Source organism: Saccopteryx bilineata, chromosome 2 (genome assembly GCF_036850765.1).
Source record: "Saccopteryx bilineata isolate mSacBil1 chromosome 2, mSacBil1_pri_phased_curated, whole genome shotgun sequence".
NCBI lineage: Eukaryota > Metazoa > Chordata > Mammalia > Chiroptera > Emballonuridae > Saccopteryx > Saccopteryx bilineata.
In genome coordinates, this window is record NC_089491.1 from 209804218 (window position 1) to 210957650 (window position 1153433).

The following is a 1153433-nucleotide window of genomic DNA, read 5'->3' on the forward strand; positions in this document are numbered from 1 at the left end:
CTCTTTCAGGGCTTTAAATATTGGGGTCCACTCTCTTCTAGCTTGTAGAGTTTCTGCTGAGAAATCTGATAATAATCTAATAGGCCTTCCTTTATATGTTGTACTCTTCTTTTCCCTGGCTGCCTTGAGAATTTTTTCTTTGTCATTGGTTTGTGTCATCTTTATTATGATGTGCCTTGGAGTGGGTTTGTTGGGGTTAAAAAAACTTGGTGTTCTGTTTGCTTCTTGAATTTGAGGCTTTAGTTCCTTCCACAGGCTTGGGAAGTTCTCGTCTATTATTTGTTTGAGTATATTCTCCATTCCATTTTCTTTCTCTTCTCCCTCTGATATACCTATTATTCTTATGTTATTCTTTCTGATGGAGTCAGACAATTCCTGTAGGGCTTTCTCATTTTTTATTATTTTTGAGTCTCTTTCTTCTTCTCTCTGTTGTGCCTCAAGTTGTTTGTCTTCTATTTCACTAATCCTATCTTCAATCTGGGCTGTTCTGTTAGCTAAGCTTGTTACCTCGTTTTTCAGCTCGTGAATTGAGTTTTTCATTTCTGTTTGATTTGTTTTTATAGTTTCAATTTCCTTGGTAATATATTCTTTGTGTTCATTGAGTTGTTTTCTGATCTGCCTATATTGCCTTTCTGTGTTTTCTTGTATATCTCTGAGTATTTTTAACATTTCTATTTTAAATTCTCTGTCATTTAGCTCCAAGGCTTCCAATATGTTAAGTCTTTTCTCCATAGATTTTTCCACATCTATTTGTGTTACCTCTCTTTCTTTTGTATCCATAATATTTGATTTCCTCTTTCTTATCGGCATCTGAGGGTAGTCTTATTGATAGCACTAATTAGAATTAATAAAGAGTAAAAAGAAAAAAAAAAAAGGGTAAAACACCCCACAAAAAAAACAGTAATAATTTATTATTTCCCCCTTTTTTTCTCTCTTCTCTTTCCCTCCTCTCCCCTCCTCAGGGAAATATCGTGCCTATAATGGAGGGCCTGATTTGGGGTGAAGAGTTCAAGGGGCAAAAAAAGGGAGTAGGGACCTACTAAATGCAAAAAAAAAAAAAAAAAAGGAAGAAAATCTTAGACAAGCATTAGATGATTTGCTTGTAAGTGATGGTCAACTAAGAGATATAATGAGAGGTATAAGAGGGAATCAGAAAAAAGGACCAAAAAAGAATAATAAACAAGAAAAATAAAAATAATAAGTAAAAATCTGTTGTATTAAGTGGAGCGAAGACTAAATACAATGGAGACCTTGGGTTGGAAAGACCCAAAATGCCACAAAAATAAACAAACAAGAGAAAAAAAAATAAAAACAAAAGCAAAAAAGAGAAATAAAGCCAAAAAAATGCCTTGAGTCCCAAATTAACTAATTTGTTCGTGATTGAGGATTATATGGGAGGAAAGTAAAATGAGAAAAGAAAAAACGAATAGAAAGGAAAAAATAAGAAAAAGAGAAAAACGAAGGAAGAAATAAAATAGGAGGAGAAAAAAACAAAATAAAGCAAGACAAAAAAAAAAACACAAAAGAGGAGAGAGTGAGAGTTAAGTGTTTTGGAGTATAACCTTAAAGGAGGGTGAGGATGAATAAGAAAAATAAAATGCAACACTCATGGGTAGTGTAGTTCAAGCAAGGGGAAGCATAAGATGGGAAGAGAATAGAAGGACCGAGGTGGAGGAAATAAAGGCAAAAAGATAGAAGAAACAAACAACAACAACAACAACAAAAAAAAAATTAGTGGATCGAGTTGTAAAGTCTGTGGGTTTTTCTTGATTTTGAGAGGTTAACTTCTTCCTTTTTCTTTTCTCTCCCTCTTCCTAGTTGGTGACTCTGTACCCCAGGCTCTGCCCCTGTGTCACTCTTAGGTAGGGATTTGCAGTTGATGGGATTCTATGGCGATGTCATATAATTGGCTTTAGTCTTGCTGGAAGTAAAGGCTTGTTGGCGTTTGCAGGGTCCAACGATGAGAGAGTTTGCTTTCCTGGATTCTCTCGCCTAGTCCCCCCTTTCTGAATTAGCAGCCTGGTGATCCAGCTATAAGGCTGCAACTGCTTCTGCCTGGGGAGTAAGAGGCTCAAAGAGCTGGGAAATCCCCACTCTATCCCCACTCAGTGCAAGGCTTTGGGAAAGGCTCTGAGAGTCAGGGCCTCCAGTGTAATCAGGCGGGGGTGGGAGTCAATTGTTGTCAAGATGACTGTTCAGCGCCTATCATTTAGTTGGACCTCTCAACCCAGGCTTTCCACACTTTGTAGCCTGTTTTTGCAGGGAAGAAGAGGCACTAGTCTCTGCTTACGACTAGTGTAGTATAGACCTTATTATCTGCCAAGTCCTTCTTGTTAGCGTTTATCCCTGAATATGGAGGCTCTATCAATCAGAAGTTGCCCCCGCCCCTTTAGCGAGAGGCACTAAAAAATATCACGCCTCTTGTCTTGGATCGCTGAACTGAGAGAGATCTTATCAATTAGAACCGAGGGTGCGCAGATTTTATGGGTTAAGCTAATTTCAGTGATTGGGTCGCAGCTGTGTTTCTGAAGGTGTTTTAGGCTGCCTGCGTGCGCCCCTCCCCCAACGCTTGATTGTTAGCTTGAATGGCTGGGTGAGGTGTCCCGCCCATGTAGAGAATCTCCCAAGTCTCTCCCGCTCGCCCCGCCGCTGGCGGCTGGACCGCACCAAGCGCAGGATAATGGAGCCCCCTGGGTGTGCGGGCCAGTAGGGCACCCTGGGCGCGTGGAATGCCCAAGGCACGAGCGCGAATGTGGCGCTCCGGGCACCGGTGGCCGGCGACCCCCACTCTCAGTGTGCGGGCCGCTGGGAACATCAGCGGTGCTCAACCGGACCGGGTGCGCGCGCGCGGCTGTTCGTGGCGGCCGCTTGCGGTGGCGGTTCGCGGGGGTTCGCGGTGGTTCGCGGCAGCTCTCGGTCGGCCGCTCGCGGCGGCTTGCGGTTCCCAAGTATATGGGCTGACTCACCACAGGCGCACTCCCTGGCGGCTTGAATGAGCATCGCTGTGGTAGCTTCCTCCACACCCTCGTCTCTCAGATTCAAGTGATAACAGTCCTTTTGCTTTCAGTTTGTGTGGAACTCCGGAATGCTCCGAGGATAACTTTTTCTGTTTCTAGTTGATAAATTTGTTGTGATTTAGGGGAGAGCTGTCGGACGCGCTTCTCACGGCGCCATTTTTGTCGATCTCTTTCAGGACTTTAAATATTGGGGTCCACTCTCTTCTAGCTTGTAGAGTTTCTGCTGAGAAATCTGATGATAATCTAATGGGCCTTCCTTTATATGTTGTATTCTTCTTTTCCCTGGCTGCCTTGAGAATTTTTTCTTTGCTGTTGGTTTGTGTCAATTTCATTATGATATGCCTTGGAGTATGTTTGTTGGGGTTAAGAAAACTTGGAGTTCTGTTTGCTTCTTGAACTTGAGGCTTTAGTTCTTTCCACAGGCTTGGGAAGTTCTCATCTATTATTTGTTTGAGTATGTTCTCCATTCCATTTTCTCTCTCTTCTCCCTCTGATATACCTATTATTCTTATGTTATTCTTTTTGATGGAGTCAGATAATTCTTGTAGGGCTATCTCATTTTTTTTAATTTTTGAGTCTCTTTCTTCTTCTCTCTGTTGTGCCTCAAGTTGCTTGTCTTCTATTTCACTAATCCTCTCTTCTATCTGACCTGTTCTATTAGCTAAGCTTGTTACTTCGTTTTTCAGCTCGTGAATTGAGTTTTTCATCTCTGTTTGATTTGTTTTTATAGTTTCAATTTCCTTGGACATATATTCTTTGTGTTCATTGAGTTGTTTTCTGAGCTCCCTATATTGCCTTTCTGTGTTTTCTTGTATATCTCGGAGGATTTTTAGGATTTCTATCTTGAATTCTCTGTCATTTAGCTCCAAGGTTTCCAATATATTAAATTTTTTCTCCATAGATTTTTCCTCATCTAGCTGTGTTACCTCTCTTTCTTTTGTATCCATGATATTCGATTTTCTCTTCCTTAATGGCATCTGAGGGTGGTTTTGTTGATAGTATTAATGAGATTTAATAAAGAATAAAAAGTTAAAAAAATAAAAAAAAATAAAAAATCAAAAAGAGTTGTTTTTTTTTAAAAAAAATTAATAATGAAGTAAAGAAAAATAAAATAAAATAAAAATTTTTAAAAAAAGGAAATTATTCCCCCCCTCCTTTTTTCCTCTCCTCTCCTCTCCCCTCTTTCTTGAGAAAATCTTGTGGTGGACTGTGAGTTATAACAAACAATGCCTGTGATGGAGGGCCTGAATTGGGGAAAAGTAATAAAGGGGCAAAAAAGAAAAAAAAAAAAAAAAAGGAAAAAAAAAAAAAAAGAGTGTATGGACCCACAAAAAGCAAATAAGGAAAAAATTTGTGTCAAGAATAAAATGATTTGCTTTTAGGTGTTGGTTGTCTAAGAGTTATGATGAGAGGAATAAGAGGAAAATGGAAAAATGGGGGACAAATTAAAAACTTACTATTGTATTTAGTGGAACAAGAACTAGATAATATGGAGAGCCAGGGATGGGAGCACTGCTAGTGAGTTAAAAAGGTGAAGTAAAAACCCCCCAAAATGCCACAAACATAGGTTTGAGTCCCAGATAAGATAATTTGTTTGTTATTGAGGTTTGAATGAGAGGAGATGTAAAGGAGAAAGGAAGAAACTAATATAGAGGGAGAAAAGAAAGAGAGAGAGAGAAAAAAAAGAGGGAACCACTAAAAGAAGAAAAAAGAAAGGAGAGAGAGAGAGTTAAGGGTTTTGGAGTGCAACCCTCATAGAGAGAAAGGAAGAGAAGAGAAAAGATAATGGGAGATGTAACACTTATGGGTAGTGTAGTTCAAGGAGAGGAGAGAGTAAGACCAGTAGAGAGTTAATCGACCAAATTGGAGGAAGAAAAAAAAGTATCAAGAATGAAGATAAGAGAAACAAATGAACAAATATAATAAAATGTGATAGGTTATAAAGTCTGCAGATTATTCTTGATTTTGAGAGGTTATCTTCTTGCTTTTTCTTTTCTCTCCCTCTTCCTGGTTGGTGACTCTGTATCCCGGGTTCTGCCCCTTTGGCACGCTCAGGTAGAGGCTTGCAGTTGATAAGTCTCTATGGCAATGTCATGTATTGTGCTTTAGTCTCGTGGGAGTCGAGGCTCATTAGCATTTATAGGCTCCGACAGTGAGAGAGTCCGTGTTCCTGGAGCCTTTCTTTTAGTCTTTCCTTCCTCAATTAGTAGCCTGATAATCCAGCTATGGGGTTGTTGCTGCCTCTGCCTGGATAGTAGGAGGCTCAAAGAGCTGGCAACTCCCCACTCTATTTCCACTCAGCACAGGGCTCTGGGTAAGGCTCAGTCAGTCAGAGCTGCTAGCATAATCAGGCGGGCTTTCCGCCCACTCTAAGACCACTGGCTTTGCCACTCTGTCCGGTAACACAAGCGCGCGCCCACTTCTGGGGGGCGCTTGGAGGAAACTCTCACTCACTGTCTGCGTGCGCAGACCAGGATATCCAGCCAGCAGTCTCACGCTCTGAGTGAAACCCCCAACCGCAGGGAAAAGTTGCAGCGTTGAAATTGAGTCTCGCTCCGTCCCCGTGCGCGGCTTTTGCAAGGCGCTGGGGCGGCTCGAGATTCCGCTTTGGCCCACACAAAGGCCCCTGACTCTGCCCCTCTCTGTGATAACACGGGCGCGCACTGCGGAGGCACTCGGAGGAATCGCTCACTCCTTATCTGCGCGCGCACACCAGGATATGAGGCCGGCCGCGGTTCCCTCTGAGTGAAACCCTCACCAGCACGGAAAATCTCCACCGTTGGTAGTAGTTCTCACTCCCTCCCGTGTGTGGCTTTCCCAGGGCGCTGGGGCTGCCCAGAGACTCTGTCCTCGGCCCACAGAAAGGCCTCTGACCCTGCCTCTCCGTGGGGCAACACGGGCACCCACTCTCGGGGCCTAGGAAGAAATTCTCGCCCACTAACTGCGCACCGACCAGGAGACCGGGTAAAATGGCCGCTCCGCTTGTCTTTCTTTGTTTGGGTTTGGCGCGAGTGTTAGCTTGTATTGCCCGGGTTGCCACAGGATCAGATTTTCCTCGGCTTGGATCTGTGAGCCACAGCCTGGTTTCGGCCGTTTGTGCCGCAGCGGCCTGGATCTATTCACCCCCTTTGCCCGCCTCAGTTTCTATATTCACAGTTACCAGAGAAAGCCGCCCTGTTTAGGTTAGTGAGGAAGGCGGAGCATTTCTTACTCCTTTTTTCCTTCGGGGTTTGGTTATATATTTAGCCAATTTTTCACTCAATCATACCTTTGGGTGTATTGCGAAGCATCTGGAAGCTCCAAGTATAGGTTTTTCTGTTTCTGGTTGAAGATCTTGTTGAGTTTTGGGGGAGATTTATCGGTATCGCTTCCTACCCCGCCATTACTCTGACGTCATCTCCCCATGCTCTTTTTTCTTGACACAGAAAGTTAAATTACTGTTTTCACCCTTTCTTCTTTTTCATATATGCATATAAGTTTATATGTTTTCTTTTAATCATTTTTTATTTCAATTTCACAAGTTTTCATGTGACACATTTTATTATAATTCATTTCAATAATTTTTAATATTTATGCTGATTTCTTTTAGGATCCAACAGTTGTTGAGAAATGTATTATTTAATTTTTTGTTAGTACAAGCTTTTTAAAAAATATATTATCATTGCTGATTCCCATCTTAATTCCATAATTAGGAAACATTCTTTGATTATTTAAAATATTTTAAAATTTCACATTATTGCAACATTTTAATTTTTTAAGTCTTTGTTATAGCCCCAATAGTCATGGGTTGAATTTGATAAAGTTAATGCATGCATTGAAAAGAAGGTAAATTCTCTTGGCTTCACTGTTCTGCATAAGTCAGTAATATGTTAATTATAACATTTATACTATTTTTATCCTTTCTTATTGTTGAGTGATTTTCTTTAAACTATGAAGAGACACCCCAGATAATCAAAGTCAAAATTCTTTCAGGTGGATGATTCTAATTTGCATCCAGTTTTGAAATGTCTCAGTTGAGAGATCAGTGTCTTGGCCATTGATATAATCCTTAAGTGGATGACAGTAATCCATATATGTCACACCTTTATATTATGTGCACTGAAGAATAACCATTAAAACTTTTTTTAAAAAACAGGAAAGATTTTTGTCATGCAATCAAATGTTTGCATGTTTTTTTTCATAGAAAATTTTTACATCTTACAGTATAGCATTTCATAAATGTGTATGCTTAAAGTGGAAAGAGAACATGATACTTCCATATTTATCATTAGATTTCGACATTTTGGTAATAAAAAACAAATGGTTTCAAATTTTCTTAGCTAGTTATCCTGTGAGCACAGAATGGTTTCCTTATTGTGAATTATTTACATCACCAAATATTCTCAGATGATGTTTGAAAGTAAATCCTCATTAAGAGAGAGACAGAACAAAATCAAGAGCAAAAAGTAAATAAAAGATGCTAAACTACAAGCCAAAGAGCAAAATCTGGCCCCTGGACAGTTTTTATTTGATATATAGAATTATTTAATTATAATTTTTAAATTACTTAATATTTTTAAATCAGGAGATGCTATATAAATCTAACAATGTTAATTCTTTTTAAATATTAAAAATCTGACAAACTCAATGGCATAATTTTTCTCAGACTCACAGCCTCGGTGTTGGAATAAGTCTCTGAATCCAGTAGCTTCACTCATTTAGGTTTTCTGCCTGGGAACAGCAGAGAGATATTTTAAGCCCTGCTATAAATCAGTTCTATGATCTCAATCGTCCTTATAATTATTATTCATTTTATGTCTTGTCAAGTGGAGTGTGAGGTCAATCTAAGGTACAGGTTGTAGGGAGCAAGTGGGAAATAATAAAGATATATGCATCAACTTGGTAAAAATCATATGCATGGAGATCATTCTAATAAAGTAACTAGGTTAAAATTAGATCTGAGAGTTTTTGAATAATTTTGAAAGTTTGTTAATGTAGGTGAATAACACATTCTTAATATCAGTGCACTACATCAGAAATAAGAGTAGAAACGGGAAACAACAAAAGGACAAGAGGTAGTATCTGGGACCTACTTTTGCCCTGTCAAGAGTTTCTTTTGCTTCCCCAAGCACTGGGTCTTTGAAGCAAAGATGCAAGAGAAAATGCCCCATTATGAGCAACAATTATACATATTATGTGGAATCCCAGAAGTGGTCAGAAATTTGAGTTTTCAAATATCAGGGTCTATTCCACCGAACACTATTTAATGTCAAAAGAACTTAATGTTAGTTTCTGAAATAACTGTCATTTAAAAGTGTCATTTTACTGGAATCAAAATATTAATTTATAGGAAACCAGAGGAAAAGCTGCCTTGATCATAAGCCTGAGTCATGCAGAAGCAGAGTGATGGCATCATTCCACCCAGAAATATTGTTATTACCACTGTCTAAAAAAAGGATGTGCCTGACCAGGTGGTGGTGCAGTGAGTGGATAGAGCGTCGGACTGGGGTGCCGACGACCCAGGTTTGAGACCCTGAGGTCGCCAGGTTGAGCACAGGCTCATCTGGTTTGAACAAAAAACTCACCAGTTTGGACCCAAGGTTGCTGGGTTGAGCAAGGGGTTACTTGTTCTGCTGAAGGCCCACGGTCAAGACACATATGAGAAAGCAATCAATGAACAATTAAGGTTTCGCAAGGAAAAAACTGATGATCAATACTTCTCATCTCTCTCCATTCCTGTCTGTCCCTATCTATCCTTCTCTCTGTCTCTTTAAAAAAAAAAAAAAAAAAAGAATGCAACTTCAAAGAGGTAGTCAATCTGCCCAGCGACTGTAGCAGATTACAAAATTATTAACATTATTTTTTAAAGTGAGAGAAATAATTCACTGTGGAGGCTATTTGATTCTTAAATCCAGAGATGCATAAAGGACAACAGAATTTAGAGGTGCTTTTGAACTAAATGAAAATAAGTTGTCTGATTTCTGAGTCTGTGTAGTTTCCGGGATTTGCTTTGACTGAACAAAACCATGTTGCAAAGTTCTAACTATGAGCAGCTCCTTATCCCAGTAGAAATTGGGTGATACCAGGTCATAGTTTCAATGTCAGGCAGAAAAAAACTTAATTGAAAAAAATGTATAAAAATAGTGTAGATACGTAGACAGAAAGCTGAGACATAGAAGAGGGTTTATCCCTTTGAACCTTATGTGTAAAGAATAATTTATTTTCTAACTCAATGAAATTAAATTTAGCTGCTGCCAGAAAAGAATAAAAAATGCCTGGGAAAATGACACGTGAACATCACTAAAGAAATCTTTGAATAATAACACTGATAGAGCTTAAAAATTCAAGAGAATATAGTTTCTTTCCCTTAATTAAATAAAATTCACTAACACATCTAGATCAGGAAACTTTTTATAATCCATCAGATTGTATTTGCTCATCTAGAGAGACCTTACATAAACTAATGAAGGTTTCCAGAGATGTCAGTATCTTATTTTTTACCTCCGTGTAACTGAAAACAATTCTTTTTTTTAATCTTATTTTTATTAATTTTAATGCAGTGACATTGATAAATCAGGGTACATATGTTCCAAGAAAACATCTCCAGATTATTTTGACCTTTGATTATGCTGCATACCCCTCACTCAAAGTAAATCATCCTCCGTCACCTTCTATCTGGTTTTCTTTGTGCCTCTACCCTCCCCCCACTCCCTCCTTCTCCTTCCTCGCTCACTCCCCACCCCTCCACCCCACTCCCTGTTACCATCACATTCTTGTCCATGTCTCTGAGTCTCATTTTTATGTCCCATCTATGCATTGGTTCATATAGTTCTTAGTTTTTTTCTGATTTACTTATTTCACTCTGTATAACGTTATCAAGGTCCATCCATGTTATTGTAAATGATCCGATGTCATCATTTCTTATGGCTGAGTAGTATTCCATTGTATATATGTACCAAAGCTTTTTAATCCACTCTTCCTCTGATGGACACTTGTGCTGTTTCCAGATCTTTGCTATTGTGAAGAATGCTGTTATAAACATGGGGGTACATTTCTCCTTCTGGAACCATTCTATGGTGTCCTTGGGGTATATTGCTAAAAGTGGGATGGCTGGGTCAAAAGGCAGTTTGATTTTCAATTTTTTGAGGAATCTCCATACTGTTTTCCACAGAGGCTGCACCAGTCTGCATTCCCATCAGCAATGCAGAAGGATTTCCTTTTCTCCACATCCTGGCCAGCACTTATTCTGTGTTGTTTTGTTGATGAGCGCCATTCTAACCGGTGTGAGGTGATATCTCATTGTAGTTTTAATTTGCATTTCTCTAATGATTAATGATGTTGAGCATTTTTTCATATGCCTATTGGCCATCTGTGTGTCCTCTTTGGAGAAGTGTCTATTCATTTCTTTTGCCCATTTTTGGATTGGATTGATTGTCTTTCTGGTGTTGAGATTTACAAGTTCTTTATAAATTTTGGTTATTAACCCCTTATCAGACATACTGTCAAATATGTTCTCCCATTGTATAGTTTGTCTTTCTATTCTGTTCTTATTGTCTTTGGCTGTGCAAAAGCTTTTTAGTTTGATATAGTCCCATTTGTTCATCCTGTCTTTTATTTCCCTTGCCCGTGGAGATAAATCAGCAAATATATCGCTGCAAGAGATGTCGGAGAGCTTACTGCCTATGTTTTCTTCTAAGATGTTTATGGTTTCACACCTTACATTTAAGTCTTTTATCTATTTTGAGTTTATTTTTGTGAATGGTGTAAGTTGGTGGTCTAGTTTCATATTTTTGCAGGTTGCTGTCCAATTTTCCCAACACCATTTGTTGAAGAGGCTGTCTTTACTCCATTGTATTTCCTTACCTCCTTTGTCAAATATCAGTTGTCCATAGAGCTGTGGGTTTATTTCTGGGTACTCTGTTCTGTTCCATTGATCTATGTTCCTGTTCTTATCCCAGTACCAGACTGTTTTGAGTACAATGGCCTTGTAGTATAGCTTGATATCAGAAAGTGTGATACATCCCACTTTATTCTTCCTTTTTAAAATTGCTGCCCTGGCCGGTTGGCTCAGCGGTAGAGCGTAGGCCTAGCGTGCAGAGGACCCGGGTTCAATTCCCGGCCAGGGCACACAGGAGAAGCGCACATTTGCTTCTCCACCCCTCTGCCGGGCTTTCCTCTCTGTCTCTCTTTTCCCCTCCTGCAGCCAAGGCTCCATTGGAGCAAAGATGGCCCGGGCGCTGGGGATGGCTCTGTGGCCTCTGCCTCAGGCGCTAGAGTGGCTCTGGTCGCAACATGGCGACGCCCAGGATGGGCAGAGCATCGCCCCCTGGTGGGCAGAGCGTCGCCCATGGTGGGCGTGCTGGGTGGATCCCGGTCGGGCACATGCGGGAGTCTGTCTGACTGTCTCTCCCTGTATCCAGCTTCAGAAAAATGAAAAAATAAAATAAAAAATAAAAAATAAATAAAAAAAATAAAATTGCTGAGGCTATTCGTGTTCTCTTTTGGTTCCATATAAATTTTTGGAATATGTGATCTATAACTTTAAAGTATGTCATTGGTATTTTAATTGGTATTGCATTGAATTTATAAATTACTTTGGGTAATATAGACATTTTAATGATGTTTATTCTTCCTAACCATGAGCATGGTTTATGCTTCCACTTGTTTGTATCTTCCTTGATTCTTTTATCAATGTTTTATAATTTTCCGAGTACAAGCCTTTAGTCTCGTTGGTTAAATGTACTCCTAGGTACTTTATTTTTTTGGTTGTAATTGTGAAGGGGATTGTTTCCTTAATTTCTCTTTCTGATTGTTCACTGTTGGTGTGTAAAAATGTCTCTGATTTCTGAGTATTAATTTTATATCCTGCCACCTTGCTAAATTCATTTATCAGGTCCAGTAATTTTTTTGACTGAGATTTTAGGATTTTCTATATACAATATCATATCATCTGCAAATAATGATAGCTTTTCTTCTTCTTTTCCAATTTGAATGCTTTTTATTTCTTCTTCTTGTCTGATTGCTGTGGCTAGGACTTCCAGGACTATGTTGAATAAGAGTGGTGAAAGGGGGCACCCCTGCCTTTTTCCTGATCTTAAGGGGATTGCTTTTAATTTTTACCCATTGAGTATGACGTTGGCTGTGGGTTTGTCATAGATGGCTTTTATCATGTTGAGGTGTGTTCCCTGTATGCCCATTTTGCTGAGAGTTTTGATCATAAATGGGTGCTGGATTTTATCAAATGCTTTTTCTGCATATATTGAAATTATTATGTAGTTTTTCTCTTTCCTTTCATTTATGTGATGAATAACATTGATGGATTTGTGAATATTGTACCAGACTTGCCTCCCCAGAATAAATCTCACTTGATCATGGTGTATGATTTTTTCCATATATTGTTGGATCCGGTTTGCTAATATTTTGTTGAGGATTTTAGCATCTATATTCATCAGGGATATTGGCCTATAATTTTCTTTCTTTGTGTTGTCTTTGCCTGGTTTTGGAATCAGAATTATGCTCGCCTCATAAAAGGAGCTTGGAAGTCTTCCTTCCTCTTGAATTTTTTGAAATAGCTTGAGAAGGATAGGAGTTAGTTCTTCTTTGAATAGTTGGTAGAATTCACTTGTGAAGCCATCTGGCCCAGGACTTTTCTTTTTTGGGAGTTTTTTGATAACTGTTTTGATCTCATTTGGTGTAATCGGTCTGTTAAGCTTTTCTGATTCTTCCAGATTGATTTTTGGAAGATTATATGTTTCAAGGAATTTGTCCATTTCATCTAGGTTTTCTAGTTTTTTGGCATACAGTTCATCATAGTATTTTCTTACAATCCTTTGTATTTCTGTTGTGTCAGTTGTTATTTCTCCCCTCTCATTTCTAATTTTATTTATTTGAATCCTCTCTCTCTCTTTTTCTTGGTGAGTCTAGTTAAAGGTTCATCAATCTTGTTTACCTTTTCAAAAAACCAGCTCCTAGTTTCATTGATCCTCTGTATTGTTTCTTTAGCTTCTATGTCATTTCTGCTCTGATCTTTATTATTTCCTTCCTTCTACTACATTTAGGCTTTCCTTGCTGTTCTTTTCCTAGTTCTTTTAGATGCAGGATTAAGCTGTTTATTTGAGCTTTTTCTAGCATCTTAAAGTGTGCCTGCAGTGCTATGGACTTCCCTCTCAGTACTGCTTTTGCTCTGTTCCATAAATTTTGAGATGTTGTATGCTCATTATCATTTGTTTCTACAAATTTTTTAATTTCTTCTTTGATCTCATTCTTAATTCATTCATTATTTAACAACCTGCTATTTAGTTTCCATGTGTTTGAGAATTTTTGTGCTTTTCTTTTGTGGTTGATTTCTAGTTTCATGCCATTGTGATCAGAGAAAGTGTTTGATATAATTTCAATCTTCTTAAATTTGTTGAGACCACTTTTGTGCCCTAACATGTGGTCTATCCTATAGAATGTACCATGAGCACTTGAAAAGAACATATATTCTGCTGCTTTCGGCTGAAAGGTTCTGTAGATATCTATTAACTCGAGTTGATCTAGTGTGTCCTTTAAGTCTGCTGTTTCTTTGTTAATTTTCTTTCTTGAGGATCTATCTAGTGATGTTAGTGGGGTATTAAAATCCCCTACTATTATAGTGTTGCTGTTAATCTCGCTCTTTATATCCATCAAAGTCTGCTTTATATACTTAGGTGCTCCTATATTAGGTGCGTAGATATTTATAATAGTTATATTTTCCTGTTGGATTGGTCACTTTATCATTATGTAGTGGCCTTCTTTATCTCTTACTATATTCTTTGTATTAAAGTCCATTTTTTCTGATATAAGTATTGCTACTTCAGTTTTTTTTTTTTTCATTTCCATTTGCATGAAATGTTTTTTTTCCATCCTTTTACCTTCAACCTATGTACATCTTTTGTTTTAAGGTGTGTCTCTTGTAGACAGCATATGTACAGGTCCTGTTTTCTTATCCATGCAGCTACCCTATGTCTTTTGATTGGATCATTTAATCCATTTACATGTAGGGTTATTATTGACATGTAGTTGTTTATTGCCATTTTATTCTTTAAAGCTGTATTCCTCTTTTGCTATATTCTTTTCCCACTTTGATCTGTTAACACCATGCCCCTTAACATTTCCCGCATCATTGATTTGGTTGTAATGAATTCCTTGAGGTGTTTTTTTTTTTTTTTTGTCTTGGAAACTTTTTATTTCTCCTTCAATTTTAAATGATAGCCTTGCTGGATAAAATAGTCTTGGTTGTAGGTTCTTATTCTGCATTACTTTGAATATTTCTTGCCATTCCCTTCTGGCTTCAAGTGTTTCTGTTGAGGAGTCTGATGTCATCCTTATGGGGGCTCCTTTGTGGGTGATAGCCCTTTTTTCTCTTGCAGCTTTTAATATTTTCTCTTTATTACTTAGCTTTGGTATTTTAATTATGATGTGTCTTGGTGTAGGTTTCTTTGGGTTTCTTTTTAGTGGAGTTATCTGTGCTTCTTGAATTTGTGAGAGTTTCTCCTGCATTAATTTAGGGAAGCTTTTAGCTATGATATGATTGAACAAAGCCTCTATCCCTTGTTCTTTCTCTTCTTCTTCAGGAACCCCTATGATGCGGATGTTATTTCTCTTTTTGTTGTCACAGAGCTCTCTAAGAGTTTCCTCAGACTTTTTGAGTCTTTTCTTTCTTCTTCTCTGCTTTCATGCCTTCATTCCAGTTGTCCTCCAACTCGCTGATTCAATGCTCAGCTGTATCCATCCTGTTTTTAATTTCTTCCATTGTGGTCTTCATTTCTGATATTGTATTTGTCAACTCCGACTGATTCTTTTTTAATATTTCAATATTCTTTTTTATACTTGCTATTTCTTTATTTAGGTGTTCATAGTTACCATCCACTGTTGTTTTAAGATCCCTAAGCATCCTTACAATCATTATTTTAAACTCCACATCTGGAAGTTTGATTATTTCCATATCACTCAGTTCATGAAGGTCTCTCTTGTGGTTTCATTTGGATTGTACTTCTTTTTCTTCTCATTGTGCCTACCCAGGGTGTTTTCTTTGTAGAGCTGGTTGAGTCTAGGCTTGGTGTTGTCTGCCTCTAGTTTTTACATGTGTTGTTTCTAAGTCTTCTTGGGTTGGCCTCAGCTATTATGTGTAATCCACTTTAGGATTTGGGCTGCTTTGAAATCTTGATTTGTTTGTTTTCTTAACAGGTGATTGTCTTGTATGCTGATCTCAGTAGGGGTCTTATTTGAAACTGTATCCAGGAATGCAGTGGGTGTGACCTGAGGCTCTGAAGTCCTCTTATGACAGTTAATCTCTCTGGGGGCGGTTGCTTTCTCCGCTTCAGTAGGGGGAGTTGTATCTCAGATCTCCAAGGAGACCTGAGTTACTGGCCCTCCTCCCCACTTCTTGTTTTCAGCTGTATCTTGTTGCGCTGATTGGAGCTGGAGAGATGTCTGTATCTCTGTGACCTGGAAGTACTTTTGTATTTTGCTTTGTGGAAGGATCAGCCCCTACCTCAGTTATGGCCGCCTCCAGCACTGAATGAGTCAGCTTTTTATATCATCACCAATATTCCTCTCCCCCTCACCATCTGTCTCTCACTTTCTCCTCTTGTTGGAAGACAAGCGGGCCCTTTCAACACACCTCGTTCCTTGGTTGCCAGGTAAGTGGCTGTGAGCAGTATTTACTGCTCTTGTCCTTGGAATTGAGAGCCCAGACTCACCCCCCTCATTTCTGTAAGCAGAGGAGATTCAGGTGCTCTCTACCAGGTTTTTTGTGGCTTCTTCTTTGCTCCTTGATTTTTGAAAGCTGTTCTTGTAGTCCAGATTTGTTTTTTCATGCTGATTGTTCATAAATTAGTTTATAATCCAGTTCAGTGGTGTGAGCTGGGAGTCTGTGCATCTGCCTACTCCACTGCCATCTTCAGGTCTCCAAAAACAATTCTTTGAGAAGAATGTTATGAATTTATATTAAGAAATACATAGGTGTATTACTTATATATAATACACATATTATTTATGCAATATGTACACATATAATATACTTATATTTAATACACAGATTACATTAAGAAATTACTTAATATCTTATATACATTTATTCCATTAAATTGCTATATAAATTCTATATAAATTTCTCACATTAAGAAATACACAGATGCCTTGACCATGCAGTGGCTCAGTGGAAAGAGTGTTGAACTGGGAAACTGAGGAACCAGGTTCAGAACTCCGAGCTCACCAGCTTGAACGTGTGGTCACTGGCTTGAGCAAGGGGGTCACTGGCTCAGCTAGAGATCCTGTGTCAAGGCACATACAAGAAAGCAATCAATGAATAACTAAGGTGCCACAGCTATGAATTGATGCTTCTCATGTCTCTTTTTTTCTGTTTGTCCCAGTCTCTCTCTCTCAATCTTGCTTTAAAAAAAAAAAAGAAAAAAGAAAAGAAGAGAGAGAGAGAGAAAGAAATAAAAAAAATATTCAGATGTCCTTGAAATTTGTATATAATGCAGTTTCCTCCTCCCAATCCAGAAAAGGAAACTTTCTACTTGGGGACAAAGATGTCTCGTTTTTTGTGGCTCACTTATAGATAGATTTCTAGCCCATTAAAATCAGAATAGGCAGAAATTTTAAACTACTACCAAATAAAGGCACATGATATATTTTAAAGGTTTAAGAGAAGCCATCAACCAATCTCTACTGACATTCTCAAACACTTTCTCATTCTAAAACAATTATCCTTTAGGGTTTTCTCATATTGTAAATTTATACTGTTAATAAATAATGAAAACAATGATAAAACTATAACTCTAAGGTAAATAATTTTTTGGAATATAACTTCATTTCTTTTTAATTTAGAAAATAAATTTACAGGGTGGTATTGGTCAATCAGTGTACAAAGATTTAGAGAAAACATCTCCACATCATTTGGACAAGTGATTATGTTGTGTACCCATGACCAAAAGTCAAATCATCTTCTGTCAACCTATATTTTGTTTCTCTTTAAGCACCTCCCTTCCCCCTCCCTCTCCACCCTTTCCTTCCCCCTGGTAACCACTGCATCCCTGCCTGTCTATATCCATGAGTCTCAATTTTGTGTCTCACCTATGTATGGAATTATATAGTTCTCATCTTTTTTCATTGCAATCGTGAAGGGGATTATTTTTTGAGTTCGGTTTTGAATGTTTCATTGTTGGCATATAGAAAGGCTATCGTCTATGGCCATACCACCCTGAACGGGCTCGATCTCGTCTGATCTTGGAAGCTAAGCAGGGTTGGGCCTGGTTAGTACTTGGATGGGAGAAAGGCTATCAACTTTTGTATATCAATTTTTTATCCTGTGACTTTACTGTATTGGTTTATTGTTTCTAAAAATCTTTTTGTGCAGTCTTTGGGGTTTTCTATGTATAGGATCATATCATCTGCAAAAAGTGAAACCTTTACTTCTTTTCTAATATAGATGCCTTTAATTATTTTATCTTGAATGATTGCTCTGGCTAGAACTTCTAGCACCACATTAAATAAGAGTGAAGGGAGCGGACAACCTTGTCTTGTTCCTGATTTAAGGGGGAAAGTCCTCAGTTTTATGCCATTTAATATGATGTTAGCTGATGGTTTATCATATATGGCCTTTATCTTGTTGAGATATTTTCCTTCTATACCCATTTTGTTGAGTGTCTTAAACATAAAGATGTGTTGTATTTTATCAAATGCATTTTCTGCATCTATTGATAAGATCATGTGGTTTTTGTTCTTTTTTTGTTGATATGGTGTATTACGTTAACCGTTTTACATATGTTGAACAATGCTTGAGATTCTGCGATGAATCACACTTGATCATGATGTATTATTTTTTTAATATGTTGTTGTATTCAATTTGCTAGTATTTTGTTTAGTATTTTAACATCTGCATTCATTAGAGATACTGGTCTGTAGATTTCTTTTTTTCTGCCATCCTTGCCTGGTTTTGGTATGAGGGTTATGTTGGCCTCATAAAATGTGTTTGGAAGTATTGCTTCTTCTTCAATTTTTTGGAAGACTTTGAGTAGAATAGGAACCAAGTCTTCTTTGAATGTTTGATAAAATTCACTGGTATAGCCATCTGGGCCTGGACTTTATGTTTGGGGAGGTTGTTAGTGGTTTTTTCTATTTCTTCTCTACTAATAGGTCTGTTTAGGCTTTCTGCTTCTTCTTGATTCAGTCTAGGAAGGTTGTATTGTTCTAAGAATTTATCCATTTCTTCTTGGTTGTTGAATTTAGTGGCATAAAGGTTTTCATAGTATTCTACAATAATTCTTTGTATATCTACAGTGTCCATGGTGATTTCTCCTCTTTCATTTTGGATTTTGTTTATATGAGTTCTTTCTCTTTTTTCCTTGGTAAGTCTTGCCAAGGGTTTGTCAATTTTGTTGATCTTTTCAAAGCACCAGCTTCTTGTTCTATTAATTTTTTCTATGGTTTTTCTGTTCTCTATTTCATTTATTTCCGCAGTGATTTTTATTATCTCCTTTTTTTCGGCTGGTTTTGGGTTGTCTTTGTTCTTCTTTTTCTAGTTCCTTAAGGTGTGAAGTTAAGTGGTTCACTTGGGCTCTCTCTTGTTTGTTCATATATGCCTGAAGTGATATGAACTTCCCTCTTATCACTGCTTTTGCTTCATCCCATAGATACTGATATGTCGTATAGTCATTTTCATTAGTCTGTATATATCTTTTGATCTCTGCACTTATTTCTTCTTTGACCCATTCATTTTTTAAAAGTATGTTGTTTAGCTTCTGCATTTTTGTGGGATTTTTTTCCTCCTTTTTGCAGTTGAATTCTAGTTTCAAGGCTTTATGATCAGAGAATATGCTTGGTACAACTTCAATTTTTCTGAATTTGCTGATGTTGTTTTTGTGGCCCAACTTATGGTCAATTCTTGAGGATGATACATGTACACTGGAGAAAAATGTATACTCAGTCACTTTGGGATGAAATGTCCTGTAGATGTCTATCATATCCAGGTGCTCTAGTGTTTTGTTTAAGGCCACTATGTCTTTGTTGATTTTCTGTTTGGATGACCGATCTAGAGCCGTCAGCGGTGTATTGAGGTCTCCAAGTATGATTGTATTTTTGTCAGTTTTTGTTTAAGGTCAATAAGTAGCTGTCTTATATATTTTGGTGCTCCTTGGTTTGGTGCAGATATTAAGAATTGTTATGTCTTCTTGATTCAGTGTCTCCTTAGTCATTATGAAATGGCCATTTTTGTCTCTGAGTACTTTTGCTGTCCTGTAGTCAGCATTATCAGATACGAGCATTGCTACACCTGCTTTTGTTTGGATGTTATTTGCTTCGAGTATTGTTTTCCAGCCTTTCACTTTGAATTTGCTTTTATCCTTGTTGCTTAGATGAGTTTCTTGTAGGCAGCATACAGTTGGATTTTCTTTTTTAATCCCTGCTGCTACTCTGTGCCTTTTTATTGGTGAGTAAATCCGTTTACATTTAGTGTAATTACTGACACTTGTGAGTTCCCTATTGCCATTTTATAGATTGCTTTCTGTTAGTTTTGTGTCTTGTTTGATCCTTCTCTTTCATCTTTCTATCTTTTGTTTTTATTTGGTTGTATTCCATACATCTTTCCTCTGTTGTTATCTTTTTTATCTCATGTGCTTCTGTGGTGGTTTTTTCAATGGTGGTTACCTTTAGGTAATGAAAACGGTTCCTACCCTGTTCATTGTAGTGCACTATTTTGTGAGTACTTTTGCACTCCATCGTCCTTTGCTACTGTTAATCTCCATCCTCTCCTCCCCCTTTCTTTTTGTTGTTGTCACAGTTTAAATTTGGTTTTATTGTGTTCTTCTTGGAGCTTTTACTTGTGGCTTTGTTTTGTTTTTTTTTGTTCTTTGTATCTGATTGGAGAACCCCCTTTAGTAATTCCTGGAGTGAGGGTTTTCTGATGATAAATTCCCTCATCTTTTCTGTATTTGTGAATATTTTTATTTCTCCTTCATATTAGAATGATAACTTTGTTGGGTATAGTATTCATGGCTGAAAGTTCCTTTTTTCAGGACTTTAAATATTGGGGTTCACTCTCTTCTAGCTTGTAGAGTTTCTGCTTGGAAATCGTATGATAATCTAATGGGCCTTCCTTTTTATGTTGTATTCTTCTTTTCCCTGGCTGCCTTGAGAATTTTTTCTTTGCAGTTGGTTTGTGCCAATTTCATCATGATGTGCCTTGGAGTAGGGGTGTTGGGGTTTAGAAAACTTAGAGTTCTGTTTGCTTCTTGAATTTGAGGCTTTAGTTCTTTCCACAGGCTTGGGAAATTCTCATCTATTATTTGTTTGAGTATGTTCTCCATTCCATTTTCTCTCTCTTCTCCCTCTGATATACCTATTATTCTTATGTTATTCTTTTTGATGGAGTCAGATAATTCCTGTAGGGCTATCTCATTTTATTTTTAATTTTTGTGTCTCTTCCTTCTTCTCTCTGTTGTGCTTCAAGTTGCTTGTCTTCTATTTCACTAATCATACCTTCTATCTGGCCTGTTCTATTAGCTAAGCTGGTTACCTCGTTTTTTAGCTTGTGTATTGAGTTTTTCATCTCTGTTTGATTTGTTTTTATAGTTTCAATTTTCTTGGACATATATTCTTTGTGTTCATTGAGTTGTTTTCTGAGCTCCCTAAATTGCCTTTCTGTGTTTTCTTGTATATCTCTGAGTATTTTTAGAATTTCTATCTTGAATTCTCTGTCATTTACCTGCAAGGTTTCCAATATATTAAATTTTTTCTCCACAGATTTTTCCTCATCTATCTGTGTTACCGCTCTTTCTTTTGTATCCATGATATTCGATTTTCTCTTCCTTAATGGCATCTGATGGTGGTTTTGTTGATAGTAGTAATGAGATTTAATAAAGAATAAAAAGTTTAAAAATAAAAATAAAAAATCGAAAAGTTTTTTTAAAAAAATAATTAAATAAAGAAAAATAAAATAAAATAAAAAATTTAAAAAAAGAAAATTATTCACTCCCTCCTTTTATCATCTCCTCTCCTCTCCCCTCTTTCTTGAGAAAATCTTGTGCTAAACTGTGAGTTATATTGTACTAAATAGAACAAACAATGCCTGTACTGGAGGGCCTAAATTGGGGATAAATAATAAAGGGGCCAAGAAAAACAAAACAAAACAAAAAAACAAACAAAATAACTACAGAATAAAATGGGGGTATGGACCCACAAAAAGCAAATAAGGAAAAAATTTGGGTCAAGAATAAAATGATTTGCTTTTAGGTGTTGGTTGACTAAAAGTTATGATGAGAGGAATAAGAGGGAAACAGGTAATGGGGAGACAAATTAAAAAATTACTATTGTATTTAGTGGAACAAGAACTAGATAATATGGAAAGCCAGGGATGGGAGCACTGCTAGTGAGTTAAAAAGGTGAAGTAAAAACCCCCCAAAATCCAGAAACATAAGTTTGAGTCCCAGATAAGATAATTTGTTCATTATTGAGGTTTGAATGAGAGGAGACGTAAAGGAGAAAGGAAGAAACTAATATAGAGGAAGAAAAGAAAGAGAGAGAGAGAGAAAAAAAAAAGAGGTTACCACTAAAAGAAGAAAAAAGAAAAAAAAGGGGAGAGAGAGAGAGAATTAAGGGTTTTGGAGTCCAACCCTCATAGAGAGAAAGTAAGAGGAAAGAAAAGATAATGGGAGATGTAACACTTATGGGTAGTGTAGTTCAAGGAGAGGAGAGAGTAAGACTGGCAGAGAGTTAAACGACCAAATTGGAGGAGTAAAAAAAGAAAAAAAAATCAGGAATGAAGATAAGAGAAAGAAACGAACAAATATAATAAAAGGGGATAGGTTATAAAGTCTGCAGATTATTCTTGATTTTGAGAGGTTATCTTCTTGCTTTTTCTTTTCTCTCCCTCTTCCTGGTCGGTGACTCTATACCCTGGGTTCTGCCCCTTTGGCATGCTCAGGTAGAAGTTTGCAGTTGATAAGTCTCTATGGCGATGTCATGTATTGTGCTTCAGTCTCGTTGGCAGTCGAGGCTCATTAGCACTTATAGGCTATTTATTTATATTTAGAGAGTCCATGTTCCTGGAGCCTCTCTCCTAGTCTTTCCTTCCTCAATTAGTAGCCTGATAATCCAGCTTTGGGGTTGCTGCTGCCTCTGCCTGGATAGTTAGAGGCTCAAAGAGCTGGCCACTCCCCACTCTATTCCCACTCAGCACAGGGCTCTGGGTAAGGCTCAGTCAGTGAGAGCTGCTAGCATAATCAGGCGGGGCTTCTGCCCACTCAAAGACCTCTGGCTCTGCCACTCTGTCCGGTAACACGGGTGGGCACCCACTCCTGGGGCACTTGGAGGAAACTCTTGCTCACTATCTGCGCGCAGACCAGGATATCAGGCTGGCCGCTTCACCCTCTGAGTGAAACCCCTCCCGCACGGAAAAGTTGCAGTGTTGGAATTGGCTCTCACTCACTCCCAATGCGTGGTTCCCTCAGGGCGCTGGGGCGGCCTGGAGAGTCCACTTTTGGCCCACACAAAGGTTCTGACTCTGCCTCTTTGTGGGATAACATGGGCGCCCACTTCTGAGGCAGTCGGAGGAATCTCTAGCCCACTATCTGCACGCACCGACCAGGAGATCAGGGAAAATGGCTGCCCCGCTTGTCTTTCTTTGTGTTTGGCGCGAGTCTTTGCTTGTATTGACTGGGTTGCTATAGGCACAGTTTCTCCTCGGCTTGGATCTCCATGCTACAGCCTGGTTTGGCCGTTTGTGCCGTGGCCTGGATCTATTCACCCCCTTTACCCGCCTCAGTCTCTATATTCTCAGTTCCCAGTGAAAGCCACCCTGTTAAGGTTAGTGGGAAAGCAGAGCATTTCTTACTCCCTATTTCCTTCAAGGTTTGATTATATATTTAGCCAATTTTTTGCTCGACCATACCTTCGGGTGTATTGCGAAACATCTGGAGGCTCCAAGGATAGGTTTTTCTGTTTCTGGTTGAAGATCTTGTTGAGTTTTGGGGGAGATTTATCGGTATCGCTTCCTACCACGCCATTACGCTGACGTCATCTGTCTCCTGGAGATTTTTTATCATCTATCTGAGCAACGTCTCTGTCTTGTATATCCATATTTGATTTTTTTCCTTGATAGCATTTGCGGGTGGTATTGTTAATAACCTCAATAAGAGATAATTATTTCTTTTTCTGGCATGGTGTGCTGCACTACAAGATTTGCCTCTGTGAGATTCTTTGGTGTTCTGTTAAGACTTAGCTGTTGCATTTGTAATGATGAAAGCAGGGTCATTGTGTTAGTAGGAGGGGCTTGTTTCTAGGACTTTGCAACTTAATGATACCTGCACTGGCTGACCAGGAGACCCCACGGCCCTCCCCCACATCCAAAAAGAGCAGTAGATCTAGTTTCTGGGTTCCCCAGCTTCTAACAAGAGAGAGCAGCCTGGAGATCTAGTGGAAGGGGTCCACCACCAGTGCTGTTTTCACAGCAAGGGGAGAAATGAGGAACTTGGAGGCTGGGGAGACAGAGTTCAGTCCCTCCTCTGATGCCACTCTAAGAACTCCAAGCTCAGCCCTGGACAAGGCAGGGGGTGTGCATCACAAGCCAGTATCCCCGAGTTTCAGGAGCAGCTGTGGCAGAGATCACAGATATGGGGTTTACCATCCACACATGCTAAACTCCCTCCAGCAAGCCAGTACCCAAGCTTCAGAACTGGTGTCATGCCAATCCCAGATCAAAGGCATCTGGTGCCACAAGGATAAATAATGCTGGTTGGGTGGGCAGATCAAGCACTCTCCAGTGTCCTGTGGGCCTATCTCCCCAAGCTGTACAGTTCTTGGGAGCTTGCCACTGGCTTAGTGTGTGTCCCATGCCTATAATAGCTCAGCCCTGCAAACATGGGTGCAGCAGATGCTGGGAAATGGCCCTGCTCCCCATTCCTGGGTAGTTGCCCCTTGCTCTGCTCTTTCTCCCAGACTCTCCTCCCGGCTCCTCTGGGTCTGAGACAAAGGCTGTGGAAACAGTGCCTCTTTGCTCAGGTCTATGAGGAAGGAGAAAGACTCAGTCTTCTGTATTATTTTTTCTTCTGTGCTTTGGCTTGCCTTCTTGTGCAATCATACCTTTGTCTTTCTGGTGTGTGTATATTTCAGGTTCATTAGGATTTTTTTTCTGCATATAGTTGTAGAATTTGTTGAAATTTCAAGGGGAGAGATGAGTATCTCTCATGCTACCATTTCTCTTAAGTCACCATATATTCTTGTCTATAATTTCATTTTTATGTAAATTTTTTTCATTAATTTTTAGGGACCTTTTATATATGAATATTTTGGAGAAAAAATATGGAGCCTGAGGGAATGTGTTTCCAATACTCTAATAAATTTTCCATAGCTTGGACTAATTATTGTTTTTAATTGATATTCTATTTGTTTCATTCCAACATGATTACCATTTGACATAATAAATATTTGATGGCTGCACTTTTTATCAAGATATCAGAATGTTTTTGTTTATAACACTTTAGCATGTATAGTTTTTAAAATTGACACAAGCCTACAGTTAACTGAAGGCATTTCAGTAGGAATAAATGTATTTATTAAACCAACATTTATTGCAATCTTATAATATGTTATGACCAGCAGGTGTCCCCAAACTGCGGGCCGCAATTTGGCCCCCTAAGGCCATTTATCCAGCTCCCGCCGCACTTCCAGAAGGGGCAACTCTCTCATTGGTGGTCAGTGAGAGGAGCACTGTATGTGGGAGCTCTCCAATGGTCTGAGGGACAGTAAACTGGCCCCCTGTGTAAAAAGTTTGGGGACCCCTGAAAAAGGAACTACAAAAGCTAGAAAAGTAACCAAACAATGAATACAAAATAAAATATTCAAATGGGATGTTGCAAGTGAGGGAAAAAACATTAATTTACCTAGTTTTTTAAAGTTGCATGGAAATTAACACAAGAAAGAGATGTAATAAATTACAGAGGCAGTAGAGAATGAAACAACTGCAGAGAATAACAAGCAGTCTTCTGTGGCTGGAGCAAGGATATGAGCTGTGGGATGGTGAGAAGTAAGTTAACTGAGCCATCTGAGATTAGATATGAAGCTATTGAAAAAATTTTAGAAATTTTAGAGTTACCAAGTAACGTTCTATTTTAGAAAGATTATTCCAGCAGCTATCTTAAACATGGATGGATTAGAGAAAAGTAAAACATCAGATAAAGAGAAATAAGGCAGTGAAATAGAAGATAAGGACAGAGTAAGAAGCTATATTACAAATATAATAAGTAGATTAGAACAAATTTAAATGTGAAAAAATAAATGTCTTAGGCAATAGGCTGATTAGGTTTAGTGGTGACTCCCTCTGAGGCAGAATACAAAGGATAAATTCATTTTGGAGTAAAGATAGGATATTTCTTTGCATATTTTATTAAAGATTTCAGTATGATCCCTAAATATTCCGTTGTAATGTTTATAACATTTAATTATGGAGGCAAGACAGGCAATGATTAATCAGAGTGGATGTTGGCTAATTCTCTAGAGTTGGGTCCTAGAGGCTCCATGATAAGCTGGGCAGGGCAGCAGGAAGGATGGTTGGAAGGTTTATCATACTAGGGTTGGGGCAAGACTGCCAGTGCAAACAGATGGTACTTACCCTCACTTCTCCTTTCTGTCTTCCCCTTTCTCTTCTAGGGATGGGGTAGAGACAGCAGCTTTAAAGGGCTCGTGCAGTGTATTTCACAAGTTCACAGCCATATTAGTGACCCAGAAGGAATATCAACCCTGAAAACATAGACCTGCATAGTAGGAGGGAAACGGTATTGAGGATAGAAATTTGGGCCTCTTTTCTTTTGCATCAGTCCCCTACTCTTTCTATTGTATAATTAAATAATGCTTTTGCTCAATTTCTTATAGACTTATTTCACAAAGAACAGGAGATATTCCTTTCTCCCTGGCTTGCACTAAAAAATTAAATGGTTCTTTAATATGAAAGTGTCAAAGAAAGAATTTTTTAAAACCTCAAGACAGATGTTTCATAAAGATTTTTAAGCAGGTTTTTTTTGTATTTTTCTGAAGCTGGAAATGGGGAGACAGTCAGACAGACTCCCACATGCGCCCGACTGGGATCCAACCAGCATGCCCACCAGGAGGCGATGCTCTGCCCATCTGGGGTGTTGCTCTGTTGCAACCAGAGCCATTCTAGCACCTGAGGCAGAAGCCATGGAGCCATCCTCAGTGCCTGGGCCAACTTTGCTCCAATGGAGCTTTTGCTGCAGGAGGGGAAGAGAGAGACAGAGAGGAAGGATAGGGGGAAGGGTGGAGAAGCAGATGGGCACTTCTCCTGTGTGCCCTGGCTGGGAATCGAACCCAGGACTCCTGCATGCCAGGCTGACGCTATACCACTGAGCCAACCGGCCAGGGTCTAAGCAGTTTTTTGTGTTTGTTTTTTTTTATTTGGGGTATACTGATTAAAAACTGGATATTAGCTATGTTGATTTCTTAATAATTTCTTGATAATTTATTTTTCTTTTTTAAAAAAATAAGAATTGGATATTTGTACTCACAGTATGTTTCAGTGTCAAGTACTGTGAAGTGTTAGATTTTATCTATCTTGCAAAATTACAAGTTAGCCTGCCACTGTTTCATGGAGTGAAACTTGCACATACCTGAGTTAATAGTAGAGAAACTCCAAGTTTAAAAAACCTCTTTAATAGGTACTAAGATGACTGCCCTTTGCTCCACACACAAACACTATTTTACTGTAGTAAATATTAAGAGATAGGCCTTTTTTGTTGAATGGAAATATTATTTCTATTTTTCAAGGCTCTTCATTATGCAAACACCATTGAAAGGGTAACAAAGATATACAGAAATAAGACACATTCATAGAAGACCATCTTCCAACAAAGTTTGTCCCTCATTGTTTTAAAAATAATACTGACTCATGGAAAATTTTCTCATAAGTAAAGCTTTTTCATTGATTAGCTGATGAATCAGAGAGTCAATGACTGGGACCAAATCTATTTAATTTTTCTTTAGCATTTAACTTAATATTTTATCAACATGAATCCAAAAGGAAGGATAACACTTGACTATAAACTTCACACATGTCCTAACATCTTGGTATCAATGAGCTGAACAAATCTCATAAACCATCAGGGTCTACCTTAGAGAGCCATCTACTATTCTTTTCATATTCCTGAATTTACCATTACATGTGGCCTGAGGTATTAATTCAAAACCACAGAACATATTGCCAATCACACAGATTCCATCTTTGCATGTGTGAAAGAATTCTAGGGCATTTCTAAATCCAAAGAAGGCCAATAAATTGAAAATAACCTGAAAATCTTCAAGTGATGTCCTATTATTCTTTAAACGCTTGAAGGTTTCTTATGACCACCTCTCATGAGGAACTCACCATGTTTTAGGAAGAAGGTTAATACCTGGCTTCCACTCAAAATGTATAATTCAAGAGTTTTAAGTTTGAATAAAATTGTATTAGTCCTTGCTTTGAAGGGCCTAGTGAAGATATTAAGTTTGGTCTATACAGTTTTTTATACTATTAGCCAGATGGCTTCCTCTCCACATGGGATGACTGATATGTATTACAATGTACAACTGTGCTTAACTTGAAATATTCAACATCATGAGCTATACTCTGCTATTTTCCATATACTTATCTACAAGGTTAAGTATACTAGAGATCAAACTGTAGACAGAACTGTCTGGTGCAAATAGTGAACACAGCAGTCAGTTAAACTGAACATCCTTGCAACAGTTTAGGACAGCTTCACAACAGTACTTTTTCCTGAAGAAGACTCCAAGGACAGTTCTAATAAATAAAAATCACCAACATCCCGCACTTTCTCACACCTTTCAGGATCTGATATACATGCTACCTAATCCAGCAGGAACCTGGGTTGTTGCTTTCCCTCTACTACCAAGAAACCATTGTGTCCCATTTCAGAAAATGTAGCATTACCCATTGTCTGATTATTTCCATATTACATTCAGACTCTTTGCCTGGAAAAGTCATGTGCATGAAGAGCAAGAATATATTTATAATACTTACAGAGATCTATCATATTTCTACCTTAGCTTGCATGCCCAATTGTCATATATTCAATTAGGTGTTCATCATATTTATGTTATAGTACTATGCTGACTTGAGAATCCAGATAACTGAAATGGATTTAACTCTGAATTTCCTAGGCTCACTCTTGTCTAGGCTACCACTCAGAGTTTCTATCAATCAGGCTACCTGGTATTGACTTTAGGAAAAAGAATAAGGTATCATACTCAGAAATTGTGAATGCAAAACTTGTAATGAATGTGTATATATCCCAACTTGCTCATCTTTATAAGTACCCAGGAAACAACTGAGAGTGGATTATCTTTTTCTGGTTATAGCCAATTCAATGACAAAACTTTCGTTCTAAGAAGTGTGAACCAAGAAAAGGTAAGGGTAGTAGTCAGAAAAGACTTCACATCAGCTTTTGAAGATAAATTTTTAATGATCAAAATTACAAAATGCCTGTGGATGGTAAGGAGTACGATTTATTTAATATCTTGAAAGTAATTTATTATCAAGTAGTTTTCTGACAAAGCCCACCATTGTAAGACTTCAGATGGTCTAGAAAGTTAAAAACATGACATGTATTAGTTTCACGGGCTGTGGTGGTATAGTTAAAGTCAATAGATTGAACTAGAGCAGCAACTCTAACCTAAAACAACACTCCTCAACAGTGGTGAGGAGTGATATTTACAACTCCTGTGTGAGTATAGGTCTTCTAAGTTCAGAGGCAAATGCAAACTCGTAGTTAGTACATAAAGGTTTCCTATGTACATGAATTCTCTCATTCCAATTCATACTGTCAGCCTTCACCATGTTCTTTTTAATTTACTACATGTATTAGATTGCTGGGGCTGTCATTAAAAAAATACCACAGATTAGGTCTCTTAAGCCAGAAATTTATTTTCTATAGTTCTGAAATCTAGAATTTCAAGACCAGGGTGTAGACAGGTTTGATTTCTTTTGAAGTCTCTCTCTTTGGCTTACAGATGGCTACTATCTTGCTGCCCATCTGCATTGTTGTTCTTATTCATACATATACTTCTAGAATCTCCTGTCTATCCAAATTTCTTTTTATGTGGACATAGTCAGATTGGATTAAGACCCATCCTCATGACATTTTTTATCTTAATTTCTCTAGTCTTTATGCTAAAAATAGTGACAATCTGAGGTACTTGAGCTTCGGTCTTCAACTTTTAAATTTTAGAAAGACACAGTCACTCCCATAACAACATGCTTCTTTTAATATTTGTGTACTGAAATGTCTATTGCATTATGGTCACTGTCTCTCAATATGGAGAGTCCAGAAAACTTTAATAACTTTCATAGAATAGATTTAGAAAAAGAACAGTTTTAGAAGCCGTGACTTGGCAAAGGAAGAAAAGGCATCCTCTCTTCTTCCCATCTTCTCATTATCCCTTAAGCAATCATGCTGGGGTCTGGCTGATCTGTGGAGCACACAGATGGCTTTGTATTCCAGTGATGGTACTTTCTGAGGGGAAGCAGGTTGATCCATGGAAAGATCTACCAAACTTACAGATTTGGGTTCTGGGTGGACTTGATTTGCTTCTAGCTATTTTTGAGAGTTGTCCGAAGATTTTGGTGCCTAAGAAATTGAATCCCTCTACATTCCACAGGAACTAAATGTTCTTGTAGCTGCTTTCATTAGAAGAATGGGGGCCATGGTCCTGTGAAGGCAAAGGTACAGTAGACAAGCCCAAGTCTGACATTTCAGACAGTACTACTACTTTAGACTCAGCTTATTAATTAACATATAATAAATATGAAAGGAAGAACTAGCCAAAGATGCCCTTTCTTTTATTCTATGTCACACACCAAAAAGGATGGCAAAAGGATGGCATTGCAGTGCAAGTTATGGGAAACTGCAGAGAATCGATTTTCAACTGCATCTAATTGGTTTTATAGTCCGTAGGTACCCTTTTTGTGTGTGTGTGACAGAGACAGAGAGAGAGACAGAGAGAAGGACAGATAGGAATAGACAGACAGAAAAAGAGAAAAATGAGAAGCATTGGTTCTTTGTTGAGGCTCCTTGGTGGTTCATTGATAGCTTTTTTATATGTACCTTGACTAGGGGGCTACAGCAGAGCGAGTGGCCCCTTGCTCAAATCAATGACCTTTGGTTCAAGCCAGCGACCTTGCGCTTCAAGCCAGTGACCTCTGGGCTTGAGCCAATGACCATGGGGTCATGTCTATGAGCCTTCTCTCAAGCTGGATGAGTCTACATTCAAGCCGGCAACCCTGGGGTTTTGAACAAGTCCTCTGCATTTCAGTCCAACACTGTATCGACTGCATCACTGCCTGGTCAGGCCATAGGTACATCTTGAAGTAGAATGGGAACACACCACTTCTGAACCTTGGAGACAATAAGAAACTGTCTCATATAGCTTTCCAGGAGAAGTAGGTGATGTGTGAGAGACATCTGTGAGGTTGTAGTGCCTTACAAGCCTAACCATCTTCTCTGCAGAGAGGATCACAAGGCAGTCTGCCAAGGCTCAGATAACAGTGCTACAATCTTTGCCCCATAGCATATGTCAATACTTGTATGGTCCTCCTGATATCACTGACTCACTGTTTGAAGATTCAGGGTCACTTTTATACAACCCTGTTCCTTGTGTCAGTTAGGTTTACTATTTTGTGATAATCAACTTAACTTGAATTTTATTGAAGAGTAATGATTTCTGGACATCACTTTAATTGCAAGATAGAACTTGTATATTCTGTAAACAAAATTAAATCTTAGAGTAGCAAAGTTACTCATTTTAAGAAAAAAAACTGAATCTTAAAGCAAAGCTGTGTTAATGGGGATTGCCTATTATTCCTGTTTTTGATCTTATGGACCTTAAGATTACTGACAGGAATTTGGTCATATTATAGGTGGTTACTTGCTTTCTTTATGGAAAAACAAACTTTAGCAGATATTGTAAATTTTAATACATCACAGTTTCTTTTAAAAATTATTTTTGATTTTCAATTATTTAGTGTTGGCAGGTAGTTGGAGAATGGCTGTATCAATAGGTGGCTTTGTTCTTTCTTTTAAATTATGGCCTATTGTAATGATGAGTAAGGTAACTTGAGATGTCTGGAGACCTGAAACTTTGAACAAAACAACAGCATGTTTTAGGAATAAAAAACCTGTTCTATATTTCATTCTAATATGACAAATTATGAGATAGGTGTAATTATACTGAGATTAAATAGACTCATTTAATCTTTAGTTGTAAGATGTATATTACCTGATTTTTCAAAATATGAGAAACTTAATCTTATTATAATGGCATGTGATTTTAAAAGAATATATATTCACACAAGTAAATTAATGTCATTAGCCAAATGATCATATAATTTTGGCTCATCACCTTTGTAAGTTAAGAAAGAAAATAGATTGTATCATAATACCTTTCACTGAGACTTTACAGAAAGAGAGAATTTTAATAAGCTATAGTGCTCAAGAGACATTAAAATAGAGTGCTAAGTGTCAGCGTGGTAATACACAATGAGGATTAGTCACATTGCTTATTTAATATCATACTCAGAACATCTAACTAAATGTATACTATATTTGGCTTTAACAGCTCACAGCAGAAAAAGAAAAGTGTTATTATACAGTAGGGAGAGATCTGTATCATCATTTAATACAGTAGTTTTTAATGTAAGAAGCAAAACTCTGGAGGATTTATAATATAGTCCAATAAGGTATGAAAAGAAGGCATTAGATATTCCATTAACACATGTTCTGTCTCTTCCTTTTTTATTTTATCTTTTATATATGTGTATTAATTATATTAATATGACTTATATAATCACATGTGAATATAACTTATTCAAAATATTAATATGCTAGTTGTATATGATTATTTTTGCTCATGAAAATAAGAAAACAAGTAATTTTCAAGACTAAAGGTACAATAATTCCTCTTAGTAAATTAGTAAGTTATTCTTCATTTTGTGCTTGTGGTAAAACAGGCGAAAAATATCACAGTACTTATATTACCAGTAATTGAATGTTCAAAAATATTTCAGTGACACAAGATATTTTTAAACCAATTAGCTGAAAAGCTTATTGTTTAAGAAAAATAAAATTCCTTTAAAAAAATTTTTTTTTATTTATTCATTGTTTTTTAGAGAGGAGACAGAGAGAGAGAGAGGGAGGGAGAAGAGAGAGGAGAGAGACAGAGAGAAGGGGGGAGGAGCTGGAAGCATCAACTCCCATATGTGCCTTGACCAGGCAAGCCCAGGGTTTCGAACCGGCGACCTCAGCATTTCCAGGTCGACACTTTATCCACTGCGCCACCACAGGTCAGGCAAAAAAAAATAAAATTCAATGGCTTTACAAAAAGTAATGTTTCAAAATACCATGTATTTATTCTTATTGCTACTATAATAAATGACTACAAATTGAGGGACTTAAAATAAAACATATACATTTTGGAAGATTAAAGTATAAAATGGGTCATTAAGACTGTATTCTGTGGGAGATTTAATTTTCTTTCCCTTTCCAACTTCTAGAGGCCACCTACATTTTTTGGCTTATGGCCCTTTTCCTCCATCTTCATATCTAGAATGTAACATCTTCAAATCTCATTCTCTGTCCCTCTGCTTCAGTAGTTACATTGCCTTCTCTCTGACTTAAACTCAACCTTAATCTTGTATGGACCACTGAGATTACAATAGGTCCAACTGGATAATCTAGGATAATCTTTCTATCTCAAAATCTGTAACACCATTCCATCTGCAAAGTCACTTTGTTACATAGCAGTACAGATTCCGGAGATGATGGTATGGTCATCTCAGGAATCTGTTATTCAATGTACCAGACCCATAAAACATTTTCAGCTTTCTAAAATCTTTCTAATAAAAAATATATTAATATTAATACCCACTCAAAATGTATCTTTATTCTTTCCTATTAATTCCTTGAAAATGAAGGAGGAGAAGGAAGAGGAGGTAAAGTTGAAGAAGTATAAGAGTGGTAAGAAGACATTATTTACAAAGTCAGGGAGGGCCTGGATTTACCCCAGAGATATAGGTCCAGATGAAAAACATAAAATACCAACCAACTAGATCTATGAGACTGGGATTCAAACCAAGTAAATCTAGATAAACTATTTTATTATAATTTTCCCAATCCTGAATTAATAATCTTAAATAATTGCTTTGTGTTTTTTTAGGGTATGTCTTCAGGTAATATTTCAAAGTGTCTATAATTTCTGTGTTCTTATATAAGAATACTTTTGTTGCCGTCACATATCAAAGACCAATTTACTAGTTATAAAACTACTGAGAAGGAGGTTATTTCCTTCTTAATTCTGAACACATTAATTCATTATATTTTGAAATTATAGACAATTTAATTGTCCTGCAATGAGGATCATATTTTTTTACTTTTTTATTTTCCTTTGTCTTAATAAACTTTGAATATGAGCCAGAAAGTTTCAGAACAACTTTACCTAGATTAGCACATTTAATCCTTGAAAAATCACCAAGGTATGTATATTCATTAGCCATTTTAAAGGTAAGGAAACTGAGCCACAAGAGGATAATGTCTTTATATAATGTCATTCAACACAGAAATGCATTGCCAGTAAAGGTGGCTAATTATGCTGCAGTAACAAGTAACTCCAGATATCTATAAAAGGTAATTTCTTTAAAAATGTTTTGTACAGGGTCAAACAGTTTGCCAAAGTGATGTGTTCCTTGCATTGACTCAGAATTCTATTGTGTTGAACTTGTAGCCTAGCCTCTGCTTCTAGGTACAGAACTGGAGGGGAAGCAAATGAAAAAAGATCTTATAATTTCAAGACAATAAATCAACAGAGGTGACATACACTGGCCCAGCTCATGGACTCATAGCCCAGAATCATTTTATGTGTCTGGACGAGAAGAAAATTAATTCATGATGGGTAGTCTTTACATGTGTGTACGACAATGGCTGAACCAGAATTATAACCCCAAGCACACCAGCTCCAGAGTAATTGTAAAAAATATGTTAAAATGTTTATAAACATGTATAATTTTTATTTTTTCTTTCTATGTTTTAAATTATAAGTATTTACACAATTAATTTTTAATACTTCTTTGTACCTACTACATGTTTGGCAATGGCCTAGGAGCTATAAAAACTGCAAAAACAATGTTTCTGAATTCATGGAGCTTAAAATCTGGGCACTGGTCTCTTCTTACTGTGAAGATCCCTTTCAATCTGTGTCCAGATTGGAAACTTAGTCTTTTTAATTGCATTTATGTCCTTCTTATCTTTTTAAAATATAATCTTTTTTCCTCACTTTCAATTTTGTATCAACAACCAAAAGTGCAATGTACTGTTATTTTATATTTTACTAAGAATGTTAAATTCCTGCCAATTAAACTATGACATTTATTGTAAACCTCTTTCTTATTTATAGAATATTAAAATGCAGGAAAAATTTAGGTATTAGAATTAATCAAGTACAATATGCCTTGAATAATTGCCCAGGTCGAATTCATCTTTCTTTCTAACTAAAATAGCTGTAATTCTTCTTTTGATTCTTTTTTATTAAGATTTATAAATGTCTATCACTTCCCTTTATCTCTAGATTTTCCTTAAATTTAGAGAGAACACATAAATATATCTTATTTTTTAATGTACTTGACCAATTAAAAATGTTTTGCAAGCCTATCTAGTTTTTCTCTTCTTCCTTTCATCTCATCTTGGTTGCTTTTCACTTTACTACTGTATTGAATCCATTTTTGTGTGTCTGCATAATTTTCAAAACCCTCTTTTCTAAAGACATATACTACTCACAAAATTTAGGGGATATTTCAAAATGAATATGAAGCAATAAAATATCCCCTAATTTTTGTGAGCAGTGTATTTCTTTGAAATAGACAAGGGATATTTCAATTAGATTGTATGCAAGGAAGACTAAAGTTTTCATCTGCATAAGAGACAAGTTTCAGTCACCACCAGCTGTCAGCTCCTTTAGGATCAACCTCACATGCAAAAAAACCCCAAAAACAAACAAAACAAAAAAAACCTGCCTTGCCCCAGGTCATGATTATTGGGGGATAACTCACATTTGATGGCAGAGTTGTGGCAGGAGTGTAAAAGTTTATCCATATCAATGTAAAGGCAGACAGACCTCAAGAGCAATACTCACTTTAGCCATTACCAAAGCTTGGTGAGCCTGCATTACAGTTCAATTTATCTCTCTTCACAATCCTGCTTCCTCTCTTTTATTTTTAATTTCAAAAGTATTGATTCTTAATGAATATCTTTCACTCTAAATTGTGTTGTCAATTTACATAATCAGAAAGAGTCATCCTGCATCACAACAATATGCATTTAGAGTTTGGTCTCAGGGTTGTGATTTTCCTATCCCTTTAATTTTCTCTAAAGCAGGGGTCGAGAATGTATGGCTCGTGAGCCAGATGTGGCTTTTTTATGGCTGCACCTGGCTTGCAGACAAATCTTTAATAAAAAAAATAATAACATTAAAAATATAAAACATTCTCATGTATTCCAATCCATTCCTTTCCTATTGCTCATGTTCATGGAGCCAATCACAGCTGTCCTTCGGGACAACACCAAACTTTTATTGGATAATGCATAACATACATGGGTCATTGTATGGCTCTCATGAAATTTTATTCTTAAATATGTGGAGTTCATGGCTCTCTCAGCCAAAAAAGGTTCCCGACCCCTGCTCTAAAGAGACCTAGACCTTTTAGAAACCTTACAGAATAACACACTTCTTCTGTACATTGATGAGATCATTTACTGTTATTTATTGGGCTAGGTGAGTAGATGTGTCTAACAGACCAGTGGGCTTGATGAAACACATGTAGTACAAAGGCTAAAAAAAATACTGTGGATATTTAAGACTAAAAAATAATACTGTGGATATTTATGGCCTACCATGTCAGTAAATCTTTTAAAGGTATAATGGTTATGGAATCTTCTCCAATATAAAAGATAAATAGTTACACCTTGTAAGTTCTACAATTAAAAAGGAAATATGTTAGTTCTTTAGGATTCTGGAAACAATGCATTTCATACCTATGAACATTGTTATGGTTCATACACTTTTGATTTAAAAGATTACTGGCTTCAAATGGAGCTCAGAGTAAGAAAAGTATGTATAACAGTTCTAAGCTTCAGAGGAAACATTTCTGCCATGTGGACAATATGATTCAATAAATCCTATAATTTAGAAAGTATCAGTGGAAATGTGGAGTTTGTATTAAGACTCAAGGAAACATTATAAGGCAGGCCACTGAGGTTCTGGATGATATCAGCAGCAGAGAATTATTAACCTTGTGAAAAAAAGTCTTTGACTTTTACTGGACTCCTGTATAGAAGGAATACTTTACCATGTAGCTATGAGAACAGAGCAGCCCTTTATTAGCCAGATCCTATCAAACTCACCAAGCCATAAGGTCAGATGGACCCATCAACATAAATTTTAACAAGGATATGGTAAGTTTGGGATTGATCTTAAGCATGTTAATAAAGCAGAAGTCATATGCACAGTCAAGCAGGCCAGAATTCTATGGCTTCTGACACTGTTATACAAGTGCTCTTCCTTCAATATATGCCCAGCCATAGGTCATTCTCATCAGGTTCCTTTAGGAAAATAGAAAAGAAAAAAATATTTATTTGCCTTTTATATTGACTGGCTTACATGTGATTGAAAATCAAAAGTGTATAGTGGCTGCATTATTCTTTTATCAGAGGTGACACTGAAAAATATTATAGCAAAATGTCCCAAATGGATAGAGTTTCAAGAACAACATATCAGAATCTTCTATATGTGGAACAAAGAGATTCTAAAGTTATCAAATATATAACCAAAAGGACAGTTACAAATGGCCTGGCCAACAGCCAGGAAGTAAAAGGATTGAAAGAGATAAGGAATTTAGGAGAGGTGTGAGGATAGACATATTAGGGTGAGAACAAAGTATGAAGATCTTTCTACTACATGTTAACAATCATGAGAGAACAATCACCACAGATGCTGAATTAAAAACCAGGAGGACAAAATTAGTGGGTAGGTTGACATCCACCAACTTCTTCCACTGACCAATCAACACAGTATAATAGACACAAGAAAGAAGTGCTCTGATGACATCAGAGTAATGGCGGGGTAGGAAGCGATACCGATAAATCTCCCCCAAAACTCAACAAGATCTTCAACCAGAAACAGAAGAACCTATCCTTGGAGGCTCCAGATGTTTCTCAATACACCCAAAGGTATGATCGAGTGAAAAATTGGCTAAATATATAACCAAACCCCAAAGGAAATAGGGAGTAAGAAATGCTCCGCCTTCCTCATTAACCTAAACAGGGCGGCTTTCACTGGAAACTGAGAATATAGAAACTAAGGCGGGCAAAGGGGGTGAATAGATCCAGGCAGCGGCACAAATGGCTGAACCAGGCTGTGGCACTGAGATCCAAGCCAAGGAAAAACTGTTCCTGTGACAACCCGGGCAATACAGCTAACACTCATGCCAAACCCAGACAAAAAAAGACAAGCGGGGCAGCCATTTTGCCCAATCTCCTGGTCGGCGCATGCAGATAGTGGGTGAGAGATTCCTTCCAAAGCCCCGGGAGGGTGCACCTGTGTTACCCCACAGAGATGCAAAGTCAGAGGCCTTTGTGTGGGCTGAAAGCTGAATCTCTGGGCAGCCCCAGTGCCCTGGGAGAGCCGCACACGGGGAGGGAGCGAGAACTAATTCCAATGCTGGAACTTTTCCGTACGGGCAGGGGTTTCACTCAAAGGGTGAGGCCGCTGGTCTGATATCCTGGTCTGCGTGTGCAGATAGTGAGCGAGAGATTCCTCCAAGTGCCTCGGCAGTGCCTGCCCATGTTATCCCACAGAAGGGCAGAGTCATGGGCCTTTGTGTGGGCCAAAAAGCGGAATCTCGGGCCACCCCAGCAACCTGAGGGAGCCACGCATGGGAAGGGAACGAGAGCTAATTCCAACACTGGAACTTTTCAATCGGGGGGTTTCACTCAGAGGGCAAGACTTCCAGCCTGACCTCCTGGTCTGCGTGCATGAAGAGTGGGCAGGAGACTCCTCCCACCACCTCAGGAGTGGGATTCCGTGTTGTCCCACTGAGGGGCAGAGTCAGCGGTCTTTGTGTGGGCTGAAGGCGGAGTCCCAGACCGCCCCAGCGCCTTGAAAAACCAAAACACAGGAACGGAGCGAGAGTCAATTCCAACTCTGGAACTTTTCAGTGTGGGCGGGGGTTTCACTCAAAGGGCGAGACTTCCGGACTGACATCCTGGTCTGAGCACGCAGATAGTGAGCGAGAGTTTCCTCCAAGCGCCCCGGAAGTGGGTGCCCGCCCATGTTACTGGACAGAGTGGCAGAGCCAGAGGTCTTTGAGTGGGCAGAAGCCCTGCTGATTATGCTAGTGGCTCTGACTGACTGAGCCTTACCCAGAGCCCTGCGCTGAGTGGGAATAGAGTGGGGAGTTGCCAGCTCTTTGAGCCCCTTACTAACCAGGCAGATGCAGCAGCAACCTCATACCTGGATTATCAGGCTACTAATTGAGTAGGGAAAAACTAGGAGAGAGGCACCAGGAACACGGACTCTCTCACTGTCGGAGCCTATAAATGCTAATGAGCCTCGACTGCCAACGAGACTGAAGCACAATACATGACATCACCATAGAGACTTATCAACTGCAAACCTCTACCTGAGTGTGCCAAAGGGGCAGAACCCGGGGTACAGAGTCACCAATCAGGAGGAGAGAGAGAAAAGAAAAAGCAAGAAGATAACCTCTCAAAATCAAGAATAATCCGCAGACTTTATAACCTATCCCATTTTATTATATTTGTTTGTTTGTTTCTCTTATCTTCATCCTTGATTTTTTTTCCTCCTCCAATTTGGTCATTTTACCCTCTACAGGTCTTACTCTCTCCTCTCCTTGAACTACACTACCCATAAGTGTTACATCTCCATTATCTTTTCTTTCCTCTTCCTTTCTCTCTATGAGGGTTGCACTCCAAAACTCTTAACTCTCTCTCTCTATCTCTATCTCCTCTTTTTCCTTTTTTCTTCTTTCAGTGGTTCCCTCTTTTTTTCTCTCTCTCTCTTTCTTTTCTCTCTTTATATTAGTTTCTTCCTTTCTCCTTTACATCTCCTCTCATTCAAACCCCAATAATGAAAAAATTATCTTATCTGGGACTCAAACTTATGTTTTTGAATTTTAGGGGGTTTTTACTTCACCTTTTTAACTCATTAGCAGTGCTTTGATCCCTGGCTCTCCATTTTATCAAGCTCTTGTTCTACTAAATACAAGAGAAATTTTTTAATTTGTCCCCCCATTTTCCTGTGTCCCTCTTACACCTCTCATCATAACTCTTAGTCAACCAACATCTAAACGCAAATCATTTTATTCTTGATCCAAATTTTTTCATTATTTGCTTTTTGTGGGTCCATAACCGCCCTTTTTTATTTTTTATTTTATTTTTTTTAATATTTTTTTTCTTGCCCCTTTATTACTTTTCCCCAATTCAGGCCCTCTATTACAGGCATTATTTGACCTATTAAATACAATATAATTCACAGTTCACCACAAGAATTTCTCAAGAAAAAGGGGAGAGGAGAGGAGAGGAAAAAAGAAGAGGGGAAATAATTTCCTTTTTTTAATTTTAATTTTAATTTATTTTTCTTTATTTCATTATTAATTTTTAAAAAACACAACTTTTTCGATTTTTTATTTTTTAACTTTTTATTCTTTATTAAATCTCATTAATACTATCAACAAAACCACCCTCAGATGCCATTAAGGAAGAGAAAATCGAATATCATGGATACAAAAGAAAGAGAGGTAACACAGATAGATGAGGAAAAATCTATGGAGAAAAAATGTAATATATTGGAAACCTTGGAGCTAAATGACAGAGAATTTAAGATAGAAATCCTAAAAATATTCAGAAATATACAAGAAAACACAGAAAGGTAATTTAGGGAGCTCAGAAAACAACTCAATGAACACAAAGAATATATGTCCAAGAAAATTGAAACTATAAAAACAAACCAAACACATAAAAAACTCAATACACAAGCTGAAAAATGAGGTAACAAGCTTAGCTAATAGATCAGGCCAGATAGAAGAGAGGATTAGTGAAATAAAAGACAAGCAACTTGAGGCACAACAGAGAGAAGAAGAAAGAGACTCAAAAATTTAAAAAAATGAGATAGCCCTACAAGAATTATCTGACTCCATCAGAAAGAATAACATGAAAATAATAGGTATATCAGAGGGAGAAGAGAGAGAAAATGGAATGGAGAACATACTCAAACAAATAATAGATGAGAACTTCCCAAGCCTGTGGAAAGAACTAAAGCCTCAAGTTCAAGAAGCAAACAGAACTCCGAGTTTTCTTAACCCCAACAAACCTACTCCAAGGCACATCATAATGAAATTAGCACAAACCTATAGCAAGAAAAAATTCTCAAGGCAGCCAGAGAAAAGAAGAATACAACATATAAAGGAAGAGCCATTAGATTATCATCAGATTTCTCAGAAGAAACTCTACAAGTTAGAAGAGAGTGGACCCCAATATTTAAAGTCTTGAAAGAGAGGAACTTTCAGCCACGAATACTATACCCATCAAAGCTATCCTTCAAATATGAAGGAGAAATAAAAACATTCACAGATACAGAAAAGATGAGGGAAATTATCATCAGAAAACCCCCACTCCAGGAATTACTAAAGGGGGTTCTCCAATCAGATACAAAGAACAAAAAAAAAACAAAGCCAAAGTAAAAGCTCCAAGAAGAACACAATAAAACCAAATTTAAACTGTGACAATAACAAAAAGAAAGGGGAGAGAAGATGGAGATTAACAGTAGCAAAAAACGATGGAGTGCAAAAGTACTCACAAAATAGTACACTACATTGAACAGGGTAGGAACTCTTTTCATTACCTAAAGGTAACCACCATTGAAAAAACCACCACAGAAGCACATGAGATAAAAAAGATAACAACAGAGGAAAGATGTATGGAATACAACCAAATAAAAACAAAAGATAGAAAGATGAAAGAGAAGGATCAAACAAGACACAAAACTAACAGAAAGCAATCTATAAAATGGCAATAGGGAACTCACAAGTGTCAGTAATTACACTAAATGTAAACGGATTTACTCACCAATAAAAAGGCACAGAGTAGCAGCAGGGATTAAAAAAGAAAATCCAACTGTATGCTGCCTACAAGAAACTCATCTAAGCAACAAGGATAAAAGCAAATTCAAAGTGAAAGGCTGGAAAACAATACTCGAAGCAAATAACATCCAAACAAAAGCAGGCATAGCAATGCTTATATCTGATAATGCTGACTACAGGACAGCAAAAGTACTCAGAGACAAAAATGGCCATTTCATAATGACTAAGGAGACACTGAATCAAGAAGACATAACAATTCTTAATAACTGCACCAAACCAAGGAGCACCAAAATATATAAGACAGCTACTTATTGACCTTAAACAAAAACTGACAAAAATACAATCATACTTGGAGACCTCAATACACTGCTGATGGCTCTAGATCGGTCATCCAAACAGAGAATCAACAAAGATATAGTGGCCTTAAACAAAACACTAGAGCACCTGGATATGATAGACATCTACAGGACATTTCATCCCAAAGTGATTGAGTATACATTTTTGTCCAGTGTACATGAATCATTCTCAAGAATTGACCATATGTTGGGCCACAAAAACAACATCAGCAAATTCAGAAAAATCGAAGTTGTACCAAGCATATTCTCTGATCATAAAGCCTTGAAACTAGAATTCAACTGCAAAAAGGAGGAAAAAAATTCCACAAAAATGTGGAAACTAAACAATATACTTTTAAAAAATGAATGGGTCAAAGAAGAAATAAGTGCAGAGATCAAAAGATATATACAGACTTATGAAAATAACAATATGACATATCAGAATCAATGGGATGCAGCAAAAGCAGTGATAAGAGGGAAGATCATATCACTTCAGGCCTATATGAACAAACAAGAGAGAGCCCAAGTGAACACTAAACTTCATACCTTAAGGAATTAGAAAAAGAAGAACAAAGACTACCCAAAACCAGCCGAAGAAAGAAGATAATAAAAATCAGAGCAGAAATAAATGAAATAGAGAATAGTAAAACTATAGAAAAAATTAATAGAACAAAGAGCTGGTTCTTTGAAAAGATCAACAAAATTGACAAACCCTTGGCAAGACTTACCAAGGAAAAAAGAGAAAGAACTCATATAAACAAAATCCAAAATGAAAGAGAAGAAATCACCACGGACACTGTAGATATACAAAGAATTATTGTAGAATACTATGAAAAACATTATGCCACTAAATTCAACAATCTAGAAGAAATGGATAAATTCCTAGAACAATACAACCTTCCTAGACTGAGTCATGAAGAAGCAGAAAGCCTAAACAGACCTTAGTAGAGAAAAAAATAAAAAAAACCATTAAAAACTTCCCCAAAAATAAAAGTCCAAACCCTGATGGCTATACCAGCGAATTTTATCAAACATTCAAAGAAGACTTGTTTCCTATTCTACTGAAAGTCTTCCAAAAAATTGAAGAAGAAGCAATACTTCCAAACACATTTTATGAGGCCAACATAACCCTCATACCAAAACCAGGCAAGGATGGCACAAAAAAAGAAAACTACAGACCAATATCTCTAATCAATACAGATGCTAAAATACTAAACAAAATACTAGCAAATCGAATACAACAACATATTAAAAAAATAATACATCATGAACAAGTAGGATTCATCGCAGAATCTCAAGGATGGTTCAACATATGTAAAACGGTTAACGTAATACACCATATCAACAAAACAAAGAACAAAAACCACATGATCTTATCAATAGACGCAGAAAAGGCTTTCGATAAAATACAACACAATTTTATGTTTAAGACTCTCAACAAAATGGGTATAGAAGGAAAATATCTCAACATGATAAAGACCATATATGATAAACCATCAGCTAACATCATATTAAATGGCACTAAACTGAAGGCTTTCCCCCTTAAATCAGGAACAAGACAGGGTCGTCCACTCTCTCCACTCTTATTTAATGTGGTACTAGAGGTTCTAGCCACAGCAATCAGACAAGACAAAGAAATAAAAGGCATCCATATCGGAAAAGAAGAAGTAAAGGTATCACTTTTTGCAGATGATATGATCCTATACATCGAAAACCCCAAAGAATCCACAAAAAGACTACTAGAAACAATAAGCCAATACAGTAAGGTCGCAGGATACAAAATTAACATACAGAAGTCAATAGCCTTTCTATATGCTAACAATGAAACAACTGAGAATGAACTCAAAAGAATAATCCCCTTCACAATTGCATCAAAAAAATAAAATACTTAGAAATAAACATAACAAAGAATGTAAAGGATTTATATAATGAAAACTATAAACCATTGTTAAGAGAAATCGAGAAAGATATAATGAGATGGAAGAATATTCCTTGTTCATGGTTAGGAAGAATAAATATAATCAAGATGGCTATATTACCCAAAGCAATATATAAATTTAATGCAATTCCCATCAAAATTCCAATGACATTTTTTAAAGAAATAGAGCAAAAAATCATCAGATTTATATGAAACTATAAAAAAACCCGAATAGCCAAAGCAATCCTAAGGAAAAAGAATGAAGCTGGGGGCATTATAATACCTGACTTCAAACTCTATTATAGGGCCATGACAATCAAAACAGCATGATATTGGCAGAAAAATAGACACTCAGACCAAGGAACAGAATAAAAAGTCCAGAAATAAAACTACATATGTATAGTCAAATAATTTTTGATAAAGGGGCCAACAACACAAAATGGAGAAAAGAAAGCCTCTTCAATAAATGGTGCTGGGAAAACTGGAAAGCCACATGCAAAAGAATGAAACTGGACTACAGTTTGTCGCCCTGTACTAAAATTAACTCAAAATGGATCAAAGATCTAAACATAAGACCCGAAACAATTAAGTACATAGAAGAAGACATAGGTACTCAACTCATGGACCTGGGTTTTAAAGAGCATTTTATGAACTTGACTCCACAGGCAAGAGAAGTGAAGGCAAAAATTAATGAATGGGACTACATCGGACTAAGAAGTTTTTGCTCAGCAAGAGAAACTGATAACAAAATAAACAGAAAGCAAACTAAATGGGAAATGATATTTTCAAACAACAGCTCAGATAAGGGCCTAATATCCAAAATATACAAAGAACTCATAAAACTCAACAACAAACAATCCAATAAATAAATGGGAAGAGGATATGAACAGACACTTCTCCCAGGAAGATATACCAATGGCCAACAGATATATGAAGAGATGCTCATCTTCTTTAGTTATTAGAGAAATGCAAATCAAAACTGCCATGAGATACCACCTCACACCTGTTAGATTAGCTATTATTAACAAGACAGGTAATAGCAAATGTTGGAGAGGCTGTGTAGAAAAAGGAACCCTCATACACTGTTGGTGGGAATGTAAAGTAGTACAACCATTATGGAAGAAAGTATGGTGGTTCCTCAAAAAACTGAAAATAGTACTACCTTATGACCCAGCAATCCCTCTACTGGGTATATACCCCAAAAACTTAGAAACATTGATACGTAAAGAAACATGCAGCCCCATGTTTATTGCAGCATTGTTCACAGTGGCCAGGACATGGAAACAACCAAAAAGCCCATCAATAGATGACTGGATAAAGAAGATGTGTCACATATACACTATGGAATACTACTCAGCCATAAGAAATGATGACATCGGATCATTTACAGCAAAATGGTGGGATCTTGATAACATGATACGAAGTGTAATAAGTAAATCAGAAAAAAACAGGAACTGCATAATTCCATACGTAGGTGGGACATAAAAGTGAAACTAAGAGACATTGATAAGAGTGTGGTGGTTATGGGGGGAGGGGGGAAAGGGAGAGGGAAAGGGGGAGGGGGAAGGGCACAAAGAAAACTAGATAGAGGATGACAGAGGACAATCTGACTTTGGGTGGTGGGTATGCAACATAATTGAAAGGCAAGATAACCTGGACTTGTTATCTTTGAATATATGTATCCTGATTTATTGATGTCACCCCATTAAAAAAATAAAATAATAATTAAAAATAAATAAATAAATAAATAAAAGAAAGAAGTGCTCAATATGACATTGGGAGTGGATATGCAGGGTCCTAATAGAATAGATTTTCTCACTTACCAAGGCTATGTAAGTTACTGCCATTGTCAGACCCAGCCTTCTATAAATAAACATCAGTGCTGCAACCCCACTATAGCATTACTCTTCTAGGAGATGCTGTCAAGATATCTACATTAGACTCGTTCCAAAGTAGAATGACCAGTATTTTGGTCTTGTATAAATAGCTATGTATTCAGAACATGCATGAGTTTACTAGTTTTGGCCCCAGGGCCTCAATAGCACCACTATTTGTGAGTTTGAAGAGTATTTACTCCAGTGGTCTAGAACCTATTTAATATTTTCTGGGACAAAGAGACACACTTTTCACTACATGATTGAGCCAGTGACAATGGGATCCCCTGGCCATATCACATATTACGATACTCAGGATCTACTGACCTGCTGTACAATTGATGGAATTCCTATTATATACTTGAGTCACCAACTTGGAGTCAATGTTCTTTGAAAATGAGATGCCATCCCCCAGGAGGCAGTATGCACATTGAATCAAACATATTGACATGGCTCTGTTTCCCAACAGAAAGAATGCATGCTTCTGAGATGTAAGGACTGGAAGCAGGAGGAGATCCACTTGCTATCATTCCACTAAGGAACCTAGTACTTTACATCCCTACAAATTTGGACTCTATAGAATAGACATTCAGGTTTCTAAAAGAGTCAGAATTTTGCCTGAACAAACAGCAAATGTTCTACCTACCTATAAACTATAGTTATCAGCTCAGTACCTTGAGTTGCTTGTGCCAGGGACAATAAACAGACAAGAGCTAGAGTCACCATTTTGGAGTTAGTTGTTGACCATGATTATCATGAAAGGAAAGAGAGGTAAAAAATTGTGTAGGGGACAGTTAAGTGCCTCTTGGTTAATTGCTTGCCTAAGTGTGATGGTAGGAGGTAAATACAGCAATCTGGCCTGTGAAGTCAGATGATCTAGGATGAGGGTCTGCATTTAATAACTAGATCATCCCTGAGGCCCACAATGGTGCTACCTGGAGATTAGTGTATAGGGGGGAGCTATAGTGGAGGAAAGAACCTCTAAGTCTCGGTTGGAGCTGTAGATTGTTCAACTAACCTCTATTATACAATTCCCTTCAGGAAAAGAGCTCCATGGATTCCTGAAGCTGGTTGTAGAAGTGTGTAGAGCAGTAGATCTAAGAAGCACAGGGTATGTACTGTGGTGATCCCAGAGATATTGCATTTAGATTCCCCTTCAAGAAAACTATTCCTGTTTATGCTGTGGGAAGTGCAGTCAGCAGACACCTGGAGCTATTACCACCTTCCTGGCTTGTGTCAGCTATAGATATCTGCCTTCCTGAAGGGCACATGCTACCCAAGACAACCCATGTCAGGTGACTGAGAGAGGCCTGTTAGAGAACAAGTTGTATATGATTAGTGATACATACTCCAGAGCTCCAAGTTGCATTGGCCAAACATTTTTAGGCTTGCATTGCATTAGCAACTGCTCTCGGAGAGAAAAATGAAGCAAATGTGAAGACACATGCCTAAAGGACATGGAAGAGACTGTCATGCTAGTCATTTCCAAATGCTTACCATTGCATAAAATAGAAAGAGTCCTTCAGTGCTTATAACCCTTGAATTGCCTGAGTCCTTCTATAAAATCTACCACACCTTTTTGGTGTTCTGTTTTGTTTTATTTTATTTGGTTTTTGCCTTGATATTAGTAGAAGTGAATTTCTATTTCTTACAACCAAAAATCTTAGACTTGAGTCAGCTACCTGTTTTCTAGTTACTAACTTATGCTCTTTCATAAAGACCACATTTTTATGAAAAACGTATCCATAATTTTCTTTGGATTTCTGCAGTAAGTAATTTCAGATTTTGCTTTATTTCTCACATCTTTCTGATATTGCTTTTCTTTACCTCACTTTATAGAAAAATTCATAGCACCTTTTGCTTTTTTCTTCTTTAATTTCTTTATTATATATTGAGGAACAAGGAATTTATTCAGAGTCAATGTATTCATTAATTATAATGTGAGAATGTCTCTTACTTGGGAACACTTTTTACATAAGGACTGAATAAATCCCCTCCCCATAAGTAAACTGAATATCTGTCCTACTCACTTAAGCCAACTGCATTCATAGACCACAGGTTTCCTGTACTGAGCTCCAACTAAGACCATTGTTTGGTTACATGATAACCTAAAATAAAGGACAATAGAATGCAAAAATGTATCATTTCCGGGAATATCCATCTCACTGAAAGTGCCTCATTTTGTATGAAAATTCTTCTAAGTTGCAATATTGTATACTTCTATACCACTTTCCATCATGATTCCCTGATGCATTGATTTCTTAAAATTAAAATCCTCAAACGATTATAAAACAGTAAGCAAGAATACAAAAACCTCTTCAAAATGTATCAGCCATACAGCACAATGGCAACTATCTGGTTTTGCAGTAAGTAGAGATGCAGGTCTCTGGGTCAGAATTTAAAGTTAGAAAATAAATGAGATTTCTTTTTATGTTTTTGCCAATGAGTCTGTTTTATTTCTTGAGTGAAGGATGGGTGAGTCTATAATTACTTGGTGCAATCTAGTTAAATTATGTCTGTAGTTAGTAGAAATATCTTCTAAATTTTGGTGTTAGTTATCTCAGTGTTTCCACACTGGCAAATTTTAATTTTATTTTTCTCTCACTAGCTTCTGGTCTGCATCCACCACAACTATTTTGAAGTCATAAATTCCTTTTTATTTCTTTAATATATGCTTATTTTCTCTTTTATTCTCTCATTCCTGACCATGCATTATCAATGATTACAACAGCCTTCACACTCACCTCTTTGCTTGTGTCATTTATTAAGCTATTGTGGCTTTGCTTCAAACTTATGTTTCCATATTAAGTTTCTTATGTTAACTAGAAATCACCTTTTTCACTTGCCTAGTTTGCTTCTGTGAGTTATGAAGCCAGATGGATGAATTTTAATTAAGGCATGTTGATTGAGAAAGAGAAAGAAGCCAGACACAAAGAAATACATGAATGCATGATCCCATTTATATGAAATGCTAAAGCCAGGGAAAATACAATTAAGGAGACACAAATCAGAATACCTTATGTCTGTGTGTGTGGACTGACTTAAAGAGGGCACACAAAACATTTCCTTAGATGATTCTATTTTTATTTAGGTGTGATTACATGGGTATGTTCACTGGTCAAAACTTACAAATTGTACACTTAATATTTGTACATTTAATTGTAAATTTTTACTCAGTTTAAGAAATATATGAGAGAATGGATCCAGGACTAGGGAAAGTAAAACAAACAAACAAAACAAAACTGAACTATAGTTCCCCTTAAACAGCAAATCATTACAGTAGCCTGAAAATTAACCTGTAATTTTGAAGTTCAGAATAGTAGTTATATTTCAAACTGGAAAATAGTGACCTAAACAGAATGTGATAAAAATTCAGGAATGATAGCAGGACTTGTATTCTGAATTTGGCTGCTTGTGCCACGGGTAGGTTTACTTTGTTAAAGTTAATTGAGATGTACACATCACATATATATAACATATGTAAATACATCAGTAAGATGTTAAAAACCTTCAAGAAGTTTTTAAGTCAACCACTAAGCATTTAAATATTTCTTGAGCTAATTATTATTATTATAACTAAGAGAATAGTCATTCACAAATTTAATTATTATGAGGAAGAAAGAAAATAAAAAGAACAACAGGGCAGATGATGAATAAGAGAAAGTAAAGATACCTTTGTAAGAAGCTGTTTTATGTTTTAAGAATTCTTGGAGTCTATCCATGCTTCATATGATTTGGGGCAGTGAATTTTAACTCTGCCTTCCTGGCTGACAGCTGTTTTCAGGATAGGAAAGAGAGAAAGGAGAATAGTTTTTACTTGAGGACAAGATATAGTTACTAAAGTGTGTAAATTTCTGCAACTGAAAAATACAAAATCAGAAAATAGTATAGCTTGTACATAATCATTTTTTAGACCTGAGTCCTTGCTTATTCGCTGCAAACTCATGTCATTCCTAGTTGTCCCAAATGTAATCAATTTTAAAATGAGAAAAAACAGTATCATCTCCAAAATGTTGCTTTATTTGATGTGCTTGCATATATTGTCTTTTCAATAGATGCATCTCTGGTTATATGCTTATTTTCCAATTTTACACATCTGTCTATAGGCATTCTATTTCCAAATATATTAATAGATGCACTGTTAAACTATTATTGGCATACATACTAATAATTGCAAATCTGCTATAAAAAAACCCATAGTTGTCCAATTATTCTTCATGAGAGAAAAGCTTTTACTCTAGTGTAGTAACTGAGCAAAAGTGATATAACCATAGTTGTCCAATTATTCTTCATGAGAGAAAGGCTTTTACTCCAGTGTAGTAACTGAGCAAAAGTGACATAAAACTGTAAACACTCAGATAATTGCAAAGGTGTTTTAGTGATTTAGCAATAATTTTCATGATCTTTACCATACATACTGAGACTGTTATTCTATTATGAATCTGCCAGCCTAACTTTCTGAATGTCTATCTAATTTCTTCCTCAGGAGGTTTCTTAAATTGCACTTTGTTACCAGAAACTTCATGAGATATAGGTCCTTGTTTGACCAGGTCGCTTTCATTTTTAAAAAAATAATTTAAAAAAAAGCCATTTGGCCTCTCTCTTCACCTCTTTCTAATAAGATATGAAATATGTCAGAGACAGACTACTTATGTGAGCTCAAGAAATGTGATGCTAACATCTGATTATTTGGGTCCTTTTTCCTTCAAGTCTCCTAGGTAGTAATGGTCATGTAAAGCCATTGAAAGGAGAGGTGTAAATCCATCTTCTGGTTGAGCCAAAAAGATGATGGCTTCTTCAGGGAAAGATATGTTTGAGAAAGATTTAAAAATAAGCTAATATCAGAATAATGCCTTTTATTCCAATGCACAGGAGAAGATGATGCCCCAATTTGCACAGAACGGTAGCTTAAATTCTTTTTTTTTCTTTTTACTATCTCCAAATTATGTTTTATTTATTTTTTAATATTATTTAGAAAATTATATTTAACAAGGTGACATTGATCAATAAGAGTACTTAGTTTCAGGTAAACATTTCTATAGCCTTTGAACTGTTGATTATGTTGTATACCTATCACCCAAAGTCAAATCATCTTCTGTCACCTTATATTTGTCTCCATGGTAACCACTTTACCTAAGTCCATGAGTGTCAGTTTTGTAACCCACCTATGTGTGAAATTATACAGTTGTTAGCTCTTTTGATTTTCTTATTTCACTCAGTATAATGTTCTCAAGGTCCATTTAAGTTGCTGTACATGGCAATATGTCATCATTTCTTATGGCTAAGTATACTCCTTTGTATATATATACTACATCTTTTTTACCCGATCCTCTATTAAGGGACACTGGTTGTTTCCATGTCTTGGCCACTGAACAATGCTGCGATGAACATGGGGCTGCATGTGTCTTTACATACCAGTGTTCTTGAGTTTTTGAAGTAGATACCTAGTAGAGGGATTGCTGGTTTAGTAAACATAATGCAATAGAATTTTGGTTAGACTGACATATTCTAGCATACTTATTTCCCACCACACTGCAAAGAATATATAGAGAAAAGAATACAGTAAACTATACTGATGTCATTTTACCTATAAAATTTGAAATGTTGCAAGAACAACACAGCTGCCATATGTGCCTCAGTGTTAAACAAAGCAAATGCTCTCATTTTAATTTGATCAGTCCCTGTCTTTAAAAATAAAAGATGTTGTTAGTATTTTTTCTTATATTATCCCTGAACTGAGGCATAATTATTGTATCTATCAATAAAATGAATATAAATTATATAGTCATACAAAAATATGTTTAACTGTACATTTATGTACTTATATTTATCTGTATATACTTAGACATATGTAAAGTATATGTAATGCATACATATAAAGTATGTATATAGTATGTATATATATTTAACTTGAATTGAAGACAGAAGGTTTTATTTTATTTATTTTTTTTAATAAATTTTTATTAATGGTAATGGGATGACATTAATAAATCAGGGTACATATATTCAAAGAAAACATGTCTAGGTTATTTTGTCATCAAATTATGTTGCAAACCCTTTGCCCAAAGTCAGATTGTCCTCAGTCACCCTCCATCTAGTTCTCTGTGCCCCTCCCCCTCCCCCTAACTCTCTCCCTCCCTCCCTCCCATGTCCTCCCTCCCCCCCCACCCTTGGTAACCACCACACTCTTGTCCATGTCTCTTAGTCTCATTTTTATGTTCCACCAATGTATGGAATCATGTAGTTCTTGTTTTTTTCTGATTTACTTATTTCACTCCTTATAATGTTATCAAGATCCCACCATTTTGCTGTAAATGATCTGATGTCATCATTTCTTATGGCTGAGTAGTATTCCATAGTGTATATGTGCCACATCTTCTTTATCCAGTCTTCTATTGAAGGGCTTTTTGGTTGTTTCCATGTCTTGGCCACTGTGAACAGTGCTGCAATGAACATGGGGCTACATGTGTCTTCACGTATCAATGTTTCTGAGGTTTTGGGGTATATACCCAGTAGAGGGATTGCTGGGTCATAAGGTAGTTCTATTTGTAGTTTTTTGAGGAACCACCATACTTTCCTCCATAATGGTTGTACTACTTTACAGTCCCACCAACAGTGAATGAGGGTTCCTTTTTCTCCACAGCCTCTCCAACATTTGCTATTACCCGTCTTGTTGATAATAGCTAATCTAACAGGGGTGAGGTGGTATCTCATGGCAGTTTTGATTTGCATTTCTCTAATAACTAATGAAGCTGAGCATCTTTTCATATATCTGTTGGCCATTTGTATCTCTTCCTGGGAGAAGTGGAAGACAGAAGGTTTTAGACATATACATTATAAATATCTATGTGCCTAAGTACTTATCTAGATATTTTAACACAAAAATTGCTGTACACCTTGGTAACCCCTAATAAGAATAAAAGCTAGAGGCAGTACAAAGATTTCACTTTCAAAATAAATATTTGAGATTATATTAGCCAAGAAAATATGGCAACTCTTCATTTAATTTTGAATAGCAACATCAATCATTGATGACAGTTTACATGAAAACAGTCTAGGTTAATTTCACTCTGAAACAAAATGTTTTTTATATAAGAGCACTACATTTGAAATTTAATACATGTGTATACTCTACTCACTTTTATGAGCTGTATTATTTTATGAAATAACAAAGAAACAAGCCCTGGCCAGTTGACTCAGTGGTAGAGCATCTGTCCAGTGTGTGTATGTCCCAGGTTTGATTCCCCGTCAAGGCACACAGGAGAAATGACCATCTGCTTCTCTACCCCTCCTGTTCCCTCTCTCTCTCTCTTTCTCTCTCTGTTCCTCTACTGCATCCATGGTTTGATTGTTTCAGGCACATCGGCCCTGGGCACTGAAGATGGCTCCATGGATCCTCTGCCTCAGGCACTAATAATAGCTCAGTTACAAGCATGGCCTCAGATGGGCAGAACATTGGCACCAAGTGGGGTTTTCCAGGTGGAATCCAGTTGGGGGTCATGTGGGAGTCTGTTTCTCTATCTCCCCTCTTCTCATGTAGAAAGGAAGAAAAAAGGTGAAACAAAAAAAAGAGAAAGGAACAAATACAAATAACACATATTTCTCAAAATTATTTCTATGAGAAAAGAATATTAAGAGCAATAGTTGAAAACAGCTAACATTTACTCACTACTTAGTATGTGCTGTATAGTCCTCTACGAGATTTATATTTAATGACTCATTACATCTACATCACATTCACTGGGAGTAGCTGATTTTATAAATGAGTAACACAGGGCAGAGAGAAGTAAAATAGCTCATATTCAGAGTTTAATCAAGTTCTCTGTTAGGATGTCAGGAATTTAAACCTTGACATAACAGCTGAATTAATCATATGTTATCTCATGTACTATGCACTGTTTACCTTTCTTGTTGCTGATAATGATTCCCTAGATTTATAGACTTAAATCTATATAAGCCTTATATCCTGGATTTTCAGTGGGTATGATACTAAATGATAGAAAGGGACATTTCTTTTCAATTTAAATTGTATGTTTCTTCAAAATTTTGAGGGATAAAGTTAGAGCATTTATTAATGCTCTATTAATTTATATATTTATTAATATATAAAGTGGATAGAAACCAATATGTATGTCAAAGGATCTCACTACATGGGTATAGATAAGGGTTTTTTTCATCTTCAAGACAAATATATTAATGGAAAAACAGTGATAAATATCCTATTATCTAGACTTTAAAAAACTCAGAAATATGATAATATGAAATACAGAATGTGTCCAACTTTTCTTTGTGCTTTAAATGATTGATGCTATATTGAGAAAGAAAAAGTGTACCCATACCAGTCTCTGACATTCCTCTGTGTCTTTTTAACTTCTCCCAATCAGGATCATGCTTTCCAACAACTTTGTAAAACATAAACATAAGCATAATGCTTACCAATAATAAGTAAAATATTAAAACTTGTAAGATACATACACCTCAAATATAATAATTACAAAGAAAAATCAAGATCAGTCAAAATTTTATCCCTCCTCCATGGAAACTCATTGTAGAAAAAATATGTAAGGTTGGTATATTTTTAATATTTCCTATCAAAAATTGTGCTTGAAGTTTTAATACATTTCAGGTGATATATGAGACTAGATTGGACACACCATTAAGTGATGTTCAAGCTTCAATTCTTAACAGAGATTCTTTTCTTTGGTTCTTAGAAATGACATTTCCTTCTCATGCTTCCCTCAATGATGACTGTAAATCCTTTGAAAAACCCTCTACCAATCACACTTGTCATACTTAACACTGAACAGCTCTGAACTGCCAAGTAAGGAACAAACCAAATATTTCAGTGGCATTGACCTGGAGGTACATGTCAAAATTGATATGTACAAATCACAAGAGTAATTAAAGTCATTGTCAGATTTCTACCCCTAAATATCTGCAATTAGCCACATAGAAATATAAAATCATTCTTCAAATCTCCTTGACTTATTCCCCATAATGCTAGAAACTATTTCTTTGTCTCTCTCTCTCTCTAGAGAGATAAAAAAGAAGTTGTAATTTAGATGCGATGGAACATTTATTTTGGCAACGGAAGAGACTGATAAGTTGACATTGACATTGCCCTGAGTGGAGTCTATAATTTCTTCAGAAAAAAAGAGATAAATACATATGAGCATAATGTATCACTAACCTTAATTTGTGCTTGAAGAAGCAAAAGTTCACAGAAAAATCAAATATGCAATTCCACCCACAAAAAAGGCAGACTAATTACATTTCCATATTAAACAACATTAATTTAGTTGTTAATTTGTTTTTATTTATTTAACTGGCATAAAAAATTAACATTTTTGACACTGAAGTAATTGAGTTTTACCACACATATACACCCAATTTTCTCTATTTCTGAACCCTTTGCCTATTAAGCAATCAATAGTTTGTTCAAGTTGAAAAACAGAGACCATGTAGTGTTGTTTTACACTACCCTGATGATTGTGAACTACCCATTAGTGAAATTGATCTCCAAAACATGAAATTTTGCTGGTCTTCACCATCACATCATTACTATTCTATTAACAATATTTTATCATTTTTAGTTGGACCATCTCACAACTTTTCTTTCTCCATTTGACCCCCTTAAATAATTTTTTTAAAATTTTATTTAGAAAATTAAATATAATGGGGTGATATTGAATAATAAGAGTACATAGGTTTTAGGTAAACATTTCTATAGCATTTGTCTGTTGATTGTGTTGTGTGTCCATCACTCAAAGTCAAATCATTTTTAGCCACCATATATATTTTCCTCTTTGTTCCACTCCCTCCTAACCCTCTCCCTCTGATAACTACTTCATTTTTATTTATGTTCTTGAGTCTTATTTTTATATCTTATGTATGTGTGAAATTATATAGTTCTTTGCTTTTTCTGATTTATTTATTTCACTTAGTATGATATGCTCACAAGGTCCATCCCTGTGGCCACAAATGGCATGATATCATCATTTCTTATGGCTCAGTAGTACTTCATCATATATATATGTACCACATCTTCTTTATTCAATCCTCTAAGGCAGTGTTTTTCAACTAGTGTGCTGTGGCACACTAGTGTGCCATGAAACATGGTCAGGTGTGCCGTGGGGAAATTAAACATGGGTCCCCAAACTAAGGCCCGCATGCCGGATATGGCCCGTGGAGCCTATTTATCCAGCCCACCGCCAGCTGCCTCCATCTGAACATAAACATTCCCCTCACAATCCCTCCAGCTATCAGCGACCCGAAGAGTGGAGGTACAGGGACCACTGACTAACCAATCACCATCTAGGATTCATCCCGACCATTAGCAATGAACTAATAGTAGGATGCCTCTCATCCACACCCAGGAAGGGCCCCGCTTGGGTTGCCACGCACTTGTCATTGTGTGGCCGCAGCAAGTAGTTGAAGCTACTATTCCTCCCCATGGTCCTGATTTCTAATCCTGGTCAGGACTAGAGGTAAATGTTGCCACCAATAGATGAAGCCTCAGCCTCAGCTGGTTATGTCTATCCTGATGATGTATATAAATATTTGACCTTTTCTTCTTAAAAGAGGCCCCCGCAGAGGGTGATATACAATGCATCACAATGTTATCTATATTGTATATGGCCTCCTGAAGGGTCATCTTCTTAAAGAGCTCAGTCTATATACACCATCAAAACAGACAGAACCAAGGCCCCTACACCCAGCTGACCATGGGATTTGAACCTACAACCTCAGGGAAAACTCTAGTATTTATCAGAATCCTTACCTAGAAAGCAAACTTCTCAATCTGACAGTAGAGATGCTCTGAGGACTTATGATGTTACACAAGTACTCAACATTTTCTAAAATTGATTTTGTTCAGTCTCTATATAGAGAGTATTTGCCAAATTGATTTGAACCCACAACCTTGATGAAAGCTCCAGTATCTATTAGCGCTCCCGTTTCCAACCACATATCTATGTGAGCTGAGCTTCTCAAGCTTGACTGTGATAAAAACTAAAAACAGAGAGAGACTGAGAACTGTTAAGGAAGAGCTTCATGTGAGTCTTTCTACCATGCCTGCCAGGATATCCTTTTTGTGTTCATTGAAACAGGCCCAGGTTTCACACTAAGTGAGTGAAACCTCACACACACATATTTTTTTTGTATTTTTCTGAAGCTGGAAACAGGGAGAGACAGTCAGACAGACTCCCGCATGCGCCCGACCGGGATCCACCCAGCACGCCCACCAGGGGCTACACTCTGCCCACCAGGGGGTGATGCTCTGTCCCTCCGGGGCATCACTCTGTTGCGACCAGAGCCACTCTAGTGACTGGGGCAGAGGCCAAGGAGCCATCCCCAGTGCCCGGGCCATCTTTGCTCCAATAGAGCCTCGGCTGCGGGAGGGGAAGAGAGAGAGACAGAGAGGAAGGAGAGGGGGAGGGGTGGAGAAGCAGATGGGCGCTTCTCCTGTGTGCCCTGGCCGGGAATCAAACCCAGGACCTCTGCATGCCAGGCCAACGCTCTACCACTGAGCAAACCGGCCAGGGCTATAAATACATTTAGAAACTATATTATTAACTATATGTATAATATATACTGTGTTAGAGTGTCATTTTGGTAGATGGTGTGCCCCAGTATTTTGTAAATGTACAAAATGTGCCGCTGCTCAAAAAAGGTTGAAAATCACTGCTCTAATGGACACTTTGCTTGTTTCCATATGTTTGCCACTGTGAATGATGTTATAGGGAACATAGAGGTGCAGTTATCTATGTAAACAAATATTTTCCAATTTTGGGGGTAGATACCAAAAAAGGAATTTATTCCTTTTCTGAAATTAGATTGTATTCTTAAAAATAAACTAATATGTAGATTGCCAGAGTTTAGATATTTTTCTTGAATTCATTAAATGGCCACGGACCTTTGCATATGTAATTTGGAGTCAAATGTATTATTCATTTCTTTAATTGACTGCTTTATTCTAAAAGTTATTCTAATTATTTTTCAATATGAAAGAGAAAATGATAGATGCACAGACTGTTTTTGTTTGTTTGTTTGTTTTCCACAAAATCTGGAGACATGACCAACAATTCTCAGAATCCTTATAACCTACTTTCCCAAATATTTTAGGTTAAACAATAGTTGGGGGTTAGGATTCTCTGTTTTGTGCTTTTCTTCTTTGAGTTTGAATTTTCATGAAATATTGTATAAGATTCCCTCTCTTTATTTGTTTACTTTTAATGATATTTTATTACTATTTAATTTTTAGTTCACTCATAATTTTAAGTATCAGAAGAAAACAATTTTTGTTGCAGTTTGATTCTGATATCCTAAACTGAAGCCTTCTGAAGCAATTTTATTGGACTTATTATTTGTTTGATTTTATTTTTAGAGAAAACTCATCTGAAAAGCTGAGTTTAAAAAAAGAAAAACAAATAAGATATTATTATGTAAAAGTACAACATAAAGAATTTAGTCAATAATATTGTAATAATTATGTATGGTGCCAGATGGGTGCTTGAAATATTCACAGGATTACTTTGTAAAATACATGATTGCCTAACCACTATGCTATACATCTGAAACTAATATTGAATGTAAACTGTAATTGAAAAATAAAATTAAAGAAGGCAAGAAAGCAGTGTTCAAGTTACAGAGATTAGTATAGTAAAATATCTGGTGAGATAAAACAATCTGGCATGTTTACAACCCTAAGTGCTTAGACTTTTGGAATGTAAGAAGCATAAAGAAGAAGAAACTAATGTTTAAAACAGTTTGTCAAGACAGATAAGGAAGTGCTTTAATGCATTTTGAAATTTTTTAAGACTTTTAAATTTCCTTATTTAAAATGCTCTGATACATATAACAATTTTCAGAATATGTGTCATAATATTTTTTAAACAAATTCTACCAAATTGAACTTGTCTTTATCTAGCTGATCTCATGAGCTTTCTATACATGAAGGGTCAAATTTGTGTAAAAATATTTTTTTCTATTTTCTACAAAATGTTACTTTAAACAGAAAACATTATCAATAGGATTCTTATATATCTGAAATGTTAGCTTGAGAATTTGAAGGTGTTGAAGACAGTTCAGTTTTTACCTCTGTTGAAACAAATATGTAATATTAAAGATATTAAAGATGGTTTAACAACAACAGTCTCTTAAGCTGGAAATCATTTAGCACACACTGACTCACACAAACACACAAATATAAGTGTATTGTTTTGTCTGTTTTTTAGATAGAAGCAACCCTGAGTTACTCATCTATCTAAAGAATATAATCTCTGTCAGTTTTCAATGGATATTAAAGGAAATCTTATAATGAAAAGAGCATACTTTTAAAACTCAGGAAATAATGCCAAATAGTATAAAATTCTGAATGTCTGGTTGAATAACATCATCAGTTTCAAAGGTAAAATAAGAAATTCAAAAAATAAAAGTGCTGCAGACTCAAAAAAAATTTGTTTCAAATGATGACAATAACAAGGACTAGGAAGTTCAACTATATTCCATAAAAGAACTATATTACATTTTTAAAATTAATATGTTTAGTGAAAATGGGAAAATATATAAACATGAAATGGAATCTCCTTAATGACTCAATTTTTTTTCTAATTCTTTTTTTTATCGATTTTAATTTATTTGTGTTTACATAGATTTAAATGTCCCATAAAATACATCACCCCACCCCTGTGTTCCCCTCAACATCCACCTAGCCCCCTTCTACCCCACACCCACTCCCTTTCTCTTCAGGACTTGCCTTTCTGCTCTCTATAATGCTATGTTATGTATATATAATTTCTCCAATCTCTATCCCATCTCTGATCTCATCCTCTCATCCTTTTTCCCTCTGTCCACTTTTCCTCTGATACTTTGATCCCGCCTCTGCCGCTATTCTGTTCCTCAGTTCACATTGTTCATTGGATTCTTCAAATGAGTGAGGTCATATAATATTTTTCTTTCTCTGTCTGGCTTATTTCACTTAACATAATATTCTTCAGGTCCATCCACATTCTCGCAAAAGGTAAGATTTCCTTCTTTTTCATGGCTACATAGTATTTCATTGTGTATATGTACCACTGCTTCTTAATCCACTCATCTACTGATGGGCACTTGGGCAGTTCCCAGATCTTGGCTATTGTAAAAAATGCTGAAAAAAACATGGGGGTACATTTCTCCTTTGGATCAGTGATACGGTGTTCTTAAGACATATTTCTAAAAGTGGGATGACTGGGTCAAAAGGCAGTTCCATTATTAATTTTTTAGGAATCTCCATACTGTTTTCTACAGTGGCTGCACCAGTCTGCATTTTCATCAGCATAATGTAGGAGGGTTCTTTTTCTCCATATTCTCTCCAGCATTTTTTTATGTAGTTTTGTTAATGAGTGCCATTCTAACAAGTGTGAGGTCATATCTCATTATGGTTTTAATTTGCATTTCTCTAATAATTAGTGATGTTGAATCTTTTTTCATCTGCTTATTGGGCATCTGTATGTCCTCTTTGGAGATGTGTCTATTCATTTCTTTTGCCCATTTTTTGATTGGATTGTTTATCTTCCTAGTGTTGAGTTTTACAAGTTCTTTACAAATTTTGGTTATTAACCCCTTATCAGATGTATTGTCGAATATGTTCTCCCATTGTATAGTTTGTCTTTTTATTCTGTTCATATTGTGTTTAGCTGTGCAAAAGCTTTTTAGTTTGGTATAGCCCTATGTGTTCATCCTGTCCTTTATTTCACTTGCCCGTGGGATAAATCAGCAAATATATCGCTGCGAGAGATGTTGAAGATTTTACTGCCTCTGTTTCCTTCCCAGGTGATCATGGTTTCATGACTTACATTCAAATCTTTTATCCATTTTGAGTTTACTTTTATGAATGGTATAAGTTGGTGGTTTAGTTTTATTTTTTTACATGTACCTGTCCAATTTTCCCAACACCATTTTTTAAAGAGACTGTCTTTAATCCATTGTATGCTCTAACCTCCTTTGTCAAATATCAACTGTCCATAAAAATATGGGTTTATTTCTGGGTTCTCTATTCTGTTTCATTGATCTATATGCCTGTTCTTATGCTAGTACCAAGCTTTTTTTAGTGCAATGGCCTTGTAGTATACTTGATTTCAGGAAGTGAGATACCACCCACTTGATTCCTCTTTTTCATGAATGCTGAGGCTATTCGTGTTCATTTTTGGTTCCATATAAATTTTTGGAATATGTGTTCTATACCTTTAAAGTATGTCATTAGTATTTTAATAGGAATTGCATTGAATTTATAAATTGCTTTAGGTAATATAGATATTTTAATGATGTTTATTTTTTCTATCCATGAACATGATATATGCTACCACTTGTTGGTTCCTTCCTTAATTTATTTTATTAATGTTTTATAATTTTCCGAGTACAAGTCTTTAACCTCATTGGTTAAATTTACTCCTAGACACATTATTTTTTGTTGTTGTTGTAATAGTGAAGGTGATTGTTTTCTTAATTTCTCTTTCAGAGAGTTCATTGTTGGTGTATAAAAATGCCTCTGATTTCTGAATATTAATTTTATATCCGGCCACATTGCTGAATTCATTTATCAAGTCTAGTTGTTTTTTGAATGAGGGTTTTCTTTCTTTTTTTTTTAGGAGGCAACTGTGAAGATGGTCTTTATTTTTTTAAAATTTATTATTATTAAATTTAATGCAGTGACATTGATAAATCAGGGTACATATGTTGAGAAAAAACTTCTCCAGATTATTTTGACATTTGATTATACTGCATACCCCTCACCCATAGTCAAATTGTCTTCTGTCACCTTCTATCTGGTTTTCTTTGTGCCCCTCCCCTCCCCCCACTTCCTCTCTCTCCTTTCTTGCCCCATCCCCCTCACACCCCCCCATTACTATAACATCCTTGTCCATGTCTCTGAGTCCCATTTTTATGTCCCATCCATGTATGAATTCATATAGTTCTTAGTTTTCTCTGATTTACTTATTTCACTCCATATAATGTTATCAAGGTCCATCCATGTTATTGTAAATGATCTGATGTCATCATTTCATATGGCTGAGTAGTATTCCATAGTATATATATATGCCAAAGATTTTAAATCCACTCGTCCTCTGATGAACACTTGGATTATTTCCAGATCTTTGCTATTGTGAATAATGCTGCCACAAACATGAGGGTCATTTCTCCTTTTGGAGCAGTTCTATGGTGTTCTTGGGGTATATTCCTAAAAGGGGGATAGCTGGATCAGAAGGCAGTTTGATTTTCAATTTTTTGAGGAATCTCCATACTGTTTTCCACAGAGGCTGCACCAGTCTGCATTCCAACCAGCAGTGCAGGAGGGTTCCCTTTTCTCCACATCCTCGCCAGCACTTACTGTGTTGTTTTGTTGATGAGTACCATTCTGGCTGGTGTGAGGTGATATCTCATTGTGGTTTTAATTTGCATTTCTCTAATGATTAGTGATGTTGAGCATTTATTCATATGCCTATTGGCCATCTGTATGTCCTCTTTGGAGAAGTGTCTATTCATTTCTTTTGCCCATTTTTTGATTGGATTGCTTGTCTTCCTGGTGTTACGATTTACAAGTTCTTTATAAATTTTGGTTATTAACCCCTTATCAGATGTATTGTCAAATATGTTCTCCCATTGTGTAGTTTGTCTTTTTATTCTATTCTTATTGTCTTTAGCTGTGCAAAAGCTTTTTAGTTTGATAAAGTCCCATTTGTTTATCCTGTCTTTTAATTCACTTCCCCTTGGAGATAAATCGGCAAACATATCGCTGCGAGAGAGAGGTCGGAGAGCTTATTGCCCATGTTTTCTTCTAAGATGCTTATGGTTTCACGCCTTACATTTAACTCTTTTATCCATTTTGAGTTTATTTTTGTGAATGGTGTAAGTTGGTGGTCTAGTTTCATTTTTTTGCAGGTAGCTGTCCAATTTTCCCAACACCATTTATTAAAGAGGCTGTCTTAGGCTCTGGCCGGTTGGCTCAATGGTAGAGCGTCGGCCTGGCATGCAGGGGTCCCGGGTTCAATTCCTGGCCAGGGCACACAGGAGAAGCACCCATTTGCTTCTCCACCTCTCCCCCTCTCCTTCCTCTCTGTCTCTCTCTTCCCCTCCCACAGCCGAGGCTCCATTGGAGCAAAAATGGCCCGGGCACTGGGGATGGCTCCTTGGCCTCTGCTCCAGGCGCTAGAGTGGCTCTGGTCACGACAGAGCGATGCCCCAGACAGGCAGAGCAGCGCCCCCTGGTGGGCAGAGCGTCGCCCCTGGTGGGTGAGCGGGTGGATCCCGGTCGGGCGCATTCAGGAGTCTGTCTGACTGTCTCTCCCCGTTTCTAGCTTCAGAAAAAAAATACAAAAAAGAAAAAATAAGTAAATAAAGAGGCTGTCTTTACTCCATTGTATGCCCTTTCCTCTTTGTCAAATATCAGTTGTTCATAGAGCTGTGGGTTTATTTCTGGGTTCTCTGTTCTGTTCCATTGATCTATATGCCTGTATGTACAATATCATATCATCAGCAAATAATGATAGTCTTACTTTTTCTTTTCCAATTTGAATGCCTTTTCTTCTTCTTGTCTAATTTCTGTGGCTAGGACTTCCAGAACTATGTTGAATAAGAGTAGTAAAAGGGAACACATCTGACTTGTTCTTGATTTTAATGGGATTGCTATTAATTTTGGCCCATTGAGTATGATGTTCACTTTGGGTTTGTCATAGATGGTCTATATCAAGTTGAGTTATGTTCCCTGTATTCCCACTTTGCTGAGAGTTTTGATCACAAATGTGTGCTGGATTTTATCGAATGCTTTTTCTGCATCAGTTGATATTATCATGTGGTTTTTCTTCATCCTTTTGTTTATATGATGAATCACATTGATTGATTTGCAAATATTGTACCAGCTTTGCCTCCCCAGCATAGGTCCCACTTGATCATAATGTATAATGTTTTACAGTTTGATGGATCCTCTTTGCTAATATTTTGTTGCAAATTTTAGCATTTAAATTTATCAGTGATATTGGCCTATACTTTTATTTCTTTGTGTTGCCTTTGCCTGGTTTTGGAATCAGTATTATTCTCGCCTCATAAAAGAAGTTTAAACACTTTTTTAAATTGATTTATTCATTTTAGAGAAGAGAGAGAGAGAGAAAGATAAAGAGAGAAGGCGAGAGGAGCGTAAACTCCCATATGTGCCTAAACCGGGAAAGCCCATGGTTTTGAACTGGCGACCTCAGCATTTCAGGTCAATGCTTGATCCAGTGCACCATCACAGGCCAGGGATTAGAGAAATGGATAGAAAAGGTGAAGGAATTTAGAAATACAAAGTGATAGTTACAAAATAACCACAAGAATGTAAAATACAGCATAATAAATATAGTCAATAATGTTGTAATAACTATGTATAGTTTCAGGTTGTATTAGATTTATCAGGGTGGTCATTTCATAAGTTACAATATATAAATGTCTAATGTTGAGGTTTATACCTGAAACTAATATAATATTAAGACAACTGTAACTGGAAATTTAAAAAATTTTTCAAAAGTCTAATAAATAAACAAAAGATTATGGGCTTAAAAAAAAAGAAGTTTGAAAGTCTTTCCTCTTTAAATTTTTTGTAATAGCTTGTGAAGGATAGGAGTTAGTTTTTCTTTGAATATTTGGTAGAATTTGCCTGTGAAGCCATCTGGTACAGGGCTTTTGTGTGTTGAGAAATTTTTGTTAACTGTTTCTATATTAGTTGTTGAAATCAGTCTGTTAAGGTTTTCTGATGCTTTCAGATTGATTTTTGAAAGATTATATGTTTCAAGAAACTTGTCCATTTCACCTAGGTTGTCTAATATTTTGGTATACAGTTCTTCATAGTATTTTCTTATAATCCTTTGTATTTCTGCTATGTCAGATGGTACTTCACTCTCATTTCTAAGTTTATTTATTTGAGTTCTCTTTCTTATTTTCTTGTTTAGTCTGATTAAAGGTTCATCAATCTTGTTTACCTTTTCAAAGAACCAGCTCTTGGTTTCTTGGATCCTCTGTATTGTTTCTTTAGCCTCTATGTCATTTATTTACACTCTGATCTTTATTATTTTCTTCCTTCTATTTCCTCTGGGCTTTACATGCTGTTCTTTTACTAGTTCTTTAAGATGCAGGGTTAAGTTGTTTATTTTAGCTTTTTCTTGCTTCTTAAGGTTTGCCTGTAATGCTATGAACTTCACTCTCAGGACTGCTTTTGCTGTGTCCCATAAATTTTGACTTGTTGTATTTCATTTTCATTTGTTTCAAAGAAGTTTTTGATATCTTTCTTGATCTCATTGTTGACCCATTTGTTATATAATAACATGCTATTTAGTTTCCAAGTGTTTGAGTGTTTTTCAGTTTTTCTATTGTAGTGATTTTTAGTTCCATTCCATTGTGATCAGAAAGAAGATGCTTGATATGATTTCAATCTTCTTAAATTTATTGAGATTTGTTTTGTGTCCTAACATGTGGTTTATTTCAGAGAATGTACCATGCGCACTTGAAAAGAATGTATATTCTGCTGCTTTGGGGTGAAAGGTTCTAAAGTTATCTATTAAATCCAGTTGATTTACTGTATTATTTAAGTCTGTTGTTTCTTTGTTAATTTTCTTTCTTGAGGATATATCCAGTGATGTTAGTGGGATATTGAAATCCCCTACTATTATAGTATTGCTGTTGATCTCACCCTTTATGCCTATCAAAATCTGCTTTATATATTTAGGTACTCCTAATTAGGTGCATAAATATTTATATTGGTTATATTTTCCTGTTGTATTGCTTTCTTTATCATTATCTAGTGACCTTCTTTATCCCTTACTATTGCTTTTGTTTTAAAGTCTATTTTGTCAAATATAAGTATCACTACCCCAGCTTTTTTTAAAATTTCTATTTGCATGAAATATTTTTTCCATCCCTTTACTTTCAGTCTATGTGTATCTTTTGTTTTGAGGTAGGTCTCTTGTAGACAGCATATGTACAGGTCCTGTTTTCTTATCCATGCAGCTACCCTATGTCTTTTAATTGGAACATTTAGTCCATTTTCATTTAAGGTTATTATTGATTTGTAGTTGTTTATTGCCATTTTATTCTTTAAATCTACATTTCTCTTTTTTTGTGACAGAGACAGAGAGAGTCAGAGAAAGGTACAGAAAGGGACAGATAGACTGGAAGGGAAAGAGATGAGAAGCATCAATTTTTTGTTGCAGTACCTTAGTTGTTCATTGATTGCTTTATCATATATGCCTTGATTGGGGGGCTACAGTTAACTGAGTGACCCATTGCTCAAACCAGCAACCTTGGGCTCAAATTGTTGAGCCTTACTCAAACCAGGTGACCTCGCATTCAAGCTGATGATCTTGATGTTTTGAACCTGGTTTCTCTGTGTCTCAGTCTGATACTCTATCCACTATGCCACCACCTGATCAGGCTACATTCCTCTTTGACTACATCATTTTCCTTTTTTCTGTTTCCAACAGGCCTTTAACATTCTTTGTAACATTAGTTTGGTTGTAATAAATTCCTTGAGTTTTGTTTTGGGTTTTTTTTTTCAGTCAGGGAAGCTTTTTATTTCTTTTTTTATAAAGAAGTCTTGGTTGTAGCCTCTTGTTCTGCATTACTTTGAATATTTATTGCTTTCCCTTCTGGCCTGAAGTGTTTCTGTTGAAAAGTTGAATGTCATTCTTATTGGGGCTCCTTTGTAGGTGATTGACTTTTTTCTCATGCAGCTTTTGGTATTCTTTTCTTAATTTTTAGGTTTGGTATTTTAATTATGATGTATTTTGATGTAGGTCTCTTTGGGTTTCTCTTTAATGGGATACTCTGTGCTTCTTGAACTTGGGTGAATTTTTCCTGCATCAATTTAGGAATGTTTTCAGCTATGATTTTTTCAATCAAGTTCTCTATCCCTTGTTCTTTTTCTTTTCCTTCAGGAACCCCTATTATGCAGATATTGTTTCTCTTCATGTTGTCACTGAGCTCTCTTAGAGTTCCCTCATACTTTTTAATTTTATTTTCTTTTTGAGTTTCTGCTTCTCTGATTTTGCTTATCTTGTCCTTTAAATCATTGATTTGATCTTCTGCTTCATCCAGTCTGCTTTTAATTACTATTAGTGTAGTCTTAATTTTTGATATTGTGTTAACCATTTCAGTCTGATTCTTTTTTATGATTTCAATGTCCTTTTTGATGTCTACTATCTCTTTGTTTAGGTGCTCATTACGTTCATCTATTGTTGCTCTAAGATCCTTGAGCATCCTAACAATCATTATTCTAAACTCTGCATCTAAACTATCTTGGTTATTTTCATCTCATTCAGTTTTCATTTTCTGGGGATTTCTTTTGTTGATTCATTTGAATTGCATTTCTCTGTCTTCCCATTTGTCTCTGCATAGACTGCTCCTTTGGATGTGTTGTTTGTGTAGCTAGCTGAGTATAGGATTGCTTTTGTCTGCCTCCAGCTTTCAGTTTTGTTGTTTCTAGATCTTTTTCAGGTGGCTTCAGCTGTTTGTAATCTACTCTGGGCTACTTGTCTGCTGCTACTGCTCTTTTTGCTGTTTGTGACAGCATTTTCTATGCCTTAGCTAGGTCAGATGTGAGAAAACTTTCCTTAAGATAGCACTCTAACTATGGTTGTTAGGTCCTGAGATGATGCTCTCTGTATCTGGCCACTGGATGTACCAATCCTGGACCTCCCTGGCCAGAACCTGGTGCACACCAGTAGGGGTCACTGTTTTTGACTGGCCCTTAGCAACATTCTTGGAGCTAGAGGCAATCCAGAATTTGTGGCTGCCTCTGCTGGGCCCAGATTTTATTGTAAATATCAGCTACACTACTAGGCTGGCTTTTATCTACTCTTGGCCAGTGTGTGTGACCTCTCTATTCTTGAAGCATGGTCTTTCCACCAGCCCACCCCCTCCACTGCCATCACCTCCTTAGGTACTCGGGCCCTGGCTAGTGCTCATGGGTCACAGCTTGTGGTGTTCCATGGGAACAGGGGACTCCTCACCTTGCTGAGCTCCACCCTCTGAAGGTGTGAGGGATGCCTTTTTGGGCTCTGCCCCTTGCTTTTGCTGCATGGGCCACCAGGCTCTGCCCCCTCAATGATTGCATGGGAAACTTCACTGGGTTTTGTCCCCCACAAGTGTATGGGATGCTTAGCCCTGTTGCGGTTCACCTTATGCAAGCATGCAGGGGGCCTCTTCAGGCTCCACCCCTCTGCCGCCACTGTGACTGCATCGCTGGCTCCACCCCCATCAGTTGTGCAGGCCAAGTGCCCTAGTTGCTGCAGGTTGGGTGATCTGTGTAGCCCAGATCTCAGCATTCAAAACCTGTGTCCCTTTTATACTCCCTGTTCTAAATATCTCTCGCACTAACTGAAGCAGGAAAGCCTCTGGTTGGGGGGGGTAATTTCTTCCCTTTTCTGGCTTGGTTCTCTCAGGAAGAAGAGCCACTTTAGGTTTTGGGAGTGTCCCAGTACAGGAGTCAAGGTGGCTGCACCCAAAGTCTCTTCCTGTGCCCACCAGACTACACTCTTCTCTCACAACTCCAGTCCTCTCAGTGCTCCCTACCCTTGGAACCTTGGGAAGTTGCTGTGAATGAGGTTTTCTGCATGGTTCCTTAAAGTAAAAACCTGGGACTGAGAGTTCTGTCTCTCTCTTGCAAACAGTAACCAGGCTCTTCTTTTAGCTAAATACTGTCCCAACACCTCCTCTTGTCTCTGGGGCTCCAGGCTGGGGTTCAGGTCTTGTGGTTGAGGACCCACAACTGTCCTGGCAACCCATTCCATCATGAGAGTCCCTCCAGGCCACATCTCACTCCTGGGAACAAGGTAGCCCTTTCTCCATCTCCACCTTTCCTACCAGCTCAGTGTGGTTCCTTCAGTGAGTCTTGATTATATATTCCTATTAGTTTAGTCCATAATTGGTTTCTCAAGATGATTGTTCCTAAGTTAAATGGCAATCCGTTTTGGTTCTGGGAGGTGGGAGTTGAATCATCTGCCTACTCCATTACCATTTTCCCTGTCTTCATGACTCAAATGTTGAAATCTGTTTATAGACTACACAACAATGTGTGTCTTTCTTTTTAAAAGATAAATGTGCTACAAATTTAACTTGGACTTGGTGAACATGTTAAGGACACTACTTTTATGGATTCTTGCTGTATTGGCCAAGAGTTTGCTTAAAGGCTTTTAATCACTGTAAAAAAAAATAGAGGACTGGATGAAGAAGATGGGGCACATATACACCATGGTATACTATTCAGCTAGGAGAAATGATGACATCGGATCACTTACAGCAGAATGGTGGAGTCTTGGTAGCATTGTGAAATAAGTGAATCAGAAAAAAACAGGAACTACAGGATTCCATACATTGGTGGGACATAAAAGCGAGACTAAGAGGCATGGACAGGAGTGTGGTGGTTACGGGGGGTGGGGGGAGGGAAGGAGGGAGAGGGGTAGGGGGAGGGGGAGGGGTACAGAGAGAGTTGGATGGAGGGTGGCGGAGGATGATCTCTCTTCGGGTGATGGGTATGCAACAGAACTAAATGACAAGGTAACCTGGAAATGTTTTCTTTGAATGTATGTACCCTGATTTATTGATGTCACCCCATTAAAATAAAAATTTATTTATAAAAAAAAAGTTGGAAGACTCACACCTTAATTTTAAAGCTTATTGTAACACTACAGTAATGAAGACACTGCGGTACTGGCTTAATGATAGAGATATGGATCAATGGAATTGAATGGAGAATCAATATACCTTATATTTGTAGACAATTGACAAGAATGCTGTGATGGTTAATTTAATGTTTCAACATGGCCAAGCTGTGGTACCCAGTTGTTTGGTCAAACATTAGATGTTGCTGTGAAGGTATTTGTGGGTATGATTAACATTTAAAATCAGTTGATTTTTTTTCTTTTTTTTTTGTATTTTTCTGAGGCTGGAGGTGGGGAGAGACAGTCAGACAGACTCCCACATGCGCCTGACCAGGATCCACCTGGCACTCCCACCAGGGGGCGATGCTCTGCCCACCAGGGGGCGATGCTCTGCCCCTCTGGGGCATCTCTCTGTCACGACCAGAGCCACTCCAGTGCCTGGGGCAGAGGCCAAGGAGCCATCCCCAGAACCCAGACCATCTTTGCTCCAATGGAGCCTCGCTGCTGGAGGGGAAGAGAGAGACAGAGAGGAAGGAGAGGGGGAGGGGTGGAGAAGCAGATGGGCGCTTCTTCTGTGTGCCCTGGCCAGGAATCGAACCCGGGACTTCTGCACGCCAGGCCAACGCTCTGCCACTGAGCCAACCGGCCAGGGCAAAAATAAATAAAACATCATTCAGACTTAAATATAAATAAAACAAAAATAATGTAAGTTATTTATTCTTTCTCTGTGGACTGATACCAAATGGCCCACAGACCGGTACTGGTCCGTGGCCCAGGGATTGGGGACTACTGCCCTAGATGGGCAGAGCATTGCCCCCTGCTGGGCGTGCTGGATGGATCCTGGCTGGGCGCATGCAGGAGGGAGTCTGTCTGGCTGCCTCCTTGCTTCTAGCTTTGGAAAAATACAAAAAATAAAACAAAACAAAAAACTTGTCCATGAATGTTTATAACATTATTCATGATAACCATGTACAAGCCAAAGGTACATCAACTGATGAGCAGATAAAATGTGGTATAGCCATACAGTGGAATATTATTTAGCAATAAAAAGGAATGAAATACTGATATATGCTACAACATGGATGAACTTTAGAAACATAAAGTAAAGAAACCAGACATAAAAATTCACATATTTTTTGGTTTTACTTATATGAAATGTCTAGAATCAGCAAATTCATAGAGACAGAAAGCAGAATAGTGGTTGTCAGGGGCATCTGGTAGAAGCACAGGAGAGGAAGGGGGGATGTGGAGTGACTGCTAATGGGTGTGAAGTTTCTTTTGGGTTGATGAAAATGTTTTGGAATCTGGAAGTGGTGATGGATGCACAACTTTGAATATACTACTCTATTGTACACTTTAAAAGGGTGAACTTTATGGTATGTGAATTATATTATACTAGAAAGCCCGGCGGTCATACGAAATGACCGCTGTTCTAGATATTATAAATTGTAATTAAAATGATTTGTGCAAAAAAAAAATTATGGCCTTTTGTGGACTTTTCAATATATATTTTAATTTCTTATTAAATAATTGTTATATATGTATTTTAAATATTAAACTAAAAACACTTTATAGGCTTTAATGTTTCTTCTACAATATATGATAAACAGTATATTGACAGTATAATTATCAAAGATCATCTATTTGTTTATAATTTAAAATTGGGGTTAGGTAGAAAATAAGAAATTATTGGCCCTGGCTGGTTGGCTCAGTGTCAGAGCATTGGCCTGGCATGTGAGTGTTCTGGGTTCAATTTCCATTCAGGGCACACAGGAGAAGCAACCATCTGCTTCTACATTCTTCCCCTTCTCATTTCTCTCTCTCTCTCTCTCTCTCTCTCTCTCTCTTTCTCTCCCTCCTGCAGCTATGGCTCAAAATTTAGTTAGATGTCTCCAGGTGCTGAAGATGGCTCCATGACCGCTGCCTCAGGTGCTAAAAGAGAGCTCAGTTGCCAAACAACTGAGCATTGCCCCCAATGGGCAGAGAATAGCCCCAGTAGAGCGCTTGCTAGGTGGTTCCTGGTCAAGGTGCATGAGGGAGTCTGTCTCTTTGCCCTCTCTGCCTCTTATTTAAATTTAAAAAAAAGAAAAGTATTTGATGTTCAGATAAGTTTTCCAAGAAAGAGAAATTAGTCTGAATATGTGTATCAATAAAATCCCCTACTATAATTCATTAAACTTTATTTTTAAAATTTAACATAAAGTGTTTTTAAACAGCAGGAAAACTTGTTTAGGCAGAGACTACAAAACAATAAATCAATTCACAAAAATGGAAAGAAAGCTAGTCCCTACAGAAATGATTCCACTGAAATATAATTTCTTAGTGGCCTATACTTTGAGATTAAGAATATTATTTCTTGAGATGATGTCAGAGTAATGGCGGGGTAGGAAGCAATACCGATAAATCTCCCCCAAAACTCAACAAGATCTTCAACCAGAAACAGAAAAACCTATCCTTGGAGCCTCCAGATGTTTCGCAATACACCCGAAGGTATGGTCGAGCGAAAAATTGGCTAAATATATAACCAAACCCCGAAGGAAATAGGGAGTAAGAAATGCTCCGCCTTCCTCACTAACCTAAACAGGGCAGTTTTCTCTGGGAACTGTGAATATAGAAACTGAGGAGGGCAAAAAGGGTGAATAGATCCAGGCCGTGGCAAAAATGGCCGAACCAGGCCGTGGCACGGAGATCGAAGCAGAGGAAAAACTGTTCCTGTGGCAACAACCTACCTGGGCAATACAAGCTAACACTCGCACCAAACCCAAAGAAAGACAAGCAGGGCAGCCATTTTACCCAATCTCCTGGTCGGCGTGCACAGATAATGGGCGAGAGATTTCTTCCAAAGCCCCGGGAGTGGGTGCCCGTGTTACCCCACAGAGAGGCAGAGTCAGAGGCCTTTGTGTGGGCTGAAAGTGGAATCTCTGGGCAGCCCCAGCGCCCTGGGAAAGCCATGCATGGGAGGTAACGAGAACTAATTCCAATGGTGGAACTTTTCCGTGCTGGTGGGGGTTTCACTCAGCGGCTGGGAAATGCGGCCAGCCTCATATCCTGGTCTGCATGCGCAGATAGCGAGAGATACCTCCGAGTGCCTTGGCAGTGCGCTCCCGTGTTATCGCACAGAGGGGCAGAGTCAGGGGCCTTTGTGTGGGCCAAGCAGAATCTCGGGCTTCCCCGACGCCTTGCAAAAGCCGCGCACGGGGACGGAGTGAGAGCCAATTCCAACGCTGGAACTTTTCCATGCGGTTGGGAGTTTCACTCAGAGCGTGAAACTGCCAGCCGGATATCCTAGTCTGCATGCGCAAATAGTGAGCTAGAGTTTCCTCCAAGCACCCCGGAAGTGGGTGCCTGCCTGTGTTACTAGAAAGAGTGGCAGAGCCAGAGGTCTTTGAGTGGGCAGAAGCCCCGCCTGATTATGCTAGCAGCTCTGACAGACTGAGCCTTACCCAGAATCCTGTGCTGAGTGGAAATAAAGTGGAGAGTTGCCAGCTCTTTGAGCCTCTTACTATCCAGGCAGAGGCAGCAGCAACCCCATAGCTGGATTATCAGGCTGCTAATTGAGGAAGGAAAGACTAGGAGAGAGGCTCCAGGAACACAGACTCTCTCACTGTCAGAGCCTATAAATGCTAATGAGCCTCAACTGCCAACGAGACTAAAGCACAATACATGACATCACCATAGAGACTTATCAACTGCAAACCTCTACCTGAGCGTGCCAAAGGGGCAGAACCTGGGGTACAGAGTCACCGACCAGGAAGATGGAGAGAAAAGAAAAAGCAAGAAGATAACCTCTCAAAATCAAGAATAATCCGCAGACTTTATAACCTATCCCATTTTATTATATTTGTTTGTTTGTTTCTCTTATCTTCATTCTTGATATTTTTTTTCCTCCTCCAATTTGGGCGATTAACTCTCTGCCGGTCTTACTCTCTCCTCTCCTTGAACTACACTACCCATAAGTGTTACATCTCCCATTATCTTTTCTTTCCTCTTCCTTTCTCTCTATGAGAAGGGTTTTGGTTGCACTCCAAAACCCTTAACTCTCTCTCTCTCTCTCCTCTTTTTTCTTTTTTCTTCTTTTAGTGGTTACCTCATTTTTTCTCTCTCTCTCTTTCTTTTCTCCCTCTATATTAATTTCTTCCTTTCTCCTTTATATCTCCTCTCATTCAAACCACAATAACAAACAAATTATCTTATCTTGGACTCAAACTTATGTTTCTGGCATTTGGGGGGTTTTTACTTCACCTTTTTAACTCACTAGCAGAGCCACTACCTGGCTCTCCATTTTATCTAGTTCTTGTTCGACTAAATACAATACTAATTTTTTAATTTGTCCCCCATTTTGCTGTTTCCCTCTTATTCCTCTCATCATAACTCTTAGTCAACCAACACCTAAAAGAAAATTATTGTATTCTTGACCCAAATTTTTTTCTTATTTGCTTTTTCTGGGTCCATACCCCCTTCTGCCTTCTTTTTTTTTTTTGACCCTTTATTACTTTTCCCCAATTCAGGCCCTCCATTACAGGCATTGTTTGTTATAATTCACAGTTCACCACAAGATTTTCTCAAGAAAGAGGGGAGAGGAGAGGAGAGGAAAAAAGGAGGGGGGGAATAATTTCCTTTTTAAAAATTTTTTATTTTATTTTATTTTTCTTTATTTTATTATTAATTTTTTAAAAAAAAAAACAACTGATTTTTTATTTTTTTAACTTTTTATTCTTTATTAAATCTCATTAATACTATCAACAAAACCACCCTCAGATGCTATTAAGGAAGAGAAAATCGAATATCATGGATACAAAAGAAAGAGAGGTAACACAGATAGATGAGGAAAAATCTATGGAGAAAAAATTTAATATATTGGAAACCTTGTAGGTAAATGACAGAGAATTCAAGATAGAAATCCTAAAAATACTCAGAGATATACAAGAAAACACAGAAAGGCAACTTAGGGACCTCAGAAAACAACTCAATGAACACAAAGAATATATGTCCAAGAAAATTGAAACTATAAAAACAAATCCAACAGAGATGAAAAGCTCAATTCATGAGCTAAAAAATGAGGTAACAAGCTTAGCTAATAGAACAGGCCAGATAGAAGAGAGGATTAGTGAAATACAAGACAAGCAACTTGAGGCACAACAGAGAGAAGAAGAAAGAGACTCAAAATTTAAAAAAATGAGATGGCCCTACAAGAATTATCTGACTCCATCAGAAAGAATAACATAAGAATAATAGGTATATCAGAAGGAGAAGAGAGAGAAAATGGAATGGAGAACATACTCAAAAAAATAATAGATGAGAACTTCCCAAGCCTGTGGAAAGAACTAAAGCCTCAAGTTCAAGAAGCAAACAGAACTCCGAGTTTTCTTAACCCCAACAAATCTAATCCAAGGCATATCATAATGAAATTGGCACAAACCAACAGCAAAGAAAAAATTCTCAAGGCAGTCAGGGAAAAGAAGAATACAACATATAAAGGAAGGTCCATTAGATTATCATCAGATTTCATAGCAGAAACTCTACAAGTTAGAAGAGAGTGGATCCCAGTATTTGAAGTCCTGAAAGAGTGGAACTTTCAGCCATGAATACTATACCCATCAAAGCTATCCTTCAAATATGAAGGAGAAATAAAAACATTCACAGATACAGAAAAGATGAGGGAAATTATCATCAGAAAAACCCCACTTCAGGAATTACTAAAGGGGGTTCTCCAATCAGATACTAAGAACAAAAAAAAACAACCGCAAGTAAAAGCTCCAAGAAGAACACAATAAAACCAAATTTACACTGTGACAACAACAAAAAGAAAGGGGGGAGAAGATGGAGATTAACAGTAGCAAAGGATGATGTAGTGCAAAAGTACTCACAAAATAGTGTGCTACAATGAACAGGGTAGGAATCCTTTTCATTTCTTAAAGGTAATCACCATTAAAAAAACCACCACAGAAGCACATGAGATAAAAAAGATAGCAACAGAGGAAAGACGTATGGAATACAACCAAATAAAAAAAAAAGATAGAAAACGAAAGAGAAGGATCAAACAAGACACAAAACTAACAGAAAGCAATCTATAAAATGGCAATAGGGAACTCACAAGTGTCAATAATTACAATAAATGTAAACGGATTAAACTCACCAATAAAAAGGCACAGAGTAGCACAATGAATTAAAAAACAAAATCCAACTGTATGCTGCCTACAGGAAACTAATCTAAGTAACAGGGATAAAAACAAATTCAAACTGAAAGGCTGGAAAACAATATTCCAAGCAAATAACATCCAAAAAAAAGCAGGCGTAGCAATACTCATATCTGATAATGCTGACTACAAGAGAACAAAAGTACTTAGAGACAAAAATGGCCATTTCATAATGGCTAAGGGGACATTGAATCAAGAAGACATAACAATTCTTAATATATATGCACCAAACCAAGGAGCACCAAAATATATAAGACAGCTACTTATTGACCTTAAAACAAAAACTGACAAAAATACAATCATACCTGGAGACCTCAATAAACTGGTGACGGCTCTAGATCAGTCATCCAAACAAAGAATCAACAAAGACATAGTGGCCTTAAACAAAACACTAGAGCACCTGGATATGATAGACATCTACAGGACATTTTATCCCAAAGTGACTGAGTATACATTTTTCTCCAGTGTACATGGACCATTCTCAAAAATTGACCATATGTTGGGCCACAAAAACAACATTAGCAAATACAGAAAAATCGAAATTGTACCAAGCATATTTTCTGATCATAAAGCCTTGAAACTAGAATTCAACTGCAAAAAAGAGGAAAAAAATTCCACAAAATTGTGGAAACTAAACACCATACTTTTAAAAAATGAATGGGTCAAAGAAGAAATAAGTGCAGAGATCAAAAGATATATACAGACTAATGAAAATGACAATACGACATATCAGAATCTATGGATGCAGCAAAAGCAGTGATAAGAGGGAAGTTCATATCACTTCAGGCCTATATGAACAAACAAGAGAGAGCCCAAGTGAACCACTTAACTTCACACTTTAAGGAAATAGAAAAAGAAGAACGAAGACAACCCAAAACCAGCCGAAAAAAAGGAGGTAATAAAAATCAGAGCAGAAATAAATGAATTAGAGAACAGAAAAACTATAGAAAAAATTAATAGAACAAGGAGCTGGTTCTTTGAAAAGATCAACAAAATTGACAAACTTTTGGCAAGACTTACCAAGGAAAAAAGAGAAAGAACTCCTATAAACAAAATCCAAAATGAAAGAGGAGAAATCACCACGGACACTGTAGATATACAAAGAATTATTGTAGAATACTATGAAAAACTTTATACCACTAAATTCAACAACCTAGAAGAAATGGATATATTCCTAGAACAATACAACCTTCCTAGTCTGAGTCAAAAAGAAGCAGAAAGCCTAAACAGACCTATCAGTAGAGAAGAAATAGAAAAAACCATTAAAATCCTCCCCAAAAATAAAAGTCCAGGCACTGACGGCTATACCAGCGAATTTTATCAAACATTCAAAGAAGACTTGGTTCCTATTCTACTGAAAGTCTTCCAAAAAATTGAAGAAGCAATACTTCCAAACACATTTCATGAGGCCAACATAACCCTCATACCAAAACCAGGCAAGGATGGCACAAAAAAAGAAAACTACAGACCAATATCTCTAATCAATACAGATGCTAAAATACTAAACAAAATACTAGCAAATCGAATACAACAACATATTTAAAAAATAATACATCATGATCAAGTGGGATTCATCCCAGAATCTCAAGGATGGTTCAACATATGTAAAATGGTTAACGTAATACACCATATCAACAAAGAACAAAAACCACATGATCTTATCAATAGACTCAGAAAAGGCCTTTGATAAAATACAACACAATTTTATGTTTAAGACTCTCAACAAAATGGGTATAGAAGGAAAATATCTCAACATGATAAAGGCCATATATGATAAACCATCAGCTAACATCATATTAAATGACACTAAACTGAAGGCTTTCCCTCTTAAATCAGGAACAAGACAGGGTTGTCCACTCTCTCCACTCTTATTTAATGTGGTACTAGAGGTTCTCGCCACAGCAATCAGACAAGACAAAGAAATAAAAGGCATCCATATCGGAAAAGAAGAAGTAAAGGTATCACTTTTTGCAGATGATATGATCCTATACATCGAAAACCCCAAAGAATCCACAAAAAGACTACTAGAAACAATAAGCCAATACAGTAAGGTTGCAGGATACAAAATTAACATAAAGAAGTCAATAGCCTTTCTATATGCCAACAATGAAACAACTGAGAACGAACTCAAAAGAATAATCCCCTTCACAATTGCAACAAAAAAAATAAAATACTTAGGAATAAACATAACAAAGAATGTAAAGGACTTATATAATGAAAACTATAAACCATTGTTAAGGGAAATCGAAAAAGATATAATGAGATGGAAGAATATACCTTGTTCTTGGTTAGGAAGAATAAATATAATCAAGATGGCCATATTACCCAAAGCAATATACAAATTTAATGCAATTCCCATCAAACCTCCAATGACATTTTTTAAAGAAATAGAGCAAAAATTCATCAGATTTATATGGAACTATAAAAAAAACCCCGAATAGCCAAAGCAATCCAAAAGAAAAAGAATGAAGCTGGGGCATTACACTACCTGACTTCAAACTCTATTATAGGGTCACGACAATGAAAACAGCATGGTATTGGCAGAAAAATAGACACTCAGACCAATGGAACAGAATATAAATTCCAGAAATAAAACCACATATATATAGTCAAATAATTTTTGATAAAGGGGCCAACAACATACAATGGAGAAAAGAAAGCCTCTTCAATAAATGGTGCTGGGAAAACTGGAAAGCCACATGCAAAAGAATGAAACTGGGCTACAGTTTGTCCCCCTGTACTAAAATTAACTCAAAATGGATCAAAGATCTAAACATAAGACCTGAAACAATTAAGTACATAGAAGAAGACATAGGTACTCAACTCATGGACCTGGGTTTTAAAGAGCATTTTATGAACTTGACTCCACAGGCAAGAGAAGTGAAGGCAAAAATTAATGAATGGGACTACATCAGACTAAGAAGTTTTTGCTCAGCAAGAGAAACTGATAACAAAATAAACAGAAAGCCAACTAAATGGGAAATGATATTTTCAAACAACAGCTCAGATAAGGGCCTAATATCCAAAATATACAAAGAACTCATAAAACTCAACAACAAACAAACAAACAATCCAATAAAAAAATGGGAAGAGGATATGAATAGACACTTCTCCCAGGAAGAAATACAAATGGCCAACAGATATATGAAAAGATGCTCATCTTCTTTAGCTATTAGAGAAATGCAAATCAAAACGGCAATGAGATACCACCTCACACCTGTTCGATTAGCTGTTATTAGCAAGTCAGGTAATAGCAAATGTTGGAGAGGCTGTGGAGAAAAAGGAACCCTCATACACTGTTGGTGGGAATGTAAAGTAGTACAACCATTATGGAAGAAAGTATGGTGGTTCCTCAAAAAACTGAAAATAGAACTACCTTATGACCCAGCAATCCCTCTACTGGGTATATATCCCCAAAACTCAGAAACATTGATACGTAAAGACATATGCAGCCCCATGTTTATTGCAGCATTGTTCACAGTGGCCAGGACATGGAAACAACCAAAAAGCCCATCAATAGATGACTGGATAAAGAAGATGTGGCACATATACACTATGGAATACTACTCAGCCATAAGAAATGATGACATCGGAACATTTACAGCAAAATGGTGGGATCTTGATAACATGATACGAAGCGAAATAAGTAAATCAGAAAAAAACAGGAACTACATGATTCCATACGTAGGTGGGACATAAAAGTGAAATTAAGAGACATTGATAAGAGTGTGGTGGTTACAGGGAGGGGGGGAGAGTGAAAGGGGGAGGGGGAGGAGCATAAAGAAAACTAGATAGAAGGTGACAGAGGACAATCTGACTCTGGGTGACGGGTATGCAACATAATTGAACGACAAGATAACCTGGACTTGTTATCTTTGAATATATGTATCCTGATTTATTGATGTTGCCCCATTAAAAAATAAAATTATTTTTAAAAAAAAGAAATAAGAGGAAACAATAAAAAAAGAATAATATTTCTTAGTGTTAACAAAGAAAATTAGAGAAAATAATTTTACACATTAAAGATAAACAAAATCTCTATCAAAAATCATAAGTTTTTTATTTTGCTTGTGAATCACTGCCAATATTTAGGTCTTGACTACCACTAAAAACTTATGGTAATTTATATAAAACTACTTTATATATTAAGTTGCATATGAAATATAGGAAAATGTTCAAAATTATAACAAAATATATTTTTAATTGCTTTAATTCTCCATTGTTATTTCCTAGTAGACTTCTGAATTTATAAATTGCTAATTTAATGTGTGTTCTAAACTTAACATAATGACATCTTTAATAATTTATTACTTTAATTTTAGTTGTGATCTAATATACCTATCTTTATTGAATCATCTAGAAGGTTGATGTAAAATTTGTTTAGAATTTATCTTCTGAGAATCTTACTTAAGATGCATGTGCAATAAAAGGAGATCCCAACATGAATACAAAAGCTGGAGTTGCTATCCACAGTCTTATGAGAAAGATAGACACTTATGAGTCCATTTTAATAACATATGAAAAGCACAACAGAGATGGTCATATAGCATTATGGTTCACAATGAAAATGCTTTACTCAGACTTGGGAAATCAGAAGTGGTTTCTAGGGAAGGTGTCCATGAAGCGGGGTCTTAAAGTGCACGAGCTGGGAGAATGATCTAGTGCAGGGCAATGAGACAGAGATAAAGTGTTTCTGCCTGAGAAAACTAGATGAACAGCAACAAAATCAGCACATGGTTAAGTGTTCAGGAATTTAATGGAACAGAAACAGAGGAACAAATTCTAGTGGCTGATGATTAAGGTATTAAGGGAGAAAAAGCCCTAGCTGTAAAGATTTCTCTCTCTAAAGCGGTTTGGAAAACTGAAGGAGGGTCTGAATTAGAACAGAGGAATATATTTAATGTGGGAATTTAAAGATGGAGTAGTGGCAAACATTAATCTGATATTTGTACCTTGTGTGCCTGGCTGGCCCATAGTGGCTGCACTATGGAAAAGGGTAACACCAATGGAGTTTGTCAGGTAGAGACAGGGCTACAAGCAACAGAAGGCAACCCTGGCATTATTAAGGGGAAGGAAAATATGTTAAAGTAATGGTAGGCGGTTACTAACATGACACTGATTATCTCCTCCTCCTGCTGTTAAAACCCTTGCATAATCCCCTCCCCCTGAGTGTGAGCTGGATTCATGAACTCACCTTGTAATAAACAGAGTAAGGTAGAAATGATGGTATGTCGTCTCAGAAGCTAGGCTATAAAAAGATGTGGCTTCAGTCCTGGATGTGCTGGCTTGCTCCCTCTTTATTACCCATCCTGGGGAAAACTAGTTGGCATGTTATGAGAAGGCCTGGTGTAGAGTTCTAAGTAGGAAATTCAGAAACAGATATTGTGGTGCCTGCAAACAGCCAGGTGAATGAGCTTAGAATTGTATATACTTGCCTCTGTCTTGCATGATGACTGTAGCCCCACCAACACCATGATTACAAGAAAAATTGAGTCAGAGGCAGCCAACTAAACCAGTCCTAGATTCCTGAGCCACAGAAATTATGACACAACCTGTATCATTTTCAACTGCTATATTCTGTGGTAATTTCCTATATAGTAACAACTAACTTACACAGAAAGATATTAGATAATTTACATTTGGGATAGTAAACACAAAAATAGGACAGAAGCAAGGGAAGGAACTGAGGCTTGCAGAGTTACTCATTATGCAAGAAAGAGGCCACCATTGAAATACATAAGCTGAGTTTTTAGCTTGCATCATGACTTTCAAAATGAAAAAGAATCAAATTGTCTGTGATTCCCATCTTGTGTTAACCCTTAGACTATACAGAATGCTGACAGACAGAATATAGTAAAGACATCACTTTATATTGTCAGTGCAAGATACATCCAAACCTGTAAGAATTTCTATGAATTTATTTGAGCCAAACTGATGACAATGGCTGAGAAATGAAAATGGCAGTTATACTATTTATTTTATATATCAAAATCAAAGGGGAAAATGTAAAGAGGTTACATGAAAAAGGTAAAGATTGACATTTGTCAAGAAAGATACCAGCCTAGGTATCTAAAAGCCATGACTTGCTTTTTGGTAAAAAGTTTTAATTGAGACCCTTCTATGTGATTACTTTAGGTTCTGAATTTGTAAGTTCCACCATGCTTGCCTCCCCTGAGCTTGTCAGATTTAGTACATGGCCCTTTTTCATCCACAATATTCTCAAATAATTCCTTTGACTTCTGCGGGGGACAGGCAGAGAACTAGACTGATAAAAATGCACTAAATAAGAGTGAGGCGTTTCCCCAAAATAAAACTGACATGCTGTCAAGAAGGGCAAATTTATGTGGGGTAATCAAGATACAATGAATGTCCACTAGTTGAGAAAGAGGAATTCAGTAGTGAACATAGTAATATTTTAGGGCATTCAGGTTAAGATGTGAATGCCCAGTTTAATGTGTAAGTCTGAAGCTTAAATGAGTGAAGCCAGAGAGTAAATGTGGGGCATCAGCACTTAGATAGTATCTGAGCTCAAGTAATTTTATTTGAACATCCATGGAGAGAAGGATGAATAAGAAGAGCCTTTAATTGAGGGAAGAAAGCAATAAAATATCAACATTGCCAAATAAAAGAAAAACTCACATAAGTAAATAAGAAAGGATAGCGAGATTGGAAAAGGATCCACAGAATCCTGGGCAACAAAGTTAAGAGAGATGAGCATTTCAAAGAGGAAATGACTGGCAGTATCAACTGTGTTTTAATACAATATTTCAGTAAAATGTGAATGCAAAATGGTCATCATATTTGGAAATCAATGTTGATAGATTCCTTTTTCTAAAATGAATATCAATGGTCATATTCTGTTCATAAAGTTGGTGGCTCTCCTTTGCACTCAGAATCAAGTTCAAAATTCTAGGCTTAGCATTCAAGATTCTGCCATAATTTATCTATTCAATTTAGCAGTTAGAAATATGGCTTACTTTTCTAGCAAGATTATATTTCCCTTGAGGATAGAGACTTTGTCTTATTTTTCTATCTACTATAATATTTACTCCAGTATTAATAATATAATGGGTTACCAATAAATCAATTATAGATAAAGAGTTTTTTATGCCTCACTTACTCTATATCTGTCTGAATATGTATGCCTCCATTTATATATAAACCTATCTATTTTTACAAAACCCAGGCTATTAATAGGCTGGCTTGACTATAGTATGAGACTTCATAGAGTCTCTCCCTCCCTCCTTCCTCCTATTTCCCTCTACTCACTCCCTTACTCCTAATCTCCTTTATTTTCCTGTCCCCCTTTCACTCCTTCCTCTTACATTCACTCTTTCTTCCTTCCTCCCCCTTTCCTTTTCTCTCTGCCTCTCAGTCTCTATCTCCACTTCTCTCCCTCTCTCCTGCATATCAGGTGTAAACAGTGAAATGAATTCCCTATATCTTTAATCTTTTCCCTTTTTTTCTACTAATTATCAAAGAAAGTAGAATGGGTCTAGACCAGGGGTCTCAAACTCGCGGCCTGCAGGCCGCATGCGGCCCGCCGAACAATTTTGTGCGGCCCACAAACTAATCCACGAAGTTCAAAATATTTTGGATAAAATTAAGTAAGCTTAGGGGCCTACTTGTATTTTTCATTTCTCTAGCATCCTAGCTAGATATTAGCTTAGTTAACAGCAGTTGTGATGCGAACTACAGTTTCTGGTCATTTTGTGACACTGAGTAAACTGCATGTACGATTGTGCTTGTTGTACTGATTTTTTTTTGTTTTCAACTGCAGTGAGAAAAGTATTGCGTAACAGTTGCCTTTTGTAGACCTAGTGCGGCCCGCCGAAGGGCTGTGATCTTGCTCTGTGGCCCACATGCTGAGTTGAGTTTGAGACCCCTGGTCTAAGACACTGATTTACACTGTTTGTAGTTAGCTCTCTTTTCTTGACAACATTTCATTTTTCATTATGGAAAACAAACAAACAAAATTAAATATAACCCATTGCCACTGCATGGTTTGTTTTCTTTTTTTTTTTTTTTTTATAATTTTATTTTTTTAATGGGGTGACATCAATAAATCAGGATACATATATTCAAAGATAACAAGTCAAGGTTATCTTGTCGTTCAATTATGTTGCATACCCACCACCCAAAGTCAGATTGTCCTCTGTCACCTTCTATCTTGTTTTCTTTGTGCCCCTCCCACCCCCTATCCCTCTCCCATTCCCCCCTCCCCCCCGTAACCACCACACTCTTATCAATGTCTCTTAGTTTCACTATTATGTCCCACCTACGTATGGAATAATACAGTTCCTGTTTTTTTTCTGATTTACTTATTTCGCTTCGTATCATGTTATCAAGATCCCACCATTTTGCTGTAAATGTTCCGATGTCATCATTTCTTATGGCTGAGTAGTATTCCATAGTGTATATGTGCCACATCTTCTTTATCCAGTCATCTATTGATGGGCTTTTTGGTTGTTTCCATGTCCTGGCCACTGTGAACAATGCTGCAATAAACATGGGGCTGCATGTGTCTTTACGTATCAATGTTTCTGAGTTTTGGGGATATATACCCAGTAGAGGGATTGCTGGGTCATAAGGTAGTTCTATTTTCAGTTTTTTGAGGAACCACCATACTTTCTTCCATAATGGTTGTACTACTTTACATTCCCACCAACAGTGTATGAGGGTTCCTTTTTCTCCACAGCCTCTCCAACATTTGCTATTACCTGACTTGCTAATAACAGCTAATCGAACAGGTGTGAGGTGGTATCTCATTGCCGTTTTGATTTGCATTTCTCTAATAGCTAAAGAAGATGAGCATCTTTTCATATATCTGCTGGCCATTTGTATTTCTTCCTGTGAGAAGTGTCTATTCATATCCTCTTCCCAATTTTTATTGGATTGTTTGCTTGTTTGTTGTTGAGTTTTATGAGTTCTTTGTATATTTTGGATATTAGGCCCTTATCTGAGCTGTTGTTTGAAAATATCATTTCCCATTTAGTTGGCTTTCTGTTTATTTTGTTATCAGTTTCCCTTGCTGAGCAAAAACTTCTTAGTCTGATGTAGTCCCATTCATTAATTTTTGCCTTCACTTCTCTTGCCATTGGAGTCAAATTCATAAAATGCTCTTTAAAACCCAGGTCCATGAGTTGAGTACCTATGTCTTCTTCTATGTACTTAATTGTTTCAGGTCTTATGTTTAGATCTTTGATCCATTTTGAGTTAATTTTTGTACAGGGGGAGAGACTGTAGTCCAGTTTCATTCTTTTGCATGTGGCTTTCCAGTTTTCCCAGCATCATTTATTGAAGAGGCTTTCTTTTCTCCATTGTGTGTTGTTGGCCCCTTTATCAAAAATTATTTGACTATATATATGTGGTTTTATTTCTGGACTTTCTATTCTGTTCCATTGGTCTGAGTGTCTATTTTTCTGCCAATACCATGCTGTTTTGATTGTCGTGGCCCTATAATAGTGTTTGAAGTCAGGTATTGTTATGCCCCCAGCTTCATTCTTTTTCTTTAGGATTGCTTTGGCTATTCGGGGTTTTTTATAGTTCCATATAAATCTGATGATTTTTTGCTCTATTTCTTTAAAAAATGTCATTGGAATTTTGATGGGAATTGCATTAAATTTGTATATTGCTTTGGGTAATATGGCCATCTTGATTATATTTATTCTTCCTAGCCAAGAACAAGGTATATTCTTCCATCTCATTATATCTTTTTCGATTTCCCTTAACAATGGTTTATAGTTTTCATTATATAAGTCCTTTACATTCTTTGTTATGTTTATTCCTAAGTATTTTATTTTTTTTGTTGCAATCGTGAAGGGGATTATTCTTTTGAGTTCCTTCTCAGTTGTTTCATTGTTGGCATATAGAAAGGCTATTGACTTCTGTATGTTAATTTTGTATCCTGCGACCTTACTGTATTGGCTTATTGTTTCTAGTAGTCTTTTTGTGGATTCTTTGGGGTTTTCGATGTATAGGATCATATCATCTGCAAAAAGTGATACCTTTACTTCTTCTTTTCTGATATGGATGCCTTTTATTTCTTTGTCTTGTCTGATTGCTCTGGCTAGAACCTCTAGTACCACATTAAATAAGAGTGGAGAGAGTGGACAACCCTGTCTTGTTCCTGATTTAAGGGGGAAAGCCTTCAGTTTAGTGCCATTTAATATGATGTTAGCTGATGGCTTAGCATATATGGACTTTATCATGTTGAGATATTTTCCTTCTATACCCATTTTGTTGAGAGTCTTAAACATAAAATTGTGTTGTATTTTATCGAAAGCCTTTTCTGCGTCTATTGATAAGATCATGTGGTTTTTGTTCTTTGTTTTGTTGATATGGTGTATTACATTAACCGTTTTACGTATGTTGAACCATCCTTGAGATTCTGGGATGAATCCCACTTGATCATGATGTATTATTTTTTTAATATGTTGTTGTATTGGATTTGCTAGTATTTTGTTTAGTATTTTAGCATCTGTATTGATTAGAGATATTGGTCTGTAGTTTTCTTTTTTTGTGCCATCCTTGCCTGGTTTTGGTATAAGGGTTATGTTGGCCTCATAAAATGTGTTTGGAAGTATTGCTTCTTCTTCAATTTTTTGGAAGACTTTGAGTAGAATAGGAACCAAGTCTTCTTTGAATGTTTGATAAAATTCGCTGGTATAGCCGTCAGGGCCTGGACTTTTATTTTTGGTGAGGTTTTTGATGGTTTTCTCTATTTCTTCTCTACTGATAGGTCTGTTTAGGCTTTCTGCTTCTTCTTGACTCAGTCTAGGAAGGTTGTATTGTTCTAGGAATTTATCCATTTCTTCTAGGTTGTTGAATTTAGTGGCATAAAGTTTTTCATAGTATTCTACAATAATTCTTTGTATATCTACGGTGTCCGTGCTGATTTCTCCTCTTTCATTTTGTATTTTGTTTATATGAGTTCTTTCTCTTTTTTCCTTGGTAAGTCTTGCCAAGGGTTTGTCAATTTTGTTGATGTTTTCAAAGAACCAGCTCCTTGTTCTATTAATTTTTTCTATAGTTTTTCTGTTCTCTAATTCATTTATTTCTGCTCTGATTTTTATTATCTCCTTTCTTCGGCTGGTTTTGGGTTGTCTTTGTTCTTCTTTTTCTAGTTCCTTAAGGTGTGAAGTTAAGTGGTTCACTTGGGCTCTCTCTTGTTTGTTCATATATGCCTGAAGCGATATGAACTTCCCTCTTATCACTGCTTTTGCTGCATCCCATAGATTCTGATATGTCGTATTGTCATTTTCATTAGTCTGTATATATCTTTTGATCTCTGCACTTATTTCTTCTTTGACCCATTCATTTCTTAAAAGTATGTTGTTTAGTTTCCACATTTTTGTGGGATTTTTTTCCTCTTTTTTGCAGTTGAATTCTAGTTTCAAGGCTTTATGCTCAGAAAATATGCTTGGTACTATTTCAATTTTTCTGAATTTGCTGATATTGTTTTTGTGGCCCAACATATGGTCAATTCTTGAGAATGATTCATGTATACTGGAGAAAAATGTATACTCAGTCACTTAGGGATGAAATATCCTGTAGATGTCTATCATATCCAGGTGCTCTAGAGTTTTGTTTAAGGCCACTATGTCTTTGTTGATTCTCTTTTTGGATGACCGATCTAGAGCCGTCAGCGGTGTATTGAGGTCTCCAAGTATGATTGTATTTTTGTCAGTTTTTGTTTTAAGATCAATAAGTAGCTGTCTTATATATTTTGGTGCTCCTTGGTTTGGTGCATATATATTAAGAATTGTTATGTCTTCTTGATTCAGTGTACCCTTAGCCATTATGAAATGGCCATTTTTGTCTCTAAGTACTTTTCCTGTCTTGTAGTCAGCATTATCCGATATGAGTATTGCTACACCTGCTTTTTTTTGGATGTTATTTGCTTGGAGTATTGTTTTCCAGCCTTTCACTTTGAATTTGTTTTTATCCTTGTTACTTAGATGAGTTTCCTGTAGGCAGCATACAGTTGGATTTTCTTTTTTAATCCATTCTGCTACTCTGTGCCTTTTTATTGGTGTGTTTAATCCATTTACATTTAGTGTAATTATTGATACTTGTGAGTTCCCTATTGCCATTTTATATCTTGCTTTCTGTTAGTTTTGTGTCTTGTTTGATCCTTCTCTTTCGTTTTTCTATCTTTTGTTTTTATTTGGTTGTATTCCATACATCTTTCCTCTGTTGCTATCTTTTTTATCTCATGTGCTTCTGTGGTGGTTTTTTCAATGGTGGTTACCTTTGAGTAATGAAAAGGGTCCCTACCCTGTTCATTGTAGCGAACTATTTTGTGAGTACTTTTGCACTCCATCGTCCTTTGCTACTGTTAATCTCCGTCTTCTCCCCCTCTTTCTTTTTGTTGTTGTCACAGTTTAAATTTGGTTTTATTGTGTTCTTCTTGGAGCTTTTACTTGTGGCTCTGTTATTTTTTGTTCTTTGTATCTGATTGGAGAACCCCCTTTAGTAATTCCTGGAGTGGGGGTTTTCTGATGATAAATTCCCTCATCTTTTCTGTATCTGTGAATGTTTTTATTTCTCCTTCGTATTTGAAGGATAGCTTTGATGGGTATAGTATTCGTGGCTGAAAGTTCCTCTCTTTCAGGACTTTAAATATTGGGGTCCACTCTCTTCTAGCTTGTAGAGTTTCTGCTGAGAAATCTGATGATAATCTAATGGGCCTTCCTTTATATGTTGTATTCTTCTTTTCCCTGGCTGCCTTGAGAATTTTTTCTTTGCTGTTGGTTTGTGTCAATTTCATTATGATATGCCTTGGAGTAGGTTTGTTGGGGTTAAGAAAACTTGGAGTTCTGTTTGCTTCTTGAACTTGAGGCTTTAGTTCTTTCCACAGGCTTGGGAAGTTCTCATCAATTATTTGTTTAAGTATGTTCTCCATTCCATTTTCTCTCTCTTCTCCCTCTGATATACCTATTATTCTTATGTTATTCTTTCTGATGGAGTCAGATAATTCTTGTAGGGCTATCTCATTTTTTTTAATTTTTGAGTCTCTTTCTTCTTCTCTCTGTTGTGCCTCAAGTTGCTTGTCTTCTATTTCACTAATCCTCTCTTCTATCTGACCTGTTCTATTAGCTAAGCTTGTTACTTCGTTTTTCAGCTCGTGAATTGAGTTTTTCATCTCTGTTTGATTTGTTTTTATAGTTTCAATTTCCTTGGACATATATTCTTTGTGTTCATGGAGTTGTTTTCTGATTTCCCTATATTGCCTTTCTGTGTTTTCTTGTATATCTTGGAGGATTTTTAGGATTTCTATCTTGAATTCTCTGTCATTTAGCTCCAAGGTTTCCAATATATTAAATTTTTTCTCCATAGATTTTTCCTCATCTAGCTGTGTTACCTCTCTTTCTTTTGTATCCATGATATTCGATTTTCTCTTCCTTAATGGCATCTGAGGGTGGTTTTTTTGATAGTATTAATGAGATTTAATAAAGAATAAAAAGTTAAAAAAAATAAAAAAATAACAAATCGAAAATAGTTGTTTTTTTTTAAAAAAAATTAATAATGAAATAAAGAAAAATAAAATAAAATAAAAATTTTTAAAAAAGGAAATTATTCCCCTCCTCTTTTTTTCCTCTCTTCTCCTCTCCCCTCTTTCTTGAGAAAATCTTGTTGTGGACTGTGAGTTATAACAAACAATGCCTGTGATGGAGGGCCTGAATTGGGGAAAAGTAATAAAGGGGCAAAAAAGAGAGAAAGAAAAAAAAAAAAAAGGAAAAAAAATAAAAGAAAAAAGAAAAAAAAAGAGCGTATGGACCCACAAAAAGCAAATAAGGAAAAAATTTGGGTCAAGAATAAAATGATTTGCTTTTAGGTGTTGGTTTTCTAAGAGTTATGATGAGAGGAATAAGAGGAAAATGGAAAAATGGGGGGACAAATTAAAAACTTACTATTGTATTTAGTGGAACAAGAACTAGATAATATGGAGAGCCAGGGATGGGAGCACTGCTAGTGAGTTAAAAAGGTGAAGTAAAAACCCCCCAAAATGCCACAAACATAGGTTTGAGTCCCAGATAAGATAATTTGTTTGTTATTGAGGTTTGAATGAGAGGAGATGTAAAGGAGTAAGGAAGAAACTAATATAGAGGGAGAAAAGAAAGAGAGAGAGAGAAAAAAAGAGGGAACCACTAAAAGAAGAAAAAAGAAAGGAGAGAGAGAGAGAGAGTTAAGGGTTTTGGAGTGCAACCCTCATAGAGAGAACAGAAGAGAAGAGAAATGATAATGGGAGATGTAACACTTATGGGTAGTGTAGTTCAAGGAGAGGAGAGAGTAAGCCCGGTAGAGAGTTAATCGGCCAAATTGGAGGAGGAAAAAAAAGTCTCAAGAATGAAGATAAGAGAAACAAACGAACAAATATAATAAAATGGGATAGGTTATAAAGTCTGCAGATTATTCTTGATTTTGAAAGGTTATCTTCTTGCTTTTTCTTTTCTCTCCCTCTTCCTGGTCGGTGACTCTGTACCCCGGGTTCTGCCCCTTTGGCACGCTCAGGTAGAGGTTTGCAGTTGATAAGTCTCTATGGCAATGTCATGTATTGTGCTTTATTCTCGTTGGGAGTCGAGGCTCATTAGCATTTATAGGCTCCGACAGTGAGAGAGTCCGTGTTCCTGGAGCCTTTCTCCTAGTCTTTCCTTCCTCAATTAGTAGCCTGATAGTCCAGGTATGGGGTTGCTGCTGCCTCTGCCTGGATAGTAAGAGGCTCAAATTGCTGGCAACTCCCCACTCTATTTCCACTCAGCACAGGGCTCTGGGTAAGGCTCAGTCAGTCAGAGCTGCTAGCATAATCAGGCGGGCTTTCCGCCCACTCGAAGACCTCTGGCTCTGCCACTCTATCCGGTAACACAAGCGGGCGCCCACTTCCGGGGCGCTTGGAGGAAACTCTCACTCACTGTCTGCAACCAGGATATCCGGCCAGCAGTCTCATGCTCTGAGTGAAACCCCCAACCGCAGGGAAAAGTTGCAGCGTTGGAATTGAGTCTCGCTCCGTCCCCGTGTGCGGCTTTTGCAAGGCGCTGGGGCGGCCCGAGATTCCGCTTTGGCCCACACAAAGGCCCCTGACTCTGCCCCTCTCTGTGATAACACGGGCGCTCACTGCCGAGGCACTCGGAGGAATCGCTCACTCCTTATCTGCGTGCGCAAACCAGGATATGAGGCCGGCTGCGGTTCCCTCTGAGTGAAACAGCCTCCAGCACGGAAAATCTCCACCGTTGGGATTAGTTCTCACTCCCTCCCGTGCGTGGCTTTCCCAGGGCGCTGGGGCTGCCCAGAGACTCTGCCCTCAGCCCACAGAAAGGCCTCTGACCCTGCCTCTCCGTGGGGCAACACGGGCACCCACTTCCGCGGCTTAGGAAGTAATCTCTCTTCCACTAACTGCGCACCGACCAGGAGACCGGGTAAAATGGCCACTCCGCTTGTCTTTCTTTGTTTGGGTTTGGCGCGAGTGTTAGCTTGTATTGCCCGGGTTGCCACAGGATCAGATTTTCCTCGGCTTGGATCTCTGAGCCACAGCCTGGTTCGGCCGTTTTTGCTGCGGCGGCCTGGATCTATTCACCCCCTTTGCCCCCCTCAGTTTCTATATTCACAGTTACCAGAGAAAGCCGCCCTGTTTAGGTTAGTGAAGAAGGCGGAGCATTTCTTACTCCCTATTTCCTTCGGGGTTTGGTTATATATTTAGCCAATTTTTCACTCAATCATACCTTTGGGTGTATTGCGAAGAATCTGGAAGCTCCAAGTATAGGTTTTTCTGTTTCTGGTTGAAGATCTTGTTGAGTTTTGGGGGAGATTTATCGGTATCGCTTCCTACTCCGCCATTACTCTGACGTCATCTCGGTTTGTTTTCTAATCTAATTTTTTTAACTTTAATCAGCACCTCCTTCAAAAAGACTGTCTCATCAATATGAACACAATAGTTTTCATGTAAGTCCCATTAATTAATGTGTTCAAACATAAACTTCAATATTTGGACAAAAAAACAGAAGAAAAGTTAAAATAAAAGCCCATAATACGTATTATCTACATGTTTTCCATGTTTTGATTTAGCTGTTTCACGCCTAAAGGTTGTTTTCTAATGCAAAAGGGAAGAGAGTGTGAGTATAGTCTCTTCAACATACTGATTCCAGCTTTCTCTGCCGTCTGAGTCACCATCCTGGTAATCATACAAACTGTAGAAAAATACTTCATACACTTGGTGTTAAAAATAGTACTTTTTACAATATTTGTTTTATATAGTTTAGATGTACCTTTAGAAAAAATTTTCCCAGATTAATTTTAATACCAATTGGTTTCAATATCTTCCGGTGTTAGTATGTTATAAGGCTTACATGCAATTTTTGACATGACTTATTTAAAGTTAGCAGGAGAGCAGCCATCCTCCTTTGCCAACTCCATTTTGCATACTAAATGCAGATTTTCTCATGCAGTACAACACCTGCATAAATTTGAAAAATTGAGAATCATGAAAATGATATTTCAATAGCAGTTTAGTTCAGCAAAGGAACGAGATTTACCATGCAATACAACACTGTGCAAACAGGTTAATGCCCTGTGGAAACTACATCCCTGAGGCAGATAATAATGATTTTACGTAAATACATACGTAAACCTGTTACACTTTTTACTGTCAGATGGATATCAAAACACTCATAACATAGGTCTTACTATGAAAAGAAAAATCTATAACAGTAGCAAGAATTATGCACAAGACACATAAACAAACACACATAACCAGCTGAAGAGGAGTGAGTCAACAGTACTCTTAAAATAATGAGCAACTGATGTCACATTATTTTGCTGAAGGAATAAATGCTTCGTCATTTTCAAACTTCCCTTATCCATTCCCAAATATGAAAGTAAGAATTCTGACCAAACAGAAAATTGTTTTTCACCTGAGTTCCATAGCATATTTTTATTTTGTTTTCTTTCGTTTTAACTAGAGATTACTGTTCTGTTTTAGTATAAACACACACACACACACACACACATAACAACAAAAATCTGACTCTTGCTACCAAGATATAAATCATTATGATTGTGAGAAATTTGGACTAGGTCTGTTTTTTTTTTAATTGTGGAAGTTTCATAACTTGAATATGTGTAATAAATCAAAGAAGCATGTCTGTTAAAAATGAGTTTTTAAACCCAATCCAGGATTCCATCACATTATTCTGTCTGTCTCTCATATAATTTTTCCCACAAAAAATCAAAACAAAATAATGAAATACCCTGAAGATCTCATTGTTTCTTCAGCCCAGAAAATAACAGACATTGATAGAAGATATTGAGGGGGAACCCTAGGATATCAAATAAAAATACAATTACTTCCTCTATAAAGATTTGCAAATTTTCTATTGTGTGCCACTGAGATAAAAGTGTTTACTGTAGGCCTGACCTGTGGTGGTGCAGTGAATAAAGCGTCGACCTGGAAATGCTGAGGTCGCCGGTTCGAAACCCTGGGCTTGCCTGGTCAAGGCACATATGGGAGTTGATGCTTCCAGCTCCTCCCCCCTTCTCTCTCTCTGTCTCTCTCTCCTCTCTCTCCCTCTCTGTCTCTCTCTTTCTCTTTCTCTCTCCTCTCTAAAAATGAATAAATAAAAAATTTTTAAAAAAGTGTTTACTGTATATGATATAACTGGCCCATAAGTTTAAATCCACACGTACAAAATTATAATCTAAATAGTACTTAGTGTAAAGTTTTGTAGTTCCTAATTTCACAATTAGTTTTTAAGCTGCAGTTATTAAAATTAGCTCAAAACATCAATTGTCAGAGAGAGAGTCAACATTATGTAAGAGTTAAATTTAACCCCATAGGTTCCCAGAAACTGATTGGAGATATCAGTCCTAAATTTAGTAACCATCAGAGAGATGATTAAAAAAATTTTCTGGCAGGCTTTCTGCAACTCTTAGACTCAATTTACTTAAAAAATTAAATCTCCATAAATATCTTTGGAAATATTTTTTAATTATTTTTTATTTTTTATTATTTATTCATTTCAGAGATGAGAGACAGAGACACACACAGGCACGCACACACACATGCACACACACACACACACACAGAAGGTGGGGAGGGTCAGGAAGCATCAACTCCCATATGTGCCTTGATTAGGCAAGACCAGGGTTTCAAACTGGCAACCTCAGCATTCCAGGTCGAGGATTTATTCACTGTGCCACCACAGGTCAGACATAGGAAATATTTAAGAAAATTATAGTTAAACTTCAGATCTCTTCATTGTGCAAGTCTCTTTACCATACAAACACACACACACACCAAATTACCAGGTCTACATTTTCTGTTGAATCTTCCTTAAAAATTTTTGTGGCATAATTTACACATATTAAAATGGTATTAGATTTTTAAATATATATTTGCATACTGTGAACTGGGTTTTATAAAAAAATGGTGACACATTTTCCTTGTTCAAACAATTAATAAAGTCATGGATAATCTTATGAACAGTATAGAATTAAATATATAAGACATGCTTACAGGTAATTCATAATTTATATAAAAGAATCTTATACTTTACTGTAGAGCTTCTGATTCTAATGATAAATATATAATGAATATAAAATAAAAACTTAAAATTATGGGTTGATAGATAGTGGAAGAATATATTTCAGCTTTGAAGTATTGAGACATGAAAGTCAATAGCAATCTTCTTAGAGAATTATTTATCTTTGCTTATTTCCTTGTCAGACTCGGGATTAAGAAAACATCAAGACATATTCTTCACTCAAGGAAACTCAGTCTTAGTTTTAGGTTGTTTATTCTCCTGTCCTCTGCTTACAAACATATTTTTCCTACTTTCAACACTTTTACCCCCTAATTTTAAGCAAGGTACCCATGTACACACACACATTCATGCAGGTGATATTATAGCATTCTTTTAGAGCATTACTGAATATTTCAAGCATAGCAAAGTCAATATTTTCATGATAGTCCCTTAAATTCAAAGTAACCAAGTTAATTTATTTAAAATAATGAAGAAATGCTTAGGAGACAATAGATTTTCTCCAGTTGATAGATTAAATATGTATTTGTTTCAGGAATGAATTTTTTTTTGTATTTTTCTGAAGTGAGAAGCAGGGAGGCAAAGAGAAAGACTCCCGCACCTGACCAGGATCCACCCGACAAGCCCACTAGGGAGCAATGCTCTGCCCCTCTTTGGTATTGTTCTGTTGCAATTGGAGCCATTCTAGCACCCGAGGCAGAGGCCATGAAGCTATCCTCAGCACCCAGGCCAACTCTGTTCCAATGGAGCCTGGCTGTGGGAGGGGAAGATAGAGACAGAGAGAAAAGAGAGGGGGAAGTGAAAAGAAGCAGATGGGAGCTTCTCCTGTACACAGTGGTCTGGAATCAAACCCAGGACTTCCACACACCTGGCCAACGCTTTACCACTGAGCCAACTAGCCAGGACAGGAGTGGATTTTTTCATCCATACATTTATTTTCTGCAGAAACAATTATAAGCTATCTTACATGTATCACATATTCTATTATGAGTTAAAAGATGAATGGAGAGTCTCAAATAGAAACAATTAAACAAGCAAGTAAAATAGAAATTAAAAGAAAAGGAAAAAAATCAGTGTAAGAAAATAATTGAAGAAAGGAGAGCCAGACAGTTATTTGTACTATGTTTGCAAGAAAGCTCCTGTGAGGAGATCACAACTGAGTTGGTTATTTAGAGTTGAGTAGGATTTTGTCAGGTAGTACCTGGAATTGGAGTTGTAGGAGAAGAAAACACTCTGCCAGAGAAAATATTATATGGCTAAGTATGGAGAGAAGGAAGAAATACTAATTTTGTAGGTTTGAAGTATAAAAGTAAAAGAGATTGATCAGGAAGAGACTTGTGTGTTAACAATAAGATATTTAAATCTTAGCCTGTCCAGACAGTGGTGAAGTGGATAAAGTGTCAGACTGGGATGCGGAGGACCCAGGTTCGAGACACCGAGGTTGCCAGCTTGAGCGCGGGCTCATCTGGTTTGAGCCAAAACTTCACCAGCTTTGACCCAAGGTTGCTGGCTCGAGCAAGAGGTTACTCAGTCTGCTGAAGGTCCGCAATCAAGACACATATGAGAAAGTAATCAATGAGCAACTAAGGTGTCACAATGAAAACCTAATGATTGATGCTTCTCATCTCTCTCCGTTCCTGTCTGTCCTTATCTATCTCTATCTCTTATTTTCTCTGTCTCTGTAAAAAAAAAGATATTTAAACTTTAGCATATCATGAAGTACCCCCCCCAAAAATAATAAAAGAGGGAAATGGCATTCTTAATTTTAGTCTTTCTTTCTTTCTTTCTTTCTTTCTTTCTTTCTTTCTTTCTTTCTTTCTTTCTCTCTTTCTCTCTTTTTTTCTTTTTCTTTCTTTCTTTTTTTCTCTTGCTCTCTTTCTTTTTTTAATTCAGTGAGAGGAGAGAAGTCAGAGAGACAGTCTCCTATATGCACCCAGACCAGGAATTCACCCAGCAAGCCCACTAGGAGGTAATGCTCTGCCCATCCATTGCGTTGCTCCATTTCTCATCAACTGAGCTCTTAGTGCTTGAGGTAGAGAGGCCATGGAGCCATCCTCAGTGCCTGGGGCCAACTTGCTGTAATAAAACCATGGCTGCAGGAAGGGAGGAGAGAAAGAGAGAGAGAAGCAAGAAGAGGAGAGGTGGAGAAGCAGATAGGCACTTCTGTGTCCTCAGAAATTGAACCCAGAACATCAAAATATTGGGCCAATGCTCTACCACTGAGTCAACTGGCCAGGGCCAATTTTAGTTTTATATTTTTAATTTTACATGCTTGAATGAGCTTTTCTAATTTCACTTTTGTAGTTAAATTCTTTATACTTTGTAGAAACAACATTTAGAGTCATATATATAATATTGGTCCTCCTCCAAAGTGTTCTCTTAATACACCAAATCTGATTTGTCTTATATTTTTTCACACTAAATTGTAATTTTCTGTTTGTAATTCTTCTATAATCCCCATGCTTCAAAGATAAAGACTACATCTGATTCAACTAGGAAGTCCCTATCATTTCAAATAAAATAATATTTTAACAATTATTTGGTGACTAAATGAATGAATGTTTCAGTCTTCTTCTCCCCTACTCCTGGAAAACACTTGAGCCTTACCAATTACCTTTTAGTTCAGTAAATGTTACTAAAATCCATCCAATTATGAAGAACACTTATTTGAGAATTTTCCTTACTCAACTCTCACACTATATACATTAATCCATTTTAAACATTCTATTGTTTTATCCTTTAAATTTTATCCTGAATTTGAATTTTTTTCCCCATGTTCAACCATTGTCTGAACTATCAGAATACCCTGCTGATTCATTTTTTTCAGTTTCTACTTGATAGTTTGCATATAGCAAAAAGAGCAATCTTTTAACAGAGATGTAAATCTGATCATGTCACTACTATGCTCAAAATGATTTTGGGACTCAGCAGCTGCCTAAGATATAGGAAGCTGGAAAGAGCATCACTCCCACATAAACAACAATGGAAAGGCAAAAAATCTAAAAAAATAAAAGTGTTTTCTTGAGTCTGTATTCAGTCTCTACTCTTCTACATGGAAAGTTTAAGATTCAAGAACAAAATATGAAACTCACAAAAAAGAAAAAGCACTACCAATTGGCAAAGTAATCAATATGTCCAGATGCAAAGATGAACTCCTATGTAGGAATTCAGAGAAAGATAATTTATAATAACTATGACTAATGTGGCAAAGTAGTACAGCATGGAAAAATAGATGGGCACTTTCAACAAAGCCATGAATGCTATAAGAAAAGGTGAAATGGGAAGGGGGAAGATCATATTTGATCTAATTAATATTTATACAACATGCATCCCAATGACATCAGAATTTACATTCTTTTTAATTCACTTTCAATAAGATACATGTATTCTTAACCAAAAAGAAAATAAAGACAAAGAACAGCCTTAGCAATGCTAAAATAATTAGAATCACATCAAATAGTGTTCTAACTACAAGAAAATTAACTAGAAATCAAAAACAGAAAGATCCAAAATTCTGGAAAATCTGGAAAAATTTAGTAATTGCGTCACTTATTATTAAATAGCATTTGAATTGGAAAGAAAATTACAAAACACACTAAAAAGTATTCTATTTCAATGAGAATGAAAACAACATATCAAATTTATAGGACAAAAGCCACTTATTGCAAGAACATTTTTATAAAAATAACATCTTATCATGTGTTTCTATCCAAAATATATTTAAAAAAATTAAAAACCTAATACTTAGATATAAAAAGAATTCAATTTAAAGTGGGCAAAATATTTGTATAGAAAATTTATTTTAAAATATATAAAAATGACAAATAAGTTCACAAAAAGAAATTTAACTCCATTAGACTGCAAAGTTACAAAGTAAAATTACAATGAGATACCAATATACATACAAGTAAGTGCACAAAGACTTGTTCTGCAGTTTCCTGTAGAAATTTAAAAATTTCAATTTTACAGTGTATAAATCATTTTTGTTCCTTTTTTAGTATTATCAGATTATTTTATTTTGCATATAGATGTTAAATTGTTTCAGTATCATGTATTGAAAAGACTCTTTTTTATTTTTTTTATTTGAACTACTTTTGCTAAATTGTTGACTATAAATACATGGGTCTATTTCTAGCATCTGTATACCATTCCATTCATTAAAGTTTCATTCTTTTTATTACTACTACAGTCATAATTATTGCTCCTCTTTAAATGTTGGAATCAATTATTATAAGTTCTTTACTATGGTATTTATTTTAAAACTTTACTTCTTCTGTCTTATATACTAAAAAATAAAATAATATATAAAACCTAAAATTTATAATTTTAATGTCATAAGTATTTTCTGAATGAACAATAATATGAAATATCTTTAGTAACTAGAATCATCATATAAATGTTTTTATTATCACTGTAACTTTTTAAAGAATATTAAGAATCTTAAATTTTTTAGACTTCTAAAGTTCTGCACAGATGTTATAAAATGTTTCATTGTTTTTAAAGACTTTGAGTTGTATGAGGTGCAATTGTATGAGTTGGTTTTTCTCTTAGAATTTTTAAAATTCTTAAACTAAAATATAAGAAAAAAAGAACCACTAACTTATTGAAATAAGGTTATAAAATAATTTTTAAATTGTGTGGTATATTAATATAAGTGACTCATTATTAAATATGTAGTTTATGTTTAGCAGGAAGGCATCTAATAATTATGATTACAAAATATTGATGAGTATAAACTTAAATTTATATACAATATCTTTAATGGGTTAAGAAAAATGTGTAATTTCTTTTGTTAAAGTACAGATGCTCCTTGACTTAGCAATGAAGGTCCTAATAAACCCATCATAAATTGAACATACTGTTATCAAAAGTGCATTAATACTACCCTGTAGAGTATAGCTTATTTATCCTCATCCTAGTAATCACATGACTGATGGAGCTTTGATCACTGCCACTGCCCAGCAGCCCAAGAGAGAATCTACCACATATTGACAGCTCAGAGAAAGATCACAATTCAAAAGTAAAGTTTCTACTGAATGTGAATTGCTTTCACAGCATTGTAAAGTCAAAAAATTGAAAATTGGATTTTTGTAAATTGGAGATAATCTATACTGGTGTCACTTGTTATCTCCATTCATAATTGGAAATAAATAGTGCTAAACTACAGTTTGAGACTGTTGAAAATATGTAAATATTTTTCATCTAAGGGCATGGATTGTTAATATTCTACCCATGAAGCTCTCCAGTAACAGAAGATACTATATTTAGAACTCTGCTTAACTAACAGAAGTATATATTTTCAAATGCAACTTAATTTTAACAATAAAGACCATTGCCTTTTAACATTTAATCAGCAACAATGAATAGATTATCTGACTCTATATATCACCCATAGGAATTTTTATAAGAATGCAAATTAATAGAAATAAAATGTATAAAATATTTTCTCATGATGAATGAATAAAAAAGCTTTTTCCACCTTTACAAAATGGTGTTTGCTTTTAAAATTGGTATCATGGGATCCTTAGTTATTTTACAGGAAAAAAAAAAGATTTGAAACAGTCTAGTGCTCAGGTTCGGTGAGTTGGCTGAAGAATAGTTCTCTTGAAAGAATATGATAGAATTTACAGATAAAGAGTCAAAGATAGCAGGGAGGTCTGCCAGAAGGGTCTATAGAATTGAAAGTATTCACAGAGAAGTGCCCTTCAGGAAATAGATAAAAACTAGAAGTATAGTGTACTGAGATAAGAAACTACCAAACCTAAGAGAATAAAAAATTTCATCTGGGAAATACTGTGCTAATCCATCAACTTTAGTCTTTTAGTCCTTTTCTATTTCACTTTCCTTCAATAAAGTCTTTATTTTGACAATGTAGAAAGGTTTACAGAAACAGACTGTAATGGAAAAAGTATAATAATCCCTAAATTCACTTTCTAGGACAAGTTTACTTGCTATAAAAGAAGATAGAAAGCTGACAATCTTTTGCAATTTGAACTAACCACTGGCAAGCAGGGCTTTACAAAACTCTCATGGAAATTTAATTGTTCTTGTTACTTGAATGTAACTATAGCTTTTAGCAGGGAAAGAAAGGAGGTTACATTAAATACCCAAATTTCATTTCTGACTCTCACCCTAAAATATGTTTCATTCAAATAACAACTCTTGTCTTAAGAAAATTTATGCACTGCATTCATTTTTCCTCCTGGGTTATAGACTTGTTAGGAAAGAAGCCATGATTTGGTAATAACAATATTTATCATATACAATATTTTACTCAGTGTAACCACATGTGGTTTACCTATTAGCTAAGGATCCTCAATAAGGCACTTCAGTTTGCCTCCAAATGCTTGAATCACTAGACATCACCCACCAAAAGTAAAAGCCTCAGGCCATTATTCAATTTGTGACTCTAGGAATCCCCAAAGTAGAAGTACCTTACAAAAATCTAAACTGTATCCTGGCGGACTATAGTTCTTCAACCTTTTATTCCTTTACCATGTATTGCTTTTTTGTCTGCACCCCTTCTATTCTGTATTAACCCGCCTGCATTCTTATGATATGTGAATAGTGCTTTCTTCTTGCAGACTTTAGCATCACTTGACCTCATAAAACCTTGGGGAAATTATTTCATCTGCAGTCCCACTCCAAGTTCATCATCATCTTTACCTGCTTCTGGATCCCTGAGTTTTACTTCTGTCTCTAGAAGATGAAAAAAATGCAATCCTTTTAGCATGTTTGACTATTAAAAGGGGATTACAGAACATAGTTGTTTGGTCCCTCAGTGATATTTTTTATCTTCTCACCCATTCTTCTACTTTCCAAGATGCCCTAGAAAACAATGTCATTGACAGGCTAATAAGCAGCTTCCCATTCTACCCCAAATGGCTGCTTCATTCTACCACATGGACCCCTGCTGTGTCTTGCCCACCACATCAGGATCTTTTCTTATCAACAGGCACATTTTTCTCTAAGGTACTTACTATCTAGTTCTGAAATCGATGTCTTATGGTATTCTAGTCTCACCGTCATTCTGTCAGATGAGTTTTGTGTCTCTGTCTTCTATATTTCATGGTATTTTGTGCTTGCAAATCTAGGGGAGTAGTTAGGTACAAGCTTAGAGAAATACTAAGAATTTAATAATAATTAAGGAGTTATATTTGCCCAGAAATCCATTTGGTAATCATTAGGAGGCAGTTTAATCACAGAGGTCAGTCCAGCCAGCATATCCCAAACTCAGCTAAAGCCCAGAAAGGCAATGTATAACATAAGCTTTCACACATATATCATTTTTCTAAATCCTCACTGTTAACTTAGCAATATTGTTTAGAATTCTTACTTGATATTTTATAGTCAAAGAAACTAAGATAAACTAAAGTAAAATAAGAAGTGGCAATGTTGCTATAAAACAGGGTATATCTAAACCACCAAACAGATATAGCATTATTTAATATGTCATTGGAGTTAATACACTGTACTATTAGTTGACTACCAATAATAACCCAGTGTAATACATCCATTTTCTTTGTAGTTCAAACACACAGACAAACATTATCAAATGAACTCAGATCTAAGACTACTGTTTCTTTCTTGGGTAAAATTCAGTCTACTAACTCTTGCATTTGGAAACTGAGGAAGCACTATAGCTTTCCTTATTTCTCTTGCTTCTTAAGCAAACTGTTAAACACTTTCTGGTATTTTGTAGAAGGCATGTTATGCATTGATTAAATCCATGACACTAACATCAACCACCAACCCTAGTTCAAACTTCATACCTACCATTGACTATGTGATTTCAAATAAATTGTTTAATGGATTTGCATTCATTTTCATATCTTAAAAAAGAGATAATAGTACTATGTAATAGCATTAGTTTGGAAATTAAATGAGAAATTATTTATAAAGAATGAAACATGGCCCTGGCCAGTTGGCTCAATGGTAGAGCATCAGCCCAGCATGTGGATGTCCCGGGTTTGATTTCTGGTCAGAGCACACAGGAGAATTGCACATCTGCTTCTATTCCTCCCCACCTTGCTTCTCTTTCTCTCTCTCTCTTCTCCTCTCCTCCTGCAGCTATGCTCAATTGGAGCAAGTTGGCCCCAGGCATTGAAGATGGCTCCACAGCCTCCACCTCAGGCAGACTTTGGTTGCAATGGAGCCAAGGTCTCTAGATGGGCAAAGCATCTTCCCCTAGTGGGCTTGCCAGGTGAATTCCAGTTGGGTTGCATGCAGGAGTCTATCTCTGCTTATCCTCCTCTCACTAAAAAGTAAAGAAAGAAGAAAGAAAGAAAGAAAGAAAGAAAGAAAGAAAGAAAGAAAGAAAGAAAGAAAGAAAGAAAGACACACATTGCCTGCCATTCAGCAGGCACTAAAAAATAATAACTATTTTATATTTGGAAAACAACAATAACAAAAATATAATACTTAAATCAAGTCAGAAAATGACAGAAGAAACTGAAGAGTATGTGTTTCAAGTTTCACATCTCTGTATCTCGAATATATTTATCAAGTCCATGCAAAAACAATGATCACAGACTATGGTTGGTATCTAGCCTCAATGAATTAACACTATTTTTTATGATACTGTTATTATCTATGAAGTATAGAAGAAAATGTGTGGGGTTACAGGAGAAGGAATAGTTACTGGTGAGTGAGAAGCTCAATGGATTAAGAAACTAGGGTTGGCTTGCAGGACAGCATGAAGGGGTCACATGCCATCAGCAGTTCGGACTTACAGTAAGACCAGTCAGCAAAGTGTATATATATATATATATATATATACACACACACACACACACACACACACACAATTATACTGTCACATATGGGTATATATGTATGATATATAGTCACATTTAGCTGCCTGCTTATAATTACAATAGAGAGTAAAATGTAACCAAGGTTGATCTCTTACTATTAGGGTTTAAGGAATGGTGAGACCAGGTATATTATTTAAGAAAACTATGTTCCATTGCAGAAAATAAACAATACTCAGCAACTCAAAACATTGCCATGTTTATTTTTTGCTCGTGTGACATGTTCTTCTTGCTCAGGAGGAGGATTGCTAATTGTATTCAGGCTTGGGAAGGTCTAAAATTTACAAATGTTTTAGCTTCAAGGGACACTTAAATCACTTCTGCTCAGAACTCACTGATCAGAGAGATAGGCAAATGGCTTCACCCAGCAAGGGGACTATAAAGTGCAATGTTACCTGAACAGGATACAATCAAAATTTTTGCAACGGTATGGATACTTGCCTTACCTCACAAATGGAAGCAGCATCTCTATTGGTAAAGTGCTCAAGGAATGTGATAAAATTTGTGTAAGAGTGAGTTTCAGTGAGTAATAATTAAAATCTTAAAAAATAAAGAGGAGATAATTATAAAATATATAAATAAGTAAAGAAAAAGGTTATCAGAGAGCAGATAGTGTTATCTGATGAGGGTTTTAAAGCAAAGATGAGAGGTTGACTTCCAGCTGAGGAAATGAGGAGAGAGGAAAGGAATTGTCCATCACAGGTTATTTCTATGAGAGTTACAGGTAAAACAGTAATCTCAAGTAAGAGTGAGGTATAATCTGAAGCAAAAAGGTAAGTGATGAGGAGAGAGCTACGGGTTAGAAAAGGTTTATTGATCATAGAGCATGTGATGTGAAAGACATATAAAAGAAAGGATTTGAGAAACTGAGCAGGATGTCTGGTGGCGTCGGGTGATACAATGTACAGATCCATAAAGGGATGTGTTCCCAAGATGTTAGGCATGATCTAGCATTTCTGCCATCTTATGGTATCTAGTGCACAAAGACAAAGGGCTACATGGGGTTCGTGTTCATGCTCTCCAAGGCTAACTATAGTGGTGACAATATGGAGAGAGAGAAGAATGAACTCTTTCTATGAGCACAGAGAATGCATTGACTACATCTATCTGTACCATCTTCACCATGTTAAGTGCTGACAAAGTCAAAAGAGTGCAATGAGTTGTAGCATAGTACTGATGATTGTTTAAAAGATTTGGATTATAGTACTGTAGCAACAAATTTAGGTAATAAAATCTTGAAGTGCATTTAGTGCCCCTTTCACTTAACTAGGGAATCTGACCAGAATTTATTTTTTATATGGAAAAATAACCTAATAAAAGTCTTAATTAGTTTCACATTCACTTCTGAGAAATAAGTTATGGGTATGTGCATAATTAGATGTTGGACTTGAGAAATTGCTGGAATTGTGTATATAATTCCAGTGCTAAAGATCTGTTACAGTGATGAGGTTTTTGTCTTGATGTTTCATCTAGCAGAATTGTTGAGTAGGCAATTATTGTAAAAAATAGATCTATTCAACCAAGGGATTAGAATGAAAAACTATTAAAGAAGATAGTGATACAATTGGTTTCTGACCCAGTAAATGGTAACTTGAAAAAATAAAAATTTTAAATCACTCAATTTATTACATACTCTTTTTTTCTAGTTTCCTGTTATTTAAAAGCATCATTTTCTCCATCTCTACTTTTAATAAACTCTCTACCAATTAGAACAACCTTACTGCTTTCTATAAATTTGAGTGAATAGACATTTATGCAATAAACATATCTATTGTATATTTCGTATGACCAGTTAAAGAGCCTACTCTAAAAATAAAAGGTTTTGAATGAAACATATAAATGCCAATATATTATAGTAGCCCTGGATAAGAAGTAGAGTGTGCAATCTTAAAATTAAAAGTTTAAAAATTACTCAATAAATAATATAAAAAAGATTGTTTTATTAATACGTAGAACTACATATCCACTAAGTATTTTTCTAAAACTAGCAGTAAAATAACAAAACACTTGGTAACAATCATCCTGTCTTTAACGGGACCTGACATTTCTGAGGCACTGTCTACTAACCTCTACAAATTAACACACACTAATATTCTCTGGTCAGTAAGGCATTCATTCCTGGGCAGCTCCTTTTTTCTCTGTGGCTGATATGCCTTCAACTCAATAAAATCATTTCAAGAATTGCTGATAATGAAGTTACTAGTTCAAAAGTAATTTACTGATATGGATGAAAAAATCTTTAAGATGCATGTGAATTATAATGCTTTTTCATATGTGTGTGTGTGTGTGTGTGTGTGTCAGATTTAAATGTAGCTAAGTAAACCAAGAGAAAAATTTTGCCTCAAAACTGATGGCAAAGTCTTAAGGTTTGGAGGAGAAGCTTATAAATTCAAGAACTATTTGGAAGCTTGATAAATAGCTCTGGTCTAATTTGCGGTTTCTTGACTCTTTAACTGTTGATCATATACATATAAATTATAACTATATTACTCATTTAAAAGTCTTCATATTCTTAAATACCCAGATGCTACAGTAAAGATACTTACAAGTATCATTATTCTCATTTGCTCCACAAAAAATATATTAATAATTAGCACTCGGCCTAAAACTTTATCATTGCTGAAAGAATTCACACTTTGAAGAATAAAGGCTCTTACATTAACATTGTATCCCACGTGGTTGATTACAAATTTTACAACATAGTATTCCAATTCCATCATGATCTGTCTCAATCCTTGCTCTCCAAACCTATTTCTTCTATATCATACTTTATGCTTTATATTCTAGTAATTGAAATTAACCATAGTTCCCAAACCCCATCATGATATTTTGTATCTTTTTTCTATGTATTACCTAAAATTTTATATGCAATGTTTATTTTATTTTTACTACTAAATTTTTTTAATCTTTTAAAATATATCTTAAAAATAAATTTCAAGTACACTTCCTCTTATAACCTCAGACAGGTTATATTAAGCCAGATTCTCTGGGCCTTATATATTATTTTTTAATACTTTTATATTGAGCACATTGTTTTTATAATTTACATTTTGTACTACATAGCTCATTTTCTAGACAAAAGTTAAGTACTCTTTTTTTATTTTATTTTATTTTATTTTATTTTTTTACAGAGGCAGAGATAGACAGGGACAGACAGGAACGGAGAGAGATGAGAAGCATCAATCATTAGTTTTTCATTGCGCGTTGCGACTTCTTAGTTGTTCATTGATTGCTTTCTCATATGTGCCTTGACCACGGGCCTTCAGCAGACCGAGTAACCCCTTGCTGGAGCCAGCAACCTTGGGTCCAAGCTGGTGAGCTTTTCGCTCAAGCCAGATGAGCCCGCGCTCAAGCTGGCGACCTCGGGGTCTCGAACCTGGGTCCTTCCGCATCCCAGTCCGATGCTCTATCCACTGCGCCACCACCTGGTTAGGCAAGTTAAGTACTCTTTATCCATGTAAAACGAAAATATTTTCTGCACAATATTGTATACATAATAATCTATTACTCAAATGAATAAATAAATGTTTACTAATAACAAATCGTGTATGACAAATCTACATACTTATGGAGTTGGAATATGGTTGTATCACTGAAAATAATTAGCACATTCCTTTACACTCTGGAATGTTAGGAGTTCTAGAAGAATCGCAGCAGCACAAGAACTACTGCATGAATATTCTATGACTCATAATCACTCTAATAAACTTGTCCTTAGCTCAAAGTTTTTCTGTAATTCCAAACTGATATTCTCTTGTAAAAGGGATGCAAGCAGTTGATATTAAGGGCAAAATTTTTTTGATAAAGATATTTTCTCTTTTCTTTCCTTATATTATTCTAGATAATTTACTTTTATTTATATTTTCAAACAGCTTACTGACTACATTTTACATCTTCTAAAACAAAAAATGGACTATCTTTATTTGTGATTTTGAAAAAAATACACATATATGACATACAAAAATAAATTAACATTTATTTCACCTTGACCCCTTTGCAACTGATAAAAATATAGTGAACCAATAATCTGAATATCTGAGAAATATTTGACACCATCCCCCCTCCCATACACACACCTAAGCAGAAATCCTGGGGGTAAATTGAACTCTCACAATAATGAGATGTGATAAAATTGCCTCTAGGTCAATAAATAAGTGTTATATCCTCAGGAATATATTAAATTAATTGAAGATAAAGAATTAGCATCAAGGTAGTTACAATCTCTTTGGAAAGCAAACATTTACTAACTTGAAATAAAAGTTTATAGTAATAAAGTGTATTAAATTTCATGAAGCATAAAGAGATGTTATTGAGGGAAGCAGTCACAGAATAGATTTGTGTCTCTATTATTTATTCTCCCTCATTGTAGATTTCATCCTGATTCATTATCACATGACTTACTCAGGTGTGCTATGGAAGAACCTTATTTCCTTACTTTGTTAACTTTGAACTTGACAATGCAGTATGGTTAGACCAATGTAATATGAGTGGAAGTGATTTTGTTATGTGGAAACAGAAATTATAGTATGATTCCATGGTCTAGCTCAGTCTTTCTTATTTCAGTACTCTTCCAGGAGAACATACCATATTTCAGAAAGAGGCTACTTCATTCAGTTCCAGGACGAGGGTGGGGGAGCAGAGCTGCACAGCACAGTGCCAATTTATTGCCCTCATATAAATGATGTAAGTGTTGTAATGTGCTGATAGTTTGACACCACTGTTATTACAGGACTTCAGCAAAAATTAATCAGAGCCAAGGCTGGTGAATATTAGTCAATGCAGTTGGGCATCACTGGTCTGGTTTTGCTCTTTTCTGGACCTAGACCTGAAACACTACTGAAGCCTAGAGGTTGTTGATGCAGGTCAGAACGTCATCGTCCTGGAGGCCTTTAGTGCTTAAGTGCTCTTCTCTGACTCCCTTGTTCACTTCCCTGCCAAGGGGTCTAACCCACATAACCAAAAACACGTCTAGCGAAGAAAGGGCAGGGGAGGATCGGAACCACGTGATCAGCGACATGCTAGTGAAGGAAAGGTTACACTGGAGCAAGATTTTCTTTTTCCCAGTTTTGCCCATTGCTAGCCAATTGAAGCTTTCCACTCTAATGACCTTCTGTGGCTGGCCTATTTTCCTTGCTCTGCTCATGCCCATCTGTCTACCACAGTATCTATGGCTGAAATGAAAATATCATTAAATTCTAGAATTACCAAAACAAACATGGCTCAGAAGGTCTATGTAATTAACTCTACCATATATTTTTAGAATTATGTAAATATCTTATTCCATTTGAGGATGATATTTTCATTCAATGCCAGCTCTTTACTAGCCCGCTTTAATTGCCTATCTTGGCAGATACTTGGTAATTGCAAGGTATAGGTCAAATAAACTCCCTGATATGTCTTTTAGCACTTACAGCAGGCTTTCTACAAGTTAAATGGAAGTAAAGAAATTGTATTATCGGTATTTTTTTTCCTAATTGGAATAGAACATTTTATTACCATTTTGAGTATTGCTGTTTTATCTGGGATCTTGAAGTAGCAACTGCTTGATTAGTCCGGGAAAAATAAGGATAAAAAGTCACCGCTAACTTTGTATTGGCTTCTTGCCTTTGTCTAGTCACAGCAGGAATGATTGCTCTCAAGAATGTTTAAAGAAATCTGTGGCTTTTATGATGAGTGAGAAGCTGTACAATGCCTGAGTAGAAGGTTAATTAGGAATGCAAGGGCTTAAAATCTTTCTCAGAGCCATCTCTTTAGGGAGGTCATTTTCAGAGGAAAGCAGATTTATGCACCTCTGAAGTACTTTTTAAAAATAATATCTTTTAGCAAATGGTGAATCAGCCAAAAATCATGAGGATCAGAACTAGAAGAAATTTATTGATGAATAAGAAGTAATTTCAAAAGTCCATTAGGAAATCTAGTGATTTCTATTTCTTAAAACAGTGCTATTTTCATATATTTTACTGCAGATAATATAAAATAATACTAACTTATGATAAGAACTTTTACAATTAACTTTTTCCATTTACATTAGACAAAAGGTGTTACTGCATTTGTATTTGTTATTAAATTGTGTTCAGAGTAATGAGAGAACTACATAAATTATCTGCCAGGGAGAGTCAAATTAATTTTATTCAATTCACATCACAAAACATGAGAAAGATATTATTGATACTATAAAAAAATTGTTGATTCATTGAATATTTAAATGACTATGAGGTTCTTATGCTACCCACAGAGAGATAAAAAGAATATATATTTATATGAGAAATATTTTCTACCTTCAAGCAGCAGTTTATACTCTAGTAGAGAATATGTGGCAGTGTCAGCCCTCATATAAAATAGTCGGTGTCTGTTGCCAGGTTCCAGAAAAGGCCACCATGATAACCTGTGGATAAAACAAGTCCATTTCCACTGCAGTAGGGGGAGCCACAGTTTTGACAGTCTCGGGAGAGTTTCAGAAGGGAGATAGCAATGACACTATATTCGAAATTTATGAAGATTACTTTTTTTTTTTTTAATAAATTTTTATTAATGGTAATGGGATGACAATAAATCAGGGTACATATATTCAAAGAAAACATGTCTAGGTTATTTTGTCATCAAATTATGTTGCAAACCCCTCGCCCAAAGTCAGATTGTCCTCCGTCACCCTCTATCTAGTTCTCTGTGCCCCTCCCCCTCCCCCTAACTCTCTCCCTCCCTCCCTCCCATGTCCTCCCTCCCCCCCCACCCTTGGTAACCACCACACTCTTGTCCATGTCTCTTAGTCTCATTTTTATGTTCCACCAATGTATGGAATCATGTAGTTCTTGTTTTTTTCTGATTTGCTTATTTCACTCCTTATAATGTTATCAAGATCCCACCATTTTGCTGTAAATGATCTGATGTCATCATTTCTTATGGCTGAGTAGTATTCCATAGTGTATATGTGCCACATCTTCTTTATCCAGTCTTCTATTGAAGGGCATTTTGGTTGTTTCCATGTCTTGGCCACTGTGAACAGTGCTGCAATGAACATGGGGCTACATGTGTCTTCACGTATCAATGTTTCTGAGGTTTTGGGGTATATACCCAGTAGAGGGATTGCTGGGTCATAAGGTAGTTCTATTTGCAGTTTTTTGAGGAACCACCATACTTTCCTCCATAATGGTTGTACTACTTTACAGTCCCACCAACAGTGAATGAGGGTTCCTTTTTCTCCACAGCCTCTCCAACATTTGCTATTACCCGTCTTGTTGATAATAGCTAATCTAACAGGAGTGAGGTGGTATCTCATTGTAGTTTTGATTTGCATTTCTCTAATAACTAATGAAGCTGAGCATCTTTTCATATATCTGTTGGCCATTTGTATCTCTTCCTGGGAGAAGTGTCTGTTCATGTCCTCTTCCCATTTTTTTATTGGATTGTTTGTTTGTTTGTTGTTGAGTTTTATGAGTTCTTTGTAAATTTTGGATATTAGGCCCTTATCTGAGCTGTCGTTTGAAAATATCAGTTCCCATATAGTTGGCTGTCTGTTTATTTTGATATCAGTTTCTCTTGCTGAGCAAAAACTTTTAATTCTGATGTAGTCCCATTCATTTATCTTTGCCTTCACTTCTCTTGCCATTGGAGTCAAGTTCATAAAATGTTCTTTAAAACCCAGGTCCATGATTTTAGTACCTATGTCTTCTTCTATGTACTTTATTGTTTCAGGTCTTATATTTAGGTCTTTGATCCATTTTGAATTAATTTTAGTACACGGGGACAGGCTGTAGTCGAGTTTCATTCTTTTGCATGTGGCTTTCCAGTTTTCCCAACACCATTTGTTGAAGAGGCTTTCTTTTCTCCATTGTGTGTTGTTGGCCCCTTTATCAAAGATTATTTGACCATATATATGTGGTTTTATTTCTGGGCTTTCTATTCTGTTCCATTGGTCTGAGTGTCTATTTTTTTGCCAATACCATGCTGTTTTGATTATCGTGGCCCTATAATATAGTTTAAAGTCAGGTATTGTAATGCCCCCAGCTTCATTCTTTTTCCTTAGGATTGTTTTGGCTATTCGGGGTTTTTTATAGTTCCATATAAATCTCATGATTTTTTGTTCCATTTCTTTAAAAAATCTCATAGGAATTTTGATGGGAATTGCATTAAATTTGTATATTGCTTTGGGTAATATGGCCATTTTGATTATATTTATTCTTCCTATCCAGGAACAAGGAATATTTTTCCATCTCATTGTATCTTTTTCGATTTCCCTTAACAATGCTTTGTAATTTTCATTATATAGGTCCTTTACGTTCTTTGTTATGGTTATTCCTAGGTATTTTATTTTTTTTGTTGCAATCGTGAAGGGGATTATTTTTTTGAGTTCGTTTTCTAATATTTCATTGTTGGCATATAGAAAGGCTATGGACTTTTGTATGTTAATTTTGTATCCTGCGACCTTACTGTATTGGTTTATTGTTTCTAATATACTTTTAAAGTAGGTCTTCTGTAAGAAAAAATATGAATTAAAAATGAAAGGCTTAATTCTCCATGTTAAAAATAAAGGAAGATATTTCCCTCTTTTCCTTTTCTCTGAGCATTTACTTTAAAAACATAATTTTAAGTATTTTTCCTTCACTTTAAAATACATATAAATCCTTTTTGAAGACTAGATCGCATTTTTTATTTTATGACCTGGCAATGTCTTGCTCAAAAACCTGAGAGTTAGCTCCTTGAAATGTAATTATCAGTGACATCAGAGAAATGGTGCTGTGAGGAGTGCTACCGATAACTCTCCCCAAAATTTCAACAAGTTTTTCAACCAGTGACAGAAAAATCTATCCTTGGAGCGTTTGGAAGTCCCACACACTGAACATGAAGGTATGATCGAGTGAAAAATTGACTAAATATATTATCAACCCTGTAGGAAATAAGACGGAGAAAGAAACACTCCGCCTTCCTCACTAACCTGAGCAAAGGCTGCTTTCACTTGAAACTGAAATAGAGTGAGGGCTGAGAATGTGGAGGGAGCCAGGCTGTGGTACAGATATCCAAGCTGAGGAAAGAGTGTGCCTGTGGTGACTCAGCCTTACCCCAGCAAAGACGGGTGAGCAGCAGCCGCCATTAACCCAGATACCCTGGTCAGCGAGTGCAGATAGGGTGTGAGAGGTTCCTCTTAGCACCCTGGGAATGGGCACCAGTGTTCCCGGACAGAAGGACAGGGTCAGAGACCTTTGCATGGGCTGTAACCAGAGTTTGGTGTGGTCCCTGCACCCTAAACAGTGGAGCGTGGGGAGTGCACAAAAGCGAACTTCCCTATGCCCAAACTTCTCCAGATGGGTGGGGTGCCATTCAAGCCATTCAATGGGGAAGAAAAAATACAAAAGTGCTAGGGGGAGGGGCATGCAAGCAGCTTGCAGTCTGTCTCGGGAGCAGATTTGCGGATCCAATCACTGAAATTACCTTAACCCTCAGGCTGCTCACCTCCCAACTGACCTACAAGGCTCTAACTGACAAGATCTCTCTCAGTTCAGCGATCAAAGACAACAGGCTTGATATGTTTCAGTGCCTCTTGCTATGCATCTAGGGGTGGGGCAATTTCTGATTGGCAGAACTTTCATACTCAGGGTTATACATTAGAAAGAGGAACTTGGCAGCTTTTAAGACCTCCTGTTCTGCAGGCAGCAACTAGGGCATCTTCTTCCCAGCCAATACAGGTTATAAAATAGAAAAAGCCTGGGGAGAGTGGCCCCACAGACTGCTGAGGCATACTGGACACACCTGGAGGCTCAGAAAAAAGCACCTTGAGAGCAATTGGCTCCCAGCCCCACCTGATTACGCTGGAGGCTCTGACTGAGAAAGCCTTACCCAGAGCCCTGCATTGAAGGGGGATAGAGTGGGGATTTGCCAGCTCTTTGAGCCACTTACTCTCCAGGCAGAGGCAGCGGCAACCTCATAGCTGGATCATCAGGCTGCTAATTTGGGAAGGAGAGACTAGGAGAGAGGCTCCAGGAAAAAGGACTCTCTCATTGGCGGAGACTTCAAATGCTAACAAGCCTCGACTGCCAACAAGACTAAAGCCTAATACATGATATCCCCATAGAGACTTATCAACGGTAAATCTCTACCTAAGTGTGCCACAGGGGCAGAACCTGGGGTACAGAGTCACCGATCAGGAAGAGGGAGAGGAATGAAAAAAGAAGATAGCCTCTCAAAATCAAGAAAAATCCACAGACTTTATAACTTTTTTCACTTTTTTTGTTTCTTTCATCTTCTTGTCTTTATTATTATTTCTTCCACCTTAGTCTTTTTATTCTCTGCCCATCTTATTCTTTCCTCTTTTTGAACTACACTATCCATAAGTGTTACATTTCCAATTTTCTTTCTTTTCTTCTTCCTTCCTCTCTATGAGGGTTACAATCCAAAACCCTAATTCTCTCTCTCTGTCTCTTTTTTCTATTTTCTTTTTTCTTCTTTTCTTTTTTCCCTTTTTCTTTTTTTCTCCCTCTCTATTAGTTTATTCTTTTATCCTTTACTTTTCCTCTCATTCAATACTCAATCACAAATTATTTTGAGAATCAAATTTTTTCTTTGTGACATTTTGGGTGCTTTTTACTTTGCGTTTTAACTCATTAGCATTCTCCCCCACCCTAGCTCTCCATTCTGTCTACTTTTTGCTCCACTTAATACAATAATAATTTTTTTTCTATTTTCCTCTTATCCCTGTCATTATATCTCTCAGTCAACTGTCACTTACAAGCAAATCATTTCATTCTTGACCCAAATTTTTTCCTTTTTTGCATTTCGTGGGTCCCTACTTCCTTTTTTGCCCCTTAATCACTTCTTCCCAACTCAGGCCCTCTGTTATAGGTAGTTTTTGTTCCATTTAGCACAATATAATTCACAGTTTATCATGATATTTTCTCAAGGAGGAGGGGAGAGGAGAAAAAAAGAAATAATAAATTTTCTTTTTTTTCCATTTTTTTCTTTTTTTTATGTTTTATTCTTTATTAATTCTCATTAGTCCTATTAAAAAAACCACCCTCAGATGCCATTAAAAAAAAGGAAATTGAATATCATGAATACAAAAGACAGAGATGTAGCACAGATAAATGAGAAAAAATCTATGGAGAAAAAATTCAATATATTGGAAAACTTGGAGCTAAATGACAGAGAATTTAATATAGAGATCTGAAAAAAATACTTAGAGATATACAAGAAAATACAGAAAGGCAATATAGGGACCTCAGCAAACAACTCAATGAATACAAAGAATATAATACCAACAAAATTGAAACTATAAAAATAAATCAACAGAGATGAAAAACTCAATTCATGAACTGAACAACAAGGTAGCAAGATCAGCTAATAGAACAGGCCAAATCGAAGGTGGATTAGTGACATAGAAGACAAGCAACATGAGGCACAACAGAAAGAAGAAAAGAAAGACTCAAGAATAAAAAAATAAATAAATAAGCCTGACCTGTGGTGGCGCAGTGGATAAAGCGTCAATTTGGAAACACTGGGGTTGCCGGTTCAAAAACTTGGCTTGTCTGGTCAAGGCACATATGGGAGTTGATGCTTCCTGTTCCCCCCCCTCTCCCACCCTTCTTCTCTAAAACGAATAAATAAAATAAAAATAATTAAAATAAAATAACCTTTAAAAAAATGAAAAAGCCCTACAGGAGTTGACTGACTCTATCAAAAAGACTAACATAAGAATAATAGGTATATCAGAAGGAAAAGAGAGAGAAAATGGAATGGATAACATATTCAAACAAGTAATAGATGAGAAATTACCAAGCCTGTGGAAAGAACTATTGCCTCAAATTCAAGAAGCAAACAGAACACCTAGTTTTCTTAACCCCAACAAACCTACTCTAATGCACATCATAACAAAATTGGCAGAAACCAATGACAAAGAAAAAATTCTCAAGGCAGCCAGGGAAAAGAAGAATACAACATATAAAGGAAGGCCTATTAGATTATCATCAAATTTCTCAGCAGAAACTCTACAAGCTAAAAAAGAGTGGACCTCAATATTTAATATCCAGACAGAGAGGAACATTCAGCCGAGAATACTATAACCATCAAAGCTATCCTTCAAATATGAAGGAGAAATAAAAACATTCACAGATACAGAAGAGTTGAGGAAATTTATCATCAAAAAACCCCCACTCCAGGAAATATCATACAAAAAAGGGTATTTCAATGAGATACAAAGAACAAAACAAAACAAAACCACAAATAAAACCTCCACCAAGAAAACAATAAAACCAAATTTAAACTGTGACAATAAAAACAAAAAAAAAAAGGGAGGCAGAGTACAGAGATTAACAGTAGCAAAGGACAATGGAGTGCAGAGGCACTCATAAGATAGGGCACTACAATGAACATGGTAGGTACCCTTTTTATTACTTAATGGTAACCACCCCTGAAAAAACCACCACAGAAGCACATGATTTTAAAAATGTAGCAACAGAGGAAAGAAGTATGAAATACAACCAAACAAAAACAAATGAGAGAGAGAAAAAAAGAATCAAACAAGATATAAAACTAACAGAAAGCAATTTATAAAATGGCAATAGGAAACCCACAAGTGTCAATAATTAAACTAAATGTAAATGGATTAAATTCACCAATAAAAAGACACAGAGTAGCAGAATGGATTAAAAAAGAAAATCAAACTCTATGCTGCCTACAAGAAACTCATCTAAGCAACAGGGATAAAAGCAAATTCAAAGTAAAAGGCTGGAAAACAATTCTCCAAACAAATAACATCTAAAAAAAGACAGGTGTAGCAATACTCATATCTACAATGCTGACTACAAGACAGCAATAGTACTCAGAGACAAAAATGGTCATTTCTTAATGATTAAAGGGACACTGAATCAAGAAGACATAACAATTCTTAATATATATGCAGCAAAACAAGGAGCACCAAAATATATAAGACAGCTACTTATTGACCTAAAAACAAAAACTGACAAAAATACAATCATACTTGGAGACCTCAATACACTGCTGACGGCTATAGATCATTCATCTAAACAGAAAATCAATAAAGAGTTAATTGAAACACTAGAGCAATGGGATATGATAGACATCTACAGGACATTACATCCCAAAGTGAGAGAGTACATATTTTTCTCTAGTGTACATGGAACATTTGCAAGAATTGACCATATTTTGGGCCACAAAAATAACATCAGCAAATTCAAAAAAATTGAAATTGTACCAAGCATATTTTCTGAATATTAAGCCTTGAAACTAGAATTCAACTGCAAAAAAGATGGAAAAAACCCACAAAAATATGAAAACTAAACAACATACTTTTTTTTAATAATTTTATTTTTTTAATGGGGTGACATAAATAAATCAGGATACATATATTCAAAGATAACAAGTCCAGGTTATCTTGTCGTTCAATTATGTTGCATACCCATCACCCAAAGTCAGATTGTCCTCTGTCACCTTACTTTTTAAAAAAATGGGTCAGGCCCTGGCTGGTTGGCTCAGCGGTAGAGCTTCAGCCTGGCATACGGGGGACCCGGGTTCGATTCCCAGCCAGGGCACATAGGAGAAGCGCCCATTTGCTTCTCCACCCTCACCCCCCCTTCCTCTCTGTCTCTCTCTTCCCCTCCCGCAGCCAAGGCTCCATTGGAGCAAAGATGGCCCGGGCACTGGGGATGGCTCCTTGGCCTCTGTCCCAGGCGCTAGAGTGGCTCTGGTCGCAGCAGAGCGACGCCATGGAAGGGCACAGCATCGCCCCCTGGTGGGCAGAGAGTCGCCGCTGGTGGGCGTGCCGGGTGGATCCCGGTCGGGCGCATGCGGGAGTCTGTCTGACTGTCTCTCCCTGTTTTCAGCTTCAGAAAAATACTAAATAAATAAATAAATAAATAAATGGGTCAAAGAAGAAATAAGCACAGAGATCAAAAGATATATACAGACAAATGAAAATGACAATACAACATATCAGAATTTCTGGGATGCAGCAAAAGCAATAATAAGTTGGAAGTCCATATCACTTCAGGAGTATATGAACAAACAAGAGAGAACCTAAGTAAACCATTTAACTTCATACCTTAAAGAACTAGTAAAAAAAGAAAAAAGACAACCCAAAACCAGCCGAACAAAAGAAATAATAAAAATCAGAGCAGAAATAAATAAAATAGAGAACAGAAAAACTATTTAAAAAAATTAATAAAACAAGGAGCTGGTTCTTTGAAAAGATCAACAAAATTGATAAACCCTTGGCAAAACACAACAAGGAAATAAGAGAAAGGACTCATTTAAACAAAATCCAAAATGAAAAAGGGGAAATCACCACAGACATTATAGATATACAAAGAATTATTGTAGAATACTATGAAAAACTATATGCCACCAAATTCAATGATCTAGAAAAAATGGATAAATTCCTAGAACAATACAATATTACTAGACTTAGTCATTAAGAAGCAGAAAGACTAAGCAGACCAATTAGCAGGGAGGAATTAGAAAAACTATTAAAAAACCTTCCCAAAAATAAAAGTTCAGGCCGAGATGGTTATACTACTAAATTCTGTCAAACATTCAAAGAAGGCTTGGTTCCTATTCTACTCAAAGTTTTCCAAAAGTTTGAAGAGGAAGCAATAGTCCCAAACACATTATATGAGGCCAACATAACCCTCATACCGAAACCTGGCAAGGATGGCACAAAAAAAGAGAACTGCAGACCAATATCTCTAGTGAATACAAATGCTAAAATACTAAACAAAATACTAGCAAATCCAATACAACAACATATTAAAAAAAAATACATCATGATCAAGTGGGATTCATCGCAAAATCTCAAGAATGGTTCAACATACAAAAAACAGTTAATGTAATACACCATATGAACAAAAAAAAAGAACAAAAACCACATGATCTTATCAATAGATGCAGAAAAGGCATTTGATAAAATACAACACAACTTTATGTTTAAGACACTCAACAAAATGGGTATAGAAGGAAAATATCTCAACATGATAAAGGCCATATATGATAAACCATCAGCTAACATCATGTTAAATGGCATAAAACTGAGGACTTTCCCCTTTAAATCAGGAACAAGACAGGATTGTTCACTCCCTTCACTCTTATTTAACATGTGCTAGAAGTTCTAGCCAGAGAAATCAGAAACGGTAAAGAAATAAAAGGCATCCATATCGGAAAAGAAGAAGTAAAGGTATCACTTTTTGCAGAATATATGATCCTATACATCGAAAACTCCAAAGATTCCACAAAAAGATTAATAGAAACAATAAACCAATAGAGTAAGGTTGCAGGATACAAAATTAATATACAAAAATCCATAGCCTTTCTATATACCAACAATGAAACATTAGAAAACAAACTCTAAAAATAATCCCGTGCATGATTGCAACAACAACAACAAAAAATACTCAGGAATAAACATAACAAAGAATGTAAAGAACCTATATAACAAAAACTACAAAGCACTGTAAGGGAAATCGAAAAAGATACAATGAAATGGACAAATATTCCTTGTTCTTAGATAGGAAGAATAAATTTAATCAATATGGCCATATTACCTAAAGCAATATACAATTTAACGCAATTCCCATCAAAATTCCAATGACATTTTTGAAAGAAATGGAACAAAAAATTATCAGATTTATATGAAACTGTAAAAACTCGAATAGCCAAAGTAAATCTAAGGAAAAAGAATGAAGTTGGGGGCCTTACAATACCTGACTTCAAACTATATTATAGAGTCATGACAATCAAAACAGCATGGTATTGGCAGAAAAATATACACTCAGACCAATGGAACAGAATAGAAATTCCAGAAATAAAACCACATATATATGGTCAAATAATTTTTGATAAAGGGGCCAGCAACACACAGTGGAGAAAAGAAAGCCTCTTCAACAAACGGTGCTGGGAAAACTGGAAAGCCACATGCAAAAGAATGAAACTCGACTACAGTTTGTCCCTTTGTACTAAAATTAATTCAAAATGGATCAAATGCCTAAATATAAGACCTGAAACAATAAAGTACATAGAATGATACATAGGTACTAAATTCATGGACCTCGGTTTTAAATAGCCTTTTATAAATTTGACTCCAAAGGCAAGAGAATTGAAGGGAAATATAAATGAATGGGACTACATCAGACTAAGAAGTTTTTGCTCAGCAAGAGAAACTGATAACAAAATGAACAGAAAGCCAACTAAATGGGAAATGATATTTTCAAACAACAGCTCAGATAAAGGCCTAATATCCAAAATATACAAAGAACTCATAAAACTCAACAACAAACAAACAAACAATCCAATAAAAAAAATGGGAAAAGGACATAAAGAGACACTTCTCCCAGGAAGAAATACAAATGGCCAACAGATATATGAAAAGATGTTCATCTTCATTAGTTATTAGAGAATGCAAATCAAAACTACAATGTGATACCACTTCACAACTGTTAGATTAGCTATTATCAACAAGACTGGTAATAGCAAATGTTGGAGAGGCTGTAAAGAAAAAGGAACCCTCATTCATTGTTGGTGGGAATGTAAAATAGTTCAACCATTATGGAAGAAAGTATGGTGGTTCCTCAAAAAACTGAAAGTAGTACTACCTTAAGACCCAGCAATCCCACTACTGGGTATATACACCCAAAACTCAGAGACATTAATACGTAAAGACACACGTAGCCCCATGTTCATTGCAGCACTATTCACAGTAGCCAAGACATGAAAACAACCAAAAAGCCCTTCAGTGGATAACTGGATAAAGAAGATGTGGCACATATACACTATGGAAAAATATTCAGCCATAAGAAATGATGACGTCGGATCTTTTACAACAAAATGATTGGATCTTGATAACATTATATGGAGTGAAATAAGTAAATCAGAAAAAACTAAGAACTGCATTAATCCACACATAGTTGGGACATAAAAACAAGACTAAGAGACATGGACAAGAATGTGGTGGTTATGGGGGTGGGGTGGGGAAGGAAGGATGGAGAGGGGAAGGAGTAGGGGAAGGGGCACAGAGAAAACTAGATGGAAGGTGACGGAAGATAATCTGACTTTGGGTGATGGGTAGGTATGCAACATAATTGAATGACAAGATAACGTGGACATGTTTTTTTTGAACATCTGCACCCTGATTTATTTATTTCACCCCACTAAAATTAATAAAAATTTATAAAAAATTCTAAGAATCTACAAAGAAAACAACCCTTTTAAAATTAATGAGTTCATCATGGTCACAAAATAAAAGATAAACATACAAAAAAAGGAACGTAATTATCAAGGGACACAGCACCCCTAACTCCTAATTTCTGTATGAGGGTAGGAGCCCAACCTCTTGAGCATCTTCCTCCAACTTACAAAGCTACACCCTGTTATAAAGAGATGGAAAGGTTATTTTTCCTCTGGATGAAACCAATTAACTCACACAGATGATCACCCCAATAATCAAGTAATGTTAAGATAAACTATGGGTGAGAAATGATGCTATGAGGTTATCAGACTTCAAGCCTAGTTACTGCTTTCCTTAAAAACATGTAATTGGTTGTATCTGCCTGGCTTTATAAACAAGGGAGATTTAGTTCTGTCTTTGCAATCTTTTAAAATACTTGTGGGGCACATCACATTCTGGTTTAATTAATGCTTGTTCAATAATAAAAAATGTTCTCTTTTCTACCTTTGTATAAAGGATTCCTGAGTGGAGAGATTTTGTTTTTAATTATGTTTCCCCAATACTACCACAGCAGGGACCTGTTTGGGAATTGGCAAAGTTTGTAATATAACAGTTTAAGATTGGGGGACACAGTGAGAGAAGGATTCTAAGTGTAAAAGAGAAAAGATTTTGTTGTTTAGCTAAATCGGGCATTATTTTTCTGAGAAAGCTATTTATCCTTATGGAGGCAAGTGGATGCTTTTATTGTTCAGATAAATGGATATCCAAAAGATTCTTAAAAACAATAAAGTTATCACATCATTACCTCCCTGAATAAAAAAATTCTGGGATATTATATTCATGTAAATTGCAGGCAGTAAAATAAAAATTCATGTTAGTGTAGACAACAACCTGTAAATGGTTTCAATTCCCATGTGAAAAATTACCTTTTAAATGCTATCTGCCAAATGTTGCTTATTTTCATAGTAAAAAGGTATCATTTTAATCATGATAAAAGGAAGCATGTTTTGTAATTTTGTTGGAAATTGTGACTGTTCTTGAAAACAAAAATGAATGTTAGTAGGAAGGCATGGATAGGAAAGATGTTCTAGCTAGAACTGATTGAACAGCACATAAAGCTATAATCTGGAGAGAGGTATGTAGATCTATCTAGTAGCCAGCAATGAGTCCGGAAAAAAGATAGAGAAAAATTCCAAAGAAGTTTAAGTATTGACCTTAGAACTTTGGTTTTTACTTGGTAGGAATTGGGTAAAAATAATTAAATCAACAATTTATTGAATGAAGAAATTTTAATTTAATAATATCACTAGAGAAAGTATACCAGCCATAATGTTTTAGGAGCAGGAGATCTTGTTACTCAATTTAATCATCCAATACTAAAAGGTGTATGAGGCAGGTGATTTAGGGTTATATAATTCAGCTATTCAAAAATGCCTGTTCACAAGATGGCTGTCCTATAGATCCAGCATAACATGCTCATATGTCCAGATCCAATCCGGGACTTAGAAGATGGTTCTCTATCTGTACATCTCTCTGCCTCTTTCTCTCTTATGTATTTATTTATTTAGTGACAGAGACTGAGAGAGACAGAGAGAGGGACAGAGAGGGACAGACAGACTGGGAGGGAGAGAGATGAGAAGCATCAGTTCTTCGCCACAGCACCTCAGTTTCTCATTGACCACTTTGTCATATGTGCCCTGACTGGGGGCCTGCAACAGCCAGAGTGACCCCTTGCTCAAGCCAGTGACTTTGGGCTCAAGCTGGCAAGTCTTGCTCAAACCAGATGAGCTCGTGCTCAGGCTGGCGACCTTGGGGTCTCAAACCTGAGTTCTCTGCATCCCAGTCCTACACCCCATCCACTGCACCACCGCATGGCCAGGCTATTTTATTTTAAACCAATAAAGCATACATTTCCAGAAATCCCCCAGAAGACAGACTAATTCAGATCATAAAATGAATGGGACTGGGACACATGCTTACACTTTTGTTGTAAAAGATGGAATATGAAAGTAAATGGGAAAATAAAGATGGAGAATAAAAACTTTGCCTACAATTATCAAGTATTACAAAACTACAAACATAAAAAAACCCCATCTTGTCTCAAGACCTGACAGATCTTACAACAGACAACTAAATGGAACAGTCAAAATAAGATAGAATCAGATTGTGGAAGATGGCAGCGGAGTAGGCAGATGCACAGACACCCAGCTCTCACCATCAAACTGGAATACAAATCAATTTAGGAAAAATCAGCATGAAAAGCCAACTCTGGACTACAAGAATAGCTCTTAAAAACCAAGGAGCAAAGAAGAAGCCACAACAAACCTGGTAGGGAGTGCCTGAATCTCCCCTGCTTACAAGAATGGAGTGGGGGGGAGTGAGGCGGAGAGCCCAGAGGGGATCTCACTCCATGGAAAAGAGCAGGAAATACTACTCACAGCCACTTGCCTGGTGACCAGGGAGTGAGAAGCGAGATGTGTTGAAAAGACCAGCTTATCTCCCAAGTGGAAAGGAGAAAGAGAGGGACAGACTGAAAGAGGGGCTAAGAAATGCAGGAGACAACATAAAAAAGCTGACTCATCCATGCTGGAGGTGGCCATAGCTGGGAGAGGGACTGAACCGTCCACAAAACAGTACTGAATTGCTTCTGCATCAGAAATCTCCAGACATCTCTCCAGCTCCAAACAGCGCAACAAGACACAGCTGAAAACAAGAAGTGGGGAAGAGGGACAGTAACTCAGGTCTCCATGAATCTGAGATACACGTTCCCCTACTGAAGCTGAGAAAACACCCTGCCCCCAGAGAGATTAGTTGGTGGAAAAGGTCTTCAGAGTCTCAGGTATAACCCATCACATTCCTGGATACATTTTCAAGGAAGCCCACTGCTGAGATCAGTAAACAAGATTATCACCTGTTAAGAAAACAAACAAATCAAGACTTCAAAGCTGCCCAAATTCGAAAGTGGATAATAAATAATAGCTGATACCAACCCAAGAATATCTAGAAATAACACAACTGAAAACTGGAAGCAGACAACACCAAGCCTAGACTCAACCAACTCTACAAACAAAACACCCAAACACAGATAATGAGAAGACAAAAAAGTGCAATCCAAATGAAACAACAAGAGAAACTTTCAGGAGATGAACTGAGTGATATGGAAATAATCAAACTTCCAGATGCGGAGTTCAAAATAATGATTGTAAGCATGCTTAGGGATCTTAGAACAACAGTGGATGGTCATGATGAACACCTAAATAAAGAAATAGCAAGTATAAAAAAGGATATTGAAATATTAAAAAAGAATCAGCCGGAGATGACAAATACAATATCAGAAATAAAGAACACAACGAAAGGAATTAAAAACAGGATGGATAGAGCTGAGGATCGAACCAGCAAGTTGGAGGACAACTGGAATGAAGGCATGAAAGCAGAGAAGAAAAAAGAAAAGAGACTAAAACAGTCTGAGGAAACTCTTAGAGAGCTCTGTGACAACATGAAGAGAAATAATATCAGCATCATAGGGGTTCCTAAAGAAGAAGAAAAAGAACAAGGGATAGAGACTTTGTTCAATCATATTATAGCTGAAAACTTCCCTAAATTAATGCAGGAGAACCTCTCACAAGTTCAAGAAACACAGAGGACTCCATTAAAGAGAAACCCAAAGAAACCTACACCAAGACACATCATACATCATAATTAAAAACCAAAGCTAAGTGATAAAGAGAAAATATTAAAAGCTGCAAGAGAAAAAAAAGTTATCAACTACAAAGGAGCCCCCATAAGGATGACATCCGACTTCTCAACAGAAACACTTGAGGCCAGAAGGGAATGGCAAGAAATATTCAAGTAATGCAGAACAAGAACCTACAACCAAGACTATTTTATCCAGCAAGGTTATCATTTAAAATCGAAGGAGAAATAAAAAGCTTCCCAGACAAAAAACAACTCAAGGAATTCATTACAACCAAACCAGTGCTACAGGAAATGTTAAGGGGACTGTTGTAAACAGATCAAAGTGGGAAAAGAATATAGCAAAAAAGAAATACAGCTTTAAAGAATAAAATGTCAATAAACAACTACAAATCAAGAATAACATTAAATGTAAATGGATTAAATGATCCAATCAAAGAATATAGGGTAGCTGCATGGATAAGGAAACAGGACCCGGCCCTGGCCAGTTGGCTCAGTTGTAGAGCATCAGCCTGGTGTGCAGGAGTCACAGGTTTGATTCCCAGCCAGGGCACACAGGAGAAGTACCCATCTGCTTCTCCACCTCTCCACCCTCCTTCCTCTCTATCTCTCTCTTCCCCTCCCACAGCCAAGGCTCCATTGGAGCAAGGTTTGCCCGGGCACTGAGGATGGCTCTGTGGCCTCTGCCTCAGGAGCTAGAGTGGCTCTGGTTGCTGCAGAGCGATGCCCCAGATGGGCAGAGCATCATCCCCTGGTGGGTGTGCCAGGTGGATCCCGGTCAGGTGCATGTGGGAGTCCATCTGACTGACTCCCCGTTTCTGGCTTTGAAAAAAATACCAAAAAAAAAAAAAGAAAAAGAAAATGGGATCTGTACATATGCTGTCTACAAGAGACACACCTTAGAACAAAAGATACACATAGATTGAAGGTAAAAGGATGGGAAAAAAAACATTTCATGCAAATGGAAATGAAAAAAAAAAGCTGGGTTAGCAATACTTATATTAGACAAATTGGACATTGTAACAAAGGATATAGTAAGAGATAAAGAAGGCACTACATAATGATAAAGGGAGTAATCCAATAGGAAGATATATCTATGCATCTAATATAGGAGCACCTAAATATATAAAACAGACTTTGATGGATTTAAAGGGTGAGATCAACAGCAATACTATAATAGTAGAAGATTTCAATACCCCACTAACATCACTAAATAGATCCTCAAGAAAGAAAATTAACAAAGAAACAGCAGACTTATTGGACACACTAGATCAACTCGATTTAATAGATATCTTCAGAACCTTTCACCCAAAAGCAGCAGAATATACTTTCTTTTCAAGTGCTTATGGTACATTCTCTAGGATAGATCACATGTTAGGGCACAAAAGCAGTCTCAATAAATTTAAGAAGATTGAAATCATATCAAACACTTTCTTCGATCACAAAAGCTCAAAAATTCTCAAACACATGGAAACTAAATAGCAGGTTGTTAAATAATGAATGGATTAAAAATGAGATCAGAGAAGAAATAAAAAAAAATTCCTAGAAGCAAATGACAATGAGCATACAACAATTCAAAATTTATGGAACTCAACAAAAGCAGTACTGAGAGGGAAGTTCATAGCACTACTGGCACACTTTAAGAAGCTAGAAAAAGCTAAAAAAAAAACCAACTTAACCTTGCATCTAAAAGAACTAGAAAAATAACAGCAAGTAAAGCCCAAATGTAGTAGAAGAAAAAAAATAATAAAAATCAGAGCAGAAATAAATGACATAGAGGCTAAAGAAACAATACAGAGGATCAATGAAACTAGGAGCTGGTTCTTTGAAAAGGTAAACAAAATCAATGAACCTTTAACTAGACTCACCAAGAAAAAGAGAGAGAGGACTCAAATAAATAAAATTAGAAATGAGAGGGGAGAAATAACAACTGACACAACAGAAATACACAATATTGTAAGAAAATACTATGAAGAACTGTATGCCAAAAACTAGACAACCTAGATGAAATGGACAAATTCCTGACACATACAATCTTCCAAAAATCAGTCTGAAAGAATCAGAAAACCTAAGCAGACTGATTACACCAAATGAGATTGAAAGAGTTTTCAAAAACTCCCAACAAAGAAAAGTCCTGGGCCAGATGGTTTCACAGCTGAATTCTACCAAATATTCAAAGAAGAACTAACTCCTATCCTTCTCAAACTTTTTCAAAAAATTCAAGAGGAAGGAAGACTTCCAAGGTCCTTTTATGAGGAGAGCATAATTCTGATTCCAAAACCAGGCAAAGACAACACAAAGAAAGAAAATTATAGGCCAATACCTCTGATGAATATAGATGCTAAAATCCTCAACAAAATATTAGCAAATCAGATCCAACAATATATGGAAAAAATCATAAATCATGATCAAGTGGGATTTATTCTGGGGAGGCAAGGCTGGTACAATATTCATAAATCAATCAATGTGATTCATCACATAAACAAAAAAAAGGAGAAAAACCACATGATAATTTCAATAGATACAGAAAAAGCATTTGATAAAATCCAACACCCATTCATGATCAGAACTCTCAGCGAAGTGGGAATACAGGGTACATACCTCAACATGACAAAAGCCATCTATGACAAACCCACAGCCAACATCATACTCAATGGGCAAAAATTAAAAGCAATCCTCTTAAGATCAGGAACAAGGCAGTGGTACCCCTTTCACCACTCTTATTTAACATAGTCCTGGAAGTCCTAGCCACAGCAATCAGACAAGAAGAAGAAATAAAAGGCATTCAAGTGGGAAAAGAAGAAGTAAAACTATCATTATTTGGAGATGATATGATATTGTATATAGAAAGCCCTAAAGTCTCAGTCAAAAATCTACTGGACCTGATAAATAAATTCAGCAAAGAGGCAGGATATAAAATCAATACTCAGAAATCAGAGGCATTTTTATACGTGAACAATGAACAGTCAGAAAGAGAAATTAAGGAAACAATCCCCTTCACTATTACAACCAAAAAAATAAAGTACCTAGGAGTAAACTTAACCAAAAAGACTAAAGACTTGTACTTGGAAAATTTCAAAGCATTGATAAAAGATATCAGGGAAGATACAAACAAGTGGAAGCATATACCGTGCTCATGGTTAGGAAGAATAAACATCATTAAAATGTCTATATTACCCAAAGCAATCTATAAATTCAATCCAATACCAATTAAAATATCAATGACATACTTCAAAGATATAGGTCACATATTCCAAAAATTTATATGGAACCAAAGAGAACATGAATAGCTTCAGCAATGTTAAAAAAAGAAAAATAAAGTGGGAGGAATCACACTTCCTGAGTTCAAGTTATACTACAAGGCCATTATGCTCAAAACAGCCTGATACTGGCATAAGAACAGAAATATAGATCAATGGAACAGAACAGAGAACCCAGAAATAAACCCACAGCTCTATGGACAACTGATATTTGATAAAGGACATAAGAGCATACAATGGAGTAAAGACAGCCTCTTTAACAAATGGTGTGGGAAAATTGGACAGCTACCTGCAAAAAAATGAAACTAGATCACCATCTTACTCCACTCACAAAAATAAACTCAAAATGAATAAAGGACTTAAATGTAAGCCTTGAAACCATAAGCATCTTAGAAGAAAACATAGGCAGTAAGCCCTCCCACATCTCTCAGAGCAATATATTTGCTGATTTATCCCCACGGGGATGTGAAATAAAAGACAGGATAAACAAATGGGACTATATCAAACTAAAAAGCTTTTGCACAGCTAAATACAATAAGAATAGAATAAAAAGACAAACTACACAATGAGAGAACATATTTGACAATACATATGATAAGGGGTTAATAACCAAAATTTATAAAAAACTTGTAAATATCAACACCAGCAAGACAAACAATCCAATCAAAAAATGGGAAAAAGAAATGAATAGACACTTCTCCAAAGAGGACATACAGATGGCCAATAGGCATATGAAAAAATTATCAACATCACTAATCATTAGAGAAATGCAAATTAAAACCACAATGAGATATCACCTCACACCAGCCAGAATGGTACTCATCAACACAACAACGCAGAATAAGTTCTGGCGAGGATGTGGAGAAAAGGGAACCCTCCTGCACTGCTGGTGGGAATGCAGACTGGTGCAGCTGCTGTGGAAAACAGTATGGAGATTCCTCAAAAAATTGAAAATTGAACTGCCTTTTGACCCAGCCATCCCACTTTTAGGAATATACCCCAAGGACACCATAGAACAGCTCCAAAAGGAGAAATGCACCCCCATGTTTGTGGCAGCATTGTTCACAATAGCAAAGATCTGGAAACAGCCCAAATGTCCGTCAGAGGACGAGTGGATTAAAAAGCTTTGGTACATATATACAATGGAATACTACTCAGCCATAAGAAATGATGACATCGGATCATTTACAATAACATGGATGGACTTTGATAACATTATATGGAGTGTAATAAGTAAATCAGAAAAAATTAATAACTATATGAACCCATGCATAGATGGGACATAAAAATGAGACTCAGAGACATGAACAAGGATGTGATGGCAATGGGGGTGGGGTTGGGGGGAGGGGGGATGGGGCGAGGAAGGAGAGGGGATGGGGGAGGGGAAGGGCACAAAAAAACAGATAGAAGGTGACAGAAGACAATTTGACTTTGGGTGAGGGGTACACAGCATAATCAAATGTCAAAATAATCTGGAGATGTTTTCTCAACATATGTACCCTGATTTATCAATGTCACTGCATTAAATGTAATAAAAAATGAAAAAATAAGATAGAAACAAATTATAATGATTATATAAAACCTCAGAGAGATTGTGTTAATAGGATAACTACTTAGAAAATAATCAAGCTATATCCCAGTCTCATGTCATATTTTGGCATGAATTCCAGAAAGGTTAACATACTGAATGGTAAGAAAAGAAATTTTAAAATATATATCAGAATATATTTTTAATTTTGAGATCAGATTATATCAAAGCATAACAGTGATATATCAAAAGAGAGATAGAGAGAGAGAGAGAGATCTCAAAGGAAAATATATGTGGTCTGAACTACATGACCACAATAAAGCATCAGAAAAACCCTATAGGAAAAAATGCTCTCAAAATATTTGTCATTTATTTTATAAATTCTTATATAGCATTGCTAATTGTAAAAGCTTTCACTGAATGATTTTTTAAAAGCATACACACAGATGCCCCCTAAATGGGTAAAGAGCATAGAGATAAACCTTTAAGGAATATAATGAAAACAATGCTACTACTAATCAAGTATTATAAATTTGAGCATGATAATATTTTCTACTATACTGTCAAACAAGAAGTTGGCAAGCTGGTATTTCATATCCAGCTTGATATAACAAAAAATGAAAATGTGCCTCATTTCTAGACTATGATTTGATAATATACTGCAATATTTGTAAAAGTACAATTTTATGTTATGTGTGTTACATACAGATGGTCCCCGACTCACAGTGGTTTGATTTAATAACTTTTGACTATATGATGGTAGAAAAGCAATATGCATGCAAACTGTGCTTTGTTTTTTGAGTTGTGCTCTTTTCCTGGCTCTTAATATTCTCCCGTGAGGTTAGGCAGTGGCAGTGTGTCACATCTTCGTCAGTCATGAGATCAAAGGGTAAACAAGCCATACTTTATAGCAGGGGTCAGGAAGCTATGGCTCGGGAGCCAGATGTGGCTCTTTTGATGGCTGCATCTGGCTCACAGACAAATCTTTAATAAAAATAATAATAACATTAAAAATATAAAACATTCTCATGTATTACAATCCATTCATTTCCTACCGCTCATGTTCATGGTTGCAGGTGGCTGGAGCCTATCACAGCTGTCGTTCGGGACAACACTAAATTTTTATTGGATAATGCATAATGTACATGGGCCGTTGTATGGCTCTCATGGAATTACATTTTAAAATATGTGGTGTACATGGCTCTCTCAGCCAAAAAGTTTCCCGACCCCTGCTCTATATAGTGTGCTGTGTTGCCAGCATTTTCTGGATAATATTGTGTTCTAAACACATTTAAAGTCCATTAGGCTAAGCCATAATGTTTGTAGATAAGGCATATTAAATGCATTTTGGACTTAGAATATATTCAATTTACGTTGAATTTATTGGGATATAACCCCATTGCAAGTGAAAGAACATCTGTATCATCCTTACAAGTCTATGAAGTAGCCATAAGCATTATTCTCTTTCACGCAGGAAAAAACTTCAGCCCTGAATGATGAAATAAGCTGAGGGCACACAGCTGATAACTTTTGAAGACAGATTTCAAAACCATAGTGTCTTTCTCAGGATTTCACACAGAGCTATCATGTCACTTTGCCTCTCTAATTTTAACAATCTTACTTAAAAAAAACTAGGAGAATTTTAAACATGTATGGAGAAGATATTTGCATAAGCAATTTTTAAAGTGGTTAAAACTTTAATTTGAGGTAAATGTTCAAACAGAAGACTTTTGCTTAAAAATGTTTTTCAAAACTGGCAGTGATAATCTTTTGCTTCTGGCTAGTGATTAAACTCACTTCTATCCTTCACTTTCAGGAGCTTAAATAAATGGCAAAATTTATGTGCTGACAATGTCTGATCAGTAGTATTTCTGAAAACATTTGGCAGTTTCTTTGCAGTATCTGGAACAAAGAAGGTAGGCTCTATAGATAGAATGGGGGGTTCAAATTATCTGATTGCTTGCTGAGTGCCAGACTTCCAATCTTCTTCCTTATTTCCTTATGTAATTTTTATCCTTCATTCTATTATTCATGAATTTATTTGCATAAACACAGTCTGGCACATTGTTGGGTGGGGCTGTACCAGGTGAGCCCAATGGCACCAGTAGATTTAGAGGATAAATTTCAAAATGATATTGGTAAACATCTATATTAGCAAGATAGACTGAGGATGCAATAATGGCTCCTGCCAATGTCTCAGTCAATGGGGATAGACCCAGATAGATCCTGCTTCTCCTGTGGGTAACCGAAGACGAATTGGTCTTCTCTTATCTATGGTCCATGGACTTTTCAGGATGGTATTTTTGTGCCAGTTTCCAGGTCAAGTGGGTCTGCATGTGAGCCCTTAAAAGAGCATTATTTTTATTCCCTACATTTCTATAGTTTTCCTGAATACAGTCCCCATTTGTTAACAAAGCCAGCTAATTGGGGATCTTGTTTTCTGTTTAGAGTCTGAGGGTTGGGGTTCCTGATGTGAGACTTAATCCTTTTCTGCTCAGGGACAATTTCTAAGCCTTTGATATTCATCCTGACTGTGGATCCATGTGACTGCGGTGCGGTTCTGCTCCCTGGTGCGACTGTGTCTCTACCTCTCCTTTCTGTCTTTATGTCTCTGTGCCTTTACTGTGGAAGCTCTGTTCTCTATTATAACAATGTCCACAGCCGCTGAAACTCAAAAACACCCACAGACAGTTCCTAAGATGATAGGCATGTGTGTCCCAGTACTTTAGTTATAAAAATAAGCATCAAGCCACCAGATCTTAGTTTACTGCCTCCTGCTGAAGAAGCCCTGAATCGAGCTGCAGCTTCACGCAGCCCTGAGCTCATACCGTAACTCTGAGCTGCTCTCCAGCACTGTGCCATAGCTACCACAGCCGTATACACCATTGTGCCACTTAACCACAGTCCCTGTGCCTTCATCTTGGCTCAACTTATCTGATGTGGAACCAAGAGATGGAAGAACAGAACTAAAAATATTGGTCACTTAGTGTCCTTCTGTTTTCTTTTCTTTTCTCTTAATCTCCATCAGAAAGGAAAGGCATTATTTCTGCCAAGTATAGTATCCTTTAAGTACTTTAAGTATATCCAAGTATAGTAACATCACATCGCCCAACTGGCATAGACTTCATCCACAATGAAATTCTCTGTTCTCAGTTCGTCAGACTGGTCCTTCAGGAACTTGGATCTATATAGATAGATAGATATAGATTAGATAGATATAGATATAGATATAGATGATATAGATGATATAGATATAGATATAGATATAGATATAGATATAGATATAGATATAGATATAGATATAGATATAGATATAGATAGATATAGATATAGATATAGATATAGATATAGATATAGATATAGATATAGATATAGATATAGATATAGTTTTTTTTTGTCTAAACCTGGATTTCAACCTGCTTTACCAAAGTGGGCAAGATCTCCACCTGCTCTTGGATGATAGCTTCATGATTCTGCCTCCAGTGGGATATAGTTTAAAAGGAAAATTAGATTGGATTTAATCATTTATTATATAGATGTATCACCATTCCACATACATCAAAGTAACAATAATAGTTATGTTTTTGCTTGTATTAAGTAACATTTTTAAATTAGGTACAAAAGTATATTAAAGCAGAATAAATAAATTATTAAAATATTTGAAACTGGGAAAAGTAGGGAGAACCTATGAAATATCCTACAAATTGTAAAATATTATTTTTAATAAATATTAGGTGGAAATTGGGATAACAAATGAATTAGCAAATAAAAAAGAGAAGACATGCTTACAGCAAAATAAAATGGACTCATATGCCAAAGTTTACCTGAATTTTAGCTACAGACAAGGGGGAATAGCTGTGCAATAGGGACATTGTGCCAGATGTTCCAGTTTCCCTGAATCTAAACATATCGCTGCTACTGCTTTGGTCTATGAGAAAACAAAATTCACTTAAAAGCATTAAGATTTCAGTTACATAAAATGCCAGCTCTTTGTAATTATAACTGTTGGTCCTGTCACTAAAAGTCTAAAGAGATTAGAAATAGTCTATTCAAATATTTACCTTTAATTGCTATGTTATACAATTAGAAAGATAAATTTCTCTATCATATGGTCCCTGATATCCACATTGGAAATGAGTTCCAAGGTATATCAAAGTAGAATAAAAGTAAATGAGCCAAGTAACCTGCCCAATGACTTTCTCAGTCTAACTCAGGAAGCAGTTTCTGCATCTGGTTTTCTATGCACATGTTTAAGTAAGAGTAGCATTATATTTTATCTATGTGAAAAGCATGTTAGACTAATACTCTCCTTTAAATCTAAGACATACATAGTAGTATATGCATCACTATATGTGAAGGTAATTATGTATATGAAATTATTGCCCAGGCCTCAATAATTCTTTAAAAGGGTGTCATGAGGAAAATCAGAACATGCAAACCGTAATTATTACCTTTCATAAAATATCACTATATTTAGAAAAATAAGTATACTACAGTAAAATAACTATAACTTTGTATTTATATTTGTTTTATATTATCTATACTTATATTTTTATATTTATATTTTATATTATTTATATACATATTTAATATTTTTTATATTTGTTTTTGGTATTTTTTTGTTTCACAAACAAAAAGGAAATTGTTACTAAATTATATGCTTATATATTTTTTCTATTTTCTTAATTACTTTATTAATGACAAGTTTGGATTATTACAACTCATCTTTTTACTTCACATAATTTTCCTGTTGATGTTAATTTTTAGTCTAGAGATATAGTGGCTTTCTTTCACATACTAATATCAATAAATAAATATCACAATTTATTAACATCAATTAAATGAACAAGAAAGATAAATGGAATTTTGAAAACTTATCACCCAGCACATGAAAAATACGTATATATTTTTCTCTTTAAAAAAAAAATACTAAGTTCACTGGGGTGATATTGGTTAATAAAATTATACAGGTTTCAGTTGTACAATTCTGTAATACATAATCTTTTTATTGAATTCCATGTTTACTGCCCCAAGTCAGGTCTCAATTTACAGTTGAGAAATCTTAGAAAAATATCTGCTTCCAATTCACAAACACTAACAAAAGTAGATATAGCACAATGGTTTAAATTATATAGATGAGGAAACTGAGGGGTAAAGAAAGAAGAATATGAATCTCAGAGTAAGAATAAGTACAAAACTGGGAGCATTTATTGACTTTTTTTCTTTTAACTTTTTTAAAAGATTTTATTTATTGATTTTTTTATTTTAATTTATTGTGTTTACATAGATTCTAGCATCCCCTCTCCCCCATGTTCCCCACAACATTCTTTTTTTCCTCTCTCCTCAATGCCCTCCTCCTTTCCCTCCAGGATTAGCTTTTCTGCTCTCTATAATGTTTTGTTATTGTGTATTATTTATCTACTTTCATCATTCATCTACACAGATAAGAATGGTGGTTGCCAGGGGTAAGGAGTAGGAAAAGAGGAGAAGGTTTGACAGAGCACAAACTTTCAGCCATTAGGTCAGGAAGTTCTGGGTCTAAGGTACAGCAACATGGCTAACTTGATATTTTCAAGAGCAGAGCTTTAATGCTTTCCTCATAATGAGGACAACAAAAGGAAAGGATAACGGAAGTGAAGATCTATTAAACAAGCTTACTGTGGTAAACATTTTGTAATATATACATGTATCAAATCATACATTGTTCACCTTACACAATATTATGTGTCAATTATATCTCAGAAAAAGGGGGGGACGTACAAAAATTAGCAAGTTGGTTACAGAGAGTTATTTCCTGTATGTACTGTAAGAATGAACAAGTTTGTTTAGCTGGTATCCACTTGGAAAACAAATGAAACACATGCGTGCTGATTAATTGGAAAATATTCTGATAAGGTTGCAGTTTGAGTCATGAGTACAGTTAAGCTTTTAAAAATTTTTTTATTTATTCATTTTTAGAGAGGAGAGAGAGAAGGAGAGAGAGAGACAGAGAGAGAAGAGAGAGACAGAAGGAGGGAGGAGCTGGAAGCATCAACTCCCATATATGCCTTAACCAGGCAAGCCCAGGGTTTTGAACCGGTGACCTCAGCGTTTCCAGGTCGATGCTTTATCCACTGCACCACCACAGGTCAGGCCAGTTAAGCTTTTAAAATAATTCCATCTGATATTTACCACAACTTTTTCATTAGTATCAAATTGCTTCTTCAATAAAATCTCTCTGAACATAATTAGGCTGCTACCATATCCCATGAGGCACCTGTGTGGCAGAAAAATTTGAGTATTTGAAGGCTTTGAAATAATGTAGTTCATGTCTCTACAAGACTGTCATTATAGAATCAACAAGTTAAAACATTTGACCTGTCTTCAAACTGTCTTTTCACTATCAGCATTTACACATGTTTTAGTGGTCTATTCACTGTCCCCATAATTTACCATCTGAGTGTCCATGTCTGGCCCTTCGTCCTGACACTCTGTCCACATGCAGAGTCTTCTCCCTTTCTCTGCACTTTTCCACATTTCTCCCATTTTTAAATGGCATTTCCAGTTTCTCTTTTCAGAGAGTATTTGTAATCATTTCAACGCAATCATTCATTACAAACTTGCAGTATTACCTACTTTTCTAAAATACTAATGAAGCTCATACTCAAATAAGTTGTAAGGATAGCATATAATGCTGACCTGTGCTATCTTCCATGGCCTAAACACATCGTGTTTCTTACTAGATTCTAATCTCAAAAGAAGTAACTCCTTGTACATAGCAATAATGGAGAGCTAATTAAATATCTTCCAAATAAATGAGAAATATACATATTTAGAATGGATATAAGTTCTAGTAGAGTCATTGAAGAAATTTTAGTGATACATAATTTAGATCTAATTTTCAGAAAATTAAACATAAACTGAAAGTTGACATAGCACAAATATATTTAAGATTAACTGTAAGTGCTTTAATAATTACAAAATGTATAGGGGGTCCTGAAGATGGCAGCAGAGTAGGCAGATGCACAGACTCCCAGCTCACACCACCAAAATGGATTACAAATTAATTTAGGAACAATCAGCATGAAAAACCAACTCTGGCTACAAGACCAGCTCTCAAAAACCAAGGAGCAAAGAAAAAGCCACACTGAGCCTAGTAGGAAGTGCTGAGGAGTGGTGAGTCTCCCCTGCTTACAGGAACAAAGGGGATGTGAGGCTGAGAGCCCAGAAGGGCTCTCATTCTAAGGAAAAGAGTAGTAAATATCTCTCACAGCCACTTGCATGGGGACCTGGAAACCAGGTGTGTTGAAGATAAGGGAACCTTTATCTTCCAAAAGGAAAGGGGGGGGAGAGAGAGACAGATGGTGATGGTCAGAGGAATGCATGGGAGGACCTAAGAAGCTGAATCATCCAGTGCTGGAGGTGGCCATAGCTGGGGGAGGGGTTGGTACTTCCATATAAACAAGATTATACATCTCTAGACATCTCCCCAGCTCCAATCAATGCAACAAGACACAGCTGAAAACAAGAAGTGGGGAGGAGGGGCAGTAACTCAGGTTTTCATGGAGATCTGAGATACACCTCCATCTATTGAAGCAGAGAAAGCACCCAGGCCCCAGAGAGAGTAACTGGCAGATAAGGCCTTCAGAGTCTCAGGTTACACCCACCCCATTCCTGGATACAGTTTCAAATACCCCCCTGCTGAGATCAGTAAACAAGACTACAACTGAGAAGAAAACAAACAAAATAAAAACTTCAAAGCAGCCCAAATCCAAAAGTGGATTACAAATAAAGGCTGATGTCAACCCAAAAAGACCTAGAAATAACACAGCTGAAAATTGGAGGTAGATAACACCAAACCTAGACTTAATCAGTCCTAAAAACAACACACCCAAACACACAGACATAATGAGAAGACAGAGAAGTGCAATCCAAATGAAACCACAAGAGAGATCTCCAGAAAAGGAACTGATTGATATGGAAATAACCAAACTGCCAGATGCAGAGTTTAGAGTAATGATTGTTAGGATGCTTAGAGATCTTAGAACAAGAATGGATGGTCATTACGAACACCTAAATAAAGAGATAGCAAGTATAAAAAAGGACATTGAAATATTAAAAAAAGAATCAATCAGAGGTGACAAATACAATATCTGTAATGAAGAACACAATGGAAGGAATTAAAATCAGGATGGATGAAGCTAAGGATCAAATTAGCAAGTTGGAGAACAAGATGAACAAAGGCACAAAATCAGAGCAGAAAAAAGAAAAGAGACTCAAAAAGTCCAAGGAAACTCTAAGAGAGCTCTGTGACAACATGAAGAGAAATAACATCAGCATCATAGGGGTTCCTGAAGAAGAAGAGAAAAAACAAGGGATAAAAACTTTATTCAATCAAATCATAGCTGAAAACTTCCCTAAAATGATGCAAGGAAGGCTCTCACAAGTTCAAGAAGTACCGGGGTCCAGCCCCGGGGGGGATCCAGGGGTCCCACAGGAAGAGACGGCGTCGGCAAAATCGAGTGAGAGAGCCAAATTCTTTTCTTTCTCTTTATTCTCTAGTTAGCATTTACTGCCAGGCATCTCCCTCAATGGTTGGTCTAACATTACTTTTTATGCACACACACTAAGTTACAATCACATGGTATTTTGAATACATCATTGTTTTAGTTTCACTATGGTTACATATTTCTAGATAACAGTTAATTCATATTTATAAGCTACAAGTCAGGTGGTAAGTTATTCAAAGTACAGTTATACAATAACTTGAATAGTAATAACAATATTGGTACAAACTTCTAAAAGGTTAGTACTAATTAATAACTCTATTTTACTGTTGTTGTGAGTCAAGGGCACAGAGAGAGATAGCAGACAAAATTATCAAGGACTAGCAAAGGACCACCACTTGCTCAGGCAAATAGCCTTGAGTTCATGTAGTGTCCTAATTCCTTTTTCACAAGACTACAAAAGGCTTGCTATTTAAGAAACTGACATAGCATTAAGAGTAATTTTTTCTTAAAGATACATAGAGTGCACCTGCAAGATAGCTAGTAGCAACATAATATCAGAAGGCATTAGTTGCTATTGCTGCTATGAATCCCACCACATTCCTCTCCTTATTCTTGGAAAATACAAAAATCTCATGAGAATGTTTTACTGAGAAAAACCCAGCAACTGCCTTCAGTCACAAAACAAGTCTTTTAACAAAACATTCTTTACTTGCCAGCTGCACTCCTATCCAAGGCCATGCAACAGGCCACTCCACTACATTTTACTTAAGATTCTAATGTCTAGTTAAACTTTATTCATTTACTATATTCATACACTAGTTAAGTTCTAACTTTATTCTTTCTAACATGATTAATAAGAAGAAATTCTCCTACAAACTTAACCCTTTATGAGGGATATCATGGCCAGCCTCTTATGTTTATGAGCCCAGTTCAAGGGGCTTACAGGCTTTTCTGTGCAACTTACACCTTCTGTCTTATTTCCAAAGAAATTACTACAAATCTACAGGAAAAGCACGGGACTATTATCCCTGTGCCATAAATAATAGCACACACCCAGGAAAGGGGGGATATAAGACCAGATTAATTCAAGAGATTAAAGGGGAAAGTATCATTGTGCCTTTCCTTTGCGGTGACATTGTCAACCCGCAGCTGTTGGTCTTCACTGCGGTGACTCTATCAACTAGTAGCCATCGATCTTCTTTTGCTGTGACTTTGTCAACCAGCAGTTGTGGATCTTCTCCTGCTGTGACCTAGTTAGCCAGCATTAGTGGATCGGCTCCTGACAAAGAAGCACAGAGAACTCCATTAAAGAGAAACCCAAAAAGACCTACACCAAGACACATCATAATTAAAATACTAAACCTAAGCGATAAAGAGAAAATATTAAAAGCTGCTAGAGAAAAGAAGGCTATCACCTACAAAGGAGCCCTAATAAGGATGACATCAGATTTCTCAACAGAAACACTTGAGGCCAGAAGGGAATAGCAAGATATATTCAAAGTAATGCAGAACAAGAGCCTACAACCAAGACTACTTTATCCAGCAAGGCTATCATATAAAATTGAAGGAGAAATAAAAAGCTTCCCAAACAAACAAGAAAAAACAACTCAAGAAATTCATTACAACCAAACCAATGCTACAGGAAATGTTAAGGGGCCTGTTGTAAACAGATCAAAGTGGGAAAAGAATATAGCAAAAGAGCGATACAGCTTTAAAGAATTAAATGGCAATAAACAACTACATATCAATAAAAACCTTAAATGTAAGTGGATTAAATGATCCAATCAAAAGACATAGGGTAGCTGCTTGGATAGGAAAACAGGACCTGTACATATGCTGTCTACAAGAGACTCACCTTAAAACAAAAGATGCACATAGACTGAAGGTAAAAGGATGGAAAAAATATTTCATGTAAATAGAAATAAAAAAAAGGTAGCAATACTTATATCACACAAAATAAACTTTAAAACTAAGTCTATAGTAAGAGATAAAGGAGGTCACTACATAATGATAAAGGGAGCAATCCAACCGGAAGATATAACCATCATAAATATATAAAGCAGACTTTGATGGATATAAAGAGCGAGATCAACAGAAATCTCAGTAGGAGATTTCAATACCCCACTAACATCACTAGATAGATCTTCAAGAAAGAAAATTAACAAAGAAACAGCAGACTTAAAGGACACACTAGATCAACTTAATCTAATAGATATCTTTAGAACATTTCACCCTAAAGCAGCAGAATATACATTCTTTTCAAGTGCTCATTTTACATTCTCTAAGATAGAACACATGTTAGGACACAAAAGCAGTCTTAACAAATTTAAGAAGATTGAATTCATATCAAGCATTTTCTCTGATCACAATGGCATGAAACTAGAAATCAACCACAACAGAAAAACTGAAAAATACTCAAACACTTGGAAACTAAATAGCATGTTATTAAATAATGAATGGGTTAACAATGAGATCAAATAAGAAATAAAAGAAATTTCTAGAAACAAATGACAATGAGCATACAACAACTCAAAATTTATGGGACACAGCAAAAGCCGTCCTGAGAGGGAAGTTCATAGCACTACAGGCATTCCTTATGAAGCTTGAAAAAGCTCAAATAAACAACCTAACCCTTCATCTAAAAGAACTAGAAAAAAACAGTAAATAAGGCCCAGAAGTAGTAGAGGAAAGGAAATAATAAAGAACAGAGCTGAAATAAATGACATAGAAGCTAAAGAAACAATACAAAGCATCAATGAAACCAAGAGCTGGTTCTTTGAAAGGGTAAAAAAGATCAATATACCTTTAACAAGACTCACCAGGAAAAGAAAAGAGAGGATTTAAATAAATAAAATTAGAAATGAAAGTGGAGAAATAACAACCAATGCATCAGAAATACAAAATAGTTATAAAATACTATGTAGAACTGTATGCGAAAAAATTAAACAACCTAGTTGAAATGCACAAATTCCTTGAAACATATCGTCTTGCATAAATCAATCTGAAGAATCAGAAAACCTAAATGGACCAATTACAACAAAAGAGATTGAAATAGTTATAAAAAAGCTCCCAAAAAACAAAACTCCTGGGCACGATGGCTTCACTGGTGAATTCTACCAAACAATCAATGAAGAACTAACTTCTATCCTTCTCAAACTATTTTAAAAAATTCAGGATGAAGGAACATTTCCAAGTTCCTTTAATGAGGCGAGCATAATTCTAAAACCAAAACCAAGCAAAGAAAACACAAAAAAAGAAAATTATAGGCCAATATCCCTGATGAATTTAGATGCTAAAATCCTCAACAAAATATTAGCAAACCAGATACAGCAATGCATGAAAAAAATCATACATATGATCAAGTGGGATTTATTCTGGGGAGGCAAGGATGGTACAACATTTGTAAATCAATCAATGTGATTCACCACATAAAAAAAAGGAGAAAAACCGCATGATAATTTCAATAGATGCAGAAAAAGCATTTGATAAAACACAGCACCCATTTATGATCAAAACTTTTAGCAAAGTAGGAATACATGGAACATACTTCAACATGATAAAGGCCATCTATGAGAAACCCACAGCAAACATCATACTCAATGGGCAAAAATTAAAAGCAATTCCCCTAAAATCAAGAACAATGCAGGGGTGCCCCCTTTCACTACTCTTATTCAAAATAGTACTGGACATCCTAGCCACAGCAATCCGACAAGAAGAAGAAATAAAAGGCATCCAAATTGGAAAAGAAGAAGTAAAACCATCATAATTTGCAGAAGATACGATATTGTATATAGAAAACCCTAAAGTCTCAGTCAAAAAACTACTGGACCTAATAAACAAATTCAGCAAGGTGGCAAGATATAAAATTAATACTCAGAAATCAAAGGCATTTTTATACACGAAAAATGAACTGTCGTAAAGAAAAATTAAGAAAACAATCCCCTTCATTATTGCAAAAAAATAAATAAATAAAGTACCTAGGAGTAAATTTATCCAACAAGGTTAAAGACTTGTACTCAGAAAATTATAAAACATTGATAAAAGAAATCAAGAAAGACACAAACAAGTGGAGGCATATACTGTGCTCATGGTTAGGAAGAATAAACATCATTAAAATGTCTATATTACCAAAGCAATTTATAAATTCAATGCAATACCAATTAAAATACCAATGACATACTTCAAAGATATAGAACACATATACCAAAAATTTATATGGAACCAAAAAAGAACATGAATAGCCTCAGCAATCCTGAAAAAGAAGAATAAAGTGAGTGATATTACACTTCCTGATATCAAGTTATACTACAAGGCTTGGTTCTGCATAAGAACAGGCATATAGATCAATGGAACAGAACAGAGAACCCAGAAATAAACCCACATCTTTATGGACAACTGTTATTTGAGAAAGGAGGTAAGAGCATACAATGGAGTAAAGACAGTCTCTCTAACAAATGGTGTTGGGAAAACTGGACAACTACATGCCAAAAAATGAAACTAGACCACCAACTTACACCAGGCACAAAAATAAACTCAAAATGGATAAAGGACTTAAATGTAAATCGTGAAACCATATGTATCCTAGAAGAAAACTTAAGCAGTAAGCTCACCGCCATCTGTCACAGCAATATCTTTGCTGAATTATCTCCACAGGCAAATTAAATAAAAGAAAGGATAAACAAATGAGACTATATCAAACTAAAAAGCTTTTGCACAGCTAAAGACAATATGAACAGAATAAAAAGGCAAACCACACAATGGGAGAACATATTTGACAATACATCTGATAAGGGATTATAAACCAAAATTTATAAAGAACTTGTATAACTCAACACCAGGAAGACAAACAACCCAATCAAAAAATGGACACAAGAAATGAATAGACACTTCTCCAAAGAGGACATACAGATTGCCAATAGACAAGTGAAAACATGTTCAACATCACTAATCATTAGAGAAATGGAAATTAAAACCACAATGAGATACCACCTCACACCAGTCAGAATGGTGCTCATTGACAAAACAACACACAATCGGTGCTGGCGAGGATGTGGAGAAAGGGGAATCCTTCTGCACTGCTGGTGGGAATGCAGACTGGTGCAGCCTCTGTGGAAAACAGTATGGAGATTTCTCAAAAAATTAGAAATCGAACTGCTCTTTGACCCAGCCATCCCACTTATAGGAATATATCCCAAGGACACCACATCACCGACTGAAAAAAATAAATGCACCCCCATGTTTATGGCAACATTGTTCACAATAGCAAACATCTGGAAACAGCCCAAGTGTCCGTCAGTGGACAAGTGGATTAAAGAGTGGTGGTACGTATATACAATGGAATACTATGGGGTATAAAAAAAGAAGGAAATATTACCTTTTGCAACAATATGGAGGGACCTGAAAACTATTATGTTGAGTGAAATAAGCCAGGCAGAGAAAAGAATAATATCATATTACCTCACTCATTTGAGGAATCCAAGGAATAATGAGAACTGAGGAATGGAATTGAGACAGAGGAGGGATCAAAGGGACCAGAGGGAAAGCAGACAGAGGGAAAGGGGATGATAGGATGGGACAAACCTGAAGGGAAGGGGGAAGGGCACTGTAGGGAGGGGGGCAGGGTAATACAGTTGAGAGGAATAAGGGGAGGGGGGAGGCATTAAGGGTAACCCTAGAATCTATGTAAACACAATTAATTAAATAAAAAAATGTTAAAAAATATATAAACAATCTCCTGACATTTCACAGATGAGATGATGAATGCATGGCCAAGTCAATTAATAAGTAAACAAGCTAAGAAAATGCTGATGAACAAACATTAATCAATTCAAATATAAATTAGAAAAAATACTGGTAGTTACTTGACTATAAAAATAACCTCAGTTTCGAGCCTGGAATTTGGGACTTTTATCAAATATAAATATGAGTAATATGTTTTTAGAAAAAAAATTTTATATTTGCAGACTTTCACTCAGAGCTATATGTAGTATTTTTTTTATATGAAAAAGGGTTTTCTTTAAACCATATGTAATACTTGAATAATACTTGAAGAAGAAATATCTGAAAGAGACATGGTATGGCCAGATAATTTTTAAACCTTAATTAAAAATTCTGTATTATATATATATTAGTATTAAAAATAATGTATATGGTAATTATATCATTAAAATTCTAATTTATAAAAAGTAAACACTTAAAAACCATATTTTACAGCTGCTGAGAATTCATGTGTTTGAGTTCAATGCATTTACTTATAGTTATAATAACATAAATATAGATGTTAAATATAAATATGAAATAGCAAATAGTTAAATCACAGCAAAAATCTTTGTTAATTTTTTATAGTTTAAAAATGAATGGGCATAATGGAAAATTTTTATTTACCTTTACATGTAATTATGACATCTATTTTTAAATTATCACAATCATTGAAACAAAATACCTAAATAATATGAATTTAGAAACTGATTTTATATACTTTATATCACAAATTTTTAAGCCAATTAAAAAATTTCTACTGGCAATAAAGTATACCTAAGTATATTGTTCTTAGAAAAGTAGATTGTTATTCATTCATTGATTAGCTAATTAATAATTAATATTATAATTTAGTGATTAATTTAGAAAGACTTACTTTTTTATATTAATAAAGTTAAATATTTTGAAGCAAACATATTTTGTTTGACCTGATCCTTTTACATTTTTATTTTGTTCTTTTTCATATTTACATGTATATACAGTAGTACATTATGTTATATACATGTGTAAACACAAAATAAATTTTAAAAGTTTTCATTAAACATCCATATTCTAAAAACACATTTAGCATTCCTCTGTGTGTAACATAAGCTGATTTAATATCTACAAAGTGTGTGGTTTTATATTGATATAAGAAAATAAATAAATCTAAAGAAAACAATTTCTTGAGGATTATTTTATTCCAATTTTGGCTCAGTGTAAATTAACCCAAAATCTTGAGAATTTCAATGTGTAGTTCAGGAACTCCATTACTATATTTTGTTCAATTGTATTTTATAAACCTGTTTATATTATTATGGGCAACAACAAATGGAACTAAATCATGTTTAGCTAAGTGTGCTCTTGATAGCAGCTTCTTTATTATTTCTATCCTATGTGTCATAAGGAAAAATCTAATATTTAGAGATACAAGTGAAAGACTTTTTGAAATATTTACCTGAAATCTATATAGTCTTGTTGATCAAGGTCACCCTGTTAGATTTAATTTTCTAAATTAAAAAAGAAAAAAATTACCTTTCTTTTTCTCATTTGACTTTGATAATGACGGCCTAACTCTATGGGGACACATAGTACTGGAGATTTGACAGAAATATACAAGGTGGGGCAAAAGGAGGTTTATAGTTATTTGTATGAAAAGTAATAAAATAATTAATAAATAATAATACAAAAATAGCTCTGTTTTATGTACTCACAATGTAAACCTAATTATGAGAAGAATAACATATAGTGTGGTTCATTTCTAAAGTATAATAATGCTTCCTCAGTAGCAATGGCAGACTACTGTATTTACATTTCTTTCTGTCCAAGATACCAGAAAGACTTGCTATGATAAATTAGTTTGAGCAAATTGTATAGACATGTTCACATTAAATCTGTAGCATATATTGAATATTTTATGTCTTTTTTTTCTTTCCAATGCATGGAGCTACAAATGTTGCCACCCAACAGAGATATGCAGTCAGATACCCCCATCAACAGAAATCTTTTAACATCAGTCTGCAAGATCAAGTCAGTGAAATTCACATTATCATATTTTCAGTTTTTTGTGACACCTTTGACATAGAAGAAAATGTTTTATTTCCATTAAATAAAATTTTAACAATACATATTATTTTTACAATGAGGTCACTTCTTAAAATACATAGAAATTTTAGTCATTTGGATATACAGTTAATAGCTAACATGAATTATAGAAAAAACTAAAATTGTACAGATTTGCATAATCTTTAAACAATTTTCACTCTGTAGCTGTGAGAAATTTATAATGTCTCATTTCATATTTATGTAAGTTCTAGGCTTTTATTAGGAGTTTTATATCTACCTACTTAAATATACACACTTCTTGAGAATTAACTAATCACATATAAGTAAAGCCACTTATTCAATGTTAATAGTTAAAATGTAAAAATCATGTATCATTCAAAAGCTAATTTTAAAAGTTTACAGAAAAAGAAGCCATGTTCTCCCTACTGCATATATCCCAGGATGTGGGACGACCAAGAGGCTTCGCCTATGTGGGCTCAGTGTGTTTGAAAAGTGGAAGGGTGTGGAGTTTTATTGATCCTGGCAGAACTCTAGCTTTTTTTTTTTTATTTTAAAAATTAAGAACTGAAGATGCTCAAATAGAGGTATAGCATTCAATTAATTAAAAATAATAGTTTTTACTGAACTCTACAATGAGTTTTTTCCCAGAATAAAGATGACTCGTGAACACTATTATTGGGGAAAAAATAAAAAAAGATAGCCCAAGTAATCACAGAACATTATTTTGAGCAAAGCCCCAGTGTATCTGGAAAGAGAATTGCTCTGAAATTCTATTCTTTCTCTCTATCACAGAGATCTCACATACCACAGTAACATGACTACACAACTGTTGATTTTCCCAAATGTTTCTTGAATGCTTCTTTCTAGCCAAGGTAGTATATTAAAGGTTTCCCAAACATTTCTACTTACGTATTTCTCTACATTCTACTGTATAATGTTTCACCTGCCTAAATTTTTGCATCTCCCCAAACCCCTGACCTCCTCCATCCCTTTTGCCATTATTTAGGGCATGTGTCTTCACTCATGAAAATTTCTGAACACTTTACATTTATTTTTCTTAACAATTCTCTTAATTATAATTATAGACTAACTTATTCTTCTTGCAATTATTATACTCTTTTAATTGAAAACTTTGATTTAAATTTTCAGTATTTATTTAAATGTGTTTTTTATATTATTGCAGTGCAAAAAAATATTTTCTCTATATTTATACTCCCATCTTATGTTTATTCCCACCAAACTGGAACATATCGCTACAGTGGTCACTAGAAAATATTTTCATTTATGCGTGAAAATAACAGCTTCTTTATATTGTTTATTTTCTGCTAATTTTCTTTGCTTCCTTTGTTCTACTCTTATACTTAATTTTTAAAGGCATGAATACTAACCATTAACGTGCAAGTATCAGAAACCATGAATCCAAAGGTGAGTATTACTGTCACTGAACATGGCTGGATATACAAGTAGCAGTTTCCAATTCACCTTGTAGTTTCCAGCTCAGACTTACATTTGCATGACATGACCCTGGAAATTTTATGAGAATGCTTTCCTATTCATCACCTTTCCTTCTTTCAAATGTCCATTAAGTAAAACAACAGTACATCCCAATCAAGCTCTGCATTCAAACTCACTATTCACCCTATAAAAGCTCAAGTGGACAGATACTCCCCACGAATGCTTGTATACGAAAAGATGAATGGCATATTATGCTGTACAGACATGAAGGTTCTAAGTACATTCTGGTTTTTAACAAGCAACAAGAAAATTACAAACTAAATCAATATGTTCAACACAATGTCTGTTCATTTGCTCTTGACTCAAGCAATTCCTGGAAATTCTTGTGCAGCTTTTTCTACATTTTGTTTTTGGAACTGACACACGAAACCCTGAGGACCAGAATACCAACACTTCAAAGCCCCCACTCTGTGTAGGAAGTGTTTTCACTGGCATCAGGGATGACACAAACACTTTCATCACTGGGCTGAGTAAGAAGCCTTCCTCCAGGTAGCAACTCCTCAGAAGCAGCTCCCTGCACCCATTATGTCAGACTATGATTTAGCCACTTGAGAGATTGTGGCCCACTTGCACAAAAGGCGTTTGTATTTTCCCCAGGCTTTTGTCCAAGTGATAATCATAAGGCTAGATTTCATGATTAAAAAACAAATGTTGGCCTGACCTGTGGTGGCGCAGTGGATAAAGCGTCGACCTGGACATGCTGAGGTCGCCAGTTCGAAACCCTGGGCTTGCCTGGTCAAGGCACATATGGGAGTTGTAGCTTCCAGCTCCTCCCCCCTTCTCTCTCTCTCCCTCTCTCTCTCCCTCTCTCTCTCCTCTCTAAAAATGAATACATAAAATAAAAATATAAAAAAAAACAAATGTCACTGAAATTTCTGTTCTAGACATTTTAAAAATACTGAGTCCTCTAAAATGAAATTATTGTTTTAGTGCTTTTGAAACAAAATTTCATATAGAAAATAAAACAATAACCAAAGAAAAAAATCAAAACTGGCCCAAGCAAGAAATAAAAACAAAAAAACAATTTTCAACTTAATATCATACAATAGAAATAAATATGATGTAATAATGCTCTTAAATACAATTACCTCACAAATAGCAATTAGGGTAATAAGAGAATATTCTAGATGGTCTATTGTGTTCACATTTTCAGAATATCTAAATATAGATATTGCTTTCATTTTAACTTTTATAAAGGTATAATTGATGCACAATGTTATACTAGTTGCAGGTGTACAACGCAGTGATTTGATACATATATTCTTACAGTATGATCATCACCACAAATCTAGTAACTGTCACCATATGAAGTTATTATAAAAATAATGTTTATTTTCCCTTTGTTATACATTACTTATAATTTTTTTTTATTATTGAAAAATTTTATGTCTTTTTCCCCTTCACCTTTTCACCAATTTCACACTCTAGGTACTGCTTAGAAACAGTCACTTCTAAGTCTATTATTAGTAAAACTTCTGAATAATTTAGCTTTTTATAGACAGTATGATAAATGCTTATGTTTAAACCTTTTTCACTCTATTTGTAGCAGTGTAATCTTTGCATGAGCCCAAGTCACCAGGAGGATAGTGTCTGTACTTTCTTAAATTATAGGCCTACACCCTGCAAACTCATCAAATCTTTGATACTGAATTGCATATATAACTTTAAATTAAAAGATATAGTCAATCTCCTTGTTATGCTAGCCCTCTTTAAAGAAGTCTATCCAAGAAAAAGGCTTCCTACAGATTGATTTGATTGAAATTTTCTAGCAGGATCGGAGACCCTCAGTTGGCTTAAAAGGCACACACTTTTCCCTGCAACAAATGCAATAATTTTCTAGCACTATCAAGAAATAAGGGGACTTCCAATAATTCTAGTGACATGTAAACTTTTCATGTATAAAATAGTTTCCATTTAAAGAACTACAGAACCACTTCAGGACCCTGTTAAGTTGGAGAACTTAACTGTATACAGTAACTATAATAGAAGTGTACATGGAAGTAAAGAAGTTATTAACTAGCTAGGAGAAATAAGTAGTTCAATGGTAATGCAAAGTATAAAAATGTTAAATAATAATAACTCACATAATTTTGAGTATTGAAGCTGATGTATTTGGTGTTGCATTGACCCATAGATTGAACCTGTGGCTTTCAATGTTATCTAGTTGACCCTTAAACAACATGGCTTTGAACTGCATGGGTCCATTTATACTTGACAGTTTTCAAATATATATTATAAATGTATTTTCTCTTTCTTATGACTTTTAATAACATTTTCTATTCTCTAGCTTACTTTCTTAGAAAAGCACACCATATAATACACATAACATACAAAATATGTGATAATCAACTGTTTGTGTTATTAGTTAGACTCCCTGTCAACAGTTGGCTGTTACCAGTGGGTTATTAAATTTGGGAGAGTCAAAATTATATGCAGATTTTCAACTGTTCAGGGGTCAGCATCCCTAAGCCCTGCATTGTTAAAGGATCAACTGTGGTAGTAATAATAATAATGACATCATAGTAATAATAGCAATGAAAAAAGTTTCTTATTTGATCAGCATTAGCATTACCAAAATCATCATTATTATTTCAACCAAACTGAAGAAATTTTCCACAAGCAGATGAAACCATAAGGATGTCAATATTCAAATATTCTTAACATCCTACATTTAGTTCAGAGTGAATATTAGATTTTAAATTAAGTACTTGGTAGCTGGTTGTGATTAGAGTGAGCTACCTAGGAGTGTGAATTCACAATAGTGGAACCATAAAGACTTTAAAATTTTGCCTGGAATTTTAGATTCAAATTTAGAACAGTTATATGTTCCTTTTTCTTTGTTGTTACCTATTTCACTTTTCAGAATTCCAATGCCCCTGCTTTGAATTCTTTGTGATTTGGCAAGTTTTGTGAGACTGTTGCAGCTAATGGTCATATGTAACCATTTGCACACACACATTTCTCACAAAATGATAGAAATACTGAAAGAAAAAATACCTTGAAGATTCTTCTCATGTATACAAATCTTGTAGAAATGAAACTGCTTGAAGATAAAAATTGCAAAATTTGACACGAGAGGTAGGTAGAGATAATTATCACTGGTACATTCAGTTATATTGTCTCTATTATCAATGAAAAGTAAGAATCTGGTTTCAGACTCTATAGTCTTTTATCAACTGCTTTATGCACAATACCTAGAGCAGCACCAGATATGTAATAGATACTAAATGTGTAGCTGTTTAATGAATAAACAGATACAGTAATTTCCTTTTTAATTTAACAAATACTCTGTAGTTAAGCATAGTTCTAAACACTTTAATTTTATGTTTCTATTAAATTCCTTTAACCACCTTATGGGCTGGCTAAATGCTAGTTTGAACCAACCTTGCAAACACCTTGATTTTAGACTACTGGCATTCTGCATTGTGTTACAATGAATTTCCTTTGTTTTTATTTACCCATTTGTGGTAATATATTACAGCAGCCCTAAGAAACTGATACAGCACATAAGCAGGTTTAAGTTTAAATATCACAAATCTAAGAACTTAAATATAAACAAATAAATTTAAATATTATAAAAATACAACTGCTCTAGTAATCACCAATGTCCACAACTCAGTAATGTAATGAAGTTTTGTCATTTGTCTTCTTTATTTAATATTGACCATTGAAGTATATGCTATAATTAAGATTTTATGTGTAGGAATAACAAGTTGTTCTAAACATAAACCATGTACTTTGGTGACATTTATATTTTTAAAGGCATTAAATTTTGGAGTTAGTAGGGAATTGCATAGCTTAACTGTTCCAAACTCCTAATTTTGGAGAGAGTTCAATGGTTTATTTAAAAACCACACATCTAGATAAGACAGCATCTGGTTGTGAACCAACATCCTCCAATTTGTAGGCTCACAATTTCACCATCAATAAAAATAAACTTGAAAAGCTATTAAAATCTGTCTGGTTAGTGAATGATGACTCTGGTTCTATTCATACACTGGAAAATAACTTTTATTTTTTTACATTCAGAAAAATAAGTTTTTTGTGTTTTTGTTTTTGTTTGTTTTAATAATTATTTCATTGTTCTGATGCCTTTTCTTCTTTCTCTCTCTCCCTGGCCCTGTTTCTACCTCTCATTTTAATTTTCTCTCTATTCCATAGAAACAATGTTTCCCATATTTTTGAGACTGTTAAGACTATTTTGTTAGTTGGTTTGGTCAGTGGCCCTTTAATTTAAAAAATGTGGGCAGAATAAGGAAATAGTCAAAAGCACCCAGAACCAGGGGCATCAGCTGTGTGTTGGATGACCACCAAAGAGCTAGAGCCTTAAGTAACATGTAACATTGTTTTTGGAACCCCATAGAAACCACTCTGAAGAGGTACAACATCTATATTCTATAGACATTACTACAGATTTTCATTCTCATTCAAATTCAAAACATGTATACATTTACTTTCCAACTATTTGATTATTAAATACACTCTGCTAATTAAGTTTAATTAGAGCCAAATAAGGGTTACCCTGCTCTCCCCTCCAGCTCATCAAGAAAGAAAAATAGATTTATGACTTTGACTGCTAAGGGAGTTTAATGTATTTTTTTCTTATAATAACTTTTAAAATTTAATAGCTAAATAAAGTTAAACTAGACATAGGTTCTAATGTGAATTCATATTAATACAGAAGCAAAGTTAGTGAAATAATTTAATTTTAATGGATTTTTTGCCCTTGATTTGTTCTAAGAAAGTTATTTATAGCTTTTATAGTCTTCATATTGTACAGAAAATATATCAATTGCTGTTTTAAATCCACCACTACCATTTTAGAAAACAGATTGTTGCATATGAACAACGTTCAAATTTCACATTTTGGATAAGCCTCATTTTGTCTAAAACTAATAACTAGGATAATTATATTGGAATATTAGGAAAAAAATGTTTTATAATTAAGTTTGAGCTGTCCTTTAAATTCATCTCCACAATATTCATATTCATTTATTAACTTTAGATGTAATTGGAAGGCACATAATTAATGCAATGTTTCTGAAAGTTTATCAAATTACCACCAATCATCATAGTTTCTTGATGATCCTTGGCAACACAGTGCATGGACCTCAATAAAATACTAATTATGACTTACTAATTATAATGACTCCACAAGGCCTTAAAAAACAGCACCACTGTTTAAATTAAATTAAGTTAGTTTTATTGACCTAATTATTGAAGGAAGAGCTGTTTCAAGCTGTAAAATTTTAAACTGACATTTGAAATTACTTCTGCTCTTCGAATTAATGCCAGTTCTTTTCAAAGTGAAAACCACAAACAAAAAGATTCTAAAGATGAATTTATACAAATTAACACATACTTGTTTACTAGATGCTATGTACAAAAAGAACTGTTAAAACATATTCATACATTTTTAATTTGGCTGTTCATAAAAACAAACAAACATGGTAATGTAGAATCAATGACCTTTCAACAATTTCTAGGCTACCTTTCTTACATTCCATGAATGTAAATCTACAGAAAATGTCTGAAAATAACAAAGACCACCACTAATTTTCAAATGGAATTAAAAACAACTCTGTTAAAATCAATCAGCTTCTCTTCCAGTTTGAAGTTCTCTGCTATTCTTCAGCAAGGTGATCATTTCCTAATAAATCTTAACATATTATATATTATACACTCTAGAAGAGTAATCTTTCAATCAAGTTATGTAGTTAAGGAGCAATTCAAACAATTTTAAAACTCATCAGATTGAAACTTGGTTCAGAAACACAATGTTACCTCTTTCAAACATGGTAACATTTTGGGGAGGAACCCCATAGAAACTACTCTGAATTAGCTAAAAATGTATACTAATTACTTAAGCACATCAAAATTAATATCTTAATCATTTTTTTATATTCACACTGACAAGTGGAGCACATCTGTAATTGAAGATTTCACCTGTGTTAAAAAGCACTCCTGTCAATATTCATATACTCAGCTTTCTCTGGGGGTGATTTAACTCAGGGGATATCAGCTATGAGCCCCCACAAGACTGTGGCAAAAGGCAAAAACAAAATGAAAACACTTTAGTACTGCTAACCCTTCCTGACATTATTGTTGGTAGTTTATATAACTATTGCATTTAAGGAAATATTTTCTAGAAGTTGTACAAGTGAAACAGGCCTCTAATCTTATTTAAAGGGTTCCAGCTCTCTTCTTCATCGCCTATGTAGTTTTCACACTGAAACAAAAGCTGCACTCTGGCCAGATTGCTCAGTCGGTTAGAGCATCATCCCAAAGTACAGAGGTTTGCAATTCAATCCCTGGTCAGGGCATGTACAAGAGCAGATCTATGTACCTGCCTCTCTCTCTCTCCCTCCCTCTCTCTCTAGAATCAATAAATTTAAAACATTTTTAAATAAATAAATAACAAAAGAAACAAAAGCTGCAATATCTACTGCCCAGCTGTTTCCTTAGTGATGAAATCCGTCTCAGAAGAACAGTAACTCCTTGCTCAAGACAGTGACCCCGGTTCCAAGCTGGTGAGCTTTGCCCGTGCTCAAGATGGCAACCTCGGGGTCTCAAACCTGGGTCCTCCACATCCCAGTCTGATGCTCTATCTACTGCGCCACCGCCTGGTCAGGCTGGGGAAAGATGTTTTAAAACACACAAATATTCCATTGATAACTAATGTCATCATCTCCACCCCAACCCCTTTTTACTCCTTGTTTCAAGGAAGACAAATGAGTAACTCTATGGCTGTAATATCACTGTTCTAAAGCACCCAACCAAGCTCTAGTTCTTACGGTTATTTAAATAGGTACCATTTCTTATCAGTACTTGAGTTGCTAAGTTTCTAGCTATTGTTTCTTCTGATTGTTTCTTTTTCTAAATAAAGTGATTTAGTTTTAATCAAATTTGGATATCATTGCATTCCAGAATGCTAGTCTGTGAATACTTTACCTTGGTGCAAGTGGTATAAACTTTTAAATCTGTTACTTGGCCAGATATTCTATTTTACCTTAAGGAACCCAATAATGCCTATGTTAACTAATCTAAGAAAGACCTGGAATTGGCACTTACTTCCAAGAGCTCTGCTATAAGCTTTCAGAATATCTTACCTTGTATTAAAAAAATAGACTTGACGTCATTACTGGGGACCTTCTGAAACAGTACCTTCTTAGGAGTCCTAGATATACCTTTATTTATTTTTAAATAGCTTTGCTGCTCTTTATGAGGGTAATTTAGAATGAATGGCACTGACCATGATTGGCTTAATATTTCCCTCAGTTTGATGAAAATTTAGGCTTTTTCTTGCCTCTAGATACATGACCACCCATCTCTTAACCTGGACAGAATCCAGATAGCCTAAAGACAGAGAAAACTGTTCCAAGCCAACTAGCCGTAGTCACTAACTCAATAAACAACTCAAGGCCCTCAACACAACCCAATGACTACCCCCCACAAAACCTCTAGTACTTTTTCAGTAGCTCATCTCAGCCCTTAAAAATTCTGCCATCCTTTGTTTCAACAGAATTAAGTTCAGGTTTAGTAATGACATCTTTCCCATATTGCAGTGGTCTTGAATAACATTATCCTTGCATGTTTAACATTGTCTAGTGTAATTTTCTTTGACAGCCTTGAACAAAAGCAGCAGTATTACTGTACTTTTTGCATGCAATGATTGAACCAGGATACACAAAATAAATATTTGAGTGACAGCTGCTACATAAACCCTTTTCCATCCCCCAAAGGAAGATGAGGTAATCTGCCGTTCTTATCCTTTCACCTTCTATCTATAAAAGCCTTCCATTTTGTAAAATTTATTTTATTTACGTATAATTGGTATACAATCTTACATCAGTTGTATTAGTGTCAGTTCAATATAGTAATTCAACATTATTTTATTCATGAATTGATTTTTAGAGGGACAGAGAAAGGAAAGAAGAGAAAGAGAGAGAAAGAGAGAGAGAGAGAAGCATTCATTTGTTGTTCTACTTAGTTGTGCATTCATTGGTTACATCCCATATGTGCCCTGACTGGAGATCTAACCTGTAACCTTGTTGTTTTAGACTATTCTCTAACAACTGAGCTAACTAGCCAGGGCTGATTCAACGTTTTATTCATCACAATGTAATCATCCCACTAATTCTTCCATTTTGTACAGCTTCTTGGAACACCTCTCTACTTGCTAATGGATGGAGTCCAATTCACGAACTGTTTGATAAAGTCAAATGGGACTTTAAAATAAAATGTACTCTGTTGAATTTTTGTTATTTAACTGTACATAAACTTTATTGGTTCTGTTTTTCTGGAGAGCCTTCTTGACTAATACACACACACACACATACATTTAAAGTTACTTTATCTTTACCTTTAAAAATGAACTATTATTTTTGAAATAATAAATGTTCTGGATTGAAACTGCTACTAAAGGCCAAGCCAGATTCAATCAGACTAGAATATCCTCAGTGACTCTAGGAATTTGTTGTTTGTGATATTCATCACAGTTTTCCCTTAAATGTTGTGGAATTGACTCTGAGAATATACAGATATTGTATCCTATGATTGTTTCTTCAACAAACAAATTTGTAATCCAACACATTTTAGTTACTGTTTTAGTTTTAGTTGTTGCTGTTTTGTATAATTTTGGCAAAAAAGGTATTGTGAAAATTTATTACAGATTTTTTTTTCTGTCAAAATCCTTTTGGCATTTTCATGATGGTTTGTGCTAGTTTATTTTATTAGAAGAAATCAGTGACAATTGTATTTTGAACTGTATCTTCCTTGCTAGATGCAAATGATTTTTTTTTATCTTAAAGAGGAGTTATCACGACCCTTTGGCATTCTGATGGTGCAGACGTTGATGCACTAAATTAGATCAGACCCATGAGAAGTGAATCTTTTCTTTTGAACAAGCACTTGTTAAAAAGGCATGCCAATGAATCTTCAGTCAAAATGGGCAGACATGGAACTGATGGTTGTCATTTGGATTGTTTAGCTCTGCAGCTCTTTCTTCAAAAATTATTCTTTGATCCATGATGTTATCTTCTACTTACCTCTCTCTAATTCAACAGAATTAAAAGAGTATTTTTTATCTTCTTTACTATGTTAAATAAAGCAAACCTTCTTTTAATTGCACATTTTTAGAAAAATATGAGTTCTGGCCCATTGGCTCAGGAGTAGAGCATCAGTTGGGCATGTGACAGTCTTGGGTTCGATTCCTAGTCAAGGCACACAGGAGGAGCAATTATCTGCTTCTCCACCCTTTCCTCTTCCTCTTTCTCTCTCTCTCTTTCTCTTGCCCCCTCCCGTAGCCATGGCTTGATTGGTTTAAGTACATTGGCCCTAGGCACTGAGGATGGCTCCATTGAGCCTCAGCCTCAGGTCCTAAAAATATCTCAGTTGTGAGCATAGCCCCAGATGGAGAGAGCATCAACCCCAGACAAGGGTTGCTGGGTGGATCCCAGTTGGGGCGCATGCAGGACTCTGTCTCTGTTTCCCCTCCTCTCACTTGGAAATATATATATATATATATATATATATATATATATATATATATATATATATCTCAAGAAAGCATACTTGATAAAGATTAGGACTAAACATCTTGTTTTAAAGTATGTGGAAAGAGTTACTGCCATCAGTATATGATTAGATCTAAAAGAAATCTTAATAATTTTGTTTCTGGTTCAATTTGTAACTCTCACTTTTAAAATCATGGTCATTCTAAGAACCTCCCAATCAGTAGAATCATTCTTTCTTGTGTATTTATGAAAAGCATATAGAGAAATCTTGTATTATAAAATGTGTTACCATATGCCAGGTCTCTATATCATATATTCTTGTCACCTTTGTAAAGTGAGAGAGATATTAACAGCAGTGGTTTAATAAATGCAGGCTGCAATTAAACTTTACTTTCAAATACATTTTATAGCTTTTTGTGGGGACAATTTTTTTCTTGTTTGATATGCTTGAAAATTCCCAGTCTGACTCAAAGGATAAAGATTTATTTGTCTTTTGGAAAAATCATTAATTATTGAACTAAGTGAACAACACCCGTAAATTTATGGCTAATGAGGGGGTATGGAGAGGGAAGGAAAAAAAGAACTTTACAAGGAGGGTCCAATGTAGAGTTTTAAATTGGAAATGATAAATAACTTCCCTACCTTTTTCAAGCAAGGAATAATTTTGTCACAATAACTCTTTGCTTATAATTTTCTTGTCTGATTAGAATCCATAAACATAAGAATTATAAGAAAGAATAAGAATCTATGAAAATAACACTCTGAATTTATAGACAGATTTCAGAATCCTTTTGCATACAAGATTTTTCTCACCTCTTGAATACAAAATAATATGGCCTTTCCAGACTCACAGTGAATGTTCATCATATTCTTATTCATTTCCTCATGTTCTTGGAAAACATCTCAAAATCCTTTAAGGTTTTCATATATATTCCTAATATGAGATTACCATGTTAGAAAGCCAGGATTGGGGGCTGGGGTTCATGTCATAACTTTTTGTTTTTGTTTTCATGGCCAGTGATGCAGAAAATACTTTGTATGAAATATCTCTTACATTTAAAATTTCAGAGTCAGCTTTACTAAGGAATACTAGCAGTTAGCACAATAGGTTTGGAATACATATTTACTCTTCCATCAGGGTCAACTTTCTCAAGGCTATACTCCCAAGTGAGACTCAACCAACAATTGCATAGGCATCAAGTTATCTATCCTATTTTTCTATACTATTTTATTCAGTATTTAAACAAGTACAAATGCACAGAGAATATAAATCCAAATGCACAACAGGGTCTGGAGAAAGCTGTTGTTTCTCTTCATCTACTTTCTATAGCCTCCAGATTCTATTATCAGAGATAAATTCTTGTCACCAATTCTTCTCTATTTTATTTGACATATGATATGATTATACATACACATTCCTAAGTACTTCATTATTTTACATTTTTTAGCCTAGTATCAAAGTTTGGGAATCATTTGTTATCAGGATACAGAAAACTATCACATTCATTTTTAAGGGAGACATACTATTTTTGATAGGATACAATTTCACATGTTCAGACAATCTTTATAGATAAGCATGCAAACATTTCCCCCAAATAGTTTCCTTTGACAGGCAAATTGCAATAGATATTAATGATGAAAAAATAAGATAGACTAAGCATTGCTAAGAGAGTCACTTACGCCCTGGCCGGTTGGCTCAGTGGTAGAGCGTCGGCCAGGCGTGCAGAAGTCCTGGGTTCGATTCCCAGCCAGGGCACACAGGAGAAGCGCCCATCTGCTTCTCCACCCCTCTCCCTCTCCTTCCTCTCTGTCTCTCTCTTCCCCTCCCTCAACTGAGGCTCCACTGGAGCAAAGATGGCCCGGGCGCTGGGGATGGCTCCTTGGCCTCTGCCCCTGGCCCTAGAGTGGCTCTGGTCGCAACAGAGCGACGCCCTGGAGGGGCAGAGCATCACCTCCTGGTGGGCGTGCCGGGTGGATCCCGGTCGGGCGCATGCGGGAGTCTGTCTATCTCTCCTGGTTTCTGGCTTCAGAAAAATACAGAAAAAAAAAAAAGAGAGTCACGATGGAGTTGGTGGGCCATTGGGGAAGTAGGGGCACATCTCATGTCTTAGTTCTTGAACTGTCGTTAAGCTGCTCACCTATTGCTAAAGTCAGCACAAGGCTGAACAACAAATTTGCTGGATCAATGATTGCTACATGGACATATATGGACTTGACTTGTTTTTCATCAAGGTGACCAGGCCATCTGCATTTTTCAACTTGAAGGGAACCAATTCATGTCCAAAATGAGCATCCTCCATCTTTGTAATGGACCTAGCCAACATTCTTTATTTACATGGAGTACCAAATAGAAACAGCTCTTCTAATTTTACCTTTCAAGAATCTGCCTTTCTTTGTTCCCTACAAAACAAAATTTAGGTTGCTACTTGAATCTGAGCCCCAGATTGTCATCTTTCTTTTGCTCAGATAAATGCTTTTTATTCTTTATTAGAATATATGTATAGATGTTGATTTCAGTTTGGGTTCTACTAGAAACAGAATCTGATAAAAGTTGTTCGGTACAAATTGTTTGTTTGGTAGCAATTCCAGAAACACAAGACAAAGATTGAGAAAAGACACAGAGGGAAAGAAGAGAATCCAAAAAAGAACGCAATTTTAAGAAAATTGTCAGACTAGTGGCCAAAAGAGCTGATCCTTACTGGAGAATTCTAACACAGAGAGTAGAACATGGCTTATTTCTTCCAAATCAGGGGCTAAGAGACTATAACATTTATCTAGCAACTCCCCATGCAGTCCATTATTGATCGTAGACTGCTTACAGGGATATTAGCACTTTAGCACATTTGAATTTCTCTGTGCGTGGTCTGATCATACACATATAGCTCAAATTTTTTTTTCAATAAAATGCAGATGTTCACATAAAGCTGCCTTCTTTTTGTGAAAATGTAGAGAAGAATTGAATAGGGCACAGTAATTATCCTCCACATTTTTCTTATTAATGTGTCTTCTGTACAATACCCTAAGGGTGTGTTCATTGTTCCTATTGCCAATGACACTAATTACTCACACCAGCAATGTGTGTTTCTTTCATTCACGTTTTCCCACTTACAGAAATTCAATAAAAGTTATGATATGTCCTATTCTAATAACAAAAAAATGCTATTTTACTTCTATTTTGTTTCTCAATAACTTTATGCAGGTTGGGATTAAGCTATTTAAGAAAAAAAGAAGTCTGGCCCTGGCTAGTGGCTCAATGGCTAGAGTATCGACCCAGCATATGAACATCCCAGGTTTGATTCCCAGTCAGAGCACACAGGAGAAGCGACCATCTGCTTCTCTCATCCTCTCTATCCCCTCTTCTCTTCTTTTTTCCCTCCTGCAGGCAGTGACTCCATTGATTCGAGCATGGCCCCAGGCACTGAGGATAGTTCCGTTGGTCCAAGTACATCAGCCTCAGGTGCTAAAATTACCTCCGTACTTGAGCACCAGCCCAAGAGAGAGTTGCCAGTAGATCCTAGTTGGATCACATCCAGGCGTCTGCCTCATTATCTCCCCTTCTTTCACCTAAAAAAAAAAAAAGTCTGAGTCATTTTGTTTGCTTTTCTGTGAATTGTCTATCCATATACATACTTGCCAATTTAAAAAATCACATTGTTGCCCTGGCCGGTTAGCTCAGTGGTAAAGTGTCGGAGTCCTGGGTTTGATTCCTGGCCAGGGCACACAGGAGAAGCGCCCATCTGCTTCTCCACCCCTCCCCCTCTCCTTCCTCTCTGTCTCTCTCTTCCCCTCCTGCAGCCAAGGCTCCATTGGAGCAGAGTTGGCCCGGGCACTGAGGATGGCTCTGTGGCCTCTGCCTCAGGCACTAGAATGGCTCTGGTTGCAGCAGAGTGACGCCCCAGACGGGCAAAGCATCGCCCCCTGGTGGGCATGCTGGGTAGATCCCGGTTGGGCACATGTGGGAGTTTGTCTGGCTGCCTCCCCGTTTCTAACTTCAGAAAAATAAAAAAAATTAAAAAATTAAAAAAAAAATCACATTGTTGATCTGTTTCTTATTAACTTTCACAAATTCATCATATGTTGATGAAATCAAGCATTTTTTCATATGAGAGGAATTATACTTAGTGTCATTCAAGTATTTTGAGTTCTACATGTTTTATACTAAACAGAAAAAAATAGGGTGGATTTTCTAAAATTGATTGGTTCATGGCATATTATTCAGCTGAAGATAGAAATGGTCAATTTTGCACTGTAGAAACTGTTATCAATTTAATTAGCTCCAACAACTTGCATTAATTTTTAAATAATTATAATTTTTCATGACCTTTTAATTTAAAAAATATGTGGAAATTTAACAATGTGCTATTATAATAAAGAACCTGAGAGCAGGACTCAATCATAAAGTTCACAGGAGAACAACTTAATAAACAGAAGCAAAGAGAATAAATAGCAGGTTGTGGCCCTCAGAAGCCTTAGGAGTCACTGTGAAGTCAATCATGACTTGGGAGGAAGGGTATTTAAATGTTCAGGAAAAATAATTAGGGCTTTTCTAGTTCTAGGGATAGCATAGACAAAACCACAAAACCATGACTAGAGGGTTGAATATGTTATGATTTTGGATCAATGACGGGATTAGTCTGATAACTGTTAAACATGTTGATTAGTGACATTGAATTATGAAGTTTTAAACATATTAATGTTTTGGGCAAGGAAAAGTCATTGGAGATTCTTGGATCACTGAGGAGATAGGTGATTATAAGAGATGTTTCTAAAAACAAACCAGGGATATGTGTGTAATTTGCATTAGAAGAGAGTGGATAAGCAAACAGAGACAACAGATAATGATCGATAACGTGTGTCCAAAATCCACTTGAAAGGACATCAAAAGTTCAAGTCATCCAGTAATGCCCATAGAAAACAGTCAAGTGTATTCTTTCTGATAACAAAGTCTTAGGGCTGTCTGGAGAAACCGTATCTTGAGATTATCACTGTATGACTATTATATTTACATAACCCAGTAAAAATTTAAAGGAATTTGAATATACTCACTAAAGATAAAATATTAAATATGTCTGTGTCAGTCTTTAATTATTCCAATATCTCATTGTGAGTATAAGAAACTTGTTAAAAATTAAATACCCTAATTCTGATTTAGTACCTTTGGACTGGCTTATTTTTACAGATGAAGAATTTATTCCGCAAACATCTAATATTGCCTCTAAGCATCCAATCTGCAATAAGATTTTAGAACAATTTTATTAACATTTTTATTAAAAAGTAAAGTATTCAGTCAACTGGAACATTAAGGGTAACCACAGCTCTCTTTCTCTAATAAAAATTAGAAATAGATCTAAAGAAAGAAAGAGGTCTAAAATAGCTAAATAAACAGATTCCTTTTTTTTTTTTTTTTTTTTTTTTTTTTTACAAATGTAGCTGTAACTGACACAACTCTTCTTGCCTTAATACAAAATCATGGAGATTTGATTTCTAGAGAATCTCAATTTACTATCTCATTAATTCTCATTTTTATTTAACTAGTTTCCCTGCTCCTTTCAGCAATTCTACTCTCTCTTCCATTTGATGCTAATGTTAGCCACTTGAAACTTTATATCAAGGGAGCATTGATCAATGCTCAGGGAAATAAGTCAATTCATCAGATCTACAGCAAGTATATAGTGAGCATCAGTCTTCTTTGTGGAAAAATGAATGGGTTTAGTAAGGAAGCGGCTACAGGGGTAAATGAAATAAAATTTGCAGCTTATTTTTCTCATTTGACCCAATAATTTTCCTTAAACTATGTGTCACAATATCAGGAGACAGTGTCTAATACAAAATTGATTTTGTCAAAGCATTGTGTATGTGTGCTCAGAGTGAAAGTTCTATTGGTAATGTACTAATTTGTTTTAATAGTACCTATATATTTAAAAGAAATAGTGATATGATTTGTTTATTTCTAGATAATAACACTATAAATTTGACTCACAAATATTACAGTGATATACACTGATACAAGGTATGGCACAAGTAGGTTTACAGTTGTGAGTATGCAAACCACAGTTTACTCTTGTGTTATTATTTATTAATGTATTATTTTCTATATGGACAGCTATAACTCTACTTTTTCTGTACATTAGGAAAGATGCAGATTAGCTTACCTTTGAGTTTTCTTCATAAAATAGACCTCTTTTTGAAATGATCCATCTGAGGAAGTTGTTGGAATTTGGTAAAAAAAAAAAAAGACAAAGGCCTAGAGCCTAGATAGCCACTTACCATACAACTATTCAGTTGTTTACTAGTCTCACTATCAGCTGCTAATGTGCTTATATAGCACTGGGGGCATGTGTTCACTTTTTAATTTGCCTAAAATGGCACGGTTATTTTATATACAGTGAAGAAAAGATAAGTTGGTTCTTAATTTTATCTGCTTATTTATTTATTTTTTAATCCAAAAAACAGTTCTCTTACCTTTGGTATTTCAAGCCTCTTTCTTTTATCAATCAATGATTTATTTTTTTCCATACTACACATTTTTTTCATCTTGTTTTTCTATAATGTTTCTTTCTGAAGAACATTATTATTTCTTTTATTTTATTCCCTTTTATTCACTTTCTACTCCTTCAGCCCAATTATTGATCCTCAGTCTTTCTCAAAAATAAATCATATGAAATCTAAAAGTTCTGGCAGCAGAGGCAGCATTTTTAAAATCTACGAGAGCAACACTTTAAATTTTCGACGCTCTCCCTCCTTCTTTCTGAGTAATAGTAAATCTGGTTGATGTCAGTTTAAACTGCTAGTGTGAAAGTGACTTTGAAGACTGCTTTCATTAAGTAATTTTGATGAGAACAAAGTTTTCTTAAATCCATTTTCACAATGGATAACTTGTACTCAAACAGAAGAAACTAAGTATTATTCTCTGGAGGAAATGAATAATTTAGGTTGTAAGAGCATGTAAAAATATTAGAGAAAATCTGGTTTAAAAAAATGAGAAAATGATGATACATTCAGATCTAAAACTGAGTTTAGAACAGTTTGGCTCTGAGAAAGTCTCTAATTCTCTAAGCTCCAGTATTTCCAACTATAGAAATAAGAGTCAGACCTGTTAACTAGCAAAATTTCTTCCAATTCAAAACATCTATAATTTTGCCTGACCTGTGGTTGTGCAGTGGATAAAGTGTTGACCTGGATCGCTGAGGTCACTGGTTTGAAACCCTGGGCTTATTTGTTCAAGGCACATATAGGAGTTGATGCTTCCTGCTCCACCCCTCCTTCTCTGTCTCTCCCTCTTCTCTCTCTCTCTCTCTCTCTCTCTCTCTCTCTCTCTCTCTCGCATGCTCTCCTCTCTAAAATGAATAAATAAAATCTTTTAAAAATCTACAATTTCAAGGCCCTGACCGGTTGGCTCAGTGGTAGAGCGTCAGACTGGAATGCAGGAGTGCTGGGTTCGATTCCCAGCCAAGGCACACAGGAGAGGCACCCCTCTGCTTCTCCACCCCTTCCCCTCTTCTTCCTCTCTGTCTCTCTCTTCCCTTCCCGCAGCCAAGTCTCCATTGGAGCAAAAGATGGCCCGGGCGCTGGGAATGGCTCCATGGCCTAGGCCCCAGGTGCTAGAGTGGCTCTGGTCGCAACAGAGTGATGCCCCAGATGGGCAGAGCATCGCCCCCTGGTGGACATGCCGGGTGGATCCCGGTCGGGTGCATGCGGGAGTCTGTCTGCCTCCCAGTTTCCAGCTTCAGAAAAATACAAAAAAAATCTATAATTTCAATAATTTATTAGCATAACTTGTATATATATTGATTCATCATTAGGAAAGATAAAAGTTGTTTAACTCCCCTTATTGAAATGTATTAAGTTAGTATTAAAAGTAAAATAAAACAAAACACCTCAATTAAATTCATCCTTAATACAGCAGTTTCTCAGTTTGAATATATATTCAAGCACCATGGAATAGTATTCCCCCAAGAACTCAATGAAACAAAATAATCACAATATACATCAAGATACTAACATTTTTGCAACTGTATTGAATACCAAGAACTCTAAGAGTTGTTTGATATTTTTGGTTCCAGTGTCAAAAGTCATTAAATTTTTAGAAACTACTTTTAGTTGAAAAATTGATAGTGGAATAATTTGAACAAGTATGTACTTCTGGTTCCTTTAAAAATGCCTGACTATACCCCATTAAATTTAATTTCAAAATTAAAAATGGCTAAATATAAAAATGTATCCAACATTTTAAAAGGGAGTGCCTAATATTAATGTTATAGATACATTGAAGTAGAGAACATCTTATTTTTATAGTATAATTTATGACATTTATTTTTAAAATATTTCTTTGAATATGAAATCAAAAACATTAGTAGTATAACAAGAAATTCAAACTTGTTATTTCACACACTTCATAGATCTACAAACTCACTTAAGCAATGTATCCTAAAGCCAACCTTATTTAAAGCAATATTCACCAAGGTTTATATTTATGCTTCTATTAAAGGTGTAATGCTTACTCATTTAAGCTGCAGACATTACCTTTGTGATAACAAATATAATCTCTGAAATCTTAAGTAACTTGTTTATTTCATAATAGAAAATATATGAACAAAGGCATCTTGCAGGGTTTATTCTTTGTCAGCAGGTGGTAGTGACTCTGATATTAGAAAAGAAAGCTCAAAGGTTTCAGCATACATAACTATAACTTAGTATCAAAGTATACTTTGGTCATGAGTGATTTTATAAAATCTAAGTATGCAGCAGGTTAAAGGCACCTAATTTTATGGTGGAAAAATCAAAATCAGAAAATATGGGAAGCATACTAAGGATCATTAAAAACAGAAAACCAAATCAAGTGTATTTTTGTCTTCGTGAGCAGGTAAAATTTAAAATGAACCAAATATTAAGTAAAATGTAAGAATGGTGCAAAAGACAATGATAGGGGAGATGACATCAGAGTAATGGCACTGTAGGAAGTGATACCAATAAATCTTCCCCAAAACTCAACAAGATCTTCAACCAGAAACAGAAAAATCTATCCTTGGAGCCTCCAGATGTTCTGCAATACACCCGAAGGTATGGTCGAGCAAAAAATTGGCTAAATATATAATCAAACCCTGAAGGAAATAGGGAGTAATAAGCATTCTGCCTTCCTCACTAACCTAAATAAGGCTGCTTTCACTGGGAACTGAGAGTATAGGAACTAAGGCGGGCAAAGGGGGTAAATAGATATAGGCCGCGGCACAAACAGCCAAAGCAGGCTGTGGCATAGACAACCAAGCTGAGGAAAAACTGTGCTTGTGGCAACCCAGTCAATACAAGCTAACGCTCGTGCCAAACCCAGACAAAGAAAGACAAGTGGGGCAGCCATTCACCCCGTTCTCCTGGTCGGCACGTGCAGATAGTGGGCGACAGATTCCTACTAGAGCCCTGGGAGTGGGCACCCATGTTACCCCACAGAGAGGAAGAGTCAGAGGTCTTTGTGTGGGCCAAAAGCAGAATCTCGGGACTGCCCCAGTGCCCTGAAAAAGCCGTGCAGAGGGAGGGAGCGAGAGCTAATTCCAATGCTGGAACTTCTCTGTGCAGGCGTGGGTCTCACTCGGTGTGAGAGGTGGCCAGCCTGATACTCTGGTCGGCACGCACGGAGAGTGGGCAAGAGACTCCTCCAAGCGCCTTGGGAGTGGGTGCCAGTGTTCCCAGACAGAGGAGCAGAGTCAGGGGCCTTTGTGTGGGCCAAAAGCAGAATCTCGGGCTGCCCCAGCGCCCTGAAAAAGCCGCGCTCAAGGAGGGAGTGAGAGCTAATTCCAACGCTGGAACTTTTCTGTGCAGGCGGGGGTCTTATTTGGAGTGAGAGGCGGCCTGCTCCATATCACGGTCTGTGCACACAGATAGTGAGCAAGAGATTCCTCCAAGTGCCCCAGGAGTGGGCAACCACCCGTGTTATGGGCAGAGGGGCAGAGTCAGAGGTCTTTGTGTGGGTGGAAGCTCCGCCTGATTATGCTAGCAGCTCTGACTGATTGAGCCTTACCCAGAGACCTGTGCTGAGTGGAAATAGAGTGGGGAGTTGCCAGCTCTTTAGGCCTGTTACTACCCAGGCAGAGGCAGCAGCAACCCCATAGCTGGATTATCAGGCTGCTAATTAAGGAAGGAAAGACTAGGAGAGATGCTCTGGGAACACGGACTCTCTCACTGTCGGAGGCTACAAATGCTAATGAGCCTCGACTGCCAAAAAGACTGAAGCCCAATATATGACATCACCATAGAGACTTATCAACTGCAAACCTCTACCTGAGCATGCCACAGGGGAAGAACCCGCGGTACAGAGTCACCGACCAGAAAGAGGGAGAGAAAATAAAAAACAAGAAGATACCCTCTCAAAATCAAGAAAAATCCACAGACTTTATAACCTATCACATTTTATTATATTTGTTCATTTGTTTCTCTTATCTTCATGTCTTGATTATTTATTTCCTCTTCCAATTTGGTCGTTTAATTCTCTGCCGGTCTTACTTTCACCTCTCCTTGAACTACACTACCCATAAATGTTACATCTCCCATTATCTTTTCTTTCTTCTTCCTTTCTCTCTAAGAGGGTTGCACTCCAAAACCCTTAACTCTCTCTCTCTCTCTCTCTCTTTTTTCTTTTTTCTTCTTTTAGTGGTCCCTTTTTTTTTTCTTTCTTTCTTTTCTCCCTCTATATTAGTTTCTTCCTTTCTCCTTTACGTCTCCTCTCATTCAAACCTCAATAACAAACAAATTATCTTATCTGGGACTCAAACTTATGTTTGTCGCATTTTGAGGGGTTTATACTTCACTTTTTTAACTCACAAGCAGTGCTCCCAACCCTGGCTCACAATTTTTTCTAGTTCTTGTTCCACTAAATACAATAGTAATTTTTTAATTTTCCCCCCATTTTCCTGTTTACCACTGATTTCTCTCATCATATCTCTTAGTCAACCAACACCTAAAAGCAAATCATAATATTCTTGACCAAATTTTTTTTCTTATTTGCATATTGTGGTTCCATACCCCCTTCTTTTTCCCTTTATTACTTCTCCTCAATTCAGGCCCTCCATTATAGGCATTGTTTGTTCTATTTAGCACAATATAATTGACAGTTCACCACAATATTTTCTCAAGAAAGAGGGGAGAGGAGAGGAAAAAAAGAGGAGGGAGAATAATTATTTTTTTAATTTTTAATTTTTTAAAATTCTTTTCCATTTTTTATTTTTATTTTATTAACTTTTTATTCTTTATTATATCTCATTAATACTATCAAAAAACCACCCTCATCAGCCATTAAGGAAGAGAAAATTGAATATCATGGATACAAAAGAAAGAGAGGTAACACAGATAGATGAGGAAAAATCTATGGAGAAAAAATTTAATATATTGGAAACCTTGAAGCTAAATGACAGAGAATTTAAAATAGAAATCCTAAAAATACTCAGAGATATACAAGAAAACACAGGAAGGCAATTTAGGGATCTCAGAAAACAACTCAATGAACACAAAGAATATAGTACAAGGAAATTGAAACTATAAAAACAAATCAGAAATGAGAAACTCAATTCACGAGCTGAAAAACAAGGTAACAAGCTCAGCTAATAGAACAGGCCAGATAGAAGGTAGAATTAGTGAAAGAGAAGACATGCAACTTGAGGCACAACAGAGAGAAGAAGAAAGACAATTAAAAATTAAAAAAAACATGAGATAGCCCTACAGGAATTATCTGACTCTATCAAAAAGAATAACATAAGAATAATAGGTATATCAGAGGGAGATGAGAGAGAAAACAGAATGGAGAACATATTCAAACAAATAATAGATGAGAACTTCCCAAGCCTGTGGAAAGAATTAAAGCCTAAAATTCAAGAATGAAACAGAATTCCGAGTTTTCTTAACCCCAATAAACCTACTCCAAGCACATCATAATGAAATTGGCACAAACCAACGAAAAGGAAAAAATTCTCAAGGCAGCCAGGGAAAAGAAGAATACAACATATAAAGAAAGGCCCATTAGATTATCATCCGATTTCTGAACAGAAGCTCTACAAGCTAGATGAGAGTGGACCCCAAAATTTAAAGTCCTGAAAGAGATGAACTTTTAGCCACGAATACTATACCCATCAAAGCTATTCTTCAAATATGAAGGAGAAATAAAAACATTCACAGATACAGAAAAGATGAGGGAATTTATCATCAGAAAACCCCCACCCCAGGAATTACTAAAACGGATTCTCCAATCAGATACAAAGAACAAAAAAAAACCAAAACCACAAGTAAAAGCTCCAAGAAGAACACAACAAAACCAAATTTAAACTGTGACAACAACAAAAAAAAGGGGGGGAAGAGGATGAAGATTAACAATAGCAAATGACGATGGAGTGCAAAAGTACTCACAAGATAGTGCACTACAATGAACAGGGTAGGAACCCTTTTCATTACTTAATGGCAACTGCCCTTGAAAAAACCACCACAAAAGAACATGATTTAAAAAAGATAGCAAAGAAGAAAGATGTATGGAATACAACCAAATAAAAACAAAAGATAAAAAAACGAAAGAGAAAGATCAAACAAGACAAAAAACTAACAGAAAGCAATCTATAAAATGGCAATAGGGAACTCACAAGTGTAAATAATTACACTAAATATAAACAGATTAAACTCACCAATAAAAAGGCACAGAGGATGACGTCAGAGTAATGGCGAGGTAGGAAGCGATACCGATAAATCTCCCCCAAAACTCAACAAGGTCTTCAACCAGAAACAGAAAAACCTATACTTGGAGCTTCCAGATGCTTCCCAATACACCCAAAGGTACGATTGAGTGAAAAATTGGCTAAATATATAACCAAACCCTGAAGGAAATAAGGAGTAAGAAATGCTCCACCTTCCTCACTAACTAAACAGGGCGGATTACTCTGGTAACTGTGAATATAGAAACTGAGGCAGGCAAAGGGGGTGAATAGATCCAGGCTACAACACAAGCGGCTGAACCAGGCTGTGGCACGGAGATCCAAGCCGAGGAAAAACTGATCCTGTGGCAACCCGGGCAATACAAGCTAACACTCGCGCTGAACCCAAAGAAAGAAAGACAAGCAGAGCAGCCATTTTACCCGGTCTCCTGGTCGGCGTACGCACAGTTAGTGGCGAGAGATTTCTTCCTAGGCCCCGAGAGAGGGTGCCCGTGTTGCCCCATGGAGAGGCAGGGTCAGAGGCCTTTCTGTGGGCCGAGGGCAGAGTCTCTGGGCAGCCCCAGCGCCCTGGGAAAGCCACGCATGGGAGGGAGTGAGAACTAATTCCAACGGTGGAGATTTTCCGTGCTGGAGGTTGTTTCACTCAGAGGGAAACGCAACGGGCCTCATATCCTGGTTTGCACGCGCAGATAGGGAGTGAGCGATTCCTCCGAGTGCCTCGGCAGTGCACGCCCATGTTAGCGCACAGAGGGGCAGAGTAAGGGGCCTTTGTGTGGGCCAAAGCGGAATCTCGGGCCGCCCCAGCGCCTTGCAAAAGCCGCGCACGGGGACGGAGCGAGACTCAATTCCAACGCTGCAACTTTTCCCTGTGGTTGGGGCTTTCACTCAGAGCGTGAGACTGCTGGCTGGATATCTTGGTCACAGACAGTGAGTGAGAGTTTCCTCCAAGCACCCCAGAAGTGGGTGCCTGCCTGTGTTACCAGACAGAGTGGCAGAGCCAGAGGTCTTTGAGTGGGCGGAAAGCTCGCCTGATTATGCTAGCAGCTCTGACTGACTGAGCCTTACCCAGAGCCCTGTGCTGAGTGGAAATAGAGTGGGGAGTTGCCAGCTCTTTGAGCCTCTTACTATCCAGGCAGAGGCAGCAGCAACCCCATAGCTGGATTATCAGGCTGCTAATTGAGGAAGGAAAGACTAGGAGAAAGGCTCCAGGAACACGGACTCTTTCACTGTCAGAGCCTATAAATGCTAATGAGCCTCTACTGCCAACGAGACTAAAGCACAATACATGACATTGCCATAGAGACTTATCGACTGCAAACCTCTACCTGAGAGTGCCAAAGGGGCAGAACCCGGGGTACAGAGTCACCGACCAGGAAGAGGGAAAGAAAAGAAAAAGCAAGAAGATAACCTCTCAAAATCAAGAATAATCTGCAGACTTTATAACCTATCCCATTTTATTATATTTGTTCATTTGTTTCTCTTATCTTCATTCTTGATACTTTTTTTTCCTCCTCCAATTTGGCCGATTAACTCTCTACCGGTCTTACTCTCTCCTCTCCTTGAACTACACTACGTATAAGTGTTACATCTCCCATTATCTTTTCTCTTCTCATCCTTTCTCTCTATGAGGGTTGCACTCCAAAACTCTTAACTCTCTCTCTCTCTCACTCTCCATTCTTTTTTCTTCTTTTAGTGGTTCCCTCTTTTTTCTCTCTCTCTCTTTCTTTTCTCCCTCTATATTAGTTTCTTCCTTTCTCCTTTACATCTCCTCTCATTCAAACCTCAATAACAAACAAATTATCTTATCTGGGACTCAAACTTATGTTTGTGGCATTTTGGGGGGTTTTTACTTCACCTTTTTAACTCACTAGCAGTGCTCCCATCCCTGGCTCTCCATATTATCTAATTCTTGTTCCACTAAATACAATAGTAATTTTTTTAATTTGTTCCCCCATTTTTCCATTTTTTTCTTATTCCTCTCATCATAACTCTTAGACAACCAACACCTAAAAGCAAATCATTTTATTCTTGACCCAAATTTTTTCCTTATTTGCTTTTTGTGGGTCCATACGCTCTTTTTCTTTTTTTTTTTTTTTCGTTTTTCTTTTTTTTTTTTCCCCCTTTATTACTTTTCCCCAATTCAGGCCCTACATCACAGGCATTGTTTGTTATAATTCACAGTCCACCACAAGATTTTCTCAAGAAAGAGGGGAGAGGAGAGGAGAGGAAAAAAGGAGGGGGGGAATAATTTCCTTTTTTTAAAATTTTTATTTTATTTTATTTTTCTTTATTTCATTATTAATTTTTTTAAAAAAAAACAACTCTTTTCGATTTTTTATTTTTTTATTATTTTTTTATTTTTTTTAACTTTTTATTCTTTATTAAATCTCATTAATACTATCAACAAAACCACCCTCAGATGCCATTAAGGAAGAGAAAATCGAATATCATGGATATAAAAGAAAGAAAGGTAACATAGCTAGATTAGGAAAAATCTATGGAGAAAAAATTTAATATATTGGAAACCTTGGAGCTAAATGACAGAGAATTCAAGACAGAAATCCTAAAAATCCTCCGAGATATACAAGAACACACAGAAAGGCAATTTAGGGAGCTCAAAAAACAACTCAATGAACACAAAGAATACATGTCTAAGGAAATTGAAACTATAAAAACAAATCAAACAGAGATGAAAAGCTCAATTCACAAGCTGAAAAATGAAGTAACAAGCTTAGCTAATAGAACAGGTCAGATAGAAGAGAGGATTAGTGAAATAGAAGACAAGCAACTTGAGGCACAACAGAGAGAAGAAGAAAGAGACTCAAAAATTTTTAAAAATGAGATAGCCCTACAAGAATTATCTGACTCCATCAGAAAGAATAACATAAGAATAATAGGTATATCAGAGAAAGAAGAGAGAGAAAATGGAATGGAGAACATACTCAAACAAATAATAGATGAGAACTTCCCAAGCCTGTGGAAAGAACTAAAGCCTCAAGTTCAAGAAGCAAACAGAACTCCAAGTTTTCTTAACCCCAACAAACCTACTCCAAGGCATATCATAATGAAATTGACACAAAACAACAGCAAAGAAAAAATTTTCAAGGCAGCCAGGGAAAAGAAGAATACAACATATAAAGGAAGGCCCATTAGATTATCATCAGATTTCTCAGCAGAAACTCGACAAGCTAGAAGAGAGTGGACCCCAATATTTTAAGTCCTGAAAGAGAGGAACTTTCAGCCACGAATACTATACCCATCAAAGCTATCCTTCAAATATGAAGGAGAAATAAAAACATTCACAGATACAGAAAAGATGAGGGAATTTATCATCAGAAAACCCCCACTCCAGGAATTACTAAAGGGGGTTCTCCAATCAGATACAAAGAACAAAAAAAAAACAGAGCCACAAGTAAAAGCTCCAAGAAGAACACAATAAAACCAAATTTAAACTGTGACAACAACAAAAAGAAAGAGGGGGAGACGATGGAGATTAACAGTAGCAAAGGACGATGGAGTGCAAAAGTACTCACAAAATAGTTCGCTACAATGAACAGGGTAGGGACCCTTTTCATTACTCAAAGGTAACCACCATTGAAAAAACCACCACAGAAGCACATGAGATAAAAAAGATAGCAACAGAGGAAAGATGTATGGAATACAACCAAATAAAAACAAAAGATAGAAAAACGAAAGAGAAGGATCAAAAAGACACAAAACTAACAGAAAGCAATCTATAAAATGGCAATAGGGAACTCACAAGTATCAATAATTACACTAAATGTAACCGGATTAAACTCACCAATAAAAAGGCACAGAGTAGCAGAATGGATTAATAAAGAAAATCCAACTGTATGCTGCCTGGAGGAAGCTCATCTAAGTAACAAAGATAAAAACAAATTCAAAGTGAATGGCTGTAATACAATACTCCAAGCAAATAACATCCAAAAAAAAGCAGGTGTAGCAATACTCATATCGGATAATGCTGACTACAAGACAGGAAAAGTACTCAGAGACAAATATGGCCATTTCATAATGGCTAAGGGGACACTGAATCAAGAAGACATAACAATTCTTAATATATATGCACCAAACCAAGGAGCACCAAAATATATAAGACAGCTACTTATTGTTCTTAAAAAAAAAACTGACAAAAATACAATCATACTTGGAGATCTCAATACACCGCTGACGGCTCTAGATCGGTCATCCAAACAGAGAATCAACAAAGACATAGTGGCCTTAAACAAAACTCTAGAGCACCTGGATATGATAGACATCTACAGGACATTTCATCCCTAAGTGACTGAGTATACATTTTTCTCCAGTGTACATGGATCATTCTCAAGAATTGACCATATGTTGGACCACAAAAACAACATCAGCAAATTCAGAAAAATCAAAGTTGTACCAAGCATATTTTCTGATCATAAAGCCTTGAAACTAGAATTCAACTGCAAAAAAGAGAAAAAAACCCCACAAAAATGTGGAAACTAAACAACATACTTTTAAAAAATGAATGGGTCAAAGAAGAAATAAGTGCAGAGATCAAAAGATATATACAGACTAATGAAAATGACAATACGACATATCAGAATCTATGGGATGCAGCAAAAGCAGTGATAAGAGGGAAGTTCATATCACTTCAGGCATATATGAACAAACAAGAGAGAGCCCAAGTGAACCACATAACTTCCCACCTTAAGGAAGTATAAAAAGAAGAATAAAGACAACCCAAAACTAGCTGAAGAAAGGAGATAATAAAAATCAGAGCAGAAATAAATGATTTAGAGAACAGAAAAACTATAGAAAAAATTAATAGAACAAGGAGCTGGTTCTTTGAAAACATCAACAAAATTGACAAACCCTTGGCAAGACTTACCAAGGAAAAAAGAGAAAGAAATCATATAAACAAAATCCAAAATGAAAGTGGAGAAATCACCACGGACACCACAGATATACAAAGAATTATTGTAGAATACTATGAAAAACTTTATGCCACTAAATTCAACAACCAAGAAGAAATGGATACATTCCTAGAACAATACAACCTTCCTAGACTGAGTCAAGAAGAAGCAGAAAGCCTAAACAGACCTATCAGTAGAGAAGAAATAGAAAAAACCATTAAAAACCTCCCCAAAAATAAAAGTCCAGGCCCTGACAGCTATACCAGCGAATTTTATCAAACATTTAAAGAAGACTTGGTTCCTATTCTACTCAAAATCTTCCAAAAAATTGAAGAAGAAGCAATACTTCCAAACACATTTTATGAGGCCAACATAACCCTCATACCAAAACCAGGCAAGGATGGCACAAAAAAAAAACACTACAGACCAATATCTCTAATGAATACAGATGCTAAAATACTAAACAAAATACTAGCAAATCGAATACAACAACATATTAAAAAAATAATACATCATGATCAAGTGGGATTCATCCCAGAATCTCAAGGATGGTTCAACATATGTAAAACGGTTAACGTAATACACCATATCAACAAAACAAAGAACAAAAACCACATGATCATATCAATAGACGCAGAAAAGGCTTTCGATAAAATACAACACAATTTTATGTTTAACACTCTCAACAAAATGGGTATAGAAGGAAAATATCTCAACATGATAAAGGCCATATATGCTAAACCATCAGCTAACATCATATTAAATGGCACTAAACTGAAGGCTTTCCCCCTTAAATCAGGAACAAGACAGGGTTGTCCACTCTCTCCACTCTTATTTAATGTGGTACTAGAGGTTCTCGCCACAGCAATCAGACAAGACAAAGAAATAAAAGGCATCCATATCGGAAAAGAAGTAAAGGTATCACTTTTTGCAGATGATATGATCCTATACATTGAAAACCCCAAAGTATCCACAAAAAGACTACTAGAAACAATAAGCCAATACAGTAAGGTCGCAGGATACAAAATTAACATACAGAAGTCAATAGCCTTTCTATATGCCAACAATGAAACAACTGAGAAGGAACTCAAAAGAATAATTCCCTTCACGATTGCAACAAAAAAAAATAAAATACTTAGGAATAAACATAACAAAGAATGTAAAGGACTTATATAATGAAAACTATAAACCATTGTTAAGGGAAATCGAAAAAGATATAATGAGATGGAAGAATATACCTTGTTCTTGGCTAGAAAGAATAAATATAATCACGATGGCTATATTACCCAAAACAATATACAAATTTAATGCAATTCCCATCAAACTTCCAATGACGTTTTTTAAAGAAATAGAGCAGAAAATCATCAGATTTATATGGAACTATAAAAAACCCCAAATAGCCAAAGCAATCCTAAAGAAAAAGAATGAAGCTGGGGGCATTACAATACCTGACTTCAAACTCTATTATAGGGACACGACAATCAAAACAGCATGGTATTGGCAGAAAAATAGACACTCAGACCAATGGAACAGAATAGAAAGTCCAGAAATAAAACCACATATATATAGTCAAATAATTTTTGATAAAGGGGCCAACAACACACAATGGAGAAAAGAAAGCCTCTTCAATAAGTGGTGCTGGGAAAACTGGAAAGCCACATGCAAAAGAATGAAACTGGACTACAGTCTCTCCCCCTGTACAAAAATTAACTCAAAATGGATCAAAGATCTAAACATAAGACCTGAAATAATTAAGTACATAGAAGAAGACATAGGTACTCAACTCATGGACCTGGGTTTTAAAAAGCATTTTATGAATTTGACTCCACAGGCAAGAGAAGTGAAGGCAAAAATTAATGAATGGGAGTACATCAGACTAAGAAGTTTTTGCTCAGCAAGAGAAACTGATAACAAAATAAACAGAAAGCCAACTAAATGGGAAATGATATTTTCAAACGACAGCTCAGATAAGGGCCTAATATCCAAAATATACAAAGAACTCATAAAACTCAACAACAAACAAACAAACAATCCAATAAAAAAATGGGAAGAGGATATGAATAGACACTTCTCCCAGGAAGAAATACAAATGACCAACAGATATATGAGAAGATGCTCATCTTCTTTAGCTATTAGAGAAATGCAAATCAAAATGGCAAGGAGATACCACCTCACACCTGTTCGATTAGCTGTTATTAGCAAGTCAGGTAATAGCAAATGTTGGAGAGGCTGTGGAGAAAAAGGAACCCTCATACACTGTTGGTGGGAATGTAAAGTAGTACAACCACTTTGGAAGAAAGTATGGTGGTTCCTCAAAAAACTGAAAATAGAACTACCTTATGACCCAGCAATCCCTCTACTGGGTATATATCCCAAAAACTCAGAAACATTGATACGTAAAGACACATGCAGCCCCATGTTTATTGCAGCATTGTTCACAGTGGCCAGGACATGGAAACAACCAAAAAGCCCATCAATAGATGACTGGATAAAGAAGATGTGGCACATATACACTATGGAATACTACTCAGCCATAAGAAATGATGACATTGGAACATTTACAGCAAAATGGTGGGATCTTCATAACATGATACGAAGTGAAATAAGTAAATCAGAAAAAAACAGGAACTGTATTATTCCATACGTAGGTGGGACATAATAGTGAAACTAAGAGACATTGATAAGTGTTTGGTGGTTACGGGGGGGAGGGGGGAATGGGAGAGGGATAGGGGGTGGGGAGGGGCACAAAGAAAACAAGATAGAAGGTGACAGAGGACAATCTGACTTCTGGTGGTGGGTATGCAACATAATTGAACGACAAGATAACCTGGACTTGTTATCTTTGAATATGTGTATCCTGATTTATTGATGTCACCCCATTAAAAAAATAAAATTATTAATAAAAAAAAGAAAAAAACGCACAGAGTAGTAGAATGGATTAAGAAAGAAAATCCAACTATATGCTGCCTACAAGAAACTCATCTAAGCTACAAGGATAAAAACGAATTCAAAGTGAAAGACTGGAAAACAATACTCCAAGCAAATAACATCCAAAAAAAAGCAGACGTAGCAATATTCATATCTGATAATGCTGACTACAAGACAACAAAAGTACTCAGAGACAAAAATGCCCATTTCATAATGGCTAAGGGGACACTGTATCAAGAAGATATAACAATTCTTAATATATATGCACCAAACCAAGGAGCACCAAAATACATAAGACAGCTGCTTATTGACCTTAAAACAAAAACTGACAAAAATACAGTCATACTTGGAGATCTCAATATACCGCTGACAGCTCTAGATCAGTCATCCAAACAGAGAACCAATAAAGATATAATGGCCTTAAACAAAACACTAGAGCACTTGAATATGATAGACATCTATGGGACATTTCATTCCAAAGTGAAAGAGTATACATTTTTCTCCAGTGTACATGGATCATTCTCAAGAATTGACCATATGTTGGACCACAAAAACAACATCAGCAAATTCAGAAAAATCAAAGTTGTACCAAGCATATTTTCTAATCATAAAGCCTTGAACCTAGAATTCAACTGCAGAAAAGAGGGAAAAAAAACCACAAAAATGTGGAAACTAAACAACATACTTTTAAAAAATGAATGGGTCAAAGAAGAAATAAGTGCAGAGATCAAAAGATATATACAGACACATTAAAACGACAATACAACATATCAGAATCTATGGATGCAGCAAAAGCAGTGATAAGAGGGAAGTTCATATTACTTCAGGCCTATATGAAGAAACAAGGGAGAGCCCAAGTGAACCACTTAACTTTACACCCTAAGGAACTGGAAAAGGAAGAACAAAGACAACCCAAAACCAGCCAAAAAAAGGATATAATAAAAATCGGAGCAAAAATAAATGAAATAGAGAACAGAAAAACTACAGAAAAAATTAATAGAACAAGGAGCTTGTTCTTTGAAAACATCAACAGAATTGACAAACCCTTGGCAAGACTTACCAAGGAAAAAAGAGAAAGGACTCATATAAACAAAATCCAAAATAAAAGAGGAGAAATCACCACAGATATCACAGATACACAAAGAATTATTGTAGAATACTATGAAAAACTTTATGCCACTAAATTCAACAATCTAGAAGAAATGGATAAATTCCTAGAACAATACACCCTTCCTAGACTGAGTCAAGAAGAAGCAGAATGCCTAAACAGACAAATTAGTAGGGAGGAAATAGAAAAAACTATTAAAAACCTCCCCAAAAATAAAAGTCCAGGCCAAGACGGGTATACTAGTTAATTCTATCAAACATTTAAAGAGGACTTGGTTCTTATTCTACTCAAAGTCTTCCAAAAAATTGAAGAAGAAGCAATAGTTCCAAATACATTTTATTAGGCCAACATAACCCTCATACCAAAACCTGGCAAGGATGGCGCAAAAAAGAGATCTACAGATCAATATCTCTAGTGAATACAGATGCTAAAATACTAAACAAAATACTAGCAAATCGAATACAACAACATTTTCCAAAATAATACATCATGATTAAGTGGGATTCATCGCAGAATCTCAAGAATGGTTAACATACCTAAAATGGTTAACGAAATACACCATATCAACAAAACAAAGAACAAAAACCACACTATCTTATCAATAGATGCAGAAAAGGCATTCGATAAAGGACAACAAAATTTTATGTTTAAGACTCTCAACAAAATGGATATAGAAGGAAAATATCTCAACATGATAAAGGCCATATATGCTAAACCATCAGCTAACATATTAAATGGCACAAAACTGAAGGCTTTCCCCCTTAAATCAGGAACAAGATAGGGATGTCCACTCTCTCCACTCTTATTTAATGTGGTGCTAGAGGTTCTAGCCAGAGCAATCAGACAAGACAAAGAAATAAAAGGCATCCATATAGAAAAAGAAGAACTAAAGGTATCACTTTTTGCAGATTTAATAATCCTATACATTAAAAACCCCAAAGAATCTACAAAAAAACTACTGGAAACCATAAGCCAATACAGTAAGGTCGCAGGATACAAAATTAACATACAAAAGTTCATAACCTTTCTATATGCCGACAATGAAACATTTAAGAATGAACTCAAAAAAATAATCCTCTTCACAATTACAACAAAAAATAAAATAAAATACCTAGTAATAAACATAACAAAGAATGTAAAGGACCTATATAATGAAAACTACAAAGCATAGTTAAGGGAAATTGAAAAAGATTTGGTGAGATGGAAGAATATTCTTTGTTCTTGGATAGGAAGAATAAATATAATCAATATGGCCATATTACCCAAAGCAATATAAAAATTCAATGCAATTCCCATCAAAATTCCAATGACATTTTTTAAAGAAATGGAAAAAAAAATCATCAGATTTATATGGAACTATAACAAACCCTGAATAGCCAAAGCAATCCTAAAGAAAAAGAATGAAGCTGGGGGCATTACAATACCTGACTTCAAAATATATTATATAGCCACGGCAATCAAAACAGCATGGTATTGGCAGGAAAATTGACACTCAGACCAATGGAACAGAATAGAAATTCCTGAAGTAAAACCACATATATATATGGTCAAATAATTTTTTATAAAGGGGCCAACAACACACAATGGAGAAAAGAAAGCCTCTTCAACAAATGTTGCTGTGAAAACTGGAAAGCCACATGCAAAAAATGAAACTGGACTACAGTTTGTCCCCTTGTACTAAAATTAATTCAAAATGGATCAAAGACCTAAATATAAGACCTGAAACAGTAAAGTACATAGAAGAAGACATAGGTTCTAAACTCATGGACCTTGGTTTTAAAGAGCATTTTATGAATTTGACTCTAAAGGCAAAGGAAGTGAAGGAAAAAATAAATGATTGGGATTATATCAGACTAAGAAGTTTTTGCTCAGCAAGAGAAACTGACAACAAAATAAACAGACAGCCAACTAAACGGGAAATGATATTTTCAAACAACAGCTCAGATAAGGGCCTAATATCCAAAATATACAAAGAACTCATAAAACTCAACAACAAACAAACAATCCAATAAGAAAAATGGGAAGACAACATGAAGAGACACTTCTCCCAAGAAGAAATACAAATGGCCAACAGATATAGGAAAAGATGCTCATCTTCATTAGTTATTGGAGAAATGCAAATCAAAACTGCAATTAGATACCACTTCACACCTGTTAGATTAACAAGACAGGTAATAGCAAATGTTGGAGAGTCTGTGGAGAATATGGAACCCTCTTTCACTGTTGGTCGGAATGTAAAGTAGTACAACCATTATGGAAGAAAGTATGGTGGTTCCTCAAAAAACTGAAAATAGAACTACCTTATGACCCAGCAATCCCTCTACTGGGTATATACCCCCAAAACTCAGAAACATTGATACATAAAGACAAATGCAGCCCCATGTTCATTGCAGCATTGTTCACAGTGGCCAAGACATGGAAACGACCAAAAAGCCCTTCAGTGGATAACTGGATAAAGAAGATGTGGCACATATACACTATGGAATACTACTCAGCCATAAGAAATGATGACATTGGATCATTTACAACAAAATGGTGGGATCTTGTTAACATTATACGAAGTGAAATAAGTAAATCAGAAAAAAACAAGAACTGTACTATTCCATACATAGTTGGGACATAAAAATGAGACTAAGAGACATTGACAAGAGGGTGGTAGTTACGGGGAGGGGGGAAGGGAGAAGGAAAGTGGGAGGGGGAGGGGCACAAATAAAACTAGATAGAGGTTGGTGGAGGACAATCTGACTTTGGGTGATGGGTATGCAACATAATTGGTTGACAAGATAACCTGGACATGTTTTCTTTGAACATATGTACCCTGATTTATTGATGTCACCCTAGTAAAATTAATAATAAAATAAAATAAATCATGTTGAAAGTGTGCCCCTTCAGAAACAGGTGAAACCAGAGGGTGACTTTTTTTTTTAATATAGAAAAGAAAGGCAGTAAGGTGGATTTTAAAATACCCAAGAGAAAAAGGATAATTGTTAGCAGTATTTCCCAAAGTAGGCATTAACAGCTAGAACTTACTCTGCTAGAATATATTTTCAGAGCACTAACAGGGCAGGAGAGAAGAATGGATAAAAATTGACAAGATAAGGAGTGAGGAAATTCTGTATTTGCACTTGATGTAGATGACCATGTTTTATTAGTTAAATCTATGTCATTCATTCTGTGAAAATGACATGACCATGTATTGAGTAATCCTTCGTAAATGAAGAAAACTCTCTTAATGAATATTTAATAGTCTCTTGAAAAATGCAAAATCTATCTGATACAATGTTATTATTAAACCAGTAAGAACCAAAAATAAAACATCAAATTTCTACTTGATGTCTGATTTAAAAAATGCAAGGGTGTGAACTAACAAATAATAGATTGGCTAGCATAAGCCTCACTTTGTTACCATGATTATGTTAAGAAGGTTCAGTAAGGTCTTTGCTTTACTTGATAATTACCAGCAGTAGACAAGATATAGAAATGAAAAAGTCAGGAAGATTATACATTAAATATTATATCCTTATGAAATATTAAAAATACATTCATTTTATTTTTAAAGCTTATCTAATATAAAAATTTTAAAACGTACAGCTTAATCATGTATTACATGACAAATAATACATATTCTACAACAGAATAAAATCTCCTTTTCTCTTGATCTAAGAATAAAACATATTTGTGCAGCACAAATGAAGGGCACAGTGTCATGCAGTTAAGATCTGAACACAGTGAAGTAAGTGGGCTTTAATCCTTAGTGCCTGCTATGCACAGGCACTGTGGACCCCGATGGTTTCACCCTTGGATAGTGGCCCTCATTAAAGCTCTAATATAGAACTAGGATATCAATAAAAGAGGTCGTCTCTTGCCAGAACCACAATAGAGTGTCCTGGGAATAGACACAAGCCAGAGGTGACAAGCTAAAGGCTGGGCAACATTGTATCAGTGCTCTCACAGGCTTTGGCTGGAAAATGCGGAAATTATAATGAATAACCCCAGAAAGTCAGCAGAAATTCCCCATGTGATGAGCATAGGTGAGGCAAGATGCTGTGATCAGTCAGCACAGGCTTCAGTCACACACAGTGCTGAAGAGTGTCCCAGGGATTTGTGAAGTCTCTTGTTCTGTAGTTTGAGGCTGGGAAGTATGATCACTGTGCTGCTAAAGCTCTCCATCTTTTTTAACATTTCATATCTATTTTCTTGCACTAATTCACACCAGATATCCTAATGAGGCTCATCCTACTGACCCTGAAAATCTAACCAGTTATACCAAAAGTATTAAAAAAGCTGAATTAGAAATCAGAAGATGTGACTCTACGTTGAGTAAGGAGGTGGCACGACATCAATCATTATATCCTTTTTGCCTTGATTTTCTTACTTGTAAAATGACACTCATAGTACATTCTTTACATACATCATAGATGTGATGAAAATACTATGTTAAAAAATGTGTTTTTTAATTGAACACATTATATAAATGTTAGCAGAACTATTTTATAAAACAAGAAAGGACTCTAATTTCACCATCACAGATCAAGAATTTTCCTTTGAATAAAATGTTGTTCACCATATTTTCTGTTTAGAATGTGTCTGAGGTCAGAAATCAGAAGTGAGCTCGATGGGGCTAAAATTAAGATGTCAGCAAGGCTAGTTTCTTCTGTAGGCTCCAGAAAAGAACCCGCTCCTTGTTTTCCCAACTTCTAGAGAGCACTGTCATTCCTTGTGTCTGTCCACATCATCCTAATATCTGCATCCATTGTCACATGCCCTTCACCTCTTCTGTTGTCAAATCATCCTTTACAAGGATGCTTATGACTGCATTGGGCCTGCCCAAATAATCCAATCTCAAAATCCTTGATGACATGTGCAAAGTTCTTTTTACCATGTGAAGTAGTATATTCTGGGGATTCAGACATCAACATCTTTTGGGTGAGGCATTATTCTGTTTAACACAGAAAACTATAGTTATTCTAATCTTATAAATAAGAAAACTGAAGTTTAGAAAGAGATCCTGTAACTTGTATAGTGTTAGACAGCAAATAACTGGTAGATCCTGGAAACAAATACCATATATAAGGAGTAATCTTTGGAAAGTTAAGTGACCAGATTGCCTGGCAGCACCTATATTTCCTACCATATTTCTATTACTCTTCTTTAACTCTGCTTCTGTTAAGAACAATGCATGATTATCAGTTAATTCCTCTGGCAAGCAAGAAGGGACAGCAACATTCTTGTCCCAAAAATCTCAGGGCAGATTTAAGCTTTAGTAACTCCAGAAGTATAAACACTGTAACCTTAAACAAAATTGAAAATTGATATTTAATTTTCTTGGTTAATCGGTGAGTTTATTTTTAATTTTAATAACAAAATTCTGTTATGTATTTTGGTCCTTCAGATTGAAGATAGTATCATTGACTAAAATATTCAATTAGAAATACTTAATCAAAATCTGTCTCTTTTTATCTTTTATAACCTATAGGACTAGGTTTATATCTTAAATCTGCTACTGTTTGTAGTAATTTGTAAAAAATACTAGTTATCTCAGATGAAAAAAATTGAGCCAATAATACTGCCTATGAAAATTAATAAAAATATATATGCAATGTTTTCAATGTTATCTGAAACATGGTAGATACCACTTAACTCTAGGTATTATAATTATTTTTGTGAATTATTCATTTGATATTCTCTTATTTAAAATACTGTAGATGGTTAAGAAAAGCTAAGGACAAAATAGTAACATTAAGTGGAACTCACAATGAAAGACATTATTTAATTAATATCACCTTTCTAATTATAGACCACACTAATTTTTTAAAGCTCAGCCCATCTTTAGATAGACGAAATAGTACTGAGGCAATCAGTTTAACTTCTGTATTCTTCATCACAACTGAATATCATATAGCAAGGTAATAACGATTGTGGTTCTGAAATCTCACAATATTGAATTGCATTCTTTGATCAGGCACTTAATAGCTGTGTGTCTGTAGGCAAATTTCTTATTCCACAATCATGTAATCTAAATTCCCTCATCTACAAATATAAGCAACCCAAACTCAGACCAAATTTACTTATGCAATTTAAACACTTTTAATTTAGAGACAATAGATTCAACTAGCTTAATCCACATTCAGTGTGAAGTCCAAGGTCCTTCCTAGTGTCGCCACATAGTACCCAAGATACGAAGTAACTTATGTCTTCTGTTTCAGGAAAATCTGGGTCTCCTGACACCACAACATTAGCACTTAGAAATTATTGGTTTCTCTGCTCTGTTCACTATGGTATTTCCCGTGTTCTGAACACTAATTCAATAATAGAATTATTGTTGAATGAGTTAATTAACACACTGACCACCTTATATGTCCACATTCTTTAAACTCTCTTCTGCTGTTCAAAATAAAATTACTATTGAGGTTCCCATTAGTTAACAGTGTAAATGGCAAAGTATTAAAAAATTACGTCTTCTCTTGTCCTTTTACCACTAGAAAGTGAGCAGCAGAGATTTGTTTCCTCACTTTTATGATTTATCCTCCCACTTATCTGAAGGCAAGGACACTTGTAGACCTTTTTAGAATTTATTATTAAAATGAGAGAGTTATAAAATTCTAAGCACAGTGCCAGGAGCAGAGAAAGTTCTCAATAAAAAGAGTTTCTATGAACAGATGGAGTTCCATGCATTTATCAGTCTCTTTTGTCATGTAAAGACACAAGAATCTATGTAATATTGAAGTTTATGAAATTGCAAGTCATTTTATAAATGAGGAAATGGAGGAATGGAGAGGTTAATTAACTTGTTCATGGACACACAGCTTGTAAGGGACAGATTAGATCCAAGCCTGAAAATCATGCTTAAGTATTCTGGCAATGCCTAATGATTCTAAAAGTTGGTAATGTTCATTCTCAATTCCTTGTTTATCATATCAATGACAAGAAACCATTCACATAGTGATAGTAACCCAGAATTAGCAAAGCGTGATTGCTAAACACTCTCCTAAAGTCATTATTGCATTTTAGGAAACAGTACAATATATAGATTGCTTTTTATAAATATGTCTAAAATGTTAACATGAAAGACTTACTTTTCCCAACTCTATACCTGTAGGAAGTTTCTCAGTTTTTATCCTGCCTGTTTTCTCCCTTTTATTCACTTCAAAATCAAAGTTACATTAGGTTATTGATATGATAAAAACACATTAGGCCCTGTCCCGTTGGCTCAGCGGTAGAGCATCAGCCCAGAGTATGGAAAGCCCAGGTTCGACTCCTGGTCAGGGTACCCAGGAGAAGCACCCATCTGCTTTTTCATCCTTCTTCCTCTCCTTTTCCTCTATCTCTTTCTTCCCTTCCCGCAGCCAAGGCTCCATTGGAGCAAAGTTGGCCCGGGCACTGAGGACAGCTCCATGGCCTCTGCCTCAGGTGCTGGAATGGCTGTGTTTGCAGCAGAGTAACACCCCAGATGGACAGAGCAATGCCTCCCCTAGTGGGCATGCCGGGTGGATCCTGGTCCGGCACACGTGGGAGTCTGTCTGCCTCCCCCATGCTTCTTGTTTAGAAAAAATACAAAAAAACACACACAAAACAAACAAACAAACAAACAAAACATTTGTACGGAGAAAACTGGACTTAATTTAAAGACTATACTATTTCATTACCTTCTTGTATCCTTTCAGAACAGAATTCTTTTCAGCTGGATACAGATTTGTATTGGAGTGTGGTACATTCAGTTCATTGTAGGATGCTTGGTAACATCTCTGGCCTTCACTCACTGGATGCCATCAAAAATACCTCCCTGTGGCAACAAGAACAAAAAATAATAATAAATGTCTCCAACTATGTTGACAAATGTCCAGGGTAAAAAAAAAGTGAACATAACCCAAGAATGACTTTCAAATTTGGTGTGTGTCAGAAAAATCAGTCAAACTTCAGGGTCTCACAAACAGAGATTCTGATTGGGTAGATTTCTTCTGGGTCTAGGCAGTCACTTTTATACTAATCCGCAGGTGATGAGGGTTTGTCCTCCCACTTCTCAGAAGGAATTGAGAGTGAACATTACCAACTTTTAGAGTCATTAGTCATTGCCAGAATACCTAAGCATGATTTTCAGGCTTGGATCTATCTGTCCCTTACAAGCTGTGTGTCCATGAACAAGTTAATTAACCTCTCCATTCCTCCATTTCCTCATTTATAAAATGACTTGCAATTTCATAAACTCCAATATTACATAGATTCTTGTTTCTTTACTTGACAAAAGACAGAAATGCCACTACTGAGAACAAGGAACATGCAACTCTGTTGTTACAGCAACACAAAAATAGACTCTCAGCAGTAAAGTTGTCATAGAGAGTCTGGAGAGTTTGCTCCACATTATCAAGGACACCTGAGCAAAGGGAGATATTTGTGTCACCAAATTTTGGGCACTATAATCACACACTAATGAGAGCAGAGAGACAAAACAGTAGTAACTCATGCACAATCAGGAAATCCATTTCAACTTAAGGTAGAATTATAACATAGACTCTCTGTTTTGGAAATAAGGTTTATAATGTATCAGCCAAGGTTTTCCATTCAGTCAAAATGTTATAGTGGTCAAGAGCTTGAGATTTATGTATCTGATTATTTATTTTAACATTTTACTCAAAATCATTTTATTTTCTATGTATAGCATTAGTTATTGTTGCTTTAATAGAAGTAATGACGAATTGCTCTTGTGACTCTCCTGTTCAATTCTTTAAGCTTATAGAACACCTGGCTTTCCACAATGCCCATCTTTGTGTTTTAATTAACCAGCAGCTACAATTTAATCTTTATAAAAAGATGCTACAGGTAAAAATATTAAATATTTTTGTAATTGCACATTATACATATTTGTGAGGTAGATCACTACAAGGCAATTTGCTACATGTGGTTTGAATTGCAAGACAGTATTTACAAATATGAGCAACTAAATTGAAAACTGCACATTTTAGTTATAGTACTCTGCTATGTAATATTTGATCTATAAATATAAAATTTAAAATGTATTTAAAGTGCAACCCAAATTTAGGGTGAAATAATAATTCCTTGGACTACATTTGTAAGTAAAATCTAGAAGAGTGAATTGGAAAACAGACTTGAAGAAAACTATTACTTAGTAGAAATACTTTGTAACTTAAGGTATTTAAGGAAATAGTATTTACAGTTTGAAGAGTAAACTTCAATGAATTTCAAATACTCTCAGCATAAACTTGTAAAGAACTCATGTCTTTTTTTAAATTTCATGTCTTTCTATTTTAAATACCAGGATGTAAAGAAGAAATTGCAATATAAATCACAGAAAAATTTTACATGAATAATTTTAATAACAGACTTTCTTTGAGTGCAGGATATCCTCTTCAAAGGAAAAGACATGAGTGTATCTCTATACTGACACTATAATTTAGTCATGGTGATATATTGAACAAGTAAACATTTGTTGAGGAAAAAAATTAATTCTTCCTGAAAAATTTTATCCCCAGCTGTCTATTCCTGCCCCCATCAAATTTAATATTTGTTTAAAGGGCTTCTTGTTCATTTTTTTAAAACACAAGATTATCCTCTTCATTTTGATGAGTGTATTATCAAAACTGTTGTTGAAAAAATGAAAACCGAGAGAAGCCATGGGAGTTGGTTCATCCGGTTCCCCAAACGATCATGACCTTCTTTGCACAGAACAGTCTCCCTACAGCTCCCTGCTTGCTCTGTCTTTGCAAAGACGTTTCTTTTATTTGTTGAAATAGCTGGGATGTGCATTACTCTATCTCATGTGTGCAATTCAAGACAATCTTATAATTATCCACTTTAAAAATCTTACCTCTTCCACTCTCTCCCACATCAGACCTAGTTAACTGCCTCTGAATGAAAATTTCACAACGAAGAGGTATAATTTAAAGAAATTTTTTTAAATTGAAGTTTAAAATCCTCCTTGAACATGAAGATATTTTATGTCAGAATCACTAGTGACCTATTATAATCATTGCCATTTTGAGATGTTTGGAGTTTTAGGGATATTTTAATTATTTTCTGCCATAAGTGTTGGTATACAGCCCATGTGTAGACTACATATATTCATTTGTGTATTATCAGTTGTATAGGCAGTACATACATATAAACACAAACATATACATAGTTGCATGTATATGCATGCCTATATGTGTTAGTGTTTATATAACATCATATGTAGATATATTTCCTCCCAGCTGGATATTTCTTATTTGTCCTTATTAAACAGGATACTTAGCCTATCCTTGATCTTTTTGAATTGGTATGTTAAAGCCTTAAGCCCAAGCATGACTGTATTTGGAAATAAGGCCAATAACAAATAATAGAGGTTAGGTTAGGAGAGATCATGTGGATGGGGCCTTAATCCAAGAGGACTGATATCCTTATAAAAAGAGAAACACCAGTGATCCCTCTCTCTCTCTGCACATACAATAACTAACACTTATGGCATCTTGAATTTGGACTTCTGGCCTCCAGCACTGTGAGAAAATAATGCTTTGGGCCATAGCCGGTAGCTCAGTGGTAGAGCGTTAGCCTGGCATGTGGATGTCTCAGATTCAGTTCCAGGTCAGGGCACACAGGAGAAGCACCCATCTGTTTCTCCACCCCTCCCCTTCTTGCTTCTCTCTCACTCACTTCTTCTCTTGCAGCCATGGCTTGATTGGAGCTACTTGGCCCCAGGCACTAAGAAGAACTTAGTTGATGAGCAATGGAACAATAACCCAGATGGGCAGAGCATCGCCCCCTAGTGGTCTTGTCGGGTGGATACCTATCAGGGCATATATGGGGGTCTGTCTCTCTGCCTCTCCTCCTCTCACTGAATTAAAAATAAAAAATAATAATACTTTGTTCTTAGGTCACCAAGTCTGTGACATTTTGTTATGGCATCCTGAGCAGATAAATATGTCTGCTATATATATGGTTTTTTTCTCTAAGAGTTTACCTGTAATATTAGAAAATTTCCATCATGAGTGTGTAAGGGGGAACATAGACTCGTCCTTTAAATTATTTTCCCATGCCATCTGCCTCTGCACTTAAGATTCTCTAGTTCTCTAACTATAGAGCTAAACCCTCAACCCTTTGGATGTAGAAACTGACTGTTAAACCAGCCCACAGTCCCCAGGCTTTTAAAAATACCATATGTTATGTGTATATTTTTGACAAACTATAGAAATGATTCCTGAAAGTATAGTCATATGTGGATATTTCTGGATTGGTATAATCACTTTACACTTCTCCTATGCCCCACTTGTGGGTTGACTGACATGTGGTAAACTTGGATGGGTTCTATAAAAATTCTGTCTGACCCATACAAGAAAAAAACAGAGAAGCCTATAATAAGACATGATAGAATATTTACAGAGAGCTTAAAAAAGGGAAGTTTCATCACACTGTAGTAAAATTTATGGTTCAAATTTGAGAGCAGGGTGCTTTTTAAATCTAACCTCAGCTTGGATCATCTTCATGTTTGTTCTAATGCATCTACATCTACTAATTTTTTTTCTCTCTTAGCTGAAAAAAAACTTTCAAGGAAGAACATCACTTCCCATATGTTGGATTTGTCCTTAAATAAACAGAAAACCTCAGGTTAAATTTCCTTAAGGCTATATTACATTTGCTTTCCATCAAGTTTTTCATTTAGGCATTTCTACCAAGAAAATGAATACCTAATCTAGATATTCATTTTAAATTTAATGCATAAGTTCTGGAAAGCTTAGGGCAGCATAGGGCATAAGGTTTAGGCTGTCTATACACAACTGGTTGAGCAGGGACTGTCACCACTTAATAGTTACAGCTCCAAATTATTGGTTTCCAAACAATGTGTATACATACCATTATTGAGGATGCAAAACATTAGTTTTAATATGTTCAGGAGAATCTAAGAAAGCAACTTTCAGTAAAATATACTGGGATCTCTGTAGTATAACCTGAATATTCACCCTATCATGAAGATGGTAAGATTAATTCAAGTCAGCTTTTGATTCTGAAAGCGCTTTGGTCAGCTTGAATTTGCAAGTCAGCTGACTTAAGAAAGAAGCTTTATATCTCAGAGTTTTGGAATTCAGGATTGAATAAGGGTTATAGACTTGCAATATCTTCACAGGAGATAAAGGAAGTAACTGAGACACAGAAAAAGAAGTAAACATGTTCAGGGTTTGGGGACTGATGCAGGATGACAGTCTAATTCAAATCCCAGCAAACCAGACTCACAATGTCATCTCCATGCAGTAACTAACAAAGCAGAAGAAACTTTGATGAAATGAGGAAGGTGTGACATTTGAACTTTACTGTGTTGGAATTTTATGCGTGACTTGTTTTATGCTTTTCATCACCAAATAAATTTGAAGGATGTGTTTGGCGGGGGCAGACAGTTGGAAACAGCACTAGAAAGGGAGGAAAGGCCAGATCATAGATTCTTAGCATTAAATTAATTCTTGAAGTAAGAGGAACGTGACTAAATGATGAAATGCTATGATCATACTTGTGTGTGTATGTGGTGGGGGCCTATTAATGAGTTAACAATACATACAAAGAAAAGTAGAAATTATTTCAACATCTTCATACATGCACTTCCTAGAACTAAATCAAAAGATTTACTTATAGTCCTCATCAAACCTTGCTCCCTAAATTATTGCATAAATTTATATAAACTCTTGCTCCTACTTTTAACAAATCAAGTTGTACTCTCTCCATGAGTATTACCTGATGATATGACTGTGTCCTCGTCCTGCCGGGGCATGGTCCGCGGTATAGATTGTAGAAAAAACAGCATGTACTCCTTGAAATTCATAAATTTGTAACTAATTTGTGAGATTTTTTTTTTTTGGTGACAGAGATAGAAAGAGACAGAGAGAGGGACAGACAGACAGGAAGGGAGAGAGAGAGAGAGAGAGAGAGAGAGAGAGAGAGAGAGAGATTTTAATATAATCCTATTCAATGTTTTATACAGTGGTCCCCCGCTATCCAAGAGGGTATGTTCCAAGATGCTCAGTAGATGCCTGAAACCACAGATGGTACCAACCCTATTTTTATTAGGTTTTGTTCCTATACATACATAACTATAATAAAGGTTAATCTACAAATTAGGCACAGTATGAGAATAACAACAACAATAATAAAATAGAACAATCATAGCAATGTACTTTGATAAAATTTTCTTGAACGTGGCATTAGTAAGTAAAATAAAGGTTATTTGAACACAAACACTGCAAAACACAATGGTTGATCTGATAATTAGAGGGCCACTGCTGAGGAAACGGCAGGTAGAGGATACAGGCAGACCTCATTTTATTGCACTTTATTACACTTCATAAATATTGAACTTTATCAGTAACCATGGGTACCCTATCGCTTCGCACATAAGACTAACGTGAATCAACTTTGTTTTAGTTAATTTGCTATGTCAGTATGTATACATTAAGTGATAAAAATAGAGAGGCACACATGCACCAAATAAACATGTGCTTATGTGTCGAAACTTGTTGTGATAGAAACGGACAGAATTTTCTGGTAGACCTTATATAATATATATTGCCCCCATGGGGGAAGAAGGGATAAGGAAGTAATATAATTTAATAGAAATATTCTTTCTTATGTATTGATGGAAATCAAAATTGAGAATAGAAAGGGAGTCAGGTAAAACCAAGTGTCAAAATACACACAAAAAAATCAAAATTTTATAAGAAAATATATTCAATGCAGGTTACAAGTCACTGTTGCTTTTGTTATATTAGTATATGAAAGAATAAGCTACAGTAGTACTGAAATAACACCAGTCTACTTGAAGTTCTGTCAGGTTCCCTAAAATAAAGCCTAATCTCTCTTGCTCAGCTGTATGACTTGGCTCAAAACTGAAATTTAGGAAATAATTGAATGCTAAGAAATGTTTCTCTGTAAGCAAATACCTTGGATAAAAATATGCACACTATGGATGTAGGTGTGTACATTTATATATGTGTATTTTTGTTCATGTATGTATATATATTTAAAGGAAAAAAAAATTATTTCTAAATATGACTTAAAAATTAATTTGATATAAAAACTTCAGGAAATTTAGCCATTTAATCCATAGCAATCCATTTATTTATGAGCTACTAATTCTAATTTTTGTTTTTTACGAAAATTTTTTGTGAGATCACTTCCCTTTGTCATTAAGTTCATTTGCATAAATTCATTTTACATAGTTTATATTCATGCTTTACCAAGTTTTTTTTTTTTATCTTTTAGTGGTCTCTCACTTTCCCCACTGGCTCTGAAGGGTGTATTGAGTTTAAACATTAAATTCTAAGTGCTGATCACTACATATTTTAAAGATGCAGTCGATATAGTAAAAGCTGGCCCCTCCTATGAGTCGTGCTTTTGTATATTTCACTAAAGATTTTTTCCTTAACCTCAAGTTTATTTTCATATTTCTACATTTCATTATTGTTCTTTATTTTACTAATTTTGTAAAAATAGACAAGAAATTCTTGGAGCATAATAAATATAAGCTTTGCAATAAAAATTTGATATGAGTGCATGAGGAAAAGAGGAGCTGTATACAGAAAATTTTTCCTATATACTTTTACGTTTGTCATGTCCCAGCCTCTACAAGAGGGTGGTTGAGAAGAGTGGGAGATTTCACTATGCAACATTCTTAGAGAAATCATGTGTTCTATAAATTTAGGTTGCTTGATTATGTTGAAATGCAAGTGCTAAGTATAATTCCCAGATGAACATATTTATGCATATCATTCATTATTAACTTCTGTACAATATTAAATAAAAACACATCTCCAGGCTTTCAGGCATGAATTATAAATATGAATGCCACCATACTATTGATTACTGTTCTATATAGTTACTCTTTAATACGTATAGTAATGGAAAATAAATATGTTAAGAATCCTTCAATGATATAAACCATTTTTTTGGAAATTCTGATATATTTTCTATAAAAATCATACACTATGTCTACTATTACATGAAAAAAAGTTTATAAAATAGTCTATTTTTAATATAGTTTTCTATAACACATATATTTACAATTTGTGGAATATTATCAGTCTTTTTACATATGTTGGAACAATAAGATTTTTATAATAGAGAATGCATCCCTTTGTTATTAATAATAACAGTCTCTGAGTCATATCACTGTGTGAGCAGTTAGGATGTGCCATCTCTAATTTTCGCAGAAGAGTCTTATTTGCTAAAACTAGCTCAATATCAGGTGCAGGAGAAACCAAGTGATAATTAAATAAATTCAGAGCTTTCTGACCTCAAAGAGCCTATCATATAAGTAAGGAGATAGATTAAAAACAAAAAGATGATGCTACAATTTAAAACATTTTTCTTATGATATTTTAAATACTTTAATAACCCTTTCAGCTAATCATTTCACTTTTATTTGTCCCAAAGTATTTTTTCCCGTGTGTCTGTGTGTATAAGTACAAATTTTTATACAAACTTAAAAAATTAATTTTACTACTTTTAATAGAATCAGTAAATGAAACTTTCAACCTAAAATAAAAATGAAAACTTAATCAAATTCTTTTTTTTCAAATTCAGTATCAAAGTTCAAAAATTCCACATAACTCTTAGAAAAAACAAGGCAACAGAATTGAGTCTATAATTGGGCATGCTCAGATAAAGGACCACTATGGGGAAGGAATAATTTCTAAATACAGTCACCCTTATTTCTGGTCAGAAAGTAATCACTATTTCCAAGCTACACTGGGCTGAATTTTCTGCTAAGAAAGGTGATAATACAGAACTCTATGAAAGTTAATCTTCTAATGAGAACTCCAAAGTGATCTCAAAAAATAAGCCTGACCAGGCAGTGGCGCAGTGGATAGAGCATCGGACTAGGATGCGGAGGACCCAGGTTCCAGACCCTGAGGTCACCAGCTTGAGCACGGGCTCATATGGTTTGAGCAAAGCTCACCAGCTTGGACCCAAGGTCGCTGGCTGGAACAAGGGGTTACTCAGTCTGCTGTAGTCCCATGGTCAAGGCATATATGAGAAAGCAATCAATGAACAACTAAAGAGCCACAACAAAAAACTAATGATTAATGCTTCTCATCTCTCTCTATTCCTGTCTGTCCCTGTCTATCCCTCTCTCTGACTCTCTCACTGTCTCTGTAAAAAAAAAAATATATATATATATATATATATATTGGATTTGTTAAAATAAAGAATTACACATTAAATTCCAAGTTAACAAGCTTGTAGTATTAATGTAAAAATAGGGTGTGATGTATTTACATTTTTTTTCTTTTTCAACACTTTTTTAAGTGAGAAATTAATTTATACCAAGATCACAGTGATTTTCATTACTGAGAAACTTCTAGAGGTATTTCAAGTAAATAAAAAAGAATTTTTAAAATACTGTTAATTTCTATTGTTGATCCAAAACAGCCATTTCCAAATGTTACTCATTATTGCATAATTTTGTTTTGTGCATTCATACCATTATAGTATTTAGTTTGATTATATCTTAACCATCATGTGTTAGTAGCTTACTTTTCTGTCTTAAACACCATTGTTTCCTTTTCTTTGCTTACTTTTTCCCCCTTTTATGTCTACTTTAAAGGTGTGTGAAATTTGGTTAGGAATGTTCTGTGCAGTCTGTAAGTGAGCCAGAGAGATACTGACTCTGAAGAGCAAGAATCTTTCCACACTCCTCATTACCCCACTTCTAACCTGTGTATATGAGCTTTTGTACAGGTGCTTCCTGCTCTCAGATTACTCTCTAAGAACAAAAGTATAAAACAGAAAACACCCAGTGTTAAAAACACCAGTTTATTTGCTGCATAAGAGGGTAGGCAGAGAGCAAGCTATGTTGGCACATGATCACCAACATCACGAGCTGCTGAGCTACGGTCCAGTCTGTGCTGAAGGGCCCACACCTTCTCCGCTCACACTAGCCTGACGCGCTTAGTGACCAGGGTGCTACTGCGGGAGTTGTGGTTGCTGAGCCCCATCAGCTCCTAGAACTAGGTGATTTGGGATCCAGGCATAAAAGTTGGGATGCTGTATATGTGGACCAGCTCATTCCAGGAAAAACCCTGATACCTGGTCTTACTCTTGGAGAAGTCTGGAGAGAGAGAGAGCAGGGCTGTGGCCACCAACTCCTCAGGCCCTCAGGAGGACCCTAGTCAGGTCCCATGCACAGGCTGAATAGAACTGAACCATCTGGGACCAGCTGGGAAAATATGCAGTGAACTCCTTCCCAGAGAGAAACAGAGAGAGAAGCCTTTTTGCCTTTATTAGGAGCACTAAACCCCGGTGGGTAGGCACAGGGAGAGTTTGTGCACCCACTTTAAAATGGCATTTTTGTTTCATATTGTTTTTTGTGACTCGTAAATGTAAGCCCCTTGCATATCAGAGATAAGTGATTTGGGAGGTCCATTTGTCAGGGAACAACTACAGATGTTGGGGCATTAGATGTGTAAGAAAAGTCCTTCTAGGGCAGTGGCCCCCAACCTTTTTTGGGCCACGGACAGGTTTAATGTCAAAAAATATTTTCACGGACCGGCCTTTAGGGTGGGACGGATAAATATATAATGTGATCGAGACAAGCATCAAGAGTGAGTCTTAGACGGATGTAACAGAGGGAATCTGGTCATTTTTTAAAAATAAAACATCGTTCAGATTTAAATATAAATAAAATGGAAATAATGTAAGTTATTTATTCTTTCTCTGCAGACTGGTACCAAATGGCCCACGGACCAGTACTGGTCCGTAGCCTGGGGGTTGAGGACCACTGCTCTAGGGTGAAGCTGGAAGTTTGGTTTTATTGTTGAAGCAAGCCAGAGGGAGGATGTGGGAAAGGGCCCTCTGGCTCTTTTGAGCTTCAGGAAAGATCCCTGTCAACACCCAGGTGAAAGCTAATAAGAAATTGAAGCCTGGTGCAGCAGCTGGTTAAATATGCATCAAACCTTCCAGGGAAAGACTGGGAGATGGTGTTGCTGTCTGCCCCCCTGCACTGAGCCTGAAAGGAACAGCAGTGGGGAGAGCTCCAGAATCCACCTGTGTAACAACTTCTCCTTTGTTTACTATAGCCTTGTGAGACTCAATGCCAATCCCATTGGCTATACGAGATAGGTGCTTTGGGCATCCATGCATTGGGTAGCAACTTTAAAAGTGGGGTGCTTGGCCCAAGCCCTTCGCTTTTTCAGAGAGGAGTCTTTCCCACCTGTTTCAATGTGAGTATTTTCTCAGTAATCTATTGTGTAGGAGTCACACAATCTAGTTTCTGGATTTCTTCACAGGGAATCACTCCAGGTGTAATCTTTGTGTCCACAGGCAGGAAAACTCAGAGCTTCTTATGTCACCACCTTGGAAGCATCGTTTCTTTCTTCTTTGATTAACTGCATTTGGGATGTGGAATATGCTTCCTTTTGAGTAGATTTTCCAAAGAAATATGCAAAAAAAAATAAGAAATGAGGGAGAAAGAAAATTCTAACCCTACAGAATGCGCAATGCTATTGTCAATCTCCCTCATTGTAGTCTTGCAGTCTATGTATTAGAATTATTGTTCCTAACTCTCCACAGCTTCTTGACACAGGTTAGGTCCAATATATAACCACCTGGTTTGCCATGGGCATGTGTCAGCCACCATTCTGTACATTTCCACATTTTACTGCCATCCCTCCGGACTCAAATGTGCATATAGTGCAGCAAACTTTTCTTTTTTTCTTACTGATGTGTACATTTCATTAGTATAAAGATGTATGTGAGCATAGTTTTCTTCAAGAAACAAGGAAAAACATCTCACTCCTCATATCAGCTGCCTCAGAGCAGCTGTCTGTAAACAACTCTCTCCCTCAAGTTGACTCATCAAAGAATAAAGAAGATCCTTGGTTTAAAATGTCTAGTCCAAATTCTGATATCTAATGAGTTCTGAAAAATTACTGGGACAGAGTTAGTGCTTAAACTTTCTTGAATAATTCCATTATATCATTAAGATATTCTTAGACTAAGGTCTTTTCTTTTTCTTAAATGAGGCAATAAACAAAACTCTTCCTGTACCATGGAAAATGTATTCATTTTCACATGGCCCTTTGAGTCTATTTTAAATATGATACCCATTTATAAATGGGTTACTGAGCTGATGGTAGAATAAGAAATGACCTCCCAAGCATTCAGACATTGAACGAAGAATAAAACTTGGCAGTCTAGGTTAAAATGTAAGATATGGTGACATCAAAATACAGTCATTTTAAAATTCAGTATGAGAAATAATTATTTTAAAGAATTTGAATCGTATATTCAGAGTTGCTCTTTGGAGTGGTATTGAACCTGTATTTTGAGTAAGCCTAGAATTAGTATGGAGTAGATATATCATTATTTGGATTTTTTTCTCTACAGTCTATCACACCCTTAAGTCTCTGAGTTGAACATTTCTGGAAGGAGAATGCATTAAAGTCTCAGAACAGCAACAAGACAGAAGAAAAGCTACTCTCAACACAACCGTATTAGACTCAGCACTCCACTGGCGCATTCTCAGGCACACTTCCTTCCCAAATCCCCAATTCACAATACCTTGATTGTAGAAGAGTTGTTACTCCTCTTCTCCAACTTTCACTCTTTTACTAATTCTCTTCCCACAAAACTCTGACTGCATAACTAAATGTAGCTTCAAGGGAAGCACACTCCCCTCTGCCAACACCTTTAGGTAAAACAACACTTGCAGGAATTAAGTTACTCACCCAGGTGCAAAAGTAAAATGAAAATCTGTTTGTTTGATATTATTTCTCAGAGTTTTCCCAGAGTGTTTAGCTTATCACTCAAATTTGTGGGCCCAATATTATATACGCTATTGAAATAATACAAAATGTTAGAAATTTGAGGGTACCATGCTCAATGTTGGAATTTTAATTAATATTTTGTCAAATTTTATCAGAAAACTTATGGTGCTCAGATAATCCATTTCATTTATTTTTTAATTTTAAAAAAGACCGAATATTGAATCCAAAAATATGACTATTATTTTCTGCTTTCAGGTGCCATTTCTACCATATGTGACACCTAAAACAAATCTCCTTCTAAAAAATGATATCAACCCTGGCTGGATAGCTTAGTTGGGTAGAGCATCATCCTGAAGCACAGAAGTTCCTGGTTCAATTCCTGGTCAGGGCAAACACAGGAACAGATACATGTTCCTGTCTCTCTCCCTCTATCTCTAAAATCAATAAAATAAACATTAAAAAAGGAAAATTATATGTTTGAATTTTAAATACTCTTTTATTTTTTACATTAGCATTTTTTTCAAGTTGATATCTAATATTCAGTGACCTATTCACATGAAATGCTTTTTATACAATTCAGGAAATTAGTGATTCCTTATACCATGTTCACTCCTTTTTGCCTTATGCTGTTTTTCTCTCTGTAGAGTACTTACAACCATATAAACTAGTTTGATTTACTCCCCAGTTCTTCACTGTCTCCTTTTATACATTGAAATAAGTTCCTTGCAAAATGAAAGTTATCTGCCTTTTTTGTTATCTAAGTCTAAAATATAAAACAATTTATAATATAGGTATTCAACAAAAAATAAATTAATATACCTTTCAGCTCTAAATAATCCTAGGTGCAAGCACTTCATAGAAACTTATTAGACTTATTAGACTTATTTGATGTATGATACTTAATGGCAAGAAAACAAGTGAATCATTTTAAATCATATGGATAGTGTGCAGCCTGGTTTTTACTAAAAGGCAAGTCAGTTAACTTATTCTAAGACTTATTATACTACATAGCCTCAGTACATGCAGCCTCATAATCTCAGTTAAAATGTGATATTTTAAATTATATTCCATTCTATATATTATTCCATGAAGCCTGGAATTATAATATTTCTATAGTTAAATATTTTCAATGTAGTCTTATAAAATTGTATCAATTTAAGCAATGTACATCCCTGTTGCCTTGTACTACCAGACATCTCACAATTTTTATCATTGGTTGAAGTTTGTGCATTTTCATACTTCATTTATTAGGATGATAGCTTTTGGTTTCAACCCTTGTTTCCAGAGTGTTGAGATGATTCTAAGTCATAATGTTGACATTTCTGATATTAAGTGGCAAATTCAGATTTATCTTTACCACACATTTTATTAAAATGCATTGATGCTTAAGTATTCAAAAATGAGTATCAAGGGCTAAATTTAATCTACAATAGCACTTTCATTAGTCAACACAGTTTTTTTTTAAATGTCTTGGAAAGTATATTAGTTTTCTGGAGCTTGTATAACAAAACACTAACAAATTGGGTGGTTTAAAACAATGGAAATTTATTCTCTTATAGTTTTAGAGGCCAATGTCTGAAATCAAGGTGTTGGTAGGGCTGTGCTTTCTCTGAAGACTCTAGGAACAAATCGTTCCTTGTCGCTCCTGACTTCTGGCATGTGTTTGAAATCCTTGTCATTTTCTGGCCTATGGGTATATTACTCAAGTCACATGGTCATCTTCTCCTTCAGTGGCTTCATTCTGTCTTTCATCCATGTTCCTGTGCCCAAATTTCTTCTATTTATAACCTGACATATCAGATTAAAGCCCATACTAATGACCTCATTTTAACTTACCTCGATAAAGACCATATTTCCAAATAAGGTCGCATTCTAAGGTGCTAGTGGTGAATTCTTCAATATTTTTTGGGAAGGGAGACACAAGTAAACCCATAGGTTGTAGATCTAAATTGTAATGTCATATAACGTTATACAGAATATAACATACATTAATCCTAAATGTGTTTATGTCCAAGTATATATATGTACATATTTATAAAAAATGCATTTGTTCGTGTGTATGTGTGATAGAACAAAGTTGCGAACTTTCTAGTCTGAATACAATTTTCACCTGCTATGACAAAAGTCATGCATTAGTAATTTAAGGTAGTTATTTAGTGCATAGTATTTTACCTGGTCAAATTATTTTTGAAGTTAGTTTATATGACTTCACTTTATACACAATGATATCACAAATCCTCCTACTTCATTTCAATCTTGTATCAGATATTAAAATGGGACAAAATGAGGAATCCATTGTCATCACAATGTTGGAGCACTGAAATGGCATAATGTGTAGGAATATTTTTATAAATCCAGTAACATCTGAGAAAACATAAATTAGAAAATAGTTTATACATGATTATGAATAAATCCAGATATTTTCCAGTAAAAGTAATTTTATATATTTCTCATTTTAGAAAAATCAGAGTTCATCAACTTATATATTTATCTCAGTTAACAACATAGAAAAACAGTGTTTTCAATTAAGAGATTCAAATTTGTACAAAAGATGAACAGAGAAAATAGAACAAATTAAAGCAGAAAATTCTATTTCTTTAAAAAAAATAATACATTTGTCTAATAAATCTGTGGAAAGCAATTTATGTGCTACCATTGGATTTGTTGTGATAGGATAAAATGTAACAATATATAGTAGAAATTCTACTTGGAAAAATCTTAGTTTAAATTCTGGACATACTTTCTTACCTCATGATCAACCAAAATGGCAATCTGCTATTTTGCTTTTGGAAGATGTCCACATTCACTTTGTTCAACAGCTGCCCCCACTGGCTATAAATCCCACCACTAACTTGTGTTTGTTGTAGTTTTGCTGTTTCACACGTTCTAAATATTATTTAAGAGTGGAGCTTTCAGTTGGAGGGGGCAGATAACATACGGAAAATGTATAGATAATCAAAAGGCCTAGGCTTTCTTTAATAGTTCTAGTTTAATTTCACACCTACAGAAAAACATGATTTTCCAATAAGTGTTTCTACAGTCTATTGCTTGTCAAACATTGAAACCAGCTTGAGGACACTAGAAAGACATTCATGACTACTGTCTCAGAGATAGCAATTGTATTTATACATGTGAGATGTATTTGTAAAAAAGATGGAATAACAGACTCTATAAAGTGATTTAAAAACACTCTCATATATATTCGTATTTAAAGGATTCCTTTTATCTTAAATGTTATCATAGTAAGAATACAAGATTTGGAAAGGTGCTTTGATTCTCTTTTTTATTATTTTCTATATATTAGCTTTGAACTCTAAAGATAAACTCTAAATATTATCTTAAAACATAAACAGTGCTTTTGATGCAGTATCTCTTAGTGTAAGAAAAAACTTTACAGTCCTCTGAATTCCTTGACAACATGCTTTCTTGTAGACAATTGTTTTTCAATTGTGATATTTATCTTGCTACATATGAACCTTTTGTCTCAGTATTATTTTTTATATTGAACTTATTTTACTTTAGGAAAGTTGAACTGAACTTAAGGAGTTACTCTATTTTAGAAAAAATAAATTAGTCATTCAGTATTCTAAAATAATTTATTTCTGATATGATATAATGTTCACAGTGCTCACAGGTAAGATTTTTCTTTTCTAGTTCTATTATATTATCATCTGTTTAGTTATTTCTGATGGGTTGAAGAAAAAGTTATAAGAGTAAAGTCAGTATGTTTTAATACTAGAAATATATATTACTGAAAATATTATTTGATTTTGCAAGTGACCATTGCTTTGTTTATTTGTATATTTTTATTTAGCAAATTCTTACATTGTGCTTTGGGAAGATGCTGCTTTAAGTGATTAAAACATCAATTTAGAGAGACAAGATGGCGCTGGAGTAGGCGAACGTACCAGCATCTACCTCCCAGAACCAATGTGGATTACAAACTAATTTTATGAACTATCAACTGGAAAAACCAACTTTGGACTAAACTAAAAGGACTCTTCAACCCAGGAATGCTGAAGAAGCCACCCAGAGACTGGTAGGAAAAGCGGAAACGCGGAGAGGGCTGCCCAGCTTCTCGGAGCGAACGGCAGCAGGGAGAGACTCGCGTGGCGGGAAGTGAGTTTAGCAGAGGGGAAAGGGCCCTGAGCCCCAGGAACAAAGCCCCAGCCTGCAGCCCCAGAGCCCAGAAGAAGCATAAGGACAGTATTTAGCTTGAAACAAGTCAGGATACTGTTTGTGAGAGAGTCTGATTTCTCAGACCCAGGATCCTTCTTAAAGGGACCACGCAGAACATCCCTCTCACAAACACTCACCCGGGGCTCCTGGAGACGGAGGGAGAGGGGAGAGAACCACAGTATCAGGAAGAGAGTGCAATCTAGGAGGCATAGGGAGAAACATTTTTGGGAGATAGCCACTCTAACCCCTGGGACGAGTCACTCCCCAAAGCTGAAGTGAATATTTCCCCCGGAAACAGCAATACCAGCAAAGGGAAGCAGGAGAGCAGCCAAACAAGCCCCCCCCCGCGGCATTCAGAGCAGAGTCACATAGAAGGAGGGAGCTTTCGGGTCTATGGTAGTGAGTCTTAGGGTCCGAGCTGCAACACCCCCACCCACACGGCTGAGGGCGCACCGGAGAGCGGGCGGCAGCGGGAGACAAAAGCGCGGTTCTGCTGGCAGGGGCGGAAGCCAGCTGGCCACCAGTGGGCTCAGGTGTGAGCTCAATCTTGCCCGGCTAGGGAGAAGGGGGCGTGCAAAAGAGGCTAAGCTCAGCTGCCGGCAGCCTGTAATCCAGCCTCCGGGAGAAGGGCGGGAAACCCAGAAAGGGTAGAAACCAGCCCCGGAGCAAGGGCAGAGGAGCACATCCCTGCCCCACCCGTGCAACCCAGGCTTGCGGTCTGACTTGGTAGCAGGCTCCTCCCACGGGGGTGGAGCCAAAAGCCCAGAAGAGGCAGAGTTCCGCTACGAAGCTGAGCTTGGGCACGCAGCCTTTCCTGGTGGTAGAGCCAAGGCTAGCAGCTGTTCCTTGAGTGGGATCATCCTGCAAAGGCAGGGCGAAAGCTCGGAAACAGGCGGAGACCCACAGCTGAGCAAAGGTGCTCGCCAGTGCCCTCAGGACCGAGCATAACATCACACACGGGGGCGGGGCAAAGGCCAAGGCCACCAACCCTTGTGCACCCGAGCACGTGATCAAAGCCACTCTCGTGAAGAGGAAATGCGGAGGCAGAGAAATACAACACAAATAAACCAAGAGAAATCCCCAGAAAAGGACCTAAGTGAATCAGATATAACCAAATTACCAGATGCAGAGTTTAAAATAACGATTGTTAGGATGCTCAAAGATATTAGAACCACCATAGATGGCCATTATGAAAACCTAAATAAAGAGATAACAAATATAAAAAAGGACATTGAAATAATAAAAAAGAATCAGACAGAAATGACAAATACAATATCTGAAATAAAGAATACAATGGAAGGAATTAAAAGCAGGATGGATGAAGCAGAGAATCGAATCAGTGAGTTAGAGGAAACAATAAATAAAGGCACGGAAGCAGAGCAGAAAAAAGAAAAGAGACTCAAAAAGTCTGAGGAAACTCTAAGAGAGCTCTGTGACAACATGAAGAGAAATAACATCCGCATCATAGGGGTTCCTGAAGAAGAAGAGAAAGAACAAGGGATAGAGACTTTGTTCAAACATATTATAGCGGAAAACTTCCCCCAATTAAGGCAGGAAAATATTTCACATGTTCAGGAAGCACAGAGAACTCCATTAAGGAGAAATCCAAAGAAACCAACACCAAGACACATCATAATTAAATTACCAAAGCTTAATGATAAAGAGAAAATATTAAAAGCTGCTAGAGAAAAAAAGACAATCACCTACAAAGGTGATCCCCCATAAGGATGACTTCTGACTTCTCAACAGAAACACTTGAGGCCAGAAGGGAATGGCAAGAAATATTCAAAGTAATGCAGAACAAGAACCTACAACCAAGACTACTTTATCCAGCAAGGCTATCATTTAAAATTGAAGGAGAAATAAAAAGCTTTACAGACAAAAAAAAAACTAAAGGATTTCACTACAACCAAACCAAGGCTGCAAGAAATGCTAAGGGACCTGTTGTAAACAGATCAAAGGAAAAAAAGAATATAGCAAAAGAGAAAAACAGTTTTAAAGAAAAAAAATGGCAATAAACAGTTACATATCAGTAATAACCTTAAATGTTAATGGATTAAATGATCCGATCAAGAGACATAGGGTAGCTGCGTGGATAAGAAAACAGGACCCATACATATGCTGTCTACAAGAGACACACCTTAAATCAAAAGATGCACACAGACTGAAGATAAAAGGATGGAAAAAAATATTTCACGCAAATGGAAATGAAAAAAAAGCTGGGGTAGCAATACTTATATCAGACAAAATGGACTTTAGAACAAAGACCATAGTTAGAGATAAAGAAGGTCACTACATAATGATAAAGGGAGCAATACAAAAGGAAGATATAACCATTATAAATATCTACGCACCTAATATAGGAGCACCTAAATATATAAAGCAGACTTTGATAGACTTAAAGGGCGAGATCAACAGCAATACTATAATAGTAGGAGATTTCAATACCCCATTAACATCATTAGATAGGTCCTCAAGAAAGAAAATTAACAAAGAAACAGCAGACTTAAAGGACATATTAGATGAACTCGATTTAATAGATATCTTCAGAACCTTTCACCCTAAAAGAGCAGAATATACATTCTTTTCAAGCGCTCATGGGACATTCTCTAGAATAGACCACATGTTAGGGCACAAAAGCGGGCTCAACAAATTTAAGAAGATTGAAATCATATCGAACACTTTCTCTGATCACAATGGCATTAAACTAGAAATCAACCACAATAGAAAAATTGAAAAACATTCAAACACTTGGAAACTAAATAGCACGTTATTAAACAATGAATGGGTTAACATTGAGATCAAAGAAGAAATTAAAAAATTCCTAGAAACAAACGATAATGAGCATACATCAACTCAAAATTTATGGGACACAGCAAAAGCAGTCCTGAGAGGGAAGTATATAGCATTACAGGCATACCTCAAGAAGCTAGAAAAAGCTCAAATTAACAACTTAACCCTGCATCTAAAAGAACTAGAAAAAGAACAGCAAGTGAAGCCCAGAGCTAGTAGAAGGAAGGAAATAATAAAGATCAGAGCAGAAATAAGTGACATAGAGGCTAAAGAAACAATACAGAGGATCAATGAAACCAGGAGCTGGTTCTTTGAAAAGGTAAACAAGATCGATGAACCTTTAACAAGACTCACCAAGAAAAAAAGAGAGAGGACTCAAATAAATAAAATTAGAAACGAGAGTGGAGAAATAACAACTGACACAACAGAAATACAAAATATTGTAAGAAAATACTATGAAGAACTGTACGCCAAAAAACTAGACAACCTAGATGAAATGGACAAATTCCTTGAATCATATAATCTTCCAAAAATCAATCTGGAAGAATCAGAAAACCTAAACAGACCAATTACAACAAATGAGATTGAAACAGCTATCAAAAAACTCCCAAAAAAGAAAAGTCCTGGGCCTGATGGCTTCACAAGTGAATTCTACCAAATATTCAAAGAAGAACTAACTCCTATCCTTCTCAAGCTATTTCAAAAAATTCAAGAGGAAGGAAGACTTCCAAACTCCTTTTATGAGGCGAGCATAATTCTGATTCCAAAACCAGGCAAAGACAACACAAAAAAAGAAAATTATAGGCCAATATCCCTGATGAACTTAGATGCAAAAATCCTCAATAAAATATTAGTGAACCGGATCCAGCAATATATGGAAAAAATCATACACCATGATCAAGTAGGATTTATTCTTGGGAGGCAAGGCTGGTACAATATTCGCAAATCAATCAATGTGATTCATCACATAAACAAAAGAAAGGAGAAAAACCACATGATAATTTCAATAGATGCAGAAAAAGCATTTGATAAAGTCCAGCACCCATTCATGATCAAAACTCTCAGCAAAGTGGGAATACAGGGAACATACCTCAACATGATAAAGGCCATCTATGACAAACCCATAGCCAACATAATACTCAATGGGCAAAAATTAAAAGCTATCCCCTTAAGATCAGGAACAAGGCAGGGTTGCCCCCTTTCACCACTCTTATTCAACATAGTTCTGGAAGTCCTCGCCACAGCAATCAGACAAGAAAAAGAAATAAAAGGCATCCAAATTGGAAAAGAAGAAGTAAAACTATCATTATTTGCAGATGACATGATATTGTATATAGAAAACCCTAAAGTTTCAGTCAAAAAACTACTAGACCTGATAAAAGAATTTGGCAAGGTGGCAGGATATAAAATCAATACTCAGAAATCAGAGGCATTTTTATACACTAATAATGAACTGTCAGAAAGAGAAATCAGGGAATCAATCCCCTTTACCATTGCAACCAAAAAAATAAAGTACCTAGGAATAAATCTAACCAAGGAGATTAAAGACTTGTACTCAGAAAATTATAAAACATTGATAAAAGAAATCAGGGAAGATACGAATAAGTGGAGGCATATACCGTGCTCATGGTTAGGAAGAATAAACATCATTAAAATGTCTATATTACCCAAAGCAATTTATAAATTCAATGCAATACCAATGAAAATACCAATGACTTACTTCAAAGACATAGAACACATATTCCAAAAATTTATATGGAACCAAAAAAGAACACGAATAGCCTCAGCAATCCTGAAAAGGAAGAAAAAAGCGGGAGGTATCACACTTCCAGATATCAAGTTATATTATAAGGCCATTGTACTCAAAACAGCATGGTACTGGCATAAGAACAGGCACATAGATCAATGGAACAGAACAGAGAACTCAGAAATAAACCCACAGCTCTATGGACAACTGATATTTGACAAAGGAGGTAAGACAATACAATGGAGTAAAGACAGCCTCTTCAACAAATGGTGTTGGGAAAACTGGACAGCTATCTGCAAAAAAATGAAACTAGACCACCAACTTACACCACTCACAAAAATAAACTCAAAATGGATAAAAGACTTGAATGTAAGCCATGAAACCATAAGCATTTTAGAAGAAAACATAGGCAGTAAGCTCTCTGACATCTCTCGCAGCAATATATTTGCTGATTTGTCTCCACAGGCAAGTGAAATAAAAGACAGGATAAACAAATGGGACTTTATCAAACTAAAAAGCTTCTGCACAGCTAAAGACAATAAGAACAGAATAAAAAGACAAACTACACAATGGGAGAATATATTTGACATAGCGTCTGATAAGGGGTTAATAACCAAAATTTATAAAGAACTTGTAAAACTTAATACCAGGAAGACAAACAATCCAATCCAAAAATGGGCAAAAGAAATGAATAGACATTTCTCCAAAGAGGACACACAGATGGCCAATAGGCATATGAAAAAATGTTCAACATCATTAATGATTAGAGAAATGCAAATTAAAACCACAATGAGATATCACCTCACACCAGTCAGAATGGCGCTCATCAATAAAACAACACAGAATAAGTGCTGGCGAGGATGTGAAGAAAAGGGAACCCTCCTGCACTGCTGGTGGGAATGCAGACTGGTGCAGCCACTGTGGAAAACAGTATGGAGATACCTCAAGAAATTAAAAATCGAACTGCCTTTTGACCCAGCTATACCACTGTTAGGAATATACCCCAAGAACACCATAGCACTGTTTGAAAAGAAGAAATGCACCCCCATGTTTATGGCAGCATTGTTCACAATAGCAAAGATTTGGAAACAGCCCAAGTGTCCATCAGAGGATGAGTGGATTAAAAAGCTTTGGTGTATATATATACTATGGAATACTACTCAGCCATAAGAAATGATGACATAGGATCTTTTACAACAACATGGATGGGCCTTGATAACATTATACTGAGTGAAAGAAGTAAATCAGAAAAAACTAAGAACTATATGTTTCCACACATAGGTGGGACATAAAGATGAGACTCAGAGACATGAACAACAGTGTTGGGGTTACAGGGTGGGGGGAGGAGAGGGAGGAGGTTGGGGGAGGGGAGGGGCACAAAGATCATGGCTTTTCAGCATTGGCCATATTCCCCCCTTAATCTATAGACAGACAGCAAATATTTACGTATGGTGTTCCCACTATAAAGACTGCTGTCTTAGGGACAAATGCTGACAAACTATTTCAGCAGTTCCTCCTTCTTCAAAGACTTATATGTAAACATAGAGCTCCATGTTTCATAGGACATACTCAAGCTCACTCCATGCTTCCTGGTGCTTTAGCACAAGGGAAGGCCCCCCCCCTTTTTTTTTTTGTATTTTTTTTGTATTTTTTCTTTTATTTATTTATTTTTTGTATATTTCTGAGGATGGGGATGGGGAGGCAAGCAGACAGACTCCTGCATGCGCCTGACTGGGATCCACCTGGCATGCCTACCGGGGGGAATGCTCTGCCCATCTGGGATGTTGCTCTGTTACAACCGGAGTCATTCTAGCGACTGGGGCGGAGGCCATGGGGCCATCCTTAGTGCCCAGGGTGGATTTGCTCCGGTGGAGCCTTTGCTGTGGGCGGGAGGAGAGGGACCGGGAGGGGGGAGAGGGGGAGGGGTGGAGAGGTAGATGGGCGCTTCTCCTGTGTGCTCTGGCCGGGAATCGAACCCGGGAATCCTGCACACCAGGCCAATGACTCCGACGGGTCTACCATATCATGCTTTTTACTTAAAAAAAAAAAAATTACATTTCTTTTGAAAGCTGATGAACAGGAGACACCAAATCTACCTTCTTTATTAGATCTAGCTAATAACACTGTTCTGTCTTTTTTCCAAATAGCTCCAGATATATGGAAAAGATTTATATAGGCGGATGGGGATCCTCAAACCCCTCAGCGAGATCTTCTGAGAATGGCTTTTAAGATACCTAGAGGCAGAAAAAGCCCAATAGAGATCAGGGGGAACTACCAGCTTTTAGGATACACCCTTAAAGGCTCCAGCACCACAAAGGGGTCTCATAGGATGCCATCTGGGTCCTGCTTCAATAGTGGAAAGGAAGGTCATTGAGCTAAAGCCTGCCAGGCTTACACACCTCTACTGTGAGGAAACAGGGACACTGGAAGGTGGGCTTCCCCCTCGCTCCTCTAAGGGAGGGTTCAGTCTCTTCCAGGCCTGCTCCAGCCACCTATGACCTAACCTTGCCCAGAATGCTGGGGTTTGCCACTGAAGGCTGAAGGTGCCCAGGGCCGTCGACCCCATCTACGACACTGTGGACGAGCCTAGGGTATTTCTTCCAAGAAGCAGGTAAACTGATCTCATTTGCACAAGGGCCACTTAACTATGTTTTGCCTGAATAGTCAGGTTCTTTATTCTTCCCTCAAAGATCTCTGTTGTGGGTGTTGATAGTCCTATTTTCTGCTGCTTTGCTTAATATATAGTGTTTCCTTTATTCCTCCTACCTCAATGCCCCACTCATATTTCAGGCTGGGACCTACTCTTAATTTAGAGCTCTCTTTCCTCCTTTTGCCAACTTGTATTATGAATTTACCTTTGCCACCCAGCTTAGTGTATCCCAAGGTTCTCTTTACCAGGCCACAGTCACAGAGCTCCAGGGAAAAGCAACCTGGTCTCAACTCTCCAGGCAGAGGAGAACAGAAGCTCCATATCCACGCATGCTGCAAATGGCTTTTTCCAGTCTACCTGAATCATTACCAGCTAGAAGCAGCGGTCATTGGGACTTGAACATGAGCTGCAAAGTATAGAATGGTGACAACAATTCCAGTGCCATACGGACTTTTCCTGTGGGGAACGTTCCTGGACTCCTGCTCCCTGTGACAGCTCCTAACAGACTGAACTGTGGTTGGGTTGCATTTTTCAGGGATTTGGCATGGTGAGGGGGCCAACTTGGACTTGGGGAACATGTTAAGGACACTACTCATTTATGGATTCTTACTGTATTGGCCAAGAGTTTGCTTAAAGGCTTTTAATCACTGTAAAAAAAATAGAGGACTAGATGAAGAAGATGGGGCACATATACACCATGGTATATTATTCAGCTAGGAGAAATGATGACATTGGATCACTTATAGTGGAATGGTGGAGTCTTGGTAGCATTGTGCGGAGTGAAATAAGCGAATCAGAAAAAAACAGGAACTGCAGGATTCCATACATTAGTGGGACATAAAAGCGAGACTGAGAGGCATGAACAGGAGTGTGGTGGCTATGGGGGGTGGGGGGAGGGAAGGAGGGAGAGGGGGAGGGGAGGGGGAGGGGTACAGAGAGAACTGGATGGAGGGTGGCAGAGGACGATCTCTCTTTGGGTGATGGGTATGCAACATAACTAAATGACAAGATAACCTGGAAATGTTTTCTTTGAATGTATGTACCCTGATTTATTGATGTCACCCCATTAAAATAAAAATTTATTTATATATTAAAAAAAAAACAAACAAAAAAAAACAAAACATCAATTTAATCATCTAACCACCCTATAAGGCTCTTGTACAGTTTTAATTAATTTTACTCACCAAATATTAATTTCCTCCTCTACTCAGTATGGATGAATTTACTTCCCTGCCCAACTGAAGCTGGGTTTGGACTTCAGCCTTTCTTTGGTCAATGGATGGGCCTATTTGCCTACAGCTATATGAGCATGTTTGATGGGCACAGAGATCTTCAGTGCGCTTGCATGTATAGGCTTGCTGCTTGTTCTCTTTTATACACACTGTTCCTTTAGCCTAGGTTCCAGAATGAACATATTAAGAGAAGACCTGAGCCTAACCTGCAACTTGAGACCTAACCAAGATGAACTTCCAGACAAGCTCTTCCTAGTTCAACTCAACTTTATTTTAGGGTTTCACTAAACCTAACCTTAAGGGTGCTTTTTGGTCATTTGGCCTCTAGCTGACAGTAAAACAGCATTCACCAAAAGGAGTTACCATCCTTACAGGACTAATTGCTTTTTCATGAAAGGGTGGATAGTTGCAAAATAATAGGCAGATGAGGAGTATGGTTGGATCTGAGTAGATTCTTTGAGCCACTTCTTGGCCTTTTTATGTTGGGTTTATCCTTAGTAACCATAGTTTGACAAGGATATGTTAACCTAAGGTTGTTATCACGATGAGTTAAAAAAAACTTGAAGATGCTACAATTTGTCTTGTCCTCAGGCTTTGAAGTCTTGGTGTGAGCCATTTTTTTTCATAAAAGTTTTTTAGTCCTTCTTTTTTTAATTTTTAAATTTTATTTAAAAATTAAGTTTAACAGAGTGACATTGATCAATGAGAGTACATAGGTTTCAGGTGAATATTTCTATAGCGTTTATGTTATATACATATCACCCAAAGGCAAATCATTTTCTGTCCCCTTTACACCCTGTACAACCTATTTGTTCCTCTTTATACCCTTCCCCCCACCCCCTCATCCCTCCCCATTCACTCAAATCCCCTTCCCCCTCGCCCACATTACCTTCTCCCTGGTAACCACTTCTCTTTTATCTCTGTCCATAAGTCTGTTTTATATCCCACCTACGTGTAAAATCATACAGTTCTTAGTTTTTTCTGATTTACTTTTTTCACGCAGTATAATGTTCTTAAGGTCCATCCATGTTGTCATAAATGTAACTGTGATTGGTTCTTATGGCTGAGTAGTACTTCATTGTATATATGTGACATATCATCTTTATACAATCCTCTATCTAGGGGCACTTTGGTTGTTTCCACATCTTGACCTCTGTGAACAATGCTGTGATGAACATGGGTTGCATGTGTCTTTACATACCAATGCTTTCAAGTTTGGGGAGTATATTCCCAGTAGAGGGATTGCTGAGTCATATGGTAATTTTATTCTTAATATCTTGAGGAACCACCACACTTTCACTTTCTTCCATAGTGGTTGTACTACTTTACGTTCCCACTAGCAGTAGTTGAGGGTTCATTTTTCTCCACAGCCTCTCCAACACTTGTTGAAAACTATAGTTGGTAGAAAAACCATTCTTTTATCTCCAGCGAATAAGTTAGTCATAACTTTTCAATTGTTCTTACTTACCTTCAAGAGATAGCTCAACCTCAGTTGAAAACTTGAGCAGCTTGCCCCAAGAAGAACAAAATTTAAAAGAAAAAAAATTATATAGCCATAAATCTACTCAAAAGTATAGATGAAAAAAATCACAAGTTCAATAAGGAGTATGGATAAGAGTTGTCGCCATGAGGAAGTTTGACCTTTAGGTTTCTTTTCAAATTCATCCTTTTTGTAAATATGTAAGTCAAATATTATGACCAACCATAATGTATTTTTCTAAAAGATATGCTCTAGTAATCTTTTCTAGAGGTGTTCTCTAATATATTCTGTAGTCACTACTAAGGAAGAAGAAATCTCCTCCTTACCCCTCTTGAGTTCTTCCAGCTAGACTCATAATAAAATTGATACAAGGCCAGAGTAACAAAAGAATAATCAATTTAATACATACACATGGGAGGTCATAAATATGCTCAGTGAATGGATGAACCAGTTTAGCTTTTTATACTTTTTAGATACAGAAACAAAAATTTGTGAAGAATTGACAAGACAAAGAAACTTAGGTTTCAGTTCTCATTAGTCAGGAATTTAACAGAAAGAGGGCTAGTAAATAGTAAAAAATAACAAGGTTTGTTTATACAGGCTTCTTGGCTCTGGATTCCTTAATTCTAATAGATAAAGGTGTCCCTCGCAGCCCCCTCGTATAAGAAGGGTACTTTTCACAGGGAAAATTTCACCAGGAAAGTTTATTCCTGCATTCAGAGAGACTGGGGAGGGTAGACTTGCTCTTCTTGCACCAGCTGCTTATTGAGTAATTTTAATTTAAAACACCAATTTTCAACTGGTGTACCACAGCACTCTGGTGTGCTACAAGAATGTTTAAAAAATTAATATCTGACTGTTTAGTCAGGGGCACTGACTTATTTTTCCTTAGATTATCAAATAAAAAAGTGATAAAAGCCAATACAAAAATAGACATCTGGTGTGAATGAATCAAAATTATACCTGTTTTTTTGTATTGCAGAATTTTAGTTAAAGTTTATGTGTACCATGAGATGAAAAGGGTTGAGAACCACTGATCTAAAGTAATCAATATGACGCTGGCCAGTTGACTCACTGGTAGAGCATCAACCCAGCATGTGGAAGTCCTGGGTTTGAGTCCTGATCAGGGCACACAGGAAAAGCAACCATCTGCTTCTTTACCCCTCCTCCTTCCCCTTCTCTTACACTCTCTCTTCCCCTCCCACATCCATGACTCAATTGATTTGAGCTCGTTGGCCCTGAGTGCTGAGGATGGCTTTGTAGAGCCCCTATCTTGGGTGCTAAAAATAGTTTTGTTGCAAGCATCAGCTCCAGACAGAGGTCACTGGGTGAATCTTGGTCCAGGCACATGTGGGAGTCTGTTTCTGTATTTCTTCTCCTCTCACTTAAAAAAACATCAATATGCCATTGTGGAATATTCTCGGGCTTCCTTTCTTGGACCTCACCAACACCCACTTGAATGAGCCACAATTATTCTGCTACATGTAAGGCACATTTTTAAAGGGTTATATGGTATCCAAGTTTAAAAGATGATTATTATTTTTATTATTATTTTATCTTTGAATTTGAAATATATATATAACAAACAAATGGCATAACTCTGTCTAGTTTCTTTCTGTTGGTATGATAACCACAAGCAAAACAAACAAATGTTTATGTCACAAAAGCATTTTGAAAATGTGATAGACTAAGAAAGCAACAATAAACCCAATGTGCAGTTAGCACCATTTTCTCTAACCTACTAAAGGCAATTCTCCAAGAAAGGAACTGTTTAAGATAGTTCTATTTTCTTAAGGTAGTTGCTGACTGATTACTTAGCGCCTATAAACATTGTTTCTCTTTTGCATACTGAAGTTGCACAAAACACCAGTTTTGTATTAATGACTGACTTTTGTGATAGTCCAACCAATCCAGCCAATATGAAATAATTTGTTATTTGGAATTCAGTTACTTTAAACATTATCATCAGTTATTCTCTCAAGAAAAAATACAGTCTGAATTAGATATTACCAAATTTCTGAAATTGAGGTCAAAATAATCCCAAACACATTTTTCTTAAAAAAAAAAAAAAGTAGTAGAAATAATCACAAATATGAGAAATTTTTATATATTCTAATCTTATTAGGAAATTAATTATGGTCTATCTCATTTAAATTGCCTTTGGGTAATAATTGGGTGTTAGTGTGTAAGATTTAAGTTCTGTAGTTAGCAAGGTCTAAGTTACTGATAGAAGAAATATTGTGAAATTTTGAATAAAAATTTAAAATATGAAAATCAGCCATTTTTTATTGAATATGTGAATTACTTTTTAAATGAAATTCAAGATGACCATATGTAATGTGTTTATACAATATGCCAACCAGCAATCTGTGTACAAATATCTTTTATGTTTATCTATAACTTGCTGAAAATTATAACCTTTTCAGGTAATAAATTTAGTTGTCTGTAAGTTTAGATTATTAAATATACTCAATGATGTCTTACAATAAGTTATTAGAAGTAAAATTATGAACTGAGATTTGATTATGTATTTAAATATATGATTTACATGGTGAAAGCTCTCTCCATAAAGGGCTTTGGTACCCCTCCCTCAAGTCTCAGAGTTTCAAACTCATACACAAACATACAGATATTTAGTATTATCATCCCTAAAGTCTATGCTAGTTAAAGAAGTAATAAAATCTTCAATAATAACTTTAATCATATTTTTTGGCCTTGGGCAGATGGTTAGAGCATCCTAATATGCCAAGGTTGAGGGTTCAATCCCCAGTCAGGGCACATATAAGAATCAACCAATGAATGCATAAATAAATAGAACAACAAATCAAACTCTCTCTCTGTCTCTCTCTCTCCCCCTTTTCTCTATAAACAATAAATAATATTAAATAATATTTGTATTAGTATTGATATCACTGTATTTCCATATGACTGTATGTATTAATCCATTATATATGGATGTATGTACATATCTAATTGTTTACCTATATATCTATTTATTTATCTATCTATCTATCATCCTCTCTTTTGTGAATTGTATTATTATAACTCTTTCTCACTTAAATATTTGAAGTATGGCTTGACCAGGTGGTGGCACAGTGGATAAAGCCTCGGCCTGGGATGCAGAGGACCCAAGTTCAAAACCCCAAGGTCACTGTCTTAAGCGCAGGGTCATTGGCTTGAGCGTGGGATCATAGATATCTCCTCATGGTCACTGGCGTGAGCCTAAAGGTGGCTGGCAAGAACCCCAAGATCACTGGCTTGAACCCAAGGTCACTAGCTTGAGCAAGGGGCCAATCACTCTGCGGTAGTCCCCAGTCAAGGCACATACAAGAAAGCAATCAATGAATAACTAAGGTCTCATCACTCCCTCTTCAGGTCTGTCTGTCGCTCAATCTCTCTCTGTCTTCCTTTTTTTTTTTTTTTTTTTTTTTTTTTTTCCGACAGAGACAGAGAGATAGGGACAGACAGACAGGAAGAGAGAGAGGTGAAAAGTATTATCAATTCTTCATTGCAGCTCCTTAGTCTCTTTAGTTTTTCATTGATTACTTTCTTATACGTGCCTTGACCAGGGGGCTACAGCAGACTGAGTGACCCCTTGCTCAAGCCAGTGACCTTAAGCTCAAGCTGGTGAGCCTTGCTCAAGCCAGATGTGCCCGCACTCAAGCTGGTGACCTCGGGGTCTCAAACCTGGGACCTCTGCGTCCCAGTCTGATGCTTTATCCACTTCGCCACAACCTGGTCAGGCTCTCTCTCTCTCTCTCTCTCTTTCTGTCTCTCTTGCTAACATATATATTTAAAGTATGTTTTTATTGATTTAAATTAATTTCTTTATTAAAGATGAAAACTTTGTATGTCATAAATGCTGTTTATGTTTTATCAATTTCTATTTACTTTTCATCTTTTCTTATTTATCTGTGTTTAATGCACAGAGTTTTAAATGTTTCTATACTGCAGTCAGTCAATCGTTTCCTTTAGAGTTTCTGTGTTTGATGGTAAAGGGCAGTTTAGAAGCAACAGTTTTCATTTTCAATAAACTTTTATTGAGCACTTAGCTTAGGGACAAAGGAGTCAATTAAGAGCTTGTACTGCACGGAATTTCAAAAATAAATATACATTCATACAACATTAAGAAATGTTTTATGAACAGCAATCTACAAATAAATGCAATTTGATACAGTGCAAATTGAGAATATATGTCCTAAGAATAAAGGAATGCTGTAATTGAGTAGAACTTTTCAAGGGAGAGAGATAATAAAATGCACAGCCTTTCAAAATTTTCATAGTATCTTTTTTCATTGTTCTTCTATGCACCTATGAATTATTTCACTTTGCATATATTGGAACAAGATGGACATTATTGAATTAACTTTACATACTTTTGTATAGGAATTGAGGAGTTGATATGCAATAAATACCTAAGTATAAGTGCTATTTTCAGCATCTTTTAATGAGAATTGAGTATTAGAGTTGGATATGGACAGGAAGGAAAAATTAGTTTTTCCCTTACTGGACTTAAACACACTTGTCACCTCCTAACCTGGTTTTGCCTTCCCACCCATCTGACACATACTGCTTCAGAGACTTAGATTCAGAGAAAGGTGTGACAGAAAATTGTGGAAGCAGTCATTGTATTATGAAGTAATCAAAGGAATACAGGCCACAAATTAAGAAAACAGAACTTATTTTCACATGCAAAAATATCTATATATATAATAATTTTGTTATTTACTTGTATCTGGTGCTCATTTTGAGTAGTGGAAATTAACATCTGTTTTGGTAAATATGTTAGTGAAATGTTTTCAATACATTCTCATTTAATTTGATTTTATTCTAATATCTTATCATGATCTCCTGGAAATTATCTTTGCTCTCTCTCCCTCCAACAACTTCCAACACTCATAACTGAACCAGATGAAAGCAAGAAGTGATGATATTGTGACACGAGCTCTTTTTAGTTCCTGTAGTTGCTGTGTACTTTACTTCCTAATTTCCCTACACTTGTGTTCCGAATGATCCTCTGTAAAACTATCATTTTTATTCTTAATTCAAGTATCTGTCATGAATACTTAATTTTTACAATACCCATGTTGGCAGGACAGGACAACCTAAGCTTTAAAAAATTAGGATAGTGCATTCACGTCAGTTCTTTTAACCTAAGAAATGAAAATTATGGTTCTCTTTCACTTCATAAAAAATGTCCAACAAGCAGATTATTTTAGAATGAGGTTTTTTTAATCCATAGACATGAATTTCTTTTGAAAAACAAAGGAAATTTTTCTCTTTTAAAATTTAAAAACGAGGCCTGACCAGGCGGTGGCGCAGTGAATAGAGCATCGGACTGGGATGCAGAGGACCCAGGTTCGAGACCCCGAGGTAGCCAGCTTGAGCGCGGGCTCATCTGGCTTGAGCAAAAAGCTCACCAGCTTGGACCCAAGGTAGCTGGCTCCAGCAAGGGGTTTCTCAGTCTGCTGAAGGCCCACGGTCAAGGCACATATGAGAAAGCAATCAATGAACAACTAAGGTGTCACAACAAAAAAAAAAAAACTGATGATTGATGCTTCTCATCTCTCTCCGTTCCTGTCTGTCTTTCCCTCCCTATCTATCCCACTCTCTGTCTCTGTAAAAAATAAAAAAATAAACTTTATAAAAAAAATAAAAACTTTATCCCTCTCTATGACTCTCTCTGTCTCTAAAAAAAAAAAAAAAAAAAAAAACACGACAATTTTGGGGGCATCTTTCTCAAATTCAGAGTTGAAACAAATGTTAAATGATGTTTACTTTTTTGCTAACCCATACTAATTTGTTTTGATTTTCAGTAATAATTTTCTATTTTTAAGATGTATATCTATTGTATCACAGGTCGGTTTTTTGACAATTCTATGGCAGCTTCTTGTGTTTCTCCACCTAGTCTTCCTTTATATAATATTTATGCTTTTATGACCCCTGTTTGACAGGATTGCTGTAAAGAGGAAACATGGAACAGCCCAAATCCCTTATAATCAGACAAGGTGATAACTTATCTTCTGGAAGAACTATATCCAAAAACATGGTCCGTTGTCTAATGTGTTTAGTTAGAAAACATCTTACTTTAGATGTAAAAAATGCACATGTATATGTGTATTATTTTTCCACTTGATATTATGTGACAAATTCTAATGAAAATAAAATTTAATTTAACTGTGTGTGTTATGGTAGTGTCATCTTATTTATTTTGATTCAAAATGTTCTTATCAAAAAAAGTTTCCATTTTAATACTGTCCATGAGATCAGACCTATCATGGGGTATAATATCCAATTGCATTGTGATGGGGTACAAATGAAAGAAGAACAAAATAGCTTTTCATCTGGTCTAAATAGTTCATGTGTTTACTACTCATGAGAGTAACATCAGAGAATTTCAATTTCAGAGTAGTTCACCAAAGCCATGGTCAAAGTATAACCAAAGTCACAACTCTTTACATTTAACTTCACCTGATTTATGAGCTCATAATGTTTCTTTCTCCCATTCTTTGTGTCCCTCTTTTAAAAGAACTGCTTGCCTCCTTTCTATTTATTTTTAGAGTGACTTTTTTAAAAAAAGACTTGTGCAATACATTTTGAGGTGAAACTTAGTGGAATTTTGTCTGAAAAATTAGAGCCTTTAATTGACTATCTGATCCAGATTGACTTGTTGAATATTTACTAAAGACTAGTTAAGTTATGACATATGATCAATCCAAACAGCAGTACCTCATTGTTTACTTAGCTTTTGTACTTATATTTTTCAGAGAAAATAATACTACTGTAAATTGTAAATAGTCAATACATAACGATTGTATGCAAATCTGTGACTATTGGCAATGTCATCTCGGAAGAACAGATAAATAAAGTTTACTATAAAAAAAACCATTTAAAATTCTTTTTATGCTTTCTTGCCTGTTGTACCCATAGAATATCACTCCAATGGTGTAAAGAAGGTCAGACACTAAAAAAATTCTTTGCCAAATATAAAACATTTTCTCCTTGGAGCTTTAAAAGTACTTGAAAGAATAAGGGAATTTAATTATCCTATTAGGGTAATAAAACCATCAGATTGCCTGACCAGGCGGTGGCGCAGTGGATAGAGTGTCGGACTGGGATGCAGATAAAACCATCAGATCACAAATTTATTGAAAAACTACTAAGCTCTTCTAACATTTGTCATAATTAATTTATGTGTTTTCTACATTACCTATAAACATTACTCTCACCTTGAACCTTAGTTTCTTCTAACATAGTATGTAATAATATTTATGGAGACCTAAGACTGACTTCCCATGTGATAATATGAATACATTTTATGAAGTAGTTCCAAATTTTGAAATTAATGTTAGTGTAGAATATGTGTTGTATGAAGTTATGGAATTGATTGTGTTAAAATTGTTATATAGAATAGTATACCAACAGAACCCTTAGAAAAATTTAAACATTCATATATTTGACTCTTTAGGATTAAATCTTATTTGCCTTTTGGGTCTTATTTCTGGTAACTACACTCTTGAAATCAAAGTTCCATTAAAATTAAACACCCTACCATTCCTGGAAAAATTCTATACCTGCCCACTCTTCTTCCCTGGAACACTTTCTTGTATTTAGTTCCTACTAAACCGATCATCTGTATTATTATTATTATTATTATTATTTATAATTTCATTTAGAAAATTTAATTTAATGGGTGATGTTGATCAATAAGAGTACATGAGTTTCAGGTAAACATCTCTATAGTATATGAACTGTTGATTGTGTCGTGTGCCCATCACCCAAAATGAAATCATTTTCTGTCACATGTATTTGTACCTTTTCACTCCTCTCCCCCTCTACCCCTCTACCCCTCTGCCCTGGTAACCGTTTCACTTTTATCTATGTCCATGAGTCTCAGGTTTAAATCCCACCTATGTGTGAAATCATATAGTTCTTAGCTTTTTCTGATTTACTTATTTCACTTACTATAACGTTCCCAGTCTGGTATTTCAGGATCCGTTTCTTGATCCTCCAAATCCAGGTCAGTAGCCATTCTCAATGCACCCTCTGGTGGTCACTTCTATATCCACCTCAGTTGATAAAACCTATTCTGGTAATTCCATATTTACACTGGTGGCAGCTTCACAAAAAGGCATGGGATCTGATTCTAGACCATAGAAACAGAAGCACATTATGTTGGAAGGCGTCTAATAAAAGTTCCCTCATTCATAAAAAAGAGCCATAGGAAAATAATGTCTTCTATTTTTAAATGTATTAGTATTATTGTTGTGGCTGCCATTCTGGTTGATGTTATTTTACAACATAATTTCTGGAATTTATGTTACTATATTTTTAATACTCTCTGTCCCCATTATTGCAAAAATTAATCAGCCACTTTGGAGATTTATTTTAGTAGTCATTTAGCATTCCTGTTGCCCATTAGCATCTGACTTGACTTAAATATTTGCAGAATATTACACATTTTGAAGAGTTTGAAACTCATTACCAAATCTAAAATGCCTTTTATTCCTTTTTCTAGTCATCCTTGTCTTGAAAGACATTTTTCCAAGAATTCTCACTTTTCTGCACATCTGGAGTCCTTTGAGCAAAAGCATTTACAGCCAATTTTTTATGTATAGAGACATTCCAGGATATATAAGACATTTTTTCCTTTTGTGTAAGAAATTTGTTTAATTTCTGTAATAATATACATAAAAATGGTTTCTGCTTCACTCCCAAAGATATTTGCTTACTTTCCTGAGTAAAGATAATATTACTGTTATTCTTTTTCTCTCTGGATGGGAGGATAGACAGGGGAGGATGAGCAGCCTTATGTGAAATCATAGTTTGCTAATTTTGAGCATTCTTTTCTGTGATGCACACTCTGTATGTGCAGATAACTTCTAACACTCATTGTGTTGCCCTGTGGGAATTGATGTATAGGAATCTGATAAAATATAATAATAAATGGTCTTTATCTCTGAAAAAGGAGTCATGAATTTTATTAGCCTACCAAAGGTTTGTACTTCAAATAGAAACTACTGTTCCAACATTCAGGAGAGTAGACTCAGCAGGACAGTGTGGTCCCTGACATTCTATGGTGGGCTAATTTGTTAGTGTGTGAGGAGGATAAAATGACCAACTCTTTGCAGTTTTCAACTTGACATTTTATGTTTTAAGTATAATCACCTGACTGAATCCCACAATTGGCGACACTTGTCCCACATTTGCAATTGGAAATGTTAATGTAAAAAATCAGGTACCATGCTAAATTTCTACACAAAATAGTTTCATCTTTCAGCATCTATTGGTAGTTGTGTCAACCAAGGATGCTACTAAAAAAAGAAAAAAAAACAGTTCATATCACTCCTAAGCTTTCTCCTCCTGCCAGAGTTGTATTGACTTCATTGTTTATTTTCTATCTCCTCACTCTGGAATGTAATCACCACCAGGGTAGGGATTGTTTGTTATTTTCTGTAAACACATGACAGACTCTCAAAAATATTACTGAGAAAATGAATGTCAGGGATTTGGAAGAAACTATTATTGACTTCCACTGTTTTTCTCTTGAGGAAATTATATAATCACATGACTGAATCCAACAGTTGCCCACACAAACAGAACAATTCATGTGGAGTGACTGTTTCTTTTGTTGTTGTTGTTTTGTTTGTTTTTATGTTTTCTTTTGTTTTTACCATATATGAATGAAACATTTTCTTTTCTTAAGTATCTGGAGAGCAAGTGGAAATGTGATCCTAGAGAATGCAATATAACAATATGTATAATTTATAAAAAGAAGTTATGAGAGATTCCAAGTAGGAAACACACAGACTGTCACCTCCTATGACAAAAATGGATTACAAATTAAGAACAATCATAGTGAAAAACCAACTTTAGACTAAAAGAACAGGACTCGAAAAACAAGGGGCACAGAAGAATCCACACCAATCCTGGTAGGGAGTGCTTGGGCATGGTGGAGGCTCTCCTACTCCCAGAAGTGAGGGGAGGCTGAGGCTGAGGGTCTAGAAGGATTCTCACTGTGAGGATAGAAACCCTGAGAGGCGGGGGTTCTCAGTCCCAGGACTAGAACCCCAGCCTAGAAACCCAGGGACTGGAGGAGACAGCCTGACAGCATTGCATGGGGAGAAGAGTGAGAGTTCTGTCTGTGAGAAGCGGCTGGTGAAAGAAAGTTCAGCCTTAAAGGGCAAGCACAGAAAATATCACTCACAGCCACTTGCCTGGGTCTCTGGGGATTAGGAGGGCTGAGAGGACTGGTCTTGCATGAGGAGAGTGGGGAGATTGAGACAGGGAGACACAAACGGTGACAAGGAGAGGAGAGCCTGAGCTGACCTGAGTCATTCTCCAGTTTTGAGGCGGCCATAGCTGGGGGAGGGGTCACTCCCTCTGCCTGCACAAACCAACAGTGGAACCAGTTGACAGATGTCCAAATAGCTCTCCAGCTCCAATCAGCATGAAAGGTTGTTCAGACAGGAGGAAGTGTAGGGGAGGGGCAGTGACTCAGGTTTCCAGGGAGACCAGAGCTACATTTCCCCCTTCATACTGAGAATGTCTCCCTGCCCCTGGAGAGGCACTGGGCAGAACACACCTTCAGAATCTCAGAGGTCACATTCACCACATTCATGGATATATTTTCGACTAAAAAATAAATAAAAACAAGATATGCCCACTTCTCCCCTCCTAAAGACAGAAGCCCCCTGTTGGGATAAATAAACATAGAAGTGCCCTATTGGGATCAGCAAATACAGACACTTCCTGCTGGACTCAGCAAACAAACAGCAGGGAAATTAAGACTTTTAAGCAGCTCTACTAGTTAAGGAGAATTAAAATCCAAGCAATGAGTAGAGGTTGAGGAATTAAAGTCCTGAAGGAGAACCCACATTCCATAAACCAACCTCAGACCCACAACTCTAACAAGCATGCAAATGACACACAGAATGAATGGGAACATAGAGAAACATAAACTATCTGAATCAACAAGAAAAATCCCCAGAAGAAAAAATGAATGAAATGAAAGTAATCAAATCACCAGATGCAGAGTTTAAAATAATGATTGTTAGGATGGAAGTAATCAAATTACCAGATGCAGAGTTTAAAATAATGATTAAAATTAGGATGTTTAAGGATCTCAAAGCTACAATGGATGGACTTAATGAGCACCCAAATAAAGAAATTGCAAGCATCAAAAAGGACACTGAATTCATAAAAAAGAATCAATCAGAAATAGCAATTACATTATCAGAAATGAAGACTGTACTAGAAATATTCAATAGCAGGCTGATTAAAGAAGAGGATTGAATCAGTGAATTAAAGGACAAGATAAATAAAAACACAGAAAGAGAGCAGCAAAAACAAATAACAGACTCAAAAAGTCTGAGGAAAGTATCAGAGAACTCTGTGACAAGAAGAAGAGAAATAACATCCACATTATAGAGGTTCCTAAAGAAGAAGAGAAAGAATAAGGGATAGAGAACTTGTTTGAAGAAATCACAGCTGAAAACTTTTCTAAATTGATGAAGGAAAAAGTCACACAAGTTCAAGAAGCACAGGGAGTCTTGATAAAAAGAAACCCAATGAGGCCTAAATCAAGACACATCATAACTAAAATACCAAAGTTAAGAGATAAAGAAAAATGCTAAAAGCATCAAGAGAAAAGCAGTCAATCACCCACAGAGGAGCCTCATAAGGATAACATCTGACATTTCAACAGAAACACTTGATGCCAGAAAAGAATGACAAGAAATATTTAAAGTAATGCAAAAATGAGCTTACAACCAAGGTTTCTTTATCCAGCAAGATTATCATTTAAAACTGAAGAAAAATAAAAAGCTTCCCAGACAAAAAAAGAAAAAAAAATCAAGGAATTCATTACAACAAAACCAGTATTGCAGGATATGTCAAGGGGCTTGCTGTAGAAAGAGCAAAAAAAAGAAAAAAGAAAGAAATCAAGAAAAAAAGTGATCTAAATATAATGGCAATAAACAACTGCATATCAATAATAACCATAAATGTGAATAGGTTGTTTCAATCAAAAGATGTGAGATAGCTCCATGGATGAGAAAACAGGACCCATATATATGCTGCCTACAAGAGACCAACCTCAGAACAAAAGATACACACAAACTGAGAGTAAAGGAATAGAAAAAAATATTTCATGCAAACGGAAAAGAAAGAAAGCTGGGGTAGCAATACTAATATCTGACAAAATAAATTTTAAAACAAAGGCTATAGTAAGAGATAAAGAAGGTCACTATAATGATGAAAAGAACATTAGAACAGAAAGATATAACTATTATAAATATATATGTGCCTAACATAGGAGCACCTAAATATATAAAACAGACTTTGATGGACAAAAAGGGAGGAATCAACAGCAATACTATAATAGTAGGGGTTTTAATACCCCACTAACATCAATGGATAGAACATTCAGACAGAAAATCCACAAAGAAGCAGCGGCCTTAAATGACACACTAGATCAACTGGATTTAATAAATATCTTCAGAACTTTTCATCCTAAAGCAGCAGAATATACATTCTTTTCAAGTGTTCATGGTACATTCTCCAGGATAGACCACATGTTAGGACACAAAACAAGTCTCAATAAATTTAAGAAGATTGAAATCATTTTAAGCATCTTCTCTGATCACAATGGCATAAAACTAGAAATCAATTACAATAGAAAAACTAAAAAACACTCAAATACTTAAAAACTAAATAACATGTAATTAAATAACGAATGGTTTAACAATAAGATCAAGGAAGAAATCCAAAATTACCTTGAAACAAATGAAAATGAACATACAACAACTCAAAATTTATGGAACAGAGCAAAAGTAGTCCTGAGAGGGAAATTCATAGCATTACAGGCATACTTTAAGACACAAGAAAAAGCTCCAATAAACAACTCAAGTAAAGCCTAGAGGAAGTAGAAGGAAGGAAATAATAAAGATTAGAGTGGAAATAAATGACACAGAGGCAAAAAAAAAAAAAAATCCCTGATAAACTTAGATGCTAAAATTCTCAATAAAATATTAGCAAATCAGATCCAGCAATACATGAAAAATATCATACATCATGATCAAGTGGGATTTATTTTAGGGAGGCAAGGCTGGTACAATATTTGCAAATCAATCAATATGATTCATCACATAAACAAAAGGAAAGATAAAAACCACATGATAATATCAATAGATGCAGAAAAAGCATTTGATAAAATCCAGCACTCATTTATGATCAAAACTCTCAGCAAAATGAGAATACAGGGAACATACCTGAACATGATAAAGGCCATCTATGACAAACCCACAGCAAATATCATACTTAATGGCAAAAACTAAAAGCATTCCCCTTAAGAACAGGTTCAAGGCAGGAATGGCCCCTTTCACCACTCTTATTCAACATAGTTCTAGAAGTCCTAGTCACAGCAATCAGACAAGAAGAAGAAATAAAAGGCATCCAAATTGGAAAAGAAGGAGTAAAACTATCATTATTTGCTGATGACTTGATACTGTATATAGAAAACCCTAAAGTCTTGGTAAAAAACTACTGAAACTAATAAATGAATTCAGCAAGGTGGCAGGTTATAAATTCAATATTCAGAAATACGTGACATTTATATACACCAAGACTGAACTGTCTGAAAGAGAAATTAAGGATGGAATCCCCTTCACTATGGCAACAACAACAAAATAAATAAATAAATAAAGTACCTACAAGTAAATTTAACCAAGGAGTTTAAAGACCTGTACTCGGAAAATTATAACACATTGATAAAAGAAATCAAGGAAGATAAAAACAAGTGGAAGCATATACCATGTTCATAGATAGGAATAATAAACATCATTAAAATATCTGTACTACACAAAGCAATCTATAAATTCAATGCAATTCCAATACTAATGGCATACTTCAAAGATATAGAATACATATTCCAAAAATTTATATGTAACCAAAAATGAACAAAAATAGCCTCAGCAATCTTGAAAAAGAAGAATAAAGTGGGGGGTATTACATTTCCTGATATCAAGTTATACTACAATGTCATTATACTCAAAACAGTACTGTCATAAGAACAGGTACACAGATCAATGGAACAGAATAAAGAACCCAGAAATAAACTCACACCTTTATGGTTAACTGATATTTGACAAAGGAAGTAAGAGCATACAATGAAGTAAAGACAGTCTCTTTAACAAATGATGCTGGGAAAACTGGACAAATACATGCAAAAAAAATGAAACTAGACCACCAACTTACACTATTCTCAAAAATAAACTCAAAATAAATAAAAGATTTGAATGTAAGTCATGAAACCATGATCATCTTGGAAGAAAACATAGGAAGTAAGCTCTCCGACATCTGTCGCAGCAATGCAATTGCTGATTTAACTACAGGGCAAGTGAACTAAAGGACAGGGTGAACAAATGGGACTATATCAAACTAAAAAGCTTTTGCACAGCAAAAGACAACATGAACAAAATAAAAAGACAGCCCACACAATGGAAAAACATATTTGCCAACACATCCGATAAGGGCTTAATAACCAAAATCTACAATGAACTTGTAAAACTCAGCACCAGGAAAGTAAACAATCCAATCAAAAATTGAGCAAAAGAACTGAATAGACACTTCTTTAAAGAGGACATAGAATGGCCAATGGGCATATGAAAAAGTGTTCAACATCACTAATCATTAGAGAAATGCAAATTAAAACCACGATGAAATACCACCTCACACCTGTCAGAATGGCACTCATTAACAAAACAACACATAACAAGTGCTAACGAGGATGTGGAGAAAAAGGAACCCCCCTGCACTGCTGGTGGGAATGCAGTCTGGTGCAGCCACTGGGGAAAACAGTATGGACATTCCTCAAAAAATTAAAAATGGAACTGCCTTTTGACCCAGCTATCCCATTTGTAGGAATATATCCTAAGAATAACAAATCGCCTATTCAAAAGAAGAAATGCACCACCATGTTTATTGCAGCATCGTTTATAATAGCTAAGACCTGGAAACAGCCCAGTGTCCATCAGCAGATGAGTGGATCAAAAAGCAGTGGTACATATACACAGTGGAATATACATGGCCGTGAAAAAGAAGGAAATCTTATACATTGTGGCAACATGGATGGACCTGGAGTCTATTATGCTTAGGAAAATAAGCCTGAAAGAGAAATAAAAATATCATATAACTTCTCTCATATGAGGAATCCAATAAATAATAAGAACTGAGGAACAGAAGAAAGGCAGAGAAAGAGTCAAAGAGTCCAGAAGGAAAGGGGAAGAGAAGAGGGCATCAAAGAAAGGAAAGACAGTAGTGAAAGTATATAAACATAACACAGAGAGATAGAGGGTAGGATAGTAAATTATGGAGGAAAAGGGGGAAGGCAGTGGGGAAAGGGGGCTAAAGGGACATCAAGGAAAACAAGGGGGATGAGAGGGAGATATATTCGAAGGTACACTTGTAACTATGTAAACACAACAAATTAAAATTAATAAAAAAGAAAAATATAAAAGTTACTACTATATTGCTAGTATGATTAATAATTTTGTTACTTATCTCACTGCACAATGAATTATCCACAAAACTTAATAACTTACAACACTGAACATATCTCACACAGTTTCTGTTGATGGGGAATTCTGTAGTGGCTTAGCTGAGTGGTTTGGCTCTGAATCTCTCATAAAGTTGCGGTTAAGATTATGGCTATGCCTGCAGTCATCTGAAGGCTTGACTATAGCTGCAGGAATTGTTTTCACAATGGCTCAATCCAAGAACTGCAAAATTGATCAGGCAGTTAGCAAGAGTCTTTAGTTTTTCAGCACATGAACTTATCCTTAGGGGTATTAGAGATGAATTATTACATAACAGCTGGATTCTCCCAAAGAAAGTGATCCAGTAGAACATAGATGTCAATGTGTCTTTTAAGATCTAGCTTTGAAGTCGTATTCTGTAATTTCCACAATACTCTAGGTTTCAACAGTCAGCTTGATTCCACAGTGGAAAAAAACCTAATGGGGCCTGAACACCTCAAGAGAAGAATCACTAGGGGTACTACTGGAGTCTGGCTACCGCAGCAATAATGGAGTTTTGCAAGACCTATCTTCTTGCAAGGAAAGTGTTGATCTTTACAGCACTTCTAAACTCTAAATAATTATAATTAACTGAGAAAGTGACTGGAAAGGCCAAAGAAAATTAAGTGTAGGCCCTGGTCGGTTAGCTCAGTGGTAGAGCATTGGCCAGGAGTGTGGAAGTCCTGGGTTCTATCCCCGGCTAGGGCACACAGGAGAAGAACCCATTGGCTTCTCCCCCCTCCCCCCTATCCTTTCTCTCTGTCTCTCTCTTCCCCTCTCACAGCCAGGGTTCTATTGGAGCACAGTTGGCCTGAGCACTGAGGATGGCTCCATGGCCTCCACCTCAGGCGTTAGAATGGCTACAGTTGTAACAGAGCAATGCCCCAGATGGGCAGAGCATTGCCCCCTGGTAGGCATGCCGGGTGGATCCCAGTGGGGCAGCTGCAGGATTCTGTCTCTCTGCCTCCCTGCTTCTCACTTCAGAAAAATACAAATAATAATAATATTAAGTGTATAGTTTGTGATATTATATGATTCTTAATTCTTTATCTTTTTTTTTCACACCAACTTGAAAGGAAAGTTCTGTTAGTTAAATTAGACTTTTTTCCTTTGTATTTTTCCAAAGTGAGAAGTGGGAAGGCAGACAGACTCCTGCATGTACTGGACCAGGATCCACGCAGCATGCCCACCAGAGGGTGATGCTCGGCCCCTCTTGGCTGTTGTTCCATTTTAGCAGGAGCCATTCTAGCGCCTGAGGCAGAGGCCATGGAGCCATCCTCAGTGCCCAGGCCAACTCTGCTCCAATGAAGTTTTGGCTGCAAGAGAGGAAGAGAGAGACAGAGAGGAAGGAGAGGGGGAGGGGTGGAGAAGCAGATGGGCGCTTCTCCTGTGTGCCCTGGCCGGGAATCAAACCTGGAACTTCCCCACGCCGGGCTGATGCTCTACTGCTGAGCAAACTGGCCAGAGCAAATTAGACATTTAAAAAGATTTGACAACTCTAATGTAGTAGAAGGATATATTAATTATAATATTAATTTTTTCATTATCAGGAGCAGCTCTTCTCATTCAAAGAATGTCCAATAGAGTTATGTTAACCAATACAAGGTTTAAATCAGTGATACATTCCTGCCTCATATTATGGATGTTGGCAGGTTACATAAAAAATTGACAGAAACCCCAGACTCCTTCACACACAATAAGTGCTTGTGTTATTATTTACTAATTTTAATCCCTGACAGTGATTTTCATTAAAGGAATAGTATGCTCTAGTGGAGCCTAAATATATGATCACTTATTACATGATACTCATCTTGTATTTACACTTTGAGCAATGGTCAAAATATGACATATTCTCTTAAAAAGCATATTGAAGAGAGACCGAAAATTACATTGTGTAAATCATGGTTGTTTATGACAATGTTTTTCTCAAAATATATAGGATATATGAAGAAAGTATGTTAGGTAATGCTACATTTGTTTAAGTCAAACTTCTATTTCAACAATATTGATCTGCCATTTTTGAAGCCTTTTATTTTCTGTGCTCCTCAGGCTATTTCTACATCTGGGGTATAGGGGCTCAATGTTTTCACCCAACCCTGTGGCACCTGAATATATTACAAAGCCTCTTATGCATTTCCTTTTGATTCTCTGTTGTCAAACTTCCTACAACTTTGATTCATTAATATCAGTGTGGATTTTATTGAAAATATCGCTCTATATAGTTATTCAAATTTTAAACTTGCACACAAATTTATGCCTAATATGATATATATTATTCACAAAGCTATTCTCACTCATGTTTTAAATGTTTAAATGTAAATGTTCTGAATTACCATAAATATGTTAAAACTAATTAAATGTCTTTAATTTTGTCACTGTTAGAAAATTAAGTTCTGTTTTAAATAATTTAAAAAACCAAAGATATTTTCAGCTGTGTTAAAATAGGACAGATAATCTGAACTTTTGTATCATATTTTTCTCTTTGAATGGCCATCTTCTTCATTGCATCAATGGCCTTTGTGAATTGGCAATTTCTTTATAGATTTATGATTTATATGTCTCTTAGCTCTACATAATTTCATGTAGTTGTACTTAAAATTTTTCATGCATTAAAATAAATGTGAATAGAAAATTCAAAACAGGAAAGCTTAAGACTTTTTTTTTTTAAAAAACTTTCATATAACATCTAATTCACTGTCAGTGACTACTAGGTATCTTCTGGCACTATAATATTCCAGGTTGCTCCTTCCCACTGAAAATCTGTTCTCATATTACTTTCCCAACATAGCGATTATATTTCATTTTTCCAAGTTTAATATTGTTGGTTTTTTCCACACAGCTATTTTTGAATAAAATTTACTCATGAAATAAAACTACTTAACAGTTTATTTTCTACTCTCATAGTTAACATTTTATGATGTCAATCTTTTATACCTATAATATTAATTAAATGTGATAAGAATGCCTCTAGAGTAAAACTGTTCAAATTATGTGACAGGAAGCAACAAGAAAGTGCCAAATGTTTCCATTTTTTGTGAATCAGATACAAGATATGAAATGTGTATTGTTCCCTACATACCCAGAAAATGCTGCCCTATGCAACTAAGTAAGTATTTCACACCATGCCTTTCCTTTGTGGGTTGAATCCATTAGACATTACATTGGTCAAGCATTCAAAGATTCATAGAAGAAAACACGTTATTAAGCCAGAATTGCTCACACAAACAGAGCAATTTATGAAACCAAACAATCAAAGAAATCGATTATATAAAACTTGTTGCTAAAAATGAACCTTTTCAGTTTCAAATAATAGGTGTTTTTGTTTTCAATTTAGGCTATATTCAAATGTCTAAGGATCCTGAGTATAATTCTGGCTTAATATTATGTCTACAAAGAGCCTACATTTATCATATAAAGGGGCAAAATATGTCTTATATTAACTATATCCTTATATTACATGTTCTATCATTACATTTATAAAATATTTTTCAATTATTTATTTTCTGTTGGGTCAGTTAAATGTTCAGCTTTATGATGTCAGAAATATATATATTAATATATATACACACATACATACACATATATTAATTTTTATCTCTATATTAAAATTTTCAAATGGTTATTATTTAGGGCATTAAAGTACACTAAACTTTCTAGAAAGCAATTTCCAAAAAATAATTAAGATTAAAAAATATAGTAGACATTTGGGATAGGAAATGAACTGAGATCCAGAGGAATTTCTTACTTTTCCACATGAGCTTAATTTTATCAGACATGTTTTGAGGACATATAGCTTATTAATAGATAGCAAGATAAAAATGAAGCTCACCCATTCAACAAATGTGCATTAAGTATTATATTAAACAACATGTCATTAAATGGTTGGTATTCATGGGATATAATCATAAAATTTACTCTTTCCTTCTGTCTTTTTAAACTATCTCAGTGTGGATAGTTTCCCCCTTAATCTTGCAAAACCCAACTGTCACCTTATAACTAATATGCAGCTTTAATTCAATAATTAAAAATATCCAATATGTTAGTTAACACTGCAATAATCATTCAATGATAAGTTTTATTTTCCCAGCCAAAGTCAGCTATAAGGGTACCAGTGACCTTGAAGTATAGCTGTGCTCCTTTGACTTTGTTACTGTTCACCGTTTTCCCTTTCTTTTCCTCTTTTAACTCTATCAGAAACAGAGATTGGGGAGATGAGAGGTGAAGAGATCAAAAAGATTAATTCATTGATCCTACAGAAGATGGCTTTGTATTCTCTTGAACAGTCAGTATTGAGGCCTATACTTCACAGACCCTTTCATGAATCCTCAATGGGTGCAACATGGACTCTGCACCCCAAATTACCTAGCAACTCCAGACTTAGAGCTGTAGCTTATCTTCCCTGAGGAGCAGACTACAACCTCCAGCTATTGGGGTCCTGTAACTCTGGTAGTTATCTTGGGCTAACTTCCTTGTAGTGTTTGCCTCATTGGGCTCCAGGATTCACACATCTGTTGTTCATTGCTAATGGATAGTTACTTTCAGGTTAGAGGCCTCCTTCCTCATGCCATCGGCCACTAGTGTTCTCAACTGTGAGTCAGAATCTCATTTTCTGTATTCTTTCAACTACATAAAGTACATAATAAGCACTAGGAGTGATGCAGTTAGAACATCAGGGAAGAGAAAGAACCTGATCCTCATGTCATCACTTCTTTTTATGGAGAATGGATTCAGATTTAACAATTATCCTTTTAATGCACCCCCTCACACACTTTACATCATAGACATGAGTAAGAATACCATTTAAGAGCCCAGTCATCAACTTTAAAGTTCCACGTGACCAGCAAAATTTTTGAGAAAACAAATTTTGTACATTGATCATTCATCTTAAAGTGTGAGTTTAACTTTTTGTTCCAGGTGCTATAATATCATGCATTGGCATGATAGAGTGATGAACAGAAGAACTCTGGTCCCTATTCTCATGGAGCATAATATCTAGAAAGGAAATTAGACATTATTCAAATGATAACAAAGTTGGAAGTTACAACAACAGTAAGTGTTTAACAAGGGGACATAAATGTAGCTGTGAGACTCATATTAAAGACAGTTGAACCAGTAAAGAGGTTGGTAAAAGTTTCTCTAAGTAAGAGACCATTTAATTGAAATATGAAAGTGAACTTCATGGAAGAATAGAGATTAAAGAGAATTTGGTAAAACATTTTACACAGATTCCTTATACAATGGTTCAGTGACATGACAGAAAAAACAGGCAAATGGGGATGATTTTAAGAGAGAAAGGGTTCCTGGGAGCAAGACATGAGGCTAGAGATTCTAACAGAATATTCAGGGCCTGATAGGCCATGTTCAAGATTAATGTTTAATCTCAAATACAGTGCTAATCCTTTAGGTGTTCTAAACTGAGCTTGGAAATGATACAATTAATGTTTTGAAGAGCCAATTTTGTCTGAAGTTTAGAAAAAGATCTTATGTAGAGAAGTATACAAAAGTAGAAGACAAATTAAGGAGCCAATTGCAATATTCTGTGTGAGATTTGTTTCAACTAGTATGGAAAAGATCTTTCAACTTCACTGTGTAGTTTGTAAACTCACAAAGTGTACAGACTACCTGCTGGCCTGAATGCTAGACCTGTTACAGTTTTGACCAGGTTTAGGAGAACACTTTTCATAAAATATTAGGATAGAAATGTAGCCCACTAGTAAAAACCTACCTAATGGTGCATTGATTCTACACTATCCAGGTTCAAATAGTTGATTATACTTTACTAAACTCAATACAGGGAGTTCTCAAGTTACAAAACAGTTCCCTTCTTCTTTTTTTTTTAAATGTCAGTAGAATCTTTTATGATGTCCTTTCTTTCTTTTTTTTTTTTTTTTGTATTTTTCTGAAGCTGGAAACGGGGAGAGACAGTCAGATAGACTCCCGCATGCGCCCGACCGGGATCCACCCGGCACGCCCACCAGGGGGCGACACTCTGCCCACCAGGGGGCGATGCTCTGCCCCTCCGGGGCATCGCTCTGCCGCGACCAGAGCCACTCTAGCGCCTGGGGCAGAGGCCAAGGAGCCATCCCCAGCGCCCAGGCCATCTTTGCTCCAATGGAGCCTTGGCTGCAGGAGAGGAAGAGAAAGACAGAGAGGAAGGAGGGGTGGGGGTGGAGAAGCAAATGGGTGCTTCTCCTATGTGCCCTGGCCGGGAATCGAACCCGGGTCCCCCACACGCCAGGCTGACGCTCTACTGCTGAGCCAACCAGCCAGGGCTACTGTTCCCTTCTTACAACAGTGATGTAACCTGAATTTTGGTGTATTTCAAAACACGCCCTAGCCTAAGTCACTTACCTATCTTAACAGAGTTGTAAAATCATAATCTAGTAACATTGGTAGTCAACCTGGTCCCTATGCCCCCTAGTGGGAGTTCCAGCTTTCATGGTGGGTGGTAGTGGAGCAACCAAAGTATAAATAAAAAGATAGTTTTAACTATAGTAAGTTGTTTTATAAAGATTTATTCTGCCAAACTTAGTGAAAATCCGACATAAAGTACTTGGTAAGTAATTATTATTATATGCTTTAACTTGCTGTAATTCTGCTTTATAAATTTTATAAAGTAAAATTACTTCCCTACTTTATAAATCACCATTACTGTGGAACCAGTGGGTGGTTAGAAAATTTTACTATTAACAGAGATACAAAAGTGGGTGGTAGGTATAAAAAGGTTGACTACCCCTGACCTAGAACATAAAAACAGAACTATACCACAGAAAAAGGAAAAGGACATAAGTAATACCGTATTACAGTAACAGAAAAAAAATCAGTGTAAAAAATATTCCTTACCTCTTTATTCCTGTGGTTGGCTTGCACACTGAATGGTGAATAAATGTATTTATTCATTTCTATACTCATTCTGTTTGCATGACTAGAGAGCATAATTTAAAACGTATTTAAATGATAAAATAAGTTTGAAGGTATGTTAAGAAACCATGGCATAATGTGCCTCATAGCCTTAGTAAGAATATCAATTCTATTATTTAATCATTTGGAAATTACTGGAATTATTTTAAATAGAATGTAATTAATCATACTTGCATTTGTGGAAGAACAGTCCACAGTTGTATAAAACATAGTTTGGACTGGTCGTGACTGCTTCAGGCAGAAGGTGGGCAAGACAATGAGTTGGGAGGTGACGGGGTATTTATAAATCACTAAATGAAAAATGATGAAATTATAAGGAAATGAGAACATGTTGTAGCAATGTTAATGAGGAGAGAATATTTTATGTAGTTAGTATTATAATTAGGTATCAATATATCCTCCGGCATGTATTTCCAAATAGATAAAATTGAATCATGTTTCTAAGGTTTAAAATAACACTATCACATTTTATATTATAGTTTGTTTCTTTACATTAAAAGAACATCTTAAAGCATTAAATCTTTTATTTTGTAAGTGCTATGATAGTGTACATTTATTTAAATTAAATCAGTGTGTGTGTTTGCAAAGATTTAATAGCAGTCTATGTAAAGTTAATAAACTTAGACATTCTGTACGGTAAAAATTATATTGTTTAAATTGTGCCAAAAGGCATTTTGTTGTTTCTTTCCTCAGCTAATGAGATTAACTACTATTTTCTTTCTGTACACACATCTGACTGAAATTATCAACCTTAGTTTTGACAAAATAATTAGATATAAAGGAGAAAACTAATAAGCGGGTGAGGATTAGGTAAAGAAATCCACTAGCTATACCCAGCTTTTCTACATCTCATCCAAAAGTTTGAATGGCTTGCAGACAAGGCACCACTTTTAAGCATTAAAGTCATAATCTAGCCGATAACAGAGCATCTAAACCTACTCTTCTGTGATGTCTCATAATTAATTGGTGTCTCCTAAGCCATGCTTACGTGGCAATTCTATTACTAATAATTCCAATAATTTGACAATCAGACTTTAAAGCATTAAATGAGATATCTAAAAATACACTGAATTCTGCTAGATAACTTAAAATAAATTGTTATACTGTGATATGTTGTGCATATTAATAAAAACTTCTTCAAAGTACATGCTGTAACCCAGGGGTCCCCAAACTCTTTACACAGGGGGCCAGTTCACTGTCCCTCAGACTGTTGGAGGGCCAGACTATAAAAAAAAACTATGAACAAATCCCTATGCACACTGCACATATCTTATTTTAAAGTAAAAAAACAAAACGGGAACAAATACAATATTTAAAATAAAGAACAAGTAAATTTAAATCAACAAACTGACCAGTATTTCAATGGGAACTATGGGCCTGCTTTTGGCTAATGTGATGGTCAATGTTCGGTTCCATATTTATCACTGGTAGCCATAACAAGTGATATGAGGCGCTTCCAGAGCTGTGAGGCGTGCATCCCGCATCACTGGAAGTAGTACTGTACATGAGCAACGCCGCACTTTGCGGCATCACCACATACAGTACTCCAGGATCCTGTGCTCCTCTCACTGATCACCAATGAAAGAGGTGCCCCTTCCGGAAGTGCAGCGGGGGTTGGATAAATGGCCTCAGGGTTCTGCATATGTCCCACGTGCCATAGTTTGGGGACACCTCCTGTAACCAGTGACAATACTGCTGTAGTCAGGCTATTACTTTAAAAATTGTGTGTTGAACGAAATGAATGGCTAATAAATAAATAATTGTGATTGCTTTATCAAACTATTTTTCTGTAGCACTTTTTTTCTACCAGCATATAATTTTTAATGTATCTTCATTTTCCTACTTCCATTTCAAACTTTTAGACTCTGAGGATTTCTGATAACTCTCTAACAACCTTGAGAGGAGAGGTCAAATGGTCTTTCATGTTTTAGGATCCTAAAGATGTATTACCTTTTTAATAGGATCTCTTGGTAGTTTTTCATATTTCATGGCTCACGTAAGACTTTAACAAGGAGAAATGCATAGTTATATGATGTTTTGCTGGCATTCTGTATATCAATTGTCTGTTATATTTTATATCTTAATTGCAAATTTTTTTGAAATAATTTACCTTTAACTGGTAGGACTATAATAGCAGAAGTTACTCTCAAATCTATATGCTGGAGGTGGTTCATATGTGCAACCCCTAATCCTTTTTCATTGCAGATTACAAAATGGAGCCCTTTTTTGATGTTGTCCAATTATAAGATATTAAGGAATCATTTTTTCAATAGAACCATTGAAATCCATAATCTTTTGTCAGTCATATGAGAAAATCAATGCTTTCACTAAATCTTGCTCCAGACTCTCCCTGATACATAAACGTTATTTTTTAAAAGAAATGAGTTTTCATATTTTTCATTGAATTTATTGGAATGACATTGGTTTGCAAAACCATACAGGTTTCAGGTGTACAACTCAATAAAACATCGTTTGCACATTGCCTTATGTGCCCACTACCCCAAGCAAAGTCTCTTTCCATACCCATTGTCACCCCTTTGCTGCCTACACCTACCACTCCACTAATTTCTCTCCAGCTTTCACCCCACTGTTGTCTGTATCTATATGTCATATACATATGTGTGTTTGCTTGATTCCTTACATTCTTTTATCCAGCCCCCAAATCCCCTTCCCTCTGACAGCTGTCAGTCTGTGAGTTTGTTTCTGTTTTGTTTGTCAGTTTATTTTGTTCATTAGATTCCACATATAAAGGAGATCATATGACATTTGTCTGTCTCTGACTGGCTTATTTCCTGTTGCATCCATGATATCACAAAAAGTAAGATTTCCTTATTTTTATGGTCAAGTAGTATTCCACTGTATGTATGTACCACAGCTTTATTACTACTCAGCCACTGATGGACACTGGGCAGTTTCCAGATCTTAGCTATTGTAAATAATGCTGGCAAAACTCATATGAAGTACACTATTAATCATGCTTAGTAAGCTATTGTTACTTCTCTTCAATTTTTAATTATAGTATGATGCAAATAATATGCAATAAAAAACAATAGTTTAAGCAAGTCTCACTTCTCATTTTTAATTTAGAAGAAAACAACAAAGCAATCACCTAAAAATAGAACTAAATAATTTTTAAAGTAATTGATTCTTTAAAAATGAACTTTAAGTTTTCTGTAATCTGACCTTATTAATTCAATAAGTACAGCTTACTAGATTGTGGTAGAAATAATTGATTTTACTTAATAATTTTTTTATTTTGTTTAATCATTTTCTTAATCTCTATTAATAGACAATGTATGAAAATAGTGTTAAATGCAGAACTGTATGTCATGCTTGAGTTAGGATTTTTCAGTGTTAATTCATTTCCTTTTAGGTTTTTTTGGGATTCAGTTTTCAGATGAATTTATATGGAATCAAAGACGATAGGAAGAATTTAAATAAAGGCTGATATAAGGCAATTTAAAAAACTAAGGAACATATCTTTATAGATGTAATTCAGCCTTCACTGAAATATATTTAAACACATTTTCTAGATCAGTCACTTGATTTGAATCCATCTAAATGACCTGTTAATTCATTTTTTATCTACTATTCAAATATAGCACTACTATTACTTTACCCTTTGAAGGTAAAGACAGTCAAACATAAAAGATGCAGGAAATCTGTGCAAATAAACAGTAAAAACAATCAGTGAGAATAGTTATGGTTCATCTTTTATGCAGCTGTTTGATTTTTCTCTTTGTTCAGATGGTTGCATCAGTAAGTAGAGACAGCCTGAGATGATGATTATTTGAATATGTGTGAGAAGTGAACAAATGTTCAGTTCCAAAAACACTGCTGCTTCTCCCCTCTTCTTTCGGCATATAAAAGCACATTTTGACCTTAGTACAATTTGTGATATTAGTATTGTACAATGACAATAGAAGTAATATTCAAATTTAACATAGCAAGGTACAACTCTAAGCCACATCATTTTCAAAGTACCGTAACTATTTTAAAATTTCATATAAAGGCTTTGGTCAGTTGTCTCAGTGGTACAGTGTGGCCCAGCATGTGGAAGTCCTGGGTTCAATTCTCGGTCAGGGCACACATGAGAAGCGCCCATCTGCTTCTCCACCCCTCCCCCTCTCCTTCCTCTCTGTCTCTCTCTTCCCCTCCCGCAGCCAAGGATCCATTGGAGCAAAGATGGCCTGGGCGCTGAGGACGGCTCCATGGCCTCCACCTCAGGCACTAGAATGGCTCTGGCCACAACAGAACAATGCTCCTGATGGGTAAAGCATTGCCCCCTGGTGGGCATATTGGGTCAATCCTGGTCAGGCACAATGCAGGAGCCTGTCTGACCGCCTCCCCACTTCTAACTTTGGAAAAATACAAAAAAACATTAATTTTTTCATATAAAAATAAATGTATTCATCATATTGGGAAGATTTGTTATTGCAACACTAAAATAGAATCTTTTTCATTTGTCTAATACACTTTGTCAGGGTAGCTTTATAGATCATTTCATGAAAATTCGTTGAGCTCCATTGGGAAATATTGGTATAAATGGAATTTTAACCTGAAAATCTTATGTATTTGTTTTAGATATGTTTTATAGCAGTTGTTCTTCCTCAGGGAAGATTTTTCCCTTCAGGGGACAAATTGCCATGTTTGGAATGTTTTCAGTTTTCACAACTGAACAATATTACTGACATTTAGTAGGTGGCAGTATAGATGGCAATCAACATCCTACACTATACAGAGCACTCTTCTCATAGTTATTCAGCCCAAGAAATTGAGAAGCCCTGTTTAAGGGGATCAAAAATGGAGATGCTGTCTACCCTTTCAGAATGAAAAGTTACTGTGAAGAATGTAAAAACTTTTCTCCCCTTAAAACTCATGTTGTCTGCCTGACCAGGCAGTGGCGCAGTGGATAGAGTGTCGAACTGGGATGCAGAGGACCCAGGTTCAAGACCCCGAGGTCGCCAGCTTAAGCGTGGGCTCATCTGGTTTAAGCAAAGCTCATCAGCTTGGACCCAAGGTCACTGGCTTGAGCAAGGGATTACTTGGTTTGCTGTAGCCCCATGGTCAAGGCACATATGAAAAAGCAATCAATGAACAACTAAGGTGTCACAACAAAAAACTAATGATTGATGCTTCTTATCTCTCCGTTCCTATCTGTCTGTCCCTGTCTATCCCTCTCTCTGACTCCATCTCTGTCTCTGTAAAAAAAAAAACCAAAAAAAAACTCATGTTGTCAATGTACTCACATGTCTATATAATATTGAAATTAAAACTCTTTCTCTATCAAATCTTTGTGGATCTGTGCTGAAAAAGAAAAACAAGTGATTATATAACTTTTTTGCTTTGTGATTAAATTATGATTTATTGGCAAGATTGAAAATATCTGAGCTGTTGCTGCCAGCCAAAAGTAAAGAAAATTTACTGGAAAAAAATAACATTGTTTATGATTAGATCATATAGAATGATCTAATGTAAGTGTAATGTAAGTGAGAGAAGTTAAAAAGTAGTTAAAACAATACATTTGAGAGGTACATTTTTAATATCTTGTAATAGATAAAAATGACAAGAATGCTCATCTACAGTGCCCTGTCTAGAAATGCAGTGAAGATAAAATAAGCTGACAGAACTGCAATTCAACATTTAAGCCTTAATGTTCTAAGTGGTAAAACAATTAGAATCTACTGGCTAATATAGATATGCTTTCAGATGTGGAGGCAATAAGTGTATCAAATAATTCTAACTATCAGTATTCTAACCACACCTCAGTGGATCACTTTTGTAAATAATACCAAAGAATGTACTTGGCCTGTGGACCTTGATGGACTAGGGAAGATAATGAAGCAAGTGTCCATTGGTGTTATAGGCATTTTTTAGGCTGAATATTATGGATTTTCCTTGCCTTACAAGTAGAAGGAAAACTCACATTAATGTTTTCAGTTTTCAAAATGTTACAGCTTTTTTTTTAATCAAAAAATAAATATCATGGACAAGTTAACCCAGTTGTCCAAATGCTTTAAATTTACAAGTTTGTCTCATTAAAGAACAGTAGCATGGACTCAAAAATATTTAGGCAATCAACCTTCTGGTTGGATCTTCATAAAATAAATTCATGATAATTTAATGTTCTGCTTTTGTTGGGCATCCAGGCCCATTCATGGGTGTTTGACCTATGCAGTGACATGCAGTCTGAGCCTGGCTCAATATTCCACTGTTGCTGTCTCAAACTTTGTAATGGCTGTGAATGAGGGACTTGGAATTTTTACTTTCCACCAGCCCTTGCACAGTTACGTAGCAAGTCTAAGGGGCATCTTTGGGAAGAAGTAACCAGTGACAAACTGGCTTTGTTCTCATCTGTCAAACAGGCACTAGCAGTGAGGCATCCATAAGCAGAGGTCTGCATCTTTGTGGCCAAGATGGGCTACTGTCTTTTGTGTAACTTTCATCCCTTTAAAACAGTAAGGGTTTTCAACATCAGTACTACTGACAGGTCAGGTCAGAAGATCCCTTGTTGAGGAAATTATCCTGAGCATTGCAGGATGTTTAGAAACATTCCTGACCTTTTCAGATTTTACACATTTAACAACAGCCTTTCCCTCACTTCCCAATTTGTGACAATCAAAAAAGGTCTCTCTAGACATTGCCAAATATCCCTTGGGGTCAATTTTGCAATTTATTATCCAAACCAAAAAATTCTTAGATTTCAAAGATTTAGTAATTATGTTGGAAAAACAGAGTTAAACCAATACTGTTCAGGCCAATGGGGAAAATTGATCACATTACCTATACATCACATGCAATCAAAGATTGTCCAAGAAAACCTCTTATCCTGGGATAGAATAGCAAAGTATATGCAAGTAAAAGGTATAACATTAAACTTGTTTCTTATGCCTGTACTTTCAGTAAGTGAGACTATTTTAAATTTTAAAGTATTAGTGTTTACTTTAATTGTAATGATTTGAAGAATTAAAGAGATTAACAGGAAGTTACCTTCATATTCTTGGCATTAATTTGTAAAATCATAGTACAATGAAGTCTGAGGTTCTCACAAGGAATATACAAAATTCATATATTTCCTTGCTTCCCACACAAGAGTGACATGTTTTCTTTGGTAACACATCTGCCTTGAATTATTTTAGCCAATTTGGAAATCTAGTACCAACTTTGGACATAGTGCATTTCTATTATTCTTTTTTACCCTACCTGTTGTTGTTTTATCCTAAAGACCCTCATTGCTAGGGCTTAATCATCACCATTCTCACCTCCCATACCTTTGAGGGCTACATAGTGTTGCCAGCAAATATATGTTGCAGGAAAATGTTAAATATTTCTAAAATATCCATGCATACAAAGTATTTAGGTTTTGATAAAGCAGATATCTATACTGACTGAGCTATATGACAAAGCATATCATAAAAATATGATATTAGATAGACATCAGTTTACATTTCTTAAATATCTTCTCTATCTCAACAATTTAAAGCATGAAAAAAATTCTTTTCCGCCCAAATAATTCTTTATGCTGGTCAGTAAAGAACAACCTCCGGTTTTCACCAGTAAGAAAAAAATATACACTATGGAATACTACTCAGCCATAAGAAATGATGACATCAGATCATTTACAGCAAAATGGTGGGATCTTGATCACATTATACGGAGTGAAATAAATAAATCAGAAAAAAACAAGAACTACATGATTCCATACATTGGTGGAACATAAAAACGAGACTAAGAGACATGGACAAAAGTGTGGTGGTTACCAGGGAGGACGCAGGAGAGAAAGAGGGAAAGAGTTATGGGGAGGGGGAGGGGCACAGAGAAAACTAGATAGAGAGTGACGGAGGACAATCTGACTCTGGGCGAGGGGTATGCAACATAATTTAATGACAAGATAACCTAGACATGTTTTCTTTGAATATATGTACCCTGATTTATTAATGTCATCCCATTAACATTAATAAAAATTTATTTAAAAAAAAGAAAGAAAAAATAGTGTTACATTATTCTTTTTGATAATATTATCTTAATACATGTATAACAATGAAACTATTTCTTAAAGGAGTATTATGGCTTTTATTACAAATACATTTCTCTTTGTGTCATTACCATAGTATAAAATTACTGTTAGTCAACTATAATTCTAACTTATTTTTTTCTTCTTACATCACTGTATAGTTTATATTAAAAGTATAACTTGTTCTAATTACTATTTTATTTGTTTTTCAGAACAATGAGGTTTCTACGCCTTAAATAATTAATAAAATTAAATCTTGAAAATAACTGTTATTTTGTTGACCTTCTACTATATGTGTAACTACCAAATGGTCTAAAAATTTAGACAATTTTCTAATTTCATACTCTGACCTTGATTTCTTTTTTAAACAGGAGAGTTTACAGGAAGTAATCTGCAAGACTTTAAAGTAATCATTGAACTTGAAAAAAAAAAAGTATTTTTAACTTTTATCACCAGCCAGGTTGACTGATCTCATTTACAATGAATAGCTATAAAAATCAAGTGAGCCTTTTCTATCACCTAGCAATTCTATTTTATTTGCTCAAGTACATTCATAGTGACAATTTCATAACTTTCCAAAGTTCTACTTCAATATTTTGAACTCACCTCAATCCATGCTCAAATCCTCTACTGTCTCTTCCTTTTTGGTTTTGTTGTTAGTGTTATTTCACTTGTGGGAAAATTTGGCTGCTCCTCATTCTCAAATTTTTTTTTGTAGTACCTGTATATATCAATAGATGATATGACAATTTCTTTACAAAAATGTATACTTCAATTAGTTGGATTTTATCTGTGTTGTTATTTGTAATACGTTGGAAAAGTGGACATTAGAAGGGGCCAGGTAGACTTAGAATATGCAAATGAATGCTTCCATATCTGTTGCTGCTCAGATGGGCTGCTAGAGCTCATCATGATCCTTCTCACTAGCCCAGGAATAGTCAACCATTTTATACCTACCACCCACTTTTGTATCTCTGTTAGTAGTAAAATTTTCTAACCGCCAACCAGTTTCACAGTAATGGTGATTTATAAAGTAGAGAAGTAACTTTACTTTATAAAATTTATAAAGCAGAGTTACAGCAAGTTAAAGCATATAATAATAATTACTTACCAAGTACTTTATGTAGGAGTTTTGTTGTTTGGCAGAATAAATCTTTATAAAACAACTTACCATAGTGAAATCTATCTTTTTATTTATATATACTTTGGCTGCTCCACTATTGCCCACCATGAAAGCTGGAATTCCCACTAGGGGGAAGTAGGGACCAGGTTGACTACCACTGCCTAGCCCCACTTCCTCTCTCTCCACCTCACTTGCTTAAAGGTGACCTCTCTGTCTAGCCCTGAGTTACCTATCACTTCACGGGCTACTGACTCCAAGTCATAGACCATGCCTATCTTTTAGAAAGGATAAATTTGCTGGTACATTTTGGGGGTTTCCACATCTAGGCTACATACTATATTTCCCCACATATAAGATGCATCCTTTTTCGAAAAATTTGAGGTCTAAAACCAGGGTGCATCTTATACAGTGGGTTTAGATTTTTCCCTTGCATTTCCCACTTTTTCATGCTTGTTTTTGCACTCATTGGTGTAGATTTCTAATGTACATTTCCTGCTTTTTCGCACTTGTTGTCTTTCAGCTCATCGTTTTGCATTTGTTACCGGTATATTATATAGTAGGTTATGTTTTGCCATGTCCTGCCCAGAAATGGCTCAGAAAAGATTTTCATACATTGCTGAATTCAAGTTACAAACCTTCCAGTTCGTAAAAGTGAATGGAAATCATGCTGCTGAATTTAAGTTCAGTCTTCCTTCAACTGAGAAATCAATCCGAGACTGGCTACAGGAAGAAGAAATCCTACTGAAAACGCCACAGCAGAAGAAGGCCAGGAGAGGAAAGTCAGAAAAATGGCCTGATTCAGAGAGGGAATTGAAGATATGGACTGAAAAGCAAAGGGCAAGTGTAATTCCTGTGTCCACAAGGATGGTACAGCATGAGGCAGGAAGAATTGCCGATGAAAAAGAAGTTACTGATTTCAAAAGAGGACACAATTGGTGGTTCAGGTTCATGAAACAGAATGGACTAAGCATGTGTACATACACCAGACTTGCCCAAAAGATGCCTGAAAGTTATGAGCAGAAAGTCAAATTTTGGGCTCCAAAATTAAAGTGCATCTTATACATGGGGAAATACATTAGTTCTTTTATGAATCTTCTCACTTACCCAGGGTTTCTACTGTGGATGATTTTGGCCCTGTTCACAGCAGTTCCCACTTTGGGTGAGGCACTTACCTCATGGAAAACGTCTATGCTGGCTGTTTTTCCCAGCTATGCCAGTGCTAAGGCCCTCTGACCCTTCCTGACTGCTCAGGTCACAACTTTTCAATGTCTTCCCACAGGGCTCTGCTACTCTGAGCTGATATGTCATGACTTACAAGTAATGTTAATTATAAGGATGTTCCTCACCTTCTAGTTATGCTGAAAATGCCATTCAGTTTATAAGGCTTGGTTTTCTGTTTCTTAAAATTATTTGCAGTTTAAAGGAAGGAAAACAGAAAGCATCAGAAATAAAGTGTCTCTCTATCCAGACATCAGAATTCCCTTCATTGACTTTTTTTGGAATCAATCATACAATTCAATTTTTATATCAATAAATGTAAAGACCATGTTCATTATGAGAGTGAATATAATCTCTCTCTCTCTCTGTTTCTCTCCCACCACCTCCCTCATTCTGAAGGTATAACATGTACATTTCAAAGAATAATGAAGAAGGTATAATTAATGAGATAATAAATATTGAATATTTGGATATAACAACAAAATATCTAGTAAAAAGGCAATCGATTTAAATGTCATTGGAGTAAGTTATTAAACCAGAAGAAACTAAACATTTATATTTTAGCTATGGAAAAAATAACTCTTCAATTTTCTCTGTTTAATAAGCAGTATAAAATCATTTTTATTGTCTATACATTTTTAAATGTTTCCAGTTTGGTTTTATCTGAAGTTGTCACTTAAATTAACTTCTCAAACGTGGATTTTCAACTCAATATGCCAAACACCAAGTTAGGTGCACTAAATATTAATAAACTGTGCCAACCCTCAAAATAAATTACCAATATGATAACACACAGCATGGAAGAAATATTACATGTATTATTTTCTTATTGTATATTTTTTTCTGTTCCACAGATATATACTCTAGATAATCTGTATTTTTTAAGAATACTTTTGTTTTAATTCTTATTAAACTACTGGTTCTGAAAAATTCTTCTTTTTTTTAGAAAGGAGGTTCAGATTGTTATGTTAAGAATTACTTTTGTCCAATTTCTTGTACATTTTATCTACTTTATTTTTAAAACTAATTGCTTACATATGTACTTTTTGAGAAAGAGTGGAAAATGATAAATAAAGTGCTACAGGTTTTTCATCTCTTACCCCAAATCTTCAGGCTAGATGTGTTTCAGAACTCATATTTTCCATATTTTAAAGAGACAGGTACAGATATGTTATATCACAATGCTTCAGGAGGGTCTTGGAAGTACACAGGAATATTTCTGAAATAAAATGGATAAAACACACATTCAGTAATTGGAATTAAAAGAGTAACAGCACAGTCTGACCAAGAGGTGGTGCAGTGTATAGAGCATAGGACTGGGATGTGGAGGACCCAGGTTCAAAACCCTGAGGTCACCGGCTTGAGCACGAGATCATCTGGTTTGAGCAAGGCTCACTAGCTTAAGCCCATGGTCACTGGCTTGAGCAAGGTGTCACTCAGTCTGCTGTAGCCCCTGGACAAAGCACATATGAGAAAGCAATCAATGAACAACTAAGGCACTGCAACAAAAAATTGATGTTTTCATCTCTCTCCCTTTCTGTCTGTCACTATATGTCCCTGTCTCTGTCTCTGTCTGTGTCACACACACACACAAAACAGTAACTCAGATAAAACCTCCTAAATAGCCTCATAATTATCCTGATCATATTTTGTCATTCAAATGAGCTATACTCCCCGCCACCACCACCACATTCTCCCTCTTCTTCTGTCACAGCCAGTGCTTTATTGGCTTGAGGGTGGCCCTGTGTGCTGAGGATAGGTCTGTTGGAGCACCTCAGTCTCAGATGCTAAAAATAGTTCTGTACTCTAACATTGGCCCATGATAGGGTTGCCAGGTGGATCCCAGTCAGGTCACATGTGGAAGTCTGCCTCACTATCTCCCTTCCTTTCACCTAAAAAAATAAAAATAAATAATAAGTGAGTTATTAGAAATTCTGATTGCAAATTTCTTATTTTCAGAGTGGTAGATAAATTTTAGGCCTGAGGTATAAGACATGTCTGCAATGTACTAAATAGTTAAAACACCTTTTAACACAAGATTAGAGAGTTCTTTCATTAGAAATTTTTAGTGCCTCTCACATTTCAGGTGAGGGTACATAACTACAAAAGATATGTTGAGACTTTCTCTTGTGTGCTCTGACTGAGAATTGAACCCAGGATGTCCATACACTGGGCCAACGTTCTATTCATTAAGTGAACTGGCCAGGGCCAAGAATTTCTATAATTCTATATATTATTATAATTCCATATATGAGACTTGGACTAGCTAGGCCCTGCCTTTGACCTAATCATTAGCTTTTTGCCTTCTCAAGTCTTCTAAGCAATCAAAATTATCTATACACTACATATAAGATAGTATTACATCCTTTGGAATTAGATTTATTTTTTCTTTTAGAGGAGAATATATGGCTAATAGAAATAAAACAATTTATTTCAGTATGAAGCAGTATATATTTGAAGCTTCATATGAGTGGTAAGGCTGATGAATTCTAGAAGAATTTAGACATTGGAAATGAGAGTGACACAATTTATTTTGGTCCACTAAATTTGCTCTCATATGCTAACCACCCACTCCCTCAAAGAAATGTTTGAGTCTGAAGGAGGGAGGCATCTAGAAGTGTAACAGTTCTCCAAATTCTGCTGTCAAAGTCATATTTGCTTTTACTGAGGATTATATAAGTTGTGTATATGTGTGTGAGTGGGTTTGCACAGACATGTGAAAGCTAGATACAAAGGAAGGAAAGAATGAAGGAAGGAAGGAAATGAAGGAAGGAGGGAGGGAGGGATGGAGGGAAGGAATGAGGAAAAATAAATCTTTTGAATACTACCTACGGGATTTGAGAAATAATACTGCAGCAAGTGATTATGATATACATTATAGAAAAAATGAATATTTTCTTTCTTCCACTTATTTATTCATTATTGCATTTAATTGCTTATTGTGTGTCAGATATGGTGCTAGACACACAATAAATGGTAGGAAAATATGCTGATTTTTAAAAAATGTCCCACATGCCTTTTAGATCAAACTGCTGTGTAGCAGCAAATAGCATTTTGAGTAGTTATCCAGAAAGAGTCAAATTAAGTTCAATCTGTGGCAGTAAAAATATTCAATGCAAGACAGTTATTTGTCATTTCTGTGTTTTCCAATTTTCTCATAAGACATAAGTTTGGAAAAATCTATTTCCATTAACATTGCAATTTGTAATTACTCATTTTGTTTCTGGGGGGAGGTTGTCAGAAAATAACTTTTTCTTATAGAATCTACTTGACAGCAAGTTAGGTGCTTATATATGACATAGCATCTGTTTATTTTTTTCAAAAGAAAGTTATAGATTAATTTTTCTTACTTATGGACATTTCTATAAATTTCTCTCATACCATATTTCCATTATTATATTTTATATGCTGAGATTATAGATAATGTGTGTTGTTTATTACATATATTCTGATTAAAAATAGTTTAAAAAGTTTTTCTTAAAATTAAAATACTGCCCACACAATATTTCATTCAAAAATGTCAACTATATTTTAAGAGTCTTAATATTTTGAACCAAAAATTACAACGTACTTAAGAATGTATTTGGTGAAACAATGCTGGGACTACATTACACACAAGTCTGTGATTTTCAAAAAGTAATTTGCAGAACCCAGGATTCCCCTCAATATTCCTCAAAACTTAGGTTGAAGAAAGGATTTTATTAGCTGGGTTTACTTACAAAAGTTTCTAAAAACCGTCAATATAATATTTTATAATATTCTAAAAAAACAAATATTATGTATATTTTAGAATATAATTTCTTTCTATTTGTACATAGTGTTTTGAATTAAAATACTGTATGATGAATATCTAGCATTTTTCTGAAAATACTTGGTATAATAGTAGTGCCAAGCCAATTTAAGCAGTCCAGTATTCCTTCAGAGGTTCCATAAAGGAAACATTGACTTCCTGTGGGCAGTGAACTGGCTATCTCTGTGTCCTCCATTCCCAGGTTTCCGTTTGCTCCGTTTCAATATTATAAGTATACACATATATACACATACATACAAATATATACATACATGTACACAAATATATTTGTTTTGTATAAAATAAATATAAAAATGATAACACTGATAAAGCTTTGAATATATATATATAAATTCAAATTAATGAGTAATAGGTCACCGTATTAAATAAATTTTTTTTCAAACCTATTCAGAATCATTGGAGATTTAGTTGGTTTTCTAGTCTACATTATAGTAACTAAAGCTGCTGAGAATCCTAGAAATTAATTCTTGACTATATTCATGAGTATAACTTTGAAGTGAATTGGTCAACATAAAGCATTTACATTAAATGGTAAATGATCTTCTGTAATAGTGTACAAAATTATAATTATGAATACATTTTTTGAAAAATAAGATGTAAAACAGCAAATGTGAACTCTGATATAAATTATAGACTTTGAGTGACAAAGATAAGTCAATGGAGATTCACCAGTTGTCACAAATGTATCACTCTGGTGGGGATGTTGATTATGGGGAAGGCTGTGTGTGTGTGAGAGCAGTCAATATATGGGAACCTAAAACTGCTCTATAAATAAAACCTACTAAAATAATAGCAAGAGTGAAGATACTACCTATAAAAAATAGGTCTATAGCCAAAGCTGTGTCAAAAAGAGTACAATTAATCTTAGTGTATCGTATCATTTAAAAATAAAAAGGAAATACCAAAGGCATGTGTCTCAAAAAAAGTAAAACAAACAATAAAATCAATAGTAGTTATAATGCAATTTTTAAAATGTATAATTTAATTAAGTTGTCAGTGGGAAATTGAAAATGAGAGTATCTAAAAGTTCTCTCTTCTCTCCGTCAGACCTTGTGTGAAGTGTTTTAAATAGTTTATTGCATGAATCTTCATAATAATTCTTTGAGGATGAAACTCACTTCCATTGTACATAAGAAACTAGACAAAGATAGGAAGAAAGAGCAAAAGGTCAAACAGAAAGTAAATAGTGGTTGGAATTTGATACAGTTCTACTCGAAATCAATAAAATAGAATAGTTTTACATAGAAAGAAACATCTTGACACTCATTCTGACAATAATAATCTGGTATAAAAGCCATATTCCTAAGAAATGTTTTGTTTCATTTTTGTCTCTTTGTATTTCAGCTTCACTGAGATATAAATGACATGTAAGTTTAAGTTGTAAAATGTGATAATTTGACATATGTTTACATAGCACAATAAAAACCACAATTATGTTTCTTATTTTTGTTTTTGCTTTTGTTTTTATGTAATGATCAACCATCTACCCTATCCCTCCTTTGAGCAAACATGGGAGTACTATATTATGTTCTGGCTATTTCAAGGTAAATAAAATGACTTAAAAATGTTTTTTAGGCCCTGGCCGGTTGGCTCAGCTGTAGAGCTGGCGTGCGGGGGACCCGGGTTCGATTCCTGGCCAGGGCACATAGGAGAAACGCCCTTCTGCTTCTCCACCCCTCCCCCTCTCCTTCCTCTCTGTCTCTCTCTTCCCCTCCCGCAGCCAAGGCTCCATTGGAGCAAAGATGGCCCGGGCGCTGGGGATGGTTCCTTGGCCTCTGCCCCAGGCGCTAGAGTGGGTCTGGTCGCCACAGAGCGACGCCCCGGAGGGGCAGAGCATTGCCCCCTGGTGGGCAGAACGTTGCCCCTGGTGGGCGTGCCGGGTGGATCCCGGTCAGGCTCATGCGGGAGTCTCTCTGACTGTCTCTCCCCGTTTCCAGCTTCAGAAAAAATACAAAAAAAAATGTTTTTTAAACCCTTTTTAATACCTTAATATTTCACTGCTTTTCAATGTTGTCCCTTAAAAGAGTTCCCCTGAGATTTTAGCTGTAAGTTTTCTAAATTGATATGATTTTTTAGCACACAAATGAAAGAAATATTACTAAATCTTCCTTACATTTTCTTCAAAGCATGTATTTTTTCCACCATTTTTTTATTCTTGATATAAATATATGCTTATTGTTCTACAGTAAGCAATTAGTTGTTTTGGGGGATGTTTGATGGCTATGTACTGTGCTTTCTACACTGAATTAATATAAAATATACCAATCTGGGATGTTATAAGTTAGAAGAATTATATTTATTATTCACCTAAGAAATATTTTATAACCATGTACATGTGTGAGCCCGGTATTTTATATACAGTACTGGAAAATGTTAATTACTGAAAGGCAGACAGCTGTGAAAATATTTTATTCCTATGATCAAGGTCTCTTCATACCACAGACTTACTCACAAATATAAAACGGAACTGAAAATTCTTATCAGATGGGTATTAATTGGATATAGTTTTAACTGAAAACAAAACCAAAAAAGCCAGACAATAGTGTAGGGATAGCAAGAGAGAAAGGGGAAAGGGGGAGGTAGAGAAGGGTAAAGGAGGGATAAATGACATAGAATTGTACACCTGAAACCTGTATAATTTTATTAACCAATTTCACCCCAATAAATTCAATAAAACATTTTAAAGAAACATGCTGCATAAATACATTGTTTCAAGGGCACAACTGAAAGAAACAGAAGTATCTTCTTTAAAATTTACTTTTCTGATTCATTTATAAATTGAACTCAAAGCTTCTGAGCATATATACCACATCTTTTTCTTAGAAAACATTGGTTTGGTTTTAACATAGAGATTTATTTCCTGAAAACAGGTAGAAAATTATCTTAAGGTAAACTTGGGTTGAAAAATTCTTTCATATTTAGCTCATGGAAAGTTTCCTTCTGTAGTTACCAATAAAGAATATTCTCTAACCAAAAAGTCTGCATAACTCATACTTCTACCTGTGGAATGAAATAGCCCAATTTACATTTCTGACTTTCTGCTTAGGTATGTGTTAGCCACCATAAATTTCTTTAAAACTTTAAAGCACATTAACTTATTTTCAAAGCTAATTTTGGAGATGAAGATAAAAATAAAACTGTTTTAATCCTAAAGTTATTCTGGAATAAGGTCCAGATTATTATGTTTGTTTATTTTTTTCTTAATTTCTACAGCCTTTTCCAAGTTGCCTTTATTTCTCCCAAGCTGCTTGTTGCTTTTGTGTGAGATAATCTTTATGGTAAGCCATTGATAAAATGTTTATGGACACATTAGCAATGTCATATAGTTTCACATCTCTCCAAAGAATCTATCTGAAGAGATAGGAGTTCTTTAAAACAACTATTTATAATCTGTTTAATTATAATAATGAAATAAACCTTATTGAAATAAACATTTCTAACTCACCCATAGCTTAGGTTATAAATATATTATAATAATTTAGTGTCTATTTAAGTACAAAAACAAGTACAGTGCTATATAGTTTAGAAATAAACATTAGTTTCTCAGTTTTCTAAATAGACAGGTTTTTCTTTACCTAACATAGCCTCTAAAAGCTCTGTGATTCAAAGATATGATAGATTAAATTTAGTTTGAAAGTATTTATGTAAATCTCTGTTAAAGAAATTTAGTAAATTCAATGACCAAAAATGAATAATGCTGTAAAATTAAGAACTTCAATGTTTATTTAATGGTTAATCTTAGCTACTTATCCATTTTTATATTTTTAAACGTTGTTTTTTGGACACTCAGTAATTCATCTCGGTGTAGTCATTTATTGGTATCTCTTGATTCAGCGAAGCACAAATCCAGGTTAGTTCTACAGGGTGCTTCATTTATATAGAATTTGGTTAACTCAAGAATGACCATTCTTGTAGTATGGTGATTATCAACCACATTAGCTTCAGATGTGTATGGAAACTCTGTTTCATGGCCAAAGTTTTGCAAATGATCATACCTGTGAAATTCTATAAAATAAGTGGTAGTGTAAGCGGATTATAGGGGGAATACATTATTTGAATCAGGGGGACCAGTTCATATATACTAGCCATTTTAATGAGCCTGCACAGATTTTACCATGTTTTATTGGCATATCCATGGCAGAGCTAAGGGTAGGGCACAAGTAGTTTTATAGTTATGAGTACATAAAACACGGTGTTTATCTTTGTATTATGATTTATTCACTATTGTATTATTTTCCATATGAACAATTGTAAATCTACTTTTTCCCCACCTTGTATGTATAGAAGCAGTTTTATCTTAGGAAATTCAGAAAGCTTAACCTGTGGAGTCTCATTCTTGAGTCTCCAAGAATGGTTATCAAAGACAACCCAGGGATTACCAAAAGAAAATATTTAGTGGTATAAAATAAAAAGTGCAATACTGTCAAAGACTTTTCAAAATTATGGTCTCAGGTGTTATTTATTCAGGAAGCTATTGTTGTCTTAGTAATTGAACAGCTCCCTGAATTAATGATTAGTGGGCAGCTCCCCATCTTACCCATAAAGAATATGTGTTGGAGTTAACTTTAACATCAACATATTGATAGTAACTAATTAAATCCTATCAAATAAAATAAGAATGTAGGGGTCTACACCAATATAAATGTACAAGTTACTTTTAAATGGAGAGAAATTTCTCTTGAAAATACAGTAAGTATAGAAAGAAAGCTGGAAATATCCATTTGACAACCATCATAGTAATAAGTAACTCAAATATCAACGAATAACACAACTAGTAAGTAAAAGTTAGGTGAACATTGGGATATTTGTATACTTTCAAAGTACTCCCCAGCAGATTACTTATTAATTATAAAATGGAGGAATAACATTACAGTATATAAAGCTAGCACACAACCTTAACATAGTTATCAATTTTAATATTTCCAGGAATGTGATAGATTGAAATGTGATGAGAAGAACAAAGCATCACTTCTATAATATCTCTGCCAAAAATGCATAACCTGTGTCTGATCATGAGAAAACATCACACAATCTCAAACTGAGGAATATTTTACAAAATGACTGGGATATAGTCTTCAAAAACTTCTGGTCATGAAGATCAAAGAAGCCCTGAGAAATTGTTTCAAAATGAGGAAGACTAAAGAACATGATGATCAATGCAAGGAATGAATGAGGATTAAATTTATTCCCTAAAGGGCATTATTGGAACTGTTGGCAAGCTTCAAAGGGATATGTTAATAAAGGTTAGGGGACTACTTAGCACAATTCTTGCAATGTGTTATTAAATGTAGAATGACATAAAAATAAAAAGCAAATATTTTACTTATACTGATATTAATATATAGTTACTTTGAGACTCTTGGAGAATATATTATTACATTAAAATTTTGATAACAATTACGAAATGATTGTAATCTATCTTTTAATCATTTATTATGCATACCTTTGTTCTAACAAAGTAAGTGTTCTGATTCCTTGACTAGATAAGCAGACATACTAATTGGAAAAAATTAGATTTTTTTGTGACTACCCACAAAACTGACAATCCACAGGAAAATATATTAAATTCATATCTTCTAAGGACTTTTTCATGTGCTAGACCTCTGCATCACAAGGCTGTCAATCTATATGTCTATTATTCCTGAAAGATACTTGAATATTTTTTATTTATAATGATTAAGCAAATTAGTACAAACATTATGGAAGAAAGTATAGTGGTTCTTCAAAAAATTAAGAATTGAATTAATATGACTCAGCAATCCCTCTACTGGGTATCTACCCCAAAAACTTGAAAACATTGGTACATAAAGACACATGCAGCCGCATGTTCATCACAGCATTATTCACAGTGGCCAAGACATGGAAACAACCAAAGTGTTCCTCAATAAAGGATTGGATAAATAAGATGTGATACATATATACAATGGAATACTACTCAGTCATAAAAAACAATGACATAGTGCCTGACCAGGCAGGGGTGTAGTGGTTAGAATGTCAGACTGGGACACAAAGTACCCAGGTTCAAGGCCCTGAGGTCACCGGCTTGAGCATGGGCTCATCCAGCTTGAGTGTGGGCTCATCAGCTTGAGCACTGGTCACTCACTGGCTTGAGCATGGGCTCAAACATATGAACCCATTGTCACAGCTTGAGCCCAAAGGTCACTGGCTTAAAGCCCAAGGTTGCAGGTTTGAGCAAGGGGTCATTCGCTCTGCTGGAGTCCCCCAGTCAAAGCAGGTATGAGAAAGCAATCAAGGAACAACTAAGGAGACAGAGGAACATCAACAAGGAACTGATGCTTCTCATCTTTCCTTTCCTGTCTGTCTGTCCCTATATGTCCCTCTCTCTGTCTCTCTCCCTGTCTCTGTCACAAAAACAGAAACAAAAACAATCAAAAATAAGCAATGACATAGTGACATTTACAACAACACAGATGGACCATGAGAACATTATACTGAGTGAAATAAGTAAATCAGAAAAAACAAAGAACTATGATTTTACGCATAGGTGGGATATAAAACTGAGACTCATAGACATAGATAAAAGTGAAGTGGTTACCAGGGGGAGGGGATGTGGTGGAGGGGACAGGTAGTAGGGAGAAGGGTTTAAAGAGGGACAAATATAAGGTGACAGAAAATGATTTGACTTTGGGTAACGGATATACAACATAATCAATAGTTCAAATGCGTTAGGAATGCTTACCTGAAACGCATGTACTCTTATTGATCAATGTCACTTCCTATTAAAGTTAATTTTCTATATAAAATTTTAAAATTAAAAATAAATAAAAAATAAAATGATTAAGGATTCAAGCATTATTTACCAAATAATCTATCGTGACAATGTTCTTTTTTTAAAGCATAGAGTATATTTTAGGTATCACATGTGAATTTGAGTCTGAGACAGACTCAAATTAGTGTCATCACTCTAATTTTGATATTGAAATAAGAGATATTGCTTAATACAAACTTAAAATCATCTTTTTATAATAAATGTATATAATTCTTCCTCACGTATTTAATAGTTTATTAGTTATCAACTTTAAGATAAATGCAAAATTATAAGTGATTTGCTATGTTGCTTTTTATGGACTATCTCAGATCTAGAGACCTGTAACTTAAAAAAGACTCAACAAAATCTAAGTGTGTGTGTTTATTGTATAATAAACTGTACCCAATAAAATTTTACTCAGATCCCAATGAAATGTATTTTATTCAACACATCAGGAGAAGAAATTATCACTAAGCAGTGTGAATGTTATGTTCATTTTAATTTGTTATTCCTGAAAAGAAAAGGAAAAAGATTTTCTATGCAATTGTAGTTTTTCAATTTTAATAAAATAAAATAAGATTATATTAGTTATATGAAAACACCTGAGTTCTAATATACAAGTATTGTTTTCAAGCTGAAGAATAGGTTGGAAATAATGTAGAAAATATCATTATCTTGTACACTTTACCAAAAATTATAAATAAAGGGTTTGCTGTAATTTATTTTAGTAATCTGAACTGGTCACTTCTTGTTAAAGTCTAAGACTAACATCTGGCAAAGGAATCTCAGAATCACAAATTCTAGTTATCCTCTTGATTACTTTTATTAATATATATTCAGGAAATGTAAGATATTTATGTAAAGGATATCTCAGTTATTGATAATGACAAATAGTATGTACTTTTCTAAGAATCTATATATAGTCACAATAATGTGCTTCCATGATAAAGGCAATGCTAGAATTTGATTAGAATTTTTTGGTTTTTCCTTTGTGCATGGAAAGACTCCACTTCCTCAGTTTCTTATCAACAACTAGACAGAGCCTGACCTGTGGTGGCGCAGTGGATAAAAGCGTCGACCTGGAAACGCTGAGGTTGCCAATTCAAAACCCTGGGCTTGCCTGGTCAAGGCACATATGGGAGTTGATGCTTCCTGCTCCTCCCCCCTTCTCTCTCTCTCTCTCTCTCTCTCTCTCTCTCTCTCTTCCCTCTCTATAATGAATAAATAAAATCTTAAAAAAAAAAACTAGACAGAGCCATGTAGCAAGTTCTGGGCATTGAAATATGGGCATAAGGGCTGTAGGGCACTTCCATTCCTGGACCTAAAATATTACACACTCTTTCACTTTATGTCTTTCTCTTCAATGGTAAGAGCCAAAGTGTTCATAGAACTAATAGATGGAAGAAATGTCCTTCTTAATTTACTCCTTGACAGAGAGTGGCCTAGGAAAATTATCTGACCAAGAATATCCATATTGGAAGGAAAAATAAACCTAAGTGATGTTAATCCATTAATATTTGTAATTATTTATTAATAGCTCATCTTTGTGACTAATACAGCTTTCTACTTAAATTATAAAAAACAATTTCTGGAAACAAATGTTATCTAAGTGTGTGTGTGTGTGTGTGTGTGTGTGTGTGTACATGTGCACACAAAAATAGGTCAAGTTGTATAAATTTCTTATTAGTTGTAAAACAGAGAGTAAATTGATTTTCCTCCCCAGTTTTCTAGTTCATTTTTTAAGAAAGCTATGCATTATAAGCAAAACCATTTATATCTATAGTAACCATGTAATCAGTGCTCACTGATATTCATAATTGTGACTCTGAGAGGGTAGGTACAAGATTAAGATGTTAAGTGTAATGGACCTCATATCTTTTATAGATATTAATGTCCACAGAAGTATATAGAGCTTAATATCTAGTGGCAGTCGGTAGGCCCCATCACACATTAATCATTCAGAGAGCAAGTTAAGATCTCTTACCATCTTAACAGAATAGACAACTAAAATGTAGAGAACTTGGCATGACAGAGAGCATTTTACATGAATCATCTGATTAAATACTCCTAGCCAAGTTAAGAATGAATAATTCTGACCCTTATATACCTAGTTTATAGGCCAGGAAACAAAGCCATGAGTTCACCATTCTGAGGCTGCCCTGCAGGAACAAGTTTTACTCCACAAGGTGAACTCCATCCTTCCTTCAGCACTTTTCAACAATAAACACCTGGAAGATATTCAGTGAAGAGTAAAATAAGCAAGGGTTCCAAACCCATCCTGTGTGCCAAAAGCACTGATGTCCCCAACTGGGACTCTCCCAAGGTATTTTAGGTCTATACCTCCCCTGTGACTCCTACAGCACTTTCTTCTTGTATTTCTAATAAATGATAACCAAATAGATGCTCTATAATGATTGAATTATAGAATGAACTGCAATAATGTTCTAGCAATTTATATTAGTGGTCACTTTATTCACAGTGAAGCCAGAATGTTCTCTTCAGTGAACAGAGTAAATTTCTAGTATATAGAATTCAGAACTGAAGATATTTATTAAAAGTTGATTTTTAATAACTAGCTCCTAAACAGAGAAAACCAGAACCCCAATGCACTTTTATGAACTTGTCGTAAGTCAGTCCAGGAGCCTCTCCACGCTCAGAGATAAAAGAGGTCAGTGCTTTGCACTTTAGTAGATGTCTCTAGACCAGGGGTCCCCAGACTTTTTACACAGGGGGCCATTTCACTGTCCCTCAGACCACTGGAGGGCCGGACTATAAAAAAAACTATGAACAAATCCCTATGCACACTGCACATATCTTATTTTAAAGTAAAAAAACAAAATGGGAACAAATACAATATTTAAAATAAAGAACAAGTAAATTTAAATCAACAAACTGACCAGTATTTCAATGGAAACTATGCTCCTCTCACTGACCACCAATGAAAGAGGTGCCCCTTCCGGAAGTGCAATGGGGCCAGATAAATGGCTTCAGGGGGCTGCATGCAGCCCGCAGGCCATAGTTTGGGGACCCCTGCTCTAGACTCTGCAAACCCTACTACCCCATCCAATTCTCATGGGGCTATGGCTTATATTCTAATTGTAAAAAGATCAATGTAAGAAACATTAAAAGCTGACCTCAGCTACCATTTCCAAAAATCAATGTTCACAACCACCCAGTCTGAAAATGCTGCTTTAGCCTAGCAAAGAAAAATGGCAATCCCAGTGGAAACCTCAGGGTTCACAGAACACTCTGTTGTGTAGAGTTAATCAGCAAATTTCTAAGAGTAAGTCATTCAAATGGGTTCTAAGATTCTTCTTCCCATCAGAATTTTAACAAAGGGGTTTGAAGTTTAGAAGTAAAAGTTATATTTAAATGCATCATTTTAAGGCTTTTGGAACTTTGTGCTTCCTTTGCTTATAATTAGGATAAAAAAATAATATGCTGTATTCTTTTTTACCAGCTTTATTTGTCTAGGAAAAATAAAAAGAGGACTGATGTATCTTCAGTAATTAGGGATAGCAAAATATTGATATGAGTATATCTAGTAGCTTTATTAATATGAACTGCATATGGAGAAACATAAGTTTTAAATCAAGAATTAAATTTTTTGGCCCTGGCCAGTTAGTTTAGTTGGTTAAGAGAATGTCCTAAAATGACAAGATTGAAGGTGCAATCCCCTTTCAGGGCACATATAGGTACAACTCAATGTTACTGTCTCTCTGCCTCTCTCTGAAAAAAGAATTAAATTTTTGATACTTTAAAATTATTAATTTATGATAAATTAAAGATAAATTGTTATTTTAATTTATTTTAACTTTTCAATTTTAGTTTACATTCAATATTATTCTGTATTAGTTTCAGATGTACAGCAAAGTTGTTAGACAACCATGTGCTTTGCAAAGTGGTGCCCCTGCTACTTAAGTATCCACCTGGTCCCAAGGATAACTTATTATTTGTATTGCTATCCTTCTTGCAAAATATAAAATGGTCTGTTGTCTAATTCTGATTCAGTGAATACTACATCTAGTTACTATAGTGTCTTGTTTTCCTTGCATTCTGAATGGATAGGACTCTCTTATTATCTAAATGTTAAATTGTACCAAAAATTGATCTGTTCCAATCAAATTAGGAGCAACATCATTGCCAGTTTGTTTCTATGTGAAGAAAGGATAAGAAAAAAGAGTTTAAATTTTGCCTGACCAGAAGATGGTGCAGTGGATAGAGCATTGGACTGATAGACAGAGAACCCATGTTGGAAACCCCCAGGTAGGTGGTTTATGCATGAGTTCATCCAACTTGTGCAGAGGCTCACCAGCTTGAGTGAGGGGTCTCTGGCTAGAGTGTGGGATCATAGACATGACCCCATGGTCACTGGCTTGAGCCCAAAGATCTCTGGCTTGAAGCCCAAGGTCACGCTGGCTTGAGCAAGGGGTCACTCACTCTGCTGTAGCTCCCTCTATCAAGACACATATGAGAAAGCAATCACTGAACAACTAAGGTGATGCAATGAAGAATTGATGCTCTCATCTCTCTCCCTTTCTGTCAGTTTGTCCCTATCTGTCCCTCTCTCTGACTCTCTCTCTCTCTGTCAAAAAAAAAAGAATTTAAATTTTATTTTGATTTTGAGAATTTTATAGATGTTAACTAATTTAATTTTTGTGAGATAGAGATTGGTATTTTCTCTTTCATCTCTCCTCCCCAATTTTAGCATAAATTTAAGAAATTGAAACTCAAAGAACTTGGTTATTGTGTCAGTCATTCAGAGTTTTGTCTGATTCTAATGCTACTAATTTACTTTTCTCTATTTAAAAAATAAGTTTCATCTTATTAGACTGCTCTTCTTGAAGCCGCTTTTTACAGGACTACACTGAGAGAAATTGTTCAATTTACTTTGAGGGAGTAACTCCCCTTAAATATACTGATTAAATTCTCCTTTTAGGAAGGTAAGACAAATTGATTAAATTGAAATACAACAAGGAATTCTGACAATTACCTGGGTTTATATTCTTGCCCAATCTTTGTCAACATGCTATTTGTCATATGTATATAAAATAAATAATTAAGTCATACCCATGTGACACATGAATTGTGACCTAAACTTTAATTCCAGGTTGTCTCGCGCCATCATTTTACACAGTATTTGATGGGTACAAGATGACTTGCCTCTGCATGGAGACTGCTGTAGAGTCCGTTGTTTTCCACTCTCTCATAGGAAATAGTCACCTACATTGTTTCTCTAGTGAACTAGGCAGACTGACAGTCAGCTTTCTATGTCCAGCTTCCTCTCTGATCCTTCCCTGGCAAAACCTAACTAGCTTGTTTGCTTATGAGCCTGTGTATGATGAGTGGGAACAGGTACTGACAAGAGGATAGAAAAGATCTCATTTGAGTGGATGCCATTAGGATTGACTTCTTCTTTTCCAGTATGGCACAAATTTCTATGAAATTTCTGCTTACATTCTTCTCCCCTGCAGTTATCTCATTTTGGGTGGAGGCATTTTCACATCTTTAATAAAGATGGTTGCTTGTTTACAACAGTTGCCTTAGCTCTAGGTATCTGTGAGTCACCTGCAGTTTCTTTTGGCTTATATTTTCCCATCCATCTGGGCAACTTTCTTTGATAGAACACCAGGCAACTTCTCACCAGATTGTGCTCCTCAAGATGACACACATCTTAATTGTGGGGATCACAGATCCTTTGCCCCAGAAGACCAGGCCAGAGTGTTCTCTGAACTCTGCCTACAGAAGCCCACAGGCCAGAGTGGACTGAACACAGGCAGAGCTCCAAAAAAGCTGCTACCTTCCCACCATGAGCTTTTCTTTCCTGGGAGATGGAATAGAACTAACAGCATAACTTTCTGCAAAATGTCCTTCTCAAACCACTCATTCTTCTGATTTTTATTTTATTTACTTTTTTAGATATTATTTATTGATTTTAATTTATTGTTTTTACATAGATTCTAGTGTTGCCTCGAATGCATTCCCCTTCCCCCATATTCCCCTCAACCTCTTTTTGCCCTCCTCCCCATAGTGCCCTCCCCCCTTCCCTTCAGGTTTATCCCATCCTATCATCCCCTTTCCCTCATCCTTCTGATTTTTAAAATGTCATTTCATGTGCCTGAGAAGATATTTCAGAAAAAATATGGCTGCAAAAAAATGTCTACAAGATATTTTACTGCCTGTTTCCTTCTAGGATTTTTATGGTTTCAAGTCTAACATTTAAGTCTTCACTCCATTCTGAGTTTATTCTTGTATGTGGCTCAAAGGAAACAAAAGAATAAATAAATGGGACTACATTAACTAGAAACTTTTTGCACTGCAAAAGAGACCATCAACAAAATGAAAAGACAGTGAGAGAACATATTCACCAATACATCTGACAAGGGTTTAACACCCAAGCTTTATAAAATTTGTAAAACTCAACACCAAATCAAGAAACAACCCAATTCAAAAATGGTCAAAGAACCTGAATAGATACTTCTCCAAAGATGACATACAGATGGCCAATGGGCATATGTAAAGATGATCAATATCACTAATCATCATATAAATGCAAATTAAAAGCACTATGAGATATCACTTGACATCTATCGGAATGGTTATCATAAAAAAATCAACAATAAGTATTTGTGAGGATGTAGAATAAAGGGGACCCTCTTGTACTGTTAGTGGGAATATACAATGCTGTACCACTGTGGAAAACAGTATGGAGTGACCTCAAAAAATTAAAAATGGAACTTCCTTATGACTCAGTGATATCACTTCTGTGAATTTACCTGAAGAAATCTGAAACACTAATTCAAAAGAATGTATAAACACCTATGTTTATGACAACACCTGAAGAAACTTGAAACACTAATGAACACCTATGTTTATGACAGCATTATTTATAGTAGCCAAGATCTGGAAGCAGTCCAAGTATCTATCAAGTGTACAAAAAAAGCTGTGATACATTTACACAATGGAATACCACTTGGGTATAAAAAAAGGAGAAAAGAAATCTTATCTTTTGTGACAGCATGAATGGACCTGGAAATTATTGTGCTAAATGCAATAAGCCAGTCAGAGAAAGACAAGTACATATGATTTCACTCATATGTGAATCCAATAAACAAAATAAACTAACAAGCAAAACAGTGACTGACTCATAGAGAACAGGCTGACAGCTGCTGGGGGACTGGGTGAGCAGGGTGGAAGGATTGAGCAAAAAAGAAAAAAGCTCGTGGACACAGACAAGACTGTGGTAATTGCTGGAGGGGAGGGATGGAAGGGGGAGTTGGAGAAGGGTATAGAGAGGATAATTGGTGATGGAAGGTGACTTCATTTGGGGTGGTGAACACACAATAAATACAGTGTTCAGATGATGTATTGTAGAATCATATACCTGAAACATGTAGTATTTTGTTAACCAGTGTCACTCCAATAAATCCAATTTAAAAATTCTGTTCTTCTATAACCATTCTCAGTTCCAAATCCTGTACTAATCATGGTTCTCTAGAGAAACAGAACTAATAGGATGTATGTATCTATAGAAAGAGATTTATTAAAAGGAATTGACTCATGAAAAAATAGAAATAAAAATAAAATGTCATTTGAGAAAGGAGTGTTCAAGGGTCAGGAAATGAGTTCTTTGACATTTCTTTTAAAACTCTATGATTGTCAATTTATTAATTTTGAACTCTCCTAACTGATATTGGCTCCTCAGTTAAAACTCAGGCTGAATGATTAGATTTAAGCCTTATATTACAAGCATTTGATGATTTTTCCATTTGTCAAGATACCACCGCCAGCCATAGAAACTTGGGTCATAAAGAGGAAATGCATTTAAGAAACACATCTGATGCTTGCTTCATATTAATGTGAAGGGCAATTAAATCTTAATATCACATGGAAATATTATAATAATCTGTAGGTCAGGAAAGCAAAAACTATTTTGGAGATAATTAATAGGAGAAAGTATAATACAGGGAAATTTTAGATTGCACAGAATTTTGGAAGTGCTAGTGGTTCCAAGAACTGAAAAACACTGGTGTATTATTTGCAAGTTACTGCAAAACAAAAATAAATAATTTTCTCATCTGGAAATAAATAGCAAAGCTTCACATTGAATGTCTGCAGATTCCCCTGTGCCTACTGGTATATTCCTCCTGAAGAGCAGTGGCTGTTCAACTCTGCTCATCATCAATGTCTAACTTAAACCCTTTCTGAAAGAATTACCCTGGGTTTCCAGGGAAAATAATAAAATCAGATGGGAAAAGGGCTTACTAAAAAATAGATATTCCTACATAGAGTTAGTTGTACATGTGATTTCAATTGCTAGAAACTTACCAAAGATCAAGTATAAAGCATTCTTAAATACTAAGTGGCAATAGTAGCAAAAAAAAAAATGATAAATCATCTCAGACTACATGTGACCTCAAGTAAATATATGAACCAGAAGAGCTGCAAAAATAATGTTGTGATATAAAAGCATATAGAATTGAGTTCATGAAAACTCTATAAATATATGGTTTTCTGAAAGCTAACTGATGATGATGTTAAGCAGTTGTTTTTCTTTTTTTTAATTTTTTATTTACTTATTTTAGAGAGGAGAGAGACAGAAAGAGAGAGAGAGAAAGAGGGGAGGAGCAGGAAGCATCAACTCCCATATGTGCCTTGACCAGACAAGTGCAGGGTTTTGAACCAGCGCCCTCAGCATTCCAGGTTGATGCTTTATCCACTACGCCACCACAGGTCAGGCTGCAGTTGTTTTTCAAAAACATGTACAATGATTACCTACTGTCAAAGCACTTGTTTATTTTCTAGTGAAAGTGTCCTTTAGAGAAAACATTACCAAACTGATGTTTTACACACCTGAGATATGATAAAGATAGGGTATTGTAACAGACTTTAACTTATCTCTCTGACATTTCAAATACTTCAGTAAAGGATCTGAAGCAAGAGGCAATAAAACCTCTTAGCAAAAAATGATAGAAAGCATGGATCCTGGTTCCATTGTGCGTGTGACTGGGGGACTCTCTCAGGACTAGCAGCGCATAGCAGATATTCTTGCAGGAGCGCTAAAGTAACAATTAATGTAGCAAAGGGACATTTCACAATTCAGCACAGTGTACACTTCATTAACTGGATCACTAAGGGTATGCTAAGTAGCTACTACTGACATACATCACAGTACAATTCCAAAGTGTTTATTTTATACATACACTCACATGCACACACACTATGACATTTAAGAAGTGAGACATCCAGATTTTTAAAAGTTACTGTCTTGAAAACTAGAACATTCTGTGTTCTGTTATTCACAGTATTAAACTGAGAAACTTTAATTGGCAGTATAAAGCCAACTGTACCATATTATTTATTGCTTTTTACCAGAATGGTGTAAGGATTTGGATTTCATCTAAAATTCTAAAAGTAGCATTTCTTCAAAGAATGTTCAATGTGTTTTCAAGTTAAAAAAGGTGTTTTTTTTCTTGAGGTACTGTTATCCGTTTTCTTTCACCATGGAAATAGAGCAGGTATTGAAAAATAAAAAATAAAACACTTTGACTCTGACTTCTGACAGATCTTAAACATTTTTGCCAAGAGCTAGATTTTGTAACAATATGTATGCAGAATAACAAATATTATTAGAGTTAAAATAAGTAGTCTTTGCATCTGTGTTTTTAAATGATAGCAATTTCAAAGTAAATGACCAAAAAAATTGTTTGTAAGTACTGTATGCTCTTTTGCATTGTCCTTTCCTATTACAAGATTCTTATTTGTTATTAATTTCCATAATTTACTTTTAGTTTGGTCTTTCTTTTCTTTGTGAGCTAGTTCTATGTTAAAGTCTTGAGATTGATCTATGGTTACCATATAAAGATGCTTGCATTTGCCTGGAACAACACTGAAACTTCAAATCTGAGTTGTCAAGGAGTACTTGCTGACTAGGTGGCTGATTCACTGTTGCTCGTGAACTCAGATGCCTTGTTCTTTCAGTAGGTTCTCTCAGCATTCTTTATGATGATTGCAAGAATGATTTTGCCACTCTGTACAACTGAACTTTGCAGCTTTTACATAACTCAAAAGATTTAAATACCCTGTGTTCCCTTGAAGTCTAGTAGATAATAAACAGAACTCTTTTATTTGAATGACCTGTCTAATGTTGATACAAAATTCCTATTACAATACAAACCCAAGAACACAATATTAAGTAAATATAGAGTGACTGCCTCTTCTGCTCTGTACAAAATGCTAAGATATAGATGTAGTCTAACCTAGAAACCTAGAATAAAGATGAATTTAAGAAGATTAGCATGTTGCCACAAATTTCATCTAATAAAATAACTTTAGTAAAATCCACGACGACCACAAGTGTCACTGACATGAGTTAGTAATTCTGCATTAGGCACCCATGCACTCATTGTTTTGACCAATACTACCTTTTACAATGTCAGGTTTTAAAATAATCTTAATTCACATAGTCTTCTCTTTAATATTGTGAGTCACATGGCTTTTTTGGTTCTTTGAACTTTATCACTATGCTTCTGTCTACTGTGTAAGGGTTACTTGATTCTAAACACCTTGGCCTTTTCTGTCACAAATACATCACCCAAACCCTGGCTTTGTGCATTCAGTATTGATCATCTTTCCATCTTGTGACTCAAACCTATTTAATGATATATAAGAAAGTCTGTCCCTGTGCTAAATCAACACTTCCTGACAAAAGAATAAATAAATTCTGGGCTCCAAAGTCTCTGTCAGCTCATCTAAGGCTTGTATTGCAGCAGGGAAGAAAAGAGCTTGGTCAGCAAGTCATATGATCTAACCCACTCAGATGTGACTACACTGCCTCGGCTTGTCTACAGAAATGGAGCATTCATACGAGGTAGTTGTACTTACAACCAGAAATTTAATCAACAAATATTGCAAAGGATCCAGGAAGGGAGAAATGGCACTCGTGGAGGAGAGATGTTGGTGGGAAATGAGCACAGATCAGCGAAGGCCCCAACTGGCGACATTCTGTTAGCACATTGAAGAGTTGAAGTCAGATCGCTTGAAGTTGTCAGGGCTGAAAATACATCCAGCTCTCAACGATTTCAGTGGCACTGAGATACTTAAAAACCAGTCTGTTCTTTTCATAGGTAGAGTTCCAACTAGCATAGACATCTGCCTAAAGTGGTTTGGTTCTATACACTAGTGATTGAAGTGAGAAAAGAATGAACTGTAGTTCTGTTTACAAATCTTAGGGGCTATTGTAAAGGTAACTGCTTAGATTATACCATTTCTGCTCCAATTTACAGATAAAATGTTGCTCCTGCTTTTTGTTTTTATATATATTCATTCATATATATATGTATATGTATATATATGCACACACATGTACATATATACATTCACATGCAGCAATTCACATATCTAAAATATATTATTTGCATGTATATACCAGAATGCCAAAAATATAGTTTATCATTTACGTTATTCTTAATGAGCAATTATAGTTAGGTTGCAAACATTGTTGCATTGTTTTCATAACAGATGGCATTTTTATTTCATTTAGTGTGCCAGTTCAGATTGCAATGAGTCTGTACAATTTATCTGCAGTTAAAAATCAAATTATTTCAGATTTAAAAAAAATATATTTCAGGACTCTTCTCTGGTTCTGTTGCTGTTTATGAGGTGTTGGCTTATTGTGTTCTGTGTTTGTTTTTCTGGCTGGCTTACTTATACAGCTTCATGAGGAAAACTTCTTTATGTTTACTCTATATTGACCTACAGCTGAGCAACAGCAGAGACAGAGGAAAAGACATGTTTACAAATATCAATAAAGACATAGACTTCAGAAACAATGGCAGACAGAGCAATCTGTGGCTCAGAAATCTGAAATTGTGTTTCTTTTTATTGGTAAGTATGCAGGAAAGAGAGAGCTTTGCAGAGCATTTTGTTCAGTAAAAAGAGATCATGACACAAATTAAACAATGCCTCCTATTTTCAACAAAGCTGTCTGATTTCTGAAAAGTTATTATTAAATACATTTATTGGTATTGTCTAGTGATTATTAGTTTTTTAACCATGCCTGCATATTACTCACATACACCTGGATGTATGTACTTGAAAGTGTTCTCTAAAGGAGTACGACTTTGCCTGAATTGTTCCCATTTATTTCACAGACTGATGTCTTTGAACTGGGCATGCTACACAGGCATGAATAATTTTTCAAAACTTCTCAGATTCTTCTAATATGAAGACAAGGTTGAGAACTGTTGGGCAAAAATCAGGGCTTCCAAAATATTAATGTGCATGTAGATCACTAGGATATCTTGCTAAAAGGCCTATTCTGGTTTACTAGGTATTGTTTGGGTTCTGAAAGTATGTTCTACAAGGCTCCTAGGGGATACTGAAAATGAAAAAAATAAAATAAAATTAGCATTACTAAAAAAGTCACTTAAATTAAAATGTTGAGTATAGAGGGCACTAAGGAAGTAGGCCTTATGCAAGCCTCATGTTTCAGTCCTCAGAAGTGCTATAGGTTGCTAACTTGTTGATAAACTCAGTAAAAGAAGAAGCCATAAACATCCTGGAACATGAAAAGCTCCATGGACATATACAGACATCATTTCCTCTTTGTAGTTTTCACCTCCCTCATAAAATTTCTTTTTAATTAATTAGGATTCTTAAGTCTTAGAAACCTCAGTTTTTTCTAACAGATAAAAAATAAGCAATTAAAGTGACATCAGAGAAATGGTGCCATGAGGAGTGCTCCTGATACCTCTCCCTGAAACTTCAAAAAATTCAACAACTAGAGACAAAAAAAATCTCAACAACTAGAGCATCTGAAATATATATACATCAAACAAAGGTACAATTGGATGAAAAGGTGACTGAATATATTCCACTCTGAAGGAAATAAGACGAAGAATAGAGTATTCCACTTTTCTTACTGACCTGAACAAGGGCTGCTTTCACTTGGAACTGAGAGAAAGTGAGGGCTGGGGGCGTGGAAAATCTGGGCTAGGACAGAGACATTCAAGCTGAGGAGAGAGTGTGCCCACGGCTCAGCCTATGCGGAGCTAATGAAAGTGGCAGACCCCAGCAGAAGTGGGCGAGCAGTTGCCTTGTTTACTCTCAGTATCCAAGTCTGCGAGTGCGGGCAGTGTGCGAGTAGATCCACCTGGCGCTTTGGGCATGGGTGCCCATGTTCCTATGGCTGGGTCAGAGACTGTGAGTAGTGGGCCTCTGTGTGGGCTGTGACCACAGTTTCTGAATAATCTTGACCTCCCAAACTACAGTGTGCGGGAAGTACACAAAAGTCAGCTTGCCTATACCCCTACCTGTCTGGGTACGGCGCCTCCACCACTATACAAGCTAACAAAGCACACTCCTGAGGAAGAGAACTGCGGAAGTGGTGGGGGGAAGGGCACGCAGGCAGCTTGCAGACAGCCTCTGGAGAGCAGACCTGCGGAGTGCTGAGGCAACTAGACATGCCTGGAGGCTCATAGAAAGACACCTGAAAGGCAATCAGCTCCCAGCCCTGCCTGATTATGCTGGTGGCTCTGATGGCAAAGCCTTACCCAGAACCCTGCATTGAGTGGGGATTGAGGGGGGATTTGGCAGCTCTTGGAGCCTCTTGCTCTCCAGGTAGTGGCTGGGGCAACTTCAAAGCTGGGTCCCAGGCTGCTGGTTTAGGAAGAAGAGATTTGGGGAAAGACTCTGGGAAAATGGACTCTACCATTGTCGGAGCCTGCAAATGCTAACAAGCACTGCCTACCAATGGGACTGAGGCCCAGTTTCTGTAATCACCATAGTGACACAACAGCAAATTTCTGCCTAAGAGTGCCACTGGGGCAGAACCTGGGGTACAGTGTCAACCGCCAAAAAGAGAGAGAAGAAAGAAAAAGGAAGATGATAACTTCTCAAAACCAGGAAAAATCCACAGTCTTCATAACATTTTCCATTTCTTTTCATGTATTTTTTATCTTTTTTTTCCCTTCTACTTTGGTCATTTTATCCTCTTTCCATTCTATTCTTTTCTTTTCATTTTGACCATTATTACCCACAGGTGTTACATTTTCCATTCTTTTTTTTTCTATGAGTTACATTCCAAAAAACTTAACTCAAATTTTTTTTCCTCCCTTTTTGTATCTTCTTTTTTTTCACTTTTTCTCTCATTCAAATATAATTCACAAACAAATTATTTTATTTTGGATTTAAATTTTTTCCTAGTGGCATTTTGTGGGTTCTTACCTTGTTTTTTACCTCTTTGTCACTCCCCCCCAACTGAGGCCCTCTGTTCTATGTATTCTTGTTCCCCTTAACACAATAGAATTTTCAGTTTTTCAATGCATTTTTCTCAAAAAAAATTTTTTATCAACTCTTATTAGTGTTATTAACAATACCACTCTCAAATGCCATTAAAGAAAAAGAAATAAAAAATCATGGATACAAAAGACATTGATGTAGCTCAGAAAGATTAGGGAAAATCTATAGAAAAAAATTTCAATAACTTAGAAAACTTGTAGTTAACTGATAGAGTATTTAAATTGAAGTCTTAAAAAAGCTCAGTGAATACAAGAAAGCAGAGAAAGGCAATTTAGGGAGCTCAAAAAAATTCAATGAACAGAAAGAATACTTAACCAAAAAAACTGAAACTATGAAAATGAATCAAACAGAGATGAAAAACTCAATTCATGAACTAAAAAACAAGGTAACACGCTTAGCCAATAAAACATGCCAGATAGAGGATAGAATTAGTGATATAGAAGACAAGCAACTAGACGTACTACAGAGAGAAGAGGAGAGGGATTCACGAATTTAAAAAAAAATGAGATAGCCCTACAGGAATTGTCTGACTCCATAAGAAAGAGCAACATAAAAATAATGGATATATAGAAGGAGAAGAGAGAGAAAATGGAATGGAGAACATATTCAAACAAATAATATATGAGAACTTCCCAAGCCTGTGGAAAGAACTAAAGCCTCAAATTCAAGAAGCAAACAGAACATCGAGTTATCTTAACTCAAACAAATATACTCCAAGGCACATCATAATGAAATTGGCACAAATGACAAAGAAAAAATTCTCAAGGCAGCAGGGAAAAGAAGAATACCACATATACAGGAAGGCTCATTATATTATCAACAGATTTCTCAACAGAAACTCTACAAGCTAGAAGAGAGTGGACCCCAATGTATAAAGTTCTGAAACAGAGAAACTTCCAGCCAAGAATACTATACCCATCAAAGATATAGTTTAAATACAAAGGAGAAATAAAAAACATTCACAGATATAGAAAAGATGAGATAATTTATCACCAGAAAACCCCCACTTCAGGAAATACTAAAGGGGGTTTTCCAACCCAACACTAAAAAACAAAAGTACAAGTAAAAGCTCCATCAAGATCGCAATAAAAATAAGATTAAATTGTGACAAAGAAACAAAGAAAAGGGAGAAGACAAAGATTAACAGTAGCAAAGGAGGATGGAGTGCAGAAGTACTCATGAGATAGTGCACTACAATGAACATAATATGTATGCTTTCCATAACTTAATGGTAACCACCCCTTAAGAACCAGCACAGAGGTACATGACTTGAAAAAAGTAAGAGAGAAAAGAAGTATGGATTACAACCAAACAAAAACAAATAATAGGAAAATAAAGAAGAAGAACCAAACAAGATACAAAACTATCAGAAAGCAATATATAAAATGGCAATAGGAAACCCTCAAATGTCAATAATTACACTAAATGTAAATGGATGGAACTCATCAATAAAAAGACACAGAGTAGCAGAATGGATTAGAAAAGAAAATCCAACTGTATGCTGCCTACAAGAAACACATCTAAGCTACAAGGAAAAAAAAAATTCTGGCCCTGGCCGGTTGGCTCAGTGGTAGAGCATCGACCAGGCATGCAGAAGTCCCGGGTTCGATTCCCGTCCAGGGCACACAGGAGAAGCCCCATCTGCTTCTCCACCCCTCTCCCTCTCTTTCCTCTCTGTCTCTCTCTTCCCCTCCCGCAGCCGAGGCTCCATTGAAGCAAAGATAGCCTGGACACTGGGGATGGCTCCTTGGCCTCTGCCCTAGGCGCTATAGTGGCTCTGGTCGCAACAGAGCGACACCCCAGAGGGGCAGAGCATCACCCCTTGGTGGGCAGAGCTTCCGCCCCTGGTGGGCGTGCCGGATGGATCCCAGTCGGGCGCATGCGGGAGTCTGTCTGACTGTCTCTCCCCATTTCCAGCTTTGGAAAAATACAAAAAAAAATTCTAAGTGAAAGGTTAGAAAACAATACTCCAAGCAAATAACATCCAAAAAAAAAAGCAGGTATAGCAATACTCATATCTAACAATGCTGACTACAAGAAGGCTAAGGTAATTAGAGACAAAAATGGTCATTTTATAATGAAAGAGGGGACATTGAATCAAGAAGACATAACAATTCTTAATATATATGCACCAAACCAAGGAGCATGAAAATATATGACAGCTACTGACTGACCTAAAAAAAAACTGAAAAAAATACAATCATACTTGGAGACCTCAATATACCACTCATGGCTCTAGATCATTCATCCAAACAAAAAATCAAATAAAGAAATATTGGCCTTAAATGAAGCACTACAACAACTGATCATGATAGACGTCTATAGGACGTTTCATTCCAAAGTACCAGAGTATACATTTTTCTCTAGTGTACATGGAACATTCTCAAGAATTGACCATATGTTGGGCCACAAAAATAACATCAACAAATTCAGTAAGATTGAAATAATAGCTAGCATATTTTTTTATCATAAAGCCTTGAAACTAGAACTCAACTGCAAAAAAGAGGTAAACAAACCAACAAAAATAGGGAAACTAAACAACATACTTTTAAAATGAGTGAGTCAAAAAATAAATTAGCGCAGAGATCAAAAGATACATACTGGTAAACGAAAATAACAATACAACATATCAGAATCTCTGGGATGCAGCAAAAGCAGTAATAAGAGGGAAGTTCATATCACTAAAGGACTATATGAACAAACAAGAGAGAGCCCAAATAAACCACTTCACATCTTAAGGAACTAGAAAAAGAACAAAGACAACCCAAAACCAGCAGAAGAAATATAATAATAAAAATCAGAGCAGAAATAAACAAAATAGAAAACAGAAAAACTAGAAAAAAATTAATAAAACAAGGAGTTGGTTCTTTAAAAAGATCAACAAAATTGACAAACCCTTGGCAGGACTAACCGAGGAAAAAAGAGAAAAAATTCATATAAGCAAAATAAAAAATAAAAGAGGAGAAATCACCACAGATATCATAGATATACAAAGAATTGTTGTAGAATACTATGAAAAACTATGTGCCACCAAATTTAACAATATAGACCACCTCACCCCTGTTAGATTAGCTATTATCAACAAGACGGGTAATAGCAAATGTTGGAGAGGCTGTGGAGAAAAAGGAACCCTCATTCACTGTTGGTGGGACTGTAAAGTAGTACAACCATTATGGAGGAAGTAATGGTGGGTTCCTCAAAAAACTGCAAATAGAACTACCTTATGACCCAGCAATCCCTCTACTGGGTATATACCCCAAAACCTCAGAAACATTGATACGTGAAGACACATGTAGCCCCATGTTCATTGCAGCACTGTTCACAGTGGCCAAGACATGGAAACAACCAAAAAGCCCTTCAATAGAAGACTGGATAAAGAAGATGTGGCACATATACACTATGGAATACTACTCAGCCATAAGAAATGATGACATCAGATCATTTACAGCAAAATGGTGGGATCTTGATAACATTATAAGGAGTGAAATAAGTAAATCAGAAAAAAACAAGAACTACATGATTCCATACATTGGTGGAACATAAAAATGAGACTAAGAGACATGGACAAGAGTGTGGTGGTTACCAGGGGTGGGGGGAGGGAGGACATGGGAGGGAGGGAGGGAGAGAGTTAGGGGGAGGGGGAGGGGCACAGAGAACTAGACAGAGGGTGGCGGAGGACAATCTGACTTTGGGCGAGGGGTATGCAACATAATTTAATGACAAAATAACCTAGACATGTTTTCTTTGAATATATATACCCTGATTTATTAATGTCATCCCATTACCATTAATAAAAATTTATTAAAAATAAAAAAATATATAGAAGAAATGGACAGATTCCTAGAACAATACAACCTTCCTAGACTGAGTCATGAAGGAGAAGAAATCCTAAACAGACCCATAAGCAGGGAGGAAATAGAAACAAGTATTAAATACCTCCCAAAAAGTAAAATAAAGGGCCAGACGGCTATACTAGTGAATTCTATCAAACATTCAAAGAGGACTTGCTTCCTATTCTACTCAAAATGTTCCAAAAAATTGAAGAAGAAGCAATACTACTAAACTCATTTTATGAGACCAACATAACCCTCATACAAAAACCTAGCAAGGACAACACAAAGAAAGAAATCTACAGACCAATATCTCTAATAAATACAGATGCTAAAATACTAAACAAAATACTAGCAAATCAAATACAACAACATATTAAAAAATAACACTGGGGAACAAAATTTTGGTTGTATCCACAAAATTACTTGTTCTTATCTAATTCAAGTGTGCTGATCTGAAATCTGACATTAGTTTTTTCTGTGAGCTACAGTTTTTTTGCAATTCAAGATTTAAATTTTCATCTTATTGTAAAACATTCAACATTTAGTTTAACATAATGAAGTAGAATGTCTTCTCGGACATCATCTTTGTGAACATATAATTATTTATATAATGCAGTAAATACACTAATACACTAAAAGATATGATTGCATCAGAATTTGTTTACAATTTCAAAGTAGAACATATTAAAACACTTATTTTCATATTAAAATTTGTGCAAAACTTATTTAAATTCTAGTCAGGAAAAAATTTGCGTTTGTAGCTCTTGTGTTGGTGTACTTGTTGAGCACAATCTCGTTTGATGCTCCAGCAGTAGTCTTCTCATCACTAACAGCTCCAAGATTTTCAGGAAACTTATCAAGGTGACTATTCAGGAAGTGAATTCTTAATGCTCATGTTACATCCAATGTTGCAGAAAGCCAGCAGCATCCTTTGAACCAGAAGTTTATAATTTTCTGCTTTTTGTTGCCAAGGAAGTTCTTTGTAACCACTACAAAAGACTGCCATGCTGCTTTCTCCTCATTTATGTTCCTGGGAAATTCTTTGTCACGTATGAAGGTTCAAATTTGAGGTCCATCAAATACACCTGCTTTTATCTTCTCAAAAGACAAGGCAGGAAAAGCAGAAATAATATATTGAAAGCATTCACTTTCTCTATTCAAAGCCTGAACAAACTGCTTCATTAAGCCAAGTTTGATGTGAAGTGGAGGAAACATCATCCTGTCTTGATTAACTTAAGGTTTATTCACAATATTTTGCATCCCTCCTTCCAGAGCTTCATGTTTCAGCCACTCCTTTTGTGTCCAGTGTTTCTCCACAGCTCGGCTGTCCCACAAACACAAAAAGCAAGGATACTTTGTGAAACCTCTCTATTGTCCTAGCAGGAAATTTACCATTTTCTGATCCACACAAATGATCCAGTTATGCTCTTCATAGTTCAGGAAGTCGAGGACAATTTTTATGTCATTATAATCTTCTCACAGATTAGTTGAATAACCAATTGGAACTGCAGCATAAACATTACTGTTGTGTAGGAGAACATATTTCAGACTCAGTTTAAAGCTGTCAAGAAATAGCTGCCATTCTGTTGGACTGTAAGTGGTAACACCTAGCTGGCTGAGAAGACTACTGATATCATGACAGTAAACAAAGTGTTTGTCTTCAGGAAAAAAATCCACCAAAATTTGTTCACCCTTCCTGAAATGAGATACTTTTAGCTGACCGATAAAGTACATTCTTTTCTTGAAGACTGGAGGCCAATAACTCAGCTGCTTTCTTTGCTAGGCCCAAATCTCTTACTAAATCATTTAATTCTGATTGGCTAAACTGCTGAGGGGTTAATGACTGCTTGGCATCAAAAGAAGACCCTTCAGATTCTACAACCATTTGCTCATGCATCTTCTCAATATACACTTGATCACCATGTTCACTTTCTTCATCCTTAGAAAAAATAAAACCATTGAAAACTGGAACTGGGAATGTCTCAGAGTCTGGGATAGGTTGTATTGCTGGAGGAATATTAGAATATATGATCATATGCTGTATTTTCTTGCTGATGCCTTTGTATGGATAAGACAGATATAACAATCACTGCTGTGGTCCTTAGGTTCACACCAAACCATGGAAATACCAAAAGACATCCCTTTGTGTTTTCCTTTTGTCTAGTCATGAAGCATCTCCTCACAATTATGACACAAAATATGAGGAGCCCAATTCTTGTCTTGATCACCAAGGGGAACTTGAAAATAGGCAATGTATGCATTTTCACAAATGATGAAATATTGCGCCATTGATGTTGAAGTATATAACAGCCACATATATAACAGAAGATGTCAAGACTATTCTTACATTTACACCTACTCAAAGAAGCCATGATTCAATCTTAAAACAAAATAAGAGGGTGTTTTTATCAGGTAATAATTTTTTACATTTAAGAACAACTACAATTATATAAAAGTGATGTTTGTAAAACATGAATTGCCTTGTGGTTATGTTTAATTCAAGAGTCATTGCCCTTTAATTCCAATTTAAAAACCAGTGCATGCCATTAACTAGAACAAAAAGAAATTAAAATTGCATAAAAACTGAAGCATGCACCAAGAAATGGATTTCAGATTTGGAATCAGTGATGCAGATATATATAGAACCAGTTCTAAAATATTATGCAACAGAAAATGACAAAAAAATTGTTCCCCAGTGTCATGATCAAGTGGGATTCATCCCAGAATCACAAGGATGGTTCAACATACGTAAAATGGTTAACATAATACACCATATCAACAAAACAAAGAACAAAAACCACATGTTCTTATCAATAGATGAAGAAAAGCATTTAATAAAATATATCATTTTATGTTAAAACACTTAAAAAATGGGTATAGAAGGAAAATATCTCAACATAATTAAGACCATCTATGATAAACCATCAGCTAATATCATATTAAATGGCATAAAACTGAGGACATTTCCCCTACAATCAGGAACAAGACAAGGTTTTTCACTCTGTTCACTTTTATTCAATGTAGTGTTGAGAGTTCTAGCCAGGGCAATCAGACATAACAAAGAAATAAAAGGCATTCATATTGGGAAAGAAGAAGTAAAGGTTTCACTCGTTGCAGATGATATGATCCTTTACATCGAAAACCCCAAAGACTCCGCAAAAAGATTACTAGAAACAATGAACCAATAGAGTAAGGTCGCAGAATACAAAATTAATATACAAAAGTTCATTGCCTTCCTATATGCCAACAATGAAAAATTAGAAAACAAGCTCAAAAAAAAGGCCTTCATGGTTGCAACAAAACAATAAAATACCTAGGAACAAATATAATAAAAAATGTAAAGGACCTATATAATAAAAACTACAAAGCATTGTTAGGGAAATAGAAAAAGATATAATGAAATGAAAAAATATTCCATGTACTTTGATAGCAAGAATAAATATAGTCAAAATGACTATATTACCCAAAGTGATATACAAATTTAATGCCATTCCCATCAAAATTCCAATGTCATTTTTTAAAGAAATGAGACAAAAATCATCAGGTTTATATGGGACTATAAAAAACCCCAAATAGCCAGAGCAATCCTAAGGAGAAAGAATGAAGCAGGGGCATTACAATACCTGACTTGAAATTATATTATAGAGCCATGATAATCAAAACAGCATGGTATTGGCAGAAAAATAGACACTCAGACCAATGGAACAGAATAGAGAGCCCAGAAATACAACCACATGTATATGGTCAAATAATTTTTGATAGAGTGACCAACAACACACAATGGAGAAAAGAAAGCCTCTTCAACCAATGGTGCTGAGAAAACTGGAAAACCACATGCAAAAGAATGAAACACGACTACAGTTTGTCCCCGTGTACTAAAATCCATTCAAAATGATGCAAAGACCTAAATATAAGACCTGAAACAATAAATTACAAAAAAGAAAAAATAGGTACTAAACGCCTGGATCTTGGTTACAAAGAGCACTTTATGAATTTGACTCCAAAGGCAAGGGAAGTTAAGGCAAAGATAAATGAATGGGACTATATCAGACGAAGAAGCTTTTGCACAGCATAAGAAACTTAAACAGACAGCCAACTAAATGGGAGATGATATTTTCAAACAACAGCACAGATAAGAGCCTAATATCCAAAATATACAAAGAACTCATAAAGCTCAGCAGATTCTTATCTTAATTAGCTATTAGAGAAATGCAAATCAAAACTACGAGATACCACCTCACCCCTGTTAGATTATCTATTATCAACAAGACAGGTAATAACAACTGTTGGAGAGGCTGTGGAGAAAGAGGAACCTTCATCCACTGTAGGTGGGAATGTAAAGTAGTACAACCATTATGGAAGAAAGTATGGTGGTTCCTCAAAAAATTAAAAATAGAGCTACCATATGACCCAGCAATCCCTCTACTGGGAATATACTCCCATAACTTAAAAACACTGGTACGTAAAGACACATGCAGCCCCATGTTCATTGCAGCCCTGTTCACAGTGGCCAAGACATGGAAACAATGAAAAAATTCTTTAATAGATGATTGGATAAAGAAGATGTGGTATATATATACTATGGAATACTACTCAGCCATAAGAAATGATGATATCAGAACATTTACAACAATGTGGATGGACCTCGATAACATTTTATTGAGTGAAATAAGTAAATCAGAAAAACTAAGAACTATATGATTCCATACATAGGTGGGACATAAAAATGAGACTCAAGGATATGGACAAGAGTGTGGTGGTTGGCCCTGGCCGGTTGGCTCAGCGGTAGAGAGTCGGCCTGGCGTGTGGGGGACCTAGGTTCGATTTCCGGCCAGGGCACATAGGAGAAGCGCCCATTTGCTTCTCCACCCCCCTCCTTCCCCTCCCGCAGCCAAGGCTCCATTGGAGCAAGGATGGCCCGGGCGCTGGGGATGGCTCCTTGGCCTCTGCCCCAGGCACTAGAGTGGCTCTGGTTGTGGCAGAGCGATGCCCTGGAGGGGCAGAGCATCGCCCCCTGGTGGGCAGAGCGTGGCCCCTGGTGGGCGTGCCGGATCGGATGGATCCCGGTTGGGCGCATGCGGGAGTCTGACTGTCTCTCCCCGTTTCCAGCTTCAGAAAAATACAAAAAAAAAAAAAAAAGTATGGTGGTTATGGTGGGGGGAGGGTAAAGGAGGGGGTGAGAGGAGAGGAGGGGCACAAAGAAAACCAGATAGCAGGTGATGCAAGACTATATGACTTTGGGTGAGGGGTATGCAACATAATCAAATGTTAAAATAACCTGGAAATGTTTCTCTGAACCTATGTACCCTGATTGATTAATGTTACCCCATTAAAATTAATTTAAAAAAATAAGCAATTAGCTTTTTTTAAATTAGCAAACACATTTTGTAACCTCTAGAAATGTAGGCTCCTCCATTGGGAGACACATACTTTTAAGGACATGCTTCTAACAAAGTATAAGACACTCATTAACTGCTTCAAATGTAAAGGTCAAAAATAGGCGAACTTAAGGCTTGTCTTGCAAGGCACATTTAACAGTTGAGATAAGTTCATTTTACCTGCTCAGATGACTAAATTTTTTTTCTTTCCTTTCAGTAAAGATTATATTCCAGACAGTTGCATTTTGAAAGATGTCCCAGATAAGATTTGGTGGGATTTGAAGTGTTTTTGGAGCCACACACACCTGTGGCCTTATAAAGTGTCTGTAAAGCAAATACAGTTGTTTGTAATACCTCAGGAATAGGGTTTCCACTCAATGTTGGCAAAGGACTACAAAATTTATTCACTCATTTTTAGAATGTTTTTTTCCCATCTGCATACATTTTTTCTTTCAGGCCCTTTAGCAATTACAGAAAGATTTGGTTTACAGGGAGTACATGGGTAGAGCCATTCTTGAAAGCCATAAAGGCTTGGATATATGGAACCTCTGTTTCCCTGGGACTGGCAGAACAGGTCTAGCTGCACAATAGTACTGGAATTAATGGTGCCATTAACAGGACAGACTCCTCCAATGCCTAATTTGCTTCTCCACCCCCCCTTGTCTGAGGTCAAGATGTGTTACAAAAAACATATTAGCCTCTTCTTTAAGGTTTGGGGATTGAGTTTTGACCAGTCTAAATACAGCCATTAGAACTCAGAGTACTAGCTAATCAAACTTTATGTGCATGTCCCTGGATGAGTCAACCAGGAGAGCAGTGGGTAGTGGTTGATTTAGTTACAGTTGAGTTAGAATTTCTGATGGGACTCCAGCACATTGTAAGGGATGATCTCTGACACCCCCACAAAGATTTCTAGTCACCAAAGAATACCCAAGATTTGGGCTGGAGGGAAGAATTGCTTCTTATCTTCAGAGTCCAACAAGTTCAGGTTTCATTTCTGTAGTAGGTTTTGTTTGGACCCTCAGAAAGCATTCCCATTGAAAAGCCAAAGTGAAAAACCAGCCATTTATTTTTATTCTCCTGGCCTTAATGATCTCAACCTTGGTTCTCAATCCTTAAATATTAGCTCCACCATGAGGATTCAAAAAAGAAAAGCTGAAAGAAAGTCAGCAATGTACCTTAAATCAAGGAGGTCTGGAATTCCAAGAAAAACTCACCCAAGGAGCTTGTGGGACACAATGGGTCCCTGCTAGTGCCTAGCACAGGTCCAGGTGGTCCTGGGTGGGCCTCGCTGGAATCCTGCCAGACTATGACATGATAAGACCATCAGGGTCCTGGCCCCAAAAAATATGTTACCAAGGGAATGACAAGACCTAGATTCCTGTCTTCTTGAGAGAAGGAATTGAATCAAGAGACAAAGTACAGCAAGTAAAGGAAGAATTTATTGGCTGTGCAGGAAGAAAGTCAGAGAAAAGGGGGCCTTGATGACAGGTTCAGGGGATTAGCCTGGGATGAGTTACCACTGCCCACTGCTCTCCTGGTTACAAGTCCCTTGGGGTCTGGTAGGGCTTAGGAGAAACAGAGAGGCAAGGAAAACATGCCTGGGGGGGAAGAAAAAGGGGAGAAAGAAGAGGAAGGTGCAGGCTTGCTCCGGGGAGGGAGAGTGGCTGGGACCTCTGTCCTAAGGGCTTTTTTTTTTTTTTTTTTTTTTTTTTTTTTTTTAATAAATTTTTATTAATGGTAATGGGATGACATTAATAAATCAGGGTACATATATTCAAAGAAAACATGTCTAGGTTATTTTGTCATCAAATTATGTTGCAAACCCCTCGCCCAAAGTCAGATTGTCCTCCGTCACCCTCTATCTAGTTCTCTGTGCCCCTCCCCCTCCCCCTAACTCTCCCTCCCTCCCTCCCATGTCAAGTGGAGATTTCAGGGAAGGATCTCAGTGGAATCTTCATTAGCTTTTTAAGTATTCTTTTAGGGTCATGGTCTCCTCTGATTGATCAGCACCATGGCAGAGGGTCATTAGTCAGTGCAGCTGATCCTGAAGGCAGCTGTGGCATCCTTTTTGGTTTTACTGTTTTTCTGAGCCTGGAGCTGAAACACAACTGAGGCCTAGATGTTATCTCTAAAGCTTAATGCTTAAAGGAGTGGTCATGCAAGGACTTGTATGGGGGTTGTATGGTGCTATTCTCTTGCCCCTATTGATTTTCAAGGAGGGTCTAAAACCACATGATTAGCAATATGCCAGGAGAAGAAAGGTCAAGGTAGGATCCAAACTATAAGAGCAGTGATTTGGAAGGTCAAGGAGTTTAAACAACATAACCAGCTAAGGTAGGAAAGATCAACCTGTAGGTCAGTTTCTTATTTTCCTGGTTTCGTTCTTTGCTAGGTAACTGGGGCCTTTTTCCCTGGTGCTCTTTGACTGGACTATAGTCCTTGCTCAGCTTGTGTGAGTCTAACTGCCTACCACATTAAAATGAGTGAGTGCATAAATTATTAATATAATTTCTTGTGGGATTTACCATATAGGACTTTTATTAAAAGCTGATTCATTCAATGAATAACTGTCATGAATGTGGCTTTAAGATATGGCAGTTTGCCTTACAAGACTTGTATTCAGACCACTGGCAAATTCTCATGGGTTACTTAATTTCTATTTAATTACAGCAACTGTTAGTCATGACTAATCTTGGTGGTGTTTGGACTTGTGAATTAGAGATGGAAAATTTTGTAACTCATTAAAAGCCCTTAATCAATCAAATATTTTGTTTGAGGCAAGAAGAATCATTTGTTGGTCAATTCCTATTTAATTCTTTAGTTGATTTTTTACTATAAAATGAAGGATGAAAAAAGTTCGTTTTCTCTTTTAACTGTTTTTTTTTTTCTAAAAAATTAACTCAATTAAAACCATCATTATTGTTAACAAAAAAAGACAATATTGATGATTAGGCTGACACAGGCTGTTTTAATTTAAGTACTATTTTCTGATGTTCTCTATTAGGAATTCTATTTCCTGATACCTATTAAGTAACAGGCATTTGATAGAAGTTCCTTATATTTAATGCTTATGCATGCAAAAATATTCAAAGATACAGTAATTTCCTAAGAAGATATGCAGTCTTTAATATATTCCTTGATTAGCTAGATAATCACTTTTATCCATGTTCTCAGTACCACATTCAAAGCTCAATCCACAATACAACTACTAATTTAAACAAAACTGAGCAAATGACATCTTTTTCATATGCAGATTCAGTTCATCCTTAATACTTTGTATCAAGAGGGAAGGGAATAAAATGAAGCTCAAGAAAAGTTCAAAAGAATCCCTGACTGCACTATCCTTCAAAGGAATGCCTAAGCACTTCTTTGAAACATTGTAAGAAATCCCTTTGTGAACAGTGGATTCATCCTAAATGCAGGTTACTGAGATGACAGAATGTGTGGGAATGTGATCCTAATATAAACAAGAAAGATCAAAGTAGAAAATAAAGTGACAATGATCCACTCTGGTGTTAAAATACTAAAAACAAGATCTCTTTCAAGAAGTAGGAATATGATCCAAATTGTTACAAAGCAAGCAACATGCAAGGTAGAAAAAGGCATAAAGCCTTGTTTTGTTTTAAATTAATTGGTATAATTTGTCAAATGTCACCAAAACACATGAGGTGTCCAAAAACATGTTAATTTTTCTCATTTGTTAGGGCAGTGGAAGAGAGGTGACCAGATATTTGCGACGAAAGCACTTTCAAGTTTAAAAGTATCTACCAATAAAAGGAATATTCCCTACTCTATACCTAACTCTATTTCTAAATGTAATGTAGACATATTCTCATTGGTTAAATGATGGAGTTGACAATGCATCATTTCTCATTCTTTTCAGAAGCCCAGATAAATGACCCCACCAGCTATTGGCAATGTTTATTTAGCCTATTCTTATAATTATTTTTTGTTCTAACTCTTTTCTCAATTCTTTGGGACTCTATAATCTATCTTCTGATGGCTGCAGTTTAATGTTTTTACAGAGTTATTTATTTCTCCTTTATTATTTTAAAACCATTTTTAAAAGAATGAAATTTTTGAATACATTTTCCTTCTGTTCTTTGCAGTTTATTTTTCTTCATGATTAAAACATTTAAATCTAGGGCCTTGATTCACTATCTGTTTCTATGACAGTTATTATACGATTGTAAAAATAACCTTTCTAAAATTTATGTACAATATTCTGTTCCACAAGTGTACCATAGTTTAAAGCATCCCCTTTCTGTTGTTGGAGGGTATATTTTTCTAACTTTTGCATATCTTAAAATGATATAATTATGAACTGCCAAGTGTCTGAATCTTCAACTCCATTGCTAAACATTATCTCTAGTATTACATATAGTAGATTTTTTTACCACTTCATTGGCTCTGTCATTGCATAGATCACAAGGAATTATTTCAGACAAATTAAACATCTTTTCTTAAAATTTTAATTTTACTGGCTTCTTTGAAGAACTGATTTCACTCAGTTTACCACCATGAATCTCCTTACTCTTTTAGTTCCTGAGAATACTTAGTGGTTAACGTTTTCTCTAAGTATGCATAGTTCATGTAAGCACAGGAACTGTGAAGCCACAGACTTCTTTTCATTTTGTAAACTCCGGTGTTCCTCTCAATTTTAAAGAAAGTAAACAATATGATTTCTATTGTAATAATATATATCCTTAACATTTTGTCACACTAGAACTGCTTCTTTTCTAATAATCTACTTCCATATGTACTTCACATTTTAGGATCTAGTATCCATTAATAATTTGCAAGTTTGTCCAGTTGTCAGAAAGTAGACGAGCATATGGCCTTGCATAACCTGAATCAGCAGAAAGAAAAGAGTATATTCCATTTACCCAAGTTTGCATTACACCATTTTGCTTTTATGCTTTGGTACCTGTTTTCGGTCACTGAAAGAAATCTGAAGAGAATTTTTGTTTTTACAGGCTGCTGCCACTGGTGCTGGTTCTGCCTGCCCTTCAGCAGGTACTCAGCAAAGTGGGGAGGGGGGACAGGGTAGCCCAGACCTCAGCACTCAAAACCCGTATCCCTGATGCACTCCCTGATTCTAAGCAATTCTTTGCTCTGACTGGAGTAAGAGAGTCTCTGGTGAGCCAAGTAATTGCTTCCCTTTGCTGGTATTGCTTCTCCCGGGAAAAATGGCCCCTTTAGATTTGGGGAGTGATTCAGCACAGGGGTTAGGATGGCTGTTGCCCACAGTGTCTCTCTTTGTACCTCTGAGACTACACTCTCCTCTCACAACTTTAGTTCTCTCAGCACCTCATGCTCCCAGAGCCCTGGGCAAGTGGCTATGAACAAGGTTTTCTGAACGGTCCCTTTCAGATGGAGCTTGGGTCTGAGAGTTCTGTCTACCTTTCACAAACAGTAACCCAGCTCTTCTCTCAGCTAAATACTGTCCATACGCCTTCTCTAGTCTTTGGGGCTCTAGTCTGGGGATCTGTCCCTGGGGCTGAGGACCCACAACTCTCCAGGCCACCTACCCCTCCGTGAGAGTCCCTTTGGGCTGCCACCTGCTCTTGGAGCAGGACAGCCCTTTCCGCATCTCCACATTTCCTACCAGTCTCAGTGTGGTTTCTTTTGTGGTCCTTGGTTATAGAATCCTGTTAGTTTAGTTCAAAGTTGATTTTTCAAGATGATTGTTCTTAAAATAAAGATGTAATCCACTTTGGTTCTGGGAGGTGGGATTTGGAATGTCCACCTACCCCATTGCCATATTCTAGATTCAAGACCAAATATATTTGGTGAGATCAAAAACTTACACTAATTTTAAAAACTAAATTAACTAGACTAATATCCTGGTAAAGATTTATTATTACTTCACCTGTTATTTCTACTGTTTCTTTTACACTGTTCTTCTATATAAACACAATATAAATAATGGCTATTGTATGAAACAAGATGTCATCATAAAAGACAGGGAAAAAAGAGGTTTTGATTTATTGCTTTGGATAAAACTACAGAGAGAAAATTTGTTATTTATTTTCATGAAAAAGACATTTTATCAGCCCATATATTAGCAAGAGCAATTATTCTCATTCTAAATGAATCAGTGACACAAACATGGCTAAACATTAGAAATTTATGTAAATTTATACTGACTTTTATATGCAGGCACTAGTTCATTAATTATCCTAATTTTATTATCTTTTATGAAAATCAATTATCTTTACTTCTTTTAAATTTTATTTAACTTGGAGTAGGAAGACTTGATCCTCTCTAACAAAAATAACAAAAATTAAACATTGAAAAAGAATGGTCTCTCATCATACATATCTAATTTCTTCAGTTTCAATGAATCTCTGCATTCTCAAAGTAGGATATAATTGTTTGTTTGCCTTTTTCATAACCTATGGATTGTTTCTTTTTTGTCATTGCAGAGAATTGAAAACCCTAATTACTTAAATTTATACAAAGAACAACAAAAAATATGAGTTAGAATGTTGTGCCACAAATGGTTTTCCTTTACTTAAGCCTTTAGAGATATTTGAATTTAAGATAATAAACTGTGTTTCATAGTAGACGAAGAGGTAAATTTGTTAATGTTTACAAAACATTAGGTTTTTTTATGTTTTAAAATGCAAAGCTGTCTAAAGAAACACATGGATTTTTGTCTTCCCTTCAATCTTTATCCTAATAAGATGAAGACAAGAAGAAAGAAATAGTGTGTTATTACATATTTATAATATTTCACTTACTACATTTTAAAAACCTTTGATTTCAGAATTGTAGCACTTGCTTAATCATAATGCTTTTGTTCTTTTAACTTAATTTTTCGGGATTGGTCTGTTTATTGTGTAATAAATTTTAAAATTTAAGGCTTTTTATAATTTCGATTCAGAGAAAGATGATTTGTGTAACCATGATTTGAGAACATCAAATCAAGCTGCTACTTTTATTTTGAAGTAATGTAGAAGGTCAAGATACAGTATGTAAACTGGGCCTGTGCCTTTGTTTACAAGTCTCCTGGGAGGGCCTATTCCAGTAGTTTTCAGCCACTGTCCTTGTCCATCAGAAATTTTGCATCTGTCTGCAAAAGAGTTAACCACTCTGATGTTATATGAAGATTATAAATCATTGGGTCCCACTTGCCTATGCTGTTTTTGGAATGCAGCACGGTTAAATGTTGAGGTATCTTTTCTCCTGCCACATTAGTATTTTTCTAAGTAATATCTGCTCTCACTACTTTAACATCTACCTTTTGTCTTTCTTTAATAGCCTTCTCAACCACTTGCATTAAGATGATAAGGGATCATAAACAACTTGAAATAAGTAAGACATTCAAATTGCTGCATCCCTTGGTTATTGTAAGTAATGTTTAAATTTTATTCAAGTATGTAATTAGCAACCTAAACATTATTGTATTACAGATCACACTTTGAAAAATGTATCTTGGTGTTAATTTCCCATGATTTGTGAAGTCAAACAGGCTCAAATTGAAAAATGTAACCGCTTCTCTGACTTCTGATCCCAATAATGATTTTCTTAAAGCATTTGCCATTTTTCTTGAAACAATGAAGAGGCCGATCAGGGCTCTAGACTTTTAGTTTTATTTATTAAAATAACATTATTAAAATAATTTATTATGAATAAAATATACCATCTTAAAATCTTTTAATAAGTCAACCTTTAAAGCACATGTATGCTGATTTGTATATTATATTTAGAGGCAACATTTTAAAGCAAGTCTATGGGGACTTATAAATGTGTAGAAACTCTAGACTGACCTATAAAGCTAATCTTCACTTATTTAAAAAAAATGTATTTTCCACTTGAACCATTAATATTTTGAATTTATTTTCACATGGCACCATTTATAACAAGTTTTCTAAGTGTCTCTGAGATCAATCTGTTATAATTCAACATCATTCAAATACAGGCCCTATAGTGTAGTGACAGTGATATTACTTCTGGCTTTACTATATGGATTTGTGGTTCAATGGAATGAATTCTAGATTTAAAATCAGGTCACAGAGTTTAAGTTCTTTCTTAATCGATCTTCAATTAACGACTTGGAGTCTCAGTTTTACTTTGTTTTGTTTTTTACTGGTTAATACTTTACCTGACTCATTAAGCTATCAATTTCAAAACAGGCTAAATATGTAAATGTTTTTTCAAATATGAAAATATCCTAAAAGTTGACATTTTTGTTATAATGCTATATATACATGGCCCTTTTACGCTCTGGGTATAGTTGACAGAAAATCTGTTTCGAGAAACATATAGCTCATATTTTATTACCAGAATTTGAAGGGATATTAAAAATAGCTCCAAAAAATAAGTTAGAAAAGAGACAAGAAGACTGAGTAAAGAACCCTTCCCAGGATACACACACTAAAAAAGAAATATCTTCTGTTAATATTTGTATTTTCCCAGAACCAAGCATAATAATATCCATTAGAATATACTTAATGAAGTTAGGTTGAATTGAGCTATGGAAAAAATACAGACAAACTTTGAAAATAGTGTGATATTAACAATGTTAGAAACTGACCTTTCCTTTCTGCTGTTTTATACCTTCTTTTAAGCTTGGGTTATATATTTTTTCCTTTTGTATAGGTCTCATCAAAGGAACTAATAGACATTTATAGATGCTCTGTTATTTTAAGCTTTTTTTTAAAATATTTTTTATTTATTGATTTTTTTAGAGAGAGAGGAGTGAGAGAGAGAGCCAGAGAGAGAGAGAAGGGGGAGGAGCAGGAAGCATCAACTCCCATATGTGCTTTGACCAGGCAAGCCCAAGGTTTCGAACCGGCGACCTCAGTGTTCCAAGTCGATGCTTTATCCCACTGCGCCACCACAGGTCTGGCCTATTTTAAGCTTTATAACATGGATACACGTTTGAGAATTCATGGATGGGGAGTAAGAAAGTTTTTGAGAAGATATATATTGATAATCTTACTACTTCCTGAGCATCATAAAATTATCCAGGGGTTGGTTATCTCATCTCTGTGAAGCTAACTTTAAAACAGAAATATTATGTCATTAACTAGGGTAAAACTACAACTACTGTCACTTCAATTAGCAAACCGCTTGAAGTAGCATGATCATCAGCTAACTAGAGACACTTTCATACTCAAAAATTCTCTCTTTCCAACACTAGGTACCAAAATTGCACAGAAATTTCAACTTGCTTGTTGGTTGTTACATTCATGAAGATTTCAGCACTATGTTTTCTGTAATATGTCTCAAACTGAGAAAATAAATAGGCAACGTGTTTTTGATATTTGAGATAATAGCAAATTCAGCTTTTCTGGTTAAAGTGAAAAGGCAAAGGACACTAGAAAAGACATAAAGATTATTTCACTGCATGTGTGCATGAGCACGTGTCTATACATAAATATGCATACAAGAGCACACATACACTACCTACCCAAAATAATTATTTATTTTTTTACTTTTAATATGTTATAACCTTGAATAATTTGACATTATATTTTTCTTTGTTGTCAGTGGCTAGATTTTTCTAGTATTATTATAATGAATAACATTTAAGTTATTGGAAGTTATTGATCAATGTAGTTTTGCAATACCTTTGAAAAGTTAGTGGTCTTAATCTTTGAATAAGTTGCTGATTTAGAATCAAATCTTTTCCAGATGTACACTCTTTATCTTGTTGAGTATTTTACCTTTCAACTCACTGGTATCTAACTTTCTGCTATTGAAACTAATGTGGGTCTTTGATACAACCAACTTGTCCCTGCTATCCATACAGAGGTTTTTCTTATCTTGTTATCAGCTATCTTCATTCAAGGTAATTTTTTATCTAAGTAACTGTCTTCTGTGTCCCTCTGAAAGAGTTGACCTTGTAGATTTAGCTTATTACCTGGTCATTTAGAGAACAATTTATATTATACTAAAATTATGTCCCTGATTTTTTCTGATACCTGTATATGTTTGTAGAGGATTTTAGAGTTGGCAGAGCATTTTCTCATATACTATCTCCTTCAACTTTTTGCTTTTCATGTGGATTATAAGACAGTAATAAAGGATAGCTTCAGTCAGTTTTGTTGAAAAGTAACTCTCAGAAAAAATATATAAAAATGAACAATTGTTAACAATTTTATTTCCTTATTTAATGAAGGGCCAAGCTGATCTTATATTTGGCTCAAAAGAGGATAAAAAAGTACACACATTTATAATTCAAGAATATTCAAATAAAGATGATGCATGGAGGCAAACCTGGGTTTTCCATATTTTGAGAGAGTAAGTCAGTGGAAGCTCTACTAGCAGGGCTGATTGAGCATAAGAAATAGTTACCAACAAATTGCAGATATAATCAGCTCAAAAATTATAAAACTAGAATCAAATAACTCAGAAGGGTGTGTTATAAACACAGTGTTCCATTGGATGTAGTTATTCATTCCAGTGCATGATTCTCCATTGGATACAAATTATTTTCCATAGTTTTTATAAACAGCAATCAATGCATGATAATAACAGCAATTTCCAAGTGAACACACATAGGTGTTCATCAAAACAACTGCTAATATATTATAAACTAAATTCTATCTTAAGTGTTAGGTCCAAAATAAATATTCACTAGCTTGTATGTTTAATTAGTTTTTTTAACTAATAGAATTCAAAATAACAATGGGGCTCAGAAAATGTTCAAGGGAAGGGCTTTCTAAATAATTTGCTATGACCTCCTGATGTGTCCCAAATGAGTAACAGGTGGGATATGAGAAATTGAACCTCATAGCCTACAGGGCATTCTAGTATAGCCAAGGTATCCAGGGATAACAGTCTGGTCATAAGCAACTTCAATAGGGTCTCAAAGAGGGGCCTGAAAGAGTGAGGTCTGTGGTTGCATTCCCCTACACCTTGCAGTCGATATGTATAGCAGGAACCAAAACTCGATGTTTTTTTGTTTTGTTTTATTTTTATAATGTTTTTCTTTTCCAAGTAGGAGGAGGGGAGACAGAGAGACCAAGAAACACCCTCCCCCACATGTGCCCTAACAGGGTTCCAACCAATAAACCCCTGGGCAACCCTCATCTGGAGCCAATGTTCTGCCAATATGGGGACATGCTCCCAACAAAGCTATTTTTAGCAGCTGGGGCTGCAGTGAAGAGAGTGATAGAGAGAAGGGGCAGAGTAGAGAAGTAAATGATCTCTTCTCCTGTGTGCTCTAACTAAGAATCGAACATGGGACATCCACACACCAGGCCGATGCTTTTTCACTGAGCCAACTGGCCAGGACCAATTATAAATTCTTGATGTAAAAGTATGATTTGACTTAAAAACAACTCACATTATCATAAAAAAATTTAACATGTTCTTAATATGTAAAAGACAAGAAAAAGCTATAGATTGTGCAAATATAACTTTGACTGTTTTACATTGCTCAAAGTTTCTTATCAATGGGAATTACTAAGTCACTTCACTAATTGATGTCCACTAAACATGAAGCTGTCAGACCTTTTACTTAGACTGATGAGGATCTAAAATGGTCATTTACCTGTCATAAAAGCCATCTATTAATTTTAGTATTATATACAATAGAATTATAATATATAATACAGTCCATCACATATTGCTTCAGCAATTTAGTATCTGTGTGACTCTGGGCAAGGCATTTAACATTTATAAGACTTTATCGCTTCTCGGCCTTTTGGCTAAGATCAAGTGTAACATTTATAAGACTTAGATTCTTCATATGTATAGCCTTAAAGATGTTGCAATTAAATGAGTAATCCACACAAAGCGCAATAACCATCACAAATTTAAGCTCAAAAAAACTTTGCCTTATAAGTTTTCATTTTATTTACTTGTTTCCTAAATCTAGTCTGCTGCAGGCACTTTGAGGAGAAGCTAGCATTTTAGTGTTATTAAAGGGCACTGTGTTCAATATTTCTCTTGTAGGGTACCGTGTTACACTTGGATGAATAGTTGGTATGAAGTTTGACAACATTAAGATGCAAAAACCTTTGGGCAGTAATTTGATGACCATGGGTACATGTACACAGTATACTCACTATGAATAAAAATAGACTTGAATAAAGAGCAAACATGTTTCTTTTCAACACCGCTATAACAACAACAAAAATGAGAGAGAGAGTGATCAATCCCCATTGCCACCAAGCCTTTATGAGCAGAAAGTTGACAAATATCTAAAATCACATTACTTCTGCTCTTTTAAAGAAAATGGTCTTTGAAAGCATAAATGTCTCATGCCAAAACAATGATGAAATGGTGAAACCTTTACATCATCTAAGTGAAATCCTGGCCAGTCCTCATCCTTCATTCTTTTTACAAGCTAGTGAATAGGGACCTGCTTGATTGTCAGACACTGAACATTTTCAGAAGACCTTTCGCCTTAACATCTGCCTTTGATGTGCTGAAGGCTCACAAAGCTCTCTGGCAAATTATAGAAGAAAAACGAAGGTTGCACTGTGTTATCAAGTGTAAAATAATTTCCCCCAAAAAATAAGTGCTTGGGTGTCATTAATTTTTAAACAACATTTCTCAGATCTACTACATGAATAAAAGCATAACAACAGGTCCTAGAGACCCCACAGGCATGGGAACTCTGAAAACTACGTGACATTAATGGCCATAGGAGAACTCAAAGGTCTACAGCGACACCATTACAGTAAATAAGATTTGGTAGTCAATGTAACACACTGTACTGCAGATATACTCACTCTAAGTAAAGACAGACTCTCCTGAATAAAGAGCCAAGTGTTTGACAGGTATAATCCAATATATGTCACTTTCCTTGGAAGATCTGACTACACAATTTTATAGAATAGACTTCAACAAATTTAAGTTTTTAAATTTGCAATCCTGTTTTCCATATAAAACCTACACAGAGACTTTCTCACAAAAAGAATAAATGTACTTTTGAATAATCCTTTAATCTTGGTTGACTTTTACTGCAAATGTTTTTATTTACTAATGAAATTTCATATTGTTAATTTTTTTATTCTATTCACTTTGGTTTGTGTTTTCAAATGTTATGTTTTAAAGACTTTTATCTGTTCTTAAAAATACCTGAATCATTACTTTAAAATTTTACCCTTATGTTTGCTTGTATACTGCTGCTCCTCAAATTCAGCCTGTTTTCTAGATTGCAGTCATAATTTATGACCACAAACTTACTTATAATCAAATGCTTTCATTTTTGCATTATTTTTTGCAACCTACAATGCAGACTTTATTTTTGTCCTATGATTTGCCATGCTTTTTTTTAGATTTTAGATTTCAAATAAGTGATGTTTTTTTATAAAGTTAAATTTCTTTATTTTCTTAGTTTTACTGTTTATTCTTTAATCCAAACATATCATAAAGAATTATGGTTCCATATATATAAATCATCTGCACATTTTTTTCCTTTGGAGTCTGTGCAGCTTAAAAACATACTAAGATTTTCTTATTTCCATGAGAAACAAACATTTAAAAATCATGTGTAATTATCTTTTGGAAAGCAGGCCTACTCTAGTTGTCCAGGTGTATACAGTTCTCAGACTTTTATTATAAAAATAAACAGAAATTCAAGTCCTCATGGATTTCACTGACTTGTACATTCAGCCATCACTAAACTGTCCGGTCATGCTTCCCCCAAGTTCTGCAGCCTGGGGCAGCCACCTGTCCTGGCTGAATGATCAGGAATACAGGAGCAGGAAGGGCCAGCTTTTTGCGCAGCCTGAGCACAGGGATTGGATATACTGCTCTTGCCACTATAACTGAATGTCCTGTCTCTACACAGCAGGCAACAAATGCACTGTCTGAATGTCACGAAGGCAAAGAATTTTCTCTTAGTAAGAGTTTGTTAAGCATTTTGACAAATAGAATATACAGAGATAAAGTTTCAACAAGATCTTTAAAATAGAGTATTATAAAACTGTTCATTTTTTTCAGGTAGCTCTCCTGTTTTCCCAACAACATTTGTTGAGACTGTCTTTACTCTACTGTATGCTCTTATCTCCTTTGTCAAATACTAGTTGTCCATAAAGGTGCGGGTTTATTTCTGGGTTCTTTGTTCTATTCCATTGATCTATGTGTCTGTTCTTTTTTTTTTTTTCTTTTTTTAATAAATTTTTATTAATGGTAATGGGATGACATTAATAAATCAGGGTACATATATTCAAAGAAAACATGTCTAGGTTATTTTGTCATTAAATTATGTTGTGTACCCCTTGCCCAAAGTCAGATTGTCCTCCGCCACCCTCTATCTAGTTCTCTGTGCCCCTCCCCCTCCCCCTAACTCTCTCCCTCCCTCCCTCCCATGTCCTCCCTCCCCCCACCCCTGGTAACCACCACACTCTTGTCCATGTCTCTTAGTCTCATTTTTATGTTCCACCAATGTATGGAATCATGTAGTTCTTGTTTTTTTCTGATTTACTTATTTCACTCCTTATAATGTTATCAAGATCCCACCATTTTGCTATAAATGATCTGATGTCATCATTTCTTATGGCTGAGTAGTATTCCATAGTGTATATGTGCCACATCTTCTTTATCCAGTCTTCTTCTGAAGGGCTTTTTGGTTGTTTCCATGTCTTGGCCACTGTGAACAGTGCTGCAATGAACATGGGGCTACATGTGTCTTCACGTATCAATGTTTCTGAGGTTTTGGGGTATATACCCAGTAGAGGGATTGCTGGGTCATAAGGTAGTTCAATTTGCAGTTTTTTGAGGAACCACCATACTTTCCTCCATAATGGTTGTACTACTTTACAGTCCCACCAACAGTGAATGAGGGTTCCTTTTTCTCCACAGCCTCTCCAACATTTGCTATTACCCGTCTTGTTGATAATAGCTAATCTAACAGGGGTGAGGTGGTATCTCATTGTAGTTTTGATTTGCATTTCTCTAATAACTAATGAAGCTGAGCATCTTTTCATATATCTGTTGGCCATTTGTATCTCTTCCTGGGAGAAGTGTCTGTTCATGTCCTCTTCCCATTTTTTTATGGGATTGTTTGTTTGTTTGTTGTTGAGTTTTATGAGTTCTTTGTAAATTTTAGATATTAGGCCCTTATCTGAGCTGTTGTTTGTAAATATCATTTCCCATTTAGTTGGCTGTCTGTTTATTTTTATATCAGTTTCTCTTGCTGAGCAAAAACTTTTTATTCTGATGTAGTCCCATTCATTTATCTTTGCCTTCACTTCTCTTGCCATTAGAGTCAAGTTCATAAAATGTTCTTTAAAACCCAGGTCCATGATTTTAGTACATATGTCTTCTTCTATGTACTTTATTGTTTCAGGTCTTATATTTAGGTCTTTGATCCATTTTGAATTAATTTTAGTACACGGGGACAGGCTATAGTCGAGTTTCATTTTTTTGCATGTGGCTTTCCAGTTTTCCCAACACCATTTGTTGAAGAGGCTTTCTTTTCTCCATTGTATGTTGTTGGCCCCTTTATCAAAGATTATTTGACCATATATATGTGGTTTTATTTCTGGGCTTTCTATTCTGTTCCATTGGTCTGAGTGTCTATTTTTCTGCCAATCTGTTTTGATTATCGTGGCCCTATAATATAGTTTAAAGTCAGGTATTGTAATGCCCCAGCTTCATTCTTTTTTCTTAGGATTCTTTTGGCTATTCGGGGTTTTTTATACTTCCATATAAATCTGATGATTTTTTGTTCCATTTCTTTAAAAAGTCTCATAGGGATTTTGATGGGAATTGCATTAAATTTGTATATCTTTGGGTAATATGGCCATTTTGATTATATTTATTCTTCCTATCCAAGAACAAGGAATATTTTTCCATCTCATTGTATCTTTTTCGATTTCCCTTAACAATGCTTTGTAATTTTCATTATATAGGTCCTTTACGTTCTTTGTTATGTTTATTCCTAGGTATTTTATTTTTTTTGTTGCAATCGTGAAAGGGATTATTTTTTTGAGTTCGTTTTCTAATATTTCATTGTTGGCATATAGAAAGGCTATGGACTTTTGTATGTTAATTTTGTAGCCTGCGACCTTACTGTATTGGTTTATTGTTTCTAATAATCTTTTTGTGGAGTCCTTCGGGTTTTCGATGTATAGGATCATATCATCAGCAAAAAGTGATAGCTTTACTTCTTCTTTTCCGATATGGATGCCTTTTATTTCTTTGTCTTGTCTGATTGCTCTGGCCAGAACTTCTAGCACCACGTTGAATAAGAGTGGAGAGAGTGGACAACCCTGTCTTGTTCCTGATTTAAGGTAGAAAGTCCTCAGTTTTATGCCGTTTAATAGGATGTTGGCTGATGGTTTATCATATATGGCCTTTATCATGTTGAGATATTTTCCTTCTATACCCATTTTGTTGAGAGTCTTAAACATAAAATTGTGTTGTATTTTATCAAAAGCCTTTTCTGCATCTATTGATAAGATCATGTGGTTTTTGTTCTTTGTTTTGTTGATATGGTGTATTACATTAACCGTTTTGCATATGTTGAACCATCCTTGAGATTCTGGGATGAATCCCACTTGATCATGATGTATTATTTTTTTAATATGTTGTTGTATTTGGTTTGCCAGTATTTTGTTTAGTATTTTAGCATCTGTATTCATTAGAGATATTGGTCTGTAGTTTTCTTTCTTTGTGCCATCCTTGCCAGGTTTTGGTATGAGGGTTATGTTGGCCTCATAAAATGTGTTTGGAAGTATTGCTTCTTCTTCAATTTTTTGGAAGACTTTGAGTAGAATAGGAACCAAGTCTTCTTTGAATGTTTGATAGAATTCACTAGTATAACCGTCTGGGCCTGGACTTTTATTTTTGGGGAGGTTTTTAATAGTTTTTTCTATTTCCTCCCTGCTGATTGGTCTGTTTAGGCTTTCTGCTTCTTCATGACTCAGTCTAGGAAGATTGTATTGTTCTAGGAATTTATCCATTTCTTCTAGATTGTTGTATTTGGTGGCATATAATTTTTCATAGTATTCTACAATAATTCTTTGTATATCTATGATGTCTGTGGTGATCTCTCCTCTTTCATTTTGGATTTTATTTATTTGAGTCCTGTGTCTTTTTTCCTTGGTGAGTCTTGCCAAGGGTTTGTCAATTTTGTTGATCTTTTCAAAGAACCAGCTCCTTGTTTTATTGATTTTTTCTATAGTTTTTCTGTTCTCTATTTCATTTATTTCTGCTTTGATTTTTATTATCTCCTTTCTTCGGCTGGTTTTGGGTTGTCTTTGTTCTTCTTTTTCTAGTTCCTTAAGGTGTGAAGTTAAGTGGTTTACTTCGGCTCTCTCTTGTTTGTTCATATAGGCCTGAAGTGATATGAACTTTCCTCTTATTTCTGCTTTTGCTGCATCCCAGAGATTCTGATATGTCGTATTGTCATTTTCATTTGTCTGTATAAATCTTTTGATCTCTGCGCTTATTTCTTCTTTGACCCATTCATTTTTTAGAAGTATGTTGTTTAGTTTCCACATTTTTGTGGGTTTTTCCCCCTCTTTTTTGCAGTTGAATTCTAGTTTCAAGGCTTTATGATCAGAAAATATGCTTGGTACAATTTCAATTTTTCTAAATTTGCTGATATTGTCTTTGTGGCCCAACATATGGTCAATTCTTGAGAATGTTCCATGTACACTAGAGAAAAATGTATCCTCTGTCGCTTTGGGATGAAGTGTCCTGTAGATGTCTATCATATCCAGGTGTTCTAGTATTTCGTTTAAGGCCACTATATCTTTATTGATTCTCTGTTTGGATGACCGATCTAGAGCCGTCAGCGGTGTATTGAGGTCTCCAAGTATGATTGTATTTTTGTTAGTTTTTGTTTTAAGGTCAATAAGTAGCTGTCTTATATATTTTGGTGCTCCTTGGTTTGGTGCATATATATTAAGGATTGTTATGTCTTCTTGATTCAACTTCCCCTTAATCATTATGAAATGACCATTTTTGTCTCTGAGTACTTTTTCTGTCTTGTAGTCAGCATTATTAGATATGAGTATTGCTACGCCTGCTTTTTTTGGGGTGTTGTTTGCTTGGAGTATTGTTTTCCCGCCTTTCACTTTGAATTTGTTTTTATCCTTGTTGCTTAGATGTGTTTCTTGTAGACAGCATATAGTTGGATTTTCTTTTTTAATCCATTCTGCTACTCTGTGTCTTTTTATTGGTAAGTTTAATCCATTTACATTTAGTGTAATTATTGACACTTGTGGGTTCCCTACTGCCATTTTATAAATTGCTTTCTGTTAGTTTTGTATCTAGTTTGATTCTTCTCTTTTGTTTTTCTATCATTTGTTTTTGTTTGTTTGTGTTCCATACTTCTTTCCTCTGTTGCTACCTTTTTTAAGTCAAGTGTTTTTGTGGTGGTTTTTTCAAGGGTGGTTACCATTAAGTAATGAAAAGGGTACCTACCATATTCATTGTAGTACCCTATCTTATAAGTATTTCTGCACTTCATCATCCTTTGCTACTGTTAATCTCCATCCTCTCCCCCCTTTTTTTCCTTTGTTGTCACAGTTTAAGTTTGGTTTTATTGTGTTCTTGGTGGAGCTGTTACTTGTGGTGTTGTTTTCTTTTGTTCTTTGAATCTGGTTGGAAAACCCCCTTTAGTATTTCCTGGAGTGGGGGCTTTCTGTTGATAAATTCTCTCATCTTTTCTGTATCTGTGAATGTTTTTATATCTCCTTCATACTTGAAAGATAGCTTTGATGGGTATAGTATTCTTGGCTGAAAGTTCCTCTCTTTCAGGGCCTTAAATATTGGGATCCACTCTCTTCTAGCTTGTAGAGTTTCTGCTGAGAAATCTGATGATAATCTAATAGGCCTTCCTTTATATGTTGTACTCTTCTTTTCCCTGGCTGCCTTGAGAATTTTTTCTTTGTCATTGGTTTGTGTCATCTTTATTATGATGTGCCTTGGAGTGGGTTTGTTGGCGTTAAGAAAACTCGGTGTTCTGTTTGCTTCTTGAATTTGAGGCTTTAGTTCTTTCCACAGGCTTGGGAAGTTCTCGTCTATTATTTGTTTGAGTATATTCTCCATTCCATTTTCTTTCTCTTCTCCCTCTGATATACCTATTATTCTTATGTTATTCTTTCTGATGGAGTCAGACAATTCCTGTAGGGCTTTCTCGTTTTTTATTATTTTTGAGTCTCTTTCTTCTTCTCTCTGTTGTGCCTCAAGTTGTTTGTCTTCTATTTCACTAATCCTATCCTCAATCTGGGCTGTTCTGTTAGCTAAGCTTGTTACCTCGTTTTTCAGCTCGTGAATTGAGTTTTTCATTTCTGTTTGATTTGTTTTAATAGTTTCAATTTCCTTGGTAATATATTCTTTGTGTTCATTGAGTCGTTTTCTGATCTCCCTATATTGCCTTTCTGTGTTTTCTTGTATATCTCTGAGTATTTTTAAGATTTCTATTTTAAATTCTCTGTCATTTAGCTCCAAGGCTTCCAATATGTTGTCTTTTCTCCATAGATTTTTCCACATCTATTTGTGTTACCTCTCTTTCTTTTGTATCCATAATATTCGATTTTCTCTTTCTTATTGGCATCTGAGGGTGGTCTTGTTGATAACACTAATTAGAATTAATAAAGAGTAAAAAGTAAAAAAAAAAAAAAAAAGGTAAAACACCCCACAAAAATAAAACAGTCATAATTTATTATTTCCCCCTTTTTTTCTTTCTTCTCTTTCCCTCCTCTCCCCTCCTCAGGGAAATATTATGCCTATAATGGAGGGCCTGATTTGGGGTGAAGAGTTCAAGGGGCAAAAAAAGGGAGTAGGGACCTACTAAATGCAAAAAAAAAAAAAAGGAAGAAATTTTTAGACAAGCATAAGATGATTTGCTTGTAAGTGATGGTCAACTAAGAGATATAATGAGAGGGATAAGAGGGAACCAGAAAAAAGGACCAAAAAAGAATAATAAAGAAGAAAAAAATAAAAATAATAAGTAAAAATCTGTTGTATTAAGTGGAGCGAAGACTAAATACAATGGAGACCTTGGGTTGGGAGGACCCAAAATGCCACAAAAATAAACAAACAAGAAAAAAAAACAAAAGCAAAAAAAAAATAAAGCCAAAAAAAGCCTTGAGTCTCAAATGAACTAATTTGTTCGTGATTGAGGATTAAATGGGAGGAAAGTAAAATGAGAAAAGAAAAAACGAATAGAAAGGAAAAAATAAGAAAAAGAGAAAAACGAAGGAAGAAATAAAAAAGGAAGAGAAAAAAACAAAATAAAGCAAATCAAAAAAAAAAACAAAAGAGGAGAGAGTGAGAGTTAAGTGTTTTGGAGTATAACCTTAAAGGAGGGTGAGGATGAAGAAGAGAAATAAAATGTAACAGTTATGGGTAGTGTAGTTCAAGAAAAGGGAAGCATAAGATGGGCAGAGAATAGAAGGACTGAGGTGGAGGAAATAAAGGCAATAAGATAGAAGAAACAAACAACAACAACAAAAAAAATTAGTGGAACAAGTTGTAAAGTCTGTGGATTTTTCTTGATTTTGAGAGGTTAACTTCTTCCTTTTTCTTTTCTCTCCCTCTTCCTGGTCGGTGACTCTGTACCCCAGGCTCTGCCCCTGTGTCACACTTAGGTAGGGATTTGCAGTTGATGGGATTCTATGGCAATGTCATATAATTGGCTTTAGTCTTGCTGGTAGTCAAGGTTTGTTGGCGTTTGCAGGGTCCAATGATGAGAGAGTTTGCTTTCCTGGATTCTCTCTCCTAGTCCCCCCTTCCTGAATTAGCAGCCTGGTGATCCAGCTATAAGGCTGCAACTGCTTCTGCCTGGGGAGTAAGAGGCTCAAAGAGCTGGGAAATCCCCACTCTATCCCCACTCAGTGCAAGGCTTTGGGAAAGGCTCTGGCAGTCAGGGCCTCCAGTGCAATCAGGCGGGGGTGGGAGTCAATTGTTGTCAAGGTGACTGTTCAGCACCTAGCATTCAGTTGGACCTCTCAACCCAGGCTTTCCACACTTTGTAGCCTGTTTTGGCTGGGAAGAAGAGGCACTAGTCTCTGCTTGCGACTAGTGTAGTATAGATCTTATTATCTGCCAAGTCCCTCTTGTTAGCGTTTATCCCTGAATATGGAGGCTCTATCAATCAGAAGTTGCCCCTGCCCCTTTAGCGAGAGGCACTAAAAAATATCACGCCTCTTGTCTTGGGTCGCTGAACTGAGAGAGATCTTATCAATTAGAACCGAGGGTGCGCAGATTTCATGGGTTAAGCTAATTTCAGTGATTGGGTCGCAGCTGTGCTCCCGAAGGTATTTTAGGCTGCCTGCGCCCCTCCCCCAACGCTTGATTGTTAGCTTGAATGGCTGGGTGAGGTGCCCCGTCCACGGAGAGAATTTCCCAAGTAGAAGACCACCCTGGTGCCTCTCCCGCTCGCCCTGCCGCTGGCGGCTGAAGGCTGAATCGCACCAGGCGCAGGATAATGGGGCACCCTGGGTGTGCGGGCCAGTAGGGCGCTCTGGGCGTGTGGAATGCCCAGGGCACGCGCGCGAATGGGGTGCTCTGGGCACCGGTGGCTGGTGACTCTCACTCGCAGTGCGCGGGCCGCTGGGAACGTTAGTGGTTCTCGCTCTGCAACCGGACCGGGCACGTGCCGGTGGCTGCTCGCTGCTCCCCAGTGTGGTCGGTGCTTGCTCTGCAACCGTACCGGGTGCTCGCCAGCGGCTGCTCGCCGCTCCGGAGTGTGGGCGGTGCTCGCTCTGCAACCGTACCGGGTGCGCGCCAGCGGCTGCTTGCCGCTCTGGAGTGTGGGCGGTGCTCACTCTGCAACCGGACCGGGCGCGCGCCCCGGCTGCTCGCGGCTCCCGAGTGCGGGCGGTGCTCACTCTGCAACCGGACCGGGCGCGCGCCCCGGCTGCTCGCGGCTCCCGAGTGTGGGCGGTGCTCGCTCTGCAACCGTACCGGGTGCGCGCCAGCGGCTGCTTGCCGCTCTGGAGTGTGGGCGGTGCTCACTCTGCAACCGGACCGGGCGCGCGCCCCGGCTGCTCGCGGCTCCCGAGTGCGGGCGGTGCTCGCTCTGCAACAGTACCCGGGCGCGTGCCCGCGGCTGCTCGCGGCTCCCGAGTGTGGGCTGACTCACCACAGGTGCACTCCCTTGCGGCTTGAATGAACGTCGCTGCGGTAGCTTCCTCCACACCCTCGTCTCTCAGATTCAAGTGATAACAGTCCTTTCGCTTTCATTTTGTGTGGAACTCCGGAATGCTCCGAGGATAAATTTTTCTGTTTCTAGTTGATAAATTTGTTGTGATTTAGGGGAGATCTGTCGGACGCGCTGCTCACGGCGCCATTTCCGTGACGTCTATGTGTCTGTTCTTATGCCAGTACCAAGTTGTTTTGAGTTCAATGGCCTTGTAGTATAACTTGATATCAGGAAGTGTGATATCTCCCACTTTATTCTTCTTTTTCAAGATTGCTGAGGCTATTTGTGTTCTTTTTTGGTTCCATATAAATTTTTGGAAAATGTGTTGTATATCTTTGAAGTATGTCATTGGTATTTTAATTGGTATTGCATTGAATTTATAAACTGCTTTGGGTAATATAGACATTTTAATTATGTTTATTCTTCCTAACCATGAGCATGGTATATGCCTCCACTTGTTTGTGTCTTCCTTGATTTCTTTTATCAATGTTTTATAATTTTATGAGAACAAGTCTTTAACCTCCTTGGTTAAATTGGGAGAACATATTTGACAGTATATCTGATAAGGGATTAATAACCAAAATTTATAAAGAACTTGTAAAACTCAACACCAGGAAGACAAACAATCCAATCAAAAATGGGCACAAGAAATGAATAGACACTTCTCCAAAGAGGACAAACAGATGGCCAATAGGCATATGAAAAAATGCTCAACATCACTAATTATTAGAGAAATGCAAATTAAAACCACAATGAGATACCACCTGGCACCAGTCAGAATGGCGCTCATCAACAAAATAACACAGGATAGGTGCTGGGGAGGATCTGGAGAAAGGGGAACCCTCCTGTACTGCTGGTGGGAATGCAGACTGGTACAGCCACTGTGGCAAACAGTATGGAGATTCCTCAAAAAATTAGAAATGGAACTGCCCTTTGACCCAGCCATCCCACTTATGGGAATATACCCCAAGGACACCATATCACCGACTGAAAAAAAGAAATGCACTCTCATGTTTATGGCAGCATTGTTCACAATAGTGAAGATGTGGAAACAGCCCAAGTGTCCGTCAGTGGACAAGTGGATTAAAAAGCTGTGGTACATATATACTATAGAATACTATGGGGCTATGAAAAAGAAGGAAATATTACCTTTTGAAACAATGTGGAGGGACCTGGAAACTATTATGTTTAGTGAAATAAGCCAGGCAGAGAAAGAAAATTGTCATATGACCTCACTCATTTGAGGAATCTAAGGAATAATGAGAACTGAGGAACGGAATTCAGAGAAAGGAGAGATCAAAAGGACCAGAGGGATAGAGGACAGAGGAAAAAGGGATGATAGGATGAGATAAACCTGAAGGGAAGGGGGGAGGGCACTATAGGGAGGGGGGCAAGGGCAATTTTGAGGGGAATAGGGGGGATGCTTTCAGTGTGACCCTAGAATCTATGTAAACACAATTAATTAAATAAAAAAATATATTTACCTTAAAAGAATAGGAAGATATTTTCTTAATGCTTGATGTAAGAAGTTCCTAGTATTTTGGAAGTTTTCTGACTTTCCAAGTTTGCATAATGGTTAACATAAAAGAAAGTCAATACATTTTAAAAAAGAAAGATATATTTGTTATTCATGGTTCCTTATAACTGTTACAAAGGATATATATATATATAATATTCAGTATATAATAATCACTATCAGTGATCATTGTATTTATTGCTTACCCACTATGTGCCTCAAATTTTTTTCCCAGATAATATTTAAGTTGACAATGTTTTTTATTTTGGCTATCTTTTCATACTGGTGATATCTAAGGTACATATTTATTCATCAAATATTTAAATAAATTAAAACATATGCTGCCAACAGAAACTAGTAATACTGTTTATCAATTCTGTGACATGTTTTTGAGTATTCACTTAATATTTTAATAGATGCAATTTTAAACAAGTTTTTGGAATATGCTTATGAATTTTAACAGACTATGCTGAAAAAGGTGCTTTGAGCTGAGAGAGGACTGGTCTGAAATCAAACTGGCTGTGTGGTACCAGATACATGGCTTGCTCCATCTCATATCCCATGATAAGTAGTCTTTCTTACTCAAAGGAGGCAGCATAGCAGCGTAGCAGCTTACAGAGAGTATAGCTCACAGGGCAGAGTGCAAAGGGAAACACCTTTGAAGAGCTTCTGGGTTTTGTGTTGCTGTTTTTTGTTTTTTGTTTTCAATAGAAAGTTTTAGTATAATGAAAAGAGAAACTTCAGAGTCTGGGTGGAGTAATATATAAGTAGACTGTAGTTACTTATACTAAATAGATTTAGGTTTACACAGAAATTGTGCTGCACAGTATAAATAAGTATTTAATATCTCTAATAACTTTCAAAAACTTCTATTCCCTTTTTTCTTACCACCACGAAGAAATATGAATGCAGAAGAGATTTTTTGGGGAAAAGGATATGTAAAACATAATTCTAACTATACTATAATATCTTCTTTAGCATATCAGTGACTTCAATACAATCTATCTATCTATCTATCTATCATCTATCTATATCTATCTATCATCTATCTATTATCTATCTATCTATCATTTATCATCCATTTTGGTAAAAGTCCAATACAATATACTGTAGGAAAAACTTATAAAGATAAAAACATTAAAATTTCAATATAATTATGTATTCATCTGGAGGGAAGTTTAAAAGTATATATCTCATGTTTATTCAGGGGTTACTAAGAAATATAGTATGCTAAGTGTTTCATATAGATTGCATGTTATGTTCTGACAGCATTTTATGAAATTTATAACATTTTTAGAATTCTATAAACTAAGGAACTGAGAAAAATAAGATTTAAAATATGAGACAAAGATCACAGAGTTAATAATGATAGATGCCAGTATGTATGACGATATCTTCTTGTTCACAAATTTCATACAACTTACCATTAGCCTCTTAATCAAAATAATAATACTTCAAAATATTTGTATATTGTCATATTTTGTTACCCAAAAAATGCACTTGTTACTATTTCCCAAATGAATGATTCTGAGAGGACTGTATACATGTTTATATACACTGGCCATATTGATAGTATACAAATTTTTTAAAGTATTTCTTCTATATGAAAAAAAATATTTGTCCACAATGTGTATATACATACATACATACATATAGGCAGGGTGGAATAAAAATAGTGTTAAGTTGTGAATATGTGAAACAGAGTTTATTATTGTATTATTTTCCATATTAAGAACGATAAACCTACTTTTACCCCACCCTGAAGTAATCAGGAGTAACATCTTCACCTCTAAATATCTCCTTTCCTACTTAATAATGCCTTAATAAGACAAAATGTGGCCATTTAAGAAAAGAAAATATCCCCTAAGTTTTAAACACATAGGTTTAATTTGCTAGTTAGCTGATATCCATTCCTTACGGAAGGTTACTTCACGAAGAGAGCACCAGTGATACTGAAGAAGGGGAGGTTGGCAGAAACTCATCACATTGTAAGGGAAAATGGTGATATTAAAAGAAAACTTTCAGGAAGATATATTTTAGCAATAGGCAGAAAGATCAGAATGGAAAGTGTATTAATAAAAAGAATCAGAATTATGCATTATAATTAGTATAAAATATATGCATTATAAGTATTATAAACTGATTTTTAAAAAGTGTCCTCAAATAATAAAAGTTTAAATATCACTTACAAATTTTTTTCAGTAAGGATTTAACAACAGTAAATAAAATTTACTTAGGAATTAGAAAGAATGATTTCCAAAAGAGGTGCTTAGAGTCTCATGTCTGGTTTAGTTGTAAATAAGCCAGCATTTGTTTTTTCCATTCAGCACTATGAAACACACTACTCATTTGTTCTTTCACAGTTGCCAAAAATCAAATCACACATACACAACAGAACTGACGAGCATTTAACAGTTGTGACAAATAAAATACCATTTTATATGATGTGGCGTTAGAATTATTTTTTAAAAATAAAACCAGTAAGTGTGTTTGAAAAGCTGTAACGGGGAATTTAGAAATTCTTTCTGTTCATCAACAGCTGAACTCCCAAATAGCTGAACTGTAGCTATTCAGCATCAACCCAAACACAAGCCCTCCCTGTATTTTCCTGGTATGTGTGTTTTCAATGAGACTGTATCATAAATTATGAATATGGTGCAATGTTGCAATCTCTGCTTTGTTATTATGGAAGGCCCCACTAAAGAGTGAATTGCCTTAGTGCTAGGTATTTTCACATGCATTTGTTCTAAGGAAAAAATAATGTTTGAATGGTGAGGAAGCAGAACTGGAAAAGGAACTTAGGGGTTTCATCACCTCTAAAACAATAAAGGAGAATGATAGGCCGTGAATATAGCAAACCGTACGTTCTTACAATGGTGCAGGGAAATAGACCATGTTTCCCAAACACAATGAGATTCCATTCCTAAAGGAATTTATATTACCCCTCCTATTCTATTCTCTCAATCCAGATTCAAAGTATTTTTGGAATTTGCTCATTTCTTGCCATTCTATTGAAACATTCAAAGCAATTTTTAAAATTATGGTGTTAAACTGTGAAAACCTATTTGGCAGTTTATTATAAATCTCAGTAAGTTAAGCTATTGGTTGCTTTCTTTCATTCTTAGGTATGCTGGACTTCCTCTGAATATTAAATCTACTGCTTATAAATAGGATAACAAACGATGTCTCTAAATAGCTCCTGAGAAAAGGGTTAGATAACTTGGGCTCCCTCTGGTGTCTGCCTCGTCTCTCCTGAAGTACCTAAAAGGAATAGAAAAAAAATGATCAAAATAGAAAAAAAGATACCAACTTCTTTAATAAAACTACCATATAAACAGCAAGAATAACTTACATTTCCATACTGACTCTCATAAGAATTGAGTCTGACTTTTAAATAAATCTGAAACAAGAACAAGGGCATTCCTACAATGAACATTTAATATTCAGTGACTGTTGTTTACTGGAAATAAGGATGCCAGATAAATGTAAATTAGGAATGGTCTTCAGAAAATATGCCACTCAAAAATCTAAACCGTAGAAACAAGTCTTTTATTGCTAAAAGAAATCAGTGCTTAAAGTTGTATTTAATGAGTAAGCTTATTTTCAACTATATTCAATCAGATCTATTTGAACAAAAAGCACACTATGTTTAATCATTGATGTTTATGCCAAGAATAAAGCCCATCCTTTGAAATAGATAATTTCAGAAAGTGCTATAACATTTCACAAGTTTTACAAGTTTTATAGACTCTGTAGGGGCTCTTATATTATTTGAGGAAGGAACCAAAGAGAGAAAGTGGCAGTTTATAATTATATGAAAGATACTCTATGTTCTGATAGTTTACTTTGTTTATTTCATTAAAATTTGTGGTGTGAATGAATACATTCAAACCTACTCAACTTTGTTATAATAATTTATGTTGTGAAATTTGTTAACACTTTAACAAGTTTTGAAAGCCCAAGCCTTAGACATGAAAATACATTTTGCTCAATATTTATTTTTTTAATATTTTTGGTGCCTAGTAATAGAATATGAAATTTGTACCTTTCATGGTTTCTATAAAAATTTACTCCAATACATTTAACAATCAAGAATTTTACTAACTTTACCATTTACACAATTCTAGGACTCTCAGCTCCATATTTATTTAATATAAAGCATATATGTATGATTATATATTATATATTTTTAAAAATTATTTCCCTTTATATATTAACATTTACATAAATTATAAAGAAAAAAGTCTTATATAAAACCAGCTACTAATATCTCATATGTGATTATCACTCATATAGTACTATGTTAAAGTACATAATCAAAGTTGGATATAATATGCAAGAAAAAAATATGCAGGAAAGAAATATAATTTTCTAAATACAAATATAATTCTCTACAATTAAATACAATTTTCTTGTAAGATCTGGCCATCCTTAGTTTATGTAATAATCCAACTCCAAAGTAGAAAGTAAATAGAATATAAAAATTATGAGAAAAAAAAAAGGAGGCATGAACGCTGGGAACAGATGAATAGCTGTCAGAAGGAAGGGAAAAGAGGGGACTGGATCAAAGAGGGTGAAGGAATTAGCCAAAAAACATATATACGTACCACATAGATACAGATACAGACAACACAGTGGTAATAGCCAGAGGGAAAGCAGGGATGGAGGTCAGAAGAGGAGGGCAAAGGCAGCTAATGTGGATGGAAAGAGACTTTGCTTGGTGTGGGGCTTGATGCGGTGTGTAGATGGTTCTATATTGAGTTGTACATTTGCAACCTGTATGGTTTGGTGAACCATGTCAACCGAATAATTAAAAAAAGAAAAGAAAAGAGAAAACAGAAACTAATGATTTGATGATGACTGCTTAGATTTATCTAAATTACTCTATGGTATTGCTGCCAAGAAATCTGTTTTGTTTGACCAACAAGCCTGCAGGGATTTTAACCTGACACTAGCCCCTCATGCAAGTACTGATCTAGACAGAAGCAAAAGTTAAATTCCTGATATGACTTCCTGTGATTAACAGTCCCCTGCCTCTCACCATCTTTCCCTTAAGTGTCCCTTAGGTAAGACCTCCATGTAACATATGAAACCTTGATTTTTTAGTTTGAATTGACCAATCTGGCCTGAGAATCCCAAACCTTAAACCCACTGACATGTGCTCCATATATACATACATTCTCCTACTAATATTTTATAAGTATATCACATGATGCTAGATAACTTATTTGATTGCTATATAAAATATGTAGAAAATCTTTTTGAAAGAAGTATCAAATATATACAAAAATTTTTTGATCAAATAGAAATAATTCACAAGTCCTCTAATTGAAGTTTAGGACAACTTAAAATTCAAAAAGCTAAACAAAAACATAAAATAGAATCTGAACGTGAGCCAGTCCTTCTAAATTATAGCCAAAACAGAAATTGAAAGCTCCTTTGTAAAACAATGTCATTATTGCAGTTCATTGTTGCCTTTGAGAAATTTCATTGAAAATCAACAGATGTCCTTTTTACCTTTGGGAATATAATGTGTTATTTATGAAAACAAAATACAGGTTTTCCTCAATATTATGTGTTTGTTTCTTAGGTCAGCTAGTGGGAGGATTATTTCCAGAATCTCTAGTGAGAAGAACATAGCTGAATATCTACTTTGACTATGACTCTTCCTATGACTCCAACTACCATCTGTCTAAGAATAGCAGCTATTTCTGAACAATGAGCAGCTCTTTTTAACATCAGGATGAAGTCTGAAGTGTTCCAATTGACAGGGAGATTATATCATATTAAACCATATGACAAAAAAGAGAATTCTAGAAGGAGGGAGAGCCTAGGTGGTGAAGCCATCTTTTTAAAAGTCTAGTTTAAAAAGCTTTCTCTTTTTATGGTGAAAGGAAGTACTCTATTAGGTAGAGTGGCAAACTCTGATCTCTAATTCCTACATGTTCCTTCACTCATTTGAAATCTACCTAACATTGCAGTGAACAACCAGACTCAATTTTTTGCATGTTTATAAATTAGAGAAGTTATATAGGGCATTAGTTCTCAGGATAGAAAAGGGAATGAAGAGTAAACTTATTCATCTTTTATGAACCATAAATATGTTCCTTTGCTTTTACTCTCCAGGTTATCATGCCAAATCACCAGAAGGCATTATAGCAAAGCAAAGACAAGAGCAGGAGAGATCAATGTAACACTCCTCTCATGTCTAAGTGTCAGGAACAAGAGTACAAATACAGAAATAGGTTTCCCTATTAGCAAGAAACTATATTTCAGCAGAGTGCAAAGGGCTTATTATGCTCTAGTCTATCTAGATGTTGACATAAATATATAAATTATTTTTTTAATTTCCTGAAAGAACATAAATTATGAATTTCAAATACATCCTATTTAGCTGTACTATTTTTAGTAGCTCTGTCGGTCATGATAATATTGCCTAGCAACTTTAGGTTAAATTTTTATATTCTGAAATTTTATTTAGCCAAAAAAATGACTGCTTTTTAATCAGACATAAACACATTTCAGTGTAGGAGTAAGAATTTTTATATGAATTCTGTCATGGTATCTTCTTTAAATTCAAGAAAAGAAAAAGAGCAAATATAAAAAGTAAAATATCAATAATGTGTTAAGTTCAATGAATCCTCAAGTGATGGTATGTCTATTTAGAGCAGGGATCTCAAACTCGCGGCCCGACGAACAATTTTGTGCGGCCCGCAGACTAATCCACGAAGTTCAAAATATTTTGGATAAAATTAAGTAAGCCTAGGGGCCTACTTGTATTTTTCATTTCTCTAGCATCCTAGCTAGATATTAGCTTAGTTAACAGCAGTTGTGATGCGAACAACAGTTTCTGGTCGTTTTGTGACACTGAGTAAACTGCATGTACAATTGTGCTTGTTGTTTTTTTTTGTTTTCAACTGCAGTGAGAAAAGTGTTGCGTAACAGTTGCCTTTTGTAGACCTAGTGCGGCCTGCCTAATGGCTATGATCTTGCTCTGCAGCCCACATGCTGAGTTGAGTTTGAGACCCCCGATTTAGAGGAAGTTATACATAACTCCAACATGTAGATATAGTACAGAGTCAAAAATATAAGCATTATTCTAATTATTTTTATTTCAAAGGGGCATAAGAAAAAGTCCAGCAAGTTATGTAACACAAATGAATGGTAAACCATTACATTTTTATTTCTCAGTGGATAATTCATCTTCTCCATATAATCCTAAAAAGTCATACTTACATACAATCTCAATATAAAATCATGTTCAGTTGTTTGTTTCAAAGTGTTACCTATAATCTAGTAATCAGAACAAGTTGTAGAGGACTGTAATTATACATAATAAATAACACACAAGGAATAGCTTTCATTGTATATGATCACCAAGATTTTAAAATTATATTATTTCAAATACATCATGGTTTTATTGAAAAGAAAAAAGACCCATCATAATTTCATATTTTAGATCAAAGTAGTCTGCTCTGAATTCATTACCCAAAGATTGAATTGTTGAAATACAGTTGTTTGATAAGGGCCTAATATCCAAAATTTACAAAGAACTCATAAAACTCAACAACAAACAAACAAACAATCCAATAAAAAAATGGGAAGAGGACATGAACAGACACTTCTCCCAGGAAGAGATACAAATAGCCAACAGATATATGAAAAGATGCTCAGCTTCATTAGTTATTAGAGAAATGCAAATCAAAACTACAATGAGATACCACCTCACCCCTGTTAGATTAGCTATTATCAACAAGACAGGTAATAGCAAATGTTGGAGAGGCTGTGGAGAAAAAGGAACCCTCATTCACTGTTGGTGGGACTGTAAAGTAGTACAACCATTATGGAGGAAAGTATGGTGGTTCCTCAAAAAACTGCAAATAGAACTAACTACCTTATGACCCAGCAATCCCTCTACTGGGTATATACCCCAAAACCTCAGAAACATTGATACGTGAAGACACATGTAGCCCCATGTTCATTGCAACACTGTTCACAGTGGCCAAGACATGGAAACAACCAAAAAGCCCTTCAATAGAAGACTGGATAAAGAAGATGTGGCACATTTACACTATGGAATACTACTCAGCCATAAGAAATGATGACATCAGATCATTTACAGCAAAATGGTGGGAACTTGATAACATTATACGAAGTGAAATAAGTAAATCAGAATAAAACAAGAACTACATGATTCCATACATTGGTGGAACATAAAAATGAGACTAAGAGACATGGACAAGAGTGTGGTGGTTACCAGGGGTGGGGGGAGGGAGGACATGGGAGGGAGGGAGGGAGAGAGTTAGGGGGAGGGGAAGGGGCACAGAGAACTAGATAGAGGGTGGCGGAGGACAATCTGACTTTGGGCGAGGGGTATGCAACATAATTTAATGACAAAATAACCTAGACATGTTTTCTTTGAATATATGTACCCTGATTTATTAATGTCATCCCATTACCATTAATAAAAATTTATTAAAAAAAAGAAAAGAAATACAGTTGTTAACATTTCCAATGCTACTATGGTTCTGATATTTCATATATCACAGTAATGGGTCTGGAGATCCAAACCAATTATGAGGGTTGGATGGGCAATCCAAACCACACTGGGAAGAAGGCAAGATGGAAATTGCTTCAAACCAGTGTTCAAAATAGCAAAGGGGTAAAGACAGGTGCATGAAAGTCACAACGAAAGACCAGATTTTCTAACAAATAGAAGAATAGTATCCATTGACCAATAACACCATCATATTAATTTCCACACTTACACTGTTATTAGTATTCATCTGATCTATCTTGTATTTATCTAAATATAAACATGAACAAAGGTAATATTTTATTTTTAAAAGGGATACTTAATATGTTATTTAGTGCTGGTCAGTTGGCTCAGTGGTAGAGCATAGGCCTGGCATATTTACTTCCCAGATTTGATTCTTGGTCTGGGCACAAGGGAGAAGCAACCATCCCTCCCCCCTTCCCCTGCCACAGCCATGGCTCAGTTGAAGTAAGTTGGCCCCCAGTGCTGAAGATGGCTCCATGGCCTCCCCTCAGGAGCTAAAATAGCTCAATTGCCAAGCAACAGAGCAACAGCCCCAGATAGGCAGAGAATCACTTGGCAGGGGGCTTGCTGGGTGAATCCTAGTCAGGATGTATGTGAAAGTCTGTCTCTCTGCCTCCCAGCTTCTCACTTTAAAAAATTAATATAAAATTAAAATAGAATACAGGCCCTGGCCGGTTGGCTTAGTGGTAGAGCGACAGCCTGGCATGTGGAAGTCCCGGGTTTGATTCCAGGCCAGGGCACACAGGAGAAGTACCCAGCTGCTTCTCCACCCTTCCCCTTCTCCTTTCTCTCTCTTTTTTCCCCTTCTACAGCCAAGGATCCATGGAAACAAAGTTGGCCCAGGGCCCTGAGGATGGCTCCATGGCTTCCGCCTCAGATGCTGGAATGGCTCTGGTTGCAGCAGAGCAACATTCCAGATGGGCAGAGCATCACCCCTAGTGGGCATGCTGGATGGATCTGTCTGGCACATGCTGGAGTCTGTCTGTCTGCTGCCCCCTGCTTCTCACTTCGGAAAAAAAATTAAAAAAAATTAGAACAGAATAGAATAATTTAAGCATCATACTTTCTGTTTATACCCATGAAAGAAATATATATGTTATTTGGGAGAGGATAGCATAATGAAAAACATACCACACAATATATGCATGACTCTGAGCATGCCAGTTAATATCTCCGGGCTTCAGTTGCAAGGTGAGGGCTTGTTTCAGTTCTACTGAAACATCTTTGCTGTGATAGACTCTCATGGGCTGAGAGCCTGCTCTTTACGTACCCTCATTGGCTACATGGCTTAAGAGGCCAGCTAATGGCACGTGCATTGGCTGGAGGGTGACATCTGCTTCATAAACATCTTCACCAGCCTTTTCAGAGGACACACCAAAAAGGACAGCATGCATACCTCTTCCATTATCACTTCACTCATTTCAGAGTTCACAGCTTTGCTCTTATCTATCATAGAGAAAAATTGTTCTCGGGAGATACATGGCATTTTCCTGTAGGACAGAGTGACCCCATGGATAGCACATTTATGCTAAAAATTGTTTCCAATTATTTCTAGAGATAAAAAATAATAATAATTGCACTGCCTAGAGGCTTATTTTGCTATTATTAAATCGATTTCTATAGATTGTTGTTCAACAGTGAGAATCCAGCTGTGCACCAGGTGCTGTCAGAACACAAAGGTAGTAACATTCCCCACCCAGGAGCATAATTATGATCCATATTAGACAAATAAATCAGACCTGTACACACACTGACAGCTTTCTTAAACACAGTGGTCATCTCAGAGTGAATGAAGACTTAAGTTGATGGTATGTAGGATCTTAGCAGCTGTCAACTGTATTATCAGTTCATATTTATCTTCAATGAAGCTGCCTTTTAAAGAGTAAAAACTAAAACTGTACTAATAATATATTCTCTGGCCATATTCAAGATGTCTATACTAATAGAAAAAAAAAGTAATAGAGTGGTACACTCTAGCATAATTTATGTAGTGCCTCTTTAATTGTGTTTGCAGTACTCACATGGAAGCATTCTGTTTGGATAATTACTCATCTTCCTGAAGATCAGCAATTTGGCTCATGAACACTTCAGAAAATTACTAAAAATATTGCAAGAATAAAATTTAGTATGCTCAGATATACAAAGTATAAATAAATGTTTTTTTTTTATCTTCTTTCAGAATACTTTTAAAAATTCTTCTAAGCATTTTGTATCTATAAGTTGTTTATGATAGTACCTTTTTTGGTAAAGAGACATAGTTATTTTCTTTTCTTTAATGCATACAATTGATATTGTCATACATACACAAAAATCTAAATGTTATGACGTAAGTGAAATTAAATATATGCTAACATTCTTATGTCATAAATATATCTAACATTCATAATAAACAAAATTATTAAATGATATACATATAAAAATATACTGTTATCAATACTTAACAGCATGTTAAATATTATTATTTATTTGTACATTATTTTGTTTTTTCTATTGTTGAAAACAATAACAATAGTTACAAAATAAAGAATTTTACATTTTATGTAAATATATTATTTATTCTTAGTTAATGTTTCAAAATTTATTAATATAAGAGATAAACCAATATTGTGAATGTTTTTAATGTTGTTACCCATCTAGAATTTGTGTTAATTTACTTGATCGTTTTCTCATTTAGGTCATCTAAGTATATCAAAATTGTAATCTGTGGGAATAGTTTTGAAATTTTTCCACATTTCTTTTTTTAAAAACATCTTTGCTTTGCTAAGAGCCTTTAATAAATGTCTTATACATACATTATGTTTAAATGAGATGTTTTTAAATGATTGAAATACCCATCTTTGCAGTGAGGGTTGCCTGGGCCCACACCACAACTCTCACACATCATGACCCTGTGGTCATTCCAGTGGCTAGAGCTTCTTTTTTCCCTTTCTAATTTTCTCATTGATAAAGTAGAAATAATAATGTGTCTCACAAAGTTTCTGTGAGAAATAAATTGAGTGATATGTATAATGGGCTTAACTCAGTGCATTGCACTAATGCCTTTCAAAATTTATCAAGTTGCCAATAAATATGGATATTAGTACATCCTTTAATTTTAGATATGACACATACACTATATTATACTATAAAACCTGAATATATTTAATGGCTATTTTCCTTAGATGTTTTTTACTCCATGACATTTCCCCCTCATTTGATTATAACCATTATGCAACAGTTTTATCATTACAGGCAACTAAATTTTTCTTTTCTATACACATCTAGTAAGCACCCAGAATCAAGAAAGCAATTCTCTATGTTACAAATAAAAAAGGAAAGGTCTATTATTTTTTAAAAAATCCTGATAATATAATGTTTTCAGAACTATCTAATGGCATTAAACTGGACTCAAACTTCTATTTTTTCCCTTGCGTTATGCTTCAAGGGTTCATAGCAGCTAATTACCCGTTATTTATTGGGCATCTATTTTGTGGATCACATACATTTAGAAAAATATATAAACTAGTTATTTGAGAGTTATAGTGAGCAAATTGTCAGCCTGTGATGATTTGGCTTGGTTTTACACACTTAAGTCAGTTTCAGCATTGGTAGTAGCAATAGTCATTTTGGTAATTAGAGAAAAGACCTGAATTAAGAAGATAGAATCTATTAATATATAGTAATGTCATCAGTCAAAAATAAATAAAGCTGCTCCATGGAAATTATTAGAATAGAATTTAACTTTTAAAAAATATCTTAACCAGCAATATTATCACACTTCATTTAGGAAATAAATTATAGAATTATATTATGTAGTGATTAGGAAATTGATCTTGCATTTTTCCATTTTTAAGCATTCTGAATCAGAAAAAATATTACTTTGGATTCAAATCTGTTTTGCTTTTGCAGCTCAATGAAATTGGGCAGGTCATTTAATCATTCACAGTGACAGTTCTTTTTATTTTTAAATTTAGAGGGTCAGACTTATATGTGATATCTAACTATATAATGCAAATGATGATAATATGGAGAACATAATATTTAGTTTACTATTGTATATTTTGTTGTAAGTAAAAGGAAATTCAGGCATAAGAGACTTACTAATTATGATTATTATGACATTAGATTTCTTAAAAATCTGTCAAACACAGTATTCAAGTAAATAGAGTTAGGACAAAAACTTTCAATTAGATGACACTTTGGCCTTTTAATAATGAATGAACTTAATTTACTATGTGTAGGTGTTACTGTGACACTTTCTTGAGACACCACCTGTAATTTGAGGAAGATGTCCTTAAAGGTCAAATTTTCTGAATATAGATTTTCTTTTTCCTGTGTGACCAGTAGAGTAGGAAGTTATATTTTGGCCCTGGCTGGTTGGCTCAGTGCTAGAGTGTTGATCTGGCATGTGGAGATCTCAAGTTCAATTCCCAGTCAGGGCACACAGGAGAAGCGCCCATCTGCTTCTCCACCCCTCCCTCTCTTGCTTCTCTCCCTCTCTATGTCTTTCCCCCTCCTGCAGCCATGTTGATTGGAGCCAGTTGGCCCCAGGCAATGAGGATGGCTCCTTGGTCTCCGCCTCAGGTACTAGGAAGAGCTTGTTGAGAGTTTTAAGACAATGCAGGTTTACCCCTGATAAATTAAATTACTCTACAATTCATTTCAGAAAGACCACAGCCCTTTAATACAAATGCTAGAGTAACAATAGGAGCACTTGTAAGTTCACACTTCTGAGAGTTGGTCTTCAGAGCTATTAATTAGAATTATTATGGAAACAGTTATTGTGAGAACAATGGAGGAACTGAGCCCCAAACTGGTGTGGGATACAGGCAGAGGGAAGTTACCATAGTAGCAGATATGAGGTCACTATGAATATCAGAAGACATGATATGAAGTGGTGAGAAAAAATAAGGTCAACATCAAAGGTGGGGAAGTAAAAACTGCACTGCAAATCTAACACGCTGAAAGCAGACGAGCAACCCAGACAGAAAACCAAAAATGGAGTAAAGAAATGAAAAAGACCACATAGTTCTAGGCGATCTGGAGAAATCCCATACATGGATCAGAGGCCCCCACGCCACCCCCAGTCTGGTTTTCCTGAGCACATTTTAAGAAGGACAAGACACCTGCGTATATGTTGTTACTTGGTTGACTGCAATTCAGTTTGAGTGGCAACACCCTCTGTTTCATTTAATATGTGGCAGAATATTAAGAATATTGAAACAGGGATCATAACATTTAATTGTAAATGCCATTTAAATATCAGCAATTTGGAGAAAAATGAAATTTTTCCAAAGGATGATTGAAAGGAACTTTTCATTCTGGTTTGATCCTGAATGTGGGTTGCAATTGAAAGGAAACAAATATTTGAAGCAGCACTTACTTTCATTGTCCTCCTCTTTCATTTTTTCTTTCTTTTTCTTTTTTTGTGAAAGAAGGGGAGTTAGAGAGGCAGACTCCTGCAGGCACCCTGACTGACTGGGATCCACCTGGAAAGCCCACTAGGGGGCATGCTCTGCCCATCTAGGGCCCTTGCTTTGTTGCTCAGCAGTGGAGTCATTTTTTTTAGCGTCTGAAGCAAAGGCCACTGAACCAACCTCAGCACTCGAGGCCAACTCCTTGGAACGAATTGAGCCATGCTTGTGGGAGGGGGAGAGAAAGAAAGAGAGAGAGGGTAGAGGAGGGAGCGGGGTGGAGAAGCAGATGGTCACTTATCCTGTATGCTCCGACCGGAAATTGAGCCCAGGACATCCACACTCTGGGCAGATGCTCTACCACTGAGCCAAATGGCCAGGGCTGTCCTTCTCTTTCATTATCAGTTTCTCCTATATTTTATTTTTTATTTTTGCATCTTCATTCAACAGATATTTATTGAATTTTGTCATTCTCCATATGTTGTTCTAAGCACTGGAAATAGGGTCATACTTTTTATCCACAAAATGTCTTTAATGAGTTCTAGACCAAACCAAGCTCTCATTCTCTATGTTTTTTTGTTTTTTGTTTTTTAATCTATGAACTATTTGCTCAATAACTTACTAGTTGAAGGAAAATAAATTGATACACTTCCTTTAGCACTCTGGACATATAACAGTTTGCTGAATGGAGGCTAGACCTTAATGTTTTGCTAACAGCCATTTCAGAAGCCCATAAACAATGTCTGCACATTTGTGCTTGGTTAGACATGTTTTCATTTTTGGAGGGATTCCACTGATGAGTTCTAACATAAAGATACGAGCCATATATACACCCTGTTTTATTCTGGGATTTTTCTGACATAATGAAGTCATCTACTTGTAGCTATTTCTACCTTAAATGTTAAAAAAAATCATTTGAACCATAAATTAAGTGTATGACTAGCAAGTCTAGATTTTTCTAGAAATACATTTGTATTTTTCTATTTTAGTGAAGTTAGATGGTACTGGCTTTAACACAACATTTGGTTCTTAGGGATTGCCTTCCCTATCTCTGTCCCAGACCATGCCATTCCTGAATACTCATTTATAAGGTAAATTGCAAAGCAGTTTGTCAAGTCAGTAGGATGGGGCAGACTGATCTTCTCATAGGTTGTTCTACTCACAGATTTATACCTAAGTAGAGACATACTATGTAAAGAATATTGAGCCCCCTTGGGGTTTTTCTATCTCATGCATTTTCCCTTTGGGCTGAGGCCCATAATATAATTTAAGTTGTGGGTGAGCTTTCTTTAATAATTATTACCCATATTTGGATGTTACACCAAACTCTATGTAAGGTTGAGAAATCCTGCTCTTATCTGTACTTCCCAGGCTGAGTCTAGGGTCTCCAACAATTTGTTCGCTTTCTAAAACCAAAGTCTGTCCCATTTTCCTCTCTGAAGTATTTGTAATGGAACTATCCTCATCCTTCGGAGCAACATTTGACCCAACATAGATGCTCAGTTCCATTCTTGGCTTTTCCCCACTGCACGACAGTAGGGAAAATCCATTCATGACAATAAAAATGTCTGCAGACATTGTTGAATATTTCCTAGGGGAAAAAACAGTCCTCAGTTATGAAGGACTAAGTTAAAGAAATTCTTCTTGGGAAGTTACTTATTTTTGATAGGTTGATTTTATTTATTTAAAAAACATTTTTAAATTTTATTTTATTATGTTAACATGGTTTCAAGTTTCCCACTCAGTATAATAACCCTCGACTCCCCACATCATGCCCCCCATGCCCCATGCAAAGTCTCTTTCCAGTCCCATTTCACCCCTTTTGCCCCCTCCCCCTACCTCCATCACCCCATTTCCTCTGGAACTTGCTGCCCTGTTTTCTGTATCTATGTGTTATGAATATATAATTTGGCTAATTCCTTCACATTCTCTGATTCTGTCCCCTCATCTCTCTTCTTTCTGATAGCTGTTTTGTTCCTTGTGACCATGCCTCTCTTTCTACTTTGTTCCTCAGTTTATTGTGTTCATTAGATCATATGATATTTGTCTTTCACTGCCTGGTTTACTTCACTTAGCATAATAATCTCCAGGTTCATCCATGCCATCGCAAAAGATAAGATTTCCTTCTCTTTTTTATGGCATATAGTATTCCATTGTGTACATGTACCATAGCTTTTTTACCAACTTATCCACTGACGGACACTTCGGCTGTTTCCAGATCTTCGCTATTGTGAACAATGCTACCATAAACATGGGGGTGCATTTCTTCTTTTAAAGTAGTATTTTGGGATTCTTAGGATATATTTCTAAAAGTGCGATAGCTGGGTCATAAAACAGCTTTGGGAAAATAATTAAAACCTAAAATATTCATGGCACTAAGAAAGGAATCCATTAAGGGGACTCTATGTAGGGAGATAGAGAAGTTGCTAACAGGCTAAAACTGATAAATTTTTAAGACTTTGTGTTTGTTTGTTTGTTTTTAGCAGTTTTAAGTTGAGAGCAAAATTTAGAGGAAGGCAAAGAAATTTCCCAAATTCTCCCTGCCCCTTTACATGCACAGCTTCCTTCATTATAAATATCTCTTTCCAGAATGGTACATTCTTTATCAAGGTTGAACCTGCATCTTTGACATATCACCATCGCCCAAAGTTTGAATTTCACCTGAGGGTTCACTTACTCTTGGTGTACATTCAGTAGGTTTAGGCAACATATAAAGGCATAGATCCATCATTAGAATAGCATACAGATTATTTTCCCTGCCCTCAAACTCATCTGTACTTTGCCTATTCAGCTTCTTCCCTTCTCTACGGAAAACCACGGATTTTTTTATAATCTTGGTTTTGCCTTTTCCAGATTGTCACATCATTGGAGTCATACAGTGTGTATCTTTCTCTGATTGGCTTCTTTCACTTAGTACTATACATTTAAAGTTCCTCCATGACTTTTCATGGTTTGATAGCTCATTTCTTTTTAGTGCTAGATAATATCCCATTGTCGAATGTACCATATTCACCTACTGAAGGACATCTTGGTTGCTTTAAAGTTTTAGCTGTTACACATAAACCTGCTATAAACATCTGTGTGCAAGTTTTTATGTGGATATAAATTTTCCACTCTTTTGGGTAAATAGCAAGGAGCATGACTGCTGGATCATATGGTATGAATATGTTTAGTTTTATCAGAAACTGTCAAACTGTTTCCCAAAATGTCTGTACTTTGGTATCTATTTTTTCAAAGCTGTGTTTCCCTTTTTTGCTTGTTGTGTCTATAGTATTCCCAAGCTTTCAATATGCTTTATTAAACACCTCTGCCTGAGCTCTGAGGAATTAAGGCAGGTGTCTGTGTTTTAGACTTCAAATGAAGTGATACAAAAAAAAGCTATAGCCTGGTGTAGCCATTTATAAGAAGACAATAAGTAACCTCCAGGGAGTAGAGCAGAGATGGAATTGAAATGAAAAACTAGTACTAGGTCCTATGTATGACACATGCGAACGTTCCTCAGGCATCCTTAGAGATCCCTAACAGCTAATGCATTGGTATAGTTATCCCACTGTTTATTGTGTGAATGTATTACAGAAAATAAAAGGAAGATTGATGCTTATGAACTATAGAAATTAAGAATATTCAGTCATTGACAATTAAAGAGCTTTTCAACATTGTATCCTAATAAACACAGGATTGCCTGGATCCCAGAGCATAAAAATAAGGTAAAAAGTACATGAGATATTAAGGAGTAGAAGTCTTTTAGCACACCTCAAATTTGACAAATATGAATATACACATACTTCTAGAGTCTAATAATTCAACTGAAGATGTTTAAAGAAAGAAACAACAGAGTAGAAACTCAGAAAGTTCACACAAAATATACAATATTTAATAAACAGGCAATGCTAGTGTGAGTGAAGTATTTTAGGTCTTTCTGATTAGGAAGAAATTATACATTTGGGAAAACAATTTAGGCAATATGAATACAGTACTCACAAATTGCCATACCCTTAACAAAGCTAAATTTAAAATCTAGTAGCCTAGGGATGTAATGTAGAATATGGTAAAGCTTTGTGGACAGAGATATTCACATTGCAGTTTACTACTAATAATAATTACAGAAAAAACACTTAATGTTTTAGTGTAGGAAATTGTTTATTAGGATGCAGTACATGTAATCAAGTGAAGTTAAATTTATATTTGCAAATATTAATTATAAAGACAGATATATATTAATACAGTGTAATATTAATACATTAATACAATGTAATGTGTGTGTATATATATACATAGAGTGAGAGAGAGAGAGAGGTTGGATAAAATGAGACAAAATGTTTAAGGATAGTCTCTATCTGGTTGATAAGGTACAGCTATTTCTAAGTTTTTCTTATTATCAAAATGCAGAAATTTGAGATACTAAATATAACTTTATAATAAAATATATACAGATATTTAGTTTTATTTCCCTAGTCTACTTTTTACATAGACCAGCTTTTCATACAGATTTCTTCCATAATAGGTGTTGGGTTTTTGTTTTTCAAAAGGTTATCAAACCTAGTAACAAGTATTAAGTGCATGTTTATTTAAGTATGAGGACAAATTATTTAAAATGCTTACAGAAAAAATGTGTCATTTTTCTTTAAAATAGGTGAGCATCATCTCATGTAAATATAAAATATAAGCATTTTTAATAAATTTTTATTAATTTTAATGGGGTAACATTAATAAATCAGGGTACATATGTTCAAAGAAAACATCTCCAGGTTATCTTGTTATTCAATTATGTTGCATACCCATCACCCAAAGTCAGATTGTCCTCTGGGTTTTCTTTGTGCCCCTCCCCTCCCCCATCTCCTTCCCTCTCCTCCCCCCACCCACCACACTCTCTTAGACTTGGTTTTTTGTTTTTTTGTTTGTTCTTTTTATGTTTTTTTTAAAGAGACAGAGAGAGAGTCAGAAAGAGGGATAGATAGGGACAGACAGACAGGAATGGAGAGAGATGAGAAGCATCAATCATCAGTTTTTCGTTGTGACACTTTAGTTGCTCATTGGTTGCTTCCTCATATGTGCCTTGACCGTGGGCCTTCAGCAGACCAAGTAACCCTTTGCTCAAACCAGCGACCTTGGGTCCAAGCTGGTGAGCTTTGCTCAAGCCAGATGAGCCTGTGCTCAAGCTGGCGACCTTGGGGTCTCAAATCTGAGTCCTCCGCATCCCAATCCAACACTCTATCCACTGCGTCACTGCCTGGTCAGGCTCTTAGACTTTTTTATGTTCCACATATGTATGGAATCATGCAGTTTTTAGTTTTTTTCTGATTGACTTATTTCACTCAGTATAATGTTATCAAGGTCCATCCATGTTGTTATAAATGATCTGATGTCATCATTTCTTATGGCTGAGTAGTTTTTAACCTAAACAATTTATGTTAAAATAGAAAAGTATGTATATTCAAATAATGTGCATTGGCTGGTTATTAGATAGCATATCTATGGTTTGTGCATCTGTAGTGGGGAGTCTCACTGCTCCCAGTAGCCCTCCAATCTGTAATACAATTGTATTTGGAAATTAACACATGTCATTTGGAAATTAACAAAAGTATAATTCCATTAAGAACTAAATGATTCTCTGCAATAAGAGATTGTCAAATTTAATTGTTAATTATATTGTTCTGTAAAAATGCATTGAGTTAACACTCTCTTTCCTCTCAGACTTTCACCTGTATAGGGATCATTTGCCAGACATGAAGGATTTGCTGTTATCTAGTATGTAATAACTGCCTTCCATTTGATAGGATTTGTACAGACATCACCTTGGTCAATACTACCCATGGACAAAAATGTTTTCTGAGTGCTGTGATCAATATTTGGGCAACCAGCACTTCACATCACGATCCTCGTCATATCAAATAGGTTCATAGCCAGTCAACTGCTTGATTCTTTTCCCTGTCTCACTTATCCCAAATATATTCTTAAAGTTCTGTCAATCACGTTTTGTCAATGTGTTAAAAGTCTGTTTTATATTCTGCTGTCCATCATTATCTTTGCCAGGGATATTTCAGTGGAGAAAAATATAATACCCCAAAGAGTTAAGAAAATATTATTCTGTTAAGTGGCAAATTATAGGCAGTTATTGCATAATTTCAGAGCGAAGTGAGCAGTTATTTGCCCAGAGGGAACATGAAGTAGCCATGAAGGAAAATGACCCCATGTATCTTAAAAGAAGTTAAAATGTAAGAATCTGTGACAATTAGGGTGCCTTGGTAGCATAAATCTCTATCTCTGTTATTTAATTTCAAAAAGAATGGTCAAGAAATTAAAGCATTTGCAGAGGAAGGTGTTCAAATCTAAATTTACCACTAAAAAAGCTAATGTCAGAGGTTCACAAAGAGCCTAGTAAAACATTTAACATGCCGTTGTCAAGAAAATTGAAATTATCTTCAAAGACATGATCATTAGTAAAAGTGGCACTAATGGAGAAGGAGAGGTTTTAGGCTATCTACCTCTACATACAATGGATAGTTTTCTTCTCTTGTGGTAATAAAAGAAAGTTAAAACAGAAACTTTCCAGACAGGTAAATGCTCAGGTATAACGGGTTTATGACATTTTAGAAATATGACTGAACACACAAAATGTTCCATTTCATAATAGTCTAATCTTAACGCACATGAATTCTCTCAACACGAAGACTAAACAAAACTAATACCCCAAATACACAAATAGAAATAATGTTTAGATCCTGCCCACAGCACAGCATTCATGCCTGGGATCTGTGTGGATTGCATACCGGCATGCTTTTTGCAAGAACAGATTGCAGATGCAGACTCTCCTTGCAAAGATAATTTTCACACATAATGCACCTTATCACTTTCTATCTTTCTGCTACTCTTTTATGCTCATTTTATTGATTCTTTGAAAACAAATTTATCTGCTTTCATTTAACCATGCATCCAGTTCTGTCAGTATTTCTTATTACTTAGCTTTTCATAGATTCCTGAGTTCTGTTCAACTTTCTCTTGTTTTTATAAGTGAAATAATTAAAGCTCCAATTCAGCCTCTTAAGCATTTGCTTGGATAGTTGGAGGCTAAGATAATTTGCATTAAACATAAATTGTGAGTCACATAAAGGAGAGATGATGCATCTCTGTACCTTTGATATCCTATATGGTGCACATGGCTCAGTCATGTTCAGAGATTTGGCTCATTGGTAATAATACTGTGTCTGCACAATGAGATACATGCCTTTGGAATGGGGAGGAAGACAGTGGGGAAAGGCATATTGTTCTAACATCCTCAATCTGTTACTACGTGAAACTGATCAAAGCAAATGCCAGGATTTGTATCATTTGATCAGTGCAGGCAGAATTGATGTGCTTCTTAGGGGCACCTGGAGAGGCACATCTACTGTTGGCTAAGAAGCAGTTTAGGGAAGGTGGCAAGTACCACCATTTGAATATGTGCCACCTGCTATTGAGACCTCACAGACACATCAATTTTGGCTATGAGAAAGGCTATGTGACACCCTGTTGATAAGCTTCCTTACAACTTTGCAATCAGGCCTTAAATCCAGGGATGGAGACAACCACTCTGGTTCTTCTCGTCCACGCATATCTGGGCATTCTCGAGACTGTAAATAGCTTTTGTAGTATAACACGATCCCAGACCTTTTTTCCAACTCCATCCAACCTTGCGTTTTTCACTCAGTGCTTTTTTCAAGTTAGGCTTCTCTGTCTAACTTGACAGAGTTACTCTAACTTAACAGACACCCAAGGCTCTATTAAGCTTCTCTCTGTCTTGCCTACATCTCCTGTCAAATTTCTTCCCTTCCTTCAGTTTCCTCATGCCACTATTCAGAACTAATCACCTCCTCTATACCACAATGATTGTTTTCACTTTCTTTATAACATTTTACAACCTGATTTATATAATTAAATTTTGTGTGTATGACTGATCACTTCAACAAACTTCCTAAATTGAGAGCAGGATCAATAGCTCTATCACCTTGTTACATACCTGAGGATGAATGCTTTGTCAGTACTGTTGTAGTAATATAAGGTTATAGTAATTAAATATATAGAAATATAAAAATATGGAAGATATATAAAAGTAATTAAAGATATTAAAATAATTATTAAAATTAAGTAAAGTTATGCCAATTGGATAGGAATTAATATAGTGGCTTAGTGCCATAACTCTGTAATGTGATAAACAGATTCTGACTTTCAAACAGAGCCCAGTTAGTGTGTGAAGTTATACATAGATAAGAAGTGTTTTGGTGTTATTTACATTAACTTTGTAAATTAATGAAAATAAGAACATCTTAAAAAGTGGTTTAATGTAAACATTTTAATAGATTGACTTAAAGGGGGTTCCCTGTGAGGAACTCCCAAAAAGGTGGTTTGAGGTGATAATCCTGTAGATTGACACCTGTTAGAAGACTTGGCCAGAAAATGTACTAAAGCTGAGGGGTCCCCTGCTGCAGTAGTCGCCCAGACTCCAACGTTGATGTGGACTGTCTCCATCCGCTCTGAGCTCTGACCAAAGCCAGCTGAGAGGAGCACACCAACGGGGCTCCCCTTAAGCTGTACCCAGGCACGCAAAAAGGATTTGTGAGTAATAGATTGCCTGTGTGATTATTACAACTAATTTGTGTGTCAATCGTGTCTTTCCTCCGGTGGCATTTAACAGCAGCATTCTCATAGCAGCCTCAAGAGTGGTCTCGAAGAGGCTGCCAGCCCTGCTAATAAGCAAGAATGTCCCACTGCACTGGGGAAGTCGAATCAGGGACGCCTGATCGACGTAGAGCTTGAGCTGTACTGTGACAAGTACACTGTTTCCATGAACACAGATACATGTTGTCTCTCTCTCTCATACACACACATGCTCACAGAGTTTGCACACAATTCTCTGATACAAACCACTACTCAGAAATTTCATTAATGGCTGATGAATCATTGCTACCCTTTCTCCTCCCTCCATCTTACCCTAAGAAGATTTAATGTCTAAATTATCTCAAAATCAAATTCTCCTCTAACATAGTTCAACCCTTTGCCTGAGATAAAAGTAGTTTGACTTTCAACAATAAAAATAATGTTATCAAGATTCCTAGGAGTGTGTGTGTGTGTGTGTGTGCATGTGTGTGTGATAGTCACTTAGTCACTGGTTTTCTGGTGAAGAGGCTATTTGGCACATGTATTATCTTTGAAACTTTCTTCTGTGACTTTGGGTGTGTGTGTTTCTCTAGAGAAATCCAGAACTGGGTACAATAAAGAAGTCATTTGTCTTTCACACCTACAAATGAGATGTCATCCCTTTCTGCAAAGAGCTGACTGTGAGCTTATTTAAGCATAGTTACTGTTCCCCAGAATGTGGAAGGGTGTGGGGAGGGACCCTTGCCAAAAGAACTTAAATATATAGTCCTAAATACACAACTACAAGATCAAGAGGGAGGAGCAGGTTCTCAAGCCCTGAAGCCCTGACAGGGCCATTAGATGGAGGAGCTCATCAAAGGTGTATGCTGAAAGCTGCCTTCCTCCGCCATACGCAATACCCACATCCCAGGATGCTCAGTAAGTGAATCTTTTGTATAAGGAAGATGATGTTCTGCCAGGGAGCACTCATTGCAAGGAATATATCCTTTTTCCACGCAAGCTTATTTCTCTTCTTATCCTTGCTCTCCCTGAGGCAATGGAATCTCCATTTCAGCATCCAATCAGGTGTGTAAGTGTATGGGGTCCGGCGGACTGGATTTGAAACTCTACCATATTCTATCCTCTCCGACCTGCATGCCCACTCACAAGGAAATGACTAAAGGCCTCTCCCTGGCTGAGGTGAAGCAGTTGGTGATGCCTAAGGAACCAGAACTAAGGTGTAGATGAAGAGACTCATGTGTCAGTTCCAGCATGTGGCTGAGATCCAGGCCAGCTGGCCAGGGCCCTGGGGACAGGAAAGCTGCCTCTTGCCGCAGGTTTGATATCCCACTGATAGACCTTGTCCTACCTACCCTTCCTGGAGAAATAGAGATATGCCCCAACCTTCACCAAAGGACAGTTAGCTCCAGGCGTTTGCCAGGGGCTTATCACTTCAATTTACATGCGTGCACACACGTGCAGGTGTGTGTTTGGGGGAGGAGGTAGCCTGGGGAAGGACCTCCGCAGGACTCAGCTTTGTGCATTTCCTGGACCTCCCTCATGGCGCCCACGCGGGGACCTGGCCGGAACAGTGCACTCGGGAGCAAGGACAGAGCCCTTGAGTGTGGCTTGGAGAGGCTGTAGACTTCTCCAAGGACGTGACTTACGCGGACAGCCGAGTTTAACGCAGCCCCTCCAACATCGCGTCCTCTCCCTAATCTCTCTCCCCTTATGGTTTCTGCTCTCAACCGCAGAGGGTCAGCGTGGGTAGGAAACACCGTGCACCTCGTTCTGCCTGCTCTGTAGAGCCTGAGGAGACAGGCAGTGAGGGCAGTAGAGGACACCTGCTTCCCCGAGCCGCGGCAGACGGAAAAGCGTGGGAAAGGGGCACCCTGCAGAAGGCTTGCGTGAGGAGGAGGACCTGGAAAGGGAGCATCCTCGCTCCCCAGACTTCCACGTGCTCGGGGGCTGAGAGCCGCAGTCTGCCCCCGGCGCCCCGCTGCCGATCGGCCCGGGCGCAATCGGAGTCCAGGGCCGGGCAGGTGGCCTCCCGCAGCACCAGCAGCAGCATCAACTCAGGCGGCGCGGAGCTCCAGGTTGCCCTCCCTCCTCGCCCAGGGGCGTCCGTCCACGTGCGGATGGCCGAAGGCTGAGCGTGTGTCCGCCACTCGCAGGCGTGCTCCGAGCACCGGGATCGCGTCGGCCCCTCTAACTGGAGGCAACAGGAACCGAACCCCCGTCTCTGAGCTCGATTGCGGACGAATCCTGGGGCCGCGCTCCCGAGAAGGCGGCCGCCGTGCGTCGCGGAGGGATACGCCTCGGCCGTGCCTCTGCGCCTCTCCTCCTCCCCCCGCGGCCCCCCTTCTCCTCCCCTCCCGGCTCTGCTGCTGCCTCGGCGGCCGCTCTTGCCGCTGCCGCCGCTCTTGCCGCCGCTCTTGCCGCCGCTCTTGCCGCCGCCGCCGCCGCCTGGATATAGTGCGGCAAGGAGCGGCGCTGGCAGTCACTTTGCGAGGAGGAGCGCGCGGGCTGCGGGCGGCTGGGCACCCGGGAGTGGCGGCGGCGCTAGCCGAGGCGGCCGTGGCAGCGGAAGGTTCTCTCTCCAGGGCTGGACTTAATAACTTTGGAAGTGTCCACCAGTGTCACGTCCTGAACATGAGCCTCCTCCTCTCCTTCTACCTGCTCGGGTTGCTTGTCAGTAGCGGGCAAGGTAGGAGTGTGCTGCTTTATTACAGTTACTTTCCCTCCCCCTTCCACCCAACCAGAGAGGCAGAGGGAGGCACAAGAAGATTTAAAGGAAAGAACTAAAGTTACAGTTATTGTTTTTGTTGCTATTATTGTCGCTCTTTCTTTTAGCTGCCGCTAACGATCGCATTTGTATCTTAAATAAAAGAATTGGAGATGGGCATCCGTGAGCAGGAAATTGAAGCAAACTGCTTTTTTTTTTTCTTTCTCTCTTTTTTTCTTGCGATCTTTGCTTTTTCTGGTTTCATTATCAGAGATTGGATGAGTGTGTTGCGGAAGGAATAGAGAAAGATGATGCTTTTCAGAAGCAACAAAAACTATCAGCATTAAACTCGTTTGGGTAATGTGTTGTGTGCAAGAAATGCAATTCTTAGACACTCTTCACCTCCCTTTTCCCAAGACCCCAATTCCTGGCTATGAATTGAACGGTGATGGCTTATTTCTGTTGAAAACTAAGAGACAAGAGAGGGGCCGTGGATGTTGTGTGTAAAAGCAAATGGATAAAACTAGGGATGTGTTGCAGTCATTCATTTTCACGCCCCCCCCCCATTAATAGATCAAGGTTGAAAATCTTTATAATATCAAATTGTTCTTACACCTGTAAGGGATTTTTTTTTTTTTAGTTTCTGGAGAACTGGTGGGAGCTTTTATTTCTTAAGAAAAAAAAATAGTACACTAGAATAACCTGAGAGAGGATTCGTGGAAGCTACCTCTGTTTATCTGTATAGAGGGAGATGTGAATTTATTTTGCTTTTTAAAGGTATTTCACATTCACATAAAATATATTTGTAATAAATGGAGGCATATTCAACTATCCAGACAAGTTGGGACATTTAATTGGGGGACACAAAAATGCTAAAACATGCGTTGGTGGAAGTCTTTGAAGGAAAAGAAAAAAGCAGTGATCTTGTAATGTGTGATAATTGTAGAGAATGTTATATTATTAGTGTAGCATGAAATTGTTTTTTGAGGAAAATAAATTACAAGACAAGTTAAAATACCTGCACTATATTTAATTCTAAGCATTTTTTAGCCTCTTGTGCATTGGTTGTGTGGTCCAGCAGGGGGTGGTAGAACTCTATTTTAAGCCTAGAAATGGTTATTTCTGCTTTACCACACTCACTGGTTCCTGTATCATTCTTCAGCAGGGCTTGACATTTTGGATATGAAACCTTCCTTTCTCTGCCCTTCTCCTCCCTTAGCTATAGTGTTAGTAGCTGATGAAACACGACTGTATGCAAATTTTATGTTCAGAAGGCAGACATTGGATGTTGCTATAGTTTGTAAAGTGTCTTGGTAAGATGCTGCTCAATTTCTCTTATTAATACAGAGGGTGCAAAATTTCAGTCGTAGCAAAATTGCGGATATGGCCATTTGAAGCTAGTATCATCCCAGTTTAATTCAATCACTATTATAGCAAAAAATCAACATATGCTTTAATATCCTGCTTTAATTTTTGGAGAGCTGCTGATTATGTTTAACTGTTCATTTATAACACAGGGAGGTATTTCTGAATACTAAGAAGCAGTCCCTGAAAATTGCAGTTAAAATACCACTGCAATTAAGCAAGTATAGATAATGTGGAACAAGATGGGGCATAATAGGAAGCAAGTTTATGCAGACTTATGATTACATTGACACTGATTTGGAGAAGAAAAATGTCTCAGTTGTGGAGCTGGAATTTACCATTGTATATATTAAATGTGGTGGAATTTGGGGGATACAAAGGAAATCTAGGAATGTTTAGTATACAAAGGCACATATTTGGAATCTGTATATGCAACATATATCTGAAAATGTGATTCACATAATTTATAATTCAGAATGCAGGATCATTATAAAGAGGAGCTCTAAGACTGAAGCATGCCTGAAGGGGAGCCCGTATTCACTATAATAAAACAGGGAAGGAAGAGAGAGCATTGTTCTAAAGATCTCTCTATCTAGTCCAATTTAAAAATGCATGACACTCATAGAGGCATAGATGTCCATCAGAGAGACCTAGTTTTGTGCAAGAGAACATGTAGTACTTCTATGCTGTTCCCTAATGAAGTCAGAGATGCTTAGAAACAGCAAGCCTGATCTGGGAGTCCAGTTCCTCTATGCTAGTGTTTTGTTCTCCAGTTAAGGATGTAGCAGCGAGTATCAGACACACCACTGAGAGTAGTTTTTAAAAAATGGATATAGTGTAACTCATAATTTTGTTTATTCTTTTATAAAGGGGACTATGGAAAAGCCTCCAGTCAGTGATCCCTGGTTTTACCTTAGAAATACTGAAACCCTCACTTGCTGATTTATGTTTCTAACAATACACTTGCAGGGGATTTTATGAAGCATGATTGAAGCTATTGCTTTGGAAAGTGGTGTGCAGTTAGACTGGGGAAAGGCAACGATGATGTATTCCCTTTTAAGTAGTCAAAATGTTTTGAACTGCAGCGATTGAATAGGAGAAAATGACAGAAATGAAAAACGGACTAACTTAAGTGGATGCCAATACCATAATTAGCTAACACGGCCTAATAGTTCTATTTCTAACTTTCAACACAACGTTATTGTTCTATTGTGGCAAGAGCCTCTTTTTAATTGTAGCAGACATGCTTCTCTAAAAGCCTCCCATTTCTATTGCAAGATGAATATCTAATGAAGTAAGGTTGGCATTTAATTGTCAAGTCTGAATTTGTCATTGAAAGATATTATAACTCTTAACTTCTGCAATTATTTTTCCTTTGTATTCAAAACCTGATCACATCCTCTGTTATCATAAATCTCAAGTGATAACTGTGTCTCTGGTTCATAGTGCATTTGCTGTTTGGATCTATGCATATTCAGATTCCTAAAGTGTAGTACAAATGTGTTGCTTTCCTGAAGCCTATTTAGTTTCTAAACTAATTTTCTTCTTCTTTTAAAAAATTTACCCCAAGTATGATTAATGTCTATTACTGGATGTTGACACATATAAAATAGAAGCATTGTTGTATGAAAATGTAAGGTTAGAAACAGAGGTATCCATCTTTCTTGCAATCCAGTCCAACCAGGTGTAGTCAGAACACTCACCTAAGCCAAAATCAAGGAGGAGAGGAATAAGCTACCCAATTAATGAATTAAATTTACAGATATATGCTTATATTTACTCTTTATGGTGAAGTCATCATTTGATAAAGAAGTATACATTCTAAAGATAAGCAAATGTGTATGGGTCCCTACCAGGGTCAGGTCTACAGGAAGGTCTCTATAAACCTCTCTTTTGCATAGAGTGTTACAACATTTTCACTCCATCCTGGTCTAATTCTTTGAACTCAGCCTCTTTTTGCTAGGTGTCTATTGAATCAACTTCGCACTCACAGAAGATAGGCTGTGTAAAGCAACATCACTATTGTCCATGAGTAACCCAGAGGATTTCCTTTCCTATTTTATGTCAGAGGAGTTAAGCAGAGCATTTGGTCACTTTAGTTATAATGTCTAATTGAAGGCCAGAGAGCAAGAAGGGAAGTTGGTGGGTCCCGGGTATCCAATGAGTCTTTTCAGTGACACAGAGGCTAATGTTCTCCCAGAGGTAATGTCCTGTTAGAAAGCCATTAGTAGAACAAAAGAACCTCATTCAGTACAAGAAGAAAGTCAAACTTCATATAATTTGGTAAATAAAATGGCTTTCTTTCAAACATAGAACTAGTTTGTCATGGGTCTGAGAAATGACCTATAGAGATGAAGGCTGGTAACCAAGCTGAAGAGTATAATTTGTTTTTGTCTGTTTCCTTGTGAGGGAGCAATGCGAAAGGAAACAGGGTTGTCAATCTGAAGGCCCGGGAACTGCTAGTCCTGCTGCTTTCTCTGGCTTTTGACATTTGGAAAATGATTTTAATTTATCTGTTTTCAGGGTCATCTCTCATAGCAGTGAACTCTCAAAAGCATGAAGAAAGTGCTCGATAAGTGGTAAAGCGGGTCTGAATTGCTTTTGTTATTAGGGCCTAAAATACAATTAATCCTCAAGGGGTTGATATATACAAATTAATTTAATAATTTTAATATTCTTGTAAAGGGAATATCACTGTTTTTCAAGTTTTATTGACCTAGATTCTGAATTCCTTATGTTCTTTATAGTAGCCCAATTATATTGAAAATAGGCCTATTAAAAAGATTACAAATTAGTTTTAATTTTTCAAATGATCTGATATGAGAAAACTTTAAGATGTAACCAGTGCTTTTATGCTTTTAGTAAATGTAATATCCCTGTGCTTCATAGAGCCAAACTATCTGTAATTGTTGAGCAAATTAAAGTGGTTTATATGAAATTCTTTAAAATATTTAATAACTTTCAATTATTTACAGTTACAATAATAGTGCAGATACTAAATAGCTATCAGTATACTTTCTAGTTTCACATATATTCTTGTGGCACTAACAAAGGTTAAGAGAGATGACATGGAATTTTGAAAGTATTTATGAGCATAACAATCAACAGATGAGAGTTTAAAGAATTTCAGGTCAATTAATCAAAATTATCTTGCCTGTATTTTGTAACTAAAACTAGTAGGGGAAGGGAAGGAACATTGCATTTGACATCAGCAGACCTAGACCACAAAGATTTTGAAAAAGCAACTTAAAGTCTCAGAATCATTAGTTGCTCATTTGAAAATCTGATATAGCTATATCTGCCTGGTTGGTATTGAGGAGCAGTTGTGATCATAGATATGTGTAGACATCTTGTAAAATGCCAGACGTTGTTTATATTTTTGGTATAATATGTATACAGATAAATCTGCCTGCAGTTTAAAAACATCTCATTTATTTAATTTTTGAAAATAATGATTAGAAAAAAATATTGATGAGGTGGAGATAATCTAATTCATTGATAATGGTGGCTTGTTCATTATTACTTATTTACCAAACAATTATTAAATGTCTGGTGTCTCACACCTTAGTAGACAACATTCCTAAAAATGGTTGTATTGGTGGTATGATGAACAGCTCTAGGGGGCACCACTGATAGTCATCATGTGATAGAATACATATTTATTATCAAAAATTTTCAGCAGATGGCAGTTACAGGGTCTGATGAAAAGGTTTCTTTTTGAATCTTGACTCAACTCAATGGGCCAACACCTGATAAGCTTAGGTTATGCACACAATTAAGATAATTGACTTATTAAGGTCCAATTGGAAGAGTAAAAGGTTAATAACTAGAGCTTTGGTCTCTAAACACCAAACTTTTCCATTGATTAAAAAAATAATCTAACATTGCTTCAGCTCAGAATAATACTTAAATTCTGTGCCATTTTGTCCATTAATTAACCAATACTAGTTCAGGCCTTAAAATAAATATAATGCCACCATCTTTTTTATTTTATTTTTTGTATTTTTTCGAAGTTAGAAGTGAGGAGGCAGTCAGACAGACTCCCACATGCGCCCAACTGGAATCCACCCAGCATGCCCACCGGGGGCAATGCTCTGCCCATTTGGGGTGCTGCTCTGTTGCGGCCAGAGTCATTCTAGTGCCTGAGGTGGAGGCCATGAGCCATCCTCAGCACCCAGACCAACTTTGCTCCAGTGGAGCCTTATAATGCAAGCATCTTATAACCATATAGATCATTTGTTCAAAGTGCTTTTAACTATCTTATAAATAATGATCATCAAGAATCCAAGAGACTAGTAACATTTTATGAATGAAAATATTGAAATACACAGGAATTAAGTTGTGTATATCAGTATAGTATGTAGTTACTGGAATTAGGATTAAATTGTTTTACTTCTAGTTCAAAGGGGTATGTTTTAATACATTTAACGTATTTGTTTGGAGTGCATAGAATTCAATGTTGAAAGTTGAGAAGGCTACAAATGTAAATTTGTAAAGCCAAATGAGTATAGTGTACTAATAACAACAAATTAATGCTTCCTTTCCCCCTCTCCTCTCTCTCGCTTCCTCTCTCTGTCTCTCTAAAAATCAACAAAAAATAAGCCCTATCCAGGTAGCTTGATTGGTTGGAGCATCATCTTGGAGCGTGGAGGTTACTGGTTCCATTCCCTGGTCAGGGCACATACTGCAGCAGATAGATGTTCCTGTCTACCCACTCCCCTCACCGCCTCTCTCTCAAAAACAAATACATAATAAATAAAAATAAAATAAAAGTGATACCTTGGATAAAGTTTCCATATTAAAGTGAATGCCCTTGAAACCTTGCATCTTGAAAGAAGATGAGCTAGGTACAAATGCCAGTAGAACTTTAACTGTGCTAGGATTTTGATTAAGATGGTTAAGGTTTATGTTAGTGCTTGGCTACACATATGTGGAGATTGTGAATGTTCTGACTGCTAATCTTTCGTCTTTTCACATAAACCATGATTTTTTTATAGCATATTATTTTTATGCATCAGTGGTTTTTAAGATGCAAATACAGTACAGTTTTAGGGCAGAAATATGTCACTATTTGTAAAATCAACCAATGCTATATGGCTAAGACCCACCTTATAGTATAAGGTAGTAGGACTCCATTTAAGAAAATTAGCACACCTGGTTCTCTGTAGGCGAGAGTTTTTGGACAACTTTTCCATATTGTAACTTGTCCATAGCCAACTAGTTTTCTACTAATTGTAACACTAACCTTGCTAATTACTTATATATTTATTGCTCTACTTAATTTTTCTTTGTATATTATCTACCAATCACAAATATTGAACATACTTTCTGACCAGAGCAGTTACATTTGGTATCTATCATTTATAAAAGAAATGCTAAATTTGATTATATGAAGTTTAAAATATAGCATGAAATATATGCTGTATACTTTGTCATTGTAGTGATCAATGATATTTACCTGGTTTAAAATTTTTTTAAATTTATTTAATTTAATAAATACCTATAACTGAAGTATTCTGATTATCCTGGAAGGTAGATGCTAGTCTTGATTTAGAAAAAAGGAAGATAAATCTCGAAAGATAAAATAACTTTCCCAGGAAGAAAAACATGAAAAATGGTATGACCAAGACTTGGTATAAATATTTTATTCTAGATACATCACATTTTTTTATTGAAATGTCTATGTCCTTGCCTACCTAACTGTGTTTTACTCATACCTTTGGAGCAATTCTCAGAAATAACTTTGTAGTACAGTACATATTTTATGTGACTATGCTTTGCACAGTTATCTTTGGACTGTTTACAGACACATTCTAATTTTCATTGGAGGTATACCTTTCATTTGAATTATTTGGGAGTTCCTGACTTAGGACTGTTAAGACTTTTGCTTTTTATTCATTTACAAAATCCTATTTTCTCCCCCCTTATGCTCGTTACCCTGTGCATTAAACATTTTTGAGCCATTTCTAGTATTCCTAGGCTTGGATGCTGTATCTGCACAACCTGTGCATTTTACATTTTTTCAGCCTTTCTTTGCCTAGACTATTGTTATTTTTTTTCAAGACTCAGCTCAAGTATCTCATCAATGAATACATATTGTTTTAAAAAATAAATACATTAATTGCCTTCTGTATGCCTGTCAATGTGCAAGGCACTGGGGATCTTTTTTGTTTTTTTATTTATTCATTTTAGAGAGGAGAGAGAGAAAGAGAGAGAGAAAGAGAGAGAGAGAGAGAGAGAGAGAGAGAATGAGAATGGGGTGGGGGGGGAAGGAGCAGGGAGCATCAATTCCCATATGTACCTTGACCAGGTAAGTGCAACGTTTCAAACCGGCAACCTCAGCGTTCCAGGTCAACGCTTTATCCACTGCGCCACCACAGGTCAGGCGGCACTGGGGATTTAATTGAAGATGGCAGTGTACTGAATTCTGCATGTCAAACTACACTGTCCTGTAACCTTCCACGTGACCTCTGAGAGCAAGAATGCCTTTCCATTCAGTAAAATGTATTTGATTCGAGTGTTCACTGTAAATTCATACATGGAATATAGTACTGTAGATACTTAGCAAATAGCTGCTGAATAAACATGTCAATATAACCAGCTAGAGAAAATAAAAAAGACTGAATAATTAAAAATATACTTACTCTCAACTTTGGATAGTGCTTTGTTCTGGGTCTTTATTTTAAACATTATTTTTATTTCACTGACATCTATGATTTCAAAAATATATAAATATATAAAAAATAATCAAGTTGCAGTGATTATTTGAGGAGGAATAGCAAATATCTCTTATATTGAAGAAACAAATTAGACTGGGAATAAACAACCCCTTAATTCTTACTGTAAGATTTATTCTTTTGAAGCTTTACCTGAGGCTTCAGAGATGGTTACATAGTTGAGATTTTAGAGTCTTCTATGTATAGAGATAAATGAGGGAGATCTATGTAGATAACAGCATAATGAAACATTAGATATTGTTAATAGTAAATGCTGTGTCAATAGAGGAAGTATTTAAAGTTCTCAGAATCAAGATATTCTTGGGGTTAATTGAAAGTTGATTATTCAATCAATGATCATTAGAAGTCAGTTCTGAATGGTAGGAGTAGAAACACAAATTGTTTTACCTTATTTTTTTCATAGGTACTTGGATTTTGTCTGTATTATTTATTTATTTATTTGTAAAATTCAATTTAACTTCAAAACATTCTCTCTTGCCTGGTAGCTATGTTTTGTCATGATTTTATGTTCTCTCGGTCTGACTTCAGTGATAAAAAGATTTCATTGGACAGAATACATTTTCTGATAATCCAGAATATCATTTTCATCTATTTATTTGTGTGCCTACCATTATTACTCTAATGTTACCATTATTGTATATGCCACTTTTAACTTGAAGCAGTTGACAATTAACTCCATTTCAGAGTTCCTGGTTCTGATTCATCCATTTTAACTTTCATTTTTCCCCCAATTTTCACATAATTTGTAATCACTTTAATTGGTTCTCTACATGAGTCATTTTCTTTCAAAGCCCCCTCATCAGCTCCATGCTAATGTATTTTGTCTCTGCATATTTTGCACGTGGTTGGCAATTTAGAAACAAAACTCAACATGGGTTATTAAATGATATTATGTCATCCTCTATGCGCTACTGAAAATGTTCACAGCTGTATTTCAATGTGAAATATTCACCTTTAGTATTCTTATATTAAAATAATAGCTCGTATAAAATTCTGAGCAATTATGAACTACCCTAAGTTGTTAATATTTTTCTGTTTCATTTCTGATGTAATGAAGCATTTTATTAAAAAACCATCCTTTCTACACTCTTCATTAATACAGACATTGTTTGGTGGATAGGGACTTCTTTAAGCAGATTCTATTTTTTTTCTTACTTGAAAAATCAAAGGATTAAACTTGACTGTGGTGGAGAAGAAGACCTATTTATTAGTTAACTTGTACCTGTCTCTTTTTGTTTGGCTGCCTCTCACTCCTTTACTTCATTCAGAAATCTCATATTTCAGGTGATGCAGGTGGCTACAGTATGTGATGAGAGAAGAGAAGTTGTCATAGAAGTGTAAAGTGTCTTTAACTAATTGTGACTCCAAACAGGGCTCATTGTGACTCTGAAACAAATTTCACTGAGGAGAAATTCCTGCAAGGAATTGAGACTGAGGAAGGAAAGTAAATCACTTTTATATTTCAAAGAGAATAATTTATGAGCCAAAGGGAATGAGGAAGTGGGTTGGGGGCCCAAGTAGGTTGTGGGATACAGTCTTTGTTATATGCATACAAGGGGAATAAGAGATGACCAGTAAAATAAAATTATTTGATTCCAGGCAATTTCATTTCCTCCATATCCAGTGTCTTTTTGTATTTGATAAATTAATTGAAAAAAGGGAGTGTGTCAAAGATAAAGCAAGACACTAATTATAATGGTAAGGACAGTTTTTAATCATAATATAGTGTATTGGAAATTTAGTGTATTATTACATTCAATAGGGTAGAGTCAATGAACTGAACTCAACTTCGATTTGTATAAAGGTGACTGGGCCTTTCAAAGGGAGAAGAGGGGAGTCGGGAGGGGGGTGAGTGGGGTTCAGCAGAGTCAAATAAATGAAAGAGGACAAAATCAGAAAGGGGCAATTGGTTCATGTGAAACCCACCTGGATTTGTTAACTGGTACGATATCAAAGTTAGGCTTCTCTCTTTACACAGAGGCTGGGAAACAGGGTCCTAACCTCAGGTGTTGACTACAAGAAACAAATTTTTTGGAAGCCTTGAGTTTTCTAAGGTAGGCACTTAAGGAGGATTTATAGTCATTCTAGGGATTCACCCTTGAACTGTTAAAAATCATATTGGTGTTTTGTTTAAAACTTTATAGGTCAAGGTTGAGGCCTGTTTGAAAAGAGGGCTCTGTGGTGTCTGGCTAGAGTTTGGTGAAAGCGAGAATCTTTGTCAGACACTGTCAGTCACCCTGCAGGGCCTTTCACATAGGTTACCCCATGTTTATATTCACAATATATATAGGAGTTCTGAACAAATGAGCAATCAAAATTTTATAATAGTGAAGTGGCTTTTAATAAGTAAAAGACTTGAAGTGCAAATTCAGTTAATATTTGATTCTAAAACTTGACCCATTTCAGTGACTAAAACATGGTTTCCTTGGCAGTAGAAGGAATTCTGATGAAAGAAAGAAAACATTAGCAGTAGCTGCAGTTCTTGGTTTTTAACCATCCTTTCTGGTCCTTTCCTTTGAATGGGCAAACTTGAGGTAAGTGACTACCAATTAGTAAAAGAGTAAATCTTTTAGTGACCTGAAAGATTAATGTGTGTGAACTAACAGTATTTAGACAGTGGATTTAGAGTGGTTACAAGGTGGGGCAGTTTGATTATTCAGGTTTAGTATATAATTCATTAAGGACCATATACATTAATATTTTAATATGAGCTACATTTTCAAGTGGCTTCTCTCATGTGAAACTCTATAATTATGAATAATTCAGTAAGTCATTAGTTTGTGGTTGATTTTCTGAATACTTTCATAATGAAATCACATGTGTATAGGATTCTTTTAGGGGCAAATAAGAGGGAAACAAATTGACAATAGCCTAATAATAAAAATCTATTATAGCATGGAAAGAAGCAATCTGGAGACAGGTTTGGGTTTCTTATTTCTCCTCAATTATGGCTGTTTTTTTCTTGACTTCATGGAAGAAACATGCCTGCAACAGATTTATATCTTTATGCAATAAAATGTGAAGTTGGAAAAGATAAATAAATATTTCATTTACTGACCTTATTTTAATAATAAAGGGCAAAAAAGTCTTGTATGTCATCCTTCAGACTTCCCTCAATTTTCATTGGCTAGAATTGTTTCATAGGAATCTCACTAAACCAATCACTAGTGAGGATGACATTACCAAAATTTCTCTTGATTAATCAACTCTTCTGTTGCTTGAGGTGGAGATATCCTCTCTTGAGGTATATGATTGGCCAGTCAACTTCGGAGTTCAATTAGTAAGGAAGAATGAGGGAGGGGGCTAAGTATGTGGTTGGTAGTCAGATATGGTTCACACAGATATGTTGAATAGGACTTTTTTGATAAAGAACTTAAACAGTATCAAAAGTCAATATTTATTGCATACTTAGAATATACCATATTTACATGCTTTGTATGTGATCTAATTTTATCCTTCAAGCTTTCTTAGGAATGTTAATCTTTTTTGTAGAAGAGGATATGAAGAGATTTTGAAGGGATGAAACGACTTGTCACCCTCAAAAAGCTGCCCAGTGGCAGATGTGGGATTGGTACCCAGGCTGAATGGCCACAGAGTCACCTTTCTTTGCCAAGTCACCATGAAAGGAAACAACATTTTGCATGGTTTTGCTATTGTTAAATTTAAGAATAGTAGGTGAGGATACTGACTTTCTTTGTGAACAGGTTATATCCTGGCCAATCTCCTAAGAAATACTTGATCACATTTAATATCTATATTTATATATCTTTTACTGTCTTTTAAAAATATGTATATATTATATAAAAATTAAGAGATGAAGAGATAAAGCAGTTTACCTGAGATCACATAGCTATAAGGTCTTAAGTAAGGTTTGAATGAAGGCTTATTTTGGATTTGAAGGCCTGCATGCCTACCACTACTCAATATTTGAGAACTGCAGTGAGAATAGTGGCACGGTAGAGAAAAAATTTGGAGTAAAAAAAAAAAAAATTAAGTTAAACCTAATGAGCCCTCCAGAAGCTTATAATATAAAAACAATGAAGTTTTTAAAGGAAATATATTGCTTTTATTTATTTACATTTTTCCAAACTAGGCAGGAGAATAATGTTCTCAAGTTTAAGGAGACCAAGAAAAATATTTATTTGATTTCTGGAAGAGTTGAATGAAAAATAGAAATGGGGACCAGGGACTTTAGAGGGAGAAGTTGAAATGAAAAACGAGGAATATTGATTTGAAATTGACTGCTGAGACAGGTTAAATATTGAAATGCACAGACGCACTAATCAGGGTTCTAATCTAATGCATGCCTAGACCAAGGTGTAAATTGACCAGTTCCCGGATTGTTTCTTCTGGAGACTCCACGGGAATTAAATGGGCAGGATAGAGATCAAAGCCCCTAGGGTGTAAAACTATGTGCTTACTTTGTAATTTCTGTTTCTTAGATGATCATTCTATTTTTTTAATGACAGATACACTCATTAACATGTTTTTTTTTGTTTTGTTTTGTTTTTTTGGAATGGCCAGATATGTAAAAAAATATATTTACTTGTGTGTGTGTATACATACGCATATGTATATAAAAAGTTTCAAAAGCAGTTTCTCATTCCATGCTTTGTCAAAATGTTTGCTATATTTGTTTCATTATGCTTAAAATCATGACTTTTTTAAATCACATGCTCTTTGCTGCTTTTTATCTTCTAAGAATAAAATGTATGCCTTGTTAAAACATTGGACTTATTATTCACACATTGTGTAACAGAAAACTAATTAGCCAGTGTTTAAGTTTTCAGGACTACAAAACAATATCTGTTGTCTTTCACTTACACAAAATGAACAGCTACACAGCTCTCCCACCTTAATTTTTTTTTTAATAATTTTATTTTTTAATGGGGTGACATCAATAAATCAGGATACATATATTCAAAGATAACAAGTCCAGGTTATCTTGTCGTTCAATTATGTTGCATACCCATCACCCAAAGTCAGATTGTCCCCTGTCACCTTCTATCTTGTTTTCTTTGTGCCCCTCCCCCTCCCCCTTTCCCTCTCCCATTCCCCCTCCCCCCCATAACCACCACACTCTTATCAATGTCTCTTAGTTTCACTTTTATGTCCCACTTACGTATGGAATAATGCAGTTCCTGGTTTTTTCTGATTTACTTATTTCGCTTCGTATCATGTTATCAAGATCCCACCATTTTGCTGTAAATGATCCGATGTCATCATTTCTTATGGCTGAGTAGTATTCCATAGTGTATATGTGTATATGTGCCACATCTTCTTTATCCAGTCATCTATTGACGGGCTTTTTGGTTGTTTCCATGTCCTGGCCACTGTGAACAATGCTGCAATAAACATGGGGCTGCATGTGTCTTTACGTATCAATGTTTCTGAGTTTTTGGGGTATATACCCAGTAGAGGGATTGCTGGGTCATAAGGTAGTTCTATTTTCCCACCTTAATTTTTTAAACAAACTCCTAGTACACAAGCATTCATAATTTATGATATTTTCCATTAAAATATATTCCCTGAATATAAATAAGATCGGCGTTTGGAACATGGTTTCGGTTCCAGCTCAGGGGCTGTGATTGAGATGCATGCACAGGCTTGAATTCTTCATTTTCATATTCCCTCATTTGTAACTGAAGAGATGAAAGCTGCTAAGTGCCTAACAGTGTTGTTAGACTCTATTTTACATTGCATTGCACAACTGAGTTACAATATTTCTTGTTTAAAAGCTGCCGAGCAAATTCTTAAACATATTTATTATACTGCAATAAGGACTGGATCATCAAATTGTAGACAGAGATTCTCTTGTATCTCATTGCTTGATTGCCATGTCCTTTTTTGAGGATTGCTAGGTAAATAATCCACTTCTATTTCTGACAGAGAATAAATTTATTTGTGTTCTGAGTATTTTTGTGAGATACGTTGATAATGTTTTTCAATATAAAGCATTTCCGTATTTGCAGGTATTTCTTACAATGGAGTTCATGTGTTTGCTGCAAAGTAATAGTGTTCAAATTAGATAGCTTCTGTTAACTATCATTGACTGCTAGTTTATGGTTTTATGGATATAAAAATAATTTTTAAAGGAGCTGTCTTGTTTTCTATAAATGGTATTAAATGGTCATATTCTTAAAGGTTTCTTTGATTTTTTTTTCTTAGTCCCTATGGTTTGGTGACACCGGTCAAAATTGTTTCTAAAGTATTCAAAATTCACATCACGTGGCCAGTTGTTGAAGCCTTCTGGCTGAATGGTTGGATACTAAATGGATTCCTGCCAGCACATGGCATTTCCAGGCACTGAGGCCAATGGCTGCTTAGTGCTGGGGAGAAACTCTTTCTTGTTAGTGGTAGTTTCCTGTGAATAAATTTGGGTTCTGTAGCCCAAATGATATCTTCAGCAAATAATTCAACATCTGTTTTATTCCCAACATTATTTCACACTCAGTGAAGCCCGGATCTCTACATATAAACTAAATAGCTAAATATCTTTCCATTTTCATTTGCCTCAAAGCAAAATTTTTTGAAAATTTTACAGGCAAACATGTTTATTTTTGTTTGTGAGCATGCGAACACTTTGAGCCTACATAATATGCTTCTGTGCCAGAGGCTGTGTGATTGTTGAGAGCACAGAGTCTGAAGTCTGCCTGATTTGATAAATCCTGCTTACTCACTGTCTATCTTGAACAAGTGATTCACTTCTCTGTCCCTTAATATTCTCATCTGTAAAATGGGAAACATAATAGTGCTAGTTACATAGCAAGTGTTCAACTAAAGAAGCTGTCATCCTTAATATTATTGTAAAGCCAAGTGATAATCACACCATTTTTGATGATTTAGTAACCAAGCTTCTTTGAAAGGCTTCCAAAGATGATTTGGCTTTCTGAAAAGACATGCTCCGGGCCAGTGTCAGAATGCTCATTTAGAGGCAGTTATTCATTTTGGAAAACTATCGCTGTTTAGTTTCTCCACACTTTACCCAGGGCAGATGGCAGCCGGTAAATGTGGCATTTGGGACCTTTCTGATATCTGGCCTCCTTCCCCTCTGAATTAGGTGTTTACCATCATGGGGCAGGACTTTACAGAGAGGCACAATGAGGAATTAAGGATAATTACTCCGTTTATTACTTGACTAACTCAGAACTCTTTAACTCCTGACTTCAGTGCAAAGTTCAGCCTCCCTTTCAAGGACTTCTGTCCTTCAACCCTAACCCTACTAGCGTACTTTCTTTTTTGTTCTCCAATCTTCTTCATCCTTAATTCCAATGTACATTAATTCTTCTACTTCCTGTAAACATAATAAATCACTATATCCCCAATTTTGTCCCCTCTTGTGTGAATATTTCCATGTCTTTCTTCTTATATATCTACACTCTGGGTCTTTATCACCTCGCAACTCCCTAAAACTTGTGGCGTGTTAGTTTTCTCCCAGTGAGCTGAGCAATGCATCCTTTCACAGGGACCACAAGAGTAGAGAAACAAGAAATCATTGTCAGCTTTGATTTTTAAACAGCACTTTTAAATAGAGCATGCTAAAAGGAACAACCTTGAATGCTAGGATTTTATCATCCAATCCAATATTTTAGCATTAAAGAAGAAAGGAGTATTTTCATAAAGTATCTTTTTAAATATCAATAGCCGATGACACAAATTGAGGAGTTTATGGAATGATCCATAGAAGAAACAGAATGCACCTACCATAAGTACAGCTTACCATTCCCTGATAAGGGGAAGAATGTAACTAGTTGTTGGGACAGAGGAAGACAGAAGATGGTCAGATGACTCTTAGTGGGTTATCTTTTCCTTCCTTGCACCGTCACTTAGGACCCAGAGGCAGTCGGCCCTGTCCTACCATCTCTGCCCCCATAATCTCAACCGCCTTTACCACAGAAATATTTTAGAACAGAATGGCTTTTATTTTTGTTTCCCTAATGAGGAACCAAGTTGTGCTCTTGCCCCAAGTCTTCACATTCTACTGCAATGTGGAAATATATAGAAAATGCTCCTATAATTTCTTCATTATGATGCCAATAGTAGAGGAGAATAAATTGTCGCTGAACCACCTTGAAGTGTGTGTGGTGAAGATCACTAAAGCGTCAAGTAGGTAATGAGGCTAACACCACCAGCCATGTCATGAGGAAGGAACTGAGAATCGTTTGAACATAACCAGAGCCATTGGGAGCCAAGGGGAGTCTTACTTAGTAATATGGAAACCACTGTGCATTGATCATGCTGTGGAAATAGACCATATGGAATCCCATGTTGGAGGATGTGACCACCAGTTGATCTGTGAGCTGGAACCAAGCAATTAGAAGCTCCTTTCCACTCTCCTGCCCTTAGAATGTGTGCCCTGCCCACCATTACTACAATGGGAGCTGTTTTCAAGACAAAGGCTTGAGAGGGTAAGGTGTTGTTAAGACCACCAGATGGCATACATATCTGAATACAGTTAAGGCCTCTTTATAAGTTTTTAAGATTCTGACAGGTAGGTGCAGAGGTCTATGCATCTTTTGTTCACCTAGGAAAAGTATGTAAGTTCCTTTGCTTTTAAACCCACCACATACTCATCTGTAGTGGGCTGCCTTTTCTTCAGTCTCTCCTTGTCCTCCATGGACAGGGTCCAGTATATGAAACAATAGCCAGTGGTACAGATACTTCCCAAAGTCTACAAGTAAAATGACAAGAAGTAGTTTTTAGACCCTTTCCTAGGTGTCATTTTTATTTTATTTTTTATATATATATATATATTTTAAATATCTGATTTTTTTTTAAATTTTTTTTTTTACTTTATTTATTCATTTTTAGAGAGGAGAGAGAGACAGAGAGGGAGAGAGAGACAGAGAGAGAGAAGGGGGGAGGAGCTGGAAGCATCAACTCCCATATGTGCCTTGACCAGGCAAGCCCAGGGTTTCGAACCGGCGACCTCAGCATTTCCAGGTCAACGCTTTATCCACTGCGCCACCACAGGCCAGGCCCTAGGTGTCATTTTTAAATAATCTTTTCCATTACCTCAGTTTATCTTATAAAATGAAGCTCAAGATCTATTTGATTTTTGCAACCTTTCTTATTAATCATTCCATGCCACCTTTCTGTGTCGCTTATAAACCATTACAATATAGATTAGTTCTACTTAATTTATAATATCATACAGTCCTAGCTTAAGTGTTTTAATTTCATTTATTGTCTTTTCAATCAGATTCTAAGCTTACAAAGAAAGATTTTATATTATGTGATTCACTGATGCTCAGTAAATAGTTGGTGAAAAATAAATGAATGATGCTATGACATTGTTATTTATATTTTGAATAGAGATTTAAACTATAACCAAAGGAATATAAGTTCAATAAAATACACACCTGGCTTCAAGGTGTATATATTATGAGTGAGCATATTATACTGACAAATGTTATAGAATATTTACTCTTTTAAAGTCTTTAAAGATAAACATAGACTTTTATTGAAACCATGTTGTTGAATATTTAAATTAAATCATCAGAGTTCCTTCTAGTTTTTTGAAACTGTATAATTAAAAAATTATTTAAATTTGTGTTTATTAATACAACTGTCCTTCTCAATAGCCTTTCTCATACATTTTCAGAGAAAATAGCCAGTAAATTTAAATAGCCCAAACTTCAGTAGTTTATCTTTGTGTATGTGTTAGTTATATGCACATCTTGCCTACCTAAATTAGTTTAATTTCTTTCCTGACTCTAAATGTTCTATAGCAGAATCTATTTTGGTTATAAAAAATGTCAAATGACTCTTCAGATGGCACTATCTTGATAAATGTTACTTGAAGTTTTTTGTTACTAAAACTCTTAATTAATATTTACATTGAAATTAATTTGTTGTAACTGCTGTGTCTAAATAATAGTCCATAACATATATAACGTATCTGCCACATTTACAAAGTATTTTTATTTCATTTATTGGGGTGGTATTGGTTAGTAAGATTATATAGGTTTCAAATGGACAATCCTGTGATACATGAGCTGTATTTGCATGGTGGTGTGCCCACCCACAAAGCAGATCTTTTGTCACCATGTGTTTGGCCCTTGTTACCCTTTATTACTCCCCACCCACCTCCCTCTGATAAGCACCATGCTGTTTGATATGCCTGTGAGTTTTTGTTTGTTTTTCTTCTTTGTTCATTTGATGCTTTTAGGTTTATATACTACATATATATGAGTGAAATCATATGATTCTTAACTTTTTCCATCTGACTTATTTCACTTAGCATGATATTCTCAGGATCCTTCTACATTGTTGCAAATGGTAGTATTTCATCTTTTCTTATGGTTGAGTAGTATTTTGACATCATTACTTTTAAAATAGTCTGTTTGCATTCATATAACATTATAGAATTTTAATAATTTCTGAATAATCTATTATTGATAATTCTTAATGTTTTACTCTGATGAACTAAATGTTAAGACTCTTATAATATCTGCAGTTTAGAAAATTTAATTTTACTAAGAAAAGGGTCAAAATGTCAGAAGTGATTTATGTATAAATATATCTTTTTTTTTTAATAAATTTTTATTAATGGTAATGGGATGACATTAATAAATCAGGGTACATATATTCAAAGAAAACATGTCTAGGTTATTTTGTCATCAAATTATGTTGCAAACCCCTCGCCCAAAGTCAGATTGTCCTCCGTCACCCTCTATCTAGTTCTCTGTGCCCGTCCCCCTCCCCCTAACTCTCTCCCTCCCTCCCTCCCATGTCCTCCCCCCCCCCACCCTTGGTAACCACCACACTCTTGTCCATGTCTCTTAGTCTCATTTTTATGTTCCACCAATGTATGGAATCATGTAGTTCTTGTTTTTTTCTGATTTACTTATTTCACTCCTTATAATGTTATCAAGATCCCACCATTTTGCTGTAAATGATCTAATGTCATCATTTCTTATGGCTGAGTAGTATTCCATAGTGTATATGTGCCACATCTTCTTTATCCAGTCTTCTATTGAAGGGCTTTTTGGTTGTTTCCATGTCTTGGCCACTGTGAACAGTGCTGCAATGAACATGGGGCTACATGTGTCTTCACGTATCAATGTTTCTGAGGTTTTGGGATATATACCCAGTAGAGGGATTGCTGGGTCATAAGGTAGTTCTATTTGCAGTTTTTTGAGGAACCACCATACTTTCCTCCATAATGGCTGTACTACTTTACAGTCCCACCAACAGTGAATGAGGGTTCCTTTTTCTCCACAGCCTCTCCAACATTTGCTATTACCTGTCTTGTTGATAATAGCTAATCTAACAGGAGTGAGGTGGTATCTCATTGTAGTTTTGATTTGCATTTCTCTAATAACTAATGAAGCTGAGCATCTTTTCATATATCTGTTGGCCATTTGTATCTCTTCCTGGGAGAAGTGTCTGTTCATGTCCTCTTCCCATTTTTTTATGGGATTGTTTGTTTGTTTGTTGTTGAGTTTTATGAGTTCTTTGTAAATTTTGGATATTAGGCCCTTATCTGAGCTGTCGTTTGAAAATATCTGTTCCCATATAGTTGGCTGTCTGTTTATTTTGATATCAGTTTCTCTTGCTGAGCAAAAACTTTTAATTCTGATGTAGTCCGATTCATTTATCTTTGCCTTCACTTCTCTTGCCATTGGAGTCAAGTTCATAAAATGTTCTTTAAAACCCAGGTCCATGATTTTAGTACCTATGTCTTCTTCTATGTACTTTATTGTTTCAGGTCTTATATTTAGGTCTTTGATCCATTTTGAATTAATTTTAGTACACGGGGACAGGCTGTAGTCGAGTTTCATTCTTTTGCATGTGGCTTTCCAGTTTTCCCAACACCATTTGTTGAAGAGGCTTTCTTTTCTCCATTGTGTGTTGTTGGCCCCTTTATCAAAGATTATTTGACCATATATATGTGGTTTTATTTCTGGGCTTTCTATTCTGTTCCATTGGTCTGAGTGTCTATTTTTCTGCCAATACCATGCTGTTTTGATTATCGTGGCCCTATAATATAGTTTAAAGTCAGGTATTGTAATGCCCCCAGCTTCATTCTTTTTCCTTAGGATTCTTTTGGCTATTCGGGGTTTTTTATACTTCCATATAAATCTGATGATTTTTTGTTCCATTTCTTTAAAAAATCTCATAGGGATTTTGATGGGAATTGCATTAAATTTGTATATTGCTTTGGGTAATATGGCCATTTTGATTATATTTATTCTTCCTATCCAAGAACAAGGAATATTTTTCCATCTCATTGTATCTTTTTCGATTTCCCTTAACAATGCTTTGTAATTTTCATTATATAGGTCCTTTACGTTCTTTGTTATGTTTATTCCTAGATATTTTATTTTTTTTGTTGCAGTCGTGAAGGGGATTATTTTTTTGAGTTCGTTTTCTAATATTTCATTGTTGGCATATAGAAAGGCTATGGACTTTTGTATGTTAATTTTGTAGCCTGCGACCTTACTGTATTGGTTTATTGTTTCTAATAATCTTTTTGTGGAGTCCTTCAGGTTTTCGATGTATAGGATCATATCATCAGCAAAAAGTGATAGCTTTACTTCTTCTTTTCCGATATGGATGCCTTTTATTTCTTTGTCTTGTCTGATTGCTCTGGCCAGAACTTCTAGCACCACGTTGAATAAGAGTGGAGAGAGTGGACAACCCTGTCTTGTTCCTGATTTAAGGTAGAAAGTCCTCAGTTTTATGCCGTTTAATAGGATGTTGGCTGATGGTTTATCATATATGGCCTTTATCATGTTGAGATATTTTCCTTCTATACCCATTTTGTTGAGAGTCTTAAACATAAAATTGTGTTGTATTTTATCAAAAGCCTTTTCTGCATCTATTGATAAGATCATGTGGTTTTTGTTCTTTGTTTTGTTGATATGGTGTATTACGTTAACCGTTTTGCGTATGTTGAACCATCCTTGAGATTCTGGGATGAATCCCACTTGATCATGATGTATTATTTTTTTAATATGTTGTTGTATTCGGTTTGCCAGTATTTTGTTTAATATTTTAGCATCTGTATTCATTAGAGATATTGGTCTGTAGTTTTCCTTCTTTGTGCCATCCTTGCCAGGTTTTGGTATGAGGGTTATGTTGGCCTCATAAAATGTGTTTGGAAGTATTGCTTCTTCTTCAATTTTTTGGAAGACTTTGAGTAGAATAGGAACCAAGTCTTCTTTGAATGTTTGATAGAATTCACTAGTATAACCGTCTGGGCCTGGACTTTTATTTTTGGGGAGATTTTTAATAGTTTTTTCTATTTCCTCCCTGCTGATTGGTCTGTTTAGGCTTTCTGCTTCTTCATGACTCAGTCTAGGAAGGTTGTATTGTTCTAGGAATTTATCCATTTCTTCTAGATTGTTGTATTTGGTGGCATATAATTTTTCATAGTATTCTACAATAATTCTTTGTATTTCTATGATGTCTGTGGTGATCTCTCCTCTTTCATTTTGGATTTTATTTATTTGAGTCCTGTGTCTTTTTTCCTTGGTGAGTCTTGCCAAGGGTTTGTCAATTTTGTTGATCTTTTCAAAGAACCAGCTCCTTGTTTTATTGATTTTTTCTATAGTTTTTCTGTTCTCTATTTCATTTATTTCTGCTCTGATTTTTATTATCTCCTTTCTTCGGCTGGTTTTGGGTTGTCTTTGTTCTTCTTTTTCTAGTTCCTTAAGGTGTGAAGGTAAGTGGTTTACTTGGGCTCTCTCTTGTTTGTTCATATAGGCCTGAAGTGATATGAACTTTCCTCTTATTACTGCTTTTCCTGCATCCCAGAGATTCTGATATGTCGTATTTTCATTTTCATTTGTCTGTATAAATCTTTTGATTTCTGCGCTTATTTCTTCTTTGACCCATTCATTTTTTAGAAGTATGTTGTTTAGTTTCCACATTTTTGTGGGTTTTCCCCCTCTTTTTTGCAGTTGAATTCTAGTTTCAAGGCTTTATGATCAGAAAATATGCTTGGTACAATTTCAATTTTTCTAAATTTGCTGATATTGTCTTTGTGGCCCAACATATGGTCAATTCTTGAGAATGTTCCATGTACACTAGAGAAAAATGTATACTCTGGCGCTTTGGGATGAAGTGTCCTGTAGATGTTTATCATATCCAGGTGTTCTAGTGTTTCGTTTAAGGCCACTATATCTTTATTGATTCTCTGTTTGGATGACCGATGTAGAGCCGTCAGCGGTGTATTGAGGTCTCCAAGTATGATTGTATTTTTGTTAGTTTTTTTTTAAGGTCAATAAGTAGCTGTCTTATATATTTTGGTGCTCCTTGGTTTGGTGCATATATATTAAGGATTGTTATGTCTTCTTGATTCAACTTCCCCTTAATCATTATGAAATGACCATTTTTGTCTCTGAGTACTTTTTCTGTCTTGTAGTCAGCATTATTAGATATGAGTATTGCTACGCCTGCTTTTTTTTGGGTGTTGTTTGCTTGGAGTATTGTTTTCCAGCCTTTCACTTTGAATTTGTTTTTATCCTTGTTGCTTAGATGTGTTTCTTGTAGGCAGCATATAGTTGGATTTTCTTTTTTAATCCATTCTGCTACTCTGTGTCTTTTTATTGGTAAGTTTAATCCATTTACATTTAGTGTAATTATTGACACTTGTGGGTTCCCTACTGCCATTTTATAAATTGCTTTCTGTTAGTTTTGTATCTAGTTCGATTCTTCTCTTTTGTTTTTCTATCATTTGTTTTTGTTTGTTTGTGTTCCATACTTCTTTCCTCTGTTGCTACCTTTTTTAAGTCAAGTGTTTTTGTGGTGGTTTTTTTAAGGGTGGTTACCATTAAGTAATGAAAAGGGTACCTACCATATTCATTGTAGTACCCTATCTTATAAGTATTTCTGCACTTCATCATCCTTTGCCACTGTTAATCTCCATCTTCTCCCCCCTTTTTTTCCTTTGTTGTCACAGTTTAAGTTTGGTTTTATTGTGTTCTTGGTGGAGCTGTTACTTGTGGTGTTGTTTTCTTTTGTTCTTTGAATCTGGTTGGAAAACCCCCTTTAGTATTTCCTGGAGTGGGGGCTTTCTGTTGATAAATTCTCTCATCTTTTCTGTATTTGTGAATGTTTTTATATCTCCTTCATACTTGAAGGATAGCTTTGATGGGTATAGTATTCTTGGCTGAAAGTTCCTCTCTTTCAGGGCTTTAAATATTGGGTTCCACTCTCTTCTAGCTTGTACAGTTTCTGCTGAGAAATCTGATGATAATCTAATAGGCCTTCCTTTATATGTTGTACTCTTCTTTTCCCTGGCTGCCTTGAGAATTTTTTCTTTGTCATTGGTTTGTGTCATCTTTATTATGATGTGCCTTGGAGTGGGTTTGTTGGCGTTAAGAAAACTTGGTGTTCTGTTTGCTTCTTGAATTTGAGGCTTTAGTTCCTTCCACAGGCTTGGGAAGTTCTCATCTATTATTTGTTTGAGTATATTCTCCATTCCATTTTCTTTCTCTTCTCCCTCTGATATACCTATTATTCTTATGTTATTCTTTCTGATGGAGTCAGACAATTCCTGTAGGGCTTTTCCGTTTTTTATTATTTTTGAGTCTCTTTCTTCTTCTCTCTGTTGTGCCTCAAGTTGTTTGTCTTCTATTTCACTAATCCTATCTTCAATCTGGGCTGTTCTGTTAGCTAAGTTTGTTACCTCGTTTTTCAGCTCGTGAATTGAGTTTTTCATTTCTGTTTGATTTGTTTTTATAGTTTCAATTTCCTTGGTAATATATTCTTTGTGTTCATTGAGTTGTTTTCTGATCTCCCTATATTGCCTTTCTGTGTTTTCTTGTATATCTCTGAGTATTTTTAAGATTTCAATTTTAAATTCTCTGTCATTTAGCTCCAAGGCTTCCAATATGTTAAATCTTTTCTCCATAGATTTTTCCCCATCTATTTGTGTTACCTCTCTTTCTTTTGTATCCATAATATTCGATTTCCTCTTTCTTATCGGCATCTGAGGGTGGTCTTATAGATAGCACTAATTAGAATTAATAGAGAGTAAAAAGTAAAAAAAAAAAAAGGGTAAAATACCCCACAAAAAAAAAAAAACAGTAATAATTTATTATTTCCCCCTTTTTTTCTCTCTTCTCTTTCCCTCCTCTCCCCTCCTCAGGGAAATATCGTGCCTATAATGGAGGGCCTGATTTGGGGTGAAGAGTTCAAGGGGCAAAAAAAGGGAGTAGGGACCTACTAAATGCAAAAAAAAAAAAATAGGGAAGAAAAACTTAGACAAGCATAAGATGATTTGCTTGTAAGTGATGGTCAACTAAGAGATATAATGAGAGGGATAAGAGGGAACCAGAAAAAAGGACCAAAAAAGAATAATAAAGAAGAAAAAATAAAAATAATAAGTAAAAATCTGTTGTATTAAGTGGAGCGAAGACTAAATACAATGGAGACCTTGGGTTGGGAGGACCCAAAATGCCACAAAAATAAACAAACAAGAAAAAAAAATAAAAACAAAAGCAAAAAAGAGAAATAAAGCCAAAAAAATGCCTTGAGTCCCAAATTAACTAATTTGTTCGTGATTGAGGATTATATGGGAGGAAAGTAAAATGAGAAAAGAAAAAACGAATAGAAAGGAAAAAATAAGAAAAAGAGAAAAACGAAGGAAGAAATAAAATAGGAAGAGAAAAAAACAAAATAAAGCAAGACAAAAAAAAAAAAACAAAAGAGGAGAGAGTGAGAGTTAAGTGTTTTGGAGTATAACCTTAAAGGAGGGTGAGGATGAATAAGAAAAATAAAATGCAACACTCATGGGTAGTGTAGTTCAAGAAAGGGGAAGCATAAGATGGGCAGAGAATAGAAGGACCGAGGTGGAGGAAATAAAGGCAAAAAGATAGAAGAAACAAACAACAACAACAACAACAACAACAAAATTAGTGGATCAAGTTGTAAAGTCTGTGGGTTTTTCTTGATTTTGAGATGTTAACTTCTTCCTTTTTCTTTTCTCTCCCTCTTCCTGGTCGGTGACTCTGTACCCCAGGCTCTGCCCCTGTGTCACTCTTAGGTAGGGATTTGCAGTTGATGGGATTCTATGGCAATGTCATATATTTGGCTTTAGTCTTGCTGGAAGTAAAGGCTTGTTGGCGTTTGCAGGGTCCAACGATGAGAGAGTTTGCTTTCCTGGATTCCCTCTCCTAGTCCCCCCTTTCTGAATTAGCAGCCTGGTGATCCAGCTATAAGGCTGCAACTGCTTCTGCCTGGGGAGTAAGAGGCTCAAAGAGCTGGGAAATCCCCACTCTATCCCCACTCAGTGCAAGGCTTTGGGAAAGGCTCTGACAGTCAGGGCCTCCAGTGTAATCAGGCGGGGGTGGGAGTCAATTGTTGTCAAGGTGACTGTTCAGCGCCTATCATTCAGTTGGACCTCTCAACCCAGGCTTTCCACACTTTGTAGCCTGTTTTTGCAGGGTAGAAGAGGCACTAGTCTCTGCTTACGACTAGTGTAGTATAGACCTTATTATCTGCCAAGTCCTTCTTGTTAGCATTTATCCCTGAATATGGAGGCTCTATCAATCAGAAGTTGCCCCCGCCCCTTTAGCGAGAGGCACTAAAAAATATCACGCCTCTTGTCTTGGATCGCTGAACTGAGAGAGATCTTATCAATTAGAACCGAGGGTGCGCAGATTTCATGGGTTAAGCTAATTTCAGTGATTGGGTCGCAGCTGTGCTTCCGAAGGTATTTTAGGCTGCCTGCGCGCGCCCCTCCCCCAACGCTTGATTGTTAGCTTGAATGGCTGGGTGAGGTGCCCCGCCCACGGAGAGAATCTCCCAAGCCTCTCCCGCTCGCCCCACCGCTGGCGGCTGGACCGCACCAGGCGCAGGATAATGGAGCCCCCTGGGTGTGCGGGCCAGCATGGCGCCCTGGGCGCGTGGAATGCCCAAGGCACGCGCGGGCACCAGTGGCCGGCGACCCCCACTCGCAGTGTGCGGGCCGCTGGGAACGTCAGCGGTGCTCAACCGGACTGGGCGCGCGTGCGGCTGCTCACGGCGGCTCGCGGCGGCCGCTCGTGGCGGCTGCTCGCAGTGGCGGTTCCCGCGGCTCGCGGGGGCTCGCGTCGGCCGCTCGCGGCGGCTCGCGGTTCCCAAGTATATGGGCTGACTCACCACAGGCGCACTTCCTTGCAGTTTGAAAGAACGTCCCTGTGGTAGATTCCTCCACACCCTCGTCTCTCAGATTCAAGTGATAACAGTCCTTTCGCTATCAGTTTGTGTGGAACTCCGGAATGCTCCGAGGATAAATTTTTCTGTTTCTAGTTGATAAATTTGTTGTGATTTAGGGGAGAGCTGTCGGACGCGCTGCTCACGGCGCCATTTCCGTGACGCAACTCCCTAAATATATCTTATAATAATTTAAAAAACCAAAGCAGCAATAACAAAGGCACAATAAAAGTTAAAGTAGAAGAAGCCAACCATCATATATATGTTTGTGATATGAAAGAAAATATTCCAAAATATTTAATTTTCTAACTACATTTTTACACAAATGTAAAAAGAATATTTGTAGTCACACTTAAGAGAAATATATACTAAAATATTCTTAAAAACATAAGAACATGAGAAAGAGGCAAAATAATAACAAAATATAAATTAGTTATGTTACTCCATTTAAAGTTATATTTAATTCAAAATTTTCTGGAAAAATAAGGGAAAAAAGAAAGATGAGATATATAACTTTTATTATCAAGTGAGGAAGTCTTTATCCAAAAGGAAAATTAAAATTAATTTATTGCTTAACTGTTTAAAGTAGAAATGTTAAACAACTTAATAACAACAGACTTGCATTCTAGCTTTATGAGAGATCCAGAAAATTGTTAATAGTGCTGTTTTATATAATTATCAATGAAAAAGTCTAGACATAGCAAGGTGTACTAATCTGTAGTATCACATATATATATGTTTACATATTTATATACATATACAAATTAAAGAGCTAGGATTGTTACTTAGTGTTTATTGTTAAGTTTATATTTTTTAGATATTTCAGTGATATTAGATTTTTTTATCTTGAAGTATGATCTAAAACTGTAATTTAAAGTGATGAATAATAGAATAGTTTACAAAGTTATCTTTGAGGGTTTTGGATTCTGTGTCATTCACTCATTTCTGTCAAATCTTTACTTTTACTTTGCACAGCCATTGAACCCATGGGTAGTGCAAAGTTTTCTAAGTCCTGGATTATTTTCTCAAGGGATTTACCATCAAGCATTAGCAATAATACACTTATGCCCAAAGCAATAACACAAAGAATATGTGATATTTCCATATAAGTGTCAAGGTGTGTTATCAGCCTATGAATGCAATTTGATTATATGCATGTGCCAACAGTGCGGAGATTTCAATTGAAATAACAGTGAAGGTGAGTCTCTGACTAGGGAAGAACTGGAGAATCAGTCTGTTATGTTCCGTTACCTACAATATAGTCAGTGCCTAGAGTAGACCACTATCACTCAGGTTAGAACCCTGCTTTTGCTCATGTCCTTCTCCCTTGGAGCAGAGAGGATGGTTAGCTTTTGGGTTCTCCAAGAATACCTGTAATATCACAGAATCTTGAAATATTTCTTTATAAGAGAAACACCTGCAAATTATTTTTAATTAACATCCTTATTTTAAAAATGAAAATTAAACCTCCTTAAAAGGATAAGGGACTTGTTTAATTATTCATGGTGGCAAGTAGCATGGCCTGGGACTTGGTCTAAAATCTAAATCTTTTCAACATAAGCAGAAAAATCTTAAAACACTCCATTTTAGGAAATAAAGTTTGTTTGGAGCCAAAATTTTATGTGCTTTTATTTTAAATGCCAGTTTATTTTTTCCAATTTTATAAACATCCACTATTGTATATTATTCTAAGGGAAAGGGATTTAAAAATTAAAGAGTTGAACTGTTTTAATATGTTCTATCTCTCCAGGACTGGCAAGAGAGGACATTTACATAATATGAGTATTCCACTATTTCCTTAACATTTTGAGCTAACTGGAAGAGTTTAATTTCTTTTTAAATACGGAAATCACTGTTATTAAAGACAAGAGTCTTACTGCATCTGAAGTAAGTGTGCTCATTTCACTTGAAATCAAACCAACATCTTTTATTTCCTGGGTGGAAATGCATTTTAATGGAAAATTAATGGCTATATTGCCCCACTTCCAGGGTTGAGAAGGTAACTTGGGTGGCATGTAGCTAACGAACATGCCGTGGGTACACTGCAGAACGAGCTGTTGTGTGTCAGAGTGAGAGAACTGACTTGCTCAGACGGTTTTGAGGAAGTGGATAATGCCTCTGGGCAAATTGCGAAGATAGAATTGAGTACATTCAGGCACAGTCAATATTTTGTATTGACTTGTAAATAATTACAGGGAAAGATAGAGGATAAACTAAGCCATTTTCTACCTAGTGTCATTTAAAATGTTCAAGTCAAGAAATAATTTTGATGAGTACATTGAGAACTTGGAAAGCATTAGTGTAGCCTGAATTTATCCTGGAAGCAGGGTGAAGGTGGTAGAAGAGGACATACAGTGTGTCCGTAAAGTCATGGTGCACTTTTGACTGGTCACAGGAAAGCAACAAAAGACGATGGAAATGTGAAATCTGCACCAAATAGGAGGAAAACCCTCCCAGTTTCTGTAGGATGATGTGGCAGCATGTGCACATGCGCAGATGAAGACGTAACACCGTATATACAGCGGAGCAGCCCACGGCCATGCCAGTCGAGATGTGGACGGTACAGAGGAAAGTTCAGTGTGTTCTGTGGCTTGCTAAATTCGAATCTGTGACCAAAGTGCAATGTGAATGTTGACGCGTTTATAATGAAGCGCCACCACATAGGAATAACATTACTAGATGGGATAAGCAGTTGAAGGAAACCAGCAGTTTGGTGGAGAAACCCCATTCTGGTAGGCCATCAGTCAGTGACGAGTCTGTAGAGGCTATACGGGATAGCTACCTAAGGAGCCCTAAAAAATCTGTGCGTGAGCCCACATCGAACTGCACTGAATAGGTATGAAATTGGGAGAGTTTTCCTTTTATTTGGTGCAGATTTCACATTTCTATCATCTTTTGTTGCTTTCCTGTGACTGGTCAAAAGTGCACCCTGACGGACACATTGTATATGACCCTGAGAAGTAAACATGGTTCAGGCTTACCGTTTTCTAACAGTTTTCAGAGGCAAAATGGAGATTAGTTATCTGGAGGTGACTAGGGTGCATTTCAGAAAAGGAGGTTGTAGGGCAGGAAGATGTAAAAAAGTGTTAAAGTTTGAGATGAAATGCTCATAATGGAAATTCTCTTGAAGTGTTTTGGAATTCAAGAGAAAGGTACCAGTAGATTCTGTGTCAGGTGAGTACATAGATTCTGGTTCATAGAAAGCCCTCTTGGTGGTGTGTCTTCATCTGGTGGAAGGGATGGAAGCGCTCACTGGAGTCTCTTCATAAGGGCACTAATTCCTTTTGTTGAAGGCACCTCTAATATCTAACCAAATCCCAACATCATCACATTGGGGGGGGTCAAATTATCCATCTGAATTGGGGGGGCACAAACATTAATTCTCCATCAGCATTTAACCCCAACAATTCTCATTTTTTTTATTGTGTTCTAAGTTTTTGATTGACCACTGGCAATTTGGAGTCTGTGTTACTTTATATTATTTTTTCTTAATTATTATTATTTTTAGTGAGAGAGAGAAAGAGAGAGGGACAGACAGTAAGGGAGAGAGATGAGGAGCATCAACTTGTTGTTATGGCACTTCAGTTGTTCATTGATGACTTTCTCATATTTGTCCTGACATGGGGGATGGGGGCTCCAGCTGATCCAGTGACCCCTTGCTCAATCCAGAAACCTTGGGCTCAAGCCTGCGACCTTTGGGCTCAAGTCAATGATCATGGGGTCATGTCTATGAGGCTACACTCAAGTCGGCAACCCAGTGCTGAAGCTGGATGAGCCCACACTCAAGCTAGCAACTTTACGGTTTCAAGCCTGGGACTCAGTGTCCCAGGTCAACACACTGTCTACTGTGCCACCACCGGTCAGGCTACTTTATATTCTTCAATGCTAGATAAAGTGAGTTTATTTATGCATTTACTAAAGATATCTTTAGAGAATTACGTTTTTTCCAGTCATTTTGATAAGCACTAAACTATAAATTAGATTTACAGAGATGAATAAAACACTGTCATTTCCCTCAAGGAACTTTGAATCTTACTTAGAGAAGCCATTTAAGCAGACAGTTCTAATGAGATATTCTAATTATAACCAAAAACTCATATACAGAAATAATTTGGAAACATGAACTAGTACTGATACATCATTTTATATTATTTTAGTTGTTTTCAATTTTATAATTATTCAATTGTGGAATAATGTATATGAACATAAGCTAATTTCAAGCTTGCTTTTTCTTAAAGAAATAACTATGAATAAAAATACTTTTTGTAGTTTATAGTGAGTATACACTGTGGACATTAAAATAGACACATTGACGCCCTGCCCATATAGTTCACAGTTGGTTCGAAGTTCAAAGGTTGCCAGTTCAATCCCCAGTCAGGGAACATACTGGAACAGATGTTCCTGTTTCTTTCCATTTAAAATACATACATACATACATACATACATACATACATGTATAAAAACTAAAATAGATGCATTGTTTGAGCCCTCTATACCTCCTTTTAAAAAATGTGCAAGCCCCCAATCCCAACCACCTTGTTATGAAAAAATAGTGTTAAAATCATAATTGAGCTCAGAAATTAATGTTGTATGATACATATTTACTTATCAGATTATTTAATGAGGCTTGGCTAGATCTTTTGAGCATAAACCAAACACAGTGATTCATACACCCTAAGCAGACCTTCAGTCTAAATGATTTTGAATCATATTTGAGGTCACTTTGTTTTTGTCGTTGTACTTAATCTTCCCAGCATCTCATTGTTATTGCCAGTAAACTTTGGTGTGCAGCCTGCATGTATTCAGGCACAGACAAACGCGCACAGACTGCCTTAACTGAATTAAAATGAGATGGCGCAATACAATCTGCAAACTTATGCAAGACAAGACATACTAAGCTTGTACACAAAATGCCTAAATAGTCTTTTATTTGCTATTAAAAGAACCATAGCATATGTATTACATATCTATAATATACTGATGTTTTCATGTAAAAGTCAGCGTTTTCATGAGTCTACCTGATTGTACTTAATATTCTATTGGTGTATAGGGAAACAAAACCAATGTCTCTTTGTGGGAGGATGTTTAATGTTATAAATTTTTTAAAGTTTACATGGTTTTTATAAGTATGAGTTTATACAATTATTTTTAGTATTACAACTCAGTAAAGAAGAAACTAATTTCTGAGAGTTTTGAATAATAGTTGTTCTTTGACTCTCTTGTAGACTAAATTGTAGCTTCATATGAAGGTTATTCCATAACCCATAAATCCACACTCTTTAATTTTAAAAACATAAATTTTCTATTAGCAGAGGTGTGTTTTTATACATATACTTACAATTTTTGTCTTTATTTGACTTCTTACATTGCCCCAGACTTTGTTATATTTTTCAGATGAAAACTGTGACAAGTGGTCAAGGTATACTTGGACTTAATTATAAATATTTAATGCAATTCAGAGAACAATAGATTCTTTATGATGTAAAATTCTTAGTTGTCATGTTGCTAGTGTGCTGTTTGACTAGAATACAAAGTACTTTTAATCCATACATCCTTTTTTCTGTGCTGGGATGCCTGCCAAATCTATGTCTGTGATTAACTTTTGAGGTTGTCAAGTTGAAACAAATGTAGGGCAGGAAAACTTAGAACAGTGGATTTGCATTTAATGCATATTTAACAATAGTGCTAGCTTCAGAATTAGACAAATAATTATCTTCCTAAATTAAAACTTGGCATTACATTGACTGTTTTAAACTGTCCTATCTTTGTAGTTTATATTTTTAACATTTCTTGTAAAATTTATGGCATTTTAAGTTTTCTTTTAGAATCATATTACATAATTATTTGTTATTTTAGTGTCAAAAACTTTCCTGCTTATTAGCAGGAGGTGCAAGTCAGCAACATACAGGAGCACTTGTTACCTAATTTGCTTAATTCTTTGGCGAGTTGTTAATAATCTAGGCAAAGAAGATTTGGGGTGGGAGAACCCTTGCTAAGCATTAGGAAAACAAAATTCTGGGACCAAATGAAGCATTTACTGAATTTCTCTGGGTTTCCATATCTTCATCTATATAAATGTTCTATATCCTGGTGACTCGTTTCAGGGTATTTAAATTATTAAGTTTGAACAGGACTGGAAGGTAGGGAAATTCACATTCAGCAATACCAGCTGTGTCCCATGTTGTATAGTGAATCTATGAGGAATGTTCATTTCATATAAGTTACCAATTAGGAAACTGCCTCAGAGAAGATTACTCACTGTCCAAGGTTGTTCAATTGATAAGTGAAGAATGTGGAATTCAAAACCATGATTGTCCACTTTCTTTTTTGTTGTTTTATTAAACTTACTGTTGACATTGGTTAATAAAATGATACAGGTTTCAAGCGTACAATTCTATGATACATCATCTGTATATTATACTGTGTGTCCACCACCCAAAGTCAAGGTTGTCTACTTTCAGAAATTTTATTTACATGACTGTACACAGCCTTGACTCTTATGTACCCAGGGCTACATTTTCTACTCCCATTTCTTACCTCCACATGATGATGGGAGGAGAGGGAATGATTTAAATATTTGGAAAAGATCCATGAAAATATAATCATATTTTGTGAGCATGTTATTCTAGATAGTTTGCTAAGCATTCGATATATATTATTTCACTTCAGGATAAGCATAACCTCAATGAGGTAAATACTCTTATTACTAAGCCATTTTACAGATGTGAGAGCAACGCTCAGAAACTTTAAGTGACTTCTCTAAATTTTAAGACAATGTAGCTTGACTTCAAAGGGCATGTCTTTTACCACTGCTATATTCATTTCCTATTGCTGCTTTAATAAATTACCACAAAATTAGTGGTTTAAACAATATAGATTTATTTTCTTACTCTTCTAAAGGTCTGAAGTCTCACAGGACTAAAGTCAAGATGTCAGCAGGACTATGTTCTTAAGGTTCTAACTGGAAATGTGTTCTTTCCTTTTCCAGCTCCTAAAAGCCACCTGCAATTCCTTGGCTCATAGCCCCTTCCTCATCTTCAAATCTAGCAGTATAGAATCTTCATATTTCTTTCTTTCTGTTTCTCCCCACCCCCCTTTTTCTATCACATCTCCATCTGAATTACCTGATTTTTTTAAAATAAGGTCCCTTAACATTATAATGAACCCACATAAATATTCAGGATAATCTCCCCATCTCAAGGTTCTTAATTATTTCTGCAGAGTCCCTTTGCCATTAGGGCAACATTTACAGGTTGTGGGAGTTAAGATGAGATCTTCAGGGTGTGTCTTTCTTCCTTCTACCCGCAAGTGTGCTCGGCTGATTGACTCTCGGCAATGCATTTCCTTCTAGAACAGTGGTAGTCAACCTGGTCCCTACCGCCCACGAGTGGGCATTCCAGCTTTCATGGGGGGGGGGTGATAGTGGAGCAACCAAAGTATAAATAAAAAGATAGATTTAACTATAGTAAGTTGTTTTATAAAGATTTATTCTGCCAAAGTTAGCAAAATTCTGACATAAAGTACTTGGTAAGTAATTATTATTATATGCTTTAACTTGCTGTAACTCTGCTTTATAAATTTTATAATGTAAAGTTACTTCCTTACTTTATAAATCACCATTACTGTGGAACTGGTGGGCAGTTAGAAAATTTTACTACTAACAGAGATACAAAAGTGGACAGTAGGTATAAAAAGGTTCACTACCCCTGCTGTAGAATGAGTGGTGTTGAGGGATATAAATGGCTAATTTATTAATCTCATTTGTGAAAAGTTTAAAAGGGATGATTTGGTATTAATTGATTAGTCAGATAAATGGAGACACATTTAAAATCAGCAACTAACATTGCCTTATATATTAAATAATGGAGAAATGTAAAGTGTAGTGGGCTTTAAAAGCTGACTAACTTGTATGACAAGGAATTCATACATGATAATTTTAATTGATAAATGTTAAATATATTTATGGATTTAATCTAAAAAGATAATAAAGATTATAGTGAATAAAGATTTTATCTTTAATATTGCATTTTCTGTGGAATGAAAAAACATCTACTTTAAGAAATATATTAAATGTATAGTAGTTTATACTCTGAAAAAATTTTCTAATCTATGTTTCCATTTAATTTCACATTAATCTTGGAGGTACTAGAACGAATTCTTTAAAACCTGCTTTATATATATATTACCTTTGTTGAGACCTGGTAGCTAACATGTATCATTAGTTTCACTATTTATTTTTTCTGCCATTTTTATTTTTCAATTTGCTATTTTTTATTGAGTTGTTTTATAACCTGCTGTAATTATTTTTAGATACTAGAGTATTAATGCAAATAAAGGAAATGTCATCCATGAGACATGGGGAGTATTAGTAAATTCCCCACAACCAGTTTGTGAGATAGCTTGGCCTGCTACCTCGTTCACTGGACTCACACTCCACAGTGATTGTCTCTGGGTTAAATCACTTCCAAATTCTTAGACAGAACTTAATGAACCCTTAGTCTTTTGACTTTACTACCTCTGCAGGTTCATTGGCAATACATAGTCCTCTCCTGGTTTGGTCTAGAGCAGTGGTCCCCAACCTGTTTTGGGCCACGGACCAGTTTAATTTCAGAAAATATTTTCACAGACCAGCCTTTAGGGTGGGAAGATAAATATATCAAGTGACCGAGACCAGCGTCAAGAGTGAGTCTTAGATGGATGTAACAGAGGGAATCTGGTCATTTTTTAAAAATAAAACATCGTTCAGACTTAAATATAAATAAAACGGAAATAATGTAAGTTATTTATTCTTTCTCTGTGGACCGGTACCGGTCCACAGCCCGGGGGTTGGAGACCACTGATCTAGAGCATCTTGATTTTGGCAGAGGACATCTACATCATTATAAAACCCTTCAAGTGAGGTCTTCTTCATACAGAAGTAGGCAGTGAAGGCTATTAGAATTGGCAAGCAAACTAGAGCCATATTTAATGTTTGAAATAAGCCTTTGCTAAGTTAAGTGAACATTTTACCTTAATATTTATTAATGTTTATTGAATATTCTCTCTTCGTTTCTACCACTACCCTTTTCTGTTTTTCTCTCTCTCACACACAATTTATTATCTTTTTTTTAAATACAAGTTAAATGTTGTCATAAGTTCTTTATATGGTTCAGGTAGATTTTATGTTTCTGTACCCTCAGATGGAGATCTTAACATGGAGAACACTTTCTAGTAGAGGAATATTAAAGCAAATGTAGTCTGATAGATTTCAATATTAATTAGATACTTTTTGACTGAGTAAAGATTGTTCCTCACTGTCTCTGATGTGATATCAGTGTGAGAGTGGACATACTAACTGAGGAAAAAATATCTATCTGGTTTTGACCCTTTTACATTAAATTAATTTCTTTTAAAATTATTTTTATTCTGAATAACTCCATAGATAATTATTCTTATAAAGTGATTTCCACATAGTGGCAGCATGCTAAAACCAGTGGTTACTTAAATGAAAATAAAGCTATAGCAGTTAAAAATATTTTTATTACTTAGCAAGGAAATTTTTAAAAAAGTTATGTTTACTTAAGTATAGTAAATTAGCTATTTTATAATTTTAATTTTTTTTTATATTTCCCTGGTCATGAATGCCATAAGTCTTTATGATTCCTTCTTCCAGAAAACCAGTGTTTTTAGTCTGTGAAATTATAGGGTGGTTATGCATTTACACCAGAAAATGTTATTGTAATTGCCAGAAACATCATCAGCAAAGTAATAGCAAAGTAATTCTAATATCTGTATTACCTCAGCATGAAAAGAAAAATAGGTATTGAGTACAGCCAATCAAAATATATTTCTCAGTATTTCACATCTATATTCTTTATTTTGCCATACATCTAAAGTATGGATTCACTCTTTGTATTGTTTTAAAAGTGGAATAATTACAGTGCATTTGAAACTACAAGAAAATGTAATTTCACTGAAATGTTCAAGTACCAATTTACTCAACCAATAGAATAGTCAGAGACACAATTATTACCTTATTTCATATGGTAAATTAATGGTTATTAGTAGCTATGAAAAACTCATCATTCCTTTTGTGTGACCTAAATTTCTTTTTCTTAAAATCTGTTTAAAAATTTATTCACACACTTTAGCTAAATGCTGTTCTGTTTTGTTGCAATTCTGTTTACTTCCTAACAAGGCATACTTTCTTGTTTTTACACAATATAATGTGTACCACATTATATTTAGGCACATGGGATGATAAAGTGATAAGTGCCTATAGCTCAGATCATGGTGTCAAAACAATGTTTATATCTGCTTTACCTATGGAATTATACTGATTATAAAACATAGTGATTTTCAGTAGAAGCCTGTGTTTTCCTGTTATTTTGTATGTATTGAATAGTTTATTCTCCTAAGAGCTAAGACAGTTAATGATTTCCAAGAAGACAAAGGATTTTATGGATGATATTTAAACTCTTTGGAATTCATAAAACCAAATGATTTATCATTGATTATTCACTTAGAGTTGTTTTTGATCAATATAATATTTAATAATGATAATTTCCAGGGATGTATCATCTTACAGTCTGTATGTTAGGCTATATATTCAGTTAAGAGATAGATTAGCACTGATTTTCTAATTTGGAGCCAAAGACTGATTAAGATTTTGTGATTATCATTTCCAAAAGCCAACAGAACATTGTAGAGGTCTTACTGGAATTCAGATTTTGCCAATTCAATATTTAAACATAAAAGTATGGTGGCTGTAGAAGGATAATTTTGGTTTAAATGGAATGATTTATTTTGACATATAGTTCCTTTATATATCATTTTCTTGGAGTTGGCAATTTATGATTACTTGATTAAAATTGGAAACTACAAAATAGAATGATTCAATTTTCTAATAATTTTGATAGCAGAAATGCTTCTTTGACAGGCAGAGTGCCCATTTCAAAGATGAGATATCTATCTATCTATCTAAGTAATATATTATATTATATTATATTATATTATATTATATTATATTATATTATATTATATTATATTATATTATATTATATATATAGTTCCCCATGTATAAGACGCTCCCATGTGTAAGACACACCTTAATTTTGGGTCCTGAAATTTGAGAAAAAATGTATTACATTAAGTTATTGAACTCGTTTTATTCATTATAAAATTCATACAATTCCTCATCACTATCAAAACTTCCATCCATTAGCTTGTCCTCATCTGTTTCTAATGACAAATCACTGTCTTCATATATTGCCTCGTCCTCAGTTCCATCTATGGCACTTGAAAATCCACACTTCTTAAATGGCAATGATCTTAATCTTGATATTATCCCAGAATCTTTTCACCCAGGTACAAACTTCTCCTATAGTTGGTTTCTTCAGTCTTCTTGCTGGTGTCAAATTGTCCCCAAAAGACTTCATCCATTGGTTCCATTCGTCTGTCATGGCAGCTTTGAAGGGTTTGTTAATGCTGACATCAAGTGGTTGGAGCTGGGATGTCAAGTCTCCAGATATGATGGCAAGTTTTGTTTTTTGCTTTACAGAAATCTTCTTTGTGTTTCTTATGTGTGTCCTGAACTGATCAAATACTATTGGGCAGGTTTGTGTAAGAGCCTACCTGGTCTCCTTCTCCAAACTTTCTCAAACCAGATCTTCATCTCATCCTGATCCATTCAACCCTTGTCATGAACGTGGACAATCAGTCCTGGAGGAATGTCTTCTTTGGCATTATTTTGCATTTGAAAATCAGCATAGGAGGCAGCTTGGTCTGTCAGCACAACAAGCTAGAACAACTTTATAATGGCTCTTCTCATGTTCACTTGTCTTCACAGTTACAGTTTTCACCCCCTTCTTTTTAACAGTTCTGTTACATGGGACATGAAAATGAAGGGGGACTTCATTCATATTTGCAATCTGTCCCAACTCAAATTGATGTGTCTTCCAACATTGAATGACAGAACAATGAAATTCAAGGACTTTCTGCTCATAGCTTTCAGGCATCATTTGGGCAAGCCTGGTGCATGTACGCATGCTTAGTCCATTCCGTTTCATGAACCTGAAGCACCAATTGTGTCCTCCTTTGAAATCAGTAACTTCTTTTTCTTTAGCAATTCTTCTTGCCTCATGCTGAACCATCTTTGTGGACGCAGGAATTACACTTGCCCTTCGCTCTTCAGTCCATATCTTCAATTCCCTCTCTGAATCAGATAATTTGGCTGACTTGCCTCTCCTGGCCTTCTTTTGCTGTGGCGTTTCCGGTAGGGTTTCTTCTTCCTGTATCCAGTCTCTGATTGATTTCTCAGTTGGAGGAGGACCAAACTTATGTTCAGCAGCATGGTTTCTGTTTACTTTTGCAAACTAGATTGCTTTTAACTTGAATTCAGCACTGTAAGAAAATTTTTTCTGAGCCATTTGGGCAGAATGTGGCAAAACATAACTTACCATAATATACTGGTAACAAGTGCGAAACAATGAGCACAGAGACAACAGGCATGAAAAAGTGGGAAATGCAACTAAAAAAATCTACAACAATGAGTGCAAAAACAAGCACAAAAAAACGGAAATGCAAGTAAATAAAATCTACAACCACTGTATAAGATGCACCCTGTTTTTAGACCCCAAAGCTTTTAAAAAAGGGTGTGTTTTATAAATGGGGAATATGATATATACACTGCTCACAAAAATTAGGGGATATTTAATCGCTTCATATTCATTTCTAAATATCCTCTAATTTTTGTGAGCAGTATGTATAAATTTTTTATTCAAAAGTGAAATTCTCTACCCACTATTTGTGACCAGCTTGTTTTTTAACATGTTATTTTTCTGTGTAATTAAATAATTATATCAAAAAGATATATTAATGTAGATAATATCATTTGTCTTGGGATATTATATTGAATTAATTATTCTGCTCATGATATTATAAGAAATGGGAAGATAAGATATTGTAGTTTACTTTGAGTGCTTTTGTTCACAATTTTCTTAATCTTTTTCTGCTGCTAGTGTTAAATGACCAGTCAGCATGATCTAAATCTAAATTTACTTTAATGGCTGACAGGAGTGATTTTTTCTAGAGAATACAGAGATTAAGAAGGCGATCAGTAGGTATGCTAAGAGTCATTCAGTCATCCCCCAAAAGGAATATATACAGATGGACAGAAGTACTGTGTAAGCTGAAATTTTTGTATATAAAAGAAAGTTATAGATTGACTAGGTATTTTAAATAGTTTTATTTTCTGAAAGAAATAGGAACTATAAATTGTTCTTTACCAAGGAAACCCAAATGCTGATTTTCTGCTGTTGCTCCTGAAATTCACTGACTTAAATAATCCCATTTTGACTCTGGTCTGAATGCACAAGCAGTCTTCATGCTCAGCAGGTTTCAATTTAAATGGCTCCACGGAAGGAATGCTCTGACAAGGCAGAACCTCATGCTTCTACTGCAAGTTGTGCTTTCAATATATGTCACCTTCAAATGTTAACTAGACCATTCACCTTTCCAACCACACCACTAACAGATGTGTTTCTTGGTCAGAGACAAGTAAGACCTGTAGCTATGAGGTTTGTTGATTCCATTAATAAATCTCCATAAAGAAATATGTGTGTCTCACTTGTTCTTTCCGGTTTCTGGCACTTCAGTTAATTAAGAAAGTAGATGTAACAAGTGCATTAATACGAATTTGTTCTTTGACAGCAGTGGTTTATTAAGGGCTGTCTTTTTTTGAGGGAGCAGCAAATCTTGTAGAAAAATAATATAACTTCAGAGAGGAAAAACAGAATTATATTCAAATGTATGCATGTTTTAAATTAATATTTCAGTAATCGCTTTGAGATTTGATGTGTGAAAATGTTAGAAATTAAAATGAGAACAATTTCCCAGCCATGCTATATCTTTCTACCTTGGACATACGCAAATCACTGAAGTTGCCCAAGGATCACTTACGTGATTCTCTCTCAAGAGCGGCACTAAATGTTTACATTGCTTGTTGATATCTAATCCTCAGTTAACATCATAAATCAGCACTTGTCAAATCAGAGAAGCATATTAACTAGAGTTATTATATTTCAAACAGTTAGGGGTGTTTCTTATTCTGACAGCTTTCCAGAGAGGGGGGACACTGTGATGAGTAGCTGCAAATATTTCAAACCGGTGAGGAGGCTACACATTGTGTTACTGTTAAGGGCACCCTTAGCTGGCACGTCATAATTCTCTCTACAGTTCTCCATTTCGATTCCTGTCACACCCTAATATTATTTACTCTCTTTGCCAAGCTAACAGCTGCATGCCAAGTACATTTTTTGTAGAATTATAGCATTTTAGAAAGGGTAGAGGGGACTGGCTATACAGGGTATCTTACCTGAATTTTCCTTTTCCTTTTGGGATACTGATGCCTTTTCATTGTTGAGGACTTACTGTGCTCTGGACCAGAGAAGCTGTTTAACTCACCACTAACTTGTTCCCTTCAAGCATCCTATTCATTCAGTCTTTCTCAGTCTCTGCCTTTGTGTCTATCTCTCTGTCAGTTATTTTTAAAAAAATGTTGTTTCAGTCTTACTGTATTGTTTTATATTACAGTATTAAATCAATAGAAACACCACTATACCAGTGGTACAATATTCTGTAGCAGGTAATATCTGGATGAAAAAGAAACAAAAAGGTAAACAAAAGAAGTAAGGAAAGAGGTATTAATTGAATTGAAGAAAGGGCTATCTGATAGGCTCACCTTTAAAAATGACTGGAAGTGAAACAGAACCAATAAAGAATATAAAAAACATTCTTTCTCTGTAAGAATGTTACTAAAAACCATTACACCTGCAAGTAAGATGAGGCTCTTGGAAAGTATCAACAACAATGAGATGTTACTTGAGAAGGCCCTGTCCTTCTGTGAAAAATGTCATTCATTCATTGTGTAAATAGGGGTTTTTAATAGAACAGCTGTGTGGTTAACCTCAAACATCCTTGGAGTCAAAGATGATAAAACTGAAGTTGCCCTTCTTCAGGGACATCTTGAGGAGACAGGATTCTTTGAAAAAGATAATAGTGCAGGAAAAATGGAATGTAGCAGGAAAAGACCTGAGCTACAGGAGCTGAGCAGGGCTTTGAGGATAGAACACTGTGGACATCACTCATTCATAGGTTTGCCAGGAGTCGAAGCCCCTTGATGTTATGTGTATAAACACACACACACACACACACACAACACTTAAACATACAGGTAGATGACAGAGAGAAGGTGGATATGACATTTTTTTTCATCCTTTAAGAATGATTTTTAAGTAGTTTCGATATCTGAAATATTTAATACAGTTTCGAACTAAAAGTAGAATTAGGTGAGGAGTCTTTAAGAAAACAATTACTTCTTCTAAATTTGTTTTAGCTTTCTTATCCCAATAGATTATATCACAGAATAATAGCTGAACCTAGCTGAAAACATTTTATTCTGCAGTCGTTGAAGCAGTGAAAGCAGAATGATGTTGCTGTGAAGGTGTGATTTTTTTTTTTTGGTTTGTCACAAAGCAGGTACAGCAAACTATAGATTTGTAACCTTGACTTTGATCTCAGAAAAGATTTCAAAATATAATACATTGTGTGCGTTTGTGTGTGTGTGTATCCATAAACACTTGAGCTGGAAAAGAAGGAAGTAGTCATTCAGGTCTTGTTTGACTAACCAGTAGAGAACTTATATAAAACTGGTATATCTGAATTGGAGGTTAGCATTTAACAGAAGCTTAGCTTGTGGTTAATGTGGAGAAATGTGGACAGAATCATCAGTTTGTAACTGGTTAAATTACTGTGGCAATGTTCATTAATTTTAAACATAGTCAAATACTTTTTAATATTTCTATAGTTTTCCAAAGCACTAACACATATATAAAGGCAAGGATGTTGCTATCCAAACAAAATTAAGGATCTAAAGTTTAGAAAATGTCTAGAGATTTTTCTCTCTGACTGTACATAGATTGTTTTGTGGAATAAATAGAAACCTCTCCTTGCTTTAAGGGTTTAGCATTCTGTATGTCTAGGAATTAATTTAACAGAGGGTAGGATTCATTTTTCTAAGTTTAGAAATGTGTAAATTTAAAAAAATCTCAGGGATTCTTCTTTTCCTTTCATTTGAATTCTTTGAGCTTGAATTTTTCATCTATAAGTGAGGAATGTTGCCAACTAAAAAATGAGCTGTAATTTATTCCCTTCAGACCTTTATTTCACATTGACTGTTATTCAGAGTGATATTAGGCACCTGAAATGGACCAAAAGTAGTAAATAATAAGAATTGAGTTGGCTAGGTAAATGGAAAGCAAGTTTTATATAGATCTTATTTTCTGCCAGAGCTGTCCTTGATCAATAGGTTTAAATAACAGCAAACATTTTTCTTAGTGTACATTAGTGCATTTTATATCTTTGAAAGCTTTATAAGAAGGCAAATGAAACAAAATAAAATGTCAAATCCAAATATCAATATTCAATTTCATTGTAACATGTACCATCGACATAACTTACCTTGCATTTATCTTTTTAAAATCAGAGTAAGAAATGGGAAGCATTCTTTTCTGTGAAAAGTTAAATTGAGGCAAGTTAACATTTTTCAAGAGTTTGAGCACATGTTGATTCAAACTGGTCAGTGATAAGGATTGCTCCACTCACAGGAGAAGACAAGGAAGCAAAGCAAGGAAATTATTTGAGTGGCTACAGCTTAAGCAATCGTCTTATTGGGGAAAGCCTTATTGGCTGTTTGTGGTTGATTATTCTTGTTTCCTTTTTTTCAGATTTGAGTGCACTGACTCTGGCTTAGGTTTTTGTTTGCTTATGTAGTCTAAAGGCATTAGAACTTCCTCAGTCTAATGATCTCCTTGTTTAGAATTACGTTTACATTTTAAAACATGTTTTATTGTAACTAATTTACAAGTATGAATTATGTCAGGATAAACGTTTCTAGTCAAGCCACAGCCAGATTTAATGGAACTGCTTATTTGTTTCCCTGCCCTATGTCTAGTACAGAGGACTTTCTGTTACAATATATGGCAATATCACAAACACAGTATAGGGGGGGTCCTGAAGTTATGACACAGTTCCGTTCCTACGGCAGTGAGAATTTTGGTGTAAATTGAAACACACCCTACCCTGAGTCACTTACCTATTCTAAGACAGTTGTAAAATCATTTAGAATATAAAAACACAACTAAGCCAAAAAAAAAAAAAAGAAAAAAAAAGGACATAAATACTAACTGGTATATGCCACTGATGCTGGTCTTCCAGCCACAAAACTAGCAAATCTTTCCATCTCAATCATTCTGCCACCTCATTGTTTAGTAATAATCACAGTCGAATTCATAGGGGCTGATCCCTTTTCTTGTCCTAGGATATGGTCTTTATCCTTGATATTGTTGCTACAATAGCATGGCTAAGGCCTAGCATGTATCCGATGTTTGTTGCTGATTCTCCTTTTTTGATCTCTTTACAATGTCTAATTTCATTTCCATTATGATGGCTTTCCTCTTCGAAGCACTACCATCTGAAGACTCTGACTTTCATTTAGGAGCCATGATAAGGGCCAAAAAGTCAACTAACAAAGCAACACAAATGGAACACTTGCGCTTTTAACAGTCCAAAATGGTGTAGGTAAGTGTACTGGGAGACACCAGCCCCTTCGCTCATGTGTGCATTACTGCGTATTCTTCTGCCGCACACAACCAAACTAGTTCACCCTTCTTGTCCATAGTATGACACTAACAGCATAAGCTGAAACTCTCACATCTCAATTTTTAAAGTCTTTATGGGAGTGAGCATCATAAACTTGCACCGTCCTGTGTCGAGACTGTCATAACCCAAGGATCTCCTGTAATTGGGTTTCTATAGGAAATATAGTTCAGTGGTTAAGAACCAGGATTCTGGATTTAGTATGACTCACATAGAATTCTAGTAACACAGGCTAGCATCAAGAATGACTAATTAATTCTAATCAACTGTGAAATAAGAATGATTATAATAATATCTATCCCATAGATTTATTTTGAGGATTAAATAAGATAATAAAGATAAGTTGGATGCTACCACCTCTGGAACCTACTAATTAGCTTTTGTTTTAAAGGAAAAAGTATTTGTGAAGACATAGCATTTATACAGTGTCAGTAATTTGTCTTTTTATTAGATGATACTCTCAAATTGTGTTGTAATATAAAAGTTAAAATATGCACATACCTTTTTGAGCCAGTGAAAACAATCCAAAACTACAGTATATGGAACTTACAACCAGCTAATCAAGTATTTTGGTTAATTGATATTTCAACTATTTTAGCCATAAAACATTTCCAAGTATGTATATGTGTGTGCTTGTGGGGGCAGAGGAGGGATGAAGAAAGAATATGCTTATTAATGGGAAATTTTACTACAAAACATTATCAGTACATTTTATGTACCAAAATTTCAGTCTGTGTCCTAAAGGTATGTTTTCTAGCTACTCAGGTCTTTGAAAATATAACCTTGTTGTAGACTTGTGCTCAGACCTGGTCTTCCTTTTGAGGCTGTGGAAAGGTACTGAAGAGCAGCAGAGAGCAGTGCTTGTATGAGGTGGTACCTGTTCCGTTCCTCTGCTGGTGTACTTGCTCTTTCAGTGTTAAAAGACGTGTGTTTCAAATGGTGACTGTGGTGAGGATATGTATGCATTCCATTCAGTGTGGATGCCACTTAGATCTCCTGTTAATAATTTAATAATTGTATGTCTCTAAAACACAGACAGGAGTAAAATAGTAGAAATACCATAGGATCTGAATGTTTCCTTTTACTCTAAAATGAATATATTGATGCTTGCCTTATAGAATTTTTATGGATATTAACTGATTTAATATAAATCACAGTCAATATGCAAACCTGTCTCATAGCAGGTAGAAACTAAATGTTAAGGGCCATGAATAAATTAGTGTTTCTGTCACCAGACATGCTTGCACTGAAAATTGAAGTTGGTCTTATATAAAGGGTTACAATAATCTGAGTTCTCAGCTCCTTTCAATTAACTTGTAATGTATATCAAGTGATGTCAGCCATGTTCCCTTCTTTCTTGTCTGTCTGCAGAAGTGTTGTTTTCTTTCAAGATCATTTTCTCTGACCTTCCAGGTGTACTAGATATGTACCAGGTATATAGTCTTTACAACAGTTGGATCCACACAGTTTGGGACTAGTTGTCTGACTTTGGGCAAGTTATTTAACCACTGCATGGCTCAATTTTCTTGCTCAGAAAAAGAGAATAATAATAATGTTTCTTTACTCCTAGGATGGGCATGAAGATTAAATGTGATGTGTAATGTGTAAAGTGTTCATAAAAACTCAGATCTCAAGAGGTATTACCTATTGTTTTCTACATCATATATATAGTGATATCTCATGATACTAGATTATGTGTCTGTCTTCTACAGGAAACTCTGATATCCCTGATGATAAGGAAAATGCTATTACTTATCTTTCTATGTTTCAAGTCTATTCTAGTGTCAGGCAAATAATAGGGGATTAATATTTTGGTGGATGTTATACTTAATTTTAAGAGTCTCTTTGAATTTAGATATTCTGTTCATAGATGTTTGTAATGCTGTTGGATGCCCTTTTCATAAATCTACATATTTAAATCTCAAATTATATAGATTATATATAATCTATATAATTATATGAATATATAATACATAAACATATATATAATATATATATAATTGTTTTTCTTAAAACAACTTTTAAAATAACTTCTTTACTTCATTTCACTAACCCTTATGAGCCTAATCCAATCTGATATTGTATAGATTTTCCTTTGCAACCATTTCTGCTTCATCTCTTGGGTTAGATTTTCTTGTCAGCACCAACAAGAACTTGGAGCTCAGTTTTCAGTTGCATGTCTACACCGATACTGCAGTTCAGGGAAACTGTTCTTAGATATATATTTTTTCAGTTTAATTGGATAAGCAAGAGTAAAGAAAGTAACCTCCAATAGTTTCTGCTTTTTTGACAAAGTGGAAGTATGACAGAAAACTTAACTAGCAAAGAACCCCAAATAACTCAAAATATCTAAGAAAAAGTAATATTTATTTTGTCATAGTGAAACGTTTTACTCTAAATGGTATTTTTTAATTGATTTTCTCATTCCTAATTTATTCATCTCCTTTATTTTGGCAAAATAATCTCTGAAGGAATAAAATTAGTATTTCAGCAAGCACATATATACAACTTTTTAGCACCATTTGAAATAAAGGCAGTCTGCCTAAATATGGATGGCTGCTTTATGAAATAGTTTATACCCTTTCTTAAAATCAGTTGGTCTGCACAAGTTAGAGAAGCTATGCAATTAATAACTAAATAGTTTTGTTAGGTTTGCTCTAATGATGATCATATACTTAAAAATGCCCTAAGGAAATTTTATTTTTACTGGGGTATTTAAGATAATACTTGTAATTCTTCAGTAATTTCTTTGATATGATTAAGTGAATTTTGGATAAACACATATTTTTAAAATAAAATTACTTGCAGAATAGATAAATATACTTGAAAAGAGAACTAGTTTTACTAATGAGTTGCTATTTAGAGTCTAAGTGTTCATTAACCAGGAGGTGGCTAATGAGCAGATGTTTAATGAGCAACAAAAATGAAAAGATAGGTTTGTTTGTTTTTTGCTTGTGTAATTCAGACCAACTGAAGGTATGGATGTGGTTGCTGAAACAAGAAAAACAAAACAGATCCAGTTTTATAAGGTTTTAATGGAAACATGTTTTAATAATAGAATTGAATATAGTATGGAAATACACTGAAATTTCAGAAGAATACTGATATGCTTTTAGAGATAAATCAAAGCATATACAGATAGCATCGGTAGTTAAAGATATCAAAACAATTTAATCAATTCATATTTAATATATTATGTAATGTTTTCTTATTCTCTTTTATGTCTCATTACCTTACTAATGGCTATTTTACTGCTCATTTACTAGGTTAGACTATACTGTGGCTTTTTGTTTTGTTTCGTTTTTCAAATTCTATATATCCAAAGATTGTTTCATCTGAGATTTAACTATACTGACTTGAGATTTCTCATATACTGTGCCATTCTTATAAGATAACCATGAAGATAAAGCATTTAAAGAGCACTAGAAAGATTTATGTATAATCTTGTGATTTCTTTTCTCATGAAACTATTTTGTCACTTTCTTCTTTTTGGCCTGTTATTTAAAATTGATTTTCAGACACAGAGCTCTTAAATTTGGGTCTCCAAAGTAAAAATTTTTAAAGAAACAAATATTTAGGCCTCTACAATAATACACTATTTTACAGGTCCATCTGTGCAAATATCTTTCTTTTATGGGCCCTTACACATTATATTTTAATAGTGACCTGCTAATTTCACTGTACTGTCCTACAGTTATCACAAAAACAAAAGTCACAGCTTTTTCTAAGTTTTATCTCATGCTAGTTGATGAAAACAAATTTTTATTTATTTATTTATTTATTTTTAAGTGAGAGGAGGGGAGATAGACAAACTCACACTTGCACCCTAACTGGGATCTACCTGGAAACCCCCATCTGGGGCTACACTTGTACCAACTAAACTATCCTCAGTTCTTGAGGCTGATTCTCTCGAACCACTGGCTACAAGAGGGGAAGAGAGAGAAAAAGGAGACATAAGGGAAGAGAAGCAGATGGTCGCTTCTCTTGTGTGTCCTGATTCAGGATTGAACCCGGGACATCACATTAAGGGTAGATGCTTTATCCACTTTGCCAACCAGCCAGGACCCAAACTTTTCTTTTACCACTTTTCTCTATCTAAATATGGAGGACATTTTGGGAGTAATGGGGTTAAATTAATCATAATTTATTCCATAGTTTATTTCTGTAGTCATTAATGAAACTGTACAGAGTTAGGTTTATATTTTATTTCCTTTACGATTATATTAACTAGAAAGCCCGGCGGTCATACGAAATGACCGTTGTTCTAGATATTATAAATTGTAATTAAAATGATTTGTGCAAAGGTGTCTGCTAATTCAAACTGAATTACCCAGGGCAGGCGGCGAGGATGCCCCTTTGCTTAGTGCCCCACAGGGTTTCCCCCTTCTATTTGCTTAATTGCTTAAAGTAGAGTGCAATGAAGGAAACCACTGGCGGTACATTTCTTAAGAGCCACCGCCAGCTTAATAAATAAAGGTGGTTTAAATAATAAAATGTTAATTCACATGTCAAAGATCTCTTTGTACACAACATTTCTTTTTTTTTTTTTTTATATTTAAATTTTTTCCTTAATGATTATTTTATTGATTTTATTTATTTATTATTATTATTTTTTAATTTTATAATTTTATTTTTTTAATGGGGTGACATCAATAAATCAGGATACATATATTCAAAGATAACAAGTCCAGGTTATCTTGTCGTTCAATTATGTTGCATACCCACCACCCAAAGTCAGATTGTCCTCTGTCACCTTCTATCTTACACAACATTTCTTGTGTGGATCTTTCCATCATTTTTAAGCTTGCCTTGCAGAGGACCATCAATTATTTTTAATTTTACGTCCGTTCTTTTACGAACTCTTGAACAGGCAACATAAAGTTGACCGTGTCCAAATGCAGGCTCAGGTAAAAAAATGCCAACACACTTAAGCGTTTGGCCCTGAGACTTATTGATGGTCATAGCAAAGGCAAGTTTTACAGGACCTTCCCCCTGACCCGCTCAATTTGCGTTCAGCCATGGCAACTTCACCCCATTGGCTAGTACAGTTACGCAAGCAACTAATAAGCTATCGGCGACAAACAGACACTTAAGCCGCATATAATAAAGATTTATATGCTGATACAGCTAAACTCTGCACATTAAATACCCTATAATGAGCAAATTTGAATGTAATAACACTACATTAGGCTTAAAATTACATGTTCGGTTCTTTTTAATGGATTTGTAATTGATGGCAAGGACCCTTCTGAATTGCCTAATAAAAAGAGCATGGGCGCTGGAATCAGTCACTGACTCTCTCAGCCACTTTTTTCTCTGCATGTTACCATAAGGAATTTATACGCTCAACTTTTCATTTAATATTTTGTTAATATTATATAATATGTATATAAATAGGCTTTTGAAACTGTAAATAGCATGCAAGTGGAGATACTGAGATAGGAGCATTTGAAGACAATCTAATTTATTATTCTAGGTTATTAATCGATAACAGCAATCCTACATATGACTGATGAAATGACTACTGAAGTTGACTAACTAGAACTTACAAACTTTGGATGCTCTATCCAATTCACATTGAGTACTGTAAAATGCAGAGATGGTTTTATTCATCATGAGTCTATTTTAATATGATCTTCTTAATTTGCATTTCATAAACTCTTCTAATTTATGACAAAGTTAGGAAAGTGAAAGGTACACATTTTTGTAAGGATGCACTGTGGAAGTGATCATTTTAGAATTCATGAAGTTTAATTATATGAACACTGCTTTTAGTAGGAGTTAAGTTAAAGATTATGTGCCATTAATATGACTGGTTTTTTTGGGGGAGGGGCAGTGTTATGCTTGTTCACAGGGCTCTAGTGTCTTAAATACCACCATTTTGGTCAAAATGAAGAAGATGCATTGATTCATACTGATTTTTGTGTTCCTCATTGACCCCTTTTGGTTTCTTCTATTTGATTGCAGCCTTATGTTTGCCAACCCCACTTGGCCTAGTGCTTCAGTTTGGAATATGAAACATTTTTGTTTTCCCTACAGGAATGAAAGAGATCAAATTTGGAGTGTGCCTTATTCATCTTTGGAGTCCCCACAGGGCCTATCACATGTGTGGCCAGAGGCCTGAAGGGTGTTTTAGTATTGAAAGCATTACCTTCTAGGGCAGCGGTTCTCAACCTGTGGGTCGCGACCCAGGCGGGGGTCAAACGACCAAAACACAGGGGTCGCCTAAAGCCATCGGAAAATACATATTTATTATACAATACATTTTAATTTCCGATGGCTTTAGGCAACCCTTGTGTTTTGGTCGTTAGACCCCCGCCGGGGTTGCGACCCACAGTTTGAGAACCGCTGTTCTAGGGGCCTTGCTCTCCTGATCTGGGAAATGAAAATAAAAACAGCACCTAAATCTCTGTGTGATCAGAAGAGTTAAGTGAGGTAACACATGCCCTGTCCCTGAGTTAGTGCTTGGCAGAAAGAGGTACTAAAAATGTTAACTATTGTTAGTGTCATTAGTACTCTTTTGTTGAGATTATAGGAAATTTGATAATGCTATAAATAGTGTGTTTGGTTAAAGATATTGTTAAATACTAGTTTGAGAACCTTGATTGCTTTTCATCGAGATGGTTAAAATTTGACACCCTTCAGAACAGGTTATCTGGGCCCAAGATCTCTTGGTATCCACTGTGATGTGTAGTGCAGATGAAGGAGATCCTCGTCCCCACTTGTAGAGAGGGAAAGGATGTCAATAGCAGAGTTGGGTCTCTTCAATAATTGCTTTGGCTTACATGGTTTCGTGCTTTAGGTCACACCTTTTGCCTGGTTTTGTTTATAGCCAGTTTCTAGTTGAGGTGAACTTTAAGGCCTGGACTTTACTGCCTTTCTCAGGAAAATTCTAAGGCACCCTTCCAACTGGAGAGCAACCTGTGTGGTTACCTGAGGCTGTCATTGGACATGTTGCATCTTGACTTCTTCCTCTTCCCAAATCTGTATCACACCCTCCCCTTTACAGCTGTTGACCCAAAGGGCACTTAATTCATGATAAACATTCTGCGTTCTGCTACCTCCACGTCTGTTTCTAAGAAACCCACAATGTGCTATAACTTTTCAGATGGTTGATGTTTAATGATTGGATATCAAATTGAGCTGAAGAATGACACATAAAAAACTTGATCAGAATCCAAATTCTTTGCAACTCAAGTTTTCTAGGCTACATTAGGCTGGGGATGAAATTAGTCATAATGGGTGTTTTGGCTCAACATTATAGTTTTAGCACTTAGCACATGTAATACAGTTTCTGTGAAAAAGCAGGCAGAATGTTTTTGGCCCTCAGTAATATTTCTATTTCACAACTTCTGTTGTCCATTTCTCCTCTTCCAAGTAACTTTTTGGATTCTCACAGAAGTGTGAGGATGCCCTCATCTCTGTTTCAGCGAGACAGTAACTTCCTGTTTCCTGCTCTCCATTCCAGAGATCTCTTATGTAACAGAAACAGGGACTCAGGTAACCCACCTGCAAAGCTTTTTCTCACTGGTGTTTTGTTGATAGCAAGCTAGATTCTCCAAAGGAAAAGGGAGACTCCTTTAACTGTGATCTGAATATGTTTGATTATTGGGACTCAAACTCATAATGCCTTTTTCTTCAATGTCTCCTGGACACTGTATCCCAAGTTCTGTTCTGGGTATGATTTGAAGCACCTTCCTCCCTAGCACATGGAAAAGACTCTATGGAGCCTATGCTGAATAAGAACCTAAGCCTAAGGAAGTATCGAAGCACTGAGCACTAAAAATCATCTCTTCTCACCCCTATAAGCTCTGTTTTCCTCACAATGCATTCTTTTTTCAGAAGAGTCTCAGTCCCTTAGGCAAATACACTTCTGGTGGCCCACTCATTAATCTTGACAACCAGACACGTTCAGGCAGGTTAGTCTGAATGCACCCACTTAGGGCTACAGCTGGAGTTTCCACTATAATTAGAAAGTAAATGATTGCATGGTATTCTGTATACTCTTTTTTCTCGAAAGTAAAAATAAACAGATAGCATTAGCATTTTTGCACAGCTCTCCAGGCCTTTCAAGGAATTTTAGAAAAATAAAGGGTTCATAAATCTCAGAGAAGCAATTCTAAAATTTTGTATTTTTTCTATTTTGCTATGCTTCACAATTCTCATTACCATTTCTCACTATTTACCCATTCTTTAGGGGTGTGTATATGTAATGTCTTTTATTATATAAAATGGTAGACAGCCATTTTATTGAATAGGAATAAAAAAAGTCCAAAATGTGATCTTTATGTTCCATTGTGAATACATTTAGCACTGGCTGTATTATATTTGCTTGGATTTAAACAAAATATGTTTTTTTTTGCATCTTTATATAATTTGAAATCTCATATTTGATTTCCATGTAGGTTTAGAAGGTGATCTTTAGAAATATCAATTATTCAGCCCAACCTAGCATTTAAAACAAAACTTAATATTTTCACTGGTTTGACTTCAGAATTAGAAACCCTATTTTGATAAAATAAGCATTATCAAACACAGGTCATCCTTTCCTGGTCAGCTGTCCTTACTAAAGATTTTCATAATTTTGTGTTATTGCATAATCTGAATTGCAGATATTTTCAGTAATATTACAAATTAGTGGTCTAGGCATAATTATAAATTTATTTTCATTCATAAATAGTGGCCAGCATTGTCATACTGTACAAGATGACGTGTTCAGTAAATTTACTTTTAAAATTCAATTTGAACTTTTTTACAGCAATTTGTAAATCTTTCTACCAAAGTATTCCTGTGGTATAACTACAAAAATTAATGAAAAATGTTAAGGTTATAACTTTGATTCAATAAGTGAAGATATACTACTAATCATATACTAACTCATGATAATTATAAAAAAAATTTAGAGCCCTGTTTTGTAATCATAGACTGGATAATATCTATTAAGATATATTTCCAGGCCTGACCTGTGGTGGCGCAGTGGATAAAGCGTCGACCTGGAAATGCTGAGGTCGTCGGTTTGAAACCCTGGGCTTGCCTGGTCAAGGCACATATGGGAGTTGATGCTTCCAGCTCCTCCCCACCTTCTCTCTCTTTCTCTCTCTGTCTCTCTCTCCTCTCTCTCTTCCTTTCTCTCTCCTCTCTAAAAAATGAATAAATAAAATAAAATAAAAATTAAAAAAAAAAAGATATATTTCCAAAGAGTAGTTACCTAAATATTAATATTAACACACATATATGTAGAACCTATGTATATGAATAACTCAAATGTTCGTGATTGATGATTTTTAGAAACTTAATTATTAGACAGGCAAATTTGAAAGTTCTACCTGCAAGTATGAGCATAAATAGAAATCATAACTGATACACGGTTTCAGATTATGAGATAAAGTAACATCCCAGGTTAGTTTATAACTCACAACTCTATAGTAGTAATTCAAATATCAAATCAATTTGTTCTACACAAAATTATATCAAGCTCACCTTACACTGTTAGAAGTGAAAATGAATTGTTCCTGGAGGGCTTTTCTTATCTGCAGCTCTGAAGCTCGGATAAAACACCTTGTCTTGTTTTTGCCTCTACTATGGTTCTCTTATTTTCACTGTGTCCTGTCCATCATTCATTTATCCAGTTTAAGTAAGAAATAAGGGCATGCTTAATTCTATAACAATATTTTCAGCTCTTATCAGAGTCACTGAGTTGGATAATAATTTGCAGATTCCTAGATTTCATCCTGGTCCTATTAAATTAAAAACTGGGTTTTGCCTGAAAATATGCATTTTAAACAAACATTGCAGGTTTGTTTTTTTTTTTATGAGAGAGAGATAGAGGGATAGATAGACAGAAAGGGAGAGAGATGAGAAACATCAATTCTTTGTTGCAGTACCTTAGTTGTTCATTGATTGCTTTCTCATATGTGCCTTGACCGGGGTGCCTCTAGCCAAATCAGTAAAACCTTGCTCAAGTTAGCCACCTTGGGCTTCAAGCCAGCGACCTTGGACTCAAGCCAGTGACCATGGGGTCATGCCTGTGATCCCATGCTCATGCCAGCAACCCCGTGCCCAAGCTTGTGAGTCTGCACTTAAGTGGGTGACCTCGAGGTTTCAAACCTGGATCCTCAGTGTCCCAGGCTCATGCTATACCCACTGTGCCTCTACCTGGTCAGGCAAAGTTAATTCTTAGATACAATAAAAATCTGAGAAACTCTATTATTCAATTCTTTTTCTTTTCTTTTCTTTTTTTCTTTTTTTGATAGAGACAGAGAAAGACAGAGAGAGGGAGAGATAGGGACAGACAGACAGAAAGGGAGAGAGATGAGAAGCATCAGTTCTTTGTTGCAGCACCTTAGCTGTTCATTGATTGCTTTCTCATATGTGCCTTGACCAGGGGGACTACAGCAGATTGAGTGATCCCTTGCTCAAGCCAGTGACCTTGTGCTCAAGCTGGTGAGCTTTGCTCAAACCAGATGAGCCTGTGCCCAAGCTGGCGACCTCAGGGTTTTGAACCTGGTTCCTCTGCGTCCCAGTCTGACGCTCTATCCACTATACCACCACCTGGTCAGGCTGTTCTTCAGTTCTTTAGAGAATTTTTTTTTATACCTCTTGGTATCAGTCTGACTACTGGATATTTGATTATTATTTCTGTGCTATGAAATAAAAATCACATTTTGTATTAAAAAAGAAAATTTTATTTAAACAGTATATTTTTGTAAAAATTAACTCAAGCCTGCCTGTTAAATTTTGATTTTGACTGCTTGTCTTGAAGACAACTTTGAGTGTGGGAAAATCATGGCAAAACCTTAATGGTGTACTACTTACCTGAAGCTAACTTGTTTAGATTTCTCTCTCCTAGCACTGAAGAAATAATTCATGATGTTTCTGCCTCATAAATCTTTATAGTTAAACATTTTCTTAGAATGAAATTTCTTAAATGCAGAAATAAAGACATGATTGCTTAGGATCTATTTTCTTTTATTTTGAGATTCATAAGACAAATGTATGTCACAAACTCCTTAAATGAAAATGAAATATAAAAATTTCAGCTACAGAATAGAAATATATATATTTCTTTTTCTAACTTCTCTTAATTTTTGGACACCCAGCTTAAATATTGGAATGCATTTGATATTACTGATTCAACTGAGAACAGAAATTGAAAGAGAGAAACCACTAAAGTCAAATGATCTCCAAAAGCCCTGAGGGATAAATTATTGATCATCCTGTGAAAACATTCAGATATTTTTCTGTGGGTGTGTTCATGCTCACTGGTCAGTTTAGAAGAAGAGTTTTAAGAAAACTTTGTCTCTCTTGATCCAGCAAGATATTATTCAGTAGGTCATAAACAGGAAACTATATCAACCATCTCTTTACTAAAAACAATGATAGTTTTAATGTATTAATATGATACTTTTTAAGTAGAGGTTAGTGATGGTTAACCTAAAATACTTTGAAAGCAGTCTTGCTTGACCTGTCTTCTAAGTCTATGCTTGTTAATTTTTTGAAGTATAATGAACCTTCAGAAGTACATTTCTTTATTAATAAGTAACTACAGAAGCACATTACATCTTAAAATGGCAAGCGTGAGTGGGAGGGGATGCTGGTAGAGGTTAGGAGTAGGCTCAGGACCACCCAGTTGGTATTAGACTAATAACCTCATCACTCTGTAGCTGTAATGCACACTTCCTCAGCCTAATTTTCTCATTTTTAAAGTCATAGCAATGATGAAGCCTAACTCACAGACTTGATATAAGAATCAGAAAGGAAAACCCATGTTAATACAGCACCCAGCACATCCAGTGCTCAGTAATTATTAGCCTTTATGACAATTATTGTCACACTTACAAGTTCCTAAATGTATATTACACATTTCTATGAGACTCAAAATCCATTAGGATGAATGAAAGATAAAATAGTACACCTGTTCTTCAAGCACCTCATTTTAGCAATAGCTTTATATCCAGTCATATGTTTTCTCTCTGGGGATAGAAGTTCTGGCTTAAGCATTTTATTTGCACAGAACCAAATACTGTCTGCACACATAGTAAAAAAAAAAAAAATATATATATATATATATATGTATATATATATGTGTATATATATGTGTATATATATATATATAATTTTTTTTTTACAAAACAAAAAGCCAGTATGTATTTATATTTTAGAAATGGTACAAAGTACTAAGAGAATTCATTTTAAAGGTCTACCAGTCAGAGTCATATTTATTCATGAAACTTTTTAGTACCTTGATCACCTTGATCAACACCTTGAAACATCTTGATCAGCAACATGTGTTGAATATAATTTTGAGGAATAATTATAGGAGCATTGTGGTCAACTGAAATTAATGAGATTTTATTTGACATTTTTATTTTTCCTTCCTGGTGGTGTAATTTTATTTTACATTTGTAGGGTTTTGTTGCCCTTTCTTCTAGCTCATTTATCAAGGTGTAAAATTTCCTCCAGAGACTCACTAAAATAAATTGATAATTGCCAGTGGAGAGCAAGTGACAGAGGTTTTTTATTTTTATTTTATTTTATTTATTTTTTTTTTATCACCAAAGACCTACTGTTACTCCTCCTAAAGAAAAAAAAATGATCCTTAAGGCAAGGGAGGTTCAGTTCTTTTCAAGGTTACTTAACTCACTGTATTGTTGCTGCTGTAGAAAGAAACAATGTATTTTTGATATAATCAGTTTATAGTGGAGAGTAAACAGAGGTAGATAAGAACATTATGATGAAAAGGTTAGGGGCAACCTGCCGATTTGAGGATACCATTAAATAATTAGAGCTAGGATTATGTAACAGTGAAGAAAACAAACTTGACTCCTTGTGGTATGTGCTTCTCCCCATCTATATCATGGACATTATATATCAATTAGAATAAAGTTTCAGCTAAGCAATAGAAATAGGTTCTAGAGATCTACTGTACAACATTGTACCTATAGTCAACAATACTGTGTTACAGACTTAAACATTTCAGAAAGCAGTTATCCTGTTAAGTGTTCTTAAAACTATGAAATTAAAAAAATTTAAAGAGCTTAATTTAAAATAAGTGATATTTATATTTGATTCTATATTTTGTATCTGATAAGTTGTATTCACAATAAGAGTGTTTTATAAATAGGAACAATGAGGTAAATGATACTATTTAGGGATCATTTTAACATAAAAGCCCTTTTATATTTAGAATACAATAGCTTGTAGTGTGTATTAATGTGATCTTTATCTTTTACATAGCATTCCTCTTACAAGGCACATATTATTGACAAGTAAAAAATGGTTTGGAACAGATTCTCTTTGATTTTAAATTATCAGACCATTTCAATCTCTAAAATAGTAGTTTTCAACAGGGATGTTTTGTCCCCCTGACAATATTGGGCAATGTCTGGAGATATTTTTGGTTGTCACAACATGTGTATGGGTGGGAGTATTACTCATATCTAGTGGATAGAGACCAAGAATGCTGCTACCATCCCATATGCACAGTACTACTGCTGTCTACAAAGCAACATGTCAGTAGTGCTGAGGTTGAGACATTCTGCTCTAGAAGTGAGAGGGTTGTCTTGTCTAAACAATTATTTTCAGCAGTATTTTTCTTCAGATATGGAAATGCTCAATTTTATGGTTCTGTATAATTATAATTAATTAGGTGAAATATGCCATTTATGTGTCTGAACTAATCTGATTACAAGGTGAGGGTTCATTTTGTACATGTTTGACATGTATTTATAAATGCATGACTATTATAAATATACAGTGATACCTCGGTTTTTGTTGATAATCCATCTAAAATCAATCGGCAAAATCTGAAACCGATGCAAACCAAGGCAATTATTTTCATATGAATCAATGTAAATCCAATTAATTCATTCTAGACACTACAGAATACATACCCAAAACACATTACACCGATACTGTATACACAGTAATCACTTATATGTAATTGTAGTATTAACACTCACAATCAATAAAAAACACAAAAACACTGAAAAAGCAATGGATTATTTGGCTAGACACACGGGGTGATGCTCACACAATGAGAAACAAAGCCACACTGATCAAGAGAACGCGTGGGTCGCCCTTTGTTTTTGCAAAATCAGCAGCGAGGTAACATGGGCACATCAATGAAAGCCGAGGCAACCAAGGAAAACTGAGACCTTTTTTTCCATGGGGAAAAGCAACAAAAACCGAAACTGATGATAACCAAAGTCAACAAAAACCGAGGCATTATTGTACTGACAACAGAATAGTTATTGCATTTCAACTAAATTTAATAGGATTCTTATGCATAATATCTAAGTTAAAAGTTAATATTTTGATGGATTTCAATTTAGCCCATCACTGAAAAATAATAAAATGACCATGCTGTTTGTGATAGTAATCACCAATCACCAAATGATATTAATTCCCATCCTAGTGGTTAAGTGATAATGTAAATCTATTAACTATAAATGCATAAGCATATCTGTGTATGTATGCCTGTATTTTATTAGTTTAAGTCCACTATATTTTGGATCAATTTCTTTAAAAAATTATTTTATCTGAAGGAAAAAATGTCAGTTGATATATTTTAACTTGTTTTTTTTTTCTTTTAATTTTCTGTTTAAATGTTCAAAATGTATTTCTTTTTTTTATTACTGACTATATTCCCTATGTTGTATTTTACATTCTTATGACTAGTCTGTAACTACCGATATGTACTTCTTAATACCTTCACCTCTTTCATCCAGTTCCCCAAACACCTCCCTCATTGTTAACTCATTCACTGTTTAGTAACATGTTATTTAGCCTCCATGTCTTTTGTGTTTTCTTTAGTTTTAACCTTGTGATTGATTGCTAGTTTCATACCACAATGGTCAGAGAAGATGCTTGATGTGATTTCAATCTTAAATTTATGGAGACTTCTGGGTCCCAATGTGTTCTATCCTAGAAAATGTTCCATGTACACTTAAAAAGAATGTATTTTCTGCTCTGGCTGGATAGCTCAGTTGGTTTATTTGGATCCTGAAGAATGGACATAGCTTCAATCAATAGAATGAGGGAAGCAGTGCCCTTGATAACTGAATGACCACATATCTGACAATAACCCTTTTCTTGAAATAATCAGCATATTTTCAAACTCTCATTATTTTTGAAAAAAGGTTGATGTATTTGTACCATTTTTTTCTATACAAATTTTTATTCAATATTCATTTATCCTGAACTAAAATTTAGTCTAAGATCAGTCATACTTTTAATAAACTTAGTATTTTGCAGTGCTGTGTGATCAAAGAACTTCAGGTTCTAGGGAATTAGTATTTGTGGGTATTTTATGAAGCAATTGTACATAATTCTGAATGTTTGCAGTCAGTAATGAAGGAAAAGAAGTGTATTAAGTATTACCAAAAACTAATTACAAAGCAGCAAAGGAAAACTGGACAACTGATTAGATCAGAGGTTATGATTGTACAAGTCCATTCAGGACTCAATATTGATACTAAGTACCTGGTTAAATTGTTAGTGGCTGTTATTTCAAAATGATTCCATGATTACTATGTCTCACTAGGGTTAGTTAGGACTCCACTGGACTTAAATATTCAATTACATGATGGAAAGGAACTCCCAAATTAAAACAAGAACAACAATATCAAATCAAGTTAGAAATTCAAAGATGTCGATTATAGCTTGCCTAGAAAAGAAAGCCTTCTCATCTATGATTATCATCATGTATTATAATCATTTTTGAAAACAAAATCTTGATAAGTTATCAGCATTTGAAAAGGGTGTTCTGTGTTAGAGAAAGATGATTTTATGTACACACATACATATGAAGAAAGTAAAATACTGTTTTGGGTCCTCAGAATATGAGGCATTTACATATTCAGGGTCGTTGCAGTGAGTGTCAGTTTTATAATTCATCCTAAAGAAATCTGTGAAAAAGCTCTAAAATCGAACATGAACATTAACATAAAGTAAGAAATCTAGCAGTTTTTCTTAACCAAAATTCATCTTGCTTAACTATTTTCTTTGGCCTACTGCTAGCAAAACCAGTTGTATAGGACAGCCCGATAGGTTTAAAATCTCTGAATCAGTACTAAATCTTACACTTGCCCCTCAAGTCGGAAAAGTACTTATCTTCACAGTCTTAGCACCTTGAAAGGATGGCGTGTATAAATGTGAGATTTACTAAAACATACACATTTAAGTGTAAGAGGAGAGAATGAATAATTTCCTAGTAATACATTCCCACCTTAATATATGTGAGACACAAGAAAAGGAAAAAGGAAAAAAAAATTGATGAAAGAAATCAAATATCACACAGTAAAATGTGTTCAGTTAACTAATATCAATGCTTTATGTAGTACTTATTAGTGGTATTATTTGTTCTAATTAACACATACTTGCTCTTTAAAATAGTTTTATATAGAGCTTATTTATGAAGATGCACATTGTTAAATTTTGAAAGGCTTCTTACATAAGTGGAGTTTCTGGTCTGACACGGGAGTGCAACATTTACAGAGATAATTACATTTTGATGATGACCAGGAAGAAAGCTAATTTAAAGGTTATCATGACAAATAATAACAAGGGCAATTTGGGGGGGGGGGATTAGACAGGCAGGAACTGATATGTTTTCAGAGACCTGAGAGGTGCTAGGTGTAAGGTATTTTTCCCCGCCAAGAAGGAAGGAAGAGGTCTCGGAGCCACCAAGTGTAGAATAGCAAAAAGGCTTTATTGAGTACAGAGCACGCATCCCACCCAGCAAGGTTCCCTGGTCCCGAGGTAAGATGGAGGCCGGGGAAGTTGCAAGGATTAAACTGCGTGGGAGATATTTAAAGGGGTCCCTTTAGGGAAGTGGAGCTAACATGATGTGGTGAAATCCCACTGGCTGGCAGATGGTCACTTTTTTCCAAACGGTTCCTGTGAAGCTTCTTTTGGCGCGTTTGGTTGTGGGCGGTCCTAGCCAAAGTTCGCGGGTCTGAGTTTCCCAAGTGACCACCACCCATTATCCACTGACCTTACATTCGGACCTTTTGTGTTAAATAGAAAAGGGGTGCCGTTTATTTGTCTGGCTACTTCCTGCTGAATAGGGGTGTCGTGGGGAGGGGGAGTTCAGAAAGTGATAGCATTGAGGGGTGTCAGGAGGAACATTTGTGTGGCTGTGAGTTGAGAAACTTTATGGATGCGGTCTTGTAAGGATTTAAAAAATGAGGAGTAATAGGGGATTTGTAAGGTCCAGCCTTTTGGTGAGCTGGAGATGGATGGAGTCCAGTGGTTCCGACTGCCAGTGGTCCTGTAAGGAGGCAAGCTTGAGGCAGAACTGCATGTCAGGAGTGGTGTAAAAAGGGGAAAGGAAGGGGTCCCATCCATTCCCATAACTGAGACCTGTGAGGGTACTAGAGGTCCAGAGTGTGATGGCAAAACAGAGAAGGCAGCCCCCGTGTCCACAAGAAATGAGATAGACTTACCCACTTGTTGCAGCATACCCTGGGTTCTCCGAGTCCAGGTCGTGTCCTAGGAGTTCGAGCAATGCACCCACCTGGCTGGATTGGCCTTCCCATTTGGGCGGCTTGTCCTCCATGTAGAGGCGCTGAGGAAAAACCTGTAGCCCAAAGGGCCAATCGCTCTACCAGTGACTGGGCTGCTTGCAGTCAGGGCAGGGCTCAGTGGGCAGCCGCTGGCAGGGGCCCTGCCGGGACCAGTGGTCCTGCTTGCCACACTTAAAGCAAGCTGCTGGTGGCTCTGCTGATCTCAGGGTTGCCACAAGAATCGGGGTTTGGAGCATTACCTTCTGCTGCATGCGGGCCTGGCGAACAGCCTTGGTCTATTTCTACTAGTTTGGACCGTTAAAAACTTTACATGCCATGTTCACAGGTTCTGGATAGGGGTTTCAGGGTTGAAATAAAAGGAGGGGGGCTTGTGCGGAGCCCGGCACCCAGATCCTGCAGGAAACGCTGGAGCCAAAGGCAGGACAGGGCAGAAACTTCCTGCATGAAAATTGGGGTTGGATGTCCTGAAACCCGGTGTTAGAGCCAATGCCAGGCTGAGAATAGCCTGATGGGGGAGGGACTTAAGAACACAGTGAAGGGAGGGGCCCCTGGCCAGCAGGGGAGAAGAAAGAGATGGTAGTGGTGAATAAGAAACAGGTTTTTGAAAAGGGAGGGGAGGGGGCTCTCAGAGGGAAGAGACCCGAGCACAAAAGAGGTCCGCAGAGGGACCAGAGAAAAGTCCCGAGAGAGGGGCGCCCATGGGGATCAGACAGGAGGGAGAGAGGGTTGGGAGTCCACAGAGAAGAAAAGATTAGGAGTGGAGGTTTGAGGTGAGGTTTCTCTGGCCAGAAAAAGGCCTGAGCGATGGAACGGGCGGCACAGAGATTAAGGACAGATGCGCGAATAATTAGAAGCCGTGTATGTAAGAGATCTCCAATCAGTTCCCAGCTTTTTTGGCGATAGTTAAATTGGTGAGGTTGTTAAAACCGAAAGTCCCTTCAGGAGGCTAATTGAGTGGGTACTGTGGCCTGGCCACAGCGGAGAAGAAGAACAGTTTCTTCTTCTTTAGGGAGGGAGATTCCTGTGCCCCCATGGCCGCCCTCAGTCCTCAGAGTGGGCAGATTTGAGTATTAGCATCCTAAAAACTCAAGATCCGGCCACGGACAGAAAAGGTAAAGTAGATGTGCTTGGGGAAGTCTCCACAGCACACGCACTCGGATGAACAAAAAATAATTCCCTGACATAGCTATGGTTTCGGACAGGGAGTCTCGGAGGAAAGAACTGAGAGGAAGTTGGAGGCAGGGGACTTGCACTGTGCGCTGAAGTGGGTGGAAAGTCAGAGATCCTGGTTCTTTCTTGGAGGGGAGGGGAAAGGAGCAGTCCTAGCAGACTTCTAACTCCTCCCGGGTTTCAGCACCAAAATGTAAGGTATTTTTCCCTGCCGAGAAGGAAGGAAGAGGTCTCGGAGCCACCAAGTGTGGAATAGCAAACGGCTTTATTGAGTACAGAGCACGCATCCCGCCCGGCAAGGTTCCCTGGCCCTGAGGTAAGATGGAGGCCGGGGAAGTTGCAAGGATTTAAAGGGGTCCCTTTAAGGAAGTGCTTACATGACGTGGTGAAATCTCACTGGCTGGCAGATGGTCGCTTTTTTCCAAATGGTTCCTGTGAAGCTGCTTTTGGTGTGCTTGGTTGTGGGTGGTCCAAGCCAAAGTTTGCGGGTCTGAGTTTCCCAAGTGACCATCCCCCATTATCCACTGACCTTGCACTAGGAAATGATTGGCAAAGAATTGGGGGAACAGAAATCTCAGTAGAAAGAACTGGACGTATGAAAGCCCTGAGTTGTGAGATTTTCATACATGCTTGAAATAAAATAAGGTCATTGTGGCTACAGCATAATGAATGTGGAAGCTTTGGGGCAGGAAATCTAAACAGTATAAAACTATACCAGCCTCTGAAGGATGATAAATTTATGACGTTAGTCCACATATATAAATATAACGTTAGCCAACGTTGACTTCTCAGTCTAAAAGCTTTGAGTATGATCAAAGGAGACCCAATGAAGCGGTCTTGAAGAACAATGTTCATTTTAACTGGGTGTTCTTAAAAATACTTACATAGCACTTTTATGATGCAGAAAGCTTCTTATATATCTTTTCTCCAAAGTTCCTCAATCATAGCACCCATTAAAAATTATGCTCTTTGTTATTGATGTATTGACACTTTCCTCCCATTATAGTTTCTTATCATTTATTTCCTTTTTCTCCACCAAAAGCATTCTACCTTCCACCTGCATGGGGTCACCAGCCATTTGAGTTATTCTAGGAATTGTAGATTCAGAATTCTGAGAAGTGTAGTTTCTTGTCATTTTGATGGCTGATTTACTAGAAATTCATAGGGACAGTTTTTAGTAATAAAGTGCAGCATCGTGTTCCACAAAACTGAGAACATTAATCTCAGGTCTCCAGACTTGGTTTTGATTTTATGGAAACTTTATGTAGTTTTGGGACTGTTACTATATTTTCTCATTTGTTAACCTGCACATTAAATCTGATAGGAACGTGGTCACTGGAGCTTCATTACTCTACCATCATCAGTTCTTTTCTAGGATCAGACATCTTCCAACTGATAGAAAATTATAGACATTGCAGCACAACAGTAGTTGTATTTTTTGAGCTCTATTTAATACAGGTATTAACATCACCCTTAAAGTACACAAGTTTTATAGCTTCCATTTATATCTGATCAGGGCATCACAAAAGCCTCCTAAAACAAAAACAAAACCAAATCTTTTAAACAAGTCCACAGTTCAAATGCTATAAACTGTAAGCATGACAGCATTGTGTGAATGTTTCTTTTACTCTTCATTTTTGAATAGGTGACTATTCTTAACAGTGTTTCTACTTATGTAAATATCCCTTGTTATTAAAAATGCTGGCGTGAAAGGTTATTCCTGTAGTCAATATACAGTAGGGATTGCAAAGTCCCCAATCATCAAGCATAGCTATTACTGGATAATTCAATTCATAGTTTAAAATCATCTGAGTTTTAATTATTGCTCAAGGTCACAAAAGTGCTTGGTTATTCTAATTGGAATGTGAACAACTAATATATTTGTTCTGAGCCATTAAAAATGGTTTATATATAGGAGTTCTGTGTCAATAAATTAGAACAAATTAGACAAACAAGTGTTTTATTTCATTTCAAAGATAATTTTAATTCACTATCTCTCAGATTAATGCTTCTAATAAAAATTAAGCTCTCCCCACTGCATGGCACATGTACCAAATGACCTCATTAAGTAGGTATATGGAGAACAGATGCATCTATGACCTGTCTCCAGATTTCCTGAGAGGGGAGTGTCCTTGTTTTAGTGTCTTGTGATTAGTGAATGAATTTCAAATTAGGGACACAAGGACAATATTTCCTCATGGGATGTTCTCTATGCAGTTTGGTAAGCTTAAGAACATTAAACAAGATTCACCTTTACTGATGAATTTGTCATCATCTTTACTAGACAATGATGATTTGATTTTCTAATTTGATTTTAGTTTATAAATATGTTTTTTCATAAACCAATGGAGATCAGTTATTAAGTTTATTTTTATATATACTAGAACATTACTTAAGTGACACCTGGTTTGAATTAGTCCATATGTAGTTTTTTTTTTTAATTTTTTTTATTTACTCATGTTAGAGAGGAGAGGGAGAGAGAGAGAGAAAGAGAGAGAGAGGGAGGAGCGACAGAGAGAGAGAGAGAGAGAAGGGGGGGAGGAGCTGGAAGAAGCATCAACTCCCATATGTGCCTTGACCAGGCAAGCCCAGGGTTTTGAACCAGTGACCTCAGCATTTCCAGGTCAACGCTTTATCCACTGCGCCACCACAGGTCAGGCCATATGTAGTTTTTATGACTATGAAAATACTGTTTTCCAGAATATTTATATGCTATTCTGGTGTCTCATTCAAACCATTACTGTGTTGCTGCTTCTCATATTATTATTGGTGGTCTAGGTTTCTGTCAGCTAAGGAATAATACAGCTGTTAAACCAATGCTTGACTTCATGTCCTGCTACTGATGGTGCCTCTCTCTACAGGAAAATTCAATGTCAATATAAAGGAACATGATACCATTAATTTTTCTAGTAGTGTATTTTAGGTTGTTGGTTTTTATGTTGTTTGAGTCTTTTAACTTAAAAATTCAAAGGAAATTGAGACTTTTGACTCAGCTTCATGTTAAAAGCAATGTAAGTATGTTCACATTGAAAGCTATAATGAATATATGAAACAGATGCTGAAATTGACTAAATATTTAATATATGCAAAGATTCCTGTGTGTTCTTAATGTTTCAATGGAAAGCCTAAATTAATCTGTTACTGACTGCAAAGTACTCATTTGATTTTAGCACTTTGAGAAAACCACAACATAACTGTAGCCTATATTACAGATTCCCAATTTATTGAGGATGTTACCTTAAATGTTGCCTTGTTATGGAAATCTTTAAAAATACGTGCAGAAAGGAGTTGTCTGCATAATCAGCTTCTTCATAAAATATTTGATAATGTATTTATCAGCTTTAAAATTATTTACATTTGAAAATTTACTAGGCAGTACATATTTTACTAGGCAGTGTGTATAAAAGTAAAACTTAATTATCAGATGTAATTATCTATCTTTAAAGCTGGCATGAGAGGGAAAATAATACCTCAATTAAAAAAGCATTACTGGAAAATACCTTGTAGAGGAAAAGATACACTCTTTATAAACATATTTTGAGAAGGGAACTGTGTAATATATATATTTGCATATAAAATATAAAAACCAAGTAAGTGAATGTTATGGCATGAATTTTCTATCTTTGTGACATATGTAGACAAACAGGAATAGATTATTGACCTTAAGATATGGATACTTATTTAACATAGATATGGGAATTATCTTAAAAATGAAATTAAAAATATTTTACATAATTCTCAACATTTATGAGAATCTTTGGGAAAATTCAACCTAGATATTACTTATAAATTAAATTACAAAACATTCTAGACACTTCTTTGTATCATAATATTTTTCTACAGGCTACTCTTCTAGTACTGGTAAACTCAGTATATTTGTATCAATCTAACATAATTGCCCTATTTACATTATTTATATAATATTATCCTGAATTACTTGTAAGAAAGAAAAAAGTAGACTTCCATATTTCAAACACAGTCATGATATATGAGAAACAATTATGGTAACAATATATCTATAAAATAATTTTGTTTTGATAAACACAAATTAACTATATTTTTTGTGCATATTTCATATGTGTTTATATAATCATGGGAATTATAGAATATAGCACATCTACCTGTTAATATTGTTTATAATAGGGAGCTTTAATTATGTATAATGGTCAGAGGGTGAGGAGTCATGTTAGGAACATAAGGGGACACTTAATTTATTGTGTTCAAAAATATCTACTCATGTTTAAGATGCCCCATGTATAAGATATACCTTAATTATGGGGCCTGAAATTTGAAAAAAATGTAATACATAATTTTATTGAACTCAAGTTTTATTCATCATAAAATTCACATAACTCCTCATCACTGTCAAAACTCCCATCCATTAGCTTATCCTCATCTGTGTCTGATGATGAATCACTGTCTTCAACAATGATTGCAAAAAACAAGTGCAAAAAAGTGGGAAATGCAAGTAAAAAGTCTACAACCACTGTATAAGATGCACCCAGTATTTAGATCCCAAATTATTTGAAAGAAAAAAAAAGTGCATCTTATACCTGGGGAAATATGGTATATTTGTAAAGTCAACTTTCTTGACGAAAAATAACTTTCTGAATAAGGAACTTTGTTTCCATTTATATAATGATTCTAGGACCTCAATCCTTCATCTTAATGGTAAAAAAAATTGCAATATGATTGTCTTGACTAAATTATAGGAAGATGAAAATGTGTATTTCCATTATCCACATACTGTGTGTTTCATTTTCAAGATTAAGTTGGAGTAAACATTGGTCATCAGGAGTCTACATAGTATCAATATGTGAAGACTTCCCCAAAAGTCACTTTATTTTCTTTCCTTCCAATTTAACTATAGTAACTATTTTAAAAGGTCAGCAACTTTCTGATTTTTAAGGTCACTATGAGCCAAATTTAACAGCATCTCTTGGCTTTCCAGAATATGGATTATTAACTGGAGAGGGAGATATGTGGTAATTATAACGATAGCTATATAAATACCTAGGCAAGAGGTGATACACTTTAAATCATTATCATAATGAAAATAATATCTAACCAACTATGTTGAAAGACTTAATTTTTTTATTTGGGTTTTAGTTAAATTATATTTACTGTGTTTTCTGAATTTTACTTTGTTAGCACTGCTTAGAAATGTTTTTAGAAAAAACACTAAAAGTTATCAGACATTAATTAAACCAGAATTTCTAACATTTTTGAAGAAAAATAGGTGGGAAGGACTAGAAAAGAGTTTAGAAATTACAAGGTCAAGTTTTTCTTCTTGGGAGGTAATTTGGATTTGTGACTACTTGTTTCTCCTTTAAAAATAAGAAAAATTATTTTATATAAATAAGAGTTATTTTATTTCTGTTTTTAGAAATTGGTTGAAAATACACAATGAAGGTAATTGGATTGACTGCTATCTGCCATTCAATGAAAAAAATTGATCAAAACACAGTATTTTCCAAAAGGGTATAAAAACATTCCACTCCACACTCTTGAATTAGTTCTGTGATGTAATGTATGCTGGAGAACAGTCACTGAGTTTTCTGTTGAATGGAAGGATAAGTGGTACCAAGCTCTAGTAAAAGTATGTGAAATGCCCATATAAATAAATAAATGAAGCATCTATGTATCTATCTATCTATCTACCTACTTCTATCTATCTATCTATCTATCTATCTATCTATCTATCTATCTAATCTATCATCTATCTCTTTATCTTTCTATTTCTCATCTGTCATCTCTCTTCACTGAATCACTTTCAAAGTTATCTATAAATTCTCATTTACTTTTAGCTATTTAACTAGAAATAGAACATATCTTATAAAATGGTATGTTCTCACATATATACACATAAAAGTTGAATGAGTTCTAAAAATGATGTTGGAAAAGAGAAAAGAAATTGAATAGATTTAGTTATGATTTAAAGCTCAGTTCTCTATAGTAATTTTATTATTTGAGACATTTCACTTTGATATAATACATTTTTATTTATTATTTTCTTATTTGGCAATCAATATGCTTCAAGTTGGGGAAGCAAGGATGAATACCACATATTTCACATTACAATGGTGCATAATCCAGGAAAGACAATACATGACCAAATAAAGTTTAAATGATTATTTGCTTCCAAAATAATAACTGAATAGTGTCCTGTAATATTCATTATATTGCATTTTTTATGTAATGAACCAGTGACTTTTTTTTTTTTTTTTTTTTTGTATTTTTCTGAAGTGAGAAGCAGGGAGGCGGGAGGCAGAGAGACAGACTCCGGTATGTGCCGACCGGGATCCACCCAGCATGCCCACCAGGTGGTGATGTTCTGCCCATCTGGGCCATTGCTCCATTGCAACTGGAGCTGTTCTAACGCCTGAGGCAGAGGCCCTGGAGCCATCTTCAGTGCCCGGGCCAACTTTGCTCCAATGGAGCCTTGGCTGCAGCAGGGGAGGAGAGAGACAGAGAGGAAGGAGAAGGGGAAGGGTAGAGAAGCAGATGGGTGCTTCTCCTGTGTGCCCTGGCTGGGAATCGAACCCGAGACTTCCGCATGCCGAGCCGATGCTCTACCATTGAGCCAACTGGCTAGGGCCCAATGACTTATTTTTAGCGCACTATTCTTTTTTTGTTATTATATTAAAGTAGCTAATATTTCATGTTGTGAAGTTACTTTGCTTTATTTTTCTAAAGAATTGTCATCTTCCTAGCACTCATCTATTTTTTCTTTGCTACTAGTTAAAACCAGTAGCTCATAATACAATCTAAGTGTATACCCTATTTCTATTTTAGAAGGCCATCCAGAATCATTGTGCTAAATAGATACTTTGTGTTTTCAAAAGGGATGAATTTTATGACTTTAAAAATTTATTTCATCAGAAAACAGGTACTATAAATGGATTGCATATGGTTAACATATAATTGTTATTATGTTCCCTTTGGAAAATACTCAGAAACTCATTGAAACTCAGCAGGGTTTTTTATGCTCTATGTGCTCTGTCCCCATGTAGCAATTTTACTTGATTAGTTGAATTCAGTAATTCATATATAAAAATAAATTCGATTGATTTATTACTAACTAATCAATACTGATGTGTCTTTTATTATGTGCTATGTCAGATTACTTTCTGGGAGCAAAGAGAATGTAAGCTGTGTATGAATATAACATATAAAAAAGTAGAAAATCTCACAAACACAACAACATTGCGACCACCAGAGGGGAAGCAGGGTGAGAGCGGTAGAGGGGCCCAGGTGGTGACGGGAGCAGACTCAACTTGGGGAGGTGAACACACAGTACAGTACACAGATGATGTAGTGTAGAATGTGTATAACTGAAACCTATATAGTTTTATTAGTCAATGTCACCCCAATAAATTCAATAACAATTATAAAAATAAAATAAAATTATAAAAATATTATTAAACTTTGACAATTATAAGAAGACAGGTGAAAAATCCTTTAAGTATAAACATTATCTCCTTTTTTTTGTTAGTTGAATTTATTAGGATGACATTGATTTGTAAAACTGTACTGGTTTCAGGTGTACAATTCTATTAAGCACCATCTGCACATGACATTGTGTGCCCATTATCCAAAGCAAAGTCTCTTTCCAGCCCTCTTGTCCCCCTTTGCCCACCTCCACCTAGCCCCCACCCCTCTCCCTCTGGCTGTCACCACACTATTGTCTTTCTTTAGGGTTACCCAAACTTTTTACACAGGGGGCCAGTTCACTGTCCCTCAGACCATTGGAAGGCCACCACATACAGTGCTCCTCTCACTGACCACCAATGAAAGAGGTGCCCCTTCCAGAAGAGTGGTGGGGGGCCGGATAAATGGCCTCAGGGGGCCGCATGCAGCCCACAGGCCGTAGTTTGGGGATGCCTGTTAAGTGTGTGTGTTTTCTGGCCGATCCCTTCACCTTTCATTTAGTCCCGCCACACCCTCTCCTCTGACAGCTTTTAGTCTGTCCCATGTGTCCATGCTTCTGCTTCTATATTTTTCATGTCTCAGAAAACAAGTTTTGGTGAGGGTGTGGAGAAAAAGGAAGGCTTGTGCACTGTGGGTGGGAATGCAGACTGCTGCATCTGCTGCAGAAAACAGTTCGGAGTTTTCTCAAAAAAATTTATCACGAACTGCCTTTTAATGCAGTTATCCCACTTCTAGGAATATATCCTAAAAATCCCAAAACGCTAATATGAAAGAATATATGCACTCCTATTCATTGCAGCATTATTTCCAATAACAAAAATCTAGATACAACCCAAGTGCCCATCTGTAGATGCTTGGTTAAAAATTATGTAGTACTTTTACACAATGGAATACCAAGTAGCTGTAAAAAAAGAAGTAAATCTTACCTTTGTGACGTATTGGATGGACCTGGAGATCATTATGCTAGATGATATAAACCAGTCAGAGAAAGACAAATAAGACAAATATCATCTCCTTTCTTAGCTTAAATATTTACCCATAGTAATATTTGCAAACCAAAAAAGTTTTCTTCTCTTCTTGGTAGCAAAGGAAAAGTTTTTTTTTTTTCTTATCCTAGCCATGGTATGATAGTACCTCTTTGCTATAGGTAAAATCTACTATCTACTAATAATTCTCTACCTCTCTATCCACTCAAACACATACACTTCTTTTCAAGAGTGTTTCAAGGAATTTTAGATCTAGAATGTAGAAAATATAGAATATATAGAAATATGGAAATACAAAAATATGGAAAAATATGAAACTGAGTAAGCTCTGTGCTGCTGCTACAGCTGACTGCAGGGAAATTACAGGTGGTAATAAATTCTCCGTGGGTAAAGATAAAAGGGCAAAAACGTAGACAGGCAAGATTGACATTTTTTATTCCCAGTTCCTAGGCATCCTCTCTGATATCCCAAGATAGAGTTTACCCCCTTTTTATGTTGTCCTTGAACTTTCTCATCCTTTTATTGTTGCTGTTAAAACATACTGTCCTGAAGTTGCCTTTCTCACAAACTCTGTGAACTCTGGCAGTTAAGACTGTGTGTAAGTGTGTGTGTGCATGTGTACATATTAAACATAAGTAGGGTCTTTCAGAAGCAGGAAATGTAACAACTAATGTTATTTTCTTGGTACACTAATGTTATTCTCCTGGTACAATTAGAAAAGATGGTGACACTAAATCTCCCAGAACCTGGGAGAACTTAGCAAGATTAAAGTCCAGACACATTTCTATGAAGGCCAAATATCAAAGAAAGAAAGAAAAAAGAAAAACCTGGTTAAAAAATTTTGTGAAAGAAAATATGAAAGCCATTTTATATGGTTTCCTCTAAGTAAAGGTAAAACCAGTGAACCAGGGAAGGAACCTATTGGATGGTCAAATATTACAGCTTTCAAAGTGAAATTTAATTATTCTACCTCTTTATATGCTTCAGAATCTAGTTACTTTTCTAAATTTTTCAGTTTCTTTTCATTTCAGTACAATTTCCCTAATTGCTCAGTTTCTGTTGTCTTTAAAAAATATCCACTTTATTGGCAAATCATATCAGTAACACTATTGAGCAATAAAATGTACTGTACTAAGAGCCATAAGGCTGAGTGTGGCGATATGTAGTATACATGATATATGTGTGTGTGTATAAATAATAGATACATGGAAACGTTTATCAGAAAATATAAACAAATAAATTATTAAATGTATTATAAAATCTTTTAAGAACTATCAAAATTATATATAACTGAAAGATAAATAAAACAACAGTAGCTACTGAAAGAAGAGTAGTTGGCAACGATAGGGAGGTGGGAAAAGTCAGTGGGGTTGAGGAGAGGGACAGAATGGTTAAGTGAAGTGAAAAAATGTTAATAATTATGTAATGAGCAGTTGGAGACTGAAAATGAAATTGATGTGGGGCCCTATTTTGGTCTAAAATGTGCTAATGTGGTGTTTATGTTGTACATAAAAAAGGCATTAATATTTTGAATAGGGAAATTTTATGGTCAAGGTGAGGTCACTGAAGAACACAGCAATGTGGCAGGTGAACTAAAGCTGGGAGGACAGATTACAACAGTCCTCTCACTACTGGCAGAGATTGCACCAGGCTGGTAGTTTTGAGTCTAGATAAGAATGGAGTACCAGTAAGTATTTTGATGGGACAGTGGAAAGCCAGTAGTTATTTTTTAAATTTAAAGAGCACTTAGAGAATGTGAAATAGCTTTGATGTTTTGAGCTTGGAAAATTGGAAGAATAATAATATCATTTAAAAGCAGGAGAAAACAGGCAAGCAAGAAATAGAATTATGCAAGTATGTTTCTAAACATAGTGAGTTGAAATGAGAGTTATTGAGGAGAAAATAGGAGTCATATCAGAAAGACATAACCAAAGCCTGCGAATAGTTGGTGATTAAGATAGAGGTTTAAACTTTGGCACCATGAAGATAATGTGTGAATTCATGAGAGTGAATGACATCTTCAAGAATGAGAATGTGGAGAGTGATGAACTTACTGAACAGTATTCAACTGCAGAGAACACATATTTAAGAGAAAAGGAAGGATGATGAGGAATGAGGAAGGGAAAGAGAAAGAGAGCAAATAAAACCAGTTGGTAAAAATTAGCAAATTTTGTGGAGATAGTGATTAATATCTCAACTTTCTTGCTGTTTGGAAATCCTGCAAAATAAAATGTAATGGGTGATGGGGGAAGATCTAGAGAAATAAAGATCAGGATGCAGAGCTCAAGAAGATTTTGAAAAGGATTTGATATTGTGTGTGCAAAGATAACTCTTGATATTTAGGTTTTCCAGGGCTTTAAAAAGAACATTGGGAGCTTGACTTGTGGTGGCGCAGTGGTTAAAATGTCAACCTGAAACACTGAGGTTGTTGGTTGGAATCCCCAGCCTTGGCTGGTCAAGGCTCATATGAGAAGCAACTACAAGTTAATGCTTCTTGCTCCACCCCTTTTCTCTCTCTCATCTCTAAAAACATTAATATGTAAAATCTTTAAAATTAAAGAAAACATTAAATATAAAAGGAAGATGGGAAAGCTGTATTGAAAGGGGTTTATGCAGCTATAGGATATGGAATTAACTACATAATATATTTAGAAGGGAAAATATTGTATAACTACCAGTTATAATATTAACATAAATTAACTTTAAATTTTTATTTTGCTTTCCAAAAAAAATGATGAGATCGACAATTCCTCTAAGAAGGAATGCTCTAAATAGCAGTTTCAAAGTAAATGCCACATGAAGAAAAGAGTATGCTGCCCAATTGTCATTCTTTTGAAACTGAAAATTTGAAAATCTGACAGATTTAAGAGGAGGTGAGATGATCAGAAACCACACAATCTGGCCTGACCTGTGGTGGTGCAGTGGATAAAGCGTCGACCTGGAATGCTGAGGTTGCCAGTTCAAAATCCTGGACTTGCCCGGTCAAGGCACATATGGGAGTTGAAGCTTCCTGCTCCTCCCCCCTTCTCTCTCTCTCTCTCTCTCTCTCTCTCTCTCTCTGTCCTTCTCTCCTCTAAAATGAATAAATAAATAAAAATAATTTAAAAAAAAAGAAGCCACACAATCTATATTCTTTCAAACTCTAGTATATTGTAAAGGAATACAGTGTCCAGACAAATAATGATGACTAAAACTTTTCTTGTATCAAGAAAATAAAATTATGGAAAAACCCAAGGATATTTTTGAGAAGCAATGTCAAGAAATACTTATTGAGACTTGACGAACTCATAAAAGTTATCACTCTATGCCCCTGAAATTGGGGAGGAATGGAAAGAAGGGTCAATAAAACCTTGTGATAATACCAAATATCATTGAAAAGTTTTAGGAAAAGACCAGCCAGATAAATAAGACTTTTTGCTCATATGGTTGTTACATTGAAACTTTCAAATATGGAAATCCTGTTTGTATTAAAAGAACCAAATTATTCAATATTCATTGTTACTGATATCAGTTACATACAATTTATTGTTTTTATTTATTTTAATATGTTGACTTTTTTAATTTTAATAATTGAAAAATATTTATAAAAGTGTTTTTTAGATTCATTTATATATAACATTTTATTGTGGTAAATTATACATAACCTAAAATTTATTATTTTAACTATATTTGAGTGAACAGTTCAGGGTCTGTTATTATTCATATTGTTGTGCATTTATCACCACATTTATCTGCAGAACTTTTCATCTTCCCAAATTGAAATTCTGTACACATTAAGCAATAATTCCCAAATATCTCCTGCTCATGACTCTTGGCAACCACATTCTATTTTCTGTTTCTGCAAATTGACTATTGTGTATACCACATTTAAGAGGAATCATACAATATTTGTTTTTTGTGACTGCCTTATTCACTTAGCTTAATGTCTTTAAACTTCATACATGTTTGTTGAGATGAGTAGAATTGTTACATATTGGTGGATGCAGAAGCTGACAGATAATATCTAGTTAACATAGCTTGCTATTCTCCAGGAACACATACAATTATAATCCAGGAGGCACAATGATTCTATATCAGCCATGATGGTAAAAGAAGTAGTTAAAGGACAGTTTCTGTTAATTCATAATCAGCTCTGAGTGTGGTGCCTTTGGCTCTGTGTTTATTAATGCCTAATGAAATCAGAGGCTCACAGATAAGCCGTGCAGGGTAGAGAGGTTTTAGCAGATATGCATGATAGTTCTGTAAATCTTCTTGATGCTGTTCAAGGAAACGACAGCTTTTTCCTAACGTCACACTACCTAATATATATAATTACTTATGTCTTAAATATATATTGACTTTCTTTTATTGGAGTGTTGTGTCTTCAAATACTGCTTGAATGTTATTCAGTATAGAAAATTAACTTTAAAAGACATGAAAAATTTCTCTAAATAGAAACTGAAGAACTTAAGTGTTTTAAAAAAATGGACAGCTTTGTGTTGATGCAGTTTAAGAATGTGATTATGAAGATCTGCATATTTAAAAGAAGTTTGATAAAAGTATAATTTATATTACAAGGGATATGAACTGAAAACATTCTTCTGTAGTCCTTTTATGGGGATATTTTTAAAGCTGACTATGCATTTAATGCAGCACATAATGAAACTTGGATCCTTATAATTTACTAAAATAATAAACTTAAAACGATGTCCTTAGTTTCTGTTCTGATCTCTTTGAATGGTTTGCGAAGTAATTATTTCGGGCTTATACTGACAAAATGTTTGTCAGAAAATTAGAGCCATTTAATTTTTTTCACTGTTTTTTTATGCACATTTTGCTTTGTTTAGTTTTCTTTGTTAAAGATTCTTTTTTTTTTTTTTCTGAAGCTGGAAACGGAGAGAGACAGTCAGACAGACTCCCACATGCGCCCCACCGGGATCCACCCGGCACGCCCACCAGGGGGCGACGCTCTGCCCCTCCGGGGCATCGCTCTGTTGTGAGCAGAGCCACTGTAGCGCCTGGGGCAGAGAGGCCAAGGAGCCATCCCCAGCGCCGGGCAATCTTTGCTCCAATGGAGACTCGCTGCGGGAGGGGAAGAGAGAGACTGAGAGGAAGGAAAGGGGAAGGGGTGGAGAAGCAGATGGGCGCTTCTCCTGTGTGCCCTGGCCGGGAATCAAACCCAGGACTCCTGCACGCCAGACCGACGCTCTACCACTGAGCCAACCGGCCAGGGCTGTTAAAGATTCTTATAGCTCCATCAGTTAAGTTTGAGGAATTACAACCCCTCTACCTTCCTTTGCTTCTTCCCTATCATTTGTTTTAAAACTGGGTCAGTTTTAAATTTCCTTTTGCTGCTTTCTGAGGATTATTGATACCAAAGTAAAGAAGCTCACTGAAATCCAGTATTACATGATGCACAAAATGCAGTTTTTAGAGTTCTCACAATTAAGTATAGGTATATGGAAAACTGTACAGGTTTCTATTTGGCTTTTTTTTTTTTCTTGCCTAGTGAAAAAGAACATAATCTACCCAAATGGGACTTTTTCTTGGAGCATAATGGGCAGAATCTTACAAGACCCAACTCCTTTCTCACCTTTCTGCTTTCATCTGGCCAGGGAGAGTAAGAGAATTGAAGGATTGTCCTTTGAAGAGTACATTGCCTTTGAATGTAAGGTGACTGCAAGCTTGTCTAAATTTTTGAGGCGGGTTTCTTTCCACTAGCAGAGATTATCTATGACAGAAACAGAGGTCATGTGTTGATTAGTGTGGCTGGAAACATGAGGTGTTGAGTCATTTCTTCCATATATAAGATCTGTGATTTTCAGCAAGTTACTCAACTTCTCTTTGTCTTATGTTTTCACTTAGGAGAAAAGGAAGATAACACCTACCTCAAGACAATTTTGTGACAAGCTATTTTAGATAAAATGCTACTCATAAATTAGCCATTCTATAATTTGCAACTCAGGTTATGATTATTTATGGTTGATTACAGCCTGACCTGTGATGGTGCAGTGGAAAAAGTGTCAACTTGGAACGCTGAGGTCACTGGTTCAAAAACCTGGGTTTGCCCAATGAAGGCAAAACCAGAAAGCAACTGCTATGATGCTTCCCACCTCCCCCTTTCTCTCTCTTCTCTCTAAATATCAATGAATAAAATATAAAATACTATATATTTAAGGAAATTAAGGTTAATTACATGTGGCATCAGAATTGACTTAGTATTTTACCTCATCCTAGTATCTCCACATGAGATGATTTAAGCCTAAGAAAAAAGAAATATTTTGCCTTCTGTTATAGATTTTAAGTTTGGGCTTTTTTTCTTAGTAGAAAAGGTCCTCAGATGCCTTTGAAAGAGAATTGAAGGATCATTGAGAAGGCATCTACTAGTCATTGTGTAAAAATGAAAAAAACTAACCCTTATTTCTCGTTCTCATGCCTCAATTTCACATTAATGAGGTTCATTGCATTTTGAGGCTGAAACATTTTGTGAATGATAGTGCCCATATGTAATCAATTTTATATAGTTTATGTATATGTAGTCCATCACCTTTCATTTTATATTTACAATGCAAATTTTATAAGTAAAAGCTGAAGAGATGTACAGAATTAAAATTCTCTTTTCTCATAAGAGGAGATAAAATAATAGCTCTAACATATAGCAGAAGCAGTAACTAAAAATTTTAAGATAGGTGAATGATCACTGACTCCACTGAAAAACGTAACATGTGCATTTTAACTAGTTTTTAATGAATAGACAGTAAATATATATTTTATGGCTCACAGCTTTATTTATTTGCCATCACACCATTTTTTATTGACTTGATCTGTGGAGAAAATTGTGATTTTTCACAGACCAAGCTGTACTTAACACTTTAAGGTATTGATGAGGTATGCCAGTGAATTTTAAAGGTTACTCTCTGTAGAGAATTCAGAAACCAAATTTTGGTTGTAAGTTAACAGGAATAGTGGCAGAATTGCCTTGGAGTGATAGTAGAATTGAAGTCAGTAAACTTCTAATTTGTATCACATAATAAACATGGCTCAGTCTGACCTGTGGTGGCGCAGTGGATAAAGCGTCAACCTGGAAATGCTGAGGTCACCGGTTTGAAACCCTGGGCTTGCCTGGTCAAGGCACATATTGGAGTTGATGCTTCCAGCTCCTCCCCCCTGTCTCTCTCTCCTCTCTCTCTCTCTCTCCCTCTCTCTTCTCTCTAAAAATGAATAAATAAACTAAAAAAAAATAAAAATAAAAAAATAAACATGGCTCAATTTTAAGTAAAAGATGTTATCTCACGTGTAAGGAGAGTGCATTGCTTTTGTCCCATTTTAATACAAAATAAAATAAAGGCGTTTAATATTATTACATCTAGTTTAGATTCAGCTTTTCTTTTTAGGAGAAAATATACAATAGTATGTTTGTGTATTTGAGTGCTTGTGTGTGAATTTGATTCTTGGGTATATATGTTTATATCATGTAATAATTATAATGGTTTCACAGATTAAGTGGGTCTAATGTGTTACTTAGTTGTCTTCCTGCTTTTTCTAAGTACAGGCAAAAGGATAAAAGAGTCTGAAATTCACAAATAACTCACTTTTTGTTAGTAATTTTCCTTTGGTTGTAGAATTAAAGTTATATTGATTTAGATGTATTAAAGTGGTATTTCTCTTGGATTTACAGTGGTACCTTGAGATACAAACAGACTAACATACGATTTTTTTTTTAAGATACGAGCTGCAACCCGGTTTGTATTTTTGTTCGAGATCCGATTGAAATTCTAAGTTATGAGTCGTGATTCAGGAAGCTGCCGCTAGTTGGCATGTTGGCGCACGGGTCCAGTATGGGCAGTTTGATATACGAGTTGACTGACTTACGAGCTCGGTTACAGAATGAATTAAATTTGTATCTCAAGGTATGACTGTAATTGAATATAACTCATTATTCTGAATTGTTTTATCTTAGAGATGATTTTTGCTTTTCTCTCTAATGGAGAATTTTACTTATTCACTAGACTTTTAGCAAGCCACTAATGAGAGTGAGAAGCTACGATAGTATTTGTGGCTATTTTAAAGGTAGAAATACATCACTGACCTCCCAAGAAATTTATATTCAGAAAGGATGCATCAAAAAACTGATGCTGACCAGGTGGTGGCACAGTGGACACAGCATTGGACTGGGAAGTGGAGGACCCTGGTTCGAGACCCCGAGGTCATCAGCTTGAGCGTGTGCTCATCTGGTTTGAGCAAAGCTCACCAGCTTGAGCACATGGTCACTGGCTCAAGCAAGGGATCACTCAGTCTGCTGTAGTCCTCCCCCCTCCCCCAGTCAAGGCACATATGAGAAAGCAATCAATGAACAACTAAGGAGCTGCAACAAAGAATTGATGTTTCTCATCTCTCTCCCTTCCTGTCTGTTGTCTGTCCCTATCTGTCCCTCGCTCTGACTTTCTCTGTCTCTGTCACAAAAAACAAACAAACAAAAAAACAAACTGATGCTATATGGATTTGGATTGCTTATTACGAACATTTTTAAGAAGAGACACAAAAATATTGCAGTGATTGGTGAGGAAATAATGACTATGTCTTACCAATTTTCCTTTGGTAGAAACTCTTTGCCTGTGAGTTCTCCATTCACTGCACACTTTTCTCATTCCAGATCATTGCCATCTCTCTTCTGTTATTATATAGTTTCCTTTACCTCACATTTTTTTCCTTTTTTTTTGTATTTTTCTGAAGTTGGAAATGGGGAGGCAGTCAGACAGATTCCCACATGCGCCCATCTGGGGCGTTGCTCTGTTGCGACCAGAGCCATTCTAGTGCCTGAGGCAGAGGCCATGGAGCCTTCCTCAGCGCCTGGGCCAACTTTGCTCCAATGGAGCCTTGGCTGCGGGAGGGGAAGAGAGAGACAGAGAGGAAGGAGAGGGGGAGGGGTGGAGAAGCAGATGGGTGTTTCTCCTGTGCTCCCTGGCCAGGAATCGAACCCGGGATTCCTGCTTACCCGACGCTCTACCACTGAGCTAACTGGCCAGGGCCCTTTACTTCACTTTTATTTCTACCTTCTGTCAACTTACTCTGTCCCTCACACTCTCATTAGAATATTTTCTTAAAAACTCATGGCTTTCCATCTCTTTCACATTAAGACTATGCTCCCTGGCTTTCCACAAATGTTCCTTCACTATCTGGCCACAATGTGTCTATTACATTTTTCAAACAATCAGTGCTATTCCTTGTTCCCTAAATAAAACATTCAGTTGCTAACTTTATCCATTTTCCTTGTCCTTAGAATACCCTTCTCTTGCTGGCTGTGCCTGGAAAAATAATGTTTATATTTAAAGATGCCACTATAATTTCACCTCAGATTTCCTAAGTCTCAGAATTCCAGGGTGAGAATTGATGATGTTATTATATGACATTGATTCACACCAATCACATTAATTCTTCTTTGAATTTATTTAGGTAAATATCTATCACATAATCTATAAGCTCTTGGAACATAAAGGATGGTGCATCATTCATTAAGACTTTTCCGTGTTTTATATCTGTTGGAGCTCAAGAAAGACTTGAAGGTGGTAATAAAGAGCATAGCATCATATGGATTTAGCCTGCTTTGGTGTTGAAGAAATGATCATAATTTCTGATTTTAAAAAATATGAATCATAACATGACCATTGATATAAGTGGCACATAAGTATTCAGTTTCCCAGAATATTTCATTACCATCATGGTAATTAAATTTAGTTTGAAAAGTAGCAGGCTTGGGTCAGCAGTAGTGCATCAGCCTGGCGTGTGGAAGTCCCAGGTTCAATCCCCAGTCAGGGCACACAGGAGAAGTGCCCATCTGATTCTCCACCTTTCCCCCTCTCCTTTCTATCTCTCTCTTCCCCTTCTGCAATCAAGGCTCCATTGGAGCAAAGTTGGCCCAGGCACTGAGGATGGCTTCATGGCCTCCGCCTCAGGCTCTAGAACAAGGGTTGGGAATCTTTTTGTCTGAGAGAGGCATGAACACCACATATTTTAAAATGTATTGCCATGAGAGCCATACAATAATCCATGTACTTTACGCATTATCCAATAAAAATTTGGTGTTGTCCCAGAAAACAGCTGTGATTGGCTCCAGCCACCCGCAACCATGAACATGAGCGGCAGGAAATGAATGGATTGTAATACATGAGAATGTTTTATATTTTGACGTTATTATTTTTTTATTAAAGATTTGTCTGTGAGTCAGATGCAGCCATCAAAAGAGCCACATCTGGCTCGCGAGCCATATGTTCCCAACCCCTGCCTAGGATGTCTCTGGCCACAACTGAGCAATGCCCCAGATAGGCACAGCATCACCCCTTGGTGGGCATGTTGTGTGGATCCCGGTCGGGCACATGCAGGAGTCTGTCTGACTGCATCCCCACTTCTAACTTTGAAAAAATAAAAATTTAAAAAATTTAAAAAAAATAAAAAAGGAGAAGAAAATGAAAAGTAGCAGGCTGAATAAAAATTAGTTTTTATTAAAGCCATTATTAAAAGGGATACTAAATATTAATGTTTCTTCTGCTATTAGGTCTGCAATTATACCTAATGATACTACAGATAATATTAGCTGAAGTGCTGATATTTGCCATACACCATACAGGTACTTTTGGATCCTGAGTCTTTGATATCAACTGCAGGTTTGACTGGATTGATTTGTTATGGTTATCCTGTGTCACATATCTCTCACAGTAGAACTAATATCTCTTCATCTCCTACTCTGAACTGGGTGCCTTACTTTTTCACTAATTCACCGTGTCCCCTTCTTTCTCTTCCTGAAAAGCCCTTCCATTTTGCCAGAATTTCTATGCAGTTTCCAGACAAATATTTTATACTGTAGAAATCTTCCTAGCCTCTGAAAATCTCAGTGACAGGCCCACTGTTTGTTTCTTGAGAGATCTTTACCTTCTACCATGGCATTTGTCAAAACAAAGCATTTTTTCCTTGGCTTCCTTTTTCTTGTTCACTCCTCGGCATCAGGAGTCTTCATTATTATTAGCAGTGGTGATAGTAGTGGTGGCAACCATAATGGTAGCAGTGGTGTTGATAATAGAGCTTTTAAATTCCAGCTTATAAGTGTAGCACCTGGGACTCGGTGCATGCCTGACATTTGAATGGCTGGCTGGCTGAGTGAATGATGGATGAATGAATGAATGAATGAATGAATGAATAAGGTAGCACCTTTGTGGTAATTACTATGTCCTATTTTATAGGGGTGGAATTGAAACATGTTCAGATAATTGAGACTATTTCATCAGAGACTTGTAAGCTAGTTTAGAATCTTTATCCTAGTGAACTCTAAAATATACCTTCTTTTTATTTAATTAAAATTTTTATTAAAAATTATATATTCATATTGTTGTATAAGTCAGGTTTTTAAGACAAATAGAACCAAATACAGGCAAAGATAGATAGATAGATAGATAGATAGATAGATAATCTAGAAAGGGATTTGTTAAATGGTATTGGAACTTACAGTTATGAATGATGAGAAGTCCCCTGATCTGGAACACATGATGGAGACTCAGGAAAGCTAGTGGTGTTGTTTGAAGGTCAAAGAGTCAAAGAGCCAACAGTGTGGATTCCAGTTCAAGGTGAAAGCCTAAGAACAAGGAGTACCAAGAGTAGGCTAACACTGATATCCCAGCTAAAAATCAGTGAGGCAGAGAGTAAGTTCAACTTTAATTTTATGCTCTGGGCTTATAGTAGAAAGAGTGTTCCTTTTCATGTTTGATAATTATCACTCATGTAAATAAAATATTTTTATATTGAGTTGCTCTACTTGGTCACTGTACTGGTGTCATTTTTTCAGGCATTAGAAAAACTCATGCACCCCTCCTTCTGTGCCCAATTCTATTTAGTAACTGTTTTCAGTCAATGGTTAAAGTTCTTCCATTATCATAGGTCCTGAAAACCTAAAATTTATTCTCTATATATTTTTAAATTTTTATTTATTTATTTTTTTTAGAGAGAAGAGAGAAAGAGAGAAGAGGGGAGAAGTGGGAAGCATCAACTTATAGTAGTTGTTTCTTGTATGCGCCTTGATCTGGCAAGCCTGGGGTTTTGAACTGGTTGGTGACTTCAGCATTGCAGGTTGATGCTTTATCCACTGTGCCTCCACTAGTCAGGCTGATCTCTGTATTAAAATATGTTTTGTTAGGTTAAATCCTCTAAAACACCTATTTTTACTGTTAATTACTATTACTCTTGTTATTAACCATTTATGCTTGTTCTAACTAGAGGTCTTTTATTTAGAAGGAATGGGGAGTCTCTTACTTTTATGCACAGAGGAGTTCTTGAAAGAATGTATGTGCTCAGGGACCTGAGTGGAAATAAACAGCTTCCAGGACTGGCACTCTCTCCTCTCCACCCTCTCGGCAATGGAAGTCCAACCTTTGCACATCTGCTCTGGTTTTCTCCCCACTGGCTGGATTCCACAGCTTATATTGGCCCTTTGAATGCTAATTCCAGCTTATTTTTTACTTCATGTTCATTTTGCTTGACTTTCCCCACTATCCTCTGGGCTTAAAAGCCACAGTCCTCTGGCCAATCACTGGATGGACTCTCTTCTCATGAAGTTTTCACCAACAGCTGAGGTACTTTGGCTGGAAAGGTGGGGTTCTGTGATGCAAAACAGGGTGTAGGTGAGTGTACATTTTTGAAGATAAGATTGTAGACACCTGAAAGCTATGAAGACTCCTCATGCAATAAATAAAGGTTATTTTTTATTGCTATTTTCTTGTAAGTTCCTTGTTTATATCTGAGAACAGATTTATTACTCAGTATATATAGTTTATTATGGAAATTATTTTATCATGCAGTTTATTTTTTAAATTTTTTTTCTTTTTTTTTTTTCATTTTTCTGAAGCTGGAAACAGGGAGAGACAGTCTGACAGACTCCCGCATGCGCCCGACCCACGCCCACCAGGGGCGACGCTCTGCCCACCAGGGGGCATGCTCTGCCCATCCTGGGCGTCGCCATGTTGCGACCAGAGCCACTCTAGCGCCTGAGGCAGAGGCCACAGAGCCATCCCCAGCGCCCGGGCCATCTTTGCTCCAATGGAGCCTTGGCTGAGGGAGGGGAAGAGAGAGACAGAGAGGAAAGCGTGGCGGAGGGGTGGAGAAGCAAATGGGCGCTTCTCCTGTGTGCCCTGGCCGGAAATCGAACCCAGGTCCTCCGCACGCTAGGCCGACGCTCTACCGCTGAGCCAACCGGCCAGGGCCTTTTTTAATTATTTTTATTCGTTTTAGAGAAGAGAGAGAGAGAGAGAGAGAGAGAGAGAGAGAGAGAGAGAGAAAGAGAGAGAAGGAAGGGAGGAGCAGGAAGCATCAACTCCCATATGTGCCAGGCAAGACCAGGGTTTTGAACCGGCGACCTCAGTGTTCCAGGTTGACGCTTGAGCCACTGCACCACCTCAGATCAGGCTTATCATGCAGTTTAGATAAAACCTTCAGATTTATTTTAATATACCTAAATTTGTTTTAAAGGAAAATATTCAGCAGGTATTAATATTCATCTGCAGAATAGCCTTCTTATAGGCATATATTGAAGGCTTTCCTCACATGACCCAATAGCATGTGAGAACACACCAAATATTTGTAATCAACACATTTATTGTAAATAAGATTACAAGTGAGTGAAGGTATGGAAGTTGAAGTCATGCATACTATTACTGATGCTGAACTGTCAGAAGGTGCTTTGCATGCCTGTTACCTGTGATAGAAATTTTAAAGCAGAATAGAAGCAAGCAGCCTTTGGTGGTATAGATGGAAAACGATAGGAAGAAACTTTGCTGAAGCATGTTTTCTCTTTTGATTCAACAGCTCATTTTGCAGTTATGAGTACCTATTAATAAACCAAGGGATAAATACAAGTACATGCTATACCTCTGAGGAAATGTAGAAATGTATGCATACAGTAGCCACCTCTCTCTCTCTAAAATATTTTTTAAAGTTGTGTTTGTGTTAAAACTTCACACTTTATGCTTCAAGATGTTCCCGGTTCAAATGCATATGTGTACAACTTTCTAGTATTAGTTTTTATAATTGTATTCAGAATGCTTCTGTCTTACTGATTTTTTTCAAATATAAGTGAATTTACCCAATTAAAAAAAATACAAATGTGATCTATTTTTAAATAATGATATTTGCCATTTTGTGGATCTAACACTATAATGCCTCTTCCTGGCAAAATGACAAGAATTACATGAAGATTTAAGTTGTCTATGAGATTTACAGTATGTGTTGTTATTTTTTCCCTTAAAACCTTTCCTGATAATACTAGCATTAAAATAAATCTCAGGTTTGAAAATTAAGGAAGCATACTCCCCATATCCCACTGAGGATTGATGCTGGTTCTCTTTCCTTCACTCTCTAATGCCCTATACTCTTGCCCCAGATGCTGCCATTTTTTAGTCAGCTGGATCACCACTGGGGAGCCCTGTTGAGAGACTGAAGAGGAGGACAGAGCATTCTCTCAATTTCCTTCTTGAGATTATATCCTGCTCTAGTGTCAGTGTTCTCCTGCAGACACCCTGGTCCACACAAGTTTTCTTGTGGATTCCGATAGCCTATCATACCATTGGTCCCTTGTACCGACTGGTGGCAACATCTTCTCTGCTGCTGGCCCTGATCCTTTAGCTCTCCATTTATGGTCCCCCATGTACCACACACAACTTAGTCATTAGCCTCTTTGTAAATGAGGCATTATCTTAATTTGAGTGCACCGCCTGAGTCCTATGGTCCTTGGGGAGATTCTGCATTCTGGATGATACAGGCAGGACTGGGAATTCAGTGAGATAGAAAATTGTGAGATTATTGCATAAATCAATAAGAATAGATCTCATTTGGGCCTGACCTGTGGTGGCGCAGTGGATGGAGCGTCGACCTGGAAACGCTGAGGTTGCCGGTTCGAGGCCCTGGGTTTGCCTGGTCAAGGCACATATGGAAGTTGATGCTTTCTGCTCCTCCCTCCCCCTTCTCTCTCTCTGTCTCTCTCTCTCTCCCCTCTCTAAAATGAATAAATAAAAAAATCTAAAAAAAAAAAAAAAGAAAAAAAAAAGAATAGATCTCATTTGAATTCTAACTTAGAGTTGAGAAGAGTCTTCTTTCTAGCTTTGGCCTTTGGAAGGCCAAAATGTGGAAGGTCTGCTTTGGAATTATTTGTGACAGATCTTGTGTGTGATTGAGTATTGTGTAAGCCCAAAAGGACTCAGTAGAACTAAGTAATATGTCAGGAATTAGTCATGTCATTGAATTTATTCTTACTGAGTATCACCTTTTAAATAGTTATAAGCTGTCTAATTCTCTCTTGAAATAAATATCTTCCCATTTTTTGGTATGTTTACATTCTATAAAGTGATATAGAACTGTGATTGTATATAGCAAGAATATGACACATTATTAAATAATTTAATAAAGTGCCTTTAAGTTAAATATGAAAGTAATAGATTTAAAATAGTTACCCATGATCCAGATTATCAATCAATAAAAATATTAAGAAAGTGTATTTCCTAGATCACTTTAGGAGCATTACTTTCTTTTCAAACTAAGCAAGTATCAATAAATATTTAAATAATGAAAGCTGGAATAATATATAGTAGGTTATGCCAAAATTATAATTTATATTGAATTATTTAATATACTAATATCCATGATATAGAAAAAAACTAGTCTTCAATAATTACATTTAAATTATGTATAATTATAATATGAGCTATGAATTTTCAACAAAAAGTGTTGGAATTCTTCCCATTTTAATTATGAATTAAAAATTGATTGTCAATGGTACCTCAAATTTCCATATGACAGGAAAATTCTGAAAATATAAAACAACCCCTATGATCAATTATATTGCATATAAATTTTAGATAGCCTTATATTACAGTTTCATTTTGTGATTATTTCTTTTCCTCTTAGGATCAGCCTTGGGGAGTGTTTTTATTTATTGAGAAATAAATGGCATATAAGAATGTGTAAGTTTAAGATGTACAATGTGTTGGTTTGATGCATTTATAAATTTCAGTATACTATGACCATAACATTAGCTAACACTTCTATCATGTCACATAATTATCAACTATCTTTTGTGGTAGTAACAATTAAAATATAGATTTTTTGCAGCTTTGAAGTTTATAACAGTGTTGTTGACTATAATCACTGTCCTGTGCATTAGATCTTTAGTATTTATTTATGACTGTGACATAAATACAATCAATTGGTGAAACTCTTTTACTGAGAAATCCATTTACAGTTTGAGGCTTCAGGAATCATAGGTTTATATTTTGGGTAGCTAGTCCTACTACAGTGATCTTTTGTGAGTTGTTTTTTTTGTTTTACTTTATTAGCAAAGAACTGGCCTTTCAAAACCTTCCACTCGATACAGGGACTGTAAAACTAGAAAAGTTATGTTTTGTGAGAAAATAGAATCTTTATTTGAAGATATAATAAAAAAATAAACCTGGTAGGAGTATTTGGGAACAATTACTGTTAATAAAGACACCTAACTGTAAAACTAATTTTGTTTTCTGAAAAAATATTCCCTAATAGAGTTTTGCTATTCTCAAGTTACAATACAATTTAGAGTATAACTTCTTATTTTGGCCAACAAATTCTGTGAGTTCTTTCTCTCCCTAATGTATCTATCCCATCTGCTGGTTATTAGTGGCAATCAATCCCAAAATAACGAATCACATTAAAAACTACTACTTTTTTCTGATTAGTTTTCTAAGATTCTCTTACTATAGATATTGATGCAACAAGGCTAAATATTTCGCTGAACATCCATTTCTTAGTGAAACTAGATGACTATGCCAAAATGAATTTGTCTGAAATTGGCATTCCTGAAGGATGCCTATGACATCTAGAGCAACTGTTCTCTGCTAACTCTTTTTTTATTATTTATTTATTTATTTATTTTAGTGAGAGGAGGAGAGGCAGAGACAGATTCCCACATGCACCTGACCAGGATTCACCCAGAAAGCCCACTAAGGGGCAATGCTCTGCCCATCTGGGGCTGTTGCTCTGTTGCAACGGGGAGCCATTTTTAGTGCCTCAAGTAGAGGCATGGAGCCATCCTCAGTGCCTGCTTTAATGAATGTAGCCATGGCTTGCAGGAGGGAGGGAGGGAGAGAGAGAAAGAGAGAGAGAGAGAGAGAGAGAGAGAGAGAGAGAGAGAGAGAAGGGGGAGGAGTGGAGAAGCAGATGATCACTTTTCTTGTGTGCCTGGGATTCGAACCCAGGACTTCCACTGAGCCAATCAGCCAGGGTTGCTAACTCTTCTGTATGTTTCCATTGTTAGTTATGGTGTCCCTCTGCTTTCCCATTATATCCTCACTATCACTAAGCTTTACATACTGCATTTAAGCTCTCTGGCCATATAATAAATAATAAAACATGTTATCTTTTTCTTTTGATTTTATATCTCCTGTTTGCATTAAATTCCAGTTCCTAGTTTAAATATGATCATCCTACTTACTGGTTTTATCCAAGAAGCTATATTCTGAAACAGAATAAATACTCAAAAGGCAACAAACATCAATCTGGTAACATAAAGGATATCAGCAACAGTAGACGGTGAGGGACATAAAGATGGCAGGACAGGGGTAAAGTGCTACTGCCCCCAGCATGTTTCTACTCAAGGTCTGGTTGGTGGATCGGCCTGTAGCTTCAGCAGCAGCTGGAGGGTTGTTGGAAATGCAGAGTCTCAGGTTCTACTAGAGACTTAGTCAGAATCTGCCATTCAAAATTTTCCAAGTGATAGGTACACACATTAAAGGTTAAGATCTCTGGCTTTTCTCTTTTTTTCCCACCCTTCTTTTATTTTTATTTTTTGTGTCTTTCTATCTTGTTATGTCAGATCTGATGAATTTTTAAAAAATATTTAAAATGTGAATTTTAATATGAAAATTCTTAATTTTAAGAAGTTATTATTAATCCAGGTGTTTTTTTTTTGTTGTTGTTAATTTCTTTTCAAATTTTTAGGGACCAATAAAGCAAACTAAAAATCTCATGAGGTCTGGGAGGCCACCAGTTTGTATTCTAAAACATCCAATGACAAAAGTGAATGTGGACTGCTTTATTTTTGTATTTTCAGGAAATGGTAATATCTAAATAACTAAGCAAAACTATTGATTGTAGAAAATCAGATATTGTCATCAGTAAATATGCCAAACCTTATTTTGTTCCAAATACCTGCCACTCACTTGTGTGATTATAAGGCCGCCTGCCCTCACCCTCCATCCCAAGCGTATTACATTCACACAGCGGTTAGGGACCCTTTTAAAACCTGAGTTGAACTTGTTTGGTTCCTCCAGAGGCTCCTGTCTTATTCGGGAATAAATACCAACACTTGTAAGCTTTTTGAAGGCTTCTCAGTCCAGTTTCTCTTTTTTAAATTTATGTCCAGCCACCCTGGCTAGCTTCACATTTCTTCCACCACCGAGAAGAAGAATGCCTCAGTGTTCTCTCCCAGATGGGTGCTGAGCTTGCCCCTCACCGACTGCACTGCTATCTGGAATGTCATTCGTATAGTGAGGCTGTCTCTGATGAGAGCTGGTGAATGATAGTCCCTGTGACCACCCCAATAACCCACCCACTCTTTCATGACTCTTCTCCAGAGCAGTCATGCCATCAGATTTATGTAAATTGTTCTATTTATTTATTAGTCAATTTCCTGTCTCTCACCACTAGAATGGTAATTCTTTGAAAGAAGATACTTTTGATCTTTTGTTCATTGTGTATCCCTAATCTGAGAACAATGTTTGACACACAGTAAATTCTTAATAGTACATGTGGCATGAATGGATTACATAAACTTAAAATTTATGTGACCCTACTCACTTTTCTATAGGTTTGCTCATTTATTTCTTTCATAACAGTACACAATTAAAGGTAATGTTATTATTAAGTGTATACTCCAGGTATTACCTATGACTAGTCTTCATTCTATAGGTTTCCAGATATACTATATACATGTTGTTTTCTTTCTTTTCTACCATTCTGAATATTTTACAACTGCATTACCTAACTTCCAAATGTACCAATCACATAGTATCTTTAATGAGGGCACACATAATGTCTTTTTTTAATAATTCTTTACTGTTAGTGCTAACCATTAATATTCCAAATTGAATAATTGAGCTGTGCTCTATTACTTGGTTTAAATAAAATGCAACTTAAAATAAAATAGAAAAATCTCACAAAGTATAATGAAAAAAATAGTTATTCTTAGAAAAGGTTTGTTTCCCCCCTAAATCAGGATGGCAGTACAAATGATCTAATACTCCTGCTTCTTTAAACATTTTACATTTTACTAAGAATAATAAATACGATTCCAAGTACTACTCAGTTCTCATTCTAAGAAAGATATTTGAAACTTTGTTACTTTCTCAAATACATGGGTTAGCTACATAATATCTGACAGTGAAATAGATTACTCTAGTTAGAATACAGGTATCTTAAGTTATAGAATGCAATTTATTACTCTATTTAAGTCTCAATGTTCAAGAAATAAATGTTTTTTTTAAAAAGACCCATTGTACTAATGTTTTTCTTTTTTATAAAGTGTTGTGAAGATACGCACGGGAACATCTTGAAAACTACTATTAGCTTATATACTCTCCAATTAGAGAATTGGTTTTAGGTCCTTCTGGTTTAAATATATAAAAGAGAGCCTAACAAATAATAAATATTTGATAAATAATCAATAATATAAAAACTAATTTGTTAGACATATTTATTTATGTATAGACTTTGTAAGTTCATGCACTGAGTTCTTAGTGAAAAGTGGGTAACTTGTTTGTGATAATGAGGATTGTTGATGTTGTCTATAAAAAATGGAAGATGAAGCTGATAGGAAGTTTTTTGATCAACAGTTAATTAAATTGTGCTGTCCACATCATTGCCTAATGTTTCCATTGTGGTAGATTAAAAAATGTTGAAGGGATTAAAATTATGAATTATCATTTCATCTACTTTAATGACTAAGGAGACTTACTAATTTTTTAGAATAACTTCTTTTGAATTGAATTTCAATTTATTTAAAATCACTTAACATGTTTGTTTTATCCTTATATAATACAAAATATATAGCTAGGCTATATGAATTTACTGGAATATTTAGTGTTATATTTTAATTATAGCAGAAATGTCAATTAGCATGCATATTTTTTAATTTTTATAAACAATGGCAACTCAGTAGCCACCTGCTTTGATTCTAGTGGAACACATAAAAAATGAGAAGCATTGCTCAGAATACTAATAAAGATGTAGATTAAGTGAACATATGGTTAGTTGACATGATCTTTATATTTGGATATATGTGCTGCTAAAGCAAGCACTGATCTTTATACTTTAAAATAGACAAAATATGAAGTCATAGGAGTGAGATGAATTGAGAAATCTGTGATAAGAACTTGACTTCCTTGAGTCTTTCTTACCCAAGACATGAACATACCTGCAATGTATAATTAAATATTGTAGATGCTCCAGAGATATTGAACTAAATCATAACTCAAATGATATACAAAAAAACTTTATTTTATATCTTTTTAAAAGTATATTTTTATGATTGTCATTTATTAAGTAATGTTTTTCTGAATTTTTATACAAAATACTAAAACAAATATTACAATGTCAATTTCAAATATTCCACAGAATTTTTGTGGCAATGTGTCGAATATCAATGACTTGACGTTGACTGCAGCTTTCATAACTTTTTAATAACATTTAGTAACTTTGTCAAGTCTAGAGGTGTCAGGGAATACAGGGTTTGCAGGAAGATCCAGAAGACAACAGGTTACTCCAGGAAAATCAATCAGTGGGGATAATGAGGGGGGTCAAGGTTAAATGGTGCTCAAGAATGGACTGAAGGTACAAATGACAAGAAGGCTGAGTGAGATTCTGCCGCTGCCTTCTGACTGTTGTCTCTTTACCTTCCCCTCTGGATAAGTATACCTTTCTTTTTGAAACTGCCTCTCTGTCTTTTTTCGTTAGGGATCTAAGTGCAGATGGTGTTGGACATTATCCCCTGCATAGAAATTGACATGTGTTCTAAAGTTATGCAGTCCTTGTTAGGGATATCTCAGTGAGGAGATGGCGGGGAAGAGCCCATTTCTCTTTGCATCATGGGCTAATAGCATATGAACTTGAAAGGCTCTGGGAAAGCAAGAACAAGCATAATTACTGATAGCATACAGGTCATCCCTGCCCAGTTAATCCTCAGTTTCACTGCATTCCCTTCCCATGATTTAATAACATTAGCTGATAATTCTTGCTTAGACTGAAACTAGGTTGATGCTTTAATTTTCAGCTGGAGTCCTAATGCATCTTCTGTGGCAAGAGCAACTCTTAAAAGTGCTGTTTGAGGCCAGAATATATGTTGGGATAGATTGTACTGAACCTTCAATTTAAGGTATTGGAGAAAAGGAGATGAACATAATATAAGGAATTAGAATGTAAAAGTTAAAGGAAGCTAGAAAGCATCTAGTTTCTTATGGATAATGAATCCAAAATGCTCACGGCATTTTATTTTTTAATGAGATGGCCCAGCTCATTCAATTAATGAATTATTATATTAAGTTTCAGATTGGAAATCTCATGACTTTCATAGGAAGCTGCCCCTTGTAGAACTTTCTTGGTCTAGTAGGAGCCTGCAACCAAATTAAAAGGAGATATCTATGTTCAAGATTTGTCTTCTACTTCAGTCTCAGTTTGCCAAGTTATGCCATGCTTATTTCTTGAACAGATCTTGCTTATCTTCTAACCGTAATCCAGGAAGTGATTGCTTAATATACTGATTCAAGGTGTGTCTCTTTCCTTCCAGCCAAACAATCAAACTCTCCTCAATATTCTTTCTCCTTTGGTTTTGGTTTGGAGCACATGTAAGGATCTTTCACCTAACTGAAATGAATATAGTCTTTTGTTTTAAATTTATGAATATTACAAGGTATCTGCAAGGATATTAGATGCAGCATTATTTGAAAGCTTAATGTATAGCTATAACTGAATATGTTTAAAGATAATTCTCAAAGGGTAGATAAACTCGAAAGATTGAAGAAAATTCAAATTGAACACTTATAATTAGCAAAATTTCCACAGGGACACTAATTATAATCAGTGAATAATGAAGGATATTGGTAATATTAGAGGCATAATTGTTGACTTCTAAAAGAGTTTTAAGTTTATCTACACATTGATATTCACCGTTAAAAAGGAATTAGGTCATTAGTTTTCTGTATATAAATTTATGAATTAACATTTGATTAGTTCAATATGATCTCTTTCATGAAGTAGACTTGTGTTGCATGTCTTGAGAAATATAGTCAGATCAGGTTATATTTGTGCTTTAAAAAGTAAAGTATATGCCAATTCTGAAATGAGAGTGCAACTTAATTGTTAAGCATTAAGCATGTATGCTACAGCTTAATCTTTTCATTTAGGGATTATCTATCATCTATCTATCTATCTATCTATCTATCTATCTATCTATCTATCATCTCTATCTATCTATCTATCTATCTATATCTATCTATCTATCTATCTATCTATCTATCTATCTATCTTTCTATCATCTCTATCTATCTATCTATCTATCTATCTATCTATCTATCTATCTATCTATATCTATCTATCTTTCTATCTATCATCTATCTGCCTACCTACCTATCTGTACCTGACACAATATATTTTAACTTCATCTTTAAAATATACACAGAAAGAAAAAACAAGATAAAATATGTTGTAGAGGTGTATATTCCAACAACTAAACGTGGAAGAAAAAGTGAAGCTAAATAAGTGTTTTAAGGGAGAAAGGAGAATGAAGGTATTGAGTAATTGTAAAAATATAAATGAAAAAAATGGAGCCTGACCAGGCAATGGCACAATGGATAGTGTGTCAGACTGGGACCCAGAGGACCCAGGTTTGAAACCATGAGGTTGCCGGCTTGAGCACAGGCTCACTAGCTTAAGTGCAGGGTCTCTGGCTTGAGCATGGGATCAACATAACCCCATGGTTGCTGGCTTGAGCCGAAAGGTTGCTGGCTTGAAGCCAAAAGTTGCTGGCTTGTGCAAGGGGTCACTCACTCTGCTGTAGCCCCCTGGTCAAGGCACATATGAGAAAGCAATCAATAAACAACTAAGGTGCCAAAACGAAGAATTGATGCTTCTCATCTCTCTCCCTTTCTGTCTGCCTGTCCCTATCTGTCCCTCTCTCTGTCTCTCTCTCTGTTTCTGTCACAAAACAACAAAAACAAAAAAAATGGAGCATGATTGTTCCAAAGGAAAATATTAATAAATAAGGTAGTATTAAACCCTTGAGTATTACCAATGAAAGAAAATCAACGTTGGTTTTATCTTGTTTCCAATTTCACCCAAGTATCAGCTTTTCCGTAATGTCTTTCAGAGAGCTGTGATTTATCTTTTCTTTGTATGTATTTCTAATCTAGCACAATATTCGACATAGAATAGCACTCATTAAGGGTTAGTTATTGAGCCCTACACTTTCCCATCAGAAATTCACAGATGTACCTTTGAAAAATAAATGGGAAGTGAACGACAAGAGAGAAGAAACTAATGAGGCAGAGAGGTTTCAAAGGCAATACAAGCAGAACATCTGTTTATGAGAAACAGGAAGGTCTTTAATTATCCAGTGGGAACACCATGGAGATGCTTCATTTCCCTTTGCATTTTGACTTTGTCTTAACTGACAACTCTACCTATTACTGTTAATTTATTTAATACATTAGATAATAGTACCACACATTCTTATCAGCAAGGGTGCTTGCCAGGTTGTTCCAGTTTTCTTTATCTCAGACAGACTAGATAAGAAGATGACTTTAAGTGTTTTAATTCTTTTTAAATTCCCTAGTGCTTAGTGTGATATTTTTTTTTTTTTTTACGTTTTACTAGATTCAATATTAATGACCTTTTGAAGTCCATACGGGGAATCCTCCCTTTGCATGGTAGTCCAGGATCATAAAAAAGCAAGTGCAAGCTGAAATTATGTAAACAATCAATGGACAAATCATGATTGTTCTGTGCAGTTAATTTTTTTTTTTGTCAAAACCTTAATGCCTCTCTTACTCTTGTCCATAAATGAAAGGGCATGAAAAATAGTAAAGCTAGTATTTATTTAGTACACTGCCTAAAACATAAGGCATATTGAAAATTAAAGTGACTTCTTTCTTTATAAAATACTTATGTAGAGTTGTTGGAACAGTGCTTTCTTTTCTTGGTATAATTGGTTTGTATAATAAGTGAGCATCTTTTTTGTGCCTTGGTGGACTGTCTTATTTCTTTCAAAGTTGGGATCAGCTTCTAACATTTTATGCTTTGCTTTTTCAATGTTATGAAGTATTTCCAAGAGTTCCTTCAATGTGAAGTTTTTGTTGGTGTCATTTCTCTGGAATATCTTCAACCTTTGTGTTAAAAAGTTTTTTCATTCCTGTTGGGTTTTGCCTTAATAAGTCCCTATAGCTTCACAATACAAGCCTCTTCAACAGCAGCCGTTCCAACATTCCTACTTTTGTTATTTCTTCTGTAATTCCACTTACCTTTTCCTTGAATTTTACTTTCAGCATTATCACTTCTTTTTCTTTCCTAATATTTTATTTTTGTTATCCAGTTTTGTAACTGTCTTGTGAGTTCATCACCGGGAGACAAAGAGGCAGTACAACCATCATTTTTGCATTTTGTACATGAACTGAATAGATTTACAGTGACCAATCACCAACAGACTAGGAAAAAAGTGACATGATTGGTCATTGATCACAATCATCTCTTATTTACATAATTTTTGTACTGATAATTTAACAGCCTAGTTTGTACCCAGTGCAATTACAGTCAATATACCATAGTACAGTATGCCTGAACCACATCATGAGGGTTAATATTATCTAAGTACACTGTGGTAACAAAAATTCATGCACCTTAGAACTGTGCAAAACAAGACTATCTACATTTTTATTTTCTGGTATAAATTTTGTTTATTTTATTTGTGTGGACATCTATGAAAAATTATTTTTCATATGTTTGAAAGGTTTCATATCAAACCTTTCATATGTTTACTATTTTATATTGCCTGTAAATTTCCACAGATGGTTCTATTTATACTTCACTGAGGTGGACACATAATGGATGTCTGCTGAGTCAACAACAAAAAGCCTATCTAGCTGTTTGAAACATATCAATATCAACGTCTGTAAAAAAGAATATGAAGCTTTGTAGGTTCAAAACTCTGTTATGCCAGAACACTTATTGTTTACAGACCTTCTGGGATGATTCATTCCAACAAAATAACACAAAGAGCAATTAGAAGCCAAATACAAATTTGAATTGATAATCACAAATATAACCATGCATTAGATGAGATTTTTACTATGGATATGTAATAGATTTTTGCCAGATAGGAATCTCTCAATCCTACTTTCAGTTGATCCCTCGATGGGCTACCAAGAGCTACAATTAAGAGATCTCTGCTTTCAAAGAGAAAGTGGGGACAGGTTTCCATTGAGTTGGCCCCTTGAAATCACCATGCTTCATATCTCAAAGCACACATTCTAGAGAATTTTGTACCAATATGGTAGCCATTAGACACATATGTCTATGAAGCACAAGAAATGTGACTAGTCCAAAATTGAGATGTGTTGTAAGTATAAAATACACATTGAATTTTGGAGGCCATGATGAAAAAATAATGTTAAAATATCATTAATAAGCTACTGATCGTATATTATAATATTATTATTTGGATATATTAGTTTAAATAAAATGTGTTCTTAGTAGTAATTATTCCCATTTCTTTTTTTTTACTAATTTTTAGAGAGGAGAGAGAGTGAAAGAGAGAGAGAGAGAGAGAGAGAGAGAGAGAGAGAGAGAGAAGGGGGAGGGAGGAGCAGGAAGCATCAACTCCCATATGTGCCTTGACCAGGCAAGCCCAAGGTTTTGAACCGGCAACTTCAGCGTTTCCAGGTCGACGTTTTATCCACTGCACCACCACAGATCAGGCCTGACCCATTTCTTTCGAATTTTTCAGTGTAGCTACAGAAAACTTAAAATTGACTTATGTGGCTCACACTGTATTACTAAGGTTCAAATCCCAGCTTCACAATTTACATGCTGTGTGGCACTGGAGTTGACACTTAACCCCTTTGCTCCTCAGTTTGTCAAATGGAGAAAATACGGTTTCTAAAACATAAGGATAAAGTTCAATTTGAATTAGTTAATAAGCATTAAGCACTTAGCTATTTGCCTGACATTTAGTTAAACGCTGTAAGTTTTTATTGTTTGGTGTTGATATATATATATATATATATATATATATATATATATATATATATATATATATATAATGTACTAAGCATATTTTTTACTTCCACTCTTTTTAGTATTCTTTGTTTTCTTATAATCAACATTGTTTAGTCTTTCCAGACATGTTGTTGAATAACTGAGTCTGATTACACTTTTTTTACATCAGCTGTATCAAGGTGTGTTTTTGTAGGAATACACACAGGACTGTTGATGGAAAGTTGAAACATAGCCCAATTTCATCACCAAGGTGTTTATATTTCATCACAAACATATTTGCACACTATATCTTTCTAGTTTACTTCTATAATTGGCTAACTGTATTCTTTGTGTGTGTGCATGTGGTGTTTTAATTATTATTACTCTTTACTCAGTGTTGGTTTTTGTCTCATCTTATGGCCAAATAATTGGAACTATTTTCTTAGATAGCTAAAAAATGTTTAAATTGCTTTATTTTTAAGTTTCAAAAATAACTTAGTTCTCATTGACTATAATGTAAGATGAATGTGGTTAACTATGAATAATATGTAGTTAGGTCTAAATCAAAAGCCCAGAACATTGGAAAAGGTAACTTGCATTCATTTGTACTTCATGGTAGTATTTCTCTGTTGTTTAGATATTTTGAGGAAACATTTCTTTCAGATATCTGTAATATAATTTTGTATTTTTTCAGCATATATAATGGGCTATATATCAATTTACTTCTTTGTGCTTTATTTAATGAGCAGTATTTCTATAACTGGAATAACCATAACCCAAAGTAGCTGGTCTTCAAAATACAGGTCTTCCAATTACATAGCTCTTGTGTTTTTATACTATTCTAATTTTCCCAATGTCCTCGGCTTTTCATACAGTCATAACAACATATTATCATAGTCAACCATATTCATCATTCATTACGGTCAAAGAGAACATGAGATTTTAGAGTTTTTATCTCAGTTATGAACATGTTTTCAATTGAAATATTCTCATTTTGATGTTATTTTTTCTCTTATGAAGATATCTTCATCAAAATCATTTTACTTCCCAGTATATGGTGATTTAATTTATCTGTTAATAGATGATAAATTTCATCTAGAGATTTCTTAAAGTCTAACTATACTTTATGATGAATTTGAATTTATTGTGGCAGTAATAGCCTCGAAGTATTGTAATAGGTTTGTTAAACATTTAAGCATGACCTCCCCTGCCTGAATTCAGGTTGTCTATAATTAATCAAATCATACCTTACCAGGTGTGCAGTTTCCATGCTCTCTAAATACGTTGCCATGAATAAAATGCTATAGCAGATGTTAACATTTGTCACTCTTGATTTATCTTCTGTTGTTCATGTTATAATACATTAGGTGATATAATTATCCATTTAGTGAACTAATCATACTCATTCAATAATAGAATAGTTTATTCCAGCTAAGTTTACTTGTAATTATAACTGGAATTTCCAAAAGTATTTAATCTTAACTATATCCTTAAACTCTATATTCTTGTAATTAACAGAAATGTGGAAAATAATTATTGTAAAATATAGTACATTTCAAGTTTTAGAAAGACATTTTGCGATTTTTTTCAACTAAGTGTTTTTAGTCATGTGAACAAAGGAAATGAGGGTGTTTGTAGAAACATTTAATCAAGTAGGGAGGTGTTATAATCCATCTCAGGAGAAGCTTATTTTATCAGTGAACTATGTAATGGGTTTGCAGGTAATTAGAAATTACTACAATTATAGCAAATCTTCAATTGGACCTAATTTTAAAAGGCACTATGATATATGTAATCAATCTTTAATATTGTTATAAAGTATTGTTATTTGGCTTTGCAGCATGAAATCAGTTATGACCACAGAAAACAATATCCCCTTTTCTTAGGTTTAAATAGAATATGTTTAAATAAGTTTAAGTATTTGTTTGAAACTGTTATCTGTACATAAGTGCAAATAATGGAATAAAAATAAAATGCGCCCTTAATATATTTTTAAAGCATACAAAATATTTTTGACACTGTTTATAAAATCAGAATATCTATTGTCATTTTAAATTTAATTTTTATAAATATGTAATTAACAAGATATTAGATAATTAAATGGTTTAATATAAACTAAAGACAAAATTCTTCATAAAAATGATACTTGTACTCATTGACGTGGAGGGGGTGAACCCACAATAAAGTATACAGAGATGTGTTGTAGAAGTGGGAACCTAAAACCTATATAATTATATTAACCGGTGTCATCCCAATAAAATTCAATAAAAAATGATACCTGTAATATTAATATTCCTGTATTTCCCTGATAATTCTGATGTCTCCAGTTTTTCTTGACTTCTCATGTATGTGCAGGAAACAATAATTACTTTGTCAATTGAATGCACAATATTAGGCATTACCCAATATTAGGCATTATTGAATAAAATGGAATAGAGTTCTGACTGGAACCATAACTTTTGTTGTTGTTAAGCCCAACATAGATCTTTTGGTTTGTGATATTTACTTCAGATGGATATAACACCACAAAAATATTTAATAACAGTTTTAAAGATATATAATGTCATAATTTCAAAAACCTCAGTGTTTTTCAGATAGTAGAGACTATTAGCTTTTGTCCTCTATCTTCGTAATAGACCTGTTTTTTAATGTGATGCATTTCTGTGTGTATATTTATAGAACTAGTATTTTTATCCTTAACACATTTGATATTATACTTAAAATACTCAAATGTATTTCAGAACAGGAGGGACATAGTCATTTTTTAATATGTTACTGCATGTTAGGTATTGTGCTAAACACTTAAAACCTATATCACATATATTGCTCACTTTAGGTCATTTAGGGAGGTATTATTATCCCTATTTTACAGATAAGTAAATTGAGTGAGACTCAGTGGATTGTGCTGAGGAATTAGGTTCATTCAATTTTAAAGCCAAAGTATTTTCTATGATGTGCTCTGAAATGTGAAAGAATGTCTTTCATACCTTTTCTCTGAATATCCATTAACTGTAGGTGGCAGGAATGTAAAGATTGACCCAAAAAAGTGCTTTAAGAGTTCACATTGATATTGAAACCATTTTTTTTAATTTAGTGTTACCCAGAGGCCTGACGTGAACTCATGTAGGGCACAACTTTTAACCAAGCAATGGCCAGAGGCTAATGAAAGGAAGAAAATTCCTGAAATGGCCAAGCTCAGGAAGAGCTAGGGAATGAGCTGTGGTGATAGTACTTAGAGAATGGAAAGAATCAAGTGGGGAACACAGGCCCAGTTGGAGTAACCATCATGAATCATTTGTTCACTTGTGTGTCAAAAGATGTGTATTGATGAGCTCCTATCTTTCAGACAACATGTTGAACATTATCCAAAGGCCCATAGTTGGGAGGAAAAACAAAACCAACTAAAGTGAGTGAAAAAGTCAAACCTGAGTACCAGTAATCAGACTTCTAAGCATGGAAAAGTGAATCCTGGATGATGCCTTGAATGGTGGTAAAGCATTTATATTTTGTCTTAATGATCATCAGTTTTGGACTAACCTGGCTCAGGCAATCTATATTATATGTATAAAGTAAGAATAATGTGACGGTCTCTAAAAAACAGGAGAGTTGCTATTTTTAGAATATTATCAACTGCCAGAAGCAGTATTGTCAGTATTCCACCATTTCCCTTCTTTACACAAGTCTAAAAATTAGAGATGCTATCCTAGTTCACCAGACCCACCCTGTTATGCCATTTTTACTTCTGTGCCACTGACCATAATTTAGTTACAACACTTTTGCTTATCTTGTCATTTTTTTGGCATGTTTCTGAAGTGAGAAGTTGGGAGGCAGAGAGACAGACTCTTTCATGCGCCCAACTGGGATCCACCCGGCATGCCCACCAGGGGTTGATGCTCTGCCCATCTGGGGCATTGCTCTGTTGCAATTGGAGCCATTCTAGCACCTGAGGCGGAGTCTGTGGAGCCATCCTCAGCATCTGGGGGCCAACTTTGCTCTAATGGAGCCTGGGCTGTAGGAAGGGAAGAGAGAGACAGAGAGGAAGGAGAGGGGGAGGGGTGGAGAAGCAGATGGGCGCTTCTCCTGTGTGCCCTGGCCGGGAATCGAACCCAGGACTTCCACATGCTGAGCCTATGCCCCTACTGCTGATCTAGCTGGCCAGGGCTGCCATAGTTTTAACTTTGCTTTCTTAACTTTATTTTTAAGAAATCTTATCTAGCTTCTAGTTACCTATATTCCAACTTGATTCCTTTGCCTTGGCTGTAATTTGCCATGATTTTAGCGCCCTGTTGTTTTTGCTGAACAACACAGATTAAGAAATTAAAAAAGATTTTATTATCTTTAGTTTTTCTTTTTTTCCTTCTTTTCTTTTCCATCCATCCATCGATCCATCTTTTCTTTTCTCTTTCTTCTTTCTTTCTTTCTTTCTTTCTTTCTTTCTTTCTTTCTTTCTTTCTTCATTTTACAATTTTTACCTGTTCCACATAAAACTAAGCAATGTTCTTTTTTTCCAGGATGGGCTTTTGTATAGTCAAATACAAAGAAAAAAATATTTAATTGTTAGCTTTCAGGTATAAAATACAATTTTAAAAATTTATGGCAAAAACTATAGGTTTAAAAGGTTTTAGAGTTATAACAACATCAGAGAGGGGAAGTTTATATATTTTATATTTGATCAACAAAAGAGAGGTCCCAAAGAAACCTCGGCATTCCATTTATGAGCTAATATAAGGACGGATCAGGAGTTTGCAGAATGAATTCACTAGAGACCACAATGAACTATAGGTATGTCATAGAGACATCAAGGGTAGATGTCTGTGACCCTCCAAAGAGAAGACAAGGCATATCTCAATGGATGCCATAATCAAATGACAAATCCAGAAGAACAAAATATTTGTTCCCAAAATCATGATGTCATGTAGAAATGGAAAAGGGACATATCTGATAGGAATGTAGGAATATGGACATGACTGGGTTAAACTGTGTTTTTTTATGTTAAGTTTGCTGTTATCAACCAGAAGAGAATCTAAGAAAAGAGAATTCATTTAGTAAGAGAAAATATTTTGCACTTCTCAAACCTAAGTCTTGGTCCCCCGAATACAGTATAGACTTTTATTTTTATTTATTTATTTTTTTATTATTATTATTTTTTGTATTTTTCTGAAGCTGGAAACGGGGAGAGACAGTCAGACAGACTCCCGCATACGCCCGACCGGGATCCACCCGGCACGCCCACCAGGGGGCGACGCTCTGCCCACCAGGGTGCGATGCTCTGCCCCTCTGGGGCATCGCTCTGTTGCGACCAGAGCCACTCTAGCACCTGGGGCAGAGGCCAAGGAGCCATCCCCAGCACCTGGGCCATTTTTGCTCCAATGGAGCCTCGGCTGTGGGAGGGGAAGTGAGAGACAGAGAGGAAGGAGAGGGGGAGGGGTGGAGAAGCAGATGGGCACTTCTCCTGTGTGCCCTGGCTGGGAATTGAACCCGGGACCTCTGCATGCCAGGCCGACGCTCTACCACTGAGCCAACCGGCCAGGGCCGAAGTATAGACTTTTAATATACTTGGCATCTCATTCTACTTAGCCTGCCCTCCTTTCCCCTTTCTTGTTTGTTTCTCTAGCCTGAAACTTCTCCCAGTACTCAACTTTTGTCCTCCTCCTCACCAGTTTGTGGCCTAGGCACATCTAGACAAATCTGCTTCCTTGGGAGTGCGTTTTTTCCTGGAGTCACCTTACCACTTCATCTGTCTTAATGTATCAGATATTCTCTCTTAGGATCCAATTTGCTAGTCCCTTGGATTCTAATGAATTTGATCTGTGACACTGACTTCTGACTGTACCCTAAATGTCCACAATACCAACCCTCAATGAAATCTATATAACACAGTGGTTGTGAGGACACACTATACATATATATATGTAACGTATCATCCTAGCTTTATTCTAATTAAAAAGGGAATAATAGTTACCTGATTTGAATCTATAGTATTTTCTCTTTAAAAATGCTTTCATATACATTACCTCATTTTACTTTAGAATTGTACAAATAAATAACAATTGTGTTAGTTTTCCTTAAGTAAATTTGCAGAGGAGAACATATGCATCAGCTGTACAGATGTAGACAATAAATGTATGTTGATTGAACTTGGGAAAATATGTATACAATTATCACAAATACAATCATAGCTAATTATAATACAGAAGCTATGTTTTATGTCCCTTGTGTTTTTCCCTCTATAATTATAATTACATAGATACCACTTTTTATTTATTTTTTGTGGCAGAGACAGAGAGAGTCAGAGAGACGGACAGATAGGGACAGACAGACAGGAAGTGAGAGATGAGAAAGAAACATCAATTCTTCATTCTGGCTCCTTAGTTGTTCATTGATTGATTTCTCATATGTGCCTTGACTGGGGAGCTACAGCAGACCAAGTGGCCCCTTGCTTGAGCCAGTGACCTTGGGCTCAAACTGGTGAGCCTTGCTCAAACCAGATGAGCCCGCACTCAAGCTGGCAATCTCGGGGTCTCACACCTGGGTCTTCCACATCCCAGTCCGACCCTCTATCCACTGTGCTATTACCTGGTCATTTGGAGGAAGAAACAAGCACACTAACCTGCTTACACTGTCACAAGGGTGTTCTCAAATATTCAGGGGTAGACACAATATAATTAACTGGCTTTGAGACTCAGGAATAAAACTGCCGTGTTGTGTACCAGCTGTTTGACCCTGGACAAGTCACTGAACCTCTCCATGCCTCAGTTTTCTAATATGAATAATTATCATAACATATATTATATATAGTGTTGTGAGGATTAAACAGTATAGCATGAAGTGCATAGTAAACCTAAATAATTGTTCTGTATGATTATTCTGGTTATAGATACTTATTGTAAAGCTTTCTTTTTTGTCAAATCTCTTATTCTAACTAAGAGTAAAACATGGTACAGATTTTCTGAGATGACGTCAGAGTAATGGCGGGGTAGGAAGCGATACCAATAAATCTCCCCCAAAACTCAACAAGATCTTCAACCAGAAACAGAAAAACCTATACTTGGAGCCTCCAGATGCTTCGCAATACACCCAAAGTTATGGTTGAGTGAAAAATTGGCTAAATATATAACCAAACCCCGAAGGAAATAGGGAGTAAGAAATGCTCCGCCTTCCTCACTAACCTAAACAGGTCGGCTTTCTCTGGTAACTGTGAATATAGAAACTGAGGCGGGCAAAGGGGGTGAATAGGTCCAGGCTGCGGCACAAACGGCTGAACCAGGCTGTGGCACGGAGATCCAAGCCGAGGAAAAACTGATCCTGGGGCAACCTGGGCAATACAAGCTAACACTCGCGCCAAACCCAAACAAAGAAAGACAAGCGGAGCGGCCATTTTACCTGGTCTCCTGGTCGGCATGCACGCAGTTAGTGGGCGAGAGATTTCTTTCTAAGCCCCGGAAGTGGGTGCCCGTGTTACCCCATGGAGAGGCAGGGTCAGAGGCCTTTCTGTGGGCCGAGGGCAGAGTCTCTGGGCAGCCCCAGTGCCCTGCGAAAGCCACGCACGGGAGTGAGTGAGAACTAATTCCAACGTTGGAAATTTTCCGTGCTGGAGGGTGTTTCACTCAGAGGGAAACGTGGCCGGCCTCATATCCTGGTGTGCGTGCGCAGATAGGGAGTGAGCGATTCCTCCGAGTGCCTCGGCAGTGCGCTCCTGTGTTATCGCACAGAGGGGCAGAATCAAGGGCCTTTGTGTGGGCCAAAGCGGAATCTCGGGTCGCCCCAGCGCCTTGCAAAAGCCACGCACGGGGATGGAGCGAGACTCAATTCCAACGCTGCAACTTTTCCCTGCGGTTGAGGGTTTCACTCAGAGCGTGAGACTGCTGGCCGGATATCCTGGTCGCAGACAGTGAGTGAGAGTTTCCTCCAAGCGCCCCGGAAGTGGGCGCCCGCCTGTGTTACCGGACAGAGTGGCAGAGCCAGAGGTCTTTGAGTGGGTGGAAAGCCCACCTGATTATGCTAGCAGCTCTGACTGACTGAGCCTTACCCAGAGCCCTGTGCTGAGTGGAAATAGAGTGGGGAGTTGCCAGCTCTTTGAGCCTCTTACTATCCAGGCAGAGGCAGCAGCAACCCCATAGCTGGATTATCAGGCTACTAATTGAGGAAGGAAAGACTAGGAGAAAGGCCCCAGGAACACGGACTCTCTCACTGTCAGAGCCTATAAATGCTAATGAGCCTCTACTGCCAACGAGACTAAAGCACATTACATGACATTGCCATAGAGACTTATCAACTGCAAACCTCTACCTGAGCGTGCCAAAGGGACAGAACCCGGGGTACAGAGTCACCGACCAGGAAGAGGGAGAGAAAAGAAAAAGCAAGAAGATAACCTCTCAAAATCAAGAATAATCTGCAGACTTTATAACCTATCCCATTTTATTATATTTGTTCGTTTGTTTCTCTTATCTTCATTCTTGATACTTTTTTTCCTCCTCCAATTTGGCCGATTAACTCTCTGCCGGTCTTACTCTCTCCTCTCCTTGAAATACACTACCCATAAGTGTTACATCTCCCACTATCTTTTCTCTTCTCTTCCTTTCTCTCTATGAGGGTTGCACTCCAAAACCCTTAACTCTATCTCTCTCTCTCCTTTCTTTTTTCTTCTTTTAGTGGTTCCCTCTTTTTTTCTCTCTCTCTCTTTCTTTTCTCCCTCTATATTAGTTTCTTCCTTTCTCCTTTACATCTCCTCTCATTCAAACCTCAATAACAAACAAATTATCTTATCTGGCATTCAAACTTACGTTTGTGGCATTTTGGGGGGTTTTTACTTCACCTTTTTAACTCACTAGCAGTGCTCCCATCCCTGGCTCTCCATATTATCTAGTTCTTGTTCCACTAAATACAATAGTAATTTTTTAATTTGTCCCCCCATTTTTCCGTTTTCCTCTTATTCCTCTCATCATAACTCTTAGACAACCAACACCTAAAAGCAAATCATTTTATTCTTGACCCAAATTTTTTCCTTATTTGCTTTTTGTGGGTCCATACTCTCTTTTTTTTTCTTTTTTTTCTTTCTTTTTTTTTTTTTTTTTTTTGCCCCTTTATTACTTTCCCCCAATTCAGGCCCTCCATCACAGGCATTGTTTGTTTTAATTCACAATTCACCACAAGATTTTCTCAAGAAAGAGGGGAGAGGAAAGGAGAGGAAAAAAGAAGGGGGGGAATAATTTCCTTTTTTTAAAATTTTTATTTTATTTTATTTTTCTTTCATTATTAATTTTTAAAAAAAAAACTTTTTTTGATTTTTTATTTTTTTATTATTTTTTAACTTTTTATTATTTTTTATTTATTTATTTTTTAACAATGTAAGTTTTTTTTAATGTTTTTTTTTATTTATTCATTTTAGAGAGGAGGGGGAGAGATAGAGAGAGAGAGAGAGAGAGAGAGAAGGGGGAGGAGCAAGAAGCATCAACTCCCATATGTGCCTTGACCAGGCAAGCCAGGGTTTTGAACTGGCAACCTCAGTGTTTCCAGGTTGACGCTTTATCCGCTGCGCCACCACAGGTCAGGCCTTAACTTTTTATTCTTTATTATATCTCATTAATACTATCAACAAAACCACCCTCAGATGCCATTAAGGAAGAGAAAATCGAATATCATGGATACAAAAGAAAGAGAGGTAAAACAGCTAGAAGAGGAAAAATCTATGGAGAAAAAATTTAATATATTGGAATCCTTGGAGCTAAATGAAAGAGAATTCAAGATAGAAATCCTAAAAATCCTCCAAGATATACAAGAAAACACAGAAAGGCAATTTAGGGAGCTCAGAAAACAACCCAATGAACACAAAGAATATATGTCCAAGGAAATTGAAACTATAAAAACAAATCAAACAGAGATGAAAAACTCAATTCACGAGCTGAAAAACGAAGTAACAAGCTTAGCTAATAGAACAGGTCAGATAGAAGAGAGGATTAGTGAAATAGAAGACAAGCAACTTGAGGCACAACAGAGAAGAAGAAAGAGACTCAAAAATTAAAAAAAATGAGATAGCCCTACAAGAATTATCTGACTCCATCAAAAAGAATAATATAAGAATAATAGGTATATCAGAGGGAGAAGAGAGAGAAAATGGAATGGAGAACATACTCAAACAAATAATAGATGAGAACTTCCCAAGCCTGTGGAAAGAACTAAAGCCTCAAGTTCAAGAAGCAAACAGAACTCCGAGTTTTCTTCACCCCAACAAACCTACTCCAAGGCATATCATAATGAAATTGGCACAAACCAACAGCAAAGAAAAAATTCTCAAGGAAGCCAGGGAAAAGAAGAATACAACATATAAAGGAAGGCCCATTAGATTATCATCAGATTTCTCAGCAGAAACTCTACAAGCTAGAAGAGAGTGGACCCCAATATTTAAAGTCCTGAAAGAGAGGAACTTTCAGCCACGAATACTATACCCATCAAAGCTATCCTTCAAATATGAAGGAGAAATAAAAACATTCACAGATACAGAAAAGATGAGGGAATTTATCATCAGAAAACCCCCACTCCAGGAATTACTAAAGGGGGTTCTTCAATCAGATATAAAGAACAAAAAAAAACCAGAGCCACAAGTAAAAGCTCCAAGAAGAACACAATAAAACCAAATTTAAACTGTGACAACAACAAAAAGAAAGAGGGGGAGAAGATGGAGATTACCAGTAGCAAAGGACGATGGAGTGGAAAAGTACTCACAAAATAGTTCGCTACAATGAACAGGGTAGAAAGCCTTTTCATTACTCAAAGGTAACCACCATTGAAAAAACCACCACAGAAGCACATGAGATAAAAAAGATAGCAACAGAGGAAAGATGTATGAAATACAACCAAATAAAAACAAAAGATAGAAAAACGAAAGAGAAGGATCAAACAAGACACAAAACTAACAGAAAGCAAGATATAAAATGGCAATAGAGAACTCACAAGTATCAATAATTACACTAAATGTAAACGGATTAAACTCACCAATAAAAAGGCACAGAGTAGCAGAATGGATTAAAAAAGAAAATCCAACTGTATGCTGCCTACAGGAAACTCATCTAAGTAACAAGGATAAAAACAAATTCAAAGTGAAAGGCTGGAAAACAATACTCCAAGCAAATAACATCCAAAAAAAAAGCAGGTGTAGCAATACTCATATCGGATAATGCTGACGACAAGACAGGAAAAGTACTCAGAGACAAAAATGGCCATTTCATAACGGCTAAGGGGACACTGAATCAAGAAGACATAACAATTCTTAATATATATGCACCAAACCAAGGAGCACCAAAATATATAAGACAACTACTTATTGATCTTAAAACAAAAACTGACAAAAACACAATCATACTTGGAGACCTCAATACACCGCTGACGGCTCTAGATCGGTCATCCAAACAGAAAATCAATAAAGACATAGTGGCCTTAAACAAAACACTAGAGCACCTGGATATGATAGACATCTACAGGACATTTCATTCCAAAGTGAAAGAGTATACATTTTTCTCCAGTGTACATGGATCATTCTCAAGAATTGACCATATGTTGGGTCACAAAAACAACATCAGCAAATTCAGAAAAATTGAAGTTGTACCAAGCATATTTTCTGATCATAAAGCCTTGAAACTAGAATTCAACTGCAAAAAAGGGAAAAAAAATACCACAAAAATGTGGAAACTAAACAACATACTTTTAAAAAATGAATGGGTCAAAGAAGAAATAAGTGCAGAGATCAAAAGATATATACAGACTAATGAAAATGGCAATACGACATATCAGAATCTATGGGATGCAGCAAAAGCAGTGATAAGAGGAAAGTTCATATCACTTCAGGCATATATGAACAAACAAGAGAGAGCCCAAGTGAACCACTTAACTTCCCACCTTAAGGAACTAGAAAAAGAAGAACAAAGACAACCCAAAACCAGCCGAAGAAAGGAGATAATAAAAATCAGAGCAGAAATAAATGAATTAGAGAACAGAAAAACTATAGAAAAAATCAATAAAACAAGGATCTGGTTCTTTGAAAAGATCAACAAAATTGACAAACCCTTGGCAAGACTTACCAAGGAAAAAAGAGAAAGAACTCATAAACAAAATCCAAAATGAAAGAGGAGAAATCACCACGGACACCGTAGATATACAAAGAATTATTGTAGAATATTATGAAAAACTTTATGCCACTAAATTCAACAACCTAGAAGAAATGGATAAATTCCTAGAAAAATACAACCTTCCTAGACTGAGTCAAGAAGAAGCAGAAAACCTAAACAGACCTATCAGTAGAGAAGAAATAGACAAAACCATTAAAAGCCTCCCCAAAAATAAAAGTCCAGGCCCTGACGGCTTTACCAGCGAATTTTATCAAATATTCAAAGAAGACTTGGTTCCTATTCTACTGAAAGTCTTTCAAAAAATTGAAGAAGAAGCAATACTTCCAAACACATTTTATGAGGCCAACATAACCCTCATACCAAAACCAGGCAAGGATGGCACAAAAAAAGAAAACTACAGACCAATATCTCTAATGAATACAGATGCTAAAATACTAAACAAAATAATAGCAAATTGAATACAACAACATATTAAAAAAATAATACATCATGATCAAGTGGGATTCATCCCAGAATCTCAAGGATGGTTCAACATACATAAAACGGTTAACGTAATACACCATATCAACAAAACAAAGAACAAAAACTACATGATCTTATCAATAGACGCAGAAAAGGCTTTCGATAAAATACAACACAGTTTTATGTTTAAGACTCTCAACAAAATGGGTATAGAAGGAAAATATTTCAACATGATAAAGGCCATATATAATAAACCATCAGGTAACATCATATTAAATGGCACTAAACTGAAGGCTTTCCCCCTTAAATCAGGAACAAGACAGGGTTGTCCACTCTCTCCACTCTTATTTAATGTGGTACTAGAGGTTCTAGCCAGAGCAATCAGACAAGACAAAGAAATAAAAGGCATCCATATCAGAAAATAAGAAGTAAAGGTATCAGTTTTTGCAGATGATATGATCCTATACATCGAAAACCCCAAAGAATCCACAAAAAGACTACTAGAAACAATAAGCCAATACAGTAAGGTCGCAGGATACAAAATTAACATACAGAAGTCAGTAGCCTTTCTATATGCCAACAATGAAACATTTGAGAACAAACTCAAAAGAACAATCCCCTTCATGATTGCAACAAAAAAAATAAAATACTTAGGAATAAACATAACAAAGAATGTAAAGGACTTATATAATGAAAACTATAAAGCATTGTTAAGGGAAATCGAAAAAGATATAATGAGATGGAAGAATATACCTTGTTCTTGGCTAGGAAGAATAAATATAATCAAGATGGCTATATTACCCAAAGCAATATACAAATTTAATGCAATTCCCATCAAACTTCCAATGACGTTTTTTAAAGAAATAGAGCAAAAAATCATCAGATTTATATGGAACTATAAAAAACCCCGAATAGCCAAAGCAATCCTCAAGAAAAAGAATGAAGCTGGGGGCATTACAATACCTGACTTCAAACTCTATTATAGGGACACGACAATCAAAACAGCATGGTATTGGCAGAAAAATAGACACTCAGACCAATGGAACAGAATAGAAAGTCCAGAAATAAAACCACATATATATAGTCAAATAATTTTTGATAAAGGGGCCAACAACACACAATGGAGAAAAGAAAGCCTCTTCAATAAATGGTGCTGGGAAAACTGGAAAGCCACATGCAAAAGAATGAAACTGGACTACAGTCTCTCCCTCTGTACAAAAATTAACTCAAAATGGATCAAAGATCTAAACATAAGACCTGAAACAATTAAGTACATAGAAGAAGACATAGGTACTAAAATCATGGACCTGGGTTTTAAAGAGCATTTTATGAATTTGACTCCACAGGCAAGAGAAGTGAAGGCAAAAATTAATGAATGGGACTCCATCAGACTAAGAAGTTTTCACTCAGCAAGAGAAACTGATAACAAAATAAACAGAAAGCCAACTAAATGGGAAATGATATTTTCAAACAACAGCTCAGATAAGGGCCTAATATCCAAAATATACAAAGAATTCATAAAACTCAACAACAAACAAACAAACAATCCAATAAAAAAATGGGAAGAGGATATGAACAGACACTTCTCCCAGGAAGAAATACAAATAGCCAACAGATATATGAAAAGATGCTCATCTTCTTTAGCTATTAGAGAAATGCAAATCAAAACGGCAATGAGATACCACCTCACACCTGTTCGTTTAGCTGTTATTACCAAGACAGGTAATAGCAAATGTTGGAGAGTCTGTGGAGAAAAAGGAACCCTCATGCACTGTTGGTGGGAATGTAAAGTGGTACAACCATTATGGAAGAAAGTATGGTGGTTCCTCAAAAAACTGAAAATAGAACTACCTTATGACCCAGCAATCCCTCTACTGGGTATATATCCCAAAAACTCAGAAACATTGATACGTAAAGACACATGCAGCCCCATGTTTATTGCAGCATTGATCACAGTGGCCAGGACATGGAAACAGCCAAAAAGCCCATCAATAGATGACTGGATAAAGAAGATGTGGCACATATACACTATGGAATACTACTCAGCAATAAGAAATGATGACATCGGAACATTTACAGCAAAATGGTGGGATCTTGATAACATGATACGAAGCGAAATAAGTAAATCAGAAAAAAACAGGAACTGTATTATTTCATACGTAGGTGGGACATAATAGTGAAACTAAGAGACATTGATAAGAGTGTGGTGGTTATGGGGGGGAGGGGGGAATGGGAGAGGGAAAGGGGGAGGGGAAGGGGCACAAAGAAAACAAGATAGAAGGTGACAGAGGACAATCTGACTTTGGGTGGTGGGTATGCAACATAATTGAACGACAAGATAACCTGGACTTGTTATCTTTGAATATATGTACCCTGATTTATTGATGTCACCCCATTAAAAAAATAAAATTATTATAAAAAAAAACATGGTACAATTGCTGGATGAGTAAATAGAAGTTTTCTAGAACTCACTAGCTAATAATGATATATATATTTAAATGTAACCATTTTCAAAAAAGTCAGAATCATGTTTTCTGTCTTTTGAGGTAACCAGAAGAACAAAAGGAAATGGGCGATAAATTTAGGTTCTTGCTCAAACAGTTGATGGCCTAAAGAAAAACAGCTGATTAAAAATCATTAGTTTTGCGATACCACTTTTATTTTTTACATTGACACAGGGCTGCTACCTGAAAACACAGCCTCAACAAGTATCAGTGGAATTTACCAAATATTTACAGCTCTCATCTGTTTGGATATGTGCTAGGATTTTATTGGCTGGCCTCTGATATTACACCTGGCATGTTACAATCTTCGGCCAGTGAAGTGCAAGGAGTGGCCATTGTCACTTTTTTTCCCCTTTTTTCCACTACTGTGATGATTGTTTAAGCACCAGTCAAGGTGAAGGTTCCATCATGCTGACTTTGTGTGACCATGAGGAGAGAGCCCCCTGCTGATCATCACCAGAGATGAAACAAGAGAAAACATAAACCCTTTTGTGTTCAAATATGACACTTTGAGATTGTGGGTAGCTAACACATTGCCTAAACTATCCTGTGTGTTACAACATAAGATTTTGGAGCATTGCTTATACTTATTTTTACTTTTTAAATTATAAATGTGTATACAATACAATACAGTAATATAAAACTTTTCATTAGAAACACTACCTACAAATCTCGATTTAAAAGATTGTGGAAACATGGCAGTTTAATTTAATTTAATTTTTACTACTTGAAAATATAATACTTGTTAGTAGTTCACGCATGGTATGGTTCTGGTGTAGTGCATAAAACTGTGAGCATCGCAGCATGTTTGAGGGAGTTAAATTGGGCATTTAATATGATTATTTTGCACTTTAGTTACTCATGGATATGAATCACAATTGCAATCCAAGTAGTAAAAATTCAAGAGTATTCATTAAGTGCCAAGGAGGTGGAAAGAACTGTAATAAATGAGAAAAAATAAAAATACTGATATTATCTATGATGTTTTCTAAACTAATAATGCTGAGTTATAATAATTTCGATAGAAAATATTAATACATTGTAAAAAATATGGAAATTTCTTCTGTGAATCAATCTGTTTTTGGTTTGGGGATATATTTAAAAAGTAAGAAAGAAAGAAATAGAGATAGAAAGGGAAAAAATAGAAACAAAGGCAATATTCTATGTTGTTATTTTCTGGAAAGGTGTTGGTTAAGGCAGAATTTTAAAAATTTCATATATAATTATGTAATAATATCCTTATTTCATTTTTTTGTGATTTTACCAATTTATATATTTCTGTCATATATAGCTTTAAGCCCCATCATCTAATGCATGGTTTCTTGTGTAGTCGTTTTATCAAAGGATTGATTCTTGTGAATCAACAAGGCATAGACCCAGACTAAAGAGAGCTTTCATCGTTTTTAAGAAAGTGACGCTAGCTTACAGTCTCCTAGGAAACTCTAAAATTCAGCAGCTGTAGAAAGTCCAAGTTTACAAAATAGCTATTATTTGGGGTAAAAATCTTTCATGGAAGCACTCTCTGCAATGTTACTTTATTATAAATTTTAGTCTAAGCAATCCTTATACAGTCTTTATGGTTAACTATGTGTTACCACAAGAAAAAAGAAATGAACATAACCCAGATTTTGACACTTTTATTCCTTGATCTGTGTGAAACTGCAATTAAACACTGGGAACTTAACAAAGGGCTTATTATTTGAAGGCAATGGTCATCAAATAAACACAGGGGGAAAGAAATCCAGTAAGCACAAACAGAATAATTAGTGGGGCAGTATAATAGGAGTAGAAATAGAAAAAATGTATTTACATCTAGGAGAAGTATATATTTCAAAATATATAAATATTAACAATACATGAAATAGCTAATTTCTCTTCATGAAATTAAAAGCTTGAGCTAAATGACCTTCAAAATTGCTACCAAGAGAGTGTGATATTTTTCTAAGTGTCTAACATGTTCATTTTGTTGGCTATGTTCTCTTGTGGGTGTTAGGTGTAGTACAGAACACTGCTCTTAGAAATAGTTACCTCTGTTTTACATTACTATTCGGCTTTGGAAGATGGGCATGTATTTTGTTTTCATGGGTTAATATAAGTTTTTGTAATTGTCTAGTGTGTCATTTGTGTGCGTGTGTGTGTGTTAATGGCTCCTTTATCCTTCATTATCAGTATATCTTGATGATAAAGAATTTAAGAATAAAAAAATTAGTGTCATTTTTCTGAACAAAAATAAATAAATAACAACTAAGGAAATACAGATGTTTGTGGGATTACCAGCATGCTGACTCAGTGTTTGTCCCAGTGAGGAATATCTTTGATATCTGGCAGATTTAAGTATAAAACTTTTTTTCAGTATTATTTTTGGGATGTTGGTCAAGTTTGTTAACTTCTCTAAAGCTCAGTTTCTCTATATGAAAGATACAGATATTATAATTACCCTTGAAGGGTTGAAGATTATTTTTTAATGAGTTAAGTTTTCACTAAATGTTGTCATGTCTTCTCCCCTTTGTTACACAGACACTTGAGTAAGTCCCTTCTTGTCTGTTATAATCTGACATACACAGACTTATGTACGAATGTATTAGTACAGTGTATATATTGCATGTCAAATGTAAAATAAGTAAGAAGGGAAAATACAAGCAAGAGAAATATTTATAATACATATTACAGAAAAGGGTTTCTTATTATTCATTTTCTTTTCATAGATAGATGCTTTTGAGTAAAGACTATGTATGCACATATATCTATTAACTGAACACTGTCCTGTGTATCATTTATGTGTGATGTCTGTGTGTATATATAGATGCATATATTTATAAATTATATATACATGTGTATATATATTATATATACATAGATTATATACACACATAAATTATAGAAATATAATTTTATGAAGCATTTGTGATAGTCAAGGTCATGAACAAGAACAAGGCTGGTAGTCTTTGCTCTCATGAAGAATATATTCTAGTAAAGAAGAGAAAATTAAGAAGCTGATAAACAAAATTACAGTGATTAAATTTTTTTTCAGGGATGTTGCATTTGAACTAAGAACAGAAAGATACCTTAGAATTAACCATGTTATGAGCTAGGGAAAAGTGTTCCAGATAAAAAGAATAGCTCTTACAAAGTTTCTAAGGAGAGAATGAATTTGGGACATGTAACAGATGGAAACACAGTCCTGTGTTAGGACTATAATTCACAAGGTGTGAGAACAGGCCACCAGTAGGCCCTTAATGATCCCTGCTTATTCCTACGGCCCCCTCTTTGGCACAGGGATTGGTTTGTATGAGCAGTAGAATATGGCAGAATTGTTGGTATGCTACTTCTGAGATTAAGTTACAAAAGACACTGAGTTCCTTCTTAGTCGCTGCTTTCTCTTGAATCCTTTGCTGTGGGGTAACCATATTGGGAGCAGCTCACTGGAGATGCTCATTTGGAGAAGAACTAAAGGCTCCTGGCAACTACTACAATGAATAAGTTCTGGGTGGATCCCTCAGACCCAAACAAGTTTGCTGAGCTTGCAGAGCTAGCCAACATTTTGATTGAAACTTCATTAAAGACCTGAGTCAGAACTTGCTTAGCTAAGTTCTTCCCAATTCTTTACTCTCAGAAATAGTATGGGATAATAACTGCTTATTGTCTTAAGGTCCTACCATAGGGACTGCTTTCTGTGCAGATAAAGAATACAAAAAAGAAGACTGGTTTAGAAATGAAGTGACATGATGTCAGACTTCACAGACCTTAGTGCAATGTGTATTGTGTTTAAATTATTAAGCAATTTAAAATTATGAAATGTACACATAGCACAATTTGTTATAAATAATGAATTGACATTTGGGGACACAGTAGTTTGGAGGGACATGCAAATTAGTCAGGATTCAAATTAAAAGGAGTAATTCCAATGTGGGTGAGTCAGTGATTAGAGTAGAACAGGAAAAATAGTGCCATGGAACTATTCGGGATACTTGGCGCTAGAACTGGCAAGGGATGCTAATAATGGGAGCATTCTTAATAGACATGAACATGTAAGCTCAATGAGAAAAATAAATGGCAAGTAACTAATGGACTTACATATGACAAAAATGCATCTGAAAAGGTGCTCAATCTCATTATTATTGGCAAAAATCAATATTAATGACATTTTTCATCATAGATTTAAAAAAGACTGATAAAACCATTGGCAAGACTGGAAGGCTTTACACTCTCATTTATTGTAGATATGAGTTTAAATTGATGTAAACTGTCTGAAGCTAGTCTGCAAAGTGGATATTCCTACCAATTCCACTTGTAGGAATTTACCCTGATAAAATATTTGCAATATTAATGAGTATTCATTGTTCATGCAAGTCTGTTTGTATTGGACATTTGGAAATTATAAGCTCATCATGTTATATGTAATGAATCGTGCTTATAGCATAATGTTGAGTAAAGTAAAGGTTTGATGATGGTATTTTTTTTTAATGAGTCCATGTTATGTAAAACTGTATAAACCCATGCCATATATTCATGGTGTGTGTGTGGGGGTGGGGGGAAGGTAGGAGGGAAAGAAGAAAGGAAGAAGGGAAGAAAGGAAGGGAGGGAGCGAGGGAGGGAGGAAGGAAGGGAAAGAAGATTTGAAAGAATGTTCAGCAATTATGAAAGGTTCTGGATTTGGAAATAATTTTTATTTTCTTCAGATTTATTTTCTATTAAAATATTTTTGTCAGTATTCTATTTTTAATATTTTATAGACTTTATTTTTTAGAGAAGTTTTAGTTCAAAGTGATATTGATGAAAAGTAGTGTAATTTTTGTGTAGTCCTATCTTGCTGTTGTAATTTGCCTTTTCCTGAGTATACGGATGTGGGACATTATTTTATGTGCTTATTTTCCATGTATAGATCTTCTTTGGTAAGGTATTTGTTAAGATGTTTGTCTCATTTTTTTAATTGAGTTACTTATTTTTTTAGTGTTGATTTTTAAATGATCTTTGTATAGTTTACATAACAATTGTTTATCAAACGTATTTTCTGCAAATATTTTTTACTAGTCTGTATATTTTCTTCTCAGTCTGTCAATAGTGTCTTTGGCAGAACAGAAGTTTTAATGGTAGTGAAGTCCAGTTTATCAATTCTGTTCTGTGTGGATCATGCCTTAGGTCACACATGGTATTTTTACAAATAAAAATAGCCACAAACTATTCAAAAAATGTAAAATGTAGAAACATTTACTGAAAAAAAAACATTTAAAATCTTATGAATATCATGATTTTTCTGTTAAAACAAAAAACTGCAAAGTAACTCTGTTACATTAGTTATTTTATCCATTCAAGATTTAGCCTGACTTGTGGTGGTGCAGTGGAGAAAGCATCTACCTGGAAATGCTGAGGTCGCCGGTTTGAAACCCTGGGCTTGCCTGGTCAAGGCACATATGGGAGTTGATGCTTCCTGCTCCTCCCCCCCTTCTCTCTCTCTGTCTCTCTCTTTTCTCTCTCTCTCTCCTTTCTAAAATGAATAAATAAAATAAAAAAAATTAAAAAAAAGATTTATAGTGGTAATTTAGATTATCAGTAGTCTATTTTTGTTTACATTTTTAGGTCTTTAGAAAACTTTGTTTCCATTTATTCTTTTTAAACAGAGCAGAAGAATAATACCATAGGAGTAATAATGGAATTGATCATTGAGGAGAAAATAAAGAATCAGGCCATGTAGTTAAAATTTAATAAAGATAGCCTGATCAGGTGATGGTGGAACACTGGCTAGAGCATCGACCTGGGACACTGAACACCTAGGTTTGAAACTCGAGGTTTCCGGCTTGAGTGTGGACTCATCTGGCTTGAGCGCTGTGTTGCTGCCTTAAGTGTGGGATCATACACACGACCACAAGGTTACTGGTTGACCCGAGGTCGCTCACTTGAAGCCCAAGGTTGCTGGCTTAAGCCCAACGTCACTGGCTTAAGCAAGGGGTCACTCACTCTGCCTCCGGTCAAGGCACATATGAGAAGCAATCAATGAACAACTAAGGGGCCTCAGCTATGAGTTGATGCTTCTCATCTCTCTTCTGTCTATCTGTCCCCCACCCCCTCGCTAAGAAAAAAAAAATGCACGTTCAATCCCTGGTCAGGGAACACACAAGAATCAACCAATGAATACATAAATAAGTAGAACAACAAATCTACATTTCTCTCTCTCTCTCTCCCTCTCTCCCTCTCTCATTCTTCTTCTCTTTATAAAGCCAATAAGTTTAAGATATTTTTTAACTTAATAAAAAATTCCATTGCTCAGCAACTGAGCTATTTTAGCATGTGAGGCAAGGCCATGGAGCCATCCTCAGTGCCCAGGGCAAATTTGCTCAAACTGTTTGAGCCATGGCTGAGGGAGGGGAAGAGAGGGAAACAGAGAGAAGGGGGAGGGGTGAGAAGCTGAACTCCAGGACTTCCACACCTCAGGCTGACACTCTACGGCTTAGCCAACTTGCCAGGGCCCACACATTTTTTATTAAGATTGCCTATAATGGTGTTTTTGTTATTAGTCAATGTTTGCAAAAATGATTTAGTTGCATAAAAATTATTTCTGAAAAATTATTCTCACATTGAATTTTAGTTGTTTCAAGATCTGAGGTCATAGTACTAAGAGGATCTTATCTGTTGAAATGGTGCTTTATAGTTTTTACTTTAAAGATTCAGAAGAAATTTCTGCTTTCTATATGTAATTGATACTAATCTAGTTTACTTAGGAGTTATTTGAGGTCTTAAAATATCTGGCAATAATAGCCATAGCATAGGATATTACTTTATAATTGCTAGTCTTCATTGTGCTTCACGTGCCATGTTTCATTTCATCCTTACCGCAACTTCAGTAATTCTGATTAATGGCTTCCATTAGAGAAGTGAGACAACTGAGGCTGAGAGACCCTGAATGCCTTGTCCAGCATTATAATTTTAATAAGTACTGGAGCAAGAAAATTACTCCAGAGCCCACAGTGAAAAAATGTGTCCAAAATGTAAATCAGGTTTTTTGTTTCTGTTTTCCCCCCAAGGCTTATATAGAGTTATCATGCAGCTTCCAAAGTGACTCATTTGAGTTTACTATTGACTAGGGACAGGAAATTCTTTCTAAAAAGTGTCTCCACCCCATCCCCAGTTATTCAACCTACATTTTTCCTTCCTGCATAGTAGCTATCTCCATTACCATATTTTCTATTTAATTTTTGTTTTGAGTTCACTGTTATTAATTTAATTTAAAATAACTTTATGTACATCTTAATACATTGTATTTACTGCATGTAAACACTTAAGGCAGGACTGTAGTCCTAAAAGAGCTTATGAAGGAAATTGGGGATATAAGACATTTTGGAAAACTCTTTAAACAGAAATATAGAAAAATACTATCATCAAGTACATACATTCATTATTGACAATTTGGGTCTATATCGCTTCAGCACTACCCAGTGTACATGATATGAACCACCCTGCTTCAACGTGCAGTCATTGCTAAGATTTAAAATACATTATTAAAATAAAAATTATGTATTTCTTTTCTCTAATCTGGTCACTTTATCAACTTATTCATAATATACTACTTGAATATAATCTAGTACTTGCTACAGTTTATTAATATTTTAAGAAACATTTAAATGTTCAATATACATTATACTTAAATTGCAAACGGACAGTGGAAATATATTTCCTCTAAGTGAATTGCCTGCAGTATGTAATAACCAGTTTATTTATTTAAATACCATGGTTTAATTGTGTTCATTTTTTGTGTGTATTGTTTCAAAAAATGAGCTTATGTTTGAAAAACTAAATTATTCAACTCAATTATAATAGTTTTAAAAGGTAATGTAGCTTATAAGTTCTTGATTTTTTTTTCAATGAACACTTAGTAAAGGGTACAGTGTTCTGGGCTTTAAGTCTGAGTCATGAATTCTGCAAATTGAAGCTATATTTTCAGACAACTGATTTTCTTTCACAGTTTAATTTTTTTTGTGTAACAGAAATCTAGAATATATTTGGCCACTGATGGCACTTTTAATTTGAAGCTACACTGAAGCTGTCACACTACCATCCAAATGGTAGTTAAATGAGTATGCTAATTGAAAAACTCTGGCTATGAAATTAAATATTGCAATTTTATCAGGCAGAGATAAGAACTCAGTATAAAGCATGGGTTTTTTAAGTAAATAGAATTATCAAATTATAAGACTGGGCCACAATTTGAAAACCTAATGGTAAATAGATTTAAAATTTTTAACTTGTTATAAAGACTACATAAAATTTGGAATAAGGACATTTCTACTTGGGTCTAAATTTCCTAACTGGCATAACTCATGAATTTTCTCTCTTCTTTCTGTTGAATTTGGGAGACTATTTAGTACAATTTTTTTTTAATTTCAAGAATTTGCAGTTAAATTCAGAAATCATATACCATTGTTCTCCAAATCAGACCATATATCAAAAAACAGGATAAATCAACCTCAAAATTTACTCTCAGATATCCATAAAAGTTGTGTTTGGGATGAGTCTAAAGTTCTTGACTTTAGCTATGGTCTCTATTTGTGTGTGTGTGTGTGTGTGTGTGTGTGTGTGTGTGTGTGTTTAAATAATTCTGAGTCTGACCAGGCAGTGGCGCAGTGGATAGAGCGTCGGACTGGCATGCAAAGGACTCAGGTTCAAAACCCCAAGGTCCCAGCTTGAGCGTGGGCTCATCTGGTTTGAGCAGGGCTCACCAGCTTGAGCCCAATGTTGCTGGCTTGAGCAAGGAGTCACTTGCTCTGCTGTAGCCCCCTGGTCATGGCACATAAGAGAAAGCAATCAATGAACAGCTACAGTGCCACACTGAAGAACTGATGCTTCTCATCTCTCTCCATTTCTGTCTGTCTGTCCCTATCTGTCCCTCTCTCTGTCTCTGTCACACACACAAAAATAATAATTGTGATAACAATGTAATACATGTGCAAACAGTTGCAGCTACCATGAAAAGATAATCAATAAAACCTTTTTCCAATGGCTGAAATATATATTTAGATTTATTTGGAAAATAACCTTGCCTTTAAAATACTTTTCTAAGGATAAGCCTGATATAAATGAGATATGGTTCTATTGTTTAGGATTAATGGCATGAATGACAGTTAAATATGCTTTAGCACATACTGGAAATTCTCAAAAAGAGCAATGTAAATATATTTGGAGCATTGTTTCATATAGACACATATGTCATAGATATTTCTAATATAAAACTTACTAATATATTAGTTAAATTTTATATGATAAAAGTGAACATTGTTCCTGCAAATTACAAGAAACATTTTATACTATTATTTCTTTTTTTTTAATAATTTTATTGTTTTAATGGGGCGGCATCAATAAATCAGGATACATATATTCAAAGATAACATATCCAGGTTATCTTGTGATTTAATTATGTTGCATACCCATCACCCAAAGTCAGATTGTCCTGTCACCTTCTATCCAGTTTTCTTTGTGCCCCTCCCCATCCCCCTTTCCCTCTCCCTCTCCCCCATCCCCCCATAACAACCACACTCTTATCAATGTCTCTTAGTCTCACTTTTATGTCCCACCTACGTATGGAATAATACAGTTCCTGGTTTTTTCTGATTTACTTATTTCACTTCGTATAATGTTATCAAGATCCCACCATTTTGCTGTAAATGATCTGATGTCATCATTTCTTATGGCTGAGTAGTATTCCATAGTGTATATGTGCCACATCTTCTTTATCCAGTTATCTATTGACAGGCTTTTTGGTTGTTTCCATGTCCTGGCCACTGTGAACAATGCTGCAATAAACATGGGACTGCATGTGTCTTTACGTATCAATGTCTCTGAGTTTTTGGGGTACATACCCAGTAGAGGGATTGCTGGGTCATAAGGTAGTTCTATTTTCAGTTTTTTGAGGAACCACCATACTTTCTTCCATAATGGTTGTACTACTTTACATTCCCACCAACAGTGTATGAGGGTTCCTTTTTCTCCACAGCCTTTCCAACATTTGCTATTACCTGTCTTGTTAATAATAGCTAATCTAACATGTGTGAGGTGGTATCTCATTGCAGTTTTGATTTGCATTTCTCTAATAACTAAAGAAGATGAGCATCTTTTCATATATCTGTTGGCTATTTGTATTTCTTCCTGGGAGAAGTGTCTGTTCATATCCTCTTCCCATTTTTTTATTGGATTGTTTGTTTGTTTGTTGTTGAGTTTTATGAGTTCTTTGTATATTTTGGATATTAGGCCCTTATCTGAGCTGTTGTTTGAAAATATCATTTCCCATTTAGTTGGCTGTCTGTTTATTTTGTCATCAGTTTCTTTTGCTGAGCAAAAACTTCTTAGTCTGATGTAGTCCCATTCATTAATTTTTGCCTTCACTTCTCTTGCCTGTGGAGTCAAATTCATAAAATGCTCTTTAAAACCCAGGTCCATGATTTTAGTACCTATGTCTTCTTCTATGTACTTAATTGTTTCGGGTCTTATGTTTAGATCTTTGATCCATTTTGAGTTAATTTTAGTGCAGGGGGACAAACTGTAGTCCAGTTTCATTCTTTTGCATGTGGCTTTCCAGTTTTCTCAGCACCATTTATTGAAGAGGCTTTTTTTTCTCCATTGTGTGTTCTTGGCCCGTTTATCAAAAATTATTTGACTATATATATGTGGTTTTATTTCTGGGTTTTCTATTCTGTTCCATTGGTCTGAGTGTCTATTTTTCTGCCAATACCATGCTGTTTTGATTGTCATGGCCCTATAATATAGTTTGAAGTCAGGTATTGTAATGCCCCCAGCTTCATTCTTTTTCTTGAGGATTGCTTTGGCTATTCGGGGTTTTTTATACTTCCATATAAATCTGATGATTTTTTGCTCCATTTCTTTAAAAAATGTCATTGGAATTTTGATAGGAATTGCATTGAATTTGTATATTGCTTTGGGTAATATAGCCATCTTGATTATATTTATTCTTCCTAACCAAGAACAAGGAATATTCTTCCATCTCATTGTATCTTTTTTGATTTCCCTTAACAATGGTTTATAGTTTTTATTATATAGGTCCTTTACATTCTTTGTTATGTTTATTCCTAAGTATTTTATTTTGTTGCATCGTGAAGGGGATTGTTCTTTTGAGTTTGTTCTCAAATGTTTCATTGTTGGCATATAGAAAGGCTATTAACTTTTTTTTTTTTTTGTATTTTTCTGGAAACGGGGAGAGACAGTCAGACAAACTCCCGCATGCGCCGGACCGGGATCCACCTGGCACGCCCACCAGGGGCGATGCTCTGCCCACCAGGGGGCGATGCTCTGCCCCTCCAGGGCGTCGCTCTGTTGCGACCAGAGCCACTCTTGCTCCTGGGGCAGAGGCCAAGGAGCCATCCCCAGTGCCCGGGTCATCTTTGCTCCAATGGAGCCTCGGCTGCGGGAGGGGAATAGAGAGACAGAGAGGAAGGAGAGGAGGAGGGGTGGAGAAGCAGATGGGCGCTTCTCCTGTGTGCCCTGGCCGGGAATCGAACCCGGGACTTCTGCATGCCAGGCCGACGCTCTACCACTGAGCCAACTGGCCAGGGCCAGGCTATTGACTTTTGTATGTTAATTTTGTATCCTGCGACCTTACTGTATTGGCTTATTGTTTCTAGTAGTCTTTTTGTGGATTCTTTGGGGTTTTCGATGTATAGGATCATATCATCTGCAAAAAGTGATACCTTTACTTCTTTTTTGATATGGATGCCTTTTATTTCTTTATCTTGTCTGATTGCTCTGGCTAGAACCTCTAGTACCACATTAAATAAGAGTGGAGAGAGCGGACAACCCTGTCTTGTTCTTGTATCCCATATTTCTTACATCCTATTTCTTGCCTTTTTAATTTCATGTTACTTGAAATAAAAAATGGTTATAATTTAGTGAAATTATTTTTCACTGAATTATTCCTTTTATCCTCTATTTGCAGACCTTAAGTCTTTGACAAATTGTGAGCTTCTGTTTTTTTATTTACTTTTTATTTTTAGTGAGAGAAGGGGAGGCAGAGAGACAGACTCTTCATGTGCCCCATGGGGATCTACCCAACAAGCCCTCTAGGAGCTGATGCTCTGCCCATTTGGGGCTGTTGCTCTGTTGCTGAGCGGTGATGCCATTTTTTTTTATCCTTTGGCCAAGGCCACAGAGTCAACCTTAGTGCCTGAGGCCAACTCTTTGGAGCCAATTGAGCCAAGCCTGCTGGAGGAGGAGAGATAGAGAGAAGGGGGAGGGGTGGAGGAGCAGATGGTTGCTTTTCTCATGTGTGCCCTGACCAGGAATCAAACCCAGGACATCCACATGCCAGCCCAACGCTCTACAACTGAACCAACCAGTGAGGGCCAAATTGTTGAGCTTTTAAAAGCTTATTTTAAGTATAAACTTTCTTATAAAATTAGCATCAGTTTGATGATTCAATCATAGTATTATTTTATTTTTTGTGTTAACTTTTTGAGGTTAGAAACAGTATTTAATTTATTTCTCTATTCCCTAACACTAATTTAATATTTGGCATATAGCAACATCTCAGTTAATATTCAAAGAGAAGAACCTTAAACAGGGTCAAAAATTCAAATTAAATGTGAAATATCACTTATACACTGTAATTCTTTAAATTCAGGTATGTAATAAAAATAATTTTCTCTGTTTTATAAATTATGATATATTAGATTCACACACTAAATTATTATGAATCGACTTTTTTGGAAAGTGTCAGAGAAAGCCTTCTGTGAGTTATTTTTTAAAACATTCTATTTTAAGATTTTAATAAAACATTTATTTGGAAACTGCATGTTTCTCTACTGCAGAGCTAGCATTGAACACTTTAAACACAACTCAGAGTGAATTAGAATGTCACGGTTCCTTCTCATTCTTTAAGAGCTGCAACCACTGTGCTGGAAATGTTATTTTGTGACACTTTGTGATTGCCAGATGGTATCTGTCCTCCTAACTCCATTTAAGAAAATCGGAAGAGAAAACTTTTATCAGTTTGTCACCGTCAGGCCTTATCACCCATAAGCAAGTGTTCAAGCTAACAGATCATAAAGAATGCCCCAAAGCAGATTACTGTATGAGATTGGCCAGTGAGATGGAACATGTTGCACAGGATTCTTTTACCCTTGAATCAATAGCAGGTATTAGTAAAAGCATATCTTGAGGCCTCTTTAAACTACTTACATTGAGAATTGGTTTCCTAGGATTGAAAAGAAAGCAGTATGTTCTGCTGCTTCCCTACACGTGGTACTGAGCTCGGGGCACCTGTGTTGCTTTTTTGCATATGTCTATTTGTCCCCAAAATGTCTTTGCTAAGAGTTAGCATAAGGTATTAGGGATTTTAGAATTTAAAACTTAAACAGTGGTTCTCGAAGTGACAATATTGCCCAGATCCATGGTCTAAAACTTTCAAGGGGTCTGTGATTTTTAAATAAGCTATTTTCATAATTAGGCTGACAGTTATTGGACTTTTTCAATTTGTTGACCTGTACACTAATGGTGCAAAAGCAGTTCTGGGCTGAATTGCTGCCCCTTAGTGAGAATCACACAGTGGTATGAAATTGTTCACTATTACACAGTCACTGGAAGAAAAAGAGTCAATTTCATTTAAAATGTCCTTCAAGAAGCAATACAATATAGTATTATTTTATACATTGACACTGGACTGCACAATCTTTTCAGCATTTAGTGTGACAACATTGAAAAGACATATAAAGCATTTCTACTCCAAACACAGATGCAGTAATAGTCTTGAGGAAAAAGCCATGTGTGCATTATTTGACTTGTGAAAGCTAGCTTTGTTTTTAAATATGGAATGTTATTCATATTGAAAAATGACTGACAAATTCTGGTTATTCACATTGGGTATTTTGCAACTCATTTAAGGCACGAGTGAGCCTGTCAGTTAAAGGAAACTACTGATGGTCTTTGTTGTCATTCATAAAATTTGTGCTTTTAATCAATTGATCCTAAATAGTGAGAACTGCACTGCATTATGAATACGTAATATGGAATATATATGTTATCCAGTTATTGTAAAAGATTTTAAGACTGAAGTTAATGCCTCTTTGGCTTTAATTGGCCTTCTGGTAATTCAAAATTAATGAAGGTCTTTACTATGGATAATAATATTGTTAGTTTTCATTTTGATTTGTATGACCTCAAGCTTCCAGTAATTCATTTTAGAGTTAAGACAGTCCAAAGATATCATATCATTTTCTGACTTTATCTTTTGAGTTATAATCAGTCATGTGAGTTATCTATTTTTGTTATGTCTTTTTTATGCCTCATTTTTTATAATACAGTTTTACTATAAAGTCTATGAATACTAATGAATGAAAGAACCTCCCCCAATTTAACTCCCCTAGCATTTATTAGAATAATAATAATGTTTTCAGTATGTCTTACATCTAACACCCCAAGATCCTGATTCTCCAATTTTTGGAAGAAGAGTGTGGCAAGCTTCTCCTGAGAATCTCCAGGCATATATGCACTTGAAAGTAACATAAAATACTTTATATCTTATCCTTAACATAATAATGTTATTTTGTTCTATGCAAAAACCTATTTTTTGAACAGAATGTGGGCTACTATGAGCAGTATATTGTTTTTCTATATGGTATGTTTAAACTCTCATTTTTAAATTGCAAGTAGTTTTGTATAAATGTGTTTCTAAACTTGTTTGAAAATACAGGTGTGATTACGTACTAATGGCTCTCCTGGGCTATAACCCGCAGTGTCCAAGGGTCAGTGTTGATGCTCTTCCTTAAGAACAAGTTAGCAGCAAGGATGGAGATGCCATCTGTGCCAAAAATCATTTCTTAAATCCAGAGATCATGGCAGAAGACATTGCTGAGCTTGTTTTAATGATGTCAAGAGTACTGAAAAAACACTTTATCAAAAGCTGTCACAATGAACCACTGAAGAGTGACTTCTTAAAGCAAGGGTGGGAGACTGAATGACAAATCAAACAGGCTTAGAGCCCCCTCCCTCCCTCCCTTCTTCTTTCTCTCTTCCTCTTTCTTTCTTTCTTTCTTTCTTTCTTTCTTTCTTTCTTTCTTTCTTTCTTTCTTTCTTTCTTTCTTTCTTTCTTTCTTTTCTTTCTCTTCCTTCCTTCCTTCCTTCCTTCCTTCCTTCCTTCCTTCCTTCCTTCCTTCCTTCCTTCCTTCCTTCCATCTTTCTTCTTTTCTTTCTTTCACAACCTGGTTTATTTATTTTGTCTACTGCTTTCTTTTGAAGACAAAATTTCTCTGCATGAGGAAATGTAAAAAAGATGTAGGCAAGTCCCAACTTAAGGACTAAAGACTCCTGCAAGTCATTTTCACTTTTTCTCAGAAAAATGTCAACTACTATTAACTAACATAAAGAAACAGACACTGGAGGAAGCTTTTTCCAGCCCTTCCTGTGGCACTGCTCTCTGTTTTCTCCTGCAGCTCTGAATGCTCAGGCACCGTTGGGCGTCCTAATTATCTAATCGCCCTAAAATGGAGACCAAGGTGCATATTTGGAAGGAGTAAGTTAAGTAAAATAGAAACATTAAAAACTTTAAATTCATTTTCAATTCCTCTCCATTTATTTCTTCACTGCTTCTGTTTTCAACAATGGGAGGGGGGATTAGTTATATTTATCTTGACCTAATGTCCAGTCAGTGGTTAAAACTGCTGTTCTCACATATAACTACATACTATTACTAATTTAGAGTCTTTTAAAAAAAGCTTCCCTGACATTACATTTCTTTTCCAGATTGCCATCTTATGTACTTCTCTGTTCTCTTTGGTGCCTTTTGATATTACTCATGATTCTGAAAATCTCACCAGCAACTATACATTATTATTTTCCTGGATAATATTTGATTACAAGTTTAGAACCATAGATTTGTATGTGTCTGTGTATAATTTGCATTGTCTTATATGGAAAGGAATAAAATCAATTCAGATTGGCTCAAAAATATTGAAATGTATTTTCTGGGATAACAAGGAGCTCATAGATAGGGTGGGAGTTCAGGGTTTCAGCTCTATTTCTCTGACATTCTCTTTTGTCTTTTTTTATGGATTGGGTTTTTTCTCAGTTTTCAGTTTGAATGTAGCAAATCCAGACATCATATTCAGATAAATAATGTCCAAAGCAGCAGAAGAGATAGTATTTTTCTTTTTTACCATAGGTTCAATTAATTTTCAGATACTCTCAACAAAATTCTTATTGGTCAGAAGTGAGTCACATGCACTATATGTGCTGATTATGACTGCTTCAGTGAATCATCTGGGGAAATCACCCCTCTGACTAGTGCACTATTGAAGGGGAAAATAACAATGTTTGGTAGCAGTGTTAGATTGTGTGGGAGATAATAGAAAATGAAATCTCTCCATATATGTGACATATGATCACTAGATGAAGCTGCTGAAGTTGTTCAGACATACTGGCCTTTATTCAGTTTTTTTTCAACATGAAGACCTTTCATAGGTTGAGCCTGCTTACCTGGGACATTCCTTTTATTTATCTTTTTATTCAACTGCATCCTTCACTAGTACTCTTTGACCATTTCTTCAGGGAATCTTGATGTACCCAACTGCTTCAAAGCCCTCTGTATTTTTTCTATCACTTAGACATTAATTGAGTCATCGTTGAATTGATACCTTTAACATTTTCCATCTCTTTTATTGAGATGACTGACACTGGTTAACAAAATTATATAGGTGTCATGTATACAATTCTGTTACATATCATCTGTACACTGATTGTTTACCTCCACAAGTCAGATCTCCATCAGTCACCATTTATTCCCTCTATACCCTACTCCACCTCCCCACATTATTGGGCTATACCTTTAATTTAGGTTTTGTCTATTTTCTTTACTATCTTTAGCACCTGCAGGGCCAGTTTAACATAGTAAGTGCTCAAGAAATAGTTGTTCAGTGTTTGATGCAACAAATACATGAATAAATGAATGAGTCATAGAAATTGTTAAGTTGCAAGGCAGTAGTAGTCTTTGAAGAAGTGCAAAATAAAAACTTTTTATTTAGACTCTGCTCTTTAATTATTTTATTCAGCCTGTGAAGATGTATTAAGGATTAAGGGAACTGATCCTTATTCTTCAAAGAATTTATCACAGCTTGAGATTTCAGATTCCAATTGTGTTTCCTTGATTAATGATGGTCTCCTTCACTTAATTTCAAGTTCTATGAAGACATGGTTTGTGTCTCCTTGGATTGACAGTTTACAAAGAACATGGCTTGCTATTGGGCACATACTAAAAAGTTAATCCAGTTCTATTTAATCATTGGACTAATGTATAGATGAAAGACATTAAATTGCATGGTATTCATGACTTTTAATTATGTTGATAGAATTAGAAATGACTGCATATATTTAGGAATATCTTTTCAAATCTCAGTTAAAAAAAATTGACTGCTAACTTGTCCCTTGTTAAAGTGACTACCAAGACACTCAACAACAAATAGTAAGTTCTTGTGATGATGCTGTTTGATAGCTTTGGATGCTCTTCAAGATGAGAATCTGTCATTTTTCTTTTTCTTACTCAATAAACTTGATTGTTAAATAGTAACTTTATCGTAAGAAAAGGAGATCAAGCTATTGTTGCACGTGCCTAACCAGCTGTTCTAATACATTATTTATTACAATCAACCACCAACACATACGGAAGGTAGAATTTGATTCAATACCAAAATAAATTGATCAGTAGTCCATGAATTGATAGGTCATCCTGTCTTTCTGCAGGATGGATGATCTGAATTGGATGCTGAAAAACTTAGCCAATTCAGATGAACAAAGAAGGGGTGAGAGACACTGTAGGTAGAGAGAAATCAGTAGGAAAGAATACTCCCTAGTCAATTCATGTGTGCAATCTGAACTGATCAACAGCCTTGCCAGTTAGTGTAAGGCTAAAACAAAAGCTTTTTCTTTTTCCTCTTTTTCCTTCCTTTCCTTTATTCATTCCCTCCTTCCCTCTTCTTTTATCTTCTGGGTTTTTTTTTAATTCTTCCATTACATATTCCACCTCCTCTTCCCACCATTTCCACTGATTCACATTTCCTTTTTCTCCACCTCCACCCCAACATTCTTTTGCACCAGTGGGTTTAGGATGTTTGGGATAGCTCACCTGAACTCTTCCACACTCCTTAATTTCTAATAGAAAAAGATCAGCACCCTTTCCACAGTTTTTCTATATGACAGTGTTGGAAGAACATGATTAGGTGTATATGAAAGTTCTTAGTTTTATGTCCACTGCTCGCTTTTTAGACTAGTGAGCACTATATAAGGGAAGCAATAGTTATTTTTTATCTCCCTTTTTCTTTGTTCTTTCTTTTTGTTTTTGTTTTATGGTTTCTGTTTATTCATTTTCATTTTATTATGTTTTGAGCATACTGTGGAATTTTTTTCAGAAGTTCAAGTGTAATTTTTCATATGGAGGATCATGATACTGTATTTGAACTTCATTTGGAGCAAAATAATTAGGCATTTCCATTCTAATTCTCTTCTTATATGTCCTCTTTAGCTTAATGATTACTTCACAATAATATTATAGTCCATTTCTTACTTTAATTAATATCACATCTCAATTCTAAGTGCTTGTTTTCAGCCCCAGGGTACTAATTTCATATTTTGTTTCTTAAATTAGCTGACTTTAAGCTCAAATTTTGGGTGGTTACAAAAGTCATACAGCTATTTTGTGTCCCATCAATAAAAATAAATTAGTGTTTTAATGAAGGATTTTCTGCTACTCTCTTAGGTATTTGATTTTAAAAACTGTAGTATTGTTTCATGGCCTTAAGTTGTATATTAAGCAATAATTGCTCAGTAGCTAATATATTTTTGTTATTGCTAGAATCATTTATAATTTATAGGATTGAAGAAAATATACAAAACCTAATCAGGTACATTTTTTAAAAAAAGTAGCATTTTATTATTATCCTAGTTAATAAACCAATATAGAAAATAATATAAGTTTCTTAGCAACCCTAGATTTGTTTACAATGAACTGAAGTTTTTCTTTGATAATAACATCTAGGGACAAAAGGAAAATAAATTATCTAGAGACATCTTGTTAACACTACATCTAAATTTAAAAATATATATATTCAATTCCAAATGGATGTGACAATTATAGAAATTAGTAGTTTCATATTTATTCTAAAAATTTTGAATATCAAAACATAGCTGCATATTAAAATAAACTCATTTATGTTAAAATATAATCTTTCTGCATTGATTTAAATTTTAGCACAATCCCATTGTGATTCTAACCTGCAAAAGTCCCAACCTATTGATTATTCTCTATTACCTCAGTGTCTGATTTGTTGCCCAGTTAGAAGTGATAATAATTTTGATGCCTCGTTGTTATTTTGATAATTTCTCTAATATTCTGCTTTTAGTTAGAAAGTTTTCTCTCTTATATATGTTTCTTATATGCTATGAAGGGTGAGAGATACTTTCTGGGGCTCATTATTTTATTAGGAGAAACAGTAATGAACTTTAAATATATGGATTACATTGATATGAACAGCTTTATCAATGATTTACAAGGATTATGACACAGTTAAACTCCCAGAATTCTGTGTAAGTGAAAAAGAAGAAACAGAAAATATCACTTGACTGTTAGCAGTCATTATATTGTGATTAAAAATACAATTGATTATCAATGAAGAAGAAAATAACATTAATTTGGGGATAGAAAATTCATTGCTATCGTGATGTTTGTGTATGTGTGTCCCTAGGACATGGTTTTAAGATGGTATTGGAAGCAAGGGTCAAGGTAGGTGGCAGGTAGGGGGTATGTATTTACAGGCACTGGAAACTCCTTATGAACCCTTGGGATAAAAGGCAGCTTGTGTTTAACAGGGTGGGGAAAAGTCCACCTTGGTCCAACGTGGAGAGAAAACATAATGGCCTTTTTAAAGGCAATAAAATTTTTAAAAGAAATTAATATTTATGTGTTTAATGGGAAGGACTTTACTAAGCTTATCATTTTTACATATATTCCTGTTATATTTCTCTGTAGTTTTTTGATATATCATATGATCATTATTTATATTATTTAAATATTTCAGGAATTATTCTCATATGCATAGATATTCATTCTTAAGTGAGAGAAAGAGACATAGAAACAGACTCCTACATATGCCCCCGCCCAGTTTCACCTGGCTACCCCCATCTGGGGCCATGCTCATAACCTAGCTGTTTTTATCCCCTGAGGCAGAGGCTTGGCAGAGCCATTTTTAGCACCTGTGGCCAATGTTTTCAAACCAATTAAGCCATGGCTGCAGGAGGAGAAGAAGTAAAGGGAGAGAGAGAGAGAGAGAAGCAGATAGTTGCTTCTGTTGTATGCCCTGACAGGGAATCAACCAGGACATCCACATCCTGGACCAATGTGCTACTGCTGAGCCAGCTGGCAGGGCCAAATATTTCTTTTCTTTTCTTTTTTTTAGATTTTGTTTATTCATTTTAGAGAGAAGAAGAGGAGAGAGAAAGGGGGAGGAGCCGCAAGTATCAACTCCCACATGTGCCTTGACTAGGCAAGCCCAGGGTTCCAAACTGGTGACCTCAGCATTCCAGGTTGATGCTTTATCCACTGCGCCACCACAGGTCAGGCTGAATAATTTTTACTAAATAAACTTAAAGACAAAAAAAATGAGAAAGAATTGTGATGTCCATTGTACTGATCAAGAGCTATTAAAATTTCCAGATTGTAATTATTCACATTTTTATTTTAAAAATTATGTATTGGCCCTAGCTGGTTGGCTCAGCCATAGAGCATCGGCCTGATGTGTAGATGTCCCAGTTTTGATTCCTAGCCAGGGCACACATGAGAAGCAACTATCTATTTCCCTCCTTCTCTTTCTCTTCCCCTCCCACAGCCAGTGACTCATTTGTGTCAGCCCTGGGCACCGAGGATAGCTTGGATGGCCCAAGCATCAGCCTTAGGTGCTACAAATAGCTCAGTTGATTCAAGCATTAGGCCTAGACAGGGGTTGCTGGTTGGTTCAGGTGCATGCAGGCCTTTGTTTCACTATCTCCCTTCCACTCACTTTAAAAAAAAAAAAGAATTATTCTTGAGATTTTACAAAGATAGTGCTATACTCTTCCAAGTATAGTAATTGATGTTGAGGAGAGAATAGATGAAATAAGTCCTACTTGAGATTTGCTGTTTGATATAGACTTCAAAGAATGGAAGAAAATTTACATTTAGTTGCATGTCATAATTAAAAATTTAAATAATGTTTGAATTGGGATTTAATTATAAATGGTAAAGTTATCAGTTTATTTATTTTGCTATATTTATTAAGCAATTAAGATGTCTAGATATGATTAAGGACTCAAAGTAGTCATGATCCTTCTTTTAAGTCCAGATCTTTTAGTTCAAGATAATAAAATTTAGTCTAGCCAGATTAAATAAAAATGATTTATCATAGATTATAGCTTGCTCACTGAAGTGTTTAGAAAGCTAATGGGAAAGGCTATATATATGCTTTCCTCAGGAAATCCCTGCCAGAATCATGCTGTTGAAGTGACCGGCCAGTGGATCTGCTGCCTCTGTCAGAATAGACTTGGTGATGAATCACGGAGCTAATACCACAACCGCAGGCTGCGGACCCATGTTGTTACAGAAGACATTATGAGAGAGATCCAGGGGAAAAAGACAATTCATTGAACTGAATCCAAAACAGTTATGCCTGTTTCCAAAAAACAACCGGGAAATGGTGAATATGAACTTTAAAAACAGTGTGTTCTGATGAAGATTTGACCCTCTTGGGTTTTAGAAGAAACTAAAATCAATTAATATTGATAGAGGTGCTTAGAAGCTCTGAACTTAGATATCAGAAGCAGCAAATATTGTTAGGCCTGGAAAAGAAACTAAATCAACCTTTTAGCGAGAGATACTCTATCTTATGATTGTCCATGCATAGTTTAATAATAATTGAATACATAATAATACATTTTATTATTCATTAATTAACTTCTTATCATAACCTGATAAGGTGATTATATGAAATAATAGTTGACTGGAAACTGGGTAGGTCTTACTGAGTCTTTTCTGTTTTTCTTCACATGGTCTCACAATTTTTTAGCAAGGTAGCTTTGTGTTCTCAAATGACAGACAGGAGTCCAAGTTATTGAAGACATGTGAAACCTATTGAGCTCTAGGATCAAAGCTGACACATTGTGAGTTCAGCCACATTCTAGTAACCAGGGCAAGTTATTAAAGATTATACCATAATTAAGAGGTAGACTAATAAGCTACAATTCTTGATAGGAGGTGTTACAAAGCTGCATTGCAAATCATTTACTGTATTCTTCCATACACTTTTGAGAAGCAAATCAAGTCAGGTCATTGTCCTCAATTCATTTTTCTAAACTAACTTTTCAATTATTGAAATAGCAGCACAGTTTCAAATAAATACATCTCTAAGCAGGATATATATTGTCCTTGAGAGTAAACTTACATAATATAAGTAAATTTAAAAATATTTATTGACCACATATTTATTATTTGAAAACTCTATGAACAACATGAAACTGAAAAACAAAAACAATAGTCCAGGTTCTAGTCCAGAATGTAAGAATCTTGGAAGTTGTTATTTCACTCTAATAAGTAAAATGCTGACAAACTAAAAACAACAACAACAACAACAACAACAACAAACACACAAAATAACTTCTTAAATCCATAAGAAACATGAAACCACAGGATAAACCACTGGATAGACCAAGAACAAATATAGAATAAACAACTTACCTTAGGCCTGACCAGTGGTGGTGCAGTGAATCAAGTGTCAATCTGGAACACTAAGGTCACCGTTTCAAAACCCTGTCCTTGCCAGGTCAAGGTGCATATGGAAACTGATGCTTTGCCTGACCTGTGGTGGTGCAGTGGATAAAGCGTTGACCTGGAAATGCTGAGGTCGCCGGTTCGAAACCCCGGGCTTGCCTGGTCAAGGCACATATGGGAGTTGATGCTTCCAGCTCCTCCCCCCCTTCTCTCTCTCTGTCTCTCACTCTCCTCTCTAAAATGAATAAAAAAAAAAAAAAAAAGAAACTGATGCTTCCTGCTCCTCCCTCCTCCTCTCCCTCCTCCTCTCTCTCATTCTCTCTCTCTCTCTCTCTCTCTCTCCTCTAAAATGAATGAATAAATAAAATTAATTAAATAAAAAAAACTTACCTTAACAGGGCTGAAACCTCCTCAGATTCCAGTACCTGGACAAGGAACATGAATTGTTTTTGAAGAATTTCTGGAAGCCAGTGTAGACAAGTCTGAGAGAGCAAATCTCTAAGTGAATTCAGTCATCTGGGAGGGTTCACACTTTTTTTGAGTTTCACTTCCTAGAGTTTTACTAGTTCTTTATATAGTCTCACAGTGAATGTCCCTATGCTCATGGCAGAAGAAGAGCAAAAGAAACCACTTTGAAATAAGCCACAGTATTTTGTACCTTTTATGAAAACCTGCCCTCCGGAGAAACGATTGAAACAGAACCTAAGGTGCTGGGGGTTATATCAGAGCCTAACTGACTTAGGGTAAGGGAACTATCCAACCCCACTTCCTGGCACCCTTCACACAGGGAAAGAAAATGTACATTCTGGTCATCTTAGAAGAAAACATAGGCAGTAAGCTCTCCGACATCTCTCTCAGCAATATATTTGCCGATTTATCTCCACGGGCAAGTGAAATAAAAGACAGGATGAACATATGAGACTATATCAAACTAAAAAGCTTTTGCACAGCTAAAGACGATAAAAACAGAATAAAAAGACAAACTACACAATGGGAGAACATATTTGACAATACGTCTGATAAGAGGTTAATAACCAAAATTTATAAAGAATTTGTAAAACAACACCAGGAAGACAAAAAATTCAATCAAAAAATGGGCAAAAGTAATGAATAGACAGCTCTCCAAAGAGGACATACAGATGGCCAATAGGCATATGAAAAAATGCTCAACATGATTAATCATTAGAATAATTCAAATTAAAACCACAATGAGATATCTCCTCACACCAGTCAGAATTACGCTCATCAACAAAACAACACAGAATAAGTGCTGGCAAGGATGTGGAGAAAAGGGAACCCTCCTGCACTGCTGGTGGGAATGCAGAATGGTGCAGCCACTGTGGAAAATAGTATGGAGATTCCTCAATAAATTAAAAATCAAACTTCTTTTTGACCCAGCTATTGCACTTTTAGGAATATACCCCAAGAACACCATAGCACTGTTCCAAAAGGAGAAATGCACATCCATGTTTATGGCAGCATTGTTCACAATAGTGAAGATCTGGAAACAGTCCAGGTGTCCGTCAGTGGACAAGTGGATTAAAGAGCTTTGGTACATATATACTATGGAATACTACTCAGCCATAAGAAATGATGACATTAGATCATTTACAACAACTTGGATGGACCTTGATAACATTATACTGAGTGAAATAAATAAATCAGAAAAAAACTATGAACTATATTATTACATACATAGATGGGACATAAAAATGTGACTCAGAAACATGGACAAGAGGGTGATGGTTATGGGAAGGGGCAGGAGGGAGGGGCACAATGAAAACCAGATAGAAGGTGACGAAAGATCATTTGACTTTGGGTGATAGGTATGCACCATAATCAAATGGAAAAATAACCTGGAGATGTTTTCTCTGAATATATGTACCCTGATTTATCAATGTCACCCCAATAAAATTAATAATTAAAGTGAAGGCGAAATAAAGACTTCCTGAGATGAACAAAAATTTAAGTAATCTGTTGCCAGCAGACCTGCCATATAAGAAATGTTAAAAGAAGTTCTTCAACCAAAAAGCCCTTCAATAGAAGACTGGATAAAGAAGATGTGGCACATATACACTATGGAATACTACTCAGCCATAAGAAATGATGACATCAGATCATTTACAGCAAAATGGTGGGATCTTGATAACATCATACGGAGTGAAATAAGTAAATCAGAAAAAAACAAGAACTACATGATTCCATACATTGGTGGAATATAAAAACGAGACTAAGAGACATGGACAAGAGAGTGGTGGTTACCAGGGGTGGGGGGAGGGAGGACGCAGGAGGGAGGGAGGGAGAGAGTTAGGGGGAGGGGGAGGGGCACAGAGAAAACTAGACAGAGGGTGACGGAGGACAATCTGACTCTGGGTGAGGGGTATGCAACATAATTTAATGACAAGATAACCTAGACATGTTTTCTTTGAATATATGTACCCTGAAATATTAATGTCATCCCATTAATATTAATAAAAATTTATTAAAAAAAATAAAAAATAAAAGAAGTTCTTTAGAGAAAAGGAAAATGATACAGATCAAAAACTTGAATTTACATAAAAATAGGAAAAGTATAGGACAAGGAATAAGTGAAGTTAAAATAAGAGCATTTTTTTATTCTCCACTGATCTAAAAAAATGTCAGTTTGTCCAAAATAATAACAATGTATTTGAAAATTGTAATAATATAAGAAGCATATGAAAAGACATTGAACTTTATATGTTCTTAGGAAATTACAAATTAAAACAACAGTGAGATAACCACTACATACCTACGAGAATGGTAAACATGCAAAAGACTGGCTTCGCCAAATTCTAGCAAGCATGTGGAGCATCATGAAATCTCATTTGTAACAGGTGGGAAAGTGAAGGATTGCAGCTATTTTAGAAGGCACTTTGGCAATTTCTTACAAAATTAAATGTACTTTTACCTGATAATCCAGCAACTGTGCTCCTAAGTATTTATACAATAAATTGAAAATACAACACTTAGACATTTATTACAGCTTTATTCATCATTGCATTATTGAAAGGAACTGGCATGTCCTTCAGTGGGTAAAACAGGTAAGTAAATTGTGCTACATCCAGATGATGCCATTTTATTCAGCACAAAAATGAAATGCACTAGCAGGCCCTGAAAAATCATAGAGGAAGCTTTAATCATATTATTAAGTGAAAGAAGGACATCTGAGCAGGCTGCATAATACACAATTCCAACAGTATTTCAGTCAGAAAAGTGTAAAACTTTTCACAGTGATGATAGTAGTTGCCTGGGTTAGGAAGGAGAAGTGAATGAACAGGTGGAACACAGAGAACTTTTTGGGCAGTAACACTATTCAGTATGTTACTATAAGAATTAGGGGGCAGCCAGACCAGGCCGTGGTGCAGTGGATAGAGCGTGGGATACAGAGGACCCAGGTGTGAAACCCCGAGGTCGCCAGCTTGAGCACGGGCTCATCTGGTTTGAGCAAAGCTCACCAGTTTGAGCCCAAGGTCGCTGGCTTGAGCAAGGGGTCATTTGCTCTGCTGTAGCCCTCCAGTCAAGGCACATATGAGAAAGCAATCAATGAACAACTAAGGTGCCATGACAAAGAATTGATGCCTCTCAACTCTCTCCCTTCCTGTCTGTCCTTATCTCTGATCCTCTCTCTGTCTCTTTAAAAAAAAAAGGATCAGGGACAATCCTATGCTCAGGAAAACTTTGGAACTTCAATAAAATCTACTGTGTTAAATTTCTGAACCATGAACTAAACCTAAGTAGTTTAAACATCAAGTCATATTGTAATAATTGTAAGTACATTTTTTTCTTCTCTAGGCTCCCTTTCTTTAGGATATGATATCACACCTTCAGTTACATGAGTTTCTACCCTAGTTCTATTACCATTTCTGATACAATTAAGAGTGAATCTTGCTCCTACTCCTCTTATAAATGGTCAGGATAGATCATTAACGTCACCATGTTTACAATTAGAAATAGAGTTGAATATATAAAACTAGAGGTTAAGCCTTGAGGAACCTTCTTGTATAAACTGCCTTCATTTGTATGGCCTGTGGTGGCGAAGTGGATAAAAGCATTGACTTGTAACGCTGAAGTCTGTGGTTCGAAACGCAGGGCTTGCCTAGTCAAGGCACATATAGGAGTTAATGTTTCCTCCTTCCCCTTCTCCTCCCCCCCCTCTCTCTTTCTCTCCTCTCTTTCTAAAAATAAATAAATAAATTTTAAAAATGTTAAAAGAAATAAACTTCATCAGACCAGGTTATTAAGCAGAGTTCCTGGCAGTAATCCGGGATACACAGTTTACTTATAAGCAAAAGGTTTTTGATAGTCAAAAACTGAAAAAGAACTCACCTGAGGGTCCTTTGAGCATTCTCACACACTACTCCATGAGCAAAAATTTGGAGTGTACTTTCAGCCATCTATAGCCTAGATGTTCTGAAACACCAAATTGCAATGATCAGCCAACAAAGACTTTGGTACTCCTCTAATCTTTTCCACTCTAATGCATTTTTTTTTGACAGAAACAGAGAGAGAATCAGAGAGAGAGACAGATAGGGACAGACAGACAGGAAGGGAGAGAGATGAGAAGCATCAAGTCTTTTTTGCAGCTCCATAGTTGTTCATTGATTGCATTCTCATATGTGCCTTGACCGGGGGACTACAGCAGAGTGAATGACCCCTTGTTCAAGCCAGTGACCTTGGGCTTCAAGCCAGTGACCATAGGGCTCAAGCCAGCAACCATAGGGTAGTGTCTATGATCCCACGCTCTAGCTGGTGAGCCTGTGCCCAAGCCCGTTGAGCCCACACTCAAGCCGGTGACATTGGGGTTTCGATCCTGGGTCCTCTCTGTCCCAGTCCGACACTCTATCCACTGTGCAACCACCAGGTCAGGCCTTTCTGCATTTGTTTTGCTAGAATGTTTTGGTGGGATCGTTGTTAGCACAGGCATTATTAAGAATTAAATTATATAAACAACAAATATAATTTTTATTAAAAACAACAGTAGTAAATACTCCAAGTGTAACTGGAAAACAAAGCCAGACTCAGGGTTACCCATCACACCTTTTGCCAATTTAAAGGGAGATGAGGACCAAGTAGGGATTAGGTATTTCTTATCAGAGAAACCTGAGCCCTGAGATGGCAGGGGAATTCTGTCCACAAAACTGTCTTAACACTCTCCTGGTGCTGCTCATTTTTATAGGATTTAGGACAGGTGTCCCCAAACTACAGCCCATGGGCCGCATGCGGCCCCCTGAGGTCATTTATCCGGCCTCCGCCACACTTCCAGAAGGGGCACCTCTTTCATTGGTGGTCAGTGAGAGGAGCACTGTATGTGGAGGCCGTCCAATGGTCTGAGGGACAGTGAACTGGCCCCCTGTGTAAAAAGTTTGGAGACCCCTGATTTAGGAGCTGTTAGTAATGGTGTAAGGGGCAAAAGAAAAGGATTATGCAGTTAGTCTCCTAACAATATGCAGGAGGTGGGGGTTCAGCCACAAGAATGTCTCCTCTGCAAATTCTTTTGATATAACACAGGCCCAATCAGCAAGGTCCTATCCAGTGTCCTTGGTATCTTCAAGGCAGCAAGGACAGGTGTCTCCCAGGAACAGCTGGGACCTGGAATCTCTGAATTGTCTGTGAGGAGACTCCCTCTTTTCTTAGGATACGAAGTAAAGATTAAAGATTGGTGAAGTAAATTTCTAACTAATTTATATGCCTTGACTTTTCACAGTAAATTCTGTGTCTAGGCTTTTATAAACAACTATTGTGATTTAAATTCCCCTAATTGTGAGGTCCCTTCCCAATGTAAGCTTTCCCCAAAATTCCTGCAAAGGTAAACTTTTTGCTACATTTCAAAGTAAAGGCCAGGGAGCCATTAGGAGAGAAAAGCATGCAGATTATTTCCTAACCTTTACAATCTCCTATTCATTACAACTAAAAGCTACTATAACTGAAACCAAACTTCTAACTTTTGGGCTACCCTAGCAAAAGCTCATTATTTTTGAATTAGTTTATTACATATTACTATTATCTATGGTCTTAGATTATTTACATCTCTTGTATATCTATGATGGCAATACTATATAATATAGTGTTACTCCACATCTCTTTTAAATACCATATTCAGTAATGTCATCCTGGTGGCTCTTTATTATTATTTTTTTATTATTATTAATTTTAATGGGGTGACATTGACCAATCAGGGTACATAGGTTTAGAGAAAACATCTCCAGGTTATTTTGACATTTGATTATGTTGCATACCCCTCACCCAAAGTCAAATTGTCTTCCATCACCTTCTATCTGGTTTTCTTTGTGCCTCCCCCCTCCCCCCTCTCCTTCCCTCTCTTTCCTCCCCCCCACCCCGTAAACACCATACTCCTGTCCACCCTGAGTCACATTTTGTGTCACACCTATGTATGAAATCATATAGTTCTTAGTTTTTTCTGATTTACTTATTTCACTCAGTATAATGTTATCAAGGTCCATCTATGTTGTTGTAAATGATCCGATGTCATCATTTCTTATGGCTGAGTAGTATTCCATAGTGTATATGTACCAATATATTTTGGTAGTAGATATATTTGGTAGTAGATATTTGGTAATAGATATTTTCTAATCATCTATTAAAGGGCTTTTTGGTTGTTTCCATGTCTTGGGCACTGTGAACAGGGCTGCAATGAACATGGGGCTACATGTGTCTTTATGTATCAATGTCTCTGAGTTTTGGGGGTATATACCCAGTAGAGAGATTGCTAGGTCATAGGTAGTTCTATTTTCAGTTTTTTGAGGAACCACCATACTTTCTTCCATAATGGTTGTACTACTTTACATTCCTACCAACAGTGAATGAGGGTTCCGTTTTCTCCACAGCTTCTCCAACACTTGTTATTACCTGTCTTGTTGATAATAGCTAATCTAACAGGTGTGAGGTGGTATCTCATTGTAGTTTTGATTTGCATTTCTCTAATATCTAATGCAGATGAGCATCTTTTCATATATCTATTGGCCATTTGTATTTCTTCCTGGGAGAAGAGTCTGTTCATGTCGTCTTCCTATTTTTTTTTATTGGATTGTTTGCTTGTTTGTTGTTGAGTTTTATGAGTTCTTTGTATATTTTGGATATTAGTCCCTTATCTGTGCTGTTGTTTGAAAATATCATTTCCCATTTAGTTGGCTGTTTATTTTGTTGTCAGTTTCTTTTGTTATTCAAAAACTTCTTAGTCTGATGTAGTCCCATTCATCTATCTTTGCCTTCACTTCTCTTGCCTTTGGAGTCAAGTTCGTAAAATGCTCTTTGTAACCAAGGTCCATGCATTTAGTACCTAAGTTTTCTTCTATGTAATTTATTGTTTCAGGTCTTATATTTAGGTCTTTGATCTGTTTTGAATTAATTTTAGTACAAGGGGACAAACTGTAGTTGAATTTCATTTTTTGCATGTGGTTTTCCAGTTTTCTCAGCACCATTGGTTGAAGAGGCTTTCTTTTTTCCATTGTATTGTTGGCCCCTTTATCGAAAATTATTTGACCATATACACGTGGTTTTATTTCTGGGCTTTGTATTCTGTTCCATTGCTCTGATTGTCTATTTTTCTGCCAATACCATGCTGTTTTGATTATCGTGGCTCTATATTATAATTTGAAATCAGTTATTGTAATGCCCCGGCTTCGTTTTTGTTTTTTTTTCCTTAAGATTGCTTTGGCTATTCAGGGTTTTTTATAGTTCCATATAAACCTAATGATTTTTTGTTCCATTTCTTTAAAAAATGACATTGGAATTTTGATGGGAATTTTATTAAATTGTTTATTGCTTTGGGTAATATAATCATTTTGACCATATTTATTCTTCCTATCCAAGAACAAGGAATATTTTTCCATTTCATTATATCTTTTTTGATTTCCCTTAACAATGCTTTGTAGTTTTCATTGTATAGGTCCTTCACATTCTTTGTTATGTTTATTCCTAGATATTTTATTTTCTTCATTGCAACCATGAAGGGGATTTTTTGAGCTTATTTTTTGATGTTTTATTGTTGGCATATAGGAAGGCAGTGGACTTTTGTATATTAATTTTTTATCCTGTGACCTTACTGTATTGATTTATTGTTTATAGTAGTCTTTTTGTGGAGTCTTTGGGGTTTTCAATGTATAGGATCATATCATCTGCAAAAAGTGAAACCTTTACTTCTTCTTTTCCAATATGAATGCCTTTTACTTCTTTCTCTTGTCTGATTACTCTGACTAGGTTAACGTAATACACCATATCAACAAAACAAAGAACAAAAACCATATGATCTTATCAATAAATGCATAAAAGGCATTCGATAAAATACAGCATCATTTTATGTTTAAAACACTCAATAAAATGGGTATAGAAGGAAAATATATAAACATAATAAAGGCCATTTATGATAATCCATCAGCTAACATCATATTAAATGGCATAAAACTGAGGACTTTTCCCCTAAAATCAGGAACAAGACAAGGTTGTCCACTCTCTCCACTCTTATTCAACTTTGTACCTGGTGGCTCTTTAATCTTTTGTGTGTGACCTACCATGGAACTATATCCAGATGCATTATTATTGTACTTTCCACACAGAATCTTCCTTCAACTGTATTAATTCCTGAATTTCTCAATGGCTACACACACACACACACACACACACACACACACACACACACGCATCCCAGTCAAAGGAGAAACTACTTTTTCTTTGTGAGCCATTTGAACTTCAAACAGACTACGTTTCAAAATCTTTATACTGGCCTGAAATCAACACAGCACAATACTCTCTAAAATGGACTGAATGAACTTTATATTCCACTCATTTTCAGATTCAATGAAAAATGATAGAAAAGGACTTAATCAAACACCTCATTTCATTCATCAGTGTATCAAATGTACCCAACAAAAATTCTCTGGGAAGCTTTCCCATTAGCAGTTATTCCGTTTGAGCCTGAGACTCTCTAATGCCTCTTCTAATGTTGCAATGTTTATCTAACAGGCTTTCAAAAGTTGACCATATTAAATTATGCTTCCTAATAAAAATGTTTTATTATTCTCATTTATGAAGGGTGTTTTTCTTAGCAAAATATAATGAAATAATTGCTTTTGACAGTTTAGTGAGGGAACTTGACTCTGGGAAAAGCTATGAGAAGATAAGGCTGATGTGATTTCCATTTCCATATTGCAGTGCTGTGTGAAAAGTATTTAAAGAGAACTTTTTCCCTTGAATTAATGTAACAGTGAAAATATTTTTTTAATTAGTATGCTACTCTTCTCAAATTGTATCAAATGGTAAAATATAGCCAAATAAATTTGGTTATTCATTAGGGTTAAATGTACATATACTATACACATATGCACAGACACATACATGTGTACTTTAGAAGACAGTTTTTTCTTCTCTTTGATCTATATGTTTATAGTTCTGTTACAGGAAAATAATGACAAAAATATCAGCCTGTTATTGAATATCTGTAATACTAACCCCATTTGCATGCTTAAGTGTGATTTATGGTGTATGTATATGTTTGTGTTATGGTTTGTGTAATTTGTGGAAAATCATATATTTGATATATTTTTTGAAGCACACAATATAATTTTATAGTAAAACTGAAGTTTCAGTGGTCATATCTGTGGAAAGAAGAGCTCATCTTATCATAAAAAGAAATATACCAGGTAGAACAAACATAGGTTTACAGTTGTTTTGGGGAAAAATAATACAATAATTAATAAATAATATAAGAATAAACTCTGTGTTCTGTGTACCCACTATTGTCAACCTACCTTTGCCCCACCCTGGATATATAATTAGCTTTATAAAAATTAATAACTTTATAACATAAATATTAGCAATTAAATAAAATAGCCATTTGCATATTTAGTGATAAAACTGAAAAAAGCAAAATATATTTTTATATTCCTGGTTTTACCTTTATTATTATTATTATTAAGTGAAGCATGGAGGCAGAGAACCAGACCCTCATATGCACCCCAACCAGGATCCACCTGGCAAGTCCCCTTCAAGGCCAGCACTGCTCTGCTGCTCGGCAACAGAGCTATTTCAGCACCCGAGGAGAGGCCATAGAACAATCCTCAGGGTCTAGGTCCAACCTACTTGAACTATTTGAGCCATGGTTGTGGGAAGGGGTAAGGGGAAAGGTGGGGAAGCAGATGGTCACTTCTCCTGTGTACCCTGACCGGAAATCAAACCTGGGACTTCCGCATGCCAGGCCAATGCCCTACCACTGAGCAAACTGGCCAGGGCCTGGTTTTACTTTTTAACTGCCATATTTGTGCTATTTAAAGGCCCCTATCATTTTTTTAGCTTAAAAAAACATTTCCCAGGTAAGTATATTAATTACTCAGTGTAGAGTATAGTTGCCTTCTAGAATGAAAAAAGAAAAATAGATGCTACAACTGCATGTAAATTTTACACTTGCAAGTATTTCTATTATAGGAACTTTTAAAAAATGAATAAATATCTTTATTTCATTATATGTCTTTTATTAAAAATTAATAAGCATCAGTCACCATTATTTATATATATATATCAACTATACAATTTTTACATTATTTTTGTATTTATAAAGTTTTTAGATGCTTTTAAGTAAATTATATAAATAAATTTAGAAAAAATACAAAATTAATACTTTAATATATATTTAGCAATAAATATCAGGAAAAATATCTTCAATTAGAAGAAAAAGGCTGAAATGAAATTCAAGTGTGGTATGGTAAAGTAATTACTCATCTATTATTTAAAGACATTTAAATCTTTATATATCATACATTTTATAAGCTAAACTGTCTACCCTCCAGTAGAGAATGCACAATAAGTGATAATAACAATGTTAACAGACTAAACACATCTATTTGCCTACATGAATCAAAGCCCAGTCAAATGCCAACAGGAGCTAACAGCCAAGAAAGGAAGGGTTTTTTACTTGAGGCAATGGCACCAAGCTCGGAGATACAGGTAGTGTTGAAAGACCTAGTTCCCTATTGGCTTCAGGGGGTGGGTTCTTTAGGATCTAATCTATAGGACACCCATCTTTGCCCCACTTCCAAGCTTTGCTCTGGGTGTTTCAAAAAACAAGTCCTGCCATATGCTAATACCCTATCTTGGGAAGAGCTGCATATCACATTCCCTAAGTGTGATCAAGCACAGATTTCATTAATTATTGGGCTAAAATGAAGAGGAAAAATCTACCCCACTAATATGCCTTGAACCATACTGGCATTCCAATCCTCTCCAATCCTACAAACTTTCCTAACATTGGTGTGATTGTAAAAATAAACAAAAAAATGGGCTTTAGAGCCAGACAGATGTATTCTTTTCTACCCCTTGTTTTTATTATCTGTAAATTGAAGATGTTAATGACAATCATAGCTCACAAATAATAACCTCTATCTTCTGTTTACTGTCTTTATGTGCATACTACATAGTGGAATCAGTTGAAAGTAAATGTTTTCATCAGCTGTCTTCTCCACCATTTTGTGAACTAATGAGAAAGAGTTGCATCGTTTTTCATATTATCACCTCCCAAATTTTTTAAAATTTAATGAAACAGAATATATACTACCATTATACTCCAACATATAACTTCTTTAGCAATGACATAGTCATATTAAAAATGGTGTATGTTGGTTTACATAATATTGAAAAGTATTTTCAATAATGAAGGAAAAATTTATAAGTAAGTTTAAGCATGTTAATGCCAAAAAGATCTTATGTTTTAATATTTGACTGTCCATTTATTTGACATTGTAGTTTTGACTTGACATTAATTACCTCTGCATTTCCAATGCAGTCATTGTAGTAATTTTTTTGTTTTGCTTATGCATCTCTTGGTTCATGCTTGGATATTTTCACAATAACAAAGTTATATAATGCAGTCAGTTGGATTGTGGCCTCTTCCAATACCTGTAAGAGTTACCTTCTTTGGAAAAAAAAAATTCATTTATTTGTTTGCAATGGCTGCCATAACAAAATACTACAGATTGGATGTCTTCAACTACAGAAGTTTATCTTACAGTTCTAGAGGCTAGAAGCCCAGGATCAAGGTGTAAGCACATCTAAGCCATTCTCCTTGACTTGACACTTTCTCTCATTTCGTCTTTTCTCTTTGTCTCTTTGTGGCCATCTCTTCTCCTTATAAAACACCAGATTGCTTAAGATCCCATGTTACCTCATTTTACCTTATTTACCACTTAAAGACCCTATCTCCAAATCTAGTCACATTCCAAGGTACTAAAAGTTAGGCCTTCTGTATAAATATTGTAGTGACACCATTCAGTAATAACAGCATATGTAATTGAAGTAAGGATCTTGACATGATGGTTATTTTGATGGGCCCTGAGTCCAATGACATGTTCCTTTTAAGAAAAAGATAGTGATTTGAGGACAGCAAAAAAGAATGAAGCAGTCTGACCAAAGAGGCAGGGACTGGAGTGATATACCCACAAATCAAGGGTTGCAAACAGCCCCCAGAAGCTGAAAGAGTCAAGGAACAGATTTTCCCCTAGACTACCTAGAGTGAGTATGGCCCTGCCAGATTTTAGAATTCTAGCCTATAGGACTGTAAGACGTTGCTGCTGTGTTAAGCCTCCAAGTTTGTAATAGTTTATTATGGCAGCCTCAGAAAACTAATACAGATTAGTTAATATTCCTAGTTACTGGCACCTGATCCGGATGATTTACAATGATTTTTAGTAAACATACTTGACCCATTTAGGTTTTTTTGTATAGAATGCAAAGAAATTAATATATAAGATATACAGTAAAAAATATATGTATAAATCTATAAAATTGCAATAATCTTAGATGTCTTATTCATTTTCTGTTAGTTTACATTTAATATAAGATGAAGTCTAGTAGAGTTTAAAATGTATTATTTACAGAAATTCAAGATGCTAGGGACAAAAGAGTGTTTGAAAATTTTGGTGTAGAAGTATTCAATATAAATTTATCAAGAGTTTCCAGTAGCATATATATATTTGTATGTCAAAATATTTGTGATGTCAATGCATAAATAAATATTTAGTTCTGTTTTAAAAATACCAATACCCTTTTTTGTTAAACTCAATTTGCTGATATTATTAAAGTTTTGTTTCCTAGTATAAATAAATATAAAATTATTTGCAATTCATATATTATAAAAATTTGCTTTGTTGGACATCTACTGATATAAGAAAGTATTCATCATGAGCAGTTTCCTTACTGAAGAAGATAGTGTCTTCAGGAGTTTGACAAACTGTTTGACCTAAACCACTTAGGGTGGTTTCTATGGCTAGAATAAGTTGTCAGGATTCTCTTTAGAAATTGAGAAAAATATTGAAATCCACTTTAAATCATTAGAATTGGTACAATGTTATTACTCTGTGTTAATTTTAGAAGTCACATAATAATAAGTCTAAGGAACAGGCCTTGAAAAATAAATGGCACTGAAAATTTAAACACACTTTTGTGGCATATAAAGACAAATTATTGCATACATCTAGGCTTCGAAACTACAAGTTTCCATTTCGGTAATGTTGGCTAGAGAATCTGAAAACTCCCAATGGGGCCTCTGGGTGTGACAAATACATCCATTAAGCCATACTTCAGTAAATGAATTTTTTGTGAAAAATAAAACTATTAACAGAGATATGCTAATATTCATCCCACCATTAGTACTGTTCTCATTTTGTGCTGCAGTATATTATTATACTGATGTTAACAAGCAAGGTGCATTATAATTTTGAAAATATAGAATAAAAAATTGCATGAGATTGACAGATTTTTCTTCAATCTAAATCTTATCAACTGCTTTATCTTAATGGGATCAGCAGGGTTCAGAACTGTGTACGCTGATTTACATCCCTTATTTTTACTCAGAGGTTCTCAGCAAGAACTTACATTATTCTTTAGTGTTCTTTTTTTCTTCTTTTTTAAAACTGCTGTATAGAAAACATTGAAAGAATAATTTATCTATTTTAAGTTTTTTAATGTGTAACAGTTCCTGGATTCACAGATTACTTTTCAAGAATGATTTGAATTCAATTTAAGGAGTCAAATTAATTGGTTAAAAACCTCTACATATAATCTCCTGCAAGATGGCTCGGTTAGTTAGAGCATCATTCTGAAACTCAGAGGTTGCCAGTTCGATCCTTGGTCAGGGCACATACAGGAACAGATCAATGTTCCTCTCTCTCTCTCTCTCTCTCTCTCTCTCTCTCTCTCTCTCTCTCCCTTTCTCTCTCCTTCCTTTCCTTTCTCTCTAAAATTCAATAATTAAAATTAAAAAAAAATCTCTACATATTGCTAGGCAGTTGTGTGCGGTACAGAGGTTGATCTGGGCAAGTTTATAGTGAGTAACAAGAATAAAGAGAAAGTAAATTCTGAATTTAACTCTGAGATGAACCCTGTCCTGAAAACCTCTGTAACTAGCAAAATGGACTGTTTATTCAAAGTCCTAGGGGCAGTAGTATCTTTCCATTGAGATAATATCTTAAACATTTTTATAACCGATATTTTTGATCCTGATAAAATTGGAGGACATAACATTTAAAATTTCAAAACTTAGCTAAAATAATTTTTCAAATTTTGTTGCTGGAAGATGTGTAGAGTGAATACAGGTGTGTGTGCATAAAGAAGACATGGTGAAGTTTAGCACACTGCCTTTTCCTGTAAATCATTTTTTATCAGGGGTTACAGGTTGCCTGGTGTCTTTATTTTTTATGATGTGGGCAGCTGTTAGTGAGCTTTGCCTGGGTCCATGAATTCACCAGCAGTTAAAAATATTTTTTTAAATTTTAATTCCATACTTTTCCCTTACTTATCAGCAGATATTATTGTAATGGAAAACATACCCTCTCCAGCTGTATTATGCCAGTGGTGTCAGAAAAGCAGATAAAGGCTTGATATTTTTCCCATAAATTACTAGTTTTTGAAATGAAGATTTGTTTCCCTAGACCCTTTATCAATGAACAGTTCATTTTTATAAACATCACAAATTTATAGACATAAATGAATTTGATGGATATCAACCTACTTAAATTATTTTTCTATTGATGTTTAAATTTTCTCAGCTTCAACTCATAGGAACCTCTCTGTTTAGCTAAGTCCTTTGACACAGCCCAGATAGTCATTGGTAGCTCCGTGCTCTCTGACATAACAGCTTTCTAGGCATAAGTTGTGTATCTTTAACTCCTTTCTTTGCTATTCATCAACACTAGGAATAATTGAATTAGATTAACGTCTGCTTTTCTCCAAAATATACATATAAAAGAACCTCAGATAATGATATAAAAAAACAACCAAAACTTTAAATTATTTTTGATTATTCTTTCTGTCCTTATGTTGTATCTTGCTATAACCATTTAGTCAAATTGCTGTTTTATAGCTACTTGGAATCATTCATCACTCTTTGTGTTTGTGTTTAATAACAAGTTGCATATGTAAGTTCACTTTTTATTTTTCTGATATTTTGTTTTTCTTAATATTTTATAAAATATTTTTCCTGATTTGCTGATCAAGAAGCAAAATGGGAGGCAGTGTATAATACAGATGTTTGTATAGAACAGATGTGTGTAGACACATGCATCTATAATATATTGATACTTACTCTTTTCTGCTTATAATCTTTAGGGATCAAACAATAACTATGGAAAAGAGTACAATTCATTCCTTTAAAGAGCTATGACTTTGTAGATATAGCGTATTTTATTCAACCAGATCTCCATTAACAGAAATTTGGATTTTTACATATATTTTTGGGTCCCCCTTGTCACATAGCATGGTGCAATTATTTGCCTATTTTTAAAAGAATATTCTTTTATGAATATTTTAGCCCGTGTATATTTTGTTTATCTTTCTACAAGGTATATTTCTGGGTCAAAGCATAAAGGGTTAAAAGTCTATCACATATGACAAATTACTCTTCTTCATAGTAATCTTATTCCAGTGATGTATGAAGCTTCATATTTAGCCACCCCTCAGCCCAATATGTTGTTACACTTTTGACTCTGCCTGTGAAAGAGGTGATAAATGACATTTCAGTTTCTGGATTATTTCTATTCTTTTTCTGTAAAGTATGTGTTCATTTCTCTATTTTGTAATGTGGAGAATTTTCCATAATTTTAGGTGCTTTTTTTACTTACCCTTTCATATTTCAAGTTGCAAATATTTTCCCAGTTTGAAATTTGTTTACTTTACTGATGGTGTCTTGGCATGGAAGTTTTTATTTCTAATGTAATAAAATTTTCCTAACTTTTTTTTTCATTGCTTCTGGATTTTTAATTATAATTTAAAGAGGTTTTCTCTCCCACTTATAGAATAGGAAACCAAGTGTTCTTCTTCCAAATGTATGGTTTTAGTTTTATCTTTTTATATTTAAATTTGTGTCCATTTTGGAATTTATTCTTGTGTATGATCTGATAAACAGATCCAATTTTATCTCTTTTTTCCTTATAGTCACCAGTTATCCTAACACCACTATATGAAAATACATGTTTCCTCACTTTTTAAATACATTTTTCTATTTGATTCCTTGTTTCTTTAATCAACTCTTACACCCAAAATACATTTTAAGGTATGTAAAATATTTGGTATCTTGTAGGTCTTTTATATTTTGCTTATTTTGTTTTTCCTGAGAATGTTTTTGGCTAAAAATTACTTATACTTGTTTGTTATTTTTTGAAACAAAATTCTTAATTATATGTTCATGATTCAAAAAAACTAAAATACATACCATTTTACTGTCATTGCCATAAATTCTTAAATTAGTTTATTGAGAAGTCACATCTTTATGATATGGGCTCATCCTACCCAAGGATATATTTGTTCTCTAGTTCTCTATGTCTACTTTTGTGGCTTTCTGTGATTATTTTTCAATATATGAAAGTAAAATTATTATATAGCAGCACAATACAAATAGAAAAAAATCAAGATAAAAACTTGAAAAAAGCATTTAAAATAACATTTAAAAATAATATATAACAAATAAGTTTAAGGTTAAAACCAAAAACATTGCTGACAGAAATCAAATAAGACCCAAACATATGGAGATAGACACCATGATCATGGAGCAGAAGACTCCACAGTATCAAGGTAGCAGTTCCTCCCAAATTGAATAACATTTTATTCAAGTCCAATATTTTATTAGTACGATCATATATTATATATTTTTAAATATAGGATTTTATTTATGACACATCTTTGGATTTCTTTTGCCCTGTCATCATGCAACACAAGGGAAATCTTATCCAGTTAATCTCAAACAAATGATTAACACGTGCTTCTATCATGTATTCTTCCCTCTTTCTACCTTCATAGATTTAACTCTAGACAAAAGAAGTAATACCAGGAAGCCTAAAACATTTTGATTAATAAAATGTTTAATCAATATATGGGGTTGGGATATATAGAAAAACATAGGGGGAAATCATGCTAACATTAATGGAATTTCTCTTTGAAAAATCAGGGATCAGTATGTATATGAAAAGCAAACCAGTGTATGAAAAATTGAAAGAAAGATTACTAAGAATTGAAAACCTTTATTACCACCGATACAAATATTTTTTCAAGCAGTATACTTTCTAGGAGAATGGATTCCTAGTAGAAAATAAGGGTCAGTCATCAATGCAGTTTGATACATCAAAGTCCTATTGTATTATAACACTACCAATCGTTTTTTTTGTTTTTTTTTTGAGGGGGGGGGTTGTTTTTTGTGACAGTGAGAGTGTCAAATAAGGACAGACAGACAGGAAGGGAGAGATGAGAAGCATCAATTCTTTGTTGCGGCTCCTTAGTTGTTCATTGATTGCTTTCTCATATGTGTCTTGACTGGGGGTTACAGCAGAGTGAGTGACCCCTTGCTCAAGCCAGCGACCATGGGGTCATATCTGTGATCTTATGCTCAAGCTGGTGAGTCCTCACTCAAGTCAGTGACCTCTGAGTTTAAAACCTGGGTCCTCTGCATCCCAGTCCAATGCTCTATTCATGTACCACTACATGGTCAGGTTTCACCAACTATTTTCAATGTTTCTTATCATAGAAAAACAAGAAAACCTTTGATAATGGTGGAACAAAAGCAGAATGGAAGGCTTGAAGCTCATGCTGATATAAATTGCAAATTATTTTTAAAATGAATTGATTCAATATAAGAAAAACAACAAAAATTTTAAATTGCATTTGTTTTTGTCATATTTTATACCATTTTGACCATTTTTACATGTTTATAATTGATTACTTTAAAAATTATGTGGTATAAATTAATAATAACTTACTGAAATTTGTATCTGCAATCACATGATGAAGAGAATTCTCATGAGTTTTTCTTTTTTCACCTGTAACTGTGCAGTGTGTTATACACAGAATTAAATATTGATGATAACTACTAGGTGCTAATGACAGATAACCATGCCTAATGGTTTTGTTGTATAATATAATTTTCATCTTCTGTAATTCTCCAATAATTAGGGTAGTGTATAAATAAATCTGTATGCTACAAAAAAGATGAAGCCAAAATAGAAGGTAAGAGGATTATTCCAACAGGGAAATATGGATAATAAAATATAGCCAAGGGAACATATAAAGATTTATCCATAAGAGGTTTATGATCTCTAATATGCATGAAACAATTTAAGACACTGAAAATAAAAAGATGAATAAATAAGAAGGTCTTTTTAATTTAGGGATTTCACAGTCTAGTACAGTGTGTCCATAAAGTCATGGTGCACTTTTGACTGGTCAGAGGAAAGCAACAAAGGATGATAGAAGTGTGAAATCTGCACCAAATGAAAGGAAAACCCCCCCAGTTTCTGTAGGATGATGTGGCAGCATGTGTGCATGTGCAGATGATGACGTAACACCGTGTATACAGCGGAGCAGCCCATGGCCATGCCAGTTGAAATGTGGATGGTGCAGAGGAAAGTTCAGTGTGTTCTGTGGCTCGCTAAATTTGAATCTGTGACCAAAGTGCAACGTGAATGTTGGCGCGTTTAAAATGAAGCGCCACCACATAGGAATAACATTACTCGGTGGGATAAGCAGTTGAAGGAAACTGGCAGTTTGGTGGAGAAACCCCATTCTGGTAGGTCATCAGTCAGTGACAAGTCTGTAGAGGCTATACGGGATAGCTACCAAGGAGCCCTAAAAAAATCTGTGCGTGAGCCCACATAGAACTGCACTGAATAGGTATGAAACTGGGAGAGTTTTCCTTTTATTTGGTGCAGATTTCACATTTCTATTGACTTTTCTTGTTTTCCTGTGACCGGTCAAAAGTGCACCATGACTTTATGGACACACTGTAGTAAAGATAGGCAGTGACTTAGGTGGACTGTGATCCTTTTAACCATAGCAGTGTATTCCAGGAGCTGGTAAAACAGTGAAGAGTGCTTAAATTTGCCTGAGGGAAGCAGGAGCACTTGTAGAGAGCAGAGATAGCAATTTTAAATAGCCTTTGTGTCTGAAAACATTTGCAGTAGAGAAGCTTATTTTTCTCTAGTCGTCAAAAGTAATAATGGATAAAGGGAGAGTATGAATTGAATAAATTCTATACTATATGCTGTGATAAAACTACTTAAAAAGATAAGTACAATAATATGTGATTAAAATATTCATAATGTTTTTTAATAAAATATTTTAAAGTATTCTATTTCATACAAATACAGGGGTGAGCAAAAGGCTTTCAGTTGTGAGTGCACAAGGCATAGAGTTAATGAAGTTATTGTAATACTAGAATGCCCGGCAGTTATACAAAATGACCGCTGTTCTAGATATTATAAATTGTAAGTAAAATGATTTGTATGAAGGTGTCTGCTAACTCAAACTGAATTACCCAGGGCAGTCGGCGAGGATGCCCCTTTGCTTACTGCCCCACAGGGTTTCCCCCTTCTACTTGCTTAATTGCTTAAAGTAGAGTGCAATGAAGGAAACCACTGGCGGTACATTTCTTAAGAGCCACTGCTAGCTCAATAAATAAAGGTGATTTAAATAATAAAATGTTAATTCACATGTCAAAGATCTCTTTGTACACAACATTTCTTGTGTAGATCTTTCCATCATTTTTAAGCTCGCCTTGCAGAGGACCATCAATTATTTTTAATTTTATGTCCATTCTTTCACGAACTCTTTAATAGGCAACATAAAGTGACCGTGTCCAAATGCAGGCTCAGGTAAAAAAATGCCAACACGCTTAAGCGTTTGGCCCTGAGACTTATTGATAGTCATAGCAAAGGCAAGTTTTACAGGAAATTGTCTACGTCTCAATTGAAACGGCAACCCTGTTTGAGATGGAGCCAAATCAATTCTTGGAATGACATGTATTTCACCTTTAGAGGAGCCAAAGACTTAGCTATTATGACATTATTTTTCAATTGGAGAACCTCTAGTCTTGTACCATTGCAAAGACCCCTTCTGGTGTTAAGATTTCTTAACAGCATAATAATTGCTCCAATCTTTAACCTCAATTTGTGAGGTGGCATGCCAGAAGGCGGGACTATTTGAATGCCATGGCAACTTCACCCCATTGGCTAGTACAGTTACGCAAGCAACCAATAAGCTATCGGTGACAAACAGACACTTAAGCTGCATATAATAAAGAAGTATAAACTGTGTGTCTTTTTCCATATGAACAGTAAACCTACTTTTGCCCACACCTGTATATGTTAGGAAGATTAGTTATTTTTATAGATAACATTACAGCCTTACTTTATACTTTTCCTTTAGTTTATATTCAGGGGTGGTTTTTTTTGTCTGTTTTTGCACCATAAAATGTTATAAAGCCTAATTGTCTTTGTGATATGTATTTGTTCTGATTCTTTTGAGCATGTTTTAAGTCTTCTGTGGTGATCTCAAGTACCACATATGGACTGAAATTACTTAGACAGTTTGTTCTTAAATATTAGGACCATAAAAATGAAGACTTTTCTTATCTTAAATATTTTTGAACAGGAAGTGATGAACATCATGGTTTCGCATGAAAGCAGATTACCAAATAGCTTTTACTTGGAGATTCTTCACAGTTAGTGTCACCTGTCTTGAATTGCTTTCTAATTAGAGACTTTCTGGAAAAACTCACTTCTCCTGTAAGGAGAAGTTACTTTTAAAATGGAGATTTTAAAACAAATTCAAAAGAAGGAAACTACAACATTTAACATCAAAAATCTTTACTTTTCCTTTGGAATATTTAAAAGTGGAGAATGTCGGACTGCAGTTTTCTTTGTGGGAAGTTTTTTTTAGTAACTGCAATGAGAAGTACTCACATGTGCTTAAGTTGTCATAGTTATTAATAGTTCTGAGAATTTCTTATACTTTCCAATGTATTCAGTTGATGGCCAAATCTTTGCATACACATTGACTTGAATTTCTTTACTAATCTGCAAATAAGTATTTTTTTCTTCTTTTTTCCAAGTGAGAGGAGGGGAGATTGACAGACGACAGACTCCCACATGCGCCCCAACTAGTTTCCACCTAGCAACCCCATCTGGGGCCAATACTCTTCTCATCTGGGGCTATGCTGGCAACCGAGCTATTTTTAGCACCTGGGGTAGAGGTTCCATGGAGCCAACCTCTCTTCCCAGGCTGATGCACTTGAACCAATCAAGCCATGACTGCAGGATGGTCATGTGACATGTGAGAGAGAGATAGAGAGAGAAGGTGGAGGGGAGGGGTGAGGAAACAAATGGTCACTTCTCCTGTGAGCCCTGACCAGGAATTAAACTCAGGACATCCACACTCTAGGCTGAGTCTCTACCACTGAACCAACAAACCATGGCCACAAATAAGTATTAAAGCAGATATAAAAGAAATGATTTTAAAGCTGTATAAGTCATAAAATGTTTACTATATTTATTTTGCTAAGAATGCATACATAGGTGCTTTCTTTTTTTTTTCAAATGGGTATTCAGCTCTTTCAACAACATGTGTTGAAAGTCTGTCCTTATTTATTATCATAGGACCTTTGTAGAAATCCATGGTAGGACTCCATTAATCCATATTTCTGTTATTATTCTTACACCAAACTGTCTTGATTTCAATAGCTCTATATAAATTTTTGAAATGGCTAATGTACCTTTTTTTGTTCTTTTTTCAAAATTGTTGTTGCTCTTCTACATCTTCGTTTTCCATTTAAATTTAGAACTTTCTTCACAATTTCTTAAAAAAACGTTGGGGGAATTTTGAAGAAATTGCATTAAATCTAAAGATCAATTTGGAAATAATTGATATCTTAGTAATATTGATTCTTCCAATCAAAGATTTTGGAATATTTCTCAATTTATTTGGATCTTCTTTAATTTCTCTCAGGTATTTTTTTCTAACTTAAATGTCCAGTGTTATATATATTTTGTTAAATTTCTCCCTAAATAGCTTAAGTTTTCCATAACTTTGAAAGGTATTGTTATTATAGCAAAGATATAATTCCTTGCAGTTATATAGAAATATAGTTAATTTTTGTCTATTGACCTGTATTCTGCAACATCTTTACTTAATAATCTAGTATTTTTATGTAGGTTCCATTTTTAAAAATTATCTGAATTTTATAATTTTACCAATATTTATAGTGTTTTCTTTGCTCATTTATGTGTCTATTTCCCTATCCTACTGCTTGGCAACTCCAACACAAATAGAAGTGGTGAAATAGACATCCTTGTTTGTTCCTGATTTTATGGAGAAATCATTAAAATTTTCTCCATTAAACATGTTACATGTAAGTACTGTGTAGATTTTCTTTGTCGATTGAGGAAGTTTTCTTCTATTTCTAGCAGGATGAGATACTTTTTATCATTAATGGATGTTGTATTTTGTAAATCAAGATTTTTTTTTTGTCACCTATAGCAGTGGTCCCCAATCTTTTTTTGGCCATGGACTGGTTTAATGTCAGAAAATATTTTCACGGACTGGCCTTTAGGGTGGGACAGATAAATGTATCATGTGACCGAGACAAGCCTCAAGAGTGCGTCTTAGATGGAGGTAACAGAGGGAATCTGGTCATTTTTAAAAAATAAAACATTGTTCAGACTTAAATATAAATAAAATGGAAATAATGTAAGTTATTTATTCTTTCTCTGCAGACCTCTACCAAATGGCCCATGGACTGGTACCAGTCTGTGGCCCAGCGGTTGGGGACCACAGATCTATAGAGATGATTATACAATTTTTCTCATATATTATGAAAACATATTATTTGATGTCCACTGATGGGAGAAATCCAACTTAGTCATGATATATTAACTGTTTTATATATTGTTGGCTTTGACTTACTAATGTTCTTTCATTGCTGTTTCTTTGTTCATGACTGCATTATTGTCTTCTAGTAGTATCTCTTTCTGCAACTGGAATAGGAGTGATGCTGTTTTTAAAATTACTTGGAAAGTGTGCACTTTGTGTTTGTTTTCTGAAAGAGTTTATATAAATTTGATATTATTTTTTTCATATGTAGCTGATAAAATTTACCAGAAAAGTAACTATTACTGGAGTTTTTTCTATGAGAATATTTACAAAATATAATTTTATTTCATTATAAATAATTATTAATTATTTTAAATGATATTATTTTCATCCCACTTTTTGTAGATTTTGACCTTCAAAAAGCTTGTATCATTATGTTTATATCATTATTTTCTAATATTATTATTTAAACCAAAATAATTAAAATATTTTTACATCTGAAAAACTTTTTATGTTTTTAATTAACTAAAAAGATTGTCTAGCCTGACCAGGCAGTGGCACAGTGAATACAGCATCAACCTGGGACTCTGATGACACAGGTTTGAAATCCCAAGGTCACCAGCTTGAGCACTGGCTCATCCAACTTGAGCATAGGCTCACCAGGTTGAAGGTGGCATTGCCAACTTGAGCGTAGTATCAGAGATATGACCCCATGGTCACTGACTTGAAGCCCAAGGTCACTGGCTTGAGCCCCAGGTTGTTGGCTTGAGCAGAGGGTTACTGGCTCAGCTGGATCCACCCAGTCTAGGGACGTATGAGAAAGCAATCAATGAACAACTAAAGTATGTAATGAAGAATTGATTAGTCTCATCTCTCTCCCTTCCTCTGTATATTTGTCTGTCTCTTTCTCTCTAAAAAAAGTTTCTAAAATAAAAAAAAAAGATTTTCTAATATTATTTAATCTATGCCTTATTTAGAAGTTACTTAATTTCAAAGTATTCAGGTATTTCTAAATAGTTTTTCACTATTTCTAGTTCAATTTCTTTTTTTTTTTTTATTTAGAGAATATACTTTGGTCAATTTAGTTACATTAAACTTCTTAAAACTTGTTTTATAGCCCAGCATATTATCTATCTTGGAAAATATTCTTTGTCATACTTGGAAAGACTAATCTGTTCAACAATGATTTATTGGTTAGAACATCTTTTTCAAGTGTGGTTGTTGACAGTTTTATCCACGGTCAGGGCACATGCAGGAGCAGATCGATGTTTTTGTCCCTCTCTCCATCTCTCCTTTCTTCTCTCTCCAAAATCAGTACAATAAACATTTTTTAAAATGATCAATTGCAGAAAACTACTTATGTGTAAATTTATTAGGTCAACTTTGTTAATAGTATCATTTACGTGTTCTAAATTCTATTCTGTTTTTCTGCTTATCAATCTTTGCATAGTATTTTTTCCCATCCTTATATTTTACATATGAGTTTCCACTGTTTTCTGCTTTGCATTATTTCTGATGCAATATTAGTGATATCTTTTGTTTCTTTGTGCATGAAGTGACATTTTTTCCTCTAGTTGCTCTTTCTATCTTATCTTTATCATTGATTTCAGCAATGTTGATATGATGTACCTCAGTGTGATTTTGAATATTTTTTTCTAATTATAGTTTGTTGAGCCTTTTGAATTAGTTGATTTTTATTTTTTATAAAATTAAAAACATTTCCACTGTCTATTTTTTCAAATATGTCACTTCTTTTTTTTCTGGGATTCTCATTTCATGTATTTTTGGACTTCTTGATGGTAACCCATATACTACTGATCTATTCATTCATTCCTTCTTTCCTTCCTTTGTTCCTTCATTTCTCCCTTCCTTCCTTCCTTCCTTCCTTCCTTCCTTCCTTCCTTCCTTCCTTCCTTCCTTCCTTCCTTCCTTTCTTCCTTCCTTCCTTCCATCCTTCTTCCCTCCCTCCCTCCCTCCCTCCCTCCTTCCCTTCCCTTCCCTTCCTTTCCCTTCCCTTCCCTTCCCTTCCCTTCCCTTCCCTTCCCTTCCCTTCCCTTCCCTTCCCTTCCCTTCCCTTCCCTTCCCTTCCCTTCCCTTCCCTCCCTTCCCTTCCTTTCTTCTTTCTTTCTCTCCCTTTCTTTCTTTCTTTCTTTCTTTCTTTCTTTTTCTTTCTTTCTTTCTTTTTTCTTTCTTTCTTCTTTCTTTCTTTCTTTCTTTCTTTCTTCTTTTGTCTCTTTCTTTTCTTTCTCTCCCTCTTTGTTTCTTTTTTTGCTTTCTTTCTCTCTTTCTTTCCTTGTTTTTTTTTTCTTTATTTATTTATGATTGTGTTTGGATAATCTCTATTGCCATGTTTTCAAGTTCAAGTTCATTAATCTTTTTTTTTCCTTGCAGTTTCTAATATGTTAAGCGTATCCAATTAAGATTTGGTAGATTTTTAAATATTTTATTTATAGCTCTAGCATTTCATTTGATTATTTCTGTTTTCATTTTTTTCTTTATTGTAATTTGTATTTCAATTTAAAGCCTTGAACATGTCAGCTAACTCTATTTTATTTGTTATTTGTATCTATTTTTATTGATATATTTTCTTCTGGTTATGGGTCACATTTCCATGATTTTTTATTAGTCTACTATTTTTTTTGTAGTTGTTTTAGTATATTGGTTGTTGTGAATACCACATTGTTGAGTATCCAGATATTGTTATTTTCTTAAGAGTTGTGTTTTGCTAGGATGGAAATCGCCATATTTGAGAATTAAGTTGATCTGCTCAAGCTCTATTTTAAAGTATTTTAAGACTGAATTTGAGGAAGCAGAAATCTAGAACTTGTATAGCTCAATTTCAAAGTCTTGACCTTTATATGATCCTTACTAAATGCTCCAGTTATTCAACAAATCATTCTGCCTTGTTGGAAGTTGGAAATCTCCCAACTTGTAAAGTGTGGTGGTTTTGAGCTAATCATTTCTCAGCAGTTATTCTTTCCCTCTGAGAAGTTATCTTAATATTATATAAAAAACTAAAGGGGACACATATAGATTTCTAGAGCTCTTTGCCTGTGTAGCTTCCTATTTGCCTATACTCTGACACAAATTTTAGCCAACTTATCATCTCTGAACTTGACTTTTTGTCTTCACAGCTCATAGAAACCACTGTGCTCTGCCTTCATTCTGTACTGGTGTCTACTAAATACCTCCAGGCAGAAATCCAAGGTGATGCTAGGTTTCATCTAATTATTTCTTATTTCTCAAGTTTTAATGTCTCACTATTTATGAAAACCACAATATATATATATATATATATATATATATATATATATATATATATTTTATTTTTAAGTTGTTTAAATGAGCGGGTTTATCTAGAACTAATTACACTACCATGGCCAACAATTAAAAAATCTACTACATTTTTTTTCTTTTAAATAGTATATATTTTTTAATTAGAAGCCTTTATAAAACCTTATTCTTTTACTCTGTAATATAGTTTCCTTATAATTTTGTATGATACTTTCAGATTTTAGGTTAAGTGTCACTTTTTCCCCAAGAGAGCTTTCTGAGATCTGCATGTTCATATGTCCTCTATATTTGCTGCCATTGTGTCTTCTGCTTTCTCCCTCAGTGCATTTACTAGACTAGAGCATGTTGATTTACCACTGACTTGTTTATACACATAACTGGAGAGTATGCCCATAAGTATGTCTCATAAGGATGTTATTTGAGAATGATTTGCACAAACTATCTCTAGAAGATATTTTTCAGGGAAATTAAATATTAATAGCATAGTACGTAATACTAAAGCAGTATTTAACTTAATTAAGAATAAGGATAGCATAGGAATTTTATTTTAAAAAGTGGTCTTAATAAAAACCATTACTAATAAGTAAGAAATATATAATGAAGTTACAGAGCAAATGAAATAATTGTCAGATTTGCTTTAATATACTGTACCAAAAGTCAATAAAGGAAAGAGATACAACAAAAGTGGAAAATATTTATTGTTCCTGAAGCCATGTGTTGTACCTTTTGTATATATGTGAGAATATGATGCTTTCAGTTATAAAATGTATAAAATTGCTATAGAATGGGACCTAGAAGGCCAAAAGCAGACATGAGAAAGTAGTGGTGGTAAGAGTGGTAAGGCTTTCACTCTGATAAGGAAACTAAAAATGATAAGGAAAGGAAAGATGCAAGATGCACCATTGTTTTGGTAAAACCCAAATTGTTGGAAACTGGTTTGAGGGGAATAAAGAGATCAAATTCAACTTTGAAATCAGGGTTTTGTACTTGACTAAAACGTAAAGGTAGACAGTGATGGCCATCAACAAAATAGCAAATAGAGAACAAGGAATGTGCTCTTTGGTCAAAATATAATGGATGAAATCTAATTGTAAGTTAGTATGAAATAAAAGGTGCTTTAGAAAATGCCATGTGAGACTTCACAAAGATAACACCACATTTTTTCTTCACACACACTGATTTTTTTCCCCTCCTGTGAGAAGAAGGGAGGCAGAGAGACAGACTCTTGCATGTGCCTGACCAGAATACACACAGCAAGCCCACTAAGGGGCAATGCTCTACCCATCTAGGGCAGTCGCTTCATTGCAACCAGAACCATTCTAGAGCCTGAGGCGGAGGCCATGGAGCCATCCTCAGCACCCAGGTCAACTTTGCTCCAATGGAGCCTTGGCTGCGGGAGGGGAAGAGAGAGATAGAGAGAAAGGAGATAGGGGGAAAGGTGGAGAAGCAGATGGGTGCTTCTCCTGTGGGCCCTGACTGGGAATTGAACCCGGGACATCCACACATGAGCTGATGCTCTACCAGTGGGCAAACTAACCAGGGCCTTCACACACACTGATTTTTGAGACTGCTTAATGCAGCTATTAAAATGTTTTTATTTGATTGCAGTTAAAAATTATGGCCATTTCAATTTTGACATTTTAATAGCAACTTATTGAAATCTTAAAATTATTTATATAATATGTGATTCTTGTTGATCTTCTGCAATATATCTTCCTTTAATTTAGTACAGTACAGACTAAAATTTAGTCTGGTCTTGTGTTTTAAGTTGTTAACCAAGATAATTTATTACATCACTATGACTATCACATTGCAATTTATTCATTTTTTAATTTTTTTTATTTTTCAACTCCTGGTTAAATAAATGATTTATTAGTGATAGGAAAATTGGGAGTTTACTTTGACTTTAATATACGCTATTAGCTTTTTTTTGAGATATGATCTTTAAATTGATATAATTGCAATGGAAATGATAATAATAATATGTAAAATATTCCAAGCAGTTTCAGATCATTTCAACATGAGTCTTGTAACACAATACAGTTTTGTTTTCTTCCCAAATTAAACCAGGTACTGATTTTATCTTGTACAACTATGGGGACATTTTTTTCCCCATAATAAGATTTTAACAGTTATTTTAAATCCAAATGAAGATGCAGGGACTAACTAAGAAAACTTTGGAAAACATCCTTTAAAATTCAATTTGGCATGTGGTGCCACTGTCATACATCTTCATTTCTATGTGTAAAGTTCTTCTTGCTTTACTTAGGACCTCATTAGTGAAATGGTAGTAAGCAGTATTCTGTTCCTGCTCTTGATTTGGTGTTTCAACAGTGTTCAGAGTCCACCTTTGTCCATTTCCATTAAACTTTCCAGCACTGATAAACAAGAATGTTAAAATAAAAAAAGTTATTGCTATCCTGGCATGCTTGTGTTGTAATATTTCTGTCTCTTATTATGAAGAATAAAGTTTTTTTCCTATTTAACAGAAACAAACAAAAATAAGATAAATTTCAAATTAGTAGTGTTTAAATTCCAAAGATGTAACTCTATTCTGGACACACAAAATCACCTTTGATTAGACAGTACATAGTGTATTCAGCAAGAACAGCATTTTGACTTGAAATAATTTCATAATAAAAGTTTGTCCTCCATATTTGGTAGGGATATGTGGAGTACATATGGCAATACAACTGTATTATAACTAGTCAGAATTTGCTTGATATTCCTATGTAAGTGATGTTAGTTGTTTGTTTATTTGCTTGTAATAAACACCGAGACATAACTATGAAAAAAGAATGGATGGATGGATAGATAGATGATAGATGATAGATAGATAGATGATAGATAGATAGATAGATAGATAGATAGATAGATAGATAGATATAGATGGATAGGAAGAGAGAGAAATAGATTTATGTATAGATACATAGATATAGGTATAAGTATAGATATGTTTATGGTTATAGCTATATTTCATATTATCTAGATGGTTTTCTTTCATTGGTATTTTCTAGAAAAAAAAATTAGTTGAGAACAAAAATTTTCTTCCTGAAACCATAATCATAGCTGTGTACAAAACTGTAGATATGATGCAGTTGTAATTTTTTTCCTAACGAAAACCTTAATAAGATCTGATTCAAGGTTGGCTAATAAAATTGCATCTGTTCTGATAAAAGCAATGTCTCTTCTTCTTTTTTTCAAAGTTGTTCAATATCACTTGTTTGTATAGAAATCCAAATTATTACTGGTAGAAATGTCCAAGCTTCTGCACCTGCAGTTTTCAATTCACTGCAGAGGAGCACCTGTATTTCCATAGTTTCCCCCCCCCCTCACTTTTCTCTTCTCTAATAAACTCTGTACCATGCCTGCCATGTGTTTCTTATTCCCATGGCATGGCTTTGCTATTCAGCTGTGGACTCATGGCTACTCATCTGTTTTACTCAACTGATATGTTACTCACTGCTGCATTAATAGGAAGAAATTATATCCTGCCCTGAATTTTTGCAGGGAGAGTAATTCACTGCTTGAATCTGAGCTAAAAATTAGACTCTGCATTGGTTAGAGATATGAATATCTTGTTATGTCTTATGCAATATCATTGAATATTTTCCCCTGGCTCCTCCACTGTGTGGTTTAATCCTAGCTGCATATTACACACAACATTATGGATTTCAATATCTCTAAGAATTGGTGAAAATTCTTCTTGTTTACCTTTACAGACTATTTTGGGCATAAGATAGTTGGTAATATTGAGTATACCATGCAGATTTATGCTCATAAAGCAATTATATAATTTAAAATTTTATAAAGTAATCATATTCACCATATGAAGGGCTATAATTAAGTGCATTTACACTTTATAACGTGTTCCCTGTTATAAAATCTTGAGAATGAGAACTGCATTTATATAGAGTCATCTGAGTTTTAAAAAAGGATCCTCATAAAACATGCAAAGAACAGCTACCAGTACTTGCAGCTGTAAGAAATATTTATGTGCACAGTTTGTATTTGTACTGGGACAGGTGAAGGTTAAAAGCACCTACTTTATGAAAAAGGATGAAGTCTTTGAAGTTTTGTTGTTCTTATTGTTTGATTTCTAGTGAAACTGAGCATCCTGTAAAGCAACTTCTTCTTCCAGTTGCAGCCAAGTGGAACCTAAATACACACCTTATTCTTTCTGACATAAAAGATTCTTAAACTTAAACCAAGGAATCTGTGGACATGAAACCTCTGGACGCTGAACTCAGCTTGATCTGATTTTGAATCTCAGCTATCTTAACGTATATGCCATGTGTTTTTTGCAAATTTAAGCTCAGTGTATTTTTATATATTGTTTGTTCAAAAAATTATTAAACTGTTCTAGGCAGATTATGAAATACTGGCAAGCCTTGAATCTTGGATTATAAGAATTAAATATAATAATTCATTTAGAATAATTAATAAAATATGTGGAATGCAAGGTTCAGTATAATTTAGATTTTAACTTTTTGATTATCTAAAATTAATTGTGTTTTAAAACTGTTACATAATTTTACATATACACATATAGATGTATATATAGTATGTGTACATATTGAGTTATTATATGCTTTTCAGATTTTGCAATGTGAATATTTTATCAAGTGAAAAAATATATGTACATCTACATATAAAAAATTTCACTCTGATATTAGAATTGGACCACATAGATAATATATACAGGAGAAGAAAGAATCTCTAAAAACTAAGCATTTGTTATTATTAAAGTAAGGAACTTCTGAGAAAAATCAGTTTATGCGCATGTTCCCCAGTGCGCTGTGCCTTCAGACCTTGATTAGATCATTGATGGTTTCCTTTACCGTTTCTCATTCACAGTCCTCTAACTATTCACAGTAAAAATTTTCTACTAGATTAAACTTACTGTATTTAATTTTTACAATGTGAATATTTAGTGTTACCATGTAATAAAAGAAAAAAAATATATATAATGTACAAAAGTTTAAAATAACCATAGAGCAATAATTTACTTAGTAATATCACTGTCCCATCTACTTCTGTGATGTATAATTTAATATAAATATTACTTCCTTGTAACCAAAATGGTTTTTAAATCCAAGTTTATTACAGTTATGAATTTTCTAAAATTTACTGTCTAAGGAATATGTTACACAATACTAAAAATAAATTTAATGAGGGCTATTTTATTAAAGATATTTTATTCTTTCCTACACAAGATTTTAAAATCTTATAAAAGTTTCCAAATCTTTATATTTAAGTTTAAAGGATTCCTAAAAATATGTATAGTTGAACAAAATTTAAAGGTGAAACTATTTAGGGACTCTTTGCATTCTGATTATCAGTAAAATTGAATAAATCTTATTTGTTCAATTATTTTACTTTATTACTATTTCCTTTTGAAAACATTTACTCCATATTAGATCACATTATATACACAAGAGAATACGGAATAAGGTAATTTGAATGTAAAATAAAAATATTATTTTATTATATAGGATATCTGCATTCCACATGCACTTTGAAATACAAAAATAAGGCTCCAACATAATTAGTTTTTGGTCTTTATTTTTATTGACACTTTGCTTTAGTTATTTAATTGATTCTTTAATCTTTATATAATATTGAATGAGCACTGAAGCACACAAAAATACTGGGAAATTTTTGACTATGTTTAAGTTATTGAGTAAAACTGCATTAACCACAAATGTATAAGATCACTTTCTGCTCTAACAATGAAGTCCCAGAGATACTGATTAAGAACTTTGGACTACCAACATATATATAGATTTCTATTGCTAACTAGCACAGCTCTGTTGTAAAACACAGAAAGAAAATTTTCTACGAATAATGTAAACAAGAAAAGCCTAGACCATTGAAATTATAACATAAATTGCAATTTCTCAGATATGATAAGTTAGAAATAAAATAGACATATTCTTAACACAAAAAAAGGATAAATTAGAAATATAATGCCTATAAGGTATTTGCTGCATCTTGTATTTATATGATTTTTTTCATTCATTTTTTCAACAGATACGAATTAAGCACTACCATGTCCAAATTTAGAGTAATTTATTTGTAGCGAGAGCTGTTTTATTATATTCACAAATGGATGACCACTGAAAGTTTATTTGAAATGAGCACACACTCTCCTGGGTTGATAGCAGTTTCATAATTGGGAAGGATTTAGTGAGTTGAATGATTGCAATGTATATATACACACCACACACACATACATATATATAAACCATATAGTATACAAGATGGGGCAAAAGTAGGTTTACAGTTGTTTGTATGAATAATAATTCAATAATTAATAAATAATACAGTAATAATCTGTTTTGTATACTCACAACTGTAAACCTACTTTTGCCCCACCCTGTAAATGTTACTATAAGATCCAAATAGAAACATGAAAAGCTAGAGAGCTAGAAGTTTACCCATTAGATAATTGATGTATATAGGCCCAGGGATGGCCAAATGAACTAAATCAAGTAATATTTTAAGATGTTTATATAACAAATGCATTGTCCACATGTGTGTTTAATTGTATTTGTTCTTCAGTTTAAACAATATTTTAAAAATTAGTTTGGATTTTACTGTCTGTGTGAAGAGTTTCTGCCAATTTAGTCAACTTGGGTTATACATGAAAATTTTTCCCTTTAGGATTAGTATATAGATTATAAGTTTGGGAAAAAGTATTTACTGTATGAAAATATATTTAGGATACATGGTTTTAAATAATTGTTTACTCTTCCATAGCAGTCCCAATTGCTAGAAGTGCAGACCCCACAAGTTAAGGCTTCAGTGCTCATAAGACTGCCCTAACTCGATACAACAGCCACAAAAGGGTTTTGGGCCAACACAATTGACTAGATTCAAGTTTAAGGATTCATTCCCACGACTAAATCAGCTTTGATAATTTGCTAAAAAAAACCCTCAGAACTCAGAAAGGTGCTCTACTTTCAGTTACAGTGTGATTATAATAGATGCAACTCAGGAAGAGGTCAGTGAAGGGACATGTAGGGGGATATCTAAGAGAGTACCAAATAGAGTCTGGCACTTCTGGTGGAATTAGGACTCATCACACACATGACACATCAGTGTGTTCAGTAACCAGGTAGCTTCCCTAAACTTAGGTCAAGGGTTTGTATTGGGGTTTTATTACATAGACATGACTGGTTAAATCATTGGCTGTGGGAAGGAACTGAATATTTAGCTTCTCCCTTCCTTAGAGATTTGACTGGCTCAAAGTCCTGGTCCTCTAATCACGTTGTAATTAGTCATTTTAGTATGACCATGCTCTTCCCTACAGCAGTTAGGGAGTTACCAGAGTGACTTCATTAGCATAAATGATCAGATTTGATCTAAAGATCTCTTGAATAGCAAACACACTCTTCATAACTTGAGAAATTCCAAGAGTTAGAATCTTTCTCTCAGGTTACCAGGGATGGAATTTAGTCTAACTGTATTATACAACAGCCACCATTTGTGTTATATGTGAATTCAAAGCCATGTGTGTAAGAATTAGAACTATGTAGTAGTTGGGTATAGTTTAGACAATTTTGGAATAATTTATAAGCTATCATGATGAAATATAATGAGTTAAAAGTATTTCATTTCTTATTTGCTTTTCATTCACTCTCTATATTAAATGTCTCAAAAAAAAAAAATGGCGATTTTGGCCTGAGGAAATCGATGGCTAAAATCTCAGAGTGTGTCTCACTGAACTTATGATAATATAAGTGGATATATTTACTACTTATATTTATACTTTTATTTGCATCTTCTGATGTACTTTATACCATTTTAAGAAAACACTATTACTCCATCTCCAATTTAGAAGCCAATTCAAAAGTGATTTATTTGGAATGGATATTCATCTGTAACACATTTGAAATTTAATCACATTTTTACAAAATAAACTTCTACAGCATGACTTCAAAACCATTACATATAATGAATGATTACTCGTAAGTTGAGACAAATATTCTTCCTGTGAAATAAAAAAATAAAATGGGTCATGTGTCTTTAAAATACACATAAAACATAGCAATGAATATTTGCTGATTGACCAGATTATAAATTTTAATGAATAGTTTTTGTTTAAAACTTTGTTTAAATACCAGGTTAGCCAATTACTAGTATAAAATACCACAATTTACATATGATGATAGACTGTTAAGGTAACTGGAGTATATCTGGAGTATATTTAGATATTTTATGAAAAAGAAAGGTCCTCTCAAGTTCATATGCTTTCACTCTTCACGTTTATTGAACATGCCTAAAGTTTTTGTTACTCTATTCCAGTCTTACATTTGACATATATACTTAAATGGTTATAGGCATAAAAAAAAAAGAAAAAAAATTCTTGAGCATGATTGACATGTACCCAAATACAAAGGAAGGCCTGTTAAACAAAAATAAAAACAAACAAACAAAAAAAATCTGTCAGATTACCTAAAACACTAGGAAGCAAGTAATTGTTATTTCTAAATATTGTCAACATCAATGCCATTCTGACATGTATCTTTTTTTTTTTCCCTGAAGCTGGAAACGGGGAGAGACAGTCAGACTCCTGTATGCGCCCTACCAGGATCCACCCGGGACGCCCACCAGGGGGCGATGCTCTGCCCCTCTGGGGCGTCGCTCTGTTGCGACCAGAGCCACTCTAGCGCCTGAGGCACAGGCCAAGGAGCCATCCCCAGTGCCCAGGCCATCTTTGCTCCAATGGAGCCTCGGCTGCGGGAGGGGAAGAGAGAGACAGAGAGGAAGGAGAGGGGGAGGGGTGGAGAAGCAGATGGGCGCTTCTCCTGTGTGCCCTGGCCAGGAATCGAACCCGGGACCTCTGCACGCCAGGCAGACACTCTACCACTGAGCCAACCAGCCAGGGCTGACATGTATCTTTTATTCGTGAAGAAACCAGGTTGAAGTTTAAACTGTCCAAAAGAATCATAAATAAAGAGTTCAACTTTGTCACGTGGAAGAAATTTGGCAGTTCCTGCGAGGAGATTCAACTGCTTTTATGAAGAGATAAAAATGTAAAGTCCCAAATGCCTTACTCAGTCCTTGTACTTAAAATAATGAAGTCTCCAATTAGCATATTCTTTCATCCTCTTTCTTAAATAGTGTTGTGGAAGCGAAAAGAGACATTTATAGAATTATGTTTCTGTCCTTGATGTGTGGCATTGAATTAATGATTGCCTGGATAAGACTAAGAAATAAACTCAGCAGTTCCCTTGAAGAAGCTTACACTCCAGTAAAAAGAAAGATAAATGCTATATTTTCAGTGGTGACAGCCAAAATTGAAGTCAGCGATTACCTGTAGAGAGAGCATGATTGAAGTGCTTCAAAGGCAGTTTACTAAGAGAGGAGACTTGAGGGGGATGTGGAAGGTAGAAAGAATAAAGACTTCTTCCTTGTTACAAAGGCAGCTGTCTGGCTCCCTTTACTATTTTGCATGTTTGGGGTTAATAACCACTCTTTCCTCTTGAAGACATTTTGTCTTGAAAAGTGGTATTTTAAAGTTTCAATTCTTTTTTCTCTCACACACACCATTCTCAAAAAAAGTAATGCACATAGGTACATACATATTTCACAAACCCAACATCCTCAGGTATTTTTAGTTTGTTTTCTGTTTACTTTGCTTAGTATATTTCTTCTTATATTCAAAACATTGTATTCTGATGCTTTATTTTTTGTTGCTTTGTGTGTGTTGCTTCATGTATGAGGAATCAATACATTTAGTTTTTTTCTTTTATATTTTTAATTTTTGCATTGATTTGAGAAAGAGAAAGAAAGGAGTGCTATGTATAGCACTGTGAGATTTGTGTGAGAAAGAGAGAGAGAGAGAGAGCGAGAGAGAGAGAGAGAGAGAGAGAGGGATAGAAGCATCAACTTGTTGTTTCACTTTGTTGTTCCATTTAGTAGTACAACCATTGATTGTTTCTCCTAAATTCCCTAACTGGGCATCGAACTCATACCCTTGGTGCACTGGGATAATGCTTATTCTACTGAACCACCTGGCTAAGTCCCACTTGGATTTCTTTTGAAGTATTTTTGTATAGCATTACCAACATGACATGAATAGCTTCTTTTTATTTTTACTCACTTAGTGTCAGGAATGTTTGTAAGAACATATATGGATTATTTATTAATCAATACAAAACATTATGGAAAATTAATATTATTATTCATAATTTACAGATAAGGAAACCAAGGCCATATAAATTTAGGGGAACAAAAGATTGCAAATCTAGTAAAAGGTAGGTCTGAGATATGAACCTGACTTTCTGCTCCTAGAGTCTGTGGTCTAGTTCTTAATAAGAAAGTTGCTCTAAACAAATTTAGGTAAATAAAAGACCTCATATCTAGTAAGTGATAAGACAACTTATGTACCTGCCTTTCTGCTCCTAGAGTCTTGTGACCTAGCTCTCAATTATTTCACTGGAACCAGGTAGGGTCCTAATGACTCCAGCCTTTTCCTGGCCCACTATCCCTGGATTGGATTAATGCAATGAAGAAAAACTAAAAAAGAAAATGTTTCCTGAAACCACTGCCAAGTATACTGGAAACCTCAACCAACCAACAGCCCACCACCCACAGCTCCACTCCCCTTTGAGCTGCAGTGGACAGTGCCACCAGGTGGCACCATTACAACTGGACATGGATAAAGCAGCTCGCGGCCCAGAGTCCTCAAGGCAAGTTCAGCTTTATCATTTTTTTTTTTTTTTTGCATTTTCCTGAAGCTGGAAACAGGGAGAGACAGTCAGACAGACTCCCGCATGCGCCCGACCGGGATCCACCCGGCACGCCCACCAGGGGGCGACGCTCTGCCCACCAGGGGGCGATGCTCTGCCCATCCTGGGCGTCGCCATGTTGCGACCCTCCTGGGTGTTGCCATGTTGCGACCAGAGCCACTCTAGCGCCTGGGGCAGAGGCCACAGAGCCATCCCCAGCGCCCGGGCCATCTTTGCTCCAATGGAGCCTTGGCTGCGGGAGGGGAAGAGAGAGACAGAGAGGAAGGCGCGGCGGAGGGGTGGAGAAGCAAATGGGCGCTTCTCCTATGTGCCCTGGCTGGGAATCGAACCCGGGTCCTCCGCACGCTAGGCCGACGCTCTACCGAGCTTTATCATTTTTGCAGTTTGTTAGCTTACAGTATTGAGATTTTTTTTTTGTACTCTACATATCTCATTATTGAGGATATTATTATACGTTGAGTTGACATAGAAAAAATACTGAAAGGAGAATAGTAAGATTTTATGCATGATTACAAATACATTTAATAAAAGTATATCTGGCCTTTTGAAACAGTATCTGAGACTTAAAAAGAAATTTAAAAGCTGTTAATTTTAAACACCTGGGATGATTGAATTCCCCTTACAATAGCTCTAAAAGAAAAAGTAGAGATATTGTCTGACCCTCTCTGATGAGCAGCACGATCCCTGAGAAATCCTGTGCCATCTTTGGTCAAATGACTGTTAGAAAGTGCTTTCTAAAAGTAATTGGACTTCATATATTCAAAGCTGGTTTTACTGTTCCTAGTTCTAGTTTGGGGGGGGTACTGAAAAACCAAATGAGGCCTTTCCAATTTGACTTCAGCTATTTAAATAAAACTTACACAATTTTTGAGATATTTCCCAAGCTAATTTACCTCAGTTCATTTGCTTCTTATTCATGTACATATTTCTTAGTTTGCTTATTGAAGAAGCGTTATGTGAGTACACCATGCCTAGCACAGTGGGCTGTGAGGGGTCAAAGGGTGAGTCATACATACAAAACCCTGTATTCCTCCATGGTAATGGGAGGAAAGTACAGTTTTCAGATAAATAAGTATTGTGATTGTAGAGTGTAAGTTCTCTCCGACAGTTAAAGACCTGAGACAGTAGTCGTGATGGTAGAGTCATGGAGTTTATCATGTGTCAGGCACAATTTTACTGAATCCTAATGCACTGCTTATTTAATTCTAATAACAACCTTAGTAAATACAGTGTGTCGGTAAAGTCGTGGTGCACTTTTGACCGGTCACAGGAAAGCAACAAAAGACAATAGAAATGTGAAATCTGCACCAAATAAAAGGAAAACTCTCCCAGTTTCATACCTATTCAGTGCAGTTCGATGTGGGCTCATGCAGATTTTTTTAGGGCTCCTTAGGTAGCTATCCCGTATAGCCTCTACAGACTCGTCACTGACTGATGACCTACCAGAACGGGGTTTCTTCACCAAACTGCCGGTTTTCTTCAACTGCTTATCCCACCGAGTAATGTTATTCCTATGTGGTAGTGCTTCGTTATAAACACGCCGATATTTACATTGCATTTTGGTCATGGATTCGAATTTAGTGAGCCACAGAACACACTGAACTTTCCTCTGTACCGTCCACATCTCGACTGGCATGGCCATGGGCTGCTCCGCTGTATACACTGTGTTACGTCATCATCTGCACACGCGCATATGCTGCCACATCATCCTACAGAAACTGGGAGGGTTTTCCTTTTATTTGGTGCAGATTTCACATTTCTATCGTCTTTTGTTGCTTTCCTGTGACTGGTCAAAAGTGCACCATGATTTTACGGACACACTGTAGTGTTTAATATATCACCTAAACAACTCTCAGGTCTAATAGTTCATTCGGGGGACTCAGATAACTTTGGTAAGCTCTTATATTTGTATTATAGTTCATTGTAGTAAAAGGGTATAGGTTCAAATTGACTAAGGAAAATGATGCATGGGAAAAAGTCCAAGCCAGATATCATCTTCAAAATGTCTCCTGTTATTGGAGTCTCCTGGGGCACACTTAATTCTCCCAGCAGTGATGTAACATTACATGCAAAGTGCTGCCAATGAGGGGGATAAAATCTAGGTATTTTATCAGGGCTAGTCATTGAGGCATACAGCATCTTCATGACTGACCTCAGCTAAATAGACTCTAGCTGCCTTCTAGAGCAAAAACACATCTCTCATAAATCACATGGCTTTTCTAAACTGGCACCATTGGCCAAAGGCCCAAGGTATGCAGAAACCCTCTTATCAGACAGAGTATCCCAATGGCTAGAAGAAACTCCCATGCTCTTACTCTGGAATGTAAAGGATGGGAACAACCCAGGCCTGCAGAGTTAAACTTTAGTTTCCCAGTTCACCTGCTTGACCAGCCCTGGGCTCTCTTATGGTAAAATAATATTATTCTGAGCATCTATATTTAATGTAGTATTTATATTGTCATCATATAACAAGTTATTATAACTCCAGATGTACTTGCTATGGCCTTCCCAACAGAATCAGCCCTTGCACAAATGCTATACATATTTTGAATAAGCATCATTAAAATTGGCTGTGATTCATTTATTTCTGGATTTGAGGACAGTTGGGCAAAAACCAGTTCCTCTGTCTTAGTCACAGGCTTATACTGACAGTGGTTGATGGTAATCACAGTTAGACATGGCATAGTTTAATTATCCCCAAAGACCTGTACCCTTCCTTGTCTTAAGATGTAGCAATTCCCTAGCACATTTTGTGCATTCTGTGGTGCCAACTGCTTTATTCTCAAAAAAAATAAACCCATTGTCTGTTTTAATTCTGTTTAATAGCTTTTATGCAAAAAATAAAAGTAGCTATGTATTTGTCCACATACTTATTGTGCACATTGTGGCATATCACATGTGCAATTGTTAGAGAAGCATCTAAGCATTTGGTCATCAAAATGTGAAGTTACATAGTGATTAGTCTGCCAGGATTGTGTACCACCTCACAATCTGATGGCCACACAAGGAGTAATTTCTAGAAACTTCTTCTCAAACAATATATTTTGTAGTAGGTATACCCAGAAAAATAAGATATAAAAGATATACAGGTAAATTAATAGAATTCCAACTCAGCCATCAATAAGATGTCTGCATCATCATAATATGGTATGATCAAAATGTATCCCAGAATGATGCAACTCAGGTTGATCAGTTTTCATCTGAACTTGTCAGGTTCCAAAAGGCTTTACCTTTTAGGGCTTCTGGTATAATTGTTCTAAGAGGCCTTTCTTTAGAATGTGCAGAGTTTAAACAACCCAGGCCAGCAGAGTTAACTGCTGGGTAGCCATTTGCTACCCAGGTAGCTACTATTTGTATCCCCCAATTGACAAAGAAACTTGGACCTGAAGTTAATAACATATTCAAAGTGCAATAATGCAACTTTAGAAAGGTTGGTCAGAGAAGATTCTAAAGGGGTGATATTTAAATAAAGCCTAAAGAATGAAAAGGAGCTAACCATGAAAAGATGAAATGGAAGGCATTTCAAATAAAAGAGTAACCTGTGTGAGGTTCCAGAGAAAAAGGAAAGCCCTGAATATTCAGGGAATTATGGAAGATATACATAGTCAAGGGATAGTGAGAAATATGGTAGGAGAAGAAATTCAAGAGATGGATAGAGCCAAACTTTTCAGGGCTTTATAAACATTTATAAGAGTAAGGAATTGTAGTGATATGATATGTCACTTCAGAAAGAATCCCTTTTTCTGATAAGTGCTTGGTTATGGTCAACAGAAGAGACAGTGAATGGATATAGGTTATAATATTCTAGAGAGGAAGATGATCACCCATGCAACAAAAGACGAATTTGACTTAAATTTTAGAGGCAAAATCCAGAATCCATGGAGATGCTTAGGATAAATCAGGCTTATAAAAAACAAGGCACATAAAAAACCAGGCACAGGCCCTAGCCGGTTGGCTCAGTGGTAGAGCGTCGGCCTGGCATGCAGGAGTCCCAGGTTCAATTCCCGGCCAGGACACACAGGAGAAGCGCCCATTTGCTTCTACACCCCTCCCCCTCTCCTTCCTCTCTGTCTCTCTCTTCCCCTCCCACAGACAAGGCTCCATTGGAGCAAAGTTGGCCCGCAGGCGCTGAGGATGGCTCTATGGCCTCTGCCTCAGGCACTAAAATGGCTCTGGTTGCAACAGAGTGGTGCCCCAGATGGGGAGAGCATCGCCCCCTGGTGGGCATGCCGGGTGGATCCCAGTCGGGCGCATGCGGGTGTCTGTCTGACTGCCTCCCCATTTCCAACTTCAGAAAAATACAAAAAAATACAACAACAACAACAAAAACAGTCACATAAAGCTCTGTTCTTACTGAGCTTATATTTTCATTCAGAGAAATTAATAATAAATATAACAGATAAGCAAATTATATGTTATAGGTGTGAGTAATATGGAAAAGATAGAGTAAGAGAGCTTAGGAGTTGGAGATGAGTAAGATGTACTACATTAACCAGAGTGGTTAGTGCAACCCCATTTAAAATGTGGCATTGCTCCCAATACATTATTATTATCCACATCACTTAATCTTCTTTTAATTCTAATTTGCTTCTTTTTTGTGCTGTGCTTCATTATTCTCTACCTGGTTGGGTTTCCAGTTGTTACAATCCATACCACAAAATTCTATCTTGGTTGCTTTTTTTAAAAGTTTCGTGGATTTCCAAGCTATGGTTTATCCTTCACTATACTGCATATGTTTCTAAAAGTTTGTGTGGCAGAATAGGCATACATCCATTCAAGACATTGGATCAAAATGAATAATATTTCAGAGTTTAAAGTACCCAGGCCCAGGTGGGTTCACTGGTGAATTTTATGAATCACACAACAGTACATTTATACCAATTCTAACAGTCTCTTCCAGAACACAGAACAAACGCAGTGCCTCCTAACTCCTTCTATTAGGTATGCATTGCTAAATCCAAATCAAATCTTTGCAAGAAAACTACAGCCCAAATATTTTATTAAAATAGTTGTATTTTTTTCAATAATATATTAGCAAATTAACTTTAAAAATGTATAAATGAAATTCTACTCCTTGACCAAGTGGGATTTACCAAGACATGCAAAGCTGATTAAACATTTTAAAAAGGTACTCTTGCAGTTTATCACATCATAAGCTAAAAAAGAAAAGAACATGATCAATCTAGATACAGAAAAATATGACTAAAGTCAGCACCCACACATGATTTAAAACTCTGCAAACTATTAATAAAGGGAGACTTCTTCAACTTGATAAAGATCACCTATAGAAAACGTACAGCTAACACCATACAAAATGGAGGGAAACTTGTGGCTTTCCCACTAATGTCAGGAAAAAGGCAAGGATACCTCTTCTTACCACTGCTTCTGGACATTATAGTCAAAGTCCTATCTAATTCAATAATACAAGAAAAGGAAGTAAAAGATTTACACTTTGGAAAAGAAGAAACAAACTGTTCTCAGATTAGATGATTATCTATGTAAAATATCCAAAAGAATTGACCAAATAAATGAATAAATAACCAACTGAGATAATTGATAATACTTAGGTTGCAAGATACAAAGTTAAAGTACAAAAGTCAATTGTTCTCCTATGCCAACAATAAAGTGTAATTTGAAATTACAAACACATTATCATTTACAATAGTAACAAAGTATGAAATATTTAGATGTAAGTTGAAATAAATATGACCAAGGTCTATATGAGGAAAAGTACAAAACACTAATAAAAAAAATAAAAAAAAAACTAAATAAATGGAGATATTCTATGTTAATGGATAGTAAGATTCAATACAAGATGTCAGTCCTTTGCAAATTGATCTAAAGATTCAGTGCAATCTTAATGAAAATTCCAGCCAGTTATTTTGTGTAATTTAACAAACTAGTAATAAAGTTTAAATGGTGAGGCAAAAGACTTGGAATAGCCAACTCAAAATTGAAGGAAAATAACAAAGTTGGGGGACTAACACAACTTGACTTTCAAGATTTACCATAAGTATCTGACTAAGCAGTGGCACAGTGGATAAAACATCAGACTAGGAATCAGAGGATCCAGGTTTGGAACCCTGAGGTTGCCAGCTTGAGCAAAGGCATATCAGCTATCAGCTTGAGTGTGGGGTTGCTAGCTTGAACCCAAGGTCACTGGCTTGAGCAGGGGGTCACTCACTCTGCCTCATGGCACATATGAGAAAGTAATCAATAAACAACTGAGGTGCCGCAATGAAGACTTGATGCTTCTCATCTCTCTCTCTCTTCCTGTTTGTGTGTCCCTATCTGACCCTGTCTCTTTCTGTCTCGTCACACACACACACACACACACACAACACACACACACACACAGTTACCATAAGTTACAGTAATCAAGCCAGTGTGGTAATTGGTAAAAAAAATACACAAATAGATCAATGGGACAGAATAAAGAGACCAGAACTAGATCCACATAGAGTCAATTGTTCTTTGACATGGGGGCAGAGGCAATACAATTGAGCAAACATAGCCTTTATCACAAATAGTGAAACAACTGGACATCAGTACACAGAAAGTGAATCAAGAGGCAGACTTTATACCCTTCAAAAATACTAACTCAAAATGAAACATAGATTTGAATGTAAAGTGTAGAATGAAAAACTGCAAAACTCATAGCATAGAAATAAGAGAAAACTGACATGGCTTTGTGTAGGACAATGACTTTTTGAACACACATCAAAGGCACAATCCATGATGAAAAGAATAAGATAGACCTCATTACAATTTAAAACAAAAATTTTACCCTACAAAAGACACTGTCAAGATAAAGAGAAGAAAAGATACAGACTAGGAGATAATATTTGCAAAGACATAATTGTCAAATGAGATTACATAAAATTCTCAAAGAATTTTTAAAATTCAACAATAAGAAAATGAACAATCTGATTTTAAAAAATGAACAGAAACCTCACCAAAGAAGTTGTACAAATGGCAAGGAAGTATATGAGATTATTGTCACTAGGGAATTGCAGATTAAAAGAAGGTGATACTAACACATCAAATCAAAATACTAACAACACCAAATGCTGATGAGGAGAATGCCATATGATCCAGCAGTTACATACTTTTATATGTACACAAATGAATTGAAAACTTTGGTCTGCACAGAAACCTGGACATGGATGTTTACAGCAGCTTTATTTGTAATTGCCAAAGCTTGGAAGCAACCAAGATGTTCTTCAGTAGGTGAATACGTGATTAAATAAACTGTGTCATATGCTGATAATGGAATATTCTTCAATGTTAAAAAAAAAAATCTATCAAGACATGGAAAGATATTGAGGAAACTTAAATGTATCTTTCCAAGTGAACAAAGGCAATCTGAAAAGGTTACATAGTGTATTATTCTAATTATATGATATTCTGGAAATAGCAAAACTATGGAAACAATAAAAAGATCAGTGGTTGGTAAAGATAATGGGAAAGAGGGCTGAATAGACAGAGCACAGAGAATGCTGAGGGTGGTGAAACTATTTAGTATAATACTACAATGGTGGATACATATCATTATACATTTGTCAGATACCAGGAGTGAACTCTAAATTAAACTATGGACTTTGGGTGATGATGTGTCAAAGTAGTTTCCTTGATACAAAGGTATGACTGTGGTGGGGGAGGGAGGGTGTTAAAGTTGGGTGAGGTTGTTGTGTGTGTGAGAACTGGGTATATGGGAACTCTCCCTACTTTCCACTCAGTTTCGCTGTAAACCTAAAACTGCTCTAAAATAAAGGTTGTTTATTTAAGAAAATCTATGAGATCAGTTACAAACTTATTCCTTTTATTTTAAGGGTTCTTGGAAACATAGTTCAGCTTTACAATTTGATATTGTAAATATATTACATGGTCATTTACACAAGGATGTGGTAATACATTTATAATGTGACACTTTCAGCCTCTGGTGTGATTAATACTAATGCATTAAACATTGGCTGAGAAATTTCACTTGACAATTATCATGGGATTGTTACTGTTTGAATAGGGTTCTAAACTGGAGGAAGAAAAAGACTTGTAATATGTTCTCTTAGATAACTATTTTAAATGTCTTCATTGCAATACCTAGTAATGGTGAGTCATTAGTAATAGTAAAATAGTAATAAAAATTAAACTGTAATATGAACATTCTATGTATGCTAGATACTGGTAATAAGAGATACCACATTTATTATCTTTTTTTTTTTTTTTTTGTATTTTTCTGAAGTTGAAAATGGGGAGGCGGTCAGACAGACTCCCGCATGTGCCTGACTGGGATCCACCCGGCACGCCCACCAGGCGGCGATGCTCTGCCCATCTGGGGTGTCACTCTATTGCAACCAGAGCCATTCTAGCGCCTGAGGCAGAGGCCATAGAGCCATTCTCAGCACCCAGGCTAACTTTGTTCCAATGGAGTCTTGGCTACGGGAGGGGAAGAGAGAGACAGAGAGGAAGGAGAGGGAGAGGGGTCGAGAAGCAGATAGGCGCTTCTCCTGTGTGCCCTGGCCGGGAATCGAACACGGGACTCCTGCACGCCAGGCCGACACTTTACCACTGAGCCAACCGGCCAGGGCCTATTATCTTATTTTTATTTTTCAATTATCCCTATTTGATAGGGTCCATATTTGTCCCATTTCTGCATTAAGCCACCCAACAGTAAAGTAAATCGCTCAAAGTCACACAGATAAAAATGTTGAAGTCAGATGACAATGGTTTTAGCCTCTGGAGGGTGTCATTTTTATCTATCAGGCTTCTGATGAAATTTAAGCAAGGGTTTGTTCACAGTTAAATTCTCTGGCAAGCCTAGATGATAAGGATCCATGTGGCTGTTTTACCATATGATTACCTTTCTCTGTAGCCTCTTGTGACCATTCTTGACTGTCAATGACTGAAAGGGCAGGAAAAATGAGTTTTAAAGAAAATATTTGCTTCTGTGATATTCTAAGTCTATAGTTGTCTTAGAAAATTGATGAGTAAAGTGAAGCGAAACAAGGAATATCTCAGAACAATTTTTGGTAGCTCAAAGTTTGTAGAGTGCAATTACTTAAAAGAAAGTGCATGATAAGTTATTTTACCTGAGAATGCTAATGTGATTCTTCAGAAAGGTCAACATTAAATGAGCAGGATATTTTGGTAGCTATAGAGCGAATAGAATTGTGCTAATTAGTGTAACAATTGGTTTATATATAATTTATATTTCTATATTGCAAGAACTTCTACTCCTGTGTTTTCTAAATTCCTGTCATTGTAAACAAATGAATCTATTTTTGTGTCTTTTATTCTCCAGTAACCTTAGTAAATTATAACCAGAGGGTGACTTTTTCACATTCTTATCTCTTTACTTTTTTGGCTCATCAAATAGAGATGATATATATATATATCACTACTCTTTCCTAGAGTAATGCCCTATTTAAACATTTTAGCAAGCATGAATTTGATTACAGTTGTTTCTGGCAGAATAGTGACAAAATAATCAGTTTGGAAAATTGGGAGGAAAATAATAATAACAGATTTCCACAATCTGAAGCTTCAGGTTAAAATTAAAAAAAAAAAACACTTAGATACCAACAGAATCTTTATTTATGAATATCATAAAAGTTTGTGATGTTTTACAAATCACCCAAGAATAAAATAAGTTTCTTCTTAGATGTATTTGTCATTTAGTGCTAACTGAATTATAATCTTTAGGATAAATTTTTATATAAGAATAATTTTTTAAGTCTTTACTTTCAGTCATATTCTATCTATATGCTTGAAAAACAATCCTGTAACAGGATGCATTAAAATAATTTCTTCTTACTATATAATTTACATGCACATTGTATACTACACAATTGTGGTCATATGTAAATATAAAATTGGTTGTTTTCCACTTATAAAGTTTGGGATAATTCTGTAGAAGCAAGTGCGTTGGTTTAGAGATGACACTGTCAATTTCATCTAGAGCTGCAGGTAACTCATTAATACTTTAGCAGTTGAATATATACCATTTAAAATATTTATCTAATTGAAAACTGAAGACATAAATACATCAAACATGCTACTGGTTGAAATCATTAAAAAATTCACAGACAATTGAAGTATCTTTTCATATATCAATATATCTTATAAATTAGATAATTTTTCAAATGCATATTTTATGAAAAAGAAATACAGAGTAAAAATAAAAGATTTTTGCTTAATTCACTACTATTTGCTTCCTTAAGCCTTACCCTGTGATACTATTCATAAGACTCATTAGTGGTGGAGAGGACTAATGGTTACAGCATAACATGTATTGCACTCTGCTTTCTTGGATGGGGATCCAGAGTGCAGAGTGATGTAAATAATTAATGTAGCATAATGCCTGGAGCTGAGAGTGTATTCAAAGTTGTACAAATGAATTATAAAAATGATGGTATTTTGTATTTATTAACATTCAAGAAAATTTTTATATTGATATAGAAATACATCCCAGGGGGAAGCTATTTGTCCTTAGGTTCTTATTTTTTGTTATTCATTGGAAAGAAAGTGAACAAAGAATTGAATTGAATATGACAACATAATAGAGAGTATATATATAAATATATAGTCCTATATTTTACAGTATGTCAGAGTAACACAAACTTGCTAAGAGAAATGTTCATGTTATTTTTTCCTTTCAATTCCTAGGTTGTCAGTGGGCATTGGGGTCACAAAGAATGCATTATGTAAACCTTCATTTAGTGAATATGGAGCAGTGCAGTAGAGGATGACCTGGAGAACTGGCTTCATTTAGTTATTTCTGCAGGTTTCCTTAGAGTAGAGCACAGCACAACTCCAAAGGCAGTGCCTAGAATGTTCATTTATTAGCCATCTAGGCAGTTTGCCACAAATGGTACTGATATCCTGGTTTATTAAATCCTATATATAAATATACCAGATGCCCTACAAATTATCTGTCACAAATATCATTTTTATCAATCAGACTTCTGATTAAATTTAAGCAAGGGCCTGACCTGTGGTGGTGCAGTGGATAAAGCGTCGACCTGGAAATGCTGAGGTCGCCGGTTCGAAACCCTGGGCTTGCCTGGTCAAGGCACATATGGGAGTTGATGCTTCCAGCTCCTCCCCCCTTCTCTCTCTCTTTCTCTCTCTCTCTCTCTCTCTCTCTCTCTCCTCTCCAAAATGAATAAATAAAATTAAAAAAAATAAATAAAAAAAAATTTAAGCAAGGGCCTATTCAGTCATATTCTCTAGCAAGCTTATACTGTAAGAATCTATCTATGTTGCTGATAAATAGCCCATCTGTAGGCTTTACAAGTCACGAGACCTAGGATTGACATACAATTTTGAAAATTAGTGATTTAAAGAAAGCTTTTCCTTAGAGAGTCAGTCAAGCACTCTCTATCTACAGTAAATTCTGTAGTAGGATTCCCAGATTTAACAAGAATACAGAATGTCTAGTTAAATTTCAGATAAATAATATATTATTTCTTAGTATAAGAATCTCCCATGCAACAATTGGGACATATTTATGTTGGCAGCAGCAAATGGCAGTAGGTGTTAGGCTGATGGAGGCAGATGGGAACTTATTCCAGCAAACTCAGTACTTGAGTCCTGTCTAGGAAGGAATTCAATAAGATAAAGTTTATTTACAAAGGCATAGAGGAACAAGAAGTGAGCAGTAGAAGAAATGGGCTCAGGAAACAAGTGTCAAAGGCAAAAGAAGGGACCCTTGGAGCTTAGGAGAGAGAAGGGTAAAGGTAATTCACAAAGGGGGTTGGTAGAGGAGGGGGTGAGAAAGACACAGATGTGCTCTTAAGAAGAAGAGACCCCTGGGTCCTAGGTCCTCAGAGCTTCTAACGTTGGTGATTTTAGGGGAAACCCCAAGGGAAGATCTCAATAGAATATTCATCAGAAAGTTTGGTTTAAAACAGAAATATCTAAGAGTTAACTTTCTGTTACATTTCAGACATGGACAGCATGTCTAGGTAGTAAAATAAAGAGATAGCCATGAAATCATTCTGAAAAACTCAGTTCTCTCAGTGAAGTGATAACACCTGTGAATTATATGATTTTGAAGAACTGGGCTATTTGTATTACTGTGTTATCTTTTCTATTCAATACATCACTCTACTGAAGCTCTTAGATCAAATTAATCATACTGTGTAAGTCTGTATTGATAACTTCACTGTTATTTCCAGTTTATTTGACTAACAGTTATTGTCAGAATAATTCAGGGAAAGTTCAATAATCATAAATATTGAGAAATGAAAGTGTCATTGTCATTTCAGACATCTGTATATAGTTGAAATATCTTCTAATGGTGATGGATAATTGTAATTGAGTTTCATTATTAACTGTCTGTCTTTCACATTCATTTGCTAATTTGGTTTTTTAATAAATTTATGACTAATATCAATCTGGTCTTTAGAATCATTCAATCAAGAACTTCTCTATGAAAATTTAAATGGCCATGATACAATTTGATAATATAGCAGTGTAAAAAGAAAAACTGACACATTTAACAATGTTTAAGTGTTTATTTCTGCAAAAATTCATTTGAATTGAGCAGCATTCAGTCTAGCAGATAGAAAGGAGTCCTGAGGAGTTGTATGAAATGAAAGACTTTTGTAGGCAGAATGGAGGTGGAACATGGAAGTTACACTGGACAAAAGAAGTGGGTTGATTATTGTAAGGTTACTTTCTTTTAGGGCATTGCTGGGGTCTATCTGGCAGATTATCTAACTAGAGCTGATCAGAGGTTTCTGTTTAAGATTCCATTTTGGGGACCATTACCTTGTTTTGCTGATGTGGGGAATAGCATGAGTGACTCCATTTGGAGCTTATTGTCTTATTTTAACAATAGAAAATTAAAACTGTCAAAATATAAGCAAACATGTTTAAAGAGAAAAATTACATTTAAGGCACTTTTATGTAAAATATTTTAAAACTTTTTAAAAATTGCAAAATGAATTTTCTGAAATTTTAATTTTCATGATTTGAAATTTTATACATTACTTTATTGTCTGAGTTTCACACAATCATGAAATTATACTGAACCACATTTTTATTAAAATAGGCATAGTACATGATATATTTTTCTTTTCCTAATCAGCTTTATGTGTACTAGATAATTGCTGTACTAGTTATTTATGGTTCAGGAGTATGGAGCTGTTTGTTGATGAAATGATCAGAAAGAAAAACAAAGAAACCATAACAAGCCTTAGAAATTAAAAGCTTTTTAATTAAAATCTTATCTGTTAAATCCAAAAAGTACACCTAAATAGAAATATCTAGTCTGTATTAAGTGCCCGCACCTATTTACTTAGAATATTTTCCATTATTTTATTGGTACAACATTAATGTACTCTGAAAAGACAACGCCAACCACATTAAGAGAAAGAAGACAAATATCTTGTAGGAGATATTATGGAAGTTGCCTCAAAAACAACTTTATATTTTTCTTTTTTTTTTTTTTTTTTTTTGTATTTTTCCAAAGCTGGAAATGGGGAGGCAGTCAGACAGACTCCTGCACGTACCCGACCGGGATCCATCCCGCACGCCCACCAGGGGGCGCTGCTCTGCTGCAATCAGAGCCACTCTAGCGCCTAAGGCAGAGGCCATAGAGCCATCCCCAGCGCCCAGGCCATCTTTTGCTCCAATGGAGCCTCGGCTGTGAGAGGGGAAGAGAGAGACAGAGAGGGAGGAGAGGGGGAGGGGTGGAGAAGCAGATGTGCGCCTCTCCTGTGTGCCCTGACCAGAAATCGAACCGGGACTCCTGCACGCCAGGCCGACGCTCTACCACTGAGCCAACCGGCCACGGCCTATTTTTATTTTTTTAAAAAAAATAAATTATCTTTAGATTATTAAGGCTTATTTATTTTTTCTTCATATGTGTGTAACTATTTCCATTACATGTTTGCTTATAGGTTTCACCTATCATATATCAAAGGTGTTTCTGAATCATTTTATCAAAGCATCCAGAAACTTACCAAATCCTTTATAGGGTTATTATAGACCATATTAGACACAATGATTAATTAGGATTACTAATTAATAAATTGAAATGCTTACCATTTTACATGAGCAACAAATTATTATACTAATAAGTGAATTTAGAGCTGCTTTAATTTATGTTCTATAATAATTACTATATTTATTATTTGTCACATATATATTTAAAGCCAATAAAGTGAAAATAAACCATATATTAATTTACTTTTTATTACAGAATTATTTTATATAATATATTAGGATAACATATTAACATATATTTCTTTTCCTTTCTCTCTCTCTCTTTCATTCTGTTTCTTGTCCTTCCCTTCCTTCCTCCGTCCCGCCTTCCCTCCTTTGTTTCCTTCCTTCATTCCAACAATGAATGTGGAACTTTTTCCCTCAATGAAATGAATTACACTCTATCTTCCTTGTCATATTGACCATCACTGCATTTGTCATAGAATAATATTACTGATAGGTAAGTGTATAATATTAAAAAGAGGAATTTTGCTTTATAATACTTATAATATATTTTGTGAAAATATTTTATACATGTTCATTTTTTTGATGGAGTAAGAATTAAGTCTTAACAATTTTAGCATCATTGTTTTGAAAATAATAATTAGAAAATCAATCTTTTGCATTTAAATAATTTGAAAATATAGAATAGTAAGTAACAAGTAAGTTACATAATAAAAGGCAAATTATTGATGTTTTTACCATGATAAATTTTTCATTCATGTAAAGTTCTCTCAGCAAAGCATCTAGCGTGGATGAATTATTCCATCTTTATTTTTGTTTCTGATAGAACAATTATAAACCCATACTCCTGATTTTTCTCATGTTAAAGTGGTCTAATTGGTAAATATCTGATATAGAAAGCACTGCTTTCTTTTCTTTTTTATTTAAAGATTTATATTTATTCTGTTAATTTCTGATCACTCCATTATTCCCTATACAGTTTCAATTCCAAAACTGTTGATTCAGTTTAGCAATGACAGTATTTTTCAGAATGAAAGATATTTTCCATGAAAGAGCTTGAAAACAAGATAATATTCTATATTGAATTTATAATATGAGACAATCACTGGGGCTTAATAAGAGCTGAATGAGACCTGCTTGCTGACCTCATGCTCTAGGATTTCCTGAGGTACATTTTTATAGTGTGTTAGGATTCATCATCTACCTTCATGTGTGTTTTGTTATGTAATCATTTTGTTTAAACTCTTAATCTGATTTTCTATCATTCTTTGAGCATGATTGAAATCACTTTAAATAATAGTATTATAACTAGAGTATTTAAAATAATATATTTTTAATATTTTACATTTTCTGTAAAAAGGATTAACTATTGTCACTATCTATGCATCAGCCTTCTTATGCTTAGGGCTTGGGTTTGAAGAGACAACACACTTTGGCTTCAGATTAGTGTCAGATATTTGCATAAAGCAGGGTGAAAATTTGTCACAAAGATAGTGTCTACCTTACAGATGTCTCCTAGTCATCTTAGACTTGAGGAGAACCCCTTTAGAGGGGAGGGCCCACAGTATTTGAATGTTGCTCAGGCTGGAGGAGTTCACTCACAGCTGAGAGTGCTTTTCAGGCCTGCTTCTATGTTCCTATGGAATAACTTTTTGAAATTAAGGTTTGAAATGTCTTTTTTTTCTATGAACTTAAGAGCTTTTATGTCTTAAATAGAAGTAATCATTAACAGCTTTACCTTGATATTTTTATATGGCTACTTACAAAGTGTACTAACTAGTTGCTGATTGAATTATTGTTCTCTGATCATTTACTTGCTATATTTCTCAGAGGGATATTTGAAAGTAGTGCCAAGTCATTGAGTATCTGAAACAGATGGAATCTCATAAGTTAGCTTGTCCTTTTCCTCCACTCATGAACTGCTCTGCCTTAAATACTAATGAGAAATACCGGTCAATTCTAAAATGACATGATATTAACTATAATTAATCCCAACAGCTGTTGTCTTGTTTTATGGATGACATTTTGAAAACTTTTCTTCATATTTTCAGCTTATTATGGTATATCTGGACTGTTTTATTTAAATTAGGAAGTATATTTACTTCATTATAGAAATAAATACCTCTTGTTATTTTGTCATTTTCATGAGGAATATGTAAACATTTTTTTAGACAATTTTGCTTGTGTAGATGTAAAATATTATGGCCTGACTCCAGTGTAAACTGTGGTATCAGAACTATCCCAAAAAGCAGCAAAGTATCTACCATTCTCATCTGTTGTTTCAGTTATCTTTTGCTGTTTAACAAAACAGACACAAACTTCATAGCTAATAAGAAAAATAATTCAAGCCTGACCAGTCGGTGGCACAGTGGATAGAGCATCAGACTGGGATGGAGAGGACCCAGGTTCAAAACCCCGAAGTTTCTGGTTGAGGGCGGGCTCATTGGCTTGAGCGCGGGCTCACCAGCTTGAGTGTGGGGTCACTGGCTTTAGCTTGGGATCATAGATATTACCCTATGGTCATTGGGCTTGAGCCCAAAGGTGACTGGCTTGAAGCCCAAGGTCGCTGGCAAGGGGTCACTCACTCTACTGTACCCTCCTCCCTGGTCAAGACACATATGAGAAAGCAATCAATGAACAACTAAGGTGCCACAACAAAGAATTGATGCTTCTCATCTCTTTCCTTTCCTGTCTTTCTGTCCCTATCTGTCCCTCTCTATCTCTGTCACCAAAAAAAAAAAAAAAAGGAAAATAATCCATTATTGCTCATAAATCTGCTGGTTGACTAGGAACTTTTTCATTGTCAAATGGGTACTGAATCTCAAATGACATCACTATCACTTAACTGTCTGACTGTTGTGACCACTTCTACAAGATAAATCAGCTAGAACTCTGGGGCAGGGACTTCATCACTACTTGAGATTCATCACAAAATGGCAGCTAGGTGCCAACAGGGAATCTTCCAATGGATGATGACAAAAGCTGTGCAATTCTTATTACCCAGACCTCCAAGCTGCACAGTGTCACACTTGCTACTTCAATTTCTCAAAGTGTGTGGAATTACATTATGGAATGGAAAGTAAAACAGATTTACCTCCCTTTGACTATGAACAAGTACAATTTATTTATTTAACAAATGTTAAATTATGTGCTATGTTGAAAATCTCAATGTTGAATGCATAGAGACGAGTTTTTGCTCAATCCTTCATTTTCCCTTGAATTCTTTGCATTGTTTTATGAAAGATTAACATATTTATGCTAGTTTATGATAGTATACTACCAAGCAATGTCAAAAAAACTATATTATAAAATAGGAAGCCATCATCCTAGGAAGCAGAGGGAAGGTCATATAGAGAAATGCATTTATTGCATTGATGTCTAAGGACTTAAACTGTAGCAAAACTGTAGGTAATTTGAGAATGTTTTCTTATTATGAAACTATCACTGTTATCACTGTGATCTTTCTGAGAAGTGTAGTGGGACTATACACATGTGCTATCGTGTTCTGCAGTCAAGTCAAGTATGTAAAAGTGACATTTTTCTTTTATATCTCTTCCTCTGTTCATGGGTACCTCAGCTTCAGTTTTGTGGAAAACAAGCTGTAATCTCATACCCAGGTCACTCATACTATTCTTTTCAACGTTTTAATAAAAAGGTGGTTTGGATTACATTTTGTAAAGATACAAACTCAGTTTTCATGCCTCTCATAAATATTATTCCCTAGTGTTGAATTTCAGTCAAGTGTGGGAATGTGCTGGTAGGAGGAAAAATATTTTTAATTTGAGGTCTAATTTTTATTCTCTTTTATGGGACACAACTATATCGCTGCTTCTGTAAATAGGTAGTAGTTGAATATGTATCTTCCCAGAATTACTACTTTGTAACATATAATCTCAGAATGTTATGTAAGCCAAACCCAGTGTGTTCTCTTTTTATGGGGTTTATTTAGCAGGAGAAATGGAATGAGCAATTTTGATACAAAAATATGTAATTTATAACTGTTGTTTTTATTCTCACCTAAACCTTTTTAAGTCTTATTCCTGTGTCCATTGCAATAATAAAAAGAAAATAATTCCTTTAAAATATATATTTTATGAGTACGCTGATGACTGTGATTGCCACACTCTCTTTGTAGAACAGCTGTTCACCATTTACAATCATTTCTATGATACGGCCTTTGCATTTTCTGAAAGTTCCTCTGCATAGCTTTTCTCCATGTACTTTCCTAAATCTGTGTCTTCATGTCTCCCTTAGATCTTTCCTGACTTGTTGCCTTCTCTGTGACAACCCCTTCAGTCCTTCCATATTTCTTTTTGTTTTAAAGTATTGTAATCCTCGGGTTACATAGAGACACCAGGCAGGTTACAGAAGAAATTTGAGGAGTATGTTAATTAGCTGGCTAGCTAGCTACTTGGGGCATGATCCCAAATCATGTAGGCTCTCTTACAGTTCTGAACCTTTTTTTTTTTTTTTTAATTTAATTTTATTTTTTTCCATTTTTTCCAAAGCTGGAAACGGGGAGGCAGTCAGACAGACTCCCGCAAGCGCCCGACCGGGATCCACCCAGCATGCCCACCAGGGGCGACGCTGCACCCCTCTGGGGCGTCGCTCTGTTGCATCCAGAGCCATTCTAGTGACTGAGGCAGAGGCCACAGAGCCATCCCCAGCGCCCGGACCATCTTTGCTGCAATGGAGCCTCAGCTGCGGGAGAGGAAGAGAGAGATAGAGAGGAAGGAGAGGGGGAGGGGTGGAGAAGCAGATGGGCACTTCTCCTGTGTGCCCTGGCTGGGAAGAACTCGGGGCTCTTGCATGCCAGGCCGACGCTCTACCACTGAGCCAACTGGCCAGAGCCTGAACCTTCTTTTATACAAAATCAAGTACTACTGATTGGGGCGGGTAAGGAGGGGGATCATGGTACAATAGTCAATTACTAACAAGCTTACAACATTCAGTTATGGGATCTATTAAAAGGAAAAAGCATTCTTTTTTTTTTTTTTTTTCTGAAGCTGGAAATGGGAGAGACAGTCAGACAGACTCCCGCATGCGCCCGACCAGGATCCACCCCCGCTCTGCCCACCAGGGGGTGATGCTCTGCCTCTCCGGGGCGTCGCCCCGCCGTGACCAGAGCCACTCTAGTGCGTGGGGCAGAGGCCAAGGAGCCATCCCCAGCGCCCGGGCCATCCTTGCTCCAATGGAGCCTTGGCTGTGGGAGGGCAAGAGAGAGACAGAGAGGAAGGGGGGCGGTGGAGAAGCAAATGGGTGCCTCTCCTATGTGCCCTGGCTGGAAATCGAACCCGGGTCCCCCGCACGCCAGGCCGACGCTCTACTGCTGAGCCAACCGGCCAGGGCCAGTAAAAAGCATTCTTACACATCAAGACCACAAGATAACACAGTAGTGATAATTGTTTTACATACCCAGCAAAGACATTCCCAAATCTTCTAATGTCTACCCCCATCCCTGTCGCTACAAAATGTTTAGCTTAGGATAAGGAAAGAAGCTAAATGAAATTACCTCTGTTAAAAGTGTTGGGACTAGCTTGTTTAGTTTATAAGTTTTATACATATAAAGAATTTCAAAAGGGATGATTGTTAGAAAGCATATAAAATGTTACAGAATGCAGGTTTTTCAAGCAAGGAGAGTGGGCTCCTGATCCCTTTGTCTAGAGGTATATGTCACTCTCAGGACTCCAGGAGGGGAGGAAGAGTTAGAATTAGTGTAGGAATTTTTAATTAAGATATGTAAACATTGTCTCCTAAAGTCTCTTAAGGATGGGGAAGAGGAAGTTTCCGGATAAGTTTTTCCTTCTTTGCTCTGTCTAGCAAGTATTGTCTTCAGTCCTTCCAGAGAACTATAGTTAAACTATGATTAGTTACTAACTTTTGCCCCTTCAATCTCTTTCTCTAGGTTTTTTTTTTCTCTTCAGAAAGGAGGGGTAAGGGGGCCTGATTCTTCCTTTTAAAATACTAAGGTTAACAATTTTTGCAATTTCTTGGCACCTTATCACATTTTCTCCCTCCCTATTTTTGGGCATTATACTTATTACCATCAGACAGATCCTACATTGTCATCATTTATCAGTCATCTCTCTTCCTGCCTGAATAAATGTAAATTCTGTTACTACAATATTTTTTTGTTGATATTGTGCCCAGCCCCTAGAAGTACTTCTGACACATTGTAGCCACATAGTAATCTTTTTGAATAAACAAATGGGTCATTATTGAGAAAATAATACCTCAGCATTGATACTAATGAATGATGTAACAAATTACTTTAACCAGTGTTGATATATATCTTATTACATTGATTATTTTTGAGAATTATTTAGTTACTATGACACCATGAAATTCCCAACAACAAAGAAGTGCATGTTAGTTTGCTCTGTGATACATCTCACTATATGTAAGAAACAAATATCTTTTACCATGAAGTCTCTGAACAGTATAAAAAAATATTTTAGCACTTAGTTTATTTAGATTTAGAGTGATGGCTGTTTTCATAGTAAGGCCAGCACACATATTTTCACATGACATGAATCATTATAGCTTTACTCTGGTCTTGAGTTGTAGAGACAGTAGCTTCTACTGTAATATTCATCTTTATTATACCAGTTATTAATGTGTTTCATGATCTTGAATAACATCTATAAATTTTTTCATGTGTCTGTTTTAAAATATTCATTAGTGTTTTGCTCCCATTGAATTGGCTTTGATAAAATTTATATTAGTGATAATTACCAATGCAATTTTATTTTAGCTGTTCAATTTAGAATATTACTTCACATACAATTGCTATCATATCACTAATGCACTATAAAGCCAGTATCTTTGTAAAAATATACTTTAGTTATGAGTTTGATGGATATTGGCACTTGACAACTTGACAGGCAGGGCACTATTTTTCCAATGAAGATATATGTATGCCTTGTCCAGATCATTTTAGTAACTTGCTCAAAGTTTTCTATACAATATTTGCTCCTACATGAAAGAAAATAATTTAAGAAATTTAAGATTTTTTAGTAATAATCTTTAAAATAAAAATTTTGAAAATGTATTCTTGATATTTATACTAAAGTACAATACAGATAATAGATAATTCATCAAACTAGTATCAATTGTGCATGTATTCCATAACATATGGTGCTAAAAATAGAAATGTAATAATAGGTAGCAGTTTTTGAGAAGTTGCTCTATATCTGGTTCTGTGCTACTACTTTATAGAAATTATTTTATACATGCAACACTCCAATCCTGTTAGGCAGGAATTAATTTATTATTCCATTTTACAGAAGAGGAAATGCAGTGACACCACGGTAAAATTATTTCCCTGGGCCATTCAACTGATAAATTATGAAGCCACGATAATAATACCTGTGGTTTGACTTATGAAGCCAGTCTCTGGATCCCCATGCTATGCTGCTTCTCATATAATTGTGAATACAGAGCTACTGTAGTTTGGATGTATGGGGGTGAGGGAAAAAATGACCTGTCTTATTGTGCAGTGAATAGTATGGGAAGGATAAGTAAGGGATGTCGTGAGACTGCATTGATTGGTGTTGCCAGCTATAGGAGCTCTGGGTGCTAAGGAAGCTTGGTGACAATAAAAACATTGTTAGCCTTTTTGGTTATGTCCCCCAACCAGGCCATGGATCTACTTTACAGGAGAATGCACTAAATAGTAGTGACATCTAAGCAAAGTTTGGATAACCTGCATGTGTGAAATCTGGAAATTATCATATGTATTGAATGTACTATAGATGGCTGAGAGTACTTGTTCTAGGTCATGTTATGTTCTTAACCTGTTATATCTGAAAGAATACCACAGTCTTTGCTGAAGAAGATTTAGATGTCAAAGTCTATTTTACTATAATGAGACTTAATTGGGAAAATAATAAAAAATTAAATAAAAACCAAAATAAATCTTACTAAATTCAAATATCGCACTTTTTCATTTTAGTAATGCAGCAATAAAATAGAGATTTAGAACTGAATGTTGATCACTAAATTTTAAAGTGTATAATCATAATATGAAATTACCAGAATATTTATTTGCTAAGATTAAAATATGAGGAGAAAAATATTTACTGTCAATACATACATTCCCATAAAAATATTGTAATGTGATTCAGCGATTTATTTTCAATGCTTTTAATAGAGATAATTAGTTCATTTAGGTCATAGTGCTGACAAAAACATACAGTTAAGGTTAGGAATTTGTGGAGAGAATAAAAAAAAACAGAAAATCAGTTTCTATGAGTTATAGGAAATGCTAATGACTTCATGTGCCAAGGTGATGCTGTAGAGTTGGGATTTATTGGAAACAAAAAAAAAAAAAAAAGAAAGAAAAGAAAAGTAATTTGTATTATTTTCATTTAAAAGAGTACTTAAACAATCTCTGCTTTACCGTAGGCAGATTTGGGGACTTGAAAGGCTCATGGTATGGTGTAGTGGTTCTCAAAATCAACTGCTTCCTGTAATCATGAGAATGTTTCAAAATACTGAAGCTTGAGCTCTCCCTACTACACTTTAACATTTACATTAGCCCTGGATTCAAACTTGGGCATTAATATATTCTTTAAAGCTCCCAGATAATTCTAATTTGCAGTTGTTAGAAACAAATGATTCAGGGCTTTTAGCAAGATAAAGTTTAGAGGATTATTTGTTGGGAAGAGTTAATATTAAAGTAAGTATCCCTATCTCATGTCCCTATTTCTTGCCAATGGCTCATTGTAATAAATACCCAGAGAATTGAGATTTAAGGAATTGTCCCTGTCTCTAAGGAAATTTCAAATAAATAAAGCAATATTAAAAAGCTTTGGCTGTTTCTACGAAGAGCAAATGAAATGTAGTCTTTAGACAACTGTACACTGAATGCTATCATTTTAATCATTCTGAAGCCTATTTTTGCAAAAAAAGCTTACGATTTCTAGTGGGAGAGATAATTATAAATAGACTACATTTACATATGCATTTGTTAGAAGGGTAAGCACTACTCAGTCAAAGTGGACAAATAACACAATATTTTTAAGAGGAGGAGAGCAAGACTCATGTACAAAATAATGATGCGTTCTTCAGAAATTTGACAGTAGCCCAAAACAAGTTAAATTGACATCTTAATCTTCTGTAGTTATAAAGTGTAACTCTTAACACATTCTTACACATACAAATGTTAACCACTAGTATTTTGTTTTATTTTTTTGATATATACACACACACACACACACACACACACACACACACACACACACACACACACACATAAACCACTAACAGTAGCTGCTTAAAATTACATTCATCTAATGTGCTCTAGCTATGTCTTTGTTCTGTGGTTGTTCCTTTGGGGTTATATAGAATTTGCTGAGATTCATGTTTGCGGGACTTCAAACTCCTGTTCCCCATTGTCATAAGCTCATTTCCATTCAGAAATTTAACAGCTTCATCCTTGACTAACTTGTTCATTATATCCAATTTCAAGAATATTGCTTTTGACTCTTAAAATTGCTCTTTTCCTTCTAGAATTGTTTCTAGTTTTATCTTATATTCATAAATACTTTATGGGAATATAATTATCAAATTTTATTATTTGTTTTGAACTTTAAAACTTTGCATTACATCCACTTTGGAAAGTTATTTGGCCATATCCCCTAAAGCTTTACTTCTGTTGTACTATCACCAAACTTGTCTACTCTTATATACTTTGGCAACAGAAATGAAAAAGATATATTCTTTTTTTTTTTTTTTTTTTTGTATTTTTCTGAAGTTGGAAACAGGGAGGCAGTCAGACAGACTCCTGCATGCGCCCGACTGGGATCCACCCGGCATGCCCACCAGAGGGCAATGCTCTGCCCATCTGGGGCGTTGCTCTGTTGCAACCAGAATCATTCTAGCGCCTGAGGCAGAGGCCATAGAGCCATCCTCAGCGCCTGCGGGCCACCTTTGCTCCAATGGAGCCTTGGCTGTGGGAGGGGAAGAGAGAGACAGAGAGGAAGGAGAGTGGGAGGGGTGGAGAAGCAGATGGGCACTTCTCCTGTGTGCCCTGGCCGGGAATCAAACCCAGGACTCCTGCACGCCAGGCCGATGCTCTACTACTGAGCCATCTGGCCAGGGCCAAAGATATATTCTTAGTAGTACTATTTTAACTAGCCCCCCATTAGAAACTATGTGATGGCCAACCATTATTATAATGAAAAATACTTTTGGTGTGTTCACATATGAATAATTATACTGCAATGAGAAATAAAAGTCTAGATTTATGTGCTTAATATTGGTGGATTTTTCATGTATTATGTTGAGAAACAGAAATGAGACCAAAATAAAAGCATATAATACATGATTACATTAATATACAATAAATAATATAGCCAAAACTCACATTATTTTAGAAGACTTTAAATCAGGGGCACTAATTCTGCTCTTTTTCCTGACCTATACTGTAGTTATTTGCATTTGTAAAAATGCATATGCATAGAGAGGTGACTTTACAATGGATGAATTTCTTTCATGCCTATTAAATTTTAATAAAATGTTATAAAAAAGGAGTCCTAAATGTTTCCAGAAACTTAGCTACAACTCTAAAAATATTAAATATAAGGATCTCTCTCTCTTTCTCTTCTTTTTTTTTTTTTTTTGGCATTTTTTAAAAATAACTTAAAGTACACAGAAAAATGGACTTTGTAATTACTTCAAAAGGCAAAACATATTTATAGCTGTTTTAAACTATCAATATTTCACAAGTAAAAGATCAATTAGTACCTTACTTTTATATTTTTGTGGTTTTTGAACTTATATTGTTATAGTCTCTGAGGCTTTTAGTCATTTCTGGCCCAGTGGGAGACTGAGACTTTATTCTAGGTCTACAATTACCCTACTTTTTTGCCTTCTAATAGGCTTCATAAACTTTTGAACTTATGTATCTTATGTACATGTTAAATAAGTTTTAATTTACTTCCAGATGAGGAAGGAATGTTTTATAAGATTTAGAAGTGAGAATTCAGGTGGTTGTTAAATGAGAACATTTTTTCGGAATTTATTTTGAATTATGGAAAATAAGTTTTCTTTTGGGGGACTGCTAGTGCTTAGGTTTATTTCAATTTCATTGTCGACTTAGTAATTTTGGTAGTTTTTTTATAAATAATAAAATTTGCTTATCTCTTGCTCCTGACAGTTGTCTTCAATAAATACCTATTTTAAAAATAATTCATATAATAACTTTAAGCAAAGTCTGCAGGCATTGATATTTTTAACATACTTTTTTTTAACTTAGCAAAACTACATAGACAATATCTGAATATGATTTTCTTGATATTAAACTCATCACTCTGGAGCAGATCAGTTGAATAACTGCATATGATGGGGTTGGGAAGAACATAATGTAGTTTATTACTCTTTGCCCTGAAAATGAGGCAGTACTGCTATTAGATATGATTAAACATAGTTATAATATAGTATATGAATTTGAATATGTGTTAAAACTGGATATATATTTGTAAAAGTCTGCAATTATTATATTCTTTAAGACAGCTATGTAAAACAGTAAGTATATATTTCATGAGTTTAATAATTTTCCTTTTTTTGTATTTACCACTTTCTTTCATTATCCACAAATATATTACTTTTAGAGAAATTTTAAGGAGTAGACAAAACAAAATTATTATTGGTTTTAGGACCCAGATGAGTAAATGAATTTCCAAAGGTCACAAAAGTAACCATTATTTGAATAAGCACCAGAATTGGTGTCTTTTAATATTTTTGTCTTTTTTTCTCTAATTAAATTGAATATGCAGAATTTGTCCAGGTTTGTATAGACATGATTGCTGTTAAAAACATTTTAAAATTACATTTAAAATTAGTTCAATTCAACAAAAGATAAAAATCTAAATTTTCTCAATTCCACGACATCTAAATAAATTCACAATTTTAAGAAAAGTTTGAATATCATAAATTTAAAAATATGTACATATGTCCATGATATCTAACACTGCTAACATATAAGAAACTAATTATTGGCAATAATTCATTTTATCCTGTTTCTATCTATATGAAACAGCAATACATATAGAAGGTCATGCCTTTCAGGAAGTTATAGTGTAAGAATTTTGAAAACCATTTCTAGGACAAGTTTATTATGTGAAAAGAATTATTACTTGGACATAAATCTTGATTTATCTGAGATACTAAACTTATTATTCCTGTTTTTTATTCCTTCATATGAGAGATTACCTGTGTAATAGTTAGGAGAAAGGTTTATGACTTAGAGTATCTTTCTCTAAATTTTTTTTAAAAGGACAGAAATATATATATATATATATATATATATATATATATATATATATTTTTTTTTTTTTTTTTTTTTTTGAGATGCCTTCCCAGAAACAAAAGTGCAGGGGTGATACCTTTTATTTTCTTATATTTTTCCCTCTCTTTTAATGATGTCATTGCAAAGTCAAGTGTTAAATAAATTATTTTGAGCTAAATATTGCTATTATGTGACATAAACCAAGCAAATAGAAGGTCATGACACAAGTGGTTCTAATTATTAAAACTTTATCCCTTCCTTGGGATTACACCATATGAGTGTGTATAATTGTTGTGTCTTGGGTATTCATTAAACCTGATTTCCTGGGTGAATGAGCACATTAGTGTGATAACATATTAGATTGCCATGAGACTTGAAATGTATTGGGGGGATTATGTCAGCAAAGTCAGATAGATGATATCTCTGGAAGTCTAGACTTCAGCGTTTATAAAACTAATCCTAGAGAGCTTCATCATAGCTTAAAATAAATATATGTGTTGCAGATAATATTCTCTGAATTATTAAAAATAAATGCTTTTGAAAATATGGAGAATACATATTTATTTGACAAGTTCTGTATGTTCTATAAGGTTAAAATGAAGTGATTATAACTTTACTCAGTTTGTTTACAAATGATTTAACTAGCCCTCTACCCTCCTTAAAAAAATATTTTTTAAGTTTCCACATCACATATTTGAAGTAGTATAAACATATTTCCCATAAGGGAACAGAAATAAGGGACTAATAAGGGATTACTAAACGTATATTAAGAATTTTTAAAAAAGAAAAATATGAAGACAATGCTCTTTAAATATTGGCCAGTATAACTGTTAATAGGCAAGAAATACTCTGGGTTTTAGCAAATATTTAGCAGTTTATGGAAATCAAAGTTTCAAAATAATTATTCTTCAAGTTTATTGATAGTACAAAGGTATAATTATTACCCTTTAATATTTTTAAATATATATTTTATAATAAGAAAAATCAGTAATTTTATGAAATAGTGAAACATTTTGATAATTGGCTGAGTTTAAAAAAAAAACAAACACCAGTATTCTCAGGTCCTAGCTGATTGGCTTAGTGAGTGGAGTGTTGACCTGGTGTACAGACATCCTGGGTTCAATCCTTGGTCAGTGCACACATAAGAAGCGACCATCTGCTTCTCTCTCCCTTCCTCTCTTCCTTCTCTCTCTCTCTTTCACTCTCGCAGCCAGTCAGTTGGTTCAAGCGTCAGCCCCAGGTGCTAAAAATACCTTGGTTGTTTCAAGCATTGACCCTAGATTGGGGTTGCCAGGTGTATCCCTGTCTGTGTGCACACAGGAGTCTGTCTCACTATCGCCCCTCCTCTCATTCAAAAATAAATAAATAAAACAAAACAAAGCAATAATCTTATTTTATTGTGTTTCTCTTTAATGGAGGATTTTATTAAAATAAAGCAGGATATAATTCAGACTAGAGATGAATAATCAGCAAGACTATCAATAAAAATAAATGTTTATAAATAATTTCATAAGGGCCCTTGGATTTTCCAGTCATGAATGATTACACTTTCATGTACTTTGTCAATGGCAAAAGTAAATAAAAACAACGAATTAAAGGACCAGGCAGAGCTGATTATATCCTATCGCTCCTGTGTATTACAAGAATCACATGACAAGAGAGGAAAGGTTCTGTCCAGTGGTGAAAGTTTCTGTTTGTTTAAAGAATAACAGCATATAAAGAGATAGATAGATTCAGTGTGCCTTGAGCAGTAGTTTTAAGACAAATAAAAGTCAACCTGCAAATTACAGAACCTTTTTGTTGAATGTAATTTTATGCCGGGTCCCATGGTACACAAAGTATAAAAAGGAAGGTTGAATAAAATGGGGCAGATGTCTTGGCAGTCAACCCAGAACCTTGTGAGAAATCTCTAGGGATCTCAAGCATTCAGCATAACACGTGATCATTTGAGATTATACAATGTTAGATCCAATAATGCTGTACCATTTAGCTAGTCTTATCCCTGTAATTGTACAAAAAAAAGATAGTAAAGTTCATCAGGTTTGTGGATTTGCCTTTAAACCCACAGGTAGTAGTCAGAGGCTGTTTTCTGTCACCAAATCAAAGGTATTAAAACCACTCATTTCTTAAAGGTTTGTTCAGATGATCCCTATTTTAATAGTAAATAAATTTTAAGAGTTTTAAATATGTGATAAAAATGAGAAGAATAAAATGGATCATCTCTCAGAGTGATTTTGAAGTTAATAATGACTGAAAATATAAAACTTCTTTACTTCTAAATAAAATTTAAAACTTTTGTAAATGCGGGTGTCAAAGATGAGTATATAATAAGTTTCCAGACTTGACTGAAGCTCCAAGTTTGCAAGGTAACATAGACCAAAGTTAAGTAAGATCCATATTTTCAAAACAGTTATTCTAAACATTGTTACTTTGAATCTCCTCAAATCTTCACCCACAAGGTTTTAAAAGTGCTAAATTGTTTGATGTTGTGGTGGAAGGATATTTTTGAAGAAAATTCTTGAGAATTTTTTCTTCTCCTACCCAAAGGCAAGGATGTGGGTTGGTGTTCTCTCTTATCAGCCATATTACGGGAGTACTTAGAGATGTTTCCTGCAGTCAGAGGGAGACCAGTGGCTGCCAAGGCTCTGACCAGTCTACAGGAAACGAGATGGGCAAGCTGGTTGTCGCTAGTGTTAGAGCAGATGAAGTAGCTGTTAGGTTGCAGTCCTTCTCTATTTCTGGGATTTATCTAAGAGGAGATTGTGTTTACAGTGACCAGATTTGGCCTATGCAGAAGAGGTGCATTGAGGAAGAGAAGGTCTGGGTTAGACTCCATCCAACTAAGCATTGGAAACTGACCAGACAGGAAATCTAGGAAATCAAGAGAGACCATTGAATCAGTAATTTTATGAAATAGTGAAACATTTTGATAATTGGCTGAGTTTAAAAAAAAAAAAAAAACCAAAACACTCCTAGTTAAGATAATAAACTTTCCTGATTCTCTTCCACTAATTGAATTCAGTGTGCACGTTCATGTGTGTGTTTGTGTGTGTTGGCTCTACCACTTACTAATAGTGTGATCTCTGTGATCTCAGACAACTTCACTTATTTGTGACTTAGGCTAATAATCTTTGAAATATGTATTAGAATATTACCTACCTGATAGAGCTATTTTAAGGAATGAATGAGTTGATCAAGTCTCAGAACATGTGAAGTTTCATAAAATTATTTATTATTACTAATAGTGTTATAAATGAAAGTTCTAGTAAACTGGATGTCTTGTACTGACAATATTAGATCAAAGGTCAAGCATATTTACATTTTTATTAGACACTGTCAAACTATGCCCTAAAAAGCCATGTACAAATAATTCTTCCTCTTGATTTAGAAGAAAAAACTATATATAAATGGAGGTCATGTGAGGGGAAATGTCAGGAGGTCCAGTTAGCAATGAATGATTATTTATAAAGACTCAGCTGCTTTGAAAGTTATTTGGGAGAAATATACTGAACAGGTGGACTGAATGACCTGTTTGCCCTGTGAAAATTGGTATTTGAAATGACCCAATTCTCAACCTGCAAATTTTCAAAGTGACAAATTATGCTCATTTGGCTTGTAATGAGGTTCTGATTACAGACTGTAAGACCAATGATGGATTTCCTTGACTTCCTTTCTTAATGTTCTCAAATCCTATAGTCACCTTTCCATATTCAAGCCTGTCGCAGTGTTTCAGAAACACCTAAAAGTTTCATAATTCTTTACTTAAATATTTTTTAAGGTAAACTTATGGTTAGCTGATCTGTATGCAGAGAATTGGAATATTTGCTGGAGTGGGGTCCAGGCTCGGGGGATAATTTTGAAGACAGAAGATATTAGATAATGCTCTGTCAAGGGCTGCAGTGATGATTTAGGTTAGAAAAGTTAGAATGAAAAAGAGATGGTTCTAGCATGGGAGGAGGACATAATGAAATTTCAGGTTGCAATCAGCAATATTAAGAATTATTACTAATTAGAAGAGACTGCAGAGGGAGATATTTTATGGGCCTGAGCAGCAGCCTGCAGGTGTCATCTGTGTACCTTAGTGTCTCATGGCTAGCAAAACGGAAGGATAGAGGAGGTCAAAGTGCAGAGCTAATAAGAAAAAGAAAAGAATTGTTTTACACACTTGTAAGCAATGAGCTACTCTTTCTTCCTCAGACTAGTTTGTCTCTTAAAATACTTAGCTTTGAATTAAACAGATTCTGGCCTTAAACATTAGCTCTTTTTCTTGATTCTGCATGTTAACCTAATATTAGGTTAAATGAATGGATTTTGGTACATATATAAAGTTAAGTGTAGGAAGTTAAATATATAAATTAGCTTATTTCCTTATTTATTATAACAATATTTCCTGTAACCTCTGACCCTTTTGAGCCATACTAAGAAGAAAAGAAGATAAAGCATTTCTTTACCCATCATTGGCTGGAAGTTTAAGCATAGGACTGTTTTTCCTGGCAGTACCTGTGGCTGTGACAAAAATAAATAAATAAGTAAATAAATAAAGGTGTGAAACCTCCAAGAACAGCTGAAAATAAGTGGAGAAGGTGGACCTACTTTTTATTTTATGACAGTTAAAAATCACACTTTTTGATATACAAAATTTAAAGAAAAATACAGTCATAATTAAATATTGATATTGCACTTGAAATATATTTATCCTAGTGATGATTATATGTTACATGCGGTACATGGTTCTCTTTATATGAGAACACCACAATTTTACAGAAATAATTTTTTTAAAAAAGGGAAAGAATAAAATCTGATAATAAAAACATTAATTTTGTCATTTGAGGTAGTTTCCTAATGTTTTTTTTAAATTTTTTTAAAGATTTTATTTAATTCATTATAAAGAGGGAAGAGAGAGAGAGAGAGAGAAGGGGGGAGGAGCAGGAAGCATCAACTCCCATATGTGCCTTGACCAGGCAAGCACAGGGTTTTGAACCGGCAAAACGCTTTATCCACTGCGCCACCACAGGTCAGGCCTAGTTTCCTAATGTTTGATTTGGGCCTTCCATGGAATAAACCCTGACATTAATGAATATCTCTAATTTCTTTTTTTTAAATTGAAGTCAAAATTATAATTAGTATATATTTTTCTTTATCATATAATTAATTATTTTTCTAATTTATTAGAAAAGCATTCCAGGCTAGACTGACTTTGAAGTATGGTTATGTATGTGTGTGTGTGTTTGTGTGTCATAAATATTTATATTAGTTGTTGAATTCTAATACTGTACTTTGCAACCTGCTTATATCTATGAACTCATTAATTGTTTTAATGGTTAGATATATCTCCCATTTTAAAGATAAGAAAACTGAGACAGAGAGATACAGTTTATTTGTCCAAAGTAGTTTGGAGCAAAGCCAGTATTATTCTAACTTCTCTATTATACACTCAGATGTTTCTACAGAACCCAGCAACAGTAGTAAATCTTACTGGTAATTATTGTATTGAGATTTACAAAAATTAAAATAAGAAATACAATCTTATAGACAATAGATTTCAAAATTGTAGAATGTAAATAATTAACTAGAGGTGGACCCTAGTTTGAAAGTGAGAAACCTGACAATCCAGCTATATTTGATAATAATAAAAATGGTAAAGGCGACATGGTAAGTTTAGGGTGGGGACATATGTTTTACAGCATCTACTGAGGCAATTAGTAATGGAGAGCATTAACAAACATCCATTATTTTTATTGTCTAGTTCCTTAGGGGAACAAATAGAGAAATTAATAAATATGAATGAATGTATAAAATTAAGATGTAGGAAATATAATACTTAAGTTAGTGTCCTAAATTATACAGTAAAAGGAAAAATATAAACCTGAATTAATAAGTATTCTATATGCATTCTTTTAAATAAAGAATAAAAAGAATAAAAAGCTCATAAAAAGCTTTCAATAATTATTTTATTTTCAGAGATCTATAAACAAATACATGTATAGATACATGTAGATAAGAATATGTACTTAAGAACCTAAAATATTCAGTTAAAAGGAAAAGTAGAATAATTAAGTGACTAGCATATTTTTTTCAAAATAACTATATTTTTGCTTCTCTATGACATGAGATTCTGTCTGTAGTAAATCATCCCAAAGGCATGCAACAATAAAAATGTTAATCTAACATCATTAGCAAGAACTGGATTTTTTTAGAAGTGAAAATGAGATCTAGAATCTGAAAGACACTTTCTGTTTCATATAAAATGATTATAAGGAAGATGTTGAATACAAATTATTCTTATGTGTGTTTGATCAACTAACTCTTCAACCTGTATTTGGACAGTATGTGCAGTGTTTCAGATAGTATTGCTGCAGCTGTAATGAACAAGTCACAGTGTGAAACTGAAATGTTAGTCAGATTCCAGTAATATTTTCTCAGTTTTATACCTTCATATATGTCAAAGCTAGGAAAGAAGTGACTGGATATGTAAGTTAAATTGTACCTTATATACTTACGTTAGGGAATGAAAGACTTTAAACTTTTCGTAGGATTGATTAATATCTGAGTTTAAATTATTAAAATAATCTAACTTCTAAGAATATATTTCACATTTTTAATCATCTTAAGCTGGATCAGATGTGAAAATTTTATAAACCTACTTGATCTGAATTCTAACCAAGAACATTTTATAGCCTGAGTAAAGTCACATGGCATGGTAGACATGGAGAAGGACTTCTCAAGACCCTCTCAAAAAAGAACTTTCTGCTTCTCCTTTCCCTTGCAAAGGGACTTGGTCCAGAGCACTAAATAGCTCTCAAAGTCTGCCTCACAAATAATCCAAACTGTGACAGAAACATAGAGATCATAAAAAATGGAGCATTTAGGTCCTTAGGGTCACCAGAACACATTCTACAGGGGCTTTCACAGTCTGGGCTACTATACCAAAACACCACATTTGGGCTGACTTATGCACAGCACAAATTTATTACTCACAATTATGGAAGTTGGAAGTACAAGGTCAGGGTGTTGGCATGGTCAGGTGATGGTAGTCTTCTGGTCAGTGGACTTTTTTGTATCTTCACATGGTAAGCAGGTCAGGGAACTCTGTGAGATCTCTTTTATTAAGGGCACTAATTCTATTCATGAGGGCTCCACCCTCAGGAGCTAATCACCTCCCAAAGTTCTCACCTTCTAATACTGACACATTGGTCATTAGAATTTCAAAATGTGCATATTAGGGGCACTCAAACATTCAGAGCATAGATGGAGTCAAGTGGGTAAAGTGTTGAGTTATCAGTCTAACTATAAAATGAGTGTGACAGTGATAGTGTGGAGGCCAGAAAATGGCAAGCAGAAGCCCCTGTTTAGAAAATCAAATTCCACCAAAATAAAATGTGGTGAGGCAAACAAAATATGTTTTGGAGCCGAAAAAGAAGACTACCAGTTGCTAAATTTTAAGAGCATGGGAGGCCCAAGAATTAAAATAGAAATAAAGCAATTTACAGGCATTTCAGATCTTCAACTCTGATGAACATATTACATTTTCTAACTAAAATATTACTGCCTGAGGTCTAATGCTAACTATTTCTATACTTTTTTGTACAAGTGATACACTTTGCCAAATTTCTTCCAACTGTGGCTTTTGTCGATATAGAAATGATTGAGGTCAATAAGAAACTCAAAGTAGAATGAATTATAGAATTTTCCAGGAAAATGCTGCATGAGGGATGGAAGGGAAGCTCTCTTGAACTCAGTTTCCATGGACCTGAAATATGTTAGTCGTGGGGAAATGGAGACACTGCATGTTGACAACTAAAGTTTTTCAGATAGATATATCTGTATCTATATCTATATATCTATATCTATATCTACCTATCTAGATACAAACACACACACACACACACACAATTCAGTGTTTTTTCAATTGTTTCCCATCTAATCAAAATGAATCCATTAATTTTTTAAAATACATATTTTTCTTTGGAGGTCCTTTTTTATTTTGTTTTTAATTTCTTTAACTATATGCTATGTCTTTTCATTTTAATGCAATTAAAGCTTGTATAGTTTTCTCTTTTCCATTTACTTTGATTAAAAATAACTATGCAGAATTTAAAAAAAAGGAATACATCCTTTCAATTTGGCCAGAATGTATTGTACCAGGAAGAAAACTATGTAAAAAAAAATGCATTGAATTAGCGCTTTCATACCATGAAGAGAGAGAATGACCTCAGAGAAGGATGAATTAAATTTTTTTGGAAGTGTGAGGAAACCTGCTGGTTCACTTAATAAAATTAAACATTGGCCATCCAACAATAGAAATGGATGAGAAAGAATTTTTACTACCCTGTCTCTTGTTCTTCAAGATGCACTTTCTTCTCAAGGTTTGTTTATAATAATTCCTGGCCTAAGGATATGGGAGCAGTAAAGGCCTTTTGTTCTTTAAGATTCCTGTCCAATGTGATTATAAACCTCACTGCTCCTCTGCATCTAATATACTTCATACCCCAAACACATAGCTTGGCACATCACATATATTGATACATAATTCCTTAATGAATATAAGTGTCAACGATCAAACTAGGCATTACAAATTATTTTTACTATCTTTGTAGGGATACAACCAACAAAAGGAATATGTATACTTGTCTAAAATTTCTATAAAACGCTTATGTGTATAAGTTATTTATACCAAATCTTGTGTTTCCTGTTAGATAAACATTTCACTGTTAGAACCTAACCCTTAGAATACTCCACAACATTAATGGAGTGATTTATACAGTCTAATGAATGGCTATTAGAAGAGAAAATAAGATACCAGGATAATTCATTGTTCATAATCTTATTTGTGTTTATATTAATTCAATGTATTTCTTTGCCCCACTACACTAAGACTACCTCCAAAGTATGAAGAGTTCCTAATAAAAAAAAAAGTCATTTCTTTTTTGTAATTTACAACAAGAAAGCAGGCCTAAAACAGAGGAAAGAGAAAAACAATCCAAGACAAAGTTAAGACTGAACTAACTCATCTGACAGATCTAATAACTATACTATGAAATCCTGGCTTGACTCCTAGTAACAGAGCCATGAAAGGAGAAATAGAAAATATGCTTTGCAAAGGAAAGCATTGCCTTGGATAACAATAAGAGGGACTTAACACTGAGATTGACACTTACTTCATACCAGGAAACACTGCATGCTGATTCTCAGAAGTTGCGTGACTTGTGACTCATGTGGCCGGTCAGCCCCCAGGAGTGGGTTCTGAGAATTCCAAATGAGACAAGAACATATCAGTAAGGAAATTGAAATTTTCATTGTCTTTTATTAGTAGTTTTTCTAGCTATTATTTTCCTCCAGTTCTAGGAGACAAAAAGTTTGCAAAATAATAAGTGGCCAGATAAAACTGTCACATACAATTTGTAAAACCTCAGATCTTTGGGGGCATTAAGGAACTGGGAATCAGATTCACAGAAAAAGGAGGTTATATCTTTAAACAACGTATTCATTGTTTAACTTACTGCTCACAAAAATTAGGGGATATTTTGTCACTTCATATTTATTTTTGAATATCCTCTAATTTTTGTGAGCAGTATATAATGCTATCTTCTATTTATCAGGTGATAAAATAGTGACAAGACTCAAAATATGATTGTTCTAAAAATTTTCTAAGTAACTTGCTGTTATTATAGGTGCATTTATAATCCCATCTTCATGGCAAAACGGTTTTTCATTCTCATTCCATTTCTTTACCACAAATGTCTATAGTTCATTTTGTGAGTTGGTGTTAGGAAACGTTCAAGGCTATGAATTCCAGCCTTCAGTTCCACGACACCTGTTTTGGGACCGATTGAGATAGGTGATCAGTGTGTAAGACAAGACAGTTTACGGCCATGATCTTGAATTATGCTGCTCCTATTATCTTTCAGCATGGAATGACTCTTAATGAGACACGTGTCATGTCCTGTAATTAACAGGTGAATAACAAAATTAAAGAACTGCAAGTTTACAACCCAAGAATCCCAGCTGAGATTATCTAAATGTGGCTCAATGACAACAAATAACCAGATAATTTTTTCTGAAAGAAAAAAAACAATAATGAAATCTTTGTACAGTTAGTTAATGGAAAGAAAAGCTTTATCCAGAAGACAAAGGGAAGCTGGAAAACTCAGGCAGTTTAAAGACCCCTAAATGGCTGTGACCCTCAGACTGTGTGCACAGGGTTGTTCGGTTGTTTTTAATATACATTATTTGAATCTTTCCAACAATTGCAAGGAAGTAGATAATGTAAAGTTCAAATCCCTGGCTGCTGGTTTTAAACCGTTGAGGAGACTCTCCCACCTTAGATATTCTGTTTCTATTTGGTTGAGGGTAGCCAGGGATCCATCACTTTCAGAGGTAACTTTCTAAGTAGATATTATGTTTCCTTACCTTTTTTTTTTTAATCATAGTATCTTGACTCTAATTATTTGCTTCTCTAGCCATCATTATGAATTCTAGTTGCCTCTAATTACAGAGACAAACTTTAACCCGGAGTCCAAAAACACCAACAATTTTATAGCTTAAAATTATGAATTATATTTGATGTTTTGGAACCCTATTTTATTTTATATTTACTAGTATATATACTTATTTATTTTACATTTATTTATATATAACATATAAATGAATAGTATACATATTTTACAGATTATATTCAATATATATTTTATTTCAATTACCATATATTTCTGAGACAAGGTTATTGTCTGTCATTGAGTCATTGGCATAAACATTTTAAAAATAAAAATAAGATTAAAGACTCTGTGTAAGAGGCAGTTGACCCTTAGTTAATTTGTCCCCCCCTCTTTTTGGGGGGGTTTGGTTTGGTTTTCTTGTCTCTTGTTAATAACTAGTTCTAGATCTGCTTATTTATTTAACTTGTTCTTGCATATTGGCTCTAGGAAATCTACAAAAATTAGCCTCTATACTTTACAATAATTCAGTGAATGTTAAGACTCAATTGCACAAACTTTTCACATTATGCATTTAATGATATTTATTTTGCCAATCTCAAGTCTTTGGGGGTATCATTTCATATGTGCAATAATGACCTCAGAGTAAGTGTTGAATTGCTCATAAAATTTTCTACTAGGGTACAAATTTGGGGGGTATAAGATAACCTATAGGGTATAATTTTTTATAATTCATTCCTAATTCCCAAAAGCCTAGAGCATTTCCTAGCACTTGATATATGTTCAATTGATATTTGATGAATTTAAAATAACCTGAAGTGATGAAGTTTTGCTGTAGAAGGCCTAGGATGGACAAGTAGTGTGAGGGATTTGCAGTGACTATTGCTTGCACTAATCCTCAGCTGAAGTCAAATGGAGTCTAAGGTTTTTTCTGATTACCTCAGAAAATGTATTGGTATTTAAAAAATTGATTTTTGCTTTGTTACCATGATTCAGAATTTGGCATTTATAAATGTAGGGGCTTATTCAAAACTTAACTTCACTAAGCATTTGTTTTATATAATTTCTTCCTTGGGATCATAGCAATTTAAAATCAATATGCGTATACTCATTAGTTTTATGTATTTCTTCTTATTAACCAACAAAAGATTTTAATATTATCACAGAATATTTGACATGTTTTGTTTAACAAAAATATTATTAATTCAGTCAATAAGTGTTTATGGAATGTGAACAAGTATCTCCTGATATACCTGGTGACTTTGACCTCTGGTTCCTGCATCTGCTTCACATTCAGTTTTAAAATGTGTATGCCTACTGAGCCTGAAATCTCACCTACATGTGATTTTACTGTTATCTTCATTGGTTTTTATAATTGTAGCTTTAAGCTCTGACTTTGTCATTTACTACTCCAAATATCTAAGCCTAACAGTTATTCAGGAGAGCCATGCCAAAATTGTAAAAATATAAAGTGAATATATATGATGCCAAAAATATTGCTGATATTTTTATTTTGGCATCTTTTATTTTTGAGATATTTTTTGTAGCTTTGATACATTTGATAATATATACTCTATGACCTTGTACTAAATTATTTTATAAATCAATTAGGACAAGAGATTTCTTTGGAAACATGTTTTATTCTTTTTTTTTTTCTAAAGTAACATTTTTGAACCTGGAATAGTATTTAAGGCAGGAAAAAAGGGCACACTGGAAATTCGATCAGGATTCTATCCAATGTTTTGACAAAGAGTCATCTAACCTTGGCCATAAGGTTAAAACAGTCCACTTAGGTTATGCTATGAATAGTTTCATAGACTGAAATAAAATTGTTCATTTTATTTAAAATAACCTTTTTCAGATGGGTAATACATTTCCTCTTTAATATGTAGTAAAAGATTTTAGAAGCTTTGGCTTGTTGTCAATATATTCATATTATCACTTACAGCCATCTGGCAGATATTTTTCTCAATTGCTTCTTGGTGTGTTATGTACAACAAAGAGTTGCTGTAGCTCTCCTGACTATAATTTCTAAATTAATATGGAACTTCTCCTCTGATAATTAGTTCCATATTTATCATTCTTTTATCCCCTTTGTTTAAGTTATTACTTTTCTTTAATGGACATATATATCATTCCTTGTAATGATAGTCGTGTGAGATATTTGATAGAAGTTTCTATAAAAAACAATATATTTATTTATATATATGTTTATTCAGATATGTATAGTGAATGCACACATATGCACTAAAAATTTTGATTATAAAACATCCATTTTTGTTTATAAATCTACCATTAATGAGGTAAATTTTATAATATTTCACCTGATGATAAAACTTATTTTATTTTTATTGACTTTTTTTTGGTGGCATTGGTTAATAAAACCATACAGGTTGCAAGTGCAACCTGTAAGACATCGTTTGCATACTGCATTGTGTGCTCACAAATGTCCATCAGTAGATGAGTGAATAAAAAAGCTGTGACGTATTTAAACAGTGGAACACTACTTAGTTGAAAAACAAAAGGAAATTTTACCTTTTGCAACGGCATGGATGGACCTGGAGAGTATTATGCTTAGTGACATAAGCCAGTCAGAAAAAGACGAGAAAGAAAAGTACTGTATGATTTCACTTATATGAGAAATTTAATGAACAAACTTAAATATATTTTAATATTAAATTTGAACGTGATTCTTTTCTGGAAATAAATGCAGACTTTTTAAGCATAATTCTCTCTTTAAAATGTTCAGTGTTTTCCCACTGACTGCTGTAAAATATTGTCAGAATTAGTTGTGGACATTTTACATTTTATTTTAATTTATATTAATGCCTGGACACTACTGCAAACCAGTTAAATTAGAATCTGCTGAAATATGGTCTAGACATGCAATTTCTTTTGTTTCTTGGTTCATTCTGATGTACATTAATTTTCTTGAAACCCACTGCTTTTTATGTAAATTATATCTTGTTTAAATTTTTTTCAAGTTTAGAGAATTTTGAATAAATAATGATGCCCTATAGCCTACACTTTTTTCATTTAAAATAAAAACAATGCAATGCAATCAGCTCTGTTCATTTCCTGTACGTATATATTTTACTTCTCAAATGTAATTTCCTAAATCATTAGTTTATAAAGGAATTTTAAGAGTACTCTTAGCAACTTATATAATTTTATGTTGGCTAAAATACTATGCTTTTTTATGTAAGAAAGGTGATTAATAACTATTGTTTGAATGAATAGTGTTTAAAAAGTATATGGTTGATAGATGATGTTTATTTTGGTTTTATAATTTGTAATATATAATGCATTAAATTCCACATCATAGTTGTATATTCTCATTTATTTATTAATAAACTCAATTTCACATCTTGATAGAATAGGTTTTCATACTATGAAGCTGACAGTTGGGTCTTGGAAAGTTCTTTCATTTCTAAACTTTTAAAAAACATCAAATAATTATTTAAATTAGTTATATGTATAAGAATATAGAGTTGATTCACCTAATTATTTTAAGATGATTATCCTCTACAATCATGACATGACCTTATAGACTTACCTCTGAGCTTGGTAAAGTGTCCCATAATCCTACTAAGTTTGAACATTTAATGGTATCAGAAACATTATTTCCAGTAAATTTTTATGTCAAAAAAAAATTTTAAAGGTCCATTTCTAAGGTACAAATTTTTTAATGACTTTATGTTATAGGTGTTGTTCTATGTTTCTGCAACATGAAGTTATGCTTAATAACTTTTTTTTATTTTGTTACAATTTGGAATCCAGTCTATCCTGAATTTATACCTTAGTTTATCAGCACATAAATTAGAGATAAGGTAACTATTTTTGTAATGATTATTCAATAAAAAGAAAAAAGCACTGATTCATTCAGTAAGAAGAGAATGGAATAATACTGAGTACTGCTTATTTTGATATATATATAACATTTATACTTAAATCTGATTATCATAGATATTAGGTAACATCATTAAAATTATGAGGAATAATTTGCACATAATTGAGGAGATAGTATTTCTTTAGAATAACGAAGGTATTTATCAATATTTATTTATTTTATTTCTTAATTTTTTATTGAGTTTATTTAGAGTAACATTGGATTAATACAATAATATTATATAGGTTTCAGTTGCACAACCTTGTAAAATATAACCTGTATATTACACTGTGTTTTCACTCAAGTCAAGTCTGCCTCTATCACCCTATCCCTCACCCTTCTCCACCTCTCCCATCCCTCTTTACCTCCTTCACTCCCCACACTGTCATCCCCTGTTGTCTCTGTGCGTAAATTATTATTCCTTTGCTTAATCCCAGTCCCCCAACTCCCATCCCCTCTGACAGCTGTCACTCTGCCCTCTGGATCTATGAGTCTGTTTCTATTTTGTTTGTTAGTTTATTTTGTTCATCAATGTCTAGATATAAATTAAATTATATGCTATTTGTCTTTTTCTGACTGATTTATTTTACTTAGCATAATAATATCTAGGTCTATCGTGTTTTCGCAAATGGTAAGATTCCCATCTTTTTTTTATGGTTGAATAGTGTTTCATTGTGTAAATAAATGTCTCACAGGTTTTTTTCATCCACTCATCTACTGATGAGCAAATGGTAAGATTTCCATCTTTTTTTATGGCTGAATAGTATGTCATTGTGTTTTTTTCTATCCTCTCATCTACTGATGATAACTTGGGCTGCTTCCAAATTTTGAATTGAACTGCAATAAACATACAAGATATTTATCAATAGTTAAAGGAGCCAAAGTTGTATTAATGGACATTTGTCAGAATTTTAATACTGTCTTTAGAAATTTTAAAAACTGTGGACACTGTGATTATTACTGAATAGTAAAATAAAATATGGTACTATCTACCAAGCAAAATTCAAATTATGTTTTATGATAGGTTTTAGCTATTTGACAAAGAAACGTTTTAGTACAATTGACTTTTCTTAACACTCGAAAGAACTTGGACCATAGTTGTATGTACCACGGATGCATTGTGAGCATTCACTTTATATATCAGATAACTGCTGATATTTGAATTTCTTATCTTTGTTTTCTTTGTATTTGATTTGTAAATTCTAGATTTAATATTTGTATGTTTATTATAAGTTACAAACAGGGAACTTAATATGTATTTTTTTATAACCATACTATATTACACTGTGTAATTATCTGGATACAGACCCTGCAGTCATGGGGATAAGGATAAATTCTGCTTAGGAGAGTACTAGAAAGCATTACCAGAATGCTAACATTTGAACTACATCTTAGAGAACATGTACATGCCATGTATACTAAGCAAAGACAGGGCAAAGGAAAGAATAAGAACATGAAGACATCTAAAAAAGCAAAACAGCCTGACCAGGCGGTGGCGCAGTGGATAGAGCTTCAGACTGGGATGCAGAGGACCCAGATTTGAGACCCCGAGGTCACCAGCTTGAGCGCAGGCTCATCTGGTTTGAGCAAAGCTCACCAGCTTGGACCCAAGGTCGCTGACTTGAGCAAGGGGTTACTCAGTCTGCTGATGGCCCGTGGTCAAGGCACATCTGAGAAAGCAATCAATGAACAAAAAGGTGTTGCAACGAAAAACTGATGATTGATGCTTCTCATCTCTCTCCGTTCCTGTCTGTCCCTATCTATCCCTCTCTTTGACTCTCTCTCTCTTTGTCCCTGTAAAAAAAAACCACAAAACTGTCTAATGTAAATATACATACAATATTAGGCATGATTGCTTAAGGGACATTTTAGATATTCTACAAATAGACCTAATAATCAAGTCAGATGAACAGAATTGAGTGATTGACAAGTGCTCTATTTTGACAGCTGCCACTAGATATACACATGCACCTGAAATATCAGTGATTAATTTTGGAGAACAATATCTGAGAATCAATTTCTAATTTAAGCTTAACCTGCTGAGACATACCCAGACTGATTTCTAAGTTTTTGTTTCATTTTTCTTCTTCTGTGAATGAATTTCACTTACACTAAAGATGAGTAAGAAGTAGGACTCATGGAGTGCTTTTGTGTAATTTTTTGTTGTTCTTTCCACTTATTTTTTTGTATTTTTAATTATTGAGAATTTCATTCTTTCTGAGTAAACATTTGTATGAAAAATGCTTGTGAGGTCCAGATTAATGAAATAAGTATATTAATTGCCTATACTTTGCATTTTTTAGTTATGTCAGTATTTCTAAATAGCCAGTTTTCTTTTCATCATATCTTATTTCTGTGAAGAATGTATTAAGTTGTATAATGTCAGAGAAAAGTTAATTTGGTCCATATATAAGATGAATGCAGGAACATTAACTACAATGCCTTATAGAGTGTCTTCTCTCCAATTCAAATAATTATATTTAACTTCTGCAAAACTCATAGGGCATACTATTCTTGAGAGCAGGCATGATGAAAACGAGAAATATTTGCAATCAAGTTTTAGATCTGGAAATATATTTGGATATCCATATTAAGGGTATCAAAAATAATGGCTTACTCAAATAAAGCAAACATTTGTAAAGAAAAGGGAAAAAATGAAACTACAACTGACTTATTAGAAGGAAATATACTCTGATATAATTGATTTTAGCTTGGACTAGCACTAAATACTCTCTGCAAGACAAATGATATAAATTTGGAAATATGCTGATTTCAGAAGTCTATTGAGTACATTTAAGGGTATAAAACATTGAAGGTGAAAAGCTAGTACTGAAGATTCATTGATCATTGTATTTGTAATGATCAAAATTATAACAGAGGTCCTGGCCAGTGGCTCAGTGGATAGAGCATTGGCCAGATGTGTGGATGTGCAGGGTTTGACCCCCAGTCAGGGCACACAGGAGAAGTACCCATTTGCTTCTCTCCCCTTTTTTCACATCCTTTTGTCCTGCTTTCCTTCCCACAGCCAGTGACTCAATTTGTTTAAGTGTCAGCCCCAGATGCTAGATTAGCACAGTTGGATCAAGTGTGGGCCCCAGACATGGTTGCTGGGTGGATTCCAGTTGGGGCACATGTGGGAGTCTGTCTCTCTATCTCCCCTCCTCTCACTTAAAAAAAAATCCGTAATAGAAGAGCTGAGATGATGAAAAGATGGTGGAATGGTGGAGGATAGGGAACATATGGAACCTGCATCAGCTGTTAAGGGTACACTAAGCATATGTCCATAATCTGGTCAATTTATATGCTTACAATTCTTTCTATGTGTTTGTGTTCATTTTTCTACAAACAGAATGCATACTGTGTCAAGAATTTTTAGGATAAAAATATTTGGCAATGGTATATGCAAGAAACCAACAGAGATGTACTCACACTGAAGCAAAAACATTGTTTAAAGGTGTTTGGAGAACACACATAAGGATCACATTTGTATGCAGACAGTTCATTAAACAAAGTCTTTCTTTTTTTATCTTATTTTTATTAATTTTAATGCAGTGACATTGATAAATCAGGGTACATATGTTCCAAGAAAACATCTCCAGATTATTTTGACCTTTGATTATGCTGCATACCCCTTACCCAAAGTGAAATTGTCTTCTGTCACCTTCTATTCATTTTCTATGTGCCCAACCCCTACCCCTACCCCTTCCCTCTCCTTTCTTGCCCCATGCCCACCCCTCCACCCCACTCCCTGTTACCATCACATTCTTGTCCATGCCTCTGAGTCTCATTGTTATGTCCCATCTATGCATGGGTTCATATACTTCTTAGTATTTTCTGATTTACTTATTTCACTCTATATAATGTTATCAAGGTCCATCAATGTTATTGTAAATGATCTGATGTCATCATTTCTTATGGCTGAGTAGTATTCCATTGAATATATGTACCAAAGCTTTTTAATCCACTCGTCCTCTGACAGACACTTGGGCTGTTTCCAAATCTTTGCTATTGTGAACAATGCTGCTATAAACATGGGGGTGCATTTCTCCTTCTGGAACCGTTCTATGGTGTCCTTGGGGTATATTCCTAAAAGTGAAATAGCTGGGTCAAAAGGCAGTTCGATTTTCAATTTTTTGAGAAATCTCCATACTGTTTTTCACAGAAGCTGCACCAGTCTGCATTCCCACCAGCAGTGTAGGAGGGTTCCCTTTTCACCACATCCTCGCCAGCACTTATTCTGTGTTGTTTTGTTGATGAGCGCCATTCTGACCAGTGTGAGGTGATATCTCATTGTGGTTTTAATTTGCATTTCTCTAATGATTAGTGATGTTGAGCAGTTTTTCATATGCCTATTGGCCATCTGTATGTCCTCTTTGGAGAAGTGTCTATTCATTTCTTTTGCCCATTTTTGGATTGGATTGTTTGTCTTCCTAGTATTAAGTTTTACAAGTTCTTTATAAATTTTGCTTATTAACCCCTTATCAGACATACTGTCTAATATGTTCTCCCATTGTGTAGTTTGTCTTTTTATTCTGTTCTTATTGTCTTCGGCTGTGCATAAGCTTTTTAGTTTGATGAAGTCCCATTTGTTTATCCTGTATTTTATTTCCCTTGCCCTTGGAGATAAATCAGCAAATATATCGCTGCGAGAGATGTTGGAGAGCTTACTGCCTATATTTTCTTCTAAGATGCTTATGACTTACATTTAAGTCTTTTGTCCATTTTGAGTTTACTTTTGTGAATGGTGTAAGCTGGTGTTCTAGTTTCATTTTTTTGAAGGTTGCTGTCTAATTTTCCCAACATCATTTGTTGAAGAGGCTGTCTTTACTCCATTGTATGCCCTTACCTCCTTTGTCAAATATCAGTTGTTCATTGAGCTGTGCGTTTATTTCTGGGTTCTCCGATCTGTTCCATTGATCTATATGCCTGCTCTTATGCCAGTACCAGGCTGTTTTGAGTACAATGGCCTTGTAGTACAGCTTGATATCAGGAAGTGTGATATCTCCCCTGTATTCTTCTTTTCTAAGATAGGTGAGGCTATTCATGTAATCTTTTGGTTCCGTATAAATTTTTGGAGTATGTGATCTATATCTTTAAAGTATGTCATTGGTATTTTAATTGGTATTGCATTAAATTTATAAATTATTTGGGTAATATAGACATTTTAATGATGTTTATTCTTCCTAACATGAGCATGGTATATGCTTCCACTTGTTTGTATCTTCCTTGATTTCTTTTATCAATGTTTTATAATTTTCCGAGTACAAGTCTTTAGTCTCCTTGTTTAAATGTACTCCTAGGTACTTTATTTTTTTGGTTGTAATAGTGAAGGGGATTGTTCCCTTAATTTCTCTTTCTGACTGTTCATTGTTGGTGTATACAAATGTCTCTGATTTCTGAGTATTGATTTATATCCTGCCACTTTGCTGAATTCATTTATCAGGTCCAGTAGTTTTTTGACTGAGACTTTAGGGTTTTCTATATACAATATCATATCATCTGCAAATAATGATAGCTTTACTTCTTCTTTTCCAACTTGAATGCCTTTTATTTCTTTTTTTTATTTTATTTTTTTAATGGGGCAACATCAATAAATCAGGATACATATATTCAAAGATAACAAGTCCAGGTTATCTTGTCTTTCAATTATGAGGCATACTCATCACCCAAAGTCAGATTGTCTTCTGTCACCTTCTATCTAGATTTCTTTGTGCCCATCCCCCTCCCCCTTTCCTTTTCCCTTTCCCCCCTCCCCCCATAATCACCACACTCTTATCAATGTCTCTTAGTTTCACTTTTATGTTCCACCTACATATGGAATAATGCAGTTCCTGTTTTTTTCTGATTTACTTATTTCACTTCGTATAATGTTATCAAGATCTCACCATTTTGCTGCAAATGATCTGATATCATCATTTCTTATGGCTGAGTAGTATTCCATAGTGTATATGTGCCACATCTTCTTTATCCAGTCGTCTATTGACGGGCTTTTTGGTTGTTTCCATGTCCTGACCACTGTGAACAATGCTACAATGAACATGGGGCTGCATGTGTCTTTACATATCAATGTTTCTGAGTTTTTGGGGTATATACCCAGTAGAGGGATTGCTGGGTCATAAGGTAGTTCTATTTTCAGTTTTTTGAGGAACCACCATACTTTCTTCCATAATGGTTGTACTACTTTACATTCCCACCAACAGTGTATGAGGGTTCCTTTTTCTCCACAGCCTCTCCAACATTTGCTATTACCTGTCTTGTTAATAATAGCTAATCTAACATGTGTGAGGTGGTATCTCATTGCAGTTTTGATTTGCATTTCTCTAATAACTAAAGAAGATGAGTATCTTTTCATATATCTGTTAGCCATTTGTACTTCCTCCTGGGAGAAGTGTCTGTTCATGTCCTCTTCCCATTTTTTTATTGGATTGTTTGTTTGTTTGTTTGTTGTTGAGTTTTATGAGTTTTTTGTATATTTTAGATATTGGGCCCTTATCTGAGCTGTTGTTTGAAAAGATCATTTCCCATTTAGTTGGCTTTCTGTTTATTTTGTCATCAGTTTCTCTTGCTGAGCAAAAACTTCTTAGTCTGATGTAGTTCCATTCATTAATTTTTGCCTTCACTTCTCTTGCCATTGGAGTCAAATTCATAAAATGCTCTTTAAAACCCAGGTCCATGAGTTGAGTACCTATGTCTTCTTCTATGTACTTAATTGTTTCAGGTCTTATGTTTAGATCTTTGATCCATTTTGAGTTAATTTTAGTACACAGGGACAAACTGTAGTCCAGTTTCATTCTTTTGCATGTGGCTTTCCAGTTTTCCCAGCACCATTTATTGAATAGGCTTTCTTTTCTCCATTGTATGTTCTTGGCCCCTTTATCAAAAATTATTTGACTATATATATGTGGTTTTATTTCCGGGTTTTCTATTCTGTTCCATTGGTCTGAGTGTCTACTTTTCTGCCAATACCATGCTGTTTTGATTGTCGTGGCCCTATAATATAGTTTGAAGTCAGGTAGTGTAATGCCCCCAGCTTCACTCTTTTTCTTTTGGATTGCTTTGGCTATTCACGGTTTTTTATAGTTCCATATAAATCTGATGATTTTTTGCTCTATTTCTTTAAAAAATGTCATAGGAATTTTGATGGGAATTGCATTAAATTTGTATATTGCTTTGGGTAATATAGCCATATTGATTATATTTATTCTTCCTAACCAAGAACAAGAAATATTCTTCCATCTAATTATATCTTTTTTTATTTCTCTTAACAATGGTTTATAGTTTTCATTATATAAGTCCTTTACATTCTTTGTTATATTTATTCCTAAGTATTTTATTTTTTTGTTGTTGCAATTGTGAAGGGGATTATTCTTTTGAGTTCATTCTCAGTTGTTTCATTGTTGGCATATAGAAAGCCTATTGACTTCTGTATGTTAATTTTGTATCCTGCGACTGTACTGTATTGGCTTATTGTTTCTAGTAGTCTTTTTGTGGATTCTTTGGGGTTTTCGATGTATAGGATCATATCATCTGCAAAAATGATACCTTTACTTCTTCTTTTCTGATATGGATGCCTTTTATTTCTTTGTCTTGTCTGATTGCTCTGGCTAGAACCTCTAGTACCACATTAAATAAGACTGGGGAGAGTGGACAACCCTGTCTTGTTCCTGATTTAAGGGGGAAAGCCTTCAGTTTAGTGCCATTTAATATGATGTTAGCTGATGGTTTATCATATATGGCCTTTATCATGTTGAGATATTTTCCTTCTATACCCATTTTGTTGAGAGTCTTAAACATAAAACTGTGTTGTATTTTATCGAAAGCCTTTTCTGAGTCTATTGATAAGATCATGTGGTTTTTGTTCTTTGTTGTGTTGATATGGTGTATTACGTTAGCCGTTTTACGTATGTTGAACCATCCTTGAGATTCTGGGATGAATCCCACTTGATCATGATGCATTATTTTTTTAATATGTTGTTGTATTTGATTTGCTATTATTTTGTTTAGTATTTTAGCATCTGTATTCATTAGAGATATTGGTCTGTAGTTTTCTTTTTTTTGTGCCATCCTTGCCTGGTTTTGGTATGAGGGTTATGTTGGCCTCATAAAATGTGTTTGGAAGTATTGCTTCTTCTTCAATTTTTTGGAAGACTTTGAGTAGAATAGGAACCAAGTCTTCTTTGAATGTTTGATAAAATTCGCTGGTATAGCCGTCAGGGCCTGGACTTTATGTTTGGGGAGGTTGTTAATGGTTTTTTCTATTTCTTCTCTACTAATAGGTCTGTTTAGGTTTTCTGCTTCTTCTTGACTCAGTCTAGGAAGGTTGTATTATTCTAGGAATTTATCCATTTCTTCTAGATTGTTGAATTTAGTAGCATAAAGTTTTTCATAGTATTCTACAATAATTCTTTGTATATCTACGTTGTCCGTGGTGATTTCTCCTCTTTCATTTTGGATTTTGTTTATGAGTTCTTTCTCTTTTTTCCTTGGTAAGTCTTGCCTTGGGTTTGTCAATTTTGTTGATCTTTTCAAAGAACCAGCTCTTTGTTCTATTAATTTTTTCTATAGTTTTACTGTTCTCTATTTCATTTATTTCTGCTCTGATTTTTATTATCTCCTTTCTTCAGCTGGTTTTGGGTTTTCTTTGTTCTTCTTTTTCTAGTTCCTTAAGGTGTGAAATTAAGTGGTTCACTTGGGCTCTCTCTTGTTTGTTCATATATGCCTGAAGTGATATGAACTTCCCTCTTATCACTGCTTTTGCTGCATCCCATAGATTCTGATATGTCGTATTGTCATTTTCATTATTCTGTATATATCTTTTGATCTCTGCACTTATTTCTTCTTTGACCCATTCATTTTTTAAAAGTATGTTGTTTAGTTTCCACATTTTTGTGGGATTTTTTTCCTCTTTTTTGCAGTTGAATTCTAGTTTCAAGGCTTTATGATCAGAAAATACGCTTGGTACAACTTCAGTTTTTCTGAATTTGCTGATGTTGTTTTTGTGGCCTAGCATATTGTCAATTCTTGAGAATGATCCATGTACACTGGAGAAAAATATATACTCAGTCACTTTGGGATGAAATGTCCTCTAGATGTCTATCATATCCAGGTGCTCTAGTGTTTTGTTTAAGGCCACTATATCTTTGTTGATTCTTTGGTTGGATTACCGATCTAGAGCCGTCAGCAGTGTATTGAGGTCTCCAAGTATGATTGTATTTTTGTCAGTTTTTGTTTTAAGGTCAATAAGTAGCTGTCTTATATATTTTGGTGCTCCCTGGTTTGGTGCATATATATTAAAAATTGTTATGTCTTCTTGATTCAGTGTCCCCTTAGCCGTTATGAAATGGCCATTTTTGTCTCTGAGTACTTTTCCTGTCTTGTAGTCAGCATTATCAGATATGAGTATTGCTCCGCCTGCTTTTTTTTGGATGTTATTTGGTTGGAGTATTGTTTTCCAGCCTTTCACTTTGAATTTGTTTTTATTCTGGTTACTTAGATGAGTTTCCTGTAGGCAGCATACAGTTGGATTTTGTTTTTTAATTCATTGTGCTACTCTGTGTCTTTTTATTGGTGAGTTTAATCCGTTTACATTTAGTGTAATTATTGACACTTGTGAGTTCCCTATTGCCATTTTATAGATTGCTTTCTGTTAGTTTTATGTCTTGTTTGATTCTTCTCTTTCGTTTTTCTATCTTTTGTTTTTATTTGGTTGTATTCCATACATTGTTCCTCTGTTGCTATCTTTTTTATCTCATGTGCTTCTGTGGTGGTTTTTTCAATGGTGGTTACCTTTGAGTAATGAAAAGGGTCCCTACCCTGTTCATTGTAGCACACTATTTTGTGAGTACTTTTGCACTCCATCATCCTTTGCTACTGTTAATCTCCATCCTCTCTCCCCTTTCTTTTTGTTGTTGTCACAGTTTAAATTTGGGTTTATTGTGTTCTTCTTGGAGCTTTTACTTGTGGCTTTGTTTTTTTTTTTGTTCTTTGTATCTGATTGGAGAACCCCCTTTAGTAATTCCTGGAGTGAGGGTTTTCTGATGATAAATTCACTCATCTTTTCTGTATCTGTGAATGTTTTTATTTCTCCTTCATATTTGAAGGATAGCTTTGATGGGTATAGTATTGGTGGCTGAAAGTTCCTCTCTTTCAGGACTTTAAATATTGGGGTCCACTCTCTTCTAGCTTGTAGAGTTTCTGCTGAGAAATCTGATGATAATCTAATGGGCCTTCCTTTATATGTTGTATTTCTTTTTCCTGGCTGCCTTGAGAATTTTTCTTTGCTGTTGGTTTGTGCCAATTTCATTATGATGTGCTTGGAGTAGGTTTGTTGGGGTTAAAAAAACTCGGACTTCTGTTTGCTTCATGAATTTGAGGCTTTATTTCATTCCACAGGCTTGGGCAGTTCTCATCTATTATTTGTTTGAGTATGTTCTCCATTCCATTTTCTCTCTCTTCTCCCTCTGATATACCTATTATTCTTATGTTATTCTTTCTGATGCAGTCAGATAATTCTTGTAGGGCTATCTCATTTTTTTAAAATTTTGTATCTCTTTCTTCTTCTCTCTGTTGTGCCTCAAGTTGCTTGTCTTCTATTTCACTAATCCTCTGTTCTATCTGGCCTGTTCTATTAGCTAAGCTTGTTACCTCATTTTTCAGCTCATGAATTGAGTTTTATCTCTGTTTGATTTGTTTTTATAGATTCAATTTCCTTGGACATATATTCTTTGTGTTCATTGAGTTGTTTTCTGCGCTCCCTAAATTGCCTTTCTGTGTTTTCTTGTATATCTCTGAGTATTTTTAGGATTTCTATCTTGAATTCTCTGTCATTTAGCTCCAAGGTTTCCAATGTATTTCCTCCATAGATTTTTCCTCATCTCTCTGTGTTACCTATCTTTTTTTTCTATCCATGATATTTGATTTTCTCTTCCTTAATGGCCTCTGAGGGTGGTTTTGTTTATAGTATTGAGATTTAATAAAGAATAAAAAGTTAAAAAAGAAAAAGTTGTTTTTTTTAAATTAATAATGAAATAAAGAAAAATAAAATAATATAAAAATTTTTTTTAAAATTTTTAAAAAAGGAAATTATTCCCCCCCTTTTTTTTCCTCTCCTCTCCTCTCCCCTCTTTCTTGAGAAAATCTTGTGGTGAACTGTGAATTATATTGTATTTAATAGAACAAACAATGCCTGTATTGGAGGTTCTGAATTGGGGAAAAGTAATAAACGGGCAAAAAATAAATAAATAAAATAAAATAAGAAAGGGGGTGTATGGACCCGCAAAAAGCATATAATGAAAAAATTTGGATAAAGAATAAAATGATTTGCGTTTAGGTGTTGGTTGACTAAGAGTTATGATGAGAGAAATAAGAGGGAAACAGAAAAATGGATGGAAAATTTAAAAATTATTATTGTATTTAGTGCTACAAGAGCTTGATAAAATGGAGAGCCAGGGATGGGAGCACTGCTAGTGAGTTAAAAAGGTGAAGTAAAAACCCTCCCAAATGCTACAAACATAACTTTGAGTCCCAGATAAGATAATTTGTTCATTATTGAGGTTTGAATAAGAAGAGACGTAAAGGAGAAAGGAAGAAACTAATATAGAGGGAGAAAAGAAAGAGAGAGAGAGAGAAAAAAGAGGGAACCACTAAAAGAAGAAAAAAGAGGTGAGAGAGAGAGAGTTAAGGGTTTTGGAATGCAACTCTCATAGAGAGAAAGGAAGAGGAAAGAAAAGATAATGGGAGATGTAACACTTATGGGTAGTGTGGTTCAAGGAGAGGAGAGAATAAGACCGGTAGAGAGTTAAACGACCAAATTAAAGGAGGAAAAAAAAATCAAGGATGAAGATAAGAGAAACAAACAAACAAATATAATAAAATGGGATTGGTCATAAAGTCTGCGGATTATTCTTGATTTTGAGAGGTTATCTTCTTGCTTTTTCTTTTCACTCCCTCTTCTTGGTCGGTGACTCTGTACCCCGGGTTCTGCCCCTTTGGCACGCTCAGGTAGAGGTTTGCAGTTGATAAGTCTCTATGGCGATGTCATGTATTGTGCTTTAATCACATTGGCAGTCGAGGCTCATTAGCATTTATAGGCTCCGTCAGTGAGAGTCCGTGTTCCTGGAGCCTCTATCCTAGTCTTTCCTTCCTCAATTAATAGCCTGATAATCCAGCTATGGGGTTGCTGCTGCCTCTGCCTGGATAGTAAGAGGCTCAAAGAGCTGGCCACTCCCCACTCTATTCCTACTCAGCACAGGGCTCTGGGTAAGGCTCAGCCAGTCAGAGCTGCTAGCATAATCAGCCAGGGCTTCCACCCACTCAAAGACCTCTGGCTCTGCCACTCTGTCCGGTAACACGGGCGGGTACCCACTTCCGGGGTGCTTGGAGGAAACTCTCGTTCACTATCTGCACGCACAGACCAGGATGTCAGTCCGGAAGTCTTGCCCTCTGAGTGAAACCCCCCGCCCGCACTGAAATTGGCTCTTGTTCCGTCCCCGTGTGCGGCTTTTTCAAGGCGCTAGGGCAGCCTGAGATTTCGCTTTAGGCCCACACAAAGGACCCTGACTCTGCCTTTCTGTGGGGATAACACGGGCAGGCACTGCTGAGGCACTCGGAGGAATGTCTCGCTCACTCTCTGCACGCGCAGACCAGGATATCAGACCAGCCAGGATATCAGAGGGCCTCACCCTCTGAGTGAAACCCCCTCCTGTACGGAAAAGTTTCAGTGTTGGAATTAGTTCTAGTTCCCTCCCCGTGCTCGGCTCCCCCAGGGCACTGGGGCAGCCTGGAGATTCCACTTTCGGCCCACACAAAGGCCTCTGACTCTGCCTCTCTGTGGTACAATACGGGCGCACATTCCCTGGGCTTTGGAAGGAATCTCTCGCCCACTATCTGCGCACGCTGACCAGGAGATCGGGTAAAATGGCTGCCCCGCTTGTCTTTCTTTGTCTGGGTTTGGCGTGAATGTTAGCTGTATTGCCCGGGTTGTTACAGGAACAGTTTTTCCTCGGCTTGGATCTCTCTGCCACAGCCTGGTTTGGCCGGTTGTGCCACGGTTTGGATCTATTTACCCCCTTTGCCCTCCTTAGTTTCTATATTCTCAGTTTCCAGTGAAAGCTGCCCTGTTTAGGTTAGTGAGGAAGGTGGAGCATTCCTTACTCCCTATTTCCTTCAGAGTTTGGTTATATATTTAGCCAATTTTTCGCTCGATCATACCTTTGGGTGTATTTCGAAATATCTGGAGGCTCCAAGGATAGGTTTTTCTGTTTCTGGTTGAAGATCTTGTTGAGTTTTGGGGGAGATTTATCGGTATCGCTTCCTACCCCACCATTACTCTGACGTCAGAATCTTATTTCTTCTTCTTGTATGATTGCTGTGGCTAGGACTTCCAGGACTATGTTGATAAGAGTGGTGAAAGGGGGTACCCCTGCCTTGTTCCTGATCTTAAGGGGATTGCTTTTAATTTTGGCCCATTGATTATGATGTTGGCTATGGGTTTGTCATAGATGGCTTTTATCATGTTGAGGTATGTTCCCTGTATTCCCAGTTCATTGAGAGTTTTGATCATGATTGGGTGCTGGATTTTATCAAATGCTTTTTCTGCATCTATTGAAATAATCATGTAGTTTTTCTCCTTCCTTTTTTTATGTGATGAATAACATAAAATTGATAGATTTGCAAATATTGTACCAGCATTGCCTCCCCAGAATAAATCCCACTTGATCATGGTGTATGACTTTTTCCATATATTGTTGGATGCAGTTTGCTAATATTTTGTTGAGGATTTTAGCATCTATATTCATCAGGGATATTGGCCTATAGTTTTCTTTCTTTGCCTGGTTTTGGAATCAGAATTATGCTCGCCTCATCAAAGGAGCTTGGAAGTCTCCTTCCTCTTGAATTTTTTGAAATAGCTTGAGAAGGATAGGAGTTAGTTCTTCTTTGAATATTTGGTAGAATTCACTTGTTAAGCAATCTGGCCCAGGACTTTTCTTTGTTGGGAGTATTTGATAACTGTTTTGATCTGATTTGTTTTAATTGGTCTGTTTAAGTTTTCTGATTCTTCCACATTGATTTTTGGAAGTATGTATGTTTCAAGGAATTTATCTATCTCATCTAGGTTGTCTAGTTTTTTGGACTTTTCTTTGTTGGGAGTATTTGATAACTGTTTTGATCTGATTTATTGTAATCGGTCTGCTTAGGTTTTCTGATTCTTCCAGATTGATTTTTGGAAGTATGTATGTTTCACGGAATTTGTCTATTTCATCTAGGTTGTCTAGTTTTTTGGCATACAGTTCTTCATAGTATTTTCTTACAATCCTTTGTATTTCTGTTGTGACAGTAGTTATTTCTCCCCTCTCATTTCTAATTTTATTTATTTGAGTCATCTCTCTCTTTTTCTTGGTGAGTCTAGTTAAAGGTTCATCAATCTTGTTTACCTTTTCAAAAAACTAGCTCCTAGTTTCATTGATCCTCTGTATTTTTTCTCTAGTCTCTATGCCATTTATTTCTGCTCTGATCTTTATTATTTCCTTTCTTCTGCTACATTTAGGCTTTACTTGCTGTTCTTTTTCTAGTTCTTTTAGATGCAGGTTAAGTTGTTTATTTGAGCATTTTCTAGCTTCTTAAAGTGTGCCTCTAGTGCTATGAACTTCCCTCTCAGTACTGCTTTTGCTGTGTCCCATAAATTTTGAGTTATTGCATGCTCAGTATCATTCGTTTCTAGGAATTTTTTTATTTCTTCTTTGATCTTATTCTTTATCCATTCATTATTTAACAACCTGCTATTTAGTTTCCATGTGTTTGAAAATATTTGAACTTTTCTGTTGTGGTTGATTTCCAGTTTGATGCAATTGTGATCAGAGAAAGTGCTTGATATGATTTTAATCTTCTTAAATTTGTTGAGACCACTTTTGTGCCCTAACATGTGGTCTATCCTAGAGAATGTAACATGAGCACTTGAAAAGAATGTATATTCTGCTGCTTTAGGTTGAAAGGTTCTGAAGATATCCATTAAGTCGAGTTGATCTAGTGTGTCCTTTAACCCTGATGTTTCTTTGTTAATTTTCTTCTTTAAGGATCTATCTAGTGATGTTAGTGGGGTATTAAAATCCCCTACTATTATAATGTTGCTGTTGATCTCACTCTTTATATCCATCAAAGTCTGCTTTATATATTTAGGTACTCCTATATTAGGTGCGTAGATATTTATAATAGTTATATCTTCCTGTTGGTTTGCTCCCTTTATCATTATGTAGTGGCCTTCTTTATCTCTTACAATATTCTTTGTTTTTTTGTTTGTTTGTTTTTGTATTTTTCTGAAGCTGGAAATGGGAGAGACAGTCAGACAGACTCCCGCATGCGCCCGACCAGGATCCATCCAGCACGCCCACGGGGACGAAGCTCTGCCCACAAGGGGGCGATGCTGTGCCCCTCCAGGGCATCGCTCTGTTGTGACCAGAGCCACTCTAGCGCCTGGGGCAGAAGCCAAGGAGCCATCCCCAGTGCCCGGGCCATCTTTGCTCCAATGGAGCCTTGCTGCAGGAGGGGAAGAGAGAGACAGAGAGGAAGGAGAGGGGGAGGTGTGGAGAAGCAGATGGGCGCTTCTCCTGTGTGCCTTGGCCAGGAATCGAACCTGGGACTTTTGCACGCCAGGCCGATGCTCTACCACTGAACCAACCAGCCAGGGCTATATTCCTTGTTTAAAGTTCATTTTGTCTGATAAAAGTATTGCCACCCCATAATTTCTGATATAAGTATTGGCAATAATATTGCTAAAGCTTTTTTTCCATTTCCATTTGCATGAAATGTTTTTTTTTTTCCATCCTTTTACCTTCAACCTATGTGCATCTTTTGTTTTAAGGTGTGTCTCTTATAGACAGCATATGTATGGGTCCTGTTTTCTTATCTATGCAGCTAACCTATGTCTTTTGATTGGATCATTTATTCCATTTACATTTAAGGTTATTATTGATATGTAGTTGTTTATTATCATTTTATTCTTTAAAGTTTTATTCCTCTTTTGCTATATTCTTTTCCCACTTTCATCTGATTATACCATGCTCCTTAACATTTCCTTCATCATTGGTTTGTTGTAATAAATTACTTGAGGTTTTTTTTTTTTTGGTCTGGGAAACGTTTTATTTCTCCTTCAATTTTAAATGATAGCCTTGCTGGATAAAGTAGTCTTGGTTGTAGGTTCTTGTTCTGCATTACTTTGAATATTTCTTGCCCTTCCCTTCTGGCTTCAGGTGTTTCTGTTGAGAAGTCTGATGTCATCCTCATGGGGGCTCTTTTATAGGTGATAGCCTTTTTTTTCTCTAGCAGCTTTTAATATTTTCTCTTTATCACTTAGCTTTGGTATTTTAATTATGATGTGTCTTGGTGTAGGTTTCTTTTTAGTGGAGTTCTCTATGCTTCTTGAATTTGTGAGAGTTTCTCCTGCATTAATTTAGGGAAGTTTTCAGCTATGATATGCTTGAACAAAGCCTCTATCCCTTGTTCTTTCTCTTCTTCAGGAACCCCTATGATGCAGATGTTATTTCTGTTTATGTTGTCACAGAGCTCTCTAAGAGTTTCCTCTGACTTTTTGAGTTTCTTTTATTTTTTCTTCTCTGCTTTCATGCCTTCATTCAAGGTGTTCTCCAACTCACTGATTCGATCCTCAGCTCTATCCATCCTGTTTTTAATTCCTTCCATTCTGGTCTTTATTTCTGTTATTGTATTTGTCATCTCCAACTGATTCTTTTTTAATATTTCAATATCATTTTTTATACTTGCTACTTCTTTATTTAGGTGTTTGTGATGACCATCCATTGTTGTTCTAAGATCCCTAAGCATCCTTACAATCATTATTTTAAACTCCGCATCCGGAAGTTTGATTATTTCCATATCACTCAGTTCATCTCCTGAAGGTTTCTCTTGTGGTTTCATTTGGATTGCACTTCTTTGTGTTCTCATTGTGTCTGTTTGGGTGTTTTCTTTGTAGAGCTGGTTGAGTCTAGCCTTGGTGTTGTCTGCATCAGGTATTTGGCATCAGGTTGTTTGGCATCAGGTATTATTTGTAATCCACTTTAGGATTTGGGCCGCTTTGAAGTCTTGATTTGTTTGTTTTCTTAACAGGTGATTATCTTGTTTGCTGATCTGAGCAGGGGGCTTATTTGAAACTGTGTCCAGGAATGCGATGGGTGTGATGTGAGGCTCTGAAGTCCTCTTCTGCCAGTTAATCTCTCTGGGGGCGGGTTGCTTTCTCAGCTTCAGTAGGTAGAGGTGCCCCTCCTCCCCACTTCTTGTTTTCAGCTGTGTCTTGTTGCGCTGATTAGAGCTGGAGAGATGTGTGTATCTCTGTGACCTGGAAGTACTTCTGTATTTTGCTTTGTGGAAGGATCAGCCCCTCCCCCAGTTATGGCCATCTCCAGCACTGAATGAGTGAGCTTTTCATGTTATCACCTGTATTCCTCTCCCCCTCACCATTCATCTCTGTCTCTCTCTCTCCTTTCTTTTTGGAAGACAAGCGGGCCCTTTCAACACACCTCATTCCCTGGTCGCCAGGCAATTGGCTGTGAGCAGTATTTACTGCTCTTTTCCTTAGAGTGTGAGCCTAGCCTCAACCCCCTCCCTGTTCCTGTAAGCAGAAGAGATTCAGGTGCTCCCTACCAGGTTTGTTGTGGCTTCTTCTTTGCTCCTTGGTTTTTGAAAGCTGTTCTTGTCGTCCAGATTTGGTTTTTCATGCTGATTGCTCATAAATTAGTTTATAATCCAGTTTGATTTTGTGAGCTGGGCGTCTGTGCATCTGCCTATTCTGCTGCCATCTTCAGGTCTCCACCAAAGTCTTACTTAAATGATGCTCTCTTTAATAAATGAAAGAGAGTGAATACATTTGTTCAGTCTCATCAAAAATATATGAATATATGTGTAATAAATATTTTCATGGGGGAATGAAGAAAGATTCTTTGATAACAAAATCTTTAATTTTTTTTCTGCCTTTTTCTACTTGAATGATAAGAAATACAGGGTGGCGCAAAAGTAAGTTTTCAGTTGTTTATATGAAGAAAAATAATACAATAATTAATGAATAATAATATAAGACTTTCTCTGACTAACATCTTGTATTGCTATTTATTAATTATATTTTAGAGTTTTACACTTAAAATCTATATAGTTTTAAATTCCCAATAAATTCAATAATTTAAATTAAAAAAATAATACAATAATAATACAAGAAGAAACTTTCATGTACTCACAACTATAAACCTACATTTGCCCACCCTGTATAAATAGTTTGAGAAGAAGTGAGATAAAATTCATACTAAACCAAGATAGAGGGCTGATAAAATAACTCCTTTGTTAACATAATCAATCACTGTCCATTAACCAGGCTTCTGAGTCTGTAGCCTACTATACCCAAGACCATTTTTGATTCATAATTGTAGCAGAGATAGTCAATAACTATTAAGTGGGTTTGAATTGTGTGCCAAGCACTGTGATAGGCACCAGGAAAATATCAATTTGTCCAAAAGCCAGAAAATTATCAGGCAGTAGGACTTTATAACATCTGAGAAAGAAAAAGATAAAAAAGAACAAAAATATACAAACCACAAACTAAATAAATGTAGTATGTGTTGTAGAGTGAGTAAAAAAAATTCAAAGCAAAGCATATGTAAGACACTGCTGGGTTTTGAGGAATTGTAATTTATTTTTCCTTCCCTTTTGATTTACAAACCAGCTGAAACTAGACCTGGACAGTTCTTTCTCCCTAGTTTATCAATTCTCTTAACACTATTTCTCTCTAGGTCACAGGATAAAGGGGGAAGAGCGGAAAGGTGGACATGTCCTTTTGATACATGGCCCTAAAAAGGATAAGGTGGAAATCACATTGCTCTAGAAATGTGAAAGATGGATTGCTTCAGCCACACCCCCATTAAGACATATAGGAAAACCTGGTTAACATAAGGCAGAGCTATATTAGCCAAAAAGAGAACTCAGCAAGTATTTAGCAAGGGTCTGTTGGTGGAAGCAGGTAATTTGGAAACTTTGGCTAAAGTTTGATCTAAGGACAGAAGGCATGTGATAATCTTTGCAAGCAATACTTCCTTAAAGGAATACAGCTATTATTTTGAACACAGACTACACATGTGCAGACAGAGGGTGCCAAGAGTTTACACAGCACAGGGGAAATGCTAAGAGTGCTCAGCCATTTTGCTCTGGGTAGAAAATATAGCTCCAGCTGTTAGCAAGTGTGCATGTAGACAGGCAAGAGTGGTGTCCTATGACAATAACAATAATGTAACACAACATCAGGGCATTGATAGCTCAGTAAAAGTGACCTCTGGGGAAAATCAGTGCTACATAGATTGTGTACAGTGGCCTGTGTCTATGTACAAACCCTAGAGCACAAAGTCTGACTGCAGGAATGTTGAAGGCAACCATCGGAACATATAATTAAAGATTCCCAACTGAATGAAGGCTACTGATATCATATCAGTATTTAGGTATATATTTTTATCTCTGATTTTATTTCATTTCTCTGTTGGAAAATGAGTTTATATGGCATTGTAACAATGAAAAAAAATCCTAAATATAGCTTCCACATGTTGTAGAAAGAACTCCAAAATGATGCCCCAAGATTCCCATGTTGTGGTTATTTAATCAAATACAAATCTAAGTACTGCTGGGAAGGACACTGCAGATGAAATTAATACTGATCAAATGACCTTGAATAGGAAGATTATCCTGGATCCAGTGTAATACTATCAGCCTTTAAAAGCAGCAGAGAAGTTAGATGCAGTTGAAGACAGAAGCAGAGAAGACATAAGGCAGACGGAGGTCAGAGACCCAAGCACAAGGCGGACTTGTCCACGTTTGCTGGCACAGAGAATGGAGGAAAATTCAACTGCAGCCTGAGAATGCAGGCGGCTTCCAGAAGATGAGAACAACCCAGGCTGGAAACCAGGGAGAAAATGGAAATGTCCTACAACAACATGGACCAGAATCCTATAAACAACTCTAGAACCTTCAGAAGGAGCACAGCCTTGTTGGCCCGTGATTTTGCCCTATGCAGGGAACCAATTGTTCCATGTTTTGCCATTTCTTCTGAACCACAGTAATGATGGGATAATAAGTGGATGCTGTTTAAGCCACTAAGGTTGTGGCCATTTGTCACAACAGCAATAGAAACCTAATACATTGCACAAATGCATTTAGAATAGTCTGTTAAGGTGAGCCTACTTGCACTTATAAACATGCCCAGTATACTGACTCCAGAGCAGTCCGGTGCACAGAAAGCTTCATTAGAGACCACCTGGCATGTATTAAAATAGTAAAATAAGATAATTCTTTCTACTTCAGAGGTTTGCAACCAAGTACACTTGCAAAAAGCCTTGTTGATGTTCCAGTTCATTACTGTTCAGACTTTCAGATTGTGCTTTGCACTTTGGTAGGGCGTTCAGTGGCCCCAAGTAGTATGGACATAAAGGGAATATGTTGCCGAATTCTAGTCTGTGGGGCAGGCTGGCTCAGCAGTCCTACCTCAGTGACTGCATCACTTTTTGTTTTTAAAAGGGCAAGAACTAGCCTCATATCACCTAAAATGTCTAGTGTAGTTTGTGAACTAAATTGGCTTCCAGAGATGTAATAAGGAAAAATTAAAAAAACAAACTAAACTAAAAACAATGGTGGATGGCAGGAAGAATTCTGTTGCATGTTGCTTCTGTGAACCATTTGCTCAGTTTTCCTAGAGATGCAGCCTCATGTCAATACCCCAGCCTATGGATACAATTTGTAAGAGTTAGACCCTTTGGCCTTTAAAGAAAATGAGACAGGATCTTTATAAGAAACAGTTTTCCACATGCCATAAGCTTTTAGAGTGTGGAGGTGATGGTGAGAGGGGAAGCACTTTGAAAATCTTATTATAAATTACCACTTGCAGTTTAACTACCGAGGCCCGAAATTTTAAGGGGTTTGCTCAAGACCAGCATATGGGAATTTTCTTCTCTATAATGCTCAATAAAATTGATGCACACAATATCTTTAAAAAGAGAAAGTAATATTTGTGAGGTGGTATATGAGCAAAAATATGCCTTTGCAAATCGCAGCAGTGATTAAATGAGAATATTTATACAGTAGCTTCTAAATGAAAGACCAGTTAAGTACTAGCTGTAGATTTTAACTCTACAACTGTCTCCAGCTGAAAATCAAGAGGAACCACTTTTTGGAGGACATGCCATCTTCCATATTTTCTCCTCTCTTAAGAGGCAGCAGGTAACAGCTATTTTGTTGGGCAGTTTGGTTATAAACTAGAAAGTGAATACTTGACGGGAAGTTTGTGGTGGGCAGAATAATGGTCCCACAACAATATCCATGTCCCTGGACACTGAATCTACTACATGGCAAAGGGGAAATAAAGTTGCAGATGGAATTAATGTTGCTGAACTGCTGTCCTTATAATACAGATTATCCTGAATGATAATTCGGTTGGCCTAATGTAATCGCTGGCATCCTTAAGATAGTCAGAGGGAGATATGACCAGAGGAAAGGCATGGTGAGATGCATTTTGACTGGCTGTGAAGATGGGAGACGGAGGTTTCTGGAAGGCGGGGAAGGGAGAAAATGGGTTCTCCCCTTCAGAAAGAAACACAGCCCGGCTGGGACCATAATTTAGCCAGTCAGACTTCTGACTTCCAAATACTAAATTTGTCTTGTTTAAAGCGACCAACATTGTATAATTTGTTATGGTGCAAATAGAAAGCTAACACAAAAGTGAAAAGCCTCATGCTGTTAATTTGGTTCCAGCCCCTTTAAAACATGTCCTTAACTTTCCTCTGTTTGAGAAACTTCACCTCCTGCCATCCTCTCTTTCTTTGATTCTTCTCTACTCCACCTCTCAAATCTATTTCTATTCCAGATTCTTTGAAATAACTCCCCTTTGCATCTCACAATATGTGCATAGAAATCTTCATTTCATTATTTTAAAATGTAGCTTCTTAGTCTGAGGGGTGATTTTGAGATCTGCATTTGCAACAAGCTTGTGGTCCACAGTTCATACCTTGCTAACCTGAGCCAACGGGCTTGAAACTACCTTTAGTGGCTAACCACAATGTAGGTGTTCATTTGTGTGAATATATATATAACTATATATGAATGAATAAAACAAAGGTGCATTTTAAAAAATTATTGTATAACCTAGAAACTCTAAAACTCTAATTGCCATATTGAGGAAATAACATCTTGAGTTGTGTTAACAATGTTTCATACAGTGCTAGGAAAAAAAGTTTGGGTACTTTTCTGAATTATTTATAAAACCTTTTGATAATTAGTGATTAGACTTTAAAGATAGATGTTATATTATAGAATTATATGTGTAAAACCTATATATTTTTATTAACCAATGCCATCTTAATAAATTTAATAAAAAATAAAGATATGTACTGTACATATAACTTCTCCTGCATTGCAACTTTTTAATTGATGTGCTGTCTAGAATTCACATGATGGAAATCAACTAAATGTGCCTGCTATTATGACTAAGTGCAAAGAACACCACTTCCCTTTGAAAGTCAACATTTATCTTCATACATTGTTATTATCTCCAAGGAGAGCTATAGTTAAATGGTGGTGAAAGAAACATTAATTTCCCAGTAATTTCAAGAGAAGACCTAAATAGACCAGTGTACATCACATCATGATTTCCAGTCATCAGGGGGCCTTTTAAACACCTATATTTTAGACTTCTCCCAGATCAATTAAAGCTAAATCTCTGGTGATAGGTTGAAGGCATTAGTATATATGTATTAAAGTTCTGCAGGTTATTCTAGCAGTCAGTTAAGTCAGGGTTGAAAATCATTGGTCTGGACTGCCCTGTCCAATATGGAAAACACTGACCACAGAGGCATATGGAGTATTTGACATATGTATAGTTCAAATTGAAGTGTTCCATAAATGCAAAAATGCACCAATTTTAAAGGTTTAATTTGAAAACTGAATTTTAAAATATCTCATTGGTATTTTTATATTGATTTCATGTTAAAATGAAAATATAGATATATTAGGTCAAAGAGATTATGTTAAGATTTTCTTGTTTGTTTTTTAGTATTATTAATGTAGTTAGTAAAAACTGTAAAATTATTTTTGTGGCTTACACTTGAGGGTTGCCAATATTTCTATTTCTCTACAGTGGAGGTCTAGAAATTCATATATATATATATATGAGAATATAATATATATATTTATAATTTTTACATATATATTTATATATATTTATAATTTTATTTTATAATTTTATAAATATATATATATATATTAGAGAAAGAAGAAAGGAGAAATGGGGGAGGGAGATAAGAAACATCAACTCATAGTTGCGGCACTTCAGTTGTTCATTGATTGCTTTCTCATATTTGCCTTGACAAGGGGTGGGGCTCTGGCTGAGCCAGTGACACCTGAGCTCAAGCTTGAGAACTTGGTCTTCAAACCAGCAGCCTTTGGGCTCAAGCCAGAAGACCATATGGTCATCTCTACAATCCCACGCTCAAGCCAGCAACCCCATGCTCAAGCTGGTGAATCCATGCTCAAGCTGAAAGAGACAATGCTCAAGCTGGTGACCTCGGGATTTCACACCTAGGTCCTTTGTGTCCCAGTTTGACACTCTATCCACTGTGACACAGCCTGGTCAAGCAATATATTTTAATACATTAATGTCATATTGTTGAAAAAGAATCCATTAGATATAATCCAAAAATATTTAGTAATTTAAAAGGATTTTTTAAATTAAAATAAGACAATTTCAGATTTAAATTTATAAATTTAATGTAACTATATAGTTGTTGGTTAAAGTCACATATTTGGGTAACATATCAGTTAAGAAATATAAGACAATCATTAAAGAAAATCACTTTAGAATACTCCATAGGTACAGAAAGTAAACATCTGTTGAGGAAGAACCACACATTATGATTTTAGCTCACTTAACAAGTCTAAAATTTCTAAACCCAACTCACTATTTTCTCACTTAAAATTTTATTTATTTATTTATAATTAATTTTAATGCAGTGACATTGATAAATCAGGGTGCATATGTTCCAAGAAAACATCTCCAGATTATTTTGACATTTGATTATGTTGCATACCCCTCACCCAAAGTCAAGTTATCCTATGTCACCTTCTATCTGGTTTTCTTTGTGCCCCTCCCCTACCCCCACCACCTCTCTCTACTTCCTCGCCCCTTCCCTACCCCCCCCCCCCCGTTACCATCACACTCTTGTCCATTTCTCTGAGTCTCATTTTTATATCACATCTATGTATGGATTCATTTAGTTCTTAGTTTTTTCTGATTTACTTATTTCAGTCCGTATAATGTTATCAACGTCCATCCATGTTATTGTAAATGATCTGATCTCATCATTTCTTATGGCTGAGTAGTATTCCATAGAATATGTGTACCAAAGCTTTTTAATCCACTCATCCACTGATGGACACTTGGGCTGTTTCCAGATCTTCACTATTGTGAAAAATGCTGCCATAAACATGGGGGTGCATTTCTCCTTTTGGAACAGTTCCATGGTGTTCTTAGGGTATATTCCGAAAAGTGGGATAGCTGGGTCTAAAGGCAGTTCAATTTGTATTTTTTTGAGGAATCTCCATACTGTTTTCCACAGAGGCTGCATCAGTCTGCATTCCCACCAGCAGTGCAGGAGGGTTCCCCTTTCTCCACGTCCTCGCCAGCACTTATTCTGTGTTGTTTTGTTGATGAGCACCATTCTAATTGGTGTGAGGTGATATTTCATTTTGGTTTTAATTTGCATTTCTCTAATGATTAGTGATGTTGAGCAGTTTTTCATATGCCTATTGGCCATCTGTATGTCCTCTTTGGAGAAGTGTCTATTCATTTCTTTTGCCCATTTCTTGATTGAATTGTTTGTCTTCCTGGTGTTGAGATTTACAAGTCCTTTATAAATTTTGGTTATTAACCCCTTATCAGATGTATTGTCAAATATGTTCTCCCATTGCGTAGTTTATTTTTATTTTGTTCTATTTGTCTTTGGCTGTGCAAAAGCTTTGTAGTTTGATATAGTCCCATTTGTTTATCCTGTCTTTTATTTCACTTCCCCGTGGAGATAAGTCAGCAAATATATCGCTGTGAGAGATGTCGGAGAGCTTACTGCCTATGTTTTCTTGTAAGATCCTTATGGTTGCATGGCTTATATTTAAGTTTTTTATCCATTATGAGTTTATTTTTGAGAATGGTGTAAGCTGGTGTTCTAGTTTCATTTTTGTTTGCAGGTAGCTGTCCAATATTCCCAACACCATTTGTTAAAGAGGCTGTCTTTACTTTATTGTATGCCCTTAGCACCTTTGTCAAATATCCGTTGTCCAAATATTTGTGGGTTTATTTCTGGGTTCTCCGATCTGTTCCATTGATCTAGGTGCCTGCTCTTATGCCAGTACCAGACTGTTTTGAGTCCTTGTAGTATCACTTGATATTAGGAAATGTGATACCTCCCACTTTATTCATCATTTTTAAGATTGCTGAGGCTATTCATGTTCTATTTTGGTTCCATATAAATTTTTGGAATATGTGAGCTATATCTTTAAAGTATGTCTTTGGTAATTTAACTGGTATTGCATTGAATTTATAAATTGCTGTGGGTAATATAGACATTTTAAATATGTTAATTCTTCCTAACCATGACCATGGTATATGCTTCCACTTGCTTATATCTTCCTTTATTTCTATTATCAATGTTTTATACTATTCCAAGTACAAATCATTAGTCTCCTTGGTTAAGTTTAATCCTAGATACTTTATTTTTTTGGTTGCACTAGTGAAGGGGGTTGTTTCCTTAATTTCTCTTTCTGACTGTTCATTGTTGGTGTATAAAAATGTCTCTGATTTCTGAGTATTAATTTATATCCTGCCACTTTGCTGAATTCGTTTATCAGGTCCAGTAGTTTTTTGACTGAGACTTTAGGGTTTTCTATATACAATATCATATCATCTGCAAATAATGATAGTTTTACTTCTTCTTTTCCAACTTGAATGCCTTTTATTTCTTCTTCTTGTCTGATTGCTTTGGCTAGAACTTCCAGGATTATGTTAAATAAGAGTGGTGAAAGGGGGCACCCCTGCTTTGATGCTGATCTTAAGGGTATTGCTTTTAATTTTTGCCCATTGAGTATGATGTTGGCTGTGGGTTTGTCATAGATGGCTTTTTATCATGTTGGAGTATGTTCCCTGTATTCCCTCTTTGATGAGAGTTTTGATCATGAATGAGTGCTGGATTTTTCAAATGCTTTTTCTGCATCTATTGAAATTATCATGTGGTTTTTCTCCTTCCTTTTGTTTATGTGATGAATCACATTGATTGATTTGTGAATATTGTACTAGCCTTGCGTCCCCAGAAGAAATCCCACTTGATCATGGTATATGCTTTTCTCCATATATTGTTGGATTCAGTTTGCTAATATTTTGTTGAGGATTTTAGCATCTATATTCATCAGGGATATTGGTCTATAATTTTCTCTCTTTGTGTTGTCTTTGCCTAGTTTTGGAATCAGAATTATGCTTGCCTCATAAAAGGAGCTTGGAAGTCTTTGAAATAGTTTGAGAAGGATAGGAGTTTCTTCTTCTTTGAGTATTTGGTAGAATTCATTTGCGAAACCATCAGGCCCAGGAATTTTCTTTGCTGGGAGTTTTTTGATAACTGTTTTGATCTGATTTGTTATAATCGGTCTGTTTAGGTGTTCTGATTTTTCCAGAATGATTTTTGAAAGATTGTATATTTCAAGGAATTTGTCCATTTCATCTAGGTTGTCTAGTTTTTTGGCATACAGTCCTTCATAGTATTTTCTTACAATATTTTGTATTTCTGTTGTGTCAGTCGTTATTTCTCCACTCTCATTTCTAATTTTATTTATTTGAGTCATCTCTCTCTTTTTCTTGGTGAGTCTAGTTAAAGGTTCGTCGATCGTGTTTACCTTTTCAAAGAAACAGCTCCTGGTTTCATTGATTCTCTGTATTGTTTCTTTTGCCTCTATGTCATTTACTTCTGCTGTGATCTTTACTATTTCCTTTCTTCAACTACATTTGGGCTCTACTTGTTGTTTTTTTTCCTAGTTCTTTTAGGTGCAGGGTTAACTTGTGTATTTGAGCTTTTTCTAACGTCTTAAAGTGTGCCTGTAGTGCTATGAACTTCCCTCTCAGAACTGCTTTTGCTGTGTCCCATAAATTTTGAGTTGAGGTATGCTTGTTATCATTCATTTCTAGGAATTTTTTTATTTTTTCTTTGATCTCATTCTTTATCCATTCATTATTTAACAACCTGCCATTTAGTTTCCATGTGTTTGAGAATTTTTGAGCTTTTCTGTTGTGGTTGATTTTTACTTTCATGCCATTGTGATCAGAGAAAGTGCTTGATATGATTTTAATCTTCTTAAATTTGTTGAGACCACTTTTGTGCCCTAACATGTGGTCTATTCTAGAGAATGTACCATAAGCACTTGAAAAAAATGTATATTCTGCTGCTTTAGGGTGAAAGGTTCTGAAGATATCTATTAAGTCAAGTTGACCTAGTGTGTCTTTTAAGTCTGCTGTTTCTTTGTCAATTTTTTTTCTTGAGGATCTATCTAGTGATGTTATTGGGGTATTGAAATCCCCTACTATTATAGTATTGCTTTTGATCTCACCCTTTATATCCATCAAAGTCTGCCTTATTTATTTAGGTACTCCTATACTAGGTGCATAATTATTTATATTAGTTATATCTTTCTATTGGATTGCTCCTTTTATCATTATGTAGTGGCCTTCTTTATCTGTTACTATATTTTTTGTTTTAAAATCCATTTTGTCTGATATAAGTATTGCTACCCCGGCTTTCTTATAATTTCCATTTGCATGAAATATTTTTTCCATCCTTTCACTGTGAGTCTATGTGCATCTTTTGTTTTAAGGTGTGTCTCTTGTAGACAGCATATATATGGGTCCTGTTTTCTTATCCATGCAGCTACCCTATATCTTTTGTTGGGATCATTTAATCCATTTACATTTAAGGTTATTATTGATATGTAGTTGTTTATTGTGATTGTATTGTTTAAAGCTGTATTCCTCTTTTGCTATATTCTTTTCCCATTTTGATCTGTTTACACCATGTCCCTTAACATTTCCTGCATCATTGGTTTGGTTTTAATGAATTACTTGAGTTTTTCTTTGTGTGGGAAGCTTTTATTTCTCCTTCAATTTTAAATGATAGCCTTGCTGGATAAAGTAGTCTTGGTTTTAGATTCTTGTTCTGCATTACTTTGAATATTTCTTGCCATTCCCTTCTGGCCTCATGTGTTTCTGTTGAGAAGTCTGATGTCATACTTATGGGGCTCCTTTGTAGGTGATAGCCTTCTTTTCTCTAGCAGCTTTTAATATTTTCTCTTTATCACTTAGCTTTGGTATTTTAATTATGATGTGTCTTGGCGTAGGTTTCTTTGGGTTTCTCTTTAATGGAGGTCTCTGTGCTTCTTGAACTTGTGAGAGTTTCTCCTACATTAATTTAGGGAAGTTTTCAGCTATGATATGCTTGAACAAAGTCTCTATCCCTTGTTCTTTTTTTTCTTCTTCAGGAACCTCTATGATGCAGATGTTATTTCTCTTTATGTTGTCACAGAGCTCTCTAAGAGTTTCCTCAGACTTTTTGAATTTCTTTTATTTTTTCTTCTCTCTTTTCATGCCTTCATTTCACTTGTCCTCCAACTCACTGATTCGATTCTCAGCTCCATCCATCCTGTTTTTAACTTCTTCCATTGTGGTCTTTATTTCTGTTATTGTATTTGTCATCTCTGACTGATTCTCTTTTAATATTTCAATATTCTTTTTTATACTTGTTATTTCTTTATTTAGGTGTTCGTAATTACCATCTATTGTTGTTCTAAGATCCCTAAGCATCCTTACAATCATTATTTTAAACTGCACATCCGGAAGTTTGGTTATTTCCATACTACTCAATTCATTTCCTGGAGGTTTCTCTTGGGGTTTCATTTGGATTGCACTTCTCTGTCTTCTCATTATATCTGTGTGTTTGGGTGTTTTGTTTGTAGAGCTCTTTGAATCTAGGCTTTGTGTTGTCTGCCTCCAGTTTTCAATTGTGTTATTTCTAGGTCTTCTTGGTTTGGCATCAGGTATTATTTGTAATCCACTTTCAGATTTGGGCTACTTCGAAGTCTTGATTTTTTTTTTCTTTACAGGTGATAGTCTTGTTTACTGCTTTCATCAGGGGGCTTATTTGAAACTGTATCCAGGACTGCGGTGGGTATAACCTGAAACTCTGAAAGCCTCTTCTCTAGTTACTCTCTCTGGGGGCAGGGTGATTTCTCAGCTTCAGTAGGGGGAGGTGTATCTCAGATCTCCAGGGAGACCTGAGTTACTGCCCCTCCTCCCCACTTCTTGTTTTCAGCTGTGTCTTGTTGTGCTGATTGGAACTGGAGAGATGTCTGGAGATCTGTGACCAGGAAGCACTTTATTTTTTGTTTTTTGGAAGGATCAGCCCCTCTTTCAGCTATGGCTGCCTCCAGCACTGGATGAGTCATCTTCTCAGGTCGTCCCTTGCATTCCTCTGACTCTCACCTTCTGTCTGTCTCTCTCTCCCCTTTTTTTTTGAAAGACAAGCTGGTCCTTTCAACACACCTCATTCCCTGGTCTCCAGGTAAGTGGCTATAAGCTGTATTTTCTGCTCTTTTCCTTGGAGTGACAGTCCTTCTGGGCTCTCGGCCTCACCCCCCTCTGTTCCTGTAAGCAGGGGAGATTCAGGCACTCCCTACCAGGTTTGTTGTGGCTTCTCTTTTGCTCCTTGGTTTTTGAGAGCTGTTCCTGTAGTCCAGAGTTGGTTTTTCATGCTGATTGTTCATAAATTAGTTTGTAATCCAGTTCGGTGGTGTGAGCTGGGAGTCTGTGTGTCTGCCTACTCTGCTGCCATCTTCAGGTCTCTCACTTAAAATATTTTTATTACTTTTTATAGTTTTCATTAGGCTATAGAATACCTAAGGTATTCATTTTTTATATTGTCATACTATAAGAAATATAAACAAGTTCTTCATATATTTGGTCTTTTAGCAATACATCTACTGTATCCAGTTTCCAACTTAGTCTTATTTCCTTGCCGTGTTTGGGTATTTCTATTTATTTTGGCTTATTTATTTGGTATTATATTATATTTTGAACTCTTGCACTTTACTGGGTTTAGACTCTGTAACAGTGAACAAGTTAATAGTTAGACCTGAACAGTTATATAATTTTTTTTCACTAAAACATTACATTTTCTTATATCCTGGTAATGCCTATGAGAAGATATCATAAGATTGTCTTCATTCATGCCAAATGCACAAAAATTGAGTAAATATAGTGGAAGGAAAATATGATGAACTAATTGGTATGCAAATCATTAGCAAAATGAAGTTAAAAGATTTAAAAACAGAATTGCTTTATAAATTTTTTTTGGAACAAAACATTATTATACACACTCAGCTGGTATCTGTTGTATGTTCAATATCATGAAAAATTGAAGGAACAGTATCAGTTTTTAAATTTGGAGGCACTATAAATATTCTTCCCTATCCCTTTTGACTACAACTTATTGACAATTTGTAATAAGCTATTTTTTACTGACAAAGTTGTGATGTCATTGTTGCAGTAGTTAGTAAGCATGATAAAAAGAGAATAGAACCTAGGTGAAGTGGAAGTAAGTCCCTCTTCTGATAGCACTGATTGACTTCATCTTTCTCAGACTTAAGAAGGTTAATCTATTAAATAGGGAAAATATTTTTTTCCCCACACAGTTGTGATTAGCGACTATTTATAATTATTTTCATGTAAGACATCTTTAATCAATAGTGTCTGTAACTATATTGTTCATATAGTATACATACATACATACATGCATGTATATAAATATCCTTCTCTCAGACTATTAGTTTAAAGAAGATTCTTTATGTCCTGGTGTATAAAATTGTCTATCATATAATTACCTGTGCTTTGTAAATATTTTCTAAACAATTATAAGAACAGCTGTGAGGTAGGCATTATGCTCCCAATTATTGATAAAGTAACTGAAGTTCATAAATGTTAAGCAACTCCAATCCCTCTAAACCACAGTCAGGATGCACATGTGAAACTGTCTGAATATAAAGCCTACAGTATAGTATCTTACAAATACTCTCTTTTTCATATGTTAGCTATTTTCTAACATGACATCTGCTTCTATGACAATATTGACAATAATTCAAATAGTACCAAGATCTGAAAGATCACGAAATTCAAGTTTTTTAAAATCTTATTTTATATCACAAAGCTACTGATACTTTGGAAGCCCTTCTCTGTTTTTGTGTTCTGCTGCTATCTTACATCCTGGCCCTCCCCCTCTCTACCTGGTGGTCTCATCCGTGTGTGACATATTATGGTAGAAGGGAAATGGACTCTGGACAGAGATCTGGAGTAGAATCCAATAAACTTGGGCAAGTCTCCTATTTCTCCATACCATGTTTGCTCATCAATGGGTAATATACAATCCATCATGCATGGATGTTATGAAGATTAAATTGATAACACTTGTAAAGCACATTAGGTGAAAAAGTTCATATTGCACCTCAAAATCTGGTTGTATTACCTTACTAATTTAATTTTGATTTTTGGCCATGAGATGTATGGGTTTTCTAAAGTTCTGCCATTAAGTCCTTCCTTTACATTTTATTTTGGTTGTTTCATCCACACTCATATTTCTAAATTTATTTTATTATTTTTGACTACCCATAATGATTCTGTTTCTATGCTCTAGGTACTTCTCTGCCATCCTCACTGCTTATTTGACTGTTTATTAGTCCCTGCTCTTTTCCTTCATTTCAGGTCAACTTTATGCTCTGTTCTCAAAACATCCCTCATTAATGCATAGTTTATCTTAATACACAATTTCCAAAAGGTCAGTGACTATCCATTGCTATCCTAAAAACGTAAGTTATCCACCAAGGGTTACATGTGTTTATGAAACCCTCTGAAACCTTTCTTTCTTGTAAATGTTTTATAGTGTGGTCTGTTTTTGAAATCAAACTCATTCTTCAATGACTAAATTAACTGTTTCCCAAAACTAAAGTAATTAGAGATTCTTCTAAAGAAATGATGTCTTTTATTACACAGTTTATGTAGTTTATACTCCCTTAATAACTTTTCTAGAATGCTTTTTCTAATTTTTCTTCTATTTTATACAACACACATATATACATACACATGTGTACTCTTAATTTCTACACTATTTACTAAACTCTCTTAATTAAATGTCATATTGTGTTCAATCACCTTTATATAACTTTCTATATGGCCTTTTGATTAAAAAGTGATGTTAAAAATTTATTAGTAAATTCTTAGAATCATAAAAATATCCAGCCACTAAAAACAGATACCTTAACATTTAATAGTTTCTTTTTAATTTTCTCTAGTGTCCTGTTTATCTTTCATCTCATGTATATGAGAACAATTAGACATGATCAATACTGTGCTTTTAAAATAATTATCATCCAGTCATAATGTCTAAAAGGACAAACTTCTTTTCTCATCTGTCAACAAAGCTCACAAATTTTAGGTATAGGAAAGAAATACTGAAGAACTGGACAGGAAAGCATTACACTTCTTTCTTTCAAATGAAGTATGCTTATCTTCAAATTGGTAATGGCTAGCTTAGCGAGTAATAGCTTTAGATTTATTTGTGAGCCATGCAGTGCTTCTAAATAATTTATAAAAATAAGAGAACATACAGCTAGAATTAATGCACCATACAGCATTATATGATATACAGCAAACTTTGTCAGTGCCGTGGAAACAGCCTCACTTTGACAGTTTCTTTCAGACTAGAGTTTGAGTGAGGCATACAATTGAAAGAGAAAATAGTCAAGTCACGTTAATGATATTCAGAACCCCATTTCTCTCAAAATGCTGCCAAACTAAACACAGAGAAAGCAAAGATAAAATGACATGTTTAAGAAGAATAAAGCATAACCTAGAAACAGAAAACAAAGCAGAAAAAGCATTTGCGATCATTACATTTCAAACACAATTGGAGAGCTTTGAAATATAGTCCTGTGAGGAAGAAAGCCATCACTGAGTACGCCAGGGTACAGGGTCGGGGAGTGGTCGGTTCAGAGCTCTCTAGAACGTTTATTATCATAGTGGAGCTCTTAAGTGCTTTGCATACGAAACCACTGATGCTGAGTTTTCAACCCAGCTACAAAAATGTGCAGCAGGCCCTGGCCGGTTGGCTCAGCGGTAGAGCGTCTGCCTGGCGTGCGAGGGACCCGGGTTCGATTCCCAACCAGGGCACACAGGAGAAGCGCCCATTCGCTTCTCCATCCCCCCCCCTCCTTCCTCTCTGTCTCTCTCTTCCCCTCCCGCAGCCAAGGCTCCATTGGAGCAAAGATGGCCCGGGCGCTGGGGATGGCTCCTTGGCCTCTTCCCCAGGTGCTAGAGTGGCTCTGGTCGCAGCAGAGCGACGCCCCGGAGGGGCAGAACATCACCCCCTGGTGGGCAGAGCGTTGCCCCTGGTGGGCATACCGGGTGGATCCCTGTCGGGTGCATGCGGGAGTCTGTCTGACTGTCTCTGCCCGTTTCCAGCTTCAGAAAAATACCAAAAAAAAAAAAAATGTGCAGCAATTTGAGGCATCACAGAAAGTCAAAGATAAAATTTACCCCCATGGGTGTTATCAAATACTGAAAAGCCGTTAAGACTGGAAGGTTTTTCACGTTTTACTCGTCTCTGAATAGAAAATGAATTTCTCCATGAAAGTAAAGCCATCTTATTTCCTGTGACAGGCCCAAAATGACCCCTCTGTTCTGCTTCAGATGTTACTGTATTTTTTTTTGTGCTTAAGACATCTTACTTGTACCTGGAATATATAGAATATTTGAAGATAATCTGGATGGAATATAAACAAATATTCAGATACTGTTACTTTGCTTATAGCTTTTTCTAATAAATGTCTTTTAGCAAGGCATTATTTTAAATTATTGACTTATTGTACAAATACTAATCTTAATGAAACAAAATATTTATATTTTTATAAGGAATGTATACCTTTACCCCTGAAATTCACTTAATAATCTTCATTTTATATTTTGAATTTGTATTAATTTCAAAAGAAAATTAAAATGAGATTAGCATTTACACAGAGGCAGCATTTGGAAATACCTTATTTTTAGTATTTGATTAGCAAGCAGAAACTGAACCTAGTTATATGCTTAAATTTTAATCTTACATAGAGAGCTATTGTCAATAATATCATTTCTATTAAAGATTTTGAAAATGATTAAAGCTGATGTTAAAACAAAATTTTCTTGCACATTATCTTTAAATTAACATAATGAAACATTATCAAATACAATAGAAATATAAGAACTGTACTTCAAATATAAGAACTGTACTTTCATCTATGAGAAGGCTTCTTTGCATAGCAATGCGAATCAATTTAAAAATTTTGGAAAGTTCTTACAATCATAAGTAGCATGTACTACTTCTATTGCAGGTGATGAAATTCACATGTAAGAAAATTTACAGACTCACTCAAGTTACTTTGTTAATTAAAGTCACAGGTTATCCTTTCTACCTCAGTGTACTACTTAATTAAAATGATGCTAAATAATTTATTACAAGTGTAAGACTATGTATGCATATTATAACACTAATATTGGGTTGGGGAATAAGTTCATAGCGTTTTTACCGAAGACTTTTATTTAAACAAAATCAATAATTATATCAATAAGTTAATCAATTATATATTCACTGTTGCTGTTTACAACCTCTTCCCACCTCTCGACCAATTTGTTGATGCCCTTCCGCCAAAAATCGCCTGATCTGGTGTCAAAGAAGTTGTTGAGCCAGTTTTTAAGGACCTCTTTGTTATCGAAGGTAACGCCCTTCATATGGTTTGACAGGGAGCGGAAAAGATGGTAATCAGTTGGTGCAAGGTCCGGAGAATACAGCAGATGCTGAAGGACTTCCCATTCGAGCTCTTGGAGTGCGGCTTTGACGACTTGTGCAACATGGGGCCTGGCGTTGTCGTGAAGGAGTATGGTTTGACCATGTTGATCAGGTCTTTTCAGTCGAATAGCCTCATTCACGCGGTGTAGCTGGGTAATGTGGAGCTCCTTGTTGACCGTGGCATTCTTTTTGAGCATTTCCCAGTTCTTCATCGAATTCAGAAGGCCTTCAGCTGCGGCACGTGTCATCGACGTCAAAGTCGCCATTTTTGAACTTTGCAAACCATTTCCGTGCTGTAGACTCGCCTATGACACCTTCTCCATACACGTCACAATTGTCCTGGGCTGCTTCAGCAGCTTTTTGACCTCGATGAAAAGCAAAGAAGAGCAGGTGTCGAAAATGTTGATTTTTGCCTCCTGGGTATTCCATTTCTAAGCCTCAAAACTAATAAAAAATTAAATAACTCAAAAATACAATTAACATAGTTTTGTAGAGCAGAAAGAGTTTTATGGAATGAATACTTACCCTTTGCCAAACAGCAAACAAATCGTTGTAAAATAAAAGAAAATATAAAAACGCTACGAACTTATTCCCCAACCCAATATTTTACAGAAACCATTTACAGAAACCAAATCATGTTTTGTTTAATTTCTTAATCTTTATTCTTATATTTAACCTAAAAGTAAAGTTACAACATACACAGCATAACAAAAATAAATTGAATGTCTAATATTTTTTCCAATGACAATATTGTAATGTTAATTTTTAATAAGCTTAACACACTAGAGAATTTATAAGGATCCTTGCCTACTGTTATCCATAGTAACATTTAAAATAACCTTGATCTTAGATTTCAGAATAGAACCTCAAAGAGAAACTGAGAAACAAGTGTCCATGAGCTATATTAACATATATTGCTTAAGACTTATTTTTGAGTTAATAAAATTCAGAATAAGGCTTAGTAATTATTCATATTATTCTAACTACAAAGATCAAAAGATTAGAGAGTATGGGAATTTTAGGACATACAATTTTTCTGGACAAAATGCTACAAGGTCTACTATGCATACTCCAGCAATAAATATCTATAAAGTCCCACCTAACCTTGAGCATACCAAGAAGGAAAAAAAAATCCTGATATGGTCACTGTGGATTTGCCTAAGATTGTGTGTGTGTGTATAAATTTGTGATTGTTATTCAGATAAAACAACCTGTTTAAATATATGTATGTACTATTATATATGTTTATCATCGCAAGTCAAGTATCTGTCCCTCACCATTTATCCCTCCTCCTCTGCCTTCCCTCAACTCCTGTCCTTGCAATCATCACAATGCTGTCCATGTTCTTGAGTTGTTTTTTTCTTTTTTATTCTGCTCAGACTTTCCACTCCCCCAGCCTCACCCAACATCTGTCAGCCTGCTCTTTATCTGTGAGTCTGTCTCTATTTTGTTTGCTAGTTTATTTTGTCATTAGATTCCTGATGTAAGTGAAATCATATGGTTCTTGCTTTTTGGCTTATTTCACTTAACATATGCTTTCCAGGTCCATTCACACAATTGAAAAGGGTCAGGTTTTTTTTGGTTAATATTTCATTATGTAAATATTCTACAGTTTTTATCCACTAATCTGATTGGCCCTTGAGCTGCTTCCAAATCTTGGCTATTGTAAAAAAAATCTGCACTGAACATAGGGGTACATATATTCTTTTGAATTAGTGTTTTGGGTTTCTTTGGGTATATTCCCAGAAATGGAATCACTGGGTCATAAGGCAGCTCCATTTTTAAATATTTGAGGTTACTCCATACTACTTTCAACAGTGGTAGCCCCAATCTGTGTTCCCACCAACAGTGCATAAGGGTTCCCTTTTGTCCACATTGATTTATTGATGATAGCCATTCTGACAGGTGTAAGATGATATTTTATTATGATATTAATTGGCATTTCTCTGATGATTAATGATTTTGAGAATGTTTACATCTCTAATGTCCATTGGTATGGTTTCTTGGGTGAAGTGTCTATTCAGGTACTTTGCTCATTTTCTAATGGGATCATTTGTTTTATTAGTTTTGAGTTTTATAAGTTCTTTATAAATTTTGGATATTAATTCCATATGTATTATCAGAGAATATGTTCTCCCATTCAGTTGGGTTGTCTAATTCTTTAGTTTATGTTTTTTTTCTCTGAAAAACTTTTTAGTTTGATGTAGTCCTATTTGTTTATTTTTGTTTTGTTTCCCTTTCTTGACAAGACATATCAGAAAAAATATTGCTATGAAAAATGTTTGAGATTTTACTGCTTATGTATTCTTCTAGGGTGTTTCTGGTTTTAAATCTAATGTAAAGAACCCTAAAGACTGTACCGAAAACTACTAGAACTGATAAATCAATTCAGTAAAATAACAGGACACAAAAATGAGTATCTAGAAATAATTTGCATTTTATGCACCAAAATGAACTATCAGAAAGAAAAACTAAGACAAACCCATTCCTAAAAATTCTTCAAAAAGAATAAAATACCTAGGAATAAATTTAACCAAGGATGAAAAAGACCTCTACTTGGAAAATTATAAGACCTTGAAGAAAGAAGTTGAATATACAAATAAGTGAAAGCTTATACTGTGTTCATAGATAGAAAGAATTAACATCATCAAAATGTCCATAATACCCAAAGGAATGTGTAGATTCAATGTAATTCCTATTAAGACATCGATGAAATATTCCATGGAAATAGAACTAATATTACAAAAATTTATATGAAACCACAAAGGACCTTGAATAGCAACAGTGATCTTGAGAAAGGAAAATAATGTTGGGGGAGTCATGCTAACCAATATTAAGCTATACTATAAAGCCATAGTAATCAAAACAGAATGGTACTGGCATAAAAACAGATGTGTAGATTAATGGAACAAAATAGAAAGCCCAGAATTAAATCCACATCTTTATAGTCAACTAATATTTGACAAAGGAGGGAAAAACACACTATGGGGTAAAAGAAAATCTATGCCATAAATGGTGTTGGGAGTATTGGACAGATATATGCAAAAAAAATCAAACCAGATCATCTACTTACACTTTACACAAAAATAAATTTAAAATAGATTGAAGATTTAAATATTAAGTAGAAGAGTCCATTACAGCAGAGAAGTGAAGAAGATGTCCTGCAAAAATTTGCTTAATTATCAAATGTTTATAAAGACATTACTCCCATGTATATTGTATGCTAAATTTTGACATTCTTATAACATTTTAAAGTAATTAAGAATGATGGGAAAACTAGCCATTGGAAATTACTCATTACTAAAAACCTGGAAGTGGTGACAGTTTGACTTTGGTGTGCACAGATGCAATATACAGATCATGTATCATAGAAATGCAAACTGAAACTATAATGTTATTAGCTAATGACACCTCAATATATTCAATAAGTAGGGAAAAATAGAAGTGGTATATTGATTTTTCAATAAAATTTTTTAAAATATAATATCAAAAGTACCTGTTTTACTTACTTTGATTTAGTAGATGAGGGCGCAGTAAATTTAACAAAACTTTTCATAAAATAGTGATGTGCGGCCCTGGCCGGTTGGCTCAGTGGTAGAGCGTCGGCCTGGCGTGCAGAAGTCTCAGGTTCGATTCCCGGCCAGGGCACACAGGAGAAGCGCCCATCTGCTTCTCTACCCCTCCCCCTCTCCTTCCTCTCTGTCTCTCTCTTCCCCTCCCTCAGCAAGGCTCCATTGGAGCAAAAATGGCCCGGGCGCTGGGGATGGCTCCTTGGCCTCTGCCCCAGGCACTGGAGTGGCTCTGGTTGCAACAGAGCAATGCCCCCTGGTGGGCAGAGCACCGCCCCCTGTTGGGCGTGCTGGGTGGATCCTGGTCGGGCACATGCGGGAGTCTGTCTGACTGTCTCTCCTCATTTCCAGCTTCAGAAAAAAAAATAGTGATGTACATGGAACATTCAAAATATTGCCTAATAAATTGAACTACTACAAAATTTATATGACAGTTCTCCCCTTTATAAGTTAATGAGAAAAATTTGACAAAAACTTACAGGAATTTATGTATAATTATCCTGTACTTCCTGGGAAAACAGTATGCAATATGTACTTTTGGAAAGTAACATTATAAAATTAAATGCAAGTGCCAAAGGAATAGGTTTATTTTAACTGTAATTTTACACTATCACATACTGTAAATGCATATTGCTGTGGGATATTGCTTTAATAAATCTACTATGTTTCATGGATGGCTTTCCTGGTTTAATCATTGTTAAAATGATTAAATGGCAAAATTTAGGAGAAATTTTTAACATATTTTGTTTTTGTAAACATGTATCACCTGAAGTAAATCTCATACAGTATTATTTTACTACAGTTGAGTAACAATCATGAGAAGATACTATTTATAGATACTATGTGCTTTGTACTGTTTTCAACCAAAAAGATCTTCCCTTAATTTGTCACTTTTCCATCTGTTGGGAGGCAAAGATGTATTTAAAAAAAAATAGCAAACTGATGCCTGCCTTTTTAAGTATCTATCTTTATTTGAGGTTTATGTAACTATAGTTCTTTCATATATATTTTAAATGTACTTGTGTTTTATATCTACCTAAACAGCATATACTAAACAAAGTGACAACTCTTCTTGTATCATTGAAAGCCAACTTTGTTCATTTTAATAAAATTATGTTCTCTGTAATTGATTCCCTCAGTGGACTCAATTGTTTTTGTTTTAAATTTTGACTTCTAACTCAAGAATAGTCTCTTCATATCCACCTCATCCTTATTATAAACATAACTTAAAATATAATTTTAAACCTTATCTTTTCACTTCATTTGCACTAGAGGGTAAATTTTATGACAATTTACAGGAAGCTTCTAGGAACTCTCAGATGGTTGCAGATAATAGAGTCTTGTCATCCAAGTAAAGCTAACATTATTTAAATACGAACCAGTCATGCATATTTGAAATTTTATTATATTCAAATTATAGAATGTAAATGTAAGACAGTTTTTTAAAAGAAAATGTATATAGATACACAGTCATATTTAGTTACCACTAAAAAAACCAAACTGAGGCCCTGGTCGGTTTGACTCAGCGGTAGAGCGTCGGCCTGGCGTGCAGGAGTCCCGGGTTCAATTCCTGGCCAGGGCACACAGGAGAAGCACCCATCTACTTCTCCACCCCTCCCCCTCTCCTTGCTCTCTGTCTCTCTCTCCCCCTCCCGCAGCCGAGGCTCCATTGGAGCAAAGATGGCCCGGGCGCTGAGGATGGCTCTGTGGCCTCTGCCTCAGGTACTAGAATGGCTCTGGATGCAACAGAGTGACGCCCCAGAGGGGCAGAGCATCGCCCCCTGGTGGGCATGCCGGATGGATCCCGGTTGGGTGCATGCGGGAGTCTGTCTGACTGCCTCCCCATTTCCAGCTTCGGAAGAATGAAAAGGAAAAAAATAAATAAACCAAAATGAGATTAATCATTGAAGAAAAAGAAATATGTTGCAGGATTAATGACAGTCTAATTACAAATTCTCTGAACTAAATACTTCTGTATCTATTATTAAAGGAATTAGTCAGTAATTCTTGTGCACAATTAGTCAGTAGTTCAGCCACATTTGGCTCTTGAGTTGCTACCCAATGGCACTTGTGTGTTTGGTATCAGAACAGCAGTTTGCTTCTCTTCCAGTGAATGAACTTTAGCTAATTTAAAAAATAAAGTCTATAGTCTTATGAAAATTCAACTCTTTATGTGGAAAATAAGACCCATCAGTAGCACTAACTGTTGCTAGATTTGTAAGGATATATTTTAAGTATGCACCTGTTGGCCATCTGTATGTCTTATTTAGAAAATGTCTCTTCAGGTCCTTTGCCCATTTTTTATTGATTTTGGTTTGTTTTTTGCCATTCAGTTGTAAATTTTGGCTATTAGCCCATCTTGTATATTTTTGGACATTAACCCCTCATCAAATATGTGGTTTACAAATATTTCTCCAATTCCGTTGGTTGCATTAAAATAAAAAAATAAATATTATTTTAAAAAAATAATTAAAAGGAGATTTTAGCTTTGAAAATTATTTCCTGGTGTAATAACAAGATTTTTTAAAATTTACATAAGATCCTATCATCATTAATTTTACAGTCAAGTCACTTAAATTATGTATTCAACCCAGACTTAAAACAGTGTAGAAGTATTTCAGTATTTTTCATGTTAAAATGATTTCACATATGTTGGCACTTGGAAACCTAAACACTTTCATACTATTAGGATTCCTGGGATTTTGCTGAAAAATCTTACATCTCTATTTCATCTTTTAAGTATAAAGACTTATTTCAGCATGAGTCATAAAATAGTACCAATTTTCTTACTTAGTTCTTTCTTTTTATGGTCTAAGGGGTGATAAGTAGTTGATTTTGTTTGTGACTTCCTTCTACACTTTTGATTTTCTCCTTGTTGACATCTTTCTTATCATCTTTGCAATCCCCATGATGTATTCCTCAGTCAGGATGAAAGCTAACTTTTATTACCATGCACACTTGCTACTATTAGAGCAGTTATCAAAGGTGTTCTATCATTCTCTGTTTTCCATAAAATTCCACTTGTATGTTCCTTTTCTACTTAATCTTATTCAAACTTGAGTTCCCTTATTAGATACCTTTCCCAAAATATGCTTTCCATGTTTTAAAATTTTTATATTTAAAATGTTTTTTATTAACTTCTTGGAATTCATACAACTTATTTTAATGTAAAATATCATTTTCTTTCTACATAGAAAACTTAATCAAAAGCATCAGCCTGGTGTGCAGGAGTCCCGGGTTTGATTCCCGGCCAGGGCACACAGGAGAAGCACCCATCTGCTTCTCCACACCTCTCCCTCTCCTTCCACTCTTTCTCTTCCCCTCCCGCAGCCGAGGCTCCATTGGAGCAAAGATGGCCCGGGCGCTGAGGATGGCACTGTGGCCTCTCAGGCGCTAGAATGGCTCTGGATGCAACAGAGGGATGCCCCAGAGAGGCATAGCATCGCCCCCTGGTGGGCATGCCAGGTGGATCCCGGTCAGGCACATGAGGGAGTCTGTCTGACTGCCTCTCCGTTTCCAGCTTTGGAAAAATGCAAAAAAAAAAAATGATCAACTCTTTATACATCATTTATATTTAGCATATTAAGTATGTCTTATCAGGATATCAATTGCACTTAAATTTACATTGGAATCTTTAATGTACAGTGTGTCCGTAAAGTCATGATGCACTTTTGACCGTCACAGGAAAGCAACAAAAGACGATAGAAATGTGAAATCTGCACCAAATAAAAGGAAAACTTTCCCAGTTTCATACCTATTCAATGCAGTTTGATGTGGGCTTACACACAGATTTTTTAGGGCTCCTTAGGTAGCTATCTCATATAACCTCTACAGACTCGTCACTGACTGATGGCCTACCAGAATGGGGTTTCTCCACCAAACTGCCGGTTTCCTTCAACTGCTTATCCCACCGATTAATGTTATTCCTATGTGGTGGCGCTTTCTTATAAACGCGCCGATATTCACGTTGCACTTTGGTCACAGTTTTGAATTTAGCGAGCCACAGAACACACTGAACTTTCCTCTGTACCATCCACATCTCGACTGGCATGGCCGTAGGCTGCTCCGCTGTATACACGGTGTTACATCATTATCTGCGCATGAGCACATGCTGCAACATCATCCTACAGAAACTAGGAGGGTTTTCCTTTTATTTGGTGCAGATTTCATATTTCTCTTTTTTTTTTGTTGCTTTCCTGTGACCGGTCAAAAGTGCACCAGTACTCTACAGACACACTGTACTTTGTGTGGTCAAATGAAGTTCTGGCATCACCATGTATGGATAAAAATAAAATGGAAAAGCACAAGAAGTTATATGTGTTTGATTTTTCATGAAATTAAAAATTTTGTTTATAAGACATTCTCTTTACTGTGAAGAAATGACAAACAAAAGTATAAGTTGTATATCATTTTTGGCATTTAGTAATGAAAGTTAAACTAAAATTTGAATGAACTCTTCTTCCTAGAGATTGTTTGAAGTATGGACTTCTTCCCAAGGGAGAGTTTTCTGTGAAAATAAGATGCTGATTTGCAATTTTATAATAACTTTATTCAATGATGACATTTCTCAGTTGCACATAATACATGGTGTGAGCCATATGTGCACTACTTCACAGCATTAATGGTCTCTTAGCCCAGTGGCTCCCTAGAGTTAATGAGTGTCTGGAGTTGTAGGAGCTTTTATACAGAGTTGAGGACCGTTGATTCATATGGTTATTATGTTACAAGAAATACCTGACCAGCAAGGCATTATTGTGCTGAAAATTTAAATGAATGATGAATACATTGCTCAGTAGATAATTCTCCAAATCAAAATAATTTATAGCACATGATATTTTAGTCCATACTTTACTCTTATACAGTCTATATTTATAATGACAATACATCTTCTGTATTACTTTTTTATTTTAAAAATGAAACATAGTAGGAGAAGAGTTTTCAAGTAATTTTTCACATATTCATTTGGCAAGTCAAAACAGGACATTAAATTTAATTATTCAAATACCTTTAGTCTTAGAGAATCTTATGGCAGGTATAGAGGAAAAAGAAGCAAGATTTTACATGAAATATTGATATGCTTTGGTAACAGTTAAAAACAGCTTCATTATTTTGTTTTTTACCAATTTAAATTTTAGTTAGAATTTAATGAACTATAAATGTTTTCATATTTTGCATTTTAGCTTTTGGCAAGTAAAAAGTACTTGGGATGGAAACATTTCAAGAAGTTTACAAGGAAATTTAGTGCATAGTTTTATTAATTTCTTCTCTGATTGAATAATATTGTTGGTGGTGAAACCAATGGTTACCAGTGAGAGTACCTCGATTCAGCAACCTTAGTTCTTAGGTTCGGCTTAGAGAGAAATTCAGAGCCAAGAAATTCAAATCCTAGTGAAAATCTATTTAGAAAGTCACAGAGGTAGGAAGAGTGAGCCAGCTGGGCTGTGTGGGCTCAGGAAACAAGTTACAAAGGCAAAAGAAGGGTCCTGGGAGCTTAAGAGAGAGAGTCAAGGAGAACATGCCTGGGGGAAGGGGGTGGGAAAGTCTCAGGTGATCCATAGAGAGAGCTGTGCTGGGTTTTCAGTTCTAAAGGCTTTTAAGAGCAAGGACAGAGACTTTAGGGGAGATCTCAGGGTAGATTCAGTAGAATATTAATCATTTTCCAGGTGTGTCCTCTCAGGGTCATGGTCTCTACTGACTGGTCAGTGCCAGGGCAGGGGTTCATCAGCCAATGCAACTGGTCCTGAGGTCAGCCATGGCATCACTTGTCTAGTTTCACTGGTTTTCTTGGCCTTGAGCTGAGAAACAACTGAGGCCTAGATGCTATCCCTAGTTGGACTGAACCTCTATGTCTGTGGTCAACAGATCTGAGACTATGTACCTAAAATGATTTGATGTGGGTCAGAACATCATCATCCAGGGGGCATAATACTTAAAGGAGTGGTCATGAAAGGATTTCTATGCGAGTCTTATGAATCTATTCCTTTGACCCCTTTTAAAGTTGCCTTCTAAGGGTGTCTAGCCTGCATGACTAGCAACAAACCAAGGTCAGGGGAGGCTCAAAATCACATGCACTGTGATATGGAAGCTCAGGGGTTCTAAACTGCATGACCAGCATTTTATGACAGAAGGAAAGGTCACCAAGGCAGCAAGGTCGAAGCCCAGTTTTGCCCATTAGTAAGTACCTGGGGTTTCCCACCCTGGTGACCTTTCAAAAATGGTCCACTGTTCCTACTCTATCCATGTCTGTCTAGTTGTCTTCCACAATATCAAAGCTATTTATTATTTTATATATAAACTAAATTGATGAACATTGAAAAAAAATACATCAGTAGATAGACCTAGTCCACTTAGTATTTCTAAAAAGTCTATAATTAAATTCATCAATCATAAAACTCTCCAGGGATATTTAAAATTATAAACTGAAAATGGCATGAGTGCAAGTGGTCAATATACTTACAAATCAAGCAGGATCCTTTGTATCGAATTCAACAAAAAATTCCAACAAAACTGCTTTACATAATGAGTGGAATTAATCAACTTACCTAATTAAAAAATGTAGATGTGTGACTGATGGCAGATCCAACTGTTCACACTCTGCTGTTCAGTTCTCCATTTGTTTGCTTACTTATTTTCTCTTTACTCTACTCTTTGCTTAGTTATTCCTACTCTACATTCAGATCTTAGGTAATTCCTCTTAAGATCAACTGTCATCAACCTCTGCCTTTACCGGTCTAGAGTGAGTCCCATTGTTATATGTTTTTACAGTAGCCTCTATTGTTTTTGCATTGTATGTATTAATAGTAATCATAGTTATATACTTATTATTAAGGTCTGTAATATATATTTCATTGTCTGGCATATCATAAACCTAAATGAAGTCAAACACCCATCACCATTTTTAACATCGAATTACCATGACTGTAAATACTCTGCATGCTACTTTCTCATGGCCTTTGTTCAGTGTCTTTGTTCAGAGTATTACATTGCTTTCTGCTGAAATTCTGCTCACCTCAAAATTTCTCTGATTGTCAAAACAAATGTGTGTGTGTGTGTGTGTGTGTATGGGGCAACAAAAATAGGCTTACAGTTGTGAGAACATGAAATACAAGTTATTCTTGTTTTATTACTTTTCAATTATTTTCAAACTCAACAACTGTTAACCTACTTCTGCCCACCCATGTATATTTGGGGGAAAAATCTCCTATGTTTATGAAACAGTAACATGTTATCTGTCTTTTGGAATTGGTCATAGTTGTATCATCTAGTTATTTGGGGAGGGATATTATCATCTTTAGTAAATTATTAAATTTGGAGAGCATAAATTATGTAATGTTTCAATTTCTATGGTGAATAATTCAGTGTCTATAAATATATTTGAATTAATAAACACATTAAATAAAAAATGTGATCCTCTTGTTTGAAAGTTTGGATGGTTGATATTTTTATAGCTATTAGTGTTTTCTTATAAATATGAAAGTATTTGTATCTTGATTTAAGCAGTTAATGCTTATAATATTGTATTTATTCAAAATTATACTAATAAAATACAGAAAAGGCTGCTTGCTTTTAAAAGAATTGTTGTCTATTAAAATTTATTAACAATAGTTTTTTGTTACTCAATGATCTTTCATATCCATTAGGATGATGTCAAGCAAGTCAGTTCTTTGTGATACTTAGTATTTCAAAATATGAAGATACTTATTAAGAAACTTCATAAGTTCTCTTTTCCATGAAATAGGATCTCAATAAAATCAGTAGCTATGTAAGATCTAATAAATGAAAGTTTGAGTAGATAATAAATATGCAACATAGGTACTGAACTCAATAAGATACAAAACAGAAATGATTTTGTATGTTTTCAACAGTGGTTCTTATCAAATATTTTATAGGAGATTTTAATATCTAAGGAATATGTTTAGCCATTAATGGGTGAAAGGGTTGATTTTGATGAAAGAAAACGATTTTGAAAATAATACATTTTACATCTAATCTGAGTAATTTTACTTCTGTCTATAAAACTGGATAATTTGTTTTCTACTCTTGTGGGCATGTTCGAAATAAAAGCTATTAAACTTAGAAACTTTAGATTTAAGCTTATGACACTGTTGTATATATTTCTAAAACTCTTTATTCAAGTTAGTTTTGGGTCACAACATATCATAATCTTGTGAACATCTAATAATAGTCAACTCTCAGGTTCAAGCAATATCCACAAAGATCACTCTGTGTATTTGTGTGTGTTTGTGTTCATCTTACATGTAAAATTTAATGTCTTCATGAGCTCCCTATTTTCTACAATATCATTAAGAATAACAGAATCTAGCCCTGGCTGGGTAGTTCTTTTGGTTAGAGCATCATTCTGTACACCAAGGTTACGGAATCAAGCCTGGGTCAAGGCACATACAAGAAAAAACCAATGGATGCATAAGTCAGTGAAACAACAGATTGATATTTCTGTCTTTTTTATCTCTCCTCTGTCTCTCTCTTACTCTCTAAAATTAATAAATAAATTTTAATAATTAAAAAAAAATCTTTAACCTAGGCACTTTCACAGAATTCGGAAACTAGAATTAAATTTACAATCCTGGTTTAGCATAATTCCTTTACCAGATTTATCTATTTTCTTTGTTTCTGTCTTTCTAATTATTTTTTTGTTTTGATTTTTTTCCCTTAAGGCCAAAACTGTTAAGATTAGAATTCTGCTTATTATTTATGTTTCTATTTTTGGTTTCTCACTTTTCAAGTTATTAGTTACTGATTGGTGTTTAATCCTATTTCTGGAGACACATGGTTGGTATTTCAGGAGAATGAACAGAAATAATACAGCTGTAATGGGCATGACTACCTAATTCCATAATCCTTTCATTAGTCAGTCATTCCATTTAGTAGTATTTAATCTGCAGAGAGAACCCTGAGGGATCAGATCATATTGTCACTGTGGTTCAGAATTTTTTAAGGTTTTATATTATTACTACTTCTGAAGAAAATTTCTACCTAACTTCTCTCTGTAGTACTATAGCTATGACAATAAGTAGGTGGGGCATAAAACTCTTGGCATATTTAAATATTGCGTAACAAATATGGTGTAATTATGGACATTGTAACTCTATTTTTCTCTTTTTAATATTTAAACTCAGAGACAGACTTTTTAATTACTGATATATAAGAACCCCAATTTCCTAACCTTTGACAATGTTTTCATTTTCATGATCTTTCAGCTTACCCTACCCCCAAAGATTATATTTAAATACAGAATTTATTTCCCAGATTAAAAATCTCTATTTTCTATGCTCCTCTCTGTGCCACCCATCAAAACACATGTTATACTGGGCAGTAATGAGTTCAAGGTTTGTTGTTCCCAAATTAATTTCAGACTTGTCTTTCCAGAAATTTTAATTAAAATAAATTCAATTTGCTGTCCTGTTATATTAACCTAATAAATAGGTTTAATGTAATAAAATAGTTAATTTTTTATCATCAAATTATGTAAGATGATTTAAGTGGAGTTTTTAAAACCATATTCATATATAGTGTTGTTTTGAACTTTTATACATTATTAAATGCTATATTATAGATAAAAAATAGGCTAAGGCCTTTGAAAGTTCTTCCATTTCTTTGAAATATTTTACTCAATGAACTTTAATCTTTAGAACTGAAAACCATATCATCATGCTAAATTCTCAAAATGATTATCAATTATTTTCATTTGCTATAAAATTTTGCCACAAGTATTGATCATTAGGACAAAACATTAAAAAAAAAAACTATTTGAATTCTATCATTTTGTTTTCATACTTAAACATTTTCATAGCCAAACAGTATTCTTTCAGTGTTCAATGGAAATTTCACAAATTGCCTTTTCATTATGGAGTAGATTTATTTTTGAACATAATAATTATTAAAGACTAAGTATATTATTATATATGAAAATAAGAAAGCAGATCAAGATGAAACCAGAAATATTTATAACCATAAATATTTAACTTTTGAGTTTTAAACTTAAGTTTAAAAGTAAGTTTTGCTTTTAACTGAATAAAATTGGGGCATTTCAATATTTTTTCTCTCTTATCATTAGCATCTGTTAGGTCAGGCCTACATTAAGCCCCTTTTCAAATGGGTAAATAGAAATTGAATCTTTAGTTATTGTAGCAGTAGCCATTACAGTAATAGGTCTTGTATAGAGGTATAATAAGATAGCCATTTTTACTCGATATATTCATCCAGAATTTCAGAGAAATGTTTACCTCGATTTCCTAGGGTGGCAAAGTGGCAGCTTCTCAAATATGTATTATAATACTGATAAAGGCTTCAATCACCTGGCATAATCTTCTAAGAGCAATTCCCCTTGCTGGGTCATTACAACAGATAATGGAGGTATTTGTAATCTTTACAATTGGACTAAATGAAATTAGATTCCCAATTCCCTTTGTATGAGAATATTTCATAATGTTTTCAGCACTTATTGAGCCACAAACTGGAGGGTTGAAATTGTACAGAAGAGAGAGATATATAGAGCTCCCTGATCTTCTTTAGCTTTGCCACTCGAATGTTTATTCTTTAAATTAAACATTCACACAAACTGTAAGTTTAAGTATTAATGAGTTCAATGCTAAAAGCTTTGGGGAGGAAATTTTCCTGAGGCATTTGCAACCCATGTTAAAAAAAGAAAATGTTCCTATATGAATAAGGAGAGAGTGAGTACAACTACAACCATCTTCAGGCAATACTAGTCCAAAGAGACATGTGGAGTAGAAAATTTTAAAAGAGAAAAACTGTGGTTGATGGCAGAAACAGTACGCAGCAGTCTGTTACCATAATCTATATATGGGTTGTGATGCTTTGTACCCAGCAAGTGTCCATAAAAGTTAATTATTTTCCTTTAAATAAATTACTGGTTATTCTTAACAATGATTCAGTGTTGTAATTGTTGGATGGTAGGATGGTATTAGTTAAGTATTTTATTTTTAACTACTGAATTTCCAGGTATCAAACAGATCATCTAATTTTTAGGCCATCTGTATACAACATATACATGATATGTGCATGGTCAAATAATTAATGGCCATTCAGGAATAAAATTTAGACATGGATTCTCAACATGTGGAGGACTTTTTTTCTGCTGTTAAAGCCCACTGTCCCATTGATCAGTTTCTACCTACAGAATATTATATATTTGAAAGGAAAATATTCTAAAGTATAAAATATATGCAATTTTACTTAAATAAACATTTATGGAATAGCATTTTAAAGAGTAAGATCAGAGATAATTAGAAATTGAATATATGTGATTAAATTTTATAAATAAAATATATATATAAATTATATTAAATAATCTCAAACTTTTCTTCCAAACAGCAATTGCCTAAAGAAAATATTTAGCTTATTTTCTTTCTCTCTCTCTATCTCTCTCGTATACATACACACACACACACACACACACACACACACACACACACGCAAAATGACACGATCATCTACAAGATTCTACCATTACCAACCTTTTCTTTCTCCTGGAAGAAGTTATATTTGAGCAAAATATGTATTTTCAGTGTTGCAAAATGCCTCTATTGAATAAGTGTTGAAAGCAAGATTAAAATTAAAATTTTAAAATAAGACAATGTCAAGTACTCAGTATTATTTTTTAGCCTTTCATAAATTATAAACCATTCCCCTTGGTGGTAGCATATATGCATAAAATGTGATATGCAAAAACATAAGTGTTTTCTTGCAAAAGTTTAAGAGGTTTTAACTATTAAAATATTAATATGTATGAATATGTCTGATTAATTTGCTAAAATACTTTATAAAGCAACATCCTGCAATTCTGCCTGAACTCCTCAAAAGAAAACTGGTATTTTTTACTACAATGTTGTATACCCAATCAATGAAAAAGATTGTTCACTTTTTCTTTCTTTTCTAACTGTGGATGTGATTGAAAGTATATTTAATCTTCATACTGGTTCTGGTTCCATCACTGATTTCCAAAGTTGTCTGTGGGGATATCTCTTACATGTCAAAATAATGTATTTTATAATTTTAAGCTTTTATATCTACTATCCTATATTTTTCCTCTATCAATCCTGTGAGATATTGGAGAACCCTGCTATTGTTTAGTATGAATTGTGCCCAATAAAATATTATGACTTGTTAAAGATTTTTAGTAATTTTCTGTCAGTTATCTATATTCTTTCTATCAACTCTCATTTGAAAAAAATGGGGATAATTATATATATATATATATATGGTACAAGGTTGCAAGGGTTAGTTAACATTTATAAACTTTTTAGGACTGTTTTGGCATCAATACCACATAAATATCACAATTGTTTGTAAATGATAGCATCGTTAGTCTTATCATGATACAGTTTAAATTGCTAGAACCAGATCACTTACATGACTATATTACAGTGATTTAATTAAAACAACCTATATTAAAAGATTTGAAAGCATTTTGAGCAGTATAATATTCTCTTTTTATACGGTAATACTAATAAATCCAAAACATGCTTTGGACCATTTTGTGTTCCAAACACTTGCAGTTAAAAGCACAGTGTCACCTGACTTTTAAAATGTCAGAAAAAGTGGTGACAAAAAATGAAAAAAAGCCTAAAATATAATTTGGAAAATTATTTCTGTTGACCTTTAAACAATCCTATCTCCCTGATGGTCTTATCTGTAAGAAAAGATTTTAACTACACTATTCTACATGATGATAAAAATGCAGTGTTGCATTTCCAGTTAATATAGGCCAGTCCTATTGCCTTGAACTTCTAAATTCTCCTATGAAGTGTTTAGCATATGGCTGTTAATTTCCATATTTAATAAATTATGGAATTAAAACACATATATGCTAATTAACTTGGCCAAGCTCACCGGGGATGTGTGATGAAGTTCACACTGTAACCCAGATTTATTCAGTCCAAATTATATGTGCTCTATCCCTCTGCAGTCAGGCAGATGGTGGAGAGGGCTCTAATGACAGGCTGTTTCAAAAATCTTGCCAACTCCATTCATGTGAAGCACTTGTCAGGTTGTAAGGGATTTATTTCAGGTAATTTATGGAACTAAATTTGAGGCTCTGATTTAACTCTTTTTTTAAAATATAAGCTATAATTTGGTACAAACTTTTGCATCCCTCTTAGCACTCTGTTGACCACTGTCTGCTTCAAGTATGTTGTGCTTTTTGATCAGTAAAGTTTGTCCCAGGGAGTTTAAAAAGCTCTTCATTACTTGATGGTGTAAGGAGGAAGATAAAACACTACTAATTTTAAAAATAAGCTCTACCTAAAAATCTAGGTTAATGCCTGAAGGCAAATATCATTAAGTAGAGATCCAGAATTGTTTAGATAATGGATGTTAGAAAAAAGACAGTGGAAATTAACTCATTTATTGAGTTAGTCATCACATTACAGTTGTTGAGCATCCATTAAATTCCTGGAACTATACTGGGTAGTAGGAATGCAAAGACAATATATAGGAGGTATAACTACATATGTTTGCTGGTTAGGGCTTTTGAGGAAAGTATTAAAATTGTTTAAAAAATGTTTTTACCTTGGTTCTGTCATCAATTCAAATTGCATTGGAGATAGCAGCCAAGAGGCCAAGAGAAGACTGAGACTAAAAGGACAGAACTGGAAGAAATAGGAACAATCACCAAGAGCAAAGATATGTCATTAGAGACCAAGGCTAAGATCATCAGCACCCTTATATTGCCAATTATTGTGTCTGAATGCAAAAGTGGGAAACTGAAGAAGACTGATAGAAAAAAAAAAGGATTCATTTGAAACATGGTGCCAGAGGAGCACTCCCTGGATATCATGGACCACAAGAAAGATAAACACATTGGTCCTAAAACAAATTAAGCCTGAAACATTACTGGCGGCAAAAGTGACAAAACTGAAGCTGTCATGGACACATCATGAGAAAGCAGGGTTCTATGCAAAAGGCAGTGATTCTGGGAACAATAGAAGGCAACAGGAAAAGAGAAAAATAAATATGAGATGGATTGATTCTTTAAAAAAAAAAAGCCATAAGTCTGAGTCTGCAAGAGCTGAGCTGAGCTATTAAGAACAGGATGCTGTGGACATCACTTATTCATATGGTTGCCAGGATTTGGAACTGACTCCCGGCATGTAACACACACAAGCTTTTGAAATGACCAACAGAGAGAAGAAGAAAGGTGTTTATGGGAAGTGAATGAAGCTTTGCCAATCAGAATAGCAGGAGGAATGATTGAAGAAAAAATATAGAGAAAGAGCAATTTTCTCTGTGTATTTAAACCTCTTATTTCAAAGAAGAAAACTAGATGAATTATCAGCTATGGTGTTATGAATATGTAAAATAATGCTTTATACATTGAAGTAATGAGAAAGCAAGGGATCTTAAAAGAGATACAGAAAACCCAATGGCAGATGCTTCCAAGGATTTAAAAATCAAAGAACCAATCTATTGTCAGTGCAGGCACTAGTTGCATGAAACTTAGTGTCCCAAATGTTCACTATTTCTTTTAATAAAGCATTAAAGTATTAGAACTACAGAATAATAGAATTTACAATGCAAAGATATGCTTCAGACAATCTTAGAAAGAGTTACACCTTCAAAAAGTCATAAAATACTATTAATTCTTTGTAAGAAAAATACTATAGCTCATAAAGTTTAGTTAGAGGGTCAATTACTACTAATTAAAATGTTCGGTGTTAACCCTTTTTTTGACTTTAAGATGTATAAACATGCTTGGTTTAACCAGTTAATGAGACTTTATTTTACAGTTAAGATATGTTGAGTCCCTGGCTGGGTAGCTCAATTGGTTAGAGTGTCATACGAACATACTGAGATTGCAGTTTGATTCCCTGGTCCAAGCATATACAAGAATATTAAAATGGCAGCATGGATAGGTGAAACAAGAAATCAGCCCCTCTCTCTCTCATTGTCTACCTCTCTCTCTAAAGAGCAATAATTTTTTTTTAGAATAAGGATATGTTAAAAAGTAAATCTTTAAAGCTATTCTCTATATTATAGTTGACTAGCTATGGCTTTGGTCTTGACACCTGGTCCTGACATTCATGATAATCTTGCTTAAAAAATACAAAAAAAAAAAAAAAAAAAAAAAAGGTCTAGGCCAATTGCCAGCACTCAGGCACTGATTAGAAGATGGAAATGTAAATGACTTGTAACACCATAGCTTGTTCACTAGAACATGTCATAAAAGCACCCATGTGTCAGGGAGACTTGTGAAAAAGAATAGAGAATAAGAGATGAGTCCTTCAAAAAAAGAAAGGTAGACCTAACACATGAACAAAGAAGTATGGGACCCATGGTGCTAGTTCCAAGATGTACATATAAGTCATGTAGGAAATACTTTTTTTTTTTTTCCTGAAGTTGGAAACGGTGAGGCAGTCAGACAGACTCCCACATGCGCTTGACCGGGATCCACCCGGCATGCCCACCAGGGGGCGATGCTCTGCCCATCTGGGGCGTTGCTCTGTTGCAACCAGGGCCATTCTAGCACCTGAGGTAGAGGCCACAGAGCCATCCTCAGTGCCTGGGCCAACTTTTTACTCCAATGGGGCCTTGGCTGCGGGAGGGGAAGAGAAAGGCAGAGAGGAGGGAGAGGGGGAGGGGTGGAGAAGCAGATGGGTGCTTCTCCTGTGTGCCCTGGCCGGAAATCGAACCCAGGACTCCTGCATGCTAGGCCGACGCTTTACCACTGAGCCAACCGGCCAGGGCCAGGAAATACTTTTTAATGCTATATCCTCTCCCCAAATTATTACTTTTTTATTAATCTTATTGATGTGACATTCATTAATAAACATATAAGTTTTAGGTGTACAATCCTATGATACATCGTTCATATATTGCATTATGTGCCCACCCAAACACAAATCTCCTTCTGTACCATATATTGGACCCCCTTTACCCTTTAAACTCTTCCCTGTTTCCTCGAGCCTGGTTCTTTTTTAATTGGTCTAGGATATACCTCACACATTGATATATTTTTAAAGATTCATAGGTAAGTTATTGTACAACCAGAGTTGATAACTGTTGGTCTGGTTTAGAAAGTGTGTTTTTCTGATACCTATAAAGTGAGACTAGATTGAAGTAGGAGAGTCCTTTAAGGTTACAGAATATCCTATTATCTGTCTAGGCTAGCCAGTCAAAAGCATACATTCCTTCAATATGAAAGAAACTTTTATTTCTCCTTAGAAAGAAAAATAAATGTAAAATTTAGTGGATAGACTAAGAATGCCAAAACCAAGTGATTGAAAATGTTTTGTTTAGATTTGACAAGTTGAAGTCAGAGGAATACAAAATTTATGTGAATTTCATACCCTACACTAAATTCTGAATCACCTTGCTGCTTTTCATTCTTAGAAGTGAAATTTTGTTATGAACTATATGAAATTCTAAAGGAAAAAATTACCACTTAAATTTTGTGTTTTGAATTGAATTTACATTTAACCTCTATATTAAGTGCCACAATTATATAAACAACAACAAAATAAAGACATGCTTTGTTAAAATACTTCATTGTAATTATCTGTTAACTTCATTGATTAACTGTGTTCCCCACTGTACCCTTTTGTTGAATCCATCACAAATAATGTGCCGCTCTAGTGACAACAGATCCAGAAATAAAATTTTCAAGTCACCATTCAAAATAAGTTTAGAATAACTAGTATCCAAAGAGGATACAGCCTGTGGGGACAGTTACCTGGAAATTGAAAAAGTGTTGAAAAACATCCTCTACCACTCTTTCCATGTTTCTCCACTTTTCTAGGTGCCAGCCACATCATTCATCACCACCCTAGTCCACACACATGCGGTCTTCCAAACTTCTCTCTTCTCTCTGCCTAGCTAGCTCCTTCCTCCCTGTACCACTCATTCTTCATTCAGCAATCAAACATTATCAACTCCATGAACCCTTATCTGTAACACCACTTCCCTGGCCAAGATAATTCTTATCTGTAACACCATGTCCATGGCCAAGATAACTAATGACTAACTCCTTTGTGCTTCAATGACCTTTTGCAGTTTTATCACTATGTTCATATCAGAGTAATTGCATCTACTTTATATATATATATATATATATATATACACACACACACACACACACACACACACACATATATATGTGTGTGTATATATATATGTAATTGCTTATATATAATATATAGCATGTTGTTGTAAGTTTTTGTCTTTTTCTTTTGGCATAAGTTTTTCCCTATTAAATGCACATGAGAAGTTGCTTCATCACCCTGAGAGACATGTAAATGGGAGAAAGCTCCAGGGGTCAGATATACCATCTCTTCAGTAAGATGCTTAGGATAGTACAGGAAGATAATATGGGTCAAGATTTCTTTTTCCTAGGGCCCAAATTACCAGAATTTGCCTCTGTAAACATGTAAGCATCAGAGCTTTTAATTTATTTTATACAATTAGTTCTCAGGTGGTTTTGTTTGTTTGTTTGTTTTTTACTATGAAAACTTTGTATTTTCTCTTTCTATTTTTCTTCCTAAGGGGTTGGGATAGGTACAAAAAATGTAGGAACAAAGGGATGATGGAAGGAAAGTAGATAGACTGTAGAACATGAGATGGGAGTAGGTCAATGGTCGATGAGATGGTTTTAAAATAAATAAGCCTATAAAGTCTGTGATCATTCCCCTTTCAAGTGATGAAACCTAATTATCTTTCTTTTGAAATTTTGTTGGTCAAATAAGTTTGTAAATATGATATATATGTTTGCTCGCTAGTAGTTTGTATTGGCTGTGGGGGACAAGCTGTAAGCAGGCAAGGTCTTTATAGCCTAAGGCTTAGTTTTAAGACAACCCTTTTCCCCACACCCTTGACTGTTATATGATGTAGGGTGGTGCACTCTCATGAGGAATCCCATCATGCCTCAGATGAGTGACTTTGTAACAGAGACAATCCTCAAACTAGAAAAGGAGGGGATCATCCAGCCAGCGCACAGTCCTTACAACTCCCTGGTATGGCCTGTGCACAAACCAGTGGAACCTGGAGAATGACATTAGATTACAGAGAACTTAATAAAATTGTTCCCCTTTTGCACGCTGCTGTTCCCTCAATAGCTAACATGATGGATTGGCTAAGCCATGAGTTGGGGACATACCACTTTGTGGCAGACTTGGCCAATGCTTTTTTTCTCTATTGATATAGCTGCAGAGAGTCAAGACCAATTTTCCTTCCATTGGGAAGGGAGACAATGGACCTTTACAGTGTTACCTCAGTGCTATTTGCATAGCCCCACCTTGTGCCATGAGCCAGGCTGCTGTGATGGTGGCCACACCTACTGGCCTTACACCTGGCCCATGATAAGCCATTTCTGATGCCTTCATTCCTAAAACTGTGAGATAAACATTTGTTGTTTTAAGTTATTTGGTTTGGGGTCTTTTATATGTGTCAATCGATACTACAGTATAAGAAATATTGTAAATAAATGATGATAGAGCAGAGAGAGGTAGAAATAGAGAAAGGAACAGATAACTGTATATAGAAAGCTATATTATTATAGAAGTATATTAATTAATCGTGAATATAACAACAGCTCTTCAGCTGTCACTTTTTAAAATAATTTTTTGCCACAGTGTTTTTTAAATAACCAATTTCATATAAATCTTCAAGCTTTTTCTTTTTCTTTCCTATTTCCTGTTTACTGTAACTTCTGGATATTCACAGTTATTACTTTATGTTGGGCAGATAAAATATATTATGCCTACTTTGTTAAAGATGGTGCTGCCCACGTGGAAGCCATCGCCCAGGTGATGGTATTGGTTGCCCTTCTTGCTTGGGATGGGCGTGATTATATTAATGTGTGTTGGGGTGGGCTGTGGGCAGGCAGGATCCTTGTAGCCTGGGGCTTGGTTTGGGGACTAAGCTTTTCCCCACCCTTTTTGATGTGGGGTGGTACAATCCCATCATGCCTCAGATAAGTGACTTTGTATTAGAGACTTCCTTGTTTGTATATTGGATTAAAGGTTTTGGTTTCTATACTATAAAGTGGGGCAGACCAGGAGCTTGCTCTCTCTCGGTTCCTGAGATTAGCATTAGAGAGGAGAGCAGAGAAAGGCAACCTGGAGGAGGCCAGGAGAAGCATCCAAGGTGGTGGAGTGCTTAGGGAGAAGCCCGTTTGTGCAGAGTTTATACAGGAGAAGGAAATGGGGAACAGAGGTGAATAAGGCTGGTGAGCTAGAAACCTTTGATCCTAGGAAATTCGGGTAAGTCAGTGGCTTTGGGAGCCTTGATTGGAAAGGGAAGTGTTTTCCCATTGTGTGTATTTCTTGCGCACTGGGTGCAAGCTAGGATTAAAGGTAATGGCCCACCGGCCCTGGCTGGTTGGCTCAGTGGTAGAGCATCAGCCTGGCATGCAGGAGTCCCGGGTTTGATTCCCGGCCAGGGCACACAGGAGAAGCACCCATCTGCCTCTCCACCCCTCCCTCTCTCCTTCCTCTCTGTATCTCTCTTCCCCTACTGCAGCCAAGGCTTCATTGGAGCAATGTGGGCTAGAGTGCTGAGGATGGCTCCATGGCCTCTGCCTCAGGTGCTAGAATGGCCCTGGTTGCAACAGAGCAACGCCCCAGATGGGCAGAGCATCACCCCTTGCTGGGCATGCCAGGTAGATCCCGTTCGGGTGCATGCGGGAATCTGTCTGACTGCCTCCCCGTTTCCAACTTCAGAAAAAAAAAAAAAAAAAGGTAATGCCCACCATTTCTTGGCTCCATTGTTTCATTACCGTCTGTCCGAATCTAATGCGAACCTGCACTTGCTAGGTGGCTGTGATGGTGGCCGCGCCTACTGGCTTTACATTTCACATCAAAAGAAACTAAATGAATCAAAGAAAAATTATTAATTCAATATGATTTTCTTATTCAATATTTGGTTCAAATTTTTAAATTTCAAAAATAAGTTTTTGCACTTTTATAGAGGTATATAGGGGTTTCACCTATAATTTAACCCTGACAAAGTTACATAAATTTTACTAATACCTCTACCATGGAGAAAGACATAGTGGCTATGGTGTTGGCTTGAAAACAATTTAAGGGGGTTCGAATCCTTCCTTTCTTATTTACTTAATATAAGTAGGCTCTTCAAATGTGTGATAAGGGGGAGGGCAGCCATGGAGTCATTCAAGGTTTGTGGTTGTTAGTAGAACTGATGTTGACTGGTATTTCCAGCACATTTAGTAGTTTCTACATTTAGGGACATCATCATTGTTATCATCCATTTGAGCCACTTTAGTTCATCTACCTAATGTTACCCTTCTGTCATTAAATTGTTGAGCACTCTCTTCTATTTTCCACACTACATTCAAGCTTGCTACAGAATGTATTACTATCATTGATTTACACATAAAACACATACATTCAAAATTTATAGCATACAAAGCTGCGTCCTCCATCTGCTTTTTGAAGGACAATGTATATAAACTTTGTGGTATGGGGAGACAGACTTCTAAGTCCATATAGCTGGTATGTTACTAGTATGTAATCATGGGCCTTCTTTTCTCCATAAAATCTTTAGAGCAGAGTTTAATATATTAAGGAATGTTACTTGAACAGAGAGATTTTGATTGGTTGATTGATAATTTAGAGAAATTATTAAAAAACAAAAAAAGTTTAAAATGAATTTCTAATTTAAATGTTAAAATTTATTTAATTTTTGAACATCTTCATTTCACTAACAGTGCTTTTGATTTAATGAACATCTATCTAGGTATTCCTAAAATAATTACTGTGAAAGTGAAATATAGCTACTCAGCAATTTATGATGAATTTTTTTATCCCTTGAGGAACTCTGTTGAATAAAATGAGTCACCATAGAATATTTCACCATAGAATTGTGGTGAAAATGAGTCACCACAGTTATTGTTTTCAAATTACAAATAACTGACTTGATTGAACTTGCACTTCACTTTTCAGATTTATTTTGCAGTGTAATTGTAAAATTAAAGTATAAAGTAGGAGGAATGCATATTTATTCTTTTGTTTTCTTGTTTTTGAAGTAAGAGGAGGGAGATAGAGAGACAGACCCCTGCATGCATCCCGACCAGGATCCACCTAGCAACCCCCATCTGTGGCCAATGTTCTGCCCATCTAGAGCCATGCTTGCAATTGAGCTATTTTTAGTGCCTGAGGTAGAAGCTCCACAAAGCCATTATCAAAACCCAGGCCAAAGCACTCAAACCAATCGAGCCATGGCTGCAGGAGAGAGGGAGAGAGCACGGGAGAGAAAAGGGGGGAGGGGTAGAGAAGCAGATGGTCACTTCTCCTGTGTGCCCTGACCAGGAATTGAACCTGGGACATACACACACTGGGACGATACTCTATCATTGAGCCAACCTGCCACGGCCACATAATTGATCTTATTCACACTTGCTTTACTTCGATTGTCCAATTCAATTTGATTAGCATAGAGAGAACATTTTTCTACTTCAGCTCATCACTGCACGATAAGATTTCCTACTTCTCTTTCATTTTTAAAATATTAGTTTAAAATGACTTCAGTTCCTAAAGTTGGAGATAAAGGACAGACAGGGGTGACAATGAGAGAATCATTGGGGAAAGACATTTGTTCTTGTGTGGAGGTAGTGGAGGAAGGTCTTGGAGATTTTGTTAATAGAATGAAGTGGAACAAGCATGGTCCTCAGGAATTGGTAGCCTGACTTGCTGGTTATATGCTTAGTTCTTGCCTGGGCTCTGACTTCCATATCATATAAAAGAGGAATGTTCCATTTTAGTTGTGTAATAGTAATCTAAATTATGACCTCTACATCACTTTTTTTTTTACTTTCTGGCTATTTAAGGAGTTTTGATATCGTTTTATCATTCAAACAGTATAATTTTACTTAGTATTAAATGACTGAGTACCTTTACTTTTTTCTTTATACTCTCTTAGTCCTCTTCTAATTGGTCCTTGACTAATGCTTAAGAATCCTTGCTCTCATAAATGTGTAGAGTCCGTTAAAGTTTACGGTTTTCTGAATTTACTGAAATGCCTTGTTTTCAAATTACAAATAACTGACTTGATTGAACTTGCACTTCACTTTAAATAATAACATGTATTCTATTTGAAAAAAGCACTTGAGATATTAAAATAAATGCCCAGGTATCTACTATGTTGGCTAACTCAGTGAATTGTAAAAGTATCTTGAAGGTCAGATAATGCTGATTTCTGGGAAAACTTTTATTTCCTCTGATCTTCTAGTTTCCTTTATCTTTTTCAATTATGTGGTAAAGAATAGTACTGATAATGATAGTAATGATAATAAATAATAACAATAAAGCAAGGTAAAATGTAATGTTACCTGAGAGGTAAATCAAAAAGAATGTAGACTTTTTTCCCCCTACATCTGGACTAATCTTCAATAAACTTTCATCTGGGATTGAACAAGCCTTGGTGCATATGAGAGAAACTGATATATTTCATGCAGTGCCTTAGAGCACTGGAATTTAATTCTCCTGTATATCTGTGGTTCAAAAGAGGTGTTCTGCTCCCAAGGTTCTGAAAAAGTGCCTGCCTGCTGCACCTTCCTCCTCATTTGGCCAAACAAGGAAAATAATTGGAGCTCCTCATTAGGAACTCCATAATAGCTCTATTATAAAAATGTTTTTACATTTCTGAAATTCAGATGTGTTTTACAGTCAATGTGTATATTCCGGGATGGGGTACTTTGTTTTCTGACAGTCTTACTGAGATATTGACTAGCCTGTAAAATGGCATTAAGTTAAAAAAAAAAAAATTTGAGTACCTTCTTTTTAGCAGTCCATTAACAACTTTTTTTTAAATAAATTTTTATTAATGTTAATGGATGACATTAATAAATCAGGGTACATATATTCAAAGAAAACATGTCTAGGTTATCTTGTCATTAAATTATGTTGTATACCCCTCACCCAGAATCAGACTGTCCTCCGTCACCCTCTATCTAGTTTTCTCTGAGCCCCTCCCCCTCCCCCTAACTCTCTCCCTCCCTCCCTCCTATGTCCTCCCTCTCCCCACCCCTGGTAACCACCACACTCTTGTCTATGTCTCTTAGTCTCGTTTTTATGTTCCACCAATGTATGGAATCATGTAGTTCTTGTTTTTTTCTGATTTACTTATTTCACTCCGTATAATTTTATCAAGATCCCACCATTTTGCTGTAAATGATCTGATGTCATCATTTCTTATGGCTGAGTAGTATTCCGTAGTGTATATGTGCCACATTTTCTTTATCCAGTCTTCTATTGAAGGGCTTTTTGGTTGCTTTCATGTTTTGGCCACTGTGAACAGTGCTGCAATGAACATGGGGCTACATGTGTCTTTACGTATCAATGTTTCTGAGGTTTGGGGGTATATACCCAGTAGAGGGATTGCTGGGTCATAAGGTAGTTCTATTTGCAGTTTTTTGAGGAACCACCATACTTTCCTCCATAATGGTTGTACTACTTTACAGTCCCACCAACAGTGTATGAGAGTTCCCTTTTCTCCGCAGCCTCTCCAACATTTAGGCTTACTTTCCCCCCTATTCTTTAGAACTATATTATAGTGCCGCTGTATCAAACAAAATGTTGCAGATAAAATACTATAAAATATGTTAAAATACAAATTGAATGATATGCTCATAATTGAATTTTTTCTTCTATTAAGTTATTTAAATCTGTGATTTCTCCCACTACTTTGGGCTACAGAATAAAATGACATTGGATTTAACACAACTGTGAATATATTTAATGGTTGTAAGAGTAATGGATTAAGTCTTGCATGGTTCTCCACCAAGTGTGCCATGCCTCTCTGTGGTCTGGCACTTGAAGGATTTTAAGAACCAGTGCCTTATGGTGCTCTTTTGTGCTAGTTGATAATGTGCAGTAATAGGTTCAGATAGACTAATTTGCGCCTAAGTGATAGCTAATATATCTTCCTCCCAGGTAGTATTTAACGTGATTAAAATGGACAGGTCAACATAAGGCAATTCAAGTGGGAATTTCAAGCACCATTGAAAACTAATTGGGTAAGACAAAGCTTATAAGGAAGAAATTCCATATACTTGGAGTTGCCAAAATTCTAATTGGAAGCTAGGACAAGTTATATTTGAATCAAATTTGATATAAGCATTTTGGTCTTTCTTAGTGCATGCTGCTGTGGGAGCTGATTACTTTACTGAGAAGTTTTACTTCGGTTGCTCATTAACAGATAGAAAAAATAAGAAAATTCATTGATTCCTCATATAATATGAACAGATGTTCCATTTGTTTCTAAGACTTATTTGGTGGAAAGAGTGATCTAAAAGTATATAAAATTATACTTTTCTTTCTAACATTTTGTTTCTTTCTAATAGTGTTTTTTCATAAGAAATAAAAAAGAAATAAGGAAACATATTATGAAAATATGCAATGCATGGTTCAGCAAATCTAATATTAACACGGACCCTGGTAGGTAACTGGTCTAGGGAAGAGAGGAAAGGTTGAAATTCCACATACCTTAGTGTGAATAACTTCTCGGAAGACATTCAAATTCATGTTTAAAAACAGTATTTCAGATCAAAAAAATATTTTTTTTAATTTTTATTGAATTTATTGGGGTGACATTGGTTAATATAATTATATAAGTTTCAGGTGTACAATTCTTCATTACTTCATCTATATATTGTATTGTGTGTTCACCATCCCAAGTCAAGTCTTTCATCACCGTGTACCCCCTGTATCCTCCTCCACCCTTTCCTCTTATATTCCCCATGTTGTTGTCTGTGTCTATGAGTATTTCAAGCATTCTTACTGGCTGTGCTGAATCCACAGAGGACCAGTCTGTTACCTATGAGAGAAGATTTTAATTCCAAACTTTCACTTAATTTGTAGATATGTTATTAAGTATATTAAATGTCATCTGTAATTGTAAGAATTATCTTAGTAGATGTATGAGCATTTGTTTAATAAATTCCCTTTCTGGCCTGATAGTATTTTATTAAAAAAAACAATTAAAAAAAAACAATTTTGACCACAGATTTTTCTCCATAGCTGTCCTAATTTTATATGATTATAATTGCTCATTGTTTATGAGATAGTATATCCTCCACTAGTGCAGAATTAGACTGAATTAAGTGCTTGATTCTTTTTAACACCCGACTCATCTATTCTGTCTCATGGAGAAAGAATGAAATGAATGAAATGTCTTTTTTTTTTCTTTTTGGTTATATATCATCAAAGAAAGTTAAGTGTGTTGTCACCCCCTCTCTTACATGTATTAACTAGAATTATTCTTAAGAGATAACTGTACCACTGAAACTTACTACCTTTGTTTTACAAACTATCTAAATATATTCTATGAAGAAAAGAAAACAGATTATTAACAATACCAAGACACAAGAGATCTACACAGGAACATCCTTCAAAATTGAAACAAGAGTAAAACAGAATGAGTGACATAAATATATTGCTCACAAAAATTAGAGGATATTTTAAAATGAATATGAAGATATAACATATCCCTTAATTTTTGTGAGCAGTATGGAATTGTTTGATGGCTTAAGTATTTTATATCAAGCAATTAAACAAATAATAATATTTCCATATTCAATATTCCATACTCTTACTGTCATCTTAAACATATCAGAAATCAAATAAACTAGTGGCCAAAATAAATTAAAATAAATGAATCCATCTTCTAACTTCCAAAATGTTTTTTTTTTAATTATTTTCTCTCCCCCTATTTTCTCACTTTCTTTTTTTCCTAATCCTCAGGGACATCATTGTCCTGACAGGCAAACTGAAGATATCCATCTAAGCTCTTCTACTTACAAAAATTAGGGAATATTTCAAAATAAATATGAAGTGATAAAATATTCCCTAATTTTTTTGAGCAGTATATATTGGTGCTCAGCCAATTTTTATAGCATTAGAAGCATTGCCAAAATATGATCCCAAACTGTCAAATCTCCCAGCACCAGAAACTACTGGAAAAAAAATGATCTTTGTCTCTCTCTTCCTTTTGTTCTTGATTGTGTTCTTTCCATGTTCTAAGAGGTATGTTGTCTTTCTTTTTCATTCTGATTGCTGAACAAATAGATTATATGACTGTTTGCTTCTTCTAAGAGTCCTTGAACAGCACTGTCAGCATAAATGTTGCCCTCTGTACAACTAATTACTTTGCTTATGTACTTTACTCACATCCCTTCTTGGATATCAATATGGGTGATATGTCTCATGCTCCCTACTAATTAGATTAATCATCTTATCATTACAAAAATTGTTACCAAAGAGAATGTTCAGAAACACTGAGGATTAAAGAATGTGTTCATGGAATTGTTTTTTAAAAGTTCTTAATCAAGTGTAAATGTATCATTTTCATATATATCCTTCACTTACACTGGGGAACAATTTTTTTCATTTTCTGTTGCATGAGTTTTTAGAACTGTTTCTATATATCTTTGCATCACTTATTCCAAATCTGAAATTTGTTTTTTGGTGCATGCTCCAGTTTTTATGCAATTTTAATTTCATAAAAATGGCATGATTGGTTTTTAAACTGGAGTTAAAGGGCAAGGACTCTTGGATTGAACATAACCACAAGGCAATTAATGTTTTACAAACATCACTTTTACATAATTGTAGTTGTTGTTAAATGTAAAAAAAATATTATCTGATAAAACACTCTCTTATTTTGTTTTAAGATTGAATCATGGCTTCTTTGGGTAGGCATAAATGTAAGAATAGTCCTGACACCTTCTTTTATATATGTGGCTGTTACATACTTCAACATCAAAGGCACAATATTTCATCATTTGTGACATATGCATATATTGCCTGTTTTCAGTGGTTCCAACTGGTTATTCAACTCATCTGCGAGGAGATTATAATGACATAAAAATTGTCCTTGACTTTCTGAAATATGAGGAGCGTAACTGGATAATTTGTGTGGATCTTAAAATGGTAAATTTCCTGCTAGGACAACAGAGAGGTTTCATGAAGTATCCTTGCTTTCTGTGTTTATGGGACAGCCGAGCTCGGGAGAAACACTGGACACGGAACGTGTGGCCAAAACGTGAAGCTCTGGAAGTAGGGATGCAAAATATTGTGAATGAACCTGTAGTTAATCGAGACAGGATCATTTTCCCCCCACTTCACATCAAACTTGGCTTAATGAAGCAGTTTGTTCAGGCTTTGAATAGAGAAAGTGAATGCTTTCAACATATTACTTCTGCTTTTCCTGCCTTGTCTTTTGAGAAGATAAAAGCAGGTGTATTTGATGGACCTCAAATTCGAACCCTCATACGTGATGAAGAATTTGCCAGGAAGATGAATAAGGAGGAGAAAGCAGCATGGCAGTCTTTTCTGGCAGTCACAAAGAACTTCCTTGGCAACAAAAAAGCAGAAAACTATGAACTTCTGGTTCAAAGGATGCTGTTGGCTTTCTGTGACATTGGCTGTAACATGAGCATTAAGATTCACTTCCTGAATAGTCACCTTGATAAGTTTCCCGAAAATCTTGAAGCTGTTAGTGATGAGCTGACTACAGCTGGAGCATCAAATGAGATTGTCCTTAACAAGTACACAAATGCAAGAGCTACAAACTTTTGCCTGAATAGAATTTAAATAAGTTATATGCAAATTTTATGATTAAAATAAATGTTTTAATATGTCCTATTTCAAAATTGTAGACAAATTCTGATGCAATCATATATTTTATTGTATTAGTGTAATTACTGCATTATATAAATTATTATATTTTCACAAAGATGATGCCCAAGAAGACATTCTACTTCATTATGTTAAACTAAATGTTGAAAATTTTACAATAAGATGAAAACCTAAAATCTTGAATTGCAAAACACTGTAGCTTACAGAGAAAAACTAATGTCAGATTTGAGATCAGCACACTTGAATTAGATAAGAACAAGTGTTTTTGTGAATGCAACAAAAATTTTGTTCCCCAGTGTTATTAATGATGAGGTAAATGAACAGAAGTAAGTTCCTAATTTGAACTGAAGCTGGTTCAATTTTGTAATACTATAGTACCTAGAATGCTTCCTCCAATATATGTAAGTCTTCAATAAATAGTATTAAGTGCATAAATTCAATTAATCTTTAAAAAACTCAGTGTTTCTACATTAGAAAATTATCATATATTAAAATGCCTATACTTTTGAATTAGTAGATATAAGGTAAACAGTTTGGACCTTGGGGTTCTATGACCCAGAGACAGTTGGCTAGATTTCTGAGACAAGGTACTAGTGATTATAAGCTCAACTTTTGGCAACAGATCTCAGTGAAATATCCTGGCTCTCAATAGAAGACACAAAAATTTTTGAAATACAGAAGGAGTATAAGATCCAAGAACTTTTCAAGATGCCCAGGTCCAAAAATCAAAAGGGGGTGTGTAATGATTAGTCAACCTAAAAGTATTGATCAGAAACAAGAACAAAAACAAGGGTTCAGTGTCAGGAGCCTGAAAACCAAGTCAGTTCAATTTTACATTTTACATTATTCATTGTTTGTCTTAACAATTTGTTTTTTCTTAACAATATGTCAAACACTGCATTCTTGTTACATTATTATTTATTTTAATTTTCAGAAAGACTCCATGACCTATGTGCTACTCATCTGCCACTTTGCAGATGAAGACTCTGAAACCATAAGAGATTGAGAAAGCTGACTGACATTGTAGGTATTGAGTGGCAAAGCCAGGATATTTGCTCAAAATATTATTTGAAGTCTGATTTCAAAACTTGAGCTCCTAATCCCTCAGAGACAACTAAGTCCTGAACCTTCCTCAGAAATTCTGGGCCAATTGCCTATAATCAAAGCTGTTATTATGGCTTGGATTTTTTTTTCCAGCTAGGTCATGTTTGTAGATGAGCAGGAAATGGCATATCCATCAATTGGCATACCCTTTTGCTCAAGCCCCCTGCCCACTTTTGGAGCATCTTTTGGAAAGAGGTTGGGTGTAAAGACTAGACCATAACCAAACATATGGACTATAACCTTCTTATAATGTAAGTGCTGGTTGACCCTGTTCTACTACGCAATATACTTTACTTCTTCAGTTCTCCATTCTAGATTTGGAGTAAAGAGCTATGATATAGCAGAATATTTAGAAATAGCATATACATACATGAAGTATGTGTGTGTTTGGGGGTATTAGACACAGAGGACCCCTTAAGTGATTTTACAGGGCTCAAGATGGAAGTTCTTCAATTGTGTCAAGGTTGGTTTTGCGTATCTGTTGTGAAAAGAGACAGATGTAATTTCCAATTTATGCACCCCTGGTCTATCCCTTGTGTATAGGTGGAATATATATATTATTTTAGAAGTTTTCAAGAATTTTTTACATCAAAACAAGTTTGGTTCCCAGTGAAATCTTGGATAGAATAAACTCCAGGCTATCATGGTGATATTCATAACATGGTTAGGACAGCTGGAGGGTTGGTATTCTGCAGTCATATGAGGTTAGGATCATAATATTTTTTTGTGCCTTTGGGGACAGGTATTGGCCTTACAGGATGTATTTCTTTACAGCAACATCCTATAGTTTATCAGTAACTTCTGCACTTCCCTGTGAAGTGTACTCAATCTACTGAAGAGACCCAGGACAGCCTCTTCTGCTACACTTCTTTAAAGACTTACCCTTCCAAGGTCTCAGGCTGGCTTTTCATCAAGAACTGCTTCACCATGCTGTATACCCTATGAGCTATCTCTGCCTTTTTCTGTATCTCTGGCACTACAGTCAGGAGTGACAGAGGAGTCTACAGTTAACATTTTTTTAAAACTAGTTATAATGGGGTGACATTGATAAAACAGGGTACATATGTTCAGAGAAAACATCTCCAGGTTATTTTGAAATTTGATTATGTTGCATACCCCTCATCCAAAGTCAAATTGTTTACTGTCACATTCTATCTGGTTTTCTTTGTGAGGCTTCCCTCTCCTAACCCCTCCCTGTCCCCTCCCCCACAGTTACCATCACACTCTTGTCCATGTCTCTGAGTCTCATTTTTATGTCCCACCTATGTATGGAATCATATAGTTCTTAGTCATTTCTGATTTAATTATTTCACTCAATATAATGTTATCAAGGTCTATTCATGTTATTGTAAATGATCTGATGTCATCATTTATTTTATTTATTTATTTATTTTGTGTGTGTGTGTGTGTGTGTGTGTATTTTTCTGAAGCTGGAAACGGGAAGAGACAGTCAGACAGACTCCCACATGCGCCCGACCAGGATCCACCCGGCACGCCCACCAGGGGCGACGCTCTGCCCACCAGGGGGTGATGCTCTGCCCCTCCGGGGCGTCGCTCTGCCAGGACCAGAGCCACTCTAGCGCCTGGGGCAGAGGCCAAGGAGCCATCCCCAGTGCCTGGGCCATCTTTGCTCCAATGGAGCCTTGGCTGCGGGAGGGGAAGAGAGAGACAGAGAGGAAGGGGGGGTGTGGAGAAGCAAATGGGCGCTTCTCCTATGTGCCCTGGCCGGGAATCGAACCCGGGTTCCCTGCATGCCAGGCCGACGCTCTACTGCTGAGCCAACCAGCCAGGGCTGTCATTTCTTATGGCTGAGTAGTATTCCATAGTATATATGTATCAAAGCTTTTTAATCCATTCGTCCACTGACGTGCACTTGGGCTGTATCCAGATCTTCACTATTGTGTACAATACTGCCATAAACATGGAGATGCATTTCTACATTTGAAACGGTGCTATGGTGTTCTTGGAGTATATTCCTAAAAGTGAGATGGCTGGGTCAAAAGAGAGTTCGATTTTTAATTTTTTGAAGAATCTCAATACTGTTTTCCACAGTGGCTGCACCAGTCAGTATTTCCACCAGAAGTGCAGCATTTCCACCAGTATTATAGAAGAGTTCCCTTTTTGCCACATCCTCGCCAGCACTTATTCTGTGTTTTTGTTTTTTGTTTTTTTGATGAGTGCCATTCTGACTGGTGTGAGGTGATATCTTATTGTGGTTTTAATTTGCATATCCTTAATGATTAGTGATTTTGAGCATTTTTTCATATGCCTATTGGCCATCTGTATGTCCTCTTTGGAGAAGTGTCTATTCATTTCTTTTGCCCATTTCTTGATTGGATTGTTTGTCTTCCTGGTATTGAGATTTACAAGTTCTTTATAAATTTTGGTTATTAACCCCATATCAGACATATTGTCGAATATGTTCTCCCATTGTGTAGTTTGTCTTTTATTCTGTTCTTATTGTCTTTAGCTGTGCAAAAGCTTTTTAGTTTTATATCTTCCCATTTTTTTATCTTGTCTTTTATTTCACTTGCTGTGGAGATAAATCACTAAATATATTACTGCGTGAGATGTCGGAGAGCTTACTGCCTATGTTTTCTTCTATGATGCTTATGGTTTCATAAATTACATTTAAGTCTTTTATCCATTTTGAGTTTATTTTTGTGAATGGTGTAAGTTGGTGTTCTAGTTTCATTTTTTTGCAGGTTGCTGTCCAATTTTCCCAATACCATTTGTTGAAGAGGCTGTCTTTACTCCATTGTATCTCTTACCTCCTTTGTCAAATATCAGTTGTCCATAAAGGTATGGGTTTATTTCTGGTTCTCTGTTCTGTTCCATTGATCTATATGCCTGTTCTTATGCCAATACCAGGCTGTTTTGAGTACAATGGCCTTGTAGTATAACTTGATATCAGGAAGTGTGATACCTCTCACTTTATTCTTCCTTTCAAGATTGCTGAGGCTATATGTATTCTTTTTTGATTCCATAAAAATTATTGGAATATGTGTTCTATATCTTTGAAGTATGTCATTGGTATTTTAATTGGTATTGCATTGAATTTATAAATTTCTTTGGGTAATATAGACATTTTAATGATGTTTATTCTTCCTAACCATGAGCACGGTATATGCTTCCACTTGTTTGTATCTTTCTTCAGTTCTTTTATCAATGTTTTATAATTTTCTGAGTAAAAGTCTTTAATCTCCTTGATTAAATCTACTCCTAAGTACTTTATTTTTTGGTTGCAATAATGAAGTTTTTTTTTTTCTTAATTTCTCTTTCAGACAGTTCATTGTTGGTGTATAAAAATGCCACTGATTTCTGAATATTGATTTAATATCCTGCCACCTTGCTGAATTCATTTATCAGGTCCAGTAGTTTTTTTGACTGAGACTTTAGGGTTTTCTATATTCAGTATCATATCATCTTCAAATAATGATAGTTTTACTTCATCTTTTCCAATCAGATGCCTTTTATTTCTTCTTCTTGTCTGATTGCTGTTGCTAGGACTTCCAGAACTATGTTGAATAAGAGTGGAAAAAGGGGGCACCCTGCCTTGTTCCTGATCTTAAGGGGATTTATTTTAATTTTTGCCCATTGAGTATGATGTTGGCTGTGGGTTTGTAATAGATGGCCTTTATCATGTTGAGGTATGTTTCCTGTATTCTCACTTTGCTGAGAGTTTTGATCATGAATGGGTGCTGGATTTTATCAAATGCTTTTTCTGCATCTATTGAAATTATCATGTGGTTTTTCTCCTTCCTTTTGTTTATATGATGAATCACATTGATTGATTTGTGAATATTGTACTAGCCTTGCCTCCCCAGAATAAATCCTACTTGATCATGGTGTATGATTTTTTGTTTATATTGTTGGATGCAGTTTGCTAATATTTTGTTGAGGATTTTAGCATCTATATTCATCAGAGATATTGGCCTATAATTTTCTTTCTTTGTGTTGTCTTTGCCTGGTTTTGGAATCAGAATTATGCTCACCTCATAAAAGGAGCTTTGGAGGCTTTCTTCCTCTTGAATTTTTTGAAATAGCTTGAGAAGGATAGGAGTTTGTCCTTCTTTGAATATTTGGTAGAATTCACTTGTGAAGCCATAAGGCCCAGGATTTTTCTTTGTTGTAAGTTTTTTGATAAGTCTTTTGATCTGATTTGTTGTAATCGGTCTGTTTAGGTTTTCTGATTCTTCCAGATTAATTTTTGGAAGATTATATGTTTCAAGGAATTTGTCCATTTCATCGTGATTTTCTAGTTATTTGGCATACAGTTCTTCATAGTATTTTCTTATAATATTTTGTATTTCTGTTGTGACAGTTGTTAGTTCACCACTGTCATTACTAGTTTTATTTATTTGAGTCCTCTTTCTTTTTTTCTTGGTGAGTCTGGTTAAAGGTTCATCAATCTTGTTTACCTTTTCAAAGAACCAGCTCCTGGTTTCATTGATCCTCTGTTTTTGTTTTTTTTTTAACTTCTATGTCATTTATTTTCACTCTGATCTTTATTATTTCCTTCCTTCTACTACATCTGAGCTTTACTTGCTGTTCTCCTTCTAGTTCTTTTAGATGCAGGGTCAAGTTGTTTTTTTGAGCTTTTTCTACCCTCTTGAGGTATGCCTGTAATAATATGAATTTCTCTGTCAGTACTGCTTTTGCTGTGTCCCATAAATTTTGAGTTGATGTATGCTCATTACCATTCGTTTCTAGGAATTTTTTTATTTCTTCTTCAATCTCATTCTTAACCCAATCGTTATTTATAACATGCTATTTAGTTTCCAAGTGCTTGAGTACTTTTTAGTTTTTCTGTTGTGGTTTTTTTCTAGTTTCATGCCATTGTGATCAGAGAAAATTCTTGATATGATTTCAATCTTCTTAAATTTTTTGAGACCACTTTTGTGCCCTAACATATGGTCTATCCTAGAGAATGTTCCATGAGCACTTGAAAAGAATGTATATTCTGCTGCTTTAGGGTGAAAGGTTCTTAAGATACCTTTTAAATCAAGTTGATCTGGTGTGTACTTTAAGTGTGCTGTTTCTTTGTTAATTTTCTTTCATGAGAATCTATCTAGTAATGTTAGCGGGGTATTGAAATCCCCTACTATTATAGTATTGCTGTTGATCTCACCCTTTATATTCATCAAAGTCTGTTTTATATATATGGTTCTCCTATATTAGATGCGTAGATATTTAAAATTGTTATATATTCCTGTTGGATTGCTCCCTTTATCATTATATAGTGACCTTTTTTGTCTCTTACTATAGCCTTTGTTTTAAAGTCCATTTGTCTGATATAAGTATTGTTACCCCAGTTTTTTTTCATTTGCATTTGCATGATATATTTTTTCCCATCCTTTTACCTTCAGTCTATGTGCATCTTTTGTTTAAATGTGTGTCTCTTTTAGACAGCATATGTATGGGTCCTGTTTTCTTATCCACACAACTACCCTATGTCTTTTGATTGGATCATTTCATTCATTTACATTTAAAGTTATTATTGATATGTAGTTGTTTATTGCTGTTTTATTCTTTAAAGCTGTATTCCTCTTTTGCTATATTCTTATTCCCTTTTATCTTCTTACAACAGACCCCTTAGCATTTCTTGCAGCATTGGTTTCATTGTTGTGAATTCCTTGAGTTTTTATTTTTGTTTTTTTGTATTTTTGTCTAGGAAGCTTTTTATTGCATCTTCAATTTTAAATGATAGCCTTGCTGGATAAAGTAGTCTTGGTTGTAACTCTTGTTCTGCATTACTTTGAATATTTCTTGCCATTCCCTCTGGCCTCAAGTGTTTCTGTTGAGAAGTTAGATGTCATCCTATGGGGGCTCCTTTGTAGGTGTTAGCCTTTTTCTCTCTAGCAGCTTTTAATATTTTCTCTTTATCACTTAGCTCTGGTATTTTAATATGTTCTTTCTTGGTGTAGATTTCTTTGGGGTTCTCTTTAATGAAGTTCTCTGTGCTTCTTGAACTTATGGGAATTTTTCCTGCCTCAATTTAGGGAAGTTTTCAGCTAAGATTTGATTGAACAAAGTCTCTCTTTTGTTCTTTTTGTTCTTCTTCAGGAATCCCTGTGATGCAGCTGTTATTACTCTTCATGTAGTCATAGAGCTCTCTTAGAGTTTCCTCAGACTTTTGAGTCTCTTTTCTTTTTTCTGCTTCTCTTCCATCCCTTCATTTATCTTGTCCTCTAATTCACTGATTCGATCCTCATCTTCATCCATTCTGCTTTTAATTCCTTTCGTTGTCGTCTTCATTTCTGATATTGTATTTGTCATTTCTGACCCGATTATTTTTTATTATTTCAATTTCCTTTTTTATATTTGCTATCTCTTTATTTACATTATCATAATGACTATCTATTGTTGTTCTAAGATCTTTGAACATCCTAACAATCATTGTTTTAAACTCTGCATCTGGTAATTTGCAGAGTTTATGAGAAAAGGAATCATTCAGGTCCTTCTAGGGATTTCTCTTGATTCATTTGTGTTGCATTTCTCTGCCTTCTCATTTTGTCTGTGTATAAGAAGGGTTTGGCCACTGGAGTCCAATGAATGTGGCCTCTGTGTTTCCTAGGTGTGGTTTCTACTACTAACATTATATTGTATCCTTCAGCTGATGGTGTTTCATCTTACATGGTAGGATGCCTTTGGAAATTTGACAGAAATACTCCATCAAAGTATTTTTGAAAAATGCTTTAGGTTTCTTCTTTTTTCCATTGCATTAATCACTTTCTATTATATAATTTACTTATTTTTTGTGTTTGTCTGTTTACTGCCTTTTAGAAGTAAACTTTCCATGAGGGCAGGAATTTACAGCCATTTTGTTCACAGTGGTAACCTGATAAGCCTGAATTTCAGGGTACCAGACTCATTTAGTAATTGTTTTTTTCCCCAGAATGTAGCTTCATTGAAAAAGCTTGCCCTCAAACATGGTCTCTGGTTATGATTGACACTAGAGTTAAAGAAGCACTGAGGCACTGTTTCTTAATATTGGTGTGCAGGCCCACCTCCACCCATTCTTGAAGCCACATCTTCAATAAGGTAGGCTAGAATTGGGTATAGCATGTCTGTCATTTGGGATGCTATAAAAAATTGTCTAATGGATTCAACAACAAATGGTTATTTTTCAGAGCTTTAGAGGCTGATAGTCTGGGATCAGAGTGCCAGGATGGTTGGGTCTGGTGAGCACCCTCTCACAGGTGGCAGACTGCCTACTTCCTGTTGTACCTTTCATATGGTTGAAAGTGAAGGGGAAAGCTCTAAGAATTCCCTGTTATAGGACATTAATTATATCACAAAGGCTCCACTTTCATGACTAAATTATCTCTCAAAAGCCCTACTTTCTACTATAAGTAAGTGGATGACCAGGATTTCAAAATCTGAATATTGGAAGAACACATACATCCAGTCTTTGAAGCATAGATCAAATGGGGACAAAGTTTGTTGGTTTGTTTTTTTTTTAAGTGAGAGGAGGGGAGGTATTAAGGCAGTCCTGTATGCTCCCCACCTGGAATTCACCCAGCAACCACATCAGGGGATGATGCTCAAGGACTAAGCTATTTTTAGTGCCTGAGGCTTATGTGCTCCAATGAAGCTATCCTCAGTGCCTGGGGCCATGCTTCAACCAATAAAGCCACTGTATACAGGAGGGGAAGAAGGAGAAAAGGGGGAGAAGGGAATGAGAAGCAGGTGGTCACTTCTCCTGTATGCCCTGACCAGGAATCAAACCTGGGACATCTATATGCCAAGCAAACATTCTATCCATTGAGCCACAGGTCAGGGCCAACATAATATTTTCATTTACCAGAATACCATAGATGTTTAACTGGGGACCAGACTAGTCACTTTCCTTGCATACAGAAGTCAATTATTTTACCTGGATTATGTAAAATTGTGTTATGAACTGTTTATATCTTCTTGAAAACACAATAAACTATTGAAAATCCTTGATTGTCATAGAGTCTCCCATACTTGGATACTGGAATGGAGTCTCCGCTCTACTTGTTGATGTTAGCAAGTTCCACCTTTATAATTGTGTGCATTTTATATGAGTGCTATGATCCAAATAAAAAGACCAGAGACTCACACAAGCCCAATCTGAAGAACAATTTGCAATATAATACAAGTATATTATAGTTTCTCAGCTTAGAGATTCAAGAATTAGTCCATTAATGAACCTCTAGTAGAAATAATTTCTCTGTGTTGGGAGCATCTGTAATCACCATCTAAAGGAGATTATGCATACCCTGGAAGTTCAGCTTTCTGAAACATTACTGGAATGGCAGTGAGACTGAGTGGTGTGTACTCAGCAACACTGAAAAAGGGAGAGTCTTCTGTTTTTAACTAAGAGCTCAGGAGCATTTTTTATGAAGTCATTTGGTATTCCTTCCTTTGACTTTTCTGAATGAGACCTACAATAATTCACCTTTTTAATCAAGTGACTAAGGTAAACTAGAACCCTGTAGTGCAGGGGTCCCCAAACTACAGCCCGTAAGCTTCATGCAACCCCCCTGACACCATTTATTCAGCCCCTGCCACACTTCCAGAAGGGGCACCTCTTTCATTGGTGGTCAGTGAGAGGAGCATAGTTTCCATTGAAATACTGGTCATTTTATTGATTTAAATTTACTTGTTCTTTATTTTAAATATTGTATTTGTTCCCATTTTGGTTTTTTACTTTAAAATAAGGTATGTGCAGTGTGCATAGGGATTTGTTTATAGTTGATTTTTTTAATAGTCTGGCCCTCCAATGGTCTGAGGGACAGTGAACTGGCCCCTGTGTAAAAAGTTTGGGGACCCCTGCTGTAGTGATTTACAATGTTCAGTCTTATGAGACATTATTATAGGCTTTCTATGTGTAGGAGCAGAACTTTATACTGTTCTAGGCTTTCAAATAAAAAACTCATGAAAAAAAAAACACACTTGTCTGAGATTGCCATTAAATTGTTAACTGTTTGACTTGTAAAATTAAGTGATGGATTGAGTTGGAATATAACCAAGTTTCTCTGGGGGTTAGGCACAGAGGCTGGTCACTGATGTAATTACAGTTGACAGCCAAACACTCTTTTCCATAAGTTAAGTGGAAAGTGAAGTTAACTGTTTATATGATTCTATGTCCCATTCTGGATGGGAAAGGAAAACTTCAGAAAGCATTGAAGCCAGATAAAATGGACCATGGAATCTTTGTGACTGTAATTAGAACAGGTTGCTTGCCATATCAGGTTGTAAGAACCCCAAAATATGTAACCATATCTTCTAAATTTTTACCATACTAGTGGTTCAAAAAATATCAAGGTTCTTAAACTAGAGGTATAAGAGAAAGGACATGTAACTTGATTTTTATGAGCCAGCTATACTTAAACATGTTTGGTAAGGAGGGGTAACCAACCCACTGATGTAAATTTTCAGTTATACATATATGCACCATCCCTTTGTTCTTGGTTTGGCTGCATTTGGGTTCTCCATTCAGTTTTCTGGCTCCTTGGACTGGTATCCCAAAGGACTAACTTATAAACTTTAAAAGCACTAGTGCAGGATAAATTCACATAAGTGTATATTGAAAAGCAACTTGGGCAGATGAGTTCTAGAATGTGCCTTGTTTACTGTTAATATTTTAATTTAAATTATATTATTTGATATGAACTAGTAGTACTCTTTCTTCACTTCTGTTAAGTTAGGTCTCAAAATAATACAGTATAATTGTCACCCACTTAACTATCTCAGTTGCATAAAGATGTAGTAGGTTTCAATGAAAAGGATTAGTAGGTAGGTGAGAGTGTTATTTTGGTCTTAAAGTACTCACTGATATAGGAATAATCATCTTTTTTTGCAATTAATGAAATCATATATATATATTTTTTTCTGTATAAAGTGATCTGATTCTAGAAAAAAATTTTAAATATAAGTAAAACAGTTATCCTCTTCATCCTAAAGTTGGAAGGGGGATTATATTTGTACCTTTTTATATGAAAAATTGAAATTTAATGAATATATTGATTTTTTTAAAATATTCTTCAACATGTATTTATTTATAATTAAGAAATGTAATAGATGCCTGTAATGGGGGTATAATAAATTTTGGGGGGTATAATAAATTAAAACATTGTCCTTTCTTAGTACAAATTGATTCTGATTATAGAGGTATGACATATAAACAAAATGATTATCCTCCATGTGGTCAATGAGAAAGTGTGGTATGCTGAGGGAGCCATGTTCAAGAAGGAGGTCTGCGTGAAACCACGCCTGAGAGTTCTGAGTTATCAATGACAACTCTCAGGGAGACCAGTTAGAGAAGGAGGCATACTTATGTGTGACATAATTTGAAACTTGTGACATACTTTAATATTTAATTATGTTTATTACCAAACTGGTTTGGCAGAAATAAATCACTTTTGATAACGTTATAACTTTTTTTTAGCATTGTTATAAAAATTAGGTTATTCCAGGTATGTGTAGTACAGTATCATAAGTTTTATTTTGGCCACAATTTTCTGTAGTTGGCAACTGAAGCAATAGCTTTTTTGTTCATACAGGTAAAACTTCTAATTTTGTAGTACATTTCCTACCCCTCACTGGAGTGGCAGAGTATCATCATAGTGAGCACCAGAAATTTTTCTGTTATTTGTGCAGATGTCAGCAAATTCTACAACCTGTTGTACAATCTTGACAATGCTGGGAATCTTCAGTTAACATTACTGGATGGAAGTTGTTCTGATCTGAATATTTGTGCTCTCCCAAAATTCATATGTTAGAATCCTAATGCCCCATGTGATGGTGTTAGAAATTAGGACTTTGGTGGGGTGATTAGGTTTTGAGAGTGGAGTCCTTGTAAATGGGATTAGTACCCTTATAAAAGAAACTCCCTAAAGAGTTCTCTCACTGTCTTTCCACTGTATGACGATACGACAAAAACTAGGCTATCTGAAACCTGAGAGAGGGCCTTCAGCAGAACACATTATGCCAGTGCCATGATCTGAACCTCCAGCCTCCTGTATTGTGAGAAGAAAATGTATATTGTTTATAAACTCTCCAGTTTATGGTATTTAGTTACAGTAGCTCGAACAGATTAAGACAGTGGTGAACAACTTTCACTTACTCTTCAATTAAATTTGAATTGAGGAAAAAGTTTCTTACTGTACTTGGAAAGAAAAACTATCAATATAATTTTGATTGGCAATTGTAATTCAGTGGTGCACAACCATAGAACAATTCTCTAATGTGAAAAACAAACAGAAAAGATGCCATGTTTGTCTTTGTGAGTAGCTTGTGATCTAGTTAAGAGGAGGGGTTCCAATTACAGTGGTTAACATTTATTGTGTACTTTTCAGACAGTGTTCTAAATGCTTTCCACTTAATCCTTGCAAATGTCATGGAGCCACTGTTATTATACACACATTACATATAAGACGATACCAATAACAGTATTTTCCAGTGTGTATAATTTATTTAGTATCTTTTAGGTTCTCTCTCAGTCTTCAGTACCAGATAGCACCTGTATGACTGGTCAGGACCTGCTTCTGTAAGTAAGCTTGTAAGCATTGCGAGCACCCTGAGACATGTGTTCATTCTCCTGTCCTTTGTTAAGTCAAAGTTTTAGGATCTGGTGAGGTTTCTACCCCCATGAACTGGTGTCTTCAGAGAAATTGCTGGTAAATATGTTCTGCATACCTATGACTTCATCAGAGACCAAGGACTCTCACATGCTGCTTCAGCACTAAATCAGTTGCCATTGGTGATGACTTTTAAGAATAAAACTACATTTTTTGTCCTATTCCCGGCTGGTCAGTAAGTGCAGTTACTTACTTCCCACCAGGGATTCCATTCCCCCCACGATGACTATAGCTATTTTCTGTTACATTGGGCATGTGTGGATTTGGAGACATTCCATCTTTCTGAATCACACAGGAGTTAAAAACAAAACAATAATACCAATCCTTATTCTCTTTGGTACTAACTGTTACACTGACTTCTTTCTCTGCTGCCCCAGGTTGATGACCAGTTACCATTTATGAAATTGCTTCATCCTGTTCACGCACGCGCACACACACACAGCCACAGCCACACAAAATTGTAAGATACAATGTCTCTGATTTCAGCTTTTATTTCAATCTGTGGAAAACTCCTCTGCTATTTTAGCTCAAACTAGAAAGCCATGCTGCAGAAAAATGAGTCCTGCCAACTCCATAAGAATCATCTCTTGATTCCCTCATTTCTTTGGGAGGAGGAGTAGGCTATTTTCTTCCTCTCTGGGAAGGATTCCCCCAAGCCTAAAGCAGTGCCCAATCTGCTCCTTCACTCAAATTCTTCAACAAAGTAGCTCCAAGTGATTTGGAGATAAAGTGAGTTCAGGCTGAGGATTAGTAGTCCGAACACAGCTCAGTCTCTGCATTATTATCCTGGGGCCCCAGGAAACAGATAAATTTCTGGTCCTCTTTTTTACCTGTAACCTGAGACAGGTTGACTAGAGGTGCTGTACACACCTTTAGGCTGTGATCATCTATGATTCTAAGATTCCTTAAATGTTTTCACTGAAAAAAAATTTTCTCCATATTTAGCTATTCAAACTAATTCACCTTTTTTTTTTTTTTCTAATTCACCTTTTTAAAATTTCTCTGACTTTTCCTCCGTATTTCTATGAATGTATTAAAGTAAATCCTTGGTAAAATACAGTTTTTAAAAAAAGCTAGTCTTAGTGTTAAAACTAAATACCACTGGCTGTAATAAAAGTTGTCCTACAATTAATTTAAAGGCGTAAGAAACATAACTTGTTGACCTCTTATATTAACATAAGTTGCTTGTTTCACAAAAGTGGAAATATTTAGGCCTGATGAAATATTTTTCTTGTGGTTACATGACAGCAAACTTTGCATATGTATTCATTCAAACCGACTCAATGATTCCACTCATTCATAGTGATTGAGAGAACTAATCGATGAGTAAACAATTGCCTGTATCTTTGAATTGTAAATGTTAATTTTATCCTAGTACTTATTGTTGCTGTGCATTACTGAAAACCTTACAGACATTAGGACATGTGCCTTGTAATAGTCTCTCAAATTTGCTTATTTTTAAGGTATATACATCTAAAATATTTTGGTCTGTATAGCATACAATGCTTATAATACTGTTATGATTTTCCCATAGTAGACGAAATTAATATACTCTCACATTAAGGGTGATATCTTTCATTGTTTCCTGATTTTAGTGTTTGTAATTAAAACATGCTTGGTCCTAAAACAGAGGAAAATGTGGTTTATTTTTCCTTTTTGCATTATTTTATAGTAGCATTTGCAATATGCTGATGATTTCATATTTTTTAACAATGTATATCAAGTTTGCTAGTAAGCAATGTAAGTGCTGAATAGCTAATATTATAATACTACTTAGGAAAAGAAGAAAGGTGAAATATTTCAGCTGAACTGCTGTATGCCAAATGTTTGATTTCTGATTTGAAAGACATAAATAAGGTTTAGGCAAGCCTTAGCTAGAGAGGAACTCTGCACACTCGGGAAAATAAGACAGACCTTTAGGTACCCGGAGACTTAGGAATTAGGCCCAAGGCAAAAACTTTCCCTGAAATTAATTTATTGCTGCATGTCATTAGCAGTGATTCAAATTTTACAGGATGTTCTATGCTGGTTTCATCAAGGCAGCTAATAACTTACATATCTAAGTGGTGCCTGTTGAAGTAAACTTGGACTGAATCTACAAGTTGGACTCAGCTGCCTCTTCATGAGATTGTAGTTTTAATTAAATGTCACTCTCAAATAAGTGATGAGTGAGCTGTTCCTGGTCTGGTAATGGACTTCAGACCTAACTACCAGCTAAAAACAGATTGCCACACTCAACACTTAGACATTCCCCAAACTCACTGGCACAAAGGGATATTTTCAACTTTTATTTACATTAATGACACATAAAATGTGGTTGACTTTATAACTAAAGTACAGAAAAGATGGTCACATTACTTTATGTTTTATAAAGGTTCAAGTATGATAGGTAATTATTTTACTTTTATTAGTAAACTATTTTGATCAGTATTTATGCAGTAAAATTTACTTAAATTATGTTTGGTTTGTAACTTTTATATCTCCTTCTTAAGCTTTACTGCTTGTTATTCAATTTCAAACAGTGTATTTTAGAGAAAAATCATTTGTCCTTTTTCAAATCAAAAATATATTTTAGGCCCTAGACGGTTGGCTCAGTGATAGAGCATCGGCCTGGAGTGCAGGAGTCCTGGGTTCAATTCCCAGCCAGGTCACACAGTGGAAGCACCCATCTGCTTCTCCACCCCTCCCCCTCTCCTTCCTCTCTGTCTCTCTCTTCCCCTCCCACAGGCAAGGCTCCACTGGAGCAAAGTTGGCCTGGGCACTGAGGACGGCTCCATGGCCTCCCTATCAGGTGCTAGAATAGCTCTGGTTGCAAAGGAGCAATGCCTCAGATGGGCAGAACATCGCCACTGTGGGGTATGGCTAATGGACCACGGACTGGCGCATGTGGGAGTCTGTCTCTCTACCTCCCTGCATCTCACTTCAGAGAAATAGAGAAATAATATATATAAAACAGAGAAATTTCATAGTATATATAATTTATATATATATTGAAATATATATTTTAAAAATATATATATATTTTTAATCAGCATAAAATTTATGTCACAAATATTTCCTCTTTAGTATGATGTATTATTCACTTACTTTCTTGGTAAGGCCATGTTTTTAAATGTTTGGCATAGGGGAGATTCTCTATGTATATGTGATTACTTTTTGATTAGTGCAGTGGTTCGATGACCAATGAGTGTAATGGGTATAAAATAGGTGCACACTCCCTTGGGGAGCATGCCCATCCTCTCGCCTTCCACTGCTCTCCCTCAGGCCTGTCACTTTGTCTTCCTCTCTCCTGAGCATGAAGGTTCCTTCTTCTGCCTCTGTAACTTGTGTCCTGAGCCCATTTCTTCTACGGCTCTCTTCTACCCCCTCTGTCACTTTCTGAATACACTTTCTTTTATAATTTAAAAAAATAAAAAATAAAAATTTATTGCATCACCATATGGTCTTCCCAAGCCCATAGTTCCTGACATTTTCTTACAGATGCTCTCGAAATGACACTTAATTCCTTCTTTCTTTTTAAATATTTTTTCTCTTGTTTTCATTCACATTACCTAGTTTGAACATCAGTTAGTTTTTGCATACTGGTCATTCAGATAGCATTTTTGTACATTAATTTTATGTTCCCATGTGAAATGTATGTTTGAATTGAAGCAGACACACACACACATAATTACCAAACAATCGCATAGTAGCCATTTCCTCAAAGGTCACTTAATATATTACTGATTTAACTTATTCAAATTTTTATGATTAACAATATTTATATTATCAAAAATAGGATAGACTACAGAGAATAAAAATAGATTAAAAATAGCTTTTAATTAGACTTAATCATCAGACACATTCATGGAAGAGATATAAATATGAAACTTTTATTTGGTTTTATTTTATTTTACAACTGTATTACTTTATTTGTGTATTAGTATTTTAGCATGGGATCTTTACCAGCCCCTAGGCTGGATGGACAGACTAAGATGAATGAGATACACTTAAAATTTTCAATAAGGATATAATTCAATGTACAAACAAGTATGTGAACAAAACTGATCATATATTAATTGCTACTGGTAAATAGTACAAAAATTCAGAACAAACAACCTGCCTCAATTTTAGAGTAATTTTAAATATCACTAAATGAATTTGAATAAGTTAATATAATGCCTTTAAAATAATGTGCAAATTATTTTTTGTTTATTTAAATCATAAAATTTTTAACATACTTTTATGCAATGCATTAAGTGCTCTTAGAAAGTGAACTACAGGATTTTAGAAGCTATTGAAGAGTTTGGTTTACTGCCTGGAGGCCTCAAGTAAGTCTTTAACAGAAAGTTATAGGCATACCCATAGATGAGAGAACACAAAGGGAGAACACAACATTGAATAAGTAAAATAATGTAAAAAATAGATGAATAAGAAAGTGGGGCTATTTGCAAAGTTTCCTGACTAGCTATTGTGTGTGTTTTCTTTTAATTTGGTTTTGATTCCCAACCTGAAATGTGGCAGGAAATAATGTTAACTAAAATTAGGTTATGGCCAGATTGTGAAAGACTTTACATGCTAAGTATGAAGGAATTTGGGTTTTATCTATACTCAATGGAAAGTGTATTTATTACTGAATGGTAATTATGTTGGATTGTCCCAGTCCAACCAGTGCTGATCATATTTTAAGTGGACATGAATCTGCTGGAGACCTTATTAAATTGTGGATTGTGATTCAGTTAGTATGAAATGAGACCTGAGACCCTGTGTGAAAAAGGGCTCCTAATTAAGGTCAATGATACTATACTGAGGACCAATTTATAAGTAGAGTAAGTATCAATGGTTAGTTAGCACCTGAAACTATTTAAATCAAATCGTAGACCCTGAATTTGATATATTCATTCAGAATTTCCAAGGATGGGACCAAAACCAAATACATACATTCAACAAAACACACAGTCACACAGACACATATTTCTGCAGATGTTTTTGATGGACCCTAAACCCAGTACATGACCTTATATAGTTCTGCACAACATTCATATACTAGGCTAGCAATGATGAGAAATGAAAGAACACCAGTGAAGATGCTCAATAGAAGGAGATTTGAGAGACATTGAAAGCAAAAGTGAGTTGGATTTTGAGTTTTATGTTTGAGATAAGCAAGTGTAGAGAATCTTAGCTATTTATGTCATATGACAAAAGAGATTTAATAGCTAATAATAGCATAACCTAAGATAGAAAATGAATAATGGGGTAAGACAGGAAGAGAATGTTTTTGAGTTTTGGTATACCAATTTTGTGAAATATGAAAGTATATTGTAAAGAGGTATAATAGATACTAGCAAATGTATTTCCTAGACCTCAAAATAAAGAGAAGATACACACACATCTACACACATTTGATCTATATTAATACATATCAGAAGACATAGTAGGCAAATAGAAACTGAGTTCTGAGTGCTTACAATGGACCAGATTATACTGGGAATTTTTATATATATACATAAAAGTTATTAGTGAATCAGTCAATAGCATAGACCCTGAGCATAAATGGCTGAATTCCAGTCTAGCTTTACAACAAGTTGAATGAGTGGCTTTTCATTTGCCACAACTATCTCATCTCTAAAATAGAAATAATAGAAGAGCCTACTTAATAGGATTGTTTGAGCATTAAAAGGGTTATGTTAGGCACACGGCTTGAACTATCATATATGTGATGATTCCTGTTTTTTTTTTTTGTTTTTTTTTTTAATAAATTTTTATTAATGGTAATGGGATGACATTAATAAATCAGGGTACATATATTCAAAGAAAACATGTCTAGGTTATTTTGTCATCAAATTATGTTGCAAACCCCTCACCCAAAGTCAGATTGTCCTCCGTCACCCTCTATCTAGTTCTCTGTGCCCCTCCCCCTCCCCCTAACTCTATCCCTCCCTCCCTCCCATGTCCTCCCTCCCCCCCCCACCCTTGGTAACCACCACACTCTTGTCCATGTCTCTTAGTCTCATTTTTATGTTCCACCAATGTATGGAATCATGTAGTTCTTGTTTTTTTCTGATTTGCTTATTTCACTCCTTATAATGTTATCAAGATCCCACCATTTTGCTGTAAATGATCTGATGTCATCATTTCTTATGGCTGAGTAGTATTCCATAGTGTATATGTGCCACATCTTCTTTATCCAGTCTTCTATTGAAGGGCTTTTTGGTTGTTTCCATGTCTTGGCCACTGTGAACAGTGCTGCAATGAACATGGGGCTACATGTGTCTTCACGTATCAATGTTTCTGAGGTTTTGGGGTATATACCCAGTAGAGGGATTGCTGGGTCATAAGGTAGTTCTATTTGCAGTTTTTTGAGGAACCACCATACTTTCCTCCATAATGGTTGTACTACTTTACATTCCCACCAACAGTGAATGAGGGTTCCTTTTTCTCCACAGCCTCTCCAACATTTGCTATTACCCGTCTTGTTGATAATAGCTAATCTAACAGGGGTGAGGTGGTATCTCATTGTAGTTTTGATTTGCATTTCTCTAATAACTAATGAAGCTGAGCATCTTTTCATATATCTGTTGGCCATTTGTATCTCTTCCTGGGAGAAGTGTCTGTTCATGTCCTCTTCCCATTTTTTTATTGGATTGCTTGTTTGTTTGTTGTTGAGTTTTATGAGTTCTTTGTAAATTTTGGATATTAGGCCCTTATCTGAGCTGTCGTTTGAAAATATCAGTTCCCATATAGTTGGCTGTCTGTTTATTTTGATATCAGTTTCTCTTGCTGAGCAAAAACTTTTAATTCTGATGTGGTCCCATTCATTTATCTTTGCCTTCACTTCTCTTGCCATTGGAGTCAAGTTCATAAAATGTTCTTTAAAACCCAGGTCCATGATTTTAGTACCTATGTCTTCTTCTATGTACTTTATTGTTTCAGGTCTTATATTTAGGTCTTTGATCCATTTTGAATTAATTTTAGTACACGGGGACAGGCTGTAGTCGAGTTTCATTCTTTTGCATGTGGCTTTTTAGTTTTCCCAACACCATTTGTTGAAGAGGCTTTCTTTTCTCCATTGTGTGTTGTTGGCCCCTTTATCAAAGATTATTTGACCATATATATGTGGTTTTATTTCTGGGCTTTCTATTCTGTTCCATTGGTCTGAGTGTCTATTTTTTTGCCAATACCATGCTGTTTTGATTATCGTGGCCCTATAATATAGTTTAAAGTCAGGTATTGTAATGCCCCCAGCTTCATTCTTTTTCCTTAGGATTGTTTTGGCTTTTCGGGGTTTTTTATAGTTCCATATAAATCTGATGATTTTTTGTTCCATTTCTTTAAAAAATCTCATAGGGATTTTGATGGGAATTGCATTAAATTTGTATATTGCTTTGGGTAATATGGCCATTTTGATTATATTTATTCTTCCTATCCAAGAACAAGGAATATTTTTCCATCTCATTGTATCTTTTTCGATTTCCCTTAACAGTGCTTTGTAATTTTCATTATATAGGTCCTTTACGTTCTTTGTTATGTTTATTCCTAGGTATTTTATTTTTTTTGTTGCAATCGTGAAGGGGATTATTTTTTTGAGTTCGTTTTCTAATATTTCATTGTTGGCATATAGAAAGGCTATGGACTTTTGTATGTTAATTTTGTATCCTGCGACCTTACTGTATTGGTTTATTGTTTCTAATAATCTTTTTGTGGAGTCCTTCGGGTTTTCGATGTATAGGATCATATCATCAGCAAAAAGTGAAAGCTTTACTTCTTCTTTTCCGATATGGATGCCTTTTATTTCTTTGTCTTGTCTGATTGCTCTGGCCAGAACTTCTAGCACCACGTTGAATAAGAGTGGAGAGAGTGGACAACCCTGTCTTGTTCCTGATTTAAGGTAGAAAGTCCTCAGTTTTATGCCGTTTAATAGGATGTTGGCTGATGGTTTATCATATATGGCCTTTATCATGTTGAGATATTTTCCTTCTATACCCATTTTGTTGAGAGTCTTAAACATAAAATTGTGTTGTATTTTATCAAAAGCCTTTTCTGCATCTATTGATAAGATCATGTGGTTTTTGTTTTTGTTTTGTTGACATGGTGTATTACGTTAACCGTTTTGCGAATGTTGAACCGTCCTTGAGATTCTGGGATGAATCCCACTTGATCATGATGTATTATTTTTTTAATATGTTGTTGTATTCGGTTTGCCAGTATTTTGTTTAGTATTTTAGCATCTGTATTCATTAGAGATATTGGTCTGTAGTTTTTTTCTTTGTGCCATCCTTGCCAGGTTTTGGTATGAGGGTTATGTTGGCTTCATAAAATGTGTTTGGAAGTATTGCTTCTTCTTCAATTTTTTGGAAGACTTTGAGTAGAATAGGAACCAAGTCTTCTTTGAATGTTTGATAGAATTCACTAGTATAACCGTCTGGGCCTGGACTTTTATTTTTGGGGAGATTTTTAATAGTTTTTTCTATTTCCTCCCTGCTGATTGGTCTGTTTAGGCTTTCTGCTTCTTCATGACTCAGTCTAGGAAGGTTGTATTGTTCTAGGAATTTATCCATTTCTTCTAGGTTGTTGTATTTGGTGGCATATAATTTTTCATAGTATTCTACAATAATTCTTTGTATTTCTATGATGTCTGTGGTGATCTCTCCTCTTTCATTTTGGATTTTATTTATTTGAGTCCTGTGTCTTTTTTCCTTGGTGAGTCTTGCCAAGGGTTTGTCAATTTTGTTGATCTTTTCAAAGAACCAGCTCCTTGTTTTATTGATTTTTTCTATAGTTTTTCTGTTCTCTATTTCATTTATTTCTGCTCTGATTTTTATTATCTCCTTTCTTCGGTTGGTTTTGGGTTGTCTTTGTTCTTCTTTTTCTAGTTCCTTAAGGTGTGAAGTTAAGTGGTTTACTTCGGCTCTCTCTTGTTTGTTCATATAGGCCTGAAGTGATATGAACTTTCCTCTTATTACTGCTTTTGCTGCATCCCAGAGATTCTGATATGTTGTATTTTCATTTTCATTTGTCTGTATATATCTTTTGATTTCTGCACTTATTTCTTCTTTGACCCATTCATTTTTTAGAAGTATGTTGTTTAGTTTCCACATTTTTGTGGGTTTTTCCCCCTCTTTTTTGCAGTTGAATTCTAGTTTCAAGGCTTTATGATCAGAAAATATGCTTGGTACAATTTCAATTTTTCTAAATTTGCTGATATTGTCTTTGTGGCCCAACATATGGTCAATTCTTGAGAATGTTCCATGTACACTAGAGAAAAATGTATCCTCTGTCGCTTTGGGATGAAGTGTCCTGTAGATGTCTATCATATCCAGGTGTTCTAGTATTTCGTTTAAGGCCACTATATCTTTATTGATTCTCTGTTTGGATGACCGATCTAGAGCCGTCAGCGGTGTATTGAGGTCTCCAAGTATGATTGTATTTTTGTTAGTTTTTGTTTTAAGGTCAATAAGTAGCTGTCTTATATATTTTGGTGCTCCTTGGTTTGGTGCATATATATTAAGGATTGTTATGTCTTCTTGATTCAACTTCCCCTTAATCATTATGAAATGACCATTTTTGTCTCTGAGTACTTTTTCTGTCTTGTAGTCAGCATTATTAGATATGAGTATTGCTACACCTGCTTTTTTTTGGGTGTTGTTTGCTTGGAGTATTGTTTTCCAGCCTTTCACTTTGAATTTGTTTTTATCCTTGTTGCTTAGATGTGTTTCTTGTAGGCAGCATATAGTTGGATTTTCTTTTTTAATCCATTCTGCTACTCTGTGTCTTTTTATTGGTAAGTTTAATCCATTTACATTTAGTGTAATTATTGACACTTGTGGGTTCCCTACTGCCATTTTATACATTGCTTTCTGTTAGTTTTGTATCTAGTTTGATTCTTCTCTTTTGTTTTTCTATCATTTGTTTTTGTTTGTTTGTGTTCCATACTTCTTTCCTCTGTTGCTACCTTTTTTAAGTCAAGTGTTTTTGTGGTGGTTTTTTTAAGGGTGGTTACCATTAAGTAATGAAAAGGGTACCTACCATATTCATTGTAGTACCCTATCTTATAAGTATTTCTGCACTTCATCATCCTTTGCTACTGTTAATCTCCATCCTCTCCCCCCTTTTTTTCCTTTGTTGTCACAGTTTAAGTTTGGTTTTATTGTGTTCTTGGTGGAGCTGTTACTTGTGGTGTTGTTTTCTTTTGTTCTTTGAATCTGGTTGGAAAACCCCCCTTAGTATTTCCTGGAGTGGGGGCTTTCTGTTGATAAATTCTCTCATCTTTTCTGTATTTGTGAATGTTTTTATATCTCCTTCATACTTGAAGGATAGCTTTGATGGGTATAGTATTCGTGGCTGAAAGTTCCTCTCTTTCAGGGCTTTAAATATTGGGGTCCACTCTCTTCTAGCTTGTAGAGTTTCTGCTGAGAAATCTGATGATAATCTAATATGCCTTCCTTTATATGTTGTACTCTTCTTTTCCCTGGCTGCCTTGAGAATTTTTTCTTTGTCATTGGTTTGTGTCATCTTTATTATGATGTGCCTTGGAGTGGGTTTGTTGGCATTAAGAAAACTTGGTGTTCTGTTTGCTTCTTGAATTTGAGGCTTTAGTTCCTTCCACAGGCTTGGGAAGTTCTCGTCTATTATTTGTTTGAGTATATTCTCCATTCCATTTTCTTTCTCTTCTCCCTCTGATATACCTATTATTCTTATGTTATTCTTTCTGATGGAGTCAGACAATTCCTGTAGGGCTTTCTCGTTTTTTATTATTTTTGAGTCTCTTTCTTCTTCTCTCTGTTGTGCCTCAAGTTGTTTGTCTTCTATTTCACTAATCCTATCTTCAATCTAGGCTCTTCTGTTAGCTAAGCTTGTTACCTCGTTTTTCAGCTCATGAATTGAGTTTTTCATTTCTGTTTGATTTGTTTTTATAGTTTCAATTTCCTTGGTAATATATTCTTTGTGTTCATTGAGTTGTTTTCTGATCTCCCTATATTGCCTTTCTGTGTTTTCTTGTATATCTCTGAGTATTTTTAAGATTTCTATTTTAAATTCTCTGTCATTTAGCTCCAAGGCTTCCAATATGTTAAGTCTTTTCTCCATAGATTTTTCCACATCTATTTGTGTTACCTCTCTTTCTTTTGTATCCATAATATTCGATTTCCTCTTTCTTATCGGCATCTGAGGGTGGTCTTATTGATAGCACTAATTAGAATTAATAAAGAGTAAAAAGAAAAAAAAAAGGGTAAAACACCCCACAAAAAAAAACAGTAATAATTTATTACTTCCCCCTTTTTTCTCTCTTCTCTTTCCCTCCTCTCCCCTCCTCAGGGAAATATCGTGCCTATAATGGAGGGCCTGATTTGGGGTGAAGAGTTCAAGGGGCAAAAAAAGGGAGTAGGGACCTACTAAATGCAAAAAAAAAAAAAAAGGAAGAAAATCTTAGACAAGCATAAGATGATTTGCTTGTAAGTGATGGTCAACTAAGAGATATAATGAGAGGGATAAGAGGGAATCAGAAAAAAGGACCAAAAAAGAATAATAAAGAAGAAAAAATAAAAATAATAAGTAAAAATCTGTTGTATTAAGTGGAGCGAAGACTAAATACAATGGAGAACTTGGGTTGGGAGGACCCAAAATGCCACAAAAATAAACAAACAAGAGAAAAAAAAAAAAAACAAAAGCAAAAAAGAGAAATAAAACCAAAAAAAAGCCTTGAGTCCCAAATTAACTAATTTGTTCGTGATTGAGGATTATATGGGAGGAAAGTAAAATGAGAAAAGAAAAAACGAATAGAAAGGAAAAAATAAGAGAAAGAGAAAAACGAAGGAAGAAATAAAATAGGAGGAGAAAAAAACAAAATAAAGCAAGACAAAAAAAAAAACAAAAGAGGAGAGAGTGAGAGTTAAGTGTTTTGGAGTATAACCTTAAAGGAGGGTGAGGATGAAGAAGAAAAATAAAATGCAACACTCATGGGTAGTGTAGTTCAAGAAAGGGGAAGCATAAGATGGGCAGAGAATAGAAGGACCGAGGTGGAGGAAATAAAGGCAAAAAGATAGAAGAAACAAGCAACAACAACAACAACAACAACAAAAAATAGTGGATCAAGTTGTAAAGTCTGTGGGTTTTTCTTGATTTTGAGAGGTTAACTTCTTCCTTTTCCTTTTCTCTCCCTCTTCCTAGTCGGTGACTCTGTACCCCAGGCTCTGCCCCTGTGTCACTCTTAGTTAGGGATTTGCAGTTGATGGGATTCTATGGCAATGTCATATAATTGGCTTTAGTCTTGCTGGAAGTAAAGGCTTGTTGGCGTTTGCAGGGTCCAACGATGAGAGAGTTTGCTTTCCTGGATTCTCTCTCCTAGTCCCCCCTTTCTGAATTAGCAGCCTGGTGATCCAGCTATAAGGCTGCAACTGCTTCTGTCTGGGGAGTAAGAGGCTCAAAGAGCTGGGAAATCCCCACTCTATCCCCACTCAGTGCAAGGCTTTGGGAAAGGCTCTGAGAGTCAGGGCCTCCAGTGTAATCAGGCGGGGGTGGGAGTCAATTGTTGTCAAGGTGACTGTTCAGCGCCTATCATTTAGTTGGACCTCTCAATCCAGGCTTTCCACACTTTGTAGCCTGTTTTTGCAGGGAAGAAGAGGCACTAGTCTCTGCTTACGACTAGTGTAGTATAGACCTTATTATCTGCCAAGTCCTTCTTGTTAGCGTTTATCCCTGAATATGGAGGCTCTATCAATCAGAAGTTGCCCCCGCCCCTTTAGCGAGAGGCACTAAAAAATATCACGCCTCTTGTCTTGGATCGCTGAACTGAGAGAGATCTTATCAATTAGAACCGAGGGTGCGCAGATTTTATGGGTTAAGCTAATTTCAGTGATTGGGTCGCAGCTGTGTTTCCGAAGGTATTTTAGGCTGCCTGCGCGCACCCCTCCCCCAATGCTTGATTGTTAGCTTGAATGGCTGGGTGAGGTGCCCCGCCCACGGAGAGAATCTCCCAAGCCTCTCCCGCTCGCCCCGCTGCTGGCGGCTGGACCGCACCAGGCACAGGATAATGGAGCCCCCTGGGTGTGTGGGCCAGTAGGGCACCCTGGGCGCGAATGGGGCGCTCAGGGCACCGGTGGCCGGCGACCCCCACTCGCAGTGTGCGGGCCGCTGGGAACGTCAGCAGTGCTCAACCGGACCGGGCGCGCGCGGCGGCTCGTGGCGGCCGCTCGCGGTGGCGGTTTGCGGGGGCTCGCGGCAGCTCGCGGTGGTGGTTTGCGGGGGTTCGCAGCAGCTCGCGGGCTCGCGGCAGCTCGCAGTCGGCCGCTCGCGGCGGCTTGCGGTTCCCAAGTATATGGGCTGACTCACCGCGGGCGCACTCCCTGGCGGCTTGAATGAGCGTCACTGCGGTAGATTCCTCCACACCCTCGTCTCTCAGATTCAAGTGATAACAGTCCTTTTGCTTTCAGTTTGTGTGGAACTCCGGAATGCTCCGAGGATAAATTTTTCTGTTTCTAGTTGATAAATTTGTTGTGATTTAGGGGAGAGCTGTCGGACGCGCTTCTCACGGCGCCATTTCCGTGACGTCACTCCGATGATTCCTGTTTTAAGCAGTTAAGTACTATTTAAACATTGTTAGAAAAAGCTATAGAGAACTCCAAAATTAGAAAAGAACTTACTAAGAAGTAAAGATATTTAAGTCATATGTGGAAGAAGAGATGAAAACAAAAAGACTAGAATAAGAGTAATCAGAAAAGCGAGCAGAGAATGTTTATGCAGCGGTCAAAGAATGGGGCAGTTAAAAAACGAAGTAGGCCCTGGCCGGTTGGCTCAGTGGTAGAGTGTTGGCCTGGTGTGCAGAAGTCCCGGGTTCGATTTCTGGCCAGGGCACATAGGAGAAGCGCCCATCTGCTTCTCCACCCCTCCCCCTCTCCTTCCTCTCTGTCTCTCTCTTCCCCTCCTGCAGCCAAGGCTCCATTGGAGAAAAGATGGCCTGGGCGCTGGGGATGGCTCCATGGCCTCTGCCTCAGGTGCTAGAATGGCTCTGATCACAACAGAGCGATGCCTTGGATGGGCAGAGCATCGCCCCCTGGTGGGCGTGCCGGGTGGATCCTGATGGGGCGCATGAGGGAGTCTGTCTGACTGCCCCCGTTTCCAGCTTCAGAAAAATACAAAAACAAACAAACAAACAAACAAACCAAAAACGAAGTAGTCAGCAGTGCCTCATTCTTGATTAAATTTTAAAGTACAAAGCTGGAAATTTTTTCTGCGTTTGAAAATTAGAATGTTGTGGATGACCTTTGGAAAAATAACTTATGGGTTGAATGAAGAGGACAAAGTAAATTGTAATGGAATAAATAATAACTGGGTAGCTAGAGAGTTCTTTCTCATTCTTTTTTATTTTTCTATCTTTCTTTCAGAAAATAATGTAATTAAGACAAGTAGGACATACCATAGTAATTCAAGAGATAAATAAGGAAAGAATGATTTTTTTTTTGTATTTTTCTGAAGCTGGAAACAGGGAGAGACAGTCAGACAGACTCCTGCATGCGCCCAACCCGGATCCACCTGGAAGGCCCACCAGGGGCGATGTTCTGCCCACCAGGGGGCGATGCTCTGCCCCTCCAGGTTGTCGCTCTGCCACGACCAGAGCCACTCTAGCACCTGGGGCAGAGGCCAAGGAGCCATCCCCAGCGTCCGGGCTATCTTTGCTCCAATGGAGCCTTGGCTGCGGGAGGGGAAGAGAGAGACAGAGAGGAAGGAGGGGGGTGGGGGTGGAGAAGCAAATGGGCACTTCTCCTATGTGCCCTGGCCAGGAATCGAACCCGGGTCCCCCGCACGCCAGGCCAACGCTCTACCGCTGAGCCAACTGGCCAGGGCAAGAATGATTTTTTTAAATAATTATTTGGTTATTTTGTTTCATTGTTTTGTTTCATTTATTATTATTTATAGCTTGACAAGAAGGGGCCGATAGAGAGAGAAGTATTAATAAGGCAGACCAGTTGCTCTTAAAAGCAAATGAGACATTTATTTTTTTAACTTTGAATAAAATGACTGAAAAGCTTTAGTGTAAATATAGAAATGATGGAAGTGGAAAGGAATTACACTAAAAAGTTCAACTTTGTCTTCTTGGTAAACTTAGGTGACACAATTTACTAAAAATAATTTTGATACAATGTTCACAGCCATCAGATTTTCTGATTTTTATGACAGACTACTTCTTTACCTTAAATGCTCCAAAAATCCCAATTTTTCTTGAACACTGTAGAAATTTCTAAAACTTAAGAACCATCTTAGGCTGTTATGCTATGTTGACATGAAAATTTAATAATCAAAAAGGTGAATAATTAAATGAATATGAACTAATTTCTCCAAAGAAAACACAGTTGTAAAATATGTTTTCAGTGAACAAAATGAGAAAATTTTTTTCTCATTCATTTTGTAAAATCAATGATTAATTTATAAGGACCTTCTTTCAATAAGAATTCTTGAGAGTTTATATAATTACTAGGTAAATGCACTAGTCTTATAATTCTCTTGATGTGGAGATCGAAGTGGGTGGCGGCAGGGTTTACTTTAAAAATCTTACAAGTCGTTGCACCAAGATAAATCAATCAGTGCTTTACTTTGTCTCTGCATGTCTATTGGAATTTTAAGTGAATATAATTCTTCTTTGTGTCAAACTCATAGTAGGCTGATTGTCAGTTTTTAAATCTCTGCAAGTGGTAAACTGGACATTTTAAATGACACTGTTAAATATTGTATCAAATTGCAAAGGGCTCATAGTCTCCTAATAGAATTTAAAAATGCCAGTAGCTTTATTATATTTGTATTCTTGTAAATGAAGAATGTCCCTTTTGGACATGTGGTCTGCAAGCTTACTTAAATTATAACTATTACTTTAAGCTTTGTTATGGTAGCAGTTATCTTTGTTAAAATGTTGCCTTGGTTCTATTTTGGAAATAATTGTCAATTGTGAAATAAGTTACAGCTTCATACCACCCTCCCAATTAGGTCTTCTCCTGAATTTTTATTTTTTTTGTGACCCTTGTTTCACTGAAGTAAAAAACTGTAAAAAACTTAACATCATTTACTTTTTCTTTTTTTACTAAAGTTTTAATTGATCACAAAGATGACTTCTATTTTAAAAGTTTTTGTTACATATACCCCTCCCTTTCCATATGCTTTGTCACCAGCCATCCTGCACCCTAAAGTAAATGCTATTCTCCTTAACTTTATTTATAAGTCATTCTGTATTCTGACTAATCTATACTAAATGTCAATTTTTGTCATCTTAATTTCTATTTATAAATAATTAATGGACAAAAGTTGATGTCTAGACATTTTACCATGAGTTTTTCCAACATCATTTTTAAAACTATTTATCCAGTGATAATATATTGCTAGAGACCTTCTACATGGTTTCTACCTCATCTATATTGATCTACTTATTATTCCCTGCATGTTTCTTGAACATTTTTGCCCCACTTAATCTAGGTTTTTCCCCTTTTTTCTGTTCTTTTATTATAATACCTATCCCACTTTTTATTTAAAGTTTTATTGTCCTCTATACAGCCTTCTTGATCATGAATCTTATGGTCATAATTGATACACATCATCTCATTTTGTCATACATCTTTATAGGTATTATTGTCTTTTCAAATAAATTATAAATCCCTTCACGTTAGGAACTATGGCTTATGGTTTTTTTATACCATAACATTTAAAGGGGCAATTTGCAAAATGCATATAATCAATAAATACTGATTTTGATAAGAAAATTTTAATTTATCTAACTCTACTTTTGAGACTGATATTGCATGCATTTCTTTGAAAATAGTTCACAGAGGACATTTATCTATCATGACTATTTTTCAGTCAGTGGATTTAAAACATTTTGTTACCTTCAGTAAGAATCATTTAAGAAGATACTGGAATTCTGACTGTCCAAAACTAACTTTAAAAAATCATAATTTATTGATTGATTTATAAAGAATGCCATCATATAATCAATAATGCCCCACATATGAAATAAATCTACATAACAGTAAACCCTTCACAGTTTTTTCCAAAATCATTATATCTATTTCAAATACATAAGAACAATAAAATATTAAAATTATATATTTTAGCATCAGCGAATGACACTGATATAATTTCAGACAGACCTTAATCCTAGAAATTTGAATTAGAAATTCTTAATATCATTTTTATAAAGTAATATCAATATTTATAAATGAATATCATATCAATATCTACATTCACCTCCAGAAATTACAGATTAATGGAACAGATATCAAATATATTATTCCTCTTCTGTTTTCTCTTAACACAGCTTTTGAACTTAGGAAATTGTTTCATTTTCCTGACATTTGGGTCCATGACAAGTCTGTTGGAGGTGGCAATGGGTCAACTATGATCCCAAGAACCTGGATTTTAAATAATAAAGCAATGATTGAGGTGTGGATCTAAATTTTAGTTTTATAGATTTTTCCTAATGTGCACACATTTTAATGTATCTGTAAAGATCAATTAGAGCAAATCTAGGCCTTGGTAATGTGAACTGTAAGAATTATGCTTATTAAGAATTATGTTATTTATAGTAAACTGGAGAATTATGTTTTCTTTATATATTTAATGCCTAAAATATGATAGCAATGTCGTCAAAATGTCCATGAAAAATATGGTCCTGGTTTGTGGGTAAATTGATAGTTTGTACTGAATGAAAAAATAACCAAGTATTTTAGTATAAATTAATTAATTTTAAGGTAAATTTTATTTAGTTACTATGAATGTTATTTATTACATCTGTTGGCAACTCAGTATAAAATTGTTCAGAACCATAATTGAATTTTAAAGTGCCTCTATCTTTTAAGTTTAGTCTTTTCTATAAACTCTTCCTTAGAAAAGCAAAACAAATATACTTCAGAGGTTAAATATGGAAATTATTTATGTGGTAATTGGCAGATATTTCTCAAAGTCTCTGATATCCTTCAATTCAGTTGACGGCAATGAAATCATTCTTAATTTTATGTTGTTAATACTCTCAATGTTCTATACCTTGTATACAATAAACTCTGGGTAACTGTTCATTATTCTCCCATGTATTTATAAATTATCAGTTTAACAGAAACAGAAGTGAGATTATCAGCCTTTACTTCTATAAATTCATAGATAAATAAGGTAGAGAACTGAATATAATTATCAACAACATGTTTTAATGTTTACTGAAAATACCTCTTTATCAAACATATTTATTTGTTGATGCCATAGATGGGGCTCTCAAAAAATGTTTTGCAAAATTACTGATATTTTAGCTTTGTTTTAAAGCTAGAATGCAGTCAGCCATATAGAGAGGTGAGAAAGGGAGAGGAAGGCAGAGGAAATAGATTAAGCAAATGCAGGGTGATAGGACTGTGAGTCAGTGGAAAAGGAGTGGGAATAATTCATCACTGTCTATAGCTGCAGAATCATTGGAAATAAATAATTGGAAATAAACTTTGAAAGTTTAAGTTTCTTTGAATTAAAATTTGTGTAGTAATTATTTATTTGGCCAGAGGAAATCTACTTTGAATTCTTTTGAGTAGGCACATTAAATTAAACTGTTTTAGAAGCATACATGCAGCACCCTGAGAAATACTTCCATGGGAAGAGAGAATGAAGAGAAGAAAGTCAGAGAAAGAAATCTAGAACTTGAAATATCACTCTCTTAGATTAAAATCAATATCTCACATTGTAATTCATGAGTACATTTTTTAGGCAGAAAGAGTCTTAAAATTAAACAAGAATGCATACAGGTGATATTTCAGAGGTTATATCTTCAAAATTTGAAAACTGATGGTGATTAGCAGTGGAATGTGAACAATTTTTGATGGAAGGGGTTCAGTTTGCACATAGAAAGTTTGAAATTAAAATATGCTAACTGTATGCTAGCTGAGCGTTGTAAGTTATAAGTTTAGATTTTTAGGAAAGTTCAGTTTGAAAATAGAGAAAAAAGGTAATTAATGCATGAAATAGAATAATGTCTTGAGAAAATAAAGAGAGGAAAGTAATGAGAAAGGAAAAAATAGTCAAAATTCCTTTTTTAAAATTTTAACTGTGTTACCTCTTTTCTGCCTCCTTCTCCTCTTTTGGTAGGTGTTGGTCAAATAATTTGTAAAATATGATTTTTATGTTTGATCGCTTATAGTTTGCATTGGGAGCTGGGCAGCGCCAGGTATGTCTATGAAATTGCAAATTACCTTCCTGCTTGGGAAGGGCTATTGTTGTGCCAATGTTTGCTGGAGGAGAGTTTTTTCTCACCAGAAAGTTTTGAAAAGAGAAGAGAAGAAGGAGAGAGAGAAGCCATGTTTTGCAGAGAGAGAGAAGGTGTGCAGATGAGGAACACCTGAGGGGCTTTGTGAGCTCTGCTGAGACTGGTGGGGCATTTGATTCTAGGAGAAGCCTCAGAAGATTCTCCTGCTTGTAGAACTGAGGGAAGTGTTTTCCCTATGTGTGTTGCTTGTCGGTCTGTGCAAGACTTTAGTAAAGGAATGGCCCACCTTTTTTTGGCTCCACTGTTCCTTTACCTTCTGCTTGAATTCAATAAGAACCTGCATGTGCACGGCTGCGATGGCCATGGCTACTGGCCATACAGTAGGTATGCCCCAAACTTCTCCAGATCATAAAACCACTGACCACTTGCCTAGAATTGTGGGTCCTCCAAGTCTCATCCACCTCTTTAGAGTCAAGCTTCTTATAAGGGAAATCTCAAATTCTTTAATTCTTGTAACTTGCCTGTGTTGATCCCATTACACGTAAACTAAGTTTATCCAGAGAATTAGTTTCTTCTCAAAAGGAAAAGTCCTCTTCTATGAATTTTCCCTGGAATTGATAGTTAATAGTGCATTATTCTCTTGATTCTTGGTTCTACTGGTTCTTCCCATTATTTCTGACTACTGTCATTTTCTTAACATATCTGAAGTATTAGACTTACCTGAACACTTGAGTCCCCCTAACATGCCAGGCACTGAGTATTCAGGGGTTGTGAATATAAGTAGGACCCAAGACTAAGAGGAAAGAACAATGCCATGTAGCCCAGCCTGAGTTTCCCAGACAGGTTTTCTGCAAAAGAAGAAATTTATCCTTTGGAGATAGAGAATAAAAGGAAATATTGTAAAGAGCTCAAACATGTTTGAAAAGCATTTCCTGATGAGTTCTTCCTTTCTCATGTGTTTGTTTGTTTGTTTTTGTTTTTTTGTTTGGTTTTTTTTTTTTTTTTTTGCATTTTTCCAAAGCTGGAAATGGGGAGGCAGTCAGACAGACTCCTGCATGCACCCGACCGGGATCCACCCGGCCCTTTCTCATGTTTTCGATTCCACCTTTTATTTCTTTAAACATTTTCAACATAGTTATGTTACATTCTTAGTCTCATCCTATTTTTTGAAATTGTATGTTCTTCTATTGATTGTTTCAAGTGACTCATTTCACAGTGCCTTCAATTGCTATTTTATTTTATAATGTCAGAATGTGCATTTAGGTTAAAAACAGCTTCATTTATAAAAATCTTGGGCAGGCTGGGCTGATGATATAGATCTTCTTAAGGAGATTGACATTTGCTTCTGTCACTTGGCTGTGAACCCTGCATGTGACACTTTTTAATTTAATTTTTCAGGTTGCATTTCACATGTTTATAGTTAAATTTCCAAACATGGGGTATGGCAGAACTGTGGTTAATCTATTTAAGGAGAAACATTTTCCCTCTACATAGGCCAAGAAAGAGCTTTCTTTGTCTTCACCTTTTGCCAGTGGGCTGATTTATTCTAACCCTTCTGATAATATAGATTAACTTTATTCTGGTCCAGTGTTACCTGGTATTCTGTAACACCCTTTTCTAGACAATCTTGGATTGCATCTCTGTGCAATCTGTTCACCTTTTGGTTATGATGATCCACAAATTTCCAGTGTTGACTTGTACTATAATTTTTAGATGTTTTTTGTTTGCTCCCTTGTAGCTCTGTTACTTTACTGAAAGCTCAGGCATGCATTTCTGAATACAAAAGATAGTGGGATTAGGGTTCAGGGAGTGGTCACACTCTCTTGTTTATCATATTATTAGAAATATGTCTTTCAATTTGTATTAAAACAATATTAATTATCTTCTAAAATTCTAGAATCTTCATCTATTTGTTCTCAATTTGAGAACAAATTTATTGAACAACTCACCTATTTTATTGCCATTGTTTTGGTTGTTTCACTTAACTGGTTTATCTTGTCAAAATCAGTGTTCACTTACCTTTCCCTATGCAATGCTCCCTCTCTTTCCAGTTTATACCTCCTTTCATAGAACTATTTTAATATGTAGTCAAATTCTAGTTAATTTATATTTTTATTGTTGTAATATAGTGTAGAATTTACTCTTTTAATCAAGGTTAAAATTCAGGGCAAAAATTTTCTCTAGCTGTTGCCTAATCAAGTAGCACATATAAACTTTACATGTAAATATAGAACAGCTGTCTGAGTACAAATTTTCTCATTTACTTGACAAACAAATGTCAAAATATTCATTTGAAGGAGTTCTGTATTTGGTCTAGTTGTGAAATATAAATACATAATAAAATGTGACATTCTGTTTGTTAGGTCATGTTTTTAAAACTTTCATTTTTTTATAGATTTTAAAAATTGGGGGAAAGTAATTTCTGCTTAAATCATGTGGTTTCTAAATCATATAATAAAATCTTAGAATTCATGTTAAAAAATTTAATTAATTGTTACTCAAATTTTTTTCAGCTCTTCTTCAAGTGACAATTTCACTTAGCAAAGTAGAGCTTAGTGTGGGTGAATCTAAATTCTTCACATGTACAGGTATGTATTACAAATATTTCCAGATTGCATGCTTTATATTTTAATTATTTAATATAACATTTTGGCAAAATTTAAGTTGTGCAAAACTCAATTCTCTAAAAATAGTATCTTGTATTATCATGGGGTTTATAATAATTAGAAAACTGTTAATTGCTATATTTTACTTAGTAAGCAATAGAATTTTATTTCTATTTTAAGTTATTAATTTTATTGTCAAAATTAATAACTAGCTTATTTATTTTGAAAATAACATATATAAGTTATACATAGTAACTTAATAAATTCAAATATTATACCTATCTAAATGATAATTTAGATGAATGTAAATATTATAACTAAACAATATTTTTAAGTATACTATGAATAAATTGGATATGGTACAATCCACTATAGTTACTCATGCTGAAAATTTTAGTATGAAAAGTGATTTAAAAGTATTTATAAATCAGTAATAAATTTTAAGATTTTTTTGACTATTAATCAAAAGTATTATATATCATTATACTTCTGGGAAATTATATGGACCTCATTTAGTTTAATCATGCACATGCAGAATTTTTCAGAAGACATTTAAATATTTAAATATCAAGTTCTAATTCATCTGTAGAACTCGCAAATGACCATTCTACTTCTCTTTAGCTCCATAATACTCATTTTATTCATAAAATCTTTATACTTAGTTCTAAAAATTATTAATTTAGTACCAAAATTATTTTCTAGAGCATATTTAAAGTGTTTCTATTTCTGCTTATATTTAACAATTCAAAACTATGTAGCTTTAATGCCAGACAGAATACAATGACCACTCAGTGAAAATCCAGAGTATACTCTTTAATAATAAAATTTGATACCGTATTATTAAGGATGAAATATCTAATTTCTATATTTTATAGACTATCAATATATTTTGTTGTGTGAGATTTTTTTTTGTAATGTTCACATTTAAAGTGATGCTTATTTACATTATTCTTTTGTGACTTCTCTGTGGTTGGGGAATTTAAAAAATACTTCCTCTAAATGAGTTATTCTATAACCATTATGGTATTATGGATCTGTTCAGAAAATAACATAACTGAGATCCATTTAAAATTTAAGCTCTCTTTCTTACTTTGCTCTGGCATGTCTAATTTGATGTAGAAAGGATATTAATTTGTTTCTAAAGCGATTTGTTGAAAAAAAAAAAAGAAGGAACAATTTTCTTCAAAGAGGTCCTGCAGATGTTAGCTAACTTTATACATTTTCCACCGATACATTCGAGTTAGTAGTGTATACTGTTTCCACAAATTATCTCTCAAGTAATTAGGTGAAATACATCCTTTTGGTGACTAAAAGCAAACACAGGAAGCTTCAGCTTTCACAAAAAGCATAATAACTTAGATTCTGAATTGGAAAACTTAAATATATGTTTACTCTTGTCAGGATTTGGTTGTAATTACCTAGCAGTATAAATATCATTCCAATGCATTCTAATTATCATATGACTAAATGGTTAACAGTTTTAGATTAAAATGATAAAAATACTGATTTCAGTTGGGAAAAGAGATTAAGTCCTCATATTAAAAATAGTCATTGGCTTTATATGGATACATATAATGACTTGGGATATTAATTTAAAATTTAGTATTATCAAAACCCAAAATTTATTTTTTATAAGATTTCCCATGAGCTCTGCTTTTCAGGGGGAAAAAAGCTCTAACTACTGACCCTAGCAAGAACTAAATAGGTAAAATCATGCTAGAAATTGTGTTTTTTTTTCATATATGTCAAGTATTATTTATATCTGACTCAATGACCAAAGCAGTTTCATAATTTACTGTTGCTATAGTCCATAGATTACTATGGTAAAGATTCAACTATCATAGTTTTAATATCATAGTGGATGTTTTCTATGGAACTTTTGGGTTTTGCTTACTCAAATGGGATTGAATCTTCAATGCTGGATAAATAAGATGAACATGTGTTCTAACATTTGTGTTTACTTTCAATTTTGTAAGATTTTCATCTTTCCAGTCATTTTCTATTTACATTTTTTTCTAAATTGCTAAAAGTTGTTACATAATAAGTGCATGCCAATGTGAAAACAAGCACTTGAAACATATTTTTTCAAACATTTCTTTTCCCTGACCGCAGCAATTGGTGAGCCTGAGAGTATAGATTGGTATAATCCTCAAGGAGAGAAGATAATTTCAACACAGAGAGTAGTGGTGCAAAAGGAGGGTGTCAGGTCACGATTAACCATCTACAATGCAAATATAGAAGATGCAGGGATATATCGTTGTCAAGCAACAGATGCCAAAGGACAGACACAAGAAGCTACAGTTGTTTTGGAAATTTACCGTAAGTCATGCTTTTATTACTTGATTGAAATTGTACTTATGTAAAAATTCAAAGTAAAATGTGTTTAATAAAAACTAACACTCACAGTGCATCTCTAAAATAGAATAAATAATAGGAAATAGTTGACCATATGGAGCCAGTTACCTTGGTTATATCATATAGATGGAAATGTTTTCATTTTCTCAGGCCATTAAGATTCTGCTGGGAAACAGAACACAGTACTTCATTTAGTGATATGAAATACCTAGAGTACTTTTTTACTCTAAAATAAAAGGTCATGATTAGAACCTGAAATTGTTTATGTGATAGCAGTGTCCAGTATAGAATGAGAATTGGGAAAGGGCCAGTAAGGGAAGTAGACAGGGAAAAGCTGAAAACTTCCCTAAACTCATCTAGTGGGCAGTGATATGTAGCCAGATACTTCAGCACACTTACACTTTATGTTATGATTTGAGATCTATTGCTTCCTACAAGCCTTTCCCTCTTCTCAGGTTTAGCAGTCATCACCTTATTTAAGAACACTGTTGACTCTCTGGGTTGAAACCAGGCTGTATCACTTATTTTATGGTCCTAAGCAGCCACCTAACCTGTCTGTCTTTAGTTTCTTCATCTATAAAATGGATATAATAAGAGTACCTACCACTTACATAGAGTTTTTTTCAAGACTGCATTCATTTATATTGCTTAAGGCCTAAGAATAATGCTTTATAATTATTATGTGATAGTTAGCATTTCTACCAGTGAAAAATTCTAAAGATTTTTGAATACTAGCTTATAAGGCATCTCTTTCTTATAACTTTGTTTCTTTATTATTCTAGGAAAAGGATTTCTTAATAAACCAATGTATCCCCCAGCATGACTTCCTCTTTGATGACCAAGGGAATTTGTTGCCACATTGTTGCACTCATTTTTCCTGATTTCCACCCCATCCCTCAATTAGCTCCTCAAGGAGAAAATATTTTTCTTTTTTATGTGACCCCTACTGAACCTATTTCACATTCAGAAAGATTTTTTCTTACTTTAAATAATGTAAGGAATAATATAAAGGAAGATCTCTGATATTTTATGTGAAGGTAAAGAAATACATTTATTTTTTCTTGGCAAGAAAACCAAGTTACTTTTGTGAACATTTCTTATTAAGCATACATATTCTGTTCATTTATTAATTGTACACATTTATTAGGTGCCTATGATATTGGGTATCTACTCTGTGGCAGACAATATTTTAATTGTAATTTAAATTGTAATTTAATAGACACTCAGTAATGACTAAAACAAGAAATGTCACTGGCTACTTGGTGCTGATATTTTAGTGATGAATCAAACAATGAGTAAGCTTTGAAAAATAGGTAGAAGCTAGCTCCCCATTCTATGGAATTCTATAGTAAAGAAATTAAGTAGTGTGGAGACACAGAGAGAGTTGCAGTGGGAAGGGAGACGGCTATTTTATCTTTGGAGGTCAAGTAGAAATCTGAAGGAATTTAGAGAGAGCAAATGCCAAAATGTGAGAACAAACCTGGACCGTTGAAGGAATTGAAAAGATGACAATTTAAATGGAGTACAGAGCACAGGAAGAGAGGGGAGAAATGGGATCAAAGTTGTGGAGGCATAGCAAGCACTTCAGACTTTCTTCTCAATGATGGGGGAAGTTACCAGTAAGAGGAATTATATTATCTGGTTTAAGATTTTAAAGGATTTACATTTAACTAATTATTTAATTATAGCATCAGTCAACAGATTATTGAAAGAAGTAAGCAATAATACTTTTATGATTTATTTTATTTTCTTGATACAGAAAAACTCACCTTCAGAGAAGTGGTATCGCCTCAAGAATTCAAACAAGGAGAGGATGCGGAAGTGGTTTGCCACGTTAGCAGCTCACCTGCACCTGTTGTCAGCTGGTTGTATCATAATGAGGAAGTCACTGCTATTTCCGACAGTTAGTATTTTGGTAACATCCTAAGTTATATGTTCTAATAATATTGTAATTTTTTAATGGACTGAATCTACCTGACCAAATATAGAAATTGAAATTTTGACTGTAATCATTAGATGACTATTTTGAGAACCTTAAAGCTGTAAATCAGGAAATGGCAAACTATAGACCCAGGAAAAGTTCAGCCCCTTGCTGTTTTTTGTAAGGTGTTTATGAGAATACAGGCATGAGGAATCTCTGCATATTGCATGTGGCTGTTTTAGGGACAGGATTGAGCAGCTGTGACAGATGGTTTGGCCTATAAATCCTATAGTAGTTATCATTGGGGATTTACAGAAAAAGGTTACAGGCCCTTGCTTTATCCAATAAAAATATTACATATACATACAAGGATACTAAGTAAATGAAGTAATTAATCTGAATGCATTGGCCTGACCTGTGGTGGCACAGTGGGATAAAGCGTTGACCTGAAACACTGAGGTTGCCAGTTCGAAACCTTGGGCTTTCCTGGTCAAGGCACATATGGGAGTTGATGCTTCCTGTTCCTCCCCCTTCTCTCTCTCTCTCTCTCTCTCTCTCTCTAAAAATCAATAAATAAAATATTTTTTAAAAATGAATGCATGCAAATTCTATGTATTATAATTCAAACATGATTTTATGGGCTCACTCTCTGTAAATATAAAATAATATCTATATGAATCCTGTTTATTATTCTGACACTGTTTTTTCAAAGACACCTACATATTCTAAATATTGTGGTAAGATACAGATGGATAATAGATAGAAAAGTGCATTCTTCAAATGGTCTTTATGGTTTTGATTCCAGCTGAGCTAAAAATCCAGAATAATATGACAGCTTATATTGAAAGTATAATTTGCTTACATTGTGCTACTTTACCATTGTGCCTCGGGAGCATTTTCAATTTAGAATATGTTTCAATGCACCCACATTTCAGAGAGGTACATGATAACTGAATCCTTTAAAATACTTTCCATCTTGGATGATTCCGTTTTATGTTTCTTAGAGATGAAACTTTTACAGCATAAAGGAAAGAAAGCAGAGTAGTTATTTTTAAAAATAAACAGAGAATGTATTATAATTATATTTAATAGTCAATTCTTTTTAATTTGGAGATTTTTTTATTTGATATTTTCAAAGCTTGTCATTATTGAGTAAAACCTATAATAAGTTAGTGAAAAATAATATTTTATTTCCTCTTATTTTCTTTCAGGAAAACTGCTTTGGATTTTATTAACTAATTGCATGAACAAATTATGCAATATATTTTCAGCTTTTTGCCTCTTAATAATAACAAAAAGACACTTCTTTTATGGGAATTAAATGACAATGTCTAAACATTTCAGATTGCCTAATTTTGGCTTCAAGTGTATATCTGGTTTATTGTAAACCTTAATTATAAGAAGGATTTGAAATAAATTATAGTTTGTTAAAAGATGCATAGAACAAAAGCCTCAAAGCAGTGATTGACAGTCAACTGCAATGATACAGAAGTGAGGCCTCCAGGCTGCAGTGTATACATATTCCCCTAGTACCTGGCCAGGATGGAATGATGTGAAGATGCAGTTCCATTATGGCTCTATGCTTTATTTGGTCCTAAAACTTAAGATAGCTTTTCTAACTGCTCTGTACCTAATTCAGATTCTTCATTTGTAAACTAAGTATTATATCCATTTTTTTAAAAAAGTGGTTGAGAATTTTAAATAATACATTAGGAAAATAATTGTTAAATGAATGTATGCCTGTCAATTCTCAGTTTCTCAATAAATCACATTTTTTTCTCTTATTCCTTCCTATTGAGGTTTTAAATCTTGGGAATCAATCCTTTTTTTATTTTATAACGAAAAACAGAGAGAGGGTCAGATAGAGACAGACAGACAGGAAGGGAAAGAGATGAGAAGAACCAATTCTTTGTTTCAGCACCTCAGTTGTTTATCGCATGCTTTCTCATATGTGCCTTGATGGGTTTGGGGGGCTACAGCAGAGCGAGTGATTCCTTGCTCAAGCCAGTGACCTTGAGTTCAGCCAGTGATGTTTGAGCTCAAGCCAGCAACCATGGGGTCATGTCTGTGATCCCATGCTCAAGCCAGAGACCCCGTGCTCAAGCTGGTGAGCCTGTGCTTAGGCCAGCAACGTTGGGGTTTCAAACTAAGATCCCATGCTCTATCTACTGTGCCATCACAGCCTAGTCAGGTGAGAATTGGTCTTAACAAAATTATATGCATTTTGATTATATCTAGAATTAAAAAAACTAATATGAGGAGAGTGATTAGACTAGATTTAAACTTGAAATGTAACTGAGTTGCATGGTAGGCAAAATCTTTTTTTTAATGAAAAAGAACACCATTTTTCTTTTATTCTAGGATTTAAAGGATGTAGATAAGGAAGGACATACTTTTTTAGCCTTTTAATATTGGAAGAACTTAACACATAGTTCATTATCCAACAATTTGTATGTTCATAGTAGATTTACAAGGTGTAATATTCTCCATCTAATTATACCTTACATGGTGTCTTATCTTTTTTTTTTTTTTTAAGAATCTGGAATAAGATTAGACTCATAACTAAAAAAGGAACATGTATGGGAATTTAGAATAATGTAGTGTTCTCAGGTAAATTTTTGAAGGCTTTGTGTGGTATAGGAGTCAAGTTTTGGTCTAGATGAAATAATGAAGACTTGGAAATGGCCATCTTATTAGGCATGTTTTAGGTAGCAGTTGTGTGGCAGATATTTAAAGTTAAAATTCCAACAGAACATTTGAGGTGAAGTTTTCCATGTGGATTGTTGGTAGGAGATCAAATGCTAAAGAACCCAAGCAATTAGGGACTAAAGGTGACACTTTGTTATAAAAGGTTCTTGACATTCATTGTCACCCTGATGAGGTAGTGAAATTAGATTATCTGGTTTTAAAGGATCTAGATTTAACTAATTATTTTATTACAGCATCAACCAACACAGATTTCAGAACATGTTATTGAGGGAAATAGGCAATAATACTTTTATGCTTTGTTTTACTTTTGATAAAGAGGAACTGGGCTACTGAAGATACCTATTCAGTCACAGCCAGTTTGAAAGTTATCTCTGAAACTTCCTAAATGGTTTGATCATTTCCTAGCAAAATACCCGTTTTGCATTGTAAACTATGGATAAAATTGTATTATTCAATACGAATTTCATGTGATCTAATTCCAGTATAAGATTCATTCACCTGTTACTGAACACCTACTATTAATATATTTATGAACCTGGTATGCTAAATGGTGGTTATGCATGGTCAACAAAGTAAACAAGTTTCCTTTCTTCAAAATACGAATAGTTGATGGAAAAAATAAACAGGTAAATCAGTGAAAACACAATATGCTGATGTCTCTGATAAGGAAAGTGCAGGAATAGAGGATAAAAAGAACAAACACCTAAGCTAATTAAAGCACCAAATGGTGTCCAAAATGCCTGCTGAAGAGAGAAGTGACCATTAAATATGAAAAGGAAATAGCCAGGTGAAGTGTGGTGAGAGAACACCATATATAGTTGCCCTGAGGTGAAAACAGCATGAATGGTACTTTTTGGAAACTGGAATAAGTTTGTTATAACTAGAATTTATGAATAAGTACAACTAGAATACTTATTCTAATAAAGATATGGTATGATTTATTAATAAAGAACTAATAAGAAAGGATGTTGGAAATGAAGGTTGTGTCCAGTCAACACAGCCTTGACATATCGGCTAAGGCATTTGGAATTTATCCAAAGGGGACATCTTCTGAAGGATTTAAACCAAGGAAATGACATGACCTGACATATATTTTAGGAGATTATTAGTGCCCTGTGATGAAAATGAATTGGATGGCATCAAAGCAAAACTCTAGGTACCGAGAACAATTCAAATCCTAAATGAAGTAACTGCTGAGGTAGAAAGATACTTAGACTAAGGAATGATAAAGGGAGGGCTGATGGGACATGGATTTGATTGGGTATGCAGACTGTGGGAGCTGGAGAAGTCAAAGTTGATGTAAGAAATAGCCCTTGGGCAAATAGTTTTGTAACTTACAATATTTACCTTAGACAATTAATTCAGTGTAATACATTTGAAGACAGAGGTGGAGAGTACCATAGGAGAAATTGCAGGTGAAGCAAGTGAGTTAAACATGCTGAGATTGAAGCACTTAACAACCCTTCTCAGTAAATGCATTAGATAGAATGTTAAACAGTTCTGGCATTCTTGTTCTGGTCTGGTCTGAAGAAAAATTTTGTCTCAAAATATAGATGGTGATTGAGCTCATACAAGTAGATGACACAAACCATCCGTGGCTGTGGAATGAAAAGATTTAGTAAAGAATTTGCTTAAAGAAGCATAACCAGATACCTTATTAAGTATTACCTCTTTTATTTTTCTTACAGCAATAATGAAAACAAGGGTTTTTCTATAATTGAGAAAGATAGGTGCTTCCCCCTACTTATTTTCTAACAGTTAAATATGTCTACAATCCATAGTTAATGTGTGATTGATTGAAGCATTGCTTTCTTCAAATATTTCTGCGAACACATTAATGATCTGCTTTGCTTTGATAGTTTAGCAGCATCATTGCATGGACCTTACACAAATATTTAGAAGTTGACATTCAAATTTCTTGTAATGTGTTTAAAGTATGGAAAGATTTTATATAATTAAACTTATAGAATGGTATGTATTCAGATTTAGGAGGCGATTACTAGTTTTCTAAAGTTCTAAGTTTTCTCTCAGACAGTAGAAATGATATATACAAGGCTATTGGAAATCAATTCTGCAGTTGGAAGAAACATGGCTTTATTTCCACCAAAATATTTATTATGTAGATTCTAATTCACCGTTCTTCACTGTTTATATCAAGTGTTACTGTCATCATTAAAATAATGCTTCCCCTTACTATTTCCTTAAAGTATAACCATTAATGAGCATTATACATAGTTAAAGGATGATACATATTTTAATAAGTTAGAATATATACTATTACAATGATCTAGGTATGATTAGGTGCATCTCTTTCTAAATTTGAACTTTTTAATAAACTTATAGTTGCTTCTTAGTTTAACATCCAGCCACATGCTTGAATCAAGGATCTTTTAGTTGACTTTGAAATAATATAAATTTTTAGGATTTCTAAATTACCCCAGGACTTACTGTGAATTACACTTTAAAATTTCTTGCATATTGCTTTTCTTTCTCATCAGTATTTCTTTTTGGTGAGAAAATTTATCACAGGAAAGCATCTTCATAAACTTTTTATTCTCTCTTCTTAGGTTCAAACTGAAGACAAAATAATCACTAAGATTAACTCTATCTATACATCCTGGCCTGAAAATCTTTTGTCTGTAGATTTGTATTCAGTATTTTTTCTCTGAGAGAAACTCTGAATCTACACATTTTCATTCTTTTTTTTTTTTTTTTTTTCTGAAGCTAGAAATGGGGAGAGACAGTCAGACAGACTCCCGCATGCGCCTGACCGGGATCCACTGGGCAGGCCCACCAGGGGGCGACGCTCAGCCCACCAGGGGGTGATGCTCTACCCCTCTGGGGCATCGCTCTGTCATGACCAGAGCCACTCTAGCGCCTGGGGCAGAAGCCAAGGAGCCATCCCCAGCGCCCGGGCCATCTTTGCTCCAATGGAGCCTTGCTGCGGGAGGGGAAGAAAGAGACAGAGAGGAAGGAGAGGGGGAGGGGTGGAGAAGCAGATGGGCGCTTCCTCTGTGTGCCCTGGCCGGGAATCGAACCCAAGACTTCTGCATGCCAGGCTGATGCTCTACCACTGAGCCAACCTGCCAGGGCCCATTTTCATTCTTTATTAATTAGCTTTTTCTTAACTGTTCCAATGACCTCCTCTAGTCTGATCACTGCCCAATTTGTAATTCTATCCCAAACTTGTCCCCTTGCACCAGTGATTTGCTATGACAAGTGAACCCCAAATCTGAATTGAGTCATAAATTGCCTAATATCATAAATGCTATTTCTCACTAATGTGCCATCCAAGTGGCAATAGGAGTACATTTGCTAATGCAGCCATTCAGCAATTCAGGGCCGAAAGATGCTCTAGCTTTTTCTCATGTGGCTTTCATGTTTGCCCTCATTTCTTTCTCAGGCCTGCAGGTAAGGGAAGAACAGTCACCACTGGAACAATTCCTTTTTTTTATTTTTATTTTTTTATTTTTTATTTTTTATGATATTAATTTGTGTTTACATAGATTCAAGTGTCCCACTGAATATATTTCTGCCCACCCCCTTATTCCCCTCAGGCCCCGCCATGCCCCCAATGCCTTCCCCCCTTCCCTCCAGGATTTGCTGTCCTGTTTTCTATAATGCTTGTGTTATGTGTATATAATTTCATTAATCTCTTTCCCTGACTGCATTCCCTCTGGTCCCTTTGATCCCACCTCTGCCTCTGTTCCGTTGCTCAGTTCACATTGTTCATTGAATTCCTCAAATGAGTGAAGTCATATGATATTTTTCTTTCTCTGCCTGGCTTATTTCACTTAACATAACAGTTTCCAGGTCCATCCATGTTGTCACGAAAGGTAAGATTTCCTTCTTCCTCACAGCCGCATAGTATTCCATTGTGTATATGTACCACTGCTTTTTAATATACTTGTCCACTGATGGACACTTGGGCTGGTTCCAGATCTTCACTATTTTAAACAATGCTGCAATAAGCATGGGGGTGCATTTCTTCCTTTGAATCAGTGATTTGATATTCATAGAATATACTCCTAAAAGTGGGATAGCTGAGTCAAAGGGCAGTTCCATTTTTAATTTTTTTTTACTTTTATTTTATTTTACTTTTTTATAATAATTTTATTTTTTTAATGGGGTGACATCAATAAATCAGGATATATATATTTAAAGATAACAGGTCCACGTTATCTTATCTTTCAATTATGTTGCATACCCATCACCCAAAGTCAGATTGTCCTCTGTCATCTTCTATCTAGTTTTCTTTGTGCCCCTCCCCCTCCCCCTTTCCCTCTCCCATCCCCCCTCCCCCCATAACCACCACACTCTTATCAATGTCTCTTAGTTTCACTTTTATGTCCCACCTATGTATGGAATAATGCAGTTCCTGGTTTTTTCTGATTTACTTATTTCACTTCGTATAATGTTATCAAGATCCCAACATTTTGCTGAAAATGATCTGATGTCATCATTTCTTATGGCTGAGTAGTATTCCATAGTGTATATGTGCCACATCTTCTTTATCCAGTCTTCTATTGACGGGCTTTTTGGTTGTTTCCATGTCCTGGCCACTGTGAACAATGCTGCAATAAACATGGGGCTGCATGTGTCTTTACGTATCAATGTTTCTGAGTTTTGGGGGTATATACCCAGTAGAGGGATTGCTGGGTCATAAGGTAGTTCTATTTTCCGTTTTTTGAGGAAACACCATACTTTCTTCCATAATGGTTGTACTACTTTACATTCCCACCAACAGTGTATGAGGGTTCCTTTTTCTCCACAGCCTCTCCAACATTTGGTATTACCTGTCTTGTTATTAATAGCTAATCTAACAGGTGTAAGGTGGTATCTCCTTGCAGTTTTGATTTGCCTTTCTCTAATAGCTAATGAAGATGAGCATCTTTTCATATATCTGTTGGCCATTTGTATTTCTTCCTGGGAGGATTGTCTGTTCATGTCCTCTTCCCATTTTTTTATTGGATTGTTTGTTTGTTTGTTGTTGAGTTTTATGAGTTCTTTGTATATTTTGGATATTAGGCCCTTATCTGAGCTGTTGTTTGAAAATATCATTTCCCATTTAGTTGGCTGTCTGTTTATTTTGTTATCAGTTTCTCTTGCTGAGCAAAAACTTCTTAGTCTGATGTAGTCCCATTCATTAATTTTTGCCTTCACTTCTCTTGCCATTGGAGTCAAATTCATAAAATGCTCTTTAAAACCCAGGTCCATGAGTTGAGTACCTATGTCTTCTTCTATGTACTTAATTGTTTCAGGTCTTATGTTTAGATCTTTGATCCATTTTGAGTTAATTTTTGTACAGGGGGAGAGACTATAATCCAGTTACATTCTTTTGCATGTGGCTTTCCAGTTTTCCCAGCACCATTTATTGAAGAGGCTTTCTTTTCTCCATTTTGTGTTGTTGGCCCCTTTATCAAAAATTATTTGACTATATATATATGTGGTTTTATTTCTGGGCTTTCTATTCTGTTCCATTGGTCTGAGTGTCTATTTTTCTGCCAATACCATGCTGTATTGATTGTCATGGCCCTATAATATAGTTTGAAGTCAGGTATTGTAATGCCCCAGCTTCATTCTTTTTCCTTAGGATTCCTTTGGCTATTCGGGTTCTTTTATAGTTTCATAAAAATCTGACGATTTTTTGCTCTATTTCTTTAAAAAATGTCATAGGAATTTTGATGGGAATTGCATTAAATTTGTATATTGCTTTGGGTAATATGGCCATTTTGATTATATTTATTCTTCCTAACCAAGAACAAGAAATATTCTTCCATCTCATTATATCTTTTTTGATTTCTCTTAACAATGGTTTATAGTTTTCATTATATAAGTCCTTTACATTCTTTGTTATGTTTATTCCTAAGTATTTTATTTTTTTTTGTTGCTATTGTGAAAGGGATTATTCTTTTGAGTTCATTCCCAGTTGTTTCATTGTTGGCATATAGAAAGGCTGTTGACTTCTGTATGTTAATTTTGTATCCTGCGACCTTACTGTATTGGCTTATTGTTTCTAGTAGTCTTTTTGTGGATTCTTTGGGGTTTTCTATGTATAGGATCATATCATCTGCAAAAAGTGATACATTTACTTCTTCTTTTCCAATATGGATGCCTTTATTTCTTTGTCTTGTCTGATTGCTCTGGCTAGAACCTCTAGTACCACATTAAATAAGAGTGGAGAGAGTGGACAACCCGTCTTTTTCCTGATTTAAGGGGGAAAGCTTTCAGTTTTGTTCCATTTAATATGATGTTAGCTGATGGTTTATCATATATGGCCTTTATCATGTTGAGATATTTTCCTTCTATACCCATTTTGTTGAGAGTCTTAAACATAAAATTGTGTTGTATTTTATCGAAAGCCTTTTCTGTGTCTACTGATAAAATCATGTGGTTTTTGTTCTTTGTTTTTTGATATGGTGTATTACGTTAACCGTTTTACATATGTTGGACCTTCCTTGAGATTCTGGGATGAATCCCACTTGATCATGATATATTATTTTTTTAATATGTTGTTCTATTTGATTTGCTAGTATTTTGTTTAGTATTTTAGCATCTGTATTCATTAGAGATATTGGTCTGTAGTTTTCTTTTTTTGTGCCATCCTTGCCTGGTTTTGGAATGAGGGTTATGTTGGCCTCATAAAATGTGTTTGGAAGTATTGCTTCTTCTTCAATTTTTTGGAAGACTTTGAGTAGAATAGGAACCAAGTCTTCTTTGAATGTTTGATAAAATTCGCTGGTATAGCCGTCAGGGCCTGGACTTTTATTTTTGGGGAGGTTTTTAATGGTTTTGTCTATTTCTTCTCTACTAATAGGTCTGTTTAGGCTTTCTGCTTCTTCTTAACTCAGTCTAGGAAGGTTGTATTGTTCTAGGAATTTATCCATTTCTTCTAGGTTGTTGAATTTAGTAGCATAAAGTTTTTCATAGTATTCTACAATAATTCTTTGTATATCTACAGTGTCTGTGGTGATTTCTCCTCTTTCATTTTGGATTTTGTTTATGAGTTCTTTCTCTTTTTTCCTTGGTAAGTCTTGCCTTGGGTTTGTCAATTTTGTTGATCTTTTCAAAGAACCAGATCCTTGTTCTATCAATTTTTTTCTATAGTTTTTCTGTTCTCTATTTCATTTATTTCTGCTCTGATTTTTATTATCTCCTTTCTTAGGCTGGTTTTGGGTTTTCTTTGTTCTTCTTTTTCTAGTTCTTTAAGGTGTGAAGTTAAGTGGTTCACTTGGGCTCTCTCTTGTTTGTTCATATGTGCCTGAAGTGATATGAACTTGCCTCTTATCACTGCTTTTGCTGCATCCCATAGATTCTGATATGTCGTATTGTCATTTTCATTATTCTGTATATATCTTTTGATCTCTGCACTTATTTCTTCTTTGACCCATTCATTTTTTAAAAGTATGGCGATTAGTTTCCACATTTTCATGGGATTTTTTTCCACTTTTTTTGCAGTTGAGTTCTAGTTTCAAGGCTTTATGATCAGAAAATATGCTTGGAACAACTTCGATTTTTCTGAATTTGCTGATGTTGTTTTTGTGATCCAACATATGGTCAATTCTTGAGAATGATCCATGTACACTGGAGAAAAATATATACTCGGTCTCTTTGGGGTGAAATATCTTGTAGATGTCTATCATACCCAGGTGCTCTAGTGTTTTGTTTAAGGCCACTATATCTTTGTTGATTCTTTGGTTGGATTACCGATCTGGAGCCTTAAGCAGTGTATTGAGGTCTCCAAGTATTATTGTATTTTTGTCAGTTTTTGTTTTAAGGTTAATAAGTACCTGTCTTATATATTTTGGTGCTCCTTGGTTTGGTGCATATATATTAAGAATTGTTATGTCTTCTTGATTCAGTGTCCCCTTAGCCATTATGAAATGGCCATTTTTTTCTCTGAGTACTTTTCCTGTCTTGTAGTCAGCATTATCAGATATGAGTATTGCTCCGCCTGCTTTTTTTGGATGTTATTTGCTTGGAGTATTGTTTTCTAGCCTTTCACTTTGAATTTGTTTTTATCCTTGTTACTTAGATGAGTTTCCTGTAGGCAGCATACAGTTGGATTTTGTTTTTTAATCCATACTGCTACTCTGTGTCTTTTTATTGGTGAGTTTAATCCGTTTACATTTAGTGTAATTATTGACACTTGTGAGTTCCCTATTGCCATTTTATAGATTGCTTTCTGTTAGTTTTGTGTCTTGTTTGATCCTTCTCTTTTGGTTTTTTATCTTTTGTTTTTATTTGGTTGTATTCCATACATCGTTCCTCTGTTGCTATCTTTATTATCTCATGTGCTTCTGTGGTGGTTTTTTCAATGGTGGTTACCTTTAAGTAATGGAAAGGGTTCCTACCCTGTTCATTGTAGTGCACTATTTTGTGAGTACTTTTGCACTCCATCGTCCTTTGCTACTGTTAATCTCCATTCTCTCTCCCCTTTCTTTTTGTTGTTGTCACAGTTTAAATTTGGTTTTATTGTGTTCTTCTTGGAGCTTTTACTTCTGGCTTTATTTTTTTTTGTTCTTTGTATCTGATTGGAGAACCCCCTTTAGTAATTCCTGGAGTGGGGGTTTTCTGATGATAAATTCACTCATCTTTTCTGGAGCTGTGAACGTTTTTATTTCTCCTTCATATTTGAAGGATAGCTTTGATGGGTATAGTATTCGTGGCTGAAAGTTCCTCTCTTTCAGGACTTAAAATATTGGGGTCCACTCTCTTCTAGCTTGTAGAGTTTCTGCTGAGAAATCTGATGATAATCTAATGGGCCTTTCTTTATATGTTGTATTCTTCTTTTCCCTGGCTGCCCTGAGAATTTTTTCTTTGCCATTGGTTTGTGCCAATTTCATTATGATGTGCCTTGGAGTAGGTTTGTTGAGGTTAAGAAAACTCGGAGTTCTGTTTGCTTCATAAATTTGAGGCTTTAGTTCTTTCCACAGGCTTGGGAAGTTCTCATCTATTATTTGTTTGAGTATGTTCTCCATTCCATTTTCTCTCTCTTCTCCCTCTGATATACCTATTATTCTTATGTTATTCTTTCTGATGGAGTCAGATAATTCTTGTAGGGCTATCACATTTTTTTTTTAAATTTTTGAGTCTCTTTCTTCTTCTCTCTGTTGTGCCTCAAGTTGCTTGTCTTCTATTTCACTAATCCTCTGTTCTATCTGGCCTGTTCTATTAGCTAAGCTTGTTACCTCATTTTTCAGCTTATGAATTGAGTTTTTCATCTCTGTTTGATTTGTTTTTATAGTTTCAATTTATTTGGAAATATATTCTTTGTGTTCATTGAGTTGTTTTCTGAGCTCCCTAAATTGCCTTTCTATGTTTTCTTGTATATCTCTGAGTATTTTTAGGATTTCTATCTTGAATTCTCTGTCATTTAGCTCCAAGGTTTCCAATATCTTAAATTTTTTCTCCATAGATTTTTCCTCATCTCTCTGTGTTACCTCTCTTTCTTTTGCATCCATGATATTCAATTTTCTCTTCCTTAATGGCATCTGAGGGTGGTTTTGTTGATAGTATTAATGATATTTAATAAAGAATACAAAGTTAAAAAAATAAAAAATTGAAAAAAGTTGTTTTATTTAAAAATTAATAATGAAATAAAGAAAAATAAAATAAAATAAAAATTAAAAAAATAAGGAAATTATTCCCCCCTACTTTTTTCCTCTCCTCTCCTCTCCCCTTTTTCTTGAGAAAGTCTTGTGGTGAACTGTGAATTATATTGTATTAAATAAAACAAACAATGCCTGTAATGGAGGGCCTGAATTGGGGAAAAGTAATAAATGGGCAAAAAAATAATAAAAATAAAATTTAAAAAGGGGGGGTATGGACCCACAAAAAGCAAATAAGGAAAAAATTTGGATCAATAATAAAATGATTTGCGTTTAGGTGTTGGTTGACTGAGAGTTATGATGAGAGGAATAAGAGGGACACAGGAAAATGGGGGAACAAATTAAAAAATTATTATTGTATTTAGTGGAACAAGAGCTTGATAAAATGGAGAGCCAGGGATGGGAACACTGCTAGTGAGTTTAAAAGGTGAAGTAAAAACCCCCCAAAATGCCACAAACATAAGTGGCATAATTTGTTTGTTATTGAGGTTTGAATGAGAGGAGACGTAAAGTTGAAAGGAAGAAACTAATATAGAGGGAGAAAAGAAAGAGAGAGAGAGAGAGAGAAAAAAGAGGGAACTACTAAAAATGAAAAAAGAAAAAAGAGGAGAGAGAGAGAGAGTTAAGGGTTTTGGAGTGCAACCCTCATAGAGATAAAGAAAAGATAATGGGAGATGTAACACTTATGGGTAGTGTATTTCAAGGAGAGGAGAGAGAAAGACCAGTAGAGAGTTAAACGACCAAATTGGAGGAGGAAAAAAAAAAATCAAGGATGAAGATAAGAGAAACAAATGAACAAATATAATAAAATGGGATAGGTTATAAAGTCTGCGGATTATTCTTGATTTTGAGAGGTTATCTTCTTGCTTTTTCTTTTCTCTCCCTCTTCCTGGCCGGTGACTCTGTACCCTGGGTTCTGCCCCTTTGGCACGCTCAGGTAGAGGTTTGCAGTTGATAAGTCTCTATGGCGATGTCATGTATTGTGCTTTAGTCACGTTGGCAGTTGAGGCTCATTAGCATTTATAGGCTCCGACAGTGAGAGAGTCCGTGTTCCTGGAGCCTCTCTCCCAGTCTTTCCTTCCTCAAGTAGCCTGATAATCCAGCTATGGGGTTGCTGCTGCCTCTGCCTGGATAGTAAGAGGCTCAAAGAGCTGGCCACTCCCCACTCTATTCCCACTCAGCACAGGGCTCTGGGTAAGGCTCAGTCAGTCAGAGCGGCTAGCATAATCAGCCGGGGCTTTTGCCCACTCAAAGACCTCTGGCTCAGCCACTCTGTCCGGTAACACGGGCGGGCACCCACTCCTGGGGTGCTTGGAGGAAACTCTCGCTCACTATCTGCACGTGCAGACCAGGATGTCAGACCGGAAGTCTTGCTCTCTGAGTGAAACCTCCCGCCCGCACTGATAAGTTCCAGCGTTGGAATTGGCTCTCGCTCTTTCCCCGTGTGTGGCTTTTTCAAGGCACTGGAGCAGCCTGAGATTCTGCTTTTGGCCCACACAAAGGCCCCTGACTCTGCCCCTCTGTGGGATAACATGGGCAGGCACTGCCGAGGCACTTGGAGGAATCTCTCGCTCACTATCTGCACGCGCAGACCAGGATATCAGGCCGGCCGCCTCAATCTCTGAGTGAAACCCCCTCCTGCACGGAAAAGTTCCAGCATTGGAATTAGTTCTCGCTCCCTCCCCGTGTGCGGGTCCCCCAGGGCGCTGGGCGGCCCGGAGATTCCACTTTCGGCCCACACAAATGCCTCTGACTCTGCCTCTGCCTCTCTGTGGGACAACACGAGCGTACACTCCCAGGGCTTTGGAAGGAATCTCTCGCCCACTATCTGCACGCGCCGACCAGGAGATTGGGTAAAATGGCTGCCCCGCTTGTTTTTCTTTGTCTGGGTTTGGCGCGAGTGTTAGCTGTATTGCCTGGGTTGTCACAGGAACAGTTTTTCCTCGACTTGGATCTCCGTGCCACAGCCTGGTTTGGCCGTTTATGCCGCGGCCTGGATCTATTCACTCCCTTTGCCTGTCTTAGTTTCTATATTCTCAGTTTCCAGTGAAAGCTGCCCTGTTTAGGTTAGTGAGGAAGGCGGAGCATTTATTACTCCCTATTTCCTTTGGGGTTTGGTTATATATTTAGCCAATTTTTTGCTCGATCATACCTTCGGGTATATTGCGAAACATCTGGAGGCTCCAAGGATAGGTTTTTCTGTTTCTGGTTGAAGATCTTGTTGAGTTTTGGGGGAGATTTATCGGTATCGCTTCCTACCCCGCCATTACTCTGATGTCATCTCCTGGAACAATTCTTAAAAGTAACTAAGAGTATAACAGGAAATATCTCCCTTAAAATAATGACTCAATGATGGTGGACTGTGTCTCTAACTCATCAAGGTACCTCAAATATAATATGAGCAAATGGATGATGTTCAGTGATATCTATTGTGTATGTTAACTAATGAAATTTAGGTCATTGCTTTCACAACATGTTTCAGAATAGGACGAGATATCATAACATTCTTTACTTGAAAAGAAGAAAGTCTTTTTTCTTTTTTTTTCTTTTTTATTCACTGAGAGTAGAGGAGGCACAGACAGACTCCCACATGTGCCCTGACCGGGATTCACCTGGCAAGCCCACTAGGAGGCTATACTCTGTCCATCTAGGGCATTGCTCCATAGCTCAGCAACCAAGTGCTTTTTAGCTCCTGAGGAAGAGAACATGGAGCCAACTTCAACACCTGAGTCAACTTGCTCTAATCAAGCCATAACTGCAGGAGGGGAAGAGAGAGGGAGAAAGAGAGAGAGAGAGAGAGAGAGAGAAGCAAGAGAGGGAGGGGTGGGAAAGCAGATTAGCACTTCTCCTGTGTCCTGACTGAGAATCAAACTTAGGACATCAGGACATCCACATGCTGGGCCAACACTCTACCACTGAGCCAACTGGTCAGGGCCAAAAGAAAGTCTTAATATACAACAAAATGGTGATGATTAAAAACTGAAACCAGATATTATGAAAAATACTGTCAGGCTGAGATGCTGCTTTGGAAAACCAGATTATTTTAAGTAATTGGTTAATATATACTCCATAACAGCGTATTTTGATATGAATGCATGTCTACAAACATACACATAAAATGGAACCTTGAAATAATTTTAATGAAGTCAAAACTATTCATTCCTAAAATGTATTGTCTTACATTTTGAACAAACATTCTTCAAATAAATTCAAGATACACGCATTTTATATGTTCTTTATGTGACTTGATTATATATATATATATATATATATATATATATATATTTAGCTGCTTCCTCAGGGTATGCAAATTATTACTTTGATTATTGTGTGAGGAAGGATATTCAATCAATTTTCTAGTCCTTTTCAATACCCAAGTTGTTCTATACAGTAATTGCAGTCAAAATGTTTTCATAGTTGCAGTATCAGACCTCCCCTCATTGTTCTTTGGTGTAGCATTTCTGCATTCTAAGTACCAAGGGGAAAATAATAGCCTAACCATTTTATGTGGAAATAAAATCTTGAATATATTTTAGAGAAAAGGTGTGACGAGGCAATGTGGAGTGGAAAAATTGAAGTCTCAAAATTACATTTTACTTTCAAATTTGAATTTTTTTGTTGAAGAGATGCTTGATAGTGTCAGACAAGTGCCATACTTTAACTCTCAGCAATTGAAAGCTCACTGGACTCTGCCTTTGATTGCTGATATCATTTCCTCCCCTTTGCTTACCTTCCAGATCGGTTCGCTATGTTAGCCAACAATAATCTGCAGATTCTCAACATCAATAAAAGTGATGAAGGTATATACAGATGTGAAGGAAGAGTTGAGGCTCGGGGTGAAATTGACTTCCGTGATATCATCGTTATTGTTAATGGTAAGCAGGGAATAATTTGTACATATTCTAGTGTTTCATTTTAACAATCTGTTTATTAAAAAGGCAACCATGTAAAATCAGCACTTAAGATTTCTCTAATAAACTTCTATGCTTGGAGGAAATCTTCCCACCTCTGTAATAGCATATGGAATATTTTATGATAACCTCAGGGCAGGATCCATGACTTATTTAGCATTGTTTTTTTCTTTCTCAAAGGTTATATGAGGGAAGAACTGCCTTTGCTGACTTTGTAGTTGTTGAAAGAATTCCAAATGAAACATACCAAAGTATTATTATTTGGTTTACTTTGATATTACATAAAATACTTGTCACTGTTGCTTAAACTAATATATTTCATAGTATTTGCATCTTATCTCAAATTTAATAATTGAATCTATAAGGTTACTCTCTCAAGTGTTAATGGAACATTAATAGCTAAGTTTCTGGCATCATGATATTATCCCCTTCATCCAACTTGGTTTCTCTTATTATATACCCTGCCCTCATTAATGTGACATTTTCTGAGACCAACAGATATATTAATGTTATTCTACTTGTTCCCATTTTGGTAATCTAATCTGTTATCAACACAAGACCATTGTATTTTTTCATATCTTATTTATTTATTTTTTATTTTTTGTGACAGAGAGTGGGACAGATAGGGACAGACAGGAAGGGAGAGAGATGAGAAGCATCAATTCTTCGTTGCTGTAACTTAGTTGTTCATTGATTGCTTCCTCATATGTGCCTTGATGGGGGGTGGGGCAGAGTGTGTGTGGGGGGATTCAGCAGACCGAGTGACCTCTTGCTTAAGCCAGCAACCTTGGGCTCAATCAGGTGAGCCTTGCTCAAACCAGATGACCCCATGTTCAAGCTAGCAACCTCAGGGTTTCGAACCTGGTACTCTGCGTCCCAATACCACACTTTATCCACTGCACTACCTCGTCAGGCTTTTTTCACATCTTAAATATACTTTGGTCTCTGTCATCCTGCCTTCCATAACACCTCTGCCTTTTCCAGTTGTTTTTCTCCCTTGAATTGATATAAATTGTTTTCTCTACTCTCTATCCCACAATTCCAACCTCTTCTCAATCAGACCTTTCAACCCTTAGAATTTTCAGTGTTTCCCATTAACTTCTTGCCCATTATCTTCAAGACAAAATCAAAACCACTTTTCTTGGCAAAGGAAGCTTTTTATGGACCAGTTCCTCCTCTCTAACCATTGATCAATAAGCCACCTATGCTTCAGACATATGGTAATAGTGGTAGTAACACTATATAAATGCATTTTTTTTCTTTTATTTTAAAATACCAAGTAAGCAGTACCTATAATCACAGGATCCTATAAGGATAATATAATTTTTGAATAGACAAAATTAAAGTTATCTATGTCCTATTATTTAGGAATGGGACAGAGAAAACTAACTGTGTCTACGTCCATATCTTCCCCTTCTTCCCCCATGAGTTATCGCTGCAGTTTCTTGAAGAGGCTGGAGAATACCAGGAATATAACATAGATCAAATGGAGTTATTTGATCTGTCCTATTCCTGAAATGGAGGTAGTTTAACCATAGTGTTATGCTCAAAAAAGAAATTGTTAACTCACTGCTATTTTTCTTTCCTTATTTATAATTAAATGGAATTTTTGAATAATATAATAGTCCATGAAATATTGGACATAAAATCTAGGCAGGCTGGTAGAAACTGCACATGCTTGTAGGGGAAACCAAGGTGCCAGGTCTTCAGAGAATATCTAGCTTTTCAGAGTCTTTCTAGGTGTGCAGCCTGGCAAGACTCTTTCTTTATTAAGAGCACCACAGTTAGTAATGGTTTTGACCTTCAATATAACAGGAAGAGTTTAGTGCATGAAGGACAGGTTCAAATATGGAGTTGTGTCTGTAACTGTCACTGTAAATATCTCTAATCTCTTTCTCCTTTTATTGTATGTACTAACCAAAGCTAACTTACAGTAGCTATTTTTATTATTGCCTTAATTATTGTTGTTAATTATTAATTATTGTCTACTGTGTTTGTTTTCAAAATAACTTAAGGTGGTAGGTATAAGTGTATTTTATCATGGGCAAATACTTGCACTGAATATTCTCTTATAAAAATGGAGCTTATATTATTTGTTAATATATGTAAAGTTCTTTAAAAAGTGCTAAGTTTAAGATTTACAAATATTTCCTATTATATATAAATATAAAATTATGCCACCTTTTTACACTAAAACATTCACTTCAGTGTGATATTAATAAGGAAATGTCATCTAGCAGTATAGTATGTTAACCATTTATATCCATTCTGCTATTGTAATCTCTATTTTAATACATTTATACTACATTCTAATTTGTTTTCATACTAGATGACCTGTTTGTATGTTTATGACTACATTTATTTTTAAGGAAGGGTGAGTCAGGTATGAATGCATTCATTTAACAGAGTTTGAATCATCAAGCCTTTTATGCTGTGTTCAAACTGGAATTATTCAGTTCTATAGGTTTGTATTTATTTTATTAAAGTACACAGGAGAGGCCCTGGCCGGTTTGCTCAGTGGTAGAGCATCGGCCTGGCTTGTGGAAGTCCCGGGTTCGATTCCCGGCCAGGGCACACAGGAGAAGCGCCCATCTGCTTCTCCGCCCCTCCCCCTCTCCCTCCTCTCTGTCTCTCTCTTCCCCTCCCACAGCCAAGGCTCCATTGGAGCAAAGATGGCCCAGGCGCTGGGGATGGCTCCATGGCCTCTGCCTCAGGCGCTAGAGTGGCTCTGGTCACAATAGAGCGATGCCCCGGATGGACAGAGCATCACCCCCTGGTAGGCGTACCGGGTGGATCCCGGTCGGGTGCATGCGGGAGTCTGTCTGACTGCCTCCCTGTTTCCAGCTTCAGAAAAATACAAAAAAAAAAAAAAAAAGTACACAGGAGAAAAACACTGAAATTTGTTCTTTAGAGTTACTCCAATCAAACATATTGGTTATGTCCTTTTTGTCTGCAACACCCTGACCCTCCCCAAACCAATCACCCTCCTTCCACATCCCACTTTCCTCCAGCAAACTCAGCTATGGAAGCTAATCTGACCTCCTTTTCTTATGCAGTGCTTTATCTCCAGTGCTAATTGGTCACATTTTCTCTTTATATTCACAAACTCTGCTGCCTTAGTATCCTTGGAACCTCTTCTCTTCAAAATGTGTTAACAAAATCAACCATCAATTTATTCTCCATCTGGGTGATACAGTTGGACCCTGCTGTGGGCCTGTATTGACTGAAGCCCCCAGACACCTGTGCTTTCCCTTGCATCCTGCCTTTACTTTAGCAGAAAATTACTTGACTCCAGTTTTATTGACTCATCCTGCTAACTGGCTCTTTTTAAATCTTGACCTCTCTTTAAACGAATCCTTGTATCATTTCTTTGTTATAAAATCTCTTGAAGAGGTTTCCATGAGAAGGTTGAGGCTGCAACAGTACAATACAAAAGCAATACCTGTATCTGTATTACCTTCTTTTTCTTCAGTTATACAGTGTGACTTATTCTATGCCCTTCTTCCTAGTTTATATTATAACTCCTCTCTCAGTTGCATCTGATTTTTTTTCCCACTAAGAGTGGGACAGTATTGTTTTATGTTACATGTTTAATGAGAAAAATGTCAGGATTCACAACATAAACAACAATCTAGTATATTTTATTCTACATCTAAGTAGACATAGTTGTTATAATTAAAAACAAAATTTTTAATTAAATACAGTAAATATGTTGCCTGTTTAATAATAATTGCTGATATTTACAAAGCCCTCATTTTGTAACAGATTTGACTTTGGGTGGTGGGTTCATAATGCAATATATAAATGATTTATCATAGAATTGTTCACTTGAATCCTACATAATTGTACTGACCAATGTCACCCCAATAAATTTACTTAAGATAATAATTTTAAAATATTTGATACATATATTTTAAACTATTAATAAAACAATAAGAAAGTGAGTTACTAGAATTGCAACTGATTTTACCTTAAGTGATGATGTGCACTGTATGCTGGACCTTTTGGTTTCTCCCCTTCTCCCTCAAGTACAGTGAATTCCAACCCAATGCTCCAGTTCCCTGTGCAGAGGTGAATTGAGGCTGTGGACACAGAAGAAAATATTGGGCCCTGCCCTGGCCGGTTGGCTCAGCGGTAGAGCGTCGGCCTAGCGTGCGGAGGACCCGGGTTCGATTCCCGGCCAGGGCACACAGGAGAAGCACCCATTTGCTTCTCCACCCCTCCGCCGCGCTTTCCTCTCTGTCTCTCTCTTCCCCTCCCGCAGCCAAGGCTCCATTGGAGCAAAGATGGCCCGGGCGCTGGGGATGGCTCTGTGGCCTCTGCCCCAGGCGCTAGAGTGGCTCTGGTTGCAACATGGCGACGCCCAGGATGGGCAGAGCATCGCCCCCTGGTGGGCAGAGCGTCGCCCCTGGTGGGCGTGCCGGGTGGATCCCGGTCGGGCGCATGCGGGAGTCTGTCTGACTGTTTCTCCCTGTTTCCAGCTTCAGAAAAATGAAAAAAAAAAAAAAAAGAAAATATTGGGCCCCTTAAAAATAAAGAGAAAAACAGGGAAAATAAAAAGTACATGTTAACCATATTTTTAAATAAATAAAAAATATTATGTACTATTAATGTTCAAATTGCACATATGAAACCAAACTTTGTGTCATTAGAAAAAGTATAAAGTTGGGGTTTTTCCGGGTCCTCCAGAAGTTGGGGCCCGGGTGCATGCCTGGTGTACCCGCATTTAAATCCACCTCTGCCCCTGTGTCTTCTCAGTTACTACTTTCTGGTGAAATCCTGGCTCTGGTAGAAGCTCTGCTTTTTCTTCTATTGTTTGCTTTTTGCAAGTTTTTTTCTCACATTCTATTTCTTCTCATATATACTCTATTTTTTAACAAATAGTCGAAATATGGCCTTGTTGAGTTCCTCTGTAGTACCAGCAATACTAAATGGTATATTTTTGTTTTGTTTTGTTTTGTTTTGCTTTGTAAAACCCTCTGTGACCTTCTTACCATATTTCTCAATGCCTAGTATAGTTTTTCACAAATATTTATCCCTCTTCCTACACCACTGCTCATTGCTATGTGAAGTGTGGTACTACTAGTGGGAGGAATGTGCATCCCCACACAACTGATGATGTGGCTTGCTCTGGCCAATGGCCTGTAAGCGGACTTGATATACACACTAAGGTTGAAATGAAGCTTCAAGAAGTATTTCAAGTTTCTTCTCTTGCTCTTGTGCCATGAAACTAGTATGATCCAAAAAGAAACTTCTCTCACTTTGGGCCCCTGGTGAGGACATTAGGAGCAGGGCCACAAGGTTGACTTGTAGGCGCAGAGAGATGTAGCACAATAAGAAGAAAGCACATTTTTTAAACCCTGAGATTTAAAATCATTTTATATCACAGAAAAGCAGACCAATGCACTGCTAGTGGTTTTTCCTACTTAAGCAGTTGAAACACTGTCTGATGTAGTAGTACTTCTAAAATCACTATCCTGAGTGTGCATTAGACATCATAAAATCCCACTTTTCTATGTTTTTTTAATCACTTTATTAAGATATTGGAAATTCAGCAAAAGATCGTTGACTGCATTAATTTATAATGCATTTGTATATTCATTGAACAGGTATATATGAAGTGGTGGCAATGTTTTCACACTATGTTATGCCCCAAATACTGACAAACCATTTAGAGCATCATTTCCCTTGAGACACTAATTATAGTTTTATCTCAATAACTTAATATTTACTAAAGTCCCTTATTGTCCATAGTGTAGTTTATATAATAGCATATAGTAAGTGCACTTTTTATAGATATTCAGACTGTGTTATAATAAGAAAATGCACCTAAGTTAGCTCCGGATATATATTGCAGACAGAACAGGGTCTGCAAGAGCAAAGAGTGTAAGATGTTGAAAGAGAACAAAAAACTTAACTGTTACTGAAATCTAATATTTTGGGGAGGAAGTGATGTTGGTATTAGTTGGTTTAGGGATTAGATGGAGATGCAGTTAGAAAGTATATAGGGCTGGGTCATGGAGGAATGATCATCAAGAGACAAAGATGAATAGATATTGAGGAGCAGAGAAACTCGAGAGAAAAGAACTTGACAGAAAGATAGAGGCAGGGACAAAATGAGTTCAAATAAGAGAGACTTGGGGCCTGTGCCAAAAGACAAAGAAGGGAAGAGCAAAGTGTATAATCAGATAGTATTTGAAACAAAGCCTCTATGTCAGTGGTCCCCAACTCCCTGGCCGCGGACCGGTACCGGTCCATGGGCCATTTGGTACCGGTCTGCACAGAAAGAATAAATAACTTACATTATTTCCATTTATTTACATTTAAGTCTGAACAATGTTTTATTTTTAAAAAATGACCAGATTCAGCCCTGGCCGGTTGGCTCAGTTGTAGAGCATCAGTCTGGCGTGCAGGAGTCCCGGGTTTGATTCCCAGCCAGGGCACACAGGAGAAGCGCTCATCTGCTTCTCCACCCCTCCCCCTCTCCTTCCTCTCTGTCTCTCTCCCCCCTCCCACAGCCAAGGCTCCATTGGAGCAAAGTTTGCCCGGGCGCTGAGAATGGCTCTGTGGCCTCTGCCTCAGGCACTAGAATGGCTATGATTGTGGCAGAGCGACGCCCCAGATAAGCAGAGCATCGCCCCTTGGTGGGCATGATGGGTGGATCCCGGTTGGGCGCACGCGGGAGTCTGTCTGACTGCCTCCCCGTTTCCAGCTTCAGAAAAATACAAAAAATTAGAGAAAAAGAATTTTAAAAAAAAATGACCAGATTACCTCTGTTATATCCATCTAAGACTCTCTTGAAGCTTGTCTCGGTCACGTGATACGTTGCCGCTAAAATTAAACCCGCAAAATGAGTGAAAAACAAAATTCCATCGAAAGTTTTTTTGAGATGTGGAAAAGGACCAGTGAGGAGACAGAAGAACCTACGATCTTGAAGAAAAAGAAGGCTTCATTTAACAGACAATACCAGGAGTCCTACTTGAAGTATGGATTTATCGCAACTGGTGATTCTTGCGCACCAAGGCCGCTCTGCATAATATGTGGCAACCGGCTAAGTAATGAGGCAATGAAGCCTTCAAAACTGCTTTGCCACTTGGAGACCAAGCACTCTACTTTAAAAGACAAGCAATTACTGGTGGCCACTACATCAATAAATGTGAGTGCACTGAGAGCATCATACTTGGTGGCTAATTGTATTGCTAAGGCTAAGAAGCCATTCGCCATTGGTGAAGAATTGATCCTTCCAGCCACTAAAGACATTTGTTGTGAACTTCTAGGAATGTGGTTAAAAAGATAGCACAGATGCCTCTTTCAGCTACCACCGTCACACAGCACATGGAGGAAATAGCAGAGGACATTGAATCACAATTGTTGAAAAGGATTAATAAATCACCATGGTACGCTCTCCAGGTTGACAAAACTACAGATATTGACAACAAGGAATTGCTACTTGTTTACGTGTGTTATCTTTATCAGGAGGATATGCATGAGGATATATTATGTGCACTATCATTGTCAACCAAAACTACAGTCGCAGAACTATTTAAATCACTGGATGACTATATATCAGGAAAACTGAAATGGTCTTTTTGTGTCGGCATATGCACAGATGGAGCTGCTGCCATGACCAAAAGGATGTCTGGTTTAACCACTCGGATTAAGGAGGTTGCATCTGAATGAGAGTCTGCGCATTGTGTCATTCACAGGGAAATGCTGGCTAGCCGAAATATACCACCAGAACCTAACAGCGTATTGAAGGATGTTGTTAAAGTTATTAACCACATCAAAGCACACGCCCTTCACTCGCGCATGTTCGAGCAGCTTTGTGAGGAAATGAACGCGGAGCACAGACACCTTCTCTTATACACAGAAATAAGATGTTTACCTTGAGGGAGGTCCCTGGCCAGAGTGTTTGAATTATGAGAGCCGCTGCTAGCAGCACATTTCAGTGACGAGGAATGGGTCACAAAACTCGCTTACTTGTGCGACATATTTAACCTCCTCAATGAACTCAATCGGTCACTTCAGGGGAAAATGACAACTGTCTTCAAGTTGGCAGATAAAGTAGCTGCATTTAAAACCAAACTGGATTTGTGGGGACGACGTGTAAACAGGGGTATATTTGATATGTTTCAAACATTCGAGGGAATTTTGGAAGAGACTGAGCCCAAGCCATCATTGTCCCAGCTGGTGAAAGATCACCTGTATTTGCTTTTAAAAGAGTTTGAACGCTACTTCCCAACCACAAAATACCCATGAATTGCCAAGGAATGGATCCGCGATCCATTTGTCAACAAACCAGATGAAACCAGCGTGTCTATGCAAGAAGAGGATCAACTACTGGAGATCGCAAATGATGGCAGCCTTAAAAATATGTTCGAGACTACAACTCTGCCAGTGTTCTGGATTAAAGTCATGGCAGAATACCCCGAGATCGCCACAAAAGCACTAAAAACCCTGTTGTCATTTCCAACATCTTATTTGTGTGAAGTGGGATTTTCTGCAGTGACAGCAACCAAAACAAAATTACGGAATAGACTGGACATAAGCAACACACTTCAGGTGTCATTGTCTCCCATTACCCCTAGATGGGACTGTCTTGTTGCAGAGAAACAAGCTCAGGGCTCCCACTGATTTAGCGTTGTGGTTGTTGAGAGATAGGCTACTATCTCTCATTCTATATAAAAATTATAATAAATAACCCTTAATTTACAATATTCATAACAATGGTGAGTTGTATTTTTTATGCACTTTATATTTGTTTTTGTGTTGTATCTTATTTTTAAGGCATGTTTAAACGATACCATAGTGACTGGAAATTGTTTGGAGGCAGAGAAGATGTTACTCATGTTATGTTGTTGGTATGATGTTAAGAGGACACTTCTAATAAAGCTGCCTATGAGTACACAGTGGATTCATGTTTATTTTTATTGTCATAGGTTCATGATTGGTAGCGAGCCTGAACCTATCATATTACATATTGATGTCAGACATGAAACGTGTCAGAATAACAAATTTAAATACAGCCTGAATAATGAGGACATGCTCATTCCTCCTTTAACTTAGCCCAATAAATATCATAAGTTCGACAATTATATTTAAAAATACCACAGTTTTTACGCCAGTTGCATAATTTTATTTTGTGCATTTATCCGTCCCACCCTAAAGGCCAGTCCGTGAAAATATTTTTTTACATTAAACCAGTCTGTGGCCCAAAAAAGGTTGGAGACCACTGCTCTATGTGACATGTGTGTCTCAGAGGTGAGAGCAGCCGAGGGTAATTTGAAGACTGCTAGTGTGGATTCTAGGCTTCCAGTGCTGTGAATGCAGGCAGAAGTGATCAGTAAATAAACCTGCTGAATGGAGCAATGATGAGATTACAAGAGACATTAGGGTGAACAGTATCATTTTGCTGCCAGGATAAATTCAGACTATAATGACTTGGAAAATAAATGTACATAGAAATTCATTGAAAAATGAAAGTGGTGAAGGTAACCAACCTATTGCCTCAGCTTGTTGGAATTGACTATTAAGTGGGAAACATTGCAAAGCGAATTAAGGACTAGAGACTGTGTGTAGAGTTTAGTATACTTGTATGGAAGAATCACTTTGAGCGTAAGGAGGAGTTTTTTTGTTTGTTGTTTTTTGCTGAAGATGGAGGAAATGAGTCAAAAGTGGGTGAGAATGTGGGTAAATTTACAGGAACATCTGGTTGATAATTTGAGAGAAATCTTGCCACATGACTTCAATATTATATTTCTAATCACTTAATTTCCCTCATCTAAAAAATAGTGATGTACTCTTGATAGTTATCAAATATTTTCCACTTTTTTTTTTTTTTTTTGTATTTTTCCGAAGCTGGAAATGGGGAGAGACAGTTAGACAGACTCCCACATGCATCCGACCGGGATCCACCCGGTATGCCACCAGGGGGCGACGCTCTGCCCACCAGGGGGTGATGCTCTGCCCCTCCGGGGCATTGCTCTATCACGACCAGAGCCACTCTAGAGCCTGGGCAGAGGCCAAGGAGCCATCCCCAGTGCCTGGGCCATCTTTGCTCCAATGGAGCCTCCTGCAGGAGGGGAAGAGAGAGACAAAGAGTTAGGAGAGGGGGAGGGGTGGAGAAGCAGATGGGCGCTTCTCCTGTGTGCCCTGGCCGGGAATCGAACCCGGGACCCCTTGCATGCCAGGCCGACGCTCTACCACTGAGCCAACCGGCCAGGGCTATATTCCACTTTTTAAATGTGTTTATGCATGATCTTTCTTGGATTTAAGATGAACTTTCCAACCTTTATTTTTTTTTTAGAACTTATTATAGCATTATTATATATTTGCTCAACTGACTAGCCATCTCTTCAATAAATTCTAGGGCATTTTTACTAGATTATATTACATACACATTTGCTTATACACAAATCATGGGTATATTCTTTAAACAGAGGATCAAATTATTTCTCCTGCTTTAGCCTATGCCCACCCTCCCCCCATCAGACTCCTAGCCTTTTTAGTAAAATAGAATGTTCTCCAAAGCCATTCAGAATATGTTCAGACTGATGAAAGGCCTGGAAATAACTTCTAAATTTAAAATATAGCCAATAGAGTTATTTTTATAAAATGTTTTTAAGGTTTAATGATGCATTATTTTCTGAATCTTTTGTAAATTTATGGAAAATGATCTACTACCTACCAAATCAAATTGGGATAATGGAGGCAGCAACAACTAAGAGTAAATGAAAGCACTTAGTTGTATAATTTTAAAGCAATTGTGCCTTTAATCTTCCTTTGAGCATTAGAATCAACAGTGATTACAGTGGCCAAAGATATTTGTGCAAATCGGTGTCTGATTGCACAGTACACTTTGTTAATGCAATGACCCTCAGGCAAGGATTTTGTATTCCTAGCTATTTCTAGCTATTTCAGACACTAGAAAAAAATAGTTTTGTTTTTATAAAAAACGTAAGGTCAGACTTTTTTAAAACATGTTATGCAATGTTATATAATGTACAAGCTATATGTGAATATAAAGTGAAGTAGCTTCTTGTATATCAATAAATATTGTAATTGACAATCATGCAGAAATATATGTTGTCAGTTTAAAGACTTCAAAATATGAGAGGATTTTTAATTGATAACAATCATATATAATATGTAATTGACTGAATTGTCAATAAACAAACATTTTTCAAAAACAATATTTTAACATTCTGTTAAGTGTTTTTCTCCCTAATGACACCATTAAATTTCAAAGATTAGCAGTCTGAGAATACAGAAAACTAAAATATATTTTTTCTCTGGAACTCTTATCCAACCAATAATTTAGAAATTTTCAGTAAAAGAAAATTCGACAGCTAGATAGATCTCCTAAAAATATTTATGTACATCTTTTTGCCTTTCTCCTCAAGATAAATAATTTGTGTGAACATTTAATAGAGTTTCCTACTTATTTTTTCTTATATTTTCTTCAATGTATATTTCCCTTTTACTTAGAATTTCATAAGTACATTCAAAGGAACATAATGTCCTCTATGAAAGGCTTTAGAAAAGCATAAGGTGGGTGCAAGATCCCTCCAGGGCCCTACTCACACTCAAGGGTGGTGCTGTGCCTTTAGTTTATCTATCTATCATCTATCTATCTATCTATCTATTATCTATCTATCATCTATCATCTCTATTGAATTTATTGGGGTCACATTAATTAATAAAATTATATAGGTTTCAGGTGCACAATTTTATAATACATCACCTGTATATTGTATTGTGTGTTCACCATCCCTAATGAAAACTCCTTACATCACCATTTATTGCCCCTGTATCCTGTTCTACACTTCCCACCCTGCTGTCCCTCTGGTAATCATCATACTGCCTATGAGTTTTTGTTTTGTTTTCTTTGCTTACTATGTCTTCAGTTTAAACCACCAAAATCTGAGTGAGAAATCTCAAAGACACTATCAAGGAGAGAGGCCCTTTGGGAATCACAGTAGGCTTCCCAATTTGTGAGTTCAAGACATAAATTATCAATGCAGAAAGTTACTTTGAGGATAGCTAAGGCAGTTTCTGGTCTATAATAAATTCCAAAATCTTTGTCTTTGGTGAAAGTCAAGATATTTAGGACTTTTCCAGCTGAGCTATAATACTACTTCATCTACGCAATCTGTCAGTATAACTTCCACATGGACTTGAAATTACTCATTTATGTGTGAAATTATCTCATAGACTAGTTCATTAGTGCTTTAAGAACAGAAGTAATATTTTCTTGCTTCAAGGAATATATTTGAGTTTTATATACAGAAATAAGTCAATAACTTTTAGAATGATTTCTTCAGTTTTTAATTATATTTTACAAATGTCTCATTACCCCAGTTGCATAGGGTATTTTATTTGATAATTATTACTACTTAACTTTTTTCTATTGAGGTTAAATAATCCAAATAGTTTAATTATTGTTTGAGGATATTTCTCAGCTTTTATTACCAATCTTCTAATCTAATTTCAGTTATTTTGCATGCATTTTAACAGTTCTGTTGAATTGTGTACAATATATAATTAATTGCATATTTAAATAGAATATGTATAGTGGAATATATTTATAATCTGTGAAACAGTCACCAGAATTGAAATTTAAAAATGGTGAATATATCTATTACCAACAAATTTCCAGAATTTATATAAAATTAATTATGTAGTATACACTCACATTTCAGTGCATTCTTTCAAACTCAATTAAGTTATTTCAAGATTAGTCAGTGTTGTTTCATACAATAATACTACATTCTTTTTTAGCTTAGTAATACTCAATTTTAGGAATATTTCACAATTTGCTATCCATTCACCCCATGACAATCTGGGTGAATATCAAGTTTTTGGCTTATAATAAAACTGCCTTAAACATTTGTATGTCTTTGTATGAACATGTACTTTTATGTCTCTTGGGTAAATGCCAAAGAGAGGTATGGCTACATCATGTAGTAGGTATATGTTTAGCTTAAAAAGAATAAAACACTGCAAATTTTTCTGTTACTTACATATTTTTTTTACTAATAAGTCATCAATATTTTTCCATATTTTCCCCACCACTAACTCTGCTAAATTAAGTATCTTTGTAAATAAAATTAAAGAACAAAAAACTGTCAGTTTGTTTTCCAAAGTAGTTGTACCATTTTTCATTCCCAGAATCAGTGTGTGGGTATGCCAGCGTCTCCACATCCTCATCGAAATATCAGGGTCAGATCTTTTATGTTTAGGCATTCTAACTGTACAATGGTTTCATAAAGACAATTTAATTTGCATTTGTGCAATGACTAGGGATGTTGAGCAGCAGGTTGCTTACCACTCAACCTTATTTTATTTTTATTTTTGTAAAATACCTTTTAAAACCTTTCATTTATTTTAATGGGTTGCTTTCTTACTGTTGAAATTTCAGAATTCTTTATTTATACAATTTTTTATCAGATATGTCATTCAGAAATATTTTCACTTAATCTGTGGCTTGACTTTTTTGTTTTCTTAACACTGCCTTTTAGGCAGCACAAGTTACTTTGATGAAGTTCAGTTGTGTTTTTGTTTTTGTTTTGTTTTTTGTTTTTTTTTCTGAAGCTGGAAACCGGGAGAGACAGTCAGACAGACTCCCACATGCGCCCGACCGGGATCCACCCGGCACGCCCACCAGGGGGCGATGCTCTGCCCCTCCGGGGTGTTGCTCTGCCGCGACCAGAGCTACTCTAGTGCCTGGGGCAGAGGCCAAGGAGCCATCCCCAGCGCCCGGGCCATCTTTGCTCCAATGGAGCCTTGGCTGCGGGAGGGGAAGAGAGAGACAGAGAGGAAGGAGGGGGTGGGGGTGGAGAAGCAGGTGAGCGCTTCTCCTGTGTGCCCTGGCCGGGAATCGAACCCGGGTCCCCCCCACGCCAGGCCGACGCTCTACCACTGAGCCAACCGGCCAGGGCCCAGTTGTGTTTTTTTTTTAATTGTACTTTTTGTATCAAGTCTAAGAAGTCATTGTCTAACTTAAATACAGTTAGATTTCCGCAATGTTTTCTTCTAGAAGTTTTATAATTTGGGGTTTTATATTTATGAGCAAATTTTGATTTAAATTTTGCATAGGTGGAATGCATGAGTTAATTTTTATTATATGAAAATTTCTTTTTGTTTCTTGATGTCATTGGTTACAAAGACTATATACTTTATTATTTAATGTACTTTTTCATGATTCAAAATTTTTTTATAATAAATGTCTGAGGAACTCACTTCTCTTACATTGATCTATTTGTCTGTCTGCACAAATCCCCAAATGCTTTTATTTGCAATAGCTGTATTAAAATTGAAAAAATATTTTGTAAGTCCTCCCATTTCGTACTTTTTAAAAGTAGATTCAAAATATAGTATCTATGTTCTTTTCTTTTTTATATTAATTTTCTAGTCAACCTATCAGTTTTTATATGCACACAAGTGCACATATACAATCATAATTTTGATTAGATATTTTGATGTTATAGATAACAGACAAAAATTGGCTTCTTAACATTTTCATCCTTCTGTTCCATGATTACAATATACATCTCCATATATTTAAGTCTTCTTTCATTTCGCTCAGTAGTTTTTGGAAGAGTTTTGTTTATAGCTATAAGAAATCTTTTGTCAGCTTTGTCTCTAAATATTTTGTATGTTTTGATATTATAAACCACGTTTTTTTTTTAATTTTCAATTTTAATTCTTTGTGACTATTTCTACACAGAACTTTTGTATACAGCAGGTCCTTGAATAATGTTTATTTCAAAGTCATTGTTTTATATCATTGATGAACTATAAACTTAACTCTTGTTTATATCAAATAGCCTATGGTAAAATTGGTTTTGCTATATACATCATATTGTGTCATTTAAAGTTGCAGAACCTATCAATGATATTGAATGGAGACTTACTGCATTCATATGTTATTCTAAAATATTACTAAATTAAAATTGTAGGTATAGTAGCTTATGTTGTTGGGTTGCACAGGTATCTCTACATTGATATCCATGCCACCAGTGAATAAAGACAGTTTTACTTTTTTTTCCAAACTAGATGCCATTTTTTCCCTTTACCTTTTGAACTGGGTAGGAGCTCTAGTATAGTGTTTAAAGAAGTAATATAATTGATCATCCTTGCTTTGATTCTAATTTGGGGGAAAATATTATTTTTTTTAGTATCATATATATTATTAGCTATAGGGTTTTTGAAACTGTCCTTTATCAGATGGAGAAAGAAAGCTTTTTCTAGATTATGAAGATATTTATCAAAAATGAATTTTGACCCGACCAGGTGGTGGCGCAGTAGATAGAGTGTCGACCTGGGAAGTTCGAAAACCTGAGGTTGCCAGCTTGAGTGTGAGCTCACCACTCTGAGGTCTGGGTCACTGGCTTGAGGATGGGATCATAGACATGACTCCATGGTCACTGGCTTGAGCCCAAGGTCAAGCCCCCCCCCTTCGCTCCAGTAAAGGCACATATGAAAAAGCAATCAGTGAACTGCTAAAGTGCTACAACAACAGAATTCATGCTTCTCATCTCTCTCCATTCCTGTCTGTTGGTACCTGTCCCCCCCCAACACACACACCTCTCTCATGCTTAAAAAAAGTGAATTTTGAATTTACCAATTCAAGTTATTCAAGTTATTTATTTCTTTTTAAGACAAATTTGGAGATTTTTATCTTTAAAGGAATTTATCCATTTTATCCCAACTGCTGGCATTATTGGCATAAAATTGCTCACAATTACTCTTTATTATCCTGTTAACAAGTTTAGCATCTGTGGTCATGTTGACTTTCTCATTTCCAATATTGATAATTTCTGTTCTTTCTGTCTTTGTCTCTCTCGGGCTCTGTTGCCTTTCCACTCTCTCCCTGTCCCTCATTCCCTTTTTTTTGATGGGTATGGTAGAGTTTTATTACATATATTAGTCTCTCAAAGAAATGGATTTTGTTTCATTGGTTGTTCCTGTTTGTTATCCTTGTCTTCAATTTTACCAATTTCTAATCTTTATTATTTTATTTTTTCTTGCTTATTTTGGGTTGAATTTGATCCTCTTTTTATATTTTCTTTAAGTTAAACCTGGAAATACTGATTTGAAACCTTCTCTTCTAATGCATACATTTTAATGCTCAAGAATTCTGTATATATACTGCTTCATTTCATTTCATGACTTTTTTTTTTTACGGAGACAGAGAGAAAGTCAGAGGGAGGGACAGACAGACAGGAATGGAGAGATGAGAAGCATCATCAGTTTTTCATTGTGCATTGTGACACCTTAGTTGTTCATTGATTGCTTTCTCATATGTGCCTTGACCATGGGCATTCAGCAGACCTAGTAACCCCTTGCTTGAGCCAGCGACCTTGGGTCCAAGCTGGTGAGCCTTTGCTCAAACCAGATGAGCCCGCGCTCAAGCTGGTAACCTAGGGGTCTCAAACCTGGGTCCTCAGCATCCCAGTCCAACACTCTATCCACTGTGCCACCACCTGGTCAGGCCTTTTCATGACTTTTGATATGTTATATACTTTGCCATTCATTTTAAAATACTTTTTAATTTCTCTTTTGATTTTTTTTTTTGTGACAGAGTGAGAGAGAGTCAGAGAGTGGGACAGATATGGACAGACAGGAAGAGAAAGAGATGAGAATAATCAATTCTTCATTGCAGCACATTAGTTGTTCATTGATTGCTTGCTCATATGTGCCTTGACTAAGGGGCTACAACAGAGCAAATGACCCCTTGATCAAGCCAGCAACCTTGGGCTTAAACTAGCAACCTTGGGCTTCAAGCCAGTGACCTTTGGGCTCAAGTCAGAGACCATGGGGTCATGTCTATGATCCCACGCTCAATGTAGCCACCGCATTCTCAAGCTGGTGAGCCCACTTTCAAGCCAGATTAACCTGCGCTAAAGCTGGTGACCTCTGAATTTCAAACCTGAGTCCTCTGCATCCCAGTCTGATGCTATATATCCACTGCACCACTGCCTGGTCAGGCTTTTTTGATTTTTTAATTTAGTTTATGAGTTAGTTTCCAAATATATGTATATTTCCCCAAATCTTATTCTGTCATAATTTTTAGTTTGGTTTTAATGAGATTAGAAAACTTACTTTCTTGATTTAGAGCTTTTGAAATATATTTCCTGAACACTAAAACAGAATGTGAATCTACTGGTTTGGTTGAAGTTTTGGTAATCATTAATTAATTCAGCTAAGGTTGAATGATAATATTGATCAACTTTCTCTGTTCTTTTTAACCTCTTGTGTACTTCTATTAGTTATTGACAGAGGGCTGCTTAATCTCAAATAAAATTCTAGATTATATATTATTTTATATTGAATTAAATTAGATGTTATAGTAAATTATATTTTTTATTTGCAATTCTATTAGTTTTTGCTTCCTGAGTTTAGAAGCTCTATTATATGCATAAAAGTTTAGAATTGTTGTGTCCTTTTGATGAATTGACTTCTTTTTTTTAAGATTTTTTAAAATTTTTATTTATTTATTCATTTTTAGAGAGGAGAGAGAGTTAGAATGAGAGAGAGAGAGAGAGAGAGAGAGAGAGAGAGAGAGAGAAAGGGGGGAGGAGCAGGAAGCATCAACTCCCATACATGCCTTGACCAGGCAAGCCCAGGGTTTTGAACTGGTGACCTCAGAGTTCCAGGTCAACGCTTTATCCACTGCGCCACCACAGGTCAGTGAATTGACTTCTTTACCATTAGAAAATGATCCAATTTATTCTTGCTAATTCTTTGCTATGAAACCCACACTGACTGTGTTATGGCTAATCTAGCTCTCTCTTAGTGTTTGCATGATGTTATTCTTCCTCTCAATTTTATCTTAATTGTTTCTTGGAGACAGTATATATACTGCTCACAAAAATTAGAGGATATTTCAAAATGAATATGAAGTGATAGAAAAAGCATTTGATTTCTTTTTTTAATTAAACAAGAACATCAGAAAAGGAAATGACAAGTGAAGAAAAGTTGTTTGATTATGCAAATGAGATACCAAACCAACCTTTATTTCAGTGGTGAAAATGCACCTCAGAAGGCTGAAAGTACTGGAGTATCTGCTTATTCCATAATCCCCTAATTTTTGTGAGCAGTATAGTAATATTTTCACTTTCAATAAATTCTGACAGTCCCTGCCTTTTTATTGAAATGTTTACACAATTTACATTAAATATTTTATTGATTTAGTCAATTTAAATCTTACTGTTTGTTTTCTTTTTGTCTTATACGTTCTTTGTTCCCTTTTTCTTCTATTTCTTCCTTCAGATTTTTGGCATAACTTTTTATTAAATCAATTACTTTTCTGTCTTGGCTCATTAACTATAATTCATTGTTATGCTATTTTAGTAGTTGACCTTTATAATCTTCCTCCAAATGATGTTCTACCCTTTCACATGTTGAATAACAATACCATCTCCCAGCCTGTGTGCTGCTGTTATTATACATTTTATATCTACATAGATTATAAACCCTGTATAAATTTTCTATTTCTTTGGTAACAAATTACAACAAATTTGGTGGATTAAAACAACAAAAATGTATATTTTGCTGTGTCTGTAGGTTCAAAATCCAAGTAGGCTCAGCTAGGATTTGCTCAGAGTATTGTAATAATATTTTGAAATCAGGGTGTCAGCAAAATTGGGCTCTTTATTTCAGGCTTTGGTAAGGAAGTTCTCCTAGTATCATTCAGGTCGTTGGCAGAATTCATCGTCTTTCTGCTGTAGGACTGAGGTCCTGTTTTTTGTTTGGATGTCACTTGGAGGCAGCTGCACTTAGCTCTGGAGGCCTCTTTCCTGGCCTCTTTCTCCGGTGCCAGCAACAGTTTTTTCTGTCTTTCTCATATTTGGGCTATTTCTGACATCCTCTTTTGCTGCAGCTTCTTTTGCTGCTTCTTCCACCTGTAACTGTTTTTAAGGGCTCATGCGACTATTCTTACATGGATAATATAGCATACTCTTCTATTTAAGTGTCTATGATGATATTATATTGCAAAGGCCCTTTTGCCATGCAACGTAATGGATTCCTAGGTTACTGGGTTTAAAGTGTTGACATTTTTGGAAGGGGGGAGTGGCAATGTTTGCTTGCCACAACCTCACAACATATGGTTTTGTTGTTTTATTCTTTTAAACTGACATTAACTTTCAAAATGACTTAATTAATAAAGGAATAAGGCTTTTCTAAATGTTCACATACTAGCTCTTCACATTGTGTGTCCAGATTTTCTTTAGCATTTCTTTTTTTTTTTTTTTCTGTATTTTTCTGAAGCCGGAAACGGGGAGTGATAGACAGATTCCCACATGCACCCGACCGGGATCCACCCGGCACGCCCACCAGGGGGCGATGCTTTGCCCCTCCGGGGCATCGCTCTATTGCGACCAGAGCCACTCTGGCGCCTGGGGCAGAGGCCAAGGAGCCATCCCCAGTGCCCGGGCCATCTTTGCTCCAATGGAGCCTTGCTGCGGGAGGGGAAGAGAGAGACAGAGAGGAAGGAGAGGGGGAGGGGTGGAGAAGCAGATGGGCACTTCTCCTGTGTGCCCTGGCCGGGAATTGAACCCTGGACTTCTGCACGCCAGGCCGACGCTCTACCACTGAGCCAACCGGCCAGGGCCTTTAGCATTTCTTACAATGCACGTCTGCTAGGGATGATTGACTTCACATACTGCATGTTTCAGAAAGTCCTTATTTCTCATTCATATTTAAATAAAGTTTTGCTTGGTATAGAGTTTTAAATTGACAGTTTTTTATTTAGTACCTTAAACAAAATTTGAGTCATTATCTTTAGCTTAGTTATTTCAGATCAAAAGTCTGTTCTCCTGATTGTGTGCCTCTGTGTGTAAAGTGTGTCAGTACCCAGTCCTCCCAGAAGATTTTATCACTTGTTTAAAGCAATTTGGATACAATATACCTTGTTGTAATTTTCTTCATTATTCTTGAATTTGGGTTTTGCTGAAAAATTTGTATTTACTTTTTATAAAATTTGAAATTGTTCTAGCCATTAGCTCTTCAGATAATGTTTCTGCCCCACAATTCTTTGGGACTCCAATTTCAAATGTTAGGCATTTGACCTTACTCCATCCACTGTTCTTAGATGTTCCAATCATTCTCTGTTAGCTTTTTTTCCCTTCCTATATTAATTTTTGGAAAGTCTCTGTTGTTATTTTAAAGTTATTAATATTTTCTTCTACAATGTTTAATGTACTATTAATCTTATTTCATATGCTTTTGATTTCAGACTCTAGTATTTACACATAGAAATTTGGTGTTTTAAAATATCCTCTAATTCTCTAACATGAGCATTTTTTCTTTTAGATTCTTGATGTTAAATGCAGTTATAATAACTGCTTTAATGTTCTTGTCTACCAATTATCTATGTATTTTCTGGGTCAGATTTTGTTGGTTGTAATTTTTCATCATGTCTAATATTCTTGCTCCTTTGCATATTTAATAGTTTTAACTTAGATGCCAGATGTTGTGAATTTTACCTCTATAATATGCTGAATATTTCTGTTTTTCTTTACATATTTGAGGTCATTTTCCAGGACTTCAGATAAGTTACTAGGAATCAGCTTAATCCTTTCCCTTTCTTCCTTTACATTTTGTTAGGTGGGGTCAGAATTCTCCAGAGCTTATTTGACCCCATTTCTGAGGTAAAAATCTTTCTAATACTCTATTTGACAGGCATCATCAAGTATTCTAAAATTATTATTCTGACATTGGGAATAGAAACTGTTATTTGCTCTATTTGAGCTTTGGAAATCATTCCTTCTAAGTGGGGATGATTTTTTCCTGACCTCAGTAGTTTTCTCTCATGATGCATTCATTGGTACTCATCTGAGGAACTCATGGGAACTCACTGCCAATCTCAGGAAGTCCTCACTGTGCACTTCTGTTTAGCACTCTGCCCTGTGCAATACAGCCAGATAGCTTTACTTCCCCAGACCACCTGCCCTGCCTCCTCAGACTTCTGGACTCCCACTGGGCTCTTCCTCTCCGCACTGTAGCTCAGAAACTCTCTCTAGAGAGTAGGCTGGGGCAGTGGTAGGATTCACCTCATTTCCCCTTGTATTTCAGGGTGCACTGTTGAGTCATCTTTGTTATTTTATACTATACGTCTAAATTCTTAGTTGTTTTCAGGTGATAGGGTAAATTGGTCACCTGTTTCCACATCTTGACTGGAAGGTGACATTTTTGCACATATATTTAAGTGTCGTGAACAAATTATAAACATTATTTTAAATATTTGAATAATGTAGCATAACAGTGTCTTTTGTTCATTATGGTACAGCTTACTTATGCCTACATTTTGACTTCAACATGTTTGTCTCCTGTAGTATACTAAATTCAAAATAAATTCATATATATGTTATATATAAATTTTATATTTATATATAATATAAAATATATAATTCATATATATGTCTCAATTTTTAATGCTTATTTTTTAGGTCATTTATTTAATATTTGTTTTTATATCAAAGTGTCACATTTTCTACATTAAAGTATAATCATACTGTGATCTTTTTGTTTTCCTTTGTTTAATCCCTTCACCTTATTTACCTGGGTACCCTACCCTCTTTGCCCCCTGGCATCAGGAGACTTGACTTGGGGTGGTGAATACATAGTGCAGGGTACAAATGATGCATTATGAAATGGTGCAGTTGAAACCCATCCAGTGTGATTAAATAATGTCATGCAATAAAGTAAATTTTTAAAAATATATGTATAGTTATACTGACTAACCCCACACACCCTCTGAGAAAAAATGGAAGAACTTTGCACAACTTGAAAGATGAAATACACAGATAAATGACTGTTGCACCCAAGTGACAAAGAACACAGAGAACACACAGCAGATATGGCAGAGTGTACAGAAGACAACTCAGGGCTCACAGCAGGAAGGAGAGGGTATTAAAGGCTAAAGCTTTTAAAGCAGGGGTCCCCAAACTTTTTATACAGGGGGCCAGTTCACTGTCCCTCAGACCGTTGGAAGGCCAGACTATAAAAAAAAAACTATGAACAAATCCCTATGCACACTGCACATATCTTATTTTAAAGTAAAAAAGCAAAACAGGAACAAATACAATATTTAAAATAAAGAACAAGTAAATTTAAATCAACAGACTGACCAGTATTTCAATGGAAACTATGGGCCTGCTTTTGGCTGAGATGGTCAATGTCCGGTTCCATATTTGTCACTGCTAGGCATAACAAGTGATATGACGTGCTTCAGGAGCCGTGAGGCGTGTGTCCCGTGTCACCGGAAGTAGTACTGTACCTGAGCGATGCCCCGCTTTGTGGCACCGCCACATACAGTACTCCAGGAGCACAGGATGCATCCTCTCATTGACCACCAATGAAAGAGGTGCCCCTTCCGGAAGTGTGGCGGGGGCCGGATAAATGACCTCAGGGGGCCGTAGTTTGTGGACCCTTGTTTAAAAGCCTATTGCTTGTGTCACAAGATTATCCTGAAGAGGCAATAACAATTCAGAAAGTAGGACCAAACAGGTGGCTTTTCAAAGGCTGCTCTGGAACCAAGTTTAAAGTATCCATACACAGGAGAGCTTTCTCTTCCTACCTTGCCTTCTGCATCTGGCAGATGGTTTAGAAATTGACTTGTTTTTCCACACATTTTGTTTTGCAATTAATTTATTTGTTTTTGTTAATTAACTTCATTGTACTCCAGTTTTGACACAGGATCTATAGCAGGATATTACAAAGCTACTTGGAAAGAACTAAGCCAATTCACTGAAACTCAGCCAACATTCTGGATATCTCAGAAACATGAATATAGGAGCAGTAGAATCTCCAATTCATAATAGATACAAAGAAGCAAAAGAGTAAAACGGTTTTTAGAATACATTGGGCATATCCAAGCAGTGAGTTAAAGAAAGAGAATGACTTCAATGAACTGAAATAAGAAAAGATACTCCCTCAGATAGGGAAATTTTGAGATTTTCCTGCTTTAGAACTATCAGTAACTGACTTCTCCAAGAGATGTAGATTATTATAGTAAATCGAATCAGCTACTTATAATTGTTATAAAACAATTAGATTAAAAAAAATTACTGGATATAGTTTTTAAAAGGTTTGTGGCCCTGGCCTGTGGCTCAGTGAATAGAGCATCAGCCTGGTGTGCGGATGTCCCAGGTTTGATTCCCAGCTAGGGTACATAAGAGAACTGACCATCTGCTTCTCCCCTTCCTCCCCCTTCTCTTCCTCTTCCTCTGCCACAGCCCGTGGCTAGATTGGTTCAAGCATGGCACTGAGGATAGCTCCATTGGTGCACATCAGCCTCAGGTGTAAAAATAGATTGGTCCTGGAGCATCAGCCCAAGACAAGGTTGACAAGTGGATCCCAGTTGAGGCATATGGGGGAGAGACTGCCTATTTTTCTTCCTCTCACCTAAAAGAAAAAAAAAAACGTTTATAAAAATTTGTTTCCAAATTATGTACAGTAAAATTCACTATACAGTTCTATGAGTTTTGATGTATGTATCAATTCCTGTTACTGCTAACATAACCAGTATACAGAATTGTTTCATCACCTTTGCTTTTTTATGTTTTCTCTTAGTAGTTACACTTTCTTATAACTTCTAAACCCAAACAGCCATCACTCTTTATCCTGCCATTATAATTTTGTCTTTTCAAGTATCATATAAATGGAATAATCCAAAATGTAATCTTTTAAGAATTTCTCAATTAATTCAGCATAATGCTTTGAGAATCAGTCAAGTGTTACATGTGTCCACTTTTTGTAATTATAATTAGAGCTGCTATAAATATGTGTGCGTGTGCAGTTTGTTGTGTGAGCTTAAATTCATTGATCTAGGGCAGTGGTTTTCAAGTGTAGTGCCTCAAGAATTTTAAAATATACAATACTTGACTATTTAGTCAAGAGCGCTGCCCAATGACAACAGCCAACCACCACAATTGCTGTTCAGTTTGAATAAATCAAAATAATACCTATTTTTTTATTAGAGCAGCAAAAAAAAAATAACTATTTTGCTGTGTTGTAGAATTTCAAAAATTGTTTTATGTGTGCCCTGAGATGAAAAAGGCTGAAAATCACTGATGTAGGATAAATACCTGGGAATAGGATTTCAGGGCCATATAGTAAGTGTATGCTTAACTTTATAAGAAACTGCAGAACTATTTTCCACAATGGCTGTATAACATTTTTCATTCTCACCAGTAATATATGAGCTCAACCTGTCCCTCATTCTCACCAGTACTTGATGTTGTAAGTATTTTATTTTTTAATTTTATACCTAATAAGTGTGTGGTAGAACCTTGGAGGTTTTAGTTTGTGCAAAGTCATGAAGCAATACCTGATGCTAGTGAACTTCTTTGCAGGTGCTTCTGTCTTGTCTGTGTTCCTCTTCAGTGAAATGCCTCCATACATCTTGGCCCCTGTTATAGCCAGATTTTTTTTTTAATTATTGCAGTTTGAGAGTTGTTTATTTTTTTTAAATAAATTTTTATTAATGTTAATGGGATGACATTAATAAATCAGGGTACATATATTCAAAGAAAACATGTCTAGGTTATCTTGTCATTAAATTATGTTGCATACCCCTCGCCCATAGTCAGATTGTCCTCCGTGACCCTCTATCTAGTTCTCTGAGCCCCTCCCCCTCCCCCTAACTCTCTCCCTCCCTCCCTCCTATGTCCTCCCTCCCCGCACCCCTGGTAACCACCACACTCTTGTCCATGTCTCTTAGTCTCGTTTTTATGTTCCACCAATGTATGGAATCATGTAGTTCTTGTTTTTTTCTGATTTACTTATTTCACTCCGTATGATGTTATCGAGATCCCACCATTTTGCTGTAAATGATCTGATGTCATCATTTCTTATGGCTGAGTAGTATTCCATAGTGTATATGTGCCACATCTTCTTTATCCAGTCGTCTATTGAAGGGCTTTTTGGTTGTTTCCATGTCTTGGCCACTGTGAACAGTGCTGCAATGAACATGGGGCTACATGTGTCTTTACGTATCAATGTTTCTGAGGTTTTGGGGTATATACCCAGTAGAGGGATTGCTGGGTCATAAGGTAGTTCTATTTGCAGTTTTTTGAGGAACCACCATACTTTCCTCCATAATGGTTGTACTACTTTACAGTCCCATCAACAGTGTATGAGAGTTCCCTTTTCTCCGCAGCCTCTCCAACATTTGCTATTACCCGTCTTGTTGACAGTAGCTAATCTAACAGGGGTGAGGTGGTATCTCATTGTAGTTTTGAATTGCATTTCTCTAATAACTAATGAAGCTGAGCATCTTTTCATATATCTGTTGGCCATTTGTATCTCTTCCTGGGAGAAGTGTCTGTTCATGTCCTCTTTCCATTTTTTTATTGGATTGTTTGTTTGTTTGTTGTTGAGTTTTATGAGTTCTTTGTAAATTTTGGATATTAGGCCCTTATCTGAGCTGTTGTTTGAAAATAACATTTCCCATTTAGTTGGCTGTCTGTTTATTTTGATATCAGTTTCTCTTGCTGAGCAAAAACTTTTTATTCTGATGTAGTCCCATTCATTTATCTTTGCCTTCACTTCTCTTGCCATTGGAGTCAAGTTCATAATATGTTCTTTAAAACCCAGGTCCATGAGTTTAGTACCTATGTCTTCTTCTATGTACTTTATTGTTTCAGGTCTTATATTTAGGTCTTTGATCCATTTTGAATTAATTTTAGTACATGGGGACAGGCTGTAGTCGAGTTTCATTCTTTTGCATGTGGCTTTCCAGTTTTCCCAGCACCATTTATTGAAGAGGCTTTCTTTTCTCCATTGTGTGTTGTTGGCCCCTTTATCAAAGATTATTTGACCATATATATGTGGTTTTATTTCTGGGCTTTCTATTCTGTTCCATTGGTCTGAGTGTCTATTTTTCTGCCAATACCATGCTGTTTTGATTATCGTGGCCCTATAATATAGTTTAAAGTCAGGTATTGTAATGCCCCCAGCTTCATTCTTTTTCCTTAGGATTCTTTTGGCTATTCGGGGTTTTTTATACTTCTATATAAATCTGATGATTTTTTGTTCCACTTCTTTAAAAAATCTCATAGGAATTTTGATGAGAATTGCATTAAATTTATATATTGCTTTGGGTAATATGGCCATTTTAATTATATTTATTCTTCCTATCCAAGAACAAGGAATATTTTTCCATCTCAATTGTGTCTTTTTCTATTTCTCTTAATAATGCCTTGTAGTTTTCATTATATAGGTCCTTTACATTCTTTGTTATGTTTATTCCTAGGTATTTTATTTTTTTTGTTGCAATCGTGAAGGGGATTATTTTTTTCAGTTCATTTTCTAATATTTCATTGTTGGCATATAGAAAGGCTATGGACTTTTGTATGTTAATTGTGTATCCTGCGACCTTACTGTATTGGTTTATTGTTTCTAATAATCTTTTTGTGGAGTCCTTCGGGTTTTTGATGTATAGGATCATATCATCAGCAAAAAGTGATACCTTTACTTCTTCTTTTCCGATATGGATGCCTTTTATTTCTTTGTCTTGTCTGATTGCTCTGGCCAGAACTTCTAGCACCACATGAAATAAGAGTGGAGAGAGTGGACAACCCTGTCTTGTTCCTGATTTAAGGTGGAAAGTCCTCAGTTTTATGTCATTTAATATGATGTTGGCTGATGGTTTATCATATATGGCCTTTATCATGTTGAGATATTTTCCTTCTATACCCATTTTGTTGAGAGTCTTAAACATAAAATTGTGTAGTATTTTATCAAAAGCCTTTTCTGCATCTATTGATAAGATCATGTGGTTTTTGTTCTTTGTTGATATGGTGTATTACGTTAACCATTTTATGTATGTTGAACCATCCTTGAGATTCTGGGATGAATCCCACTTGATCATGATGTATTATTTTTTTAATATGTTGTTGTATTCAGTTTGCCAGTATTTTGTTTAGTATTTTAGCATCTGTATTCATTAGAGATATTGGTCTGTAGTTTTCTTTCTTTGTGCCATCCTTGCCAGGTTTTGGTATGAGGGTTATGTTGACCTCATAAAATGTGTTTGGAAGTATTGCTTCTTCTTCAATTTTTTGGAAGACTTTGAGTAGAATAGGAACCAGATCTTCTTTGAATGTTTGATAGAATTCATTAGTATAACCGTCTGGGCCTGGACTTTTATTTTTGGGGAGGTTTTTAATAGTTTTTTCTATTTCCTCCATGCTGATTGGTCTGTTTAGGCTTTCTGCTTCTTCATGACTCAGTCTAGGAAGGTTGTATTGTTCTAGGAATTTATCCACTTCTTCTAGATTGTTGTATTTGGTGGCATATAGTTTTTCATAGTATTCTACAATAATTCTTTGTATATCTATGATGTCTGTGGTGATCTCTCCTCTTTCATTTTGGATTTTATTTATTTGAGTCCTGTGTCTTTTTTCCTTGGTGAGTCTTGCCAAGGGTTTGTCAATTTTGTTGATCTTTTCAAAGAACCAGCTCCTTCTTTTATTGATTTTTTCTATAGTTTTTCTGTTCTCTATTTCATTTATTTCTGCTCTGATTTTTATTATCTCCTTTCTTCGGCTGGTTTTGGGTTGTCTTTGTTCTTCTTTTTCTAGTTCCTTAAGGTGTGAAGTTAAGTGGTTTACTTGGGCTCTCTCTTGTTTGTTCATATAGGCCTGAAGTGATATGAATTTTCCTCTTATTACTGCTTTTACTGCATCCCAGAGATTCTGATATGTTGTATTTTCATTTTCATTTGTCTGTATATATCTTTTGATCTCTGTGCTTATTTCTTCTCTGAGCCATTCATTTTTTAGAAGTATGTTGTTTAGTTTCCACATTTTTGTGGGTTTTTCCCCCTCTTTTTTGCAATTGAATTCTAGTTTCAAGGCTTTATGATCCGAAAATATGCTTGGTAGAACTTCAATTTTTCTAAATTTCCTGATATTGTCTTTGTGGCCCAACATATGGTCAATTCTTGAGAATGTTCCATGTACACTAGAGAAAAATGTATACTCTGTCGCTTTGGGATGAAGTGTCCTGTAGATGTCTATCATATCCAGGTGTTCTAGTATTTCATTTAAGGCCACTATATCTTTATTGATTCTCTGTTTGGATGACCAATCTAGAGCCTTCAGCGGTGTATTGAGGTCTCCAAGTATGATTGTATTTTTGTTAGTTTTTTTTTAAGGTCAATAAGTAGCTGTCTTATATATTTTGGTGCTCCTTGGTTTGGTGCATATATATTAAGGATTGTTATGTCTTCTTGATTCAACTTCCCCTTAATCATTATGAAATGACCATTTTTGTCTCTGAGTACTTTTTCTGTCTTGTAGTCAGCATTATTAGATATGAGTATTGCTACACCTGCTTTTTTTTGGGTGTTGTTTGCTTGGAGTATTGTTTTCCAGCCTTTCACTTTGAATTTGTTTTTATCCTTGTTGCTTAGATGTGTTTCTTGTAGGCAGCATAGAGTTCGATTTTCTTTTTTAATCCATTCTGCTACTCTGTGTCTTTTTATTGGTAAGTTTAATCCATTTACATTTAGTGTAATTATTGACACTTGTGGGTTCCCTACTGCCATTTTATAAATTGCTTTCTGTTAGTTTTGTATCTTGTTTGATTCTTCTCTTTTGTTTTTCTATCATTTGTTTTTGTTTGTTTGTGTTCCATACTTCTTTCCTCTGTTGCTACCTTTTTTAAGTCAAGTGTTTTTGTGGTGGTTTTTTCAAAGGTGGTTACCATTAATTAATGAAAAGGGTACCTACCATATTCATTGTAGTACCCTATCTTATAAGTATTTCTGCACTTCATCGTCCTTTGCTACTGTTAATCTCCATCCTCTCCCCCCTTTTTTTTCTTTTGTTGTCACAGTTTAAGTTTGGTTTTATTGTGTTCTTGGTGGAGCTGTTACTTGTGGTTTTGTTTTCTTTTGTTCTTTGAATCTGGTTGGAAAAACGCCTTTAGTATTTCCTGGAGTGGTGGCTTTCTGCTGATAAATTCTCTCATCTTTTCTGTATTTGTGAATGTTTTTATATCTTCTTCATACTTGAAGGATAGCTTTGATGGGTATAGTATTCGTGGCTGAAAGTTCCTCTCTTTCAGGGCTTTAAATATTGGGGTCCACTCTCTTCTAGCTTGTAGAGTTTCTGCTGAGAAATCTGATGATAATCTAATATGCCTTCCTTTATATGTTGTACTCTTCTTTTCCCTGGCTGCCTTGAGAATTTTTTCTTTGTCATTGGTTTGTGTCATCTTTATTATGATGTGCCTTGGAGTGGGTTTGTTGGGGTTAAGAAAACTCAGTGTTCTGTTTGCTTCTTGAATTTGAGGCTTTAGTTCTTTCCACAGGCTTGGGAAGTTCTCGTCTATTATTTGTTTGAGTATATTCTCCATTCCATTTTCTTTCTCTTCTCCCTCTGATATACCTATTATTCTTATGTTATTCTTTCTGATGGAGTCAGACAATTCCTGTAGGGCTTTCTCGTTTTTTATTATTTTTGAGTGAGAGTTGCTTATAATAATAGTATAGATGAATTTTTGCTTCCAAGTCTTTGTGTACATTTTTTATTGTTGAATTTAAATGCTTAAAAATATATTTTTATTGGTACAATTCCTTGCTTAGATACCTGATTTGCTAGTGCTGTTTTTCATGTTGTAGCTTCTCTTCTCATTATTTTAAAATGTCATTCAGATAGCAAAGCATTTTTTGGTGTCATGTCTCAAAAATCTTCACCTAACCCTGAGTCACAAAATTTTTGACCATATTTTCTTCTGTAAGTTTTATACTTTTATGCTTTATATATTGGTCTTTGATCCATTTGGTGTTCTTTTTTGTATAAGGTATGAGTACTATACTCAGGTGCATGTATTTGCATATGGATATTAAGTTCTTTAAAAACTATTGTTAGAAGAATATTATTTTTGCCCTGGCTGGTTGGCTCAATGGTAGAGTGTGGACCTGGTGTGTGGATGTCCCAGGCTCAATTACTGATCAGGGCACACAGGAGAGGCAACCATCTGCTTCTCCACCTTGCCCCGCTCCCCTCTGTCTGTCTCTCTCTCTTTGCTCCCACAACCATGGCTCGATTGGTTTGAACAAGTTGGTCCCAGGCACTGATGATGGCTCTATGTCCTCCCATCAGGTGCTAAAATAGCTTGGTTGCTGAGCAATAGTGCAGTGCCCCAAAGATGGACAGAACATCACCCAGTAGTGGGCTTGTGGGATAAATCCTTGTCAGAGCACATGCGTGAGTCTGTCTCTTGACTTCCTGCTTCTTAAAAAAAAGAAGATGACTACTAGTATTTCTCCATTGGACTTTATAAAATAAATCATGGTTATTTATATGAGTCTTTTTCTGAACTCTTTCTGTTATACTGACCTATTTGTCTGTCTCTGCACCATTATCACACTGCCCTAATTAATGGCAACTTTACTAGCTCCTTAAAACCACATAGTGCCTTGCCTGTGGTGGCGCCAGGGATAAAGCCTCGACCTGGAACACTGTGGTCACTGGTTTAAAGTCCTAGGCTTGCTTGGTCAAGGCACATATGGGAGTTGATGCTTCTTGCCCCCCCTTCTTTCCTCTCTAAAATTAATAAATAAAATCTTTTAAAAAATCAGATAGTGTACCGTATTTTTTGCTCCATAAGACGCACCTGACCATAAGACATACCTAGGGTTTTAAAAAGGAAGATAATAAAATAAATATTCTGAACCAAATGGTTTGTTAAAATATTTAATAAAATACTGTATTTTTTGCTCCATAAGATGCACAGGCATTTTTCCCTCCATTTTTTGGGGGGAAAAGTATGTTTTATGGAGCGAAAAATACAGTAATTTCTATAACTTTGTTCTTCTTTAAGAAAAATACTTTGCTTAAATTATTACTTTAATGGTGCCTGACCTTGCGTGGTACAGTGGAGAGAGCATTGGACTGGGATGCGCAGGACCTAGGTTCAAAACCCCAAGGTCACAGGCTTGAGTGCAGGCTCATCTGGTTTAAGCAAGGCTCACCAGTTTGAGCCCACGTCGCTGGCTTGAGCAAGGGGTCACTCAGTCTGCTGTAGCCCCCCGGACAAGGCACATATGAGAAAGCAATCAGTGAACAACTAAGGTGCTGCAACGAAGAATTGATGCTTCTCATCTCTCTCCCTTTCTGTCTGTCTGTCCCTATGTGCCCCTCTCTGTGTCTCTGTCACACACACAAAAAATCTTATTACTTTAATTCTGACCTTGTAAATGAGTTAAGAAGTAGTCCCTGTCTTATCATTTTCTAAGAGATTGTGTAGAAAAGGTCTTATTTTTTTAAACATTTGGTAAAGTTCAACAGATACACCATCTGATTCTAGAGGTTTCCTTTTCAGAAGGCTTTTAACCACATTAATAGTTAACAAGACTGAGTTATCTCATCTTGAGTGAGTTTCCTTAGTTTGTTGTTTTCAAGGAAGTGGTCTGTCCCTTCAACACTGTTGAACTTGTATGCAATATTTGGCTGGATCAGGTTTTTTTTTTTTTGTTTTTTTTTTACTGTATGTGGGAATCTATAGTGAAATAACTTTTTTCATTCTTGATATTGGCAATCTGTGTCATCTCTTCTTTTTTCCTAATGCATCTTACTAAAATTTATTAACTATATTCTTTGAAAGGACTGTTGTTGGTTTCATCATATACTCTTTCTTATTTCTATTTTCTATTTTATTGTATCTTTTCTTAATTGTCTTAGTTTTTCCTTATGATTGATGTGGATTTGGTTTGTTCTGTTTCTCATTTCTTAAGCTCCAAATTCACAAAGCAGAATTTTGAACCTGTCTAGGTATCATATCTTTCCTGTCAGTTTTGCTTCAGATATTTTGAACCTCTTTTGTGAGATGAATACACATGTAAGATTGTCATACATTTTTTTGACAAATTGGCTCTTAAATCATTATTTAATCTATTACTTTATATTATGTATTGTTATTTCCTCTGAAGTCTTCTATCTTTGATATTAATTTACATAGACATTTCAACTTTCTTATAATTAATGTTGGAGTGACATATATATGTTTACATTTATTCTACCTATATTATTATATTTTAGATAACCTTTTAATAGACAAACATAGAATTTGATTATTTATTTTGATCCATTTTGAAAGTATGTATCTAATTTTTATTCATGAAATTAGACCATTTGCACTTAAGTTAAATCAAGATTTGTTTCAAGTTCAAATATATTTTGTAATTATAACTTTAGTTCTAATTATTTATGTATTTTTGAATATATTCTATGTCTTTGCAGAGACTATCTTTTCATTAGTTTCAAGGTGGTTCACTTTTACTCTTTGGAAAATGTTTAAATTAATTTATTTAAAATAGTTTTTAGGTAATTCAATATGTATAAACATGTCACTGGCATTTCCTGTTAATGTGAGATATTCCTAGTTCCTCATAGGCAAAAATTTTTTAGATTATGTCCTGGATTTTGAATATCACATTATAAGAATTGGGTTTCATTTTAGTCCTATGAAGAATGCTGATATTTTTATTTTCACAGACAATAAATCGATTTAGTAACCAGTTTTCTGTGGCTTACAGATAAAAAATCACTTACCTTTTAAATTCCTTCGCAATGTTTTGAGTCTGTCTCTCCTGTGTACCAGCAGCTATTCCAGAACACGTGTGGTGGTCTGTCTCTTACTCAATTCTCAGTGTCTTGGTACTATTTAAGGTCATAAACACACACCTACAGCCCAGGGCTGAGGTCCAAATTTGATAAATAACTGATACTCTTGCTTTTCTAATCCCTACCTACTCTATAATCTCTTCCATACTTTCCCTTTCCTTTAAATTTTGTTGTTTTGTGCTCTAGCTAAACAAGAAAACAAACAAACAAACAAAAGCAGGAGTTTGATTTACCCCTTCTGTGCTACAAATGTGTCCTTATTTAGGGTCATGTTGCTGGAAGAAAGACAAGGAGAAGAACAGTGGAGTTTGCCTTGCCCTCCTGGGACCACAACTCTTTTGAAGGACCAGGACAGGTGCCTCCTGCTGCCATCACCCCTGCCAGGAGGCCTCTTCCCTGATCATTGAGCCTGAACTATTGTAGAAGGCTTCCCTATACCTCTCTCAGGCCATGTTGATTCTCACCTCTAGAATTTAGGCTGTTCAGGCCAAGGGACCATAAAAAGAAGAAAAAAAGATTGTTCTTTCACAGGTTGTCTTCAAATTCTGATATTTTCCTATTAGTAACATGGCCACTACTATTTAGGTTTCAGAGTTCTCAAACAGATTATCCGTGAATTCTGTCCAAATGTGAGATGCTGTATGTGACAGAGACAGGGTGCAGTAGGATTCCTTCAATTTACCTTGAAGTAGAACTCTGTGATGTTAGTTTTAAACCTGTTGCCATATATATGATATTTTCTTTCATAACTTGAAGGAATTAATAAAGATGCTAACTAAAATGATTCACAGCACATCACTTTTGATTGATACGTGATTTATCACACCAATGTCAGTCTGAACATTTAGCTTGCACTTTAGGATAATCTCAGGCTATACTTACTGACTTTTGACAGAGGTGGATTTAAAACCTTTTTTATCTTAGCTAATGGGGCAAGCCTACATGATGTACAGGGGAAAGTAAAAGAGGCTGCACGTCTGTGCCTTTTTCTCTTCTGGCAGTCATTATGGATAAAGATTATGTTCCCCAAATCATGAGCTGTGTGATCTTTTGATAATTTCTTCTCTTAGCTATTCAGAATTATAGTAAACCAATCTGTTTGAATACCAAGATAACCACACCATCCAACATGACCTTCATTCATCTTATGCAAATGAGCCAAGTAGAACCCCTCTTGATTCATTCATTCTTATGTCATTTTCTTCTTCACAGCAGGCTAGGCCCATCATCTCATACCATCATTAGCACAAAATTAAAAATTCATATACACAGCTGTTTTAAATATAGTCCATAAGCATACTTTAATAATTTAGAATCAGCCTGCTTTGCACACCCTGCATAACTGCACCCGTTTTCTGCTAGCCATAAATTGGACCTTTGCAAGACCATAAGCCACTGCTACCCTTGCAGGTTCTCCAATTGAGAGACTCTGTGCGATGCTGCTAGGTGACATCACCTAGATACACAGCACCCCTCTTCCCTCAAATGCCCACCTCCCCCACAAGCACTGTCTCTGGCAGGTCTCCTGTTATGGAAAATGTAACTTCGTGTAGAGACCACTGAAATGAAGCCTACTATTTCCTGCTGTCACCTGATCATGTCTCAAAAGTGATCATTACTATCTCTCTAGTAATATGTTCTGAAACCTTGTACATTTAGTTTTATTTTAAACACACACTATGGCTTCTATTTTAAATTATTTTTCTTGGAAATATTCTATAACTTTATTTTTTATAGTAAGGTGAGTATTTATTTTTTATTAATTTTAATGGGGTGACATTGATAAATCAGGGTACATATGTTCAGAGAAAACATCTCCAGATTATTTGACACTTGATTATGTTGTATGTCCACTGACGAAACACTTGGGCTGTTTCCAGATCTTCGCTATTGTGAACAATGCTGCCATAAACAAGGGGGTGCATTTCTCCTTTTGAAACAGTGCTATGGTGTTCTTAGGGTATATTCCTAAAAATGGAATAGCTGGATCAAAAGTTAAAATTAAAAATCTATGACTGGCCCTGGCCAGTTGGCTCAGCGGTAGAGCGTCGGCCTGGCGTGCGGGGGACCCGGGTTCGATTTCCAGCCAGGGCACATAGGAGAAGCGCCCATTTGCTTCTCCACCCCCCCCCCTTCCTCTCTGTCTCTCTCTTCCCCTCCCACAGCCAAGGCTCCATTGGAGCAAAGATGGCCCGGGCACTGGGGATGGCTCCTTGGCCTCTGCCCCAGGCGCTAGAGTGGCTCTGGTCCTGGCAGAGCGACGCCCTGGAGGGGCAGAGCATTGCCCCCTGGTGGGCAGAGAGTCGCCCCTGGTGGGCGTGCCAGGTGGATCCGGGTCGGGCGCATGCGGGAGTCTGTCTGACTGTCTCTCCCCATTTCCAGCTTCAGAAAAATACACACACAAAAAAGTCTATGACTGTTTAAGTGCTGATTGAATTACCAAATGGTATTGTACCCCAGTTGATCTTACTTTTTGCGTTAGGAACTATTTACATTTATACAATTATTGAGACTCTCCAAAAATTTTGTTTATGTGGATCATATATATATGTATGTGTGTATGTATATATTTATATTTATTTATACATAAAGTTTTAAAACTATTTGGTTAAATTATTTAAATTTTGGAATGTTAATTATTAATTTTTCAAAAAATAATAAGCATGGTATTTTAGATAGCATACTTGTGAAAAATAACTACATTTAAGAAAAATAGTGAAAGAGTGATTTCTTCATTTTCCATTTTTACATTTCTCTAGTGTGTGCCTTCACAAAAGACTGACAGATTCTTATAATTGCTGTTGCATTCAATTTTTTGTGATATATTTTGGAACCCAAGAAAAATATTTTTTGAGATAAGATTATTGAACTTTTTCTCTATTAGCACAATTTAATAAGTTACTTTTACAGAGAAAATTTCATTCTCTCAGAAATATTTAGTTGAGAATCTGATTTATTTTAAAATTCATATTAAAGGAACATAGAAATCAAATTTATTTGGAAAATACAGAAAAACACATGATCACAATTTAGGTAACATTTTCTCATTGTTTGGGTACTTGTACACTGAAGGCCATATTTGTTGGCTTAAATTTATGACATCTTTTGCCTGACCTGTGGTAGCGCAGTGGATAAAGCATCAACCTGGAAATGCTGAGGTCACTGGTTCGAAACCCTGGGCTTGCCTAGTCAAGGCACATATGGGAGTTGATGCTTCCAGCTCCTCTCTCCTCTCTCTCTGCCTCTCTCTGTCCCTCTCTGTCTCCTCTCTAAAATGAATAAATAAAATAAAAAAAAAATTAAAAAAAAATTTATGACATCTTTCATATTAGGATGAAATTTATGATGCCAATTGTAACTTTTCCCTCAACATTTTTTTAAAGCAACATAATGGACCTATTTGATTATATCTGTCTTGTAAGCTGATGGTATAAAGTAAGGCAGTTTTACTAAATTTGATAATATTCAAAGTTGGAAACAACTAACTACATTTTTTGAAAAAATGACTAGAGGGATTCTGTTTACAATAATCAATAAGCTAGATTTCCTTTCAAAATGAAATTACACAATTGATACATTGTTTTTCATGAAAATCCCTTGATATTTTGAATTTGTTAAATTTTTAGTTCCCAAAACATCTTATTTCTATTAAATAAAATTTTCTATTAAGTATTTTTAAATTATTATTTTTATTTTGTTGATTTTAGAAAGAGAATGGAAGGGATAAAGAGAGAAAAAGTGCATTGATTTGTTCCACTTATTTATGCATTCATTGGTTGAGTCTTTTTTATTTTATGTATTCTTTTATATTTTGTACTTATTAAGATACAGGTTTCAGGTGTGAATTATTCTTGTATGTACCTTGGCCAGGTATTGAACCTGCAACCTTGGTTTATTGGTCAAGACTCTAATTGACTGACTTACCTGGCCAAAAGTTATGTAACACTTTCGTAAATGTGAAGTGAAGGATTTTTGAAAGTAACCAGAACCAATATTAATGAAAATTAAGAGATGGTAGATAATGTAATAGCCTATGAGGCAGTAGTGAAAGACAAAACAAACAAAAAATACAACAAAAAACAATGCATATGTGATGTCATTGATGTCTGTAATGACCCTTGGAAAATAAAAATTGAATGAGTGTATGATAGAATGAATAGGAAGGTCTAAGAAAAGAGAATAAATTCCACATACACTGAGAGTAACAATATAGAATGCTAAAAATACAAGTTCCTTTAGTGTTTACCTGGTTCATCTGTTTGCTTGGCCAGGGACTGAGATTGGTTATGTGACTTTTCTTTTTTCTTTCTTTACCATTTTTGTGGAAAAATACACATAACATAAAATTTACCATCTTAACCATTTTGTTTGACTATATATTTAAGTGGTATTAAATATATTGATAACATTGTGCAAAATTCACCATCAAACTTTTTTTTAAATTCAATGAGAGGAGGAGAGGCAGAGAAAGACTCCTACATGCACCCTAACCAAGATCCACATGGCAAACCCACAAGGGGGCGGTGCTCTGCCCATCCGGGGCATTGATCTGTTGCTCAGCAACCAAGCTCTTCTTAGCACCCAAGGCAGAAGACATAGAGCCATCCTCCATGCCTGGGGCCAACTCACTCCAATTAAACCGAGGTTTCAGGAGATGCGGTGGTGGGAAGAGAGAGAGAGAGAAAGAGAGTCAAGAAGGGGAGCAGTGGAGAAACAAGTGGATGCTTCTTTTGTATGCCCTGATTCGGAATTGAATCTGGGAAATCTACACACCGGCTGATGCTCTACCACTGAGCCCACCTGTCAGGGAACCATCAATCTTCATAACTTTTTTCTTCTTCCAAAAATAAAACTCTGTACCTATTGAACACAACACACACCACCAATTGCTAGCAAACACCATTTCACTTTCTGTCTCTATACTTTTGATAAGTAATAATAAGTGGAATCATAAAGTATTTGTCTTTCTGTGACTGGCTTATTTTCTTTATCATAGTATCATTTAGGTCAGTGGTTGGCAAACTGCGGCTTGTGAGCCACATGAGGCTCTTTGGCCTTTTGAGTGTGGCCAGCTTAGGAGTATCCTAATTAAGTTAATAACAATGTTCCTACCTATATAGATTAAGTTTAAAACTTTGGCTCTCAAAAGAAATTTCAATCGTTGTACTGTTGATATTTGGCTCTGTTGACTAATGAGTTTGCCGACCACTGCCCTAGGTTCATCTGTGTGGTGGAATATGTCAGAATTTCCCTTGTTTTTTATGCTGAACATTTTGCTTCATGCATGTAATACATTTGCTTAGCACTGATGGAAATTTGAGCTCTTCTACTATTTAAATGTTGTGAATAATGCTGCTACGAGCATGATATACAAATATATTTCTTTGAGACCTTGATTGCAACTTAGCTTCCATTCCTTTTTCTGGAAGCTTCAAGCCTTCAATAGGCTCCAGAGTTCCAAGATAGTTTACATGAGACAGATTCTAACAGTACAACTATTGTCTACGTGGGAGACAAATACTTCCTACTGGGAAACCTGGTACTTCCTACTCTGACATTTTCTATAAATCCTTCCTTAAGTTAATAAGTGTCACACAGACTGAAAAGTCAAAACAAGAAAAGGTAAACAAGAAAGATGGTGAGTCTTAAGTTTTCAAGTTTTCCTCCAGGTAGAGGATCTACATATAAATTTATTTGGTAATATATATTTAGGATAGATCTGAATAATTAGTTGCTAAAGAATAGCTTTCTTGACATTAGAAGAGGTAGGATTTTAGCCTTATCCTAAATAAATCAAATTATTGGTGCTGATTAATCTGAATAATGTGAGTATTCCATGGTTAGTATCATGTTCTTCTTTTGAAAAGAACTATTGAAAAGAAGTGGGAGAAGCAGATTGCAAGACACAGAAGATATATAATTATTGATGCCATTGTTGATGAAAGGGAATTAAGATCACTGATATCTTTGATGCCTATACAAACAATGAGGCAAATTATAACAGGAAGGTAGATAAACTGCATATTAGTGAGAGTTTTGGGGCTACTTTCCTTACCTACACATCCTCATGTTTCTTGAAACTAAAAAATGAAAACAGAAATTTAACAGAAAGCACTCATTACTTAACATACACAGAATTAAATTTTTGTTACGTTAATAAAACTAGATGCTTCAGGTATGGTCAAATAAAAAATGTATTTTAAAATATTAAAATAAAGTAGATGAACTTATGAGAAAACAATAAATTTGAATGAAATAATTGTAGTCATTTTAAAAATTATTTAATCCCACTCAATAGCAAATCCATTACCAATGAGGTAAATATGCATAAAATACTCTAAAGCAGTGGCTAAAATACTCCCTGACCATCTTGGCATCTTTGCACACTTACTTATTTTTTATTTAATTTATTAATTTGACATTTTTTAAGTAAGATTATACAGGATTGAGGTGCACAATTCTATAATACATCATCTGTATATAGTGTTTAATGTCCACCACTCCAAGTTAAGTTTCCCTTCATCCCCACCTATCCACCTTCACCCGCTTCCACCTTCCCCCACCCTCTTCCTCCTGCAATCTCCACACTGGTGTCTGTGTTTATAAGTTTCTTCTTTACTTAATACCTTTATCTTTTTCATCCACCCACCCAGTTCTGTCACTCCTTATAGCTGTCAGTCTGTTTAGATGTTATTATTTTTCACAATAGTTCTAGAATTATTCTTCAAAGTACTATGTAAGTATTTAATATTAACATATTAATATTGTTTGCTCATCTACACTTTAAGAACACATATTTTGTTAGCAGAGTCAGTCATTGTATCATATAACATAAACCTTATGATTTGTCATTTCATTTGGATCATCCAGCATATGCAATGCAATTTATAGAGAAGAATATTATGACTAAACATAAATTACTTAAGTTTGTAACAGTAACAGGACAACCACCAGAGCATGTCATTTTTCATTTGGAAGTATTTCTATGTATATAAGTATTTTAGAGATAATTTCTATTAAAAATTTAATCGTCATTATAATTCTCTAATGGGTTAAAATCTTGATTGTTATAACAAAAATAGACCATTCTTATAGCTACATTTATAATAACCAAATGAAATACAATATATTTTTATTACAATGGTAGTTTTTTATAATTACAAGAGAAGGAACACAAGATATAGAAAATTAAATTTCAATGGACTTAAAATTCAGAGTTAATGTCTGATATAAAGTTCAACCTATTATAATATTTTAGATTATTATTATACTACTTTAAAGACAGCGAATCAGATCATGACCCATTGTATCTAAATTTGTAAGGTCATAGACTCAAATTATTGTGATTAATTACTAAGATACATATCAGTTTCTTCCCCCACTGTCAATGGCAATAATTCAGCATCAATGCCGACCTGAATGCTGTTGTAGAGATATTTAATTATAATCACACTGGTAAATGCCTGTCTAGTTAAGTTCTTTAGAATATATAAAAAATCTATTAATATAACTAATTTGGGGAATATCATTCTGTTATATTCAGTTGAATATCATAAAAGTGCATTAAGTCAAAATTTATGCTGTACTTTGAAATTTAGCTTCTATTATGGATGTTATTAATTTGTTTATTGCAAACAGTACCTTTCAGTAACAGTTTCAACATGTTCAAAATGTGCAGCATATACAGTTTTTGCAATATAATTAGTTAGAAATTGGGGAAGCTTAATTTAAAATTGAATTGTTCATAAAACTCTATTTCATTTTCTCTATTACGTCAGCAGTTTCTCTTTATAAAACGTTCTATAGTTGTTTAAAGAAATTAAATGCAGTTAATCAGAAAGAACATTATGGTTTGACACCTCATTTGAAAGCCCTGTCTTGAAGCAGTGAATGATTGCTTATAGAATTACATATACTGAAGAGAACCCAAATAGAAAATCTATTTATGCTCCAAGTAGATCTCTGTGTTACTTTAAGCCAGGATGGTATAGTCTATCTTTTTATGAACAGTGTTCTATAAAAGTATATATGTATATATATATGTGTGTGTGTGTATATGTATATAAAGAGAGCAATATATATACTAAAATGTCTATTGCATTGTTTAGTCTATAAACAGTGTTAATGTTTGTGATTTTATTTCTATAAGAAGTTATTAATTTTGAAGTTCATGAAGATACATATATATTAAAATTTTAATAGATGTTGCCTAAGAGTGATAGCAAAAATATATAATCACTTGTATGAAAATATATATTAGATTATTATATATATATAAGTTGAAAAATACATTCTATGATAAAAATAGAATCTACGAACTAAACATTGTTTTCTTAAAAAACTGCTAAGTGATATAAACTGCAGTATAGTTTGATAGATTCAAAATAATAAAATAGCATTAAAGTATCCACTTTTTCTACATCAGAAGGTAGATGAGTGATCTTAAAGTCATTTGTGCAGCCTGACCAGTTTTATTGAAGTAAGTACAGATGTTAAGTCTCAAGCTTTAAAGCTTAGCATTACAGCAACAACAAATAGTAGTGGTAAAAATGTCCCAGTAATATCAGAGAAATGTTCTTCATCTCTATTTATCTGTCTTCACCTGTTTTTCAGTGCCGCCAACAATCACCATGCCTCAGAAATCCTTTAATGCCACAGCAGAGAGAGGAGAAGAGATGACATTATCCTGCAGGGCATCTGGCTCACCTGAGCCCACCATCTCTTGGTACAGGTAGGTGATGTACCCACACCCCTCTGCTGCTGTCCTTAATCACACTCATGAAAAAATATTTGTGAGTTTGTCATTTTTTTTCAGGAAGGAAAACACTGTTTTTCAATTTTATTTTAAAAAAACTATTATGCTTTTCTGGTTTAGTTTCTATTCTGGAATATAGAGCTCTTTTTAATTAAAGTATAGTTGACATGCAATATTATATTAGTTTCAGATGTATAACATAGTGAGATTTCACATTTATACACTATACAAAGTGATCACCACAAAAATCCACTATCTGTCTATAACCATACAAAGTTATCATGATAAAATGAATGGGATTAAGATGTACAACTTTATAGTTATAAATGGGTCATGATGATGTAAGGTGCAGCAAAAAGTTATGCTTTTGTTTTTATTTACATTGCTTAGATTAAATTGTTAAAGAGATCAACAGAGTGACATAATCAGAGTCAAGGGTATACCTATAGTCCTGATCATTCTGTCTATAAAGTGTATTTTTTATTCAGTTATATTTTAATTGTACACTTTATTTTTTGTTTCATTTTTTACTTTATTTTTAATTTTTTTTTTAGTCAACTTGAAATTATATTAGTTTCGGGTGTAATAGCGTAGTGGTTAGACAATTATATAATTTACAAAGTAATCTCCATGATAAATTCTAGTAATCACTTGGCACCACATAACTTATTACAATATGACTGATAGTCTCTATGCTGATTTTAATATCCCTGTGACTATTTTGTAACAACCAATTTGTTCTTCTTAATCCCTCACTTTTTCACCCAACCCCTCAACCTACGTAACCTTCTGGCAATGGTCAGTTTGTTCTCTGAATGTATCATTCTGTTTCTGTTATTTTTTATTTGTTTGTTTTGTTTTACAAGGCATGTTTCTTTTTATTTTCTAAAGTTTTTATTGAGAAAAATAAATTTAATATTGATCAATAAGAGTTTTCAGGTTTCAGGTAAATATTTCTATCACATTTGAACTGTTGATTGTGTTGTGTGCCTATCACCCAAAGTCAAATCATTTTCCATCACCATATATTTGTCCCTCTTTACAACCCCTGGTAACCACTTCACTTTTATTTATGTCCATGAGTCTCTCATTTTTATATCCCACCAGTATGAAATCATATAGTTCTTAGTTTTTTTTCTGATTTACTTATTTCACTCAGTATAATGTTCTCAAGTTCCATCCATGTTGTCGTAAATGGAAATATGTCATCATTTCTTATTGCTGTATTGTATAGAGATGTGGTACATATACACAAAGGCATGTTCTTGACCCACAATATCAAGCCATTTTGCCTCACCCAGCTAAGAGCTCTGTCTTTCAACTCAAATACAATGCCTGGTTCTGTCTGCATTCTGTCTCTCTGAGCTGTAGTCCAGGGACTCCTCAGGTAGAAACTCTGATGGTCCTCGGAGTTCACTGGCATGTATTACTTGATGACCAGTGCTCGTAAACTGTTCTCTTTATCTGTGTACAATGTTTCTGTTGTTTGAAATGGGAGGGTACATATATCTCTGTTACTACATTACAGCAAAAAGTAGAATTATTCCCTCTTCTTTATAATTTTCTTGAATTCTTAAATCTTAACCTCTATTTTCTTGTGCCTGGAAAAGGGGCACTTTCAGAAATGGTTTGAGTTTCAAAGGATGGGCTTATGAGATGACATTCAAAGAGTATGAAAGTTTTTTTCAGACATTGGCATTCCACAGAAATGGATGTGAATGGTGATGTCTAATTCTGTCTAACAGGTTTGTAAGGAAGAGAGGTATCAAGGACTATTCCCTTGTTTGTTATCCTTTAATGCTATTTTTAAATTGAGCTCTTGTGGGAAACATAACCTATACTAACTGATTTTCTCTAAATGCTTTGAGATCTACCCATCCACTTCAAAGCTCAAATCATGGATTTTTTTCTCCCTTGAAAATTCCCAGAAAAGTCAACACCTTTTCTCTCCTACTATAGTAGATCTCTTCTGATGCTCCTAAAAACAAAACCCAAAAAATTATTATCTCATCAATGAGATATATATGACCCCTGATTACTGCCAATCATATTATTAATTCTTTGTGATAAGTTCTCATGTCTTACTCATCTGCTACACTACAAAACTTTATTTCCCTTCACATGAGGTAGGGAAATAACCCTCCTTAACAGAAAAACACTACTTGGATTTAGTTAATCTGTTGCTTATATTACTGGGTGAGTTACGGGATATGGAAATCATACTAAAAATTTTATTTGTGATCTGTGCATGATGGAAGAGAGGGAAAATATGCATGGGCTGATTGTGAAAATTCAACCACATAAACAATATAGGCAAAGTGTTGCATAAACTACAAGTTTATGAAACTTCTAATTTATTATTATTACACTAGTAGCAGTAATATTAAACAAATGAATCTATTTCATTGAATAAATTGAGAAATATACTGATTATAAATTGTATTGAAAACTCTATACATGACTGTTTTAAAACAAAAATGTTGAAATGTCATTCTTATAGTTATAAATATTAAATTAGTAAAAATATAAAAAGATATAAAAGTACAGAGTACCATATATATTGGTACATTTGCTATTGATAGTTTTTAAACCCTAATTTTGCATTCTACCCTTCTTATGGTATTTTTACACATTTCACGGTATATTTAGCAATGCCAATAGAAACAGAAAAATAGATGTTATGGAGTTATAAAAGGATAAGGATTATGGAAAGATATGTGCCAATGCTTTCTGGGAAGCAAAACCAAATTTGCTGGAAAGATCATTTACTATATCAGAGGAATGTTCTGTTTCTCTGATATTATTAAAATCCTTTTAGAAATTTTTCTTTTTAAATTTTTATTTGTATGGGCAAGTAAATCTCCCCACCCTTAAAAATGGATTCTAAACGTTTTATATTAGTGGACCTTAAAATCAATTTAATAATCTAAAATACTATTATAAGAAAAATGAAGAGATATATAGAAGAAAGAAATGGGGAAGAAGAAGGGATGAGAAGAAAATACTATAGAGTAAAATAATACTATAGAGTATAAGAGGTTTCACACATATGAAAGGGAATTGTAAAAATTGCTTCAGATTTAAAGATATTTAAAATATTTCTTACTGTAATCATTATAAACAGGTGAAAAGGACATTTTTAGTGAACAACAATGGCTAGAATTAGGGCAGAATGAATATGGCTTCAGTCTGTAAAGAACATGGAACATACTAAAAATTATTTAAATATAGGAGGGAAATTATAAAAATGTGATTTCTCCTTATTAGTGAATTAAATCATATTCAGCATTATTTCTCTTAACTGCATTTTCACATAATTATGTCTTGTTATCCTTTTATTGGCAGTACTTATTTTCACAATAAATTGGTTATATATTTAAATTGCATTTACTTTGAAACTTCTTTAAAGGATGTTTCTATAGAAATTTTATTAAATATGTCCCAGGAATCTAGTAAATAAAAGTTTCTTAAATACATGTGGACTCAACCAACATAAATAAAGTATATGGAATTAAAATCATCAAAGAAACTCTTTTTGTTCTAATAAAGAACAGATTTAAATGAGCTTTTTTGCCCATGTTAATATTAGTATTTCATCATAACCTAAATGTTATTTTTGTATCTAAAGTCAAAATCATTTTCTAGTATACCTTTAATATGTATGCATTAAGTTTTCTACTGGACTACTAGAAGTATGCTTATGATTGGAAATTAGCTTTGTCTATCAATAGCCATGAACTGATTGACAACTACAGTTCATAAAGCTGAGTATGATTTTTTCCAGAGTTTTGAAGTCAGATTTATGATCAACCTCTGTAATTTTTTTTTCTTTAGGAATGGCAAGTTCATTGAAGAAAATGAAAAGTACATTTTGAAAGGAAGTGATACAGAAATCACCGTCAAGAACATAATCAATAGTGATGCAGGCCATTATGTCTGCAGGGCCACAAATAAGGCTGGAGAAGATGAGAAACAGGCATTCCTCCAAGTCTTTGGTAAGTATTGTAGCATAGTGATTAAAACTGTCATGTCTTGAGGAAGGTCTGGGTCTAATCCTACTCTTTCACCTTTATAAACTGTTTAACTTTCCAAATTAATCTCAGTTTTCTCATCTTTAAAATATTTTTTTAAATAGCAACTATGAGATATAATTGTTTTAAGAATTACATGAGCCTGACCAGGTGGTGGCACAGTGGATAGAGCGTTGGACTGTGATGCGCAAGACCCAGGTTCGAAACCCTGAGATCGCCAGCTTGAGTGCAAGCTCATCTGGTTTGAGCAAGGTTCACCAGCTTGGACCCAAGGTTGCTGGCTTGAGCAAGGGGTTACTCGGTCTGCTGTAGCCCCCCGTCAAGGCACATATGAGAAAGCAATCAATGAACAACTAAGGTGCCACAACGAAGAATTGATGCTTCTCATCTCTCTGCCTTCTTGTCTGTCCCCATCTTTCCCTCTCTGTCTCTGTCACAAAAATATATAAATAAAAATAAAAAATGTTTAAAGAAAATAATTACATTAAATTTTCATGTAAGTTTTTGTAAAAATTAGCTGACCCATAATAGGAGCATGAAGAAAATTCACTTAATATATACTCCTGGGATCATATATATATATATGGGTTGATCCTCATAAATCTTTAAATGAATCAGAACCATTTTGGAATCAGCTTTACTTTTACTATGTTTCAAAAGAGAATACCAATCAGACTATAATTAAGAAACATTGACCTGCGACTGTAATTGAATATCCCCTTTATTTTATTTAAAGGAAATATATTATAAATATCTTCCATAATTACCAAAACCTTCTTTTGGCAATCTTATAGAAAGTAGAGAAGTAATAAGTTTTTTTAAACAATTTATTTAGCTTTCATTATACATTAAAAAGAAAAATCAATATTGCTGGTGAATATTTGGATATGAGTGTTTTCTTTAAAAAAAAGTATAATACTAAAAAGTTATGCAGTACTAACATTTAATATATTTTCTCCATTTTTAAATACATTATTGACAAAATGCTTTTAGAAATGAGATGGGAAAGGAAGGAGGGAGAACTCTGTAAGAGTAAGAAGAATCAGTGTTTGCTATTGGCAGGGGCAGCAATACTATGGCTATAGACCAAAAGACAAATGGTAATTCATGTGGAGACATTCTTTGCCAGCTGGTTTTGTGATTACATAATAGAAATATTTTCAGAACCAGAGAAAACTTCATAAGGCTTATATTCTGGTGAAGTGAGCCAAAGACTATAACAATTATATTAAAATAATTAAAATTGGAATAGCAAAATATTCTAAGAAAATGAAAATGAATAAATCTGGTAGTGTTGGGTAAAGAGAACTACTATTTTATTTTTTATTTTTATTTTTTGAGAAAGAGAAAAGGGAGAGAGATGAGAAGCACCAACTCATAGTTATATCCCTTTTAGTTGTTCATTGATTGCTTCTCATACATACCTTGGCTGGGGGTTGCCAGACAAGCCATTGACACTTTGACCAAGCCAATGACCTTTGGCTCAAGCCAGAAACCTTGGGCTTCAAGCCAGTGACCTTTGGACTCATGCCAGTGACCTTGGGTCATGTTGATGATCCAGTGCTCAAGCCAGTGACCCAGCACTGAAGCCGGTAATCTCATGCTCAAGCTAGTGACTTCAGGGTCTCGAACCTGGGAATTCAACATCCCAGATTGACAATCCATCCACTGTGCCACCACCAGTCAGGCCAGGGGGCTATTATTTTAGTAACAAACTATAGAAATGATGTCAGGACAGTATAGTCTTAGGGGGCTATTATTTTAGATAGCATGGTGTTGGACAGTTACTGAGAAGGGTAATGATTAGATGTGTCTATACAAAAATCTTTCAAGATGAGATGCCAGCAAAGCTAAGAACCGGGAGAAGATTGTTTACATAGAGGAAAGAGTAAACAAACAAAATTATTAAAAATTACAGAAATCTATACTGTAATTAGTTTCAGCTGTATTCCCCACTTAAAAAGTTTCTTTACAATCTAAAACATTAAATAAATATGACTCAGTGTAAACAATTATTTAATTAGAAATGATGGTGCCTGAGATAATTCCAAAGTGTAATTAATGTTCTCAATCTACCTCAATGGGCTCAAGTAAAATATTATTTATTTACTTGTTATTTTTTAGGGTTTCAGTGAGTGAGAACAGATCTAAATAAAGATTCTAATATTTTTATATTTTCAAATAGAAAAAATGCATGAAATTTTATATATTATATTACTAATATAATCAATTTTGGATAGTAACACTAAACAAATTAGTATTGTGTTTGACACAAAATATATAGAGTAGAAATGTAACTAATTCCACTAAATCAATGGAGTAAATACTAAATTGTTAAAAAATATGTATACTGTATTTTGATATCAGGAATCTAAGTTTCTAAGATTAAAAAAACTTATGTGTATCCTATGATTAATTGCACTTAAATATTTAAAATTACCTGTTACTTGTCCTTAAATAAAAAGTGCTGGGTTTTATCACTTTTAGATTCTAACAAAAAAAATTAATAAATGCAGATAATAAAAAGTTTGCAAATATGAAGCTCTGTGGTATTATGTAAATTTATGGGTAGACATAATTTTTAATATTAAGTTAATTTATGTTAGTAGATATAATGATTTTCCTTTTTAAAGAAGTTATAATTATAAAGAAATACTTAGCTACAATGCCTAATAATGTTGCTAAGATAAACAAGGTCAAAATATATCAACTAGGATAATATAAATAAAAAACATTTATGCATCTTCATAAATATTTTAAATGTTTTACATAATTATGCTTAGTACATATTCAAGACACAATCATTATTTTTTCTCTTTGGCAAACTTGTTTTTAATAGCTTAAGAGATAGCCACTCACTAAGTGGATTTTATGTACACACCCATAAAGACATACACTCATGTACACATATGGCTTAAAAAGAAGAAATTTTAATTTGTGGTTTACCAGAAGAAATATTAATAAATACATGGCTCTTATACAGGCAAGATTTTGGAAGGAATTATAATTTGTATGTTGGTGTCTGAGCCACTTCACATTATTTTATAATGATAGTTGAGGGGAATCGCTTTCTGAAATTTTTTCAGCTGTTCTTTGCAACTCTCTTGACACCACTTCCAAGCAAAAAGCATGCTGCCGTCACTGCTACACAGTTAACAACCCCATACTACACAAATGTGGACTTACATGTCCATCATGGCTTTTATGTCTAAATAGTAACATTTTCCTCCAATACAAATTGAGTAATGTATATATTCTTTACAGTACAGCCTCACATAATACAGCTTAAAAATGAAACCACACATGAGAATGGTGAAGTCACACTCCAGTGTGAAGCAGAAGGGGAGCCTATTCCGGAAATCACCTGGAAAAGAGCTGTGGATGGAATCACATTCTCTGAAGGCGATAAGGTAACAGCAACTCAACACGAAGTGGTTTTCAACATCATTGCATTTTCAGTGTTTGGCATATTATTAAATCTCACGTTGGACTCCAGTTTACCAAGTAAATTGTGAGAATACAGTAAGTGGTTTGTTTTTTAAAAATGCAACTCCATCACAGTCATCCTAAAACTGAATTCATAGGAGAATATCAAAATGTTACATTTGAAGATGTTTATTATTAAGCCACAAAAATCTTAGGTTGTTGGTTTGTTTGCCTAATTGAGTTTTGGTATACAGGGAATCTATAAAGTATCTTATGACAATTTTAATCCCTCCACTCTGTGCTGTGAAAATGAATATAATTTTAATTTACAAAAGTTTGTCAATTCACTTTTTATTCTCTTGAATTGTCTTTGTGAAATACAGAAGTAGGTTTCTGCTTTTATGTAATTTAGTATATAATAAGACAAATAAGTTTCATCAGAATGCACACAAGTTACTTAGATATCAGTTGAACATCATCATAGGTTTCACTACACTTCATGGATGTTCATAATTGTTATTTTTTCTTAACTACTCATATAAAATTCCAAGTATGCACAGAAGTGAAACAAAAAGAAAAATTTAGTAAATTAATTATTTGATAGACTAGCGTTTTAGGTCATGTAAGAGTTGTGACAGTAAGGTTATAGATTGCTTTAATTTTATTATTGTTAAAGACAAACTTCTTTTAAAATTTTAATTAATTTATATCTATTTCTGCAAAAGTCAGTGATTTTTAAAATATATGCCGCTTTGACTTTCCAACATTGATAGCAGAAAAAATTGAAATCAGTTTATCCAAACTGCATTTTCTGTTCCTTCAACTCATTATATCATTTTAAACATGTTAACTCCATAGACTGACAACACAGGTGTCTCACTGTCCATTTACAAGTTATCTTTTAAAAAAATGTATTCGCAACTATGTCACCCTTCTTTGCCCCATTTACTCCTCATGATGACATATTTAAGAGAGTAATACACAAGAATTTCATACACGAAAATTAAAAGTAAAATTTATAAAATGAATGATATTAATAGTTTTCAAGAAACCTGGAGAAACTATATATTTTACTTTAATATTTTTACAGAAAATTATAGATATTGCTATGGCACAGTTGGCAAGTATCAAAGGAGTTACAGTTTCATAAAAATGTTTAAAATTGTCAGAAAGAAATTAGACATACAAAACTGTAGGTAAATGCTTTCATGTTGACTTAGTACATTTCTTTAGACAAGACAATGAGTATGATTTTCATCTCTGTAAGCTCTTATTAATTGTACTTTCATATTTCTAACTCATGCTATCATTATTTTCTTCTCTCCTGTAAAATTTCACAAAGTCTTCTTCTCAAAGATAGCTTTAACTCTTTATTTAAAAGATGTTTCTTCATTATATACCAAGAATGAGAGATACGTTATATCTAGTTATTTTATCAGTTCAAGGTTATCAAGTATCCAAGGGTCTTATATATTATCTAGAACTATATAGGAAAATTTCTTCTATAGTAATTGTGAAAAATAATGACAATTGTTTGCTAAAGACTATATCTATTAAATTAGAAATCTTTAAAAATTTATGTTTGGCTTATTTGTTACAAAAGACACTTTTATAGAAACATAAACTTACTTTTGTTTTTTGAATATTCCAGTGGATAAAGAAATTAAGACTGCTTTATTCACTTTCTGGCAGGATATGCATCCAAAATTATATTTAAGATCCCCGTTTTGGTTTTGGATGGTATGCATTTTTCTCTTAGCATTCTTAGTTTCTTCGACAGTAAGAATTCAGAAATTTAATGGTTGAGCTAAGCTTTAAAAGAAGACAAACCTAGTTTTGAATCTCACCTCTCATTTATAATGCTTCAGCACTGACAATATTTTTTGAACTCTCTTTTAAGATGATTTCTTTGTCCTTAAGGTTGGGATAATAATACATATTTTCCTAGCTGCTATAAGAAAAGTGAGGGGTGCCTTGCAAAATGCATGTCAAAGTCTTTAGCATATTGTAAATATTCATTAACCATTTTTCTTTGTCATATTGCATAACTATTGAAGCATAGTTTATCTTGTTTATCATCTTCTGATTAAACTCTGGCTGTTAATAGACTTCATAAAGCAACCTAAAGTCCGATTGAACATTAACTATCACAGAGTATATTGAGAGTGTATCTCCGTTGTCTTGAAAAGTAGCATAAGATTGTATTTTTGGTAAGAATCACTGGATAGCCTGTTAGAATACAAATTCTAGAATCCCACACCCTGAGGTTGATCAAGTATGTCTAGCATAGGATCTAGGAGTGCATATTTTAAGAATTCATCAGTTAGTGTTATTTGGATGGTTTTCAGGCCATTCTTTTCAAAACAATTCCCTTACTCTAAGTCAAATGAAATTTAACAACATATCCTTTCAACAGGAAAATATTCTTACCAGATTTCTGCCACGTGATAGTGGTCTGAGAAACACAGAACAAAACAAAATAAAACTTCCCATCATTTAACACTGCATACAGTGTTAAAATTTTGATAAAATTGCTGAATATGTAGGTCATCAGCAGTGAAATATCATCATTGCAATATGGTTCAAACTGTTAACTTTATCCCAAAATATGACTGTTTTTAGCAAATATGTTCATCATTCGCTAAATATATTTTTGAAGGAGAGGGTGTTCATTAATAATATTCCTTTTTTACTTGCTTAAGTTCTCTATCACTAGATAAGACAAAAGAAATACATGGGGTAAAATATCATGTGGCTTAAATCTAAAGGTAAGTGCATGTCCTTATAATAAATTATAGAATTAAATAGACTTACCCAGCATAGTAGCCCACTCTTGTCTAATCACTGTTAAGGTGGTCATCTTGTCTGAGAACAACAGAAAACCTGTGGTCTCTACTAAAAGGTCCTTCTTTTTTTATCATTTTTTAAAATTTTTATTAATTTTAATGAAGTAACATCAATAAATCAGGATACATATGTTCAAAAAAAACATGTCCAGGTTATCTTGTCACTCAACTATGTTGCATACCCATCACCCAAAATCAGATTGTCCTCCATCACCTTTTATCTAATTTTCTTTGTGCCCCTTCCCTTCTTCCCTCCTTCTCCCCCTCCCCCACCCTGTAAACACCACACTCTTGTCCATGTCTTTTAGTCTCGCTTTTACGTCCCACATGTGTATGGAATCACACAGTTCTAAGTTTTTTCTGATTTACTTATTTCACTCCGTATAATGTTATCAAGATCCACCCATTTTGTTGTACAACCATTATGGAAGAAAGTATGATGGTTCCTCAAAAAACTGAAAATAGAACTACCTTATGACCCAGCAATCCCTCTACTGGGTATATACCCCCAAAACTCAGAAAAATTTATACGTGAAGATACATGTAGGCCCATGTTGATTGCAGCACTGTTTACAATGACCAAGACATGGAAACAACCAAAAAGCCCTTCAATAGATAACTGGATAAAGAAGATGTGGTACATATACACTATGCAATACTACACAGCCATAAGAAATGATGACATTGGATTATTTAAAAGGTCCTTCTGAAAATAAAAAAGAGATTGGCTAGGAAAACTGCATCCATATGATGACCTCATCATTAGCAATCAGACATCTCCCTAATTCTTGCAGGGAGGAGTAAATAAGGAAGTTGAAAATCCAAGAATAGAATGTTAGCAGAACTCTCTTTCCATGGAATAAATATTAGGGGCCCATGAGAAATGCTTATTGCCCAACAAACATTATGTCTATAATATTTTAATGTGTGCTGTATATGTATTGCCTGAACTTATCTTCTGGCATTCTCACTGCTTAATAAATGACCCTAAAACATAGTGACATAAAATAGCCTCACTATTTGTAGATCAGGAATTTGGGAATATTCAGATAAATTAAATCTACTAGGAGTCTCAAATGTGCTCATATGTAGATGTTTTCTATAGCTAAAGTTCTGAGGATTGAACTATGAGTATTAATATACTAGACAATAACCTTGCATAATAGATCTCTCAGAAACAACAAAATATCGTGTAAAAACAACTCTTTTTTTAAAAAAATCTTATTAATTTTAATGGGGTGACATCAATAAATCAGGGTACATATGTTCAAAGAAAACATGTCCAGGTTATCTTGTCATTCGATTATGTGCATACCCGTCACCCAAAGTCAGATTGTCCTCCATCACCTTCTATCTAGTTTTCTTTGTGCCCCGTCCCTTCTCCCTCCTCCTCCCCCCTTAACCACCACACTCTTGTCCATGTCTCTTAGTCTCGATTTTTATGTCCCACTTGTGTATGGAATCATGCAGTTCTTAGTTTTTTCTAATCTACTTATTTCACTCTGTATAATGTTATCAAGATCTCACCATTTTGTTGTAAATGATCTGATGTCATTATTTCTTATGGCTGAGTAGTATTCCATAGTGTATATGTGCCACATCTTCTTTATCCAGTCATCTATTGACAGGCTTTTTGGTTATTTCCATGCCCTGGCCACTGTGAACAATGCTGCAATAAACATGGGGCTGCGTGTGTCTTTACGTATCAATGAAAAACAGCTCTTTTAAACTTATAACTCTTTTATATATAATTTCCTTTAATGCATCTTACCTACATTTAAAATCATATAATTTTAAAAACAAGAAAATTTCAAAAAACATGCAATATATAAGATAAATAGACTGTCGGCCTGCTTTAGAAATATTTTTCTTTATTCTATATTTACATAAATTTTATCATTGTTACTCACTAAATTATAATGATACATTTATTGAAAATTTCTAAGCAATGTATTATACTGATAATGAGTATAATTGATGATTTTTCATTAAACTATTGATTTACTAGGGTTATTCAAAGGTTTACCAAACTAACAGCTGAATTTTAACACATTATAATGGAATCATCCTAAGATATATTTGTTTATAGTAATTAACATCCCTGGATTTTTCACTTAATTTTATTTAATTGCATTAATATTTAAATGTAGATGGTGAAGTTTAGAAAAGATCCAAAGCTATCATTATGGAATATGCAACAGCCATGAATTCAAAGTTATAAAGTGTTTTACAATTTTATAACAAAGTAATCTAATTTTTTTTTACTTTAAAAATCTTTATTTTAAAAGTCAAACTATGCTTCACAGGGTTGTTCTGAGGTTTAGGTAAGATTGTGTATCTGGAGGATTTCGACATAATATCTGCCATTAAAACCTGTAATCTATTCTGAACCAGTTTCTTGAAATCATCCCTTATTAGCATTTTTATTGAGCAACAAATTCTAATATATATAAGATTACAGGTACTATTGATAAATTAGTATAGGGAAGTCATGCAGGTGACACACAGGTCAAAGGTTAATTGTAGCTCTGTCACCCTCGTGTTTTATTTACTATGTTACTTCTCATGTCTGATTTTAGTTTCTGTATGTCTGTATATGGGAATAATGGAACCTATCTGAAAAAAGTTTGTGAAGATGAAATAAGAGCACAAATAACAATATTCTAGACAAAAATCACACAACTTAAAAAGTATTATTTTCTTTTGTCCTTGGAGGTATCCAGACTTTAGATATTCTATACATGAGAAAGTGACTTTACTAATTCTATGTCAATGTCTGCATCTACAAAAGGAACCAGACTAAAATTCCAATAGCACAGTCATATATAATGTATTAATAACATTGTCCACAAGTATAATAGAATGTTGCTATAGTTATGGAGATTATTCTTACTTAACATAGCATTATATGGAACTTAAAGATAAAATAATCTTTATAATTATAAATTTAATGGTTCATATATAAATTTATCCTACCACACTAAATTTCAGATCTTGTAACTATATATTGCATTGTTCTTGGGAGTTGACAATGGCGAGAATTGCTATCTATGTATGTTTAGGGTTAATCTCCATTCCTGCAGAGAGTGTAGATGAGGGTTCTCTGACTTTTGGGTAAGATCAGATTCTCAGGCACTCCTTTTTTTTTTTGGAATTACAATTCTATTTTTATTTGTTGAATTTATTGGGGCTATAGCTTTCAAGTGTATACAGCTCAATAAAACACCATCGTCACACTGCATCGTGTACCCATTGTCCTATGCAAAATCCCCCCCATTGTCTCCTTTTTGCCCAGCTCAGCCTACCACCACCCCCCATTTCCCTATGGCTATTACCACACTGTTGTCACTGTCTGTGTGTATGTATGTATTTTTATTTAATCCCTTCACATTCTTTGACCTAGTCCCCCAAAACCCCTCCTCTCTGATAGCTCTCAGTCTGTTCCATGTATCCATGTCCCTGTTTCTATTTTGTTTGTTAGTTTATTTTGTTCATTAGATTCAACATATAAGTGGGATCATATGGTATTTCTTTGGCTGGCATATTTCACTTAGTATACTTAGCATAATAATCTTCATGTTCATCCATGCTGTCACAAAAGGTTAATTTTTTTTTATGGTCAATTAATACTCCATGGTGGAAATGTATGACAGCTTTTTTATCCACTCATCTACTGATGGGCACTTGGGCTGTTTCAACATCTTGGCTACTATAAAAAACACTGCATATATTCTTCTGAATTAATGTTTCAGATTCTTAGGATATATTCCCCAAACGGGGATTTCTAGGTCAGAAGGAAGTTCCATTTTTAATTAACTGAGGAAACTCCATACTGTTTTCCATACTGGCTACACCAATCTGCAGTCCCACCAATAGTACACGAGGGTTCCTTTTTTCCACATTCTGGTTAGCACTTGTTTGTTGACTTATTGATGACAGCCATTCTGACAGGTATGAGGTAATATCTCATTGTGGTTTTAATTTGTATCTCTCTGATTATTAGTGATGTTGAACATTTTTTCATGTGTTTAGTGTCTGTGTGTCCTCTTTGGAGAAGTATCTATTTATGTCCTTTGACCATTTTTTAAAATTGGTTTGTCTTCTTGGTTTTGAGTTGTATAAGTTTTTTTATGTATTTTCGAAATTAACCCCCTTTCAAATGTGTAATTGGCAAATAAGTTCTCTCATTTATTTTGTGGGTTTCATTTTCATTTTGTTTCCTTTACTCGAGGAGATATATTTGCAAAAATATTGCTACAAGAGTTGCCTGAGATTTTACTCCTATGTTTTATTCTAGGATTTTTGTGTTTTTATGACTTACATTTAAGTAATTTATCCATTTTTAAGTAATTTTTACATTTAAAAAATTAAGTAAATTTTTGAATTTTTTCTTGTGTATGGAGTAAACTGGTGGTCTATTTTCATGTTTTGCATGTACCTGTCCAATTTTCCCAACACCATTTATGGAATAGACTTTCTTTAGCCCAATGTATATTCTTACCCCTTTTGTCATACAATAATTGACCATGAAGGCTTGGGTTTATTTTTGGGCTCTCTATTCAGGTTAATCTTAAATGATAAAGCTTGGTCTTTCTTCCTGGGGGACACAAAAATCAGAAAGATAGACCAGATCTATCTTGCAATCCCCTGAAATATTTCATTGTAGAAAGTGAGTCATTTTTTGCCTTCTGTTGGGCCCTTTTACACCTCCCATATTATATAGCAATAAATAATGATTTGGAATAGAGTCTTCCACATTTCAAAAAGTAACTAACCTGGTCATTGGAAAAGGAAGAAACAGAAATGCTGTGCTCCAAAGAGCAAGCTTACCTAAAAGAATCAATTATTTTTCATAAGTTTCCAAAATATTATTTTATAGTCATATGATAAAACTGTTTTTTTTGTCCCCTTGTACTAAAATTAATTCAAAATGGATCAAAGACCTAAACAATAAATTACATAGAAGAAAACATAGGTACTAAATTCATGGACCTGATTATAAAGAGCACTTTATGAATTTGACCCCAAAAGCAAGGGAAGTGAAGGCAAAGATAAATGAATGGGACTACATCAGACTAAGAAGCTTATACACAGCAAAAGAAACTGACAACAAAACAAACAGACAGGCAACTAAATGAGAGATGATATTTTCAAACAACAGCTCAGATAAGGGCCTAATATAAAAAATATAAAAAGAACTCATAAAACTCAACAACAACAAAAAAAAAACAGTCCAATAAAAAATGGGAAGAGGACATGAACAGACACTTCTCCCAGGAAGAAATATAAATGGCCAATAGAAATATGAAAAGATGCTCATCTTCATTAGCTATTAGAGAAATGCAAATCAAAACTACAGTGATCAAAACCACCTCACACCTGTTAGATTAGATATTATCAACAAGACAGGTAATAACAAATGTTGGAGAGGCTGTGGAGAAAAAGGAACCCTCATCCACTGTTGATGGGAATGTAAAGTAGTACAATCATTATGAAAGAAAGTATGGTGGCTCCTCAAAAAATTAAAAATACAACTACCATATGACCCAGCAATCCCTCTACTGGGAATATACCCCCATAACTCAAAAACACTGGTATGTAAAGACACATGTAGCCCCATGTTCACTGCAGCATTGTTCACAATGGCCAAGACACGGAAACAACCAAAAAGCCCTTCAATAGATGACTGGGTAAAGAAGATGTGGTACATATATACTATGGAATATTACTCAGCCATAAGAAATGATGACATCGGATCATTTATAACAACATGAATGGACCTTGATAATATATGTAGTGAAATAAGTAAATCAGAAAAAAGTAAGAACTGTATGTTTCCATACATAGATGGAACATAAAAATGAGACTCAGGGACATGGACAAGAGTGTCGTGGTTGAGGGGGAAGAAAGAGAGGGAGGAGGTGGGGGGAGGGAAGGGACACAAAGAAAACCAGATAGAAGGTGATGGAAGACAATTTGAATTTGAGTGATGGGTATGCAACATAATCAAATGTCAAAATAACCTGGAGATGTTTTCTCTGAACCTATATACCCTGATTGATCTATGTCACTCCATTAAAATTAATTTAAAAAAAAACCCAAACTGGTCTTTTAAGGATTTTTAAAAAACAAATACTGTTACTTGTAATTTTAGGATTAAATAGAAGTAAAAAGGTCTACAGGGAGATATTTTCACTTCTGGAATTCTTACAAAATGGTAAACATGATAGTAAGCAATTTCATTTATGTTAATAGAATGTTTTAAATAATAATTATAAAGTGCTTTTGATATTGTCTGATGGATGACATCTCAAATGTGTCATTTATCTGCTCATACACATTCTTTAATTATTTTATTTCTGCTATACTCTTCCTGCATAATGAAGTACAGGCCTGCCTCCACTAGAAATTAATCCCACTCTACATTGACTAAGAAGCATTTGAAATGTAGAGAAAAGCTATAGCTATTTTAAAATAGGATTTCTTGAACTTCAGTCATTTGACTATCAGATTCATCTTTCTTCTATATTCATGGGCTACTGGGACTGTTATAAACCTAATTTTTTTTCTTTTAGGTAAGGTAGTGTTTCATTTATTCTTATTCTAACCAAAAAATACCAATCAAATCTAATGTGTGATTATAAATGTTGTATTTTCAAATACATATTCAACTAAATGTGAAACTATAAAATAAAAATTGTATTTCAAAGTAATTTCTAAACTCAGCATGTGCGCCTTCTATGGTATACACACCATACTTTCAAAACACTGCTTTTGGGTCAAAAATGCTTTATCTTGATACAAGTTTAGCTATGAAATTTTGAGAAGGAGAGCACATTTACAGATATTTCAATTATGATAGAACCTATCCTTCATCCTCCTATTTTTGAAGTTAAGCACTCCATTTCAGTAAATAAATATGCTGCATTATTAATGAATACATAAAGACTTCATGAATTGTAATAATAGACTCATTTAATTTCATTCCTTAACAAACTAAATGGTCCTTTTACAATGATGCCAATAAACTCAATGGATAAAGCAGGGTGATTAACTTCAAAACAAATTCTTTCTATACATTCTGTAGTAAAATATGAATTTTTAGTCTTGGTCTGAATATAGATCAATTCAAATTTTATGGTTAAACTAGTAGGACTTTGTCTTCATTTACATTTATTTGAAAAGTGCGATTTTCTGTGTCAAAGATAACCTTACTAACTCAAGTTTAACTTTAAATTTATTTTGCTTTCTGTTAGTTTAAATAAATAAATGTATTTAAATAGAAATTTATTACTTAAAAATATAATACATAGCTTGTGTAGTCTACATTAATTTTTTTGCACTTAAATAATTTGTTGGAATAGTAAACATTTTTCTTCATGAATTTAGGCAAATGATCAGGACAATACTTACTTAAAATGTTCTTTCAGCCAAAAATAACAAATCTGAAGGAATTTCTAATTATAATATAGTCAATTTTTTTATACAACTAAATATTTACTGTTATACTATTGCATTCATTATTATATTACCATCTTATACTCTAGGATATTATTCTTTGTTGTGTATGTAGAGCTGTATAGCTAAGGAAACTTCTTGTTTTAAAATTGACTCACTTAAACCACTTTTAATGAAAGGCAAAAAATAATGAGTGAATTTTTCACATCCTATGAAAATACTCACTATAAATTTTTATATAATTTACACACATATATAGCTATAAAGATTACATTAAACTTTTCTCTTTTTATTTATTTTTAAGACTGTGTAAATATTCTATTCTCAAACATTCATTTTATTTTTAAAATTTTTTATTGAATTTATTGGAGTGACTAAGCAAACATGACGTGTGTGTGTGTGTGTGTGAGAGAGAGAGAGAGAGAGACAGAGACAGACAGAGACAGACAGAGAGAGAGAGGAACAGATAGGGACAGACAGGCAGAAAGGGACAGAGAGGAGAAGCATCAATTCTTTGTTTCAATTCCTTGTTTGTTGATTGCTTTTTCATATGTTCCTTAACCAGGGGGCTACAGCAGAGCAGGTGACCCCTTGCTCAATCTAATGACCTTGTGCTCAATCCAGCAACCTTGGGCTTTAAGCCAATGACCTTTCGGCTCAGGCCAGTGACCATGGAGTCATGTCTATGATCGCACGCTCAAGTTGGTGACCCAATTCTCAAGCTAGTGAGCCCGCACTCAAACTATATGAACCCATGCTAGAGCCAGTGACCTTGGGGTTTCAAACCTGGATCCTCTGTATCCCAGTCCAACGCTCTATCCATTGTACCACCACCTAGTCAGGCCAAACATGACTTACTGAAAGGTGAATTTCATCATGTAATCAAAATAATCTTTAAAGTGATAGAAATTTATATGACTGAGATTTCTTTTCTTACTTACCAAAATTCATTAAACAAATATAGCATAACAAATATAGCATTCAAAAATGTTAGGTTTGCATGTAGTATTCTAAGCGAAAAGAATGCAACAGTAATAAAAAGAGTCTCATAAAGTTAGTCAATTTTAAAAGCTACTGACTAAATATAAGTATAAACCTATATACTACAGGTAAATACAATTTATATAATACTCTTTAAAAATACTTCAGCACATGTGATTTTTTTAAAAAAACAAAAAGCTTCTAGGTGGATGAATGAAAAGCATCCATGTGCCAGGAAGGTGACAAACCCCATATTCCAGACAATAGAAGCACTTTTGCTCAGGACCCTTCTGGACCACAGAGCTGAGAAAATAAAGCTTTGGAAAAGCTCAGTAATTTGCTACGTTTTTGTCTGCGAGAAGCAGAACTGGGACAAGGCACACTGCTATCTGACTCCAAAGCCCCTGGTCTGACTAAGAGGCTAGAAGAAAGATGGAGATGGAGTACGTGGACATTCCAACAACCACCTCCCAGGACCAAAGTGGATTACAACTTAATTTAAGAACAATCTTTTTTTTTTAATTTTTATTAACTTTAATGGGGTGACATCAATAAATCAGGGTACATATGTACAAAGAAAACATGTCTAGGTTATCTTGTCATTCAATTATGTTGCATATCCATCACCCAAAAACAGATTGTCCTCCATCACCTTCTATCTGGTTGTTTTTGTGCCCCTCCTCCTCCCCCTTCCCTTCTCCCTCCCCCCACCGTAACCACCACACTCTTGTCCATGTCTCTTAGTTTTGTTTTAATGTCCCACTTACATATGGAATAATACAATGAACATGGGGCTGCATGTGTCTTTATGTATCAATGTTTTTGAGTTTTGGGGTATAAACCCAGTAGAGGGATTGCTGGATCATAAAGTAGTTCTATTTTCAATTTTTTTTGAGGAACCACCATACTTCTTCTTTTTGATATAGATGCCTTTTATTTCTTTATCTTGTCTGATTCCCTGGGCTAGAACTTATAGCACCACATTAAATAAGAGTGAAGGGAGTGGACAACCCTGTCTTGTTCCTGATTTAAGGGGGAAAGTCCTCAGTTTTATGCCATTTAATAAGATGTTGGCTGATGGTTTATCATATATGGACTTTATCATGTTGAGATATTTTCCTTCTATACTCATTTTGTTGAGTGTCTTAAACATAAAGTTGTGTTGTATTTTATCGAATGCCTTTTCTGCATCTATTGATAAGATCATGTGGTTTTTGTTCTTTGTTTTGTTGATATGGTGTATTATGGTAACTGTTTTATGAATGTTGAACTGTCCTTGAGATTCTGGGATGAATCCCACTTGATCATGATGTATTTTTTTTTAATATTGTTGTGGTATTCAATTGTTGTAGTATTTTAGCATCCGTATTCATTAGAGATATTGGTCTGTAGTTTTCTTTTTTTGTGCCGTCCTTGCCAGGTCTCAGTATGAGGGTTATGTTAGCCTCATAAAATGTGTAAGAAGTATTGCTTCTTCAATTTTTTGGAAGACTTTGAGTAGTATAGGAAGCAAGTCTTCTTTGAATATTTGATAGAGTTCACTAGTATAACCATCTGGGCCTGAACTTTTATTTTTGGGGAGGTTTTTAATAGATTTTTCTATTTCCTCCCTGCTAATTGGTCTGTTTAGGCTTTGTGCTTCTTCATGACTCAGTCTAAGAAGGTTGTATCGTTCTAGGAATTAATCCATTTCTTCTAGATTGTTGAATTTGGTGGCATATAGTTTTTAATAGTATTCTATTCTTTGTATATCTATGATGTCAGTGGTGATTTCTTCTCTTTCATTTTGGATTTTGTTTATATGAGTCCTTTCTCTCTTTTCCTCAGTGAGTCTTGCCAAGGGTTTGTCAATTTTGTTGATCTTTTCAAAGAACCAGCTCCTTGTTTTATTGATTTTTTCTATAGTTTTTCTGTTCTCTATTTCATTTATTTCTGCTCTCATTTTTATCATTTCCTTTCTTCAACTGGTTTTGGGTTGTCTTTATTCTTCTTTTTCTAGTTTCTTAAGGTGTGAAATTAAGTGGTTTACTTGGGCTCTCTCTTGTTTGTTCATATAGGCCTGAAGTGATATGAACTTCCCTCTTTTTACTGCTTTTGCTGCATCCCAGAGATTCTGATTTGTCATATTGTTATTTTCATTTGTCTGTATATATCTTTTGATCTCTGCACTTATTTCTTCTTTGACCCGTTCATTTTTTTAAAAGTATGTTGTTTAGTTTCCACATTTTTGTGGGTTTTTCCCCCTCTTTTTTGCAGTTGAATTCTAGTTTCAAGGCTTTATGATCAGAAAATATGCTTGGTACAATTCTGATTTTTCTGATTTTGCTGATGTTATTTTTGTGGCCCAACATATGGACAATTCTTGAAAATGTTCCATGTACACTAGAGAAAAATGTATATCTGACACTTTGGGATGAAATGTCCTGTAGAAGATTATCATATCCAGTTGCTCTAGTGTTTTGTTTAAGGCCAATATATCTTTATTGATTTTCTGTTTGGGTGAACTCTCTAGAGCTGTCAGCGGTGTATTGAGGTCTCCAAGTATGATTGATTTTTATCAGTTTTTGTTTTTAGGTCAATAAATAGCTATCTTATATATTTTGGAGCACCTTGGTTTGTTGCATATATAATAAGAATTGTTATGTCTTCTTGATTCAGTGTTCCCTTAATCATTATGAAATGACCATTTTTGTCTCTGATTACTTTTGCTGTCTTGCAGTCAGCATTATTAGATATGAGTATTGCTACACCTGCTTTTTTTGGATGTCATATGCTTGGAGTATTGTTTTCCAGCCTTTCACTTTGAATTTGATTTATCCTTATTTCTTAGATGTGTTTCTTGTAGGCACCATATAGTTTGATTTTCTTTTTTAATTCATTTAAATCATTCTGTGTCTTTTTACTGATGAGTTTAATTCATTTATATTTAGTGTCATTATTGACACTTTTGGGGTCCATATTGCCATTTTATAAGTTGCTTTCTGTTAGTTTTGTATCTTATTTGATTCTTCTCTTTTGTTTTTTTATCATTTGTTTTTGTTTGGTTGTAATCCATACATTTTTCCTCTGTTGCTACATTTTTCTCTTGTGCTTCTGTGGTGTTTTTCCAGGCGTGGTTACCATTAAGTAATGAAAAGTGTACCTACCATGTTCATTGTAGTACACTATCTTATGAGGGCTTTTACACTCCATCGTCCTTTGCTACTGTTAATCTCGGTCCTCTCCCAACACTTTTCTTTTCTGTTGTTGTCACAGCTTAATTTGGTTTTATTGTTTTCTTGGTGGAGCTTTTACTTGTGGTTTTGTTTTGTTTTGTTCTTTGTATCTGGTTGAAAACCCCCTTTAGTATTTCCTGGGGTGGACGTTTTCTGATGATAAATTCCCTCATCTTTTCTGTATCTGTGAATGTTTTTATTTCTCCTTCATATTTGAAGGATAGCTTTGATGGGTATAGTATTCGTGGCTGAAAGTTTCTCTCTTTCAGGACTTCACATATTGGGGTCCACTCTCTTCTAGGTTGTAGAGTTTCTGCTGAGAAATCTGATGATAATCTAATAGGCCTTCCTTTATATGTTGTATTCTTCTTCTCCCTGGCTGTCTTGAGAACTTTTTCTTTGTCGTTGGTTTATGCCAATTTCATTATGATGTGCCTTGGAGTAGGTTTGTTGGGGTTAAGAAACCTAGTGTTCTATTTGCTTCTTGAATTTGAGGCTTTAGTTCTTTCCACAGGCTTGGGAAGTTCTCATCTATTCTTTGTTTGAATATGTTCTCCATTCCATTTTCTCTCTCTTCTCCCTCTGATATACTATTATTCTTATGTTACTCTTTTTGATAGAGTCAGACAATTCCTGTTGGGCTTTCTCATTTTTTTTTTTTAATTTTTGAGTCTTTCTCTTCTCTCTGTTGTGCCTCAAATTCCTTGTCTTCTATGTCATTAATAATACCTTCTATCTGGCCTGTTCTATTACCTAAGCTTGTTACCTCATTTTTCAGGTCATGAATTGAGATTTTCATCTCTGTTTGATTTGTATATATACTCTCAATTTTCTTGGTAATATATTCTTTGTGTTCATTGAGTTGTTTTTTGAGCTCCCTAAATTGCCTTTCTGTGTTTTCTTGTATATCTCTGAGTATTTTTAAGATTTCTATTTTAAATTCTCTGTCATTTAGCTCTAAGGTTTCCAATATACTAAATTTATTCCCCATAGATTTTTTTTTATCTATCTGTGTTACATCTCTGTATTTTGTATTCATGATATTAGATTTCCTTTTCCTTAATGGCATCTTATGCTGGTTTTGTTAATAGAACTAATGAGATTTAATAAAGAATAAAAATAAAAAAAATATTTTTTTCTCTTTTCCCCCCCTTGAGAAAAATACCATCATAAACTGTGAATTATATTGTGCTAAATGGAACAAAAGCTACCTATGATGGAGGGCTTGAGTTGAGGAGAAGTGATACATGGGCAAAAAAGGAGGTAAAGACCCACAAAATGCAAAATAGGTAAAAATTTGGATCAAGAATTAAATAATTTGCTTGTAAGTGATGGTCAACTGAGAGATATAGTGAGAGGGATAAGAGAGAAACAGGAAAACAAAAAAATTTACTATTATATTAAGTGGAGCAAAAACTAGATAGAATGGAGAGCCCTGGGGTGGAGGGAATGTTAATGAGTTAAAAAGCGAAGTAAAAATCACCTAAAATACCAAAAGAAAAAATTTGAATCCCAAATAAAATAATTTGTTTATGAGTAGGGATTGAATGAGAGGGAAATTGAAGGAGATATGAAGAAACTAAAATAGAGTGAGAAAAAAGAAAGAAGGAAAAGAGAAATGAAGAAAAAAGAAAATAAAAGGAGAGAAAGAGAGAGTTAAGGGTTTTTGAATGTAACCCTCATAAAGAGAAAGGAAGAAGAAAAGAAAATAATAGGAAATGTAACACTTATGGGTAATGTAGTTTAAGAAGAGAAAAGAATAGGACAGGCAGAGAATAAAAGGTCCAAAATGGAAAAAAAAAATAAAGACAAGAAGATTACATAAACAAGAAGAGGAAAAAGTTATAAAGTCTGTGATTTTTTCTTGATTTTGAGAGGTTATCTTCATCCCTTTTCATTCCTCTTTGTCTTCCTGGTCAGTGACTCTGTACCTCAGGCTCTGCCCCTGTGACACGCTTAGGTAGAGATTTGGGTTGATGAGTCTCTATGGTGATGTCATATATTAGGCTTCTATCTCATTTGTGGTCGGGGTTTGTTAGTATTTGCAGGCTCCAACAATGAGAGAGTCTGTTTTTCCGGAACCTCTCTCTTAGTCTTTCCTTCCTGAATTAGCAGCCTGATGATCCAGCTATGAGGTTGCCACTGCCTCTGCCTGGAGAATAAGAGGCTCAAAGAGCTGACAAATCCCCACTCTATCCCTACTCAGCACAGGGCTCTGGGTAAAGCTCTGTCAGTCAGAGCTTCCAGCATAATCAGGTGGGGCTTGGAGCCAATTGGTCTCAAGGTGCCTTTCTATGTGCCTCCAAGCATCTCCAGTATCCCTCAGCACTCTGTAGGACCACTCTTTCCAGGCTTTTTGCACTTTGTAACCTGTTTTGTCTGGGAAGAAGATGCCTTAGTCGCTGCCTGCAGAATAGGAGGTCTTAAAAGGTGCCAAGTCCCTCTTTTTAATGTACAGCCCTGAGTATTAAAGCTTTGCCAATCAGAGCCTCCAGCTTAATCAGGTAGGGGGGCATGTTGACTTCTGTTCAGTTCCCCAGGTATATCTAGTTAAATTTTCCTTAGTGTTCCATGGTATTGCTTTCTGCCAGCATCTTTCTCATTAAAAAGCCAACAGCCTAGACTGTCTAACTTCTGCAGTGTTCTCTGAGGTTTGTTCCACGGGAATGTGTTTTTCACCTTGTATCCGGTGACTTGAAGTTGCCCAGCTACTGCCTGCAGAGTGAGTGGCCCTAAAAAATATCATGCTTCTTGTCTTAGATCGATGAAGAGAGAGAGATCTTATCAGTTAGAGCCATGTAAATCAGTTGGGAGGTGAGCAGACTGTGGGTTAAGCTCATTTCAGCAATTGGATCCATAGATCTGCTCCAGAGACAGACTGCAAGCTGCTTGTGTGCCCTTCCCCATAATGCTTTGTATTTTTTCTTCCATGGAATGTTAGCCTGAATGGCTGGATGAGTCGCCCTGCCTGCCCAGAGAAGTTCAGGAATAGAGAAGTTCACTTTCACGCATTTCCCAGACTCTGTTTTGGGGAGAGCAGAAACCACATCGAGACTGGTCACAGCCCTCGCAAAGGCCTCTGATCCTGCCCCTCTGTCCAGGAACATGGGTGCCCACTTCCACGGCACTAGGAGGAACTTCTTGCACATTCTCCATGCTCCCCGACCAAAATATCGGGGCTAATGTTGGCTGCCACTCACCCACCTTTGCTGGAGTCTGGCTCAGGCATTAGCTTGCATGGGCTGAGTCACCGCAGACACACTCTTTCTTCAGCTTGGACATCTGTGCCGCAGCCCGGCTGCCTCCACACCCTGAGCTCTCACTCTATCTCAGTTCCAAGTGAAAGAAGCCCTTGCTCAGGTTAGTGAGGAAGGCGGAGTGTTCCTTTCTCCATCTTATTTCCTACAGGGTTGATTATATATTTAGTCAATTTTTCACTCGATCATACCCTTGTGTTCAGTGTGTGGAACTTCCAGATGCTCCAAGGATGATTTTTATGTCACTGGTTGAAGAACTTGTTGAAATTTTGGGAATAAGTATTGGAAGCACTCCTCACAGTTCCATTTCTTTGACATCACCCTATAAAGCCAATTTTGATGGACATAAAGGGTGAGATAAACAGCAGTACTATAAAAACAGGGTAATTTAAAACCCACCTAACATCAATGGATAGATTCTCCAGATAATTAACAAAGAAACAGCATTCTTAAATGACACAGTAGATCAACTGGATTTAATAGATATCTTCAGAACCTTTCACCCCAAAACACAAGAATATATATTCTTTTCAAGTACTCATGGTACTTTCTCTAGGATAGACCACATGTTAGGACATAAAATGAGTATGAATAAATTTAAGAAGATTGAAATCATATCAAGCATCTTCTCTGATCACAATGGCATGAAATCAAAAATCAACTATAATAGAAAAAAAAAATAACGTTCAAATGCTTGGAGGCTAAATAGCATGTTATTACATAATGAATGAGTAAACAACAAGATCAAGGAAGAAATAAAAAATTTCCTTGAAAAAAATGAAAATGAACAAACAACAACTCAAAATTTATGGAACACAGCAAAAGCAATCCTGAGAGGGAAGTTCATAGCATTACCTTAAGAAGCAAGAAAAAACTTAAATAAACAACTTAAAGGACAAGAAAAAGCACAGCAGGTAAAGCCAAGAGGAAGTAAGAGGAAGGAAACAATAAAGATCCGAGTGCAAATAAATGACATAAAGGTTAAAAAAAAAACACAATACAGAAGATCCATGAAACCAAGAGCTGGTTTTTTGAATATGTAAAGAAGATTGATGAACCTTTAACTAGACTCATCAAGAAAAAAAGAGAGGGGACTCAAATACATAAAAGTAGAAATGAAAGTGGAAGAGTAACAACAGACAACACACAAATACAATGGATTTTAAGATAATAGTATGAAGATCTGTATGCCAAAATAGGTGGAATGGATAAGTTCCTAGAAACATATAATCTTCCAAAAGTCAATCTGTAAGAATCAGAAAACCTAAATAGATCAATAACAACAAATGAAATTGAAACAGTTATCAAAAAACTCCCAGCAAACAAAATTCCAGGATCAGATGGCTTAACAGGAGAATTTTACCAAATATTTAAAGAACTAACACCTATCCATCTCAAGCTATTTCAAAAAATTCAAGAGGACGGAAGACTTCCAAAATCCTTTTATGAAGCAAGCATAATCCTCATTCCGAAACCAGAAAAAACACTGCAATGAAAAAAAACTATAAGCCTATATCCCTGAGGAACTTAGATGCTAAAATTTTCAACACAAATTAGCAAGCCAGATCCAGCAATACATGAAAAAAAAAATCGTACATCATTATCAAGTAGGATTTATTCTGGGGAGGCAAGGTTGGTACAATATTTGCAAATCAACAAATGTGATTCATCATATAAACAAATAGAAGGATAAAAATCACATGATAATATCAATAAATGCAGAAAAAGTATTTGATAAAATCCAGCACCCATTTATAATAAATAATCTCAGCAAAGTGAGAACACAGGCAACATACCTCAACATGATAAAGGCCATCTATGACTAACCCATGTCCAACATCATACTCAGTGGGCAAAATTTGAAAACAATCCCCTTAAGATCACGAACAAGGCAGGGGTGCCCCCTTTCACCACTCTTATTCAACATAGTTCTAGAAATCCTAGCCACAGAAATAGGACAAGAAGAAGAAATAAGATGTATCCAATTGGAAAAGAAGAAGTAAAACTATCATCATTTGCTGAAGACATAATACTGTACATAGAAAACCCTAAAGTCTTAGTCAAAAAACTAGTAGACATGATAAGTGAATTCAGCAAGGTGGGAAGATATAAAATTAATATTCAGAAACCAATGACATTTTTATACACTAACAATAAGCTGTCTGAAAGAGAAAATAAGGAAACAATCCCCTTCACTATTGCAACAACAACAACAACAAAATAAAGTACCTAGGAGTAAATTTAACCAAGGAGGTTAAGGACTTGTACTCGTTACATTATAAAACATTGATTAAAAAAAATCAAGGAAGATACAAACAAGTGGAAGCATATACTGTGTTTATGGGTAGGAAGAATAAACATCATTAAAATGTCTATATTACCCAAAGCAATTTATAAATTCATGCAATTTTTATTAAAATACCAACGGCATGCTTTAAAGATATAGAACACATATTCAAAAAATTTATATGGAACCAAAAAATAACACAGATAGACTCAGCAATCTTGAAAATGAAGAATAAAGTGGAAGGTATCACATTTTCTGAAACGAAGTTATACTACAAGGCCATTGTACTCTAAACATCTTGGTACTGGCATAAGAACGGGCATACAGATCAATGAAACAGAACAGAGAACCCAGAAATAAACCTAGCCTTTATGGTCAATTGATATTTGACTAAGGAGGTAAGAGCAAACAATGGAGTAAAAACAGTCTCTTTAATAAAATGGTGTTGGAAAAATTGGACAGGTACATGCAAAAAAAATGAAACTAGACCACCAACTTACACCATTTACAAAAATAAACTCGAAATGGATAAAAGACTTAAATGTAAGTCGTGAAACCATATTTCTCTTGGAAGAAAACATAGGCAGTATACTCTCTGGTAATCTGTCATAGCATATTATTCCTGATTTATCCGCATAAGCAAGTAAATTTAAGGACAGGATGAACAAATGGGACTATATCAAACTGAAAAGCTTTTGTACAGCAAAGGTCACCATGAACAAAATTAAAAGATAACCCACACAATGGGAGAACAAATTCACCAATATGTCTGATGAGAGATTAATAACCAAAATTTATAAAGAACTTCTAAAACTTAAAACCAGGAAGGTAAACAATCCAATTAAAAAATGGGCAAAAGAACTGAATAAACACTTCTCCAAAGAGGACATACAAACAGCCAATAAGCATGTGATAAAATTTTCAACATCACATGCTTAATCATCAGAGAAATGCAAATTAAAACCACAATGAGATACCACCAAACACCTGTCAGAATGGTGCTCATTAACAAAACAACACATAATAAATGTTGATGAGGGTGTGGAGAAAAGGGAACCCTCTTGCACTGCTGGTGGGAATGCAGACTTGTGCATCCACTGTGGAGAACTGTATGACGTTTCCTCAAAAAATTAAAAATGGAACTGCCTTTTGACCCAGCTATCCCACTTTTTTAGGATTATATCCTAGGAATACCAAAAATTACTGATTCAAAAGAAGATATGCACCCCCATGTTTATTGCAGCATTGTTTACAATAGCCAAGACCTGGAAACAGCCCAAGTGTCTGTCAATGGATGAGGGGATTAAAAAGCGGGCTTACAAATACACAGTGGAATACTAACAGTTGTGAAAAACAAGCAAATCTTACCTTTTGTGGCAGCATGGGTATACTTGGAGATTATTATGCTAAGTAAAATAAGATAGGCAGAGAAAGAAAAATGATCATCTCACATATATGTGGAATCTAATGAACAATGTGAACTGAGGAATGGAATAAAGGCAAAGACGGGGTCACAGGGACCAGAGGGACAGCTGTCAGAAGGAAGGGGATGAAGAGATGGGATCAAAGAAGGTAAAGGGATTAGTGAAACTAATATATGTATAAATATAAATATATATATATATATAACTATATATACATAACTCAGAGATATAGATAACAGGACAGGAAATCCTAAAGGGAAGAGGGGAGGGGGTTAGGGAGAGGGGGCAAAGAGGGTATAAAAAGGGACACAGGGTTGGGGGTGAGGGAGTTATATTCAGCAGGACACTTTAATCTATGTAAACACAATAAATTAAAAATTAATAAAAATTTAAAAAATATATAAACAAAATAAAAAGTTTAAAAAAGCAGTAATAAAAAATGTTTTCTGCTTTATGGTGCATACAATTTAAGATGGGAAATGGAACCAAAGCATATATAAAATCGTCTGTCTTTTATTTCTGACAGTGTAATTTTGAGATATGTAATTTTCATACTCAAAATATCAACTTGTAAGTGAACTTTTATAAGACTACAAATATATCTTTGGCAACTTTTCTGCACTGTCACAGACACAGTTCAACTTATTCTTTGATGTGCCTGTATTTTGGTGTATGACTACTCTCAGAATATATCTTCTCAATGTGCTGTAGGGTGATGAAAATTGCCTGGTTTCTAATTTAAAAAAAAAAACTTAAAAATACATAATGGTGTAATCGGCAGCATTTTTATATTATGACAAAAAAATTAAGATTTTCAAACCACTTTTCCTTCTTACATAGAAATTACCAAAATTAGATCAAGAAATCCACAATTATTGATTTAGAAAAGAGAGTTGGCAGAGTTTCAGTTATTTGCACTTTATTATAAAATCTCCAGCAAAGTAAAAAGTAAAATATGACATATTTATAGCATTGTTTTTAAGAATTAAGGACAGTATATAAATATTTTATATTGCTTTCAATTCGTTTTAGTTTTGAATATTTTACAGCTGTATTTTTATTACTTTTATGAGGAATTTTATTTCTACCCCTTTACCTAACCCTGAAGGTGCTTTGGGGATTCCATTATGGAAAATTCTAAGTACCTGATTCTAAAATTAGTAAACATGCACAAACACAGCAAGAACAGAGTTCAAGGTGAGAACTATAATGTAAAAAAACAAATAAATAAAATTAGTAAAATGGTTTAGTAAATAATTAAATGATATGTTTAAGTATTTTAAAGATAGTCATATGTATACTTGAACTAGACATAGTGTTTAAGATAGGTGATAGTATGACAAGAGTGGGAGTTACCAAAATTTATAGCCTTTTTAAGAATCAAGGATTATAGTAAATGGAATATATAATATTAAATTCCAAATTCGACAATCTCCAATACCTTGAATTTTTCTGACATCATTTGCAAAATCATCAGTTTCTAAAGAGAAATCTTTTCATTTGATTTTTTTGTACATGAGAATATCTTGAATAATCTTTGCTCTAATAAGATTCCATCTCTCTATGAATTTAAATGTTTGAGTTACTAATCAGGAAATTCATATTGAAGCAAGATTATACACAAAAATCACATAAAGAGCTGTGTGCACATACACTTAACTGAGTCTCATTTTGGGAGATGCCTTAACCTCACTCCTAAATTTCTGTCTGAACCTTGCTCCTGGATATTCTGATTTAATAAAATTTTGGTAGGATTAAAGAGCTGTATTCTGTATATCCCCAGAAATAGTACTTGTGTGTATTTCCTGTACAGATCCTCCTTTTTTGAAATTAGTACATTTCTTTTATTACAAACCTACCCACACACTTACATGCAAGTACAGTACATTCCAACATACTTAACATATATAAAATATTTATTTAGCAAACTTAAAATAATCTTGGTATTTTTTGTAGCTAATTGTGGAATGTGTGTGTGTGTGTGTGTAATCTATACCTATAACCCATGATTTCCTAATCATGCTATCTTTGCTTTTCCTTGTTCATGAAAAGGGAACTTAGTAGAATAGTCTCCTGTAGTAGTTATAATAGTAAATCTTTGTTTCAGTTCTTAGATTGCCATTTACCTGCTCTCTGATATCAGGTACATTGCCATATTTTTTAGAAGTCAAGTTCCATTTTTATAAAATAAATCTTCATCAAAGTTTAACATTTTTTTATTCAACAACTCTCCCTATTGACTCAGTAGACAACCATACATTTTAAGATAGAGTTTTTGTTCCGATGCCAAGCCCTTTTTAAATTCAGCTCCTCACTAATTTTTCAGTTCATGATTTTCTAATAATCTAATATAGTGAAACAGTGTGTTTCCACTTTTCTTTTTTCTATATACTTTTTCCATAAGGCTCAATTATTTTTAAAAAGCTAATATTATTTTGGTAATATATTTATATTAGAAAAATGTTACTTTCTGATTGTAGCAAAGAATATTAAAGAGCATACTTCTGGTACCTGTAGATTTTAATGCTTATAATTTTTTTTCTTTCCAACGGAAATGAGCTTTTCTGAGGGATTTTGTATCTGAATGACATTTTTAAGGCCTACTTTATGCAATTTTTTTTTATACCAGTGCTCTCACAGTTATACTATAGGTCTCTGCTGGGCAATAAGCAAAATGGACCCTTCAATTCCCATATGATGTAGGGGGTAGGATATTATTAGGCATGTTGGAAATCCTCCTAGATGTTTCTGAGCTCACTGAGAGGTGAGATTTGGTCATTTGCAGCTTTCTGATTTTTTTTCTTTTAGCCCACATTTGAATAACAATTACAAGACAACTAGTCATACATTTAACATGTCCTTAAACTGTTTTGGGGAGAATTCTGAAAATATATTTAGAATAATGATTGTTATTGCTCTTTTTTAAAAAAACCCACAACATTTATTAGTGTGCTTTTACTGTAAATCTATTATGAGAATTCCTTCTGTCAAGAAACTTTTACCATGTTTGTAAGAAGTGAGAGTAGTTTTATAATAATCATTTTCAGGAAAATGTTATTTGCATGCTGAAAATGATTTTAGTATGGTTTATAGCAGAATACATATTATATTTTTCTTATACCTACCATATGTTGTATAGAGACTATATTTGCTTTATATCTCTTTATAAAGAAATTTACTATTACCGCTGAAGAAAATAAAAGCATATAGCTATAAACAAATATGGAGATGTGACTAAATATTAATGGACTTAACAAAAATAACATTGTGTGGTAAATGTAACTTTGAATTATTTATGTAATAACTTAGTGTGTAATATGGACTAAATTCAAGAAATGAGATGAAATAAATTTGAATGTATTTGCAACAATGGAGATATTTTGGAATAGTTCTTAATATACAGTATGTCCATAAAGTCATGGTGCACTTTTGACTAGTCACAGGAAAGCAACAAAAGATGATAGAAATGTGAAATTTTGCACCAAATAAAAGAAAAACTCTCCCAGTTTCATACCTATTCAGTGCAGTTCAATGTGGGCTCACACACAAATTTTTTAGGGCTCCTTACGTAGCTATCCTGTATAGCTTCTACAGACTCGTCACTGACTGATGGCCTACCAGAATGGGGTTTCGCCACCAAACTGCAGGTTTCCTTCAACTGCTTATCCCACCAAGTACTGTTATTCCTATGTGGTGGCACTTCATTATAAATGCGCCGATATTCACATTGCACTTTGGTCACGGATTTGAATTTAGTGAGCCGCAGAACACACTGAACTTTCCTCTGTACCATCCACATCTCCACTGACATGGCCATGGGCTGCTCTGCTGTATACACGGTGTTACATCAGCATCTGCGCATGTACACATGCTTCCACATCGTCCTACAGAAACTGGGAGGGTTTTCCTTTTACTTGGTGCAGATTTCACATTTCTATCATCTTTTGTTGCTATCCTGTGACTGGTCAAAAGTGCACCATAACTTTACGGACACACTGTAGATATGAACAATAAATTTGAATGACCCACTTTATGTATAAAAGATATTTCAGTATTATAATATAAAACTTTCAGAAAAATAATACATTTGATGAATTTCATTGTTAACCATAAGAATACAGGAAAAATTAGTGCATAAGAGAATGTTTGTTACACAATAGTTTATGAATAAAATGAAATGTATTTTAATAAAAATTACCTTATACTTATTGCAATGCCTTTCTTGCCTTGACTCATGCATTATCAGAAAATAAATTGAAAAAATATATATTGAAGAAAGATTTTTATTAATAACTCTGTTAAGCCATCTATTAAGTAGTTGTGTCTGTTGAGTGGGTAAAAAAACCTCTTAGGTAAGAATCTTCATCAGCTTCATCATGGTGTTATTTTCATGATCTATATCTTGGAGCAGGATAATTGCTGTTGTTTTGCAATCTAAAAAGTTCTTGTCAAAACTTTTAATTCTTTCATTCTTGTACGCCAGATTATTTTAGATACATATTTAATGGTTAATCTACCCAAAATAGAAAACATATTTATACTCTATCACATAGGGAGAAACAATGTAATTCTAATAATTGTGGATCCTACCATCTTTTTCTGGGCCCATACCACAGGCCACGCTCATTTTTAATCCCCACTTAAATTTCATTTACTGTTATTAAAATCCGTATCTCATAGATACTCAATTCTTGATTACTTTGTGAAACTTTTTTAGCAAACACCAGTCATGGTTTAATTAACCTCCATGCCTATTCCACACATACGGAAAGGCAGTTGAACTTCATTGAAAAAAACCAGTTATTCAAAATGATCTGCCTGTAATCTATACCTAATCTGTATTCTTCATTTTGTACATCATATATTTCATTTTCCTGGCTTTTCTTGATCGTATTTATATAATAACCTTATACATTTTTTTCTGTCCTCAAATTTACAAAATTTCTCTAACACCAAAAAGCTCAGGTAATCATCTACTTCCTCTTTTACTAAGAAAAGAAAAACAATCAAAAGAAATCTTTAACAAAATCCTATTACTACATCTGCACTCATACATAGGTAAACTGGTAAGTTGCCATGAATGAATATCTAAGTTTTTTTTATGAATACTAGTTCCCATCCTCTAACAAACCATGGACCTCTGACCAGTAATTCATCTCTGTATTCCTAATATTTCTTTTCATTCACTACCTTATTCATCCTTCTCTTCTACTTTCAAAAATATTCTATTACTCCTTTCATTATTTGTAGATAATATACATTATATGTTAAAAGTACAACATATAATTTATATTTAAGATATAAATTTCATATGTATATATGTTTACATATCTAACGTGCATGCATATAGCATTTAGACTGATGATGGGCAATTAATTAAATAGATATAGGATAATAGATGATAGATTAGATAGATGGATAACTAGATAGATAGATAGATGATAGATAGATAGATAGATAGATAGATAGATAGATAGATAGATAGATGATAGATAGATAACTGCATAAAACATCCAGATATCATCTGATTTCTATATTCTGTCCCAGCAAAAGCACTTGAAACTATTGTTTAAACTTTTCTCTCTTTCTTTCTCCAGTTGTCTTTTGAATATACTACATTCAGGCCTTGACCACATCACTCCACTGAAACTCTCTGGCAAGTTTATCAGTGACCTTTACTTTCTTCAATTTAATGATAAAGTATCAGTTCTTATATTTCTGCATAGCAGCAACACTGACCCAATTAAATAATTTATTTTGCTTGAAGCATGTTCTTTGGCATGTAGTACTCTCTCCTTTTTATCCTCTTGCCATCCTTCTCACTCCTTTCCTCTCCTTTTATCAGCATGTTATATAATCGACCTCTACATACCCAGGCCCTAGTTTGGAGTCCATTCTTTGATTCTCTTCCTAACCATACTTATTCCATTGATTTATTTACCTAGTCACATGGCTTTGATTACCAACTGTTTCAGTAAACTTCAAATTTCAACCATGGAAACTCCCCACTAAACCCTCGTTTTCTATATCCAATGACCTACTAGACAATTCCATTCAGATACTAAATAAGTATCTCAAAGTGAAAATATTGAGTCCAGTTCTATATATTATGTTCACATTTGCTTCTCCCTCCCCCATCCCAATCTCAGTGAATGGTAACACCTTCTTTCCAGTTATATTGGCTAAAATTCTTGAAGTTATCCTTGACTCTTGTATATTATTATTCCCATATTTTAATTTTATGAGCAAATTCTATTAGCCCTATTTTAAATATATTTAAATTTTAAACGTTTGTGAGCACTCTGCTGTTAATGCTCTGGTCCACACTATCATAATTACTGGCCTAGACTATTATGATGACCTTTGAAGGAGTCTCTGTGTATCCACCCTTGCCCCTGTTATTCTCACTGAAATAGCTAGTGTTGGTCCTTTTGAAATAAGCCAGGTATTATCACTCTTTTGTTCAGAAACCTCAGAATTTTTAAATTCCTTCTATTCCCTAACTACATGTCTCTACATGATAGGCCAGTCTTATAATTCCAGTTGCCTTCTCTTTTTCATCATATCCTACTAGTAAGATCAATTCATTTTAGCCAAATAGGATTTCACATTTCCTCCATAAATCGTTGGACATTGTAAGCTTTACAATGGTGTGTGTACCTTATCCATCAAGAGCAGTGATTTTTAATCTTTTTTGTCTCATGGTACACATAAACTAATTATTAAAATACTGTGCCACACCAAAATATATATTTTTTGCTTATCTGAAAAAAAAGTAGGTATAAATTTAATTTATCATGTTGGATGGCTTATTGTTGTGTTAGCTGTTGTCATTTTTTTATTTGGCAATCTCTAGGGAAAGGAGGTCAGTGCCCCAGACTGAATAGTGGGTATTGCATATCTTAAAAATTCTTTTGACATACCGGTTGAAAATCGCTGATCTAGAGTATTAACAACATATTGCAAGTCATAAGTGTAGTGATAACTGTCACAGATATTTGATGTCCTGATGCAGTTTCAATTTACATTTGAGTTTGCTGAGACAGTCCTTGACTGCCAAACTGAAGTTTATGTGATAGAATATTCATTTTTAACAGTTATTAACTCTGAGTATGGTGAGGTTAATTGTTGAGTTTCTTAGATAACCTAAGCATAAATTATAGACCACTGTTCTTTTAGTTACAAAATCTGAACCCATATAAGAACATAAACTATGTACAAAACATCAGAGTTGATTTACTCTGTGGATATTTGCATTCAGTTATGAAGTTCACTGTATCCAACAGAGTAATGGGGCCTGTAATTACGCTGGGACAAAAATTTAAACAAACACATGACAGTAACATAATAGTAGCAATTCCATTGATAAACAGTTTGAATGAATTGGTGTAGTCCTCTGATAGCTTAATAAATTAATAATTTGTTTACTCATAAATAAATTAAAATCTCTCATGGCTCCAAATGATAGAAAAGGCGATAATTAAGGGGATCTCACATAGAATTTATAATAAACAGGAATTTAGCAAGCAATAGAACTGCTCACTCTTTCTGTTTGTGCTATAGAAAAGATGTTGGACGTTTACTGTGGCTTTATCCACTGTTTTCATATATTACAGGAAACATGCTCTCCACCTTTTGTGATAAGCCCTTTGAAATAACATACTGTATATTTACTGACTAAATAGTATACTTTTTAAATACCTTCTAATAAAATTCACAACAATCTGCCTATACTGATCTTATTTGACCATTTCTTATATCAGCATATCCCAACACAATTAGAAGCTTGATAAGGTTGTTACTCATTATTTTTAGGTTTTGTAGCAAAGGCATTGTAATTTCTTGGACCATCTCTTCTTTCTGGGTCTTAACTCCACCAGACTTTCCTTTAATGGTAATACTCGTACTTCTTTCATCCTCTAATGATTGGTATATACACCTCACTGAAAAGATTCATTACAGGACTATCTGGTCCTTAATTCTTTTGGTTTAGAAAAGGGAATATAATGTAGAAATATAGGCTGCTTTATCTAGTCCTAATGTTTTTGATATAGTCCACAATATGTCTTATTCTTTCTGTGGTTTAGGGGTGTAGCATTGATTTTTTTTATCTCATACTTGGGAACAGTTATAATAAAAATTATAGCTTTTGGTTTAAAAAACCATTTAATCAACATTTCCAACTCTCTTCGATGTACTATTTTATTATTTTAATAACTTTTTTGTGTAACAGAGAGAGAGAGAGAGAGAAAGAGAGAGGGACAGATAGGGACAGACAGACAGGAAGGAGAGAGATGAGAAGCATCAAGTGTTTGTTGCAACACCTTAGTTGTTCACTGATTGCTTTCTCATATGTACCTTGACCCAGGAGGCTACAGCAAAGCATGTGACTTTTTGCTCAAGCCAGCAACCTTAGACTTCAAGCCAGCAACCTTTAGGCTCAAGCCAGCAACAATGGGGTCATGTCTATGGTCCTACGCCAAAGCCAGTGACCCCACGCTCAAGCTGGTGAGCCTACGGTCAAGCCAGATAAACCCGCACTCAAGCTGGAAACCCCAGGGTTTAAAACCTGGATCCCCCATGTCCCATTTCGACGCTCTATCTACTGTGCCACTGCCTGGTCAGATTAATTTAAAAACTTTGATTAGATCTTTTTTTGAAGAGCTCCTTATTTAATCTGAACTTCTAATGATTATAAAAAGTTTGGTTTGTATATGCAGTCTTTGTTTTACCTTGTCTTATCTTAATGAGCAGTTGCTTTATTTATAATAAAACAAAATTAAAACACATAAACAAACAAAATAACAAGTAAACAAATACAGCTCAATATAGTTTATGTATTTGTTATATAGTTTTCATTTTTAGCCATCTCTTAGAGATAGGTTGTTTCTTTATATATGTAATGCAATTATTTGATAAAATTGTGGTTTGGTATTTTGGCATATGGTGACTAGTTTTTTGGTTTTATGTTCATATCTTATATAAAACATTTATGATTAAGTAAACACTGCTTTCATTTAAGATAATTGTCTTAATTACATATAGTCAGACTGTGACACAACTCGGGAAGATTGTCAAGTTTTGATATATTGATAATACTTTCACTTCTCAAAGCCCCCACCCAATGTGTCATTATGAGGAATCAGTATAAAGTATGTTAATCACTCAGCATAACTCAGTATTAAAAAAGGGCATATATTTGATATAATAATACCAGCATATATGACAATAATCATATATATTCATTATATAAAATTTTTATATATCTAATGATGATATTTGAGTATGTATTTGGCATGGTGTGGTTTTTAAAAATGAGCAAAATGTACATACATATTAGCAGGTACTTTTCTACATTTTGGTTCAGCCTGAATAAAGTGATGCTCTTACTTGCAGCACATGGTATACTGTGAGTATTCTCATAACTGTGACAAGAGGTGGTCACTGGATGACAATGCATTGCATTTTCTGACCTTGAGTATGGAACCAATCATAATTCAAAATTCTTGTTATTAGAACTTCTCTTTCCAGGATAAAGGATAAAGAGAAGTTGAGAATATATCCTAAGAATCCGATACACCTATTCAAAAGAATATATTCATCCCTATGTTCATGGCAGTATTATTTACAATAGCCAATATATGGAAGCAGCACTTACTGATTTATTTTAATAAGTAGTCATTATTATTTTCCTTATTTTTCATTTTTAAAGCTATACAGGCAAATTGGGAACCCCAAAACAGTAGTGATCATCCCATTTTTCTGGTTTCTAAAGCCTGGAGAAAGTAATAAATTTTACATGGGAAAGTGGCTTAAATCAGTGGGATTTTTCTACTCCAGCCCCATACTTATAACTTGAATTCACATATGAATTTTCAAAACATCTCTATTATCAAATATTTTGTTTTATTATTACCATATTTGAATAAAATTTTACACACACATAAAAATAAATATCTGTCAGAATAGCGAATATTTATGCCAAAATTATGGTCAGTCATACTACAAGCATGTTTTTCTTATTCTAATTTACTTTCTTAAGCTCCAGTCACATTTATTAACCATCATAAATAGCATTGATATCACAGACATGGAGTCAGTTTATTTATATGGCTTGGACTAATATAAATTTGGGAGAAATGATACATAATCATTCAAATATTAACAAATTTAAAACCAAGGAATGGTAACACTGAGTTCACGTCCATGTAAATGCTGCATTTAACATGAAACTGGCATTTGACACAAAACTCATGGTATCTTTGCAGGGACATCATCCTGATGAAAGTAAAAACAAAGATACATCTGAGTCATCTGCATACTTTGTTGCCAAATTATATTATTTTGCCTGGATATACCATGTTTTACTTAGTTAAGCACAATAGAGTATTGGGTTGCTATAATTTTTTGGTTGTAATAATAATGCTGTTATGGGCAGTCATGTATACATTTTTGTGTGGATACATATCTTTTTCTTGGGAGTTCACTTCCTGAGTCATATAATAATTCTGTGTTTAAGTATTTGAGGAACTGTCACACTTTTTATACAAAATACCTGCACCATGTTGCTTTCCTACCATCAATGAATGGTGTTTCCAATTTCTCCCATCTTCACCAACACTTGTTATTATCTGTCTTCTTGATTTTAGTCATTCTAGAGGACATGAAGTGGCACTGTGGTTTCCACTTTTAATTTCATGATGGCTAATGATGTTGAGCATCTTTTTACATTCTTATTGGTCTTCTCTTGATTTCGAGGCTCTTAGTGGAAGTCTTGTCTGACTTTCCAGCCATTTTAACTCTTAACATTGTATGTGTTATGCCAGCTCCAATGAGCTTCTTTCACCTTGTGAACATGCTTTTACCCCTTTAGTACAGGCTTCTCTAGTTTCCATTTTCTTCTTTACTTTCCCTCCTTGATGCTTGGTCACAGCTGACTGTATGGGGTACACAATAGCATGGAGCTCAATACTCAGAAGAATTCTGAGTTTGATTTAATATGCTGCCTTTGTCTTGAAATGTACAGTGATTTTGAAGAAGAGTTCTACATTTTATTTTGATGTGGGACCTTAATTTATGCTGCTAGTCTGATGCCTTGTTTGTTGTTATTATTTATCCTAAAGGTCTAAGTTTAGACAAAAAGACCTACAAGAAAGTGTCCCTGATATCTGTAGACTACATTACATGTTGTTCCTGAATGCAGTATCTACTGGCATATGTTTTATATGACTTGTCACTTTATTCATTCTAAGACTTTTGACCTATGAGCATATGGGCTTTTCCTTTTGTGTTCATATTTCTGCTGAGAATTCAGCTTGGTGACAGTGACTAGGATATACAGTGGTACCTTGAGATATGATCAGACAAACATATGAATTTATTTTTTTAAGATATGAGCTGCGACTGGTCTGTATTTTTGTTCAAGATCTGAGCAAATTCTGAGATACGAGTCGTGATTTGGGAAGCTGCCACTAGTTTTTGTGGTTTCATTTTAAGTAAATAGAGTGCAGTTTTAGTTTTGTTTAAAGTAAAGAAAATGCAGTTTTAGTTTACATTTAGTGTTAAGAAAGTGCAGTTTTAGTTTACGTGTCTACAGTGCCTGCAACCCTTCCTCCTTCCCTCCTCCTCCACCATTCACCTCCGTTAGCCACACTCGTCTGTCTCCAAGATAAGAATACAGTACAGTACTAAATAACACTTTTTTCTTTTATTTCATATATTTTGTTATGTATTGGTAAAGTATACATGTGCGTTTCTTAATTAAAAACATGTCTTTTTTCATAATTTAGGATAGATTGGGAATGTTTCATAAGGCTGGAATGGATTAAATCTATTTTAGTTACAGTACTTCTGTTTAAAATTCTTTGCAGAAATAAGTCAACTCAACATAATGTTAACACAAGTTTGAGAAGTTTGTTTCAGTAAATTAATGCCAATACCTTTAGATAGCATCTGTTTTCTTGTTTAGATATTTAGCAATTTTGTTTTGATGCCAACCAAGTATTTGAACTTGAGTTTAATTCACATTCAGCACAGATTTAATGCCACATAGAATTTATAATGCAGTGATGCAGTTTTTTGTATTTATCTGCATTTGTCTAGTGTTCTGCATGCATTCTCTATTTACCTGCCCAATATTAGGAGATCCCACGTGCCCTCTCTTCTGTGCACTTGCTGGCTTCCCTCAGTTTTTCAAGTGCCATCTAGAGCCATTTGACTGGAATTCTCTGCACCACCCTTGTTCACCATTTTCAAATCTCAGTCCACCATGCAATTTTCTAGTGAGCACACCTCTGACTCTACCTCACGCCTCTACTTACCTACAAAATGGAACTATGTTGTTGTTACAGAACTTTTCAGTTGAATTGTATTATCTTTTAAAACCAATATCTGTCTTCCCTGTTTAATTCCACAAAGGGGTAGATAGAAGTTATTCTGTTTTTCTCAGCGTGTACCGGTGCCTGGATGCTTATTGTTGAATAATTTCACACACAAAAAAAATGTTAAGTAACAAAGTGACATGATTCACAGTTCTCTAAGAAGGCCAACATGAGATAAATGACTTTAGAAAGGTTCAAAGGTGTAGCGTAAGGAAGAAGAAAGATAAGAACTACCTAACACCTTAGATGTATTATTGTGTACTACAGTTGGATTCTAAATTTGGCAATACATATCTAGTCAGGTAAGGTCACAGAACTAACCTATAAATGTGGTGCATTATATAATTTTAACTGTCAGGCAATTAAAATTGACAATAAAATATTCACATTTGCACCAACCTGAAGAAGTTTGTGATCACATAGTTATTTGATCAATGAATTATTGAAAGGACAGCAACCTCAACTAATCATTTTATAAAAATATTAAAATACTATTCAAATAAGCAGTTCTTAAACTGACTTTCTGAAAAGGCAAAGACTATAACGCAAACCAAATTGCAGAGAGTCTCTTTCTGTAAAGAATTGGAATAATAATGTATAGTCAGACACATTTTAATCATCTTACTTAATGCAGTGAATGAACCTGAAAATACTAGATGGACAGCTAATATATCCATTAACCTGTCTCAGTCAAATATCAAATGTCTTAAGTGAATCTTTAGTAGGTGGTGAATCAAAGCCAAGATATAAGTGAATTTTCTTTCAGAAATGTGTAATGCATTTTTGTGGCACAAGGAGAGATGTCCTTTGGAATGTCAGAAATGAGAAGGAATGACTTTGGTCTTCTTGTGGAAGTATTTGAGATTAATGCATATTATACATTATTACAGCACCAATACTAAGTCTGAAAATGACTTATAATTACCCAGGGAATCACACACTTTTCCAAAGAAATTCTATTCTTCTAGATTTCAGTTAGTAATGTTAGATTGCTTAATCATAATTTTAAATACCAACACTTTTACTAATAGACTGCTAGTTTTATATATACAAATACTTTTTCACAAGTTAAAAATCTATCATTACGAAAGCAACAAAGCCAGTTTAGTTTTCAAGGGAGGTAAATTTACCTTTCATTATTGCAAAAGAACATTATTCCTGAATTAAAAAATGAAGCATTTGTGTTTTTTTTTCATTGCAACACCTTAGTTGTTCATTGATTGCTTTCTCATATGTGCCTTGACCACGGGCCTTCAGCAGACCGAGTAACCCCTTGCTCGAGCCAGCGACCTTGGGTCCAAGCTGCTGAGCTTTGCTCAAACCAGATGAGCCCCGGCTCAAGCTGGTGACCTTGGGGTCTTGAACTTGGGTCCTCAACATCCCAGTCCAATGCTCTATCCACTGCGCCACCGCCTGGTCAAGAAGCATTTGCTTTTAATAAGGTATTTTGTCATATTCTAATAAAGATAATAAATTCAAGTTTTTAACACATAGTAGGGTGACGTCAGACAAATGGCACCGTGAGGAGCGCTACCGATAACTCTTCCCAAAATTTCAACAAGTTCTTCAACTAGTGACATAAAAATCTATCCTTGGAGTGTCTTGAAGTCCCACACACTGAACACGAAGGTATGATCAAGTGAAAAAATGACTAAATATATAATCAACCCTGTAGGAAATAAGATGAAGAACAGAACACTCCACCTTCTTCACTAACCTGAGCAAAGGCTGCTTTCACTTGGTACTGAGATAGAGTGAGGGCTGAGAATGTGGAAGGAGCTGGGCTGCAGCACAGATGTCCAAGCCGAGGAAAGAGTGTGCTTGCGGCAACTCAGTCAGACCTTGGCAAAGATGGGCGAGCAGCCGCCACCATTAGCCCCAATATCCTGGTCGGCGAGCGCGGATAGTGTGCGAGAGGTTCCTCCTAGCACCCCAGCAGTGGGTGCCCATGTTCCCGGACAGAGGGGCAGGGTCAGAGGCCTTTGCATGGGCTGTAACCAGAGTCTTGGTGTGGTCCCTGAACCCTGAACAGCAGCGTGCAGGGAGTGCTCAAAAGTGAACTTCCCTACACCCAAACTTCTCCTGGATGGCGGGGAGCCTCACCCAGCTATTCAGGCTAACATCTCGGGGAAGAAAAATACAGAAGCGTTAGGGGGAGGGGCGAGCAAGCAGCTTGCAGTCTGTCTCAGGAGCAGAACTATGGATCCAATCGCTGAAATTAGCTTAACCCACAGTCTGCTCACTGCCCAAATGACCTACGTGGCTCTAACCAACAAGATCTCTCTCAGTTCAGCAATCTAAGAAGAGACGTGATATTATTTAGTGCCTCTTGCTATGCACATAGGGCCTACCTGATTAAGCTAGAGGCTCTTATTGGCAAAGCTGTCATACTCAAGGCTGTACGTGAAAAAGAGGAACTGGCAGCTTTTAAGACCTCCTGTTCTGCCCTGACCGGTTGGCTCAGTGGTAGAGCGTTGGCCTGGTGTGCAGGAGTCCCAGGTTCGATTCCCGGCCAGGGCACACAGGAGAGGCGCCCATCTGCTTCTCCAGCCCTCCCCCTCTCCTTCCTCTCTGTCTCTCTCTTCCCCTCCTGCAGCGAGGCTCCATTGGAGCAAAGATGGCCCGGGCGCTGTGGATGGCTCTGTGGCCTCTGCCTTAGGCGCTAAATTGGCTCTGGATGCAACAGAGCGATGCCCCAGAGGGGCAAAGCATCGCCCCCTAGTGGGCATGCCGTTGGATCCCGTTCGGGCGCATGCGGGAGTCTGTCTGACTGCCCAGGCAGCGACTAGGGCATCTTCTTCCCAGCCAAAACAGGTTACAAAGTGCAAAAAGCCTGGGGAGAGTGGTCCCACAGAGTGCTGAGGCATACTGGACATGGCGGGAGGCTCATAGAAAGACACCTTGAGAGAAATTGGCTCCCAGCCCCACCTGATTACACTGGCGGCTCTGACTGACAGAACCTTACCCAGAGCCCTGTGCTGAGTGGGGATAGAGTGGGGATTTGCCAGCTCTTTGAGCCTCTTACTCTCCAGACAGAGACAGTGGCAACCTCATAGCTGGATCATCAGGCTGCTAATTCAGAAAGGAGAGACTAGGAGAGAGTCACCCCGGGAAAAAAGACTCTCTCATTGTCGGAGCCTGCAAATGCTAACAAGCCTTGACTGCCAACGAGACTGAAGCCTAATATATGACATCGCCATAGAGACTTATCAACCGCAAATCTCTACATAAGCGTGCCACAGGGGCAGAGCCTGGGGTACAGAATCACCGAACAAGAAGAGGGAGAGGAAAGAAAAAGGAGGAAGATAACCTCTCAAAATCAAGAAAAGTCCACAGACTTTATAACTTTTTCCACTTTTTTTTTTGTTTCTTTCATCTTCTTGTCTTTATTATTATTTTTTTCTTCCACCTTGGTCATTTTATTCTCTGCCTGCCTTATTCTTTCCTCTTCTTAAACTACACTACCCATAAGTGCTACATCTCCCATTTTCTTTCTTTTCTTCTTCCTTTCATTCTATGAGGGTTACACTCCAAAACCCTTAACTCTCTCTCTCTTTTTTCTTTCTTTTTTTCCATTTTTCTTTTTTCTTTCTCTATTAGTTTCTTCTTTTCTCCTTTACCTTTCTTCTCATTCAATCCTTGTATCATGAACAAATTATTTTATTTGGGACTCAAATTTTTCCTTTGTGGCATTTTGGGTGCTTTTTACTTTGTTTTTTAACTCATTAGCATTCCTCCAAACCCGGCTCTCCATTCTATCTAGTTTTGCTCCACTTAATACAATAGTATTCTTTTTCTTTTTCCTGTTTCCCTCTTATCCCTCTCATTATAACTCTCAGTTGAACATCACTTACAAGCAAATCATTTAATTATTGATCCAATTTTTATTCCTTTTTTGCATTTTGTGGGTCCCTACCTCCTTTTTTGCCCCTTTATCACTTCTCCCCAACTCAGGCCCTCCATTATAGGTATTTTTGTTCCATTTAGCACAATATAATTTAAAGTTTATCATGATATTTTCTGAAGAAGGAGGGGAGAGGAGAAAAAAATAATTTTTTTTCTATTTTTTTTCTTTATTTACTTTTTATTCTTTATTAATTCTCATTAGTGCTATCAAGAAAACCACCCTCAAATGCCATTAAGGAAAAGGAAATAGAATATAATGGATACAAAAGACAGAAATGTAGCACAGATAGATGAGGAAAAATCTATGGAGAAAAATTTAATATATTGGAAACCTTAGAGCTAAATGACAGAGAATATAAAATAGAAATACTAAAAATACTCAGCAATATACAAGAAAATACAGAAAGGCAATTTAGGGAGCTCAAAAAACAACTCAATGAACACAAAGAACATATTACCAAGGAAATTGAGAGTATATATACAAATCAAACAGAGATGAGAATCTCAATTCATGACCTGAAAAATGAGATAACAAGCTTAGGTAATAGAACAGGCCAGATAGAAGATAGTATTAATGACATAGAAGACAAGGAATTTGAGGCACAACAGAGAGAAGAAGAGAAAGACTCAAAAATTAAAAAAAATGAGAAAGCCCAACAGGAATTGTCTGATTTCATCAAAAAGAGTAACATAAGAATAATAGTATATCAGAGGGAGAAGAGAGAGAAAATGGAATGGAGAACATATTCAAACAAAGAATAGACAAGAACTTCCCAAGCCTGTTCTTCCCAAGAACTAAAGCCTCAAATTCAAGAAGCAAACAGAACACCAAGTTTTCTTAACCCCAACAAACCTACTCCAAGGCACATCATAATGAAATTGGCACAAACCAATGACAAAGAAAAAATTCTCAAGGCAGCCAGGGAGAAGAAGAATACAACATATAAAGGAAGGCCTATTAGATTATCATCAGATTTCTGAGAAGAAACAACAAGCTAGAAGAGAGTGGACCCCAATATTTAAAGTCCTGAAAAAGAGGAAGTTTCAGCCAAAAATACTATACCCAGCAAAGCTATCCTTCAAATACAAAAGAGAAATAAAAACATTCACAGATACAGAAAAGATGAGGGAATTTATCATCAGAAAACCCCCACTCCGGGAAATACTAAAGGGGGTTTTCCAACCAGATACAAGAACAAAACAAAACAAAGCCACAAGTAAAAGCTCCACCAAGAACACAATAAAACCAAATTTAAACTGTGACAACAAAAAAAAGGGGGGGAGAGGACGGAGATTAACAGTAGCAAAGGATGATGGAGTGCAGAAGCACTCACAAGATAGTGCACTACAATGAACATGGTAGGTACCCTTTTCATTACTTAATGGTAACCACCGTTGAAAAAACATATAGTAAATAAATAGCTTAGAAATTACATTTTTTTCAAATTATATGTAAATATACCATAACTTAATTTACTATATAATAATTTTAATATATAGTGGCTCTGTCCTAGGCACTACTCCAAATGACTTTTATATCAAATACCATAAAAAGTTCTCATATTAATTCAATTATAATATTACCACCCTACATGTGAATTTTTAACTAAACCAGCAAAGGCCCTACATCCTAAGAGAAGCATGAAACTCAAGTAGTAATTATAAATAATCCTATATTATAAATATAATATAGAATGAATAATACTCCTTTATAATAATTATGTAACAAAATCAACAAGGGACTATTTTGACTGTAAATATATATGTGGTCAAAAATTAAACTTGCAGGGGTCCCCAAACTTTTTACACAAGGGGCCAGTTCACTGTCCCTCAGACGGTTGGAGGGCTGCCACATACAGTGCTCCTCTCACTGACCACCAATGAAAGAGATGCCCCTTTTGGAAGTGCGGCGGGGGGCCGGATAAATGGCCTCAGGAGGCCCATGCGGCCCGCGGGCCATAGTTTGGGGATGCCTGAAAAAGAAATGATGATAGAAACCTGCCATTTAAATTTGCAAGAGATAAAGGCAGAATGATTTAACACAGGTCTTAAATGAAGGGTGCTTCTGGAGAGCACAGGATATTCATGACAGTACATGTAATTCAGATTAACTGGAATCCAAATTGTAAAGTATGCTTAGACAAGTGATGCCATATGGAAGTCTTTAAATGTCAGGCTAAGGGAATAGAATTTTATTTAGGAGGAAATACAATGTTGTTTATGAACAGAGAGCACAGAGGATGTGAAACTTTCATAAAGTTATGAGAATTAAAAGTTTGTTTAAAAAGAAAATATATTCTTAGCTTCTCAAGAAATAATTTCAGCAGCTGGAACAATTTTTTTTTTTTTCTAGAGAAACATAGGAAATAGCATAATGTTGCTGACTTTTGCAGAGTCAGGGAGTCTTTTTCGGTCACATTCAGCTCTCGTGAACTTGTTCTCTCTGAAATCCAGTGATACCTGTCAATATCATTTCAACTCAGCTGCACAAAGCAAAGAACAGAGAGGGCTCCAAAGCACAATTGCTGAAAATGGAAAATGATCATGTAGAAACTGTGATTTCTCATAATTTGGAATATACATAGATAAAAATTCAGAAACAAACCCAAGACTGAGGACAGATATAGCCTGGGACATGGAAAATAATTAGTATCATTCATGGAAAGAAAGACCGTGTGTAGAAATCAGATGATGACAGATGATATACGTGCCAAAGAGTTGAGCCCTGCAAATGAAGATACCTGGTTCTGAAGCTCCAGAGAGAGATCCTGGCTGAAGAAAAGTGACTAAAGATGACTGAACTGAGCAGAGTATATTCACCAAAAAGAGGAGTCCAAGACAGAATGCAGGGGACTTCAGGTAGGGAGGAGGCTTCAACTAAGACCGAGTAGTAGTAAGAGAGGTGAAATGGAGGAAAAACAGATTATAGGTTTCTGGAAGCCAAAGGAAGTCAGCGGATAAGGAAAGAAAGATAGCTCAATAAGGTTCAATGAGGTAAGGTTCAATGAGGTAAGGAGAATGCCCACGAAGTTATTCAAACTTAGTTACGTGTCTAGCAAATTGACCATTTTGCTTTTGTGTTTACTCATTCTGTGCTGACTTCCGTGAGTTTTTGCTTTTTTTCCTTCCTTTTCTGTCAATTAAGTAAATGGACTTGGCAGTTGAACACATTAAAAATTGGCAGGAGAGAATGCCCTTCTGCTTGAAAACCTCACCTTACTATGTTTTTTTAGCAACACTCAGAAGTGGGGAACATATGGTTTTCCTAGAAATCCTGATCTAAGTCACAGAATAAATCCCTCATACATTTTTATTTCTTTGTTTTTGAAGACTATTTTTCTGATAGGAAATAAATTATATGACTGCTATGATTATATAATAATTCCATGCTGTCTAAAAATTGAAAGCAAAAAAAGTAATCTTACTGTGACCCAGTCAACTTTGTGTGGAAAAGAGCTTTATAACAGTCTTCTGGTATTAATAAAGAATAATGATTAAATGCCAAATTTTAATAATACAAAGTACACAAATGTATTAAAATTTAATTAAACTTCAGTGATATAGAAAATTAAACAGCTATTATATTGTTACATAATAACATACATATTTCAAAATAAATGCATGGCATAAAATATTTTATGAGGCACTGAAACCTCAAATATTGAACAGAATTGCCTCAATAACAATTAAGCACATTTCAAATAAATTATAAAGTGCTAAAAGTTCAATATATTTTCTGATGGTGTGAAATAAAATTAAATGAATAAACTATCTCTGTTTAATATGTGTGCTATAAAGATATTTAATACCTTAAGAAAATAATATTAGCTTTGGTAATTCTGTTGCAGATAAGAATTCTTATGTGAAATATAATCTATAGACTATTGGATTATAAGCAGCTCCTTTATTTGAGTCAGTATTCATGGAGTAAGTAATTAATCATCTTTGTATTCATTTATTGACTTCCTAAAAGTGAATTTTATAGAACTATGTTTACTATCATCTGGTACTAATTATGCTTATGAGAAGTGCTATTGCACATTTTTAAAAATGAAAATTATCAATTTCTAAGGCTTTAAATTTCATAAATCTTGATACTTTTTTTACATGATGGATATGAAACTAAAGTGCCACAGGAATATCATTTTCATTGGTAGGTTTTAAGTAGAATTGAAAGGTGTTCTTTTGTATGTTTGCAAGAAATATGATTGGAAACCAACAAAACCCTTCTTGGTTTTTAAAAAGCAAAGAGCATGCTAAATAAAAGAGGTTGATAAAATTGTTTAAGTTTTTACTACAGGTCAATGTCCCTGTAAGCAAGTGGAAAGGTAAAATGGATAAGCTAATATTTGTAAATCACAAATATAGAAATGCTGCATTTTGGGGGGAAAATATGAATGCAGGTAAGAGGTTATTTTTATTTACTGTGTATATCATAGACATCATATATTTGGTCATCATTTTATACAAAAGAAACATAAAATCTTTCTTTTTCCTGATTCATTGTAAACAGAGCCCAGACGGCCGTATAGAAATCAAAGGGCATCTTGGAAGCTCATCCTTGCATATTAAAGATGTGAAGTTGTCAGATTCAGGGAGATATGACTGTGAAGCTGCAAGTAGAATTGGAGGACACCAAAAGACCATGTACCTTGATATTGAGTGTAAGTTCTTTTCATTTTATATGTTTATTGAAAGAACCTTTTCTGCTTAAAAAAATTTGGGAATTTTAATTGGAATATCAAAATACCTATGTGGTTAGTGTACCTGTATTCAACACACAGCCTTAGAGAAAATGTAGCCGTTCGAAGTCAGTTATTGGAGACATCTAGTGGATATTATAAGACATGGAACAGTGCTGTATTACATGTTTTTGACACTTATTCTAAAAATTGTCCATTTTTTCAATGTTAAACTTGAAACACATATCAGCTGAACTATATTATTATTTATTATTGAGTTATCAGTTATAGGTCAACATTTTCTTAGATTCCTCTCTTTTTATTATAATATTAATTGTCCTGTGTTTCACATAGGTAGTGAGAGTTTTTATCTTATTCAAGCTGTTTTGTTGAATTATTTTACATCTTCATAAGATATGATATAGTATTTTAAATGATTGAATATAAGTACTTATATTTTTATTAAAATAGTGTTTATTACCTGAAAGTAGGAAATATGATAAAGAATTGTTAAATAATTATAAAAATTGTTTGTAACTGTGAGATTGGGGAATAGTGAAGGCAAATGTAAAAGGAAACTACAATCTACTTTAAGTCACTGCATGTGATTTTAGAATACTCTGGTACATATGTCCTTAAAAGAGGAAGAAATTTAAGCTTATTCCCAACAAATATTCACTAATCATCAATGTTAGAGGTTCTCTTATACTTGAATGGACTTAGCTGTCTTAGTGGGAATTTATAAAATATTTATTGACAAAATGTTTATTTGGAGAAATTCTATTACATTAATATTACTCTACTATGATGATAATTGTGAAACGAGATGCATTTTCTAATTTAGAACTCTAGAAAGCAAATATTTTTTAAGAACTGGCACAAATTATATTATTTTACATATCCACAAACTGCTTGTAAAGAAATTAATGGAAAGACTAATTAAACAATTTATATCTAAGCTTTCTTTTTAATATTTTGTTGATTTGAATTTTACATTAAAGTCAATGATACATTTGGAGTGCATATGTGTAGAATCAGTATGTATTATCTTTCTATCCATATATACAAATCATTCAGCACTACTTATTGAAAAGACTTTTCTAGCTAAGGGTTTACTAATGTTGATCATTACAAAGCATTAGTTTTTGCCTTTACTAATTTATATTTTCTATTATATATCTGTTTTTTAGTGTTTTGATTTTATTTCCATTTTTCTCTATATTTTGGATGTGCTTTTTCATTTCTTTATAAATTCTTAAGGTGAAATAGTAGATTGCTTATTTTAGATATTTTTTATTTTCTAATAAATCATATAAAACTAAATTTCACACCAACCCATACTTTAACCATACATCACAAATTATAACAGTGTCCTAGTAGAGCCCAAGCTCTACATAGATCAGGCATCCCTGATTTGACTTCCCCGTGCAGTGGGACACTCCTGCTTATTAGCAGGCCTGGCAGCCTCTTCGAGACTACTCTTGAGGCGGCTATGAGGATGCTACTGTTAAGTGCCACTGGAGGAAAAATACGACCAACACACAAATTAGTTGCAATAATTACAAAGGTAATTTATTACTCACAAATCCTTTTGGCATGCCTGGGTACAGCTTAAGGGGGCCCTGTTGGCGTGCTCCTCTTGGCTGTCTTTGGTCAGAGCTCAGAGTAGCGTGGAGACAGTCCACATCAACGTTGGAGTCTGGGCGACTACTGCAGCACGGGGCCCCTCAGCTTTAGTACCTTTTCTAGCCAACACCTTCTAATCGGTGTCAATGTACAGGATTATCACCTCAAACCACCTTTTTGGGAGTTCCTTGCAGGGAATCCCCTCTATGTCAATCTACTGAAATGTTTACATTAAACCACTTTTTAAGATGTTCTTATTTACATTAATTTACAAAGTTAATGCAAATAACAACAAGCCACTTCTTATTTAGATATAATTTCACACACACACTAACTGGGTCCTGCTTTAAAGTCAGTCTGTTGACCACATTTAAAGAGTTATAGCAGTAAGCCACTATATTAATTCCTATCTAAATAGCATAACTTTATTTAATTTTAATAATTATTTTTAATATTATTTTAATTATTTTTATATTTTTCCATATTTTTATATTTTATATATTTAATTACTACAACATTTACACTGCTTCCTTGTCTATCACGGAGGTTAGTTTCCAGAACCCCCCACGATAGGTGAAAATCTCCAAAGTAGTGACCTTATATTTATTTTATTATTTATATATATTTTAAGGCTTTATAAACCCTCCCTACATTCTTGGAAGCTTTTCCCACACTACTATTAACCTTCCCCACAGTCTTATAAATGCTTCCTTGCTCTTAAACACTTTCTACATTCTTAAAACTACATAAACACAGTGCTCTGGTTGGTCACCTCCCATCCATCAGCCAATAGTGTGCCCTGTACGATCTCACGTAGACAGACTAACTCAAGTGGAAGTGGCCATAGCTGCATTTTCCATAGGTGTGAGTCTTTGTCTAATCATCTGCTACATGCTACATATTTTATTTTGATTTAATATTCTTTTAATATGTTTTAATTAATATTTTTACATTTTTATTGTTTTTAATTTCTAGGCTAGAAAATGCTTATTTTACCATAAAAATAATTAAAATAATAAATATATATAAATACCTATATACCACAAAATCCCATGATATAGCAAAAAATCTGCTATACAAAATTAGATATATACAATTTAAAAATCTGCAACACAGTGTGACCACGAAAAGTGAACTGTGATATGGAGAGGGACGACTGTATGTGGTATTTTTATTGTCTGTCAGTTGAAATTATTTTTTAATTTGTGGTGCATTTTATCATTACTACAGTTACTTTTAATTGAATTTATTGGGGCAATTTGCTTAATAAAATTATATAAGTTCCATAACCCATCATCTGTAAAAGCCAGTGAAACAAAGGCAAGTGCCACATGATTTCACTTATGTGTGGAATCTAATGAACAAAATAAACACCTTCATAGTTATTCATAAGAATATGTTTGATATTCAGATATTTGGTGTTTTTCTAGCTATTTTGCTGTTATTTAGTTCTAATTTAATTCAGTTGTGCTTAGAAAATACCCTCTGTGTTATTTTCATTTTTTAAAATTTATTAATATTTGTTTTATGTTCCATCATATGATCTATACTGATACATATACAACATATATTTGAAAAGCATATATATTCTGCAGTTACAGTATCTTGTGTTCTATAAATATAACTTAGATCCAGGTGGGTAATAGTATTGTTTAAATCTTCTATGTCTTTACTGAACATTTTTGTATAGTTATGCTATCAGAATGAGAGGTGTTAAAATCTTCTTTCATGATTGTGAACTCTTTTCCTCTCCCTTTTTCCTGTTGGCAGTTGCATCATGTATTTTAAAGCTTGGCGAAGCAATACAGGATTCTACAATAGTTTGTATATTATATTAGTTTCCAATTGCTGCTATAGTCAATGGCCACAATTTAAGGGCTGTAAACAACAAAAAAAATATCTTTCTGGAGTTCTGGATGTCAGCAGTCTGAAATTTCTCACTATAATAAAATAAAGTGTACATAGGGTTGTGTTCTTTTGTGGAGGCTCTAGGAGAGATTTTGTTTCCTTGTCTTTTTCAACATCTAGAATCTGCGGACATTCCTTGGCTCACTGTCCAATTTCGTCTTTAAAGTCTGCAATGGCAGATAGAGTCTCTCTCAAATCACATCATTCTGATTCTGCATTTTTCCTCCTATCTCCCTCTTTATCTCTGGTTGCCATTTTATTGACCCACATTGGATAATCCAGGATCATCTCAACTCCACACCCTTAGTTGCATAACAGCTGCAGAGTCCTTTTTGCCATGTAAAGTAACATGCTTACTGGTTCTGGAAATTTTGATGTGTGTGTGTGTGTGTGTGTGTGTGTGTGTGTGTGTGTGTGTGTGTGTGTTATTATCTCTCCCATGAATATCTTTCTCATAAATTATTTATTTTTCTCCTCTCACCTCTTTGAATTTAATGTATTCTCTCTAGTATTAAAATATACTTAAGTTCTTTCATGCTTACTGTTTGTATATGTCTTCCATTTATTTACTTTCCACCTTGTATTTTGATTTCACATTAAAGTGTGTTTTTGGGCAGTGTAATAGAATATTCCTTTCTAATCTACTCTATCAATCTCTACCTTACAGAGTGTTGGAAAAGCCAGGAGTCAGCAGTAAATGGATTAGGTTACAAATATTTTAGATTTTGCAGGTATTTCTATGGTATCTTTCCCAAAAAAACCATTTAAAAGGTGTGTTGAATTTATTTTTCTCTTGCAATCAATTAAAAGTATAATAGCATTCTTAACTCTAAGTATAAACTTGGGCTCTATTTTGCTCAAGGACCACAGTTGGCCAACCATTGGTTTAGACCAGTAATTTTCAACCTTTTCAACTCCTGGCATACATAAACTAATTACTAAAATAATGCAGGACACACAAAAATATATTTTTTGCCAATCTGACAAAAAAAAAAAAGGTATAGTTCTGATTCATTCACACTGGAATGCTATTGTTGTGTTGGTTGTTGTTAGTTTTTTATTGGACAGTGTATGAGAAAAGAGGTCAATGTCATTGAATTAGTCAAGTATTACATACAGTATTATAAAAATACTTGTGACACACCAGTGTGCCACAGTTCACCAGTTGAAAATCACTGGTTTAGACTATTAAATTTAATGTAGTTATTGATATGTTTCATTTAGGTCTACAATTCTGTGTTTTATGCCTTTTCTTTTCTTAATATTCTGTTTTCATTTATCTGTTTTTCTTCTTTATTTGAAAATTTTGTTTTAATTCATATATTGAATATTGATAATACCTCATAAATTTTTTGTTTTTATTTTATTAAATTATTCTCCAGAGATTATAATATATAAACCTCTAACATTTCACAGTCTAAATATAGTCAATATTTTGACACTTTAAATTAAATGTAGAAATTTTGCAACTATATGGGTCCCTTAACACCTGCCTCATACAGATCTTTTTATTATTGTTTTCATATGCAGTACATCTACATTCATTGGAATATCACCAGATTATGATAAATTTGTTTTGATGTCATAAATATTTTAAAGAAATAAAGAGAAAATAAAATGCTTTTATTTACTCATTTATTTACCATGTGTTTTGTTCTTTTTTGTGTCTGTGACAGAGAAAGAGAGAGAGACAGAGAGAGGGACAGATAGAGACAGACAGACAAGAAGGGAGAAAGATGAGAAGCATCAGTTCTTTGTTGTGACTCCTTAGTTATTCATTGGTCGCTTTCTCATAAGTGCCTTGACCTGGGGGCTACAGCAGAGTGAGTGACCCCTTGCTCAAGCCAGTAACCTTGGGCTCAAGCCACTGACCTTGGACTTCAATCCAGGAATGGTGGGGTCATATCTATGATCCCACACCCAAGCCAGCGACCCCAGGGTTTCAAACTTGGGTCCTCTGCATCCCAGTCTAATGCTCTATCCACTGCGCCAGCACCTGGTCAGGCTCCTTTGCTCTTTCTTCCCCTTAAAGATTCAAATTTTCCTCTGACATTTTGGTCCTTCAGCCTGAAAATTTTTCTTATTCATTTATTATACAGCATATATGTTTAGAACAGATTCTATTAATATTTTCTATCTGAAAACATTCTGCCCTACTTTCATCAGATTTTTTTTCCTGGAAATAATTCTGGGTGATATTCTTCTAGCTTCCTAATGAGAATTTTCTGATGAGAAATCCATGATGATTTGAATTGTGGATGCCATGTATACCACATGCTATTTTTGTTTTGCAGATTTCAGGTAATTTTCTTTGTATTCATTGCTTTGATTAGGATGAATCTAGTTGTTTTTTATGTTGAGTCTATTCTATTTGGGGTATATTGAGTTTCTTGAACCTGTAAATCTGTATTTGTCAATATTTTTGGGCAGTTTTTGACCATTATGTCTGCAGATATGTGCCCTGTCCTAATCTTTTTCTCATCTCTAGAGTTTTACTTTTACATATATATTAGACCTTTTGAAATTATCCCAGACCCTGAAACACTGTTTATTTTATATATCTTATTTCTCACTCTTTTCCAGATTGGATCATTTCAGCTGTTTTTTTTCCCTTTAGGTTAACTGACTCTTGACATCATTGTGTCCTTTCTGCTTTTAACCCCAACCAATGAGTTTATTGTATTTTTAAAGATATTTTTAGTTCCAATTTCTAATTAATATTTTTTTTGCTTTATGTTTTTTTCCTCTTCTGACATTTATTTTATTTTTATTCATTTTATGTATGTTTTACTTTATCTCATGGAGCATAAGTAAAGTAGCTGCTGAAATCTATAGCTGATAGGTTCAACATCTGAGCCATCTTGGGATGTACATAGCTGGATTATCCTTTCTCATTAGAATTGGTCATGTTCTCCTGGCTCATTAAATGGCAAAAATCATTTAATTTGTTATGAATACTGTAAATACCATATTCTGAAGACTCTGGGTAATTTTACAACCATCTGAAAAAGTATTTTTAACAGGTAATTACCCTAAAGTTCTGGGAGTTCTGTGTTGCCTCCAATGAGCAGTGATTCAAATCTTAGTTGACTCCCAAAGCCTTTGCTATGCAAATTTTCACTGTCCTTGGCAAGTAAAAATCATAGCTTGGACTGAGACTTCTATGGTTTTATACACACAATTATGGTATCTACTTCTCTGACTCATCTCTGGAATTACTTCCATATAGTTCAACTGCACTGGCTTCTTTCTAAGTTTCCTCTGCACTTACAGACAAATTTTAGTTCCACAATCACTTTGAAGCTTACCCTAGAGAGAAAGCCATAAGAGAAAAGGAAAAATAGGAAAAACAAACTTTTGTTACTCTACAGAAGTCTTGTTATTGTTTTTGTTTCTGTTGTTGTTGTGTGTTATTTCTAGACCTTTTAATTGTTATCAGTAAAGTAGATAGACTATCACAGGCTTAAAGTGCCGTCATACATTTCATTGACATATGTTCTACTCTTTTTTTTTAACCTCCAAATGAATGGAGCTTCTTTGTCGGTCTAACATACATGTGAATGCTCTAGTTAAGCTGTCTTTTTCTTTCTATGATGAGTAGCTTTTAAATATCCATTACAAATTACTTGTGAATCTCTAGATGTCTAGTTTCCTCTTTAATTAATCTAAATTCCTATAGTATTTCCTTTCATATGTGAATTGGAATTTCCTTTTTTTTTTACAGTTAAATTTACTAATGATTTTCAGGAAATACTAAATTATATTAGAAGTCTATCACACTAGTCCATCCTAATACTTTATTTAAGAATAATATTTAGCTTTAGCCTGATATTAATTTTCACATATATTTCCATAACTTCTCAGTTACACATCTTTGAGATTACTGCCTTCTCGGTATTTACTATAGTTTATTAAAATTGAATCATGGAAAAAATGTTTATAATAGATGAATATAATGCTTTAAAACTTACTAAGAAGTTGTATAAGTATGTTAGTAAAAGAAGATTTTATACTCAAGTAGAGGATAGTATAACTATTTAGTATTTATCTTAATTTTATTATGCTAAAGTTCAGAATTAATTCATGTTTTAGAACTAGAGATAATACCACACTGTTGTCATTTGTCTATAGTTAGTATTTTTGGGAGGTTTAGGTTAAATAATCATGTAGAATATGTATAGTCATAAATTAAAATTTAACCTGCTATTTTTCAGTTATCTTTCCTGTAAATTAGTGTAATTTTATTAGGAAAGTTTAAACTTTTTTTTCACGTTGACAATACCACTATTTGTAACAAACCTGATACTATTCTCATAGGAAGATTAGTAGAAATTTTGGTTGGCTATTGCTACTTAATAACTACAATTAGTACTGAATATCTAATAAGCTTATTTCTTGATAATTGAAGCCTGTATTGGTATAAGATACGATATTTTATGTAGCAACAAATTTATAATAAGAAATACATTTTCAATATCTTACATGTAATAACACAATAAATTTTGCTGTAAATGAATATCTGAATTTAGAAACGCTAAGAATATTTTTATTCTGCATCTTTGAATCAAACCAGTATAGAAACTATAAAAATGAAAACATTACACAATGTCACAGACACAAAAAACTTACTAGAATAGTCTTTACTGCCTGATGCAAATATCTGAAGTATAATATTGCTAAGAATGAGTGAAAAAGAATCAAGTCATTTACACTTTGATTCCAAACACATTTATTAAAATATCAGTGGACTTAAGGTGTATAGGAGATTAAGCCCCCACCCTTTTTTTTTGTTCAAAGCCTCTTTTGTAATTCATCTACACAGATTATTTGGAATTCTGCCAGTTAATTTTCAACATTTCAAGAACATTACCCTTACTAAGAAGCAGGAGTTGAACTAAAGTTTCAATTTATAAAACAAAGGAGATAACAAGCATGTGTTACATGTTTTAATGCAATAAGTACCCATTACATAGCGTGTTTGATTACAATTAGAAAATTATTATTAAGTTTTATGACTAGGTACTCATTACATATTACCTATTAACTACACTTAATTATTTTATGTGATAAATTTAATTTAATAGTTACATGGTAACAATGCTTGTTAAGAAGTATTGAATTTTTAATTATTATATTTTTTCTCACTGAGCTCTCTGTACCTGTTTTTATTTCTTGTTAGACATAATAGCAATATTTAAATGCATTTTCTCCTGTTGTATAACTATTGTTCACAATATCAGAAACATTTTAAAGCTATAAGGATAAAAATTAATCTTATAATTCAAATTCATGTTGCTTGCATATTTGCATGCATTCCATAGAATTAATAAATTTTTATCACATCTTTCTTTGAATATTACAGTCTCAACAGTAATTCTGGTAGCAAGATTAGCTGTATGTATGGAGTAAGGTAAATAGGATGTGAACATGATTTTAACACTTGAAGAAAATTATCTCAGTAAACACTTAAATATTTGAAAAACACTGTGGTCATACATTTTATACCTGTGATTAAAATCTTGTCTTATAATACTATCTTTTACACCCACATTAATATATTTAATACATAATAATGTTCAAACTTTAAAGGAGATGGCTTATTTGAAGAAATAAGTTGATTCTAATGCCAGCAACTATTTAGGTTTAAATTCAATATAAAAATTTTAGGACAGCATCTTAGAAAAATACAAAGCATATCTGTATATCCAGAAGATAAGAAGAATAAACTATAAAAAGAGAAAGATGAAAAATAATTCAGGTTGACCTGAAGATGGCAGCAGAGTAGGCAGATGCACAGACACCCAGCTCAGACCACCAAACTGGATTACAAACTAATATAGGAACAATCAGCATGAAAAACCAACTCTGAACTACAAGAACAGCTTTCAAAAACCAAGGAACAAAGAAGAAACCACAACAAACCTGGTAGGGAGCGCCTGAATCTCCCCTGCTTACAGGAACAGAAAGGAAGTAAACCCCTTCTGGGCTATCACTCCAAGGAAAAGAGCAGAAAATACTGCTCACAGCGAGACCTGAAGATGGCAGCGGAGTAGGCAGATGCACAGACACCCAACTCTCACCACCAAACTGGAATACAAATCAATTTAAGAAAAATCAGCGTGAAAAACCAACTCTGGACTACAAGAACAGCTCTCAAAAACCAAGGATCAAAGAAGAAGCCACAACAAACCTAGTAGGGAGCGCCTGAATCTCCCCTGCTTACAGGAACACAGGGGGGTGAGGCTGAGAGCCCAGAGGGGATCTCACTCCAGGGAAAAGAGCAGAAAATACTGCTCACAGCCACTTGCCTGGCAACCAGGGAGCAAGGTGTGTTAAAAAGACCAGCTTATCTCCCAAATGGAAAGGAGAGAGAGAGGGACAGACTGTGAGGGGCTTAGGAATGCAGGAGATGACCTTAAAAAGCTGACTCATCCATGCTGGAGGTGGCCATAGTTGAGGGAGGGACTGACCCTTCCACAAAACAGTACGGAATTGCTTCCAGATAAGAGATCTTCAGACATCTCTCCAGCTCCAATTAGTGCAACAAGACACAGCTGAAAACAAGAAGTGGGGAGGAGGGGCAGTAACTCAAGTCTCCATGGAGATCTGAGATACACCTCCCCCTACTGAAGCTGAGAAAACACCCTGCCCCCAGAGAGATTAGTTAGTGGAACAGGCCTTCACAGTCTCAGGATACACCCATGGCATTCCTGGATACAGTTTCAAGGAAACCCCCTGCTGAGATTAGTTAACAAGACTATCACCTGTTAAGAAAACAAATCAAGTCTTCAAAGCTGCCCAAATCCTAAAGTGGATTACAGAAATAGCTGATACCAACCCAAGAAGACCTAGAAATAACACAACTGAAAACTGGAGGCAGGCAACACCAAGCCTAGACTCAACAAACTCTACAAACAAAACACCAACAATGATAAGACAAAAAAGTGCAATCCAAATGAAACCACAAAAGATACCTTCAGGAGATGAACTGAGTGATACGGAAATAAGCAAACTTCCAGATGCGGAGTTCAAAATAATGATTATAAGGATGCTTAGGGATCTTAAAACAACAATGATGGTCATTATGAACACCTAACTAAAGAAATAGCAAGTATAAAAAAGAATCAGTCAGAGATGACAAATACAATATCAAAAATAAAGACCACAATGGAAGGAATTAAAAACAGGACAGATAGAGCTGAGGATTGAATCAGTGAGTTGGAGGACAACTGGAATGAAGGCATAAAAGCAGAGAAGAAAAAAGAAAAGAGACACAAAAAGACTGAGGAAACTCTTAGAGAACTCTGTGACAACATAAAGAGAAATAACATCCGCATCACAGGGGTTTCTGAAGAAGAAGAAAAAGAACAAGGGATAGAGACTTTGTTCAATCATATCATTGCTGAAAACTTCCCTAAATTAATGCAGGAGAAACTCTCACAAGTCTAAGAAGCACAGAGGACTCCATTAAAGAGAAACCCAAAGAAACCTACACCAAGACACATCATAATTAAAATACCAAAGGTAAGCAATAAATAGAAAATATAAAAGCTGCAAGAGTAAAAAAAGCTATCACCTACAAAGGAGCCCACATAAGGATGACATCTGACTTCTCAACAGAAACACTAGAGGCCAGAAGGGAATGGCAAGAAATATTCAAAGTAATGCAGAACAAGAACCTACAACCAAGACTACTTTATCCAGCAAGGCTATCGTTTAAAATCGAAGGAGAAATAAAAAGTTTCCCAGACAAAAAACAACTCAAGGAATTCATTACAACCAAACCAACGCTGCAAGAAATGTTAAGGGGCCTGTTGTAAACAGATCAAAGTTGGAAAAGAATATAGCAAAAAAAGGAATACACCTTTAAAGAAGAAAATGGCAATAAACAACTACATATCAATAATAACCTTAAATGTAAATGGATTAAATGATCCAATCAAAAGACATAGGGTAGCTGCGTGGATAAGAAAACAGGACCCATACATATGCTGTCTACAAGAGACACACCTTAGAACAAAAGACACACATAGATTGAAGGTAAAAGGATGGAAAAAAACATTTCATGCAAACAGAAATGAAAAAAAAGCTGGGGTAGCAATACTTATATCAGACAAATTGGACTTTAAAACAAAGGATATACTAAGAGATAAAGAAGGCCACTACATAATGATAAAGGGAGTAATCCAACAGGAAGATATAACTATTATAAATATCTATGCATCTAATATAGGAGCACCCAAATATATAAAACAGACTTTGATGGATTTAAAGGGTGAGATCAACAGCAATACTATAATAGTAGGGGATTTAAATACCCCACTAACATCACTAGATAGATCCTCAAGAAAGAAAATTAACAAAGAAACAGCAGACTTATTGGAAACAATAGATCAGCTCGATTTAATAGATATCTTCAGATCCTTTCACCCTAAAGCAGCAGAATATACATTCTTTTCAAGCGCTCATGGTACATTCTCTAGGATAGACCACATGTTAGGGCACAAAAGTGCTCTCAACAAATTTAAGAAGACTGAAATCATATCAAGCACCTTCTCTGATCACAACAGCATGAAACTAGAAATGAATCACAGCAGAAAAGCTCAAAAATTCTCAAACACATGGAAACTAAATAGCAGGGCGCTAAATAATGAACGGATTAAGAATGAGATCAAAGAAGAAATAAAAAAATTCCTAGAAACGAATGACAATGAGCATACAACAACTCAAAATTTATGGGACACAGTGAAAGCAGTGCTGAGAGGGAAGTTCATAGCACTACAGGCAGACTTTCAGAAGCTAGAAAAAGCTCAAATAAACAACCTAACCCTGCATCTAAAAGAATTAGAAAAAGAACAGCAAGTAAAGCCCAAATGTAGTAGAAGGAAGGAAATAATAAAGATCAGAGCAGAAATAAATGACATAGAGGCTAAAGAAACAATACAGAGGATCAGTGAAACTAGGAGCTGGTTCTTTGAAAAGGTAAACAAGATTGATGAACCTTTAAGTAGACTCACCAAGAAAAAGAGAGAGAGGACTCAAATAAATAAAATTAGAAATGAGAGAGGAGAAATAACAACTGACACAACAGAAATACAAAATATTGTAAGAAAATACTATGAAGAACTGTATGCCAAAAAACTAGACAACCTAGATGAAATGGACAAATTCCTTGAAACATACAATCTTCCAAAAATCAATCTGGAAGAATCAGAAAACCTAAACAGACCGATTACACCAAATGAGATCGAAACAGTTATCAAAAAACTCCCAACAAAGAAAAGTCCGGGGCCCGATGGCTTCACAACGGAATTCTACCAAATATTCAAAGAAGAACTAACTCCTATCCTTCTCAAACTATTTCAAAAAATTCAAGAGGAAGGAAGACTTCCAAGCTCCTTTTATGAGGCGAGCATAATTCTGATTCCAAAACCAGGCAAAGACAACACAAAGAAAGAAAATTATAGGCCAATATCCCTGATGAATATAGATGCTAAAATCCTCAACAAAATATTAGCAAACCGGATGCAACAATATATGGAAAAAATCATACACCATGATCAAGTGGGATTTATTCTGGGGAGGCAAGGCTGGTACAATATTCGGAAATCAATCAATGTGATTCATCACATAAACAAAAAGAAGGAGAAAAACCATATGATAATTTCAATAGATGCAGAAAAAGCATTTGATAAAATCCAGCACCCATTCATGATCAAAACTCTCAGCAAAGTGGGAATACAGGGAACATACCTCAATATGATAAAAGCCATCTATGAGAAACCCACAGCCAACATCATACTCAATGGGCAAAAATTAAAAGCAATACCCTTAAGATCAGGAACAAGGCAGGGGTGCCCCCTTTCACCACTCTTATTTAACATAATCCTGGAAGTCCTAGCCACAGCAATCAGACAAGAAGAAGAAATAAAAGGCATTCAAGTTGGAAAAGAAGAAGTAAAACTATCATTATTTGCAGATGATATGATATTGTATATAGAAAACCCTAGAGTCTCAGTCAAAAAACTACTGGACCTGATAAATAAATTCAGCAAAGTGGCAGGATATAAAATCAATACTCAGAAATCAGAAGCATTTTTATACACCAACAATGAACAGTCAGAAAGAGAAATTAAGGAAACAATCCTCTTCACAATTACAACCAAAAAAATAAAGTACCTAGGAGAAACTTAACCAAGGAGACTAAAGACTTGTACTCAGAAAATTACAAAGCATTGATAAAAGAAATCAAGGAAGATACAAACAAGTGGAAGCATATACCGTGCTCATGGTTAGGAAGAATAAACATCATTAAAATGTCTATATTACCCAAAGCAATCTATAAATTCAATTCAATACCAATTAAAATACCAATGACATACTTCAAAGATATAGAACACATATTCCAAAAATTTATATGGAACCAAAAGAGGACACGAATAGCCTCAGCAATCTTTAAAAAGAAGAATAAAGTGGGAGGTATCACACTTCCTGATATCAAGTTATACTACAAGGCCGTTGTACTCAAAACAGCCTGGTACTGGCATAAGAACGGGCATATAGATCAATGGAACAGAACAGAGAACCCAGAAATAAACCCACAGTTCTATGGACAACTGATATTTGACAAAGGAGGTAAGGAAATACAATGGAGTAAAGACAGCCTCTTTAACAAATGGTGTTGGGAAAATTGGACAGCTACCTGCAAAAAAATGAAACTAGATCACCAGCTTACACCACTCACAAAAATAAACTCAAAATGGATAAAAGACTTAAATGTAGGCCGTGAAACCATAAGCATCTTAGAAGAAAACATAGGCAGTAAGCTCTCCGACATCTCTCAGAGCAATATATTTGCTGATTTATCTCCACGGGGAAGTGAAATAAAAGACAGGATAAACAAATGGGACTATATCAAACTAAAAAGCTTTTGCACAGCTAAAGACAACAAGAACAGAATAAAAAGACAAACTACACAATGGGAGAATATATTTGACAATACGTCTGATAAGGGGTTAATAACCAAAATTTATAAAGAACTTGTAAAACTCAACACCAGGAAGACAAACAACCCAATCCAAAAATGGATAAAAGAGATGAATAGACACTTCTCCAAAGAGGACATACAGATGACCAATAGGCATATGAAAAAATGCTCAACATCACTAATGATTAGAGAAATGCAAATTAAAACTACAATGAGACATCACCTCACACCAGTCAGAATGGCGCTTATCAACAAAACAACACAGAATAAGTGCTGGCGAGGATGTGGAGAAAAGGGAACCCTCCTGCACTGCTGGTGGGAATGCAGACTGGTGCAGCCACTTTGGAAAACAGTATGGAGATTCCTCAAAAATCTGAAAATCGAACTGCCTTTTGACCCAGCTATCCTACTTTTAGGAATATACCCCAAGGACACCATAGAACGGCTCGAAAAGGAGAAATGCACCCGCATGTTTGTGGCAGCATTGTTCACAATAGCGAAGATCTGGAAACAGCCCAAGTGTCCATCAGAGGACGAGTGGATTAAAAAGCTTTGGTACATATATACTATGGAATACTACTCAGCCATAAGAAATGATGACATCGGATCATTTACAATAACATGGATGGACCTTGACAACATTATACGGAGTGAAATAAGTAAATCAGAAAAAAAAAACTAAGATGAATCCATACATAGAAGGGACATAAAAATGAGACTCAGAGACATGAACAAGAATGTGATGGCAACAGGGGCGGGAGGTTGGGGGAGGTGGGAGGGTTTGAAGAAGAGAGAGGGGTTAGGGGAGGGGAGGGGCACAAAGAAAACCAGATAGAAGATGACAGAAGACAATTTAACTTTGGGGGAGGGGTATACAGCACAATCAAATGTCAAAATAATCTAGAGATATTTTCTCTCAACATATGTACCCTGATTTATCAATGTCACTGCATTAAATTTAATAAAAAAAAATTGAAGGAGAAATAAAAAGCTTCCCAGATAAAAAACAACTCAAGGAATTCATTATAACCAAACCAATGCTGCAGGAAATGTTCAGGGGCCTGTTGTAAACAGATCAAGTGGGATAAGAATATAGCAAAAAAGGAATACCACTTTAAAGAATAAAATGGCAATAAACAATTACATATCAATAATAACCATAAATGTAAATGGATTAAATGATCCAATCAAAAGACATAGGGTAGCTTCGTGGATAAGAAAACAAGGCGCGTACATATGCTGTCTACAAGAGACGCACCTTAGAACAAAGATACACATAGATTGAAGGTAAAATGATGGAAAAAAATTTTTTTATGCAAGTGGAAATGAAAAAAAAGCTGTGGTAGCAATACTTATATCAGACAAATTGAACTTTAAAACAAAGGATATACTAAGAGATAAAGAAGGCCACTACATAATGATAAAGGGAGTAATCCAACAGGAAGATATAACTATTATAAATATCTATGCACCTAATATAGGAGCACCTAAATATATAAAGCAGACTTTGATGGATTTAAAGGGCGAGATCAACAGCAATACTATAATTGTAGGGGATTTAAATACCCCACTAACATCACTAGATAGATCTCAAGAAAGAAAATTAACAAAGAAATAGCAGACTTATTGGACACACTAGATCAACTCGATTTAATAAATATCTTTAGAACCTTTCACTTTAAAGCAGGAGAATATACATTTTTTTCAACTGCTCATGGTACATTCTCTAAGATAGACCACATGTTAGGGAACAAAAATGGTCTCAACAAATTTAAGAAGATTGAAATCATATCAAGTACTTTCTTTGATCACAACGGCATGAAACTAGAAATGAACCACAACGGAAAAGCTCAAAAACTCTCAAACACATGGAAACTAAATAGCAGGTTGTTGAATATCAAATGGATTAAAAATGAGATCGAAGAAAAATAAAAACATTCCTAGAAACGAATGACAATGAGCATACAACAACTGAAAATTTATGGGACACAGCAAAAGCAGTACTGAGAGGGAAGTTCATAGCACTAGAGGCACACTTTAAGAAGCTAGAAAAAGCTCAAATAAACAACTTAACCCTGCATCTAAAACAACTAGAAAAAGAACAGCAAGTAAAGCCCAGAGCTAGTAGAAGGAAGGAAATAATAAAGATCAGAGCAGAAATAAATGACATAGAGGCTAAAGAAACAATACAGAGGATCAATGAAACTAGGCGCTGGTTCTTTGAAAAGGTAAACAAGACTGATGAACCTTTAACTAGACTCACCGAGAAAAAGAGAGGACTCAAATAAATAAAATTGGAAATGAGAGTGGAGAAATAACAACTGACACAACAGAAATACAAAATATTGTAAGAAAATACTATGAAGAACTGTATGCCAAAAAACTAGACAACCTAGATGAAATGGACAAATTCCTTGAAACATACAATCTTCCAAAAATCAATCTGGAAGAATCAGAAAACCCCCATGTTTGTGGCAGCATTGTTCACAATAGCGAAGATCTGGAAACAGCCCAAGTGTCCTTCAGAGGACGAGTGGATTAAAAAGCTTTGGTACATATATACTATGGAATACTACTCAGCTATAAGAAATGATGACATCGGATCATTTACAATAACATGGATGGACCTTGATAACATTATACAGAGTGAAATAAGTAAATCAAAAAAACTAAGAAGTATATGAATCCATACATAGAAGGGACATAAAAATGAGACTCAGAGACATAAACAAGAATGTGATGGCAATGAGGGTGAAGGGGTGGGGGGAGGGGTGATGGGGCTAGGAGGAGAGAGGGGGTGGGGGTGGAGAGGGGCACAAAGAAAACCAGATAGAACAGCGGTTCTCAACCTTTGGGTCGCGACACCGGTGGGGGTTAAAGGACCAAAACTCAGGGGTTGCCTAAAGCCATCGGAAATACATATTTATTATACAATACATTTTAAAATAAAATATGTATTTCCGATGGCTTTAGGCGACCCCTGTGTTTTGGTTGTTCGACCCCCGCCAGGATCATGACCCACAGTTTGAGAACCGCTGAGATAGAAGGTGACAGAAGACAATTTGACTTTGGGCAAGGGGTATACAGCACAATCAAATGTCAAAATAATCTGGAGATGTTTTCTCTCAACATATGTACCCTGATTTATCAATGTCACTGCACTAAATTTAATTTAAAAAAAAAAAGTAAACTAAAGGCTGACAGATGTCTGGGAGGAGATTTCACTGCTGCTTCAGGTGTCTCAGTTAGTGCCTCCTTCATGCATCACCCAAGAAGTAGGCTGGGAACAAGAAGATGAGCAAGATGCAGAGGAGGATTGGCAAGTCTTCCAAAGGCTAATTGCAGAAAGTGAAATGATTGAAGCTTCACTGGAACAATTGAAAACTGACACAGAAAAAATCCTGGAGATTGTGAGGAACTGGTCAGCCTTACAGAAATCCTTGAAGATCTCACAATATCAAATCAAGGAGATTAAGAAGGAGGAGCTTTCAGAACCTGATTGGATCCTGCTAAGGGAAAAATGAATTCAGCAAACTTTTTAAAGGAAAATACTATCAATTTTCAGTGGCCATAAAAGTATTCAACAATGTCCAGGCCAGAAACATCGGAACAGCAAGGCACACTTTCAATAATGAGATCAGGAATATGAAGAAATTTAGTTCTCTAACATCCTGCATATTTTTGGGATTTGCATTGATGAAGCAGTGACTGTGCCTCCATTCTCCATTGTCATGGAGTACTGTGAGCTCAGGACCCTGCGGGAACTGCTGAATCAGAAAAAGGACCTCAAATTAGCTGAGTGCATCTTCCTGGTCTTGGGGGCAGCCAGAGGCTTGCACAGGCTACACTATTTAGAAAGCCCCGAACTCCACAAAAACATCAGCAGCAGGAGCTTCCTGGTAGCTAACCACTATCAAGTGAAGCCTTCAGGATTTGAGTTGAGCAAAATACAGAATTCTATCAGTAGAGAAATTAAGAGAAAAGAAGCAGAGAGAGTCATTTCCATAGCATATATTTCACCTCAAAGACTGGAAAGTGTGTATAATAAATATGACATGAAAGCTGAAATATACAGCTTTGGAATTGTCCTCTGGGAAATCACCACTGGGAAGATCCTGTTTGAAGGTTGTAATTCTAAGAAGATGTACCAGCTGGTGGCTGTGAACCAGCACCAGGAGCCACTGGGTGAAGATTGTTCCTCACAGTTGCAGGAGATCATTGATGATTGCCAGGCATATGAGCCCTCCAGGCGGCATTCTGTTAACAAAATCTTAGAAAAACTGGCCGTCTTTTGAAAAGCTTTGGATTGAAACTGAAACTAAGGAGCCCCTGGACAAGAAGCTGGAAGTATCTATACCTCTTGGCCCTGTGACTATGTAGCTCTTCACATCACAAAGCAGAGTCTACACATAAAACTTAAATATTATTGTATGTCAATCATCCTTCAAATGAAGAGAAAGGAATACTCTCTTCTATAAACTTCAATGTTTATAGATGATGAAATTATATACCTGGGATTTCATTCAAAGTAATCCAAGGTGAGGGAAATAATTATAAAGCAAAAGGTAAAATAAGATTATCTCTGAGTTGCTAATTCTTGAATCTGGATGATGAATACATAGGGATTTATATGCTCTCTTCTCTTCTGAATATGCTCAATATTTTGCACAATGAAATGGTTTTTTAAAAGGAAAATAAAATGGAGTCTACTTTTCCACCATTTGAATCTGGGCTGGCATTGTGACTGGCTTTGGCCAGTAAGATATATAAGGGATGGTGTGCTCATTCCAAGTCTAGGCTTCAAGAAGCTGTACAAACTTCCACTCCTTCTCTTAGAACCCCACCCAGACATGACTGGGCTGTGTGCTGGAGAATGAGACCACATGGAGCAGAGACCACCTGTCCCAGCAGAGGTCATATTAGACCATCGGTTCTCAACCTGTGGGTCATGACCCCAGCGGGGGTCAAACAACCAAAACACAGGGGTCACCTAAAGCCATTGGAAAATACATATTTATTATACAATAACTTTTAAAATAAAATATGTATTTTCTGATGGCTTTAGGCGACCCCTATGTTTTGGTTGTTTGACCCCCGCCGGGGTCAGACCCACAGGTTGAGAACTGCTGTATTAGACCATGTGGCCAAACAGTGACCTAGTCACATGAGTGAATCCCAGTCAAGACCAAAGGAACCACACAGCTGAGCCAGACCAAGTTGCCCATTTTCAAAATTAAAATCCAAATAAAAAAAAAAATACTGCTTACAGCCACTTGCCTGGTGACCAGGAAATGAGGTGTGCTGAAAGGGCTGGCTTGTCTTCCAAAAAGAGAGGGGAGAAAGAGAGACAGATGATGAAAGGCAGAGGAATGCAAGGGACGACCTGAGAAGCTGACTCATCCAGTGCTGGAGGCGGCCATAGCTGGGGGAGGGGCTGATCCTTCCACAAAACAAACACTAAAGTGGTTCCGGGTCACAGATCTCTCCAGACAACTCTCCAGCTCCAATCAGCTCAACAGGACACAGCTGAAAACAAGAAGTGGGGATGAGGGGCAGTAACTCAGGTCTCAAAGGAGATCTGAGATACACCTACTCCTATTGAAGCTAAGAAAACACCCTGCCCCCAGAGAGAGTAACTAGCAGAAGAGGCCTTCAGAGTCTCAGGTTACACCCACTGTATTTCTGGATACAGTTTCAAATAAGCCCCATGCTGAGATCAGTAAACAAGACTATCACCTATTAAGAAAACAAACAAATCAAGACTTCAAAGGGGTCCAAATCTGAAAGTGGATTACAAATAATAGCTGACACCTACCCAAGAAGACCTAGAAATAACACAATTGAAAACTAGAGGCAGACAACACCAAGCCTAGACTCAACCAGCTCTACAAACAAAACACACAGACATAATGAGAAGACAGAGAAGTGCAATCCAATTGAAACCACAAGAGAAACCTCCAGGAAATGAACTGAGTGATATGGAAATAACCAAACTTCCGGATGCAAAGTTCAAAATAATGATTGTAAGGATGCTTAGGAATCTTAGAACAACAATAGATAGTCATTACAAACACCTAAATAAAGAAATAGCAAGTATAAAAAAGGATATTGAAATATTAAAAGAATCAGTCAGAAACGACAAATACAATATCAGAAATGAAGACCACAATGGAAGGAATTAAAAACAGAATGGATGGAGCTGAGGATTAAATCAGCGAGTTGGAGGACAATTTGAATGAAGGCATGAAAGCAGAGAAAAAAAAAAGAAAAGAGACTCAAAAAGTCTGAGGAATCTCTTAGAGAGCTCTGTGACAGCAAAAGAGAAATAACATATGATTCATAGGGGTTCCTGAAGAAGAAGAGAAAGAAGAAGGGAAGAATAAACATCATTAAAATGTCTATATTACCCAAAGAAATTTATAAATTCAATGCAATACCAATTACAATACCAATGACATACTTTAAAGATATAGATCACATATTCCAAAAGTTTATATGGAACCAAAAAAGAACACAAATAGCCTCAGCAATCTTAAAAAAGAATAAAGTGGGAGGTATCACACTTCCTGATATCAAGTTATGTTACAAGGCCATTGTACTTCAAACAGCCTGGTATTGGTATAAGAACAGGCATATAGATAGATCAATGGAACAGAACAGAGAACCCAGAAATAAACCCATAGCTCTATGGGCAACTGATATTTGACAAAGGACGTAAGAACATACAATGGAGTAAAGAGAGCCTTTTTAATAAATGGTATTGAGAAAATTGGACAGCTACCTGCAAAAAAATGAAACTAGACCACTAGTTTACACCACTCACAAAAATAAACTCAAAATGGATAAAATACTTAAATGTAAACCATGAAACCATCAGCATGTTAGAAGAAAACATAGGCAGTAAGCTCTCCAACCTCTCTCACAGCAATATATTTGCTGATTTATCTCCATGGGCAAGTGAAATAAAAGACAGGATAAACAAATAGTACTATTTCAATCTAAAAAGCTTTTGAGCAGCTAAAGGCTATAAGAACAGAATGAAAAGACAAACTACACAATGGGAGAACATATTTGACAATACATCTGATAAGGATTAATAACCAAGATGACACCTTCTAATGTCATCACTTACTGATCATCCTTTCTCTTTCTCTCTAGGTTGTCCTGCCAGTAGATTTAGCCAGGGTTTACTGCTTGACAATGTAGTCTAGCATAATGTGACCACCAAAAGTTAAGGTACTTGATTCTTAAAAAAACAAAACAAAACAGTCCAAACCTTAAATCCACAACCAGCCAGAACTCTGTGCCCATAAATCCTTGAATCTTCTGATTTCTCTTACCTAACTTCAGTGGAGTAGAGGCACCTACAAGGTTTTCCTAATATTGTCTATGGATTTTTGATAGCTATTTACTGATTGAGGCTAGCTCCTAGTTTGTGATAATTTAACAAGATGAGAGTTTTCTAATATATTTGGTATTACTAAAATAATATTTAAAAATATTATAGTATAAGCAGCTATCCTTAGATTTTAATGAACCTGTTGAATCTAATCCTAGGATAATAGTCAACTTATTTAACTTAATTCAAATTTAATTTCCAATTGTAAATAAAAAGAGATGGATCTAAACCCATAATTTTTATGAATTTAGATTAGGATCTTAATTACATTTTTTTTCATTCCGTTTTTACCAGGCACGTACTACCTACGAAGCATATTTTCCAGGAGTTGAGTGTATAGAATTGAATAATGCAAACAAAAACACCTGACTTTATGGATCTTATATTCTAGCATGGGAAACCAATAATAAACAAAACAAAGTAGCATAATATATAATACAGCAAACATTAAAAAGTGTTAAAGAGAAAGAATAATACAGTGCAATGAGATATGTCATTAGCTAATGGCACAATAATTATACATAGTAAACAACCCAAACTCAGTGGCATACAAAAATAATTCTCCATCTCAACTGAATTTGACTGAACCAGGCTAGTGTTGAATAGGGAACGCTACTTCAAATAGCAATACTTAACTCTATGCATGGGTCCAGCAACACTTGAGGCCAGGCTGACAAAGTGACCACTACAGGGAGGAAGCCATCTTATGGTGAACATAGCAGTGCAAGAGAACAAGCCCAAAAAGCAAATTAGAATGTTTGCTCATGCCACATCCAAAAAGGCATTTGGTTAAGCCCCTGTCAGTCCAGCTGGGTAATGTACTCCTTTTCTGTTGGGAAGGCTTTTCAAGTATTTGGTGAATAAAATGACTCATGTAAGAAGTACATTCCTATAAGTGATATTCAGAGTTAATTTAAAAATAATACTCAAATTTGTAAAAATATCTGTAGTTACATTTTTCTCTACGTTGCTTCAGACTTGCTTGTAAAATTATCACCTATTGAACAAGAAAAACCAAGATAATTCTTAAAAAGTTGTTATAAAGACCATAAAGAAATAAATGGTATTTTGTATCTATTATCCTTAAGATCTTCCAAATAATGACTAAGTTTAATAATATTTATTATCACTAGAAATAGTGTATTATTAGTGTTTTTAAAGATGCAAAATAATTGAGGGGACATACAAGTAGTGCAGTATTTCTAGGAAGCTGAATCTACTTATGAACTTCTTAGACAGTATCATAAAATAACAATTTAATGAATTTATAATTACATATGTGTTACAGAGATAGAAAAATATCTCTTAGAAGTGTATCATCACAATATTTTAAAGAAGTAGAACCTAAAAATCATATAATATTGATTTCTGTAACTTTAGTTTGAAAACCTATGTAAACTAATTTGACTTACTAAAATTATCCACACAGATCCCTTTATTTCATATTTATTTCATCTAGAGCAAAATGTGCTCTTTGCTTCAGTATTATTGAAAAGAACGGTTTGTGACCTATGATGTAGATGAAGGCTCTCTGTCAAAAGCAATTCACCTCTTTAAATTATTATTTTTAGCACATTATTCAAAATTCTTTATATGTAGCAGGATATCAATATTACTTATTAAATATACATAACTTAATGACAGGTCTGTCTTTTTAGAAAATCTTTCTTTTTCCTGTGTGTGTTTAAAAGTCTCCCAAAGTTATAAGAGCAATTTTCAAGGTAGCCACCTAATATTTTAAAATATATTTTATTTTTTGATACATTTCTTTTTTGTGATTTTGCTAGATTTAATAAATGAGTTTTCCCCAGTAGTCTTAAATCATCAGTACAAAAACAATTGATTTAAATATATTTTTGCCTTGAGCAACATATCTCATTATGATAGCTTATTTTATTTATTTTTAAGAGATGTTTATTTTAGATTTTTTTTTTTAATAAATTTTTATTAATGGTAATGGGATGACATTAATAAATCAGGGTACATATATTCAAAGAAAACATGTCTAGGTTATTTTGTCATCAAATTATGTTGCAAACCCCTCGCCCAAAGTCAGATTGTCCTCCGTCACCCTCTATCTAGTTCTCTGTGCCCCTCCCCCTCCCCCTAACACTATCCCTCCCTCCCTCTCATGTCCTCCCTCCCCCCCCACCCTTGGTAACCACCACACTCTTGTCCATGACTCTTAGTCTCATTTTTATGTTCCACCAATGTATGGAATCATGTAGTTCTTGTTTTTTTCTGATTTGCTTATTTCACTCCTTATAATGTTATCAAGATCCCACCATTTTGCTGTAAATGATATGATGTCATCATTTCTTATGGCTGAGTAGTATTCCATAGTGTATATGTGCCACATCTTCTTTATCCAGTCTTCTATTGAAGGGCTTTTTGGTTGTTTCCATGTCTTGGCCACTGTGAACAGTGCTGCAATGAACATGGGGCTACATGTGTCTTCACGTATCAATGTTTCTGAGGTTTTGGGGTATATACCCAGTAGAGGGATTGCTGGGTCATAAGGTAGTTCTATTTGCAGTTTTTTGAGGAACCACCATACTTTCCTCCATAATGGTTGTACTACTTTACAGTCCCACCAACAGTGAATGAGGGTTCCTTTTTCTCCACAGCCTCTCCAACATTTGCTATTACCCGTCTTGTTGATAATAGCTAATCTAACAGGAGTGAGGTGGTATCTCATTGTAGTTTTGATTTGCATTTCTCTAATAACTAATGAAGCTGAGCATCTTTTCATATATCTGTTGGCCATTTGTATCTCTTCCTGGGAGAAGTGTCTGTTCATGTCCTCTTCCCATTTTTTTATTGGATTGTTTGTTTGTTTGTTGTTGAGTTTTATGAGTTCTTTGTAAATTTTGGATATTAGGCCCTTATCTGAGCTGTCGTTTGAAAATATCAGTTCCCATATAGTTGGCTGTCTGTTTATTTTGATATCAGTTTCTTTTGCTGAGCAAAAACTTTTAATTCTGATGTAGTCCCATTCATTTATCTTTGCCTTCACTTCTCTTGCCATTGGAGTCAAGTTCATAAAATGTTCTTTAAAACCCAGGTCCATGATTTTAGTACCTATGTCTTCTTCTATGTACTTTATTGTTTCAGGTCTTATATTTAGGTCTTTGATCCATTTTGAATTAATTTTAGTACACGGGGACAGGCTGTAGTCGATTTTCATTCTTTTGCATGTGGCTTTCCAGTTTTCCCAACACCATTTGTTGAAGAGGCTTTCTTTTCTCCATTGTGTGTTGTTGGCCCCTTTATCAAAGATTATTTGACCATATATATGTGGTTTTATTTCTGGGCTTTCTATTCTGTTCCATTGGTCTGAGTGTCTATTTTTTTGCCAATACCATGCTGTTTTGATTATCGTGGCCCTATAATATAGTTTAAAGTCAGGTATTGTAATGCCCCCAGCTTCATTCTTTTTCCTTAGGATTGTTTTGGCTATTCGGGGTTTTTTATAGTTCCATATAAATCTGATAATTTTTTGTTCCAGTTCTTTAAAAAATCTCATAGGGATTTTGATGGGAATTGCATTAAATTTGTATATTGCTTTGGGTAATATGGCCATTTTGATTATATTTATTCTTCCTATCCAAGAACAAGGAATATTTTTCCATCTCATTGTATCTTTTTCGATTTCCCTTAACAATGCTTTGTAATTTTCATTATATAGGTCCTTTACGTTCTTTGTTATGTTTATTCCTAGATATTTTATTTTTTTTGTTGCAATCGTGAAGGGGATTATTTTTTTGAGTTCGTTTTCTAATATTTCATTGTTGGCATATAGAAAGGCTATGGACTTTTGTATGTTAATTTTGTATCCTGCGACCTTACTGTATTGGTTTATTGTTTCTAATAATCTTTTTGTGGAGTCCTTCGGGTTTTCGATGTATAGGATCATATCATCAGCAAAAAGTGATAGCTTTACTTCTTCTTTTCCGATATGGATGCCTTTTATTTCTTTGTCTTGTCTGATTGCTCTGGCCAGAACTTCTAGCACCACGTTGAATAAGAGTGGAGAGAGTGGACAACCCTGTCTTGTTCCTGATTTAAGGTAGAAAGTCCTCAGTTTTATGCCGTTTAATAGGATGTTGGCTGATGGTTTATCATATATGGCCTTTATCATGTTGAGATATTTTCCTTCTATACCCATTTTGTTGAGAGTCTTAAACATAAAATTGTGTTGTATTTTATCAAAAGCCTTTTCTGCATCTATTGATAAGATCATGTGGTTTTTGTTCTTTGTTTTGTTGATATGGTGTATTACGTTAACCGTTTTGCGTATGTTGAACCATCCTTGAGATTCTGGGATGAATTCCACTTGATCATGATGTATTATTTTTTTAATATGTTGTTGTATTCGGTTTGCCAGTATTTTGTTTAGTATTTTAGCATCTGTATTCATTAGAGATATTGGTCTGTAGTTTTCTTTCTTTGTGCCATCCTTGCCAGGTTTTGGTATGAGGGTTATGTTGGCCTCATAAAATGTGTTTGGAAGTATTGCTTCTTCTTCAATTTTTTGGAAGACTTTGAGTAGAATAGGAACCAAGTCTTCTTTGAATGTTTGATAGAATTCACTAGTATAACCGTCTGGGCCTGGACTTTTATTTTTGGGGAGATTTTTAATAGTTTTTTCTATTTCCTCCCTGCTGATTAGATTTTTTTTTAATAATAAAATTAGATATATAAAAATTCCAGATTATATCCTAATAAACCAAGGAAATAATTTCATCTAAGTACATGCACTTACATTTTAAATTTTTATTTAGAAATAGAAACAGACTCATGTATATGGAGAACAGACTGATAGCAACAGAGGGGATGGAGGTTGGGAGGCTCGGTGTAAAAGGTAAAGGGATTAAACAAAGAAAAAAATTCATAGACACAGACAATAGGATATTAAATTCAAGTGAGGAAAGTGGGTGGTGGGAGAAAAAAAAGGGTGAAGGGAGAATGGTAATAAAAGGAGACTTCATTTGGTGTGGTGAACACAATACAGTATACAGATGATGTATCATAGAATTGTACACCTGAAATATATATAATTTTATTAATTAATGTCACCCTATTAAATTCAAATTAAAAATAAAGCTAAAAAAACTTAAACACTGAATTATTTTTGATTTGCACAATTAAATATTTCTTCCTAGAACAAGTAGAGATTTTTTCAGTATAATGTAATAATGTAAGAGACAAACATAATTATTTCTAACATCTCTCTTTTACTGAAGTGGAAAAAAAAGAAAACAAAATTCTTTTTCAATTTTAATACCGTGACACACTCTGATGTTATTTCACATCAATAAACATGAATTATGTAAGTTACACAATGTAGTACCACTAAATCTGAAAAATTCCAAAGAAACTGGCATCATGGTTATTGATGAAATAATTTTAACACTGTTGTATCTCTGTGACCAATCTTTCTTTTGATCTTTCTGAAATTTTTAGTAAAATTCAATTAGGCTTGGGTTTCTAGATTTATATGTGAAATTGTTCATAAAAATAATATGATATTTTAAATAGTGTAGCTATTATGGAAATTTCAAAGAATATAAAGCAACAGTAGAGGACAAAAATAACATAGGTAGTAAAATGCTTTTATTAATATTTGTACGGCCCTGGCCGGTTGGCTCAGCGGTAGAGTGTCGGCCTGGTGTGTGGGGGACCTGGGTTCGATTCCCGGCCAGGGCATATAGGAGAAGTGCCCATTTGCTTCTCCACCCCCACCCCCTCCTTCCTCTCTGTCTCTCTCTTCCCCTCCCGCAGCCAAGGCTCCATTGGAGCAGAGATGGCCCGGGCGCTGGGGATGGCTCCTTGGCCTCTGCCCCAGGTGCTAGACTGGCTCTGGTCGCGGCAGAGCGACGCCCCGGAGGGGCAGAGCATCGCCCCCTGGTGGGCAGAGCATCCGGGTGGGTCCCGGTTGGGCGCATGCAGGAGTCTGTCTGACTGTCTCTCCCCGTTTCCAGCTTCAGAAAAATACAAAAAAAAATATATTTGTATATATGATTTAAAGGAAGAACTATCAAGACAAAGGAAAGAAGAAAATAGTTGAAAGAGGAATAATTCACCTTATATTCAAATTTGTCTTAAATCAGTAATACTTAATCACTAATAACAGTCAAATTAAAATGTGTGGTAAGAAGTCACATATAGATATATTTCAATATACATGACGCTTATAACTTGGGTCATAAAATTTGCTGAGATTTACGTATAATTTGGTTGTTCAAATTTCATACAGAAAATATACATCCAATACAATGGTTAAACTGTCAATAAACATGCATTTAATTTAGTGTTCCATGTAGTCATTAGAATTCCCATGACACATGGACTGAATCTAGTTAATTGCCAAGGCTGATTCTGCATATGAGAATCATTACAGAACTAGATCTATGAAATTATTAACTGAATTATTCCCTAATGTGGCAAAGGATATATTATCTTTTATTCCCTTGGTAGTTTCTCTCATCATAAATCCAGTGAGAAAATTTAATGACTGAACAAGAGCATCAAGCTATTTTAGATATTTAAAGAAAAACATACAGTTAATTCTTAGCTAATTTAAGGGGCTGGCTTCTTTACAAAATATGCCGTAAGAGTCTATGAAAGAAAATGTATACTTAACACTGCATTAAAGTGCTAAGTTCTGTGACTTTAGGGAAGTCAAACAAATGTCTGTATATGTTTCTTCTCCCATTAAATGGAGTGTTAATATATGGATTATATATTTATCCTGTATTTTCACTCAATATATTATTTACTGATATCTACTGAGTTACAAATATAAATTGAGTTGTACGGAACTATAAAAAAAGACAGCACTGTCTTTCTCTCATGGGATTTATTATTTAATTAGGGATATGGAACATGCACAATGACATTAAGATGAAATATATCAAAAAGTGATTAGATAGGTGAGACAGCTAGGCAAAGGGCTGAACACAGGAAAGATTAAAGATAAAAGTTTAAGGAGCCCAGTTAACCTAAACGGAGACAAAGCAAAAGAAAAGGCATGGGCCAGCTAATGTAGAACTTTATAAACCATCATAAAGGTTGTTGAGTTAAGAAGTGTGAAGATGTCCAAGTAATGACTATTGCCTTGAACATGGATGTAGTAATGGCAATGGAGAAATGTGAATGTGTTTTTATATACCGTTATTTTTTTGATGAGGAATGAATGTCAAAGCTTTTAAAATAGATTATTCTATTACACATTAAAGTATTTTTTGCTATTATTTGTGGTTCTTATAAATCTAATATTAAAGAAAAATATTAAAATTTTATACCAGAGAGTATGATGACTAGAAGAAAGGACCTATTGCCTTACAGAATGTAAATTATTTGGAGAGGATGCAAGACAAATTTTGATAATCCCCATACCGTTTTAGTAGGACAACGCATATTATGCAATCAACATGATTTTAAGAGACATAAATTTATTTCCATTGTTTGAAAATCTTACATTTTTATACATTTCAGTTTGAGTCACAAAATGGATAGTGAGTTTGTGTATCAAATTTCCTGTTTCTGATATTCATATAGCTGGAAATTCAGGTCTAATATTGTTATATTATATTTGCCAGAGTCAGTGTTGCATTTGGTGATCAGGATCAGTCTTCTCGTGAGCAAACAGCATTCAGAAATTCCGACCAGCAAGTAGCCAGTATTAAAGCTTTACTCAAGTCCAGGTACCAAGCACACACGCATGCGCGCACACGCAAACACAGCCTTCAGAATGTGAAAGTGTAGAGCTTGTATTAAGCAAGTAATCAAGCGAGGAAGTCTTGTACAGTGACAGGACTACAGTGATGAGAGCTGACTGTATGCTCAGCTCTCAGTCTCAGCAATAAGGAAAAAAATAAAATAAAATGAAAAACATTTATTAAAATGTGGTAATAATTTGTAACTTGTCACCAAATCTGAAGGCAGCCTTAAAAGTTTCTTTGATGTCTCCTGGTATGCCTGGAATATGACTTTATTGATCTCAACTTGAGAAAAGGACAAATTCAGATGCTGGTACACTTTGTTATTTCTTCTTATGCTAGAAACTTCAAATAAGAGATTTGAGTCGTGGATGTAAGTACTGTTGAAATGCTCTGTCTCAGCCTTCTGACTACCTAGCTGCCATTTCATACAATCTAAATAATTTCTCTTTAGAGATCTTTCGTTGTGATACCAGCTAAATGAACATAGTTCCTTCATTTTTAAAGTCAGTGTTTGTTTTATATCCAGATTTATGTATTCATCTTCTTATAGTTTATGAAGTAATAAAAACACTTTTATTAATCATGTAATCTTGCATAGAAGATATGGGAGCCTAAAGATTATCTACTTTCAAATATTTTCATCATCAAGCATCTCTTTAATTATTTCCTCTCATACCTTCTTCAGTTTTAAACATATTAAAAATATCTATTTCCCTGGCCAGATAGCTAAATTGGTTAGAGTATCATTCTGAAGCACAGAAGTTGCCAGTTTGATCCCCAGTGAAGGCACATACAGGAGCAGATCAATGTTTCTCTATTTCTCTCTCTTTCTCTCTGTCCCTTTCTCACTAAAATCAATAAATGAATATAAAAATATTAAAGAAGTATTATTTTTATTTTAATTATATATAATTCAGATAGACAGATGATAGATAGATAGATAGATAGATAATAGATATGCTGGTAAGTTCTTGTGTTTGTATAATTAACTATGAACCAGGGACATTTATAAACAGGAAATAATTAATGTTACTCTGCCAAGTGGTTTATATAATTCTAGTGAAAAGCAAATGTCACCTTTTATGTGGTTACCATATAGGTGGTAAATATCAGAACCCTCTCTCCAAACAAATATTTATCATATTATTGCCTCTGTTCTTTTCCTCTTCTTGTTCTGATCTTCTATTTCTCTTCCTTTCTCCCTTCCTGTTTTAGTTTTGTTCTATATAAGATTCATTTTCCTGAGTTTTTATCTAAGCACTGTTTATTGAGAGAGTTTTGCTAACATATGGTTCTAGTCATTCCCTTAGTGTAGAAAATGACGGCTCCTCCCCAGAGTGCCTTTTTCTTGCATCTTAGCTCCTCATACATCAGCATAAAAATAGGAAGTCTGGGGATGATTTAAATTGTCTCATTTTATTGGCATCACCTGGAAATAAGTGACTTTGCAATGTGCACTCTTTTTCACCAAAATCCTGCTAAACTCTAGTACACAATTCCTTTATTGCTTAAATACAGTATGCAGGACATAATAAAGTATTTCCTTGATTACTTGGTATAATCATTTCAAAAGTTAATTCTGAAGTGGAATAACATTGTTAATAATCTACAGAAACAACTCTCTGTGAATATGCTTAGAGTTTTTAGTGGAATAACTAGCGTAGCAGTATGGCTTCGAGAGGTGAGCATACAGAGCCAAAAGCTGGTGGACGTGACCCTGACACCACCTTCTCCAATATCTCAGAGCAAGATTTCTGTACGTAGAATACTTGTAGATGACTCCCTTGTTCCTTTCCAGATATTAGATGTTTTGACATGTGTCCAATTCTGTATAACTTAAAATGACCATGTGCACAAAAGTGTTGCCTGTTTAACTTTGTTCATAGGTAAATTCTCTAAATACAAAGATCCTTTTTAATGTAGTGAAAACATGTTGAATTCACAAAATTAAATATAACTCTTCAATTTTTTTTGTCTGAAACTTGGATTAGGTAAAGTTCTTATTTTTGTCATTGAAAAAATTCTAACTCTAACACTTCAATTATACAAAATTACAGAAAATAACCCAATAGTTCCTATTACTGTCATATTTGCTTAAGATCTGTCTTTCTAATTCCCCCTTAAAGGGAAAACACAAAAAATTTTCCTTTTAATTACTTTTTGTGGGTATACCCGTTTTTCAAAGAGAAATTATTATGATACTCTTAAAAATGCTAAGACAGACTTTATTTAAGTCTCTAGCAATAGGAGTCAATATCAATAGTATTGCAGTGAGGGAGACAGATGGAACTCAACTCCAAATACAATGAAAAGTGGGATTTAAATCAATAAGGAGAATGACAAGAGTCAGTAGATGGAAAACTTTTAAGAGGAACTTGATCAAATTTCAAGGACAATGTGAGTCTTGCTAAGCTGGCCTAATAAGATTCTTGCTAAAAGCAGGTTATGGACATAAACATAAAGGTTGGGTAATATATAACTTTATCAGTTATCAATAGTAATTAGATACAAGGGTGGAAGGATTCTCACTAAACTGACTTAGCTAGGATTTGTTACCAAAGGAGACCAAGGACAGGGCTAAGGACAAGGCATAGCTCCTCCCTCCCCACAAAAAAATAGTTTATTAAGTTCTAACTAAAGTTACGTCAAGGAGGGTGTTTCTGTCACAATTTTTGGTTCTCATTGTTACCACTTTTTTGAAGGAATTCTCTACCATTCTATCTGGTGGCAAAAGTAGGTTTACAGTTGTTTGTATGAAAAATAATATAATTAATAAATAGTAATACAAGAATAAACCGTGCTTTACATAATCGCAACTGTAAACTTACTTTTATTAGATCCTCTATTTCTATCTTGTCAATATTCAGATTTGTCTGATTTTTCTTCTTTACTTTGCTCAGATAAAATTTTGTTCTTGTAAGAGTTATTTATATTTATTTTAATTTGGAAACCAGTATTTTACTTTGGGCTTCAGTAGAATATGGGGTATGTATAATGCCTTAACTGATATTTTCATAAGTTTGTAGTTTTTAACATAAAAGTCCATGAATTAAATTCCCCCACGTATAGAATACAGACACAAAACTTAGGCAAAAAAGGCAACTGCAAGGTGAAGATTTGTCCATGCCTATCTTTTCATAGATAGAAATACAAAAAGAGAGACAGATGCATACATAGATTGTCTTTCTCTCTCTATATATAAATTTGGACTTTTCCATAGTTCTGCCTATGCCATATTCCTCTTTCCTCCTCTGAACTTCCTTATTTAAAAAAAAAATTATTTCCTCCATTGAAACGTTTTATAATATGACAGGCCTACTTTTCTAGAAATGCCAAAATTTGTGAAAATTACCATTTTTATTTAGCCAGGTGAAATATAGCCCCATTTTTGTTAGTCTGACGCTCTCACATGTTGCCTATCCCAGTCACATCCTTCAAACTTTGGCCCAAGTCCTGTTGCTTAATATCAGTACCTGCCCATTTTGTGCCAGTGAATATTGCTGTCTTGCTACTGCTTTGATATTTACAAAACATATAATATACAGGAATCTAATTTGTTTTATTGTAGATGTGAGATATCAATATTTTATTGCCTCACCCCACAAATGCATTGTTTTAAATGTGACTTTCAGAGTAGCCTGTGGTATATGTTTGCATTCAGTATCAGTAATTGTGAATTAAATTCCTACAGAGATTATAATCAAACAATTAGTGGCAAGTGCTTGCTTTTATTTAAAAAATTCTGCTCTAAATTTATGGTTGAATTTCACTAATATAATACATATACACACAGATGCCCTAATTTGGAGAGAGTATACTGTACATCATCTATTAAGAATTCTATTAGCATGTATGATTTTCATATTGGGCTATATTTTTGCAAATAAATTATTCATAAAGCTCTTCCTAGAATTTTATAGTGCTAAGTAGATTATATTTTGTACATATTAAGTACTAATAAAATCTTTTAGGTCGAGGTAGACATGGATAGAGGCTTAACTGATTACTTTGAATATCAGAAAGTGAGCTTTAGTTGCTACCCTAAGTAGTTTTATGTCCTCAAATTTTTCACTTAATCTTTCAAGGCCTTGAAAATGTTTTCTTTTCTCTTCTCCTTGAAAACATCTTCTATTCAGTTTAACTGAACTGTTGAATTGAAAATTTTAATATCCAGTAAATACCGTGTACAATTTTTGGGAACCAACTAAGCATCTTACAGTGTATAAGGCATCAGAATATAATTGTGAGCAAAACATGGCATCACCTGTGTGATTCAGGTTGATCAGTGGGGAAGCAGTCTAATAGGTCCTTCCCATGTGCATGACTGCATTGAGGAAGAACACCAATTCTGTGGAACTGTAAGTAGGGACTTCCACCCACAACTGCCAGTTTGTAAAAGCTGTCATTTAAAAAGTGTGGAGCTGAATTTGAATGCAAAGGGAAGGGCAGGCACGTTACAGGCTGAGGGAAAACCTTAGGTATATACGCCTGTAGAATAATGCTACATTGAACATGGGGATGCATTTGTCTTTGTGTACCAACATAAAACAAAGCATTTAAGTTAGACAACGCAGATTGACCATTTATAAAGTGATATTAAGTTTTATATAGTTAACATTAGTAACAATAATCAGTTTACACACCAACAATATCTTTACTACCATTTGATTTTATGATTGTGTTTTATGTAAAAAATAAAATAATGAAAAATAAAATAATGAAATTTCTCAAATATTTATGCAGTCAAGACATTGGTACTTAGATGATGATTAATTGATATTTGTACTGTGTCAGAGTTCTACGTGGAGCAAACTGAAGCTCATGTTTGTGTGTCTTCACAATTAGGTTGTTATGAAGATCTAGTGTAGGGGCCTGAAAATTGACAGGACATCTTAGAACCTGATTAATTTTCAAATTAACTGTTGTTTATAAAAAATGGATATCATCATTTAGGAATCTGCTTCAAAATATTTTCAGAAAATAAATTATATGACTAAAGCAAGATTTAAAAATTATATAAGACACTGATTTTATTAAGCTTTGTACCTAACTCTCAGTTTACAATACAGGTTGTTTTGGAAACAGATTCAAAATATACAGATAGCCATTTATTTTCTGGATGGATAATTTATTGAGAGTATTAAAAGCAAATTTAACTCTTGAGTACTGTTTTATATTTTAATAATTGGTCAACTTTGAATTTTTTTCCATTAATATTAAAATTTTTTGATGAAAGTCAAATGACATTTTCATGAGTTCTTTTTTGTGATGGAGACAGAGAGAGGGACTGATAGGGACAGACAGACAGGAAGAAAAAGATATGAGAAGCGTCAAGTCTTGGCGACAGCACCTTAGTTGTTCATTGATTGCTTCTCATATGTGCCTTGAGCTAGGGCCTGCAGCAGAACAGTTGACCCCTTGCTCAAGCTAGTGACCTTTGAGCTCATGCCAGCGACCAAGGGGTCATGTGTATGATCCCAAGCTCAATTCAGTGACCCCATGCTCAAGCTGGTGAACCCATACCCAAGCTCGATGAGCCACACTCAAGCTGGCAACCTTCGGGTTTAAAAACTACGTCCTCTGTGTCCCAGCCCAACATTTAATCACTTCAATAGTTCTGATATTCCATATTAAATATATGAAATTAGAATTGATATGGATTTTCTTTTGATAATTTTTTTATAAATTTTTATTATTTTTAATGAGGTAACATCAATAAATCAGGTACACATGTTCAAAGAAAACCTGTCCAGGTTATCTTGTCATTCAATTATGTTGCATACCCATCAACCAAAGTCAGATTGTCCTCCATCACCTATCTAGTTTTCTTTGTGCCCCTTCTGCTCTCCCTCCCTCTCCTCCCCGTTCCCCCCCCTCGTAACCACCACATTCTTGTCCATGTCTCTTAGTCTCGTTTTTATGTCCTACCTATGTATGGAATCATACAGTTCTTGTTTTTTTCTGATTTACTGATTTCACTCCATATAATGTTATCAAGATTGCACCATTTTGTTGTCAATGATCCAATGTCATCATTTCTTATGGCTGAATAGTATTCTATAGTGTATATGTACAACATCTTCTTTATCCAGTCATCTATTGAAGGGCTTTTTGGTTGGTTTCCATGTCTTGGCCACCGTGAACAATGCTGCAATGAATATGGGGCTGCATGTGCCATTACATATCAATGTTATTGAGTTTTGGGGGTATATACCCAGTAGAGAGATTGCTGGTTCACAGGGTAGTTCTACTTTCAGTTTTTTGAGGAACCACCATACTTTCTTCCATAATGGTTGTACTATTTTACATTCCCACCAACAGTGAATGAGGGTTCCTTTTTCTCCACAGCCTCTCTAACATTTGCTATTACCTGTCTTGTTGATGATAGCTAACCTAACAAGTATGAAGTGGTATCTCATTGTAGTTTTGATTTGCATTTCTCTAATAACTAACGAAGATAAGCATCTTTTCATATATCTGTTGGCCATTTGTAATTCTTCCTGGGAGAAATGTCTGTTCATATCCTCTTCCCATTTTTTTATTGGATTGTTTGTTTGTTTGTTGTTGAGTTTTATGAGTTCTTTGTATATTTTGGATATTAGGCCCTTATCTGAGCTGTTGTTTGAAAATATCATTTCTTATTTAGTTGGCTGTGTGTTTATTTTGTTGTCAGTTTCTCTTGCTGAGCAAAAACTTCTTAGTCTGATGGAATCCCATTCATTTACCTTTGCCTTCACGTCTCTTGCCTTTCGTGTCAAATTCATAAAGTGCTCTTTAAAACCAAGGTCCATGAGTTTATTACCTATGTCTTCTTCTATGTACTTTATTGTTTCAGGTCTTATATTTAGGTCTTTGATCCATTTTGAATTAATTTTAGTAAAAGGGGACAAGCTGTAGTCGAGTTTCATTCTCTTTTTTCCTCGGTGAGTTTTGCCAAGGGTTTGTCAATTTTGTTGATCTTTTCAAAGAACCAGCTCCTTCTTTTATTGATTTTTTCTATAGTTTTTCTGTTCTCTATTTCATTTATTTCTGCTCTGATTTTTATTATTTCCTTTCTTCGGCTGGTTTTGGGTTATCATTGTTCTACTTTTACTAGTTCCTTAAGGTGTGAAGTTAAGTGGTTTACTTGGGCTCGCTCCTGTTTCTTCATATAAGCCTGAAGTGATATGAACTTCCCTCTTTTTACTGCTTTTGCTGCATCCCAGAGATTCTGATATTTCGTATTGTCATTTTCATTTGTCTGTATATATCTTTTGATCTCTATGCTTATTTCTTCTTTGACCCATTCATTTTTTAAAAGTATGTTGTTTAGTTTCTACATTTTTGTGGGGGTTTTTCCCTCTTTTTTGCAGTTGAATTCTAGTTTCAAGGCTTTATGATCAGAAAATATGCTTGGTACAATTTCAATTTTTCTGAATTTGCTGATGTTATTTTTGTGACCCAACATACGGTCAATTCTTTAGAATGTTCCATGTACACTAGAGAGAATGTTCCATGTACACTAGAGAAAAATGTATACTCTGTCACTTTGGGAAGAAATGTCCTGTAGATGTCTGTCATATCCAGGTGCTCTAGTGTTTCATTTAAGGCCAATATATCTTTATTGATTTTCTGTTTGGATGATCGATCTAGAGCTGTCAGCAATGTACTGAGGTCTCCAAGTATGATTGTATTTTTTCAGTTTTTGTTTTTAGATCAATAAGTAGCTGTCTTATATATTTTGGGGCTCCTTGGTTTGGTGCATATATATAAGGTCTATCGAAAGTTCTGTCCATTTTTGGAATAAAACAAAATACAAATTTTTCTTACCGTCAATAAACTTTATTAAATAATATAATTGCCATTATTATTAATGATTTCTTGCCAGTGTGAGGGCAATTTGTGCTAAATGGAACAAAAACTACCGATAACAGAGGGCCTGAGTTGGGGATAAGCGATAAAGGGGTAAAAAAGTAGGTAAGGACCCACAAAATGCAAAAAAGGAAAATATTTGGGTCAAGAATAAAATGATTTGCTTGTAAGTGATGGTCGATTAAGAGATATAATGAGAGGGATAAGAGGGAAACAGGAAAAAGAAAAAAAATTACTATTGTATTAAGTGGAGCAAAAACTATATATAATGGAGAGCCCCGGGGTTGGGAGGAATGCTAATGAGTTAAAAGGCAAAGTCAAAAGCACCCAAAATGCCACAAAGAAAAAAATTTGTGTCCCAAATATAATAATTTGTTCATGATTGAGGACTGAATGAGAGAAAAAGTAAAGGAGAAAAGAAGAAACTAATAAAGAGGGAGAAAAAAGAAAAACGGAAAAAGAAAAAGAACAAAAAGAGAGAGAGTGAGAGAGTTAAGTGTTTTGGAGTGCAACCCTCATAGAGAAAAAGAAAGAAGAAAACAGGAGATGTAACACTTATGGGTAGTGTAGTTCAAGAAGGGGAAAGAATAAGACAGTCAGAGAATAAATGGACAAAGGTGGAAGAGAAAAAAAATAAAGACAAGAAGATGAAAGAAACAAAAAAAATGAAAAAAGTTATAAAGTCTGTGGATTTTTCTTGATTTTGAGATGTTTTCTTCTTGCTTTTTCTTTCCTCTCCCTCTTCCTGGTCGGTGACTCTGTACCCCAGGCTCTGCCCCTATGGCATGTTTAGGTAGAGATTTATAGTTGGTAAGTCTCTATGATGATGTCATATATTAGGCTTCAGTTTCATCGGTAGTTGGCTTGTTAGCATTTGCAGGCTCTGACAATGAGAGTCCGTTTTCCCGGAGCCTCTCTCCTAGTCTTTCCTTCCTGAATTAGCAGTCTAATGATCCAGCTATGAGGTTGCCGCTGCCTCTGCCTGGAGAGTAAGAGGCTCAAAGAGCTGGAAAATCCCCACTCTATCCCCACTCAGTGCAGGGCTCTGGGTAAGGTTCTGTCAGTCAGAGCTGCCAGCGTAATCATGCGGGGCTGGGAGCCAGTTGCTCTCAAGGTGCCTTTCTATGCACCTCTAGGCATGTCCAGTATGCCTCAGCACTCTGTGGGACCGCTCTCCCCAGGCCTTTTGCACTTTGTAACCTGTTTTGGCTGGGAAGAAGATGCCCTTGTCGCTGCTTGCAGAACAGGAGGTCTTAAAAGCTGGCAAGTCCCTCTTTTTAACATATAGCCCTGAGTATGAAAGCTCTGCCAATTAGAAGTTGCCCCCACCACTACGTGCATAGCAAGAGGCACTCAAACATACCACGTCTCTTGTCTTAGATTGCTGAACTGAGAGAGATCTTTTCAGTTAGAGCCGCGTAGTTCAGTTGGGAGGTGAGCAGACTGTGGGTTAAGCTTATTGCAGTGATTGGATCCACAGATCTGCTGCAGAGATAGACTGCAAGCTGCTTGTGCACCCCTCCCCCTAATGCTTTCATATTTTTTCTTCCTGGCGATGTTAGCTTGAATGGCTGGGTGAGGAGCCCCACCCACCCAGAGAAGTTTGGGAATAGGGAAGTTTGCTTTTGCACACTCCCTGGGTGCCTCTGTTCAGGGTGCAGGGACCACACCAAGACTCTGGTCACAGCCCACGTAAATGCCTCTGGCCCTGGCCCTCTATTTGGGGCACTAGGAGGAACCTCTCACACACTATCTGCGCTTGCTGACTAGAATATTGGGGCTAATGGCTGCTTCTGCTCACCCGTCTTTGCCGGGGTCGACGCAGGCGTTAGCTCGCATTGGCTGAGTCGCTGCAGGCACTCTATTTCCTCGGCTTGGACATCTGTGCCACAACCTGACTTCCTCCACACCCTTAGCCCTCTATCTCAGTTCCAAGTGAAAGCAGTCCTTGCTCAGGTTAGTGAGAAAAGTGGAGTGTTCCTTTCTTCATCTTATTTCCTACAGGGTTGATTTTATATTCAGTCAATTTTTCGCTCAATCATACCTTTGTTTTCAATGTATGGGACTTCCAGACGCTCCAAGGATAGATTTTTCTTTCACTGGTAGAAGAACTTATTGAAATTTTGGGGAGATTTATCGGTAGCGCTCCTCATGTACCATTTCTGTCATCACCTGATGATATATTGTTTTTTTCTTGAAGTCAAGTAATAGTATTGTTTATACTAATTAAATGGCATTAAAGAAAAAACCTATAAATGTTATTGTTTTACAGATGCTCCCAAGTTCATATCAAACCAAACAATTTATTATTCTTGGGAAGGAAATCCAATCAATATAAGCTGTGATGTGAAGTCTAATCCACCAGCATCAGTCCATTGGAGAAAAGAGAAATTAGTCTTGCCGGCTAAAAACACCACGAATTTAAAGACATATAGTTCAGAGAGAAAGATGATATTAGAGGTAAGCCTGCATATACATATCAATAAATTGTACTATTTTAGCCATTATTTACTATTTTAGAACATGTTTAAAGATCTTACTATATAAATATAATGTTTGTATTATAGAATATTTATAAAACTCATCATACATATTTCATGTTTATTTACTTAAAGCAATGATTCTCAATCTTTTTGAAGTCTGGGTACATTTAAAATCCTACAGATAATTGTAGGTGCACTATATACAGACTTCTGAGAAATATGTTATAATAAGGCAAATATTAATGAAAAAATATAAAGTTCAAGCATGCTTTTATGATAATTAAATGAAAAAAATACGACAAAATTAAATTTATTCTGACATTAAAAGACATTTTTATGCTACAATTTTTGTTATGCTTTTTAGAATTTGTAAAAAAGAGGGGTTAAAAAATTAAAAAATGACAAAAAAGTTATCTTTTTATATATATAGATACATTCTTAGTAAGATTTAATAAATTTGGCAGGTCCCGATGCAAATGTGTTTTTCCATTCTTGTGTTTATGAGAAACATGAACCCTATGTGTCCTGGCAATTTCTTCAATGTTTGGGCATATATTTGAAAGACAAACTCTCATTTCCTTGTCAATACATTGAAGAATTTCTCTCTTTTTACTCTTAGTTGTGTTGAGTGCAGAAAACTCCTAGGATACATATCATCTTAACTTCATACCAAACAAAGGATAGAAAAAAACTAGCCTCCAGTCTTTCCGTGGAACCTGGGGGGTAGTGTAAACAATCCAGCACCACAGCTTAACAACATTTTGCAACCTAAGGCAAGTGAGGTGGGGGTTGGGCAGATTGTTAGTTTACAGCCAACTCCCCACACCACTGCCCCCTAAAAATCTAAACTCCAAAAACCTGTTGGTTTTTTTTGGTCCCCAACAGGCACATATTTCGCTGAAATACCATAGGGTGCATCTGAAGATCTTCTAGGGTTCACCAGTGCGCCTTGGTGCACACTTTGAAAACAGCTGACTTAAAGAGAAATTTTATGTAGATGGATTATAGTCCATTAATGATTAACATCTATTTGAATAGAAATATTGGTATAGCCTGGCCTGTGGTGGCGCAGTGGGTAAAGCGTCGACCTGGAAATGCTGAGTTCGCCGGTTCAAAACCCTGGGCTTGCCTGGTCAAGGCACATTTGGGAGTTGATGCTTCCAGCTCCTCCCCCCCCCTCTCTCTGTCTCTTCTCTTTCTGTCTCTCCCTCTCCTCTCTAAAAATGAATAAATAAATAATTAAAAAAAAAAAAAAAAAGAAATATTGGTATATAGCAAAAGCCATTATTTTTTATAAATTTATTTTTGGAAAAGAAAAATAATTATATCAGGAAAAATTAAGTATATGCTTTGTCAGTTCTTGAGGCCAAAATTCAATTTTCAGTGTTTATACTAGCCACTGATTCTGTGGTGACACTTCCTTCTCCTTAGACTGGTATATAAATTTGCTATATACTGACTATATATTTACAAGTTCCTAAATAAACCAGACTTACTTGTTCAATGCCTCATTTCATTTTATTTTTACAATTAAGATGGTAGATAATTATTTTGTACTGCCAAGGGCCTGGCCTTTAAATTCTGTTTGAATATAATACCTTTTATTTATTAGTAGTAGATTGTGTATATTTCAATTTCCAAAGTTTATATGTCTATTATAATGATCATCAACCCTTCCAACTTATAATGCTTTCAGAACAATGATACTGTTCTTCAATACAACAGTTTTATTTAGCTGAACAGATGCTACGTTTTCCTGCTCATTCAATTAACATTGTTCTATTCTCCTTTTCTTCACAACCTGGGCCTTAGGCACTGTTCCTTAGGCACCAGCTGGCAATCCAGTGGTCCTCAGCTCCGGAGAAGTCACCATACTGATGCCAAACATAGTGCAGACATTAGATTGGCATAGAGCACTACTTTTTAAAAATGTCTGTTTTAGAGCCCTCGCCAGTTGGCTTGGTGGTAGAGCATCAGCCTGGCGTGCAGCAGTCCTGAGTTCGATTTCTGGCCAGGGCACACAGAAGAAGCGCCCATCTGCTTCTCCACCCCTACCCCTCTCCTTCCTCTCTGTCTCTCTCTTCCCCTCCTGCAGCCAAGGCTCCATTGGAGCAAAGTTGGCCTGGTCACTAAGGATGGCTCTGTGGCCTCTGCCTCAGGTGCTAGAATGGCTCTGGTTGCAACAGAGCAACACCCCAGATGGGCAGAACATCGCCCCCTGGTGGGCATGCCAGGTGGATCCCAGTCGGGCGCATGTGAGAGTCTGTCTGACTGCCTCCCCATTTCCAACTTTAGAAAAATACAAAAATAAATAAATAAATAAATAAATAAATAAATAAATAAATAAATTAAAAAAATATGTCTGTTTTAGAATAACATTTGATAATCTGTCCGGCTTGAATTAAAAGATATTCTCAGTGGTGCCATATTGACTCTTCTACCTGGCAATTGGACTTAGTAAAACATTTGGTTGATTTGGTTGGATTTATCCATCACTTCCCCAACGTTTGGATAACTAACTGATAATTAAGCTGCTTTGTCTAAAATCAACTTAGGTGGGTTTCTTTGTAACTGCATTAGAAATACGTATTGGTGCATTGACATGGAGTCAATTTTACAAAGACATTTGGTCAGATTTGGCCTAAATTTTAGGAATTTAACCATAGTTAAAAAACATTGTTGCATTTAACTGTTTTTGGGTAATATATTAGTGTGCTCTGGCTGACAAAACAAAATACCACAGACTGGGTGGCTTAAACAATAGAAACCTTTTTTTTCTCCAACATATTTTTGGAGGATAGAAGTCCAAGATCAAGGTGACAGAATCAATGGATTATGGTCATTTATTATTTTACATATAGCTTGGTGTGCAGATTGTTCCCTCTGGCCATGTACATATCTGTCTTTTCCTCTGTGTCTTTTTAAAGACCTTGTCTCCAAATATAATCACATTAATGCTCAGCATATGAATTTTGTTGAGGTGGGGCCATAAAGTCAGTTCATGACAGGTATATTTACATTCATGTTTAAATGACAGACAAATCTGTAATGTCTACTTTATTGTATCTTGCTACTTTTTAGTTCTTGGGATAGTTTATAATAAATCTCCATCATCAGTGTCAAGCATCATTTTATAAATATGATATTTAAATATTTTATTCATATAAAGCTTCCCTGTTAGTTAATCTTTTGCCTAAATGACATCCCTTCCTACCCCAGAGTGAAAACTAATCAATTTTTTATTATTTTACATATAGCTAGGTGATTTGTTCATTGAAGCTTTGACCTTGAATATATACTTTTTGTATGTGTAGTATTTTAAAAAATTAAATTTAAATAGTGAATAAATAATATACATAACTATGTAACTAACACACTAAAAGATAAAATCAAACAAAAATATATTACAACAACAAGAAATGCAATAATAGGAAGTACTAATTTTGAATTATTAGCATGCATAATTGAGGGGGATGGTACATTATTATTACTTTTTGTTTAATAAATATGATGATAGCAATATATTTTTTATTTTTTAAAATTAACCATTCTACTTTAGAATAGTTTAGATTTATGGAAGAGTAGATAACAAATGTATCTTAAAAAATGTAAAATGTAACTGCCTTTTAACCCAGTGACCCCATTTCTGGGAATATATCACAAGAATCCTGAAACACTAATATAAGATGTAACATAATAGTTAATACTTAAGAACATATTGAAAAACTTTAAGTTTACAATGAATAACAAATTGGTCAATAATACATTTTTTGATTTGAGTTTTAAAGATTTTTCCTTTTTGTTGATTAAATATAAATTCAAAAATTGATGAATTTTAAAAAATATTTTAATCTAATTTTTTCTTTTACTGCCCATAAATGCATTGCTAAATGTCATTCAAACAATTTTTTTAAAGTTTTCAGAGAACTCCCTTGATATAATATCAATACATGAACAAAAACTCATATAATCATTTCTAGTAGGATGATTGAATGATTTTTTAATCATCTGAATTGTTGCTCCTTGTCTGAAGTGAAGATGCTGTTACACAAATGATTTCTTCACCATGGGATATGTAGAAAGAAGAAATCAAATTTTGAGATTTAGGAAAAAGACTACTAAGTGTTTTATTAACATTGTGTTCTCAGCTCAGAGTTAGGTTTAAAATTATATTTCTTGATCTATTCTATTTTGTCAAAGCTCCACATTTTAAGTAAACATGAATTATTTTAACTACATATTAAAATATGAAGAAGTGTGTCTTAAGTAGATGTCCCTAGCACATGCTGGATAAATATCAGTGCTCATTTGCATATTTAAATATATTTGTATTAATGCTTTATAATATTCCACCACTGTATATTATTTGATATTTTGATAAATTGTCTATTATTGTGCTAGGATTGGGTATAAAACCACTCTTGGACTTTACACTTGCATATTGCTTTCTTAGAATATACTGAATATGCTGCAACATAATGATTTGCCCAGGTTATGTCTAGATATGTGTTGTTATTTTTTTAATCTGCTCAAACACTGGTTTCTGTATTTTTTTTATCATAAAACATGATAAAGGAATTGTTTACTTATGATTCAATTGTAAAGTTTTCATCATTGATAAGTAAGTGAACTCCCAGAAAGAGAAAACAAAATGAATTGAGCTCTTAAAAATTGCTTCAATGAAATTGGAAGTTTAAATTACTTTAATAGTCTAGAGGAGTGGGGCAACAATGACACTACTTTAGTTACAGCCAGACTGTCTCTTTATTATATTCACTCAACACACATTCTTCCCTATGGATTTAAAAATCACTTTCTCATATGCTAGTAGAAAAAAAATTTTTATGAAATTCCTTTCTCACTAGTAAAATTACTTTAAAGTTATATTAGCTTAGTTTATTAAAAGCTAAATGTGGCCCTGGATGGGTAGCTTAGTGGATAGCACATCATCCCAACTCATCAAGGTCTAGGTTTGATCCCTGGTCAAGACACTTATGAGAAGCAACCAATGAATGTGTAACTAAGTAGAACAATAAAGTGAAAAAAATTGATGCCTCTCTCTCCTCCTTCTCTTTCTTTTAAATCAGTGAAAAAAATTTAAACTGAATGTAAGAAAAATTAATATTTAATTGCTTTGAGAGTACTTATTTAAGAGCTGTTAAAAATTCTAATCTTTAATTCTAATCTCAGCTCTATTCCTAGATGGACAGCTGAGTAGAGAATGAATGACACAGCTTTTTGTACTCTTCCAGAATTACCATCTGCAATGGACCTCAAAATTGCACTGTTAGTTAATGGCCTCCCATTAGCACAAAATAATTTTCCCCCTTTTGGGATAGAGTTGAAGTTAATATCAACTCTTGTTTTAGGCATACTCTCTCTTAGTAATAGTTACTGAGATTGAAATTTTTTATATGTTACTCTCTCTCTTCTGAATTGATACTTAAGAATTTGGGTACATTAGAATTATAAGTTTGGTTCAGCAATAGAATCCCAGAAGGTCAACTTAATTATGGATTTCAAATGTGTAAGGACTGATGTCAGCTGTGTTCTACCTAAAATGAAAGAGAAGGATAAGAATTGACTAGAAATGGAGGCAAGATACCATTACTACTAATATCAAGATAAAGTGCCTATCTACAGGGATTGCTACACAAGGGAAGTCTTTTTCTTTAAAATACCTTCTGGGAATATTTTTTCTAAGACTGGACCTCCATCCTTCATTAATATTTTATGTTAAGTTTTATCATAGGAAGGAGAGATCTGACATATTTTTTAACTTTAATTCTCCCTGATTTTAGCCTAAAACAGAGTAAACAAAGAGTTAATACTTTTGTTACAAGTGTTCTGGTATCAAGTTTACCATTGTAGTGATTGCATTATACGTGTTTTTCAAAATGTTTACTACTTTTTGCGCTTTACACATATAAATATCTAATGAATTTTCTATTCAGAAAATGTAACAACCTTGTATCTTTAACTTATTTAATATATTGATTGATAAACTGTATTCACCTGTATAATTCCATGGATTACATTTTAATAGCATTTATATTACTTAGTATATTCACTTAATATAGGAAAAATGTTTTGATAAGGAGTTTTTAATAACTAAACATGTGTGAAGATGGAAGGCATACTAGAATCTAGTTTAAAACTTCTGTGATATTATTTTAAAAATTTAAAAATTTTATTATAATTATTTTAGATTGCACCTACATCTGACAATGACTTTGGACGCTATAATTGCACAGCCACTAATCATATAGGAACAAGATTTCAAGAATATATTCTTGCTTTGGCTGGTAAGTATAACACTATAATAACAGAAATCTTATACAATATTTCTCTAAGTAAATAGCTTTTACATTTTAATAAGTCATGAGTCAGGTTATTATTATTAAAAATGAGACCATGCTTAAAAATTTGAAACAGTTATAACAGGTATAGTGAGACATAGAATTTATTTACTAATAAAAATTTGTTTTAATATCTGACTCTAATTTCTACAACTTTATAACTAATATGTCTTTGAAAGAAATAGGAAACGTGTCTTAAGAAATCAAATTATATTTCAAGTTTACTAAGAATTCTGTCAAAAATTAAAAATAAGACACATTCCTTTCCTATTTTAAAGAAAAGTAGAAAATTTACAGTTATATAACTTATTCAAAAAATATCTTATTCTTTATATATAAAAATATTTTAGTTCTTCCTCTAAAACTTAAAGCTATAGAAATAATAAGGTACAAATACAGCTATGTTTTTGTTATTTATATTGTATATATAACACATATATATTTATAGAATTTGTCATTATGTTTTATGAGACTGATTAGAAATTGAGGAATATATGTGCTTTATACTTTGTGTAGCCCAGATGATGCAAGATATGATTTATTGTCTTATAAAACTAAGACAAATATTAGTAAATTACTTAACTGTTATGTTTTAATATAAAAAATAGCTTTCATGAAAATATATTTAAATATTTTCTAAGTAGAATTCTTATACATAACTTTAATTGTATATTAACATATGAAAGAAAAATTTATTGCTTTGAAAATACATTCACAGAAGTAATATTATTAGTACTAAAGGTGAAAAGAAAAGTTAAAGCTTATAATACACAAAGTTTATTATATAACTGGAAAACCTCTTATTGTCTAGTTTAAGTTTTACTACAGTAGGAAAGAAGGGAGGGAAAAGATTGTATAAAAGGCTTTTAGGAAAGAAAGCCAGAAAAAAAAATTAACATGAAAGTGAGTTCAGACAGGAGAAAAAGAGGGAAAGAGGGACAAAGGAAGAAAGGAGATAAACTAATATTTATTGTCTATCTTGAAGTCATTAGAAAATTAATCTCAATTAAAAATAATGGAAAAAGGTCCTACATTTAGGCTTTTGAATGAACCATTATACAAGCAAATGAAATTCTAGGAGAATTAAATGTGTTAAGTTACATCAAAATTCATTGATAATAAATTAAAATATTATTTATACTGATAGGAAGCACTCACTACTCATATTCATTCCAAACCTTAGCAAACCAAGCAAATTTTCTTGTAATTTGTATGATATTTTTATAAATAAAACTAGATATATATTCAACATGTGCACATATAACATTATATTAATACTACAATAATATATATTACCTTTTTATACAAATAATTCAATTTTCTATTTATTTAGGTAAAACATGATAAATGACTAAAATTATTCTAGTAGTTTTTTAGAGTTTGTAATTCTCAAAAAAGTATAAAAACACTGTATTGATGAGATCTAAACATTTTATTAAATACACTGGAAATGTCTCACGTTACTTAGTGAAACACTTCTTATTGAAAAGTATATTTGATTTCTCTCTTCTAATGCAGATACGAAATTAATGGGTATCCCTCTGTCTAGTCATAAAACATAAAAAATGTGCAATCAAGCTAAGAATTATAATATTATAGGAAATATATTTGAATAGTGCAATTCTCTTAGCATTTCAAAATTTTGAGATAAGTAGAGACTATAATTTTGTTTTAAGAAAGGTTTGATTGAACTGACATTTGTTATAAAGATATAAAAATTGGTGGTGATGTCAGAGAAATCGTGGCATGAGAGATACTCCTAATCTCTCCCCTTGAAATTTCAACAAATTCAATAACTAAACACAGAGGAAAAAAACCTTGGGAGCACCCGAAATTTACACACACCAGACAAAGGTATTATTGTGTGAAAAAAATGGCTGAATATATAATATGGGGGACCGGGCATTTTGCTTTCTGCATTGATCTGAGATAGGGGCACTTTTGTTTGGAGCCAGGAGAAGAGGAGAGACTGAGCTAGTGGGTTAGAGCTGAGTTAGGGCGGGAGCCTAAACAAAGGAAAGAACATACTGGCTGGCTCTGCCTGAGATCATGAACACTGGACGTGCGCATGAGCAGTGGGATTCACCTAAAATTAACAGCACAGGGTGCCGCGTGGGCCAGCAGCAGCATCTTTGTGTATTCCGAGCTCTACAATCACCTGCGCAGCTCTAGTGGCTCCACCTAGCATCACCAGCAACGGGAACAAGCAGGCACGTGCACGGGCCAAGGTGATTAATTAGCCTGAGATTAACAACATTAGGCACCTTTGTGAGCACCAGAGTCTTTGGGCACTCCTGGCTCCACGATCCCCAGCACAGTACACATGCAGGGACTGGGGTACTTAGCCTGAGATTGTCAATGCTAGGCAGCTGCATGGGCACCAGCATCTTTGGGCATTCCCAGCTCCACGATCTCCAGTGCTGGCCACATGCACAGGCCAAGAGCTTTGGCCTGAGAATGTCCATGCTGGGTGCCTGAACAGTGGCTGCAACTGTCTGTGAACATTGCTGGAGTCATGGGAGCTGGACACACAGGTGACCTGTCACGGGCTATCAAGCAGCGCAAGCAGGAAAACCTGTGGAAATTAAAACCACAGCATGCTGAGGCAAGCCAGATATGCCTGTCAGCCGATAGAATTTTGCTTGTGTGTAACAGAAAGGCATTTGACCCTTGGTGTGTGCCCTGCCCTGCCTGCTTGTGCTGGTGGCTCTGGTTGCTAGAGCCTTACCCAGAACTGTGCTTTGAGCGGCACTGGAGGGGGGACCTGGTTGTGCATAGATTCCCTTGCTGCAAGGAAAGTAGGTGAGGTGGACCCCATAGCTAAGTCTCTAGGCTGCTAGCTCCAATGGGAGGGACATGGGGAGAGGAGCCTAGAAAACTGAGACTGCCATTACTAGAGCAAGATAATTGCAAAGCCCTAACAAGCCTAGCCTGCCAGTGGGACTGAGGCCCAGCCTACATCATTGCCACAGTGACAAACCAGCAGACCTGTCTCTGCCCAAGAGCCCCACAGAGGCAAAACTGAAAGTACAGCACCACCTAAGGTAAAAAGGAAGAAGCTACCCCTTAAAAGCAGAAAAAAATTTCATTTTTAATGCTTTTTTGTCGTTTTAAACTTTTTCCTTTTGAACTACATTATCCATTGTTGTTATATTTTCCATTCTTGTTTTTTGTGAGGGTTTCATTTCAGAAAACTTTACTTTTCTGTTTTTTTTCTTTTTCTTTCTCTTTGTTTTGTATTTTCTTTTTTGCACTTTCTTTCTCTTTATTCTCCCCTCTTGTTTCTTCTCCTTTATCATCTTCTTATTCTTTTTTCTTTTTTTTTGCTCTCATCAGATCATTTATAATCAAATTGTTATATTTTGAACTCATATTTTTCTTTATTGCATTTTGCTTGTTTTTTACTTCATAGTATTCTCTATTTTGTCAATTCTTCTCAGTTCCTGCTCCTTGTTCTCTGTAACTTTTGTACCACTATCAATATAAAATTTTCATATTTTTCACTATATTTTTCAACATCATTTTACTTTCTTAATTATCTCTTACTAGTGATATTAACAATACCATTCTCAAATGCCATTAAGGAAAAATAAATCAAATATAATGAATACAAAAGACAGAAATGTAGCTCAGATAGATGATGAAAAAAATCTCTAGAAAAAAATTTTAATTATGTAGAAACCTTGGAGTTATATGACAGGGAATTCAACATTAAATTCCTAAAAATACTTAGTGAAATAAAGAAAGCTCTAAAAAGCAATTTAGTGAGCTCAGAAAACAATTTAATGAACAAAAAAAAAAAAACTTCATCATGGAAATTGAAACTATAAAAAGGAACCAAACAGAGATGAAAAACTAAATACATGAATGGAAAAATGAGGTGACAAGCTTTGCTAATAGAACAGGCCATATAGAAGAGAGAATTACTGACACAGAAGACAGGCAACTAGAGATACTACAGAGGGAAGAGGAGAGAGACTCAAAAATTTTAAAAAATGAGAAATCCCTATAATAATTGTCTGATTCCATCAGAAATATAAGAATAATGGCTATATCATAAGGAGAAGAGAGAGAAAAAGGAATGGAGAACATATTCAAACAAATAATCAATGAGAATTTCCTAAGCATGTGGAAAGAGATATCTTGAATCCAAAAACAAACAGAACTGAGTTACCTTAACCTAAACAGACCTACTCCAATGCACATCATAATGAAATTATCACAAATCAATGACAAAAAAATCCTTAAGGCAGCCAGGGAAAAGAAGACTACAACATATAAAAGAAGGCCCATTAAGTTATCCTCAGATTTCTCAGCATAACTTTGCAAGCCAGAAGAGAGTGGACCCCAGTTTTAAATTATGGAAGAGGAACTTCCAGCCAAGAATACGATATTGATCATAACTTTTTTTCAAATATGAAGAGGAAATAGAAACATTCACAGATATAGAGAAGATGACAGAATTTATCACCAGAAAACTCTCACTTCAGAAAACAATAAAAGGGGTTATCCAACCAGATAGAAAGAACAAAACAAAACAAAATCACAAGTAAGACTCCAACAAGAGCACAATAAAAACAAGAATAGTCTGTGACAACAAAAACAAAAAAGGAGAGAAGAAAAAAATTAGCAATAACAAAGGAGAATGGAGTACAGAAGCACTCATGAAATAATAGACTACAATAAAAATGATATATATTATTTTAATTACCTAATGGTAACCACCCATAAACTATCACTACTGAAACATATGACTTAAAAAAAGAAGAAACAGAGGAAAGAAATATGTAATACAACCAAACAAAAACAAATGACAGAACAATAAAAGAGAAGAACCAAACAAGAAATACAGCTATTAGAAAACATTATATAAAATGGCAATAAGAAACCATCAAGTGTCAATATTACATTAAAGGTAAATGGATTGAACTCACCAATAAAAACACACAGAGCAGGCCCTGGCTGGTTGGCTCAGTGGTAGAGCGTCGGCCTGGCGTGCAGAAGTCCTGGGTTTGATTCCCGGCCAGGACACACAGGAGAGGCACGCATCTGCTTCTCCACCCCTCCCCCTCTCCTTCCTCTCTGTCTCTTTTCCCCTCCCACAGCTAAGGCTCCATTGGAGCAAAGATGGCCCAGGCACTGTGGATGGCCCTGTGGCCTCTGCCTCAGGCACTAGAGTGGCTCTGGTCACAACATAGTGACACCCAGGGCGGGCAGAGCGTCCCCTGGTGGGCAGAGCGTCACCCCTGGTGGGCGTGCTGGGTGGATCCCATTCGGGTGCATGCAGGAGTCTCTCTGACTGTCTCTCCCTGTTTCCAGCTTCGGAAAAATACAAAACAAACAAACAAACAAAACCCACAGAGCAGCATAGTGGATCAAAAAAGAAAATCCAACTGTATGCAGCCTTCAAGAAACACATCTAAGCTACAAGGATAAAAACAGACTCAAAGTGAAAGGCTGGAAAAGAATTCTTCAAGCAAATATTCAAAAAAAGCAGGTGTAGCCAAACTCATATCTAACAATGCTGACTACAAGACAGCAAAGGTAATCAGTGACAAAGATGGTCACTTCACAATGATAAAGGAGACATTGAATCAAGAAGACATAACACTTCTTAATATATATGCACCAAACCAAGAAGCACCATTGTATATAAGAAATCTACTAACTGATCTAAAAATAAAAACTGGCAAAAATACAATCATACCTGAAGACCTCAATATACCACTGATGGCTCTAGATTGTTCATCCAAACAGAAAATCAATAAGGAAATATTGACCTTAAATGAAACACTAGAACAATTAGATATGATAGACATCTACAGGACATTTCTTTTCAAAATGTCAGAGTATACATTTTTCTCCAGTGTACATGGAACATTTTCAAGAATTGGCCATATGTTGGGCCACAAAACTAACATCAAAAAATTCAGAAAGATTGATATTATACAAAGCATATTCTCTGAAAAGCTAATTCAACTGCAAAAAAAGTAAACAAACCCACAAAAATGTGGGAATTAAACAACATACTTCTAAAAAATGACTGGGTCAAAGAAGAAATAAAAGCAGAGATCAAAAGATATATATATAGACAAATGAAAATGACAACACGACATATCTGAGTCTCTGAAATGCAGCAAAAGCAGGAATAAGAGGGAGTTCATATCATTACAGGCTTATAAGAACAAACAAGATAGAACCCAAGTAAACAACTTAACATCACATCTTAAGGAACTAGATAAAGAAGAACAAAGGCAACACAAAACCAACAGAAGAAAGGAAATAATTAAAAATTAGAGCACAAATAACTGAAATAGAGAACAGAAAAACTATAGAAAGAACCAATAGAACAAGGAGCTGGTTATTTGAAAAGATCAACAATATTGACAAACACTTGGCAAGACTCACTAAAGAAAATATAGAAAGGTCTCATATAAACAAAATCCAAAATGAAAGAGGAGAAATTACCATAGATATTATAGATATACAAAGGATTATTGTAGAATACTATGAAAAGCTATATGCCACTAAATTTAACAATCTAGAAGAAATGGATGAATTTCTAGAACAAAATAATCTTCCTAGACTGAATCATGAAGAAATAGAAAGCCTAAATAGACCCATCAGCAGGGAGGAAATAGAAACAAGTATCAAAAACCTCCCAAAAAATAAGTTCCAGGCTAGGCAGCAATACTAGTGAATTCTATCAAACATTCAAAGAAGGTTTGATTCCCATCCTTCTCAAAGTCTTCCAGAAATTGAAGAAGAAGCAATACTTCCAAACACATTTTATGAGGCCATAATAACTCTCATACCAAAACCTGGCAAGGACAACACAAAAAAAGAAAACTAAAGACCAATATCTCTAATGAATACAGATGCAAAAATCCTAAACAAAATACTAGCAAACCAAATCTATCAATACATTTAAAAAATTCACCATAATAAAATGGAATTCATCCCAGAATCACAAGAATGGTTTAATATACGTAAAACAATTAACGTAATACACCATATCAACAAAACAAAGGACAAAAACCATATGATCCTATTAATAGATGCAGAAAAGACATTCTATAAAATGCAACATTATTTTATGTTTAAAGTACTCAACAAAATGGGTATAGAAGGAAAATATCTCAGCATAATGAAGGCCATTTATGACAAACCATCAGCTAACATCATATTAAATAGCTAATAACTGAAAACCTTTCCTCTAAAGTCAAGAAAAAGACAAGGCTGCCCACTCTCTCCACTTCTATTCTTCATAGTGCTGGAAGCTCTAGCCAGAGCAATCAGATAAGAGAAAGAATTAAAAGGCATTCATATTAGGAAACAAGAAGTAAAGATTTCACTGTTTGCAGATTATATGATCCTGTACATAGAGACTCCACAGAAAGACTATTAGAAACAATAAGCCAATACAGTAAGGTCACGGGATACAATATTAACATACAGAACTCTGTTGCTTTCTTATATACCAACAATGAAACTTCAGAAAATGAATGCAGAAAAGTAATCCCTTTTATGGTTGTAATAAAAAAAAATATACCTAGGAATAAACATAACAAAGAATGTAATGGACCTATATAATAAAAACTAAAAGGCATTGTTTAAGAAAATTGAACATGACAATGAAATGGAAAAAGATTCCTTGTTTTTGAATAGGAAGAATAAATATAGTTAAATAATATATTATCCAAAACATATACAAATTTAACGCAATACTAATCAAAATTCCAATGTCTTTTTTTAAAGAAATGGAACAAAAAATGATCAGGTTTATACGGAACCATAAAAAACCCCAAATAGCCAAAGTAATCCTAAGGAAAAAGAACAAAGCTGGGGGCATTACAATACCGGATTTCAAATTATAGTACAAGGCCACGATAATCAAAACAGCATGGTATTGGTAGAAATAGACACTCAGATCAATGGAACAGTATAGAGAGCCCAGATATAAAATCACATATATATGGTCAAATCATCTTTGATAAAGTAACAAAAAACACACAAGGGAGAAAAGAAAGCCTCTTCAGTAAATGGTGCTGGGAAAACTTGGAAAGCCACATGCAAAAGAATGAAACTCAACTACGTTTTGTTTCCTTGTACAGAAATTAATTCAAAATGGATTAAAGACGTAAATATAAAATCGGAAACAATAAAATACATAGAAGAAATCATGGGTCCTAAACTCATGGACCTTGGTTATAAAGAGCACTTTATGAATTTGACCTCAAAGGCAAGGGAAGTAAAGGCAAAGATAAATGAATGGGACTACATCAGACTAAGAAGCTTTTGCACAGCAAAAGAAACTGACAACAAAACAAACAGCCAACTAAATGGGAGATGATATTTTCAAACAACATCTCAGATAAGGGCCTAATATCCAAAATATATAAAGAACTCACAATACTCAACAACAAACAAGCAAACAATCCAATAAAAAAAAATGGGAAGAGGACATGAACAGACAGTTCTCCCAGGAAGAAATACAAATGGCCAATAGAAATATGAAAGATGCTCATCTTCATTAGTTATTAGAGAAATGCAAATCAAAACTACAATGAGATACCACCTCACACCTGTTAGATTAGCTATTATCAACAAGACAGGTAATAGCAAATGTTGGAGAGGCTGTGGAGAAAAAGAAAACCTCATTCACTGTTGGTGGGACTGTAAAGTAGTACAACCATTATGGAAGAAAGTACGGCGGTTCCTCAAAAATTTAAAAATAGAACTACCATATGACTCAGCAATCACTCTACTGGAAATATACCCCCAAAACTCAAATACACTGGTACATAAAGACACATGCAGCCCCATGTTCATCACAGCTTTGTTCACGGTGGCCAAGACATGGAAACAACCAAAAAGCCCTTCAACAGAAGATTGGATAAAGACAATGTGGTACATATATACTATGGAGTACTACTCAGCCATAAGAAATGATGATATAGGAACATGTACGACAACGTGGATGACCCTTGATAACATCATTATGAGTGAAATAAGTAAATCAGAAAAAACTAAGAACTATATGATTTCATACATAGGTGGGACACAAAATTGAGACTCATGGACATAGATAAGAGTGCAGTGGTTACCAGGGGGAAGGGAAGGGAGGAAATGGAGGGGGTGGTGGGAGGGGAGGGCCATAAAGAAAACCAAATGAAGGGTGACGGAGGATGATTTGACTTTGGGTGATGGGTATACAACATAATCGAATGTCAAAATGATCTGGAGATATTTTCTCTAAATCTGTGTGCTCTAGTTGACCAATGTTACTCTATTAAAAATAACTGTCTAAATAAAGGTATAAAAAAGATATAAAAATTATTAGACACTGAGACTTAGATGACTAGCATACATTTAAATCATTTACATTTAAAAATGATTTTATATAATTTTTTGGGAAATAAGATAGTTCACATATGTTTTTGATAAACATTTTTTATAATTTTTTACCAAAATGTGAAATTAAATACAGAGAACAAAGTGAGAGATACAGAGAAAGAGCTTTTCAAAAAACCAGTTCTTCATTAGTATTTTCTGTTAATGCACCTTGTACATGATAACCTTATCTTCTAGCTAGGAAACATACTTTTATTTTTTATTTAAATGTATATCTAGAAACATATTAAAAATGTAAGAAATAAAGGTAGATTAAATTGCAACTATATAATAAATACGATTCATTCTTTACAGTTTTCTACTTTCAGTAGTTCATAATCTGATAGGAAATTGTGTATATTTATATGTGTATTTTTAAGAAGATTTTTTTTAAAAAAGTTATACAACTTCTAAACTTCATCAAATGATTCTATTCCCATTCATAATTGTCATAACTTTATATAATTTATGTTATATTCAATTTTTAACTGTGAACTTTTGCTATTAAACCTTAATATGATGATCTTACTTTTGCTTCTTTGACACCATTTTCTGATAAAGTCACCTCATCCTGGTCAGATTTAGGGCAGGGACTTTGCTGTTTGTTGGCTGTCAGCAGACAGCACATCCAACATTGGGGAGAGGGATCTTCTGTTTGTAAGGTTTCGGTGTTCCATTAGCCATTCCAAGATCTACTGGAATAAGACTGTTGTGAGGACTAAGTAAGGCAATGTATTCAAAGCACGAACATGTAGCATATACTCCACAAAATGCTAGCTAGCCACTTTTATGGTGAAATTATAGTTCAAATTGGCCACTTTTCTTTGAGGGAGAAGTTAGTTTGTTGATGTCTTTTTAAATATAATACATAGGTCTAGACATTGTAGATCAATGCATAATAATATTGGATAACCAGATAATAACCTCACTTATTCTGGACACTATGTGTCTGTTAGATAATACAAAATTTCATTTCATTTTGTCATTTTTATTTTTATTCTACTGTTTTGTCCTGCATCTTTTTCTCAAATATGCTGTTAAGTGAAGTCTGCTGAGCTATGCTTCACAATTGATTTTTTTTTAAATCTCAGTTCACGACTCTATATTTAGCCCATTTAATCTCATCTTGTCAGGTTGGGCTCATCATTTTAACCTTATAAGACCTTGTCAAATGCAATATTTTAGCTCTCTTTCCAAGATTGATGTAATTCACAAATATTGTGAAGTAGTCATCTATATTTTCATTTAAGTTATGGATAAGCCTATACAAGTCATTTTTGAGCCTAGAGACCTACTTAGAGGATAAACTGGGTCAATTGAACAGAATTCTGAAGATGCAGAATTATAGTCCATCTACTTGTCCTTGTATACAGACTACATTTTATCCAGACACTTCTTCCATAAAATTTGAAAACAGGCTATACTTAGTTCATTTGGAAACACTCTCTTTTTTTTCTTTTCTTTTTTTTTTTTTTTGTATCTTTCTGAAGCTGGAAACGGGGATAGACAGTCAGACAGACTCCCGCATGCGCCCGACCGGGATCCACCCGGCACGCCCACCAGGGGCAACACTCTGCCCACCAGGGGGCGATGCTCTGCCCCTCCGGGGCATCGCTTTGCCGCGACCAGAGCCACTCTAGCGCCTGGGGCAGAGGCCAAGGATCCATCCCCAGCACCCGGGCCATCTTTGCTCCAATGGAGCCTTGGCTGCGGGAAGGGAAGAGAGAGACAGAGAGGAAGGAGGGGGTGGGGGTGGAGAAGCAAATGGGCACTTCTCCTATGTGCCCTGGCCAGGAATCGAACCCAGGTCCCCCACACACCAGGCCGATGCTCTACCGCTGGAAACACTCTCTTAATTGAATATGAAATTAGGTTTTTTTACATGATTAATTTTATTATCTATCTTGGAAGAGTCTATGTCTTGTTCTTTTTCAGAATGTATAAGGCAATCTTTTGTGTGTTTCCAGAAACTATTTATGGCATCCGCTTTATTTCCTAATTCGTATACTTCTCTGTAAAAAGAAAATTAGGACAGCTAGATAAAATTTTTAGGTAATCCATGGTTTCATCAGTTCATACTAATCTGTTAATCTACTCACTCTACATATATTCAGTGAGTTTCTAGCAGGTCCCTGGCACTATTCTAGATATTGGAATTCTGAAGATGAGTAATATATGGCTCCCGATCTTTACAAATAAGAAAGCAAAAGAAAAGGGTTGCAGTAGAAGTGTGAATCATGTGCCTGGGGACACAAAATGAAATTCTAATTGAAGTTCTTGGGAAAAAGTTGAAGCAGATAACAACTTTTTATTTTTGTCTTTCAGTTTTATTTTGTGTTTGTTGCAGGTGTACAGCTTAGCAGCTAGACAATCACCTTGTTCCCCCCAAGACAGGTATCAGCTTTTGAGTTGAGTCTGAAAGAATGAGCAGAGACAGGTTTAGTGAAAAAGGGAAGGAGCTGGGCGCAGTGGCACACGCCTGTAGTCCCAGCTACTCCAGAGGCTGAGGCGGGAGGATCACTTGAGCCCAGAAGTTCTGGGCTGTAATGTGCTATGCCAATCGTGTGTCCACACTAAGTTCGGCATCAATATGGTGACCTCCCCAGAGCGGGGGACCACCAGGTTGCCTAAGGAGGGGTTATCTGGCCCAGGTTGGAAATGGAGCAGGTCAAAAAGGAAAGGGAAGATGGAAAGAAACAAGGTAACTGGACAGATGGACCATGCTGTAAAAAGGAGTGGTAAAGAAATGCAGCATGTAGTGCAGAACTGGAGGGTGAAATGGTATGAAGGCATTAGTGGTGGTGATATAAATAGAAAGGTAGTGAAAGATGAAGTTATAGATTTCAAAAACATTCATTTTACATTCTTTTATATCAAATATACAGCAAGAGAACAATTCATCAAAAACAATATGCTCTATTTATTATGAACAACTATCTTGACAGCATCGTAGAGACTGATTTCAATATAGCTAGTTCCCATGTTTCTCTACATATCCCAAAATATATAATAAATGGAAACTCAATATCCTAACACAATCTTCCCTGTTTCAGAAAGGAGCTCTCTCTCCATAGTGACCTTGTTCTTTAAATACTCAAAGCATACCATTGAGTTTACTATCTCTCCCTCTAATATTTTCATTTTTTAATTTTAATATTTTATTTATATCCAAAGAAGAATATATCATGTTAATTTTATTTTATAATTACACTTAGCATTCAATATTATTTTGTATTAGTTTCAGGAGTACAGCACAGTGGTTAGACAACCATTTCCTTTACAGTGTTCTTTGATAATCCCAGTACCTACCTGGCACAATACACTATTATTACAATATTATTGATTATATTTCCTAAGCTGAACTCTACTTCTCCATGACCATTTTGTAACTACAAATTAATACTTCTTAACCCCTTTACCTTTTCATCCAGCCCCCAAACTTCCTCACCTCTGGCAACTTTTCATTTGATTCATTTTCTTCTTGGTCAGATATCACCTTTTTTTAACAAAGGTATTCTTGGCTACCCAATTAAAAATTACAAGATTTCAGCTATTGTTTTTATTTCCACCTAAAATAATATGTCCATTCTGATTAATTTTTGACCATTCTTTATAATAATTTACATAATACTTTTACTTTTATTTGATTAGAATATAACTTTCATTGATAATGATTGTTTTCTTATGCCTACCCCAGAACATAAAAAACTGACTGGCTCATAGATGATTTAGATGAATTATTGAATGCATCTTTAGTGAGTTTTATTTGATTTACTTATGAGTCATAGTTGATAATGGGATATTGAAGTCCATGACTTCTGAGAAGGGTCAAGATTTAGATATGCATGAGGAAATAATTTCCATTGATATCTGAAGAGTAAATGAGTAATGGACCATTCTGGGAGTAAAAATGATATACTCAAGACATATTTCTGGAGTACTTTAGTTTAATTGACAGACATAAAAGTATATGAATAAAATACAATTAAAAACAATTGTTTAAAGGGTTAGTACAACTAGTTGTGAGGAGAAAATTTTACATGTGAGATCAAATGCTGAGTAAAGATCATTAGAATAATAATTTGGACTGGGAAATTAGAGAAAACTTTAAGGGGTAGTGAAATTAGAATAAATATACATGGTTTCAGATGTGTTGCAGATTGACTATTAGATTAAGGGAAAAAATATATAAAATCTTACTGAAAATACGTGGCCACCCTGAGCAGAGATAGATGGAACCCATCTCAGCACAGCCACGAGGCCCATGCAGTTAATAACAGTACTTCGTATAGTAGGTTCTTTCCAAATCCAGGGAGTTAAATCTATTATGTGACAATTCCATCAATATTTAAGAATTATCAGATGGAGATTGATAAAGAAACTAAGCAGAAAAGAATTCAGTGTAGAAAACTGGGTGGTTAAAAACCTTTGGAAAGTCAGATGAAGGGGAAGAGAAGAGATAGCTATAGTGTTCTGGCTTCAAGATCACAAGATACCACAAGTCAGGTTTAAGGTCAAAACTACAACTGCTAACCAAAGGTCAGGAAGCCCTACTGCCAAACTACCCCTTTAATGACATCACAGCCACCTGGCCACAGACACTATGTGACTAGGCTGTGGAGTAGTGAGTCCAGCTGCTCTCATCATTCACACCTTCAGGTCTTCTTGTTCACATGCATTTTCTCAGCAAAGTCGGAATGGCACTTAGATTCCTTTGGCATTCTAAACCTTAATGAATATTTCATTGTATATGCCTTCATGGCACTTAAAATCATAGCAACTGAGTCTGGGAAATGAAGATTTGAGCATTTTACCTTTTATGATAGGAAAGTAAGGTAGGTGTTAGAATGGAGTGTCAAAGAAAATATCTAGGATAAGGTTTAGAACAACATCCTGAAAAAATACTTACTTTGGTCCTTCCACTCAAAGTAGGTTTATGAATATCAAACTCTTCCAATTGGTCTAAGGTTAGCAACACCACATCCTCATATGTGGGGAGATATCTTAGTCAGTGACTATGAACCATGCCTTAAATGCCAACTTTCCCCCACTCTAGAAAACCAATTCCCTAGGAATAAAGATGTCAGCACAGGACTTAAGAGCAACTCTCTCAAGCAGTGTGACAGGGAAACAAAAAGAGTCTGTTGCTTGAGAAGATAGTTAAACTGAAGAAAGTTTGTCATTTGAGAGAAATCACTATATATAGTTCATGATAACGAGTCAGAGAAAAAAGACTAAAAATTCAAAAGAGAAGAACAAGGAAGAGAAGATCTAGCTGATGATGGCTCATTCTGGAGAAAAGGAAAGGAAATGACATTCAGAGATATAGGGTTTTGCTTTGGAAAAGAGGAGGGCAGTCTTCCATGATTGGTTCATCCAATGGTAGAATACAATTGAATGAACTTTCTTGGCCAATTCTATTTTCACTTTTGATATAGAGACCTATTTATTTGCCAGGAATTGAGAATGCAATTGAAGTAAGAGAATGTTAAAACATACACCATGCATGCACATACATACACAAACACAACTGATCTTACATATAATACTATCAGTTTATTCTGAAGCCTGAAGAAATACTCTTTTATAATTCCATGATTCCTCCTCATTTTGAAAATGTTATTCTCATCTAAGATCTCCTTTGCACATTATATTCATTAGCTCCCTTTCTTTTGTTCCAGACAAGCATCTTTGGGCATATACTTTCAGAATTTTATTTTATAGAGTGTATCTTCACTTGGAGATGATTTTCTGAAAGACAGAAGAACATAATGTTTGATGTATTTTGAATCTGCTTTCAAACATCTATGTATATGTCTGATTTTTGCCCTCTTCTATTTTCATGAGGCTTCATGTACTTCTACTTCTTAGTTTCTCTTTATTTCATTGTTTGATTCTATTTTATCAGAATTAAGTCACAGGTGGAAGTCCTTCTGTTGTTTTTCTACCTCTTACAAGATAAAATAATCATCAGTATATTTTTTCTGTTTTCATATCTATACTTTGATCAAATGATGACTTCGCGCATATGTATAAATATTAAAATGTTTAACAAGATTGTTTAAACACTTACAGCCTTTTTAAAGACAGTGTAAGTGGGAATATTTGTGAATTCATATTGACTTTTATCCATCAACTTATTCTCACAACAGTAACTTTAATGTTTGTGTTATTGTTACCATTTGGCTTATGAAGAAATTGAGCCCCATTGAATTTAATTTTTTACAGAGTCGTACAACAATTCTATAGAGTGGTCCTATGACACCCTTAGATTTCCAAGCTGAACTTCAACATTCTAAACTGTCACCTACCATTTGACTAAAACATTGGCATATATCAGTGGACACAAAACTATACAATTGAAGCATGGTTATCAGGAATAGATAGCAATAACTATAATGACTAGCATTTATTAAGTACTTAGTATTTCAGGTTATGTTTTAAGACCTCTGTAACACTTGTTTTGGCACTCATAGCAACCCTAGCAGTGGATATTATTCTACTCTCCATTTTAGAGATAAAAGTACGAATGATTGAAAAGATTAAGGGACTTGTACAAGGTTACAGTTAAGAAAGCGAGCAAGGCTAGACTGGATCCTTAGATTCTGATGATACATATCCAGGCTCTTCATCCAACTTTACTGCTACCAGTAAAGGGGAAAAGTAAATAAAGAAATACATATTTATTCATCCAGTCTTGGATGGTGGAATTTATTAATTATTGAGCTTAGAAGGTGCTAAGAAGTAGTTTAGAAAAACATGCTAATGATAATGGGAGTATTGTGTATGAAAATTAACAACTGCAAGCCCCATTAAAAACATAAAGCTATGTTTGATAGTCTTTTACAATAAGATCTATTTGCTTATACTCAGTGACGTTAGATAATTCAGGATCTTGAAAGCCAGATTGAAAAGTCTAAGTTTGCCGTTGTAAAGAAGAGGAAGCTTCTGAATACCCAGCTCAAGGAAGTGAGGCGATTAGAGTGGTGCTTTAGGAAGATTGATTTTGCATTTATACACCATATGAATAGAAATTTGGTGGGGTGTCCAATAGAAAAGGAAGCTGAGAGCCACAAATGGCATTACTGGCAGAAGCAGTTGGTTCCTAAGCTTGGGACTTATCAGCAGAAACAGGAAGGAAGAGAAGGATTGGATATAGGAAAGATGAGATAAGTTTGAGACTAATAGTAATGTCTGTGAGAAATAGAATCAAGGATGAATGTGACTGAGAAAGTGGAGGGAAGAACTAGAGATGTTCTAGACACATCACACACTACTCACTTGGACATGTTCTGTATCTTTGTATATTTTAATTGCCAAAATATGTATTTAATTCATCATAATTTGCTGAGGACTGAACATATTTCAGTCCCTTTTCTCCATGTTACATGTATGTATGTATGTGTTCATGTATAAACTTAATAATATTGTATTCATCAAATCAGAATGCAAAAATATCTTTAGGAATAGTGGTAGAGCTGCGTATCATAGGCAAACATTTTCTTTTAGTCAAGTAGCTGAAAGAAGAGACCAACACAAAATAAATGTAAATGAAAAGATGGGATAAGAGTCAGAAGCTTTGCAAATAGACTGTCTGGCCAGAAAAATGTACCTACTGAGCAAAGCTTGGTGGTGACATCCTGTTTTAAGAAAAAAAGAGGTTTTTGTTTCTGTGATGGTGTACCATATTGAGGTGCACAGTTTAGCAAATGGCGCATACGTCTATGGAGAGTGTAAAAACCAAGAACTGTGTACATGCCCTCTGGTTAAAGTTGGGAGCCCAAGGCCCTAGCTGGTTGGCTCAGTGGTAGAACATCGGCCTGGCGTGTGGAAGTCCCGGGTTCGATTCCCGGCTAGGGCACACAAGAGAGGCGCCCATCTGCTTCTCCCCCCCTCCCCCTCTCCTTCCTCTCTGTTTCTCTCTTCCTCTCCTGCAGCCGAGGCTCCATTGGAGCAAAAGATGGCCCGGGGACTGGGAATGGCTCCTTGGCCTCTGCCTCAGGCACTAGAGTGGCTCTGGTCGCGACTGAGCGGCGCCCCGGATGGGCAGAGCATCGCCCCCTGGTGGTCGTGTCAGGTGGATCCAGGTCAGGCGCATGCGGGAGTCTGTCTGTCTCCCCGTTTCTAGCTTCAGAAAAATACCAAAAAAAAAAAAAAAATGTTGGGAGCCCAAGAGGAATCACACCTTCTCCTTCTCCCCCATTTCTTATCACCTTTTTTTTTGAAATGTATCATCAAACTGAAGATTGTCATTGCTGTAATGTCCACTTAGACCTATTTGACATTAGTGCATCACTCAGCATGGATAAGGAATTAAACAGTCTTGTTAAGAACAATCTGTGTGTGTGCAATTTCTTTCCTTTTCTGCAAACTTTTAGATCAAATGTACAGATGACAGTAACCTACAGTTATAATTTAGGGATTAAAGAAACATGAAAAGCATGATAAGATTTATGTATTACTACTTAGATGATTTCAATAATTTAAATTTTTATTTTCAGGTAAGATTTTAATTGCAAATGTCTTTAAAATGCATCACTGTTCTAAACATTTATTTCCAAATCTTAATGTTATAATATACTTTATAGGATCTTTAAATAATTTACTGTTACTAATTAGAGTTGAAATATACAGTGAAATATTTTTTACAGTGTACACCCCCAAAATGTCATAAACCTGCTCCCCAGGATCTTGCCCAGCACTATTTATAAGGCATATATTATGTGATGTTCAGTGTTCTCTTTTAACTTTAGCAATATGTACGGCACATTTGACTTTTGACAGCCATTAAATTTTTATATGAATATTTGATTATATTTGAATGGAAATTTACTGCATTATTTTCAATCAAGTTTATTATTTTTGTCTTTGTATAGTTAATTCTAGGGATAAAATAACATTTATTTATATATTTATATAATAAATATTGTGTATTACATGCCGTTGAGTTGCCTCTGGCTCCTGGAGACCCTACCAATGACTGATGTCTGCAATGTCATGAACTCACCAGCCCTGCTGAGCTTCTATTGACTTATCTGTATGGATTCTCTTACAGAGTTAATTCATCTCATATTTGGTCTGTCTCTTTTCCTGATGCCATCTTTTTCACCCAGCATTATTGTCTTTTTCAAAGAACCATGCATTCTCATAATATGCCCAAAGAAAGGCGACTTCAATTTTGTCATCTTTTGCCTCCTGTGATGTTTCTGACTTAATTTGTTCCAGTACCCACTTGCCCAGCTTTCTGTGGTCCAGGTGATCTGTAGAGATATACTTCAGAACCATATCTCAAAGTAATCAACTTTTTCCTGATCAGTCTTCTTCACTGTCCATTTTTCTTATCCATATATAGTAATAGGGAATACGAGAATGTGAATGATTTTAACCTTGGCCCCTAATGACACTTCTTTGTTCTGATGATCTTTCCTAAACTTTCCTTTCTTCTCTTCTGAGTCTAAGCCTTCTCCTGATTTCTTAATTATACATAAATTACCAAACTTTGTGATTATTTTAAATGTGATTTTGAAAATAAAGAGAAATAAATTGAGAGACAAAAAGAGATATCTTTAATGTGCCTCTAATTCTTGTTTCTGGGGGAGAGGTGTCATTAACTTCCTTATAAAGACTGTTTTACCTCTTATTTTCTCTTCTTTTTTGTGTGGCCTTTTAGATAACATTTTATAAAGTTTTGTATATGTACTAGAAAAAAAATACGGTTCCACTCAGGATACCTTATTGAGCTTGAAATAATGTGAGTAGCAGACTGATAACAAAAACAGTCAAAGAATGATTTTATAGTTGTTTTTTAAATACAGGAATTAAAACTCAAATATCTGAACTAAAGGTTTATTTTAATTAAATAATACCTAAATGAAATTAAAACAGTTTGCAGTTTTATTTAGTTCATAATGACATTTTCTCTACACTTAACTCTTGTCCCCAAATTAATATAATTTTAATGAAAAAAACAAAGCTTACATTTTCACAAGACATAATTACTTATACCAATGATTCAAAAAATTATTTCTTATTATGTTTTAATTATACTCTCATTTTTCTACATTCTTTCTCATAAGCTTGTTTTCTTTGAATGCAAATAAAATATTTGTATTGTATAGAAAATGGAGAAGTAAAATTATTCCTTCAATAAATGAAATTTGATATTGAATGCATTCCTGTTTATTAGCTATGATAGTAAAAATTGATTAGTGTATACTTTCTTGCAATTTAAACAGATCAGTCAGCAATTTATGCAAGATTTATAATTCACATAGGTTAAGTGTATAGGCAGCAACCTTCTTTTATTTCTAATTCTCAGAATACCATAAGTCTTAATAATACCTACCAGTATTACCTAGGCTATACTTTCTTTGCAATTGTTTCTTCATAGATGTACCATCCAGTCCCTATGGGGTGAAGATTATAGAGTTGTCACAGACCACAGCCAAGATTTCTTTCAACAAGCCGGATTCCCATGGAGGTGTGCCTATTCATCACTATCAAGTGGATGTCAAAGAAGTGGAATCAGAAACCTGGAAAATAGTACGCTCCCATGGAGTTCAAAGTGAGTGAATGATTCAAAATGTGTAGATTAATTCAAGCTGATCTTAAATATATGTGTTATCAGATTTTAATTTCTTTTTTTTCCCATTTAATATAGTAGAAATGGGATAACATTTTCCACTGTCCTGTCCCTTTTGAGAAAACTTTAATAAAGACTGGGAAAATTTGCATCTTTAGTAAGGATGGAAGAGTATAGCAAAAGCACCAAAGTTCAGTTCTGGGAGGAAAAAGAATTAAAAATTTTGGTGGTGGAAAAACAATTGCTGACATGTGAGATTTGCTGACTGAATATTCTGAAATGTGTGTTGTTTTCATTTATTAATAATATTCTTTTCATTAGGTATGATAGTCATAGTATAAAATGCCTTATATATGTATTTATAAAGTCATTTATAAAAATTTGTCTGCCTACTAAAATTTATTTTTTTAAAAATTTTAAGCTCTAATTTTACTACCAGTCATGGCATTTTGGGTAATAGAATTAGCTAACTCAGACAAGTTACAACAATTTATAACTTTACATTTTACTTATGTGGCATTTCCTGTTGTGAAAGTGTGAGTTTTGTTTTGTTTTGTTTGGGGGGGGGGGATTTGGAGGGTGGGGTTTTGGCGCCTTAAGAAGAAACTAAACTAGAAAATAATAATAAATTATCAGATTTGGGTTTTGTTGTTTGGGTCATAGTACTACATTAGCTCCAAAAAATAGCATGATATAATATGGAAATTATTACTTTATAGTGTCTTCCTCTACTGGCCATGCCTTAACCCTTGCACATGTGGTATAAGGGTTCTGTAAGAGGCATGAGCCTTCCTATGAAGAATTATTCTACTAGACAATGGAGACAGAACATATAAAATCATTCTAGTCTCACCTGTGTTGGCACCTGTTCGTTTAGCTTTCCCTAAGAGTAAATATAGATTTTACATATAAATGTCAGAAATATTATCAATCAGTCATTAATTACTTACCCCATGCTTCAAATCATGCCCTAGACAGATCAGCTCTTACAATTTCTTTACTGATGAGAGATTTTGGATGTGTTCTTTGTTCACGTGCTATTTAGTTCAGGAGAGAAGATGTGTAAAGATAGTACTAAAAATAGAAAAAATGGGTGAGTTTAAGGACTCTAATGAAAGATATCATTATCTTAGAAACAGGAATAATATTTATTTTTTTAAAGAAACATAGTAAGAGAGGGTAGAATTTGGAAGACAAAGAGAAAATGAATTATTTATGATACTGAAGAACTCTCAAAGTGGGTACTTGAGTACAACCATGAGGAAAAGTAATGTGAAATCTTAGAATTATGGAAATTGCACTTGACAAAAGAGCACTATCACACCCACCCCCTCCAACATAGCAGAGAAGGTCACTAGACCCACAGACTTTTTGTAAAGTTGCAACACTATGTAAAATTTACAGTGGACTTGAGCTGGCCAACTCGATAAAGTTTTAAAACCTGACTTTATACCCCATGTATCCATCTCTCAGAAGCATATTTTCATGCCTATAAGGCTCCTGTATAATAACAAAGGACATTAGTTAATTTACAGTAAAAGTTACTGTCCCAGAAATTAGACATTCAGAATATATTTGATAGGTATATTCTTTCTCTGTATATATATATATATATATATATATATATATATATATATATATATATATTATGTAGGAAGTCAAACATGCATAAGAAACTTTCCAGTGAGTCTTGAATATTAATAAGGTAAGTAGCTGAATGATATATAGTTAATGCCCTGAGATTATGAAAGCTTCAATCTTACTGATGAAACCAAAATATTCAAAGTCCTATTGCTTTAATATCCTTGATTTTATATGAGGAAAATAACTCCATTGAAAATTTATTTTCTGTTTCCATGGTTTATTCTTCTTTTACAGATATGTTAATGTGTACCTTAAATTAGATCATAGTCATATAAACAAAATATTGCATTATCTCAATTCACTGTAGTACAGACATGATTTATAAAAAGCAACCCATTCTTTTTCAATGCCCCCTTTGGTTATAAACATCTTTGGTACACTCCATAGATTTCTAGTCATCTCAAGTAGAAATAGATTCATTTGTGTCCTGCACAAATTAAAATGTATAAAATCCAATTCAGTACTTATATTTTCTTTGACCGCATGACAGCTGGACCTTATCCTAGGGAGTTGAGTGTTGGGAGGTGCCATGAACTGTATCTTCACTTGGGAAGAGAAATGAAATCAAATAACTTTTCCTGGTGTCGTGTAGTTCTTCTCTTTGGGCTGTCCCTTCCACCTGTGATGTCTATGGGACAGACCTCCATGTACCTGTCCCCTGTAATGCAAGTGGAGTGAAAGCCAGGCAAATGTTAGTTGCTAGTAGTTTCTTTTCCTCTCTCTTTTTTTCCCTCTCTCTCCTCTCTCTCTTTCTGTTTCTAGTTCACACTGTTACTTCCTTCCAAAACCTTTGAGTTTCTAGCTCCTTGAAGGTTCCCCAGCCTCAAATCTCTGTCTTGCATTGTCTTTCACTAGAGAGGACAATTAACCCCAATCCTTTTTATCAGAGATCTTGGCAAAAGCTCTGGGTTGTTTGAGTAGCCGTGATGTTTTCAACAGGACTGTGATAATTGATGGAAACACAACTGCATGGCTCTCCTCTAGTGTCAGGGGTTCCCATCCACTTTATTTCTGGTGTTTCGGAGTTTACCTTCCTTTTCAGCGGGATAATATGTGCATTTAAAAAGATTTTTGAAAATGGCCTGTACAATTTGTACATATGCTTAGAAGACTTAGTTTTGGCTATGTAGATGACCCTAATATTGAAAATCTGAAGAGATATTTTAAAGCACACGTACATATTTGAATAGAGAAGAAATCTTTCTTTTTGCCATTATATTATAGTTTGTGCTAATCATCCATCCTAAAGTTTAAAAGATTTTTGTAAATATAATTATACTCATTACTGTTAAGGCATTTGTTAGAAGATAGATTTATGTTTACTCTATGAAAAGACAGGTGCATATTGTCATAAACATTTCAACCAGTACGGTTTTTTTTTTTGTACTCAAGGTGGCTATATTTATTTAGTCTAATTAACATGAGTTTAGTTGATGTTCAGTTACTTTTATTTAATTACCTAATTTATTATATACTATTCATGAACCTACTTCTAATTTGCTGATATCACCTATATATATCAGCTCTTTCTTGATTGCAATTTATTTAGCAAGAAAATTTTAGCATAAAATTTTTCCTGTTAGTAGATTCTAATTCTAAATAACTTATTAATTAATTCCCTATGTATTTCACCTGCCCCCTCTGCACCTGGCCCTAGGTTTAGGGTACATTTGACACCTGGGAGTATTAATATATTCTTCTTTAAGTTTTAGCTGACACCTTACTGATTATTCCAGCAACTTATGTGACACAAATTAATTTTCAAAACCTAGAAATTTTGAAGTTTTAATTATCAACAACTTGTACTACTCAAAAATAGAATGTGAGTCATTCTACCTTTTAATTTTGAGTGAAAAATGTGGATCACAGGTGTAGCAAGACTTTGGTTGGGACACATGACACATTTATTGCCATGTCATTTAACACTTTGAAAGTGTATTCTAGACACCCCATTGGACACAAATGAAGAGAAAATAATAATCTTGCAAAACAACTACTCATTTTTAGCCTTCAAAATAAAAATGAAAAATTAAAATATTTTTAATTTTAAAATATTTTAAAATATCAAGTTCTTAATAGAGCATATAAGCAATCCTCCCAAATAGCATAAGCTATTTGACTTGTGAAAGGTTTAGCCAGTTAGAATTACACATAAGAGTCTTTTCGGCCCTGGCCGGTTGGCTCAGCAGTAGAGCGTTGGCCTGGCGTGCGGGGGACCCAGGTTCGATTCCGGCCAGGGCACATAGGAGAAGCGCCCATTTGCTTCTCCACCCCCACCCCCTCCTTCCTCTCTGTCTCTCTCTTCCCCTCCCGCAGCCAAGGCTCCATTGGAGCAAAGATGGCCCGGGCGCTGAGGATGGCTCCTTGGCCTCTGCCCCAGGCGCTAGAGTGGCTCTGGTCGCGGCAGAGCAACGCCCTGGAGGGGCAGAGCATCGCCCCCTGGTGGGCAGAGCGTTGCCCCTGGTGGGCGTGCCGGGTGGATCCCGGTCGGACGCATGCGGGAGTCTGTCTGACTGTCTCTCCCCGTTTCCAGCTTCAGAAAAAAAAAAAAAAAGAGTCTTTTCAATCTCAATCAAAATTATTAGACTTTCTTCTTTATTTGGATCTGAGGATATAGTAGAATTTCTCTTTGTTCCTGAAAATAAAGAATTTTTATTTGAAGAAAATAGCATTTTCTAAATTTAACTTTTATTTAAAAATTTATTTTTCAAGTTTTTACAGTTTTTAGTTATGGAAGAATGGAATAACTGACTACAATTTGAAAATAGCTGTACAGTTACATAGATTTTTTTCAGTCCTTTCATTGGCTCCATTAAACTTTTCAGTGCAGCTTTGTTGGAAATAACTGTATGTATATGTTAATTTATAGATGTTAATTTTTACATTATATTATCAAGTTTATAAACACTAAATTAAGTTTTTGGACATGCTTTATTAAGGTTATATAATAACATTCTATATAATTCAAACTTTCCACATCTGGGTTTCTATTTTACTAAATATTTGATTTTAATTAAAATATAAAGTAAATATCAATTTTTGAGATAGAGAAGGCCATTTTTAGTTTTGTGGAGAATTAGCATTCAGTAAATACTTTTTTCCAAGATTGTTTTGGATTTATAAAATGTACACCTGTGCCTGATAGGTCAGCAAACTAATTTTGAGTAGAAGCTTAAATCAAAAGAAAGTGAAGATTGATAGCTCAACTACTGAGAAACATTTTGGCACAACTACAGCGATGTGACTACCTAGTACCTTTCTTTGTCCTTAAAGAGGTGCCCAGAACTCAATGACATCCGCAGTCCTCTTGGAATGATGAATCTTCCAAACTGCACTCCTGCTATTTTTTATATAGACTTAGACCAGGGCTACACATCAATAATGAAAAGTTTTCCTACCAACACCACTGTTAGAGAACTTAGTCACGTCTGTTTTCTAGTTTTTCACAATGCTCACCCATCCTTCCTAGAACCCACCCACACCCACACACTATTTTTTTTTTTGAGAGAGAGAGATAGAGACAGAGAGAGGTATAGAAAGGGACAGACAGACAGGAAGGGAGAGATGAGAAGCATCAATTCTTCATTGCAGTTCCTTAGTGGTTCATTGATTGCTTTCTCAAAAGTGCCTTGACTTGGGGGCTACAGCAGAGCGAGTAACCTGTTGCTCAAGTCATTGTCCTTGGGCTCAAGCCGGTGACCTCTGGGCTTCTTTAAGCCAGTGACATTTGGGCTCAAGCCAGCGACCATGGGGTCATGTCTATAATTCCACGCTCAAGCTGGTTAGCCCATGCTCAAGCAGGATGAGCCCACACTCAAGCCGGCAACCTCCGAGTTTTGAACTTGTCTGCATCCCAGTCCAACACTCTATCCACTGCACCACCGCCTGGTCAGGCCACATTTTTTTTTTTTAGGCACACCAGGCTTTGATATGGCTTATAATGGGTCTTTTATATTATTTGCATTGGAGAATAGTTTAACTTTCAAAACTGGACTTTAATGACCTTTAAGAGTAAGATCATAGAAAAAAATTAGCTGCTTTTTGTAAATTTCCTCATTGTTTTGTATTAGAATTTCTTAATCAAATGTTGGTTTTTCTTGATTAACTTCCAGTGTTCAAGTACTTTTTCTCATTTTTCTACATATTTTTATATTTTTGCTCTGATTTATTTTTTTTAATATTTGTGTTATATTTTCTGTTTATTATATTTTAGATTAAATTAAAATTTCTTAATCCTTCATTCTCTGTCATTTCTTATTTCATCTATGCTGTATAATATTATCTCTGGTCATTATAATGAGACCTGTTTTCAGAGTTGTTTTTTTCACTGATTTTTTTTTCTAGACTTATTTATAGTTGTTGTTATTTGTTTTATTCTTTATTATTCACATAAGAAACTTTCTTCAAGTATTTGGGGATCTTCGTCTGGATGTATATATTCAAAAGTGAGAGAAAAATAGCACTAGATTCTGTTTGGAATAGTAGGGCTTTGAAAGCACTGTGATCACATACATTTCTAACATCCCCATAGTAAAGGACAGTGAAATGTCCGCTATTTGTAGAGCTTTTTTTGAGGTTCTTCAATTATTATCAACATAGCTGGCTACCAGGGCTGCATGCAAAAGCTGCCTGTATCAGATAGTTCTCACTTCTTTCTTCCCATATATCAACTGCACACACTTCGTCACATTAGAATTTCAGAGTCTAGTGCTTCTTTAGACTAATTTTTCTATATAATAGACCTTCATCTTGTATAGAGATGAGAGAGAAGATTATGTCTTCTCTTAAATTTGAGAAGAGGATATGAGATTATAATTATTCAAATGTGTAATGGTCATTCACATTTTTTATTCCCATCTTCTTAAAATACCTTACATTTTTATCTGTTCTATAGGTCTAATCAGTATACCTCCCCTTGGCATCTCATCTTTGAATATAAACATTATTTTTGATGTAATATTATATTTTTATATTTTGTCTTTTAAAATTTTTAAAGCATAGTCATATTAAATAAAATTGATTTGTTAATATATTGATAATTACAATATTGACAATGACAATTTTCTAAATTCAAAAATTTCTATGTTTGTGTTATAGTACCATTAAAAATAATAAAATAAATGATTGGTATATTTTATGTTACTTTATAAACTTTCATTATTTTATTTTATTTTTGGTATGATTGTTTAAAATTGTTTGAGTTAGTGTTGGTTAATAATATTATGTAAGTTATAAAACATATATTTTATTTTTTTGGAAATGTACCTAAAAAGATGTTTCTACAGACAGATGACATGATCATACTTTTAGGTCTTTCCCCAACCACACCTACAATGGTTAATTTCAATTATAAAAAGGAATTTCCTTATTTTCCTGTTATCTTTGTGTTTATTACCATGTATTAACACATATTACCATGTAGTTTCTTTTGTTTTATGCTATATTAGCAGGAATTTTTAAATAGATAATGTGTAGAGATTTATGTGGTTCAATGAAAAAACCTATGGTAGTTATTACATGTTTGAAATGCTAACATAGGCCCTGGTCAGTTGGCTCAGTCGTAGAGCATCGATCTGGCATGTGGATGTCATGGGTTTGATTCCCAGTCAGGACACACAGGAGAAGCACCCATCTGCTTCTCCGTCCTCCCCCTATCCCCCTCTTTCTCTCTTCCTCTCCTCCTGCCATGGCTCAGTTGGAGTGAGTTGGTTCTGGGCACCAAGGGTGGCTCCATGACCTCCACCTCAGGTGCTAAGAAGAGCTTGGTTGCTGAGCAATGGAGTAACACCCCAGATGGGCAGAAAGAGCCCTTAAGTGGGTTTGCCAGTGGATCCTGGTTGAGGTGCATGCGGGACTCTGTCTCTGCCTCCTGTCCCCTCACTAAAAAAGCAGAAAACAAAAAACTAAGAAATGCAAACATATATGGGTTTTCAACATGCCTCTTTGGCTATAAATTATGATGAAATGGTTCTAATAGTGATTTTTTTTTAGTCTTAAATAATCAATGAGACATAACCCCCCCTATTGCAGTTTGTTTTAAGGGAGCATCTGTAGTTTTCTGTAGTTTCTCAGTAGCTGAAAGTTATTATAATATTTCACATTATGCTTTTTATTCCAATATTTTTTTAATTTATGCTATTAAAGGTGCTCTGGTGAAACTGGAATTCTCTCCATCATATTATTATATTGCACTTTTAGAAATAACTAAAAATAATCATATTTAAAGTTAGCTCTAAACTGCTTTCAATGTTAAAATCAGAACTAGTTCCAATGCCTTCTTAAAATTATCTACAAGAATAACTTTCTGTGATTATACTGTTTTAAGAATAAATGCCTGAGGAAAACTTTTTATCATTTATAAATCACTATATTTCACATAATAAAAAAGAAATTGATGTAAAAATCATCAACCTATGTTAAACACAAGTGCAATAAAATCTAGTGAATGTCAGAGGAAGAGGAAAAAAAGTAATCCACACTAATTCCATATTTTCTGTGAAAGGAAATTTATTCTAATTTGCATGAAGTGGAAAGAGTTCTGTATGCTAAAATTCAAAACAAGAATATTTTGAACTGTTTTTACTGTGCCTGTAAAAATAAACAGAGCTAAATTAGAAATTTATATGTAATTTAAATCTTAATGAATTTAAACTGTGTAGATCAAAGCATATGGGGAACTAAGCTAAGAGAAAATTGACTGAAATAAATCCTAAGTAAAATTACTTGTCTGCTGGAAGCCTCCTTGCATTTTTCAAGATGAAGAGACAAATTCATGCATAATTCTACACTCAGCCTGGTCTCTGCAATAATGATAAAAGAAAGATTCTATACAAATATTTTAAAAAAAATTTTAATAAAAGTAATGAGATTTTCTATACATCCATACTTTTTAAATCAAGAAACATATGGTATATTGAAATGAAATTAATTTATATACGAAAGATGTTTTGTGGGTAGTGAGAAAAGAAGCATGAATATTTCATGAGTGTTTTATAGGAACTTAATTCACAAGATGAAAATATTCATTGTTCCAAGAAACTTAAAAAAAATAGAGCCCATTTCACTGCTCAAACAGACACTCTCCTGGACACTTTCATATGCAGTGTAAATATGATATTTGGTAGGATATATATTATAAATTCTCTTGATTTTAGTGAAGAAGCACTGTGGGCTGACATCATAGCTATTTGGGTAGTGAATTTAACTGATAAGGAATTTTGAAGACCTATTAAATATATATTATACCCCTAAAATTTTTGAAATCATGCTCAACACCTTTCACTATATTAAACATTAATTCATTGTTAATTATCAAGTTTCATTACTATCTACATAATTTTTTATGGTAGTATATAAATAGTTTCAGAGTTCAAGGAGAAATATAGAGCTTTCCCTTTATACATGACATGGTTTGGGATTCTTTCATGGGGAATGTTCTAAAGCCTTCTTCAAAAGTATCATCCTGTAGGAAGGTTGAACACCAAGGACTGGCCTTGTCAACAATGCTTTCAGGGACTGGCATGACTCTGGTTTGCATCTCTTTTACATCAGGTGTGGACATGGAGATAATGGCTTTGTGTTTTCTTACTGTTGCTATCTCATGTGTTCCTTCTTTTTCTAACAGAATCTGATTAACATTTTAAACCAATAATGTGTTGGACATAACAAAAAAAAAATCCATTGCACATAACAGTGATATCTAATTTAGGATTAAGATATTCCAGGATGTTTGAAAGATCAGCCACTAGGGTACTTACATGCAAACTGGAAAATATTTCCATTTCTTTAATCAAATGACATAAATTATTATTCAGATAATTGCATTTAATAACTGATTAACTATAGTAAGAGTATATATGCATATATACAGATTGGGGAAAATATGTTCACAATTTTGACTATGCAAAATACAGAGTCAGTTTTTGTATTATTTTCCATACCAACAACTGTAAACCTACTTTTGCCCCACACTATATGTGTATGTATTATGTGTTTGTATAAATATGTGTGCCTCATGTGTCTTAATACCCTAGCCTTTCTTTCCTCCCCATCTCCTAACATTCTTTTAAATAAGCACTTGACACAACAGAGCAAGTTCACTCTCTGTGCCAACCATTCATTCTACTTTCTTATGTTCATGTTTGAGTATTTGTAACTCATTCAGTTATTTTTTATCCAGTCTTTATGACCCAATATGAATTTAGGCTTTTTTGTGAGAATTCATTTTATTATTTTTGGTAAAATCTTTTTATATTCCTTTGTAATCATAGTTTTGGGTTTTACTAATATTTTTATTCTCTGACCTCATAATATAAGTACTAAGGCATGAGTCACATCTCTCTATCTTGACTGCACAGCTGAGTATCACATTGAATGAACATTTGACTCTTCTACATCACCTGAGATAAATGAATGGGTACTTATTTACTGTGTGTTTATGCTCAGAAAAGGAACTGCTATATCATACTGCAATTCTGTTTTTAATTTTTTGAGGATCCACCATACTGTCTGCCACAGAGGCTGTATTATTATACAGTCCCTCCAATAATTTACAAGAGCTCCAATTTCTTGCCATCATAACCAACGCTTGTTATTTTTCTATTTTGTGATAGTAGCTATTCTCATAGGTGTGAAGTGATATCTCAATGTAGTTTTAATATGCTTTACCCTAATATTTAGAGATGTAGAGTGTCTTTTCATGTGCACATTGGTCATTTATATATCTTCTTTGGAGAAAGGTATTTCAAGTTCTTTGCCCATTTTTGAATAGGGTTGTTTGTTATTGTGTTGTTGAGTTTTAGAAGTTCTTTATATATTCTGGATGTTAATTCTTTATCATACATATTTGTAAATATTTTCTCTCATTCTGTGAGGAAAAAGACATTATACTTTGTTGATCTTTTGATGCACAATATTTTTGTGAATTCTAATTTTTTTTTATTTAGTTACTGGTGACTTTTGCATCATATCCCAGAAAGCTCTGCAAAATGTAAGGTCCTAAAGCTTTGATTCTAAGTTTCTTTTTAAGAATATGTGCTTTAAGACTTATGTTTAGGTCTTTGATCAATTTTGAGCTAATTTTTGCATATGTTATTAGGTAAAGGTCTCACTTTATTCTTTTGCATGTGGAAATCCAGTTTCACAGCACTATTTGTTGACTTTTCTTTCTCTTTCGAATGATTTTGGCAACTATGTTAAAAATTATTGGACTATATGTGCTCCTATTATTTCTGGGCTCTCTATTCTATTCTATTGATCTAAATAGAACCAATTATAATTTTGATTACTGTAGCTTTATAGTATATTCTAGCTTGCTTTTGTGTGTGTGTGTGTGTGTGTTTTGTTTTGTTTTGTTTTTACATTGTTTTGCTATTCAGGGTACCTGGAAAGTTAGAATGTTGACTTGAGATCTATCTTATTTTTTAATGTAAGCATTTGTAAGTATTAATTTTCTCTTTAGTTTTGCTTTTCCTGTGTCCAATTTTCATTCATTGTTATTCATCTCTCCTTGTTTGATCTTTTAAAAGTTTGATTAAAATGTGTTTTGGTGTAGACCTGTTTGACTTCATTTTACTTGGAATTCATGAGTTACCTAGATGTTTATTTTTATTGCTGAAGTTTGTAGCTCTTATTTCTTCAAATAGTCTCTCTGCTCCTTTTTTCTCTGGTACTCTCCTAATACGACTTTTGGTTTGCTTAATTATGTCCCGCAGTTCCCTTAATCTGATGGACATTTCTTTAGCTTTTTTTCCTGTTCTTCAGATTCAAGAATTTCTATTGTCCTATGTTCCAGTTTACTGACACTTTCTTCTTCTCACTCAAAACTACCTAATGAATTTTATATTTTAATGACCATTAAGATCTACAGTGTATTTTCTGTTTCTTTTCGTAGGTTTTCTGTCTCTTTATAAACATTTTCATGTAAGTCATACATTGTTCTCTTGATTATTGACATCTTTTCATTCTTTGAGTATATTTAAAAATGTTTCAAAGTGTTTGTCTAGTGTACTTTCTATCAGATCTTTTCAGGAACATTTCTTCTGATATAAGTTTTCATTTGAATGCTCCTGCTTTCCTGTTTATATGCATTGTGTGTGGCTTTATATTGACAGCTAGACATTTAAATTTATTAATGTAGTAAAGCAGGAGATTAGATGCTCTCTTTTCCTTAGCATTAAATATTTTTTGTTGTTTTTCCATTTACTTTTGTTTTTTGTTGTTATTTTGATTGTTGCAGGCTATATCTATGCCAAGGATTAGTCTGAGGTGCCAACCTAAGGTCTTATTTTGGCACCAACTCCTTCTATTTCTTGGAAATTTCAACTGGAAGAGGAGGGCATTCAACAGTGAGAATAGGAGCAACATGGGGTAGGGTAGTGGGTAGCTGCTTCTGTGCTAACAGTTGAAATTTACTGAAATTTATTACTGTTCATACCTTCCCACAGAAGTGGCAAATCTGTAATAGACCCAAGATGTGCAAAATGTTTGCAAAATAATCAGATTCTGCCAGTACTATTGTAGTTTAGGTGGCAAGACAGATTTGGCATCTTCTTAGAATCTTCACTTTCAATTTGTAATTTTTCCTATTCATTGAAATTTTAGTTTATAGACATTCATTCTTTGGGTTTTTAAATTTAAGATTCAGAGGCATTTTTAAAAAAATGTATGGAGTATTTCAGTGGTATTATTTATGTCAGCATACTCATTGTGTATGAAGTATTCATAAGAAAATGAATTATGCACACAGATATGTAGCTGTAGAATAACCTGCTTTGTAATTTTAATTCTCAAAAAAACATTTTAAAATACTCCAACAAAATATAATTTAATTCTTTTTAAATAGCAATATAAAATATAATAGTTGTCTAAAATGTTCAAAATATTACTTAAAAATAAATTTTGTCATAATTTTTAAGGATGTGATAATTTCTAAAATATGATTGGCAAACATTCATATTAATTTATTTGAAATAATTAGATTAAAAATAAAGTAAATCAGTATTAGACAACAAGATACAGAAAGGCATATACATGTTCCCAAGTCTCTAGAGGTCAAATAATGTTTCTATGTCCTGAATTTCACTGAAAAATAACAAGCAATTGATTAGAACTAATGGAGATGTCTAGGTTAACTATAGAAAATTATGACCTCTACAAGAAATATTTTAGGTATTAGTATGAGTTTTCCAAAACTCATAAGATAGTAGTACAAGTTCCTTGAAATTAGAAAAATAATTACTTTTAAAAATAGGGAACAAAGCCTTCCTAAATTGCCTTGGTGCATTGGTTCTGAGTATTTCTAACATTCTAAGTGAATCTCTGGAGCATCTACATTTTGCATAAGATAATATAGATCATAGAACAAGACCAGTTAATATCTCATTATTTGGAAATAGGCTCTTAAATGAGATACATAAAATAAACTGATTTAGTCTTTTTTTAAAAATTAAATGACCAAATAGATTGACCAGAATTCACAGTAATCAGAAGTGGCTGGAGAATGTGCCTTTTCTACAATGAAAGGTCTAAAACCAGAACACTTTATAATCTAATGGTCTCATTTGTTCTGTATTTCTCATCATTGCATCTTTGCTATGATTATAATGTGCTCCTGTAAACAATAAGAAATATTACTGAACTGTATCCATCTTGTAGTGCTGGGAATTTGTTAAGATCAATAGTATGGATTTATATTATTTCTTCTCATGAGAATCCAGAAACACATAATTAACTAAAATATTCTAAAAACTGTCTTCTTTAATAGCTTAAACTAAATCTTAAAAAGTATGTACAATATCATCTTTTTTGTTAGATTATCATTTTAATTTTTGAGTGGAATTAATGTCTTTTGGAGAAAAAGCTAAATTTTCCTTATATGCAGGTTTTTGAAAATTATTTAAATTCCTTCTTTATAGAAAGTGTTCTCTTTGTGGGTTTTATAGGCCAGGATACAGCTTTGGGATGATGCAGTGCTTTAACTCTAAGACAGAATCTTGTTCAAACCCAAGTTTTGCTTCTTATGTGTTAGTTGATCTTTATGAATCTCCACTTACTTATATTTTTATGAAATAAAAAATACAACCAAGTTATGCTAATCTAAGTATTAAATAAAATACAATCAACTTGGATTTAAATAGTAGAATTTCCCCAGAAACAAAACCTTTTTCATGGAAAAGTAAAATGTGTTTTCAATACTCAGCAAAAGAGTAGAGCCAATAAGGAATAAACAATAGTTAAGTTTTATAAGTGTCTTCTTGGGTCAATTTTTTAAAAGAAGTGTTTGTCTGTTTGGCATATTTGTTAAAATATCAATTCAAAATCACTTTGTTGAATTGTCATATTTTTAAATTTTTTTAAATTTTCAGTTATAGTTGACATACAATATCATATTAGTTTTAGGGTGCACCTCAGTGATTAGACAATAGATAACTTACTAAGTGATCACTCCCAATAAATATTGTTCCTACCTATCACCATACATAGTTATTAGAATATTTTTGACTATATTTCATATGCTGTACCTTACATCCCCGTGACTATATTGTAACAACCAATTTGTATTCTCAACCCCTCCCTACCCCTTATCATCTGGCAGCCATCAAAATATTTTCTGTATCTCTGAGTCTTTTTTCTGTTCTGTTTATTTGTTTGGGTTTTTTTTTAGATTCAATTGTTGATATGTACTTATTACCTTTTTATTGTTCATATTTTTTCTTTTTTTTATTTTGAATTCAAAATGTGAGAGCTGCAGACATATGAATTGTGCTTATGAATTGTGTCCTATTCACAAGATCTTTACAATAAAAATTTGCAATAAAATATGCAAATACAGAAATATAAGGCATAATTAAAAATGAGAAAAAATTATGTATAAATGTTGTTAAGAGGTTAAGTAGCTAATGTGAGGCTTAGAGTTTTTATAAAAATAGTAGAAGGAGAGGTAGTTAGTTACAATTGCTTCACTTTAGCACAAAAAAGGGTTTTGAAGGTATAGACACTTTGCAAAATTAGCAGTTTTGTAAGTGAAAAAATAATATTCTGGTTATTTTTAATTATCAAGGGTTTTATTAGCATAATAGTATAAATACTGTTGTGAGATTTTTTTATAAATGAACACTTTATAAAATGAAAAATATGAATTGCTTATGAAACAAATATTTTTGATAGAACTGTACTGCTTTTACTTTTTATTTATTTATTTTTTAGATTTTATTTAATGATTTTTAGGGAATAGGGTGGGGGGAGAGAGAGAGAGAGAGAGTAAGAGAAAAAGAGAAAGAGGGAGGAGAAGGGGAGAAGCAGGAATTATCAACTCATAGTAGTTGCTTCCTGTATGTACTTTGACGGTAAAGGCCAGGGGTTCAAACCAGGGAAGTCAACATCCCAGGTTGATGCTTTATCCACTGTGCCACCACAGGTTAGGCAGAACTCTAGTGTTTTTAAATTAATGTTTTGATATAGGGAGTATATTTTAAGGGAAAGCCATTTGATTTCAAGGGACAGTAAGTACTAACTCTGTAAAATACAATATCAGTTAAAACTCAATTATTAAAATTTTTATTTGCTGATTTTTTTGCATAGTTTATACTTACCATAAAAAAACATTCTAAACGTCTAATAAAGGTAAAATAATGCATGTTAAAAAGCTATGATCTTAAAATAGTGCTATAAGTATATTGTCTTGAGTAAAAGCCCCACACAAATAACATGTAATCATGATTTATTTTTCTTTCTACTTTTCATCAAAACATATAGCCATATAAATAATTTGTTACAAAGAACCTATTTATAACTGTTATTTTTATCAAATTATATATTCTAAAAATTGTGTGTTAAGTTTCATGATGATCTCTAAGTTACCTATAAAAAGGTGAAATCATATTCTTCTGCAACTAATGAAATCTTGAAACACAATATAATTAGTAAAAAAATGCAGATTTAAATTTCCAAAAGTAGAATTGACCTGAGGTGATCACATATATAAACTAAGAAAACTTAAAGATACTTTGCACTGGTAAACGAATTCTCCCTTGAGTTATTCTTATGTTTGTAAAATAATATTATTATTCAAGCCTGTAACAAACTCCTATGGAAGAGAGCCAAATAATATGTATTTTTCTCTGATTAAAATATTTTTTTCTTTTTTGGTAATGGGGCTTACTTTTTAGAAAACAAAAATGAGACTTTGATGAGAAACTTTAGTGACTTGACTATTTTCCGATCTGAGGAGATTAACAGCAAGTGTAATTTTGAATGATTAGTTCTGCTCCAGCTAAGCTTTGTGATTTCCCATAGCTATCTAATGGGTTTCACAGATCCCAACAACTTAAACTGTTCTATTTTATGTCCATAAGACAGTAAGTCTCCAGCCAGGGAGTCCATATCTGCTTACACTGAATGCCTGAAAAACCTCATGGAGAGACCCAGGGTGTGAGAGAGTAAAGAAGCATGGCTAAATTTAAACTCATGTTAGAACTTTGCTCAGCCTAATTCGCTTGCAAATATGTAAAAATTTATTTTACTCCATGATTCGTAAATATTTTGTACCCTCTGCTTCTCTTGACAACCAAAGAAAAGGGATTTACAATACAGCATCTGAACAAACAAAATCTTACTTGTTCAGCTTCCTTTAATAAAGTCTGATTTCCTTATTACAGGGAAAATGCAACTCCATTTTTTTCTCTTTAGTATGATCATTTCCACACTTGTAAAATAATGTTTAAAAGTCGTATCTTTCTATTATTTGCTACCATTTTAATGTCAATATTTTAATGTATTTCAATTTTTTCGCTGTATGTTTTGTATTTATAGCCAGGTGACAAAATGGTCATTTATGAAACTCAGTTATATTTAAATATATTAAGTGTATTTCAATTAGTAAGGGAAATCAGATTCTTTATAGAACCCACCCTGTTGCCTTGTGGCAGAAAAAAATCATAATTATTTATAATTTTCAGAAAAATTGTATTATGATTTCCAAATCATGCTGACTGAACATAACTATTAAATGCTCTAATTTATGTAATTTGTCCTTAGAAAAGTTTTAGTACTTTGTAATCCAGATCTCCTTACACCTAGTTTTTGTGTTTGAGTTTCTAATAAATTGTAAGGAAAGAAGACTCCATCCCACATCTCAATTTGTGACTGTATAGTTCTATTGTACAGGAGTGTGTGGAGAGTGAGTCTTCCATTACCTAAATTCATAATCTGAGGTCTTATATTATAGAGTTCACAGCCTTCAACTTTCAATAGGTGGTTTGCTTTTACTCCCTACCTTGAGTATTCAAAAACCCTCTGTTTGGTAATATGCCAGTAAATGCTGGATGATTAAATATATACATCCTCTCAGTTAAAAATGGCAACTCAAATTACTGATCTGAGCTTTACCTCCCTGCTTCTTTTTTCTTTCCCTCTTTTTAAGTTGGTCTCAATGTATAGAGTTCTTTCTATTTCACATAATAATCTAATGTTCATATAATGTTAATAAACCTTATTAATAAAAGTTATTGTTCCAGAACGTTTAGCATTAGCACTGAAAAACAAACTGTCTTCTTTTATATAAACTTTGGAAAACTTGCACCAGTAGGTTTGCTTTCATGCCAGTCCCTATAATTTAGAAGGTTCTCAGCTCTTCCTCATCTACGTTACCTTGGGGTGTTGTAGCCCAGCACTGTAAGGCCAGTGCAGCCATTCCTTTATTCTCTTTGATTCTCTTGTCCACAAACCACTTTCCTGTGAAATTCAGTCAGTAAACAGGAGATTCTTGACACTGAAAAAAGAAAAATATGAGGAAACATGGGGAAACACTGATTCTAAATTGATTATAATATAAAGAAATAAATTTTCCCTTAGCAATAGGTAAGGGACACTCGAAGCCCCTTGAAATCCCTGTGAAATGTTAGAGGAATGGGCTTGCTGATGATCTAAGCCAGAAAACACTTTTTGTAGAAATACACAGATAATTCAAATAAAATGTGGAGTTGTTTTTCTTTTTGTTGGGGGCAAGATGGTGAATTTTTGTTTTACTTGTCTAATCTAAGTACAGTGTAATAACCTCACTTTTCCCTGACTTAGTATATTCCGATTCTTTAATAACTATCGTTTATCCATTTTAACCTGAAAAGATGAGTGTGATCCCCACACTTTTGATTTATGAAGAAATTTGTTTACAATTAAAATTGTGTGATGTAAATGAAAGAAATTGCTTTTCTTGCTTAAATTTATAAAAACAAAAAATGAATATGTGTTACCAACTATAATAATTTTAAAATGATGGTAGCAGTGGAATCTTTACATCATAGAGTTATGGAGGCATATCACATACCAAAGTTGTTGGCAGCAGTTTAGCATCTATAGCAATAAATATATATATTCTTGTGTAGCAACTCTCGATATAGAGTATCTATGTAAATGTTAATAAGTACATATCACTAAGACTATTTTGTAAGTAAATATAATAGTTTGCCATTAAACATAAAGTCAAAGATGAATAATGATTAGTCAATGCCTGCAGATAATATACCCATTTCTGTAAGTAATTGATACATAGTGGTTTTTGTTTTGCAGATTACAAATTCTTTTTTTCTTTTTCAGTTACAGTTGACATTTAGTATTATATTAGTTTCAGGTGTACAGTGTGGTGCTTTGGCATCTGTATAACTTACAGTGATCACCCCAATATTTCTAATACCCACTTAGCATCATACATAGTTTTGTATGATGTACTCTCTTTGAACTTTTAAAAATATTTTTGTGTCTGTGAAATTTAATAAAAATGTCATTATCTAGAATTTGAGAGACCAACTCAGACTTTGGAGTTAGTTGAATTTCAATCAGTGGTGGAATCAGGCCCAGAGCTACATGAACTCATTCGTGAATCTAAAGCATGGATCACTACAGTGTCTTATTACAAAGGTTATCAGTTCCTGCATGAATCTCTCCTATGACTCCATGATACATCAAGTCATCCTCCATTAGGATAAAAGGATAATAAAACATTATCTGCTCCACAACAATGTTGATAGTCCAAGGGCCTAAGAATTTTATTATAAGCCTATTATAATTTTTTATTAAAAAATTATACTTTTATAAAGCTTTAATATCTACAGGCCTGACTAGGTGGTGGAACAGTGGATAGAGCGTTGGACTGGGATGCAGAGGACCCAGGTTTGAAACCCTAAGGTCGCTTGCTTGAGCGCAGGCTCATCTGGTTTGAGCAGAGCTCACCAGCTTGGACCCAAGGTCACTGGCTCGAGCAAGGGGTTACTGGGTCTGCTGCAGCCCCTCAGTCAAGGCACATATGAGAAAGCAATCAATGAACAACTAAGGTGTCGCAACAAAAAACTAATGATTGATGCTCCTCATCTCTCTCCGTTCCTGTCTGTCTGTCCCTATCTATCCCTCTCTCTGACTCTCTCTCTATAAAAAAAAAATATATATATATATATATATATATATATATATATATCGACAAGACAGTAGTTCTAATTCACTTTGGTTTTTAAATCTTATATTAATTAATTGACTAAATGGATAAAATGAGATGAATTTTATTTTATTTATTTTTATTCATTGGAGTGACATTGGTTAATAAAGTTATATAGATCTCAGATGTACAATTACATAACATATCAGCTGTACATTGCACTGTGTGTTCACCACCCTAAGTCAAGTCTCCTTCTATCATCATTTATCACCCTGAAACCCTTTTTTACCACCCCTACCCCAAGAGAATCTTACCTTTTGTGACAGCATGGGTGGACCTGGAGAGTATTGTGCTGATATATAAGCCACTTAGAGAATGATAGTTATGTGATTTTACTTATATATGAAAGTTATGATCAAAATAAACAAGCAAAATAGAAAAATATTCATAAATACTGAAAACAGACTGAGAGCTGTTAGAAAGGAAGGGGCTAGATAAAAAAGGTGATTCATTATATATATATATATGTATATATATAATATGTATATATATATGTGTATATATATAATATGTATATATATGTGTGTATATATATAATATGTATATATATATAATGTATTTTGAACTCTTTAATTCCTTGTTACACTAACCTTAAGCAAAATCTTTCTCTCTTAAGAAGGATAGGAGGCCAACTTTGCACATTTCAGCTGCATAAGTCTTAGTTTGAGTTCCCCTTCCTTTCGTAATCTGTATGAACAAATCTATTTATACACTAACTTCTCCATTGTACCTATGCTTATTTTCATGTGCTGATATTATTTATATAGGCAGTGACTTCAAGTCACCAACCAAATGGGTTTGGGTTTCCTGAAAAAGCTCCACATGTTGTTAGCCTATCAGAAATAGTGGGATTCTAAACTTGGTTTTCTCATTTATCTTTACAGCTACTAGTCAATCAGAGTTTCCTGCCAATTAATATTTTCCCACCTTTCCTCCATTTCTTTGACACCATTTCTTTTCAGCTGAGGCTTTGATAAGGCAGTACACTGTCAAAAGCAAGTTCAGTTTTTGACTAAGTTACATAAACTGAAATATTAATGTAACTTTTGCCAATTATTCATTCTTTCTGCAGATTTTAGAACATCTATACTGGATTAAATAAAGTCTGGTTAATATCTAAATTATATATTTTATTATTACTATTCATGTGCTATATATGATAAAATACAATATGTACATGTAAAATACATATATAATTTTATTATATTTTTTAAATTCTAAATTTTAGACAAAGAAAACATCTATACAGTGCATCTAGCAACTTTATTTTCTATATTTTAATAGCTAACTAAATGAATAATAATTATCATAAAAATGCTAAGCACACGTCAGACAGGATAGAGATAACTATGGAGTTTTGTTAGCTGCATCAAAAGAATTTGTGAAATTGTAATATTACAAAATCTACAATTGTGCCCAACATTCTTTGGCAAATTGAAGGGTTGACATGACATGGAATTTTTCTTTTCTTCTTCCTTTTTTTTTTTTTTTTTTTGTATTTTTCCAAAGTTAGAAGTGGTGGGGAAGTAATCAGACAGACTCCTCCATGTGCCCAACTGGGATCCACCCAGCATGTCCACCAGGTGGCGATGCTCTGCCCATCTGGAACGTCGCTCCACTGCGACCAGAGCCATTCCAGTGCCTGAGACAGAGGTCATGGAGCCATCCTCAGCACCCAGGCCAACTTTGCTCAGGTGGAACCTTGGCTGTGGGAGGGGAAGAGAGAGACAGAGAAAAAGAAAAATGGAAATGGTGGAGAAGCAAATGGGCGCTTTTCCTCTGTGCCCTGCCTGGGCATCTAACCCAGGACTTCCACACTCTGGGCCGACGCTCTACCACTACACCAACCGGCCAGTACTCAGGGAATGTTTCTAATAACATTTACATCCCTGTTCTTTTCCAGACTGTTGATTCCTCTTTGTGTCATACTGAATCTAGTTCTGGGATAGTGTATGACTGAGAAGAAATTTAGAGAGAAAATACAAAAGATGATTACCTTCAAACTAGCAGTAAAATAATTTGACTTGGTTTAAGATTATTGAATAAATAATTAATTTTTGCTGTTGAATTAATTAGCTTTGTGACACTTCTTAGACATGACCAAGCACCTTATATCAGAGCCCAGGGTTCTATATATTGAATTCTGTCTCTGCATTAAATTTTATAGAAAATTCATTAAGAGTAGACAAAATATTTGGGATGCATACAGTAAAGATGTTTTATTTAAATCATTCTTTCTTTGCCTGACCAGGCGGTAATGTGGATAGAGCATCGGACTGGGACATGGAGGACCCAGGTTTGAGACCCCTAGAACCCATCAGCTTGATTGTTAGCTCATCAGGTTTGAGCAAGTCTCACCCACTTGAGCCCAAGGTCGCTGGCTTGTGCAAGGGGTCCTTTGGTTTGCTGTAGCCCCACGGTCAAGGCACGTATGAGAAAGCAATCAATGAACAACTAAAGTGCTGCAACAAAGAATTGATGCTTCTCATCTCTCTCCCTTTCTTTCTGTCTGTCCCTTTCTCTGACTCTCTCTGTCTCTGTCACACACACACACACACACACACACACACTCATTCTTGTTTCTTAAATGTTAAGAAGGTAAAAGAAAAGATTTTACTTTCTACTTTGTGAGTGTAAGAATCACAAAAGAATCTAGTAATTTTCTTATTTAAAAGTTACTGCATTAAATTAGAAAGCTAAAGTAGAGGTGAAAAAGAGAACTGTTCATATTTCATTGTCTTCTTATATGTATTTTCTATCCTTTTTAGGTATTCCATGGAAAGATTTTCAGTGAATTTTTTTCTCAGCTTTGCAATAGGTTGATTTATTTGTTTATTAAAATGCATTAATCATAGCCATTTTTTTTCTAGCACTGGTTGTTTTGAGCAACCTGGAACCAAACACAACTTATGAAATCAGGGTTGCAGCTGTGAATGGAAAAGGGCAAGGAGACTACAGTAAAATAGAAATTTTTCAAACATTACCAGTTCGTAAGTACTCTTCTCTGTGTTGCTCACTATTGTTGAGATTTTAACAGGCAATATGTTTCAACATTGGGGAAAGTGACGTATATCCCTGGTGAAGTAATTTCTGAATATGGTGACATCTTAGCTCTCTAAACATAACATAGCTCTGGAGCAAGGCAAAAAAAAAAAAAAAAAAAGATACACTTCAATATATATTGTAAAATTGCTCTCAGAAAATTGTCCTAATCAGCAGATGTCCTACTTATTCTTTGTCTTATTAATTGAATTGTAGTGCTCAAACTATATTCTTGAAAGAATGGAAAAGTGCATGTAATATATCCAATATTGTATTCTTTTGATGAGAAATGACTATTGCCTTTATCTCATAAATTATATAAAGCTGAAGTGTGAGAAAAATGAACCACTAAATTAATCCAATGACAATGGTGACTGTAGAAGAAGAATAACTATGGTAGCTTTGTTCTCATTATTATCCTGTTTTGGGGTATTATAAGTAAACATAGTTTATATGAATCTAAGATAAATTTAATATGAATTTAAAATAAATTTAAAATGACTCATGTTTCTTTTATGTTAAATAATCACTTAAAATATTAAAAAATTTAATGTGACTATAAAATGCTGTTATAAAATTTCTCTATATCTTATTATATACATATTAAGACAATCAAGTTCACCACATAAATTATATTATTCTAATTTGTGACCAGTTATTTTGTTTTACTGAAAATTGATTTGATGTGTTCCCTTTCTCCATTTCCAATGTCAGTTCTATTTTAGTTTCTCATTTTTTGAGACTAAGAGACATGGACAAGAGTGTGGTGGTTACCAAGGGTGGGGGGGGAGGGAGGACATGGGAGGGAGGGAGGGAGAGAGTTAGGGGGAGGGGGAGGGGCACAGAGAACTAGATGGAGGGTGACGGAGGACAATCTGACTTTGGGCGAGGGGTTTGCAACATAATTTGATGACAAAATAACCTAGACATGTTTTCTTTGAATATATGTACCCTGATTTATTAATGTCATCCCATTACCATTAATAAAAATTTATTAAAAAAAAAAAAAAAAGTTTCTCATTTTTTTCACCAGCAGAACTGAAAATACATTTTGATTTTGAATTCTTTTTCCATATTAAAATTAGTCTAGAGGGACTTAAAAAAATTAAAAGACAACTGTCTCTTCTCTACTTATAATCCTCAACCCTACCACCCTTTCCATCTACACATCCCTTTGCCTGTCGTCCTCACTCCCCTCCCTCAGCTGCCACCGTGCTTCTTACACCAGCAAGTTGAACATAAGATTGCACTGTGATTTCTCTCCCTTTTATAATTTCCAGAGTCCCTGCACATCAGCCTCTAATGAAAACAAGATCACTCTAGTAAAACCTTGGCTAATCACTCCAACTTTTATTTTCTTCTTTATTTAGGCAAACTTTTATTCATTCATAGAACACCTCTATAGGTGTTTCAACCATAAAACATCTATTATTCCTTTCTTTTTTTCTCTTTACTGTTTAAATGATACTTCTAATCTCTTAGTGTACTTTTGTTGGTTTGCAAACCTCTGCCTTAGACAGTAATAACTTTGAGGAGAAGGAAATTGGGGTTTTTCTTAATTATAAATATGTATTTAGATCGTTTCTTGAGATTTTGTGAAGTTTAAATGAGATAATATATGCAAAATATTTAAAATGTCACAACTATTACTGTTTTATTATTCATGCTGTTATTGCATAAATATCTTGTTTTAATTACTAATAGAAAACATTATTTTAACCAGTTTATCTTTGATAAACAATCCACACTTGCTCTGAACTTTATTTTCTTTTTGAAAAAAGCAGTAATTGTAAGAGAATCACAAATTTGCCAAAATCATTAAACTGTATATTTTAAAATATCTTAATAAATATATAATTTCTGCTTTATACTTATTATCTCAAAAAGTTATTATTAAAAATAGTATTATTAAAATAATATTAAATAAACATATAAATTCTAAAGTTCAGTTTAGAAATATTATTAAACCACTTGAGTGTAACATCACTTTAAAATATTTTGGCATTTCTATAATCTCTTACCTGGTTGTTACAGAAGTTTTATTTATTTAAAAATATATTATGGGTTATATATCATATAATGTCATGATAGCTGTATGCTAATTTAATTAGGTTTCATGAACAATTTCTCTACAATTCTTCCTTTCAGAGTTGTCTATATACCTACTATATGATGCTAGTTTACTATTTACTTGCAGGCAAACACACCCAACTGTCATATTTCTTTAACGACCTGCTTTGTCACAGATAAACTACACACTTTCTCAGGCTTATAAACAGCATATTAAAATAAAGATAACTTGCTGAAAATAACCCAGGTTCTCCAGGTTTGATGGCATGTAGTCCTCGGTACTCCATTCTGCTCAGTTTGTTGTCTCGGCGTGCCTCTCAGTTGTCCAGATACAACAGGTTTGGGGAACCCTGGGAATTAAAGCATGCCCTCTACTAGTTTTTTAGTACTCCCACATTCATATCTATGTCCACATCCATAGGGAACTGTAGGAAGCAAGCAGAGAAAGCCAGTGCATTCCCAAGCACATCCTGCCAGTGACACACAGCAAGAACCCCCCTTTCAAATTGTCAAGCAGTGGTAGCATGCTTCACATAAAAAAATAACAAGAGAAAACTACACTTTAGGAGGTACCTGTTAATATTCAATGTATTACAAGTGTCTATGTTCTCTATCATCTCCATGTGTAGAACAGTGTCATAGACAAGTATGTTCATGATACCTGAATAAAAATAATATATTGAAATATAAGGCTATCTATTGGATAATATAAAATTTCTTTATCCACAGAACTGTGTTTAGTTAAAAAAAATGTTTAAGTGCTTATAAAGGCAGATTACTAACTGCTAAGCCATGATTGTTTCTGAAACAGACATACACGTTGAAGCCTTCATATGTTTATATTAATAACTATTTGCAAGAGGTTTCCAAACTAAATTGACACGAATAAAATAAAAAGGTAGCACATTCAATGAGATATGGCATTTTACACTTTTATAATGCAGTACTGTTCTTCGAGCATTTTGACATCAGTATAAACAATATATTTGGTCCTGAGCTTTCACAATTTTGGCATAATACCTGTGATTTACGGAGGTTGCTGTTTCTTGGATGAGGAGGAAGTGGATTAGAAGTTATGTCATAACAAAGGGCAAAGAATAAATGTTAAATTCAGGAATATCATATGTTTTCATTATGTGACAGTGTTATTTTCATTAATATGCAGTTTTTCCAGGTATCTGAGGTGTGTCCAAATATCAAGAATGTTGTATTGCATATTTAGGTGAACCAAGTCCTCCATCCATCCATGGGCAACCAAGCAGTGGGAAGAGCTTTAAACTCAGTATCACCAAACAAGATGATGGAGGGGCCCCTATTTTGGAATACATTGTGAAATATAGAAGTGTAAGTACCCCATTTATTGTCATTTTGCACAAAGTGTCCTCAAATTGCATTAAATTTGCATTGACTTAATAGATATATCAGGTTAAATAATAGTGATATCATGGTACTCATAGGAATTTAAATGATCATTTTCCATTTATGAAATTCATCAGTATAAATGATAAAATATTGCTCTTTTGGTGAAATCTCAGCATAAGTCATCAAAATAATACCATTGCTTTCATCTTGTGATTTCAACATATTTCTGAACTGAGACACAATTTTTCCTGTCTTTCTGACAAGTTAGCAGAATATTTTCACCCTTCATTTTAGTTGATATTAGTAACTTTAATCTAAGCCTTCTTCTCAATTCTAGTTATTGTAGGCAATATTATTAGCAAATCACACCTTAAATAAATTATTACTTCAATCAGAATTTAACAAAGAATGACCACATTGAACTTGAGGAAGTAGAAGTATTTTTCTTTTCATATTTAATTAGCCCAAGGTAATATGAGACTTTGGACAGCTAAGAGTTACCTTGGGGCTTTTTGTATGTGTGTGAAGGTGTCCACTGGTTGCTGAGTGAAGAGGCCTGATGGACTTTGCCTGTTTGCCTTTATTATTTTTTTAAAGATTTTATTTATTGACTTAGAGAGAAGAGAGAGAGACATAGAAAGGGGGGAAGGAGTGGAAAGCATCAACGTATAGTAGTTTCTTCTTGTATGTGCCTTGACCTGGCAAGCTAAGGGATTCAAACTGGCGACCTCAGCATTTCAGGTCAACACATTATTCACTATGCCACCACAGGTCAGGTTGCCTCTTTGCTTTTAGATGAAAATATTCCCAAAGGCCACTGAAAGTCATTTCTCCTAACAACTTTGCCACAGGTACCAGAGTCTATGTCTACTGTGGAATATGTTAAAAGTGAAAGATTAAAATTAACTTTTTAAGATATATTCACTAGTGTTTATAATTATATCATACTACAATGCCAACTATATTTATGTTGACTGAACCTTTAATAACAGTTACCAAAAGTATATTTTAGCAAATAACATTTAAACAATTGTTTCTTAATAATATAGATGAATTGAAATATTTTCCCACAAATTCAGAATTGTCTAAATCAGGGGTAGTCAACCTTTTTATACCTACTGCCCACTTTGTATCTCTGTTGGTAGTAAAATTTTCTAACCACTCACTGGTTCCACAGTAATTTTGATTTAAAAGGAGGGAAGTAATTTTACTTTATAAAATTTATACAGCAGAGTTACAGCAAGTTAAAGCATATAATAATAATTACTTACCAAGTACTTATGTAGAATTTTTGCTAAGTTTGGCAGAGTAAATCTTTATAAAAGAACTTACTATAGTTAAATCTATCTTTTTATTTATACTTTGGTTACTCCGCTACCACCCACCATGATAGCTGGAATGCCCACTAGTGGGCGGTAGGTACCAGGTTGACTACCACTGGTCTAAATGATAAGACTGCTTCTTCTAAATTCAAACATTGAAGGTTTGAGGGATAATGAAAAGAGGAACTTGATTTTGAATAGCACACTTCAAAAATTGATTTTAGACATCAGTTTGGTCTTTTATAGTTATAATTAATACCCTTTCCCAGGACCCCTCTCTGTCTACAGTTTCATGCCGGCAATAATAAGCATCTCTGTGTATCTTTAGGGCCTCTGCTATAGAAAGCACATGGTTCTTCCCCAGAACCTCTCTGAAAGGCTTACTGATCTCTGTCAGTCTGATAGTGGTGGCTGTTCAAGCCAAGTTTCTTAGCCATTCTTGTGTGCCCATCTGAAAACTCTTTGAAGGGAGAGAATCTTTCCCTCAGAAACACAGGTTAGAACCAAACTCATGAATTGACCATCCCTTCCAAACCTATAATTGCATCCAGAAGAATTTATGATTCAAAATACAGGGGGATGGTAATATTTGTAGGGAACTCTAATAAAATCCATGGTGAACACCGAAGTGCAGTGACAAGTAGAAATACATCTAATATATTCCTTTTATTCATAATTGCTACCTAAACTAAAGTTATTCTTGACTCCTTTCTAAGGAGTTGTAGAAATAAAACAAATATTATGTTTTATTTATAATGAACTCAACGTCATTAACTTCAATTGATTTGTCTTCATCACTTTTAATGGTGGCTTTTATTGATAAAGTCTGTATGTATATTTTAGGAATGCTGTGACATTTTCCAGCTATGTGTCTATTTGCAGTTATCGAAAGTAAAGTTCAGAAACTAGCCAAAAATGTGATTGTCCACAGCACGTACCTTTTTCAAAACATTTAATAAAATTTGAGAGATAACATTACACATACCCTCAGAAAGGCCATTTATATCTTATTTGCAGAGAGTGATCAGTAATTTTATGCAGGTCTTATTCCTAAATCTAATATAAATTATTTTTCTGTTAGGGAATATTTTTATATTTTTAGACTTTAGGTAACATAAGAATGACTGTGGAGCTTAAACTTAAAAGATTTTTTTTTTCTTCACATTAAGCATATGTATGTGTTGGACAATCAGGCTAGGAAAACATCTTAGGAATATAATCAGATATCTACATTATTTTTCTTTATGTTCTTTCATTCTTAGAATGTCGGCTTTTTTCCTCATCTAGATTATCTTGTGTTCCTAAAATCCACATTCAGAATGTGAAGACAATGAAAAGAACAAAAAGGGACTATAGTTTGTTTAAGCTGAATTTGTCATGTTTGTTTTTTTTTTTCAGCAAAACAGTACAGGTTTTATAAAAACCTTATCATGCAGAGTTAAATTATGTCTCATGAAATATAGAAGTATGTCTCATGACCACCACTAAATGAAGTGTGGTTATACTTGGGAGCTGGTTCAGCTGAATAACGGAGTCTACCACAATTATTAATGTAATCATCTTTATTATCTTAATGACTGTCTTAGTCTGCTAGCACTGCCCTGACAAAGTTTCACAGACTGGGTGGCTTAAATAACAGAAATCTATTTTCTCACAGTTCTGGAGAATGAAATTCCAGAATCAAAGTGTCAGCTAGTTTGATCTATCATAATGAAAATGTTCGGTTGCATAATTTAAACATAGCTATAATTGACTAATAATCGATTACTATGTTACTACTACCAAATCTACTAGAATTTTAACAGGGAGCACTGTTTTATTTTCAAATCAACTTTTTAAATAAACTATTTTAGATGCTTTAAAAATTAATGTATTTTAAATATAGTTGACATACAATATTATGTTAGTTTCAGATATAAAATATACTGATTTCACATGTATACACCTTACAAACTCCAAAAACATTAGAAACTTAAATGTGACATATAAGATGATGGAACTCCTAGAAGAAATCAAAGGTAATAAACTCCTTGACATCACTCTTAGCAATATTTTTTTCTAGATATGAATTCTCAGGCAAAAGGAATAAAAAATTGAACAAATGAAACTACATCAAACTACAGAGTATTTTCACAGAAAAGGAAGCCATCAACAAAATGAAAAGACAACCTCCCGAATAGAAGATATTCACCAGTGATACATATAATAAGAGGTTAATATCCAAAGTATACAAAGAACTCATACAAGTTAACATAAAAAAACAACCCAATTAAAAAATGGGCAGAAGACTTAAATAGACACTTCTTCAAAGAGCACATACAGATGGCCATAAGATATATGAAAAGATGTTCAACATCACTAATCACCAGAGAAATGCAAATTAAAATCACAATGAGCTATCAGCTCACACTTATCAGAATGGTGCTCATCAATAAATGAACAAACAAGTGTTGGCAAGGATGTGGAGAAAAGGAAACCCTTGTGACTGTTGGTGGAATTGTAAATTGGTGCATCCACTATGAAAATCAGTATGGAGGTTCCTTAAAAAATTAAAAATAGAGCCTGACCAGGAGGTGACGCAGTGGATAGAGCGTCGGACTGGGATGCAGAAGGACCCAGGTTCGAGACCCCGAGGTCGCCAGCTTGAGTGCAGACTCATCTGGTTTGAGCAAAGCTCACCAGCCTGGCTCCAGCAAGGGGTTGGTTGGTATGCTGGAGGCCCATGGTCAAGGCACATATGAGAAAGCAATCAATGAACAACTAAGGTGTTGCAACGTGCAATGAAAAACTAATGATTGATGCTTCTCATCTCTCTTCTTGTCTGTCTGTCCCTGTCTATCCCTCTCTCTGACTCACTCGGTCTCTGTAAAAAATAAATAAATAAATAAATAAATAAAAATTAAAAAAAAAAAAAAAATAGAACTACCATATGTCCCAGCAATCCAATTTCTGGGTATTTATCTGAAGAAATGGAAGCAGCCCCATATTATTAACATTAGGCAATTGAATAAAGAAGCTGTGGCACATATATACAATGGAATATTCCTTAGCCATAAAAGGAATGACTCACCATTTGCAACAACGCTGGTGGATTTAGTGGGTGTTATGCTGAGGGAACACTGTTTTAATAGCAGATTTTTATGCTTTCATAGCAAGATATGTGAAAGTTATTTCTCACCAACCTTTGTAGGAAGTCATTTTTCACTCTTGGAGACTTAAAAATATGTTTATAGTTAAACATAAAGTGATATTTTTCACATTTTAATGGGAAAACTGAACTTCACAGAATTTGGGTGCCTTGGTGGGGTTGGGGAACAAATATCAGAATGGAAGACATTCTAGTTTAACTCAGTTTTGCATCTGTAAGTGCTGAATTGAAATCTGCCTATGCAGATTATGTTAACCTCTCAACTACTCTCCTATCTCACCTCAACTGCCAAGTTCCTGTGCCAGCAAATAGAACCATTCTGATTCATTTTCTTTTTACCATATCATTTAATGGTTTGCCTTCTACTCCAACACACTGAAATTATCTCTACATCACACAGTTCTATTTTTTATTACCCACTTCATTTTACCACCTCCTTCATTCTGCAGACACCATGCTCTGTAGGTCCTATTGGAAATTCCATAATTCAATATAATGTTATATTAACGGATAAAACAGTAACTGATCTTGGGAAAAATAATTTTCTCCACATTTTCTTTCTCAACATATTATTTCTCACATTGAAAACCTTACAAGTTCGAGAAGATTTGATAAATATTTATAGTGACATTAACCTTGATATTTGCACTTATATTAAAATATTAACTACTACATCAAAAAAATTCTTAATCATCTGCTCTCTTTGTGTGATTCAAAGCCACTTTATCTATTAATGTCTCAATAAGAATGACAAAATTGAGACAATATATTCCTTCATCTCACTGTTGATTTCAGCCAGACACTGAATAAAACTGTTTAACCCATATTTCACTGGGAAAAGGCCAAGGCTAATCATATTCTAATATAGAGATTGTATAACTGCCTTTAGATTATAACCTGGAAACAATTATTCTATGCAATTCTGTAGTAGATAAAGCACATGACTTTGTTCAGTGCCCATTAAGAAAACAGAATTTATTAGGACAGAACTAGAGTCAAATAAAAGCAGAATTAGATGTCTCTGTTTACCCTCTGTGAAAATTAACATCACTAACAATAAGTCAGGAAGATTAAACTATGTAGCAAGCTTAATAATATCATAATGTACATGCAAAAATAATGTATTTTATGTGCAGTATATTTTATATCCACTTTGTATTACATTATAACTTCATGTAATTTAGTAAATAGTCTTTAACAGGCTTCCATAAGTGTTTCACTGTTTTCTCTTTAATTTGTTGATAGCTATGGCATCATAACTATCGTTTAGTTGTTAACGCATTAAATAATTTCCCTGAGTTAAGTAGGGCCAAAAGAAAATTGGTATCTTAAAATCAATTGTGAAGAATGTACTGTAGGGACTAGCAACAGAGCTTTGGCATATGATTTTATATCTTACTTGACATTCTTAAGCTTTTTGGAGTCAAGGAGTTCATACTCAATGGCCATGAAAAGGAATTGGTAACTTTGAAAAGAGTATCAAAATAATAATTAAAACTGAGTTTTTGTTGTTGATAGAAATTATTTTGAAATTATATTTAGATGTGTACATTGACATTTATTTAAAGTTATCAGTTTAAGTTTTGAAGTATTTTTTTTTCAAAAAGAAATACTTATGGACATTAAAGAATCCTAAACTGTTAGGTAATTTCTTCTTGCTTCTAGTGAAGAAGATGAGTTGCATTCATCCTGTGTTGCTACTATTAAATAGACTATTTGTTCTCTGAATGAATCATTACATTAATGAATCAATGAACAAACAAATTAATCTATGTTATAAATTATAAATAGACCTATAACAAGATTAATAAATATGTATAAGAAATAATGAACAAAGGGAAAAATACTTGTACAGGGTAAATTTTTATGGGTTGTGAGAACATAGAAGGTTATGAATTGGAAAAATTAGATTTTTTTCCCTAAAGAAAAATGTGGGTGATGGAGATTAGGGAAAGATTTAAGGCCCATTTTATAACATTTACATGGAACAAATGCAATTTAAATCAGCTATGATAATAGGAAAAAGAGATTTGAATTGAAACTCTACTAAAAACCACCAAACCTTATATCTTTCCAAATCATAGTGGAATGTGTGTGTTTATTTGTGTATATGTGTGTTGCTACAACATTTCTCTTGTATTCAAAGTAGCAATGAGACTTGATAATTCTGGGTCCTCTGTAAAGTCATACAGGTAGTGGATTGCTGAACCACCAGGAAATCCATGAGCAAGGAACTCTTTTACCTGGAAACAAAATTCTTAAACCATAACATAGAAGAGTCACATAAACATTAACATTCATCTCGTAGTATGAGCTCACTTCTTTTATTCCTTTCTGTTAATAATGATTCACTTGTCACTTAAAATGATGTTGACCATTTATTCCTTAAGGCTTTGACAAAATTAATGAAATAGAAGCAGTCAAGGAGTCTATATATAAGAATACCAAAACCCCTTCCATCTTTCATCTGCTCTCTCTTTATCCAGATGATAGCAATTTTTTCCCTATATGATGATATTGAGTTTTTAGGAAAAAATTGAATGCCCTTGACTGTCATATGGCCCTGCTATCTATTTTCTGACAAAAAGGATTCCTTAAGATAAGCTATATCAAAGCCAAGTGACCGTTTTTCTTCCAGTAGCTTCCCTTCAGCATTTAATTGGCTTATTAATAATAGCCCTGTTCAGCAAATCATCTCATTAAGATACCTAGGGGAACGTTTTACAACTAGATTATCTTAAATTGTTCCCTAGGCATTTAAATTCTGTAAATTAGGCACTCTACAAATGGTATAATTGAGATTTTGATGCCTAGGGGAGTATTTGGTAACACCCACTTTAATTTTTTCCTATTCCCTAGGAATAGCAATTAGGGGATTAAAAAGTCTCCTTGTCTACTGTTGAATGGAAAATGAAATTGATTTAAATTGGCGAAAATATTAGAACTCTCTTTGGTTTTTTATACCATCATTTCAACTCGGTAAAATGATGGAAGGGCTTTTAATTTATCACTCTATGAGATTCAACAATTAAGAGCTAAATGATTGATAGTGCAGAAGAGACTGTCTGTGTGTCTTGTGCTTGTCAGGAAGTTTCACCTTAGTGATCAGTTCTCAGAAACAGTATTTTTGGAGGATTACCTGAAAGAGAGGAAGACTGTTCATTCCACTCCACTAAAAAAATAAATTGTATCCCGGGATCATCCAGAACTCACTGTTGGCTTATTTTTTGGGTCTTTCAACCCCATCACCTTGAAGATCCAAAGCAAAAACTCAACTATGGATTTCCACAAACATATTTACTCACACCAAGACTTCATAGTTAAGTAGAGCTTATTGAATTACTAGATTGAAGGGAAGTCTACAGGGGCAACTCTCTACTTTTTTTTGTAGCCCTTGTCATCCTTATCTAACTCTTAGTCTTCCTGCTCCTCACCCACTCTTTTCTGTGTATGTATATACACAATATATAATGTATGAAATAATTACATGCTGTATTTTTTGTGACTATGTATGTGTGTATATATACATATATAAATATACATATATATCCTATATTATCTGAAATTACTTATGGATGGAGATATATTTACACTTAAATTTTTTGGTCCATAGCTATGACTAGTGCTTTTTTGTTGTTGTTGTTGTTGTTCTTTTTTCATTTACTTAATAAGGCTACAGCATCTGTTTTTACATTTCCCAGGGCTTGTGTATCCTTCTGAGGTCTCCTATCATTGTGTTTATTTATGGATCTAAAGTTTTATGAAGGAATCACACCTTCTTTTCAATAACTAGTTTAGAATAAATGAAAAGAGGAATAGCATGAGAGTTTATTATTTTCAATAACAATGCCATCTCTTCCCTGTGAAGACATTCCTGTCTCCTGCACTCTATTGGCCTTTGTTTTACATGCTTCCAAAGCACCCCTGAGTTTTCAAGTTCATTTCTTTCTTGCTTGCTGGTTTGTAAACTCCAAGATAAGGATATTGCTCATGTCTTATTCACTATTGTGTTCACACTTCTAGAACTGACTCACTACACTCTAAGGCAGTGATGGGCAATCTTTTGAGCTTAGTGTGTCAAAATTTGCCAAAAAACCAAACATAACTCGGGTGACTTGTCACTTTGAGAAGAAAACCATAATTTCACGATATTTATAGTTTAAATAACAAAAATGTATAATTGTAATATATAACTGTATTTAATAAATCAAAAACTAATTATTTAACTTACCTGCTTAGTGACTTCTTTGTTCATCTGTCAGTCAGTTTCTTTTGTTGGTCTTGATATTATTTAACTTGTGTGGGGTGCTGTAAACTAAGATAAGTGAGGAGGAGGAATTCTTTAACTAACCTGCCTATTAGTGACTTTTTTGTTGCTGAATTTTATTGGCTAAATCTTCAGTTGAAGGTTGGTATTTTGTACACTTCAAGCGCAGCAAGCGCTACTAACTTCATCTGTCAATCTGTTTCTTTTGTTGGTTTTGATATTATTTAACGCTGAGAATAAGGTTTCATAAAAGTATATAGAAGGAAAAATTGTGAGTAAAGCCATTGCTATAATTTTCCAGGGTGCTAAAAGTGTTTGGTAATCGATTGCAGGCACTCCGAATTTCCTGTTCGTAGTGGCATTCCTCTTGATTCTCCAAGCAGCACCTTTCCAGATTCTCAAGCTTTGACCTCAAGTCAACAAACACCTGAGCCCAGATGCTGTCTTAAAATTCTGCAAGTTGCATCTTATGTTAATTAAGATGGCTGCCGCTATTTCTAATGGCAGGAAACTGCACCCATAGCACAGGCCATTGCCTCTCCCAGCCTCCCCTAACTTAGATGGTCAATTAGAAATCCAAAACACCCCAGAACAATAGATTGGATGATGGGTGCTGTGGTTATGTGGTTTCTGGTAATGGCAATCACAGGGCCCCCAGAGATGCGTCCCCCATGGCATTTCACTGCTCCCTGCTCCACCAGCTGGAAGTGAGTTCAAAGATCCCCTAACGGCCTAACCAGGAGTCCTAGAACTAGACACTCTGTGCCGGAGTTCTGTTGTTTTGGCCTACAGACCTCCGGCACACACTACCTCAAATGTTTTATCCTCGGCTACTGCACCTGGCTGTGCAGGAGCCGAGGATGAAACATCCTTCTCGGCATGTGGCCCCATACTTCTCTGGTATGTAGCCGTATGTCATCAAAAATGGTTACACGTAGCCTGACCAAGCGGTGGCGCAGTGGACAGAGCATGGGACTGGGATGTAAAAGACCCAGGTTCGAGACCCTGAGGTCGCCAGCTTGAGCATAAGCTCATCTGGTTTGAGCAAGAGCTCACAAGCTTGGACCCAAGGTCGCTGGCTTGAGCAAGGGGTTACTCGGTCTGCTGTAGCCCACGGTCAAGGCACATATGAGAAAGCTATCAATGAACAACTAAGGTATCACAGCGAAAAACTAATGATTGATGCTTCTCATCTCTCTCCGTTCCTGGCTGTCTGTCCCTATCTATCCCTCTCTCTGACTCTCTCTCTGTCTCCGTAAAAAAAAAAATAAAAAAAAAATGGCTACACGTGTCAGTGCTGACATGCATGTCATAGGCTTGCCATCACACCTCTAAGAGCTGAAAGAATAATTGATGAAGAAACTGATGAAGAACAGGAATGTTAGGGAAATGATGGCTGTTTGGTGTAGGTGTCCTAAACATTTCAAAAGTGCAACTAGGTTTCTTTCTATATACTGATCATTCAGTGACTTAGACAAGTTACAAGTTCTGTGGCCCAAACTGTTTTCAGTTTTCCAATAGCATTTTCAGAATAACTCACAACACCTTAAATACTGGACAGTAGCCAGTCTAACAAATTTATAAGTTTATAAGTTTCAAAAAACAAGGGAAATGCCTCTTGTTTATATGATAACTTTAAGTACTTGTCTAAAACTCATGGTTCACTAAGAGTGTTACTTTCTTCAGTCTTAGATGAAATAACAAAATTGGTCTAACCAGTTTCTATTGTAATAAAAGGTATATGTAACCAAAAATTGAGTAGGAAAAGAGATTAATAGTGTGATTTTAAAACTATGTCTTCTTATCTCCTTTTGAAGGACAATTTGTATATGTAGCACATCATTTAATGCAATCATGAATTTAACTTTCAGAATTTGATTTTAGAAAATAAATTTTTAACTTTAATAAATGCAAAAAAATTATTTTTATAGTCAAAAACATTGTAAAATATTGGTTCAACATAAAATAATACTTAGCTGATCTCTGGGGTTAAAATCTATCTATCTATCTATCTATCTATCTATCTATCTATTTATCTCTATGACAAGATACAGTTTATTTATAGTTACCCCGCTGAGAAATTAAGATTTGCAATTGCAGTGAGAAATTATTAGATCCACGACTCCAGAGATAATATTATTTTATTTCCATATAGTTATTATGGAAATATTTTCTCCTTAAAAATAGCTGTATTTATTAAGGAATAATACACAATTTAATCACTTTTATTTTATTCCTCCCTCATGAACGCTTACAAAAGCAGCTGCTATCTTCATTCTATAAAAGAGATGAGGGAAATGGAGTAGAGAGGTCAAGGAACTTGCCTGTCTTTAAATGATTAACATGGAAAAGTTGAGTGCTCACATTAAATATAGTTTAATTCATAAAATCATATCAATTTATTGTTTGTGTTTATTATAGTTAAGTATTTTTTAAAATAAAATGTAATTCAAATATTACATGATTTAATACATTTATTTTAGAAAAGAGTCAGTAGGATTTAAGTGTAGAAGTCAAGAATAAGATAACATTTTTTATTTTTTATGCTAATAACTTTTTAACAGGTAATAATTTTCCTATATGTTACTTCATTATGAGTCTAAAATATTATATTAATAAAAATTCTAGTGGTAATTTAAATCTATAAAAAATTCAAACTTTATTTGCAAGATACTTTATCTCCTCCACAAAATAAGTAATTGATAATTACTTTAATGAATATATTAGGCTTTTCCTATATATCATGCTTCATTTTTTTTTTGTCCACATGAGTCTTCATAATCAACAAAGTGGCCAAATAGCAAACTGATATATGTGATTTTTTTAAAATCTTAATGGAAGTAGATTACTATCCAGAAGCATCAAAACTCTCTGGCTTAACCCATTTCAGTTTTCCAATAGCTTTTTCAATATATATATACCTTATAACACCTTAAATACTGGAATGACCAGTCTAACAAATTCATAAGTATAGATTTCAAAAAGCAAGAAAAATACCTCCTCTTTGGCTAATATAAAAACATTCCATTTTTATAAAATGTCTTAGAAATTACTTTATTGATATAGCAACTTCATTTATCCCTGTGGATGAGAACATGTCCTTTTTTGATTTTAATAAAACCAGCTTTTCCATTTCTAGATAATTATTTTCAATCTCAATTTTATTATATAGATATTTACAAAGTATATTTTTATTGCCTTTACAGAAAGATAAAGAAGGCCAGTGGCTAGAGAAAAAAGTGCAAGGAAATAAAGACCATATTATTTTGGAGCACCTACAGTGGACAATGGGGTATGAAGTTCAAATTACAGCTGCCAACAGATTGGGATATTCAGAACCAACAGTCTATGAGTTCAGCATGCCACCAAAGCCCAACGTTATTAAAGGTAAGCAAAATGATGTACTTTCTTAGGCTGTAAATTAACATGTTATCCTCTTTCTAATTCCTCTGGACTGTTTCTTCTTTTGAAAACAATTTTATTGAAAGAACTGTAAATTCTAGGTTCTAATCATGATTATTGTGGCATGTCTTGCTCAAGATAGTTCTCAGTCATCCTTGTCATGGTAAATATGTTAATTTATAAATATAGTTTGATAACTTTAGTAGTTAAACTGATAGAAAAAGAATGAGCACAGGGCAACAATGGCAGGTAAGAATGTTAAATATCAAAATGGAAATTTTCAGAAACTTTGCAAAGAAGACAACTTCTCTGCTAAACATGTGGGCACTGTGCCTCCACTTTGGGGAAGATGTGACCTAAAATCATGACAAACTCATCCATGCCTGACCAAGCAAGTTGATTTTAAAAACAGAAAATCAAGTATACAGTGAGGCAGAAACACCCATAGACATAGCCCCAGAAAGAAATGTAACTAGAGTTTCAAGGAGACTCACAACACTGCAGGACACTGCATTGGTGTTCACCACACACTGTCAGATTCTACCTTTGTCAAGTAACAGTGCTTACATCACCCTGTGCTAATGCTATTAGCAAAGTCCACAGAGGGATATGAAAGTATTTTTCTGATACATGCTATAGTGGTAAATATGCAAGAATTTATCTTGATTCAGAATCATATTTAACTCTGTTAATGAGTTAACATATTAGAAATCTTTTAATATTTACTGGCAATTTTTATACATATATAAAAATATATATGTACTATATATACATATATATTTATATATACATATATAGACAGATGAGAGCAGCATATTTATAAGCATGGCTTAATTAGGTCATTTTTATAATAGAAGGTCAGTATGGTTACATAACATTTTTGAGACTGGAAAAAAAAAATTGTCAGTTTGGTCATGCTATTTAACCCTCTTGTATTTTCAAATTGATATTAATCTCATTATTATGATTTTGTTATATTGTTCATCAGTTATGTCAAATTGAGAATAGCTTATTACAATTAATCTTTCTCTTAAAAAGCAATTACTATTGGTTATAGGGCTTAAAAGTAATTGATATTATGGCTTTGTACTGCTAATATTAATTAATAAGTCCTCCCACTTATAATTTGAAATTAAGAAGTTGGGAACATCTAGAAATAAAATGAGTGTCTCATCTTATAATGGCATTTTAAAAAATTTACAAAAGTACTTCTTCATTTATTATAAAATTTTAATCTTGAATCTGAGTTGAAGAATAAAGAGTGGTCCTTATTTTACTGACAGGATTTTGAGAGTGAAAGGATGTGTTCAAGATCAGAGATATTTTAAGTCATATGACACACCTAATCCCCTTACAAATGGTATATCTAAAAAGAAGAATGGTTGAATGTACTATCAGGTCCATTGCCCCTTTAAGTTTGAAACATCGATAACTGCCTCTAAAATTATAACATATTTTGTTTGTAGTAATTACCACCTATGCAGATATCAAGAATGTGATATCAATATGATTCTTAATCTGAGTTCATCTTTAAAGGGGGAAGTTGAAACAGGATACTCCATCTTCTCAAATCTTTAATTGTCCTCATACATTTGGAGGAAATAATGATTTTATGAGGATAAAAATTAATGTTTTATGAAGGAGAAGGCAACTTTTTAGTAACATTTTACAGATAAAACACAAACTCTGAGAAAATTTACTTCAAGCAAGTTACTTTATGTAATGATCCTAGACAGCCTGCTATTTCTATAAGAAATTGTTAATGAAAATGAATAGTAAGTATAAACAAAAGAAATATAATGTATATCTAAAGGCCCTAAAATAGCTAAGAAGTCTTATGATACATTCACTTTGAGAGCATTTTTGTTTGTTTGTTTGTTTGTTTGTTTGTTTCAATTTTGGAGACTTGGCTTGTGGACAGTACCAATGGGACAAATAGACAGAATTCTGGTTTATAGTTTCAACTTTGCTCTTATCACTTAATTTCTCTGGATAAACATTTCCTTATCTCTAACCTATCTGTAGTCATAAGAGTCATTCATTCATTCATTCCAGTGATTTATTGGGGTCTTTTTTTGTGACAAAAATCATATAAACAAATTTAAAACAAATCCTAAAAACAGTAAGAAATCATTTGAAATAAGGAAGCTATTTGAATAGATAAGCATATGAACAGATTACTCTTGCTCATATGGGTAAAGCAATATATGGGTGAACAGGAATGCTTGGAAAAAATAGTGATGGGAGAAGAAAAAGAAAACAATGACTAAATCCCAGACACAGTGTAGATGAAGACTAGCCTGCTTGTGTAACAGATTGGATTCAGTAGGCACTGAAGATTGAGTGTTTTGCTTTGGGAATTGAGCCATTCTTGTCATCATTCTGAGGATGGAAGATTTTGGAATTGGAGAATGAAGGTTACCATAAGAGTAGTTTAGTATTCATTAACTTTTCAATGTCAAGAAGTAATTAGATATGTGTGTATGAAGATAAACAGATCCATGCTTTGGAGACATATTGCAATGTTGTTAACTTTACCAGGGAAATGGTATTAAAAGTCTGGGTGAGGTTAAAACTAAATAGTGAATAATGCCTATGAAAAGTAGTTGATGTCTACTGGGATAGTGATGTTTCCTCTGGTATCTAGAAGGGTGACCGGCACAGCATAGATGTTTAAGAAGAGCTTCTTGAGTTACTGAAGTGCAGATGGTTAAGAATGGCATCCTAAGAAACTTTAATTATTATATAGGAAGAGGAACCCACACCACCACCCCTCCCATGAGACTAAGATACAGAATTCCTGGAATAACATGGCACTGTAGTATCTTAGAAGTTAATAGTCATATTTCAAGAAGAAAATCTATAAATCACCTTTGACACTTCAGATGCTGCTGAGAGTTCAGTGGAACTTCATCAAAAGACATGTGAAGTATCCTTATTGCGTCCAGCTGTGCTGAAGTGGTTGGTAGAAAATTAAGGAGAAATAGGCTGGAGATTGTGTGTGAGGTTGAGACATGGAGACTCCATGTTTATTGAACGCTTGCAAAATGCTTTGCTAAAATGAGCAGAAAAAAAATATGCAGTCAGTGTTATAAGAACGTTTATGATGAAAAAACAAGAGCACATTTCATGACTGATAAACAGATAATGCAGTCTAGAAGTCAGACTTACAGATAGAGGTACAAAGATTTTTGAGAGGGTAGGAGATAGAATTCTGCAAAAATGTCACAAAATAATGTCTGATTTACTATGACTGAATCCACTGGCTGGTGAGGCCTCTGGGAAAGCCACATCAAAGACAAGCCTTTTCCAGTTCAAGAGTTTTTTGATTCAGCTCTAGAAGGTTTATGTTTGTGATGGATGATGGTGAATTTCAGATACTTTATACCCAAAATATTCTAGGGAGTTAAAATTATGTTACAGTATTGGCAAAATGAGGGAAGATCATCTTTCTATGTTTTCATCATAATTACTCTTGTACTATATATGATATTTTTATTCCATTTTAAATAAGTATGCTAATTAGAACTTATATCTAAAATGTTATCTTAAATAAACTGACCAATTTCAAACCTTTTTATTTAATTTGAGATAATATGGAGTTTAAAAGTTAATTTACTTTGGGTTGATTTTGTTATTCTTTTTGTCTTGTTTTGTTTATATGGCATGCATTACACACTGTTCAAATGAAATTTATAGACTTTTAAATTTAAAAATAAACATTACCTATTTGCATTCAGGTATATTTAAATTTTTGTAAGCAATAGGCTAAATCCAGACTACATTTATTTGTTGGGCTGAAGAACTATTTTTTGAAAATATGTTCATTTTACCATAATATGTCCTACTGATAGTGGCTGTTTTACATATGCATCTTAGTGGATACTACCTTCCTTTATAATATATGATTCTGATTTAAAAAGTACTTTGTGATTAACAATATTTTCTCATTTTTACTATTTAAAGATGTTTATTTTGAAAGATGTTTCTTGATTTACATAGAAATAGTGTGCAAATTCATGATCATGTTCCCTTTTGAAATATTCATGATGCATAATTCCATCTCATTTTATTAAAAAAACATGAGAATATTTAATAATTATGAAATAATTCTTATAAGAATGATACAAAACTATATAGAGAACTAGAGTCTGCTAAAATGGCATTTATTTATTTGTTCTATAATTTTAATGACTAAAAGTACTGCTAATTTAATGGCTTGAATTTAGGATTAAAAATCCTTGGAAATAAATTTATTTTGAAATCATTTCAATCATTTATTTTTACTTCAAAAATGTTTAAGATTGTTTTAACTAAAGAAAAACCTTAGTATATTTTAGATCACTTAACTTTGTCTTGTTGCTGTGATTGAAGACATGTATAATTTTAACATTGAATATCAGTATAATTTGTTGACAAATAATTTCATTCATACATTCATAAGATCCAGCGGTAAAATAATTCTATCATGTGAAATCAAGCATGTAATACTTACATGAGAGCTCATCACATTTAACAAACTAACAAAGAAATGATGTAAATCACTACCGATAAATAAATTGCTAACGTTTTTCAGTTAATGTATATTTTCATGAGCTTTTCAATTATAATTCTAAAAACTGCAAAGTACTTTGATGGCTTTCACTGTACTTCCACACAAATCTAGTATAGAGTTTCATATTTGAATAACTCAACAGGAACAACAAACCACAATGTTCAAGTGCATGGCAAATACTAAAATGTTTTCTTAAGGTTAAGTCTATGATTACAATATAAATTAGAGAAATTCTAAAACAATGGTGAAACTGAAATTCAGTTACTTAAGGAAACTTCATTTTAGCCAATGAAAAATCTCAGTCAATTCTAAATAGAAATTTTACACGCATAACAATATTTCTTTGGCTTAGCATACAATGAAAAAGTAAGTCTATGAATTATTTTCATAATCTTTGGTTCTTAAAATAATTTTTATGAGGTACAATGACATATGTCCAAATTGAGCCTGTGGTCATTTAAATTAATGCTTCTTAATTCTATTGTGATTACAAATTTTTATTGTTTGAATATGTAATATTCACTTATTTTTAGTAGTTCATTTATTAAGAATACAACTACTTTTAAAAAATGTCTTCTAAATTATTATGGTTTCAAAAAAAGCAGTAAATATTGCAGAATATGATGAGCTCATACTTAAAGTAGCAGTTTGAATTTAACAGTAGCACAGTGGAATGAATGCTGATTTTTCTCTCATAAGTTGTATTTTATTATAGAATAATTTAAGATGTTCACACTTAATCAATGATAGAACCCATTTCTGAGTTATATAAAATAAACATTATTAATATCGAGTCTCAGCTATGTTTTTTAATATATGACATCTATTTAGAAATGTTTTATACAAGATTTTTGGTATTCTTTGTCTTGTATCAAAATAATTGGTAATGGTTTTGTATAAATCTTGCATTAATTCTTTTCTCTTTTTTTTCTTTCCTACTGTCACTTCTTTCTTTTTTTATTTTCATATTTTTAACTTTACTCTTTTTGTTCTTAATTTTTTTATTCTTATTCTATTTTCAAAAACAATTTTCATCATGCAGATAAATGCTGTGAAGCAAATAAAGGTGAAAATGGAAGCCAGTCATGGCAGCTGACTGCTGCTGGGTTTTCTTTCATTATAGCCATAAGTTTGTCTTGCATGTTTTAATGTTATTGTTATATCATAAGATATTCCCTTTTATACCCTGCAAATTTAGAAGGCAATCGAAAATTATAATAAAAGACTTTCTAATAGCCAACTAATGATGCATGTATATTCACCCATAAACAATTAGCTTTTCTTCTTTCCCCAATTATCAACTTATAGGTAGATAATTTGTCAGAAAATCACTGAAGGAAATTAAAGTGTTTCTTTCAGGTACCAGTTCCTTGCTTCATTCAAAAATTTTCTTTAATTTCTCCAGTTGACCTTGTTAAATGCCATGCCATTTTTACTAGGAATTTCAGCATTCACTACATCTAATCTTCCTTCATTTTATTATATTGTAAATATAACTTCACATCCATGGTCATATATTGTATAAATTGTCATTTTATTATGTAGAATTGTGGATCTTTTATATTAGCTTTAATTGTTATTCTTTTAAGTGAAAGTTTCCGATATAAAGACATTTATAATATATAAATGGTAGACCTGGTCATTTTTATTCTATTAGATGTGTATTCCTATGATGGTGCTCATTTTGTTTTATAGATCTTAAACTTCATAAGAGAAATAGATATGAAACAGAGTTTCTTCTTTTGAAATTGAAAACTAATAAAATAAATCCAGACCATTTTGTAGTATGTAAAAACATCTCTATGCAATTGCCCAAGAGTAAATGATAAATTTAGTTTTAAAAGTTACACCCTGTTCATTTGACTTGTGTTGTGTTTTGAGCTGGTATCAAGTTCTAACAAAATACATATTTATGTATTAGATTTTTCTGAGCACCTAAGAGACAATTAGTTTGCAAGGATCAGAAAGAGAAGTAATATTTTAGCTACTCCTTTTCAGAAGATTGGATAATTGAGAAGGAGGGGTTACTATATTCTCTTTTAAAGGATGCTGAGTTTGAGGGAGTAGCATGAGTAATGATTTTTATTTTTTATTTTCATTCACTTTGAAATGATAAAAGGTTCATGTATTTTCCACTCACATTTAACCTTACCAAGTGATTCTCACTACTATTCAGCATCATTAGGAAACAATCAGATTTACATATATTCACAAGAATGACCAAACCTCACATGGTAAATATAATTATTGGGTCTGGGCTTTGACATTGATTCATCAAAAACCACTTCACTGTATGAAAGTATTCTCTGTTTCTTATCAAAGAATACCTAAAAGATCCTATAATGTAAGGTCTAAGGCTAGACTTGCCTTCATAGTCTGTTTTCTTTAATTATCTTCTCCAAACTTTATTCACTGCTGTTCTTCCTTCTGACCTTTCAACAGCCCTGGTATAGAGAAGTGACCCATCCCCAGATGGGTGACACACCTCTTCCCTCCTTCCTCCCTGCAGAATAAAGGGGCCTCCCAATCTGTGAATTTTGGGAATCTAACATTTTTCAGTAATGTTTTGTTTTAAATAACCATAACCAATGTGAAATAACTATAATTATTATTATATTTCATGATGTCTGAGTTTGGAAAAGATATGTAGGCATGTTGATTCCTAAGGTGTAGAAAATGCTGGGAAAGCAAGGAGTTTCAAAACACAGGATTTTTTTAAATTTATTATATCCTGACTTGATATTTCCAATAAATTACAAATCTTTCCATAAAAAAGTCCTGTAGAAATAACTTTGAGTATTTAATTACAAAATATTTTTGTGGAGAACATGGAATATATCTTTATTAAGATAAGAAAGTTGACTTATTCCTTTTGTTTTTGAAATTTTCTACTCTACAACTCAAGGTTTCAACAGTGATATGAAGAACACTCAGTCAAGTACATGACACCTGACTGACATTTTGACAGTTCTGAAAAGAATCTAAAATTAAAATTCTATCTTAGCAGAATTATTTCCATTTTAATGAGTTGCTCATTTAGACTTTAAAATAAGTACAGAGCAAGTTGTTAATTCTGAAATTAATAAGCAAGCTATCATTTGGACCAATTTTATTCTTAGAAAAGTATTTATTTTACAACTCTGAGTTTGCATAAATTCTTAAAAATATTATTAGACCCTTTAAAATAATAGGCTCTGTGCTTTGCTTTCTATAAGAAATTGAAAAGCACAAAACTGTGAACAGTGCAACTATTGCATTTCAGTAAATGAGACCTTAGAGATTGTAAATAACTTTTTTTGATTATAAAAAATCATAATAATATGTAAGTGTTGCTGAATTATCTTTTTTTATTATCTAAGCTTTCATTTTGTTATATGCACCAATAAAATTAAACTGACAGTACTTTATCTAACTCCTATCTATAGGTCTAAGTAAAATGTGATTATTTGTTAAGCAAGACATAAAAATTCAACTTATTTTAAGTTTTTCTTTAATATGAGTCAATGACTTTTTTCTAATCTAATTGATTTTCAGTAAAATTTTGTGTCTTAAATGTATAATTATGAACTGTGTATAAGGTGTTTGTGCCTATATAAATTGAGGTATATATCATATCTATAAGTAATAAATTATTTCAAAAGATTGTCTTGATCATATTTTACCAGTAACAGAGCTAGATTGATGTGTTTATGCGTGATTGCCAGTATCTGCATGTGGTATTTCAGGATAAATGTTATGCAAACCTGAATATCTTCTTTTACTCTTTCCAACACTTTGCAAGTCTGTCTTCCTTTTTCCACATATCATTCAGTTTTAATAGTCTCTCTATTCTAATTCAAATTTAATAATTATTTATCAGATAATTATAAGGCCACCAGCACCATGTTTTATATATGCTAACAGATTAAGCCTCGGAGGTAACAGTTAATTTTCTTTCCTACAAAATTTCTTCTTAAATGGAAAAACCTTACAGAAATTACTAAGTTTGATCCTTTCTCTCCTAATATTAGTATTCATTGTGCATAGGTATATTTTATAAACTCTACAATTGAATTTTTTCCAAGAACATCATGCAAGTACGAATGTATGCATTCATGTTGAAGGACATGGACAAAATTAAAATTTTAAATACTTGTTTTATTTATCTTAAAATTTTCTTTCTCTTTTCCTCAGCCTAATGTATCTTGAGTGTTTAACATGTTAATTATATATATTATATATATATATAAATATAGATTATAGATATTGGATTCACATTATATATATAACCTCAGTTTTATAGATTCAAAACAAATACTTGTACAAGTAATTTCATTTCAATAATTTTGACTTTTTAAATAATCACCAATTCTTTTTAAATTAATAATTAAAAATACAAGTAGACACCAAAGTTGTTCATAGCTTATATGATGTGGGTCAGTTTGGAAACCATTAATTTAATTAAAATGTTTTCTATATAAGAATGCCCAATTATTATATTGAAATTAAATTAAAACTAAAATAAGCAAAATTTCGCATTAGTTTCAACTAACTATGGACATTTGGATTTTTTTATTTATTTTTAACAAAACAGAGCGTGCAAGAAAGGATTTAAGCTATGCACTTTTGGATCAGGATTAACTGGCAGATCCATGAAAACCTTTTTTTTATTAATATGGTATTACTACACTAAAAATGACAAAATAAAATTTTAAATTACAAGTAACTTTAGTGATTAGAAATGGATATTTAGCTCCATTATACATTATTTCAGAATGTTTTGGTCTAGCATTCAAGAACAGTTATACATACCTACTTTATATACGGGGGTCCTCAGGTTACAAGACAGTTCCGTTCCTATGACAGTGACATAACCTGAATTTTGGGGTAAGTTGGAACACACCAAAACCTAACACAAATGGAACACTTGCACTTTTAACAATCCCAAGTGGCGTAGGTGAGCGTTTTGGGGGACGTCAACTCTCTCACTCATAGGCTGCATAACTGCATAGCCTTCCGCCACACGCAACCAAACCAGTTTGCCCACACAGTCCATCAGTACAATGCTAATGGCATAAGTTGAAACACTCATATCTCAATTTTTTAAAATTTTTATGGGAGTGAACATCATAAACTCAAAAAGTTATACATCAAGACTGTTGTAAACCGAGGGTCCCCTGTAATATTTTCAGTTTATAGTGATTTATAAATAAATATCTTTATTTGTGTAAATGATCTGAAAATTTCAATCCTTTTGCTTTTGGTTATATTAGCAGCCTTAAGTGCTTTAAATAATATATTATGGTACTACCTAAATTTAATATAGTCATTTATAATTTGCTTTAACTCTATGTATGATTCCACTTGAGTAAAGATATAGGATCATTTAAAGTCATGACTAAGTGTATCATTTTATGCATTTCATTAAGTTTCAAATTCTGACGCATAGTGTAAAACTCCTTTAAAGAGTTTTTGAGTGAATATAGATTAAATAAGATCTCTTATTTTGATTTATTTCCTTTCATTCACCTTCCTTCTAAATTTTTCTTTCATCTCCTGTTTGTTTCCCTCCACTGCTCCCTCTCCATTTCTGGACATAAATACGATGCACTTCTCTATTCCTACTTCTGTTAATCATGGGTAAATTTTATAGTGCCTGCTTTTGTGATATAGATATATATCATAAATCCTCACCAAGGCGAATGCATTGAGTTAGCACCTCAAATTTATATATATCAAATTATTGAAGATACAAGTGTTTTACAAATAGCCCTTGAAATGATTTTAATATAAATTGAAATTGGTAAAAGATCTATTTTCAAATCATTTATGTGACTGAAAAAATGAAGAATATTATTTACTATTAGTAGTTGATAGTTAAACTTAGAATTTATCAGAGTTAATTTTATCTCAACTAAAGAACAAAAGTCTTTCTAACAGTTCATTAATGTGTTCTCTTCCAATTTATCCCCTATATTTGAGTATTATTCTAGAGTTAGCTATTTTTAACTTTTAAATATAAAGATCTAGTATTATCTCTTTTTACTTTATTGTACTTAAGATCTTGAAAGAACACACAAAGATTATAAAAGTATATAAGCACTATCACAATTTTTATGTAAGGCAAAGGATTCAATAAGGTTAAATCTAAATTAATTGCTCTGAAATGAAACAAAGATGGGAGTTTAATATCAATACTTTGTTTTTCAAATACCTTTGATATTGTTTTTATCTAAGATTATGAACTAGACAAAAAACTCTAGTCCTATACTCCATTCCCAGTGGCTATTGACTATTTTCAAAGCCTTAAATATACAGCTCTAAATATTACCAGAAGAGTGGAATGTTCTATTTACATCAGTTTTAGGTACTAATAAACAAAGATGAAATTAAAAACAAATAATAGCAAAGGAAAATGCTTAGCCTATATTCAAGTATTCTATTAGTATATCTGATACCTGAGCTGCTACTAATATCCTCATGTCTTTGTTGGTAGACTATTATTTTACCTACTTTTAAAAACTTGTTTGTTCAAGTGGGGCTGAATTTCATTAAGTGTGAATGAATCTAATGTTGATTGTATTAAACCTAGGTACATTGCAAAATTTCTTAACTGTGTATGTGCAAGTTAAATTTGGTAATTCTTTATTCTATTTTAAGTAATAAAAATATGAACTTACATACTGGAAACAATGGATAATATAAGAGTAGCGTCATTTTAAAAAGTAAGCCATATTGTTTTAATTCTATGTGTATACTAAATGGTCACTATGAAATAAGCCCTCTAGCTAATAATTATTTTCTAAAAGCAAGCAGTTAAAACTTATTGTTTTAAAAAATATCCACAATTCATGAACCTTTTTAAAGAATATTTTTATCTCACATCTTACATTGATTCTGTGTATAACACTTCTGTCTTAAAGTGACTACTTCTGATTATTTTAATTGCATTTGTTTTCATCATTGTTTATTTTCATGAAGGTAATGTACATATTATTAATGTATTGTCTTCAGTATCATCTCTTATTTATACCCTCAACATAATATTCAACACTCTGTGTAATCTTACGCATGTGTTTCATAGTATATTAAATGTCATATTATTTTCTGTACTTATGTGTCTCCATTGTAATAAAGAAAACTGAGGAAAAGCTTTGTTATATGTGTTTTCTTTATTACTGTACAAAACTTTTCTGTCCTTGTTCTGTGTTTTCATTTGTAACTTGATCAAATCCAATATTTTATTGTAATAAACATAATAATTGATTGGTTTCTTTTTTGGAAGAAATAATACATCAGCAGCATACAAATATTGTAAAAATGATTTAGAAACAATAACAAGTATTGTATTGTTCCTTTCATAGTAAACTTAATTCTAGGGTCTTCTTAGAAATGTTTATTACTAGTGTGAGGCCAGAATAATTAGATGATAACAGTGAAATACATGAATATAGTTAATAATTTCAATAATTATTGAATAGGCAATAATTGTTGAGTAGTCTCCATTAGTAGAGGTTTATAAAAGTGATAATGATTAAAGTGATTTTTTCAAATTACTCAGATTAATATATCATTGTTATTCAGCTTAAGAATAAAGTTATAGAAAGTCATTAAAATTCTTTGCTTATCCACACCAAAGTATGAAACATAAATAACTTTGGAAGTTTACAAATAACAATGAAAATAATATAATACAAAAACAGAGCACCTTTTATTTTTTAACATGTACTATGTCACACACTGCAGAATGCCTAAGTGCAATATTTTGTTCACCCTACATTCACTTTGAAGTATTATTTTCCTATATTTCACATGAGAATGATGAATAATTTATATAGTTAAGAGTCACAATTGGAATGCAGATCCAGGGTACTTAATAAAACATTAAATCACTTTTGTTTTGTTTTAGCCCTGGACCTGGATTCAAATACTAATTTTTTAAAATTTAAATGATTAAGTTTTTATAAACAAAAAAATTATAATTTCTGATTTGGACATGAATATATATGCATCTTTTACAAATATGGTTGTGTTGCACTGCCAGATATAAATGTAGTATAGAAATTACAAAAGAGCCTGACCAGGTGGTGACGCAGTGGGTAGAGCGTTGGACTGGGACAAGAGGACCCAGGTTCGAAACACTGAGGTCGTCAGCTTGAGCACAGGATCATCTGGTTTGAGCAAAGCTCACCAGCTTGAGCCCAAGGTCGCTGGCTTGAGCAAGGGGTCACTCGGTCTGCTGTACCCCCCAGTCAAGGCAAATATGAGGAAGAAATCAATGAGAAACTAAAGTGCCACAGTGAAGAATTAATGCTTCTCATATCTATACCTTCGGGTCTCTGTCCCTCTCTCTGTCTCTGGCGCACACAAAAAAATAAAATAAAAAGAAATTACAAAAGAAAATGTTCTTTTAAAGTTTGCATTATTTTAAGGAACACTTAATTTTTTTTTATTCTAGAACAGACCACTCCCAAATACATATCTTAATATATATACAGTACTACCAATTGAAACATATTTTTATAAATTTCAAAATAAAAGTTTTAATAAAATGTCTATATTTTGCTGTAAATTTGAACCTTTTTCAGTTGATACAATAGTTATGGAAAGAAGTTCTGTATTTTGGGAGAGGAGTTAAATTGTTTTTCTATATTGTTCTTTTTATTTTTTCTTGAAGCCTCATTACAATGAGATAATATTGTTTGACATTTTTGTCTGTAATTGTTTGACATTTTTCTAGTGACAGCCACATTAACTTTCTATTACTTTATTGTTTTGAGTCACTGTGAAGAAGCTAAAGAGATTTGAAGAAATCTATTCTAATATTCTAATCAAACACCATTATTTTATTAAAGAAACTAAGGATGAGAGAACTCAAGTAACTAATTGATAGTGAAGCAACTGGAAATCTGTTTTCCTCTCAACTTTGTTTTGTTAAATTACACTGAATCAATTCTATTCTATACTTATGTCTTCGACATAGTTTTATTACTTTCTTCTTAATTAGTCAATAGAGAAAATTTTGTGACAAAGTAAAGGCCATGCGTTAACCAATCACAGTCCCTGCCGGGAGTCATGGTACTTCTGTAAATCAGCCATTATCTTTCTCATTTCAACTTGTGTGTGCAGCCGATTTCCCATTATCAATGAATATCAAATTAAACTTTATCACTTTCTAATTTTTATACATTTTCTAAAAATACCTTCTCAAATGACGTTTACATAGTTAGTAGAAATGTCTTTTTCGGTTATATAAATAGTATTTTTACTTACTGTCTAATAAAAACGAAAGTATATAATTTCATCCCAGAATCTATTTTTTACATATTAAGAAGTCAGAATAAACAGTTTCAGCACATTATTTGATGAGTGGCTTTCTGTTTGCTTCTCTACTGATTTCTCATAATAAGTATTAAAATATTGAAAAAATCACAATAAAATAGAGTAATTTTCTTAATTTAAATGTAGTTTTAAAATCATCTCTTCAAACTCAGATTTCCATTTTGAAGAATCTATTAGCAACAAGCTTTAATTTGCTATTGTTTGTTTGCTACTGTTTCTATATAATTTCATAAAGGTTAAACTGGGTATGTACATTCCATGGAAAGTTAAACGCAAAACTCCCTAATGCTTTGAAACAAGAACATATTCATTATAAATGTCCAGTTTAGAATATTTATACATATTTAGAATATTTAGTTTTAATACTATAACTTGATTTTTTTAAAATATATAATCTTAATGAAGAAATTGAAGTCTCTAAGACAAAATATTGTGAGCATCTAAAACTTGAAGTTTTGTAAAACTTGTTATAAATTTCTTGGAAAATCATAATTCCAATTTTATATTCATATTTTTTATTTATTTTATACATTTAGAAAATTTAAAGGTATGTATATTTCAGGATTCTATAATAAATAGATTACATGGTTTGGAATTTCAACAAGCAAATTATAAAATAATTGTATTTTTACCTCATATGGTTATGATTCAATTGTGTAATACTGTCTTTTAAAAATGAATTTTTTGCTTTTGCTTGTAAAAAGAAAACTTTTCTACTTTTAACATGTGGTTAGACTGTTAATATTAACAGAAAAATGAAAATGACCAGGTAATAGTTGAACTAAATTATTTAATTCTTTATCACTGATCAATATCTGTTTTGGTCATATTCATTTCAATTTAAGAAGTTACTTTTTCTGCTAGTCAATAAAAACCTTCATTATTTTATGAGAAGTAACTAAATCACCTCCACCAAAGCAAACTGAACACATAAGAGAAAGCTGCATATGGAGAAAGTCTATATTTTCTTAACAACTCTATAGTTAGTAAGTTAATAACAAATTTCAGAAGTAGCTGTTTGTTACCTGAAACCTATGTACTCCTGTCAATGTCACCCCATTAAATTTAATTTTTTAAATACAATTTTTAAAAAGTAGCTGTTTAAATAGGTAATTATGAAATTATGGAAGTCAAAATTTCCATAGAAGAATAATAATTATTTATTAGATTGTTTACTTTTTACAGGACATTGTTTTAAAAAGATAAATATTGAAACCTTAAGGGTGATTGAGCATATATATATTTTTAAATTGTATGAAAGTTATGGATCATTCATTTAAAAGTATAAAGAATAATTGTACCTAATTGTAAATATATGTTATAATATTTATAGTATTATATTTATCTCATACTGTGTCTATTTTAAAAATATATTAAGGGACACTAATGATGTAAGGTTAATTCACTTACTAATGACAAAAAAAAGACTGAGTCTAATGGTTTATTTACTCTTTTCTTCAATCTAAATGTCTACAGGGTTGCTTGCTTGTATGCATTATAGAAATAAATGGGCATAGAATAGGAGACAGGGAAGACTGGACAGACATTCCAAGCAGTAGTCCAGGCCTCTGCTACTCTCTACTGACCATTATAACAGGTTTTTCTTTTCTGTCTGGGTATATCTAACAACTGCCTGTCTGCCATCTTTTCTGAAAAGATCACTCTTAGGTTTTGTGGGTGGTGGTATTTATGTCAAATTTTTTTGTTAATTTATTTGTTTATTTATTCAAATGCAAGGTCCATCTTCTCTAACATCATTTATCAGTTAAAAAACCCTATGCCCCAGCCACCCCAATAGCTTCTCTCTAATAGCTAAATATGTCTTCTAATTTCCTGGTTTAGAGGAAATATGTTTTCCTTCATACGTCTCCCTCTTTGCTCATGTCATGTTCTGACTGAATGGACTCTGCTCCTATGAACAACCTCTTCAACAGCATCTCAAACGTTATTCTCTCCATCATGCCCTCCTTGACCACTAACCACACTAACTTATATGCTTCACCCACCTATCTGCTCAGGTCATGTTTTCTTTTTAACCATTAGGAATACAATCAATTACACTGATTTCTAGTTACTAAGTTACATCTTACTCAACCCACCTAGTACATTCTGTGTCCCCACAGTAGAAACCACTCGGGCTTTTTCTAATTTTATCTTCATAACTGATTGATAGAGCTGTTTAATAATATGATATATTAAAGGATGATCACATGTTACTTACCAATTTACCCCAGTGCAAATATATTATTTTTATATTATGAAATGACTAGAAGATCTTTTGAAAAGATTTAATTTATAATTATGCCTGTGTTAACAAACATATATAAGAAGGACACCCAGAAAAAAAGTACGGTTTTAAAAGTATAAATGCTATTTATAGAATATACATGTTTACAATTCTCTTTCCATTACTAACCAGATATCCTTAATTAGCTACATTTTCTTGCATTAAATCATGCTTACTTTAAAAAAAAGTTATAGATTATCAGTGCTGTCTTTATACCAAATAATACCTCTTAATAAGAAGTGATTTGGAAAAAATATTCTGAATGGCTATTGAATGTATATAAAACAAGTAATTATACATGTAACAGCACATTTTGACAGTAGAATCAAAATAACTAAGGAAGAGACAGTAACAAGGAATATGTAATGTAAAATACTATCAGAAAAGGAAGATTATATGCAAACAAATTTGGTAATAGGCAGTAAACTGTCTATATCAATATTGTTTACCTGAGTGCATATAGAAAAGACATTTTGTTAAAATGTACTGAAAATTGCCTGAAAATTTAAGACATACAAACAATACTAGGCATTATTGCTATATTTGAGTAATGTTGAAATAATTAATTTATAAATAGAAATTTATAAATAAATAAATTTAGCTTAGAATTTTTAAAATCTAAAAATTTCTATTTCCTAAATTAACATGTGGATACTACAAATAGAATTTTTAAAAAGCTAGAAAATTACAGCCTGTCCTGTGGTGGCGCAGTGGATAAAGTGTCGACCTGGAATGCTGAGTTCCCCGGTTTGAAACCCTAGACTTGCTCGGTCAAGGCACATACGAGAAGCAACTACTACTTCCCACTTCCCCTGCCCTTCTCTCTTTCTCTAAAAAAACAAAAAGAAAGAAAAAAATAATAAATATTTTTTAATATTTATTTTTATTTATTTATTCATTTTAGACAGGAGAGGGAGAGACAGAGAGAGAGGAGAGACAGAGAGAGAGAAGGGGGGAGGAGCTGGAAGCATCAACTCCCATATGTGCCTTGACCAGGCAAGCCCAGGGTTTCGAACCGGCAACCTCAGCATTTCCAGGTCGACGCCTTATCCACTGCGCCACCACAGGTCAGGCTATTTTAATATTTATTTTTATTTATTTATTCATTTTAGACAGGAGAGGGAGAGACAGAGAGAGAGGAGTAAATATTTTTTAAAAAGCTAGAAAATTATATAAAAAGAACTTTCATATATGTATTATTCCCCAACATGAACTTTTATAATTTGTTTATACATATGCAAAGAGCTCCAAAAAACTCAATATATGTTTATTTAAAACAGCAAATTACTGATTCTAAAATTAAAAAATCCCTCCTTTTAATCCATGTTAAATCACAAAGCTCTTATAAACAAGTACAATTGTACATAATTGTATACTTTTCTTATGAGTATAACTCCACTTTGATTTTAATATACAGGGTTGGGCAAAAGTAGAGTTATTATTTTGCTATTATGACATTCTTTTGATTTAATAAAGCTATTGTAAGAATCATATCCTGCATGTGTTTTTTATACAAACTGTAAACCTACTTTTGCTAACCCCTGTACTTTTAAAGATTTTTAATTTTGATATTACAATATTCCTTTTTCAGAAGTCAGTCCCTTACAAAAAACTGTTATTTTCTCTTCAGTGATAACAATGTTCTTTTCACAGCCATCACAGATGACTAGCATCACATACTTTTTTTCTTTAAATTGTTCATTGAAAAATGAATGAAATTATATGTTGTACCCACACAATTTTCATTCAGCTAGTTCAGTCAACAGTCAAATATCTGAATAATATGAACTCAAATGAACTTAAAATGTCGCTTATAAGTGTGTTTTGTCAGGAAGCTGAATGATGTAAATGTCTTATTATCTCATTAATTCTGCAGCTGTCCAAAAGAGAGCCAAGATACAACAGAATAAAAGATAAAAACACAAAGGAAGAGTTCTTTTTGTTTTTTCGGTAGAAGCCTTGATCCATTTTGTAATAATATTTTGAGAGTATTAATTTTCTATTTATTTCAATGAAGATGAATGTGTCTAAAAGAGTGTGCAAAATAACAATAACAATAAAGCAACTATAATAATAAAAAATACTAATGGTGAGTTAAAGAGGACTAAATAAATTACAGAAGAGTTGAATAGCAAGTAAAGAATATACCCTTTTTCTCAAACTGAGAAAAAGTCAATGTCACCTATCAGACAGAGTTAGAACATTATTAATAATTATCTTCCTTTCATTTATTTTGACATCCATCAAGAAAGATTTTAATTTGACATATAGATTAAAGAAATGAGCAAAAAGATAATTTACTATGTGAATAATAACTAAATAAATAATTAAAGTGAAATATTTGTTGTGTCTGGTCACATTTTAAAAAATGCTCTCGTTTCTCTTCAGATCGCATAAATCTTTCGCCTTTTACATTTTAAAAAATGATTTGGGGGGGGTGTATTTTTTGAAGTTAGAAGCAGGGAGGCAGTCAGACAGACTGCCGCATGAGCCTGACTGGGGTCTACCCAGCATGCCCACGAGGGGACAATGATCTGCCCATCTGGGGTATTGCTTCTCTGCGGCCAGAGCTATTCCATAGCTCCTCCTGAGGCAGAGGCCATGAAGCCATCCTTAGTGCCTGGGGTCAACTTTGCTCTAATGGAGCCTTGGCTGGGGGAGGGGAAAAGAGAGATAGATAGGAAGGAGAGGGGGAAGGGTGGAGAAGCAGATGGTTGCTTCTCATGTGTGCCCTGACTAGAAATTGAACCCAAGATTTCCACACACCAGGCTGACACTCTACTGCTGAGCCAACCAGCCAGGGCCAAAAAAATGATTTTAACTTTAGGCCTTATTTAAGAGAATTTATTAACAACCAACAATAATAACAAGCAACTTTTAACATATAAATATGCATTTATAATTATTTTTGTGCATCATAGTTTATGAATGTTAGTAATATTCAAATAAATGTTTAGTAAGTAAACATACTTTGTTAAAATATAGGAATTTTTGGGATAAAAGTAGAAATCTAATTTTTAAAATAAGGTACTATAAACAAATAATGAGTACTAAGAAGTTACTGTATAAACCAATATGTATAACTAGAAATAATACCATATTTGTATAATACTTTGAAATTCCCAATGTACTTCCACATATGATTATTAAGTAATATTTTAGTTAGACTATATGGGCCAATTATTACCCATATTTCATCAATAATGAAACTAAATTATAATTATGTTTTAAATATATCTAACAGTGGTATGAAGGACATAAAACAGGAAAACAAATACCATTGTGGAGATTTAGAAACTAGCATTTCATTATTTATTTTATACTATCTTTCTAATTTATTTTTTGTTTTATAATTGTACATTGCATTTTTCAAAGTATAGATATTATATGTAAAAAATATCACCTATTTGCAATTTAAAAGAAAAACATAACTTAAGAGAGTATACCCAAATTTTTCTCTAGGTGTATGGAGAAACAATAATAGAAGTGGCTTAGAAAAAGAATAAAAAATCTAATCATGGTTTCTTTTGAGTTTGCTGTTCTTGTTTTTTAAATTATTTTGAATTAATACCAAGTGGTATTTTTAATCAGTTTTGCTTATACACTTTGCTATGATTTTGTTATTTCTAATCAATACTGTTAAAGAGTATTGACCGGACATTGGAAACCTCAGAAGTTCAAACATTTATTTCAAATAGGGAAGATAAATATGAATCAAAATTGAACAAATCTATAATTCAGGGATTAGCATAAGGCACTGTAAATTCGGGAGGTCCATAGTCATGACAAAGAACAAAAACATGGTATTTAAGCAATGGAAATAGTGTGACATGCTCAGATTGCTAATATCAATAATTTTAACATTTCTCACTTTAAGAATTTTTAATGAGGAAATCAAAGTTTTTATTTCATTTTTTAAATTTTTGGGGTTTTTTTTTTAGATTTTATTTATTCATTTTAGAGAGAGTAGGCAGAGAGAGAGACAGAAAGAAAGAAGGGGAGGAGCAGGAAGCATTAACTCCCATATGTGCCTTCACTAGGCAAGCCTGGGGTTTTGAACTTGTGACCTCAGCATTCCAGGTTGACGCTTTTTACCCATTGTGCCACCACAGGTCAGGCTATTTCATTTTTTATTTCTATTTGTGATTACACCCACAAAGGTGATATGAAAGTCATGTTGTTTCAAATATATAAAAATAAATTTTTGGAATTATTTTTTTCAAAATATATAAATTAGAATTTTTACACATATGCCTGATACCCCATTTAGTTTAGCTGGGAAAAGACAAGTCCAAAGACAAATCTTAATCCAATTTAGGTTCTGTTGGGAAGGTCCCATATTCCTTTTAGAAAATAGAAAGTTTTACAAATGCATAGTAAGGTATTTCTCTACACAACACAGAATTGAAGAATATTATTTTCTTTCTTAACAAGTTGGTTATTTCAGGAAATGTAAAGGTTGTAGCTCTGTCTATACTGGGGGGATATTGTGATTATATTTTATTTTCAATATTCTATTTTTATAGTTGTGAAGGATATTAAAAATTTTAAATTTTTTTATAAAATATTATGTTGGCCCAGCCTAGACCCTAGTCTCATTTTCTATTCCTCGGTTCTTTCTACTACACTTTCCTATTCTCTGTTTAGGGAAATCCTAGGAGAAATATCACAGAAAATATATTTATTAATTTAAGATAATTTCTAAGGCTATACTGAATAGTGAGTTTGAAAATCAGCTAGTCTGACATAACACAAAAAAAGCTGTGAAATTCTTAGGGATTGTTGTTTTTAAATAGTGCAATGTGACCTGACCTGTGGTGGCGCAGTGGATAAAGTGTCAACCTGGAAACACTGAGGTTACCAGTTCAAAACCCTGGCTTGCCTGGTCAAGGCACATATGGGAGTTGATGCTTCCTGCTCCTCCCCCTTCTTTCTCTCTCTCTCTCTCTCTCTCTCTCTCTCTCTCTCTCTCCCCCCCTCCCCCACCCCTCTAAAATGAATACATAAAAATAATAATAATTAAAAAAAATACTGCAATGTGCCCTGGCTCAGCGGTAGAGCGTCGGCCTGGCATGCGGGGGACCCGGGTTCAATTCCCGGCCAGGGCAAATAGGAGAAGCGCCCATTTGCTTCTCCACCCCCCCTCCTTCCTCTCTGTCTCTCTCTTCCCCTCCCACAGCCGAGGCTCCATTGGAGTAAAGATGGCCCAGGCGCTGGGGATGGCTCCTTGGCCTCTGCCCCAGGCACTAGAGTGGCTCTAGTCGCAGCAGAGCGATGCCCCGGAGGGGCAGAGCATCACCCCCTGGTGGGCAGAGCTTCGCCCCTGGTGGGCGTGCCAGTGGATCCCAGTCAGGCTCATGCGGGAGTCTGTCTGACTGTCTCTCCCCGTTTCCAGCTTCAGAAAAATATAAATAAATAAATAAATAAATAAATAAATAAATAAATAAAGCAATGTGATTTATTTTAAAAGTATGTATACCTTGAATTTATAAATTGCTTTGATATAGACATTTTAATTATGTTTATTCTTCCTAACTATGAGCACGGTATATGCTTCCACTTGTTTGTGTCTTCCTTGATTTCTCTTATCAATGTTTTATAATTTTCTGAGTACAAGTCTTTAACCTCCTTGGTTAAATTACTCCTAGGTACTTTTTTGTTGCAACAGTGAAGGGGATTGTTTCCTTAATTTCTCTTTCTGACAGTTCATTGTTCATGTATAAAAATGTCTCTGATTTCTGTGTATTAAATTTATATCCTGCCACCTTGCTGAATTTGTTTATTAGATCCAGTAGTTTTTTGACTGAGACTTTAGGGTTTTCTATATACAGTATCATATCATCTTCAAATAATGATAGTTTTACTTCTTCTTTTCCAATTTGGATGCCTTTTATTTCTTCTTCTTGTCTGATTGCTGTAACTAGGACTTCCAGTACTATGTTGAATAAAAGTGGTGAAAGGGGGCACCCCTGCCTTGTTCATGATTTATCATATGACCTCACTCATTTGAGGAATCCAAGGAATAATGAGAACAGAGGAACGAAATTGAGACAGAGGAGGGATCAAAGGGACCAGAGGAAAAGAGGACAGAGGGAAAGGGGATGATAGGATGGGATAAACCTGAAGGGAAGGGGGGAGGGTGCTTTAGGGAGGGGGGTAAGGGAACTATTGAGGGGAATAGGGGGGAGGGGGATGCATTTGAGGTAACCCTAGAATCTATGTAAACACAATTAATTAAAAAAATAAAGAAGAAAAAGAATAAAAGTATGTATTACCATAGAGTGCATATTCTGTAATTCAAGATTACCACACTTCTAGTGAAAGCTCTTACTATTAACTGTAGGACTTTGTTAATATAAAAATCTTATCTTGCATATGAATGAAATCATATGGTTTTTAGCTATTTCTGACTGACTTATTTCACATATGTGGGATATAAAACTGAAATTCACAGACACAGACAAAAATATGGTGGTTACCAGAAGGGATGGGAGTGTGGAGGGGGAGTAAAGGGTAAAGGAGACCAAATATATGATGAAGGAATATTTGACTTTGGATGATGAACACACAATGCAATATACAAATCATATATCATAGAAATGTACAGTTAAAACCTTTATAATCTTTTTAGTCAATATCACCCCAGTACATTTAAGAAGAAAGATAAAAATTTTATTCTTTTTTCTTTTCCTTTGTTGTGTGTGTTGGAACCCAGCGAATAAAATTACATTTTGGGAATTTATCTATAATAAGTAAAAAAAAACTTAAATAAATGTCTAACAAGCCTAAAGATTTATGCTAATTTTTACTAATTCTATTTTAATAAATATGCAAAACCAGCTAATAGTCTAAACTAATAAGCAATCAGTGAAGGTTTGTGAGGCAAAAATGGGATAATGATTTAAAAAAAAACTTTGTGGCCACAAATAAATCTTGAGATTATCCAGATGTCTGATACTAAAGTAGCTGACCATTTTGATTTAGATGGAGTCCAACGGTGGAAAGGTGCCTGTTCCACCTCTTTTCACAAAGAAATATATATGTAACTATATACATGTATAGATTTATACCTATATTTTCTATTCATGAGTAGATGTTTGAAAGTGGGTGATTCTGGGCAGTATAAATAAAGAACATCTACATAGAGGACAAGTATACCTACCTCAGTTGTAGGAGAATATAGTATCTAGTTATGCCATGATGTATGTCAAAGAGTTCTTTTAAATATATTTTTGTTGTCTTTCACACTCTTAAACTGCTTATTTACTATAGTAATATCTTTTATGAAAACAGCTGCCATCATTCTGAAAACAAAAATCAAACCTCTTCTTTAGGACCTATTAAATTAAAAGCATTTTTATTCTTCACCACTTTATCACCTTTTCAAGTCTGAAGGTAATTCTCAATATGCTTGGAGAAGATTATGGGTACACATAAAAAAAGAAATAAATAAAATACTGAACAATTTAAGGAGTTTAAAAAGGGCCAGTTTTATGAATATAGTGCAATTTAAAAGAAAACAGTATTAGGCCTGACCTGTGGTGGCGCAGTGGATAAAGCGTCGACCTGGAAATACTGAAGTCGCTGGATTGAAACCCTGGGCTTGCCTGGTCAAGGCACATATGGGAGTTGATGCTTCCAGCTCCTCCCCCTTCTCTCTCTGTCTCTCTCCTCTCTCTCCCTCTCTCTCTCTCCCCCTCTCTCTATCCTCTCTAAAAATGAATAAAAAAAAAGAAAACAGTATTATAAAATTTCACAGAAAATTAAGTTTGCAGTAGTGAGTTAATTTCCATGATAGAAACATGAAAAATCATGCATATAACAAATTTGAAATTAAGATTATTTTTCTTATTTTAATAGGTTGATATTATATTTTAATAATAATTAGAATGGCATTATATAATTACATCTTGGGAAAATGTATTGACATAGTTAGTCTACTTCTAGATTTTATGAAGACAGAAGTGTAGCTGGGAAGGAAGTTACTGAAACTCATTCAGAATGTTTTTTATTTTTGCTTTCAATAATAAAATATGTAATAAAAATATTTTAAATTTTTGATTCTTAAATTACTTATTCTTAATTCTAATACAAAATTACCTTTTCAAAAGAGCAATATGGAATAATCTTCAAAAGGGAAACAAAAAGCAAGGATACATATAATTAACACTATTTATTTATTTATTTATTTTTACATTTTACTTTTTAAGCCCTGTATTTACTTTATAAAAATTTATATATTTATATGTTTGGGTTTTTTTATTATTATTATTTTTTACATGGACAGAGAGAGAGAGAGTCAGAGAGAGGGATAGATAGGGACAGACAGACAGGAACGGAGAGAGATGAGAAGCATCAATCATCAGTTTTTCGTTGCAACACCTTAGTTGTTCATTGATTGCTTTCTCATATGTGTCTTGACCACGGGCCTTCAGTAGACTGAGAAACCCCTTGCTTGAGCCAGAAACCTTGGGTCTAAGCTGGTGAGCATTTTTTATTTTGCTCAAGCCAGATGAGCCCGCGCTCAAGCTGGCAACCTCGGAGTCTCGAATCTGGGTCCTTGGCATCCCAGTCCAACGCTTTATCCACTGTGCCACCGCCTGGTCAGGCTATTTATATGTTTTTAACTTAATATTTTCTTTTTTACTTAAATATATTTCTTAATTTTTAAATTACAGTTGACATACCATAATATGTTTCAGCTGTACAACTAAGTGATTGGACATTAGATAACCTATAAGTGATGATTCCAATAAATCTCATAGCCATCTGACACCATACATAGTTATTACAATATTATTGCCTATATTCCTTACGCTGTACTTTACATTCCATGTCTGTTCCATAGCTACCAATTTGTACTTCTTAATCTCTTCATCTTTTTCATCCATCTCTCCAACCCTCCTCCCATCTGACGCTGTCAAAATATTCTTTGCAACTATAATCTGTTTCTGTGCTGCCTGCGCATTTTTTATTTTTAGATTCAGTTGTTGATAGATATATATTTATTATTTTATTATTTATATTTCTGACCTTTTTGTCTTCTTTTTTAAAAAGATCCTTTAACATTTCATACAATACTGGTCTGAAGATGAACTCCTTTAGTGTTTCTTGTTTGGAAAGTTCTTTATATGTCCTTTGATTATAAATAATAGCTTTTCTGGGTAATCTTGGTTGTAGGTCTTTGCTTTTCGTCACTTTGAATATTTTTGATTGAATCAAAATGCTTTTATTTGTTTTTGTTTTTTATTTTGTTTAGAAAAATAAATTTAACAGGGTGACATTGATCCATAAGAGTATATAGGTTTCAGGTAAATGTTTCTATAGCGTTTGAACTGTTGATTATCTTGTATACCCATCACCCAAAGTCAAATCATTTTCCATCATCTTATATTTGTCCCCCAATACACCATTTCCCCTACCCCTTACCCTGCCCTTCCGTTCCCCTGCCCCCTGGTAACCACCTCAATTTTATCTATGTCCATTGTCTCAGTTTTAGATCATCCCTATGTGTGAAATCATACTCCCTTCTGACCTCAAAAGTTTCTATTGAGAAATCTGCTTATAAACTTTTGTAATTTCCCTTGTAGGTAACTGTTTTTATCTTGTTGCTTTTAAGATTCTCTTTTTGTCTTTAACCTTTCACATTTTAATTATAATGTGTCTTGCTGTGGGCCTCTGAGTTCATCTTATTTAGGACTCTATGGTTGTCCAGGACTTGTATATCTATATATTTCCTTTGCCAGGTTATGGAAATTTTCTGTCATTATTTTTTTACATATATTTTCAATTCCTTGTTCTCTCTCTTCTCCTTCTGGCAGCCCATGATGTGAGTGTTGGTACACTTGAACTTTTCCCAAAAGCTCTTTACACTATCCTCTTTTTTTAGAGAGAGAGAGAGAGAGGAAGGGAGAGAGATAAACATCAACTTCCAGTTATGTCAACTTAGTTGTTCATTGATTGCTTTCTCATATGTGCCTTGACCTCAAGCCAAGCCAGTGACCCTTTGCTCAAACCAGTGCCTTTAGGGCTCAAGTCAGCCACCTTGAGATTATGCTGATGGTCCCCCATTCAAGCCGGTGACCCTAGGATTTCAAACCTGGGACTTCAAACCTGAGACATCAGTGTCCCAGGCAATGCTCTATCCACTGCATCACCACCAATCAGGCTATACGATCTTCATTTTTTTTGAATTATATTTTCTTTTTGCAGTTCTGATTGGGTGTTTTCTACTTCCTTGTTTTCCAAATCTGATTTGATCATCTGCTTCATCTGCTTTACTGTTGATTCCCTATAATGTAGTCTTCATTTCAGTTAATGTAGTCTTCATTTCAGTTAATGTAGTCTTCATTTCTGACTGGTTTTTTTTTTAATGTTTTGTTGTTCTGTTTTTATGTTTTCTTTTTGTTGAAGTTCTCCCGAAGTTTATCTACTATTCTCCTAAGTTCATTGGGCATCCTTATAATCATTGTTTTTCTTTTTTCTTTTTTTCCATTCATTTGAGAAAGAGAGAGACATCAATTCATTGTTCCATGTAGTTGTTTCATTTAGTTGTGTACTCATTAGTTGCTTCTTGTACATGCCTTGACCAGAATCAAACCTCAGCACACTAGGATGATGCTTCATCCACTGAGCAACCCAGCCAGAGTCTATAAACCGTGTTTGGAATCCTGCATCTAGATGATTGCTTGTGTTTATTTTGTTTAGTTTTTTTTCCAGAGTTTTGTTCTGTTTGTTCATTTGGGACATGTTTCTTCACCTCCTCATTTGAGCAGCCTCCCTATGCTCTTTTCTATGTATTAGGTAGAGTGGCCTTATGTAGTAAATGTTTTGCAGGGTCCAGTGACACAGCCTTCCTGTTCACCCACGTTGGTCACTTCACGTGCACTTCTCCACACGTGGGCTATGTACCCTCTCCTGTTGTAATTGAGCCTTGATTGCTGTTGTTCATCAATTGGAGAGATTTACATCCAGACAGAGTTGCAGCCCCAGAGCAGGACTTATTTCAGCTGTGCTCTGGTGCCCACTGAGTGTGTCATTTATAATGATGATTGGGTAGTGTTTCCATATGGATCTGAAGCTGGCCACAGGGTGCACTGGCTCTGGGACCTCCTGCAAGATTAAGGCCTAGGTCAACCACCACCATTGATCTTCTCCAGATGACATAGCATGAGCTAAAAAGCAATGTGCAGCCTGCTGCTGCTTGTGCTGAGCTTGGAGAGGACAAGTTGCAAACTAAGGCTGGCTGCCTCTAGTGCTGGGCTAGGGGCCATTTGTCAAGAGGTACAAGACATTCTGAGGGTAGCTGTTGCATGTTTGGAAATTTTAGGAAAATGTAACATAAGCTAAGAGAGGCCACCCATATGGAAAAGCCACTAGAAATAGCTTGTGTAGGTCTACAAGTTGATTGGAGTAGTCTCAAGGAATTACCAGAGTAGGTAAGTGGTGCTAACCCAGTTGATGGAGACTCAGATATGGTACCAGCTTGCAAGTTTGGTGGGGGTAGGCTCAGTAAAGGAACAATGGCCTCTGCCAGCACTTTGATCTGGCAGAAAGTTACCCGTTCTACTTTCGAGCTCATGCTAGACAACTCATTTCCTTCCCATATGTCCCTGGTTCCTGTAGAGCTGCTGCCCCTACACTGAAGCTCAGGGAGTGAATCTTACTATGTCCATACATGGGCCCTTTAAGAGGACTGCTTGGGACTCCAAAAGCCCTCTGTCTCACTTAGCCACATTTTTGCTGATTTTTACAGCCAGAAGTATGGAGATTTCTCTTCTGGCACTGGAACCCTAGGCTGAAGGCCTGGTGTAAAGTCAGAACCTTCCCACCTCAGGGGAAACTTCCTCCCAATTTTTATCTGCAACACATGGGTGTGGGACCAGCCCTTCTGCAACCTTAACCCTCCTTTTAGTCTCATTGCTTCTTCTTTATATTTTTAGTTATATAGCACTTCTGTTCAGCTAGATTTTAGTTGGTTCTGAATGATGGTTATTCTGTAGTTTAGGTGTTTTGATGTGGTTGTAGGAGGATGTGAGTACTACTTTTACCTACATAACCATCTAGACCAGAAGACCTTATACTTTATTTAAATAGTTGTTCCTCCACTAGTAGTATAAGGAAAAATGGATATTGTCATTCTATAAAAAATGTTTACATTTTAATTAATTTACTATATTTTATTTCTGTATTCTGATGATTTGATGATGAATACTGAATATTAAATATTTACTCTTAACAAGTATGAAAAAATATAAAACATGAAGCTAAATAGTCTTTATTTTTCCCCTTTAGACCTCAATTTTCTTATCTGTAAAATAGACCTATTAACATTTTTTTTAATGGACTTGTTATTGAAATTATATTATAAAGCACATGTATAGGTATTCTGGAAAGCTAAAAGGAAAAAGATGAATTTAAAGTTCTTTAAGTGATTGCAATATCCATTTCAATTTGTTAAATAATTAAACCCATAATTAACTTTTTCGTTTTTTTTTTCTTTTTTGTATTTCTCTGAAGTTGGAAATGGGGGAGGCAGTCAGACTCCCGCATGCGCCTGACTGAGATCCACCCGGCACGCCCACCAGGGGGCGGTGCTCTGCCCATCTTGGGGCGTGGCTCTGCCACAATCATAGCCATTCTAGTGCCTGAGGCAGAGGCCACAGAGCCATCCTCAGCGCCGGGCAAACGCTGCTCCAATGGAGCCTTGGCTGCGGGAGGGGAAGAGAGAGAGAGAAAGGAAGGAGAGGGGGAGGGGTGGAGAAGCAGATGGGCACTTCTCCTGTGTGCCCTGGCGGGAAATCGAACCCGGGACTCCCGCACGCCAGGCCAACACTCAACCACTGAGCCAACTGGCCAGGGCCTAAACCCATAATTAACTTTTAAAGGAATAATTTTCTGTATGCCTCTGAGAAAATAAATTACTGCTACTCCTCAAATCCCAGTGATGTAATTTTGCTTACAGTTATGATGGTTTCATTTGTGAAAAATCCAAAGACAAATAAGCAAGTGTTCACACCGGAATAATTACGTGACAGAAAAAAAGTAAGAAAATTTAGCTTCAGAGTTATTGTAGTTTAACCCTATGGGATACAAGAATACGTATTTAAAGATAACCTTAAGCTGACTTAAAAAAAACAACAATACCTCAAAAGAAAACTTAATAAAATATTAATAGCATAAACCTATTTGATGTCCACTTTATCTTTGCAATGACAAAAATATATTTGTTTTTTTATAAAAATACTTCAAGTAACATTTAAAATTTTTAAGTGTAAGTTTAAAAGATTTAATTTTGTGTCTTTAGAAAACATAATACCTATTTTAGTGTCAATATTTTTTACTGTAGGGAGCTTTACAAATAAGATATTTCTAAGAGCTTTTTCTAAAGTTGGAAGTGAATCAGAATATAATACTGTTTAATGCTGAAATGTCACAAATAAGATATTTATCATTTTAAAGATAACTTGCTAAACCTAAGTCATTAAAAAGTGATTATATTCTCAAGAGAATAATCAATACTTAATAAGAAATACTCAAGATAGGTCCTTGATGAAAGCAATAGTTTTTTTTTTTACCAAAACCATTCTTTTCTAAAATTTTAAAATGATAAAATAATAATTTAAAATATTTGTTAAATTTTTACTTAGTGCTCAGCACTAAGTGCTAGAACTGTTAGATAGCTTATTCATAGCAATCATTTCATAACCCAAGACCCAGTTTGTGGTGGCTGCTGTTTTTAGAACTGTCCCTATTTTAATAAAAAAAATCTCCAACCCTGGCCAGTTGGGTCAGCAGTAGAGCATTGACCTGATGTATTGAAGTTCTGGGTTCAATTCCAGTCAGGGCACAAAAGAGAGGCAACCATCTGCTTCTCCACACCTCCCCCTCTGCTCTCTCTCCTCTCTCTCCATCTCTCTCTATTCCCCTACTGCAGACACAGCTCTATTGATTCCAGCACATGGGCTTGGGTGCTGATGATGACTCCCATTGAGTCTCCATGGAGCCTCCACGAAGGCACTGAAAAAAAAAAAAGCTTGTTACTAGCAGCAGCCCCAGATGGACAGAACATGGTCCCCAGAGGAAGGTTGCCAGGCGGATCCCAGTCAGGGTGCTTGCAGGAGTCTCTGTATCTGCCCTACTTAAAAAACAAACAAACAAACAAACAAACAAACAAAAACCAACCTTAGAGAAATTAACTGACTCACCTAAGAACATACAGTAGTAAGTGATGAAGCCAAGATTTTCTGACACCAGATCCAGTGCATTTAAGAACAAAGCAAGATTTCATACTTGAGAAAAGCAAATGGGGATTAATATAATAGGCAGATATATCATCACTAATTAGTGAGATTTATTGCTTACAACTATGTCTGCATGTGAGAGGAACCTAAAGACAGTAAGAGAGGGATGGCTACTTTAAAGCACGAAGATCATGGAGTCAATATATGACTTCCCCTGGGGCGGAAGTCCAATCGCATTTGTTCAACTATTCTTTTTGGAGCTTTGGTTTTGAATCATGTACTGTTTATCTAAAATTACTAGAAAAAAAGTTTATATAGATATGAAACTTAGTCATCTGCAGAAAATATACTAGCATTCAGACATGTGTGACATATTCTGATATCAGCCCATTAGTGATAAATTCAAAATAAGAATAATTATATAAATTCTTTTGGATAAAAATTTATTTGAGTCATTATTAATATGCTTGACCTAACTTTTTAAAACTTAGTAACTTAGAAAAACTTAATTTTACATATACAGCATTTTCTTTAGAAGTGGTCTTTTCAAACTCAAATTTTTATCTGTTTCTGTATCTCACTTGTTTTCCACATCAGTAATTTAGTGAGCATGCCATATGATTTCACTAAAAAAAGAAATTATAATTTTATAATGATATACAAGCAAATTTTAACATAATCATGTTAAAAATAATCTTGAACAATTCTATAAAATTGTTCTATATAATCCTCTTTTTTCCCTTTAGATAACACAATATCAGTAATTTACCCGATTTCTTTCCATTGCACTTATTTTCCTATCTACATGGTCATAGTTCTGTAGTCTACCTCATAAACAGCCACTGGCATGGAACCCTAAATTTATTTTTGCTATATTAATCCCTCATGCCATTTTTACTTTGTCAGTTACCATATCCTATCTTATTCGCAATCACATTTTTCATGGATACTGTCTGTATGGCTTTTGGAATTCTTGCAACTACATGCTAAAGAAAAGTGACTTCCTTCATATCCTACCTTCGGAAAGGTCATAATACCATTACTCTTTCAAAGTTTGCCTCTTGTTGAATATAATTTGTTAAAGTACTAACTAGAAAGATACAAATACACATTTATTCTAAAATAATTATTTTAAAAATATTCATACATAGATATTTAAAAATGTATTCTCTGTCAAAGCAAAGAGCTTGAAGCCATCATTTGCAAATTTAAGTCTTAAAACTAAAATAATTTATAAAGAACATTTATTTAACACTTTTCTAATAGGAATTTAGACTATATTTTCCTTTTAACAAAGTGATAATCTATTAATGATGTTGACGTTCTGATAGAGAACAGCTACTATATGATAATATTCATTATCTTTCCCACGGGGAATCAGAACAATATTGGAGGGAAAAGTTTCCTAAGAGATTTTATCTAAAAAGTTTTTGTAAAATGTAATTCAAATCACTATTATGTCAATTGCTTAGAATATCATTTGAAACCCAGGATATTGCTCTCAACAATCACGAAATGAAGTCTTCTAGGGATTCTCCTTATTCTTGTGTTTTTAGTTGAATATTTCTCAGATAAGATTTATTTTTAAAATAACTGTCTAAACTTCTCTAATGTGAGGTTTAGTATATTATTATTATTATTTTTTAATTTTTTAAGATACACTTTTTAATAGTCTTGGACTTGGAGCAGTCATTGGCCTGGGAGTTGCAGCACTCTTGCTAATCCTTGTGGTAACAGATGTCAGCTGCTTCTTTATTCGACAATGTGGGTTATTAATGTGCATCACCAGGAGGTTGTGCGGGAAGAAGAGTGGCTCCAGTGGCAAAAGTAAAGAACTCGAAGAAGGAAAAGCTGCATACCTGTGAGTATCAACATCTACATCACATTACATTAAACAAATGCCACTGTCATACTTGCGTGCTTTATTCAGGGATTTGTTTTTCCTAGCGGAGTAAATGAGTTTAACTATAAGACCACTGGGCACTGTTCCAGCTGATTTCTGATCTTAAATCTATATGACCTTAAATATAAAATCTTATAGAGCAAGTGACTTTGTAAAGAGACTACTGTATTAAAAAATAAACTTTAAAATGGGGTCTATGGTAAAAATTTTACTGTCAAAATTTTAAATATTAATAAGTAAATAGGTAAGTAGGTAGAAGGAAGGAAGGGAGGAAGGAAGGAAGGGAGGGAGGGAAGGAGGAAGGGAGGGAGGGAGGGAGGGAGGGAGGGAGGGAAGGAGGAGGAGAGAATCATACAATTATATTGGTTATAAATTTTCCTATCCATTTTTTAGTTTATATTGAATAAAAGAAAGACATCATTTATAATGTGAATTAAAAAGTAAGATAAATTGGCCTGACTAGGTGGTGGCGCAGAGGATAGAGCGTTGGACTGGGATGCCGAGGATCCAGGTTCAAGACCCCGAGGTTGCCAGCTTGAGCGTGGGCTCATCTGGTTTGAGCAAAAGCTCACCAGCTTGGACCCAAGGTCACTGGCTTGAACAAGAGGTTACTCGGTCTGCTGAAGACCCGTAGTCAAAGCACATATGAGAAAGCAATCAATGATCAAATAAGGTGTTGCAATGAAAAAACTAATGATTAATGCTTCTCATCTCCCCGTTCCTGTCTGTCTGTCACTGTCTATCCCTCTCTCTGACTCTCTGTCTCTGTAAAAAAAAAGTAAGATAAACTGATTTAACATAAATTATGCCCTTGTCCACAGTTGTAAGAAATGACAAGCTTCAAGAGCATCTATATAGAAAATGTATGCACTATGCAATAGATAATTATAGATTTTGAATTTACTCCTCCAAATTTTGATCAAAAGAGAACCATGTATTAGATTTTGAAGTTCTCTGTGACATTTTATTTAATTAGACAATATATGAATTCAGAGAAAATATACAGAGTTGAATTTTGTAGAAAGTTGTCTTGTAAAAAGTAATTAAGAGTTTTTGATACTTTTTTGTGGTCTTTAGATACATTTGTATAAAATCTCAAAAGTAGAACAGTAGTTCATTCTTTTTATTGTTGAGTCTTTTCTGTTTATTTTTCTATGCATATATTTATACATATATGATCTCATACATTATCTTCTAGCTTAGGGATATAAAAGAATTTATTCTGCATGGCTGTATTCTTTTTCTATCCCCAGTGAGGAGGCAGAGAGACAGACTCTCACATGCATCCGACCGGGATCCATCTGACATGCCCACTAGGGGACAATGTTCTGTCCATCTGGACCATTGTTTTGTTGCAACCAGAACCATTCTAGCACTTGAGGTGGAGGCCAGGGAGCCATCCTCAGCGCCCAGGCCAACTTTGTTCCAATGGAGCCTTGGCTGCAAGAGGGAAAGAGAGAGAAAGGAGAGGGGGAAGGGTGGAGAAGCAGATGGGCACTTCTCCTGTGTGCCCTGACTGGGAATTGAACCCGGGACTTCTACATGCTGGGTGGATGCTCTACTTCTGAGCCAATCAAGGTGGTTAACTCTTTCATGGACTGGCAAAAAACTCCTGGTGAACCAGCACTGGTCCACAGACTAGCTGTTGAAAACCACTGGCTTGTATTATTTGGGGCTAGAAATGACTAGCATTTCTTCAAGCCAATCAATTAGCTTCTTAATCTTTTGAGGCTTCTATTGGTTTCTCCCACCAAACAATCAGATCCTAGGCTAGAATGACAGGCCTCTGTGGTTGATATCTTGGCTTTCATAGTGCATGTGTTAAAGGGGAAGCACAGAAGTACCTCCCCCCATAGTCTGGGGATGGACAGGTTGTACCCCAGGGGAAACTGAAAAACTGGCCTTTCTTCCCTACACAGGGGAGGTGATGATAATCCCCTTAGCGGGGCAAGAATGCAATCCCCCGGAGTGTCTGAAACTGCAAATACTATAATTTCCTAGTAAAGTGAATGCTGTAACTTCCTACTAAAGAATGCTTCCCAGTTTTATTATTCTGTTTGATTCCTTCATTCCTAGTTTATTATGCTCAATGTCTGTTTTCCTCTGCTTCCTTCCATGTTAATATTTAGCTACCTACATTAACAGTATGGTAACAGTATGTCCCAGAGGAACTGAAGTCTCCACATACCCTTATTCGGGGTGGTCATATTTGTTATCTGTATTACGAGTGCATATTTTTTACTCTTACATGTCTCCTCCCTTCATCATCAAATTACTTTTCTTGTTTTTCTTAAGTTTAATTTCTTCAAATACGAAACTTTGCAGTAAATGTTTCACTATCCACAATTATGATAAATTACACTTACTCTCATGGTACAGGGGATAAAGGGTTGATCTGGAATGCAGAGTTCACTGGTTTGAAACCCTGGGTTTGCCTGGTCAAGGCACATTGGGAGTTGATGCTTCCTGCTCCTCCCCACTTCTCTCTCTCTCTCTGTCTCTCTTTCTTTCTCCTCCATAAAATGAATAAAGTCTTAAAAATCTTTAAAAAAATAAATCTGATAAAGATTATGTAAATGGGCCCTGGCCGGTTGGCTCAGCGGTAGAGCGTCGGCCTAGCGTGCGGAGGACCTGGGTTCAATTCCCGGCCAGGGCACACAGGAGAAGCACCCATTTGCTTCTCCACCCCTCTGCCGCGCTTTCCCTCTCTGTCTCTCTCTTCCCCTCCCGCAGCCGAGGCTCCATTGGAACAAAGATGGCCCAGGCGCTGGGGATGGCTCTGTGGCCTCTGCCCCAGGTGCTGGAGTGGCTCTGGTCGCAACATGGTGACGCCCAGGATGGGCAGAGCATCGCCCCCTGGTGGGCAGAGCCTCGCCCCTGGTGGGCGTGCCGGGTGGATCCTGGTCGGGCGCATGCGGGAGTCTGTCTGACTGTCTCTCCCTATTTCCAGCTTCAGAAAAATGAAAAAGAGAAAAAAAAAAAAAAAAGATTATGTAAATGTAAAATTTTAAATGAAAATATCTTGCATATATGTTAGCAGTATTATTTTACCTAAACTATTGAATACATAAAAATGTTAAAAGTCAATGATCATATTATAGTCAAAATCATTCAAATAAACTCAGAGACATTTAAACATATACAGGGTGGGGCAAAAGTAGATTTACAGTTGTTCATATGGAAATTAAACAATAATAAGTAATAATACAAGAACAAAATGAATTTTATGTACAACTGTAAACCAACTTTTGCCCAACATTGTATATAAATTTTATCTTTAAATTTTGAAATAACAATTTTTATAAGTAAAAATTATAGACAAAATGAAATTTCTACTTTTTCTGAGTGAAAATATGGTGAAGTGAATTTAAGTGTAAAAAAGAAAAAATTTTAATGGTATTCTCAATCTGATCATATTAAATTTATTTGTGAAGAGGTGGGATTAGATGGACATTTTAAAATATATTTCATAATGTATCCATCTTTACAATATGTAGATAAGAATGTTTTTCTTTATTTTACTAGGAAAGATGGATCAAAAGAGCCAATAGTGGAGATGAGAACAGAGGATGAAAGAATTACTAATCATGAAGATGGAAGCCCAGTAAATGAGCCAAATGAAACCACACCACTAACAGAACCTGAGTATGTAGATTGAAATGCTTAACAATTTCTGGATAAGTATTTGTAAAATAATAATGCATTATTATTTTAGTAAATATTTACAGATATAATCATTTGTGAAAATTTTTGTTGTTTTCAATGAAACTACACATGAATATCCAAAATCCATTTTCTCTTCAGACATTTCACATGAAAACTTTGTATCAATGTCAGAGAAAATCTATTCAAACATATATTTATAATTTTATACTAAAATGTCTGAAAAACTGAGTCAGATTTTTTACACTAATTTCACTCTTTAAAAAAGTAATGCATTGAAAATGTTTATTTTTACTGAAATAAAGATGTGTCAGGAAATTAATCATTGTTTTGAATATAAAAATGACAGTGTAAAATAGGAATAAATAGTGTGAAATGTACACAGACTTTTTAAAATAAGAATATATTAAAGAGCAGAATAAAATACTGTTAAACTGTCATTTAATGTTTATATAGTAAATGGTGCTTGGTCTCCATTCAGGAATAAGTTATTTACATCTTTCTGCATCCATCACAGCCCTACCTAATACCATAGTAGGTATTTTTAACTAAACCCTTAGAGAATGAACGTGTGCCTAGTTTGATATACATAAAATTAAAATGATTTAACTGAAGGTGTTATAAGAAGTAGTAGTACAGAGAGTCCTTGGATTAGGACAGTCTCGACATACAATGTTTCAAGGTTTCGACACTAACTCCTGGAAAAACTTTTAAAAGATTGAGACATAATATTTCGGCTTACGCTTTTAGCATTGTACTTACAGACTACGTGGGGAACTAGTTTGGTTGCGTGTGGCAGAAGAATATGCAGTACAGTGTACAGTTTCAGCATATTTAGGTCGTTTTCCTTCTTCTGTGGCTTAGTTGTGTTTTTATGCTCTAGATTATGGTTTTATAACTGTGTTACGATAGGTAAGTGACTTAGGCTAGGATATGTTTTGACTTACACCAAAATTTGGGTTATGTCACTGTCATAGGAATGGAACTGTGTGGTAAGCCAAGGACCCCCTTAGTAGTATTTTATTGAATATATATGTAACACTAATAAAAACATGACTAGCACTCTATTCTTTAAATACTGCTCACCAAAATGTTTTATTGATTTTTAAAACAAAAATTTCATTTTCTTTGCCACGTAATTTTCCCTTGCAGAAAAATTTGATTTAGGCTTCTCATCCTAAATCAAATTCTGAGTGTTATCATAATGAAAGAAAAACAATCTGTTTCAGAAATCCCTTTTATTCACTCTCAAGGGATAGAGATTATTAATATTTAGGTAAATATAAGGTGTTACTCTGGAGTTAAAATTTCAGTATAAATCCTCAGGGCTTTTTTAGTGATTGCATTTAGAATTATTACATTCTAATTTGAAGTTAACTCTAGAAGTAACAATGGGTACAGTGAGTATCTTCAGAAATTATAAATCTTCAATGAAGCAAAAAAAAATTTTGTATATTAATTCTTATTTTCAACATTATATCAATGTGTATGAAAATGAGTTAAGAAATATCTGCATATAAGAAATATATTTTAAAACAATCTAAAAAACAAAAAGACATTATTTAATAGCTACTTTGGGACTCAGAAAAATATACTCAATAAAAAATTGGAACATTAATAGTAATCTTTTTTAAAAATTGCCATAAACATAGGTCACAGATATTTATATGTGTCAAAACACACCATCCACAAATTATTGAGAACACTGGGTAATTATCAACTCAGTGCATGGTTTGTTGATTTAGAGATATATTCACCCTATGTTAACTTCCCATGCCAGCTCTAAATTTCTCTACATTTTGATACTAAAACTGACCCATACATCTTACAATATTTTTGAGTAAATGTTTTCAGTACTTGGGAGTGGGAGAAAGGAAGAAATATGACTTCACTATTTATAATATACATAAGATAGCCTGCTTGGGACCAGGCTCCATTGGAGCAAAGTTGGCCAAGGCACTGAGGATGGCTCCATGGCCTCTGCCTCAGGTGCTAGAATGGCTCCAATTGCAGCAGAGCAACGCCCCAGAGGAGCCAAGCATCACCCCCTAGGGGGCTTGCGAGGTGGATCCTGGTCAGGTGGGTGCATGTGGAAGTCTGTCTGTCTACCTCCCCTCAACCCCCACCGCTTCTCACTTCAGCAAAAAAAAAAAAAAAAAAAAAAAAAAAAAAAGACAGCCTGCTTGATAGGTACAAAGTAGATGTTACTTCATCCCAGAAATGTATCTGACTAGTTTTTGCCTATGAATTACTTTTGATTGGTTCAGTTTCACACAGTAGCTTTTATCTTCAAAATAAAATGAATTACGCACTCATTCCAGAATATGAAATAAATTGCAAATAATTCCCAGAGAAACTAGCATAGTAGCTTGTACTCCTCCATAAATCAAGGAATTTAAAGTCACAGGGGTGAACCGGATTCTATTTGTAACGTAATTTTTTTGATATGGAAAAAATATTTTGTCATAGGAAGAAAAATACCACCAAAGCCATGTACACAAAATGTAATAGTAAACCATTGAATTTAAGAATAGTAGTAAAAACTAGAAATCTTGATTCATTGTCATCATAATAAAATTTATGAAGCTGTCTCAGTATTGAATAATAAAAGTTATAAATGATAGTATATACATTACTTAAAGTTAAAGATGTACTTGTAATCCTTTTACTCTTAAAATATATTCCAGAGAAAGTAAATGATCAAACTATGATATATTAAAAGTTACATACTAAATTATTTTTACTTGTTTCTTTGTTTTTTACTCCTGTAAGATTTTAATGACACATATTTTTTTATTTTTCAATTACTGCTTACATTTAATATTATTTTGTATTTGTTTCAGATGTACAGCATAGTGGTTGGAGAATCATGTGTTATATGGAGTAATTCTAATTTCATTTTGTATGAATTTTAACATTGGGAAAATTAATAAATATATTTGGAAAACTTTTGCTGTTGTTTCATAGGAAACAATTAGAAACAACTTAAGCCTGACCTGTGGTGGCACAGTGGATAAAGCGTTGACCTGGAAATGCTGAGGTCGCCGGGTTGAAACCCTGGGCTTCCCTGGTCAAGGCACATATGGGAGTTGATGCTTCCAGCTCCAGCTCCTCCCCCCTTCTCTATCTCTCTGTCTCTCTCTCCTCTCTCTCCTCTCTCTCCCTCTTTCTCTCTCCTCTCTAAAAATGAATAAATTTTTTTAAAAAATTTAAAAAAAAGAAACAACTTTAAAAAGTGCTTATAGGCCATGGCCGGTTGGCTCAGTGGTAGAGCATCGGCTTGACATATAGGACTCCCGGGTTCGATTCCCAGCCAGGGCACACAGGAGAAGTGCCCATCTGCTTCTCCACCCCTCCCTCTCTCCTTTCTCTCTGTCTCTCTCTTCCCCTCCCACAGCCAAGGCTCCATTGGAGCAAAGTTGGCCCAGGCGCTGAGGATGGCTCTATTGCCTCTGCTTCAGGCACTAGAATGGCTCTGGTTGCAACAGAGCAATGCCCCAGATGGGCAGAGCATCACCCCCTGGTGGGCATGCCGGGTGGATCCTGGTCAGGCTCATGCGGGAGTCTGTCTGACTGCCTTCCCATTTCCAACTTCAGAAAAATACAAAAAAAAAAAAAGTTCTTATAAATGATAGACAAATAAGAAGAAAATAATAAGAGTGAATACAGACCAATCTTTTTTTTTTTTTTTCTTGTATTTTTCTGAAGCTGGAAACGGGGAGAGACAGTCAGACAGACTCCCGCAAGCGCCCGACCGGGATCCACCCGGCACGCCCACCAGGGGCGACGCTCTGCCCACCACCAGGGGGCGATGCTCTGCCCCTCCAGGGCGTCTCTCTGCCACGACCAGAGCCACTCTAGCACCTGGGGCAGAGGCCAAGGAGCCATCCCCAGCTCCCGGCCAAGGAGCCATCCCCAGCTCCCATCTTTGCTCCAATGGAGCCTCGGCTGCGGGAGGGGAAGAGAGAGACAGAGAGGAAGGAGGGGGGGGCGGTGGAGAAGCAAATGGGCACTTCTCCTATGTGCCCTGGCCGGGAATTGAACCCGGGTCCCCCACACACCAGGCCGACGCTCTACCGCTGAGCCAACTGGCCAGGGCCTCTTTTTTTTTTTTTTTAAGTGAGAAGCAGTAGGCAGGGAAGTACAGACAGACTCCAGCATATGCCCCAGATCAGGATCCACCCAGCAAGACCCCTACAGAGCAATACTCTGCCCATCTGGGGCCACTGCTCTGTTAATTGGCAACTGAGCTATTTCAGCGATGGAGGCAAAGCCATTGAGCCATCTTCAGCACTTGGTGCCGAACTTCTCAAACCATTCTAGCCATGGCTGTGGAAGGGGAGGGGTGGGAGAGAGAGATAAGGGTGAGGAGGAGGGTGAAGAAACAGATGGTTACTTCTCCTGTGTGCCCTGACTGGAAATTGAACTTAGGACTTCCACAAAACGGGCCAATGCTCTACCACTGAGCCAACTGGCCAGGGCCAAACAGAGACTAATTAAAGAAAAGAAACAGTAAATATTTTAAAAAGGAAGAAAACCCTGTAATATCTTTATTTGCATTAATTTGAAAAGAATATTGCCAATTCATCCAACTTCTGAAGTTTATATAACAGAATACAGCAGCAACTATTGATTGTTTTGACTAGAAAAACTGAAGTACTAGTTAATCATCTACTTGGCAAATAAAAAAGTTTTGATGCTTTTAAGTTCCAAAACAATTACATTTTTTAAAATAAATTTTTATTAATTTTAATGGGTGATATCAATAAATTATGGTACATATGTTCAAAGAATACAACTCCAGGTTACCTTGTTGTTCAATTATGTTGCATACCCAAAGTCAGATTGACCTCTACACCTTCTATCTAGTTTTCTTTGTGCCCCTCCCCCTCGCCCGTTCCATCTCCCTCTCCCCCCTACCCCCATAACCACCACACTCTTATCAATGTCTCTTAGTCTCACTTTTATGTCCCACCTACGTATGGAATAATGCAGTTCCTGTTTTTTTCTGATTTACTTATTTCACTTCGTATCATGTTATCAAGATCCCACCATTTTGCTGTAATTGATCTGATGTCATCATTTCTTATGGCTGAGTAGTATTCCATAGTGTATATGTGCCACATCTTCTTTATCCAGTCATTTATTGAAGGGTTTTTTGGTTGTTTCCATGTCTTAGCCACTGTGAACAATGCTGCAATGAACATGGGGCTACATTTGTCTTTATGTATCAATGTCTCTGAGTTTTGGAGGTATATACCCAGTAGAGGGATTGCTGGGTCATAAGGTAGTTCTATTTTCAGTTCTTTGAGGAACCACCATACTTTCTTCCATAATGATTGTACTACTTTACATTCCCACTAACAGTGAATGAGGATTCCTTTTTCTCCACAGCCTTTCCAACACTTGCTATTACCTGTCTTGTTGATAACAGCTAAATTAACAGACGTGAGGTGATATCTCATTGTATTTTTGATTTGCATTTCTCTAATAACTAATGAAGATAAGCATTTTTTCATATATCTGTTGGCCATTTGTATTTCTTCCTGGGAGAAGTGTCTGTTCATGTCCTTTTCCCATTTTTTATTGGATTGTTTGTTTGTTTGTTGTTGAGTTTTATGAGTTCTTTATATATTTTTGAATATTGGGCCCTTATCTGATCTGTTGTTTGAAAATATCATTTCCCATTTAGTTGGCTGTTTGTTTATTTTGTTGTCAGTTTCTCTTGCTGAGCAAAAACTTCTTAGTTTGATAGAATCCCATTCATTTATCTTTGCCTTCACTTCTCTTGCCTTTGGAGTCAAATTCATAAAATGCTCTTTAAAACCAAGGTCCTTGAGTATAGTACCTATGTTTTCTTCTATGTACTTTATTGTTTCTGGTCTTATATTTAGGTCTTTGATCCATTTTGAATTAATTTTAGTACAAGGGGACAAACTGTAGTCGAGTTTCATTCTTTTGCATGTGGCTTTTCAGTTTTCCCAGCACTATTTGTTGAAGAGGCTTTCTTTTCTCCATTGTGTGTTGTTGGCCCCTTTATTGAAAATTATTTGACCATATATATGTGGTTTTATTTCTGGACTTTCTATTCTGTTCTATTGGTCTCAGTATCTATTTTACTGCCAATACCATGCTGTTTTGATTGTAGTGGCTCTATAATATAGTTTGAAGTCAGGTATTGTAATGCCCCAGCTTCATTCTTTTTCCTTAGGATTGCTTTGGCTATTTGGGGTTTTTTATAGTTCCATATAAATCTGATGGTTTTTTTGTTCCATTTCTTTAAAAAATGTCATTAAAATTTTGATGGGAATTGCTTTAAATTTGTATATTGCTTTGGTTAATATGATCATTTTGATTATATTTATTCTTCCTATCCAAGGACAAGGAATATTTTTCCATTTCATTGTATCTTTTTCGATTTCCCTTAACAATGCTTTGTAATTTTTGTTATAAGGTCCTTTACATTCTTTGCTATGTTTATTCCTAGGTATTTTATTTATTTTTTGTTGCAATCATGAAGGGGATTATTATTTTAAAATTTCAGGCCCAGATGGTTATACTAGTGAATTCTATCAAACATTTAAAGAAGACTTGGTTCCTATTCTACTCAAAGTCTTCCAAAATTTGAAATAGAAGCAATACTTCCAAACACATTTTATGAGGCCAACATAACCCTCATACTGAAACCTGGCAGAGATGGCACACACACAAAAAACAATTACATTTTTAATGTTGTCAACTCATTTTCAAATTTAAGCAACCCTTTAATGAATGATTTGGTGCATCTAAATTTACAAATGTATTATTTTGTTCATCATTTTGCATCACACCACATTTTTTCAATAAATAAATTGTTTAATCTCTTTTAGCATATTTTGTTGTCAATTTTATTTTATTTTTAACAAATATGATTTATTTTATTCTACTAATTATACCAAATTTCCTTCTACAAAATAGTAAACAATAACTTAAATGTTAAGGGATACCACTTAAAGTACTGAAGCAAATGAAGTGTTTATTTTTATATTTCCTTCCAGAAAATTGCCTCTAAAAGAAGAGAATGGGAAAGAAGTCCTAAATCCAGAAACTATAGAAATTAAGGTTTCTAATGACATCCAGTCAAAAGAAGATGACAGCAAAGCATAACACCAGCTTGCAGAGGCTTGAACGATGTACAAAGAGCATTTGGATTGCAGTGACCCTATGACCAAAACTATTCCATTGACCTTAATTTCTTGGGAAACTTTTAGCTTGGAATAGCTTGTACACATATACATACAATCAAATACTCCTGCCCATAATCCATTTTCTATGTTGTTGTTGTTGCTGTTGTTGTAGTTATTATTGTTTATTTTGTTAAGAAATTCAATATACAGACCTGACTGGCACCAATACTTGGGTATTAATTTGACTCTATGATTGAAGAACTGCAATATATTAGATATCTAAAGTCCTTTACTTCTTAAGAACTATATTTTATACCACAACCTCTCCAACAAACAGGTTTAAATAAAAACAAGACAATACAAAACTTTGCGAGGTAAATGTATAAGAAAGCCCTGCATGTTTTTAATCCTATCTTGGGCAAAGAAATTATGAAAGTGGATTTCAGTTTAAGATGAAGACACTTAATAAAGGTTAAACTATTTTTATTAGGGGATTTTCAGGGAATTTGGGCTTGTTAGAGCCAGCTATCTTTAGCAGATATTAAAAATTGAGAGAAAAAAAATTGAGAGAAACTTTGGAAAACTCTTTTTAAGGTGTAATTACATTGATTTTTGATAGACTGAAGTGCCAGATCAAAATTGTTACCCACTTGAATAAATATCAGTTGAATATAAAATTAGGTTAGAAATATTCCAGAAATTTCTCTTTCAATATAGCATAGTCACTCACAACGGATTACATACACACACACACACACACACACACAAATGTATTGCAAGTAAAAATAATATTTATTTCTGCCCTCAGCTTCAAGTAATAAAGTAAATTGAAGTAAGAATAATATTAATGTTGTCTTGATATATTTTTAAATATGTGATTATCTTTTAAATTAAATAATTTCTTCTAAAAAAGGTCTTTAGCATTCCAATACTTCACACACCATGCCTTCAGATACATTTTTTTGCCCATTGTTTTAGATAATCTCTGTTTAAAAATTAATTTATCAAGTGTTATAGATCAATTGTAAATGTAATTGATTAATGGAAGTTAAAATCCTTAGTTTGGTGAAATTAAGGAATAATTAACATTTAAACATGCCATGAAAGTGTAGATGCAAAAACAGTTGAATTACTACTCTCTTTTTATGCTGGATGTTGTAGTTAGAAGTCATTTTAAGATTTTGATAGACAACTTTGGTTGAAGAAATCCCTTACCTATTCAACATGAACTTTCTAATATTACTCATTAGGGTCTGTACCTGAATAAAATAATTAACTTCCAAGCTATGCAAGCTCCCAGGGGTAAAAGACTAAAACACAGTTTCCACTTCTATGTAAGGTTAAAAAAATGTATTTTTTATTATAAATTTACATACCATTGGGAGCAGGTTTTTAGGTTCTTTCTTACCCTAGAGAGCCAAAGGTTTCTTTAGGCCACATCACATTCATAAACTTTAGTGTTTCAGGTGGTATTACATCTCAAATGTTGACTGGTTGGGGGATGCCTTGCAATAGAATATTGGAGGATAGTTTTAACAGTGAGAAGTGACCTGCTTTAGGGGGTCTCTTTATAGAGATAACTGGATGAATATTTAATGTAATGTTAATGCCATTTAAGAGCATATATATAAGGAGAGACAGTTAACTACTTTATCAAAATTTTGGTAATCAGAAAGACAGAATCTGCCCACCTGCATGTTTGGACACTAAATCTCCAGTGTCATTGCCAGAATTTATAGGATTAGGAGCAGAAACATCTCCTAGTTATCTTTTCTGGCATATTCTAAAGAAAAGGAAAAGACATCTGTGCCTACCTAAAAATATTAGTAGGAATTATCCAACTGGTCTTTTTGATGGATTCACTACTGTTTAAGTTATGTTTTTAATATGATGTTAGCTGATGGTTTATTAAGTTATGTTTTTTCTCACCTGTTAGATTTATTTTAGTGTTGTTTTTCACCCTTTTGTATAAATGTGCTTATACTAGTCACAATACTTGTGCAAAATAAATGGGCTTAGTAAAGTGTCAGTGAAGCAATAGCCATGAATACTAACTTTTCCTGGGTAGGGATACCTGATTTTAAACTAGTGATGGTGAAAGAATTAGAAAAACTTAGAAAGCAATTTAGCATGTTTACTCTGATATTTGTGCTACCTTTCAAAAGCAGAGAAATCATAATACTGAACAAATATTTTTGTTTTTCATTATTAATTTGAAAGTTCTCTTTCTCTCATCTCTTTGGACTTTCAATGTAAAGCAATTTACATTAAAAAATTATATATATATATATTTGCTGTTGCAATTCTTGCCACTAATGGTGAGTAACAATCTGAAGTTAACAAGTAATCTGGAACTAACTGTAGACAGATTATTTCAAGTATACTGTTTCAATTGTACGAGTGGTCCTTATCTCTTGTCCTTGAAATGTATGCCATGCAGGAGCAAGGCAATACTGTGATAAACTTTTTTAAAAACATTTTTATGTAATGATCCAAATTCTCTTTTGTAAAAGTTTCCATCTAAGACATGGATGTTAGTATTTGTAAAATATGAATAGGACTGAAATCATGTATCCTGTTTTTCACTAAACTCATCCATTTAACTGTATAAATGTTATTTTTACTGTCTGAGAGTACTCTTAAATGTTGTTATCAAACGTCAAAAGAGTGGACCGAATATAAGTACATTAAATAATCAGAAACTATGGTACTTTAAACAAAGAAGAAAAGGTATCACTAAAAAATGGTATTTCTTGATAGGCTATGTGCAATTAGACAATGACAATCTATATTCAACAACATATAAGAGGAATCAGTAATATCAGCATTTTAACATGTTTTGCTTTTGAAACTGGCACAAATTAATGTGTTAATGTATTTTACATAATTTGCAAAGAAATTTAATTAAGAGTTTTAATTTCTATAGGTTTATTTATAGTTTCTTTGGGTCAACATATTGCCATTCTTTTGATACTAATGTTTAACATTCATGTTCGAGTTTGCTTTTGTTTTTAATATTAATGACTATATAAGCATTTTCAAATACTATTTTATTCATGAAAGTTTACATGACCCTTAGTCTTTGAATTAAACATTTATATAAATAGGATTTTATTAATCAAATTATTTATTTGAGTGCCAATAGTTAATTATAATTTTATAATCATACCTTTATTTTATGCTTCTTATTTTAAATAATTAAAATGTATTTGTGCCTTTAGATTAGCCCGAGTCTGCTTTTTAAAAGAAAAAAACACAACTGCAATCTTTATTGATATATTTTGCTTTTATCTGTGACAACTGAATAATGCTGTCTTAATTACATTCAGTGAATAAGCTTAATTCAAATTTCTTTACCTTAAATACAAAATCTAAATATAGCAAATTATACTGTGCAATTTATTTCCACTTATGACAAAACAGTTCTTTTGATGCACACACAATATATACTTAATTTGCTCTATATTGTTGTTCTAAACAATAAATACATTCTGGATGTTGTTTAAATTGAGTATTACCAGTTGCAAAAAAAAGCAACAGATGACTTTCTAAAATAAGGTAAATTTTTATGGTGTCACTTGGGTTAACATTATTCCTGTTATAATTTGATTTGGGACCACAAATCATCCTTTATTGTTGAGAAGATAATCACTAATGAAAAATTCTAACCTGAGGTTGTAAAAAGAAAAATCTCCATCTCTGACTTTAAAAAATATTGGAATAACATATTACAATTACTTATTACAATTGCAATGTCTTTTTTCATGAAGAATAATGTAAACACAATTTCAGTCCCTTATGGAGGTCTTTTCCATAACCATATTCAGAGTGCTTATTCAACAAACTTATGAGTAGCTGAAGATATTTTTTTAAATGAGATTGTTTGAATTATTTATCTTTAAAGATAAAAGATTTGCATATTATTAACCCTTTAAAGCATTATTACATTTTATCTCACATTGAAATTGCATATGGATGTATTAGCATATGCTAAAATTAAACTGTGGAAGGTCACAGAAATGAAGTACTTCAATCCTAAAATGAAAACCTTGTAAGAAAGTATTCAACTCATGGGCTTAATAATGTTCTGAGATGAAATAATTATATGTGTATATGAGAAAGTTATAAAAGGGCATATATGTAATAGTTGCTGAACAAATATAATTTCCTTCCAGTTTCCTTCTCTCCTTTTTAAAAAATTGCATTTACCTCTGTAGATACAGCTATTTCCAACATTATACAAGAATACTAACTTATTAATTCTTTCCCCTCATATACTTTTATTATATACATAATAATAATTATTTGGTAACACAATTTAATTTTATTAGAAAAAAATAGTTCATTATTTACTGTAGGGTTTTGTCAATGACTTAAATTTATTAGTTGTTACCCTAGCTTAAATTTTTTAACTAATTTTTAGGATTTAGGAAACATGATGTTCATAATTATTAATATAAAAGTTTCCCATATAAACTTAATATTGCCACTTTTTTATTTTTTCCTGAAATAAAAACATCTTTTTGCATCCAGTTTTAGCCTTCCTTGGGAAAATATTAGCAAAGCAATGACTGTTGGAGCATTTCAAATCACAACCAGGTATAGGGGAATAGAGGAGCAGAGAATGGAGACCAGAAAGGCAGAATGAGCTATGTTCTGAATATGTAAGGAATGAGTGTGAAAAGAGTTTGAACAGGAACTAGGAACATTGCTTAGATAAAAATTAAGGCCAATTCCACTGATGCAAAGGTGAAAATGGAGTGGAATCCAACGGAGAAAGTTAACATTAGAACTTATGATTCAATTTTTCAAACAGGACTTTTTTTTAGAGAACAACATGCATTATATAAATAAGTGATACTGTTAAGAGCAAACATATTTGTTTCAATTCTTAAAGGAATGTTCATGGTTTTGTATTTGCCTCTAAACTGAGTTAGGAATATGTGAATTTCTTAGAAATAAAAGTTTAAAATTTTTTTTTTTTACGGTATGTGAATTCTATGCTGTGTTTCGTATGCATTAAAACATACTCTTATTTTTTTTAACTTATATATTCCATTCAGGTTCTATATTCTTAAGTTAGTTACCTACCACAAAGTTTTTTTATTGTTTCAACATAGTATGTCCCTATGAAATGCTGTATATATATCTAAACTGTAAAAATTATAATGCAAATGTTGAAGTTTTGTATTATGAGAGACATTGAAAGTATGGCTTACAGTAAGTATATCAAAATTGTCACTTCACCATTTGTATATTAATAGTAAAGATACTTTTACTTTAATAAAGTGTTGCATTTTATTTTTATTTTGAATAACATCTTTGTGATGAGTGAGCTTATAACGACAAATATTTTTACATTTTTAAACATTTCTAAACATATCTTTATATATTCAAAAGAAGAGAATGGTCTTGGCCAGAGGTCAGTTGGTTAGAACATCGTCGCACTACACAAAGTTTGCCAGTTTGATCCTCAGTCAGGGTAAATACAGAACAGATGTATGTTTTACTCTCTCTTTCTCTCTCTCTCTCCCTTCCTCTCTCTCTCAATAAGTAAATTTCTAAACAGAGAGTGCTTTTTGCCACCTTATTCTCACCTCCAGGCACAACCTTTTGGCTTCTACAATGTGTATGAGTGAAAGAATTTAATGAATAAAGAGTTGATAAGAGGCCCTGGCTGGTTGTCTCAGTGGTAGAGCAGTGCCCTGATGTGTGGAAGTCCTGGATTCAATTCCCAGTCAGGGCACACAGGAGAAGCTACCATCTGCTTCTCCAACCTCTCTCTCTTCTCTCTCTCTCTCTCTCTCTCTTCATCTCCCACAGCCATGGCTTGATTGGTCTAATCAAGTTGGTCCCAGGTGCTGAAGTTGGCTCCATGGCTTTGCCTCAGGTACTAGAATAGATTGGTTGCTGAGCAACAGAGCAATGTCACCCAGATAGGCATAACATCTCTGGGTAGAGGGCTGCTGGGTAGATCCTGGTTGGGGTGCATGCTGCAGTTTGTCTCTCTGCCTCTCCACCTCTCACTAAATTTTTTTTAAAAAGGTAAGTATTGGTAAGAGCAATAATTCTAATGTGTTCCCAGACCAGAAGTTTTGGCACTGACTGAAAACTTTTTAGAAATGTAAATTTCTGGACATCACAGATTTACTAAATCAGAAGAATCTGGGAGAGGGGCCCAGGAGTCTTAGTTTTAACAAGCCTTTTGGGTAACTCGGAGGCATATAGACATTTGAGGTCTACAGGGTTGGATATACGTTGTAAGTGACAAGTTTAGATTAGCATCTAGTACATGTTAAAATTTTATTTTTGGTTATCATATAAAATATCTTTGTGTAGAACTTAATTAGTTATAAATGGAGGGGAGTTAATCATTCCTCACATGCTTTTACTAGTTGGTTTCACTTTTTTTAGCCAGTGTAAAGTTTAATTTATTCTTATAATTAAAAAATTAGCAAATGCCAAATTTGAACAAGAGGCAGGGTGGTTTTCAGTATAAGCCTTATAAATTTCACGAAGTATACATACATACAGAATAAAAGTAATATTAAAAGGGCTTTGAAGGCCCTGGCCGGTTGGCTCAGTGGTAGAGCATCGGCCTGGCATGCAGGAGTCCGGGGTTCGATTCCTGACCAGGGCACACAGGAGAGGCGCCCATCTGCTTCTCCACCCCTCCCCCTCTTCTTCCTCTCTGTCTCTCTCTTCCCCTCCTGCAGCCAAGGCTCCATTGGAGCAAAGTTGGCCCTGGCGCTGAGGATGGCTCTCTGGCCTCTGCCTCAGGCGCTAGAATGGCTCTGGTCGCAACAGAGCAATGCCCCAGATGGGCAGAGCATCGCCCCCTGGTGGGCATGTCGGGTGGATCCCAGTCAGGCACATGCAGGAGTCTGTCTGCCTTCCCATTTCCAACTTCAGAAAAATACAAAAAAAAAAAAAAAACCACCATGAAAAAAAAAAGGGCTTTGAAGGGTGGAAGAAAAGGCAGTTATATATTTTGCTTCTTCTCTCAGTATTCTATATTTATTTAAAGAAATATGGTAATAAGAGATGCAAAATATACCATGATAAAAAGGCTAAGAATAATTTAGTATCTGATATTGATAAAAATATACTAGGTATCTCTGTTAATATTTGAACAAATCTCTTCATTTTTTTTCTAACCTAAGCCATTGTTTATTATAGTCTCTTGTAACATAGGTAATGAATAAATGTCGTCTAAGAGCCATGCTTTATAAGGGATCAGCACTTTAAATTTAATTTTTTTCTGAATGACTTTCCACTAGACAAGTTAGAATATTCTCAAAACATAAACCACATATTCTATTTTATGTAAAGTATCTTATTCATGTATATATTCTTGGCATAACTTTGTTCCCTAAAACAAAATAAACACATACATTTGGTTAACTTTCCTAGATAATGTAACTCATTTTCTATAAACAAAAGTTCTGGGGAGAAAGCATGGGTAAGGCAACAATAGTACTATCAATATGTAAGTATTACATATTGATTTAAATATTATTTTTAATACCTATCTATATTTAACTTACTTTGAGATTTTATTAATTCTTTAGGGGGTAAAGACAGATGTTTCTAGAACTAAAATGTCTCAGTTTTGGAAAAAAAAAGATTAACTTCATTATTCAGTTGATATCAAGGTCCCTTATTCCACTTCCAATTACCACATCCCCCACAAATCACCTGCTTTTCACCTGTCGCAAGTGTGATCAATGTCTGAAACTGACCGGGAAAGATTGAGATATATAGAAAAAAAATGATTAACAAAGTAAGTTTTAAACACTTGTGTATCATGACATTTGGAGATAAAGCAAATAAAAATTCTTTTGGAAGAGTCATTATTTTAAGTGGAGGGTTTTAGAAGGAAATTAACAATTTCTTTTTGAACGAGGAGGCATTGCCTGAGAAGTGGAAAAAAACATCTTTTTATAAGAAGCAAAAACCCAAACTTTGTAAAGGGATAAAATATAAGCATTTAAAATTTTTTAATTTACTTTTTCAATTCAATTTATTGGGGTGACAGTGATTAATAAAGTTATATAGGTTTCAAGTGTACAATGCAACAATATATCATCTGTGCATTGACTGTACGTTCACTACCCTGAATCAAGTCTTCTTCCATCACTATTTATGCCCCTTTCACCCTCCTCTACCTACCAACATCCCTCTTTCCCTCTCTTAATCCTCATAATGTTGTTTTTGTCTGAGTTTTTATTTTTTAACTTAATCCGGACCTTTTTCGCCCTGTCCCCAACTCCTTTCCCTTCTGTCAGCTGTGTAGACAAAATTAACAAACAAAATAGAAATGGATTCACAGATACAGCGAACATAAACTTAAGATCACTTGATGTGGGTTGGGAAGCTTTATCACCAGACTGACTATAAAACCCCCCTACCAATTCTGATGGAAACACCCTCTTAAAGGTATAAATAAAATTTTCACTAACTCAGAAATCAAGAGATCCACATAATTACTCAGCACAAAAGAATAATAATAAGGGAAGAATTTTTCTCAAACTTGCAGTAAAAAATAGAACTAGGATCACTGAAATAATATTGGGAAATCGGTAAAAACTCAAATATTAGGACTAAAATAAATGTGAGTTCACATCCAAATTTACCACTTATTTTTTTTTTGTCTTTTTCTTTTTTATTGATTTTATTGGAGTGACATTGGTTCAGAAAATCCTACAGGTTTCAACTGTATATATAACTCAATAAAACATTATATATTTGCTCTGAGCAGTTTATATAAAAACTTAAACCTTGGTTTCCTCATTTATAAAAAGGTGGTTATATTTCTTATTGCTTTAAATTTATTGTTTACATAGATTCAAGTTTTCCACTGAAAACATTCCCCCCACCCCTGTGTTCCCCTCAACAGCTCCCTTTGCCCCCTCCCCCCAACACCCTCCCCGCTTCCCTCCAGGATTTGCTTTTCTGCTCTCTATAACGCTGTGTTATGTATATATAATTTCACCAATCTCTTTCCCTTCTCTGATCCCATCCTCTCATCCCCTTTTCCTCTGTCCGCTTTCCCTTTGGTCCCTTTGATCCCGCCTCTTCCTCTATTCTGTTCCTTAGTTCACAATGTTCTTCTTCATGACCCCATAGTATTTCAATGTGTATATGTACCACCGCTTTTTAATCCACTCATCCACTGACGGACACTTGGGCTGTTTCCAGATCTTGGCTATTGTAAACAATGCTGCCATATACATGGGGGTGCATTTCTCCTTTTGACTCGTTGATGTGGTGTTCTTGGGATAAATTCCCAAAAGTGGGATGGCTAGGTCAAAAGGCAGATCCATTTTTAATTTTTTGAGGAATCTCCATACTGTTTTCCACAGTGGCTACATCAGTCTGCATTCCCACCAGCAGTGCAAGAAGGTTCCCTAAAAAGGTGGAGTGAATAAAGTGAATAATATTCATGCCCAATAGCTGATGTAGGGGGCATAAAGAATGACATCGCTTATTGAGCATAACCAATGTTATAGTATAGCACCATCCTTCTTCCATCTCTAATGTTTCACACCCTTTTCACATGCACAATTAACTCACCCCCAAAGGATTTTTTGAAAATCTTGGGTTATCAAGATTAACCTTAAATTTCTGAATTTATTGAGCAAATCTATTTCAGATGTCTAAAACTCTCCTCAGGTATTATACCTTGGGGTTAGTTCCTCCATGCAGATGTTTGGGCACTATAAAGTTACTTTACCCCCAAGAAACCCTTACGGATAATTGTGAGACAGGGATAGGGCAATAACAATAGACACTGCCATTCGAGTAAATCAGAAAAAAACAAGAACTACATGATTCCATACATTGGTGAAACATAAAAACGAGACTAAGAGACATGGACAAGAGTGTGGTGGTTACCAGGGGTGGGGGGAGGGAGGACACAGGAGGGAAGGAGGGAGAGAGTTAGGGGGAGGGGGAGGGGCACAGAGAAAACTAGATAGAGGGTGACGGAGGACAATCTGACTCTGGGCGAGGGGTATGCAACATAATTTAATGACAAGATAACCTAGACATGTTTTCTTTGAATATATGTACCCTGATTTATTAATGTCATCCCATTAACATTAATAAAAATTTATTAAAAAAAAAACAAGAGGGGAGGAATGGGGGCATTTGACAGTTACTTTTCTACAGGAATTGTGCAATACAGACAAACAAAAATTATTGGACTGTCATCCTCCAACATAGGGGATTTTCCTTGATTAGGATCTTCTTCTATTCCCTGGGAATAATTCCTAAACTGATTGCTCTCAGGAGCTCTTAGAGTGGTTTTTTGAGATATTCTTAATTTTCTGCATAGGTAGTGTGTGATTGTAGCTGAGTAAATTTCTTGTCCCATTCCTGGCCAGATGTAGTTAGTACCTAGAAATCTGTTTTCATTTAAATTTAATCCCATTATAAATCCTTCAAAAACCAGTGTGAGCTTTTAATGAATCAAATTATAATCTCTAAATTAACCAAAATCTACACTCAAGTCTCAAGATTGTTCTCTCCCCGTGTTGAGCTACAAAACAAGGTGCTTTATATAATGCCTTTAAAAGTCGTAAAAGCCCATTCGTTCAGTTAAAAATATCTACATGGCACCTCCTTAAATTTCTGTTACCTAAACAAAGGACACCTTGATTTGATTTTGTTCTCAAGACTGTTTTACTGGCAGTACCCTAATTTGATATATATCCTTATATTATTTTGAGAACTTTTGACAAATGGAAAGTAAAAGAATGAGAGAATAAATCTTGGGTGGAAAATAATTCAACTCTGCTTGAAATTGGGCATATAACTTGTTAGCACATCTCTCATTTGCAACACTTGATCTTACTTGAGAAGGAAAAAAAAAAGACAATTACTACTTTAAATATGATGCCTGGAAATCTCCTTCAGTCAGATTCACTCATTAGTGACAGTTTCTGTTTTTTATTTATCAGAGGTAACAATTTTCCTAATTGTGCTGCCAGTACAAAACGTGCTTTGTCTCTCTCTCTAAAAGCAATTCCTTCACTATTCTAGAGATCTTCATTAACATTCTCCTTACCTATATTCAAACCACCACCTCCTACCCAGTGGCAAAGCTAATGACAGAAGTTTTAGGGTTTTGTTAGCAGTAACAGTCCACATGCATTATCTGTTTCACTTATCTATGTCATTGTATTATTTTCCCATTGTTACTATGAGAATGTACAATGAAGTGACTTTAAAAAACCCCCATAATTGATCGTTTTTTTATAGTCTAGAGGTCAGACTCTGATATAGACTACACTGGGCTAAAATCAAGGCATCAACATCATCGTGTTAGTGTGAAGCCTTCTAGAGTGTCTTTGTTATTTCAGGCTGCTATAGTAACTTACCACAGATGGCTGACTTAAACAACAAACATTTATTTCTCAAAGATCTGGAGGCTGGAAATCTCAGATTAGCTGCTAGTGTGCTTGGGTTCTTGGTGAGGGCCCTCTTCTTGGCGTGTGCATGTGAAAAGAGAGAGAGACAGACATACAAATTGACAATTTTGTTTCTCATCCTCTTTTGATAAGGGGATTAGTTCCACAAGAGTTCCATTCTCATGACCTAATCTAATTACCTCCCAGGCCCCATCTCCAAATACTATCCCATTGGAGATTAGAGTTTAAAAAATTAAAATGGAGAGAAATACAAACATTCAGTTCACAGTACAAAGACTGCACACATTCCTTGACTCATGATCTCTTTCTATCTGCAAAGCCAGCCCCTGAATTGCTTGAGCCTCTGTTCTGTCAACACATTTCCTTCTCAAACTCATACTCCTTTCCTACAATTTTCCTTTAAGGAGCTTTGTGATTAATATTGGGTCCACCTGGGAGAGATTATCCAAAGTAGTCTCTCCTTTTCATGGTTCTTAATCCAATCTGAAAAGTCTTTTCCCCCCAGGTAAAGCAGTATATATACAGGTTTTAAAAATTAGGACTTGTACATCCAATATTCTGTCCATCAGTCTATTTTACAAATTATTGCAAAACATATTGCCACATTTATTTATGATTTTGTTAGTTGACTTTGCTCAATTTTATGTGTGTGTGTGTTTTGTTTTGTTTTTCCTCTATTAATGTACTGAGGCCAATTATATAGCGGCATTCAGCTGGAAGCTCAAAAGAAATGGGAATGTTGAAATGGGCTCTCATCTTTAGGACTTTCTCCACACAGACTCACAGAATTCTGTAGTCTAACACAAAGATCTTTAAAGTATGGTGAAAGGCTTTTAAAAGGGAGTTTTTCAGGAGCACAAGTTGTAATGCACAATTACTTACCAGGCCTATGCTGGTGTCACTTCCTTAACATGACAATAGCTTTCAAACTTTGTGACCACCAAGTCGCTATGAGAGAGAACTTCAATGAATTATTGCAACAATAAAGCAAAACATAGCCTTTCAAAGTAGAGAAATGGCTCAGGACATTAAAATTGCAACAAATTGACAGAAGTTTTATACTTAGGAAATCAAGAATAGTATAAAATAAATAATAGGGCTTAGACAGATACTAGATACCTCATTGTTGATTCCCATAATTTTCATAACAAAAATTTTGCTAAGCAAAAAGATAAAATGATTTTTATTTTTTATTATTCAGTGAGAGGAGGGGAGGCAGAGAGACTGATTCCCTCATGTACCCTGCATGGGATTAACCCGGCAAGCCCACTAGGGGGCAATGCTCTGTCCAACTTGTGCATTGCTCCATTGCTCCATTGCTCAGCAACCAAGCTTTTCTTAGCACCTGAGGCAGAGGCCATAGTCATCCTTAGCACCTGGGGCCACCTTGCTCCAATCAAGCCAAGGATGCAAGCAAAGAGAGAGAGAGAAAGAAGCAAAAGGAAGAGGAATGGAGAATCAGATCGTCACTCTTTTTGTACTCTCTGACCAGGACTCAAATTTGGGACATTCACATGCGAGCCCAACACTCTATCACTGAGCCAACTGGCCAGGGTCATTTTTTTTTAAATCTAGAAAGTGTTGAAACCATGATCTAAATTCAGGTCATTAGCTTCTATTTATATATTTTTTCTACTAAGTATCACATATCAAAAGGCTAGATGTTAAAAATGTGTTTAAAATGAATCTCAGACTTTAACTGGTTTAATAACTCAAGATCTTCACTTATATTCTCCATATAGTCTTTACATTTTGCCAAAAAACAGCATCTTTACAATCTTCTCATATTTTAAAAATATACTTAAGTACTACATATTTGAGTGTAAGATATAAACTATGTATAGCCTAAAATATAAGAAAAAATATAGAAGATATTTTAAAGTATTGCTATTTAAAATTCAGATATAATTTTATAAATATATAAAACAAAATTTATTTTGATAATCCACCAATTTGTTTTCACCCCAGAATGGCGGGAAACTTTCAAAGTCTAAAATTTAGTCTAGGAATGTATGAAAACTAACTACTTTTAAAAATAAAATCAGTAATTTTTTAAAAGAAATATAACTGCTAAGTTTTTTTACAATTGCTGTTATTTCTTCTATTGATAAGAAGTTACTCATAGGTCCTTGATTAAAACACATATATTTATAGTAATCTTTGTTTCTTAATGATTTCAAATTAACCATTTTTATTATTAGTCAAGTGTAGGGAAAACAGCTGTGGTTAGGCTTGTTTGTTTGTTTACCGGCTGCAAACACTTTGCATGATTACTGTGTGAGCACGTGGCAGAAAGCCACCTGTGTGTAGCCTACATAAGGTTATGGGTACTTCCCCTGGAGGGATGGTTTCCTGATCACTCACCTGCCACTTCGAAGGGCGAATTTCCTGCTTGCCTGCCTGCTAACCTGAGAAGTAGTTTTTCCTTGCCTGTTTGTTCACCCGCTTCTGTGAGAATCTGAAAAACAGGAATGACCCAATGACTTTGGCTCTGTGGTTCTTCTGTGGTCTTCCTGAATCCAATGTGAACCTGTCTGGCCTCAGCCACTGGCATTACATCAAGATCTTAAAATATTCTTTATCTTATAAATTTAATAATATTTGTGATTTTCAATTGCACATCAACAAGTGAATGAAGGAACAAATTATGTTAACTTTGTGTGACTTGAATAGTTTCAAATTTGCTGAGACTTGTTTTATAACCCAGAATATCTGCAAATGTTGCATCTGAACTTGAAAAGTGTTTGTTGCTACAGTTTTGTACAGTGTTCTATGAGTGTTGATTTGGTTAATAATGCTATTTAAGTGTTCTATATTCTTACTGATTTTCTGTCTCCTGGTTCTATCAATTTTTGAGAGTGGTGTTAAAATCTGCAACTATAGTTCTTAATTTGTCTCTTTCTCCTTATAGTTCTATCAGTTTTTGCTGCTTTTGTTTAGAAATTCATTAGTTGATATAGGAATGTTTAGTACTCCTTACATCCTCTTGATAAATTGGTCCTTTTATCATTCTCCAAAGACCGTCTTTATCCCTGGTAAAATTCTCTGCACTGAAATCTACTTTCGTTGATGTTAAGATGGCTATTATACTAGCTGTCAATAAAAAAATAAATAACTATCAATAATGCTGCAGTACACATGGAGTGCAGATATCTCTTCTATATCTTGTTTACATTTTCTTTAGATATATACCCAGCAGTGGAATGATGGATCATATGGTAGTTCTATTTTAAGTTTTTGAGCAACCTTCATACTGTTTTCCATAGTGTCTGTACCAATTTATATTCCCACTAACAGTGCACAAATATTCCTTTTTCTCCACTGGTAGCCAACACCTGCAATTGCTTGTTTTGATAACCATCCAATGTATAAGGTGATGCCTCATTGTGGTATGATTTGCATTTCCCTGATGATTAAGAATATTAAACATATTTTCATATATCTGTTGGCCATTTGTATATCTTCTTTAGAGAACTGTCTATTCAATTCCTTGGCCCATTTTTTAAATCAGATTGTTTGTTTATTATTATTGAACCAAGACAGAGAAACAACCTAAGAGTCCATCAATGGATGAATGGATGAACTGATAAAGAAGATGATGTGGTGTATACATCTTCTTTATCTTCTCTGAAATTTACTGTAGCTTTCAAACTTTATGGCTACCTATAGCAACTGCACTTCAGATGGTAATAAACCCAAGAGAAATGAAAACACAAAGACTTGTACCAGGGCCTTTAGAACAGCTTTCTTGATAACAAACAAAACCTGAAAATAACTCAAATATCTATCAACATAAAAATAGATAAAGTAATTATGTTATATTTAAATAATGGAATCTACTCAGCAATACAAAGAAATAACTGCTAAAATAAATAAAAATATGGATGAATCTCAGTGACTATATTGAGCAAAATAGATACAAATGAGAACATAGTATATAATTTAATTTATATAAAATTCAAGAATGAAAAATTAATATATGGTGATAGAAATTAAAACAAAGGTTGTTTATTGGATTACTGAAAGAAGACAAAAAAATGTTTCTAAAATGAAAAAAAAAAGTTTCTAAAATGATAGAAATGATTTATTTGGGTAATGTTACACTTGGCAATACTCATCAAATTTTACACTTAAAGATATGCATTGTTCTGTATATAAGTTTTACCTCATAGAAGTAAAAAGTATATAGAATTTTATATTTTAGATAAATAAGAAAGGTAAGAACTCAACCAAAAGTATTATAAAAATCAGCATTTAACAGATTTTCATCAAATATTTAATTATTTTTGAACATAAATAAAAATGTCAGTACAAAGCAGAAATTGAAGAAATTTAGGCAATCATGTCCAAAACAGTTAAATCTGTTTCTGATACACTAGGTTTTTCTAGGTAATTTTATTTTTATTTTTAATCCTACAGATTAATTTTATTCTTAATGTTTAAGGTTAAAATACTGATGGTCGCCTGACCAGGCGGTGGCGCAGTGGATAGAGCGTTGGCCTGGGATGCCAAGGACCCAGGTTCAAGACCCCGAGGTCTCCAGCTTGAGCGCAGGCTCATCTGATTTGAGCAAGAGCCCACGAGCTTGAACCCAAGGTCACTGGCTTCAGCAAGGGGTTGCTTGGTCTGCTGGAGGCCCACGGTCAAGGCACATATGAGAAAGCAATCAATGAACAACTAAGGTGTTGCAACGCACAATGAAAAACTAATGATTGATGCTTCTCATCTCTCTCCATTCCTGTCTGTCTGTCCCTGTCTATCCCTCTCTCTGACTCACTGTCTCTATAATAAATAAATAAATAAATAAATAAATAAATAAATAAATAAAAAAAATACTGATGGCTGAGAGGTAACAGTGGTTTGGGAAATGATTAAACAACAACAGTTAAATCTACAAGATTTAGAAATGCCCAGCCTTAAAAATAAATGATGACCTGCCTTAATAACCATTTGTTATTTTTTTATATGTCTATAAAAAATAGAACTCTTCCAGTTCCAAATGTCCCTATGCTAAATCAGTATCATAGTTGTTTTAAAAATGTTTACTGAAGGCTGTAAATAAGTGCTTGGATTACTGGTTTTCAAACATGGGTGCACTTTACAACCACCTGTATAAATTTAAAAGAAGTAATGCCCAAAGTTCACCCGAATCTCACCTCCAGAAATTCTGACTTAGTTTGTATGGGGTATAGTTTTATTCACTTAAAAGCAAGGTTTGGAGATCATTGATTGAAAGCTGTAGTGTATGTTAGAGAAAGAAACTGTTCGGGTCCCAAATACTTTATCCCTGAGAAAGGTATGTGTTGTTTAACAGGTCTTAGTGTCTCTACACAGTTCAGCTTCTTACCACTTATCAGTGATATTTTCTGATTGTTTCTTGGGTTACTACCAGGGTTTGTAGTTATACTTAGTTGAGAGAAACAGTAAAGAATGGTCAGAACTAGGTCAGCATGATTTGATCTGGACTCAAAATCCCTCTTTGTAATTTAAAGAAAGCAAAAATGAAAATCTAAGAATATGTACTTTGGGTGATTTTTTAGAAAAAAAACACAACAACCTGTATCATCATACTCTACTTGTATCTAAAAGAATCAGTGTTGAAACTGTATGAGACAACAGTAAAATTGAAGAATATTTTGTAAGTATCTTTAAATATTTACTTTATAAAATCAGAAGTGGACATTAGAATATGTATCATGGATGTATTTTGGGGAAAATTTAGTCTTCAGAGCACCATGGACCTTCAAGGTTACCTTGGACCTATATCAGAATATCTATGGAAAATATATACTTTTATAAGATTTATTTTTATATGTATTTGTATATATATAAAACATATATATGGTTTTATGATTTTAAAGGCATTAACTTTAATTTTAACTTTGATGAATAAACCATCCACTACTATTGATAATTATATCATAGTTATTTATTAAATGTGTTTTATTATCATTGCAGTAATTTGTGGCTTTGCCTAACTTGGCTTTCTTTTCTACTTTCTCTTCCTTTCACACATATGCACTGTGTGCTCCCAGAAGAAAACAATTATTTTTCACACATTTTAGAACACAACTCTATGTTCAGAGTTGGGCATAAGATACAGTCCCACTCAAAGAGATATGCTTGGGTTTGGGCAAGGAATATCAGGGCAAATATTCTTACTTATTGAATGTAGACGTAATCTTAAATATTCAGTAATCATCTGGCAGCAATGTGAAGTTCCCTGTCTGAAAATGAGGTAGCCTTGGTAAACAGAGACAAATGATGAGAGAAAATAAATTTAATGGCATTATTTAAACCTCCAAAAGAAGCTGTGGTGAAGTCATTCCTTTCTCCAGAATTTTCAGTTATAGAAGTTAATATGTTCACTAGCTTATACCAGTTTGAGTAAGATCTTTTTACCATCTGTATCTTAAATGTTTTTTGTTTTTATAAATAAATTTTTATTTTAATGGGGTGACATCAATAAATCAGGGTACTTATATTCAAAGAAAACATGTCCAGGTTACCTTGTCATTCAATTCTGTTGCATACCCATCAACCAAAGAGAGATTGTCCTCCGTCACCTTCTATCTAGTTTTCATTGTACCCTTCCCCCTCACCCTACCCCTCTCCCTTTTTTCCTCCCCCCATCCCCCGTAACCACCACACTCTTGTCCATATCTCTTAGCCTCGTTTTTATGTCCCACCAATGTATGGAATCCTGCAGTTCTTGTTTTTTTTTTTGGATTCGCTTATTTCACTCCGCATAATGTTATCAAGATCCCACCATTTTGTTGTAAATGATCCGATGTCATGATTTCTCATGGCTGAATAGTATACCATGATGTATATATGCCACATCTTCTTTATCTAGTCATCTATTTTTTTTACAGTGATTAAAGCCTTTAAGCAAACTCCTGGCCAATACAGCAAGAATCCATAAAATAGTAATGTCCTTAACATGTTCACCAAGTCCAGTTGGCCCCAACACCATGCCAAATCACTGAAAAATGCAACCCAACCCCATTTCAGTCTGTTAGGAGCTGTCACAAGGAGCAGGAGTGAGTCCAGGAAAAGTCCACATCCAGGAAAAGTCCGCATGGCACTGGAATTGTTATCACAATTCTATACTTTGCAGCTCACGTCCAAGTCCCAAGGACCACTGCTTCTAGCTGGTAATAATTCAGGTAGACTGGAAAAGCATGCGTGGATATGAAGCTTCTGTTCTCCTCTGCCTGGAGAGATGAGACCAGGTTGCTTTTCCCTGAAGCTCTGCAACTGTGGCTTGGTAAAGAGAACCTTGGGATACACTAAGCTGGGTGGCAAAGGTAGATTCATAATAGAAGTTGGCAAAAGGGGGAAAGAGAGCTCTAAATTAGGAGTAGGTTCCAGCCTGAAATATGAGTGGGGCATTGAGGTAGGAGGAATAAAGGAAACACTATATATTAAACAAAGCAGTAGAAAATAGGACTATCAACACCACAACAGAGATCTTCGAGGAAAGAATAAAAAACCTGACTATTCAGGCAAGACATAATTAAGTGGCCCTTGCAAATGAGATCAGTTTACCTGCTTCTCAGAAAAAATACCATGGGTTCATCCACAGTGTCGTAGGTGGAGCCGACGGCCCTGGGCACCTTCAGCCTTCAGTGGCAAACCCCAGCATTCTGGGCAAGGTTAGGTCATAGGTGGCTGGAGCAGGGCTGGAATAGACTGAACCCTCCCCTTAGAGGAGCAAGGGGGAAGCCTACCTTCCAGTGTCCCTGTTTCCTCACAGCAGAGGCGTGTAAGTCTGGCAGGCTTTAGCTCAATGACCTTCTTTTCCACTATTGAAGCAGGACCCAGATGACATCCTATGAGACCCCTTTGGGGTGCTGGAACCTTTAAGGGTGTATCCTAAAAGTTGGTAGTTCCCCTGATCTCTATTGGGCTTTTTCTGCCTCTAGATATCTTAAAAGCCATGCTCAGGAGATCTCACTGAGAGGTTTGAGGATCCCCATCCACCTATATAAATCTTTTCCATATATCTGGAGCTATTTGGAAAAAGACAAAACAGTGTTATTAGCTGGATCAAATAAAGAAGGTAGTAGTTTGCAGGAGAAAAAGATTTGGCGTTTCCTGTTCATCAGCATTCAAAAGAAATTAAAAAAAAATTTTTTTTAAGTAAAAAGCATGATATAGTAGACCCATAGGAGTTCCAGGATATGACTACCCCCTTTTAAATTTTTTTAAATTGACTTTAAAATATTTGCTGGGTACACTTTAATAATACCTTAACTTTAAAGATTGTAAGAATGACAGAATACAGTAAATGCTTTTGCTCCATATGCAGGAGCATTTTCAGTTTAACCAGTTTAAGAAATCCAATAATAGAACAATGCATACAAACAATGAGCTATAAAATGCTTATCAGCCTCTCCTGTTCTGACAGAGGTTACTATAAATCCAGAATATGTATCCACTATAACGTGGACATAGGACTGTTTGCCAAATGAAGGTATATGAGTAACATCCATTTGCCAAAGTTGTCCTGGTAGGGGTCCTTGAAGGTTAACTTCAAATGAAGGGGCAGATTGTAGTATAGGACCCCTTGGACAGGATTTCCCAATCTGCCATGCTGCTTCCCAAGAAAGTTGAAACTGTTTACACAGGGCTGCAGCGTTCTGGTGATGAATAGTATGAGACTGAATTGCTCGATCTGTCATGGTTGCTCCAAATAATTTTTTGGGGGGTAGCTTGATCAACAAGGGCATTCCTAGGCCCTGGCTGGTTGGCTAAGTGGTAGAGCATCGGCCTGGTGTGCAGAATTTCCAGGTTCAATTCCCGGCCAGAGCACACAGAAGAAGAGCCCATCTGCCTCTCCACCCCTCCCCCTCTCCTTCCTTTCTGTCTCTCTCTTCCCCTCCCACAGCCATGACTCCACAGGAGCAAAGCCAACCCGGGAGCTAAGGATGGCCCCGTGGCCTCTGCCTCAGGGGCTAGAATGGCTCTGGTTGCAACAAAGCAACACCCCAGATGGGCAGAGCATTCCCCCCTGGTAGGCGTGCCGGGTGGATCCCAGTCGGGCGCATGCGGGAGCCTGTTCGACCGCCTCCCCATTTCCAACTTCAGAAAAATACAAAAAATAAAAAAAATAAAATAAAAGGACATTCCCTTGTGCTAAAGCTCCAGGGAGCATGGACTGAGCTCGAGTATGTCCTATGAAACATGGAGCTCTATGTTGATATACAAGTCTTTGAAGGAGGAGGAGCTGCTGTAATAGTTCATAAGCATTTGTCCCTAAGACAGCAGTCTTTATAATGGAAACACCATAAGTAAATATTTGCTGTCTGTATATAGATTAAAGGAGGAATATGGCAAATACTGAAAAGCCATGATAATGGCATATAATTCTAGACTTTGAGCTGATTTTAAGTTGACAGTTTCCGTATAAAGTCGCCCATTGATTTGCAAGAGCGATTTGCCATTTAGTGGAAGTTTCCCAGAGCCATTGTTGTTGATCCTTTGAAAAAAGGAACAACAATAATTTTGAGGCTCAAAACCTATAAACTGTAAGGTCACCTTGATAATCCAGTAGGCATCAAGATCAAAATATGGAAGTGTATTCCATGGGTTATTAGATGGTTCAATGTGCCCAAGCTGTAGCTGCTCTTGTACAATTGAGCAGTTGCCCTAAGTTTTTCCTGAGAAAGGGGCCATTGGTCTACCCACACAGGATTATCTGATTTCCAAGTAATTGGTTCTGCACAATGCATTATGGAGGTAGCAGGAGCTACCAAGGCCCCTATGCTAAATTTTGATATCCTAATCCACATCTTCTGGTATTGGGTGCCACTTGTATGGGGGTGAGAATTCCTCGCTGTTCTTTCCCTAGACCTTTGGTGGGCAAAAATCCCCGATGAAACATCTGAGTACTGACTAAACCATTAGGACTGACAAGAAACACTCCCATATTTTTCAAAACATCTCTACCTCACAAATTAATTGGCCATCCAGGGAGCACATAAGGCTTAAAAAATCCAGAATGACCTTCTTAGTCTTCCAAATGTAGAAAACTAGAACTTTGTTGAGGGGATTTACTCTGCCCTTGTATTCTGTGGCTGCTGCATGAGTGGGCCAGGAAGGAGGCCAATGTAGCTTAGCAATAACAGATACATCAGCTCCAGTATCTAAAAGTCCTTTAAATTTATGTTCATGTATTCTTAGTTCCATTTCAGGGTGTTCCTGACCTATTTTTTTTAATCCAATTGGCAAAATCAGAGGAGCCAAATCACCAATTTGCTTGGGGCCTCTTTTGCAGGATGTGGCCTGAGAAGCAGAATTAGCATCCTTATACTATTCTAACTGTCTGAATTAGCCGTGACACATTCTTTTTTTTTTTTATTAATTTTGATGGGGTGACATTGATAAAATTGTCTTCTATCATCTTCTAATTGGTTTTCTTTGTGCCCCTCCCCTCCTCCAATCTCTTCCCTCTCCTCCCCCCCATGCTGTAACCCCAACACTGTTGTCCATTTCTCTGAGTCTCATTTTTATGTCCCACCTATGTATGAAATCATATAGTTCTTAGTTCTTTCTGATTTACTTATTTCAATCAGTATAATGCTATCAAGGCCCATCCATGTTGTTGTAACAGATCCGATGTCATCATTTCTTATGGATGATTAGTATTCCATAGTTTATATATACAAAGCTTATTAATCCACTCATCCTCTAATGGACACATGGGCTGTTTCCAGATCTTTGCTATTGTGAACAATGCTGCCACAAACATGGGGGGTGCATTTCTTCTTTTCAAACAGTGCTATGGTGTTCTTGGGGTATATTTCTAACAGTGGGATAGCTGGGTCAAAAGGCAGTTTGATTTTTAATTTCTTGAGGAATCTCCATACTGTTTTCCACAGTGGCTGTACCAGTCTGCATTCCCTCCAGCAGTGCAGGAGGGTTCCCTTTTCTCCACATCCTCGCCAGCGCTTATTTTGTGTTGTTTTATTGATGAGCGCCATTCTGACTGGTGTGAGGTGATATCTCATTGTGGTTTTAATTTGCATTTCTCTAATGATTAGTGATGTTGAGCATTTTTTCATATGCCTATTGGCCATCTGTGTGTCCTCTTTGGGGAAGTGTCTATTCATTTCTTTTGCCCATTTTTGGATTGGACTGTTTGTTTTTCCTGGTATTAAGTTTTATATGTTCTTTATAAATTTTGGTTATTAACCCCTTGCCAGACACATTGTCAAATATATTCTCCCATTGTGTACTTTGTCTTTTTATTCTGTTCTTATTGTCTTTAGCTGTGCAGAAGCTTTTTAGTTTGATAAAGTCCCATTTGTTTATCCTGTCTTTTATTTCACTTGCCTGTGTAGACAAATCAGCAAATATATTGCTGCGAGAGATGTCAGAGAGCTTACTGCCTATGTTTTCTTCTAAGATGCTTATGGTTTCACGGCTTACATTTAAGTCTTTTATCCATTTTGAGTTTATTTTTGACAGTGGTGTAAGTTGGTGGTCTAGTTTCATTTTTTTGTAGGTAGCTGTCCAATTTTCCCAATACCATTTGTTGAAGAGGCTGTCTTTACTCCAATGTATGCTCTTATCTCCTTTGTCAAATATCAGTTTTTGATAAAAGTGTGAGTTTATTTCTGGGTTCTCAGTTCTGTTCCATTGATCTATATGTCTGTTCTTATGCCAGTACCAGGCTGTTTTGAGTACAATGGCCTTATAATATTACTTGATATCCGGAAGTGTGATACCTCCCGCTTTATTCTTCCTTTTCAAGATTGCTGAGGCTATTTGTGTTCTCTTTTGGTTCCATATAAATTTTTGAAATATGTGTTCTATATCTTTAAAGTAAGTCATTGGTATTTTAATCGATATTGCATTGAATTTATAAATTGCTTTGGGTAATATAGACATTTTAATGATGTTTATTCTTCCTAACCATGAGCACGATATATGCCTCCACTTGTTTGTATCTTCCCTGATTTCTTTTATCAATGTTTTATAATTTTCCAAGTAAAAGTCTTTAATCTCCCTGGTTAAATTTATTCCTAGGTACTTTATTTTTTGGTTGCAATGGCAAAGGGAATTGATTGCTTGATTTCTCTTTCTGACAGTTCATTGTTAGTGTATAAAAATGCCTCTGATTTATGAGTATTGATTTTATATCCTGCCACCTTGCTGAATTCATTTATCAAGTCTAATAGTTTTTTGACTGAGACTTTAGGGTTTTCTATATACAATATCATATCATCTGCAAATAATGATAGTTTTACTTCTTCTTTTCCAATTTGGATGCTTTTTTTTTTTTTCTTGTCTGATTGCTGTGGCTAGAACTTCCAGAACTATGTTGAATAAGAGTGGTGAAAGGGGGCACCCCTGCATTGTTCCTGATCTTAAGGGGATTGCTTTTAATTTTTGCCCATTGAGTATGATATTGGCTGTGGGTTTGTCATAGATGGCCTTTATCATGTTGAGGTATGTTCCCTGTATTCCCACTTTGCTGAGAGTTTTGATCATGAAGGGGTGCTGGAATTTATCAAATGCTTTTTCTGCATCTATTGAAATTATCATGTGGTTTTTCTCCTTCCTTTTGTTTATGTGATGCATAACATTGATTGATTTGTGAATATTGTACCACCCTTGCCTCCCAAGAATAAATCCCACTTGATCATGGTGTATGATTTTTTTCATATATTGCTGGATCTGGTTTGCTAATATTTTGTTGAGGATTTTTGCATCTAAATTCATCAGGGATATTGGTCTATAATTTTCTTTTTTGTGTGTTGTCTTTGCCTGGTTTTGGAATCAGAATTATGCTCATCTCATAAAAGGAGTTTGGAAGTCTTCCTTCCTCTTGAATTTTTTGAAATAGTTTGAGACGGATAGGAGTTAGTTCTTCTTTGAATATTTGGTAGAATTCACTTGTGAAGCCATCAGGCCCAGGACTTTTCTTTTTTGGGAGTTTTTTGATAGCTGTTTCAATCTCATTTGTTGTAATTGGTCTGTTTAGGTTTTCTGATTCTTCCAGATAATTTTTGGAAGATTATATGTTTCAAGGAATTTGTCCATTTCATCTAGGTTGTCTAGTTTTTGGTGTACAGTTCTTCATAGTATTTTCTTACAATATTTTGTATTTCTGTTGTGTCAGTTGTTATTTCTCCACTCTCATTTCTAATTTTATTTATTTGAGTCCTCTCTCTCTTTTTCTTGGTGAGTCTTGTTAAAGGTTCATCGATCTTGTTTACCTTTTAAAAGAACCAGCTTCTGGTTTCATTGATCCTCTGTATTGTTTCCTTAGCCTCTGTGTCATGTATTTCTGTGCTGATCTTTATTATTTCCTTCCTTCTACTAGCTCTGGGTTTACTTGCTAGTTTTCTTTTTCTAGTTCTTTTAGATGTAGGGTCAAGTTTATTTAAGCTTTTTCTCGCTTCTTGAGGTATGCCTGTAATGCTATAAACTTCCCTCTCAGGACTGTTTTTGCTGTGTCCCATAAATTTTGAGTTGATGTATGCTTATTATCGTTTGTTTCTAGGAATTTTTTACTTTCTTCTTTGATCTCATTGTTAACCCATTCATTATTTAATAACATGCTATTGAGTTTCCAAGTCTTTGAATGTTTTTCAGTTTTTCTATTGTGGTTGATTTCTAGTTTAATGCCATTGTGATAAGAGAAAGTGCTTGATATGATTTCAATGTTCTTAAATTTGTTGAGACCGCTTTTGTGCCCTAACATATGGTCTATTCTAGAGAATGTACCATGAGCACTTGAAAAGAATGTATATTCTGCTGTTTTAGGGTGAAAGGTTCTGAAGATATCTATTAAATCGAGTTGATCTAATATGTCCTTTAAGTCTGCTGTTTCTTTGTTAATTATTTTCTTGAGGATCTATCTAACGATGTTAATGGGGTATTGAAATCCCCTACTATTATAGTATTGCTGTTAATCTCGCCCTTTACATGCATCAAAGTTTGCTTTATATATTTAGATGCTCCTATATTAGGTGCGTAGATATTTATAATGGTTATATCTTCTTTTTGGATTGCTCCCTTTATCATTATGTAGTGACCTTCTTTAACTCTAACTATCATCTTTGTTTTAAAGTCCATTTTGTCTGATATAAGTATTGCTACCCCAGCTTTTTTTTCATTTTCTTTTGCGTGAAATATTTTTTTCCATCCTTTTATCTTTAGTCTGTGTGTGTCTTTTGATTTAAGGTGTGTCTCTTGTAAATAGCATATGTATGGGTCCTGTTTTCTTATTCACGCAGCTACCCTATGTCTTTTGATAGGATCATTTAATCCATTTACATTTAAGGTTATTATTGATATGTAATTGTTTATTGTCATTTTATTCTTTAAAACTATATTCCTTTTTGCTATATTCTTTTTCTCTTATGATCTGTTTACAACAGGTCCCTTAGCATTTCTTGCAGCCTTGGTTTGGATGCAGTGAATTCTTTGAGTTTTTTTTTTTTTTTTGTCTGTAAAGCTTTTTATTTCTCCTTCAATTTTAAATGATAGATTTGCTGGATAAAGTAGTCTTGGTTGTAAGCTCTTGTTCTGCATTACTTTGAATATTTCTTGCCATTCCCTTCTGGCCTCAAGTGTTTCTGTTGAGAAGTCAGAAGTCATCTTTATGGGGGCTCCTTTCTAGGTGATAGTCTTTTTTTCTCTAGCAGCTTTTAATATTTTCTCTTTATCACTTAGCTTTGGTATTTTAATTATGATGTGTCTTTTTGTTGATTTCTTTGGGTTTCTCTTTAATGGAGTTCTCTGTGCTTCCTGAACATGTGAGATGTTTTCCTGCCTTAATTGAGGGAAGTTTTCAGCTATGAAATGTTTGAACAAAGTCTCTATCCCTTGTTCTTTTTCTTCTTCTTCAGTACCCCTATGATGCAGATATTATTTTTCTTCATGTTGTCACAGAGATCTTTTAGAGTTTCCTCAGACTTTTTGAGTCTCTTTTTTTTTCTGCTCTGTTTCCATGCCTTTATTTATTGTGTCCTCTAACTCACTGATTCGATACTCTGCTTCATCCATCCTGCTTTTAATTCCTTCCATTGTATTCTTTATTTCAGATATTGTATTTGTCATTTCTGACTGATTCTTTTTTATTATTTCAATGTCTTTTTTTATATTTGCTATCTCTTTATTTAGGTTTTCATAATGACCATCTATTTTCGTTCTAATATTTTTGAGCATCCTAAGAATCATTATTTTAAACTCTGCATCTGGTAATTTGTTTATATCTGATTCATTTAGATCCTTTTCTGGGGATTTCTCTTGGTTCATTTGTGTTGCATTTCTCTGCCTCCATATTTTCTCTTCATGGGAGTGGCTGTGATCACGTGCTCGGGTGCACAAGCCTTGGTGACCTTGGCCTTTGCCCTGCCCCCCTGGATGACGTTCTGCGGTTCTGAGGGCACTGGTGAGCACCTTTGCTCAGCTGCGGGTCTCCACCTGTTTCCGGGATTTCACCTCACCCTTGCAGGAGGAGCCTGCTCATGGAGCAGCTGCTAGCCTTGGTTCTACCGGCCGGGCAGGACTGCATGCCCACACTCAGCTCAATAGCGGAACTTTGCCTGTTCTGGGCTTTTGGCTCCATCCCCGTGGGAGGAGCCGGCTCCCAAGTCAGACCACAAGCCTGGGTTGCATGGGTGGGGCAAGACTGTGCTTCTGAGCCCTTGCTCAGGGGCTGTTCTCTACCCTTTTTGGGTTCCTGCCCTTCTCCCGCAGGCTGAATCACAGGCTGCCGGCAACTGGGCTTGACCGCTTTTGCATGCCCCCTCCTCCCTAGCCAGGCAAGACTGAGCTCACATCTGAGCCCAGTGGTGGCCGGCCAGCTTCCGCCCTTGCTAACAGAACTGCGCTTCCATCTCCCGCTGCTGCCCACTCTCTGGCGAGCCCTCAGCCACGTGGGTGCGGGCACTGCAGCTCAGACCCTAACACTCACTACTGTAGATCCAAAAGCTCCCTACTTCTAAGCAACTCTGCTCTGACTGCCATGGGGGGAGCTTTTTTGGCTGCTCTCCTGCTTCCCTTTGGGGGTATTGCTGTTTCTGGGGGAAATATTCACTTCAGATTTGGGGAGTGACTCGTCCCAGGGGTTAGGGTGGCTATCTCCCAAAATGTTTCTCCCTGTGCCTCCTAGATTACACTCTCTTCCTGCTATTGTGGTACTCTCCTCTCTCCCTGACCCCCAGAGCCCCAGGAGAGTGGTTGTGAGAGAGGTGTTCTGCGTGGTCCCTTTAAGAAGATTCCTGGGTCTGAGAAATCAGACTCTTTCTCACAAACAGTATCCTGACTTTTTTCCAGCTAAATACTGTACTTATGCCTCTTCTGGGCTCTGGGGCTGCAGGCTGGGGCTTTGGTCCTGGGGTCAAGACCCTCCCCTCTCTGCTAAATCACTTCCCACCACTTGAGTCTTTCCCGGCTGCTGTTCACTCTGGGGAACTGGGCAGCCCTCTCCATGTTTCTGCTTTTCCTACCAGTTTCAGTGTGGCTTCTTCAGTGTTCCTTGGTTGAAGAATCCTCTTAGTTTAGTCCAAAGTTGGTTTTTCTAGATGATAATTCTTAAAATTAGATTGTAATCCACTTTGGTTCTGGGAGGTAGATGTTGGTACGTCCGCCTACTCCAGTGCCATCTTCTCTTCTCCCTGTATCTTAAATGTTTTTAAGTTATGCAATAAGTGCAGTGTGCTTTTATATTTATTTAACTCATTATCGTTATCCATATCTTCCTTGGTACATTAAAGTTTAGAGAGTTTTGGTCCAGTTTAACTGCACAGACTTCTGTGAGGTATGGTTCGTTGGTAATAACTCTTCAAATATAATTTATCTCTTTTCTCCTTGCTGTTTACTTACTGACAGGGTACCACATAAGGACCCATAAAAATGATCACTCTTCATTAAGTGAATCAGAAAGAAATTGGGCTATCTGTGATGTTCCCCATGGTAAATAATAAGTGGATGTCAAGCAAATAACATGAAAACCCCCAGCAGGGTTTTTAATGTTCTGATAATAACAGAAGCTGTGAGTGACCTGTGCTGTAATGGCCATAAATGATCATGAACATGAATGAGTCATTAAGGTTTTACAATTTAAAATTTAACTCTAAATAAAGGACATTTTAAGATGCAAGTGAGGTTTTGGGAAAATATACTTGTATTATGAACCATACCAATATTTGCCTCAGCAACAAATATTATATCAAAAGTTAAGTGTTTAAAAGATAATTATGCTGTTTAAGTACTTAACCTTTCCATATTTGCAGTTTACAAATAACTAAATATGGTTTAAAAACTTTCATATAGCTGTTTTCTGGCTCTAGTTATAAGATTTCAAATGTATATTGCTCATAGATTATTATATAGATAGGTCACCAATGAAATCAAATTTATCTGATATATTTGCACATTTTATGTGTCTCCATACTGTCACACAGCCAGAGCAGTTTCAAACCCAGTGACAGGCTTTTATTCCGTGGAGAAACTAAATGATCACACTCACTTTTTCCATAATGGTTATCCTGCAGATTTGCTCCATAGCAAACCACGTTCATTGTTTCTACTGCCAGCACTGAGCTCATTTGGAAGAGATTCAACTGCATGCAAAGGACAAAAACATTCTTTGTTCTGTCTGTCCATTTCAGTCTCATTTTGTGGTGGCCTCCATGATCAGTTTCATACACCCCAGGCTGATACATATAGTGCTGTTAAAACCTACCCTCACAGCCTCTTTATCCATTGTCCTCATCTCTCCATGTGCCATTCATAAGGAAATTTCTATTCTCATTTTCTACACCACAGATCTTATAACTACGTTGCTTATGGTGGTTCTACTGGCCAAAATCTCTTCCTTTATTCTCTCTCTGTACAACTCGTTTCCACTCTGTATGATCTGGGTCATATTTTAGTTTCTGTGTAATTTCTTTCCTGACTCAGTCACTCCTTCCCTTCTATTTCCCCAGTAACACATCCATGTCTGCATTTTATTCACTTGCTTCAGGTTCCCCAATATACTAAGCTGGGGAAGAAGAGAAGTTTTGTTCATTTTGAATAACATAGGATTTCTTTTATTGTTGTTGTTGTCTGTTTGATTATTTGTTTTGTTTTTTACAAGAAATTATTCTTTAAAGATGCAAGTGATTCCAAGATTATTCTAAGGAACAAAGCTCTTTTTAAGGTTCAAAGAAGCACTGAAGAATGTCTCTAAAATCTGTGAAATTTTTCAAAATAGTATGTATGTTTGTTCATGTGCACAAAGAAAACTTCATTTGATTAGGAGGATTCTCAAATGTGTCTCATACATAATAGAGGTTACCATGGCTCTAAGGGATTAGGAAAGAAAGCTGAAAATCAAGGAACTGTAGGAAACTTCTCTGTTATTTTTTTACATGTTTCTTAGGATTTTCTTTTAGTCTTTTTTGATATCATGGTAAAATATGTATAATATTAAGTTTATAATTTTAACCATTTTTGTGCATGGTTCTATAGCACTAAGTGTATTCACAGTTTTGTGTATCTTAAGTATTTTACTGAATAACATTTTCACAAACATAAAATTAGACTATAGTGCTTTATTTAATTTGATAATAAAATTACCATAAAAATTTGATTATTGCTAATCCCAAATATGATTTTCAGAAATGGCATGAATTAGCAGTCTCAAAAGAAATAAATAAAATTATAGTTTGACTGTGACCTTTGACATTTTAAAATAAAAGCGGTCATTCTATGCTTTTTTGCATAATGTTCTGTTTTGTCATTAATAATGATTCAAAGGACAATACAAGAGAATATCAGCATGTGAAATCAGTTTCTCCAATTTAAATCATTAAACCATCTGTTTCTGCCTCAAAATGAAAGCAAACTAAAAGAAAAAAAGAAAATTCTCAGGATGTGACTGTAAAGAATAATAAACTGCTGTCCTTGTGTAGTTACAGAATAAACTGGGGGAACACAAAAGAATATATTTTATACATTCTTTTCTTCCTTGTTGGCATAAGAAATTAAGAGACCCCTGTTTTTCTCTTCTTTTATAGTTAGTAAAATTAACGCTGTATTGAAATTGGTTCATTCATCTGGTTGACCATCTCTTCTACTAGACTGTAAACAAAGTGTTAGATTTATTCCCTACTGCATACCCAGCATAACTCAGAGGCTAGCACATACCTGAGATCAATATGGTCCTGGTAAACCATGTATTATTTGCTGCAAAACTGACCGACTCACTGCATGAATGAATTATTTCTTTCCTCCCTTTCTGACTCCTTGCGTTCTACCTTCTACAATATATACTTCTCTCTGTCCTCTAGTTTCTTCTTGCCTAACAAGTCTTGACTCCTCCTCTGTCCTCTGTCTTCTCTCTTTACATCTTCCATTTTTCTTTCTCTCAGAATCTTCCTGTCAATGTGTACCTTTTCTAAATTGTAAGTGTGTATTATACTCCAATTAAATGAGGCCTTACTGTTATTATTACTGGCTAGGACTCTTGAGTTCCCCAAAATAGAGATCGAGAGGATATCCTAGAGAAATTTTAGACAGATTTTCTTAAACTTATGCTTGATTAGGAGGGAGGCAGCACAGAGTAAAGAAAGGTCCTCTGAATGGACTCTGGGCTGGCTCTATTGGCTGCTTTTGTAAGCTGGGGAAAAATAAACTGGTGGAACTTTCCATTTCAGGGTTGGGTGGCTTTAGGTGCTTGGTAACTATGCTCATGACTGAGCTGTGGGGGCAACATGGCAGACTTTCCATCACCACCACTCGAGGAAGGTCTACAGTGGTTAAACCTTGATCAACTACACATAGATTAATATTAAAGCAGGCAATTAGAAGACCAATAAAATCAACTTTCTCCTTCTTTGTAAGTAGGGCCTGGAAGGGTGGTGACATTTTTGAGATCTTACATTCCTTCTGGCCATCTGGCTCCTTAGAGTCCTGAGTCCACTTTCTCTTCTTTTACAACTAGAATATGTAATAAAAATTTTAATTTTATACAATATTATTTGCCCTCCTGAATTATTCAAAATGTAAAATAAATGATATAAATATATTTTCCCCTCAGAAAAGCAATATATGCTTTATTTTTTGTGTGCTTTACTTGACTTTAGATTTTTTCATCTTGTGGGTTTGGAAATTCTTGCCTTAAAAACAATCTACATGCCATAGGAATGTAGGGTAAGAAACACAGTGACAGGGAGATGGGTCAACTGATGATTGGCAACATTCAACATCAACAGGAATCCCCAATTTGGGGTGCAGTGAAGAAAGGAACTGTATTCAGTGCAAACAGCTCAATCATGACACAGCAGAGCTCAAACACCTCAATAGTGTTACAGTGCAGTATTGAAAACAGAATGGTCATTGGACAGCTCAATTTGATGCAGTGTGGCTGTGAGGCTGCCCTGAGGCCAGCCCTGCTTCAATTAGGTAGCTCTGCTGTGCTCTTCTCCGGCTTCAGACACACAGTTTACAGTGCAAAGCAAGTTCTCTGAGTCAAAGGGAACTGACTTGAATGGACAGAAGCCCAGGCCCCTGGTTCCTGACTGGGCTGTCTTCATGCTAATGAGCACACCAAGTTCTCACAGTTCCATTGGTCCAAAAGGCATTGTTCTGTCTCGTCAGAATAAAGCTGTTCTCATTGGTTGGAGCTGTGCCGCTCTGACTGGACTGCAAAGTCTCAGTCTTATTGGTTAGAATAGGACTCCAGGAGTTCCTTTATAAGGGCTGGCTCAGATGGTAGAAACAATGCAGACAGGCAGTTTGCACAGAGGCAGACAGATCAGTGCACAGGCTTCTTGCAAATAAAAGAACATCTCCAATAAAATTTAAATTCATGTGTGTCAATTCCCTTCTTGTGATGAACTTAATTTGCCTTTTTTTTCCCAATGAGAAGAAAGTCACAAACTTAGATTTAGGAGCAGTTATAAAAAATAGAACTATTGGGATTTTACTTTAATCTAAAAAACAAATGTCTGCTTATGATTTTCCTGCATGCAATGCAATTCCTTACCATGGATGCTAGTGGATTGACAGAGAAGCAGAACATGGGCATATGCATTTGAGTGTCATGCATGAGCAAGAGCAAATAGTAATTTGGTAGTTTTTTTTTTTTTTTCTGTATTTTTCTGAAGCCGGAAACAGGGAGAGACAGTCAGACAGACTCCCGCATGCGCCCCACCGGGATCCACCCAGCACGCCCACCAGGGGGCGACGCTCTGCCCCTCCGGGGCGTTGCTCTGTTGTGACCAGAGCCACTCTAGCGCCTGGGGCAGAGGCCAAGGAGCCATCCCCAGCGCCTGGGCCATCTTTGCTCCAGTGGAGCCTCACTGCGGGAGGGGAAGAGAGAGACAGAGAGGAAGGAGAGGGGGAGGGGTGGAGAAGCAGATGGGCGCTTCTCCTGTATGCCTTGGCCAGGAATCGAACCTGGGACTTCTGCACTCCAGGCAGACGCTCTACCACTGAGCCAACCGGCCAGGGCCAATTTGGTAGTTTTTAATCACTTAAGAGGCTCTACAAAGTTTGACTATTTTCTAGTATAATTAAATATCATCTAAGGTTATTAGGTTTTTAAATATATATCTTTTCAAAAAGTCAAGAATTTTTTTGGAGTACATAAAAACAGAGAAAAGCCATGGCTTGCCTTTCCTATTATTTTTTTTAAAGCAACTTTGTTTTATGTGACTGTATGCAGTCTTTTTTTTTCTAAGGGTCACTGACTCAAAAGGATTTCAGAAGCCTTCTGCTTCAATGTCCACTTATAATATTGGTGTCCCAGCCAGTATCTAGAATGCAGAGTAAATAGGGAATCGGCCCCTCATATTGTATATTGTCTATGATACTGATATGTTCTCTGCTGTCTAGTACAAGAACCCCCACCATATGTGAATATTGAACACTCTTAATGTAACTAAAATGGCTAAGTAAATTTAAATTTTGTAATTTTATTTTATTTCAAATTATTTTTAATTGAAATTATTTGAGTGGCATTGGTTAATAAAATTACATAGTTCTCAGGTGTACAATTGTATAGTATATCATCTGTTTATTCACCACCACAAGTCAAGTCTCTGTATATCATCCTTTATCTCCCCTATACTCTTGTCTACCTCCTCCCACCTGCCTTTTCCTCTTGTAATTGCCATATTCTTGTCTGTGTCAATGAGTTTATTTTTCTCTGCTTAATCCTTTCACCATTTTTACCCAGTTGCCAACCCTCTTCCCCTCTGACAGCTGTCAGTCTGGTCTTTGTATCTGTGAGTCTGTTTATAACTTGTTTGTTAGTTTATATTTACAATAGCTAAATTTGGAAGTAGCTCAAGTGTCCATCAGTACATGAGTGGATAAAAATGTTGTGTTACATTTACTCAATGAAATAATACTGAGCCATAAAAAGAAGGAACTATTACTTTTGGTGACAGCATGGGTGGACCTAGAGATTATTATGCTAAGTGATATAAGCCAGTCAGAAAAAGCAAGTACCATATAATTTTAGTTATATGTGGAATATAACCAAAAAAAGTAAAATTTTGTAATTGTAATTAATTTAAACAAAGTACCACAGGAACTAACTCCTTTATTAAGATCTGGCTCAGATGGGAGAAACAGTTTAGCCAGGCAGTTTAGCACAGGGAAGCATGTGATATTGCATTCAAAATATACTTGCTTTGTATGATCTTTGTCTTTGCTATTTTATAGTACCAGGAAAAGGTACTATCATTCTTTTAATATCAAGAAGATTAGGCTGTTCAATTAACCAGGATACACTGAGGCTTAACAAAGAATTTCCAGTGGTTTAACAAAGTGTTCAATCTCTCATTTAAACCCAGAGATACTTGATGGATGTCCAGGGTGATTTGTTATGCCTCAGGGATAGAGGTGACTTCATCCTTTGGTTCTGTTTATGTCATCTCATGGCTTTAATGGCTACAGCATTGGTGAAATGAAAAATGTGGATATTTCACAAGGGTTCCTGTCTAGCATCTATATAGCAGCTCTGCTTCACAGGCCATCAGTCAGAATATTCTCATGGGCCAGCAAATCTCCAGGAAGAAATGGTGTCTTCTCAGAGCCTAAGAAGCAGATAGAGCATGTAGTGTGAGCAGAAGTAAATCTTATTTTTCTGTATTTTAGCTGTATGATCATGGACGCATAGATTATCCAGGTTTTGAGTTCTTCATCCCCTTAAAACGAGTATTAGAGCTAATCTCATAGAATTACTGTGATGATTTAATAGGATAATCTTACAAAAATTTCATAGTACAGAATCTAACATATAGCAAATACTCAATAAAAGTTAGTTCTATTGCTTTTTTTTAGCTCATTGTTCATTTTTGATGCTTACTTTTTTCCTTTAAATGCATGCACCAAATATTATCTACTTTAAATTTAACTTGATGCTATGGTGTATTTGCACATTTTTCCTAGTAAGATGGGAAGATTACCTGGTAGAAAAAAATTAAAGAAAAAATAAAATGTACTGTTTCTTTTTTCAGAATATCTATTAATTCAAAGCACTTATTACCTAATCATGATATACATACTTGCTATCTGAATATAAAAATCGTATGAAAATGGAAATATACAAAATTCCAAGCACTTTGTAAAATAATTTTTTCTTTACTCTTTTTCAGTAGTAAAAAAAAAATCATAAATCTCAAACACCATGGAAAATAGAAGCACTCTGGGTTTTCAGGTATGGAGTGGGAAATTTTAGGGGTGAATGACATGGGGCATCAGCCATATATAAGGAATGTTTGTGTAAATATTAAAATAAGAATATGTTTTTAAAGCTAGAGGGCAAGTTCCAGCTCCTCCCAGGCAGATTTAAATTATACATTCTTTAAAAAAAATTATACATTCTTATTTTAGAAGATATGTGACCATTATATTTGCATTATTTTGCAAATATCTTCTTTTCATGACTTTAGTAAGAAAATGTCATGTGTGCCTTTATTTAATTGAGTATAATCAGATTCAAACTAGTATTCAATATAATAGAACTGCTTAATGAAGGTTCAATTGCAATGTGATTACATTTTTTCATATGAATATGCTAGAAAGACAAAAACAGAGAAGCTCATCTTAGTTCTTAAGACCAAGACTTCTTGACCAATTTGTGTCTTTTTAAGGCACCATGGGAGCTGAGAAGAGTTTTATTCCCACTGTGGTAAGGACAGCCAGTGCCTTTCATGAGTTTTGAGTGCAGGAATATTGTGGAATCCCTCTAACATTCTTTTTACCCACCTGTCTCCTTTACATCCACTGTCCTATCTTCAAACACACACATACACACACACACACACACACACATGCACACCAATATCTACTCCTTTATCTGTCTCTCTGTGTGTATATACACATATATATGGTATCTAATTTTTGACATCTATTTTAAGATATTAAATTAATATATAAAATATATTTTAAATATACTAATTATATATATTTTCAATTTACATATATATATTTAATATGATTCTTAAGATGGAGGTCATTGCAATCTTGATTTGGACATGGTTATATTCTAAAAGGGCCTATGTTATTACTACATAATTTCAGCCACCATTTGTATACTCATAAATAGTTTGAGGCTGAGGCAGTGTAAAAAAATAAGCCATCTAATGCAGAAAGATCATGTTTTTAATTTAATTAATTTATCTTTAGCCATTTCCAATAAGCTGCTCTCTCCTATTCTGGTCCCTAACATTTCATAGCTCTTACCAAAGCCAAACTTGAGAAAGAATTAACTTAAAAAAATTTAAATGTGGCTCGGGTTATGATGCAGACTTTACAATATCATTACCTACTAAGTTTTATATTCCTTTGTGTATAAGTGTTTGTTTTTGAAGCAATATTTTCCAATATATAATTAAGAATTGGAATTCTGTAATACTTAACAAATGTATTTTTAATATAAAGGAATTCATTTTCTTTAGACAAAAAATTTAGCCTCCAAGATGCCACTTTATTGTGTGTGGGCGTGTGCGTTCACATGGGTGTACACATGTTTCATTAGCTGATGAACTCTATTTAATCACCTTGTTATCTAAATCTCCAGTCTGAAGTACTAAGCACCAGAGATCATCATCAACAAATACAACCATGCATTCCAAGTTTTTGAGAAATTTCTTAATTCTCTTGTTACTACTTCTTAAACTCACTAGGATACATTGTGTCTACCTCAAAGTTAATGTGAATTGTGAAATTATGTCCAATTCAAGGACTCTTTCTTTAGTTTCTTTTCCCGGTAGTAAGATTATAAAATTGGACTATAGTCTCTAAATCTGAATTTCATGTTGGCAAAAGCGGAGAAAAAAATAGGTATACCATAGAATGGATAATGCTTTTGTAAAAAGGGCATTGATAGTACTCAAGGAGATATTTTAGCAATATATGTCTTTCATTCCTTCCACTACATTTGGGCTTTACTTGCTATTCTTTTTCTAGTTCTTTTAGATGCAGGATTAAGTTGTTTATTTGAGCTTTTTCTAGCTTCTTAAAGTGTGCCTGTAGTGCTATAAACTTCCCTTTCAGTACTGCTTTTGCTGTGTCCCATAAATTTTGAGTTGTTGTATGCTCATTGTCATTTGTTTCTAGGAAATTTTTTATTTCTTCTTTGATCTCATTCTTAATCCATTCATTATTTAACAACCTGCTATTTAGTTTCCATGTGTTTGAGCTTTTCTGTTGTGGTTCATTTCTAGTTTCATGCTGTTGTGATTGAAGAAAGTGCTTGATATGATTTCAATCTTCTTATATTTGTTGAGACCACTTTTGTGCCCTAATATGTGGTCTATCCGGGAGAATGTACCATGCGCACTTGAAAAGAATGTATACTCTGCTGCTTTAGGGTGAAAGGTTCTGAAGATACCTATTAAATCGAGTTGATTTAGTGTGTCCAATAAGTCTGCTGTTTCTTTGTTAATATTTTTTCTTGAGGATCTATCTAGTAATGTTAGTGGGGTATTGAAATCCCTACTATTATAGTATTGCTGTTGATCTCACCCTTTAAATCCATCAAAGTCTGCTTTATATATTTAGGTGCTTCTATATTAGGTGCATATATATTTATAATAGTTATATCTTCCTGTTGGATTACTCTCTTTATCATTATGTAGTGGCCTTCTTTATCTCTTACTATATCCTTTGTTTTAAAGTTCAATTTGTCTGATATAAGTATTGCTACCCCAGCTCTTTTTTCATTTCCGTTAGCATAAAATTTTTTTTCCATCCTTTTACCTTCAATCTATGTGTACCTTTTTTACTAAGGTGTGTCTCTTGTAGACAGCATATGTACCAGTCTTGTTTTCTTATCCAGGCAGCTACCCTATGTCTTTTGATTGGATCATTTAATCCATTTACATTTAAGGTTATTATTGATATGTAGTTATTTATTGCCATTTTATTCTTTAAAGCTGTATTCCCTTTTTGCTATATTTTTTTTCCACTTTGATCTGTTTACAACAGGCCCCTTAACATTTCCTGCAGCATTGGTTTAGTTGTAATGAATTCCTTGAGCTTTTTTTTGTCTGTAAAGCTTTTTATTTCTCCTTCGATTTTAAACAATAGCCTTGCTGGATAAAATAATCTTGGTAGTAGACTTTTTGAGTCTCTTTCGTTTTTCTTCTCTGCTTTCATGCCTTCATTCCAGGTGTCCTCCAACTTGCTGATTTAATCCTCAGCTCTATCTATCCTGTGTTTAATTCCTTCCATTGTGGCCTTTATTTCTGATATTGTATTTGTCTTCTCTGAGTGATTCTTTTTTATACTTGCTATTTCTTTATTTAGGTGTTCATAGTGACCATCCATTGTTGTTCTAAGATTCTTAAGCATCCTTACAATCATTATTTTGAACTCTGCATCTGGAAATTTAATTATTTCCATATCACTCAGTTCATCTCCTGAAGGATTCTCTTATGGTTTCATTTGGATTGCACTTTTTTGTCTTCTCATTATGTCTGTGTTTGTGGGCAGCTTTGAAGTCTTGATTTGTTTGTTTTCTTAACAGGTGATAGTCTTGTTTACTGATCTCAGCAGCAGGCTTCCTTGAAACTGTATCCAGGAATGTGATGGGTGTAACCTGAGACTCTGAAGGCCTCTTCCACCAATTAATCTCTCTGGGGGCAGGGTTTTTTCTCAGCTTCAGTAGGGGGAGGTTTATCTCAGATCTCCATGGAGACCTGAGTTACTGCCCCTTCTCCCCACTTCTTGTTTTCAGCTGTATCTTGTTGCACTGATTGGAGTTGGAGAGATGTCTGGAGATCTCTGATCCAGAAGCAATCCAGTACTGTTTTGTGGGAAAGGATCAGTCCCTCCCCCAGCTATGGCCGCCTCCAACACAAATGAGTCAGCTTTTTTTTTTTATGTCATCTCCTGCATTACTTAGCCCCTCACAGTCTGTCCCTCTCTCTTTCCTTTCCACTTGGGAGATAAGCTGGTCCTTTCAACACACCTCACTCCCTGGTCACCAGGCAAGTGGCTGCGAGCAGTACCTTCTGCTCTTTTCCCTGGAGTGAGATCCCCTCTGGGCTCCCAGTCTCACCCCCCCGCTCCGTTCCTGTAAGCAGGGTAGATTCGGGTGTTCCCTACCAGGTTTGTTGTGGCTTCTTCTTTGCTCCTTGGTTTTTGACAGCTGTTCTTGTAGTCCAGAGTTGTTTTTTCACGCTGATTTTTCCTAAATTGATTTGTATTCCAGTTTGGTTGTGAGAGCTGGGCGTCTGTGCATCTGCCTACTCCGCTGCCATCTTCTGTCTCAATATATGTCTTTCAAACCAGTATATTATGACCTAAGTTTCTAGGCAAATTTACTCATTAGCATTTAATCAAGGAAGTCCAGGGTCCTGCATATGCCTTGAGCAACTGTCAAGATACTGTATTTAAATGATGACTAAGTGACAGTGGAAACACTGATTCTTTATACTCTGAAATGTAAAAGTTAGAACAGATTAGGCCCTGGCCGGTTGGCTCAGTGGTAGAGCATTGGCCTGGTGTGCGGGGGACCCAGGTTCGATTCCCAGCCAGGGCACATAGAAGAAGCACCCATTTGCTTCTCCACCCCTCCCCCTCTCCTTCCTCTCTGTCTCTCTCTTCCCCTCCCGCAGCCAAGGCTCCATTGGAGCAAAGATGGCCCGGGCGCTGGGGATGGCTCCTTGGCCTCTGCCCCAGGCACTAGAGTGGCTCTAGTCACGGCAGAGCATCGTCCCCTGGTGGGCAGAGCATCGCCCGTGGTGGGCGTGCCGGGTGGATCCCGGTCGGGCGCATGCGGGAGTCTGTCTGACTGCCTCTCCTCGTTTCCAGCTTCAGAAAAATACAAAAAAAAAAAAAAAAAAAGTTAGAACAGATTATAAACTATTAGTTCCAGACTATGTATGTCTGAGGTTAATATTTTCCTGTCAAACTCTAGTACAACTTTAACATCTATTTCAAAGTGAAAGATATAAAAACTATATTAAAAACAAAGAAATTTTTAAGTTCATATACTGCAAAAGGTAAATAAAAGTAAGGTACAATTGTTTATTATGATATGATAATATGTATGTCTTTAGCTCTATATGTGTTATAGTTATTACTTCAAAAACAAAGGTTTATAGGTTAGATATCAGACTTAGTACAGATACCTGCTCACTCTCCTTCCCAAGGTCTTGTCACAATTTCTAAAATTTCATAGAGATAACTAAAAATGATTTGTACTAAATAATTAAAATATTTTAAAAACATATTTATATTTTATAATATATTTATATAAATATAATCTATTTATATATTAATAATTTATTGAAAAAATGAGAATTATGAGAACTACGTTTCAGACAAAAGTTACTTGCAGGTAACAAAAATCATGCTATATATTTTAAACAAAAAATATTTAATACAAAAAATTTTGTAAACACAAAAATGTTGGAGGGTAGAAAAACAGGCTTCATGTTCGCCTCTAATAAGGACTTGGAAACTGTCACTGAGTCCAGCAAAATAACTGTTGCACATTGTCCCCAGGCACACACTCCTGCTGGGCTTCAGGTACTGGGTGACCACCACCAGTATGATGGGCTTCAGAGCAAATCTGTCTACATTGCATTTCTTGCCACCAAAAGAATGGCTTGAGGACCCAAGTTATCAAGCCAAATCAACTCAGTTTTGAATTGGTTTCTAGAACCAAGTTGTAAGGTAATTTAAACTTTTGTTGGTTTGGTTTGGTTTTTGAACTATTCAGTTTCTACAGCATAAGAAAACACAGTAGAAGAAGGTAGGCTTCTATGCTTAGTGAACTAATTTTCCACGTCCATCACAGGATGTTAAGGTAGATATTTAGAAAACTGGGGGAAAATGGAAATTAAAAGAAATGAGATTGATGGACCTACTATGTCATGGAACACCAAAAGAAAGAATAATTATTTTCTAGGTAGGAGTAGGAGTCATATGAATTCAGAATAAATATTAAGAAGGAGAAAATGTAATTAATTAAAATTGAATTGATAAATCCAGTTTGTGTCACTGGTTCCCTAACTCATAAAATAAGCTGGCTCTATTTTACATGCATCTGTAATATTTTCATCTAAGTGACACAGATATAGGTTCAAAATTTTCTTTTCCTTTACTATGGTTTCAACTCTACTGCTCGATTCTAAAGTAATAAATATTTATAAAAATCCCAGTATTGTAAGTGCCAGTAATATGTTTTAGATGTTAGAAACAATCTACAGATAAGAAGAGAAGCTTATTATGGTTTTAGAATAGGAAATAAATACTCATTTGAGAACATAAAGTATAAAAAATAAAAGGATAAAAATAGAAAAAAAGAGACAAACAAGTGACCCAGATCCTGATTTATTCATTGTTATAAGAGTGTTAGCATATCCTGACTAAGGGTTATATATTAACCTTTAAGAAATAAAAGTATAAGCATAAAATGATTTTGCAGAATTAATAAAAAAACATTTATATTAACATAAATTCTATGTATTGGGCTTAAAGACAGAACAGAGAAAGATGTTTAACTTTCATGTATATATATTATATATAGCATCTGTTATTTATAAGCTATGATAAACTCAAACCCTCTGTCACCATTGAACTCTCAATTATTCCATATTTTAAAAAAACATTAATTCAGTTTATTGGGCTGATATTGGTTAATAAAATGATGTAGGTTTCAGGTACACATCTATAATATATCATCTATATATGCATTGTCTGTTTACCACCCCAAGTCAAGGTCTCCCTTCATCATTATCTATCCCCCCCTCTATCCTCCTCCACGCCCCCATCTCCTTTCCTTCCTGCAATCCACACACTGTTGTCTGTGTCTACAAGGTTTTTTGTTTTCTGGTTTTTTTTGTCTTTGCTTAATCTCTTCACATTTTTCACCCAGGATCTCAACCACTATCCCTTTTGAAAGCTATCAGTTTGTTCTCTTTATCTATGAATCTGTTTCTATTTTGTTTGTTAGATTAGTTTGAGATGTGACATTCCCCTTTGTGCGGACTCTATCCATAAGGAGGAGCCATGTGGACATTTCAATATATTTGATCTTGGATATTTTACTTGGATCGTGGCTGATTTTGTTTACCCATTTATGCTGGGCATATACAGACATTGCTGGAATTCACTAACTGCCTCTTTGTGGGTAAGCCCCAAGTCTTTATGTCCAGCTTAGTGTGTCCTCTACACTTTAGACTCAGATACAGGATTTCTTACTGGTCGTCTCTTCCTGGGTACCCACAAGGATCTCAAACTAATCATACCCAGTACTGGCTCTCTCAGTTGTTGGAATCACCAGTGACCTAATAGAATACGTGGTCATAATCAATTCTTCTCTCACACAACCAATCCTTCATCAAGTTCTTTGAAATTTTTTTCATGCAAATATTTAATTTTTTTTTCTTTATATCCCTCTATTCATTGTATTTAGGCTTTCATATTTTCTGATTTAGAACTCTTATCTCCTGCTATTACTCTTCTGCAGCTTGAGCCATTTGCGACATGGCCACTGGCAAGACCTATCTAAAAATCAAATCTGACTACATTTCTATTCTTCTATAAAATTTTCATTAGCTCCTAGAAACTATGGGTTAAGAATTACAATAAAGTGACTATAGGACCCTCCACATTATCTCTATCTGCAGTCATTTTTTAAAACTTTCTCTTGTGATTTTTTATTTCCACCATACCAAAAACCTTAGTATGTTCTACATATATCCAGACACCAAATTGTTTCTCTTAACCATGCTATGCTTGCCCCTCACTGTCCTGTTTGTTGGGCCTAACCTGCTATAAAAAGGGCTCCATGTGTTCCTTCTCCTCACTTGCTAATGAATACATTCTATATATCCACATCCACAAATTATCCTGCATACTTAGCACTGATTGCAAGTTGCAGATTGTCTTAGAATGATCTTTGTGGTGGTCTGTCTCCCAATTAAGTTGCTAGATTCTTCAGGTCAGCATCTGTGCCTTACTTACCTCTTACCTTTTAGCTCATCAAATTAACATTTGCCAAATAAATTAATTAGTGACCCACTGGTGATTCTTTTATCAGTGGGCATGGCACACTTCATGTCTGAAGAGGTGGACTTAAATTACCAGTACTTCTAAACACTTAAATGAACATTTTTAAAAAATCATACCTAAGTATATTAAAAAAAAATCATTACTTAAACATTGAAAATGTTAACTGGAATATCTACTGCAAAGAAAAATTATTATGAAACATTTTTTTCTATTGCTCCAGGCTTATGTGAGATGTTTCTTTAAGCAGGTGCCTCCAGGTGTCAGCCTGCAGGAAATCATTTAAAACTGGGGCACACCAGGGTAGTTTCCATGGAAGCAGAAATTAACCCCCAGGAACCTCACATGTTTTGAGGACCTTCAGCATATCCTGTGTAGCCACAATCAGAGACAACAATTGAGGCAAATTCTTATTACAAAGGACAAGTAGAAGAAAGATCAGTCACCTTAACAGGTATAATCTGGACTACTATAAATCTTTAAAGTGATATATGTTTTTATATAAATTTGACGGTCACAATTTAACTTGATTTTTAAAATGCTTTTTACCAAATCATAAATTATCTTGCTTTAAACTATGATAGCTAGTAATAGATATTTAATATTGATAAACACTTCTTGATAAATATTTTATCCATGCTTTTCTTTATGCACAAGTTTCTCTTTTTAACATTTATAAATGTTTTTACTCATCACAGGAAAGGTTTCAAAAATTGAAAAAAGATTCAACAAAGGTTGTATACTCATCATGAAGAAAAATACTGTGTTCTAATAATTCTCATTGTTAACAGGAATTTAAGATTTCTTTTAAGGGTAATATTGAATTTATTTAAGAATTAGTGTCAGTAAGTGTTGTATGTGCTTTGTAAATATTCATTTACTATTATATATTTGTAAACATTAACTCATTTACTGTTCACAGGGACTCTCCAAAGTGAAAGAAATTATCACTTGCTCCATTACAAAAAAAAAGAAAAAGGAAACTGACAAAGACTGTTTAAGAAATTTCATAAGATCACTCAGTTAAAAGGTACCAAAGGCAAACATTGACCAGGGTAAGTCTGGAAGCAAAAGTCAGGTCCCTAACTGCTACATCACCTCACTTTCTTGTTCCTGATAAAGACAGGGTAGATTGAGGTCCCCAAAACAAAGGCTTAAGGTAGCCTGCTTGGATCTCCTTTTATGCAAAGATGTTAGATTTGGAAAGAATGAAAACATAAATGCAATTACTGTAACAATTTCTTCCAGCTGTGTGTGTTCTTTGTTCTCATCTGAAATCTGCAATTGATTAAGCTCCTTTTCCAGTCTTTCACTTTCTGACTTTTGCTGGAATAATATTGCACAGTGAACTTCTACATCATGAAGAAATGACTTTGCTTAATAAGCAAAGAGCCAGAGCAAAAGCTACCTCTTGATTTTCCTCATCATTTTTTTTTTAAATTGACTCTGAGGACAATTATAGAATCAAGAATTTAAGTACAACTATGTCCTTTTACCTGTATTGTAAATGTCAATGTATTACAAAATCAAATTAAATTTAAAATAATAATTTTTTAGTCAAACCCATTGAAATGTTCTAAGAGCAATTTCAAACACATGATTCATCTGAGTTCCAGACTATTGTTCTTCAACACTATTTTTCTCCTAAGCATATTTATAGCCCAGAATAATAGCTGGTGAAATAAATTCATCATGTTTGGAGCTGAAAAGTAAAAAGTAAGATTGGAATACATCACAATGGCAGAAAGCAAGACAGCTTTCAAGTTTAAATTGTTCAAGTAGAAGATCCAAAGTATAAATTAACAAAGGATCATACTGGCCAAGTAGAGTCAATTTTAGATAAAAAAAAAGTATTGATTTAAATTGTCTAAATTCCAGTGGATATATAAAAAAATCCTGAGTTTATTTTAGTATGGCAAGGTGATGCTTTGAAGGAGAAATGGACATCTACCAAGCTGGGAAAGAGACTTCTTTATTGTTGATAAAGTGAGCAACACTGTAAAAGAGGAAACAGAAAATTCAAAATCAGTGGCAACATCTGTGAGCACAGTACAGTGAATCAATGTTGTGCAAATGTAGCAGAACAATCTTTAAGCCAAGTCATCAAGATGGAGAAAAGCATTTAAATACATTGCAGCTTGTATAATTTTCAGAAGAGTGGAGCCGGATTACACAGGGCAAGTTTTTGCTTCTGGGACAGCTCTGCAGATGGAAGCTGCACCATGGGACTGAAGAACAAGACCAGGGACTGTATCATCAGCACTTTTGTTTGCATTGTCCATCTGAACTCATTTCCTTGGGATCATTCTCCCTTTGTCTTGACATTTCTGCTCCGTCTTCTGATCACCAGCTATGATTTCAGTGAACACCTCTTTCATTCTCTTTAAGTGGACTTTTGTGGCACTTTCAAAACATAGAGAAAAATAGACACAAAAGACAGCAGTGTTCTATGAACTATACACCCTATGTCAGAAGTTGGGACTACCACTTGTCTTAATTATGAATATGTCTGTCCAAAGGTTCTAAAAACTGAAATCTTCTAGTGTGAAACTCTCTACTCTGAGAACTGATTCAAACACACTAATTTTCTTCTATTTGAACTTTTTTAGAATAATAAAATTATTTCAATTAAAGAAAATGACTCCATAATGAAACACAAAATGAAAAATGTTCACCAAATGTATTGAGAATGAAGATAGAAATTATTCTGGTGATTTCTGAACTAATTTTTGTCACTGACAACTTTATTATACCAAAAAAGAACTCAAGAATTACTAAATGTAAATAAAACAGAAAGCATTGTCTTACCATACTCAGTTGGAATGACCATCTAGATTGTCATCTTCATCTATGAATCAATAACATATTCTGAATTCAACTAGATATCACTTTAAATATCTTTACAGAGCCATGTCAGAGAAATGGTGGCATGAAAGATATTCCTGATCTCTCCCCTTGAAATTTTAACAAATTGAATAACTATAATGCAGAGAAAGAACCGCAGCTAGGCTTGCAGGTGCACCTGAAATATTCAGACACTGACTGGACAAAAGGTTTGACTAGGTGAAAAGGCATGTGGAAGATAGAACCCGTTCCTGGAGGACAAAAGCCAGAGGACCATTTTTTTTTCCCTTTCCTCACTGATCTAAGGGAAGGAGGTAATTTTAATGTGGATTTTGCTTCAGATCTGTAAGAAGTGGTGAGACTGAAGGGCAGAGAGGAAGGAGCAGAATTAAGGCAGGTACTCAACCAAGAGCAGGAACACAGCTGGTTCAGGTGTCTGCCCGCAATGCTGGGCTCCATTTTCCATCACGATGCTGGATGCACAAGTAGCCTGCAGTGCACCCTCAATCTGTGGATGATTAGCCTTTGGAGATTGGCCCACAGGGCACTGAGGCATATTTGATCTGCACAGTCAGCCCATAGAGTTTGGCCTGCATGATACAAAAGTATGCTTGATCTGTGATCTGTGCCTGCACCCAACTTGCTCCACAGGCCATCAGCTCATGGCACACAGCTCCTGCCCTGCCCACCAGCTACACTTTGAGTGCTATAGAATGGAGGGCCAGGCTATGGCTCTCACAACCTCCCATTTTTTCCTTGCTGTGGGAACAGTGGTGGTGGCAGATTCCCCACAGCTGAGTCTCCAGGGCTGCTCTCTCCTGTGAGAGGCAGATGTGCCTGGCATTTGATCCCCTGCTCTGTTGAGACATGAGGATAGGTTCCCGGAGACCTGAGACTACCATTGCTAGATCCATAAAATTGCAAAGCCTTAACAACAAGCATCTCCCACCAATGTGACTGTAGCTATGCTTATATCATTATGGCAGCAATGCCTCAATGGAACTCCTCCCATGAACCTGACAGAGGCAAAATTTGTAGTAGTGACACCTGCTGAAAAAATAAAAAAGTTACTTGTCAAAGCTGAAAAACATACATTTTTTTGCTTTTTCTCATTTTTCTTCTTTTCTTTTTCTTCATTAATTTTTTCCCATTTGAAGTTTGTTATCTTTAGTTGTTATATTTTATATTATTATTTTATGTGAGGATTTTATTTCTGATACTTTCTCTTTTACTCTTCTCCTTTTTTTCCTTTCCTCTCATATGAATTTAATTTTTCTTCAAATTATTATAATTTTTACTCATACTTTCCTGTGGTGTTATGTTTTTTTAATTTCATTTTCTCTTTTTTCTTTATCTTTCCTCAGTTTCTTCTCCTTGTTCTCTGTAGGTTTTGTTCTACTTGTTATTATTTATAGAATTTTTATTTTTCACTTTATTTTTAAAATTTTATTTTTATTAATTTTTAATTATCTCTTGTTAGTTTTATGAACAATACCATTCTCAAAAGCCATTAAGGAAAAAGAAATCAAATATCATGAATACAGGAGAAAGAGATGTAGTCCAAATAGATGATAAAAAATCTTCAGAAAAAAGAATTTCTTTTACATGGAAACTGTGGAGCTAAATGACAGAAAATTTTAAATTAAAATTCTAAAAATACTCAATGAGATACAAGAAAACACTGAAAGGCAATTTAGTGAGCTCAAAAAATAAATTAATGAAAACAAAAGGACTTCCTCAAGGAAATTGAAATTATATAAAAAACAAACAGAGATGAAGAACTCAATACATAAACTGAAAAATGAGGTAGCAAGCTTAGCTAAAAAACAGGCCAGATAGAGGAGAGAATCAATGACAATGAAGACAGGCAACTAGAGATACTACAGAGAGAAGAGAGAGACTCAAGAATTTTAAAAAATGAGAAAGCCTTACAAGAATTGTCTCACCCTGGCCAGTTGGCTCAGTAGAAAGTGTCGGCCTGGCGTGCAGGAGTCCGGGTTCAATTCCTGGCCAGTGCACACAGGAGAAGTGCCCATCTGCTTCTCCACCCCTCCTCCTCTCCTTCCTCTCTGTCTCTCTCTTCCCCCTCTCACAGCTGAGGCTCCATTGGAGCAAAGTTAGCCTGGGCTCTGAGGATGGCTCTATTTCCTCTGCCTCAGGTGATAGAATGGCTCTGGTCACACCAGAGCGGCACTCCAGATGGGCATAGCATCGCCCCCTGGTGGGCATGCTGGGTGGATCTTGGTTGGGCGCATGTGGGAGTCTGTCTGACTGCCTCCCTGTTTCCAAATTCAGGAAAAAAAATAATTTTCTCACTTCATCAGAAAGAGAAATATAAAAATAATAGGTATATAAGAAGAAGAAGAGAAGGAAAAGGAAATGGAGAACATATTCAAACAAATAATTAAGAACTTTCCAAGTTTATGAAAAGACTTAGAGCTTCAAATCCAAGGAGCAAATCCACATTACTTTAACACAAAAAGACCTACTCCAAAGACATCATAAGGAAATTATCACAAATCAATGACAAAGAAAGAATCTTTAAAGCAGCTAGAAAAAAAAGAATATAACATATAAAGAAAGGCCCATTAGGTTATCATCAGATTTCTCAGCAGAAACTCTATGAGCCAGAAGAGAGTGAACTCCAACTTTTAAAGTATTGAAAGAGAGGACTGCCAGCCAAGAATACTACATCCATCAAAGTTAGCCTTCAAATCTGAAGGTGAAATAAAAACATTTACAGACATATAGAAACTGAAGAAATTATTATCTGACCAGATAAAAAGAACAAAAGAAAACAAAACTACAAGTAAAAGCTCTGACAAGAACACAATAAAAACGAGGTTAATTTGTGATGTCAGTAACCTAAAAGGGGAGAGGACAAAGATCAGCGGTAGCAAAGGAGGATGGAATTCAGAAGCACTTATGAAATAATAAACTCTTGTAAATATGATAATTTTTCTTTAAATAACTTAATGGTAAACACCCCTGCAAATGCTACTACTGAAACACATAGCTTAAAAAAAGAAGAGAGAAAAGAAGTATGGAATATGACCAAACAAAAACAAATGATAGAAAAACAAAAGAGAAAAACCAAACATGACACAGAGCTATTAGAAAGCAAAATATAAATAGCTATAAGAAATACTCAAGTGTCAATTACACTAAATGTAAATGAATTGAACTCACCAATAAAGAGGCACAGAGTAGCAGATTGGATCAAAAAGCAAAACCCAACTATATGCTGCCTTCAAGAGAAACACCTAAACTACCAGGATAAAAATAGATTCAAAGTGAAAGGTTCCAAAATGATTCCTCCAAAAAATAATATTCAAAGAAAACCATGTGTAGCCATACTCATATCTGACAATGTTGACTACAATACAACAAAAGTAACCAGAGACAAAGATGGTCATTTTATAATGATAAAGAAGACATTGTATCAAGAAGACATAACAATTTTTAATATATATGCATCAAACCAAGAAGCACCAAAATATATAAGACATCAACTAACTGATCTAAAAATAAAAACTGACAAAAACACAATCATACTAGGAGATCTCAATATACTATTTTGGGTCTAGATTGTTTATCAAACAGAAAATCAATAAAGAAATATTGGCCTTAAAGGAAACACTAGAACAAATGGACATAATAGACATCTACAAGACATTTTATCCTAGAACATCAGAATATATATTTTTCCAAGTGTATATAACATTCTCAAGAATAGATCATATGTTGGGTCACAAAACTAACATCAACATATTTAGAAAGATTGAAATTATACCAAGCATATTCTCGGACCATAAGTCTTTGAAATTAGAATTCAACTGCAAAAAAGAAGTAAACAAACCCACAAAAATATGGAAATTAAACAACATATTTCTAAACAATGATTGGGTCATAAAAGAAATAAACGCAAAGATCAAAAGACACATACAGCCTGACTAGGTGGTGGGGAAGTGGATAGGGAATCAGACTGGGATATGGAAGAGCCAGGTTCGAAACACTGAGGTTGCCAGCTTGAGCACAGGCTTATCTGGTTTGAGCAAGGCTCACCTGCTTGAGCCCAAGGTCACTGGCCTGAGCAAGAGATCACTTGGTCTGCTGCAGCCTTCCATTAAGGCACATATGAGAAAGCAATCAAGGAACAACTAAGGTGCCACAACAAAGAATTGATGCCTCTCATCTCTCTCCCTTCTTTCTGTCTGTCCCTGTTTTTCTCTCTGTCTTCCTCTCTCTCTGTCACAAAAAGAAAAAAGGTATATACAGGCAAATGAAAATGACAACATGACATATCAGGATATCTGGGATGTAAAAAAACACCATTAATAAGAGGCAAGTTTATATCATTACAGGTTTATAACAGAAAACAAAAGAGAGCCCAAGTAAACAACTTAACATCATATCTTAAGGAACTAGAAAAAGAAGAACAAAGGCAATTTAAACTAGCAGATAAAAGAAAATAATAAAAATTAGAGCAGAAATAAATGAAATAGAAAACAGAAAACTATAGAAAAAATTAATAAAGCAATAGGCTGATTCTTTGAAAAGATCAACAAAACTGACAAACTCCTCTCTTTTTCATTAAGGAAAAAAGAGAAAAACTTATATAAAACAAAATCCAAAATGAAAGAGGAGAAATTACTACAGATATAATAGATATACAAAGTATCATTGTACAACAATATGAAAAACTATATGCCACCAAATTCAATAATTGAGAAGATATGGATAAATTCCTAGACCTATATAATCTTCCTAGACTGAATTAGTAGTAGGCTTCCTAGACTGAAGTAGAAATCTTAAATAGACCCATAAGCAGAGAGAAAACAGAAACAACTATCAAAAACTTCTTCAAAACAAAAGTCCAGGACCAGATGGCTACACAAGTGAATTCTACTAAACATTCATAGAAGATTTGGTTCGTATCTTTCTCAAAGTCTTCTAAAAAAAATGAAGAAGAAGCAATATTTCCAAACACATTTTATGAAGTCAACATAACCCTCATATCAAAAGCTGGCAAAGACAATACAAAAAAAGAAAACTGCACACCAATATCTCTAATGAATACAGATGCAAAAATCCTAGACAAAATACTAGCAAATCAAATATAACATATTAGAAAAATTAATACATCATGATCGAGTTTGATCCATCTCAGAAGCAAAGGGATGTTTCAACATAAGTAAAAGAATTAACATAATACAGTATATCAACAAAACAAAGAACAAAATCCATATGAACTTATCAATATATACAGAGAAGGTATTTGATAAGATACAACAGCCTTTCATGTTTAAAACACTCAATAAAATGGGTATAGAAGAAAAATACCTCAACATAATAAAGGACATGTATGACAATGCATCAGCTAACATCATACTAAATGGTAAAAACTGAAAACTTTTCCTCTAAAATCACAAACAAGACAAAGCTGCCCACTATCTCCACTCCTGTTCAACATAGTGCTGGAAGTTCTAGTCAGAGCAATCAGACAAGATAAAGAAGTAAAAGGCATTCATATCACAAAAGAAGAAGTAAAGGTTTCAGTTTTTGTAGATGACGTGACCCTGTATATAGAAAACTCCAAACACTCCACAGAAAGACTATTAGAAACAATAAACCAATATAGTAAGGTTACAGGATGCAAAATTGATATACAGAAGTCTATTGCTTTCATATAAGCTAACAATGAAACTTTGGAAAATAATCTCATAAAATAATCCCTTTTACAGTTGTAACAACAACAACAAAAATAACTAGGAACAAACATAACGCAGAATGTAAAGTACCTATATACTAAGAACTACAAAGGATTATTAAAGCAAATAAAAAAAAGACACAGTAAGAGGAATTCCAAGATGGCCACAGAGTAGGCAGACGTTACAACAGCCACCTCCCAGGACCAAACTGGATTACAACTTAATTTAAGAACAACCATCGTGAAAAACCAACTTTGGACAAAATAAAGAGGACTCTACTATAACCAAGGATCATAGAAGAAGCCACACCGAGTCTTGTAGAAAGTGCAGAGACATGGTGGGTGCTGCCCACTCCCAGAAGCAAGAGGTGGCAGAGTGCCCAGAAGGACTCACACTGTGGGGAGAGGGACCCTGAGAGATGGGGGGCTTCAGCCCCAGTCCCAGAGCCCCATCTTGGAGCCCCAGTGACTGGAAGAGTTAACCAGACAGCATTGAATGGTGAAAAGAGCAGGGTTTCTGTCTGTGGGAGGGAAAGACAGCTTTTGGAGAGGCAGATTCAGTCTTAAAGGGCCCACACAAAAAATCTTGCTCATGACCACTTGCCTGGGGCTGTGGTGGTGAGAGAGCTGAGAGGACTGCAGTTGCATGAGGAAAGAATGAAGTTGGTGGCACAGGGAGATACATGGTGATGGTGATCAGAAAACCTGCACTAAGTCATTTTCCAAGGCTAAACTAGACATATACATGGGAGGAGCAATCCATTTGTCCCGCACCAGTCTGGGGAAAGGCAGCTGTCCCAACCCTGGTAATCTCTTCATATACAGCCAGGGGCAAGGGTTGTTCTGAAAGGCAAAGAAGCAGGGGCTTGGTCAGTGACTCAGGTTTTTCATGAAACCAGAGCTACACCTCCCCCCTCCACTGCTAAGAATGTGCCTCACCCCCAGAGAGCTGGAGGCCAGACCACATCTTAGAAATTCAGAGGTCACACTCACCCCAATCCTGTGGCAACACCCTACTGAGATATGTAAACAAAAAAGTCTGGACAGAGTTACAACTGGGACCAAAGAGCAAGCCACACCCACTGCCCCACACCAATCCCTGGAGTTCTCTACTAGGCCCAGTGAGTAGCCAGCAATTAGAGGCAGCAGAAAGAGAAACTAAGAGGAATTCAAACATTTCTGCAGCTCACTTTATTGGTGAAAAATAAAATTCTGGTATCCAGCAGAGACTGAGGGATTAGGCCCTAGAGTAGGGGTCACATTCCCTGTACTGAGCTACAGTCCAAGAAAACCCTAATGTAGGGGGTCCTATTAACATTGTATTTCAAACTTCAGCTCCCCTAACCGAACAAGTTTGCAATCTGTGCAGGGGAAGATTAGGTGAGGTCAGTTGGGCCCACATTACAGTCTTTCAACAAAGGGCTCTTGAAAGGCGAGGCAGCTGCAAGACAAGCTGGGATAGCTGAAAAGTGGAAGCAAAAATTTTAGAGCTTGCAGCTCTTATGAAGCTGCTGACAGCTCTAAGCAAAAGAAAGCTGATCATTATAGATAGGTTGGCCCTCCCACACTACCCAAGCACAGAAATCATTGCACAAACACCAAAAAGAGCAGTAGCTGATGACAAGTAGCCCACAGTGTATTACAAACAAAAAATGATGCCAACCCAAGAAGATCTAGAATCAACACAACTGAGATCTGGAAGCAGAAAATTTAAACCCTAGACTCAGCCAGCTATTCAAACAGCACTCTAAAAGGAGGAGTCTACATACAGAAAAAATGACAAGATAGACAAATACAATTCAAATGAATCAACAAGAGAAACCCCTAGAAAAAAAACTGAATATGATAGAAGTAACAAAATTACCAGATGCAGTGTTTAAAATAATTATTGTTAGGATGCTCAAAAATTTTAGAGCAACAATTGATGGACATAATGAAAACTTAAAGAAAGAGCTAGAAAGCATCAAAAAGGACATTGAAATCATTAAAAAGAATCGGTCATAAATGAAAAATATAACATTAGAAATAAAGACTAGACTAGAAGGAATTAAAAGCAGACTGGATGAAGCAGAGGATCAAATGATCTCTTTAGAGGACAAGATAAATGAAGGCATGGAAGCAGAGCAGCAAAATCAAAAGAGGCTCAAAATGTCTGAGGAAACTCTAAGAGAGCTCTGTGACAACATGAATAGAAACAACATCTGCTTGGGTTCCTGAAGGAGAAGAGGAAGAACAGGGGATAGAGAACCTAATTGAAAAAATCATAGCTGAAAACTTTACTAAATTGATGAAGTGAAAAGTCACACAAGTTTGAGAAGCACAGCGAGTCCCATTAAAGAGGAACCCAAAGAGGCCTACACCAAGACACACCATAATAAAACTACCAAAATTAAGAGATAAAAAAAGAATATAGAAACTCGCAAGAGAAAAGCAGTCAATTACCTACAGAGGAGCCCCCATAAGGGTGACATCTGACTTTTCAACAGAAACATCAGAGGCCAGAAAGTATTGGCAAGAAATATTCAAAGTAATGCAAAACAAGAGCTTCCAACCAAGAATTCTATATCCAGCAAGGTTATCATTTAAAATTGAAGGAGAAATAAAAAAACTTCCCAGAAAAACAAAACAAAACAAAAACTAAAGGAATTTATTACAACTAAACCAATTCTGCAAGAAATGTTAAGGGGCTTGCAGTAATCATAGTAAAGGAAAGAAAAAATAATCTAGGAAAAGAGAACCGTAGATTTAAAGAATAAAATGAAAATAAACAATTCATATCAATAACCTTAAATGTAGCCTGACCAGGCAGGGGTGCAGTGGATAGAGTGTTGGACTGGGACACAGAGGACCCAAGTTCAAAACCCCAGGGTTGCCAGTTTGAGCATGACCTTATCTGGTTTGAGCAAGGCTCACCAGCTTAAACCCAAGGTTGCTGGCTTGAGCAAGAGGTCACTCAGTCTGCTGTACTACCCCGGTCAAGGCACTTATGAGAAAGCAATCACTGAGAAACTAAGGTGCCACAACAAAGAACTGAAGCTTCTCATTTCTCTCCCTTCCAGTCTGTCTGTTCTTCTCTCTGTCTCTGTCACAAAAAAACCCCTTAAATGCTCCAATCAAAAGACTTAGGGTAGCTGAATGGGTAAGAAAAAGGACTCGTTCATATGCTGACTACAAGAGACTCACCTCAGAATAAAAGATACACATAGATTGAGAGTGAAGGAATGAAAAAAAAGTACTTCACGCAAACAAAAAGGAAATAAAAACTAAAGTAGCAATACTTATATTGGAAAAAATAGACTTATAAACAAAGGCTATAGTAAAGGATAAAGAAAGTCACTACATAATGATAAATGGAGCAATCTGAAAGAAAGACATAATCATTAAAAATATCTATACTCCTAATATAGGAGCACCTAAATATATTAAGCAAATTAAGATGAACATATAGGGTGAGATTAACAGCAATACTATAATAACAGGGGATTTTAATACCCCACTAGCATCAATGGATAGATCCTCAAGAAAGAAAATCAACAAAGAAACAGCAGCCTTAGATGACATATTAGATCAACTGGATTTAATAGAGATCTTCAGAACCTTTCACCCCAAAGCAGCAGAATATACATTCTTTTCAAGTGCTAATGGTACATTCTCTATGATAGACTACATGTTAGGACACAAAACAAGTCTCAATAAATTTAAAGAGATTGACTTTGCTCAGCAAGAGAAACTGACAACAAAATAAACAGACAGCCAACTAAATGGGAAATGATATTTTCAAACAACAGCTCAGATAAGGGCCTAATATCCAAAATATAAAAAGGACTCATAAAACTCAACAACAAACAAACAAACAATCCAATAAAAAAGTGGGAAGAGAACATGAACAGACACTTCTCCCAGGAAGAAATATGAATGGCCAACAGATATATAAAAAGATGCTCATCTTCATTAGTTATTAGAGAAATGCAAATCAAAACTGCAATGAGATACCACCTCACACCTGTTAGATTAGCTATCATCAACAAGACAGGTAATAGGAAATGTTGGAGAGGCTGTGGAGAAAAAGGAACCCTCATACACTGTTGGTGGGAATGTAAAGTAGTACAACCATTATGGAGAAAAGTATGGTGGTTCCTCAAAAAACTGAAAATAAAACTACCTTATGACCCAGCAATCCCTCTACTGGGTATATACCCCCAAAACTCAGAGACATTGATACATAAAGACACATGTAGCCCCAAGTTCATTGCAGCATTGTTCACAGTGGCCAAGACATGGAAACAACCAAAAATCCCTTCAATAGAAGACTGGATAAAGAAGATGTGGCATATATACACTATGGAATACTACTCAGCCATAAGAAATGATAACATTGGATCGTTTACAACAAAATGTTTGGATCTTGATAACATTATGCGGGGTGAAATAAATAAATCAGAAAAAACCAAGAACTACATGATTCCATACATTGGTGGGACATAAAAATGAGACTAAGAGACAGGGACAAGAGTGTGGTGGTTACTGGGAGGTGGGGGGGAGGAAAGGAGGAAGGGGAAAGGAAGGGGAGGGGGAGGGGTACAAAGAAAACCAGATAGACGGTGACAGAGGACAATCTGACTTTGGTTAATGGGCATGCAACATAATTGAATGACAAGATAACCTGGACACGTTTTCTTTGAATATATGTACCCTGATTTATTGATGTCACCCCATTAACATTAATAAAAATTTATTTATAAAAAAAATAAACCATAGCAAGCATCCTCTATGATCACAATGGCATGAAACTAGAAATTAACTACAATTGAAATACTAAAAAACATGCAAATAGCTAGAGACTAGCATGTTGTTAAATAACAAATGAGATAACAATGAGATCAAAAAAAGAAATAAAAAATTTTTTAAACAAATGAAAATGAACATACAACAACTCAAAATTTATATGACACAGCAAAAGCATTCCTGAGAGGGATGTTTATAGCATTACAGGCATAACTTAAGAAGTAAGAAATAGCTCAAATAAACAACCCTGCATCTAAAAAAGCAAGAAAAAGAACATCAAGTGAAGCCCAGAGGAAGTAGAAGGAAAGAAATAATAAAAATCAGAGCAGAAATACATGACATAGAGACTAAAAAAGCAATACAGAGGATCAATAAAACCAAAAGCTGGTTTTTTGAAAAAGCAAACAATATTGGTGAACCCTTAGCCAGACTCAAAAAAAAAAAAAAAAAAGAGAGAGGGAAAGAAAGAACTCAAATAAATAAAATTAGAAATGAGGGTGGAGAAGTAACAACAGACACAGCAGAAATACAAAGGATTGTAAGAAAATACTATGAAGAACTGTATGCCAAAAAATTCGACAACCTAGGTGAAATGGACAAATTTCTTGAAAAATATAATCATTCAAAAATCATTCTGGAAGAATCAGAAAACCTAAATAGACTGATGACAACAAATGAGATAGAAACAGCTATCAAAAAAACTGCCAACAAACAAAAACCCTGGGCCAGACAGCTTCTAAACAAATGAAAATGAACATACAACAATTCAAAATTTATGTGACACAGCAAAAGCATTCCTGAGAGGGAAGTGAATTCTACCAAACATTCAAAGAAGAACTAACTCCTATCCTTTTCAAGCTATTTCAAAAAAATTCAAGAGATGGGAAAACTTCCAAGCTCCTTTTATGAAGCAAGCATAATTCTGATTCCAAAGCCAGGAAAAGACAACACACAAAAAGAAAACTATAGGCCAATATTCCTAATGAATTTAGATGCTAAAATCCTCAACAAAATATTAGCAAACCGGATCCAGCAATACATGAAAAAAATTATACACCATAGTCAAGTGGTATTTATTTTGGGGAGGCAAGGCTGATACAATATTTGCAAATCAATCAATGTGATTCATCACATAAACAAATGGAAGGACAAAAACCACATATTAATAATATCAATGGATACAGAAAAAGCATTAGGTACAATTAAGCACCCATTTATGATCAAAACTTTTAGCAAAGTGGAAATACAGAAAACATACCTCAACATAATAAAGGCCATCTATGACAGGCTCACAGCCAACATCATACTCAATAGGCAAAAGTGAAAAGCAATCCCCTTAAGATCAGGAACAAGGCAGGGGTGCCCCCTTTCACCACTCTTATTCAATATAGTGCTGGAATTCCTAGCCACGGCAATCAGACAAGAAGAAGAAATAAAAGACATCCAAAATGGGAAAAAGAAGTAAAACTATAATTATTTGATGATGATATGATTCTATACATAAAAAACCCTAAAGTCGCAGTCAAAAAACTACTGGGCTTGATGAAGGAATTCAGCAAGGTATCAAGATATAAAATTAATACTCAGAAACCAGAGGCATTTTTATACACCAACAATGATCTGTCTGAAATAGAAATTAAGAAAACAATCCCCTTCATTATTACAAAAAAAAAAATAAAATACTTAGGAGTAAATTTAACCAAGAAGGTTAAAGACTTGTACTCAGAAAATTATAAAACATTGAATAAAGAAATCAAGAAAGATACAAACAAGTGAAGGAATATACCATGTTCATGGCTAGGAAGAATAAACATCATTAAAATGTCCATAGTACCCAAAGTAATTTATAAATTAAATGCAATTCCTATTAAAATACCAAGGACATGCTTCAAGATACAGAACAAATATTCCAAAAATTTATATGGAACCAAAAAAGAACACGAATAGCCTCAGCAAGCTTAAAAAAAAAAGAATAAAGTGGGTAGTATCACACTTCCAAACGTCAAGCTATACTATAAGGCCATTGTACTCAAAACAGCTTGGTACTGGCATAGGAACAGGAATATAGATCAATGGAATAGAACAGAGAAGCCAGAAATAAACCAGCACTTTTATGAACAATTGATATCTGACAGGGATGGTAATAGCATACAATGGAGTAAAGACAGTCTCTTTAACAAATGCTGTTGGAAAAATTGGACAGCTACCTGCAAAAAAATGAAACTAGACCACCAACTTACCCCATTCACAAAAATAAACTCAAAATGGATAAAAGTCTTAAATGTAAGTCATGAAACCATAAACATCCTAGAGGAAAACATAGGCAATAAGCTCCCTGACATCATTTGCAGAAATATATTTGCTGATGTATCTCTACATGCAAGAGAAATAAAGGACAGGATAAACAAATGGGACTACATCAAACTAAAAAGCTTTGGCACAGCTAAAGACAATATGAACAAAATAAAAAGGCAAACCATACAATGGGAGAGCATATTCGACAACACGTCTGATAAAGGGTTAATAAATAAAATGTATAAAAAACTTGTAAAACTCAACAGCAAGAAGATAAACAGTCCAATCAAAAAATGGGAAAAAGAAATGAATAGACACTTCTCCAAAGAGGACATACAGATGGCCAATAGGCATATGAAAATATGTTCAACATCACTAATCATTAGAGAAATAAAAAATTAAAACCACAATGAGATATCACCTCACATCAGTCAGAATGGCACTCATCAACAAAACAACACAGGATAAGTGCTGGAGAGGATGTGGAGAAAAGGGAACCCTCCTGCACTGCTGGTGGGAGAATGCGGACTGTGCAGCCACTGTGGAGAAGAGTATGGAGATTCCTCAAAAAATTAAAAATGTATATGCCTTTTGACCCAGTCATCCCACTTTTGAGAATATATCCCAAGAACACCACATCAACGAGTCAAAAGGAGGAATGCATCCTCATGTATATGGCAGCATTGTTTACATTAGCCAAAATCTGCAAACAGCAAGTGTCCATCAGTGAATGAGTGGATTAAAAAGCAGTGGTATATATACACAATGAAATACTATGAGGCCATGAAAAAGAAGAAAATATTATTTTTTGCGACAATATGGCTGGGCTTGGAAACTATTATGTTAAGTGAAATAAGCCAGGCAGAGAAATAAAAATATCATATGACCTTACTCATCTGAGGAATACAATGAACAATATAAACTGAGGTGCAGAATAGAGACAGAGAGACAGAGGCGAGATTTGATCCAGAAGGAAAGTAGACAGAGGGAAAGGGGATGATAGGCTGATAGGATGGATGAGAGCAGAAAAGCAAATCCTCGAGGGAAGGGGGTGGGCATTACAGGGAGAAAGACAGGGGGAATGTACTGAGGAACATGGGGGAGGGGAGGATGAATTCAGAGGGGACACTAGAATCTATGTAAACACAATAAATTGATTTAAAAAAAGAAGAAAACAATAACAACACAAAAAAACAGTTATTCTTCTTTCTCAGTCATACAGCATCCCAACACTAGTATCCCTATCACCAGCCTGTGGAGATAGTTATCACATGACTATGCAGAGGACATCTTTGGAGATATAGAACAGATGAGGTGAAGGAAAATTAAAATGACTGGTCTGGGCATGAAAATTCTGCTCTGTAATTGGCATGAGGTTCATTTTAATTTTAATTCTTCATTGGGGAATAGATGCATCAGGCTCTATTTTATATCTAACTCTAAGTTTCTTAGAATCTTTTAGAGACATGTATATTACACTTGGTTTTTCTGTTGGGGTATAGTGGATCCCCTCCTCTTCTTTCCAACTGCAGGAACTTTAAACCTGTTTTATTCAATTAGGTCTTCCTTCCTGGGTCCACTGGCTTCTCTCTATTTGGGACACTGGCTGGCCTTGCTTGCTTGACTCTTTTTTGTTAGTCAGACTGAGTTTGCAGGAGGCCAAGGCTATTTTTATTTTGTATTTTTCTGAAGTTGGACATGGGCAGGCAGTCAGACAGACTCCCGCATGTGCCTGACTGGGATCCACCCGGCCTGTCCACCAGGAGGCGATGCTCTGCCCATCTGAGGCGTTGCTCTGTTGCAACCAGAGCCATTCTAGCGCCTGAGGCAGAGGCCATAGATCCATCCCCAGCGCCCGGGCCAACTTTGCTCCAATGGAACCTTGGCTGCGGGAGGGGAAGAGAGAGACAGAGGAAGGAGAAGGGGAGGGGTGGAGAAGCAGACGGGCGCTTCTCCTATGTGCCCTGGCTGGGAATTGAACCCGGGACTCCTACACGCCAGGCCAATGCTCTACCACTGAGCCAACTGGCCAGGGCCCCAAGGCTACTTCTTGAATTATACATTCCCTCCCAGCACACAGGCCAGGACACTCAGTGGATGTTCAATGAGTCTAGCAAGATGATCAAGTCCTGTTGCTCCTGTCCTGATGCTTTTATTTCTACAGATGTCACTCATAATTCTTTCCATGAGTGACCTGAAAATGTATCTCTTTTGTCTTAACACAGCATCCCTTAATTCCAAGATACTTTGGTAACCTACCCATTCACCCAGTCGCAGTAAAAAAAAAAAAAAAAAAAAAAAAAAAAAAAAAAAAAAGATCTGCTGTTTGATCCAGCTATCCCACTTTTAGGAATATATCCTAAGAATACCAAATCACTGATTCAGTAGAAGACATGCACCCCATGTTTATGGCAGCATTGTTTACAATAGCCAAGATTTGGAAACAGACCAAGTGTGTGTCAGTGGATGAGAGGATTAAAAACTGTGGTACATATACACAATGGAATACCACGCGGTCTTGGGAAAAAAGGAAATTTTACCTTTTGTGACAACATGGATGGACCTGAAGACTATTATGCTAAGTGAAATAAGCCATGCAGAGAAAGAAAAATATCATAGGACCCCACTCATATGAGGAATCTAATAAACAATGTGAACTGAGGAACTGAATAGAGACAGAGGCAAAGTCAAAGTGATCAGAGGGAAAGTAGAAAAGAGGACAAGATCAGAAAGGTGAAAGGAATAGTGAAATTATGTATAAATAACACAGAGACAAAGAGAGCAGGAGAGCAAGTCCTGGAGGGAAGGGGAGAGGTTGTTCGGGGTAGAGGGCAAAGGGGTATCAAGAGAAACATGAGGGTGGGGGGAAATTGAGATATATTCAATGGGACACTTGAATTTATGTGAACACAATAAATTAAAAACTAAAACAGTGAAATAAAAAAAATATTCCATGTTATTGAATAGAAAGATTAAGTGTAATTAACATGGCCATATTGCCCAAAGTAATGTATAAATCCAATGCAATTCCCATCAAAAGTCCAATATAATTTCTTAAAGAAATAGAACAAAAAATGATCAGGTTTATATAGAACCATAAAAACCCCAAATAACCAAAGTAATCCTGAGGGGGAAAAAAGAAGCTGAGGCATTACAATACCTGACTTCAAATTATACTACAGAGCCACAACAGTAGAAGCAGTATGGTATTGGCAAAAATATAGACACATAGACCAATAGAACAGAATAGAGATCCCAGAAATAAAATCATATATATATATATATATATATATATATATATATATATATGGTCAAATCATCTTTGATAAAAGAGCCAAAGACACACAATGGAGAAAAAAAAGTCTCTTCAATAAATGGTACTGGGAAAATTGGAAAGCCACATGTGAAAGAATAAAGCTTGATGACAGTTTGTCTCCTTGCACAAAAATTAATTCAAAATGGATCAAAGACCTAAAAATAAGATCTGAAAAAAATAAATTATACAGAAGAAATCTTACATACTAAACTCATGGACTTTGGCTGTAGAGAACATTTTATGAATTTGACCCCAAAGGCAAGGGAAGTAAAGGCAAAAATAAATAAATGAGACATATCAAACTAAGATTCTGCACAGTAAAAGAAACTGTAAAAGAAAACAGACAGCCAACTAAATGGGATATGATATGTGCAAACAACAGCACAGATAAGGGACTAATATCCAAAATATATAAAGAACTCATAAACTCAACAACAAACAAACAAACAATCCAATAAAAAAAATAGAAAGAGTACATGAACAGACACTTTTCCCAGGAAGAAATACAAATGGCCAATAGATATATGAAAAGATGCTCATCTTCACTAGCTATTAGAGAGATGCAAATCAAAACTACGATGAGATACCACCTCATACCTGTTAGATTTGCTATTATCAACAAGACAGGTAACAAGCGTTTGAGAGGCTGTGGAGAAAAAGGAACCCTCATTCACTGTTGGTGGGGAAGTAAATTAATGCAATCATTACAGAAGACAGTATAGTGGTTCTTTAAAAAATTAAGAATAGAACTACCATATGACTTAGAAATCCCTCTACTGGGTATATACCCCCCAAACTTGAAAACATTGGTACATAAGGACACATGCAGCCCCATGTTTATTGCAGCATTGTTCACAGTGGCCAAGACATAGAAACAACCAAAAAGCCCTTCAGTAGAAGATTGGATAAAGAAGATGTTGTACATATATACTTTGGAATACTGTACTCAGCCATAAGAAATGATGACATAGTATCAATTATGACAACAGGGATAGACCTTGATAACATTATACTGAGTGAAATAAGTAAATCAGAAAAAGCTAAAAATTGTGTGATTCCACACGTAGCTAGGATACAAAATTGAGACTCATGAACATAGATAAGAGTATGGTGGTTACCAGGGATAGGGGGAGGGGGTGAGGCAGAGGGATAGAGGTTAGAGGAAGGGTCTAAAAGGAAAAAAATATAAAGTGAGGGAGGATGATTTGACTTTGGGTGATGAATATCAGTATAATAGACTGTCCAAATTATGTGGATATATTTATGCAAAATGTATATACTCTTGTTGACCAATGTCACCCTGTTAAATTTAATTGAAATAATAATAATAACAATTATATCTTTAAGACATATACTCTTATGAATATAGAAGTTTTATAACTTTTATCAGTTTAAAAGACATTTAAATTTACATTTGTTTTTGTGTCCAGCACTTTTAGAATGACAAAATGGCAGTATAAGAAGCTCAGTTGATGCATTATCAGTAAAACAACCATTTAACATGTAAAAACCACAAAAAAACATGTAAAGCCAGTGGCCACAGCCACCATCACAGCAGTCTGGCCCATGCAAGTTCGCATTAGATTCAAACAGATGGTAATGAAACAATGGAGCCAAGAACTGGTGGTCCATTACCTTTAATCCTAGTTTGCACCCAGCAGGCAAGTAAAAACACACACTGGGCTCCAAAACCCACTCATTTATTGCTCATAAAACTATTGACTTATTCGAGTTTCCTAGAATCAAAGGTTTCTAGCTCACTAGCCTTATTCACCTCTGTTCCCCATTTTTTTCTCTCTGCACAAACTGCACAAACTGGCTTCTCTTTCAGCACTTCACCATTTTGGCTGCTTCTCCTGGCCTCCTCCATGTGGCCTCTCTCTGCTTTCCTCTCTGCTCTCTCCTCTAATGCTAATCTCAGGAACCAAGAGAGAGCAAGCTCCCGGTCTGCTCCATTTTATATTGTAGAAATCAAAACCTTTAATCTAATATACAAATAAGGAAGTCTCTGATACAAAGTCACTTATCTGAGGCATAATGGGTTCCTCATGAGAGTGCACCACCCCATATCATGCAACAGTCAAGGGTGTGGGGAAAAGCTTAATCTTAAATCTCAGCCCTAGCCTATAACAACCCGGCCTGCTTACAGCCTGCCCCCCACACCCAATGCAAACTATAAGCAAACAAACATATATTTAAAAACTTATTTGACCAACAAACCATTTTAATTCTCTGGAAATAGATCTAAGGCCATATATAAAATGAAGAAAAATTTATTAAGAAACTCTACTATATCAAAGTAAAAATACAGTGCCAGGGGTATTTGACAAGAATGTCTTCTCTTCACCTACATTTAAGTGTAATGTAATGTGAACTCTATGCTTGTATAACCAAGAAAATAGGCCACCTTTTCCATATGGCTCTTAATCTTAGGGTTACAGTTTCACAGTGGCAAGGGCAGGTCACCAGAAATTTTTATACCACTCAGCTCTGTTATAGAAGCTCTATTTGAGCAAATGCATACAAGACTATCAGGGTTCATCTTCCCAACAATGGTCAAAGTAATAGGACAGGCCAAAATTATTGGACTCCCATCACCTGGACACAGTTATCACTTAGAAAGAAAGTCTGGTTTTATCACGTTACTCAACATTGTAATAGGAGGTTAGCCCAGGGAATTAGGAAAGATAGTGAAAAAAAATTGTATTCAAATCGGGAAGGAAGCATTAAAACTTTTTTTACTTGTATATGACATAAAATGTATGTATAGAAAATTCTGAAGAAAATACATATAAATGTACTCATACACACATGCACTGTTAGAACTAATAATCGATTTCAGTGAAGTTACAGGATATAAGAAGTATTCCAAAATCAATTCTGTTCTTATAAACTAACAATACAAAATAGAAAAATAAAATTAAGACAACATGTAATTTACAATAGCATGAGAGAGAATAAATTACCTAGAAAAAATTCAGCAAAATAAGCATGAAACTTCTATGTTAAATACTAAAAATCAGTCCTTTGCTGGTTAGCTCAGTTGGTGAAGAGCATCATCCCAAAACAACAAGGTTGTGGGGTTTGATCCCCGGTCAGAGCATATTCGGGAAGCAATGAATAAATGCACCACCGAGTGGAACAACAAATGAATGCTTCCCTTCTCCTCCCCTCTGTGTGCCTTCCTCTCTCTGTCTCTAAAAATAGTAATAATAATAAGCCCAGATTAGATAGCTCAGTTGGTTGGAGCATTGTCCCAGACTGTAGGCTTTACATTTAATATTTAATTTATATTTAATTTAATTACCTTGTGTTTTAAAATATATTTTAAATGTATATTTGACCTTGTTTATTTTGCTTCCCCTGTTTTCAAAAAATATATGTTCAATATGTTATTTTAATTCACATATATTTGACTTCATTTTCTGATGCTTCTCATATTATCAAACTGTATACTCTAATCATTTCTTAAATATATATGACTAGTTGATCCTTTTAAGATTGCATATGTGTGAGTGAAGGTGCCTCCTTTCTCGGCAGATCCCAAAATTCCTAGACAGACTACCAGGTAATTGAAGGTATCTTGGCTTTTATCTATGTACATAAGGAAGACCTGTAACCATGGTATGTTAAGAAATAATGTGAATTAGCCTCCTGCCTCTGGCCTTCTGGCCAGACTTAATATCTGCCTTGCTCCTCCTGCCATGAGGGATTTTTTTTTTTTTTTAGCTATGGCCAAAGTCATACATATATGTAATATGTGCATATATGTGCATTTTATATAAATATTATATGCATATATATGTTATACACACACACATAAGTAAAATTTTGCATTTGTTGGGGAATTTTTAAATAATTTACTGTTAAAATGCTAGGGATGCACATTGCAGTGGAGCAGTCAGGAATAGCGATGCTGCATTATTTGAGAGCTAAGATGCCCTCCCTCTCCTTGCAATACAGGACAGAATATCATAATCTATTTATGTGTCCATTCCTTTATGCATTTGTGAATGTACTCCAAAGAATTCATTGACTATTAGTAATAATTACTTTGTCAACTTAAAACTACTACATTCTTAGCATGAATGCCTCGTGGAGGAGGTAGATGTGCTAGCATGTAAGCCTGTGTTTTTTAAGCATGCAAAGGGGATTGAGAATAAACTCAATAAATAACTAGGTTAACCATAAAAAGGATCCAGTTAAGCTATTAAAATGTACCTTTTAATCTATTCCAAAATTCCTTCCATGGATGCTGTATTTGGTCAAATACAAATATGTATAAAGATTATGTCTAAATTATATACAAAAATATTTCTAGGTTTATGTATTAAAGAGTTTGAAATATCCTTGGTAAGGGATCATATTTAAGTTTTCCAGTAAGGTAATTATGTTTTTTAACTATGTTGGCAAAACAAAGCAATTTTTCTTGTTTTCAATTGTATTGCTTTTGTTATCTCCCAATCTATGTTTAAATACTTCATTTACTATTCTATAGATGCATTATGTTAACCTGGCCCTTTTCATATTATTGCTCAGCCATTTTTCAGATTATTATTCAGTGCATTTACTATTTAGAATAGTGAAATATATATATATATATATATATATATATATATATATATATATATATATATATATATTTCCAAGTAGAAAATAAATATCTGGAAAATAGGTTGTGGGCTACAACATAATAGATATTTTAAAAACCATTTATTTAATAAATTATTGATTTAGCTGACTGTGCTCTGTGATGGTAGTTTTCTACAGTGGTCCCCAAAACTTTTACACAGGGGGCCAGTTCACTGTCCCTCAGACCGTTGGAGGGCCACCACATACAGTATTCCAATGCACTGACCACCAATGAAAGAGGTGCCTCCTCCAGAAGTGCAGTGGGGCTGGATCAATGGCCTCAGGAGGCCACATGCAGCCCACTGGCCGTAGTTTGGGGATGCCTGACTGCCTACTAAGTGTTGTTTCCATACATTCAGATACTCATTTATGCTAATCATATTTAATTTGTCCTCTTCCCACTGAAATATGCCTCACTTTCTTAAGTTGTTTGTAATCAATTCTTCTAGTTTTTAATTACTTTCTTTGCCCCAAAGTGAAAAATTTTATTTCTGAAAATGATGTATTGTGCTGGAACATGCTATAAATGTGTGATGTTTAATTAGAGCAGAGAATTCTAGATAACTTTTTTTTCACAACAAATTTTAAAACACAATGATATTTGGATCCTATGAAACGTAAACTGTGCACTGGAATTTTTGATTCTAGGAGTCTGCTGTTATTTTGCTTTATTTTATTTTTAAGTCAGTTTATTTTTCAAATCCATTTGGATTTAACACATTGATGTAATATTAAACTAAAATAATCATAAACCTCTAGGACATGTTAACAATATAATTTTAAATTTGTGATCATCATGTTACCCATTATCTATATAAATAAAAATGTAAATGTTTGTTTGTTCAAAATCTTAAATCTCTGAAAGTTTTTCACCAATTGCTTTGAAATTTTAAAACAACATTGCATTCAAATATGCGCTCTTTTTTATATATCTACTAACATATAGATATAGATGTCACACCTGTGACAGGTAAAAACATGCTTTTTTTGAAAAACAGCACCATCTGTTGGATGTAAAAGCAACAGGCTATACTAAATATATTATGATTTCATTTTAATGTTTCCAATTTATGATCCATTTACGTGCAGCCAGACTTGAGGTTGCACGTTTGCAAGCACAGCAATCATGTTCTGCATCTTCAAATCTGCTTCATTCTCAACAGAATGAACATGACAGGCTGAGAGTGGCTGAAAGACATCAACAAGAAACAGCAGATCAGTGACTCCGTGCTCAGCAATCATGCAATTACAATTGCCTTGCATTCTGGTACAAGCCAGCTGATGATTATAGTTTGTGCCGGCATGTTCTCATTGGCACTATGACTGAAGTGTGTCCTTATTGCAAGGCTCTGAAATTTAATGGAGAAACAAAAGGAATGTGTTACATTGCCAGTAAAATTAAGCTGCCTCATCATGGAGAACCAATGGAACCATTAAAAACTTTGCTTGCTGGATATACCGCGGAATTAAAGCATTTCTTATCTAACATCAGGAAATAGAACTCATGTTTCCAAATGATGTCGTTCGGTGCAGAAATTGTAACAGCTCAATTCATGCCAACTTTCAAAGTGAAAGGACAAATTTATCATAAAGCTGGCTCCATGCTTCCATTCCCAGATGGCCAACATAAATTCTTACAAATGTATTTTATTGGTGATGGCAATGATGAATTGAATGCATGCTATGGGATTTCTACTGGCATAAAAAAAATTTCCATTGTTTCCCAACTGCAAGAGCTTCTTCACAAAAAATAACAATTTAGTGCATTTGTTCAAAACAGCAATTGACATGATGCCATCTGATACACACAAGATTGTTATTCATGTTGACAAAATGGCTGCTGGAGAACATGTGCAAAGATTCAATGCTCCAACTATAGACAAAGTGGCAATTGTTATAGTCAGAGATCAATTCCAACCCAGAGATATTGTTCTTCATCGGAAAAACAATCAATTGACAAAACTTGCAGAAACTCATTGATGCTACGATGCTCTGCAATATCCATTCATGTTTTTGGATGGTGCCGATGGATATCACTTCAACGTTAAGATGATAAATCCAGTCAGTGGCGAAGAAACAAATATGAAATGCAGCGCAATGAACTATTATTCATACCAATTAATGATTCGAGAGAATGAAGACAACCACATTTTGAAATGCCGTCAATTGTTTCACCAATACATCTTAGATATGTATGCAAAAATTGAAACAGAATATTTGATATTTATTTGTTTGAATCAGACCAAGCTTCACTCTGAAGAATACGTTCATTTGCAAGATGTAGTTGTAAATGACAGTAATACAATTAACATTGGAAGACTAATGATTTTGCCATCTTCATATATAGGCAGTCCACGTCATATGCATGAGTATGGTCAAGATGCAATTGCATATGTTTGTCACTACAGGCATCCAGACCTATTCATTACATTCACATGCAATCCAGCTTGAGACGATAAACAACATCTCTTAGTTCCTGGCCAATCGCCAGTGGATAGGCATGACATCACAGCACATGTTTTCAGACAGAAGCTTAAATCCCTGATAGATTTTATGGTAAAATATGAAGTGTTTGGGTCTGTGCACTGTAAAAAATTAATGAGCAACATCGTAGAAGCAACAATCTTGACAGGACCTTTCAAAGGTGAAGATGTCCTCATTCCTCTTATTCCTATGATTCCAATGGATGTGCCATTTCAATTTAAGAAAGTGCAATTCCTAATTTGATTGGCGTTTGCAATCACCATCAACAAAGCTCAGGGCCAATCTTTAGAACTGTGCACTTTATTTTTTATTTATTTATTTAATTTTTTAAAAATTTATTTTATTATTATTATTTTTTTACAGAAACAGAGAGAGAGTCAGAGAGAGGGACAGACAGGGACAGACAGACAGGAATGGAGAGATGAGAAGCATCAATCATTAGTTTTTCATTAGTTGCAACACCTTAGTTGTTCATTGATTGCCTTCTCATATGTGCCTTGACCGCAGGCCTTCAGCAGACCGAGTAACCCCTTGCTTGAGCCAGCAACCCTGGGTCCAAGCTGGTGAGTTTTTGCTCAAACCAGATGAGCCTGTGCTCAAGCTAGCAACCTTGGGGTCTTGAACCTTGGTCCTTCCGCATCCCAGTCCAATGCTCTATCCACTGCGCCACTGCCTGGTCAGGCGAACTGTGTGCTTTAGATCTACACATGGATTGCTTCTCACATGGACAATTATATGTTACATGTTTTAGACTCGGCAAACCAGACAATCTCTATATCTGCACAGACAATGGAACAACAAAAAATATTATATACCCACAAGCATTGTGAAATTAAACATATTAGAAACATGTGCTTTCTCTTTTCTTTCTTTTCCATTTAACCTGACTGAGCCACAGCAACGCGTGGCCGGGTATAGCTAGTAATTCTAATAAAATTGTATATAAATTAAAAAAATATATATTGTTACAGCCTGACCTGTGGTGGTGCAGTGGATAAAGCATCAACCTGGAATGCTGATGTTGTCGGTTTGAAACTGTGCACTTGTCTGGTCAAAGCACATATGGGAGTTGATGCTTTCTGCTCCTCCCCCCTTTCTCTCTCTCTCTCTCTCTCTCTCTCTCTTCTCTAAAATGAATAAATAATAAAAATATATATAGTTACAAACTATGTTACTTTTATGCTATTAAAATAAGTTTTATGTATGTTTGTTTTAGTTAATATTTTTCTGGTTTATTAACTATATGATATAATTTCAGAAGTTTTGTACATAAAAACATTCACTGCTGTGGATCAAAGTGTAAGATTCATTTTCATTCATTGATCAAATTTAAATTGATTATAATACTGCAACATTGTTGGTAGACAGATTAATAAAAATTTTAAAGAAATTACAATGTCAAATTGTATCTTTGTTAAGATGATACAATTAGATGTTTAGTTTTGATCCTCAACTATAGAAAGCAAATATATAAAACACAAAATGATAGGGAACAAATGAGACCATGGATACAAATGAGCTTGGATAGCATTTTATATAATAAATATTTTTTATAGAATGTAATTTATAAATTTAAGCTTTCTAGTCATCTTACATTTGACCTAAAATAACTAATGGAATATAATGCAGAAAGTTTTGATTGATATGACAATTTTTGATATATGTAAAATGAGCTAAGATATACATATATGTTGTTTCATTTTTATACAGTTTTTTTATAAGAAACTAATAAATGCTTATACAATCTCTTATTTTCATTTTCACTGCTGCATATCATCTCAAATTCAGATATCATCTATATGTTAGATGACATACTTCAACATCTCCAGTTATATTTTAAAACAAACTGACAGCCCTCCAATTTTATAATTATGCTGGTTTTTATCCAATTTTCCAGGGATTACAAATTTTATTTTATTTTTAGTTCACATTTCTTCTTTGTATTCACATTAATGGCATTAATTTTAAGTGTCCTTCCAGAATGAAGTCAAAATACCATAGAATTAAGTAAGGCCATTCAAAGTTAGCTTTAAGTACTGCAGTCACCTAATCTTCAGTGCCCCATCTTAACTTTCTATCACACCTCTAATGCTAATACTACTAATACTACAGGTGTAGTAAGTTATGTAATACGTCTTGAGAAAACATCAACTCCAGGCTATGTAACAAGCTGAAGTTTTAGGAAGAGCTTGGGTGAGTTATCACAGCCTTGAATAAGATAAATATTGAATAAAATGCAATGAGCCAAATGCAGTTGGGTTAGTAACTGAGGGAACAGAAGGAGTCAAGTTTTTCACACAGAAATAACCTAAGAACCAAAACCATACAGGATAGTGATGGTGGAGGTGGGGAACAGGTGATGGTACAATGGATAGGAAAAGAGGTGACAGACTAATCAAACCATCTAGTAGCTACTTTCTTCCGAAGCTTCCCTCAGGATAGCTGGTGCTCCCACATGCTTCATTTTGGCTGCAAAGAATAACAAATAAATAGCAACAACAATAGCAATGACAACAGCAACAAGAAAACTTGACTAAATGATTTTTATAAAAGTGTTATATCTTATAATTGGAAACCCAGAGGTTGAGTGAAAAGCAGATCAATTGCTTGGTAATAACATAAAGGATCAGATTATCTCTATCTCTCTGCCCATCCTGTAAATAAGCAATTATCTATGGCTGGTCTTCTTTCTTCTCATAAAATGAATGCTTTTTGCATCATAACTACAGGTCTCATTATCCTTACTCAACAAGCAAGTTCTGAAGTTTACGTCTTCAGTCAGAAGTATTCAATTTAGGTCACTTGATTAACCTGGGACAACAGGAGAATCACCATCAAAATGGCATGCATTAATTTGCTTAGAATAAGTAGGTAATAGCTCTGCAGCTAAGATTGAGGGTCCTGAGTCATACAGTGTATGAGATCAGTAAATAAAAAAAATTAATTTTTTAAGAAATATAAAAATAAAAGGATTCTAAGTAGAAAATTAACATTTTCCAATACAGTTATAAATATTTTTCATATGTAAATAATAAACAAATATATAAACAGGTTTATGATTAAAAATACAAAACAAAAATTAGGAAAGAAGTTTAGAAGGCTCAGAACAAACTACACGGACCATATCATATTTTGGGAGGTTTTCTGTATTTGTTGTAAACAGATGGTGCAGTAGAACTTTGGAGTCAAGCCAACTTGGGTCAGTTTACTATTCACCATTGACTGTCAGTAATTTTTCTTGAGTAACTTATTCTTTCTCTGAATTTGTTTCCTTAGCTTTAAAACCTTAATTTTGTAGTGTTAGTGTAAAAATGAAGTGAAAAAAATCTATAATCTATAAAATAAATTAAACTCAGAACTATCCCTGTCCTTAGTATTATCAAGGAATGCCCTTTGCCCCTTTAAATTACTGGCAAACTTTAAGAAACAGGTCAAAGTAACTTGTTTTTTATTGTCTGCTACAGTAAAATGTTTGCAAAAACTGAGACAAGTATTTCCTTCCCTGTATCCATTCTCTTTGCAATATATCGTTGTATCATTTTCATTAAGGGTTAGATGCCCTTTTTTACCCCTTGAATTTGATCTGGACTTGCCACCTGCTTTGACAAGTGTGAAGCCAGTAGCCACGGCCACCATCACAGCCACCTGGCCCATGCAGATTCTCAGTGGATTCAGACAGTCGATAAAGAAACAATGGAGCCAAAAACTGGTGGGCCATCAACTTTAATCCTAGCTTGCACCTGGTGGGCAAGTAAAAACACACACTGGGCTCCAAAACCCACTCATTCAGTGCTCACAAAGCTATGGACTTATCCAAGTTTCCTAGAATCAAAGGTTTCTAACTCACCAGACTTATTCACCTCTGTTTTTTATCTCCTTCCTTCTCCCTACACAAACTCTGCACAAACTGGCTTCTCACTCAACACTCTGCCATCTTGGCTGCTTCTCCTGGCCTCCTCCATGTAGCCTTTCTCTATTCTCCTCTCCACTCTCTCCTCTAATATTAATCTCAGGAACCAAGATTGCAAAGTCCGGGCCTGCCCCACTTTATAATGTAGAAATCAAAACTTTTTATTCAATATACAAAATAAGGAAGTCTCTGATACAAAGTCACTTATCTGAGGCATAATTGAATTGTACCACCCAACATCAAGAAGGGTGGAAAAGGCTTAGTCCTAAAACCAAACCCCATGCTACAAGGATCCTGCCTGCCCACAGCCCGCCCCCAACACACACTAATATCACCTGGGTGACAGATGATATTGTGGGCAGCGCCATCTTTAACAAAGTGAGCATAATATATTTTATCTGCCCAACAACAAGGCTGTCATGGACATAACATAAACCAGTTCCATATGTAGGTTTCAAGACATTCACAGTTTCTACATTCTCCCTCCATTATTTGGGGCTGTCATATAAACATGTCTGGGCTAACATGCTGGAAAATGAGTGGCCACATGGACCAGAAAGTAGTCAGTCAACTGAGGTCACAGATATATTGTTGTCAAGTACGTGTATCTCACTTCTGTGGGTTTACATAGAGACACCAAGTCCAGATGAATTTTAAAAGGTTTTATTAAAGGAGGAAATTTATTAAATATGCTGGCCACATATGACTAACACAGGGAATTGCAGACTCAAATAGTGCAGTTCCAAATATATGTCAGAGGCTGGTTATATACCTTTGATCACATACAGGCTGGGGGAGCATGACATCATGGCACAAACTTATAACATTTGTTTAGGGAATTCATAGAAACATTAAGACTTTTAAGGTAACACAATCAAAGACATTTACAAATCTTTTAGTGTCTAATTTCCCTCCTTTGCCTAGAGGTATGTCACTCCCAGGATTCCAGGAATGGAGGAAGAGCCAATATCAATGTAGGGTGGTATGTAAATTTTGTCTCTTATTGTAAGAGAAAAGAAGTTCCTCAGACAGCCTTTACTCTATAGTTAAAACTAAATGACCCATTGTCCTTGCAAGTAAGAAACTTCTACATTCTTCTCCCTCCCCTTCCCAAAGGAAGGACGGACAGGAAAGCCTGACCTTTCCTGCTAAAATATCAATATTAAATTTGCAACTTTTTGGTACCTTACCACATAAGATCTCCCAGTCAAGATCAGCACATCCAACCATAGACATATGAGCAAGGTCTTTTGCTAGCCTCTTTGCAAATTTAAGAGTTAAAATAAAACATTTGTTGTTTTAAACTACATTGGTTTCACATCACTGTCTACTTCACACATTTTAATTCCCGAATCCTGACTTACACATACTCCCTTACTTACCATTTGTCACTTACCATTATTCTCTTTGATACTGTCATTCTTACTTTGTTGACTAATGTCCCAAAGGGACAGGGGCTATTTTATGATCATCATTGTAACCTTATAACTAGGTTAACCTGACACATAATAGATATGCAGCTAATGCTACTAACTGATAAACCAGTCAAAATGTTCAGGCTATTTGTAACATGTTGGCAAAATTTAAGATCTTTCTTACTTCCTTAGCTCATCAGATAATGTGGCTCTGACTTGCTTTACGTTTTCTCTTAGCTGCAGAAGCTTGAAACATCCTGAGAGATTCAGTGACATTTGCTATTCAAACATTTTTGTTTCAATTAATAGTGGTGCTTCTCAAGGGTAGTGCAGCATAAATGACTGGTCTCAAAGACAGTCTCTCCCTGGGAAAACTGAAGTGGAAAATCAAAATATGACATGGTTTTAATGAAAAACAGTCTGCAGAACTCTCGGTAGAAGTGGGAAACTGGGAATTATATTGTGAAATAGAGCATGTCAAACACAATATGGCCATTGTTTTCAGCTACTATCTCTGGAATAATGCAATAGCACAATCAATGAATTGACCTATTTATCTCTGTAACAAAACCTATAAGGATTCAATTACTTGACAATGTTACTCTTTTAAAAGTCAAAATGTATGCATCTCTTCTTTAAGTTTCCTAGCTGTTAGTATAAAGACATTATGATTTAAGTACATTATATATTTGTGAAGCCAGTAGCCACGGCCACCATCATAGCAGCCTGGCCCATGCAGGTTCGCATTGGATTCGGACAGTCGGTAAAGAAACAATGGAGCCCAAAACTGGTGGGCCATCATCTTTAATCCTAGCTTGCACCCGGCGGACAAGTAAAAACACACACTAGGCTCAAAACCCCACTCATTCAGTGCTCACAAAGCTACGAACTTATCCGAGTTTTCTAGAATCAGAGTTTTCTTGCTCACCAGACTTATTCACATCTGTTCCCCATCTCCTTCCTTCTCCCTGCACAAACTAGCTTCTCACTCAAAAAGTTTTTAAATATAATATATATGTTTGCTCACTTATAGTTTGCATTGGGTGTAGGGGACAGGCTGTAAGCAGGCAGGGCCATTACAGCCTAAGGCCTAGTGTTAAGACTAAGCTTTTCCTCACACCCTTGACTGTTGCATGATGTGGGTGGTGCATTCTCATGAGGAACCCAGTTATGCCTCAGATAAGCACCATCTTGGCTGCTTCTCCTGGCCTCCTCCACAATGCCTTTCTCTGCTCTACTCTCTAATGCTAATCTCAGAAACCGAGAGAATAAGCTCCCGTTCTGCCCCCATTTTATAGTGTAGAAATCAAAACCTTTAATCCAATATACAAAATAGGAAAGTCTCTAATACAAAGTCACTTATCTGGGGCATGATGGGATTGCACCACCCCACATCAAAAAGGGTGGGAAAGGCTTAGTCCTAAAACCAAGCCCCAGGCTACAAGGATCCTGCTTGCCCACAGCCTGCTCCCGACACACATTAATATCACCTGGGTGACAGGCTTCCATGTGGGCAGTGCCATCTTTAACAAAGTGAGCATAATATATTTTATCTGCCCAACAATATTATATTTGTTATCATCTATAGGAACTCAACCCTTAACAACATTCACATGGACATCTTACTGTAATATATTTGTAAAGCACTTTAAAGTGCATATAATGACATTTTTTTATGATGTAAACAATGCAAGGAGAACTGCCTTCAGTAAGTTCTTCAGTAAGAACTGCCTTTTTTTTTTTTTTTAATTTTAGAGGCAGCAAAATCACAGACCTTAATGTTTTAAATTTCTCAAAGTAGTTAAGGGTTAAAACTGGAACCAAATTATTACTTCAAAATTATCTTTTTTGAGCAAAAGTAATTTGACTTTAAATAGATTTAATATAAGAATCTATACTAACTCGCCCTTCTTCCCTTCACCATTGAGTCCCAGGTTTCTTATTTGACTCAGAGTTTTACTTTCGGGCACCAAATAAAAGCATGGCAATGTCTAAACCTGATTTCCAACTTTGTGCGGAGTAAGGAAATCATTACCAATGACTGCAAATAACTTTAGGGTGAAGTTCATGAGGAATGCTGTTGGTCAAATAAGTTTTTAAATATAATATATATGTTTGCTCACTTATAGTTTGCATTGGGTGTAGGGGACAGGCTGTAAGCAGGCAGGGCCATTACAGCCTAAGGCCTAGTGTTAAGACTAAGCTTTTCCTCACACCCTTGACTGTTGCATGATGTGGGTGGTGCACTCTCATGAGGAACCCAGTTATGCCTCAGATAAGTGACTTTGTATCAGAGACTTCCTTATTTGTATATTGGATTAAAGGTTTTGATTTCTATAATATAAAATGGGGCAGACCAGGGAGCTTGCTCTCTTGGTTCCTGAGATTAGCATTAGAGGAGAGAGCAGAGAAAGGAGAGCAGAGAAAGGCCATATGGAGGAGAGGAGAGGCAGGCAAGAGGGTGGAGTGCTGAGTGAGAAGCCAGTTTGTGCAGAGTTTGTACAGAGAGAAGGAGATGAGGAACAGAGGTGAATAAGGCTGGTGAAGTAGAATTCTTTGATTCTAGGAAACTCGGATAAGTCAGTAGCTTTGTGAGCACTGAATGAGTGGGTTTTGGAGCCCAGTGTATGTATTTCTTGCCTGCCAGGTGCAAGCTAAGATAAAGGTAATGGCCCATCAGTTCTTGGCTCTGTTGTTTCATTATCATCTGTCCAAATCTAATGTTAACCTGCACTGGCCAGATTGCTGTGATGGTGGCCATGGCTACTGGCCATACAAATGCCCACCTCTGAGTTTCTTAAGTGTTTAAATTAAAGAAGTTTGCAGTCTGTGGTGACACGAGAATTCTTATAACTATATGAAACTTTAATAACTTATTGTCAGATGTATGTGCTAGAGAAAAAATATTCTTGGACTTTATAGCATAGCATCACTCCTTCATCCTGTCAATCAATATTCACAGCATGCCTGCTACCTTTCAGGTGCCATGAAGGTCCCACCTATGTGACAGTAAACAAAACTAACATAGTGCCTGGTCTCATGGAGATCACAGTCCAGTGGAAGACACGTGTTTTTAATAACAAACATTGAAGTTAACATTTGAAATCGTATGAAATGTTATGGTGGAAAAGAGCAACCCGGTATTCTGTAAGAAAACAAAGAGGGAAATGGATTTAAACAGAATCAAAGGATGATCAAAATGAGGAAGTAGGAGAGAAAAATCTGATTGATGGGTGAGCTGTTAGTGCCCTAAGGGGCTGCTGGTGGGAAGTGAGTGAATCCAAGAGTGTCAGGAGATAACGATGAGAAAGGGAAGGGAAGAAAATTCATATAGACCCTTAAGGGAAGGGGCTCAGATGTGAACTCAGAGCACTGAGAATCACTTAGACAGATTTAAGTTGAAGAATGACATAATCTCACTTGGTTTTTTTTTTAAGATTAACATAGCTTCTATGTGAAGATGATTGAAGAGAATGGAAATGGAAAAAAAAGCTAGGAAAGTTATTGCAGTAGAAAGATAAGAATTATTGTTGGTTAATGTGAGATGAATGAAAATAAGATGAACTATACACAGTTTTCAATTACTTCTGGTGTAGAATGATACAAGGTTATGTTTGCACAGGGGAGTTCAGAAAACATAAGTGCCCAGCATGACTTGCAGCTTCCTATGTGGAAAAATAAAGCTGTATCTTATTTTGACTATGTCCAGGATTCATAAGACAGAGAGAGAGAGAGAGAGAGATATTTATTGAGAATTCAACTCAGGGCATGTTCTACAATGTGAATGAACCGTGACGACTTTACACTACATGACTAAAGTCAGTCACAAAATGAATATTTTTGTATGATTCTAGCTTACATGTGGTTTCTAAGGAGTCAACCTCAAAGAGGTGGAAAGTAGAGGGTGAACAGCAGCAGTAAGGAGAGGAGGAAATGAAGGCTATTATTAAACGTGACAGTTTCAGTTGGGGAAGATGAAATTCTGAAGATGGATGGTGGTGATACTGCACAACAATGTGACTGTATTTAATGCCAAACAACTTTATATTTAAAAATGGTTAAAATGGCACTTTTTATGTTACATGTATTTTACTTTAGTAAAAAAAGTTAACTCAGAAACAGACAATGACTCTTGTTACCTGGATGAATTCATAAAACCTAACATGAGCATTAGAAAATAAATTCTACATGAGGTTAATGTACAACATGACTGTGAGCTAAAATATAATGTAAATAAAATATAATCATGTGCCTCCGCTGTGGCTACATTTGAAATTTTATTCAGAAATGATCTGAGAATGTTTTGTATGCTCTGTGTTTTGGGATAAAGGCACTTTTTTGTCCTTGTTAAGATTTGGTATTCCACTTTTCCTCATTTTAAATAACTTTCACCTGACTTTCATTTTCATATCAATAAGTTCTTCCTAGCAATAAAATTTTATTGTCAGTCTTTCCAAGTTTTTATTTTCACCTTTTTATGAATACTATCAGGAGACAAGAAAGAGCTTTACCCTTACATACCAAAGTGCCACTCAAATTTATATCCTAAAGTTAATCCAAAAACTTTGGAGGATTTATTTTCTTATGATTATCTAAATGTGTCAATTCAGTAACATATAGGTGTTCTAAAAATTCAGCATCATGAAAACCATATTATAAGCACTGCAGTCATTGAAGTGAGTGTATACTGAGCTTTTTAAATGGAAGAGAATTCTCTCCGTCCACCCTTACTCTGGTGCAATGTCTTACACATAATAGGTACAGAGAAGTTCTCGACTGACATTGTATCATCTATCACCTTTTAATTAGCCTTCTTATGTTTGGTTAAGCTGTAATACTATTCAATATAGAAGAGAAGTAACTAAAATCCCAGCCTTCCTTACAGCCAGAATATGCAGATGCAACTGATGTTTTCTCAATCTTTCACCTGTGTGAGTCTTTGATTTATGTGAGCAACGTGAAAACACAGATATGAATCAAGCCATGCTTTTGCTGGAGCAAGCGATGATAATAGTGTCTGGTGTTGAGGGATGGCAGTTGTTAAATGTTAATTTCTTGACTGAGAGGTATTTTCTGTGTGGGATCCTAGTGGTTACAGAGCAGTCAAGTTCTAGGTCATAGCAGCATCAACATCAACAGTGTTTCATAGAAACTTTTCCTTTTGGCATTCCTTTATACCTGTTTCTAGAACAGAGACTGAACCCTATTTTTCTAGGCCTCGTAATGATTCTAGATGCCATTTTATACATATCTAATTAATTATGCTTCTGCTTTGTCCAGTGAAAATTCATTTTATTGTTTGAAATAAACAGCCCAAGTGATAAACTTGATAGAGACATTCACTCAATCAGTTCAGCCAGTCTTTTTCATCAATGGCATTTATCACTCATTCAGCATCTACTACATCCCAAGAACTGAGTCTATTGCAGGATAAGCAGAGACTAATGGCATAAATCAAGAATCATGCCTCAAGAATATTTAAATCTAGTCAAGGGGCCTGATAAATCAGAAATTACAGAAATAGTGTGGTGATCATTATAAATAAATGCTTAGAAAGATATATAAATACCAGAGGGAGGGATGTAGGGGGGACAAAAGAGGGACAAATATACAGTTATGGAAAATGATTTGACTTTGTTGGGTACACAACATAATCAACTATTCAAATGCTATAGAAATGTCTACCTATGTACTCTTATTGATCAATGTCATCCTGTTAAATTTAATTTTCTAAATAAAATTTAAAAAATACAAAAAATACAAGAGGAACATCTTTACTAGAATTGAACAATCAAAGAAAACTTCTGAGAAATAGACATGTTTTCCAAAGTTTGATTCATAAGTCACCTGCTGATGCTTGAACACGCTCAATTATGTTAGTCTTATTCCACATTATGTGAAAATTTTGGGGTTATTACTTGGAAATATGCACATGGATCCAATGTCCCAGGGCTATAAGTTGAGCAACAGAAGGAACTGCATCTGTGAAGCTATCCATACAAAATCTCAGGAGTAAGAGATTTTGAGTAGTTAAGGTCCAAAGTCAAAGGATAGAAAGATACAGATAGTTTCAAGCATCTCCAGATTCGTATATTGTGACATTCCTGTACAGTGCCAAAATTTTGAGTCAAAGAGATCTGGCTGTGTTGCTACAGTGTAGCAAGCCACAGTGTCGCCACCTGCATAAAAAGGAGTGATACCGAACACATTAGAAGACTGTGAGGATTTAGCTTAATTAATTTAATAAAGACACTAATTTTCAGGGAAGGTTCACTTTATTACCTTTATATATATTTTTGGTTGTTGAACAGAGTTACCTCTTTTTCTGTTTGTATTTTTCATAGTTTTAGGTCTAATTGTTAAATACCATATGGCTGAATGTGCTGTCAATTCACTTAAAGCAATACAAAGAAGAGTAACTGTGCAGATGGAAACTTAATAAATGATTTTTAACAATAGTTGTGGTAGGGGTTTATACTTTCTTAAGTCATGTTTAATATTATTAAGTTCATATTACGTTCTACTAAAGAAACATACCTTTTGAAAAGCATATTGGAAGGTACTCAATTATAAAGCATGGGTTCTGTTCTAGCTTGCAAAAAATTAGCAAATGAGAGAAAGATGTATTTGGCTAAATGTGGAAGAAAATACTTTAAAATGTATTGGGAATATGTTAGCAGATGTTTCCCAAAATTTAATTTCTCTTTTCTTTTTGATGAGGTTTAGTGTTGACATAATATTGTCATTTGAATTTTAACTTCTTTGTTCCTGGAAAAATAAAAACTGTATCCACCTCTCTCATTATAATTCTTTTTTTAAAATAATTTTTAAAATTAAATTTAATGCAGTGACATTGATAAATCAGGTTACATATGTAGAGAATAAACATCTCCAGATTATTTTGACATTTGATTATGCTGTATACACCTCACCAAAAAGTCAAATTGTCTTCCGTCAACTTCTATCTGGTTTTCTTTGTGCCCTTCCCCTCCCCCATCCCCTCTCTCCTTCCTCGCCCCCTCTCCCCACCCCCCACTCCATTACCATCACATTCTTGTTCATGTCTCTGAATCTCATTTTTATGTCCCATCTATGTATGGATTCATATAGTTCTTAGTTTTTTCTGATTTACTTATTTGACTCCGTATAATGTTATCAAGGTCCATCCATGTTGTTGTAAATGATCCGAAGTCATCATTTCTGATGGCTGAGGACTATTCCATAGTATATATGTACCAAAGCTTTTTAATCCACTCGTCCTCTGACGGACACTTGGGCTGTTTGCAGATCTTCGCTGTTTTGAACAATGCTGCCACAAACATGGTGGTGCATTTCTCCTTTTGGAGCCATTCTATGGTGTTCTTGGGGTATATTCTAAAAGTGGGATAGCTGGGTCAAAAGGAAGTTCGATTTTCAATTTTTTGAGGAATCTCCATACTGTTTTCCACAGTGGCTGCATAAGTCTGCATTCCCACCAGCAGTGCAGGAGGGTTCCCTTTTTTCCACATCCTCGCAAGCACTTATTCTGTGTTGTTTTGTTGATAAGCGCCATTCTGGCTGGTGTGATGTGGTATCTCATTGAGTTTTAATTTGCATTTCTCTAAAGATTAGTGATGCTGAACATTTTTTCATATGCCTATTGGCCATCTGTATGTCCTCTTTGGAGAAGTGTCTATTGATTTCTTTTTCCCATTTTTTGATTGGATTTTTGTCTTCCTGGTGTTGAGATTTACAAATTCTTTATAAATTTTGGTTATTAACCCCTTATCAGCCGTATTGTCAAATATGTTATCCCATTGTATAGATTGTCTTTTTATTCTGTTCTTATGATCTTTAGCTGTGCAAAAACTTTTTAGTTTGATAAAGTCCCATTTGTTTATCCTTTTATTTCACTTCCCGTGGAGATAAATTGGCAAATATATTGCTCCAAGAGATGCCAGAGAGCTTACTGCCTAAGTTTTATTCTAAGATGCTTATGGTTTCATGGCTTACATTTAACTCTTTTATTCATTTTAAGTTTATTTTTGTGAGTGGTGTAAGCTGGTGGTCTAGTTTCATTTTTTTGCAGGTAGCTGTCCAATTTTCCCAACACCATTTGTTAAAGAGGCTGTCTTTACTCCATTGTATGTTCTTACCTCCTTTGTCAAATATCAGTTGTCCATAGAGCTGTGGGTTTATTTCTGGGTTCTCTGTTCGGTTCCATTGATCTATATGCCTGTTCTTATGCCAGTACCAGGATGTTTTGAGTACAATGGCCTTGTGGTATAACTTGATATCAGGAAGAGTGATACCTCCCACTTTATTCTTCCTTTTCAAGATTGCTGAGGCTATTTGTGTTCTCTTTTGGTTCCATATAAATTTTTGGAATATGTGATCTATATCTTTGAAGTATGTCATTTGTGTTTTAATTGGTATTGCATTGAATTTATAGATTGCTTTGGGTAATATAGACATTTTAATGATGTTTATTCTTTCTAACCATGAGCACGGTATATGCTTCCACTTGTTTGTATCTTCCTTGATTTCTTTTATCAATGCTTTGTAATTTTTTGAGTAAAAGTCTTTAGTCTCTTTGGTTAAGTTTACTCCTAGGTACTTATTTTTTTGGTTGTAATAGTGAAGGGGATTGTTTCCTTAATTTCTCTTTCTGACTGTTCATTGTTGGTGTATAAAAATGCCTCTGATTTCTGAGTATTGTTTTTATATCCTGCCACTTTGATGAATTCATTTATCAGGTCCAGTAGTTTTTTGACTGAGACTTTAGGGATTTTTATATACAATATCATATCATCTGCAAATAATGATAGTTTTACTTCTTTTCCAACTTGAATGCCTTTTATTTCTTTTTCTTGTCTGATTGCTGTGGCTAGGACTTCCAGGACTATGTTGAATAAAAGTGGTGAAAGGGGCACCCCTGCTTTGTTCCTGATCTTAAGGGTATTGCTTTTAATTTTTGCCCATTGAGTATGATGTTGGCTGTGGGTTTCTCATAGATGGCTTTTATCATGTTGAGGTATATTCCCTGTATTCCCACTGTGCTGAGAGTTTTGATCATGAATCGTTGCTGGATTTTATCAAATGCTTTTTCTGCATCTATTGAAATTATCATGTGGTTTTTCTCCTTCTTTTTGTTTATGTGGTGAATCACATTGATTGATTTACAAATATTGTACCATCCTTGCCTCCCCAGAATAAATTCCACTTGATCATGGTGTATGATGTTTTCCGTATATTGTTGGATCCAGTTTGCTAATATTTTCTTGAGGATTTTAGCATCTATATCATCAGAGATTTTGGCCTATAATTTTCTTTCTTTGTGTTGTCTTTGCCTGGTTTTGGAATCAGAATTATGTTTGCCTCATAAAAGGAGCTTGGAAGTCTTCCTTCCTCTTGAATTTTTTGAAATAGTTTGAGACGGATAGGAGTTAGTTCTTCTTTGAATATTTGGTAGAATTCAGTTGTGAAGCCATCAGGCCCAGGACTTTTCTTTGTTGGGAGTTTTTTGATAACTGTTTTGATCTCATTCGGTGTAATTGGTCTTTTTAGGTTTTCTGATTCTTCCAGATTGATTTTTGGAAGATTGTGTGTTTCAAGAAATTTGTCCATTTCATCTAGGTTGTCTAGTTTTTTGGTATACAGTTGTTCATAGTATTTTCTTACAATATTTTGTATTTCTGTTATGTCAGTTGTTATTTCTCCACTCTCATTTCTAATTTTATTTATTTGAGTCCTCTGTCTCTTTATCTTGGTGAGTCTAGTTAAAGGTTCATATTTTGTTTACCTTTTCAAAGAACCAGCTCCTACTTTCATTGATCCTCTGTATTGTTACTTTAAACTCTATGTCATTTATTTCTGCTCTGATCTTTATTATTTCCTTCCTTCTACTAGCTTTGGGCTTTACTTGCTATTCTTTTTATAGTTCTTTTAGATGCAGGGTTAAGTTGTTTATTTGAGATTTTTCTAGTTTCTTAAGGTGTGCCTGTAGTGCTATGAACTTCCCTCTCAGTACTGCTTTTGCTATGTCCCATAAATTTTGAGTTTTTTTATGCTCATTGTCATTCGTTTCTAGAAATTTTTTTATTTCTTTTTTGATCTCATTCTTAATCCATTCGTATTTAACAACCTGCTATTTAGTTTCCATGTGTTTGAGAATTTTTGAGCTTTTCTGTTGTGGTTCATTTCTAGGTTCATGCCATTGTGATCAGAGAAAGTGCTTAATATGATGTCAATCTTCTTAAATTTGTTGAGATCACTTTTATGCCCTAACATGTGGTCTATCCTAGAGAATGTACCATGAGCTCTTGAAAAGAATGTATATTCTGCTGCTTTAGGGTGAAAGTTTCTGAAGATATCTATTAAATCGAGTAGATCTAGTGTGTCCTTTAAGTCTGCTGTTTCTTTGTTAATTTTCTTTCTTGAGGATCTATCTAGTGATGCTAGTGGGGTATTGAAATCCTCTACTATTATAGTATTGCTGTTGATCTCACCCTTTAAATCCATCAAAGTCTGCTTTATATATTTAGGTGCTTCTATATTAGGTGCATAGATATTTATAATAGTTATATCTTCCTGTTGGATTACTCCCTTTATCAATAGGTAGTGGCCTTCTTTATCTCTTACTATATCCTTTGTTTTAAAGTCCATTTTATCTGATATAAGTATTGCTACCCCAGCTTTTTTTTCATTTCCGTTTGCATGAAATGTTTTTTCCATCATTTTACCTTCAATCTATGTGCATCTTTTGTTCTAAGGAGTGTCTCTTGTAGACAGCATATGTACGGGTCCTATTTTCTTATCCATGCAGCTACCCTATGTCTTTTGATTGGATCATTTAATCCATTTACATTTAAGGTTATTATTGATATGTAGTTGTTTATTGCCATTTTATTCTTTAAAGCTGTATTCCCTTTTTGCTATATTTTTTTCCCACTTTGATCTTTTTGTACCATGCCCCTTAACATTTCCTGCAGCATTCATTTGGTTGTAATCAATTCCTTGAGTTGTTTTTTTCTGGGAATCTTTTTATTTCTCCTTCGATTTTGAATGATAGCCTTGCTGGATAAAGTAGTCTTGGTTGTAGGTTCTTGTTCTGCATTACTTTGAATATTTCTTGCCATTCCCTTCGGCCTCAAGTGTTTCTGTTGAGAATTCGAATGTCATCCTTATGGGGATCCTTTTTAGGTGATAGCTTTTTTTTCTCTTGCAGCCTTTAATATTTTCTCTTTATCGCTTAGCTTTGGTATTTTAATTATGATGTGTCTTGGCGTAGGTTTCTTTGGGTTTCTCCTTAATGGAGTTCTCTGTGCTTCTTGAAATTGTGGGAGTTTCTCCTGCATTAATTTAGGGAAGTATTCAGCTATGATATGATTGAACAAAGTCTCTATCACTTGTTCTTTCTCTTCTTCTTCAGGAACCCTTGTGATGCAGATATTATTTCTCTTCATGTTGTCACAGAGCTCTCTAAGAATTTCCTCAGACTTTTTGAGTCTCTCTTTTTTTTTCTTCTCTGCTTTCTTGCCTTTATTCAAGTTGTCCTCCAACTTGCCGATCCGATCCTCAGCTCTATCCATTCTGTTTTTAATTCCTTCCATTGTGGTCTTTATTTCTGATATTGTATTTGTCATCTCTGACTGATTCTTTTTTAATATTTCAATATCCTTTTTTGTACTTGCTATTTCTTTATTTAGGTGTTTGTGATGACCATCCATTTTTGTTCTAAGATCCCTAAGCATCCTTACAATCATTATTTTGAACTCCACACCTGGAAGTTTAATTATTTTCATATCACTCAGTTCATCTCCTGAAGGTTTCTCTTGTGGTTTCATTTGGATTGCACTTCTTTGTCTTCTCATTATCTGTGTTTGGGTTTTTTTGTTTGTAGAGTTGGTTGAGTCTAGGCTTGGTGTTGTCTGCCTCCAGTTTTCAATTGTGTTATTTCTAGGTTTTCTTGAGTTGGTTTCAGCTATTATTTGTAATCTACTTAGGATTTGGCCAGCTTTGACGTCTTAATTTGTTTGTTTTCTTAACAGGTGATAGCCTTGTATACTGATCTCATCAGGGGGCTTCCTTGAAACTGTATCCAGGAATGCAATGGGTGTAACCTGAGATTGTGAAAGCCTCTTCCACCAAATAATCTCTCTGGGGGCAGGGTGTTTTCTCAGCTTCAGTAGGGGAAAGTGTATCTCAGATCTCCATGAAGACCTGAGTTACTGCCCCTCATCCCCAATTCTTGTTTTCAGGTGTGTCTTGTTGCACTGATTGGAGCTGGAGAGATGTCTGGAGATCTCTGATCCAGATGCAATTCAGTATTGTTTTGTGGAAGGATCAGTCCCTCCCCCAGCTATGGCCACCTCCAGCTCAATGAGTCAGCTTTTTTAGGTCATCTCCTGCAGTCTTTCCCTCTCTTTCTCCTTTCCACTTGGGAGATAAGCCGGTTTTTTCCGGCAAGTGGCTGTGAGTAGTATTTTTTGCTCTTTTCCCTGGAGTGAGATCCCCTCTGGGCTCTCAGCCTCACAACCCTCCCCCCCCCCATTCCTGTAAGCAGGGGAGATTCAGGCACTCCCTACCAGGTGTGTTGTGGCTTCTTTTTTGCTCCTTGGTTTTTGAGAACTGTTCTTGTATTCCAGAGTTGTTTTTTCATGCTGATTTTTTCTAAATTGATTTGTATTCCAGTTTGGTGGTGAAAGCCGGGCTTCTGTGCATCCTCCTACTCTGCTGCTGTCTTAAGGTCCTGGATACATATTCTTTTAATTATTCTACTGAGTAGCCATCTCAAAGAGGGACTAGGAGAAGCTCAATGATTTTGTCAATCTCTTCTTGCTTTTTCAGCTTCCAGATGCCACCCACAGTCATTATAATTCTTTTAATATTTATTTGTATAAAAAACTGAAGACTAGAACAACTGTGCTTGAAATCACCCTGTATCAAGGCATTTCATTTGGCATTTCATGTTGTCTTTTTTTTTTTTGATTTCCCATGAAATCAAATATTATTTTCTAATTATTGCAGAACAATAACAGCTGAGCTATTGCAGGCTTTTCCTGTTACTGAGTTTGGTAAATTCATGATTTCAGCAGATGTCTTTGATTTGAGACCCTTGACTTGTTTCTAAGCAAGAAATGATCAAGCTACAGACACAAGTTCAACATATGAGTAACAATGTGTTAACTACCGAATCAGTAGCCATCTCTATCTGGACCTCATCTGCTCATCAAACATGCTGGTCATGTAAAATTTTTAAATTTCTTTTCCTTTCTTCTACCTATGGACCACTGCATAAAACTAGCACTACAATTGTTTGTTAAGTAATATTGATTCCTTTTTGGTTTTATGCTACTGCTCTTATTTTTGTGACAAAAACAGTGAGAGAGACAGAGAGAGAGAGAGACAGGGACAGACAGACAGGAAGGGAGAGAGTTGGGAAGCATCAATTCTTCATTGCGGCACCTTACTTATTCATTGATTGCTTTCTTATATGTGCCTTGACCAGGGGGCTACGGCAGAGCAAGTGACCTCTTGCTCAAGCCAGTGACCTTTGGGCTCAAGCCAGTGACCATGGGGTCATGTCTATGTTCCCATGCTCAAGCCAGGGATGCCCACGCTCAAGCTGGTGAGCCCGTGCTCAAGCTGGCGACCTTGGGATTTCAAATCTGGGTCCTCTGTGTCCCAGTCTGACACTCTATTCACTGTGCCACCACCTGGTCAGACTATGCTACTGCTCTTAATGTGACACTACAATGTAGATATAATTACTCACACTTTTATGGCTTTTCCTGCTTTAAGACATGAATTAATGTCTTCTTATTGTCTGTGATTGCTTTTGGGGTCAATGTTTTTGTTATACACAGTCCATAGAAAAAAGTATGTATTTCTTGCTATGTTATGCAAAGCCTTCCAAGTCGTGATATAAATCAGCTTTCTATGAATGTAATACATATTATATCCCTGACACTTTCCAACACATGCCTGTATTTTTGTAGCTTTGTGCCTTTGCTCATTCTGTGTCTTCTCTTGTGATACCTTTTGCTCATATATCCATAAGTTCCACTGATAAAGTCATTGTAAATGAAGTCCTGTGTCAATGGATACTATGGATACTTGTGAGAGTTCTATTTTGCAATAACAAATAAGCAGCAGCGCACCCTGTTGTGTATGTCATTATGTGCAGGAGTCTCTTTGGGAATCTAATGCTCTGCTATGGCCTGTCTCCATAGGGCTCTCTGGAGGCCTTGGTAGCAAATGTGGTGGTTCTCAGCAGGTCCCCCTGTGCCAGTAGGTGGACATGGCAGCACCTTTAACTGGTTGCTCTCTGCATGTACTCACTGGAGCTAATGGAAACAGATCAAACTTGGCAGACATATCAAGTCCCATGCATGGGCACCACCTTCAGGGAGCTCTCTTCTCAGTCCCATCCTATGGAAAGCAGTAAGAACTAGGCAGGAACATACCTCTCTCTCTCTTCTTTCAAGAGCACTTATGTTAGTCACCTTGTTGGGGTTTGGCCAGGGCCTCCGGCATCAAAATTATCCTTTCAACAGGATCGAAGGGGGAAAGCCTAGAGCAAGGGTCTTTTTTCTCTAGCTCATTAGGTTCTAAGAGAAGACCACTTGACATCCAAAAACGACTGTGGTGTGATCCATGTCTAGGAATTGGTTTTGATGAGAATGTGCCTCCAATTGGTCCCCTTTGGCCTTTAGACACATGCTTGTTGAGGTTATATAATTTGTCACAGTTTGAAGGCAATGTGACTATTTGAGCTTGAACTTTTGGAAAATACATATTAATATATTTTTATAGTCCATATCTATGTAAGGAATTACAGTATGCAAACCTTCAATTTTGAAATTATATCAAATTTGGTTTTTAATTGTTGAACCAATTTATATTTCCAGCCAACAGTAATATAATGATATTTACCCACTGTTTAATATTCAATGCAAATATTGCTAGATTTTAACTATTGCTAAATTTATAACATCTTAATTTAAAAATATTTCATGAAATGTGATTGCAAGGAACTTGTCATGGTTTTAACTTTTAATTTCCCTGAACACCAGTGTTATGTTCTACAATTTCAAGGTCACAAATATACAGGCATTTTATACATAAAATGAAATAAAACTAATTAAAACAAAAAAGCTAGAACTAAGTTATCAACATGGATAATGCTTAAAAATTAAATTTTTGATTAAAAAGATATTTATATATTTATATATACATGAGAATGTCATTTATATAAAATATAAAAGCTGTCTAATCAAGCTTATGTATGGTTTATGAATGCAGTAGTAGGGGCTGTCATTGCATAAGGGTACACAAGATGTCATTTGCTTCTGCATAATTTATCTTGCAGCTGAGTTCACTGTGTTTTATTTTTCTCTATAAATTTCCAGCTCAGAAATATTTTTAGTTAAAAAAGTATGCATTGCACATAGCTGATTGCTATTTATCCTCTGATCTTTCATTGTTCTTTTCAAGAAAGTGAGCTGTCCCTAACTCCATTCTACCTTTCCCTTCCTGGTTGAAACCATCACAATCATCTGTATTACTGCAACTGCATGACAAATAATCTTCCTGCTCTTACCTTTCCCTATATACCCTATTTTATTTTGAAAATTGCTATTAGTTCTTCAAATATTTATGCCATACCATGCTATTTTTCTGCTAAAAAGATTGCAATCAATTCTCATTTTAATTACAATAAAAAATGTCTTTATATAATGGCCATAAGATTTCCTGTTAATTCTCTATCTTTATCTCTTACTAATGTTTTGATCAGAAATGCAGGAAAATACCATAATGTAGTTGTTTAACATATCCCTTCTGCTTGGAACATGATTGCTGAAGATATGTGCTTAGCTAATTCTCTCACCTCCTTTGTGTCTTTTCTCAGATTGTCTTTTTTCAAAGGAGTCCTCCTAAACCATTAATTGAATGCTGCCACTTGCTCTCCCACTGCAGCACCGTGCTACTCATCTCCGTTCATTCTGCTCCACTTTCGCATTTTCATTAGCACTTATCAACATTGACATGCTGCATAGTTTACTTATTAGGTTTACTATTACTCTGTGTCTCCCTCCACTAGAACATAAGCTCCCTGAAGCAGGGAATCTTTATTTGCTTCATCAGTGATCCTAAGAATCTATAATATATGGCACTCAATAATTATTTGTGGACTGAACACATAAATAAATATCTGAGAGAAGAAATTTCTGTATTTATTTCAGTTTTTCTCTGGGACCTTTTTCATGGAAGATGTGAGCAGACAGAGTCGGTGGCATTGTATAAATAACTTCCCTGTGAGTATATTTGTGTATTTTTCTGACTTCCTAGACCTAAATTTGCTAAACATCAATATATGCATGCTGACGTAAAATCATGGAGATACTGCCAGGCACAGTGCTAGAGATGAGAGATCCAGGAGTTCTGAACTCACGTGGGAAAGGGTCCTCCTTTAGAGAAGTCCACAGCTACCACACAAGTTAATGACAACAGAAAGTGATTGTTCTGCTTCATTCTGATTAGAGTAAAAAAGAATACTGATTCTTAAAATTACAGCCCAGAAATTACACACACACACACACACACACACACACACACACACTTCTGAATTCCTTGTCAAATCATGTGGTCCTATTTAAATTCATGAGAGTAAAAAAGTACATTTTATTATATTTCAGGATGACCAGAAATATTTGGAACCATAATAATCACCACTTAACTTTCCTCATAAGTTCACCTGTATTTACTCCAAAAAACAGCCTTGAGTACTCTGGAAATTACCTTCTTTCCATGATGGTAACTAGGAACATGCCAAATCCAGTGATTTCCATTCCTTAGTTCCTCTTGGAATTACTTGGAGCATTTGCTAAAAATAAACCCTTTGGAGATCTACTTTAGGAGCTGAAGGTTGAGTATTTCTAATGTAAATATCATTAATACATGTTTAAAATGATCAATAGGATTCTGATATCAATATGTGGTGACTAGAATTTATATTCATAGAAAAAGTTGAAGGTCTCAAGTTTTCCTGAATTTCAGAAGACTGGTACCAATGTAACCTAGAGGCAACTAATTGGTATCTGTAATTAGTGTCTCAAGTGATTCTGCTGATCTATCAGGCTTGATAACTATTGACTGAACTTATTATAGAAGATATTACTGACATCTGAAGTGGGTTGATCCCTGTTAGTGAATCTCAATAGATAGGCAAGGACAATGTTGGTATGAGAACTGAAGGAAGATACAGAATGTTCTAATTAAAAAAAATAGAAATAATCATGTCTACCTCATTTAATATAAAAAAAAAGTGAGTTACAAAATAACTGAGTTACTTAGGGCAAGGAATTTGCATCTTCCAAGTACAAACCTATCACCAGGCCATTTATGACTAATTATGACATTGGTTCCTTCCTTCCTACTACTCTTTTCTATAATATGAACTCTTCTTAATGGTTAGATTGTGATATAGAGAGAGGAGGAGTTTGAGTCCTAGCATGTAAATGCATCTGTCAAGAGCAGCAATGGTTGCTCACTGGACGCTTTCTGCTCCTCTTGGTCAAGCCTGTCTGGGCTCAAGCTGCTGCCTACTCACTCACTTGGTCTTTGAGGCAGGCCTCTAAGTCTCAGTTGTTTATAATTTACCCTTGAGAGCTGCTGCTGTGCAATGCTCTCGGTGTTCTTTAAGGCCCAAGTCTTCAAGCTGCTGTTAGCTGCTATTAAAGACAGGAAATCTCCAGATTGATTGAGAAAGTATTTCTGTTAATAGTATGGAAAAAGAGGGTATCCAAAATAACTGGTGATAAAACTTGAAACATGAGAAGTTTTTAAAAGTTGCAAAAGTCGTCTTTTCTGTTCCTTACTTGCTGTTCTGTATCCTAAAAAAGTGACTATGATCTCTCAAGATTTTGTGTGATCTCTCAAGATCTCTTTTTTACAATGAAGAGACTCATAAGTCTCTGCCACCACATCCCAGTTTCTCTAGCAACTAGAAGGTACCTTCTAGAGAAGGGGCAATACGTGTCCCCTCCTCTCTTATCGCTGTGCATTTGTAAAGGTGGTATTTCAGATTAGCTACTCTGTCACATCTGATAATGTACCTATTATCCCTCAAATCAGTAGCACAATCTCTAGAATGCAAAATTCCAGTGCCTTGTTCAATTTTTTTTCTGAAGTTGGAAACAGGGAGGCAGTCAGACAGACTCCCGCATGTCCCCGACTGGGATGAACCCAGCACGCCCACCAGGGGGTGATGCTCTGCCCATCTAGGGCATCGCTCTGCTGCAACCAGAGCCATTCTAGCGCCTGAGGCAGAGGCCACAGAGCCATCCTCAGTGCCCAGGCCAACTTTGCTCCAATGGAGCCTTGGCTGCAGGAGGGGAAGAGAGAGACAGAGAGGAAGGAGAGGGGGAGGGGTGGAGAAGCAGATGGGCTCTTCTCCTGTGTGCCTGGCCGGGGATCGAACCCAAAACTCCTGCACACCAGGCCGACGCTCTACTACTGAGCCAATCAGCTAGGGCCTGCCTTGTTCAATTTTTACAACCTAGAAGCCATATGAAAGAGCTTCTGTGAATACTAATGTATCCTTTCAAAAATTAAATTACAGAAAAAGGAAAGAGAAATTTGAAAAGTATAAAGATTCTTTAGTTATCTCAAATTCTCTTTGCTAGTTCTCATTTTTAGCTCTGTAGAGTAAACAAAATAGAAGTGAGACCAAATCTCTGAGTCACTGAGTCATTTCAAAGGATCAGAACTGTGTGTAATTTTTGACACATTCCCTAAGCTCTTTGCCTTTGTTTCTGCATCTCATTGTCAATAACTTTCCGTTTCTAGAATTTCAGTGGACTCGGCCTTGGGAGAGGGGCTTCAGCTAAGAGAAAAGAAAGTTACTGAAAAAAAATGAAAGTAAATGCCCATTCACATATCTATTAGTCCTATTACAACTTCATACCAGAAAGTAGCCCCTTTAATATTATATAAATTATTTGACAATGATTAATCTGGTTATTCTTTTTTAATAAATAAATATTTCAGTTGGTGTTTCTAATAGAAGTGATCCAAACATGTGAACATAATGCCCATGGGGCAATAACAGCAGCAAACCTAAAAAAATATTTGTGATAAAATTTTAGTATCACATTTGACAATTATTAAAAATTTTCTGAAAGCAATTGTTGCCATTTCAAGTGGAAAAGCAATAAGACAGAGGATTATGAGGACAAGGATTACTCTTGATTTACCTTCTAAAGAGAAGGTGAAAACAAAAATTGATGAATATGTTTTACTGTAATTAACCCAACAGTAGAAACTGTTATTTATACTTGCCCACAGCTATACTGTAAGTTAACCCATTTTCTTAAGATTTTATTTACACAGTTGTTTTTAATCATTTTGCCACTAATCCATGTATTCTAAGTTTTTTAATTCATTTTAGAGAGGAGAAGGAGAGACAGAGGGAGAGAGAGGAGAGACAGAGAGAGAGAAGGGGGGAGGAGCTGGAAGCATCAACTCCCATATATGCCTTATCCAGGCAAGCCCAGGGTTTCGAACCGGCAACCTCAGCATTTCCAGGTCGATGCTTTATCCACTGCACCACCACAGGTCTGTCCAATCCACGTATTCTAAATGAAAAATGGTATCAGTAAAATTACTCAGCAACATTTTTATCTTACCTGCTGTTTCAAATCAGAGTCAAACACCTGATGACTCTGAATTAATATTATGATTTTACTTTAAAAAAAACTTTTAGAGGTGCTAAATTAATTTAAAAACTGAATTTTCTTTCCTTTTATGATATTGGGATGCTTAATCTATAAAATATAAAAACATGTAGATAAAAAATGTATATTTTTCTTCATATAGTTCTTAATATTTTTTTTTTATTTTAGCTCAAACTGGACTAGCTGATTTCAGCTAAATAAAACTCTTTCTAAATGACAACTTTTGTAGACACAGCTGTAGCATGTTATTATAGTGGAGCCAATTGTTTATCATTTAATTCTTATTATAATTTTAAATCTATTTGGAGGAAGGTAATTTCCATAAAGATAAATTATTATGCATTCTTTCCTTGATTTAATCAGTATTTGTTTTATCTTAAAACATCAGTGATGCATTTATTTCAGACAGAAAATATGTGGCATTAAACAAAGGCACTTTTCATATATAGAGCTTTCAGAGCCCTCTAACATTAATGTACAGTCACACGTTGCTTAACAACAAATATGTTTTGAGAAATGCACCATTAAGTGATTTGTCATTAGGTAAATATTATAGAGTACATTTACAAACCTAGATAGTATAGCCTACTATACACCTAGGTTATCTGCCTATGGGTCCTTGGCTACAGACCTGTATAGCCTAAGAAACTATACTGGATACTGCAGGCAATTGTAACACAATGGTATTTTTGTATCTAAACATAGAAAAGGTACAGTTAAAATGGTATAAAAGATAAAAAGTAGTATATCTGTAGAGAGCACTTAACCAGGAATGGAACCTACAGAACTAGAAGTTTCTCTGAATGAGTCAGTGTATGAAAGGTGAGTTAATGTCAGACCTCTACTGTACACTACTGTAGATTTTATAAACACTGCATGCTGAAGTTACACCAAATTTTTTAAAAGCCACAAGATTGAATCATGCACAAGAGAAGATGCCACCAAGAGACCCAGTAAATATTAAATGTATGAGGCTGCTGCTGGTTTAACACCACATACTGTTATACAGCAAAATTTTTTATAAGTAGGAAGAATATACTCCAAAATAATAATGAAAAGTATAGGATGGTCAATATATAAATCAGTGATATAATTGTTTATTATCATTATCAAGTATTAGCTACTGTACATAATTATATATACTATACTGGAAGAGGTGTAGCTTTTACATCAGCATCACCACAAACACATGATATGTTACACTTTGATGTTAAGACAACTACAATGTTATTACTAGGCGATAGAAATTTTTTTGCTCCATTATAATCTTATAAGACCTCTGTGTTTATGCCGTTCATCATTGACCAAAACGTTGTTATGATGCTAAAACCAGGTTTGGCTTCCTGCCGCTTCAAAGCCAGTACTCAGGGTAGAGTGCGGGTATAAAGAAAGGTGATTTATTCAAGAGCCAGCAAGCTTGAAAAGATGGCAGATTCCTGTTGCAAATATCTTTTTAATATCTCAGTGCAGGCAGAGGTTCTTATAAAGCAGGAGATAGAAAAACAGAACAAAGAGAGCAAGAGGAGGAGGGTTAAAAAGTTTTCTTTATGCAGATCAGCACAGTCTAATCTGATAATACTTCAAAACTGGTAAGCAATGATGGTCTGTCTGGTGTGTGTCATATTGATTTCACAGTTGAAGGTCAGCAAATCTGGAGCCCAAATGTCTGGTTATTGGAGGTGGTGTTATTTAAGTCAGTTCTTTTTTTCTTCTTTTTTTTTTTTTTTACAGAGACAGAGAGAGAGTCAGAGAGAGGGATAGATAGGGACAGACAGACAGGAACGGAGAGAGATGAGAAACATCAATCATCAGTTTTTTGTTGCAACACCTTTGTTGTTCATTGATTGCTTTCTCATATGTGCCTTGACTGGGGAACTAAAGCAGACCGAGTAACCCCTTGCTCAAGCCAGCAACCTTGGGTCCAAGTTGGTGAGCTTTGCTCAAACCAGATGAGCCTGCGCTCAAGCTGGCAAGCTCCGGGTCTCAAACCTGGGTTCTCCACATCCCAGTCCAACGCTCTATCCACTGTGCCACCGCCTGGTCAGGCTTAAATCAGTTCTAAGAGTTCTTATACAAAAATGCTGTTTATTTGAGTGACATATTAGTAAGTAATTCATCATTTACAGAAACAGTGTCAAAAAAAATGGTGAGTGGTTATGGTTATGCCGTGTGTTAAGGTCATTTAGAGTCACCAAAATGCTCATGAAAATGTAGACTCCCATTGTGTCTACAATAGGTTGGAGAAGAGACTGAGCACCTGGACTTTTAACAAATGCTCCTGGCTGATGGTTTTTCAAATTGCATTTACAGAAATACAGTTTTGAAACCCAGTGAATTGAAACAATTCATTTATCAAAAACTAGAGAAATACCTCTTCCACCACTGATGCCTAATTTTTCTATGCTAAATACCTTTGTTACCTACAGTTCTTGAATAATTCCAATTGAAAATATTTATTACTTTGCACTTCCAAATACAGAGATTGAATTTCATAGACCTGTGAAAAATTGCTAATTGTAGAATAAGATTTTTGTAAATAAAATACTTAAATGCATTTAAAATAAAAAGTTGTTAAATGGTACATTTAAAATAGAAGAATTTTTTTAAAATGATCAATAAGTGTGTTCCTACATCAAATTTGTATATAATATACAATGTTGACTGTTATATTGCATTCTGATAGTTCCCTGATAGGAAGAATACTTCCTAATAAAAAAATATTTTTCTAGTATATAAACTTGAGAGCAAGTAATCCTTCAATGGTTTTATTGAAAATATTTATTTATTTATTTATTTATTTATTTATTTTTATTTTTTTATTCAGTGAGAGAAAGGGAGGCAGAGAGACAGAGAGACAGACTCCCATATGCACCCTGATTGGAATCCACTTGGCATGCCCACAGCACATAGGGGCTGTGCTGTGCCTGCCCATCTGGGGCGTTTCTCCATTACTGAGCAACCAAGCTCTTTTTCACACTTGAGGTGGAAGCCATGGACCCTTCCTCAGTGCTTGGAGCCAACTCACTCCAATTAAGTCATGTGTAGGAGGGGAAGAGAGAGAGAGAGAGAGAGAGAGAGAGAAAGAGAGAGAGAAACGAGAGGGGGAGGGGTGGAGAAATAGATGGGCGCTTCTCCTGTGTGCCCTGACCAGAAATTAAACCCAGGACTTCCACATGCTGGCCAACACTCTACCACTGAGCCAACCATCCAGGGTGGAAATATTTATTTGGATTGTAAAAATTTTGTTATTTCTTTGTTTCCAAATGTGAGTATTTGTTATAATGAACTAAAGTAGTTTACTCTTCAGTTTTTGTTTAGTGTTCATAATACCAAAATAACTGGCCATATAAGCCATTATGATCTCTGCACTCAAAGATATAAAATAATAGCTGGGAGGGAACAAAATAGAAGAAGTTTAGTGTTAAAAATAGTTATCAGATCCAGTCTTTTGCTTCTGTCATTTCTACTCCCATCTTCCTACTCCCATTTCCTCCAGCCTCATCACTTTCCTATAAATTTTTGCTCTTTTGAACCTTTGCATCACTATGCAGAGAACACGTGTTAAGATGAAGAACCTCAGAACTAAGTTGTCCTATTCACTGTGGCAGAATCTGTCCCTCCTCAGCCTACTTTCAGAACTGTCCTGAGAAGCAGGGACCACCATTAAGGTCCACTGGGCACAGGGCCACCTTGCAGGTATATGAATGACTGCTGCTTTAAACCCCAGAGTCCTGTGTTATGCTGCAAGAGCCTACACATACAGAGAAGGTGTACTGACACCAGAAGCCAACTTGACACAGAAGATGCCACTGGGGACACGAAAAAAGAGTCATCAGAAAAAAAAAAGAAAAAGATACAAGAGAAGAGAGAAATGGATTTTTTGTTTAAACAAGGATGGAGTTAAAAAGTTTGAATAAGCAATAGAATTCCATAAACTTTTATCCACACTCTGAGAAATACATGTGTATAGAACATAGAATTTCTCAGATCTTATAGAGTTATTAGAATGTGTATATGATATATTTTGTAGCATTCATCAGAAAGTTCTAGGACAGTGCCTTACAATACATTATTTATAATAAAACAAATACATATTTATAATAAGTACATTGGGTAAAGACTAAAATTCATGTCAGTTCAGGTTGGGTTTTGCTTCCAAATTAATTATTTAAAATCTCAGTTTTTAGAGTTTTATAAATTTCAATACTGTAGGTGAAAGTCCTGTTGTAATGTTAACACTGCATAAAATTACAAGAGTATGAATAATTTGAAAAATCATTGAATTGAATATTAAGGCTAACCCTTGTTAGACTAGCTGGGGTAAAAAATAGAATAAAATTAAGAAATAGATATGTTCAGTGAAAACTTCAGGCTATAGAACAAATATTTAAGAAAGGATGCTCACCTTCTCCTCTGTAAGTAGAAATCACACTCTGCCTTAATTCAGACTCCTTGCATTATTAGTACTGTTAACAATTTGATGGAAAAGATAATTTACCACCTCTTTTCTGCACATAATAAAACAGGTCTGCAAAGCTGGAGCAGAGTAGAATGTGCAGTAGGCAGAGCGGTGTGAAAGGCCAGCCTGAGTAATTATTCTCCAAACTCAATAGTCTGACCGTAGTTCTTGGGTGGCTTTTAAACATGTTCTAAAGCAGAATCTAGTTTGTGAAGGACACAAAAATGTCATTATCTCCAGAAAGGAAACTAAAGCTGACAGAAAACATCGAGTTTTGTGGCAACAATAGGCTCACAATATAGACTCTCATCCCAGCCCAGTTCAAATACATCCGATAATTTAACAGCATGTTACAGGCTTAATTCGTACCTTCACTGGTGATTTGTAAGCCAACAAGAGTAGTTTCCAGGCCGATGTTTCGTGATCTTTAAAATTACATTTTAAAAATTCTGTTGATTTAATTTCCATTTTGTTATAAAATATATTCTCATTACTAATATACTCTCACAATAGAGGATATTTCAAAACAAATATGAAGCGATAAAATATCCCTTATTTTTTGTGATCAGAATTAGGGGATCTTTCAAAATAAATATGAAGCTATGAATATCCCCTAATTTTTGTGAGCAATATATTATCAATTTCATTAAAGGTTAAAAATTCTATAGAATTACTTTGGAGTGGCATTAAATAGAATAGCATGTAATATTAGAAATGTTCAGGACCTAGAAGAGGTAACTTTTTCAGTAAAAAAGGATCATGGAAAATTGTGTCTCATCTTACTATTACTTATTTTCAGTTTAATAATGACATGTTGTTGACTAAGATGAATGAATGAAGGATTATGTTTTAACCACCTACCAATACTGAAAAATTGAAATTGTTTTCTTTATCATTTAATCAAGCTATATGTATTTGAATGCCCCTGTATTTTAATCTTAATTTTCAGTTTGGTTCTTCAATATTTTTCTTGATATGGTTAGATTGTCAGATATTTTTGGATTAGTAAAATTTCCATGGAAACCAATAGAAGTTGTTCAGTTCATAATTGTGTTTATTGTTAAGTTTATTTTTATCTAACTAGTGAGAACACTTAAAACTATTATATTGGCATGCTGGCTTGACTTAAATATTATGTTTTTCAACAATTTATGTGTATAATTATATTTTTAAAATACATTTTATTGAGTTATAATTGACTAAAAATGTACATATTTTATGTATACAATTTGATGTATTTAGAGATAATTATACCCCATAAAACAATCATCACAATCAGTGCTATAAACATACCCATCACCTACAAGAGTTTCTTTCATTCCTCTTTATTTTATTTTAATGTGACAAAAACACAATATAAGACCTACCTTCTTAGCTAATTTGTAAGTTTAAGATACAATGTTGTTAACAATATGAATTATGTTGTATCATAGATTTCTGGTAATTATTCATCTGTTTTTAATCTTTTTAAAGTCATGTCATCAGAGTTTTGAGCATATTAAAATCTGAAATAAATGTGATATCAGGTACAACAATCTCACATTAAAACACTAAAAACACATTAAAATGTGAACATTTAAATTGACTCTTCTAAGCCTAGCTATTTTTCTATATTATTACTTTCCCCAAAGTAATTAATAAGTGAAAAGGATACCTAGTGCTCTTTTTGTGGAAAAAGTTTGAGAATGTCTTGGGATTCCTTTAGAATATGAATACCTTTAAGCAGCTATCCTAATATGATTTTATGATTGTTATTATTTCAGAGAGATGGATACATTTTAGGTGTCTGTTTAAATGAATCTAGTTCATTTTACATGAACTAGAAATGAAGAACGCGAAACAAAAGATATATTTACTAGGTCATGAAACATTTGGTGTTTGCAGGAAACTAATTATATGGAAACTGAATTATTTAAGATATCAAGTACTGAAATATGACAATTTCAATTTTTGAAATTGAAAGATAGTCTTCCCATTTAGTTAGAAAATATTGAAGGGTGACAATTACAAACAAAAGGAAATAAATAAATTAAGACTTATCTAACTCTACAGATGAAGAGAAGAACAAAATGGGTCTTGTAGAAAAATGTATTATTAAGGATATCTAAGAAATTCATCATCTTCTTTATTTTTGTGATAGAGACAGAGACAGACGGACAGTTAGGGACAGACAGACAGGAAGGGAGAGAGATGAGAAGCATCATTTTTTCGTTGCAGCTCCTTAGTTGTTCATTGACTGCTTTCTCATATGTGCCTTGATGGAGAGTCGGGAGGGACAGCAGAGGAAGTGACCCCTTGCTCAAGCCAGTGACCTTTAGGTTCAAGCTAGTGACCATGGGATCATGTCTATGGTACCATGCTCAAGCTGGTGAGCCGGCACTCAAACCACTGACTTTCAAGTCTCTATCCTGTGTCCTCTGCATCCCAGTCTGAAGCTCTCTCCACTGCACCACTGCCTAGTCAGGCTCATTATCTTTTTTAAAAACTTGAAAAATTTATCTTAAAAGGTAATTATTCTCAATGTAAAGTTTGAATTCAGGTGGATTTACTTTTTAAGATGTAAAAATGAACATTTCCATTGAGCACAGAACTTTTTATTTTTTTCTTTATTAGTGAGAGGAGGGGAGGCAGAGACAGGCTCCCACATATGCACCAACTAGGATCCATCAAGCAAGCCCACTAGGAGGTGATACTCTGCCCATCTGGGGCCTTTACTTCATTACAACTGGAGCCATTTTTTTAGCATCTGAAGAAGAGGCCATGGAGCCATTCTCAGCATCCGGGCCAACTCGTTCTAATCGAGCCTTGGCTACAGGAGGGGAAGAGATGAGAGAGAGAGAGAGAGAAGCAAGAGGGGTAGGAGTGGAGAAGCAGATGTGTGCTTCCCTTGTGTGTCCTGACTGGGAATTGAACCCAGGACATCCATATGCTGGCTGACACTTTACTACTGAGCCAACCAGCCAGGACCACCAAACTTTTCTAAGAGAGAGCAAAATTATATTTTGCACTTAATTATACCTGATTATCAACAGTTGAGACAAATAAAATGCCATTAAATGTTAAAAAATGACACAGGACACCAGACTCTTAGTTAACCTAATGAAAACTCCTTCCTGATCAATAAATAACGGGAACAGCAGAGAGCCCACCTTGGTTTCCTATCACCTGCTTCAGAGACAGGAGCAACTCAGGTGCTGTTCTCACTGGAACAACTGGCAGTAGTAGCCTAGAATTCTTTCCTTTGAGGAACGTATACCTCTCTGAACAATTTTAAAGGAGATTAAGACCTGAGAAGGAATGGTCAAGAAAGCTTTATCTGTTACTCATATACGAATTATCAGTGCTACTAAATCATAATTTATAAGAAGATAAAGTATGGCTTAATACAAATATAAAATTAGTGTGTGTCAAATGTTAAACTCATTAATGTGGAAACAAGTAAGATGTTAAAACCAGTTCAAAGAAGATGCAACTGGTTCATATCTTATAAGAAATAAAATGCAAATGCAATAATTAGTGTTGTATTTCCTACTGAGCAGTAGTCAATGGTATCTCCTCTAAAAAAGTCACTCACCTTGCTATGGATAAGAATAATTTGCATTTCTATCTATTTTCTATAATTGAACTTCTACCTCTACTGAGTTGTTAAATAATCTGTTCAGTAGGACAATCTAAAGTGAAACACATAAAATAAGATAACCCTTGAAAGTTCACTGATGTAGAGAAATGTAGTGAAAGGAAAGAAAGCTCAGTCATCTTATTTGTTCATTTATTTGTCTTGGAAATTTTTTTTTCTGAAAGCTTAATGGTTGTGTCCTAGGCTGAGATTACTTACTTATTTTGTTTCTTTTTTTTTTTTGTGACAGAGACAGAGAGAGACAGAGAGAGGGACAAAGAGAGAGAGACAGGAATAGAGAGATGAGAAGCATCAGTTCTTCACTGCAGCACTTCTGTTGTTCATTGATTGATTTCCCATATGTGCCTTGACCGGGGGGCTACAGCAGGGCGAGTGACCCCTTGGTCAAGTCAGCAACCTTGGGTTCAAGCTTATGAGCTTTGTTTAAACCAGATGAGCCTGTGCTCAAGCTGTCAACCTTGGAGTTTCAAATCTGGGTCTTTCGCTTCCCAGTTTGATGCTCTATCTACTGCACCACCATCTGTCTGGTCAGGCTAGGCTGAGGTTTCTTGATTAGATAATTCAGTTTGACAACCTTTATGTTTTTAATTCTTAAAGTCAGTAAACAACTAATTGTGGCATTTTTCCAGAATTTCCCTCTATAAAAATTTCAATGTACAAAGTATAATTTTTTTTACCTGAAATATACTGTATATCATAAATTTAATTGAAAACTTAATTTCAAGAAAGACATACACTTTCCAAAATTAAACATCTTTTAGGTATAATCCTAAGTGGAATCAAACATTTTCAAATATAGAACTGGATTTAAAAATGCAAATATTAGTAATATGCAGTTTTTGTTCTCTTTTTAAAATTTTTTCTTTGAATTTATTGGCATGACATTGGTCTGTAAAATCATAGGGGTTTCAGCTGTACAACTTCACAATCCATCATCTGTATATTGCATTGAGTATTCACCACCCCAAGTCAAGTCTCCCTCTATCACCATCCATCTCTCCTCTCCCCGCCTCACTTTCACACATCCCCCTTCCCACCTGAAATTTTCACACTGTTGTTTGTATCTATAAGCTTTTCTTTGTTTAATCTTTCACCTTTTCCACCCAACCTCTCAACCCTCAACTTCTCTGACAATTGAATTGTCAGTTTGTTCTCCATATCTATCAGTTTGTTTCTATTTTGTTTGTTAATTTTGTTCATTAGATTTCACATATAAGTGAAATCACATTTACAAAGTGGGATACTACTCAGCCATTAAAAAGGAATGGAATCTTATCTTTTACAACAGTGTGAATGGACTTAGAGATTATTAAGCTAAGTAAAATAAGCCAGTCAGAGAAAGCAATATGCGTTTCAATACTTTATAGGACCAGAACTGACCAGGTAACTCAACAGGCAAGCAGGCATATATTCATACACAAAACTGTGTCTAGAATTAATAGGAAATAAAAGCATGTATACCAAAAACTAAGCACTATTGACTGCATCCATTACTTGGTACAAGTTTTATCTTAATGACTATTTGGAAAGATAAAGGTTTGAATGCTCTGGTAGGGTACAAAGAGGTAGAAATGGTTATACTTCACTCATAACCAACAGTGTTTGTTGGAAAATGATGGGAGGTTATTTAAGACCCAAGACTCATGAACTAGAAGCCAAAATATCCTTAGAGATAAAATACATTTAAAAAATGCACTGTTGTGTCATTATAAGTGGCCAAAAAAATGAAAGGTGTTTGTGTGAGGGTGAACATTTAAGCTGTATGGAGTGGGGACAGAAGGAAAAGAAAAAAATATACACTAAACATTAATTTCAAGGGAAAGGCACAGAATCAATACAATTAAATAGAATATTTTCTAAATTAGAATAAAGTCTTTAGTTTATATCACTCTGAGCTTGAGACATTTCATAATCTCTACAACTTCTGAGAGACTTCTGAACTCTAATTTTGTGTCTTATTCATAATCTATTTAACTATAGTGTTTCAACATAAAATCCTTTACATCAAGAGCAAAATAGAGAGATGGATAGTTTGAGTCCCTCACTTTAATTTTCCTTGGGCTGGACAGGAAACATAATGGAAAGTCAGGTAGAGGAGTATAAATACATATTAGAAAAATAACTTAAAAAGTTTATGACAGATTAAAATGCATAAATGTCCTCTGTTGATTAAAATATACCTTTATAGTTGTCCCTTGCCATATCATAATTCACTTTTCACGGTCTCACTGTATTGCAGATTTTTAAATTGTATATATCTAATTTTGTATTGCGGACTTTTCACTATATCGTGGGATTTTCTGGTACATAGGTATTTTTGTATATTTATTGTTTTATTATTTTTGTGGTAAAATAAGCACTTTCTAACCTAAAAAATTGAAAACAATATAAAAATATAATAATATTAATTAAAACATATTAAAAGAATATTAAATCAAAATAAAATATGTAGCATACAGCAGATGAGTAGACAAAAAAACGCATCTATGGCCACTTCCATTTGAGCTAGTTTTCCCACATGAGATTGTACGTGGGACACTATCGGCTGATGGATGGGAGGCGAAAACCCAGAACATTGTGTTCTGTGTATATAAATAATAAAATAAATATAATGTCGCTACTTCACCTATCGCAGTGGGTTATGGAACCTAACCCCTGTGATAGACAAGGGACCACTGTACATGAAAGCCCACATATTTTGAATATCCTGTTTTTACCAATTTATTATTTTGTTCAATTTGTTTTCAACCAAATTGCTTTTGCTTTCTACAAATTTAATTGCTACCAACTGCCCTAGAGAGCTGGTTTGAGCAGAAGAGACTCGTTTTAGAAGCTAGTAGTGTTCAGATTGATGTAGTTGAGCTATTTGAGCTATTTTATAACTTTGAGTTATATATATGAATGAGAGAAGAAAAAGAAGGGGAAAAAGGGGGAGGAGGAGAGGAGTGGGGAAGAGGAGGAAAGGGAAAGGGAACAGGTGAAGGAGGAGGGGAAAGAGAAAGAGAAGAGGACAACAAGAAGTAATAGGAGATAAGAGTAGGGAGAGCAAGAGAGAGATCTGAGTGAGTATGGGCATGAAACAAAACCTGAAATTCAATAACACAAAAGCTACTGAGTTCTTTAGACATGTCACAGATTAGATACATGCTTACATGTAAGATCATAACCTCAGGTACATTTGAAGAGAGAATAAAAGAGGAAGATTGTCACAACCTGTGCCCTTTGGGTCATGGGTTTAGGTTATAAAAATGTTCACAATATTACATAAGTATGCTGTTGATAAGCTGATGGTTCCCAACCTCATTTGAACAAATTAATTTTTTTTCTTTTCCTTTTGCTCTGTCCTAACTTCTACAAAGATGGCTTCAACTCTTTTTTAAATCCTTATAACCACTTTCCTTGCTTCCAGCTCCTGACAGCAGATAATCTTTGGGAATACTTCACTAAGAAGAAAAACTGAATTATAAAATAGCTCAAAGGCAACCATATCAACACCACTAGCTGCTAAATTACCTAGTTTCTTCTGCACAAACTAAATGTGTAGAAAGCTATTTGGTTAAAAACAAAATGGTCAAACTAAAATACTTAAAATCTTTAGGTTTTCATGTAATGGTATCTTTTAATCAACAGAGAACATTTGTGTACTTTAATTTGCCAGAGACTTTTAAAATCATTTTTTGAATATATTTAAACTTATCAGAAAAATTTTAAATGTATTTTTAGTCAATTTTACCTATGTAATTTTATGACATTATTTTCTTGACATTGTAAATACTACTTTCACCTCTAAATGATTTTTTCAAAAACAAGTTTGTTGAAATGGATGTTATAATCATCAAAATTTCTTTAAATATATTTTGAACAACCCAGGGCATAACAAAATTGTAGACCACTAATAACTTCTTAAATTACTACATAGTTATACCTGTCTTGTTTTGTGTAATCATACGAGGCCCTGGTTCCTATTTGACAATGGTCGTACTCTTAAAATTACATGAAAATATTTGAACAGATTTTTAATTAACATAATTTAATTTCATTTGATACAGTTATTATTTGCAGTTATATTGGATTTTTATTGTTAAGACAATGTATCCAAGATTTGGAAATAGACAAAAGGTTAAAACATGCCAGATTTATACATAGAATAATATTTCTAAATTGAAATTAAAATTTTTTGGAATGAATTATTTCTGTATTTTGATATTTAATGAATATTAATTTATAAAGCCAAAAGATAAGATCAAGAATAATATTTTTTTCCTGCATCCAAAACTATACTCTAAAGCATTAAAAATAAAATACATCCCCACACCATTTTTTTTCCTAATAGAAAATTGTTAGAAATGTTGAACTTCCTTTCAGTAGAAACAACTTATATTTATTCACTGGATTCAAAATGATACATGGCTTATAAGACTACAAAAATAGTTCCTATAATTCTAGGAGGGAACAGTAACATTTCTTTAAATAACGGATGCTAGAAAAACTTTTGCGATAAAATATACATAATATAAAGTTTAACATTTTACCATTTTAAGTAAATAATTTAGTTTCATTAAGTGTATTTATATCACCACTATTTATCTCTAGAAAATTTTTAGCATTCCAAACCAAAACTCTGTGCCTATTATACAAAAACTCATTCCCTTCCTGCTTCAGATTCTAGTAATCTCGATGGCATGTTCAGTCACTATGTATTTGACTATTCTTAGCATCTTATATAAGTGGATTCAAGCAATATTTGTCACTTTGTTGTCTGGCTTATTTCAGTTAGCATGATGTCTTCAAGGTTTGTCCATGTTGTAGCATGTATACATGTTTTCTTAAAGCTAAATATGTTATTGTATGTGTATACCACATTGGTCTATCCATTTTTATATTGATGAACATTAGAATTGTTCCACTTTTTGCCTGTGGTTTATAATTCTTCCGTGAACATTGGTGTGCAAATAATTGTAGGGCAAGTGTGAGCAAAAAATTCACAAAAGGTCTTGCTGTTTTGAAGGTGGATTTTTTTTATTATTAAGCTTTTAACTGATTTCTGTAGACCTTAACTGTTTTTCAGAGATCCTATAAGGTTAGTACAGCAAGTTTCTGGCTGTTTTTGATGTTCTATAGGGAATAAAGTCTTGGGACTTTGTAGTCTATTATTTTGTTTTTGAAAAAATTCATCCAGAACTACAGTATCTCAACAACTTTTTTTTCCTAAAAATGGATATCTTGTGATATGGAAAATAATGTATTATGCATTTTCAGACACTAATTTTTTATATTTAGTACAAAGGCTGTTAAATTTATACACCAGAGAAGTTTCCAGTATTCTCAAATAATGTCACAAATTGTTTGCCAGCAACTGTTTAAGGTAGGTGGGGAAGATCTTGTTGTCATTGTATCATACTTAAGAGGACTTAGGATTGAGAAAAAATGTGTTCTACAGAACTTTGAAATAGTAAACTGAAACTTGAACACATACTATGTGATTTCCCCTTGTCCAAAAATTTTCCAACAACCTTCCCTAATTGAATTTGTCTGTTTGAATTTATAAACTGAAATGTTGGGTCAAACTTTTATAGAAACTCTCATAGCAGCAGCCTATAGTCAAGGGCCAAAACCATTAATTATACAGTCCTCTTGGTCATCCTTGGATCCTTGATAAGATATAAAAACATGAATATCAGTGGTGGATAGTATAAAATTAAGTTCCAGTTGCCTACATCTACTCCAAATTAAGCACTTTCCTAAGTCTCTGCTTATTTCTAGGTGAGAGTCAGCTTTTAGATTTGGACCAGGACCTGAAAGACCAGAATTTGCTATTATTCTTCAGGCTCAATTTTGTTAGTTTTCTCATCTTTCTTTTTATGATCTGCTTGATAATCTAATCCCACAGTCTTAACTTTGATCTTCATACTGAAGTGTATATAGTCTTTTCTGAGATCAAAAAGTGTTGGTGTTCATTCACTTATTTATTCATATCATATACTAAGTTGGATTTGCTTTAGTAAAAGGTGGATGTGAATGGAGCAAGAGAAGAGTAGACCAAACCTAGTAAATACAAACTTCAATTAAACAATATGATATAGCATATTTATTTTAACTTTACAGCTTAAATTTGAATAAATATGCATCAACAGGAAGTGATTCATTATTTTCAGTATTCTAAGACTGAGATCAATTATGTATTTTATTAAAGCCAAACTCTATGGCCTTCATATTCTTATTTTATGTGATGCCTCTTGGCTTCCAAACCACCCTTTACTTTGATTTTTTTCTTTCTTTTTTTTCTGACTCTTTACAGATTGATTGCTGACTCTCAGTTCTCTCAGACCCCAGAATTTGCTATTATTCTTCAGGCTCAATTTTGTTAGTTTTCTCATCTTTCTTTTTATGATCTACTTGATAATCTAATCCCACAGTCTTAACTTTGATCTTCATACTGAAGTGTATATAGTCTTTTCTGAGATCAAAAAGTGTTGGTGTTCATTCACTTATTTATTCATATCATATACTAACTTTAAAAATATTCATTAAACATCATTGTTAACTGCATTTCTTTAGTATTTCCAATTGGATGTGGCCAAAAAACTTAACTTTGATGAGTCCCATTGTGACTTATTCTGTGCACTTTCACTCTGGTTCCCTTACCGTCTCCCTTCACTTTATCCTGATATCTTCATGAGTTGCTCAAACTAAAATCCTGTATTCTTATTTTCTTATGCTAATTGAATCAGAGTTGGCATAGCTCAAGTCTGCATCTCAGGAAATTTTATTCGTAACTGGTTTTACTTGCTAAAAAATAAAAAATAAAAGTAATCATTTCCTTCATAAAGAAGATATGCTTATAACAAACAAGTATTAATATTAATTTATATTGCTACAGCACAATTTAAACCATGAGGATGTCACTTAGAATTTGTAAATTTTGAGTCCAAAATTCACACTTGAATGATTAGAAGTTGATTAGCATCCCAAAGTTTTATTAGTTATTTCAAATATCTTAGATCTTAGAGTCTTATTCAGAAGTTCTTATAAAATGTGTTAGGTTAACTAAGTAAAAAACAAGCAAATTAAAAAAAAATATTTTCCAGGGGAAATATATTTAAACTTCTAGAAAGAATTCTTAAATGATTGTTCCTTAAGTTTCATTATATTGTTTGAAAATTGCACTGGAGAATGAATAAATGAAAATAAGATTTTATAAAAAAGAATGAATACATTTATAAAACCATACAATTGCCAAAAAACATATTTTACAACATTTTAAATAGTTTGATTAATGAATAATTTAAAAACTTATTTTTATCTAATTACTCCATGTTAAATGACCTTTACCCCCTGTTATCTGATAAAAAGAAGTTCAACTTTAAATAATGTAAGTTAAATTGGAAATCCACATACTAATACCAAAGCCATGCATTTTATAAACGAATTACTTCATTTCCTTCTTTGATTTCTTTATGTATTTTCATACAGAATAAACTGTATAATGATTATGAGAAATGAAGAAAAGAGTAACAAAGGAAGAATCTTGCAATAACCCGTTCATGCTGGTCAGTGAAACAGACTGGGTTCTAAAGCTGCTGGTAAATTTCTATATGTGCCCAACAATTCTGTGTCTGTATCTTTGCTCTGCTATTCTCTATATTTAGAATATGCTTTTCTATTCTATTTCTAAATTTTTCTTATCTTCTAAAAGCTAACTCACAGTTCACCAACATTTAAAGATTTGCCCTAATTTTCTTACTTGTAGTGAATACTTCATACTTTTCATGTGTTCTCTTCCTGACACTTTATCTGTAATGCTATTGCATGTATCAATATTAATGTGCACTACAATTATTACATACACTGATATAAACCCCATATATTCACTAGTAGTTCCTTCCTCACCCCACAAAGTTGAGGTCACAGACCATAACTTGAGCAGTTTTGTATCTTCTTGAAAATAACAAAATGACTTGACAATCACATAAAATTATTGACTCAATTAAATGATGTTTCACAATATCAATTTACTGCTCAGAGAAACTTTTCTGAAAGTCCACAACTATCACAATCTAAACTCAGTTTAGTTATGGCTATACTTTGGTATTCATTTGTAAAGGCTCTGTTTGAATTTTTTTTTTTTTTTTGTGACAGAGAGAAAGAGACAGAGAGATAGGGACAGACAGGAAGCGAGAGAGATGAGAAGCATCAATTCTTTGTTGTGGCTCCTTAGTCTCCTTAGTTGTTCATTGATTTCTTTCTCATATGTGCCTTGATGGGTGGGGTAAAGGGGCTACAGCTGAGTGACTGCCCTCTTGCTCAAGCCAGAAATGTTGGGCTCAAGCCAGCATCCTTGGGCTTCAAGCCATTGACCTTTGGGCTCAAGTCAGTGATCTGTGGGCTCAAACCAGCAAGCGACCTTTGGGCTCAAGCCAGCAACCATAGGGCTATATCTATGACCCCACACCATCAAGCCAGGGACCCAGCTCTCAAGCCGAGTGAGCCCATGCTTAAGCCGAGAACTTCAAGGTTTCGCACCTGGGTCCTCTGCGTCCCAGTCCAATGCTCTATCCACTGTGCTACTGCCTGGGCAGGCAAGGCTCTATTTGACTTAATTTAAAAATAACAGTTAAGAAAAGAGATTATTATACTTAACTATATTACATTTTATTATTTATTTTAAGGACAGAGAAAATAATGTATAAACACTTTCTATGCAGAAACACAAGAATTACTTTCTTATATCTTTCCTGGATGGATGTTAAACACATTCTGTACGTTCCTGTGGCCATAATCTCTCCAGCTGGCCATCAATTGAAGTAGAAGTGACTTTATTTTAATTAAAGTTCCTAATGATACAGTTGCTTCTCAAAGATAGGGCAATCCTTGTGGAAAAAGCAGTGGCTCTCCTACTTATTTTAATAGCCAGTCTTCTATTTATGGTAGGGCTATCTACTGTTAACCTTACTTTTAACAAAGAAATCACTTTCAATGAGCTACAGAATTTATTTAATTTTTAACAGTTCTGGAGATTGGAAACATGAGTATTAACTGTAGTTAAGGAACTAAGAATTTTCAAGAGGTGATTTGCCAAAGCTGGCTGATGAATGACCTTATTCTCCTTCAAGTTGACTGTCACCCCCGTGCTGAGCTGCTGCTCTGGGATGCAGGATGTGGTTAATGTCTTTCTGCATGTTCTTCAGGGCACAGGTTTCAGTGATGAAGTGTGCTTGAATGGCTGATTTTGTTTCCCAAATTATCTCTTTTATAATTAATAAAAATAAAAAAAGACTACTTTAAACAGTTTCAAATAATTATAATTTAAAACACAATTACAGAGACTTTCCTCCTCTGTTTAGAATGAGTAGGTCTCATGGGTTTGCAACCTGTGCTTGATCTTATGTTCTGTTTATACAATCTTGAATTTTTTTTAAAATATTTTTTTTAATTTATTCATTTTAGAGAGGAGAGGGAGAGACAGAGAGGAGAGACAGAGAGAGAGAAGTGGGGGAGGAGCTGGACGCATCAACTCCCATATGTGCCTTGACCAGGCAAGCCCAGAGTTTCGAACCAGCGACCTCAGCATTTCCAGGTTGACGCTTTATCCACTGCGCCACCACAGGTCAGGCCGAAATTTTTAATAAACTTTGAAGAAAGAATATTAAATTTCCAATTTGTAATGTCTGTTGTTTTATGGTTTAGAATAAGTCAAGAGGTTGCGACTCCTGAAGGTGACAGAGATACATCAATTAGGTAAAGTTCCTATATTTTCAGTTCTGGGTAGCTGTTTATCTAGTAGGATCTTAAAAAATTGTGGTGCAAATTTTATTTTAGTGGTGACCTCCATATCTTTTTTCTTTTCTCCTAATGAAATGTTATACAGAAACTCAACCTCTGAAACCATTAAAAGTGGAGCTGATCTTGTTCATATGTGCGTTGAAAGGGAAGGGTGGATCATTTTTCTCTGGGCATAGAAATGGGAGTAAGGGGGTCGGTGGGGGCAGCGAGGCAACATTAACAAGCTTATATATGAGAAAACACACAGTTTGAAAATCACAGTGAGGGTCCAAGCTATTGGAGTAATTGAAGATAAATAGAAGCTTGTTAATATTCAGAACCAAGCATTTTACTGATAGACTAAAGAAATACTTGAATTGAATGGGGCTTCAAGACTGTACTATTCTTGGGTGCCTTATATGAAAATATAAATAAAACACAGCAGGTTTTCTAAAAGGGTATTAGAATTTTAAATCTAAGATAACCTTTAGCTTTATTTAAAAATATAAATTATAGAAGATTAAAACATATACAATAATATACATCCACATTAAAATATTGGTATGGTAGTGTTGAATTTATTAAGAAAATATAACACATTTTTAATATCAGCTTTTAGACTTTTGTTATGACCTCATGTATGGTTATATAAAATTATTTGGTTAGAATTGGGGGTATGATACAGACAGGTTTCACTTTAATGGAATTACAAATGGCTCAGACACAAAACCATTAACTAGAGATCAACAAACTCTTCCATCATGAACAGTCTCAGAATATTGATAAACATTGTTCAGCATCCAAATGGAGCTTTAGACTCACTATCTCATTATATAAGTGCAGGAGTGAATTTTATGTGCTCAATCTATGTCAAGCACTATTAAGCTGACAAGGGTATAGAGAATGAACCACACAGACTTCTGGGAAATTCTCATATTGCTTTCAGTCAGGAGGCTAGAGGGGTATAGTGTAACAGAGAGAGATGGAGAACTTTTTGAAAACTGTCACTGATCAGTATTCTGAATGTACCATTTATAGAATTCACAACACATAGTGATACTTTTTCAATATGCTTATCAGCTTGGTTATCAAAGTCATATTTCAACAATGCCTATGCTCATTAAATTTGAACTTGAATATAAATGTTTGAATATGCATTTTTATGTAGAAAAAATCTTCAAAAGAATATAAAGTGGATCAAGGGCAAGTTTTGCAGTTGATGACTTACTAACTAGAGATATGACACTTTTATATCCCTCAAGTTTGTTATATCCCTTGTTATTCCTACAAGACTATTACCCTCTTTAAGTGGTGATGGGTCCTGAGGCCTTGGTCACACTGTGCCTGCTAGCTGGACTTTGAGTAATAAAATGACATGAATTACAGCAGTTTACCTAAAAGCCAACTTCAGTAACTGAGAGACCTTGGCATCACTGGGAACAATATGAACAAACTAAATGACCTCTTCCATAAAAAAGTTGGGCCTGATAGAACCATTTAGAAAAATACCAGTTGACAACCCATGAGGTAGGGTTCTCATCTTGCTCAAAGAATTATTGGATGTTCTACTATCTTTTGATAGTAAGAAACCTATTCATTCTATGTCAACAATATAGTGCAACATTTAATACTTCCTGTTTCTTTTCTTTCTTTCTTTCTTTTTGAATTGGGCAGGCCAGCTCATAGTACTTGGGATCAGCCAGTTACTAAAGTCTGAATATCAGAAAGGTAAACAAGAACAAATATCTCTAGACAAATTCAAAGCAGAATGAAGGTCACTAGGAAGCTGAGTTAGGAAAAAAGTGTATGTTTAAGGGAGGAAGACAATATGGTATAGAAGTGACACTCAGAAGAGCATGAGCTAGAATCCTGACTCTTCCCTTTACACACAGTTCATGAATGAATATGTTACTGCATAGTGTTGAACTTCCATCTTCTCACTGGGAACAGAGAATGACAATGGGCCTTGGCCAGTTTTCTCAGTGATAGAGCATCAACCCAGTGTGTGGATGTCCTGGGTTCAATTTCTCTAGTCAGGGCACACAGGAGAAGTGACCCATCTGCTTCTTCACCCATCCCCTTTCTCTTTTTTTTTCTCTCTCTCTTCCCCTCCTGCAGCCACGACTCAATTGGTTCGAGTGAGTTGGCCACAGAGGATGGCTCAACAGCTTCTGCCTCAGGTGCTAAAAACTGGTTCAGTTGCTGAGCAATGGAGTATAGCCTAGATTGACAGACATTGCCCCGTAACGGGCTTACAGGGTGAATCCCAAATAGGGCACATGTGGGAGTCTGTCTATTTGCCTCCCTTTCTCTTGTTAAAATAAAAAAAAAAATTATAAAAAGAAGAATGACAACATTTTTTTAGACATTAGGATGTAGATTACATTATGCCATTCAGTGAGAGCATATGGTAGAAAAGACTGGTACACTGTAATTGCTCCTCAGTTGTGGTTATTGTTACTGGTTTTTCAGAGAAAATAATCCCTATTTGTCAAAATTGATATATCCATAAAATATGTTATTGAAAAAACTTATTAGAGAAAATTTTTTATCATTACATCTTTTTATTTTCTCATTTTGGGATGAAACACTTTGATTTCATTGCTTTTTTCCTCCCTGTGACAGGCATTTTAGTAAAGTGAGAAATGGCATGGCTTCTGTGTTTAGTCTGTCTATGTTCAAATTGATTTCCCACTTTTTAGCTGTGGAACCTTGTGCAAGTCATTCACCCTTTCTGTGTCTTGTTTTTCTTATATGTAAATAATATTAGAGATTAAAATCACCGTTAAGACTAAATAAAGTTAATCTTAATTTTTAATTTATTTATTTTAGTGAGGAGAGAGAGAGAGATACACACAGAGAAAAGGGGGGAGAGAAGCAGGAAGCATCAACTCCCATGTTTGCCTTGACCAGGCAAGCTCAGGATTTCAATCCCACAACCTCATCTTTCCAGGTCAAAGCTTTATCCATTATGCCACCACAGGTCAGGCCTAAGTAAAGTTAATCATTAAATAATTTATCGTAGAGCTTGGCATATAGCAAGTGCTATATAAATGATAGTTATAATTTTGCAATAAAAATGCTTTTGTGGTGTTTTGAGATATTCAGTAATTTAATGCAACCTCAATTGTACACATTTTTTTTTGTATTTTTCCAAAGTTATAAGTGAGGTGGCAGTCAGACAGACTCCCACATGTGCCCGACTGGGATCCACCTGGCATACCCACCAGGGGGTGATGCTCTGCACATCTGGGACATTGCTACATTGTGCCTGGAGCCATTCTAGTGCCTGAGGCAAAGGCAGTGAAGCCGTCCTTAGTGCCCAGGCCAACTTTGCTCCAATGGAGCCTTGGCTATGGGAGGGGAAGAGAGAGACAGAGAGAAAGGAGAGGGTGAAGGGTAGAGAAGCAGATGGGTGCTTATCCTGTGTGCCCTGGCTGGGAATCAAACCTGGGACTTCCACACACCAGGCCAATACTCTACCGCTAAGCCAACCAGCCAGGGTGCATACATATATATCTTGGTGCAGATTTTCAGTTTAAACATTTTTTTAGAAAAACTACATAAATTAATATAATAAAATACTTATATGATTATTATGGCTTTAAATATTATTATAAATATTTGAATTCATATAATTGTTATATTTCTTTAAAATCAGAACACAGTGCTTCCAGACCATCAGTATATATTGATATACATGCATATTTTTATTTTATAGTTTATAGTTTAAATATATTTTATATTTCTATTTAAATATATATAATACAAACATATATAATACTTTTAAATACATATTTATATAAGTATTTAATTTATTTATTAAAGTTAATATAAATATTTTTGAACTGGGAATCCTCCAATTCAATTACATATTTTCTATGTATAAAATTTTTGAGATCCTTTTAATCTAGACCCCTTAGCTCATCATACCTAGTCCTGATCACCTTCTTCATTTCCTATGATAAAATATCAACATTCAATAGATATTTGTCATATATTCTGAAGTCTAATCTCAACTAATTAAAACATACTATTATTTCCTTGAAAAACTTTATGGTCCTTTATTTTTTCTGAAGGTTTGCTCTTTTTTTCAAATATAGATTTATCAAAATTTTTATGGTTGTTTAATATTTTTAATATATTTACATGTACAGCTATGACATAAACATATAAGTGAAGCTGTTAAAGACCATGAGCCTCAGCCAGAGCATTGATTGACAGGAGCTATATGAGCACATCTTGAAGAGATGAGCTGAGCCAGCAGACAGAATCTGAATCAAAACAAAATCATTACTTTAAATCACTATGTTCTGTAGGTATCTTGTTATTAGGCACCAAAAACTAACTGATAGATGGCTGTGGTCTATATGGCATTATGTTTTCAATTGAGAAAATCTATATCTGAAGTTGCTGATGTTTTGAATTAGTTCAAATTCTACTAAAAGTGGACAGACTCAAATATTTGTCTCTGGTATTAACATGTGCAGGTATTTCAGCCCCTAAATTTTCAATGCTATTCTCTCTTTATTTTATTTTTTTGCAATCAGAATATATTTTATGAAAAAAATATTCATAGTTCTAAATTTAACATGCTACTTCTTTTGATTTTTGTTTCTTTTGAGTTTTTAAAATCAAATTAGATGTTATAAAAGTATGCATCTCCTCAAATGTATACTGTAGCAGAAAAAACATACATTTATGAATTAAAAATGGACAACTTTTTATACATGTTTAAGAAAATTTGGACTTGCATACAGAGGAGTTACTTTAAAAGAACAGGCCTTTGATTAAAACAATGAGTCATATTTTTAGTGTGTTTCTTTTGTGACAGAGACAGAAAAGTAGAGAGACAGAGAGAGGGACAGATAGGAACAGACAGGAAGGGAGAGAGATGAGAAGCATCAGTTTTTTGTTGCGACACCTTAGTTGTTCATTAATTGCTTTCTTATATGTGCCTTGACCAGGGGCCTACAATAGACCAAGTGACCCCTTGATTAAGCCAGCGACCTTGGGTTCAAGCTGGTGAGCCTTGCTCAAACCAGATGAGCCTGAGCTCAACCTGACGACCTCAGGGTTTCAAGTCTGGGTCCTACTTGTCCCAGTCCGATTCTCTATCCACTGTGCCACTGCCTGGTCAATAAACAGTGAGTCATGTTTCACAAAATGATATGGAAATGCAGTCTGTAGCTACATCAACATCTTCCTATGTAACTTTTCAAAATAATGACTAACTTTTGAAGAAATTTGATGATTATTCTAAATTTTTTTTATTCTGTGGCTTTTTGTTTGATGTTTTTATGGTCTATAACAGCAGTTCTCAACCTGTGGGTCACGACCCCTGTGTTTTGGTCGTTCGACCTTCCCCGGGGTCCGATGGCCTTAGGCGACCCCTGTGTTTTGGTCGTTCGACCTTCCCCGGGGTCGCATCTCACAGGTTGAGAACCGCTGGTCTATAATGTTATTACCTGCTTATGGTGGATGAAAAATGACTGATATAGTCAGTAAATTACAAATTTGCTATATAGTTTTTTGAGACATAGGAATTCCAATATCATATTGTCATTGAATATTAAAAAATTATGTTTTGTTTGTTGGTTTGGTTTCTGGAAATGACAGAGGTTCTTTCTCCTCGCCATGCAAAAATAGTGGTAGTAAAAATAAATGTAGAGTTTACCTTCAAACAAACAACAAAACTGTTCTACCAAGAGTAAATGAAGTTCTCCCTCTATGCATTTTTAGGATGACTATTAGCCATGCCTCTTGTACGTATATTACATACAGCTAAGCCAGAATTCTGCATGATTTTCAGTGACCTCACTGGAGGCTTGGCACATCTCAAATTCCAAGCCATGAGCTTACAGCACAATTAGCTCCTACACCAAGTGACCAGTAGGGAAACGGCACTGCATACTGTCCCTCCACTATAACATTAGCTGTTCTTAGCCACTCATGCCTAAGTGCATATCTATGGTGACCCAACTGATCTCAATATTCCCATTTAATTTGTTCTTTAATGTTATGTTGTTCCTTGACTATACATAAGCTTGTGAGCTAACTTTTCTTAGAACATTTAATTAGAAAACTTTCAATTATAACTCTATCTCTGCCCATTTGAAGTATAATTCTTCTTCTGTACTCTTGCCAGTATTATAAACCAGGAATATTTTTCTGAAGGTGTAGGGCAGAGGTTCCCAAACTTTTTACACAGGGGGCCAGTTCACTGTTCCTCAGACCATTGGAGGACCAGACTATAAAAAAAACTCTGAACAAATCCCTATGCACACCACACATATCTTATTTTAAAGTAAAAAAACAAAATGGGAACAAATACAATATTTAAAATAAAGAACAAGTAAATTTAAATCAACAAACTGATTAGTATTTCAGTGGGAACTATGCTCCTCTCACTGACCACCAATGAAAGAGGTGCCCCTTCTGGAAGTGCGGCGGGAGGCCAGATAAATGGCCTCAGGGGGCCACATGTGGCCAGCAGGCTGTAGATTGGGGACCCCTGGTGTAGGGAGTCATTCCTTTGAAATGTAATCAGCAAGAAAGATAGTGCAGTAATCTCTCAATCTCCATAGGGAAGTAGGAGTCTTACTTCCAATAAAAGCCTATTACCAAGTGTCCGTCAGAGGACGAGTGGATAAAAAAGCTTTGGTACATATATACTATGGAATACTACTCAGCCATAAGAAATGATGACATCGGATTATTTACAATAACATGGATGGACCTTGACAACATTATATGGAGTGAAATAAGTAAATCAGAAAAAAACTAAGAACTATATGAATTCATACATAGATGGGACATAAAAATGAGACTCAGAGACATGAACAAGAATGTGATGGCAATGGGGATGGGGTGGTGGGGGGAGGGGGGACGAGGCAAAGAAGGAGAGAGGGGTTGGGGGAGGGGAGGGGCATAAAGAAAACCAGATAGAAGGTGACAGAAGACAATTTGACTTTGGGGGAGGGGTATACAGCACAATCAAATGTCAAAATAATCTGGAGATGTTTTCTCTCAACATATGTACCCTGATTTATCAATGTCACTGCATTAAATTTAATAAATAAATTTAAAAAAAGCCTATTAGTAAGAACAGATATCTTAGTTAAACTGAGCAACCTGCCCCTAAAAGTCCCCAGTAGTTTCACATCAGCTCACCTCAGTGCTTAGAAACTCAGCCTTTTGTTAAATGGAGTTAATTAAGTTCAATCTCTCTCCCTTAATGCAAGTCTTTTCTTAATTGAATTTATTGGATGACATTGTTTAATAAATTTATATAAGAATGCAATAGTCTTAAGTAAAATCTTCCTTGTCTGTTGCATTTTTTTCTTAGATAATTTGTAATCAGTGTGCTGCCTGCTACCTTAAAGGAGGCTTTAAGTATGCTGCCATTGGGCAGTGCTGGGGAAAGAGTGATAGGCTATTTATTTCTGGACATGATAAGATTTAACTATGGCTTAGTTTTGTTCACTGTATGTGCACCTGATTTGTCACTAAAGGAGACCTTGGCAAGAACTGGAATTCAAGTGAATTACCACCGAAACCTCCTTGCCTTATTTTAATATTGCTTATTTTAATAAAACTGCTTTATTAAAATTAAAAAATCTATAAGTGCTGAGGGGCAAAAATGTAAACTTAAATGATCCTGGCTAACAACCAAGGGTACAAAAACTCTTAGAAATGTGACACTGTTCTTTACCTCCTAATTCTTGCAGAAAGTGAGCATTTGGCATAGAACTCAATCATTTAACAAGATTTAACAAGAGGCCATGAAAGATCAACAACCATACTGTACTATGTCAGTTGCCAGACTCCTCCAGATATAGTGCATTTTCTGTATCACAGTGGAGGGTTATTGATAAGAAGATTGGGGGCCAATGGGGCTACCTTTGAAATTATTTTTTTTCTCAATCTTTGTAACTGAAGATTTTTTTGGTTATCTGTTGCATATTCTATCTGTATGTTCATGTTGTGAAAGAGAAAGGAAGAAGAAAGGAGAAAATACAGGGACCATTGCTACAATTCTTTCACAATTTTTATGGCATATCATACTGACAAATCAAGAATACTGACATATGGTATATATGTTCAAAAATACATTGTGGCATCTTTATAAAATGCATAATTTTTATCTCATAGACCAAGAAAGGCAGTTAGGATGATTTTACTCACTCTCATTTTTCTAATCTGCTGTTGCGTCAAAGTCATAAATCACTGTTAAGTATTTGATGCACTCTTTTAAAGTTACTTTATGCGAAGTTTCTCCTTAATGACTAAGAAAATTACTAACAAAATCTTTTCAAGAAGAAGCTTTATTTTATATAATCAGAGGAAATTTTGGAGCTGTAATCTTATTTTCTAGATATTTTCAAATATATTTCATCTCAAACTTCAGGGGTTGGTATAGTAGTATTTTATATGCAATGTTCTCATCTTATTCCTGGGACACAACTCTAGAGTGTTCTGGACTGTTTCAACTAGGCAAGGCAGATATCTCCAAAATAACCAGGAAGCTCTGAGCATGAGTCACTTTTACATGTATGTGTATTGGGGGTGGGCATATAAAATAAGGCTAAAGGTATATTGGTTTTTTTTCAAGAATTTAACTCTGAAGTTTGTTAATCTACTACTGAATTTAAATCTCACATCTACCACTTATTAACTATGTAACTTTGCACAAGTTAAAAACTTACTTAACTAAAAGAACTCTCATTCACTGCTGCTGGTAATGCAAGAGGCATGGCTGTTTTGGAAGAGGTTTTGGCAATTTCTTACAAAGCTAAACATACTCATAATATATGATCCAGCAATCATGCTTATTGGCATTTAACTATTCAAAAAAGTTGAAAGATTATTTTCACAAAAAAGCCTGTAAAGAATGTTTATGGTAACTTAATTTATAATTGCCAAAACTTGGAAGCAACCAATAGGTCTTTCAGCAGTTGAGTGAATAAATAAATTGTAGTACATACACATAATGAGATACTACTCAGTGCTAAGAATTGAGCTATCAAGCCATAAAAGACAGAGAAAATTTAAATATATATTACTAAGAGAAGGAAGACAAATGTGAAAAGGCTATATACTCAGTGATTCCAATTATTATGTTCTGGCAAAGGCAAACTATGGCAAAGGTAAAAAATATTTCCATTTGCTAGGTTTTCAAGGAAAGGAAGGATGGATAGACAAGACACAAATGGTTTTAGTGAAGTAAAAATATTCTGTATGATACCACAATGGTGAATACATGCTATTATATACTTGTCAAAACCCATAGAATGTGTAACACCAAGGATGAACCCAAGTGTAAACCATGGACTTTGGATGATAATGATGTGTCAATGTAGGTTCACTTTTGTACAAATGTCCACTTTAGTGAGGAATGTTGATAGTAGTGATGTAACTGGGAATAAATATCCTATTTACTAATTGATTGATCTTAGTTTGACTAGTCATAAAATAGAGCTAAATAAGAATGTATTAACAGACTGATTAGGTGGTGGTACAGTGGCTAGAGCATCTGACTGGGACACAGAGGATCCAGGTTCAGAACCCTGAGATTGCTGGCTTGAGCGCAGGCTCATTCAGCTTGAGCACTGGCTCCCCAGCTTGTGCGCAGGGTCGCTGACTTGAATATGGAATCATAAATATGACCCCATGGTCACTGGCTTGAGCCCAAGGTTGCTGGCTTGAGCAAGGGGTCACTCGCTCCCCTATAACTCCACCTTGATCAAGGCGCAAATAAGAAAACAATCAATGAACAACTAAGGAGCTGCAATGAAAAATTGATGCTTCTCATCTCTTTTCTTCCTGTCTGTCTATTCCTATCTGTCCCTCTCTCTGACTCTGTCTGTCAAAAAAAAAGAAAAAAAAAGAGGAGACATCAGGAGACAAAGAGTAAGCATTCAAATACAGTTTGTCAAGTCAAGGGTCAGAACTGTACTAACAAACTAAGCTTATAAAAGAATTTTTATAAAATGTCAAATCCAGTTTGTTGCTCTTATAACCATGATTCAATATTACTAGTTTGGAGATCACAGTATGTATTCTGTAACAAATCAAATGTATGTCATCCAATCTGTACTTTCCCTTTGGCTAAGCTCTCATTACAGTTAAACAGTTTGTTCCTGCCTGGCTCATGCACACCAAGTGTTAATATCTGAGCAAGAAGAATAAGCATAAGTGAGAGACACATGCAGCTCAGCCTCCCCTACCTTCTCCTCATTCCCACCACCATGAGGATTGCAGTTGTGATTCTTGCTCAAGACCCAGAGAACAACCTGACTGTGGGAATGTGTGGTTTATAAGTTAGATTTAGTTCCTGTAACAACTGAGACACAAACTCTGACTTTCACCTATGGTAGCTCTGAAGGACAAGCAGGCCTTCAATCAGTTGTTTGAACACACTGAACTAGCTTGCATATAGCGCCTTCAATACATAAATCTCAACTACCTCTTTTTGATTTATTTGTTTTATTTTTGTACATACCTCCTCCTTATCTCTCCTTATAAAACCCCTGTCTGCACCAGAAGAGTCAGATGGGTTTTTGAGTACAAGAGTGCCTCCCTTCTCTCAGGTAGCCAGCATGTGAATAAACCCCCTTCCTTCACATCAGCGTTTGTGTTACATAATTGGTTTTCATGGCAACAGCCAGCCAGGCCTGCAGGTCATTTTTCTGTGTACAGAGAAGTTCTGTATTTGTGAGGAGAGAGGGTATGTGGCAACTTTGTACTTCCTTCTCAATTTTTCTGTGAGTAAAACTTCTCTAAATAGAAAAGATTGTTAATTTAAGAACATTATTTAACCTCTCTTTTTTTTGGTTTCATCAAATGTAAGATATGGGTACAACCCTATCTATCTTATAAAGTAGTTATGTGGCAAAATCAGCAGACATCATTTGCTTAGAACAGTGCTTGTCATAAAAGAAATACCCATGTTAGTTGTTATTAGTGGTAGTGTAGCATTATATTTACTATCATGAAAGTGGTTTTTTTTAATTTCTATAATCTTAATGGTTACCAAACAAGCACAAATAAATGATGAGGTAGAATGGACAGAGATTCTTAACCATCTTTTACATCAGGAGACAAAGAGTAAGCATTCAAATACAGTTTGTCAAGTCAAGGGTCAGAACTGTAAATAAGCCCGTATCTTGGGAAAATCTTTCCACCCACACATTGTGTAAGGACACCTTTACACTCTCAAAGTTATAGGCAACTCTCACGCTACACAGCACAGTGTTCACAGAATATCCATGCAATCAGAACCATGCAAACAAGGAATGCCTGTGCTGAGGAACCCAGAGCTTCTGTTTATGTAGCTTATATCTCTGTATGGTTATCATATACATTAGATATTTAAACTGAGATACTTAAAAAAACCCATGACACATAAACACACAATCTATTAGTCTTTAAATTGATAGTATCATGTCATGAATCTGTAAAACTACACTGTATGTTTTATAGAAAATGAGAGTGTAAAAAGCCAATAACACCTTAATATTTTAATGAAATAGGTAGGATTAACTTCTTACATGCTGTTGGTCAAATAAGTTTGTAAATTGATATGTATGTTTGCTTGTTTATAGGTTGCATTGTGTGTGGGGGACAGGCTGTAATCAGGCTGGGTCGTTATAGCCTGAGGCTTAGTTTTAAGACTAAGCTTTTCCCCACACCCTTGACTGTTGCATGATGTGGGTGGTGCAGTCTCATGAGGAATCCCATTATGCCTCAGATAAGTGGCTTTGTATCAGAGACTTTCTTGTTTGTATATTGGATTAAAAGGTTTTGATTTCTATACTATAAATTAGTGGAGCAAACCGAGAGCTTGCTCTCTCTCAGTTCCTGCTATCAGCATTGCAGGGGCCTCCCTGATCCTTTGCCCTTCACGGGAAAAGCAGGTTTTCTGCTTTTCCCTTGTCTTCTCTTGTGGCTTGCCTGTCTTGGTGAGACACCAATAAACAGAATGGCTCACCATCCTTGACTCTGACATTTCTTTACCATCTGCCTGAATTCAATGGGAACCTGCATGTGAATGGCCACGATGGCGGCTACTAGCCATACAACTGGCGTGGTTTGTGACACAATTCGGAGATCGATATGGGGCCACCACCCTTGAGGGGTGAGGTTGCTGTTCTGGCTCCCTATGGCTGTCCTATTAGGGGCCGTGGGCTGGGTGTTCTTTACTCAAGAGGAAACCAGGAGTTCTGTGTGAGAAGCTGCCCAAAGTCAAAAGCTTCAGTATGAATTGCTAAATGAACAGCAGAAAAGGCTGAAATTGGAATGAGCACTGAAAAAGGAATTACAGGTTCGCGAGTTGCAGTTTGCCCTGGAAGCTGAATGTTTGCACCAGCAGTTGTTGGAAAAACAACTGAGTATTTAAGAGCTCGATTCTCAGCTTCTGGCCAAAAGCCAGTAGCTACAGGAACCTAAATGTTCACCAAAGGAACAGCAGCATCCGTGCTGGTGGATTGGCTTTGAGTCAGCGGGAGCAGGCACTTGCAACTCCTCTTCTGAGGATGAGAAGGCTTAGGCTGAAGCTGCCAAATGCACACTGAGAGCCTGACCAGTGGTCGCCAAGAAGGTAAAAACCCAGCAGTGAAGAGTCCCTCAGGGGCAGCCACAACCTCCTGCCCAGGTAATGGAACACTCTGTGGTCCGGTTCTATACCCACGCAGAGCTGATGGAGTTGGGGGCACAATTTAGGCAGAAACCTACTGGTTTCTATGATAATGGGACATAGAGGTGGATGGCATCATGCTCTCCAGAACAGAGATAGAGAAACTGTCCACCATTACCACACACTTCTCCTTGAGGCAGCATCTTCAGAACTGCCATGGCAACCGAGGAGACCATACCCTATTAGAATGGGTGTTGGCCACCATTCATATAGTCTGGCAGAATGCTGGAGAATTGCCAGGGGCAATGAGTCATGGCATTACTACAGTGTTAGTAAAGGTCCTTCGGAAACTAGATATGAAGAGTGCTGTTTTCAACCCTGAGTCCCATGGGCCAGATGAGGAAGTGTTTATGGCAAAAACAAGGAAATTTATCCTTGCTAGTGCCCCGTCAGCCCTTTTTGGGTTACTTTTGTGGCTATCTTGGGCCCCTATGTGGGACAGCCCATCAATGCAGTTACACAGATGGTAGCAGATTTGGGAGAGCTGGAGGCTGCTCAGGATCATAAAGCAGTAAGGGCTGCTGCCTATGTTGCCGCCCACCCCCCCAACTAACAAGAGAAACAGGCCTATAAAGGTTACCGGAACACACATGTGGGTAGATCTGATTGTGGCTGGAGCAGATAAGGGGAAAATAGATGGCCAGTCTAATAAAATTCTTTTGGAGCTTTGGCGGCAGCTTAAACCAGAAAAGAAGTTCCAGCCACTGAGACGAAAGGCCCTAGCAGCTACCAATAAAATGTTTGGTGCACGGGCAGCTCAGTTACAAGATTATATGGTAGAGACGGCTGAGGGGGAGGAGAACTCCCAAGACCCATTGTACCAGTTTTAATAGGAAAAGGGCCGAGGATGAGCAGGGACCGGAGGCCACATGTGGAACTGGCTATCCACTGGTCCCCTTCCAATGTACAATGGGTGTTGGCCTTGGTGAATACAGGTATAGAATGTTCCCTCCTTTATGGGAACCCAGAGCGGTATGCTGGGACCCCAGTGGCCATTGATGATTATGGGGGCCAAACTGTTCAAGTGAAGCCAATAACTATTCCATTGGGGACAGGAATGTTGTAAGGTACCAAAAGTTGACAATTGATATTAATATTCTGGTAGGAAAAGTCAGGATTTCCTGCCCTGTCCCTCTGTTAGGGAGGGGAGGGAGAAGAACGTAGAAGTTTCTGGCTTGCAAGAACAATGGGTCACTCAGCTTTAAATCTAAAATAAAGGTTAACCTAGAAACTTCTTCTCTTTCAATATGAGGCAGAATTTACATACCACCTTGCATTAATTGTAGTTCTTTCCCCTTCCTGGAATCTTGAAGGTAAAATACCTCTAGGGTAGTGAGAGAAGATGAACCCTGAAAGATTTGTAAACATCTTTGATTGTGTTACCTTGAGAGTCTTAATGTTTCTGTGTATCCCCTAAACGAATGTTGCCAGCAAATACCATGATGTCATGCTCTCCCCTGCCCATGTGTGAGCAAGGGTATATAAACAGTCCCTGAACTATTTTTGGGACTGCACCATTTGGGCCTGCAGATGCCCCGTGTTAGCCATATGCAGCTGGCATATTAATAAATCTTCTCCTGTAAAAATCTCTTCAAAATTCATCTGTATTGGGTGTCTCTACATGAACTTGATGAAATGAGGTACAGTGCCTTTCAGAATCTGGAGTGTGGTCCTTTATAAGAGAAAGACTGCCTCCTAAGCCATATAAATTGTATGTGTCTCCTATTCCTGAATATATTTTGGAGTAGATTTCTTGCAAAGACTGTGGTTGAAAACTACAGCCAGGAAGTTCTGGCTGCAGATCAGGGTTGTGAAGGCAGTGTTGCGGGGACATGCATCACATTCCCATTTGCAATTATCCATCCCTCAGCGTGTGACTAACACCAAGCAGTACCGCCTGCCAGGTGGTTATGAAGAAATCACAGGGACAATCCTCGAACTAGAAAAGATGGGGTTCATCTAGTCAGCACAGTCCTTACAACTCCCCGGTATGGCCTGTGCACAAACCAGAAGAAACCTGGAGAATGACAGTAGATTAGAGAGAACTTAATAAAGTTGTTCCCCCTTTGCACACTGTTGTTCTGTCAATAGCTAACATGATGGATTGGCTAAGCCATGAGTTGGGGACATACCACTTTGTGGCAGACTTGGCCAATGCTTTTTTTCTCTATTGGTAATAGCTGCAGAATGTCAAGACCAATTTGCCTTCAGTTGGGAAGGGAGACAATGGACCTTTACAGTGTTACCCCAGGGCTATTTCCATAGCCCCACCTTGTGCCATGGGCTGGTGGCTGCTGACCTGGCTAAATGGAAACAGCCAGAGGCAGTTTGCATCTACCATTATATTGATGATATTATGTTAACTAGTGATTCTCTTTCAGAATTGGAGCAAGCAGTCCCCTACCCTGCTATCCCATTTGAAAGCATGTGGCTGGGCAATCAACGAGAACAAATTACAAGGACCTAGGTTATCTGTTAAATTCTTGGGAGTTGTCTGGTCGGGTAAGACAAAAGTTATCCCTGACGCAGTTATAGATAAGATCCAAGCATACCCTGTACCCATTACAGTAAAACAGTTACAGGAATTCTTAGGTTTGTTGGGGTATTGGCAAGCGTTTATACCCCATTTGGCTTAGTTACTAAGCCCCTTGTACAACCTTATTCAGAAGGGGGTTTGTTGGGATTGGACTGAGCAGGCACAAGGTTCTTTTGCAGCAGCTAAGAGAGCTGTCAAGGTGGCACAGGCCTTGAATGTGTTTGATCCTGCCAGGCCCTGTGAGCTGAATGTTCATATAACCTCTGAGGGGTTTGGATGGGGCTTGTGGCAACAGAGTGCTTTCGGCAACCTATTGGATTTTGGTCTCAATTATGGAAAGGTGCTGAAGTTCGTTACTCATTAGTGGAGAAGCAGCTAGCAGCTGTGTATGCTGCCCTCCTGGCCACTGAGAGCATTACAACCACAACACTAGTTACAGTCAGGACACCATAGCCTATTGCAGGATGGGTTAGAGATTGGGTGATCAAAGAACATAGTGGTATGGCCCAAATGTCCACTCTGGCCAAGTGGGGTGCCTACCTGCAACAATGCTGTGTTCTTAGTACCAGCCCATTAAGGGCAGAACTGCAGGAAGTCTTGGGTCCAGTCACCTATGTGACCTTAAAGTCAGGTGCAGCTGGGGCTCAGGAGGCAGAATCTGAAGTTAGTCCCTACCAGGAGGGGCAGGTGCCCATCCCCGAGGATGCCTGGTATACTGATGGTTCCATCAGGGGCCAACCTACCAAGTGGATGGCCGTAGCCTTCTATCTGGCCACTGAGACTATTTGGATGGACACAGGAACAGGCCAAAGCAGCTAATGGGCAGAACTAAGAGCTGTTTGGCTAGTTGCCCATAATGAACCTTCACCTTTGGTGATCTGTACTGACAACTGGGCTGTCTATCGTAGATTTACCCTTTGGATTGCTACTTGGCACATTAACCAGTGGATGGTAATGCACCATTCACTATGGGGTCAGGCCATGTGGCAAGACTTATGGGAAACAGGACACCGGAAGCAGGTGACAGTATATCATGTCACGGGGCATGCCGCTCTAGCCCATCCTGGGAATGATGAGGCAGATACGTTGGCAAGGGTGTGATGGTTGGAGACTGCGCCTGCAGGTGATGTGGTGCAGTGGCTCCACCAGCGCCTGCTCCATGCGGGACAGAAAATTATGTGGGCTATAATTAAAGCACGGAACTTGCCCATGTCCTATGCAGAGGTACTTGCTGCCTGTGAGCAATGTACAGTATGTTCCAAGGAGCACCATTGGAGACCACTGCTGTCACCCAGACAGATCCAGAGGTTCATGTTCCACTGACATGATGGCAGATAGACATCACTGGACCCTTACCAAAGTCAGATGGGTACCAGTATGCAGTCACTTGTGTAGATACTGCCACCAGTCTGCTTGCTGCTTACCCCGCCTGTAACCCTGACCAGAGGGCAGTCATACAGGCTCTGGACCACCTGAGTGCTGCATATGGGCGACAGCTGGTCCTTGAAAGTGACAATTATACCATTTCACAGGTTCAATGGTGAGGCAATGGGCTCAAGAGCTGGGGGTGGTCTGGAAGTACCATGTTCCCTACCACCCCCAGGCTGCTGGTATTATTTATTGAGTGGTATAATGGACTCTTAAAGCAGAGACTGCGACAGGAGGGTGGCACCAGCTCCCTTACTGGATGGACATACTGCTTATGGCCAGTACTCCGGATTTTGAATGAGAGACCTTGACGGAGGAGCCCAGCTCCAGTAGAGGCCCTCCTGCATTGGGCAGCCGCCCCCATTCAGTTGCAGATATGCACCAAGGACATTTTACTCAAGCCAGGCTTTGGACAGCAGGGCAACATGCTCTTGCCTGCCCCAACAGCCCTTCTTAAAGGCCAATGGCTTCGATGGACTTGGCCCTGGACTGTACAGGCCCCCCATCTGAGATGGGTGGCTTTGTTGGCACCATGGGGAAAAGGGTTAGAGGTGGACTTCCAGTTAACTCATTGGGCAACCAGCAACTGGCCATCTAAGGTAGAAGTGTATTATCCTTTGAGTGCTCAGGGGGACAGCATTATGAAGGGCACCTTTATAATTTCTTTATGGCCAATAATGAGTTCTTTTACTTTACTACAAATAGAACCAGCAGATGCTGGTGTATTGGCCAATAATGTTTGGTATGCCTGCTCAGGGCGGCCTCTGGTACCAGCTACGGTGCTGTCTTGTAGACAAAACTCTGGCCTGTATACTGCCAGAGGGAAAAGATTTGCCTTTCTTGGTGCCACTGACAGCTCTCGCATTTCGCCCATAGCTTCTGATTTGTTAATCCTATTGCTGTAGTTGGTACTGTTTCTATTTATGCAATGTACCCCACTCCTTGCACAGTGACCATTATGGAAGATACCTGTGGTTTAGATTGTGAAGTGAGAAAAGGGGTGGAATTTTGGTCAAATAAGTTCATAAATTGATATATATGTTTGCTTGCTTATAGTTTGCGTTGTGTGTGGGGGACAGGCTGTGAGCAGGCTGGGTCATTATAGTCTAAGGCTTAGTTTTAAGACTAAACTTTTCCCCACCCTTAACTTTTGCATGATGTGGGTGATGCACCTTTATGAGAAACCCCATTCCTCAGATAAGTGACTCTGTATCAGAGACTACCTTGTTTGTATATTGGATTAAAAGGTTTTGATTTCTATACTATAAATTAGTGGGGCAGACTGGGAGCTTGCTCTCTCGGTTCCTGCTATCACCATTGCCGGGGCCTCCTTGATCCTTTGCCCTTCATGGGAAAACAGGTTTTCTGCTTTTCCCTTGTCTTCTCTTGTGGCTTGCTTGTCTTGGTGAGACACCAATAAACAGAATGGCCCACCATCCTTGGACTCTGCCATTTCTTTATTGTCTGCCAAATCCAATGGGAATCTGCATGTGAATGGCCATGATGGTGGCTCCTGGTCATACACATGCCAATGAAAGAGTCTGGGAATACCCAGGGTTCAAGAATATCTGCAATATACCATATGCCATCAGACCAATTTATATGTGGTTTCTAATCAGCTACTTCCCAGTCTCTCTCTCTCTTTTATTTAATGTTTTTATTTATTTATTTACAGAGACAGAGAGAGAGAGTCAGAGAGAGGGATAGACAGGGATAGACAGACAGGAACGGAGAGATAAGAAGCATCAATCATTAGTTTTCCATTGCACATTGCAACACCTTAGTTGTTCATTGATTGCTTTCTTATATGTGCCTTGACTGCGGGTCTTCAGCAGACCAAGTAACCCCTTGCTCAAGCCAGCGACCTTGGGTCCAAGCTGGTGAGCTTTGCTCGAACCAGATGAGCCCGCGCTCAAGCTGGCTACCTTGGGGTCTCGAACCTGGGTCCTCTGCATCCCAGTTAGATGTTCTATCCACTGCGCCACTGCCTGGTCAGGCCCAGTCTCTCTCTTTTTTAACAGTAGCTTTTCTATATTCTCCCAACTGTCTGTCAGCTTGATCATGAATTTCACCTTAGAAAGCTTCTGAGTCTCTGTCCTCTAGAGGCCTACTGATACTTCTCCAGAAGCCATATCCTCCTTGGGATTTAAAAGGCCATCAAATCTAAGAACATTCTTCTAGTACCAAACTCCCAGGATAGTTTATGCATAACGAAAACTGCTACGAGAAAAAACTCAGGTCTCTGAGGAAGGCAGAGCCAGAGAACCCAGGGCTGCAAGCAGGCTTCAAAAGCTGCAGACATGGCTCAAACCAAACTGGAGGATGAGGAGGCTGCTTTAATGTGACCAAGTGAGAAGAGGCCACAGAACAAATCAGAGAGTTGAGCAGGGCAGGACAGTGTCTGAGCCAGCTGAGAGCCATCCAGAGGCTTCACTAATAATCAACAATGTTGAGAAACACTGGTCAGCTACTTAATGCAGTTTTAAACAATGTAATTTTTTTTGTTTTAGACCATCATGAATGTCAATGAAATGCCCTTTCATTTCACATTTAAGTTGTAAAATGTTACCACCTTTTACAGTTTATTAGATGATGTGTTTCTTTAAAACTTCTGGTTTCACAAATACCATGCTCTGTAGTTGCATAAGGTCAGAATTATTTTCTACTTTTTTATACGCAGTTTGAAAAACTAAATCAATTTTGATCTTTAGGAAAATAGCATCACAATTAATAGGTTAGATGATATATATATAACATTTCTTCATAAAGATTCCCTACACTGAGTGATGTGATATCTATTAAAATATCTCCATATTTTAGGATTTCACATCCAAGTTGGCATAAGATATGTTGAATAATAACTAAATACACTTATCTGTAATTCTGCATTATTCACAAATGTTTATTGAAATCCCATTATGCACAGATCACTGGACTGGTTGTTGGTATAAAAAGAACCATAAAATATAGCCTTCTTTAAAATATAGCTTTCAAGAGTACTTGAATAGGCATTATTTTTCTCACAGAAAATATATAGATATCCAAGATGCACATAAAAAGATTTTCAAAATTACTAATCATCAGAGAAATAAAAATTAAAACCACAATGAGCTGTTACCTCACACCTGTCAGAATGGCTCTCTTCAATAAATCAAATGCTATTGAGAATGTGGAGAAAAGGGAACCCTAATACACCATGATGGGAATGCAGACTGGTGCAACCACTGTGGAAAACACTATAGAGCTTCCTCAAAGAATCAAAAATAGAACTAATGCCTGACCAGGCAGTGGCACACTGGATAGAGCATTGGACTGGGACACAGAGGACTCAGGTTCAAAACCCCAACATTGCTGACTTGAGTGTGGACTCATCTGGCTTGAGTGAAGGGTCACTGGTTTGAGTGCAGGGTCACTGGCTTGAACATGAGATCATAAACATAACCCCATGGTTATTGGCTTGAGCCTAAAAGTCACCGGCTTGAAGCCCAAGTCTCTGACTTTAGCCCAAGGTCACTGGCTTGAGCAAGATATCCCTCATTCTGCTGTAGCTCCCTGGTCAAGGCACATATGAGAAAGCAATCAATGAGCAACTAAGGCAGTGGTTCTCTAAACTTTTTGAAGTCAGGGCACATTTAAAATTCTATAAATAATTATAGGCACACTATATACAAATTTCTGAGAAATATGTTATAATAATTAAGTCAAACATTAAAGAAAGAAAAAATATAAACTTCAAGCATGCTTTTATGGTAATTAAACAAAATAAATATGGCAAAATTAAATTTATTCTGACATTATAAAACATTTTTATGTTACAATTTTTTGAATTATGCTTTTTATAATTCATAAAAAAGAGGGGTTAAAAATAAGAAAACAACAAAAAGTTATCTTTTTATATATATAGATACATTCTTAGTAAGATTTAGGAAATTCGGCAGGTACCAGTGCGAATGTGTTAAGTTTTTTCATTCTTGTGTTTATGAGAAACATGAGCCTGATGTGTCCTAGCAATTTCTTTAATGTTTGGGCATATATTTGAAAGGCAAACTCTCATTTCCTTATCAATACACTGAAGAATTCTTCCCTTTTTACTCTTAATTGTGTTGAGTGCAGAAAACCCCCACCATACATATCATCTTAACTTTACACCAAACAAAGGATAGAAGAAACTTGCTTCCAGTCTTTCTGGGGAACATGGGGATAGTGTAAACAATCCAGCACCACAGCTTAAAAGCCTTTTGCAACCTAATCAGGCAAGTGAGGTGGGGGGTTGGGCAAACTGTCAGCTTACAGCCAATTCCCCACACCTCTGTCCCCCAAAAGTCTAAACTTTAAAAACCCTGTTGATTTTTGGTCCCCAACAGGCACATAATTCTCTGGAATACCATAGGGTGCACCTGGAAATCTTCTAGGGCGCACACTTTGAAAACCACTGAACTAAGGAGATGCAAGAAAGAATTGAGGCTTCTCATCTCTTTACCTTTCTTTCTGTCTGTCCCTCTATCTGACTCTCTCTATGTCTCTTAAAAAAAAAATAGAAGTCGTATATGATTCAGCAATTCACTTCTAGGTAATTATCTGAAAAAATAAACAAACAAACAAACAATAATTTGAAGAGATACATGCACCAGCATGTTTGGCTGCAACATAATTTACAATGACCAAAGTATGGAAGCAACCTAAATGCCCATTCATAGTTTAACGGACAAAAATTATTTGGTATATAGCTAAATATCTACATCTATATAATATTATCAAGCCATAAAAATGATGAAATCTTGCCATTTGTGATAACATAAATGAACCTAGAGGGTATTATGCTAAGTGAAATAAATCAGTCATAGAAAGATAAATGCCATGTGATTTCACTTATATGTGGAATCTAAAGAACAAAATGAATTAACAGAACAAAAAAGTAGACACAAAGATACAAAAACAAAATGATGGTTCCAGAGATGGAAGAGGTGGTGGTGGGGGTGCAAAATAGATGAAGGGGATGAAGAGGTACAAACTTGCAGTTACAAAATAAATATGTAATAGGGTTATAATGTACAATATATAGAATATAGCCAATAATATTTTAATAGTTTTGTATGGTGACAGATGGTAACTAGATTTGCTCTGGGGATCATTTTATAATGTATATAAATACCAAATCATTATGATATATAATTAAAATTAGTAGGGTATATTTTAATAATATATAAGTTAACATATTAAAAATAAGGACAAACATGTGGTAATAGAAAATCATTTGACTTTGGTTTATGGGCACACAACACACATCAACAGTTCTAATGCTTAGAGATGTTTACCTGAAACCTGTGTATTCTTATTGACCAATGTCACCCATTAAATTTTATTTCTAAACTGAAAGACTTAAAATAAATTGAAATTCAGACTAAAACTACAACTAGAAAAGACTTAAGAGAGGATGAGAAAATATGTAAGTCAGGGAAAATGAAGAGGGAAAAATGTATAGTGGGAAATATAAATTTCCATTTGGTATAATATAAAATTCACATATGGAAGTAAATGTAAAGTTTTAACAAAGAAAAAAGACTCAATTTAGTAGAGGTAGCAATTAGCAGATGTCTTTAGGGCTACTCATAGCTAAGTAATGGCATAGAGAACTAAAATTAAAAATAAAAACCTAAAAAGGAGAAGACAAGTAACAAATGAAGGGAAAAGATAATATCTATACATCAAAAATATGAGGTTTTGTCCTACCAATGGACTATAAAATTGTACAAGTTATACCATAAACCACTTACAGACAATTTTTCAAGTCCCTTCCCATCATTAGTTACTGTTTTTGTTTGTACATTCAAGTACATTTTCAAACAATTAAATGTTATTAAGGATTTTTTTTCTGACATTTCTTTTTTGCTACTATACACCCCAGACTTCAGCATTTGAGAAAAATACATTTAGTTTTCCATATTTCTTCATATATTAGCTTTATATTTCTAATAATGTTTATACTATTAATATTTAATCTTAAATTGTTTTGTTTCAGACATCATCTTTGTCTTCTTGACAAGTTAGTTGAGGATATCTCCTTACTACCTACTTCCAAATCCCTGAAATGGAATCTTGATTTTTGGTATCCTTAGGAGTCTGATATTCAGACTATGTCAGTACTGTTCACCACTGAGTCATGCAATGCTGTGATTAGTATTCAATTTTATAAACAAATAGGCTTCTGTAATCTCCATCAAACCTGTCAAACAATTTTCAGACATATTTTCTATTTCAGTTTTCTTTCTTGATCTTTGTGGGGCCCTCCATCTCCTCTTTTCAATCTTAGCTTCAACCCTTGTCTTCAGTCCTGTTTTCAAGTAACTGGTGCTCCCAAGTGCTGACTCTCTCTGGGCTTTGATGGGGTCTGTTTGCTCCTGGTCTGCCCCTTCTCTTTCTCTGCTAAGCCATGCTGCACCCTATCTACTGACTTTTCCAAACATACTGAAATCACATTAGCCTTTGTACATATTGACTCTAACTTTTAAAAAACTTCCTTTCTACAGTTTAGTTTTGAATAAAAGCAGCAATAACCACATGTGGTAAAACTACCCTGTTTATCTGGAATTTCCCCAATTTACTCTTTTGTTTCTGCCACTTTATCTCTGCATTTATGTTCCTTATTCTTTTTGGATTACAAAAAGATTTTTTTTTCAAAGAATCTTTGAAATTTTTTGAAAAGCTTTACTTTCCTTTTTTAAAGTAATTTCTTGGTATTTAGTGTTACCTTCGAATGGACTCATTTTTTTCTCTTTAATTCACCATTTACATCTCCAAGAGTCCCTGCATTTCTTAAGTTTTTAATAAGAATGATAAATAAGTCAGACATGTTTTTCAAGTCCCCAAGCTTCTGCAGATTTTAGTAACGTACCTGACTCGCTTTGTGGTCACATGTAAGGGTACATCAATTACTTCAAAAGCTGGCCTGACCTGTGGTGGCGCAGTGGGATAAAGCGTCGACCTGGAACACTGAGGTTGCCGGTTCGAAACCCTGGGCTTGCCTGGTCAAGGCACATATGGGAGTTGATGCTTCCTGCTCCTCCCCCTTCTCTCTCTCTCCCCTCTCTCTAAAAATCAATAAAAAAAAATAAAAAAAAATAAAAAAAAAGCTGATTATAGAGTGATGCCTACACTTTAAGAATCTCCTGAAAATCAGTGGCCTACAAATATACACAGATATCTTAATAATTTTATCAGCATTTGCCCTTAGGAAGTATTCTCCCCAGGAGACTGTGGCATCACTAGTTATTGGCTATTTAAAACAAAAACATTTTAGCAATAATAGACTTCAAAACATTTTTGCAGTTTCTTTGACCATCACACTTTTCCAAATAGAGTCACTGTCAATATGCTAGAGATAGCAGCCCCAGTACCACACACTGGCTATTCATTTCATCCACAGATCTGCTATGAGCCACGAATGCAAGTTTTAGGTCAATCCTTTTATACTTTCCTACCTCCACCAGTATAGGCAAAAACAAAAAATGAAAAACTGACACTTAGTTTAACTAGGGAAACATTTGTAGCCTACTTATACTGCTATTATCTTGTATGTCTTTGTTCAATGATATATAGCTTTAAGTAATGCACTCTTGTCTTTATGTATTTTGTTATTATTTTTTATTTTGAAGTCTTTCAGGTGCTTTAACAGCTACATAAACTCTAGTGGAGCATGCCCATTGGAGCATTTTTAGCAAGGACCAACAGCATCAAGGTCTATCCTCACTATTTGTAAATATTGAACAGTATTTCCAAACTCATCTATTTGCTAAAATTTATATCTAACCCCAACATCAATATTCCCCATACTTTTAAGGTCATTCACAAACCTACATAAGAGGCAAAAAATTTGAGTCACTCAAAACACACCTTCCCAGCTCATGTGGAACAAAGCCACACTCTGGCTTCTACTTTCAGCTTTCATGCTGTAAACAAGAGTCCTTTTTGCAGTCTACACAGTGCCATGTTTTCTGCATTTTTTGGTTGCTGCTGTTGATTTAGCTATTTGAAGTGATCTCTCAGCATAGTGTTAAAGTGAGGTCACATTTTCTTAAATGTAAAAAGAATATGATGATAAAATACATCTATTAGGTGAGCTTCATCCAGGCATGAGAAATACTGCTATTGGCCATAAATTTAATGTTAATGAATCAGCAACTTGTATTAAACAGATACACACATAAAATAAGTTTATGTGTAAAGTTGATGAAAGTGTGATGAGAGTCTCTCAGCAACCTAACTCTGTCTTTTCCCTAAGAGCAATGGTTCAGTATTTGCTAAATCAGTGTTCACTGAGGTTTTATAAAACATAACTGTCATGAAAATAAGGACAGACTGTATTTACATATTAACCCCATGGATGCCTTTTATAATTTGAAAATCTTAGGATAAAGCTATTGTGTAGATTTACCATTTCAAGTCAAGGGTAGATAAATAACTTACCCTTGGCTAATTTTTATTGTAATATTAACATGCAATTCATAACTTAATTGTTCTATTTTCATTTATATTTGTTTACTTTTGTTTCAAATGATTAAAGAAGACAATTTAAGTGATGTAAACAATTTAAAAATTCATGAAGCTAAACAGTCTCCATTAGGAGAATTGCAAAGTGGGTCAGAAGGCAGATAGCCTTTATAGAATAAAGAATAAAGAATAAAGAAGAGACAAATAGAAAATATCTGATTAGCTTGAGCCACAAGGGCATAAGTACAGAACCCAGAGTTGGGTTGGTGCTTAGAGATTGGCTGGCTAGATAGACTGCACTTCCAGGCAAAGCAAAGGGTTTATAAATGTCAAGTTTTGGTTTACGAATGTGGTGCCCCAGTTAGAAGTGACTCTATCTCCGGTCTTGGAAAGTACTGTAACCATAAAAAAGAGTGAATGATGCAAATATTTTTGATAAATTACAGTTGTATTTTTATCTTATTTATGGCATGAAGATGTACATAATCTTAAAACCATCTTTATTAATTTACTTTAAAACTTGATTTCACCTGTTTCCTTGATACTTTTAATAATAGCAATACCTGAACTCTTAAATCCAAAATACTATGTTGGCTATCTGTTTTAATGAGGGATTCTGAATTACTCAATAATCAATTGAGCCTTTATAACATTCTTTTCTTTTCTTGGAAAAATTCTATAAATCTTAGTTAAGTGCTGTAGAGTACATTATTGGTTAATGCTATCCCTTTACAAACCTGAGGGCTTTCAATATCATAAATAATCTAAAACATCCAAGTGACCATTTCCGTTAAAATACAACAGGTTATTACTTCTTTTTTTTTTTCTTTTTTGTCAAGCTCTGATCTTTCTCCTTACTAAGCATTATAACTTCAGCAGAATAAACTACAGGTAAATATATAAATAATAACAGGGATTTATGCAGTCATGTGGAATTTTCTATATTTAACTTTAAATATTTATGTACCTGGATACAAATAAAATCAGATTTTTAAAAACTTTCCATATTTGTTTAAATAATGTGCCAACTCCATAGGCCTTTGAAAGTTAGCCTTTTAAATCCATTATCAATAATCCAGATGAGACCGACCCTATCTTGCTTTTCCATTTCTAGTCTGGTTGCAGACATTATTCTTTTCTCCTTAAATATCTTCCAAATTGCCGAAGCAGAAAAATTGCTTTATTTCTACCTCAGTGGAGCTTCTTTTTGGAGTTGAAACACCTGCTAAGCATACATTATGTAAAGAACATACCAATCATTTAGAATGCAAGTTTGAATATAAATGTCAAACATTACTGAAACCTATTTCACAATGTGCTTATGTATCACTTTCAATGTTTTACTTTTGTGTATGTATATGAGAGAAAGATTAATGGGCAAGAGTAACAGGTAGTTGTTAACATAAGTATATAACCTCAGTTATATACTTGTCTTAACACTATTTGACAATTTTATAAAATTGATGCACAAAATTTCCAATCTGTATGTTTCTGCTACATTCTTTTTTGCCTTGAGATATTTGCATTTACTCACTGATGTTTTCCAAATCTTCTTTTTCTTATATAACACAAGGCCAAGAGTGCTCTACATATTTTAAGGACACACAGATTACTATCAGTTTTTACTATAATAGAAAGGTGGGACTGGAAAGAAGTAAAATGTAGAGCAAGTGAAATTTTACCCACTTCCAAAAGCTTGATAATTCTTTTTATTTCAATTTGATCATGAGGTCCAGAGTTATCTTTCCATCTTAACCAGCTATTGATGGCCTTTATCATCATATTTATCTCTAATTTTTTTAATGTTAAACATTTGAGATGGCATATATATGCATTTTCACCATTCTAAACAATCTGTTTTAGTCTGGATTATAGTCACACTGCTTTGCAGAAGGTACTATCACAATTGTTAGTAACCAGTGGAGATATGGTTCTATTTTTGATCTCACTAAAGTCCTCCTTCTTGAATCACTTTTTCCTTGTTTTTTTTTTTTTTACCACAACATATTTCTTCAGATTTTTCTCTAACTTTTTCATCTTATTTTACCAAGTTTTAGACATCTCTACCTCTACCTGGGTTTCAAATATTCATCATTTTTAAAGTTTGACCTTTTAATCTATTAAATCTGGACTATTTTCTGAGCAAATTTTTCATGTCAACTGTTTCCTTCTCTACCTCTACTCATCTGACTGACAGATTTTCTCCTTGAATACTCAAACTCATATGTTCAAACTTCCACTTTATATCTCCATGTTTTTTCTCCAAAGGCACTTTGAATCAAACCCCTTCAAAATAAACCCATGGTCCTCCATCTATAGGTTTTCATAGCCTTTTTTTTTTTTTTTTAAATTAACAGACTCTAAAGGCAGAAAATGTTATTGTTTTTTTATTTAATTTATAAAATTAAATTTAACATGGTGAATTTTATTTTATAGACTTTATTTTTATTGACTTTTTTTTTGGGGGGGGCAGAAAAAGAATTAGAGAAACATCAGATGAGCATTTCTCCTATGTGCCCTGACTGGGAATCGAACCCAGGACATCTACATGCCAGGCTGACACTCTACTATAGAGCCAACCAGCCAGGGCTGAAAAACACCAATTTTAATGAGATCAAACTTACAACCTTAGCATGTTGGGCCCATGCAATAACTAACTAATCTATCTAACCAGGGCCCAAAGCAGAATTTTTTTTTCTTTTTCTTGATAGAAACAGAGAGAGAGAGTCAGAGAAAGGGACAGATAGGGACAGACAGACAGGAAGGGAGAGAGATGAGACACATCAATTCTTTGTTGCAGCTTTTTAGTTGTTCAGTGATTGCTTTCTCATATGTGCCTTTACTGAGGGGCTACAGCAGAGCAAGTGACCCCTTGCTCAAGCCAGTGACCTTGGGCTTAAGCCAGCGACCTTAGGTTTCAAGCCAGCAATCTTTGGGTTCAAGCCAGTGACCATATGGTCATGTCTATGATACCAAACTCAAGCCATGACCCCTCACTCAAGTTGGTGAGTCCATGCTCAAGCCAGATGAGCCTGCATTCAAGCCGGTGACCTTGAGATTTTGAACCTGGGTCCTCTGCGTTCCAGTCTGATGCTCTATCCATTGTGCCACCTCCTGGTCAGGCCAGCTCAAATTTTAAATGTCATCATTTACCTTCTGAAGAGCAAGTCCTAAAAAACTAGACTTTTCTAGGTGTCATCTTCCTTAATCTCTTTACCTAATTTATTAATAAGCCCTATTTGTTTTACTCATTAAATATATTTAGAATATACTGTTGTCTTTCTTTCTTGGTTCACATTATCAACACCTTTTAACTAGATTATGTCAGTTCATTGGTTTCTCTAAATCCACTTTTGCTTCCCTCCTCCAAATTAATTCTTTATGTTCTCATATGTAGTTAATGTTATACAACATGATGCCAAAGGCAGTGGGAAGTCAGTGAAAGATCTAAAGTTGAATAATGTTATCTTATTTATGTTGGGAAGTTATTAGGCAGTACTGAACAGCCTGAGCTGAAGGAATACTGGGTTCAAGGATGTTAAACTAAAGTGTGTGAGATTAGTAAATGGTAGTCTAATTAAAAGAGTTAGATAAGTACCTTTTTTTTCTCTCTATAAGATGCACCTGACCATAAGACACATCTAGGGTTATAAGGAGCAAAATAAGAAAAAAAATATTCTGAACCAAATGGTGTGTTAAAATATTTAATAAGATATACCACAATAATATTTCAACAATATAAATTCAACAGCAGTATTAACAACCATTAGCACTGTTATTAACAAATGAGAAGAGACTTTAATGTTCAAATACTCTTCTAGTTGTCCGGGAACCCCAGGAACTTATCATCGCTAGTGTCAGAAGTTAAGAAGCTCAGTTGCTTACAATCACTGGTATCACTTTCTTCGCTGTTTTTATATATGATACCATCTTCAGTGCTGTCTAAGGCATTGCTGGTGCCACATTTTGTGACTGACCATACCACAGTTTCATTCTTCATTCCAGGAGCTGCCATTCAGGTTGTTGTTCTTCTTTATTTCAGGACACCCCCCAGCACTAGGAAAAGTCCAGTTATTTTTTAGTCTACTGTCACTACATAGGTAAACTACCTGGATTACAGTTGGGATAAATTGATGGAGATGAGCAGCATAGCCTCCTCCATCTGACGCTGCTTTGCCTGTGCTCGCCCTGGCTTCCCAGCTCACTGCACCTGCCTAACACCCTTGGCCCCTCCCCTATCTGCCAGCCAGCCAGTCAATGAGATGCTATGAGGGTGGCAACAAGTGACGTCATCACTTCATACAGAGCTCCAGCAGCTGCAGTGCGCTTCTCATGTCTGCCCTCGATGATGCCAGATGAATGCACCCACACAACATTGCTCTCCTTCCCTCGTCCCTGCATGCAACTGTGGAAACTGGAACCAGGAGATCACTCAGCAGATGCTGGGGTCCCTCATGCTGCTGTGCCAGGTATGATTACGCTTCCGCTGACGCTCATTCTACATATGTTTACTGGCACAGCGCCAGCAATAGCTAAAAAAAAATGAACATTCACTCCATAAGATGCACAGGCATTTCCCCCTGTACTTTTGGGGGAAAAAAAGTACATCTTATGGAGCAAAAAGTATGGTAAATACTTTTCAGTATGGTATTTGGTGGCTAACAGAATATGGTAGAGAGTAAGAAGTCAGATATTCTAAGTTAAAAGAACAGCCATATATATATATATATATTTTTTTTTTTTTTTTTCTAATTAGATTTAACGCATTGTTTTTCAACAATGTCTAAGAAAACTGGAGCACCCTCTGGTATCAATTAGGAACTATATATGTGTGTGTCTGTAAAGTATGTGTATACATATATACAATATATACACATATATCTCCATATATCATACATACATACATACATATGCATGCATATACACATATGCTAATTTATAAATTATGACTAGAAAACTTGTATTCCTTAGTTTTTCTCAGTGATCCAGTGCTTTCTAGGAATGTATTAAAATCTGAGAAATGTAGTTTGATAATAAATCAGTCAATAATTTCTGAACAGATCAAATAGCATTCTCTAGACATCATTTTTTAAAATCTGATATGACCTATTAACCCTAAGATATATTAATTTCTCTAACCCTAACTAAAATTTATTAATCTTCATTCCTTTTTGTGTCTGCACAAAAAGTGTTAGTGTTTCCTACTCTAAACCTGAAATGAATATAATGCTGTTGCAGGATTATTGAGAGTTAAGTAACATAATTCATGAAAAATATCTGTTACTCAACTATGTTTTTAAAGGTAGCTTATTATAAAAAATGTATAACTTAAAAAAAACTTTTTAAAGACTTTGATGAAAGATATAGTATGAATTAAGAGCTAGAACCAACAAAATTTTACTTCAAAATAAGACAATGGTATTTTCAGTGTAATTCCTTTCTTGCCATACTGAAATGTCCATAAGCATGTCCAAATTCATCCCTAATCAATATTTTATCTGACTTTAGTTTACATATGAGTTTATAAAAATGATATACATGATATACACTTTTAAGCAGATAACTATGATTTTTATCATAAATTTTAATAGTTACAAAGATATACAAAAATTTTCCAGCATAAGGTAGATATGACATTTTAAAATGAAGTTATATCACTTCTTTACACATTTCCAAGAGAATAAAAATATGACCATAAATTGATATCCACTATTATCTATTTAAAAAAATATCATCATTGTTTTGATTAAAGTATTTTACATTTTTCTTTTTCTTCTCAAACCATCTTCATTTAACTCTCCAAACTTAACTTTTACTATGATGTGAAATATTTTTATGATAAAATATTTTTACTGATGTAATATTTTTGTGACCATGAGCCACCCTAAATATTGAAAAATTTTTTCAAGAGTATGTTATTATTATAGTAATTATTAGTGCTTAAAATATTTATAGTAATTATTAGTTCTCAACTTATATAGATATGAAAACATTACATATTTTTATAAACAACTTTAATATATTAAAGTAATTTTTACAGAAAATTTATCTTTTATGAGATGTCTTGGATTTATTACATTGAATCTAATATCTATGTATGAATTACTTATTGTTAGAATGAGTCAGAGTTTATCATAAATTCTAATCTTATTATTTGGTGTTCTTTATACATGAAGTTGTTGAAATACCTTGTTCACATAAATAAGTCAATAGGATTAAGAGTGTTATTACAGCAATATCATTGAATTATTTGAACTTCTCTCAGAATGCACACAAAAGTTGCTCTAATTCTTCAACAAAGATCCCTTTTAAATGACCTATCAGCTCACAATACAAGTATGTCTTCCTTCAGTTGAAAAAAACTTCTAAAAACCACTGATCTTATAAGTTTATTTTTATCCTTATTATTTAATATTCTTTATTTTCTAAAAAAAACCAATATCAATATTTTAATTTGTTCTTATAGTAATGCATTGCCAATGTATAATATTCTAAAACAATCACCACTATAAGTTTAGAGCTATGTGAAAGATAATTTATTTTTATTATTATTTTTTAATTATTTATTTATGTATTCATTTTAGAAAGGAGAGCAAGAGGGAGAGAAGAGAGAGACAGAGAGAGAGAGAAGGGGGAGGAGCTGGAAGCATCAACTCCCATATGTACCTTGACCAGGCAAGCCCAGGGTTTCGAACCGGCAACCTCAGCATTTCCAGGTCGATGTTTTATTCACTGCGCCACCACAGGTCAGGCCCAAGATAATTTATTTTTAAAAGTTGGAGTCATGTGCTAGAAAATTAGGACCTGAAACTCCATGATGGGCTTTTACAAATATACTACAGTTCCAGTTATATCTGCCAACAGAATCAAGGGAAATTTCTTGTTTTGTTTTCAAGAAAAGTTTGCTATTTTTTGGGGGGGGGGTCGGTGATGATTTTGTAGATTTTCATTGATATCAACTTAGTTGTAAGGAAGTGGTGTTTACTTGTTTGAAATTTATGTGAGTTTCAAATATTTTATATTTGTCTCAGGAAAGATTTAATCTAAAATATGTAATTTTTTAATTTAAAAATTAATACTCTTAAACTGTTTATACTCATATACCCTTAAATGCCTCCATATACTTCAATGTCACCCAAAAGCCAGGTGGCAGATCACTCATCTGAAGAACAACAGTAAGCTGGTTAGATAAACAGTTTCACGTTGGAGCTTTTGGCTGCTTCTATTTCTGCTTTTAATTCCTAGGCTCCTTCTTAGGGTCTCTAAAGACTCATAGAGAAATATTAAAAAGAGAGAGAGATAGAAAGAAGTCTTTAAAAGTAGATGATATATGCCAATTTTTTAATTTCATCTAAAACTTGTTAAGGCTGTTTTTTTATCAAGGCTGGAAATTCTCTTGGGGTATAGTCTCTTTTGTGTACAGAACAGTTTCTTATCTTAATTTCCAACATAACTTAAAACTTGATGAATTGATTTCATTAGCACATTAAATCTGCATAGCACTTAACATTGCCCATTTCTCCTAACACAAACTAAAGTAAAAAAATATCATCTGTTGTTGTTTGAGATTTCATCTGGGTAGATTGGGTTCTAACTGATTGCCTGTTCTTCATTACTTCATCACAAGTTGCATTGATTAAGATTAAAGTAGCTACACTTTTTACATCTTCTCAACATTTTATTTAAAGTTTATTTCAAACTTTTATTCATTTTAGAAATGGTGCATATACATACTTGAAAATAGTTTCCAAAAATTCTTTCAGCCTGTAATATATTCACAAGCTCTTGATTTTTCACCTTGCCCACACTGATGCCTTTCATCTAGCACAATTTTTTAACATCAGCTGTGTTCTTATCAGATGGTGCATAGAACTGACGAAAGCAAAGATTCAAAGATCTCTATGAGAAAGAGGTGTTTTTCTTCTTTCATGACATGTACTGCACTTGTAGGCAGATTAGATCTCCATTCAAATGAAGTCAATCATTTTCATCATTTGACAAGATGATGGAAATATTGCCACTTGACAAAGGTATAAACTGACACTTACAAGGTACAGATAAATCTAGAAATCAAAGCTTTATCTTAAATGACTATAAAATCTGTGGTTAGAACACTTCACTAACTCTTTGAAAAAGAGACATATTTAATTTCTTTAGACTGTCGACTATTCAAAAAGAAGATAAATGAAATGGAGGAGAGGTAAAATATTAGAAGTAATCCAAATAAGTACATTTTTTGCTGTATTTTTTTTGATGGAGTATTATTTCCCTGAGCTACTAACTTGGTTTCTACTAACATAAGAAGTCTAAAGATCTATTCCATTATTACAAATTTGATGTTGTATTGATTCAATTATATGTTACACTTCTGAAATTCAGATCAGCCTCAATGAAAGAGAAAAACAAAATTGCATTATCTTTAAATACAAAACTAATAGTAGAGAATGATGACTCTGTCTATTCCTTGAGAACTCCTCACTCAAATAATTTGTGTATTTGTCATTGTAACAATTCGTATAGATATTTTCCTTGCAGGTCAGTCAAATTTATCCACTTAGTTGAGTTAGCATCTGGACAGCTTCTCTTAAGTAAGATGCCATAGTCTTATGTGGTTGGGAAAAAGGTAGTGGGTCAGTAGAATAATGATAGCTGCAAGCTCAGGATTTATATGCATGTGAGAGAAGCCGTAATATAGGAAAGAAGAGTTTGTAAGATTTTAATACAGGTGTTACATCTGATAATGAAAAGACTAACACAGATAGAATTGTGGAAATTCATTAATACTAAAAACAATTCAAAGAGCATTATATTACAGAACCCCTTTCTTATTTAAAACATCTCCTCATCAAAATAAACAGACAGCCAAGTAAATGGGAACTGATATTTTCAAACAACAGCTCAGATAAGGGCCTAATATCCAAAATTTACAAAGAACTCATAAAACTCAACAACAAACAAACAAACAATCCAATAAAAATGGGAAGAGGACATGAACAGACACTTCTCCCAGGAAGAAATACAAATGGCCAACAGATATATGAAAAGATGCTCAGCTTCATTAGTTATTAGAGAAATGCAAATCAAAACTACAATGAGATACCACCTCACCCCTGTTAGATTAGCTATTATCAACAAGACGGGTAATAACAAATGTTGGAGAGGCTGTGGAGAAAAAGGAACCCTCATACACTGTTGGTGGGAATGTAAAGTAGTACAACCACTATGGAGGAAAGTATGGTGGTTCCTCAAAAAACTGAAAATAGAATTACCTTATGACCCAGCAATCCCTCTACTGGGTATATACCCCAAAACCTCAGAAACATTGATACGTAAAGACACATGTAGCCCCATGTTCATAGCAGCAGCACTGTTCACAGTGGCCAGGACATGGAAACAACCAAAAAGCCCTTCAATAGAAGATTGGATAAAGAAGATGTGGCACATATACACTATGGAATACTACTCAGCCATAAGAAATGATGACATTAGATCATTTATAGCAAAATGGTGGGATCTTGATAACATTATATGGAGTGAAATAAGTAAATCAGAAAAAAACAAGAACTACATGATTCCATACATTGGTGGAACATAAAAACGAGACTAAGAGAAATGAACAAGAGTGTAGTGGTTACCAGGGGTGGGGGAAGGGAGGATGCAGGAGGGAGGGAGGGAGAGATTTAGGGGGAGGGGGAGGGGCACAGAGAAAACTAGATAGAGGGTGACGGAGGATAATCTGACTCTGGGAGAGGGGTATGCAACATAATTTAATGACAAGATAACCTAGACATGTTTTCTTTGAATATATGTACCCTGAATTATTAATGTCATCCCATTAACATTAATAAAAATTTATAAAAACAAAACAAAACAAAACATCTCCTCCACTTAAGTTCTTAAACCAAGATAGTCAATCACATAGTCAACAATTGCTGAGTATTGTGCAAAACCAAACTATATGCAAAGCCTCTATCCTCTTAAACTTATTATTTATTCTATTTATGAACACACTTTACACCCATCTATTTTATTGTCCTTCAAAATATTTAAAACAAATTATTTTTATAACGATATTTAATAAAAGTAGTGAAATGTTTAATATTTCTTTACCCAAACACCTTGCACTTTGTTACTTATCCCATTCCAGAGAGGGACTGATAACAAAATATTAAAAGTATTTTCATTGTGAGCTTTGGTGCCAAAGATCAAGTCATGTTTATATTTAATTCAAAACCAGATACACAGTAGGGACTGCTGTGTCTAGGACCAGACTACACATAAGTATAATTCAAAACCAGATGCTTAGTAGGATTCTGTAAACGGATTTTGAATGAATCATTAGCACATTCAAGAATACTTTATTGGTACTTGACAATTGTTATCCATCAACCAGAGATCAGCAGGAAAAAAACATAAATCATATTGAAAATATATCCTGTTATCCAAAATGTATGTGAGTTATGTTTTAACTCTACTTTTGACAATTGTGTTCAAAGATGCTTAAAAAGTTATTTAATATTGATGGTTCCAGTAATTACTCCCATTTTTGATTTAAAGCCCATTCTCTCCACTGACTTAAGATTTTTGACTTATTAATTCATATCTAATAAAGCTACAAAATATTAAAAATATTATTATACAAGTTTGCTTCTACCTGATTCCTATATACAATAGCTTTACCATGCAACCATTATATAAAATTCTCATTTATTCATATCACCCACCTTTTTAAAAATAACTATGAGTATGCCTAGATATTATTGAAAAGAAAAAAAAAGAGAAGTCATTTTAATTCAGAATGTTGTATTAACACAGCATGCCATTACATTATGTCCTTCATAAACCCTTTTGTGCACCATTGATCTTTTCTGAACTTGGAGTATCTCCTGCAGTTAAAGGGTGTTTTATGCATAGATGAGATGGACGGCTCTGTAAATAAGTTAATTATTAGGGTGATTATTAATTTTGGCCCAAGTTCTCAAACTATATTTCTAGGAGAAATATGAACCAATACCGTAAATCTCATAAGGTTGAAGTTCAGTCAGAGTGAGAAATTGATCATATACATGTTCAATCATCCGACTTACATCTTGACAAAATAATGATGTGGATTTCACATTTCAACATGATATTACATACTAGGTATAATTCTAAGTTTCTTCTAGAAACCTTGAGCTTAATAACTTAATAGCTGTGTTATTTAGTAATTGGAACTAAAAAGAGTTAACATGATGTCTTTTATTTTTACATATGCAGGGGAAATGACTGATATTACTTGTCTGTAATTATGTCTGCTGACTTCTAAGGGCAGAATGGTTTCTCAGGAGCTACGTCTGAGAAAATAGAATAAACTAAGAGGCAAACTTGGTCTGGAAACTGTCTTGTAGAACACTCAGGCTACAGCAAAAATTAAATGTTGATTTTAATAAATATTTGTTGTTATTAAAGAAAAAGACAAGGATTTGGTAATATCACCATTCCTATTAAGACTTAAAAACCTTGTCTTTTATACTCCATTGTTATTTTGAACTTGTAGAAAGCTGAAGATGAAACATATCTTTTATATCCATAAAGCAAACAATCTTTCAGGGTTGTTCTTTTACCCTTGAGGTCAGAGAATGATTTTTCAAACAGTGGTGTGAAGAAATTAAACATGACTTGATGCAGTAGAGACAGATACTATAAAGATAAACAAAATCCTTCTGCTGTACCAATTTTGCTATGAGTGAGTCAAAGGAGAAAAGTTACAGAGCAGAATATGGGAGCAATAATATTGCAGATCATTCCAACAGGGAGGAATGTTTGGCTTTGTAATTATGTATGAAAAAACTTAACTTGATATTTCCTTCCAGGATGTTTTTTTTAACTGATGTTTTTAAATGCTGGCATAATTTAGATGAATGATGGTATAATTTTTTCTTCAAAAAATTCTAAATATAGAAATTATTAATTATTTACTAATTGCTTAAAAATTTAGTGATGATCATTAATTCAAGTATAGAGTTTTCTATGGTTTTTACAAATTTATACAATTACCATTTCTGTTCAATTGATGTAGCTACTAATGTAACTGGCACAACTCTATTGAAGAAAAAATGAGATAAAATAAAGATGATACCATACTAAGACACACATTTTTTGGTCCAGAACATCATAAAAATAAAATAAGATTATATGGAATTTGTGAAAAAAAAGAGTTTCTTTCAGATAGTTACAAGTAGTTCTAAAATATTTGCTTTCCACAGTGTATTATTTTTGTTCAAAAGACCTAAAATTCAATTCTTGATAATAATTTTCTTCATCCATTATTGTAATCCTATAAACTATTTCATATAAAAATTCTTCACATAATTCTTAAACAGTTTCAATACTTGCTTAAGGAAGTTAAGATAAATTTAAAACCAGCACTGTATATGCTAATTCTAGTGTATGTGTGTCAGGGGGGGAAATTCTAGTCTGACTACAGCCATGTAAACACATTTCCTGGATGGGAGCAAAGACATGTTCCATAATCAGTAGGGATCATAGTCCCAAGGCATTGGCACCGAGGTGGAAATACTTTGACAATGAATATGAAAAATAGAAAAGAATGGATACTAATGAAGCAGTGTTATAGGAAGACTAGTGTTGGAAATTAGCAGGCTATATAACACAGGTAACAAATTTGTACTTTCATATTTATTTTCCTTATTGATTTATTTCAGATATGTATATCTATATCCTTGTTTTGATTGGTTGTATGCAAGTTACCAAAATCCATTTGGTCAGTATTGGATATGAGAAATTGAATGTTGAGCCTGTTACTCTAATAATCTATCTAGGTTTTTACCTAAAGGAATATTAGGCAAGAAAAATTTATGGATTTTAATAAAGTTGGTGGCACACTCTGGGATAAGTGATAGCCAAAGCGGGGACTTATGAGTCGTGAACCAAATACTCACAGAGTCAATAAGCTAGGAGGGGGGGGCAAGACAAAAAATAATAATAATTAAATGGCCTTAATGACTTTTTCATATCAATAATTAAAACTGCTTTGGAAAGTGGTTATTGTCTCCACGTTGTAAGATGATCTCAAGTAAAAAATGCTATAGACTTTAAAATGTAAGGAAGGGAAACATGACATAAGATAAATTGGCATAAAAATTCTTAACTGGAAACTGCAAGTCGGCCTACTCTTCCATAGGTCTCTGATTAGGACATGCTCAAAGAGAGGTAGAAGAAATATTATACACACACCTTTGAATATAGTTGTTTCCATTTGATTTGAAATTAGAACTCTGAAAAAGTGCCAGATATTGCAGAAAGCAGTGGAGAAAATGAGTAAATGTATTTAGGTAAGATTTGCCTGAGCAGATTGAAGAAAAATAATCTTTGTATTCAGTGATTTTCAAGATTTAATAGTGTTATTTGAAGCACCTGGACTTGTCTTATTTTAATTGAATACTTGCTCAGAATCTTTACCCAGGAAGTAATGCTGTGCCCTCTCTCAAATGGCACAGTGAAACAGAGAAGATTTGGAACTTGTGTCTGTTACAGGAGCTGTACAGGCGGTTGTGATAGGACTCCACCTGTCACTGAGTATCGCAGCTGAGGATAAAATTATGAAATTCTGGATCCAAATATAAACATCAATTTATTTTTCCATTTATTTCTAAATCTTCAGATAGCTAATTTAGGATGTTGAATTAAAATGCATTTATTTTCTTAAGATTTAGTAAAACAACAGTAAATGAATAGGTAAAATAGATCTAAAAATATCACTGTGTAGCACAAGGAATCACACATGAGAAATTTTAAACAAATCAATGGAATTAAGAGAAATAGAAAAATGTTGACTGAAAATGAAAAAGAAAAAGCCAACACTAGAATTTATTCAGATATGAAAGTATCGTTCAGAGGAGGGAGACAGTTTTGCCAATAAAATCCTGGATGAGTTCTGTATGGAAGCAGTTTGAAATGAGCCCGAGTTGATAGAAATTAATGGGGAAATGTAAATAGAGCATTTATTTTCTTCTATTTTATTTCTCATATTCACTTTCTAAAAGGAAAGAATAAAAACCCTCATCAAAATGGCTAGCTCTCTATCCACTCATTTGACTTGCCACTAAAAACAGCATTCTATAATCTTATTTTAAAATATAAATTGGCAAGAAAAGGACATGACTATTTTAGAAATGAAAGATAAACTAGATAGAATAAAGAGTGGAAATTTTACTGAGTGTTATTGAAAGGAATTGAGAACAAAATATAACCAAGAGAAACAAAAGGTCTAATTCTATCCTTTCAAAAACTGAAGGAGATATTGTACATAAAACAAAGAACATTTGAATGAAATTAACTGAAGTTAAAAATAACAGTAATGTTGAAAGAGAAAGTCAAGAAAAACTTATAGATTTCAAAACAAACAAGAAAAATAAAAAAAATAGACAATAAAAGAGAAGAGACATAAAGAATCAAATATACAGATTTAATACCAGACTTAAGGATTTCACAAAATAGATAATTAGAAAGTATAGCAGAAAAAAATCTCAATCATTAATAGTTTTTTTTTCATTGCCAATAAAGATTATACCTCTGAATATAATGGTTTACTGGTTGTTTAAAACAATTACTGGAACAACAATAATATAGCCAGGCATACATAATATTGTGAATTGTTCAACCACTTATGACCAAGAGAAGATTTATTATGCAAAGAACAAACCAAAGTCCTTTAAATAGTAACATCTCAGTCAAATTGCCAGGTGTTTTATCAGTAACACCAGATGGTAGAAAAGAATGGAACAAAGCCTCTCAAGATCTCTGAAAAAAAAAAACCTTCTAAATTTCTATATTCCTACAAACAATCCAGTGTGAGGATAGAGCAATGAATAGGTAAGGTCTGAGCATTTTAAATAAATAGAAAAGCCTGACCAGGTGGTGGCTCAGTGGATGGAGCGTTGAACTGGGATGCGGAAGGACCCAGATTCGAGACCCCGAGGTCGCCAGCTTGAGTGTGGGCTCATCTGGCTTGAGCAAAAAGTTCACTAGCATGGACCCAAGGTCACTGGCTCAAGCAGGGGGTCGCTCGGTCTGTTGAAGGCCCAGGGTCATGGCACATATGAGAAAGCAATCAATGAACAACTAAGGTGTCGCAATGAGAAACTGATGATTGGTGCTTCTAGTCTCTCTCCGTTTCTGTCTGTCCCTATCTGTCCCTTTCTTTGACTCTCTCTCTGTCCCTGTAAAAAAACTAAAATTAAAACTAAAATAAATAAATAGAAAAAATGAATACAAGGTAAAGAGGAACAACCAAAGGAGCAAAGCAGAAAAATTTCTGGTTGTTTCAATTCAAACAGAGGTTCAACAGAGGGAGTGTTTCTTAGTAAAAATGAGGTTTTGATGGAAATGATATAAGGCTAAAAAGTCTGAAAATCTGAAGATAGATTAAAGACATGTGTGGGGTATTAAAAGCAGAGATATAACATTGGACCCAAAGTGTAACTAGTATATAATATCCTTGCTCATCTTCTACTCAACTCAAAATAATATTCATAGTCATAGAAAAAGTGTATGTGTTTTATAGAATCACTTCAAGGTCACAGTCTAGTGAACATAGTACAGAATATAATAAACTTCACTAAGTTTGATGGGATAGAAATGAGAACACAGCCAGCTGCCTAAGAGAGCTGTAATTGGTGGAAGTTGTAGTTGAAACAGATGGAAACACAAATGTCTCCGTTTAGAAAATAAGAATTCAACAGGTACTACCTGTATCAGAGAGGACAAGATGGAAGTTATAATCTCAAGGAGATGTCAGTGGGACGATTGGATGTAGTGAAATAAACATAGAGAGGGGTTATATACACATAAGCATTTAAAAAATCACCTAACATTTTTTGAGAACTTTTTTTGGAGGTTTGATCTTTAGAAAGTTCCTGGTTAAGATGCAGAACAATGATGTGCATAAAACATCAATCACTCTTTTACAGAAAAATGACCAAGGTTCAAGGAGATTAAGTAACATGCCCACTGTATGCAGATATAAAGAGATAGGACTTGGTTTTGAAGGCATTTCCCTCAATTCCAAAGCCCATACTCAATCCAGTGCACCAGCCTCCTTCCTCCATAGGACCCTTCTCCCGTAAAAAGCACTGGGGCAAAAGTCAGACGTTCTGATCTGTCTTATTTACTGCTTCCCATTTCACACACTCTAAACAAGGGCTATTGTGTTTTGTGAGAGTAAAAGAAGAAAAGAGTGATCGGGATATTTTTAAAAGTTCATTCTTGTTACCACGGCTCTGAAGTGGAACTTGAAAGAAAGTATCAATGCTGTTAAAACTCTAGAAAATTACAAAAGCTTACTCAGCCATTCACAACAGTCAAACCCTGACCTATATAATAAACTCCCCAAGTGCTAAGACAATGCAGATACCATATTTGTCTAGAGAATAAATAAGAGACAGTATTTTCTTTAAAACATTGTACATGGCGTTAAAGAAGATTCATGAGATAGAAATTATACCATTGTTCTCATATAAAACTGTTTAAAATATATTTTATATAAACTTCTGTAACCTCATATATTTTTCTTATTTGTGAAAATATATTGAAAATAATTTCTTAATTTTCAGTCTTACTATTTTAAAATTTTCTCTTAAAGAAAAAATTAAGAACACTGCTCATTATTTCTATATTATAATATAAAGAAAAATTTGTAAAACAGAATTGTTCATTCTCTGATACCTGGCATTGGGTAAGCTGTGTCTAAACTCTATCTGAGGACTCTTCATTGACATTTAAATGTCATAATTTTTATTTTATTTCAAAAAAAATATTTCATCCATAGTTTTTAAGGTAAATACTATTCAAAATGTTCAGATGTTGATTTGACTCTGGCTGTTGCATTTCAAGTATTTTTAAATCTTTATAAATTGATTCCAGAATACATTTGCTTGCTAATAGTACTCTGTCAGTATCTTATCTTTGGTAATAGATGTGGGATTTTTTAGACTTTTCTTGTAGCATATCTGTAGTCAGGTAAGAGTTATAGTCGGTTTCATCATACTAAATCAGTACAAAGTAAGTGGACATTTTAAATTTGTCATCTACTTTCCCTTTGAATATATATATATAATAAAAATCAAAATAAAAAATGATTATTTCAGATACCTAATGTTTTACCTAAAATACTCCAATTTTATGTATATATTTAAATATTAATAGAAGTAGATTTTGGACTAAAATAAAGTTACATGGAAATTTTTGATGTTATATAAGACTGAATTTTGAGTGAACACTTTATTGTAAGAGCATGAATAGGAAGTCTTCAAAAAGAAAATATTATTGAAGAAACCTGTTTGCCCCTGAAACTCAACATGATGGTAGAAAGAAACTGTAACTATGGTAATGAAGAGCAATTAAACAAATACATTCCAAGAGAAATGTAGTTTATGCCAACTATTGTATGTGTGTGTGTATGTGTGTATGTGTGTGTGTATGTGTGTGTGTGTATATATATATATATATATATTAATTACAGTGGAGGTAATATTCTAAATAATTTGAGAACTAATCACTACCTCACACAGATACAACTGATTAATCATTACGAACAAAACAAAGACAAACTCTATTTCACCCAGAAACCATACTAAACCATACTAAACAACTACAACAAAAGGCAGAAATTGTAAAAGCAATGCATAATAGTTTGGCTACATATAAATGTAAATCCTTTGATTAATAAAATATACTTAAGGAGTAAACAAAAAAAAATTTTTTTAAATAATTATAATATATATGAGACACAAAGAGTTAACAACAGCAACAAAGCATTTAAAGACTCTTATAAATCAGTAAATAAATGATAAATTTTTCAGGGAAAAATTAAGCTATGATTAAGCCAGAAAATACACACAAAAAAATGTCCAAAATTTTCATCTAATTTGAGATTCAAGACCTACAAATAAAATAGCAATAAAATAAAACAAACAAACAAACAAAATGTCTAGTATGTTTAGAAAATAAACAGTTCCTTGAACTACTGGTAGAGATTTAAATTCGTATAAACTTTTTGATGGGCAATTGTAGCTGAAAAAATTTGTGCTGTGTCAAACCAGCACATTGGAAATGTCTTAGACTTGACTACTGGTATAATAATCACAATGTTGCTTGCAATGACAAAAATTAGACAGTAGTTAATGTTGAGTAGAAAGTGGTTAATGTATTGAGTGGAATACTGATATATATTATAATTGTAGCGGACATCTGTTGTAGCTGCTGGATCCGCATCAATTTGACCTTTTTCTGGGCACTCATTCTAAGGAGCCTCTGTGACTACCACCTCTTTTGTCTGCCACACACATAATGAACAGAGTCCTAGTGGGAAGTGTCAAGATGTTATATATTCTCCTGGAACTTGAGTGGAATGACGTACACACTTTTAACATTTAGAGCTGATTAATCCCAACAGGGGTCTCTAGAACTGACTGTCTTTTGTGCTTTGTTAGTATATCCTTATCCATTTTGTGTTCTAAATATGACCTGGTGTTTCAGCTTGTCTCTCAAATCTATGAGTCAGTCCATTTGCTTAGAAACATTTGCTTGATTAATGTATCCTATTTTGGTTTCTGTTGCTTGCCACCAGAGAACTTGAAATAATTTTTAAATATTTATTAAGTAAAGATGATCACCAAATAATGGGGTTTATAAAAAGAAACAGCACAACAATATATATATTTGGCATTATGTGATCACAATTTTAATTCCTTTTTTTTATTTTTAATGTGTTTGTTCTTCAAATGAACAAAGCATATCTCTTATTAATATTAACAAATAAAATGTAATACAAATAATAACAACATATGCTTATTATGGTTCACTTGATCAAATAATAAATATTGGATATTAAAGGTCTAATAATTGCACTTGCATCTACAATTATCTCAATAAGATTTCAATTAAAATGCAAATTAAAGTAGTAAGACACTATATTAAAATGACTAAAATAATAAAGTTTAAAACCTACAGTTGCTGAGGTTTTATTATTTCATAGTTTCTGTGTGTCAGCAGTTCAGATGTGACATAGCTATGTCCTCTGCTCAAGGTTTGGCAAGGATGTAATCAAGATCCCATTAAAAGTAAATTCCATCAGGAACTTAGGATACTCTTCCAAGCTCATGTCATTTTTGCTGGAATTCATTTTCTTACTGGTTCTATTTTTCTTGCTTGGAGCTGCTCTTAGCTCCAATTTACTTCTTCAAGATAAGAACACCCTCTGGATCTTCTCTGCTGTGATGGGGTCTTATTGGTGGGGTCTTATATATCATAACAGAGTAATGGAAGTGACTATTTCATCAGCTTTGCTATATTCTATTGGCAGAATCAAGCCAGAGGTTTCATCCATTCAAGATGTTTTAGGGGCATACATAGGGCTACTTTGTGTATGTGTAGGACAATGAGTTGCTCTATAATTCCTTATTTCAACACTCACTAGCCCTGCTTTTAAAATAACCAACTTGGGGGATGAGGTTAGCAAAGTACAATTTATTCACATTAGATTTATTCTTGCAATTTGACCTTACTGATCAAGAGGAACATATTTAATATTTTCTGGTTATTTAAACATGTTATTATGGAAACATGTATGGGGAATCCAACTTAATATAAAATCCTTAACACTTTGGTTTCTCTTCAGATCACATAAATAATTTACTTTTTTCTAAAGATTTCTGTGGAGAGGAACAATAAAAAAAATAAATGTTCTTCAAAAAAGAAATTTCAAGATATTTTTGGAAGCAGTTTTAAAAAAACAAGATTAAATCCTTCTAACCAACTTGAGGCTAGAGGAAGATTTTAGTTAAAATAATACAGGAGATTCATATCCATTCTATATTTATAGTTCTCTGAGCTAAAAATCAATTTAGCCAAAGTGATCATGTTTATTTATATAGAAAGAAGGATATGACATATATCCTAAACTCATGTTTCACTTTTTCAAAGACCAAGCATATAGAACATTAACTTGAACAAGTTAACATTTAATAAGAAGTATAACAATTTTGAAGCAAATATTCTGCCTTATACACTTTTTTTGTAAAATACAAAAACTAATGACTATGAAGATCTAACTGAGAATGTGATAAATCAAGGCTAAGTTAAGGTAGATTCAACCAAAAATGGAGGTTTTCTGTATTAATTTTAGAGGCCATAATTCTTCTATTGAAAGTGTTATTTGGTGGCTTAAAAAACAGTTTGACTTTCTTATCTCCTTTACTTAATTATTGTCACTTTAAAAATTCTAATAGTGTACCAGTGTAGAGCTTTTATACTGCTCAAAAAAAATTAGGGGATATTTCAAAATGAATATTAAGCTATAAAATATCCCCTAATTTTTGTGAGCAGTGTATATTTTTATTTGTTTTATTTAGATTGTAAAGCTCAAAGTCAGCAATATGATGAATTAATTTTTCCAATTTGTGGTTTTTCCTGAATTTTTGTTTTAGTATGCAAACCAATATACTGTTAAATCAGCATATTTGTCATTTTAATGCTAAGGATGCATTTAGAATTGTCAAGTAGTTTTGCCTTACAATCTATGTGTGTGTGTGTGTATGTCTGTGTATTTGCATTTTGCTCTCTGAAAATTCTTCAGTGAAGTTAAGTAAAAATTTGGCCTCTTTGAATATTGGTTAACAAGAAAATTACAATACAAAATATGAAGAACTGTATTCTTCAAAATATGAAGAAATGTATGATGTGGATAATTGGTAATAGTTGCTTTTATAATATATTGATTTTTTAAAAGAAATTAGTTTTTTGTTGACAAATTGAATACTATTGAATAAATACTTATATTTAAGGTAAACTACAGGAAGATTTAGAAACCAAGAAATGTAAATGATAAATGCCTTTACAATATACTGTACAAATATTCCATGTATATGTATACAAGACTCAATATTGATTTCCTTTCAGATCATGTAAAACAATTCACAAATGTATGAACCAGGATTCAATGCAATGTGAAGGGATATTGCTTCATAATTTAAAGGAGATGTTATATGTAGAGATGACCTGCATGGTATTTATATTGAAGTTTCAGTAATAGTTCTAACTCATGATAGTTGATAAAAAGTATGTAAATAAAAATACTGAACTTTCTGCAATGATGCAAAAATGTATTTGGTGAAAGTTCAATTAGGCTCCAGTCACCTATATAAAAATACGTGAAGAGATAGAAGTTGAACATGCCAATTACCACTGTCCACAAAGTCGAGGGAAAACTTGTACAAGTAGTTCTGAAAGAAACTATTTGCACAGGAATTCGCAGAAAGCTCAAAAGTGCAATTTCAAAATCATCTTTTCTTAAGGTGAGCAACTTTTTTACAATGAAAAAGAGGACAAAAATAAATTGAAGAAAACAATATTGTAAATAAAAGAAACATTTTATTCATTGCAACAATAATACACTATAATATGATAAATGCATAATAAAAATAATATTTCATATTATTATTATGCTTACATGCCTATTAATTTTTAATGATAATTGTAAGAAAAATACTTATTTAAATAATATTATCTAAATGAGTACTTTTCCATTAAATAAATATTTTTGTCATTGTATGATCTTGTAACAATATATTGGAAATATTTGAATAAGAAATATCTTTCATATTAAATTTTATGGCAAGTGCTGAAGCTAGAGTATCAACATTCAATCTCGATTTTTCACTTGTCCAAAAATCATTAACAATTGAAAAAACTGCTGCATTTATTCCAGGGCAGCACAATGTAAATTAAACAAGAATAAATAAATTTTCACATAGAATATTTCATTTTGAAATGGCTGAATATTTCCACCCATCTTTTATCAATTTTGACATATTCATTTTCCCATTGTATTAATTTTTCAGAAATTGGAAGCAATCTTTGATACATTGAAAACATGTCTGGTAAAAATTCTGCACTTTTTTGATAAACTTTTTTTTTATATATATATTTAAAGGAAGAACTTTTTCTTCAAAACAAGATTTATATGGAAGAATAAGTGATTCAAAATAAGACTAAATTCCGTAGCTGAAATGTGTTCACCTTCAATCTTTTGAATCATTTTGTGAAAAATAGATGCTTGATTATATACAATATACATTAATATCTCGGATATTTTATTATTAGAAAACAATTCCAGGATTTTAGGACATTTGTCTAAACTTAAAAAATATGAACGGAGAGACTCAAATAATTGTTTTTTGTATTCAACATTTTCTTCACAAAATTGTTTTAAAATACCAACATGAACAGTTAAGCAACTAAAATGCAAATAAATTGTAGTTATTATTATTTCTACATCAGTTGGCATGGCATATGATGCTGTATTGATTGCATTTGACAAAATATGTGCATTACAACCTATTCTTAGTATTTTCTTTTGGAGTAACTTGTAATTTTATATACACATTATTCAGCCCTTTGTATCTTTGCCCACCAAAATTTGTATTTGTATTATCAGCTGTTAGTGCAACAACTTTAGATTTCAAATTGTTTTATTTATTACTTTGTATAGATGGTTTGACAAAATTTCAGAAGTTTCGCCCTCAATGGATTCTAAATTTAAAATTTTTACTTGAATGCCCTTGGTAACATTAAAATGTCTTACTATTATTGGATACATTTTAATTTCCTTATCACTTGATGCATCAGATAAAATCATTACAAATGCTGCAATTTCCAAGTTTTCTGTAAGTATTTTGCCACAGTAAATTTAAATAGTGATTTCCAAATAGCCTTGCATTTTGTCCTGGCACATGAAAAATTTTGCATTGTAAAACTTTTTCAATAATTTAGTTGTACAATCCATACTATGAAAACTTCGATTGTGAATTATATCAATAGTATAAAATGCAAATGTTCCCTCCATTGCAGCCAACTGTTTTTCATCTTCAGAAATATTTGAAGTTTTAAAAAGAACTTGTTACTTTACAACTGGAAGCTGATGCATCTAATGATTGCTTATGTTTGTTGGTGGTCAAGTGTTTCGTTATCATTGCTCTGCCCTCAACTGCAATGTAAAATTCTCTGCTGCAAATATTGCAGAAAACAATGATATCTGTCTTTGATATGAAGAATGAAAATTCTTTTTAAAATTCATCGTTGAAATGGTAGTTTCTCTTTTTTGATTTTTCAATCCCTTAAATGAAATTAAAAATTAAAAATAAAATATAGAGCTACACAAACGATGCAAGCACATCAGGAACTGAAAATGTTACATCATGGTAGGTGAATTTGAAAGGTAAATTATCAAAACTAAATATCAAACAAAACCACTAATTTGGAGTGATATTTGGGTGTATTTATCTTCTAATTAAAAAAAGTCTGTTTTATGCAACTATTTAATCAAAATGCATTATTAATAGATATGGTTAGATATGGAGGTTAGATTTCTACTCTAAAACTTGAATTTTGAGAAAATACTTGTAAATAAAAATATACATATTTGGAAATGACTAAATAGATAATGAATTAATAAAATGTGAATTGTGTTTACCTGTCTATGATTGAATATTCACTGAGAAAGAAATAATCATGAGTCTACTATGTTGTATGTGCTGTGTCATGTTTCAGTAATAAGTACACAAAGCCATTTGCATGCTCGGTATACAGCACAGTCTCTCAAGGTCTCCTGTGCAGAGCATATGTGTCTCATAATTGTGTCTTGTCTCATTGTACTGATCCTTGACTAATTGTCATGTCAAATACAAATATGTCACATCACATGCAATGGATCAACTGTGCATCAATCGAATATGGACATTTACAGATTAGTTTTCCAATATCAAAAAGGAGGACATGTAGAAGGACACTTTTCGAGGGAGGATGGAACTTACAAAAGAAGGACTGTCCTCCCTAAAGGAAAACAATTGGTCACCTTACTTTTATATATTTTATATTCCGCTTCATTTAGGATGATATTTAGGTTGACTAAATACTGTATTTCCCCATGTATAAGATGCACCTTAATTTTGGGACCCAAAATTTTTTTTGGTATATTTCTAATGTTAGATGTGGGGAGGCAGTCATACAGACTCCTGCATGTGCCTACTAGGGATCCACCAGGCATGCCCACCAGGGAATAATGCTCTGCCCATCTGGGCCATTGCTCTGCTGTGGCCAGAGCTATTTCAGTGCCTGAGGCAGAGGCCATGGAGCTGTCCTCAGTGCCCCAGCCAACTTTGCTCCAATGGAGCCTTGGTTGTAAGAGGGGAAGAAAAAGATAGAGCCTTGGTTGTAAGAGGGGAAGAGAGAGATAGAGAGAAAGAAGAGGGGGAAGGGTGGAGAAACAGATGGGCGCTTCTCCTGTGTGCCCTGGCCAGGAATTGAGCCTGGGATTTCCACAAGCAGGGCTGATGCTCTACTGCTCAGCCAACCAGCCAGGGCTGTGGCCCAAAATTTGAAAAAAAAATGTATTACATAAAGTTATTGAACTCAGTTTTACTCATCATAAAATTCATACAACTTCTCATCCATGTGAAAAAGCAGGAAATGCAAGTAAAGAAATGTGCAACCACTGTATCAGATGCACCCAGTTTTTAGATCCCAAATTTTTTCAAAACTGATGCATCTTATACATGGGGAAACATGATATCTCTGTCACTGATCTATCTGTCTCTTTCTCCTCCTCTAATTAAAAGGCCCATATGATTACATTGGACCTACCTGGATAATCCAAGTCCACATTTCTGTTTTAAGGTGAGCTAGTTAGTAACTTTCTTTTACCTATAAGGTTCCTTCATAGCAGTACCTAGATTCATGTTTGCCTGAGTAACCAGGGAATGGGGTTTTGTGGGAATATTTTTAGAATTCTACTACATGTTTACGTTCTCTGAACAATTCTAATAAGAAGACAGGGTTGAAAAATGTTTGTAGAACTGCGTCCGTTCTGTCCCAAACACTCCCATCCCTCTACAAGAGGCAAGTATGCTCATATATAGAGAGATAAATGACTATATGTGGGATTTCTGGTTTCAGTTCTAACTAATAAAGAACTTAGAAGTCATACTCCATTCCTCTCACTACTGTAACAGGTTTCCATAAATATAGTGGCTTATAACAACTCAGATTTATTACCTTAAAATTCTGGAGGTCAGAAATCCAAAATCAGTCTCATTGAGCTAAAGGTAAGTTACATGACTTATCTATTTGGTTCAGAAATATTTATCCAGGAAAATGAGGCTGTAGATAAATAAACAAGTTTACTTTTATTCAGGAAATTCTTACAAGCTAATTTTTTTCCAACCAAGAGTTAGCTCATTTAGGTAACCTTGCTTATTAAACAAGTTTAGTTATCCAAGACCCACATCTCATTGTGGCCATTAATCTTAAATTATTATGTCACAATCTTTGCCCAAATCCAATTAATTTCTCTCTTTGAAAGACCTGAACAATTGGCTTTCCCTTAGATCCCAACAACCTGTAAATATCTTCCTCTGACCCTCCCCTTCTGAGACATTGTACAGACTATCAAGGCTCCCTCTTGCAGTAAGACCAGTAACCTTTTTACTTGATTAACATTTTTTCTCTTGCAATTTTGATGGTGTCAGCAGGCAACTCCTGATTTATAGCTGAACAACTTTCACCTTATTTATACACTGAAAACATTTCATTTAACCAATTAATTAAAAAATGAAGTCTTAGGGAAAACGTGGTTTGTACCATAATACACGAGTAAAAGAAATGTAGAACCTGATTCTAATCCATGGTTTGACTCAAAGTTCTCAGATATATTCAATCATCTGAATCCTTTTTTCTTTCTGTACAGGTAAGCTCCTCTAAAAACCCACCCACCTCTATGCAATAGAATAATTCATCTTTATCTCTCCTTTTCACTGTTCTCTGAGCATTTTCAACTTGAATGCATTTCCATCATCTGACACCATTTAAACTAAACTCATCTACACCAAAAATGTAATTCTCTGGACTTCATTATTATACAGAAACTTGATGGTAGTTTTAAAAATCTTAAGCATAAAATTCTCGTCTCCCTATTAACATTGTAAATGTACTGAGAAAAAGAATCTGGTGTGATACTTCTTAATATCCTCTTCCTCTTGGCTAAGCACAAGCAATGTGAGAGGTGTTCAGTGACAGGAAGATCAGGGAAGGAGATTTAAATGGAATAGTGAAAATGATTGCACTGTAAGTCATTTTAATTGCTGCATTAAATTAGGTTCAGCGTGACATTTAAAATTACAATTCAATTTGATTCTATGGATATGAGCTAGCATCACCAGGGGTGTTCAGAAAAAAAAATGGGTACATATAAAAGGTAATTATTATACACCAACCCCTTGGTTAGCTGATCCTAGGTTCTGGTACTATAAAATAAGACCCTGAGGTGATATGAGGGAAGAGAAGAAAACAATGGGACAGAAAGGTAAGAACTTCTATTTATTTATTTATTTATTTATTTATTTATTTATTTATTTATTTATTTTGCTTTCTCTCAACTGAAATAGTCTACAAAAAAGGGACATTTCTATCTTCAAAGAGATTTGGAGAGGAAACATGTTTTAAAGAGGAAAGAGAAAGAAGAATAAGGGACAAGGCTAAAGAGATTAAAAGCAGTGTTGCAAGCACAGGGAGCAGCATTTGAAAGGAAATCCTCAAGAAATTGCTCAGCTTTCTTTCCTGGAGTCACCTTAGTTGATTCCAATGGGGGCAATCTCAGCAAGGCAGTTCTCCATTACTCTAAGTTTACAACTGAGAACAGGTAGCAGCTAATACAACAACAATCATTTATTTATGAGAATGCCACATTATCAAACATCAGGGACCTTATTGAAGTCCCAGCATTAGTAGTAAGGGGAAATTAAGGAATCAAGGTTAAAGTTTTTCCCTCTGTGATAGAATCACTGATGAGCATGAGACATCATACATTAAACGAGAAATCAGTCAGAGAATGCAGCATTCATTTTCATTTAGTTATATTCAACCAAATCTTAGTAAATGTTATGTTCCAGGTCCTTTACCAATACTGTGGAAACACACAGTGAGTTAATATATAACCTATGTCCTCAGGGAGATGTATTTATAGATGTTGATATGAGCCCCTAGTGCTCTCTCTGAATTCTACATTCCTTGTTATGTTTTCCTTTCCATAGTCCTGGATAACTAAATAATTGGCCAACTTGTCTCAATTTTTCCAAAGCACCTCTACCATTCTTGCGTAAAGAGGATGATTCTTGTTTTCTATTTCACTGACTCAGCAATCTGAAGAGACCTTCCAAATGCTCAACCAGCAAGTTACATACTTGCTCACAGGGTAAGCACACTAGGTTTAAATACCAGCTGTTCAGTGAGATTCCCAACTCATGTCACACATTAAATTAAATAGTCTACAATTCTGAGACACAGATTCTCTTAGCTTAAGCATATGAACACTACAAAGGACCCTCACAATGTTGCAAGAGCCTGTGCTCAGGGGACCCTCAATTTCTCCCCTTCTCTTTCTCCTTGTATAAAGCATGTGATTTTTAATTTTAATGCATACTCTAGGTATTAATAATTTTAGCCATTTTAAATGTGAAAAGTTATCTTTTGGTTTATATCTCTAGTGGAATGAATTATTCTACTTTAAAGTATGATTTATAAGGGCAAATCACTTTTCAGAAGACATCAGGTGTTAAGGGATAACACTATAAGCTATTAACTAGCATTGCATTTCATTCATTTACTGTTGTTTCCCTTTCTCCTATTCTTGCTCATTCAACAGTAACTCATTTCCTTGCAAGTCTAAAATGCACAGTTTACACTCATATTTGATTTACATGTTTGAAAATTAAGCTTCCACTGTGTGATGTGGAACAAACTTCCTTATAATATTATAATAATGTTGCCATTTGTCAGTTTTGCAAATCTGATTAACTTTTGGAATTTCTGTAGTTAAACTACTTTATTCTTATAAATTTAGCAGTCAGATTAATTTAATATTCTGAGTGAACACGTGATGTTCATTCTTTAGTGATGGAATAGTGAAAATATATTCCAAGGTCCAGTAGAATTTTGATATCATTGATCTATATGCAAATTTAATACACTCATCGTGCTTGATTTATGTTGACAGTTTCTTCAAATGACAGGATATATCCTTTCCAAGACACCTAGTTTTCCTTCCTATTCTTATATTTAATAAGAACTAAATCAGGTAATCTAGTCTAAGACTTAATTCCATTGCTAAACTAGAGATCAATTTTGGCCATCTATCTAATCTCACATACTACTGAATTTTTACCAATTGGCTTTAATAAACTCCTCATTTTAGTGTGTAAGGAAGGGTGTGTATACATGTGTGCACCCAAACTCAATGTAATATTTAATATAATTTTTAGGTTAAAAAAGACATTTGTTAAAATAATTTTGTCGTAATAAATGTTCTTGCTCTAAACTGCCATGTGAGGTGCCCATTAACCTTCTTTATAAATGTAGCATTTGTAGCATCTACAGGCTGGTATCTCTAGCATAATTGTCACATATAAAAACATAGCTGAGTATCCTTTCTTAGTAGATTAAAGGCTTGGAAGCTCTTCCTCAGCAGATTAGATGGTTGGCATAGAATCATTCCTATTATCTGGCTCAGTCTCTGGGAAGCAACAAATACCTGCTTTGCATTAGTGTTGCAGTCAAATGACCAGACAGAGTGATGTGAATAATCCATGTGAGAATTGGGCTCATGAGCTTTGTTGCAATATTTTCAAGGTGTCACTTAATTAACTCGCCATTGCTTCTACATTATTCAGAATCTGCATGCAAAGCACAACTCAAATGCTGCCTCACACACCTTTGATCCTCACCACGAACCTGTTCTTAAAAAGTCTTTTTAGCTGTTTCTATTATGTACACTACATAAATTAATGTTAAATTACAAATGTCTCTAAATAAAATATTTTAAATAGTGAAAAGTACATTTTCTAAGAATAACTTACATGTCGAGCTCCCCATAATAAGCCCAATTTTCAGAACTCTGGTGATTTTAGCATTTCTAGATAGGTCCTGGTTCATTAAAATCATCAATTTGGGTGAGAGGCCAATGAATCTCATAAGAAAAATGTGACTTAACTTGTTGACACTGTCTATTCCAAAGAGCTATGAATAACAAAAGCCATCAATTTATACCCTATCAGCATATTGAATTTAGAGGTAATCTGCCCCCCTTCTTCCCAACTCCATCTTGGAAGAACACATTAAGGTGAACTGGGATAGAGGCTTTTTTTTTTTTTTTTTTTTTTTTATTTATTTATTTATTTTTTTATTTATTTATTATTTTTTTTATTTATTAATTTTTTTTTTTTTTTTAGAGAGGAGAGGGAGAGACAGAGACAGAGAGAGAGAGAGAGAGAGAAGAAGAGACAGAGAGAGAGAAGTGGGGGAGGAGCTGGAAGCATCAACTCCCATATGTGCCTTGACCAGGCAAGCCCAGGGTTTCGAACCGGCGACCTCAGCATTTCCAGGTCGACGCTTTATCCACTGCGCCACCACAGGTCAGGCGGGATAGAGGCTTTTTATGAAGGCCAATGGAGACTTTTGAGTGCAATGCTGAGGGAATATTACTTCAATGATCTTTCAATCCTGCCTACCACAATTTTTAACGAGATCCTCAGAAGGAAGAATATGCAACAAACTGAACTTTTGAATGAAATAAAATAATTGCAATATTTGTAGGTAATGTAAAAATGACAAGTTCACGGGATATTACGTACTTTTTTTTTTTTTTGCAAATAACTGTTATATCTTCATTACTGATTCACTTTTACAGAGATATTGTAATAATTCTAGCTGCTCTTTCACATTAGTCATCTCAGAACATAGGTAAACACAAGCTTTACCAATATAAAAATGTGAATTTTAGAATGTAATGTGTTTTAAAGTAACACTTTTTTAGCATTTTAATTATAAGACAGAGCTTGCCTGACCTGTGGTGGTGCAGTGGATAAAGCATCAACCTGGAAATGCTGAGGTCACCGGTTCAAAACCCTGGGCTTGCCTGGTCAAGGCACATATGGGAATTGATGCTTCCAGCTCCTCCCCCCCTTCTCTCTCTCTGTCTCTCCCTCTCTCTGTCCCTCTGTCTCTCCCTCTCCTCTCTAAAAAAAAAAAAAATGAATAAAATAAAAAAAAAATTATAAGACAGAGCTTTAGTGTTGATCGCCATAACTATAAATATGTAGTTAAACATATATACAGGTAATAAATATGACAGACATTTAATAAACTATCAATGAAAATAGAATTACAAGCAAATAAATATTACTAAAGTGCATTATTAATAAAACTGAATTAAAAATCCCTGAACTACTAACAGTCTGGGTAAAGCTAATTAAAGTCAAAATATTTGTAGTTGTTTTAGTTAATTAGTGCTAAAATTTGCTCTTGTTTGTTAAATTAATCTATAATACATTGGTCAAAGACTTTTTTGGTGAAAATAGTAATTTGAAAAATTATTTATTTATGTAACAATAACTATTGGCATCTTAGTTTCTCCTTTAAGCATGTTTATTGATATGAATGTAAGTTACATTTATAGGATCACAAAATATATTTTTAAAGTAAAAATTATAATTTTGACTTACTAATAAATCTTGTCTGCTTTCACTGTATCTGTTGGCAGTAGCAGTAATTCTTGTCTTCCTTTTTTACTTTTTACTTTAACAAGAGATTATTATTGCCTTGGTTTGATAACCATAAGATCAGTTCAGATTTGGCCTGGTTCCTCTTACTGCAGTAGTATATAATCATTTATGTTGAATGCACTATAGCTAGGTTGTCCTCCACAAACTAGATGATCTAGAACAGTGTTTCCCAATGTGAGGCCCACGCCCCACAGGGGGGCAATTCGATAGTTAAGGGGGGCAATTTGAAAATGGACTCGACACGACTTTAAATCTTTCGCCTCGGATCATTTAAATGCAATGCTAGATATCGGTGCTAAATTTAACAAAAAATGCAATTCTTAAATAATTGCAGTAAATAATTATTAAGTATAATTTTGTTTGACGAGACCAAAATATCAACTGGGTGATTGGCGTCGTCAAGTAAACTTCGTCCTGGCCACTGCCGAGCGTGCGTCTGCCGAGGGGAACCCCGGATGTTTTAAAAACTCGCTAAACAACGCAGTTATTCTCACCTAATTGGCCCATTGCAACTTCTGTAGTGTTTCACATCATTCAGTTGGTGTTAATTTGAAATAAGTGTCAGTCAAAACTGTTGTAAAAGCTCGTTGATTTAATAAATATACATATATATATTGCATAGATATAATTGGTAAGTATTTGATTTTATTTTTATCAATATTAAACTCTTTATTAAGTACTTCTTGCATAGAGGCTAGAAAGCACTAATATTTTATAAATATTATTGGGGCTATAATAGTGCATGCACGACAATTTTAATTTTAGAAGCATAACTTTCCAGAAAATTTTGTCAAGTGGAAAAAATATAGATACCTTTTGATTTGTGGTGGTAGTGTAGTAAATGTGTTATATACATTTAAATAAATATGAATTTTTAGTATACATTTTCTCTATGTCACATTGAATATATTTTAACACATATTTTAATATTAGTTTTTAATTGATCTTATTTTTATTTCTTATATCCCATAGTAAAATGAGCGGTGCAAGCAAGAAAAAAACTCATCAATATTCGGAGGAATATTTAAAATTTGGGTTCATACCCGCTGTTCACGATGAGTGGATTCCTTTTTGTCTTTTATGCCAGCAATGCTTGACCAATGAATCAATGAAACGAGGTCGTCTTGAGGCGCATTTGAAGGTGAAACTTAGTGCTCATATTAATTCAGATTTGAGTTACTTTAAAACTTTAAAGAAAAATTTTGAAAAAAGAACAACATTAAAGTCTCTATTTACTGCTCATACTTCAACTAATAATCGTGTTCTTGAGGCTAGTTATTAAATTTCTTTATTCATCACTAAAACTGGAGAAAATCACACTATAGGAGAGAATTTAATAAAAACGTCAATATCAGCGTTTCTTAAAACGGTTCTTGAAAAAGATGACAAAGATGTAAAAGCTATGCCTCTCAGTAACAATTCTGTTAGCAGAAGAATAGACGAAATGAGTGAGGATATTGAAAAACAACTTATTGAAAGCTGAAAACAAGAAAATTCTCCTTGTAAATGTATGAATCAACTTTGAGAGACAGTGAGGCAGTATTGATAACTTACGTAAGATATATTGATAAAGGACATTTTGCTGAAGAAATGTTGTTCTGTAAAAGATTAGAAAGCACCACTACCTCCAAAGATATATATATATATATATATATATATATATATATATATATATATATATATATTAAGCTAAAAAACTACTTAGATGTCAATGATATACCAATGAAAAATATAACATCTTGTGCTGCAGATGGTGCTCCCAATATGATGGGCAAGAAAAATGGCTGCTTAAAATTGATGAAAGATGCGAATCCAGAAATGATTCTTATGCATTGTGTTATTCATAGGGAAAACTTGATAGCTAAAAACATCTTGCCTATTCTGAATGAAGTATTACATACAGTAATAAAGTGTTTAATGCTATTAAAGCTAGTGCCAAATGTGAGCATCTTTTCAAGCTATTTTGTGAAGAACAAAATGAAGACCATGTAAGACTTTTACTTCATACTGAAGTAAGATGGCTATCTAAAGGAAACTGTTTGAAAAGATTTATGGAACTGTTTGATACTCTTAGTGATTTTTTAAGCAACAAACCTAAAATGAAGTATCTGTTAACAATAGATGGTAAAGCATTTGTGAGTTATTTAGCCAATATCTTTGAAAAACTAAATATATTTTATAAGCAGCTTCAAGGAACAAATAAAACTCTTGTCGATGCAAAAGCAAAGATATTTGGTTTCATTACCAATATTGAGTTATATCAGAAACATATTAACAACAAAAACTTTAAACAGTTTCATTGGCTCCAAAAATGTGAAGTAACTGATACCACTTTACTTGTTATTGTCAATCATTTGAATATTCTATCGGCTGATTTAAAAGAAAGATTTTCTGATTTAAAACAAATTGATTTCCCAACATGGATGATGCAGCCAATGTTAGTGGATTTATCTGATATATCAAATATGCAGTATCAAGAAGAACTCACAGAATTGCAAAATGATGAATCAGTTAAAGCTTTATTTAATATCTAAGGAGTGATGGCATGGCTTGGTGAGGAAACAGAAATCAAATACCCAAATTCAACCAAATGTGCAAGAAAACTATTGCTACCGTTTCCATCTTTATTTTTAGCTGAATGTGGATTTAGTGCTGTAAATGATTTACTGGTAAAAAAAGAAATTGGCTGGATATAACACAACGTGGAGACTTGAGACTAAAGCTAACCAAATTGGAACCTAATATAAAATCTCTGTGCAGCAAGCATCAAGTGCAAGGATCACACTAAATTAAAATAATAAATTAATATAGAAAAATCTGTATTACAATTATTTGGAATTTAAATTTCTGTTTTTCATTATATGTTTTGAAATTTTACTTACTGTGTTTTGTTAACAATTTCAGAGTGATTTCTTCCTAGAACCTATCATTTATGTTTATTAAGTGAACAAATCAAATTTTTAATGTTAAAAAATATGTATGTTACATAGGGGGGGACATAAAAATTTTAGAAAGGTTAAGGTGGGGCATGGCACAAAAAAGGTTGGGAAACACTGATCTAGAATATGCTTCTGGTCAACTATGGAGACCACGTTTAGTAGAGTGGTTTAGAATATCTACCAAATTTATATATTTTTTCCTTTATAGTTGCCAGTGTCTATTTTTCTTTTTATGATGAAATATCCAATTATGGATTTGCTCTTGTAAAGGCATTTGGATTAAAGAAGAACAAATAGTCTATAGGCAGACATTTGGTCATGGTTGACTGCACATACTAGGTGTTCCAATGACTCACTAAGATATAAGAAACCATCTGAACTCAATGGCTTAAATAACCACTATCTTATGATTGGTTGTCCTCAACATCTGGAATTAGGACTAAACACAGAAGAAATGGATTATTTCTAAAAAAAAGATACTAATGGCTGGGAAAAGTTTAATATCTGGAAGCTTCTTTACCCACATTTCTAATTCTACATGGGAATGACTCAAAGCTTGATATCTTCAAGCAATATTGATCAAGCACCTATAGATGCCTTTTCTGGTGTTTGAACCTCTCCCAGAATAAAGTTTAATTGTGAAAAATTGTATCTCAAGATGAACCATTCAGAGAGAAAGATAACCAGGCAGTAGTTGCATGACCTGTTATAAACCAACCTCAGAAGTATTATAGCATCACTTTTCTCATCCTATATTATTTGAGGCTTCCCCAGTTCATGAAAATTTTACAGAAAGGGTTAGAAATATGACTTAAAAATTACGGTATTTATTATAATATTTTTAAATCACAGAACTCCAGGCTGAATATCATTAGACATATACACACACACAATTAATAATTTTTGGAGTTGTCTCCCATACTTTGTCGCAAAATTTGGCTGAGTTCTGGCCTCAGGAAATTTCTCAATTTAATTCCATACAACAATTTGGGATAAAAAGGAAACCGAAGTGTTTTGGTTTTAGAACAGGCCCAGAGTGCTATTATATATAGGCAGAAAATTTGTCAAAGGTCATCGTTACTGAGTTAGAACAAAAATAAAAATGCTGCAAGTATGTATGGTTCTGGATGTGTTAAAATGTGAATTTGTATGTTTCCTGACCTGCAAGGCTTTGTTCTCTTTTCCTTTCATTGTGTTGTTTTGTTTCTTTCTACAGGGGTTGCCCTGCATACTTTAATAAAAATATGTCTTCTATTTAGAATCACAGTGGAGAGCAGATGGTTTGAATGAGTAATACCATTACATATTAAGTTACTGAGTCTACAATTGAAAAATCTGAACTCTGGGGTTATAACTTCAATTAAATACTATTTCATGGTAAATAAACAAATTACTTGGCTGGCTAGTGAAATGTTTAATTCTTTTTAAAATCATGATTACAACATGGAGTTTTGTTTAATACTGTATTCTAAGATAAAAAACAGGTAAGTTACATCTTCACAACGGTTCACATAACATTTCTTTCTATTTTTGCCCTCAATGTTGAGAAATTACTTCAGGGGCTGGTGTGTGTCTTGGGTCATTTGATGCTCATGTGAAAAGTGCCATAAGCCCCAAACTGAACACCAACTATTTCTTTAAGTCTTATGGTTTCTATGTGGAGGGCCACAGAATTGATAATGATGTAATATGTAGAAGCTAGGGAAAGCTGAAAGCTGTGGACAACTCTGCAAATTGACTCAGATGACACAGTGAAACATGAATATTGGAGCCAGTAATCTTCTGCAAATATCACTGCCATCTCCAAAACCCATATGGTTGTTTTTTTAATCAGGAAATCAAGAGTGAGAGGAACATTACTATATATTATTGCTCATCAATACTTTCTTTTTAACAGAAGTGAGGCTATTTCAAGGATATAAAAAGCTCTACAAGACATCTGGTTTCAGGGACAGACTACAGTACCAGAAATACTTTTCAGAGTTGGTTCATTCTAAAGTTTGTCCTAAGAACAAGGGCAGCCAACTTTCACGAGCTACCAAGACTTGTTTGGGCACATATATTTTCACCTTTCTAAAGTTATATGCTGCATTCAAGTTCAACTATATTTGAGATTGTATGTTTATATATATATAAGTGTTCCTTTTTTTTGTTTTTTATACCTTAGAACACAGATAAAATCAAAATGTCTGCAACTGTCGCTAAATTCAACTCTTGTTTTTTTTTTTTTTTTTTCATTTTTCTGAAGCTGGAAACAGGGAGAGACAGTCAGACAGACTCCCGCATGCGCCCGACCGGGATCCACCCGGCACGCCCACCAGGGGCGACGCTCTTCCCACCAGGGGGCGATGCTCTGTCCATCCTGGGCGTCGCCATGTTGTGACCAGAGCCACTCTAGCGCCTGGGGCAGAGGCCACAGAGCCATCCCCAGCGCCCGGGCCATCTTTGCTCCAATGGAGCCTTGGCTGCGGGAGGGGAAGAGAGAGACAGAGAGGAAAGCGCGGCGGAGGGGTGGAGAAGCAAATGGGCGCTTCTCCTGTGTGCCCTGGCCGGGAATCGAACCCGGGTCCTCCGCACGCTAGGCCGACGCTCTACCGCTGAGCCAACCAGCCAGGGCTGCTAAATTCAAATCTTTAAAAGGTTCCAAAAAAAAAAAGGTTCTTTTCTCCATTCACATTCTGATTTTAAGACATACTCTCAACTTTCATTAGCAATGAATAACTAAGTAAGTCCATATCCCTTTTCATCTTCCTTTCTCCCTTTGCTCTCCTGAATTTGGGCTTTTTTTTTTCCATTGCTCCTCTCACTGTTTCTACATTCTTTCTCTGCAACTAGATCTGGGGACTGCTCCATTTTGGTCTTTTCTGACCAAAAAAAAGCTGGGAATTCATTGGAGATCTCTTTCATATATGGCTCCTAATTATTTGTGCAACCGTCCTTAATCTCTGTGCCGCTTGTTCCACACCGCGCAGGCCTTTTTCTGGCCAGAGAAACCTCACCTGAAACCTCTATTCCTAATCTTTCCTTCTCCGCGGACTCCAAACTCTCTCTCCCCTCCCTTCGCAAAAACCTGTTTTTTATTCGCCATTTACTAACTACCATCTTTTTCTCCTCCCCTGCTGGCCAGGGGCCCCTCCCTTCACTGTGCTCTCTAGTCCCTCCTCCGTCAGGCATTTCTCAGCCTGGCATTGGCTCTTACACTGGTTTTCTGCAAGTCCAACCCCAATTTTCTTACAGGAAGTTCCTGCCCTGTCCTGCCTTTGGCTCCAGCGTTTTTCCTGCAGGATCTGGGTGCCAGGCTCCGCATGAGCCCCCTTCCACTTATTCCCAATCCTCCAAACCCCTATCCAGAACCTGTGAACATGGCATTTAAAGTTTTTAACAGTCCCAACTAGTAAAAACAGGCCTGTTTGCCAGGCCCCCATGCAGCAGAAGGTAACGCTCCAAACCCCGACTCTTGTGGCAACCCTGAGCCAGCAGAGCCACCAGCAGCTTGCTTTAAGTGTGGCAAGCAGGACCACCAGTCCCGGCAGGGCCCCTGCAGTGGCTGCCCACTGAGCCCTGCCCTGACTGCAAGCAACCCAGTCACTGGCGGAGAGGTTGCATCTTTGGGCAACAGGTTTTTTCCTCAGCAGCTCTACATGGAGGACAAGCTGCCCAAATGGAAGGCCAATCCAGCCAGGTGGGTGCATTGCTTGAACTCCTAGGACATGTCCTGGACTCAGAGAACCCAGGGTTCTGCAACAAGTGGGTAAGTCAGTCCACCTCATTTCTTGTGGACATGGGGGCTGCCTTCTCTGTTTTTACCTTTATACTCTGGACCTCTAGTTTCCTCACAGGTTTCGGTTATGGGAATGGATGGGACTCTCTTTCTTTCCCCTTTTTACGCCACTCCTGACATGCAGTTTTGCCTCAAGCTTGCCTCCTTATAGGTCCTCTGGCAGTCGGAACCACTGGACTCCATCCATCTCCAGCTCACCAAAAGGCTGGACCCTGCAAATTCCCCTATTACTCCTCTCTTTTTTTTAAAATCCTTACAGGACCGCATCTGCGAAGTTTCTCCAGTCACAGCCACACAGATGGTCCTCCTGACACCCCTCCAAGCCACCACCTTCTGATCTCCCCCTCCCCACGATGCCCCTATTCAGCAGGAAGTAGCCAGACAAATAAACGGCGCCCCTTTTTCTATTTAACACAAAAGGTCAGAATGTAAGGTTGGTGGATGGGGGCATGGTGATGTAGGGACTCAGACCCGCCTACTTTGGCTAGGACCGCCCACAATCAAGCCCGCCAACGGAAGCTTCCCAGGAACCATTTGGAAAGAAGCGATCGTCTGCCAGCCAGTGAAATTTTACCACGTCATAATAGCTCCACTTCCCTAGAGGGACCCTTTAAATATCTGCCACGTGGTTTAATCTTTGCAACTTCCCTGATCTCCATCTTTTCTTCTATCTTTCTTTCCTTGGGGCCAGGGAACCTTGCCGGGTGGGGTGTGCGCTCTGTACTCAATAAAGCCGTTTATTATTTCACACTTTGCGGCTCTGAGCCCTCTTCCTTCCTTCTCGGCGGGGAAAAATACCTTACAAAAATAAAACAGTTTTTTCCCTCTCTTGTTTCAAAACCAAAATAAATAATTAAATATATATGTTCATGTGTAAAAAAAATTAGATCAAGTAAAAATTAGATAAATTATCACTGTTCATTGTTTAAAAAGGTTGATCACCATGGGTCTCATTAGAAAGATGATATTTTAGCAACAACTTGGAGGAGAAACAAATCCTTGCAGATATTTTTTAGATTCTAAGGCAGAAGTCTGTTGTCTCTGTTAGAGGAACATCTGGGATGTCAGTAAGCGAGATTGGAGTGAACAACGGGAAGAGCTTTTGGAGAGAGATGGCACAGTGCACAGATACTGTAGGGACTGTGGGCTCCTATAAGGACTTTGATTTTATTCTCAATGAAATGTGTTGCCATTCTTAGTTTTTGACATGATCTGGGAGAATTATTGAGTACTGGGTAGATGGCAGACTTATAGAAATGAAATCAGCAAAACAAGTTTGGAGGCCTTTGTAGAAACTCAAACAAAGAATGACAGTGTCTGGGACCAGGGTGGTATAGTGTTGAGAAGTGGACATTTTCTGTATGCTTATGGAATTTGAGAAAACAAGAAAAAGAAGAGTTAAACAAAGGCTGGCTTAAATAACTGCAAGTGTAGTGTTACCACCAGTCGGAGAGAGAAGACCGCAATCAGAGCATGGTTGGAAGGAAAGATCAGTAATTCCATTTTGATTAAATATGAGAGCTTACTGCTTATTAAAATTTTCATTTATTTAAACTAAAAAAACTGTTTTTTTTATTTTGCTTTTAAAAATATCTTTTTAAATGGATTTTTCTAAATAGCCATTAGATTAATTCACTTTCTTCCAGACCATTTTACTGATCACAGAACTTGAGAACAAACAAACAAAACCACTGACTCCAGTCTGTCACCTGACACAAAATAGCTATGACTTTAAGTAGGTTATTAAAAATCAATAGTTTTCAGATTTTCTTTTGTTTATTGGGAAAAATAATTTTCTATCATTCCTCAGATGATTATATGAGCATTAAATGATATACTTGTTGGCATATAGAAAGGCTATTGACTTCTGTATGTTAATTTTGTATCCTGCGACTTTACTGTATTGGCTTATTGTTTCTAGTAGTCTTTGTGTGGATTCTTTGGGGTTTTCGATGTATAGGATCATATCATCTGCAAAAAGTGATACCTTTACTTCTTCTTTTCTGATATGGATGCCTTTTATTTCTTTGTCTTGTCTGATTGCTCTGGCTAGAACCTCTAGTACAACATTAAATAAGAGTGGAGAGAGTGGACAACCCTGTCTTGTTCCTGATTTAAGGGGGAACGCCTTCAGTTTAGTGCCATTTAATATGATGTTAGCTGAAGGTTTATTATATATGGCCTTTATCATGTTGAGATATTTTTCTTCTATACCCATTTTGTTGAGAGTCTTAAACATAAAATTGTGTTGTATTTTATCGAAAGCCTTTTCTGCATCTATTGATAAGATCATGTGGTTTTTGTTCTTTGTTTTGTTGATATGGTGTATTACGTTAACTGTTTTACATATGTTGAACCATCCTTGAGATTCTGGGATGAATCCCACTTGATATGATGTATTATTTTTTTAATATGTTGTTGTATTCGATTTGCTAGTATTTTGTTTAGTATTTTAGCATCTGTATTCATTAGAGATATTGGTCTGTAGCTTTCTTTTTTTGTGCCATCCTTGCCTGGTTTTGGTATGAGGGTTATGTTGGCCTCATAAAATGTGTTTGGAAGTATTGCTTCTTCTTCAATTTTTTGGAAGGCTTTGAGTAGAATAGGAACCAAGTCTTCTTTGAATGTTTGATAAAATTCGCTGGTATAGCCGTCAGGGCATGGACTTTTATTTTTGGGGAGGTTTTTAATGGTTTTTTCTATTTCTTCTCTACTAATAGGTCTGTTTAGGCTTTCTGCTTCTTCTTGACTCAGTCTAGGAAGGTTGTATTGTTCTAGGAATTTATCCATTTCTTCTAAATTGTTGAATTTAGTGGCATAAAGTTTTTCATAGTATTCTACAATAATTCTTTGTATATCTACGGTGTCCGTGGTGATTTCTCCTCTTTCATTTTGGATTTTGTTTATATGAGTTCTTTCTCTTTTTTCCTTGGTAAGTCTTGCCAAGGGTTTGTCAATATTGTTGATCTTTTCAAAGAACCAGCTCTTTGTTCTATTAATTTTTTCTATACTTTTACTGTTCTCTATTTCATTTATTTCTGCTCTGATTTTTATTATCTCCTTTCTTCGGCTGGTTTTGGGTTGTCTTTGTTCTTCTTTTTCTAGTTCCTTAAGGTGTGAATTTAAGTGGTTCACTTGGGCTCTCTCTTGTTTGTTCATATATGCCTGAAGTGATATGAACTTCCCTCTTATCACTGCTTTTGCTGCATCCCATAGATTCTGATATGTCGTATTGTCATTTTCATTAGTCTGTATATATCTTGTGATCTCTGCACTTATTTCTTCTTTGACCTATTCATTTTTTAAAAGTATGTTGTTTAGTTTCCACATTTTTGTGGGATTTTTTCCCTCTTTTTTGCAGTTGAATTCTAGTTTGAAGGCTTTATGATCAGAAAATATGCTTGGTACAACTACGATTTTTCTGAATTTGCTGATGTTGTTTTTGTGGCCCTTTCTATATGCCAACAATGAAACAACTGAGAACGAACTCTAAAGAATAATCCCCTTCACGATTGCAACAAAAAAATAAAATACCTATGAATAAACATAACAAATAATGTAAAGGACTTATATAATGAAAACTATAAAACATTGTTAAGAGAAATAAAAAAAGATATAATGAGATGGAAGAATATTCCTTGTTCTTGGTTAGGAAGAATAAATATAATCAAGATGGCCATATTACCCAAAGCAATATACAAATTTAATGCAATTTCCATCAAAATTCCAATGACATTTTTTAAAGAAATTGAGCAAAAAATCATCAGATTTATATGGAAATATAGAAAACCCCGAATAGCCAAAGCAATCATAAAGAAAAAGAATGAAGCTGGAAACATTACAATACCTGACTTCAAACTCTATTATAGGGCCACGACAATCAAAACAGCATGGTATTGGCAGAAAAGTAGACACTTAGACCAATGGAACAGAATAGAAAGTCCAGAAATAAAACCGCATATATATAGTCAAGTAATTTTTGATAAAAGGGCCAAGAACACACAATGGAGAAAAGAAAGCCTCTTCAATAAATGGTGCTGAGAAAACTGGAAAGCCACATGCAAAAGAATGAAACTGGACTACAGTTTGTCCCCCTGTACTAAAATTAACTCAAAATGGATCAAAGATCTAAACATAAGACCTGAAACAATTAAGTACATAGAAGAAGGCATAGGTACTCAACTCATGGACCTGGGTTTTAAAGAGCATTTTATGAATTTGACTCCAATGGCAAGAGAAGTGAATGCAAAAATTAATGAATGGGACTACATCAGACTAAGAAGTTTTTGCTCAGCAAGAGAAACTGATAACAAAATGAACAGAAAGCCAACTAAATGGGAAATAATATTTTCAAACAACAGCTCAGATAAGGGCCTAATATCCAAAATATACAAAGAACTCATAAAACTCAACAACAAACAAACAAACAATCCAATAAAAAAATGGGAAGAGGACATGAACAGACACTTCTCCCAGGAGGAAGTACAAATGGCAAACAGATATATGAAAAGATGCTCATCTTCTTTAGGTATTAGAGAAATGCAAATCAAAACTGCAATGAGATACCACCTCACACATGTTAGATTAGCTATTATTAACAAGACAGGTAATAGCAAATGTTGGAGAGGCTGTGGAGAAAAAGGAACCCTCATACACTGTTGGTGGGAATGTAAAGTAGTACAACCATCATGGAAGAAAGTATGGTGGTTCCTCAAAAAACTGAAAATAGAATTACCTTATGACCCAGCAATCCCTCTACTGGGTATATACCCCCAAAACTCAGAAACATTGGTATATAAATACACATGCAGCCCCATGTTCATTGCAGCATTGTTCACAGTGGCCAGGACATGGAAACAACCAAAAAGCCCGTCAATAGAAGACTGGATAAAGAATATGTGGCACATATACACCATGGAATACTACTCAGCCATAAGAAATGATGACATTGGATCACTTACAGCAAAATGGTGGGATCTTGATAACATTATACAAAGTGAAATAAGTAAATCAGAAAAAACCAGGAACTGCATTATTCCATACGTAGGTGGGACATAAAAGTGAAACTAAGAGACATTAATAAGAGTGTGGTGGTTACTGGGGGAGGGGGGAAAGGGAGAGGGAAGGGGGGAGGGGGAGGGGCACCAAAAAAACTAGATAGAAGATGACAGAGGACAATCTGACTTTGGGTGATGGGTATGCAACATAATTGAAAGACAAGATAACCTGGACTTGTTGATCTTTGAATATATGTATCCTGATTTATTGATGTCGCCCATTAAAAAAAATAAAATTATTTTAAAAAATGATAAACTTAATTATTAGTTAAATTATATGAAACTCAAACATATTTCAGATATAATATTCATGATGTTTAGTATGTAATATTTTCTATTTTAACCAAATTGAAATTTTGAATCCTAACCCAGGCAGAACTTAAATTTGATGATTATCTTTTATGGTTATAAAAGCAGGCAAAACATCAATGAATAGGTAATTCTTAGATATATTAACTTTAAACAGAAACTATATTCTGAATTACTTCTCATCAAGAGACTTTTTATTGTTTGGTCCTGGTCTTAGCTATGTGACTTTCTTTGGTTAGTAGGAGCAAAGGTAAAGTAACCAAAAGTGTAAAAACTGCTTGTCCACTGATACTTGCCCACTCTTCTCCTTGGGAACCCTTTGGTCATTGTGTGTGCAAGCTAGTAATTTAAAACATGAGAGGATACATGGAAAGACAGCATTGAAGTTCTACGTCCCAGCTGATGCCTCCAATGTGAGAGTAAAGCCATACTAGACCACCCAGCACAGAACAGATAAACTACCTAGATAAACAAGAAAATCAAATGTATTTCAACAAGAGACCAAAACATATTTGAACCACTAATTTCCTGAAAGGCTGCACATTGTGATGTAGCAAACATTGCATGATATAAAATTTATCCAGGTTAATTTAGTAACATTGATAGCACAATCTGAATGGTCTTGAAATATCATATAATTAGAAGAGATGAGCTTTGAAACCAGCAAGACCTAGCTTTGAATCTGGATCCTGACACATTCTGCTTATGTGACCTTCAGTCTTTTATTTAACTTTACTGCACCTTAGTTTGGTCATTAAAAAGAATGACATAATCTTGTCTAATTTGGAGGATGGTTAAGCTTGACGACTGAGATAAACTCAGCACATAGTAGATGCTAAATGAACTCTTATTATTTTTATTCATTACATGCTATTATTTAGGCTTAATGTAATTTATTTATATTTTTTTCCTTAGATGCATATTATTATTCTCATTTTTAGTATTTTGCTTTCAAAGCTTTAGGGCTTATAATTTACTTCCTCAACTGTCAATGATTCTTTCTCTGAGATTTTTTTGACTAACATTTTACAGAATTCAAGTCAGCACTGAAATTCTTTGAAGAATTTGATTTTTTGCTAACTTCTCTTTATATTTACACATAATTGATCTCATTTTTTACAGCATTTTGGGGACACCTAATGACATTTGAAGATACCCATGATAGTGTCTGTGAGAGATTTATAGCACTTGACCTGTCAGAGATTCATCCTTAGAATTAAAGAGTAGTAGGATATCTTTAGACCTCAAGTTTCATGCTTAGTTACATTGAAAATATCTTTAAAAATAGTTTCAATGTCAGAATACTAATGCCTATGTCAGCTTTTTAGAGAGTGGCAATGATATACAGCCACCTAACTCTGACTAGAGACTATAAAATAGATGGAATGGTAAGGTTTAGTCCTAAGTAACCTTTTATCCAATGACAGTAATTTCTTATATGAACCTCTAATTTATTTAAATTTGCTTGAACTTTCAAGTGCCTACCCACATATTTTCCATTTTGACAGATAGAATTAAATGACTAATATGTATAACAACCTACCCAATTCTATGATGTGATTGACAGTTAAAAAATCATAAAACAACTTTTTCTTTTCCAACTTTGAAAAGATAAATTAATCTTTAATAAAATCAATTTATATTTTTACTTTATTACTCTCTTTTTTATAGTGACATGGTCTAAAGTAAAAATTCAGGATCCATGAATGAAATTCCAAGATTCTGAAGAAAATAAAAATTTCCCCTGTGTAAGTACTTCGCTTGTGAGAGACCCAAAATGTTGATCACATGTTCACGTTTGTCTGTTACCTCAATAAAGTTAAAGCCACTACTTAAAGAACAAATGAATCTAATAGAGATATTCTTTTAAATTATTTTTTCCCAAAAAAATGCTTTTCTTTTACTCACTTGTATCTCTTCGACTTGTCAGCTGTGTATTTACATGAAATTCTTTGAAATGGCTTGCTTGAAGTGGGCTGCTGACTAAAACTTGTGATAAGTTTTAAGCTTTGCATTTGTACTGGTGTCATTTCTGCTTAAGGGGATGATATGTCATATTTCATTGGCTTCATTGTGGAGCATTTGGAAATACCAATTTTGTCCTTGAATGCCTTCTCTTGAAATGTAACAGAGCTATATTTCCCCCCAGAGTCAATATTCTGAAGTCAGTGTCTTTGAGAGTTTCATATCAGTTGCTATGGAAAGATTGTAACTAGTGCAGGTTCCTTATGGTCCCACTGAACTACTTGAAAACACTGCCCTGTTATTGATGTGCCACCATTGCCTAAAATCTAGCTCCATATGACCCTGGAAATCTCTCATTAACTTCACTCCAAAGATATTATTGCTACATTCTCTAAGGTTATCAGTTAAAATTTGTTTAAAATGGAACCATTGGTCATCTGATACAGAACAGAGGATTTATGATGGGTTTACTAAATAACAAAATAAATCAGACATAATGAAGTCTGCAATTTACTTGTTACTTTTATTTTGTAGTCATTACTGGCTACTAGTTTTTTCTAATTCTAATTCTAGATGGTTCTCAGATGTTATCAGTTATAAGAATAACTGGAGAAATGTATTATAAATAATTATTGCAATCTACTTCACAATTTTAATTCAATAGATCTTGTTTGTAACCCAAGGATCTGCATATTCAATAAACTCCCACTAGTTATGCTGTTCCTGCTTTTCAAAGATCCCAAAGAAAGTCATTGTGTCCCTCACTTGAGAGATTGTCTCTTTTACCCTATCCTTCCTTTGAATTGATATCAGCAGACATATCAATAAATCTTGTACAATTATGGAGAAAAATAAAGGCATAGTTTTAAATCTGAGGGTCCTTACTTTTATATATAAATTTTAATTAGTGACCATAATGCTCTCAATTTATTTTACATCTTCCTTATTCTTCATATTTTTCTCTCATGGGTATTCTGATTGATTCTTACTTAGAATCAGAGAATGGATATTAGACCTTGAAGAAATATTTATTTTTTAAATTTTTATTGAATATATTGGGTGACATTGGTTAATAAAATTATATATGTTATAAAACTGTACTGTATCATATGTATATTGTAGTGTGTGTTAACAATATCAAGTCAAGTCTCCTTCTGTCAGCTTTTTCCCCCTTACCCTCTTCTACCTCTCTACAGCTTCTTTCCCTCTTGTTAACCCCATACTGTTGTCTGTGTCTATGTAGAAAGATATTTATAATGAAGTAAATAAATGTCAAATTTTACAAATGAACAACCTGTCTGGAAAATGTGTCTCTTACTTTAAGAATATTGACTTATTTAAGATCATTTTATTAATTCATATTATATAATCATGATCTAGTATTAGAAATAGGTCCACTGATACTTATTCTAGCATTATTTCTTTTCTTTTCTTTTTCTTTTTTATATTTTTCTGAAGTTGGAAACGGGGAGAGACAGTCAGACAGACTCCCGCATGAGCCCGACCGGGATCCACCCGGCATGCCCACCAGGGGCTAGCTCTGCCCACCAGGGGGCGATGCTCTGCCCCTCCAGGGCATCACTCTGTTGCGACCAGAGCCATTCCAGCGCCTGGGGCAGAGGCCAAGGAGCCATCCCCAGCGCCCGGGTCATCTTTGCTCCAATGGAGCCTCGGCTGCAGGAGGGGCAGAGAAAGACAGAGAGGAAGGAGAGGGGGAAGGGTGGAGAAGCAAATGGGCACTTGACCTGTGTACCCTGGCCGGGAATCGAACCCCGGACTTCTGCACGCCAGGCTGACGCTCTACCACTGAGCCAGCCTGCCAGGGCCTTCTAGCATTATTTCTGACAGTTTAAAGGCTCTACTTACTAAATAAGAAATCTGCTCAACAATGATATTAAATTTAGTTTTCATTATGCAATTTGTTGTGAAAGTACAAATAATTCAAATGTTGACTGTAAAGAAAGCATTAAAAGTTAAATAATCACCGCCCATTTTTCAAATGTTAGTGCTCAGAATTAAGGGGTATTTTCCAGATTTATTAACAGAAGACAGATTTTATATATAAATTCATATATTTTGTACATTTATAATGTAAATATATACTGAATAAAATTGGTAGCATGTATATTTATAATTCTCCCACAACTTATTTTATCTTACAACATATAATTGGCATTACTCCCACATAATGTTTCTGATGCAAAACAATGTTGTTTTCAATAGCATCTGGCACAGAGAAATCATTCATAAATGTATACAGACTAAATAAAGCAGTTATGGTTATGTCTGTCAGTGTCTTTCAATTGATGTATATAAATAGTAACCTTAAAATAACTTTGATAAAAAATAATTAGAACAGATATTTAGTGCACATTCATCTTAAAGAAAAATACTAATTTCTCATAAAAATGATTAAAATTATGAAATAATTTTATATGATTTTAATATGTATTCTTGATCACTCTGCCTTATAAATATCATAAAATATAAAATAGACTTGCCATATAATTTTTAATGCATATATGCACATATACATAATAGATGGATACAAATAGTTGAGTCGTTACTGTATAAGTCTAGAAAAATTATAACATACTTATTTGCTCATGAAACATCTTATAGATATATACATCAAACCTCTATTATAGAGATGTGTTATTTTTGCTATAACAATATATAAGACAGCATCATCCCAACTTAAAAGCATAGATTTTTAAGAACATAGTCTTGAATTGTAATATAGATTGTGCCACTTTCTAATTGCATAATACTGTGGTATATAGATAGTTAAGTTTTTTTTTGCAAATCTTATGTTTCCAAAGTTGCCAGCATGGGAACTAAAGCACCCTTTTATTGATAAATGCAATCCTCAGAAGTTTATTGATAAACTTCCCCCAATTTACTTATCCTTAGAACATGTGCTAATGAGAACTTATAATTGTTCATCCATTTTTCTCAACATTATCCCCCACAAACTCAAATTCTTATTTTTCTGTCCCTTTTCTCATGACCAACCTAAATGTGTATAATATATAAAATGTCTACTCATGGCCAGAAAACAATGTAGTCTTGCTTTCAGAATAATCTTTCTGCTAAATAGTAATTAAAGCTTTCTTTTTTTCTTATCTGTTTCCTTAGGTCTTATTCTAGAGTATTTTCTAGAAACTCACTAAACACCATAAAAGCTTAATTTTCCCTTGGTTAAAGGTATGTGAAATAGCAATACTAAGAACTGATACTTCCTACACAAACATAACTGACTATTAGAACTAAATGAAAGCTGCCTATATTTTTACTCTTTATTAAGGAAAGTCTTTTCCTGAAAGATAAGTCTGTAAATCAGTAAATAATTCACTTGCTTTTATAATTTCCCAGAAAATAATTTAACTGAAAACTAATCTGCTCAAGTAACTTCCGTCTCAGTAAGTACAGTAGTTTGGTACTCTGATCTCAAAGCCCCCGTTTCAGGACAATAACTTATTCAAATGGGGAAACCATTCAATTTTTAGACAACCTTTTATTATTCACATTTACTTTTAAGTCTCTCAGTGTGTCCATAAGCCGAAAATAAGTATTTTACAAAATTTTCTCATTCCAATCATGTCTCCACATTGGAAGGCCCACCTTAAACTCCCCACTCTAGAAATAAAAAAAAATTATTGATATTTTTTCATAGCCACACCACTAAGACATTATCAAATTGACACCTTGCAGTTGTAGACAATAAACTCAACTCTGGTGATCTTTTGGGGATATGTAGCCATCAGTCTTAGTAGTCCTGGCAAGATCAAGTTGAGACCTCTTTACCATTGCTGTTCAATACTTGTATTTCAGAAATGCCTTGCTTTTCTGAGGTCCCTTGACACTCCACTCAAAAGTCTCTCTAAATGCATAGTGACTTAAGACTTTCACTAAGTTCTAATTTTCTCTCATCTATTTTTTCAAATTTTAAATTTATTTTTCTCTTAGGACTAAGAAACCCTATCTTTGATTATTTAATAAAATATATAAGACAGTGATATGGTGATGACACTATTGTTTGTCCCTATTTTTCCTATGCTAGACATTACTACAACAACTATCCGATTGATACTTTCTCTTAATATAATAAATATGAAACTCTGCTTTGGTTGATCAACAAGCTATTCTGATGATCTTTGGAGAAGTCAAAAATCAATCTTGTTTACACCATAGGTTTACTATAAATGATACAAACAAACAGACATTTGTAAGTCAAATAATAAGCAGTCTTAAGTTTTCTCCCTGTTATGGTCAAGTTCTTTACCAGGCTATAGTTTTTTCCTCATATTTTTGATCTAGGATTTATCCTTTCAGTTTCATAGTTACAATGCAAACTGTTTTTTCGCTAAATGTTATTCACAATAATTCACAATTGAATAGTAATTTCTTTGTATTAAGTTTGAAACAGTAATTACAGATTTGTAGATGTCTTCTGAATTTTCTAAATCTCATTTTATCAACTATTGTTTTCCTTCTATTACAACATAGATTTTTAAAAATTATGTTATACCTCATAGATTGTTCATTTCTAATTGCACAATCCACACAAGAAGTTGGATACAGATCTCCCAATGATTCTTGTGTTAATAAATGTAATTGCTTTACCTATTTGTCAATACCTTCCATGGTTTTCAACATAAGAATTTACTTTTGTTATTTTTTGGCTAAGCATAAGAAAGATCATTTGTAGGTGATTAAAGTGTAATTTTATCAGGCAGGCTTCAAGAGAGGCTTCAGTGATCTCTGTTTCTAATAATCTCAGCCCTTACTGTCAGCTTCACTTGAGTTACTTGCTTCAGTCAACAAAACACAGAAAAGTTGAAGAGATGTTGCTTCACCAATTAGTTTACAAAATATTGTGATGACTTCTGTATTGCTCAAGTACTCTCCCACTTGACTTCTCTATTTAAATGCTTTAATGAAGTAAGCAGCCAGGGAAGAGAGGTCCACAGATCAGAAAACTTAGAGCAGCCTCAGGCCAACAGCCAGCAAAGAATGGAGGACTTCAAGCCAACAACTGCAAGAAACTGAATGCTGCACTACCACACACTAAGTTTGTAAATGGTTTTTTTTTTATGAATTGAAGATTCCAATATGGCTGTTTTCCCTGGACCTGCACCTAGATTACGGTCTCCTTGGAGATTGTGAAACAGAGGAATCAGCTCTGCCATACCTGGATCATTCACTCACAGGAACTGTAATATATTAAGTATGCATAGGGTTAACTGCAACATATGGGAGAAATGTGCTATTCAGCCATCAACAACTAATACTCATGTTCTAATAATATATTGATTAAAACTTCTTTCTTTTGTGGTTACTTATTTTTTTATTTTAATTTATTGTGTTTACATGAATTCAAGTGTCCCACCAAATATAACTTCCTCACTCCCCACCCCATGATGCCCCTTATACCTCCTTTCCCCATTCTCTCAACACCCTCCCCCTTCCCTCTAGGATTTGCTGTCCTCTATCTATATCTCTGTGTTATGTATATATTATTTTGTATATATAATTTCACAAATTCCTTTACCTTCTCTGATCCCCTTACCTCATCCCCCTTCCCTCTGAACGCTGCTCCTCTCATCTCTGTGATCCCTCCTTTCCCTCTATTCAGTTCCTCAGATCACTTTGTTCATTAGATTCCACATATAAGTGAGATCATATGATATTGGTCTTTCTCTTTCTGGCTTATTTCACTTAGCATAATAGCTGCAGGCCCATCCATGCTGTCACAAAAGGTAAGATTTCCTACTTTTTCATGGCCTCATAGTGTTCTATTGTATATACATACCACAGCTTTTTAATCTATTCATCCACTGACAGACACTTGGGCTGTTTCCAGATCTTGGCTATTGTAAACAATGCTGCAATAAACATGGGGGTGCGTATCTTCTTTTGAATCAGTGATTTCTTGTTCTTAGAATATATTCTTAAAAGTGGGATAGCTGGGTCAAAAGGTAGTTTCATTTTTAATTTTTTGAGGAAATCCCATACACTTCTCCACAGTGGTTGCACATGTCTGCATTTCCACCAGCAGTGAAGGAGGGTTCAGAAAACCTAAACAGGCCATAACAACAAATGAAATTGAAAGTTATCAAAAATCTCCAAACAAACAAAGTCCTGGACCAGATGCTTCACAGGCGAATTTTACCAAATATTTAAAGAACTAACAGCTATTTTTCTCAAGCTATTTCAAAAACTTCAAGAGAAGGGAAGACTTTCAAACTTTTTTTATGAGGCAAGCATAATTCTCAATCCAAAACCAGGTAAACACACTACAAAGAAAGAAAACTTTAGGCCAATATCCCTGATGAAACTAGATGCTAAAATTCTCAACAAAATATTAGCAAACCAAATTCAGCAATACATGAAAAAAATCATACATCATGATCAAGTGGGTTTTATTTTGGGGAGGCAAGACTGGTACAATATTCACAAATCAATCAATGTGATTCATCACATAAACAAAAGGAAGGATAAAAATTACATAATAATATCAATAGATGCAGAAAAAGTATTTGATAAAATCCAGCACCCATTTGTGTTTACTTCTTAATATCAGTCAACTGATGCTTCTTTGAGTGCAAGTATGGTTTAAAAAATAGGCATCTTATGTCACAAAGCTTTAATGATTTAACCATTTAGAGGCCATAAGAATCAACTCTCTTTGTAACAGATGTAATTTTCCTACTTAGATGAAAAGAGAAATCTTTGTTTGGGATAGCAGCAGACATGGATTAAGGTTGGTTGAGGCCCTGGGCACAGAAAAAAATATTGAGCTCCTTAAAAAAAAGAGAGAGACAGGGAAAATAAAAATATATGTTAACTACATTTTTAAATAAGTAAAAAATATATGTACTATTAATGTTTAAATTGCACATGGGAAAACAAACTTGGTGTCTCTAGAAAAAACTGTAAAGTTGGGGATTTGTGGAGCTTTTCAGAAGTTGGGGACCAGGGTGTGCACCCTGTGTGCCCGCCATTAACTCAGCCTCTGGATAGTGTGTGGCCACTGTGTGGCCTCTGGATAGCATGTTCAGCTTCTGAAAGGGCTGGAGAGCTAAGCTTTAAACAAGGATCCTGTAACACAGAGCAAGGCAGAGCTCACAGGAAAGGCCGCATCCTCACAATCACTACCGTTTCTGAATGTCAGTCATGTGCTTCTAATTTGCAAGTGGTTTCTTGCAAGTTGTAAGTCTCTTGTGAGTTCATCTGTTTGGCAAGCCAGGGCTATCTGAATCCTGACTCCAATACTCATATTTTCAGAAAAACTTTTTTGAGGTCCATCAGTCTTGAGTTGAGTTGATGGTATTTAAGAGGCTGAAATTTTCCCCAACATAGGCAAGATTCAAAGCAATAAAAGCTCAGCTTTAAAGAAATGAGAGCACATGTATTGAAGCATATATTTTGTTGTTTAGTGAGAATCTGCTGTGGAAGAAATAAAGGAGGTTGATCAATAGCAAGAAGATTATAACATTATTTATAACACATAAATTTAATAAGTACAACTAACATATCTTTCTGCACATTTTCATGTTTTGAAAACAATGAGATAGTTAATATCCTTTAATAGCAAGAAGCATTTTCTTAATTTTTCTATTATTCAATATTTAAATGTTTATTAAGCACAAGAAGTTTCATCTTATCCCATGCACTATACATGGACAGGAGAAAGATGAAATGTGTTTCTGCTTTCGACTGATTTACTCTAGACCTGACACAATATGATATATGGTTAAACTATTTCATTATGTTTTAGAAATGAGAAGGAAAATTAAATACTACCAACTTTATCATTTTATGATAGAGAAAACTAAAATTCAAAGTCATGACTTGCCTAAAAGTGGCTCAAATCTATTCAGTGGCAGACTTAAAAATTAAAACCATTTTTATAACTCCAAGTTTATTTTTTGATTTACTGCCTTATATTTTTCTACAGGAAATAGAAAATAGGAAGTGTATGTTCAATATCAATGTCTTAACAAAATGGATTATTAGCAATACTACCTAAAGAGAAGTAATCTCTTAAACCTATTTTATGTGTGATCCTCCATTATTACTGACAGATAGATTTTAAAAAGATATTAATCTTTTTAACCTCTACTGGAAGAAGCTGTCACTCATTTGCCAATCATGGAAGCAAGAAGAAACTACTAAAATAATTAAGTCATGGTAAACAAGAAAAGAAAGCTCAAAAGCAAAGTAAGGAAATAATGTTAACCTGCATAAAATGGAAGACTGTATACAGCATCAATCTGAGGAAAATTTCTCTTGGTCTGAGATAAAAACATTAAAGAAATTGAATGTAACATAGGGATACAGCAGAGAAATAGTGACAGGATCAGCAGGCTAGTGGCAATACAGATTTTGTAAGACTGATTGCAAAACCAGGAAGATGGCAGTGATGATGCTAAGAAATGAGTCTAATTAAAACAGTAAAATTCTCAAAACTGAGAGATAAAAAGGGCAAAGTTAGCAGAAATCTAATTATTGCCAAAATTCTTTTTTTCCTTCTTGACTTTTTTTTTTTTTTTAACAAGGAGCTATTTTACAAAAGGTCTTGGAACTTCAAATCTCATCTGAGGAGGAGCCATCTGTGAGTGAGCCATCTGAAATCTGGAAGATCTAGAGCTGATATCTTAAAGATAGAGGTCTCTCAAGAAGCACAACTGCTCAATTTATATTCAGTTAGGCAGTCATAGGTTTTCTTTTCTTTAATTTTGCAGCAAAAGACTTTTTTTATGACAGTATTTGTCATAAATTTTGCAAGGATATTTAAAGGTTTTTGAAAAAAATTTTATTGCTTCTTAGAGAGGAAGGGAGTGAGACAAAGAGAGAGAGAGAGAGAGAGAGAGAGAGAGAGAGAAACATCTATTCATTGTTCCACCTATTTATGCTGACACAAGTTAATTCTTGTATGCGTTCTGACCGGTGGTCAAACTCACAACCTTGGAATTTCCAGATGACACTCTAATCCACTGAACCACTTGGCTAGGGCCTGAAATTATTTTATCAAGTTACTTTTAAAGTGTATATTTTTATTGCTTTGTGCTATTCTTTATTTTATATTTCACATTGTCTCAAATAGTAGCATAGAATGGCAACAGTGGGAAGAAATTAATGCCTATAACCCAATAAAATAGTGTATTTGGGTTGTTCAGGGTAAAATATTATACAGGTTTAATGGCAATGGTGGAACAACTGGGCATTGTAGGGAAACTAGAAAAGAAAAGAAAAAAATTAAGAAGTCATTTTTGAGACATTAGCAGGACAAATATAAAGAAAAAGCTGAGGATGACGTCAGTGTAATGGCGCCGTAAGGAGCAATACCAATAAATCTCTCCAAAAATTCAACAATATCTTCAACCCAAAACAGAAAAATCTATCCTTGGAGCCTCCAGACATTCTACACTACACGCGAAGGTATGATCGAGTGAAAAATCAGCTAAATATATAATCAACCCCGAAGGAAATAAGGAGGAAGAAACACTCCACCTTCCTCACTAACCTAAATAAGGGCTGCTTTCACTGGGAACTGAGAGTATAGGAACTAAGGCAGGCAAAGGGGGTGAATAAATCCAGGCCGCGGCACAAAAGTCCAAACCAGGCTGTGGCACGAACATCCAAGCAGAGGAAAAACTGTGCTTGTGGCAACCCAGTCAATACAAGCTAATGTTCACGCCAAACCCAGACAAAGAAAGGCACTTGGGACAGCCATTCGCCCCCCTGATCTCCTGGTCAGCGTGTGCAGATAGTGGGCAAGAGATTCCTCCGAGTGCCCCGGGAGTGGGCACCCATGTTATCAGACAGAGGGGCAAAGTCAGAGGCCTTTGTATGGGCCAAAAGCGGAATCTCAGGATTGTCCCTGTGCCCTGAAAAAGCAGCATACAGGGAGGGAGCGGGAGCAAAAATTACTACGCTGGAACATTTCCATGAGGGCGGGGGTCTCATTCAGATGAGAGGCAGCCTGCTTCATATCCTGGTCGGTGCATGCAGATTGTGAGCAAGAGACTCCTCTGACCGCCCCGGGAGTAGGCACCAGTGTTACCAGACAGAGGGGCAGAGTCAGAGGTGTTTGTGTGGGTGGAAGCTTCGCCTGATTATGCTAGCAGCTCTGACTGATGGAGCCTTACCCAGAGCCCTGCGAGGAGTGGTAATAGACTAGGGATTTGCCAGCTCTTTGAGCCTCTTACTCTCCAGGCAGAGGCAGCAGCAACCCCGTAGCTGGATCATCAGGCTACTAATTCAGGAAGAAAAGACTAGGAAAGAGGCTCCGGGAACACGGACTCTCTCATTGTCAGAGCCTACAAATGCTAATGAGCCTCGACTGCCAACGAGACTGAAACCCAATATATGACATTGCCATAGAGATTTATTAACTGCAAACCTCTACCTAAACATGCCACAGAGGCAGAACTTGGGGTACAGAGTCATCAACCAGGAAGAGGGAGAGAAAATAAAAAGCAAGAAGATAACCTCTCAAAATCAAGAATAATCCACAGACTTTATAACCTATCCCATTTTATTATATTTGTTTGTTTGTTTCTCTTATCTTCTTGTCTTGATTATTTTCTTCCTCTTCCAATTTGGTTGTTTAATTCTCTGCTGGTCTTACTCTCTCCTCTCCTTGAACTACACTACACATTACTGTTACATTTCCCATTATCTTTTCTTTCTTCTTCCTTTCTCTATGAGGGTTGCACTCCAAAACCCTTAACTCTCTCTCTCCCTTTATTCTTTTTTATTTTTTTTTGTGGTTTCCTCTTTTTTTTTCCTTCTTTCTTTTCTCCCTCTATATTAGTTTCTTCATTTCTCCTTTACATCTCCTCTCATTCAATCCTCAATAACAAACAAATTATTTTATCTGGGACTCAAATTCATTTTTGTGGTGCTTTGGGGGTTTTTTACTTTGCTTTTTTAACTCACTAGCAGTGCTCCCAACCCTGGCTATCCATTTTATCTAGTTTTTACTCCACAAAAACAACCAGAATTTTTTAATTTTCCCCCTTTTCCTGTTTTCCTCTTATTCTTCTCATCATATCTCTTAGTCAACCCAGAGCTAAAAGCAAATCATTTTATTCTTGAACCACATTTTTTCCTTATTTGCATTTTGTGGGTCCATACTCCCTTTTTTGCCCATTTATTACTTCTCCCCAACTCAGGCCCTCCATTATAGGTATTGTTTGTTCTATTTAGCACAATATAATTCACAGTTCACCACAAGATTTTCTCAAGAAGAAGGGGAGAGGAGAAGAGAGGGATAAAAAAGGGGGGGGGGAATAATTTTTTTCTTTTAATTTCATTTTTAAATTCTATTTTATTTTCATTTTTTTAACTTTTTCTTCTTTATTAATTCTCATTAATACTATCAACAAAACCACCCTCAGATGCCAGTAAGGAAAAGGAAATCAAATATCATGGATACAAAAGAAAGAGAGGTAACACAGATAGATGAAGAAAAATCTATGGAGAAAAAATTTAATATATTGGAAACGTTGGAGATAAATGACAGAGTATTTAAAATAAAAAGCCTAAAAATACTCAGAGATATACCAGAAAACACAGAAAGGCAATTTAGGGAGCTCAGAAAACAACTCAATGAACACAAAGAATATATTACCAAGGAAATTGAAACTATAAAAACAAATCAAACAGAGATGAAAAACTCAATTCACGAGCTGAAAAATGAGGTAACAAGCTTAGCTAGTAGAAAACGCCAGATAGAAGGTAGGATTGATGAAATAGAAGATAAGCAACTTGAGGCACAACAGAGAGAAGAAGAAAGACAATCAAAATTTAAAAAAAGAGAAAGCCCTACAGGAATTGTCTGACTCCATCAAAAAGAATAACATAAGAATAATAAGTATATCAGAGGGAGAAGAGAGAGAAAATGGAATGGAGAACATATTCAAACAAATAATAGATGAGAACTTCCCAAGCCTGTGGAAAGAATTAAAGCCTCAAATTCAAGAAGCAAACAGAAAACCAAGTTTTCTTAACCCCAAAAAACCTACTCCAAGGCACATCATAATGAAATTGACACAAAAAAAAGACAAAGAAAAAATTCTCAAGGCAGCCAGGGAGAAGAAGAATACAACATATAAAGGAAGGCCTATTAGATTATCATCAGATTTCTCAGCAGAAACTCTACAAGCTAGAAGAGAGTGGACCCCAATATTTAAAGTCCTGAAAGAAAGGAACTTTCAGGCATGAACACTATACCCATCAAAGCTATCTTTCAAATACAAAAGAGAAATAAAAACATTCAGAGATACAGAAAAAATGAGGGAATTTATCCTCAGAAAACCCCCACTCCAGGATTTACTAAAGGGGGTTCTCCAGCCAGATACAAAGAACAAAACAAACAAAACCACAAGTAAAGGCTCCACCAAGAACACTATAAAACCAAATTTAAAATGTGACAACAACAAAAAAAAAGGGGGGAGATGATGGAGACTAACAGTAGCAAAGGATGATGGAGTACAAAAGTACTCATAAGATAGTGCACTACAATGAACAGGGTAGGAACCCTTTTCATTACTTAATGGTAACCACCATTGAAAAACCACCACAGAAGCACATGATTTAAAAAAGATAGCAACAGAGGAAAGATGTATGGAATACAACCAAATAAAAACAAAAGATAGAATAATGAAAGAGAAGAATCAAACAAGACACAAAACTAACAAAAAGCAATCTATAAAATGGCAATAGGGAACTCACAAGTGTCAATAATTACACTAAATGTAAATGGATTAAACTCACCAATAAAAAGGCACAGAGTAGCAGAATGGATTAAAAAAGAAAATCCAACTGTATGCTGCCTACAAGAAACTCATCTAAGCAACAAGGATAAAAACAAATTCAAAGTGAAAGGTTGGAAAACAATACTCCAAGCAAATAACATCCAAAAAAAAAAGCAGACATAGCCATACTCATATCTGATAATGCTGACTACAAGACAGCAAAAGTACTAAAAGACAAAAATGGTCATTTCATAATGATTAAGGGGACACTGAATCAAGAAGACATAACAATTCTTAACATATATGCACCAAACCAAGGAGTACCAAAGTATATAAGACAGTTACTTATTGACCTTAAAACCAAAACTGACAAAAATACAATCATACTTGGAGACCTCAATACACCGCTGACGGCTCTAGATCGATCATCCAAACAGAGAATCAATAAAGATATATTGGCCTTAAACAAAACACTAGAGCACCTGGATATGATAGACATCTACAGGACATTTCATCTCAAAGTGACAGAGTATACATTTTTCTCCAGTATACATGGATTATTCTCAAGAATTGACCATATGTTGGGCCACAAAAACAACATCAGCAAATTCAGAAAAATTGAAGTTGTACCAAGCATAATTTCTGATTATAAAGCCTTGAAACTAGAATTAAACTGCAAAAAAGTGGAAAAAACCCCCACAAAAATGTGGAAACTAAACAACATAGTTTTAAAAAATGAACGGGTTAAAGAAGAAATAAGCGCAGAGATAAAAAGATATATACAGACAAATAAAAATGACAATACGACATATCAAAATCTATGGGATGCTGCAAAAGCAGTGATAAGAGGGAAGTTCATATCACTTCAGGCCTATATGAACAAACAAGAGAGAGCCCAAGTGAACCACTTAATTTTACCCCTTAAGAAACTGGAAAAAGAAGAACAAAGACAACCGAAAACCAGCCGAAGGAAAAAGATAATAAAAATCAGAAGAAAAATAAATGATATAGAGAACAGTAAAACTATAGAAAAAATTAATAGAACAAAGAGCTGGTTCTTTGAAAAAATCCACAAAATTGACAAACTCCTGGCAAGACTTACCGAGGAAAAAAGAGAAAGAACTCATATAAAAAAATCCAAAATGAAAGAGGAGAAATCATCACAGATATCATACATATACAAAGAATTATTGTAGAATACTATGAAAAACTTCATGCCATTAAATTCAACAATCTTGAAGAAATGGATAAATTCCTAGAACAATACAACCTTCCTAGAGTGAGGCAAGAAGAAGCAGAAAGCCTAAACAGACCTATTAGTAGAGAAGAAATAGAAAAAACCATTAAAAACCTCCCCAAAAATAAATGTCCAGGCCAGACGGCTATACTAGGGAATTTTATCAAACGTTCAAAGAGGACTTGGCTCCTATTCTACTGAAAGTCCTCCAAAAAATTGAAGAAGCAATACTTCCAAACACATTTTATGAGGCCAACATAACCCTCATACGGAAACCAGGCAATGATGGCACAAAAAAAGAAAACTACAGACCAATATCTCTAATTAATACAAATGCTAATATACTAAACAAAATACTAGCAAATCGAATACAACAACATATAAAAAAAATAATACATCATGATCAAGTGGGATTCATCTCACAATCTCAAGGATGGTTCAACATACGTAAAACGGTTAATGTAATACACCATATCAACAAAACAAAGAACAAAAACCACATGATCTTATCAATAGATGCAGAAAAGGCATTCGATAAAATACAACACAATTTTATGTTTACGACTCTCAATAATATGGGTATAGAAGAAAAATATCTCAACATGATAAAGGCCATATATGATAAACCATCAGCTAACATCATATTAAATGGCACAACACTGAAGGCTTTCCCCCTTAAATCAGGAACAAGACAGGGTTGTCTACTTTCTCCACTCTTATATAATGTGGTACTAGAGGTTCTAGCCAGAGCAATCAGACAAGACAAAGAAATAAAAGGCATCCATATCAGGCCCTGGCCGGTTGGCTCAGCGGTAGAGCATCTGCCTGGCGTGCGGGGGACCCGGGTTCGATTCCTGGCCAGGGCACATAGGAGAAGCATCCATCTTCCCCCCACCCTCCTTCCTCTCTGTCTCTCTCTTCCCCTCCCGCAGCCAACGCTCCCCTGGAGCAAAGATGGCCCGGGCTCTGGGGATGGCTCCTTGGCCTCTGCCCCAGGCGCTAGACTGGCTCTGGTCTCAGCAGAGCGACGCCCCAGACGGGCAGAGCATCACCCCATGGTGGGCGTGCTGGGTGGATCCCGGTTGGGCGCATGCGGGAGTCGGTCTGACTGTCTCTCCCCGTTTCCAGCTTCAGAAAAATACAAAAAAAAAAAAAAAAAGGCATCCATATCAGAAAAGAAGAAGTAAAGGTATCACTTTTTGCAGATGATATGATCCTATACATTGAAAACTCCAAAGAATCTCCAAAAAGACTACTAGAAACCATAAGCCAATACAGTAAGGTCACAGGATACAAAATTAACATACAAAACTCCATAGCCTTTCTATATGCCAACAATGAAACATTTCAAAATGAACTAAAAAAATAATCCCCTTCACGATTGCAACAAAGAAATAAAATAACTATGAATAAACATAACAAAGAATGTAAAGGACTTATGTAATGAAAACTATAAACCATTGTTAAGGGAAATAGAAAAAGATACAATGAGATGGACGAATATTCCTTGTTCTTGGTTAAGAAGAATAAATATAATCAAGATGGCCATATTACCCAAAGCAATATACAAATTTAATGCAATTCCCATCAAAATTCCAATGACATTTTTTAAAGAATTGGAACAAAAAATCATCAGATTTATATGAAACTATAAAAAACCCCAAATAGCCAAAGCAATCCTAAAGAAAAAGAATGAAGCTGGGGGCATTACAATACCTGACTTCAAACTATATTATAGAGCCACATCAATCAAAACAGCATGCTATTGGCAGAAATATAGACACTCAGACCAATGGAACAGAATAGAAAGTCCAGATATAAAACCACATATATATGTGGTCAAATAATTTTTGATAAAGGGGCCAACAACACACAATGAAGAAAAGAAAGCCTCTTCAACAAATGGTGCTGGGAAAACTGGAAAGCCACATGCAAAAGAATGAAACTCGACTACAGTTTGTCCTCTTGTACTAAAATTAATTCAAAATAGATCAAAGACCTAAATATAAGACCTGAAATAATAAAGTACATAGAAGAAGTCATAGGTACTAAACTTGGTTTTAAAGAGCATTTTATGAATTTGACTCCAAAGGCAAGAGAAGTGAAGGCAAAAATTAATGAATGGGACTATATCAGACTAAGAAGTTTTTGCTCAGCAAGAGAAACTGACAACAATATAAACAGACAGCCAACTAAATGGGAAATGATATTTTCAAACAACAGCTCAGATAAGGGCCTAATATCCAAAATATACAAAGAACTCATAAAACTCAACAACAAATAAACAAACAATCCAATAAAAAAATGGGAAGAGGACATGAACAGACACTTCTCCCAGGAAGAAATACAAATGGCCAACAGATATATGAAAAGATGCTCATCTTCTTTAGTTATTAGAGAAATGCAAATCAAAACTGCAATGAGATACCACCTCACACATGTTAGATTAGCTATTATTAACAAGACAGGTAATAGCAAATGTTGGAGAGGCTGTGGAGAAAAAGGAACCCTCATTCACTGTTGGTGGGAATGTAAAGTAGTACAACCATTATGGAAGGAAGTATGGTTGTTCCTCAAAAAACTAAAAATAGGCCCTGGCCGGTTGGCTCAGCGGTAGAGCGTCGGCCTAGCGTGCGGAGGACCCGGGTTGGATTCCCAGCCAGGGCACACAGGAGAAGCGTCCATTTGCTTCTCCACCCCTCTGCCGAGCTTTCCTCTCTGTCTCTCTCTTCCCCTCCCGCAGCCAAGGCTCCATTGGAGCAAAGATGGCCCGGGCACTGCGGATGGTTCTGTGGCCTCTGCCTCAGGCGCTAGAGTGGCTCTGGTGGCAACATGGCGACGCCCAGGATGGGCAGAGCATCGCCCCCTGGTGGGCAGAGCTTCGCCCCTGGTGGGCGTGCCGGGTGGATCCCAGTCGGGCGCATGCGGGAGTCTGTCTGACTGTCTCTCCCTGTTTCCAGCTTCAGAAAAATGCAAACCCCCCCCCAAAAAAAACAAAAAACAAAACTGAAAATATAACTACCTTATGACCCAGCAATCTCTCTACTGGGTATATACTCCCAAAACTCAGAAACATTGATACGCCTTTATGTATCAATGCGGCCCGATGTTCATTGCAGCATTGTTCACAGTGGCTAGGACATTAAAACAACCAAAAAGCCCTTCAATAGATGACTGGATAAAGAAGATGTGGCACATATACACTATGGAATACTACTAGCCATAAGAAATGATGACATTGGATCATTTACAGCAAAATGGTGGGATCTTGATAACATAATACGAAGTGAAATAAGTAAATCAGAAAAAAACAAGAACTGCATTATTCCATATGTAGGTGGGATATAAAAGCGACACTAAGAGACATTGATAAGAGTGTGGTGGTTACGGGGGGGGGTGGGGGGAGAGAAAGAGGAAAAGGGGGAGGGGGAGGGGCACAAAGAAAACTAGATAGCAGGTGACGGAGGACAATCTGACTTTGGGTGGTGGATATGCAACATAATTGATTGACAAGATAACCTGGACATGTTTTCTTTGAACATATGTACCCTGCTTTATTGATGTCACCCTAGTAAAATTAATTTAAAAAATAATAAATACAAAAAAGAAAGAGCTGATAGACTTGGACTCATGAGATGAACAAAAACAGATGAGAAGGCAAGACTGAGGTACATGTTTGTTTCTTGGGTTTGTGTTTTATGTAAGTATGTAAATCAGTGTTACACAGATACAGCTGTTATGGGATGTTATGACTAGAAACTCTTTTCCTACTGATGTTGGAACTTTTCAAAAAATGTACATAAGGTTCATTATGTCACCAATAAACTGCATTTCTAGTTTGCTGTAGTAGGCAAGGCTAAGAACTAAAACAATGAACGCAATAGTTAATATTTCTGTGCTTCTTGAGTGAGACAGTGTAAAGTTCCCAAAAATAGAAATTTGGTCACCTATTACACATTTGGATCCAATAGCTAAGAAAGAAGGTTCAGCATTTGAAGATGTGGAATGGAACATTAAGCTGACTGATACACAATTTTTAGCCTTAAAATAACAGTCCATCAATTCAAAAATCAAATCTTCATGTCTAAAAAATAAATTAATATTTTTGAAAGACTCAGTAAACATTCTGCATTTGGAAAAAATAATCTATCATCCCCATCTATAAGTAGGGCTTCCAGATAATAATAAACAATACCCTTAAAAGGGAAATTCAGATTAAAATTTCAACTCTTATAAACTCATACTTTTATTCTAAAATAAAAAATACTGCTTTTTTTTCAAATAACGTGTTTTTTTTCAATATTTAGAATTCAGTATCTGCAAGAGATGAAAGTAAAGGAGCTCAATTGCTACATGGGCAATGTAGGAGAGGAAAAGGAAAGGAAGAAGATTTGACTTACACATTTTCCCCCAGATTTCAATGGATCTCTTTTGTTATGATGACTTTTAAACCTTGGGATTTTTTTTTGTATGATGTAAAGTTTTTAATTAATCATTTTCTGGTACATATAAAAATGAGATGAATTATATTCAGCTCTGAATTATTCATAGTAATAAAAAAGTCACATATATTTTTTAAAATTATAATATGAAGGGAATTGGTAAATATTTTTTGGTAATAAAGTTGAATACAGAAACTCTGTCCAACATTTAATTGCCTCCTACCCCGTGCATACACTTTTAGCTAATCATTGCTTTGTTCTTATACCTGATTCTAACTGCCTTTAACCTCATTCTTTTGGGCGAATTCCCAATAATCAAGTAATTGGAATAGCAGCCTACCTCGAGAGCAATATAAGCTCATGGTGTTTTCCAAAACATGATTCATCATCATCTGTGCATTTTTTGGTCCCTGTCTGAACATTCTACTGTTCTGTGAAGATGGCTTACTAAATAAAAACCGTATCTCTATAATCAGATGGTATGATATTTATTAGCAATCACTATTATCTATATTTAAAAATTTAAAGTTGCATTTCTTATACTTATAATCCCTCTTTAGGACATTCTCCTCTCCCATATTAGAGTGGACCTTTGCTCTCAAGTACTGTTATCACATATTTGCACTCTCTGGGCTGTTGGTGGGAATTTTCCTTTATTTTTAACTGTAAAGTCCTTGATTACAGTCATGAGTGCTATAATATAAATAAAAGAATATAATAAATGGATTTCTCAGGTGTTTACTTAAAAATTATGTAGTCTAGATGGCAGATTTGGTTTTTAAACTCATATATATTTTTATATATGCAAAGGTTCAATCTACTTCTGACCTGCTTGCTCATAATGAGTTATTACAGGAATTCTAGCTGTTTCCTTAAAAAATATAATTTTTAGTTAGAGCAAACATACTGAATATTCCCAGATATGTGTTAAAAGCAATGTGACAATTACAATTTCTTATAAGTTTGTTTCCTAGTGCAGCAGGTATGCAAACTTTCACTGGAAAGGGTAAATTATAAACACATGACAAAAGTTTCTGATTGGAGCAAATCACATACTACCTCATCCATCAACATTCTTTCTCTTTTTTAAATTTAAGAGAGCAGACCAATGGAAAGAATTTAAAATTACTTCTTTGGTAATTAACCATGACTAGAGCAATTTAAATCACAACTTAATGGCAATTTTGAATTGGTTTACATTACTTGAAGCAAAATTTTCTCACTTGGATCTATCACCCACTAAATGAGACATATTAATAAATACTATTTTAAAAAGTAAAGCTTAAATGAATACAAGATACAGAAGTTAGGTTCATCTTGCTGAGGGTAATTTTTACTGCATGCTGAGAAAGTGTATTCTCCAACTCAAAGGAAATGAGAAGTTTTTAGAAACCATGCCCCAATTTTCAAGATGAAGTCAAGTCAGTGACTATTCTTTTCCACCTCTAAGTGAATACCTACTCTAACATATCTTTGCCACTTCTCTGAAACATTGGTCTGAGTTCAAATATATAATCCAATAAAAAGTTTATGGTATATAAAAAATATGTAAGATTCCCTTCTTATAGAGACAACTTTTTAATCTCTTTGGCTATCTGTAAAGTTTTTATCTTAGAAAATTTAAAATAGGCAATGTGATATATAAAATAGCTTCTTACTCCTTTTTTTTTTAAGTGAGAGGAGGAGAGATAGAGGCAGATTTTCACATGTGCCCTGACCAGGGTCCATCCCACAAACACTGTCTGGTGCTTTTGCTTGAATCAACTGAACTATCCTCTCTGCCCCGGGGCTGATGCTTAAACCAGTACCACTGGCTGCAGTCGGGAAAGAGAGAAAATAGGAGAGAGAGATGAAGAGAATCAGTCACTTCTCCTATGTGCCCTGACTGGGGATCTGCATGCCAGGCCAACACTCTACCCACTGAGCCAATTAGTCAGGGCAATCCTTCTTTATCCTACAAAAAAAATGCTGATTTTTTTTTAAAATATTTCTGAATTTATAAAATTATAACATTATGGCTATAAAATATTTGAAGTGATATATAATATAGTTGAATTTATTCATGAAGGATAAAAAATCCAAAGATATCTGTTTATAATAAGTAAAAAATGAAAGAAGATATTCAAGGAAATAAAAAATAAAGGTTACTTATAAAGGAAGACATAAAATAATGGGAACTTCTATAAAAATTAAACCTCTTTAAATAGTTCTTGATTTGAAAAATTTACTTTAGAGCCATATAAATATTTTATATAATTGTTAAACAAAATAAAACTAAAAAATTCAAAATAATGCAATCAAGAGTAAAATGTAACAAATGTATACAAATATACATACAGTTGGTCATATCCACACAAGTAGAACTTATGCCAAATGAATTTCTTTTTTAATTTAATTGAGAGGAGGGGAGATAAAGAGACAGACTCCAGCATGCACTCCTACCAGAATCCACCCACAACTCCCATTTGGGCCTGATGGTCTGCCCACCTGGGCCCATGCTTGCAACTGAGCTATTTTTAGTGCCTGAGGAGGAAGCTTCACAGACCATCCTCAGTGCCCAGTGTGATGCACTAGAACCAATCGATCATGGCTTTGGGAGAAGAGAGAGAGAGAGAGAGAGAGAGAGAGAGAGAGAGAGAGAGAGAGAGAAGGAAGAAGAGAAGGGTGTGTGGAGAGAAGCAGTTGGTTGCTTCTCTTGCATGACCTGACCACAAATCAAACCGAGGACTTCTACATGCCAGGTCAATGCTTTACCACTGAGCCAACTGACCAGGACTGCCAAACGGATTTAAAACACAATAATTTGACTATGGTGTAAAGTAGAACAAAAATAAATATTGTAAAAGTATTAATTTTAAAAATATTGTATGAAGTGATGTTAATATTTTTATTTCAAGATTGCTCTATGTGTTGTAAGGTATAACAATTAAGTAATTATATAATGTTTTAGTTTTTTCATTCCCAATGCCCTAGAGAAATGAACTTCTTAGCATGGGTAAAAAAGACACAACTATAAGGTAAAACAGGTTAAGTAAAAATTCTATAATCTGCATTTTAAATTTGAAATATTATTAACTCATTATGTACTCTATCCTGAAAATCAGCAAACAATAATTTTTTAGCACTTTCTACAAAAAGACCTAGAAACATTGGGCTAGCAATAGTATTTTTAGCTAATGCCCACAAAGGATTTCTACAAAATCAAGCCAGGATACGGAGCAGAAATATCTTTTGTATCTGTACAAAAGAATGATATGGAAGAGTGTGGGATCATGTCAAAAAGACACAGAAACCTAATGGAAAATCTTCCACTGAACAAAGATGCTTGTCATCATAAAATATATATGTATTACATATTTTTATACCCATAAGTTAATTATATATAATTATGTTAAATATATATTTTTTCAAAATCATGTTTGAAGTTTGAGGAGGAACTACTGAAAGCTGACAAAGTGAAAACAGAGAAAGACATATTTCAACTGGAGAAAGCTAATAAATTCAAAAAGAAATCATGGGGGAAATAATGGGAAATTTCTGGTAATACATAAAGAACAAACAATTATTTTCCTTTTGCAATATCCAATGAAATAATGAACCTATGCAGAAATCACCAATAGCTAAAACATTATAAAGATAACCAGACAATATGAGTTGCTTGATAGAAAATATATTTCTCATGGGAAACCACACAGCATACAAATATGCTATAAAGTGATCATGTTAAAGAGAACTAATCAAACATTGATCTACATTCATCTACCAATATATATGGGGAATGTAGTAAACAACACTATCAGCAAAATCCAGAAGGTGGAAAATGCTACAGAAACAAAAATGTTAGAAATAAAGCAAGACAAAATGGAAATAATCATAAAACAAAACAATTTGTTCCATAAATGAAAAGGAGAGAAAAGGGGAGTGGAGAGTGACAGCGAAAGAGAATGAAAGTCTGTAAAAGAGAACTTTAAAAAAGCACTGTTAAAAACTGTGACATATGAAATGATTAGAATTTGAATACTGATAGTGAATGTTGGACAATATGGTAATATTTACACATATTTTAGGTGTATTTATAGTGCTGTGTGTGTTTATTAAAGGGCTTTCTTACAGGGCTACGTAACTGAACTGTATGAATGAAGTGTTATGATGTCTTTTTTGCTTTATGCTAACAGAAGGACATGTGACAGGCAGGATGTACAGAAGAAATGTGAATTGAGATGAAATGCAACCCTAAATTGTAACTCTGGATGCTGAAAAATAAACACAAGGCATCTGTCATATTAGTAAATCTAATTTCCAGTCAATTGTGAAAGAACAGTTTTAAAAATTAAAAGCAATTTTAACATTTAGAAAAGTGATAGTACTTGAACACTTAGTTTTTTTTCTTAAACAAATTTTTATGCAATTATTTGGAGCAATTTAAAGATGCTGTTCATGCTTTCTAGAACTGTACTGTCTTATATAGTATTCACTAGCTGTATGTGAATATTGAACACTTGAAATGTGGCTAAATCAAATTGATGTGTTATATATATTTATATATATATATATATATAAATTAGCAATGAATTTTTTTTTTCAGAGACAGAGAGTGAGTCAGAGAGAGGGATAGACAGGGACAGACAGACAGGAACGGAGAGAGATGAGAAGCATCAATCATTAGTTTTTCATTGCGCGTTGCAATTGTTGTTCATTGATTGCTTTCTCATATGTTCCTTGACCGTGGGCCTTTAGCAGACCAAGTAACCCCTTGCTGGAGGCAGCGACCTTGGGTTCAAGCTGGTGAGCTTTTGCTCAAACCAGATGAGCCCGCGTTCAAGCTGGCGACCTCGGGGTCTCAAACCTGGGTCCTCTGCATCCCAGTCCAACGCTCTATCCGCTGCGCCATCGCCTGGTCAGGCAACAATGAATTTTATGTACAGTTTAAGAATGTAATATATTTTATGTATAATTTTTATATTGATTACCTGTTGAAATAACAGTTTAAATATATTAGTTTATTTAAAATATCTTACTGAATAAATTTTCCTTGTTCTTTTAACTTTCTTAATATGGATGTTAGAAAACTTAAAATCGCATATGTTACTTGCATTATATTTCTATCTTATAGTGCTGTTATAGACAACATAAGAAGGCAAATTAATTGAAACTAATAAGGGCCTTCTTAAAATTTGCTTTAATGTAGAAAATAATTGATTTAAAATGTGCAGATAATTCTAACTGATTAAGGCATTTAAACCTCAACTAAAAGAACAATAACAAACAACAAATTACTTATTCAGCTAGCAGGATGTACTTTAGAGAAATAAAAAATAAATTAATTAATTAAAAAGTTCCAAATGGAGACGCTGGCCGGTTGGCTCAGTGGTAGAGCGTCGGCCTGGTGTGAGGAAGTCCCGGGTTCGATTCCCGGCCAGGGCACACAGGAGAGGCACCCATCTGCTTCTCCACCCCTCCCCCTCTCCTTCCTCTCTGTCTCTCTCTTCCCCTCCCGCAGCAGAGGCTCCATTGGAGCGAAAGATGGCCTGGGCACTGGGGATGGCTCCATGGCCTCTGCCCCAGGCACTAGAGTGGCTCTGGTCCCAACAGAGCGACGCCCCGGATGGGCAAAGCATCGCCCCCTGGTGGGCCTGCCTGGTGGATCCCGGTGGGGCACATGCAGGAGTCTGTCTGACTGCCTCCCCGTTTCCAGCTTCAGAAAAATACAAAAAAAAAAAAAAGTTCCAAATGGAACACTCTGACAATTTTCTAAATGTCAGTTAATTAAGTTTAGAACAATAAAAACTACTTTTGTTCAATGTTATTTATAGAGTAACTGATAGTTATTACACATAATCACAATTTTAACTGAAAAAATTTTATTATATTTTAGAGAATCACAGTGAGAATTATAATATCCAAACGTTGCAGAATATTTAAATATTTAGTAGTTGTACTAATTTTGAAAATTCATTCTTTGTTTAATATTTTCTCATATGTTTTATCTGACAAAAGTACTATATCATTTAAGATGAGATATTGTTATCAGTATATTTTATTCCTACAAACATTTTCAAAGTTAATATGAAAAGCGAATAAAGCAAGACATACAGGTATAGACAGAACAATGTCTTGGACATATCAACATTTTTATTGTTTAAATAAAGTACTTTTAGGATATATTCAGATAATTCATTTATATAAATGAACTTCTTTGCTTTGACTAAAATTTAGCACCTCATATTTGATCATTATTATAGATATGTATTTATATTAAAAATAATTCTAACTTCTTTCTCTCAAAAAGAATAAAATTCTTTCCATTACTCTTTTTCCTTGTGTATTCCTGTCTATTTCTCTGTGTATGGAATCACAGAGATATGGTCTTGACTGAGTCTGAATTTTTTCTCCCTTATTTCTTTCCATCATGCAATTTCTTGGACCATCCTGGCCTAGGTTCTGAGTAGCAGCAGAATGCTGTGATATTATTTATTGTGGTTTATTGGGAATATATGAATCCAAGAGATACTTTACCAAATATGTCATATATCACCATACAAGTGGAGATCTCTCCAATAGTGCGCCTTGTAACCAACTTGAAGAGCTTGACTTTTTGCAAATTGTCAGAAGCTTTACCTCTGACCCTGGCACTTCAATGGGAGGCATCCAACAATGTGAAGATAATCTTGTATGAAGAATGAGAAAATGCAGAATCTCCAAATACTTGTTTTGTAGTAGGTGATGGTGAAGTCATTTGAAAGAAGAGGAAAACACTTCAGGAATCACAGTGACCACCACAGTCAGCCCTGCTCTGTGTCTGGACTTGTGGATGCAGGACTATTACAAGTGGCAGATGAGACTGGTATTCAATTGCCAGAAGCTAATTTGAGCAATGTCCCAACATATGAGAGAGAGTTTATTATTCAAATAGAAACTCAAGTCCCCTCAAATAGACAACAATTAGAGTCTTAATAAATAAATATTGGTCAGTGTGGTGTTAAGTTTGAAAATAAAAATAGTCAAGAAAATCATCTGGTATTGACAACAACCAGATCTCACACTGACAATAAACAACGCCTACTTATTCGCCTAAATTTATCAAAGCTAGTTTACTAACACTAAAAATGAAATATCAATCGGGTATCTTTGGGATTACCACAACACAGTATGGACCTCTTGTTTTGTCAGTGGATGTGTTTACAGGTCAGAGAATGGACAGTAGTATTAAAATCATGTAGTAATGGCGTATGAGGTTTTTTTCTAATGGGAGAATATTGCACAATAATAAATGACTGAATAGGGCATTTTTAAATGAAAGAGAATATAAATGTGGACTTGTCTAATCCCTAGTTGTATAAATAAAAGTACTGATAAATATCTATGGGAACTGTTATGAAATGGAAGAGAATAAATTCTAAAGGCTAAGCTACTACAGAAGACAAACTGCCGCCCTTGTAATTTATTTTTGTTGGACAAGACTGAACTACGTAACAGAATGGGTAAATAGGAAATTACACATAGGCTTTGTAAGTGAATAAGAAAAGTGAGATCATATCTTTGGCCCAATGAGAAACTACTGTTCTACCAACTTCTTTGAATGGTTGTGTTAAAATTTTTCCATCAAGTATTTACATATATGCAATGTAGAAGAACACTGGAAATCTATTTATGGCTAGTTCAATTCTTAATTTGTCTCATAAAGTTAATTTAAAAAGATTACCATTATGTGATTCTTCTATTTTCTTAAGAAAATCCTTTCCTAAGAAAAATTGAATTAGAACAAAAAATTCAAGTTCATTTATATCAGTTTCTCACACTCTTCCCCTTTGGCACAACCAGTGTAAATGAGTCCCATTCTATTTTGGTTTCAATTGGGATAAAGAAAAACTAGCTGCTCCTCTCTGGCATCCAGGAAAACAGAAAACAGAAGAAATCGGCTATTAAAATTTAAAGTGTTCTTTTTACTTGGCAGCTGTAACTGTTTAGGAATATGGTGAAAATAAAGGTGTGACACATTATTTAAACTTTCTTACTTAAGACAGTCAACAATTTCATGCACTCAAGTCTACTTTAAAAATTAAAAAAGCAGACATTAAAGTTTATTTTATTTTTATTTTTTAGCAAGACAGACAAACAGGAAGAGAGAAAGATGAGAAGCATCAACTCATAGTTGCAGCACCTTAGTTGTTCATTGACTGCATTCTCATATGTGCCTTGGCCGGGGACTGCAGTGGAGCCATTAACCTCCTTGTTCAAGCTAGCGATCTTTGGGCTTAAGCCAGCAACCACGGTTCCAAGTCTATAATCCCATGTTCAAGCTGGTGACACCGTGTTCAAGCCAGATGTGCCCATGCTCAAGCTGGCAACCTTGGGGTTTTGAACCCGGGTCCTCAGCATCCCAAACCAATGCTCTATCCACTGCACCACCAGCTGGTCAGGCTGAAGTTTGTTTCTTGTTTTAGATAGTTTCTCTAATCTCAGAAAAAGTCTTCAGATATCATCTTAAATAACACAATACAGGTCTTATTTTTAATTAATAAAGCAACATTTAATGAAAAATTTAGAAAAAAATGTTGCATGACAGGGCTTGCCCATTTAAAATTCACTATAATTTTCTCGACTTTAAATTATAAGTTTCAACTTTAAAAGAAACAAAGAAAAACTTCAGTTTCAAATTAGAGCACTATAAAGCACATTTCTTCTCAAAAATGATGATTTATATAATTTGAAAAATATTAGAAACTATATATAGCATCTCAAAGGAAAAGCATAGTGAGTTCTACCCACTAGTTTTATAGAGAGTAACTGTAATGAGGTTCAATGAAAGAGCATATTTTGGGATGATGATGATGATAGTGGTGATGGTGGTCATGATCTGATGGTGATGACAACTCAGAGGATTCCAGAACAGTTGGAGTAAAAACCTTAAAAAAATAATCAAAGACAATGAAACATTTGTTTCAAGTGGAAACAATAATTTAAATAATTTTTTATTATGATTATCTATTCTTTTGAGGGATTTTCATTTTATTGTACCTGCCCTGGTTAAGAACCAACCTTAGATGAAGCCCAGGTATTTTGTTTTGTGTTCATTACTCACTCAGCTTATAACTACTGCTGGATGAATTCACTCAGTAGTAAACATCGAGTTTACCAAATAAGTTAAGCACCTTATTTAGGCATTTTACATTGCTTCATACATGGTACTAAATTTCTCTGGTTATCTTACTCTAGCATCCTCCAAAACAATAGGTTCAACATTGCTATCCAATTATTTATTTCTATGTAATGAACACCCCAAATTTAGTGGTTCAAATCAATCCATTTATCATTAATATGTATCAGTTCTGTAGATTGCCTCTTTTGGTTACAGACAGATAGTGTCTGAGGATAGAGCAGTCTGATTCCTTAAGTAGGCTGGAGAGATATTTGGTATTTTGGTACATATTTCTTTCCCTGATTTTCCTCCAGGACATCTCATATACAATACCCCTTATAATTGCTTTGCCTTCTCATAACATGATGGATCAAGACAGCCACACTTAGGTAGAGCTGGCTTCCAAGAAGAGGAATCAGAAGCTAAATGTCCAGTTCAAAGGTACATCTGAAATGGGCACAGAGTCAATTGGGTAGCATTTTGTTGGTGAAGCCAGTCAGTAGGTCTGCTCAGATTTAAGAGAGTTAAGAAATAAACTTCAATTCTTGGGCAAAGAAGAATGCCACAATGCTCAACATGCATGAGGGGAAATTCGGTGTATACCTTTTAGAATACTATCTGCCATCTATTCACTAGTTTTTTTATGAACCTCACCCCTGATTTCTTTCTTATATGTATACCATAAATGCCCTCACTTGTTACTTACCAAGAACATTAAAATAATATGGTGGATGCAATCTTATTTTTCAATCACTGATTTTATAAGGATTTCTTCATCAGCACTTACCTATTTCTTTTTCTCTCCTAACCAAGGCTCAATCTCTAATGTCAGCTATACATTGTATCCCCATATTTCTTTTTTGATCCTCATTATGTCATTTAACTACTTCTCTTCAAGATCTTTCATTTCTCTTTTCTTACTATTTAATTTTCTGTTGATAAAATATGACTCAACTTTCCCTACTGTTAAACAGATAGGCACACATTGAACAAAACAAACTAGAAATTTGTCCATGTTCAATGTACCCATTCAATACCTAGGAGGATATAATCCTACTTATCTCCTGTGTTTTACCACAATTTTTGAAAGAGTTTGCTCCCTCTACATACTCTATTCTGTACTCCTTTCTATACTCAGTCTCTGTACCTGGCTTGTGCTCTAAATCCAAAGGGTACATTTTCCTATTAGAACTCTCACCTGCCTTAGAATAGATAATTTATTCTGCCCTAAAATCTACAGGATTAGACAAAAGTAGGTTTGCAGTTGTAAGTACAAAAAATACAGTTTATTCTTGTACTATATTTATTATTTATTGTATGATTTTCCATATGAACACTGTAGACCTACTTTTGCCCCACCCTGAACTGAAGTGCTGCTATTTCTGCCTCAGTATCTCAGAATAGTTTTAAGGAAATAATTCCTTCTCATATTAGTGGAAGCTCCAGGGCTTATATAGGAATCTGAAGACAGATGACCACTTACTGCAATGGCTTAGTTAGTTCAGCTTCATTATGCTCAGCTTCCTTGTCCCTTAAGATTTCTGTCCCAGGAGTTTTCTTGGTGTTTTAATAAAATTCTCCTAATTGTTTGTCACCACCGCAGCATTCCATTAGACAGTTTTGTATCACAGTTTAGGCTAAGCTTGTACCAGTAATGTATAGGGAGTAAAAAATACTCTTTATGTAAAAGCATACCAGAAAGTAAAAGCAATATAGCATGCTCAAAAATATTAATAATATTTCAATTTCTTAGACTAAAAATAGTTTCTTCTTAAAACATACATATGTTCTGGTAAAGTTCAATAAAAGTAGTGTCAAATGTGTTATGTCTTAAATGTGAAAATAAAAATACATCAAAGCCATATCTCTTTTCTGTGAATTGTTTAAAATTTAGCTATGAGAATAAATTGTGAGCCATTTAAAAATTTTGTAGCTATGTTTATAAGAGGTTGAAAACTCAAAAGTAGATGAAATAATTTTTTTAAATAAACAAACATTATCTAGGGTAGACTGAATCATTCTCACCTGTATTAACTCTTTGATTTAATGTTTTGCTAATATTTCTTCAGGTAGAAGAAGAAATCAAAAATGAAGTTTGATCCATTTTCTTGTATAATTAAACAAAACCCTAACTATGGTATACTGAATTTCTCTGACCTGTATCAACTCTTTGATTTAATGCTTTTCTATAATTTCAGCAGGTGGAAATATAAATCAAAAATGATATTTGGTACATTGTGTGCTCTGAATAGACTGTGATTGAAGTCCTTTTATAGAATTTAGAAAATAAGGAAAAAATAGGGAGAGAGCACCCAGGAGCTCAGTTGCTTTGCTATTAGAAAAATCAAATGATTCTCCACTAAGATTCAGAATTCTGAATAAGGTAAAATATTCCCTCCAATGAACTGGACTAATAAAGAGTGTTTATGGGACCTGAGTGGTTTATTTGTCAAATTCACTGAGTCATAAGATGCCCAGATATCTGATTAAACATTATTTCTGGGTGTGTTTGTGCAGGTGTTTTTGTGAGAAAATAGCATCTGAATTTGTGAACTGAGTAAAGCAGATTGAACCCTCCCCATGTCGTGTGTGTGGAAGGGCGTCATTCAATCCATTTAGGACCTAAATAGAAAAAAAAGGTAGAGAAAAGCTGAATGTACTCCTGCCTATCTGCTGAACTAAGACTTGGTCTTTTGCCATCTGTGCTTCTGACTCTTAGACCTTCAGACTTGTATTTGAATCTACATTATCAGTCAGGTCTTTGGCTTTCTCTGGACAACCCTGACTAATACAGGATTACACTCATAGGAGATGCTAACATTTGGCTCATTATTATATTCAAGACCAATGGTTATATTATAACATATAAATAACTTTTAAAATATTTTTCAGTGACTACTCCTTCTCTAAAGTATTATAAATATGAATGTTTTATAGGTACTGAACCAAAAAGTTTTATGAAAAAAATTATTCATGTCTAGATCATTATTTATGAGAACCATGCCATATATATTATCCTGCTTAAAATATGATGTACCAATATATTTTCAGAGTCTATGTATACATATGAACACAGGACCTCAAGAAAATCAAGATGTACACAGAATAAAAATTTTATAAATGAGAACAAAGTTGTGTTAATGGAAAAAAGTTGGGAAATAAAGAAAAAAATGATGCAAAAATATGGAAAAAACTGGGGGGAGAGGGCAGGTGAAGTTGGTAAATGGGGTCAAATGTATGATGGTCGATGGGGACTAGACTTTTGGTGATGAGTATGTTATAGTATATACAATATTTAATTACAGTGTTGTACATCTGAAATTTATATAATCCTATTAACCAACATTACCTCAGTAAAAAAGTATTAATTTATATACAGTGTACTTACACTGCTTACAGCTACTTCATGTAGGAAAATAAAAGTAACAATCATAATATGTATGGCATGTAGTGCTCCAGCCTACTGGGTCTGCCAGTGTCGTGTGGAAACAAACTACTCAAGACACAAACTGATGTCAAGAGGGGGAGGAGGAGGCCTGCCAAGAGAAGCAAAGAAGACCTCCTGAATTTCTGTCCCCCTCAGCTTTTATTGATCAGAAGCAGAAAAGATGTAGCAGGATTAGAAAGAAGAGAGACCAGGTGATAAAGGGTAAAAATGACTAATGAACTTCTTGCTGACATGGAGAAAGGGCTAATTTTGGTCAGTACATTCTTTTTCTTCTGCTAATTAAGCACAAAGGAAGGGGCAATCTAGAACCTCTAGGCTAAGTTTCTAAAGCCTGTTCACAAGCATTCCTTTGTGTCTGCAGGAAGGTCACCCACTTTAACTTTCTTGGTGTTTGCATCCTAGAGACATTCACTCAGGGCTTTTAACTAAAGTTTCCCAATCCAAGTCATAGAGGGTTCAAGGTTTGATGGGTGATTCCCTACAATTGCGTATTTATTATATTTGTAAGCATACTTGTTTTTTTGAACTTGTACTATGGCTAGTCTTCAGGTCATATTTTTGTAAGATAATATTTAAATATCAACTGTATGGTGAATTTAAAAAAAATTGTTGGTAACTTTTCTTAGATACAGAACAGAGTAATATAGATAACATAAAAAATCAGTTGGGAAAGAATTCATATGGGTAGGAGAAGAAAAATATAAAACTTTACTTACCTAATTCAAATGTACACATTGTATGGGCCAGTTAAATAGCAAGAAGGAAAGCTTAAGTGTAGGTGGCTTTGCAAGTGATTAAAAAATTAGTTAAATTTATATTATTTATAATTGAAATAGCAAATAAAATGCTTACTATAATGTGATAATTTAAGTGAGACTGGTGAACTTAATGTAGTTATTTTGTGTAACAGTTAAGAGTAAAAGCTCTGTTGTTTTTTTGTTTTTGTTTTTGTTGTTTTTTTTTTAATAATTTTATTTTTTTAATGGGGTGACATCAATAAATCAGGATACATATATTCAAAGATAACAAGTCCAGGTTATCTTGTCGTTCAATTATGTTGCATACCCACCACCCAAAGTCAGATTGTCCTCTGTCACCTTCTATCTTGTTTTCTTTGTGCCCCTCCCCACCCCCTATCCCTCTCCCATTCCCCCCTCCCCCCCGTAACCACCACACTCTTATCAATGTCTCTTAGTTTCACTATTATGTCCCACCTACGTATGGAATAATACAGTTCTTGTTTTTTTCTGATTTACTTATTTCGCTTCGTATCATGTTATCAAGATCCCACCATTTTGCTGTAAATGTTCCGATGTCATCATTTCTTATGGCTGAGTAGTATTCCATAGTGTATATGTGCCACATCTTCTTTATCCAGTCATCTATTGATGGGCTTTTTGGTTGTTTCCATGTCCTGGCCACTGTGAACAATGCTGCAATAAACATGGGGCTGCATGTGTCTTCACGTATCAATGTTTCTGAGTTTTGGGGGTATATACCCAGTAGAGGGATTGCTGGGTCATAAGGTAGTTCTATTTGCAGTTTTTTGAGGAACCACCATACTTTCTTCCATAATGGTTGTACTACTTTACATTCCTACCAACAGTGAAAGAGGGTTCCTTTTTCTCCACAGCCTCTCCAACATTTGCTATTACCTGACTTGCTAATAACAGCTAATCGAACAGGCGTGAGGTGGTATCTCATTGCCGTTTGGATTTGCATTTCTCTAATAGCTAAAGAAGATGAGCATCTTTTCACATATCTGTTGGCCATTTGTATTTCTTCCTGGGAGAAGTGTCTACTCATATCCTCTTCCCATTTTTTCATTGGATTGTTTGTTTTTTTGTTGTTGAGTTTTATGAGTTCTTTGTATATTTTGGATATTAGGCCCTTATCTAAGCTGTTGTTTGAAAAAATCATTTCCCATTTAGTTGGCTTTCTGTTTATTTTGTTATCAGTTTCTCTTGCTGAGCAAAAACTTCTTAGTCTGATGTAGTCCCATTCATTAATTTTTGCCTTCACTTCTCTTGCCATTGGAGTCAAATTCATAAAATGCTCTTTAAAACCCAGGTCCATGAGTTGAGTACCTATGTCTTCTTCTATGTACTTAATTGTTTCAGGTCTTATGTTTAGATCTTTGATCCATTTTGAGTTAATTTTTGTACAGGGGGAGAGACTGTAGTCCAGTTTCATTCTTTTGCATGTGGCTTTCCAGTTTTCCCAGCACCATTTATTGAAGAGGCTTTCTTTTCTCCATTGTGTGTTGTTGGCCCCTTTATCAAAAATTATTTGACTATATATATGTGGTTTTATTTCTGGGCTTTCTATTCTGTTCCATTGGTCTGAGTGTCTATTTTTCTGCCAATACCATGTTGTTTTGATTGTCGTGGTCCTATAATAGAGTTTGAAGTCAGGTATCGTAATGCCCCCAGCTTCATTCTTTTTCTTTAGGATTGCTTTGGCTATTCAGGGTTTTTTATAGTTCCATATAAATCTGATGATTTTTTGCTCTATTTCTTTAAAAAATGTCATTGGAAGTTTGATGGGAATTGCATTAAATTTGTATATTGCTTTGGGTAATATGGCCATCTTGATTATATTTATTCTTCCTAGCCAAGAACAAGATATATTCTTCCATCTCATTATATCTTTTTTGATTTCCCTTAACAATGGTTTATAGTTTTCATTATATAAGTCCTTTACATTCTTTGTTATGTTTATTCCTAAGTATTTTATTTTTTTTTGTTGCAATCGTGAAGGGGATTATTCTTTTGAGTTCATTCTCAGTTGTTTCATTGTTGGCATATAGAAAGGCTATTGACTTCTGTATGTTAATTTTGTATCCTGCGACCTTACTGTATTGGCTTATTGTTTCTAGTAGTCTTTTTGTGGATTCTTTGGGGTTTTCGATGTATAGGATCATATCATCTGCAAAAAGTGATACCTTTACTTCTTCTTTTCCGATATGGATGCCTTTTATTTCTTTGTCTTGTCTGATTGCTGTGGCTAGAACCTCTAGTACCACATTAAATAAGAGTGGAGAGAGTGGACGACCCTGTCTTGTTCCTGATTTAAGGGGGAAAGCCTTCAGTTTAGTGCCATTTAATATGATGTTAGCTGATGGTTTATCATATATGGTCTTTATCATGTTGAGATATTTTCCTTCTATACCCATTTTGTTGAGAGTCTTAAACATAAAATTGTGTTGTATTTTATCGAAAGCCTTTTCTGCGTCTATTGATAAGATCATGTGGTTTTTGTTCTTTGTTTTGTTGATATGGTGTATTACATTAACCGTTTTACGTATGTTGAACCATCCTTGAGATTCTGGGATGAATCCCACTTGATCATGATGCATTATTTTTTTAATATGTTGTTGTATTCGATTTGCTAGTATTTTGTTTAGTATTTTAGCATCTGTATTCATTAGAGATATTGGTCTGTAGTTTTCTTTTTTTGTGCCATCCTTGCCTGGTTTTGGTATGAGGGTTATGTTGGCCTCATAAAATGTGTTTGGAAGTATTGCTTCTTCTTCAATTTTTTGGAAGACTTTGAGTAGAATAGGAACCAAGTCTTCTTTGAATGTTTGATAAAATTCGCTGGTATAGCCGTCAGGGCCTGGACTTTTATTTTTGGGGAGGTTTTTAATGTTTTTTTCTATTTCTTCTCTACTGATAGGTCTGTTTAGGCTTTCTGCTTCTTCTTGACTCAGTCTAGGAAGGTTGTATTTTTCTAGGAATGTATCCATTTCTTCTAGGTTGTTGAATTTAGTGGCATAAAGTTTTTCATAGTATTCTACAATAATTCTTTGTATATCTACGGTGTCCGTGGTGATTTCTCCTCTTTCATTTTGGATTTTGTTTATATGAGTTCTTTCTCTTTTTTCCTCGGTAAGTCTTGCCAAGGGTTTGTCAATTTTGTTGATCTTTTCAAAGAACCAGCTCCTTGTTCTATTAATTTTTTTTATAGTTTTTCTGTTCTCTAATTCATTTATTTCTGCTCTGATTTTTATTATCTCCTTTCTTCGGCTGGTTTTGGGTTGTCTTTGTTCTTCTTTTTCTAGTTCCTTAAGGTGTGAAGTTAAGTGGTTCACTTGGGCTCTCTCTTGTTTGTTCATATATGCCTGAAGTGATATGAACTTCCCTCTTATCACTGCTTTTGCTGCATCCCATAGATTCTGATATGTCGTATTGTCATTTTCATTAGTCTGTATATATCTTGTGATCTCTGCACTTATTTCTTCTTTGACCCATTCATTTTTTAAAAGTATGTTGTTTAGTTTCCACATTTTTGTGGGATTTTTTTCCTCTTTTTTGCAGTTGAATTCTAGTTTCAATGCTTTATGATCAGAAAATATGCTTGGTACAACTTCAATTTTTCTGAATTTGCTGATGTTGTTTTTGTGGCCCAACATATGGTCAATTCTTGAGAATGATCCATGTACACTGGAGAAAAATGTATACTCAGTCACTTTGGGATGAAATGTCCTGTAGATGTATATCATATCCAGGTGCTCTAGTGATTTGTTTAAGGCCACTATGTCTTTGTTGATTCTCTGTTTGGATGACCGATCTAGAAAGCTCTGTTGTTTAAGGTACCAAATCTATGCAATTTTGTTACAGCAGACCTAGCTAACTGATACAATGATTAACACAGAACTGCACCATTTCTAAATTTCCATTTATTGTGTTTAAATTTTTCTCTATTTATCATATCCCATCCTTTCTCTTAATCATATATTCATGATTAATGCCTATGACATTTTCCTTCACCATGACCAAAGATTCTTCAAAATTTTCTATTTAATAGAGTTCATCAGTCACTTTTTAGTCTTATCTGTCTTTTTATTCTATGCATATTGAATCATGTCAGTTACCTTGTTCATAACCCCTTTGATTTTTCTCTGGCTTTTTACTGTATCAATCTCAAAACTACCAATATTTAGATAGTGTTGGCCTGGTACCACTGCATCATTGCTTAAGATTACAAGAGAAAGTCATAAAATAAATAATTAAATCCACTTAAATTCTTGGTATTTAACCTCAGATGATTAATCATTTTGAAAGTTTTATACATTTACTTCCCTTAATGCATAATAATAATATATTTAAAAATAAATATATTTTTAAAATCTTTTTCATTTTCTTTAAGCCCCCTGGTAGAGTTGAATGAAGAAATGTGCATTATTCTAATTTAGTTGAGAGAGTTTTCTAATCATTTATTTTGTATAAGAAAACAGGTATAGAAAAATTATATATCATTTCAGTATTTTAAAAAAGGTTGAATAATAAGTTAATGATTAATTTTATGTGTTAACTTGACTGAGCCAAAGGATTCTTAGGCATTTGGTCAAACACTATTATAAATGTGTCTGTGAGATTGTTTTTGGATGATAACATTTGAATTGAAAGGCTGAATAAAGTAGATAGTCCTCCTCAATGTGAGTAGGCTTCATCCAATCAATTGAAGGTTTAAATAGAATTAAAAAAAACTGATCTTGGGAGCTATCAGCTTTCATAATCACATGAGCTAATCACTTTTCATATATATATATGAGATTTGAACATATATATGCCTATATATCTTTATATATAAAATATCTATCCACCTATGAATATATCTGTGGATATATATATATATATATTTTTTTTCTCCCGTTTGTTTTGTATCTCTGGAGAAGCCTGACTAAACACAAAGTTGCTGCACTAACCCAAAGCATCAGACTGTAAAATCAGATTTAGTAAACAAAGAGTTTACCAAAATTAAGTTTTGCTAACAATTATAAGTATGCAAGTGATCACAATGTACAAACATTGCAGGGAGATATCACAGACAGCAACAAAGCTCATCGGGTATTTTAAGATCATTTAATTACTTGTATATGAGCCCATAGCATTTATTTCTAGTATTTTTGGTACAAAACCAATAGTGTTAATTATCCAACATTATTTCCATATACCATATGAAAATTCCTGTAGGAATTACTTATAGAATATCCATGTTAATTTCTTTTATAATTCTTTGCATTCTGTGGTTGATAAAAAGTGTCCATTGACATTAAAATGTAGTAGATTATCTTATTTTGCTTGGTTTTCACAAAATAATTTTTTTGTCAGATTTTGAGCAACTCATTATTCTATAATATTAGAATGTTAATATGTAGTAAAGTCTCTGCTTTTAGACTTTCCTTCTTCCTCACCTGTTGGCGTAAGTACTCATTGTCTTTGATTTTGGAAAGTAAAGAGCATAATCCAGGTTCATGCATTCTTTATTTTCTCTGTATAGGCTCTGATAATAGTTATTGAAAAAACATGATTTACTCTGCAGATTTCAGCTGAGAATACCAAGTTACCTGGACTGACTTTAAAGTCATTTAAGTATGCATAAAAGAAACATACGGTAACTTGCATCATAATAGTCTGTGTTCTTGAAGCTTGATATATTAATTCTTCTGAAAATTGATGAATTGATATTTTTCTTTATCATGCTACTAAAAAATAACTGATAAATGTTTTCAGCAGGGTGAATTAATTTTATTAAATAGCCTTTCAAACTATTTCTAAAATACTTGTGACTGCTATAACAGAAACAATTTTGAGACCAATAGAAAAGTCACATTATTACAGATATATGTAAGCACATCTATGTAGTTACATATATCTGTATGTATACTTGTTCATAAGTAGCCTGTCAATCAATAAAATTCTTATATAACTTGCCAATCAGTAGTCACAGAAATGCCATAAACCAAAACAACTCGAATATTTGTATGTTTTTATTAGCCTGTCTTATGATATTCTTAGCCTGCTTTTATTCACACTAGAAAATGTAAAACTAAAGAAATATTTCGAATCAGTTTAAGAGTCAGCATGTCTTTTTTACTTTAACTTACAATTTCTGAAAATTCCCTAAGTTTTTTAAACTCACTAATGTAGAGAAAATATTCTAGGAAAGTACATTACTGAAAATATATTGTATCAGTAAAACTTCAGTCAGAAAAACAGAATACCACCTACATTTGGTATTTCAACAAAGGTGATGTAGTACAGGGTAGTTGGTTCTATGGTGCTGGAATGTGGAACAAGCAAAAGAGCAACACCCAGGGAGCATAAAGATCAGGGTAGGTAGTGGCAGCAGGGGTCGTGGAACCCTTGCAGAAGGGACCTTTTGAAGATTAAGCTGAGATGTCTTAGGAGGAAGTGTTGTCTAGCTGTTGTAGGCACTTCTGGGAGCAAATGTCTATAAGACTGAGCCTAGAAGGACAGAAAGAAACTGGAACTGAAACCAACAGCTGCTCTGAGGCCCCCAGGATAAGGTTTATTTGTGGGGAGATGCTGTTTGCAGCATGCAAATAAAACTGTTAAAATCATTTCCCCACCCTCTTGTTCTCCAATATCCATCTGAATGACCCTATGACAAGAAATAGTAAAAAGTCAGGAAGAAAAGAAAAAAAAAAAAAGAAAAGGACGTACTGACATGCAGTTTTAATACTCCAAAATAGCATAGAAAAATGTTCTGTAAAGTTAAGATTGTAGCTGAAAGAATAGCACCATCTTTTGGTGGTTCAAATATCAAACCAGCATAATCTATAATGAAATTAAATGTTAAAATGTTTCTTCCAAGACGAAGAATTATTAGTCTTATAAAACACTAAATTAAGCATTATATTTTTCAAAACATGTTTTATTTGTCACATAAGCTTATGAACTTAAATTTGGTTCCTCTCTCTTCACAACTATGAAGAAGAGATATTAGAAATATGTTAAAGTATACTTTATTACTTTTGTCTTTTATAGTCCTTTTATAGTTATATATGACACATGGTTGTTCATCTGAATAAATTTATAATTTTAATAGAAACTATATCAATAGGCCAGTATTGATGCACTCATTATGAAGATTTTTTTTTTATTCATTTTTAGAGAGGAGAGAGAGACCGAGAGAGAGGAGAGACCGAGAGAGAGGAGAGAAAGACAGAGAGAGAGAAGGGGGGGAGGAGCCGGAAGCATCAACTCCCATATGTGCCTTGACCAGGCAAGCCCAGGGTTTCGAACCAGCCACCTCAGCATTTCCAGGTCGATGCTTTATCCACTGCGCCACCACAGGTCAGGCCTCATTATGAAGATTTTTAATATCACCTCTGTATAAATTTAGATCTATAAACATTGTAAAAATAAATAATAAGAACAGTTTAAAGTGATATTTTTTACTTTAAAATGTATTTGATATGTTGCAAACTATATCTTAGTTTAAAACTTATGCTCAAGTCAACAACTCTCCAACAATATACGGTAAGCCACAATTTGACCATTTTTTTCTCCCCCAGAATTATTCACAGCAACAGGAAACTTCTTGAGAAGACTCCAATTGTGAAACTTTTGGAAACATTTGAGTATAAAATATTTGCTTATTGCCTGACCGGGAGGTAGCAGAGTGGATAGAGTGTCGGACTGGGATGCGGAGGACGCAGGTTCCAGACCCCGAGGTTGCCAGCTTGAGTGTGGACTCATCTGGTTTGAGCAAAGCTCACCAGCTTGGACCGAAGGCCACTGGCTTGAGCAAGGGGTCACTCGATCTGCAGTAGTCCCCCGGTCAAGGGCACATATGAGAAAGCAATCAATGAACAACTAAGGTGCTGCAACAAAGAATTGATATTTCTCATCTCTCTCCGTTCCTGTCTGTCTGTCCCTATCTATCTGACTGTCACTGTAAAAAAAAAAAATTTTTTTTTTGCTTATTTGATACAATAACTACGGCATAACAAATGACTCATGGATATCATAATTGTAGCGACAGAGCCTCCCTGCACCCAAGTAACTACTGTATCAAATTTCTGACCCATCAAATTATTTCTGGGCTACAGCCTACTCATATAGGGAGTCTATTACATAACATATTAGTCTCAGGAGTTATGCTTTACATCTCTCTTTAAAATCTCACTGCATCTTTCAAAGTTCTCTATATATCAATTTTCTTATCTTAGCTTGTGTGTTGAACATGTGTCAGTTAGCTGGTGATGCTATTATTGCTATCACTGGTTCAATCAATATTAAACTTAACTTGGCCCTGGCCGATTGGCTAAGTGGTACAGTGTTGGCTTGGCATGTGGATGTCCTGGGTTTGATTCTTGGTCAGGGTACACAGGAGAAGAGACCATCTATTTCTCCACCTCTTCCCATCTTGCCTCTCTTGCTCTCTCTCTCTCTCTAAGATGGTTCCATAGCCTCTGCCTCAGGCTCTAAGAAGAACTTGGTTGCTTAACAACAGAGCAACACCCCAAATGGGCAGAGCATCACCCTCTAGTGGGCTTGATGGGTGGGTTGGGGTACATGTAGGAGTCTGTCTGCCTCTCCTCCTCTCACTTTATATATTTTTATTAAAATTAACTCAAGGAGCCCTCATTCAATGGCCTTCAAATTATTGGCATAAGATGTATCATATTTCAGCATTCAGTTAGATATAATGCACAAAATAGCTAAAAAGTAAATGGAGTTCTGAGGAAATATATTTTTATGACTTGTCCACTCACTGTGTTTTATTTATAGAATATGGAAAATTTAAGATTATATATATTAACTTTTATTTAGGAAAACAAGACTCCCACTGCTTTGCCAATTGTGAATATAAACTAGATTACATTAATGATTAGAGCCCAAGTTTCCATAGCTCTTACGCAAGATAAGACCTGGAACACCATTCCACATCAAATAAAATCTCCAGACAAGCAGTGCCTTATCTTTGCTGTTACTAAATGTTTCCTCTCTTTCTCGAGGAGCACCGGGTTATTGTTATCCTTTGATGCTTATATGCTGAATGAATGAATAAATTAATACATGAAGGCACTGTATTTATTCTGAAATATGATATGTGTTTCATATATTCAAAAGAATATGTGCAGCCAACTTGATAATAAATTATTTAAAGAAATGGTGTATTGGGATTTTATAATATATTAAGTATTTAATTTACTGAGGTTTTAATTAACATTTATCAAATTTTAAAAATAGGATATTAAATTAACCAGATATAGCACATCCTTTTTATGCCCCACATCACGTCACCTCAGCATGCCTCTGATTTCAGCATAGCTTTGATAGACATGTATTGTAGGCCTACTTGAAAAGTGCTTTGTGACATTTCTCTCACTTTCTGCCTGAAGCTTTTCTCTAAAACTAAACAGGGTCACTCACCCTTTCTAAAGGTGCCACATGAAATTCAGGGACATTAAGACCACCGGAAGCAACCTAGTCCAATGGGGACAGAAGTCAGTGGATAAATGTTCCAGCCTCCTCTCCTACTCAGGACAATTTTAGAGCTTATTCTTCACAATCTTTGGAATATTCCTAGAGGGACCAAGTCCCAGGGACTCACAGCAATAACAATATCAAACATTCATCCTTTATTAAAATTTTCCTTTTTTCCTGTCTCAATCAGCATGCTTCCCACCACATGCACTAAACACCTACTTGCACTCAACCCCTACTTATACTCAAGTCATTCTTTCAAGTATTACTATTGGGAACCTGAACTAAGAAACATGGTTAAAAAGAAAACAGCCTGATCTGTGTGGCACAGTGGATAAAACATCGACCTGGAGTTCTGAGGTCACCGATTCAAAGCACTGGGCTTGCCTGGACAAGGCACATATGGGAGGTGATGTTTCCGGCTCCTCCCCCTTCTCTCTCTCTCTCTCTTTCTTATCTCTCTAAAAAAAAAAATTAAAAAATATCATGCAGACTTGTTAAAGTTCTTCTATTTTTAAAATATAAAGGAGGGCCTGGATATTTTGTAGCAGCTGTTTTAATTTTGATATTGTGGGCTATTCCAAGGGTAGTCAAAGTTTAGTTTTGCTCTAAATATATTTTTTAACTTATACCGGCACTGTATTAGGTGTTGAAGAAATGAAGGTAAAAAAGAATCAGCATTCAAAAGCCTGAGAAGGACAGCAGGATGGAAAAGATTCTTAGCAGAGATGCTAAAAAGTGTGTGTAGTAAAATAGCCTTATAAATATTCATTAATGACTCGCCTTGCAGCTCCGTCTAGAGTGTGCAATCTCCAGCCCGACGGACAGCCACAGGGATGACCTAAAACTGCAGAGAAGCCCAAGCTCCCAATAGTTATTACCATCCTTCAAAATGGCCAACAGGGGACCTGCCTATGGCCTGAGCTGGGAGGTGCAGCAGAAGATTGAGAAACAGTACGATGTAGATCTGGAGCAGATCCTGATCCAGTGGATCACCACTCAGTGCCGTAAGGATGTAAGTGAGAACTTCCAGAACTGGCTCAGGATAGCACGGTGCTGTGTGAGCTCATTAATGGTCTGTACCCTGAGGGGAAGGCCCCAAGGAAGAAGATCCAGGCCTCCACCATGGCCTTCAAGCAGATGGAGCAGATCTCTCAGTTCCTGAAAGCAGCTGAGCGCTATGGCATCAACACCACTGACATCTTCCAGACTGTGGACCTCTGGGAAGGAAAGAACATGGCCTGTGTGCAGCGGACACTGATGAACCTGGGTGGGCTGGCAGTAGCCTGGGATGATGGGCTTTTTGCTGGGGATCCCAACTGGTTTTCTAAGAAGTCCAAGGAGAACCCTCAGAACTTCTCGGACAACCAGCTGCAAGAGGGCAAGAACGTGATTGGGTTACAGATGGGCACCAATTGTGGGGCATCTCAGACAGGCATGACCGGCTATGGGATGACACGCCAGATCCTCTGATCTGCCCCCAGCCCTGCTCCTGCCCTCCCTTGGATGGTTAATATATAGCAGTGACATTCCCTGAGAGGCCCCTGGAGCTCTCAAGCTCCCCCCAGCCTGGGTGAGGGCCTGGCCTGGCCTGGCATGTCTCCTCTGGGAGTGCCCAATGGGGACCTTCCTCTGTGCTTGCTAATACATTCCAATCTCCAAACCCATAAAAACTGGACCAACTGACCTTTTTCCCTGGGACCAAACTTTAGGGCCTCTGATTCCCCTTTATACCTCTTCTCCCCTGATCACTGAGCCCTCAATGCATTCCTTGGCTGGGGGTCAGCAATGCTGCCTTTGGGCCTGCCTTCCACAAATAGGCCTTGCCCACAGCTGTGGCTGCAGGGATTTAATTTATAGGGAGGGACCTGTGGTAGCTGCCACACCTGCCACAGCTGGACTAGGCTCACTACATATTGGAGGCAGCCTGTCCTGGCAGAGGCCCTCCTGGCTTCTCATTTTCCATTCGCCTTGCTGTGGCTAAGGGGTGGAGTGAGAGGAGAGGAAGGGGGGGCTGCCCACTATGGGCTGGGGCTTGAAGAATCTGAGTTTGCTGATTTAAATAAAAATTCATTAAAAAAAATTTAAAAAATAAATAAATAAATATTCATTAACTAATCATTTGTTTCAATGGAGAGAATACAAATAAAACATTTCCATTTATCTCTATCACGTTTTAGAACACATGGCAGTCAGGTTAATCATTGTTTATGGATAAAAATACTGTTGATGGGTTAAAATAACATTTAAATTAAGATATTAATTTTTTTTAGTTTGGAAAATGAGATTAAATTAATAAATAACATATTTAATGATATATTTATATATGAGACATACTTAAACTGAGAACCTAGGTTTTGTGAATTTGAATACATTTTCCCTTGTACTATTATTATTTTAAGGAAGACAGATGCTTGAGTCAGACTGGTTTTTCCTCACATTTAGTGGTGAGAGAATGTGGACAGCTCTACATGGGTTCTTTAAATTACAGTGCACGACAGTCTGTAACAGATGCTCTTAAAAATCTGCCTGCCTCACTTATGTTTTATCTTCAGGTCGTTCCTGTCTACTTCTAAATTCTTTTGCTGTCTTTAGAATCTAAAACACAGACATTTTGCCTCCACTTATGTATCAACTACTACTTTCTATCTCTTTGATGTGATATAGATAAGCCCTTTGGACCATGAATTATGAACTTGTCTTTTCTTAAATTTTATTTTAACTTTGCAATGAAACTTTATGGTCTCAGGGTGGATTTTCCCTGATTTGATAAAGGTCACAGTAGCCAATTAGTCTGGTTCTGTTCATCCTGTGTGCCATGGATTATTTTTCTTTTGGGTTTAACCTGAACTTTCAGATAATACTCAGATATCATCTATTATCCCTTTGAGACAGGGAAAGCTTTCAAAGAGCCTTCTGATGTTTCTCAATGCAACATATTACACCTATATGAATGGATTTAATAAATTTAAATAAATTTATCTCTAGCGGTTGTTTTTACTTATAGCACAAATATTAACATTAACATTAGCCAGTAATCCTGAGATATTTCTGGTTATAATACTTTGACAAATCCAACTGTTTATTAAAATGACATATCAATATGACTAAAATAACCTTTGTCTAACTTTCCAAGGGTATTTACATTAGTGGCATGTAGAATTCTATTCTTTTTCTTCTTTTTAGCTTAGTAGTGAAACTACAAACTATTGTAGTACTACATCATCAACTCTTTTGAAGACAGAGACTGCAATATTTTCAGAAATACAGCATATGGACTAATTGTTGATTGAATTTTTTCTTGGACAAATATCTTACTCTCATCCGAACAAGATTGTGAAAGCTTAGGTCATTCTTTATTTCCTGAAGGTCATTATCCATTCCCAACTACAGATGCCTTTTGATACCTAACCAGACTATGAAGGAATTTCCCAGGCATGGCACACAGTTCTATAAATATCCTTTCTGTACTCTCCCAAGGATCATTCTTCATTGCACTTAGTAGAATGTGACTCATCAGTGGCATTTACATTGTTGCTGTCCCTGTTTCTGTACTTGTATTATGGAAGAATTGGCAGTGCTTCTCCAATCTCTATTTAGTTTCTGAATTGCTTTCCACACTCCTAAGCTTATCTAAATATTTAAAATGATACACTTAAAATGTTCATCCATCCAAATATTCATTTATTTACCAGCTATTTATTCTATCCCCTACTATGCAATATGAATTGCAAATGTTTGTAAATTAATTGCTGGGCACATTTCCCTAGGCTTTTTTTATGGGAATCTATAGAACGCTCACAGAGTGAGAGATTGGATATGAGTAATTAACTGGTTCAATGTCCTTCTTCCTGTTGTGGTTTCAACAGATTATATTATGGAAGCCCATATTAAGTAACTTGTCCAAAGTTAGCCTAGTCAATAACAAACTGAACAATAAACAGAAACCCAGATCCTCTAATTCTTCATCTAATTTTTCTCCCAGTAATCCAATACTTTCTAACTTTATAACTGTATAAAGCCAATACCAATACTATATATTAATCATTCATTTATTTATACAACAAATATATAGTGGTTGTCTATTTTATGGTTAAGCTATTACATGAACTTGACATACAGAAAAATACCCTATAATTACTGTGACTACTAAATAAATTAATTATATAGTATGTCAAAAGATTATATGTACCATGGAAAAAGGCAACAGATTAAGGGGGATTTTGAGTACAGAAAATTAGTTGGATACTGCTGAAATTTGAAAAGCATACTCAGTAATCTTCATTTAAGAGGTATCATTTTAGCAAAGAATTGAAGGAGGGGTGGAAGTTCACCAGGTAGATCATTTGAAGAATGACACCTCAAGCAGTGGAAGGAGTCAATGGGAAAACCTTAAACTGAGTGAGAAAAACAGCTGAGCAGATGTCAAGGTAGCTGAAGCTGAAAGGGTAAGACTGATGTAGATGAGAGAAGATTTGAGAAGCAGTAGGTGAGTCAGAGCAGAAAAATCATCAAAAGAATTTGTGTTTTACCCTTGATTGAAAAAGAACTTCGCAAGGTTTCAAGACAGGCCTTACACCATTATTTTATTTAAAAGAGAATGTTGAGGGCACAACAGTGGTCGAAGCTGAACCAGTCTGCTTCATTAGTTGAACTGTACAAACATTCAAAGAATGAGCAATACCAACTGTGGGGTGGTTGGCAATGGGGAAAGGTCATGTAGGGAACTCAGGCCTGAAAACTTTGGCTAGGACTGCCTACAACCAAGAGTGCCAAAAGAAACTTCCCAGGAGCCCTTTGGAAAAAAAGCAACTGTCCATCAGCCAGTGAGATTTCACCACGTCATATTAGCTCCACCACCCTAGGGACCCTTTAAATATCTCTCACGTGGGTCACCCCTTCCGACTTCTCTGACCCCTGCCCCCTGGGACCAGAGAACATCATCTGGGCAGCGCAATACTCAATGAAGCCTTTACTATTCCACACTGTGTGGCTACGGTCCCTTCCTTCCTTCTTGGCGGGGAAAAATACCTTACATTTTGGTGTGAAACCCAGGAGGAGTTGAAGTCCGTAAGGACAACTCCTCTTTCCTTCCCCTCCGAGAAAGAACCAGGATCTCCAACCTTCCACCCACTTTGGGGCATGGTGCGGTAAGTCCCCTGCCTCCAGCCTCCCCTCAATTCTTTCTGCCGAGACTTCCTGTCTGAAACTGTAGCTACATCAGGGACCTCTTTCCATTTGAGTGCGTGTGTGCCCGTGGAGACATCCCGAGCACATCCACTTTTCCTATCCATCTGTGGCCAGAGCTTGAGTTTTTGGATGCCAGGTCTCAACTCTGATCACTCTGAGAACTGAGGGCAACTGTGGGGGCACAGGAATCTAAACCTAATCCAAAAACACTCCTGGGGTTGCCTTATCCAAAATCTCTCCCTCCCTAAAGAAGAAGAAACTGTTCTTCTCCACTCTGGCCAGGCCACAGAACTCACTGGATAATTGAACCAGGTAACCTCCTGAAGGGACTTTCGGTTTGAACAGCCTCACCAATTTAACTCTCACCAAAAAAGCTGGGAAGTGATTGGAGATCCTTTAAATACAGGGCTTCTAATTATTCACGTGCCCGTCCTTAACCTCCGTGCCCTGTTCTACCAGGCAGGCCCTTTTTCTGGCCAGAGAAACCTCACCTAAAACCTCCACTCCTAATCTTTCCTTCTCCATGGACTCCCAACTCTCTCCCCCTCCTGTCTGACCCCTGGGGTCGCCCGTCTCTTGGGAATTCTCTGGTCCCTCTGCGGACCTCTTCCACTTGAGTCTCTTCCCTCTGAGAGCATCCTCCCCTCCCTTTGCAAAATCCTGTTTCTTATTCACCTGCAAATACCAGTCTCTCTTTCTCCTCCCCTGCTGGCGAGGGGCCCCTCCCTTCTCCATGGTATTTTTAAGCCCCTCCTCATCAGGTTATTCTCAACCTGGCATTGGCCTTTACACCGGTTTGCAGGATGCTCAACTTCAATTTTCTTGCAGGAAGTTCTGGCCCTGTCCTGCCTTTGGCTCCAGTGTTTCCTACTGGATCTGGGTGCCGGGCTCCCCATGAGCCTTCCTCCTCTTATTCTCAACCCCTAAACCCCTACCTGGGACCTGTGAACATGGCATTTGAAGTTTTTAATGGTCCCAACTAGTAGAAACAGGCCAAGGCTGTTTGCCAGGCCCACATGCAGCAGAAGAAAACACTCCAAACCCAGGCTTTTGTGGCAACCCTGAGGCTGGCAGAGCAACAGAGGTAAGGCACAGGAAGTGCCTGACTCAAGTCTGGGCTACAAAGAACACCCCCACCAGGAGCTTGTTTTCAGTGTGACAAGCAGGGTCACTTGTCCCAGCAGGGCCCCTGCCCGTGGCTGCCCACTGAGCCCTGCCCTGACTGAAGGCAGTCCGGTCACTGGTGGAGCAATTGCCCCTTTAGGCAACAGGCTTTTCCTCAGCGCCTCTGAGTGGAGGGCAAGCCGCCTGAATGAGAGGACATTCCAGCCAGGTGGACCCACTGCTCGACTGGCACGGCCTGGATTTGGAGAACCCAGGGTATGCTGCAACTACTAGTGGGTAAGTCCATCTCATTTCTTGTGGACATGGGAGCTACCTTCTCTGTTTTGCCATCATACTCTGGACCTCTAATTCCCTCACGGGTCTTGGTTATGGGAATGGATGAGACCCCCCTTCATTTCCTCTTTGCACACCACTCCTGATATACAGTTTTTCACCCTTTGTATGCCACCCCTGGCATACAGTTTTGCCTCAAGCTTGCCCCCATGCAGAACCACTGGCAATTGGAACCACTGGACTCTACCCATCTTCAGCTCACCAAATGGCTGAACCTTGCAAATTCCCCTATTACTCCTTTAAAAAAAAAATCCTTACAGGATGACATCTACAAAGTTTCTCCAGTCATGGCCAAACAGATGTTCCTCCTGACACCCCTCAAATTCACAACTTCTGATCTCCCCCTCCCTACGATGCCCCTAATCAGCAGGAACTAGACAGACGAATAAGCAGTGCCCCTAATTAACACAAAAGACTGGAATGTGAGGTGGTCGGCAATGGGGGAAGGTCATGTGGGAACTCAGGCCTGGGACCTTTGGCTAGGACTGCCCACAACCAAGCATGCCAAAAGAAATTTCCTAGGATCCCTTTAGAAAAAAGCGACTGTCCGTCAGCCAGTGAGATTTCACCATGTCATATTAGCTCCATCACCCTAGGGACCCTTTAAATATCTCTCACGCGGGTCACCCCTTGCAACTTCTCTGACCCTTGCCCCTGGGGAACAGAGAACATCGTTCGGGCAGCGCAGTACTCAATGAAACCTTTATTATTCCACACTTTGTGGCTACAGCCCCTTCCTTCCTTCTCGGCGGGGAAAAATACCTTACACCAACCCTTCTTAAACTCTTCCAAAAAATAGAAGAGTAAACATCTTCAAATGTATTATATGAGACCAGCATCATCCTGATACCAAAATCAAAGACACTACAAGAAGGAAAACAAGCCAATATACCTGATAAACATAGGTGCAAAAATCCTCTGTAAAATAATAGCATACAAAATCTAACAGCACACTAAACTGATTACATGCCATGACCAAATTGGATTTATTCCTGGGATGCAAAGATAATTTAATATATGCAAATGAATCAATGATTTTAAATCACTATACATACCCATAATCTCTTTTTTTGAAACCATGAAACCAGGTATGTTTCAGATTTAGAATTTTGGAGATAGTTTGGAGAGCAATATGCACATATACTTTTTATATAACATTACTAGTGGTCAGTTATCAATCATAGTGTTATATTTAAAGAAAACCATATGAATAGTCGTACTAAGTGTGAAAGAAAAACTATAAATAACTTCAAATCTATTCATTCCTTAAGTGACTACAGAACAGGCAATATTACCACCCCTTGAATTATGAAAATACTTTGTTTTCATAGATTTTAGTATGTTATAATCACAGATAAGTGATTAGACACCTGTTTTTTTCTGTATATTTATTTCAGCTGCTGCAGCTATATAGTCACTTAATTTATACAACTTAATAAAGTTATGAAAATGTACTTTGTACTATATGGTCTTTAATTAACACCTGGTATTATGTGCCATCTTGACATTTGGTGAAACCAGAGTGCCATAACAAATTAGAAAGCAATTTAAAAATTTTACAATAGAACTCCTTTAAGAAACTGGAGATTTAGTTATAATACTTAAAATAAAACTAACTATATACAAAAGACAATTTCTCAGGTTTTTATCTAATCTTAGCTTTAATATTAACAGAGTTGAAAAAATATATTGTATCTTTAATTTCCATCTGAGCACAAGTCAAATAATAAATTATACTTAAAATATAACATATGCTTAATTGAAACTTTTATACTTCATTAGTTTATAGAAGCATGTGCCTCAGGAAGAATAAAAAACATGAAACAGACATTTTGATATATTTTTTATTGATGTTTAGAGGATGATTTCACAATGTATTTTATGTTGCCATAATTTTATGACATGGAAGACAATTGTTCTCCATCTATCTCTGATGTATTATTACAAAGTCTCTGAAACAGAAAAAGTTAGTTGTTTTCACAAAAAAACATAATTAATTCACTTGCCATCAGATTTATTGCGGAAAAGAAGTGGTCTATTAAACATGTTCAGTTTTTTACATTCTAAGCTATATTGCTATAAAATTTAAATATTTGCTAGGTAAATTTGTAAAACATGGTGTTATAAAATATTTATTATATCAACATTTTCCATTAGTATAATTTGGTAAATGTTAAGAATTATATCAATTATTTCACTTGTTAAATACAATATTTTAATTAATATTGTGTGTGAACTGTGAAAACATTCCATAAAAGTTTCTTTCTCTTTAGACATTATAAAAAATATAGAAAAAACATTTTTCTTACAACAGAACTATTAATATATTTTTTATTCCCTACATAAATTTATTTCCCAGAGCCCATCATTTCAGCAAAAAAAAAAAGTCTCAAAGTTAGTCATGTTTAAAACTCTTCCTAATATTCCTTAAGTCCTGTGGAAGAAAGGCAATGCAAAAACTTTATTAAAAATATATATTAGCATATGTTTAAAATCTATATTTTCCTGAATTTGTCTCTAGACCAGCATTTATGCTAAAACTTTCTTTACCCTTAACAAATATGGGCTCAATATTCTTTTCCACCTATATTGGCTGTAAACATATTTACTAAGTTACTTCTTATTTTTCCTCAAACTTTTAAACATTTTCTTCTTTTTTTAAAATTTTTTTGTCTAATCATTTGCCCTCTCCGTTGACATTGGTCTTAGAAAATTCTATATGAGAATATCAAGAACATTTTATATGAGTTCTGCCAAATTCATTTTGTAATCCAGAAGTTATATATCTCATATTTAAAAGTGCTTGGAAACAGCTGATGCATCTTTTTTTTTTTTTTCCAAGATGATGCTATAAGTTTCATCTAATATATTGGACAGAACAGTTCTTTACAAGTTATGTTGTAAAAATATTCATTAACATTGAAGGAGAGTGCAATCCAAATAGCAAAAAAATGTGTCTGTAAAAGCTTACTAAGATTCAGAGGCTCAAATAATGTAACAGAAGTGTTCAAATCTTCAGTGAAATTCAACTGCAGGGATGCTATTAATATCACATTTCAAAACTAAAATTTGCTACCAATGTGGTTTGTTTCTAAGTAACAATTTGGTTTTTTTTTTGTTTTTAAAAAGTAGAAAAGATTTTTACTTTGAAAATGACATTTGCAAAATGGTCCTCAATTTGTCTGATCACCTAATAAAGATCTTAAATTCATGCTAGCCCATGCTCTGTAGTATTGCATGTTATTTAAAGTTGTTTTACACTAAGATAATTTTCTTAGGCTATAAAAATATTTCAGGCTTTCCATTTATTCTAATATATTTGTAATAAACTATATAGAAATCATGTAGAACCCCTTCTACAAAAATGATATTTTGAAATCTTGTTTTTTAAGACTTTAATATGTATTTTCTATTTATTAATTTATTAATTTATTGTATTTTTATGAAATGAGAAGTGGGGAGGCAGAGATAGGCAACTGCATGCACCCACTGGAATCCACCCAACAAGCCCACTAGGGTGTTGCTCTGTTGCAACTGGAGACATTCTAGTGCCTGAGGTGGAGATCATGGAGCCATCCTCAATGCCCGGGCCAACTTTTTGTTCCAATGGATCCTTGGCTGTGGGAGGAAAAGAGAAAAATAGAGAGGAAAGAGAGAGGGAAGGGTGAAGAAGCAGATGTGTGCTTTTCCTTTGTGACCGGGCCAGGAATTGAACCCGGGACTTTCACACACCGGGCTGATACTCTACCAGTGAGCCCAACCTGCCAGGACCCTGTATTTTACTTTTTAATGAATGTATTTTAATTCTTTTTTGATTCTTATCTGCATGTCATTACTCACTAATTGGATACATGCAAATATTTTAGATCAAATAAGTTGCAATGATAATCAAAGTTACATATAAGATGAAATATTGAGTGTTTTATTTAAAAGAACTATAAATATTTTTGTATATGTGTTTAAAAAATTGTTATGGATTAAAATATGTTATTTTTATGAAGATTGTTTTAATGTATATGTCAGTTCTGTCTACTATATTGATGTAAATTTTCTTTTCAAAACAGACAACTCTAAATTTTACAACATTGTTAAATAATTAAGAATTAAACTAGAATGATATATTTCTAAGGACATTACATTTTTAAAAGTCCTAGTCAAATACTCTTCACTGTACTTTAATTAGTACTTATAATATTCCTAATGATAATTTTATAATTTAGCACATTTTTTTATTTTTGCAGGAAATGATAAAATATGCATTTAAAATATTGAATTATATATCATATCATAACAGTAAGTTTTTCTCCTTAGAATATAATTTTTCATAAAAGATACCAAAGATTAAATTTTGGCTTAAAATATAAAAACAAATTTTAATAACAAGTACGTATTTTAGAGAAAGTAAAATCATTCTCTTCAAATTGAATTGTGATATTTTTATCTCTAATTATTTCTAACCCTTCAATACCCCTTTTCAAAGAAATTTATTGTGGTTTGTTTGTTAGTTTTCTCATTCAAACCTTTTGAAACTGTAAATATGTAACTAGAAGGGTTAGTCAAGGGCCTGACATTATAGTGAGTTTGCACTTTCCATGGTTTAGTCATTCAATTTTAGTTTAGTCATTTTTAATTTTAAGTAAACACAAACTAATTCATATTTTTAAAATTCTTTATTGATAAAATTTCTATTAAGTATTGAATTAAAGAAAAATAAGATATTGGGTTAGTTCTCTTATAGCTAAGGCTAGTTTCTCTCAACCAAGGCAATAAAATATAAAGTGATATTAAGAATGAAAAGAAAATGAGTATAAGAAAGGACACTGAGGACATCTTTATGGGGAAAGTTTCTTAGTGTTTCCACCTCAACACATAATCTATGGTCTAATTTTGATGCTAGTTTTTCCTGCAAATGTGCAATTACAGTATATAGTATATGAACATTAAAAATTCTCGTGTGGTTAATATTAGCAGAAAACAACACATCAAAAGCTGAAACAAAAAGAAAGAATGGTACCTTTCTCAGATTTAAACAAAACAAAACATGGACAACAGAAACAGATCTCTCTGTCTGCTCCTCTAACAGGTGAATAACAAATGGTAGAATATCTTTAAAATCATATTTTGTTACACACAAACAGTATTTTTACCACTTATTCTCTGACTTTATATTTTATGGTGTTAAGATCAGTACTTGAATTTGCATCTATTAATCTGACATTAAAAATTATATTGTTTTTTAATGTAGCCTTCTTAAATAAAGCAATAACATTTTAGTCTGTTCAGACTGTAAAATAATGCAGATTCTGTGACTTAAAACAGAGATTAATTTTCTCCAAGATTTAGAGGCTGGAAAATCTAATATCAAGGTTCCCTCAGTTTTCATTTCTGGTGAGAACTCTCTTCCTGATATGCCGTATTCTCACATGGTGGAGGAAGAGGGGGAAGCAATATCATCAACTCCTTTTTTTTTTTTTTTTTACAGAGACAGAGAGATAGTCAGAGAGATGGATAGACAGGGACAGACAGGAACGGAGAGATGAGAAGCATTCAATCATTAGTTTTTTGTTGTGCATTGCGACACCTTGGTTGTTCATTGATTGCTTTCTCATATGTGCCTTGACCACGGGCCTTCAGCAGACTGAGTGACCCCTTGCTCAAGCCAGCGACCTTGGGTCCAAGCTGTTTGCTCAAACCAGATGAGCCCGCGCTCAAGCTGGCGACCTCGGGGTCTCGAACCTGGGTCCTCGGCATTCCAGTCCGGCACTCTATCCACTGCGCCACCGCCTGGTCAGGCCATCAACTTTTATTTACTCTAAAAACAATAGTTTCATCAGATCTGGGCTCTACCTTTATCTCCTCATTTAATTGTAATTATTTCCCTAAAGGCCCTATCTTAAAATATAATCACACTGAGGGGGAGGGGGTTAAGGCTTCAACATATGAATTGTGGCAGAACACAATTCAATCCAGATATGGAAAATTTAAAATCACTAAGAAACATAATCTTTACATAAATTTTTCAGTATTTCCCTTGTAGTCTTATTTTTCAAAAAAATTTTATTTATAATATTGTTTTAACAAATATTTAAGTAAATACTATATCCTAAATACCACTGAGGATATAGAGGAAAAAAATGAAACTGACTCTGCTGTTTTCTTGAGACTGATACTCTAGTATTGTTTATGGTTCAGAACATGCATTCTGGTGTCCAACAGACATGGGTTTGCATACACACTCCGCGTGCATGCTGCTTAACCCTGTTTCTTCATTGTGAAACTGGAGTGGTGGTAGAATCTATTCATAGACTCATCAGGAGAATTTAGCGTGACCAAAACTCAATGCAATCAGCATGATTTCTAGCAGAGAACCCATTGATCACTAGCACTACCTATCACCACCATTTTCAAGATCACCTGTGATATTGGCATGTGTGACACTGTCATGTTTGCCTAAAAACCACTATCTTTCTTCACATCACTATCATTTTTTCTTTATGTAAATAAAGGAATGAAAAAATAGGTTTACAGTTGTTTGTATGGAAAAATACAAATTAATAAATAATAATACAAGAATTAACTCTGTGTTTGACATACTTACAACTGTAAACCAACTATATATAATGGCAATATTGTTTTATTTTATTGATTTTAATTTATTGTATTTATATAGATTCTAGTGTTCCCCAAATGCATCCCCTGTAAGACTAATATTAAGAATAATACAAAATGTTCATAATGAGTAAAGCTGACTCAAAAAGATATATATATTTCATAATTTCCTGTTCAGTAGAATTTTACTTAAATCATTCAGAGGAAATCTAATCAATTTTTATTTTTGTCTTTAAAGTATCTCATGCTGGTGTTTTTACCAGCATTGGGGAATCATTCCTCATATGTAGTTTGTCATATTATTGTTTGCTGTCATTTCCTTCCAAACTACTATGCTTGGTGGAGATGGCCTGGGCACCATTCTTTGCAGAACATAACTCTTTATCACCTCTCATTGTGCTTACATCTTACTTACTCTTCCTTTATTGAACTTATTAATTAACCACTTAATAGATTATATTTTCCACCTCTGAGTCTGCCACAGATTTTCCACAAAGATCCTTGTTCACAGTTCTTAAAAAAAAAAAAAGCTGGAACACTGAAAATAGAATTTGAGAATCACTGCTTCATCTCCAGGTGCACTATTCCTACTTAGAATTCCACACTGGGCTTCCCTTCACTGGAGCTGCATCACTGACTGTAGTAGTTTATTATCTACTGTGATACTTTGCTATGTATCTTCCACAACTACACATCTTGCATTTTTGCATTTAAAAAATTATTTCCCTCTCCTGTTATATTACCCTCATCTTATCTTTAATGCATTTTGTTCTGTATGTTTTTACACTTCCGGAATTTACTTCAAATTGTTAGCATATCCTCTTAGTTTTTTAAATCTTATCTGAAGAGTCAATGAGTACATTTGCTATTCTTTTTTTTTTAATAATTCTTTTTTTTAATTTTTTTTGTATTCATTTTAGAGAGGAGAGAGTAAGGGAGAGAAAGAGACAGAGAAGGAGAGAGAGAGAAGAGAGAGAAAGAGAGAGAAGTTGGGGAGGAGCTGGAAGCATCAACCCCCATATGTGCCTTGACCAGGCAAGCCCAGGGTTTCGAACCAGCGACCTCAGCATTTCCAGGTCGACGCTTTATCCACTGTGCCACCACAGGTCAGGCACATTTGCTATTCTATCATCTATTCTATTCTATTCTATTCTATCCTATTCTATTCTATTCATCTAATGCTATTATATTCAGAGTTCCTTCTATACAATGATTCAGAGCTTCACACTGACCACACACTTCTGGTAAATTCAATTAATGCAGTGATCATTCTGGTTATCTTCAATTGACTACAGTCTGAAATTTGAACTCATAGTTTCACCTAAAAAGTTCTTAAAAATTTTCAGTGGCTCCACATTATTTAACAAATTAAGTTCAATTTATTTTTTCTAATATTTGTCATTGTCCATTATTGGATCACAACATGCTTTTCGGGTTATTTTTCACTATCTATAACCTGTGAAGCATGAACTATGGCATGTTTCTATGAAAAGGGGAGAAAACTGGAACAAATAGAACCAGGAGTTTCTTTTATTCAATCACACATTCACTCACCTACTCTAAATGGATCTATTCTGGGATTGACATTTTACAGGTGCTGGGAACACAATAATGTAATGAGATTATGATGCTTTTTTTGGAGACAAATAATTACAAATGCAACTATGTTATACTGTGAAGAGGGTGACAGAAAAATCTAACTCATTATTGTAAATATGAATAGAAGTTAACTGGAGAGGAGAAGAGTATAAGCAAGGACAGAAAGAGGGAATATAGTGGACAAAGGCACAAAGAAAAAAACAAAAATATACCCTTTAGAGAACTGATGGAAATTTTGAATGTACAATACTGAAGCATCATGGAGAAGTCAGCTAATGAAATGCTTAGGCACTAATAATTTTGATTGTGAAGTGAGCAACTACCAGGATTTTTGTGCCATAGACTGATAATGGTATCACAAAAAGAAAATATGTTCTAATGGGGGATGAAGTTTAGTTTGATCAAGTTGTAATACAGGTGCAAGATTATTTCCACTTTCAGTACTTGTTCTGGATTAAAGATAAATATATATTTGGAACTCATAACATAAAGGTGGTAATAAAAGTCATGCGAGTGGAAGAAGAGGAGGAAGTGTCACAGTGATTGTCTTTGAGTATTTTCTGTCATGTCAAAGTCCAGAGGTTGTCAGCCCTTGGAAACTTGTTTCAAGGATACAGGACTCATAATACTTCATTATTTTATTACCCATTTATGTGGTCACTGTGTTGGACAATGTGATGCACAATCAAATGCCTATCATTGAAGGATTTGTTTCCCTACTTATTAGAGAACTGTCAGGAAACAGTTGTCTACTCCGTATGGGGTCGGTTGTGTTTATCATAAAGAGCTGCCTTTCCCAAGGTCTCATTCCATCATAAGGTTACCCACGGCTAGTAATTGATCAATACAGTATAGTACAAAGTCCTGACCTTTCCAACCCACTATGGGACTATACTGAAGGGCAAATCTAGCTCTGTAGATCTTGTGAGATCACTGGAGGCTATTATGAGAACTCACTTCAACTTCTTTCTCTGTTTAAACCTTTTTTCTTCCCCTACATTCTACTATGGATGACCTAGAGGCATTGCTAATAAATATCTTGCATGCCAACTCCATTCAGTGTCTGTGTTAGGGAACTCAAGCTGTGATAGCTTGCATTCACAAAAATTTCTTATGGGTCCAATATGGCCTCATAAATTGCAACCATTATGTACAAATTCCAACCAGAAAAAATGAAGGTTAAAAAAAAGTGTTTTGATCCGTTCCTGTCTGTCTGTCCCTGTCTATCCCTCTCTCTGACTCTCTCTGTCCCTGTAAAAAAATAAATAAAATAAAATAAAGTGTTTTGACTCTTCCCTTGTACATTTTAGTAATTGCAAATTTTGTGTGCTTATATTTCCTTGAACAGAATTTAGATATAGTTTCAAAACTCTACCTATCTAAAAACCACAATTAGAAAGGTAATTTTTATTTTGACTGTCCATATGCTTAGATAGAACAGTTTCTGTGATAACTTCCCTCTCATCACTCCCCCCTTCCCTGCCTTCCTTCCTTCCTGCCTTCATGAGAAGCTACCTTACACACTGGTTAGTCATCTGAGCAATGTCAGTGAATTCAGTCATGAATCTAAAGGTTATATGGGGAATGAGGAGGTTAGATTGTTTAAACCATAGCTGAATCCTGTTATTTTTCCACAGAAATGCATAAACAACGTTCTGTTTGGCGAAGCATTTTCTAATGTTGGGGGCTATTTTTATTTTGCTTGTTTTGAAAATTAATTATTTTTCTGGATATAGATTATTTTTTGCCAATTACATTAATGAGTTCTATTTAGTATACTTGTACTGATTATATGCTATTTATAAGGTGGTCTGCTAGGCACTACGATAGATGAAAAATCTTTGCATGAGCAACATTAGAACACAATTCAATTTGAACTCTTTTTTTTTTTTCTGAAGCTGGAAACGGGGAGGCAGTCAGACAGACTCCAGCATGCGCCCGACCGGGACCCACCCGGCACGCCCACCAGGGGGCGATGCTCTGCCCATCTGGAGTGTCACTCTGTCACAACCAGAACCACTCTAGCGCCTGGGGCAGAGGCCAAGGAGCCATCCCCAGCGCCTGGGCAAACTTTGCTCCAATTGAGCCTTGGCTGCGGGAGGGGAAGAGAGAAACAGAGATGCCCTGGCCGGGAATCAAACCTGGGACTTCAGCACGCCAGGCCGATGCTCTACCACTGAGCCAACCCGCCAGGGCAAAGGCAATTTGAACTCTTGCATGGAAAAGGAAACGATATTTTTCTTAGGATATTTACTGCTATGCATGCTTAAATCTATGCCTTAGCTATGCTCAGTCCCACATGAAGCAAAAATTCTAATTAAAGAGATACATAACCACATGAAGAGTTGACTAACAAAGATGGTGTCACGTAATAGCCCAGTTAGTGGCCACAGACACTGAGCCCTGTGTCATTATTAGAAACTTGTGGTGATCTGGACTTGCATACTTGCCACACCACAATAATGCTTTGTCAAAGAATGTTCAGGTCTCTGTTTGCTAACACATGAATGTCCATTCTCATTCAAAATTAAAGTTAACTATATGCCAGCTGCTCTTAGAGATCTAAAATTTGTGATTTGAACAAAATAATTTAAAATGCATTTACATTTTCTGCCATTATTGTCTAACAGATGCCATTTAGTCAACACTATTAATCCAGATTGTCATGCCACGCATACATGTAATATGATCAATCACCAATTATATATATATTATCTTCTCTCAGTCTATTTCTCAGAATCTTAGATAACTTTTCCAAACATTATTTTCATTGCATTTTGGATTCACCTGGTCCTTCATTTTGATTTGATCTTATGAAATTCTGCTTTCACTGTTATATTTTTACTCTTTTGTTTATGGGCAACACTTGCTAAACATTGACTTTAACAGAACAGAGCTATGGCCTGCAGAAGCCCACACAGTTATCAATTCTTAGGGATTTGTGCGATAAGGGAGTTGACAGCTCTTCGTGTTGGAGCTCAGGCTCTGTTTTCTAAGAATTTGTAGAAGCATTATTTTCTGACACTGTATGCTCCTTTTAGTTTGCCAGTTCTCAAATATTAAGGTTTTTCTTGACAATTTCTTTTTAATACACCACATAAGGGAAAAATACATTAAATAGAACATTATAGGTTTCTGTGTGCCTTATGTGTTGTGGTAGGCTCAATAATATACCCCAAAAGATCTCTATTTCTTAATACATGAAGCCTGCAAATGTTACTGTATATGAAAAATAAAAAGAAAGGATATTTGCAAATAAATTTAAGTTAAGTATCTTGAGATAGAAAGCTTATTTTGAATTATCCAGGTGGGCCCTAAAAGTCATCACATGCATCCTTATAAAAGAGATATTTGACAAAGACTACAGAAGTAGAAAGCCATGTAAAGCAAGCAGAGGGCAGCTGAAGCAGAGAGAGAAGAGGCTCTGCCACTGACTTTGAAGATGGAGGAAGTTCCCGGAGTCAAGGAATGAGTGCTAGGAGCTGGAAAAGGTGAGGGAACAGATTGTCTGTTAGGGTCACCAGAGAGCATGGCCCAGTGGATATTTTGGTTTCCACCCTAGTGAAACTGATTTTGGAGATCTGATCCCCAAAACACTAAAAGAATAAGTTTGTACTGTATTAAGCCATAGAGTTTGTGGTAATTTGTTATAGTGGCCATAAGAAACTGAATAACTGCATGATGTATCATAATTGAGCACTATGATCTTGTCCTGTGGGTCAAGGTATATTTAGAAAATACATTTTTATTTTGGTTTAAAAGAAAAACAATTTTAATTTTGTTTGTTCGTTTGTTGCTTTAGTGTTTAAGGTGATACTCATCAGAACTTTGATAAAGATTTCTCATGCATACTAAAAACATTTATTCTGTATATGAAATAATTCTGCATAGAAACTATAAGCAAAATAAACATGACTGTACAAGGACAATTATCTGTGATTTTGGCACAAATAGATTAGGCACTATTTCCCTGTATCTCATCTCATCAATTCTTATACTAATTTTCATCTAGATATTCCAAGAATTCTTTAAGAAATTCCATAAACATGTGTTTTGCTAAAGCACTACATTAAGTCCAAATTCATTTTAAATTTTAAAAAATACTGAACTTACATTTTACTGGTTCTTTCATGAAATTCCCAATTTATAAAATATGTACTAATTTCAACCCTTTTTTAAGTTTCAAACAATATATTTTATGTTAAACTGTTTAAGCATTTTAATTATACCTTGCATTTATCTTCTTTTTTATTAATATTTTTCTTAAGTTATTTTTAATACATTTTAACCTCATGATTTAGGCTAAGAGACTACAGAATAATCTTGGGACCTCAGCTATATCACCCAAGATTAAGCAACTGCAGCTGAATTACTTAATTTACCTGCACTTCAGTTTTCTCTTCTATAAAACAGTGCCAGTAATGGAATATTTTTTTATAGAATTGGCAGAAGGATTAATAAATTAGCCAAGCACTTTTAACAGTGTCAGGCGTACAGTAGACGTGCTTGTGGTTCTTATTATAATAAACACTTCCACGTTTCTTCTTCTACTCTGTTTTCAGTATATGCTAAACAGAGATTTGTTAAATCAATAAAATATGCCAGCAAGAAACCAAAACAAATATGGGTGAAATTTCTACTTAAAGTGTTTTATTTCTTTAAACAATTTTTAGAATCACCTGTATAATGTAATCTTACGTTTTAATGTATACAACACTTTCTGGATCATTTCCAATAAGATCGGGGTATATGTAAAAATAAATAAATAAATAAAACAAATGCATACATTTAAGTTTTAGAATCAATTTCATATTGATGACTGCCTTCAACTTTAAGAGTCCCTATTTTAAAAGGGTACATAAAACTTGGAAATAATTTTTTAAAATTCTCATAATAATTATTTTTAATATAAATGAGAAGTTAATAGCTTCAAGATAACTAAAATTATTATAACATGATTTCACAACAACCAAGTAATTTATTTGTTTTAGCAGTATTTTATTTTTATGTGTATAGAAAGAATATTATATAAGTTGTTAATAGTTCAATATGCTCAAATTACGTAATGTTTGACATAAAAGATAAAAAAGGTCACACTTCAATTGAATTACTCAATTTTTAATTGCTATCTAACTCATGCTGTTTTGTTTATTTTTACTATATGAGCTTATTAAGTGTTGTATATTATTTAAATTAATTCTTATTTATCATGTGTCAGTCAAAAACACCCTCTGCCCACCCCAATTTTTTTTTGTTGTTTAGGTCATTGTGTATCATTTTTATACAGATATTGAAATAAGTAATGTAATTGTTTTCTGATCTTTCTCTAGTATAAAAATTCTAATTTTTAAAATTATTAAATCCAAAAATTGTGCTGTTATGACAACTCGCAAATATTGTCTCTGCCTGGAATAGTTTAAAAATATGCATAGAATAGTTTACTTTTTCCTTTTACCTCTACATTTGTTTTCTTCCATACCCCCAAATTTTTTTAAATAATTGATATTGTCATATTATTTACTACTAAATTATAAAAAGAATGTCAAGGAAATATCTGACTTAACAGACACTTAGAATTTTATCTCCTGGAAGTTTAGATCATATGGTTTACCAATTTAGTTTATGAATACTTATGATATTTATATATGCAAAAAAAAATACAAAGGTCAATGTACTTCAATAAACCAGGGACTGTTTAGAAAATTATTATATAATTTTGAGGTATATGTGATATTGATACTGATTATTGGTTATTCCAGAATTTTTACTATGTTAAGATAATTATTAAAATATTCAATATAGCTTTTTCTTAACAAATATCCCAGCAAGGCAGAATATATTATTCCATTTTTTTCTACATTAAAAGTAAAGTAATGATGTGTTCCCAATAAAAGGCACTAACGTTACTTGGAGAAATGGCTGATTCCATATTTGGGACTGGCAAATAGAAGATGAATATGCAATACATTGGTCCAGAAAACAAGAAAATAATAAAATTATGATGCAAATGTGTGAAAAGGGCAAGAATCTGATTAAAATGTGTTTCCATGGTCCAAATATAGGGCAGATTGTCTATTAAAAACACAGAAAGAAATAATTTTAAATGATTGATAATAATGGATTTTAAACATTTGAATAGCAGAAGTTTCCAATGATCCATAATGATGTTTTAACAAAGAAGGGAGGAAGGTATAGGGAAAGCTCTTCTTTATTGAACAATGAGAGCTAATATGTAGAGGTACTGTGATAGATTTGGAAAGGTCACACTACCTTGCAAGCATTGTTGCAATACTCATGAGTGGAGCAGAATAGAGAAAATGCCATTGGCAAATCAGATAGAAATAAAATATTCACTTTACAAATTTCTTACTGATTGCAAAGGTTAAAAATTTCTTTACAGTGGAGTGATCTGGTGGACAACACCTTTGGTCTCATGCATCATGTACATACATATATATTATTATACTGTTAAATGATCTGCCATCTGGAGCTTGGCACTGACTAGGGAAAGACTGCGCAGCCCAGGTTAACTCTTTCCTGGAAATAGTAAATGACTTATAAGGAGTGTAGCATTCAAATGCAAACTACTCTAGAGCCCACATTCCCCTACCATTATCACCCGAGGGCCATGTACCACACAAATTAGGACAATCCTCACACCCCAGAGTCCACAGAAATTAGTAAACTAGCCACTATTTTGTCCATTTCTTCCTAAGGAAACCACATTAAAGGACCTTGCCATGTTTTTTCCCATTCCTTCTACTTCCTTACTGATCCTGGTGCCTCCCCATGTTGCATGGCACGCCTCCTCCTCTTGGGAACTGTGGCTAACAAGCTGTGTTTTCAGTGATAATTCTCTCTTCATCTGTTGGCCTCCTCATACCTGAATAATAACAACACTGACATTTTACAATTGGCAAATTGAACAGGGTGTATTTGGCCATATGCTGAAATGGCAATGCTACCAGGCTGTCCTTGGCTGAGACTGAGACTTAGACTTAGATGGCTTTTAGGAATAGATATGTCTTTTGGATAGGGTTGTAATTTTACATGTTGGGCAAGAACTAGAATGGTTTAAATACAAAGAAAAAAATAGAATGTTAATTCTTTTTCCTTATGGGTAGAGCTTAGCATAGTCCAAAACATATGGTGTTACATGAAAGCAATGTATGAGTTATAAAGTACCATGAACTATAAATGATTACTACATCAAATGAAAAAACAAAGCAAAATGAAACTAAAGCTGATGTACAAAACACAGCCAAAATAGACATACTCTAAACTAAGTATGATTAACAATTCCTTTAAAAATTACCATTTGATATACAAATGCTTCAGATACCAATTGCATCATATCATTCAGTTCAGTGTATCATTATCTCCATTTGACAAATGAAAAGCCTGAAACCTACAGTTAGTTGCTAGTAACTCACCTAAAATAATATAACACAGTATGTACAATTTGGTCTGATTTGAGTATCTATTTTCTTGACCATTATGCTGTACTGCCTGCATGCCAAAATCCAAACCTGTTTATCATAGTTACCTATAATAACAAGGTGGCTGTTTTCTTCTGGGAAACATTAACTAAAAACAATGAACACTATATGGCACGTGCTAGATCAACGCAACTCTGTCAGTGTGCAGGTGAGCCAGAGAGCAGATGGGCTGGGCTGGCAATGGAGATTTGCCCACAACAATGGTGAATGATAAGCTTTGGATAAGAAGTAATACTTATAAAGTGCACATGAGAGGAAAGGGTAGCCCAGAAACACAGATGGCAAAGTAGGAATATGAAAGTAGTATTTAGGGGCCAACCTGGGTAGAGATAAGGATTTTTAGGTCTAGGAATTAGGCAAAATAGGTTTGGAAATGTAGTTAAGGAGCAGATTGCTAAAGGTGTAAGGATATTAATTTGTATGAGATAGAAAAGAGAACTGTTGAAAGAAGTAATAATAAGGAGTTATAGTAGGCAAGTACTATTTAGCAAATTAATCTGATTGCTTTTAAGGATCTGTCGGGTAGATCTACAGAGAAAGTCTAGTGCCTGGAAATCATCAAAGTGCTGATTGTAACAATGTAAACATCATGGTAGAAGCAGGTATTTAAAGTAAACATGGATGCTTTACAAAATGTATTAAGTTCACCAGGAACTATTAAAATTTATGTCAAAGAAAAGTGAGTTTCTAAAAATAGTTTCTGAGATTAACTGAATGGAAGAATATAGTACTATTGAAAACAAAAACAAAAACAAGATTTTTCATTTCTGATGGGAAAAGTGGACTGATAGCACAGTACAAAATTATATTTAAGTTAAAGGAAAAAATAACTAATGCTAAGAATAAGAACAGTATCAAGGAGGAGAAATGTGGTACATTCATCACTAGAGCTTTTGAACATCCCTTTTCTTCTTTTTTTCTTTCTCTTTCTTCTTTCCTCTCTTTCCCTCCAGCCCTTTCTATTTTTTCTCATTTTCTCTCTTTTTGCTTCTCATTATTTTAAAAAATATTCATTTGAAACTATAACTATTCATCAAGCATGTATTCTGTACATGATTTTGAGTTGGAGGGGATGTTCATAGAAATTTTATGAATTGGTTTAACACTGGGATAAGTAAATATTTGAGTTTCAAATCATGAAGTTGGCTTGTTCAACTTCATAAATTACTGCTTTATTTGCATATATGATGAAATATTGTTTCAACAACATTATTAAGATAAATTTTAAATAAATATATGTATTATTTGGTGCAATAATTAAGCCTAAATAGTCAAAATTGTCTATGGTCAAAAATTTATTGCAATGCAATCATATATCAGAAACTAAAGCATGTGTGCAGAAGTGGGATGTGTCTATATGTGTTTGTTGAATATACAGGGAACCAGAGCCAATTATTATGTTATGAGCCAATTCTTCCTAACAGCTCAGATTAGGGCTTGAGGGCAATTTAAACTTATTTCTGACATTTGAAATAAGTGTGTCACAATTTCTTGTTAAACTTGTTTTTGCTCTCTAATTCCTCACTAAAGTATAAACCATTAATAATGTTCTTTGATTCTGTTTTGTAGGAATGTTTTTTTTCTATGTTTCTTGAGATTTAATCACTAAAATTGTAAATAACATATGTTCTTTCTTGTCTTCCTCCAGGGTAAAGGTTTTAATGTGTGCTGTAGTGCATATAAACCTTTTTCATTGCTGCCAAATACATTATAGAAATTAGAATTATGTCTAGTTCATGTTTCAGTGAATTAAATTAGTTTACCAGCTGAATGGTTACTTATTCATTTGTTTTGTGAAAGAACGCTAAAGTGATTAGGTGATTCAGACTAAAGGTGAATTGGAGAAAGACATAAGATTTAAGCCTTGCAAGATTACAGAAAAATACTATGTTTTTTTTAAAAAAAAATCCTCTTCACAGTTGCAAAAATAAAATAAAATAAAATACCTAGGAATAAACATAACAAAGAATGTAAAGGACCTATATAACGGAAACTACAAAGCTTTGTTTAGGGAAATCAAAAAAGATACAATGAAATGAAAAAATAATCCCTGTTCTTGGATAGGAAGAATAAGTATAATCAAAATGACCATATTACCCAAAGCAATATACAAATTTAATGCAATTCCCATCAAAATTCCAATGACATTTTTTAAAAAAATGGAACAAAATATCATCAGATTTATATGGAACTATTAAAAACCCCGAATAGCCAAAGCAATCCTGAGGAAAAAGAACAAAGCTGGGGGCATTATAATACCTGACTTCAAACTATATTATAGAGCCATGACAATTAAAACAGCATGGTACTGGCAGAAAAATAGACACTCAGACCAATGGAACAGAATAGAAAGTCCAGAAATAAAACCACATATATATAGTCAAATAATTTTTGATAAAGTGGCCAACAACACACAATGGAGAAAAGAAAGCCTCTTCAACAAATGGTGCTGGGAAAACTGAAAAGCCACATGCAAAAGAATGAAACTCGACTATAGTTTGTCCTCTTGTACTAAAATTAATTTAAAATGGATCAAAGACCTAAATATAAGACCTGAAACAATAAAGTGCATAGAAAAAAACATAAGTACTAAACTCATGGACCTTGGTTTTAAAGAGCATTTTATAAATTTGATTCCAAAGGCAAAAGAAGTGAAGGTAAAGATAAACAAATGGGACCACATCAGACTAAAAAGTTTTTGCAAAGCAAGAGAAACTGACAACAAAATAGACAGCCAACTAAGTGGGAGATGATATTTTCAAACAACAGCTCAGATAAGGGCCTAATATTCAAAATATACAAAGAACTCACAAAACTAAACAACAAACAAACAAACAATCCAATAAAAACATGGTAAGAGGATATGAACAGACACTTCTCCCAGGAAGAAATACAAATGGCCAACAGATATATGAAAAGATGCTCATCTTCATTAGTTATTAGAGAAATGCAAATCAAAACTACAATGAGATACCACCTCACACCTGTTAGATTAGCTATTATCAACAAGACAGGTATTAGCAAGTGTTGGAAAAAAAGTGTGGAGAAAAAGGAACCCTCATCCACTGTTGGTGGGAATGTAAAGTAATACAACCATTATGGAAGAAAATATGGTTGTTCCTCACAAAACTAAAAATAGAACTATTTTATTACCCAGCAATTTCTTTACTGGGTATATATCCCAAAAACTCAAAAACATTGGTATGCAAATACACATGCAGCCCCATGTTCATTGCAGCATTGTTCACAGTGGCCAAGACATGGAAACAACCAAAAAGCCCTTCAATAGATGAATGGATAAAGAAGATGTGGCACATATACACTATGGAATACTACTGAACCATAGGAAATGATGACATCAGATCATTTACAACAAAATGGATGGATCTTGATAACTATATTATATGGAGTGAAATAAGTAAATCAGAAAAAAATAAGAACTGTATGATTCCATACATAGGTGGGACATAAAAACGAGACTAAGAGACATGGACAGTAGTCTGGTGGTTATGGAGTGGGGGAGGGAGGAGAAGGAGGGAGAGAGGAGGGGGAGGGGCACAAACAAAACCAGATAGAAGGTGATGGAGGACAATTTGAATTTGGGTGATGGATATGCAACATAATTGAATGACAAGATAACCTGGACATGTTTTCTTTGAACATATGTACCCTGATTTATTAATGTCACCCCATCAAAATTAATAAAATTTTATTTAAAAAAATAAAAATAATTTAAAAAAATGTTGAATTTTTTTTTTGCATGTGATAAATATTGGAATCTTTTGTCGTCGTTGTTTTTCTCTCTGTAGTTTACTCTTTGTCACATTAAACCATTTAAGCTATTTTGTGTTTACCATGTCTAGGAACTGATATATATTTTTAGCATTAGGCAGATATGGGCCACAGATAACCTTCCAGAGACTGAGGTGACAAAGAAGCTGGAATAGATGCTCACAACTTTAGGATTGGTGTGAAAGTAGCAGCAAGATGAATAGAATCTGAATTAAGTTAGCAGGTAAGAAAGGCAAATGTTTCAGTGAAATCTGAATGGATAGAACTGTGACTGAAGACTAGATATTATGAAGACAGTAGCAAGATTCCCATTTCGAGGGAGTACTTCTGGACAAAGTGATCCCAACAACATCTTGGCCTTGGGTACAAAGCCCAGAGTGAGTAAAAATATTCCATTACAGTGTGATGGTCACACAAAATAGAAATCAAGTGGAATCATTGGAAAAAAAATAATATGTTATTTCTTTTGCACATTGGAGTTTGAGTTGACATTAATACCTACAAATTTCAAAAGAAAAACATGAATAAGCCAAGAATTGTATAATTATTTTATCCTAATTTCCACTTTGACATGTTGAGTTACTACTTTTGAAAAGACATTAACTTGGCATTATTTAATAGCATCTGTAGTTTTTATCCAATTAGTTAACTTCTTTATCACTTAGTTACAATATATTAAATTAAGTATTTGGCTTCACTTGAAATGTAAATTATTTAATTAGTAATATTTACTATGAAAATTGTATTCTCTGGTGTAATCAGAATGACACATCATTAAATCCTGGTTTCAATTTGTAGTTGTGTAATTTCATTAACCTACCTTTTCTATTCTTTTACCTCCTCTGTAGTATGAAAATAAATACCTCACTTTATAGCATTTTAAAAAGTAACTCTAAAACTAATAATAATAGTAGTGCTAACATAAAAAAATAAGAGTATAACAATAATAGCATAAAAATAACAGCAATAGTATCAAAAATGAAAACAAGCCTGACCTGTGGTGGCGCAGTAGATAAAGCATCGACCTGGAAATGCTGAGGTCGCCGGTTCGAAACCCTGGGCTTGCCTGGTCAAGGCACATATGGGAGTTGATGCTTCCAGCTCCTCCCCTCTCCTCTCTTTCTCCCTCTCTATCTCTCTATCTCCCTCTCTCTCTCCTCTCTAAAAATGAATAAATAAAATAAAATAAAAAAAAATTAAAAAAAAAAATGAAAACAAAACACCTAAACTTTTTGAGCAGGCATTGTGCTATTTTCTCATGAATTATGTTAAAAGTTTTTCTATAGATGAACTCAATATTCAAAGAAACTCCTGAGAGAGATCATGTATTGGAATAATGTATAATTTTACCCCATTACATAAATGAGAACGCTTAGGTTCAAAAGGTTAAACCATTTCTTCATGCTACCTAGATGATGCATGTTGCCTATAATTTGCATTCACAGCTTGCTCTCTTAGGAACAACAAATGATGTAAAGGGGAAAAAATTAGTCAGGCAGCAAATAACAGTTCTTTCTGTGACATTTACAGTGGTTCTCAAATTTTAGAACATCAGAATTATCTAAAGGACTACTTGAAAATGGGTTGCTGGGGCCCCTCCCAGAGTTTCTGATTAAGTGGACTGGGGGAAGCCTAGGAAACTGTGCTCCTAACAAATCCCCAAATGACAAGGCTGTTGGTCCAGGGATCATCCTTTAGGTATTACTATTCTGGATCTGATAGGTGAAGAAAGCTTATAAAGATTATAAATGGCCCTTTTTGAGTGAAATATAGGTTCTATTTATACTTAGATAAAGGCAAAATATCATCACACTTGAGGATATCATTGACAAAATATATCTTCAAGTCTGAAAATTCATCAGCAGAAAGTTCATTACTTTCCACTATTGTAGTTTCTCTTATTAAAATGGAATTAGTGTTTTGAAAGGCATTGTATCTGTTCATCCAGTTATGACCTTTCTATGGACACAACTGTAATACAGTAGTAATATGTGATCCTTTAAGGGGCTTAAAATCTAGACAATGAGACTAAAGCTATAAACAGATAATACACCACTTATGGGTCTTATACTAAAAAGACAAGGTTTTTATGGCATAAGTGCAAAGCATAACAATTCTACTTCAGACAGAGTATGCAGTGGGAAATTAAAAAGTTGACAGGTAGAAAAGTTGGATAGAGTAGAGGAGTTAATGTTTTAGCTAAATGTTGAAATCAAGTAGATTTACCTAAGTCAGTGCATAAGGCTCAGGTTGTTAAAGGATGGGATAAAGGGAAAGAACTTTACTAAGTGACTAAAGAGGAAGGCAGGTACCAGATTAAGAATAGTCTTATAAATCCAAATAAAGCATTAGGACCTTACATTGAACATAATAATAAATATCAAAATGCTTTTTTGAGCAGGTGTGAAATATTATCTGCTTTGTTACTTATAAAGTATAGCCAGATGACAATTTGCAGGATTTACTGACCAGTAGGCTGATTCAAATTTAGTAAGATTAAATTTATTAAGAAAATAATCTGGGGGGAAAATTAGTTCCTCAAGTAAAGTGGTGGTAATATGTGTATACTGAAGGGATAAATTTAAAAGGTAGTTAATAAAGTGAAATTAACAGTTTTTATTAATTGCATTTGACAGGTATATTTAGAGACTAAGGAAGTAAGAATCAGGTTCTGGCTAAGAAATTATATATCAGTGGTTCTCAAACTTTTGTATATTAGAATCATTTGGGGAAAAACTTTAAAAAATCCTGAATTACAGGCCACACTTCTTATAATTAGTTCAGAAGCTTTTGGTAGAAACAGTAATCTCCAGATGAGTCCAACATGTAGCACAGCTGGCTACCCACTATTATTAGAGAGAAAAGTGCTATTTCTTAGCTAAGAAACCAATATATAAGGCAGATAAAACTGCGGTAAAAGCAACATAAAAAAAGAATTTGAAAATGTAAGAAAAGAAATGAGATGACAATAGACTGAATAGCCTAGAGGCAATGAGAGTTTTTAAAGAGCATAGGTAGAGAAACTAAATTTCAAATGTAAGAAGATATGCCTAAGTTTCTGAAACTAAAGGAAATGGGGTAATAAACGAGTTATATATAAATACAGTATCTGCTAAAATAGCAGGAAGCTGGAATGTTTATGGCCAATAGCCTTAATTTTTTCTCATGAGGGCTGGCTAGGCCATCTGCAATGACAGAAGAAATGAGGAAATTGAGATAGAGAGCTTGAAAAAATAACTTTCTCGATTATGGAACTGCTTAGTAGGAATGCTTGGCAGAGTGTGTGTAGGGGAGCACTGGTATAGATTAGACATTTGTTAGTGGGAGAAATCATTTAAAAGGAAGACAAAGGATCAACAAAGGAAAGGATTTGTTATTACTTGCTCTGACCATGAACTCTTTTTTTCCTTCTGAAAAAACATTTTTTAAATTAATTAACTAATTAATTTAGACAATGAAATTTAACAGGGTGACATTGGTCAATCAGAGTACATAGATTTAGAAAAAACATCTCCACATCCTTTGGACAGACGATTATGTTGTATACCCATCACCCGAAGTCAAATCATCTTCTATCACCTTATATTTTGTTTCTCTTTAAGCCCCTCCCCTTCCCTCCATCCTCCTCCCTCTACCCCTCCCTTCCCCCTGGTAACCACTGCACTTTTATCTATGTCCATGAGTGTCAATTTTGTGTCCCACCTATGTATGAAATTATACAATTCTTGGCTTTTTCTGATTTACTTATTTCACCCAGTATAATGTTATCAAGGTCCATCGATGTTGTTGTAAATGATACAATGTCATCATTTCTTATGGCTGAGTAATATTTCATTGTACATATGTACCACATCTTCTTTATCCAATCCTCTATTGAAGGACATTTTGGCCAGTTCCATGTCTTGGCCACCATAAACAATGTTGCAATGAACATGGGGGTACATGTGTCTTTATGTACCCATGTTTCAAGTTTTTTGAGTATATATCTAGTAGAGGGATTGCTGGATCATATGGTAGTTCTATACTTAATTTTTTGAGGAACGACCTGTTGGGGACCACAAACCAACAAGTTCTTTGCAGTTTAGATTTTTGGAGGATAGAGGTGTGGGGAACTGGCAGTAAGCTGACAGTCTGTCCAACTCTCCACCTCACTTGTTTAGTGAAGTTGATAAAGGCTGTTTTTTTCCACACCTCCATGTTAGCTGTGGTGCTGGATTGTTTATACTCATCTTATGCCCCATGTCCCTTCCTATCTACCATGTCCCTCAAAAGACTTGATGATGATTTCTTTTTATCCTTTGCTTTGTGAAGTTAAGATGTTATGTATGGTGGGGGTTTTCTGCACTTGGTAGAATTCTTGGATGCCTTGGAAATGTGATCAGAGATATCATTGATTTGATAATGACTCTCTGCCCTATAAATAAAGCAGGATTAGGGGTGGAGAGCATGCTCTGTTCTTGCCATCAGCTTGCAGCAGCCTCCCGATTCCATCCTATTTTTCTTTAAGTCTATTTTTTTTTTTTGTATTTTTCTGAAGCTGGAAACAGGGAGAGACAGTCAGACAGACTCCCGCATGCGCCCAACCAGGATCCACCTGGCACGCCCACCATGGGGCGATGCTCTGCCCACCAGGGGGCAATGCTCTGCCCCTCCGGGCGTCGCTCTGTCATGACCAGAGCCACTCTAGCATCTGGGCAAAGGCCAAGGAGCCATCCCCAGCGCCCGGGCCATCTTTGCTCCAATGGAGCCTCGCTGCGGGAGGGGAAGAGAGAA

General features: G+C 35.2%; 1 protein-coding gene, 1 non-coding gene and 3 pseudogenes across 3 annotated transcripts; 3 read left to right on the forward strand and 2 right to left on the reverse strand.

Annotated features, from left to right (window-relative positions):
- Positions 1-188267: 188267 nt before the first annotated feature.
- Positions 188268-188356, reverse strand: LOC136327767 (small nucleolar RNA U3; annotated as a pseudogene).
- A 138171-nt stretch (positions 188357-326527) lies between these two features.
- Positions 326528-903657, forward strand: NCAM2 (neural cell adhesion molecule 2). Of its 2 annotated transcripts, XM_066259097.1 has the most exons (18): positions 326528-326779; positions 640386-640460; positions 642591-642797; positions 644593-644736; positions 660812-660949; positions 702244-702361; positions 706220-706380; positions 709681-709826; positions 752110-752260; positions 792049-792236; positions 798468-798564; positions 818402-818575; positions 840593-840712; positions 844057-844178; positions 856140-856320; positions 888398-888602; positions 892170-892289; positions 899345-903657. In XM_066259097.1, the coding sequence occupies exons 1-18, from the start codon at positions 326725-326727 to the stop codon at positions 899451-899453; spliced, it is 2511 nt and encodes an 836-aa protein (XP_066115194.1). In that variant the 5' UTR covers positions 326528-326724; the 3' UTR covers positions 899454-903657. The 2 variants fall into 2 exon arrangements, with proteins under 2 accessions (XP_066115194.1, XP_066115195.1); XM_066259098.1 differs by lacking the exons at positions 888398-888602; positions 892170-892289; positions 899345-903657 and adding an exon at positions 861933-862039.
- Positions 769994-771284, forward strand: LOC136323120 (mixed lineage kinase domain-like protein pseudogene; annotated as a pseudogene).
- Positions 903658-932298: 28641 nt separating the features above from the next.
- Positions 932299-932374, reverse strand: TRNAS-GGA (transfer RNA serine (anticodon GGA)). The gene has a single exon. It is a non-coding gene; the product is annotated as a tRNA-Ser (tRNA).
- A 190953-nt stretch (positions 932375-1123327) lies between these two features.
- On the forward strand, positions 1123328-1124385 carry LOC136323121 (transgelin-2 pseudogene; annotated as a pseudogene).
- Positions 1124386-1153433: the final 29048 nt, after the last annotated feature.

Bases quoted from the DNA above. Each gene is read 5' to 3' on its own strand.
- NCAM2 (XM_066259097.1), top strand. From the start codon at position 326,725: ATGAGCCTCCTCCTCTCCTTCTACCTGCTCGGGTTGCTTGTCAGTAGC. The intron at 640,461-642,590 runs GTATGTATTACA...CCCTGACCGCAG, and splicing joins TAAATTCTTCACATGTACAG to CAATTGGTGAGCCTGAGAGT. The intron at 709,827-752,109 runs GTAACAGCAACT...CATTGTAAACAG, and splicing joins CATTCTCTGAAGGCGATAAG to AGCCCAGACGGCCGTATAGA.